This window comes from Vicugna pacos, chromosome 5 (assembly GCF_048564905.1).
Source record: "Vicugna pacos chromosome 5, VicPac4, whole genome shotgun sequence".
NCBI lineage: Eukaryota > Metazoa > Chordata > Mammalia > Artiodactyla > Camelidae > Vicugna > Vicugna pacos.
In genome coordinates, this window is record NC_132991.1 from 48709358 (window position 1) to 49676341 (window position 966984).

The 966984-nt window shown below is 38.3% G+C and overlaps 8 protein-coding genes, 7 long non-coding RNA genes, 1 other non-coding gene and 2 pseudogenes across 39 annotated transcripts; 7 read left to right on the forward strand and 11 right to left on the reverse strand.

The window, feature by feature from the left end:
* Positions 1 to 344: 344 nt before the first annotated feature.
* Positions 345 to 31171, reverse strand: NFE2L2 (NFE2 like bZIP transcription factor 2). Of its 7 annotated transcripts, none has more exons than XM_072961205.1 (7): positions 30599 to 30829; positions 11981 to 12159; positions 11107 to 11238; positions 4011 to 4277; positions 3305 to 3394; positions 2447 to 2638; positions 345 to 2056 (listed from the first exon to the last, which is right to left on the reverse strand). In XM_072961205.1, exons 4-7 carry the CDS (start codon positions 4272 to 4274, stop codon positions 833 to 835), a joined length of 1770 nt encoding a protein of 589 aa, XP_072817306.1. In that variant the 5' UTR covers positions 4275 to 4277; positions 11107 to 11238; positions 11981 to 12159; positions 30599 to 30829; the 3' UTR covers positions 345 to 832. The 7 variants fall into 7 exon arrangements, with proteins under 7 accessions (XP_072817306.1, XP_072817307.1, XP_072817309.1 ...); XM_072961206.1 differs by having other exon boundaries at positions 11078 to 11238; XM_072961208.1 differs by lacking the exon at positions 11981 to 12159 and having other exon boundaries at positions 11078 to 11238; positions 30599 to 30746.
* Positions 15713 to 15784, reverse strand: TRNAT-AGU (transfer RNA threonine (anticodon AGU)). Its single transcript has one exon. It is a non-coding gene; the product is annotated as a tRNA-Thr (tRNA).
* A 15285-nt stretch (positions 31172 to 46456) lies between the features above and the next one.
* LOC140696406 (uncharacterized) lies at positions 46457 to 109128 on the reverse strand. The gene is made up of 5 exons (XR_012072693.1): positions 108743 to 109128; positions 108300 to 108579; positions 103889 to 103919; positions 67229 to 67350; positions 46457 to 46787 (listed from the first exon to the last, which is right to left on the reverse strand). It is a non-coding gene; the product is annotated as an uncharacterized lncRNA (long non-coding RNA).
* Positions 109129 to 109259: 131 nt separating this feature from the next.
* LOC102543491 (eukaryotic translation initiation factor 1 pseudogene) lies at positions 109260 to 109676 on the forward strand (annotated as a pseudogene).
* A 30168-nt stretch (positions 109677 to 139844) lies between these two features.
* Positions 139845 to 254842, forward strand: AGPS (alkylglycerone phosphate synthase). Of its 2 annotated transcripts, none has more exons than XM_006210205.3 (20): positions 139845 to 140244; positions 167329 to 167418; positions 169890 to 169980; positions 171936 to 172056; positions 172151 to 172225; positions 176454 to 176525; positions 178075 to 178154; positions 179341 to 179421; positions 190335 to 190460; positions 193002 to 193110; positions 202386 to 202513; positions 212278 to 212329; positions 216827 to 216903; positions 218686 to 218798; positions 224275 to 224344; positions 225165 to 225226; positions 228910 to 228999; positions 232127 to 232226; positions 234281 to 234338; positions 249150 to 253020. In XM_006210205.3, the coding sequence occupies exons 1-20, from the start codon at positions 139907 to 139909 to the stop codon at positions 249269 to 249271; spliced, it is 2055 nt and encodes a 684-aa protein (XP_006210267.2). In that variant the 5' UTR covers positions 139845 to 139906; the 3' UTR covers positions 249272 to 253020. The 2 variants fall into 2 exon arrangements, with proteins under 2 accessions (XP_006210267.2, XP_072817310.1); XM_072961209.1 differs by lacking the exon at positions 249150 to 253020 and adding an exon at positions 253269 to 254842 and having other exon boundaries at positions 139919 to 140244.
* A 7538-nt stretch (positions 254843 to 262380) lies between these two features.
* IFT70B (intraflagellar transport 70B) lies at positions 262381 to 265228 on the reverse strand. Its single transcript, XM_031677757.2, has one exon. The coding sequence runs from the start codon at positions 265003 to 265005 to the stop codon at positions 263008 to 263010; it is 1998 nt and encodes a 665-aa protein (XP_031533617.2). The 5' UTR covers positions 265006 to 265228; the 3' UTR covers positions 262381 to 263007.
* Positions 265229 to 312219: 46991 nt separating this feature from the next.
* On the reverse strand, positions 312220 to 325897 carry LOC116280606 (uncharacterized). Its single transcript, XR_004190014.2, has 4 exons — positions 325774 to 325897; positions 318705 to 318808; positions 317807 to 317956; positions 312220 to 312373 (listed from the first exon to the last, which is right to left on the reverse strand). It is a non-coding gene; the product is annotated as an uncharacterized lncRNA (long non-coding RNA).
* Positions 320237 to 321714, reverse strand: LOC140696408 (intraflagellar transport protein 70A-like). The gene has a single exon (XM_072961210.1). The coding sequence runs from the start codon at positions 321620 to 321622 to the stop codon at positions 320921 to 320923; it is 702 nt and encodes a 233-aa protein (XP_072817311.1). The 5' UTR covers positions 321623 to 321714; the 3' UTR covers positions 320237 to 320920.
* LOC102530013 (intraflagellar transport protein 70A) lies at positions 323017 to 325780 on the reverse strand. The gene has a single exon (XM_006219856.3). It carries the CDS (start codon positions 325646 to 325648, stop codon positions 323651 to 323653), a length of 1998 nt encoding a protein of 665 aa, XP_006219918.3. The 5' UTR covers positions 325649 to 325780; the 3' UTR covers positions 323017 to 323650.
* A 9314-nt stretch (positions 325898 to 335211) lies between the features above and the next one.
* PDE11A (phosphodiesterase 11A) lies at positions 335212 to 694302 on the reverse strand. 2 transcript variants are annotated; one of them, XM_006210208.4, is made up of 20 exons: positions 661709 to 662620; positions 621195 to 621353; positions 547952 to 548041; positions 542373 to 542513; positions 523082 to 523146; positions 498278 to 498410; positions 483892 to 483967; positions 482655 to 482722; positions 481622 to 481714; positions 456358 to 456408; positions 415794 to 415940; positions 415445 to 415552; positions 400449 to 400558; positions 390521 to 390611; positions 387049 to 387149; positions 373752 to 373829; positions 368289 to 368352; positions 362459 to 362533; positions 360034 to 360117; positions 335212 to 335420 (listed from the first exon to the last, which is right to left on the reverse strand). In XM_006210208.4, exons 1-20 carry the CDS (start codon positions 662618 to 662620, stop codon positions 335265 to 335267), a joined length of 2802 nt encoding a protein of 933 aa, XP_006210270.2. In that variant the 3' UTR covers positions 335212 to 335264. The 2 variants fall into 2 exon arrangements, with proteins under 2 accessions (XP_006210270.2, XP_006210269.1); XM_006210207.4 differs by lacking the exons at positions 335212 to 335420; positions 360034 to 360117; positions 362459 to 362533; ... (15 more) ...; positions 621195 to 621353; positions 661709 to 662620 and adding exons at positions 683160 to 683451; positions 691003 to 691177; positions 694205 to 694302.
* LOC140696621 (uncharacterized) lies at positions 593994 to 597431 on the forward strand. Its single transcript, XR_012073124.1, has 2 exons — positions 593994 to 594047; positions 597117 to 597431. It is a non-coding gene; the product is annotated as an uncharacterized lncRNA (long non-coding RNA).
* On the forward strand, positions 637923 to 638959 carry LOC102534923 (cytosolic 5'-nucleotidase 3A-like; annotated as a pseudogene).
* A 3873-nt stretch (positions 694303 to 698175) lies between the features above and the next one.
* On the forward strand, positions 698176 to 725238 carry RBM45 (RNA binding motif protein 45). 13 transcript variants are annotated; one of them, XR_012072694.1, is made up of 12 exons: positions 698176 to 698606; positions 702422 to 702544; positions 704439 to 704565; positions 706741 to 706860; positions 707625 to 707813; positions 709994 to 710123; positions 710305 to 710389; positions 710582 to 710745; positions 712242 to 712442; positions 715530 to 715561; positions 719759 to 723867; positions 724825 to 725238. XR_012072694.1 is itself a non-coding variant. In XM_072961217.1 (11 exons), the coding sequence occupies exons 1-9, from the start codon at positions 698307 to 698309 to the stop codon at positions 712432 to 712434; spliced, it is 1431 nt and encodes a 476-aa protein (XP_072817318.1). In that variant the 5' UTR covers positions 698176 to 698306; the 3' UTR covers positions 712435 to 712442; positions 719759 to 719795; positions 724825 to 725187. The 13 variants fall into 13 exon arrangements, 9 of the variants coding, with proteins under 9 accessions (XP_072817318.1, XP_072817316.1, XP_072817313.1 ...); XR_012072697.1 differs by having other exon boundaries at positions 719759 to 719795; positions 724825 to 725188; XR_012072696.1 differs by having other exon boundaries at positions 719759 to 719795; positions 724829 to 725188.
* Positions 725239 to 751143: 25905 nt separating this feature from the next.
* LOC140696622 (uncharacterized) lies at positions 751144 to 754007 on the reverse strand. Its single transcript, XR_012073125.1, has 2 exons — positions 753818 to 754007; positions 751144 to 751427 (listed from the first exon to the last, which is right to left on the reverse strand). It is a non-coding gene; the product is annotated as an uncharacterized lncRNA (long non-coding RNA).
* Positions 754008 to 754223: 216 nt separating this feature from the next.
* On the forward strand, positions 754224 to 937660 carry OSBPL6 (oxysterol binding protein like 6). Of its 4 annotated transcripts, XM_072961219.1 has the most exons (25): positions 754224 to 754361; positions 835203 to 835394; positions 858725 to 858978; positions 876917 to 877009; positions 883680 to 883802; positions 886212 to 886265; positions 887361 to 887474; positions 887591 to 887761; positions 891264 to 891396; positions 897769 to 897872; positions 902868 to 902942; positions 908244 to 908409; positions 911504 to 911637; positions 919411 to 919518; positions 921326 to 921463; positions 926586 to 926673; positions 927183 to 927436; positions 928128 to 928265; positions 928616 to 928679; positions 929881 to 929959; positions 931504 to 931648; positions 933297 to 933441; positions 934602 to 934728; positions 936345 to 936467; positions 937489 to 937660. In XM_072961219.1, the coding sequence occupies exons 3-25, from the start codon at positions 858877 to 858879 to the stop codon at positions 937595 to 937597; spliced, it is 2787 nt and encodes a 928-aa protein (XP_072817320.1). In that variant the 5' UTR covers positions 754224 to 754361; positions 835203 to 835394; positions 858725 to 858876; the 3' UTR covers positions 937598 to 937660. The 4 variants fall into 4 exon arrangements, with proteins under 4 accessions (XP_072817320.1, XP_072817322.1, XP_072817321.1 ...); XM_072961221.1 differs by lacking the exon at positions 919411 to 919518; XM_072961220.1 differs by lacking the exon at positions 902868 to 902942.
* Positions 763836 to 777908, forward strand: LOC140696623 (uncharacterized). Its single transcript, XR_012073126.1, has 4 exons — positions 763836 to 763963; positions 764497 to 764569; positions 774816 to 774960; positions 777225 to 777908. It is a non-coding gene; the product is annotated as an uncharacterized lncRNA (long non-coding RNA).
* LOC140696409 (uncharacterized) lies at positions 926564 to 931822 on the reverse strand. The gene is made up of 3 exons (XR_012072698.1): positions 931720 to 931822; positions 928986 to 929067; positions 926564 to 926810 (listed from the first exon to the last, which is right to left on the reverse strand). It is a non-coding gene; the product is annotated as an uncharacterized lncRNA (long non-coding RNA).
* Positions 937661 to 942913: 5253 nt separating the features above from the next.
* On the reverse strand, positions 942914 to 944115 carry LOC140696624 (uncharacterized). Its single transcript, XR_012073127.1, has 3 exons — positions 944054 to 944115; positions 943878 to 943974; positions 942914 to 943310 (listed from the first exon to the last, which is right to left on the reverse strand). It is a non-coding gene; the product is annotated as an uncharacterized lncRNA (long non-coding RNA).
* Between the last annotated feature and the right edge of the window lie 22869 nt (positions 944116 to 966984).

Below are 966984 nucleotides of genomic sequence, written 5' to 3' on the forward strand. Positions count from 1 at the left end.
AGTAGCTTTCTACTAGATAAAAGTCAGGGTAACCAGGCCGTGTCAAGTCCTACTCTACCCATCCACCCTTTTTTCTCCCATGTTCCTCCATGTAGTTCTTTCTCAAACAGGCCTCAGAGCCTTTGGCCTTCATGTGTACTGTGCGCAATTAGCTAATAAAATCTATTGGTGTGAGTAAGTGAACCAGTATTTTCATGGTATATAGCATTTTCCTTGGTTGAGATGTACCTGCTGAAGAGACAGTCTTTCTGATACACTCTTTCCCTGTGTCTAGTATCATTTAGTGCTTTTCATATTAATGTCATGGAAAATAACTGAATAAACTCAAATGAATTCCAAAGAAGTTAACAGTTGTAATAGTCCTTTATTAGTACCAGCTTTTCAACTAAATTGGTTTTTTTTTTTGCCAGAGCTAAACAATTTAATATAAAAAAAAGTTTTGTTCATAGTTTTTATTTTTAAAAAAGTATACAGTGGTTAGTTTTGCAACAATTTACTTTTAGCCAGATGTCATATAAATCTATAAATGTAACAAATGAGATAAGAACAGTATAAATAAGTTTTTGTAGTATTTACACGTATACAGAAACTAGCCCAAATGGTGTTCTAAGAAATTAAGTTTGCAGTGAAACTGATTCAGCATACTGATAACTTATTTTAATGCTTTTTAAAATTTTGTATCTTCTATACTAGACTTGACTATAATTTTGCATAGAATTACTTAAAGTATATTTCTGCATTTCACATCAGGAGCTTTTAGTATAACAGTAAAAAAAAAAAAAACAAAAACAAACAAACCCGCTAGCTCAGAAAATGTCAGATCTTCCCAAATCTAGTTTTTCTTAACATCTGGCTTCTTACTTTTGGGAACAAGGAATACATTGCCATCTCTCGTTTGCTGCAGGGAGTATTCACTTGGAGAGTAAGGCTTCCCATTTTCATCACGTAGCATGCTGAAGACTTCAAGATACAAGGTGCTGAGTTGTTTTTTCAATAGATGGAGGCTTTTGTCATTTTCTCCTTTTTCTTTGAGCAATTTTTCTTTTTCATCTTTTAAATGATCTAAGTCTTGCTCCAGTTCCACAATATTTTCCAGTTTTCTTTTTCTGCAGTTCTGAGCAGCCACTTTATTCTTACCCCTCCTACGTATATCTCGAATTAATGCAAGTTGAGCCTCGTTGAATTGCTCCTTGGACATCATTTCATTGAAGTCATCAACTGGGAGGTTAATGATTTTTTCTACAGGGAATGGGATATGGAGAGCTTTTGCCCTTAACTCATCTCTTGTGAGATGAGCCTCCAAACGGCTTGGATGTTTGTCTTTTGTGAATGGGGTTTTTCGGTGACCAGGACTAACAGGCACTTCTTTCTTTGGTGTGTTTTCACACGGGGCATCACGCACTGCAGCACTGTTCCCCTGAGAGGGTGACAGGGGTTGGACTGTATCCCCAGAAGGCCGTACTGGCTGTGTTTTAGAACCATTCTGTTTGGCACTTCCAGGGGCACTATCTATCTCTTCCATTTCAGAATCACTGAAGCCAAGCAGTGTGTCTCCATAGATGGAGGATTCCACTGAGTGTTCTGGTGAAGCCATGCTGGGACTTGGATTCAGTGAAACACCAGAGTCAGAATCATTGAATTCTGCTGTTGTGCTTTCAGGGTGGTTTTGGTTGAAGGCTTTACAAAGTGATAGATCTGAGATATCAATGGGCCCGTTTAGAAGTTCAGAGAGTGACTGGCTAAAATCAGAGGAGGACATGCTGTTGCTGGTACTGGGCTCTGCTACAAAAGCAAGATAAAATTCATCACCAAAATTTGTGTTTACTGTGGCATCTGAATTTAATGAGTTCACTGTCAACTGGCTGGAGTCTTCTGTGGAGAGGATGCTGCTGAAAGACTCCTCGAAAGCGTTGAGAAAATGTGGACTACAGTTACCTACTTCTTTTTCCAGTGAGGGGATTGATGAATAGAAATAACTGTCCATTTCTGTCAGTTTGGTTTCTGGACTTGGAACTGTGCTAGTCTCAGCCAGGTTGTCATTTTGAATATTAAGACACTGCATGGAAAAGAAGTTTATACTATGTAAATTGAGGCTAATTATTTTTAATAGCGGATAATTCATATTTGAAGGTAAACTCTCCCCACCTCCAAGCTCTTCTATAATTTAGAGATAATTTCCATTTCCAACAGATACTTAAGCCTAAACATAATGTATTATTTTCAGAGTTCCCAGATCAGACTTCAGGTTTATAACTTAATCTATCCTCAAGACATCCACTCCATTTAACTAACAGAAGTTCACTGAAGTGAGCATGGGCAGCTCTCCTGACAAATTTCAAAGCACCCTCCAACCCTTCCTGTAAGTAGGTGGCATATGGAATGACTGATTTAAAAGTACTGAAAATAAAATAGCATCTTTGGTATTTATTACATTGTTCTTAGTTACCTGTAGTTCTGGAATGGATAATAGCTCCTCCCAAACTTGCTCAAAATCTTGCTGCATAGCGTCTAAATCAGTAGTGGCTAACTGAAGGACAAGAGTTTCAGGTGACTGAGCCTGATTAGGAGCAGTGAAGACGGGGCTCTGGATGTGGCTGGGAATATCAGGAACAAGTGATTGAAACGTAGCCGAAGAAACCTAAAATTGAGAAGACATTTAGTTATGTATACGAATCTGACACCAAAAGTGATGGCTAAATTCCAAGGCCATCACATCTTAAACTGGAATTGGCTGCAGTTCTGTATCTCTAACCACTTATGACTCCCATTTCTATATAATGAAATGACTTTTTTTCCTGCCCAACTGGCTCCAAATTTACTCCTTATTTACTCGCTTAATTGCTTTATCTTACGCATTTCAAGGTAAACTTCAAAATGGGTAAAAACAATCTTTAGAACTTAAATTTGTATCTTTCCATGTAATATCTAGTATAGTGCTTCAAACAATAAATTTATTAAAATTGTTAACCACACAAGTCTTGGTTTACTACCTAGCTTGCTTTTTACTTACAAAAAATTACTTGTAAGCATCTATAACAAATGAGTTACCTGTTTCTATGGTTATGCTGATCCATGCTTCTGGCTATGCAAGACTAAACGTTTTTGGTTTTGTATTATATGGAGAGCTTTTTTTTTTCTTTCAAATTATAAAGTTATCTATAGGCTAAGATTTCCTCGATAAAATCTGTTCCTAAAATACTTTTTTTTCATTCTTTTTTGCTTTAATGAGAGACATCAAAGGGACCAATACAGGATATATTAGATGTAGTTGTGGAGATTTGCTATTAACCAGATGTTAATATACCTCATTGTCATCTACAAATGGGAATGTCTCTGCCAAAAGCTGCATGCAGTTATCGAAGTACAAAGCATCTGGTTTGGGAATGTGGGCTACCTGGATAAAAGGGAAAGACATAAAGGAAGAAAAAAACTGCTCAGTGTTCATAAAATATTTACAATCTAGTTAAACATTTCTTTTACTTCAGAAGTCCATTTAGTGTGGTAAAGAGCACAGAATCAAAATAGACTGGTTTCAGTCTTGGGTCCCCCAATTTCTTGAGTGCTCTGGGCAGGTTATTTAACCTTTTTGAGCTTCAGCTGCTCATCTGTAGAAGAGGTGTGATAATGGTAACCAGTTCACAGAATTGTGTTGATTACATGACGCAACATTTCAAGTGCTTTAGAAAAGGACCTGTCACAGAACCGTGAGTAATCCCTACTACTAGTTATACTGCTGTTGCAGCTGCATGAGACTTAACTACATGTTTTTAGAGCTTACAAAGCTCTTTATACTTTAAGTATAAGGATTAGGACATGTAATTTATTTCCTTCCAGTCTTTATACTCCATGAAGTCAGGTATCGAACTCATGAGGCTGAGAAGTTGTCTCAAGGTCGTGAAAATACAGTAAAAGGCAAAGATGGAACCCAAATCCAGATGTTTCAACTCCTGGGTCAATGTTCTTTCCTTAAACTCTGCCATATACCTTCCCAAGAATTGAGTACCCTGTACCTGGGAGTAGTTGGTAGATCCACTGGTTTCTGATGGGATGTGTTGGGCTGGCTGAACTGGGAGGAATTCACCTGTCTCTTCATCTAGTTGTAACTGAGCGAAAAAGGCTTTCTCTTGCTCCTTTTGGAGTTGCTCTTGTCTTTCCTTTTCAAGTTTTTTCTGTTTTTCCAGCTCATGCTCTTTCCGTCGTTGACTGAAGTCAAATACTTCTCGACTTACCCCAAGATCTATATCTTGCCTCCAAAGTATGTCAATTAAATCCATGTCCTATGTTTAAAACAAAAAAGGAAGGAGAGAGACCATGGTTAAAATGGTTTTAAAATGGCAGATACTACATAATTTACATTATGCCATTGTTGATGGTGGAGGGTGGGAAGATTACAAAGAATGGAACACATCCAATTTTCTGGGAGGACACAGTTAATTCTATTCAGTGTATCTATTCATAAAAAAGAAAAAGAAAAAACCCACCACCACCAGCTACAAACACAGCTATCCATTCTAATCACTTATTACTTGGATTATTAACAATTTGAGTGATCGTAAGAGGCCACTAAAAGCAAAGTTACAAGTGTTGCACTTTAATGATCTTGAATCAAAAGAAATCCCACACTTGTTTAATGGAATACAGAAATTAGACCAAGCACTCTAAGTCGCTGGTTTATTATGAGAAACGGAGTCTGGAAAACATGATTATGTGGAATTTTTTCTAAACGTGCTCAGCAAAACCCAAGTCAAATGGTCAATCTAGTAGTTCCAAAATATCCCCAACGTTGGTCTTTCCTACAGTGGATTATTATCTTTTCCCCATCACTTCTTGCCACTGTTATCTCTGTGGCTACTTACTGAAACAATTTCCTCTTGACTTGAGTTTTAGCTCCTGAGGTGTGAACAAATATAAAGTCAAGTCCTAGCAAATGGTAATCTTGTGATGTGTGGGTGAAGAAAGAGGTTGCCTGTAGGTTACCCAAACAACTGGGAAAGGGGCAGTGCCCACCAGGTTCACTTTGGAGAAATCATAAATAACCCTATACACAAACCACACAAACGAAAAACACGGCTCCAAGGAAGAATGAAAGGGATTCAGTTTTAAGATAACAGAGGGAATCTTAGAATGAAGGAATGGTTATTTTGATTTATGTAACAAGGCCAGGCCTAGGTACTATGTCCACATATTCCTAGAAACCACAAATGTGTCAAAAGCAGTTTTTTTTACTTAAAACTTCAGTTTTGGAAGTCTAAAACAGGTAAGAAATTTAAATCTGTTTCCATTGAACAAATCCTCTATACTGAAAATAAAATGAGATGGGACTGGAAAAATCAAGACGTAGAGGGAAAGGGAACTGGATGCCTGAAGGCTGTCAGACACGGAGTGCACAGACATCCAGCTTTGTATTGTGATTCTGATGACAGCTGGCAGCATCGCATGGCCCAGTGCGTGTCCGGCTCTACTTTCAGCCTCCGAAGGACAAAAACAACATGGTTGCTGCTTCAGTGGGCAGTCAAGCTACTTCATCTAAAGGAGAAACAGACCACTCAGCCTAGACACAGCCCAGCTGGCTGGATAGTAGAGGCCACCTCTAGCCTTGACTGAAAGTTGGTGTTAGAACCTTAAACGTGATGAAACCCTGCTCCTGAGGTTCGCAATTCTAGCCTTGAACAGTACAACGTATGGTACAAAGCACACACAGTAGGTATTAAACAGCATCTATAGCTCTTCAGAAATGGCTAGGATATACCTGTTTTTAAGCCAACTTCTAATAAGGGCTTTCTGCGTATGCCAAGCATTGTTCTAAGTTCTTTAGATACATACAAACCAATCCTCAAAACAACCAAAGGTAACACGGATCTATTTTACAGATAAGATTATTGAGGCTTAGAAAGAAGGGATACTATTGGGAAGTGCCAGAACAGGGATGAGTACTCAGGCAGCCTCCATCCTGGACTCATGCTTTTTTAACCACTAGCCTACATTAAAAATACGAAATCCAATCATTGCATGGTGGTTTCTAAATTAAGCAGGGTATAAAATCAATTGTTATATATAGACTTTGCCTCGACACCCTGGTGTGACAAAGTCGCCAGTTTACGGAAGGTTGGATCGAGAACAACGTTACCTGGATTATTTTCCTGGCCACAAGCAACAAAACAGTAATTGTAGAGCATTCAGTCATACATGGCTATCTTCTCAGGGGCTCCCCACTAAAATAAAGCATGAGAATAATTCCCACTTTAAGAATAATTTGCTTCCATTTTAATGAACATGTTTACCCAGCGGTCATCTGAACAAGAAAAGTCCAACAGAAACCTACTTTAAAATTCTGATTAGGTTGGGCCTTAAATTCTCAGTGAAACTAGATACAGCCAAGTAACCTATCTGGGCTGTTCTCCAAACTGGAACTAACAGGCCAAGGCATTAGGTGTCCATCATGTCCGCACCTACTAAATGCTAGCACTACAGGTGAAAGGAACGTGTGTGCTCATGCAATCTCAACTGAACTTGTTTCAATAAAATAAGCAGTACCTATTCTAACCCCCCTCAAAAACTGATGCAGTGTGTGCATTGAGCTCTTCAGAAGATCAGGAATAGAGAAACCCAAGTACCTGTCCCTGCACGTGGGGGCCACATGGACACATCCCTCCCTCATGTTCCCGGACTGCCCAGGCCTGGGGCTTGTTAAGAGATCCTAGGATAAAATCCAGTATCCAGTTTGATTTTTTTCATAAAAGATCTAAAAGAGCACTGAAGAATTTATGTTGGAAACACTTCACAAATATGACAATTCCAAAGTATCCCCAGAACCCAGGACTATGGGTTGGAGATTTTCTAATATAATTTACTCTAAAATGATCAGTGGCAATCACACCAAGAGCTGATAGAACTGTTCTTTCCTTCTCCCCCCCTTTCCTCCTCATCAGATGAGATGTCCTGAGTCTGTTCAGATGGTTTAGCTATGTATTTAGTATAACTGTTCGATCTTACTCCTACCGTACAGATGTTGGTGGATCACATGAGACACGTGGAAGAAGTTTCTCTATAAATGTGAAGTATGCGCAAGTGCTATTATGCATCCTGGCAGTGATGGGCCGTACTTCTTGCTTTAAGTGAGACCAAATGCCAGGCCAAAGGACAATAATGAAGTTGTAGACATAACTCTAGCAGGAGCCTGAAATAACACTCAGCAATGAAGCTACTTGGTTCCTTCTCAGGGAAGGCCTGAAATTGACTACTGGGCGTGTGCAATATGTGTTGTAAATAAAGATAAATAACATACTTTAATGTACATACATAACACCAACTCAACTGCAGCTCAATTCCTGATATGACTACCCTTTCATGCACAGCGCCAAATCAGTTACTTAAAATTTCCCATAACATGGTTAGAAAAGGACACCCTGATGGGCCCTTATCAACAAACAGGAAAAATAAAATACAAAGTGCCATTTGGGTCAGCTCTTGAGCACCTGGTTCCTGTTATCTGATCAGAGACAGTGCTGGACACTGGGAGGTGGAGGGGCTCCTACAGCCCTAGCTTAACTGTCTCCACCAGGAATGCCACCAAAAGATGCTTAAAGTGACAACATCTAATTGTTCTTAATGCAGGCTAGGCAGCCTTCAATGAGATCATAATAGACCAAAACAGGTTTTAAAGTGTTTTCAGAGGTTTCCCCCTGTATTTTAAAGTTTATTTTTATGTAATGTTTATTCCTGCAATGAGAGGTGTCTAAAAGAAAACATCTGCTTAAGTAAAAAAAAAAAAAAAGCTGAGTTTTAACTATGTTGAATTTCTAAAAACAGATGTTCTGATCAAACTCAGAATATAGCAACAATGGGTTCCTTGTCATGGCCTTGATACGTCATATCATGGGTTACTCAGATTTTCACGAAAGTTTCAGAAGAAAAAACCTGGGGGGATTTGATTTGATATTGTATGAAATGTTCAAAGCTTTATGCTGAAAATGGGAACAGGAGAAGTTTGTCCATCCAAGACTCATTGGTGGGGAGCCCCACAGGCCCAGAACCGTGTTCTGTGCTGACCACCAGGCAGTGAGCTGTCCTCAAGGAGCCCTGTGACTGGGCACATGACTTAAGCCACAAATGACGCTCTCTTTGCAAAGCTCTCGAATCATCTAAGAGGAAATAGTCCGGGTGGAGCCCACAACATACAAAAGCATGACAACGGACAGTGTGGAAGGAAAAGCCCCAAGGAGGAACTCAGCTACTCTGCCACAGACACCCAAGGCACTGAGGAAGCACGGCTGCCTTCTCCCCTCAGAGCCCCGAGGAGGAAGGCTGCCGCACAAGAGGGCAGACAAGAAGGGTCTGGGGAGGCAGAGGAATGTACAGCATTTCATCAGGCGTTTCCTTAAGGCTCACGGAAGAGTGTCCTGAGGGCAATGCAGGCAATGGCTGTGAGCCTTCACAGGCCATATGGAGCAAATGCGTCTGCAACTTAGTGGCTGAATTTTTTTCGTGGTCCTTTCATGATTCCTGAATGTGTTCCATATTTTGTCACTAGCTTGGCTTAAACAAAATTTAATAAGAAACATAAATGTTTGACAATTGTGTTAAATCACCATCTGGCCCAATGGAAACAGTCATATTGAAAATGTATATATATCATCATTTGCCATCTGGGTAATGTGTTACACGTTTTATGGGATATCTGAAGTTGGACTATTAACTCATACCACTTTAAAAGAAACATCTTTGTTCCAGGATAAACAAAGAAGAAAGGCCATGAACACAGAATCCCATATTAAATATGTCTTCTGCAAGCCAATTCATGCTCAGGTCATCCAACAACATCAGGAAAGATAAAGCAAAGATAATCATGATCTCCTCCTAAATTGAAGCAACTCCCTAAACTAAAGCTTTGGAAGAATATTTGAAATGAAACATAAAATGGTTTCTATTATATGCATTCAAATGTGTACATGATGTACATGAAGCTTGCACCTCCCAACCTTTCCCTCCCTTCCCTCTTCCATCCTCTGCTTTGTCCAGAGGATAACAGGAAGGTAGTGGAGGTTTCCTCTAAAAACAAATTTCACCAATAAATTGTGAAAAAAAAAAAAAAAAGGCACAGATAACTAACTTTGTAAACAAAATGAAAACTGATCCTCACTTTCAACAGTATATGCCTTAAGACAATGTCTCAAGTAATTCCTTCTTAAAATCATTATTTCCCTTAAGAAAATAATTAATAAATCTTCTTTTAAAGTTTATCCTCCTGAGATCCCTTCATCCAAATACTAACTGCTAGCATTGGAGTCTAAGTTACACCTAGGAATGCTTTTCTTTCATACATTTCATTCTTTATATTATGCCTGGGTGGTTATACTGTTCACCTAAAAGCAAAATCTGGTTTGATTTTTTCTTCCACAAAAGCTGCTCAAATATTTTTCGGCAAATCCAGATGGAACATGAATCACATCCTATCATCCACTAGAGTATAAACCAAACCAAGAGCTATAGGACGTTACAGAAACAACCGAGGGCATGCTTGCATTCTAAAGAATTGATTAAACAACAAAAAAGATCTTGATTCACAAGGCTTCACTTTGCACTCACAATCCTTACTACTCAAGTAAAATGACACCAAGCAGGTGTGTTTTTAAAATACCTCTCGCTGATGACTATTGTATTTCAAAAATATTTATCTTCCTATTTATTTCTCTTTGCTTCTTTCCTACTGCTTCATCCCAGGAAGACACACAAGGCAACACTAGTTGTGTTCTTGGAATTCTAGACATGGCAGGCGAGATGATAGGCTATTCTTTACAGTTTGCTCACATTCAAGTACTTTTGACTCTACTGGACTCATTTGCTAACTTTTTATTATATTGTTATAATAATTTTGAATATATTGCTATAATAATATTACAGGTGATTAAAAACAAAGATCCGAAGAAATATATATATATATAGAGAGAGAGAGAGAGACAGAATTACAGAATGTTAGAGATGGAAAGGGCCTTACAGTCATCTAGGCCAAGTGTAAATGTCACCGGGTTAATTTCTATGTAATTGCACTTTCATTTTTAAAAATAACTGGCCTAGCAACCGGTTTATATGTCAGCAGAGATTCCTAATAGGTAGTAATAGTTACCACTAATCCAAGTTTCCCTTCTAGAGGAATCTCACCAAGGATTATTTCCCCAATCTTCAATAACTAGCAATTTTTAACAGCATGAAAATTCTCAAGTACATACCAAGAGATGAATTATTCAACAAGTTAAAACCTAGACCACAAATTTGCTGTTCCTTGGGTTACAGACGCATCTTTCTACCCTTTTGTCTTTCAACTAGAAAGAGGTCCAGTTGCCTCAAGGCCTGGTTTGTTACTATGTACAGACACTTTCATGAGCTGTTTCCTGTTCACAAATAAGTTTCTCAGCAGTGACTCAATCTAAGAAATACGATCTCGCCAATTTACTGGAACTCTCACCCATTATGCCTGTATGTAAAACTACAAGGCATGATGCAAAGATAAAGCTAAACTGGAAAGTGAATAGGATAGGAACTGGACTATGATCTTCTCAAGCGTCACATACATTTGGCCAAAAAGAAACCAGAAAAGACAGTTAATTTCCAAGATAGCAGGTGATCCCACTGCTACAGAAAGTGCATGGCTCCAACTTTCCCATGAGAAGTTTCACATCCAAATGCCAACAGAGTTTATTTTCGGTCACTTGTGTCTGAGCACGCTGCTGCTGCTGGGTGGGCCCCAGTCAGAGGGCTCATCCAAGGGTTAACTGCTGCTCTGCCAAGAGAACGGCTTGCTTTGATAAACACACTTCAGGATACATTTTTCTCATCTCTTCCCCATTTTGTGAACAAGCCATGAATGTATTCAGTGCCGGATGCTGTCCTCCCCACATGAAAGGCACTCTGTGAGCTGGTCTTCCATCACTATCATAATGATCCTACAGAAAAATACCTCCCCCCGCCAATATTACCAACAGAACCTTCCAGAGCACTGGATTTAACTCCCTAACTCACTTTAGCCCACATACACTGAAATTAACCAAGCGTGGACTAGCTAGGGGGCTGAGATGTCTACCTTGAGATGAAGCAGCCCTGTGTGCTCACCCTCGTGTATCCTCCTCCCACAGGGCAGCCCCGTGAGAGAGGGCACTGCTCCAGCACTCGGACCGCTGGGGCTCCTTACAGCCACTTCTGCCACTTCCAGACTCCCCAATGATCCTTCACCCTCAGTGGGTCCTACATTTGCAAAAAGAAAGTATTTATTTCAATCTTACAGCTCCTTTTCAGATGTCATTGCCTACAATTAGGTTTAAAAGAAAAGAACCAGGACAGTCACCCCGGCTTGGGGGCCAAGTAAGTACTATACACTGTTTATTGCTGTTAGCCAAAGACCTATGTGCCCATGGGGGTGGCAGTGATGAATCTTAGATATGTGTACATTATATACTGTAATATAAGACTAAAACACTTAGCTTTTTTTCCCCATATCCTATTAAAATATATTCAGTGAAGGGGTCCTATTTAATTTTTTTCGATTGTGAACTTTTTCAAGTATGAAATATTTCTCAAAATAATGAGCTACTGGCTAAAACAGCACTTTACCAGCATGGTGATATATAAAATAAAGGTGGCCGCCAAGATTAATGAGATTAGTGTACGTACCTAAGTGGATCATTAATCCATCTACCCATCCAACACCATTTGTATAGCTCACCTCTCAGGTGCCAGGAACTGTGCAAGGTGCTAGGGACACAAAGATAAGTAGGGGACTGTCTCTGATCTTAATTTTGAGACACATGTAGCAGCCAAGGCAGCACAGAGGGAAGTGTCACTAAACTGCACAGGAAGACCTCACAGAGGAGTGGCAGGTGACACAGAGTACACCCATCACAGCTCCATGAGCATTCTACCCACTAAACAAGGGTTAAATTGGGTTTTCCCAAACGGTTGAGAAGACAAACAATCCATCTCCACTCACTCTGCCTTCTTGGTCTCCTCTCTTGATGGAGGCAGTGTTTTCCCCCAGAGGCTTAGATTCTCCAGCACAAGGAAAATTCTCAGAGACTTCCTCCTCCCATGTGGACTTTTTGGTCAGCAAGACTTATCTCAGCCAAGATGGGAATTACAGTAATGCCACAATGTCACAAAACGCAGCAACTGGAGGGTACAAGAGTACGCAGACAGCCCCTTTCATTTTTGAAACAGGGAAACAGGTCTACAGAAATCACTTTCCCCAAGGTCAGAGGCCAAGGATTCCAAAACTACTACTGTCTACTTTAATAATTTTACATCTAACAACTAGTGCCAAGTTGTCAGAGGGAAAAAAATACATTTTTGCTTCACTTTAATTTTTTAATTATCACCTCTGGCTCCAGCTTGCCAGCCTCCAGGTGTCCTGCAACTCCTACTTCAAGGGTGTTAGCAGAATGCTTCTTGGTCTGCAGGAGTGTTTGCAGGCAGTGGAGCCTCACTGCACAGCATGAGAAGGGTAGTTTATCTCATTTACAGATGAACACATTTAGGTTTGGGGCATCAAGCAACCCTGTCCCAAATCACATGTTCAGCAAGCGGCAGCACCAGGACCCCAACCCACAACTCGTTTTGAGCCTGTGGGCTCGTCCCACCACCACAGGACAAGGTCTATAGACTAATCTAGCCCGTGCCCTCTCCTGGGGTGGGACACCAAGGCTTGGAAGCTGGCCCTGCAGAAGCTCAGGCCTGCCTGTTGCAACTCAGGGCAAATCCAGTCAACTGCACATGGATAGTTTAGCATTTAAATCAATTTTCCCATCAAGCCAGTTTTTACCTGTACTTTGTGTATCTTATCTCAGCTTTCTTACAATGGTCTGATTAAACTTAGCAAACTCCTTCAGGGCATGAGAATGTTTTTTTAAAGAGAGAGCACCTGTAAATAGTATAAAATTAAAATGCTGCAAAAGTACCCTCCCAGTTACTCTTTCCCAAGGCAACCAGTGGCATCAGTTTTTTGTGTGTTCTTAGGAAGATAGTCTATTAAATACACACACACACAGGCACACACACAAGTAGCATATAATCGCAGTGTTCCACACTTATTTCTCCCTATTTAATACATTTCCGAGATGGTTCTACATCAGGGCATGGAGGTGTTCCATTCTTTTTAATGGCTGAGCAGGATGTAATATAATAATAATATAATTTAATAATACAATTATTTAACCAGTCCCTCATTGGCTTGTAAGTAATTTTTAATCTTTTGCTATTACACATGATGCTATAATGGATATCCTTGTACATAAATCATTTCACAAATGTGTAAGAATTATCTGTGGGATACTCAGAAGTGGAATTGCTGGTCAAAGAGTTTATGCATTTTTAATTTTGATAGATATTGCCAAATAGCTCAGCTCTCCTCAGAGGCTGAACCCTTTACATCCTCACCAGTAATGCGAGATGCCCATTTCCCCACTCTTTTCCCCACTCGTGTGTCCTTGACATCTTACACAAAGCATACTGGCACATGGTACCCACTCAACAGATACACAGCAACTCTTGATACAATGTCTCCTATGTTAATTCCAGAACCATTTCAAAATCAGCCCTTCCACTATTTTTAAAGACAAGACAATAAAATTAAAGATACAGAGGAGAATAAACTGTACATACAGTCAGTTGGCCAGCAAACAGCATTTCTTTCATCTCCAGTCTACGTCCAGCCAAGCCAACCTTGGTTGGTGCCTTTGGAGCTGGCAAAACATCTGCAGGGGCAAGAAACGTACAGGCCATGGTGCTCACAGACAGACAGGGCAAAGTCTCAACAGGTGAAACACTAAAGCATGACAGGCAAAATCAGCAACCCCAGCCTCTAAATGACAAGATAAACTTCAAAGAAAAAGCAAGTCCAACTAAAAACAGTACTACCATATGACCAAGCAATTCACTCCCCTCTTAGCATACATCAGAAGAAAACAAAAACAATTTGAAAAGATATATGCACTGGAATGTTCAATGCAGCACTATTTACAACAGCCAAGATATAGAAGCAACCGAGTGTCTGCCAACAGATGAACGGATAAAGATATGGTGTGTATGTGTGTATGTATACACACACACACACAAATGGAATACTACTCAGCCATAAAGAAGAATGAAATTTTGCCATTTGTAGCAACATGGATAGACCTGGAGGGTAGTACGTTTGGTGAAGTCAGTCAGACACAGAAAGACAAAATACTGTTATATTTTCACTTATGTGTGGAATCTAAAAAATAAAACAAACGAATGTAACAAAATAGAACAGGCTCATAGATACAGAGAACACACTAGTCATTACCAGTGAAGAGAGGGGAGGAGGAGGGGCAAAATAAGAGATGAGGATTAAGAGTTACAAACTACTATGCATAAAATAAGTGAGCTACAAAGGTACATTGTACAGCACAGGGAATATAACCAATATTTTAAAATAACTTTAAATGGAATATAATCTATAAAAGAAAAAGCAAGTCCAGCAAGGCTGCCCCATCTGCCAGCTTTTTAAAGACCAGGAAAAGGAATTCTGTCTAGGAATGTGTCTCTTAGGAATATGTCTGTTGGCCATTAAATTACATTAAGCACACACAACTGACTAAGGATCTTGGAGACCACAGTTCAAAGCCCACGTTTATAAATGAGGATCCCGAGGCTCAGAGATGCTAAATGGGTAACTGGCCCTAGATCTCATCTGACTGAGTGGAACCCAGGAGGGGTCATCTGGTCAACTGACACAAATCAGATTTCAAACTACACTTTCCTATTGCAATGTCTGTTCCTTAAATTCATGAAATATAAGGAATTACTTTGAAAACAGACTTGTACAAAACTGTTGTGTGGCATTCAACCCTACAGCCAAATTAACAGCCTATAAAACTCTGTTGTATGATCGAAGTCTGGGTCCTGCATTTTTCTGCAGAGAACTTTCCTTTCCCTACTCCTGAACTCTAAGCCCTGGGTGGTGTCTAAAGGCTGTGCCCATGCTCAATACAATAGGACTAAGAGCCTCCCATTTCTAAGCCCTGATTTCAGACAGGTAAGTCTCCCCTACAAAGAGCAAAAGTGGCTCTAAGTTTAAGTGGACCCCAAAGAACTCCCAAATCATGGGGTCAAGGCCGTGTACCCACATTCCAAATTTGACTGACCCATCCAAGGACTCACCAAGACCAAGTGAGAAACAGTTACAGAAACAGTTCCACATCTCCTGGGAGAAACAAAGCCCTTACACTTTGTAGTGCTTTCAGAGCACAAAACACTTCCGCTTGCATCATTTTGTCACTTGATCCTCACGCTACTCTGTGTGAAGATTAGTGACATGAAGAAACGGGTTCAGAAAGGTTCAATATCAAAGGTCCGTGGCTTATCAGCTGCATCTGCAGCAGAAGCAGCCTCTCTAAACCGGATGGCAGAGCCATAAATCAAATCACCGTTGAGTAAATCACAATGCCTCCCTTTCCTCCTCCACTCCTCAAAATAGAACTGAAATTCTGATTCGCTCTAAGGGTGCTTGCTCACTGCAGTTTGTCAGTGGCTCCTTCCTTTAACATAGTGATCACCACATCACCCAAATCTGGGTGACAGTTGTTTGTCCTCAGAGGCACCCAATCCACAGTTGGCAATCAATGTGTTAAATCAGTTTTTTTTAAATATTTTTTTGAGGGGGGAGGTAATTAGGTTTGTTTGTTTGTTTGTTTGTTTTTGATGGAAGTACCGGGGATTGAACCCAGGACCTCCTGCACACTAGGCACACACTCTACCACTGAGCTATACCTCCCCCTCTAAATCAGTTTGGCTAATAAGAAAACAGTGCTACAAATCAGGCCTGAACTTTTACCAAATGATCTCAGGCAATCTACCTAAACATTAAACATAGGAAGTGAAGCTCTCAGTCTTTTTTTCTCAAGGACAAAAGCTTTGTGTAGGTCTGATTTTAAATCTCTAGCTTTGGTAAAAGAACTTCTTAAAATATGAAAGCCAGACGTATGTAGTTTTCCAAAGTAAATGTTCACACAAATTGTGGGAATTATTTGTTCCTAATTACTATTCCTCATGGAAGTATCATTATACTGCCTGACAAAAATACATGTCAAACATGGAATCGATCACCCTGTCCCTTGGTAGGCACTGCACAAAAAATCTTTGTCCTCACTGCCTGAAAATAATTTCTTTTCAAAGGCCTTTTCTTTGGTCTGGATCTGGTGGAAGTTTTAAGTTCTTTGCAGCCCTCTTGCCCAGTGCCCACTATGCTTCAAACACCAAGTAAACCAGGACCCAAAGCAGCAGGCTATCAGATCATCAGGTTCTGGTCTCCAACTGGGACTAGGGCATGCCATTTCACAGTAACTTTTAACCTCAGTTTCTTCATCTGTGAAAGGATAGGGTTAGGTTAGGTCAACCCTAAGATCCCTCCCTCTACCTCTGGTTCTATGAAGTCAAAAATATAAGTCTGAAAACTAATTTTGAATTTTAAAACAAGTTAATTTCAGCTACCTGCAACAGATGCTCTAAAGTGGTACTGTCCAACAGAAATATAATGCAAGCCACATGTGTAATTTAAAAATCTTTCGTGGACTTAAAAACAAGTGAATTTAATTTAAACATTTATTTCACCCAATACACTAAAAAACTGTTTTAACATGTAACCAAAATTTTTAATTACTGAGATACTAGAAGTGACAAAGACACACAGCATACACAACAAATCTCTTGTGATGTGATCATATGAAATGTAGTCCCACCAGAATAGTTATATTTAATAGAAAAATCTTATCCTGCTTCTGTTTTTAAATTAAAATCACAATTCATTAAAATTAAAAATGCAGATTCTTAGTTAGACCAGCTCCCTTTCAAGTGCTCAAAGGTGACAAGTGGCTAGTGACAGTTCAGCTCTGGGGACCTACAGAGTGAGCCCTCCACACTCCTCAGTGGGGAATTTTATCCAACCAAACTCCTCTGTTTTGCAAATTGCTTCCTGAGGATACAATAGGAACATTAACCCTTCCCAAGTACACTAGGTTGTATTCATACTGTTAGCAATTATTCGCAAAAAGCTACTTCAGTGACCTGAAGGTGCTAGTATGAGTCTGGGCTACAAACAGGGCTCATAATGGCTACATGGATCACCTTAAAGTGACTGAGCCACACAAATACCAGATTATTGCAAAGGTCATCTGAAGAATGGGTAGAAGGGGCTTAAGCGATGGGAAAGTACTATGTCTTCCAACAAAGGATATGAATTAATCCTGAGTTTGGAAATTACATCTCACTTGCTTTCAGATGTACACAACATTTGAAGATGCACAGTACCCACTGTTGTGGCCAAACCCCAGGCAGCAATTTGGACCTCTTAACAAGGAAATGGTAAGTAGTAGAGACATCACAGTTCGTTCTCTGAAAAATCACTATAGGACTTTAAGGTAAATCTTTTCAATTAAATCAATAAATAAGTATGTAAAGACAATGGGTACCTGGTGAGCCTTCACATTAAGACTGGAGAATGAAAGATCACGATGCCGATGTTCTAAATCCAAGTAAAGGTAAGTACGACATAATCTAAGTCACAGCAATAATTGCCCGTTAACTGTGCACTTCTGTGTGCTCAGCACTCTTCCAAGTGAGACAAGAAAGAAGGGGGCAGGGCCCAACCATGAAAAGAATGACCCAGCAATTAGCACCAAGATGGTGGAAGATTCAACTCCCAGTGGACCTTGAGCTTCAATATACGCTCATTAAAATACAATAGCATGCTAAAGACACTCCCACAGCTGCCAGGGCATTGTCAAGGCTGACCATAACAGGTCAAAAAGTGGGTGATGGCCCAATTCCTGGGAATCCCAGCCCCTTCCCCAAAGTAGATGGAATAATTCCTCCCACTTGCTAGCATATGAAGTTACCAAGCCCGTAAAAACTAACAACCCCCACACCTAGTGGCCCATCTTGGTTTTTTTTTTTCCTAGTTGACCCCATGCTGAGGCTGCAGTCTCCCTTCTGAGTTAAGATGGCCCACACTCTGTCTATGGAATGTGTGTCCTGGGCCTCTCACTCCCTTGCCTTCCAAGTGTGTATCTACTTTTACTTTAAACTAAGCACCCAACCCCGCACCTCATGGCCTTTCTCTTAACTTCTGAGACGGCCTGCACTCCGTCTATGGAGTATGTGTCTCTCTGAATAAATTTACCTTTGCTCAGCTATGGCTTGCTCTTGAATTCTTTCCTGAGAAGCCAAGGACCCTCATTTGGCAGGGCGCGTCCCTGGGACTCAACTCAGACCTGGGACACGTCCCTCCTCTCACTCCCCATTTTTGCTGCATCACAAGCATTTGTACCCATGAGCTCACATACATTCACACTCATCTGCAAGGCAGGGAGCATTATAATCCTCACCCTTCTGGAGCAAGGAAACTGAAGTACGGTGAGGTGGAAGTGATTTTGCTCGAAGAACCCCCTCTTGACAACAAGATCCCACCCAGGTTTATATTACAGAAGCACTCAAATAACAGAGACACTTACTCAGAATAACTCAGGCCTCCCCTGGTGCAGGGCCTGCTGGGGCTCCCTGCGAACATGCCGTCTGGGTGGCTCTGGCCAGTCAGGGAGAACTGAGATGTAATACCTGTCCTCACAGAACTGTTTTTCATATGGAAAAGTATGTGAACGCCCCTTAAAATACAGAGGACAAGCCGGGGGTGAGGTACCAATGCTGTTAATAAATTCAACTCCTGTTGCAGCTGTCAAATGAACACAAGACACATCCGATTGGGAGTTTTCTGGGTCTAACTACTATATGAAAAATAGAAGGTAAGCTCCTCACTTATTTATGTATCAGACATTGCATGGGAGCCACCAAGGGCAGTAGGTGTAAAAGGTTTTCAGCTGTGTCATCTCCCTCATGGATGTTATAGAAGATCCTTCCCTTCACCACTCTTCTTTTCATTGAAGTATAGTTAACTTACAATGTTAGTTTCTGATGTACAGCACACTGATTCAGCTATATCTATTTTTTTTTCAGATTCTTTTCCATTAATGGCTATTACAAGATATTGAATATAGTTCCCTGAGCTACAGAGTAGGTCCGTGTGTTTATCTATTTCATACATAGTAGTGTGTACTTGTTAATCCCAGACTCCTAATTTAGCCCTCTCCCCACCCCTTTCCCCACCACTCTACCTTTTTTAAGGCTAGAGTTACCTAGGGGTTGTTATTATAAAAGAAGTATTTCAGTCTTCAAAGACTAAAAGACGGGGTTGGGGTTGGGAAGAGGACAAGGCCACAGAGGTCAGCTCAGTTCATGTCTGGGTTCAGCCTTCCTTTAATGCACTCCCACCCTCAACTCGTTTGTACAACTCGCCTGTGGACACTGCTCCACCTCCTCCAGGATGTCCTCTGTGAGCACCTCAGTTGGAAGAGACATTTTCTCCTCTGCACTGTCACATATCACAAATGAGCTTATGTAAATACCAAGTTCCTAGAGGGCAGTAACAGACTCACCCTCACATTTGTTGAGCAATTATTAAATAAGTACCAGGCACAGTGCCAAGACACCAGAGTTACAAAAATGACTAAAAATACAGTTCCTACCCTAGAGGAAGTCGCACCTTAAGCAGAAGAGATAAAGATGTAATTTATACTCCTCATGATATGAAACATGCCCTATAATCCAGGTGTACAAAGAACAAAGGGACTGATTAATTAGGAGAGAGGGTAATTTGAGAAACAAATGTCCTTCAAGTAGGACAATATATTTGCTACATTATCTTGGAAGATTAAAACAACTTTATGTCCTGAACGTTCCCTAGGGCGTGTTAATACCCAATAAATAATTGTGGAATGAGTAAGTTGCATTCAGGCTTAGAACTCTTATTTTTTATTGTATACCTAAGGCGTGTGAGGCTAGAGTTCTAATTACTTAAGTGACAAAGGTACCATGTTTAATATAATTTATGACCCAACTACTAGCCACAGTAAAATTATTTAACTTCATTCACAGTGATAATAATACGTCAAACTATTTTTTGGGTACTCTACTAAAAACGAAATATTATACCTTAAGAACTATAAACACACACCCCTTAAAGTTAACAACAAAATTGACTTTTTGCCAAGAGCAAATGTGGCAGTATTTTCAAATATCCATTAAAGAATTTGGAACCTGGATAAGATAAGTTAGTCAATATAAATGCTGATTAAGTATATTTTCTTTGAGGGAAATAGCTAGTAATAGAAAAAGGACAGGGAAGTGGGTAACCTCACTTTCCCCTCATTCTAGACTTTGTCTCTAAAGTGGTAACCTATCACCGTAATATTTCAACCTCTTCTGTTATCCTGTAGCCTCCCTTACCGTCTCCCCTCAGTACCCAGACCTCTTCAAAGTCCCCAGTAGAAAAGGTAGTCAAGAACCAGAGATATGGCAGATGACTTTTAATTCCACCTTGAAAATTAGATAAAAAAGTCTAGTTTATCTTTTTAGGACCGGTTCCTTGCAGCTATAGGCTGGAGAAATGGTAAACATCAGCAGTAACAATCACCGCGTCAAATAAAACCACTCTGCATTACAGGACCGGACACTCTGAGTAAATGATATGTACTTGGCCCCTCCAGCTTTACAGCTTTCATCGCTTTCTCTGTCCTCGCTCCCACTACCCCAGTATGAACAGGCTACAATCTGAGAAGACTGTGGGGACCTGCCTCCCTGCAAAGAACAAGGCATTCATATCCTGAGATTTCAAATTGTCTCTAGAAGTCAGTGCATCAGTTCCACTGGGGCTGGCGCCACCACCTAGGAGCAACTGGAAGTGTGTGAGGATGAGGGAAGGGCGGCTCTTCTTGGTGGTCACAATGACGCTAAATATCCCATCACATGAGACAATCCTCCGAAGAGAAGTCTAGTCGGTTTGCCAGGGGCACCCCCTTTAATAAACACAGAGCGAGCTCCTTAAGCCGGGGACACTAACTCATCTTTGTAATGGAGTCCCGCCTTCTTTACACCTAAGAAAACGCCGTTAGTCATTAGACCAGGAAGGAAAGAAAGAAGGGAAGGGAGAGCAGTTAGCTCGGACCTTCTGAACCCCGTTCTGCCACCAAGAGCAGGATGGCCCTGGGCAAGTTACCTGACCTCTTTAAATCGAATACGTTTCCTTGTCTGTGAAATGAGGGTGAGCATCTGCCGTCACCACAGGTTTACTGTCAAGGTCAAGTAAGAGAGAACAGGGCCAGGACCTAGTGCAGTACCAGCAGATGTTCAGTAAATATTAGCTTTTTCTTGCCCATGAAACTGTCAGTTGTCTCTGTTCTGATGTCTTATAGCATCAAAAGGCTGGTTCTCTTCACAGCGTGGCAAGCGAGTGGGTAACGTGAACCAAAATGAAAGACAAACTATCTCCTCAGTGTCCATTATTATCTCTGCCAGCACGTGCACACACACACACACAAGCGGTCCCCGAAGCTTTACGACACAACTGTGCTGTTATCGAGTAAACTCTGGAAACCTGTAGCACAGGGCAAGTGCCGTGCACTCTGGAGCCCCAGGCTGCCAAAGTCCCGCGGGGACACATGAAAGGAGTCATTTCTACCCACATCTCTGGGGAGAAAAGGCTTTATTTATTAGAATCGACAGAAGAAATGTGAGGTCTCCCGAGCTCTTAAGATGCTTTCCCTCCTTCTGAACCTCCCCAATTTCAAGACCCAGAGGCCTAAGTCCTTCAGCAACACCAAAATCATCCACGTATAACTAGTCCTGCCCTGGCATCCAGGGGCACATCATGGAGGCAGGAGACCCAGAACCTGCCAACAGTGGGAACATTTATGTAACCTGGGAAACTGCCATCATGGAGCCTCCATCTGCACTCGAGGGGAATTCCTAAGATTTCATTAGTACTGAATTACTCTGTGGTCACACACGTGCGATCCACTAACCAGAGGCAATACATAGCAGAGAATGTTCCATGAAAGTCAGAATAAAATAGGCCCCGTGGTCTATGGGATTCCCATGCAACTCACCTCCAAGCAGGTGTGACAAGAGCCCCAAAGGCAAAGCACCAGGTCTGACCTAAGATTCCTGAGAAGATGGTTGGGAGCAAAGTGCAAGGACCTGGATGGCAAAGAAGGTTCCAGTCCCAGCTCTAGCTCTTACCAGCTATGCAACTGCTTTGGTCATTTGCCCGTGGCCTCCAGATCCCTGTCCATCCTGCCCTGGCTCCGTCCCCAGGCTCCCTCGCCAACGGGCTTCCAACTATGTTCCACCAAAGGTCTAGGAGAGAGAGGCAGAGGACACTGGAGAGATGCTGGAGGGTAGGAGGAAGGGCCCCCCTCTCCATGGTCCCAGCTCCTAACTCAGTGCCACATGCCAGCTTCTAGAAGGCAGGCCCGGTCCTGAAATTACACCTCCTCCATCTCTCCAGCCCCAGGGGTGGTTAAGTGGCTTCCTGAGGCTGGTCATCTCCGGGTTGTCTGTCTGACTTCTCAGCTCTTCCATCACCCATATCAACCAAACTCTGGATGGCCTCTTAACCTCTCCAAAGAGTTTTCTCAATAATGACAAAACCTACCTTAACAGAGTTGTTAAAAGAACTAAAGAGAGTGAGTGTTTACAGCACAAGTAAATACTCAAAAGTGGTTTTCCTTTTCTCACATGGAGGACGACCTAATTGCATGTTGAAGAACAAACTGAAGTTTTACAGAGTCCAAAAAGCTGTATCCCTCCCAGGTTCAGTAAAAGGAATCCTTTGAACTAGGTTTCTTTTTCTTCCCAAACTCTTCCCCTTTACACTCCCAACCCCCACCACCTCAATCCACTGCATCAAGGATTCTCCCAAGCACACAACTAGTAGTTTCCAGCAGAGGGTGAACCTCTGTCTCTGGAGAAGAAAGAACCCAGGCCCACAGGATGGTTCTCATTCTCCACCTGGTCTCAGCTTGGAACCAGCAGAGGAAGAACACCGGAGCTGGGGGGTGGGTGGGGAGCCCGAGGGCACAAAGCAAACTGTCCTGGTCCTGTCCTTGGTGGCTGGTTTCTCAATGTATAGTTAGTTAATCCTGCTGCATTGAGAATTATCAAAAACAAAAATGGCTTCTTTGAAAATTGTCAATTTTTCCTACTGCAAGTAAAAAAACAGACAGTTTTTATTTTTGGTGGTTTTCATGACCAGGACTATAATGGTTAAAATAATGGGGGAGGGGGCCCTAGGTCAAAAAAATTCATGATTCTTCAACACTCTCAGAACACAGCAGCAAGGGCTACAAAACAGACCAGCAAGGAGCTCTGGTTCTTGAGTCACCCCTCGGGCACCTGCCACAGGTGTGCACTGCCGTCGAGGGTCATGCCCCCGTTCCTATTCTGTTCATGGAAGGCAGCAGAACCCGCAAAATCATTTCTCCCTGTATTCTAACCCCTCAGGCTGGGAAAAAGTTGGGTTTTACATCCACATGTGCTATTACAATTTGGTGCTGAAGCAAAGCAGATCAAAGACTGTCAAGTCTGGAGTAAAGCAAATTTCTCTTCCATTTATCAGCAGACCACCTACATACACAGTTAATACCGTCCCTGCCTCACACAGACACTGGGGCGTGGAGTAGCTGTGAGGAGATGGTACTAACCCACCCTAAACATCAGCTACATTCCTGAAAAGGGAAAAGCACATTTAATGGGAAAAATGATTCACTGAAACACAAGTGTGCACTGCACATGGCCTAAATGTTAACACCAAAACCCTTCTGTTTTAAGATATTTAAATATATATTCAGCGCAAAACAAGAAGAGAATACTGTATTTTAAATCTTAAATAGGATTTAATAGGAGGAACAAGTTAAAAGAATTTCAAATTACTGACGACTAGAGTTTGAAAAGCGGGCAGCTTCCCGAGGGGAGACTAAATGGACCCCTCCAATGGGGTGGGATGATGGCCACAGCAGGACAGGAATTGGGCTGCACAAAAGAGAGGCCTGGCAACACTGGGGAGAGGCCGTGGCTGGTGGGGGCGCCCACTCCCTGCTGGGCCTGTTCCTATCCTGTCTGCAAGGCAGGGCTGAGACAGCTTCACAAAGCCCTGAACCACACCCTCAAGTGGGACTGCTGCAGTGTAACTAACACACACACACACACACACATGCACACACGCCCACACGCACACCCGCCCACACACATGCAAATAATTCGGAAGTTAGCCCCAGTATCCAAATATGTAAACAAGAAACCATTCAGCTGAATACAAATGGCAACCACTGTGCTCAGAATATGAAGTTGACTTTACGGAGCAGATACAGAAAATCAAAATGCTGAGTTGCTAAAAGTGGCCTTGTAGATTTCAGGTTTTTATTTTTTTTAATAGAGGAAGACAATGAGGCCCAGGAATGCAGAGCTCAGAGCTCCCGACAGGAGGGCAGTATCCTGGCCTGGCCTCCAGGATCTCTACCCTCTCTCATGCCTGTGTTCTGTCCTCATTGCCTTTTCTATGTGATTCCCAAATAATCTACATTGTGCATTGTTCCAGGCCATACTCCTAAGGAAACAGAAAAATTCTGCTGACCCACTTGGAAGAAATCTTTTAATAACAGAATTATCACTCAAATCGCCATGAGGGATTAAAGAGCTCAAGTTATATTTACTGAATTTCAAACATTCACCAGGCACCTTAAAACACAGTTCCCTGATTTAGGTGTTAATCATAAGGTTGTGAAGGTCAGTGATCAAATATAAAAACACATCCTTTCATGAATTAAGACATCCTAACCAGACTGTCTATATCACTATGTAAATACCTTCCATGGGCACGAAGCACTGAGCTAGGTTCTCCAGGGCACTGATTCTCAAACTGACTGCACAATGGAATTCCTTCAGAAGCTTGAAAAATTACTGATGCCTGAGTCCCACCCTCAGAGATTTTAATTTAATGAAGGATATGGTTTGGGCATCAGTATCTTAAATACCAATGACTCTAACATACAGCAAATTTTAAGAAACATTGCTATAGGGAACAAAAAAATTATATATAAAGTGGAAACAACCCAAAAGTCCATCAACTGATGATTGGATGAAAAAAGTGGTATATCCATATGGAATAGTATTCAGCAATAAAAAGTACAACGTTTGATTCATGCTACAACATGGTCAAACCTGGTAAACATGTTAAGTGAAAGAAGCCAATCACACAAAATTACATGTGTTATGATTCCATTTCTATGAAATATCCAGGAGACAAATCCATAGAGACAGCGAATAGATGAGGTTACAAGGAACTAAGGGAGTGGAAGGGAAATGGGGAGTGACTGCTGATGGGAATGGGGTTTTTTTCTGGGGCGATGAAAATGTTCTAAAATGGACTGTGGTGATGCTTGTACCACTTTGGTACGCTCCCTCACTGAACTGTCCACTTGACATGGGTGGACTATATATACAGTTTGGGGATTTTATCTCATACAGCTGTTAAAAAAAGAAATATCAATCCTATGCCCAGTTCTCAAGGAAACTGAGAAAATCTAGCTGTAGAGGAAAAAAACTGTAGTTAAGACAAACAGCAGAAATTTTAAAAGGAGATTAAACAGAATAGTCTAATGCAGAAAATTAAAACTCTAGGTTCAGAAGGAGGCTTTGAAGCCAAAATTATGCAATAGTTTCCTTTTCTTCCCCAGTCTGATCTGAAGAAAAGCATTGGAGAGTTCAGATCGTCAGTATGCTGCCGATACCACAGGCCCCAGAGTCTCAGCTGCCAAGCTTGTGAGAAAGGAATGACTATTGAGAATCGCCAAGGACATTTTTTTAATCCTTCAGAACACAGGCTGTTGATGGATTATGACTCTCATTTATCAACAGGGCCTTTGAACGATGGTCTCGGTGCTCTAAATACTTCTTACAACCTGGATTTGTCTTCACTTCTACCAGAATTTGGACCAAATAAACTTACGTGCTCACATATACACGGAAAGGTTTTTTGTAACACACAGGTGTTAACATGACACATGCCATAAAACCAACAGGTTAAAAGTGCTTCTCATCCTCAGTGGTCCCTAAAATTCTTCATCCTAACAATTAAAAAGTGTTAACTGTAGCAGGGGCTGACAGAGAAAACTCCCAATTTTGTCAGTGTGGGATTTTGTTTAGCAGTCTTGTTTCATTTTTTTTGCTTTTGTGGGGTTTTTTTGGGGGATGGGGGGGTGTTAGATTGATTCATTCATTCATTCTAAATAGAGGTACTGGGGATTGAACCCAGGACCTTGTGTATGCTAAGCACCCATTAACCTCAACTCTTCACACCTAGTCTTGTTTCATTTTAGCAGGGAAAGTTCATGTAAGACCACTTGAGTTTTTCTGATACTGTTTAGGAATGTAAATTTTATGCACTTGAACATACTTTTGCTTTCCTTTCCAGAAAATATACCAATATCAATGAAAGAAGCCTTAGCCTGTATCTTAGAGCCCATTTAATAAATGTTTGTTGGAGCATATTTAAAAGCAGATGGCAATGAAATTTTAAAAACTCCTGAAATCCTATCATCAAAATATAAACCCCAGTCTCCATTTTACAATAAACTTAAGACACACAGTCATAGGTGAAGGGCTGAATAGCAATGTGCAAATTTGTCCTCCTGTAACCTAGTGTGCAACAGACTGCTGCAAACTTTCAGAAGTGGCTGGGCCAGGCTTTTAAATATCCTGGGTTTACTCAGAACAACTTTAAGGCAAATCATCCACTGAAATCCTGCAGTATCCTTAACTCAGATAATTAAGACAATAATTCTGAAAACAACTTATTTAACGATAAGACTAAAAAATAAAGTATTTAATTCTGAAATCGACTGTTCTCAAAACCCCTTTAACTTCAATGAGACAGACTTGTGCCCTTCAATTTCTTGCTTCAATTCAGAAACGCCAAAGTAGATTAGTGTTTAATTTGAACCAACAGATTTCTACCAGCTGTTTTCCACTCAAATTCTCCATACTTTCCTTCAACCTGGTTTAACTAGGTCTGTCCCACTCTCCAACATATACACTTACATCTGCACTACCAAACTTACTTCTGATCACTACTTCAAAATAAAGAGCCAATGGAACACAGGAATATACCAACTAACAAGGCAAACAAAAGACTCCAGTAGCTAAAAAGTTTGAATTAAGAAAAAGGAAAACCGTTTCTGAAAAATGTGAGGTAGAATCTAAGACAATGCTGAAATAGCAGGAATTTTTAAAACTATTGTTATGTTAAAAAATGGCCCAGCCTCTCTGCATTAAACCCCACCAGGCCTCAACATCTTCCTTAAAAGGCCCCCATGGGGCGATTCCATTGACATGTATTTACCCACTCACACACACAGTTATTAAATTTCTTGGTAAGTGGAAAAGGTACAGAGATTAATCCTTTAATTCCTGTCTGTCCTTCTAGCTTTTTTCAATTTAAACCATTTTTAAAGTGTGAGAATTTCCTCCTGTTTATAGTTAACTAGTCCTGGTCCAGTTTGGAAATGGAGTCATTCTACGTAGCTCTGAAGTCAGACTACCTAGGTTTGAATCCCACCTCCACCACTCAATAGCTGGGTCACTTTAACCAGGACTCTTGGCCACTCTAGGCCTCTTTCCTCACCTAGAAACTGGAGATAATAGTATTTCCCATGCGGTTACTGTGAAATTATGTGTGTGAAGCAATTATCGTGCTGCTGGTTAGTGCCAAATTCTTCCTGAACCCAAGAGTTTACACTGACAAGTTAATCCCAGACTAAGGAAAATTTAAAGAGTAAATATTATTTATGCAAAACCCCCTTTAAGTGTGTTCAGCCAGTAGAGAGGAAATTCCCAGAAATAAGTGTGCTTATAGTCCTTGGAGAGTTGTTTTACTCACGCAGTTCTGCAAGTATAATTCATCCTGAATAAAAATATTAAGAAAAAGAGTATTTGGCTTTCAATTCTTCCTGGTAATCCTAAAGAAAGTCAGGTTTTTGGTTTTTTGCAGCATTGTTTATAAAAACCCAAGTCAACAAGAAAGAAAGATTCCAAAATGACCCAAGTTATTATGTATTTATCCTCCTACAATCTTCCACAATCTGCCAAGAGACTTTTCACATATCTGAAAAGTCAAGTTGTTCTTTGGTTAACATTCGTTCAGGAGATGAGGAGCCTCTCCTATTTTTCTTTAAAAATAATCTTATCTGTCTAGTCCAAGTTCAACTTCATCCCTCATATACAAAAATACTGTTTCTCTACAGGACACCCTTGAAAAAAGCAATGGATGGTTCCTTCCACCTAATGGAAATATAGAATCTAAAACTCTCCCTACTGCCCTTCATTAACACCTCCTCCAAACAGAGGTTGAAAAACTATCCCAGTACCATCTCACACCTGGAGTTTCCCTGACAAAAGGTTAGAATCCGCCTAATTATTTTTTTTTTAAAGGAGGTACTCAGGATTGGACCTTGAGCATATTAAGCATGTGCTCTACCACTGAGCTATATACCTTCCTCACTAGAATCCACTTTTGACTCCTTGTTCAAATCCTTCTGGACTATGAAGATTAAATATGAATTAGAGTTACAGGTGTGAAGTTGATTCTAAATTTCATTCCATTTTATTTTTGATAGTCTTCAAATATGCAAACTGATGTTTGATTACAAGGTGGAAAAGTCGTTACCTTAACAAACATAAATGGAAAATTCACATTAAAAAGAGGAAACAGTACAGATGCTATATCTGCTTTTGTATATGGAAAGTTAACTTACACAGTAAAGGAAGAAAAAAATTTAAAAATAATATAACACTCTAGGCTACATTCCTGAATTTAGAAAAACTAAAGTCGATTAGTATCATATATCCTTTGGTCATGTAAATTACTAAAGAAATGGCTATACAGATTACTTTTGAACTGCAGCTAAATCAGAAAGCACAATTTACTTCTTCATACTAGTGGGGACCGGGGTTATACAATCCTAATGATTACTGAGGGAAAGTTCAAGACAAACAGCTTTAAAGAAAAAAAAAAAGTACAATTATTACACTGTCAATAGCTTAAAACCTTACTTTAGATCTTCAGGATCAGTCTAAAACTTGACGTTTAAGAGAATTTATTTACCATTTCTAATAAGTTACACATTTCCTTAAACCAAATATTTTTCCAAAGAACCCACTTAACAACAAAAAATTTTGTAAATAAAAACTTCTTTAAAGGTCCCTACGAAGTATGAACAGAAACCTCACTTTTGTGACAATTTACAGAACTTGTTAACAAAGCATTATGAGATACAACTGTCCCACCCTCTGCCCTCGCAAAAGAACATGCTAAGAAATCGAGGCAAATTCTCGATTTTTTGCAGAAAAGCAAAAACATATACAGCAGCCAAAGGAGACTACATGAAAGCAAAAAACTTAGTAACAGCTTAAAAACAATAGAAATCTAATTTACACTCGAAACTCTTACCCTTGACAGCACAGAACAGAATATCCTGCTTTACACATTTTGGAATTGCAATTCTGAAAGGCTAGATCCAAAGACAAAGCCGCCCTGGGGAAAATAACAATTGCGCAACAGATCAACAGCTCCAACTTGTCCCTTGGCCCCTGCGCGGCAAGGTTTGCACGCTATAAAGCAGTAAAGGGCCAACTGAGGGCCGCCGTGACAGCCAACCGGCCACTGTCACGGCGGCCGAGGCCACGCACGCGGCGTGCGCCACCGGGAGGCACCGTGCGAGGATCCAGAAACACGGAGCGCAGCCGACTGCGACCTCAGAGTCCGCCGCCACACCGGCATCTACCCGCGCGTTGCGAGGGGCCGACCCGGGGTCTGAGTCCGAACTGTTCCCTCCGGGCGGGGTAGCGCGCTGGGCCGAATACGGCCACCGCACGTCGGGGCATCAGAGCGCGCAGAGCACTTCGCTGATCGCCTCCCGCCCCACCCTGGGGGCTGGGCATTCTCGACAAGATGCCTAAGAGCGATCTTAGTCCAGCGATGGCTGGGCTGATTACTTGGCGAAAGAGCACCCTTGGACGGCCAAGCGGGGTGATGGCGCTGCAGCCAGCGCCCGCAGAGTTCGTGGGGCCGGGGGCTGCGGCAGAGGAGGGGCTCCGAGTCCCAGTCCGGAGGAGACCTCAGCTCCCCCGAGAACGGCCCCGTGACTAGGCACATTTTTGCCAGCTCCGAGGCGGGGGAGCCGTGCAGCCCCGGAAGGGCCGGGCCGCGCCGGCTCAGACCGCCAGCGTCCGCCCCCTCCTGCCCGGCTGCCTCTGGGCCGCTCAAACGCGGGAAGGGGGCTGGCCGGGGCTCCGGCGTCCCAGCTCTGGCGGCCTAGGGCGCGGCTACAGACGCCTCCTCGCCCCATGCCCGTGGGTGTAGCCCCCCCAACTCCAACCCAGCAGCCCTCGGGGACCCCGGGCGCGTGGTCAGTCGCACCACCGGGCTGGGTCCCCACTCCCCTCGCAGCCCTTTGGGTCCCCACTCCCCTCTCCCCGCCCCAGCGCAGGCGCAGCGGTTCTAGTGCGCGCGCGGCCGCAGCAGTCCTGGCTCCGGTCACAGACGAGAGGAGAGGCCGGCTGCGGCTGTCCTTCCCGGACCGCGGCTCTCTCCCGCCCCCGCCCCCGTCCTGGCACCACCAAAGGGCCCCGAGGGCCGGGGCAGCACCTGCTGGGACGGCAGTCCCGGCGGTGGCAGCTCCAAATCCATCATGCTGAGCTGGGGACCGTGCTCTGGGGTTCCGCGACGGCGGCCCTGTCCCGGCTGCCCAGGCAGGGTTCGGACAGGGCGGCACTAGAGGCGGCGGCTCCTCCGGGATCCTAAGCACTCTTTTCTCCGAGACTCGATCCTAGTCGCGGGCCGGGCTCTTGCCCCGCTCCGCCTCCCGCCCCGCGAGGGCGTGGCAAGAGCCCAGGCCCTTCCTTCCCCCTCTGGCTGAGCCGGCAGAGTTTCCGAAAATCCCCCACCCCCGCCCCGGCTGACGCAAGAAGCTGGCTGTCCAGGGGCGGGAAAGGGCTGCGGGCGGGCGGGGTCCCCGGAGGAGGGCTGCCTTAGCTCCCTGGTCCCCGCTCTCTATTTGCCCTCCTCGCAAATACAGCTAATGCTGTCCGCCCGCTGGATTAAGAATTGTTTGCCGAAGGTCGCTCGGGTTCGGGCGCTATGAAACAGTTTAAACAGTGGGAACAAACACGCCTGGAGACCCGGCGAAGGCGCGGGTATCGGAGCTGCGCTCCCTGATTTGGACTTGCCGAACCTTCCCCCACTTAATCTCACCCCACCGCGGGAGAGTGGCGCCAGTCCCGGGGGCGGGGGCCGGAGGCTGGGACCCCAGGCAGTGCGCACCGGCAGCTGCCCCTCTCGCCTTGGCTCCCTTCCGGGGCCGGGGCCAGTGGGAGTTGCCCAGGGGAAATGTGGACCGCGCGGGGAGCTCGTACTCGCCGTGACCCTGAACACCCTCCACTTACTCCCACGCGCTTGCACTCTCGCCAGGCTCAAGTCGCCAAGCGCAAGCGGAGAAGTCTCTTTTGGTCGGAAATGGTCCTTGTTGCCCACCAAAAGCTTTCTTTTCCCACCAGAGCGAACACACTTTACACCACAGACGGCGTCCTTTAATTCCTGTGCAATACTACAATATGCCATAATCTACTATATAATTGAACTAAAAATACAAAAGACCAAGCTATAAAACTATGGTGTGGCCCCGTTCTGCGAAAATATGTCCTAGAAAAAAAAAATTAAAAGTTGTTCCTTAAGATATTAATAGTTGTAGAATCACAAATGATTCTTCTCTTTGTTACTTTATGTTTTAAATCTACAATGAATATTACATTTCACTTAAAAACAATTATTTAAAAATTAATCATTGCACAGAGAAAACTTCAAGTACTTGAAAACAGGGATATTGTGAAATTTTATGATTTAAAAGAAAATAGATAAATGGTTTTTTTCTCTTATGCATTAACAATCTTCCTAACTCTTTAACAAGACTGGTTTTCAGTCTCTAACTTAGAATTCTGCAAAACCAGGTGAAGCAGACAGTGCCTGGCAGTGGTTTTACTATTTCATTCAAAAACCTGACGCCAAAAAGAAAAACAAAAAGCCTGACTATAGCAGACCAACGCCCAAAAAACTGCGAAGAACTTACTTTCTCTTGGTTGCATAATTTGACACTCCCAGGATATACATGTAATATATGTTCAAATATTCCTTGAGGTAAGTGAAGCCTAAATTAATTGCTTGTAATTGAAGTAAGCTTCTTCAACTTGAATTAAACTCCTTCAGCTGTTATGTGAAAAGCCTGCAAAATTATCTGCACACTAACAACAAGCTCAGAAGAAATTACTTACAGTGAATCTGACCCGAAACATGCAGGGACAATGAAATGACATATCTGCGTCAAAGACGAGCACATGAGTGTATTGTTAACAATTCAAGTTACCTATTAAAACTAGTACATCTGAGAAGGTAGGCAAGTGCCCAGGAGGTAGGAGATACCAAAGTCACATACGACATGGTTGCTGCCCTCCAGGAGTTTATAAAGGGTTTGGTATTTCCTTGTTAAGCAACAAATTTCCATTGAGTTGAGACTGAATGAAATAACCTTTACTTATGCAAAACTGCAATTACTGTGAGTATGTTATTTCAGGCACCTGCAGAGTACATATTTTCAAAGGGAGGAGAACAATATGATAAGAGTCTGAACATGTTTAAGAAAAATGAAGGAAACAGCTAGGGAAAGGAGTTGGCATTGAATGGTGGTTCACCATAAGCACAGGGAACCCCAGTCTCAGATCACCGATGTCAGGGAGGTTCTTGGTCTTTGCTGAACTCTGAAGTGAGATTGTATTCACATGAAAACCTAGGCTTGCCTTCTAAACTTATATATTGTGGTGTTGGGGCACAGAAACTGCACTGAGAAGCTCCAGGAGAATGCTGGGTTTTCTCTCCTGTCCTGGTGCCATGGGAGTCCTTTTTACTGCCAGGTTCTTCTGGCTATTTTATTTTTTCCCTCAATTTGTTTCGCATTTTACTAACCCTTGTATATTTCCATTGATGTCTGAATTCTTTGCCATCTTTGGAAAGAGAACCCTCTAAGTATGCTTGAAACATGTCAGAATTGTAATATGTAGCTCCAGAGTTCTCATAAAAACCAACCATCATCAGGTAAGCCTTCCAAGTATATGAAGTTTGGATAATGATGATCCATTTATTTCACCTTCTTCTGTGTGATCTAATCTGCTAAGTTTGCAAGGCCCAAAAAAGTATCTACTGTTTCATAATCCTTTATCACCTTGAGGCTTTTTCCCTCTTCTTTTCACTTTCCCTTAATTGTACTCTGTGTTTGAGCCAGAAAATATCCAAACTCCCTTGGAATTATCTTTGAAATTCTAAATTTGTCCAGCTTACAGTTGGAGCATACTGGGTCGCTAGTTTCCACGGATGGCACCCAATAAACCACCCCTCCTGATGTGGATGTGCTTGTGTAGTTCCCCCACATTGCATCAAGGCTGGCCCTGTGACTTGCTGTAACTTATAGAAGAAGGCTGGAAGTGACACTATGCCAAGTCTCCACATAAGCTTTAAAAGGGCCTGACAGCTCTTAATCTTAGGCTCTCAGAAGTCGGTCATTGTGTAAGAAGTCTGACTATCTTTGTGGGAAGAGAGACCATGGGGAAAAGCCCTGGGGGATGAGACTCCAAGTGGAGAGAGCAACTATGTGAACCAAAGCACCAGACATGGGAGTGAAGAAACCATCTTGGATCTTCCAGCTACCTGGTCAAACCCCAGAAGACTCCAGCCCCAGCTGCTATCACTGCAACTATATGTGAGAGACTCCAGGCAAGACCAGCAGAAGACTGCCTAGCTGAGACCAGTCAGCGCAAAGAGCTGTGATAGATTATAATATATTGTTTTTAGCCACTACATTTGGAGATGGTCTGTTTCATAGCAGTAACCAAAACAGCATATACTGAATGCCAGAGGCAAAGGTTTATCCTGGCTGCTTTTTGTTTGTTAACCATCAGTGGGAGCACATGTAGGGATGGTACTTTGCAGTTTAATAAGTCTCAGATCCTCAGGAGCACATTGACCTCCCTGTGAACGAAGAAGATATCTTTCCTATAATATATACTCGTTGCTGCATATAAAGTAAATCACCTCATCACCTCCTGCCTAAATGGCATGCATCACTATCATACCATTAGATGGTGAGAGATTCTCTTTATCAAAATACTCTTAAGGAATACATTTCATCATTTAAGTACATGGAGGTAAAAATGCATACAGAGATTTTGGCCCCGACATGACCTCATTTATACCATTTATGTAAGATACTTGCTGAATATCTGCTGAGGGAATTTGAACTTCAGGAGCAGCCTGCCCAGTGAATTAACTGAACTTCAGTACAGTAGTATTCAAAATAATATTAATTTCAAAACATACCCATAACCTCGGTTCCTTGGTGTGCACACTTCACTATGCAAACTACTTATACAAAGAGCTGTATATCACCAAAGCCAGTTTTAACTTCTATAGTTTTCTGGTCATATTAGAAACAGTCCTCTACAGGAACTACAGTGCAGTGAGTAAAGAGAAAAATCCAGAAGTTTTAAAGAGTGCCTTTGAATTATATATGTTGGTACCTATATAAAAATGTATGCGTAAGGAAAAAAGGCTGAACATATAGCCTTCAAAATGTTAACCACAATTACTCTGGTTAGTTAGATTACTGATAATTTGATTTTTCTCATTTTTACCTTCATTTTCCTAAATAAACATATATTAATTTTATAATAATAAGCAAAAAAAGTGGTGGTAGGGTCTAGAGGTAAGAGGGGAACACTTGCTTTTCTCCCAAGACACTGAGTCCACTTCATTTTCAAACTGAGTTTTAACCACAAACTTCGCAAATCTTTCCATTCTGTATTAACTACTGAGCCTGGAGAATTTGACCACAGCGTTAAGTGTGGTTATGGCAGGGGTCTAAAGATCCTTTTCTCCTTCAGTCTACTGCTGTGTCTGCAAAATTTCACTCAGCAGAATTGGAACCCCCAGACAAATATGAAATTTCACAAGTATATAGAGTGGAGACTAAGAACTGCAGATTCAGACTAATATGCAAAACTGTTTATACATAACATTGCTATATGGGGAAAATAAACAGAGTACAGAAGAACACCTACACCTAGAGCTATACCTGCAAGACAGGTTACCAAATATTAATAATTTTGGACAAACAAAAGCAAAATGCAGTGATGAAAGAGGAGAGCATCCTCATGGACAGGCCTTGCAAAGTCTTTAACACTCAGAGGCTGGAATGTGAAAAAAAGGAAGGAAGATTTGCCAACATATTTGTCTTCTGGCATATGCTGTTCCTCGGACTCTTATTTTGGCCTTTGCATAATACTGGAATTAAAAGAACCCTTAGAGATCTTCTGGTCCAAAGATGGCAAGTAAGCTTTACTTTGATTGCTAACTTCAGTTGATTGGTAGTGGCTGCCTACAATGCTTTGCTGAGAAGAATTTAGAAGCACTTCCTAATTTGGTAGAAAAATTTCAGTGATTGATTAATAAGGTCTGCCATGGACACAGAACAATAGGAATGGTTGCGCATATCAGGTGTTTTCCTCCCTGATCTAGTCCATCTCTCCACTTTTACATTTGAGGAAACTGAGGGGTGAAGTGGTTACCAGTGATCCAAAATTAGGTACTGGCAGAGCTAGGAGTAGAATAACATTTCCCGACCCCTGGTATTATGTTCTTCCTATACAATAAACTGATTTGGGCTTTTGAAGGCAAATTTAGCACTAGGCCAGACCTAAAGCATCAAGTGTAAATTTTATTTACATGTCAGTACTTTATTTTCGGAGGAGATTAATGACCCCGCTTATTAATGATAATAATTATTTCATGTAATTTATAATCATTCCCTACACATCATGGAGATGTGACTAGGCCCAATATTATAAATCAAAAGGATACAAAACAATGAAATGAGTTGCTCAAAGTTCAAAAAATTATTGTATCTGAAACTGGCTGGATCTAAAGCCCAGACTCCATCCACTCTGGGTCAGGTCTCTACAGAGTCCCTTGGCTGTGCTGTATTTACTGGGAGTACTCATAGGCGAGCTCCCCGAAGATTACATTTTTCCACACTTCGTTTAATTAATTCCCCATAGACAGAATGATAAAGTATTTTTCACTAGAGAGAAAGCTTGCAAACAAATACAAGAATAGGATTTCCACACTGAAGAACCTCTAAGTGAAGGGTAAGGAGAAACCAAATGGGCTGTTTGCAACTTCAGCCTCTCTACCTAATGGCAAGGTTTTTATTTTTCCGTTTTAATGAAGAGGTCTCAAAACAAGATATAAAATGCACTAACAAGACTATAATCTCTTGTAACCCATGTACTTCTTCCAATAAATTAAATTTCTCTGGTTGTATGCTTCTAAAAAGCTTAACATGCCAGTAACTTTAATGCCAGTTTAGAGGTATCTCTTCTTGTGAGATCCAGGTATCAGTTCATCACATTTCCTTTCTCCTTATGAAAGATAGATTATTTCAGTCTATGGAGTTCATAAACTTTCAGAAGTCTGTGATGGTAAATGTATGAATTCATGTGTCTTTTTTGAGTTTTGACTATGGGCCATGTACTTTATATGGAGTGTTCCATTTAATCCTCTCAGAAAATCAGTGACATAGGTATATTTTTACCCCCTTTTAGAAATGAAGAAAATAAGGCTTAGAGAGACTAGCCAATTTTATCTATGGACAAACAGTTAGCAAGTAGCTGAGCAGGTCACTCTGGCTCTCAAGTTCTTAAGCATGAAGATTTGCTGCATCCTGGGGACATTTAAAAAAAAAAAACTAGCAAGAGTTAATCAGGGAATTCAGACAGAAATGTTTTCTGAAATGTTTTGCCAAAAATTATCCTGGTAATTTACTCATTTAAAAAATAAGTTGATGAGGGGTACCATGTTGGGTATTTGAAGAAAGACCAAGATGCATTAAACTTGGGTTCTACTCTTAAAGTCCTTATAGTCCAGTAATAAAACATCACCACTGATCATAGCCAGGAAGTGGTGAATGCTCCAAAAGAGGCAGGCAGTCAGTCTACCCAACCTAATGGCAGACAGTCATGGTTGTCTCTTCATTTTTATGAAAATGACATAGCTTTAAAAAAAAAAAAGCTTTATTGAAGTATAATTGATATATAACAAAAGGCACATATTTGAAGTATACAATTCGATAAGTTTAGATATATGTGCGTGAAGCCATCAACACAACCAAGATAAGGAACGTATCCATCATCCCCCCAAATCTGCCTATACCTCATTTAACTCCTGCTTCTCCCTGGCCCCCAATCCATCCCCAGGCAAACACTCATCTACTTTCTGTAACTATTCATTAGTCTGCATGATCTAGAATATTATAAATGGAATCATACAATCTGCACTCTTTTTTCTCTGGTTTCTTTCACTCTGCATAATTGAGATTCATATATTTTTGCATGAATCAATAGTTAATTCCTTTTTATTGTAGAGTATTAATTGTGGGGACATACCACAATCTGTTTATCCATTCACATGTTGATAGACATTGGGTTGTTTCCATTTTTTAGCTATTACAAATTAAGCTGCTGAACATTCATGTATAAGTCTTCGTACAGATACACATTTCAGTTTTGGGGGGTAAATACCTAAGAGTAGAATGGCTGGGTCATAAGGTAGGAGCATGTTTAACTTTATAAGAATCCGCTAGACCTTTTTCTAAGTGTTTATATACCATTTTATGTTTCCATCAGCAATCTGTAGAGTTTCAGTTCCTCCACATCCTTTCCAAGACTACTTGTTTTAGTCATTCTAGTATATATATTATTGTGCTTTTAATTTGCATTTAATTCCCATCACTAATGACTAAAGATATTGACTATCTTTTCATGGCCCAGCAATTTGAATCTGTAATATAATATTTTTCATAGGTTGACTGAGAGGAAGGGATACATCCCTACAATATGCTTCCTTGTTAGAAACTTTGCTGTTAGATAAATAAAATGGAGTTATAGTAAGAAAATATCATTAACTATGGATTTAAATGATACTAAAAATCCAGAAAATAAAAAATACACTCCTTAATGCAAATTTGAGTTATTAAAAAAAAAAAGACAGAATACTAAGATTTTACTTTCAACTGGTGCCTCGGAATTTCTTCCACTCACCATGCATTGATGGACCAACTCATGTTTCCTGAATTGCACTGAAAAGCAACGATTATCTGTTTCTTTTTCCTCCTTGACTCCTCTCCTTTCAAAACCCTAGTAGTTACTATGAACAATTTTAACCAAATTGGTTAAAATCATCTATTAACTATCTTGAAAAGGCACTGCAGTTTTATTTTTTTTTAAAGGGAGTCCTAAACACTGAATAAATAGATATTTTGTGACAATACTGATTTATAAAATAGAGGAAGTTTTTAATGTACACTATAGACTTCTCCTTAAAGGAACATCATGAAGACTATTTTTTGGTGAAAGTTTGCCCATTCTAGTCTCTTGGGGACGTAAGTACTATATTGTCAGCAGCAAGAAATACGTCTTTTCAGTTTCAGTTGTCCACTCCAGGAGGAAGGTCATATAATACCAACATTTAATCTCCTTATAATCAGTTCAGTTTAATAAAAAATCATTGTGTGTGCTGTGTGAAGTGCCCCCGTGAGACCTGAGTTTACTGAGCACATACTATGTACTCAGCAAACTATATATACTATATATATAAATTATATATATATAAACTATATATACTATTTCCAGACACCTTTTATGTGTTATTACTAATCTTTACAACAATTGTTTTGCAGGTGATAAATCTGAGCTCAGCTGATACAGTAACTTGGGCAAGTCACACAGTTCCATGATCCAGTAACTTGGCTAAGTTTCTATGACAGAGTTTTAGTGAAATCCTAGATTTAACTCATTCTAAAACCTTTGTTCTTTCCACTGAGCCAAGCTAGTCCCGAGATACCATCCAATGCTTTGTGAATAATTAAACAACGTAGGGACTATTCGCTATACTATAATTTTTGCCATGAACTTTATTTAATTGTATGACGTACTTTGAAGGATGAACCATAATTTTATGCTGTTGGGAAATAGTAAAGCTATGCCACAATTTTCAAGTTGAAATTCAATATATGATTTCCATTTATTTGTTTTCTTTCTTGATTGCTGCTTAATAATCCTCTACTATTGATCTAAATCTGTAAATATATAAAAAAGAAATTATAAGGCCCCCTAGAAACCTGTATCTGATTGCTGGTGGCTAATGGGTGAATTTGAAGAATATCATTCTAAGGAACATGATTCAGATTTTATGGTCTGATTCCATGGTCCAAGGTCTTCATAACTGACTACCAATCAGTGCCAGATTCGATCACGGGACTTCATTAAAACTATTTAACTACAGATCACCTTCACAACTGCAACAGTCTATACCCTGTTCTGAGTGAACTACGCATTGATCACTCTCTACAGAGTGAATGTCTTACTTCTCAGAAGGCTTAAGTTGAGGTATGAGGAAGAGATCAACATCAATGTGGCTAAAAGAAGAAAAATCAGATACCTCTAAAAATAATATAATATAAAAATATTATAGGATCTTTAAAGATACAGTAGATTTGATATGGGTATTCAAAAGATGTAGAGCAAAGCAGCTCAAATAAATGAAAGAAAGGGCTATATAGGAAGGTTTGATGATAGAAAGGTAAAGGAATATAATGGAGAAAAAAGTAACTTTATTTATACATTGATCATTTTAATGCAGAGTATTGTAATGACTGAAACTAGTAATGACCCAGTGTCACTTCATGGCCTTCATGAACTGGCATTAAGGTACCAGAATAACACTGTATTTACCGTTATAGAGTGGTTATCTGTAAGAAATTCTCTGTGAAGCAGCAGAGAACTTAACAATCAAGTACCAATCATGTACTCTTTTTTTAATCAAAGTATATTTGAGGTACAACATTATATAAGTTACAGGTATACAATATAGTGATTTATAATTTTCAAAATGTATACTCCATTTATGGCTATAGTTATTATAGCTATTATAAAATACTGGTTATATTCCTCATGTTGTACAATATATCCTTATAGCTTATTTTTTACATAATAATTTGTACCTCTTAATCCCCTACCCCTATATTGCTTCTCCCTACTTCCGTCTCCCCTCTGGTAACCTCTCTTTAGTTCTCCAGATGTGTGAGTCTGCTTCTTTTTTGCTATATTCACTAGATTGTTATATTTTTTTAGATTCTAAGTATAAATGATATCAAACAGTATTTGTCTTTGTCTGACTTGTTTCACTTAGCATAATACCCTCCAAGTCTATCCATGTTCCCACAAATGGCAAAATTTCATTCTTTCTTATGGCTGAGTAGTATTCCATTACACACACACACACACACACACACACACACACACACACACACACACCACATCTTCTTTAACAATCAGGTACTCTTAAAGCGTTGGTACAAGTTACAATTTCTCTAGCCTATATTTTGACAAGTCCTGCTGGGTACTATGATAGAGAGAAAACAAGCACTAGAGACAGATCTAGGTTTACTTACTCACTATCCACGTGATCCTGGAAAAGTGGATGAATCTCACTGGATCTGTTTCCTCACCGGTGAAATGAAGGCTGTTGTGAGGATAACTAAAAGTTACTTGTGAAAATGAAGCAGTTAGATCCTCTGAAATGATAACCCAAAGCCAAAAAATTACGTGAAAAGCACTGAAGTGAAAAAGACCACTGCCAATCCATAAATATAAACTATTTATTTCTTTTCATCAATGCTTACTATTCAGCACAATGAAAAGAACAGCCGGTCTGAAACTGGGAGACCTAGAGATTCCTCAAAATAAAAATAAAGGATTTGGCTTAGACTTAAGCTCCTCAAGGGCCAGAGACTCTCGTAATTTGTTTTATCCCTTTTCACTTAACCTGATACAGGAGACATTTGATAAATATTTGTTAAATGAATGAATGGCTGCATGAATGGATTTGTTAATTTCCAAATTTCCTTCCAACATCAACACACTGCTTTTATAAGATGACAGGAGAGAGTGCATTGTATGAACACTGTTTTATTGTATTGTATTAGGGCACAGGTATTCATAACATAAACTACTGGTTTGGCCAGAGACATTGGTATTTATGCTGAAATACAGAGGATGTCTATGTCATTTTGTACATTTTTTTGTTAATAGATATTTATTCATTTTCTATTCATTAAGGAATTTTCTGAGTCAATGGAACATGATCCTGAGGAAGACTCAGTAACATGAGGTTTGCATTCTTGCGATAAGGGAATGTCAGTTTCCAGGTAAAAAATATTTTAAATATTTTTAAACAATGGCAGTGGAAAATAAGGAATAACTCTTAGTGTTCTTTGCAACTCTTTATGTTTATAATTTAGGAGCCCTTGCTGGCTGAATTCTGTGGTATTGCTGCCAAGAATTTGCAGACTGTATAAACATTTTCATTTGCTGAAATGTTAATGTCCTAATTTCAAAACCACATAATACTTAGTCCATTAGAGCCAATGACCTCTGCTGTTCACTTTTACATTGCTACCTAATTCAGAAATATTTTCCAACTCCACTTCTACATATAGGATTGAATGTGCTATGCAAGCCCAGTGGCTCACTGTTAGCCTGCAGATCAGTATTTATTTCAGCTGCTTATCTTTGGTCTAAATGGATTTGGCACTGCCACCATAACATGACTTTAGGGACTCAGAAAACAGTGCTTTCCTTGCCTAATACATACTTTTAAAAAATTCTCCTATCTGTTTCTTAATAACTAAATTGTTGGCACTGGTTTTCTCTAAGTGGTAGGTTTAGGAGTAGAGGAATGTTTACTTCCTATCTTAAGTATTTCTGTATTTTTTAAAAACAAGCACTATTTATATATTAATATTTGAATAAGTAATATATACTCATAACTCAAATATTTAAAAAATATAAAAGGTGAAAGTCTCCCTTCCCTGTCTCCCATTCATTAGGTTTCCTTCCTTTTTCTCCTCCCAATCCACTGTTACTGGTTTCTTGGATATCATTTCAGAGTAGTTTATGTATATAGAAGCAAATACTTACATACATACATAATATTTTTTCTTTTTTCACACAAAATACAGCAGATAGTGCATACTTCTCCCCATCTTGCATCTTTCATTAAATACAGCTTGGAGATTTTCCCATATCAGTACAATACATAGCACATCCTCATTATCTTCCTTTTTTATTTATTTCTATCTTTTTGTGGCTGCATAATACTCCATTAACATATATGAATGCATCATGATTTACGTAACAGGTTTTGTACTGATGGTCATTTGATTGTTTCCAACCATGCTATTACAAGTAATGCTGCAATGAATAACCTGTACCTAGGTCATTTTATGTGTCAAATATATTCATAGGATATATTTAATTAGAAGGGATTGTTGGGTCAAAAGATACATGCATTCATAAGACTGAGCTTGCCGAATTAACCTTCATGGAAGTTGTTCCAGTTTACAATCCCACAAAGATTATCAAACTCTTAGATTTTTGAAAATCTGAGATGTGACAAATGCTACATCAGCATAGCTTTAAGTTGCATTTATCTTATGTGTCTTATTTCTGCCTTTGGCATTTCCCCATCAAGCAGAATGCTGGTTTGGGGGATGACACAAAAGTACTTTATCATTCTAAAGAAGTATTCATCTGTTCCTATGTTGAGTGCCTTTTATCAGGTTGTTGAAACCATGGAGTATTTTAATAAACACCAACTACAACAAAGTTACTCTTCTGACCTATTGTCTTCCCAACCTCCAGTCTCTTGCTGATCTCTCCCATTGGTTGATCCTAACCAGAAGACAGAAGGAAAGGGAGTCAGTCAGCTTCTCAGAGCACAGCGCAGGGTAGAGGAGGACAGAGGGCAGATCTGGACGAGCAGACAGGGCACATACAGAGCCAGTAATAGCTAAAACAGCCTCTCTCTTCATTAGTTGAAAACAAAAAGATTATTATAGGTGGCTAAGGTGATTCTCTTGAAGCTAGTAGCATCACCTTTGTTTACTAAAAAAGTAAAAGAAAAGTGTAGGGTCTCAGTCTTGGGCACTTTTACATGGCAAGCTGCTGGTGCTTTTTCTAGGTCTAATTTGAGTGGGCCCATGGATTGCATTTCCTGGTCAGGACTGGGCTTCTCAAATGTGGCTTCCCTCTATATCTAGTACCTTATTTTTAAAAACCTTGCCACTCCTTCCCCAGATCTAAAAATAATGTTCGAGTGTGATGGATATCAGACAGGTCAGTTGTCAGCACCGGAACCAGACACTGCATCTTCTGGGAAGGATCCAGCAGAACACGTCCCTTTTACTGGCTCCCTGGCCAGTCTCCAGGGGTATTCCGTTCAGGCCTACCTCAGATGCCCCCACACATCAGCAGGCCCGGCCCTGGGGGCAGTGATTGCACCTGACTGTACCACATGATGCCCTCTCCGATGGGCTGCTTCCCTTCTGCCAGACATGGAAAGTGTTCCAAACTCTGCAGCAATCCTGGCCTCCTCCTGCACAGGCTGCGTATTTTAGGAGACATCATGGATCACAGAGTTGCCAGATAACATACAAGACACCCAGTTAAATTTGAATTTCAGATAAACAACAAATAATTTTTACTATGTCACAGATATCACAAGGGACATCCTTATACTAAAAAAATTATTCTTTGTTTATGTAAAATTCAAGTTAATCTGGGTGCCCTGTATTTTTCTTTTCTATATGTGGCAACCTTTCATCACAAATCATCCCCCACTATGCTTCCCATCCCCTCCCCTAGTTTTAAAATCCCTCCACTAGAATCAGGTTCACTTAAGTGTTAAGACAACCTAAGAGGGTGATTAATTATACAGGCCATAGTTAGGATTCACTTTCGAGGGCTTCACTTCTGACTTTGACTCCCATGAATGGTGACTAGTGTTTCTGATCAGTGAATTTGTTATCTGGGCACTAAGAAAGACATTTCAGTGGTGGTTGAGAACAAGGCGGGGGTGTGTGAAAAAATCAGATTCCAGCAGGTTTGTGTGGGGATAGGGATGGGGGTGGGGGTGTCCAGGAATAGCTTAAAGGAAAGCCAGCTGGAAAGAGAATGTTGAAGCAAACTTGTACCGTCTGACCATTCTGTCTGACAGAGATCCTTGCATTATTCCTTCTCTTTATCAACACACACTCATCCCCCAGTGCTGGGCATAAGCTGGAGGTTGGGTCCCAGCAGAACAGAAAGGAGGAGGCCTGGTAGAGGAACAACTAGCAAGCAACCAAGGGCTAGGAGTAAAATAGGCCAGGAGGAGAAGTAAAAGCAAGACACATTTAAAAATTAGGTGCTTGACATTTGAGGAAAAATTCCAAAGTTAGCCAAGACTAACTGCCTATTGCAGGATTCAAAACCTCTGCCTCACAAAACTTGTGAAAAAGGAAGTGATGATAGCACGGGGCATCCTGCTGACCCTTCTCCCTGCCTGGGTACTTCTCCATTCTGGCCTCCATGCGGCCACACGGAGCAGAGACGAAATGCAGCGGCCCTCTCCTTGTAGGCTCTGTGCACCACACGGCTGAGGCCAACCCCGGGGCCCTCTCTATGAACTGAATAAACCAGACCACAGCCTTATTTTCTGAAACATCTCAATCCAGCCAGCTTGCTCAAATGCAGTGGCTCAAGAGGCTAAGAGTTCAGTCAAGAGGCAGACACAACCTTAACTCACCAGGCTGCTTCATGCGGCAACCCAGGCCCTGCCTGGAGACTGTTCAGGGAAGCCAACCTTGGTTAAACTGCCGTGCAAGCTTGTGTTTGCCGTCATTTCCTCACCTGGGCTTTTCGAGCTGTGCCAAGCAACTGTGGGGTCCTTGTTGCAAGGCCCTACTCAAACCTCACATGCCCAGAGAAACAAAAGAGTTTGGGGCTCCCAATGGAGTAGAGTGGTCAGCTCATCCTGTTTGTCCAGGACTTTCTCAGCTGGAGCACTGGAAGTCCCACCTCCCGGAAACCCCTCAGTCCCGGGCAGACTGGGGCAATTGCTCACTCTGAAATCAAGATGCTAAGGCTGTAGCTCCTGAATATCAGTTCCCTTAGCTGTAAAATTCTGGGGTTGACCAACACGGCTTCTAACGTTACTGCTGCATCTAATAGACCGTGATTCACCCTCATGCTCCTGACCTTACCCATCAACTCCCAAACAAATTTCACCTGATCCAAGCACTGAGTTCACGTAATCTAATGATAAACCAATCATCAGTGAGAGGTTGAGAGGAATTTGAACAATGGTTCTAGCGGGAAGGCATGTGGTCATAGCCGGGTGGCTCTAACGGTGGGAGTTCAGCTGGGGAGATGGGGTATGTTGCTCTGTGCCACCCTGAGAGGAAGATATTTTTAGGCAGGCAGGTTTGGAGGCAGTCAGCCTGACAGAGCTAGTTTGATGGACTGGTTTCAGCTTCACAGCAAGAACGAGACCCACAGGCAGGGCAGTCTTGTCTGGCTCCAGCCAACTTTCACACTGTGACGTGAATAAAGTCAGAAGTTGAAACCACAGACAGGAGAAGAAAGGAAGTAGTCTACTGAGAGCACTACTTATTTACTTTTGAATGTATTTACTCTTAGCCCCAGTCTGCATCTGAAATACAGACACGCAGCTATCATTTTGGGGTAGGTAAGAGTTCAAACTCTGGAATCACAACCTACTAACTGGGCAAACATTAGGTTGAATCATATGAACTTGCCGATATCAGAACTTTTTGGACCTGGAATCCAAAACAGGAATTCCACGTGGTTCACCTTAGTAGCTTATTGTCTCTTTCTCTTGGTTTCCTCATGTGTGAAATGCAGAGGCACCAACCTTGAGAGGATGCAGAGAGAAGACAGGTAGATGCTCAGACAGTGCCTGGCTCACGCTCCCTCCTTAGTGATGTCTGCCCTACCTCCGCCTCCTGTGCCCCTCTTGGAAAAGAAGCACATAGGGCCCATTGACTCCATCAATAGAACCCAGAGTGGCCCACACCGCTTCTCGGACATGTGACACCGACAAATCAAAGCAGACTGGTCACCTTACCTGAATGTAGAACTTCATTTTAATCCCAGGGTTAGGAAAGAAGAATAAGGTTCCTACCACAGATTTTTCAGGTTGCTCTGAGAACTGAAGATTGTGTTTTTCCTCTCAGTACAGTCAGTTCCAAAGCAGAGCAAAGGGCTTTTAGGATGGGGTTTTGTTGTAACAAAATTGTGCCCCACCTTTAGCCCTACTTCTGTATTCGTAGCAACCATGGGCAGTCATCTTATTCAATTTAATTATGTACACAAAGACACATGCATTGGGAAGCACATACAAAACCAATGACAGAGCCTCATCATTATCAGAGCACAAAAAAGTTACATTGGATTTCTTCTCTCAATAACTAACAGGAAGCAATAAACAGAGAGGAAACATAAAGCATTTTGCTGTCGTATTATCGTCATAATTAAATAAAATTTATTAACTTAACGCAAATTCACTTGGCTTCTTATAGCTCCAGGAATCTAGGAAATAGCTTCCTTACATATAATGAGGAAGTGCATCTTTAGGTCTCTCAGTGTGTTTCTTCCCTGTAACACTCCTGTGTTTTGTCTGTTTTCTCTGAGTTCATTCCCTTGACACTAAAGCAGTCTGTTCACCCAAGAACACGGGACAGTACACTCCTTAGGTCAAATGACAGCTGGGGGAGTCCTTGGGATCCAAAGCCAGCACTTCCCTACTGTGTGGATCCCATAGATATGATGTCACGAATCTAAAAAAGAAAAGAAAACAATCTTGAACTTGGTTTTGTTTAAATTCTCTCATAAGCAGGCCTCTTTTAAATGTGAGAAAGTTTAGCTCTCAACATGTATTAACAAAAGGTGTTTACAACAGAATGCCTGGTTGTGCCTAGTAATGGCTTTGCTCTTTGAGTTAATTCCTTCCTGGTGACAAAGGCTGAGCTTTTGAACTTCTGGGTACGGCTAGGCAGGGCATTTTTGCTTGGCATGGCTTCTCTTAAATGGGTAGAAAAGGCTTGGTTGGGCACCCGGTATTCTGTGGCCAGTAATTATACTACAATTGTTATTTTGCATTACCAAAACCTTTTTTTTTTTTTTTACCAGAAGCCAACTGTACTCTAAAACAAACATCTTTTGAAAGCCTAGTGTGTTGTGAAATGATTTTAAAGTCCACTTTGCAAACAGAATTTGGTACAAGTCAGATTTTTTAAAATGATGTTTTGCTTTAAGGCAGCATTTCTTTGCCTGTCCGTTGGTCTGACTTCTGCAGCTCTTACAAGTGATCTTTCCACTTAAGCTGTCTAAATGCTTCCTTTTCCCTTCATCACTATGGATATGCTGTACAATGACATGTCCCCCCAGAAACAGATTTACTCTAGGGTACTTGCTCATTACTGAGGTGGGGGAAGTGGTAAACATTCAAACACAGAGAGAAAGCAATCACCTTTTCCACATTTAGAAGACTAATAAATGGTCTCTAGACAGGTTTTCACAGCTGTTGGTCTTCCTCTGAGAAGACCGGATCTTCAATTCTTAAGTGAAAACTCATCACCAAAATTGTTGGATCAGTCCTGTGGGGGTGAGGCCATAGGGGATGCAGTGGAAGAGGGGGAACGGTGCATTTAAAGACCAATCAGACAGGAAGGGACTTAACCTGCTAGTTCCCAAATATAAGAACTTTCATCAATGCCTCTTTCCCCCACTGTTAGCTTCAGGAAAATGATACAGAGATCTCACCTCACAAGGACCTAGTGAAGCTAAATGTGATACACATGTGATTGAGAAATGTTTTTTCTTGGTATTCCCCTGACCCCACCTCTGTGCCTTGGACAGCAGGCCCTTGTTTTATTGCCTCAAGGTAGGGGAATGATGGGACAGGATAAAAAGCAAAACAAGAATGAAAAACTTCTCTGAGTTGAGTTTTGTATTATAAAATCCCTCAGAGGATTGGAGAGGATTGGGAGTACAGCCAAAAGATTTGGAAGACAAAGGCTTGGGGAGACTGGGGCTTCCCTGGAAGATGAGAAGCCCTTCCCTCCACTGGGGTGGGAGGAGAGATGGTTGAAAAGTGAGACAGCAAAGGCCTGGGTGGGTCCTTCCCTCCAACCCCACCCTCCTTCCTCAGAAAGGCAGCAAGCCTGGGGAAAAGAAGGGCTGTGGGGTGTGGACCTACAAAACTCCTCACGCCCACCCTGGAGTGGCCCCAGAGAGCAGGGAGCTGCTGGACAAGGGCCTTGTGGACAGGAAGGAGGCACAGATGCATCACTGTCAGCGGGGAGACTAGAAGACACTGTATCCATCTTGGTTGGTGCCTCCTCAAAGAGCTGACTTGAGGAAAAACTGGGTCCCCCAGTACCTTGGCCCTAACTCCTGTACCCCCACCACGTCCCACCCCAAATGTAGGCACACCCTTAAAGGCGGAGAGATACTAAAATGCTGGGAGTCATTGCTGAGACCTTCCAAAATAGAGCAGGGGCTTGAAAGATAAATTAGGTTGATTTATAGTAGAATAAAAATCTGTTTCTTGCACACTTGGATCTAGGCCTAATTTAGTTTGAGCTTCTAGGGTAGATAGTATGGTGTAGTGGAGAGACCGCCAACCTGAGAGAGAGTTCTGTCATAGCAGTGTGTGACTTTGGACAGGACCTGTGAGTACTCTGAGTCTCAAGGTCCTCCATCTGTGCAATGTGTTTAATAACACCCATCCTGACAACTCACAGTGCCATAGTGAGGAATGGGATGCTGCACGTGGATGTCACAGAATACAGTGCAAAGCAGGCAGGCAGCCTAAACAGTGTCAAATGCAAAGCAGAGTGAGAAGAAAAACACTACACAGAAGCTCAGCTTATAGAAGCTTGTAGGAAAGACTGGCAAGACACTCATCAATTTCATTTTCTCTTCCTGGCACACAAAAGACAACGGTTCCCAGCTCCCCTCCAGTTAGGATAGGATAGATAGAACCCTGTGATTGGGTTCTGCCAGTGGGGTGTGGCAGAAGTAGCAAACAGTGCTTGTAGACCTAGCCACAGACTTGAACGTCCTCTCTTCTTCCTCTGTGGCAATTGTTGAGGCCAAATGTTGAAGTTGATGGCATTTTAAGATGACAGAAGCCTGAATCCCAAAGTCACCACTTGGAGGAGTTACCCAGGGGAGCCTCCTACCTATATTGGATTGTGATGTAAGATGTAAACTTCTGCCTTGTTAGGTCAATAATATTTGGGGCTATGTGTTAATGCAGCCTATGTAGCCCCGCCTGACTGGAATAGTACTAAAATAACAGGACAATAATACAGTATGTAATTATAAAATGTATTTATATATAATATATATGTTATGAGATGTCTCAAGGCATGAAGAAGTGGCTCAGTCTATATCTTTCCTTCCATATTATGAAGAATATAAAAGTTCAACGTGTGCTATTCTTGGGCAAAGATATCATGAACACAAGTTATGACGGCATTCAAGTCTACGGCTTGCTCAGTGGAAGCACATTCACCTATAAACCTGGGGGAAATCTCTCACCAGGAATTAACAGACCCCAGGCCCTCTGCACCACCTCATCACAGCTGCTGAGATTTTACCCTGCGTGACTGCCGCCCGGTCTTAGCTGAGAGGCAGTCCTCTCCCTCCTCGGCTCAAATTCTCCAAGGACACTCAGCATTCTAACAGGGAGGACCCAGGAGATGCTCTTGGATCCAGGCAATGAGGACACTCATTCTGTAGGGAGCATAGCTGTTACAAAACATCTCAAAGTAGTAGGTTTTGTATGTTAGCGAATTGCTACCTCCATTCCCCAAACAGCTCCAACATGCACACATTTGCAGCCTAACTTCTGCTCAAGTCACCAGAGCAGTGATACTCTTGTCTGTACTCCAAGACCAAAACTTCACTGTGGCCCTGGAGGCTGCCTAACTGCAGACAGCAGGACAGTGATGTTTTCCCCAGAAACCACATTCTCTTTGTCCAGGGCTGGCAAGAGAGCCAGTTATCTTGGCAGCTCCTGGGCTTCAAATTTCCTCTGCCTCATGCCTGGTCACCAACCCCTCTCTGGGTAAGGCTTTATTCCAATGACTTTGGACCAGTAGGAAGGATATTTAGGGAGGGTCCCTTCATTCCTTATCAAAAATTACCCTCCTTTGGGTCAGTTAGCTGGCTTTGATCCACAGCAGAGAATCCTGACCATTGGGTGTGCAGACTTGGGCCATTGGTCACATGGGGTGAATGAGAAACCATGAATACAATAAGAAATTTGTCAGCATAATTGAATGAAATCTCAAAGCTCCCATCCTACTGAAGGCAGGTAAGCGTACCTGTATCTTTGAATAAAAGGTACTAACCTTCAGAAAAAGAAAACATTGATATACTTCCTTTAGGTATTATTATTAATATTATTATTATTGTACTGAGAATTGGTAACCTGAAGAGTAAAGATACTTAAACACTTTTAAAATAATAAAACTAATATGTACTTATTATGGTAAGTTTGCTAAGAACAGAAAGGTACATAGAATATTTTAATAACATCTATCAGCTTCTGCCTTGTGATATAATTAGCCACGTACATGTCTATCTCCCTTCTACATTATATATTTCTTTTTTTTAATTGAAGTATAGTTGATTTATAATGTTGTGTTAATTTCTGGTGGGATTCAGTTGCGCACGCACACACACACATATATATTCCTTTTCTACACTGTATATTTCTTAAGGGAAGAAATCATAGCATTTCTTCATCTTTGTGTAGCCCATAACACCTAGGCACAGGGTCTCTAATACAGTTGAATACAATAAATGTTTGTGGAATGAGTGTCATTCAATGAATTTCGGAAAGTTGGTGTTCTCACCTACCTTTGTGGACCAGAGTCTCCATGGTTGAAAACAAAATTAAAAAAGATACTTGTAGTAAAGGCTACCAACACCCAGGTGGAGTGGTGCGTGATTATGGACCTTGAAGTCAGACAACGTGGTCTGGAACCCATCTCTGATCTTACTAGCAGTGTGGCCACTGGCAAGTTATTTCAGCACTCTGAGTCTCTTGTCTGATGAATTGCCCTCATTCCTGGACCCAAGCTAATGGAATGACTGCTACTTGAAACATTGATGCCTGGAGGTGTCCCAGTTTTAGCACTGAAAATCCCATACCTTGGAAAATTTCTCAATCTCAGGCATGCATGAAGCTGGTCATCTTACAGAGAAGTAGGACAAGTCACACATTGGCTCTTAGAAGTTTTGTATAAAAGCAAAACACAACATTTCTGTTCATTTCAGTGACCCAAGCAAGTCACACGGCCACAGAGAGCTCCAAGGGTGGAGAAGCGCCATCCAGTATCTGGGGCGGGGGTGTGGAGACTTGGATATATTTGGTTGCCAATTCTAATGACCACCACATCTTCTTTCCCCTTCCCACCCCCATTGGATTTGTAGTTTCCCTCAGGTGACATTCAGCTCTAGCACCTGATCCTAGCACATTTATTGTCAAAGGATTTTTGTTCCCTACACTCCACTCCAAGAACGGCACTGTTAGTAAGTTGAGCAGTGGATGCCAAAGACAGAATCAGCTTCTCCTTTGGTGACATCCATTCATTCACTTATTGATTAGTGGATTCATTTACTAGACCAATGCTGTTGAACCCCTATTTTGCTGGAGATGTGCCATGTGAAATGATATGATCTTCAGTACAAAATATTTAAGTCCAAGAAGTGGTGAGCTGGTAATATGAGGCTTTTATTTTTACTACACCATTTATAGATCTCATTTCCTCTGTTAAATTATTTTGCAAGTAATTCGATATTTTTCTCTCTTGCTCTTCTGAACATTCACTAAAGACTGGATTTGTAGGCTTCAAGTAAGTAACACTACTAAAGTGCTCAAACTAATAAGCTCATACCTGCTCAGCCAAAGAGAATTGCACACCCATGGCTTTGCCTCCTGGGTTAGGGGAAGGGGATAGGTCTGAAAACTGGGAAGTTGTGATGCTCTTACACATTCGCTAGTCTTCGCAGCTTGATTTCACGCTGTAAGTGTGCCATTAGCCATTCCCAGATGCAAGTGACTGCTTCCAGAGGTCTATGTCAGAGTGGTTTCAATCATCTGGGGAGCTTTGAAAAAGCCATGCCCAGGCTGCATCCTAAACCAATTAAACCAGAATCTCTGGGGCGGGCTGAGACTCAGACACTGGTATTTTTTAAATGTTTCCCAGGTGAAGCCATGGGCCCTAGGACTGTGGTTCTAAAATTTAAACATATATCAGAATCACCCAGAGGGTTTGTTAAACCATATCTACTAGGTCTCAACCACAGAATTTGTGATTCAGCAGGTCTAGGATATGGCCTGAGGATTTGCATTTCTAGCAAGTTCCCAGATGACAATGGTGCTGCCATCTGGAGACCACATTTTGAGAACCAATGGTCTAGGAGACCCTCAGCATCTTTAACAACTGAATGAAATGGGGACAGGCTAGTGGCAGGGACGCCTACTCAGGATGTTTCTTACCATTGGGGGTTCTGCTCAGGTTTCGCTGCAGACTCAGATCTGCTTGTGAGTAATCTCTGCAAGAGAGAGGTGAAATAAAGTGGCCTTGTAGATAGCTGGGAGCTTTAAGTGAGATAAGGCACACTCAGCCCTTAGCTCAAAAGTGGCCACAAAGCAAGCACGCAAACTCAAACCCTGCAACACTCCCCATGCCTCCCCAGAAATCCAGGAATGAACAGGAACCTCGGAGAAGGGTCTGAAACCGCCTTACCTCCCACAAGTCTTTCGTCTTTTCTTGTTCCCTCCCTTTTAAAATACTTTTTGAAAGGGCAATAAACAGTTATGATTTAAAATATATATAATTGTACAAAAGGGTGAGAAATAAGTTTGCCTCTCCAGAAGATCTCCAATCCTCCAGAGACAAGCACTAGTTCCAGTTTCTTACATATGCCTCTAGGGATATTTTTTGTAGATAAAACTACAAATGTGTGTGTGTGTGTGTGTCCACCTCTTTTTTAAAAAGTATTAATGATAGCATGCTATATACATTGTTTTTGCAATCTTTTTAAAATTTACATACTTATGCAAGCTTTTTTTTTCACTTAAGACTATATCATAGGAATAGTTTCATATTAAAGCATATAAATGTACAATATTCTTTTTCTTGAGCTCCTCACCCCTTGGCTTGAGTTCAGCTACTGGCTTAGCCACTTGCTAGTTGTGGAACCCAGGGCAGATGACTCTGCATCCCTGTGCCTCTGCTTCTTCACTCACAAAATGATGGGAATAACAGTGCTTTCCTCACAGGGCTGTTGTGAGGGCTAAAAGAGAGAAGACACGTGAAGCGGTACAACATCTGACACAGAGCAAGCCCTTAGTAATACTGACACAAAACGGAAAATAAAAAGTCAGGATGAGACAAGTAGAATTCCTGAGACAAGGGTGGGTAACCTGGATTACTCCCCTGGTTGGGCCTCTGCTTCTATGTGGCACCAATGGTTCCTGGTGATCCCATGTTTGGGGTGCAAAGAGGCTGCACTGATGGGACTCATGTTAGAGGGTGTGACATGCCTAAGGGGTCTGGCAATTTCACGAAGACCAATATGACTTCCCTGAGGATCAGGCCCTTGCTTTGCTTTGGGTTGTGTCACAACAACCAACATAGATTGAGTGTGGGGTTCCAACACCAGAGCTTCCAAAGGAGAGATGTGCCAAGAGTGAGATTTAATGCTGACGACAGGTGTAGGAGGCTTACTTGGGGAAACCGATACTGAGAGAGAGAAGTTAAGTGACTTGTTTAAGATTACATAAAAGGAATGATGGAGGTGAAATTAGCATAGTAGGGAGCATTGTCTTTCAAATGGGCAAAACAGTCTCCAGCTATCTCTCTCTTACTTAAGGAACAGCGTTGGCCATGAAGGAAATGATGGTGTTGATGATGATGATGACAATGACAACAGCAGTAACTAATATGTATTGAGTGAGCACCATGGGCCAGGGGCTGTGCTAAGTGTTTTACATGGATTTTTTTACTTAATCCTCCCAACCCTATGGTTGAGTGTTTTCTATGTTCCAGGTGCTCTTCTAAGTACTTTATACATTCGGATTCATTTCATTGTCACAACAATCTAATGAGGTAGGTATTAATATGATCTCCATTTTACAGATGATGAACTGAAGGATAGAGAGATTAGTTAATTTACAAAAAGTTAGTGAATAGTGGTTTTGTAGTTCTGATCCAGATATCCTGGCTCTTTTCCATTTTAAAAATTTTAGGTGCAGGAGGTTGTGCTAATCACACCCCTTAGTACCCTCTTGTTGCCGAAAGATCAGCCCCTGTCCCTGAGGAGCTTAGAAGAAAAGAGGCAGTTTTATTGCTTTGCAGGGCAAAGGGGACTCACAGCAGGCTAGATCCTTCAGAACTGTGAACCCACCTTGGGGATGGGTGGGGTGGTTATATAGCCAGAGCTCAAACAATAAAGCATAACAATCAACAGAATCATTTTCTCATCAATAGACAGAATGGCATCATGATGCCTCCAGGCGACCAATTCTGTAGAGGCTAGCGGTTGGATCTCTTTATCTTGTAAGCACTCAAGGTGTGGTCTTCTTGGTAATTCAGGCTATTTTGTAAGGTTAAAGTCCTGTGACCTTCTCCCTGGAGATCAACTCAGAGACCAAGCATGATTATAGCTTTTGATTATTGGAATAAAGTAGAAACAGTAAGATCAATAGCTTTAGTTTTAACAATGGGCCTGGAACTGTGAGTAGCAACCGGTCAGTCAGGTCAGTTGACCATTTTAAGGGCAAGCATAAAAACAAGCAATCTGTTAGCCTAAGTGCGGTTATTTTATTAATCCTCCTTCACTCTCCTGATCTCTCTGCAAGGCCCCTCTCTTGTTTTATCAATCAGTAATCAGTAAATCATCGCATTTTATTTGGGCCTCCTCCCACTCTCCTCCCTCTCCCTAGAAGCAACTGTTCTACTGTACCTAATGTGTACCTTGTTGTTTGTGTGAGTTGTTGCAAAATCTGTGTTGTGATGCAGGTTGTGTTATGTTGCGTGATGTTTCTCACTCACTCTTCCAAGGGCAGCAAGAGCCTGTGTCTCATTATGTAAACCACTGCTGCTAGAGGCTGCCTCCAAATGCTTGAACTACCATATTTGAAAAGTTAACTCACGCACTGCCCTCTCTGCTGATGAGCAAGTGAGTCTGAGAGCATGGAAATCCTGTAGTCTCGGTTCCACTTCCAACCAACACATTTGGGTTAATACAGTTACAATAGATCTTGAAAGTTCAACAGGATGAAAGGATAAGCTAGAGACCAATGGACATCCAAAGGCTGGTGGGAAGTCTGGCCCTGCTTACCTCCATCAGCTCCCCTAACTCCAGGCCACCCCAAATAACAATAAAGCATACAAACACGATGGGCTTCCCATAAAACATGGCTTAGGACAAGTCTGCTAGCCTCCCACTTCCAATTTATCCAGATTATCACCCCAAGTCTCTGCAGAGGACCAGGTCCATCTACACTGGAGCTTTAGCAAAGCACCTAATTCACATATCCAAGTCAATTCCTGATGGTTAAAAAAAATGAAGCTCTAAAGCTAAAGGCATAATTAAATGTGTGTAAACGAATATAGTCACCCCAAACTCAGGCCTATTTGAAGCCCCCACCACTCCCTAGTGTTCAAAAAAATTTCACCTGCAACTCTGCCACACTGACCAGCCCTCATTCCTCCCCTTCTTCCCCTACCCAACACTACTCTCTTTCTTGACATCAGGCCTTTTATTGATTGAATTATTCCCGGTCCCCCAAGAAGAAATACTGAAATCCTAACCCTTAGTACCTCAGAATGTGACCTTATTCATAAATAGGGTCATTGCAGATGTAATCAGTTAAGATAAGGTCATTAATCCAACATGACTGGTGTCCTTGTAAGAAGGCCATGTGAAAAAACAAATTCTTGGAGAACACTGTGTGAAAATGGAGGCAAAGATTGGAGAGATGTATCTACAGGCCACGGAACACCTAGTAATGCCAGCCGTCACAAGAACCTGGGAAAGAGGCACGAAACAGATTCTTCCACACAGTCCTTAGAAGGAACCAACCTTGTAAACACCCTGATTTTGGACTTCTAGCCTCCAGAACTGGAAGAGTATAAATTTCTATCATCTAAATCCACCCAGTTTGTGGTACTTTGTTATGGCAGCCCTATAAAACCAATACAAGCCTGGACAGCCCTTTCTAAGCCTGGGTTCCACAGGGAGACGCTTCAGCAAGGCTTTGACCAGCATCGCTGGTTCTATCACCCCTGCCCTCCCTGTGCAGCCAGTCCTGCTGATCTCAACTCTGGATAGAACATACTACCTAATTTATCTGCTCCTGTCCTCAGGCTATTAAGGTGATAGTGAAATTTGATGAACTCGTTATGTTGCAAAGGCATTGTCTCCCCTTCTTCAATATGAGTGTACCACAAGGACTCATCCTTGCTCATGTTTTGCCCTTCTTTCTACTCTCCTGGTAATTTAATCCAATCTCCTGTTTCTCCATCCACTGGTATAATTTTGTAGGGCACCTGAAAATCTTTCTAGCCCTGAGCTCTTCTCTCAATGTCCACATTTCTAGCTACCTCCTGGACATCGCTGCCCAATTGTCTCACTACTTTAAATTCAATATGTTAATGAATGAACTCACTGAGTTTCTTCCCCCAGACCTGCTAGGTCCTTACTTTTATTCTTCCACTCAGTCAAGCCAGAGAGCCCTCCCTTGCCTTCCACATGCAATACATGTCAAATACAGTAAATTCTAACTACTCTAATAGCTCATATCTCTTCTCTTTCTTGACTCCCATCACCACCTGTTCCTTTGTTACTCTCACCATATAAATGAACTAGTCCATTAGCACTCAGCAAATGGCAGCTGTCGCTGTCACACTCATGTCTCTTCCTTCTAATGCGTGTCACATCTGGTTGCCAACTGAGTTCTGAAAGCAGGGTTGTGAGCATGCTACTTTCCTGCTGGAAAACATTCAGTGGCTTCCAACTGCCCAAATTATAAAGGCCAAACTCCATTGCCTGATACAGGCATACCTTGTTTTATTATGCTTTGCAGATATTCCATTTTCTTTTGTTCCTTTTCTTTTTTTTCTGGAGGGAGGTAATAAGGTCTTCATTAAGGTATGTACATTGTTGTTGTTGTTGTTGTTGTTTTTTAGAAATAATGCTATTGTACACTTGATAGGCTACAGTATAGTGTAAACATAATTTTACATGCTCTGGGAAACCAAAAAATTTGTATGACTTGCTTCATTTCAATATTAGCTTTATTCTGGTGGTCTGAAACCAAATGTGTAATATCACCAAGGTACACTTTCCAGAAGTGTTAATCCAGGTGCAGCAGAACAGCTTTGGCCAGAGAGTCTAAGGACTTTTGTTGGGCAGCTATTGTTTTTTTTCTATTTTTAGGTCTCTTTAGTTTATTTTTATTTTTATTTCCATTACTCTAGGAGATGGATCCAAAAATATTGCTGTGATTTATCTCAGAAAGTGTTCTGCCTATGTTTTCCTCCAGGAGTTTTATAGTATCCAGTCTTACATTTAGATCTCTAATCCAGTTTGAGTTTATTTTTGTATATGGTGTTAGAGAATGTTCTAGTCTCATTCTTTTACATGTAGCTGTCCAGTTTTCCCAGCACCACTTATTGAAGAGATGAGCAGCTATTGTTTTAGCAGCAGATTCCACAATACTTTAAAGAGTTGAGGAGAGGTTCCTGATCATAGCCTCATTTATGTTTACTCCTAACCAGGGAAGTAGGAACCTGCCAAAGGAAGCAAATTCTGAATCGTGAAAAAATCCTGGTAGGTCCTTTCTAACTCAATGCTGTAAAATTCAGAGGAGTTGACCAGCGAGGTGTCTCAGTTTGACTGTGGACAGTTAGGGGCATGGTTAGATAACCTAAGAGACATTTTCTCAACTATGCATCAGCCATCTAGGCATTTATAGGCCCAGGAAGAATGATAACCACCACAGACAAAGATAAGCTCTGTTGGGGCACACTCACCACTTCCACTGAAGTATCACTATTAATGGATTCATTTGCAGGAATTGTTGCATTTTCCCTTTCAAGCCAGGGGTCAATTCAGGGCATTCAGGAAGTAAATCTTCTAGCTTGAAAAAAAAAAATTGTTCAAAATTCCAGATACCCTCATTAGCAATGGCGGGGGAGACGTGGACAATGATGTCATCTTTCTAGGCCAACGCCCGAGTAAAGAAAAGAAGAAGAAGAAAGAGGTTCATGCTTAATTAATGTATGAAGTTTAATATAGCGTCTTGAGAGGAACCGGTCCACCTCGATGTTGGCTACTTCTCTTCCTGGTCTCCAGCTAGGTTGTATAGGATTGGGTATCAGGTGAAGACTTCTTCAGCTGTGAGATGTATACCTAAGGTTCAAGTCCCTGAAGTTTGGCTGCCATCTAGGTGGTTAGGTGGGTCTGGTATAGTCCCTTCCAAGGAGACTCATGGGCATTCTATGTTCTTAGTGACTCCAAATCAGAAAGTGGGGAGATAATTGGAAATATTAGTTTGGAGAGTTGTGGCCAGATACTTGAGGACACTAGAAGAGTTCAGAATCCAGTCTAGTTTACAGGTATATAGCAAAACTTTAAAGACAATTAACAGAACTAGAATCCACTATCCACAAGGGTGCAAACATAATTTTTCTCTTTGCAATTGTTCCCATTAAAAAAAAAAAGATAATCACAGTAAAACTAATTAGTTTGTATTAAACTTGGCCTGATTATTTATGTAAGTGCAGCAACAATAGTGATTGACCATATAAGCTTTGGTCATATCTGAGTCTCTACACATCTCTCTTAAAATATTCCAGTCAAAGCCTTGGTAATATAGCTAGTGTTTCCAATTGTGTCCTATTACAAGGAGAATAGATTCTTGTTGAACTTACGCAAATAACTAACTATACTGCCATGAAAAAATACTCAAGAATTTCCTAATTATGGAGGGATAAGGTAGGAAGAAATAGTAAACATTTCTCATCTTTGTTTACAAAGTTATACTTTACCAAATGCTGCAAGTCATATATAGCTTAAGATAAAAGGTTTCCTTAAATCTGGAAAAACAAAACATTAAGGAAGCAGCAATGTTTCAAACAAAAATTATACTCTTCTTCAGTTCACTCAGTCTCATGTAATTAACAGTGTTTTGCTTGAATCCAGTTTTTCCATTAGTTCTGGAAGTTCTTACCCAGTTCAGTTTTACGATCCTAAAGTTATCAGAAAGCTGTACTTGTCAAAGTCCTTTCCACGAATCTCCTTAAAGATGAAGCACTTTTGCAGGAATACTTATGCAAAAGCATCAGAGTAAAACAATAATTCTCTATAAATGACAGGAGACTTTAAAAATGGCCATGTTTAAAGATCTGATGAGAGTTCCTTATGATGCACTTGACAAGGAAATTTGGGTATTTCTGAGACACACACATTTTAAGATAATAACTGTGATTGATTACACTATATCAGAATACATCACATTTCCAGGAATTTCATTCAATTTCTAGAACTCTTATAACATATACATATACAAATACAACATAAAAAAGGTTTAATATTACTTCGTGCTTGACAATGCTTCCCATGTAATTTAGCATATTGAATAAGCCTAACTAGTTTAACACCTCCCTTTTAAGGAGAGAGAACAAATCTTTTGCAGTTTTCCAGGAACCCTCTGGGTAATCCTAAAGTTAGTTATAAGTCAAAAAGACTTTATTTAGAATTTGATTTTGGGAAGTTTGTAAAAAAAAAATCAAAAAGTTTTAAATGATTGGTCAAGTAGAATCATAGGTCACTGTGAAACAATACTTAGTTATCCATTTAACCACAGTGACAAAGACTTTGAATGCAAATACAGAAGGTTACATAGTTCTGAGCAAAACTTAAAACTCTTTTAAAATTTATCTTCTTTGGGGGGAGGTCATTAGGTTTGTTTGTTTGTTTGTTTATTTATTTATTTATTTATTTATTTTTAATGGAGGTACTGAGGATTGAACCCAGGACCTTGTACATGCTAAACACTTAATCTACCACCAAGCTATGCACTCTCCCCACCCCCCATATAGTTCTGAGCAAAACTTAGCTCTTTTCATATTGAGATGATTAGGTTTGTTCAAGAAATCAAAAACCTAATAAAGACAATAACACAGGAAACTATTTTGATAAAACACAGAATCTTTGTTTTCTTGGCAGATCACTTAAAAGTTAAAGAAAAATCTTTGTTTACAATGTCTTACTAAGAGCAGACTAACAGTCCAATAAAACCTGTCCTTTCAATAGTGAGAAAACTAAATTCTAATATTGTACCAGCTTAATTTTGATATTAAAACTAATCATCATCAACTTTTTTTAACTTAAATAAATTCATTTTAATCTTAGCCAGCTTGACCACACGTAAAATTCTTTCCCCAAGATTCCTTTTCCACAAACCTCCAACAATTTTATCCTATGTTTTTCCTCTTTCCCATTCTGAAAAACAAGTCTCACTTTAGGACAAAATTATTTTGTTTTTCCTCAATAAAAATGCATCTCCATTCTTATACCTTCTTTTACTGAAAACACACATCCTACTTTCCTTGCATATAATGCTATCTCCTTTAATATTTCTAGTGCTTTAATCATACATGTTAGAATTTTAACCCTAAAAATGTAATTTTTAGTGAGAATACAGAAGTAAATAATTATGAATTTTTATATTAGCATTCTGTGGCTTGACAAGTTTTATAAAAACTTTTTATAATTTCAAGAAACATATGCTTTCTTAAAGTAAAATTTTCAGGGTGACATAAAATATATTTACTAATAAACCCAGATAGCTTTTGTTCCTCCAGTAAAGGAAGCAAAAAGTAGGTAAACCTGTGTTCAGTAATCAATGTTTTAGTATTTTATCTCATTTGTAAGTGATTTAGATATTTAATGACTATTCATCATTGAATTTAATTTAGCACAACTTTAAAGTTTCAGTTCACCAAAAAGATTTGGGGAAACTATTTTAAAATTTCACCTAAAAACTTATATCTGTTTATATCTATCAAATTCACTTATTCTTTTTTTAAACATTTTTTATTGAGTTACAGTCATTTTACAATGTTGTGTCAAATTCCAGTGTAGAGCACAATTTTTCAGTTATACATGAACATATATACATTCATTGTCCCATCTCTTTCACTGTGAGCCACTGCAAGATCCTGTATGTATTTCCCTGTGCTACACAGTACAATCTTGTTTATCTATTCTACATTTTGAAATCCCAGTCTGTCCCTTCCCACCCCCTGTCCCTCTGGCAACCACAAGTTTGTATTTTATGTCTACGAGTCTGTTTCTGTTTTGTATTTATGTTTGGTTTTGTTTGTTTGTTTGTTTTTGTTTTTTTAGATTCCGCATATGAGCAGTCTCATATGATGTTTTTCTTTCTCTTTCTGGCTTACTTCACTTACAATGACATTCTCCAGGAACAACCATGTTGCTGCAAATGGCGTGATGTTGTTGGTTTTTATGGCTGAACAGTATTCCATTGTATAAGTATACCACTTCTTCTTTATCCAGTCATCTGTGGATGGACATTTAGGCTGTCTCCATGTTTTGGCTATTGTAAATAGTGCTGCTATGAACATTGGGGCACAGGTGTCTTTTTGAAGTATGGTTCCTTCTGGATATATGTCCAGGAGTGGGATTCCTGGGTCGTATGGTAAGTCTATTCCTAGTCTTTTGAGGAATCTCCATACTGTTTTCCACAGTGGCTGCACCAAACTGCATTCCCACCAACAGTGTAGGAAGGTTCCCTTTTCTCCACAGCCTCTCCAGCATTTGTCATTTGTGGACTTTTGAATGATGGCCATTCTGACTGGTGTGAGGTGATACCTCATTGTAGTTTTGATTTGCATTCTCTGATAATTAGTGATACTGAGCATTTTTTCATGTGTCTATTGATCATTTGTATGTCTTCCTTGGAGAATTGCTTGTTTAGGTCTTCTGCCCATTTTTGGATTGGGCTGTTTATTTTTTTCTTATTGGGTCGTATGAGCTGCTTATATATTCTGGAGATCAAACCTTTGTTGGTTTCATTTGCAAAATTTTTCTCCCATTCCTTAGGTTGTCTTTTTGTTTTATTTATGGTTTCCTTTGCTCTGCAGAAGCTTGTAAGTTTAATTAGGTCCCATTTATTTATTCTTGCTTTTACTTCTATTTCTTGGGTAGACTGCCCTAGGAGAGCATTTTTCAGATGTATGTCAGATAAAGTTTTACCTATATTTTCTTCTAGGAGGTTTATTGTATCTTGTCTTATGTTTAAGTCTTTGATCCATTTTGAGTTGATTTTTGCGTATGGTGTAAGGGAGTGTTCTAGCTTCATTGTTTTACATGCTGCAGTCCAGTTTTCCCAACACCATTTGCTGAAGAGACTGTCTTTATTCAATTGTATATTCTTGCCTCCATTGTCGAAGATTAGTTGACCAAAAGTTTGTGGGTTCATTTCTGGCTCTCTATTCTGTTCCATTGGTCCATATGTCTGTTTTTGTACCAATACCATGCTGTCTTGATTACTGTAGCTCTGTAGTATTGTATGAAGTCTTGGAGAGTTATTCCTCAAGCCTGTTTCTTTCTCTTCAGTAATGTTTTGGCAATTCTAGGTTTTTTGTGGTTCCATATAAATTTTATTATGATTTGTTCTAGTTCTGTGAAATATGTCCTGGGTAATTTGTTAGGGATTGCATTAAATCTGTAGATTGCCTTGGGCAGTGTGACCATTTTAACAATATTGATTCTTCCAATCCAGGAGTATGGGATAGCTTTCCATTTTTTTTAAGCCTTCTTTAATTTCCTTAATCAGTGTTTTATAGTTTTCCGTGTATAAGTCTTTCACCTCCTTGGTTAGATTTACTCCTAGGTATTTTATTACTTTGGGTGGTATTTTAAAGGGGATTGTTTCTTTACTTTCTTTTTCTGTTGATTCATCATTAGTGTAAAGAAATGCAACTGATTTTTGAATGTTAATCTTGTAACCTGCTACCTTGCTGAATTCTTCGATTATTTGTAGTAGTTTTTGTGTGGACCTTTTAGGGTGTTCTATATATTGAATCATGTCATCTGCATATAGTGACACTTTTACCTCTTCTTTTCCCATTTGGATCCCTTTTATTTCTCTCTCTTGCCTGATTGCTGCGACTAGGACTTCCAAGACTATGTTGAATAGGAGTGGTGAGAGTGGGCAGCCTTGTCTTGTCCCAGATTTTAGTGGGAAGCTTTTGAGTTTTTCACTGTTGAGTACTATGCTGGCTGTAGATTTGTCATATATAGGTTTTATTATGTTGAGATATGTTCCCTCTATACCCACTTTGGGGAGAGTTTTTATCATAAATAGGTGTTGAATTTTCTCAAAAACTTTTTCTGCATCTATTGAGATGATCATGTGGCTTTCATCCTTTCTCTTGTTGATGTGATGTATTACATTGATTGATTTGCATATGTTGAACCATCCTTGTGTCCCTGGGATGAACCCCACTTGATCATGATGTATAATCTTTTTTATGTGCTGTTGGATTCTATTTGCTAGTATTTTGATAAGGAAATTCATTTATTCTTAATAGTTACGTTTAGACTACCCACAAAACTTCATGAGACATCAAAGTCAATCATCATCTCAAGCTATTTTTCTTGCTGACGAATTTTGTAACAGAGACTACATGAACTTATCTGACCAATAAATCCAAGAAGAATAAAATATATCTGTATTATTTTTAATGTTAATAATTCTGAAGACATACCTACTTTAATTAGTCCAACAAACTTAAACTAGCTTTTATTTACCAAAGATTATCTCAGATCACATGAACTTGAAAAGCATTTGGGTTAGTTTCCATTACACTTTGAGAGTTTTAGAAACCCTTAATTCATATAAGTGCTTAATTATCTTCAAGCCAATTAAATAGAGCTCTTTTACAAATTAATTTTGGTCATACCATCCAGAGGTGGAAAATACCACACATCTATTACACACACAAACACATAGACGGATGTAAACAGAGATCATATAGCCTCTGTTTTAAAATTACTGTTATTAATCAGGTACAATAATACAAAATTCACTGTTAAAAAAGAAGTTCAATTAATGTTGTTTTCTGGTAGATGAAATAAGTTAAGGTTACCTGCTCAGATGGCTAAAGATTTTACTAATATTTGTGGAGTGGACATATAAAAGATTTTTCATTTGCCTAAGTTTTAAATGATCTGCCCCTCCACTTTTTTTGTTCTAATGAGAATTACCTCCCTGAAGTTGGTGTTTTAAAGAGATGACCTAGACAAAAGTTCTTGGGGCATTTCTGGTTTTGCAAAGATTCGTAAGAAAAGGACAGTTGTTTTTAATTCCTCAAGGAATTAGGTTGCAACTTAAATGACATCATAGGTTGCTCCACCCATCATTAGAAGGTTTTTCTTTTTCTCTGGGTATATAGTTTATTTTAGCTTAGTGGAGGAGGCCTAAAAAAATTCCGATAAGGGTCTGAGTATCAGCTTCCAATCTGGCCAATTTCTGACTATATAAACATCCTTTAAAATATTTTGTCCATTTTCAGCCAGGACAAACAGTAAATATTTCTGGAAGCATTGAAGAACTCTTTTGTTGTCCCCAAAGAAGGTGCAAGATATTTTATTTTTCTCTCTTTATTGGGTACTACAGACAGAGATCTGGGAGAGCTGATTCTGCTAAGAATTCTCACCCTTAGCTGGCTTCTGCCAGTTCTTCCAGGACCCTATATGCAGGCTCCAAGAGGGGTTTAAAGTAGAGTGTAGCTCCAGTATCTACCAGAATTTGGCAAGGTTTTCCATTAATTTTAATTTTAGTTTCCCTTGGCTGTATAAGGCAGTAACGTAACAGTTTACCAGAAATTCCCCCAGCATCTCATCAACTCTGGGAGGGGCCCATACACGGGCCCTCCTCTGACAATAGATATGATGGCATTCATGTCTACAAATCTGTTGAAAATTTTGCATAGGCCTTTTGATGACATTCTCTTTTCCAGTTTCCCAGTTGATTACAACTGAGAAATTCTGGCACGGCATTTTAATGATGGGAGAGTGTGATGTGGGGGCCCGGGTGTTATTTTAGATGACTGGCCTTGGAGCTGTTATAGCTTTAAAGCCAATAGCTTGGTGGATTTTTGTTTACAATCTTGTTCCAAAGTCCTTTCAAAGTGCTCAGCTGTGGTTTGAGTTCAGTCAAACTGGTAGCCTCTCATCCCGTTTTTTTTTGTTTTGTTTTGTTTTGTTTAATCTTTTTTATCAATCCACTAACCTCAGGACATATTCCATTTACAAACGTGGTGGCTAGAGCAGGTTGGGTGACCTCATCTACTTATGAAACCTAGAAAGCCATAGGAAGAGAGCTTCCAGATGAGTTTTAAAGTCTGCCACAAACTCATCTTTCTTTTGTTTGCATGTTTGAATAACAGACCAAGGAAGACACTAGGAATGGCTCTTAAAAGATCAGTTGCTATTATGTCCTGCTTCTTCTGGTCTATAAGGGGACCATGTTGAAGCCTGAAGACTGAGGATCTCGAATATCATTCTCTGGGTTTTGCATTTTGCTTCCTTCATTGTTGTGTTTCACCAGGTCCTACCAGTATGTGCACACGCTGATAAAGATCTGTCAGACCAGGGTCATAGGTCCTGATAACGACTCTAAATTCTTCAAAAAACCTTTGAAGTTTTTTTTTTTTTTCAGTCTTCCCTGGGTTTAGGAAAGTCATTAAGTAGAGTTCTTAGTTCAGTCTTTGACTAAAGAGCAAAAGATACCTGAGGAGGATTGCCTGCAACTTTGGGTGGTTTTATTTTAAACTGTTAAGACGCCTCTTCAGAATGAAAGGCAGTTCAGACAGAGAATTAGTAGAACGTGGAGTAGTCAGGTAAATGCAGATAGAGAGGAGGTGCAGGAGCCACGTCAGTCTTACTGTCTTTTATTTCAGGTACCTCCTGTGTCTTTAATTTTTCATTAACCTTTTGCAATGAATCTTTCAATGAAATTATTTTGGAATCATGAAGCCTTCTGGAGGCTTCTGCATAACAATTAAAATAGGCATCTCATTCTGTTTTGTTTAATTTGGGAACTCTTGCTTTCAAGGGCACTTCTTAAATGAATGAACTTGTCTAACTGGAGTGTTTCCCATAATGGTCATTGTAATCTTAGCTTGTTTTTAGTAAGATTTTGCCATTTTTGTAAATATCTACAGCTTCCAGGTCTATAGTTTCTTAGAAATAAAATAAGCCGGTGTGCTGGAAGGTGGCATTCTTAACTCTTTAGAATTTAAGAGTTTTTATTGTTACTAATTTATTTATTTTTAATTTTATTTCTTTATTTTAAAAATTATTATTTTTTAATTCATTTATGTATTTATGTAGCTAAGATTTTGGAGTCAAACTAGTACTTAAAAGGCATGTGCCGCTTGGTTAGGAATTGTGTGGTGTTTTACAGTCTACTTCACGAAAATTTTCTTAAAATTTTCTTGAGATTGGCTGGTGACCGAGTGTCAGTCTACCTATTCTGTGGTCAACTTATCTTAACAAAGGAGTCACTCTTAGAGTTATGTGGCAAGTGCTCGAATAGCTTTAAAGTGTTCAATTCATGCCCACCAATTTGTGCGGCTTTTTGGCTTCTGAGATCCTTGTCAGCAATAGTCTTTCATACGAAACAAAACAAATACATGTACCTTAACATACCAGCAGTAATTAAAGAAATGTTACTGCATACTGGCCAATAGAAAGCATTGTGCACACTGCCAGCAATCACCAATGTGGACCTGGGTTTGTGGAGATGATTGAATCAGGAGATACCAAAAGATGGGGATAGCAAACTGATTCCAAACAAATGGGGAATTACAGCTGCCACCAGCAGTTCCCAATATGGTTTCTGGGGAAGGATGCCAAGCAAATGGGGAATTGCTGACTAAACTGCCAGCAGTTCCCAGCGTGGAACCTGGGGACAGAACCAAGGGCTGTGATTTCCAGTCAAATGGGGAGATGAGAACTGAACCAAGGGCCAGGGGCTTGGGTTCTGAGTGGAACTGTCTGCTAGCTCAAACTGACCTGCCCTGTACTGGAAGGCCAATCAGATCAAGAGCTGACGCAAAGAGAGCAAAGCTCAGGAACAGGAGAAACTTACCCACGGCCTTTGGAAATAGTAAGAAAGACAGAGAACTCAAAGGGTTCATGGAGTATCATGCCGTGTTTCTTGTCCCTGAAGCCATCAGAAGTTTGCTTCTGATCCCACTGCTGCCATTGTATCTGTTTAAAAAATTCAATGGAGTAAGTTTTATAGATCTTACTGGCTTTATTCAATGATTCATGGATTGGGTAGCATCCCATGAGGAGGCAAAAAGGAACTGCACAAAGTGGAAGGCTTTTACAGGCAGAAGGGGGCAGGGACAAGGAAAGAGCAGACTGCCTCATCTTTCTTTGGGGCCAGAAGGGGTTTATCAGGTGGATTATCTCACTGGTGCTGACCAGGAAATTCTAGACTGAACAATTATACTCTTGGAGGAGGCTGAAACTGCATTTAGGTTAGGTACTAAGTCTTGGTTTGGTGACATGGCTTAACACAAATGAGTCCATTTGGGGCCTGTTGTCTCTTTTTTAACACCATCAGTGAATGCTTTGCTCTGCCCTGCCCTCTTAAGAAGTTAACACTCTAGCCTCTGAGTTTTCATAGCTCTTTATCTAGACCTCTCTTATGACACTGAACATTTCCTTTGTGTATTGAAGTTGTTTGTATTGATGACATTGGATGCCCTTTGTTAAAAACTTAATATGCATTATTTCATTTTATCCTCCTAATGATTCTACGAGTAAGCTACTATTATCCCCATTTTGCAGGTTAGGAAACTAAAGTATGAAGAGGTTAAATAATTTATCCAGGACTGCATAAGTGGTGGAGTCAGGGTTCAAATGAATAGAGCCCTGAGTCCACACTTCTAACCACTACTTCACAAGACACTATTGTGGTTTACTAGACTGAGAGCTCCTGGATGGCAAAAATCCTTGCGTGCTCCAACTTTGCATCTCCCAAAGTACCTAATGCCATCTATCACATTTTGAAGATGCTCAGTAAAAAGAAGCACATACTTGGTCAAATGTTCCCTTTCTCTCATTAGTGGGTGGACAAATTAGTGAGTGTTACATGGTGTTTAGTGCAAATACTGCAGTTTCATTTCCTTACTGCTCCCCCTCCTCGTTTCTCTCTTTTTGCCCCTTTCCTTCCCTCAGCCTTGGAAAGGGCAATGTTATTGGGAAGGGCAGAAGGGGCTTCTTTCTACTCTAAAGAGACCTAAGAGGAGTTCTCCCAGGGGACCAGACACTTCCTGAGTAGAATTTAGGCAGCAGCCCTCTTTAGCTGGCAAATGCTCTACAGTTTGCAACCTCAGGTCATTCCAGAGAATGAAACTTTTGAAATAAACACAGTGGAATGGGGCCTTTTATTATCTCCAGATGGGACTGTGCAGCCTTGGAAGCTGTAGAAATAATTCTGCATGCCTGTATCATATTTCTTTTATCTTCCAAAAGGAAAGAAATTTCCTTTCACTGAGAAGTGGTAACTTGCATTAATTAAAAAGCCAACTTGGATTAATTCTGCAGATTAACCTCACCATCCATATTTTTCTGATTTGCATTTTATTTAACTTTGTATCTCTCTTCTCCTTTTAAAATATTAGGTTGAGTTGAAAATACACACACACACACACACACACACACACAAAACTGTTGTTTCTGAGTTGCTACCCCAGATTTAGATGTTATTTTATAAAACAGGGAGGAAATCTGAAAGTGGAAATACTAGAAAAGGAAGTATGTTAAAGCATATCTGTAGTATTTTTATTTTTCACTCTGCCTGTTAGTGGTGGCCAGCTGGGTAGCTCCCACATAGAAGATGCCCAATAAACATTTATTGAATGGACTCCATACTTACAATGTGTGGCTATAACAATATAAAATATAATTTCAAAATTGGTGGTGCCACCTATTGGTGAAGATATAAAGTTTAAACTGATCCCTGACGTAACAAGTTACTTCATGTTTGCCAGTCATTCGTTACTTATTCCGACAGAGAGTCTAAGAATAACTGAGAAGCTGGAAGGAATAGTTTGCTTGGTCCATGCAGACTTGAAGCACAAATGTCTTCAAATTTGTTGCTCTCTACTGGGTGCCTACTAAGTGCACAATACTTTGGAAGATGCCAGAGAAGTAAAGACAGCCCCTGACTTCAAGGAGCATCTTATCTAGTTGGGAAGAGAAGAACCACCTCCTAAGAACAGTCTACAAACAAAAAAACAATAAATAGCCTGACATTAAAATGTATGATGTCCATTCCATGTATATGGTTATATTTTATTTATTATATGGTAACCACACTTTTTGGACTTACAGGGCAGGAATAAGTCTGTTTTGCTTACCACTTACCCCAGGACTAGCACATCACTTAGAAGGCAATTGATAAACACTTGAATAATTGAATAATTTTGGTCTCATGGTTAGATACATTTAGCATAGAGAATACTTTAAGTCCTGACTGGCAAAACAGATCAAAAAATACATGTGAACACAGGAAGTCATGTGGAGGAAGTGGGGTTTGAGTGCTGGAAAATCCCTCAAGGGATTTATAATCTAATAACAGATGAGGCCACCAGTGTAGGGAAATCTCTTGTAATCTTGGATTTGTGTTTGAACTGGAGATTTTTGTGGTTTGCTGTGCCAACCTACGCTTTTTCTTCAATCAGTAACTGAGTTTTGCTCAATCCTGGTGAAGTCTAAAAGCAAAGGAAAATAAGGCAGATAGTAGGTAGTTGCAAGGCTGTAAACATACATTTTATTCCTGAAGTCTTAGGGGCAGGTAGCCTAGAAAGGTTTTCCTTTTCTCCCTTCCTCCAACACAACTATGTACTTCAAAGCATTCTGATAATATTTGGTAACATGTATCAAGAGTCTTAAAATGGACATAGTACTTTTGATCTAGTCCTTTTCCTTCTAGGAAAGTATGCTAAGGAAATAATCAGGAATGTGAACAAATGCTTTCTGGAACAAAGGGAAAATCTATATTCAATATTCAATTAATTAAGTTTTGCTACAGATTTAAAATAATCCTCACATGATATTAAAAAATATGGCACAAAATTTGTGTATGTAGGTTACCCCTGGATAGAAGGATTACAGATTGTTTTCACTTTACTCCAGTGTAAGAAAGTCTCTGAATTTAGCTCACCCATTCTGGTTATTTCTGCTTCACTGTCTTTGACTAGATTGTTTTACAACTCAATAAAGAAAGAGGTTTAACAGAGAAAATTGATAGTAATGCAAATATTTCCTGTCCATAGTTATGTAAATGATTCCTACTAATGCAATGCAAATAATTTTGTTTGCTAGATAATATAAATCTCTGTAAATCAAATTCATTTGAGCTGCCTATAACATCTTGCTGGCTTCCTCATTAAATAATGAGTTACATAAAATCTTTAATGTGTGTTCATTTGATATTTACATGAATCATGATTTTACCTTTTTTAAAAGCTATATTTAACACTATAATTTCCTTTATTTTTGATTTTCTACCATAAATGTGTGTCACCGACTTTTTAGTAAACTTTCAATTTAAGTACATTATGCATGCATACCAAATTAAAACATGCATGTTTTAACTAAGAGTGCATGCAGGCATATGTAAGTTTATAGCTTGACAAATTTTCACAAAATCAATATACCTATGAAACTGGTCTTCAGATCGAGGAACAGAACATTATTACCACCCCAGAAGGAAGGACCTTGTGCCTCCCTCCTAGTCCCTACTACAAAACACTGTCCTGACTTCTAACATCAATGATTTCATTTTGTTTGATGTTTAACTTTATATAAATGGAATCACATAGTGTGTACTCATTTGTGCCTGGTTTCCTTTACTCACCACCACATTCAGTAGATCCATCTACATTGTTGCATAAAGTTTTAGTTCCTCATTCTCACTGTGGTATAGTATTCCATTATATGAATAGATTACAATTTATCTCTTCTACTGCTGATGGGCATTTCTGGCTTGGAGCTCTTACAAATAGTGTGCTTATGAATATTTCTGTACATATTTTTTGGTGAAAATATGGACACATTACTGCCAACTATCACATGTATTAATTAAAAAACAAAAGAGCCCCCCTAAAGTACATTAAAAATTAGTTTCCCTCTTTTCTCTACAGGCCATCCCATCAATATAAAATTATTTTGATTAATACACTCTTGTAAAATGTAAATGTATTCCAGATGAGTTAATCCTCATGTATGCCTTATTGTGAACTTCTGTAATCTAATACTGAGAGCAATAGCTAGTTGAGAAGTTTCCACTGGTGTTGGAGAGTGTGAGGAAACCTGGGGCGAGGAGAAAGGAGTGGGAGTTTGGGTGACAGAAGGCAGGGGGAAGAAGCCAGAAGTGGGAGATGTACTGACGTTTTCATTCACTCAAGATCTTGGCTGTTTCCCTTTGAAAAGAATCACGACAATGATTGTTAACATGATTTATGTTTTAAATAGTTTACAGTTGGCAAAGCGCTTTTATATCCATTACCTTGTTTGACCTTGCTCTCACAAGAAGGTTGGTATTCTCATAACTGTTCTTGTTTTAGATGCTTAAAGCTCAAAACTGGATGTCATGGTTGGACTGGTCAGTTAGGACACAATTTCTTCCCCACTGAGGCCAGGCTCCATGATCTACCACATCTAGTGCAACCTCTCCAGGTCAATTTGGAACCCTGCATTAAGTCCCCATCTCAGAAGTAGGGAAAGAGGGAGGAGCAGAAATTATATCTTCACCATCTGTAAAGTGCCCTCAGCAGTGCTGCCAGTCAGATGACAGGGGAGGCGACCGTGGTGCCGGCCTCCAGGGTCAGGCAGAATGGGATTCACCTGAAAACTCCTGACAGGTACTCTCCTGTGTCCTTTGCTTCAGTGCCCTGGGAAAAGATTAAGGCTGATCCATGCCAGCCCCATCAATGGGCTCATCTAACTTGGCAAGCATATTGTTGTTGACAGCTGCCAGGTGTGTGTTTTCTTCGAAATGGATTCCATGCAAGAAAAATGCAATTCTTGTTGCCAAGGTATTAACTTGACAAGTAAACCAATTGCAAAACGCTAAAAGGGAACAAAAAGATGTTTTCAGGTTTCCCACTGGGCTCATCAAGTATTGCTTGTCTGCCACTTGCCACACTAAAAGGCCCAACAACTCTGCTGTAGGTAGGCTGTGTTTTAGTCTTTTTTCTTAATAAATGTTTTAAAGCTTATTCTTATACCTTAGGACCAGCCCTGTACATCCATAGGATGCCTCTCACCTAATTTGCAGAATAAACAGAGTATGATTCCCATTTTAAGTCTACAAAAATAAAGGCTTTCAGGAGATTAAATAAATTGTTCTGCATCACATAATAAGGCATTAAAAACTGGATCCCTAACTTGTAATTAGGTATCTATTCAAGTATCTGTCCTCCATCAAGAACCCACAGACTTGGGAAGTCTCACTTTCCACAGATCAGAACCATTAACTGCAGCCTGGTCAGGCTTCCAGTTGGGACCCATTTCCATAGGGTTAGCCCTGTCCAAAGAGCAGTCAACCCTCAGATGCTTCTTATTCTCCAAGCTTTAAGGATCCGAAGGATTTGGTTACTCCATGGACCCCTGAGATAAATGTTTGATTATCCTTTCTGGATTGTGAAGTTATTCTCAGGGACAGCCCAACCCTGATTGCTCAATTTTGTAGGCAGAAACACAGATTAACCATCGGTATGTAAGTTCCTTTTCTACACTATCTGAAGTTTCTTGTATGGCTTTTTAATTTATATAATATTCATATAATAAAGTGGTAGCCTATTTAATGTTTCTTCAACAAATGGCAATTTCTAAGTATATTTCAAATTCTGAAAAATATTCTTTTACTGATGAGTAGAAATTTGAATTTCTTAAAATTTCATGAAGCATATTTTTCTGCACAAAGCATTTACAAAGTTCAAAAGTGTCTCTTATGCTTTAAGACTCAGTTTTTAACTTTGTAAACCACATCTGAGAAACTTGGTATTTCTGTATTATTCTGTGTTTAATTTCTTTTGTTTTCTATTTTGGTTAAGAGGACAGTAGAAAATGATTTTTCTGGCATTCTTGTTCACTTGGTTACATCTGTATACAGTTCTGATTGCTAGTTCTTCAGATGACAAGTGACAAGGCAGAGTTCTTCAAAGCATTGAAGTTCCTTAAACCTAAGGCTAAATCTTGAATACATTATTAAATTCTTTAATATCCTGATAGCTAGCAGTTTGACAGCAGCACATTTGGCATGCTTTTTTAAAATTTTATTTTTCATTGCAGGTTTATTTGGCAATGTACAGTAAATTTTGCATCAAGTTTTACAAATAAACCATTTAAAAAATACCTTTGTCACTTTTCCCTCATATGATTAAAAAAAAAACAAGCATCTCCTTGTTAGGGAAGCAGGCCTGGGAAAAAGAAAACACAGGAAAAAGAAAAACAGTCGAAGGGTTAGCTATGAATATCATTTGACACAGACTGGGAGTGAGTAAGTTTTGTAAGGTACAAAATTATGATGCTACGGTATCTTATCACTAAAAAGTGTTCCATTTGGGGCAGCAAGAGGAAATGAGATGGTTCTAAGAATAGAGATGAGTCATGAAATCTTGTTGCTTTTGTAAAAGAGTAGGAGCCACTGAGTGCCCACCAGCCAGGTGAAGGTGGAATGAGAGCTACAGATTCTGTTAACATTAAAAAATATATATATAGTTTCCTTATTACAAAAGGAATACTTCCTCATATTTCAAATAGAAAACATGACTGAAGAGAGGGGGGAGAGAGTAAAAAACACCTTAATATCACCACTGATTACTAATTTCTACTCTGGCTTCGCATAGTTTGGGGAATTAATTTCTAAAATCAGGGAGGAATGAGAATTACCCTTGAAAAATACCTTAAGTCACTCAGTGTCAGAAAAGAATGTTGCCTCCTCAGCTGTGCACTTAATTAAGTGGTTGTGTTTCTACACTGTATTATTTACATGTTAACAAACAAATAGAAATAAAAGGATCCTTTAATACTTGAATCACACTGGGCATGACCAGATACTACAAACATGAACAGTGTATGAGACCAGAAATGGATCAAATTTCTATCACTCCCTTCAGATTAACTTCCAGTTAAGTTCAAGCTAACTGAAAGACAGGTCAGGCAAAAATCACCTCACCGTTTAAAAAGTTCTCTCTCCCTCTCCCCTCTTCCTCTGTCTTCCCTTTCCCTCTTTCTTTTAGTCTGTCTCTTTGCCTTCTACTCTTACCAACTTTAGGTGAATTTTCGTCAAGCTAAATGCCAAATGGTGTGGTGCTACTTTTTAATACATTTATATCTATTCATCAATAACTGTTTTTCCTTTTTTGGGGGGGGTAATTAGGTTTATTTATTTCTTTATTTTTAGAGATGGTACTGGGGATTGAACCCAGGATCCTGTGCAAGTTAAGCACTCTACCACTTGGGCTACATATGTATACCCTCTCCCCTCTTCAATAACGTTTGAAGTTACAAAAATACACATATACTCCTAAAAAAATTCAAATAGTGCAGAAAGTATAAAATAAACAGTGAAAATCTTCTTTCCCATTCTCTTGTCTCCTCAGCTTTCTTTCCACTTTGAGAGGTGTAGGTGAGGCCCAGAGTTGGGTTGGGGGTGAAATCAGGGAGCATTCCTTTTTGCACTTTGATAAACTGTCTTTTCTGTGAGTGTGTGTGATTTAAAATAATTTTAGTGGGATTTGGAGAGAAAGAGGAGATTAAATGCACATGCTCAGTCTACCATCTTGAGTCAGAACTTAAAGGGCCTTTAAAACCATGCTTATACATTCACAGATTTATTTATTTTACAGAATTGGATTTAACTGATTGATCATCTGTTTGTCTTTAATAACTTTTAGACATCTTATCACATGAATATTTATCGATAACATTACTATAAATATAAATAGCACACATTATATAAATGGATTTATTTAACAAAACTCTTACTGTTGACTGCTTAGGTTTCTTTTATTATTTCTGTGTGATGAACATAGCTTGGATGATCTGCCAAGTAGCTCAATCTTTCTATATATGATTAATTACTTCCTGAGGATAGAATTCAAAAATTGAAATTGTTCACCAAAAGATATGTGCATGTTTAAGGCCTTTGCGTGTATGGGAGCACTTTGCTGTTTTTACATTTTAACTGCACAGTCTAGAAGTTAACAATGAATTTAGCTTCTTTTGTAGGGTGGGACACTGCTTCAAACTGCTTTCATGTCAAGATTCGCCTCACCTTCCTATGTGGGAGTTCCCAGCATCAGGCTTACAGGGGTAGAAACATAATCCTTCCCTTCTCAAAACTGGAGTGAGTCATTATCAGCTTTCCTTTCTCCACCCTTACTGAGTCCATACACCCTTACTGAGTCCCTGCCTTGTTTTGTTTTTTTTTTTTTAGAATCCAGCCTAAGGGTTCCATTGGAGTGGAACTGGGAAAAGGCATCTGTTATAGGTCATTCTTGCTTCCAGGTTGGAATTTACCTCATCTCTTGCACAGAGCCATCTTAAGATATGCTATTGTTATCTTAAGAGCTAACTTTTAAAAACTTAACCAATATAATGAATTAAAAAAAAACTCCACAAGTCTTTGAAACTGTTATAAATAAAAATAGTTCTTACCTTTTAAAACATGAACTTGGGATGGACAGTTATTTTGTCAGTCAGATTAATAATGTGGCTTCTCTGACACCTGGGTAGACTGCCCATCTGACTTGTGTTCCCTCCCATTTGAACTCTAGGCGGCTTCCACAGACCTTCTTGCAACATGAAGAAAACCCAGCACAGGGGCCTGCACAGGCACACTGCCCCCCACCCACCCACCCTTTCTGTTTGTCTTGCTATTGCTACTATCATACTACCACCACCACCAAGAGTCTAGCAATGGTTTTAAAATGTGTGATGTGGTCATTATGGCTGGTCACAGTACTTCCTAGATTAAAGAGCAAATGTAACAATGAATTTTCAAAAACTGTAGTGGTACATACTTCTTTAAACATGAAGCACTTTCACATATCTGATGTGACCTTATAATTCTCCTATTAAACAGTTATTAAGACCCCATTCCACAGATAACAAAACTGAGGGATGGAGGTTAAAATTCCTCAAGACAAAGCTTAGAGGTATCTTCCATTTCAGTACCCTCTCCTTCCTGCAGGTGCTGTGTCCATGGATCCCATCCTACTGAAATTGCTCTTAATCTAAGGAGGAAGCAGCAAAATAAACTGATCACTCTCTGGGGTTAGGGATTTTATGTTTCTTCTTATGAAGCCCTGGCATTCTGCTTTCCATCAGGATCATGGACTGTTTGGTCAGGCTGCTGTACCAGACCTACGTGACGAAGTGGAGAAAACGTTCCCATTTACTCTTCTCTAGGACTAAACTCGTGGTCACAGAAATCTAGGATGAAATGTTCCAGTAAAACTAGTTCCCACAGTTGGTTATCCTACATTCAGCTAATTAGGGATTCATTTTTCAGGAGATTCCAGATAAACAAGGGTAATTAGAACTTTGTAAAATGCTGCTGTAAAGTCTGAAATGATCCCTACCAAAGAGATCTGCTTTCTCTGAAGCGGCTAGAGGCACTAACTTGCCTAAGGTGAGAACTAGCATCAGGACAGAGACAGCTACCTCATCCTGGAAGAGTAAAGAATAGGGAAAATACCAGATGAAAGAGCTATCAAAACAACAATAGCTGTTCGTATATCTGAGTCCCAAGTGTCAAATCAATGGTTAGTGATCAAAGCACTTAGGTTTCTCCTAATTAAGTTAAATTCTGTTTGTGTTTGCTATGAAAGGGACTCTTGTATTTCTTTTGCTCCCTATCCCATCCTCATCAGAACTTGTGTTGGACATGTAGCTGGTGCCTACACTTGCATCATAAGTTGAATAGGAAGATTGAGATGACTGATATGTCTTGGTATGATGGATCTTTGCAAAGATAAATTCTGGAGGCAAGTGAAGATGATAACAAGAGGTTTGTATAAGATCTGAGAGGCAGAGCAAGGGTGGGAAAATGGGTTATTAACAAGCATTCACACGAAAGAGTAAAGAGAATCAATCCACAGCAAAAGCTTCAGCACTAATGAGATATAAGGGCTTTGGAGATACTACCTAACCTCAATGTCCTCATCTACAAACTGTGGATAATAATAGCAATTATCACATAGTGTTATTATGAAGATTAAATAGAACAATGCATATAGAATAATTAGAAGAGTGCCTGGTAAATAGGAATTGGAAGAACCCCGGGGCAACGGCTACCAGGTGCATCTATGCATATGATCAAACTTCTAGGGATCCCAGAAACAATGGAAGACTCCCAGGCGTAGGGGACCATGGGGCCGCTACAGTGTGTATCGATCCCTCTTGGCCATAGCACTGTGAACTAGTTAGGACCAGCTAAGATACCCACTCTGTTCCAGAAGCCTTGGCTCTGTGTAAGCTCCTAAAACTGTGTAGTCTGGCTTGGAAATGACCATTTCAGGATGACCTGAAACAACCAGTGTTACTTTCCTAATGGCCCTGAGACATGGGGACAAAAATTGAGTTGAATAATAAAAGTCATATTTCACAACCCACTTCAGTTATTTATTAGGGAACCAAAGGATATATCCAAATGTCAAAGGCAAGAGTGGGGATTTAATCATAAGGTGGTTGAGAAGAATTTTACTCTAGATACATTTTATTATTCTGGGGGCTATCCTGTAATTTTTAGAGGAGGATCCTATGGGGAGAAGTTTGGCTGTAGGGAAGCTAGGGAACTTCTTTTAAAACCTCCTTTGTGTAAAACCTTACATCAGATTGAGACATCAATTGTTCCACATGAAGAAAAAATGGCCAGAGGTGGTTGTGCCTCTAAGCGGAGACAGGTAGGCTGATAGAGTTTGTTTAACTTCTCCTCAAGCCTTTTATTTATTTTTCCAGTTTTACTGAGATATAATGACATATATCTGTACAAGTTTAAGGCGTACAGCATATACATTACATAGACTGAGAGATGACTACCACAATAAGTTTAGTCAGCATGCACCATCTCACATAAATATGATCAAAAGAAAAAGCAAAAAAAAGGTTTTTTCCTTGTGACAAGAACTCTTAGTATTCACTCTCTTTTTTCCTGTATACCAGGTAGTAGTGTTAACCATAATCATCATGTTTTACATTACATCCCTAGTACTTATTTATCTTACAACTGAAAGTTTGTACCTTTTAACCACCTTCCTTGAATTTCCCTTCCTCTGAGGTAACCCCTTCTGGTAACCACAAATCTGATTTCTTTTTCTACGAGTTTTTTTTTTTTTTTTAAGATTCCACATATAAGTGAGATCATAGAGTTGTGCCTTTCTCTGACATATTCCACTTGGCCAATGCCTTCAGTGTCCATCCATGCTATTATAAATGGCAGGATCTCCTCTTCTATGGCTGAAAAGTATTCCACTACACATATATCTCACGACTTCTTTATCCATTCATCCATCGATGGACACCGAGGTTGTTTCCATGTCCTCAAGCCCTTTAGAACAATGTCCTGTACTTGACTGCACTTTCTTAGACTGGGTAGTAAAACTACAGATCTTTAGAAGTATCCTAATGTTCACATTTACTCACCAAGTCTAACCTTGGGCTTCTTTTCATTTATTTGAAAGCAGACCAATTCTTGCTGTAATTTTTGAAAAAGAACACAGTGCTCTTGCAACAGTGATGACATTCCAAGAGTCAAGGTAAGGAAGAAGAGGCAAAGCGACTCCCTGAGGGGAACTGTTGTCATCAGGGAGGTGTGGAACGTGGAAAATCGCTATCACACAAAGTCATACTGAAAAGAGGTTCGGTAAAACTCACACGTTGGAGCTCCATGTCTCACAGTGTAACAACTCGCCTAGGTTAACTGTGTTAGGGATGGTCTCTTGGTGCTATGCATTCATTTTCACCAACTTCTATAGATGCCCCATCCCCACGGCACAGTAGTACAGGAGCTGGAAGGCTCAAAACTATATTTCATACTTTTTATCATATACAAAAATCAATACCAGATGAATTGTAAATCTAAATGTTAACAGTAAAACAACTTTTCACAAGAAAACATAAGAGAATACAATTATGACCCTGGAGTCAGCAATCTTAAATTGGATACTCACAAAATAAATGGACCATAAAGGAAAACCTCTGATAAACTGAACTACGTCAAAATTATGAATGTCTCCATCCAAAGACACTATTAAAGGAGTGAAAAAAATAGGCCACAGAGAGGCAAAAGGCGTTCCCAATACATGTACCCCTCTCAAAAGACTCATTTTCAGAATAAAGAACCACAAAACCATGAAAAAATCAGACAAGCCAATAGAAAATTGACTGAAAGACTTGAACAGGCACTTCGTGGAAGAAGATATTCAAATTATCAATAAACATAAGAAAAGGTGTTTCACTTGTGAGACATCAGGTAAATATAAACTAAAGCCACAATACAATTTCGGTATGTTGCATTAGCCTTTCAACAGAATGGCTAAAATGTGAACCATGGAAAATACAAAGTTTTGGTAAGGATGTGGCACAGCCATTACTTTGGAAAACTGTGTGGCAATATCTACTTGAGCTACATATATGCGTCTCCTATAACCCAGAAATTCCATGCTTACATATCTGACTGAAATGCATATGTTATGGTTTATAGCAGCACTGTTTGTAATAACTCCAAACCAGAAACAATCCAAATGTCCAGGTGCGGCAGAATCACGTTTTGTTTTATATTCATATTGGAATACCATACAGCAATGAAAATGAAGATACTATTGCTACACACAACATGGATGAATCTCACAAATATATTGTTGAGTGAGAAGAGCCAGTCATAAAAGAGTACATGCTGTATCATCCCACTTTGTATAAGGTTCAAAAATGGGCAAAATTGCTCTATGGTGTCAGAAGCCAAGGTTGTAGTTAACTTCAGGGGAGACTATGCCTAGAAAAGAGCAAGAGTGAGGCTTCTGGTGTTCTAGGAATTTCCTTCTCTCCATCTGGGTGCTGGATACATGGGTATGTTCACTTTAGGAAAGTTCATCAAGCTGAGTGATTGTGATTTGTGCATTTTGGGGTGTGTATGTTATACTTTGATAAATATTGGTGTATAGTTTAAAAAAAACTGTAACTGTATGAATTAGATTTTGCCAGTCAGAGATAATGATGTGAGATTTGGAAGATAAAAGGAAGATGGAGGCTATTTTCCCTGCCTGTTAGTTTTCCCTGTTAGTTGCTGATGTGCATACTACATTAGGTACAATTTTCAGTGGCTAGATTTCATGTGCCTCTGTATTGTCACTACCTCCATTGGTGAGAAGTGGCTGTGATGATGGCAATGGTCTCCATAGCTTTCTGACCCCTAGACTGTTGCTATATAGTCTTGCCTGGAAGCCGAAGGACAGCTTCCCTAATTGTTTTGAGAGCATATAATTCCTTGTATTCAATACCTAGAGGGGTGTCTGCAATGAACCCCAGTTGATATATCAATGAATAACACAATTGATAGGCAATGTAGTAGATTACCGTGGCTTTAAGAGTCTTCGGAAAAGGAAGTTACCATTGGCAATCCTACCACCTAGGATCATCATTCTCATAAAAAGTTGTGCTTTAGAGCTAACTTTAATCTATCCTGTTGCACTGTAAAGCCATTTGATTCAGAGGATATGCTGGTTTCTGGTGCCATTCAAAAACAATTCTTGGGGCATCTTTTGTCCTCTCTTCACAAGCCACATAATGCCAGTTCTTTGAAATTTTCTTTACATGTTCTGCAGTTCTTCCTAGTTGTGGATATTTGAATAAAGTATTTATAGAAGGACTGTCTATTCTGGCAGGATTAGCTGTCCCTTTCTTTTGGTTATACTCCCGGGTTCACGCTTGCTTATCTAACCAAAGCCCTATACTGCTGACTCAAATTTAGTTTATGGTCCAAGCCCAGTATCCTGTTATTACTAGCCAAAATTTCCCACGGATTGAGGTAGACTCGTAGAAGACTGAAAAATAAAACTTTTCAGCCATAGGTAAGAGTTTTCAACTGGCCTTCCAGTACGGAGCAATATTTAATATAACAGCTTATAAACAGCGTAAATCAACAGCCTAAAGAAAAATTAGCTCATAGGCAAAGAGGGATTACTGAACTATGGATCTGTACAGTTAGAAGGGACTTTGCTTAAACAGTCTCTATAAACCAGGAAACTGAAGCTAAGATACATACCCAGGCTTCTAGTCTGTGCTTATTCTTAATCGCCTGCTGTTCAAAGTGTGGTCCTCGGACCAGCAGCATAAGCACCGCCTAGGAACTTGTTAGAAATGCAGAATCTCAGGCCTCAAGACCCACCAGATCAGAACCTGCATTTTAACAAGACCTCCAGGTGATTTGCATGCACATTGAAGTTTGAGAAGACACAGGCAAAAGCACCACTGGTTCTTGTTCTATTTAAAATCTTGCTAAATTACATTGCATTGAAAACCTGATCTCTTTTGGGCAAGACCTGTGTTATTACAGGACTTGGTCTAATAGATTATTTGAATAGCTAGACTAAAGAAAAAGACAAATTCTCTCTAATAATCTCTGGAAAAGGAGGGCATCAATTTGAGCTGTGCTAGTACCCATGCAGATTTTAACCTGCTAGAAAAATTAATAGCCTATTTGGTGGTAGCATGTCCTGCTATAAGTGCAATAAAATGAAAGTATTTAAATGGATATTTAAACTATGCAGTCATCAGTGATTTAGTTTTCAATTACACAAAGGTAATTACACTAGAATTCACCTCATTCACCCTTCCGTGAGAAAATGCTGGAGTGTTGTAATAAGCTCATGTTTTCAGGCAATGACTGATCTCCACTCCTTGTTGGCTAGGAGCTGACTTCATTTACTTTAAGCAGTTTAGGGTGTATGCTAAGAATATAAATGATGGAAACACCCTTCATGACCTTTCTCACAAAGGATGCCTGAGGACACAGGCCCAGCCTCTCAGAATGGGGAGGGCTCACACAGCATGCAAATTTGGCCCTTGAGAAAAGAGTGGGACTGTGGCAGAGGAAAGCTACACAGCTGGGCTCTTTTATGACACCAGTTCTCAAAATTTGCATACAGAGGGCTTCTGGGGTGCTGGTCACATTCTATTTCCTGATCGGAGTGCTAGTGACATGGGTGTCTTCAGTTTATGAAAATTCACTGAGCTGTTCAATTATAATAAACACACTTTTCTATGTGTATATTATACTGCAATAAAAAATTCAAAAGTGCAGAAAGTTAGAGTTGCAGAAGAGCAAATTTCTGTCCTCTCTTCGCCCTATTCACATGCAGGTTATCTGTGCTCCTTACTTTGAGAAACACTGCCCAGAGCAGTCCAGGGGCTATAATCAGGGAAAACTGATGACCAAGCTCCATTTACCCAACATACTCATGCAGGTAGACAAGTAAAACCAAACAAGTTATAATGCTTAGTGCAGGGTGTACCGTGGTCCAGGGGCTACATAAACACATTTTTCTGGTGTTCATAGCATCCTTAGGAGGACAATGGTATCTCCATTATACAGATGCGGCAAATGGCACCCACAGACATGGGAGGCCATGTCAGGTGTATAAGACCAAAGCCTGTCTTATTTTTACCAGCACCACGACTGGGCAGTTTGAAGAAGTAAATAAGTCATAAGAACAGCCTGAGGGAGTGAGAGTGGATAGAGGAAGAACATAGGATTCTTCACCAAGACAGTAGATAATCACTGGGAGCAGACTGCAAATAGGGACCTCTGGTGTTTTTAGAATCTTCTGGTAAGTAGACAGCAGTTTCTCAGAAGCTATGCCCTAAGGCCACACCTGTGGAATCTCTAATTACCTGGGAAGGGTCCTGGACCATGTCCCAAACTTGGTTGAATATCAGAATCACCATTCACTGGCTCTACCCTAGAGATTCAGATTCAGTACATTTGGGGTGAGGCCTGAAAAGCTCTTTTAAAAACCACCTGGGTAATTCTGATGATCATCTGGGCTTGGGACCCACGATTGTAGTCACCCTGAACACATGAGTCAGACCTGGACTGATCTTGGGAGTAGTTCATCACAAGCCAACCAGGGGAAAGCAAAGGGCTCATTATGAGTGCCCCCAAACTGAATAAATGTAACCAAACTTCAGGCCAAGAAACAAAACAGAATAAAAAGAAACGCAATCATGAGATGGAAACGTGTGACTAGTTTAGGCCTGCAAACAAAAGATCTGCACCTGTTGTGTCTCAGGCATTACACGTAACTGGAGTTCTTCCCCCTATCCTGTTCACAAGGAAAGCAGCATCTAAAGGTTAAAAAAATTTTTTTCATTTACCTTTTTAAAAAATTGAGATACAATTGATACAGAACATTGTATTAGTTTTTTTGAAGTTATTAGCTTAGAAAAAGTTTATTTTGTGCTTAGAATATTTCCATCACAAAATTATTACACATCTAAGCTCTTCAATGGTAGAATATTTAATATACTAAAGCAGAGGCCTTTAAAGAAAACTTCTGTACATTATAATACTGTAAGTCTAATGGATTCACGCAGCAGCAGAATCTAGACAAAAGGGGGCATTACCGAAATCATCTACTACCATAATGTAAAGATGATCTGTTCTGGATATTTATGGTTTTTCTCCTTCCTGTAGCTAATACACTTCTCTACTGCCACCCCACACACCCCGCCCCCCCCCCTTCTGCTGTAAGGTGAAAACTCTGTCCTAACTCTTTAAGGAGTGAAAATACAGTAAATGTCCCATCCTGCTGATGTAAAACACCACACAATAGAAAGTATAGTAAATACAGAGTTTGTCTTTTTGAAACATCAAGCATACGCTGACTTTGTAAAATCAATTAAGAACTTGCTGTATGAAGACAATTTTTAAAATATTACGTTAGTTTTTTTTTAAAGTATTACACATGGGAGTCAAAAGATATAAATTTCCACTTATAAATAAGTCATGGGGATGTAATGTACAGCATGGTGACTATAGTTAATAATACTGGAAAAAAAACAAACAAGAAAGCAATTTAATATCTCAGACCTCAATATGAAATCCTTGGCCTTGGCTGTTTTTACTTTAGAAGTTTGAGAATTTTGAACACAGCAAAAACAGACTTCGCAAAATTTAAGAAGACAGTAGAGCAAAGGTAACAAGATCCAAGTGTACCTTCCGCCACCCCAAACTGGTTTAGTCTACATTTAAACCATGAACTTGAACAACCTAGACTTCCATTTGACCCCAGTGTTCAGTGGTGAAAGTACAGAGGTGATTATGTACAGTCATTAACTTTCCTATCTCATCTGTCAACCAGAATAAATAACTTAAAGTGATAAGTTGATAAAGTGCTTTTTTTATTGGAGAGTTAATAACTTACTCTAAAGTAGACTTTAGTTACTGGACCTTGCTAACAACTGACATATGAATTAATTATCTTAAATCACTGCCAAGTTTAATCCCCATACAAGTTTAAAGGAGAACTTCACAGCACTCAAAGCTGGAGGAAATATTAATGATGTAAATGATAGAGCACAATGAAATCTATTATTCATCAGTATAAATGGGAACAAAATACAGTGAGCAATACAGTAAGCCTAGAATTCAAACTAATCGGGTTTATGAGAACTATCTCAACTCAAAACATGTCCCCATCCTAAATCCTTGTCTCACGTCAGGAAACAACCCTTGTTCCTCATGTATGAGATTAGTGTCCTATGTTTTCTTTCTTTCCACGTGTGGAAGTGGGTAAAGAGATCTTTTAGCCAAGAAACATATTTTGGGCCCAAACACTAGACAGATGATCAATCTCCACCAATTTTATTAAAAAGTTAATATCACTCTTCTGGATAAAAGAAAAAAATAAGGACAAAAAGGGGAAATAAGAGCACATACCCAGAGATTAAGGAGATCCTTTGTGTGATCGCAGTTTCTATTTATTTAGATTTCTGTTTCTTTTCTGGGTGAAATAACTCTAACAGGAAAAAATGCTTTCAGCTGCAAGTAGAATTGTCTAAATGGCTCTAGGAGAACAAAACAATTGTCAAAATGCTTCTATTATAAACTTTTTAATTTAAAAGTGTCATAGTAACCTGAGATGCAACCTATTACTTATCCCTTTAGAAAAGAAATTATAGATATCAGAAAAAAAGGTATTTGAAAATCTCTTACACCCTCACATTTATGGTCAATTCGTTTTTGACAAGGGTCTCAAGGTAATCCAATGGGGAAAGAATGGTCTCTTCAATAGAAGGTTTGGGACAACTATATATCACATGCAAAAGGATATAACTGGACATTTACCCCATACCAAATACAAAAATTAACCCCCTAAAAGCAAAGACCAAAATGTAGGAGTTAAAACTGTAAAAGTTTAGAAGAAAACATGGGCATAAATCTGTGACTTTAGATTAGTCAATGGTTGGTCAGATATAACACCCAAAGCACAAGCAACAAAAGAAAACAGATAATGGACTTCATCAAAACTAAAAATTTTGTGCTTCAAAGGACACCAGCAAGAAACCTACAGAAGGTGACAAAAGATTTGCAAATTATAGATCTGATATGAGATTTGTTTCCAAAACACATAAAAATTTTTTTTAAACCTCCATAATGAAAAGACAACCCAATTTAAAAATGGGCAAAAGCTCTGAGTAGACATTTCTCTGAAGAAGATATACAGATGGCCAAAAGCACAGGAAAAGATGCTCAACATCATTAGCCTTCAGGAAAATGGCAATCACAGTCACAGTGATTCCCTCACACACATTAGGATGTCTAGAATGAAAAAGACAGATAATAAAAAGTGTTGGTGAGGGGCTGGAGAAATTAGAACCTTCATCCATTGCTAGTGGAAATGTAAAATGGTGCAACCATTTAGGAAAACAGTCTGGCTTTCTCAAAAGGCTAAATATAGAGTTACCATGTGATACAGCAATTCCCTTTCTAGGTATACAACCCAAGGTAAATGAAGACATATGTCCACACAAAAACTTATATATAAATGTTCATAGCAGCACTATTCATAACATTTAAAAAGCAGAAACAATTCAAATCCCATTAACTGATAAATGGATAAATAAAATATGTTATATCCACACAATGGATTATTATTCAGCAATAAAAAGGAAGTACTGATATATACTCAAACAGGAATGAACAATGAAAACACTATGCTAAGGGAAAAAAACCAGTCATGAAGGACCACATATTGTATGATTTCATTTACCTGTAATATCTGGAATAGCCAAATTATAAAGATTGGAAATAAGATTAGTGGTTGCCTAGGGTGGGGGTAGGGAGTATTAGGGGAAAATTGGGAGTGATTGCTAATGAATATGGGGTTTCTTTTGGGTGTGATGAAAATGTTCTAAAATTGACTGTGGTGATGAGTGCACATACCTATGAATATCCTAAAAACCACTGAATCTTATGCTTCAAATCGGTGAATTGTACAGTATATGAATTAAATCTCAGTAAAGCTGCTATTTAAAAAAAAAGTAGAAGAGACATTTACTACATCCAAATAGAAGTATTTAAGATCAATGCATGATTCTGTATGCTTTCTCTTTCCTTGCCAAGGCAATCATAGAAGCACATATTATAGGAAAGTGCTATAAGATCAAAGCAGTTTAAATACAGAGACAACACATGAAATAAAATTATTCTAGAGATTCACCCAGACCCACAGCTGACTCTGAGTAAAATAAATAAGGTTTTGTGTGTTCAAAAATAAAATAAAATAAAATAAAAGAGAAAAGAAACCCACTTCATTTGGATTTAGTGTTAAAAGAGGATTTAGAAATAGTCCCTCTAGCCCAGGGTTTCTCAAATCCTTAGTATTATTGACATTTTGGGTTGGATAATTCTTTGTTATGGGGGGCTATCCGATGCATTGCAGGATGCTTAACAGAATCCCTGGCCTCCTCAGTTGCAACAACCAAAAATGTCTCTAGACATTGTCAAATGTCCCCAGGGGTGGGAGGGAATCCCCACTCCCCCTGCCTGTTGAGAACCACTGATTTAGTCTAACATTTCCAAAAGAGTGTTCCTTAGAACATTCATTTCACCCATTACTGCAAAAGAAAAGGGTTGCACAGTTTAGTAAGTGTAGAAAACAGAAAGCTAAATGAATTCTTATTCCCCCTGTCCCCCACTTCCTCATTTTACAGCAGTAGAAGATCCAGAACAGTGCTTTGTGTCACTTAAGGAATAACCTAATCACAGCTCTGAGTTAAGAGCTTGGTCTTTTCAAATCTAGATCAATGGTCTCTTGACTCTTTTGGAAACTGGGCCTCCCACTTCTCAATTCAATATCTGCCAAATAAAGCTTTAATATTTGTCGGCAGATTGTAAACTACTATTGGAAGGTCCTAGAGGTCATATCCCATTCTGAGATTTAAGATGTAGTAGAGAGCTTGTCAAGGTGTAAATGGAATGAGAGCAGTGGATCAGGTCAGGCAACCCGGAGGCCATCTTCCCTCTCTTCTTTCAGTTTAATGACCAAACATTTTCAGCTTTACCTGATTCTATTCCTTTAATTAAGATCTGATAATGAAGGAGTGAAGGTATAAGGCATGGACTTGCAGGAACGGTCTCAAGTTTAGCATTAGTCAGGCTGAATACATCAGTAAGTGTCTGGAACATATGAAAAAGATGTGATAAATAACATCCTCAAAATCAGAAGGGATATACTTAAGATGTGTTTCCTTGTTTATCTGATGGGGCTTGTACTCAAGGCCAAACTCTGTATTTTAAATGTCACAGTAGGATGAAAATATTCATATATGCTTTTGGGAAATTCAGCTTAAATATATGCATTAGTAAAACAGGGAAATATACTCTATCAAATGACATAAAATGATATTAAAATTAGGGAAAGGGCTAAGGCTACCAAAACTTTTTGGAAATCCAAACAGGATTTTAAATGGATTTTTATTTCTTACCATCTTAGGATACAGTTTGGACCTAAGTATATGTCAAACAAAGTTAGAATAATAATTTTACAGAGCTATTCTTCACGACAGGTAAATAATACATCGCATTATTATTATGTCAGACTGCCCCTGACATTTGTGGGACCAATGGAAAGAGTACAAATGGAGGTCTGTATTTCATGCCTAACTATGTAAAAGTTACAAATGAAATATGTTCTATTTTCCTAAGTTGATAATTCTATCTTCCTAATGATCAGAAGACCAAGTATGAATGTGTAATTCTTGAACTCCTTGGAGTTCTCCAACAGGACGTGGAGGCCTGGGGTAGACTGGACCCCAGGCTGAAGCTGCCCCTCTTCTCTTCCATCCCTGGCTCTGATTGAGAAGGGTCTCTCATGCATGAGTGTGGGCACCCCAGGCCACACATCTATGCCCTGAGTACATCTGCTGGTGACCTGCAGGCCAAGGAATGAGTGTACTGGTGGCATGGTCTGCCCTCGAGAGGTCAGGACTGGGGAGAAAGTATAAGCCGGCCTGAAAGTGGGCTTGGGGCATTTGGGCAAGGAATTCTGAGGTGATCCAAAGAATACAGAGTGTGGTCTCATGGGAATCCAGGTGGGTTCTGAGTGGGCACATCCTCATGGTGGTGTGGGGCACAGCCAAGGAGGGCCAGAGCAGGGCCCTCTAAAAGCTGAAAGGTATATATCAGCAGAAGCCCACAACATTCTGGAATGTGACAATTAGTCGCAGACATGGAATCCTGGTGCATACCTTTAGCAGGAGGAGGGAGGCCAGGTCAAACTTGTCCAGACAGGGAAGATGGATCATGCCTCACCTGCCCCGGAGGGTTCACAGAAGCTTATCAATTCCTGGCAAAGTAGAACAGCCCAACCTGGGAGAGTCTGCCCAGATTTGAATGCTGGTTTAGTTAATGACGTAGAGGGGCATTCACCTTTATACTTTGTGGGGAAAATGTTTGGAAGATTCTGGTGTTACTTTTATCAGGGCCACGGAACTCTGTCCTCCTCATTGTGAGTCCTGCTACCTCACCCACCGCTGCTATCATAGAGCCAAGGACTCATCAGCCCTAACTTGCCTTCCTCTCAGCTAGTGTTGATTTCGGCAACAATCCTAGTAAGTGCCCTCATCCCCTTGATCTTTCATCCACTCCTATCTTTATACTCCCCACCCCAAATAAAGTCCACTGTGGACTTTCTGTTTCTGCTCTAAAGCAGACGATGTCGCTGGAGGAAATCTGGAAATCTGATCCCAGTCAGCTGACTGGTTCCAGTTGAGCCCTCACCACCAACAGGCGTGGTCTGATTTTTCAATCAAGATACAACATTCCCTGCCACATTCTCCTTTTCTAAATCTTTTCTACTTCCCTCAGGCCACAATCCTACCTCCTGCATATCACTTTCCCATCTTGCTTGATGGAAGAGATCAAGATTCTGCAATGTAAGCCTCCTCTTTCTGCTTCTTCTCTGTTAAGAACTATTGAAACAATGTATTTCCTCTTCTCCTTCCCTCTCATTTCAGAGGAAGAAGGGAACGCTCTCCTTTCGAGTTTGTTTTTCTCTTGGGTCCTGAGTCCATGGATTCTGCAAACGTGCATGGTCCCTTCTCTGTCCTACATCTTCTGTTTCTCAGTATCCTAATTTTCTCATTTACTCTTCACTCCATCAGAACATCCAGTTTCTAGGCCAGACTTCTGCTCCTCCTCCCCTCAGTCTATCAGTGCCTTCCCAGCTCACTTCTATCATTACTGAGCCTAGATGCCATTGTCCATCACTTAGAACATTCCCTTTAAAGCATCATCAATCCCCTTGCCCCTTGGTTCTTCTGAGCCATCTTCCTAACAAACCCCAAGTCTTGGCTCAATCCATCACCACCCTTCTCAGCTCCTGCCCAAGTTGTTAAAGAAAGTCACACAATTGTGTGGAGTACTGCCAACACCAATTTTGGTCTCTTATCACCTCAGTTATACTCTCATGGTAATAATCCTTATACTTTTTCTTCCTTGCTTAATCCCCTCTCCTACTTCTCTTGGTAATAAATTTAACCCTATAGCATTCTCAATCCCTATCCTTTCACTCATTATCTTCAACTCATTTCTTTCCTTCCCTCCCTCCCTCCTTCCTTCTTTCTACTTCCTTTCTCTTTCTTTCACATTCACCAATATCTGGATGTGTCTTATATTCTTCATTTTGTCTTCTACATTTTGCCATTTTCTTAACTCAGGCCTTCACCATTTCTGCCTGGCCTTGGTCAATTGTCTCCTGAATGGTATTCACTGACACTAGCCTCATCTCTCTCCAGTTTGTCCTGGATAGCCTTCTCAAAGGGATAGCTTCTTGGGGAAGGGAAGTAGAGGGTGAGCTGGGGTAGGGGAGGAGGGAAAATCCAAAGGAGAGGGAGACCCCAAATTTAGAAGCCAAAAAGGGACATTGAGGGGAGAATAGAAATGCTTGCATTTAAACCCTCTCCTTTGTCTCTTCATAAAATTTTCAGTCAAGGGTAGGCGGCAGTGGCAGGGTTGGTGGGATGGGAAGGAGGGTGTAGCTCAGTACTAAGTGCATGCTTAGCATGCACAGGGTCCTGGGTTCAATCCTCAGTAACTCCATTAAAACCTAATTCCTCTTCCCCTAAACAGAACAAAGTCTATTGAAAAAAATATATATAAAGAATTTTCCGTCAAATCTGCATTTCTCACCTCTGCTTTATAGAGTTGATTTGCTTTTAGAGAAACAACAAATTCCTGCTTTAAGGCAAAAGACAGTACACATGAAGCCAGATAAATCGGGCTTGTGTGTTCAATTCTTCTTCATTCACTTATTTCTTATTTACTGAGCACCTACCACATGTCAGGCACATGCCAGGTGCTGGAGGGTGAACAGTGATCAAGACAGAGACAGTCTTGCTTTAAAAGCATTTATAGTCTAGTGGGAGAGCAGACAAATAAAACAAATTGAAATATGATAAGTGCTATGACACGTGAAGGTTATGGGAGTGCGTGGATAGAAAACGGCAAAGTCAAGAGTGGGAAGGAGGTCAAAGAGGACTTCCCTGGGGAGGTGGCATTTAACCAGAGACCACAGGAATGTGCAGGAATCCACCAGGTGCAGGGAAGAGTTGGAGAAAATCTTCTAGGAATGTGACAAAGTCCAGAGGCAAAAGAGAGCACAGTGAGCCCAAGAAACTGAAAAAAGAGAAGTTGTGGGAAATGAGGTGGGAGAGGTAACCTGGGGACAGATCTTAAATACTAAGTCAAGTTTAAAAGTTTACACTTTATCCTAAAGGCAAGAGGAAGCTATGGATGGGCTTTTAGCAGGTGAATGACCTAATCCGATTTATGATTTTGAAAGAACGTGAGACAGGATGATATGTGAAGTATTAATGGAATGTACTCTCTCCACTCATCTCTCTCCTTGGGCTCTGAGCTACCAATCTGCACCCTGCCACCCCACCAACACACACACACACACACAGAGTCACACCCCTACACTCCACCAGACTCTGGTTAGTAGAGTGAAAAGCACATTAATTATTGAGGAGATAGTCTGCTGCTGAGAGAGACACAGACGCTATACCACAAGAGTCAAATACAAAGGACGCTGCACTTTAATGAGGAGATTAAACAATTCACACAAATGCATAAATGTGAATTGATTTTTTCCCTCTGTGCTGGGAGGGGAGAAGAAATGACCTGACGTAGAAGGGGAAGTGCTAGATAAAAGGAAGAGATATTCCTGGGTTGCTGGCTGAAGTTGCAGGGATGTGGCTGCCCCTTTTCCAGGTGAAGCTGTATGGTAGCTGCATGTGCACCTAGCCAGCGTACCACCACCCATCAGAGCCAGCAGGGTCCAAACCCTCGAGGGCACGCTGGGCCCTGCCCATCAGAAGAGGATAAACAACAGCAGCATTAGCAGCTGGCACTGACATCAGGACCACCGGAGACGAGACAAAATGAGTAGTCCGCACTCCATCGCAACATGCAGCCAATCAGACAAGGGCCTCCATCCTCTTCTCCACTTCTCTTGGGTAGTCAGCCCAGGAGACCAGAGAGTAAGAGGTGGAAGAGGGAAAAGGTCTGAAATTGAATTCTAAACTGAAATATTTATATAATCTCAGTTTCTGCCAAATCACTGAATTCACTTGAGAGACTGTAGATTAAATTGTCTGCCAGGAAAAAGTCTGGAGGTTCAGATTTAGACATTAAATTTACTCTAGGGAAAAAATGTTCCATTTTTGCATACATAGTGTTTGGGAACTCTTATATCTGTTAAATTCCTTGCTACAATCAACGGTTTGAGAGGAAGAATGAAAACAGAGAAACCAGGGGTTAGGTAAGGTGTGATGGTGGCAGAGGAAGGAGATAAGCAAAAGGAGAGGAGAAATAGAATTGAGAATTCATGGTGATGTAACCGAACATGAGAGAAAGAAAGAAACATGAAAGAAAGCAGTCAAGGATGATACATTTCTGGCTGCATCAGTGAGTCCACGGTAGTGCTCGTTACTAAAAGGGGAAATTCAGGAGGAGGTACAGGTTTGAAGGGGAAAGCAGTTCAGTTTACGATGCCTGTGGAACCTATAGGTGGAGCTTGGTAAGAGGTGGTTACCTGAGTCAGAAGCTCAAGAGATGAGTGTGATCTAGCAGGTGGTATCTAAGAGCATGCAGATAGTGTCATAGATGCCCAAGAAAGGGAAAGTGTCAAGAAGGAGGCAATGTCAAATGCTGCATCAGATCGAATAAAGGGAGAACTGAAAAGTGTCCTTTGAATTTAACTGCACAGGGCTCCCTGTTTATCTTGGAGAAGGCGATTTTGTAAAGTGAGTGGGAGATGTGGAAGTTGAAACAGTGAGTGGAGACAACTTCTATGAGAAATTTAGCTGGAATGGGGAGAGAGGGCTGTGGATGGAGGTGAATGTGGCTTTTTTAACCTGACAAGGAAGGAGCCAGTAGGGAAGAAGAGGCTGGCTATATAGATAAGAGTGAGACAGAATAACTAAGAATGAGGTCAGTGAGAAGTCAGGTGGAGATGGAATCCAGAGCACAGGTCAAGAGATTGGCCTTAGATGGGAGAGGAGAACCTCTTTTACTTTAAAAGACAAGGTGGGAGTGCATGCTTAGCATGCATGAGGTCCTGGGTTCAATCCCCAGTACCTCCATTAAAAATAAAAAATAAAATAAATGAACCTAATTACATCCCCCTTTCAAAACCAAATTAAAATAAAAAAGTACAGGAGAAAAGACAAGGTGGGTAAAGATACGTAAGTTTATAGGCTGCCATGGAAAACTGAGGCTGCTTACATCTCATAGCTTCTATCCTGTACTTGATAAGCGGGAAATAAAATCACATACAGAGAATGTAGAGCAGGCAGGCACGGAGGTTTGGAAAGAGAGGAGGATTCTTGAAACAGCCCCTCTGGAGACTCAGAAAGAGCAAGCAGGTCAGGGGAATGTGATAGACTGCAGGTGGCATCGAAGTCCCACTTGAGGTTGCTGAACATGAATTTAGGTTCACCCTGGTCATGTGACCATGTGGTTTTCTCCAACAGTGTCCAGCAGCCCAGGCAAGGGGGCAGTCAAAGCAGACAACTGCATTCAAGGTACATGTTCTAAGTCTTGCCAGGCAGAGGAAACAGAATAATAATGGAGCAATGGAGCTGGGGACACTTGTCAAAGGCTAACGTTATGAAACATGGAACCCTTCCTGGATAGAGAAGGAAAAAGAGACAGCAAATGGAAGACAAATAAGGAGAAAATGTAAAGATTAGAGGACTTAATAAGTTTGGAAAATTGATAGCATGAAAATAACCAGATAAGAAGAATTAGAGGAATAGAAAGTCATGGGTTCCGAGGTGCTGTGGTTTCTTGATGGGACAAAGTCTGGGAGTGGCCATGGAATTGGGTGATTGAAATAGAATGGAAAAAGTGATTAGAGGTAGAATCAAGAAACTGTGAGGTCAAATGCGCCTCATGGATATACCAAATGGGCCAGATTATTGGCAGAATTTGGAATAGAAAGGAATACTGTGGGCCCATTGCCAATGACTTCAATAAATAAAGGGCGTGACCAGGCAGTCAGTAGGTGACAGCCGGAGTAGAGTGTGACGCAATGGCTATGTTGCCTGGGTCTCAGAGGCAGAGAACTGAGACCCATGGAAATGACAGGGTATGACAGAAAGGAGAGGACCCAGCAGCCAGGAGTGAGTTGGGCCTTGACTTCAGGGAAAGGCGCAGAGTTGAGGGCTGCTGGCTGGTAGTTCTGGGTGGTAAGCGATGGTATGACCCTTGTGACCTATGTAGGCTGGTGGCTGGATGATACTCAATGTCCCAGCTTCCCTCACTCTCAATATTCTGCACTATCTTAGTGCCTTTTTGTCTTTTACCTGTTCATTTTAGGGCTTGGTTTCCTTTCTAAACTTAGAGCCCAGGATAAAGTGTTCAGTAAACTTAGAGCACCAGATGTTTTGGGAAAAGCAGATACCCCTGACTCACCATAACATTAACTAATTTCAACCCAAGGAATATCAAAGGGTGCTCCTTCAAGGAAATATGTGGTATTTTGAGTAATTTCCTGGAACATCTGTTTTCATTAAAAAAAAAAAATGAGGGGGTGTTGAGAGAGAAGTTTTTAAAGGACTCTGATCATTGGAAATTGATTTTTTTCTTAAATATGACTGCAGTCCACTTGGCCTCAGGTTGACTTATTTATGCACTATGTTTATTTTCACTCCCCATGGTGAGATTTTTGTTTATTTAAAGGCACAGGTCACATTTGAGCTTCTGTCCTGTTCACTACACGTGAACAAGTTAGTGTTCTTTGAAGTATTCTTGAGCCCTTGAAATGCTGTACATTGAGGGCTTCTTCTTCCTTGCAGTCTCTCTGTCAGCAGATTTTGTTGTGAACATCTTGCTGGTAGACCCCATTTTATTGTTTTAAAAAAGAGATTCAATGACCTCATGAAAAGGAAAGTTTTAAAAACTCCTAGTGGGACTTTGATGTAAAGTATAAAGATCTTCTAAGTCCATTCCACTCCTTTTCTCTTGCTTTATTAATGCAGCCATAAACTGCATGCTTTTAATGAAGTGTTACCTTCATGCTAACTTCCTAAGCTTCAGCGCAGCATCTGGTGACATGGTGATCACTTTACAGCACATTCAAAACATCGGTTGACAAAAAGGTCAGTAAATAGCATTGTTCTCCAATACTAATAGCAAACCAAGTGGCTTGGAGTTTGGCTGTATCAGATGCCCAGCGAAACAATACTTATATGACACTGCATTATGCATGATCTGCATGCTGAAGGAACATTGATGACATTAAGACACAGAAAACACAACGAGCATGGGAGAGATGCTGCTAAGTAGTCAGTTTCCCCACTCACTGATACTAATTTGTCATTCATTCTTTCCATCCTCATATAACTGATTAAATCTATTTGAAAAAATTGTGTCAACCACCATACCTCAGGTTCTGTTTTTTTACATAAAAAGGAAAGGTGAGCTGGGAGTGGGCCATAGATGGCTGTTTGCTGCTATTGAGGCCCTCCTGCTCGAGCTTTTCTGGCATTTTTTCATCTGTGCTGCCATCTGGAGAGGAGAATGAGAAGCACACAGTAATAAAGGAGACGTCCGAAGACGGAGTTATGGGAAAATGGATACTGTATACTGATTTGTAGAAAACTGTGAGGAATGTCAGTGCGATTTGGTGGTGAGAATTTTATGTTCCCCCCCACTGCCTCCATCCCTTCCGGATACAAAACAGAATTTGGGTATCTGTTACCAGTTTTTATGATGGATGATCCTGTGGAGCCATTTCTTAGATTCAAATTGAAGTCTTCTTACACCAGTAAAATTAAACTGTGTTAACTTTCTGAAATCTCTGAAGTGGTGTCATTTTTCCATAGTTAAGGCATTGCTGGAAATGCTCATATTCTCAGTTCTGCGAGATTTGGAGATGAAACGACAGGCATTTGGTCCTCTGAAGACTTGAGGGGCAGTTTCCTGAAGTCACTGTGTTCCACAGAATCTACTAGTTCTGCAGGATGTTTATAGGTGAAACACTGGTGAAATAAATTTGGGGAACGGTAGGTAAAACTATTCTAAACAGTTTTCTTTATTACAGCCAGGACTCCGAATAGTTCTTAATTTACCAACGTGCACTGTGAACATGCAAGAGGAAAATGCTGGGCAAAGTTTCCCAAACTTATTTGACCTTGAAACCCTGGACTTTTCATAGGACTGGTGTTGTGTGGAGCAATCTTTAGGAAATATTACAACAGGGAAAGGAAGCTGGCCTGCTGCATGCACATCATGTGCAAACATACCAGGAATGCTACAGGAATGGAATTTGTCTGATAATTGCTATTTGCAGGTACAACAAAGTAAATGTATCTATAATTTATGCCAGATTATCTCTCTTAGTTTACATATCAAATAGCACACAATAAGATATGGTCTTTTTACTTAGCACACATTTGGCATGCTCTAACTCTACGCAACATACTATTGGGCAGAGAGGACAGGGAGAGTAAAACATGATTCTTGCCTTTGCCAAACCATCAAGCAAGTGGAGTGATGTGTTTAGACACAATGTATTAAAAATCCCTTAAGTAATGTCATACCAGGTTTATTCATCATAACTGAAATAATAGGGCTTTGTTTCTGTGGAGCAAGTCCATGTTCACCCACAGGGGGAAAAATAGCCTTAAAGAAATGCTTTTGTAGTTGCATTCATTGTCAGAGGGTTTCACCTTATTTTTTTAAAATTAAAATGTCAATGGCCATGAATATTTTTCTGTATTAATTCCAGAAAATGATATTATTTGTGAAACTGAGTGAACAATATTAATGCTTCTTTTTTGATAATTTATCTGTACTTTAGGAAAAACAATATATACTTTAGAAAAAATACTTTTGGAAAAAGAATTCATGCTTTCAACTCAAGAAGTAATGTCTCTGCTTAGGAATTAATAAGGATAAATCATAAAACATCATCCCTCACAAAGGAAACATTATTTTCATTTTATAGAAGAAACTGGGACTTAGAGAAGTAAATTAGTTTATTTAATAGCTTGTAAATGGTGGGTTTGGGGTTCAATTCCAGTCCTGTCTGGCCCCAAATCTTTATTATTTGTTTCCCTTATGGTGGGGGCAGAATAATTTCAGCAAATGTTTGCATACTACTTGATTTCTATAATCTAAAAATTAGACCTGCCAAAGTGAAATGGGAAAAACAGTTTTCCTGGGATTTGGAGAATTATAAACACACACACACACACACACACACACAGGAGACTGTAAGCTTTATGAGAGCAGAAACCACAGGACTGTATCTGTTCTCTTTACCATACTAAACGCAGTGCTGATTACATGCCTTGTATGTAGGTCCGCAATAGATTTTTTCAATGAAGTACATACAAACAATATTTGGGATTAGGTGGTAAGCACATATAAACACCTCCAATATTCTATTACCATTTTTTTTGCAATAGAATCCACAGTTATAAATCTGTAAAGCCTTCTCTCTTCATGGAATAGTCTGGAGTTGGTCAAGGTCAGTTTCCACAATTGCAAATGTATTTTCCCGTCCAATCTCAATAATAAATCACATTGTGAGTCAATTTGTGGATGACTGAGAACCTCCCCCTCATGGTTTTTTGGTCAGTCTCCGACAAGTTCATTCCCTGAAATATGTTAAAAGAAGTAAGCCTGAAAGAAAACTAGACTTGAAGACAGACTTAATTTTTTTTTCTTTTTTTTGTATTCTTAGCACTCTGCTTCATAACAGGTGCATGGTACCTGCTGAAAAAGAAGGAAGAAAGAAAGTAAGGGAGAAAAATTAGAGTTAGGAATCTTGGATTTTAGCTTTGGGTTAGCTATATAAACTTGGGCCAATCATTTTGTTGTTCCTCAGTTTCCTTATCTGGAGCCAGAGATATTCATCTACTTGACCATCAAGACCCCTCCAGATTCTAACTGCCTGTGGGAGACTGGGCTCACTCTTGGCATAAACAAGACCACATCTCATTATGTCCACTAGGGGGTGCTGTAGTACTAGTACAGTGGCCACTGCCTGACAAATTATCCACTTCTGCTGGTTTTTTTTTTCTGAAATTACTCCTCTGAAAAACATTCTTTACTTTAAACTTTCAAATTCAAGTTTATACTACAAGGAATAAGATTTAATTCTGCAGTGGAAGCTGGATAAACTTAGGAAGAATTTAGCTCAATGACTGATATAGCTCAGTAGGGAAATTAGAATCATAGAATTATTTGCATAGTAAGGTTGAGATGTTAAGATTTTGCTTGGGCCAAAAAGAGGACCTTGAAACTCTCTTAAAGGAAAACACAATGGAACAAATTCCATCTACCCTAACAACAAAAACATAAACTTAAGAAATGTGCCATATCGACATGAAGATAACAATACAGCTACCCAAGAGTATAAGAGAAGGCTTAGATAAATAGAGAGCTATACCATGTTCTTGGATAAGAAGATTCAGCGTAATAAAAATTTTAAGTTATTCCCTCAAAGTATTCATAAATATAATAAAATTCTAATCAAAACCCTCATTACATATTCTAGGAGTCTTGATAAGAGTTCTGAAATTCACTGAGAAAAATTAGACAGAGAACAGCCAAGAAAAAAAAATTAACCTTTTGAGAAGGAAGGGGATTTGAATGATCAGACTTTAAAAGAAATTATAAAATGGCTGAAATTAAAACAATATCATAGTGGCAAAAAAAAAATAAACAAACAGACAAGTAAAATAGAAATAGCAAGTCTAGAAAATAACTCAAGTATGGTGGCCTGGAGGGGTGTGTGTGTGTATGTGTGTGTGTGTTTTGGTTACCTAGCATATGAACACTTTTCCCAATATGGAAACTGAAGAAGGGCAAATTGTCCCTCTACTAAACAGGAAGGGCAACAGCATATAACTAAGGTTTGTCCTGTGAGAAACTGACACTGAATCCAGAAGGAGTGATGCAAAAGCACAGGGGCCGGCAAGTTATTTAGAGACACAGTGGTGACACCTATCATCCAACAGAAGAGAAGGTCTGGTGGAAGCTGTGTCACTGGAAGCATTCTGCCTAGATTCTTCCTTTAATAGGTCTTGGTCAAGTTCTGGCAGCATTCTAACCAGACTGTTCCTATAGAGGTCCTTGGCTGAATTTTCTGTTGCCAAACTTTTGGTTCCTGTTTCCTGAGCTTGGTTTTAACTTTTGTAAGCTACTTGGTATCCTTCCAATAAATTCCATTCTGTTTAAGCTATCTAGAGTTGGTAGCTTGCAACTATGAATCCTGACTTGTACAGAAACTGGTAATGAGTAGTTGATTATAGACAACAAACTCTTAGGGAAATGAGGAAACTCTAGTTATCCAGACTCATTATGTTTGAAGATAATAAAAACCCAACTAATATTCAAAGATGGGTTGCTGGAAGCCCACAGCCATTTATAGTGAAACAGTTCAAGAAATTAATGCCTCTGAACATTAGGACCAGGGTGAACATTTAAGATGAGACCGTGGAGGACCTAATTGTTCTTGCCATTGAACAGTATGAGGGGTATAAGGAATTCAAGAGCTGTGTGTTGAGGTTAGCTGCTTCAGTTGAAGAGATCAGCAAGTGGAAATCTTTACATTTGCATTTTAAAATGTGAACTGAAACCCAAACTGTGAATTTGTTAAAAGAAACTCTTACAACTCTAGGATTGAAATAGCTATAAACCAGTATTTGTTCTTGTTGATTGCTGACTTGCAAATCAGTTGAATCATCTCCTTACCTGGGATGAATATATGTTATTTATATGAATATATGTTAAGGTGACAATCCAGAAAGAGTTATAGCTTTGGAGATCACGATGGTGGAGTAGGAAGACGTGGAGTCACCTTCCACCACAAACACATCAGAAATACATCTATATGTGGAGTAACTCTCACTGAAAAGAAAGCGGAGCCTTGCAGAAAGACTCTTAATATAATCAACCCTGTAAAGAAAGATCCAAGCAGAGACCAGAAGGAAAGGGAGAGAAGTGATTGGGTTGGATCTGCACCACCAGGAGGGGACACAGAAGAAGAAGGAGATATCATGTGTTCAGAGATCCTCCTAGGAGAGTGAATGGTTTGAACCATGTATTGCACACCCTAGCTCAGGGGTCTGATACTGGGAAGATGAGTTCCCTTAGCTGGTTTAAAAATCAGGAAGACTAAAAGGAGGGCTATAAGAAACCTAGACTCCACTAGTAAAGAGTGGCATAAGCTTACTTACTCCCAAGAACAAGGTGGAGGAAGCAGATTGAAACTGCCCTGAATTCTGGCTGGTTTCCCGTGACTGCCCCAGCATGTGCCCCAGCCTGTGCTGAGCACCCACGCTGTGTCCTCTGGCTTGGGTGCAGCTCCCAACTAGGGCAAAGGTTGCTGTTGCCAAAGAGAGTGTGTAGTTGTCAGGGAGGGAGTTGGCTCAGACTTGGCATTGCATCTGAATGGGATGCGGGATGCCGTTACTGGCATTCACAAAGGCAGCAGATTGGGAGCTGTCTCAAACTCTGATAGGTATACCAGGAGCACACCATCGAGTGCTCCAGCCTGCACTGGGCACCAGCTCCAGCCCCTCTTCCTTCAGTGTTGCTTCCCTCTGGAGCAAAGGTGATGATTCTGGGTAAGAACTCACACTTGAGGAAACAAAATCAGCTCAGATCTGACCCTCAGGGCTTTTGCTTAAGCCATAGGGCCATAGGGCAGTGAGCCACTGAGTGTAGGAGAAGCTCACACCTCGCTCTTGATCTAGCCCTTCAACCTCCAGCCCTACCTGCAACCAAGGTGATAGCTGCCAACACAATTTGGGGGAAGATATGACCTATGCTTATGTCAGATTCAGCTCTCCCACCAAAGCCCCTGGAGACACATAGACTGCACTGGAATGCACCCACACAAGGACACTACTTTGAGAACACAATAGGTAACATTTCACCTAAAGACAGAGAAAGTTAAGCGAAATGAGAAGACAGAGGAATCTGTTTCAAATGAAAGAATGAGAAAAAAGCCTTGAAAAAACAACTAATGAAACAGAGGTAAATAATTACCAGATAAAGAGTTCAGAGCATTAGTAATAAGAATGCTAACTGAATTACACAGTGAGAATTTTAACAAGGAACTGGAAAATACACACACACACACACTCACATAAAGAACCTGTCAGAGCTGAAGAATACAATAACTGAAATGAAAAACACACAAGGAGGAATTAACAACAGACTAGGTGATACAGAAGAACACACAGGTAGTCTGGAGGATACAATAATCAAAATCATCCAATCAGAATAGCAAAAAGAAAAACAAATTTAAGAATGAGAACAGGTTCAGGGACCTCTGGGACAACATCAAGCTTACTAACATTCACATTACAGGGGTTTCAGAAAGAGAAGAGAGAAAGAAAAAGGGTTGAAACTGTATTTGAAAAAATTATGGCTGAAAACTTCCTGAACTTGAAGAAGGAAACAGATATCCAGGTACAGGAAGCACAGAGAGCCCAAAACAAGATGAACTCAAAGAGACCCATATCAAGACATACTATAAATTAAAATGGCAGAAGTTAAACAGACAATACTACAGGCAGCAACAGGAAAAACAAAGAGTCACATACAAGGAAACACCCATGAGGCTATCAGCTGATTTTCCTGCAGAAACTTTGCAGGCCAAAAGGGAGAAGCATGATACATTTAAAGGGTATAAAGGAAAAAAATCTACAATGTAGGATACTCTACCCAGCAAGGTTATCATTCAGAACTGAAAGAGAGATAAAGAACTTCTCAGACAAGAAAAAAAATAAGAATTAATCAATACTAAACTGACCCTAAAAGAAATGTCAAAGTCTCTTCTCTAAGTGGAAAGGAAAAAGGCTACAGGAAGTAAGAATTTATAGGAAAGGAAAAATCCCACTAGTAAAGGCAAATACACAGTATTGCTGTCAACCAACCACTTAAATAAGCTAGAATAAAGATTAAAAGACAAAAATTATAAAATCAACTATAACTAAACAGTTAAGGGATAAGCATGAAAATGTAAAATATGACACCAAAAACACAAAATGTAGGGGAGAGAAGTAAAAGACATAGATTTTGTTAGAATATGTTTGAACTTATATAAATATCATTTTATAGCAAATATAACTTGTTTTATAATAAGTAGATATAGCTATACTTCAACATATATACACCCCATGGGAACCACAAATCAAAACAATAGATTCATAAAGCTAGAGAGAAAGAAACACAAGCACACCACTAAAGAAAACCATCAAACCAAAAAAGAAGAAACAAAAAAGAAAAGAACAGAAAATACAAAACCAACCAGAAAACAAATGACAAAATGGCAATAAGTACATACCTGTCAATACTCACTTTATATGGTACTGGTACAAAAACAGACATATGGATCAATGGAACAGAATAGAGAGCCCAGAAATAAACCCACAAACTTTTGGTCAACTAATCTTTGACAAAGGAGGCAAGAACATACAATGGAGTAAAGACAGTCTCTTCAGCAAATGATGTTGGGAAAACTGGACAGCAGCATGTAAATCAGTAAAGTTAGAATACTCCCTCACACCATACACAAAAATAAACTCAAAATGGCTTAAAGACTTAAACATAAGACAAGATGCTATAGACCTTTTAGAAGAAAACACAGGCAAACATTATCCAACATAAATCTCAGCAATGTTCTCCTAGGGAAATCTACTCAAGCAATAGAAATAAAAGCAAAAATAAACAAATGGGACTTAATTAAACTTATAAGCTTTTGCACAGCAAAGGAAACCATAAGCAAAACAAAAAGACAACCTACAGAATGGGAAAAAATATTTGCAAAAGATGAGACTGACAAGAGCTTAATCTCCAGAATATGTAAACAGCTCATACAACTTAATAAGAAAAAAACAACCCAATTCAAAAATGGGTTTACTATTGCTAAACAAGCAATTCTCCAAGGAAGACATACTAATGGCCGATAGGCACATTAAAAAAAATGCTCAGTATCACTAATTATCAAAGAAATGCAAATCAAAACTACAATGAGGTATCACCTCACACCAGTCAGACTAGCCACCATCAAAAAGTCTGCAAATAATAAATGCTTGACAGTGTGTGGAGAAACGGGAACCCTCCTACACTGTTGGTGGGAATGTAGTTTGGTGCAGCCATTATGGAAAACAGTATGGAGATTCCTTAAAAAACTAAAAATAGACTTACCATATGATCTGGCAATCCCACTCTTGGGCATATATCCAGAGGAAAATATAATTCAAAAAGACACCTGCACCCCAATGTTCATAGCAGCACTATTTACAATAGCCAAGACGTAGAAACAGTCTAAATGTCCATTGACAGATGACTGGATAAAGAAGCTGTGGTATATTTATACAATGGAATACTACTCAGCCATAAAAAATAATAAAATAATGCCATTTGCAGCAACATGGATGAACCTGGAGAATGTAATTCTAAGTGAAGTAAGCCAGAAAGGGAAAGAAAAATACCATATGATATCACTTACATGTAGAATCTAAAAAAAAAAAAAACCACAAACTTATTTACAAGACAGAAACAGACTCACAGACATAGAAAACAAACTTATGGTTACCAGGTGGGGAAGTGGGTGGGAAGGGATAAACTGGGAGTTCGAGATTTGCAGATACTAACTACTATATATAAAATAGATAAACAACAAGTTTTTACCTTATAGCACAGGGAAGTATCTTGTAGTAACCTAAAATGAAAAAGAATATGAAAAGAAATATATATATGTACTTGTATGATTGAAATATTGTGCTGTACACCAGAAATTGACACAGCATTGTAAACTGACTATACTTCAATTTTAAAAATTACATATAAAAATAAAATAAACCAGTAATCTGATAAAAAATATAAGCTATAAGGAAATTGTGCAGCACAGTGAATATTGCCAGTATTTTATAACTTTAACTGGAGTATAATCTATAAGACTTTCGAATCACTATGTTGTACACCTGAAATTAACATAATATTGTAAATCAACTATACTTCAATAAAAATAAATAAATAAAATGCAAATCTTATCACATCAATTTAAAAAAAGAGTTACAGCTTTAAAATTAAAATGTTACATAGCAGAGAATTTGGAGAACTTAGTGGACTCCCACCCCAAACTCCACTGAGCCTCCTTTGCCAGAAGAAGCAGTATTTCCTTTTGCTTATGAGGCTGTTTTGCCTTTTTCTGAAGATACTGAAGCACCCCAGTTTGAGGGAGTTGTAAGAACAAGAGGCAACCAGTTCTCTTACGCCCTATTCTCACCCTGCACTATCTCCACATCCTTAACTAGAGTTAAATTCTAGCATACTTCGAGAGGCCAATTACAAAGTGAGATTCAGGAATAGATTGCTCAGGCACCAAAGGAACTGAAGAAAATTGTTGATTAATCTGTGGAATATGGGTTAGAATAGACTTTTAAGAATGTTGAATGAAAAAGAGGAGAACATAATTTTAGAGTGGGCTGATTTACAAATAGGGATCACAAGAGACTCTGGATTAACTAGTTTAGCTTGAGAAGCTGGGTATAATTCTGTTTATTCTGCTAACAGTTGATTTCAATCTGGACACAATGGTTACTCATGTAAAATGAAGTTGAGATGCAAATCTCTGCAGTAGAATGTAAAAGAACAAATTGAAAATTTCAGGAGACAGGAACACTGGAGTGGATTGATCACTTCTTACCCAACGACTCACCTCAACTGTATCTTTCAAAAAGGTCCAGAAGACACTCTTCATGAAGGCTTTCAGAAACAAATCTATAAGGAGAGGGTTAACATATTCGAAAATGTTTTGGGGCATGTTCTCTGCAGACCAGGGATGATGATGAGAGGCTGGAGCTGAATTTGGCTTACAGAGATACAGGGGATGGGAGGATCCCAGAGAGACATGATCCAAATAGCAGCATGTAACACTCGTATGAGCTGAGCTAACTTGAAAGGTAGTAGGGTCAGTGTAAAAATTCCAACAGTGTGATGCATAGGTTCTTTGAAGTGACTAGTTGGTCATGACGCCCCCAGGACTGAAATGGATGGGCAGCCCACTAAGGTCCTACTTGATTTATATATCAAAGAAGCAAACAAACAAACAAAACTTTCAGATGTAGAAAAGGGATGTTATCCAGTTTCTAGATACAAATCAGTTCTTAGACACAGCTTAAGGAAATTTGAGTACTCTTGAGGAAGTGCCTACTTGAATCTTCCTTTTGTCATGCAAAGGGACATATGGCCATTTACTATGATAATTGTTAATGATGAAGCAGAAATAGTTTGCTTTCATCTAGTATGGACAATAGCATGTATGGCTTCATTTTCTTGCTACAAGATTATATCACCTTTCAGGCTTTGGGCCACAATTAAGCAGAAAGCTTGCTATTTTCCTCATTACAGGACATCACATTGATTCACTGGATTGTTAATACTACATAGATCAGGACAAATGAGTAGGAAGTATTATGCATCTTTGAAACCTTGAAGAAACATGTGAGAGCGGGAGAGTGGGAAGTTTTCAAGAGTTCAGTGGTATATAGAATACGCTGGCTGTGATACTAAAGTGAGAGCTAAACCATTGCACTCGAGCCCTTTCCCAGTAAGAGGAGACACTATTTTGGTGGACCTCTTTGAATTTTAGAGGTTTACTACTGGTCCCAGTGGAACATCTAACCCTGGGACATCGAACAACTGCAATCCCAATTGCTCATCATGATCCAGGTGTTATCTAAGACTCCTAAAGTTAAAAAGGTAAATATAGAACCAGGCATGGACAGGTCCTGAAGGCAAGTAAGTCTACTGAACAAGTTACTTATGTTCTCCTATTGCCTTTTCCTGTCAGACTGCAGTTCCTCCCCAACTCACATATATTGCCTCATGGGGTATTCACTATCACCAATTAACTTAGGAGGAAAAATTAAAACCCTAGGTTACAGATGTCTCCTACTGGCTTGGAGTGGATTGCTCTAGGATTTACAGCTCACTTAGAGAGCAGGGGGATAAGGGAAAAAGACAGTTCTCACAATTGGCAGAACTTGAACGAATACACCTTATTGTTCAATTTGCCTGGAATCAGTAGTGGCTAATGATTTGGTAACTTGACCAGCAACTTGGGAGGGGTAAGATTGGTGACAAGGAAGTTTGAGAAAAATGTATGTGAAAAAACTTTTAGTTATGGGCCAGAAGATTCAAATATATCACATATTGTTGAAAAAAAAAAGTGGAGATGATTAAATTCCCTGGTTATAATATTTAAAATTTTGATTAGCTTTGGAGTTTGGACTGAAGATTAGTATATAAAACAAATTTGACCCTGCAGTGGTTGATTCTGGTGGTGGTGGTGGTGTGTGTGTGTGTGTGAAAAATCCTACCCATTTCCTCCTCATTCTTCCCTTATAAACCTCTAGGCTCCTCAGAGCATGGTTTGAAAGCTGTTAATCTATTCTATCCTCATTTTAGAGATGAGAAAATGTTTAAAGAATTGACCTGACCTGTTGCAAGCCATACTGTTAGTGGCATAGCCATGATGAAAACTCAAGTCTGCCTCTTAAGCTAATGCCCTCTCCAGAACAGCATATTACTTCTGTAATTGGGAATAAATTCCATTTAATGGCAACTCCACTCTTTCTTATTATCTAATCCATAACTCATGATGACAGAAAAGTACCATCATTTTCTATTCTTCAAAATGTGAAAAAGAGAGTTGCAGGGGTAGACACGAGAAGAAAACAGATTAAATATTTGAATGCATATAGGTAATTTGCATCATACAACCTTTTCCCCTTGGACTTGGAATGGCCTTCCAGTTAAAAGTGGTAAACACTGTGCTAATAATGTTGCACTCATCGTTTCATTTAAAGGGATGGCAGCTTAAGTGTCTGAAAGATGTCTCCAGCTGTGACTTTTATCTAAGGCTGCATTGTCTACATGAGGCTTTTGAGCACTTGAAATTTGTCTAGTCTGAATTGAGATGTGCTGAGTATAAAATACATACCAGACATCAAAGACTTAGTATGAAAAAATAAGGTAACATATTTCATTAGTAATTTTGAAATATTGATTGTATGTTAAAAATGATAACATTTTGGAAAAGTTTGCTTAAATAAAATACATTATTAAAATTTATTTCATTTTTTTTACTCCTTTTCTTAGTGTGCCTTATAGAAAGTATAAAATAACATTTGTAGTTTGCTTCATATTTCTCTTAATCAGTGCTGATGTAAGGAAACCAAACCAAACCAAGCGGAATTTGGCCAAAGTTCCTTTAGCTCATTAGAGCTGTCAGAATTATAAAGATGCCAGTTATTTCACAAGGCTATGAGCTGCTGAGCTTTTACTTTTGACAAAATTGCCATCCACAAATTGGAATTTTGCACTTTTCAAAAAATATTGGAATGGCAGTGAGCAAGTTGGGACTGTGTCTAATTCTGCTTTTAACACAGGACAAGTTACACTGATGGTGTTTGATGATTTGCTTTAGAAATCAAGTGGACATGAGTTCTTTAGTTTCCCAGGGAAAGTATAGTGAAAAAGAGCCTTCTGGTTAATTGCTTTGAACATAGAAATACTGACTTTGAAAATCTGAGGCTTTTATCACTATTATATTCTTTCCAATTTTATTTCACTATAAAATTTTAATTCCTCTACCTCTAACTATGAAGGCAGAGGCAGATAATGAGTTTGATATTCTTTTTGATGTATAAAATTTTAGGTTGGCTATAATTATTCTTTTAATTATCTTCATTAAATCAAACCAATAAATAATTGATATGTATCATTATACATAGATAATAATGTCTAAACATTAATATGTATTCATATTATACATATACAGTAATATATATAATGCAATTATTTTATATATATAATGATACATTGTATCACACCAGCATGACAAAAATGACAATTAATACCTTCAGTATCAGAGTCCAACCAGGAATTCTAACTTTCCAGAACTTGATTTCTTTGGCCTCCTACATTGCAGAGACGTTCCAACAGAGTTCAAACAACCTTCCAAGTTATAATCGTATTATGGTTGTCTTTTAAATGACAGAGACCCTGAGTGCTACATGGAAGCATAGGACCATACCTGTTAAAATGGACAATAAAGGTCAGCGGTGATGCTCAGTTAGATTAGTGTCTTCTTCTCAAATCAGTTCCTCCTCTTTCTCCTGTGTTGATGATATCACCATCTATTCACTATATTTCTCTGTATTTCCTCACTTTCATTCTCTGTGTCTTGGCGGTCATTAAGTAGTGCCAAATCTACCTTTGAAATGTCTCTTGAATTTTTCCCTCTCTCAGCCATTTTCAGGGTAACTTTTCTCGATGAGTCTCTCACCAACTCGGCCTCTGATACTTGAAATAGCCTTCAAATGATTAGATTTTCAAAATGAGGACCTATCAAACTGTCTCTAACTTTTTCCCATTTTAACTGAAGTTTCACACTGCCACCAGAATTACCCATCCAAATATCCTTAATATCCAAACATATCACTCCCCAACTTGAAAACTTTCCAATCAGATTCTTACCACTGTATAGGATAAAATCCAAACTCCTGAACATGACATTTAAGGCTCTGTATGTTCTAATCTCAATTTACTTTTCTACACTTACATCCTGCCTCTCCCCCTACATCCTAGACTATGAAATCTATGTTTGAAAAAAAATCACATAATCAAAAATCCTCGAACATTCTGAATGTTTTATTGCTAATATTGGGGGAACTGAGAGGATTTATGTAGATAATGCAAGAACACAGACATTACTCAAATATAAATCCATTACTTATGGAAACTATTCTGTGTATTTCCTTTTGTCAGTGAAGTGAGAATTCTTTTGATAGCAAGTGACAGAAATCTAATCTGAATTCGCTTTGGCAAAATTATAAATTATTGGCTTATGTATTCCAAGGAAGTGTTTAAAAAACCAACCCCTAGTCACTGAGCCTTCGCCCAGGACTCAGCAGCCTCCCCCTTGAGCCGCCTCGCTTCCTGAAGCTCCGCCCCCCCCCCCCGCCCACCTTCTCCCGCCGCCGCCGCCGCCGCCTTCCGCGCAGGCCGTTTCCATGGAGGAAAAGGAATTCTATCCGTGTCCGCTACCCAGAACGGCCCCTCTTTCGACCCCTTTGCTGATGCAAGTAAGGGTGATGATCTGCTTCCGGCTGGCACTGAGGATTATATCAATGTAAGAATTCAACAGAGAAATGGCGGGAAAACCCTTACCACTGTCCAAGGGATCGCTGATGATTACGATAAAAAGAAACCAGGAGGGCGTTTAAGAAGAAATTTGCCTGCAATGGTGCTGTAATTGAGCATCCAGAATATGGAGAAGTGATTCAGCTACAGGGTGACCAGCGCAAGAACACAGGCCAGTTCCCGGTAGACTGCACTGGCTAAGGACGGCCAGCTGAAGGTTCATGGGTTTTAAGTGCTTTGGGCCGACTGTAGCTTAAGTGAGGATTTCCTTTCAGTAAGTAGAATTTCCCTTATGTCCCTTGTCACAAGTTTAAAAACCTCACAGCTTGTATAATGTAACCATTTGGGGTCTGCTTTTAACTTGGACTAGTGTAACTCCTTCATGCAATAAACTGAAAAGAGCCATTAAAATAAACACACACACAAAACAAAACAAAACAAAAAAACAACCTAAGAGATGGGCAGATAGAAGCTGGGCTTCAGCAACAAGTGCAGGAAATCCACTGCCATCAGAATTCCTTTTGACAGTTGGCTCAGCTCCTCTTTGTCACTTCATCTGCTCTCACTGCAGACAGGATTTCCCCACCAAGTGGAAAACATGGATAACAATAGCTCTTTAGGTCAGTTTTCTTTAACAACCATGTAGTTGACTCTTCTTCTTGATTCCAGCTTGAAAAATTCAGAGTAGGGCCTCTGATGGTATTGGCTTAGGCCAGGTGCCTACTCCTGGACTCATCAAGTATGACCAGGGGCGTGGGGTCATGTAAGCAAGAAAAGTTCTGCCTACAACCATGGGGAGGGTGGAGGGGGAGAGGAATACCAATTCTTAGAAAAGAGAGGTTTTGGAAGGTAGTATCACAGACATTCACTATAGTAATTAACTTTAATGAAATTAAATATAAACAGCTGGAAATTGTGTGATTAATTATATTTAACTTTAACTATAATTACTAATTGATCCAGGCCTGCTGACACTGTACCCAGCTTCACTATAATAGATTTTTAGGCCTGCTTGGCCTACAAATTTGTGCTCATAATTTGCTTATTCTACCTAAGATTTTCTTGTTTGTTTTGTTTACATTTCTAATGATACTGGTTCCAAATACTGTTAATTTAATTTCCCAATAGTCATAACTCATATTTCTGTTTTGTTGCCTATTTATCGGCTAGAACTTCAAGAATCAAGTAGAATAATCATCTGTATTATTGTAAAGTTTTTAGATAAATGCATAAATAAAGCCTAGTAGGGTAAGGAAGCAGAAAAAGGGTATGTCAATTGAGTCACTGTACAGGTTCCTGTTGGAGCTAGATGGGAACTCAAAGGTAGCAAGGCTTTATAACAAGCTGGGATGCAGAGTACAGCATCCCCAGTTTTTAAAATGCTGGAACAGTCCTAATGGGTTGGTGAATTGCTGCTGCCCTGAGATATTACTCTTCCTCTACCTCTACACAGTCCAACAACTACAGGGTCAGATCATGGCATAGTAGGGGCTGACTGGTTCCAACTAGTTGTTTAATATTTTGAGTATCAGTGATATTAGAACACAGTCACTTACTCAATTTGACCCTGAGTGGAATATACCCTAAGGACAAAACCAAAAAACAAACAAACAAAAAACCTGCAAAAATCGTTTATCATCTTTGATGACCAAACTGTCAGTAAAAATTCTGAAAGTATTCTAAAAGAAGGGACCAAGATTTTTAGCAAAAAGAAAAGAAATACAATTACAAAATCAAAGAAGTAAAACTCTCTATTCCTGTTTGTACTGAAAATCCAAATAGGAATTCATTTTTCTTTAAATTTCTATTTTCTAGTTCTGTTCACTGAAAAGGCCTAGAAACAGTGAAGAACCTCAGAAAAACACTTTCACAACCTCGACTGTGGTTTCTAGGGCTTCTTAGAGAAATGGCTACTTTGAGATCTGGAGCAAGAAATGTATATGATGAGCCTGGAAATACTGTCATATATAAAGTGAAGAAGTGATGAAAGACTACTACATGTAAAGGGTTCTCACAATTCAGAGCATCAGTAAGAATGATTGCAATTGATTAAATACATCAAATATGTTAAAATCCTTGAGATCATAATCATTTTTAAAAAGAATTTCATTGGTCACCTTTAGAGGATGCTAGTAAACCAACTCATCATTCTGAAAACTGGTAAGTAAAGGAAAAGAATCAAGCATTTAGGCTGCCTTTCTCTTGTGAACTTTACCTCCTGGTAATTAAATAGTTGAGGTTAGGGAAATTGCAGAAAGAGATATTATAGAAATAGTCTAGCAAATGAAGAAAAAAATAATTAGAATATTACCAAAATAAAAAAAAAATTGCCATTTTGCAAACCTCTACTGGAAATATTGGAACTAGGCGATTATCATCAAGGACTGTTAGCATAAGAAGAAAGACACTAGACATCACTGTCTCCTGATGGAAGTACTTGTTACCACTTATGAAATGTTTTTGTCTAAAAAAAGAGAGTCAGGTCTGAATCAGATCAAACCTCTAGATCTAATCAGACATTTGTAGATGATAAAGGGAACAGAGGAACTTGTTGATTGATGCCACAGGAATGCAATCAAATCCAGATGTGGGAAACTTTGGGATGAATCACCATAGCTGATACTCAGAGCCTGATAGGAATTTTTTTTAGGCCTTCTCCCCTAAGCTAAAATGAAATTATGTACCCAGAGGAAAGAAGTAAATTGGAAAAAATATGTAGTCAGAAGGGTGGGTCAGCTTTCTCATCATTCAGGCTATAATCCAGTTCTTTGGAAAACTGGAAACAACTCCCTTTGTCTTGTAAATCTCTACGGGGCCAGAGGTGTGGCTCTAGAAAGTGGTTCAAAGTTCACCTGCCCTTTTGCCAATCCCCAAACCTCCACTATTCATCTTAAACTTCTTGTGGTTATTGGGATATTAGAACTGTGTCTTTATGATGTAGATTTTCTACCTCCATCTTCTCTAGGACCTAAGAGCAATACTTTGAAATGCAAACTTTAGGGAGATGTTTCTCATCCAAAAAAACAAAAAGAAGAGTAGAAATATTTGGAAATTGGGCAAATGAGACATCTTAAAAATCTTGTCTACAAATCTTAGTAAAAAGGCTTTAGTCATCTGAACGGATAAACATAAGTTTTCCAACTGCCAAAACAAAATTTGTATCCAACTCTTTAATAAACTAGAGTTTTGTACTATTGTACCTGTCTTATAAATTTTTTTAAATGACAGCTATAAGATCTCTGCATCTGTCCATATGTTTGCATGTGTGTCTGTATACATATGTTATAGAAGTGTGATTTTTTTCTACCTTTGAATGGTATTGTAAGCAGATAAGGTAGTGGGCCCACAGAGAAAGAAAATCAGGCATGGCTTTCTTGACATAAGAGAAGCCATTCTGGCCTAAGCCATCTTCTGATCCAAGCCTCCACAATGCTTGCCCTTGAACAGATATCGGTAATTAATGATCTTAAGGGAAGTGAGAGAATGCAGAACAAAGGAAAGGCAGTCAAAAAACAAAAGTACAGCAATAAAACATAGTCCTACTTCCTGTCCAAGGGAGATATATATATATATATATATATATATGAATGACAATCTGATACATGTCTTTGAGTTCTGCAGGAATTAAGGCCCCTAGCCAGGTGGAGGATGGAATGATAATATTGACTTTTTCTGGCCCTCCTGACTTCAATCAACTAAAACTTGGATTCTGTCAACCTCCGCCCCAATTCTATGCTGAATTCTCTGCTCAAGCCCCTTCATGGATTTGCATGTACCTTCTGCTTAAAACTTCCCCAATTTTGCTGTTTGGGAGACACTGCTTTGGGAAAGACCCTTGGTGTTCTCCTTACTTACTGCAAGTAACAAATTCTTCTCATGATCTTTGGCTTGGTTCTGTCTTTTGATTTGACATCCACCAAGAGGTGAATCCAGTTTTAGGGTAAGAGTATTGCCAAAATTAATTTGTAAAGAACTTTATTTAATTGTTTAGAATTAAACAGTCAGAAATTAAGTATTCTAAAAGTTCTCAGAAATATAATAAAAACAAACCCAAACACTTTTCAAGTTTACATGATTTGGGAAAATACCTGGTATTAAAGCTAATTTAAATTCGTTAGTTTAATTAATATAGATACATCTTAGAGTTACTGTTACCTAACAAAAGTTCATGTGCCTGACACACTGTGAGGCTTTGTTGTTTGAAACATTACTGATTTTTAAAAAAATGTTTTGACTTTCTAGATTTAAGAAAATCTTTGTCTTGTTTCTCTTAAGCTTTCAACAGTTTGGTAAGATATGCCTTTGTTAACATAGATGAAACCTTTATCCCTTCTCCCTACCTGATCCCTCCAAAATCCAGAAACTCTCAGTGAGTAGTCTTATTTTCACGGCAATTTAGTTATCTGCGTAAGTTCAATACGAATCTATTTTCCTTGTAACAGTGTTATGGAAACAGCAGGCCAGCCAAGAAACAAGCACCACTCGGAGGACTGGAGTACTCAGGTTTATTATGCCGGTAGACTCAGAGGGGCTTACGCTCTGAAGCTCTGAGCACCTCTGGGAAGTGTGAGTGAGGGTTTATAGGGTGGCTTACAAGCTTGGGGGGTCCATCAACCAATAGGGTGAGTACAGCTAGGCAGTATCATAAAAGTGGAAGCAAAGGGTCACTTGCAGTAACCCAAAACCCGTCTAGCAAGGTGAAACTTAAAATTGATGAGTTAACTTAAAATTCATAAGTTAGCCCAGCCCAGTCTTGGCCCAGCCCAACCTTTTCCTTCTCAACAGGATACAATTGGAAACTGGTTACACTAACAAGGCTTTAACTGGACTATCATATTTGAGAGTCATGGATAAACTCAGATATTATCAGAGAGCTTTAAGGAACTGAGATCGACTTTATGGACTCAATAAAGCCCCTTTAAAAATACACCTGGTGCCTTGATTATACAGCTCCCAACAGAACCTCAATTTATTTTGGGGACTTTGAGAAGAAAGAAATTCACCCACATCTATAGGTATTGCAGACAAGTCTGAGGACATGGCCTTGGTTTGGCTGCCTAGCTTCAAGAGACCTTTAAAAGTTCAGTCTGAGATTCCTTACAAAAAGTTCCAATGAAACAGATTTAAAAGAGCCTATAAGATCAATTGGCATTCTTGCTACACTTATGTAACTATCAGGCCAAGTTTATTGAATCTAGACTCATTTTGCAAACAAATTAGTCTTCATTTGGCTTTCTTGGTAAAAATGGGGGTAATTTTAGAGAGAAAAATAATGTATCAGTAACATACCTTTGTGGACATTAGATTCTAGTGCTGTTCATTGTCTTTTAAGGTTCCCACCCCTCACCTGTAAACTGGACTGGATCCTGAATTCTAGTTTCCTCCACTATCTGGCTACAATTCTCCAAACCAACATATCTAGATTTTTCTGATTTGGAATCATATAGAACTAAAACTGCCCTCTTTCTGAAGCCACACAAGCTGAAGTTGGACAACTTGATATAAACTTCAGAGAAATCACACCAACAGCTCAAGAGTAGACATTCTTCATGCCTGTTTCTGTATGGGCCACTCAAAAAGACACCAGGGACATTCAAACTGCAAACTAGAAAAATCTATCAGATTGTCACTGTCTTCCCTCATACATCTAAAATAACTCTGATCAGACATCTAGAAATTTTGACTGGTTGCCTTCAGAACTCAGAAACTGGAATTATGGTCTGCTCTAATCATTAGCCATTATTTTAATTTTGTTTCCATAGACATGCTTCTTACTAAACACCTGATTACTTACACCATAGGCCTAACTTTGAGAAGCCCACCTGCATCACTGCCTCCTGAAATGAATTGAATTGAACTGCCCTATTGTCAGGACTAAGAAACTAGTTCAGTGGGATGGAACAATCTACCAACTGAATCTCTAGAATACAAAATTTCTTGGAGAATTTTCAAAGATGGGACTGTAGGGGAACAAAACTTGCTACCCCAAAATACATCTCTTTAGCTTGAGGATTATTTGGGGCTGATTATTTTTAAGAAACAAAAGACTCAGGAAGTCTTTCTTTTTACCTCCCCCTCCCCCTTACCTGTCTTAAAGAATTTAGATACATGACCTGGTCCAGGAAGAACACTATCACCAGAGATATCTACAAAGAATATGGGGTAGGTGTGGTAGGGGAAAGTCTTTGGCAGGGCCTAGAAATCAAAGTCTGTGTGTCCCATTGTCTCTGCATGGCTCAGCAAACCTTTGTTTACTAAGCATTTGTTTTCCTTTCTCCTTATGTATTGCCTTCCTTCCCTTTGAAGTCCCAAATCCCTACCTACTGCCTTCTCCTTCTCTCAGAAGGCATATAGGCCTCAATTGTATTTCTGTGGTATTGGTGTAATTTCTCCATTTTCCTTATTTTGTTTATTTGTGTTCTCTCTCCTTTCTTCTTGGTGAGCCTGGCCAGAGGTTTGTCAATTCTGTTTACTTTTTCAAAAAACCAGCTCTTGGTTTGTCTAACTTGTCCTTGTATCTCATTTTACTCATGGGTCCCCCATACATAAATAATTAGATTTCCTCCTGTTAATCTGTCTCATTTCAATTTAATTCTCAGACTAGCCAGAAGAACCTAGAAAGGGTAAAGTAAAATTTGTTCCTTCCTCAACAGAATCAACAATAAGGCATGTTCAGTTTATGAGCACATTGTTTTCATTTTGAGACATCAGTTTAATACCCCTGGCATTTTAAACTTCTTGTCATCTGATTTGAGGAAGAGCTGTGAGGCTTTAAACATGCACTAGATCCTTGTATGTATTATTGGCATTACTTGGCTTGTTCCCCATTTTTATAAGCTTCTCCTTTCTTCTTCAGTAATTCTGGAAAACTTTCATAGGAAGGGCAAAAAGGACAGGATGTCTCTTTTCTCTCTACTTCTTCATGGAAATGAGAAACAATATATGATAAAAATTGATAAATGGAACTGATAAGACTAAAGGACTTTGCCCAAGTCACTCTGCTACTATACCTATGGAAAAAAATCAATATTACTTAATGAATACTTATACGAAGATGATTCAGATAACATATCAGTTCATTTCCTGCTCTCAGAGAGTTTAGTAGGTCAGGTAGATGGGTATCAAACAACTCTTAAAAACAACAACAACAATATAACTAAATAGGTAAAAGCAAAATGCTTTGGTAAGATAAGAATAGGCAGGCTTTCAGAGGGAAAGTGGAATATGATTGGGACCTTGAGGGACCTTACTTCAACTGAGAATCAGAACTGAAGACCTGTCATCCAAAACTTTTGGTGGTTTTGTTACGGAAACGACAGGCCAGTCAAGAAACAAGCACCACTCGGAGGGTTGGAGTACTCAGATGTATTACGCCGGGGGGGGGGGGGGGGTGCTCAGAGAGGCTTCTGCTCCGAAGCTCTGAGCACCTTCAAGATGTGCACATGAGGTTTTATAGGGTAAAGTACAAGCTTGGGGTATTCGGCCAATAGGCATGGAACAGCGTTAGCAGCATTATCATCACAAAAGTGGAGGCAGGGAGGCAGCAAACCAACATTCCAAAGCCAGATATGTATCTTTGAAAACCGAGCTGGCTAGCAAAAAAAATGAACAGCAAACCAACACTAATTAACCTAGATTTACAAGTTAGTCTAGCAGAACTCAGATCAGTATTCCAATACTTAGATTTGTGAGTTATCTTGTTAGCCCAGCCCAGCCTCTCCACATTCCTAGACTTGTGAGTTGTCTTGTTAGACCAGCCCGGCTTTTCCTTCACAGTTTCAGTATATAAAGGAAATGGGAAAGGACAGTATGTGTTCTGAAAACGCTGGTGTGGCTGCAACTGCAAGCTGCAATTTTACCTGAGAGTTGCTTCTCACCTTTTGGAAATAAAGTGCAAAAGCACAGAGGATAACAATAATCAAGCCAAATCAAAGCTAAAAGATTAATTGTACAGAGGATACAATAAGAACAGGATGGTTTCTCTATGCTGCAGAACCAATGTGTCAGCGAAGGGCTGTGTACATTTCTAGAATACAAGTGTGGCCATTCATTCAACAAGTTTAACAACCCCCCTCTTTCCCTGCCCTTCTGCTGGGCATGGTGATGGGCACGGTGATAGACATGGGGGATAGAATAGTGAACAAGACAGCCATGGTCTCTGACTTCACTAAATTTATATTCTGACTAGGGAGACAGTCTTTAAACAACACCTAATTATAAAATTGCAACCGCAATAAGCAGTGGGAAGAAATGTGAGACGCTAGGGGAAATTCTGGTGGGGGCCCTGGCTTAGTCTGGTGTGTTAGAGAAGTCAGCCTTGAAGAAACGATACTGGAGCCGAGCTCTGAAGCAGAAGTAGGGGTAGAGGGGCTGAGGTGAGTGCTGAAGGCAGAGGAAACAAGGCTGGTGGTAGCACCAATGTGGGTGCCCCACAAAGAGGGAGAAGCCTAAGGAGGGGTGAAAGCCTCTTTGTACATGGCCTTGTAGGCCTCATTATGATTTGGGTCATTACCCTTGTACACCGGGAAGCAACATATTTTTGAAGGGTCATTCTGAGTGCAGAATGGAAAAAGGATTAAAACGAGACAAATAAAGATGTGGAAAGGCTGGTCAGCAGGCAAGAGGCCTGCCGGGAGTCCAGGTAAAGAAATGAGGGTGACTTGGACTAGGGTGGGGAAGTGGGGCTGGAGAGAGTCCAGAAGACAGGTTAGGGGGAGAAGGAAACAGGCTGAAGAGAGAGAGAGAGAGAGAGGGAGAGAGAGAGAGTGTTTGTGTGTATTCCACAGCAGTGAGAGGGATCAGATTATTTCTGTAAGCAGGGACTAGATTTTATATTAACAATTCTCTGCTATTTCTAGTTATACTCTCTTTTCCTTCATGCCAGAATCATCATACTCCCAAACCAGGCCAAAAGTCAGACCAGAACTTCAAGAATCAGGCATTCTTTCTTAATCCCCATATACAGAAACAGTGCAAGATTTGGCTTGTGGGGTCACACCCTAGGCTTTCTCACTCCCTTCCTGGAAACTTGTGCTCAACTTTAAGCAGAGATAAGAGGCAAGGAGGCTAGGCAGCTATAAAGGGAAAGAGGAAACCTCTAAAGAGCTAGTAAGAAAAGGAAGATGAGTAAATATTGGTTAACTGTACTGAGTCAGAAAAATATACTGATATAAGTTCCCCAGGCCTTCCTGTTTCAGGTGGAGATAAAAACACTCTTCAGAGTGAATGTTAGCTGCAGCTGAGCCTGAGGCTTTTATCTGCTGGAACAACACCTAAAACTAGGGCTTCAGCCTTGCGGTCACTCAGTAAATATTTGTTGAATTGAAGAATAACAAAGTGTAAGACAGGCTGTCCCAAGATCCTGAGGGCCATATATCCTCAGCACAATTTAGAGTCTCCAACTGTTGCCGAAAAACTGGCCTCTATACCCCAACAGCCGAACTGAGAATCAGAGGCAGAGTTTGGGGAGGATAGAAAAGAACAGCTTAATTGCTTTGCCAACAAAGGGAGTCATAGCAGGTGACTGCCTTAAAGGCTGTGAGCCCTTCATTGGGTTGAGGTCTTGAGGTTTTATAGAAAAGGCGATAACAATCAGGGCGTTTTATAGGGTGCTATATTCCTCTTAACCTCAATGAATCTTCAGGAGGAACTCCGGAGGGTCTGTCCATTCTTCTGAGATTATCAGCCTGTGATCTCTGTCTCCTTCCTGGTGCACAGTCTCTGGGTTGCAGTTATTCTCAGTAAAGAATGAATCAGCAAACAGCTTTTGCATAAGGGAAGTCAGAGGTTAGTTTGCTTTATACTCCTTTACGACTCCTATCACTTCATTATGGAAGGGAGAAGGAAATAGAGAACACAGGGGGGCCAGGTTGGTTACTGCTGTAGACACAGGAGCTTTGTGGCATGCGAAGTAAGTTCTGGTAATAACTAGTTGACCCTTGACAAGTCTCTGTCTCTGTTTCCCAAGTTTTAAAGGAAGGGGATTTCTTAACATGGGCTTTATGTGTAATTTTTAGTCTAACGTTGTATAGAAAGTAAGGCCCAAAACCTTAAATAGATTTGGGTGGGGAAAGAAAAGAAAGCAAGCCAATTACTGAAGGCAATTAGGGAGCCTTCTCTGCTACATTTTGGTCTTAAACTGAAACAGGATCCAAGTGTGGGTTCCTCTCTGGGCTTCTGACTACGAAGGGATGCCTGTCATCTGTTTTTATTCATACCAGCAGCTGCCATTGTCTAAAACAACTATTCTCTCCTCACTGAAGTCCTCAGTTTCCTGGCAACTTTCTGGAAACCCAGCAGCCTTGTCAAGGACTTGGTTTAGACTAAGTTTCTTCAACCTCAGCCTCCTAGGGCCTTTACCCAGCATGGCTAAGCCTCAGGCCTCCTTTCCAGGTCCCTTCCTTAGACTTTCATAGCTCAGGAAAAAGTTATTATTTTTTTAAATCCAAGAAATAAATATAATTTTACAACTTCTAATAAAGTCTATTCTCTCCATGTGGCAATGAGCACAGGGGTGGTGAGGCTGGCCAGGATCTCCATGTGTATCTGCTCTTGCAAACAGTGGCCTTTGGCTAATGGGGCTCACTGGGCTTTGAGCTATAGATCACAGGTAACTGAGGCCCTGGCAAGCTTAACTTTCTGAAAAGGGGTAAGGGCAATGGTTGGACTTCCTTAATGTTTTAATCAGGATAGAAATTAAGGGCCAGCGGTAACACCTTATCATAATCTTAATTTATTTGAAACACTGACTAGTAAGCTTTTCCTTTCTTTTTTTTTTTTTAATAGAAAGTCATATCAGAGGAGTCAGCAAGCATATTCTCAAAGAGGGGTTTTTGACAAAGAGCCCTCAGATAAAAACAATTATGAATAAAATTTCAACAAAGGGTCTTTAGACACTATGTAAGTCTTCTTCCTTATAACGAATATTCAAGCTACCTCTTCAAAGGGCCTTGAAGGTCTTGCTTAAGAACAACAGACAATAGTCATAGTCTCCTAGTTCCATTAGGCAGAAAAAATTGTGATTTCAGGGAATCCTTGGACATAGGAAGTCTTTGCAAGATATCCTGTAATAAGGGTTGACATAGAAAAATGAAAAACCTGTAGACACAAATTTAAAGAAACATAAAAAGCATTAAGCTGATGTTACTTGGATCATGTTGAGGGACAGGCTCAGGTCTACCTGAGTATAGTAAAAGAGTAATATACTAGTTTGTCCTGTGTTTCTCCAATAGGGTTTCCATGGCAGTTCTGTAGATTTTCTGGTCTGTCCATAATGAATGCCTTTGCCATGGCAGCTAATATAATTACAACAGACTTGAAACTCTAAAGACATAGTCACCTTACTTGGATTAAGTTCCCTTGTCAGGTTCAGAATAGGGTAGTTGGCACCCAATCAACTTTCTTCTTTCCACAAAGAATCAGTTAGAGTTGTGTTGCCTAAAATGATATCCATTAGCCACAAGGCTATTTAAATTTAAATTAATGAAAATTAAATAAAAATTAAGAATTCAGTTTCTGAATTTCAAGTGCCATATTTCAAGTGTTCAATAACCACATGGGGCTAGTGGTAGTGCAGTTATAGAGCATTTCCTTCATCACAGAAGTTCTGTTGGACAGCACCAATTTAAAAGAATCATTTATTTGTAAATACATCAATTACTAATTCATTTAACTTGAGACACTCTCCCTAAATTCTTTTGGCTTCACAAAAGCAAAACTTACAAAAACAGGGAAAAACAAAAGCAAACAATCTTCCTTCTACCTCTTGAAATGATTCTTTGATGTGACATGTCTTTTATGGCTTGTAGAAATTGGGATGGTCTTCCTGTTAGGTTGTTAAAAAGTTAAAACTATGTTTAAATGTAGTTTCAATAAGGGGTAGGGGAAGAAGGAATAGTCCTTATTAGTGAAGTCTGAGGAATGACCCACATTAAAGACATAATCCACCTTGTTCCCAAATTTTAAAGACTCTTGGACAAAGACTCCCCATATTTGGAATGAATTTAGGGAGCCGAAGAAGGTCTTTTTGTCTTACTTCGAAATATAACTTTTCCATCTACTCACTGATACATGAAATCCCTTCACCAGGGAGAAAAACATCTTATTAAACAACTACATATAAAAATTTAGTACAAATATCCTTGAGAAAAACACAGTAAGCTATAAATGACTCACATCTACCACCTTCCAATACGTTTTCATAGGAAATGGAAGAGAAAATTCAACGTTACTGAATTCCTAGATTAAGGTGGAACTGGTTGAGGAGAGAAGGATCAGAAGGAGAAACGTTTGAGTAAGGATAGATTTTTACTGCCCTGTTTTGTGAAAGCTTGGCCTGTGGTAGTTAGGGAATATGTAATGACAACTGAATTGACAGACTATTAAGTTTGAGTTTCCATTTCAAAAAGCAGGGTTCTTCTAGACCCTCAATGAATTTACTGATTGGCCTCAGCATGAGAATGGTCAGTATTGGTTTAGGGTGGTATCTTAAAGATGCACTTGACTTTTAGTGATGCTATATTACAGAATTTCACAGCTTGGAGAACTTTGGGTACCATTTTGTCTACTCCACTAAACTAAGAATTAGCAAATTATCTCCTTTTAAATCTCAGGGGTCATCTCAGGGCTATAACCTGAATTTCATTTTAAAGTTGCAAAATCCACTAGATTAGGCTAGATCTTTTCTACCTTCCATCTCTGATCTGTAGTACAGGGCAAAATATCTTACGTTTGTGGAACTGCTGAGCTGCAGGCCCCTATTTTAAAGATGAAGAAAATGAAGGCTAGAGAAGGAAAATGATTTTCCCAAGGTCATGGAGTGAGGCGACAGTCAGACAGTACTAGGACAGAATCTTCTGTGTGTTCTTTCCACTGCACACTGCTGATTTCTCATAACTGCCTTCTTTCTTTGAATGCTTAGTTCTGGAGGCTGGTACAGCTTCCCACAGTTCAACTGGGTGCAATTACTGTCCTCTTTTATTTTTGTGTTTTTTATTCATTTGTTGTCCACCAGCACTGAAAGCATCAAATGATAGTATTTTTTTTTTGTGCTAAGCAAAGATAGTCTAGAATTAAAAAAAAAGAATATTAGGAAGAAATGCTGCAAAATATTAGCAACACATCTTTCTGGCTGTGGAATTAGAAACTATTTTTTATTTTCTTCCTTATCTTTTTTGATATGTGCCAGTTTTTCTACAATGAACATTAATATTAAACTTTTTATTAAATTCTTTTCTCATGAATTACTTTACAATCAGAAAAGATCAGTATATATATGTATGATCTTTTTTGATCATTATACATACATATACATATGCATGTATATAATCCTCCTTCTCCCCTTATTTCTACTGTTTGAAAGGATTTTGCCTTCATTTTAATAGAGTGGTGTAGCGGGCTCCTGTGAAGCAAGGTGAGGGCCACATTAATTATCCTGCAGATATTTAGGACAGTCAAAGAGGACACATTTATTCCACTTCATTTTCCAGATTTTCAGCTGAAAGGGAAGACTGTTGTCTGAAATGACTGCTGGTCTTTCAGCTGAAACCAGCTCAGTCCCCTTTTTATTTTTTGGCAAGGGCCTTAGCTCTCTGTAAAGGGAAGCCTTGCTTCATTCTCACCAGTCTATTGATTTTCATAGATAGATAGATAGATAGACAAATAGATAGATAGACAGACAGATAGTTTTTTTTTTTTTTAAGGAAAAAAACTCCCTCAATTACCCACCTAATTCAAGGCAACAAGAAAGTGTAATCTATTAATCCTAGGGGTAGACTTTTTACTTCACTTGGCAGGTAAAATATTACTAAGTTCCTTAATATTATACCTAAACCTTCTTTCATAACACATAAAGAGGAGGAGTATAATCCTAGGATTTTGTACATGAGAAATAGAAATAAATTAAAAACAAACTTCAGAAACTACTAATGATATGCGAGAGAGATAGAGAGAGAAGGAATGACTTTTGTTTCTCTATGAGTCAGCCTGGGTATGTTTTAAGGTGTTTTTCTGGATCTACCACCACCACCAACAAAAATCTAGGAAATCTCACAAAAGTTAAACTCTGAGTTTCTTCCAAACAGAGAAAATATGGAAAATTTGAATCTTCCAATAAATATTTGATGCATTTGTTTCTTTCCCCTCGTCTCTGGTAAAATAATTTTCTTTTACAAATTTGTTACTTTTGGGTTTCTTTACATTTAAAATAGACTTTTAGGGCCAAGAGGGATTTGTGAGGCAATGTCAGTGAGACTGGGAGATCATTGTAGGTGAAGTATAACAACCATAGCAGAGGAGGTCAGGAAAAAAAGTTACAAGATAGCATTGGTGCCTCTGGTCTTTGCTCAGTCATCTTGATCTTGCCGTTGAACCCAGAATATTTTTGCATAATCTCTTGCAAGGCTGGATCTAGGCAAACTTGTGAAAAAAGTGAACTTTGTGCAGTTATTCCAAGTGCCACCTCCCTCTGCATAATCTTAAATCTTTCATATAACCTTTATGAAATCTTCTATTCACTTTAAAGGGCCACATCAGTGACTCTACCCACTCCATGTCCTACAAGTAGCCAGAGTTTTCCCTCTTCTTCCATCTTGGTCTCATTCCCAGAGAGCTCTAATCTGGTGATTGGTGGTACCATCGTGTTACTCTGATCAGGTGGCCATATTATCTTTCTGCCCTTATTTGGGAGGAAGCTGAGATAGCTTTGTGAGATCTTTTCACTCTCTCTGTGAGCCAGCAACTTTGTGTGTGAAATCTTGAACTATTATCTTTCGGTGATAACTTCCAAGTCCGAACATTTCCATGCGGTAAAACTGAAGGCATCTCAAAATCAACATCCCTGAAAACTGACCTTACAGTTTTTCCCCAAGCTTGCTCTTCTTTTGGTACTCCTTCAATTCATTTCTCAACAGACTAGGCTTGAAATTTGCTCAATTTTACACCACAGGACCTAGTTTAAATTTCCCCTGCACCTTCAGATTTCTCCAGTTCCCTCAATCAGAGTAAATCACTCTCTGTACCCTGGCAGCTCTTTGCTTAGACCTATAGGAGAGAAACCACCTTGAAGCTACTGGTGGTCACTTCTGAGGATGTGTGTCTCTCTTCCCAAAGAGCCTGCAAGTCTTAACCTGTCTTTTCCCTGTCCTGGCACAGCAGGTTGGGGTGGGGTGGCGTGTCACAAACCACAGAAATTGAAGTTGCTACTAAAGCATGCTCCTCAACTTTAGCTATGCTTGCAAACATGTCCCTAGGTAACTCTCCTTCCCATTCTTCTTCGCAGCTATTACAATTGGGAGAACCCCGTTCCTCAGCTCCGTTACCTTGCCACCACCCTGGCTCACTCTCAGGAGGTAGTCATGCCTTCTACTTAATTCTGAAAAATTAACAACACTTAAGGAAGAACTTCCTTCCTAGAAGGTATTCATTAGGCAAGACATTTGTTTTTACCTTTTTTTTGGTACTTTTTTTTTTAACTTTGACTTTGCATCCTTACTCTACTATATGACAAGATACTTACTCTCTCTCCATACTGCAATTTCTTCATATGTAAAACTGGAATAATGTTAGTGCTATCCTAAATGGTTACTGTAAGTAAGTAAGCCACTTATGCCTGGCACAGAGTATGGCTTTATGGATCAACTCTTTGGGAGAAGAAGTGACAGTGTCCAGGGAATCCCACATTTATTTGACCATAGTATTTTGTTTTTTTCTTTTTTTCATGGAGAATTTCTTTACTATTTCCAGTCTGATTTAGTTGTGTTTCTGGGTGCTACATACACATGCTTCTATTCTAGTCCTCACCACACGGTACTTGTCTGATTCTCCCACACGCTCCTTCAAGGCAAGGCTTGCATCTCTTGTAGCCATTGCACAGTGTCTGGCATACAGAGTGTGCATGAAAATGTCTGATGAGTGAATGAATACAGGAAGGAATGGTAACCTGCCTCTTCCTAGCAAAAGCACAGAATACTCTATTGTACATTTAAAGTAGTACTAACTGGGTGGTACCTGACCCTGAGAGTTGGTTTTGAACAAGTCTTGTGTTAGGGGCTATTGCAGCTGAAAATAAACATGAGACACACTCTTCCCTCAATGAAACAACCTGGGAATACCTGAGCATTAAGCTGTAGGGGCTGGACTACAAGTGCTATGAGTACTCTGATGTTACTGAGCTCTGGAGTAGTCAGATTTACCACAGGGCATTGTAAACGGTACTTTAGTAAGATTATTCTGGCAGAAATATATGTAAGAGTAATTCAAAAGCGGGAGCCTGGGGAAAGCTAGATTGGCCAGGAGTGAGGAGATGTGGCCTGGCATAGGCAGTGGTTGTGGGAATAGTGAAGAAAAGGTGTATCCTTTTCTGGTGTAACTTGGTGATTGTTGGAATAGAAGTGGAAGAATGGGAGACAAGTAAGGGAGAACTTTCGGGTTTCTATTAGAGACTGGGAGAACAGTGGCAGCACCAGAAAATTTGAAGAAATTAGTTATTATAGGTGCAGCCAATACAAGCTCTTGGAAGTCACAACTCCAGAATATATTGAGAAGACTGTAAAACTAATTACTATGTAAGTTATAGACCATACAGACACTTTGATTGGAAATTTAAGGAATATATCCAACAAGTGAGTTGACATCATGGACTTGAGAAGGCTTGCAGAGAATAATGACTGATAACTTGCATACATTTCAGTCCAGGCTTGCTAAAAATGTTATGCATGACAAACCATGAAAACAGTAATGAGAAGTTCATGATTTCACATGAGTGAGTAGTAATTCAATTTGTGATCCATTAATCCTGCTGTTCTATACCAAGTCCCCTTCTTCCCCAGCCAAGGGAGAGGTAATAGAGCAAAACATGTCTTTAACTGTACATGTCTTCAAAATATTTGGTATTTCCACAGTAATTCAGGACAATGAGACTTGCTGGTATTGCAAGTTAACACTTAACAGAACTACTTGAGTAAGTTACCTTAAGGAAACAAAATCAATATGCTTTAAAAACCAGACACAGTTTAAAAGTGATGGATGTGAGAGTTGCTTTTGCTGGAAACTTAGGCGTTAAAATGAATCCTCAATTCGACCTTATTAGCTTTCTGTCTGACTTCGTGCTCTCCATTTAAGCTTCTTCATCACCATTTGTAGAACACCCCCAGGATGCTTACACCCACCCAGAACATGCCACTTTTTAAGGTCACTTTTTAAACAAATGGATAAATGCACAAAGATGATTCTTTTTCTTTTTCTTTTTCTGGATAAAAAAGCTGAAAGAGGATAATGAAGAGAATTCATGGAATTTAGCATAGGAAATAATCTGTCCATTTTATACAAACATGACACTTTATCTGAGCCCCATTCTATCTATAATGCTGCTGCTAATTCAAGTTGAATATCAGAGACAGAGCTGCTAATGTTCTCATCCTCCACCATATACAACTGTCCTATCACAGCAAGCATCATCCTCCCAGATAAGAAACATAGGAATGCATTTGGAAGCATCATGATTCTTTCTGTGTGCTGAGATATTGTTAAATCCCTTCCTTTCCTTTTTACAACGTTTTTCTAAATCTGCACCTCTCCCTTCATCCTAACTAAGAAATACTAGACTCCTTTTTTCTTCTACTCTACCATTTGTTACATATTTCAATATTATCTTGAATTCTTGTTCTTTCACCCAGGGAATTAGCAAGCTCAAAACTTTGCTCACCCATCTCAATTATGGCTTCCATGTATAAAAAAACTTTGAATTTAGACACATGGGATGTGGCTAACATGGTATGGTTACTAAAGGGGAAAAAGGCGGGAGGATAAATTAGAAATTAGGGGTTAACATATATACACTATCACTTTGCTGCACACCTGAACATAATGTAACATGGTAAGTCAACTATACTTCAATAAAAATATTTTTAAAAACATTGAATTTATATGTATACATATGTTTGTGGGTGTAATAAACTTTCTAGGTCTATTTAAAAGGCTCAACTCTGCCCAGCTGGCTGAAAAAAGGATTTGATTACATAGATTTAGCTTTAGTGTCATCTTCAAATATTAAAAATATGCTCTCATGGCTGTCATCCAGGACATTAAGAATTTAAATTTTTGGACTGACAACTTCGGCCCACCATTCACAGGATGACTGATCAATGATCACCGTTCTTTGGATGCTGGTCTTGATTATTCATATCTTAAGGCCTTGCTCTGTAGGACCTTATAATTTAAGTCAGTGTATCCCAAGGGATATAAATAGGTGTTAGGAGAAAAGCATTCTGTGGGTGAATACACTGTTACAAAGAATTTTCAGAACCTTTAATAAGCTAACAAGTAATGTGACTTCAAGGGAGCAGAGTTATAGTGGGAAGTGTTTTCCAAATTTATGACAGCAGAACTACAGAAACATGACCTGTGCTCAGAAGAACTAGCATCCTACAGAATTTACATTGGGGAACCTTAAACTAGCTAAATTTCCAAAGTAGCAGATTTTCCTGCAATCCACATTCTTCTTCTTTTTTTTTTTGCTCCAAGGGAAAATTGCAGGATATTCCGCAGGTCTCTGGAAAATGCCCAATTGCTATTTGGGTTAGACCAACTCTTGGTAGAGCACTGGAACCAGATGTATAGCTACCAAACTGGCATCTGGTCATTTAACTAGTCTTAGGGTAGAATGTAAGAATCCTGACCCTTAATGTAAACAGTTCTTCCTATTACATTACACTTTTTTGGGGGTGTGTGTATGTGTGTGTGTGTGTGTGTACATACTTTATAATTGTACTGAAACTTCAACTTTAAAAAATATTTTATGTTTAATCTCCCATTTATCACTCTAGGTACCCCAACACTTCAGCTTAAGGCTAAAACCAAAAGTTTTGCCTAAACCAATGAGCTATTGGTCATAAACTGAGAAAGGGAATGTGAAAGAGTGAAAACTTTATTAATTTTTCTCCAATCATATTAAATATTTATAAGCATTTGGACTGTGGCTTGAAGCAGAATTACTCGTTATTTTTTCCTTATGTGGATAGTCTCTTATTATGTCGTAAATAAACTTATTTAATGTCATTTCTAAGAAACCATATTAATTGCTTTCTGAGCAGGGACTGGTACTTTCCTGAAGGATTACTAACATTCTTTTATTTATTTGTTTAAGTATTTGTATGTATATGAAAACTAAACTAAATTGGGGCTGTCCTTCCCCTTCTTTTTAGCATTAGGTACTCCATTTAGCCTTTTGCTATTTTGGGGGAGGTTTTGTTTATCTTCCAAGGTATAAAATAGAATGACAAATGACAACATGTACTTAGGAATACTGAACGAAAGTTTGCCTAGGGTCATATAGTTTTTAAGTAGCACAGCCAGAACTTCAATCCAGGTCTCTTGATTCACAATTTTGAGTTATTTCTTTAAAAGCAGGAGGTTTCTCTCTCTCTAGTACAGTGAGGTATACCCAATTCAGGTCCTCATACTAAATATATTCAGTAACTAAAAGTATACACCAGCCATTTCCATCCCCGATCCAATGTTTGGCTTTCTACTCAACTTCATCAAGACCAACTATTATATCACTTAAATTATTTTATAAAATATGGGGATAACCACAACCCAGAAGCTATTAAAAGAAGGAAAACAATTATCTCTCCATGGTCAATTGTAATCACGTTTCCTTCCCTGATTGGGAGTACAGGTGTAATTTTCCTCTCTCTTTAATATGTATAATTGAAGAACGCTTTTCTGTTAAACTTTGTATCCATTTTAGATTGCACCTCATTTCTTATTTATTTTTCTCTCATCTTTCACTATAAAATGAAGACCATGCTTCATGTTTCTCTGAGGAAATTTAGCCTCAAGAAGTCTTGCCTAGATATCAGGGACAATTCCCTGAAATATGAGAGTAATTGCAAAATTAGTTTTTTAAGTGGAAAAATAAGGAAAAGAGTTTTACTGAGTTGACAATAGTTTTGAAGTCATAAGATGAAGGAATACCTGCATATATTCATTTTAATTCCAAAGGAAAATTTAAAAAATTCCAAATATTTGGAAGTCATTGTGGGCGGTCTGCCCAGAGGCAGAACTTGGATAGAAGGACAAATAATTAATCTTGGATATAGGTATGTTCTGCCTGACCTCTCCTAACCCCCTTTCTGGTGCCTTTTGTTCTAGTGGTAACTCGATTCCTGGACTATCAAAATTTGCTCTTAGGAAAGAATCTGACATTAATCATTTACTCTTTGGTAAGATATTATCTAGAGTATTTGAGGTTCTCTTGCATGTTTGTATAAAATACGATTTGTTTCCTACACTACTTCTGTGGCCCCTTACTTCACACACACACACTCAAATCATACAGAATAAACTTCTATCTATGGTTGAGGCCAAGCCAGTCTGTAGGAGTTCCTCAAAAATAAACATATGAGAAAGGAGTCAGATGTACGGCTGTGATCAATAACACTCTTTTTCCTGAGGAGAAAGTGTCTCTTAAAGTGAACCTAAAAAGAAAACCCACATAACTTGGCTGTATAAACATAATAACTCATAGAGAATGAACCAGAAAGGAGAACCTCTTCATCCTAAGCCATTTAATTCTCTGTTAAAGAATAAGAGATTTTATTTTAATTTGGGGGGATGTAGTATAGGTACTCTATTCTTTACAGTGATACCAAAAAATCTCCTTTGAAGAGATATCAATGAATTATTTTGACAAGTAGAAAATACCTGACAATATAATTCCACATGTTCTGATAACATCAAGAGAGGACTCAAAAAGGAATCTGCCCCTCAGAATTGTAGGGTACTGAAAGTACTGTTGGGCTGGGAGGAGATAATGATTAATAGTGACCGTTAGAGTTAATGGTTATATGCATCAAACTCTTTTCATTAGAGTTAATTTATTACTCAACTGATTGTAAAAATGATTAAATTTCACTTTTAACAATGAGTAAAATTATTATAAAGCCTATTTCTTCCATGATGGCGATTATTAAAGTAAAAATGTCACTCATATTTCCCTTTCCCTTCTACTATATCTAAATAACTCTTTAGTTTGCACAGTTTACCAATTATAGGGCTGCTTTTTGTTATTAGTCTCTATTTTTGATGAGAAGGTATCTATTTGCCAATAGATCATATGCCTTATTATGATTCGATCAAAGTCATAGTTGAAAAAAACATGACTCTGGATGGACTGTGGAATTTATCTACTACTTCAATTGTTTACCCATGTCAATTATTATTAAGTTATTGGGTCGAGTTACATTCAATGATGATTTGCATTATGAAACTATGGTAGGAAACCCTAAAACTACTATTTTTCAAAACTACCAGTGCTAGAAATCAACACATAAGTGTGGATTTAGAGATGAATACAGAGAAAGAGACTGAAGTGTAACTTTTAATTTGGTATATATAAACTGAAGCCTAAAGACAGCTAGGGACTATCAGTTTATAAAGTTTCTGTTTTTTTCAAGGTCTCTAGGTTTCAAGGTTTCTTCTTTTGCTGAGATTTTAAGTTAAAGGCAAAAACCATGTGCTGTATTTCCCTCCTCTTCTACCATGATTCTTTGGTTGGGATGATTAAGACTGAAAATCAACAATAACAACAAAAGCCAGGCTAGAACATTTGTGCCAAGTCTGACTGAAGTCTACCAGAAATGCAGCTAGAAACCAGGAACTGAACTTTGGCAGAGGCATGCATGACCCCATTTGGGAGCAGTGAGCATAAAACAGAATTTAACAGAAATTGCCACCACTGTTCTCTTCAGCTCCGAAGGTAGAGAATTAGCGATCCCCTAGATTGACTGCTTGATGGGGTACTCTGCTTTTATACATGGAGAGTTACAGCATTAAGGTATTTTGAAAATTTTAAATGACTGGAAGTTATTGTTTGGCTCCCTCTACCTTAGTAACAAAACCATCCCAGATGGATTGGTGTCCAACTACACTTAAAGATAACCCTTGCAAATCCATTTTCAGATATCTTATCTCTGATATTTAAGAGTTATTTCTTTTCTCCTAGCCTCCAGGCAGTAGCTAGCCTCCAAAATGGTCCCCAATGATCCCTGCCTCCTGTCATTCACATCCTTCTGTTTCCCCTCTCACGATGTACTAGGGTTAGTCTGTGTGACCAAGAGAATAAGGCAGAAATGATGGTGTGTTACTTCAAGGACTAGATTATATAGGACTGTGGCTTCAGTCTTAGACACTCTCTCATTTGGTGTTCTCTTCTTTCTTTTTCTCACTCTCTTTGATCACTTACTCTCTGGGAAACTAGCTGCCATGTCATGAAGACACTGAGGTAGCCTATGAAAAGAACCTGTGGTAAGGAACTGAGGGTGGCTGATAACCTTTGAGTAAACTTGGAAGTGGCTCTCGAGCTCCAGTTAAGCCTTATTGATGACTGCAGCTCTGCTCAACTTGACTGACACTTCTTACAAGATCCTAAGCTAGAACCGCCTATGTAAGCCACTCCTGGATTCTTGACTCTCAGAAATGGTGTGAGATGATAAATGTTTATTGTTTTAAGCTGCAAAACTTTGGCATGAGTTGTTAGCCAGCAATGGATAACCAATATACAACTGTATTGGAATATGAAATACTGGCTTTGTGTTAGGTTGAAGAAATGACCTCTCTTGCTGTTTCTGCAGGAGGCAGTTCATTGCTTACCAGTGCTTTTTCAAGGTGCTTTGGAAAGCTACTGTAGACAGTAACTGACCTGATGATGCCTAGATTCCCTGAAAAGAGTTCATTCAAATTATGAAGGATAAACACATTGCTGTAAGATATCTATTCACTCATATTGGTTCACCTGTGGCCCTGACCCTGCAATTATTATAACTGCTGGCTAGTTAGGTAGCACAATGTGTTTTATAGCTGCTTTTATCATCTCTTACTTTCACAAATGTGGATAATACCAGTTCCAGTCAATACTGGAGAAATCATGGCATTAAAGTTAAGGACTAACTAGTTGAGGCTACTAGGATCAGTAATTTATGGGGTGACATTATTATCGTATTTGATATTTGAGTGTTGGGAAAGGTCATCCATGCTAAAATATTTTCTCCTTCTTCACATTTTATTATCCTGTCTAGATTTTTTGCAATCTGCATTGATTGTTTTAGAAATAGTAATAAAAAAGACAAAATTAAAAATTCAAATATAATTCTTAATGTTTTTTTAACGGAAAATTTGAAATATATACAAAAGTAGAGAGTATATGAAACACTATGTAGCCATTACCCAGATTTAAACATGGCCAATTTTGTTTGATCTGTTCTCCAAACCTCTTGCTGCCTCCCCTGCTCGACACCTGCACTGGGTTATTTGGATGCAAATCTAAAACATTTTATTATTCCATAAGACAAGGTAATTTTAATAATCTCATTTCAAAGCTGGGAAGGAGGCTGTTGCTCTCACAGATTGGTTCAAAGGAAAATGGGATTTAGCAGAAATAAGTTTTTATTCTAGGTAAGTTGCATAACTGGTCATCATCCTATATTGTATGATGTCTTCTAAGGTAAAATGAAATATTCACACATTTTTTTTGTGTAGTGATTTTGTTTTCCTATACTGAATTCTGGAGTTCTGCAATTTTTTCTCTGACATCTTAAGATCTGCTGGAGAGCTGGAAAATCTGTAGATTAGTTATAAAACACACTCCCTCACTGATGGAGTCCTAGAAAATTGTAGTTAGAACTTGGGATGGTGCTTCGTGTGACTACAAATGTACTTGTAGCTAAGGCACAAAAGGGCAGGTCAGTGTGTAGCCACTGAAGGCTGATTTTCCTGACTCCTAGTGTTTTACAAGCACCACCCAGAACTAGCACCAAAGTGGCTCACTCACTCAAATATCTTCCCCTCCCTTCTGTAGAACCCCTGGTTGCTGTGAGGCCTAGATCTCTCCAGGATTATTATTGCATCTGGTGTCATGTTTTTCCAGCTGGTGCACTGCTTCCCTGGAGGAGGCTTCTTGATGTTCACCCCTCTACCAGCCTCCTGCCTGCTCTTTGGGGGCTCATCCTATGACCCTACTCTACACAGGCAACCTCTGCTTCTGACCTAAACTGTGATTAAATGGATGGGTTTAAAAGCTGCTTATAGACAAGGGCTTATCATAAAAGTAGTGTTAGAACTGACTATAATTAAAATTCCAGTGGTGTGAATTTCAACTCTGCCCTGCTCCTACCACATTCAGGCAAATCAGAATATAATTTTTGATGCAGTAGCTTTGGCATTTTTTTTTTAAAGAAATAAGGAATGAATGTGCTTACAGTACCTGATATTTGAATGCCTTCAAAACAGAAATGAAAAATCACCAATACTTCAAACACACTTCTATTTTGTACACAAGCTCAAAATAAGCTGGATCAAGGATATATTTTGAGGACTATATTCAGAGGGTCAGACAATATCCTTAAAGAGCATATTTTAAAAAGGACCCCCTTTAGCAGACTTAGCTGTCTTCCTAATGACCACCCTCACCTCCTTGCCTTGCAGTCTGGCTGCCAGTGGTTCTGTTTTGGGGAGTGTTTCCTGCTTTGTCTTCTCTTAGGGGGACCTCCTGGCATTAGCCTTGGCTGTCTTTCCATGACTTTGTCTCTTGGCTCATGGATCGATTTTATTGTTCATTTTACTGACCCTGAATACTTTCATTTCTCATCTTTTTCTAGTCCTGCATTATATTGACTCAAGTTGAAAAAGCAGAAGAGAAAAAAGATAGGTATAAAGAAAGAAAAAAATAGGACGGCAGCAGTGTTAAAAAATAAGGGAAAAAAAGTAAGAAGAGCACGAAGAAGCCACCATATACCTTTGCTTGAAAGGTATATGTCAACATTTTAAAAAGTAGATTGTAAAACCAGATATTGCTACTTTAAACAGTAGATGTAGGACAACAGTGGAAACATTGCATGCGTGGTTAATAGGTCATTTAAACATCTAAGTCAAAATAGCTTTCATACCTCCTCAGCAAGGAGAGTGATTGTTGGGGTAGTGGTTCAGTGAGATTACAGACAAAACTTCTTTGACTGTAAAAGATTAAGGATGGGATGACCATTAGGAACGTGTGTGTACCCTAAATATAACCACAGTAGCTTTCTTACAATATAACCCAAGTCAGTGGGGTCCCCTTTCAGAAGTTAGCTTCCCCTTTCAAAAAAGAAAATAATGGGAAATGTAAATATATAGAGAGAGTGCTGAGGATCACTTTGGGGTGTTAGCAGGCAACTTACTTCCTTAGTATAGAGTAGGTATTCCAAAAGCGTCTACTGCCCTGAAGGAGCCAAAGACGGATTTTAGCCAGAGCTGAGTATGGGCCCCCGGAGACCACTGACTTGTGCTACAATATCCTCAAATCTGGCTCTCTCTGGGGCTCTGGAGGAGTCTTAGTGCACTGAAAGATTCTTCATCTCCTTACCCCCAAAGAATATTTTGATCAATGGGAAAAAACAATTCCCATCATATCTGAATTGGGACAGAAAAGACTTGCCTTTGAGAATATCACTTGCTCCTGGGTGCTTCATCGCTGTTGGCCAGAACACATAAATGGCCTGATGAGGAGGGCTAAGAAACCTGGAGGTATGAAAAGGCCAAATGATAGGATTTGAGAATAAACAATTTCCAAGCTATCATCTCCACAGCATTAAAAAAAAAGGTCACCTTGGAACCACTGGCCTAGGACATCCTTTTAACTATTTACCACTGATCCACATGCAGTGATAAAAATAACTTCGTAAGACTAACATGGGAATGAACCTGATTTTACAAAATAGCTTAAATTACATGTGGCACAAAAGACACACTAAATTCAGCTACCCCACTTATAAGAATTATGTTTCTGTTCATACATAAATTAGATGTGGAAATTTGATTTTAAAGTGTAGGAAACACTTTCAAAATGTGATCATATGAAATTTAAATATATATGTTTCATATAGAATGTATCAAAATATGAAATTATGCCTTAAATATTTTTGACAGCTTTATCAATAGTGGCATCTTATACTTTATGGCAAGAGCATTAACTACTTTTAGCATTCAGTTGTCTAGAACTTACCTAGCAAATGTTTTAGCAGACATCTATAAAAATACTTTAGAGTAGCAGTTCTCAAATGTGGTCTGGAAACCCTTGCTGGGTCCTTCAAACCCTTTCAGGGGTCAGTAAGGTCAAAACTATTTTCATAATAAGACTAAGACATTATCTGTCTTTTTCACTCTCATTCTCTCATGAGTGTAAAACGGAGTTTTCCAGTAGTTACATGGCATCTGATATCTCAACAGACTGAATTCAGAAGCTGATCTGAGAGTCCAGCTGTCTTCTATTAAGCAAGACATTAAATAGATTTGCAAAAAATGTAAAGGAATGTCATTTTTTCTCATTTTTTCCTGGAAAATAGCTATTTTTAATAAAAATATTTGACTTATATATTGGCTTATCATTATTATTTAAAAATAAATTGATAAAGAAATATTTAAATATTTCTCAATTTAATTTCTAGTATCATATAGGTAGGTAGGTAGATAACACAGACATAAAAAAACATAAAAGCTCTTTAAACAGGGGTCTCAATTTTTAAGCTTATAAAGAAATCTTAGAGATCAAAGAGTTTAAATTTACCTAAAAACTTAAAATGTTAAAAGTTTGTTGGTTTAGAGTGTTAATTGATAAACAGCAACTCTTGATTTTATATGTTTCAAAGAAAATAATTATTTTAAAGTGACTTTTGACTTTGGTTTCCAAAATCTTGGCAATTTATAATTTTATGATTAATCTGAGAGGTAGGCAGGCCAGAAATTATTCGGACTTAAAATACAAAGAGATCAAGAAACAAAAAATTTTAGGTTGCATAGTATGTTAGTAGCAGAATAGCAAGAGAACATAAAGTACATTCAACTCTATCCCAGTAATTTGGCTATTTAATTCAGCTCCTCCTTATCCTATACAGGGTGATTGTGACATCCTGCAATAGAATGGTATTGCAAAAGAACATGGAACCACCTGTAGCCACTTCCACATTAAATATCTTCGCTTAAGCTAACTCAGTGCCCTTTACTGGAGCAGACAGCTAAGCACAATTCAATGTTTTCACACCATTCAAAACCACTGCTAACTTCTATTGTAGGAGTTCTTTTTACTTTTTCTGTAATTCATTTATTTTTGGCAGGGGGAGGTAATTAGGTTTATTTGTTTATTTTTAGAGGAGGTACTGGGAATTGAACCCAGAACCTCATGCATGCTAAGCATGTGCTCTACCGCTCGAGCTATATCTTCCCCCTATTGTAGGAGTTCTTTATATTTTCATCATTTGCTGATACAGCTTATTTTTTACAAGATTTCCCTTTGAAATCAGGAACCAGATAAAGGTGCCACTATTCTATGGTCTCTTCAACATTGTACTGGAGGTCCTAGGCAGTTGGGTAAAGCAAGAAAAACAAGTACAAGCTATACAAATGGAAAGGAAGAAATCAATTATAATTATCCACAAATAATTGTAGGTAGAAGATCTAAAAGAATATAAAGTAGCTAAGACTGTGTGATATTGGCATAAAGTAGATAAATGGGCCAATAGAATGGAAAACAGAGGTCAGAAATAGACTAATGTTGCATGGACACTTGATTTATGACAAAGGTGGCAATGTAGAACAAGATATTTTGAACAAGTCATGCTGAGACAATTGGATACTTATATCAAAAAAAGAAGGAGGAGGAGGGGGAGGAGGGAAAAAAGGAGGAGGGGCAGGAGAATGGGAAGGTGAAGGGGAATTTCAGGTAAACTGTAGTGAAAATGTGAAAGGAAAAACTATAAGTCTTCTAGAAGGTAATATAGGAGATCAATCTTCATTACACATTCACAATGATCTACAAACGACCAACAAACATACAAAAAAGGCACTTGATCTCATTAACAATTAGGGAAACAAATTAAAACCATAACAAGATAACAGTATATATTAGTTAAAACTAAATAGACTGAGAATCACATGTCAGAGCAATGGGAACCCTCATGTTGCTGGGACAGATTTTGTACAATCCCTTTGGAAAACAGTTTGACATTTCATTATCTATTAACTATATACACATTTGATAACCTAGGAATTCCAATATTAGATGGGTACTTTACAGAAATTCATTTATATGCCCACCTTGAGACATATGCAAGAATGTTTATAGCAATCTTATTCACTATAGTCCTAAACTGGAAACAACTCAAATGTCTCTTAATTGTAGAATAAACTGATATACACATTCAGTGGACTACTATACAGCAAGGGAAATGAATATACTGCAACTACATGCAACAACATGGATGAATTTCATAAACATAATGTTAAGAACCAGATACAAAAGAACATACTAAATATATTTACGCAAAAAACAGTAAATAGATGCACACTTTATTGTTAAAAGCATTAAAAAAAACAAGGAAATGTATATCATAAAACTCAGGACAGTGGTTACCTTTGGCAGGTAGAGAGGGTGAAATGATTGGGAGAGGACATAAAGGGGACTTCTGGGGCGCTGGCAAAGTTCTAATTTTCAACCTAGATGGAAGTTACATGGGTATTTGATCTATGATAATTTATGCTTTGGTTCACTTTTCTCCATTGTATTTCATAATAAAAATATATAAAAATGCAAGAATTCCTTTGTTCAAGGATCACTCATAATGAAATGTGATGAAATGAAAGTAATTAAAATCAGTGCAATAAAGAAGTGTGGTGCTTTTTTCAGGAGTTTATTTCACTTTCTTGTGCCTCATATTAGAAGAGATGTTACAAACACAAATAACGGCATTTCCATTTAAATTCTGTCATGGGTTCACCCCTTGATTCTGTGCATGTGATCTGCCCTCCACATGAATCCACGTTATTAAGGGCCAAGTATACCAGAACTCAGAGGAAAAGGTTCATGGAGATGGCCTTTCTGAATGTGATATTCACTGAGGTTTTGCTTTTGGTGCAAATCATAAGCATCTCAATGGACCATGCTTTGTGTGAAACATTCGTTCCTCTTAGGTAGCATGAAATAAGTATCATGAATTAAGTATCCAGGCACTCTGTTTGGGCTTTGCTCCTGTAAGGAGAGGGGTTATGAAACCCTTCATCAAGGCCATCTACATTACATTTATTCCACTTACAAATTTTACATGATTGCAAGCAAATGTGCTAATTGGTATTTTAATTCTGTTCTAGAAACATCAGAAAGAGTGTGAGAAGCTCAAAGAGTAGAGTTGCTGAACTCTCAAACTTGAGGAGCCTTTCTCCTTAGGGCACTCAGCAATTTACTCCTCCTGCCTCCTTTTTTTCACTCCTAGTCTATTTGAAATAGCCAGTGGTTAGAAGGAGCAGCTAAATAGGAATGGGGCTCAGTGATTCTGTAGATAGGCTGAATATTTAATACTGAACTATCTAAGATTTGGAGATCAGGCATGCAAATCAAGTCCTCCTCACCACTGCCTGAATTTTTTTCAGAACTATTAAGTAATTATTTTGCATCAGTCTAACTCCTGAAATGTCTTAATTTTTTCACACAGCCTGTGTTGGCAAGAAGGTGGCTATTCAGAAAGGAGGTGAGTTCATTGAGCTTAGAATGCTTATGGCAACCCTTTCTCTTACAATTCCCAAGACTTATCTTTAAATTGCTTGTTATGCAAAAAGGAACTTTACTTATGTTTGATGTCTATAGGCTTATAAAAGCCTATCTAATCGATTGACTGAAAACGGTTATGGAGCACTGTCCTGAGATGCCCCTAATTTCACCAAGTACCATTCTCCAGAAATGAAGCCAACATTTTGTAGATAAATGAGAAGTCTTAAGAACAGTTTTTGGGTAATTTTATCTATAGCAGCAGAAAAACTTTCCCACCATTAGGGGAAAGGAAGGGCACAGTAGCCAGTAACAACAGAAAAAGAACCTAGGTTGCAACTCAGCATTCGCATTTATTAGCTGCATGCCCTTGGGCAACGCAGTGTCTCTGAGCTTCAGTTTTTTCATCTGTAAAATGGAGATTACTTACTTGAGATCTAGCAGTAAGCACTGTGCTACCCACGAAGCAGGCAATGAGAAAATTTGCTCTATTTATTCTAATGGTTACAGGCAACAAGAGTCAGCTTTGAGTTACTTTAATGCCTACGGAGGGAGAGAGAGCAGAGGTGGAGCAGTAGGAGCTCATTCGGGAAAAGGATGGCATTGATTCGCTCGTCAGGTCCCCAGCACAGCTCATGTCTCCTGCTCCGAAGCCTCTGCTCCCGAAAGCTACTCCAGGGGCTCAGGCCACACCCGAGGGCACCAGCCACGGCACTAGAACACCTTGCAGTTTGGCTCCTGGTCTAGCCCAACCCGGGCCTGGCCAATCCCGGGACTGCTCAAACTCACCTGCCTGACAGGTGCCGGCGGTCCGGGGCGTGACCGCAGGGGACGGGCGGGCGCAGTGGGCGGGAGCTGAGAAAAATGAAGCTCCAGGCGCATGGCACCCGCCGCCCAGTCGCCGCGGTGGCTGCCGGGATGCGCCGCAGCGAATGGTCGCGCCGGGCGCAGCTCTGAGTGACCTTTCACCCGCGCCCAGCGGTCCCAGGCGGCGGCACAAGGCGGAAGCCATGGCGGAGGCGGCGGCTGCGGCGGGCGGGACCGGCGCGGGCGCGGGCGCGGTCTCCGGGTCTGCAGCGGACCGGGACCGGGCCCCGGAGCGGGACCGCGCCGGGCGAAGGCTGAGAGTTCTGTCCGGCCATCTGCTGGGCCGGCCCCAGGAGGCTCTGAGTATCAATGAGTGCAAAGCGCGGAGAGCCGCGGCGGCGACCGCGGCGGCGCCCACTGCCACTCCCGCCGCGCAGGAGTCGGGTACCATCCCCAAGAAGCGGTGAGTAGCGGCTCTGCGGAGCGAGCTGGCGGCGAGGGACTAGGCTGGGCCTGTGCTGCCGAAGGGCAGAAGCGAGGTGGGAAGGGAGGTGACACGGGTGGGCGGAAGGCAGCTTGGTCCCTGAAAGTGCGGACCCGTCTTTCTTTGGAGAGAGTGGATAAGACCCTGGACTCTGTCAGGAAGGGGGCAGGATGGAATGCTGGATTTTGGTCACTATTTTAGAGTAATAGACCCGAGGAACTCTTACTGGGGAAGGCTTTAAGAGGACCCCCTTTCTTGGATTCTTAATACCAGGAATTCATTCTCTATTTGGAATGAATATTTTGGGGGCAAAGGTTTTGGAATAAAAAGAAGGGGTTCTATTATGACCCTCCAAGGAAATTTAAGTTTGTACCAAATGATGGATCTCTTCAAACTCACGCAAGCCTGTATGCGGGGAGAACTGATGCTGGCTGGTTTCTGTGGTGTAGTTTTCCGCTTGCTTAGAGGCATGGTCTTTGAAGGAGGAAGCTGAGGTGTGGATAAAAGCTATAAACTGCAGACGCTTGTTAGGGATTTAGGGTGTAGTGGTAGCTACTGAACGCTGGTGTAACCAGAAGATGAAAGATCCTTGTTTGTGGATGAGGATGTACATAAGCCTTTTTTTTTTTTGAAGACATCTTGACTTCCAACTTTTTGGAGAAATGTTAAGTTCTGATGGAAGCTGCTAGGAAAAACTATTTTCTGAGATGTGGCTTTGTCAGCGTGAATAAACTTTGAAAGTGAAAAGAACATTGCTAATGTTTACTGTGTACTTTGAATGTGCCAGAGGTTGTGGTAAATCTATGATTCCTTTTAATTCTCTCCAAACTATGAGGTAGGTGCAGTTGTATCTCATTTTACAAATGTAGAAGCCTGCTGTAGGCTTGGCAAGTTAAATTTTGAAAGCCCACGAAGTTAAGTTTAGGGCCAAGTTCTTAAGCCATCCTGCTTCTGATAAATTCATTAGTTCAATGTTCATGAGTCCTTCCTCTGCTACGTACACACTATACTAGGAATACAGAGATTTTAAAATGTAGTTTTTACTCTTAAGGAACTGATAATCTAGTAAGGTAAATTTATAATACAGTGTAATTAGAATCTCAGGTGATAACAGTAGCAAAAACTCAGTTAACCCAGTTTTGGGTATTTCTTTGTTATAGTGAAGGCTTTCCAAAGTATGGATGGTCTAAGTAAATCTTGAAGTTTGTGTTGGAAGTAGCCTGCCAAAGGAGAATAGTGTTCTTGGCAGATAAACAGTGTGTTCACAGGTCAATCAGTGAGTGATAGATTAGGGAACTGCTGAGAGTTAAGTGTGGCAGGAGAGGGTAAGAATGACTTGGGATGAGGATTGGAGAGGCTGGTCTCGTTAGCAGGACTTTACGTCGGGTAAAGCATGATTACATTTACCTTTTAGAAAGGGTGCGCTGGGGACTGAGTTGAAGGTTTAAGCAGTTGAGCTTATGATTTCTGGGAACATAAGACTTGACTTTGAATTTCCACTGCACAATTCCAGCTACATGACCTTGGGCAAGTCACTTAACTTCTCTCAGAGCTTTAGTCCCTTTGTGAAAATGAGAACGATAATTCCCGCTTTGCAGTGTTATTGTGAGAACTGAAAAATACAGAGTTAAGTAAACAAGAGGTTAGTGCATTGCTGATTACATAACCCCTCAACAAATGGTAGATGCAGTTTTCATTGAGTCCAAAGTCAGCGAGACCAATTAGGAGACCATTATCCTGATGACAAATGTTGTGATTGTGAGCTAAGGCATAATATTGCAAATGCACAATCTGTTTGAAAAAATATTAGGAGGTAAAATTTCCATAACTTGGTTGCTGAGTGGTGGGGGAGGAAGGAATCAAGGATCACATCTTGGCCTCTGGTTTCATTTGAAGTTATATTAGCTGTGATTGAATTTAAAACTTTTTGTAACTTTCCTAATGGCTTAATGTATATGTATGTCTGTTCATTTGTATGTCTATTCTATGCATCTTTATGATTGTGCATCTATATGTAGGTTCACACTCTCAGAACTAAGTAGGTTGGACAAGTGTTCCTTAAGGTTGGGTTTAGAGGCCTTTGTCTATAGCATTCAGAGAAAAATAGTAATGTTTGAAAGGCACGTTGAGGTAATGGATGAGACTTCCCATGGCTGACAGTGACTGGTCTGGGAGGCCTTCTGTGGCTGCTCCATGGACTGAAGGCACAATAGTAACACATTGGTGGCATAGATTATAACAGGTAGAAAGCTCTGGTCTTTAATTCAGGTGTGGCTAGTGGTAAAATCTAGTCCTGTACAACTATTTTGAAATTTGAATTAAAATATGAGGAAACACAAAAGCTTGTATTAGGTGGAACATCAAAACAATCCTCACAGAGTGATCTACTTAATATATTGTTCAAGGGGAACCCAGGTGTCCCTTCTACTTCCTATTGTTTAACTGGGCTTGAGTTTACCAGCAGCAGAGCTGAGCCTAAAGGGAAGGCAAACGATGGAGCGAGAGGGAACCAGCATGTATATCTAGTAAAGTGTGAATGTGACTATATGCCGTTATTTTGAAATTGTTTGGTGACGTGTGTTATTTGTATAACTCCTTCTCTTTTATTACCTTGGATGATGTTATTGGTTGTAATTGTTTTACCTTATGGCTGGTTATCGTCATGGAATTGGAGGAGTGACTTCTTGAAACTTCATGTTTTCATTCCTCTTATAGGGTATAGTCATGTACATGTTAATTATACACAACATTTGTAGAGTAGTTGCTTTATGACAGATATTGTCTTAGGTACTGGAGGCAAAGAGATCACTAATATTCTTTGGCCTCAAAGAATTCATAATCTAGCAAGGGAGATACACATTCTAGTACATTTTGAGTAGAGCCAGTGTAGATACAGGTACAGATGTAGCATGAAGGATAGAGTCAGGTCAAGGGAAGATTTCTGGAAATGGTTTTAAAATATGGATGATAGCATGGCAGGTTGATTGGATGGTGAGGAGAGTTTGTATTCCAGGCAAAAGTTAGAGCTTTATGGCAAAGCAGAAGGGCGTGAAAGTGCATATTGTATTTAGGTAAGTAAAAGAATTCAGTATTGGTAGCGGTGGGAGTAAAGTGAACAGAGGAGGGCACTTGCAGGTCATGGAGGCCTTTGGCCTGTATGTCATCAGTCCATTGATTTTCACTCATTTGTGTGTGAATGTTTGAGAACTTACTATGTAACATATAGAAGTGAACAAAATCTCTCCCCTTATGGACTTACATTCTATCCAACTCTAGTTGGAGTAGAGATAGTGAACCGACAAGTAATACAGTGTGTCAGATGATGGTAAATATAATGAAAAAAAAGAATGAAGCATGATAGGAGGCTAGGTGATGGAGAACCCTTGAAGGAGTTAAGCGGGGAAGAGACATGATCAGATTGGGATTGGGTTTGGGTTTGAGAGAAATGACTTCACCTGCAGTGTTAAGAATGGATTGGAAGAAGGTTGATGATGGTTATAGGAAGACTCATTAGGGGAGGCTGTTGTAGCCAATCAGGTGAGCAATAAAGAAGGATTAAACCAAGAAGGTGGCCATGAGAATAAAGAGGAAAGGATTAATTTGAGTTTTGGAAGTCAGTGCACTAGGTGATGTTTAAAACCTGTTACCTTGTCATATGGTCTCCTATGAGTTTGTTCTAATTACGTCTATCCAGGAACATATATTCTCATTATTTGAAGTTGCTGAGCTGAATTTTGAGGATGATGGTTTACTTTTGGACCTTCGTTTTGCTTTACATGCATGTTATTCCGTGAACAATTTCTTTTTGATCTTGCTTCTGAATGCAGTTTTAGATTCCAATAAAATCATAGTAAATATCAATTAAATATGTGACTTTTTATGCTTTGGTTTTGGATGTTTTTCTGTTTTTTCGAAAAGTCATTATGATGTTATGAAAAAGAGGAGAAAAAAATCCGTTGTTGACATGTTCCTGTTACACTGAAACCACTTTCCGAGTTGTGATTTTTGCTCCAACCTTACAGTTTACGTTAGAACTGTTCTTTGGCAATTTTTACAGAGGTTATAAATTCTTCTCGTTCATATCAAAGATTATCTGATTAAGAATGCTACTAATTACTTAATTTACTTGCTTATGTTGTCATTTATACACACCATTCTTTAAAAAATAATTATTATTTAACATCTACCAGAAACCTTGGTAGATATTTTCCAGAAGGAAAAACCTGAGTTAACCTCTTGTAAATGTATCCTAGGAGGGCATCCTGAAACCTGTAAAAGCTTATGCATTTCTGCAGCAAAGTTATTTGCACAAGTGACTTGAGTTATGATTTAACACCATTTGGCAAAATTAGAGCTTATTATAGTAGTTACACTGAATGAAATACTTAGCCTACTTTGAGTTCCTAGCTAGGAATTCTAGTAATAGTAGTAATAGGAATTTTAATTTGACTAAGTCCTAATGTACCAGGCACCCTACTGAGGTTTTTATGTGCATTATTTCATTTAATTTTCACAACAGCTCTGAAAAAGAGGTGACACTATATGTATGTTCAGATGAGGAAGTAGAGGCTTAGAATGGTTAATTTGTCTAAGATTGTACAACTATGAAGTCAGAGAAAGCATTTCACCTCTGATCTGTCTCACTCAAGAGGCCATGTTTCTTCCCCTACACGGTATTGTTGCACTTGATGTTGTTCTCTAGGGGGAAATTATCTATTTGGTAATCATCAGGCTGTTTTCTTTGTCATCCAAGTTTCAAACCTTTTGTGGTTAAATAGATCATGATTGTATACTGTGTCATAATTATGAGGACATACTGTACTTATTAAGTAAATTATAAAATATACACTCCTCTCAAAAGGAAACTCATAATTTAAGAAAATATGATGCATGGTTTAAAAAAATAGACCAGTCTGTTTCCTTTTGTGAGTGAGTTTTGCTGTTTGACTTGTGAGAAAAGACACTGTTGAGAATAAAAGGGAAAGAGGAGGAGGAAGACCCCAAATCAGAGGAGAAAGAAGGAAAAGAGAAGAGTTAATGGAGGATTTACTGCCTGGCTGGAAGTTAACTGTTTTGGCCTATAAATGAACAAGAAGCTCTGAAGACTTAATCTCATGGTTATTTGATATCATACTTCTCTTATATTACAAGTATCATTTTGCGATGGACCACATCTTCTGTAAGTAGATTTCTTTGGGACGGGAAGTATCTACTATAGAGCCATCTTCCTCTAGTCACTTCATAAAAATATCTAGTAATAATTTAAGTGAGCTGGTTTTTTTTAAGCTGCAGAGAAACTAAGTGCTGTTATAGTCAGATGAGATACTTTATGGAACCCTTTAAAAGCAAGGGCTAAGCAAGTATTACTCCTTTCAGTTTTATTTTCTTATAGAGAAGATAACTTTTGTTGAACAGATTAGTATGTTAATTTCAAATCCAAACCAAATCAAAGAATCCTGAGTTTATTTTCTTTATTTGTTGGGCTTTAGGGGTAATATTTAATCATACCTTTGTCCCACATCTGAGTTCAGAATCAACTAAGAGATAAGACATGCAATATAGACAGATGGAATAAAAATATCAGCCTTATTTCTAATAAAGCTGGTTGGAGTATATGGCTTAGATTTGGGCTACCTAATATTTACCCTGAATTTGCTATGCTCAGTCTCAGGTAGTGCTGGACCATAGGAGCCCTCCTCTGCAAGAGCATAGTCAGCTCTGGTAAGCCTCATACATGGCACTGAGAGACTAGCGTATAACCTCTCCATAGCCGATAGATTGAGAGAGAGATAAAGGGCCGACCCCAGGTGCGTGGTGCCTCATCTCAGAAGTCACTAACCAGGTAAGTTACCCTTCCTGTGAGGAAAAAGTGAATGTGTGAGGGTTGGGGAGAGGCCAGGATTGTGACTCTTCTGAAGTCCTTCCATGTTGGAAACTGGAGGCTGGAGAATGGAGGTTTTCCTGGAATGTTTTTGGAGAAATTAAGGGCTGAAAACTTTTTGGTAAATAAGTGGTCTTCCACCTGCATCATTGGCATGTGTTATCCCCATTGCCTACTGAATATATTGCAGTTTCCTTGGTAGGGCAGTTAAGGTCCTCCAGCAGGGTCTGTCTAAATCAGCCTTTCCAGGCCTATCCCTTATTTTCTTGGTACCTACTATGTAAAACTACACACCAGAATTATTGCTGTTCTTAGAATATAGCTTTCCCTTACCCTTTTCTTTCTTTGGTATGTTAATGTGTCTCAAAGGATAGTACACTGATGGTCCTAAGATAATTTGGGGTGGTACATGGATTAAAAACTTACTTGCATAGTTATAAATGTTTGTATATATAATTATTTTTGGTAAACTTTATTTACTGTTACATAATTTATTATATAAGTAAGTGCATAAACTATAAGTTTAAATAAAAGTTAATTACTTTTTACAAAGTGAATACATTCATCTTATCACTATTTAGGTTAAGAAACAGCATTACCAGTATCCCAGAAGCCCTCTTCATTTACCTTTCCAGTGCCTCCTTCCACCAGGTTAACCACTGCCTGACTTCTAACACTGTGGTTTGGATTTGCTTCTTTTGAACTTTATATAAGTGGAATCATACAATGGATTCATACAGTGTGTACTTTGTTACAAGTTAGTCATTCATGCAGGCCAGATTCTCTTAAATTTTCTAAGTTTTCAAAAGATCAGTATTTGCTTACCTTTCTTAAAACAAAAGCATTACATCTGACTTTGATTCTCTTCTTGTATTTGTATATTTACTTCTAAATCTTTCTGTAGTTGAAATATGCTTACTTATTAAGGAAAGCTGTTACCATTCTAGGGAATTGCAGTTACTTTTGACAAGGGAGTTTTGTCTTGAGTGAAATTTGGTGCTATAGGCATCATCGTAACACTCGCTAAGAAAAATACTGTATTGTATGTAATACTTGGCGTTGCCAACATATCTCAAGTTACTAACCAGAGTCTTGGGCCAGAATGCTGTCTAAATTCGTGTCAGCAACTTCGCTGACAAGCTCTATTTATAGTTGCCATGTCAGCTACCTCCAACCATCAAGTGGGAAGTGTTCATGTATCCCAGGACCTGTAATTAAGTAATATGAATTATTTAATTTTTGTAGTCACAGTTTGTTACTCCCACTCAGATTGATTATGTGGTTAGATTTTGCATTTCTTCTTTGAACTTCACAGGATCCAGCATTTGGGATATTAAAATGACTTACTTGAATTCTGTTCTGCTGTCAACTTAAATTTTATAAATCAGCACTGTCCACTAGAACTTTCTGTATTGATGAAAGTGTTACATGGTCTATACTGTCCATTATGGTAGCCACTGGTCATATGTGGCCTTTAAGCATTTGAAATATGACTAGTGTGACTGAGGAGCTAAGTTTTAAATTTTATATAATTTTATTTAATTTAAATCTAAATAGGTACACGTGGCTAGTGATATTACTTAGCACAGCTATAGACTGAAACTTAACTCATTATCTATCCTTTCTTGTCCCCAGATGAAGTTACTGTTCTGAGTTTTCTCTAAGTATTAACACCAGTCACCCTTCAGCCCTTGCTCTTGAACTTCTTTTTTTGGTTCACATTTTTAAAAATTGAAGTATAATCAACTAATATTAGTTTTTGGTGTACAACATAATGATTTGATATTTTTATACATTACAAAATGATCACCACAGTAAGTCTGCTTATGATCGGTCATCATAAAAATTATTATTGACATATATTCCCTAATTTTACATTACATCTCCATAACTTATTTTATAATTGGGAATTTGTACCTCCTATTCTCTCTAACCTAGTTCACTCATTCCCCCTATTTTCCTCCTCTTTGGCAACCACCAGTTTCTTCTCTGTATTTATGAATCTTACTTTCTCTTTTTTCTATTTATTTTGTTTTTTAGATTCCACATATAAGTGAGATCAATACAGTATTTGTCTTTCTCTATCTGACTTATTTCACTTAGCATGATTTCCTCAGGTCCATTCATGTTGTCACAAATGGCAAGATTTCATTCTTTTTTTATGGCAAATAATATTCCTCTGTGTGTATGTGTGTGTGTGTGTGTGTGAGAGAGAGAGAGAGACAGTGGGAGAGAGAGAGAGACATCTTCTTTATCCATTCATCTATTGATGGATGCTTAGGTTGCTTCCAAATCTTGGCTATTATAAATAATGCTGCAGTGTACATAGGGGTGCATTTTTTTTTGAATTAGTGTTTTTATTTTGCTCTGAAGAATGCCCAGAAATAGAATTGCTGGATTGTATGGTAGTTGAATTTTTAGTTTTTTGAGGAACCTCCATACTGTCTTCCATAGTTGTCGCACCAATTTACATTCTGCCAACAGTGCACATTCTCAACAACACTTGTTTTTGTTGTCTTTTTGATAATAGCCACTCTGATGGGTGTGATATGATAACTCATTGAGGTTTTGATTTGCATTTATTTCCCTAATGATTAGTGATGTTGAGTATCTTTTCATGTGTCTGTTGGACATCTGTGTATCTTCTTTGAAAAAATGTCTGTTCAGATCCTCTGCCAATTTTTAAATGGCATTGTTTGGGGTTTTTTGATGTTGGGTTGTGAATTCTTTGTATATTATGGATATTAATAGCCGTTATCAGATATATTGTTTACAAATATTTTCTCACATTTAGTAGGCAGCCTTTTTGTGCAAAAGTTTCTGTTTGATATAGTTTCATTGGTTTATTTTTGCCTTTGTTTCCCTTGCCTGAGAAGACATACTGAAAAAAGTAATGCTAAAACTGATGTCAAAGAGCATGCTGATTATGTTTCTTTTTCCCCCTAGGAGTTTCATGGTTTCAGGTCTTATATTTAAGCCTTTAATACTTAAATTTTGAGTTTATTTTTGTATATGATATGAGAAAGTAGTCCAGGTAGATTCTTTTGCAAGTTGCTATTCAGTTATCCAAGCACTCTTTATTTAAGAGGCTGTCTTTTCTCCTGTTGTATATTCTTGCCTCCTTTGTTAGAGATAAATATAGATAAGTTGAACATGTAAGTGGTCTCTCTGTTTTATTTCATTGATCCAAATGTCTGTTTTTGTGCCAGTACCATACTGTTTTGATTACTGCAGCTTTGCAATATAGTTTGAAATCAGGGAGAGTGATACTTTTGGCTTTGTTCTTCCTTTTCAAGATTTGGGATCTTTTGTGTTTTCATACAAATTATAGAATTATTTGTTCTAGTTCTGTGAAAAATGCTTTTGACATTTTGATGGAGATTGCATTAAATCTGTAGATTGTGTTGGATAGTATGGTCATTTTAACAATATTAATTTTTCCAACTCATGAGCATAGTATATCTTTCCATTTGTTTGGGTCTTCTTCAATTTCTTTCATCAGTGTCATAATTTTTAAGAGTACAAGTGTGTTACCTCTTTTATTATATTTATTCCTAGATATTTTATCTTTTTGATGTAATTTTAAATGGGATTATTTTTCTTGATTTCTCTCTTTGATAATTCATTATTAGTGTATAGAAATACAACTAATTTCTGTATATTAATTTTGTATCTTGCAACTTTTCTGAATCCATTGATGATTTCTAGTAGTATTTTGGAGGCATCTTTAGAATTTTCTATGTATAGTATTCTGTCATCTGCAAACAGTGACAATTTTACTTCTTCCCTTTCAATTTGAACTCCTTTGATTTATTTTTATTGTCTGATTGCTGTTGCTAGGATTTCCAATATTATGTTAAATAAAAGTGGTGAGAGTGGGCATTGTAGTCCTGTTTCTGATGTTAGAGGAATGCTTTCAACTTTTCACCATTGAATGTGATGTTAGCTGTGGGTTTGTTATATGTGGCATTTATTATGTTGAGGTATGTTCCCTCTGTACCCACTCTTTTGAGACTTTTTATCATAAATGGATGTTAAATTTTGTCAAAAAGCTTTTTCTGCATCTATTGAGTTGATTATGACTTTTATTCTTCAGTTTGTTAATGTGGTCTATCATGTAGATGTGTGAATATTGAACCATCCTTGCATCTTTGGGATAAATCCAACTTGATCATACTGTATGATCTTTTAATGTATTATTGTATTTGGTTTGCTAATATTTTGTTGAGGATTTTTGCATCTATATTCATCAGTGATATTGGCCTGTAATTTTCTTTGTTTGTGGTCTTTGTCTGATTTTGCTATCAGGGTGACGCTGGCCTTGTAGAAAGAGTCCAGAAGCATTCCTTCCTCGTAAATTTTTTGGAATAGTTTCAGAAGGATAGGTGTTACTCTTCTTTAAATGTTTGGTGGAATTCACCTTTGAAGCCATCTGATCTTGGACTTTTGTTTGTTGGGAGATTTTTAAAAATTTATTTTATTATTGATGCAATTTCATTACTAGTAACCAATCTGTTCATAGTTTCTGTTTTTTCCTGATTTAGTCCTGAGACATAGGTTTCTAGGAATTTACCCGTTTTTTCTAGACTGCCCAATTTGTTGGTGTGTAGTTGTTTCTAGTAAATGCTCTATGCTTGGTATTTCTGTGGTTGTTGGTTGTAACTTCTCCTCCTTCATTTCTAATTTTATTTATTTGGGCCCTCTCTTTTTTTTCTTAATGAGACTGGCTAAAGTTCTATCAATTTTGTTTATCTTTTCAAGGAACCAGCTCTTAGTTTTATTGACATTTTCTATTGCTTTTTACTCTGTTTCATTTATTTCCACTCTGATCTTTATCATTTATTTTCTTCTACTAATTTGGGGTTTTGTTTGTTCTTTTTGTAGTTGTTTTTTTTAAGGTTAGATTGTTTATTTGAGATTTTTCTTATTTCCTGAGGTAAGCAAGTATTGCTATAAATTTTCCTCTTAGAACTACTTTTGCTATGTCTCATAGATTTTGGATCAGTTTGTTTCTATTTTCATTTGTCTCTAGGTTTTTAAAAATTTCCCCTTTCTTCAGTGACTCATTGATTATTTAGAAGCATGCTGTTTAGACTCCACATGCTTGTAGTTTTTTGCAGTTGTCTTCTTGTAACTACTTTTTAGTCCTATACCATTGTGGTTGGAAAAGATGCTTCATCTGGTTTCAATATTCTTAAACTTATTGAGCCTTGTTTTCTATCCTGGCATGTAATCTATCCCAGAGAATGTTCCATGGACACTTGAAAAGAATGTGTATTCTGCTATTTTGGAGGAAATATTCTGTATCTAGCTGTTAATTCAATCTAGTCTATTCTGTCATTTAAAGCCAGTGTTTCCTTATTGATTGACTGGATTATCTGTACATTGATGTAAGTGGGGTGTTAAAAGTCCCCTACTATTTTTGTGTTACTGTCAGTTTCTCCTTTTATGTTTGTTAATGTTTGCTTTATGTATCTAGGTGCGTATACATTTACAATTCTTATATCTTCTTGTTGGATTGAGCCCTTTATCATTATGTAATGTCCTTCTTTGTCTTGTTACAGTCTTTGTTTTGAAGTCTTATTTTGTCTGATAAAAATATTGCTACCCCACTTTCTTTCATTTCCATTTGAATGGAATACCTTTTTCATACCCTCATGTTCAATCTGTGAGTCTTTAGATCTGAAGTGAGTCTCCTGTAGGCAGCATATATATGGGTCTTATGCCTTTTCCATGCAGCTGCTCTTTGTCTTTTGATTGGAATATTTAAAGTAATTATTGATAGATAATGTACTTACTGCTATTTTATTAATTGTTTTGATGTTTTCTGTAGTTCTTTTTTGTTCCTTTCATCTTCTTTTGCTCTCTTCCCTTGTGATTTGATGATGATCTTTAGTATTATGTTTGAATTCCTTTCTCTTTTTTGTGTGTGTACCTATTAGAGGTTTTTGATTTGTGGTTACCATGAGGTTTATATGTAGCTGTCTATATACACTTAATTATTTTAAGTTACCGATCTCTAAATTCATATGCATTTTAACAGTCCTGCCTTTTTACACCCTCCCTGTGTTTACTGTTTGTGGCATCATTTTACATCCTTTTATTTTGTGGATACATACTTATTGTAGAAGTAGATGATTTTTACTACTTTTGCCTTCTAATCTTCCTACCAGTACTATAAGTGGTTGATCTATTCTTTACTGTATATTTGCCTTTACCAATGAGATTTTCCCTTTTGTACTTCTCATATTTCTAGTTGTGGCCTTTTCTTTTCCACTTAGAGAAATCTCTTTAACATTTCTTATAAAGCTTGTTTCGTCGTGCTGAACTCTTAGCTTTTTTTGCTGTAAAATTTTCTTGTCTGTAAAATTTTTTGTCTTTGTGTCAAATCTGAATGAAAGCATTGCTGGGGATAGTATTCCTGGTTGTAGATTCTTCCCTTTCATCACTTTAAATATATTATACCACTCCCTTCTGGCCTGCAGAGTTTCTGCTGAAAAATCAGCTGGTAGCCTTATGGGAATTCCCTTATAAGTAACTTGCTGCTTTTCCTTTGCTGTTTTTGATATTCTCTCTTTATGTTTAATTTTTGCCATTTTAATTACACTGTGTCTTGGTGTGGTCCTATCTGAGTTGATTCTCTTTGAGACTCTCTGTGCTTCTTGGACCTGGATTTGTTTCCTCTCCCAGCTTAAGAGAAGTTTTCAGCTTTTATGTTTTCAAATATGTTCTCTGCCCCTTTCCTCTCTTCTTCTGGGACCCCTATAATGAGAATGTTAGTATGCTTGACATTGTTCTAGAGGTCTCTTAAACTGGACTCATTTTTTAAAAAATTTTTTTCTGTTCCGCTTGGATGATTTTTCACTACTTTGTCTTCCAGTTTGCTGATCTGTTCTATTGAATGATGATGGCCTACATCATCTAATCTACTGTTGATTCTTTCTAATGTATTTTTTTATTTTGGCTATTGCATTCTTCATCTCTGTTTGATTCTTCTTTATATTTTCCAACTCTTCATTGAACTTTTCACTGTGTTTATTCTTCTTCTGAGTTTGTTGAGCATCTATAGAATTATTACCTTGAACTCTTTATTGGGTAGATTGCTTATCTCCATGTCCCTTACTTCTTCATCTGGAGTTTTGTATTGTTCATTTGTTTGGAACATATTCCCTGTTTCCTCTTTCTGTCTCATTCCTGGTGTGGCTGGCAGTTTGGGCTGGGGAGTCCTGGAGCTGGTCCTGGCCACTGCTGCGTATAGTTGGGCCCAGAGCTGAGCTTGGCCTGGTTGTGGAAGCAGCTGGTTTCCTGGGTAGCTGACTGTGGGCTTGGGGGTCCTGGGACCAGTGCCTACCCACTACTAGAGGGAGGCCCCAAAATGGAACTTTCTAGCACTGTTGTCTTCATGGTAGAATGAGCTCCCCAATATGGCTGCACCAGAGTCTGTGTCCCCAGAGGGAGTCCCAGTTGCCTCTTGCCTCTTAGAGAGGTTTGCCAAGATCAGCAAGTGGATCTGACTCAGGTTCCTTTCAAATGACTGCCTTGCACTGGGACTCAAGAGTGTGTGAGATTTTGTATATAGTCTTTAAGAGTGGAGTCTCTGTTTCCTATAGCCCTCCAGCTCTCCTGTACGCAAGCTGCACCAGCCTTCAAAGCCAGATGTGCTGGAGGCTCATCTTCCCACTGAGGACCCCAGGCTAGGGAGCCCAAAGTGGACCTCTCTTCTTAGGAAGAACCTCCGTTATTGTGATTATCTTTCTTTTTGTAGGTTGCCTGTCTGGTGGTGTAGCTGTTGAGTATACTGTGTCTCTGTGCCTCTTACCTATCTTGTGGTTCCTTCTTTATATCTTTAGTTGTGGAAAACCTTTTTTGCTAGTCTTCAGATCATTTTCATAGATAGCTGCTCTGTAAATAGTTGTGGGAGGAAGTGAGCTCAGGGTCTTCCCACTCTGCATCTTGGCCACACCCTTCCCATCTTTTCATTCTTTTCTTTTAAGATTGAACTCTTTTTTGAATTAATTTATTTGAATTAATAATTCTGCAGTCACCCTGCTACTTTTATACATGTTTATCTTATCTGATCCTCACAGCCACCCATTTTATAGATTGATAATATAAGTTCATAGACATTTGCCAGAAAATAGTCACTTGTTAGCTAGTAAAGGTAGAACTTAGATTTTAATCCAGAACTTTTCTCTCAAGTCTAGAGGTTTTTTTCTTGATACTATACGATATAACCAAGTCTTATTCATTTTTTCCTTCTTAACTCATAGAACTTACATTCTAATGGGTGAAATGGGTAATTAACTAAACATGATAAGTTAAGTATTAAGTCTGTTAGAAGATGATAAGTGCTATGGAAAAAAGAAAAAGTGGAGCAGAGTGAGGAAGTAGGGTTCAGATTTTAAATAGGATGTTACTGGAGAACATGGCATTTGAACAGATATTTGAAAGAGATGGCAGAGTTTAGCTATATGAATATCTAGTCAAATGAGACAGAAGACTAGTGTGTCCTATTAAGAGACTAACAAGGCGACTAGTGTAATTGTAGTCAATTCATAACCCCCACCCATAACCACTGTTTAAAATCTGTACTTTTAAAATCTCAGCTTCTCATTTGCCTGTCTCTTTTGTTTTAGGCAAGGTCTCTTATCCACATCACATTTTCTAGCTTTCACATCTTTTCTTGTGCCATTCTCTGGAAGACCTTTATTGTTTGACACCAGGCTTCAGGGTTTATTGTTTTGGGGATCTTTTCATTTTTGAGAATTGCGGGGAGAGGGCATTGAGGCTGTTAACTCTTGCTCATGGCTTCTCGTATTATGAACAGTAACTCCAAATATCATAGTATTATGTGTCATGCAGTGTAACAGCTAGGCTTGGAGACTTTAATTCATTTAAATTGGCTGGATACTCTTTTGCTATCTCCTTACCTGTTTGAAACTTCATCTATCCAACTTTGTTGGCAATTTATTCAGTGTTTTCTATGGGCTAAGCACTGGGTGGGGTGGGCGGGGGAGGTTAGCACATAGTTTTTGCCTTCTGGGACTTACAGGTCTACTAATGAAGAGTGATGTGTCTTTGATTACTGCAAGGGGCTAAGTGCCATAACAGAGGTATGGAAGGGAAATGATGTCTGGTACAGCAATGGAAGGGCAACTTCATTTCAAAGAAATGTAAATTTGAAGAGTAAGAAGAATATTATTCTATGTCAAGATGTTATGCAAAAATTCGTAAATCTGAGGGTGAAAACATTGGTGAGAACATTTGGATGATCACAGAATCAGAACAATTAGGGTAGGAGAATGTGGACAATATAATAAAGTGTATAAAACTGATAGGATAGTTGGTTATAGTAATGATGGGGGTCTTCAGCTGTCTGGATAGTTTTTAGCAGTCTTATTCTGATAGCAGCAGAACATCTGGCAATTATTTTACAGTTATAAAAAGAGGAAGGATGAATTATTCTGAAATGGTATTCATTTTCATTGCAGAAAAAAATAAAGTAATAGATAATCAAAATGTAGACAAACATCCAAACTAATTAAGGGATAACCACTATAGCATCTTGGCATGTTTCAGATATGACATATTTGTGTAAAGTAATGCTATAATAATGTCTTGGAACCATGATTTTTCATTCAGTATCTTGTGGATAACTTTCCATGTCAAGAAATATTAATGCACAACATCATCTTCAGTGACTTAACAAGTATTGTATTATATGTAGGTACTACAGATTTAACCAGTATCGTCTTATATTTAATTATTTCTAGTTTTTCCTATTATAAAGAATGCTATGATAACCTTTTTATGATTAAATTCTTAAGAGTTTTCTTAAGGCACTTTTTACAAAAGGGCTGTAATGGGTCAAAGAGCATTAATATGTGATTCATTCAACTCAGTGAGCAGAGGCAGAAATGAAGGACTACTGCTTGTTTGGACTTAATTTTGACCAAGAATAAAGAATTGGAAATGATTGAAATCCTAGAAGAAAGATTGATGCATAGATTGAGATTTCTATCTTATAATTTAAGAAAGCAGCTTTCTAGAAATTCAGATAAAAGGAAATTATATGTTTTGGCTTGAGTTGCTGAGGGGAAACCAAAACATGACCATAGGAAGCCTAGGAAACTGTGCTTAACCCTGTCTGGGCCTCTGAGGTGATGAGGAGAGAGAGCTGAGGCAACTGGCTTTGATGTGCCAACTTAAACCGCTTTATTGTTATCAGGAAACAATGTATACTACTTATTCAGCTAGCTCATACTTACACTATTTGGGCAAACCCCCCTGTATGCGGTGATGCACTTTAAGGATTATAGTGTCAGCAGTTTCCTTTTTCTCCTAACATATTATTTTGAAAATTTTAAACATGTAGCAAAGTTAAATTTTATAATAAACACTTACATAGCAATTACCTAGATTCCACCATTAACATTTTACTATGCTTGCTTATCACATATCTATTCATTAAGCCATCCTTTTCTCCAGCCAGCATTAATCTATCTTATTTTTGATGCATTTTAAGGAAAATTAGTAGCTTCATTTTTGAGGTAAATCTCCTATGTTAGCTTTCACCACTGTTGGGGGAAAGTTAAAATCTTTAATTTGTCAATCTCCATTTTGCATTTTAGATGATTGGACATTGCTTTCTGAATGTCTTGGTGTCTAGACATAGTGGTAATCTCTTTTTAAAGTAAAATTTTAAAATCAATTTTTGAAGTAAAATGTTCTGTTTTCATTCTTTTATATTGGTCTTGATTTCCTGATAGTATTTTGCCTGCTTTGTCTTCACAAAGTATTTGTAGCTTCACAACATTCGACTGCTAGTCTGATTTTGTTTTGATTTCTAAGTTCTTACCTGCTGTCTGCCATTATTTTCAGAAAGTACATTCTAGTTTTCTATGCCTGCTTTCAGGTTTTATACATGTGGTAACTTTTTAAAAAAATTACTTTTTTTTATTATGTGAATTAAAATTAGGACTATTGGTTATAAATATTAATTTGAGCTAGGTTAAAGCTGAAAAGGGAAATTTATTATAAGAGTACAGGGGCATCAAAGAACCCAAGGGCAGGAATGGAGCTTGGCCTCAGAATGAAATTACAACTAAGAACCAGAACGCCATCAGGTTTCTTGCTAACATCACTTTTTGTTGCTATCTGCTGTGTGTGTTTTTCTAAGCAGTTCAGCCTTTTCTGCTCTTCTGTACAAATGATAAAATATGGCCACCTGCCTCCTCCAGCATATTCAGCCAGTAGCTGATTATAATTGATCCCCCTTATTCCCAGTTTCTGTGTCACATGTCTGTAGTGCTCTAATCAGCTTTTGCTTAGAAAGAAGTGATGGCAGTGATCTTAGTGTAAAAATAGCTGCCCAGACAGCTAACTGAGCTGAATTAGATCATCTGTTCATCTTTTTTCATGATTCCTTCTCCAGAGTCTTGCTTTGTCAAATATCGTATTTATTTTCCTCTTGGGTCATCAATCTTTTTTCTTTGTGTACTTTTCCTACTTCTTAAAACCATGCTCAGGCAACTTTTTGAAATTGTTTTATGCCTATATCACTCTTTTGAAACAGTCCTCTTAAAAGTTGTCAATAACTCAATTATAAAATCTGATCACCATTTGATCAGTTGCCAATACCTGGTAGATATTCTTGTCTCTTTCCTTAGCTCCCATGTTTTTGCATTATCCTAGTTTTCTTCCTACCCTTCCTACCCTTCTGGGCATGCCTTTGCTGACTTTTTTTCCCCTCTGCTTCCTAAATTTACAAACCCTGAAGATTAATTTTTAGTACTTTTATATTTTCTACCTTAATAATCTCATCTACTCAGACTTTATTTGCTTTTCACCATTGGGGGAACTTTTGAGTTAATATTTAATTTTACGTTAATATTTCTAAGTCAGTCTCTATTTTCACATTTTAAAATATTGGGCATTTCTACCTGAATGCCTTGCTGGTTTCTCAAACCTAGTATGTGTGTATAAGGCATTATTTTAGCCTTCGGTCCCAGTACTCCACTATTTCTATTTATTTCCACCATTATTTAGACACTTAAGCCCAATGTCTGAGTCATAAGACCTTGCTAAACTCCATTCGCTCTTCCTTAACCAGTCCACTGACAAATCATATAGATTCTGTCTATTTGTTTTGATTCTCAACTGTGCCTCAAGACAGTTTTGCTTTTCTCCCATTGACACCAACCTAGATGAAATCTTAATGATCTCATATCTAGCCTGGTTTCCCTTTCTCTATTTTCTCCCCTTCAAGTGATTCTCCATTCTATCATCAGACCAATCTTTGGAGAAAGTGTGAGTACTTGCTGCCTGCTGGTGCGGTGTTACATTCTTACACTGCAAAGTTGATTGACAGTCCAGTGGAGATATATAGAAGATATGATGTAGTAGTAAATTCTATAATCAGTTTATATAGAAAGAACCATAAACTCTTCTTGAGGAAGATAGGAAAGGCTTTACTGGAAAAGTGACTTCTGAACTGGTTCTTGGTGGATAGATAGGAGTTCTCTATAGAGAGAAGGGCATTTCAGACAATGGATATACAGCAAGTACAAAGACAGGCAGACATAAAAGCTCATGATGTGTTTAAGAAATCATGATAACTTTTAGTGTGGCTGGAAGAATAGCTGTTGAGGAAGGTGAATATATAATTTGGAGCCAGATTGCAAAGGACATTGTATGCTATGTTAAAGAGTTGGTATTTCATCCATATTGGGAAACAGCAAAAATTTAGAGCAGATATTGTTAAATTTTTACTTTTGGCAGCAACATGGAAAATACTGTTTTGATCCTATTGCTCCCTATTGATTATTGAATAATAAATCTCAATTCATTTAATTCAGTACTTAAGGCTTTCTGTTGTTCTCTGTGACTTTCTTGCATATCCTCTCTGCTTCAGCCAGTTTGGGCTACTTACTAGCATGGAAAAGTCCTGTGCTTTTCTGCCTCTGCTTGATTGTTGAATTTCTGCCATTTTCCAAAGCATTTGGAACTTAACGTGCCATCACAGTGAAGCCTTCTTTTCTGAGCTAGAGATGTTGTAATACTTTGATCTCCTTGTGTAGAAGTCAGTGAGTATATTTAAATAATAGCTTGGTAGTTAAGGAGTATTGGAACCACAAAACCAAGATTTAAATCCTAGGTGTATCATGTCTTGTTTATGTCATGTTGGACAAGTAACTGACTATAAACCTGTTTTCTCATGATTTAAAAAGGGATAATAATACCCTATATCACTGGATTAATGTGAGAAGGAAACAAGTTAATGTTTGGAAAACACTTAGCTTTACAGTATTATGCAATACTGTTTCTATTGCAGTAAATTATGTGGAAGGAGTAATAGAAATCCAGTGCTGAGGTAGTTTCTGAAGGTGGAAGCACAGCAAGAAGACCATGGTCTTCAGTGGAAACCATGACATTTTAATAGCAAGAACAGATTTCTAATAAATATCACCTTATTCTTTAAGGTGGAACCCAGAGAGTGAAGAGCATCAGCAATTTCTTGAACTACCTGGTAGGCTCCTTGTCAGTATCATGCACATGTTGTCACCCTTGTGCTATGTCTCATTTGCATCTCTTCTTGGTTGCTCTTAGGAGTCATGGCCCACTGCTGCCTTTACTTGGTATGTGGCCTTGGTGGCCACACATATTGGAATTTTAATAAACATTATTATGCTAAAGATCATTGTCTTAATTTTTATACTTAGAATGCTTTTAACTTGTATTAACTAAGAAAATTTTCTTATAGATCAACTTTCTGAAATTTGGATCAGAAAGTATTGTCTCTGGGTAGCTCTCATTCCCCCTTCCAGGATAATCCTTTGTAAAATTTAGGTATAGACCTATCCACTTCCTCTGTCATGTAACCGAATCTCCATTTCCTGTTACCCTTTCCTCTGTCTTCTACATGGTGAGTGCTCCCTCTTTGTCCTCTTGCTGCCCTGTTTTGTTGGAAAATTCTACTCGGGCCAATTCTCTCCTAAAGGACAGTAAGGTTAAAAGTTTTTCATGCCCCCGCCCCTTTTCTTCAATTCCGGTCCCTCCTGATTTTGATAGAGTTTGGGTGAGAGCAACTTGATTTTAAATCTTTTATATTGTTGTTGGCTATATTGCCCACACTGTATGTTTCATACCTGTGACTCATTTAAATATTTTGGAAAGCAGCTATGCTTACCACTATATCACCAACACTGTAGTATTTATTTTGTAACTGGAAGTTTGTACCTTTTAATCTTCCTCACCTATTTCTCTCACCCCCACCTTACCTTCCACTGGCAACCACCTGTTTGTTCGCTATACCTATGACTTGACTCCATATCTTTGACTTTGTTAATTTGTTTTGTTTTTTAGATTCCACATATAAGTGAAAGTGTTTGTTTTCTCTGACCTATTTCACTTGGTTTAATACCCTCTAAGTCTATCCATGTTGTTGTAAAGGGGAAGATCTCATTCTTTTTATGGCTGAGTAATATTCCATCACACATGTGCACATACGTGCATGTGTGTGTGTCACATCTTTATCCATTTGTTTAGGATGGGCACTTAGGTTGCCTGCATATCTTGGCTATTGTAAATAATGATACATTGAACACAGAGGAGCATATCTCTTTTCAAATTAGTGTTTTCCTTTTCCTTGAATAAATACCCAGGAATGGAATTGCTGGATCATATAGTAGTTCTCTTTTTAATTTTTGGAGGAACCTCCATACTGTTTTTCCATAGTGGCTGCACCAGTTTATATTCCCACCAACACTGCATAAAGGTTCCCTTTTCTCCACATCAGAACTCTGCTTTTAAAGTGAGTACCCAACGTAATATTTATACTCCCAAGAAGTTTGAGAACCTCTGTTGTAATTGGGTCCTGATTTTAATATTTCCTTTTCTCTCCCCCCAAACTTTGTGGGGTTCATTTTTTTCAGTGGGTTTGCCAGAAGCAAAGGTAACAATCCCAGCTACCTGTCATTTAAAGTAAAAGGCACTGCTTATTATTACTATTTTAAGTAAAAAGACACTTGTTACTGCAAGAATACTATGTGTATCAAGCAAATATAGACTCCAGTCTTGGCCTTTTTAGGGTCTTGTCAGGGGTATTGAGTTGTCCCCTGCAGGACAGCTAAAAAAGGAACTCAGAGGCTTGGTTTTTGTGGCATACAGATATTTGGAGACATTTATATTCTCATTGTTGTTCAGTTTTATAGTTTTTGCAAAAATGAAAGGCTGTACTACAAGTGACCTTTGGAAGCTTATGATACAGCTTCCTCTTCCAGTTACTAGCAAGCAGGAGGGAACAATGAAAGTGAAGTGACATTTTCCCAGTTGGTTGTAGAGAAAGTGAGTATAGTCCAGGGAGCATACATGGTTAAGGGAAGTATACATCCTCGTTCTTTGTCTTTTGCTAAGACAACTCCCTGATACTCATTAGGGCTGTTTTCCTTATTATATAGACCAACACAGGAGGGAGAACTATAGAATGGTTGTTCCTTTCTAGGCCTTCAGAATGGCAGATACTAAGTTTGTGTGAGTGTGTGTGTGTGTGTGTGTGTGTACACACCTGCCCTAGCACAAAATGTTTGGAATATATACAACTACAAGTATGAGTGACTACTATTCTGTATTTCTGTTTTCAAAGAGGTTATTCAAACAACGAATTTCCAATTGGTAGAATTTGGTAGAGTGTAAGATAAGTTTGGGAGCAAGGGAAGGCACCCGAGGAGCCTGTGGTAAGTGGAGTGTCAGATTATTCTGCCAAGGGGTATGGCTGGCTTTGCTTTGTTTACCCCAGTCTTTGCTTCTTTCCCCACTTTTTTGTGCCTGTCTGTAAGATTTTCTCTGCCTATACTGTATATTCCTTTTTCTTCCATTCATTAATTCATAGTAAGTATAATAGGAATTGGATTTTGAGGACACAGTGTTTGACTCTTGAATTCAGATTTTCAAAAGTTTCTTTGAAGTACCAGATTCTTGCAAACTATAAAGAATTGACTGCAGGAAGTTAAATATGTATTTGATTTTCTGTATGTTTGAAGCTAACTCATTCATAATAGAATTCTGTCATTTAAAAAACCCAACAATTTGTAGAGATTGCTAAAAAAAACCTAACAATGGGCTTTATAACAAACAATCATGGAATTTCTGTATGTATATGAAGGAAAGAATTGTTTTCTTGGAGCACAGAGAAATAGGACTGAAATTCAAGGGCTGAGCAGTATATTTGCCTCATGTTCAGAGTTGTGGTACTCAGACTTAGTTCATAGCATTTGCCTATGAACAAATGTGGGTCCTCCTTTATTTTTATTTCCTCAATCTCTGATTTCTAATCCCATCTGCCCCCTCCCATGGGCACCCATGAATGTTCTTGAATATATATACATATGTTTTATAAAGTATGCAGTTTTATTTAGTGTATTTTTAACTTGCTTAAATTATATTATGCTATAGATTGTATGGTTTCTCCTTTTGTGTTCACCACTGTTTGTGAAATTTCTTCACGTTCCCGTATTTATATCTGTCTATCTCACTTCTTCTGATTGCTGCATACTATTTCATGGAGTTTACTTACCATTCATCCATTCCTCTAGTGATGCCTCCAGCTACTCTTACAAATAATACTCCAGAGAATATATCACACATGTTTCCTTACAGAACTGAGTGTGAATTCCTCCCAAATATATACCTAGGAGTTGTGTAACTGGGTCATAGAAATGGCATTACCTATGAAGAGTCAGCACATGATTGCTCAGCGGGGTAGTTTACCGCTTAATGCTTGTTGTTTCCTCTTTTCCATGTTCTTGCTAACAATTTTCCGTGTCTAAAATCTTACATTTAATCTATTTTACACTGTCACTTTGCATAAAATTAGAAAACTGATTGGCTAATTACACCAAAGGGCCAAGTTTTTATTATGGCAACTAGAGTTTTAATTTAGGGGATATTGAGGGAAGATTGAAATTCATGTTGAGGTTCAAAGTGTTGCATGATACTGTCCAGGTTTTGCAAGGAGAAGCACACTTATCTTGTTGGGCAGGGGGGTGTTATCTTGTTGACCTGTCCAGAAACTTGATCAGGGTTCCAGAATCAATCATAGTTAGGTAGTCTGACTGATGTTAACACCCTCACTAGTAACCAAAGTTAAGCGTGCCCATGGACTATTAAATTCATGATGAAAAAATAAAATTGTCAAGCTTCTTGGCCATTTCAGTTGCTTAGTTTTTCTATGTAGGAAATAAAATTCCTACTTCCTAAAGATGGATAAAAATTTGGTTTTTATCTGAACTGAGTAGTGACATATCTTTTACTAGAATTTTGATTATTGAAATTATATTGGAAAAATGATTTTTTAAAAGTTACCAGCTAGCTGAACTTTTTTTACTGCTAAACCGAATAAAAGTAGCCTAAATCACATTTTTCTTTTCTTTATTTTCTAATGAAAAATGTCATGATTAGAAATAGTAATGGTAGAAACTATGCATTTACATCAAGAGGCATGCAATTTATCACTATTAGAGGAATAGTTATCTGACTCTTAATCTATGTTTATACAGCGACTTAAAAGTGAAAATTTCCCATTTTAAGAATAAAGAAAGGAATACCATGGTTTTCATAAAAAATAATGCTAGATCTAACATTTCAGTTAAAGATTGTGCAGACAGCAGCACTGGGGAATGCAGACTATTGAACAGACATATCATGGGAGAATACTGCCACCTTGTGTATGTGTGATGCTATTTTATGTCTCCATTTTCTTTTGTTATGCCAGCGAAAACAATGTGCTTTTTCACTACTTGGTACTGTGCTCAGATTTGTAAATGTGTAAACACTGGGGTTTTTTTTTTTGGCTTATGTGTACTAAAATCAATCCAGCTTTTCTTTTTTCTTGGCAAGAGGAGGAATGTATTTTGAAGACATTAAATTTGGTATTGTTGGCTCTAAGAACTGGAAAGTCTGGGAGATCAGTCTGGTTAGTTGATCTCTGTGGTTAGTTGAGAACTGAATTATTTTATTTGAATCTGATGGTAAGTTGGTGATTCTTTGATCATTCTTCATTTCAGTGCTTATAGTGCTTTGGGATCATTATTCTGAGTGGCAGAATTTATTATCCTATAGATAAAAGAAGTACAAGTCATTGGATTTACTGACACAACCAGATTTCTTGATTTTTAAATGTTTCCCTTTAGGTCAGGTGCAAAATAATGACTATAATAATAACATGTAATAATGCTTTGAAAAATACTGTGATGAAGAAAAGTTTTCTTTAAATCATTTTGGTTACTTGAGAGCATGACTTAGTGGGTTTCAAATATTACCTCTCTAAAGAGCTTCCTCTTCACCAGACTGGGAGTTCACATTCTGATGCTCACAGCTAGCTTAGCTGTGTAATCATGAGCACTTCTCTGGGTACACGTTTCTTCATCTGAAAAATGAGCAATTGAACCCGGTGATTTCTAAGGACTTTTGTAGCTTTAGAATTCGATGACTGTGTAAAGTTTTACTCTAATTTTTAAAATGTTAATGCTATAATGCCTTTCAGTGTACTTATTACACTCTTCTATATAAGAAGTTATTTTAAAGTTTAGTGTAATTACACAGTTTTGTTTAGTGTCACAGAATATGTGTCATAGAATGTATTAGTAATTTGAGGGGATACCTGTGTATAAAGTTTAAAACCAGAAGCCTGGGAAACTTGCCTGCTTTTTATTTAACATATAAGGTACTTTGAAAATATCAGAAGATTGGTTTTGGGGTAACCTAGATTTTAATTATATACTGTTTAAGCAACATAATACTGTTTTTGGAAGCACAAATGCGTTACAAATGCCTACATTTCAACTTCTGTAAAGCCTCCAAAAGTTGGTGTAAATATGTTAAGGCCCATATCACAGGTAGAATTTTCTAGTTGAGATGAAAAGAGAAAAAGTTACCTTAGTCTACAATTGAAAACTTGGAAGTTCTTTAAGATATTACCCACCTGAAAATTTAAATTCAAGAGTTTTGAGTATGTAAATTTTTTTGTTTTTAGTGTACAGCAGTAGGTATTTCCTGCTTACCTTGATTCATTTTTCTCGTAAAGTGTTAAGAGTATACGCATGTAATCAGGTTTAGCTTTTCACTTTGAGGCCATCTGGGAGTAATTTTTAAAAATTCTAAGCATAATTTTAAGGAAAATGATTCTCATTGTTAAGCTATATAAACCTGCCAAATTCAACATCTGTACTGAGATAATTTCCCTGTGCCTAGTGATTGTAATACCAAAACAAAATGACTATATTGGTATTTTTGCATTTATTTTATGTAATACCAAACTACTGTTTTATAGGGTACAGACTTCATGATAAAAATTTAAATTTACTAATTCATAAAATTCGTTTCACATACAAAAACTTATGTGTATATTATAAAATATTAGGTAAAGATGTTAATTGAAATGCACATATACTCTTGTAAATTATTATGGAAATATAATGAAAATAAAATATTAGGTAAATTATATTCATAAAAGTGAAGAGAAAGTAATCATGAACAAAGCAGAGTGGATGATAACCTAATCTGTTTTTACAAAGTATAAACTTAAGAAAACAAATGTATTAGTGGTGATATTAGTCATGAGGTTTCTCTGTAAAGATTTTTACAAGAGGTCCCTCCAAAACCTTCCTTCACTGTAAGGTAGGAATGTAAAATTAGAAGAAAATACTGAGCGATAGTTTATCACAGGCTCATCTACAAATCCAGTCTCTGGACTGATACTGTTTAAGATGTTTTTGAACAATTTGTTTTTGTATAGAGACTATAATTTTTATTGATAGCAAACTGTAATTTAAAAGAGCTCATTCCTAGTTTCTTTTTTCAAAATTTTATGCATTGACAGGGATTTCAGTGCACAATTAATGACCTGTATCTGGTTCAGTTGTTATCATGTTAGTGTTCCACTTGTTTGAAAAGCCTTTGAACTGGAAGAAGAATTAATGATTGTAATAAAAAATTTGTTTTCAGTTGTCATTTTCTTCCTTGAGAATTAAGGAGAATTAAAACTTTCTAATGAGCATATTTTTGTTTATTTTGAATTTTTTTAAAAATTGAGGTAAAATTGACATGTAGCGTTGTATTAGTTTCAGGTGTACAACATAATGATTCAGTATTTGTATATATTGTGAATTGATTGCTGTAAGTCTAGTTAACATTCATTACCACACAGTTATAGGTTTTTTTTTCTTGTGATGAATTTTGAAATTTTAATGCAGCAAATAACTTTATGCATAGAGAAGAGTTTTCTGCAGGTATTTTCATCATAAACTACATCATTGAATTTGCAATAAGAATATTCACCATCAGTTTACTTCAGTAGCCCAAATATACTAGGGCATCATGCTAATTAATATATGTAATAAATGCTGAAACGGTACTTTAATGTGGTTGCTAATTGTGTTCTGCATGGACCTAATTCTTCTGTAATAATGTGTAAAATTGAATGAGTGAGTCACTGATTTTGATGAAAATGATGTTTAAGACTGTGAAATACTGGCATTTTGGAAATTAAAAGTAACATGTTATTTTTGAACACTGAAAACTGGTATGGTCATTAACTTAATATTAATGTTAGTATGTAGGTCAAGGTAGATGTTGGTATTTACATGGAAATTGAAAGATTTAGAATGTAAAGCCAGCACTCAGATTTTTAATCTACTTTATTAAAAGTGCCTACTACTAGTAGTGTCATTGCCAGTGAACCTACTTTGTAAATTGGTCTTTTTCATCATAGCAGAAGATTAATAGTTGTGGTTTTTCTAATATATGCAAACATTTGGTTTCTGTTCAAGTGAATTTTAATTGCAAAATTTTTAGGCCATCCTGTAATGTAGACTTGCACCATGTACAAAATGAAGCATACTTATACTCTAAGAATATTTTTCTCCTTTGTTCTTCTTTCTTTTTCCTTTGAATGCATTAAATTTAGTGATTGTAGCCCTTAATGAAGCAGATGCTGCTTATCAGAGTGATTCTATATTTAGAAATATTGATATATAGACATTTGATATGTATTAATTTTATTTAAAACAACATATTAGTGGGCTAAGGTCTTTTAAATGATTGTGAAGGTTAATAGTCAAATATACACTATTCAGTTTTGAGATGCCTACCATAGATCTCATTTAAGTATTTTTTTCTGTTACTAGGCAAGAAGTTATGAAATGGAATGGATGGGGATATAATGATTCCAAGTTTTTCTTCAATAAGAAAGGACAAATTGAGTTGACTGGGAAAAGGTAACTAGTTTATTCTTTGTTTTATTCCTTTTTTTCTCTTTCTATGCAAAATTTTAAACATAAATAATAAATATAACAGTAAATAGTAGACATACATAAAAATAGGATAATATAATGACTCCTCCCTTGATTGAAAAGTTAACATTTTTCCATAATTGCTTTTCTTTTTCTGTTGTATATCAAATTCTGACATTGTCATGTTACTTCTAAATAATTACATATGTATCCCTTAAAAAATAAGGACCTAACCATTTATATAATACCATTATCATACTCCCCCAAATAACAGAAATTTTATAGTATCTGATTATCCAGTTCACATTCACATTTCTCTAATTGTCTGAAAAAATGTCATTTTATAGGTAGTTTGTTTGAATCAGGATCCAAAATGCCTATAGTTAACCCACCACCCAATCCCCACAACATTGGCTTGTTCAAAGTAACTCCATGTTTAAGACTGGGAATTTAATTTGGGTTGGGTTATTATGGAAGGTCTGTGTGAATATAAACAGTATTTTTAAAATTAGTTTTCTGAGCTCTAGTAGGGCAGAAGTGATAAGAAAGATCAATCATTGTGTGATAACTCACTTTCTAAGATATTTTTGGTAATGTGTTGATAAGAATTCTAAAGAATTTGTGTATTGTTACTGTTCCAAATGCAGGTGGAATTGTAAAACCAGTTCTTAGTAGATTTTAAGCAACACTGACCCAGCCAAAGCTGGTATTTTGGGTTTGTCTATTGAATTTTGATATAACTTGAAAGGGCGTTGAGTACAAATGTATAATACTTGAATGCTAGCTCTAAAAATAAATATAAAAAATGAGACTAGGTAAAAAATTGGATTAGCTATATCATGAATCTGTTCCAGTATTGCACTTTGACTTATATATTAGGCATTACTATATTTTTTTATCTTACATGATATGTTAATATATTGAAATATCAACAAGGAAAGTTTTATTTCTTTGGAGAAATTCTATTTCTTTGCCATATATATATATATATATATATATTTTTTTTACTTAAATGTACTTTGTACCTGAAATAAAACCTCAAGAATAGTAATTAGTAACTAATTTAAATAAAGGTATGAAGATATATATTTCACATTTGCTTTTTTATTGGAAAAATAAATATTCTCTGCTTTCTCATTCCCATCCTTTAGTGTGGCTGGGCAGCACGTTGATGAAAGCTTAGTTGAGAAATTAATTCGTGTAGAAGGAATTTCTAGTTGAAATTAAATTTGCCAGTGTTCTAAATGTTGAGTGTTTTATGTTTTAAACAGAATAATATCTCATATACTAGAAACTTGTATATGGAGAGATTGTCTTTTGTCACCTTAAATTCTGATGTGCACTGCCTTCTTGGATATTTAGGTTCACAGAATTTTCTTTCCATATAGAGTGATTTCATTGGTCTTGAAACTTGGTCTGGTTTTGTATCTTCTGTAATATAGTATACTTCAGTCTTAAGGAAAGGTGGTAAATTGATTTCACCTTATATTTTACAACAAAAATAATTCTTAAAGTTCTCAAACCAATTTTCAGTCATGGTAGAGATCTATTTAGTAGTTGTCCTGTTTCAGCAATTGGTATGGGCATTTAGCTTTCTGGTAAAATACATGTTTCCTGCCCATATGTTTACTCTACAAATTAAATGACATTGTAGCTTTGACCAAACTAGGCTGTAAGTTTCTTAATAACAGAAATCATATTATAATACCAATTCTATGTGACCTACAATGCTTACTTAGTACATGCTTTCTTATTTGTTCATCCTAGTAATTTTGAAGTGTGTCTTGGACATTGTTAAGGATATGTTGTAGACACTGGGTATTGTGGAAACTGGATTCTGTTATATTCTTCTGAAGGAGCCTTTTTTTTTTTAATCGAGCAATTAACTTGACTGATCTCGTTTCCTTCTGTGGTGGTGAGCAGCTAAATTGTCTGTTCAGTTCTTTTAAGCTTAGCTATGCTGCTTAGAGTCGGCTGCATGCATGTGTAATTCAGAGTCAGCCAGACATTTGGACAGTGTTTATATATAGGTCCCTCTCTGACTGACACCTTTTGTGTGATTTTACTGTACTCTTTCCAGATGCTGTGTTCAGTGGTTTTTCAAACCAGGAAGATTGTAGGTTTTCTGCATTCTTCTTTCCTTTTGTGGTACTAGCTGGGGCTTTCCCTCAGGCTAAAACCTGTTTAAAAAAATAAAACAAAACTGGAAACTCATGTAGTGCAGTTTCTGTCTTCCAAGTCTATCATACTCCCTTACCCCTAATTTTTGCCTGCTTTTTGGCTATCTATACTGCCCTCAAATAGTTGGGTTTTCTTTGTTTTGTTTTTTTCCAGAGCTTATAGTTATGTGTGGGAGAGTTGGTTTGATAGGAATTGCTTGACCATTACTAGAAGCAGAACCCAAGATTTGAATTTAAATGAAGATACTTTAATATTTTACCTTCTTTTTACCTTAGGTACCCTCTTAGTGGCATGATTTTGCCAACTTTTAAAGAGTGGATCCAAAATACCCTTGGAGCAAGTCTGGAGCATAAAACTACCTCTAAAGTAAGTAAATAAGAAGTTAAGAAGTTTATTAGTTGTACTGACCTTGTAGGCTTTCTAGGGGTGATTTTTTTTTTCTTTTTTTTTTAGCATCCCAGATCTAGACCTAATCTCAGAATTTATCTGAGATCTATCAGGCAAATTTTTAATCCTCTTTGAACCTCAGTTATCCTAATTGGAGAAGTGAAAATAATAACTGTCTATTCTGTGTCTCACAGGTAGTGGTGAAGTTCAAATGAATTAATTCTGTGAGAACACTAAGTTGCTGCTATTTTTAGGTTATGTAATGGACTGACAATAACCTAACATTAGTATAGAATAATTTAAAATAAAAATGTAATGTTACATCTAATATCAAAATATTTAGAATATTTGAAGATTGAAAAATAAAAATTTGATTAAGATATGACTGATAGAGAATTTTAGTTTTCTCATGTAGTATCACGATTCTGAGAGGGGGGCTTAGAAAACTTTAAATTGTATATATATTAAACTAATGAAATAGTTAGCATTTCTTTATATAATTATGATTTTTATTATTCATTCTTATTACTTGCTATGGCATGGTATTCTGCATATCCCTCTAGCTGAGTATAACTTCGGTTAAGCACGGGGACTGTGGCTTATACTATATTCTCCACTATATCCAACATATTATTAAGGATGTAGGTATTCAATGAGTGCTTGTTTGGTTTATTTATAAATCCACAAGTTACATTTTATTCTAGTATTAATTAGGCTGCACAACTAATTCCTACTCCTCCCAAACCAAATTCTTTTAACTTTTCTTTAAAGATCTTTTCTGTTTCCTAATTCTTCTTCTGTTTTGACTGTTTGTGATTACCTTTTTTGGAACTGATGGAGTCTACATACCATATTCAGAAATTTCACCAGTTTTACAAGCACTTTTTTTTTTCTTCTGTTTTTGAGCCCTTTCAATTTTCAATAATGTAACAAAATACTAATCTGTATGTTTTGTTGAGGTTCTTTTAGTCATTTCCTTCTACTAGAGGGTTAATTCCATGAGGTCAAGATTTTTTTTTGCTGTTTAACTCACTGCTGTATCACCAGGGTCCTATAGCACACACTCAAGAAATATTTATTATATAATTGAATATTAAGTATAGAACATTAATAAGATACTGAAAGACTATGTAAGTATCATATATTTACACATTCTTATATTTTCTTTTTTCCAAATACTATATTACAGCTTTTCTTTTCATAGCAGATTTGATTTGGTTAGTCATTTATAGAACTCTTCCTATTTGTTAGGCTTGATAATAGGAGCTTTTCACAAAAACTAGCACATTTAACACTCCTTCCTTATGGTAGTATAAATTTGATGGTGATAATCTCATTTAACAGCTGAAGAAGCCAAGGCTCACAGAAGTTGGGTGACTTATCTTTAAAAAGTTGAGGATTTACTTTTCAAGTTACCTGTTAGCTGAAATTAAGTATCAAGTTTGTAATTATGTTGTGAGTTTTAAAGCAATCCTGTAAAAATGGGTTCATTACTTACTGTGAGGCTTTTGGCTGATCATTTAAAAATGATAAAAAGAAATGATACATTTTATCTACAGGTAAAAATGTAGATAATGCAAAAGTTTAAGTATCTTTCCCCCAGTGTCCCTAGTCTAAAGTTGAAGATTTTTGAGAATTGGCTATTCTCCTTGTTCCTGATTGTAATCTTTAGAAATAATGAAAAGCTGGGACATAGAGGCAAAAGAGAAAACATAAGGCTTTTATGACTTATGTTACAGAATGTGGTTAACCAGACCATTTGTACTTTGTTATTGTCACAAAGCTGATGCGCATGTGTAATATTTGTAATTTTCCTATGCTTCTGTGTTAATTTGGATGTAAAAAAATTTACATTTTATAGTCATTCTCCCTAGCATAGGTATTCAAAATTTATTTTCTAGAAATACGTCAAAGAAACCACTTTTATTTTCTAGGCATCCTTAAATCCTAGTGATACACCTCCTTCTATTGTAAGTGAAGATTTTCTTCATGACCTTAAAGAAACTAATATTTCATATTCACAAGAAGCAGATGATCGAGTATTTAGAGCTCATGGTAAGCAACTTTATATAAGTGCTATTTATTTTTAATTTTCAAATGTCCTATAACTTATGATTTTTTTACATTTTCTTTTTTAATGACAAAACAGGTCATTGTCTTCATGAGATATTTTTGCTCAGGGAAGGAATGTTTCAGCGAATTCCTGATATAGTTTTATGGCCAAGTAAGTTCTTTTTTTTTCTTTGTATCATTAATTTAGTATCGTTAAATCTTAAGTAAATTTAGTTCTGGAAATATGTGCTTTTTAACTGTATACTTTGTAAAACATGGAGAAAATATTTTAAAATATGTTTAAAAATATAAAAAATATTTTTTTAGAGTTTAATAAAGGTCATATAATTCTTTCTTGGTCTGATCACCCTTAATGGTTGACTTTAATGATTGATTTTGTTTTTAATGATTAAGTCTTCATTTAAAATGTGAACATTTTGGGAGGTCAGTAGAAAAATATATTTTTGGTTTATATGAAAATTTAATGAAATTATTATCAATCAATGATATATTCAGATGTATAGAAACTTAATTAACATAATTGATTACTGCAAATTAATAATAGTAATTTGTTATCAAATTGTGGGCTAAAATATATGGTGTTCAAATGGGGAAACAGGTTGTTTAATACATATATTGTCTTTGATATAAATAATTAAACTTTGAGAAATTAATTTCATTTAGGAATTTGGCTTGAGCTATAGGGTTGATAAGGTTTCTGTTGTTATTTTGCTCTTGCTGATGACTAGGCCCTATATTATACATATGGTTTTTTTATAAGCATCTCTTTTAGCAGAAATTTAAAACAGAATAGTTACATTGTTCCTTACTGTCCATAATTACCTTTTTAAAAAATTCTATGGATCTTCTGACTCTTTCTTTTTCAGATTTCATAAAAGGAGTATATGGGGTATTTTATTTTTCAAAAAATGGCTTCATTCATGGACTCTCAATTCTTAGATATGATCCTTTTCCTTTGCAAGGAGTATCTCAGGGAAAAATCCTACTTTAATTTGGGGATAGGAGGGACGGTGACATACATAGGAAGAAAATGCAGGAGCATTTGTAGTTAGGATGAAATTACTTTCCTGATATTTGTGATGTATATTCTTCTGTGTATTTGGAATAGTGATGAAATAGGTCTTTTTTTCCTATGTTCATTTAGTATAGAAATTTAGCCATTCCCCCAAAAAAGAAAAAGATATTCTCAACAGGAGAAATACTTTTGTTTTGCCTGCCTGGTTTTTAGTAGCTTTAGGCTACTTCTTTACCAAGATTTGAGAAAGATTCATTCCATTTTTTACTAGAAAAAAATGAAAGGAAATTTCTCAATTTTCATTTCCCATAAGAAACCTAATAGACTATCCTTTTATATATCTTGATTAGAACTTTAAAGAATGCTTTCCAGATATTTTCTTTATGTGTCTGAATATTAAAATACTAGTGATTACCATAATGGAAATATGTGTCTTACTTTAAGAAATCCAAATATTTTTAAAAGCCCAGATTTAGGAAACATGCAATGTTAATTGCTACACAGAAGTTTCTTTGCTCTGTCAGATCCTTCCCATTTGGTGAGTTCTCTCACAATCTTGGCCTTCCTTTTTTTTTTTTTTCCCCATCCCAATTTCCAATTCAGGCCCTTATCAGTGCATATCTGGATTTTTTCAATAGCTCTAACAGTTCTTATACCTCAAGTTTTTTGCCCTCCTAGTCCCATACACTGTTGACAGGTGAATTTTTCTAAAATATTCTCTTTGCCATCTTGTTCCATACTTCAGGAATCTGTATGAGTAGTGTATTGGTGTCTGAATCAAGTTTGTAATTTTAATCTGTTGAATCTTCCAGTATAAAGACTTCTTGGTTAAATAGTTTGTTTTCCAACAGGCTGTCAATTCACTGAGGCCTCTGATTAACTTTAATGTAAACTTCCTATTGGTAATAAAGTTCAAGTTTTTCTTTCATGAGGGCAAGTTTTGAGAGAATATGGCAGTTTGAGACAATGTGGTATTCCATAGAGTAGGGGTGGCTTTCTCATCTTGCAGTCTGAATATCTATACACCAGGTAGATATATACATACCTAGGAAATCTATCATTGTGGATGTCTTTAAGTCTGTCTGTGATCTGAATCTGAATTCTACATGTTGCTTTAATAGAATGCTGAGGGCTTGTCTAAGAGTAAGAACTTATAATATATGTAACTTTCCTGATTTAGAGTCATCCTTAAACCAGGATTTGTCACCATTGTGACCTTTACACAGTGTGGCTATTTCTACTTTTAATTTGGACAAGTAGTTACTTGCATATTATATGTTGTCTGTGATAAGTATATTTATAAAACTAAAGTCTCCTTTAGCAATACTTCCAATTATTTAATTTGGTATTTATGCATTGTTTTCAGCAGTTTAAATACCTAAACTTTAGTCCTGTGAAAATACATGCTAGGTACTGTTATGAGGTATTGAAGATAGGCAGTGAACAAAACAAAAATCCCTATTGTCAGGTGCTATATAATTAAATTGGTACAGGGAGACAGAACAGTAAATAAATATTTAATATGTTGAATGGTGATAAATGATATAAAGAAAAATAAGACACAGTAAAAAGATGGAGCACAAATAGTGTGGGCGGTGGGATGAGGGAGTGCTGTGTCAAATAACATGGTCAGAAAGCTTCTGATTAGGTGATACGCCTAGAAATAGCTTTACTTTGTTAAAGGTTTTTAACAGACATCTTTGGGTATTTTATTAATTATTAATGACCTAGTATTCCATTTATTAAAATTTTTTACCGCAAACAGTAAGCTTTTGTAAGCTTAATCTGAAAGTTTGAAAATGGATTTTTATTAAATTTGGAATGATGTAAATGACATATTCCTAGCTTTAAGAAAACTTGAGAAATGATAATTACAACTTTAATAGAACAGTAGTTTTACTTTCATAAGTGAGTATATTTGTATATTTTCCTTTGTATCCTTATTTCTCATCCTAAGCAAGTAATATTTGATTTTTGCGTGGTTTCTTTGCTTCATAGTTTTTCTCTCTGTACTATTTAGTAATCTGTCAGGAGATTGATCTTTCTAAAACACTCTGTTTGCCACATTGTTCTGCTCCTTAATTCCCTATTGCTAGTCAAATTGAGTCTTAGCACCTCTTGCTTGGTATTTAAAGTCTTCTGCAGTCAGGTTTTTGTTATTTATGTAACTTTTACACTGAAGAATACCCTTCAGTTGTGTACAGTAGAAAGAAACTCATATGCAATGTATTACATATAATTAAAATTTTGTTTAAAAAACAATAATCATCAGTGGATGTGAAAATTAGTGGGTGGAAGTATGAGAAACGTCTTATTTATGTAGTCTAAGTATCTCCCCATAAGATTCTCGTTAATTATTATGTTCTTATATGGAGAAACCTAACAGTTGGCCCTTCATATCCGAGAGTTCTGTATCTGTAGATTCAACCAATACTGTTCAGAAGTATTTGGGAAAAAAAAATCCAGAAAGGCCACACGCCAGCAACTGCTTACATAGCATTTACATTTACAACTATTGACATAGCGTTTATATTGTATCAGGTATTATAAGTGATCTAGAGACAATTTAAAGTATACAGAAGGATGCACATAGGTTATATGCAAATACTATGCCATTTTCCTTAAGGGACCTGAGTTTCCCAGAATTTGGTATCTGTGGGGATACTAGAACCAATTCCCTGTGGATAGTGAGAGATGGCTATACTGTATAACTAAATGATGAAAGTTAATATTACCAGAAATGAGATTTGTTTCCATCATGTGCCTCCAGATATAATGTGCTGATAAAGGCACTTTACTTCTGTGGAATTCCTGCTGAAATGTATAACCTGAATTTAATCATAAGGAAACAAGCAAACCCAAATTGAGGGACATTCTATGAAATAACTGACCAGTGCTCTTCAGAAGTGTTAAGGTCAGAAGATAGACTAAGGAGCTATTTTAGATTAAAGGAGGCTAAGGAGACGTGACAACTAAAATGCAGTGTAAGATGCTGGCCCACAAAAGAGGACATTAGTGGAACAATTGGCAAATTTTAATATGGTCTGTTGATTAATCAGTAGTATTGTATCAGTGTCAATTGCTTGGTTTTGATCTTTGTAGTTACATAAGATATTAATATTTGCAGTTACTGAGTGAAGGAAAGTCTCTACCATTTTTGCAACTTTTTTGAAGTATGAAATTATTTAAAATGAAAAGTTAAAAAGATAATAAACTGCTTTAATATAGCTACTTAATGTGTTAATGAGTGAATAAATGAAGGAAAAGTTTAGACACTAAAGAACTTTGTAGATTCTTGAATTGCAGGGTTACTCAGATTTTATTCATGACCCTGTGATTAATTTATTTTCCCTTTTTTCAACAGCATGTCATGATGATGTAGTTAAGATTGTGAATCTAGCGTGCAAATATAACCTTTGTATCATACCAATTGGTGGTAGGTATTGTGCCTTTTGAACTTTAATATGATGTTAATTTGATTTATTTAAAATATTTGTATTTTAAACATTTGTGCTATCCCACTGAAAACAAACATTCTTATAATTATGATATGGTTATTCTGAAAAATTGGTTTAGGCTGCTCATTTCTGTTCTGAATAGATCTACCTAAGCTGCTTGAGACAAGATTTATCCTTGGTCCATGGCTTCTTTTCCGTATGGACCCTAATTTGAAGCTATGACTTAATGCCTAAATAAGAAAATGTTCCTCCTTTAGTAATTACTTTTTAACCTTTATCTTAATAGAGAGAATATTATTTTTCAAAGGCTAACTATAACCAACATAAACCTTTGAGAAGGAGTGCTATTCAGCATAAAAGATCAACCAGGACAGTGATGACCAAATCAATAATATCTTTCATTACTGAAAACTAAAATTATTTTACATTTTAAGACAAATTTAATCCCTCTTGATCGTTCATCAACCACATTGTTTGAACAACTTACACAAGCCAAAGAAAATTGCCTTCACTGACTGAAATGGCATTGATGGACTGGAAATGGGACCCCTGCAAATCAGAAGTTCCAGATACTATCTTCAGCTGATACTTTATGTTGAATTTGTACAAAAAATGCATTACAATGCCACTTTTAATGAAATATTTTTTTTGATTTCAAATGACTTTAACAAGCATATAGTGGTTACTAATCACAGGCATGTTCCTAACGTTGTCTTACCTTGTGAAATTAAGTGGAACCTTGTAGATCAGCACCCTCTATAAATTCTTACCTTGTTTTCAAGGTGACTGCCACATGTGTTCTATCCAAAAATGTATGGAAGTGCCAGTTAAAAGTTTATTCTGCTGTATGATGATACAGATGTAGTTAAGAACTGAGAACACTGTATTGTTCTGTTTTGGTATCAAAAATCATTTTTCCTTTGACAATAAATGTTAAAGGAAAACAGCGATACATTGTTTAAATTCTTCTATGTATTACTTATTCTATATTAAAGTCACTTTTCAGCAAAGAACATATAAATTTGTTTTTGAATATTATGTAATCTGGGCAGTTTTAACTTGTTTATATTCAAATTTATTAAAGCCTATTTGTATAGGAATATAATATTTTAAATGACCAATGAACCTCTTAAATACGGTAGAAAGGAGGTAATGGTATCTCTAGTTGTACAGGATGAGTATTTTTTCTTTTAAGCTATCTGTCAACAGTAATCATTAGATTAGAACTTTTCTAATCATGTTTTTGGAGTTCCACAAATTGCTAGGGGCTTCACTTGAGTGTGCCCAGGGGATGGAGCCATATCCCATTGCTTTCAGCTCCATAATATTTCTTCATTTTGGCATGCACCATAAAATAAAGGTAAGTTTGCTTTTAGTATGTTAGTATTTGCAAATTACATTTTGCAAAGTAGAAATAGGTAATATTTCCTAGCTGGCCTATCTGTTTATTTTGTATTAGGGATTTACCCTAGAATTGTAGCTAAAAATAAGGTATTTAAGCATAGTTATTGTTTCCTCTTTTGGCAGGAGGAACAAGTGTTTCATATGGCCTGATGTGTCCTGCAGATGAGACAAGAACAATTATTTCTTTGGACACTTCGCAAATGGTATATAATAATTGAAAATGTATTTGAAGATAACATTTGGTTTTAAAAGTTGTCTTTATGGCTCAGTCTTAGTTATTTTTAAAAAGGTATATTGTCCATTTTGTTTAAAATTTTTTTCATCATAGCATTTTACCTTTGTCTTCAGATCTTCAAAAGCTAAGTTCACTCTTACTCTGTTATACATCTTGATGGATTCTATCAAATTGACATGTGAAATTGGCAATTTGAGAAGGATGGATTGGAATATTGATACAGTAGTTGACCTGATTTGTATTGTTAAAAAGCAAATAATATTAGTTAATGTTAATTTGAATCACTAGGACTTACTTGTTCCCCAAATTTTTACTAATACTGTTGCATTTTTGCTTTTGGAAGAATGGAGAAGCTAATTAATTTTAGTATTAACTTAAAGTTAATAATGGACTAACAGATTCTAGGATTATTTTTTAAACTTTTGACTCACTGTGGTCCAAAAGTTTGCCTTTGTGCCATGTTAAAATTTTAATTTGGATATGAACTTAATCTTTGTATACTCAACAATATTCCTGGTTACATATTCCTTTATTATAATAAAAAATTTTAAATTTATTTATTTTATTAGTTTAAAATGTTTTCAAGCATTAAAATAGAGAGAATATTATTCCTATTCTCTGGAGTAAATAATTATTAACATTTTGTCTTATTGGCTTTATCTTTTCTTCTCTAATATTTTTAAAGCAAATTCTGATAGTATGCTACTTTACACCCAAATATTTCTTGTGTGTTTATTTTAAAAAGGACACTTTCTCACCATATTATCACTTCTGGAAAAATTAAAAGTAATTCCTTATATTATTTAATATCCAGTCGACATTCATTTTCCAGCTGTCTCAAAATTGTCTTTATTTTATAGTTCATTTGTTTGGGGATTCAGACAAAGCCACAGTCGCTTTTGGTGGTTTCTTTGTCTCATTTTATCTGAAACCTTCTTCCTCCCTTTTTGAATGCCTGTTTTAAACCAACTCCTGTATAATACACTGCCTATGTTACTGTGTCTGTCATGTTGTGTAGTCAAGGATAAGTGGAGCTGTGGGTAACCCTACTTGTTTAATTTCTATCCTGTCACTTGCTGCTTTGAGTAGAAAGTTATATTTCCTGAGAAAGTGTTTGTTCATGGAAATGAGACTCCTTTCTTCTTTTGCAACAGAATCGCATCCTCTGGGTTGATGAGAACAATCTGACAGCTCATGTAGAGGCTGGCATAACAGGACAAGAGTTGGAAAGACAAGTATGTTATTTCTTTAATAAAGATTTTCAAAACTGCTATATGTCCTCTCTGAATAAAGTACCTATCACAGTATTCACTAAGCAAGTTTGTTCAGTTTCTGTTGTGGATCAGGCATTGAGTTAGATACTAAGAACACAGTAGTGAATAAGACATCATCCCCTACCCTTGGAAAGCTTACATAATATTATGGCAGAAAGTTGGATAAATAGACAATTATGATTCAGAGTGAGAATTGCTAGGTGAAGGCTAAATAAGAGATGTTATGGCTCATCAGATGAGGTTTGGAGAGAAGGAATTGAACAAAGAAGGTATCAAAGAGAACTCGATATTTAAATTGAGACTTCAGGGTGAGTGAGAGTGAAAAGGAAGTGAGAGTGGGGAGAACAATCTAGTCAGTGGAAGCAGCATATGCAGAAGCTTTATGGGCAGCTGTTGCTTTGGGGGACCTGCATACTCCCAGAGCAAGTTGAGTATGGCTGAGATCTATTCCGTGTATATGGGAGGACACACTTTCTTGGTGTTTATATTTTGAGTGAGTGTACATATATTGGTGGTAAAGGATGAAGCCAGGAAAACATGATGGGGTCAGATCATAAAGCCCTGAAAGTTTGAACTTTCCTTTTGTAGTTAGATAGTTTTCATTAGCTATTGTGTGGAGAACGGATAGGCATGTAAATGTGGATTAAGGGACTGCTGCAGTAATTCAGGCAAGAGCTGATAGTGACCTGAAGTAAAGTAGTAAGAATGGACGTAGAATTCTCAGAAGTTGATGATAATTTGAACAATTGAGTAGAGGTTAATATTTGCTATTCATTGACGTTTTTATTGCATAATTTTATTGAAAACTGCATATCTCATTCATAAGCTAAACTCTTGGAATCTTTATAGCCCTTTTTTGGGATTGTAATAAATTTTAGGAAAACTTGAGGTTCTCTTTATGGATTCTAAATAGGTAATTATTAAAATGTGTTGGTTCCTTCAGCCTTCTCAAATATGGTCGAGATAACTGTAGTAACTAAGCTTTTGTAAACAAACATTAGAAAGTCCAATTTGCTGGTGATGTACTTGATCACTTTGTTCAATTTGGGGTACAGAGATTCCTCCTTCCTACCTTTTAACAGGGCATAGAGATGTGATATACTTGTTGATCTTCTTTTTAATTATCTTTTTCCTTATTTCATAGTAAAGAGTTGAATAAAGTTGGTATGCCATTGACCAATTCCATATGAAAGGATTTGAAAAAAATTAAACTTTTATGTTTATTGTTTGATTTAGTGATGGGACCAGGATAAAACTGAACATACTCATTGAGACAGTGTTAAAGATCTTTAATAAGTCAAGATTTTATATAAGTCAAAGTAATTAGATTTTGTTAATTATTATAGTTTATAATGAAATTCAGTGGGCAGAATAATAGTATTTAATGGGAAAAATCTGTTAAAAGGCCTGTGTTAGTCTTCTATTATGCTGAGAGGCATTAACACAGTTTTTTTTTTTTATATAACAAAGGATGGCCTTTCTTGTCTGTACTTTTATATCCTTTATTATGGCATTTGATGTAGTATTTTAACCTTTCCAATTTTTTTTTAAAGGTTAGAATTAAAATTCAAGGGACATATTTCCTTGAAATTTAAATGACATTTTCCTAGACTAGGAACTTCTGATATTTTACCTACTAGTTCATTTCCCTAAATGCCAATATAGAACATTTCTTTTTGCCCCTAGTAGTCTATAATACAGTTTCTACAGCTGTTTTGATCCCAGTTCATGTTCTTCCTCGTTATACTTCTGTGTCCTTCAGTTTCTTCTTCAGCTGAGGTAACCAACTTAAAACTTACTGCTTTTTCTTTCTATAAGTTTTAAAATGATACAGATATAGTAGTTGAGTAGCACAGATTTTCATTTCTTTAACTTGTGGATTACATTGATTTTAATATGTATGAAATTTAAGGAAGGTCACTAAATGTCAGTAATGAATTTTAGGAATTTGTTTCTAGGTTTATTAAATCTTTGGCTACTTAATTTTATTAGTTAATAGTCTAGGAATATGTGACTTGTGTTTCCCCCTCCTCCCCCAGGGATGCATATCTCTATGCCTCAGTTTTATCTGTAAAATGGAGATAATAATTCCTACTTCATAAAGTTTTTGTTAGAATGAGATAAGTTAATAATGAAAAGTACTTAGAACTTGTATTCATTTCATTACTTTTTATTGAGCCATTGTCTGCTTCATTTAAGCACAGCTGACCTTAAACATTCCTTCTATATGCCAGACTCCCAAATTTATGCCACCTCAGACTTCTTTCTTGATCTCTAGACTTGCTACCCATTTGCCTAGTTGATGTTTCCATATCTAATAGACATTTCAAACTCCACATTTGAAAAATTGAATTTCAGTTTTCCCTCCACAATTTGCTTGTTCTGTAGGCTTCTCATTCTCAGCTGATAGAAATTTAGTTCTTTGGGCAGCTTGAGCCAGAATCCTTAGAATCATTTAAGTTTCATAGTTTTTAGTTTATATTCAAGTCTCTGGTGAGTTTTGAAGCTTTTGAGTTAATGTTTGTGTATGGTGTGAGGGATGGATTGAAGTTCCTTTTTTTTGCGTATAAATATCTAGTTGTTCCAGCGCCATTTGTTGAAAAGACTACCCTTCACTGAATTGACTTTGTACCCTCATAAAAAAAGTCTGTTGTCTATATGTAATGTGCTTCTAGTTCTGGACTCTGTTTGTTCCATTGATCTATTGTATATCTTTATGCCAGTACCACACTGTTTGGATTATTGTAGCTTTATCATAAATGTATTTTCAAAGTTGTTTTGGCTATTCTAGGTTCTTGTTGTTTCCATATGAAATTTATAATCATCTCATTAGTTTCTCATTTTTTTCTTAAAACCTGCTGAAATTTTGATTGGAATTGCAACAGCTGTATACATCAATTTAGGGAAAACTGACATCTTAACAATATTGAATCTTCTGACCCATGAACATGGTATATCTTTAGGTTTTTGGGGTTTTTTTTAGATCTGTTTCTCTCAGCTGTGTCTTGTGGTTTTCAGTGTACAAATATGTCATATTTTTAATAGATTTGTCCCTAAATACTATATTTTTTGTATCATGGTAAATGGTATTGTTTAAAGTTTTCAATTTCTGAGTGTTTTTTATTAGTATATAGAAATAAAATTGACTTTTATATGTAGGTCTTTTATCTAGCAATTTTGCTAAATTCACTAACTAGTCCTAAAAGTTTTAGCTTATTAGATTTACTACATATATGATCATATCCTTTGTGACAAAGCCAGTTTTACTTCTTCCTTTCCAATCTGTATGCCTTAATTTGTTTTTCTCACCTGATTACACTGGCTAGAACCTCTAACACAATGTTGAAAAGAAATGAAAATAGACATACTTATCTTCTTCCTTATTTAAGAGAGATGCATTCAGTCCTTTACCATTAAGTATGATGTTAACTATAGGGTTTTTTTTGTGAACACATGTAATCAAGTTGAGGAAGTTCCTTCTAAGTTTGCAGAGGGTTTTTATTAGGAATGGATTTTGGATTTTGTCAAATGCTTTTTTGTGTCTTAACATGAAAGATGAGGTGATTTATTTAGGCCATTCTTTTTTAATATAGGTTTTTAGTATTATAAATTTCTCCTAACTACTGCTTTAGTGGTATCATACAAATATTAAAAATATTTTCTACTTCCATTTTGATTTTTTTCTTTGACCCATGGGTACTTAGAAGTTGTTATTTAGTTTCCAATTATTGGGGGATTTTTCCAGATGTCTTTATGTTACTGATTTCTATGTTAATTCCATTGTGTTCAGAAAACATTTTTTGTATAACTTGAATTCTATCAAATTAATTGATATTTCTTTTATGGCCTACAATATGGTCTATCTTGTAAATGCCCCATGTACACTTGAAAAGAATATGTGTTCTGCTGCTGTTGGTTGGAGTAGTCTATAAACATCTATTAGGCCAAATTGGTTTATAGTGTTGTTCATGTCTTCTATATTTTAGAAAAATTTTCTGTCTACTTGTTCTATCAGTTATTGACAGAATGGAATTAAAATATTCAACTGTTATTACAGATCTGTTTTTTTCTTGCACTTCTATCAGTTTTCACCTCATATATTTTAAAGCTCTGTTATTGGAGTAATAAATGCTTAGGATTGTTATAGCTTCTTGATTAATGAAGCATTTTGTTACTATGAAATGACCTTCCTGATAATATTCTTTGCTTGTATCTACTGTATCTGATATTGAAACAGCCATTCCAGTTTTCTTTTGACTGTTGTTAGCATGGTATATCTTTGTCCTTTTACCATTTTTTAACTTTTCACTGATTTATATCTTTATATTTAAAGTACTTTTCTTGTAGACAGCATGCAGTTGGATCTTTTTACCTAACCTGACAATCTCTACCTTTTAATTGGGGTGGTTAGACCATTTACCTTCAATGCGGTTTATTGATGTGGTTCACTTTAAAAGTGCCACCTTACAATTTGTTTTCTGTGTTTCCCATCTGTTTTTCCTCCTTTTCCACTTTTACTGCCTTTTTTTGATTGCATTTTTTATGATACCATTTTATCTTTTTTGTTTCTTTATTAGCTATAACTTTTGTTCTGTTATTTTAAGAGTTGTTTCAGGTTTTATAGTATATATCTTTAACTTAAAACATTCTACCTTAAGGTGATAATATAACACTAAGAGTTTAGCATAAGAATCATAAAATGTTATACTTCCCTCTCCCCTTGTCTCTCCTTTGTGCTTTGTCATACATTCTACTCTTAGATATATTGCAAAGCCTGCAGTATATCATTATAATTTTTGTTGAAACAGGCAGTTATCTTTTAAAGATATTTAAACAATAAGAAAACATCTTATATATTTACCCACCTAGTTACCCTTTATGGTGCCTTTAATTCTACCTGAAGATATTTTCCTTCTGCTTATAAGAATTATTTTAAATATGTTTAGTGTGGGTCTGCTGTTGATGAATTTTTTCTGCTTTTGTTTGTCTGAAAATGTTTTTGTTTTATCTTTTTTTTAACACTTTATTTTTTTTAGAGTGGTTTTAAGTTTAAAACAAAATTGAAAAGAAAGTACAGAGATTTCCCATATGCCCCTGTCCCCAAGCATGCATAGTCTCTCCCATTATCAGCATCACATGAGTAGTAGGTTTTGTTTGCTTGTTTTTTGTTTTTGTTTTTTTAACCAATGTAGGTAGATAAACCTACATTGGCACATCATAATTACAGTAAGTCTGTAGTTTATTTTAAGGTTCATTCTTGGTGTTGTACAGTCTATGGGCTTGGACAAATGTATAATCACATAAATATCCATCATTATAACATCATGCAGAGTATTTTCACTGCCCTAAATTCTCTATGCTCTCCCTATTCATCTGTTACTCCCAACACTGGCAACCCCTGACCTTTCTCTTGTTTCCATAGTTTTACCTTTCCCAGAATGTCATATAGTTGGAGTTATAGAATATGTGGCCTTTTCAGATTGGATTCTTTCATTTAATAATAATGCATTCAAGTTTCCTCCATGCCTGTTCATGGCTTAATAGCTCATTTCTTTTTAGCACTGAATAATTTCTGTTGTCTTGATTACCACAGTTTATTTATCCATTCACTTACTGAAAGATGTCATGGTTGCTTCCAAGTTTTGGCATTTATGAATAAAACTACTATAAACATCTGTGTGCAGGTTCTTATGTAGACATATGTTTTCAACCCGTTTGAGTAAATACAAGGAATATGATTGTTGGATTGTATAATAAGAGTATGTTTAGTTTTGTGAGAAATTGCCAGATAGTCTTCCAAAGTGGCTGTGCTATTTTGCATTCCCGCCAGCATTGTATGAGAGTTCCTGCTGCTCCACATCCTCTCTAGCATTTGGTGGTGTCAGTATTCTGGATTTTGGCCATTCATATAGGTGTGTAATGGTACTTCATTGTTTTAATTTGTGTTTCCCTAATGACATATGATGTGGAACATCTTTTCATATGATTATTTGCTATCTTCAGTTAGTTATCTGTTAAGGTCTTTGGTCCATTTTTAAATTTTTTTTTTTAATTTTGAGTTTTAAAAGTTCTTCATATGTGTGTATATGTAGCAGTATAGTTGATGTACAATATTATGTCAGTTACAGATGTATGACACGGTGGTTCACAATTTTTAAAGGTTATACTCCATTTATAGTTATAAAATATTGGCTATATTGGGAGTTCTTTGTATATTTTAGATAGTAGTCTTTAATCAGGTATGTCTTTTCAATATCAAATGTTTCCTTCCAGTCTGATTTGTCTTCCAATTCTCTTCATATTTTGCAGAGCAGAAGGTTTTAATTTTAATTAAGTCTATCTAGCTTATTAATTCTTTCTTTCTTTCATGGATTATGTCATTGGTATTGTATCTAAAAAGGCATTACTATAGCCACAGTCATCTAGATTTCCTCCTATGTTATCTTTTAGGAATTTTACAGTTCTGTATTTTACATTTAGGTCTATGATCCATTTTGAATTACTTTTTGTGTTTGGTGTAAGATTTTTGTTTAGGTTCTTTTTTTTCCCATATGGTTGTCTAGTTGTTCAAGCATCATTTGTTGAAGACACTACTTTGCTCCATTTTACTGCCTTTGCTTCTTTATTTAAGATCATTTAAGTGTATTTATGAGAGTCTATTTCTGGGTTCTCTGTTCTATTCCATTGATCTATTTGTCCTTTCCTTAATGTCAATTTCTTGATTACTGTAGCTTTATAGTCAGTCTTGTACTTGGACAGTGTCAGTCCAATTCCTGGCTGTTCTTCTCCTTCAATATTGTGTTGGCTCTTTTGGCTCTTTTACCTCTTCGTATACACTTTAGAATCAATTTGTCAATATTTGTAAAATAATTTGCTGGGATTTTGATTAGGATTACATTGAATCTTAGATCAATATGGGAAGAATTGACATTTTGACAATATTGAGTCTTCCATGAACGTGGAATATTTCTTCATTTATTTAATTCTTTGATTTCGTCCTTCAGAGTTTTCTAGTATTCATCATGTAGTCTTGTACCTAATCTTTGTTAGATTTATACATAAGTATTTCATTTCGGTGGGTAATGTAAATGTTTTTAATTTCAAATTCCACTTGCTTGTTGTTGATAGATAGGAAGACAATTGACTTTTGTATGTTAACCATGTATCCTGCAACCTTGCTATATAATCACTTACTCAAGGTTGCCTTTTTGCTTTTTTTTAGAGATATTTTAGCTGAGTATAGAATTAAAGATTGATAGTGGTTTTCTTTCAGTGATAGAAAGATGTTACTTCACTGTCATCTCACTTTACTGTTTCTGACAAGAAATCTGATGTTACCCTTATCTTTGTTCATGTATACATAATGTGGTTTTTTTTCCCTTTGATTACTTCTAAGATTTTTTAATCACTGGTTTGAGCAATTTGATTTTAATAGGCCTTGGTATAGATTTCTTTGTGTTTATGTTGGGGATTGGTTGAGTTTCTTTGATTTGTGAGTTTATAGTTCTCATCAAATTTGGAAAATGTTTGGCCATTATTTATTCAAATATCTGCTTCCCTCCGCCACCCCCACCTGACCTTTAGGGACACTGTTTACTCACATATTAGGCTGCTTGAAGTTCCATGACTCACTGCTCTCTTTTCACTTTTTGTTTTTGTCTCTGTTGCTATGTCTTGAAGTTCACTAATCTTTTACTTTGCTGTGTATATTCTGTTCTTAATCCCATCACTGTATTTTTTGTCTTAGATATTGTATTTTTCATTTTTCTAGATGTTTAATTTGGTTCTTTTTATATCCTCTATGTCTCTACTTAACTTTTTAAGCATATGGAATACAGTTATAATAAATATTTTAATGTCCTTGTAAGCTAATACTAACATCTGTGTTAGTTCTTGGTTGGTTTTGATTATTCACCTCATAATGATTATTTTCCTCATTATGGATTGCGCTTTCCTGCTTCTTTGTATGCTTGGTAATTTTTTATTAGATTCCAGCCATTGTGAATATTATCTTGTTGAATCTTGGCTGGTTTTCAATTCAGCAATATTCTTGAACTTTTTTCTGGGATGTGGTTATTTGGAAACAGTCCGATCCTTTGGTTCTTGCTTTTATAACCTTTTAGGTGGGTTTAAAGTAGTGATCTGTCTGAGGCTAATCATTTTGCATTACTGAGGAATGACTTTCCTGGGTATTCTACCTCATGCTCTGTGAAATGAGCTTTTTCCTGTTGGGCTGGTGGGAGCAAGTACTGTTGTTGGCACTATTCTCTAATCCTTCCGGATTATTTTCTCCTTTGGTCCTGGGTGGTTTTCTCACTTCTATGTACTTTTCAGTACTCTGCTGACTACTTGAACAGGGACCCTCCGCCAGTCTCTAGGGCTCTCTCTCTCTCTGCTGCTCTCTCCTCTTTAGTATTTTCTCTTGTGAACTCTAGATGCCTTGGTTTTCTACAGCTTTAAACTCAGTCACCCCAACTCACAGTGTTTGATGAGTTTCATCTGGATTCTCTTTTCCTGCACTGCAGCCTGGGGCAATAAGGTAGGGGCAGTCATAGTGCTCACCTTCTTTATTTGCTTTCTCATAAGGACCACTATCTTTTGCTACCTCATGTTCAGTGTTTGAAAACTTTTGTATCTATATTTTTCTGTCTTTTGTTCTTTAAATAAAAATGGGAGGGTAAATCTAGTCCCATTCACTTCAACTTGGGTAGAGGTGGACGTTCCAGCTCTACTTTTTTTTTCTGCTATACTTCTAATTATTCTTTATTAACATAATTACATTTCTTGTTAATTTCAGTTTTTTTCTCTGTGTAATGCAAGTTCTGCAATTTAGGATTTGCTTGTTTAATGATGTGTCTGAAGCTTAGCACATTGTAGTCAGTTTTAATATTTTAATATTTATTTTAATACTTTAACATTAAAACATTTATTTGAATTTTAAAAAAAATTTGTTGTTTTAATACTGAATGGGAATACCAGATTAAGATAAAGTCCCTATTCCCATAGAGCTTTATGGCATATAGATGGGAAAGAGAAGTTATTTTATTTTATTGATAAGATTCTTCAGCAGATTTTTCTTAGCAGCTAATGGTGTTAGCAAAGACAGACTTTTAAAAGAGGAAGTGGCTGAATGTGTATGGTTATAGATACCATTTATTAAGCACTTACTGTATGCCAGTAATTGTTTCTTATTAAATTAGCATACTGCAGTATGTATGTTTTCCCGCAAAGGTAAATGACATATCTCAAACTCAGGTTCGTAGCCATCACATTTACCTTACTTACCTAGTAGGAAGTTAATCAGATTTTAAGACAAGTAGATTTAAATTAGTGTGCCAGCTCCCTGAGCATAAAGACTATCTTTTATTTATTTATTTTTTGTATCCTCATTTTCATTGCTTTACATAATTACTGACTCATAGTAGCTACTTATTTTTGGAGAAGGTAACAAAGTAGCCTACTAGACATAAAAGGCAAATTAATAGTTGGATATCCTTTTGGAAGTAGTTTAAATGTGTATCTAATGATTTGCTTTGATTTCGCTAATACTGAGATTTTTGTCATGAGAATATGTGAAAATTCCCTGTTCAGTGCCCATCACACCTAAGTGTTCCATGAGTGCTTTTTCTTTTTCTTCTCCTGCTTTCAGAAAAATTGAGTAGCATTAGTCTTTTGAGAGTAAATAATACGGATATAGATTGTTTGGGAATTAGGAAGAAACAACAGCCTGAAAGTCTTCATTTTAACTTTCAGTCATGTATTTAAGCTACTTATTTGTGAGTGATTACTAATCTCTTAAAATTAAATGTATTGAATATTTAGTGGCAAAGTTCTATTATGTAATTATTGATATCTTTTAAAATCTTGTTTTCCTAGTAACAAAATTAGACAAGATAAATAATTTGCATTGTTTATGTGCAAAAGGTAACAAATTATATTTAACCTAATAGACTCAAATTTTAGATTACAACTTTCATACTGAAATACACGAATACAAAAATAGTTGACATATTCTACATCTCTGCATGGCTTACTTGAAAAATAGAAGCAATTGCTTTAACTGGATGACTATCAAAATGGTCAACACAGATTGATGGGCTTGAGTGTGGTAGACAGTGAGTATGCAGATGGTGGTGTCTGTACCGTTTGACATGAGATGGCTGAGTCTTTAAAATGATTTCAGTGGAATGGCTTTGGTGGTGTTGCAGTAAAGGGCATCCGTTCAACCTCAGGTGCTGTACAGATGGCAAAGCCAAGCTAATATAGAAAAATGAGAAACAAGTGACTGTTTAATGTACAGGAATGCATGATCTGCATCACAAATAAATGATGATATTACATGCAGGAAACCTAGCCAGATGGCTGTACATTAAAACACATGACTCCTTGAGAGAATTAAGTACAGGCAATTTGCTCAGATTTTCTGCAGGCCTGCTGCATATTATATTAGGATAGGGAGAATAAGAGATTAAATGCTTTATTTATTGAAAGTGTTTAGGTGAAGTTGGCAGTTATTTAGACATAATCTGATCTCCGTTAAGTATTTAAATTGTCTCTTTGTGGGGGGGGGGGAAATAGAGAGGGCAGTTGGCTTGAAAAAAAAAATAATGTAAAGAGTAAGATTTGCGAGTGAGCCTGTAGAAAATATAACTGTCTTTTGGCCTATATTTTTCAGTTTTGTGAAGTTTTCCACTAGACAAAAGCGTAAATATTTTTGAACAAGTATGATAAAAGTATTTCTTTTTCTATATATGTTTTAATGAATCCAAGGAACAGTGACATAAGGAAATTTTAATGGGGGAAGAGTTAATGTGTTGAGTGCTGTCTGAAATGGGGCCATTTTCACTAGTAAAATATTAATTTTTGTTTTTCAGCTTAAAGAAAGTGGTTATTGTACAGGTCACGAACCAGATTCCCTGGAATTCAGCACTGTGGGAGGATGGGTATCTACTCGGGCATCAGGCATGAAGAAGAATATCTATGGCAATATTGAGGACTTGGTAAATTTTTTTCTAGTTATGTAATAATTGGTTAGTCCATAGAGATTATTATGAAGTGATTAAAGCCTTTAAAAACTGAGTTGGAGAGTTCCCCCAAAAGTGTACCCCTTAATTATAGTAACAAAACTGTGTAGTAGAAACAGTTGAAACACACAACTGTCGTCATTATTTAAGAGTGCTTCTTTTCAAGTGACTGATATTTAAGCTTTATAAATGTGTCATAGTATCTGACTTATAAATGTATATAAATATAGTTCTTCAAGTCTTGTTAAGCCTTGGTCTTCAAGTCTACCAAGATTTTAGTCCATGTATTTAGGTGATCTTGTCATTTCTACTCTTTCATCTTACGAGATCTTTATATTTATTTTTCTAAAAAGGTTTTCTGTATAGAATTAAAGAGCCTGTTGAAAATGTTCCAGATAGAGGCAGTGTGACCTGTAATGTTTTACGTGCATGCCATTTTGTTTTAGCTAATTTGATACCACTGCTCTGGGAATTAGTGTGATAGTGTAACTATAGGCATCCTGGCTAGGAATTAGGGGTCATTTGTTCCACTTGTAGCTTTTCCAGTGATTAATTGTGTGACCTTGTACAAATTGGTTCACCTTTCTAAACTTCAGTTTTCTACTCTATAAAATAGAATAATGTTATTTGTTACATAGAATTAGTATAAGGAGTAAAGGACATGAAATGAAAACTCTTAGCAGAGTCCTTGGTATGTGGTTTGGTCTTTCATAAATGTTAGTTCTCTGTATCATCAATATTTTGATAACAGTTTAAAAGAATAATTTATGAGACTTTTGAAGTTGTGTTACTAACATTATTATTCCTAGAGCTATTTAGCTTTGTTTTTCAAATCTAATATTTCAATATTTTCATCAATGTCTCGTTGATAGAAATATTAAATCTTTGATGAAATATATTGGTTCCTTTATAGTTAATACCCCCAAATTTAAGACTTTGTGTCTATATTATGAACACTTTAAAGATATCTACATTATTTTTTTATTTTTTAATTGACGATATTTTAGAAATCACAATTTTCTTTCTGCAATTAAGATAATATAAATTTAGTTTCAGTGGAATTTGATCGTTTTGCTGTTAGATTATTAAAAGCTTTATCACAGTTAAGCACATAGTTGATAGACTGCTACATTTAGTACTGCTAAAGCATGTAATTTATTTTAATCCTTTTTGGGGTTGTTTAAGGGCCACCAATTATAAGCATACATCTTAATGTATTTATTTGCATGTGTATGTCTAGTTTTTAATATAAAAAAGGGTCATACTGTGTTTAATCTGCTCTTTAAACTATGTTATCAATATGTTAACATGTAAATGAACTTAAGTTTGCACCGTCATTTTTTAAGTGTATGTAATTCTCTTATTGATAATTCATGGTTATTTAGGTAATTCCCTATTAATGAGCAGTTAAATTATTTTTTATTTCAAAATTATAGAAAGCAAAGAAGAAAATATCCTTTGTAGTCATTTCTTTAGCATACATCTTTAAGCATTTTCTTTGAGTAAGTTACTAGAGCTTGAATGTTGGATCAAGTGTGTTTTTATGTCCTTGGACCCTTACAATCAAATTACTGTAAAAATTTTATGCCAGTTGACAATCTCACTAGCACTATGAGAATCTTTGTTTTACTGGACCTTTTATTTCTGTTTTTGTCTGAAGATTTTTTCTTTCTTTAATTGCTAGTGAATGTAAACTTTTAAAATGTCCTCATTGGCAATTTTTATTTTTTTGTTTTATGAATTGTTTATGTCCTCTGCTCATTTCCCTCAACAATAAATAGACTATTTTTATTTACCTGTCAAAAAACCATTTTAAAAACGTGTTGAGTTATTCCCTGACCATTTCTGAGGAAATTTTTTTGATTGACCCTCTTCCCACAACATACTTATTTTCTCACATTTGTGAGACATACCTCGTACACATCTCTCTCTTGTCCTCTTTAACTCAATCACTGCGTCTTCCTCTTCATTCCAGTTTTGACTCAATCATAATTAATACTTCATTCTTCTCACTCTTTTCTACTAAGTGGTTAAAGTAGTTAAGTTGAAGGTGGGGATAAGGCAAGAATAAATTTTTCTTTTTTTTAGATTTCTAAGCATCTAGAGCAATGCTTGACATGAATAATAGTGCTTCATAAGTATTGTTAAGTAAATGAAAGAATGAACCTGTTACAATATGATCATTGCATGTTTTTTCTGTCCGTCAGCTGTTTGCCATATGGAAACCCTAGACTAACTTTGGTTTAAAGAAATGTGTTCTTCAGTTTTTAAGCTGATGAATATACCTAGACCAATAACAATCTTAAGAATGATTTTCCCCCTTTTAAAGTTACATAAAATTTATTGTTAGTATAAGAATTACTAGAAGTAGAATTCTGAAGGAAATCACCATTTATCACTTAAACCAATTTTTTAAAAGGAGTGTTTTATACAAGTATATATACGTGTGTGTATGCACATACACACAGCGTTCACTGACAAATACCTAGAATTTACATCATGCATTGTATTAAACAGGTGGTTCATATAAAAATGGTAACACCTAGAGGTATAATAGAAAAAAGCTGTCAAGGACCTCGTATGTCAACAGGCCCTGATATCCATCACTTCATCATGGGATCTGAAGGTAAATATAACTGCAAATTTATTATGAAAAAATACAGGTTAATAATTCAGTTTTGTGAAAATCTGTGATATCAGATCTTTGAAAGACACGTTTTGTATATTTAAAGATTTTTTTTTAAGTTTTATTACTTTAATTTAGTACTCTATAAAGTTTTTATTATGAGAACATCTTATTATACTTTCTCTTGTATTTTGCTTTTTTATGGTTTTTAGAGCCAGCTTAGTCTTTTTAATGTTATTTTATTTTTCTTTTAGAGTTTTTAATCAATTTTAGTAAGAGTAGTTGTTAAGGTTTAAAACTGTTTACTTTAACATTTTACGTTATGGTACTCCCTAATCTTCTCTGAATTATCAAGGAGAAAGGACTAATAAAATATTGTCTTACTGTCTTTCTGTAATTTTATCTTTTGTTATTTGCTATTTGATTTTTTGAAGAAGTAGAATTTAAAATTCTATTGATTCACATATCTTTTAAAACTTATGTTGGTCTTTTATTTTTCACTACTTATGTAGTATTCTTTGCTTATTTACTTAATGCTGGGTAGATTAGAATATAGTTCTTCATCTTATGCAAAACATTTAATTTCTGTACCTATCAGAAAAAAAACCTAACCTTTCTAGTTTGCAAACCAACTGTTGTGTAGGCACTGTGAGTTTTGTGGATAAGGTGAACATGGTTATATTTTTAAATTCTTAGAATGGTATAAAGATATGTCCCTTAAATTTAGAGAAATAAAATAAAACAAGTGTTCCCAAATTACCAAAGGAACTCATTACTAATGTCAGGAGGTGGTACAAGCTGTAAAAAAGATTTTCATAACATCTGGCTATATTCATGGATAAAAAGAGCAAGCTAGGATTTTAGGGCATAAATTCTAACTTTTGATGGTAATATCAAGGAAAAAATAATAAATTATGTGTCTTAGTGATACACTAGAAGTCAACTATTAAGTTGATAACCAATGGTATAACTTAGATATTTTTCATAACTAGTCACTGACCTTTGTCAAAGTATTTCACCAATTTGCTCTCTTATTCCTTTTCTGATCAGTGTACTCTTCTGTGGAAAAACAGAACTACATTTCTAATAAGAAAAATAAAATGTTAAATTCCTTCAAAATAATATTATTCTCTCAAAAATATTATTCTAGAACTTCTTGTACTAATGCATCAACCAAGAGTTAACTAAAAGAATATAACTTTTTGCCATCAGATATCAAGCTGAATAACATAAGTATTAAAACTGATAATTATTAATTTCACTATTGATGTATGCATAGTTGGAGTCGACTCTATAAATATAAATTATCTTTTCAAGTAACTGCATCAAATATTTTTTTTTCTCCCATCAACTGGCATTTTAAAAATTCTGGTTGCTAGGTACTATGTTGACACACTCAAGGACACAGGTAATAATTGACCATTGTAATAGAATAAGGTAATTTCTGTAATAGAAGTAAACAAAGGAGAAATATAGACAAAGGCCACATTGATGAGTGCATAGGAAGACTTCCCTAGAGGGGTCATGCCTAAAATGGTCCTTCAAGGACGATAAGGAGAAAATAATTCCAGGCGGAGTTAAGGGAATAAAATGGGGATGGAGTTGCCCTGCAGAGAGAACTGCATATGAGCAGGCATAGAGGTGAGAAAGAGCCATATTTGCCTATTTGCCTCATGAAGACTGCCAGTTTTCCAGTATTAATTAGAACATAAGATTTAGTTGTAGGGTAGAGTGGGCAATAAATAGATCTAGGAGTGAAGTGGTGAGAGTTATAGGGTAGAGATAATTTGGTCTTTTTGTGCCTTTTAAAATAGTTTGAACTTTAACCAAAAGACTGGACTACCTCCTTCAATAGTAAATTATTGTATGAATATTAGGAAGGCAAACTCATTATTATAATAAAGGAGGCAAAGAAATATGATTTATTAAAAACATGTACTAGAGTAAATTACTGTATTTAAATGAGATTTTATTATAAATATCCATGCAAAATGCCATACTGATTTAAGAGTCTGAACCAGGAGGTCTTTCAAATCTAGATTTCTGTCCTGGCTTTACCACTTATATTTCTGTGACTTTGGGCATAGAGAATTACCTAATTTACACAATGTAATTAGCTGTAAAATGGGGCTAATGAAAGTATCTATATTCATAAGCTTTTTGTGAGGATCAAATGAGATTATGCTAAGCAACTGATAAGCATGTAGTAAGTACTCAACAAATGTTAAATTTATTACTGTTGTTGTGGCTGTTTATTATAATGGCATCAGTGATCTTTATAAGTGTATTTATGGTCCCCGATCCCCATTTCTGTACTTCCGTGGATGTATATGATGTCACATTGCCATGGAGTTGTTTGCAAACAGTTATATAAAGTAGATATAAAATATTAATATAATATGCATATAATCAAGTGATAAGTAATCTTAAGTAGTTTTATATTACTCCCTTGATATAAAATTCCCAGCGCAAAAGAATCAATAAATATAATAAAGCCCAACAGAAATGAGCCTCCTGTTGAAGTGAATTTAGATGTAGACATTTGTGATTGGCTTAATTTTAATGTAAGACTGAATAAAGAGCTGTCCTCTGCCAAACTGCATTTGGGACCTGGATGGAGTTTCTTTTTACAGTGGGGACCCTCCCATCCCCCACCCCATGCTGTGGAACTCATAGCTGGTTAGTTGCACAGACTTGCCTTGATCACTTCATTAACCTTGCAATAATGCAAAGTCTCATTTTACTAATTTTTATTTTGTTAATCGCACAGTGTTATGGTGGGTTTTACTACTTTAGAGTGCCTACTATACGCATGAAGCCATATGGTGTACAGAAATTTAATTAGAATTTTTGTATGTAATTAGAATTTTTTAATTTTGTGTGTATGTGTTTAAAATCAACTTTTTGAATAAGCAATTATATGTACAAAATTAAAATACGGACATCCATATACAAAATTCAAAAGGTACTGAAGGATATGTGGGAGAAAATCTGCCTTCTTTTCCTGTCTTTTAGGCATCTCCCTTGCCCAGAGTAAACACTTTTGCTATATATAAGCATATATGTATGTGGTTTTAAAAACACAAATGAGAGTTTACACTTTTTGCTTTAGACTTAATTTTATAAGGCTTACTCCAGATCATCACGTTTGGAATCGTTTCATTCTTTTTGACAGCTACCTGATATTCCATTCCTTGAATGTACTCTGTTTTATTTAAGTAAACACTCATTGACTGGCTTTTAAATAGTTTCTAATTTTTTTCTTTGAATTATTTTTAGGTTTTATTATATGCAGTATTTCATAGAAATATTTTCAAATGACTTTATTTCTCAGATGAAAAATATTTCACAAAAAGCTGGAAACTTGGAGTTTAATTTTAAATAGAAAAATTTTCTTATCTAAAGTCAAGGCTTATATTGACCTTTTCCTTAATGAATTTCAACTTGATGACTTTTGAGTTTGAGCAAGTATTTATTAAACTTATCTGCAGTCTGTGTATAGATAAGAATAAATAGAACAGATGATACATGTCTTTAGGAGCTTATGCCTGACAAAATTTCATTTTGTTTGTAGAAACAACTTTCAGCATAAGGTGTTAATTCTGAGATAATCAGGAGCTTCTAAAAATGTTAAAAAGAGTGGAAAGAATTACAAATAAGCTTGCTGATGATGTCAGGAGAGTGACAGAATAATTAGCAGTTTTAAAAGTTAAAGTGATAGTACTTGTCTTGGTAAGAGTAGATATAGTAATAATTCTGTGTTGGTGGATGAAAAACAGTATAGTATTATAAGTTTATCTGTCAGCCTTTGCTTCTTTTCTGGCAGAGGTTAAGCTCTTTTAGACGCTTTCTGTATTCTAAGATACCTATTTCAAATTTTATTTATTTATTTATTTATTTTTTAACTTTTTTGTTGATTCTTTTATTTTATTATTATTTTTTTGCTAAGGGAGGTAGTTAGATTTACTTACCTATTTTTAGAGAAGGTACTGGGGATTGAACCCAGGACCTTGTGTATGCTAAGCATGTGCTCTACCACTTGAGTACACCCTCCTCCCCAAGATACCTATTTCTAAAACTATCCCTATTTGTAAAGTGTATGACTCATAGCTCCTTGTTTAGGAAGATAACTCTGAAGTTTCCTTTGTTTTATTGAGATATAATTCTTATACCATAAAATCCACTCATTTAAAGTGTATCCTTTAGAAAGGATAGTTCCTAGAGTTAGTGTTTGAGATTTTTTTCTGAGCCCCAGAGGGGTTGGTCCCCCTGTTGTTTCTCCCCTCACCCCGATTTTATTGAGAAATGATTGACATATATCACTGTGTTTAAGGTATACAGCATGATGGTTTGATTTATATATATTGTGAGATGATTACAATGTTTAGTTAACATCCATCATCTCATATAGACACAATAAAGAGAAAAGGAAGAAAAATTTCTTCTTGTGATGAGAACACTTAAGATCTATTCTTTTAACAACTTTTCTGTATGTCATACAATAGTGTTAACTTTAGTCATCACGTTGTACATTACATCCCTAATACTTATTTATCTTATAACTGTAAGTTTGTACCTTTTGACGACCTTCCTCCAATTTTTCCTCCCCTCAACCCTATGCCTTTGGTAACCACAAGTCTGATAGGTTTTTTTGTTTTTATGAGTTTGGTGTATTTTTATTGTTTATTTTTATTAGATTCCACATAAAGGTGAGATCATACAGTATTTGTCTTCCCCTATTTGACTTATTTCACTTACATAATACCTTCAGGGTCTATCCATATAGTCACAAATGATAGGATTTCCTCATTTTTTATGGCTGAATAATATTTCATTGTGTGTATGCATGTACACACACACACACACACACACAAAACAACGTCTTTACCCATTCATTGACAGACACTTAGGTTGTTTCTATGTCTTGGCTATTGCAAATAATACTGCTATGAACATGGGAGTGCGGATACCCTTTTGAGTTAGCGTTTGTTTCCTTCAGATATATTCCCAGAAGTGGAATTGCCAAATCATATGGTGGTTCTTCTGTTTAATTGTTTGAGGAACCTCTATACTGTTTTACATAGTGGCTGCACCAGTTTACAATCCTACTGACAGTGCATAAAGGTTCCCTTTTCTCCACATCCATGCCAGCATTTGTTATTTCTTGTCTTTTTGATAATGGCCATTCTGACAAGCTTGAAGTAATATCACATTGTTGTTTCAGTTTGCATTCTCCTAGTGACTAGTGATGTTGAATATCTTTTCATGTACCTGTCAGCCATTTGTGTATCTTCTTTGGAAAAATGTTTATTCAAGTCCTTTGCCCATTTTTTAATTGGATTATTTGCTTTTTGCTATTGAGTTGTATGAGCTCTTTATATATTTTGGATATTAACTTCTTATCAGATATCTGGTTTGCAAATATTTTCTCCAATTCTATAGGTTGTTTTTTCACTTTGTTGATGGTTTCTTTTGCTGTGCAGAAAGAATCTTTTTGGCTTGATGTAGTCCCACTTGCTTGATTTTGATTTTGTTTGCTTATGCGTTAGGTGTGATTTCCAAAAAATGAGACCAATACCCACGTCAGGGAGCTTTTTTCCCATGTTTTTTTCTGGGAGTTCCATGGTTTCAGGTCTTACATGTAAGTCTTTAAACATTTGAGTTAATTTTTTTGAGTGGTGTAAGATAAAGGTCAGGTTTCATTCTTCCACATGTCAATGTGCAGTTTTCCCAGCGCCATTTATTGAAGAGATTGTCTTTTCTCCTTTGAGTACTACTGGTTCCTTTGTCAAATATTGTATGACTGTATTTGCTTGGGTTTATTTCTGGGTTCTTTGTTCTGTTACATTGATCTGTTTGTCTGTTTTTATGCCAGTACTATTCTCTTTTAACTTCTGTAGCTTTATAGTATAGCTTGAAATCAGGAAATGTGATGTCTCCTGCTTTGTTCTTCTTTCTCAGGATTTCTTTGCCTATTTGGGGTCTTTCGTGGTTCCATATAAATTTTAAGAATGTGTTTTCTATTTCTGTAAAAAATGCCTTTGGAATCTTGATAGGAGTTGTATTGAGTCTATAGATGCCTTTTGGTTGTATTGACGTTCTAACAGTACTAATTTTTCTAGTCCATGAACAAACACAGGATACCTTTCCATTTATTTGTGTCTTCTTCAGTTTCTTTCATCAGTGCCTTAGTTTTCAGAGTAGAGATCTTTTACTTTGGTTAAATTTATTACTGTTTATTTTACTGTCTTTGATACTGTTGTAAATGGAATCAACTTTTTTTTTTCCAGAAAATTCGTTTTTAGTGTATAGAAACGCTTCTGATTTTTATATGTTAATTTTTATATCCTGCAACTTTTATGAATTTTTTATTAGTTTGAACAGTATTTTGGTTGACTTTAGGATTTTCTATACAGTTGTTCCTCAGTATCTGCTTCCAGGACCCTCTACATATACTATAATTTGCAAATGGTTGTTTGTTATGTAAAATGGCATAGTATACAACCAACTGTATATAAAATCATGTCATCTACAACTGGAGATGGTTTTACTTCTTCCTTTCCAATTCTTCTGGCTTTTATTTCTTTCTCTTGCCTGATTGCTCTACTAGGACTGCCCATGGTTTCTACCCAGGCAAACAGCTGACCTGCAGTTTCGCCTGTATCTCCAACAAATTGTTTTCCCAATTGCCATTTACCATATCCTCCACTGTTTTCAAGAGTATTCTTAGGCTTGAACTTCTTTATGCTCTGTTGCAGATAATTTTCTTTGAAAAAAGATTGGAAACTTTTTTATGGCTTGTTTCTTCCTCTGACAGAATTTCTGAGCCAACCCTCAGTAGTTGAGGGGTGGGAACAATGGTATGCTTTTGTCTGAGGACACCTCTGCTTTAGGAGCTGTGTGCTGGGGGGGAAGGAGGAAGGAAAGTAGGTCTTGATTTGCTTCTCCTGGTGAGATACCAGCCCTTTGCAAGCCAGGGCAAGAGTGGTTGGGACCTTAGTATTAGTGTACCACTCAAAGTAGAGCCTCTGTCCCACTAGTTAAGTCTGGGTACAAGAAATGAGCCCCTCCCCACCTCTTGGCTGTACTCATCTGAAACTTAGTCTCAGGAAAAGGTAGCTGAGGTTAGGATGTTATATGGAATAAGATCAAAGGTTTTTACTGAAATTAAGAAAGTCTTCATGTATATATCTAAGAGAAAGGAAAATGTATGTCCACATACAAACTTGTACACCTATATTTATAGTAACATTATTCATAGTAGCCAAAATGTGGAAATCATTGGAATTTTTAGCTCTACTTCTTGACCTCTCAGAGCAGGAAGGGAGAGGTGAGGAGTAGCTAGCTGGGTATTGAATGTCTCTCATGGTCAGCAGTTTGACTGATCATACCTGAGTAATGAAGCCTCCATAAAAATCCCTAAAATATGGGTTTCAGAGAGCTTCTGGGTTAGTGATCACATGGAGGTGCCAGTAGGGTGGTGTCTCCAGAGAGAGCATAGAGACTGCACCCTTTCCCCCCATACTTTGTTCTGTGCATCTCTTTCACTTGATTGTTCCTGAGTTATATCTTTTTGTAATAAACTGGTAATCAAGTTGAAAAACAAAAAGTAGAAACCCAAATGTCCATTTCATACAATGGAATAATATTCAGCAATTAAAAGTAATGAAATACTTAACACATGCTATGACATGGATGAATCTTGAAAACATTTGAATGAAAGAAGCCAGTCATAAAAGACCACATATTGTAAGATTCTATTTATATGAAATGCCCAGAATACACAGGTTTGTAGAGACAGAAAATAATTTGAAAAACGGGTTTTTATATCTGATATGCATTCAGACAAGAGTATATTTTGATATTAGCCTATTTTTACTGTGAAAACAGTTTATTGGGGGCAAAAAGAACCTAATCATCTTTTTATGGGGGAAATGGGTGTGGGATTTCTTTTTTGTAGTGATGAAAATGTTGTAAATTTAGATTGTAGTGCTAGTTACATGTATCTATAAATATATTAAAACCATTGAATTTTACATTTTAAATGGGTGAATTTTATGGCCTGTGAATTATATCTCAATAAAGATGCTAAAATAAAAGAGAAAGTCTAGTCAAAACTCTTGTTATCTTTTAAAATGTACAAGATACATCTATTTTTATTCAAATATCAATCAGACCAAACTTGCAGAGCTTTTGTGATTTTATGTCATAGTAGGATTGTATTTACTATCTCAGTAGGAAATCATTTGTATATAGGACAAACATATTGTGATGTAATATAATTTATTTTTTGTGGACTCATAGTAGGTTTTGATCTTGAGCCATATTATATATTGACATTTTATTTTAGGTATATTATAAATTTATTAGAAGCATTGATTTTATGATATTTCTTACTTATTTCTAATGTTGTAACTAAGTTCTACAATTTCATATTTTCTTTTTGTTCTTTTTTCTGTGATTCTCAGAAAATTTACTCAGTAGCGTTAGTAATAATTTATTTAAGCATGGGAAAGCACCAATTTGAGAAAAAGCTTGGCTTTGTGAATACAACTATTTTTAACCATGTCTCTTCAAATATTTTGGCATAGATATTTAGACCACGTAGTTATGTTTAACTTGTTTTTTTCCTCTCTGGTTTGTCCCCCACTCCTCCATGCAATAAAGGAAAGGACATATGTTTCATTGGTGGTCCTCTTGTGCTAGCTATTTCTGATAACTTTCGTCTCTGAAATATCTGTTTTTTTGTTTCTTCTAAGGGCATCTCAGTATTGCCTTTGTCTTTGTATAAATTCTTAGGAAGAAAGGTGCATTGTAATAGTTCTTCTAATCTCTTATGTCATCTTAAAATCTCATAGAAGATTAGGTTCTTTTTGCCCCCAATAAATTGTTTTCACAGTAAAAATAGGCTCAAATATCAAAATACACTCTTGTCTGAATGCATATCAGATATAAAAACCTGTTTTTCAAATTTTTTTCTTTTAATAAGTTGTAATACTTTAAAAACTATTTAAAATTAACTATCTTGGAGAAAGGTTATCTTAATGTTTTAAAATATTTATATGTAACTAAGAAAATATATTCAAAAGACTTTTTTAAGAAATTACAAAATTTGCCTAGTTTTTCTAGAAAGACTTGAGTGGCCATTATTCCTGACATAGAACAGATTAAATAGATTTAAATATGAGTAATAGAATAAATAGATAAAATAGATTTAAAATATGACTTAGAAAATTGGCATATGATATATTGGATTATTCCCCCTTCTTTTTCAGGAACCCTTGGTGTGATAACAGAAGCTACAATAAAAATCAGACCAATCCCTGAATACCAAAAGTATGGCTCAGTAGCTTTCCCTAATTTTGAACAAGGAGTAGCCTGTTTAAGAGAAATTGCAAAACAGGTAAAAAACAAAACAACATCCATGTATATTTATATTTTTAAAATTCTACTGCGTAATTGATTTTTGATATGTCACATATAACCTTTATATTTAGTTGTGTTGTATTTGTGGCTTTTACCCAGTTCTATATGAAAAGGTAACGTTGTAAAATCATCCCTTTAAAGTGCAGTTGCTATTTCTTTCAGTAATTATACACCTATTTCTTGATTTAAAGAATGCTGTACGATTTTAACCAAGGTAAGACATGTACCTAGATTGATGGCTTCAAATGACTCTGTCTTTTATTGAATGTTTTCTTAAGTTATTTTTGGGTAAGATATTTTGTGATTAATTGAAGTCCTGTTGAATATTTCTTAAATTAAGACATTTATTGAAGTTAAAAGAAATGGCTGAATATCAATGGCCCCAAAATAATGTAGAAATTAAATGTAAGTAATCAAACTTTATCAATTCTTAGAAAGTGCTGCTACCAGGGCTTACTTGTTTTATAATATTACCTAAGCCAAGTCCTAAGTAATATAGTATAAAATAATATAATGTATTTAGCTATAAGTTAAGAATTTCCACTTTCTCCCCTCTTCTTTAACTTTTCACTGTTGAGTAGTATGTTGGCTGTGGGTTTGCCATAGACAGCTTTTATTATGTTGAGATATGTTCCCTCTATGTCCACTTTGTTGGGTTTTTATTATGAAAGGATGTTGCGTTTTATCAAATGCTTTTTCTGCATCTATTTAGATGATCATGTGATTTTTGTCCTTCTTTTGTTGATGTGGTATATCCCCTCCTGCTTTAAAAATGGATATATTTTATAATTAAGAGTTTTAAAAAGACTAGATAATGGCAAATAATTTTACTTCTATGTTTAGTTGTGTATGTCAGTGTGGAAATTCTTGCATTTCTTTAGACACTTGGTTCATTGTTTTGAATGACAGTGGTTTGTGAAAAATTCTTATCTCAGCATTTCCCAGCAAGGAGGAAGTTAGGGAATATACTCCAACCTTTCTTCTTGCTTTCTCCAGACTCCTAGAGTTCTCTAATATTTCCTGTCGTCTGTACCCAACTTGAATCTTGAAGGCAAGGGAGTTTTCTGATGTGACCCATATAAATCAGTTTCTGGGTGTCCAGAAAGGGTGGAGGGAGGATCTGATGAGATAGAAGAGTGATATCTAGCACGTATTCCATATTCATTGTGGCTTTTGGAAGTACTAGTATGGAAAGAAGTGAAGAGTCTTATCTTCCTACCATTGCAAGAGAACCACTATTAATGTTTCAAAGAAATGTAAAATGAGCACACAAAAAAATGTATTTACCCACATACTTAACCATTTCCAGTGCTCTTTATACCATACATTCAGTTTTGCCTTCTGAGACACTTATTCTTAGTTTCCTGCTTTTAGGAAGGCCAACTATATGATCACCTAATCTAACAATGACAAGGGTAATTTTTATAATTTCCAAGTAGCTTCAGTTACTTTTCATAAAATTGCTTCCGCCATCAGTAGTTAGCAATATCCCCCTTAATGCTGATTGTCCTACTCCTAGGTGAGGAGAGAGTTTTAAGAGAAGTATAGTCCTGGAATGAACATTCTTAAACTTGTGGCAGGCTACTTTGGTGGTGTTAAAGCAGAAGTGAATGTTACTGAAATCCTTACATAAGAGCTACTAATTCACTCAGACTTCGAGAATAAAATGTTATGGTTAGGGAGCTAATATATATAGTAAGTATTATTCTGTGTTTGCTAAAATAAGATGGCAGTGATATTTAAAAGTAGAAATATTGAGTAAAGGAGGAGTGGAGATAAGTTTTAGAAATAAATATCTGAACACTGAGCAGTAAAGTTCAAGTGTGTTGCGAGACTTGTTGCTAAAACCTTCCATCACTTAAAGGCCAAGGAAGTAACTTCAAAATTAAGATAACCCAGGTATTAAGAAATAAAAGAACTACTTGCAGAGCCTTACAGTTTTGCCTGTGAATTCATACCTAGAAGAATGGGAAACTGGGATTTGTGTTTTTTTAAGAAAATTACTGTGTAAATTCACCAATTAAAAATCAAAACAAAACCAAATGCTTTCCATAGATTATATTCTGATTAATTTCAGATCTTCTTTGATGAGATTTTTTTATTCTGTTGTTTTCACTTTGTATTGTAATTCATTCTTTGTTTTAAGTACTTTTATTTACTATTTGTCTTTGTCAAGCTTGACTATTTCCCCTCAAGAAAAGCTTTACTATTAAAGATGCAGTTTTCATTGTCTTCTTTGTTCAAGTTTTCAATGACATTTTTTTAATTGACCACTGTTTCCTCCATTTTTGGTGATAAAATAAACATGAATGCCAAGTTAGATTTTAAAAAATTGTAGAATTTAAAACTAGTCTGATTTGTATGTATTTTCAACAAAAGATCTTAATGAGGTCACATTCAATCTATGTTGGCCAACTCTGCTGCTTTACAATATCTCCACTCTGTAGAACAGAGGTTTAGTAGACTTGTTAAAAAGTGTTGTTATATGATCTTTGGAATGGAAGTAGACATATTTTATGCTTTCCTCAGTGCTCCATCTGCTTTTCCACATTGCAAATACTCACATGTATCCGTCTTAAATTTCATTAATGAGAAATGATGTACAAATGTGTCAAAATCCTAAATTTATAATTTCATTAAAATGGAAATGTTGTATTTCAAAACAGATAGTTGGTACAATTTGATGCAGTTTTTGTTACAATTTAATATGATCCTGATAGAAAGTAACAGATAAGAGCTATTTGTGCTAATGGAAAGCAGGTGGTGACATTTTTCTTCATCCTTGCATAAGTCAGTAAAAATTGCCTTTTATTTAAAATTTTTTTTGGATATTCACAATGTGATCATAACCTAAATTCACTACACAAAACTATATTGGACATAGACCTTGGAATAAATAAAGATGATGATTGATAAAAAAATGCCATCTTGTGGTTAAAAACAAGATCAAAAAGAAAGCTCCTTTCTAATCTATAGTTTTAATAATTTGGTTCTGTGTAGTTAGTAATAGGCAGTTTTAGAGACATAAATACCACACGACTAGAACGCTTAAAACTGATTAAAAAACCTAGATAGATATTATTGCTCTTATGAATTAAACAATTGCTAAGAGTAGTTATTGGTATTTGGAGATATTCCACTGTTTAGGGAAACTGCATGTTTTATTCTTGTTGTAGTGCACACATAGAGAGGCATTAATGTTTACCTTCCCTGGAAATGGGTAAATGTATTATGGTTTAGGGACATTTATATATTAGTTTATAGAGCATACAAATCTCATACGTCAAGAATGGTTGTGTATGTGCTGCCCTGCTTTGTAACAGTATTCTCAAGCAGAAAAATAGAGAAAATTACCAGATTTTGGCGCTAGTCAGTGTTCAATTTGTGATTTGGAATTTCAGCTGACAACAAGAGAATTAAGATCCATTAAAATAGATGGTACATGGTTTATGACTGTGCCAGATTCTTGATTGAATAATGAATTGGCTGCTTTTAATTCCTCACTGTCGTTTCAAAGCACTTCCATTTTTGCTGTATTTTCAGACTCAAGTTGCTTTTGAAATGGGAAACTATTTTGGATGAGTGTCTTGGAAAGGAGTGGACATGATTGTTCACAAATAGCAAAGTGGCTCTGTGTATATTTTTATCACTATTCTTACTGAAGGAAGTAAATTTAAGCAACTTTATACTGGCAGCGGAAGGATTCGACTACGGTCACTTATCTGATCTTTGTCCATGTGAGGAATTGTCCTCTTTCTATATTTCACTGCCTTGTGAGGAACTAGAAAGGAAGATTTAGTAGAAGATTAATATGATTCTATCTCGTAAGTGGCAGTCCAGTAGAATCTCCAACTTTACTCAGTAGATGGGTAAGTGACTTCTAAGATTTTCTCAGAGAGTAGATTAACCTCAGGAGCGGGGGAGAAATTGTGTTTTTTAATCAGAGTATCAATGTCAGATATAGTATTTTTTTATTCTCTTTTATTATTTGTTTTAAAATGATACTTATATTTTTCCAAGGTTTGAAGAGAACACTGAGTGTTGAAACAAGTTCAAAAGCAATTTTTAAGTCTTCTCCCACACCACCAATAAAAATTTAGGAGTTATGCCTTATGGTATTGAGAGACCAATTTGTTCCATTAAGAGGAAACACTGAGAATGTGTGTGTGGCATGGACTATAGTATGCATTTCTCTGAAAACTGTAATTCTCGGTATCAGAAGTAGAATTTTTAGAATTATAGATTAAAAGACAGCTTTTTCTTTTGACACGGGGTGGCCCTTTCTACCTACTATCACCTTTATTTTAAACAATTTTAAACTGATAGGTTATCTTTTTCTAGTGCGTTTAGACCACAATTTCAGAAGACATACATAGTTCATGTCTGACACTTCAGCATTGTATCTCAATTCTAAATTGTTCTGTTTTCAAATTGATTTGTCCTGAAGGAGTTCAAATAAATTGAAAGGACTTAGGTTTAGCACTTATAAAACATTTAAAGCTTTTAAAAATATTCAGTGATAATTCTTGGAGATAATTTGTTACATATAGAAAATGGAATTATTATTTTAAATGATTTTTTGGTGTTATATTTTTCTCCTTCTGAAGCAGAGAGAATAACCTAGCCAAATGTTCCATTAATTGGATTCTTCACCGTGTGATCTAGCAAATGTATCAGATTTGATGACAGTTATGAGACCATGCGCTAGTCGTTACACCTTTACTAAACTAAAAATGTAAAATTATGGCTAGGAGGTTATTTAGCATTAACTTTGGCCCTTCCCTCTTATTATTATTATTATGTTTAAGCCCATCCCTTTTAATATAAGTGAAGGGAAATATCCACTCTGTAATATGTATTGTTTCATTCTTTAAAACCAAGAGATAATTCTCTTGTTTAAAAAAAGTTCTTGTTCACAATGTAGACTTCTCACTGTAAGCTGGTATGTCATTTCCAATAAGACTAACCAGTTATACCAGTAGCCTTAAATAGTGCATGATTTCACCTGTTGTATCAATTCTGAATTATTAAAGGAAGAACTAAATCTGTCTGCATTTTAAAGCTTTTATATCTAGAAATTTGTATTTACCAGTATTCTCTTCGTTCACATATCCTTTTTTGAACTTTTAAAATTAATCAATTAATTTAATTAATATTATTTTATTGTGTTTTTATGTGGAATACTATGCTTTTAACTTTCTATCCAACATGGTGCAATTGTTATTATATAAGTTAAATTAGACATGGTTCCTGTCTTCTAATAGTCACTGAAGATATTGTATATCATGGTGAATTTTCCAATGCTTAAATTTTTGTATAGCTGTGTACAAGAGGTTTGAAGCATGAGTTTCTGATACAATATGGATTAGTAGACTTTCTCCAGAAGAGTTTTCAGGCTCAGGAATTTGAGCTGTTCCAGAGTCTACACTGAAAGTTTGATTTACTCCTTGAAGAAACAAATGTCTTCAACTCAAAAGATTAATTTTTTAACTAAGAGTCCAGAGATATAAGACTGCCATTCAGTGCTTATATTTTACAGTTTATCCTTATGAATTAGATTAGAAGAAATTCTGTAGACATATGAAACATGTTAATATTGAATTTCTTGTGCCAGTAACTAGTAAACTATGACACCTCCTCAATTAATGTGTCTCATCTGAAGTGCAAGTTCTGGTTTTCCCTGTGACAGGAAAGAAATATGGCTTAGTTCCATAAGAATAAGTTTTGCAGAAATCTTTTGATGTGTTTCTTATAGGGACTATGTTTTGGAGAAAATGGTTAGATTGAGAAATAGGTTGCTTTTTAACTTAGGGCAGAGAATTCTGCTAAGTAAATAAGACTAATCAGAATGGTTGTTTTTTATTTTTCAGGCTATATATTCAAGTAAATCCTGGTTGTAGTATCATTAAAGGGAAGAAATTGCCAGCAATTTGACTTAGTCAGTCTTATACCCATGCTTGGAGGTCACTGTGGTTATTTCTTCTTTGCTCAGATAAAACAAAGATAGTGGTGTTTCTTAATTTGTCCATAGTTTCTCATGTCTTTTTAGATGATTTACCGAAGTATAAAGTATGAGTCACGTGACATGAGAGATTTTTTAGTAAAAGCACATTTATCATGGTAAAAACAAAATCAGTTATTTCATTAACTCCACTTCAAGTAAGCAGTTTCTGAATTTTAAATTCCTTTAATGTATCATGAACCCACGGTTAAAATTACTTAGTAAAAATATTCCCTCTGAGGTTAGTTCTGATCACCTACCACCAGGGGTCACTTTAACTCAAGGACCCTTTTCTCCTTTCCTCATCTATGCAGAGCATAATTGAATAGCATTGGAGTGAACTTAGAGCTCAAATTCTCAGAATTTGTGATGTCTTTAACTTTTAAAGGAGATTTTTTTCAGTTTTTAAAACATAACCTAATTTTAGCTATAGGTATAGCAACCCAGACTGAATGTTGTTTTTTTAAGAATAGTAATATTATTTTGGTCTTTTGATTATAAGAACTCATATTTAATTAGATATTATGACCATTAATTTAAAATTCTAGGAAACTTTTCCTCCTTTCTGTTTTTAGAATGCTGCAAAGTGATTTGCAAATTATCACTTGCCATAGACTCATAAAGCAATCTAGATGCTATGTTTTAATTTGAGTGCTTTGCGTATGAGAATTTACTTGTGACAATAACTGAAAAACTCAATTCACTGACCTTTTAAAAAATGTGGCACTATTAAACCTTGAGACTTAATAAAGCTGGTGGTTTGATTTTGGTAATTTTTAAAAAGCCAGTGTTGAAAATGAATCTAATATTTATTATCTAGATACAAAAAACTTTATTTAGCTTTTTATTCTTTTTTGACACTATTAGTCTATAACCGTCCACTCTGCCTCAATGTAAATAGGAATAATGGATGATGTCTGACTAGTTTATGTGACTCAGCTGTCAAGTTAAAATCATGTTCAATATAATTGAATGTCAGTGCCCTGGAGTAAGTTTCTTACTTATTTTTCCAATTTTTTCATTTGAAAATTTTAAGCACACAGAAATTTTGAAAGAATAGTACAGTGATCATCTTTATATCCACCTTGTATGTGCAACAGTTGATAACTTTTTGCTCTGTTTGTTTTGTATATTTGTGTATATGTTTTCTAGACCATACATACATAAATACTTCAGCATTCATCTTTTGAAAGTGAAGGTGTTCTTTATAGCTTCAATACCATTAGCATGCCTAAGAAAATCAGCAATAAGTTTTTCCCCCTATATTTCTTTTTTATTAATTTTATACAATTTGTAAAGATTATTTTTTATTTACAGTTATTATAAAATATTGACTATATTCCTTGTGTTGTAAGTATATCCTTGAGCTTATCTTATACCCAGAAGTTTGTACCTCCCACTTCTCCACCCCTGTATATACCTCCTCCACTGCTTGAAACCACAGGTTTGTTCTCTATACTTGTGAGTCCAGCAGTAATTTCTTAATGCCATCTAGTATTCATTCTATAATCAGTTATACCATTTGTCCCCAAAATGTATTTTGTGAGTAGTCTTTTCAAACTAAGATTTTGTCGATGACTACATATCATATTTTAGTTGTTTCAGAGATTAAATTCCAGTAAAAATATACTATAAATGTAATATACTTTTTTCCGATTTTCTGATATATGTGTTCCTATGCAGGTTGTTTTCATTAATAACACCTGCTATAGATACAAGTGCAGTAGAATCTGGGTGGCAGTAAGAGATGGAATTTACAAGTTGTTGGTAGGAATTTTAAAGGATTGTTTTCCTAATAATGACAGAATGGCTCTGAATTCTTTCTCATATTTTACTGGTGTACTTAAGCCAAAACATATACATATGTATGTTATATGATATTCTATTTATTTTATAAAGGAAAGAAACTTGGCCTAATCAGGCTTCGTATGTTTTACTAGAAGTTGATGTGTCTGTTTTAATAAAAACGTTTCAGGAAAATTGATTTTCTTTTAGTATTAGAAAACTGGTAATGTTTTTAGAAGCATTAACACAACTACAAAGATACCATTATACCAGATTTGAAAGTATTCAGATTGTAGACTTTTAATTTTATTTTATAAATATTATACTTTAATAATACTGCAAAACATAAATAAGAAAGTTTGCATATAATTTTTGTTTCAAATATGAGTTTAAAGCCTTGTGTGTAAGTATGTGTGTGTGTTTTGTGATTTTTTTTGGAGGCTGTGTGGTGTATTTGACATATCGTTCATCTAGCAGTCAGGATATCTTGGTCCAAGTTCTGTCTTTACTGTTTTGCAGTCATCTGACCTCAGGCAAGTCTTTTAACCTCTCTGGTTCTTGTGTCCTCATCTGTAAAATGGGGATAAGACAAGTTCTGCTACCCAGACAGGATTGTTTCTTACATTAAATAAAGACATATGAAAACAGCTTGTATACAGTAGGATTCTATAAGATAAAAGACAATAGGTTATTGTTATGCTAAGTACATAAAATTGCCTAATACTGTTTCTTTAGATTTGGCAGTGATTAAAAATATATTTCTCACCTTTAGTATCAAAGATGGGTGAATAAATTATACAGTGTTCAAAAGAAGACTTTAGTCCTTTTCTGGGTAAAATAAAATGTGTATTATGAGTGGTTTTATAACAGTAAGTATTTGTTCAATTAAAAACACTTAATAGCAAAAATGTTATAACCCACAGTTAAGGTATTGCTAAGTTTTGTTCTTTTGAGTGATTCTCATAAATATCAACATTGTATTGATACAAATTTTATTGATAATGCTATTACTCAGAAGATAAATGTTTTAAAAGTTTATGACATTAGTCTAAATTTTGTGGTCTGAAAGCAACCTCTTGGTGGAAGTTTAGTCATGTTAAAAATTTGCGTAGAATATAAAAATCTTACTTAGGGTGAAGCTCACTTTAATTCTGTGGAAAAACTGTAGCTAACTTAAACCTTGCTAGCATTTGTATGGTAATGTTTTAGTATCATAAAATTAATATGAATGTCTTCTTTCCTCAGTTTTCTTTCCTTATAGCTTTTAGCGTGTCCCTACATAAATATAACACTGGTGCAGTTTTAGATGTTTTAGATACATAATATTATGCTTCAAGTTTTTTTGCTGTTTTCATACAAGTAACCTTGAAATGTCTTAGAATTCTGGATATTGTCTGATAGTTTTTGTCTTTAAAATAGATTATGAAAAGGAATAAAAGAACAATTCCTTGAGTTATCTGTGAAGACATCACAGATAAATTTTTAAAGTGCTTTGGTCAACAAAAATGCTACCATCATCATCCTCATTTTAAAAGAATATAAGAGTTCAGTGACACATTACAGTTCATCAGTGGCACACTGCACGAGGCGTTGATTTTAGTCTATAAAATGTCTACTTTGTTCTAAAATAATCCATTTTGAGGCCTCTTATTTCCTGTAGGTATTCCATAGGTCTTTGCTAGGCATTAAGCAATCTTGTTGCAGATAGAGATTTTGGCAATATGTGTATGTATGTATTATGTACCTAGATTTCTCCTCTCCAAATATTTTATAGAAGCCTTTGATGTTTCATTTGTTGTCATAAAATTATATGAAAAGTTAAGATTTTTTTCTTGTATATATCCTTAGTAACTAAGCTCTTAATCTCAATACAGAAAGATGACAATCATATTCTACTTGTCTACCTTATTTACCATATTAAATTTGTATCACATTATTTTTTCTTTTTAAAACAGAGATGTGCTCCCGCATCTATTCGCCTCATGGACAACCAGCAATTTCAGTTTGGTAAGGAGTGGTAATTTTTAAATCTGCTCATTAAGTGACAAATATTTATGAAACATCAGTTATGTGCCAGGAAGAGTACTGAGTACAGAGCTAGAAAGATAAACGTCGTAGTGTCTGTCCTTCAGGAAGCTCTCAGTCTAATGAGGATAGACGATTACATAAATGAATGGGTGCAGGATGTTGGAGGTGCCCTTAAAGAAGACTGCTCTGGATACCCGGGGTGCAAATAAAGGAGTGGTTGTTGCTGCTTGATTCTGCTTAAGGTTGTGATGGAGAATGGGGAAAGGCTTATTGAAGGAGTCATGCTTAAACTGAATCTTAAAAGGTGAATTGCAGTTTGCCTGAGATGGTCTCTACTTTCCTACCAAATTTCTGTTCACTTAACATCGAAGTATGTGAAACTGTAAAACCTCAATGGCATGTTTGAACTTCACATAGCTCTGTGTGGCTCAAATAGAGGATAGGGTGAGAGTGGTTACAAGAGATAAAGCTGAATGGGGGGGCTAGAGCTTTGCAGGATAGATTTGGATTTTATCTAATCATCAGAGGGATATCTTTGGAGAGAGAATACAGTAAATCAGCTTTATATCTTAGAAAGCTCATTCTGCTAGCATTATGCAAGCTGGATTAGAATGGTCCAAGCATGAAGGAGGAGTTTAAACTGGTCAAAGGGCAAGTACTGGGGGCCTTGATCAAGGCAGCAGCAATGGAGAGAGAAAGGGATAGATTTTTTCAAAGAGTGGTTTACCAACTGGATGTGGAAGGTTAAATAAAGGGAAAAGTTTAGGGCAACTCCTGATGTCTGATTTGACTGATTGGGTTAAGTGAATAACAATCTAGAAGAAGTGATGATTTGGAGGAAAACACATTACAGTGGGTTATATTTAAGGTGCCCAGGGAATATTCATGTGGGGAATTCAGTAACAGGTAACCAGGGTTTCTTCTTCTTCCTATTTTGCTTAAAGTACTAATTTATCATCATATCATTCCTAGTTTTATTGCCTCTGAATTTTTCCATATGATGAAATTTAGTTTGGGATTTAAATTTATAAAGTTTAAGTACCCTCAAAATAGTCCCTGAATGATTGCTCAGTGATAAATACTAAAGGCTAAGATAGGCAGGCTTTTGTTTGGTTTAAGAGTAGCTTAGATTTAATTTAGGGAAGAATGATTATTATAATTACATTAGAAATTGAACTAAGGAACTCAGATTAATAACATATCAAGAATTCCTTTTAAGATTGAATTCTTTTAAGTCACAGCTTATATTTCTTCAAGGAGATTACTTTCAAAATACTATACTACTGATAAAAGTAAGATAAATATGTCCTATAAATAATGAAATAGTTAAATCAAATGAAAATCAAGCCTCCTATGTGTTTTGGCCCAGAGATCTAGGTCTCAAGAGAGCCATGTATCTGATTAATAAGACTGTGTTAATCTGTTTATATGCAATTATTAGTAGTAAACTGTGTTAGACAGATACCTTTTTAAAATCAATTATGATATGGTCAGATCTTATTTATAACTGGGATCCGAAACAATTTAAAATGAAGGTTTAAAGAAAAGATTCTTCTGGCTATCTCTCTGTTTCACATTCTTATTACTACACAGAGGAACATGATATAAGGTTGGTTCTGCCCTCTCTGGTCTCCTCTCCTGCCCTTTACTTGACCACCAAAGTGATCCTTTGGAATTACAGATCTGATCATGCTTCTTAGCTGTCTATAACCTTTTTGATTTCTCAGTACCCATTAAAGCCTTCTTATCTATATATCCTGACATGGTTTCATGATAAATCAACTAGAGATTTAAGTTTTTAGCACAGCAAGTGATGTCTGGGACCTCGTGCCAGCTGTATGGCTGATGGGTCATTTTTGTACTACATTGGTGATTAACAAAGCATAAGCCTTACTATTAATTGTTTCTTTAAGAAATTAATTTTATTTATTTATTTTTAATTTTTTAAGCAACTTTATTTATTTTTCAGGTTTTTGTTGTTATTGTTGTTGTTATTGGGGAAGGTAATTCGGTTTATTTATTTTTAGAGACAGTACTGGGGATTGAACCCAGGACCTTGTGCATGCTAGGCATGCACTCTACCACTTGAGCTATACTGTCCCTCCCATTGTTAATATTTTTATTACCACCTCTTCCCTGGACACATCCCTTAATATATTATATTGAAATGATAAGTTTTCAGCATATTGGAATTATGTATATAATTGAGTACATTGTAATGATCTACGTATTTTACCTGTGAACTAATGTTTGTCAAATTTAGGAGATGTTTTGTATTAATTTTTATGTGTCCTGCACCTGTTACATAACAAGCACTTACATTTTGATTGACTAATCATCAAATTAGCAAAAGAGGATAAACAAATCTTGAATAACATATAGAGTAACACTAAGCACATTATCAGCAGCACACAACCATTCCTCATGGTAGTGTTCCCAGTTTATAAACAGCTCAGAGGCTAAATATTTTGACCAGAGTCCACAAGTCATATCTGGTAGAGTTGGGGTTGAACCCAAATCTGTCTGACTCCAAAGCCCAAGACTTTTAACAGTGCTTTGAAGCACTTCTGTAAAATACAAAAATTTATTGAATCATTATTTAATTAACACTGTAACAACACAAAATTCACTAGTAAAACTGTCCAGCTAGTAAATTTAGAAACTAGTTCCTTTGTTTACTATATATAATAAAACACAATATTTGGAATATATTTAGAATGTAATCAATTTAATAGGTAACATTAACTTAAGAATAAGTAAAAGGTAATAATATCCTCTTAGTTAATATTAATGCTTGACCCACTTTAAAGTTAGTATCACTTTTACAGTAATTATGTTGCAAAGCTATCAGATCAACTCAGTGTTAGGATATATGTTATGTGACTAACTCACACTGGTGTTAATAGAAGTTATGCATATAAATTTTAATGTGATAAGATGAACATATACCCTTAAGAATTATTCTACATCAGAGTAGTAACATTTGGAATCCTCATAAATTGTGTAAAGTATGTGGATGTAAGTAAAGTAATTTGTATGAGGAAGTAAATTGAATGAGGAACAGATACACACACTCGCATTTATGTTTATGTATTTGTTTCTAATTGAAGTTAAAGTAGGATGAATTCCATTTGGGACAGGAATTGAATGTTTTGGTGATATGTTATTTTTAACTTTACATATGCTAGAAATGGTATCTTTTAAAAGCACAAGTTATACTAAAGAACATCTCTGACGGGTTACAATAAAAGAAAAAGAAATCCCCAAACAAACCTCTTGTGATCCAGGATCTCAAAAAGATTACTAGGTTGGTTGATGGCTATCTAATCTGCCCATATTTTTTTTGTTTTTTTGCTTTGTTCAGTTATAGTATGGATATCCAACTCTTCACTTCTGGTTAAGACTTGTATTACTTGGTCTTTTATGTAATACAATTTATTATTATAATCTGTAAGAATGTAGTAAGTATTACAGATTCAGATTCTCATTTTAAAAAAATAAATGAATGGGAAAAAAAGACTGCAAGTTACAGTTTTTTCCCCCCAAAATCAACCTCTCCCTCTTTCTTCTTCCCTCAAAAAACTTGTTTGCTGTTTGCACCTATTTTAAAGAAGGTACCTACACTCTAAAAACAAAATCCCCAAACTTTAAAGCTTTTTACAAAAATAAAATTTTTATTTGGAGATAATTTTAGATTTACTCGATGCTTTAAAATTCTTTATACAAACTCTATGTAAATTGCATGCCAAATTTTTCTAGACTGGGCTTATAGCACTAAGGCCAGATGCATGACTCTTAAATTTAACAGTCATGAGAGTTAAGAAGTTGCTACTCTGAAAACAATGAGAAAACAATAAAAGACTTTCACTCAATTAAGCTCAATCCTTAGGCAAAGATGTTAATTTAACAGACTCTGAGACACCATTTGCGGTTTTTTTTGGCAATTTTAACTCTCTGGGTGTGATTAAGGAAGCAATTACTAGTTTTATGCCAAGAATTCTAGATGAATTAAGAATTAATTAAGAAACAACCTTAAACTTGGCATTGACTCCATACTTGATTATAGTTCTGAATGGTTTCTGCATAATTAAGAAAATGGAAGTAGAATTAGCCACCATTAGTTGTTCCTAATGAAATAAAAATTAATGAAATGATTTTATATGTATAAACTATACCACTGAAAGATAACCTAAACTATGTGTAGTATTACTTACATATAGTAATTTGAGTTTAGGGAAAAAAAAACCCAAAAGGAGTTTTATAAACCAAAAGTTGTTTGTGACTTTTGAAAGATAAAGATAAAAAATGTAGATCTTAATGCCAGTGTGTTATAGATATAATATAAGGAGATTTTAAAAACTAAAGTCATGAAAATGTTCATTTTCTTTAGGATAGTAAGTTAAAGAAGCCTCTTTTTCTTCTGAAAAATATAGAATTTGCTATTAATTTAAAATATAAACATTATTTTCTTCTTAGGTCATGCTCTTAAACCTCAGGTTTCCTCTATTTTTACATCATTTTTGGATGGATTAAAAAAGTTTTATATTACAAAGGTAAGAATTTTTTTTTAATGCTTAAGGTACTAATTTTGTTTTCTACCTTTTCCTCCCAACACAGACCTGTCATGTTTTTCCATGTTGCTGTATACTTTTCATAATTGTTATTTTTCATGTTGGAATAAATACTTAATCAAGTAAATCAATTATGCACTCAATTTCAGAAAATTTAAAATCTTTCCCAGATTTAAAGTTCTTAAAAATAACAGTACATTAAATAGTTTTGTGCATATAACATTTTTATAGTTTGAATTTTTTTTTCATAGTAGTATCTGGAAATGGAATAAAAGTGAGTTTTTTTTAACTTTTAACTGGTGGTAATGCATGTGTGCCATTTTTTGGTTGCATCACATGTGGGATTTTTGCCATGTTTTAAATTTACTGAATCCAGGGGGGAAAATAGTACTTTATTTTAGTTGATATTTCTTGAAACTCCAGTGAGACTGACCATTTCCTTGTATTTCCTAGATAAAATCTTTGTGTGAATTAGTTGAATGGGGTTATTTTCTAGGGGGAGCAGCTCCATGGGGTCTTTTTGTTTGTTTTCTTTTGGGAGGGGTGTTTGGTGTTTTGCTGTGTGCCTTTTGAATAATGAAATTATTAGATGCCTTTGTCATAAGTGTTGTAAATAATTTTTCCAGTCAGGTGACTCCTTTTTAATAAGGGTTCTTTCTTTTATTTCAGCGTAGAAGTTTCTAATTTTTATATCTTCCCTGTAATTATTTAATTACTTTTAAGCTTAGAAAAGCCTGCCTTCCTCCAGAACAATGATTAGGACGAATTTCTTCTCTCTCTCACCTTTTGTTAAATAGGAATTAAAAATTTTTAATCTTTATTACTGTTTGAATTTATTTCAATTTTACGATGTGAGATAAAGAAATAAATTAACCTTCATCTCTTGCTCCCCCTATTGCTAACTAGTTGTGATAGCACCGTTAACTAGCTTATCCCTACTTTTATTACACTGATTTTCCATGTCTAAGACATCTTCTTATATACTTATCTAAGAAAAAGACTCCTTTTTAATGTACTGGATTCTTTTTAATGAGTTTTTGTTCTTGAAAAATTAAATGGATTTAATTGCTATAGATCTAGTTCTCCCTCATGTTTATAAGATTTTTTCTTGTTATCACCGTCATCTATCTGAGAAAAATTTTTAGAAACTCTTCATCATTTTAGGAAGTTCATCAAGTTTTTTTATTAGAATTGGAATAAATTAATACATTAATTTGGATAAGAATTGACTGATTTATAATATTTATGCATTTGGAAACATTTCTCTCATCTTTTTTCAGGCATGTTTTCCTAATAAAGTTATATATTTCCTTTTAAGATTATTCTAGGTATTTTAATTTTATACATAAGGTCTCCTTTGAAATTATTACTTAACAAGTTATTGGTGGTATATAAGAATGCTGTTGGTTTTTATTCCCCTACCCCCACACCTGTTACTTTATTATATTCTGTCATTTTGGTAGTTTTATTTGATTCTTTGGTACAGTTATAATTCTTACAAGTGTATTTGTTGTATTTCGATACCAATTATGTCATTACAGTTGACACCATGGAATACTTTGAAGTGAAGTGATTTTCCATAGTACTGTTCTATTGTAGTGACCTAAATAGGTGCATTAAGCATTCTTTTTGATTGAGATGTAATGTTCCAGAGCTCAGATTTTAGAGTTGATGTGTTTGAGATCAGATCAGAAGAAAAAAGAGCAAAATGTATTTTGATTTACTGTTTTGTAGGATAAAACTTACCTGTAATTTTTTTTGTAGTTTAAAGGATTTGATCCAAATCAGCTAAGTGTTGCTACATTGCTGTTTGAGGGGGACCGTGAGAAGGTGCTTCAGCATGAAAAACAAGTGTATGACATTGCTGCAAAATTTGGGTATGGCTTTAAGTTCATAATGTCAAGAGAAAGTTAAGCTGAAATTGTGATACTTCCAAGTGGTTGTTAATGTACACTTTATAGTGTTTAATTTGTGGTAATATATAATAGTCAACTTAAAATGTTGTGTTGGTTTGCTCCTACAATTTGTAGGAAGCTAGATTGGTATGTTGTTCTTACTTGTCTAATCATATATGTAATATACTGAATCTTTTATTGTATTTTTCATTAATGCTGATTTTATAATATTTGCTGTTTGTTGTGCTAAGTGAAATAGGAAAAAATTCATAGTCATGTTGTTATTTAGTGGTAGTAGTATATGTATAAAACATGCTATAAGTATGTTCTTTAAAGGATATTGTGTTTAACCAAAAGTATTTGATAAATTATCTATACTCCACCTCCTGTCACTTACTGTTTTGTGCTGGTATAAAGAAACAGAAAACATTTCACATCTATAGCCAACTGAATAATGATTGGGTGGTTTCTGTCTGTCTGCTTGATGGATTGTAAGATTGATTGATGAGAACTATAGTGAAAATAACATTTATCAGGACTAAATTTTTTCCTTTCCTTTTTAAGTGCATAAACTAATAGTTTTCTGGATAAGTCCCCCCCCCCCCCCCGCGGAGCTTAAAATATATCATATACATTATCCTTAATCTGTGTTATTTGTAAATATTTACTTTTATTTCTTTTTTCCTTTTTTTTTTTTGCTGTCCTTCATGAGAACAAATGAACACCTAGTTTGGAGCCATGTGTCTTAGAATGCTCTACTTGTGTATTTTTCTCTTATGTAATGTTCAGCACTTTGTATTTAGGATTTTCTCAGCTTAGGTTTAAAGTGCAGTATTCTTAGAAAAAGGTCTAATCTTGGGCTTAATTTTTACTTTACTTTTATACTGTTTTTGAACATTGCAAAATAATCTCTTAGTTTTATTTTTACCCTATTCTGAAATTGGCAAGTGGAATTTCAATTTCTTTAGTAAAAGATGAAATTCATTAATTTTTCAATTTTTCTTCTCCATAGTACCTTTTTTGAATTGTTGATGTTTTAACTAAATTAGTTAAGAATAAATGTGGTATAAAAATTCATTTAATGACCAGATGGCTTGGATTTCAGGTTATCTCTGAATGTTTTTAAATATGTACATGTACCTACCTGTCTTTTAGTTTCCAAGTTATGTGGAGTACATGTACAATTTGATTTTAAAACTCTTAAAAAATCCACAATATTAGTGAGAAACAATTAAGGAGATTTAAATTAAAACCTTTTATATCTAAATTAAATATTTTGTATCTATCTAGCCTTAAATATTAGAGACTGAAACTTTAAAAAAATTTCTTTATATATTTAAATATTTATCTGGGATTTCAAAATTTTCCAGAGTAATTTATATAGAAGTGGATGCTATAATATTTGAATCGCTATATGTAAAGTTAAATTTGCTTAGTTTCACCTTACTACCCCTCACCTCAGCCTCCAACACACACACACAAATTGCGCATTGTAGGATCCATAATTATAATTCCAATTCAGAGAACCCAACAAATCACTACTATTTAGTAGCGTGCCACATTTCCTGTTAGACTGGTGTGGAATGATGACAAAATGTCTTTTGTCTTAACACACACATAATTTCTATAGGGCATGACCTATCTATTTTGGGGCATCACCATTGATGACTGTTATATACTAGAGGCTTGATTAAATGTTTATTGAAAGGATTAATGAAATTGAATACTTGTTTTTCCCTGATATCTTTTATTCTACTTTATGCCTAATTACTATGCCACCCTTAAAACAATATATTTTAATCTTTAGGTATTTAATCAGAACCATTTTACCAGTTTTATTTAATTTAAGGCACCAACTATTATGAAATGGCTTTTTGTATAATTCCAGTTTTGTTTTTCTCAAATAACACCAGACATTTACAACTTAAAAGAAAGAGTGGATCTTTCTTAAGATGAATCCTGATCTCTTTAGATACTAGTAGTGAGGTTCCAGAACTATTGATTTAATTTCAGCCATTTGCGTATACTAAACAAAACTTACATCAAATTCATCCATTAAAATATGTTATAATAAATGAGGTATCTATTTAAAGCAAGGGTAAAGCATTAAAAATTTAGACCCTGATTGGAGTGTCTTTTTTTTTTTTTGCTATTATTATTTGCTACTTCTTAGTTATGTTATAATTAGTTTCTTAATATTCTTTCATCTCCCTTCACTTAGGTGCAGAAATCTGTGTTGAACAACCCCAGGCTATAATTAGGCAGATGACTTAGGGCTCTTGATTTTTTTTGATACTTGAAAGTATCTTCAAGTGTTTCTCTAGCAGAAGTCCTGGTTTTCTCCCATTTCTCTCTGGGCACTGGCTCTTTGTTCTAATCACAGAAAGATTCAAGGATATTTTCCTTATTTAAAATGCTACCCTGCCAATCCTCACTCCTCAGTCATTTCTCCTTCTCCATAACTAGATGGAGGACAGCACTAAGTTTCTTTCTAATGAAGTTTTCGTAAGTTAGTTTAGCTTATGTATTTTATTCCAAATTAGGGCATTGTTAATCTATTATTTTCTGTTCTTTTGTTTTATTTTCTGTTTCCACCACCTCATTAGCTTTAAATTGATTGTTTTTAATGAAGTGCTCCCAACAGTTGACAGCATTTTTGTGTGTTATCTTAACCATTTTTCCTTTTTGCCTTCCACCCCACCCAAACGCTGTTAAATACCTTTGAACACATATGAACATAATAGCCAAATGTTAAAAATAATACTTTGGTTGTTTATCTATGTTTGCCAGTAATGTGCTTCAACTTCTCTAAGAGCTAAGGAGAGTGAATGTTACCTGTCACCAATCATGACAGATGTGTTGACATTTACCATAGAACTCAACATAATATGTTATTGTTAATTTTAAAGGGTTATATTTTAAGTGTTATTTTTAAAGTGCTTAAGTTGTTTAATATAATTCAGCATGAGAATGATTAGGTTCACCAGACGGCTCTTCTATATAAAAAGATAGTCTCTCATTCTTCTTTTAGTAGTCTTCCCAGCCCTTCCTCATGAAACAGTTTTAAATTTGTTTAAGAGCCTTGTTCGTTGATATTTGAAATTTGTAGTGGGAGTCAGGAAGTAAGGGATTGATGTTGCTACTGTAACATACAGGCAGTTGAATCTAAGTATAGTTTGTTTTTTTTTTGACTAGCTGCAAAAATGACAAGTTAGAAGCATTTAATTCCTCAGCCCTACTATTGTTTACACATTGTGTCTTAAAGTAATTCTGGCTAGAAGATAGATAGTTCCAAAAGCTTAAAAAAAGAGAGAGAGAGAAGTTCCAAAAGCAAAATTTGCAGGGAAACTTGTGGTTCAAAAAAGCAAACCCAGAATAACTTTTTTTCTTTTGGGGATTTATGAATTTAGAATGGACATTCAGTTTCCTCCTAAAGCAAGAGTCACGCTAGATTCCAAAGTAGATTCCAAAGTATCTTTTTTCTTCCTCCTGCCAGATATTAGAAGAGCGTCTATAGAAAAGTGGCTTGACCTGGGACTGCAAAGTTGGACTTTTCTTATCCTGGTGTATCAGGATATTGTATCTTTTATCAGTAGGCCTGATATGAGAGAGACAGGCCTACTAAATGTTCATACCTGTTACTTCTCACCCGGTACATGCTTAGAATGCACCTTCTCAGATTTCCAACAGTGGTCTCTTGCACCCTTTCCTAGTCTGCACACCCCTTTGCTTTCGTTCTACCAGTAGGCCCAGGATGAACTGTGTCTATTTTCTAGATCAGTAGAGTTTTTTTCTCTCTTGGACTCGGTGTCTGATTCTGTTTCATATTTACCTGAGATATGGGTTCATCTGTTTTCCTCCAAGCACTTACCATATCGGTTTTCTGACTAGTTTCCTTTTTGTATTGGAACTTTGTTTGACTCCCTACTTCAACCTCACATCCATACACATCTAACTCAGAATTGTCTTCTGTTTCTTCTTTTCAATCTTAGCTCCTTGACCTAAGTTATTACCTTCGATCATTAAAATTGTAGTAACGAACAATCCCCTTTATTTCACTGCACCCTGTCCCCATGTAGTTATAGACTAGAGCTGCTCCTGTCAAGTCTTTGCCACTCCTTCTGGATGTCACTAATTCATGTATATCCGACTATAATACTGAGTGAGGAAATCTGATTTTGTCTGTATTTCCTAGCTTAAAATTGTCTCACAGTATTTGTGCAGAACAAGGATACATCTACATTGTATTATTTACTTACTATCAAATTCAAGCAAAACATCAGGAGAAGAAAGGATTTAACTACAAGGTGTTAATTGAATTCATAAGAGAAATGAGAAGAGGCTCAAAGCACAGAGGTTCAAAACCTGAGTCTTAAGCAACACCACAGTTAAGAGCTCAGCATCCTGAGTCCAAGAAGGTGCAGTTAGGGTATTAAGAAGAGAGACATGAAAGTTAATCATCAATTATGACCCAGGAAAGCCAGAAGAAAAGATATTTTTCTTTTTCTTTGATTTATTGAGGGATTTTTAGTGGGTGCTTCGAGGGTTTGGGGTAAGTTTTAATTAGTTGACTAAGACTACTTAAAATTTAATTTCTGCCTGATGATGGAAAAAAACAAAATTAAAACCTCTCTACTGAAGGTAGTAGAAAGCAATAATAACTCATTGTCTTTTAAAATAAGAGTAACTTTCACAAAGCAGAGAACTTGGACTGAATTATACGTTATATGAGACTAATTCTAACTAGATCATCAAATACAGTTTCTACGGATAAAACTACTTTCCAGTTGAAATGGATGTGTTCAGAGTAAGACCTTACCTGTTGGTCTTGTGCTTATCTATATGTTGTTTCATTAGTGTTAATATTTCTGTGTATGTTTTGTCTGTCATTTAAAATCATAAGTCCCATAAAATAAACATCATGTCTTAATATTCCGAATACTATGTGCTCATATATTCAAGAAACTTCTTGGTATTTGAAAGATCCTAGTCAATCACTGCAAATTTTTATATATGAATAAGACTATAGTAATACATGAATTTATGAATAAGAATGTAATGAGTAAAATAAGAGTATTTTAAGTATCTTATTATGTTTGTGCAGATTATTTTAGCTTATTTAGCTTGTTTCTCATGGCTAATTCTCTGTTATTTATATGGGTAGAAGTAGTTGAGTTCATATCAGCCACTTTTACTAGTTTCGTGGATATAAAAGTTTAAAATTAATTACCAAACTGAATATTGAAAATGTTTTCAGATTTTTGTCACCCAGGCTTAGTCTCTTGACAGCTCTTTGATATGTTTATGATAAATGAGATTAGAATAAAAATGAGATGCAAGGTAATATATGTTAATCTGTTAAGCACTTATCCTGAGGTATATTGTATCAGTTTGGTTAGTTTTATATATTTTTAACAGTTCATTTGAAATATGTTGACAGTTTGTTCTTTAATTACAGTGGGTTGGCAGCTGGAGAAGATAATGGACAGAGAGGTTATTTGCTGACCTATGTCATTGCATATATTCGAGTAAGTTCTCTCTTATTTCTCTTGTCAATTTATGTTGCAGACAATACTTTTTCTTACTGTGAGTGAATAAAATTATTTTCTTTTCTTAAATTTTAACCTACTGTAATTTAGCACATCATTTACATGAATCCAGGGTTGTTCTACCTTATTAAATTTTCTTTCGTATCTTTGCACTTCTGTGGTGACTTGTGAATTGCTCTTTTGATATTAAAACAGAATTGTACTCTGAGTAAAAAATGTAGTATTATAATTTACTTGTTATGTAAGCATTCTATCTTGTAAGCTATAAAATATATTTTCCTACCAGAGGTTTCCTACCAGATGTTCTGTCTATTTAATCACTACAAAGAGAGGCACTGTATTTTCTAATTTGCTTTTATAGAAAAGTTGATTTTAAGTAGATATCTTCTTCTTTCTCTAGTCCCCCCACTCCCTGACTTCCCTACCTCCCTGCTCCTTTGATCCTGTTGATCACTCTTTCGTATTGCTCAATTTACTATTTAGGCCACTAAAAATCTGTTCTGCTCGTCTTCTCTGCATGTACATAGACAGTTCCTGAATAGAGACTGCATTCACTAGAGAAATATTTGAGTTTCTACCGTGTGTCAGGCACTCTGCTGGGTGCCAAGGGCACAGAGGGAGACAAGACAAAGTTCTGTCGCCCTGAAGGTTGTGTCTCATGCTTGGGGCCACTTTCCCTTGCTATTAAGAGATAGGTAGTAAGCAGCCCAGGAGGTTAAATTAGAAACATGAAATACTACTACTATGGATTCTTCAGTTCCTGTTATAATTTCTTGATGTTGTGTATATATCTTAACAGGACTTGGGTTTGGAATACTATATATTAGGAGAATCTTTCGAGACTTCAGCTCCTTGGGACAGGTAAATGAAATAAAATGCCTAATGTTATTAAAATATGCTATACAGGTTGCTGAAGTAATTTGTCTTTGTGTGTGAGTATGTAAACTTTAAAAATTTTGTAAGGAAACACTGAAACAAGGTAATCACTTTTATTTGAATTAGTATCTTCATCAGAATGTATATTTACAAGCCATTTTTTTGGTTTTAGACAAAATTGTCCATAGAAGGAAGTTACTATTGAAGTTTACATTTTAAAGTATTTTATTGAACACTTAATGCCACTATGTGGTTTTACTTAACTTTGATTTAAAATTAAGTGATTAATATGCTTAAATGTTCTCTAAAATGTCTCCCCAAATTATAACCTTCTTTTGTAATATATCATTTAGCTTTTGATGTTCATATGTGTACTGTTAAGCAAGATCTTAACTTTAAGTGATTTCTGAAAGAAATCCAGTTTAAGAAATTGTGTATAATTTCTGTTTTTTAATTATGCATACATATATATATGTGTGTATATATATATACACACACACAAATGTTGGTTAGGGAATTAATAATAAAAACTGATTAGAAAATGTAAAGTGGCTTTATTAAAAATAGCCTTGTGAATTAACTCATTCAGTAATAAATTCTCGAGATTGGGAGTACGTTTTTATTCTAGTATACCTTACATTTTACTTTTTGTAAATAAAATTTACTATTTAAAATCTACAGTTACATATATAGGATATAACAAATCCCCCTGAATACACCTCTTAGATATTACCTATCTTAACGTTGTTTTTTGTTGTACCCTAACCTGTTATTTTACCTCCCCCAAAAAACTTTTTACTTTTTTCTGCATTGTCTTCATCAACTGTGGGTTATGACTTCGTACACTTATGCTCATATTCCATGCATTGTAAGATAATAATCAAATTTATAGTATCAGTCTGTTAATCATAGCATTCAGTTTTTGGTGCTGAATTTTAATAAGGGGAATAAATCTTGTAAATAAAAAGAATTATTAACTCTTTGACAACTGACAATTTTGAACAGCAGATACAGTTTGGGGGTTGTTCATAGTTGTCTCAAAGACCATTTTATTTCAGTCTTTAATTCCTTTCCTTACTGGGGAAAGTGGGTTAGTGTAGTGTTAGTTCTTCAGTATTACGAATTTCCGTCATCAGTTATTACTAACTGATGATTGCCATTTTGTCTTTTTATTCTTCCAACTGTGGAAGCTAATCATGCACTGGTCTTTTCATTTTTCTTTATCCTTTCCTTGTATATTCTTACATATTTTTTGACTCACTGACTATATATTTTTATATAGGATTACATACTTGGTTTGTTTTCATTAAAAGCAACATTTCAGCTGAAGTTTTAATAAATAAAATTAAGGGAAAACAGCTATATTCTTCACATAAAATTTACATGTTACCATTTAGCAGCTTGCTTTTTCTTTCAAACCTTTACCTGGGTAGAGAGCATGTTTAGCAGCAATCCATGGGATCAGGGTCTTCAACCCTCATACATTATTAAGTTGCTTGGGGCTTTCATGCATAACTCTCATAAGGGATTATTGAGCCTACTGGTTTTTATGTAATCCTCAGTGGTCCTAGCACAATGACTACACCTGTTAAGTGTTCAGTGAATATTCTGCATAGAGTCCTATGAGTGAACTCTGGAATAGTGTAAGAATGTGGCTTATAAAAATAGCCAAGAGATCTGAGTTGGAGATTTAAAGATTTTGGAGACACCATGTTGGGACTTGTGATTAAAACCAAAGGAAGAGGGAGGGTATAGCTCAGTGGTAGAGTATATGCCTAGCATGCACAAGGTACGGGGTTCAATCCCTAGTATCTCCATTAAAAATAAGTGAAATAAATAAATAAACCTAATTACCACCCCCACAAAAAATACCAAAGGAACATATACAATAACTTACAGTAATAGGGATGAAATAAAAAAAGAGGGCCTAAGAAAGAAGTACACAGAACCCCAATGTTTAAGGTATACATTTAAGTCTTGCCAAGGAGACTAAGGAATAATATCTAGAAGAAGATTTGGAGGAAAACCAGTGATGTTAGAGAAGCCGAGGGAAATTTTTTTCAAGGAGGAAATGGTCAATAGTGTTAAATTTGCTAATAGGTCAGGTAAGAATTTAGAAGTATACGCAGTTATGTTTATTTCCTATATAGCAATTGGTCCAAATGGACTGTATTGACTTTTGCACAAGTCCTGTGAGAAAATACTTTCAGAGATCCCTCCCTGCAAATCATTTTTAGAAAGTACTTTATTGAGGGTTAAAACTATTCAGTCCTATTCTTTGTTCCATTTCTTCCTGATGATGATGATGATGATGATGATGATTATATATTGTTCTTATTAATGTAGCACTTGAATTCCATGTTCTAGAGTCACGATAAAGAACTTGTTACTTTTATAAATTTGTAATGTTTATTAACCCTTGCAGATATTAAAGCTTAGTAGATTTTATTTATATTTAAAGCATTTGTTTTATGTTAGATTTTCAAAATAAAGACATTAAATTTCAATAATCTAAATGCTTTATGAGAGATTTTTAAAAAACATGTATCCTTACCATTGCATAAGTGAGGCATAGATAGCATTGATAAATTGTATCTGCTTGTAACTCTCACAGAATTAAAGCAGAATTTAACTTGAGTGCTGTTTTGTAAAATCAGAATTTATAAAACTTTCAGATGTTGTATTTATAAAAGTAAAATTTGGCATGCTAATAAAACATTAAAACCATTTTCATATTTATATTTTAATCATATATTCTTTGTTTTTATTGGAAATATGGATAACTTTAATGTGTTTAATAAAGCACAATCCATTTAAATGTTACTGTTTTTATCAAATTGGCCCAGCCTTTAAATTTCTTTAGTATCTTTTCCATTCTTATGATTCTAAACAGGCCAAGGTTTAAAACACAAAATCAATGTCAATATGTAACCAGAATATTTATTGGAGAATAAAATGGCTTATATATATACCTTAAGAGTTTTATTTCCCAGTTGAAACAAAATATATAGTTATAACAATATGTTACAGCTAACCCTAAAAAATAGGTTAATATTGCTAAATATTATCAATCCTCCCTCCTCTTTAAGAACTACGCTTCACTTATCTGTTTCATTAATTTTTAATATTAAACTGTCTAGCATGACTTTATACATAGTTCATGACCGGTAAGTCTTTGTTGAGCTGGATTTTAGCTTAGTGCTTGGAAATAGGCTGTTGAACATTTGGTATGACTATAAACTATGACTATTAACTAAATTATTTTTAAATTAAAGAAAACTTCTTAGATGTGGATATAGATTCCTATAACCCAGAATTGAATTTTCATTAACTTTTTTTTTGAGCTTTCATTTAAGTTTTTAAAATCTTGAAATTAGATTTGTTTTGAAACTGGATTTTTCTTAGTATGGGAAACTACCTTCAGGAGACTCTAGTATGTTCCTCTGATTTCTATCTTTCCTATGACAAAAAGGGAAAGGACTTTGCTCCCTTGGAGTTATGAATGGAAGGCTCAGTTTGAATGATCAAGGCTCTTACTCATTCGTGAATGAATGAGTATGACAGTTTTAGTTAAGAGAATTTCTGACTTGAAGTACGCCAGTAAACCGGGATTATTATAATTTTTATAACATATGAAAACCTAATATTGATTCAATTATGTTTTCTAGGGTTGTAGATCTCTGCAGAAATGTAAAAGAAAGGATAACAAGGGAATGCAAAGAAAAGGGTGTTCAATTTGCTCCTCTTTCTACATGCAGGTGAGTTTTTTTAAATTGTTCTTATACTACTTATGGGTTAATAAAACCTATTTTTTAATTAATGGAGAAATGTAATTTGCGAGCTGAGAGAAAGCTTCAGTCTGTTCCACCATGAAACTTTACTAAGCTTTATTTGCCACCTTGTTAGGACTGTGCCACTGGGATTTTACAGTGGTCCTGAGCTGATTAGGAGACCACCCTTCCATGAGTGAGCCTTCTAACCCTTTCTGGACAACATGACAGTCAGAAGTCAAATGTCTGAGCTCCTGGAATAGGAGAAGGACTCCTTAATTCACTGGAACTATCAATTATATATATAATCAAGAAACTATAAATTATATACACAGTCAATATAACTCTATCATCAGTAGAGAAAAAGCATTTTAACCATTTTGTCAGTTGTTGATTAAATGAATTGGTGTGGAATACAAGAATGAGTGGAGCAGAAGATCCAAATGAAGATCAACTGGTTGCTTCCCAATGGATCTTTCTGCTACAATAGAAATGTTCTGTATCTGCCCTGTCCAATGTGGCGTCTTAAAGTTACTTTTAAGTTCTTATATGCCAAGAAAAGAATTTGTGTTTATTTAGATTATCAACCTAAATTGATACTTAGTTCTTCTTTTGACAGTCTGGTCTGTCAGGCCTCTTCTTATAAAACTGAAAACAAATCAGGCTTAGTAATCCAAGTCATTTGTGAAACAGTAAAATTTGGAACATTTGAAATAATAGAATCTATTCTTGTGTAGTTGAGGATTTTTTATTCTTTTGTTTTATCAAGTGGCATCTCAACAGATGGTATCTTCTCTTCCTCTTTCTGCCCTACCTCCCTATTCAGTATCTCTCAAGACTTCTCCCCTTCCATTATGAAAATATCATTGTGATAAACCACTACTTACTGAAAGTGATTGGGAAGTAAAATATTCTGCCTTAAGACACCTTCTGTAATAACACTTAAGTCTTGGTTCTTTAGAAGGTACTCATAAGGCCTAAAGATCTTCACTATGTATTGTATTGTATGTAGATAGAATTCGTATACATATTCTGAATTGACCATATGTCATTTATTTGGTAGCTATTTTTTTAGGAAGGATTTTCTGATAAAAGCTTATATGCTTAGTTTCTATGATCATCTTATAAAACCAAAGTTAGAATGTGCAAAGTCTAGTAAATTGAATGATTTTGCTAAATAGGAGTTTTAAATATAGTTTTTATAGCACATATTTGATTAAACTGGTGCTTAACTAGAGTTTGATTTTAGTTTAACTTAATTTGAGCTGATTAACAGTGGCTAAGGAGGTTATTCTGTGTTGAATGTGTGAGATGTATTTTTTAAACATGTTTTTAAAAAAGCTTTTCTGAAATTAAATGAAAATAGTTGTAGATAACATTGAAGTCAAAGATCTCAAGGAAAAGAATTTAGTTGTAGGGTGCATTTACTGAGTTTATTTGTTTCATTTCTGTCTTTTAAAAGGTATTTTGTATACTGGAATAGAAATTCTAACCCTAAATTTTCTGAAGAAATTTTATGGGAGGGACGTCCTAGCCAGTGACTCTAACACAAGTAAAGTACTTCAAAAAGTATACAGCACAAAAGTTTTTTAGAAATTAAATAATAATACAGTAACTTTAGCAGCCACGCTGGCTCTTGTCCAGCTGATCTTGGGAGACATTAGTGTTTTAAGTCTAAAATGACAGACTTGATCTATTAAAAGGTATTTGATCTGAGTCACTTTCTGAAGGAGACCCAAATTGAGGTTTGGCAAAAAATGTTTTTATTATTTCTACTTTGTCTTTGAGATACTGATCAATCAAGCTTTGTTGTAATTTTAGAAGCCTACTTATCTACTGAAAACGGTGTAATAGAGATCTTGGATTTGTTGGAAGGTGTCAATGTTCTATTAATATTTAGTTTTATTTTCTATGTATTGATATTAATGATTTTCATATGAGTGATGTGTATTTTACTAATTGCTATAAAGTCATTTCATTCATGTATCCTTTAAATTTATTTAAATTTTGTTATTCGTAGTGATAGTGCCCTCATAGTTAAAATGGTTCTCCAATTTTTCTTAAACTTTGTAAATCTGGTACTTAAAATGTAAACATTCAAGGGATCTTTTTTATGGGTGTGAATTAACACTAGAAGAAGAACACAGCTGGCAAATTGACAGTAGCATTGTTAAACAGTTCATTTCTTCCATTCTGTGGCACCTAACATTTGGCCTAAAAGGCCATTAAAATTTTAGATTAGATTCTATTTGTATTGTGTAGTAAAAAGAGTATTTCCTCTGTATTTGCTCCTTCTGTTAAATTTTTTGTGGGAACCTCTGTAAATTGCATTCAGATATTTGATTATGATTACCTTAGCTCCCTTTTAAATGCTTCACCTAACTGCATTTGGAAAGCCTACATGTATATCATGGATGATTTATTAATCTAATATGATTTATTTATCTAATATTCTTGATATCTTTTGTAAATACACATACAACATGCACACATATGGGACCCAGAGTATAAAATCTTCAGAGACCATCCCAAGGCCATATCACTGCATTTGATATGTTCATTCAATGTGTTTTCAAAGTTGTTAATAATTTTTTGATGTGAACTTGGTGAAAATGCTGTATTTTACCCAGTCTGATCATATTTGGTATTTAAAAATTTCTCTTATTTTCTAGTTTTAAGTTCTCATATTTATTTCTGTTAACTTTGAGGAAGTTTAGAAGATTTATAATGGATCATCAAGTTCCATTTAGTCTGTTTTGGTGCTGTCTTTAACTGCAATATACTTGGTAAAAAAAAATCCTTCTGAGGAGGTGAAATTTTTGTTTATTTCAGGCCAGTTGGAGAAACATTTACAGTATTTTAAAATTTTAAAACTTTTTTTGGGGAGTAATAATCCAGATTTACCAGAAATAAGTTATGAAAATAGTATGACTATTTCTTAGATATTTTTCATGCAGCAAATCTGTGTTCCTTCCACAGAGTAGGAGGCTGGGTAGAGAATGAGATTATGGCTTAAGCAAATCATTCAGGCAATCTTACGTTTAAGTTTCTAGCCGTTAAATCTGATTGCATTTAACTTAAAGCCTTGTGGGGATTTTATCTGTTTGTATTTTAGGGTGACACAGACTTATGATGCAGGCGCATGTATCTATTTCTACTTTGCCTTTAACTACAGGGGAATCAGTGACCCACTGACTGTGTTTGAACAAACTGAGGTAATTTTCTATACATGAGTATAGCTTTTGCATTCTTTTATTAATTTAAATAAACTTTGTCAATTTATGAATTTTAGTCTGACTGTTTATTTAATAACTTGTAGTTTACCTGGTTGATAGCACATAGAAGTGAGAAGCATATTTTTTGCACTGGGTTGAATACTGAATTATATTTCTAAAATTAATATTCCTATTATAATAGCCTGTGATTCTTTGGTTATTACTTATATTATGTACACCTGTTAAATTAAATAATAGGACTATATTATTAGGATCCAAGATATCACTTTAGCAGCCCACCCAGCTCTGGATGGTGACTGCTCTTGACGTCAGCAGCCCTAAAGCTCCGGGCTATGTTGCTGTAACGTCCTCCTTCTAGGTTTATGATTTTTTTATTTGCTAAAGCTGTATGTAGGTCTTTGAGGTTCATTTGCTAGCAGTTTCTATTACATTTCTTAAATGGCCTTAAGTTTCTAACTTTTATAAAGCCTTCTGTTTGATGCTCAATATTTTTCATGACAAGTAGAAGTCTTCATGCCTAGAGCTGAAGAAACAGACTAAACTGTAGAGGAACTGGGACGAGACTGGGGTTTATTAAAACCTCATATGTCCTGGTGTTTTAATTCTGTTGCCTGCCTGCCAAAGATAGTACTACAAAATGATATTTGGTGGCACAATTTTAGACCCAAACCTCTTATGCCTCCTTTGTTTTTGACCCCCAAAACGGCTTTTCTGAAATATAATTGAAATTCAGTGAACTGCACATATGTAAAGTATATAATTTGATGAGTTTTGACATATATATTATACACCTGTGAAATCATCACCCCAATCAAAATAATGAGCATGTCCATCATCCTCAAAAGCTTGAGGCCTTTCGCATCACCTTAGCCTTTCAGTGTTTTGGTATTACCCTCTGGCTACCCAAAGGTCCTTTCCCATAATACCGTAAAAGTGAAAGTGTTCCTTTTTTCCCAAACTGCCATTCTCTAAGTGCTACTGATTTCAAGTAGTTATAGCTTTACATAAAATAACTTGTTGGAAGATATTAGAATATCTAATTAGAGATCTCTTAGAGTATGGTTAGCATATGTATAATTCATTTGAAAAACCCTGGATCCTAAGTGATGAGGGTTCTTATAAATAACTTTGCAATGAGATGTGGTCCATCCATCCCTCCTGCGGCCTAACTCTGATGGTTTATGCACACCCGAGTTAATTCTGAGAGGTTCAAGGCACTGTAGGGATTTCACCTCATATCTATGTATGCTCATGAATTAAATTTAATTCTAGTTTCCGTTACCCTTTTTTCACCCTGTACTTCAGCCATTCTGTATTTTGCTTTAAGTGTTTATCTTTCTAACCGTATTGCTCTATAAGGAGCCTAATTAGAGCCAAACATGTTAGGAGGATAAAACAAGGGTTTTTTTTCCCCCGCACTTAGATATCCATAGGCCTGACAAGTAATTTGTCCTAAGGCATTGACCTAAGAAATATTCTCCATAAGGGTTTTTATCATTGATCCCTGATAACTTTGTAAGTAATCTTGAGTATGATGCCTGTTGAATGATACTAGATGAGTAGTTTAACCATCTAAGACTCATTTCCTTTATTTGTGAAATAGGAGTAATTTTAATTATTCCATAAGGCTACAGTGAAAACAATTTATTGCAGGTAAATTGCATAGTACTTTTCTGGACATCCCATAAGCCGTCAATAAATCTTTGTTGGTATAGGGAGATGTTTACTTCAAAGTAGGACCTGACTCCTCACAAAATTTGTTTTTATTATTAACCAATGAATTGATCATTTTGCCTTCTTTATCTTTTCTAGAATCTCAAAGTGACAATTGTAGACATTGTGGCTATTCACTAGAAAAAAACGTATAAAGCTAGGTTGTATATTTTAATTACTTTTTAAATACAGTTAACCTAAAAGAAAGGAAAGTTAGGCTTCTAGTTTATTTAACGCAGGATGTATGTGCCTCCTTTGCGAGTTATGTCTTACTTTTCCACCTCAAAGTAATCTACTTGTTGTACTGTTTCCAAATACAGGCAGCTGCTAGAGAAGAAATCCTCGCTAATGGAGGGAGCCTGTCACATCACCATGGAGGTATTCTTTTTGGGGGGCAGAATTTCTAATATTCTTACTGTTAAAAATATTTGATTTGATAAAATGCTGGGGAGAGTCATAATATCAATAATTTGAGAACACTTGAGATCTTTGGAAGTTTTTATGTCTGTCACTGAGGTCACCTGTGTTGTGGCAGTAACCAACAGAAGCTTGATTTGACAAGCCTGCCTGGGTAACAGAACCTCATATCCCTCTGAGCTCCCAGGGACTTCATGTTACCCAGGATAGCCCAGCTGGCCAGGGGGTGTTTGACCATTCAGCAAGTTTTTAAAGGGAGGGAAAAACCTACATAAATGTTTTTCATCCACTATTGGAATGTAGCTGGAAGTCAGTTATACCAGGTATTGCAGAAATTAATCAAGACAGGATATGAAAAAAAATCTTTTTTTAAGAATTTAATGCTGTTTTATTGTTGCTTTTTGATCATTGTACTAAGTATTATTGGAGAGTTGCTTACATCATCGATAATAATTATATATATGTCTTACCTGTATTACTAGTGGGCTTATGAAAGTAGTATGAAGCAATTTTTAAAAACTTAAACACTGGCCATCCTTTCATTAAAAATGTAATTTTTGAGATTATCCACTTCTTTTCTGTAACAGAAATTTGTTTTTAATACGTCCCTCAATATAAATTGGTGCCTAGAAAAATAGATATGTATAGATTTTTTAAAACATTTTTTTAGGGAAAAGCATGAGGATAAATGACCACCAGATTTTTAAAATTCAACTCCTATTTCTGCTTTGCATTCTTCATATCCCTCTTTCCCTGTTCGATTTTCCGTCAGGGCATTTAGCATTATCTAACATGCTATATATTTATACTTCTTAAGATTAGTTAGCTATGTCCTCCTACTGGAGAGGACCCATAAGGACAGGGACTTCTGTTCTATTTCTCTGTACCAGCACCTGGAACAGTGGTTGGCCCCAGTTAGTCCTCCCTACTTGTGTGTAGGATGAATGAAAGAATTTGGGTAGAAAATAGTGGGCTGTAGAGGATCCGTGTCCACATAACATTATTGTAGCCAGGCCTGGAGAAGATGACTGATGTGGATAAATGAAATAGAAAGACAGTTCCCACCATCACTGTATCAATTTAATCTTTTGCTATCACCTGACTTTTTTCTTAACCTCCACAAATAAATTTCTAACTTATCTGACTGATAAGCATTAAAGGGAATTAATTTGTTCTTTCCCTCCTCTTCCTGTGTATTATCTTTTGTTGGGGATTCTAATGAATGTTAGAATGACAAAAATGAAAAAGGGAAGATACTGAATATTAGAAACCTCTCAAGTAGAATTAAAAGCTTTTGATTAATGTGAAGTCTAAACCTAATTTTGGAAATGTAAACATGGACATAAAGATGCCTTGATTTTTAGCAGCTTCCCTTAAAATGTTCAGAAAACTCTATACATTATTTTAAATCTTTTTTATATATTTTATTTCAGGATGTCACTGTATTCCTATGTAAGGAACTTATAAAATTACATAATATCATGAAGTAATACATTCTTCATTCTAAATTGATTGCCTGGAGGAAAGAGGCAAAATAACTTAGCTATAATTACTTGTTTAAAGAAAGCAAAATTTCCTTTCTGTAGCCAACAATTTTGCCTTTTAGTACATGTTAGCAGCCAACAGTGCACTGTTTCCTTCAAGATGAGGAACTGCAGGAAGGTTCCATGTTGATGACAGTAAATACATGTTAGCAGCCAACAGTGCACTATTTCCTTCAAGATGAGGAACTGCAGAAAGGTTCCATGTTGATGACAGTAAATACAAGAGAGAAGTGATTTCTGCAAGAGGGTGAAAATAGCTGAATATTGTACTATATAGAAAGAAAGGCTTAAGTGTCATTTAAGTAATTGGGTTTCAGATGAACTACTTAATTAAGGGAGAATGTTCTCAGTTTACTCAAGTTACAATGCAGTAAAGTCTGTAGAAGTTGGAAGTGACCAAATGACCTGCAAAATTGTAGAGGAAAACCAAACCAATAATTTTTTTCTAGCCAATGACATTTTACTCCTTTAGGATCTATGTGGATAGTAAAGCCCCTCCAGTAGAGTCTGCATGTGAGATGCTGGAAGTCTAATACGGCATTACTGCTGATGTTACTTACTCCAAGATACAGCTCAGACACTGAGGACTTCTTCATAGGCTCTCATAGAACCCCTTAATTAACCAAAAGATCACGATTATTCAGTTCTTGATCCCAAAACAAAAAATACAAATAGCTCCTTGTGATATTTTTGATACAAACTATACTTAATGCTTTTTAATATTGTTGTATATCTTCTCCATATTGTAAGTATTACTGGTCCACCAGACAATAGGATTTCAAAGAATGATAGTCTAGTAAAATAAAATATTATAGCACTTCAAAAGGCCACTGATCAAAACTGGTAGGATTATGATATTATCATATTTTAACCAAAGTAAAAGTCTCCCCCTTTCTTTGAAAAGCACTCACAAGGTGACTTTAATAAACATGTAATGCTACGGTGGAAGAGAAATAAGATTTGAAATGAACAGAGTAAGAAGTTAGTTATGGAAATTTTCTAAACATGCAGAATTAAAGTGGAGGATTTAATTCTAATCAATTCCTGGTCAAATTCTCCTATCAGGAAGATACTTGATAATGTATAAGTAGTTATGTATACACAGTACTTTTTTTTTCTTTTATCTTATCTTATAAAGAGTCATGCAAAAGAAATTACCAGAGTTTCTAGTTTGTATATCACACATTGTAGTGATGCTATATACAGTGGACAAGTCCATGGGTGAAACCAGATATCAATAATAAACAAACCTTGATCAACTGCAAAAAATACAAAATAAAATAAACATGTAAATGCTATAGAAATTAAAACAGCAAAGAGAAGGGAGATAGAATAGGGAAAGCAATTAACATTTATAAAGCTGTAAATATTTACAAGGTGCTCTACATGACTTAATCTCTTTTAATCCTGATCAAAATGCTGTGGAGTACATATTATTTCTGTCTTTCAAACGAAGCTATATTAAGACTCTGAGTGTATAGTAACTTACTCAAAAGTAGCAATAATTTTTAGTGCCAGAACTTGAACCTAAAATAGTGAAAATATGCCAAAAGCTAAAAAGATTGAAATTAAAAGCCTTTAAAAAGAAACATCTAATTTTTAAAGTATATGAAAATAAATACTAAACATTACTATTTTTCTTTTAAAATATAAAACCTCTATTTATTTAATTTTGACACTAAGTTAACTACTTACCCTGCTTTAGATGTTAAAACAGAAATGAATCAACATTTTAGTTTCCTCATCATAAATATTTCATTGTTTTCTCAGTTCTCACACGTTCAGTTTGACTTTCTAGTTTTTATACTTTCTGATTGTTGGTTTCTAGCCTGTCGGTAATATCAGCTAATAAAACAAATGCAGGTCAGATCATGTTACAGTAAAACTCCTTGTGTAATTTATGTGCATTTTCAGATTCTAGGCTTGTAAGCCCTTATTTGTTGAAGCCTCCAAGGTTAATGAAATAATTTATTTTTAGAAATTATTAGCTTGAACTTGAATGTAGCAAGGTTTGATTGCATATTAACTTATTGAGAGATTCTACCTCATTTATAAACAGGAATTTTTTATTTCTATCACATTTCTCATATTTTTATTTTCATGTGGTCAAAAATAATGACTGTGTGGAAACGAACTCTAAACTACTTGGATTCCTCTATTGCTTAGAAAAAGAAACTAGGTAAGCCTATGAATACAGAATATGTCATATGTGCTGGAATGATGAAGATGCACTCATTTGGCTAGCTTGTCCTCTTCTAAACCACTAAACACTGGTATACTCCAGGGCTCAGCCCATAGCTGGTTTGTTCTTCTGTGATACTCCCTCAATGATTACTTCGGTAGCAGGACCTTAAACAGCACCCATATTCTGATGACTCCCCAGAACCAGAGGGCATCACTACTACCATCAACAGTTCAAATCACTATTTTTTCCCTGCTGGGACAACTACAGTAGACTCTTAACTGGTCTGTCCACCTGCATTCCTACTCCCCTACTGTTACTTCTCTTCCTGCAGAGTAATCTTTTTAAAACTCAGTATTTTCTCCTTATATTCAGAATAAAATCCAAAGTCCTTACCAGGTTCTTCAAGGATACACATTGTGCATCTACCTGTCCTCATCTCTTATTACTTCTTCCTCTCTAGCAGTATTGGCCTTATTCCTATTTCTCAGACGTATCAACCTCCTTCACCCTTCAAGACATTTGCTGTTTGTTTCGTCTTTTTCTGATATTCCTTCTCTTGTTTTTCCCCCCAGATATTTGCATGGCTTACTTTCTTCATCATTTAGATATCTGATAAAAATGTCACCTTAGAGGTGTCTGCTCTGTTCTCTTGTGTAGGTTCTGTGTTTCTCTTTTGAATAAGTTCAGATAAGTTTATATTGTCTGTCACTGTGTTTCCCAGGCTCTAGAACAGTGACTGGCTGTTCTACATAGAAGTTAATGCTCAATGTACATGTTAAGTGAGTGGCAAAGTGCTCAAATGCTCACAGAATTGGGGGCAATTTTGCAAATTCTCAAACATCTGTGAATTTTTCACATTAGAATGGCAGTAGCCTTCTTGTTAATTTAGCTTCAGACGTTTAATAATCATGCCTTGTTTGAGTATAAGATCATGTTTAATCATGTAAAGGCTCAAATTTATTCTGTAATATACCTCAGAATGTGTATTAGTGGAGTCAGTTATTCAGTGGAAGAATAGGGTAAAATAATGTGCATTTCTCTACAGCTGCACAATACCAGCCATTTCAGTGTTCCCTAGATGCATTAGAAATGTAAAATTGCATTTAAACTTTGTCTTAAGACAAATACAGTTTTGAGAGATTTATCAACAGAAGGGAAAGAAGAACATAGGCTTTGTAATCAAATCTATATTTGACTCTTGGCTCTGCCCTTACGTAGCTATGTGACGTTAGGGAAATAAATAACCTCTCTGAGCTACAGCTTTCTCATCTGCAAAATGGGAATAATACCTACCACAGATTACTGTAAAACTTAAATGTGATAATATATGTAGAGCATCTAAACTGTCCTGTATATAGTAGGTGCTTAAAAAAATAGTAGCCTTAAAGAAAAAGTAAGAGTAGTGGACAGCACCAAGTGAAACTCTAGTTTGTGTTCTTAAACCCCTACTCTAACCACTGAAGAAAGGTTGCAGTTTATTTGAAAAAGATCCATACAGTCAAGGGATATGACCCAACAATTGTCTTAACATTTTCATCTATAACCTGCAGTTAGTCTCAGTCTGTAGGAAGTTCTGTTACAATCTATCCATATGAAAGAATAGTAAGTTTTCTTCACACTATTGGCTACAAAATTTGCTATTAAAAATGTCTATTTCCATAAATACTTTTCTGCTTAAAGTTAATCATCCAATTTGTAAATTTCAAATATCCTGTGCTATTTAGTTTTATAAAGCAGAAATCTTTCCATATAAATATTAAATAGAGTGGGTTTAATTATCCTGCTAAATCTTAATAATAGAGCTTTTGAGAGAGCGCCTGTTTTTATGTGTAGAAAAGATTTTTCTTAATTTGTATCCTGAACTTAAAAATCAAGGCAACCTCATAGTAGTGTTGTTATTTACTGACCTTCAGGCAGTGTCATGACATTCTCGGTACCGTTTTTGAGTTCAAGAGTAGAAGGGCTAGGGGTTGGGAGAATATTGATGCAATTTCTCTTAGAGGATTTGGCCTATAATTGTGATTAATAACAGTTGCTTTCACTATCTGGAAACAGACAGGCTGGTTTGTCTGCCTACAATCATGCTGTGATAAATGGTGCTATTTTAACTCTGGTTTTGTGTATCAAAGAAAACAGATGTAGTCTGGAACTGGAGGCTATAGGAAATATAAAGCCTGCTTAACTTAATCTTCATGGTGCTTGTTTTTGTAACTGATGAGCTGGTCAGTTTAAACAGCAGTGTTTATGTCAGCCATATATTTAATTTCAATTTATGACTTAAGTTTTTAAGTTGTTATTTGTAAAAATTATACCTAAGTCCTTGTCAGGAAGTAAAAAAGCTTGATTAAATACAACCAGTCTTAGTTTACATATTGATGTCTTTACCTAACCAAAATTATTTCCTATTGTTCAGAGAATACTTATGGGGTAGCTGCTCTTAGCCTTTTTTGTGGTCTTAACAAAATCCAATAGTATCAGGAACTTTAAAAGCAGAGTAAAAAGAGACTACTCAAAAGAATGAGCAAAAGATCAGCTTTGAGACCATTTGTTAAAAACCTGTAGTGTTAAATAAAAGCCATACAGATTGGAAAGGATGAATAAAACTAATTATAACTAACATGATTATCTTTGTAGAAAATAAAAAAAAATCTACAAAAACAAGATCAGCAAGATTACAGAATACAGTCTCACATACCAAAATCAATTGCATTTCTATATATTAACAACAAGCATATAGAAACTGAAATGTAAAATATAATACCATTTTACATTTACTCCAAGGAAAACATTTAACAAAATGTGTATATGCTTAGGCACAAATCTTAACAAAATATATATAGGATCTGTATTCTGAAAATTATGGGATGCTGATGAAAAAAACAAAGACCTAAATAAACGGACAGAGTGTTTTTGTGGATTGGTAGAAAACTGGACATGGTATAAAGATATCAATTCCCTCTAGATTGATCTTCCAGTTGAATGTAATTCCTGTCAAATCTAGGCAAGAATTTTAGTAGATATGGAAAAGATTATTCTAAAATTTATATGGAAAGGCAAAGGTACTAGACAGCTAAAACAATTTTGAAAAAAAGGATAGAGTCACAGGAATCCATTTACCTGATTTCAAGACATAGCCTAGTAATCAAGACTGTGTGGTACTGGAGGAGAGACACATTGATGAATGGAATAGAGTAGAGAACCCAGAAATAGACTCACATGAATATGTTCAACTGATTTTGACAAACATATAAAGCAATCCAGTAGAGTCAGTGTATAGCTTTTTCAGCAAATAGTGCAGGAAAAATTGAACATCCATAGGTTAAAAAAAAATGAACCTTGACTTAAACCTCACACTTTATACCAGACTTAACTCAAAATAGAAAACAGACTTAAATGTAAAACATAAAATAATAAAACTTTCAGGAAAAAAACAAGAGAAAATATTCATGATCTTGAGTTGGCAGAGAGTTCTTAGACTATTCACCAAAAGTACAGTCCATTAAAAGAAAAATTGATAAATTGGATCTCATTGAAATTAAAAACATTTGCTGTGTGCACTGCTAAGAGGAAGAAAAGATAAGCTACCGAGTGGCAGAAAATATGTGCAAACCACATATCCAACAAAAGATGTATATATATTATATGTAAAGAACTCTCAAAACTCAATAGTAAAATGCAAACAATCCAATTAGAAAATGGGCAAAAAACATGAATTATTTCACTAAAGAGGATATACACATGAAAAGATGTTCAGCATCAATAGCCATCAGGGAAATGCAAATTAAAACCACATGAGAAATCACTATACACCTAACAGAAAGCTAAAATTAAGAAATAGTGACAGTATCAGATGCTGGCAAGGATGTAGAGATGTAGAGAAACTAGATCAATCATACATTACTGGTGGGAACATAAGAGGGTGCAATCATTCTGTAAACAGTTTGGCAATTTCTTATAAAATCAAACGTAACTACCATTCAGCCCAAGTTATACTCTTGGGCATTTATACCAGAGAACTGAAAACTTATGTTTACACAAAAACCTGTGCATGTACATTCAGTGCAGATTTACTCGTAGCCCAACACTGGAGACAGCCCAGGTGTCCTTCAGCTGTTAAGTGGGTGAACAAACTGTGGTACATCTATACCATGAATACTACTCAGCAGTAAGAAGAAACGAGCCATGAATGCATGCAACAACTTGGATATATCTCCAGGGAATTACACTGAGTAAAAAAGAGCCAATCCCAAAAGATTATATACTTTGTGATACTATTTCTGTAACACGTTTGAAATGACAAAGTTAGAGAGATAGAGAACAGATAGTGGTTTCCAGGAGTTGGTGGGGGTTGACTATAAATAGGCAGTGCAAGGATCCTTGTGGTGATGGAAATGTTCTGTATCTTGACTATGTCAGTGTCAATATGCTGGTTATGATTTTGGTCTTTTGACAGCTACCAGATGAGTATAGCCTTTCCAATATTGAATATCAGATTATGGTAAGATAGCAGGAAGGTTGTCTTGCTCTTTAATTTTTTCCTTCAGTTTCTTCTTTGTAACTGGCTTTTTCTCACAAAACTTGTAAGTTGATTATAATATTTTTCCACTGAAGTAATGTTGTAAATAGTGAGATTCTAGGAACAGACTGTAAGAGCCAGTTTATTGAACTGTATGTAGTTGAACACTTAACTATTTCAGCTGTATCTTAGGATAAACATTCTAAGATTTGAGCTGACAGAAAATCTGTTGTAAGAATGTATTGATCTCTGTGCCTTCCCACCCATGCAATTACAGGTGCCCAGTCCCAGACAGAGGGCAGGGACAGCATTGTGTTTGCCATCTCTTATTTTGTGCTGCATATACCTGTAGTAGCTTCCAGCTTCAGCCACCAGGAGAGAATGGATGGTTTGGACAATACCACTTTTCTTTGGACCTCTAAAGAGAACTTTTTCTTCCTAGCAATTTTATGTCCAAGACTCTTCTAAGTACTAGATGTTTGTTAGTCTCAGGATACCTCTACTACATTATTATGTTGTTACGGAATAATTAACTTTTTATAAGTTAGTTTAAGGTGATTAGCAAACAGTTAATCCTAATAGATATTTTCAAGTGTAAGATCTGTTAAAAGTGACTTTAGGTAAAGTTTATTTTTAATGTTCTTTGTTGTCTGGCACAGAAACCACTAGGGTACTTGTGGCTATTTAAATTTAAAGTAATTTAATTTAATTAAAAATTCATTTTCTCACTTACAGTATTCACCTTTTAAGTGCTTAATACCCACATGTGGCTAGGGGCTACTGTGTTAAACAGTGCAAATACAGAACATTCTGTCATCACAGAAAGTTCTTTTGGACAGTCTTGTGAAGCTTTATTTCACATGTATTTTCACACATTGGCCAGGGAAATGGCCCCAAAAATATGACTTAAAAGTTTTTTTTCAGTAGACATTAGATTCAAGTCTTTAGGAGTTAAGTTCTAAAATAAAGTAACATTTGTCATTAATGGTAGAATTTCTGTGTATAACATCTGTCTGCTATACCACTATTTCCAGAATTTCTTTCAATTTGGTCAATAGGCTCAAATTTAGAATAAGGTCACCTTGCAATGGCAATAAGTCATTTACTGCTAATCCAGTTGATTTAGCAGTGAAGGTATGTTGCTTTTTTGGAAACTGGTCTCCTGAGATAGACCTTTGGAAGCATAGTCCAGGATTTCTTGGTCTTGGCACTGTTGACATTTTTCGCTAGATAATTCTTTGTTGTGGGGGCTGCCCTGTGTGTTGTAGTACGTTTAGCAGCATCCCTGGCCTCTACCCACTAGAAGGTGGTAACCTCACCCCAGTTACTGCAACCAAAAATGTCTCTAAACATTGCTAAATGTCCCCTGGGGTGCAAAATTGCCTCTGTTGAGAACTATTGATATAGGCCAAAGATTCCTAGAGATTTGAAGGAAATGAGAGTTAAGTTCTGTGACATACCTTCTCATATCTTAGCTGCTATAGAAGAACTCTGAGTACATCCAAGAAATAATGTCAGAATATAGGGAATGCAAGGCAGATAAAAACCAAAGGAAATTACGGTAACCTGGATTGTTTTTCCTAGATATTTGCATCCTTACCCCTTATCTAAAGTGGCTTTTGGATAACTGTGGTTCAGTATTTTTTAACTAACATTTTTGTGAACTCTCACTGTGTGGCATATACTGTATTATGCAACAGGGCTACAAAAATGAAGAAAACATGGCCCAAGTCTTTAAGGAGCGTATGATGTTTTCTATTCTTTTCTATCCTTGTCTATTTCATGTTATTTGGCCTCTTTGCTTGCTTTCAACTCTGTTGTATAGGCATTAATTGCCACTTGGTTTAAATTTTAAGTGTGTCAAGCCATCTGTTGGGGACCTCTAGCAGAATTAGCACTTGATTGTGTCCTGAAGACAGATTGTTTGAATCCAGCTCTAGTGATCTGTTATCATCTTAGTAATTCAAACTTTTCTGTTTCATAATCTCTAACAACCTATTCAAGAATCTCTCAAATCCTAGAGCTACTGTATAAACTGCACAGATGAAACCTTAGTATGAAGAAAACTGACATTTAAAAATATTTAATAAGAGAAAAATCTTATATCAAATTTTAATTCCTTTGTTAAAATCTGTGGTATCCATGAAATTGTCATCTTGATACCAGAAGTATCATAAGTAGTAGAAAACAGATGACTTAATAAAGAAATCAAACATGACTTTAAGTATCCGCTAAGCATTAAATTAGACTCTTTGATAGTCATAGTCCCATCTTATATGCCTTTAAAAACTGGATGTTAGCATACCTCAGTTGGAGATCTGTTGACTGACAGTCATCATGTACCTCTACCAAAACCAAACATGAACACAAAAATGTACCTTGTAGCACAAACAAATGGACAACTAAATTCTCTTTTCAGGTTGAATACTACCCGACGCCACTCCCTCCCAAAAAACATCATCATAGTCAGATCACTAGATACCCCACAGAGCAGAAATTGTCCATTGCTCTTCTATTCTCATCAGTACAGTTTCTTGGGACCAGAATAACCTCACCTGGCAAGAGGTTGGTGTCCCGTTAGCACTTGTTCTTTACATAATCCATCAGTGGTTTAGTTGGATTAATTAAATCTTGAAATACAGAGTCAATGCTCAGATCATTCATACAAGCAGCTAAGTCTAGATTTTCTTTCTTAGATCTGACCTATAGACTAGTGCTAAAGAAGTATCCGTGATGCTTAAATGAGAACTTTCGAAATATAGTTGTTATAATAATAGTGCTTTTAGCTTTGGCTGAATTCTACTTCTGAGCTTTAGCTTCGGTAATCTTCTAAATGTACAACTCATTTCATAATTTGTTTTTTAAGTAAGTATATGATAAATCTTTTCAACTTTATAATCAAATTCATCATTCAAAAAGTTTTAAATTTGGCTAAAAAGAACTCTGGCTAGCAGACCCTACATATATCCCTTTTAAGATGTGGTAGTTTCTGCTAAATCTTTAGTCCCTTAAACCATAAAGAATAGTTCCAGATAAGTTTTGGTAGCTAGGCTGGCCATGCATGTCCACATTTTCCACACACAAGACTCCTGTTACCCATCCTCCTTGTATATATGTCTGTTTGTCTTTTTATGCTGTTGATCTTCTCACTAAATGCGTTCTTTCTTGGAGCTGTTAGCATCCAAAGGGAACTTTTGAGTCAGTGATTTCAAAGACTGACCCCAAAAGCTTCTATTTTCTCTGTTTCAAAAGTACAGTTTTTTAAAATATACTGTATATTGTGGAAGGACACAAAATACTTATTTTATTCAGTCTATATATATGTTGTAAGAAATTAAATTGTAAAAAAGTGAACTCCACTTTTAATTTAAGCAGAAGAGGAATTTCCTCCCATTAGTTTTCTATAATGTTTAGTATTTGGCTGGCCTGTGTTTTTTTGTAGCTTTAAAAATTCATCTAAGACTCTTGAATATCTGGCTTAAGCTTTGAGCATCGTATATGTAGAAAAACTGTGAATTGTGGTATATAGGGTCCTTTCTTGTTTTCAGAGATGATGGATTTGGCTTTTTGTAGCTCTAGTGTTGACTCTCAAGCTAGGTTTATACTTCTAGAGGATCAGAAGTCAAAGGAATGTAGTTGAGTCAGTAGTCATGAATATCCCACATCAGATAATTCATGTCTAGAAAGAGGAATAAGCTTCATGTGATATGAATGTACGCATGCCTTTTCATGGATAACTGTGCATACAAGGAATGTTGAAATAGTCTTTGGCTTCCTGTTATTTGCTGTTTTCATTCATCCATTTCCCCATCCAATATGGCATGCTACATAAAGGACGGAGTACCATTTCTTCCATTCCTGAAAATGAGTCTGCAAATGTTTAAGCAGCTCCTATATGGTTGTGCACACATGTGTTACATGTGTACTGATTAGTACAGTCAGCTAACTTCTCAGATGCCTAGCAATGCAAATAAAGACTGTACAAATGACATTATTGTTGTTGTTTAGTTTTAGAATAAAAGTCTTATACTTTGAAATGTGGCATCCCTCCTTGGCATTAAGGCCTTTCATTGTTGTTTTTTTAATTTATCAATTCATCTGAGACAGCCAGAGAAGTTTCTCTAGAATTTTATGAAGACTGTTTTCAGTAATTGCTTATCAGAAACACTCATTAAGCATTTTCACTTAAACCCTGTTTTCTGTTGCTACCTTTATCCTCCAATGTAGTAGACTTAAATTGTTAAGGAAAACCAAAAAGATTTCTAGTCCCCTTAATTGCATAAACCGCGATTTCTGAACTCAGTTTAGAATCTTTTATCACTAGCAGAAGAAGCTCACAGACCTCTGCCATCAAGGCATCAAGGGGTTAAATTCTTTTATCAAATATGTGTATGAGGGGCCACATCTATGCTGCCTGTACTGCCTTTTTTTTTTTTGCTTTCTAGTTCACTAATCAAATGTATGTTAGATTGATTATTGTAAAAGTATAAACCATAGAAAATTTGACAAGATAGATGTGTAAATTATCCTTCTGACAGAACTAATGATGCACTCCAAGCACCTTCTGTTTTCCAGCGCTTGGTGAGCGACTTCATTAAATATGCAATGGCTGTTGGGTGGCTTCTCAGACGATGGTTCAGTTCCTTGTGGAATTGCATTATTACTAGAGGTGTAAAACCAGGCAGACAAGCTAGCTGTTGGGCATCCTGCTGAGGTTCTAATGTGCTCCATCTTGTTGGAGCAGTTGTTTGCAGTCTTTTCAGGACAATTACATTCATAACCACAGGACACATTCAGTGAAGCTATATTACAGATAACAGTGGAGACTGGCATTGACTGCTCTTCACCCTGCTCTCTTGAGTTGCCTCAGGGTCAGCAGCTTATAGTATTGCCACTTCTACTCCTCACAGAGTAGCGTTTTTTTTTGTTTTTGTTTTTTTGTTTTTTAATACCTTAGAGCAAACTTGGAAATAGCTAATTTGTAGCTTTTTGAAAAATGCTTAAGATATTTGAGGTGAAGAGATTCTGTTGTTTCTAATCTCTTTGCAGATGAGCAAACTGAGGCTGGGGCATTGTGGTGAGCCGTCCCGTAGAGAGATAGTAGGAGGACCTGGTAGAACAGCTTTTAGGTAGTAGAGGTTGCATGAATAAGAATTTGTGCTGTTTGGTTTCTGGTTTTAGAGCTCTTTTAAAACCAGAATTTTTCTTTTGAATTTAAGATTTTTTTCCCCCATCTTAACACCAGCAATGCTTTTTTATTTCTAGAAGCCAAGCAGAAATATTTTGCTTTTGGAGATGCTATTTACTATTTTAATGACAATTTGATGGTTTCCTGGAGAACTGCACACAAAAGACATTTTGAGTTGAGCTTAAAATGGTACCTACGGTTTCCAAAAGGCAGATGCTCTGTTGTGTCACTACAGCCTGATAAATGGGAGTGCATTTTAGAATGACAGGCTGAATACTTTAATGAAAGAAGGCTTCCCAATTTAGTTGGCCAATTAAATCACTGTTGATGACTTTGGATCATTAATGAAAATTTGTGGAAAATGACCATTTGAATTCAGTTATTACAGTAATACATTTGAAAAGTACTAACCACAAATAGTCCTACCCGAAAATTAAAAGATTTATTCATTTTGCCACAGATCAGCATCCTGCTTTGCTTTTTAATGCCACTTTTATAGATTAAGTACATGTAACTTTCTTACAAAAGTTCTACTTAGAAAAGGTTATGTTTTTCATTGAATATCTTTTAAAATATAATTTATGCTGCTAACTATTATATTACTTCATTATTCTCAGAATAAATTAGCAAGACCTAGAAACAAAGAAGGGAAACATTACACAGTGTATAAAAGCAGATAATTGAATTTAAGATGGTTTAGGTATTTGATTTATTTAGTGCCTAAAAAAATCTCTACCTCAGGAAAAACAATAGGAAGAAAATAACCATTATTTGAATATGCAAATTTATTTTAAAGTCATTTGAAAAGAAAATGGAAACCTTCATAACCAGATTTTTTTTTCTTAAGTCCAAGGTTCAGATTTTCTAAATTCCTTAAAGCTTTTGTTCTCCTTAAAATATTTTGCAATATATATCCTGTCATTTTTGCTATAGTGTAACGAACAAGTTCATCTGGATATGATATTTTTCTTTAGTTAACTTCATTTTCTCTGAAATTGGCATGTTTTATTGAAGACAGGAGATGGGTTCTTTTGAAATGCATGTTTTTCTCATTTTGTTACTTGTAAAATGGGCCATAATCTCAGTCCAAGCTTACTTCATCTCCATTTTCTAGTTTACAGAGAAAGGAGACACTGTGGAGCACAGGCTTCCCTTGGGAATACATTGGGCTTAATGAGCTTGATAGTCTGGTGGGCGCAATAAATCAAATAAAGCAAAACATTTCTCATTTTTGAATAAAAGCATTTATCACACAGTGTTTGCTCATTCATGGTCACAAGATTGATTGGTTCCCAGCATCGTAGTGTATATTGAAGCATTTTTGATTTTGTTTTTCCAGTGGGCAAGTTACGGAAGCAGTGGCTAAAGGAAAGTATCTCTGATGTCGGCTTTGGGATGCTGAAGTCTGTCAAGGAATATGTGGACCCCAATAACATCTTTGGAAACAGAAACCTTTTATAAATCCATTACTATTGTTATGAAAAATGTCACTTTTTTTTTTTTGAAATCTTTAACTATGGTTATACCAGTAATCAAATATATCATGGACTTTATTTCGGCTACATTTGTTTGTTGGTTTAAAATAAGTTTGTTCCATTCTGTAGTTTGTTTTGTTCCTACATCTATGGATTGACAGATGGTCTTCCTAAATCTCTCTCATTGTAGGTACATCAGTTTACAGCCAACTGGTTGTCATTTCAAATTTCAGTCAGGCTGCCAGTTGTCATTTCAGAAGAAGATGCTGCCAGCTGTTTTGTATTGATGCTTCTTGAGAACAAAGGCAGAATTTGGTGTCATCTATTGTTTCTCTAGCCTCTTTTTAAAAGTTTCTGGGAAGCAGCTATCTAGGGAAAGATTCCACCAAGGAGTGATACACATGTGTGTTTTTTTAAGAGTGCATTCTAGTGTAAGTAGGCCATTATGGGAGGGTAGCCATGAAAGAATATAGGCAATCTCTTACTTAGGATGTCTTCAGTTCTGTAAGGTGCTTGGCCTACATTTTTCTTTGAAATTAGTATAGTTATAAAACCTTAAATCCTTAGATGATTTGTTCTGTCAGGGGACACGTTTTTTGTTCTCCATGTTTCTGTTTCTACTGAGGTATGAGTTATATTTGTATCACTGAGATAACATATTGTTAAATCCTAATTCATTCACAATATGTTTTATAAGAAAAGCTGACTTATCACTCATTGTACGTGAAGAACAGGTTTGCCACGAAAGGAATGCCTTTATTCAGCATAGAGTCCTAATGTTTCTCATTTCACATTCTTGTTACTGAGACTCAGAAGAAGCTGCGACGGGAGCAGAAGGAAAGCTCCTTAAACTGAATGTCTCCAGTTCAAAGAATTGTTGGGCTAAAGAAACACAGTCATCATTCAGCTACTGAATTTGAAAACCTCAACCGTTTCAATGACAAAACCCCTTTAAAAAAAAATTAACCCAAACAACTTGATAAATTTTCATGTAAAAGTGAAGTTTCAATTTAGTTCTTAATAATAGTTTAATGCTTTTTTTTGAATTACTGGTTTAACCTAAATTTAAAAAAAATTAATAAACATGCCATAATCAAAAGTTTAAAATATATTTCTTAAAAGGGAGAGCATTAACCACATTTAACAAACATTTTTACATTCAAACCTAGACATTAAAATAAATGAAATGATTACTTTGAGTCACTGTCTGTCAAGGTTCATGATTCATATTTTGAGATGGATTCTTTTCTTAATGCAATACCTAACTTTTGATAATTTTTTAAAATTAATATTTGATCAGCTAATGTTAAGTCAAAATGCAGACGATCCTTTAAAAGGACACACTGTCTGTCTGTGTAGCAACAGCTCCAGAGTATTTTTGGGCAGTTTGATACCTTTTATATCTGAAGTAGCCTTAACCAGAAAAGTAAAAATCTAAAATTGACCAAATGATATTTTTAAGACTTCAAAATGATAAATAATTTTTAACAAATAAAATTGGCCTCAAACTAATAAACTTTAATCTGTAAGCAAATCAAAATGAAACATTCATTTAACAACAGAAACTATTTATTTATTAGAAGCTGCCTCTCTTCACTGGTGATTTATTTTTAATTATAAAATTTCCAGGAGATCTTTACTTAAAGCCCTTGATATCTGAAATAGTTGGATATTTGATAGGGAAATTACACTGACCTCTAGAATTATAAAAATCTCAGCTTTAAAAAATATATCTATTCATGAAGGTAATTTCTCTATTATCAAAATTATTAATGATTATCAAAATGTAAAAATTAATACAGTACTAATCTCAATGGAGTGTATACATGTTTCTGAGTAATTTTTTAAATAAAACTTACAGATTCATAAGCAGATCAATTCCTTTGCACGTGATTGTTATAACATTCTTTCCCAGGAAGTTCAGACTTCAGCAACCTCAGAAATCTGTATATGATATTAGGAAACTACAAATGTAACACCTGAAATTGTTGGGTTCACTAGTTCACTATTCTACATGAACCTTATGGAAATCAGTGATTTATGCTTTTGTTTTTCTTCTCCCATGTATGCACAACTCCCCAGCCTTGATTTTACAGTGAGGACTACATTTTGCAGTTGGAATCATTTCTACAGGGATCATTTAGAAACACATGAACACTCGTCAGTACTGTTTCACTCTGATTTAGTAAACCAGAAAGCCTTTCCCCACTTCACACACCCGCTTCTGAGAGGTGCTTCAGCATATACTTAGCATTTGTGGAGAGCTGAGTTCTTGAATATGCACAGAAGTACTTAAAACCTTGCCTCATATTTCTGAAATATCTGAAAATGGCTTCTTAAAATCTGGGGAACGTTGTTTATGTGAGGCATCTTAACTCATTTTGAGTAAGTTTGTTTATGTAGACTATTTGGTTTTCAGTACTGCATAACACCAACTTGTCTTTCTTAAATTAGTCATATTTCTAGTATTTTATTTGAAGATATCACATCTGGGTTGGGGTTTTAGTGGGAATGGGAACTTGCTGCTACTGAGAAATGACATTGAATATTAAAGACTTAGAGTGAACAGGCTTTACTGACCCTTAGAGAACTGTTGCCTTAATGTTTGGTGCACTTGACAGTGCATAAGTGAGTTTAGTCTCATGCTGAGTAACATGAACTTTTTTAGTTTAGTAAGAATTGCAAAAGCCACATGTTTATTGTGCCCATCATTTTGCCACAAAGAAAAAGGATTAAATTCTTTCCTCTTCAGAGAATTGGGAGTTTTCTTCCTAAACGCTTTCATATTGTAGTACTATTACTTAAAAGCTATTTGTGAAGCTGGAAGCCTTCTAGTATATGTAGCTGTGTTGATGCATTTTGGAAAACAAAAGCACAATGAAGGATGAGCTTCCATCAGTGTGTGTATGATGCCAGATACAGATGGTTGCAAGAAAACCTCTTTTTCAGAATATTCTCTTAGTAACTGCTGAGTCCTCGCTTGCATTTTTCAAAATGCCTTTTGCATGTTGACTCCAGAGATTTTCCGTTGTCATATTCTTTTATAGTTGCAACTTTTTAAACATACCTGATCAGAGAAGCCCTGTGGTCCCAAGCTGAAGCCTGTAACCTTGGCTGTTCAAATGGGCTGAGTTTGATTGAACATCTGTTCTATGTAAATGGAGAACACAAACTATTGTAGATCCATTCACAAACTGCGTGTGCTGGTGCTTAAAGCAGCCAAGATAGAATTCTGTGGAAAGCATATCTACATTTTAAGAAACACTGAGACAGGAGTTAAGGACAGCTTTAATAGTTTTTTGTTTACCACTTTATCTTTAGCAGCTTTCATTTTAATTAGGACTTAGCTCATGGTAGAGAAAAGCAGAAAATAAGTGCCAGGTTAGGATTGAAGAATTCAGCACCACAGTTGGCTTTACGAGTTACGAAGCTTGGTCTTTGCTCAAGGCTTCACGTTCCCAAATGAGCCATATGTCAATATATACATTTAATCCTTATTAATTACAACTTCCTGAGAAGGAAATAATGTATACATTGATGCTGAAATCTAGAAACTGTAAAAGATTGTTTTAAACTATTGAAATGTGGTGTCTGACATGAAGGATGTAAGTTACTCAGCTTTCTGCTCCCTAAGCCAAACAGTGTTTGTCTTTAGTGTGATATTTAACTGTAAAAACTACCTGTAATGTCAAAGATTATAGAAACATGTTATTAATAAAATGGACCTGGGTCTAAGATTTTTTTTTTCTTTAGAGGGAGTGTGAAGCCCTTTGTTCTTTGCATCTGAGTTTTTCTTTGAATTTTAGTTTTTCATCTTCATATTTCCACTGATTTGAAAACAAAATTGATTTTTATAATTTTATTAATGAAGTATAATCAGTGCAACCTAAATATAACTAAATCCTTTTGGATTTATAGCTGAGTATGTTGTTAGCTAGGTTTTGTTACTCTCTAATTATTCTAAATCAATATTATATTCCTAGGAGGTGTTTAGTCTCCTGTGCACCTGAAGCATTCCCATTTGAACCTTGGAAGATCCTCAAAGAATGAGCACTTCGTGCTCTTCTAACCACAACAATTCCTTAACAAACGTGAGTAAGGACCACTGATAAACAGAACACTCAAGCCAAAGAACCATCACAGAATTAAGTAACTTTTCTTCTGTGAGTATAAAAAGATTTCTTTTTTGGTTCCCAAAGATTATTTTATACTTTTTTTTCCCCACAAGAAACAAAAATAACTCATTAAGTATCATTAAGAATGTTTTTCAAAGACTCTGAACTTTCAAATCTAAGAGAGAGAGAAGGAAAAAACAATGTTTTTAGTGTGGATTTCTAAGCAGCATATATACATGTTTCTAAGGCATCTTATTGTTGGCATTGTTTTTCACAAATAGCATGAGTACCCTGTGAAACATATGGTTTACCTCCTGAAGTAATGTTGTTCATGTATCCAAAAAGGACATGAAATTCTTGTGCTAGTATACAGTTTCTAAAATAATTATTTTTTGAGCTATTTAAAGAATATTCCCCAAAGCTCACAGTGCCTTGTTGGGATTTTTTTTTTCCCCATGAGATAGCCATTATTTAAAATGGGTGGGAGAGGATGAGTCTTTAGAGACAGATTGTTTAGCAATTCAAGGCTCTTCCTCTTCAAGAACACATCAGGAATTATGTAGTTGTATGCAGAAACACGGAACATCCTTTCCCCAGTGTTGGTTTCAATCACCTTTTTTAGCATATTTAACTAACTGTGTGGTGGACCTGTACTCTCACATACACCTGTTCAGTCTTTGGGATTTACATGTACTCTACGTCTTGCATTTTCATTCCTACTATCCCAACTTAGTAGCCCTAGGATGTGACTTGGTGGGTGGGGCATACTCACTCAGTCCCGGAGACACCCACTACACATTTGGGATGTTTGCTCACACAGCTCCCTGAGGAGCACAGCCTGGAGTGGGGGGGTGGGCTGGGGTACCTATTCCTTATGTTGTGTGTCAGTCCTTTTTTGTGTGATGGTGCCTTCAGAATAATGAATATTTCTGTTTCCAAACAATGATAAATCTTATAAGAAATATGTGTAGGTTATATTCCTCAATTTTTGTCCTTTTTTGCTAAGCCTGTGAAATACTTTGGCTCTGATACAACTTGACTTGAATAATATCTTATCCTGAGTCTTCCTCCAAGGCAGTACGTATTCCTGCCAGTACTGTAGTCATCTTTTGGGAACCACATGTGGGTAAGCACTTCTATGTAAGCCATTATACTGCTGTAACTAATGCATACCAACAATTCTTCTCTTTTTATTGATAGTCTTAAATTGGATATGAGGTGGGAGGGAAAATTTCTGAGAGATTCCAGCATAGCTTTGTCAATTCAGACTGAGCCATACTATTTTCCACAAGGGCTCAACACATAGTCTATATACTGTGCTTTCAGTGTATGTTTAGATTCTCCTTTTATTGCTTTTCCTAGACTGTACTGTTCTATAAGCAAATGCCCATGTGTGATTTTTAAGATGTGCTGGGAAAAAAAATAAAACAATACCAAAACCACTCATTGTTACAGAAAGTGTTTTTTTTTTAATGTTGCTTCCATTTAATCTTTGCTGACAGCATCAAGCTATACTGAGAATAAATAGTGTACAGTCTGTTCCATTAAGTAGCCTCCCTGATAGTGAAGGATACTGATTTTGTCCCTGCCTGTGGTTCCCACATTGGAGAAAAGGTTGTAGCCGTCTAGGCTCTGAAATGACTGAGGATCAGACCTGTTGAACCCAGTTTGACTTGATACATTTCAGTAATCACTTGCCACACTAAAATTTTAGCTCTTACAGTATTTACCTAAAGAAAGCAGTTTTCTACCTGCCTGATACAAGGCTTAGACTGAATGAACCTGAGAAATCATCTCATCTTACTTTTTCCCAAACATAATTGCTATCTAACCTCCCCATCCCCCAGGTCACAAATGGATAACCAGTCTTCCTGTATATTTGCTGTGACGAAATGAGAATTTATTGCCTTTCCAGCAAGCCTTTTCTCAGTTTCTGAGATTTTTCAGGAATTAAGAGGTTTTTGCTTATTAGACTGAAATCTGTCTTCCTCTTCTATCCATTAATGTAACTTCTGTTTTCTAGTCATAAAGAATTGTCCAGTTGCTCTATTGAAGGGCAGATTTTTGAGTATTTAAGGATGGCTCCTGTTCCCTCAGATCTTCCCCGTCAGCTTTTGCTTGTGTCAGTTCTAGATGCTTCACCATCCTAACCTCATCATTTGTGCCTATCTGATGTTCGTAAAGATCTGGTGTCATAGTGTTGAGGCCTGAATGTTCCAGAACAGCACTAATGATTTCCTGATTCCTTATTCCAATATTCCTTAGTCGCTAGTGCATTTTCTGGGGACACTGCACTGTCACCTCACACTGAACTTGAACTGAGTTTATCTTTTCTGCATGTGCCATTTTGGCCACATCTCCCTGGAGGCTGAATTTTTAAAGCCTCATTACTTGTACTTATTCTTAACTAAAATTTGTATCTTACTGTATTTCATTCCAGATTTTCAAAATTTTGGAATTTGACTCTTACCCAGAATATTTTTTGTGCCATCCAGCTTTGGGTCATCAGCAGAATTGAGACACGTACTGTCTGGATTCTCATCCAAGTAATGGCAGGTGTCTGTAACCCGCCACAAGGGCCCGCCCAGTAATACATCCATAAAGAGCATGCAGGGTTCAGGCAGCTATGTTTCCACTTGACATGCTGTTATTTTTACATTTTGTCAACAAATAGGCTTTTTTCCAATGAATTGACATTTATGCCAGACAAACATTAAACATGCAGTTATGCTTACTTGACTTAACATCGTCAGCTGCTAGACTGAAATCCTTTCAGAAAGCTTGCTGCCCCGATTTCCTGTGCTACCTTTTGGAAAAACAAATGGAATCTTAACTGCCATCATGTTTACTTTTGCTTGTGTTTGCCCTTAGAGGCATGTCTCTTTCTTTTCAATATACTCATAAACCGGGGGTGGTGGGTACAGCTCAGTGGAAGGGAGAATGCCTACCATGCATGAAGTCCTGGGTTCAATTCCCAGTACCTCCATTAAAAAAGAAAAAATACATATATACTCATAAACCCATCCTGTGCTGCATTTTCTGATGCGATCTGTTGACTGGACATAGTATTGGCTGATGGACAACCTCTAAATCTTTTCTTGCAAAGTTCTGTCACATCCTTTGTGGCTCACTGTGCCAACATTAGAGCTGGGAAGATAATTTTTTTTAAATGGCTGAAATCTGTCACTGTAAAGCTATAAAATAACTTTGCAGGAGGTGGAGTTCTAAGTATAAGAATACAGTGGAGTCTATTCTGGAAATGTAGATGCTCTGTTTCTCTCTACCTACTGCAAGTCACTTTTTTAAAAATTTTATTTATTGAAGTGTAGTTGATTTACAATGTTAGTTTCAGGTGGTCACTTTTCCATTTTGGGCCTAATATTTTCTTCTGTAAAGTGGAAATTTCTGAGGTCCCTTCTAACTCAGTCCCAGTGATTCTGATTGATTCTCTATATTTTTGCCAAACGCTACCCTAGAGTTAATTATTGCATTAATAATTAACTTTTTAACTTACCTCTTATTAGCCAGACACTGTGCTGGGCACTTAACCCCAGACAAGAGGTAATGATTGTTATCACAACCCTGTGAAGTGAGTCGTATCATCCCCTTTTTACCAGTAAAATAACTGAGGTTTAGTGATGTGGAGTAACACCCACTGTTAGTGGCTGGGCAGTGGCATTACCCGGATATGGAGCTGGGTCTGACAGTATCCAGTGCCTCTCTACTGGCTGCTTCCCTGCTCCAGGCTGCATGTGCTGGGTAGTCAGTCTGATGTATAAAGAATTTCTGCTTTCTAAGTAGATTATTAGCAATTGCCCTCCACAGAAGGCCACAAGTAAGGAAACGGAGCCTCCTAACTGCAGAGGGGAAACTGCTGTCTTCATCACTACCCACCATAGAAATACCAGAAAGCTTGTTGTCCCAGATGCTGTGATGCTCTGCAAATGTTTAATCCACAAGTTCTTGCACTGATGATTATAAGTTTAATTTGAAACTCATAAAGGGAAGTTGCTGCATTTGATGGACTTAATAAATTTATGTTTTTATGACTTTAATATTGTACTCCTTTGAGCTGTACTTAAAAATGTAAGAATAACCTGTTACTATACATCTTCCTGTAGAGAGACTGGAAATCTAAAGAACTATTTAAGATCAAAGAAACTTTTTATTATGCTCTAAGGCCAATCTAGGTTCTTTGGAAAGTCACAGTTCCTTAAAAAGTCACAGTTCCTTAAAACTGCTAATTTAAGAAATAAGGTTGCTGCTGAAGGGTTTGAGCTACATTAGAGTTCTCAAAAAGTTGCATATATTTTGTAATTAGAATTAAGGTGTAAGTTTAGTATCTGGTGGTTACAGTCCTGGTGATTATGTGGTTGGACAACCAAGAATCCAGAGTTGCTGGCTCATCACAAAATGTGCTATTTGACTAATACTAAGGGTATAGCCCAATAAGTGAAAAGAAAGCCCCAAATGTCATGTTATTCCCAGCGATAGGTCAACAAGGGATAAGAGGCAGTCAGTGAATGGTGGATAGTGAGCTGCAAGTCACACCATTGCTAGAAAGCTACTCAGTGTGGCAGAGAACACTCTAAGGAAAGCACAACCTCTCAGATGTTTCCAGATCATCCAGTCATTTAAAAAAAGACTTACTAAGGAACCTAAGACAAAAAAGTTGTATTTGAAAATGCTGATGTTCACCTGAAATAAAAGGTTTCCTTTGGTGATGTTATCCTTTTAAAGTCAGGTGGTGTAGACAGCCACACTGCTTACCTGGACAGACTTCCAGCACTGCTGACCCTCCGTATGCCAGTGTGGAAGGGAGCTCAAGCAAGAATTATAGAGCAGAAGGTCAGAAGTTTGCTCCCTTAAAGCTTCCCTTCCTCCAAGCCATGTACCATTTCTTACCTCACTTTTCCTAGTAAGCTTGTTTATTTGGTCATCTACTCCATAGCCCTCTACAAACAAACAAATTGTTCTGACCTCGGGCCAAACCTTTCACTGACAATTGTTTGGATTCCATCTGAGGTGCTCAGGTGGCCTGAGAGTCCATACCTATATGTTCCTACATCACCCCTCTGAGAGTATCATCTGTGATCACAGCTCTCTCATTGCTCAGTGACCTCCCTGCATCCCTGCAGTTTTCCCAATTCCTGGTTATTTGCTTCTCGTGACTGGGTCATAGTTAGCCACTGTACACCTGACCTTCACAGATGGCATTAGTGTGAACATTCGTGCCACAGCTGAGGCCAGACTGAAAGAGAAGCTGTCATAAAGAATACGAATCCTTTTGCACGTATGTCATGTCACTGATCGAATGAGTCTGCTTGGTCATTCTGCACAGAAAGATCAAGTTTTTATGTCTGAAAAAATGGAAATAGCTATTTGTATACAACAAACACATGCTTATATTCTGAACATTTGTGTGGAGATGGAAGGTTGACTAAGATTATGAAATACTGGATTTAACATTTGATCCCTTTAAAATACACTACCAGGTATCATGAAGAAATCTTAAAGGAGTAAAAGCTTCAGAAGTATAGGGAATTTTCTTTTTTTTGTCAAGAAAAGTGCCTTTCTCGCTGAGTACATAAAGTTCTAGGAGCACAGAACAAAGCTTTTCATTAGAGCTTTTGAATGAAAGCCATCCTTCAAATGGCAAAACATGGGGGTCATCGTAAAATCATTTGCCTTATGGTATCAGTAAGCAGAGCTGAGGACTTTGAAGGTGAGTGTAAACGAAGTACATCCTAAAAATAAAGGACAATAAGTGTCTGGGGAGCTAAGAATGCCCTCACCATTGCAGTCTCCTCCAGGCTCTGCTGGCCAGTTTTGCAGGCGTGGTTCATGAGTCTTTGCTGTCACCAGGCAGCAATTTATCAATCTTGGTGGGAGCCTCTCTGGAGAGCCAGTGTAAGGAAAGGGACAAATGCCATGACTGACCTTTACTCCTTTACTCAGTGGTAGGAGCAGTCAGGATTTCCTGATGTATTGCTAACCAGGAAATCCCAAGTGCCCAGCGGCAATGGGTTAAAAACTGTTGTGAAAAGCTTTTTATGTTCTGAGAAGCTAAATTACACATACATGCAAACCACAGACACACAGCACCTGGGTAAATAAAGTGTGGTTGAATAAAGGCTGGGCTATTTGCAATAGGGAATCTGGAAAACATTTGCTTTTGGGTGGTTAAAGTTACTTACACTTTATGCTTTTTTTTTTTTTAATAGTTTAGAGGAAATGTGAAAAAAAAAAAACCCAGAATTTGAACATGGCTGTTGAAAATAAGATTTCAGTTTATTTACTTTCCAAATCTTAAAGGGCTATGAAGATTGAGAGGGCACAGAGCTACTGCACAAAGCAGCAGCAACACTTATAGAACAAAACTTGTTAAACAAAGAACATTTCCCAGAAGTAGAATTACGCTATGAAATAAGAGGTCATTAAACATTGACTGTCTTCCAAATATGGGCTCAAACATCAATGGTTAATGGTATTAGCTTACATAATTAAGATTTAAAATGCTATAAATTCAAAACCATTGGACTTCATAATAAGCCACATTTTCTTTTTGTTTGTTTTTTTTTTAATTTTTAATTTTGGGGGGGAGGTAATTAGGTTCATTTATTTATTTGTTTTTAGAGAAGATACTGGAAGTTGAACCCAGGACCTTGTGCATGTTAGGCATGCACTCTACCACTTGAACTATATCCTCCCCACTAAGCCACATTTTCTTTTTTCTTTTTTTTTTAATATTTTTTATGATTTATAATCATTTTACAGTGTTGTGTCAAATTCCAGTGTAGAGCACAATTTTTCACTTATACATGAACATATATATATTCATTGTCACATTTTTTTCTCTGTGAGCTACCAGAAGATCTTGTGTATATTTCCCTATGCTATACAGTATAATCTTCTTTATCAGTTCTACAATTTTGAAATCCCTTCTATCCCTTCCTACCCTGCGCCCCCTTGGCAACCACAAGTTTGTATTCTATGTCTATGAGTCTGTTTCTGTTTTATATTTATGCTTTGTTTTTTATTTTTTTTTTAGATTCCACATATTAGCAATCTCATATAGTATTTTTCTTTCTCTTTCTGGCTTGCTTCACTTAGAATGACATTCTCCAGGAACATCCATGTTGCTGCAAATGGCGTTATGTTGTCGGTTTTTATGGCTGAGTAGTATTCCATTGTATAAATAAAGCACATCTTCTTTATCCAGTCATCCATTGGTGGACATTTAGGCTGTCTCCATGTCTTGGCTATTGTAAATAGTGCTGCTATGAACCTTGGGGTGCAGGTGTCATCCTGAAGTAGGGTTCCTTCTGGATATATGCCCAGGAGCGGGATTCCTGGGTCATATGGTAAGTCTATTCCTAGTCTTTTGAGGAATCTCCATACTGTTTTCCACAGTGGCTGCACCAAACTGCATTCCCACCAACAGTGTAGGAGGGTTCCCCTTTCTCCACAGCCTCTCCAGCATTTGTCATTTGTGGATTTTTGAATGATGGCCATTCTGACTGGTGTGAGGTGATACCTCATTGTAGTTTTGATTTGCATTTCTCTGATAATTAGTGATACTGAGCATTTTTTCATGTGCCTATTGATCATTTGTATGTCTTCCTTGGAGAATTGCTTGTTTAGGTCTTCTGCCCATTTTTGGATTGGGTTGTTTGCTTGTTTCTTATTAAGTCATATGAGCTGCTTATATATTCTGGAGATCAAGCCTTTGTCGGTTTCATTTGCAAAAATTTTCTCCCATTTGTAGGTTGTCTTTTTGTTTTACTTATGGTTTCCTTTGCTGTGCAGAAGCTTGTAAGTTTCATTAGGTCCCGTTTGTTTGTTCTTGCTTTTATTTCTATTGCTTCAGTAGACTGTTCTAGGAGAACATTTTTGAGATGTATGTCAGATAATGTTTTGCCTGTATTTTCTTCTAGGAGGTTTATTGTATCTCTTCTTATGTTTAAGTCTTTGATCCATTTTGAGTTCATTTTTGTGTATGGTGTAAGGGAGTGTTCTAGCTTCATTGCTTTACATGCTGCTGTCCAGTTTTCCCAACACCATTTGCTGAAGAGACTGTCTTTATTCCATTGTATATTCTTGCCTCCTTTGTCGAAGATTAGTTGACCAAAAGTTTGTGGGTTCATTTCTGGGCTCTCTTTTCTGTTCTACTGGTCTATATGTCTGTTTTTGTACCAACACCATGCTGTCTCGATGACTGTAGCTCTATAGTATTGTCTGAAGTCTGTAAGCCACATTTTCTGATAGATCTAATAGAATTTGAGCACCCAGGTGGTCACATTACAGAGGACTTACGGAGTACCTGTGTGGGTCCCTATCTGGGTACCCATGTGGCTAAGTAATTTCTCCTTGAAGGAAAAAAAATCATCTCATTCTAGCAAGGGTTCACTATCTTTCTGTAGAAAGCCATTTGGTTGAACCATAAAAATTTGCTAGTTTTGTAGTTTAAAAACTTCCAAAATCAGCAATTTCATATCATTTAACCTACTTCGCTTTTTTTCTAAGCCAGGTCAAGACTTGGAGTTGACAGATTTATGGAGAGAAAAGGGATGGGGAAACAAAAAATAAAGTTCTTATATGGTTCAGAAAATAAAATGCCTATGCAGAGTGACTGGGGTTTTCATTGGAAGGGTTGTGGGCATGAACCTAACATTATGAATCTACCAGATGAGGTTTCAGGATTGACATTTTCATCTGTGATGGAGGTAGAAGAGAGGTTTGGTGGGGTCATGGGAATAGTGTAGATTTTTCCTTACCCGAGGCTATAACATGGAAACAACTCCAGTGTTAATATATCCTAAATTGCAAACACAAAGGCAGGATATAAGAACTGAGTTCTCAGGATACTTCTGCTATTCCTCATTGTTAAAGATAAATGAGAGCAGAGTTATTAAAAACAGTAACAGTATAACTGCTCATATATTCAAGTTATTAACAGATAGAACAAAAGAAAACCATGTAAAATTCTTTTGACAATTGTTTATTGTCTCTACAGCCACAGCACCATAACTTTGTTAAAGGCACAAGGTTTCCCACTGACTCCTGCACATTAAAAAAAAAAAAACTAAACATTTGTAATGTAAGGTATTTTGGTTACATTAAATGTTACATTTATATCAAAAAAAACACTGACAAAACATCCTATACTCTATATAATATATATTCATTACAAATTAACATAGTTAAGAGGGAAAGTTGTCAGATTAGGACACACAATCCCTAAGATTATTATTAAAAGCCTAGAAATCCTATACATTAACTCCTGAGTTCTGGGCTCAACAGTGCAAAGTCCCTGGATAATGTAATCCTTGTGCAGAGCTCGCAAAATACAACAAAGCACAAATGATAACAAAGGAGAGGAAACAGAGGTGCTAACAAGTTACTAGACACTATGTCTCCATACAGTTTTGAGTTTTTCATAAACCTAGGTATAAAAGTTAATATATTTCACTTTGGGAAGATTATACAAAGATTATTTTTATTAAAATTTTAAAGTATATAAACACATAACAAATGTAAAAATGCCAATAGCTAACTACAGATAAAACAGTGAAAAACATAGATATAAAGCCACTATCAGACATTACTATATATTCCATCCTATAATCTCATAAATCAAAGCTTTTAATTGTCTGGATTCATATGTGACTGTATTCTTTCCAATATGCATTCTTTCTTCTTCCAGGGGTTGTTCAATAACGGCAGGTATATTCCTACCATAAAGTTCACAGTGCTCTAGAAACTGGACACATTCTTGAACAACACTGTCATGAAGCATGATCGTGTGTTTAGACATGTTTTCTAATAAGGACAGGAAGCATCTTTTGGCATAATACCAGGTATCAGTTCCCAGTTTTTTACTATAAGGTTCCAAGCTCTTGATAACCCGAGAAATTCCAAAGTCATAGTTTCCTTTGGCACAATAAAGTGTCCCTATCACCAAATTCACAATGCAGAGATGGTAGATTTTCTTGTCTGGGTCATCATAGGAGAGCTGCTCTTCCTCCTTTTCAATCTTCCTCATCAACTCCTCGGCTTCTTCATTTTGACTTGTCATAATATATGAAACACACAGGTTAGCCAGCACGATAGCACTGACATTCAGGATGTTATCATAATGCTTCTTGACGATGGGCTCATAAAAACCTATGGCTTCTTTGTACTTGTTTTCCTGCATGAACAGAACATGAGCCACATTCAGCCTCCACACATCATGGTCACTACAGAATTCCACTGATTTGCGGAAGATCTTTTCCACCATTGGGTAATTTTCAAGGTTCCAGTAGATTTTGGCCTGGGCCATCAACACGGGAATATACTTCTCAAGGGTGTCATCATACTCATTCACTGCCTTTTTGACAGCCTCATCATCCCTGTTGTGTCTTGCTTCCTGCACTTGTATGGTGAGTTTCCGGAGCTGTTCAGTCAGCATCCCTGCCAGCCCATCCAGCTTAATGAAAGCCTCTTCAGGAGCTGTCTGGCAGGTGATCATGGCATCCAAGAAGTCGTAGAGATAGGGTGTGAGGAACTTGTAAGTCAAATGGGCATTCTCTGCCAGGACATCTGCTGCCAGGTCAAAATATTCATATTTACAGTAGAGCAGCAACAGGTTGCCAAAGGTCTCTGGAGGAAAGGGGTTCTGTTGCAGCAAAAACTGTAGCTTTTCAAATCCTTCTGTAGGCCTGGAATCCATGTTCATTAGCGCCTGGTTGTGCAGTGTCACAGGGTCTAATTCTTCCTCTGCCCTAGGTGGCATGTCAGTGAGGGCTTCCTGGGCCGCCTCATAGTTTCTCAATTGGTATTCTATGGCAGCCTTGAGGTTGAAGGCTTCCACCAGAGCAGTCTGGTGAAGGACTAAGGTGTTGCCAACACTTCGAACGTCAATGCCCTCAGTGGTCATGCCCACACCCAGCTCTGGATGCTGGCGAATGCCACGCTCAATAATGTCGGCGATATGCTTCAGCGCCGGGGCATAGTGCCGGCTGCTGTAATAGGCCAAAGCTAGGTTGTAGGAAAGGTCAGGCCCATAGCCTGAAGCCTGCAGGGCCGTAGAGAACTTGGAACACGCGGCTTCATAATGTCCCTCCTTGTAGAGCAAACAACCCAGGTTAACCTGGCCATCGAGCTCATTCTCGCCCCCGCTGTCTTCTCCCCCTTCCCCACTCAGTAGTTGCTCCACCAGGCTCCTGGCCCCGGGCAGGTCGCCCTCGCTGTACTTGATAGCGGCCTGGAGACGGAGGACTCGGTTGTGGTAGGCGGGGTTGTCCAGGAGGAGGAAGGCGACGCGGGTGGCCTCCGGGTAAAGGCAGGCCTTGTACAGGGCCTGGGCCTGGTACAGGCGGTACTGCTCCAGCTCCGGGTGCAGCTGGCCCAGCTGCTCATAGCACTCGGCCGCCAGCGCGAACTCCTGCAGCCGGTAGTAGCAGTAGCCCAGCAGCGACAGGCCGGCGCGGCTCCTCGGGCTCCGCTGGAGCTCTCCGCCCAGCAGCTGCACCGCCTCGGCGTAGCGGGCATCCCGGATGAGCCGGTACACGACCGCGGTGAACTCCCCGTCGGGGATCTGCGCACCGCCCAGCCCCGCCATAAGCGCCGCGGCGGCTGTGCGTGCTCGTTACCACGGCAACAGGCCAACCGGAAACGGAAGCCAGTGAAGAATGGCGTTTTTGTGGCGTGCTCCCACAGTTACTTTGCAGCAGAAGGACCAACCTAGTTGGAAAGAGTCACTAATGCGAGTGTCTCTATTATTAGCCTGGTCCCTGAAGACTCCAGAGTGTGAGCGGCATCACTCAGAGGGGAGAGGAAACGCCCGCCGGCCGTCAGAGGCGGGAACTGTTGCCCGGCATACACCGGTCCGATCGCGCCGCCGTCGGGCGTGGCCGCGCTGTATGCTGGGAGGCGTAGTCTCTTCGGGACGGACCCTCGGACGCGAGGAGGTGAGGTTATAGTAGCCTTCCTTTCGTCTGGTAAATGCAGTGCCTTCCCTTGTTGGCTGCCCGTTATGCCACCTCGTTCTTTGGCACAGGGCGGAAGGTTTACAGACCGAAGTCCTTTTCGTTTTTGAGCCTTATAAACTATGCAGTGCATACAAATAGTGTCGTTCCTCGTTGTTTTAGTAAGGAAACGGAAATGGAAAAAGAGGAATGTCAGCTGGGTATTCTCCCCAAATTAGAGTAGAGCTTTTGTCTTTGGGCTGCCCCGAGGGCACATTTTGTAGGAACAAAAATAGTGCAGCGTCTAGGACTTCTTATATTGCCATTTCCAGAGGTTGGCAACAGGAAAAAATGCTTTGGTTTTTATCTGATACTTGGAGAGGACTGGCTTTCGTTCCAAGCCCCTCTGCCCAGCCCCGCTTTTTCCATAGCAACAAATATTACTGAGCACATTTTAGCGTTTAAATTTGGCTCTTGAGCCTCCAGATGTCACTAGGAGGTAGAAACATTGGAAAATCTATGACCTCGTGTTTTCCAAGAAGGGTGGGGCGGGAGAGGAAGCTCGGCCCAAAGTGTTCCTTTTTTCTATGCACTGCTACACTTGTAACTGTGCAAACCTGTTTAAGTCGTCAGTCTGGGTGGGTGTGTGTGAGTGAGACAGAAAGAGACCCAACCTGTACTTACCAGGCTCTAGTAATGTTTTTGGATATCATTATGCTGATAAACAGTGCTTTTCCTTCAGTTAAAAAAAAAAAGAAAAGAAAAAAATTTCCTAGAGTTTAATTTTTGCCCCTCAAATTCTTAGTTTGAAGATCTCTATGGAGATTCGCTGGACTGTACAAGAAACTATTCTGGATTTTCTTTTGTTCCTTTGTTACGTATTTGGAATAGATGCTCTAGATTCCGTGTTACTACCTTGGGGCTATTTTTGTATAAATTCTTTTCAATTTAATAGTGCCTATTATGGTGCAGTGAGAAACTAGGAACTTAATTATTTATAAAATTATATTGGGTCACTAATAAAAAACATACCAATAGTTTAGGCTGACCTGGAGACTGTAGAATTTGGGGGAGATGAATACAATTTTTCAGTCAAGAAGTAGAGAAGGTAGCAAAAGACAAAACTGGTTTATCCCAGTGAGGTAGTAGTAAATGTGCAGTTTTCAAGATAATAAAATTCGCTGTAATTTATGAATATCTGCCATACACAGTGCCTCTCCTGGTGGCCTGGGATGAGGGGATTCTTTCATAGTCTGTGATTTCCATTGGTCTTGCTATCACCCAAGATAAACAGTTCAAGTAAAAGCATGTCTTTGCTATATAATTAGAGACTTCCATGCACAAACGTTATCTGCCTCCTGAATAGTATTGCTGCATATAAATATTTTCTACGTATACATTTTGGAGCCAACATCAACCGTATTTATTGCATGGCACTCTATTAGACTATTCCTGTATATTATGTTTCATCTTAATAATCACCTTATTCTGCATATTACGGATGGAAAAAAGAAGTAGCCAAACCATGATATCCCAAAGCTAAGTTCATTAGGAAATAGAGACGGATGAATTAATTCAATCTATGTATCACGTAAGGGCCCAGCTTTGATGGAATACTAATTAAAAAAATTTTTTTAATGGTGGTACTGGGGGTTGAACCCAGGACCTTATGCATGTTAGGCATGTACTCTACCACTGGGCTATACTCTCCATCCATTTTTTTTTTTTGGTTGTTATTTTCCTGTTAAAACAGCCACCTTGGTTTGGGGTAGTAGAATTTGAACTTCTTTCCCTGAGTAATAGTTGTGAGTAGATGTTAGGAAGTAGTGAGATGTGGTATAGTCCCTAGTCACCTTTTACAGCTAAAAAGTGACTTCAGTAGGGTATTTAAATGCTAAACTGTCAAGTGACTGACTTCATGTACTCATACATTCTTCTCTCTTCCTGAGAAGTTTGCCAAAGCTGTGTTCTGGATGAGACCGGACAAGGAACCTTCCACTAAGTGAATATCAAGAAAGGAACAAACTTCACCAGTTCCAAAGGGGTTGTGTGAGACTCTGGACCACCCAAGATTCCCAGAGAAAGCAGCTGAGGAAGACTGCTGTAACCCTACTCTGAGGCTTCTTCCAACCCAGTCTCTGACTGCAGCCCTTTCTGGTCTTCAACCCAAGGAGGTACATGGTTTGAGCGATGCTGCCTAGTGCTGCTCAATAATCAGGGAATAGGGTGTCTTCCCCTCTGTGCTTGTCTGATTGACACATCTCTTGGGGAAAAAAATTACCCAAAAGGCTCAATCCTTAAACAATTTTTATGCATTTTAAATCCTTATATATTGAGATGTTACCTTGGGTAAGTTGTTATAAATCAAGATAAATGACAGAGCATGAACACTGGAAATTGCCTTTTATGTCTTTAGTCTGTCAGGCTGATTTTCAGAGTTATATTTGTGTCATGAAAGCATTCACCTTCAAATAGCTTCTTGGGGATGTATGCAAAATAGAAGGACCCTGTGCTCTCCCTGAAATGCCTCTGGTCCCTACAGGCATCAGTGGAGGTTCCCCTCCTTGTGCTGGGACCTGTCTATGAGTGTAGCAGCTGAAGTGGGCAGGAGAGAGGCTGTTCTGTGTCTTCCTCCTTATTTCATGTGCTGCTGCTCCCAAGACCTGGCTTAAAAAAAGCAGGACATTCAGCTTAGACAGATGGAGGGCAGGGTCGTTTTCAAAATGAAATGAGTGCACAAATCACACTGTGAAATTGGCATGACCATCACTGCTGCTGTGATAGACCAACTTTCATTTAGTCCATGACAGACAGTTGGGGACTAGATTAGTTTTTGAGGGGGTGGTGAGAGACAGCCCTTTAATTAATGATAGAAATTCTGGAAAGCAGTAAACAGGGTGGATTATTATAAAATGTCATAAAGGATCATTTTGTTTCCAACAGAACCTTGAAAAGCTGGAGCATATATCAAAAAGTTAGTGTGTTATACCATTTCTAGCAATAAGAAAGCATTTGGTGGTTGCAGTAAAAAGATTTAGTGCCTTATTGAAAGGAACTAGACTTTAGGAAAATGGTGTTGGCCTCAGGGTGGATTTTGCTGCATAAGGAGAAGCATGTTTACCATGTAGAGGAATTCCATTCAGGCAGAATCTATAGGTGCTAAAAGTGTGATGTGTAGTTCTGAAAAAGCTTATGTTTCTTGCTGCCAAAATGTGAGATGATCAAATCCCATGTATCTTCTATTTGGCATTCTCTTTTAAAACTAGTTGTAAATGATTGTTTCTTATTTATCTTGTAAAAATAACATCTTTTTGGCAAACATTGTTTATAACCACATCTGTGGTTAAACGTCTTCCTTGATAAAGGGAGACCTTCTACAAAATCATTCCCCAAGTTGTTATTTCTGCCTCCCATTCATATTAGGCTGTTTTGTCCAGGATGGCGAGATTGAGCCGCTCAGTTTCCTTGCTTCCTCTGGAGTCCAGCTTGATTTTTTTTGTCCCTGTGTGTCCACTGATGACGATAGAACTGACCTTCTTCTACCATCTTTCGCCTCTCACCTCTCCTACTGTAAATGGAGAAGGAAAGAATAAATTGGTGCCAAATCTGTAATGTGGCTCCCTGACCTGTAGGAGCATCTGTTCCATCTTTTAAGATTTTTGAAAAGACTACATGATGAATCAATACTTGGGAATATTTATGCCCAGATGGTGAGACATTTTACCTCATTGAAAGCTGAATCTTTTATCTCTGACAGTTCCAGCTCTATTAATATTTTATATAGTAATATATATCCTTCTTGATATATCTTGCTTTTGATCAAATATTTTCTGTTTTGAGGTTTATGGTGCTGTTGTCCAAACTAATTTATTAGGCAGAACACAATAACATTGCAGTTTATAAAAAGGAATTAGCAGAGAAAACATAACTGTGGGTACTGCCATTGAAAAATTCATTCCTTGCAGTTAGAGTGTGCTTGCTGTGGAATGCACTGACGAGGCTGTTACGAAAACCATTTCATTTGAGATTTTTCACTGCCTTTGTTTCCAAGAGGCAAGAAATGATTCACAGGATCACTCCTGTCTTCTAAGACTGGTACCTTTCATAGTCAGATGTATCCTGTCTGTGCTTGTTCTCATTTCTGTAATACAGCCATGTAAGTAATAAATTGGGTGGGAAAAGTCAGAAGATGATATTCCTAAAAGAAAGCTGTCATCAGCCTCTGGACACATTTTCTGGCTTGCAAAGCCTCTAAAATGGTTTTCCATCAGAAAGCCGCCCATGATGATTTTGACAAACAGCCATCCAATTGTCTGAAAAGTACTGTGCTAGTTTTTAAGGCTTTTTCTGTGGAGAGTTATGGGACACACTCTCTGGGCCTGTGCTGGTGGACTGAGAGACCAACTCAGAAGCCAAGGCTGTCCTTCCAGCCTTCTGCTCCCACACTCCCCATGTCCAGAGAATCAAGTTCTGACAATTCTGCCTCTGAAATCTCTCAACCCTCTATAGGTCTGTCCAATTTCCACTACTGCTCTAGTTTCTACCACCATCATCTCTCTCCTGGATCTGCAGTGTGTCTTCTAAATGGCTTCTCATCTCTTCCTGGGACCGTTCCAAAGATTTCAAGGCACTTCATCTCCCTTCTTGTTACAGAGTTTTACTGTGGGAATCTCATTAAGCCTTTAAATGCTTCATTTCTCCCAGGAGATCCATGTGTATGATAAAACTCCCAGTGGCTTCTCTTCCTAAGTCAGAGTTTCTGTGTCAGGTATGTAGGAGGTTGTCATTCACCCCAGTGACTCTTGCTGCCTGAATGTCTTGGGATTGAGACTTTGAATGATTTTGAAAGGAATGGTTGCTCTATATAGTATTAGAAGTTAAGAGATGTAGAGACTTCAGTTGATTTAGTCACTTTCTTGTAGGGAAGAATTTAATAATAATGGTTTATAAGTACATCAGGTGCTTTTCTTAGCTCTGGATATCTATGCTCTGGAGGGATTCTTTGTCTTTTAACTTTTAGGTTTTGTCCTCTGGCCTTGGAAATGGAACCCTGCAGACATTGTCTTCCATATGTAAAAGGCCTGTAAAAAACAAAAAAACAGAGAAAGAAATAAAAAATTGATCAAGACATGAAAATGTCCCCAGGTGGCATAACGTATTTGAGAGATAGGCGAATTCAGTATAAAACTATCTGAAGTCAAATCCCTGTTCTGCATCACCAGCAATGTAGCCATGGAAAAGGTTGTTAACCTCACTGAATCATGGTTCCCTTATTGGCAAACCATAGACCAAAATAATTTCTTTGTGCAAGATAATACAAAACATCCGGCCCATAGTAAGTATTTAATATGCTTTATTATTATTACTTAAATGGAGCTATTGAGATTCCTTGGGAATCTTATTAGAGTATTTTAGGCTTAAACAAGTATGGGCCAAAATGACTGTGTTAAACGTCTGCCATCCAAGAGTACATGTTCTGCTATATCAGATGTTATGTTCCTGAATGCCTGAGAAACTCCAGAGTGTGGAGGGCAGTTATCTGGCGTAAATTGGTGTCTTCATTAAACCTGCTTCTTCAAGAAATTAAAGCACCAAGTTAAGTAGTATATTTTGTTCATTCAACAAATTAATGAGTGCTTACTCTACCCAACACTGTACATTGTGGAGAATCCAGAACCTTCAAGTAACATACAGTCCAGGGGAAACACTGCAAATACATTAAAAAGTTAAACCCGGGCAATATGTGCAGTACCTTAAGAGTAAAACAACGGGACACAGAGGTTCAGAGTTTATAATAACAGCAAGCCCTCGTTTGGCTGGATCAGTGTTTTGAAATCCTATCAGGTACCTTACTGCTTCCTTTTATAATGAATATTTTCTGAGGCCCTTTTTACTATTTTGAAATGAAGTTTATGTATGATATATAACATCCTACACACGTAATTTATTTTCTCTTTCTTCTTTCCTTCCTTCCTTTCTTCTTTCCTTTCATCTTTTAAATCTCAGGTGCATGAACTGTCTAATCATAATCCTTGATCACTGATATGCTTTCCATTATTGGTCTATGCATGATCCTCTTCTAGTCTTCTATTTAGCTAGTTATTTTGAATAATGTAATAATTCAAATAATTCAGTGAAGCCACCACCCAACAGAAAAGGTAGGACCTTTAGCATAACCTACATCTGATTCTGGAGATGCAGATGCCCCCACAAACCATTCTTTTGTCTTCCTTATCCTAGGTAATCATTACCCTGAATCCCATATTGAACATTGTCTTGCTTCTTCCTTTTTTACGTAATTTCATTGAACCTGTATGACTTTCTTGAACATATTTTTATTTTAGTTGTTTTAGCCCTATGAAAAAGGCTCACATGGCATATACTCTTTTCAATTAATGTAATTCTAAGGTTCATCCGTATTGTTGCGTATGTCAGTATGGTTCAGGGGTTTCAACTACTCTACAGTATAACATTGTGTGAATATTCCATGTTTTACTCACTTACTTTGCTGTTGATGGGCATTTGGGTTGTTTCTGGATAGTTACTGTTTGAGAAGTGCTGCTGTGGACATTTTTTTATATACTTCTTGGTGTACTTGTCTAGGATTTTTTTCTGTAAATATACCTAGAAGTGAAATTGTTGTATCATTGGAGTATTTTCATATTTAACTTTAGTACATAAAGCCAACTGTTTTCCACAACAGTTGCTCGAATTTCATTCCCACCAGCAGTGTGTAAAAGATTCCGTAAATCTACATTATCTCTAATACTTCATATTGTCAGAATTCATGTTAATTGGCCATATGTGGTTTCTCTTTTGTGAAAAGCCTGATCTTATCTTTTGCTCCTTTTTCTATTAGGTTATTATGTTTTAAAATTGCTGTTTAGGAGTTCTTTGTATAGGCAGAATTCTAATCCTTTATCAGTTATATGAATTGCAAACATCTAGTTTGTAACTTCTCACTTTCTTTAAGATAAAGTGCTTAAGTTTAATGTAGTCAAGTTTATTAATTTTTCCTTTTATAGTCAGTGCTTTTTTATGTCTTGTTTTAAAGACTTTTCCTTCCTCCATGGCAAAATTATATTCGCATTTTGTAAAAATGTTCTGTTTCTGCATTTAAAATTTTAATCTGTCTGGAGTTGGTTTTTGTATATTATGTGAAGTAGAGATTCAATTTGTTTCTTTTTTTCCAAATGGATAACCTTTTTCTCTCAGCTCCATTTGTTGAACAGTCTCTCAGTCCCCCTCAATTGGACATGCCTCCTCTCTTAACACACAAAGCTCTGTATATGTATAGGCTGGCCTGTTTCTGGGCTCCCTGTTCTATTCCATTATCAGTTTATCAAGTTTTGGACCAACATTACATTGTGCTAATTTCCATAGCTCCATTATAAATCCAAATATGGTTGGGGAAATACTCTCTCTGTACTTTCCTTTTTCAGCAATGAAGGGTCATGGCTATTCTTAGTCCTTTACTTTTGTTGCATATCTGATTTTTAAAAATCGACATAATACCCCTATTATAATATAAAGCAGAAATAGAAGGAAAATGATTTATGTAAAACAGTAAGTAGTTGAACATGTGTAAGTGCTAGGTCATGGGAACACCAGAAAAAACATCCCCACGAGTATTCACAGTGCCCCCTTGGAATAGTGCAGCCCCACTGAGAGCTGACAGGCTGTGGAGAAGTGGTGTGATTCTGTAGAGAAGCCTTAAAGGAGGGGTAGGATTTAAGCTAGCAGATCTGAGAGAGAGAGAGGGGTAGAATTTCGGTGCAAAGGTGAGAAACAAGCGACAACAACAAACAAACCCACATGGTATGTTTGTAGGAAGTTCATCCTGCTGAAATTGGGAGGAAGTTGGAAAGTTTTTTTTTTAATGTTTTTTGTATGTTCAAGGGGTGCTGGTGCAGGCCAAGATTAGTTATTACCTATATCACAACCCTGTGGCTGGTACAGCCCAACACACAGCTTACCCATCTGCTTTCCTTTGGGCAAGTCATCTAGAGTCTAAATTAAGTTCTGAGAACATAAACCAATAAACCAAAGCAATAAATCCAGCTTTAATGAAAATGAAACAGGTTCCCCACATTTCACTTTAAGCTGTAACTTTATTAAGTACGTTTACCTTGTATTTTATTAAGCACATTTGTAAGAACTTTTTTTTTTAATTGAAAAGTATTTCCTATTGTTTCACTTTGCCTCTGTGGATGGCTTAGATCTTCTGTAAAATAAAATTTAGACATTTTAAGAGCATGATTGGTATTGCCTGACAAAGCCAGGTAGTGGGAGAGTGGAAAGGGCCCCACTTGATTATATGGTGACTAAGCTGGCCTAGTTTTATTAGGTAAGGGTCCTCAGGCCACATTTCATTCTGTTGACCTTGTAGGCTGGGCGCTGAGGGGAAAGCTATTCACTTGCTTCTGTAGTAATTAGTTTCTCTACAGGTTTAAGGGTCTAAATAGCAATTCCCTTTAAAGATAAAACAGCTAGTTTTTTTTTTTAGACAATTAGTAAGACAGTGGTGTTAGGACCTCCTTGAAGATTTCATGGCTAGTGTTGATGTTGAAAGAGTACATTCACGTCATGTGTTTCATAGTCTGAAAAATCATGTAACTGATGTAAGTTTGTGAAGGCCTTTGAGCCTGATTCTAAATACAGTATCTCTGAAAAATATGCAATATTATGTAACCGAGACATTCTCTGTACCCAAGCTATACTCTTCTATGAATTTAAAATGTTTTTTACTTCTAACATAGTCCGGCATTCCCCTACTCTAGGTCTGCCAGCTTTTGCAGATAAAACAACAGGACATCTAGTATAAGGAGGATTATATTTGTAACATAAATTAGAAAGCCATTTGCTTATTTGAAATTCATATGTATATGGGCATTTTGTATTTTATCTGGCAACCCTACCCCACCCCAATATTTCCTACTCAGATTTTTCACTTCCCCTGAATTCTTGATTTCTCTTACATGTTACTTGTTACATATCCCCTCTTTAGGTCTCAGCTGTACCAATATGGAAGACACTCATTTCCCTTACTCTCTGCAAAATACCATTTCCACCAGGTACTAAGTAGGAGTAACATTGAGGAGTAACACATGTGAAAGTAATCGTGTTAAAGAGAAGCTGTAAAACCCTGTCTCTCATCCTAGGTACAGCGTGTAGCTGTGTGTGAAAAAGAACTTCAATTTATTTGGGTGTCTATGTATGTAACATATTTTGATATATTGAACTAATTAAAATGATCTTCATTAATTAATAATGATCATTACTTTTAAACCAATAGCTTTTTTCATTGAGTTAATTTAATTCAGCTCCTTTTAATATAAAACTGGTGTCCATGGCAGAATAAACAACTTTATATTGAAAACATTAACTATTCCTAGTCTAAAAAGTCCACCTGTCATATCTTTCACTGTGTTTCACTCACCTTCTCTTTTCCTTGAGTCACAGACTCCCCTCTTGCTGGGCCATCCCTTCTCATCTCTCCTAGTTTAACTCTTTTCCCCAGCTCCCTCTTCCTCCAGCATTGCTCCTGGAAGCTCAAAAATTCTTCTCACTTTATAAATCTTCTTGTCTCCATCCAACCTACGTCCAAAAGACCATCTTGCATGGCTTTTCAAACTGTTTTGGTAAACCAAAGATAAGTCTCCACCCACTGAGTTCTGCTACTAGCTTCTAAAACAGTGCCCACGCAACCCCACCCTTGCCGTTATAAAAGGGGAGAGGAATGGGGATCAAAAATGCCATTTGAGCCAAGAGGATGAAGAATGGAGGGACCCTCCGTGGTCCTTTGTGTTTCCACCATGGAAAGAGGGGGTGAAGATCAGAAGCTGATGGAGTTGCCCAAGAGAAACTTCACTGGGCCTTGATGGAGATTCCCAAGCCAGGTGGCAAAGAATCTTCCCCAGCTTCCTTCTGGAAGTATGGGAAATTTGCTGGCACCCAGGGGCAGGTGATGGCATTCTTCTGATGAGCAGTATCCTTTTCAGGCTGAGTTGTAGGCAGCTGGAGAGGGAACCACTACTAAAGAAAGATGGGGGACTGCTATTAACAGGCTGATTATCAGACCCCTATGAGGCTGCCTTTTGGGTCCCCCAGGAAGAGCTAGGGGACATTATGACAAGTGACAAAAGAGTGGTCAGGGGAGACATTGCACCTGGTTATTGGGTCTATGGAGATGGGATTAACTAACTAGACCTTGAAGGATTTCTCAATAGGCAGCCTCACTTTGAGAAGTAGCATCTGTTATGTCAAGAGAAGTGCATTCCTATATATGGTTTTTTTAGTATTGTTGTTACTAGCTAATGGATCTAAAGACAGTGACTTCCTGCCAAGGAAATGATTGCATTGCTTCCAGTAAACCATGGTAAATTTCTCTCCCAATGTTTTTAACAGATAGGTTAGTAATGTGTGGTGGCTTAGAAATGAGAACACTTGGGAAAGTATGACGATAGGACTGGCTCACTCAGACAGTGACCGTGGGCCGTGTTATTCATTCTACCTTCATGGACTCTAGGAGTACAATTTTTTAATGACCCACAGAGAAATGTCTTTAAAAACTCATCTCCCAAAGAAGAAAAACAAGCAAGCAAATAAAACTACCACCAGTATAGAAGAAGAAAAATGACAACTAAAATGTATCTCTGAGGGGCATAGAAGCAGAGTGTCTGTCCCTTCTTCCCTGGGAGTCACGTTATTACAGCCTATCAGGGTGACTCTAACCCTCTCACTTAGAACCTTCTTGAGGTGTGTGGAGGAAAAGCTGCCAGCTCTGGGTGGCCACACGAGAAGCAAATTCATTTGGCGGATGAACATTTTTAAAACCTGCCACATATGTTAGCCATTTTTATGGCAATTAAATTGTTGGGGGATCTGGGTGAACATGCAATAAAATCTTTCACAATAAACCATGTGGAAAATCATCTAATCCAACCCCTGGAGGTCAAAAGCCACAGTAACATGTTGCTTTATTCCATGAAGAAGAATTAAGACTCTTTAGACGGCTTGCTTTTCCCTTTGTTCTTTATAGTCTGGTGCTCCGGGTTTGGGGTGGAAGGAAAATTGTGTGAAAAGGTAGCAATGGGCTGGGGGAGGGCAGGGAGGCCCCATGCCAAGATGAACCTAGTAATTTGCCAGTAATTTCTAAAGTGGTATTGTTTCTATGCCACCCTTTTGCTATCCTCAGAAAGTAGACATTCTTCCCAAGGGATATAGAGAGGGAAATGGGATAAGGAGGTAAGACACAAAAGTCAGAACCGGATTTCACAGTGAAAGGACTTGAATTTCGGAAGGTGTAAAAGAGATTTTGTGATTATGCTTATTTGGTCATATGCATGGAAACATACAGCTTTTGGGACGTTGGGGGTCCCTTTCATTTTCTCTTGAAGAAATGCAATGGTCTAATTGAAAATAAAAACCTACAAGAGTTATAGGACACATTCTTACTGATTTGTACTTTAAGGACTTAAGCCTAAGTCACTTAGCTATATGAGAGTCTAGAAAGTCATTCCAGTTTTGGGGTGAAAAAATTTTTTGAGTTTCTCAGTAACTTCTAAAAATGACTAGCCAGTTTGTTTGTCTCCATTTGGAGGCATTTTGAAAACTTCTATCATTCAAGTTTTTATTTTATTTCCTAAAATAGACTTCTAATGAAGTAAACATGCTATTCAGTCCTCTTTTATCATTTCTACCCAGTTGTTTTAAAATTTGAGATTTAGAGCACATCTGAATGGCATGAGATGCATGGTTAGAACTGTTTAAAAAGAAAGAACAGGGTTGGTATTAACAGTCAGTATACCATCAGAGGTCAAATTCCTATCTCAAATAACTGAGAAATAGTCTCACTATTGTTCTTATTGTGTGATAGGCTAAGGTCTGCCTGAGGAATGACACAGGCATTTAGGCTGTGTTCTCTGAACTCAGGTGCAAACCCAGACCAGTTCTGGATGAGTAAAAGTTCACGAACAGTGTTCTGTCTGCTTGATTCTAAACACCTTCACAATGTGGTTCATTTCATTGAAGGATGATTTCTGATCAGTATAAGATGTGCAGATGAAACAACTGATAGATCAAATTTTCACTTCTCAGTTGGTTGTCCAGTGTGATCCCAGGGATCTGAACTGTACCACTTTCAGAACAAACCTCTAACATCTTGGTTGTGGCCCCTTTGCTGGGCTGGATCTTAGGGAGCATTTGGCACAAAACTTTCATTTTACAGATGACAAAACAGGTTCAGAAAGGTGGGGGTGGTGACTTTTCCATTCAGCAAACTCGGGCAAGAACCACAGTCACCTGAATTCAGACCCCAGGTCTTCTATTAAATAGTTGTGTGGTTAGGGGCCAGTCAGTTATCTGCTTAGACTCCTGCTTCTATAAAATCAGGGTATTGGGAAATTTAATAGAGTTTCCCTCTTGATCCCAGCATTCCTGCATTCTTTCCACTGTACTGTATCTTTGAATCCATTCATTCATTCATCCCGTAGTAAGAGGCAGCTGTTTGGAAGAAGCTGCCCATTAGGGATCCTATTTCTCAGCCTGCTCCCCCTGCCCTCTCACCTCTTGCACACCTAGCTGGGCCAGTTCTTGCCAATGGGATATGATTGGAAGAGAAGCATGTCACTTGCAGGCAGAAGTGATTAGGTACTTAGGTGTGTCATTTTCATTCTCTCTTTCCCATCTGCTGACTGGAGCGGTACTCTGAAGCCCTAGGGGATGGCAGAGCCACAAGATGGAAGGAACCTGAGTTGCTGAACCACCCATGGCAGGCTTCCTGCTAAACAACTGCACTGGACTGTTATGTGTCAAGAAATAAACTTCAGCATCTTAAATTCTGTTGTTGTTGTTGAGACAACTAGCATTACCCTGACTAATGCAGTTAGGCAACAGGCATTTAAACACTTTTTATATGCATGGTGTTATGTTGGGTAGTAGGGACCCATCCATGCATAACACACAGATCCTGTCCTCAAGAGGTTCAGCCTGGGAGAAGACATATAGGTATACCAGCCGTTGTAATACAGTGTGCTCAGTATCATGATAAATGTGGGATAGTGTGAGAGAACATAGCCTTGGGCATTTCAGGGAACACTCCCAGGAGAGGTAGCCTTCAAGTCAACTCCTGAAGCAAAACCTATTCGATGTTGGGATGGTGTTATGAACTGAATGTTTGTGTCTCCCTCAAATTCATAATTTGAAGCCCAGACCGTCAGTGTGATGGTATTTGGAGATAGGATCTTTGGGAGGTCCAGTTGGATGAGGTCATGAAGTTGGGCCCCTCATGATTGGATTTACTAGAAGAAGAGGAGAGAGATTTCTCTCTCTCTCCACCTGAGAACCCAGCAAGAAAGCAGCCATCTGCAAACCAAGAAGAGAATCCTCACCAAAACCCAACCATACTGGCACCTTGATCTTGGGCTTCTAGCCTCCAGAACTGTGAGAAATGAATTTCTGTTGTTTAAGCCACCCAGTCTATGGTTGTTGTTATGACAACTCTTACTGACTGAGAGAGATAGGTTTTTCTTTCTAAGGGACCAGCCTTTATTTCCATCCCAGAAATAAGACAGAACATGACTTATTCAAGGAATTTGGTGGCTGCCAATGAGGATGGAGAGGTAAGCTGAGAATGGAGCTGCAGGGAGAGCCTCTCATTGCACTGAAGCCTCTGAATAAGGTTCCCAGGCAAACAGCTTCTGTCAGGCATGCTGTGCAGTGGTACCTGAGGATGCTGAGATGAGTGGAGAGGGACCTGTAGGCAATGTCTAAATGTTAGGCAGAGAGAAGAGGGGGATGGGCTTAGAAATGGTACTAGTGGTATCTCTAGCTTCTTTAACAAAGATACCCAAATACTATCAGCTTGCAGACCAGTTGGATTTGCTATAACTTAGCAGCAAACAGAAAAGATAGGCAGCTCCAAAAAAAATAAAGGTTCACTTACCAATAACCTTGTTAAGCAGACATGGACTTCAACTCTCAAATTCATGAAAACGGGAAACCATGTGGGCCTTGCGGTTGGCAGTGGAAGCCAAGTGCCTCAGGGCCCCAGCAGGACTTTGGGTCTAACACAAATGAATTCCTCACTCTAGAGAGAGAAGTCATTACTTACATCATGATTTCTGACTTGGCAAATAGCCAGGGGAATAAATCAGAAATCTCTCAACCCATTTTCCAGCGAGCATCAGCTGGTGGACTTTTAAAGTTGTCTTTGTTCTATGCTTTTCCTCACCCTCAAATCTTTATGAAAGAGAAAAGAAAAATAACAGAGCCTCCCTACTCTCAAACCTTGTCTAATCCTTTCATAATTCAAGATCACAGAGCTGCTGTAAAACCCCAGCCTCACCGCTGTGCTTATTCCCCGTGTGCTTGGCAGAGCAAGCAATTCCATTTACCAGCACTCCAGCGAGCAGGCGGTGATAAATAAAGCTGCCACCCTCTGCTAGCCCACTGTGTTTAAAATGACACATTGGACAAGTGGGTCTCTATTGCCTCCACTTTTTTGATAAAAAGGCTAAAAACCGTCTACAAATGCAGTAAATCTTAATTTCTAATATAAACTCCAAACATAGAAAAAAAATAATAGGCCAGTTTACACTGGAGTGAATTTGATGATCAAATGATGAGGATTTGAATATTAAAGCGATAAAGCAATCTGAAAACTAATTCCAGTAGCCACCTGGACGTGTGAGGCTTTTCCATCTCTCCTTGAAGCTAGTGTGCCTTCTCCCCATACAATTTTATCGGAAACTAAAACTACAAATGCAGGCAGAGCAGGGTCAACATGAAAAAAGCTAAAAAGGATTTCAGAATCCCAGAATTTAAAAACGACCTCTTTTTATGATTTTTCAGACTAAGTTAGCTTTTATTAAACTGTGTCGCAAGTCCATGACAAGTTCTTTCAGTGCATCTCTTACTGAACTTCTGGATCTGTGAATTTTATTTTAAATCTTCCAATCTGGAATCAAGAGCATTCTTTTTCCTTTACCACCATTAGCAGGAAAATTGACTTCAAGTTACTCATTGAGTACTGGCGCCAGGGTGGATAGTCTCTAAGATGATGAGCATGAAACTGTCTTGTTGATCTACAATAATAGATCCCTTTGCCTGGTAGTCAAAGCCCTTCTCAGTTTTGTTCGAACCTACTTGGGAATCTTATTTCCAGACCCTCTGTTTCATCCACTCTGTACTCCAATCTCATTACACAGTGTTCTCTTTCCCCACGCGTACCCCTTGCTTTCCTACCTTGATACCTTTGTCTAGGTCAGCCATCTGCTTGGATTGCTTTTTCCCCCATTGTCATCTCACAGTCTCTACCTAACTATCAAGTCCAGCTCAGATTTCACGTGTGCCATGAAACCTGCCTTGACCATCCACCCCAAGCTGAAAGTCACCTTTTCTCTCCTGACCAGTCAATATTCTTTGTCAAGTTTAGAAATTGTCTTTGCAGGGATGTTCACAGCACCGTGGTTATAATAGCAGAAAAATGGGAAACAATATTAGTGGCCATCAATAAGGTGTCAGTTAAATAGATTATTGTATTCTTGTATATTGTGGAGAACAATACAGCTGTTAACCGTGGTGGTAGAGATGTGTATGTTTACTGATTTAGAAAGATGCCCACTAGAGATTAGTTCAGAAACAGGTATGATCCTCTCTTTAAACACAAAAGTGGTTTAAATATCACCTGCTTCAATCTTCAGTGGCTCAAATCTCCTTCCTTCCTCTTCACGTTCCCAAGCAGGACCCCAGGCCCTGATCTTAGAAGCAGCCTGAGGTTGTTTCTGAAAGTCCCTGAAGGGCAGAAACAGAGGTGAACGTATGCCCACAGCTGCAGTCACTTTGCCGCATTTGCTCTTGGAGGTGCTCTAAGAAGTTTCATTGCTTTACCTCCAGATGGCGCCTGTGGTGGGAATGACACTGATTTGCCCAAACCCGTTAGTCTGAGAGGTGGCACTGAGTCCCACTGGGTGCCTCAAGTCTTCCCGACCCCTCTTCCTCCTCCATTCACCATGTGTGATGAGTCTTCCACACACCAGTGCCTGAGACAGAGGTGTACAGGACATCATCTCTGTCCTGAAAAGTCTCCCAAGCTGTCCAGCTCTCATTCCATGTCCTGCTGGAGAGTTCCTGCTCAGAAGTAGCTACAGGATCTTAGTACTCTGACAGCTGCTCTTGGGCAGGCAGTGTGGGCAGAGTGCTGAGTGAGAAGCTCTGGGTTCATGTTCCATCTGTGTCACTTACTAGCCCACTGTCATTTTCCTTGAGGCTCAGTTTCTTCATGTAAAATGGAACTGACAGTATTACTTCCCATACAGCTTTGTCGTGAAGGATAAAGGAGATGTGAATACCAGTGTTACTCATACATCATAAAAATCTAAAAAGGCCATTATTAAACGCATACTTAACTTTAACCCTCCTTCTCTAACCTCGGGTGAGATACCTGCCAATTCATATGACTTCTGAGAATTTTTAAACTCTAGTTATTAAAAAAAAAGACCCAGGATGGGAATGACACCTGCTTGACCTTGCTTATCTGACCTTCAACTGAGAGCTCCAACCTAAGCAGTGACCTTGACTTAGGATGTTTCTTACTGTGTTAGAGGTGCTCAGGGTGGCAGCACCTTAGTGGACCCAGCAGCTCTTGTGGGGAACTCACAGCCCATCCTCAAGTTCCAATCCAGCCCCAATAGGATCTGCAAACCCACTACTTCACACATCAAAGAGGAGCCCTTCACTGAAATACAAAAATGTGTGTTCCCAGGAAACTGAGGATTTGAAAGGACAGATCACACTTGGGAATGTTGAGGGACATTAAAGAAATGCCCCCGTTTTCTGTTCTTCATTGCTGAGTTTTCTGGAAGAATTCTCTGTTCTGCTCCAGAGACTGACTGCTTTTGGGTTTGTGGATTATTGTGTGTTCCCCTTATGGAATGGTTTCTTTTGTGGGTGTCAGTTAAGTTATGAGGTGTTAACAGGCTCCTGGAAGAGCCATAACATCAAGTGCAAGGTGTTAGGTTTTAATCCCTGGCTGTGTTTCAGGTTTATTTGATTTCTGTCTCCTCCTCTCACCTCCCTGCTCTCAACCTATGAAGATTTATACTCTCAGGCCCTAACTCCTATTGTCTAATTTGTATCTGTTTTGGGGATACAGGCACCACTCTTCTTGCCCTTTATAGCTTTAGAGAGAGGCGTTTCTTTCCAAGAAGGAAGAGATTGGGCACTGATGGGAAAAACCTGCCGTGTTCAAATACTTTATGCTCTTTTGATTCTCTTCTCCTAGAGTGGACAAGACCTGGGCATATCCTTACTGCTGTGGCCCAAATAGCTGACTTAAAAACAACACATATCGGTTTGTGTTCTCATGTGCACAGTTTTCACTTTAACCCAAGTGTACCCCAGTCCTTCTCCAGAAGCTTGCTCTGAGTCAGATGTGTGAGGGTTTTCCTGCTGGTTATTTTTCATCTTGATAAACCCAGCCCTCAGTGGATCCTATTTATGGACCATCATTCTCATATTTTCTCTCTTTCACCTTTGATTTTTTTTTTAAAGTACAGATCTACTGTGGAAAATTTAGAACATAGAGATGCACAAAGCAGAATATAAAAGTCACACGTTAGCCTGTCGTCCTGAGACAACTGCTGTTAACAATTGGAATGTCTTTCCTCTAAGATCACATAGAATTGGGACCATCCTATTTATGCTCTTATGCAAAGTACATTTTTTTTTACATAATATATCACAGCCATGTTACTATGCCTGGTCAAACATTCTTAATCATCAACACAATTCTTTCTGGCCACAGAGCACTGAGAGCTCCTGTCTGCACCAGCTCCTCTGTGCAGCTCCTGGGTTGGAAGCAATGGCCGATTCCTGGGGCTGGGTACATGCTCACTGGAGTCACTGTCCCAACTCTGAACATGGCTGTATACTCCCAGAAGGAATAATGCCACCATAAAACTGTAAAGTATTTCCATGTCAAAAAGAACCCAAGAAATCTGCTGAGGGCCCTAGCAGAGAAACTTACCCATCAGATCCACTCTTCAAGTGTCCCCAGCTTGAAATACCATTTCCTTTTCTTTCTTCCTTCCTCCCTCCCTTCCTTCCTTCCTTCCTTCTTTCTTTCCAAGACTTTATTACTTAGAGCAGTTTTAGGTTCTCAAAAATTGAGCAGAAAGTATAGAGTTCACATATATTGCCTACCCCCTCACTATCCTCCCTCACCATTACCATCTCCCATCAGAATGGTACTCTTGTTACAGTTGATGAGCCAGTATTGACATATCATTATCAACCAAAGCCCATAGTTAACATTAGAACTCACTCTCAGCATTGTATCTTACATAGGTTTTGACAAATGTATAATGACAAGTATCCACCATTATATACCATACAGAATAGTTTCAATGCCCTAAAAATCCCTGTGCTCCACAAATTCGTCTCCCTTTCCCCCTAAACTCCTGGCAACTATGAATCTTTCTACTGTCTCCATAATTTCGCCTTTTCCAGAAAGTCATATTGTTGTAATCATATAATATGTAGACGTTTCAGATTGATTTCTTTCACTTAGCAATATGAATTTAAGGTTCTTCCATGTCTTTTTTTGGCTTGATAGCTCATTTTTTTGGTGCTAATACTCTGTTGTCTGGATGTACCACAGTTTATTTCTGTAATCACCTACTGAAGGACATCACAGTTACTTCAAGTTTTGGCAGTTATGCATAAAGCTGCCTTAAATATCTCTGTGAAGGGTTTTTCATGGACACATTTTCAACTTCTTTGGGTAAATACTAAGGGGCGTGATTGCTGGAACATATGGTATGAATGTGTTTATTTCTGTAAGAAACTTCCAATCTGTCTTCCAAAGTGGCTGTCCCATTTTGGATTCCTACCAGCAATGTCTGAGAGTTCCGGCTGCTCCACATCCTTGTCAGAACTTGGTGTTGTCACTGTTTTGGATTTTAGCCATTTTAATGGGTAGTGATGACCTTTTCTTTTTTTTTTTCCCTTTCTTTTTTTGTTGACGATAAAAGCCTTTCTTAGGTGGAAATGCTTGAAGATGAGTGTCTAAATCTAAATCTAAGTGCCTAAATCTAAATCTCCTCTCTGTTCATAAGCAGATGAACGCTAACTTCTGAGAGTCACACAGTTTTGCCTTTAGCCCCTTTTTCAGCAGCATGCTTGGCACCTGGGACGCGTTTAATAAATATTTGCTGGTTGCATGACTCTCAATAGCCTGGCTGCCTCTGCTTTTGAGAACCACAAGAGATCTATTCGACCAGCACATTGGCGCATCACACACACACACAATGACTCGACCAGCACATTGGCGCATCACACACACACACACACACACACACACACACACACACACACACACACACACACACACACACACACACACACACACACACACACACACACACACACACACACACACACACACACTGACAGGCACTCTTCTGCACCAGTTTGGAACTGTATTGTCCAGGCTTTTGAACCCCAACTTTTGAAATACTGGCCTTGGTCTGTCAGTGAGAATAAATGAAGAGTATTTTTGGTGATGTTTAATTTTGGTAGATCATCAGGTCCAGTACTACCCTTGGGTCTCAGAAAATGAAGTCACTCATCCTATTGTAGCCCACACTAGCAAGTTCCACACCTGCATTTATGGATACTCACATCTTGAGATAATAGGAGTGAAGGTTGATGACAGCTGTGTTCACCATCTCTCTCCTTTGTTTTTGTTTTCCTTCCATCCTTCCTCTTGGAAGCAGTGAAACCTAACATCTGTTGAATCCCCTGGAGGTAAACTTAGCCCCCCATTTCTTGTCCTCCTACTGTGCTGATTCTACACTATTTGCCTAGCACATGATCGGTGGTAATCAATGTTTATTGAATGAATAATGTACCCATGGTCTGATATAGAAGTCTAGAGTTTGCTAGTAAAGAACCACATAACATTCTAGGGGTCATTGTTTGGAGCTACTATTGTAGTTGCTTTGCAATAGCAGACATCAGTACAGATTTGCCTTTAGGAGCCCAAGTCCATGGCCAAATGTAGAACTGGTACTCCCCAACCCCCAACTCCTGCTTATTGTCAAAAACACACCACACATTGTAGCAACCGTATTGCCAAAGCTTTACAACATCCATAAATTGAAAACTACTGCCTTTGACAGTTATGGGCCTGTGTCAACACCAGATCATGTTGACCCTCCTGGAATGTGTTTGCAAATACACCATGCCAGCCTTGGAAGCTGTTGACATCAGAGGCTGTAAGTTAATTAGATGTGGCCCCAGAGCATTGTGGGTCTTGCTGTCTAGGAGGATTTTTTTTTCTTCTTAAATTCCTCTCTTCTTTGATTTTTGTCCCAGGGCAGAAGCAGTCTTGGCTGCCATGTTTAGTAGAGCAAGAAAGCCAGTTTAGAGGAGTCCACATCCTCAGCAAGTGATAATGTTATCTGTGAACCACTTTCCTTTCTTCCCTTTTGGCAGATTGCAGTAGGATTGGCTGCAGACTCTGGGAAATGCTGGTGGCCGTGGATTCTGCGTAGGAGAGACTCAGCATACCTGCACGTTTTGAGCACTCTCTGTCTGACTCTGCCAGGGCAACTATTGGATGGTGTTGCAGAGACCTATGTTGTGACTTTATTCTAGTGGCAGGGCACACTGTGGGATCCCTGGCCTGTGTGCCTCTGTGCATGTGTGTGCACACATGTGTGTGATGGAGTTCCTGAGAGGATATCCTGGCTCTCACTGCCGTATTTTCCCTCTCTGCTCTAATATCGTTGGTCCTCACAAAAAAATGGAATCTCCACTAGTTAGAATATGTCTCAGAGTATTTATAACAGTTTCTTTTCTGGAGAAGTCAAGAAAGAAAGAAGGACATGGCCAGTTCTATCACACTTCAAGGAAAATGTCTGCCTTGGGACGCCTCTAAGACTTGAGTCTTTCTCCCATTACCAGTGCCCTGGTGCAGAGCATCACCCTAAACACACAGATCACCACAAGGGCCTCAAATGACTGGCGCCAGGCAGAGTGACAGAGGAAGGTGGGCATCCTAGGAGGAGGGAAATGAGGCTAACTAGGTCAGGGGGAGCCCCCCAGGGCTGTTTGCTACGAACTTACTTCCCTGCTTCCATCAGTATTCATTAAGTCTCGTGTGCAGAACACTGAGCAAGACCCAGGAGGAGACAGCTAGAAACCCATTTCTGCTTTCAGGTAGTTTACGTTCTAGTGGTGAAAAGACTCACACATACACATATCCACACAAAGCCACATACGTATGTGCACGGAAGCAAGGCTAACATAACATAAATAGTAGCTAGTGGGTGGTGGCTGCATGAGTGCCTCAGGAGTTCAGAGGAAGGCAAAAGCGATGGCTGTCGTCATAGACAGGGGAAACTAAACTGAGATTCAGGTAGGTGCTGCTCAGACAGAGAGGACGTTCCAGGCCAGGGAATACCGGGAGCAACAGCAAGGAAATGGGAATGCGGAGGTGTGTTCAGGTGATAGGGAGCAGTGGGGGAAGATGGTGAAGGGAGGTGGGGCAGGTTAGGCTGCAAGGCTGGAAGGTGAGTTCCCCAGGGCTGGGGATTTTGTCCATTGAATTCACCATTGTGATTACGTAGAGCATCCTCTGTGTAATCTATATGAAATGAATGATTACATACATTCACTTTGTTGACTCTTGCTGAGCAGTAAATGGAAGTGAGAAACCGAAAGGCCTTCCATTTCTTAGACCGTGTTCTCCAGATGTGTGGCGGATTGGAGTGACATTTTGGGTGGGGTGAATGCTTCTGGCAGGTGATATCCAGACTGATTGAAGAGTGGGGTTTGCTTTTAAGCTGGTGACCTCGTTAAGGAATAAATGTGATCATTCGAGCATAAGATACTAAGGGGCTCAGCTACCTTAGAGCTTGGAAAGGGTGGGGGTCAGTGTGAGAGGTAGTGAGGGTTTAGGGAGCAGGCTCCCCAATCCAAGTTGCAGAAATCTCAGGAGACCCTCTAATGTGCTTCTCTGAGAGCTGAGTGGTTGTGCCTTCTGGGCAGACCTCTCCTTGCCTTGCTGCCCTGCTGTTTAGCTATGGGGATTTCCCTGTCAGTCTTTGTGGGACTTCCCACATTTTGTCACCATCCCCAAGTATACCCCACAGAAATGACTCCTGCTGTAATTTAAGCTGATTTATTAATTAACTCATTCATTCATTCATTCTGCATCAGTTTTGGAGCGTATACTTTGTGCTTGCCCTCTGCTAGGCCCTGGAGATTCTCAGGTAAATCAGACCTTGTTCCTGCCCTCAAGGAGCTTCCAGTTCAGTAGGGCTCAAATGTATAAACATACGTGTGAGTAATCAGGGGCTGTATATCTGCCAGAGGCACAGTGAGCGCACGAGGGGGGATGTCAGCTCCACACTGAGATGTGAGGCTGGGGGCATCTTAAAAGAGGAAGTGACAACTGAGTTTTTGCTTTAAAGGGTTCACCATCTAGACAAAAGAGAGTGTAGTCAGGGAGAGGATGTCCCAGCAGAAAGCAAAGCATGTAAAAGCCTTGAGGGGGGAGACAGCTGACGTGGCCTTTGAACTGGGTTCTAAACCCCCTTGGTGTGAAGGGGTGTAATGGGCTGGAGGTACTAGAAATTAGCAAATCACCATGGCCTCACTCACTATGGATGCGATTTTAAGCCATACATGTATCTCCAAGCAAATAAGACTGGTATGAGGTGGAATGCAACAAATACATGTCAAAACTTATGCTAAAACAGACTGCAAAGAGATGTCAGTGTTTGTGCAGACTATTTCACAGTGTATCTGTGAAATACTGTCTTAGTCAGTTTAGGCTTAAGTAACAGAAATTTATTTCTCACAATCCCAGAGGCTAGAAGTCCCAGATCAGGGTCTGGTGGGGTTGATTTCTGGTGAGGGCTGTCCTCCTGACTTGGAGAGGGTGCTTACTCACTGTCCTCAACATGACACAGACAGTTCTGGTCTCTCTTCCTCATCTTATAAGGACTCCAATTCTATTGTATTAGGGTCTTACCCTTATGATCTCACTTAACCTTTATTATCTCCTTATTAGCCCTTTCTTCAAATACAGCCACAGGGGAGATTAGGGCTTCAGCATATGGATTCTGAGGGACACAGTCCAGTCCATAGCATCCCGAATCCAGGCAGCAGGAGAAGACAGTTCTTTTACCCACCTCTTCAATGCAAACAGTTCACAGGCACTAATTTCATGTGAAATTTCAAGTGGTTAAATGGTGAAGAAGGGAGAAACTTGCAAGAAGGCTGGAGAGGTAAGGCGGAGAGTCATCACAAGGGGCCTCGTGTGGGTGCCATGGCTTTCCTGAGTGCTGTGGAAGCCCTCGAGAGGGAGAGACTTGATCAGATTTGGGTTTCCAAGAGACCCCTCTGGCTTCAGTGGGCAAGTGCTGGATGGAGCAGCCTGAAGGCAAGGAGACTGGCTAGGAGGCTCTGGCCCTGGGTGGGTGAAAAGTTGGAGGCCTGAAGTGTTGTGTAGAGATGAGAAGTATTCAAGAAATTGGTGTTGGATTTGATTTGAGGGAAAGAGGAAAGAAAATGCAGGCATCTGGGTGTCTCCCAGGTTTCTGATTTGAATGAGTGGTATTCCTCTGTTCAGATTTTCAAGGAAGTGGGAACAGCTCCAGGACTCTCCTCTCAAGGTCAGTCTTCGGTAGTTGCCAACAGTAATTGAGTCCCCTCCTGTCCTTTATTCCTTTAACTCTTCCACCATTTTTCTCACAGTAAAATCCAGTTGTTGGCAAGTTAGAGCAAACACTAGAGTGAAGAGAAATGGATTCTGTGGTCTGATGCAGTAGACACCTGTTGCTTTTGGCCACCCAGTTGTTGTCCAACTGTCTCCTGGTAGAGCCCTGACTTCCTCCTGGAAACAAGCCCTCCCCTGTGTTCTGGTGAGTCTGTCAATCAAATTAAGCCAATCTGATGGGCTTTCTTTGGGTCACTTGATCCAAGCATAGCCAGTCAGATTCACGAGGAATCGTAACAGCTTGATCCTGGGACAAAACACGAAGTGAAGGGATTGATAAGTGCTTATGCCCTGTTACCTGGATCCCAAGCCCTTCCCTTCCTCCTACCCTTTCTCAGACTAAGCTAGGCAGCCTTTCTTTCGATTTTGTGATCTACCTTGTATCTTTTCAGCAAATTATTGTTTCTAAATTTAACATATTTGGTTTCTGTTGCTTGCAACTAAGGAACCTCAGCTGATGCCCAGGCAGTAGCAGGAAAAGCTCTATATCCCACAGCTGTCTGTGTCTGGCCTGCCTTGGGCTACAAAGGAGACCTGAGACTGCTCCTGTGGCCTCATTAGGGCCATCGCTTGCTCTGCACAGGCCCCTGTGCCCATCTGCGGCAGGGAGTTAGGGGTGTATGCTGCACGTCTAAACCATTTCCCCTCCACCCCAGTCTTCGCTGACAACCCGTGTGGGAGTTGCTTCAGCTGTCCTGCCCAGCTGTCAAACTGTAAGGAGGAGGGACTCATAAACCAGTGGACAGTGGAAGACCATCCACAGGCCTCCCCACAGCAAGGGCACAGAAAGGACAGCACAGGCTCTGATCACTAAAGAGAGAGTAAAAATGGAGAGCCATAAAGAAAGGGGCCGACAGATGGAGGTGGCCCCAGGTGAGCTTTGCCACTGCGACATTAGCTTTCTCCACGTTTTTTTTTAAAGGTACTATTTCCTAGGTTCTGCTGCCAGAACTTTCTGAAACGCCAGGCCTGAGTGCCAGGGCAGGCTGCAGAACCAGCCAGCCTGGGCTGCAAGTGCCAGAAGATCACAAACACAGCTGCTAATAGCTGCTTGCCCCATAGCTTGGTGCCTTTTCATTTCTGCCAAATTGCTGTGGCCATCAAGGTAATCCTCCTGGCCCCAGAGCCCAGGTAGTGTGCCTGGAGAAGCAGACCCAGCCTGGAACCCTGAATCTGGCCTCTGGCAGTGGTTTGGGTGCTTTAATAAATGGCCCTCCTGGTCACATTCAGGCAGGTCTGCGGCCACCTGGGGACTGCTGCTCTCAGTGTCTCCGAAGCCAGGAGCAATTGCAGAACATCTGTCGACAGTTGGAACAGGACTCACTTCGGTCTCTCCCTATACTTCTTTGAGCTTCCTTTAAACAAAGAGGTCTCCCACTTCCTTCCCCGTCCCCAACCCTGCTCCAAAAGTCAGCTGTCAAAGAGCATTCAGACACGGATGTTTGCGTCTTAGAGTTCTACAAAGAACTATCAAAGGCAGCAATAACAATAACATTAGTATTGCCCTGAGCCAGCAGCCACGATCTATCCCATATGCATGCCTGGTCTCAATATCGGGCAACTGATAGCCTTAAGTGTGACTTTATTATTTATTGAGCACCTGCTGTGTTCCAAACATTGTGCTAGGTACCGTCGAGGAAGCCCTTGAGGAACCTGGTGCTGCTTCTAGTGGGGGACAAAGACAAGGTCGTAAATAGCTGACCTCAAGGTCTAAAGTTCAGTTCAGGTTCAGCTCACAACACAGAAGTTCTGAGGGCTGGTTCTAAATTCCCTGAGCTCTATATAGTAAGATGTAAGATGGCTATTTCCTGTGCCATTCTTTGGCATTTACCACGCACTTCCGTGGATGGTCTGCTCTCCTGGTAGTTATGTGGGTGTCTCTCCATTTACAAGGGAGGGCAAGGAGAGACTCACCTTTGATCTCATGCCTCAAAAGGTGCATGATGACTGATGGACCGGTTGGCTCAGGCAAACTCGGGTCACTTTAGGGCTCCTTATGGGTTTAAGTTCAAGACACATCTCAGTCAACTGCCACATCATTTAAATGTGGACTTACCCAGGCCCTGCTGTTTCTGCCAGCACTGCTTACACATGTCTGCACAAGACGAAAACAACTAGTTTTGTCTTGTGTTTTATGCAAAGAGAAACCAAACCTGCCCTCAATTAGAGTCCAGTCTATCTTCTTCTCACTCAATACATGAACATTGTAAGAGTGACTGTTATCAGTAGTGAGAGATTTTGTCAACCTAGGTTAGAGGTCCCAATTTAAAAATGAAAGCAAAACTATGGAAACTAATATTAGTGTTCCTATCTGTCATGGGGAACTACTGTGCTGTGTTTAGTTTCATTCTCACAACAATCCTGAAAAGTAGGTGTTCTTCCCGTTTTGTTGATTGTGAGAGTGAGGTTCAGAGATGTCAAGTGACCTCATCGACTATGAGTCTGTTGAGTGAAGGAGTCAGGATATAAATTCCAGTGGGTCTGTTTCCTTCCTGGACGAAAGCCAAGGTGTTCTATACTCAGCATTCCCACAGATCTCAGCTGGGTGGGGAGGAGCCTTCCAGATATCAGTTCCCCAGTGTCCCCAGGACCTTTGGATTGGTGAAAATCTTCTGTGTGGCACAGAGTAGTGGAGATGAGCATCTGAAGGAAGTCTCTAGAATGGGCAGTACAGAGGGCCAGTAGTGCTGGGAACAAATCTGCACGCCCAGCTGCTTGGCCAGTGAGAGGTCATCGTAGGGACTGGAGGGAGCCAGTGAGGAGTCAGGAGCTCACCTGTGGGAAGAGGGAGGAAACCGGGACCATGAAGTCAGCCCCGAGCTGGGTCCCAAGGGCAGGTTGAGTCTCTAAGGGTTTCCATGGAGCCTTGCACCCTGTAAGGGACCAGCTGCAGGTCAGCACTCTCCCTAAGTTAGGCTACCAGCCCCTCCATCACTGCTCCTCCCCCTGCGCCCCTATGGAAGGAGGGGAGGTGGGTGAGTGGCCAGCTAGGGGCTCAAGGCCCTGGGAGCTCCTGAGCTTTGCCAGGAATGTGGTCAAATTTCATTCCTGCGCACTGACCAATTTGAAATGAAGTCGATCCTTGTTCTAGCTGCCCAAAAGGTGTTTACTAAGGTAATTAATAGGAATCTGATGTAAGGGCTTTAGAATATCTGTAGTTGTTATGCTAGGGACTAAATAAACAGGATATGAATCTTGCTTTTTCCTGAATTAAGGCAGGCTTGGCTTGAACTTTATTTGAAAAATACTGTTTTTAGTCTCGGTGAGAATCTATGTACAGAATTTTCCTGTAACTCAGGCTCATTTCAAATAAATTAGTGAGATTTTAGAGGTGGATGCTTTGATTAAAGAAAAACCCAACTTCCTTCTCCTATCTTTCCCAGGCCCTTTTGTTTGTGATTCCTAGATGAGGAAGTAGGGTGGAGGTGGTGCTCACAAATGCTCCTGCATGACTGACAGGGGAGGGTGCCTTTCCAAAGCCAGAAGTAGGGGATTGATTTGGAAATCAGCTAAATGATCATTTCAGGACCATTTCAAGGCAGGTAGTATATCTCATGCACTTACTCATTCACAATTCGTTTATTATTTCATTCAAAACCATTTAATAATCAATGGTTTGTATTATTTGTAGCATGTATTTTGTGGATATACCAAAGTACAAAAGAGCATCTGTAATGTGAACTCCTTATTGTTTTTTTTTTTTGAAAAAGAGTATACATGTTCTACATGTGCTCATCTAGACAGGGAAACATTTCTGGAAGGATACCTGAGAAACTGTCAACAGTGGTTCTCCCTGGGGAAGGAGTAGGTTGATGGTGTTTCAGGAAGAAGACTTTTCCGTTTTATACATTTTATGCTTGGTACATTTTTATACGTTTACATTTTTATCTTTCCATACTCTCTGAGTTTAATTAAATATCATTAAATCTCTAGCACCTGGTACCTTGTCTTTTAGTAAGATCGTCATGTGTTTGCATAGTTCATTGTAGCATTTTTTTAATGATGTCCACAAAGAGCACAGTGAATTCTGGCTCCTCTATTAGAGGAACATGTTTGTGCATCAGTGCATCAGCTGCACTGGGCAGGTCAGATGTGCTTATGTGTGAAAAAACAAAACAAAACAATACATGGACATTACAAGCATAGAACAGCAGTTTGGTTTTCCTTATTCATGACATGCAGCCTTAGGAAACCCATACATTCTGGACTACTAGTGGTGCTGGCAGCCTCCTCTCCTACCCGGACAGTTGTTGCCAGCTGCCTTCCTAGCTAAACAGATGTGGAGTCCCTTTCTACCCTCTCCTGGCTGTCCTTGTCTTGAAACAATAAAGACCCCGTTAGACAAGGCAGGACATGTCAGTCCCCTCAAGCTCAGGGTGGTGTACAATTTCCTTAGTTCTGTTTACAAGTCTGTGTCAGACATTATCCCCGAGGACCGTGGCTCAGAAGAAGCAGATCATTTTCAAAAGAGGTCTTATATACTCAATCCTGCCTGAGGTCTTTATAGCAGTGCCTTATTCCCAGAGGCCCTTTCACTTCTCCCCAAAGTGAAATGTGTGTTCAACCAAAACAAGCACCAGATTGAACAGGAGTTCAGCAACTTGGAGACAAATGCAAAATCACAAGAACACAGCCCTCCAGAGCTGCCACTAGCAGCTGGGCTCTAAGGAAACAGGTGGAGGTGATGTGGGTTCTGGAACAGCCCACTTGAATCCAGACTGTACCAATTACTAAGGTCTTAGTTATGAGAACTTAGGTAACTTATTTTCTTGACCTCTCTGAGTCTTAGTGTCTTCATCTATAAAATGGGAATTAAAATACCTGCCTTGTAAGATTATTGTGAAGATTTGAAGTAATAAATAAATCCATAGTGATATGATTAATCGTTCATCTATCCATCACACATTACATATTTATTGTGCATTAAGCAGTGTGCTAGGCACCAAGAGAGATTTCAGTATTAATAAAACATGGCCCTTGCCCTGCAGGGATTTGAGTCAAGAAGAGGAGATAAAAAATTTAACAAACACATTAAATCAGCATGATAAATGCAATAATAAAATATGTACCAAGTTCTCCGGTGTTACAAAAATAGGAGTGAAATTCAGAATTTCAGAAATGACTGTAACAGGTAATGTTTTGATAAGATGATTTCTTTATAAAGAATTGCTGATTATACTTCATTCATTTATTAAACAACTTAGATGCCTCGTATGAGCCAGAAAATTGAGAGGGTCCCAGTCTCTTTCTTCCATTTCCACTGCTTCTGCCTGGGTTCAAGTTAGCATTGCCTGGAGCTGGTGACATTCAGCAGCTTCCTGACTGACCTTTTTACCTGCAGATTTTCCCACCACCAATCCATTTGTTTGTTAATTGCTTGTTGGTGTTAATAAGAATCTCATCACATCTGTACAGTGTTTCACCCATTTACAAACTCTTCTCACAAATGTTGTCTAAACTGGTCTTCACTATAACCAAATGAGGTGTGGGGAGGACAGACGTGATTATCCTTTTTGTCAAGGCAAGTGAGGGCCTCAAAGGTCAAGTGACTTATTCAAGGTCAAACTCAAACTCAAAACTCACTCCTCTGGGCCCAAGCCCGAGACTTTCCCTTCCACGTCTCTCAAACAAGGGTAGTGGACTCAAATAGCACGGCTTCTTGTTCCTCAACAGAGTTGACAACTTAGTAGTTGTGAGAGCTCAGGAGAAGCATCTGTTTGACTAGAGAGTTTTGACACTCCCGGCCACCCTTGCCAAACCTGAGATTAATTAGGGAGAGCAGATAAAGTCCTCTCTCATTCCAGATGCCTCTTGGGTCAAACTGCTGTCATCAGCAAGGGGCAATTTTCATGGCCAGAGGGAGGTTCTGGGTGAAACACCTGGCATACAGGGTTTTTCCTCACTTGCTTTTTGAGGGGGTGGCCTGTGAGGGGCAGGACTGGGGTTTAGGAACATAAGAGTGTGCCAGGAACAGCTCTAGCTCAGGATGGCTGCTGAGTGGTGTCCTGATTCCTTCTGTCCTGGTGTTTGAGTAATTGTCTTCTGAGTAGCACTTATTTCTGCTTCATTAATTTCATTTATTCCTGCGTATACTCATTCATTCATTTATCCATTCATTGAATATATATGAAACACTGTATAGGCATTGGAGATGCTAGGAAGAATGAAATGTGGTCCTTGCTTCTTCTTTCCCTCTTCAGACCTGTATTGAATATATCAGTTCTGTGCCTGCTTCACTGACTCATCCTGACCCACTAAGGAAACACCATTGTTAGGTGGCACTGGGCAGGGGGAGAGGAAGGAGAAAGGAACAATCCAGAACACAAGTAACCTGAGCTGTCAGTCAACCAGTGCGCAGGGAACTTGAGTTGTCAATTAGTCAGTCAATTAATCAGTCACGAAACCAGGATATAAAAACAGGAAAAATGGCGCTGTTCCCTCATTTTTCCTGTTTTTATATCCTGGTTTCAATTGATTGATTAATTGATTGATTGATTGATTGACAACTCAAGTTCCCTGTGCTCTGGTTGATTGACAGCTCAGGTTCCTTGTGTTCTGGGTTGTTCCTTTCCCCTTCCTCTCCCCCTGCCCAGTGCTCATTTCTGTCTAAACTACCTAACACCATGATCACAGCCCTCCTGCCAAGGTAGCCAAATGTGGTACCATGTGACCTGCCCCTGCAGCCAAGACTGATTGGACTGGGGCTGGGCAGCTTACCCAGAGCAGCCATCGAATTGACTGACCCATAAAGAGGACCGGTGGTAAAATATGGGCTGTGTCAATCTGATCTATGCTTCTGGAAATTTGAATTGGAAACTGTGGAAAGTTGGAGGCAGTCCAGGAGCATAAGTTATAAGGCTAACCTAAGGTTGAGTTGGAACCATGACTGACTGAAATGATGTGTAAGCTGAAATCATGGGGAAGAGAAATGATTAAGAAGCAAGGGATATAGTGGTGAGCAAATGGACAAAATCTCTCTCCTCATAGAGTGTCAGTCTTTTAGATGAGCCATCCTCAGGTGGAGATCTAGTTCACTGATCCAGGAGGCAAGTTATTTAAAAAGCTCATAAAAGGATTTTGTTTAGGCCCAGTTGGATTAGAAACCAGTGTAGGAAGTACTATGATTGGGCCAAACCGTGTTATATGTTCCCACTCCTTTGGCCAGTGGAGTGGAACTCCTTCCAGAATCTGGAGTGTGTTTTGGGAGAAGGGTACTGAGCAGAAAAATATTTAAAGAATGACAATAGTCGACCTGTGTGGCTTTCCGGTGCACAAGGTACCCAGCTTAGCTGCATCTCCACCACTGAACAGTCCGTCAGTGAGCCTTGGAGGCATTTTCACCTTGGAACCCTTCTTCTGGTCTGGTATGTGATCCAGTTATTTCAAATCCATCCATCTCAGTGAGCTTCATCTTTGCTTAGGGCAGCTTTAGACCTCCTCCTCAAAACCAGTTACCCCAGCTACTTAAAGGATATGGGATGCACGGAGGTGGAATTAATGCATGCAAAGGGATAGTCAGGCACTGCACGGTGGTGGGTTTCTAACAGGGATGTTTCCAATTAATCATACTCACGTCTCAGATGGAGAGAGGGCAAAGAGCCACGGAGGGCACGTCAGCACAGGCCTGCTACATGGCTTCTAGTTAATGGCAGGTGCTGTTATATGAGCAGCTGCAACCAGATCCCACCTCCTTGTGAGCGAGCCTGCAGCTCAGCATTAAGTGTTTCCGGGCGTGAAAGTCTGGAGGGCAATGACTGAGAATGGCTGTGCCCTCTGCCACTCACTCAGGATGCCTTCCAGGGGCATGTGGGTCTGTGGGGAAACCTGCAGTTGGGCCTCAGTAGGGCTGTACTAGAGCACAGAGCCACATCTAGGCAAAGCCAAAACCTTGGAGAGGCAAACAATTCTGGCTGGCTCCTGAGTTGCCTACATTATCTGCAGTCCAGGCAGATGTGGAAGCAGGTATGGAAACATCTGCCTTTTGATACGGCAGATGTGGTGGTGGACAGCAGATGCTGCCTGCTCAGAGCTAGTAGCTGGCTGGGTGAGGCTGAAGCAGATGGGCAGAGACCTTTAGCCCTTTCCATTGGATCTTGGAAGGGGGTTCCTGTGCCAGACCACCAGCTGAGTGGAACTGAGGTCAACAGTGCATATTATGTAACCAGCAGAAGGTCAGGGTCAAAAATGTCCTAGCTCTCAGAGCTGCCCGCCCTTGGGACTGGCCCTGTTTACAACTGGAATGTTTCTTTCTTTTTCCAGGCGGCACTCTCCTTTCTGGGCTGCTCTGCATTCACCAACAAACCACCAAGCATTGCCATGTGGCCTTAGGTGTCTTTCCTTATAGAGGGAACCATACGGATAAGTTGTGCTTGTCAAGAAATGTCAAGCTTCCCCCCCCCAATATTAACAAATGATTGTAACTTTTCTCATTCCACAGCCACATTGCCAGAAGTACTTCAGAGCACTACAGCTCCAAGTTCTAGATGGCCAGCCCTGCCAGATTCTTCCCAGGTCATTTATAAAATATCCCAAGTAAGTTGTGAGACCTGGACCCTTGCTCAGCTTTTGTTATGATCTGACATCAAATTTTCTTTAGCTCCTCAAGTTTGACCCATGTCTTGTCTTTTCATTCCCTATAACTTTCCTTTTTTCATTTTCATTAATAACCAGACTTTTAGCTTCATATATTTGTTTAGTTGACCTATGATAGATTGTAATATTCAAAATATTCACTGCTTCTCTTTGGGGCAGAATTGTGCTTCCTCACCCTATTGATGGTAGACTTGGTCATATGACTCTCTTTGGCCAATGAAAGTGACCAGAAGTGACATGAGCTACTTCTGAGAAGCAGCTTTCAGAGGCATTGTGTGGCTTCCCCATGTTCTCTTTCTCCTTTTTTGGGGCAGGGAGGGGTCTTCAATATCCCATACAAAGACAGTCCCATCAGTCTGACTCCTGAAGTAAAGATAAAGTGTGGCATTGTCACAGCTTACATGAAGTGGCGTGCAACCTGAGAAAGAAATAAACCTTAGCTGTCATAAGCCACTGAAGTTTGGGGAATCTTTTTTTCTTGCAGGAAAACTTAGTCTATCCTAATTAATAATGGGCCCATATGTACTGGGTAGATTTTGAAACATTTCATTTCTTGTTGAAACAAAATCCTGAACACTTTTATGTTATGTGTCTTGGGTGAAGGTTCAGTAAGTCTAAGACTTGTATATGAAACTATGGTAATTGGTTTCCTTGTTACCTTGGGCTGCCATCCTAGTTCAGTTAGAATTTGCTGGGTCTCAGTCAATAACAACAAAAGCTCTCATTTACTCAGGGCCTGAAATGGCATGTGTGAAGAGCTGGGATTTATACAGTCTTCACACATGAGGCCTGCAAATATATAAAATCATCACCATTTTCCAGGTGAGATCACTGGAGTCCAAAGAGATGAAATAACTTACTCGAGGTCATGGAGGTGGCACGTGGCAAACCAGATCCACATCCTGGTCTGTTGGGACCTTTTCACCATGCCACATTGTAGGAGGAAGAAGAAATGGCTCTCCTGCCAAGATTAGGTATCTTGGGATGAATAAACAGCATAATTCCTTGTTTCAGGGAGTCTAAGAGTCTCAAGTCTCTTTCTGGGCATCATCGGTTGAAACAGAACCTTTAGAAAGAGAAACTTGTAACAGGAAAGAAATAGCTTGAAGGCACCCTGTTGGGCTCTGTGGTTTAACCATGAACATGCAGATGAGTTATGTATGTGCTATCTCTGATGTAAAAGCCTTGGGTCCTGGGGTGAGGGGAGGTCTCCCTAAAACAATCACAATTCTGAAGCAAAACAGCATCATACATAGGTGTATTTATTTTGTGTAAATAGCTTCCTGGAAATTATTTTATTAAAAAGTGTTCAGAATTAATAAAAAATGCTTAAATTCAGTGAAAGTAAATATTTGCTATATTTCATATACAAAATTTATTAACTTACTGAAAAATATCAAGTAAAATATTAATTCATACAAATATAAATGACAAACATACATTGTCATTCTGATATAAATACCATGTGCTCCTGGCTTGGCTGTTTCCTTTCACTTCCCGTCGCCACTTCATCCTGCATTTCCCTTAGAGCTGCCACTTTTGAGGTCACTGGATGGCAGGACTTCATCCTTTCGCCATGTTTAGCTCTCTTGAGTGGAGGTGTCAGGACCCCCGTCTTTGCACTGTGCCCCAATTGTCGCTGGTAATTTCCAGTTGCAGCAGTATGATTTCTGTCCCACTGACCAGGAGGGATGAGACCCCTTGGGGTTTACCATGCCCCTTCCCTGGAGATGGGAGATGTGGCTCCTCCCACCAAGTCCAGCTAAGCCTTTGGGTTTTGGGTAGGGAGAGGTGAACAGGAGAGTTTTAAAAGCTGCATGGTAAAGAGGGGCTGGGAAGATGTTTGGTGACGTTATCAGTTATATAGAGGTGGAAGATAGGTAGGGGGCAGATGGGATTGGAATTAAAGAGCAAGCCCAATTAATTGATGATCAAAAGAACATTATTATACCAATAAAAATGTCAGTATTTCTGAACTTAATATAGCATGTTATACCAAACATCAGAAAACTGAAAACCAGTTGCAATCACTGGATAGATTCTTCATGATTATTATTTTTTTAACATTTTTTATTGATTTATAATCATTTTACAATGTTGTGTCAAATTCCAGTGTTCAGCATAATTTTTCAGTCATTCATGGACATATACACACTCGTCACATTTTTTTCTCTGTGAGTTATCATAACATTTTGTGTATATTTCCCTGTGCTATACAGTGTAATCTTGTTTAGCTATTCTACAATTTTGAAATCCCAGTCTATCCCTTCCCACCCTCCACCCCCCGGTAACCACAAGTCTGTATTCTCTGTCTGTGAGTCTATTTCTGTCCTGTATTTATGCTTTTTGTTTGTTTGTTTATTTTTGTTTTTGTTTTTTAGATTCCATGTATGAGCGATTTCATATGGTATTTTTCTTTCTCTTTCTGGCTTACTTCACTTAGAATGACATTCTCCAGGAGCATGATTATTATTTTTAAATGGCATATACAGTGGTATAAGCTCTCAAGACCTAGTCCAGTCATGGTTCCCGTTTTCTCCCCTTCCAGTCCCCAAGGCTCCAGATGCAGACTCCAGCTAATTCTGGGAATGGGAGGGAGGTGAGGACGTGTTGGTAAAGATGTGGCTTCAGAGAACCCAGACAGAAGTGAGAGCAGCTGAGCTGGCCATTACACTATGCAGGTTTTCCCAGGTGCTGTGTCTGGCATCCCTCGTGTGCCAACACAGAAGTAAAATTTGGTTAAAGGGGGAGCAGAGAACTTTTATGATGCCCAAAGATTTCCTCAAAACAGATGTTTTTACTTCATGGCAGCCTATTCCTGGAAGAGACAGCAGAGAGATGGACTTGCTGTCATTTAGAATGGCACTGTCCCCGTGGTGGAATTGGCCAGCCAGGACTGGTAATGTGTTGAGTGGTCCTGTAGTTTGGTTAGCTGCCTGGCAATAGAAAACCTTATTTATCTGAGCAGGTTTCCCTTTAATTATTATGCTTTGCACGACCTCAGCCTTCAGCTTTACCCAGCACAAAACAATTTGGGTCCAGGCTCCAAAGAGGACTCCAACAATGAGTGTAAGGGATTCTAGTTCCTGAAATTGATATGTTTCTTTTCCCATTGCCTCTATTCCTGCAGTTGCCTGTGACATGCATTTGAAATGCCCTGTTCATGTGAAGACTGCATGCTGTTTCACGCCATCCCTACAATGGGTGGTACACATTTAAGCTGCACCTTTTAGTGCAAAAGACAGAGCCGCTCTAAGCCATGCTGCAATTAGCTTTGTATGTTTTCTGTCATGACCACAGTCTGCCATACATGGGACCAAGATGAAATGCCATTCCAGCTGACTCTGACTGTGTGAGAACGTGTGTTTAGGCACTTATTTAAAACATAACCACAGGCATGCCTTTATTGAAGCACATGGATATCATTATTGCACTTGCATTTTGGGTTGGAAGAAAATACAGCAGTTAACCACCCGAAATCTCAGTAGACAAAAGGAGAACACCATAAAGTTTTACAACCATGGGACAAAAGATTGCAAAATGTAGGTTCCATTAAAAAATTTAGGAAATTATGTTACATACGTGAGTAGTTTTGTCACAGAGTGATTAATAGAGCTCCACAAAGAAATGGAGTAAGAATTGGAAAAATGTCAGTTGTTACATCTTTGATCCCAACCCCATTGTATTCAGCTCAGTTTTTTGGGGGGAGGGTAATTAGGTTTATTTGTTTATTAATGGAGGTACTGGGGATTGAACCCAGGACTTTGTGCATGCTAAGCAGGTACTTTGCCACTAATCTATAGCCTTCCCCCTCCAACCCCACTGCATTCAGACAATGCAAACAGAATTTCTAACAAGCTTTCAATATGTAAAATCAATGAACTAGTATTACTATTTTGAATTTGTGTTGCTAATCTTTTGCCTGCCGTGACGATGACCACCATTAAGATTTCTATCCAACAGTTTCCCTCTCAATTAGGTGCTCCACCAGACTAATTTTCATGGAGCAAATTCTGTTCAGGTCCTGGAAAATGGAAACACCTTAACCTTTAGTTCTAAATTTAGCTTCTCTGGGAAGCAAGCTGAGATCCAGAAGTCCTAAATGAAACCGAATGCTTTGGGAGATAGCTTGGGTTGGCTTAAATTAAAGCTTGCTCTCCTGAGAGCCGTAGACACCACAAACAAAGCTTTCTACTGTGTTCTGCTACTGTATTCAGTGCACTGAGTAACTCTTAATGTTCCTAGGGTTTCCTAAATGGCCTAGAAATAAACCAACAGAAGAGAGCAATGTATTTCACTTAACTAACTTTAACAGCATACCCAAAGTTACTTCTTTTCAAATAATTCATGAAAGGCCTTGGTCAGAATTTTGGTGGCAATAGAAGTACTTGTACATGAATCTATCAGCTGCCTTTTAAGCCTTCACGCTTTAAGTACATTAAGAATGAAACACCACCCTGGATGCTATAACCTTTATGGGTCTGTATTTCTTCAAAAAGAAACAAAATAAAACAAAACAAAACCCGAAACCAAAAAACCAAATTTACCACTCTCATAAGAGGGAAACTCAGTAGAAACTCAACACTTTGTCTACTTTGTCAATGAGAAATACTGATGTCATATATTTTGTTTAATAAAGAAAGACTGAGTTGGGTGTACAGTAAACCAATTTAAGAATGTCATCTGTAGCTCACAGTCTTAATTACATGGAGAAAAAGTGAATAGGTTCATTAATGCTGTGAAAAGGAACAATGACCTACCTGCCAAGTGGCAAGGTGGAAATAATTAATCTGGTCAATTAAAAAGAAGCAGATAATTTAAAATGCAAAGGCTTCCAGGTGGTGCACTGCATTCTGCTATCTGGAACTGCAAATTCTTACTGCCACGTCTGGTCTTCTCAATAAGTTTTCCTCATCTTTTCCTTTCTTTTTCTTTTTTCTTTTTGCCGTGGCTCTAATAGAAATATCTTTCTGATCTATAAATCAGAACCTGTTTATTTATGTCTTATATCTAAAATATTTATTTATTCCAATATGTACTCTAGGAATACTCCAGAGGGTTACCAAGTACCTACTGCCATCTCCAGAATTCCCTTCCCTCTTTGTTGGGGGTCTGTTGTATCTCACTCTGCCTTCAAAATTGTTGGCCTTTTTTTTCTGAGATTTTAATAATATTTTTAAAGTGCTAGAGTCTGAGCCGCACTGGGTTATCTAATCCCATTTATGATTCTGTAACCTTGAAGCTTGCCACGGCCTGGCTGTCAGCACCAGGTTCTAAATACATAGGGTAGTGTATTTGCTTCATGGGACCGGAAATTAGTCAAACAGTTCCTTTTCTACAAATGTTCGTAATTCCTCTAGACATTTACAAGCGAATAGTCGTCCTTAGAGCGCTCTCAAAACAACCCAGGTTGCAGCGGCGATGCAGGATGCTGAGGGCGCTCCACTCCGCCGCCCTGGAAAAGCGGCGCCTTGTCACCCGTGCGCGCAGCCTATCCATGCGCTGTCGTCGAGAGGGCGGAAGAGGGGGGCCTGTTCGTAGCTTAATCCTTTCCAGCTGGTCCAAACTCAGTCCCAGGACAAAGATCACTATAAAGTTCATTTTAACCACGGGAAAGCTTTATAAAAGCAGCATCCGAATTTTTTTTTTTTAATCTGCTCCAGGAAAGGCTGTTTTTATGGTGAGAGTCTGGCTGTAAATTTCTGGTTGCTAAGGAGGGAAAAAATTCTCATCTGAAAAAACAAATGCTGCCGCGGTGAAGTGCGACTTGAAAGTCTCTATTTCCTAGGTGTTAGACTTGGCAAGTTAGAAATAGCGGGGGAGGCGAAAGACGCTTTTCCTTGATGTGCTCCGACAAAGTAGTACATATTGTTAGCTCCGCGGGAGGCACGCGGCGGCCATATGTGCGTCGCCCTACGAAATGGAATAAACAGCTGCTGCCAGGAATCCAGTTTCTGGCAAGGAGGCAAACCCAGGCCCTCCTGTTTCCAAAATAAAAATTACCAGAGGGATTCCCCTTTCTGCAGTTCCAGCCAGTAGTTTTATAAAAGCATAAAACATCGCTGTATTGTGGTTTATAATAATCCCTTACATTTGTAGAGCATTTTACAGTTTACAAAGCGCTTTACGTACATTATCTCATTTGAGCCTCTTAACAGCCCTGAGAGTACAGATATTGTGATTCGCTTTTCACAGATGGAAAAAGGAAGGTTCAGGGAATGATGGTGAGCCGAGTGCCACAGCCAGGGTCTCCTCCTGCCTCGCCAGAGTCGGCCAGGCAGAGACCTCCTGGGGCTCCGCTGGGGGACATCGGGGATCCAGTGAAGAGATCTATTCTTGTGCAATCAGAGTGCACCTCCTGGGGCTCCGCTGGGGGACATCGGGGATCCAGTGAAGGGATCCGTTCTTGTGCAATCAGAGTGCAAGCTACACTTTTTCCCTTTGTGCAGACATCAGCTCTCTCTGCCAGAGGTCTCCTGCTTTTTTTTTTTTTTCCTTTTGGCATTTTTTTGAAGCAGTGAGGGAGGCAAGTAGGTTGGAAGGGAGCAAGGGGTGAGGAGGAAAGATATCTGCATTTCTACTGGATGTGGCATCTGGTTTGCCCTTGATGACATCAGAATGGCCATTTTATTTTCAGTATGTACTGCATAGATCAGCCAAGGTCACTCTGAGCTTCAAAACTGCAGAGGAAAAAAGAACTTGGTTATTGTTCAGTTATTCTTGGACACTGCCACCTCTGCCCAAACTTCTGCAGAAAAACGAGCCTTTCTCCTGGAACTGGCTGCTGTGCCTATGTTCACTGTGAAAGCAGATTTACAGAAGGGAGCTACAGAGCCTTTGCATAGGAATCTCCTCTGACCCGAGGAAATGGTGGGACCCTGGTGCAGAAGAGCCCTGCACTGTGGAATAGAGGACATCATGGGCAGATGCGGTGGTGGCCCCTCCTGGGCTGCTTGAGTTCTGTAATAGGGCTTCGCTCTCTGGCGGACACTCGAACACTTTACTAACACGTATCTGATGGCCAGCTCAAAACTCACTGGGCCTGTGACTGGGCCCTAGGAGTCTGTGCTCTTTGGTATTGCTGCAGAATCTGGCAGTAGTCCACAGGTGCTAGAGCCAGAATGCCAGGGCTCCATACTTACCAGCAGTGTGAGCTTGAGCACATTTACTTAAGCTTTTGGTGGTGTCAGAGGTGTGCCTTTACCTGGACATATGAGGATACTAATAAAAATCTGCTTCATGGATTGTTGTAAGTGGTGAACGATTAATATTAGCAAAGTGCTTAGAGCAGTGCCTAGTGGGGAGTGAGTGCTCTCTCAGGCTTCGTTAAATCCCGTAAGGCTGTACTTTGGGCAGCAGCAGCACAGCGCCAGCCAGCCCGCCCTTGCCTCCTCCCTGACGGTATCCCACTCATGAAGAGTGGTGACACCTCTCTTCCCTGTGTCAGCTTTGACCCAGATGTGCGCTCCCAGGGTCTCCCAGGGACGCACTCTGCTTCATGCAGTTTGGTCACTGATCTTTTCATGCTGCAAAGCAGTTGGAGTTTATAGGAACACAACACATGTTTTTTTTTTTTTACTGTTTTACACTGTGAGTGTCAAAGCAAGAATTGACCTGGACAAAAGTTCAACACGTGAGGAGGACTTTATTCAAGGATATTGCGATAGGGGAATGAGCCCAAAACTCAATCTGAAATCAGCTCCATTGAAACAAAGCATTGGGGGTGAGAGGAGGATCATGGGCCAAGGGGAAGTAACTTCTCATGTCTTTACAATGAGAGGTAGTCTTACAACCTTCAATGAGGTGCCCACCAACTTTAGGCTCTTATTCTCCTACCAGAACTGAAAGATGGCAGTGCTATCTCCTCTGATGACTACATTTTAAAGAGGTGGCTCCCAGGTCCTTGAAAAACAGCTTTCTGGGTTGTCCAACTGTCAAGAGACTTTTTAAAAAGATTTACATATATCTTGAAGGAGCAGAAAAAGTATAATCACAAGTTTTCTAAAGAAAAAGTGCTAGGAAAAGGGAGGTCAGGGCCCAGAGTCAGGAGGGACACGTTAAGGCCATCTTTGTCAGCAATGTTTTAGAAACTGATGGCAATTTGTTGGAAAATGCCCCTTCTGTTCACGGAAGGAGAACAGAAGCAGTGCAGGTTCCCTACTAGGCTGTGACAATGGCCCAGCTTCATTGGTTACCGGAGTGTCCAATCTTAGCCCTTTCCTCTTTCAAAGAGCAGGTAACTCTCACTGACCAAGAAGGAGAGCCCTCTGAGTCCTGATCCACTTAATAAGATGATAGCTCTCCCTTGGACAAGAGACCGACACCCTGTCCTTGAGTTTTTCAAAGCTACATGGCTTTGGAAAGGACTACATACATAGCAGAGGAAAAGTCAGGACTTGAGCTAATTTGGAATTTGTCCTGAACCTCGAAGGGGCTGCTTTAGAGATACAGGCCTTCTCACAGGAAGAAGACCCCTTGTGGGTTCCCACTCCCAACGTGGGTCCCAGCTGGCTCATCAGCCCTGAGGTGCACACCCATTTCTCTTGGGAAAACTCCACTCCCATCCATTCCCAGTCATCTGGTCTGCAGAAACCACCTGGGGCTTCAGCAAAAAAGGTTAGTGATGGCCCTTGCTATGTAAAGCTCAAAAAGCAGTCAGAGAGGAGGGTTCCTTGTTGCTTGGAGAAGGGTAGTAGACCTGAAGTCAGCTGGTCAGGTTCATTTTAAATAATCTCTACCATGGTGGAGGGCTACAAGCATGCACATTCCTTTACCCTTTATGTTGTGTCTGCTAGTCTTACCCAATGGCCACAGTGATTTTCAGGGATGATACAGTCTAAATTGATATTGAGAAGTATTTCCCCATTTGCAAGGCCCCTTTCTGTCCCACTTTCCTCCCTCTCCTCCTCTTCCCTTGGGGCAATGAGCCCCAATTTTGTGCAGAACAGTGTCTGGTTTCCTTTCGTCTCTACCCTGGGGTGAGTGGACTAGGGGTGGGAAGAAGAACGTTACTGGAATATTAAGGAAGATGCTTTACCCAAGGGCCATTCCCTACTCCTCAGGGCCTTTTGTGAGGATGAGGTGGAAGGTTGCCAGTTCTTGCTGTAGCCTATGGGTTTGGACAGTCAAAATAATCCAGAGTTACAGATGAATTGTATTTTAGACTGTGACGTGCAGAAGATGAGTGTTAAGGGTCAGCAGAGTTTTGAGCAAGATGTAGTAGAACGCTAGGGCCTCTTTGAGGTTTGCCACACGCAGGCCTGATTCAGGCCAAGGTGGAGCGTCCCAACTGCAGGAGTGCACACTAACCTTCGCCCCAGGCAGCGTTTTAAGAAGGGCTCACCTGCTTTTCATGTTGGTTCTAAGAGGGTAGTGCATTCTTAGAGCAACCATAGTATAAAGAACATGAGACGCGGGACATTTGGGGAAGAGACAAAAAGCAAGCTAGCCAGTATATGAACAAACATGGGCTCCGACCTGGAGTTTAGAAGGCGAGAAAGGACTCTTCTTTACAGGACAGGCCCACAGGATGCCGTCTGGAGCATTAGTAGACACAAGCTCTTGACACACAGTTGGCCGCGGCTGAGTATGTTCAAAAGACCAACCGTGGAGCGGCCAGGTAAGAAATGCTTGCAGTAATCTCAGCAGCCTCACAAAAATGCCCAGCCCAAAGCAGCTATGTATTTTCGAAACCCAGTGCAAAATGAAAATGTGAGGTCTTTGTTCATAAATTATTAAGAGTTTCAAAACAGTACAGCGGAGATTTAAACTGAGCACGGGGCCCCTTCTATGTGTAGAGCCCTGTGTGACTGCACAGTCTCCCATGAAGTTGGCCCTGGGTCTCCAGTAGGATTAATCCAAATGTGCAGGATACATCATCAGAATTCTCTTCTGCATTAATTGTACATAGCAGTCAGAGAAGGAACTTTGTCCTCTCCCCAGAGCAGCAATGTCAGCGGGAGGAGAAGAGGGTGGGGTGGACCTCCCCAAGGTCCAGTATGAACAGAGGTGTCTTTACTCTGCAGTAGAGATGGACTCCCTGTTGCTCTTCCTTCCTTTCCTTAAAAGAAGAGCTTTCCTTTTGTGTGTGTGTGTTGGTGGGGGTGGGGTGGGGGTGTCCCTATTTTAAGAGATCTGCCAATACCTATGCCTGGATTGGAGCTGCCTTGGTTCTGTGAAAATGTTTCCCTTACACATGATTTCTTTCCCACCTCCCTGCTTCTTAGCAAACACATAGCTCTTAAAATGATCCTAATTTTTTTTTGGCAAGTTCTGTGAGCTTTTATTAGATATACAATGTAATTCCAAACTGTGATTACATGATGTCTGGCTTTCCCTGAACTCACATTTAATATCCTGAAAAATGGGGAGCTTTATTGCCAGGCTGAAGTACACCAAAGTGGGGGGCTTGAGGGTGAGTGCTGTGGGTCTGCTGATTGCTTTCATTCCACTTCCTAAAATCTCTACCTGGCCATGGTTTCATAGTCGTTAACCTACACTTTGCCTTTTAGGGTGACTTTTTCATCCTCTTGAATTATGTTCATTACACAATGGTTTTTAAGATGTTTTTTAAAAAAGACAAAGCAGCCATAATTTTACAACCTTCATACTGCAGCTGCTTTCACCTTTCCATGTTCTCTTACTGTCCTGGGTTATGTTTTTGACTGTTGCATGCATAGTGGAGTTATAGCTTTTTGTCTTGGTGTAGTTGAATTTTAATCCTTTCTATACTCATAAGGGTAAAACACATTTATAAACTTACAGAAGATGAATGAACAATAAAGCAAACAAGAAGCCTTAGAATTGCCTGTAATGGAAGAAAAAGCAATAATCATTTAGAGGCAGAGAGCCTAATAAAATAGAGGTGAAGTGATCTTAGCGGTTACTGGTCCTATGCCTTTATTTTTCAGAAAAGGAAACTTGAGGCCCAGATGTTAAATAACTTGCCACACAGCCCTGAGGGGTGGTCAGGACTAAACAGGCGGCCAATGACTTTTTAAAAGTAAAAGCTGAATAATACTATTTCCACACTAGTGTCTTTCTGTGAGACATAAGTTCTTTGACTGTCTACTCTTCATTTGTGATATGAGGGAGTTGGAACAGATGCTCTTAAAAATCCTTCCAGCTCTAAAACTTTGAATCCACCTTGAAATGAACCCAACTGGACCCCTGCTTCGTGGGCCCGGAACACACATAATGAAAAATGTGGTAACAATTTGAACATACATTATTTTAGCTTTTAGCAAAATGTCTTGACCACAGGCTCACCAGAGCCTTGGAAAGTTGAAGACTGGCTCTCAAACTGAATTGTGACAGCACATCCACTGCCAGACTGATCTTAGGCTAGTGGTTGCATTTTAAAATGACCAAGAGGAAAGTGACAAGGTGTTAATTAAGCAGACAAATGGACGGGTGTCCTCTTTCCTTAGGAGAAAACCACCCCTTTAGCCTTTCAGAAGACTTTTCAAACAGAATGAGGCCCCCTCTACTGGTAGGATTCATCATCTACCGGAAAATCAGAACTTGTTAAGTTTGTGAGAAATGGGGGGAAAAAATTATAGGATCAGAGCAGATTAGAATTGTAAGGAAACATGAAGAACTAGCTAGTCCAAAACCTCAACTTTTCAGATAAGGAAACAAGAGATCTAGAAAGTTCAAATTTGTTTTCCCATAAATTTGTTTGGCAGCATTCTCCTGAGGACAGTTCACGTTAAGTGGCAAAAATCTCTATATTAAAATGTAAAGTTAGCTTTCTGAAAATAGAAGGCCCTTGACACATACTTACTGAGTCAAAAACGGGTCATAATCCCACTTTTGCTCAGCAAAGTGTAGGGTTCTCTTACGTCCTCTGATGAAATTCTGTGCTCCGTTTGCCTAAACCAAGGCTTCTTAATCTCTAGTCATTCAAGCCGCTGACATGCTTCTTTGCATAACCAAGTACTGTGTGTCTTAGCATTTAAGTTTTCCTTTCAATCAAGTCATTATTTATTTTAGCCTTGTCTTGTGCAGTAGAATCCATGAAATTTCAGGTTTGATGTGTTGTGTGTGTATACATGCGTGCAGTAAGATGATTACATGGCTATTAAACTATGTTCTTCTGTGTGCCAACTAAATTCATCTCATTCAATTATGTCGTGTAGTTCCCATGCTTTAGAAAATACTGAGGTCAGTATACCTCATGTGTAGGCCATGTAAATATCGTAGCCATAATTTCATCTTTCCATTAAAGGCAAGTTGTTTATTGCCTTTCTTCACCTGGTCTCCCCTGTGCCTTACCTTCTGTCTTGAGTCTTCCTTCATCTTCTTTCCATTCTTTCACAGTCTTCTGGTTCAGTATTCACATTTCCTTTTCCCCAGTGAGGTGAGGAAAACTTTCCCTCTCTACGGCCCACTGGGGACCGTGCCTCATTTGGTGCTGAACTCCAGGAAACCATATTGAAACAAACTGGTATTTGACAGAATGAATAAAAAGACCTTTGTATTCTTGTCTTTTTCTAGGATTTGAGGCTTGAGAAATATTGAAAAGTGATGTTATTTCTATTTCATCCTGATAGTCAGCCTTCTCTGAGGAAATGGCACATAAACACAGAAAGTCTAGTTTATAAAAACACATTTAATAAATTATTCCTCAAGGAATATAATGGAGAGTCTGTTTTTGTTCAGATACTGTGAAAGCTATAATACCTGTAGGGGAGAATGGAGATGAGAAAAAGCTTGATCTTCATGAAGTCTTTTCCCTTATTAAACATTCCTGTGGAATTAATTCAAGCTTTGTCTCTTCAGGAATAAAGGGGACCATTATGCATTTATTGCTGGATGAATACACTCAATTCCCAGTTAGTTATAACTTTGTACCACTGTGAACCTCCATTATTTACAGCAGATTATCAGTATTGAGGCTGATCTGAAAAAGATCAGTTTTGAAATCTCTTGTCATTATAATCTGTTCTCTTTGCTTTAACCTATTGTATCATCTCTGTTGACCTTTAATGAGAAGTGAATAAATAGCCTTTTGACAAAAAATATTTATATTTTTAAGCAACTTTGGACCTAAGGAGCTCAGAAAGAGTTGCTCCAAATGCAAGCTGTTTTATAATAAGCACAGAACAGAAAGATATACAGAAAACTCTTCTCTCAAAGGAAAGCATGTCAGTGACTGAATATTAATTTTGGTAATATTTGCATAGTAATTTCATAGAAAATTTTTACAAAATAGCCCATGATAAGCCAAACATAAATGAAAACAAAAGTTATGGTAGTGTAATTCTATATACTTATTCTGGGAAAATTTAGGCATCTTCAATACTAACAACAGATGATTTTAGGAACACTAATGCAAGAGTCTGGGACCCCTGGAGAGGAGTGGGTGCTCTGCATTTACCATGGCTCCCCAAAGGGGTTCTTTCTAATGGCAAACAGATGGAAACCCCATAGAGAGGCAGATTTCCGGTGCAGCTATCACAGGGCTACACCGAGCCTTTGAAATGACATCAACCAGGAAATCAGTGACTGGAGTTTCAGATTTCATAGACAGATTCTGCTTTGCTCTTTGTAGGACCAAAGATGGTGGGAGGAGGCAATAAATTCTGTCTTAGAACCTCTCCTGGTAGATGTTTAAAGAGATTATGTGAGTTAATCAATTGTCCCAATCCCTCAACGTGATATGGACCATCCGGTTTGAATTTGAATTTCTTTCGTCTTTCTTCTAGAGAACTGGTGTAAGCCAGCAACTCAGATTAAGTTGGGCCTGATAGGTGGAACGCAGTGCTGGGGGGATTATCAAGAACTAAAGTATTTATTTTTTATGAAGCTTTTCCTATAACCAGGTTTATGACTGGAAAGGGCCAAAGCTGAAATAGTGTAGCACAGAGATTAGCATTTCTCACTGGAGAAAAGAGTAGGTTGCCTCATTTTAACGCTTAGGTTCACTGTTCATGAGTAAATACTGCTGTTGTTTTCGTCTTCATCTTTATTCTTCTATTATTATTGTGCTTTTACTGAAACAGTTTTACACGAATGTAGAAGAAATTCTAAAATTAGGGAATGTATTTTCGGTATGAGTCACTACACACATTGGTGTTTATCTTGTGGTTTTCAAGAAGCAGTGAGCAAGCTTTAAACATATGCCGTTCATTCGGGTAGGGCAAAATAATTCTCCGTTTGCTTCTACATAAGTGAATGCTAGCCCAGGAATACGATGGCATACCTAATCTCACGAGCAGTCGCAGCAATTTCAAAAGGCTGGTTGAGCAGTTAACACTAATGAAGTCAAGCGTCCAGGCAATGTCTTTACAAAGGTCAACTAACCTTGTCCTTAGAACCTAAGGACTGGTGCTGGATGTCAAGGAAGACTGGATGGCTAACATGTTGGGCACATGCATAAAAACTCATCACCTCCTGGACAACTTGCAAAATATATGACCTAAATATGGTTAGTGTGGTCTGGGTGCTTTGAGACACATGTAATAGAGGTATCTGGCTCAGATAAAGTTTAAACAATAAGATAATTTATTTTTTCCACTGTATCGGAGACCCAGGTCAGGCTCTAGGATAGATAATACAATGGCTCAAAGATTTCATCACAGTCAAGTTCTTTTTCTTTGATATCTTCAAAGTCACCTTCACCCTTAGACTGGTTTCTGTCATGGTCATAAGATGGTGGCAGCAGGTCAGATCAACAATACACAGAGAAAGAAAGAGTCCTTCTTATATCTTTTCTTTTAAGAGGTAAAGAAGGCTTTCTCAGCAGCCTTTCAAGAGACTTCCCATGCCTTGGTAAAGACTGGTTCACATACTTATTTCTAAGTCAATCATAGAAAGGGGGATTCTGACAATGGGCTTAGACCAGTGGTTCTCAACCTTGGCAGCATTTTGAGAGCTGAGAAAAATACTGATTCCTGGGTCTCATCCCCAGAGATCCTGGGATGCAGACTGGGGAATTGAGAGTTTTAAAAGTTCTGCAGGTGATTCTAATATGCAACCAAGTGCCTGAGAACCATAACTTTAGACAAACATCTGGGGGTGGAGGTGGAATAGGGCTAGGGGATGGATATTGGATTATAAATCACCATAACCATTAAATATTGTTATATTTGCAATGTAAATTTTAAAAGGTGAATGTTCATATATAAATACACACATGGAACGGGAGTCAAGTTTGGAGGAATTCATATTTATAGGGAGACCAGATGTAGTCCATGTTAGGGGAACAAATTAGATGCATCCAAAGCCAATCAAAAGCATTTATAAGAATGCTTGTATATGGAGTTACTTTTTGACTTTGGGAAAGCATAATAAACTAAAAAGTAATGACAGTAAATGATACAAGTCTTTGAAGAAAAAAGTATGAGAATACTCTTAAATTCTTTAAAAAGTTTCTACCGTCAAATTTCATAGCTTCTAGATACTTCAGTATATTTTTAATTGAAATATAGTTGATTTACAATGTTGCATTATTTTTAAGTGTATAGCAAAGTGATTCAATTATACATATACGTATCTGTATATATGTTCTTTTCCAGATTCTTTTCCATTATAGGTTCTTACAAGATATTTAATATAGTTCCCCATGCTATACAGTAGGACTTTGTTGTCTCTTTTTTATATGGTAGTTTGTATCTGCTAATCCCGAACTCCCAATTTATCCCTCCCTCCAACTCCTTTTTCCTCTGGTAATCATAGTTTGTTTTCTATGTCTGTGAGTCTATTTCTGGTTTGTAAATAAATTCATTTGTGTTAGATACTTCAGCATTTTTTAAAGTCCTTCTATAAAAGCCTAAGAATTCTTGAATGCACGATATAAAAAAATTTTTAAAAGAGGTTTCACTGGTTTAAAAGCTTTATATGAATAAATCAGAATACCCGAGACTGAATGCCTTAAGAAATTCAGATGCCCTGATTTTTTTTCACTTATTCATGTTTAATAATTTCTTTAGGTTGGGCATCAGGGTCATTTTATTCTCAGACAGACTGTGCTCCCTCCCCCATGGCCAGCGGCAACATCCACGTGGTCACTGCTCTGTGTAGAACGGTGGTTTCTCAACCTTGGTGACACATTAAAATCACCTGGGAGAACTTTTAAAAAACTGACCCCTCCCTTCCACTCCCATCCCCATACATTGAAGCAGAATCTTTAGGGGTTAGGGCCAGGCATTTCTATATTTGGTTTATCAGCAGATTCTGATGTAGAGTGAGGACTGAGAATTATTAGTACAAAAGGGAAAAAGTAGGTAGATAAGGGACTCAATCTGTTCTCTTGTTCTTAGCTTGTTTTAATTTTTCCTCCCCAAGGTCTAAGCTAAAGTGAGTAATCAGTATCTTGTGGAAGAGTGTAAACATTTAAGGTCTTGGCGCAAGTGGGCTTTGCAAGTAAAGGTAAAGCCTCGTGGAACCTCAGAAGTCTCTGGTAACGCACTGTACGTACAGGCAGCTGGCCTTGCCCAGTGCAGCGATCTCTGGGTAAGAACCTCACACACAGCCCTTTGCACCTGGAGACCAAACATGCCTTCCCGCAGCTGGTTTTGCTGTGGCTGGTGGCTAGAAAAGAATCACCAACTTGAAGAAGGATCATGAAAAGTGATTTTTTTTTTTAAAAAGGCTGGTGAAACTACAGGTGGGTCAGTAATCCTTGTGCCCAACCTTGATTGTGCCACAGCTAAGTCTGGGCCAAATAGTGTGTGGTGCCCCCTCAAGCACCACCCCCTGGTACACGTTTGGAAACTGTAGGATAATTTGGGCCATCCCAGGAATGTGCTCACTAAGTGTGTACTTTGGGAAGAGCTTATTGAACCACCAATTAAATAATTAGCAGCTATGGAAGTAGTAAAAGTCATGGCTCTGGGAAAAGAAATGCTTAACATCAATAGAGTCAGAGTAATTTGGAGAAAAATCTAAGGAGTGGAATGGGCTTGAGTGGAAAGAGCACAGGAGTTGAGCCAGAAGCCCTGGATTCTGACTCTGGCTTGGCCACAGGTCACTCTTGGACAAGTCATATTAATCTGTGAGCCCCAGGTTTCCAATACAAGAGATGAGCTAGGCCCAGCCCTGGGCTCATTGTTGCAGATGCATTCCAATGTTTTATCGTTAATACCCAGTTTATCATTTAAAGAATCTATTTAAGTCATATATACAAATATTATAGAAGAATGCATTTATGATTTTCCATTTTATATTCCATGCAATTACTTCCAGAATAATTTTACAATTTTGTTGATAATTTCATTATAAATCTCATGTACATTATCAGAAAAAGTTTCTTCCGTTTCTTTTTTTAAAAAAATTCCTTTATTTAAAGTATTTTAAAATTTTTATACAATTTTAAAAATTAACTTTCCATTTACAGCTGTTAGAAAATATTGGCTATATTCTCCATGCTGTATAATACATCCTTGAGCCTATATTATACCCAGTAGCTTACATCCCTACTCCTTCCCCTTCCCCACTGGTAACTACTGGTTTATTCTCTGTATCTGTGAGTCTGCTTCTTTTTTTGTTGTATTCACTAGTTTGTTATGTTTTTTAGATTCCGTATATAAGTGGTATCATACAGTATTTATTGTCCTCTGTCTTAAATTATTTCACTTAGGATAATGCCCTCCAAGTCCATCCATGTTGCTGCAAATAGCAAAATTTCATTCTTTTTTTATGGCTGAGTGGTATTCCTCCTTAGAATCTGAAGGGGGCTAATAACTACTTTCAGCATCTTGGCCAAATCACATATAGCTCACCATTGTTCTTTGGCACTTTGTTGAAACAGTTTAAACATAATGAATCAGTACAACAATAAAAGACTTGGAAAAATTGCCTCCTTAACTACTTTTTCTAGGAAACACACAAAATAATGGCACTCCTTGGCATATGTGGGTATGAGGTATTTCCTTGTAACAGAATTTTTTTTAGCAATGTGTTTCTGTTGTGATTCAATTCCTGAAGCTTTCTTCTGCTTTACAATGTAAGGGTATGACCATCTGTTTCTCTCTATATATATAATATTATATATAATATATAATATGTTACATATATAATATATAATTATATATATATAATTTCCTGACTTAAAGATAAACTAAAATTCTTATATTCTCCAAAGTATATATTCTCCTTTCCATATATGAAGTGCGTAAATTAAATTATAGAAGATGGCTTTGGCAAATGTGGAATAAATGGGACCAAGAGTTTGTATCTACACAGAATAACCTCTGACCTTATGCAGAAGAGACAGAAATACTAACTAGCCAGTAATTTCCTAGTGAGTCTTGACAAGCTCCTCAAGACTCTGTGGACATACTTTTTAGAGCAGGTGCCCTGAGTGCTGGTGAAACCTTTAGTCATGTGTCTTTTATCTTAAGCATTTGCCTCTTGTACTGACATAATTGAAAACAAAATAATAACAGCAATAAATGCTTTCTAAAAGAAGAAGGGAGCTGGAATCATACTTCCTGACTTCAGACTATACTACAAAGCTACAGTAATCAAAATAGTATGGTACTGGCACAAAAACAGACACATAGATCAATGGAACAGGATAGTAAGTCCAGAAATAAACCCATGCACATATGGTCAATTAATCTGTGACAAAGGAGGCAAGAATATGCAATGGAGAAAAGATAGTCTCTTTAATAAGTGGTGCTGGGAAAACTGGACAGCTACTTGTAAAAGATTGAAATTAGAAAATTCCCTAACACCATATACAAAAATAAACTCAAAACGGATTAAAGATCTAAATGTAAGAACAGATACTATAAAACTCCTAGAGGAAAACAGGCAGAACTCTCACAGACATATGTTACAGCAATGTAGTTTTTAAACCAGCTCCTGGAGAATTGGAATTAAAAGCAAAAATAAACAAATGGAATCTAATTAAACTGAAAAGCTTTTGCACAGCTAAGGATACCATCAACAAAATGAAGACAACTTACAGAATAGGAGAAAATATTAGCAAATGATGTGACTGACAAGGGACTAATTTCCAAAATATACAAACAGCTCATACACCTTAATATCAAAGAAACGAGCAACCCAATCCAAAAATGGGCAGAAGACCTAAACAAGAAATTCTCCAATGAAGACATACAAATGGTCAATAGGCACATGAAAAAATGCTCAGCATCACTAATTGTCAGAGAAATGCAGATCAAAACTACAATAAGATATCACTTCACACCAGCCAGAATGGCCGGTATTGAAAAGTCTACAAATGATAGATGCTGGAGAGGGTGTGGAGAAAAGGGAACCCTCCTACACTGTTGGTGGGAATGTAGATTGGTGCAGCCACTATGGAGGACAGAATGGAGGTTCCTTAAAAATCTGAAAGTAAGACTTACCACATGATCCAGCAATCCCACTCCTGGGCATATATCCAGAGAAAAATAAAGTTCAAAAAGACACCTGCACCCCAATGTTCATAGCAGCACTATTTACGATCGCCAAGACATGGAAACAACCCAAATGTCCATCAACAGATGACTGGATAAAGATGTGGTACGTATATACAATGGAACACTACTCAGCCATAAAAAAAAATAAAATAATGTCATTTGCAGCAATATGGATGGACCTGAAGACTGTCATTCAAAGTGAAGTGGGCCAGAAAAAGAAGGAAAAATGCCATATGACATCATTTATATGAAGAATCTAAAAAAAAATGAGAACACAAATGAACTAATTATTATTTTGATTTCTTGAATATGTGTAAAGGACATTTGACTGCCCTTTCTGATTGGATTACTGCATTCTGTTGATTCTTATTTTGTAGTTGGCTTTATTCCTTTGATAACTATATAAGTTTAAAAAGCTAAAGATCTAATCTGTTCTTAGAAACAATAATTAGTACATATATGAAAACTAAAAAAATGTGCAGTATACTATTTATATGTATTTACATGCAATATAATGTGTATGTGCAGTCGAACTGTAATAATTCTACATAATAAAACTGAAAAAAACCCATTAAAACTCACTGTTGTTACGAAGACTTGACCATTTTTCTTAAATAAATGTCTCTCAGATTGTAAAATAATAATAATAATAATAATAATAATAATAATAATAATAATAAATGCTTTCTTACATACCTTACTTGGATCCTGTTAGCACAGTGCCATTTTAGCCCTTTGCTGTTTTGAACTGAAGTATCCAGTCATTGGTAATGATGTGTTTAATTTTCACAAATATGTGCAAATTTCACTTTTGAACAAGGACTTGGACTCAGTGTACATTTTCACCTAATAATATTCACAATCAAGTTATTGGCCAATCTTACTTTAACAAATGCTTATTTTTCATACTAGAAATACATATAGAATTCTATATTCTAATAGTTTTTCCCTATGAAAGCAATTCCTTTTCTAATATATACACAGTATGTTGTAAACAAGATTTCAGTGTGAGATGGATCAATCTTGGCCCAAATCCAAGGGAGTTGGTTTAATAAAACCACCAAAAGGACTTCAATTAATAGGGGATTCAAGTATAAAGTAATCACCTCAAACTGCCCTCACCATTACCTACCCCTTCCCCCAGGATAATATTAAAACAGGACCATACTATACCTGTGGTTAATGAATTGATTACCTTCTGGTTAATGCCTGGCTCTATTTTTCAATATAAAATGATCATAGATACAGAAAAGCAAGTGTCCTCCAGAGTTGAATATATTTAATTCCCAATGTTGTGGAACATTTGAAAAATAAAAACGTTGTACTTCTTTAAAATTTCAGTCACTATTTTTCTATTGAGGTCAAAGAGAGTTTGAAAGAAAAGTATAGGGGTTGGAAGTATACAAGTATACAAATAAAACACACTGTATTCTAAAAATTATACAGATCCAATGCCTTTGGTGAATCCTCTTAAAATTTTCTCAGGCTTTACTAATTTGAGAGTCGCTTTTTATTGAAAAATGTTATCTCAATTTGCAAAAATGCATTTTGAATGATTTCTAAAGTCACCTTGATAATCATAGTACTAGCTTACCTGACACTTATTGCTAAAATGTGGGTATGCATGCTTTATATCTGCTTGTGGTTTCAACTGCCAGCTATCAGAAAAGTGTCCTTGTAATTGACAAAAGGGAGAAACTAAAAGATAAAAAGGAGGGTGGTAAAGAAGAGAGATTTTTCATTTCTTGTGATACATCCTATAGCAGTACACACTACTACCTTCTAAATAGACACTTTAAAGGCAAAAAGAAAAGAGAAAAACACTCCAAGAGAAAGCTTTATAAACTGGAAATAGTGTTCCCATTTATTGTGGCTTTATTCTTTTGGAAAGTCTGCATGACCTCTCCTCCTTGCATTAAATAAAACAAGGGTGTAAGGTCTGATGCTTTGATTTGGGGAGTTAGTTACAGAGGTAGCTCTGGCATCTGTTATGTCCACTCTGTCATCCGTTACTTCTGTTCTGTTAATGGCAGCAGACATTTGATTAACTACTGAGATTTGGACATGAAGGGGATCCAAGGTGGGTTGTGAAGGAAATCACATAGCTGAATCTTTGTGTTATCCTCAATGTCTCTGTTTCCAGATTTTGGGCAGACTGGCAGGTGGAGGCCTTCACCTCAGGGGCAGGAGAGACGCTAATTATTTCAAGAATAATTGATTAAAATGCATATTATAATAGCCTCTTAATACAACTCCTGGAGTATATGTCATTTATATATCATTTTGGTATAACATTTTGGGGAAGAATTAAAAGCAAATCTCTCCTTCCCCAACAAATACATACATTAGTAGATAAACTAAAAAAAGGCAGTGAAGAGAATTAATTTCTAAATATTTATAAAATTCTTAATTTATGCACAACCATAGCAGAGAACAAGGACTGTCTTCTAATACATTCATAGCTAGAGTTGTAAGCAAACCTTCAGGTGGAAAAAAGACAAAAATCCAGATTTCTTAGTTGTAGTCAAAATGTTATAGCATCCAACAATAAGATAACAAACATTTACCTGAGGGGTTAACATTTACTGTCATAAGCCAAAATACCAGAAAATGTTCACTTATGGTACAAATACACACTCTGTTTCCTGAGTGACTTGTGTATATTCAGGTCATAAAAGAAGAAAGGCAACTATATGGCTTATACAGAACAAGATGTTACAGCCAGAAGTAACTGTAAAGAGCACCTAGTAGTTCAAATGACTGAGCCCTCGAGGGGTAAATGAATTTCTTAGGGCCTAAAGCTTGACTGTGAAAGGTCTGTAACTCATAACTTGGTTTTTTCATGATCAGTTCAGTAATAATTTTTCCCTACACTAAACACATTATAAAGCTTCCACACTTGATACCTGTCAGTATTCACAAGGAGGTACAATCAATTTTGGAAAATGAAAAATGGAATAGGAAGGTGAAATATTGACTATAAAACAAAACCCCATACCTGAAAAGAACCAATTTGCATCCATTTAGTACCTGTACTTCTAAAAGAGCTTAGGCTGGGGTCCAAACTCAACTTTGCTAAGACCCAGAAAGTGAAAGGACTGAAAAAAAAAAGAGTGGAGGCATAAGTTTAAGAAAGAATTGGTTTTATTGGACAGCCAAGTCTATCCTGAGATGGCACAATATTTATTTGCTGATTAAGAAATGATCCGGCCATGGACCATTACATACTGGTCACCAGAGGAATGCAAACACATCCACTCTAACAGATCTCTGGCTCAGGCCACACCCTTTTCTACAGCCTAAAGTGAATGTAAACTGCTATTTAGGGTTACTTGCTTGCACAAAGATGTTACTCCAGCAATTGATGCTTGAAGGCAAGACTTGGTGACTATTACTGGCAGAGAGAACGCAAAAGTGATTTAGCTTTTATTGCATGCTCCTTACTCTTCTGAATAAAATGGGTAAGTTCCTCAAATAATACTTGTTAATATAATTTTAAGTATACAAAGTTCAAGTGTAACACTAAAGTTCTCAAGGATAAATACAGACTTAAAAACTGTGTGAAATGTGGGTACTGAAGTCATTTAGATAAAAGCTATTATCAGACACTACATATTCCATCCTATAATCTCATAAATCAAAGCTTTTAATTGTCTGGATTCGTATGTGACTGTTCTTTCCAATATGCACTCTTTATTCTTCCCTGGGTTGTTCAATAACAGCAGGTATGCTCCTGCCACAAAGTTCACAGTGCTCTAGAAACGGGACACATTCTTGAACAACATTGTCATGAAGCATAATCATGTGTTTTCACATGTTTTCTAATAAGGACAGGAAGCATCTTTTGGCATAATACCAGGTATCAGTTCCCAGTTTTTTACTATAAGGTTCCAAGCTCTTGATAACCCGAGAAATTCCAAAGTCATAGTTTCCTTTGGCACAATAAAGTGTCCCTATCACCAAATTCACAATGCAGAGATGGTAGATTTTCTTGTCCGGGTCCTCATAGGAGAGCTGCTCTTCCTCCTTTTCAATCTTCCTCATCAACTCCTCGGCTTCTTCATTTTGACTTGTCATAATATATGAAACACACAGGTTAGCCAGCACGATAGCACTGACATTCAGGATGTTGTCATAATGCTTCTTGACGATGGGCTCATAAAAACCTATGGCTTCTTTGTATTTGTTTTCCTGCATGAACAGAACATGAGCCACATTCAGCCTCCACACATCATGGTCACTACAGAATTCCACTGATTTGCGGAAGATCTTTTCCACCATTGGGTAATTTTCAAGGTTCCAGTAGATTTTGGCCTGGGCCATCAATACGGGAATATACTTCTCAAGGGTGTCATCATACTCATTCACTGCCTTTTTGACAGCCTCATCATCCCTGTTGTGTCTTGCTTCCTGCACTTGTTTAGTGAGTCTCCGGAGCTGTTCAGTCAGCATCCCTGCCAGCCCATCCAGCTTAATGAAAGCCTCTTCAGGAGCTGTCTGGCAGGTGATCATGGTATCCAAGAAGTCGTAGAGATAGGGTGTGAGGAACTTGTAAGTCAAATGGGCATTCTCTGCCAGGACATCTGCTGCCAGGTCAAAATACTCATATTTACATTTGTTATTTCTTTTTTTGCAGGGGGGAGGAGGTAATTAGGATTATTTAGTTTTTAATTTTTTTTTTAAATGGAGGTGCTGAGGATTGAACCCAGAACCTCATGCATGCTAAAAATGCACTCTACCAGTTGAGCTACACCCTCCTCACTACTCACATTGACAAGCAGAGTAGCAACAGGTCATGAGCTGGTACACGACCCTGGTGAACTCCCCATAGGGTATCTGCATGCTGCCCAGCCGTGCCATAACCGCTGTGCCTGCTCGTTACCACAGCAACAAGCCAACTGGAAATAGAAACTGCAAAAAACATTTTTTTTTTCTGTAGGTGCTCCAGAAATTAGTTTGTAATGGAAGGAACAGCTAGGCCTGAAAACGAGTCCCTTACTTGACCAAGGACACTGTATGTTTTCTATACTTTTTAAGCCAATGGAAAATTTCCTCCAGTATACACATATAAACATATTTAATGATCCCTTCAGATTTTCCTCTAATAATGGGACCATCACCATCAATTAGATAAATGGTATGACCTTGGATAATACAGATTTAAAATAATATATAAATTCAAGACCATGCAGTAGAATGCACAATAGGCCAAATTCTCAGACAGACATGATAGAATTTCAGCAAAGGTATCTTGCTACAGAAGAATTATAATCAGCATACTTCATCTGGGTACCTATGTAGCTAAGTGTTTCCTTGAATGAAAAAAAAAATTATAGCAGGAATCCCTACTGTTCATTGAGAGCCATTAAGTTGACCCATAGGAACTGCTGCTTTTATTGGCTGAAAATCAGCAATTTCATGATTTAACGTAATGCTTTTGACTTTTTCTAAACCAGGTCAAGTGGGCATGACAATTACTTTTATAAAAAGCAAAGGTGTAAGGAGTATGGGAAACAAATAGTAAAGTTCTTGTAGCTTATAGAAAATTAAATGTGCAGAATGAGTGGGGTTCATAGTGAGAACCCCAAAACACTATAGAGGCTTTTAACTTTGAAATTGGCATTATTAATCTACCAGATAAGGTTTCAGAATCCATTGACACTATTCCATGGTGTCAATAGGAGTTTCATGGGGTCATTAGAGTAGTGTAGAATATTTTCCTTTTCCAAGAGCTCCAACATAAAGTCCAGCATTAATGTGTTCCAAGTAGAAACAAGAATTAGATTGGAGTTCTAAGGCTACCTGTTATTAATCACTGTTAAAGATCAATTATGAAAAGAATAAAATTGTATCTTTTTAATGCTCATATATTCAAATTATTAACAAATGGACAAAAGAAAACCCTGGAAATTTGTCACTGTTTATTGTCTCCACACCATAGCACCGTAATTTTGTCATGGCACAAGATTTCCTACTGAATTTTGCAGATTTAAAAAAAAATTAGAACATAACGAATTTTTGTTAAAGTATTACAATTGTATCGGAAAACTCTGCCAGGATATACTAAAGTCTATGCAAAATGAATGCATTACAAATAAATGTTACTTAAGGGTAAATTGTTGGAGTAAAACATGCAATGCTTGACATTATTATTAATGTTCAGATGACCTATACATTAAGTGAGCTCTGGACTTGATAGTGCCTGGTCCCCGGATGATGTAATCTTGTCACATAGGGTTTTCTCAGGATATAGCAAGCACAAAAGATACAAAGGCGAGGGGATGTAGACATTACAAATACTATTAGACACACTTCCCCATTCATTGTTGAATTTTCTATAAATCCTTCTAGGATTCAAGATCTTTTTAAATTTCCTTTGTGAGGTATCCTAAAAGATACATCTAAATTATTTTAATTAAAATTTTAAAGTGTACAGATTTCAACATGTACCAAATGTGAAGATGCTAAAAGACAAACATAAAACAGAGTAGCAAATATAATTAACAGAGCCATTTTGATAAACACCATTATTAGATATTACTACATATTCCATCCTATAATCTCATAAATCAAAGCTTTTAATTGTCTGGATTCATATGTGACTGTATTCTTTCCAATATGCATTCTTTCTTCTTCCAGGGGTTGTTCAATAACGGCAGGTATGTTCCTACCATAAAGTTCACAGTGCTCTAGAAACTGGACACATTCTTGAACAACACTGTCACGCAGTACAATCATGTGTTTTGACATGTTTTCTAATAAGGACAGGAAGCATCTTTTGGCATAATACCAGGTATCAGTTCCCAGTTTTTTACTATAAGGTTCCAAGCTCTTGATAACCCGAGAAATTCCAAAGTCATAGTTTCCTTTGGCACAATAAAGTGTCCCTATCACCAAATTCACAATGCAGAGATGGTAGATTTTCTTGTCCGGGTCCTCATAGGAGAGCTGCTCTTCCTCCTTTTCAATCTTCCTCATCAACTCCTCGGCTTCTTCATTTTGACTTGTCATAATATATGAAACACACAGGTTAGCCAGCACGATAGCACTGACATTCAGGATGTTGTCATAATGCTTCTTGACGATGGGCTCATAAAAACCTATGGCTTCTTTGTATTTGTTTTCCTGCATGAACAGAACATGAGCCACATTCAGCCTCCACACATCATGGTCACTACAGAATTCCACTGATTTGCGGAAGATCTTTTCCACCATTGGGTAATTTTCAAGGTTCCAGTAGATTTTGGCCTGGGCCATCAATACGGGAATATACTTCTCAAGGGTGTCATCATACTCATTCACTGCCTTTTTGACAGCCTCATCATCCCTGTTGTGTCTTGCTTCCTGCACTTGTTTAGTGAGTCTCCGGAGCTGTTCAGTCAGCATCCCTGCCAGCCCATCCAGCTTAATGAAAGCCTCTTCAGGAGCTGTCTGGCAGGTGATCATGGCATCCAAGAAGTCGTAGAGATAGGGTGTGAGGAACTTGTAAGTCAAATGGGCATTCTCTGCCAGGACATCTGCTGCCAGGTCAAAATATTCATATTTACAGTAGAGCAGCAACAGGTTGCCAAAGGTCTCTGGAGGAAAGGGGTTCTGTTGCAGCAAAAACTGTAGCTTTTCAAATCCTTCTGTAGGCCTGGAATCCATGTTCATTAGCGCCTGGTTGTGCAGTGTCACAGGGTCTAATTCTTCCTCTGCCCTAGGTGGCATGTCAGTGAGGGTTTCCTGGGCCACCTCATAGTTTCTCAATTGGTATTCTATGGCAGCCTTGAGGTTGAAGGCTTCCACCAGAGCAGTCTGGTGAAGGACTAAGGTGTTGCCAACACTTCGAACGTCAATGCCCTCGGTGGTCATGCCCACACCCAGCTCTGGGTGCTGACGGATGCCATGCTCAATAATATCGGCGATATGCTTCAGCGCCGAGGCATAGTGCCGGCTGCTGTAATAGGCCAAAGCTAGGTTGTAGGAAAGGTCAGGCCCGTAGCCTGAAGCCTGCAGGGCCGTAGAGAACTTGGAACACGCGGCTTCATAATGTCCCTCCTTGTAGAGCAAACAACCCAGGTTAACCTGGCCATCGAGCTCATTCTCGCCCCCGCTGTCTTCTCCCCCTTCCCCACTCAGTAGTTGCTCCACCAGGCTCCTGGCCCCGGGCAGGTCGCCCTCGCTGTACTTGATAGCGGCCTGGAGACGGAGGACTCGGTTGTGGTAGGCGGGGTTGTCCAGGAGGAGGAAGGCGACGCGGGTGGCCTCCGGGTAAAGGCAGGCCTTGTACAGGGCCTGGGCCTGGTACAGGCGGTACTGCTCCAGCTCCGGGTGCAGCTGGCCCAGCTGCTCATAGCACTCGGCCGCCAGCGCGAACTCCTGCAGCCGGTAGTAGCAGTAGCCCAGCAGCGACAGGCCGGCGCGGCTCCTCGGGCTCCGCTGGAGCTCTCCGCCCAGCAGCTGCACCGCCTCGGCGTAGCGGGCATCCCGGATGAGCCGGTACACGACCGCGGTGAACTCCCCGTCGGGGATCTGCGCACCGCCCAGCCCCGCCATAAGCGTCGCGGCGGCTGTGCGTGCTCGTTACCACGGCAACGGGCTAACCGGAAACAGAAGGCTGCTTATCAGGATATTAATTTACAATGGAAAAACTCCTTAAGGAATAAAAAAGAATCACTCACGTGAATCTTTCAACTACCCTGTTAGTTCTGGAAGACTCTTGGCTGCGAAGGTGGGAGTAAGGCAAGGAGAGGAAACGATTCCTGGAGGTCAGAGGCGGAAACTCTATTACCCGTCATGCACCGGTCCGATCGTGCCGCCGTCGGGACGTGGCCGCGCTGCGTTATGGGAAGCGTAGTCTTTGTGGGCTGGACTCACCGGGGGCGGGGGGCGGGAGATGAGGTTTCACTTACTTTCCCTTCGTACTGTTGAGAGTTTGTGGCTGGCTTTTGTGTCACCTCGGTCTCTGGTGCGGGAAAGGAAGATTTGTAGTCTGAAGTTCCTTGCGTTTTTAGCCTTATACACTCTGCAGCACATACAAATGATGTCGTTTCGATGTTTGTTTCTGTAATTTAAAGGGAAGGAAGAGGTAAGATATCTCTGGAATTCCCCTGAAATTAGAGTAGACTCTGTTTTTAAGCTACATGAGGGGACACTTCGTAAGGCATAATAGGCAGATCATAGTAAGAGTCCTTATTTTTGTCATTTTCACAGGGTAACAATGGAAATCGTTTTGTGACTATTATCTGATAGTGGGGTATGTTCAAGTTTAGATCCAATTGTCCTCCTCCTCCCCCCGCCCCCCTTCACAAGCAGCAGTTATTACTGAGCAGGTGTTGGCGTTTAATGTTGGCCATCTCTATTGGCATGTTCCTCCAGCTTTAACTACAAATAAGAAACCAGTCTTCCTTGATCTCCCTGCATCACCACTGATCGTTGGGCCTGTCTAGTATCTTAAGATAAATGGTGTCCAAATAAAACCATTTCACTATACACTTAAAGACTTCCATGCAAGTCCTTTATCTGCCTCCTATATAGTTTTTCTGCCCATGCATCTTTTCTATGTGTAAATTTCAGAACAAACATCAACCATAAGTTACAGCACTCTATTAGACTCTTTACATACACTATTTCTAATCTTAATAATCACTGTGTATTCTGTATATTACAGATGAAGAATCTGTGAACTAGAGCGTTTTAAGTAATTTGCTGAAGACCACAAAGCTATGTACTTAGCAGCAGTGCTATGATATCCAACAGCTAGTTTCAGTGGGAATCAGTGACTGCTGATGACCTATTCTATATATATATTTCCCATAGATGAGCTTGTAAGTGCCCTGTCTGGTGCCACGTTGTATGATGGGGCATTAGTGTATTTTTTTTCTCTGTTAAAACAACTAACCAACTTGGTATGGGCAGTAGAAATTTGAACTTCCAGATCTGAATTGCAGCTATGAGCAGGTGTTAGGAAATATCTAGTGGGAGTCACATAGTTCCTAGTCATTCCATGTCACTGGGAGGAGACTTCTGCAGTCATGTGATTTCTTGTATCGTAAAACAACTGACTTCATGTACTCATTCAGTCTTCTCCCTTGCTGGGAAATTGGCAGAGCCATGTTCTTCTGGGTGGGACCAGACAAGTAACCTTCCACTTTATGAATACCAAGAAATAGACAAACTGCACTCATTTCAGAGGGGTTGAGTGCCAATCTGGCCCACCTAGGACCCCCAGAGAAAGCTGCTGATGAGATCCACTATAACCCCAATCTCAGATTTCTTTTTTTTTAAATTTTGTTTTGGTGGGGGGAGATAAGTAAATTGATTGATTGATTGATTGATTGATTGATTGATTTTTAATGGAGGTACTACAGATTGAACCAGACCTTGTGCATGCTAGGCATGTGCTCTACCACTGAGCTACACCCCACCCTCCTACAGACTTCTTTGAACCTGATCTCTGGCCCTTTTTAGGGCCTTCAATTAAGGGAGGTACATGTGTTAAGGGATGCTGGCAAGCGCTGTTCAATAATGGGGTTGGTGTGCGTGGGGGAAGATCTTCACCTTTATTGCTGCCTGACTATCCTTGTCCCTTGGAAACTGAGGCTCAGTATTTTAAAATCCTTATGTATGACCTGTTATTTTGGGTAAGTTGCTATTGTAATCAAGGTAACATGACAGAACATGGAAATGGGAAATTGCCTTTTATATCTTTAGTCTCTATCAGTCTGATTTTCAGAGTTATATTTGCATCATGAAAGCATTCACCTTCAAATGGATTCTTGGGAATGTATGCAAAATAGAAGGACTCTCTGCTCTCCCTGAAATGCCTCTGGTCCCTGCAGACATCAGTGGAGGTTCCCCTCCTTGTGCTGGGACCTGTCTGTGAGTGTAGCAGCTGAAGTGGGCAGGAGAGAGGCTGTTCTGTGTCTTCCTCCTTATTTCATGTGCTGCTGCTCCCGAGGCCTGGCTTGAAAAAAGCAGGACATTCGGCTTAGACAGATGGAGGGCAGGGTCATTTTCAAAATGAAATGAGTGCACAAATCACACTGTGAAATTGGCATGACCATCACTGCTGCTGTGATAGACCGACTTTTATTTAGTCTATGACAGGCAGTTGGGGACTAGATTAGTTTTTTGGGGGTGGTGAGAGACGGCCCTTTAATTAATGATAGAAATTCTGGAAAGCAATAAATGGGGTGGATTATTATAAAATGTCATAAAGGATCATTTTGTTTCCAACAGAATCTTGAAAAGCTTAGTGTATTATACTATTTCTAGCAATAAGAAAGCATTTGGTGGTTGCAATAAAAAGATTTAGTGCCTCATTGAAAGGAACTAGACTTTAGGAAAATGGTATTGGACTCAGGGTGGATTTTGCTGCATAGGGGGAGGCATGTTTACCACGTAGAGGAATTCCATTCAGGCAAAATGTATAGGAGCTAAACTCACGACGTTAAGTCCTTCATATGCTTATGTTTCTGCCTGGTGAAATGTGAGATGATCAAATTCCATATTCTATTTGTATGTATAATCTATTTCACATTCTCTTTTTAAATTGTATAGTTATTTTATTAACACATTTGGGGATTTCTGTGCTTTCCAAACTTCTTTTTTTAACTGTGACCCTCATTAAAAACTACTTTTGAAATTGTGAATCAGTGTACACACACGAATACAACTTAAGCAAAAGTTTCAAGAAATAAAACATTTGTTGTATGTGATGCACTCTTGATTCCTTTCTTTACTTTTCTAATCTGTTATTTTCGACTCTGTTCTGTTTCTGTTCATTTTTTTAAAGGGGTTGTCCTTGATCCACCTATTGGTTGTCAGCATTTGACGAAAACGCTTATATTTTGGGGATTATGGTGTTACTATCTAAACTAAGTTATGAGGGAGAGCACAATAACATTATGGTTTATAAATGGAATTACCAGAGAAGGCACAATCATGGATGCTGGCATTTAAAGAAATCAATCAACCATGCAAACCAAAAGCTACTCTAAGCCTCTGTGTTTATGCAGTTCTCTCAGTACCAGGACCAGGTCCTGCTTTGCTTAACTTCTCTCATTAATCCTTCCAGCCCTTCTGTGAATTAGGTAATTCTTACTGTTCCCACTTGAAAAGCACGGACTGCAAAGCACAAAGAAGCCTGTGGTTGCCTCTGCCACCAGGTGAGGACTGGCGATTGCTTAAGCTGTCCAGCAGGGGACACACTCCACCTCTTCCTGCTCCCCCGGGCACCTCCTCTCCAGTCATTTGAATTGGCTTTGGATCATTTGCTGCAGTTTGTTCTAATAGGACAGGCACAATGGTGTAAGAATTTTAAAGTTTAAGCACCGAAGCCGTTGTGTAATTGTATGGCGTCAGTGGCTGGCGGCCCTGCATTGATGCAATCCCCCTGTGTAATCGCCCATGCAAATTTGAGCAATCTGTAACAGACACAGGAACCCACATTGGGCTGCAGATTCTTCCCCCTCCAGGAAAACCTCAATAATTCGGAGAATGTTTTGTCATCTTTAAATGCTCCGTGGACAGGATTATCCCACTATCCCTCCCACACAGGCAGACATCACAGATCGAGACAAGGTTAATGGGTTAAATTGACAGAATTTAAATTGTAGGTATTTGGATGCATGCTTGCCTTGGTCAGCTGTTTATCACCATTCTCAAGAGAAATAAACATTATCCCAGAGCTCTAGTTAAACTTTAAGCCTTTTATTAAAAACACAGACATTTAGGTGTCTTAAAGCAAACTGGTTCAAAATTATGGATTAGTTGCTTGTGAAATGGCCAAGCAGTCTAAATAATGATAATAATGTTCTTATAATGAAACATCAGCTTGGAAAATCAACACAAAGGGAGTGACTTCAAACAACACAATTGAAGACATATTTCCCTTCTTTTGTGTAAAATAATAAATAATAAGGAAGTAAATCAGTAGGGGATCTTTTTTAGATTATAGTACATCCAAATAAAACGGCAAAAGCATTTTTCCCCAAGGGAATGGAGTTGACAAAACCTAAACTCCAGTTTCTATACACTGCTGTTTCTGTTTTTTAAAAATTCATCTAAATATGATTAAACTACATTTAAGGGGAAAAATCGAGATTCTAATACACACACATACGCAGGAAATGAACACAAAGATAAATGATGGCTTCAAATAACACATTTTTTATAGCAAACACTTCATTTACTTAGTAAAACATACTTCTGTACCAGTGTGTACATTCAACGACATTGGTACAGATATGCTACCCAGGTAAGTAACTTATCTTCAGCACTGTTGAGAGATGGACTAAATATGCAAGAACATTCAAATTTAAATTAGAAAAGATGTACAACCCAAATTGCCAGCTGAGGGAAAGGTACCCGAGCAATGTAAGCAGAACGTCAGGCATTGCTAAATCCAAGTGCTCACCAAGAAACTCCCCAGACACGCCATTTTAGTTCTGCCGTCTGTGTGTTTTATTCTATTATTGCTCCCTTATGGAACGTACGAAATTTTGGCCTTCTTGTAGTCAGACTCAACCTTTAAATTTCCTGCTACATTTGAGTTCCTGGAGTTCTTAGCATGTGACAGAACAACAGCTTCAGAGACAACTATTCTGAAGCAGACGATGCAACTTCATGACTTTGCATTGCTAGGGTTTTGAGGGTCCCAAGTTAGGTTTTGTTCTGTTGCTTTAATGAATCCTTTTTGAGTGTTTATTTTTTCCCAGCCAAAACATTTTTTTTTAAGATTTAAATCTTCCTTTAACATGTTTAGATTTCTGTCCTGCTTGAAGGGAGTTGTTTCATACTATTATTGGGGATGAAACTGTATTTTATCTTTCTGTAATTCATTAAGAGTCATCAGGAGAAATGGATTTGAAAATAATTCTCCCACAAAGTAAATTGAGCAGACTGTTTAATGACCTAAGGTAAGTGGATAAAATATGAGAAATTCTGATACATGAAAAAAGCTGCTTAATTCCTGTATTAATGTTAGATAGTGTTACTTCACTAAAAAATTTTAAAGATTATTTCTAACCCAACCCAACATGTATGCAAATATAAAATACTTGGAAATATGTAGACAGAAAACACACGTGCAGTTTTAATTTCTTTGGACTCACTGTATGAATTTACTTCTAAATTAAATTGACTACTATTTATGGGATATTGATATGAGGTAATCTAAAATTGTCCTTTTTGAAATAAAAGGGTATATTTTTAAAAAACTGTACTGATGATCATATTTTTCGTGATCACTAAAGGCAGGCTCAGACGTGTGTGGCAAGGATGTTTTTATATCTACACTACGTACGTAACTTTTTATTTTATCTTTAGTGAGAAGGTGACTTCTTTGCTCCTATTTTGTTTGAGAAGAGTAAGTAAATAAGACAGTCATATGGACACATCTTTAAAAGGTAAATACAGCTTGGTCCTTTGGTGTAGACATGAACTGAATGAAAGTCAGTGCTTTTATTTCACAGGTGGAAAACCCGAGCCCTATGAGTCCCAAGATAACAGGTCCAGCCGATGGCCAAGCCAGCTGGGAGCCCCATCCACTGTGCACTGGGTGGTGCCGTTTACACTTGCCAAGCTGTCCCTCTTGGCCGGCATGGCCAGCTACATTGTAGGCTGTGCATGTGTTATCCACATACTACTAATAAAAGAATAAATAGCCTGCCTGGAAAATATACACTTCGGGGAGAAAATAGGATGAAGTCATTTCAACCGTCAATGCCAAGAGACTGGAGGAAGCAAACGTCATCTGGTCAGTTGGAGGCTTTCTTAGAAGGCTCCCATTTCAAATGCCTTCCTCCAGCAGGAAATAAACACTAATTATAGGGACTGGGAAATTTTCTCTTTCTCTAATTTGGAAAAATAGGACACACAGGTAACCACATGTAGCTCAAATTCTTGGAAAATTCAACATTATTTAGAAAAGGGATTTAAAAATACCTCAAACTCCCAAGAGTTCAACCTCTAACCCTGTGGGTTGCTGGCACCAGAAAGGCTGCTCCCCTCCTTTTCTACTGTTTCATGGTCGTGGAGGAATAGACCCAGGGCATTAGTCAGCAGTTTCTGAATTTGACCCACCATAGGAAAGATAACCCCGAGACAGGAAAAATAGATGGAGGCAATTACAAACAGCCACTTGATTGATGGTTGACATTGTCAGGGCTCCACTGTATGGCAGATTGCAATGGTGTTGAACTCCCCTTGCTACCAGTGGACGTTGCTATTGGCAACCGTGCAGTGAAGCCAATAAAAAGGCAAGGAAACGAGAGGAAAATTCAACCTTAGTGGAAGCCGCAGGGTTTGTGCTATAAATTACGTTCCCCTTAGCAATATGCAGCATCAACGTTCGGGGTGGCTACAGTGCTTGTAGCTGCCTGCAGTCTCCATTGGACCCGGGGTCTAGTTTTATCATAAAGCGCATGCTTTCAAACGTTGCTCCAAATAGACTGGCATGCGTCTGTCTGGGCTATTTATTTATTTATTGTTGGGGAGGATGACAGATGTGGGTTCATCTCTGCCTCACATGGACTGATTTTTCAATTCCCGTTTGTGATATAAACAAGATGTGACACAATAGCTAGAAACACCTGCAGTGCTTCCGAGCTGCAGACACACGACCAGGGTCTGTCCCTACCTCCACCCACCCTTTGTTCCTCACCTGAAGGAGGGAAGACAGCCCGGCAGAAGCTATTTCCTTTACAGCATAGTGATTCAGAAAACTGGCTTAATAAAATCCATAAATCTGAACAACCTTCTCTTACCTGCTCTGCGGAGGCAGTTTTGCCTGCACTCATTTTCTCCTCCGGTTTCTCCCGTCTTCCCTGCAGAGACAGCTGTAAAGGGTAGCAGGGAACATTATTTTTTAGGGCTCCCACTCCTTCCTCCTCTCTTTTGTCAAACCCTTCCCTGCTCAAGTATCATTCTTTTCTAAGCAATTGATGACAGGATTCTGGACCTTCATTTTTTGGGTTAGAAGTGCCATTTCTCTTTGTTTGGGTTGACTTTCACCTCTCCTCTGGCAGTTCTCTTACCACCTGCCTTGGTCCCTATCTTTATTAGTCGTTTTCCTTTGCTTCTCCTCCTCATTTTCTTTCTTCTCCTTTCCTCCCACTTGCTTGGTTTATAATTTTCTTTTATTTCTGGCCATATAGAATCTTACTTCTTCCCTACTAATATCTGCTCTTCCCTCATTTCCATTTTGGTACCTTAATTTATCCACTCTTTTTTTTTAAAAAAAAAATTGAAATATAGTAGACATACAATATTGTGTTAGTTTCAGGTGTACAGCAAAGTGATTAGGTTATACATATACATATATATTTTTTTTCCCCAATTCTTTTCCATTATAGTTTATTACAAGATATTGAATATAGTTCCCTATGCTATACAGTAAATCCTTGTTATTTATCTATTTTATGTATGGTGGTGTGTATCTCTTAATCCCATACTCCTAATTTATCCCTCCCCCACTTCGCTTTGGTTTTTACCCATCCTTGAAACATTTCCTGAACGTCTACTATGTGCCTGGAAAACAATGTCCTTGGTAGAGCTTGGCCCCTATTTCTTCAATATTTGAGTAGTAAAGTTAATAACTGATACTGACCAGTAACAAGAAGAACAAAAATGGTTTATAAATTTTCGATTTTTCAGAGCTGGAATGGACTTCAAGAGTCATCTGGTCCAGGGATTTTTTTCAAACTCTTCAGCGCCCCCTTAGGGCCACCATGTATGTAATCAAAGAGGTAAGGATTTGTAGGGGCTCTGGCTCCCCCAACCCTCAAACCCTCAGAGGACTTAGGCTTTTAGATGTTTTATATCAGTGAGGTTATTTGTAAGATTTATTTGAACAAAGAGTTCTAAGGTTAAATCATGTTTGAAAATAATTTCCTAGTGTAATCTCATTTGACAAACAAGGAAAACACCTGGGAGAAGTTAAGTGACTTGTCCCAATCCATCTAGTGCATAATGCCAAGGCTAGGGTGTAAGTCTAGCCTCCAGGCCAGTGCTCTTTGGCTGAGACCTACCATGTCCTCACTCTCTCAGCTGAAATGGGGAGTAAAGTCGCTTTTCAGTCATTGCATCTCTTTATTATAGCTTAAGCTTACCTATTATAAATGTAGTTTTCTATAGAATATTTGTCCTCTACCCAGTCTGTTATTTCTTTACCTTTCAAGCATTATATCTTAAGCTTAAAGGAAAAATCCAAAACTGGGGACCCCTCCATTTGGCATTAGGTTTGTACTGGTAGTAACCTTTAATTTTATACCAAAACGCATCACTAGGAGAACTCAAGGTAGTCAGTGGTCATTCACCACAGCTCTGCTGTGTCCTGTGAAATGTCTCACTGTTGGAGACAGTTCTGAATGTCCATGTGTACTTGTGGTAAATCCACTTATAGATTTGTTTTCATCCTTACTTTAATTAAAGTCTATTAATCCATTTCTTCTGGGAAGAGGAGGTCTACATTGAAGACTGAATTAAAAAACTGAAAAGAAGGACCACAATCCCAGTGCAGTGTTATGAATCTTGTATGAACACCAGTCAGACAAACACATTTGCTGTCTTTCTACTATGGGTCTTTCTGGAGAAAACTGGGAATGGTTGGTAGTTGTAAGGATAATATAGTTTATCTTTTACGTAGGCAATTCTAAAGGCTCTGATCCATCATTAAGAAGCTTTAGGATTAAAAATAAAATATCTCTACAGAATACAAATTGGGATTCTTGGGACAGCCTGGCACAAAATAGGGCTCAGGAGAGGATGCAGAGGCAGGCATTGTTTGGCTTGGAACAGACAGAACAGCCATACACAAAATGAAGCCGTGTAATGACGTCTTCACTGCTGGGTGTTCTCTCGGCTCAGAGTAAGCAGGGTCAACTGTCCTTGGGTGCTGGATCCACAGAAGTCCTCTGTCCAGAATCTTGGGCTCAGTCCACACGTGTTCGCAGGGAAAGGTGAGGGTCCTGGAGTGTGCTCCCTGCCCCCCCCCCCCGCGTCCTTTCTGCTGACCACAGCCAAGGTGAGAGCCCAGGCACCCCCCACCCCAGCACATCCCTGAGACTTTACGTCTGTTCGAGCTCAAAGGAACAAAAGAACGATGTGGCGGGACCGCAGCTGGCTCTTCAGGACACAGTCATTTTGTAGCCGTGGCTGACCTGGAGGGTTAGTTTCTGTCCTCCCCGGTGACCATGAGGCTGGCAGAGGGGGGAGAGGCAGCCGAGACTTGCAGCCTTTTCTGGTGCAACTCTTCCCACTTACTTCTGTTCACAGCCACCGAATCCAGCATCGGCTTCAGTTTCACATTGACCTTCACCAACGCCTAAAATAAAACAAAAGCAGGTGGAGGAGAGGAACCGGAGTCACTGCTGTGATTTTCTAGCTTTTATGTGTGAGGAGAATGGAAACTGCTGTAAGAAATGGAAGTGATGATTTTGGTAAACGTGAGCTATTTGCAAGAAATAACTATGCGCTTAACGCCACTGTGTTGCATTAATAAAGCTCATGCAGAAAATGAAAAAATACCACAGGTGTCTGTGTACTGCTCCAGGGGGTGTCAGCCAATTTGATTATGATCCTGTTTTAAATCCACATCAAACAAGACAGGAAACAAAATATCCAGCTCACAGGAGTCTACTAATATGTGTATCTTTGCCTGCTGGGAAGGGCTCCAGGCCTCAACAGACCATGAACTGAAATTTTTACAAAAATAAACCTATCATTTGCTCCACGATAGATGACTCTGGGTAGACTTACTGGAATGAGAAAGGCCAGGTCAAATCCTGAAATGAGCTCATTTTTAAAGCAAAGGATCTGGGAACTGTAGTAAAGGTACAGAACAACATGAGAACATGTATGGAAACAGACACTAGAGAAAAGAAAAAGGCGTGGAAGAGAAGGGCCAAGGGAAAGGCACAGGAGAGACGAGGGAGGAGAGAATGTAGGGTGTGGCTGGTGGCCGACTGACCACAAGGCTAGTGAAACTCAGAATCCAGGGTCCTCCCATGCGGGAGACCCTTCTAAGTATTTCCTTTTGGACTTAATTTTGTGTTATTTTTTTAAAAGGTTCCCCTACTCCCAAATGGTACAAACTTCCAGCCTCATAAAACTTGGATCGGCCCTACAGTGGAACAAAGCAATGAATAAAACAAGGATCATGGCACTGTGGGGGGTTAGCCCATGGAAAGGTAATGGTCCCACTTTATGCCTTGGGTCAGTGTTCGGTGGCCACAGATTACACCCCTCGGTCAGATACCCTGCTGATGTGTCCTATTCATCACAAGGGGAACAAAAGGTGACCCTGTGACTTACCACCGCGTTGCAGCATACCTCTAGAAAAGCCTTCTCTGAGCACGACCTGCGGTTAGCCGGTGCGCAAGAGCAAAGTCCTCCAATAGCAAGAACAACTCTTTCTGTCAAGGATGGAATTCCCTGCAAACTGTCAGGAAGAGCTGATGTAGCTCCTCAAATAACCCTCCACTTCCCGGAGCTTCAGGGATATGAGTGAAATGTAACTAGATGTAAGATAAGTGGGGGTTGAGAGCCCAGGAATCATCAGGGCTCCTATTGAGCGGTGAGCCCTCCACCCTGGCCGAGCTGGTGTCCCTGCACGTTCAAGGCCCTTCCACTGAGCATATTCCCTCTTTGATAAGCGATATTTATCACACCAGACAACAACATCTGATTTTACTTTTTAGGGGGGAGGTAATTAGGTTTAATTATTTACGTTTATCAGAGGTACTGAAGCTTGAACCTAGGACCTCGTGCATGCTAAGCACACACTCTACCGCTGAGCTATACCTTCCCCCTAATTTTAAGTCAGATGTGTTTGTTATTCCATATGATAACAAATCACAGCAATATAATAACATAGGCAGTGATCAAAATCCCCTTTACTTGCATGAGAAAAATGCAGGTGTCTGTTTTCTGCTCAATGTAGTGTTTTTATTTAGACAACAGTGTGAGAGGTGGTGACGAATGCCATGGTTTTTAGTATAGTTTGGCACCGGCTTCTCTTCAGTCTGATCAAGGCTTTTAATTAAACTGACTACTATAATTCCTATGGAAATTAGTGTTTACGTTATTTTCCTGCTACAAAAGCATTTCTTTAGAACTTAGTAGTTTTTTTTTTTAATCCCAGGAGCACAAATTGGAATTTTTTTCTGCATGAAATGTAATTAAAAACTCATTTGATTACTATAGTTCTGGCTCTGTTTTACTTATTAAATTCCTGTAATCAGTTTTCTTTTATGAAGCTGCTGGGAAATGATCTCAAAAGCAACACATTTTTCTCTTCCTTGGCAGGTTCCCGAGCATTTACTAAATTACATTCATAGCACCTGCCCATGATTCGAATTACTCTACCAATTTATTCCTTAAACCGTTTAAGTTTATTTGGCTTAGCCCCAAACAGATTGCTTTCCTTTATCTAGCTCTTTGTTCTCCGTCTTGCTTCCTTTGTGTTGAATAAAAAAAAAAATTGAGGTGGTGGTACATACTTCTCAGAATTCCTTCTTCTCTTTATTTCATATTCTCCTTAAACATGGAATAGCCACACTGGAATATCATTTTCCTCTAGTCTGGTGCTGGTTCTAGGCAAAAGTAGGAAGAATCTCATCCTGAAGATTTACCCTTACATCATAAATCTGATACACAAAGGCAGTTAGCTGGGAGAATATGGAATAGAATATTAGGAAGGCAAGGGGTTATCCACAAACCTAAATCCCAAGGTTTATGGTGATTATGCGCAATGTACCATCAGCAAGAAAATTGCTCCCAGGGGGGAGGGTGTAGCTCAAGTGGTAGAGCCTATGTTTAGGATGCACAAGGTCCAGAGTTCAATCCCCAGTACCTCCTCTAAAAATAAATAGACCTAATTACCTCCCCCCACCAAAAAAATTAAAAAAAAAAAAGAAAAAGAAAATTGCTCCCAGTATTTAGAAGGATACAAGTATTCCTACGAACTTCTCACCAGCGAGTGACACCTGATGAGTTCTATGCAAATGCCACTAGTATCTGTCTCATTTGACGTGCTCTTCATTTAGTGAAAAAGGGAACACATCACGCATCTGCTCCATACACACACAGAGGGACTCTAAAGGTTATGTGCATGGTGCGATCGCCAAAAGATGCTGGGTCTCCTTTGTGACATCCGTGCAGCATGACCACTCACAGTGTTTAAACATGTCGAGAGGCAGTGAACTCACTACTGCCCAGGGTTTGGTGGTGGGGGTGGGGGTGGGGGTGTCAGGTTTCCTCTTTGTTCTGATTTTAGAAATGTTATTCTTTATATTGAGCTGAAAGCTATATCCCTGTGACTTGGACCAGTGGTTCTAATCCTTGGGGTGCTCTCCCTTTAAGATGGAATCTACTTTAGGATTGGTTTACTGACCTAAAAACCCAATTTGAGCTGTGCGGCTTATTGTCCAATGGGGCAACTGTATGGACATCACTGGGACTCCCCTGGCCCTTCACAGACAGGATCCTGGATACTGGCCCTATTAAATGCAGCCCTGGACATCTAGTCATCCAGGGGGCTGAGGGACCCCACGTCCTTTCTGACTCCATTCACAGTCCATTGCTGAGTCCACTTGTGACTGGCATGAACAGTTTATTCCATATTTTGTTATGCTCTGAATAAGTAATACCACATAGTCCACTGGATATGAAGGGTACACAACATACAATGTAAAAATCTCCCTTCATCCTCTGCCTCAGACACTTAGTTTCCTTCCCTAGATGTTATCAGTTTCCCAGGTATCCTTCAAGAAACATTTCATGCCTATGTAAGCATTTGTGTAGATTATGTATATAAGTACATCCATTATATATGCATAATGCATATATGTATAACTAAGTTGATTCCCTCACCTTTTGGGGCATTTCTTTCAGAGAGGGAGTGAAATCAGTTCCTTGTGGAACAACATTATTATTGATGCTTGAATGAGACTAAGTATACTGAGCAGAAATTAGCATCTGGAGTACATGGAGAGGAGAGGGATTAAACTGCAATTTTCTATTGCTGTGTCACTGAGTTTTTCTTCTGCAGAAATTAATCTGCCATGAGTCCCATCTACTGTAGTTTTCCTCTCAAAAATTGTAGTCTTCATTTCTAGAAGTTTGATTTAGGTCTTTTTTCTGTCTTCCATGACTGCTGATCATGCTCAATCTTTCCTCTACTCTTTTGAACATATAAAATATAATAAATATCGAAATGTCCTTCTTTATCAATTCTGTGAGCTGTATAATTTCTTAATCTATATTGACTGGTTTTTCTCATTATTATGGTCAAATTTTCTTGCTTTTTTGCATGCTTGATAATTCCTGAGTGGATATCAGACATTGTGAATTTTATGTTGTTGGGTGCTGGATTTTTTTCTTTTTTTTTTGCCTTTCTTTTTTTTCTCTCTTTTTTTATTGAGTTATAGTCAGTTCACAATTTTTTAATTTCTTTAAACAGTTCTGTTTTATTCAGGAATGTAGTTAGGTTACTTGGAAATAATTTGATGGGTACCTGAGAATAATTTGATCTTTTGAAGCTTTGCTAGGTGGGTCCAGAGCAGCCTTTAGTCTAGGGCTGGTTCGGCCTCACTACTGAGACAATAATCTTCTGAGAACTGTACCCAAAACTTCATATATTTCAAGATTTTTCTCTAAAATTCATTAGCATCTTCACCCAACTGCCCAACCCAGAAATCTATGGCTCACCCATAACATCTTCCTCTTCCCCCACATTCAAACTATCACCAGGTCCTCTCAATCCTACTCTCCATGTGTCAATCTATACTATTTCTAACACCCTAGTTCAGGCTACTGTCACTCTCTCCACTGCCTTAAACTTGCTGTAGCCTCCCACCTGGGCTCCCTGCTTCCGCCCTTGCATCCTGTCCAATCAGCTCTCCACACAGTAGCCATCCTGGAGTGGTCAACCAAAAACACACATCTAAGCCCGCTGCTCTCTACCCTGAACCTTTTCACTGGCTCCCATTTGATATGAATGTGTTGTAAGACCCTCCAGAAAAGGAGAATCGTGGTATTAGAAGAGAATGAAGTCTAGAAATAAACCCAAAAAAGAAAAAAAAAGCAATAAAGCCCAATGGAAAATTTGCATTACAAAAACAGAATTTTGAAATGCAAAATGATCCCGCTGAGTCTTCTAGAAAACCTGAAATACACATCTTTCTAGGCATTTTAACATTTTTCTGAGTAAAAAAAGTAAGCTAAACTCCACATGGTGTGTTTGGCAGGGGAGTAGCCGTAGTGTTAGTTACTACATGCGAGAGCAGATGGAGCTGGCGGTGGGGTCCAGATGGGAGGCAGCAGACAGATTCCTCCTAAACCTCACTCCTTCCCTCCCCAGTTCAATGGCCTTTGAAACTCAAGGCTGTGTAAAAATTAATTTGCATTAAATTGCTTAAGATAATGTATTAACTACTACAGGAGGCTTCCAGCAGTTTTTAAAACTTGCTTCGAAAACAAATAATCAAACAATAATGGTGAACACAGAAGCGAGCCAAGACTGCTTTGGATAAATGTTTTTACACATTCGCGTTAAAGATACTACCTTTAAAACAAATCTTTAGTGTGTAATTCACTCAAGTTGGAAAACAGATAATAATGGTTTACATATGGCACATATGTACCTATGTCAGGCACTGTGTAGCACTGGGTTCTTCCCAGGCTAGAATGGAGTTTAAAAGGCTCTAGCCTCATGACTTCTGTCCCATCTGGGGACAGAGTCCTTTACCCCACCAGGATTGTGGTATCTCTAACAGAGATTGCTAGTTGCCTTCCCAAAGCATTTTAGCCTCCCTTGAGCTTACGAATGGCCAGGGAGGTGCAAGCAGAATTCAGAAGAGCTTCTGAGAAGACTCTTGAATGGGAGTTTATTCAGCAGGGAGGTGCATCCTTTTGTCCTTGCTCTTATCTTCTTCTTGCTGCTGAAATAGTAACAAGAAAGCTGGAGCTACAGTGACCATCTTGTGACTATGAGGCAACCTTGAGTATAGCAGCAACCTGCTAAAGAAATATAAACAGGGACTGGGTTTCTGATGGCTACGGAATAGCCATATCCTAGCAACCTAGGATTTACTTCTCTGGATTATTTTTATCAGAGAGGAATGTAAATTTGTGTTTTGTTAAGCTATTATGATTTCAGATCTTTGTTATAAGTAGCTACAGGCAATTCCTAATTGAGAGAATTAATGGCAAGTTGTAGGTCTCTGTTTTATGGCTACCTGTGCAGGTGCCAGAGGATTCTAGACATCTTGAACAAACTGATCCCCTTCTTAGGGAGTATGAGTTACCCTTTTTTGGCAGTGGATTATAAGTGAACTGTAGTAGACAGCAGAGGCTATATACTGTCCCTGTACCTGTCCTCAGGTAACAATCCATTCCGTGTGCTCTGAGTGGGCACATAATTCAGACCCGACCAACAAGGGTGCCCCAGTGATTGGTGTAGGGATGCAGATGTGGCCCAGGTCAAAGCAATCAGAGGTCTCTCTGATTTACCCAGAACTACTGAAAATGAGCTTGTTTCTTCTTTCTTTGGTGTGATATTACCTACAGTGAACATGTGATCTTAGAGCTGCCAGGATGTGGGAGGAAAGCTTGGTTGAGAATGAAGCCAAAACATAACTCAGAGGCAGAGAAAAGGGGGTATCTGCCTTATAACAGCCTTTGAATCCCTGGGATCCAGCTGCATGCCACCCAGTCAACTGTACCTCTAAGCTCCTCAGTTGCTTGAGCCAACAAATTCCCATTTCTGCTCAAACTAATTTGAGGGAATTTCTGAGCTTCAAATCATGGATCTTTTGCTACTGTCCCTTACTGTTCTCTGTCACCCCCAGGAAAGGCTTGAGATTGAAACTCCCCACCAGACTATGAACTGATGGCTGGCATAAGGGTGTCTTGACTTCCCCAGTATAAAAAGTTGCTGCTAATGCTGGTTGGGCAGACTTCTTTACACAAGTTAACGAGGGTCAGGGGTCAGCGAGCACATAGCTCCCTTCTCCTTGCACCCCCAGAATCTGCCACACAGACTCTTCGAAAGGTTTGAAAAGGTTGCTCAGTCTTAACCTGCCATTTTATGGAGACTCAGAAGACACTAAAAGAGGATGCCAACTCCCTCTGGTGGCGAAGACAGCTGGCCTATGGAATTTTGCCTTCCAAAGAAGGCGCACTCAAAGGATTCGGGTGACAGCATCCATTTAGCCTGGATTTTTCCCTAAGGATCAGGTGAACTCAGACAGAAAGAAAAAACAGCAACTAGCTGTTATTTTCTCCTTCATCGGAGTTTGCTGTTACTCCACATTTATCACATCGGGGGCGATGCCTTTTCCAGTTGGGAAAACTCTTTTTCTATATGTGACATTAACTCGGCAGATCTGTTACTGTTCAGCAGTAACAGGTTGTCTAAGCCTGATTTTTGCAAATGCCAAAGAATGTTGTCAGAGCTTTCTGTTTTGTTAGTGATATCTGAGATCTTAAAATCAAAATAAGGTGAGATAGCTACTCAAATAGCAGTAAAGATGGTAAGACCACAGAGGTAAGGCTTAGGATGAGAGCAAGCAAGCTCATTAGAATCCAGTGTAAGAATGATTCAGACCTATCTTCAGAATCCTAAGGGGATCGTCTAGCCAAGTTACAATGATGTTTGTAGCATCAATGTCTAATCTCCTGAAAGCTGATTGCAGTACTAGCATTAATTTAAAAAGAGATCATTTTCTTTCCAAGGTTTGAAGCAGATTAGCAGTGTCTGTGAAAGTGAAAATACTTTATCGCAACTTTCTCTCCCTCTTTTCTTTCCCTTTCCATTTTCTTCCTAATCTCCCAGGTTACTTGTTTCACTTATTTTATTTATATGCTCAAGGAATGCTTTTGTGGAAAATGATATTTGCAAATGACCATTAACATTAGGAGTTATTGAGACAGGAATTTTAGTCTTTTGGGATTAATAGCATGGTTATTTCCATAATATAGGGCAAGAGTCTTAAACTCAAATGTCTACAGGGCCAGGCCAGCAAAGTTATTTAGTGAAATAGACTGCATGATACAGTTGGGAGTGGTGGGGTTTGTGGCCAACAGGGTATGTTACAGTTTTACAGACGGCATTTCACTGACTGAAACATGTCTGTGGGCTGAATGCATCCTGAAGGCCACCTGTTCGCTCTCTGTGAGAGACAGTAAAACACATCTTACCAAAGTGAACTAACTCCCGAGTAGCGAACGTGTCCTGTGTTCCAGGTGTCGAACTAGGACCTCTCCATTGGTGAGTTCATTAAACCTCACAACAATGCAGAGATTGCTGGCGTTGACCCCCTTTTGACAGATAAGGAATCTTAGATTGGGGAAATTAAGTGAAAAGAGCGGAAGTTTACATGGTAAGTGTACAGCAGAGTTGGAATGTGGGTCCAGGTCTGCCTGAGGACAGAGCCCATGATGTCTTCCCCATGAGGGGATCTTAGCTGAGACACTGGTATTGACACATGTCTCACATCTGACTGCAGTGTCAGGACAGTGGAGCAGCTTTTCTGTTCTGGTGTCCACGACACTGCTTCAGGACAAATTCACAGGAGGCAGGTGGCCTCCCTGAGTGATGAAGAAACACCACCTCCCAAACGCTAGGTGTCGACAGTGAATCTTTTATCTATGACTTATCTATTCTGGCCTACCCTGGGAAAATAAAAGAAGGGTCTTAAGTAGTAAATCACAGGCAGGTCGAAAGATGGCTTGTGTGCGTCGGAGGAAGGAGAGCCGTTTCTTCTGTTATAATGAACCCCTCTAGGATTCTGTCCTAGGTTATCCCGTTGGTTGGGTTTTCAGAGCAGACTGGTAGCTAATCCATCATGTTCACTATGTAGGCAACATCTGACTCCGAAGGAACCGGCTGCTGACCCAGAAGCCACAGCCTTTGATGAATGGGGCTTCATATAAGAGGTGGTTGGAACATGTAACTAAAACACAGCCACATGGTAACCATCCACCTCTCCACACACCAGAAGGTTTTCTGGTAAAACTATGCCCTGAGATATATATACATATCTATATCTATATCTATCTATATCTATATGATCTATTGTATTTTTTGCAAAATTTAATGTATAAAAAGGACCATTTAAAATTTTTAGTTTGTTGACCTGCAAGCATTCATATATTATACATACCTTTTGTATACTTCTCACGTGCCTTGAGTCCTAGGGTTCTCCAAACAGAATGGCTAGGGTGCCCGTGTGGGAGAGGGTTGTACAAATAAGGAGTTGTAATTCCAGGCCCTTAGTTCTAAGTAAGCTGCCATGGTACTCCAGAATGGATTCTGGAATACTTTATTAGCATTTCCTCTTCTATTTTTTAGCTGATACTTGAGAGTCCCCAAAGAGTCAAAAGACTAATTATTTGTGCTAATGAACTGCTTAGTGAGTACTGTGCAAATCTGATTCATCTGCATAATGACTGAGCATTTGTTAAACTCATGAGAGTTTACAGGTTGTCCTCACACCCAGCACCAAACAGGATGCAGATCTGCATAGGGAAGGGGCCATCAAAGCCTGTGCGTGCCAGTGCCGAGGATCCACAGAGGACCAGACCCAAAGCATCCATGAGAAATGCTTTGCCTTTAGGTAAACATCCACAGGGACAAAAATCCTCTATTATTTTGGTGATCTCTCTCCATAATGTAAGAGAATTTTCTTTTTCTTAAATTTACAAAACAATAAAGGAAGTGAGATTTTGGAGAGAAAGAATAAGAAGATAAGAAGGTAATATTTTACTCAAAACAACTGGGTGTATCATTAGTGGCCTTCTTTTTGTGCATAGAAAAGGGCCAGTCTGTCCACTTTAAGACCTGGTCGAGGGTATGTTATTATGGCTTCTTTAATTACATTGCTAATTCTCCCAAAGCCTAAGATCTGGGAAATGTTTGTATGTATAATAATATTTATATTAATATAAAATACAATAATGTTTTTATTACATTTTTGAAGTAGAGTTCAAGGAAGTGAACATTACAATTTTATGAACAAAAACTTCCTTATAGACAACATTTTCTATCTTTTCAATGTTGGAAAGTTTTACATCAATTTAACTTTCAAATTTTTATCATTTAGAATTAAATAAGCATCCCAATAAAAAGACAAACTAGATTTGGTTTTGAGCTGAATTCTAAAGCTTATGTGGGAAAATAAACAAAAATACCTAGAAAAGACTGAAAGAGTAATGCAGAAGGTGAAACAAGGTTAATCATTAAAATATATTGTAAAGCAATGTTAATTAAAATAGCATGACTAGGCAGACAGCAATAGAACAGAAGAGAAAGAGTAAAAATAAAATTTAATTTAAGGGACTTTGATATATGATGAAGGTGATCTTTAAATCATAAGGAAAAAAATTAGTCAAAAACTGATGGAAAAACTGGGTAGCCATTTAAAAAACTAAAGCTGGATTCTGACCTCACACTTGACATCCAACAAAATAAAGCAAAATCAGCTGAATCACAGATAATATAAAAAATAAATGAGACAATAAAATACTAGAAGAATTTCTGAGAATTTAAAAAATTTTTATAATTTTGGAATGGGAAAGTCATTCTCTGTATGATAAAAAATCCAGAAACCATAAATGATTCATGAATCTGACTGCCAAAAACTCAGTGTATTTCTGTACAGCATAAACAAAGTGAAAAGATAAATGAAACCTGGGAAAAAATATTTGCCACTTTTGCTACAGATAAAGGTCTACTGAGCTTCTACAGATCAACAAGACCACCAGCCCAAAAATAAATGGGCAAAAACATGGAGAGTTTACAGAAAAAAATACAAATGGTTCCTAAGTAAATAAATCTATACTAAAAATATGATAAGACTCATTTAAGTACAGCAAAAACAAATTAAAACTACAATAAGATAGATTTTGCACCATCATATTGGAAAAATTCAAGAAATTGGATAACACATTGCATTGATAAGAGTGTAAAGAAAGAGGCACTTCAGCCATTGCTGGTAGAAGTAGAAACTGGTTCAGACTCCACACAGAGAAAGTTGGCAACATCTATCAAAATTTCAAATGCCCACATGCTAAGTGCCCAGTAATTCCACTTCTGGTTACTTACCTTCAAAAAGATATAAAGATGATGCATTTACCAGGATATTTATTGCACATTGTTTGCAGTAGCAAACTATCAGAAACAACATTAGTGTTCATAAATAATCAATAATTAATTATTGGTTAAATAATTTATTCTACATCTTTAAAATCTAATCTTCTACAGCCATCAAAAAGAATGAGACAGCTGCTGTACAGACGCTGAAAAGGAATAACCCCCAAAACATATTAGGTGTAAGAAAACAAGGTACAGGGCAGGATATACCCTATATTCATCTAAGGGTATACATACATACATACCCACACATGCAGGTATGTGTGTATATCCATACATGAGCATCATGTGTGTATAAATACATATTATATATAGTATGTATAAAACAGAGTGTATAAACATTATGTATAAAAACAGTGTAAAAACACACTGTATTATACATCAACTACATCTCAATAAAAATAAAACTTTGTATTTGTGCTTTTCTATAGACTATCTTTGGATGCATACACAGAAAGTTGGTTAACAGAGGTTGTCCTGAGGGAGAGAAGTGGGTGAGTGGGGAACAGGAGTGGGAGGGAGGACCACTTTTCTCTAATTACTTTTGTGCCTTTTATATCTTTTGAATTCTGTTCACTGGACATGTATAAACTACTTAACAATAAAATATTTTAATCAAAAGTTTAACATGAACTGATAAAGGAACTCGCAATCTTTGATGGTGTGTTTTGAATTATGAAACAGTAAGTCATCTGATTGTTGATAAACAAGGCTTACGAGTACACGAATAAAAAAGAGAAATGCGTATTTCATAAAGATCAAAATCATTTAGTGCTTTGCCACCATAATTTGAAAATTACCGTAGTACCTTGATGCACCGTGTGCATGTGTTGTACAGAACCAGCCTCCGCCCCTCCATCCACATCACAAGTCAGGGCCGACTACCTCACTGAGCCTCAACAGTTCCTCTGAAACGCAATCAATGTCCCCTGCCTGGCCATTAAATAGATTTTGAAAAACTCTTCAATCCGTATCAGTCTCATATCCTTATTTAGTTCCTCAAATTTGCCCCCAGCTGGGAATTGTGCAGGCGACTGTGATTCTGTTGTGTTCACCACTCATGTGAAGGGCCTCATCCATCATCATTTCTAGGCCTTTTCTGATGCAATGTAGCTTGTTCTTTGTCTTTCTTAAAAACTGAATGGCTGTTAAATTATCCATTTATCTTCCTTCAGATTTTCTGTTCCGTTTCTCAGGCCCTCTCAGGGCTGTCTGTTCTACCTTGTTTGCTGACTTTTCATTCCATTTCCCCTGTTCTTGGAGGCATCTTGGTTCACCATGCTGTCCTTCAAAACAAACTCCCTGCTTCTGTCTGCTTTCTCTGTGTTGGAAATCTGCACCTCTACTCAGATAGATTTCCTTTTTTAAACTTTGCCCCTTTGGGAAAGCTTTGAAAGCTTGCAGATAATATGCTTCAAATTTTATACATGCACAGCAGGGTGTATTAGGACAAACCTTACACCAAAGGTCCAAATGCTTGGGTTCTAAACCTAGCTTTGCCACCATCAAGTCGGGTCACGAGTGACCTTTCAGGGTTCCGCTTTCCTCAGCTACAGAGGATCTGCACGCTCACGCCAGGTAAACATTGTAGTATTACCACAGCGCGTTGCTTCTGTCTGAGGTGACCCAATAAGGACCTAGGGTTTGTATGGCATTAGTGCCTGCATGCACCTCATGCCAGGTGGCAGCACGTCTTCCCGGTGAGGAGCCCAGATCTGAAGGCAGGAAAAAAAAAATCTAGGCTCTGTCACTTAATATCTGTGCACTCTTGGACAAGTTACAGAAACTCTCTCGCTTCAGTTTTCACATCTGAAAAGGGGGTTGACAGTAGGCTCTAACTTGCTATTGCTAGGGAATTAAATCAGATAATGCTTGGAAAGTCAGCCTGGTGCCTGGTACATAATAAATGCTTAAGAATCCTTGTTATAGACTCACTATGGCTTAGTGAGATGGAGAGTTTGGCTAATTATTATCCAAATTTCCAACAGAGGCTGCTGAAGCGTGGAGATGACATTAATGATAGTAACAAGGATAATGACTCCCCCAAACGGAGGGCTTTAGCGTACAACGTTTACTTTTCCCAGAGCATTTCCACATCCTTCAACGCCCTTGGTTCAGATTCTTGGAAAGTCTGATGTTAACTATCATCAATTCCATTTGCTCCAAGAAGAAAGTCACTTTGTAAGGCCTTAAAAAAGTAGCGGGTGGAGTTACTTTCAGTCAAACCGACAAGCCAGTGGTGACCACCATGAAAAGAAGGCTGAGGACAAGGAGCTGGAGGTTTTGTGAGTAAGGAGAGGAGATTGGGAAGAGGACGCTTATCAAAACACTCGGCCCTGATTGCCTCATCTTGTGTCTCTTGTCTCTCTCCCTCTGCTGCCTTCTTCTCTGTCTGTCTCTGCTCTTCTCTTTCCCCTGTCATATTCAGAGTTTTCAGCTGTTCAGAACATCTGTGGCACTAAGATCACAGGCGACACGTGAAGTCAAGGACTTAGAGAATCAGTCTTCATTTTCTGTTATTTTCTGGTTCAGTAGCTTATCCCTTCCTTTGCTGGTAGGAGGCGTTCAGACGCTGAAACTCCCCCTAATTCACTGGGGTGATTCTGAGCAGCAAGTATAACCTCCCTCGCTTCTCAGCCGTTAAATAAAGACAGAAATGCTAATGCGGCTGCAGGGCAGCTGAGGAATGGCAGGTGACTTCAGGGCACGCTGAAGTCACAGGATGCTGAGGAAATGCCAGATCTTCCTAGTAGCTCCATGACAGTCCACTCGTCCCTATCCTGTCACTCTCCTACCTTGGCTGTGTTGCTGATGGAGGCAGTCCCAGGGCTCTTGCAGCTGCCGAGTGATGACTTCCAGGCTGCTGCTCCAGCCTGGATGAGGGTAGAGGCTGCTGGCAGGCCATGTGTGCTGGGCAACGTGGCTGAGTAACAGAGACAATGAATGCAAATTAGAATAAGGTGCCAATAAAGGAAAATGCAGTGGGCCCCAGAGGCTGGAACATCTACCTCCTGGGGGCAAACAGAGGTTTTACAAGGAGCTTGTCATCTGAGCAGATTCCTACAGTCAGAGGAGGATTTGCTGGGGAGGAGAGGGGAGGGGAACCTGGCAGAGGCACCTGCTGGCATCCCGGGTGCCGAGTAGGAGGGTGTCTGGGGTCCAGCCAGTCATTCCACAGACTTAATTTCAACCACAAGTTCTCCCAATCAGTGCTCTCCGGTCTCCTGGATTGGCAGCGGTTACAGAGGCCGTTTGCCTGGCCATGTGGATGGCGGGAGATCCTGAGACCCCACAGACCAACTTCCAACCTTTCTTCTTGTTTCCAGGATCAAGCTTCAACTTCATTATTGTGGATCATATTGTGTCCCCTTCAAAAGACATGCTGAAGTCCTAACCTTCATGTGATCTTGTTTGGAAAGAGGGTCTTTGCAGACATAATCAAGTTAAGATGAAGTCACGCTGCATTAGGGTGGGCCCTAAATCCAATGGCTGCTGTCCTTATAAGAAGCCCATGTGAAGACACAGGGCCACAGGGGAAAGCATCATGTGAAGACAGAGGCAGAAGTTGGGGGTGAGGTGCCCACAAGCCAAGGAATGCCAGGGGTTCCTGGCAACCACCAGAAGCCAGGAGAGGCGCGGAACAGATTCTCCCTCAGAGCCTCCAAGGAACCAACCCTGCTGACACCTTGATTTCAGACTTCTAGCCTCCAGAACTGTGAGAGAATAAATTTCTGTTGTTTCTTGTATTTCATTAGGCAGCTGTAGGAAACTAATAGACCCCCTCTTGGCTGTACTTGGACCCTCTAAGTCCAAGCCTGTTCTTTCTGAAAGACAGATCAGCTCTCTTCCTGTTACTGTCCCCTTCTTCAGACATTCTGGGACATTACTTCCTTTCCAGCTTCCAGTATTTGAAAATATCTTATGTCCTTTCACATTCTGTCATTCTTGAGAGTTTATATCTTTTTTAAAAGAAATGCAACTTTATTATTTCCAATCACACTTAATAGCATTAAATAAATCAATAAAATATTGAACAAAGGTACTCATTTCACAATTATCTCAATCAGCAAAAAAATGAAAACACCCAAAAGTGGGAATGACTGAATAACTTATGACAAGTCACTGTTTGGAATACTAGGCTGCCGTTTCAAAGGATAATATGGAAATGAGGTTCGGGACATGGAAACAAGTTATGGACTTGATGTTAAATGACCAAAGCAGAATACACTGGGGTATCGGGTGAAAATGTGCTTGCATGTGGACAACAGCATGAAGGGGCATCATATGAAGAAGAGAATGTAAGTCCTAATTTCTCCAGCAGTCTTCTCTTGATGATTTTGGTATTCTCTGAAGCCATTTATGTTTTCTGTACTCCTCATTTTCTTCTCAGTCCTCAATAGCAGGTTGTTAACATCCTCACTTACACACTGTTCAAGGCACTGCAGGCTTTTTCTATCATGCTCCTCAAAATTCGTCCAGCCTCTTCCCATTTCCTAAGAAAGTTTATATCTTAAAAAAAATCCTATATTATTTTATTCGTGGAATTCTCAGAAGGATGAGGAATAAACTAATGAAGTCAATCCGCCATCTTTTACTGGCAACATCAACTCAGTTCTAGGTGAAAGCATTGGACCACGGACAACTTGACATAACATCTTTCTGAGAAAGTATTTCTAGAGTCACCCACTGAACAGAATCCATTAGCCCATTCGGTGCTCTAGTAATTGCTCTCCCCGGAATCTCTAGTCAGGTCCCCATATCTTCCGTTCTGAAGAATTCAGAGTTTCATTTTGTAAATGGGACCTTTATAAAGGTAGAGCACTGCCAGACAAAATGGAATTGCCTTTCACTTCCTCAGGGCAGTGCAGTGGGGACGGGCAGCAACGTCAGACCCACAGCACTTGGTGTCGAAATTCTGGCTCTGCTGTGCTCACTCTGGTTAACGCCATTAGTCTCTTTCGGTTTCAGTTTCCTTATATATAAAATTTAGACCATTAGACATTATAGGATGCAGAATGAGGTATTTTCTTCCTTCACAAAGTTAGGGTCAAAATAAATTGTGTATGTAAAGGCATTTTGTCAACTTTAAAATGTAAGCCCTTATCCAGCAGCCACCGTGGTCAGTTTTCAGTAAATGTCTGCTTACTGAAAAAGGATGCACAAGGATACCCTCGTACCCCTACGGATCTTAATGCTGAACTTCTTTTCCAAAATCTCAATCTGACTGAAGTCTTTAACTTCATTATAGACTCTGCTAACAGACGGCTGTTGGGCTGCCATGTTCATTGTACGTGAGGTTGCGGGCCTGGCTGTCTGATCACACGGCCATTTAGCATCTGCTTTCTAAGACGAGACAATGTACCTTGAGCTATTTATTTAATAGTTTCATGGCTGCAGCTCTGATAACCAAATATAAGAGTAGTGACAGCTGAGGATCCAGATACTGTCTCCTTGAACTCTCTTAGGAAACATTTCGAATCACACAGAGGATTCTGTCTGGCAATAGCATAGTAAGAGTGTTTTATGTTTATCTCATGCCTCACTACTCGGGAGCTCAAACAATGCTGACCCTCCAAATGAACCCTAAATTACAGAAATTTTGGAGATGCACTTAGGATGCCAAAAACCATCTTTAAAAGAGGCCTTATTTTATTTCCTAGTGAAGTATTCCATTTTTCTTCTCTTTCTCCCTTCTTCCTTCCCTCTCTTTTTTCCTCCCTCCCTCCCTTCCTTCTTTCCTTTTGCTTCTAAAGAGAATCAAAGAAGAGAGAGCCATGAGAAGAGGCAAATCAGTGTTTGAAATATGCTTTCTAGAGGAACTGGAAAGTAACTAAAGGAAAGACAACATTCCAAGCCTTGTATGGACTTGGGGTTAACTGATTTTTAGCTTCATGTTTCCAAGGCAGGACCACTTTGAAAAAGTTATTTGTATTGGTCAGCTGGATAGGGAGAAGTAGATCTTATCTTAAATTCTACCCTCAAAAGCCTTCTTAGGGAGTATATTATAACTCTTCTTATCAGATCCTAGCATTTTAATATAGATTCATGATGGCTGTTTTGAGCTCATAAAATGCACTTGAATAGAAATGGATTAAGTCCTACTGTACAAAGAATAGTTTTTTTCTTTAAGATAACATGAAATAAAACAAATTAAAGTCCATTTTATTTACAAGAAAATGTACAGAGAGCTGATCACTTTATCAAGTCAAACCCATTTTTTGGATGTGGAAAATTCTTTCCAAAATCAAAAAGTCTGGCACGTCAGGTAGTTCTTCAGGAAGAACTCTGAGATGTAGCCAAGGGTGTGAGATATGTTCACCTACCACATACCATGCAAGATGCAGGAAGTGACATGACCTTGAATGCTCTTTTATTAATGGGCCCTCTTTGCTATTTAGCACTTCATCTTACATAGCATATTATTAGTTGATGTTTGTACTGATAACTGTTAAGCACTAACGGATCTGGAAAGTCTTCCAAGTCAAAGGAAAATTGTATTTTAATCATGATAATTTAGTGTTTTATTGTATTGTAATCTCTTGAAATCATATGTATACCATACATAATTTCTCAGAGTCTGTGTATATGTGCTAGTTCTCCATATTAATTTAAATATTAAAAGAAGTAGAAGACCATATTTTTTGCCAATGTCAGATCAAAGAAAATTTCACAGATTTCCTAGTTGAAAAAGTCAAAGCCTTGAAAAATTCATGACTATAAACTGGTCTTTTTGCATTAGAATTAAGGGCCAATTCAACCATGATGAGAACTAAACCGCTTTCTAAAAAGATATCATAGGCCATATACTTTAGATTATGGGCAGGAATATAACAGTGCACATTATGCTGAAAGGTTTTATGTATTTATAGATGATAATTTTAAATGACATTATAGCCCAACTTCGTACATCCCACTGCTTATTAATTCTGTGGTACTGATCCTATCACTCACTCCCTGTTTCTTCATTCATTTATTCAACAAACAGCAGTTTGAACATGCTGGGCACTGTTCTGGGTACCAGGAATATGATGGTCCCAAGAGACTAGTCTAACAGGGAAGAGAGACAGAAAAGACAGACAGACAGAAAGATAGTCACAATACAGAGTGTTATGTGTGGTTATGAAGAGATGAGCAATGTGCCGCAGAAATGTTGGGGAGGGTGATAAAGGTTTTACAGAGAACGTGACAATTTGGGCGCCCTCTTCCAGGCAGATAGAAGAGGGAGGGAGGTGTAGGCAAAGGAAGATGGACAAAAGGGTTAGTAGGTCCTGTGCTTCGGAGCAAATGGTTCTCAGGTGATGGGAGATGAGACCAAGAGGCAGCGAGGGCCTCAGGATGAGAGGGTTAACCCCAGGAATCTGGACAGTATCTTACAGGTGGTGGAAGAAACCTGAGCTTTTTAAGCAGGAGAATGCTGTGATCCAATTTCTTTTAAAATGGAAGATCATTTTGGCAAAAGTTTGGAAGACAAGTTGTCATGGAGGGGTCTATAAATTACGTAAAACTGACACTTTTGAGTGTTAATATTTCCCTTCATTTGTATATTTGACTAATAGTCCATAGAACATTTTGAACAGGTTTTACTATTAGCACTTAGATTTGGGTGTAGCATATGTGACAACAATAATATTTTGAAAATATTAAACCCATGTATTTTCCTTCTGCTTCAGTCGAGATGCCCATGAGCTCAGTAGACTTGCCTCCTTCAGGCGAATGGTGGTTCCCATCTAGAAACAGCAAACTGTCATCATCCAGCTTTGACAGAGAATAACTCTCAGTGCTAGCTTTATGTGGTGAGGAAGGGGATTTCTAAATTCCAGAACTCTTCTTTATCTCTTAAGAACCAAGCCTGGTTAAATCAGAGCTTCAGGCTTTACTACAAAGCTCTGGCGTGGGGAATGCAGAGGAGACCATATACAGGTAGTTCCCATCAGACAAGGAAAAGGAAATTCAGAGACGTTCCACTGTGGGTGTTAGAGAAAGGGGGGAGGGTTGGAGGGAGTAAGGAGAGAGGAGAGGAGAGAAAGAGGGAGGAGAGAGAGAGACAGAAAGAGGGTGAGGAGGGGGAAGAATGAGATCAGAAGTGAGTGTTCTGGCTCTGCCTTCCTTGCAGGGTCGGGGTCCAATCCTGGGAGCAAGGGGAAGGCTTGTCTCTTGAATTTCAGAGCTTAATTCAAGAAAATGACAGAACTTCCCTAGAACAAGCTGGCATTACCCAGGTGGCATATTAGGACTGAGCAAGTTTGTTTTTTGTTTTTTTGTGGACAATAGAGTGAAGAGAAAGTAGCCGGGAGTCCACACGCGTCCCCCAGGGGCTAAGCCGATGGCAGAGACCTAGCTGCTGAGACGGAACCAAGAAGCCGGTGGTGGTTTGCTGTGAGAGGCTACTCCAAGGACCAGGGTCTGCGGCAGCCAGAGCCAGTGGTCAGGCCCTGCACAGAGTGCTCATCACACCCACACCACAGTCCCGGAGGGCAGCCCGGCATCACCCCACAGGCAGCAGGTGCTCTCAGGTCCTTCTGCCCCCAGTTACAGAACAGGTACAAGGACAGGTGAGCTTGCCTGGCACCTAGATGTCAGCTGGGGAGAAGGAGTGGTTCTGACTGGGAACAGTTCACATTTTAGTCTTCCAAAGACTTGTTTTATCCAGAAGAACTTGAGATACTTTAATTGTCAAGTTTAGGCACCAGTCCCTGAACAACCCCACTCATCACCAGGAAAATGTGGAGCCCGGTAGTTAAATTATAGACAATACAGGAAGTGATTTTCTTCCCTCCCTCACTCTTACCCCTTCTTTCTTTCTTCCTGAGTTTTTGGAGTCACATATGATGTCATTCCATATATGTCCCCGCTTTGTAAGGACAAATAAATTAGCCTCAACTATTTCTTTCTCTCATTCACAGGAATACTGAATGTCATAGAGAAAACACTTACAGGAAACCAATTTGAGTGGTATCCTATTTTTTTAAAGTACGTGATGAAATTGTTCCTCTCTCTGCCCACATTCCATTCCTCATAGTCTCTCAAGAGAAGATGATGTTATATTCTAACTAGTCACTCTGTAGCTCATTACTTTTTCTCTTTTTCAAAAATTGAACACAAAACATGAACCATCTGGGGAACACTGAGTTGTTTCTGAAGTACTTTTATTGGTACTCAGAAAAACTGTCTTGGAGTAGCGACTTACTTCCTCTTTTCCAGTTTATCAATTCTAACTCCCAGTTTCTACAATTTCAACTGTATCTCAAAGATTTTTCCTCCCTTCTTTTCAGAGAGCATATTAATAACTGAATCAGGTGGAATACATATTCCAAAACAACCATTACAACTAAAGGCAGAAAAAAAGTCAAAAGTTACAGTCATCATGACATTAGAAGCCCTGCCTGTTGCAGAAACCCCATGACACTTTTATTAGGAGGCAACACTCTTGCCAAATTCTCCTTTTAATGGAGAGAGAGAATTATTCTGGCTAGAGTCTGTCCAGGTCAAGCCCTTCTGCATTATCTGTCAAATACTCCAAAATCAAGAGCTAAACATCAGATTATGGTCATTAAAACATTAAATCCCTCAATCCTTAACAAACAGAAGATTTATAATGCCTCCGTGCATCATGGAAATTCTAGGTGCACTGAGGTTTGATTAAGTTAAGAATGAAAATAAAAGGGCAAAAACTTAGGCTGCTATTGCAGAGAGAGGCTCAGTGTGGTGCTGCCACACCAGGTTTTCTGTTTGTCCCTAAGGCTGGTGCAGCAATGACTTCAAAGTTTGATGGTGTCTTGGTTTCTTTTTTTTTCCCTTAGTTCTTTCTGTTTTTTTCTTCCTCCAAAGATGCTGAGCAGCAGGCTAATGGATCCCCAGCAGGGTGCAAAGACAGCAGAAAGCGCTGGAATCAGATGTCAATGTATTCCTCCGAGATACCCCGCTAGGACAGAGCTAACTAACCAGGGCTTTAGTCTTCTCTTGGGGAACACGCTTGGATGGTTCCCTGCCCACTCTGGGCTTCCTATATGCTTCCTGATTAAAATGCTGTCACAGATAAATCATGACTTCTGCCTGTTAGGGCCATTTTCTATTTTTTTAAGGAAAAGTTTGGAAGGATAAGATTAAAAAGATGAGCAAGTTCTGGAGAATTATATACTCGCATACAAACATATGCATATAAGCACGTCACATCTCCCTACTATATAACCATCCACAGATCTGGGACTGTTCTCTGCTTGTTCCTTCCCTCCCCATTGCTTTATTAGATATATTTATATATTTTCCTTCAGTCATTTTCAGTCAATCAGTAGATTACTTAAGAAACTTCCTATTGAATAGATTTTGGCGGGTGAGAGGAGTCTCATTGCTTTCCCTCAACACAAATTGACTGGAAATTGAAGTTGTCCCAGAGATAAGAGTTTCAATTTTAAATGCAACGGGCATCTAAAATGTACCGGGGTTTTTGTGGGTTCCCACCTAGGCACACAAATAAATAGCCTTTCAGGCACCAGAGAGTATTAATAATGTACCCTTTGCTTGGAGGGGAGACTAAACTCAGCAAACCAGAGCGAAAGTGGGAAAGTGCTTGATCTATTTTGACAGAGTACAACCCTCTCAAAACCAGGAAGTGAGACAGTGACAGTCAATGAAGTAAAAAAGCTGTACTCACACCGTACTTGTATCTGCAGCCCAGCTGCATCTCCACCCTCCTGCACCCTCCCTGCCTCGTCCTGTGCCGCCCCTCCTGCAGAATCCAGCCATGGTGTGCCTTTGGTTGGCTTCTACCTTCGCTGGACTGCATCTCTCACTCGGCTGCCCCTGCAAGGAGATTGCTGATCGCTAAGTACGTATCTGTTTGTTTCAGGCTCTACGTGACGTTTCTTGTCACCCAGACCTGCTCCACCTTGGGGGCAGGGCGCTGGCCATTAAAAGGACATTTTTTGGCCTCACAGGTACTGTTCTTTTTCTTTTTCCCTCTGCCCAGGTTGACTTAGCAAAGCCACACTGGATTCTTATGCTCCATAATGCAGACAGTGTTGTGTCTCATAGCTCAGGACGCCTGCCACCTGCATGCTTTCCTACTTGCCTCTATCTTTTCAGGCTGTTATTGTATGTTCATGTTAAAAACGCTAAAGTGACTTTTCGGCAACAACCTGAGTTCCTGAAGACATTTTGCCTCAGTGACCAGTGTCGCATCAGGGACCTTCCTTGCTTGGTGAGTCATTTCCTCAGGCCTTGGTGACTTGGCACCAATGGCAGTTCCTGCCCTCTGGCTGATTCCATGTCAGTTCTGCAGCACCGGTGGGAAGGTGAGATTATCCGGTTACAGGAGGAAAAACACACAACTGTTCGAGGAGGGACACGATAGGGACGCTCATGGAGGACATTTATCCTTGATCTTAGCCAAAAGGCCGAGAAGCGATACATTTAAAGTCACCCTACAAGGTTTCAGTTTGAGGGCTTTTTGAAGTGTTGGTTTCAAAATTATATAAATCTACAATATATATAAATTATCATAAAGAATTTACAAGCGAAACCCGTGAGTTTTTAAAAAAAAAGTGATGAGAAGGAGTTTCAAAAAGGGTGTGATTTTCATGCTTCGTTTGCTGAGAAGACAGCAGCAGGTATGAAGATAAGCTTTTACAAACAGCTCCTTCCACATCCCCAGATGCCACGACTTTCTTCAGTTAGTTTAATAAGAAAAGATTGTGAGAGAATGTCCAGCAGAGAGAAAGTGAGACTGTAGAAAGGTCACTACACCAAAACCAAGGTCACAGATGAGTGGGACACAATCTCATTTGATGTGAGTGTCACCTAAACTTTCTATATGTCAGTTTCCTGTGGATAAAAATAGCAGGTGTATCTAATGTCACAGATCAATAATAAAGCAAAACAGATGGGAAAAAATCAGCAATGATGTGGTGATATTACTCTCTAAATTCTGGAAACAGCTATTTTCATTTTAAATTCAAGTAACTTCCTTTTTAACCTGAAGATTTCAAAGTATTTAATGGGACATATAAAAATAAGCCCACAGGATTGTGAATCAGTAATGAAACATTTAAGTTAGCATGGAAAAGCATAGAAGAGTCCTTTCCAGCATTTACTATTACTTATCACATAGGAAGGGATGTGGGTTCATTCCAAAGTGGCTTTGCAGACTAATACCAAAAATTTATCAGCCCCACAAATACATGTCTTCATCCTCGTAAGCTTTACCCACAGTAAAAGGAATTTACTAATTGCAAGAATTCGTCTCATTTATTTCCTAAGTGTGCACAGGAAAGTGAATAATGTTAAAAAATAATCCAACGTAAATAGTCAAGGTCAATTTAGCAAAGCCAGATACATCTGACCCAACAGCAGTGAGCCTTCCACATGGGGACCCAGCTTATTCAGAGACACCAGAGGAGGGAGGATGGGAGAAGCAGATGGGAAGAAAAGAGAATTGAGGATGCTCTTACAATAAAGTAGACATCATTCTTGATTTTTCACCCAATCTTTCATTATTAAATAAAAGAGCATTATGTCCCATGTCAAACTAAAAGGATCTATTTTAGATTCTTTTAAAGATTTACTTGTCTGATTTTATGCTATCATGTATTTAATGCATAATATAAAACAAAAAATAATTTACTATTGTTGTTTATAGCCATTAAGAAATTACATTTCTATCTTCAAGACAGTGTTCTAGGTTTTTTATTTTTATTTTTTTTTTTAGAGTAATGTGACAGGGCTCAGCAGTTCCTAAAAGTGCTGCAAAGTAGTAGATACGCCTGAAACTTAATGGTTGTGAGGTCCTTAAAAAACAGTCCTGTGTTTTTAATGGAGTTACACAGAGTGAGAAATAAAGCCGTTTGGCTTTCCCTGCATGTGTTTCTCACTTTGAAGTTAAAAAAGCAGCTCAGTCTGATTGAGGTAGGTAGGGGGTAAAGAACTCGCCAGGTTTTACACATGAAAGCAAATGCTTAGAAGTAGAATTAAAAGCCAATGTACACTAAACTGTGAGTGTTAACTGATATCAGCCCTAATCCTACTCAAAAAGTGGAGTGTGAACATGCAAAGCTGATGACACTGGTCTCTTTTCCAGGAGCAGGGTCCCGAACACGCGCAGCAGAGCTAGGACATGTTGGTGCGTCTTGCTCAGTGTTCAGTGTCTGCCACGTGTCACATGTGGCTCAGACAGAGGCAGAGGTTTAAGATGGAAGGTACCTTTCAAAACCCCATGGCCCAGACCATGGAGTCAGAGCAGAAAACCATGTTTCGTGGAACTCTTGTGTCTCAAATGATACCAATAAGAGTAAAAGACAAACCAAAAAACTGAAAGAGATTTCCATGGCCTAATGTTTGAAAAATTCAGAATTAATCAAGGTCCAACCTCTTTCCTGAAGAGCTTCTCCAAGCCTTCAGTATTTTATTGTGCACAGAGGTTCCCTAATTTTTGGACCTGAGAGCTCTTTTTGAAAAGATACCCGTTAGGCTAGGGCTGGGTACTTGCATTCCATGGGGCACAATTTGAGAACTACTGAGATAAAATATTATTATCCCTGTTTTATAGAGGAGGGAGTTGAAGCCCAGGGAGATTATGACCTACAAGGAGAACTCAGGTCTCTGGCCTCCTAGTACCAACACTTCCCAGGGGGATGATCAGAAATCTGAGAAAAAATAAGCAGCCACTGGCATTTGGCAACATACACACCCGGGAAGGATGCTCTAAAACTAATCCTTCTCAAAGTGCGGTGCGTTCGCTCCTCTTTCCTGGCTGGGTCAGAACACGTGGACCCTCCCAAACCATGAGTACCTGATACAGAGGCATGCAGATGCTATCAATCCACTCCAGTTGCAACCGAGGCAGCTCATCCTTCCGGTTCCGATCAAAAATAGCCTAGAATGGGGGAAGAGAACATTGCTTTATTACACCAGAGTCTTTTATCAGTGCTTTGTCAAACACTGCCACAATGATACGGTTTTTACAAACAGAACTCTTCACAAGTCACCATAAATCTTTGCACATACTTTCTTGTCCTTTATCTATGATGAGAAGTAAAGTATTTTCACCTCTTTTTATGAGATTTGTCAGTGAATTTATTTAAATTCGCAACTCCTCGGGGCCAAAATCTGTCTTCAGATATAGGTAACTGCCACTAAAGTCATCAGGTCACTCAGAATTGGGTGCAAGTCAAAGGAAGGGGAAATGTTTTATTTTATTGCCACAAAAATAGTGCAGGTTTTAACTTTTACAGTGATAGGGTGGGATAGCTTGGAAAAGATCCTTAAAAGCAATTTCATTTAAAATAAGAACTATTTATATTATTTTTTCAGGGTGGGGTGTTGGTTTGACAGTTCTGTGTTTTTCAGTAACATTCTGTCATTAATAAATTCCTAAATTTTTATCTATCATTGGATGGGTGATTGGGGGGTCCCCATTCTTATCTCCAGTCTTTAATAAAACTTAATGTTATAATGATACTTGAAAGTGTTACGAGCATGTTCTATTAACTGACTCACTGCTTCCAGTATTAATCTGGCTGTGGCCCATGTTAACCTTCATCTTCATGAAGTTACTCTGATGCCCTTTGGGACTATGACACCTGAAAGGGCTCTTGGAAAATTTTATTCCTAAATATCGAGGAATAATGAACACAAGCAGGTGTCAGATCTGGGGGCATGTGCTTCCAGGCATCTCTGGAGAAGGACTCACGAGGGATACCCTGCCACAGCAACCAGATCTCTCCCGGGAGATGGTCATCAGCCGTGTTAATGGGCTTTCGTGGGGAGACAGCAGCACTTACAGCTATGTTTCCACCACAAAATTAATTTCCTTTATGTCTTCAGAAAACCCCTTACCTAAGGCTCCAAAGTTCCCAGTGTCACGCCACTTAGTGCCAGCTCGCCGGGGCCGGCAATTGACTCATATTTTTTTCCTTTAATTAAATGACCTGTGGGATCGCTGCACTGCAAACCCTTTGGAAGATGCCTCTGAAACAGTTTGTTAAAGATGGGAAAAGCCTTCATTTGAAAATAGATATATGTACAGCTGACAGAAATTTGGGCTGTACTACATTTTACACACTAGCTATGTATCCTAATTTAGTGTCTTACTTTTACAACCAAATTTGGTGACATCACCAGAAAAGAACAAAGGGATGTTTTGCAAACAGCATGAGTAGATGTTGCTTTGGAAACTGTAATAATTGATGGGTGTTTTTAATCTATGTAGTCTCCTGACCTTTCAAGGGTAAGCAGCAAATTAAGAACAGTCACAATCAGTAAGGCCGTGAGTGCTGACTCCAGGCAGGTGAAACTGCCTAAGTGAGGAGCTGTTTCTGCTGCTTTCCCTTGTTTTTAAACGTCAGCAAAGAAAGATGTTTCAGAACTTGAAGATCCTATAAATACCTCCAAGTGTCCCAAACTGAGCTGATTTGAATCCTCAGAAAAAGACATTCTTGACAACTGATACTTTCCTTGAGCCTCACTGAATCTCCTGTGCTGTGCAGGCTTTAAAATACTCTATACCAGTCTTAGAGTCGCCAGGTGACATGTTTCTAGCTACCCATTCATAAGAATAAAGAGGCCGCTTCCCCTTGTGGGGATGATTGAGGCATTTATGTCTTTGTCTCCTGATGAGTGAAAACAGCATCATCCTTAGCCTACAGTAAGCATCTCAAATATTAATTGAAGAGACGAATCCAATACAAACAGCATTTCAATCAGCAGCAACTGGTTCCCCAGGTGCAAATTTTCATTTTGCAAGAAAGAAAACAGAGATTTGAAATGCTTTGCTTTTGGGATTTTGGAAAGTCCAAAATTGGAAAGTAAAATCCAGAATATCCATTATTTACTGCGGCTGCCTGTTCTAGCTCCTCAAGCCTGGACAGCTTGACTTTAATTTTTTTCTGTATTTTTGTTCCAAAGTAGCCATCGACCACATCTGAAACACCAGCCTAGGGTTCTGAGTTATTCAAATGCCACTCTGCAATCCTCCCTTGTGCCTACTTGTCCCACTGTGGGAGCGCAGCAAATCCTTGTTAAGTAGATCAGCTCTCTTAATCAGAAACCTGGGAATAAGAGGGTTTAGCATCTAAGTTTAATTAAAGTTTGAAACTTTCAGGAGTGCTTCCTTAAATCTATTCTCAGTCTTTCCCATTTTCAAAGTGTGGTTGGGAATTATTTCTGAAAATGTCCTTCAAAAGAGGAAATCCATCAAAAGAAAAGGATGAACTTACTGACGGAGTGAGTTTGAGTTCTGCTCTCTCCCGATCTCCTTGTTCAAAGAACTCACTGGTCACAAGTTCAGCCACCTGAAACGTAGAAATATTTTAGTTTGTGGTTATGTGTAATTTATCATGAGACTCAGAAGTTATTTCTGGCTTACATGTGTGGTCGTTATGTTCAAGACAATCATTTAAAAACTTACGAGGAAGTACATTAACTTTTTGTGTTTGAAGGTATTACAGGATTTAATCAATGAAACTGATTTACTTTTAATCAGAAGAATTTGTGCAATTTATGTATGTATGTATGTATGTATGTATGTATGTATTTATTTATTTATATTGAAATAGGGTTGGCGTACAGTTGCAGTGTATTGTTAGATGCATGGCAATAGATGATCTCTGACAGTATAGCTTCCATATTCTGGAAGAGCCACAGGGCTGCTACCTTCAAAGTAGGAAACATTCTTATGCAGCAAAATGAAGCAAATAATAACCTAATAATAATTGATGTTTTATAATATATTTGTAATAATAATCAGCCAAGTTTTGGTTGTTTCTATGTAAATTCTTTAATTTGTTGCATACTTTTATTTTAGCTTGGTTTCGTCTTGCCATCACATAAACTCCTTAGCGACTTCAAGGTACCAAGATTTGTGTGCACCATGGAGGGGACAACCCCAGGGCACCTCTTTTGCTTCTTACTGTAGCAATTTGTCAAGTGGCAGGACTGATGCTAGATTCACTGTTCATACCAGACTTTTAGAGTGTGCTGTGATATAGTTTGAAGAGTGTGATTTGGTCTTCAGGCTGTTTCAACTGATGTACTAAGAGTGTTCATTTATGGGAGGTTCTCATTGGTACATCCACAATGGAATGGCTGTTCTACCTAACACCATAAAGAGTTTTCCAATTTAAGGATCTATATTTTTCCAGTTTTCATCCATCAGTGTGGATGATCAGAAGCTACTGATCACAATCAAGCTTAAAGAGATTTTTTTTTTTTAATGGAGGTACTGGGGATTGAACCCAGGACTTCATGCATGCTAAGCGCATGCTCTACCACTGAGCTATACCCATCCCCTTAAAGAGGTTTTTTTTTTTTTCTTCCCAAGCTCTGTGCTTCTAAGCATAGCTTTAAGGGAAGCCAACTGTGTAACAGAAAAGTGCTGGACAGGTATTTCCCACAACATTATGCTGTGCATCTAGGATGTTTCTGGCATGAACTAGCTGGATTTATGAAATACTGGAAGATCAGAAAACAAATCCCAGACTACTTGATAGCAAGAAGATCTGGATCCCCAGACTAATTGTTCCCTATTCCAGACTCATAAAGACGAGGTTCTTCGGTCTGGCAAAGGCTTTAGCATTTAATTTTGGTCAAGTGCAGAGAATCAAGATAATTTACCTAAGAGTATCTCTCAAGAGATTTTGTCAAGCATCAATCGTAACCATTGATAAAAGCTAAAAACAATACCAAATACACACACATCTGAAAGTAGCAAATATGCAGTCCTTTATTAAGAAATAGAATAGTCAGTTCAGATTTTAAACATTTGAAAAATTCAACAGCATAAAACTAGTCAGAACTGACTCAGTTTTTCTAGGACCTGACTCACTTCTCTCTCTCTCTCTGCCACTGCCTTTTACGTTAGCATTCCAGGTCTCTCTCTTTGGTCTCTGGCCTTCCTTTTAAAGAAGAAATGGTTCCCTAAGGACCTGGCCTCATTATTCAGTTCCCTGAACTCTCCCTCAGACTGCTCTGAGGTGGGTCTTTAGCACTAAAGAATGCACGTGTGCACATCAGGTCACCTCAAGGTGGGAGTCCTGCGGAGGTCAGCAGCCCCTGGAAAGCGAATTAAAACAAAATCCTGTCCTTGGTCTTTCCAAAGTGGTCTAGGGTATCTCCCCTGTGCTTCTTTCACAGCTCAACTGGTACCAGTGTTTCATTTGTACTTAAAAACCCAATCAGGACCATTAAGTGGCTCCTGATTGAATTGTTTATTAAAGCAGGAAATTGAGATGCTAATCAGACCTTGGGGGATCACTGGGGAAACCCACAGGCTTAGAGTCATGCATGTGAGGAAGGAAAAGTGAAACAGACACCAGTGAAAAAACATTTTGAAAAGGAATTAAAAAAAAAACCCAACATCCAGGAAATTGGAAATACATATATTTAAAAGAAGCTTCTATTGTTTTTGTCCAACTGTTTCCTAAAATCATACAAGTATGTTTTTGAAAATACCTAACCTGTTTAATCTGGAGACAAATACAAAAGAGAGCTACAGTTTAGAGCTGTGACAAGATGTCTGATGAAAACAACTGGAAAAAGGTAGTTTTGTGTTTTAGTCATTTATTTTATTTCCCTGACCTCATGAGTTTCTGCACTGATCAGCAGAAGTTTCAAATCCTAAAAATAAAATAATATTTATGTCAGTGATATAATATATTTATGTTATATTACATATATATGTGAAACAATATTTATATCATGTGCACATGGCTGTTGGGCCTCTTTGGTCTATAATCTCAATGCAGAAACTTTTTTCCTTTCAAGTACTTTGTCCTGTCACTTTCTGGTTCCCACGTGGGCTGCTGCTCCTTCAGTTGTGACGTGCATTTCACTGGGGCTTCTGAAGGCCCTGGCACATCATCCCTCACACACTCCCTTTCCAGTCTTCTGCTTTTCCCCCAGCCCCCCTACTTTCCACTAGTCCACCCCTCCCAGCCCTATCATAGGGGCCGCTCCCAGGACTACACCTTACCTAAAAGAGCCACCTACATCTTCTCCACAGTGTATTCCCACACTTCACTGTGAGGGAGGCCTCCCCACACTGGGGAAGGGAGGGGTAAGCAGAGACGTAGAAATAAGCTACACAACCCCACAAATCCTTCACTGTCACCTGCTTCATGCAACTTCAAGTACGTTACACTAAAAGGAAAACCAAGGCTCCATTGCAAGAGAGCTATTTATTGGCCAAGAGTCTACAGGAAAACTGCACCATCTGCACTGAACTGTGATATGAGCAAGACATCAACTTTTATTTGTGTTAAGCAGCTCAAATCTGAGAATGTATTTGTTACTGCAGCAAAGCCTAGCTTGTCCTCGACTAACACAAAAATTGGTATGGAAGTAAGGTGCTGCTGTTACAGAAAGGAAGGAAGGGAAAAAGGAAAGGAAGGAAAGAAAAAGGAAAAGACCCTAAATATATGTGGCATTGGCTTGGGGGCAAAGTGTAAAATAGAGAGGGAACATTTGTTAGAAGCTATAAGGATGATGACTGTGTTACAAGTGGCAAAATATTTTGTCTACTTCAAATGGAAATACAGCAAATAATGTATCTAATGAATGTATAGCCTTAGGGGAAGAAGATTGGAAAACAATAGCATGTGATGGTTGCTAGTGACTGTTTTGCTAGGTGTTATAAGAAGTGAGCTCAGAAAAGGGTCAGCCGGTATACAACCAGGAATGAAAGGGAAGAGAGAAAGTCACAAATTCAAGGTCTTGTAGGGACAGAACATGAAGCTGCTACTTAACCCCAAACTGTGAGAATAAAAATCGAGATATGTTTTGAATGACAGAGGCCCATCAAGACTCAGTTTGGCAGCAAGAATCAACTCGAAGATGTGCCCAGTACACACGTAGTTAAAAGCTCTGAATGAATTAGCTGGCACACACGACATCCTCTCAGTTAGGCAAAATGGTCCAGAGAAATAATTTAACTAACGTGATTCTCTCAAGGGCACCTGTTAGGCTGAAAGTACTAGGAACTAACTCATGAGAGAGGAAGATGGATGGATGCTACAGTCTTTGTTTCTGATAAGGAATATAAGGAAGAAAAAAAACCAAGTGTTGCCATCTCTTCCCTTTCTGAAAGGAAGTGTCCTAATGAGTATTTTGTGGTGTGGGTGTGTGTTACAGGCTGCATTTTGAATGTGTGTAGGTTTTTAATTTGCATCCAGACCTGATGTAGGGACTAGCACATGTTGCCTAGAGATCCTGGACTTGGAGCTTGATACCACGACTGATGGGATATTTGGGTCATCTCCCTTGGGGAGAGGATGAGCATATTTTGCCTGCAGGAAGGAGAATGAATCGCATTTTGGCTTTCTATTTTCTGGGCACATGGGAGGATGGCACTTCCTGGTTGGGTGGGGTCTGGTGACAATTGCTGGGGTGGGGGGGTGGCATTTAACTGCCAGTGCAAGACGCACCCGGGTCTAGCTTGAATGGTCCAGGTAGTGGCTGCTCCTTCAGCCAAAGCCCAGCACTAGGACAAAGGGGAACCAGCCAACCCTTGAGTGACAAGCTGGTTTAAGCCACTGAGATTTTGAGCTTAGTGATAACATAGCCCATTCTGCCAACACGCTTGTCTTATTTAAAAATGCTAATTGGTGCCTCTTGTGTAAGAAAGCATAAAACACGGTTAAGAGTAAAGGCTATGAAGCCTAATCTGCTAGGATTTGCACCCCCAGCTCCACTACTTTCTAGCTGTATGACCTCCGGCTACTTATCCTTCCTAAGTCTCAATTTTCCCATTTTGTGAAATAGGAGTAATCACTGCATCAGTTTCCTAGGGCTGCTGTAAGTTACTATAAAGGGTGGCTGCAAACAACAGAAATGTATTTTCTTATAGTTCTGGAGGCCAGGAGTTCACCATCAGTTAACTGAACAGAAATTACTGTCATTGACTGGGTCCTGTTCCCTCTGGAGGACCCAGGGGGACAATCTGCAGTTTGCCTCTTCCAGTTTCCGGTGGCTGCCAGCATCCCTTTGTCTGTGGCCACCTCACTTCAGTCTCTGCCTTGTCTTTACATCGCCTCCTCCTCTCCTGAATGTGCGATCTCCCTGTGCCTCTCTCTCATAAGGACACTCGTGATTGAATTTAGGGCCTACTTGGATAATCCAGGATAATTATGATGATGACAATGATGGTCCTTAACTTAATCACATCTGCAAAGACCCTTTTTCCTTCTAAGGTAACATTTACAAGCTCCAGGGATTAGGACCTGATGTCTTTGGGTGGGCATCATTCAGCCCACTACAGTAACTCTACCTGCTCGGTGGAGAGGGGAGGGGGAGTTTGAAGATTAAATGATATAATACTTACAAAGTGGTCATTTAATATTAGTTACTTAGTTAATAAATATTAGTTTTTTATTGTTATATACGAGTATCTGATTTTCCCTAAAATGTTGTCTTAAGATAGCAAGTTACCATTTTAGACCCCACAGCCCACCCACTAGGTGCCTCATAAAACTTGGAGCTATTAACCAAATACTATCAAAGTAATCAAGGATCTTGACTCGGGTAGTTAAGGATTAAAAACTATTCCTGCTCTAGAACTTTTGGGCAGTGAAATCATACGGGTGGTAAAGACATTAAATTTTTGGTACAAATTTAATTAGATATTGCATATTTTGGCCAAAGAGCCCTTAGATCTCTAAATAGACTTTAAGGAAAAATAGAATTTCCTTTGTACTTCTTTTTTTTTTCCCTCTGATGTGAAAAACGACCTTGTGCTAAAACATGGCTACCTATTCAAAAACACTATGTTTGAAACTCCTGCCCTAAGAAATGGTCAAAGTGTTATTTGAATTTAGTGCGTTAAAAAAAAATACCCTTACAGAGACAGGAATATTATTTCTCAGTGGAAGCGAGATAAAGAAAGGCCGGGCAATAAACTACGTCTTGCCTCAGCCTCCCGCTATTTTTTACACCACGTTAATACTGATGCAAATTGACTGGGGTTTCAGTGCCTGGTCGACAGGGCTCTGGGAATACTGCCCCCCCTCCCCCCAGTCCCTCCTCTGCTGAGCCCTGCCATTAATCACCACTCGCCTGTCTCGAGATCTCCCACGGTTTGGTCACGGCTCCAAGGTCACAGGCTGTCATTAACATTGATCTGAAAAACAGAACCAAACAAAACAGCCTGAATAATCTTTTGTTGCATTCCTAAACAAACCCATCCTAGCTACATAAATAAATAAAACGGGACTGAGGCCAGCTCACATCTTTTCAACAAGGGAAGCACTGTTTGTAGCCCCATGTTTAGCATCTCCTTCATGTGGCCACACGGCTTAGGAAGACAAAGCTCACACTCTCGGTGGCCCTTTTGTTTTGTCTGCGGCAGATCAAGGAAAGTAAAGCGCTGCTTTCTCTATACCTGAACCAAGCAAGCTCTGCTGAAAATAATGTGTAATGGACACGGCTTTTTATTTTTAACTCTCAGCAAGGGAATCCGTATATAATACTATATACGTAGCTGATGAACCTATTTACCAATGTCTCACTGACTGATGGGGATGGAGTAAAACCCACACCAAAGAGGCGAGCTGCATGTCCCGTTAGGGGCTCCTGCAATTTCATCGGAGCTAAGATTTACGCAGGAGAGCCACACGGTTTCACTCCAGTTTACTACCTGGCTGCAACCATGTTTTATACGTATTATGAAGAAGAAACATATTCAGCTACAGCTTTCATTAATTCTGGCACAGCAAATAGCACAGGAAAGATCTGAATCAGATTTCTCTTGGCTTGCCTAGAATCCACACTGAATCATGGATATAAAAAGCAAATTCGAATCATAGACAGCTCTGATGCTTCTAATTGGATGTGATGGGAATGGGAAAAATCAGGCAACACTCTTTGTCTAAAATCTGCTTTCTCTGTACTAAACCCAGCAGCATGTGATGAAAAGGAATGAAGGATCTGAGCTGGGAAACCACATCTTGTCTAACTCCTTTCGGAAGAAAGGGGTGTGTTGCTAAAGGTCAGAGGGCCGTCCTGATGTCAGGTGTTAACGTTTCATACCCTGCTGGATTCAAATGCCCTGGAGACGTGTCTGCTTCCCAGATGGCAGAGCAGGCCTAGCTGGTAGTGGGGTTTGTGTAACTTCCCCAGGAAATCCCTCCGGGGAACAAGGCAGACCAGCAGATAACAACAATAGGTCATTGAAAGCACAACCAGGCAGCGCCAGCGTGAGCAGCCCTCTCGGAGGCAGGCAGCGCCTAACTCCAGACGCCGGGTGCTAAGCAGGATGCAGAGACGCGTCAGTCTGTTCTTCACATTTGACCGTCTGTGAGAAGCCCTTCGACAGCGCTCACGCGCGCCTGCCTCTGCACTAAGTGCGTACCGGCTACCTGCTCACTAACTACTAACCAGATGACTTCTCACCACAAGGTTCTGTTACTCCTATTTTACAGAGAGGCTGATGGAAGCAGGGAGTGATTAAGGAACGCGCCCAAAGCGGGTAAAGGACTCAGGATTCTGTGCCCATCACAAAGCTACCACAGCCCCTCTTGCTGCACTCCCAGTGCTATTCATTTTAGGTTCTGCTGATACCTGAGGGCGACAAGACTGTAGATGATGCATTGGACTTTCTAGTCTTTCTCCAGGACAGGAAATAGTCTCTGCGAGGTGGCCTATTTGTACCATAACTTAAGTTCCATCCGCTTGATAATTTGAAGCTTACTTTTCAAATTCATATCAACATTAACCAGTCAATTAACAAGTTTTTTGAGTATGTGCTACATGCTCAGATGACGAGAATTCTAAGAGTTACCATTTATTGAACAGGCGTTACTGGGTGGATGATACCTCTATATGAAGTAGGGATACTATTATTACCTCCACTTTACAAAGCAGATAGTGTTTTGCATTCCTGGATCAGAGAGGTCAGGTAGCTTGCCAAGGTTACACAGCAAGGAGGTATCAAAGTTAGATTGGGATCCATACAGTCTGACAGAAATGTCTCTACTGTCAATGAATACTATACAGTGGAGCAGAAAGTCCACACAGAGAAGGAAGAGAAAGGCTGGGAGGGAGGACGGTGGAGTGTCTGAAACCTTTATCCACTGGCGTTGGGGAGTCGATTAAGGGCTCAGGAGGGACTTGGCCAGAGCTTCAAGGAGAGAACTTTAGGTGGTAGAGGTGGAAAGAGTTTGAAGGAAGAGAGAATGGAAGCATAGAGACCAGTAGGAGAGCATAAATTGATAAGGGCCTAAAATAAAAAAGGGCAGGGGATGGAAAGGCAAGGATCAGGGTGGGGGCTTACAAAGAAAGGACAGAAGGAGGTGAATGAGCAGTTTGACCTTAGCTTTTAGATCAAGCCTCTGTACTGGAAAGGCCTTCTCTAGAGTAAGAGAGGAGGGGGTTAGTTTATAGCAACTGTTTGAGTCTTGAGGTCCACATAACTCCAGTCCAATTTACAGTTAGGTGCTGCACTCTGCTCAGTGCAACTGAAGGAATGAATGGTCTGGAATGAGGAGGGCTCGACCCTTTCTGTCCTCCGTGGGGCGGGGAGAGAACGGTGTGCACCTGGAGCATCCGAGACTCGCACAGATCACCGTTACCGTGCCTTCCTCCATCACACGCCAACGCTATTTCAGTCATTCTCTCTTGATATTTTCTTGATTTTTTTCTCTAGTTTTAAAACCTCTTGCAACTCAAAAGAAATAAATCTTAATTTAAACAATATATTCAAATTCTGTAGAAGAGCACAGGTACAAACTAAATTTTGTGCTTAACAAACTGCACTCTGTTTCACTGTTTTCAATTTTAAACACAAATACAGACCCCAAATGTCAATATAGGACAGAACTGAAGTAACTCAACTTCCGTCTCTTCGTCTTTACCATCACCGTGCTATCGTTGTTTATTCTGAGCAGACTGTGTAAAAGCTGAAAGGTGGCTTCCCAGAGGCTGGAGACACAAACTGCATCCCAGTCGAGTGCAAAAGGTTCCAAACCATTAAGAACTTACTCTTGAAAGTGTATCCCCAGCCCACCCATGCCAGGGGCCGACGGAATAACTGGGCGCTCTTGGAGTTCACCTACAGAGACCGTACATGCACGATGGAAGGATAAGTAGTAATGTGCTAACGTGAAGCTTTCACATCAATTATCTTGATGCTCCACAGCACCCTCAGTGATTGTTTAGAATTTATACCAACAAAAGACTTTCCTCGGGGAAGAGTGTCTCGTCACTGACGTTGTTTAGATTGCAGGCACATGGTGATGATAAAAAGCAGACCGACTTTTAGTTGGTTTTATTACTATCTTAAAATCCTCTAAGACAGTGCTCCTCCAGAGTCCCCACCTCCCTTGCATATGGTCATCTAGCAGTGGAGTGGCGGGGAGGGCAGAGCCTGGGGGAGAGAGAGTTCCTGGAGCCCCTCACCTCTGTTTTACACACTGTGCTTCCAAATTAGATTTTTCTTACCGATGGGGTTCCCTGCCAAAAAAAGTTTGAAAACCTCTGCAGGAAAACATCCAGGTAGAGATGCAGAACGAACACTGGCATTTTAGGAGTTGCCCTCAGGAGAGAGGCCAGACCCCAGAAACCCTGTGGGATTGTCTGTGGACACACTGAGGAACAAGAGAATTCCAAAAATGGGTCCTTGGGGGACAGTTACATTTAGGGGGCTGTGGGGAGGAGGAAAGGCTGGAGAAGGACAAACAGGAAGGCTCAGAAGAAAGTAGGAAACCCAGAAGAGCATGGCTGGGCAGAAGCCAAGGCACGAGAGGCTTTTAAGAAAGGGAAGGCCAACGCCATTAGGGCTGTGAAGAGAACAAGGGAGCTGAAGAGGACAAAGGACTCGCTGAAATGCGACTTCTGCTCCTTTTGAAAGTCATTGATCCCCTCCCAAGGACAAGTCCTCAGTAGAGGAATGGCTGAATACTATGTGGTAAACTCTTACTTTGGAATACTATGCAACATTAAAAGAAGATATGCATATGGACGTGGAAAGAATTCCAAGAGATACAGTTGCATAAACAAGCAAGTTCAGACTGCTATGTAAATATGTAATCCATGTTAAAACAAACAAGCAAACAAATCTACACTAATTGTATGCTTCCCACAGGTACACACATGCTCCAGCAATGGTCTGGAAAGAGGCAAGGAATTGATAACCAAGCATAGCTGTGTAGAGCATGGGACTGGGGAGTGATGCTCACAGAACTGGGGGTTTATCAGTGATGTTTTAATTTGTTACAGAAAAGCATATTCCTATCATTACTTGTGGAATGAAAAATGATTTGAAAAGAAAGAAGCTGCCTTGTAAAGAAGTCAGAAGGAGTGTGAGCAAAATGTGGAATTGAAGGAGAGAACTGTGATTGGTCCTGAGGAAGAGGGCAGATTTTAGGAATGATTTTTTTTTTTTTGGCTGACGAGATGGAAGCATATTTTTTAGGTCTAGAAAGTTCATGATGGGAAAAACCCGATTTTGAAAATGAAAGCCAAAAGAGTATCATGGACACTGCAAGGTCAGGGGTGAGGGGTAGGGGAGGCAGAGGGATGGAATAGGACGCTGGCTGGGATGCTGGTGCTGAAGAGAGAAAGGGTCCTTCCCACCCTCACCCCCCGCCCCCCGCCGTCTCACTGGGAAGGATGAAGAAAAGGTCTATAAAGATAACACAGAGAAATACTAATGCAGAGAGGGGAGAAGGAGAGGGGCCTCTGCTGAGAGAGTGAGAAGCGAGGTCAGCTGCAGGGGAAGACGGGGCAGGCGGGCTCCGCGTTCTGCGGCTGGAGGCGGGGTCCCCGCAGCGGGGCGGGGCGGGGCGGGCCAGGGATCCCGCAGGGGGCGATTCCAGGGCTGCCTGGCTGTGGAGCAGACACACTGAGCCCATAATCCTGGCCTCACAACCTTTCCCAGAAATACTGACAGCTTTGGAACAGGACTAAGACACCAGAAAGTCTGGGGATGGGTGAGGCGGGGACCACGGTAGGACAGGGTATGAGAGAAAGGAATAGCGCCTCACCCGCTGGACGGGCTGCGGGTGGCTAAACCGGGCCACGTAAAGACGATGGCTTGCTGCTGTCTTTTCTGAACAACTGGGAAGCAGTCCTGTGAACGTCTAGAACTGACTCATTTCCACCACCCAAATCTTTCTATCTATAATGTCTATGGTCTCTAAGGAAAAACAAAACTTAACTCTCTCTCCACTTTCCTTTGCTTGTCCTGTGTAACTGTTCCAGAGGTTCAAAAATCCCTCTTCCCCACCAACTTCAGACGCCCACCTCCCCTAGAAAAAGAAGCCGTGGCTTGCTGAAAGGGACCAATTCAAACACGATTTTCTAAATGTGGAGGCAAATTTATGGAGAGGAGGCAAAAATAAAAGAAGATGAAAAGACGCATTCTCTATCTTTTCTCTAGCTACTTAACTAATCTCTGAACGTTTCGAATGTAAGCTAAGATTTGTTACTTTAAAAATCACTTGCGTGTTCTTAGAGCTGTCAGAAGAGCGTGGCTAAATCTTCGAATAATGAAGAAACACATACATGAGAGCTTTTTCTTACCGAAATATATCACGATGGTTTTTGATGTTCCAATCATATTCTCCTTTACTGACAAGTTCGAAGAATTCAGTTCTCCTCCTGCATGAAATCAAATGAAAGGAAAAAAAAAAAAAACCACCAGGAATGAAATTTCTCAGTCTTTGGAGTAACATAAACACATTTATGGAAAAATATAAGACCACCTCAATCAAGTAACTTAATATTTGAAATCATGAGGCTAAAGTGCTATTAAAATAAATCACTATTTTAAAAATGTTGAGGCTTCAAGGAAAAGTCACAATCGTTTCTGAATGTATTTATAACAGAGGAGATTATCAAGCCATAAAACAGAAAACAGTGCGGCCCTGCATTTGGGATTACTTGCTGTGAAGCCCTGTGACACTTCCTGAAAGTCAGAGAAGGGAGGCAAGGACACATACAAAGCAGGAATAGTTCCAGAATGTTCTTTTATCTTTCAACATAGAACTAAGCTGCATGATGATCCAAGATAAGGTAAACTCCCTGGTAGTAAATTCAGGACACTTTTATCGAGGTTAGAAAGTAACTATTTCACCATTTCAGTGCTTAAGCACATAGGCTGCGGAGTCAGAAATAACTGAACAATGGCTCAGTCACCTCCTTGCTGTGCAACTTTGGAAAGCCACTTAACCTCGCTGAGCTTCAATTTCCTCATCTCTAACTTGGGGACTGTATTTGCTGACTCATAGAGTTACTGTGAGGACTAAACGAGATGATACATGCAAAGTATTTAGCAGAGTGCACATTTAAAGTGCTGGATACACATGTGTGTGGAAACACACTTGCAGACGTATAGATATGGAAAAAATAGGAAGGGAATCATCTCAAGTTGTGAAAATAGGGTGATTTATTCCTATTTTCCAAACTTTCCTTTAACCTAGTTATATGACTTTTCATTTTTATAGTGAGAAAAGAAAAAAAAAAGATCACCATTTTGTTGTTTAAGAACCATTTCCCAAGGTTTCATTTCACCTTCTTGGCACTTCCTAACAAGTCTGTCTAAAGGATCCTGAAGTGCCCTTTCCCAAAGTGCATCCCATAAAATGTTAATCTTAGAAGGTGCTGCGATCCCACTGGCCAAGTGGATCTGAGAAATACTGCCTGTGTATACATTTCTTAGAGATTCACCACCCACACTAGTCTTTTGAACGCTGGGAGAAATACTGAGATGAAGAAGCCTAGCTACCCTTACTTAAGCACAGAATTCCATAGCACTGATGTTTTAAGGAATACACTTTGGAAAATACCACCAGGTCATTTATAGTGGAAATGAGAGTAGGATCCTAGACACTTAGTGCTGACCCACTGTAATTCGGGGGACAAGGGACGAGCTGCTTAGTGCTACCGGCTCTACAGTTTCTGGTCTGAAGTTCCCATTGCCAGCTGACCAGTGGTATGCACTTCTTGTCATCTGGTCAGATGGACTACTCCATTTACCTGAAAGGAGGCTGGTCAGGAAGACAGGTGACTCACTTCCTTATTTCAGACACAAAGTCAGGTCCTGGATCCGCCCCTTCAAGTAGGTACAGGTCAAGGCCATACCACAGTGGGATAATCTCCCCCCAAAACCTCACAGCACTCAGCAGAGCTGGCCCTGCACAGTCCCAGCTCCCCCCGCTTCGGGTGTGCAGGTATATGCACAACTTTTCTTTGTATAACTTGACTATCTTTTTCATTTGCCCACTCCCTTCTTTTGACCATAGTCATGTTTTTTTCACATTACTATCGCTGTCACTCACTAGCTGTATTGTCCTGGGCAAGTGGTTCCACATTGCTGAGCCTCAGTTTCCAGCTTTGGGGTGAGAATTTTCGAGGTGTGTCCGGTGTTTGGTACTAGTAACTACTCAATCCCTAATAGCCATGGTTGATATGTAAATAACACTGATAGTATTACTGCCAACAGTGATGCACAAGAGACTAACAGGATTACATGGAGATTGAAGAGGTCATCTACTTCTTTCTTCTCCCTGAATGGTAATTAGTCTTCTTTTGAATAACTGTGGAGCAGAAAGTTTGGTTCAAAAAATGTTTACTGAACACCTACTCTGTGCCAATTCTTTACTAGGCTTTATGGATACAAGACATGGATGCAATTTGTAAATATCTCTGAGTTTAGCAGAGGCAATCAACAAATAAATTGGTAATCCTCCTTCAAATGTGATACTAACAACAGTACTAATGACACTGGGACTAGAGTGAGGGGACATTAGACACAGGGAGACAATTTGGGCACAAAATTTAATTAACCCAAACTCAATAATCAAGACATATAATATTTTAATGCAATGTCTTTAAAAATCAACATAAATAAAAAAAAGTCCATGATGAATAAAATATCAAAAATTTAAATACAGACAGGATCTGACACCGCACTTGCATAACTCACCTCACTTGCTTCTCCCTAGTCCTCACCCTGAGGAAGCTAATAGTTATTGGGTCCTTACTATGTTCGAGGTAGACTTCCTGGGTTCTGTCACTTACTAACCACAGGACTCATCTTGGGTAGGTTATTTTTATTTAACCTTGCTGGGCTTCAGTTTTCTTATCAGTAAAGAGTAATAGTAAGAAGATCTATCTTGTTAGGGTTGGTGGGAGGATTCAATGAGAGAATTTATGTAAAACACTTAGTGGAGTGCCTGGCACACAGTAGGGGCTCAGTAAGGATTAGCTACTGTTAGGTAATAAGCTCGGAAGGGTTGAGTTCACTGCCTACAGCTGGTGAGTGGCAGAGCTGGGATACAAACCCAAGCTGTTGGGATAATGGCTGCCCCAGGTAGCTAAGACATGCCTAGGGTATCCTGGGAGCACAGAGGAAGGCACTTGGCTTAGCCTGGAGAGTCATGGAAGATCATAGAAGGCTTTCTGAAAGAGCTTGTCAGTCATCATCCCTGTCACCATAGGCACCTGGGTGTCTTTTCAATCCTATAAGTTATTCTAAGAAATCACTAGAATGCAATTTCCATGAGGACAATGGCCTGGCTCATTTTTGTTCACTCCTGAATCCCCAGTGACTCCAACAGTGCCTGACATGTACGAGAAGGTCGATAAATATCTGTTGACTTGATAAATGAATGAAAAAGATGATTTCAGAAAACTATTCATTTAAAAAAATATCTCTTCACCACTGGTTTCACCTAGATTCTAATTATTCTATGGTCTTCACAGTGGCCAGCTGAGGAGCTTAAAATTAAAAAACAAACAAACAAACAAAAAACCTAAAACCTGTTGAAGAAAAGCCCTGTCAGATTCTTGAAGACTAGATTCTAACTTGAACCAAGTGGACAACATAGCAAGTGGTGGGAAATGTAGGAATACCATTCCCAACCAATGTCTGACTCTTCCTGCATAACTACGGGAACATCTGCTGAGAGGATATTCCACAGATGAGACAATATTTTTCAGGTCAAGTGGAGGCACATTACCTAAGCAGCTAACTCAATATAGGAAAGAAGTTTGTTTTTTTTTTTTTTATAATTGCAAATCTATGACATGCCAACCGAACAGCAGCAGCAGAATAAACTCCCCAATGATGAAAATTGCTATACCTAAAGTTGCTGGTGTAAATGTCTTTAAATCACCTGAACCCAAAATCAGTCATAGGCTTCACATCATATTATAAGAAAGCTAGGTTCCACTGAAGCAGGACAAAAAGGAATATCCATTACCCCTAGAGTATGGTAGATCAAGGAGGGACAGGAGGGATCTTTCCATAGAGCTCAGGAAAATGTGGCATGCTAATTTTATTTTTTATCCACTGACCAAAGTATAGCTATTTCTTGATAGGTTCTATTTACTCTGGCATCCCAAAGTTTGACTCTCTCTCTCTAATATATATACATGTATATATCGATATATACATACATATAGCTATGTAAAATTGCTGAGTCATAGAATGATTTCTATGTTTAATTTGAATACTCATTATAAATATAGACTATTAGAGGTATATGGAAACTTTGAAAAAGTGTCTGCTGTAATTCTCTCATTTATGGATGAAGAAACTCAAGATGAAGTGATTTGCCCAGGGTCCCAGGGCAGTTGTAGGCAGATCTAGGTAGACTGGAGATTCCAGGTCCCTAGCCTCCCAGTTCTGGCTTCTGAGGTAACCTTCTTAAACTGTGTGTAGCATGAACCTTGGGGGCCATATAGCCTTGCATGCTGTGAGAATATGGAGGCAGAGGCAGACCCTCCTTGTGAGATGTAACAGCATTGAAAGCTGCTGTACTAAGGAAGTACCCAGGACCGAGTACCATGGCAGGCACCAGAAGATGTCTTTCCATCAGCAACAAAGGGGTGCTTCAAAGAGCTGCGGATGGCCCAGACCAGGCTGGTGGTCTGCCACTCTAAGTGGTATATTTCTTACTTCCCCCTTAACAATAATCATTACACAGCAACAATGTGAAATCCACTGTGCTTTTGAGAAATGAATTGGCCCATAGAGCTGCTCCTTTAAGCATCTGTATGTATATGTGTATACAGATTATACGGAGTCAAAATCAGCATACATGAAACTATTGGAAATAGGAGCACTTTTAAAAACATGGAACTGATAAAACGGATACTTGAAAAATCCACAAAATTGTATAATACTCCCTGGATCCAGACTCCTCTGTCATGAAGAACCGTATCATTAACTTTTCAAGCAGATCACTGGGAACCTTGGTTTTCAAGGACAATGGCAAATACCTCAGCTAGTGAAAAGCAACTTACTGGAAAATCTCATTTATAATCAGATATGTTTTTATTAGGCTTTTATCCTGCTCTCCTGACATATGTTCCACTCAGAAAAATAGCAGTCTTTAAAAAAGCATCATTTGAACAGAACAGCTAAAATTACCCTCAAAAATAATTCTAAAGATTGGTTACCAGTCACCCATCACCACACTGAAAATCTGTCTGGCTTGTAAATTATCTGCAAGGCACCTTTTATTTGTAAAGTGAGAAATCACCAATCCTGTGTATATTTTAATCAGGAATATTTTGGTAAATTTATGTAACTGCATGTATATATGTACACATATTCTTTATCTGTCTATTTCCGAGCTGTCCTGAATCTCCTAGAAGTCTAGGGAGGTTAGGAAGGCTTTACTGCCAGGGTGGCAAATCATCACTGTGACTCTCCTGCAATTTCAACTCCAGAATTATCAGACAGGGTGGCAGCAGTGTGTGGTGGACAGGGTGGGATGGGGACAGGGGAGGAGAATTTTGTTCTTTCAGGGTTCTTACAGCTCATTCAATAGGCAAACCATGTATCTGCCATTGATTGCTAAATGCAGATTCTGGAGAGACTTCTGGACTTCAGGCGTAAAAGCACCAGAGAGGAATAATACGTTAGTAGGCAGATGTTAATTCCCATAATTATGACTAAAGGAAAAAAAGTCTTATATTTAACTTTGAAAGTGAACTGTCTCCCTGTGTTAGACTAACAGTGATAACACAAGGGCCAGCTAAGAACCTGACTGAAATTACCTGTTAGATGCTATGCTGTTACTGACAGCATAAATAAAATTGGCAAATGCAGGAAATGAAAAGACCAGAACGACTCTCAATACTGAAAATGGCAGAAAATCAGACCATACAGGGCCCTAACCATTTGTTCAGTTGATCCACAGCCTCCAGGCCAAGCAGTGGTTCAAGGCATTGCTAGATGGCGTGTGCCCCAGTTGCCCCTGCATTTACTTGGCCCGCGGCACTCCTCCCGCAGTGGTATGACTCTTTTTTCACTTTTCCCCTGGGCTCCGAGTCCCTGAAGATAAGAATTATGCCTTATCTGCCTGCACATCCCCAGTGCGAGCACAGTGCCTGGCATAAAGAAGGCACCAGTAAGTGTTAGTGTTTGAATGTCTCATGCTTTATTCAGCTGTAGTATCGTGTGGACAGGGTATGTAAAATGCCTTGATATGCATCAAAAAGTACCAAACTACTTCTTCAATTAACCTGCCACAGTGTCTGTTGTTTTAATATTAGAGTAATTTCTGTGGGTTAATTCATCAGCTCTGTTAAAATACAAGAATGTCTGGAAAAAAACAATGGGTTAATCCTTGTAAGTCATTACATCTTACTATGCATTAATTTATCCTCTTCCTTTCCAATATGAGGCTAGTTGGGTGCAGGCTACTGTAGAGGCTGAAAACACTGAACATAGAGGGGTCAATAAACATTGTTGAATGATGAATGAATGAATATTCCTGTCTGCATAGCAGTAGAAACATTTTTTGAGGTCCTATTGTATTTTATAACGTAAATTGTTCTAGGTATTAGTCTAATTTTAAAAGGATGGTCAAACTATAACTCCCACCAATCTAGGATAATTTAGTACATTTTGCTGTCAACATGAGATGCTTTTGAGAAATGCTACTTATTGCATCCCTTTGGAAAGACAAAGAAGCCATTAGACTGAGCATTTTCCATAATTGCTGACGAATGTTTGTAGAGCACAAAGGGAAATGAAAAATCTTCAATTTGAAGACTAGCCTGATTAATTTTAAAAGCCAACCAGAAAAGCATTGAGCACCCAAATTGATTTATAAAATCTGAATTCTTGGTTAATTCTCCATTTAAATGGTGATCTGAGGCAATGTGGCATGGAGACACAAGCATAGACAGCTTGATGACTTTGAGCAAATTACTTACCCTAAGCCCAGGGATCTTTATCTATAAGGTGGGGATAACAATATCGACCTTGCAGGTTGGTATGAGAATTCACTGTCAAAAAGCTAATATTTTGAGAATTTATAATGCCAGGCAGTGTGTCAGGTTTGGGGGCTCCAAGAGTGAGCTAAAGAGTAAGACGCCTGCATTCACAGTGCTCCTGTTGTAGGGGTGATACAGGGAGACACTGCAATGCCTGGAACAGTGCTGGTCATGGAGCAGGCATCTGGTAGGTGAGCCACATAGTATTGTGCGGTCACAACCTGTTGGGGACGAATGCTGAACTATTACTGCTACCTGATAGCAACAGCTTCCACAACTGTATTAAAGCTAAAGAACTGTTAACTTCTGATGTCCCATCTCAGCTCAACTACAAACAAGGAGCCTCTACTTGCAGCCTCGGCCTCCCTGGTGAGACTCCTGGTACTCTCACCTGGAACCTCCACCCCGCCCCCTCCCTGTTGGTGATGTTTTCTGCAGTCAGTTGAATTGCGGTTGGCCTGCTACCTAGAGGGTTTGCAGCTGGCGGTACCACTGCCTCTGCGCCCAAGTGTCCCCAGAAGTGGCCTCAGTTTCCCCTTTAGGACTCTTAAACTGACAGACAGCTGTGAGAGAATGGTAGAGTAGTTAAAAGCATTTTGGAGTCCAAATATTTGGTTCCAATCTCAGCTTTACCATTTAACACAGCAAGCAATTTACTGAATCTCTGCAAACCTGTTTCCTTATGTGTATGAGGTCAACAGTAGTACCTGCTCTGACAGAACTGTTCCAAGTCTTAAATGGGATAATGTGTACATAAAGCTCTTAAGCAGGTACTCAGGAAATTTTAGGTGTTGTTTTTTAGGTGTTGTTTTTATTACTAATTTTGGAAGATGCAGAGGTCATCTTTGTTGACTTACATGCAGACAAATAGTACAGGGCATTTGTGAAATCTCTTTAAAGTTCTAACACTTGGATTTCTCTCTTTGTCTACCCCAGCAAGTGCCATCTTTTATGGTCCAAATTTTATTACATTTTCTGGCTGAATAGTTCTTTTCTTTATAAGGTATTTCAAAGTATCAATGTTATCAAATTTAAATTACTGAGATTACTTAAATTTTAATTATTTAAGTTGCCAAGTTATCTTCCACATTGGTAATCTCCCCAAGGACTCCAGAAGATCGGTCTGGGTTATGGGCCTGTCCCCATGTTGCTGACAAGGAAACCAAGGCAAAGAGAGATTAAGTGAGTGACTCTCTCAAAGTTACACGGCTGGTTACCGATAGGGTATCTCTAATTCCTGCTTGAGATGCTGAAATTACTATTTAATTATCAAAGCAATATTCACTGCAGGAACTCAGAAACAGGCACAGAAATCAATTTCAGGAACTCACTCAGCAGTAACTGGAAAATGTTTTCAATGAGTTGGAAAATCAGACTGAAGAATTAACCCCCAGACTTAGGTTGTAAAGCCTAGAAACCTCACACTGAGGTTTTGTTTGATTTTTTGTTGTTTAAACTTGTGAATGCTGCTTTCAACCATCATTTGTAGTATAAAATCCCCAGCATACCCAAAGCCATTAGAAATTAAATTCACAAGTTTTTGTGGTTGTTTTTAAAGGGGTTCCACATTTCCAGGAATCTTACTTTTTTTTTTTTCCCCTTTTGGCGCATGACAGGAAATCCTGCCTCTAGGAATAAGTCATAACCTGCCTCCAAAAGCCCTGGACCTTACCCCTGCCTGCCTCGGCCCTTTCTAGAGTGAATTCCACCTTCGAAGGGGAGGAAAGCTGTGAGCGCTGACCTTGACTGTACTGAGACTTCTGATTTGAGTAATCAGGGCAGAAGAAGAAAGGATAATTCAAACTTCTAGGAAGTGTACAGGGTGGCCTCACGGCCTCTTGGCCACCTTTCTTCAACCATTGCTGCTCCAACTAGCACCACAGCTCCTGCCTCAGCTGCCCTGAGCCTCACTTACTTCCTGCCCTGGCGCTACTCTGATCCCACAAGGCGGATGGGGGAATGGCTGTCGGAACTCCCACCCTGCAGGCATGCATGTCCTGGAAACGTGTGGGAGCTTCCACATCCTTGGAATAGCCTTGGCTGATGGAGGCCGGAGGCTTGTGGTTAAGCCTGAGGTACAGCGCACAAGACTTTTCAGACAGTCCCTGCAGGATCAAGCCCGACTGACCACAGTGGTGACCCACAAGGGACTGTATCTTTACAATGGCGTCCCTGGCTTTGCTTTGGGAGAGGAATGGGCACTCACACTGGTTTTCATATTAATCTGAATAATGTACACCTGGGAAGGTCGACCAGTATCACCATGTAATGCATCCCCAACTCAAATGACAACTACTTACTGATTCTTCCATTAGAGAAGGAATACAATGATTACGGAAAAGCCTCAAAACAGGAGATGTGGGTTCCAGCTCAGCCACTAATTAGTTAAATGACCCAAGGTACACTATTTAACCTTTTTGAGCTTAGTATCTGATCCACAAAATAAAGGAGATGAATTGGACATTTTTTCTAACATCCCTTCCAGTTCCACAACTGTATATTTGTGAAATAAAAGCAACTGGAGACAGTCTGTAGTAGCTGCTTTTCCCCTCATGAACCGTAGGGATTGTTGGGCTGGAAAAATGGAAATACTTTAATGCAACGTTAGACAGGCAAGAGAATCAGCCTCCTGAAGGTGTAGATTAGAGAATGAGCTGCTATACAGAACTTCAACAAACAATAACGCTGACAAAGAGAACAAGCCAGCTTCTCTGGGAGTCAGCAAACATTAGCAGGGGCTGCAGCATTAAGATAAGAGCAGAGTAATGAGAAAAGAAGTTGCAACCAACTTCCTTGACTGCATTCCAGCGGTCACTCAGTGACTCGTCACATCCCTAACAGGCCTTGATAAATGGACTCAGACTGTTGAAATTCTTTTCTCCCTTAGAAGTTACTTGGAAACTTGGCTTGGGAAAATGCTTCTACTCTGAGAAAAATAACACAGAATCCTGCAAGTGTCAGACATAGGAAATAAGAATATTAAAGGGACAAACAGGCTTCCATAAATAACCAATCAAGGAGCATCAGTTCAGAAAAAGATGGATGATCAGGATAGTTAAGTCAAAATGACGGCCACAAAACATGTGAACTAAATAGGCTATAAGGCAAATGAGGTTGCAGATGTCACCAAGACATACGAGACATTTATAAGATAGAAGACATTTATGAGACAGATAACATAGGTAGCATTATCTCTGTTTTATGCATGAATAAGAGAGGCTCAGAGAGGCAAATAATTTGTCTGATGACACACAGCTAGGTAGCGTGAGCTGGGATTTTTACTTTTTAAATATATTTTAAAATTAATTAAAATTTATATTTATCAAAGTAATACATGCACATAGTTAACAAATCAAACAGTACTAAAAAGCATATAATCAAATAAAGCAGTGTTTTTCATATTGCTGTCTTATTGTTCTTTGACCATTATTTCCCAGTGCTTCCATTTGATTTTTATTTTGGCCATCATGTTTTTAATTTCCAGCAGCTCTTCCTTCTAGAGTTGCTCCTATTATTATATTTTTAAACATCCTGTTCTTATTTCATGGAGGCAATAGGTTAGCTCTCTAAGGATGTTAACAATAGTTTTTTGTTTTTGTTTTCTTCCTCTTCCTGCTTTACCTAAATTCCATTTATTTTCTGTTTGTATTGGCCTCTGTTTCATATGGGAGGCTTTCATTGAATGTTCTGTGATCCTTGGTATCTGGGTGTAAGTGTGAGGCTTTTAAAAGGCAGGAGTGTGGGTGTGTGTCCCACACACAGGTTGCATGGGATATATTTAGACTAAAATTTTTTTCATTGTTTATCTGAAGTTCAAATTTACCTGTCCTTCTTGTATTTCCATTTGCTGAATCTGATTACCCTGGGTGTGTGTCTTATAGATTGTGGGCTCTGGGTGACTAGGCTGTGGGCTCTGGGTTTCAATTCAGAGACTTGTTCCATTTTACTTCATCCCCTGCTCTGAGCTCTGCATCTCACCCACACCTTGAACTTTTCTCATTCCACGGTGCTTTCTTTCAGAAAGCAGAGAATAAACCCATGGCCTTCAGAGAATACTCTCCAGAGAATAAACCCATGGCCTTCTCCAGAGATAGAGGAAAGGGAGTTATCTGGCTAGGCTGGTGGAGAACTTTGTGGGCTCTGAGTGTTCTGAAAACTGGCTTTTAGTAATCTCATCTTAAGCTTTGAGTGTCACATTCACTTTTCACAGTACTTTTTGTCTCTAAGCCCCAAGCATGGTTCTGCAGGGCAAACCGGCTTGCTTCTCAGAGTGGTCCTCCCCTGCAGGTCCTACTTTCCACTCTGCTCTGCTAGATCAGTTACCATTAGTTAGCTGACCTTCCATCTTCCACAAATGTATTGACATCTCTTATCAGTCCTTGTGGGCCCTCTCTCTTTCTCCTTGCAGATTTATGCCTTTCCAGTTTTTCCTTTAAATTTATCTGGTGCCATTTCAGTGGAGTTTCAGAAGGGAGAAGACATAGACACTTGGACTCAATACACCAGGTTTAACTAGAATGCCAGCATGAGACTTAAATGCAGATCAATGTAATTCCAAAGCCTCCACTCCTTCCACTGTACTGTGTGACAACCCATTCACCAGCGACCAACCATGAATACCTGTGGCATAGACTATCAGTTGTCTACGCCAATGTCTCTCTTCCCTTTCTTTCTTAGTAATAGAACCCCTAGTCTTTAATAGGGCAGATAACTACCCAAAATAAAGCCTTCCTTTTTAACCTTCCTTCAACCTAGGGTTGGCCAAGTAACTAAACTGTGACCCATGAAATGTAAGTGGAATTGTTACATGAAGCTTCCAGAAAACTCTCTTAAAAGACAACTTGCGTCACTTTTGGCCCTTTCTTTTTAGTTCCTTCCTTCCTTCTGGTAGCTGGAATGTGGACAATATGCCTGGAGCTTGAGTAGCTCTCTGGGACTAAGGGGGAAACCATGTGTGGAAAGTGGCAGCACAGAAAGATAAAGTAGCCTGGGTCCCTGGTGACTCAGTGTAGCTACTCTACCAGCTGGAGGTGGCTTCTCTCTAGACTTCTTTTATATGACAAAAAAGTAAGCTACTATTATTTTGGGTTTCCTGTCCCTTACAATTGAGTCTAATTCTAACTGATGCAATGCCAAAGGGCCGAAAGATCCAAAAGGAGTGATATAGGTTTCCTGGAAAAGGTGGTAGAAGACAGTCCGGCCAGAAAGGGAAGTGAAGCAACAGGACCCACGTAGGAATAGTGGTAAGACTGGGGTGCAAGGGGCACTGCATAAGGTGTTTTCAAAGGGTAACATGTAAACCAGTCTGGCTGGAGTAGACAAATCATGTAGGAGAGAAGTGGAAGATGAGAATGAAAAGTGGTTCGGGGCAGACTATGGAGAACCTTGAAACAGGCGAACCAAGTTTAGAGGTTGGTTTGAAAGCAGTGAGACCACTGCAGGCTCTCCAGAAGGGAGCTGGAGATATGGGTGTGGAATGTGAGGGAGAGTAGCGTGAAGAACTTCAGGGTCTTCAATATAACAACACGGAGGAGACACAGAGCTGAGGCCAGGGGAATGAGTCTAAGCAGAGTAGAGAAGGAAGAACACAGGTTCAAGAACTCACACGTTGGTGCAAGGAGAAAAGAAAATTGTAAGGGATCCAGAAAAGGAGAGAAGAAGGCACATGGATGTTGGGGAAGAAAAGAGAGTAGAAATTGACAATGAGAAGTCAGCAAACCTTCCAGTGTCTCCAAGAAGCTAGAAAACATCAGAAATAAGTAAAAGACATTGAATTTGGGGACAAGGAAATCTCTGGTGACCTCTGAACATCCAATGTTTTGCTGTGGATGCTGCTCTTCAAAGTGCAAATGGGTGTTAGAAGAACAAAGGTGCTAACGTGCTCCATTTATTTTAAAAAGTGAACAGGAAATGAAAGGTAAACTGAAAAGCAATTAAAGACCATGGTGTCAAGTTGAAGAATTTTTTAAGGAGGGGAAGTTGCCTGGTCTTTAAGATAAGAGAAAACTGCGTATCAGTGAAGGAGGAGCTCACCAAACTGCCCAAAGAGGTGGTACCTGGTGGAGCAGCTGTCGCAGGAATCAAGAGGGATGGAACCACCAGCTCAGGTGGAGGCCTGAGCTTTGGGAAAGAGGGAATGGCTCTTCTGAGAAAGAGAGCTAGAGGAGAGGCAAGGAATGAGGGCTTGGATTTCCAGTCATTCTTTCAGCACCAAATCTTTTTCATTAGCATCGTCATTGCCATTAGAGATCTGACCCCAAATAATCGTCTGAAACAGCAATCTTTGCCAGTCTTAAAATTAAAATGGCTGTCACTTAGTTTCAGTCAAGAGTCCCCAAAACAGGCTCATAAAACAGAAGAAAGATACAAATCTTGTGACTGTAGCCCTGATTGTCTTGCTTCATAGACACCACCTTCCTGAAGTTCTTTTAGATGAGGGAAAAAGAAACAACAAAAGTTTAGCTCATTTACACATTGATATCAGTGCTAGAATAACAGGCACCCCCCACAACACGGACCTGAAAATTAATTACAGGATGAAACCTTAGATATCCATTTGTCAAGTAGATCAAATGCCAATACCTACTCAAAGTACAGCGTGAGGTCTGTTGCCAGTATTGACTGCTTCAAAAGCTGCATAAGGTCACTGTATTCCTTGGAGGACAAATTAGCAAAGATGTTGTGACCCTGGAACGAAAAAGTAAAAAGTCACGAAAGACAACATTCAATCTGAGCTTGGTGACTACACGTTTTTTCTATATACTTTTTAAAAAAAGGTCTAGAAACATGATAAAATCATTTTTTAAAAAGTTTAATGACATTTTGTGCAACTACACACAGATTCCCTGGCAAACACAGCAAAGCCAGAAGCACAGTCATTTTTGAGGAGGACTACCAAGGGACACTTTATTATGTCTAGTCTTGAAGAGAAAACTGAAAAATGTTTGAACTTTTAAGGATACATTTGCGCCAACACTCCATTTAACTGCCCATTTCCTGTGGAATTACTGAGTGGAGAAGGTGACAAAACTTTGGGGAATCTTTCTGACCCCAAAGTACATACTAGTCTCACTAGTAAAGACTTAAGTTGGCATTTTGGAGGTACTTGCCACGGCAACAAATGACTTCAGATGAGAAAAAACATTAGACCAGTGGGACTCAAATAGGGGTGATTTTGGCGATGGGCGCTTCTGGCAATGCCTAGAGTCATTTTTATCGTCACACTGATGGCATCTAGTAGGTAGGGGTCGGGGTGCTGCTAGACACCCCACAATACACCAGACACTCCCCACAACAAAGATTTACAACATGACAATACCACCAAAGTTGAGAAACCCTGTGTTAAATTGTGAAGATACATCTGGATGAAGTGTGTGAAATTCAGTGAATAATTACTGAGTAGCTAGAACGTGTAAGGTATTGCTCTTTTCACAGTAGGGTTCTAAAGATGACTTTTGCCTGGAACAACTTGCAAATCCAGCTGTATCTCCATACCTTTGAAAAGCACACTTCTTTTCATCCAAACTTTTTAACTACACCAGACAGCTCCACAGTGTTTTTCGTAAAGGGAAAAAACTTGCTGTAAAGTGACTGACAATTCACTTAATTTGCTTCGAAAGTCAGGACTTTTCATTTATCAGGTTTTCATAGCATGAAATATGAACTCATAAACATGTAGTCTGGGAACTGGACCAGTTTTAAACCTAGTGTTGAGACCCGAAAAAATGGCGCAGAAGGAAAGCAATGAAATGATTGCCTGGGAACGTTTTCCAACGAGAGGCGAATTAATTCTTTCAGAGAACCAGAATATCAATTAGTAAATTACTACCTACCAGGCACCAGATGATAATCTGCTCCCTTGAGTTAATTTATCTCATTGGGTGAGCCCACCACTCCTTAAAGACTAGAGTATATTGGTTCCACCTGGGATCAAGTCCAATATTAATAATAATTTTCAAATGAACTCTTCAAACCCTTAATTCAGCCATTAGGAAGAAGACAAATAACTGAAGGAATGCCACACCGTAATTCTGCCCAGGTTTCTTTGCCTGAGTCCTGCCCCACGGATCAATCACAGTCCAGTGTACTGGGGCCTGGGAAAAAGTGGTTGGAAGCTCTGGAAAAGTCATCCTCTAGATTCAGCCACATGGCATGCATTTCTCAGGGGAAGAAATATAGCTATTAGGAGCAAGTTACAGTAAAATCCAATGTGAAGTCCAGGAGAAAGCTGGCCTGAATTTGAGAATCTTGATTATGTTGTGAGAGAATGCATTCTACTACTTTTAAAGGACATGTAGTAACTAACACAATTTATAGCTAACAGAGTGACAAAGCTAGCTGGATCAGCTATAATAACAATAATAACAACAGTAATAATAATAATAATAATAATAATAATAATAATAATGGGTCATTTGCAATCAGTATATTGTTTACATGCAAACTGGCCTTCTACTATGCCTCACGGGTATGTTCTCTAAAAAGGATCAGTCTCCCTAAAACACTACTCGTTGTTTAGGCAGAAGTGGTATTGATGAAAAGAAAACCAAAATGTGGATAAAGAAAGGTCTGGAGCAACTGTCCTCAGGCCGTCTAACCTCTCCGTGCCTCTGCATTAGTCGGAGAGTGGGGTGGTAAGGACACCTGCATGTTAGCCTTTCTGATGGGCCACACGGGAAGGGAGGGGGCTGGGAGGAAGCCCCAGGGCGGGACCTGCACACACCAGTGCCTGGTGCCATTACTGCTATTCTGCATTCTTCAGAGAGAATCCTGGAGTGAAGTGCAACTGATGTATCTCCTTCGTAGGAAGACAGATTCTGAGTTAGTGGGGTTTGTTTTCCTGGGGAGACAAACAAATGACCTTCTGAGAAAACCATGACATCCTGTTTATGATCCTGTTTACAAAGGTGGAGATGTCTGGGGTCAGGGGTGTAAACCCATTATGTTACCAGTGTAGAAAATGTAGTCTGATCCCCAGTTCCTCCTGTCCCTATTTCTCTCCTCCACAGCACGCAGCTAAGATGTGGCTCTCGTAGGGGAATTCCAGAGCCACAGATGCTGGGATACTGGTTTCTGTCAGAGTTACTGAGAACCTAACCCTTGGTGTTTCTTTCCCAACTGAAAATACATCTCTCCTGGCGGGTTTGCCTTCCGCAGCTGTGCTCAGGTTCCGGAGTGCTGACTCTCCTTCATGGGGTCGAGGAAGGCTTTGGTGGTATTGCAAAAGACATGCTTTCTCGGGATAGGCTGGAGGAAAAAAACCTCCGTATTTAATGATGCTATTCCAGCGAAGCAGGGCCTTAATGATGATAATAATAATAATTAATGGCACAGCTAGAGAACTGACAAATAATGGGGAACAGATGATCCCTTCCTGGCCTCAAAAAAAGAAAAAAGCCTGTACGCCTGCAGAAAATTAAACAGACCCTTTCCTGGCAATTTCAAACTCAGACGCCTCAGCCAGAGTCAGTTAGCGGTTTTCCTTTTTCTCCGTGGAGAGCTGAAAGTATAAAAGACCGACTACTTCCAGCTCCTGCAATGCCGCATGAAGTAAAACAAGCATATGGCCTCAGCCCTGGGTCTCAAGTCTAGCTGCAGTTCTCACTTTCAAATTGGTCCCCCCAGCAATTTTAAGTTCTTTTCTCTTTTATAGGTTTCTCAATTATGCTAATAAAGTATGACTTTCTCACCCTGTTTCTGCTTCTACCATCTTTTAAAATGGGTTTCATAAAATGGAAATGTTGGGCCACTCACTACTTGGATCTGTTACTGGCTTCTCTACCCTTAAGAAAGGTAAGATCATGCTCTGGTGACAAGCTGTAGGCAGTTCCACCGCTAGGTGAATCTGAAAAGCCTTCTAGTCAATAATAAACCCAAATGAATCAGCTCAGGGAAAATTTGAACAGGATCCTTGGCATCTGAAAGAATTTTTTAAAAGCCACAAAGAAAATGTCCAATAGTTCCAATTTTCTGTATCAACCTGCAGCACTGCAAAGAAAGATAAGGAGGAAACATCATTGGTTTTCAGTCAAGGGGAGAAGCAGAACATAGGTCTGTACCTCACTTTGAAGGATCATCACAGCATGGTTGAAATGGTGATGCTCTAAGGTAGCAGAGGTTCCGTAGAGCTGGGCCAGGGCAGAGCCACTCCTGAAAAAGGACAGAAGCGTGAGTGACCAAGGCCCTTCTCCTGTCAGTGATACCTATGCAAAGGACCGTGAGCAGATACATTCTCAGGTAACTGCTTGTGTCATACACAAATCTGTTAACTAAACCTTTTGGGAAACTTCTATGTGTTGGGCTGGATGCTGTGGATGATTTGACCATGAAAAAGACTGCCCACGCTGCTAAGAAATTTACATGCTAGGAAGGGAGATGAGATGTGCTTAAGGGAAAATAGTGCACAGAGCATACAATACAAATCCCCTAGACAGTGCTCCAGGTCCAGTCAAAATGCTCTGGATGATGTGAGGACAAGAGACATAATTCCTGGCTCTGGAGATCAGGGCTGACTTCAACGAGCTAAACCTTATAAAGCTTCTGAGTGTCCAGAACGAATGTGGTATACCAGACATATTTGCTGCTCCATGGGAAAAGACCTTGTGAACATTTTGAACCCACTAAATTGACTTTACATGTAATGTTGACAATCTTCCACTATGAATTTCCAGTCCATGGTCATACTATGATATCTCAGTGTCGAACTCTGGGAAGTTCCCTGGCTTAGAGTCAGACCTCAACTTTGGGTAATAGCCATGGGTAGTTACTCAGTTGCTTTAAGAATCAATTTTTTGTCTCTAAAATTATGATAATACTCTCTACGTCACTTGTTAGTTATGAGAATACAACACAACATTTGAATGTGCCTATCATAGTGGCTGGCAGGTAGTAGACTGTAGCCTACACTAAATATTAATCAACAATTAAAACACATAGATATGTCCATTGTAAAGCAATAAAATACTAATTGATACTTGAAAGGATTATTTTGAATTATCTGTAAATTTTGCTTATGTAGAACAACCTATTCCTCAACAATGTCAGTCTGGCAAGTGTTTATTTTAAATGTTTCAGGGTGTTCATTGCTAATTCTTTTTTTTAAACACCTTTATTGTAGTGTGGTTCCTGTACAGTAAACTACACATACTTCAAATGTACAATCTGATGAATTTTGATAAATGTATACACCCATGAAACCACCACCACAATCAAGATAGCTAACATTTCCAACACTCCCCAAGAGGTGCAATTTTCAAGTTCCCAATTTATCCCTTCCCACTCACTTTAACCCCTGGTAACCATAAGTTTGTTCTCCATGTCTTTGAGTCTGTTTCTGTTTTGTAGATAAGTTCATTTATGTCATTGCCAATTCTTTTGAAGTAGGATTCAGAACATCTTCTGAGTTGAGAGACATCCTGAGAATCCTATGGTTTAAAGGACAGTCATGGAACTCTGGCTGAGGACCCGTGTAGATCCTTGTGCCCCTTCTTGCTCATTGCAGGGAGTTTAGACATTGAAAGGGCAATTTGGCCTCAACTTGGAAACACTGGAAATTGCCAGCTCACAGTCTGCCCTGCTAGCGAGAGGAGCAGAGACTGCATTTAATGCAACGTGAAAGATTTCAGTCATAAACTGCCCTCTGGGTCCAGCCTGAAGCAGCCCAAGGTTATGGCCAGTTTAGGGCCCCAGGGGACCTGTGATCCTTGGAAAGACTCAGAGCAGACCACATGATGGAAGAAAACAGCAGGGTTAAGGATTATTAGGCATAGGATTAGTAAGGAGGGTACTGATTTTAATCAGGTAGTATGATTTCTTTAAATCTTGCCTTAATCTGTATCATTTAATAAGTGAAAATTTGTTAGGCTAACCTTAGTAATCAGTGATTGATATTTAATGTTAGTTACTATTTTTCTAACATGGAGTTCATTTTTATGGAAGTACATTTTTCAAAATGCACACTGTATTGTTTTAGCTGTATTTGTCTTGGCTTTTGAAATTCTAGGATATTTCATATGCATATCACATCCAAATGTCTGGCACGGAGTAGGTGCTTAAAAAAACATTAGCTGCTTGGCTAATAAGGTTGTGGTGGTATGTCGAGAGATTAGAGTTCAAATTGGAAGGTTGACAGTAATAAGTGTGTTAACATACTTTATAATAATGTTATGAATAATAATAGCGATCATGAGTAAGTACCAATGATGCACTAGGCAACATATTAACACCTTAATACATTATTTCATCTAGTCCTGACAACAACCATGAAATAGGTATTATTTTCTGATTTTACAGATAAGGAAACCAAGGCTCAGAGAAGTTATGCTACTTTTCCAAGGTCACAAAGCTAGTAAGTACCAGTTCTAGGTTGGAAACCAAGTTTTGAAGCTTTTTCTCATTACATAATGAGAAAGCTAATTATAACTTACACATTTCTGATATTCAGTTCTCCATTTTTGCCAAGCTGCTTGTCATCAATGAAAGAAGATTTCAAAATTGAATTCTGAATTTTACTAGTATAACTGCTCATCACAGGCTCAGGTTCCTGTGATTTGTTTCTGTTAAACAGCCATGCCAGATGTGCCCAGTTACTGGTATGAATCCTGGTAACAGAGTCATTGATGCAAAGTAGGATCAGGATGCAAAATTTTTATCCCTTCCTGTATCACATTAGCAGAACTCACAAGGTTAAATCAGCTAGACGATCACAAATCATGAAATATTTTCCCTTTTCAGGATGAGTAGGATGTTTCCTCCTTCAACCAGGGGAGACCTTATGCTGCTCATCCCCTCTGCCCCAGATCCACATGGATTCAGAACTGCTGTGTTTCATAGGAATCTCAAGGTGTTTGTGCAAATGCATCCGACCATCCTCGGTTTAAACATCTTCATTCTCATATTCCCTCTTTGTTCCTTTTAGTAACTCCACCTTAACATTCTCCCCACGCCCTGTATTAACACAGTACTGTTAATCACAAAATATGTAGATTTTACAACTGAACCAGACTAATACATGAAGAGACTTTAATTCATTCATTCATTCATCCACTATTCATTTACCTAATAATGAGAGATGACTCTTATGATGGGAGACTGCAGGCACATGGAATACAAAGGTAAATAAGACATAGCTCCTACTCTCAGGAAGCTCACAGTCTTCGTAATTGTGTAGGAGACTTTCTCTGAGCAGACTTGCATTAACAGTGCTGACCTTTCCGCAAGCAAAGTGCCATCCTGGGATTCACAGAATGGAGCATGATACTAACTTTACTGTGAACTTTCTAGAATAAAATCATCTAAGCAAGAATGCTTCAATTTCCATATGGTTCCTGTATTTGCTATTTACTATTAGAGTTGGTCTCTGTCAGATTTTCTAAGGCTGCAAAACATCCTGGTGCTTTCTCTCTCAGACCAAGGCTCACTGAGAATACTGCCTGTCCCTGTCTTTACTCACACACATGCTGTGGACGTCCTCGGACCGCAAGAGTTAAGTCCATGATCATAAAACTCGACAAAAGTGGCAAACAATAAAATGTATCTGTTAGGATAAACTTTATCAAAAAGTATTCTACAGTTCTTTGGAATGTTAAATGGCACTATGGGCAGAAATAAGAAGGGTCCCATGGTCAAATATGTTTGGGAAATGCTGTGTTTAAAAAGTTAAACTGTTCTTTTATTGTAGGATTTCTCTGCGGCATCAGTAAGTGAAAATATGTACTGTGATTCCGCAGGAAGGAAACGAACATGCAGTATTAACCAATTTTACTTGATTAAAACCTTCTTTTAAAAGAGGATATGTCTTTCATGTAACTACTTTGTGTAAAGGTATACTTCCACTTTTTATGTAAAATGTGAGGGGGGGGAAAAAGCCCTCAATCACATATGTAAAAAACTGGCTTTAACACCACACCTCATTTTTTTTTATTTTTTGGGGGAGGTAATCATGTATTTATTTATTTATTTATTTATTTATTTATTTATCTTTTAATGGAGGTACTCGGGATTGAACCCAGGACCTTGTGCATGCTAGGCAAGAGCTCTATCACTGAGCTACACCCTTCCCTACCCATACCTCATTTTAATTGTCTGTGGTAAGCAGATCCATCATCTCAGTAGCTTTGGGGCACACACAGTGTAACTGTAAGAATATTACATATAGACGCAGGGTGCATAGAGAGAGGGGGAGAGAAGGAGCGAGGAAGAGAAGAGAAACCAGATCCCTTAAGCAGAGGAAGAGTTACACATGATGCTCATTGTTGATTAGGTCATTCCAACACCCTAAAATCTTTCATTTTTGAAGGCAGTACACTGAGGAGAAACTTAAGGAGAAGAAAACTCAACGTGAAAATCCTGTACCCATAGGCGTGCAGCACCTTGCCCAGGTGCCAAAGACAAGCAGGCAAAAGGAAATGGACTTTCCTTACCTCCCGAGATATGCATGTTCTTTGCAAAAGAGACTTAATGGAAGTGTGCAGTCATGGCTTACAGGGGACTCTTGAAAGGAAAACTATGAAAGGTAATTAGGAAATTGAGAATTGTTGGGAGGTGGCGAGGAATGGGATTAGGCTGTCACGGCAGATTAATGTGTCCCCGTATTTCACTTCTGGGACCTGGCCAAAAGCGACAAGATGGGTTTTCATTCCCAAGAAATGAGTATAAAAGATTATGCTAGAAATGAATAGAAGAAGTCTCTTAGGAGAACACACTACAAAGCTGCTCAGAACTGATATTTCATCATCAGGGGCAGCTGTAATAGAGAGGGCGATGAGTGGGAAACGCTGTCCCCGGAGAAAGCAGGAGAGAGGTGTGAATAGAGCAGTTTTGAAGCACGGTGGGTCGCTGCCCTCTTTACTTATTGATCATTCACTGCACGCACTCTGATACTCTAAAATTAAGAATCAAATATGAAAATGCAAAGGTTCACTTATCAGAAAGGCTAAGAGAATAAATCATACTGTGCTATAACTAAAATCACAACTTTTTATTGTAGAGGCATTTTGCATTTTATATAGTAATTTGTCCCTTGCTAAATGTCTCCTGTTTCTTTATAGCCTTATATGTGAAAAAAAAGGTAGCATATGCTTTGCCACATAATAATTGGTGCATTGAAATCCCATTTCCAAATAACTGGAAAGGTTGGAATTAGACTGTGAAAACTTGAAAGGAAGAGACTACTTGTTATACGCCTTCATTTCTCCCACAATGCCCAGCACAATGGCTTTGCACTTAGAAACCACTCAATTAATGGGGAATAAATAAGGAAATAAGAATATGGATTTCTTCCTAGGGATTTTCCTAAACAGTGGCACACTTGCTGAATAAACCTTTTTCTAATCATTAAAAAGGTAGGTCCTTCACCATGATGTAAAAAGGTCCCTTTCAGCATTTATTGAAGAAAATTTTAACTGAGGTTGAATGGTGGTGGCATTTGGTCTTTTAAGTTCAAAAGGGACTCTATTAGGTAGGAGCAGGGTTACGGACATCCCATGAGCTGATAGACGGTGTACAAGATTGGTCATTGTACGGAAACACATCAGACCATCCTGGAACATGTAGACTTGATCATGTGGTGTATAGGGATGCAGAGAAGAGATTTGAATTCTACTATCAGTGACTTAATACCTATCTCACAGCTGTTCAGTATTAGACAAGTCACTTGATATTTGGGGACCTAGGTTTCCAATTTTAAAAAATTAAGTCACTGAAAAATATGACTCCCAAGGTCTAGTTTAGTTCTATGATTTTTATGACTCCATATCTTGATTTTCTGGATGTCGAGTATATCTTCGTTTTCCGAGCTCACATATATGACAGGGCAGCCAATAAACTAATAATAATTGGATATTTATCACAAAGTCATGAAAGAGAGTAAGATAAAGTGGTTAAAGAATGGCTTTTGCAGTCAGATAGCTCAGGTCCAAACACCACTCTGCCACACTCTGGATGTATGAATTTGGGCAAGTTAACTTACTTTCCTGAGGCCCAGTTCCCCCTGTAAAATGGAGACAAAAATATCTACCCTACAGGGATGTTGGTGAGTGCCTGAGATAGTAAAGAAGGAATAAACTGTAATTCTTCTCATTGTCTCAGGGGCTATTCATTATAAAGAACATAAGTGAATTAGAACCTGCTTTACCAAAAAAAAAAAAAAAAGTTGATTAAATGGTGCCAGGAGTTCTGAGGGAGCCCCACTGTCACAAGAATGGCTGGGTCTCTTGGAAACAGGAGCAGAGATATGGAAAGCCAGGGATCAAGCCTGCTTTTCCTCTTTCTCTAGGGTTGTATAATCTCCTCTTTGCTCTTCGCTGAATATTGACTTTCTTCTCCTCTCATCTCTGCAGATTTGCTTTCTTGTTTTTCTCATCCCCCTGGGATATGATCATCACAGGTTTCCTCAAATGGAAACCTCAGCTTCCAAGACTATGTGGACCTGCAGCTTGGAGCTCAACAGCTAATTGAGTCAATCTTATGGTAATCCAGGTCTGAATTTCTGGGAGATAAAATTATGGTCAGCAGGGTTTGGATTAGCTGTGTGCTCTTGGTCCACAGAGCTGAGAGGTCAACTAGCAAGAAGGGCTGGCTCTCTCAGTGTGACGCACAGGCTCTTGCCGGGGTGGGGGTTGTAGTTACCTGAGGACACTGTGCACTTGACTCTTAAAAGAACCCACTAGGTGCCCACTCTTGTTTTATAGATACAATTCTTTATGCCTAAGTGGCAGAATGGTGGGGGGCTGGAGAGAGGGTGCTCAAGGAAGATACACTGACAATGATGCCACTGGCCCGAGAAAGATGCATCTTAAAAAAAATAATAAAACTCAGGCAGAGGGCCCCAACCATAAGTAACTGTCAGACCCTGTAATGAATGTGTACACAGTTTACACTCCACTAGGCCCCGAGACACTGTTGTCTTTAGCACATCAAACCTGTGTTTATCAAAACTGTTTTATAATAATGTATAAAAGGTCACACTTGTTTAAGAAATCAGGAAACTTCACTGAAAAGTGATATTAACACTGTTAAAACCTCATCCATTCATGTATTTATCATTAATTCTTTCACTCAGCAAACGCTCCTTATGAGTTTCTTATGCTCCTGGCACTTGCCGTACAGCGGGGGTACTCCAGAAAAAGAGCACGGAGACACACCTGTAAGTCGGCAAATGACGTGGGGACAAACATTTTTGAAAAAGCATAGCCAGGGCATTATGTGCGCACAGAAAATGGACAAGGGGGAGGTGCATCAGGGATCGAACCTGGCAGGTGATGCTTTCAGAGTTTTGGGGAAAGAAGAAGGGGGAGGGCATTCTGGGCAGAGCAAGCAGCAGAGCGGGAGCTGGGAGAGGGGAACGACCCAGACCCCACTGAGCACTTCAAGTCACCCTTTGTGTCTGGAACCTGGATGGGGTGGGGGTGGGAGGAGTGGGGACTGGGCCAGATAAACCTGATTGAAAAGGGCCTGAGGGGCTAAACTAAGGAATCTGAACGTTATTCTGAAAGTCGAGAGGCCAGTAATGTCTTTTAAGCAGAGGAGCGATCAGATCAGCTTTGTGAATTACAAAGAGTATTCTGGAATGCCAAGGGGGAAAGACAGGAGGAGAGTTGGGCTGCTGGTTGCAAGGATCTGGGAGGGATGCAAAGAAGCGGTTACCATAAGAATGCAGAGATGTCAGCTTTGAGGGGTGGGAAGGAGGGAATCTGGGTGACTTGTGGATTTCCAGATTTCCGGTGGTGCCACTCACTGGGATAGAGAATAAGAGAAAAAGGGACAGTGTAAAGGGAAAGGCTGAGATTGGGGTGATTGTGGGACTTCAATAGGAGGTGCTCCTCAAGCAGCTGGAATAAGTGTCTGGAGATAAGCAGAGAAAGACAGTCCAAAGCCTGGGGCTGAGCAGCAGATGGGCAGAGGTGCAGCATGAAGATCACCTAGAGCAGCAGAACAGGAGAGAACACGTCCCACGAAGGCTGGGGCAGGAGGAGAGAGACCTTAAGAAGAAAGGCTAGAAAGGTGGATGAAAATCCTCTGTCTGGGAGACAAAGTGGCACAATGTGTCTCTTGGCAGGAAGGGTCAAGAAAGAAGGACAATAAGAGTGTCCAACAGCTTTGGGACCAGAGGCCACGGGTGGCATTACTGAGGGCCGTTCCCCTGGTGGGCAGGACTGGAAGCCATGTGGGAGAGAAGTAAAGACGATGAACAGACAACTTTCCAAGAAGATAGGCTGGAAAGGAAAGAGGAGAAATGGACCAGAAGCTAGAGGGAGAAGGGGGGATGGAGGTGGGTCTTTTCAAGACAGAGGAGAATTGTTCATATTAATAGGATGCTGAGAGCCAGTAGACAAGGGAAGGAAGATACAGGGCAGAGAGGAAGATTGATGGAGCAAGGTCCCGGAGGAGGGAGCGAGGAAGGTATCCAAGGCTGAGGTGAAAGGATTAGGCTCAGACATGAGAAAGGACAGCCCTTTCACCGAGAGAGGAGGAAAGGAGGAAAGGCTGGGGCCAGACAGATAAGTTTGTTCATGGCAGGGGAGGAAATTGCGGGAGGTCTCGATTGATGGCCTCAATTTTCTCGGTGAAGGAGGAGGCAAGGTGATCTACTGAGTGGCGTAGGGGAGGTGGTAGGACAGGAGGTGGCTTAGGAAGAGAGAATGTTTGGTATCTATAGCTGGACAACAGTGGGGGACAGAGCTGACTAGGGACCCGGAAAGCCTGGTGGGCAGTATTGAGCATCTGGCTGAGCTGGAGGTATGCCTTTGGTATGCCTCAGACTCACACCTGTGACATTTTCTCCCAAAGCCCTTAAAAGTCTAGACAGAACAGCAAGAAATAAAATTGTTAGGTTGAGCTGGGGCTGAGTTTTTGCAGAGTGACTGCCACGGAAAGTTAAGAGGGTCAAGAAATTATAGGCTATGAAGAAGAGCAGGTTGAAGTGCCGGGCTACAGCAGTCAGGACAAATAGAGAAGGACACAAAATCAATATTCATCTGCTAGATCAGAAGCAAACAGAAGGGCCCAGGATGCGAAAGCCTCAATAAGTAGGCGTTTCGGGGAACAGAAAGAGTGGTGAGCTGAAAGGTACCTGCTGACACACAGTTGGGCTGTTGGTGTTTCTGATACAGAGGCAGACCTGCTCTGGGGGCTTTCAAATCCGTCATCTGAAAGTTACTCTTACCGCTTTGTTGAAGCCTTCCTTAGTCTCTCCATCCCCGAACTTTTTTCTCTTGCCTCCTAACTCCCACATCATTTGGTTTGCAGACAGGTAGTAAAAAGAACATTAAAACTGGACCCTCAGAATAGGGCCTGGAGACCTGGGGTTTGGTCCTATTTCAAGCACCTATATGTTCTGTGGCTTTGGCCACAGTGTTAGCCACCAAACAATGGCTGTCTTGACCAATCTAACTCGCTTAGGACAGATTATTCTGTCTGTGCACATTATGTGTCTACACCTCCCTTGTATTGGTGCAATTCCTTTGTTTCCCACCTTTCTGTAGGAGGCGGCCTGGCAGAAGCAGAGACCCCATACCCCCATGTCACTCCATTTCACTGCAGTTTATACAATACACAACATCAAAAGAACTTGGAAGAAATTCTATTGGGGAAGGAAAAGATCGTTGGCTTCATAGAATTTCCACTTTCATTTTAATAGTCTCAAAACCAGATTTCGAGAGTAGCAAATCCAAGAAGCTTATAATGCCATGAAGGCAAACATTCTGGGAGAAAAAAAAAAAAACAGGCCCTTTAAAATCTAAGCTTTGTTATCTGACTGAGGTCAACAGAGGCAGACCAAATCAACAAGCATGACATGAAGGGCAAATTTGCAATTAAAAGAAGAATAAGGAATTATAAAGATGGATGAGCCTGGTGACACGCGTGCCCAAGCCTGCATGGCCTTGGCCTCGGATGCCAGAAATTAATGCTTTATTCTTTAGCACTCGTCACCTTTGGCTCTGAACAGAAAGGCAAATGCATTAAAATAACAACAATTAGAACACTTACTTAGCTTGGAAGGCATTGTTGGTTCCCCTGTGGTCGAGGTCATGACACAGGCATCCCACAATCACCGCTAGAATTTCCACCTCAGTCAGAATCTCTTGAAACCCGGCGGTCTGGGAAGACGGGAAATTGGCAATAGTCACTACTCGGGGCAGTGAGGCTGGATAAGGCTCGTCTGTGAGCAACCATCAGCTCTGTTTTGATACCCACATCATTTAAGAGAATTATTAACTGCCAGCCCTCCCACCAGTGAGTTGGGTGGTCAGTTGCACAGGCCAGGGTCCCCGCAGTGATGAATTAGCTCTCTGGCATGGTGGCCCTCGCTGGCACACCAGGCCAGAGTTCAGACTATTTTGTTCCCTTTTTAGAGACGAGGCTGTGCTGTCCAGATACAGTGACTGCTTGGCAAAGACCCAGAGCAAGATGTGTTTTGTGATCTACATTTCAACGATGAACACCCAGGGAGGGGTAAGGGGAGAAGGGGACTGTGAATTTAGAACTGAATGCTGTATCCCATCCACCAGATGCTGTTCAAATAAAAAGCAAGCAGAAGAAAACAGCCTTTTCAAAATATACATACTAAAGGAATCAACTTAGGAGTATTCAACTTGTTACACAATAATATTTTAGGGCTTATCTTGTAAATACCTTAGTTCATATTAGCTTGCAGGACTGATTAAATTTATACAGATTAATAAGGCAGCACATGTCTTGAAAACTAGAATTTGGCAGAAGACTAGGCAACCCAGATTGAGGGGTGTCCATTACATAGAACTCTTTTTCATTATCCTCTGGTAGCTTGCTGGTGAGACACAAAGGTGTGATGTGGTATCTTTCGGGAGAAGCGTGATTTAATTACATAACCAAGAGCAGCAATAGTTCTTTGGTTCCTGCTGGCCTTTTATTAATTTAGAAGAGGAAGTAAACTTATGGGAAAGCAGGTCTATGCGTTTTCCTGATCTAAGGCCTTTATGTCTCCCCCGTCTTACTTTGTGAGTTTCCCATTTCACTGCTTATTAAACTTCATCAGAGGGCAGGAGGAGGGGAAAGGTAGGGTTCAAATTGCTTCCCTTTTCATGTGTGCTTTTTCTCCAAATCCAGGATCACTAGCTGGTATCTGGAAGACATTTCTCTTAGAGCAATGAAAAAAATTTTAAGTTAATTATGTTTTTATTGCAGAAATAACTGAATAATAAAGTTTCTGTGTTGACAATTTTATTTTAAAAAATTGAGTCAGGTTCACTGCTACATTTAGAAATATACAGAATTTCATTTGCATAGCAAACGGGAATGTTAATAAATTATCTGGAAAGGATAAATTAGCCCATATCAAAGCTGTGTGTCCCTCTTCATTTTAAAATTTGGAGCTGGTTGTTGGTTTTAATTTAATTTTTTTTTTTTTTTACTTAAAAGATCACCTGCAATACTTTAAAAAAAAATTTAAGTTATAGTAAGAAACCTAGAACCAAAAGCAATGGTCCCTCATCCTCCCCCTTTCCTGATTCCCAAAGGCAACCACTTTCCATTCTCATCTAATTTGGTAGCTATTTTCCTCCAGATTTCTGTAGACCACACACATATTATTAGCACTTGGTTATTCATCAAGTATTTATATAGTCCTTCCTGTGTGCCCAACACTGCCCTAAGAGAATTACAACTTTTTAACTTACTTAATTCTCATAACAGACCTGTGAGGTAGGAACTATTATCCTCAGGTTCAGAAGAGGAAACTGAGGCACCAGGAAATTCTGTGCCCAAGGTTTCATACAGTGCTTTCCTGATTACCACTCTATAATCCAATGATTGTTTCCTGTCTTATGTAAATGTTCCCATTTCCTGGAGCTAAGATTTCTTTGAACGTCTAAGTTGTCTGTCTCACATCCTACATAACTCTCCAAATAGTCACACCTTTTATTAGCTCCTTCCTGTCTTGGGGACTCCCGCTCTAGCCCTATTCTGCATTTTGGTCTGGATTCTCCATCTGCTGCCAGCTTTCCCCTCCTGGGCTTGGTCTCCCGTCTTCTGCATCCCACACCTCTCTCTTTCCTCATTGACTCAGTTTGTGGAAACACATCTGCCAGTGGCTTCATGAGAAAGGGTGTTAATATTTCTTTAACACTAGAAAGTTGATTTTTTTTCAGCTTTGCACGACTAAAAATGTTTTTAGTCTATTCTCCTACTCAATTGTTGGCTTGCCTAACAATTCTAGGTTGCAACATTTTCACTCAGAATTTGGAAGGACTGCTCTACTGTTTCCTAACTTTCAAAGTTGCTTTTGAGAAGTGCACATCATTCTTATTCCTAATTTCTTTGCCTGGCACTTGATTTTCTCTTAGAATCCTCTCTCGATGCCTCGGGTTTGGCAATTTCACAAAGATGTGCTTTGGTTTGGGACTTTTCCCCCTGTCACTGCTTGGTAAACCTTTTCAGTTTGAAGGCTCATTTTCGTCAGCACAGTGTTCTTGTAATCTTTTTTTTTTCCTTAACAATTTCTACTTCATTGTTTTTTCTGTTCTATTTGAGTGGAACTCCAATTGGTCGGACACTGGACTTCTTGTATTGATTTCCTTATTTGCTTGTCTCTTCTATCCCATTGCCCATATTGACTTTTTCCTTCTTACTTTCCAAGAGTAATAGTATTTTAAATTTGTAAGCATTTTCCTGTCTGCTGCTCCTTTTCTAATAGCATGCTATTCTCTCATGGATGCATTATCGTCTCTTATCTTTTGAAGATATTAATTATAATTCCTTTGAAATTCTCTTCTGCTCCCTGAATCACCTATTTCCTCTGAACTCCTTATCTCTGTGTTTGGTGGTTTCCTCTAATGCTTGAAATCCTTGGCAGTCCACTCATGTAAGAGTAAAGCATCACGAGGCTCACCACACACCAGTGCGTGGGGGGTGGTGTCCGTAGATGGCTGGCCCCACCATACAGTGAGCAGATGGCCAGCCGGTCTTGCTGCAGAGCTCCATGTGTCAGTATCTAAACTCATTTCCTCTGGACTTTCCATCTCTTGCTTGGAAATGGCGTAAACACGGGTGTTGGCATTCTGAGAAAAGAGAATGTAGCTTCTCACCTTTGAGGATGTAGATTCTCAATTCATTCTCTTACTTTCAAGGAGCACATCATCCTAACTTTTCTTTTGCTGGCATACTCAAGTCCCGGGTTCAGTTTCCCCAGAAGATACTCTGGCTTCCTGAACAGATGAGGGGAAGAATAGTTCTCTGACTACATGAATGGATGGAGACGTGGGGACTCCATGTTGTCATCACTCCCTCACTCAGCTCACCCCATTTTTGTGGTGTCTGATGCCTCCAGTTCCTGCACTTGGACAGCTTCTGGGGGGACACTGTTTCTCATGTGTACCCCTTCCTCCACCCTCTCACCCGGAAGGCACTTGGGTTGGACCTTCCTTTTCTCTGTTAATCTACGAACCATCTTTCCTCCATTTTCTGCCTCATATATTATGGTTCCATGAAAAGGTGGAATTTGTGTCCATTTTTCATTCTTATTGTGATTTTGGGGGTGATTCTTGAAAGGAGAAGAGAACATAAATGTCTTTATCTGTCCTCTCTGTCATCTTGAAATTGTAAGACAGTTTTGTTTGGTTTGGATCTTGCTAACACTAAGTAAATCCTGATAGTCTACCACGTATGAAATAATTATCCATGATACTCTGGAAATCAATGTTATAAACATGATGAAATTCACTGAAATTTGGAGAGATTTTGCCTGTGACAATGCTACTGATTATAACTAGCTGATGATTTAGAATAGTAAGAATAGGGGTGGATAATGTCAAAACAAGGTAATTCAACTAGAAATTTAATTAGAAAATAAAATCGAATGCCATCTTATAGTCTTAAGATCAAAATCTCAAATTATTTTTAAGCCATCAGTTATCACCCATTGTATAATGTGATGGAATATGTTTTACTGTAAGGTTCTTTGCAGCCACCTCCCTGCCCTGCCCCACCTCTACACCTTGGAAATCAGCATCTTGCTCTTAAACTATTCGTATCATGGATCCTGAGAATTTGAAGAAAGCCATGGATCTTCTTCCCAGAAATTATTCTATGATCGTATGGTGCTCAAAGAACAATGGAGCCCACGTCCGGGTCCTCGGAATAAGGAGTCCCTGAAGTGCAGCGCGCACAATCACACGGAACGTATGTACCTCTCTTGACTGTGACACCTGGGTTACTGAAGCAGCACCTATCTCTTGACTGTGATTTAAAGCCGCCTGGTAAGTGGTTTCTGAGAATTGTCAGGCCTGAAAGGTGTCCACCTGCCACTAAGTGTCCATTTGCCCCTCCCCTCCCCTCATTCATCTTCTTTCTGGTCCGATCCATTCTGACCTACACTTAACACACACTAAGGAGAAAAAGTCAACTGCCTGCAGAAGACAATATACTTTCAGAAGAGAACAGGGCAGCAGCAGGAAGTATATTTTAAAGCATTTCTCCTCTGCTTAATTCTATTTTATTTTTATTTTCAAATAAAATGATATATTTTCTGCTCCTGATCCAATAATTAAGGGTTTTGTTGACTTTTCTGTTATTCTCTCTTCTCACCTGTATTCCCTCCTGGTCCATATCAGAAATGTAAAGTAGTGCATACAGCAGGTCTAAGTAAAGAGACAGCCAAGGCACACAGGCCTAGTTTCCATGCCACCCTCTCCAGAAAAGCTTGCGACTGCCTTTTGAGCAGGCCTCCAGGGACGGTCCTTCACTGGGTTAAATGCATGCTGACGTGACTCCACCCACTGCCGCTCGAGTATGTCATCATTGGAACTCCAAAGGACCCAAACAGTAAGACTGATTCCCAGAGTTCCTGAAACTACTCAGTAATTTCCTTCCACTTAGTCAACATAACATGTAAACCAGTGAGGACGTGCCCCCATCTCAAACCTGATCCTGTCTGATACTCGTGGACAGAGGAATATCATGGCCAGAGGAAAAATGACTGTTGCTGTGTGGCTCTGTAGAATTCAAAAGTATATAAAAAGAATCATACTATACATATAGAGCCATAATATCCACACTAGATGGTGCTGTACAGGCCTCATTCATTTAACAATGTTACTAGGTGCTGAGTATGTATCAAGTAACTGATGTATCTGAGAAGAGAGGCTTGGGTCAATACTGACAACAGTTGGTATTCCTATGGCACTTAGTATATGCCAGGCACTCTCCTAAACACTCAAGTACATGAATTCATGTAGTCCTTATAAGAACCTTCTGAGGGAAGACCGTTGTAATCTCTCCCCCATTTTATAGATGAGAACATCAAGGCACCAGACTACATCACTGGAATGAAACAGAGGTGGGATTAGAGCCCAGGCCACCTGACCCCCAGTCGGTGTTCTTACCCCGTGTGCTATCCAGCCACTAAGATGAGCGTGCGTGTGCAGTTGTGCAGCTTTTAAGGACTCTGGTGATGATTGAGTGTCAGATAATAGGCCTTTAAAGAATCACTTGGCATGTGCTTTATTCCACAGAGGATGTTATTCTTAAATGGTAAGAGGTGAATCCTGCAGAGCCACTGGACATCTTGAGCCAGATATAGTTCTGGTGCATCAAGATATGACCAATTTAAAATCAAGTTTAGAGAAAAAAGAAAGATACAATGGTTTGTATATACCATCCCAACTTTATAAAATGTCTCAATACATGCATAGGAAAAGATGGCCAGGACATACATCAAAATGTTACCAATAGTGGGATCACAGGTGACTTGAAAGTTTTTCCTTTGTGTCCAAAATTTCCTTAAAGAATGTTTATTCATTAGAATATATATATATATATATATATATATATATATATATATATATATATATATAGTGTGTATGCGTGTAATTTTTTTTTTGATTTAAAAATAAGCCCATGTTTCATCAAACTATCCTGGCTTGGAATGAAATAGTGACACCCTGAAAAGCATCCATTCATTCATTTATTCACTGAGCAAATGTTGATTCAGCATTTACTCTGTCCCAGGCACTTGGAACAGAGCACTGAGGAGGACATGCATGCCTGATCCTCATTGCACATATAGTCTGGTCATGCCTTGTGCCAACTGAAACAGTGCCACAGAGCACCCTCTTCTAGTGAGAAACTGTCAGAACACTGGTTGCAATTTGTGGAAGAAAGTAATGGTGAAGTGACTAGTTGCTCCTGCTTTGTTTCTTGGAGACAGTGTATCATGGACTGCATGCTCCTTGCCATGTATGCAGCTATGGCATGGGAATCTGAGAAAGTCATGCCAGAAATTTGGCTGTCAGAGGAAATGAGCGACGAGGAATTTCCCGAGTTCATCCTGCCGATTCTGAGATCTGGCATTGGAGGACTAAGAGGGAGGGAATTCAGTGATGTACTGGAAATTCCTAATAGTCCCAGAAATCCCAAACCAAAGAAGGTCCTTGGCTCCAAATGCTTCTCCATGGATGCTCGTGGTCAGGAATTGCAGTGGAGCCTTCAGTGGACTGGCTGAGGCTGAGGGAGAGCATGACGGGCTTTTGTAGCGTCTTTATTCTCCCCTTCATTCTTCTTTTTCTTCTGGATAAGAAGAGGAAAGAGGACTGCTCAGACCATTCTGATGGGTTATGAAGAACATGGTTTCTCAGGGAAATGCCTCCTCTAGAAGAATCTTCACACTGTATCCCTAATCGTGTTATCCTGCCTCAACTCATCCATATGTGACTTCACACCTTAGATGTGGTGTGAGCTCAGGGCCGAAAGGCAGCATTTACAGAAGTAGCCATTTAACCTCTGGTATTGCTTCATCTCTGTAGGCAGTGTTGCAGGCGCTCTGTCCGGGGTCTTTGTTTGGTAGATTATTAAAATCAAATTTACTATAGCCAATGAGTGCTCTTTGAGGATTTCATTGTAAAGGCCACATACAAAGTGCTCAAGTCTTCTAAAGAATGCCCCAAACTGCAGTACTGATGGCTGGTCCGGCTGTGCTAGGCCATCCTTCACAGCAGAGTCTAACTGTGAAATTCAGATCTCCTTCCTAACAAGGTTCTATGAGAAGGGTGCCTCAATCACCCTCCCAATTCAGCCCATACCCCAGTTGAGTAGATCAGTGGATCAGAGTGCTAAGAAAATTGTTAAGGCACATGTTTGGGCTCCACGGGCATTTACAGCAAGCCCAGCACCCAGCTTTATGGAACTCTATTTTGTTTGCTTCAGGATGGAATGGCCACTTCTCAATATGTAACTCCCAGGGGCCAGCTGATGGATACCAATCTATTCAATTTGCCCCAAAGCAATGATTTTAGGCAGAGAACTTTCTCAAGTTTTAAGACGGAAAGTAGATTTTCAGTTGCCTACCAAGACTATTTATGAATAAATCTGTACTATCTGACATCATGTCCTATCCTCTTTTATTTTATTTATTTTGTGTTATTCAATTATTTTTATTTTGGCAGGGCAGGTGTGGGGAGGTAATTAGGTTTATTTATTTTTAGAGGAGGTACTGGGGATTGAACCTAGGCATGACCTTGTGTATGCTTAGCACATGCTCTACCACTTGAGCTATACACTCCCCCTTTGTCCTATCTTCTTTTTAAAAAAGGTCCTGTCTTTGCCAGCCAGAGATAGTGGGTGATGAAAGCATAAGGGGGAGGAGAACAGGTATTCACAACACAAGCCTCTTTGCAGAAAAAACCCTACTGGACAAACCATAGCATCTATATTTAATGGTCATACTCCCTTGGTGTTTAATGTTTGACTGCCCATATTTGGGTCTGCTAGGTTGAAAAAGAGGCACTTCAGTTCCATTTTGAGGTCAAGAGACCAGAACTTTATCATCTCTTAGGAGGGGCCCAACCAGCACCACATTTCCATGTCCCCTTCACCATAGCATGCAATATAACGCAAACCAGCCAGTTTGTCCAAGGGAATTATCCACAGGAGTGGGATAGTTCTGATCAAATTTACTTCTCTTTCTTTTCAAGATGTTAGTCAACTATCAATTTGGCATTAATTAAATATTGATTTAAGTCCACAACGATCCTTTGTCAAGCTCACAGTTAGGAAACCTTACAATCTACACTTAAATACTTTCTTTTATAACCAGAGGCTTCTGGAGGACTTATTATCAAATCATAAAACCTAAATCATGTTTTGGACATAAGCTGTTCCTCAGCCTCAAATAATATTGCAAATGCTTGTCCCTGTCTCAGAACGGCAAGGCAGCAAAACTGGTATAATTATACATGTTGAGTAAACATTTGATGCGTGGATAAAAGAACTAAATTGATACTAATCAGTTTTATTTAGTTATTTTTAACCACCTCCTGGACTTTATTTTTAACCTACTTGGTATCACAAATTAAGAAAATTATCTATTTTGGAAAGTTAAAAGCATATGAACAATAAAAGCTATATTGAACCCCCATGTGCTCATTTACCTAACTGCCTGTTTTGTTTCATCTATCTCTTCACATGCACTGTTTTGTTTGTTCATTTGCTAGAGTATTTCAAAGCAAACCTCTGGCATCTGCCAATACTCTTTATTTCATTCTCAAGAAGTCCTGATGTGATAAAATAAAAATTGGTCCATGTATCTCTGCTCTCATATTTTAATAAACACAATGAAAGAAATACAAATGGTAAGAAAATTTCAGAGTAACTATCTTAGTAAGGCTTACAAAATTGAGGTTTCTACTTCAATTTAAATAATACAAAAAATACTGTATTTCAAAAAGAAACAAAAGAAAAAACATAGATTCTTAAGTACTTAGCTTTCAACATTAAGCATATATGCATTTATGATTTTTTTGAGGACAAAGCATGTTTTGTTCATGTTTAGAAATACAGTTTATATTTTATGATGAATTACTAGTGAATTGAATATAATATAATGTGGTTTGTGAGCACAGAAAATGAAGCAGATCACCAGGTGAACATTAACTGTGCAGAAAGACAGCCCTCTCCAAGTGCCACAAGAAGCCAGGTCGATGAATTTTAAGAAAATGAGGCCTCTTCAAAACTGAAGTTTCATTAGCCATCATCGAGCCAAAATTAAACATGAGAATCATGAAAAATGAAAACTTTTTAAGGTTCCCAACCTGACACCCTTAGGTGCCAGGTTTCAGCCTCAAGAATGTGCCACTACTAAGTCATAAACCGTGGAGGATGGAGGCCGTGATAAATGACCATGGCTCTATTGCTGGGTCTCTCTGACCTGCAGGATTTGGCTGACATCATAAAATACAAAGCGACAGATTAAGCAGTTTACCAACACCGTAAAAACCTCAGGAATAAATTCACTTTAATAAAAAATCCTATACTGTAACTAGGCAGCCACAGCCCCGAAACCACATACATTTCCCTGCAAGCCCGCATCCATGGGCAAGAGCCTCTACTCTCGCTGAAACGCCGGACATGATTATGTGCATACACTTTTACAATTTACATGTCCTAAGAAAAATACTCAGCTCTGGCTGATGGTGCGGGAGAATTTATTTTCCCTAGAAAGGGAATGACCCATAACTCATAAATGGCAGCGCTTAAAGTGAGTTATGGAGGTTACTCTTCTGTGTGAGGAAATGGATTGGATTATCCTTCTGCCCAATTGTATGTTTGATTATTAGCACACTGGGTTCTTAATTATGTGAGGCTTTGCCTTTTTCCTTTTGTAAAATAAATGTGGATAACGGGAATGTCAGCTGGAAGCATGGCGTGCCGAACTGGGGCTCTGAGAGGTGGCCAAAGAGAATAAAAATAGAAACCTTCTGAAATGATGAAAAGCCAGAAGTCCTGAATGTAATTTAAATACAGTATTCAAACTGATTAGCTCCGTAGTTAATTTACAGTGTCCAGCGCTGATATTCTACGAAAACATGAAAAATCACTCCTTTCCTAAATTAAAAATTTGCCATCTTTGAAGTTACCCTGGAAACCAAGATAGAACTACATGAAGATGAAAGAATCGGCTTGTCTAATATTCAGATTTTATTGTATTACTATGATAATGCTGCCATTTAGTTTAAAGTAAATATGACTAGTTACTACTTGTATTGATAAGAAAATGCAACGTAAAAATGATGTTTGATCATTACAAACATGATTATTGTTTGTCTACTTGGTTATTGTCAGTACAGAACAAAACTGTAGATCTCTTTGTGCCTTCCAATGTTACAATCTGCAAAGAAATTAGATTTCTGTCAAGATTAGAGTTCTGGTTATTGAGCAAAAATATTTTATTTGAAAATAACTGGTTCTATCCTTCTTTGGGGTGGAAGGGGGAGAATTCCAATTGTGCTTCTAAGATCTCCTTCCAGAAGAAATTTCCTACCTGAAAAATCAAGGACTTCCCTGAACACGGCAGACAGAGGACAGCACATTATCCTCAAGCTAGTGAACAGGACGGATGTTTCTTCCTGAATGTCCCTACGGCTCTCTAGTTTGAATTATCAATAAAACGGCCTGGCTTATCTCTGAAAATAACCTTGTTGACAACCCAAATATGGGCTTAAATGCGCTACCTCCACATTTAAGATTTAAGAAGCCCCCAGTAAATGTCGGGGAGGGGGTCAATGTGTTTGCTGCGATACTTGGTCATTATCAGTGTGTAACTGCAGTTTCCCACCAGCACCACGCCGCCAGCACTGCCGTAAATTTTCCTGTGATCATGTGCTCTTCTCTTATATCCAGTGAATTCTGCAAGATCATAATATTCTATATGAACCCTAGCTGAACCTTGGTGTGATATGAAGAAAGAACAAGATTTCTAGCAGTGATAGTTGTTCATCATTTTATAGTTTTTTGAAAAACTGGACACTGAGCGGCATGGTTCCCTGAATAATATTACCTTAAACTAAATCCACTCATTCAATGAAACTTTATTGAGCCCTACAGGATACAGGGCATGGCCCAAAGTGCTAATGAGTACATTTATGGGATAATAAAGAATACTGACTCTTAAGGAAACCTTTTTTACCCCCTGGAAAATCTGTCAGAGCTCATACATCATTTATAAAACCGAAAAATGCCTCTGCAACCTTGGCATCACCACCTGCCTTTTATTTCACAGAATACAAACAAAAGCATGGTCCGTTCCTTTATCTGGTCTACACTGTGCATATAAGAAATGTGCTTATCATTTTTCCTTATGTATGTGCTTGATGAAATATTTATTCTAAATGAGTCTATAAATACAGAGAATTTGTATAGTGATTTTTGATCTATTTGCAGGCTTTTATTCCCCATTTTAATTACAAATTACTGACACTACATACTGCATTTATCTGAGAAATTTAAAATATTTGGTAAATTTTAACCATCTAAATAGCTCTTTCGAAGCAAAGAATAATATTGAAACTTTCATTTTAATATTTGGAATTTCAGGCCAGAGGCTTTTCATAAATTAATACATCATTAACAGTGTTCCCGTGAACTAAATTTCCACCATTATGTATTAAATTGTCTATCTTACAAAGCAGTTTGTTCTTTTTTTTTTTTTTGATTTCTAAAGGAACAAAACCTGTTTGTTACCTAGACATGAGGCTGAATACGTCTGCAAAACACAGTTCTGAATCAATAAATTTATTTTCTGTGTTTGAAATGATTTTAGGGTTAAAAGTTAGGAAGCTGCTTCTCATATTTATAATTTGCTTGTTCTGTTGTGCATCATGTCATAGTTTACTCAGCAACGACACACAACTATGCATCTCCGCATTCCCAGAGACAATGGGCTTAGAAAACACACGGCCACAGATGTCAGACACACCAAGAGTGCCTTATTATTCACGCTAACAGCTCTGCAGGCAAGGCGGCAGTCCTAATACAGGTCCGTCCTGCTAGGAGAGGCTCTTTCCAGACACAGTGGCTTTGTTGGTGTCTCTTTTAAGAAAAGAGTGTGGAGGTGTGTGTCTCAGTATCTCTTGTCCTACAAGAAAAGAAGCCCTTACAGCGAAGGTTGGTAAAGTTCCCCACCTGCCACCCGCCCCGCTTCTTTCCTGGCAGCTGACTGGGAAACTTTGCCTTGGAGCGCCATCTAGAGGAAGATTTAGCACACGTGCGCCGTGCTTTCTTGGCTGTGACTCAGGCTGAGTTCAGGGGTATGGTGATTTTTTTTTTATCTTTTCAGATTAATAGAGAATTTTGGTTCTAACACAACACATGGAAATGGAATATGAGATAACTACAATGGAAATAAAACCACTTATGAGAACGAGACTGCCCATGGTCAATTTGGAGAAAAGACTGCTTGTGTTAGAGACAAACAAAAGTTAACATTTTCAACTGTAACCCTTAGTCAAGTTCAGGAACATTTAATGAGCAGAAAATAATATCTTTTCCAGATGTGGCTATTCTATTCAATGCAAGGGAGAAAAAAATAACATTCACCAATGTAGTCTTTCCAAAGTCATATTTTTATTTTGCAACCTTTACCCCCTGCCAGGAGAACTTTAACAGTGAATTCTCTTCTCTTTTTGCACTAGCATTAATACAAAAACAAAACCCAAACCTTCTCAAATAGTGATATTCTTCAAGGTTGCTGAGCAGACTTGCAAAAACAACAATACCCTTGAAATATTTTGGCAGTATGAGTACCTCCATTGTGGTAACATGGTTTGAGAGCTCTGCTTTCTTCAGCCTCTTGAAAAGGCTCAAGACTGTCCATACTGTGTCAACATTTACTGAAGAAAATTAGGTATGCATTCCATTTTCTAAGTGTCCACCTGACCTGGCAGCTCTTGCCAGCTTCCCCCACTCCAACTATTTTAAGGCTTGTCATAAAATCTGTTTCTACTTTTTTTTAAACTGAAGTATAGTTGGTTTACAATGCTGTGTTAATTTCTGGTGTACAACAGTGATTCAGTCATATATATATATATATATACACACACACACTTTCATATTGTTTTTCATTATAGGCTATTACAAGGTATTGAATATAGTTTCCTGTGCTATACAGTAGGACCTTGTTGTTTATCTCTTTTATATATAGTAGTGTGTATCTACAAATCTCAAACTCCCACTTTATCCTTTCACCTCGTTTCCCCTTTGGTAACCGTAAGTTTGTTTTCTACGTCTGTGAGTCTGTTTCTGTTTTGTAAATAAGTTCATTTGTGTCATGTTTTAGATTCCACATATAAGTGACATCATATGGTATTTTTCTTTCTCTTCCTGGCTTGCTTCACTTAGTATGACAATCTCCAGGTCCATCCATGTTGCCAAAATCTGTTTCTGCTTTTGACATCTTTAATCTTTCACTGAAGAAGGTTCTTGCTTACTTATTTTGACAATTCATTTTTTTCTGATAATTCATTTTAAATCCATAGGTTTTTCCAAAATAATACGTTAATTAATTTATTGAATATCCTCTATGAGCCATATATATGAACTCTGCACACAGAAAATTATTCCTTGTCTACTGAGATCTGATATGGAAAAGCAAGAGGAGAGTGGTCATTGTTTTTAAGCAACATTGGGGCTTGAGCAATTAAGGCTCATAGCTCAAAGCATCTTCCTTCTTCACTTGATGGGCTAACTGCTTTCACAGTGTATGTGACAGAAAGATGAGGCCAGTGTAGTTTTTCCCAAGTTATTCTGTTTGCTACTTAAGCAGTTAAGGCCCCCCCAAAACAAGTCCTTGAGTATAAAAGTGAAGACATTTGGGTCCCATTTTCTTATGCTACATGTGCATTTGAGCTCAAGTCAATCCAACACGAATTTGTTGACAACCAAGTGCATGACTAAGTATAGGGTGCTGGTGACGCTCTCAACAAGCAGATGTTGAGCAAACAAATGAAAGTTATTGCAAGAACAAGAAACGATCTCTTCAGACTCAAGCAGCTTATTATCTAGGAGAATGAGAAATCTGTACCTTAAAAGACACAGCAGAAAGAAAGACGTGTTGTACTAGACACAGTGCAGAGAAGTAAGTAATTATCGATGCTTGAGGAGAAAACGAAGGACTTCGTGGGAAAAGTGGCATTAGATCAATGCCTTAAAGAATGAGCAACATTTTAATAGGCAGAGAAGGGGGCAGAGCATTTCATAAGGAAGGAGCAGAAGTCTTCATTCATGTGGATCAAAGGAAAATGTCACTTGGAGTTTCCTCTTTTGGCTTTAAATTTTAATCTGGGTGCAAAGATGTAAGGTATTCAGATTTATGTTATGAGAATCAAAACTCATCTTTTTTTTGCGTGTGGTACGTATGTTACCACATACACGTATGTATACACGTATGTATGTATCACCAGGAGGCCAAAGAAACTCATATATTTAAGCCAGAAACCATTTTACTTGATGATAGCTCAACAATGAAAGCAGAAATAAGACCAAAATGAGCCTTATGTCTCGCCAGCAAATGGAGATGAAGAGAGGATTTTTGTTTCAGTCTTTGCCACAAACATTTGCTTTTAGATGAAATTCCAAGGCTTACCTCTGGCTGGCTGCCCTGGCTGTCTCCATAAAATAGACTGGCCACCTTAACTGGGTTACAGCTCCTGGAGTGGTGGTTTGAGGCGCAGTGTGCCCCTAAGCCCTGACAGCATTCTCTCCTTCTCCCTCCTCCCTGGGGCCTCCCAGGCCATTGTCCTGGGAAGGGCACCCTCAGGATTCCCATGCCCCTGCGGGTAATGTCCACACATTCTGACTTTGCCTTTCCACCAGCCTAGAGAGTCTTATCCAGCGATCTCTTTGTTAGTCACTCATCCCCATATCCTCTGCAAAAAGACTGCTTTGAAAATCCAAGCATTTCTTTCGTAAAAAAAGAACCTGTTTCCTAAGATAAAACATTAAAAAAAAAAAGACACAAGCAATCATTCCAAGACTATACCTGCTTCAAGGTGTCAGTGACTTTACAGCCTTAAAGCTCAGAAATCGTTGTGAAATATATATACTCCCATAACCAGGGTAGGTAAGTTCCAACCGTAAAATAAATCACAGGGCAATTCGTCAGAGAAACAGGAACGGGAAGGGGAAGGCTGTGGGTCCACACACACGACAGATGACCTTCTGCCATCACCGAACACACTTACAGTTAACATCGCAAACATCAGTTGGCACACGTTGAAGGCGTGTCTCCAGTTGTGGTATAGAACCATTCGATAATTTTTCCTCACTGTCAAAAGCCACCTACACAATGTCTGAAATGGGAAGAGAAAGGTTACGTCAGACAGTTGTGTGTGTCTCCAGTGAGCCATTGTCAAAATGATGCCCTGTGTCTAAGTAACCCTCAGTGATCAAAGTCCTTCCCCAAACATCTCACGCGCTGGGCACGAAAAGTATTATCATCCCCAGTTTGAGTTTGGGAAACCTGAGGTTCAAAGTGGCTACCTTGTTGTCCCCGGGGGCACTCCTGGGACCACTCAAGACAGAACATCTTACCTCATAGTCGATTTTAAATTTCTGTACCATCCCCAGCTCCATGAACATCCGAAGAGCAGCCGTGATCATGGCATCAACGTCGAGAGAAAAGTCATCAAAATGTATGTCATCGATGGCAAGTTCCGACACCAGGGGGATGTTGGCTGCCTACAAAAGCAGGAGACATGTCAAGCCAAGTTCACCAGCTTTCCCAAGCCCTTCATCTTGCTCTCCTCTCCTGCTTATCAGACGTGCCCCATAAATCAGATCTGACCTGCACTTACACTCTGATACAGCTAAACTCTAAGCTGGAAATGTCTTTTGTTTCTGAACTGCAAATGCCCCAAGCAAATGAAGGGGGGAGGGGAGAGGGAGGCTAATCTGAAGGAAAAATATACGCACTGGATTTAGTCTGCCGAGTTTAGAATACAAAGCTGTCTGCTTTACTGAAACTGCAGTCATACAATATATTCTGATGCATATTACAGAGCACTAAACGCAAGAAACATCTGGGCAGGCAGCAGCTGTGAATTCTAATTGCTGCTATTCAGGAGAAGGACATGGGAATACACCATTTTGCCTTGTTTCTTGCATCCTTATATCCTGTAGCCGTGCACTTGCTCTTTGTTACACATGTGTTTCGTATATTCAGAAAGATGGAAAGGATCAGACAGCACATCTCTAGTGCAAAATAAGTTTCTTAATAGGATAGATGTTTGGAGAGTTAGTGTGAGCATATGTTTCACTGAAGGAATAAACTGGCAATATTGTTTAGCATCATTCTATAAAAACATCACAACGTAATTACAATACTGGGTTGTACACATTCAGGGCTTTCAAAACACTCACGTTAGGCAGCTGTCAATCAGTTGCCCTACAAACTTAAAGGTAAGAAAAAAATCTTTGGGAATAATTTTTTTTTTTTGCTGATTTCATTGGGTTTCCCATATCCCTCGGGCCATTCCTGGTAAGGGAATTGGTTCTGTATTTTCAGATTATAAGGGACCATTCTATATTCATAATCCTAGTCTAGTCACTGGGCGTAAATTACCCAGGGAGTAATTTATACCCTGGGACTACTTTGGCTGAGCAATGAAATCCAACTGCTCACTCTAAGCAGCCCAGGAACCATTTAATCAATCCTTCCTTCCCAGCTCCATCTTAAAGGCAGATGCCATGTTTCTTTCCCTTAAGGAAGCTCCAGAACAACTCTCCATTTCCATCACAGGTTTCAGGGCTTTGCACACAGAGAATGCCATGTACTTAGAATGATCTGTACATGTTGTATTTGGTTCAAATTCAAACTCAAATACAACTGGAAAATCACTCCCCAAGAGGATAGAAGCCCTGTCTCAGAAGACACAAGTCTTTCTGATCTCAGGGGAGGAGTGTGATTCTGCACTGGCAAAGGAGGTCTGACCCTCTTATAGCTTGTTGCCAAGGAGCAGACATGGCGATGGAGACTGCATTGCTGCTCTCCAGGTGGCCCCTGTCTCACGGATTATTAATAGCCTATTCCCTGATGCCATCATAAATCCTCTACCCTTCAAAGGCACTAAATTCACTTAATTATCTTAAAAATTAAAGGATATAGGCATTTTTTTCATTATGAAATGTTAATGGAAAGGAAATAAGAACATTAGGTTGAAAAATGTAGGATGACCTCTGGTTCACCAAGACCCATCCTTATTGACCTTGTCTTTTTCCCCCTAATAGGTTGATTGATCCACGGTTAAATCATACCAGTCTATGGATCATTCTGAGCCCTGTCGTAAACCCTTGCTGACACTTGTAGATGCTGAGAAAGTCCCAAGTCTTTCAGGAATGATCATTTTCAGCTATTTTGAGAAGTATGACCAGTTTTCATCTACATTCCTGGGTTCAAGAGCAGTTTCTGGAGAAATCTATGAAGATTAAAGAGTACTGTATGTCCTGTGGAGGTGTGCATGGAGGTCTAGTTTGTAAAAGCTTTGGGAAGAGTATTCCCAAATTTCCTTGTTATAGAAACACAAGCACCCCATCTCTTCTGGTAAGTAGAGAATGGGGCCACATCTTCCAAACTTGTAACTACTCTAGCCATAGGATATTAACAAAACAAATCAAAGTCAATTTCTCCAAGCATCAGTCTTCAGTTTTTAAATATTTATAAGGTACCATATCCCTAAATCAAAGAGGAGTGCTACAATCCAAAATAACTACTGAATTAATAGCCAGGAAATAACATTTGGATAAAAGAACCATTTACTTTACTGCAGCAATAAATGAAAACACAGAATTATGAGTCCTGGAGCTAATTTGAATAATGTTCACGAAGTGGGACTCTAGCTGTCTGGGAGTACCTGATATCCTTTGACTGTTCCTCTTCTTTGTTTGGGTCTTAATAGTTAAGTGGTTATCAAAGGGAGTCATAAAACTGCCTCCTCTAAAACTGAAAAGGTAGCTTTACAAAGAGGTTGTAAAATGTTAAAATACTATCCTGGATCCCTTGACACATGAATATTACATTTTGTGATGCTCAGAAAATGGGAAGAAACAACACAATGGGCGGTGGTCCAGCCCTAGCAATTCAAAGGAGATCTGACGTGTTGCCAATCCAGCCCACACACCCATTTGCCCCTCTGGACATAAGCAGAAGCTGGGGACTTCAGGAATCTGGGATGAATGGGATAAGGAAGACAGGACGCTGAGCTGTGGTGATGTGGAAGAGGCTGCAGAGTTCTTTGCTTTGCCAGCACTGTATTAGCACTTTATGCATATTAACTCTTTTGATTTTCACAAGGAGCCTAAGAGGTAGGGAATATTCTTAATTCCATGTTATAGATGAGGCAACTGAAGCAGATGATAGACAATTTGTTAGAATTTATACGACTGTGATTGGCAGAGGCGGATTAGAACCTGGGGAGTCTGGTTCTAGAGCCTGACTCCTAACCTCTCCACTGTCTCTAAAAATGGGCTGCTGCTAAGCCAAAGAGTTTCCCAGTCTCTCACTGTGCAACTAGCTTGGGTGTTCCCTGAGCTGCGTTTGCAATTCCCAGATGACTAGCCTATCAAGCAATTTTTTAGGAGGGGTGGCCTGGATCCGTTTGAAGGGACAATGTTTTGGTCTGTGCTTACATCTGGGGAAGTCTCTAAACTCACAACTGATTCTGGAATAAATTCCAGTTGTTACTTTGTTTTGATGAGAGTGAACACAGCAACAGCTCAAAACTCCCAAGACCATCCTGAAAAAAATTCCTTGTCCTCAGAGGGAGCAGAGGCAACTTCAGGCAAATGACCTTAGCTCAAGACTGGCTAGCGGAGCATTCATGGGACTCTAATAGCACCCTTGGCCGGGCAAGGGAACTTAGCAAAATAAGGGAAGCAGCAAGCAGGTGATGGGGGTTGGTGGGGGAGCAGGGAGATGAGGGATCCTTCTGTCTAGATGGGATTCTGGGAAAGTTTCTCTTGGGTATTTCGGACACAGCTGAGATACACTTAAGACACACACATGCACTCAGGCTTTGGAGGGACTAGTGGTATTAGAAGTAACTAGTGGTTGAGATAACACACAGTCCCCTCTCCAGTGGTGAAGAGGGAAATTTTAACTAATTTCTATTCTTTCTCAAGAAAGGAGGACACAATTTCTTACGAATCTCAGTTCACGGTTGCTTATGTACACCAACTTCCGAGTAGGGAAAGCTGGGATATTTAGGTGCCTCAGAGATTTTCACGACATGGGAAATGTGTGGGGGAAGACACAGAATTCCAAGGAGAGGGAACAGCGACGCTTGGGCAGTGCGCTGTCAGCTGACAGAGAGGTGCTGGCCCAGCACATGCAGGCTTCACAGCTCACTCATCCACAGCACAACACCAGGAGCTACAAAAAACGTTGTGAGGCCACCTGGTGACATGCGTAGCAGTGATGGGAAGATGTGAGTCCTCCTGTTCTTGGAGCCAGGCAGACAATGATGTGAGAACCCAACTCTGCAGCTCATAGGCTAAATTCATATACAGAAGTAGTGAAATTTAGAACCTGAGAGTAAATCTCAATGTCCAAGAATTGCCAAGAAATATGTTTTTAAAAAGAACTGTAAGGCCCTATCCTATCTCATATTAAAATGCATAATATAGTGTGTGTGTGTATTTATATATATACATATTTTATATATATATAAACAGACTATTCCTTTAATTCAGCCTATACCATTTTTACCACGTCACCCTCTCTTTAAATACCTTTAAGGGTTCAATGTGGCCTGCTGAGTGGAGTAAAATTCCTTAGCTTGGCATTCAAGGCTCTTCATAAACTGCCTCCCCGTTCCTCTATGGAAGCATCAGACTGGGCAATTTATTATCCTTATTCTCATCTCTCCATCTATGACTTCACATTAGTCCACCCGGTCACCCACTGGGTTTGACTTCTTCCTCACCCTGCCAATTGAAATTCAAATCCCACCTTCCCTACAAGTTCATTCCCATTCATTCATCCCTATCTTACCCTACGTGACCTTTTCCTTCTCTGTAGTTGTAGCAATCACTGTAATACTTACAGTGACTATACTCCAGGGTTTTCAAACACACCCCTTCGAGCACACCCCTGAATCATGTATGCAGACTGGCTTGAGTGTGTGTATGTGTGATTTACAGGGAGGGGTCCTCTGTAGGGAACATGGGCCCTGTAGCTGGACAGACTCCCCAGGTGATGCTTACACACACTCCAGTTTGAGAAGAACTTCCCCAGGGCTGTTTGCGTCCAGGGTCTTGGTACCTGTGAATCCCTAAGTTTCCCATTACATGGCTAACCAAGTCAAAGGGTATTTAACATATTTGTCTTTTTTAAGGTCATAAAAGCAAGGAAGATTAGTAGTCAACAATCACTACACTGAAAAAGAAGACAGTTTAAGGAAATACAAACTTCGAAGTACAATATTTCTGCTCTCTTACTAACCTTTAATTATTCTCCATTACTGCTTAATTCACTTTGTTTTTCTAGGCTTGAGTAGATCTACTACTCTGAATCTCTGAATAGGAGACTGAAGCTTCTATCATCTCCTCACATGTGATTTTCAGAAATTTCACCAGAACTTAAAAATCTTATGGCCTCTCTTTTATTTCTGTTTAAGCTGTTCTGATGGAACAATCTCATCTGTAACTGTTTTCTATTAATCTCAGAAACTGCTTTTCTTATCTCATGCAGCAACATAAGCCTCATCAGAAAGCATGGTTCCTATATATTTTTCTCATGGTGAGAACCAGAAGAAAAAGAAACATCACAGTGACTACTCCCTTTTGAAATAGAGAAACCTTCTCTTACATGACTGTCTTTCAACCCTGGTTCTGGGATATGCTCTCATTATTTATGTTTGTTTATCATTATGTGTGTTTATCTCAGTAGCAGGGCTGAACATTTAAAAAATACTGCATTTCAACAGAAACACGTCATTTAAAAAGAGATTTTGTCTTTTCCCAGTATAAACATTTAAAACAAAGTTAAAAACCATTTGGTGTAATTTTTTCAAGAAAGTTATCAAGTGTTTATTATATATTGAAATATATTTGTTTATATATTTCCATGTCTTCTGTAGTTTCTTTATAAAAGAAGATTGTTTAAAAGTAAGATTACAAGATTAATTTGTTTTGTATTGTGCGCACTGTAGTGATCTTACAGGCAATGTGCAATGATGTATGTGTTTTTTTTAAATTTTTATTTACTCATTTTTGGGGGAGGGAGGTAATTAGGTTTGTTTATTTTTAATGGAAGTACTGGGGATTGAACGCAGGACATCGTGCATGCTAACTAAGCACATGCTCTACCACTGAGCTATCCCCTCCCCCAAGATGACATGTTGAACTTCAATTTAAAACGACTGCTCATCAAGCCTATGGTTCCTAAGTGAGGGGGGCACTCTAAAGTAATTTTTCTTTGAAAAAATGTTTCTGTTACAAAAGTTTACTGCTTTCTCATTAAAGTTTAGTCAATAAGGTATATCAAAGTGTTCTTTTGTTGTTGCTGGTGGTAGTGATATAAACATAACCTGCTTTGTTCCCCAAAATGTTTAATGTTGATTTCAAAGATCCATGCAATAACAGAGAATAAAAAGAAAGTAAAAATAGGCCAGAAAGACAAATCAAAGGGATACTAAGGATAGGAACGTAAAACATGATCAGAAGTGAAGTTACGAGACAAAATGCATTCCACAGCATGAATGTATTTATAAAAATAGCCAGAAATTTGTCTGTAAGCTTCCTAGCAACTACTACAAAGAGAATCTGATGTATTAGACGATTTACAGTGTTCATAAGATTTTAAAAAAGAGCAGGGGTCCAGGAAACTGACAGAAACCTAGCTATGCTATCTCTGAGTCTAGAGAGATGTCTTTGTGTCTTTCAGGAAAACACTTCCCAAGATTCTCAAAGTGTGAACTCCTGACCAGCGACATCAGCATCACCCGGGAACTTATCAGAAATGCAAATCTGGAATCAGGAATTCTATTTGTGTTTAATAAGCCCTCCAGGTGATTCTCATGCCCACTAAAGTTTGAGAACCATTCATCTAAACATGATCCCCACAACAAGCACAGCAGTGAATTACTCAGAGCTGGGGTGGCTTTGGGTGGTGTGCACATTTGGGGGACGGTAGGCCGAGTCTAAGGGGGACTCCAAGGAAGTGAAAACCCATTGACAGTTGAGGATTTGCTATGCAATTCTCTTGACTTTTTCTATGTTTGAAATTTTTCATAATAAAATGTTGGGGAGAAAAGATTCACTGCCAATAAAGGATGAAACATCAAACAATCCTATCCTCCAGGAGGAAGGTTTGAGTCTATCAGATTTGTGCAGTGACATTAAATTAAAAAGTATAGTTTACATTCTAGTAATTGATTTCTCTTGAAGCTATTTATTAGATTTACCTGTACTTGGCTAGAACACCCTTCACAACAGACGCAGGCTCTAATCCTAACTCCAACTCCAACTTGCTAGTGGCCTTGGACAAGAAATGGAATTAAGCCTTGGATTGAGCATCCTTTGTGTGAACAGTAATAAAACTACGTTGTATAGCTGCTGTGAGGTGGAAATGAGGTAACATACATAAAGCGTCTAGCACGGTGCTTGGAAATAGGAAACAGTAAATAACAGTGACTCGTAATAATTATGGTTGTGGCTGGCATGCTGTTTTTCTACTCATTATTTTTATACTGATATCAGCTTCAAAGAAGGAAAGGGTGGACACAAAAGATTTCAATGACTAGGCCATGAGGAATCAACTTTACCCACTCCCTGAGGCAACCTCTAAGTTTAATTCAATTTTATTCAACACACATATATTGCATGCCTAATTCTACAACAAGCACTGCCCTGTGCTATGGATATGTTTGTGAAATCACCATGGCCCCTGTGCTCGCAGTGGGGCAGGGAACCTGAGGAAGTAAACAGGTAATTACAGTGCAGAGCAGTAAGTGCTAGGAGGCGGGTATACAGGGCACTGTCGGAACCCCCGCGAGAATTTGATGAAACACTTCTAGCTTAGTATCCCTACCTTCATTCTAATCATTAATCTTCAGCTTTATAAAGTGTATTTAGAATAGTTTAAAATGTGAAAAACAGTTTTTATGATCAAAAGTTTCTCAAGGTCATAAAGCTTGTATTGAAACCTAAGAAACGATGTGGACTCCATTTCTCTGCTCAAGGTCTAGTTGAGGAGAGACAAGAGTAAACAGAATGAATAGTGAAAAAATAGAAGCATAAAGTTGAGGCAACAAGAGGAGGGGTCATATAGGAGGCCAAGAAACACAGTGGAGGAGGATCATCTGATACAGGCATTGAAGGATGAATACAAGTTCACCAGGAGAATTAGGAAACAGACTCTTCCAGGCAGAGAGAACAGCATGGGCAGAGCAGGGTTCTGATCTCACCAGAAGATAGCACAATACCATGAAGTGAGGGGCCCCAGCGTTGATGGAGATGCTGTGTGATTCAGAACTTGCCTTAATCGGCCTTTAGAACCCATGAGGTATCAGCTTCACCAAGCTCCCATCAGCGGCCTTGAACCACAGCCCTGGAGCCTGCCTTGCCTGTGATTCCAGGACTGACTTCCCTTCACTGTCCACGCCAGCCTGCTCCCTTGTCCCCTGGCAGTGACCAGTCCCTCTCTTCCCTTGTCAGAACTCCCTGAACCTCCTCTTCAAAGCTGTGGTCCCAGTTTTTGTTGTGGCAGGTGACAGATGTATACAGACTCTTCTTATGGAAAGGCAATCACCTTTGTTTGCTTTTCCCTATCGTTCCTGCCCTCAGCAGCAAACCCCTTCCCTCCTCTTCTGGGAGAATTTGAAGATCAAGCAGCCCTCTGTGTCCTCCAGGAAAAAGAGCTTCTTTTTGGTTGAGCAGTGCTCTAAGTCAATGGGCTATCAGGACCTATTTGTTTTTCTTTTTCTTTTTAAATTTGCATTCATTTTTATTGAAGTACAGTCAGTTTGCAATGTTGTGTCAATTTCTGGTATACAGCATAATGTTTCAGTCATATATATACATACATATATTCATTTTCATATTTTTTTCACTATATAGGTTACTACAGGATATTGAATATAGTTCCCTGTGCTATACAGTAGAAACTTGTTGTTTATCTATTTTATATATAGAAGTTAGTATCTGCAAATCTTGAACTCCCAGTTTATTCCTTCCCACCCTCTTACCCCACTGGTTACCATAAGTTTGTTTTCTGTCTTTGAGCCTGTTTCTGTTTTGTAAATAAGTTCATTTGTGTCTTTTTTTTTTCAGATTCCACATATAAGTAATATCTTATGGTATTTTTCTTTCTCTTTATGGCTTATTTCACCTAGAATGATGATCTCCAGCTCCATCCATGTTGCCACAAATGGCATTATGCTATTCTTTTTTATGGCTGAGTAGTATTCCATTGTATACATATACCACAACTTCTTTGTCAAGTCATCTCTTAATGGACATTTAGGTTGTTTCCATGTCTTGGCTACTGTAAATAGTGCTGCTGTGAATACTGAGGTGCATGTGTTTTTTTGAATTATAGTTTTATCTGGATATATGCCCAGGAGTAGGATTGCTGGATCATATGGTAAGTCTATTTTTAGTTTTTAAAGGAACTTTCTTACTGTCTTCCATAGTGGCTACACCAAATTACATTCCCATCAACAGTGTAGGAGTGTTATCTTTTCTCTACAACCTCTTTAGCATTTATTATTTGTAGACTTTTTAATGATGGCCATACTGACTGCTGTGAGGTGATACCTCATTGTAGTTTTGATTTGCATTTCTCTAATAATTAATGATGTTGAACATCTTTTCATGTACCTGTTGGCCATCTGGATGTCTTCTTTGGAGGAATGCATCAGGATCTATTTTGAAAGACCCAGAGAAGAGAGTGTACTCCTGGGGAGGTAAGAGAAGAAGAAGGAAGACTGTCCCCACCTCACAAAGGTCAGGAAATGGTGTAAAAGAGGAAAGAGAGTGCCCCAGGGAGCATGGCAGCTGCCCCCAGGAAGGAGATGCACCCAGCAAAGGACCACCATGGAGGCATCATTTGTGCTCCCATGAGCCACATGGTAGTTGGATTAGGACCATGGACCTTCCTGCCCTTGCTCAAGTGGATATCTCCCACTGCTGCAATCATGGACTCACCAGCTACTACGCCCATGGGAGATAGGGAAGTGTTCAGCACCTCACCCAATGACCACCTGATGAGAATGGCACCTGTTTGGACCATGCACTTCTGCTCAGTCCCCAAACACATAATTCCTAGGGATGCCAGTAAAGCCAAGAAAGAGGGGCAGGATCCTGGGTACCTAGAGGAGAGCTGATGGGGAATGTCTGCACACCCGAACTTGGACAGGAAGCTGAAATGAACCAGCTCCAGACTTCCTGAGATCTGGGGCAGGGGATAATGACAGCCCTGCTCCCTCAGTAATACACTGTATAACTATTTGTTAAAGGTTTGATGGAGGAGGGAATGGGTTGTGTGTGTCTGCTGTTAAGTCCTAAGTGCCCAGCACAGTCTTCATCATTGTGGGCAGTACCTGGGACATGGAAGAAACTCATTAAATATTTATTGGACACGTGAATGAAGGCCTGATAATCTCACTGAGTTATTTTACTAGTTCTCCCCAAGCCATGCCACAATATCCTTTGGTGGATTTGAGGTTGTGAGGCTTTCTGCCAACCACCCCTGTGAATACTTCATGCTTAGACATACAGGCATATATACACACAACAAAGAAATCTGAGATCAGGTCATATGAGCAAGTAGCCTTCTAATTTGAGTGAACATAAGGCACTATGTGTTATACATCACTGGGGCTATTTGTAATAGGAGAAACATAGAGATGTCCCCAATCCTGCCGCCCTAGTCTTCTGGCTCCCGTCTGAGCTCACCAGCTATGTGACTCTGAGTGGTGAGATGACCTGCTTCATCCCACCAAGAAGATGGGTCCCTGCAGTGCAGGCGTGTGGATGCAATGTGGTGGTCCCATGAGGTTCTCATGAACTTCTTACGGCATCCTTCTTCCCATGTCTTAGTAAAGGGAGGATGGTGAATATTTGAAGGCAGCTGAAGTTGTGTTGATGGCATTAGACACTGAGGTTTAGAGACAAGAGATAGGAATACCCTAAAGCAAGGGCTGCCCATCCTGCATGGTCTTTCTAGCCCAGCAAACTGCCACCTCTGTTCTCAGCCCTGACAGAACCACCACCTTCTTTGTACACTGTTTCTCTGACTCACATACTCAGCTGGACCTTGGTAGCCTCCCACTCACCTCAACCTCAGCTTGCTGTGCTGTGGGTTTTGCTTGAGTCCTTGCTGCCCCTCTCAGCGGCACCTGAGAGGTGCTTCTCCCAGTGCTCCGTGGTGCCTGAGAGCTTACAGGGCACCTAGCTGGTACTCTAGATAGTTGTGTGATGAGTGAGGTAGTTCACCTAAAGAGTCCCTGGTCTTTCACCTAAAGAGTCCACCTAAGTCCACATGAAGAGTATTAAAAGAGGGATAGGAAATTAAAAAATATTACAAAGGAGATTTATAGAAGATAACCCAGACCATGATTTAGGCAGTAATACAGATTCTGTAAGGAATACTATAGATTTAATCAACACTGTTTCCATTAAAAAAAAAGGACACTTCAAATATTTGCTTCCTATAGCTTAAGTACTATCTACTCCAACCAACAGCAACTCTTTATTAGTTTAGATTAATCTAGGCATCTTAGAAAACAGACAAAAACTTCACCCAACACGCTTAACTTTTCTGCTATTAGCCTTGGCATGCTGTAATTTTTCTAAACATTTGAATTTAGTGAGCAGACTCGGCTGTTAATTTCACAAACAGAAATTTCTAAAAGATAATCAGAAATTCCCAACTTTTGGTGGAAATAGTGTAAGGGAAAAAAATGCAGCTTTTTGCACAAACACGATCTCAACATGAGCGGAATGAAAACCTGTCCACATGTCAGGCTGGGGGCTGCAGGGGAAGAGCTACAATTCCAGGTGAGGGCTCTCTCCTGCCTGCCTGAAATATCACCATTAGAGTTTCATCAATGTAGATCAGAGAATTATTCCCATTAAAGTGAAATATATTTGAGGCAATGGGGTGAAAGGAAAGGCTCATAAAGCAGGACAGCAAATGAGAATAATTTCCCAAGAAATGCAAGAACAATTGAATAATTGTTTTGGCAACTAAACAGAAAAAGAAGAAAGAAAGTGAGAGAATTTTTGCACCAGCAAGAGGTGAGGCTGCCTAAGACATCAGCCCTGGGTGATGGATCAGGGCTTGGAAATCAGTGATAGGGACCAGGTGAGCTGATTCTGCACTTCATTAACAAACCGCTAAAGACGAAGGAACGTCATACTTCCTTGTTTCTGTAATGTGAAATTACAGGTTTAGCACAGGATTTCCACTAATAAGAATTCACAAGAACAAGTGAACTCTAATACCGAACCATGACACCTAAGGCACTGAGAATAGCAAGGGGATGGAGCCTGGAGGCCTGAGACATGGTAGAGAAGGGCCAGGTCAGGGGACCAAAGGGAACCGGAAGCTCAACTTCCCTTCTTTATGGTTTTGGTAAAGTCCACCTGCCTGTGCTGGAATGATGGGTCCCAATGCCCTGTTACAAAGCTCCACACCCCACCATGGGAGCAGAACAAGCGAGGGGCAAAACCTGAACATTGGGATTAGAATTCGTAGCTAATGGCAACGGTGGACCATCCTGGGGGTGAGGAGGGGGCGGAGCCACTGATTAGGACATGGCTTTGCTTGCATTTCCCATTCGTGCCACTGGCCTGATCCCACATTCTCTCTCCTCTTGTTCCACACCCGGAGTCCCATCTTTTTGCCCTCTAGTTGGAGTTAGGAGTGCAATCTGTCACATGGACGTACGTGGCTGGCCAGCCAATCACCACTTTCCAGGGAGCAAGTCAGAAGAAATATTTCCGTATTCATGCATTCAGTAGAAACAATGGAAATGTTGTGCATCAAACGTATAGCAGAGCCTCTTTGTCACTTCTGAAACTAAGCATCTCCCTGCTGTGGCCTCAGCATATAGTTGGATGTCTTCTTGAAGAAAAATAGACTCAACTTGCCACATTTTTCATGGTTTCTCTATGCAGCAAGATAAACAAGACTTTATATACTTTTACTTATAGATCCAGTAAATATGTATATTGGTTTGTGCCATAAAAGCACATGACGCATTATAAAGAAGTTTCTCCTTTTCCGTAGAAGAAAGCAATCACCTGCAGGGAAGAAGCAATCTATCAAATAAGGCAAGGAGGGGTGCGGGGCTGACTCCTCAGCCACGATTCCCTGTCTAGACTCATACCAGGATTCCCTCTCAAGACGGGTGGAGGTGTTCCTGAAAACATGCCCACATATACTGCCACACACACTATGTCATGCATGCACACACCATTTTTAATTTGCTCTTTGACGTCTATCAGGTTATTTTATTGTCCTTTCTGTTCCACCTTTCTGTCAGTCTGTCCTTCTGCACTGATGAACATTCTGATTTTGCCCTGACTGTGTTGGTGGTGGTGTATGTTGGTATTTGACTTAAGCTGAATATCCTGGGTAGGGCAAACATATTTTGGAAATGAAATTATATTTAGAGACCCACGTGTAAGTGTCAGTGAAAATATTCACAAATTTAGTGACATTAGACATTTTCATTTAAACAGTCAAGAACTTAACCACATTTAGATCGGTTGGCTATTTTTATTAGTACCTAGTAGGATACAATGGCATTAGAAGAATGTTTTTTTCATCACAGCACATTTACTGGGATGCAAAGTGCTTCATAGTATCTTATTTAATCCTCCAACAACCCAACGGGGGAAGTTCATTATTAGTCCCAGTTTAACCCCCTAGCACAGATGAGGAAACTGATGAGGTGAAGGCAGAAGTAAGGATATAAGCCCAAGGTCACATACTTAGAAAACTGCTGAATCTGCTCTCGCGGCCCCTGTGTTTGTAGCTACTCCCCTGTGCTATCCTCACAATCATCTGAATGCTCTCTCAGCTCAGATTCACTGTGCCGTTGCCATGGCGTTATTGATTCCAGATGGTCTCATCCAGGCAGCACTTACTTATTTATCTCGGTAAGTCTGTCTCTCATCATTTATAAGTTCCATAAGGAAAGGATTAAGGTTCTCAAATGTCAGCAACTATTATAGCCTAGTACTTCTTTCATGGCTAGTACTTCATAAACGTGGGCCGGTGGTATGCTAAGTGCATAACGTCTGGAGCCAGACAGATGTGCCTTTGAATCTGAGTTTGGCCACTCGCTAGAGCTGCGGCCTTGGGCATCTATTTCCTCTTCTGAAAAAGGCACATAACAATAACTGTCTTTCATAGTCATGAAAAACACTGAAGTAAAATACTCAGCACAGTGCCAGGCTCATAGTAGGCCCTCAGTATATGACAGTATCAATATATGACAGTGTTTGCCAGAGCTGCCACAACAGAATGCCACAGACTAGGTGGCTTAAACAATGGAAATTGATTTTTTCAATTCTGGAGGCTCGAAGTCCAAGATCAAGGTCATGGCAAGTTTGGTTTGTCCTGTGATCTTCTCGGCTTGCAGACAGCAGCTGACTTGCTGTGTCCTTACATGGCATCCCCGCTGCCTCTTCTTCTTCTTGTAAGGACACCAGTCATTTTGGATTAGGGCCCCACCCTTATGATCTCATTTAGTCCTAATTACTTCTTTTAAGCCCTATCTCTAATACGGTCACATTCTAAGGCACTGGGGTTTGGGTTTCAACATATGAATTTTGGAAGGATACAATTCCATCCATAGCAGACAACTATCCTTATTGCAGATGAAGTAAATACTAAATTTCTAGGAATTCAAAATAAATAATTCATGTCAGACCCATGAGAGTCCCTTCAGTAGTATCCTGATTACAATTCTAGTCTATTCTCTCCCTGGCTCTTTAGAGAAGCCCATCTAGAAAGATTTTCTCTCCCCCAGCAAACTGTACCATATTCTCCTGTGCTGGGATATCCAAGATACACTGGAGGAAAATACGACTCATCAAGTCAAAGTTATACACCTCAAAAGACAAGGATCCAAGGGGTGTAAACCCGCTGAATCTGAGGTCACACTGCCCATTCTTCCAGGGGAGGCTGTCTTCTTGTGGATAGAAGGACAATCAAGTCATTCTTCAGCCTAATATCTTGTTGAGCCAGCCTTTAACCTCCCCGTGTCCCTATCACTGTACTTTCCTTATGTAGAAAATAACTGCACGGCTTTGCTGTGGAGCAAAGGCCCTGGAAAGATTTCTTATTCCCAGAGAGCCCTGGTGTGCCAACCTCAATTTGTCTCACCCTGTTGGGCTCACCAGCACACCTCTGTCTGCAAGGCTCTGCTCTTGTCTGTCTCCCCTTATGAAATCCTCCCCAGTGCCTTGAACCACTGGCAGTCTCTCAAATCAATTCTCCCATTTGTCCTTTTTTCCCTTCTATAACATTTGCCACACGTGTTTTTTGTTTTGGGGGAGGTAATTAGGTTATTTATTTATTTTAGTGGAGGTACTGGGGATTGAATCCAGGACCTTGTGCACGCTAAGCACGCACTCTACCACTCAGCTATACCCTCCCTGCTGCCATAGTCTGACAGAGTTACAGTGTAGTGATTCTTCCACTCGTTCATTCAACCAATACTTAGAGAGGGCTTCCTGTGAGCCCGTTCTTTGCGGAGTGCTACGTATGCGTCCATGGGTCCTACTAGACAGGGACCCCCTGAAGAGCAGGACAGAGCAGAAACTGTGTCTGCTTCATTTCTGTACCTGGAGAGCCTTCCGTAAATGCTAGCTTGATTTGATTGACAGATGTAAAAGCTCACTTTCTCTGAGAACATTTTCCCCAGAAGGAAGAGGTAGTTAGGAATATCTTTACGTCTGAAGAAAAGCTCCATTTCCAATGGGCAAGAGAGGTAATAGAGGTTTCAACTCTCGCCCTTTCTCCTGAGAGAGGGCCCCAGGTAAGAGGGGACGTGGCAGAGTCATGGGAGGAGTGCTAGGGACCAGACCAGCCGCATCCTCCACCACATTGACAACTACCCAGCTGCCCACATCAGCTGCTCCTTCCTCCTCTGCTGCTTCTGGAATTTGCGAATAATGTGATTCTGAATTTGCCTCCTGCTACTACACAAACAGCAAGGTGATTTAAAGATGTGAGGAGTCCTTTTATAAAGCCATTTACACTGGTTTTTCTTTAGTTCTCTTTGGGACAAGGAGAGGGATTGAAGAATCAAAGTTTGATACAGATGCTGATTACAGACGCTGGAAGTAGAACTGGAGATTTAAATAGTGGTACTTTACTGCTTTCCCTGTTTTCCGTTACACTCTCATAATCTCTGACTGTGAGGATCACCGATCATTAGTCCCACACACAGTCAAAAGTGCAAACACTAGTCTCTTGGTTTCTGCTGTGAAGGAAAGGAGCTAACATGCAGAAGGCATGGAACTGACAAGATGAGGGGCAGGGAAGTGAGGGAGGAGGGAAGGAAACTGGGTCATCAAGTGCTCATTGAGCACCTGCTGTATGCTTTGAACAGTGCAACCAAGCACTGGGTAAGAGGGTACAGTGTAGAAATGCCTCCAAAATCAACCTCACCTGATTTGGGATGGCCAAGAAGTAGTAGTTCACTCAGATCCTTTGAAGAGAAATAAAAAGAAAGGGAAGTAGCATTTTCGGAATGGCTACTGCCTGTAGCTAGTTTCTCACTGAATAACACACCACTCTGAGGCTCAGAGAGGTTAGATACCTTGTTGGTAAGAAGCTTGAACAAGTCAAGAAGATATGAGAAATCCAAAGGGGACAGGGAGAGGAATGGCAGAGTAAGGGTTTGGATAGTTTTATAACTCTAACAGCCAGGAATCAGGAAGGAATCACTGGATAGGCCCATGCATGAAATTCAAGTTGGAAATGACAGAGTATGTGAGCAGGGGAGTCAAAAATCTGTGTCAGCCTTGGCTGGGTGAGATGGTTCATGCTCTTTAGGTATCTAGATCTGAAAGAAAAATAAGCTAGCTGCCACTTGGTGTCCCCACCACCTTGGGGCTTACCTCCCCTACCCTCCTCCTCTGCCCCTGTCCAGCAGTGATGCCAAGCAAGAAGGGAAGAGCTGGGCTGGTGATGAAAATTTCTAAGACCAAAGGGGGATGCCAGCTCAGAAAGAAGAGGGAGGAGGGAATCTTGAAGGGCTAGAAACATAAAAAAAAAAAAGAGAGATACTGGAAGAAGTGTAGAAAAGAGTGTGAGGGAGAGCTTTGCATGGGAGGCAGGAGGAGAAATACGCACCAGTGACCTAGTAGGACGTCCCTGAAAGCTGATAGTGATGCTCTGTGCTGGAGAAGAGTGCTGATGAGGTGGACCACGCTGAATGTGTCATGCTTTTGTTGACTATGTAACTTAACATTAGACAGATCAGCATGAACTTAAAGTATGTTCAAACCTTCTATGAATTCCTTTTTTGTACATTCACATTGTGGTAGGCAGGAGAAGAAAGACCATCTCCCCTCTTCCTGAATCACAGAGTACCTGAGATCCACCAGCCAGGTGGCTGTTGGTCCAGATCACCTTATTCAGTCACTGTCTATCAGGTGATTTTCCTAACTGGGTCTCTTTGTGGGGTTAATTTCTAAAAGGGATGCTTTCCTGCTCAGTAAGTGTGATGAATGGTATTATTATTATTTGCTCCCCTCCATGTAAGGAGATTCTATTTGCCCTTGTACTATCATGTGACCCCGTGGCACTTGCAGAATGGTGATAATTCTCTGCCCATTGACTTCAGGCATGGCCATGACTTGCTTTGGTCCAGTGGAGATGACTGTATACCATCTTACCCTCCCACACGGAGCAAATTGATAAGGCTGTTCGTGTGGTTTTGACAGCTCTTGTGCTCAAATCCTGGGATGAAGATATGTGGGGGAGCCACAGAGCCACAGCTGACATAGAGCTGACACACAATGAGAACTACAAACCTTTGCCATGGATCTGTCCTCAGTACAACCTAATGAAAGTTGCAATGACCCTTTCCTCTGTACCCTCTCCTCATTTGACATTGCCCTGGCTTCATAGATGCAGTGTCCATAGTGAAGGATAACTGTTTCCATTTTCCATTCAGGAATATCTTTCCTTCTTACCCCAAACTAGAGCAGTTTTTGTGTGTCATAGAAAAATCATGGTCTAGGGAGAGAGAGAAAGACTGGTTATCGAGAAAGAAAAAGAGACTAAATGTATGTCAGGTCTTTGGGTGGCTTAGCACCCTTGGGTGTAAAAGCATAAGAACCAGAACTGTCACCAGGGCATATTCAGCCCTCAGCACCTCTAGAATGGGCTCCTAGCACCCCTAAGCAGAAGCATCAGCTTCCACCTTAAATCAATGGTTTTGACACCCAATTATGTTCCTGAATCACCAAAGTAGCTTATAAATACAGATTCCCAGTTCTTGCCTTGAGATTCTGAGTCAATAAATCTAGGCTGGGGGACCTGGAATCCTTATTTTCTAAACATTCCCCAGGTGATGCTGGTGAGGTGCTAGGTTGGGAAGTCACCACCAGCCCCCTCCACCACCACCACTGGTAGGCTGGTAGGGCCCTGAAGGTGCCAGGAAAACCCAAGCTCTGCCAGAGTTCTGGTCAGAAGACTGGGTTGGATTCTGGCTTCTCTGGGCCAGATGAGGGCCTGGGCCTAGTACTGGAAGGCTCCAAAAATTTGAGGAACATTTAGCACCCTGTGGTCCTTCTTGGAAGTGGGGCAGCGATGGTATATCTATTCTCCTAGGCTCCTCCTCACCCTCTCCCCAGTTTAGCAGGTGGGCTCAGCCCACCTCCACTGCTGAGAGGCAGGGATGGCATCAGCCTTTACAGCCAGTTGAGGGGCCCAGGAAGCCAAGAGCTCTTCTGCTGAAGCCTCCATAGAGCTTAACCACCTGCCTATTAGTTCACTGCTCACCCATGTGGTCCCTGAGCCTTCCTGTGTTCTTTGGACTGCTGCTACTGGAGTCTCCCAGGAGTTGCACCTATACCCAGTGAACACAGGGAAAGAACAATGCATAGGAGGGGCCCAGGCACCAGAGAGACACAAAGCTCCTGGAGGAGACATCCATCACCATCCCCATCACATCCCCGTCACATTGAAAGATTCCAGCAGAAAAATACGACCAAAAATGGAACTTTTAAAAATAAATTCAGCAGGTAAACTGAAGAAGATGGTTCCTGTTCCAAGTAGTGGGTTGGAAGATCAAGAAGAAGAAATATATTGATGCACAAAGAAAAACATAAACATTTGGAAATCTAGAGGGAAAAACCCAAATGCTTGGGGGGTAGATCCAGGAGGAAAATGAGTAAACACCAGGAATCCAGAGGGGGAATAAGGAACCTGCTGCAGAAAGGAACTGATTAACCAACCAAAATAGACCATTTTCCTAAATTGAAAAAGACTGGAATCTATAGAAATGGTGAAAAATGGTGTACGTTCAGGCATATTCTGATAAAATCTCTGAAATCTAAGGTAGAAGGGAAGAATTTTACAAGCTACCAAACAAAAACAATGAATAACTTAGAAAGGAAAAAGAATCAGATTGGTATTTGATTTCTCAATGCAACCTCGAACACAAAAAACATCTGCGCACACGGGAGACAAAAGAACAGCTTCCCTAGGTCCCATGCCCTGCAAAGATGGGCTTCACCTGCCAGTGAGAGAGTATTCGTGGCTAGGTAAGGATTCAGAGCCCCTAGCCAAACAGGTGAGCCTGAACAGAGATTCTGAGAGAGTGAAAGATGAAGAGAGGAAAAAGGTGGTGAGCGATGCAATTTGCAATAGAAAGAGCTAAATCTAACCGGGAGATAATAAAAGATTGACTGGGATTATCTACTGTAAGTGTTAAAGAAGGATTACTGAAATAAGATAGATATGGACTGTCTGGGGAAACCTAACAACCATCTATAAGACAAAGCATTAAGCCATGACAGCAAAACTGAGGGTGGGGGTGTGAGGTGGGTGAGCGCAGGAGAGGAGAAGAGAAGGGAGGACAACATCCCATCATCTTGGCTGGTTAGAGGTGGTGAGTAGAAATGCCCTACATGTTTACTGAGTGGTGGTGGAGGACACAGTGGGGAGATGGTGGACTTATGGCCTCCATGTAACAGTAAGTACTCTGGGTGTGGAATTCTCACCAGTGGAGGAGGAGTAGCTTGAGAAGCACCACAGATTTTGTCAGGAATCGCTGCTCCTGAAATACTATCTAATGTTCCCTCAACTCGGCCCTGTTCTGACAGTTTGGCTCCCGTCCCTGAGTTTGCTCCCGCTCTGAGAACTACCTGCTCTGTTCTGTGCCCCACTTTGTGCTCATGTGCTGTGGGTCTTGTGCTCCCAGCTGGCCCCAGCCCTCCCTGCACCAAAGTCACCACCCTTCACTGCTGGAGGAGCTGAAGGCAGGATAGGGAGTGCGTCAGGGAGAATCTGGACCAAGATCCGGATGGTGCTGGATCTCCGAACTCCAAATTCAGGAAAGGATTATTCTAGGAGAGCATTCCAGACAGCTCTCTTGGACCAGTTTAAGTCCTTAGGGATGCTGGAATGATCCTATTTACCCTTCTTCTTTCCTATCCCCCTGCCCGTACTCTCTACCCCATACCTCTACCCATGGTCCTTCTAATTCTGAGCTCCATTTGAGTCTTTGGGTTCTTGGGCAACTTGCAGCCTGCCTTTCATTGGATTGTCTGTAGCATTCAGGGATTTCAGAAGAGCATTTGGGACCTCTGTCTCATCATTAGCTCAGCTCACTAGAAACAAGGAAGAATAGGTGTGGGCCTCTGAATATCACTCAGAAAGTCCATAAATGATAGGGGGCTGGTGCCTTCTAGTCTAATGCCAGAGAGGTCGAATAATTTGCCCAAGGTGAGAGCCCCTGTTGGTGTCAGAGCCAAGATCAGATCTTCTGATTCCTGGTCCAGGGCTCCCCCTACCATATTCTACTCCCCAGACTGCCAAGTCCCCCTTCCAAGCTGAGGCAGAATTTACAAATATTCAGGGTGCCCTGCTCAATCTCTGTCTTAGATCTGACCTACTTAGTAGCATTCTGTGGCTTTGCCTTGACGATGAGGCATTTCAGATGATGAATTCAACAAAATGGTCTTATTTCTACCTCTATACTAAGAAACTTCTAGCACAAGGAAACATTTTTAATTCATCTAATACATGATAAATAATACAGTTTATCCAAAAGAGAATATTCTTAAAAATTGCAATTACCACTGAGAAGAAATTGTTTTCCTTTGTAGTAAGGACTGGATTAAATGGAAATTGTAGACTGAATCCATTTTATAGCTCCATATAGGAGAGGACTGCACACTAGCTCAAATTTATATTTATATTTTAATATTTATATTCTAAAAACGAATCAAGTCATATTTCTCATCATGCCAATTATTCTTATAAAGACACACCAGGTGAATAAAAGCCCTTTTTCTGTCTTACGTGTCCATGTCTTATTAAATACCAAGATCATTCAGTGCCCTCGGCCTAGCAACAGTATGTGGGTAATTCTTGGAAGAGTTGTGAACTGCAGGGTGAAGGAAAAAGGCTTCTTGTTCTTATCTAGTGTTGCTGGATATAAAGTATGGGCATGAGACAGCAGTTATTTTTTTATTCTGTTAAAGGTCACAAAGGATAAATGATTACAATAACATTTCACCCACTGACTCTGGGTTTTTACTAGTAATCCTGATATTGATTTTAAAATAGCTGCAAATCTTTCACTCAAATATTCCTGATCAGACTATAAATCCTTAAAATTCAAATCTTTTTCTGAATGAAAGATCTATGAAAATAGATGATGGATTTCATGGGCTGTCAAAGAAAAATGTTACATTTCATAGTTTGTCATTGAATATGATATAAAACACCTGAAGGTAGATTATTTATATTGATAAAGTTATTCTTTGGCATTAGAAGCTGTTTTCTGGGAAATAAAAATAAAATATTGAAATAGCTTTTTGCCAGAACTAGGCATTTTCTGCCTTTGAATTAGGTGGTGAAAAATAATATGGATAAATGCCAAAAGCTATTTTCTTTGAGTCAAATACAAGGTATGTTATTGCAAGTAAGGCCAGAGTGGACTAGTCTCCCAGGAGACACAACATATTTTAGCAACTATCTACCACTATTTTTGCTGGGATATAAGACTTCATCTTTAAGTGCCCTTTTTTGGTCTTTTTTTTTTTTTAACACTTTCTTCCAAGAAGTACCAAACATCAGTGATTGTGGGATTAAGAAGCTAGTTAGCTTTGATATTTTCTACAGCTACAGACGTGGTCCTCACTCCAGCCAGCCTTCTCATCAATAAATGTGTCAGGAAGAGGTTCATTAAAGGAATGCGGCCAGATAAAGCAAATCCAATATCACAGCTCACCAAACAACTAGGAGTTAATGTGCCACAGAGATGGGTCTGGGAAGTCATCTTCCCATAATAAAGATGTCAAAGGATGCTCACTAGACAAAGCAGAAGCTGGTGCATGTGTGTGTATCCAAATCTGTATAAATATACACATATCTCCTAATCTGCTATTTTAAGTCCCATAAACCATTTTGCAAATAAGGGGCACAATTATATGATGCCAAGCATTCTTTTAAAAATTAAAAAATGCTGTAAAGCTTATATTCAGAGGTTGAAGTCTCAATATACTGAGATAGTTCATGTATGAAGTTGTAAACATGTAACATTTTCTCTTCTATATTATCATCCCCCTTAACTAATGCACAAGGTATATCATACATTTAAGAGAAGACCTTACTGCAAAGAGCATTTATAGACAGTAGTTCCAGTCCTAGCTTTGATGCTGACTTGAGTGAGTTATTTTACCTCTCTGAGCTATCACTCCCCATCAGGTCAGGAAGGGCCAAATCACTAATTAATCTCAGAGAATTGTTTTGATGATTAAATTAAGACACCTAAGGTGCTCATAATAGGTGCTCACTAAATGATAGCTTTAATAATAATGATGATAACAATAATTGTTGTTACTATTATTTTCATCATACATAACTTGAATAACTTCTGAGGTCCCTGGCTGCTTGTGATGGAGTACGGTCACCATTTTTATTGTGACTTAGAAATTGCTGACTATTAGGTATTACCAACACCACGAATGGAAAAATGATAAGGTTGCTGGAGAAGGGAATAGGTCAGATATTCAGAGAACACCCTAGGCAGAAGGATAGATGCAGGCTCGGAGAGCTCCCTTCTCAGATCTTGAAGGCGAGAGTTGAGGTTTCATTTACAACAGTACATAATCTCAGTGGCACGTAAGAAACCTTGCCACCTCTGCCCAGTAAAATACAAATCACTGACTACCCATTTTTATTTTAGGCAGTTAGATAGTTAGTACATCGTTAATTCCTGCACATACTCAGGCTCAATATCACTGTCAGTTCTGTTTTATTTCCACTTCCTTTCTGAGATCCCCAGTTGGAGGCAAAGCCCTGCTCTCTGAGCATCTCTGGGTATTCTAAGGCAAGATGAATCTCTGGGAGCTCCCCTTTTTTAGGCAATTTACAACTCAAAGCAGCAACACATTTTCTTGTCAGGGTAGAAATACTGACAATAAAAATGGAGCAGCTTTGAAATACACATTACTGTAATTAAAGTGACTTACTCTTTGCAAATTCCTGAGACAAGTCTTTATTGCAACTATTATTTAATGATAAGCCCAGTAATTAAAGGCTTATTCTCAGAAGAGTATCAATGCCAGGATCTGGATGTTCTGCAGCTTTTCAGATTACAGAGCATGGCCCCTGGCCAACGCCCCTACTCCCCCTTCTCAGGACTCCCCCGTGCCTTTTCTTTGACGACATGTGGACCCACAAGCGTACTCAGCCTGGTGTTCTAGGTGCCATCAGCAGGTGGCTTTGACAGAGGTGTGGTCAGCAAATGGCTGGGCAAGACTGACATGTACTGTGCTGTAGGAGGCACAATGCCCACGAGGGTATAAAGTCCCAGCGATGGTGCAGTAAAGTCACCCATTTAAATTTATATAACTGAGTATTTACCAGAACCCTTTCTGTGGATGTGTGGCACATGCATTAATATTCATGGATAGTGCTCTGTGAGATGCCAGTTTTGGAAACGAGCTAGACCTGGGCTTTTTATTACATAACAGAATCAACTGGGAACTTAAAACACTATACTAAGGCTAGAACTCTACCCTACTTCTTTTCCATCAGTTTGGGGTGATGCCCAGGTATTGGGATTGTTTTTAAAAGCTCCCTTCCTTCAGTGAGTCTAATGTCCAGCCAGGGCTGAGAACCTCTGGCCGAGGCCTGCCACTTAGGCTACGTCTGCAACCCGGTTTACCCCCTTTCTAGTGCATACAGCCATAGTGAGCGAGAGAGAAAAAAATCCTTCCAAAGCTCAGAGAAGTATTTTTCTGGGGTAGGATCTCAGTCACCAACTGCTCTTGAAGTTTTAGCCCACTTGTGGATTTGCTGGTTTCGTAGGCACCGTCCCTATCACACTTCCTTCTTTTCAGTTGTTGCCATTTTCAGTGGGAAGGGATGGGCTGCCTGCTTCACCCAGAACCCATACCTGCTAATATCATGACTTTACATAAGTGAGGAATTGCTCTTCCTCACAAAAAAATGGTGAGACCCTTTGCTGTAGGTAAGCCTTTCAAGATTTCCTCTATGACTTTGGGTAGCCTGTCTCCCACTTGAGCTACTAGGTGACAGAGGCCCCTGAAAAGCCCAACACTGGTGCAGTTTACCTGGGAAATGAAAGCCGGGGCCATAGCCTGCTACCTGGAGCCATAGGGAGCCTTGTCCAATGTAAAGTCCTAGCTCAAATTTGTACCTTGTCTCCAAGCTTTCCTAGAGTTTTACCGGAATAGAAAATGCATTTCTCTTCCTCCTTAAATAAAGAACCAACATTTACTAATTACATAAGAGCAGAGAGAAAAATTGGATAATTCTCTGGACTCCTTTGATCACCTGCTAAACAAATGAGACTCTGTCTCCTTTTCATTTAAGGGTACAGGAGAAAGAGAAAATGCATTTAATGTGTATTAAGCATCTGCAATGTGCCAGGATAAATACAGTTCTTTCCATACTGTCATCTCACTTAATCCTGACACAACCCTGTGAGGGTGTTTCTATTATGCCTCTTTACTGACTGTGGAAAGGGAGGTTCAGGGGGTTAAGACTATGCCCACAGTCTCACTGGAAGTATGAGGCAGACCTGGGACTTCAACCTAGGCCTAGTGATGGTGATGGCAAAACTATGTCCAGACAAGCTGCTACCCCGCCTCTACAGATCCCACCACAGGAAACAGGTCAGGACTCCAGTCTGAGCCTGATGACCTGTTTAGAGCTCAGAAAGGTCCAGGTCTCCCATCCCTGCATCCTGACTTTGAGTTTCTTTTGTATTATCTCCAAAATGGTATCTGAATCTCATCAGTATTTTCTTCAAATGTTCTATGCTGTGCTTTCAAACAGAAGTGTTAATGCTTTGGGAAAGGCAGCCTGTCTTGCTCCAGGGGCTCATATTTCAGTATTTAAAAAATACATAAGTGTGTAGGCAGACCCACATCAGGGTAACAGCATGAGCTCTGGATTAGAACTGAGTTCAAATCTTATGCTTGTGACTTCTAACTCTGTGACATGGGTGAGTTACTTTATCTCTACACTCTCAGTTTCTTCCTCCAAAAAATGAGGCAATAATAATAACTATTTCATAGACTCATGACTGGACAAGATTACAACTCAAAGTCTCCTGAGTTTTGGTTGCATTAGACACATACACCCAAACAGTTAAAGGAAGATCAAAATGTTTCACAACTTTTCAAGGCTTATCATTTGTTATTTGTGAAACTCAAGCAGATTCACAAATTTTGTGTCATTTACTGATTCATCAATTTAGTCATCAATTTATTCATCAATTTATTGCTTTAGTCACTCAAGAAATATTTATTGAGTATCTACCATCTGCCAGGTACTGTGTTGGCAATTTTCAAGTAGCTTAGAGTTCAGCTGAGGCAAATTTGATTGTATTATTTTTATACCCCTCAGAGACACACAGAAATGATATTCACATACTAATTTATTAATGTGAGTCTATAGAATTAACATGCATGTAATAGTACTGGAGCTACAGTTAATATGTTGCCCACTGTTAATTATAATTACTATTGATTGTGGTTAATTTCCAACCTGACTAACTCTCTGGAAGAACAGGGAGCATATTCCCTCCATTTCCCTATTCTAAGCTGGCCAAGAGCAGCTGGTCAGGTGGACGGGCAAGGGGGAGTTTACCCTGAGCTCTCATTGCCTGCTCTGCACTCCATTAAAGTCCTTAACCAATGACAAGATATGCATGCATTCCTGGCACCGAAGCCTTTAGAGTGTAGCTGTTTTTCATTATTGAGAGTGTATATCCTTCCATCTAATAGCCTGAAGTGAAAAGAGGCTGGGGCCTCAGCCAGGACCAGTGTTGTCAGTTTAAAATTTTATTTTTTTCCTTGTCTGGTTTATAGAGAGTTCTCTTCAGAGCTTTGATTTGCTCTTTGGTTGCCTAATTGCTTTGATGTCACATATGCACCCAGTCAAATATTAATTTTCCATTCCACAGTGACAACAAAGGAGTAACAACAGAAAGAAAATACTTTGTTTTCCTGTGTGGCTTGCACAGGACCACCTGAAGGAGAAATCAGAAGGGCCTAGGGGGAGCGATAGCTGCTGTTCAAGACCCAGGGAACCTTGACTTATTCCTCAGTCCTCAACCTGATTTTTCTCTGGTGGGAAAATCAGCCTGAAGAGAAGATAGAACTTTTTAAGGGCAAGATAATTCACAAGATCAGATATTGATAAAATAACTTAAGGGATTTATTTGGCATTTAGAATACCCACCATGCGTGGCATCCCACCTCTGGCAGAGAGAGGCTTAATTGTTTCACAGTAAAAAGCTCCAATTTAATTCTCACTTAGACTCCATATTCTTCAGCACTTCCTTTGATCCTGAAGATAAGACTGGGGACCCAGATTGACCTTTTCTGCATCCTTATGACACTGCAGATGAAAACTCCCTGAGCAGCAACAGAGCTATTCTTAAACATTGGCTTTTTATCGGTGGGGGGCTGGGGAGGATAAAAGCATCATGCTTTATCCGATGTGTATAAAATACCGCGTTTGCCACCGAGAAGGCTCCTGTGTTCAAGCATCCGGCCTCCCCACCTTTCCACTGTCTCATCTTGGTCTTCACAGCTGAAGTCCATCTGGATTGTCCTCCTTTCTAGCTGACAGGGAGAGAGCCAATGAAATGCCTTTTCCTGTTGCTGGGTGACTACGAATATTTTGAAAACACATCTCATAAATGCAGCAGCTTAGCGACCTGCCATTGGCTGGTTGTGCCTGGTGACGCATGAGGCTGGCGGGAGAGTGACAGGTGGGAATAGCTATGCAAATAAATTACCAGCCTGATGTTCCACTGGAGAGGAAAACTATTTCAAGGCTGAGTGACAACTATAACATTCCCTGTAGAAGAAAAATAAATCTCCCTGAGTCTACATTTAGGCATCTGAAGAACAGTTGTGGGGAAAAAAGAAAGAAAAAAACCCCTCAAGGTTGTCCCATCCTCAAATATCCTGCTTTTCATGGTCTGATTAGCAGCTCTACCTGTCCTAGAAATATATATGTATTTCCAGAGATCTTTTTGTAGTTGTGTTGATACCTTTCAAAGTCCAAACTTGTTTATCCAGGGAAATAATTTAAACACTGTCAAGGAGGCCTTTTAAATTTTTCTTTGTCTCTTTGTCTCCAGCACCCCCTCCTTCACCTTCCTTCCCTGACCTTCGAGCCCAAATATCCGGCAGCCACAGGATGTGGTCAGTGCTGGGGCCAGCATTTTTATCTCCCCCTGTCTGCTTAAAATATTTGCATCCTGGTGGGAGGATAAGCAAAGTCTTGTCTAAACAGCTCCGGGATTCTCTTTGCAGTCAGAGAGCTGTTTGGATACAAGGAACTGCTTTTGCTAACACCGGGTTAACTGTTCATACACAAATCTGTCAAAGAGCCTCTAGGAAAGAATGTCCTTCTACTAATCGAATTCTAATGAGGCCAGGAAGTAGATTAGGAATTGAGCTATTTTACTGTGAGTTTCAAACATCAGACAGAGGGATGCTTGGCCTATTTGATCTGCCTAATTCTTCAGTAGGTCCTAATTAGCTCATGAAAAAAATAACTCCTGGAGAAGGAATCTGTGGGTTATTGGTGGGTCCAGTTGAAGGGGGCTTTTCTGGTTATACATCAGAGACTTCAGTGTTCAAGCACAAGAGAAAGACGCTGCTGTGATGTGACCAGACGAAAGAATTGTTAATGAGGAGCTCCTAGCCTGCTTCACTGGTATATCTCTAGAAGTTGTATTTATTTGCCTTATAAGATTTGGGTGAGTTTGACAGTAACATCAGGATGAATATCAGTGGGATTAGCTGTAGAAACAGAAATGCTTTAAGGACATAAAAGAACATTCTTTTCAATAATGCAATCTAGGCAAAGTCTCTTGGGAAGCCACTTCAGCATAGATCGCTGGTGGGTGTCACCCAGTGTCTACAAATTATGAATTATGAAGGGGCTATTATGAGCACCTCACCTGTGCCCCAGGGGGTCTGACAGTTACAGGCATGTACATCTAACCCGTGAAGGACAGCTCTGATACTATCTGCCTAGTACCGCTCTCCTGTCTAGGTCCTCCCTCCACTCCTGCCATGTTTCCACCTGGGCGCTGACATAGTCTTCAATGACTAGGCCCCCATAAAATAGTTGATTGGCCCAGGGATGGGCACCTGACCCAAACTGGAACAACTGGAAAACGTCCCTAAGATTTCCCAAACTGGAACTTGGGAGTAGTTCTTTCTAGAGGGGGTTGCTAAAAGATGAGAAACTTAGGTCCCAACAGAGGACACATTGACCCCTTTGTAAGGAAAGCCAGGCTGCAGTCAGCACAACCAGGGGCTCCATGCTGCAGTGATTTGGTTCTGCCTGTTTGGCTCGAGGGACTACCTGGGTGCTTCTGCAGGCAGTTCCAGGACTGGTCAGTTGGCTCCATGGACACAGTCCCTGGGCCAGATCTTCCTTTTGGTATGCAGCATACTCTTCTTTGTAACCCCTTCTGGGAGGAACTTTGGGCTTACATACAGAGGAAGATTTATCTGGGACCTTGCACCCTACGCCATCCTGCCTTCTCCTGAGTGAATGACTGTGCAGGGAGGGGCAGAGCTCCTGTGGGGAGAGACATCCCTACAATAGAATACTTGGACCTTCGGATTTTAAGGGGGTTATCAAAACAACCAGCCTTTGCTCTCACACATAACTCCTCAGAGAACCAGAGGAAAGCTATTTTCAAGGAGATCACTGATGGTTTGAAAGATATTTCAGGCAGAAGCATAAATTTCTCTATGGTTTTAAAGGGTGGGCGATTCCTATGACTTTTCTCATTGGAGCTGCATAGTCATAGAAGGCACCTCTCTCCTTTCCCTTCCTTTTCTGAATTCTAGGACTTTCCTCTTGGTCGTGAGGGGAAGAGTACAAAGTGTCCTTCCTTAAAATCCAGCTTCAGTGTTTCATGGAATTGTTTGACAAATTTAAGCCCAGTGGTGAGGCTAGCCACCTGTTCCTGACGAAACCATCACAAAGCTTCGTTTTCACAAACTCCCTTCCGTCTCCGGAAAGGCCTGAGATGAATTACAATACATGTTAGGAGAATAAACCTCGTGGAGAGAGAAATGGGATCATTCAGCACAAGAATTGTTTGGGATTTACCCTTCGGGGGGAAATTGCTTTTAGATTCCACAAACCAAGCCCTTGAAGCTGGCTTTCTAGGATGCTGAAGGCAGAGACAACACACTAGCTGAGACGGTAGAGCTGGATTGCCTTACAAACTATGTAACCTTAAAAACAAACAAAAACACTCACAGCTGAGTCTGCTGAAATCTGAACTCATCTATTGAGGAACTAAGCCACAATTATAAAAGGGCTCATAATCAGACCATAAGGATAGGGCCAAGCCAGGACCAGAAAAACTTGCAACCAAAGGGATTCTACAGCATTCTGAAAGGGAATATTACAAATTCAGCATGTATCTCGATTTCTTTGTTTATACATGATAATTGGGCATTTCACTGTACCTCAGTTTCATCATCTATAAAATATGAAAAATAATGGTAGGGGTTTTGCGAGGATTAAATGAGTTAATACAGGTTGGGCACCAAAAACAGACCTGGCACATGGGAAGACGTTCGTTCAGTGTTTTTCATTTTCAAAGTGACCATCACACTGAGTGGGCTAAGCATGTACTGGGCAGGAGGGTCCAAGAAAAAGACCTCAGCAGCAGGAAGCGAGGCCCCGAAACTGGCCACGAGCTGCCTCCCTCAGCTGCGTGGTCCATAAACGGGATGTGGCCATGGATGCCTCCTTTAAAGGCTTGTATTAACATTCAGTGAAATAAGAGCTATGAGAGCACTTTGAATCAGCAAGAATGCGGCAGCTATAACAGCACTACTCTCAGCAAACAGCAATGTTTAGAAGTATATAATGAGTGGTATCAGGTTATCCGACCATAAGCCTAGAAAATGTATTTTAAAGTCCATCCACCTGGAGATGCTTAATGGCAGGCTAGTATTTAAGCCTTTTATCCTGGGATAGGTTGAAGAAAGCCTGCCCTTGTGTAAGTTCTCACCGGCCTTTCTCACACTTTCTCTTTCATGGGATATGGATTTGATTACAGTGAAACTACAGAAGTACCTGTAGGCACTGCTCTGAGCCACCTTCTAGGGCCGACTAGGAGGCGAGCTGCACTGCCCCCAAGCCAGGGGATGAGCTAAAATCTATTTTGAGCTTGGATCCCATCCACAATGTGGTCTTTCAGATAGGATTCTAGAATTTTTCTCTGTTATAGTGTGACCAACAAAGTTTCGATTTTTAGTAACATTCTTGCATGTCCACATCCTAGTTCCTTTTAATTCCAACCCAACATTTGAGGCCCCAGAAGGAAACATCCGCCTGTCTTACATGACAATCTTAGAACAGTCTCTGTGGCTATTCCTGCTCCTGAGTTGAACTTCCTGGTTTTATGTATGTGAGTGTCTAATGCAAAGACAGCAAAATCCTGCACAGATACTGTGTTGTTGACTATGGATGTTCTGATGCGCGGCTAAGGTGGTGTCTGTAAACACCGTGAATTGCCTCTAGGGAAATGAAGAGCACCAGAAACAGAGTTACTGCTATTCCACCACCACCAAGCAGCATTCCTAGGAAGGAGAAGAGGGCTGAATAGCTCCACCAGCTCTGGTAACAAAAGGAATGCGTTTGAAGGGATAGAGCACAGCCCCACAGATGGCTGTGTTCATGTCCTGTAATGTGCACGCTGCAATATTTGCAACAATAAAAATAATCAATAGAGCATCTGACTAGGTGACCTCCAGATCCCTACCACACCACGTCCCCATCAACTCCCAGCCCCTCCCTGGGCCCCCCTGCCACACACTGCGGGTTCACTGGGATACAGCCAGCAGTCAGCTTTGACCAGGCTTTGTTGATAAGGCTAAACCAGAGGGAGATTTTCCCAGTCCTTCTGCCTCGTGCCTGGCCAAATGAATAAGCTGCCTGTGTCACTAACATATTCCAGGTCATGCACACACACAAACATTATTGTATCTTGAAATTACTTTTAAATTATTGTCTTTCGGCTTTTAACCATTTTCCTAGAAATGTGGCTCAGCAAATCCTTGCGTGGAGCAAGGATGGCACCCAGTGGCCAAAGTGTTTCATCTCAGATCTTGTTTTTTTTCTCACTGATTTTTTGTTGCTTGTTCCTTTGGAAACAATGACTTGCCACAAGATCTTTTTCTAAAGCCAGAGTTGAAACTCCAAATCACCTGGCTATTCTTTTAAGCTAAAGTGCATGCACACACACACACACACACACACACGCACAAATTGAGGCAGTATCCAGAGGTTAATTCAGAAAAATAACTTCTAAAAATCCTCAAAGATTTACCTTGAGAGTCTTATGTTAAAGTCATCATATTGCAGATATGCAGATTACTGGCCACAAAGTCCCTAATATCATACATCACTCTGGTAATACTATACGAACTTAAGCCCAGTCTCACATCCTTCACTTCATATCTTCCCCCAAATAGTCTTGAGTTATGAGTTCTGGTGTCTTAAACATAAGACTTTATCTCCTGACAAGTGCTTTATCATTAAACCGATGTTGGCAATCTCATATCCTTGTTATCTTTCTTACAAGGTACTTGGCAGGCCTGGAGAGCACAGGATAATAAAGTGGGGCTGCTCTTTTTCCTTTGAGTTTTCCAGATGTTGAGAGATTTCTACTCAGCTAGATAGCCAATCAGACTGTAAGTAAGGCAGGCAAGATGTCAGAATAATGGATCATATGCCCTCTTGCTAAGAATGATGCAATATCTTCATAATGTTTGCTGTTTCCAATTTCCTTAGGTTCCTAAGCAGTCTGAAACCCCAGGGCAAGAAGTCACACGGAGGGCACAACCTCAGTACAAAAAGAAGCTTCTAATAAAATAGTTAATAATAAAATATATTGATTGCCCAAAGACACCATGAAAAGTCTCTTTTTAAATATCTATGTTTAAGTTCGGCCCCAAATTGTTTTTCTCAGACATCATCACCATTCATGCTTATTTGGCCCCCAAGCTGTTGGGTCTAAGAATAATAGTTAAACCAAAGTAAATGACTCTAGGACAATAAAAATTCCATGATACTGTTTAGATTCTTCTATTTGGCTACTTGAAGAGTCAAAATACTGAAGAGGAAAAGAGTCAAAGCCAAATATGTGCATTGTTCTCACTGGGCTTTGGTTCCTGTTGCCTCGTATGTAAAATGGAGCTATAGTAACGCAGCCCTCACTGAGAGGCTGCGAGCCTCACGTGAGATAGTGGGTATGAAAAGGTTTTATACACTTTATATGTCATTATTTAAGAATTTATTATTTAAACACTTACAGGTAGCATTAGTGTACAGTTTTTTTCCTGATGAGACTTGAGATGCCTGTCTTTCCTAAAATAATCCATTACCTTCCTCACAAGTATTATTGTGTCACGTTATCATTCAACTGTAATAGAGGTGGGCTTTGGAAATCACTTCCAATATGTAATCAATTCAAGCTGAGCTGAATCTTCTACCAAACACCCACGTTTTTAAACAGAACTTACATGTAGAGCTTTGGGTATTTAGAAACTATGAGGAACCCAAGATGTTTTGTCTACTTTATGTCGCTTTGTGTTTTATTTTTCCCTTCCCTCCTAGGGATAAATTTTATAGGCTTGTAAAATTATAGCATTTACCGCTGGAGATGGGTTTGTTTTTCAGATGAGGAAACCTGGGGCCTCGAAATTTTAAATGAACCAAGAGGTCTGGTGGCTGCTCTGTCTGTTCACATGTTTGCTTTATTACATCTGTGGCCTTACATGGACTGCTTAAAAAGGGCAGTCTGGCTACTGAGACTGCAGAAAACTCTTCAACCAGACGTTCTCTCCTAAATTCCTATTTCAGGTGGTGCCTTGGAACCCACAGAATCATGATTCACACATACTTTTAAGATTTTGAATAGATCCATTTTCAACAGAGAGAAAACATACAGAACTATCAAAGCAGTCCATAGTTTCAAAAATAGATGGAAAGTACAGGATACAGGACCAAACAATTAAAAAGATTTAGATAGGAATTCTGAGAGTCAAGAAAAGAATAGTTTTTAAAAATTTAGTCAACAGGGTAGTGGTAGCAGGATACTTGAGGGAAGAATCTCATTTAATATTAAAGAAATTCTTGAATCAACTAAGAATTAATTGGGGGCGAGGGGTTTGGCCCTGCCCTAGAGCAGAGGGACAGACATTGTCAGTACTGAATACTCCAAAGAGAGCATCCAAAACAAGAAAATGAGTATCTCTATTTCCATATAGTTTACTTTTCATAGGGAACCCAGGAAACTAACACTCAAGAACTTGAAACAAAGGTGGGCACAGGGTTTGCAGACACTCTCATTGCCCTAGATCCCTGCTTCAAAATTCGACTCACATGTTGTAACTTCCTCTGCCATCACAACTGCAAACAGTTCAAACAATTTGGTCACTTGGTCGAAATTTCTTCAGTACCCCGGAGCCAGGAATGGTTTTAGGTGATGTAAGGTTACCAAAGTGAATTAGACAAGGGTTCTCTGGTAAAAATGCTCCTAGTTTAACCAGATGATTAGACAGGTGCATGAAGATTTATATCACAAAGTAGACACTGATGAACGTATGAGCAGATCACTTTTGCCTGAAGAACAGTTAGAACGACTCCATGGAGGCGGTGGGGGATTGACCAGGATCAGATGCATTGCTAGGACTTTCAACAAGCAGAAATCGAAATGGCTGCGGGGGCGGAGGGACAAAGATAGGGAGGGGCAAGAGTACAGACCGATAATATCAACTAGAACTCGCGTGAAGGGTAAGTGGGAGCATGAGAAACAGGCTGAAAAAGTGAACTGGAGGTTAGAGCTCAGAGCACTTTTAATGCCCAGCTGAAGAATCAGGGGGCTCTAAAGGCTTATAGAAGATGCCAGGCTTTGTGAGAAGGAGACTGGCGCCAGCAGCCACGTACAGGGTGAATTTGGGAGCTGCGGCAGGGAGCCCAGACAGGGGAGAGCTGCAGAGCCACGTCTGCATGAGAGAGGAGGAAAGTCCGAACTGCTGCTGACGGTGAAGATGATGAGACGTTCTGAAGGCAGAATGAAGCGGGCAGCATGTGGGAGTGGGTGTGTGAGGACTCAGACAGCCGTATGATTCCATCCACAGTGTGCATCTGGAGAGGAGGGTGAGGGGAGCACAACAGTCAGGAGTTTCAGGTAAACTAAAGAAAAAGCAGAGAGAAAACCATCCATTGTGATGGCAAAACCCTGCCTACATCACTGAGGTGAGGGGTCGTCACTTCTTTATTTCCCGGTTCCGTCTCTACAGTTGCAGATGCCTCTAATTACAGAAAGAAGGGCGAGTGATACAGGCCCCGGATGCCCTAGTGTTCTGGAAGGTTCTGACCTCTTTGGCCTTAACAATGCCCTTCTCTATTCTGAGGTCAGGCTTCTAACTGGCCCCTCTACCACCCTCCACTCTTGCCTTCCCTGGACCTTTGGGACTGTCCCTGCTCTGAAACCAAAAAATAACTGCCTTTTATTTCATTCCTTCGGGCTGACTCCCTGGGCCTTCAAGTGTGACACGTCGTGCAGTGAACCCAGCTGGTTAGCGGGTGGAAGCAAGAAGGTGGGAGAATCTCCTCCTGGGGAAAGCAGGTGCTCATAGTGACCTCTGGGAGACAGAGTCCCTGTTTCATTTTCAGATGGAAAGAAGTGACACACAGTGGCTACTGAAGCTGATCTGAGAGGTGGCGAGGGTCACCGCAGGAGGTACTTGGCCAGGTGGGTCCTCGAAGGACCCTATCCTCATAGCTGATCAGTTCAGCAGTAGCAGAGGCCAGCCTGGACTTCCAGCCCTGGTTCGCCTCACCACCCTCCACCCCAGTATTTTCAAAACTCCAGAGTGACAAAGTACAACCATCTTTTTTCTGATGTGGCATTTGATTAAGACACAATTCATAAAGAGAACTCCACATGAACACACGGACATTTGGACACAAAGCACTCCACATATTTATGGGTATGTCCTAAGCAGTGCAGGCCGCCCGGCTCCGTCTGCTGCCTTAGGAGCCAAAGATGCCCTTTAGGCCGCTGATTCAGCTGTTTCCCCTGCAGTCAATTTTCTGCTGAAGGCTCAATAACCTTCCCCGACGATAAAAAAATCTCAGACATTAAACTTGGCATAAATACTATTTAAAGTCAAAACAACCCTCTCAATTCAAGAGGCAGTGGGTTGGGGGTGGGGACCAGAAAGGAGACAGAACAGGTTAGGTGTAAGGTGATACTCAAATTCCCTTTTTAATACTTCGAGGTCATTTTTTCAACAACCTTAGAAATAAGCTGGAGTAAACTGGAAAGTCGTTAGTTGCTGAGATTCCCAGAGGTGGCACTGCAGGAGGGCGGTGAGGCTGTGACTAGAGGAACAAGAGAAAGCTCTTCTTCCCTCCCTGGCACCCTGAGGTCCCTGACTACCCTTGGGCTGCAAAGGTATCCAGCCTGCAGGAGAGGCACTGGAAGGTGCTCCCTGCTGACCAGGGTGGAGAATGCGAGCTCCCCAAACCTCTGCCACGTGGTGCCCTGTGCCATGTTTCCCCTCGTCAGCAGTCGCAGCATCACCTGGGGTTGGGTAAGTGCCACGGTGTGAAGCTCTCTCTACGTAGTGCACTTGTCCTCTGCAAAGAGCTACGCAGGATTTGGGTGTTCCACGGCTTTGGAAATGGAGTTGGGGTGGGCAGTGCTCAGCAGAGGTGCTGCCTTCCTGCAGTTAGGAAAGGTGTGCCCTCTGGAGGCTCAATTACTAAAAGGCATCCCATGCACTTGGCCAACCAAGGGGGCGTCAGCCCCAACTCCTGCCTCCTCGTGCAGGGACACTTGTGCAGGGCCTATGACAGAAACACCTACCCGCACAACGGCAAGGGAGGTTCTGAGGGTGGAAGCTTCTTACTGTAACATTTGAAAATTTCATGGATCAAACGTGTCTCCTCAAATTTAATTACTTAAAAAAAAACAACAAAAAAAACCCAGTACACCACATCCCATTGCTTGGCCTGGTCCCTGTCATTCATCTCACAGAGGAGGCCTTAAGATCCCATTTTTTTTAAGATCCTATTTTTGATGTAGCCATTCGTATTTTGGTATGTAAAAGTGACAGGGAGTACCTATTCCTTGGTACTTTATTTTATTTACTTTACCAGGATATTAATTTGTGGCCTAGGCAATAACACTGAAAACTTGAAAAATGCAAGAGGTAGTTCAAACTCAAACACCCAACATGAGTTACTGGCGTTTAATTACTGAGGCAGTTAAATAGTGCTGTAAACGAGTTCATCTCTGATTGCAGCCATAACCCTTGCAGTTTGGAATTGAAAGAAGGGATGATAGAAGGTAGCAATATAACATGAGGATGTCCATGAGTTGATTTTAATTGGTAAACTGGCATATATAGTGAAAACTGTTTGGTCTGTCCACTGCTTTGGAATCCTAGGAAAGTGCATAAAATTATAGGAGCATATAATTGGTGTGCTAAACCCATTTTCTTATGTTATCACAGCTGGCATCTTCAGGTTATTAAAAGCCTTTAAACCAGTCAACTTCAAAGAGATCTAATTGTCAATATGGTCTTTATACATTATTCCTGTTAGCACAGAGCAGAAGAGATAGAAACAGGCACTAAAATCTGCACAAATTTTCTGGGCATACCTTTCTTATTTCAAGTTCAAGGAAGATCAGTAAATGTTAATGAGGATAAAAACCATTCTTTAAAGCCTGGTTTCCTCATTCAATGCACAGGGCAACCAAACCATAAAAGATAAATTATTAACATTGCAACATGAATCAGAATTTTAAAAAGTTAATTCATTAGTTTGAGGAAGTTCTGTGATCTTTTTGGTGTACAGGTGGCCCTGCAAAAAGGACTGTTTCTAAAGGTATAACTGATCTATCAGAACGACAACAAATGAGCTTAGGTTCTGACACTCTTGCATGAGCAATTATATGTTGTTTCACCTACTTATTCTGGTTAGACAACCCAGGGACACTGCTAGGAAGGTTTTTACTGCCTAACCACCATTCACCACCCACAGCCGCACACCCCTCGAGGAGATTTCTCCCAACTGGTTAACAGAACGAAACAAAACAAAGACCACACTTCCCTCCTATGGCACTCTAGGATAGGACAAGAAATCCTCAAGCATGGAACACTGTGAACTAGGAATCAAGATATGAGGAAAGGGAGTGCAGTATCAGCTTAGCATTAATGATGACTGAAGATTCACTACAGTTGATTATATGTGAAATCTGTGTACATTTAGACCACAGCTCCCAGGGGTACAAATGGTAGTGAACTGAAAGTAATTCTTGGTATATATCACACTCTCCAATATTATGGGATCTCCATTTCTCCCACTTATTTCTGGGAATACTCAGGGTGTACCTCACTTGTCCTTAAAATGTGACCCCTCAGCGAGTGCTTCAGCCTCTGCTGGTCCCGCTGGTAGGACGGTGCCTTGCCCCTGGTTTGCAGTGGTGCTTCCTTCCATTGGGCTGCTGCTTCCTGCTGTTGCTGTGGACACTCTGGAACCCCTGTGTTCTCGGGGCATTCAATGCACTGAAACCATACTAATTCCACGTCTTCTGGGTTTACTCACATTCTTAGCCGAGAACATGAATCCATGGGAGGCTGGAGGGAGGGACAAACTCAAGAGACAAACTCCATACTGAACTTGGAGTTATCCAGACACTGAGGCCCGTGGCCTCAACTCCCAATAGGAAGAGTTCTGGACTCAGAAGGCCTCTTAGTCTCTCATGTCAACAGACCACGTCTCACTGATCTTCTGGACGTGCCTGAATCTCGGATGTGGCACAGCTTTGGCTACAACTGGAGTCCGACCAGTGTATGCATGTATTTGACTTCCAGATCTTTTAGCACAGATGATGAAATAATTTTATTCCCAAATTCTCACTTAATCTCTAACTCACTGATCACTAGCTTGGTCCCAGATGGGCATCATCCAACACAGTGAGACTCAGCCATTCTTTAACTCATGAAATCTCATGGATAGCTATGATTTTACACTTCAAATCTTCAAATTTCTCCTCTCTCTCTCTCTCTGTTAAAAAAGTATTGCAGGTAGCCAAGGTTTCAATATATTTGAGTACAAGAAAGGTTTGTCTGTACACATTGGTCAAAAACAAAGCACTCATTTACTGTTATTTAGCTACAATGTTAGGAAATTGCCATTGCACTTACTCTCGTGTGAACTTTTAGTAAATACTTTGCAGTGTCTACGTGCAGGATTATTTTAAGCCCACTGCATTTTAATGTTATTGCTGCAACTATAAAACATCAGCTACCAATTATGATAATGTTTTATTTGCTTTATATATCAAGAAAGAAGCCGTTAGGTTAAAATTATCCACTATATCTCAATTACACTGTAATAAGATATTCACTAATATCGCACAGGATAAAATCTAGAATGAATTGGCTTAGTTAATAATTTTGATAATTTTAGGATGAAATAACCTTTTGTTCTCAAATTTAAATACATCATATTTTTAGTATGTTTGTGAGCTAACAATAGAAAAGCATGATGAATTCCAAGACAATGGTGTTTTTCTTACTTTAAGCAAAGAATTAAGCCTGAACATAGGGCAATCCATTTAGAGACTAGATAGCTATTGATTTTGGCCTGCAATAGCTCAGAACATGTCCCGTCAGATAGCTCTTTGAAGTCACATTTAGATCATTATGAGCTTTGCTGTGTTCCTCCCTGCCTGTCCCGTCTCTCTTTTTAGCAATGATGGTAATTATGGAACAGTAAAAATACGAAACACAAAACAGTAAAATATTTATGGAAAGTTATTTCCATAAATAGAATTTCTAGGTAACTAAACTTGACTAAAGTAAAAAAGCTTTAAATATTTTTGATGGAAATTTTTGTAAAATATGTCTAAAATAGAGAAATAATGACATATAATCAATTTTTTAGCATTTTCTTAATGAATAATTGTTTTGAGTTATAGAACACTAATGCTTTTGGGGTTTATGTAGTCATTCATTCATCCATTAAACAAGTATTTATTGAGTGCTACTACGTTCCAAGAGCTGAGAAAGGCGGTAGAGTTAGAGCAGTAAACAAAATGTACAAAAAGCGCTGCCTTGGGACATCTCCCTCTACAACAAATGGGCCCTGACGGCTGTGTTTCTGGCTGTTCTGGCTCCTTCCTCTGTTGTTGTGTTAGCTATCACTTCTTGCTGTGCGGCACCATGGCTCTCCTTCTGATTTGGGTCATCATGGCAGGTCTTTTCTTAAGCATCTTTCCAAGCCAATAGGAAACCATTTCCTTGGATGGAGCCCAAGCGGCTCACCTTACACTAGCCGTAGGTGTGCTGCTCCCTGCTCTTCCTAGCAGTTCCTTCGCCTCTACTCTGAGTGTGGGGTCTTGTTTCCTATTTTAAGTAGTGTGACTCAACTCTAATGATATGATTCAATCATCAGGCCCACCGGGCCATTTTTCCTGGGAAGACGAATGTATCTATGTGCCAATGAAACTCTCAGAAAACAGCCATCCTCAAGTGTTATTACACACAAAGATTACAATACAATACATTATCTTTCTTGTGATTGTGGTAGCTTGCCTGCTAATTCTCTAAATTTCCACAAAAACTTAAAAAGGCAGACACCAAAACTTTCAAAAGGAAGGAAAAGCAGGTTCCAATATCTACGACACATTCACAGACTCATCGCACATCTGAGCTGTAAGGGGGTCACGCTGGGCAGCAGTGAAGCATGGTTAAGAACTCTAGTTCCAAGACCAGATTGCCTGGCTATTCCCCTTACAACCATTTGACCTTGGCCCTTCTGCTCAACCTCTCTGTGCCTCAGTTTACTCATCTGTAAAATACTACGTACTTTACAGGATTACAAAACTCAAATGAATTAATACAGGTTAAATGCTTTGTACTGTACCTGGTCCATAGTAAGTGTTTGGTACATGTTATTTACTAGTATCCTAATCTCTTTACTTATTTTTTTACAGATGAAGATATAGGCCCCAAGATCTTAAGTGAACAGAAAGTTGGAGATAAGACCAATGCCAAAAGCAGGGGTCCTGATATTCACCATATTACACAGATTTTTTTTCTGATATACTGCTTACTAAACAAATGGAATGAAATAAATGTTGAATCATTTAAATGGTCATGAAGAAGCTACTCAGCTATATATAAGTCCCTCCTCCCCTCTAAAGCCGAAATATCCAAGCACGCCTTTACCCAGTTCTATTCCTCCAGCAAGACCAATTCTAGCGGCAAGTGACCAAGGGTCTGAAAGCCCAGAGAAGTTTAACTTCAGGCACTAAAAGAGCACCATTTGCTTCCTTACCTTAAACTTGTCAACTTCAGCTTTTGAGCATGTCGCATGATAAGACAGCACCTGGATCAGAAAAAAAAGGAGGAGGGAAATATTTAATAACTAGTTATGCCTCTATTTTCTGAAATTCTCCTGGCTTAAAAATAAACCTTACTCACGTATATCACTTTGACATAACAGAGGATGTTAATGTATAATGAGACAGTTCCAGTCACAGTCTGTGACACATATTGTCATCTGTGCAACTACAGTGGAATCTATGACAATGTGGAATGGAATTACAACCCATGTTAAAGGCTAAGTATTTTATATTAGCATATTTTTATAGGTATTTATTTTTATCAAAGGGACATGATGTGGCTCAAGACCACAGTTCCCAAAGGATGTGAATACTTGTCCTGTGAAATGCTCTGGACCCATAAATAAATTAAAAGGTGGTGTGTGTGTGTGTGTGTGTGTACCATGGCAGACACTGTTTTTCAGTCATGAAAGCATTCCCACCATCTAGTTAACACATCCATTACCTCACATATTTGTCTTTTTTGTGTGTGTGAGAACATTTAAGATCCACTCTCTCGGTTTCAGTTATACAGTAGAGTGTTATCAACTATAGTCATCATGTTGTATGTTAGATCTTCAGACCTTACTCATTTTATAGCTGAAAGCCTGTACCCTTTTACCAACCCAATTTTCGTTTAAGAAACAAGTTTTCAATTTTGATCAAGTGTGAATTGTCAGTTTTTGTGTATTGTATTGTTTCATGTGTTCTTTCTAAGAAATTTTGTCTACCCTAAAGTTATGGATCCATATCTTGTGTTAGCTTCTAAAATTTTCATAGTTTTATCATTTATGTTTAGGTCTACGATACATCTGAAATTAAATTTGTGTATGGTGTGAGATTAAGATTTCAATGAAATAAATGCCTTGGTTACTTTGTCATGATTCTTAAATTTCCCTGGGCCATAACTTGGAGCCAACATCCTTTTGGAGTTCATGCCGAGATTTTAAGCCTCTAATATTTGCTAATCCATTAAGTCTGATGATAAATTAAAATCATAATGGAGTAATCATAGTTCAGACATACAACATGGAGTTTGACAGCCATTGAGAATCTGGTCTCAGATACATCCCTGTACCACTGAGAACTTGAACTTTCTGTGAAAAGTCTAAGGACACCAGCATTTTTAAAACAACATCTGCTAGCTGCAACCTTGTGGTCTCAAGTTTGTCCTCCCTTGTAACTAAGCAACTATTTTGGAACAATTCTTGCTTAACAAGCACCCTTACTTCTTGCCAGCTCCAATTATAATTCTTGATAAACAACTCTTGTAACTAACTGTGGCCTCCCGGTTCTTGACTTCATAAGCGTTATCCATTTTGTAGTCCAGCAGAACACAGTTCAAGTGCTTCCTGAAGCTGTGTCTCCTGGGCTGCAGTCCTAACAAATCTCCAATAAATGCCTCTTTATTGCAATCAGGTCTCCATTTCTGAAATTTGGCTAACAAGTTCATAGGACTTTATTTATTCTGTCCAATTTGACCAAGTTAACAATAAGGAAGCTTTTGGGTTTACCTTTTGAGTCTTTTTGTTCTGAGAGTTCTTATTTCCTTTTGTAAGGCTCTGAGAACCAGTAAAGGGAGCAGAAGAACTACCTCAAACAAGAGTCTCGTAACCACCTTCTGAAAGAGTACAGTCCCTTGTGGATAAGCAGGCAGGAATCCTCAGCAAATGAGGGTGCCTTGTTCCTGCAGGAGTAGGCCCTTTGGTAAACCGCAGTCTGGGAGGGTATAGCATTGTCCCCTCTAAGAATCCTTAGAAGGGCAACAAGCCAGAGGAGCAGATTCCTCAAGAAAAGGGGATCCCTGAGTCTTGCTATAAAATACTCTGATTTTCTTCTTCCAAGCAGTTTCTGCTGTTTGGTCCCAAAGGGTTTCCTGGGATACATCAGGAAGGTGGTGATGTTTCATTGCTCCAATTACCCTCAGGATTCACTTTACGCACAGAGCACAGCTATGGGAACCCAGCAGTATTGGTACCCCTTTCATGTGTACCATCAATATGGCTATCACATAATTCTGACCAGATAAAATACACAACAGTGATCTTGTTTAGCAACTAGCTTCTTACTGTAGTGAAGCCTCTGATCAAATGTGATCACCTCACTATTTTTAACAAGCATCTACAAAGGCTGTGGAGGACACACAAGACTTTTCCTCACCATTTGTGATCAGTGATCATGTCCCATTCACTCCTTAGCCTCCACTAAAACAGCTGTGTCAAAGTTTTCAATTTCTTGCAGTCAAATCCAAATCTCGCTGGACAATCTGCAAATGTCTTTGCAGCAATACTGAATGCAGTTGATCGTTCTTGTCTTTTGGGAAGAATCTTCTTTTTTGGGCTTTTTTGACACCAAATTATTTTGGTTCACGTCCTCCTTTTCTGTCTGTTCTTTCCCCGTGTCCTTTAACTCTAAATGTAGAAGTCTGCTGGGCTCAGTCTCTCCTTCAGTGATGTCATACATGTTCATGCCTTTATACATTGTCCCTAGGTTGACAACTTCCTTCCAAACTTAGCTGTAACCTTTCCTTCAGCTTCAAACTCACATACATACCCTACTGCTTACATCACTAACTTCCTACTTGGTTGACTCACTGGCATCTCAAATTTAACATGTCTAAACACGCATGTCGATTTCCCCATGTGTGGTAGGCAGAAAGATGTTCCTTGTCCTCTCATGATGTCCACACCCCAATCCCTGGAACCTGTGTATGTGTTTATGTTAATGGCAAGGGGGGATTAAGTTTGCCGATCAACTAACCCTTAGGTGGGAAGATTATCTTGGATGATTCAGGTGAGCATAATGAAATCACAGGGGTCGTTATAGGTCAAAGAGGAAACCAAGAGAGTCAGAACCATAGTGATGTGATGTGAGAAATATTGACCCTCCACTGCTAACTCTAAGGATAGAAGGGGGCCATGAGCCCACAAATGCAGGCAGCCTCTAGAAACTGGAAAAGGCAAAAAAAAAGAAAAAAAAGAATTGTCCCCCAGAGCCTCCCCTAGAAGGAATGTAGCCCTACTGACACTTTGATTTTAGCTCAAGGAGACCCACTTCAGACCTCTGACCTCCAGAAGTTTACGATAATAAGTGTGTTCTGTTTTGATTCACAACATTTGTAGTAATTTGTCACAGAAGCCATAGGGAACAAATGTCATCAATCTAGTTTTCTCCCAGTCTTCCCTGCTCTAACAATGAAACTCCATCCAGTCAAGACCAGAAACGAGAAGGCTATCCTTGATTTCCCCCTGCCTTCCCCTCACATTGAATCCAGCAGAAGAACATGTCATTTCCAGTCTGATATTTTGACTCTTTTCATTTCCATTTCTGCTAGCCAGGTCCAGTCCACCAGCCTCTCCCTTTTGGGCTCTGGCAATAATCTGCATTTCTACACCTGGCCTCTTCCAATCTCTTTGGCCTGCATCAGCCAGAGTGATGTTTAAGACATATAAATCGGATCTTGTCACCCCTCCAGATGAATACGCACCAATGGTTCCCGTTACACTCAGACTAACATCCAAATCCCAACCGGTGACCTAACAGGCCCTGCACCATCTGGCCCTCGGCACTCTCTCAAGTCACACTTGGTGCTGTGCATTCTCTGTTCTCCACACGCCAGCCACACTCATCTCCTTTTGGTTTTTCTATGCACTGAGCTCTTTTCTTCCTTAGAGCCTTCCTTGACTTCATCACCTGGTTGGTACTTCCATCCTCCTGAAATTAGGTTAAATGTCACCTCTTCAATGAGGTCTTCTCCGAGTGCCTTGAGAAAATACCTCCCTCACTGTTATTCTCTGTGTTAACAGGCTGTTTCCTTCATGCAACTTACCACAGTTGGAGTTATTTGCTAGCTTGTTCATCACCTTCCTCCCCACTAGACTGTAAGCACCATGAAGGCAAGCATCAGATTTGACTCTGGTCATCGATGAATATCTTATCCCTAGGAGAACACCTGGTACTTAACTGTCACTCAGTAAGTATTTGATGAATCAAGCAATAGAAAATAAAAATGATCTTAAAATAAAAGAATCTCTCCATTTCTCGAATGGAGAATACAAGCTTCTCTGCTTGTATTACTAGTGGCTTTAATTTACGCCTTTTCCTCAATAAAGTCCTAATACATCTTAGAGCATAAACTGAACAGTGTAAGTAGGGTTGCCAGATTTAGCAAATAAAAACATACCCAGTTAAATCTGAATTTCAGATAAACAATAGTTGCACTCTTTGGGACATATTTCTACTAGAAATATTCCTTGTTGGTCTGAAATTCGAATTTAACTGGGTGCCCTGTGTTTTTGCCTGGCAGCTCCACTTCTACTCTCTCCAAATTAAGAAGGCTGGAAACAAATATGAAAAACTCTAAGCCACATCCCCAAATATTTATGTTCCTCCGCCAACCTCAACCCCATAACAACTCCGAGTGACTTTTTCTTCACAGTATTTTATCTGGCAAACCTATTAAACATCTCAAGTCTAGAATATTTTTAGCAATGACAAATAACCTCATTAATCTAAGATCTGTGAAAAATCTATGGAAAAATCTAAAGGAAATATAACAAAAGCTATCTCTGATCACTTTTTAGCAAAACCAATATTCTAAATAGAATTATTACAGTGTATGTGTATGTACATATACATATGTAAACCATACAGCACTGCTAATGACTAAAAGTTAGGCAAATTTCTATGGCTGAGGATAAAACAAGTTAAAGAAATTTTTTTTAACTACTATTGTTGTCAGATCCTCCTGGATAGGTTAAAGCTTCCTCCATGATTCCAGACTATATTAATTTTATAAGAATTCCCTAAGCTATGTATCTCATATCAAGGTTCTAGGTACACCATCCATCTTTGAGTAATAATATCTTTGATAGAGTAAAAAAACACTTTAATTGAATGCACTGTAATGATTTTGAAAAAAGACGTATCTGCAAATTTTAACTGTATAAATACTTTCTCTCTGAGGAACATTGTTAGGTTATGAGAGTTTAGTCATAACATACACACTCACAAATTTTTTTGACAGTCAAATAAAATTTGTATAAAGTTTACATACAAAAGTAAACAGCTGACCCACAGAACACTCAACAAACATTAAACTTTCACAAGAAAATTTCTATCCCAGATAGATTTATCTTTTGTGTCTGTATTTGGAAAAATATCTTAAAGTAAAATCTAGTGACTCAGTTTCATTGGTGAGCTCTGACGTAGGAAATCTTTATAGTTCCAAAAATAAGTCACTATTTGCAAAACACTACCAACTGCAGTTACCTCCTGGATTGAACTTGCTTCTAGAAAAACAAAAAAGCAAGAAAATGCAAGACAAAGCAATTATCAGACCCACGTACAGACGGAATAAAGAAGTTGTGTTTTCGCATCAATTTCCCACAGCAGGAAAAGGTGATTAACTACAGTTCAAAAGCAAAACAACGGGCAGCGCTATGAAATAGGGCCACTGTATCAAGCCTTGTCCTCTGCCACCTGCAGTTCAAGACCAGAGCCAAATGCTTGCCTTGCAATCCCAGGAACTGCCCCTGAGTAGCTGAGGGCAAATCTCTCACATCAGTAGTTTTGAATGTTAATTTATTGTGGTTCTGGGCAGCCATTTGCTCCTGGAATGAGAAATGGACCATTACAGATGCTGGCTGCAAGGAGCACAAACATAAAGAACCGCTTAACAGGGAGGAGGAACACAGACCTCACCGAGGACCCAGACTGTCTGTCTCAGGCTGCATGAATATTTGTGATATGTTTATGATTCAGGTGGCAACGTGGCACTTGGTGGCACTTGGAAAATAGACTGATAGAGTTAGGTTAAGGTGATCTGAAGTAAAATCCCAAATGAGTTATACTGATGAGCTCCATAAAGAGACTTTGCTGTCAGCTGTAGGCCTCCAGCCAGGAATGGTGACAAACCACAAGGAACGAAAAGTCAATTTACCTGGGGTGACCTGACAGAAGTGCCATCTAACTGAGTGAAGAGCCACACTCCAGGATTTCTTAACAAGAGGGTGACGGGCGTCAAGGACACTATACCTGAACGAATGCATAGAAACTGAGAAAGCATCAGTTTCTACTGTCAGATATTTAAAAAACTGCTGTGTGATCTGTTTTCACGACCTCTGGTCTATATCTGTCATAAAAATTTTTTTTAATTCTAAAAAAGATGAAAACTTTCTGAATTTAAAATAGAATTAAAAAATACCTGTGGAATCTGGGGTAATAAACAAAATAATCAATTGTCAGGGTAACTTTAAGATCAGTTGCTTTTTAACTATTATATGCAGGAAAGAAGGGCTTATCATATCAACATATATTGATGGTGTACCTACTATGTGTAAGCCATTGTGTGATAGATATTTTGGTATTCTTTTTCTTATCTTGGCAAATAAATTTTACTTGGAGCCTCAGTTTAATTTAATTGCTAGCAGTTGTGTGAAGTCCTGCGCTGAGAATGATTGTTGAGGCTTAAGGAGGAGCTGAGGAGGAAGGTTTGCTGTGACCGATTAGTGATGTCTTCCATGGGCATTGGGAAGGAAGAGTGGTGGCAGTTGTGCTATATATTTGCAACCACTGGAAACATTAGAATATAAGAAATGACTCTCTGGCTCAAATTAATTTAGTCTAGGACTATACTGATGAAAAGTGATGCAAAATATATTTTGAGAAAATTATAGATATCTAAATTTAAATCACTAGGGATATATCTAAAACATATATGTAATTTTAATTTTCAATTTCATTTTGTAGTAGGTGAAAGTTAAACTGGCAATAAACCTATTAGCTCTGGAGCCAGCCTCTGGCCCTTTGTGAGATAAGCAAGAGTGACCTTCTCAGGTAGGGGGCTAAGGGTTCTCCATTTGACTAGGAGGACAAATGAGTAGAGGGTATAAGAAAGCACAATTACAAGGAAGTATTAAGTTCTTACTGGGTTCATCTTCTTAGGCACTTAAAAGAATTGTCTTGGTTCTGAAAAAACAGGCTTCCTATTTATATAGAAACAGGAAGAAAATAAAAAGGTCTATTAAATTGTGTTCAGGGAAATGTGATTTGTAAAAGGAGCTTTCCAAAGAGCTTCTTATACTGAAATCCATCTTGACAACAATATTCCCATTTAAAAAGCTTTGACTTCTAGGTCAGTGTCAGCCCTGCCCATCTTGCCTGGATTCTTTTTTGATTAATCATCTTGACAGAATAGACATGCTATTTTTACATATGTTTGATTCGAAGGCACGGAGTCAGTACAAAGGCATCTCCCAGTGGTTTGAGAGAGGCCTCAGCTTAGGATGAGGGATGAGCTCATCATTTTTCCACCCAAAGCAAAGACTTACTTTAATCATTCTATGTCACCACCAGACTAAAATGTTAATATTGGTAATCATGCTCCAAATTTCAATCTAATTTTGAAAAGCAAGCCTTTAAAGTACTTTCATAATTATGCATATTACCCATTTAACTATACTACAGTGACAACATTGGCATTCACTCCATGGCTACCCAAACAATCTTTCACCCTTTGCTCATAAGTTTTTAAATACTGGTGCCTGTACATTTTCTAGAGGATAATATATCTTGTATTATATAAATACTGAAACTTAACAGGTACTCTGAAACTACATCCAAATTATTATCTGTGGCAGATCATTCTTTGACATTCTTTCCATAAGAGGTGTAGTCTATGTCCTTTCTCCCTGGCTTTAGGTAGAGTTTGGGACTATTCCAGCTGCACTGGGACCAGGCCTTAAGAGACTGGAAGCTGCTATTTCCCAGCCCTTGAAACATTATCTCTTGTACCCCCGAGCCATTGCGTATAAGTTCTATTCACAGTGAGAAGAAGCTTCAGCCACATGGAGAAACCTGAAGGATGAAACATCAAATGCAAGGGGAGAGGCCAAGGAGTGCCATGAAGCCACACATGTGAGTGAGTGAAGAACCCATCTTGAAACACAGCCTCCAGCCCCAACCATCCCAGCTGACACCATGTGCATCAGAGATGAACCACCTACCCTAGCCCTTTTGGAATTCCTGACCCACAAAATCATGAGGAAAATTATTGTGTCTTAAGACACTAAATTTCAGGATAGGTGGTTAAGGAGCAATAAATAAATAAAACAATATCAACCTTCAACTGGGCTTGCCATCCTATGCCATCTCCAGATCTCTGTATTTCCAGTGTCGACCAAACCCTGTCTTTTAAAATCCAGGTAAACTTGTTTGAACCCCTGAAACTATGAAAGGCTATGGAAATTCAAAGCCTTTTTCAAAATATCTACACATTCCTGGCAGGTTTATATTTTTACCTTGGCCTTCAAGTTCTCATGTATTCTTGTACTATATCTGCTATAATCGTCATACCAATATGCGAAATTCAACTCTCTCTTCAATTTCTACAAAAGGTCCTCTCACATCAAGCATTCATGACTTTAGGAGATCTTGAAGAAGGTTTTCTTTTCTTGTTTTTTCCCTCCTTCCCTTTCTTCCTTCTTCCTTCCCTCTGTCCCTCCCTCCTTCCTCTCTCTCCTTCCTCTCTTTCCTCTCTTTTTCTCTCTCTTTCTCTTTCTTCCTTTTTGAAAAACAAATGATGGCATTTCATCATTTCAAATAAAATGTCAGCCTCATAGTTCTCAAAATGTCTCTTGGTCTTTCCATTGACAGGGCATTTCACTGACCATTAACCTCATAAACCTTAACCTGTTTTCATTTTTCTGGCTTCTCTCCAATATAATCTTCCCTTTTACTTTTTAAACCCTCTTTCTCCATTTCAAATGTAAAATTAAAAAATTCTCTCCCTTTCTCATACAGAATGGGATTTCCCCATAGAATTCCAGTGGCTAAGTTAGATAATACTTCACCCACCTTGTTACACTCCAGAAGTACTCATATGCCTCTTAAGTCATTCATCAGCTCAGCGGTTCTCAAACTTCAGCATGCATCAGAACACAGATGGCTGGGTCCTGCCTTCAAAGATCCTGGTTCAACATGTCTGGGGTGGGACCTAAGAATTTGTATTTCTAACAAGTTCCTAAGTGATGCTGATGCTGCTGGTCTGGGGACCACACCGTGAGAACCACTGTTCTAATTCCCATCCATGGAGTCCAGGTTAAAAAAGTCTGGATTAGAGTAGAGGCTACCAGTTGGATGTTGAAGTGAGCAGAGAAAAAGAAGACAAAGTTTGTCTGGGTCTTCTCCCAAATCCCAGTATAATCACAATAGTTTCTTTTAAGAGGGTTAGAAATGTTTCTTTAGTTTTATTTTGCTAATTATACTTTTTCTTTTAATTGAAGTACAGTTGATTTACAATATTGTATTAGTTTCAGATGTATAGCAATGTGATTCAGTTGTTTATATATATATATATTCTTTTTCAGATTCTTTTCCATTATAGGTTATTACAAGATATTGAATATAGTTCCCTCTGCTATACAGTGAATCCTTGCTGTAGTCACACTTCTCATGACTATACTTCTTTTCATTTCTTAATTACATTGGAAATGGAGATGAAAAATGTTATGAAATTAGTTTCAGTTAATATGCTTAGAACCCTTTGGCTTATGAAAGCAATTTGGTAAAGATACTGTTTAAAATAATGTCATCGTGTCGGTCAACTCTCTGGCATTTCTGAGCACAGAAATCAGAATTCAACCCTTGAATCGCACTGGCTTACAGAATATCCTCATTCTCTCTGTCTGTAGGGGTTCGTAGTAGTACTTGATTTTGCTTATGTGGATTAACTGCTTTATGGATTATCTACAGCACTCTTAGGGCAGGCCATTTCCTTCCATTTAGTCATTTTCTTAACTTGTCAACACAGTACAGCAACACTGGGAAGCAGTATAGCTTGCTGGCTGGGCACAGGGCTTTAGAGTTAGACTGCTAGAGCTCATAATCCTGGCTCCACTAGCCTTGTAACTTTGGCTTAATTACCTAACCTGTGTGAGTCTCAGCTTCCTCATCAGCAAAAGGCAGGAAATATCTGCATTTTCCACTCACATTTCACTAGCTGGAGCAAGTCGCATGGCTTCACTTAACTTCAAGGGAGTTTTGGAAGGTGTAGCCCTACCATGGGCTCAGAAGGCAAAGAATCAAAAATATTTGGTGATGCACTCTAAAGATTATCACAAAGGGTTAGGCAATCAAACAGCAAGTTGTGTTAGAATTGTTTTTGAAATCAGAGCAAAGGAGTCCAATATATGAGCTCTGGTATATGAATTTTATGATGTTTGTTCAACTTTTGCTTACTTCCTGATTCTCTTCTGTATTTCAAAGAGTTGTGTTTGGTAGGCAGGCTCTCTAAATATGTGGAATTATAGTATATCCTTATTAAATTCTTTATATTTAACATACATAATGTATGTAGTATATAGTCATTAAATATTGTTGATTTGACTACACATTCTGATAACTACAGAAGAAGATTATTATAAGTGAAGAATTATGATTGGGTTATTTCTGTTCCATAATTTTAGGAACTGTTACAAATTTCAATCATTTTGATGTCCTTAGAGTGAAAAAAAACAGCCTATTCCTTTTGAAAAAGTTGTAGATGGTAATAATTCTTCTAATTTTTAAAGTTTTCAATAGTCTCTAATAAAAGATCTCAGCCATTAATACCTAAAATAAAAAGGGTTTTTTGATTATTTCTTAGTGTGATTCAGTATGACTCTATACATATGCATACTGGACTATAATTTATAACTGTTTCAAAATAAATGTTACTTTCTCACAATTGTATTACTCCCCACATTACGTTTTAAAGTGAGGCTGTTTTTCTTAATCATGTAGGTTATTAAATGTATGAATGTTTCACAAATGCTTTTCTAATGAACTCCTTGCTTCCTTATTTTCCTGTTTGTTAATAGCAACAGAGGAGAACATAGCATTCTTTTGGACTAATTGAACAACCTGGATTAGTTATTGTTATTTCTAAAACAACTATAATATGTGCCAATGTTTTTTCAAGTCTATAATTGAAATATCTGGTAATTTGATTTCACTTAATGCCATACTTCCAAGTAGCTCATTATTGAATATTTATATATGTCTCTTTTCTATACCTCTCCCCTCATGGTTTTCACACAATCAATAAGGCATAATCATTGTGGTTGATGATTTGGGAGAGGGCTACATTGTTTATTTGCATTGATTATGCAGGAATACCCTGGAGAACTTTGTTTGAAGCAGTGTGATTTTGCTGGGAGAGCCCTCTGGAGTAAAAGGAATAAGAAAGAATCAGGCCCATACTACCCAGGGCAATATACAGATTCAGTGCAATCCCTATCAAATTACCAATAGCATTTTTCACAGAACTGGAACAAAATATTTTTAAACTTGTATGGAAAAACAAAGAACCTGAATAACCAAAACAATCTTGAGAAAGAAGAACACAGCTGGACAAATCACACTCCCTGGCTTCAGACTGCATTACAAAGCTACTGTAATCAAAACAGTATGATACTGGCATAAAAACAGACACATGGATCAACGGAACAGGATAGAAAGCCCAGAAATAAACCCATGGTCAATTAATCTATGACAAAGGAGGTAAGAATATACAATGGAGAAAAGATAGTCTCTTCAGTAAGTGGTGCTGGGAAAACTGGACAGCTACATGTAAAAGAATGAAACTAGACTAATCTCTAATATCTTATACAAAAATAAATGCAAAATGGATTAAAGACCTAAATGTAAGACTAGATATGCTAAAACTTCTAGAGGAAAACATAGGCAGAAAATCATTTGACATAAATCACAGCAATATGTTTTTTTGATCCATCTCCTAGGATAATGGAAATAAAAGCAAAAATAAGCAAATGAGACCTGATTAAACTTAAAAGCTTTTGCACAGCAAAAGAAACTATAAAAAAGTGAAAATACAACCTACAGAATGGGAGAAAATATTTACAAACAATGAGACTGACAATGGATTAATTTCCAAAATACGCAAACAGCTCATACAGTTTAACGTTAAAAAAAAAAACCCACAAAAAAACAAAAAACAAAAAATCCAATCAAACAATGGGCAAAAGACCTAAATAGACATTTCTCCAAATAAGACATACAGATGGTCAACAGGCACATGAAAAGATGCTCAATATTGCTAATTATTAGAGAAACTAATGCAAATCAAAACTATAATGAGGTATCACCTCACACCAGTGAGAATGGCCATCATTAAAAAGTCTACAAATAATAAATGCTGAAGAGGCTGTGGAGAAAAAGGAACCCTCCTATACTATTGGTAGAAATGTAATTTGGTGCAACCACTATGGAGGCTCCTTAAAAAGCTGAAAATACAATCACCATATGATCCAGCAATCTCATTGTTGGGCATATATCCAAATAAAATTTTAACTCAAAAAGATATGCGCACCCCAGTGTTCAGAGCAGCACTACTTACAATAGCCAAGACATGGAAGCAACCTAAATGTCCACTGACAGATGGATGGGTAAAGAAGATGTGGTATATATATACAATGGAATATTACTCAACCATAAAAAGGAATGAAATAATGCCATTTGCAGTGATATGGATGGACCTAGAGAATATCATACTAACTGAAGTAAGTCAGACAGAGAAAGATAAATATCATATGATATCACTTACATGTGGAATCTAAAAACAACAAAAAGCTACAAATGAACTTATTTACAAACCAGAAACAAACTTACAGACACTGAGAACAAAGGATAGTTACCAAAGGGGAAAGGGGTGTGGGGAGGGATAAATTAGGAGTTTGGGATTAACATACACACACACTATATATAAAATAGATAAACAATGAGGTCCTACTGTGTAGCTCAGGGAATTATATCCAATATCTTGTAATAACCTATAGTGGAAAAGAATCTGAAAAAGAATATATATATAATGTAATCACTTTGCTATACACTTGAAACTAACATAACATTGTAAATCAACTATACTTCAGTTGGAAAAAAAGGTCCGGGCCTAGTCTGGGCCACTGTCAAATTGACTGGGGCCACAAGGGCAGCTGGAGGGTTGCCATGGAGGAAAGGGAAGTCCAAATGTAAGACTTAAAAAGGACAATTTTTAACCTGTCTGGGCCAGATTGGTAGCTACAGAGATCAGATTAGATTTGTGGGAGTAAGCCCTGGAACAGCATCCATGCAGCTGGGGTATCTAGCCCATTCACTCAATCAAGAAATATCTATTGAGGACTTAATTTGTGCCAAGCACTATGCGCATGGTCCCTGTTTTAATGGAACTTCTGTTCTAGCAGTAGAGACACACACTAAACTGGCAAACATATGCATGGAAACAATTGCTACAAAGTCAACTAGCAAAATACTGAAAGAGACAATGTGGGTGGGCAGAATGTGAAGAGGTGGCAGGAAAGTGGGTTAGAGACTCCCTTTCTAAGCCAAACCCAGAAAATTAAAAGGAGCTAGCCAGGACAAGGGGTAAAGGGAAGGTATTTTGGGCAGAAGGCAAAGTAGCCTGGAAGGGCAATGTGAGTAAGGCAGGGGAGACCCGAGATGAGGAGGGGGCACTGGGCAGAAGCGAGGCCACCCAGGGCCTTGGAGGCCAATAAAGGATTTTATTGTAGACAATGGGAAGACACTGACATAATCTGGTCAGCTTTCTAGTCACTGTGACTGGGAAGCCCCTTCAGCACTCCTCTTCAGTTATACCCTCCTCCAGAGGTGGCCACCTCTCTGACCTTTGAGCATTCACTCCCTTAGTATATTATGTACTTTTGCCTATTCTTGAACCTAGATAAACAGATCCCTGTTACATGTAGAACATGACCCCAGTTGCTGTGGAGGATGGACTGGAGGTGGGAAAGAGAATGGTGCCTGGACTAGGATGGGGAAGTGGAGACTGAGATCTGTGGAGACAATGCACAGGGATATGGAAAAACGAGCCCCATCTGAGGAGAAAAGGATCAGAACCATAGAAGTGCTCAGCCTTTGCCTCCATCTTTGTGATGCTTCAGACCCTGAGCACCTGAGTTCCGGGCCTAGGCCCCACAGAATGAAGGGCTCAGCTCTGGTCCTCTTGGGCTGCAGTCCACCCTCCTGGGGAGAAAAGTCCCTGGGTTCCAGGGGACATGTTTACCCAGATGTTCTAGGTACATGGGATCACCCAGACTAAGCTCCAGGTACCCCAGAATTTCCCCAGGCATCCCACAGGGCCAGAGCCTACTGCCAGGACCCGCATGAGCTTCTTCTCCAGATTTGGCCTCCTCTGGGTGGGGGCTGTTTGTGGGGCTGTGGGCAGAGTTTGGAATGAGCAGGCTGGAGTTTCACACATATATAAAAACTCAGCACAGTGCAGGGAAGGGCTGGGGAGTGGGGAGATGGGAGACAGGTAGCTCCGATCTCTTCTAATCATTACAGGCTTGGTTCCAGCGGGTGGTTCCTAGGTGTGATTTACTACCTTTTGAAAGGTGCATCCCCTCTCTGCTCCCCCGTATCATGGCACTATCAAGATACTCGGCATCCGGATACTGAGTAAGATACTGAGTGAAAGCCAGTTTCTTATTTAGTCAACTATAAACCTGATTTCACAGCTGAGTATTTTACCAGAGCAGTAGACAGGCTCGGGCAAGGCTGCCCCACTACAGAACTCTGTTCCCTCTCACACTGTGGAGTAACTGGCCTGCACCAACTGGCCAGGCTCAGCATTTGCTTCAGACCAGACTGAATTAACAATTGTGTTGCCAGAGCTCAGCACAGACCCAGGCTATCACCCCTAGAATCTGCTGTAGAAACAAAGGCATTAGGGCTGAAAAGAAGTTTCCTTACTGATAAATAAGTTAGTAACTTTCAGTGAGACAAAAAAGGAGGAGGAGGACATTTCCAAGGTGTTTTATTCAGCTGGAGCTTTTAAATCAACTGGTTCTTCTTCACTATTTGTCCCTTAACCACTGTCATCACTGTCTCATGAACCAGAAGCATGGCTCCCTTATTATGAGCCAGAAGATCTTCATAATCTCTTTTGAAAACCAGAAATAAACTGAAACGAACAAAACTTTGGCCTATTTTCAGCTAAGGATGGTTGAATTTGAAAAATTAGCACCTCACTCTAGGTGCCTCACAAAAAATATCACATATCCTTTCTAGGAAAAAGAGAACACAACAATAAGTAATTATTTAGCTCAAACAGTATCTATTAAAATTTGTATCTACTTTTGTTCTTTTACACAAGATGTACAATAAATATTTATAAAGACAGGCAAAGAAGCAGAAAAGTGTGATCCCTGAGAGAAGAAATAATCAATAGGGGCAGACTCACAGACACCCCTGATGTTAGAAATAAAGATGAAGAATTTAAACTAACTTGTGAAGAACTATGAGTTAAAAATTTAGAGGAAAAGTCAAAGATAACAGTTGGGACATTTCAGCAGGGAAATCAAAGACCATGTCAAAATGTTTAGAACTGAAGCACACAGATTGTTAGATATGTTAAGTCTGAACTTTTGGAGGTACATTCAGGAACTAAGAGTTAGTCAGAAATAAAAGTCTGAAGCTTCAAAGAGAGAGAAAGAGTGAACTAGGAAAACACATTGGGGGGCATCTGGTTGTATGTGACTGTTGAAGCCAAATGAGTAGCTGAAATTGCTCAGGGAGTGTGTAGAGAGAAAATAGGAACAAATAGGCCAGATGACTCAAACTTAAAGAATATTTCGAAGAGGCTCAACAGAGGAGATTCAGAATGGAAGACCAGAGAAGAACTACTTAGGTATAGTCACTGAAGCCAAGGCAGGAAGTAATAGAAAACATGGAAAGCAGGACAATTTCTAGGGTTATAATTGATCAGCCTCCAAACAAAACGATTAAAAAAATACTTTGCAACCATAATTATCTACAGCAGACATTACTGAGACAAAAGAAAAACATATATATAATTCCTCGGTGCTAGCTCAAAGAATGTCTCACAGAGCCAGCTGCCTAGAATTTGTAGAATTAATTTACAAAATTATAAACCGGCAATCAGAGTTTTCATAGCTATTTCACAAGACTATGTCCTAAATTTGCAAAAATAGGTGCTTACAGAAGCTGTTAGCAAGTCACAAAATGCTTCAGATACCAAGTAGATATCTACTTAGGTATGAAATTAGGTTCATTCATTTATAAAGGAATAGTATAAATAAACATACAATTATTGAGGACCTACAATGTGTCAAATACTACTCTAGGCACTGGAATAGATCTATTTCTCCTTTTACTAAAGAAAGTGGAATATATTATGGATATCTGTAAAATCCTAGTAAATTACATGATGATTGTGGTAATACTAAAATTGCTGCCCTGTTCCTTGTTTTTAAGGATCATCTATCTTTGCTTTTGATCCTGATCTCCCCTATGGCCATGAAATACACTAGACATTTACATGCTAATTACCAGAGTGGACTGGTTACTTTCTTTTCTGTGACAGGATGATCAGTCTACAGCATGAGCAGGTAAGAGAAGTTAAGAACAGAAAATGGAGACTGAGCATAGGTAACCTTCTAGATGATAACCTTCTACATAACTCCTCAAAAGCGAGGTGAGAATGAAAGCCATTAGGATTCAAAGAATAAACGAGTATTTAAAGCAGGGAGGAGTGTGTGTGTGGGGTGTGGGTTATAGCTCAGTGGTAGAGTGCATGCCTAGCATGCATGAGGTCCTGGATTTAATTCCCAATACCTCTGTCAAAACCAACCAACCAAACAAACAAACCCAATCCCCTACCCCCCCAAAAAACCTCCAAAAAACAGGCAAATAAAAAAAGTTAAAGCAGGGAGGAGACGGCACCCTCTAGCTCCATCTCATTTCATCTACCATCTTCAACCTAATTCAACAAATATGTATAAAGGAAGTACTAATACCAATAATGTGTTTGCCTTTTGTGAAACAAAAACTTGGAGAAATTACCAAATACATCACTCTATACCAATGGTTCTTGCTTTGCACTGTGCCTCAGACTCACCAGGAGAACTTTTTACATGTGCTCAGTCTCTACTTCCAAAGATGTTGATCCAATTAGTTTAGAAAAGGGTCCAGGCATCAATATGTTTTGAAAGCACCCCTGCGGACGCTAATGTGTGGGCTATGCTAGACCCCCAAAAGCCCAATCAGCACGTCACTGGGAGACCTTTCTCTGCACAACAGAAAGGAGCAAGTGAAAAGCTGAAGCCCACACCCCCTGTTTAGTTGGTCTTTCCTGTGCCATCCAAAGAAGCAGCTCAAGAAATCTGGCATGATTATTTTCTTAGAGCCTTTTTAAAAGCCACAATTTGATCACACATTTGTAAATCAGCTCAATAAGAGCCTAGAATTTTCACAGAGAACAGCTACCAAAGCTTTTTTTAAAAAGTAATTTATGATGTAGTGGTGGCTACAATGGGGAACTAATTACCACATAACTATTTCAAGAAAGTAATTCATTGGTGTTTCCTTTTTTTTTTCCCCCTTTCTCGAAAAGAAATGTTTACATAATCCAGCATGTTTTCAGTAAAGAAGAATTTACAAGTGGGAACGATTCCATTTCTGCTGGTGCGTTGTATTTGGCTTTGTAAGTGATAACCTGTATCCGCTGTACCTACAAATAAACATGGGTCTTCCCAGGGCTGACACCTACCATTTGGACAATCATTGGATCATGGGCTAACAGTAACTTGGTCTGGAAAAAATCATTTTGGTAGACAAAACAGGATATTTATATGAGACTCTGTCTGAGTTTCTAGTTGAGACTAACAGACATGACGTTTTAAAGGGAGTGCGAGGCCCCCCAAGCCTCCTATGCAGGACTGGGAAAGAAGATGTGCCCAAGTAATTCTGCCTCCTCCAAGTTAAGGTGCTTGTTTCCCGACTCTGCCTCGTGTACAAAGCATAACAGTTCATGAGAAAGCCCCATACTGAGAATTTCTTAGCGTTTCCTGAGGGTCTCTTCCAGAGAGCCTAACACGTATTTCCCCAGGGTGTAGTGTGGGAACAGAGATAGGCACCTGATTCATGCCTAAACATTCTAACAGTTAATTGGGCAGGAAGAGAGAACTGCTTTGAGGACAACTTGCATTTCAATCTAATGGTTGAAGATGTGTGAGTTTTCCCATGAACCAAATGAACTCATGAAAGATATCCAGGCTTAAAAGGACTTTGAAGCAATCCAAGTCTCTATCAAGGATGAATGGATGAACAAAATGTCATGTATACTTAGAATGGAATATTAATCAGCCTTAAGAAGGAAGAAAAGTCTGACACATGCTACAACACGGGTGAATCTTGAAGACGTTATGCAATAAGCCAGTAACAAAATGACAAGTACTGTATGATTCCACTTACGTGAGCTATCTAGAACAGCCAAATTCAGAGACACCAAGTAGAATGGTGGTTGCTATAGGCTAGGTGGAAGGAAGAATGAGTATGTTTGATGGGCACAGAGTTTCAGCTTGAGAAGATGAAAGGGTCCTGGAGATGGATGGTGATGATGGTTGACAACAATGCTGTGCTGTGTCTATTTTATCATAATTAAAAAAAAGGAAAGGAACAAAGACAGACCCTGACCAGGAGGACTTCCTGGAAGAGTGAGCTGATCCTCATAGAGGAAGGTCTGGATGGGCCACTGGAAGCCAGGGGCTGAGAATGGATTGTAACCTGTTGGTCAGGAGAGGCAAACCCACATCGGGGATTGCCATCAGGATACTGCTAGCCCTGGGAGTTCTCTGAAGAATTTATAAAAGCAACTCATGAAAAAAAGAGAATGTTGGTGTTGGATACAGAGGGCCCTGAAACCAAGTTAGGACAGCATCAGTCACGTGAGGCTCTGCCCTTTCATCTGATCTCCCTCTTGCTCCCTGCACCTGTCTTGGGGGAGGAGGTGGAGAATAAAAAAGCCCACTAGGACATTCTTCTAACCACAGGCTTCTAATCCTGGGTAAAGGAAAAAGCTCAGAGACTAACACCTGAGTATGTTAGAAGACCCATGGAATCCGCCAGAGTTCACCCAGGAGTGAGGAAGACTGACTCAACAGAGTGGGTTTAAAGGAAGAAAGGTGAGAAAAAATAAAATGACATTCTGCTGACATCCTATGAGTCTAACTTTTTCAGGCAGCCAGCTGAAGAGCATTCTCTCCCTGGCGCTTAGGAGATTCCTCGTGGAGAATTCTCTCTTTCAGTTCTCTCTTTCTTCCTTACCTTCAGGAAGCCAAACTGGTCCCTTAATCATCATCTACTGGAAATACCCCAGGGGACCTGGTATCTGGGAAGAGGTCCCACCCCAAAATAAAAAAATAACAATTTTCTATTCAGGACTTAGAAAGGGGGAAGGGAATACAGAGGTGATGCCACGCCAACCCATGGCCAGCAAGACTGTCATTCAAGTGACTGCCGGCTCCTCCATCACAGCCCTAGTTTTTCCCTTCTGGAATGCTGATGTGGCAGACCAAGATAATTATTTGTGGCTACATCCATTCATTTATTCAGTACACTTATGGAGTACCACTATATATGAAACATTGAAAGGAATAAAAGTTAAAACATGATCACATACTTTGATACACATATGTTCTAGCAAAAGAAAACATACAGACTCGCCATTAGCTGTAATTTAGGGCAAAGAGAGGAACAAATAACCATGAGATTAGACGCTTTATATAGAGAAGATTGCATTTAAATCAAGCTTTGAGCGATGGGACAATTTTGAGGGGAGATGACATAATTGGAACAGAATAACTAAAGTGGAGAGGATGTTAGAGCAAAAATCAGATGGCAGAGAAGCAGGTGGCTGATTTGTAAACTCTAATGTAGTTGAGTTTGTAATTAGTGTCGAATATGCTAAGAGGAGAAATGAGAGCCAGGGGCAGGAAGACAGTTTGGTATGAGATTTCCAAGGGCTTCAAAGGCCAGAAGTTTGTACTTTGATAGGCCATGGGGGAGTGATTTAAGGTCTCTGAGTGGGTGAGTGATGCAATCTAAAATATGGTTCAGGAAGAACAAATAGAAGCCTGTTACAATTGCTCAGTCAAGAGGTAATGAAGCCCATAAGTAGGCTGGTTGCTGTGGCAATTGGAAAGGAGGAAATGGATGGGAGAGGCTTTTGGGAGGTAGAATAAATGGGGCTTGGCTCCTGATTGCATATGCCCTTTCCACATCCTCTGTTTGACCTTCATTCCTTCCCTCTTCTGATCATAAAGGTGTATAAGGTATCTCTTAATACACTGACTTATGTTTCCTGGAAAATTTCTCATCAGTGTTAGGTAAGGCTTCATTTGCAGTATCTATGAAAGACACCCCAAAGGACAATTCCCGGTGTTTAAAGTGAAGAAGTAATAGTATACATCTACATTTGTATTGTATTTTCTCTGTATTCTAGGCTTACAGGTAAAGTTTTCTCCCTTGTATCCTAGGATCTTTACCATCAGAAAACATGAACACACATCTTTCTCGTAAAATTTCTGCTGCTCATGCCAAATGGAAATCAGGATCATAGAAGTAAAGTTATTAAAAATGATAACAAATTCCTTTCTTTGTTCTGTTATTCAGCTTTAAGAGCATCTCTGCTCTCTAACAGCCTTAGAGTATTAATTTTCTATATTTAGGAAGAAAAGAATTTAACAAAAGAACTACATCACTAAATTATGAGAAATTAAGAAAAGCAATCATCAAAATAATTGTGTTTACAATTCAATTGTTGAGCAAAATCCAGAGAAGGTATTAGTCACTTCATTTTTTCTAAAGGCCAAAAAAGTAGAAAATATTTTGTATGTTTATATTTCTATTTTTTACCATTTGTGGACTAAACTAAAATGAGCTGAAACTGCCAGTGTGTGAAGGGGCTCCCTAGCATGGTAAGTCTTTTGTGGGAGGCTTGGCCCTTGGACGGGTACAGCTTTCAACGACCTACATGCTGTTTTTGAAGACCTACAGAATACATGCTGTTTTTGACATGGGGAATTTTGTCAAGGAAGTAGGGAATGAAGGATTTGTTTTCAGCTCACACTTCAAAGCAGGAAATGATCTTCCTGATAAAAGGGGCAAAAAATTACAACTCTTCCCCAGCCCTTCAATCAGCAGTTACAGCAAATCTTCAGCTGAGCAGACAGGACTCAGAGCTGATTAGGGACAGCAAGTGCTCTGGTTAACGAAACAGCTAACTAGCTACACATTCTCTCTAAACACGGTCCCTGCTTAATTTTATTTAACTGTGAAAACCCCTTTCTTCCTATACCCATTTAACATATGAAAAAGCTAGGTTGAGAGGGTAAGTAGCTTGCCCAAGATCAACAGCTACTAAACCAGGATTCAATCCTAACTACACTGATCAGACTAATGCCAAAGACAAGGCTTTAAATCTCCCTACACTGCCTTTCACTTAGATAAAGCCCGCAACCTCCTTCTGCAGGGGAAATTGATGTGGCCCAAGGCCTGCAGTAAAAGCATACCTCTAGTGGGTGTGGAGAAAAGAGAATCTTCCTAAACTGTTGGTGAGAATGTAAACTGGTGCAGCCAGTTTACAAACTGTGGAAAATAGTATGGAGTTTCCTTAAAAAACTGAAAACAGACTTATCATATGATCCAGCAATTCCAATTCTGGGCATATATCCAGAGAAAACTCCAATTTGAAAAGATACATGCACCCCAATATTCATAGCAGCACCATTCACAATAACCAAGACATGGAAGAAACCTAAATATCCATCTACAGATGAATGGATAAAGAAGTTGTGGTCTATCTAGATATATAATGGAATATCATATATACATATATGGTATACACATATATCCATGATGGTATATACATATATGATGGAATATTACTCAGCCATAAACAAGAATGAAATAATGCCATTTGCAGGAAAATGGTTGGACCCAGAGATTGTCATGCTAAGTAAAGTAAGTCAGACAGAGAAAGACAAATAGCACATGATACCACTTATATGCAGAATCTAAGAAAAATGACACAAATGAACTTATTTACAAAACAGAAACAGACTCACAGATGTAGAAAACAAACTTATGGTTACCAAAGGGGAAGACACAGGAGGGATAAATTGGGAGTTTAGGATTAGCAGATACAAACTACTATACACAGACTAGATAAACAACAAGGACCTACTACTGTATAGCACAGGGAACTATATTCAATAGCTTGCAATAACCTATAATGAAAAAGAATATGAAAAAGAATATATATATATATATGTATAACTGAATCACCATGCTACACCAGAAACTAGCACAACATTGTAAATCAACTATACTTCAGTTTTTAAAAAGTGTACCTCTACTGAACTCTGAACATTTGCAGGGAGCACTTGTGAGAATTAGTCTTCCCAGAGAATTCATCTGGAGGATGTTTACTTCCAGAGGATGCATCAAAAGGGTATTTTTATTTAAAATGCTTACGGAAAAGGATTTTTAAAAGACAAAAAAGAATGTTGTGCTGTCTCTCAAGAGTCTCAGGAGCGCACAGGAAGGGATGTATTCACATTACCTCTCTGGGCCAGGAGCTACGTGCTCCTTTTCTGGGGAGGGAAAGCCTTCTCGGGTGGTTATTGTCACCAGAGGCAGTGGGATGCATTATTTCACTCCACTCTTGTTACCAACTAAGAAAAATACATTGCAAGAAAATTATGGAAATGAGAAAGCTACACTTAGACATAGATCTTCTGGGGACAAGTTCAAGTAGGATAAAAACTGAAGAGAATAAGCAAAAATGAGACAACACAAGAGGAACCTGACCAGAGCAAGTGGGGAATCTTCCCTTGGTTAGCCCGGTCCGTGGAGAGGAGGGGCGGGGCTAACACAAAGACAGCACCGTGTGTGGCTCTGTACACCCCCGCTTGCTCACATGCACTCTCATCTTCTCTCTCTTGCTTCTGCGATTTTTATTATTTTACCTTTAAAAATGTTCGCTACATTTTCCTCTAGTGTACCTTAAATCCTTCACTGGACTATACTGGTTATAAATACATACATATATAATTTTAATAAAATATTTACATAAATATTACATAATTCATATTCATGTGTAATATTTACAAATACATAAACTTAAAATATAGATTCATTCAGAAGTTAATGTATACTCTAGAATATGCAGATCTCATTCCAGAGTTTGGGTTTGTTAGCGCTCAACAAATTATTTTTTGTCTTCATCAAAGTCCTGAGATAAGAAATCCTTCCAGATATTCTTGCAGATGGATCCTTAGGCCCAGGAGTGAGGTGGAGGGAACCTGATTATTAGGTTGAGAACTTGGTATCTGGTGAGATAGGAGTTGAATGGAGGTGGGAGGGACAAAACCAATATGGCAACACCATCATTCTGACTGGGAATGCCACTTTTGACACTAGCACAAAATAAAGTACACAGAGCATACAACTCCGCACATATAAGTCAGCTTCTGAAAGGTGAGACTGTCACAAGGCTCAGAGCTGAGCTGAAAATTTGGGTGTATCAATAATAATTTTTGTGTCTATGGACAGAAGTCCATATGTGAGCTACACAAACCAGAGTGTGTTCACTATGAACCCAAACGACCAATTCATGGGTAAGGGGACTGTGACTACATCAGCACTTTCTAGGTAATGGGAACTGAGGTCCTTGGGGCGGAGTGTGTATTAAGAAGTGGTACCAGTGAGAGTGCCGACATTCATTGGTAAATGGCCATTCATGCTTCAATCCAGTTATTTTAGCCCAAGAGAGAGAGGGAAAATTCTACCATGGCAACATGAAGTAGAGTTTAGGTGGGGCTAGTGTATAGTGCGTCCTCCTTTTCATAGTTGCAGAGACTCAGAAATAGTGGATGAAGCAACACTCTGGAGATCCAAATTTGATGATGGCCAAGGAGATATGACAACATTTGCTGTTCCAAATTCCAAATCTCCCAATGATGACTTCTCAGTGATAAATATATAATGACAAGTAATATTATAGTGATTGCTGTTGCTGCAATAATTTTACTGACTGCCTACTAAAATCTTCACGTGCATCATCTCATTTAATTCTCACAATTGAGGTGACAGAGGTAGTATCGGAAAACAGTTCTGCACACAGACCTTAATGCTCTACTAGTGATTCTCGTTGGCTGGTTGCATGTTTACAGTTCACCTATGTATTCATTCATCCTATAGATACTGTGTTTATTCCTTACTGTAAAGATGTTACATATAAACAAAGCAGGACTACTTTGGAAGGAGAGTAAAACAAAAATCCCTTTCTCTGTTCTTTCCTCCCTCCTTCTTTCTCTCCCTCCATTTGAATCATTCAATCCAAAACCATTCAATAAACACCTCTTGTGTGCTAAGCACCCTGCTAGGCTCTGGGAATAGGACTGCAAAAAAAGATAAAACTCCCTGTTGCTTCCAGGTTTCACGGTCTGTTTAGGAGAAAAGAATATATAGACAGATGACTATTAACTTTACATCTTCTAAGCTTCCAGTCAGAGTTCTGCAGGTACCAATGGCTCACCTACTTACCCTCTTCCTTGGTTTTCTCTTTCTACCAATGTCTCACATGGTACATGAAATGTTTTGACGACTGCGTACGTGTATTATATGCCACTGCTCTGTATAACATTACCTAGACATTGACATGTCATCTGCCCTACTTAATAAATATTTCATAGATATAAATAAAATATTTGGTAATAGCTAGACTAGAAGTTGGAAAAAAATAGGTCTTGGGTCAAAACAAGTTGGGATTCAGGGGAGATAAGAACTGTTCTTCTGTAACTTGGTGGGCCTGAGAGGAGATTCAGTGCAGGCATGAGAAATAGGTCAGAGTTCTCGGTGGAATGTGTGTGCCTTTGTAGGGGCAGCTGGGTAACGGTAGGATGAGAGCCCCCATCTGGGTACCATATTTCTATAGCAAGGTTTTTTCTTATGGTATGAAAAGTTGTGAATTTCTAGAATCTCTATGCATATTCAAAATGTGTTCGTAATACAATTTAAATCTTGACAAACTATTTTTGGGTCATCACTTTTAATAAACCTAATATTTAAAACCTGTATTTAAATGTCCAACATATATGACTGGGCTTCATGGAATCTGTGAACTTCCCAGAATTATATGTAAAGCTGTGTGTATATGTGCATTTTTCTAGGGAGAATATTTAGCTTTCATCAAATTTAAATCTATGACTCTAAAGTGATTAAAACCCAATGAATAGATAATTAAAAATTAAGAAATTAAGCCCCATAACAAGGACTTTTCCCCCCTTATAAAATGAGGGCTTTTAGCATAAATTCTGATGTAAATACTACACTTACATCAAGAGCCACGGACTGCTTGGCCCACGATTTCTTCACTTGATCATACATAATTGTATTGTTGATGCCAAGTCCACAAAAGATGACAAAAGCCTAGAAAATAGAACACTCACTAATTAAAAACTGGAATAACTCATTGGAATAATCTAATATGAAAGCAGGCAGTCATCAGGGATGGGCCTGAAAATATAATTTTATTGTACACATGGGGAGGCCTTGGGGAAATACCCATATTAAAATTCTTAATTACTATTGTCGTGAAACAACTTTATAGATCACATTGCACACGAGAAAAATTATTAATTTAATGTCATTTTAAATAAATCATTTACACATTTAAAAACACATGGTCCATTTAAATGTGTTCTTAATTTATTTAGATTGTGAGCTGATTTTCATAATTTGATGTTTAACCAAAAGCCACCTCTTCCGGTAGCTAGGCTATGAAATATTCTGGTAAAGAAATCAAGTGAGTATATCTATAAAGTAAATATTAAGGAGATAGAGGATTGATTTAGACTCAGTAAAGAAGCCATGATGTATTCTCGGGTTGAGAAAAATAATCACGGGGTTTTCATGTTGGCTACTGGTACAGTCTGCTAGGAAGCCTGGTCAAGGCTAACCTCTCCCACTAGGGGGCAGACTGGAGTAAACAGAAGCTTGTGAACATAAGAAAGGTGATGGCAATACACCTGGCAGAGCAGCCTAGCGGTCTCAAGTCTGAACACGTGAGTAAGACAAGGATAAGACAATTAACACTTTGGAGAGAAAAGGGAGGCAAGTCAATTCTGTAATAAAATTAAGATAAAAATAATTAGGAAACATAATCTAATTGATGAAAAAGAGAATAATATCTTACCTAAACACTGATATATGCTTTAAATCTTCCTTTAAATTTCATCACACTGTCAAAGTATAATGATTAACAATTGTTAACTGATAATTATTTATCCTTATTAATGTGGGCACGCTTTAACCAGGAGACTATTGATGACTCAGCTACGAGCCCTGGTTCACAAATTTATTTTCTTACCTCAAAAAGTCGTTGATCCGCATCATCGAAAGGTTTCCCATCAAGTCTGTTTAACACTTGAGCCACTCCTGTGAAAAGAGATTGGGATATGTGGTCATTTTCAGCACTGGACGCCTTGTCACTACAATCTGTAAGCCCCAGCTGTCTCTGTGCCTCCTCTAAGTAAGTGCAGACAATCAGTTCAATCCTTGGCTGCTCTAACACCTGCTGCCTCCATGAGAGCAGATCTGAGGTGCACAGGGATATGCACTATTTTCCAGGCTCTGATATCCAGGTTAGGTCTCAGTGGAGCCTGGAGTTCTACCAGGCATCCATCAGATTCTCTGAAAATGGTTTTCAGGATGACTGTGCACAATAACTGATATATCTTGCACATAAACACACATACACATATACATATACAGTTACATATACACATAAACATATATATATATACACCTGAATATCTATAACTTGGTGTGTATATACATACAAATATATATACATATATATATACTTAAAATTTTTTTTCAGTTATCTGAAATACAGTATGGCAGCATGGCATAGTGATTAAGAACAGAGGCTCAGAGTTACAACTGTCTTGATTCGAATTTCAACTCCACTATCAGTGGTGTTACTTTGGGCAAGTTAACTTTTTTTAACACTGAATTTCCTCATTGGCAAAAAGGGGATTGAAATGTTAACTATCTCAGAAGGTTATGAAGATTAAATGAGGTAAGTTTGAATGTTTGTAAAGCATATTGCTCCACATGGAGGGAACATTCAAGAAATGTTAGTAATTATGTTACAGTTAACCTTCAAAGCAAGGTTAGTTTTGTTGCCTGCTACCAATGGGGTTCAACTAGTTCTAACAAACTTAATATGTGTGTGTCCTCTTTGCAAAGTTCATTTCCAGCATCATACCAGATGTTTTGGGCATGACTATTGAGGCTCACAAGTCCAACCAGAAAAACTCAACAATCTTGAAAACCATTCCTTTCTGTCCCTATTTAGCACAAAAAAAAAAAATAACTGTAATTCTAAAGCATGCAAAATGATTGGTTCTTATTTAAAAGAATAAATTTTTGTACATTGCTCTGATTAATACTGTTTCATCAGCAGTCTGCACCTGTGAGATTATATAAGACTATGAGACATAAGTTGATGAGTCCTGGACATAAAAAGGGGAACATATATAAAAGACATGGATGCAATTGAAAGTAAATTTGTATTTCTTTCTATTTAGATAACGTCTTACCAATTATTTGGTGGTTGCTATTCCAAATAGGTACACAGAGAACAGATCTTATGTGAAAACCAGATATCTGGTCAGCCTAGAAGAAAGTAATTAGTTAAAATTAAATATTATCTACTCATTTTTGACTTATAGCTTACCACTCTTCATAACAGATATTTTAAAATACCTTTAAAAAAGACATATTATAACCTAATTTTTAATACATACACTCACCTGCCTGTTTTCATTTAAAACATCACAACAAACATCCCAAGGAAATCAAGCCCTAACCAAATACAAAGCAACCAAAGCGCCCCATGCCGACACTACCTCCTCCAAGCCCTGCAGCTAAAGAGGGCTGGATGTAGTGAAACTATCTTGATCACAATTACACCACCATTCTGGCAATCGTTTCTGCTCTGAGTATTTAAAGCATTTTATTGAAACACTTGGCCAGTATTCCTTTTTGATTGAGCACATCTGTTAGTAAAAATGTTTGAGCTTATAATGCTACTATCTGTATATTTACTTTTAATACTCTTTATTTTAACATCACTAATTTATTATGTAGTAAAATCATATACAAAAATTGAAGTTGCAAAATATAAGATAAATGTAGCGATTCAAAGATCTTTCTGTACCCTAACACATTATCAGGAGATGATATATTTGAAACATAAATGTATAATTATCAGCACCTCTGATGCACCAGACACACTGCTGGATGTCAAGGATATAAAAATGAATTCAAACAGTTACTACCCTTGAGTAGTTCACAGCCAGAAGTAGTTAAGATAAAATAAGTGTCCAACTAAAGAATGTTCAAACACTATTGAAAAGCCAGCAACTGACTGTGTTTAGAGAAATCAGGAGCAGTTTTCACTTCTTCATACTGGGTCTTCGAAGGCGAGGGTGACAATGATGATGACAAGCTAACATTTATTGGATGTTCACTTGATCTCAGACACCCAGTTAGCAATTTCACGTGCATTATTGCATATACTCATTAAAACAACCCTACAGGGTAGGTACTGTTAACATCTTCTCTTATCAGATAAGACTTAGAGAAATTAACTGCCTTGAAAGGGGAGAAAATGATTCAAAGGAAGTCAGGCAAGAACAAACACATCCATCAAAGTTACCTTCCAAAAGGACAAAGTGATTTTCTACCTCTCCCCAAGGAGTGAGTCTGAATTACAGCGATGCTATGAGCACAAAGAGGAGGAAAAATTTGAGAGAGATCTGGGAGATATACTCTATAGACTTGGGCTGGCCAGATCAGCACCAGGATGGCTGGGTGTGTTTCGTTTTGGGTGTGGTCCCTTGCCAGCACCGAGCAGTAGGCACAATTGCCTCTGCCAGCTCCCGGATGACCATACCCGTCTAAGCTCTCTTAGGAAATCTGAAGGAGCAGAAGGGAGAGGTCAGAGAGTGCAAGAAGAAAGGCAACACTCAGTGAGTGAGAGACACAAGGAGAGAGCCTGAGAGGCTGATGGTGAGAAAAACAAACCTTGGGCTGTTTGTCAGTGAAAGAAAAGAGAATTCTGTTTACCGAAAATTATTATAGTTCCCCAAGAGAATTTTTATTTTAGGGAGGTGGGAGTATGTGTTCTCCTGTCCCTACCAAATTTAACATTGAGGTTTCTGGTTTGAGTAAGGGTAGTGGAGCTCCTTGAGGCCAGAACGTAGAAGGAGGAGGGAAATGATTCTGAGCTCAAGCTGACACACGCTACAGCTGAGAGGGCAACTGGCCGGTAGGAGGGAAGGAGTCGTCAGCCTCTGGTATTAACCGAGTGAGTAAAATCACCAAGAGAGAACTTGTTAAATAAAAAGACAAAAAAGATAAAAAAATCGAACCTGAGCAGACACATTATTTAGGGCAGGAAGAAGGAGGTGGGGTCAGCCAGAGGGATGGAAATGAACACCAAAGCTCATACTCTTCACCTCAGGCTTTACAGCGATCCTAATGTGTGGACACATTGCTACAACCATTCTGGAAAGAGAGGTATTGACATGTGTCCAGAGACTAAAAAGCATAAATGCTCTTTGACGTATCAATTTTATGTCTAAGAATTTGCCCTATGGTAAATAACATAGCTATGCACAAAAGTTTATATATAAAAATATGAACCATAACTTTATTTATGATAATGATGTATCACAAACAGATGACAATCACTATATATATCACAAACCACTGAACATTCCCCTGGAGGGCGTCAGTTAAGCAAATTATAGCACAGTGGAATATTGTCCATCTAATTAAAATCATGCTATAGAAGAATATCTGTCAACATGGAAAATTTTACTATGTTAAATGATAATAGTATGAGTGTACAAACACATATTATATACATTGGAAAATTCTGGAAAATTTATAACCACCATAGCTCCCTTTGAATTGTTTGTCCATGGGAGTTTTTGTTTATTTCTTTGCTTTTCAAATAGACTTTCTTTTTCTTTCTCAATTTTTATTTTTTACTAAAGTATAGTCAAAGTCTACAATGTTGTGTCAATTTCTGGGGTACAGCATAATGTTTCAGTCATCCATATACATATATTCCTTTTCATATTCTTTTTCATTATAGGTTACTAGAAGATACTGAATATAGTTCCCTGTGCTATACAGTAGGACTTGTTGTTTATCTTTTTTATATATAGTAGTCAGTATCTGCAAATCTCGAACTCTGAACTTAGGTTCACAGCAAAATGAGGGCAAGTACAGACAGTTCTCATATACCCTCTGCCCACACACGCACATCAACCTCCCTCACCTGAGTAGTTGCATCTGATGAACCCACACTGATTCATCAGATCACTCGAAGTTCATAATTCACATTAGGGTTCACTCTTAATGCTGAACACTCAATGGGTTTTGACAACTTTATAAAGACACATCCAACATTATAGTATCATACAGAGCAGTTTCACTGCCCCTAAAAATCCTCTGTACTCTACCTAGTCATCCTGCATCCCTGCTTACCTCTGGTAACCACAGATCCTTTTTTCACCCAGCTCTACTGAGGTATAATTGACAAAACTGTAACATACTTAAAGTGTACAACATGACGATTTGATATATGAATACACTGTGAAAGAATTCTGCCTATGGGAGTTTTTAAATCACTGTTTCTCTTTTTTAAATTTTAGATAATGAATTCCTTGTACACAAGAGAAAAAGTTATTTTCTCAATGGAATTTATAGGGGAACCACTGTATCAAATGGTGCAGAATAGTCAAATAGAATAAGTGCTGAAAATGGGTTACGGGATTTAGTAACAAAGCAGGATAACTGAAGGCAAAGAGAGTCAAGGGAAGACAGAATGGGCTCAGGAACAGAAGTCCAGTGGTTGGTTCCGGAGGAGACGAAGGCCACTCTGAAGCAGCAGAGCTGCATCCACCCAGAGCTAGTCTCATGTGGGCTGAAAACAAGACAAGGGGAGAGGTGACTGAGGATGCTGTGAGTGTTTTTAATCAGTCCCACTGAGGCTGAGGGAAGGCAGTGGGGCCAGAACTAGCTGGCTATGAGAACAAGGAAGAGGGGACAGTGACGATGAGCCCCACAAGATGGAAGACGGGAAAAAGGAAGGATGGCAGAGTATGATGGTAGGGAATTTTCTGATTTCAGGATCATTAAGGCAATCCCCTAGTTGTCTATTTGTGTCAATGTGTGTTGTTTCTGGAAAGTTGAACCAATCCAGGTTAGTTTATATGACTATATGAAATAGCAGGGCCTGGGGGCATATGTCACCCTCCGCAGAGGCTGAAGGAGAAGGGAGATGAACCCAGCACAGAAGCGCAAGCCCTCTGAAGAACAAGGTCCCAAAAGGGAGAAAGAAGAAGGCATGAAGGAATCATCTCTGTTCATCAGAGGGACAGCTGCAGGTCTCCAGACTGTATCAGTCAATGGAGCTCAAAATATCTATCTCAACCCCAACCAAGTCACCAAAATCTTCGTGCCTCCATTTTGTCATCAGTATTTATCTCCGGCATGCCAAACTATTAACATTGGTTATCTCCAGATTTTGGCATTATAGCAGATTCCTGCCTTCTCCTCTTTGTGCTTTTTCTTATTTTCCAAGTTGTTTTATGAGAATATGTGTGTGAAAGGGTTTCAAAATTTGTAAGGTATTTTACAAATGTAAATATCACTAGTATTGCAAGAAATATCTTCCCAGAAATATCTGCTCCATTGTTCCACAGGGTCCCTGCTCAATCATTCATAGCTTAAAATTCACATCATTAGAGTCCCAAATGTTAGACCTTGTGAAACTAAGCAGCCTTTCCAGGAGGCTCCCATTAAAATACATATATTATCTGGGGGTGCCTATTTCTTTCCAATTAAAGATGTATATACTAAAAATTTTGCCTAGTCTCTGTCCTCATAGGGTTTCTCCAGTTAATGGATATAATTAAAGATGGTTTACCTCATGGAGCCACCAAAACATACTTGTGTTTTCCAGCCTCTCAAAGGCAGTCAAAGGAAATGTTAAAAGAATTGGTGAAAAAATAATACTGTTCATTAATGTGCAATGTGTTTTATTTCCCGAGGAAGATATGTGCAACTTTAACAGTAATCTAAAGTAACACTTTATCCCCCAAACGCCAATCTACCAGTGAGAAATTCTGGTACTAGGACAAGCTGAGGGGGGAGATGTTCCGAGTCAGTCCCCTGATTTCTGAAACAGCAGGGAGGTAGTTCTTGGTGCCGACCTCACCTGCACAGAAGGATCCGTCTCAATAGCTCTTCCAGAACACTGCCTACAAATGACCCTCAAATCCTGACAGAAGCACTCCTGAAAAATAACTGGCCTTTGGGCTGAGAGCTGAGGCATTATCTCCACCAGCTATGCAGCCAAGTCTGCTCGACTCTGAGAACCGGGGGATCCCCGTTTGTCTTCACTCCCCACAGCTTCCCCACTGTAAATCTCACTCAAGTCTTAGTGAGCCTCCTGACTTCCCTTGCCCTCTTCATCACCTGGAAATCCTACATCCATTGTCCAATCTTCCCTACCAGACTCTACTCTGAGGAAAGCATCTCAAGCTTACACTAACTATCAGTGACAGAGATTACCAGTAGCAAATGCATTTCAGCAGATCCGCAGAGCCCCCTCTCTTAATGGTTTCACTTTTGTACATGTCCTTTTGTCACTGAAGCATAACTGACAGGCCAGAAGGCAGCACAGAGAATGGAAAAGGAGCTGTCCTGCCGGGCCAGCACTCAGCATCCAGACTGCGGAAGTACTTTGCCATGAAGATCTGACAGGCGAAAGGGGCTTTAATGCTCTAAGTCAAAAGATCTCAGAGTCCACAGCCCCATTATCCTTAAGTGCTACATGACAAGGGTAAGAACTATTGAGTTGTCTATAACAGGCTTTAATAAAAAAAAAAATCAGAGAAAGAACTCCATACAGAAGAACTGCATAGGACTGAAGAATGACAGACTCAGACTTCACTGTGTAACTCTGGGCATCAGCCCCCCAAGTCAGAGGAGATCTGAGAGCTGATGAGTTTTCCCCTTCTCCTGAATTTGTAGCACACAGACCACCAAACCATCCAGCCATAAGGCATGCCCTACTTTTTAGTTATTTCCTGCCATTCCCCTCAGTGACCATTCCCTATTTAAACCTTGAGTCTGTTCGTTCCTGTTGCAGGCAAAAAACACACCGTGCACGTAATGGCTCTGAAAATTCTCTCCAAAGCTATACAAATGGAAGGAAATACTAAATTACACAATAGAATACTATACCTTATATTGAATAAATAATGGCTTGTTGTGCATTAGTGTATTTGGTTTAAGGTGTTCTTTTGAATCTAGTATGAAAAGAAGGGCAGAAAGCTTCACAGGTGATGCTCTAGAGCGTAACTAATTATCGGGAGTTGAGTTCATAAGCACAAGGCTAACTAAAAGCAAGGCCAGAGTAATTCTGTGGTGAAGGTATTTGTAAATGGAGTATGCACTCCAAAAGGCCACCTGATACAATGGCAGGTCATCTGCAAATGCAGTTTATACACATGCTGTTGGGACAATCTCAGACAAGGATCTTAGAATAAAATCCAACCAACACTCCATGCTGGCGAGGGCAACAGAAATTAACCCATCTGAATTCCTCAAAAATACAGCAAGGCAAGTCAACTTACTTAAATCCTGCATTATTTCAATTCTGGTTTTGAGTAACAGTTTATAGTTTTCAGAGGGCTCACAATAGCCTGGTAAAATATAATTTCATAGAAGATAAAAAGGGTCTAACATCTTAAAACATCTTTATAGTCTTGTTTGATTATAAAAATAATACAAACACTTGCAAAATTTTTAAGCTAAAACAAAATCAAAAGCTGTAATCTTGCCATCTCTAGAGATGGCAACTGCTAACAGTTTGGTGTAAGTTCTTCCTAGATTCCTTCCTACAAATATGTTACATATTCATACATCAATTTATAATATGTTCAACAATATATAATATACTCATAAATAACAAAGATAATATATTTAACAATATCGAACAATATCCAACAATAATGCCTACTATGTACTAAATATTGTTCTACTTGTTAGGGATATATCAGTGAGCAAAGCTAAAATCCTCACCTGCGGGGAGCTTACCTGCTAGTGAGAGAAGACAGATGACAAACAATACAAAAAATATATACAAATAAGTTATACATTAGAAGGTATTAAAAATTATGGGGGAAAAGTTGAGCAGGATAAAAGGGATTAGAAATACCAAGAGCTCCAGACCTCACTAACAGGTAACACTTGAACAATGACTATACAGAGGTGAGGATGTGAGCCATGCAGATATCAGAGGAAGAGTATTTCAGCTAAGGAGTAGCCAGTGCAAAGGCCCTGAGGTAGATAGGTGAGTGGTATGTTCTACGAATAACAAAGAGACCAGTGTGGCTAGAGGAGTGTGAGTGAGGGCTGGGGGTGGATAATGAGGTGACAGACTGTATAGGGTAATGTAAGCCACTGAAAGAATTGCAAGGAGACTTTGAAGACTTTGTGAGCAGAGTTGTGATACGATACGACTTAAAAATTTTAAACCTCTGGCTATTGTACTGAGAGCAGAGTGTAGAGAGGAAGGGTGGAAGCAGAGAGGGAAACTAAGAAGCTATGGCCATGAAGTACTCCAGAGATGACGGTGGCTTGAACCTAGCAGTTGAATGGTGAGAAGTGGTCAGATTCTGGATAAATACTGCAGGTAGAGCCAACTGGACCACCTGATGAGTCAGATGTGCAACACAAGAGAATCATGCCTATAACATTTTTGGCATAAGCATCAGGAAGAAGTGAGTTGTCTTAACAGAGATAGGGAAACAGAGAGAGGAGAAAGCTTGGGAGAAGAAAGATTTTGGGCATGTTAAGTTTGAGATGTCTATTAGAAAAATATGTGCATAGAAGTGTATATATACCCACATATGTTATTCTACAGATATTTTTTATATATGATTCTAAACATACCTCTCTGTGGCTTGCTTTTGTTCTTGCAGGTATTTTTCCATATCAGCACATACAGATTGCCTCATGGGTGAGAGAGATTGTGTGTACTCAATTTTAGTCCTTATTATAGTGTGGTAGGCAGAATTCAAAAGGTGGCCCTCTAAGACTTGCACCTGCTCCTTCTCTAGTTCACAAGTCTGGTATAATCCACCCCAACTCCGCCGTCAAGTGTGAGCAGGACCTATGAATATGTTAGGATCGTTACTCCCTTGATTAGGTCGTTATATGGCAAAGGTGATGATAGCCACTCCTGGGATTACAAGAGTCACTCCTGACATCATGTAAGCCTCTGTGACAGACAAGTGGACTGAGATTCTCCTGCTGGCTCTGAAGAAGTCAGCTGCTGTGTTGTGAGAGGGCCATATGGCTAGTAGCTAAGGGCAAGCTCTAGGAGTGGAGAGAGAGACCTCTGGTCAGCAGCCAGTAAGAAAATGGAAACCTCAGTCTATAACTGCAAGGAACTCCATCCTGCCGACAACCTGAATGAGCTCTGAAAAGAATGCCAAGATTAAAATGAGAATGCCACCTGGCCACCTCCTTTCTTTCAGCCTTGTGAGACCCTGAGCAGAGAAACCAGTGACATCAGGTCCAGATTTCTGACCTGCAGAAGCGTGAGATAATAAAATAGATGTTTGCCTTAAGCTGCTGAATTTATAGTGATTTGCTACGCAGCAATAGAAAGTCAACATACATGATATTTCTGCCAATGTCTTTAGGAGCCAAGCACAGATGCCCCCATCACAGAACAAATGACTGTTAAACTACAAAACCCGCTAGCATGATAACCCATCAACATGAGTGTTTCTTGAGCCACTATAAATAAACATAATCAGTTATATTTAGTAGATCTTTTCTGTCTTGCCTCCTTTTCAAGGATCAAGGAATCTTATAACAGAATAAACATACAGTGATCTTCATAAGGCTGCAGAATTTAAACCTCAGAAATTTGGTTCTGGCTCTGTGACTGTCTCATATAACTATTCTGTCATAATTTTCCACTCAGAAAACAAGGAGTTTGGCTTTAAAACAATGCATGTTATCAAGCCCAGCAGGCACCACTCCTAGGATCAGCTCAAACAGGCAGACAGAGGGCAAGTATTCGCTGCGCCTCACCTGCTAAGTTGTTCTGTTCAACCCAAGGCGGGAATGCCATTAAATATTTAAAACAATCACAAAGAGAACACACAGCAGGTGAACAACTATGATTACTTGCCCCACAGCCCTCACAGCAAGTGCTTGACAGCACCTGGGAGGAGGTTTATATCACATTAAGGACAGCCCTCTGTAGCTTCTATCAAAAGGAAGAACAACGGTTTCACCACTGAGATTTCAAAATAAGGATCATTCTCTTGTTGCATATCTTTGGGCAGAGTTTCCGAGGACTTAGCAGAAGTTACTACAAGGTAGGAAAGACACAGAAATTAGAAATATAGTTTCCATTTTAGCTGTACAGCTAAAGCAAACCTTGATAGAGTAAATTCTTTCTTGTTAGCTACTGACTTTCAGCTTATGTTTAAGGATTGGTGGGCTGCTTGGGCCTGGGCAGTGTAGTCAGCCCCTGAAACTAGATCATTCTAATGTGCCTAGGCAACCTGGCCCCTGGATGTCTGGCCAGCCACTCTCATGAAGAGTCAGGGCTGCATACTGCTGGTCCCTATAGGGGAGGGTATGGTGAACATCTCCCCAGGGCAGCCCAAGGCCACCGGACATACATCCAGCCTTCACCACCTTTGTAGCTGACACCTGCGATTTTTTCCTCCTCTGACCAGACAGGAAAAGACCTGGTTTGCTTGAAGACCTATGATTTATCAGATTATTGCCACCACCCCTTCTTTACTGTCAACAAATGATCCCCCTTAACTCCCCTCTTCGGCTAGAGACTTTCCTCCCACTGTGTTCTGGAGGAAGGGGACACTGACATTGGCTTGTCCATGTCAAAAGACAAGCTGGCCTGTAGTTCTGGACCGTAAAGAACTCCTCATTCAGAGAAAAGGGCTTGCATCTAGCACTCCCTTGGAACCAACAGACTAGTCCTGAATCAGATTAAAATCCTCACCTGATATTAAATGGGACTGCACAGGTTATAAAATATTCATATAGAATTTTACGTATTACAGTACGTATGCCAGCAGTATGCCCAAGACCACTCAGCTGGTGAGTGGGACGGACAGGACAAAAAGGGAGGTCTGCTGGCCACCCCTTCGCCTGTGTGGAGAGAGGAATGACAGAGTTGTGATTCTGTTTTCCAAGCAGCCCCTTAGCAGCTAGTCCCCCGAGAGGCCACTCAGGGAGAGAGCAGTGAACTGGAAATCAGACTGTCCACAGTCTGTTACAGTCTGTTCTGTGCCCTGTCTCAAGGAAGCTGTGTGGCCTTAGGCAAGTCACTTCAGCTCTGAGTCTCTGTTTCCTCACATTTAAAGTAAAGAAATCTCTACTCTTTCTATTAACTGAACGTTGATGTATCTATAGTGTGAAACCTCAGCATAAGGCCAGTCTACTTTGGGGTGTTCTATTCCAGGTCACTACTGTCTAATAAATTGGGGTTCTTCTCCACATTCAGTGAAGAAAATTCAAGTTGCCAAAATTAGCTATTGAGAAACTTAGGACAGATACCAGTGTTCAGAATAATTGTGTTTCTGGCAAATGTAAATCCATTACACAGACTTATATTGAGAAAATCTGTAGGTAAAAATAGGAGATGCTTTGAAAAGGATTCAGGATTCCCCATGGAATCTTTCTGCAAATTATCATTTCTGTTAACCAGCCTCAAACCATTCAGAGGAAATCAGTGAATGTGGAGAACAAAAAGCAAGCACGTTTCCCAGTGGAAACACTTATTGGAGATAATCCATTAATCTTGGATTTTAAAACTCTTTCCTTATATTCTACCACTGATAAACAACTACTTAGTCATGATTACTGGGAAAAGTGATGGACCCATGTGCTAAATTCAGGAAGAGAGGACTCAAACCTTTGTAAGAAGACAGCACAGTTCTAAAAGGTACCCTCTGTCTCTAGGGTGATTCTAGAATTACCTTGAGTAAAAGGGTGAAACAATTCCATTTTGTCATGACATTTTTTTTTTATCTTGAGGATAATACTTAATACGTTAATGAAAGATGTTATCTGAAATGACTGTCCTTATCTTCTGAGCTACACTCCCTTACATAAGGCTTTGTGAGGAGAGGGTGCAAGCCTCTCAGCCTCTCAGGGGCGTGGTGCTGTGGCTCAGCCTGGAGTCTGTTTCATCCATTATTAACATAAGCAGTTGACATCTGTCACTGAGGCAAAGTGTTCCTTAGACGGGAGATAACCTAAGCAGATAAGTAATCTTGCTTCTCCTGGTACATAAGACACACACACACCACCACCACCACCACCACAACAAACACATGTTTGTAGGACAGATCTACTAACTGCCTGTGTTTAGGCAGAATTCTCTCTCTCTGACCTCCATATGCATCAATTCATTCTTTTCCAATTCTTATCCCCCTCAGCATGAGAAGGGAAACATAGAGTAACTTTAAATTTTGGACCCACACAACGAGAACATGTAAAAATCATGGTATTGTGCATCTTCAGATTTGCATTTAAAATCCAGTATTAGCTTTGTGGCAGACAAAAAGCATTTTGGGTGGAAGGCCAAGGAATAGTGATAGTCTAAGTCCTTGTTTTATTTTATCATAAGGAAGAAAGGGATTTCACAAAATGTTCACGGCTTAACCTACCACAGCTTACTGTCTTCAGACATCGTTGCTTCTAACTACTGGATCAGGGCATGAAATTTTTATGCTCAATCCCACAGAATTAACGGCTGCATTTTTGCTCGAGAGCCCACATTGTTCTTTGTACAGATCAGTGGGGCAGGTCATCTTATTCAGGAATGGATTGTAAGCCCGGAGGAAGATGTAAAATGGCTGTGTCACTAATCAGGAAGAGATGTGGTAAGTCTGCCTGAAGATGTCAGGATACGAGATATTCAAGCTCACTGTATTGTATTAGCAAGAAATACTCTTGAGATATTAACTGCTCTTGCTATATATGCTGCTTTTCATAAGAATAAAAAAGCAATGTTTGGACAAGAACTTTTTATTTCCTGATAAAGGTGAAGATGCCTGTAGCCTATGACCCAGCAGGTCACTCTGCTAGGTAGAGATGCTAGAAAAACTCCTGCACGTGTGCACTTGGAGACATGGACAAGAATGTCCTTGGCAGTTATGCATGTAACAACAAAATGCTGAAACCAAATGTCCATCAACGCTATGGTGGATAAATAAAGTGACATGTATGCATACAGTGGAATGCCTAGCAGCACTGAAAGTAAACGAATGAATTACAAATCCACATGATTCAGGAAGTTTAATCCAACTCATGGGTTGAATTAAAAAGCAAGCCATAAGAGAAGACATACAGTGTAATTCAATTTCTATAAAGGTTATATGAAGTTCAGAGACATGCTAAATGAAATGATGTATTTGGCAGGGATTCAAACATATGTGATGAAACTATACAGAAAAGCAAAGGAATGTTAAGTTCAAATTAGGACAGTGGTTTACCTCTGGGGGAAATAAAGGAGATGGGATTAGGAAAGATCAATGCAAAGATTCAGAATTAATGATCACATTCTTTTTCTTAAACTGGGGGTGGGGGTGAGTGTTTACTATATCATGTTTCATTATACTTTTACATGTCTTATTCACCAACTTTCTAAAATGGTGTAATTTGTTGACTCTTTGCTTCTCCAGAATTTGACTTTATGGTCCAAAGCTAAAAGCAGAATAATAGCAATCCATACCAAATTTTGCACTACAGTTTGGAATAGGAATTGACCATTGTCTCTTGACATCTAGTCTAATACGCTGATTTGTAACAGTGAACTGGTAATGAATGATTTTTTCCTCTATAGCAAGTTTTTCACTTTGTTCAGCTATTACCGAGGTTAATAATATAATACTGAGAGCATTTCTTCATAAAACTATGTGTTTAGAAATCTGTTCGACACTATACTCTCTTTAAAGTCAAGGAGGAAAGAAATATAGCAAAAGGCAAAACTTCATAACATCGGCCCTAACCCAATCGTAATGCTAATGACACAAATATTGACATCTAGAAATCATTTCTGCTCTGCTGGTCACAGAACCAAGGCGGTAGTGTTCTTCCTTACAGGAGGAGAACTAAAGAAGCTTTGGACTGTGGACTTTCCCAAGGAAGGTATCTCAAAGCTCAGAAATAATGTATCAGGACTGAAGAGAACTAGACGGTGGTTAGCGCTGGGGCACCGAAGGGAGCACACTGGAGAGACACCCAATCCGGACTGCGAGTTCACGAAAGGATTTCCAAGGTACAAGCATCTCAGCCTGATGCTGAAGAATGAATAGGAAATCTGTAGAGGATGTAGGCTAGGGGGAGAGAATTCCAGGCAGCTACAGAGAAGTGGTAGGTTTTGGGAATTTATGATTTCTGTGCAGAGATCTGCGAAGGTCTAACTGCAGTAATCTGACTTGGATTCCAGCCTCCCCACCATCCCTGTGTCCCACACCAGATACTAGAGTCAGCACAGGCCAGGATTCAGAGGAAAAACTGTAGCATCTGAGAGACCAGGACTGAATCCTTGTCCATCTCCAGAATAGTAGACCAGCTCTCAGTTTTGATGAACTGTCCAGTTATCCTGTCCTGTAGCCAGTGCGATATTTCTAAAGTATAACTCCTGCTTCTCACACATTTAAGACTCAACTACTGGTTCTCCATTGCTCAAGATAAATACTCAAACTTCTTAACACAGCTCTCAAAGTCTATGGGTGAGCTTGGCCCCTGCTACCTTCTCCAGCCTCATCTACCCGACCCTCCAGCCACAAGAACGTGTCACTGTCCCCAAGCTCCTCCCACCCCTCAGCCTTGTCTGGAGCGCATATCTCCTCACCCCTCCTCCACACAACACTCGTGTTCCTCTTCAGGTCTAGCTTGGCCATCTAGAATAGAAACTTGTAATTTATTGAACACACACACACACACACACACACAACTGTAGAGACATTTTGTAAGTTCATGGAGATTTATCTGTATGATACTCTATACTACTTCAGAATTTAAACTTCTGCTGAGTCAGAATCAATATTGTTTTAATATATTCCGTATATCAGTACAATGCACCTACATAATTAACATTAAACAATAACAGAAGCCAATGTATTGTTTCTTGGGAGCAACCTTAAAATATGATAGTTGGTATGGCATCTATTGGGAAATAACTATGCTATATACACATTTTTATTATTGGCCATTTTGTAGTTTAGTAAAACTATGTTTAATATAAAATGTGCATGGGTATATTTAATGCATGGGTTTAATTACATGTTTAATACAAAAGGCTCTCAATTATCAAAGAGCATCAGACTAGAGGACCAAGAATGTCCTTCGCAGTTGTGTATGTAACAGTGAAACACTGAATCCAAATGTCCATCGACACTATAGTGGATTTAAAAAGTAACGCTTTTTCATACAATGGGATACTTTGCAGTAGTGAAAATAAATGAATGAATTACAAACTCATGTGGCTCAGGAACATATACTGAATGAAAAAATAAGCCACAGAAGAAGACATAGAGTATAATTCAATTTACATAAAGTTCAGAGACATGCAACATGTAACAATATATTTGGCAGGGATTCAAACACATGCAATGAAACGAATTGGCCATTTTGCCACAAATCAGGGTAGAGAGAGGATGCTTTTTTTTGTCAGTCAGCAGTACTAAAAGTCAGATCCCAGGGGAAAGATGTAGAAGAACTGCCAGTAAACTCAGGGGTTGCTGTTGGTCTGCATGATGCTCTTTTTGGCTCCAGCCGGCAAGCCATCAACAGGGTGACAACCGAACCTTAAGACTGTAACCAGAGGCCTCCGCTTACCTCGGCATCAAAGCGGGGGTCCTGGTAGGCATCGCTGATGTTCACTGGGAGTCCTGTAGAAGCCACCAGCTCGGCAACACTGTTATTTATCAGCCAGTCGGAGTACGATGACTTCTCCATGCTTTCTTTGAAACTATCAGAACACCAAGGCAGGCAGTAAGAAAAGAGAGGAATATCAATTTGCCTGAAAGCAAACCCTGTAAAACTACACTCATAGCCAGATTATCTATCCTCATTAAGAAGGAATAAATGACTTTAGTCACAGAACAATGGCAAGATAATTATCAGTAACTACTTCAAAAAGACTCGCCTGCCATCATGTAAAATAATCATGGGTCGAAATGATAGATTCTCTATGATCTAAATAACAGCTCTAGATTGTATTTAAGCCCCACAGAATTCAGGAATAAAGCAGGTAATCAGGTAATGACCAAACTGATGACAGGATGCCAACGCCTTGGCCAAATAAATTCCACTGACCCCCGACCCCCACCCCAAGTCCACGCCCTTAACTAAGCAGACTAGCTGTCTGGCACCAGGAAAAATTAAACCCAAGAATGGGGAAGAATCAGGAAATAAACTGAGAATTTCCAAAACCTTAAGCAGAAGAGCACATCCAGACTGCATGTAATCTTAGTGACTATATGACTGTTTTGTAGTGTCAGCATATGTTTCTTAACAAGAATTCATTTTCTACTTAAAAAGCTCGCTAGAAAACCTATTTTAACTCTACCGACCCCTAATGTTAATAATTTAAAATACATCCATATGTGATTTTAATGAGGAATTTTATGCTAAATGATCTTGTGAACTTTCCCTTTTGTCACTTTCACTGCAAATACCACATTTACAGAAATTCCCTAAGAATTAGTCAGATTCCCCATTCCATCCCTCCTTTCCACTGTTTCTTCCACAGTCACATATCCAGCACTGCCAGGAGCTGTGGAAATGCCAAATTGAGTACTGGTCAAATTAGCAATATCAAGGAATATTTTCATGGAGGATGTTAGATTCATGGCTTGCCCAGTAATAATTGGAATTATGTAAATGAATGCAAGTATACTAGGGCAATGTTTTTCAAACTACATTCGGTGGAACCCTGGGTTCTTGGAGATGTTAATGAGCATACAACAGCAAGAATAATAACGCCATTAACTCTTTCATCTAAGCTGCATTATATGTAAGAAAAACCCTAAATGCTGTACATAGTCATTGTTATTATGCAATAACATGCCTGTGTGGAATCTGTGCCATGTGCAGAACGCCAGGAACTGGCACAGAGAGGCCACAGGATGTGTGAATGAGTGGAAGCCCAGACATTATTTACCATCATTAATATAACTCATCTGTAATGACTGCTGGTCTGTGTCTGATAAATTCAACACATATTTGTGATGTTATTCATCCCTTATTGCATATTAAATATGACTGATACATAAAGTTATTCTTTATGGATCTCTGGCTGAAAAATGGAAACTTTAATAAGAAGCTGAGTCTTGTATTTCTCAGATGTTGCCTAAATCAAAAAAGTAAAAAGATTTCTTCAAATAGAAGATGAAGCCTTTTCCTTCTTAAGCAAAGGAGAAACAAAAAGTCTATGTTTTTTCTCTTTGCTATATTATACCCGTGAGAAGTAAAATTTTACCTTGTGCTGCAACGAAAGCAAAATAGAGGAAGAAACATGATAATACACCCAACATGTGGCTCCAACTTAAAGAAGTCATTTCTAAGTTTATAAAAGGATTTGGTTGTATGCTGATCATTTCTTGCATCGATTAATTGATGTGTCAGTTCATTCTGTGCTGCCTGTGTACCACACGTTTTGTTTCCGTCTTCTGTGATAAAACAGCATGGAAAGTGGTGACCTGGTGTGACGCGGGAAGAAGAGCTGTGGCAAGACCCTGGGGATAAGTCAGAGAAGGAGCCTGAGAGATGCTGGGGTAAAGGCGAGGCTGAGTGGGGTACACAAGGACTAAGGAAGGAACCAGTTTTATCAACAAGTGTTAAAAGCCTTTAAGCTGGGTCTCAGGATGAGCAAGAGTTCAGCAAGGAGAGACTGGAAGGGCAAGGAGGAAGGCACTCACAGAAGAGGAAACAGCAGGAACAAAAGACACAAAGGCAGCAGAGTACCAGGGTGTGTCCTTGGAACAGTGAGCAATCTTTGATGGGAGCACAGGATACTCATTGTGGGGGAATAAGACCGAACAGAAGGTCAGGGCCTAGAGGTGGAGGCTTTGACCAAGTTGCTGAGAACTTAACTATAGGCCATGGGGAGCCATGTAAGAGCACTGAGTAGGGAAATGACATGATTTGAATTGTGATCTTGGGAAGCTTAATCCAGGGGCAATAAGCTAGAAGAACTAGCCAGGAGAGGCCCAAGGTGGGGAGCAGTTCCAGTAGACCAATGAAGTCGTGCAGGTGGGAGGTGATGATGCTGGCCACTCAAGAGGTACTGCAGAAGCTTCTGCCGGGCGTAGTGGGCGGACAGCAGAGCCTGACATGTTGTTCCTGCATGCCCATGGTGCTATTAGCAGAAGGGAGATGTTTAGAGGATTGGGGAGATGAAGAAAGATAACAGACATTCTCTGAGCCTGGAACACATTATTCATAGTTGAAAATCCAGTACCAGAACCTCTAGCAAGACTTCAGGACTGAAAATACTGATACAGAGTTGGGATTATCTTCAGGAAGGATAAAACGGATGAGACTGCTGTGGGAAAGAAGATACAGGAAAATTTACAGAAGTCTCCTCTCCAAAAAAAAAAAAAAAAGGCAGTAATAAAGGGAAGGGAGATAAAGAAGAGAAAGAAAAAAAGGGAAAACAAATTTATCAAGTAGATTGGAAGCCACTTGAGGGATGCCAGGCACTGGTTCCCAGGGTGCCAACGCTTCATGGAATAAGGGAAGAATACTCTCTCCTAAGCTCTGCATAGTATTTTGACCAGTAGGTCCAAAGGCCGTATTGCTTGTGTTTTGTTGTTACAAGTTTCCTCCTTGAACAGCCCCTTCCTTTCTGTATAGGCTGGGGATAGGTCTGTGCTGACCATTCATATATGGATGCGTTCCTATACGCCAATTCATTTTTTCATTAAAAAGAAAAACACATTTATCCATCATCACATGTGAATGAATGTCTGGTACAAGTATTGATGGATATACGTGTATGTTGCCAAGTCACATTGCACCCCAGTGCACCATAGAAAGAGGAAATATGGCTTAGAATTCTTCACAACATTCATTTGTTGTTGAAAACCAAAAGTTGCTTAAGAAACCATTAAAATATTTCCAAAGTTTATTTGTTTTAGTATCTGTCCATGTTTCGTATTTTGTCACATTCAAGTCATAACACACTTTTGACCTCAGCAGTGGGGATGTTAAAAAAAAATTTCTAGCTTACAGAAAAAAAAAAAAAAACCACAGTGCAGACACCCACCGAAAAAAATCCTTGAAAGAGAAGAGTAAAATAAATATAACTGTCACCCAAACTTCAGTGATAAATTCCTTAAAAAGTAAAAATTAACCAGTTTGGTTATTTTAACTCTTTAAAAAGGTAGACCTCCCTAAGATGAAGATTAATTTAAAATAACAGGCAAATTGTAAAGAAATCCTTTAGCTCGTATTTTACCAGGACCATGTGCATAGGAAAGTGTGGGGTTTTAAGTGAGTTTTCTATTAAGGGCTGCAGTTTAATGTATCTTCCTTAGTGGTATCTTGTTCCAAGTTTGAGACTCACACTACCTCAGAGAGAACGTCATGAGCTTAAATATACTGACTGTGGAGGGATAAAAGAGAACTGCCCTATGACAGCAAACACATAATTCCTGCAAAGTGGCTGTCCCTGAAATTAGGGCCAGTGAGGTAGATATAAACCTCAGGGCCAACAAGCTGCAGGGTAGCACAGGAGAGAAATCGATACAAGTAAAACAAAACAAGACAAAATAAATACCACAGGACAAGAAACTTCACCGTCTTCAACTGTCTGAAAAAACCTATCTTAGCTAAAGGTTCAAACAGAGAAAACCATAGGAAAATAAACTTAAGACTATTTCTAAGAATTAATTCTCAAAACAAGTCTCTAAATTAGAAGACAAAATATCTGAATAAAATCATGTTAATGATTAGATTGTCTGTACTGACGTTTTTGTTTTCAACACTAGAGTTTAGTCTTCATTAGAGACTCTCAAAGACTTCATTCTTCAAGAATGACATTGGTTAAGCCCCTACGAAGTCTTGGAACGTACTAGGATGAATCCTGCAATGACGTGATCAATAAGGGTCTTTTCCTTTTTGCTGAAAAACATTGGCACATGAGAACCTGTCTAGACATGGATGGTCAGTTCGGCCCTGCCCCTACTGGTACAGAAAGAGGTATAGGCAGGAGCTAAAGGAGCCACACATTCAGGGAACTCACAAGCAATGACAATGGATTGTGATGCCCTAAAGGAGGATGTATAAGACATTATGGGAACAGAGGAAAGAAGGGACAGTTCTATTTGGGCTGAGAATGGTATTTGGAACTACTTCACAAAGGAAATTGGTGTAAGCTGATCTTTGTAGGATAATTAAGAGCTCATCTGGCAGAGAAAGAAGGTAAAAACAATTCAGACAAAAACCACAGCATAAGTAAAGCATTAGAAGTGTGAGGTTTTCCATACTGATATGATGAATAGTAGATCAAAACTTAGGCTATATGGTAGAAGGGATAAAACAGGCTACAATGGAACAGGCCAACCAATCTACTGTGTGGTTCCATGCACACACTTTGTTCCTACAACTCCTTACACACTGATGATTCCAGCATCCATATTAGCAGCCCATTGTTCTCCCTCCTGAGTTCCCTCCATATATATATACAAGCACTTTCTGGACATTTCCTCTTGGTTATCACTAAGCACCTTAAATTTAACCTTTTCAGGACTGAACTAACACACTCTCCTTGACGTGGTAACAATCATTAATGAAGACTGTGACTATTAACTAAAAACAGATCATTGGGTTAGGAATAATCTATTTTCTTATTGTCAGGGAATGATTGTCAGTTGCCCTCTGATAGCGTGAGGATTATCCAGTGGGTAAGATTCAGAGATGCTAAGAATCAGGAACTCCCAAAATTCTTTAGGACAGATAGTTCTTTTTTTATACTTTGTAAACAAAAACTGATTTTTGATCTACAGGGTTGTGCTTGGTACTATTTTCCATCTTCTTTCATTGACTAAAGGTCAGTCTGAACTTTGGTTCACAAAGAGAAACTTCACTCTTGAGTTTTTCTTCTCAAGTAAGCCTGTCTATCCCTGGGTCCTTCCTGAAGCTTCGAGCTGTGCAACATTATTTGAAGTTGTCTTTCAATGAGGAGATTAAGGAACTAAGTCAATACCAGTAGGACTCAAAACTAGTTCCCCAGCAGGAAAGGCTCAAACACCTATGACTAGGACATTAATAATTTCCTACTGGTTTCAGTATATCTTTGAAAGTTACCAAATAAGTCTTTCAGTCATAAAAGGTAATGGTAGAGAATGTAATTAGCAAGTAGAATCAGCCTGTCGGTTCTTATACTGTGGTAGGTGAGGAAGATGCTCTAAGTTGCAGATATTCCTGAATCTTATGACCTGGACCTGTTAATGGACTTGTCTTTAAAATTTTGCCTGAGGACACTTCATCACACTCACATTTCTCTCATTTCAAGCATTGTGTTAGAAATTAAGACATGCCAACCAAAGAACACGTTTTCTATCCTTCATTTCCTCAAGTTCTATGATGAGAGTGATGAGATTTATCATCCCAAGCAGTTGGTATCACTTTGGGAAAGTGTCTTGTGAGACGTAGATGGGTGTCTAATGGCATTACTGTGAGTGGTTGATGTCTATCATTTAACATCATATAGTGACAACTGCTTGGTTTCATAGCCAAGCAAATCTGGGTGGGGTTTTTTTTGTTTTTGTTTTTGTTTTTTTGTATCTTAGTCCAACATTTTCTTGCTGTGAGACTACAGATAAAATTTTAATAACTCAATCTTAGTTTACATAATATAAAATAAAGGAATAAGGCCCATTTTATAGGGCTGCTTTAAGGTTACAATAACATAATCTTAAAGAATGCATGGCACATAGAAAGCTCTCAATATGTATCAATTCCTTGTATCCCAAAGATTTTTCTTCTATTAAAAACGTTAGTAAGACATGCTCTGTTTAACTGCTTATCTCCTGGGGCAGGAGAGATGTTGTTTTTTTTCTGTGTTATTGTTGTCAGATTTGGAGAGGTGCTGAAGAAAAAATGTGCTTGCTGGCCAAATCATTGATAATAAAGCACACAGTTAAAATTCTATTCTTCTAGATGTGTCAGATAGCCCCATCACATCTCTCTTTGGGGCTGCTGTGGGCACTTCCATTCATCTGCTCTGGACTGAGGGCACGCCTTCCCACAAGGCATTTATCTGCACAGTAAGAAAGGAAAAGTGGACTCAACATGTTAAAATATTAACTAAGGCATGCTGAATGAGAGACCAACAAAACTATGTGAGTCAAGCATAAAAACCAATCGTTAAAGCTTCTGAGTTGCCATAATCCTGTTTACTGTGTAGGAACAATCTAAGGGGCAATTGACCTACATAGGCTGCTTTATTATGTTTGATCTTAGGACTTATTCATGTGCCTTGTTGTTCATGGAACATATTTATAGTTTTCACTCTCCTCTGTGATAGTTTTAGTAGAGTGACAAGCCCACTGGCCTGAAATAAGGGTAATGAGAGGGTTTGTCTTTCATTTGAGTCTTCATGTTCAAAAGCAAGAAAAAGAAAAGAAAGAAATTAGATATATTTAAGAGAAGAAGGTTAGATGTTTGGGAATTATGTTTCCTTGAGCTCCCTAAGATTTTGGGAGACACAAAACTTTATTACAAATATTTCCTCTCCTTCACTAATGTTTAGTTCTTAAAATTAGCATCTTGCAAATGGGGTGTATACATATACATTACTAGTGCCATGGAGGGTTATTTGAGGGGTGGGAAGACATATAAGCCCAGAAGTATCAAAGTGAGATGGTTCCTGAGAGGTGTGCTCAGGTCAGGCATAAAGTGTTTCAGTGTAAACATTCCAATCTAATAACACTCCATTTTTAGGGAAGGGCTGGGGGAGATACCTTGGTTCTCTGTAACAATGGAGTTTCCTGGTAGAGAAGTAGCCTTGGTACCAGGAGGGAGCCTCAGAGCTTGGGCTCTGGTACTGGTCTGTCTTCCATTAAACTAACTCAGACCTGCTGAACCACCTCTTTGCTAAACAACTGAGCCATCGGATCTTTCATTCTTCAATTAGCAACATTAAATATTGGTATAATAAGGTTCAGCAGCCCTAAATTTGATAGATAATAGATAGTCAAAAAGAATTTCCTAAGGTTCTTGTTTAAATGAAGTTACACAACAACACAAATCTTATGTTCCAAGATGATTGGTCATGGTGGCAATGATGCTATTTTAATATTTAATGTTTTGAAGGGTTTCTTCATTTCCTTGAAATCAGAATAAGTATCATATTTTCATTTATACAGAACACCCATCACATGGAGGTACAGTCAAAGTAAGATGATCCATGAAGAAGAAAGTAGAAGAAAAAGAATATATCCATGACCTACCGTGGAAAGATTCTGTCTTACATCAGTGTGTAAGTTTGTCTAACATTCCCTATTACTTTATGTAATAGAGAAATTTAGAAGAAGGTAAGAAGAGAAGGAGACAACTTCCAAATTGACAGAGCAAAGACCACTGAAATTATTTTCCTTCATAAAAGCATGAGAACACTAGTGAAAATTGTCAAAATCGACTTTCTGAAAATCCTGGGGATTAAAGAGAGGCTTGCAAAAATCCAAGGAGTGTTTATTCAAGAAAAACAGTTGGATCTCTGCAAGGACAGCACACCACATGGCATTTCAACATACTTATTCTCATCTCCCTCTCCTTAGCTCTGGATTAGTGGTGAAAACCAACAGACTCATAATCATGCTAGTTGTGAAAACCAGCAGCCAAGCAGCCACTGGCAGAGGAAGAATGGGTTTGGAGCTCCCCAAAATTCCTACCACCAGAGAATTGTCATTTTTTGACCTGTTTGGCAGCTCCATTGAAACCTCCACTCACAGATCTTATCTTTATTTGACCTGACTTGGAGCTTGCTCACTAAGAACAGCCTTTACCCTTAGGTATTTGTCAGGGGAAAAATTGTTTAACAATTGTTTAAGCAATTGTTTAACATCACAACTGTTGTAGGCAGGGAGACAGTTACAGATAACAAGAAAACTTAAAAGGAGAAGGAGAAGTGTGGAAATAAGATATTCCTAGAGACCTTTGAAAAGTTCTGACACATTCCTGGAAATCTAGAAGAGTGGGCACTTTTAGAGTTGTATGTATGCATACGAAAGACCTGAGAAGGCCCTAATCTCCCACCTCTGGTTGACCTTGAAGCTCTGTGAAAGCAGAAAGTGAAAGCTAAGTAAACTTCTTGTCAGAGAGTAGAAGGTACCCCCCACCCCAGATGCACACAGATCCCCTCAGCAAGGCTGGAAGATTATTGGTTAAATTTTTTAAAGAATATATCTGTCTAATCATTAGCTGACAACTAAGCTAACTAAGCAGAGAATTCAGATGCCATACAAACAAAGACAGTTCAGGGAAGTCACTAAAAAAACAAACAGCAGGAACAACAATAACAGAAACAAAAAGAGATAACAACAAACCCTAGATAGAGTGAGTAAGAAGTAGATCTGATTTCCAGAATTTCCTATTATATTATTTAAAATATTCAGTTTTCAACAAAAAGAGAGAGAGAGAGAGACATATTTTTAAAAAACAGGAAAATACACAGGAAAAAAGGCAATCAATAGAAACTGTCCCTGGTTAAGCCCATATGTTGGATTTACTAGACCAGGACTTTAAATGAGCCATATGTTCAAATATGTTCAAAGTACTAAAGGGAACCATTCCTAAAGGACTAAAGAAAAATATGAGAACACTATCTCACCAAATAATGAATAACTATAAAGAGATGGAAATTATTAAAAAAAAGAGTTAAGCAGAAGTTCTAGAATTGATAAGTATAATAACTGAAATGAAAAATTCACTAAGAGAACTCAAGAGCAGGTTTGAAGGGCCAGAAGAATCACTGAACTTGAAGATAGGTTAATTGAAGATACAGACTATCTGGTCTCAGGAACAGAAAGAAAGAAGAATGAAGGAAAACAGAGTCTCAGACATGTGACACACTATCAAACATATAAACATATGCATATGGGAGTATCCAGAAAGAGAGGAGAGAAGAAAAGGAGTAGAAAAGTATTTGAAGAAATATCGATAAAAAATCCCATATTTGAATAAAATAAACATTAATCTATAAATTCAGGAAGCTCAATAAAATCCAAGTAGGATAAACTCAAAGGGATCCACACCTAGACACATCATGGACAAACTGTTGAAAGACAAAGAGAGAATCTTGAAAACAACAAAAGAGATATGACTCAATCACATACAAACAATCCTGAGTAAGATCAACAGCTCCATGATCAGAAACCATGGAGACCAGAAGGCAGATGAATGACATATTAAATTGCTCAAATAAAAAGACTGTCAAACAATACCTATATATACAGCAAAATTATACTTCAGAAATAAAGGAGAGATTAAGACATTATCAACAAACCAAAACTGAGAAAATTCACTGTCAGTAGAACTGCCCTAAAGGAAATACTAAACATAGTCCTTCAGGCTGAAATAAAAGGACACTAGAGGGAAATCTGAATCCACATGAAGAAATAAAGATCACTGATAAAGATAACCCTACAATAAATACAAAAGACAGCATAAATGTATTTTTTTGTTTGTAACTTTTTTTCTCTCCTATCTCATTTAAAAGACAACTTCATAATGCAATTGTAAAATTTTGTTTATAAGGTTATAATATAAAAAATATAACTTGTAAGACAACAATAACACAAATGAGGTAGGAGGCGACAGAATTATATAGGATCAAAATTTTGTATACTATAGAAATTACATAGGTATTAATCCAAATTAGATTGTTACAAATTAAGATGTTAACCGTAATCCCCAGGGTAATCACTAAGAAAAGCACTGAAAAAAATAGTGAAAGAAATGAGAAGACAATTTAAGTAGTACATTTAAAAATATTTATTTAACACAAAAGAAGGCAGTACTGAAGGGATAGAAGGACAAAAAGACATAAGTCACACAGAAAACAAGTAACAAAAAAAGGTAGATAAAAATCCTACTTTATAAATAATTATTTTAAATACAAATGAAGTAAACACTCCAAAAAAAGGCAGAGATTGGCAGAACAGATAAAATAACATGATCCAACTATATGCTGTCTATAAGAAACATAGTTTAGGTTCAAAGACACAAACAGGTTAAAAGTAAAAAGATGACAAAATATATACCATGCAAACAGTTACCAGAAGAGAGTTTCAGTGGCTATGTTAATATCAGACAAAATAGATTTTAAGAAAAAAAAGTTAATAAAGACAAAGAAGAATATTTTTAAATCATAAAGGTTGAAGCATCAAGAAAATATAACAGTTAAAAATATATGGCACCTAACAACAGAGCCCCAAAATATTGTGAAGCAAAAACTGAGAAAATTAAAGACAGAACAGATAATTCAACAAAAGTGCTTGGAGTCTTCAACACTATAGTTTTAATAACAGATAGAACAACCAGGCAGAAGAAGAATAATAAGGAAAAGACTTGAACAACACTATGAACCAATTAGACCTAACAAACATCTATAGAACACTCTATCCAACAGTAGCAAAATAGACATGCTTCTCAAGCACACATAGAGCTTTCTCTAGGATAGATTACATATTAGACCATAAAACAAGTCCCAATAAATTTTAAAATATTGATATCATAAAAAGTATTCTTCAACCACAATAAAATGAAATTAGAAATAAATAAAAGAAAGACACTTGGAAAATTTATAAATATTTAGAAATAAAATAACACACTCCTAAAGAACCAATGAGTCACAGGAAAAAATCACCAGGAAATTACAAAATATTTTGAGATGAATGAAAACAAAACACAATATACCAAAACACACTGGATGCAGCCAAAGCAGTGCATAGAAGATAATTTAAAGCTAGAAATGCCTACATTAAAAAAGAAAAAAGATCTCAAATTAATAACTTCACCCTCCACCTAAGACAGTAGAAAAAGAAGAGCACACCAAACCTTAAGCAGACAGATGGAAGGACATAATAAAGATTAGAGGAGGAATAAACAAACTGAGAAGGGAAAAACAATAGACAAAACCAACAAAAACGAAAGTTGGTTCTTTGAAAAGGTCAATAAAATTGATAAACTTTTATCTAGGCTGAGCAAGAAAAAAAGAGAGAGGACTCAAATTACTGAGATCAGGAATGAAAGAGGGACTATTACCACCAACTTTGAAAAAATAAGATGATATGGGAATACTATAAATAACTGTGTGACAACAAACTAGATAACCTAGATGAAATGGACAAACTTCTAGAAAGACACAAACTATTGAAAAGGATGTAAGAATTAGAAGATCTAAATAAAACTATAATAAGTAAAGAGGTTAGATTAATAATTTAAAATATTTACAAAAAGAAAAGCTCAGGACTAGATTTTTCACTGGTAAATTCTACCAAATGTTTAAAGAATAATTTTTCTATAAACATCAACCTTTCATTTCCAAAACATAGGCAGGAATCCTTACCAATTCATTCTATGAGAAAAGTATTACCCTAATAACAAAACCAGATAAGATATCACAAAAAAAGGAAATTAGAGATCAATCTCCCTTATGAACATGTATGTAAAAATTCTCAACAAAATACTAATGAACCTAATCCAGCAACATATAAAAAGGATTATAACCATGACCAAATGGGATTTATCCCAATAATACATGATTGGTTTAGCATTCAAAAGCAATCAACTCAATGCATCATATTAATAGAACAAAGCAAAAAAAAAATCACATAGTCATCTGAATAGACACAGAAAAAGCATTTGGCAAAATCCAACACTCCTTCATGACAAAAACTATCAACAAATTAGGAACAGAAAGAAGCTTACTCCAAAATAGCTAAAGCAATCTTGAAAAAGAATAAGGCCACAATAAAGAAAATTGTAGCTTATTTCAAAGCTACAGTAATAAACGCAGTGTGGTACTGGCAGAAGGATAGATGTGGATCAATGAAATAGAATTGAGAGTCCAGAAATAAACTCATACATCTATGGTCAATTGATTTCCTACAAGGGTGCCAAGACAATTCGATGGGGAAAGAATTGTCTTTTCAATAAACTGGTGTTGAGGCAACTGGATACATACGTGCAAAAGAATGAAACTGAATACCTATCTCACGTCATACACAGAAAGTAAATGGAATGTGGATCAAAGGCCTAAATGTAAGAGCTAAAATCATCACACTTTTAGAAGAAAAGCAAAAATCTTTATGAGCTTGGATTAAGCACTGGTTTCTTAGATATGACACTAAAAGTACAAGTGAAAAAAGAAAAAAATATACAAATTTGACTCCATCAAAATTAAAATCTTGTATTTGAAAGGACACAGTCAAGAAAGTGAGAAGACAGCTCACAGAATGGGAAAAATATATGTAAATCACGAAGATAAAAAGGGACTTATCACCAGAAAATACAAAGAACTTTTATAACTCAACAATCAAAAGACTATTAACATAATTAAAGAATGGCAAAGGATTGAAATAAGTATTTCTCAAACAAGATATACAAATGGCCAATATGGGCATGAAAAGATACTCAACATCGTTAGCCATTAGGGAAATGCAAATCAAAACCACAATGAGATACTACTTCACACTCACTAAAATGGTTATAATTTTATAAACAAACAAACAGACAAACAAAAAGCTGGTGAGGATCTAGAAAAACTGGAACCCTCATATTTTGCTGATGGGCATGTAAAATTGTGTAGCCTCTGTGGTAAACAGTCTAAAAGTTGCTCCAAAAGTTAAACATACAGTTACCATGTGATCCAGCAATTCCATTTCTAGGTGTATACCCAAAAGACCTGAAAATATATGTCCACTCACAAACTTGTACATGAATGTTCATAGTAGCATTATTCCTATTAGGCCAAAAGTGGAAACGACATTGTCAATTGATGAATAGATAAATAAAATGTGATCTATCTATATACAATGGAATATTTACTCAGTCACAGAAAGGAATGAAGGCATAAAGTACATGCTACAACATGGATAGATCATAAAAATATGCCAAGTGAAAGAAGATAAACACAAAAGGCCACATACTGTATAATTCCATTTATATGAAATGTCCAGAATAGACAAATTTACGGAAATAGAAATTAGTCATTGCCAGAGCTGGGGAGGAGGAGGGAGTAGGGAGTGACTACTAATGAGTACAGAGTTTATTTTTGGGATGATAAAAACTTTCTGGAAACATAACAGCATATGACTGCACAATCCTGTGAATATACTAAAAACCACTGAATTGTACTCTCAAAGGATGTTCCTGTTGTATGTGAATTTTATCTCAATAAAAAAAAATTTGGACAGTTAACTAATTTGAGTAATACATAATGAGTGGTTCGCTAGTGTAGTGGCTGTGGAGATGCCCCATTCATCCGTCTCTCTAAGAGAACCTGCAACGGGGGTCACAGCTGATTGAATATCTCCATCTCCTGACCTCCAGACCAAGCTTCCCCTGGGGCTGTTGCCTACTAGTGGCTGAGCAAGGCAAGGGTAGGAACTGAGCCATCCCCGTGGATGTGAAATTTTTCCAATGGACAACCTCTGCTCAGAACTCCCCACTGGCCTGGCAGAGATTTTCTCTAAACCACGCTGCAATCTCTCACTCCTCCTGTTCACTCCTTCCTTTCCTCTCTCCTTGCCCAGAGCACTGTAGTGGAAGGTTCTCCCTGCCTACTCCTTGTCCCACCCTCTTTATCCTTCACAGCTGTTTCCCCTGAAAAATCTTTTGCCTATTTTATCCTGGCACATGCTTCTTGGAGGACAGGAACTGATCCCCAAGGTATAGTTAAGAATGACTCTAGTACAAGACTTGAAGAATGTGGCTAAAGGCCCTGAATGTGTCTGCTCTGTAACAGAGAGTGTGGGGACATCATTACTCCGTGTGCCACAGGGTTCCAAAATCAGATTATGTAACACATGTCAATCACTTGTATTAAACAGCTGTTTAAAAAAGCTACACAAATAAACCCCTCCCCAAGGTGCCTACTTTGAAGCACAATATGTATTTGAGTGAAGAAGTTTTGGACTGCTTGGGAAAAATCAGTTTCACACTACCGTATTTAAAAATAACCTAAACAGACATGAATTGAGGCCACACATGCTGCATGTGTAAATCAGATGAGGCTTAAAAGTCTAAAGTTTTGTTGCAGGTTCCAACAAAATAATGAATCATGAAATCAATTTTGGGGTTCGACATAGCAGGTGGGTTTTTTTTTAGGAATAGAAAAAAATCAGAATATACATACATAGTAGAGGTAAGAATAGTTTCATGAAATTGTTTTAGATATATGCATGTGTGCATTTGTATTTATATTTACATACGTTAGCTAGGTTTGGATATAAAATGTACTTTTGTTGTAGGCTGCAGGCAAAAAGGTTGAAAGTCACAATCTAAGGGATACATGGTGAAAATGGCACAGTTAGGATTCATGGTAAAGATATTCAGCAACATTCTCCAGGATAGGAGCAGAATTTCTGATTCCCAAAAGCCTCATCAGGATGGCATGCTTTTGAGTGGTAATGTCCAACCAACAGCAAGTCACATCACACCTTTCAGAAGCATTAGCCCAGAGTCACTTTCATAAACTGGGTAAGTGCTGGAGATCACCTTGCCTGGGCCAGGTACATCTCAGAGTTATATGATGTACAATAAGACTGCAGGTACAATTACAATAAATTGTGATGAACAAAATCCTCACTTATCTCACTTAGTCTCTCTAGGCTAACATAGTCTATCCCAAGTTTATTCCTGAAAATATCTTTGCTGCTGGATAAAAACAAAGAAGATCTCCAGGAGTCTTGTTTACAGACTCCTGAACTAATGGTGGAGCTCATCCTGTAGTTTTGTCTCATTATAGACACATCGCACGGAAGTTAGTGCCCCACTTCCCCTCTGAAAAAGACCAGATCTGGGCTGTGGGGATTGGAAACCTAAAGGAAAGAGTTACCGAGAAGTGAGGAACGCCAGAAGGAGTAATTTGTTTGCAAAACTAAATTCCATACAGAATTGAAGAGAAAAATAAAAAAATCAACAAGACATTCAAACTTTCAATATTCTGACCCAAAAAATTGCAATGCAGAAAACTAATGTTGAGAAGAATCAAAGGGATGTCCAATCTTAAAAATGAAAGAAACCCTAAAGGTCTCCTAGATGCTTCTTAAAGTTGAGATATATGTACCCTAAGGTAGATGTAGATGAGCTAAGGGACGGAAAAGCCACAAGAAAACAATGTGTGGAAGGGTCATATTATTTCACTGAATCTACAATACCATCAATTGTAAGATGCACGGTTATTTTTCAACAACTGAAAAAAGAGAAAAAATGCTGCAATGAGTCATTGTGTTCTTATCAGCCAAAATATTTTAATTTTATTTTAAAGATTTTCTAGACAAATGAATTTTATCATATACCATTCTTAAAGGAAAATTTAAACTATACAAGTTGATTATACACAGGAGGTAAAATTATAAGCAAAATAAATTGACTAAGACATTTCTAAAATTTCTTTAAGTCCAGTGTCACTCTTATGAATCACTTTTCAACAGTCTTCCATGTTCCCAGGCATCACTCTTTGAGCCATCAGGATGCAGCATTTCTTAGAAGAGTGCTCCAGCATCATCTCCAGAGCTCTCTTCAAAGCTGCCACCCTTCTCCTGCAAGCTTTGATGCTGTCATTCTACTGAACTTGGTAAGAGGTGTCACTAGGAGGTTTTTAGACAACAACCAGACTCATATTCCTTTTTCAAGTGTTTCTTAGTTGATTTGTTGACAGAAATTTTAAGGGGTTGCTGTTGTCCAATCATGCCCCCAGCAATTCTTTTACTGTGCAGATACATGTCTGAAAACTGTGCCAAACCTAACATAACTCGGAAGGCTATGAAGGGCTCCTAGTCCTCTGTTCCACATGACTGTACATGGCTTATTCATCAGCTCAACTGTCATTCACCTGTGGGATGAATGACACCATTGAGTTCAATCTCATTCTCATATGAGACTGGGTTCAAATTCATACACTAATACTGCAGTCATTCCTACTTTTGCATAACAAACTACTACAACATTAGTACCTTAAAACAACACTCTTTTATTGTCTCACAATTCTGGAGATCAGAATTTTGTCATGGTATTTGTCAGCTGCATTTGCTTGCTGCTCAAGGTCTCATGAGACCAAAATCAAGACGTGGACAAAACTTCATTCCCTTTTAGGGGTTCTGTGGAAGAATCAAGCTCTTTTGGGCTGTTGGAAGAATTCAAATGAGGTCCTGGTTTCCTTCACATGTGGCCCTCTCTGTATTTAAGCCAGCAAGATGTACAGAATCCTGCCCTTGCTTCAAATCTCCCTGACTTCCCCCTTCTGCTGCATTCCTCTTCTGTCCTCAACTAGGAGAAAGCTCTATATTTGAGCGCTTATGATTACACTGAGCCTACCTAGTTAATCTAGAATAATCTCCCTATTTTAACATCAACTGAGTAATAACCTTAATTACAACTGCATAGTCTCTTTGGCCATGTAATGTAATGTATTCATGGACAACAGAGGGTGAAGGTCATGGGGACCTAAATTCTGCCTACCACTTTTAGTTTGATGATATTATTTAAAATTAAATACAGTGGCAAGTTTTAACTACCTGATGTTATGCATGGCATCATGTTGAAATGCTACATTTTGCCATCTATGTTCTTGAGGTTGATCATTTTAGCACACTTAACATTGACATGTAGCACACACAGGCATACATGTCAAAAGACACTGGAATTTTCTTAGCATTTCCTATTTGACTAAATTCAGGTTCTTTTTTAGTTTTTTATTTTTAGTTTAAATATAGTCAGTTTACAATGTGTCAATTTCTGGTGTACATCATACTGTTTCAGTCATACATATACATACATATATTCCTTTTCATATTCTTTTTCACTATAGGTTACAAGATATTGAATATAGTTCCCTGTACTATACAGTAGAAACTTATTGTTCACCTATTTTATATATAGTATTTCGGACCTGCAAATCTCAAACTTCCAGTTTATCCCTTTCTACCCACTTTCCCTCTGGTAACCATGAGTTTGTTTTCTATGTCTGTGAGTCCAGCTTCCTTTTTTCCGCAACTGAATCACTTGTCACTGGAAGTTAGCAGCTTCCAATACATTGGAAGTTTTTGACAAACTGATACTCCACACTGTAATAGTAGTCCTGCATCATGTATGAATTTGATTACACTGGTCTATTATTGTTTTGAAATTTCTTTCATTTATTGTGAGTTCTTTGTCCATTTCTCCTGTCTTCAGTTGCATGAGTTGGCATGTGGTAAACGATCCCTTAGTATGTACTTTAGTAACAAAATAGAACATAGCTTCATCTCCTTATGAGTTTCTTCCTTGGTTTGGCTTTGCAAGAATAGACTTGTGGCCAGTTTTCTAACAACAAACATTTTCATCACTAATATCAAATTTATATTTCACTTCTTGTTTCCATGTTTTTCTGCAAAACAATGCTTTTCATTTCAATTCTAAATCATCGTATAATCTTGTTGAAGGCATATTAAGCAGCAACTGAAACAATTAAGGCCATAGTCTTAATAGAGTGAGCATTAGATGGCAAAAGAATTTCCTTCAGATATAAGCTTGCAGGAGAGCAGGTAGTATTGCCAGAAGCACTGCTCTCAGATTTACCAATTCAACCCTTAGTAACCTGCAAGTGTGCGCATGTTATTTAACCTCTCTGAACCTTGGGATCCTCATTTGTAAAATGAGGACAATAACATGTAACTCATTGGGCATTTGTGAGATTAACTAAGACAACATAAGTGTGACAGATACTAGACTTTCAATGACAGTTAATTCTCTTTCCCTAATTAAATAAGAAATCATTACAATGCACAATAGTGGATGTACAAAATCATAGCTTCCTGGAACTTTATTGCTGGAAGAAACATTTGGTAGACACTATTATATCTTTCTCATTTTAATAACTGAGTGTATTAGTCTCCTAGGGCTGCCATAATGAAGTACTACTGATTTGGTGGCTTACAATGGAAATTAATTCTCTCGTAACAGGCCAGAAGACCAAAATCAAGGTATTGGCAGGGCTATGCCCCTCCAAAGGCCCTGGGGAGAATCTCTCATTGCCTTTTCCAGCTTCTGGTGGCTCCTGGTGTTCATGGCTTGTACGTGTCACTCCAGTCTGTGCCTCTGTCTTCACATGGTCTTCTTTGTGCCTCTGAATGCTCTCTTCTCTTCTTATGAGGACATCAGTCTTTGGATTTACTGCCCATGCAATAAATTCAGCATTATATCCAACATTATTTCATCTCCAGATCCTTAACTAACTGCATCTGCAAAGACCCTATTTCCAAATAAGCTCACGTTTAAGGTTCCAGATGGACATGGACCTTGAGAGGATCCTATTCGCTCAATTCACTACACTGAGGAAACAGATTTTATTGAATAAACTTTAAAATAGAGCAAATTAGTAAATATTTCTTAAATATTTCTACCTGAGTGTTAAAGATCGATTTTTTTCTATCTCTGTATTCTTAGAAGTGGTCTGTAAAAACACCCATTTTTAACTTCACCAGGTGAGAGTGGCAACTAAAGACAACAAACTGAATATCACACAAAGGACAAAGCAGGTGAAATAGTTTAAAACTGAGCACAACATACAGTTCATACAAATCCTTTAACTGCCCCACCCCTGGGAATTTCTCACTGGTCATGTTTTCCCCACAGGTTTCAGCCTCCACCCACGTTGCTCAGCCCCCTTGTTTCTTCAAGACCTTGTTTGCCTCTACTTGCTCCTTATTTTTCCGGAATTCTCTTCTTCTTGGATACCTTTTACATTCAAACCTTTGTATTAGTTTCCAGTTGTTGCCGTAATACACAACCACAAACTTCAGTGACTTTGAGCAGCACAAAGTTATTACCTTCCAGTTCTCTAGGGGAGAATCCATTTCCTTGCCCACATTCCTTGGCTCATGACCCCATCCCTCCACCCTCAAAGACAGCAATGGCAGGTCAGGTCTTTCTCAGACTGCATCACTCTGCTTCTGTCCTCACATCTCCATTTATAACAACATTTATGAGCATCTTGGACCCATCCAGATAATCCAGGATAATCTCCTCATCTCCAGGTTCTTAATCAAATCTGCAAAGTCCACTGTGCCATGTAACATACACAGGTTCCACGGATTAGGAACTGGATATCTTTGCGGGTCATTACTCTGCCTACCATATGCCCTTATCTTTTCCAACAGAGCATTTCAGCTCTCCATCCTCCAGGCTGACCTGCATGCTGAAAGGCTCGTTAAACAAAGGGTCTTGCCCTTTTACTGCTCTGAGATGTCTAGCTTTATTTTTCTCCTCCTCTTCCAGTCATAACAAATTGAAAATATAGTATAAAGATTAAGTTTTTAAAAAAAGACTATTTCTCATTGAAATAAATTCTCTCCCCTCAACTCCCTTATTCCCAGAAGGCCAATGTGGTTACAGAGCCTAAATTTTAAATGGCAATATTTATTTCCACTGTATTCCATTAAATGACTATGTGAAAATTCCCTTAGTCAGTTGCTACCTTCTAGAAATCATAGACATTTGGTATTTTTTAAACATCTTAAATAGCAGAGGTGAGAAATTGCAATTTCCAAAGTGTCCATACTTTTACCTAGGAAATACATCAACAGAACATGGCCAAATATATTTTAAACTAAATAAAAATTTCTAACGCCTAAGATGTCCATAAATACTCTTTTCCACTTTTAAGTATATATGATCATTCAGACCACCTGTTTCCACTGAGGATAGAAAAGAGGTTTACTAAAGCTTGAATAAAAAATAAGAGATTCAGGAAAGTTTATTCAGGCTGACTCACTAAATATTATTAAATTAGGCTTCACAGGAAAGGTCCTAAAGTGAGATCTGAAGACAGAGAGAGTAGAATGGATCAGATAAGATCTTAATTTTTTTAAATCAGTATTGACAACACAAGATGATTGTTAATAATAAATGTATTAAGAATATTATATTCTGAAAAAGAGAGGTATATGTCACTTTCTAACCTGTTCTGATTCTGGAAAAAACTGGAGAATCATGTTCCATTCTAAGAAATACCACTTTAAGGACACGGGCAAGCGAGGGCACATCCAGGGGACAATAAAAAGGCAGGTGTAGAAGAGTTTGGGGACCATGAAAATAGTCTAAAACTAGCAGCTGCTGCTCTAGAAAAGGTAAGGACAGTGGATCTGGGCAGTCTTCCTGTATTGAACCACTGCCATGTGGGTAAGGCAGTAAATTTAATCCCTCACTGGCTTTAGTTTGCCATTTCTCTGGTCCTTCATCCACACTGCTGCCCAGATGATCTTCAAGACACAAGTCTCAATGTGTCAATACCTGTTGTTACTACCTTGTGAGTAGGAAGCATGTAGCCAGCCTCCAGGCTAAGTAAGAGGGCTTGAGCATCTCAGAAGGACCAGATAAGACTCAAACCCCAATCGGGTGGTGTTCGGGGGAGCTGGATGCCCTCAGGGGGAGTTAAGGGCCATCGCCATCAATTATGATGACCCTGTGCCAACAGCACACGGCCCTAATTAAAGATCTTGAAACATGCCGTGTTTTCTCTCCCACCTCTATGCCTCTATTCACAACGTCTCCTCTCCTCGGAAAGTAGCTGCATCACGAACTTCACAACATCCTCCAGGACTTAAATGAAGTTTTACTCCATCTGAAAGCTTTCCCTGAGGATCACTTTCCATTTTTCCTTAGATGAGTGGCGTGTCCCTCCTTTATATTAAAACACCACCTTGCACAAATCTTTGATAGAAAAGTATTCATTTGCTTTGCAGTCACTGACTTATTTGACAGCAGGACATATGAACCTAATCGGAGACACATCTGTATGTGAGGGGGCATTTATTTGCACAAGTTGATGTGCACGGAGTGGAAGGGACTGTGAGGAGGAGGTTTTGAGCATCGGAGATTGGTGGCCAAGATGGAAGAAAGGTGGGAATATCAAAAGAACAACTTAGTGGCTGGTCCTCAGTCTGGGGTCTGGCTCCTAAGCCTGGCCCAGGGACTACGTCTGAGTCCTATGGAAGAAGGAGGGCTGCAGACAAAAGCTTTAGGAAATAAAAGACTTGTGAAAAAAATATGGAGTACATGTAGGGCTGATTTGGGGCATGCAACAAACTCTGACATGTGGTAGGGAAAGTGAACCTCCTTCCCACTTCTGCACTAATTACTCAGCCTTGCTTAGATTTGGAAAGGCCACCCGTGCATCTGAGACAGTGCCGGGGGAGCTGTGGCACAGCACTGCGGGGGCTTGCAGTTATTCCCATGGGAATTCTGGAGTAGACATGGAAGCCCATGCCCAGCAGTGCTGCGCGGCTATGCCTAAAGGGAAAGGATTTAGGCTGAGAAATGATGAGTGAGCAGTAGTTTTTTTCCTTTTTTTTTCTTTTTACTCTTGGGGACTCCCAGAACTACTTCAAGAGTGGCTTTTGCAAAGAACTCAGGGTCTTACACTACAGGAAGGAAAAGACCAAGCAGCCAAGGGTACATTATCACTGCAATGACTCTATTTATAGCCATGGTCTGGAAGCCTGGTGAAATCTGGTTATAGTTATATTATATTCTTAACCTATTCCCACCCTTATTCATTGGCCTTGAGATCCTTGAGGGCAGAGACTGCTGATTAAAAAAAAAAAAAAACAAACCTCTGTAGCCCTGTTACCCGTCAGGGTACCTAGCACAGAATAGGTACTCAACATACAGCTGTTTAATGAAGTAGTAAAATTAATGAAGGGATAACTATCTTCAAAGGGCAAATTTAGGACAAACAGATGAAAGTTACAGAAATGTGATTCAACATAAAATGCCTTTCCAACAATTAGAACTCGCTATCGGTGGAAAAGGCCCATCATGACACAGTAAAAATTTTACCCCTGGAAAAGTCATCCAGAGTGTCCCAGAGGAGGCACATGCCTCTCTCATGGAGAGAGATGGATCAAATCATCTTCAGCTCTCAAAATGCCTAGTATTAATTACATGGAGAGCAAGAGGAGACTGATCATGACAAAGAAGTTAGCCACGTAAGAAAACAGGCAGAAATGATGAGTAAGCCACAAAATTGTTTTTTTTTAAAGTCTTTAAACACCGTCTATAAAAATCAGCAAGCTTTAATCAGAGTTTATCAGAATTGAAACAATGCCCTGAAACATTATTGCATGAAGCCATAGACATTATCTTCAAGAGCTATCCTATTATAACCCTGAATAATGTCTAGAGGACTAAGGTTTCTAATGGACATTATCTGTAGTGAAGATGTTCAGTGATGAAAGGTTAAAGGAAAGATTTACAACCTGTTGAGAGCAGGCTGTGATTTATAGACTCAGCCTGTTTCAGTGTCTTTTCCACAGCCACTGGTGAAGTAAATGCTAGAGCCACTTGTCTTTATTCCTTTAACTTCCACTAAATGGCCAAAGGATCCCACACCTACTAGAGGGAAATTACTAGACAATGCAGAAAAGGTCTTCTGAGATAAATGGACATTCTACATAAAGGCCACAAATAGAATGATGGAGTACTATCTCATAATGTCAAAGTTCAAAGGTACTTTTCAAATGTCTCTTTAAAGAAAATCTGACCTTTCTCTCTTTGTTTCTTTCTTTTTTATCATCAGAAAGTTTGCCAAGGGCAGTCTGGGCCTTGGGTCATTTCATTTTGACATGGAAGTTCTCTCAGCATTAAACATAATCAAAAGATCAGAAATATTTAACTCTGTAGTGGCCATAAGGACACATTCAGACGTTAAAAAATCCCAAAAAACAATATTGAAGCTTTAGGATTTCAAAGGTTGTATTTTAATAACCCCATAAAGCTTTTCCTTCTCATGTATTAGAGCCGTAACTAATTTGAGGCTGTGACTAGCTAAAGGAGTAAGCTTGAATAGATATTTTAAAATGTATTTCCTCCTATTTTACATGAAAATTTTAGGAAAATGGCTGAATACACCACTAGTAACTCTCTATGCCTGACTCTTTTTAGGTATAGATTAGCTGACATTAAATATAGATGTACATTTTCATTAAAACAAAAAATCCTTACAAAAGACCTCTTTTTTCCCCCCATTTTAAGGTATAATTTATAAACAGTAACAAATGCAGTTGTACAACCACCCCTACAAGCAAGATACAGAACAGTTCCTTCACCATGTAAATTCCCCTGTGCCCCTTCGTAGTAAACCCTTCTCTCCACTTCCATACCCTGGCAACTACTGATCTGCTTTCTATTCCTATAACTCTGCTGTTTCAAGAACACTCTATAAAATGATATGATACAATATGTAGCAAAGGACTCTTAAATTTCATGGGTTTGATAAAAAGTAACTAAATAAAGTGTCCATTTTAATGTACTGATTTCTATTTTCTGAACATAAAGGCAATAATAGATATATAAAATCAAATTACCCCTGACTAGTACATCTCAAAACAGGTATTACTCCAGGGAGTCTTTTGAATATACAGATCTTTAGGACTTCACTTTCAACATATTGAATGAAAATTACTCATGTTGATCCTGAGAATTTAGTTTTTATTCCATTCTCCCAGCTTGATTCTGACTGTTCCAGTGAGATTTGGGAAACATGAATCCAGCAGACATTCACAACATGAGATTAATTACCAGACTGTAAATTATGTGTAGAGAGGGGATCAAAATTCAGAGGTTGGGAGGGTCTTATCTAGGTGACCTTGTCCTGAGATGTGGCTACCATTTACTGACTGCAGGGCCTTGAACAAGTCACTTAAACTCATTGAACTATGGCCTTCTCCTCTGTCATGCCTGAGTAATGATGCCTACTTCATTGGGTTATTTTGGGGGATTCAATGCACATAAAGCATTTAGAATGGTACCTGGCACACTCAGCACTACTCATCTTGCTGGTATTACTATCATTATCAGCATCATGCTGTCCTAAGCACTTTACTTGTCTTTCTCCATATTTCTGTATTTTGGTCAGTTTCACTATTTTTAGCCCTTCCTCTAGAGGTGACCAAAGTAAAGAGAATCCATCTTTGTAGCAGCCTAACTATTATTCAGGGTAGTGCAAAGCTAACAGAATTCAACGATTGTCTCCAACCCTCACTTGTACCTTGTAACAGCCTTAAAGATACCAATGGGGACAAAAAGTGAATCACTGGAAACTCTTACTCTTTTTCCCAAACGGTTACTGGCCAAATACAAGTAAACAAAGGGGAGGAAGAGAACAAAGGGCCAGAATAAAGAGAAAAAAAATTAGGCTATCTGTGTAGTTAGGGGAAATCTAAAAATTGACTTTATTCATTAGCAGTTTCAGATGTATATACATGTATTTTTATGCTACAGTTCTAATTTAAGCCCTGAAATACAGAAGAGTGATGATATTTGGTTTTAAACAAAGAACAACTCCTATTCTCAAAGAATTATGTAATGCTCCCAAAACCAAGGATCGAGAATGATGATTAAAGACAACACTGAAATTCACAACCCTACCTGTTCTCAGCATCAGCACTGCACTTTGGGGACATCAATTCAAACGATTTGGTAAACTTCACCACCTGCCGCACAGAAAGACAATAAACCCAAGTCAATTAAAGCTTTCTCACAGTTTAAAGTAAAGCAATAAACATTTTTCATCTTCACAATGATGCTTACAATAATTGGAGATTAAAGAGAGATTTTAAGTGGAGAAATCTTGAGGGACAGGAGAAAATTCTACCCTACATTTTGTACTTTTCTTACATGGCATATATTGCTGAACTTTTAATATATTCTTTAAATATGTCTATATTTTTACAATGAGGTGTAAAAATCCTGTGGTGGTCAGGCAAAATGACGTCTCATTTGAATATAATTTTTTTTTACTGCTTTTAACAACCCAGTCACCATCTATGGAAAACTTGGCAGAGACAAAACATCCTTCAAAAAGAAGCCCTCCATCAACCCCAGGCTCCTGAAGCTACCTTCCCTGGATTACCATTGTTACCATTCCCGAAGGGTAATGAAGAGGAGGACACGTTCTTCAAAGATCATCCCTAGTGTGAACACGTCCTCCCTTACCTGTCCAGTGAAACCAGCACACGTGGTGCAAGAGCCTGATCAAGACCCAATACACTGAAAGGAAATTTATTTAACAGAAAATGTAAAGGCAAGTTTTCTTTTATCATTAGCTACTATTGGGTTCTCACTACAAACCAGGCCCTACATCAGAAGCTTCTCTGACTATTTAATTCCCTTATCACAACTCTGTAAAGCAGAGATTTTTGTCCTCAGAGTATAGATGAAAAAATTAACCCATAAATTTTAAGAAACTCGCTCCATTTCACACAACTAAATGGGGCAACCTAGATTAAAGCAAGTCTGCCTGACTCCGGAGTGTTACCTTTTTCAACAACAGTAAAAATACTGAGTAGGAAAGGCACCATTTCTGGACCTTTTGACAAGATATACCACCTGATACAGGAATGAGTCCCTATACTGAAAGGAGTCAGCTGAATGTCACTGGATGCGTCCAAGGTTGACATTTAGATTTGCTTTCGCCAGATGCAGTCATGCTTCAAAGGCCATTTAAATTAACCACTTACAAGGAATTGATGGGCACTTGAGAAAATGATTTGGAAGCTGAGACCAGATTAAATATTAAAATAGCTTTATCAGTGAGGTAATGAACCCAAACTAAGAAAATGCAACATTAGGAAAAGAATAAAAGAAAAGAAAAGCCCATCACAAAGAAAACTGTGTGTGACTAGCTGAATGCAGGGCAGTGACAATAGCTCAACTAAAAGGAAATACCCTTGACAACTAGAGGACATATTTCATTTCATGTTCTAATGTGAACTAATAAGCATTTACAAAATCACTCCTTGTGGCAAATTTTATTTTCCAGAGATGACCACAGCAGTATCTCCCATCCACATTCTTCTCTACAATATGACCCTGCCACGCTCCTACCAAGTGATAGGGCCTATGTTTCCTCTCCTTGAATCTACATGGGCTTCAGATCACTTCAACAAATAGAATATACAGAAGAGATGCTATCTGCCTTCTGAGGTTGTCATAAAAGGCAATTGCAGTTTCTGCCTCATCTGACAGAATACCTGTGCTTGGAGCCCAGAGAAGTCCAACTACCCTGAGGCTACTGTGCTGAAAAAGAGCCAACCATAAAGAGAAGTCACATGTAGGTGCTCTGGTCAGCAGCTCCAGTCTTTAAGCCATCCCAGCCCAGGTGCCAGACACATGAGCGAGCAAACAAACCTTCAGATGATTCCAGTTCCCAGCCATTTAGTCACCCCTGATCTCCATATTTTTCCAACTATGGCCCCAGATACCCTGGAATGAGGCAAACCATCCTGGCTGTTCCCTCTCCAAAGTCCTGATCCACAGGATCTGTGAGCATAATAATGTGGTTGGTTTAAGCCTCTCAATTTTGGGTTTATTTGTTACAGAGCAAAAGTAACTGGAACACTTATCTTAACTGAGGACTTAAACAGAAACCAGTCACTTAGAACACTCAGAAGTCTTGATCCAGCTGCCATATACTTGGGTTTCACAAGGCCAGCAAGCCCCACAGAGACTATTTGCCATCATCAAATAATAAAACCCTCAAACTATACCCTAAATAATTCTTAAAGTTAAAGCAATAATAGGATAATAAGTAGAAGCATATCATTTATGTTTGCAGAATGTGAAATAGTTACAAATTTTAAAAGAGAAAGTCCTATAGCTCTGCTTTGATCTCTCATCGTGATTTCTTCCCATTATTTTGTTAGATGACAGTAGATTCTCCTATTTCTATCGTGTTTTAGGCTGTTACTATGAACTGAATGTGTTCCCCCCAAATTCAAATGCTGCAACCCTAATCTTCAATGTAATGGTATTTGGAGGTGGGGCCTTTGAGAGGTAATCACGTTGTGAGGATGGTGCCTCATAAAGGGATTAGTGCTTTTATAGGAGACAGAGAGCACCTGCTTCTTCTCCTTCTCTGCTCTGCTACATGAAGATATGACGAGAAGATGGCCATCTACAAACGAGGAAGGGTGCCCTCACCAGACACTGGAACTGCCGGTGCCTTAATCTTGGATTTATGAGCCTTCAGAACTGGGAAAAATCCATATTCGTTACTTAAGCCACCCAGTATATGATAATATGCTATAGCAGCTCAAGCTAAGACAATCGTATCCTACCATTTTACTGTAAATCTGTACAAGGCATTTTGTAAACATTGTGACCAATCCTTTATGCATGTATCAATGCTTACAACATCCCAGCAAGGTAGATATTATTATCACATTTTATTACAGGAAAATTAAAGCTTAGAGGGGCTAAGTGGTTTTCCTGGAAACCATACAACCAAAATGTCGCAGACCTAGGATCTGAACCATGTCGATCTAATTCCACAGCTCCTAATTTCCCCACTACTCGCTGCTTTCATAAACATGAAACAGAAAATTATTTGGATATGACTCCTCCAGAGCCTGAATGCTTAAATTATGCCTTTATTTATTTATTCTACAAAAATGTATTATCTCCTATATGCCTGAATCTGAATAAACACAGATGAAAAGTAACCTGAAGTAAAACACTTGGCTTGATATAAAACAAGTCAAGTTATCAATAAACTAATAATTGTTTCTACATTTGGAAACCAAGAAAGTCATATCTTGTCATTTCCTGACCTGATAGATGAGATTAAATTCTCCAATATTACTAAGAATACTTCCCTTAGCTTATTTTTTACTATTGATTAGAATACTTTACAACTCTGAAAGGACAGATGTTAATTTCTGAGAAACTGATAACAATTGGGTTGTAAATAGGGGAGTAAGTCCCCTCTGTGGGGAGTTTAAGGATCACTCTGACATGGCCATAAAAATCACATTCAGAAAGGTATGTGAAATTAAAGGATATATTACACTCTCAGGACTTGGGGGAGGGGGCACAGCGTGCCCAAAGGAACATACAAAGTCACCCAGAACCCAAAGTTTGGTCACTGCAGGCAGTGAGAGAGCAGAGCAAGGACCCATGGGTAAGTGCCTTTGTTGAGGGTCACAGGTAGGGTGATTTGTGGTGCTTGGGAAGCATTCCCCTTGGGTAATTTGAATGTTACTGGGTCTACGTGGAAAGGAGAGAAGAGGTAAAATGGAGGCATCATCATGAGGCTTATAGCTTGAACACACATGTTGAGGATAGGTACCCAGAGATGGGCAATAACCATGTAGAAGTTCAAAACAAGCAGGGCAAGTGCCAGCACTCATGAAGCCATTGTGTCAACAAAGAACAGCTTGACATTATAAAAATGACTTCTGTCCTACAGTAATGCAAATGAATAATGAATTTCATCCAAGCAGAAATGCAGATGATTTCTGTGCAGTAGAAGAGATAAGCCCATAGTTACAATTTTATTGTCCTGGATGACAGGAATCATTTTTCAAAATCTAACCCAGCAATGTTGTGCCAGCATTCTTTCAGTGCCTGTTTTAGAACGGACTACTACGTTACTGGCTTCTCTCATTAGTGAGTTAACTACATCTGTGATACACGTTTGTTTTAGATTTGTGCAAGGGTTAGGTTTTTAACTTTTTGAAAACTGTTATTTGACGCAACAGATATATACTGAGTGTCTGCATGTGTCAAGCAGTGGGGTTACACATGTTTAATTAAAAAAAAAAAAAAAGAAAAGTCCTTGCATGCATAGAGCTTACTTTATTAACAGGGAGCTTAATTTGTCCTGGCTCCTCAAAACTAGTGCTCCTTGGAATAAAAAGTGAAATTTCTGTTTTCCATACCTTAAGAAACAAACCTGGGAAATATCCAGAGGTTAAAAGAGAATAAAGATTTTTTGATAATAATAATTAAAAAAAAAAACCCCAAACCTCTGAGGGATAGAAGTTTACATGAAACGGAATAGAAAATCTTGAAATTTTAAAGCTATAAAACTTATAGATCTAGAATCACAAAGAGAATTGATAAAACAAACAAGTACCTCAATGAAATGTCAGAATGCTTGAACTCTTGAAATGTAAAAGAGGACTTTTTAAAAAACTACCAAAAGGAAGAAGTACTTTTTTCTAAAATGTTAGAAATTTTCATTCTAAGATAAATCACATACTGAAAAGAAAAACAGGGTCAAATATCTTGTTTTATTTGTTTTACTTTCTAAGTTCATGTTTAACAGAGAGAAAGTCAAGAATTATGCAGCTTTCAACTTCAGCACTCCGTATCATGGAGAGTACTAGTGGTGTTCCCAAATAGACCTGCGCATGGTGTCCTGATCAAAGTCAGACACTGGAGTCATGAACCTTGGTGTTGACCTTGTGTGTAGTAAAGAAGTAAGCTTATCCAAATAAAGGCCCTTGTCTCCTGGGAGTTAACCTTTAAGCCCCTGGAATGTTCAGCCTTGATAAAAGTTTCCCTGTGTGCCTTGGGCCAGCCAGAGAGTAACAATGTGACTTAGAGTGAGAACTTTGAGACACACCAATAATGTGATTTAGGGTGGGAGCTTTGGGTCATGTGGTGGAGCATGGAGGGCATGGAGACTGAGGGCAGCTATGTGAGTGGCCAAATAGGTTTTGGTGGCCAAGCACCAATAAAGACTCGATGCCAAGGCTTCAGTGACCTTCTCTGCTTGGCAATACTTCATGCATATCATCACACATCACAGCTGGGAGAAGTTAATGCTCTCCATGACTCCATGGAGGGAGAGCAAGTGGAAGCACCACTTTTGGAATCTTCCTGGACTCTGCCCATGCATCTCTCCCTCAGCTGACTTTAATTTGTCTCTTTCTCAATAATAAACCACGTATGTGTATAATAGCTTTCAGTGAGTTCTGTGAGAACTTCTAGCAAATTATTGACTTTGAGGGTGATCTTGGAAACTCTTGAACTTGTCACTGGTATCAGAAGTGAGAGCAGTATTAGGGCAGCATTAGACTATGTTCTCTAACTTCACACCTTGTATGCTAATCCTTAGGTTCCTGTGTCTTTAGAAGAAAAATAAGCATAACACTAATGTAGACTTGTCTTTGGCTAAATATCCAATGTGTATCAAGTACTGGTTGGCACAGAGAGATACAAAAGAAATAGGAAATAAGGTCTCCAATCTTTGAAGAATTAATATTTTAAAGGGGAAAATTTTTTTAACTTAAGGGTCAGAAAAAATTTCTTGATATGTTGATGTGATTTTTTCTACTAAACAAGCAGATTAGAAAATCTATTAATTTTTTCCTTTTATATTGGCTGCTGGGAAGTTCAGAACAAAGCTTTAGGTCAAAGCTGTACCTTTCTGCAGCATAATTTGGTTTTGAGTTGTTTGATTTGATTTGGTTTTACTTATGACATCTGTTTTCTCTTTCTCCCTTTATATTTGAAATTTTGCCTTTCAGTTTATTATGTATCTCTGCAATACAAAAAGCACTCAAAGAATTTGTTCACTATGAATTTTTGTGTTTTTGCCACAGGGTGCCTTAAAATGCTTTTGGTAATTAACTGAGTAAAAGTACAAAAAAAGGAGATGAACTTACATACTTGAAAAATGTATAAAGTATATAAAATAGTTTTACACATGAAATAACACAAATTTGCTTACGTAAAACCAATTACAGTTGAACAAAGCTACTGTGGGCCATGACGTTGTATAAAAGAGTATTTTTCAGAGGCATGGAAAGGGACTCTGGAAGATGGGTAACAGAAATACAACATATAAGGGTCTACAGCTGATAGCAAACAATATAAGAATAAAAGAGCAGCAGGCTTGAGTCCCATCAAGAGCATGATAAATTAAGCAGAGCAATGAAACTTGAGAACAAATCCACTGCTGACTATAAGCCAGCTAAAATCAAGGAAGTGGCAAAACACTATTCTTGGCTTCATAAGGTGTGTGTATAAAATTAGTCTGATTCCGAGCCATCAGACTATGAAAGGCTTCAAAAACATTCTTGAATAAGTCTAAGGTTGTCACAGAAATCCTAGTCTAAATCATATATTCAGGAACACAGGGGCTGCTGGTGGAATTCCTTTGCAGATTCTCTGTATTTAGGGCAATTCGAGATTATGCTCACAAGCAAACTGACCCTCCAAGTCACCAGAATATTGAGTCCATAAGGCAACATACACATGGGCCTTGGTCCTGGATGAGGACAGCAAGATGAACAGCAAAGAAGTACTACAATTCTAGAGATGTACACTGGTCTGCTTACCTCCTGTTCCTCCAGAGTAGGGATAGGCAAAAACTCTGTGGGCCAAATCTGGCCCACTGTCTGTTTTTATAAATAATGTTTTACTTGAACAGAGCCCACTCATTTAATTAGGTATCTATGGCTACTTTTTGCAATGACAGCAGAGTTGAGTAATTACAACAGAGACCATATGGACCACAGAGCCTAAAATATTTACTAGCTACCCCTTTATAGATAAAGTTGGCTGACTTCTGATCCAGAGCCATCTCTAAGCCAAGTCAGAGCCATCACGGAACCAAGTCAATTAATTATTTTCTGCTAAACTGTTAATGGCTGATGCTAGATTAATGTATTCATATTCCTATGTAAATTATCTACAGTCAAAATCTTCTCACCTGAAACAACAGTGTAAGGATAGAAATTTTAAGCACCAGGGCAAGTGGTGGGGGGTATAGTTGAAGGCATGCATATGTCCCAGTTGTCATGTCCCACTCTAATTAAGCTGTTATCCTGGGACAATTCTTAAAAGTACCCCATTCACTCTCAAAAACATCTTTGTTTGAAAAGCAAAAATCTAGGCAGGTATGCCTTGAACAATTTCTATTTTTAAAAAGAAGTTATTAAAAATATAATGCAACCACAGCAAACGAAACCATAAGTAAAACAAAAAGACAACCTACAGAATGGGAGAAAATTTTTGCAAATGAAACCGACAAAGGCTTGATCTCCAGAATATTAAACAGCTCATATGACTTAATAAGAAACAAATAAAACAACCCAATCCAAAAATGGGCAGCAATTCTCCAAGGAAGACATACAAATGATCAATAGGCACATGAAGAAGTGCTCAATATCACTAATAATCAAAGAAATGCAAATCAAAACTACAATGAGGTATCACCTCACACCAGTCAGAATGGCCATCATTCAAAAATCCACAAATGACAGATGCTGGAGAGTCTGTGGAGAAAAGGGAACCCTCCTACACTGCTGGTGGGAATGCAGTTTGGTGCAGCCACTGTGGAAAACAGTATGGAGATTCCTCAAAAGACTAGGAATAGACTTATTGTATGACCCAGGAATCCCACTCCTGGGAATATATCCAGAAGGAACCCTACTTCAGGATGACACCTGCACCCCAATGTTCATAGCAGCACTATTTACAATAGCCAAGACATGGAAACAGCCTAAATGTCCATCAACGGATGACTGGATAAAGAAGCTGTGGTATATTTACACAATGGAATACTACTCAGCCATAAAAACTGACAACATAACGCCATTTGTAGCAACATGGATGTTCCTGGAGAATGTCATTCTAAGTGAAGTAAGCCAGAAAGAGAAAGAAGAATACTATATGAGATCGCTCATATGTGGAATCTAAAAAAACAAAAAAAAAAACAAAAAAAAACCCTCCACACACAAAGCATAAATACAAAACAGAAATAGACTCACAGACATCGAATACAACACAGGATACAAACTTGTGGTTGCCAAGGGGGCAGAGGGTGGGAAGGGATAGACGGGATTTCAAAATTGTAGAATAGATTGACAAGATTATGCTGTATAGCACAGGGAAATATACACAAGATCTTATGGTAGCTCACAGAGAAAAAAATGTGACAATGAATATATACATATTCATGTATGACTGAAAAATTGTGCTCTACACTGGAATTTGACACATTGTAAAATTATTATAAATCAATAAAAAGTGTTAAAAAATATAATGCAACCAGGTAGAAAATTATTTATAGTCCAACACCTGGGATAAAAAGTGAAATAGCAAAAACAACTATTTTTGATGCAATTTAATGGGATATGTAGTGTCACCATGGAGATTATGACCAATAAAAAAGAGGTGAAAGCATAAATAGAAGAGAATAAAATTCATGTTTTATTCTTGACTTAGACCAATTTGATGGTTCTGAGTTTCATTAATTTTTAAAAGTGTATTCTCTAAATCCAATTCTGATTTTATTATTAATGAACATAGATTAAATAAATACACACACTCACATACACTAAGTAAAAAGAAAATATCAGAGAAATATCAGGCATGGTTTATAGGTCAATGAAACTGAACAAATGGTTCCAAGCTCCTCTGGCTGTTCATCAGCTGTGGGCATTACACCCTGGGGACGCAGTACACATGCCACAGTGAAGTAAACAAAACATCCCCAAGCATCTCTGACTGTTCTTTGGAAAAGCTCCATGGACACAAGTCTTTTTGATTTGGATAATTATCAAGCACTAGTTGGTCTGGTTTCTCTCTGTTTTGTTTTGTTTTGTTTTTAATTTAAAAAACAACAGCTATACTCATAGAGATATTCCTGCTACCAAAAAGAAAATAGAAATGATCTAACAAGTAATTACCTTTTGTTTTGGTTAGAGTTTTCTTAATTCCTATTTTTCTCTTAAGAGGACTACTATATGGCAAAAGAATGAATTAAATGATCATCCACTGTCATCCTTCTTGATAAATTCCTCACTTAAGCTGATGAGTAATCTACTCCAGTCACTTATTTACTCAGTCAACATTTACCAAATGCTTAGTGTACCAGGCACTGTGCAATAGGCTCTAGAAATTCCAAGGGGTGTAAATCAGGTCCTGTTCTTGAATTCACACTTAGTACAGAGGGGGAAATATGTCACAAAGGTACAATTTCACCACAATATATGTGCAAAATTCTACAAGCACATAGAGGAGGGTTTGAAGAAGTCTTCATGTGAACTACGTCCTAAAGGGGGAGCAGGCATGCTCTAGGCTGAAAACTGGGGCAAGCTTTCCAGGCTGAGGGACTAAATCAGTCAAAAAACAGAGAGAACACTCAAAATGATTTAATGGAAACTAATTCAATAAAGAAGTATGGGCAAGATTAAAAGAAAACAATAAGGAATGGTGAAGTACTTGAGGACTAGACACTTTGGAAAGTAGTTAACACCTCTAGGTCTGAGGGAACATAGGAGAGAGTGAGGGAGAGAAGGAGAGATGCAGGAAGGGAGGGGACAATGTCACTGGTGCCCTGGGGGAGCTGGAGCTGTGGAGAGGGCCTTGGAAGAATCCAGCCACCTCTACAACTGGCAGAGAAAGAACAAAGGGAATAACTACCTCCAATCTCTCTCTCCCCCAGCTCTGAAATCTTCTGCTGATTTCTCTTGTTTGTCAAGCTCAGTGGACAAGAAAGCCCAAGTGGCACCATACACAGCGATCAGCCTTCAAAGACACTGAGCTAAAGACAGAGAAACCAACAGTAGATAGGGCAGCAGGGTTTGCAGAGAAGTCAGTCCAGAGTTGACAGTGTTGAACTTTACCTGAAATGGTAAAGTGCCCCCAAAATGGTATAATGATAAAGAAATACCCCTACTGCTTTATCTTTCATAACTGGCTAACCTCAAAGGACCATCCTGCCCTGGAACACTTCAAAATCAGACCTGTCTCCATTCTTCCTCATGACCCTGCTAGGATGCACAAATGATGCAGTGACTCATTTGTCTATATGCTTCTGTAAAACCCCAGGCATCCTTTCTTTTCTTTGAGATGTTCCTTATAAATGAATGTTCTTCCTATTGCAATAGCCAGGATGAAATGGTCTCCTTAATTGTCTGGTGCATTCTGTCTTTCACAGGAATGACATGCAAAGATACAGAGGCCAATACACGCATAGGCTGAGCATGGAGAGAAGAGGTAGAGGAGGAAGACAGGGACAAAGTGAGGCTGAGGGCCAGAGAGGAAAGCCAAAAGTCAAGTTGGGAATGAGGTGATGGACCTTGAATGTTGGGCAGTTTGAACTTTACTGTGTAGGCAGCAGACAATTACCAAGTGTTTTTGAAGCATGGGAGAGGCAAATGCATGTTTTCAAAATATAACTAGACGTCATATTAAGAACTGATAGAAAGAAAGAGTGCCCTCTTTGTGAGTAAAGAAATGAGTCAAGAGGAAAATTTCCAGGTGAGAGGTTAGTCAAGTCACTGTAAAGACAGGGGTGGAACAGGTGGGAAGGAAGGGCTAGAAATGATGTTTCAACAGAGAAGCAACAGAACTTAGAGATAACTGAATGTAAATGGTAAGAAACAGATTATTCTGTGGCTTTTAACTTGAGTTACTTATTACATGATGATTCTATTAACTGAAATAGAAATCTCAGAGTTGGTAAAGATTTGGGGCAGGATGTGGTGGAGATGGGCAGTGGGGACTAATGCTCGGAAGCTGGAGATTTTATACACAGATACATATACTTAACACATATAAGTGGTTAATGATGAGTTGAGTTAATATGTTAACCTATAATTATCAATAAAGTGAGTTAATATATATGAATATATAATATGATATATTGAGATGTGATGAATGATGTGAGTATACAGAGATGTATATACATACATTTATATAACAATGATTGTTGGGACAATCATCAGAGTTCTTTTAGATACCTTCCATTTTGCACTCTAGAGAAAGCACTTGGAACAAAAATCAAATAGAATTTAGGTTTCCTGACAGGGAGATGGAAAGTTAAGGAAAGTAAGATGGGGAATGGAAAAGGAAGTGAAGTAGAAAGGAAAGCCTGAAGCAGTTTTTACCACCCACTTTGGATAGTGGCTGTTTCAAAACAATCAGATGATGATCCCCCTCATTTCTTCCTCTCAACTGTTGGATTCAGAAAGATCATCCAGTTCAATGGCTTAATTGTATGTGTATTTATCTAAGAACCAAGAAGTTAAGGAACATATTAGAAAACAAGTGTAGCTTGTGCTTCATGGTTTAGAAAATAAACTCCAGAAAGTAGCCTCATATTGATAAACTCACCCATAAAGTACTTCACGGAGTTCTGAACAACGAAATAGCTGGCAGCCAGCAGGATAATTTGTGAAAGGAGAACACACGTAAACACCAGTGCTGAGACAGTGCCTCAGGACAGAACGTCTACTTGCCTGCTTCCTCGACTAAGCACGAAAAGAAATAGAGAGAATAGTAAGTATATGAGCCAGAAAAGAATAAAAGAAGTGAGAGGAATTGCTTAGACAGGTTCATGGAATGGAATAACATTGAGCAGGGAATATTCAGTTCAAAGGACTAAAGAGTTCCTAATGTTGACAGCAGCTAGATGTGGAACAGTCTTTTCACTTTTTCAGTCTAGTGGAAAATGCCATTGACAAAGTCACTTAAAATTGATTGACTGAAACACTAAAGAAAAGCAAAAGAGGGTAAAATATTAACTTTGGCAGGAGAGAGGGCTAAAAAGACATTCCTCATTTCTATTTTTGGCATCCACTGAGTAAACTAATCAGTTTACACCCGACTGCCCAGTTTAAAGACGATGAATGTAGTCTCTAAACTGAGTTAAGAGCTTGATGAATCAAAGCTTCTACAACTAAATTTCAATCTTTTCTCCCTCTTTCCCTTAAATGAAAAGAGGCCATGAAATACTATACATCTGCAATAACCAGCTTTTTAAAATACTCAAATCACACAAAAAAATTAGAAGTTTTTGTTTGCAGCAATCACTCTAATAAAATAGAGGAAAAACAAAAGTTATTTTTGGAGCAAGGAAACTGAGCAGAATTTTTTTCTTGAAATGATACTTTTTTTTTTCTGATTGTAAAAAGTAATGTATGGAATGCCAGTAGATATGGTGCTATAAGTGCATGCTTTGATACTTCTGCTCTCTTCCAGAAACAGAACAAAGGTTGATAAAATACAGAGAACCAGAAAGACATCTAGATGTTTGAGGGCTGAGAAAAGAGAAGGGGAAGGGAGCAGGGGAGAGAGAAAACATCTCTAAAGGCACAAGCCTTAAGACTTAGACCTACTGTGCTCTAAGGCCAGAAATAGGTAGGCAGCAATGGTTGGGATTTCAGCTTCTTCTGGGGTTTGGAAACTAACAGTGTTCCCTTAACACAGGTGACCAAGCTTCACCCCCAAAAACTGAATCAAGCTGCTTCTGGCTTAGTGTAATCACACAGCAGGAGAGCCAGGACACCAATATAAGACCTGGTTCTTGATTAGAGGCCAAGGATCTGTGCAAACTATTAGACAGGGAGGAAAGACTATAAGAGAGAATTGAAGAAAAGAGTGGCACAAACAACCTCCCATTAAAATGAGCTCCAATCCCAAATTCAAAAACACATAATTAATATTAATACAGACAACTAAATGAACAACCTACAGAACTGGACAAGAAGACCATCATAAATCACTTATGCTGAAGATTTGAACACCCCTCTATCACAGAATGATAGATGAAGAACAAAAAAATATTAGGAATATAAATGATTTGAATATCTTGTTCTTGACTATGGGTCTTGAGGGAAAGTTAGGTGGAAAAAAAAAAAACCCTTTTGGAAAAGACTTTCCTCCTGAGAAAAAAGAAAAATACGTAAAAAGAAGTTTCCCTTCTTCTTCTGGGACACAGTTAGAGGATGACATGCTTCCTGGAGCTGTGCCAGCCTCCTGGACCATGAGGGTGGAAGCCAGCCAGTGAACGCAGACTACTGAGACACACACAGGAAAATAAACAAAGCCTGGGCTCTTGGTTATATCATCTGCCACTGCCCCATCCCCAGAACCATCTCCTGCAGCCTTCTTAACATGTGAGATACAAATGTTCTAATTGTTCAAGCCAGTTTCCTTTGTAAATTCTGTCACTTGCAGAAATCCCCCAAATTGATCTTTGAATTAAAATTAAAGCAATTTCAATAAAAATCTACAGAGTTTTTAATGCAACTTGATAAGCTGCTCTTAAAATATATATGGAAAAGCAACAGGTCAAGATTAGGCAAGCCAATTTTAAAGAAGAATAACATTGGGAACTTGTCCTATCAAATAAAAAGAGGATTATAAAATTATAGCAATTGAGAAAATGTGATACTGGTGCAGAAACAGAGCAATGGGACAAAATAGTGAGCTCAGAAACAGATCCAGGTATATGTGAGAATTTGATATAACAGAGAAATGGAGGTAAAAATGGTTCTGAGACCATTGGTTATATATACACAGCTTTACACTGTACCCAAAAATGCTACATGGATATAAAAGACCATAAATACCAGACGGATTAAAGAAAATATAAGAGAATGTCATTATAACATGGAGGCAGATGAAGATTTTTTTCAAACAAAACCTGTAAGTCACAAATCAAAAAGGAAAACTGATCGATTTGACACATTACAATTAAAATATCCCACGCAACCAAGATACCTATTGGGAGAGACATAGCCCTGAGTGCACCATCTCTGCGGTGCACACCAAGACCACAAGGCCCAGCTTGCTCTCTCTCTGGTTCATTTCTCAGGATTGTGCTCACAGTGAGCAATCTGAGTGATAAAGTATCATCTCTCCCCAGACAAACACTAGGTTATATTACCACTCAGTGTAAAAAGGATCTCTTCTCCAAGCACAATGTTCCTCTCTAAGTACATGCCCACTGTTCTTTCGCCTTAGTTCTACATTGGAATGCATTCAGTACTCAATACTAGCCTTATTTTATGTCTTCTCCATTGCTTGCTTGGCTCTCATCTTGAAGAAGGGCTTCTTGGAATTATGTTTCCTGTACTCTTCTTTGTATATTTAAAATGTTTATCTGTGACTTACATAATTGAATATGAATTTGGCTGGATTTTAAATTGTAGAGTCATATTTTCTTTCCCTGAGGACAGTATATCACTATGCTCTCTCCTTGCTCTGGAGAATGCTACCAGGAAGTCTACCACCAGAATGAATTTGCCTCCAGTAGATGACTCAATCTTGTCGAGATGCCCATAGAATTTTTTCATTACCTTTGAAGTCCATTAGTACTGAATGTGTTTCAATGCTAAGCAGTCCACATCAACTTTGCCTGAAATGTGTTCTTTCAGTCCGTAAATTCAGCTTTGCCTTCACTTCAGTAAAATGTCCTATTCTTATTATTTTGACTTTTTCCTCCCACTTCATTTGTCATTTTCTCTTGAGATACCAGTTATCCCTAGTTTGGACCTTCTTTATTTTGAATCCATTTTTATCATTCTATCTTATCTTTTATACTATAATTTTTTCCATTTCACTTTCAATTTTATTCTCCATGCCCCTGAAAATACCTTATAAGTTCTTTTCTTCTTCTTTGATGTTTCTAATGTAATATTCATGTCTGTATGGTTACATATTTTTCTTATACTTCTTTCCAAGTTCTGCCAACTCAGTTTTCTTATCTTTTTACTGCTAATCATTTATTCCTTGAGTCCTTATATATCTTCTTTGAACATCTTTTTTTCCCTGAGAGATCACACTATCTTTAATTTCATTTCATGGAAAACTATAAGCAATTTTTCTGGTGCATGTTCTTCATTTAGTTTTTGCTTTCACATTCCCTTCCTCTTTTTCCTTCTAGTATCTTTGCATAAATCCCATGCTGGTGGCTTTTTGTTATGTGCTCATCTTTAAGTGAATAATGGGGGATGGGTGATGGCAGCACAGTGGGTTAGGGTGACTGCACTTGAATTCTGTCTGTTGTCTTTGAGTATTCTCTCACCAACACACTCCTCTGGGCAGTGATTCTAGCTCTTGCCTAGTGGAAGCTTCCCTTGCTTTCTGTGAAGTCCCAAGTGACACAGGTATTTCTGTGTGATGAAAGCCTTACATTCTCTTCAGCTGACCAAGATTAGCAACTGCAAGGTGACTTGCCACTCATACTGTCATGTATCCTGACACACTGACAGCCTTGTCTGCAAGACAGCTTGTCTGAAAGTTTTCTGTTTCCATCCCACGTCTCCTGCCACTGTATGGCTGCAAGGAGGACTGAAGAAACATCCCTGAGTCTGCCCAGGCACCAGCCCTTACTGCTCCAAGCAGGTATGCACAACTAGTTTTGATGAACACTGTTCTCTGTCCAAGATGGCTGAACACAGGCACCTCACTCAGCTTTCTACTTACCCCACCCAATTTTCACTGCACTGGGCAGCTCTCCCCACTTTATGCGGGGCATGGGTGGGTGATGATTGGGAGCATAGGTTATGAATGTTTCTTCTTTTGTGGATTATAAAGTTTTATTTCTTGCCCTTGGTGTTTTCAAGTTGGTCCTTAACTGCTAAAAGGTAATATAAATCCATTTAGCAAATCCTTTCTCCTGACACACTGACTTTCAAGTTCACTCTCTTACTAGAAGGTCCAGTACCTGCCCTTTTTTCCCATAAGATGATAAATTTCTGACTCTGCCTAGGAGGAGAAGATGTAAGGACACATAACTCAAAGGGAGAAAATTTAAATTCCATCAATTCAATAGGTGTGAAAATATGATCTCATTTATGTACCCATATTTTGACAAGAATCACTTCCTTTTATCTTTGTTTTTTTCTCCTTTATTGTTCACTTAAAATATATCAAGGATATTTTTCCTATAAATATAGCTACACATCATTATTTTAAAGGATATATGGAATTTCATTATATAAAACTTCTGTTTGACATTTGAGTTATACTTTCACTACTCTAAATACTGAGCTAAACATTCTTATGTACTTGTTATGCTCTCTCCTCCATCTCTTTCATTCTGCTAAATTTCAAGAGGAGGAATTGCTAGTGCAAAGGCTGTGCCATTTTAAAACTGAAGTATATTTCACCAAACTGATATCCATAAAGGTTACCCCAATTTAAATTCTCATCATCAGTAATGAGAATGTCCACTTTCTCATACCCATACTCATCATACCAATCTGATGGCTGAAAAATGACAGAGGTGTTTTAGTGTACTTATATTCTCTAAAGAATTGCATGGATGTTTTAGAAAGCCTTTACCCACCCAATGACTATAAAACAATATTCACCAGTATTTTTATATTCTTTTTTAAACATTAAATCTTTGATCCATTTGAAATTTATGTTGACTTTATAGAAATAGGCAAAAAGGTAGGCAGCTCATCTTTCAATGTTGTTAAGGAAGCAAAAGCCACCCAAAGATTACCTAGGACAGAGATCTCAAACTACTGCATGCAGCCAAATCTGGCCCACCACCTACTTGGTAAATAATGTTTTATTGCAGCACAGTCATACTCATTCTTTACGTGTCGACTAAGACTGCTTTTGTGCTACAATGGCAGATTTGAGGTGCTACGACAGAGATCGTGTGACTTGCAAAGCCTAGAAAATTTACTAGCTGGAAATTTACAGAAAAAAATTTGCTGATCCCTGATCTAAGGAATGTCCTTAGTTCTGCCCTTGGTTACTGCTTATTAAAGACTCCAGACTTGGTAAAGTTACGTGTTAATACTTGGATTTTCTCCAGTAGAAATACAAGTAATTTCTATCCTATGGAAAAGAAAACTTTAAAGGTTACAGTTTATGGCCTTGTTTTTGTTCTAAAGAGTTTTGTCTCTAAGAAATCTTATCCTAATATTGCCTATAAATACCCAAATTCTCAAATGCTGTTTGGACTGATTTTAACATATTATTTGTTCTCTCATAAATTAATGAATTAAAAACGATCTTTGATATGTATTTACTTCATATTTAAATGAAAGTAATGATTCTGCCTTTTAGGAAATTATGTTTTAACAAGTATCAGGTAAGAATCCAGTTTTTTGAATCTGTTTTCTCCTAGATTGCCAGCTTTTTGTTTCCAAAACATTTGTACAACAATCCACCAGTCTCCCCACCAATCTAATTTCCAGTGCTTCCTTTGTCATATTTGTGTATTGACTGTAAGAGGATTGACTAATTGGAGAATATCATTTGTATAGTAATTAGAAATTTCAAGGGCCACAGACATAGCTGTATTTTTTAAAAAGTGACTTATTTTTCTTGTAGCAACTGAGTATCTTCTTGAGTCCCAGTTCTGCTAGCTGACAGAAGACAAAAGAAACAATTCTGGTCAAACTCAGCCACTTCAGATTTTCTCAGTCATTTCAGATTTAAATTCATTTAGAAATTTTCACCAGGGTGACATGCAGCTTTCTGGCTTCTTTGGAGCAAAGCAGCTGATCCATATAGTCATCCTCTCACCCAGGGTTGAAGCCCCATCTGCTGCCCCTTCCTGCCTTTGTTCAGTGAGAGCCTGCAGCCGGCCAGGCACCAATGAGCACCTCACCTCCTTGCATTCCTTTAAGGAGTTTTGAAGTCAGGTAGTGAGAAAAACTCTATCAAGTTACTTAGCTCTCAGAGCCTTAATTCTTCATCTGTAAATGAAGCTGATAATACCTCTCTCATAAGGATGCAGTGAGCATCAAATGATCTCAAATGCTTCACAAAGCATCTGGGAGCACGTCATGAATATGGGCTACTGCGGCGGGGGGTGTTCCCCAAAGGTTCCACTGAGTTTTACACAATCACAGGATAATTGCAAGGCCATTATTTATTTAAACACACCTGCTGAGTAGAAATAACACCAAACTCTGTTAAAATACGGAGAAACTCCTAAACGTTTTAAGCATATATAATTTTTTTAAAAAACTTAATGTTGTAAGTTTTACAATACTTATTATTAAGTCTCAAAAATGTACCTTAAGGTTCTTATTCTTTGAGGAAAGCAAACGTAAAGGCAAAGACAATTACCTTTTCTAAGTGAAGTACAGTAAAAAAAATTCTCTGTGGTTTTAAAATGGCACTTAATTGCTAGACAATTCCTGGCCTTTGAAGAGAGTTCACGGCAAAAATATTAAATTGCTGCTGAGGGTTTAGACATTTAACTTTCAAGAAGTTAGATTGATGATGATAATCATTTCCAATATTGTCGTGTATTTACCCAGTAGATTTCCCACAAAGAGCCAGAAGGCCTAACAGAACCTGAAAGCCAAGGTGTGGCAGGCCTGCCGTCTGGACCTAGTGGGCTACTTGCCCTTCGAGTAACAGGGGCCCCTGCACAAACAGGAAAGGAGCCTCCTCCACCTGCTGGCATGCACTGTGCAGGTGTCCACAGGTCTGAAGCAGCCGTAAAAGACCCTGAAAACTGCATGTCAGAAGCAGCAGGATAAACCTCGGCTGGGGAGCACAGCCCAGCTGAGGCTGGCCGCTCCATGCAGCTCAAGTACAAAGGGCTGGGCTTCTCCAGTGTTCATCTGCTTCCCCACTTCCCATGCCCATATGAGGGCTGGGAACATTGCGTGGACTGCAGTCCATGCCCACGAGTGCTGAGGGCCCTCCCCTTGCCCGGTGAATATGATGGGGGACTGGCGCCTGAGCTTCTCCTCTATCCAGCTCTGTGAGATTAGGCCAGCCCTTCCATCCGTTAGAGCCCTTACCTGCGTTCACAGGGTGGGGCTAGAGTTCTAAGGTCCCTGTCAGCATAAGGGTCTACATTTCTAAGGTAACAGCAAAGAAGAGGGTGTAGGTTAGTGATAGTGTGCCATGCTTGGCATGCAGGAGGTCCTGGGTTCAATCCCCAACACCTCCATTAAGGAAAATAAGCAAATAAACTGAAATACCCCTCCCTTAAAAACAATTTCAACTTTAGAAGAAAATAAAGTGACAGTAGGTCAAAGCTGAAAATATATGTAAAGGAAATGAAAAATGAATTTTATAAAAAATCGCCTCATAGTTAGAAGAGGCACAAAAGAGTGGTTCAAGTCACAATTTCCCAAACTTAATTACCTCTAAATAGACTAAATTTTATTTCGTTAACGCAGATGACAGATACAAGACAACTTACTGGTGACTCAATGTCCTCGAGGAGTAAAACAGAACAGCGTTCACATTTCAACAGAGTTTGGGCCCGATGCATTATTTTCTTGACAATTTTCTCCAGGTCAGTCTGTTCTTCAAAGAGGTCATTAACGACCTCTAGCAAAGCCTAGGAAAGACGAAATGAGTGTATTTAGGCGGCCTATGGACTGACTTAAAAATTTTTTTTTCTCTTAAAATTCCATTTGGTCTTTGCTATAAAAGTATAAATATTTTTGTGTGGTTAATTTTTAAAGTGTTAAAGATTGTGCTAATGTATTTCCATCATTCCATTTTATAACACAGTTTTGAATTGCAAAATATGACTTGAGAATATGCCAGTCCATATAATCTCATATAAATTCCACATACAGAGATATGACTACATTCCAAACAGTTAATGACTACATGATCCCATATAGTCATTAGTTACAGGCTTTTCCACCGCCTACAATAGATTTTCTGTAATGTGGCTAGGTATAAAACCAACATTTTATACATAACAAATACCTGATTCTCTCCAATGCACATTTATTTCAGAAAATTACAAAGCATCTCTTTGTCATCCTCAGGAAGATATAGGTTCACGGTCAAACTCGAGACTTATTTTCACTAGCACACATCTCTCAAAGAACTCTGAAAGAATTATAGTGGTGGATGCTAATTAAGTTTCCAAGCCTTCAAAAATATAGATAAAATGCCCATTAATCCCTTTGCACAAGAAGAAGTATTGCTTCATCCCAATCTGTCCAGGAGAACACTTGCATGCTATTACATAGCTCAAGAAAGAAAACACCATTAAAATTTCTGTTTAAACAACAGAATGAAAAGCATAAAACTTAAAGAAAAAAGCTTAAATTCTAATTAGAAGACTGTGTATTCATTTAAAAATGAAACTGTAATAACCTGTCATTTTATCCAGCTAAGTGAGCTTGCAATTTACACACTGAAATCGTATTTATTTAGAATTTTTAATTACTTTGGCATTTCCAGAGATTGAAGAATAGTGGGCTAAGTACAGGTGGTAGATATATGCCTCTATCAGAGTGCAATCAGAAAATTACACAGCCAATGAATTGGCCAGAGGGTGCTCTTTTCAATAGAATTTAGTAAGATATGCACTCTTGAGGCTCACCTCTCACAAAAAGATTTCATGGGTTTTCAGATTCACATATATTCAGGTAGATGGTGTTGACCAATTTTCAACTTTGGTAATGAATTTGATTTGTCCTGAAACCATTTGAAATATGTGAAAATTTCTTCTCTGAGTCTACTGAGGTAGAAAAGCATCTGAATGAGTTAAGGGGTCCACAAAATGAGTCTAGTTTACCGAGCATCTAAAAGAGGGACAAATATCCTAGGTAGCATTTTCTCTACAGAGAGCTTGTGAATATGGCTAAGGGCCATGGAGTGCTCTATGATCCCAAAGCAAAGAGAAACACCAGGAGGTGAAAAAAGTTTTAACTGTATCCTGACCGTTTGGCATTCGGACAGCAAATCGCTGTAAGAGGTCAATGTGCAATAATTTCATGTGCAAACAGAACATTAAAAATGAGGCAACTGTCTGCATAATTACCAACAAAATTCCCTGTTATTAAGGCAGAAGACATTATTTCCTTAATCATCCAGACTATTTCTTCAGATGGATCACATTAACTGAAAAATTATTTAACTTTTCAATTTGTTGTGACTGTGTGGATGGGGCCTCTGGGACCCATATACAAGAACATTTATCTCAGAGGAAAAACTAATTGTGCCTTGAGTCTTACACTGACAAATTACATTATAGTAATTTTATTGTTTCTAATTAAAAATTGCTGCTTTACTAACAAGCAATAGAAGTTTTACAAATAACAATGCAGACCAGCTCCAGAATAGGAGAAAAAGAGAAGAAAATCTAGGATGATATGTAATTCAACAGACACTGGAAGCCTTGCACAGTTGGACACTCCCTACTCCTTGATGTCACTTGCATTTTCCCCCTTCTTTCTCCCCACGACCTTCTTTTGTTCCTGGGCTCAACCCTGAACCTCTTCCCTTCTCTTTTGCACATATTCTCCCCCAGTTAACCCAGCTGTACCTGAGTTTTAAATATCACCCAGATGCTGATGGTTTCCAAATATTAATCTCAAGTACTGACACCTCCACAAAACTCTAGACTCCTGTATCCAATTGTTTACTTGTCAGCTGTATAAGCCAAAAGTCATTGTCACTCATTTCTCATATCAGTAAGCATTGTATATTTCACTGCTAATTTTTTGGAGAACCTCTCACTTCTTGTCCAACTACATTATTTTTCCCCTCCACCCAGCTTTATTGAGCCATAGTTGACATATAACTTTGTGTAGTTTAAGGCATACAACGTGGTGATTTGATACATCTATATATTGCAAAATGAGTACTACAATAAGGTTAGTTAACTCATCCATCACCTCACATAATTACATTTTTGTGTGGTTAAAACATTAAAATTTATTCTCTCAGCAATGTTCAAGTACGTAATACAGTATTGTTAACTACAGTCACCATGCTGAACATTAAATCTCCAGAATTTATTGAACTTATAACTGGAAGTCTGTACACTTTGACCAGCATCTCTCCTTCTCCCCTACACCCCAACCCCTGGCAACCACCATATTACTCTGTTTCTATGAGTTTTTCTTTTCATGGCTCCAATATATATGTGAGATAATACAGTATCTGTCTTACTCTGTCTTGACTTATTTCACTTAGCATAGTACCCTCAAGTTTCATGTTGTTACAAATGGCAGGATTTTCTTCTCGATTATGATTGAATAATATTCCATTGTGTGTGTATGTGTGTATGTATCACAATTTCTTTATCCATTTATCTATTAATGGACACTCAGGCTGTTTCCATGTCTGGGCTATTGTAAATAATTTTGAAACAAACATAAGAGTGCAGATATCTCTTTGATCTCTTTGAGACTGATTTCACTTCCTTTGGATGTATCCAGGGTTGGTGGAGCATACAGTAGCTCCATTTTTAATTTTTTGAGGAATCTCCATACTGTTTTCCATAGGGGCTATACAAATTTATATTCACACCAACAATTCACAGTTTCCCTTTTCTCCACATTCTCATCAACACTTACCTCTTGTCTTTTTGATAACAGCCATTCTAAAAGTGTGAGGTGATATGTCATTGTGGTTTCAATTTGCAATTCCCCAATGATGTTGAGCATCTTTCCATGGGTCTGTTGGCTATTTGTATGTCTTCTTTGGAAAAATGTCTATTCAGATCCTCTGCCTATTTTTTAATTGGATTATCTGTTTCTTTCTTTTCTTATCCTTTCTTTTCCTTTCTCTTCCTTTCTTCCCTTCTTTCTTCCTTTCCTTTTGCTATTGAGTTGTATGATTTTATATATTTTGGATATTAACCCTTTAGCTGATATATATGATTTGCAGGTATTTTCTCCAAGTCCATAGACTGCGTCCTCATTTTGCTGATTAGTTCTCTTTCTGTGCAGAAGCTTTTAAGTTTGATGTAGTCCCACTTGTTTACTTTTGCTTTTGTTGCTTGGGCTTTTGCATCAGATCCAAAAAAAATCACTGGAGTTTTTCCCCTATATTTTCTTCTAGGAGTTTTACAGTTTCAGGTCTTACATTTAAGTGTTTAATCTATTTCAAGTTAATTTTTGTGAGTGATGTAAGATAGGAGTCTAGTTTCATTCTTCTGCATGTGAATCCAGTTTTCCCAGTACCATTTATTGAAAACACTATCTTTTCCTCATTGAGTATTCTGGGCTCACTTGTCAGATATATGTCGACTGTTCGTGCTTATGTTCATTTCCAGGCTCTTGATTCTATTCCGTTGGTCTATGTGTCTTTAATGCCAGTGCCACATTATTTTGATTATGATGGATTTGAAGTATAGTTTGAAATCAAGGAGCATGATGACTCCAGCTTTGTTCTTTCTCAGGATTGCTCTGGCTATTGCAGGTCTTTCCTCTCTGCTCTCTAGACACATGAACCAAGGTTTCTCTTACCCCAGGGCCTTTGCACTTGATATTTCCACTGCCTGGAATGTTCTCCCCAGATCTTTCTGTGGCTTTGCTCCTTCATTCCATTCAGGTCTCTGCTCAAATATCTTCTGTTTATAGAGATCTTCTTAATCACCTTCTGAAATAAACATCCTCCCAAACTAACCTTCAATGACTGGGTCATTATAACACTTCATTCTGCTTTATAACACTTATCATTACCCAATACCATATTATTTTTTTATTTGTTTGCTTCTCTATTATCTATTGTTTCTACTAAAATAGTAAGTTATATGAAGGCAAGGACTTTGGACAGACAGTGTCTGAAGAGAATCACAGAATAAATATTTGTTGAATGAGTAAATGAATACATGAGGATGCAAAGATTCATAACGCATGAAGTATTCCTTAAGGAATTCAAAATGTAGTTGGAGAGGAGGGCTATCAATAAATATCACACAGTGTGATAAGTGTCCACAATAAAACAATGACAGTATAAACAAGGCAAAACAACAAGCAAAGAAGGAAAGACTAAGTGGAAGAATGAGCTGGGTCCTGAAGGAAATGCAAGACAAATGGAAGTGGGAGGGAAAAGCTGGACACAAGGCATTGAAAGCAGATCGGGAAATGTGGCTAAGGGAGTGAGAAAGTGAAACAAAAAGTTTTCTGGAAACTGAGGACGATGTTGCTGGAGTGCCAAATAAAAGGAGGAGAATGGTAAGATGTAGGGCTAAAGATGAAAACTGCATCCAAGACAGAGAATAGGTGTGGTATGTTGTGCTAGAGAAGATGGCTGTAGAAGTCAAAGGTTTACTGTCAAATATTCATGTCATAATTCTTAGCAAATGAAACTTTTAATCAATTTACTTACCAATTAACTGAAGATGTCCAACCCTTTTGAATATCTTCTTGTTAAACATATTCTAAGGTGTGACAGTAATTTTCCTATATTTAAAATTATAGTGAGCCTAATATAATTTAATCTCTATTTCATTATTTAGCAATTTTTTGAGTACCAATCTCTGTTTTTGTTTTTTACTACTTAATTCTATAATTGGTGAAGATATATGAGATCAATCTCCCCCTGTGTGTTTCTTCATAATCCTGTAAGTTGGTGTTTGCAGCATTATTGTCCAGTTATCTCGTGATGCTCTTCCAAAAAAGCTTTCAATTCACAAACAAGATTTGTGAGGTGGGGTGAAATCATCCATAACATACCTTGCTTCTTAAAAGAACTAAACTGCAAAAATATCACTATATTGTGTTATTGTTTCAAAGCTATAAGTAAGCAAAAATACATCTGCTTCTTTGAAAGATAGATGTAAAATTAACGTCCTTTTTAAAAGAAGCCATTTCCCCCAAACAACAACAAAGAATTTGTATCCACTTCTATTTGGGTTTATAGCTTAAAGGGGATCTTCACCCATAGATCTGAAGGATTATACAAAAAAAAAGATTCCTGGACTATTCAAAGATCATCTGCTGTTATTAAAAGGCATAATGACTCACAGACATGGGGAAGACAGAGAGCTCTGAGCTTTCCCCAACGTTTCCTTCTACTCACCCTGCTTCTTTCATATTCTTTCCTTGAAGCTGCAAACAGCTGGGCATTAGATATGGCGATTCCACAAAATGGAAGATACATTTGCATTACCTGGTGGCAAAGACAGTATTGAGAGCATTAAAACATCACTGAAGCAAATTCCACTTTCCTGCATATGCTTGATGGTAACACTTCTTTTTCAACCACAGAGATTGAGTGTGGTGTTGTAGATACTAGTATCTTAACTTCAGAAGGAATATTTTTCAGAGTTAACAATATGATGGTCTCATCAAGCTTTAACCAGGGACAGTCACATCTATGAAGAAATAAAGTGAACCAACAGATTCTTATGGCTATGATACAGGAACCATGTCTAAATCATCTTTGTATTCCTTCCTCGAGCAATGAAAAATGAGTAAATGGATGAACTCTGATATATTTAGAATTTAAGGCAAGTGCTCACACTTACCCTTGGAGGTAGGCAGGATATAAGCCAATTTCTTTGTACATATGCATCTGTAGCAGGGATCTCAGCTCGACCTTGGAACTCTGTCAGCTACAGACTTAGGTATGCCTATTAGGATGGGCCCAATAGGAACATAGGGCCAAGGGCCTACAAGCCTCATGCACAAGAGCTCAAATTGTACCCACTACTCTGTTGACATAACTGGACATGAATGCAAATTGGTTGGTCCTACAGAAGCTGTTTGAGAAAAGGTTGGGTATCCTTTAAGAGAGCACGCCTCCTGTGAGAAGAAACAGCCAGGTGCGATGGGCCTGATCCCAACAAAGGCTTTCTCATTCCAGGGGGTCTAGGTCTAAGGTTTTCAGTACTGCCTGGCACGCTCACTCAAACTCATCTCCACATTCTCTGATGAGAGAGACAGGGAGAGGAAGAGAATGCTCCAGGTAAAAACCGAAAGAATGATTTCCTTAAACTCTTCACAACGTAGGACAATGTGACAAGTGACACTGCTTGGGGACTTTTCTAACATAGAGGGACAAGAGCATGTGGGCATGTTCTATATGACAGTCAGTCTCTGTGTCTCTCTGTCTGTGTGTCTGTCTCTCTTTCTCATATACGTGCACACCACCACCCCTCTATTCACTATGATGCCTTGTGAAGAGTACACAGCAGTGGTAAAACCGAGCAGTTCCTACCATGCCCAGAAGAGGGCAGTGCAAGTGCTCACTGCTGGTGAGGGATGGAACCAGCAGGTACAGATCTGCTCAGGAGCAGTGAGACAGTGAGTCAGTGAGTCAGTGAGTCAGTGAGACCCTCCTGGGATACCTAGAACACAATTACCTGAAGTGGGAGGTGGTTTTTAAAGGGCTTGAGATGAAGCCCTCTAAATCACAATCCCTATCACTTCTTTCCTATTAAAATCTTGCTTTGACTACCTGGGCATATTTAATTCTGACTGAGTGTCCCTAAAAATAATTCAGAAGGCTGTAGAAGGGACTGCTGAGGCCCCACTTTTTTACTGAGATATAGCTGATGTACAATATTATATAAGTTCCAGGTGTACAATATAGTGATTCAGTTTTTAAGGGTTATACTCCGTTTATAGTTATTATATAATATTGGCTATATTTCCCCATGTTGTACAATATATCCTTGTAGTTTATTTTATACCTAATAGTTTGTACCTTTTAATCCTCTGCCCTTATCTTGCCCCTCTCCCCTCCCCTCTCTCCACTGGTAACTTCTAGTTTGTTCTCTAGATCTGTGAGTCGGCTTCTTTTTTGGTATATTCACTAGTTTGTCTTATTTTTTAGATTCTACATATACATGACAACATGCAGTATTTTTCTTTCTCTGTCTGACTTATTTCACTTAGCATGATACCCTCCAAGTCTATCCATGTGGTTGCAAATGGCAAAATTTTCATTCTTTTTTATAGCTGAGTAGTATTCCTATAGTTATCACATCTTCTTTATCCGTTCATCTGTTGGTGGACATTTAGGTTGCCTCCATATCTTGGCAATTGTAAACAATGCTGCCATGAACATTGCGGTGCATGTATCTTTTTGAATTAGTGTTTTCATTTTTTTCACATATATATCCAGAAGTAGAATTGCTGGGTCACACTGTAGTTCAATTTTTAGTTTTTTTGAGAAACCACCATACTGTTATCCACAGTGGCTACACCAATTTACATTCCCACTAATAGTGCATAAAGGTTCCCCTTTCTTCACATCCTCATCAACATTTGTTATTTGTGGTCTTTTTGATGATAGCCATTCTGACAGGTGTGAAGTGATAGCTGAGATCTCACTTTCAAAGGGAGAGAAACAAACAGTGACACTGATATTAGGTAGAGGTTAAAAAAAACAGTGAATTGATTTTTACAGATTTTTTCAGGATAAATTCTTTCACTGAATCTGATCATATATTAGTAAACTAATATTTAATGAGAACCTGCTATGTGCCTGACACTCTCATGTCATTTCTTCATTTGAATCTCACATCAACTCCTCATGGAGGAATGCTGTGTACATTTGAGAGATTAGGAAATCCAGTAACGTGCCCAAACCTACAAAGGAACTCAGGTCATCTAATTCTACAACTTGTGATCATTCCTTACAACATGTTGCCATCTAGAACTAGATGTTATTTTCTGTCATCTCCTCTTTCCCCTTCCTTATTACTCCCCTTCATGCCTTAGGAAGTATGTCGATAAGCCAGTACAAAGCTGTTGACATAAAGGTGCCAGATAGTCTGCCAGAACTTCCCTGCCTTTGCCAGAAAAAGAACCACTTTCAACATCACCTATATACACAGACAGCACTTTCCTTGCAGTTTTGGTTTTTTCCTACTGTGGAGATAGTGACTATGATAGAGGTGGAAGGGAGAAGATATGGGTTATTTAACTTAACTTTCCACTTCTTTCTTCCTCCCTCCCTCCCTTCTTTATTTCTTTCCTTTCTCCCGCCCTCCCTCCTTAGTATATTTATTTGACTTCTGGAACCAAGTATAGATCAAGCAAGTAGGAAGAAGAAAATGACCAAGTGAAAATATGAAATGTTTCCTAATATATCATAAGCTTGCTTTAATTAATCTGTAATACCAGTATTTACTGAGCTCCAAGCATTGTGTATCATTAAAAAGAATCTGAGTTTTAAATTAGATGACCATTGTCAATTATGTGGCTGTTCTGTGTGAAAGTCAACAGGTCACTCCACCTCTCTGAACCTATCTCCTTATCTGTAAAATGCCTGGTTTCATTGGCTAGTATTTCTGGTTCTTTTTAGTTCTAATATTTGGTGATCCTAATAATTAGAAACATCAGTGAGCGGCAATATTCTGTTTGCTACAGAAAACAAAGAATTCAATAAATATATTCACTTCTTATTTAAGAAATAATCATTTATAACAGTAATTTATATTGACAAAGTCCTTGGAAATGATGTTAAGCCTTTTATATGTACTGTGTCATTTGATCCTCACGACTATATACACAATTCACTCCATTTTTCAGATGAGAAAACTGAGGCTTTACAAACTTATCAAAGTTGTTGAGAGATATTCTCCATGTGTCTCTCACATTTCTGCACATCTTGCAAACAGAGGCACTGGATTATCTTTCAAGGGTTTTTATACAGTGAACAGCCTTGAAAAACACAGCAAAAAGCAGAAATGTTTACTATGCAGTATAATTAAGATAATGTCTCTCTCTGAGGCAGAGGTCAGGCAGGTTTACTGTCCATTATAAAAGATTTAGGTTTCCTACATTTGAGGTTCCTCTCCTGAAACACATGTCCTGTGTAATCTGTTACTAAACATTTTATCCCAAGCCAGAAGCACGTGTTTATATATCATTGAAACTACTATATTTTTCCATTTGTTCTGCAGGTGTATACATATATATGAACTCCAAAACGCGGTTACTCAGTACTCGCAACTGTAGGGTAAGATTTGTGAACAATTACTAGAGTCAGTGTTAAATTTCTTTACTCTCTTTTTAACTGAGCCATTTGCTACTGATTTTACTTTCTCATTCCACTGATTCTCCCCTTTATTACATTACACTTCCTTTACTTTAGAGATTCAGCTAGAAATTTTATGTCCATACTTAATAAAATCTACATTTACCATCTTTAGCCTCCTTATAAGTAAGATAAAGACCTTGGAATACTTAACTCGCAACACTACTTTTCTGGTATACATGTTACTCTTTTTCTAGTTCTATCTTGTTTTGTTACTGAAAACTGAACATTACTGTTATTATTGTTATTGGCCAATGCTTATTTTGATTTATCTACATGTTTACCAACTTTTTCCTCTTCATTTCTTCCCTCCTTACTTCCTGAAGACTTACTTTTTGAAGACAATATTTTAGGATGTTCTTTAGCATTGGTGGTAAATGCTTTGCTTGTTCTGTATAAAAATATCTTTATTTTATGATCTTAAAAGGTAATTTATTTGGGTGTACAATTCTAGGTTAACAGCTAATGTCTCTCAGTACTTAGAACACATTATTTTCCTATCATTTGCAGTTGACGCTGCTAAAAGTCAACTGTCAACCTAATTCTTTGTAAATTATCTGTCTTTGTCCGGCTTTTAAAAGAAGCTCTTTATGTCTTTCATGGCCAATTTGTACTTTCCCAGCTTCAATGAAATGCTTAGTTGACTCATATAGAACTCTAATACACACACACACACATATATATATATATAATGTAATACATATAATAATGATATATATATATTACTAAAGATTGCTGTGGATGGAGAGGATACTATCCCTTCATGACACATTGCAAACTGAGAGGAGATCTTTATTTACAAAGGGAATGATCTATACTGTGTCATTCACTGGCACAACAATTCAACACTCTGGGGCCAGACTCAGCTCCACTATGAATACCCTGATGACAATCTACAAAATGTCTAAATAACTGTGCAGGAGAAGCAGTCTGATACATTTTGAAAGGAGGGAAGAATAAGAAGCTGAAATGGTATGGAAACAGAGATAACGAAAAACAAAATACTTTTATATCTTTTTTCATTTCCAGTGTAAAAGATGTCTTAATAATAAATATATATATTGCTCTATTCTGCTCTTTCCGGAATCCCCTTCCTCCAAGAAAAAAAAAACTAATTTGGCCTTCACCATCTAGTTTCTGAATGCCAAAAGGTCTAAAAAGCCTTAATGACAAAGAAGCTAATGAGTCTGTACACCCTTGTGCAGCACTTTTCAGCTTGAAAGCACTTTATGAACATTGGCTAATTAATCTTTACAACATCCCACTCAGAAAGAGAGTTAAATTGAAAATCATTAAACAGTGTGAAAAAGTCACTTTAGCCCTGGAAACTCATGAAAAGTACCACTAATAAGCATAAAATCTGAGCACTGGGACCGTCCATCAACGTCCTAAAGAAAGACAGTAGGTACTGAGCACTTTCAGACTTACAGACCACAAAGAAAGGCTATTCCAGTCCCAGGGTCTCGGCTGGTCCAATGATACATCATTAAAGAACATCGGTCTACACTGGAGGTTCGTGGTGATGGGCCGGGGCCAACCCCTTTATGGACCCCACTCCTGAAGGCAACACAGCTGGACAGGCCACATTACTGTTAGCCTAATGGGTGAGAGGTCTTCCCCATCATCAGGCAACACCTCCTTTCTTGTGCAGATCCTGAGATCAGTGCTCTCAGGACGCTTCTGCCCTCAGGCATTAACTGTAAGGCAAAGCCTCACTGATTTGGAACTGGGGATGTTTTAATAGTTGTAATTCAAATGCTAAATAAACTCTTCAAGTAGAGTAATTTGGAAAATTAGGCATCAAAACAGGAAGCAGTTACATTATTTTCACATAATGAAACACTTTCCACATCTTTCAGAAACAGAGTATTTGAAATAGTAAAAAATTAGTTTGAAGTCTTCTAGAGACTCCAGAGGAAATTCCTACTTCCAGAGGTATAGTTTGGTTCACGATAATTTGTTTCTATGCAAATTCAGTAAAGATAATAGGTTGGGGTTTTATTTCAAGAATCCGAATTATAAATGCATCTTGTCAACTCACACAAAAGTCTAGACTCTTGGCTAAAGCATGTCTTTATCTCTCAGAGATGTGCCTTCTTTGAAGAAAAGTCTCCCAAAAATACAGAGGCATAAAGTACAAACTTTGTTTTAAAAAATTGGCATAGAATAGATGATACAATTACATACTTTTGGAAATTGTCCACTTTAAGAATTAACACTGAAGAGAATAGAGTAGAGGGGAGAATTTTATTCACAAAAGATGAGGGACAGCAAGATGGAAAATAAGGAAGGAAAAGTTCTCTCTTCTTCCGCTACCCCTTCTGAGGAGGGGGATGTAAGTGCTTCTGCTCTCATCCCTGGGTATGAAAGCTGGGCCCCCCAGAGAAATTGGAATAAGCACACTTCCACTATTCTCACCTCTCTCCTTGAAGCTAGTACTGGCTAAAATATCCACCAGAGGCCAAGTTTATCCACAGTAGACAAGCTGAGTCCAGTTTCTGGCAAGCAGCCATACTGTATCAAATGCCTACTCTCTTGGACTTTTTAGAGGCACTGGCCTGCTGAGAACTTGAATCACACAGGTACTAGTCACATCAGCCAACAACCTTATCTCTATTTGACCCCATTCCCCACTCCCAAGACTTTGGAATAATCACCCTCTCGTGTCCAGAGGCAGTTCTGAATTCTCACCTTCTTATTCACAGAAATTCATCAAAGGTAAAACCCTGAAAGAATCCATTTCAGGAGCCAGGTCCTTTCTAAGATAATTTGTATTGTCATAAGATTTCAACCAAAAAAAAAAAAAGTACTCATATTACCATAACTCAGAGGTAACCACTATTAACATTTTGGAGGCTATCATTCAAGTATTCCTCATGCTCTTCCTCTCTTCATATAAACACGAACAGGCTTATCCTATATGTAGTGTTTTGTCATTTGCTTTTTTTCACTTTTTATAACCAGCTATCACTTATTATGAACAATCTTTATGGATGCAAAATATCTCACTATAAAGTCCAGAAAAAGAAAATGTATAGAGAAAGAAAATAGGTTAGTGGTTGCCTGGTCTAGTGATGGTAACAGGATGAACTGTAAATGGGATAAGGGATCCTGTTGGAGGTATGGTCTAAAAGTGATTTATGATGATGGTTGCACCACTCATAAAGTTACTAAACACCACTGAACTGTTCTTTGAAATGGGTGCATTTTATGGTAGGTAAAATATGCCACAGTATAGCTGTTAAAATTATCATTAAAAAGTCCTACTCATTGTATGGATTAACATCATTTACTTAGTCAATCATCCACTGCTGGACATTTAGGTTGTTTCTAACTTTAGATTAACAATCATGGGGTTAACGTCCTTGCAATTAAATCTTTGTACATCCCATGATTATTTGCTTAAAACAAAGCCTTAATATTTAAACTTATTTCTTTAATTTCACACACATGTATGTGGCACTTCCTCTGTTCCAAGCAATATTCTAAATGATTTACTAATACTAATTCATTGACATGTGTGTACACATTTAAATAACTCCTAAAAATACACACATTTTTAGTTTTTGTTTTAAAAATCCAACACTATAGAAGCACATACAATAAAATGACTACTAATCCCCCTTCATTTCCTGTCCTGCTACCCACTCCCCTCCCAAGGAACAACCCCTGTGAGCATTTACAGTGTATTCTGGGTCCTCTTTATGAACTGCATACATACAATATCTAGTTTTAGGTGTGCTGGTCAACACAAGGGGGATCAGACTGTAAGTTATATTCTAGACCTTTTTTTCACTTGGCAGTGTATCTTGGAAACCATTAATGTCGTTTCCAATGAGATCTACTTAATTCTTTCTAATAATCTCTGAATACTCTAGGAAGTGGATATACCCATTAGTAGACATTCACATTGTTTTCCAGTTTTTCCCCATTACAAATAACACTATCATGAACTTCCTTACAGATATATCTTTGTGCACCTGGAAAATACTTCTGTTGGACAGATTCCTAGAAGTAAAATTTTAAGGCTGAAGAACATATGCATTTAAAAAAATTTAATAGCTACTGCCAAATTATCCTCCAAAAAAGCTCTACCAATTTATACTCTTACTAACAGTAATCCCCTACTCGTATAACATTGGATATTATCATCCTTTTAAAATGTCTATATGACAGATTAAATCAGTGCTCATTTTTGTATTAACTTACATTTATTGGATTACTAGTGATTTGGAACACTTCGCATAATTTGTTGGTTTTCTCTGGTTTCTTTTCTAATGTGGTCTATTTATCTTTTCTTGATTTTTTACTGGACATTCCTCTGTTTTTATTGCTTAGTAAGGACTCTCTATATTCTAAGAATATTAACCATCTTTCATGTTTGAAAATCATGACTCTTTCTTGATAATTAGTAATGTCATCTATGTGATACAGTCCAATGGGCCTACAAGCTAGGATTGCTTTGTCTAAGATGAATAGATATTATGGCTCAGTAAACTTGGCCTATTCCCTCTTACTGGATGAAGAAATTTTATAACAATATCTACCTATGTAACTCTGTCAAGGTTATTCTTATAAGCAAGTTGACCTACATATCTCAGCCTGCCCAGTTGTTCCATTCGTTTTTGTAACTCAGAGCTTCTGTAAGAAATCAGTTTGAGCAACAGTTTGAACCAGGCATTCTTGAGTCCAGCTATCAATACCCTTACAATCTCCCCATTTACCAAGCACAGGTATAAAAGCAGGAAGCTACACTACATAGTAATTTAGTCATGGTATCAACACCCTGATGCTAGAAAAATTCTAATCTAATTAATGTATGAACAGAAAAATTCTGCTTAGCTATCTTCTGATGAGAAATATATATGTTTTCCTTTACATTTGAAACATATTTGCATAATTTCCTCATTAGTAGCACAATCCTTCCTTTCACCATCTCACTTATCTAGAGCTTTCTTTTTTCTAACTCATGGCTCTTAAACTAGTAGACATTTCATATAAATGGAATACCATAATATTTGGCCTTTTGTGTCTGGCTGGCTGCTTTCGCTTAGAATACTGTTTTCAAAGTTTATCCATGTTGTAACATGTATCACTACTTCATTCCTTAAAAATTTTTTAATTAATAGACTTTATTTTTTAGAGTAGTTTTAATTTTACAGAAAAGTTGAGCGGGAAGTACAGAGATTTCCCATATATCCTCCCTCAACATACACAGTTTCCCCTATTATTAACATCTTATCTTATAATAACCTTTAATGAAAAAGAATGTAAAAACGAATATATGTATGTATATGCATGACTGGGATATTGTGCTGTACACCAGAAGTTGACACACTGTAACTGATTGTACTTCAAGTTAAAAAAATCCTACATCAGTGTGGTACACTTATTATAATTAGTGAGCCATTACTATTAACTAAAATTCATAGTCTGCTTTAGGGTTCAGTTGAGATGCATATATTCTTTGTGTTTTGAGAAGTGTATAATGACATGTATCCACAATTACCACGTCATACAAAACAGTTTCACTGACCTAAAAATTTCTTGTGCTCTGTCTACTTATTCCATCCTCCCTCCTCCTAAACCCCTAGCAACCAGTGATCTTTTTACTGACTTCACAGTTTTCTGTTCCCAGAATGTTGCATAGTTGGAATCATATACTATGCAGCCTTCTCTTACTGGCTTCTTTCACTTAGCAATATCCACTTAAGGTATCTTCATGTCTTTTCATGGCTTGATAGCTCATTTCTTTTTATCACTGAATAATATTCTATTATATGGGTATACTACAGTTTGTTTACTCATTCACCAACTAAAGGACACCACAGTTCAGTTGCTTCCAAGTTTTGGCAATTTTGAATGAAGCTGCTATCAACTATTCTTACAGGTGTGTTGTGGTATTATTGTTTTAATTTGCAGTTCCCTGATAACATATGATGTTAAGCATCCTTTCATATGTTTATTTGTCACCTGTATACCTTCTTTGGTGAGATGTCTGTTCAGATCTTTTGCCCGTCTTTTAATTGAGTTGTCTGCTTATTGCCGTGTTTTACTTCTTTATATATTTTGGATACCAGCCCGTTCTCAGATAAGTGTTTTGCAAAGATTTTCTCCCAGTCTATAGCTTGCCTGTTTGTCACACGTTACTTTTGTATAAACCTTATTAACCAGTTTTTGTTTGTTTCTGTTTTAATTCCAAAGAACTTTAGGCTTAAGCAAAGTTTCGACATACTTCCTCATCTACTCTCAACCTATGTCAATATCAGCCCATCCAGGTCACTATCCTTTTGTCCAAGCCCAAGGAAAAAGGTATGTTTTGTCCATGGAGGTCAGTCATTTCCTGGAGTTTTTCATTCTGTCCTTTCTCCTGGGTAAGATCCTTCCTCTCTATCACCATCATTTCTGTTCCTCTCCACCTCCTCTTCTCTCCCTTCAAAGGGGACTGTGTTCTCCTTTGCCTGGTATTACTGTTTCGATCTTCACTGTATGACTTACTTCTGCTTGTCTCCAGGTCTTCCAGCTTACAACCTTCAGTCTACAGGAAGCTTGTCTGTAACTTTCCAATCACCAGATCACAAAATCCATCAAAAATTCTAAGTCCTCTCTGAAGCCTTTAACACTTGATCACCAGCAGCTAGATATTAAAACCTTGGTTTCCATGCACTATACACTCCTATTTCTCTTTCTGTGTTTTTGATTTTCCCATTTAAATTATAATCCCGGATTCAGTCTTGGCTTTCTAGTCCCTTTTTACAGTTTCCCTCTGAGGATTGATTTATCCTTACAACCTAAGAATCCTACAAAATAAGGTGGGTTGGCTATGTAAGGATTAACCTTTGAACAAGAGTCAGCTAGGAAAGACAACAAACTTGTTACAGCTAGATATTTAAACTTCCTTCTGCTTACTGGCTTCTCCCTCCTCACTCTTGAACTTCGGTCCATCGCTAATTCCCTTTGCCTCTGACTTCACTCTCCTATTTTCCCAACCCCACTTCCTCTCAGCCCCTTTCTGCTGTTTCTCAGATTTAAGTTTTAGAGTTTCTGATCCTGATCCACTAACTTGAGCTCTGAACACATTTGCTTCCTCTGTTTTATACCCTAATTTTAGCATTCCTGGTCCTACATTGAATCAACTCTAAATTCAACCATATTAACTAAACAGGTGCCAAAGTCTCTTTCTCTTAGTAACCTTCAATAGTCTTCAGTAGTCACCTCTGGGACGATTCTCAAAGTTGGCTCTCTGGGCGGAACTCTTCTCTGTGCTCTAGCTCCACATCACCAGTTGCCTACTGGACATTTCAACTTGGAGGTCTGTATACTGCCTTAAATTCAGCATTCCAAAACCAACTCTGTCATTTCAATTCCCCTCTCCTCCTGCGGAGCTTCCTCCTCCAAAATGTCCTATGTGGCAAAAGGACCATTAATGATTTCATCACCCAGTTCCAAACCTCTGAAGCTCTCTTTGATTGCAGTCTATATATAGCATAAGCACATCACAGCAATTTAGCAGGTTTTGAGCCTCCATTTCCACAACAATGAACTTCTCTGACACAGCATTTCCATCCTTCATCTTCTCTGGATTATTTTAACAGTAGCTAAGAGCTAAGACCCTCTCATCCTTACAGTGTGTCAAGAACTCATTAATCTCAGGTTTTCCATCCAGAAAAGTCATTAATTTAAACACACTGACTGCTGATCCCAGTGTGCCCTGTTGTAAAGAACATAAGAGATAATATAAGTACCTTCTGCATATTAAAAACTAGGTATTTTTCAAACTACTTTTGTGTGACCAGTTTTATACCATATACAGTATTCTTTTAAAATCTCACTAGAATTCATCAGAAAGTATCTCTTAATATTTGAGACTATGGCTAGGTCGTTTATAGATGCTTATGGAAGATACGTAATAATCTCAAGAAAAAATAGTGAGGAAATGTAAAATTGCTATTCAGAAAAATGCATGAGACTCAGAGGGGATTCTTCACTTATCTATCTTTTTTTCATTTTCCAAAAATAATTTACATCCAAATGCAACATCAATGACATGGATAATAAACCACACTATTTTTAAATTTCCAGCAATATTCTCCAGTGGAGAAGAAACAGAGAAGGCTATGATAAATATGCTTAGAGCATTAATATTTAATTAATGGAATAGGACCCTAAAATGAATATTATAAATGTAAAAGCCTTGATCAAATCCATAATTTGTGTCTATGCAACTAAATCACAGAACTGATACCTAGTAAATTTAGGGCGTTCTTACCGGACAATCTTGAGCACAGAGACAGCTAAAAGTCTGGCCTAACAACAGACAGAACTTTGTGAAGGGCTAATCATTTACTAGCAGAGTGGCATATTAATCCAAAGAGGTGATGGGGAAGCTTTCTATGTGGTTCATTGGTAGTTCAGCCAAAGTCTCTCATTCTGTATCTTAGAACAGTCCAGCTAACAAGCTAGGAAGCGATCTTCAAAACCAAAATGCTTTACGACCCCATCCTCACCTCCCACTTCCACCCAGTTTCAGTCTGTCAGCAATATAGGCTCATTGCTTCCTTTAGGTGCTATTTGTCTTCATACTTCAATAACTTGTTTTCAGGGCTAAGTTTCATATGAGGAAGCAAAAGAATAAAAATACTAACCCAAAGAAACAGAAAGAAGGAATTAATAAAAATAAAAGCTGAAAATAGTAAATGGGAAAACAACCAGCAAAACTGATAAATTATTCCAGAAATGGTTCTTGTAGGGAAAATCAATAAAACATATAAGTTACTAGTTTGTTTAATCAGAGGGAAAAAACCCACGAATATACTAAAACAGAAGTGATAAAGAAGCACAGTGCAGAAAAAGAATTAAAAGAATTATCATAGACTTCTCTGCACAACTCTAAATTTATATACTTGAAAATCTGATGGAAATTTGTGAATTTCAAATAAAATATAAATTAACAAAGTTGAGTCAAGAAGAATGAAAAAATTTGACTAAAACAATCACCACAGAAATAAATTATAGAGAGTTGTAATGGAATCATTTTCAAAAGGGTGCCAGGTCTAGACAGCTTCATAGGCAAATTCTTTCAAACTTTTGAGACCAAGGTAATTCCTATGCTATTCAAAATTTTCCAGAATCCAGAGAAATATAGAAAACCCTCAAATATTTTTTGAAGACACAATAATTCTGACAGCACATCCTAATAAAAATAGCATAAAAATTAAACTTAGAAAAGAAATCCAATTCATTATGAAAACAGTAAGAAATATCCTAAATAAAATATTAGAAGATTAAATATATGTATTCACTGTACTACATCATTTTACATAAGGGACTTGACCAACCACAGATTTTGGTATCCACAGGGCTCCTGGAACCAATCCCCCAAAGATCCTGAAGTATGACTGTATACATATTTGTATATTAATAAATTGAATTTATCTTGCAATAACATATAATGGAAAAGAATCTGAAAAGAAAAAATACATATTTATGTATATGTATAACTGAATCGCTTTACCGTACACCTGAAACTAACATTGTAAATCAACTACACTGCAATAAAAATAAAAATTAAAAAAAAGAAATGCAAAAACAAAAAAAAGAAACTGAATTTATTCAAATATTAAAAAATAATGGACATGACCAAGAATCTCTATTCACTGAACTTAAGGTTCAATACTGTAAAATCGATTATTTAAACTACATCAACTTGTAAAGAAAAAGTATCACTTAATATTCTAAAAAGTTATTTGATAAAATCCACTCCATTGGCTATGAAATTTTTAATAAGCAAGAAAGGATATTAAAGAAGATTTTTTAAAATGGAGAAACATACTACATTTCTAAATGAAAATTGTCAATATTAAAAAGAGATCAATTACCCTCCAAATCAATCTATAAATTTTATCCTAGTAAAAATTGGAATGATATATTTGGAATTTGATAAAGGAAAGTAATTTTAAAATTCAAATGGAGTGAGAAATGTATACCAATAACCAACATTAAAAGAAATAAGAGAAACAAGGAGTAAGGCTATGATGATCAAAACAGAGTAGTATCACAGAGATACTAATCACACAACACAATAGAATAGAAGACCAAAATCAGTACATACAACTTAGTACGTGACAAAAGTGGCATTTCAAATCAATGAGAAAAGGATGAATTTAGTCAATAACTCATGTTGAGACAAACAGTTCACCATTTGGGGAAAAAAATCCTAAAAATTAGAAAATCTTTAAAAAAAATCCCAGAGAGATTGAAGATAGGATTAAAAAATAAACTATAAAATCATAGGTGAAATGTTGTTAAATATTTATATTGTCCTTAATTGTGAAAGTTCTTTCCAACCAGAACACTAAATGTGGAAATTTTATGAGAGACTTTGGATACATCTGCAAATGAGAACATTTATATCTCAAGTATAGGCAAAATAAACGGAGAAAAATGACTTGCAATGATTATGATAATTGTGAATACCCTAAATAGGAAAAGAATTATGTCAAATCAATCAGAAAAAAACTTATAAAAATGATCAAAAGATACAAGCAGACAATTCACAAAAATAGAAACACAAATAACTAAGAAATATATGAAAATATGTTCATATACTAATTATCAAAGAAATATAAATTAAATTAACAAATCATCACATTTCTTCTGCTATATTGATAAATATATAATTAAAACAAATATCCAGAGCTAGTAATAATGTGGGAAACAGGCATCTCTTGAGGGAGATGAATTGGTGTAGCATTTCTGAAGAACAGTTTTGTGAAATGTACCAAACGCCTTTAAAAAGAACAGACCCTTTGTCCTTCCAATTTTATCTCAAGAAAATAATCTGACAGGATCATTCAAATGTGCTCATGTCTCACCAGAGGTAAATTCACATTTTGTAAGGCCTGAAACTCATACATTTGGAAAGGGAGCTCCTTAAGGAAAAAATACAAAATTATGAAAACAAAATTAATTATAAAGATGAATATTTATTTAGAGTGAGATAAGAAATTACAATAGATTAAAAGATGACTAACACCACAGCCATTACAACATCTAAAAGAAGTATATTTATATTAATTTTCCTAAATTTTTGACAGCATGCTTTTTTTATTGCCTCTGCATGTGATAAGTTTTTAAGATTGTCTTTCTATAAACATACAGAGAAATAATTGTCTTTTCTAGCATGATTGCTTGAAATTTGTTTTACATTATTGATGGTTTGGATGCATAATATATACAACTTCACCTCCTATTTGCAGTACTAGTAGTACTGCATCCCACCAATGCAGGAATTCTGACAAATTATATTTTGAATAATTCCCACCTAACAGTAATAAAGAAAAGAAAACACCATGTGTTTATCACTGCACATGCTGCATTACTGAGAATGCTCCGGGCAGGAGAGAATTGCTTTGACTAGGCATCTATGAAAACTGAAGTTTACACATCTAATGAGTGAAAGAATTTTCCATAGACCAGCTTCTGGCTTCACACATTTCAACCCTTGTTTCCTCTCCACTGTGCATATTCCAGGGTCACATACTGTAGAACACATTCACATCACAGTGTGTGCGACCTCGGGCCCTGAATATTTGTGTCAAGATGTTGAGTGAGCTGGGAGAGTGGGTGAAAGAGTATTTAGGGAAACCATTCGTACAGCATAAGCCTAGCAACAACTTAACTCTACACAAAAGGGATTGAAAACCACATAAATATTTGTTATTAGACTCAAACTAAATGTATTCCCAACTTGACTTCTTCCCTAACTAGTCCCCAAAATGTCTGTGGCCCCTCCAAGGACACTTGACAAATGAGGAAGCATGACAGACAGAAAGCTGGAATGGAAAAAAAAAGTTGCCTCAAGTGAATACCATTAAAATATCTTACATTTGCTAACCTTACAAAATCTTGCTCTTTCTTACTTTCTTATACAGATTTTTTTTCCATCTGATTGCTACTTGCTGGAGTTCCTCAAGACTTGATCCTGTGACTTCTTATCTCACTCACTTCTTTTCCTGGAAATCTTATCCACGACACTGAGTTAAAATACTATCGACATGATTGTGAATTCCGAATTTGTATTTCTAACACAGAGCTTTCCTTTGGGACTTGGATCCATCTGCTTCCTCAACATTTTCACTTAATATGACTCAAAAACACCTCAAATACCTTATCCAAGACAGAATGCACAATTGACAGTCAACATCTTATTTCTCTTCCAAGAGGAAATAGATGTCTTAGTGGAGACACCACCTTTCAAACAAGGGTTGAATCCAAAAGCCCAGGAGCCATGTCCCATACCCAACACATCACTAAGTCCTGGTGATTTTACCTGTTATCTCTTCATCATCTCTTCCCATTCCCTCACCTCCAATGTAATCCAGGCTACCCTCATGATTCTTCCATGGCTTCCTACTGGCCAGAAGACCTGGTATTCAAAGCCCTCAACAATCTGGCCCCAATATATTCTTCTAGACTCATCTTCCAGGACTCTTCTCCCTCCATATTCCATCTTCACTAGCCACACTAGATTATTCATTCTTCTGCACAATGAAGTTTTATACATCTTTCTTTCTTCATCATTATTCCCCCATTCTAGAATATTCTTGCCCCCTCTGTCCATCTGTTAAACTCTACTTATTTTACAAGGCCCAGCTTGGATATCATCTTGATGAATTTTTCCCACACCCTTCCTTTTGCCCTAACATTTTCTCTCTACCACTCTCTCTACTCCACCAAACAAAGAACTAGTACTCCATCACACTTTTATAGCTCTTTGTACATACCACTAATATAGCATGTTTATACTGTAGTTCATTTTTATCAACATCTATAACCCTGGATAGATTGTGAATTGCTTGTGGGCAGAGACAATGGCTTAGTTATCTTTGTGTCATTCTGCCACTTGGCACAGGGCCTAGGCACAAGGTAGGACCTCAATATATGTTTCCACAGCATATCTTCAAGATTCTTTCTGTTACAAGTGAAAAAGATCCCAACTGCATCTGGCATAAGCAGAAAAAAGAAATTGATATGTTCACATAATAAAAAGTACAGCAGTACTAGCCCCAGCAGATGCTGGATCAGAGCTCAAACAAGGTCATAAAATGCTGCCCCTACTCACCTCTTATCTCAGCTCTCCTTCATGTGGGTTTTCATTTCAAGCACCACAATAGCTCTGGAGCATCATTCAGGGTGAAATTTCAGCGGTGTGGGAAAAGCTTCTTTTCCCTGTCTGTTTGCATAAGAATGCTGGGGCTGGCCTTCACAGGCCTTCACTGGCCTAAATTGGGTTACATGATCATTGCTGAACCAATCCTTGAAGCCAAAGAAAACCAATCCTCTGATAGGCCAGAACTGAGCTATATGCCCATCATTGAGCTTGGGGTGGAAATAAGGACAAAGAATGGAGGGTAGGGTAGCTCTCTAGAGGGAAGTCAAAGCCCAACTACCAAGATGCTGAGTGCCCAAAATAATAACTGGACAGAGGTATCTTGGAAACGTATTGAGGAAAATTAACTTTCCTTTCAGATAGTATTCTCAGTGTCACCTCACTGATTTGATATTTCATAAATTGGAAATCTATCCCTAAAAATATTCTTGGGTTCTTAAGAGCACTAGGTTCATGTTTCTGAACAACCAGCATAAAACCTAGCACACAGTGGCTGCTCAAGCAATATATTTTTAATTAAATAAGAGAATGATTTAATAAATAATACAGTCTATAAAATAAGATTTAAAATAATGTATAGAAAATTTCATACATAAACATATGCATTAACCAAGACAAGAAATACAGAGGTCTACTCTACCTAGAGTGCAATTCATTATTTAATAAGTGACCAAGTGGGACACACTTGTGTTTACTTAAGGGTTTAAAAAACTATACATTTTCCCCATCTCCTTCCTCCTTTCTTTTTCTTTAAAAGTTCAGAATATGGGCCATTGCTTTAAATTCTTGTCTTCACTTACTAAAATTAACTGTAATATGATCATATATGAACCCAGATTGTATTTTGGACCTACATCTATAAATTACAGCATTGGTGACCATAATCAAATCAGAGTCTGGCTCAAGTTGACACTGCAGAAATGCTGACTACCAAGTAGAGTTCTGCCTGAGTTAAAAGTAATAATGCTATTTGTTTTGATCTTAAAGGGAAGAAATTTTTCTTACTAACGTCTTTGACAGACCTACTATATCTACAAAGATTAATTTCTTGATTGCTCTAACACTTATCTATTCACCGTGAGCATTAGACGAGGCTGTCAGCTCAAGGAATTTATAAGATCCAACATCAAATCCACAGATAGAGAGTGAACTCCTTGCTGGCAGAATCAATATTTTAGTCATTTCCCTGTCCCTCTGAAACTGGGCACAATATCTGACATAAAATTTTCTCAAGAAATAGTTCTTGAATTGATACAAGCACACATACACACATGTCTTTATGGTTTAATATGTTTCTTCACGTTCTGTCTGCTGTGATGCTTTCCTTTAGACACCCCCTTACCAAGAGAGCAATGAGTATCAGTCTTCTTGTGCACATACAGCAACCAGGAAGCTCAGGGGCAGAGGTGGGATGAAAAGGACAAAGAATCAACTTTTAGATTATACTCACTTTTCTTGCTTTGAAAAAGAATAGAGAAGCAGCAAAAGTTCCCTCTGTATCTATATTAATTTACAAAGTGAATGAAGATAATAGAAACTAAACAAACAAACAACTTCTATCACTGGAAGCATTATTTGTGCAAATTATATGTCAGACTCAGCACTAATTTCATCTTGCCCATGTATCGTACACAGCCACTCTTAATGAATAGCTTCAGGCTAACTTTAGAAATGTCTTTATCATTTTCTAGAGGAAAAAAATGCTGCTTGATTTATCACCTGTACTTCTACTAAATATTTTTTAAAAGTTGAAAAGTAATTGGTTTCATGAAACTCTAGCAAAAATAATTTGTAGGAAATTTTAGCTTCACATTTTCATGTTAGAAACCCCCTTGCTGTCTAAGAAGTAAATTTTATGTCTAACAGAATCAATTTAAGACTTCACTAAGAGCAAATTTTGATTCATTGATATATAATCCACCATCTCCTCAGTGTTTGCATTATAATTTAGTGGGTACAACCCCAAGAAGGAAATTAAGGCACTGAAAGTGAACAACTCTAGGCAGTAAAGTATGGAAACCACAAAATAGGAGATACAGCAAGTTCCAGCTTTTGCGATTTGAGAGGTTTGAAGACTAGGACTGGCTCTCAGAAATGTTCCAAAGGGGAATTGAAAATTTCAAGGAATTTTGTAACTATTTATTAACTTTATTTAAATCAATGTGGCAGGGACATATGCTGTTCATTATTTACCTTTTCCAGAGTTTTTACCTCCACTCAGTCTACATGTAATCACAAACTTTCAGCCCTATGTACTAGAAACCCTACTCACCATGAGGGTGAAGAATTGGAACATCCTGGTATTTTTTTCACTCCAAGTCTACAAGTCCTGATCAGCATTGACTTGCACCGTCTGAAAAATCTCTTGATAGATCTTCCTGCCTCCAGTGTCTCTCCAGTGAGGTCTCCCCTCCTCTCTGCCGCTTTTGACGCTCCAGACAAGATCATGTACCCTCTGGTTTAAATGTCCTCAGCAGCCCCCCGCTGCCAGGGTCAGAACCCTCCTGGCCCTTCACAGTCTGGCCCCAACCTATATTCCACACTTGTCTCCTGTTGACCCTCAGACAACTGACCCTGACCCACACCTGTGAAACATGAAGCCAACAACATCCCCCTTCCTTTTAATTATTATCTTTACAAAGGCGTTGTCGTGACAATAGAACTTTTCAGGCCAGTTTCTGCATTTGCAATGTTTTCTCTTTCTGATTTATGATCATTTTGGAAAATTTTGACTTATTATATAGGCTGCCACTTCTGATACTTAAGGCAAATTAGCAACTGTTCCTTAAATGTCCACTCTCCAGCGACTTTGTTCTCTGAAATGTGAAGAGGATGAAAATGTGTCTCTTAACTGTGGAGATTACAGATGGGAACAAGCCCCTCACCCTGCGGGTACCAGACTGGGCTCACGCTGTCGGAGGAGAAACCGCTCCATAGATGGTTGGTAGCAAAGGCGCCAAATCACATAGTTAGACAGGGGAGTTCTTGAAAAACACATTTTCCATATTCTACTAAGTCCTTTACTGAAACCACATAGATTATTGGTAAAATGGGACAATAAAATAACCATTTCAGTAGCCCAATCTCTGCATTCGTTTCTCTGTCTTTGAAGGAGAAATTGCTTTCCTGAAGTAAAGGAATATCTCAAAGTTCTCCAATTATGTTATGATTTAAAAGTGCTACAATACCAAGTTCACCATATATTATCACAGTGGATTTTATTTAAACGAGTATAAGACCTCTTACCATAGGATCCAGCAGTCACACTCCCTGGTATGTACCTAAATGAAGCAAAAACCTATGTTCACACAAAATCTGCACAGAGATGTTTATAGCAGCTTTATTTATAATGGCCAAAACCTGGAAGCAACCAAGATGTCCTTCAGTCAGTAAATTGATACATAAACTGTGGTATAGCCAGATAATAGGATGTTACTCGGTAACAAAAAGAAATGAGCTATCAATCCAGGAAAAGACAGGCACATTACTAAGTGAAAGAACTCAAGCTGAAAAGGCCACATTGTAAGATTCTGACCATACAACAACCTGGAAAAGGCAAAACTATAGAGACAGTAAAAATATCAGGGGTTTGGAGGAAGGAAGGAATGAACAGGCAGAGCATTGAGAATTTTCAGGGCAGTAAAACTATTCTGTGTGATACTATAGTGATGGATACATGCCATTATAAATTTATCAAAGCCCATAGAATATACACCAAGCATGAACCCTAATGAAAACTATAGACTCTGAGTGATAATGATGTGTCAGTATAGGTTCACTGATTGTAACAAACATACGCTCTGGTGCGGGATATTGAGAGCGTGTGAGGACAGTGGGTATATGGGAACTCCTTGTACGTTTAATTGAATTTTGCTGTGAACCTCGGACTGTTCCAAAAAATAAAGTTGACTAATTTTTAAAAAGAACACAAGATAGAGAAAATGCCATTTAATAAAGCTTATGTAATGAATACTTAACAAAGCTTCATGACAATCACTTGACAGATGTAAAGATTTTATTTCTGTGATTCTAAGAATAAATTGTAGAAAATTATAATATAGGTTCATTATTTCCAGTTCCTATGTAAGTTCTGATTCTGACTGAATCTGAAGAATTAACTTTATTCAAAATAACAGAATTGTTTCAACATAATATTGCAGTTATGTTTTCAATTTTTACGTTTCTCAGAATAAAGGTGTTTGGGAGCTTGGAAAACCTAAGCTGTGTTCCTTTAGGTCAATGTGGAGGGATGAATTGGAAAAAAGGAGGGAAAAAAAAGCCTACAGCAAGATGAAATCTTTTTCCTTTATGTGACTTGCTAGAGTTTTCAGGGAAATCTGAGGGTTGGAGTTGGGAAGAGTGACAACTAAGGTGACCCAATCCCTTTTCGTAGGTGCCACCAGCCTGGGCCTGGGCTCTCATGGCCACCTGTCTTCTCCCTTCTCTCCCCAAGAGCAGTGGGTGTCAGCCCACAGGGTCTCAGCTCTGAACCCTGTTTTCCTCCTCACCCTCCAAGAGCAGTGCACACTCTCTGGGGTTGGAGGCCACATTTAGAGAGAATATTCTTTAGTCTGCTGAGAGTCTTGACTTGCTGGGCAACATGTTCAAGAACACCGATTAGACGCCAGTGAGATCACAACTAAATGAATATTTAGTAAGTATGTTAACCTTGAGAAATGAAGGCTACCATACTTAAAATAACTTAATCTTAAAACAGTATTGTAAAGAATGCATCGGTATTGCACAGCCTGATGGGAGGAACCTGAACCTTGTACAAGGACAAGACTCTGTTTCAGTTCAAAATTCCTGTGAGGCAGCTTCTGTGCTTTGTTTTCTCTTTCATTTCACATTGTCTGCTTGACATTTTCTTGGGTTTCTTTTACACTTAATCGCAACTAAATTACTTCAGGAGGTTGTGTGTGGGTGAATGTGGAGGTGTGGGGAGGGAGAGCTAATTTTGTAGTTGAATAAATTCCATTTAGAAGCTCCCCTCCTGCTCATTCTCACATCAGACTCTCAGCACAGACATCACAGTGCACGTGTTGCTTTTCTTCCAGGCTGCTTCAGGGTGAGAATCTAAGGACAGCAATACAATTTGTAAGTAAGTAACTGCTATCAGAACAATAATCCCAATTTTGTACAAGTTATTTAGTTAATAAACCAAAGTTCCAGGATAAATATGATTATAATAAACAAAACACACTCCCTGACAGGAAACAGGAATGAATCACCATCTACAAGTCTGACAGACTCAGAGTGGGCTGCTCACTGTCAGTATAGGTATGCGATTTGGCGTACCTTTAGAATTTCTCTTTGCTCCGTTTGAAGCTTATTCTTTGAGGTTTAAATTGATCAATTAATTATGTGCAATTCAACAGCTATCTCATAATATCATTGTATATTTGTGCTGCTAGTCATAAAATGACTAGTGTTTCTGAAGCTAAATTTTCTGATAAATTTGAGAAGATGAATTAGAGGCAAATTTACTCTAAATAAGTTTCTCAGTGCATGTGGTAGACAGCCAGCCCATACATGCTTATGGACAGTGAAGGGCCTGCATCCAAGCAGGCCTGTAAGCATGTATTAGCACCTGCATGATGCCTACCTTGCAGGTAATCAACAGCCATATCTAATGCCTGGGTGAGTAGTCAACGAACTAAAACCAGATCAGGAAAGACAAAAATAAAAAAACAAACAAACAAAAAAACAGTGTTGGCATGAGTCCCAGTGTCTATCTTGGGGAAGCCCAGGTCCAGGTCAGGGACAGCAATCAGAGTTGAAAGTAGAATGCTGAATAACTACCACGTTCTGGGGCTCGACTCTTCCTCTACCTGGAAATGAGTCACAGAGCAGAGTAGAAAGGGTAGGACATCTCATCCCGCAGGTGTTCATAGGGAAGCTTCTACATGCACATTGACTAATACAAGGCCCAGAGTCATAAGGGTGAACCCTGAGCAAAACCCAAATGCTGGTTCCTCTGATCACCTGAGTTGCAACCTAAAGAAGATCCATGAACCAACTGGGACCTGTAAGGGATGAACTGGATTGGATCCAACCCTCTGGATTGGATCCTTAACTGATCTCTGAACCTTAAATGGAAAAGTTCTAGAACTTGCCCATCAAGGAGATTCCTGCACTAGGGCTTCTTAGCCAGGCCCACATCCCCTTGGGACTCACAGTGAGTCATAGGCTAATCCACTGATTCCCCAGTTTTTCACCATCTGCCCTTGTGGGTAGCATCTTTCAAAATCTTCATCATTCTCTAAATTTGCTGTTATTAATCATTTGTTTCTCATTGTTTTATTCATCATAGACAAACGCTGATAAAATTCCCACCAAAATACCTTTAAAAATCTTGTTTAATCTGTGCAGACTTGTCTTGGTTAAGCATATTGTCTCTATTAGTCTTTTTGCAATGTTTAGATTATCCATGGGTCCCACCTCTTACCAAGCACTAACCAGCACCTCAACTCTTCTTACCCCTACTGCCTTCTTGGACTGCTAGGGGTCAGAGGTCCCTCCACTGGGAATCACTGAGCTAAAATAGCTACACATTTGCTTAGTCCAGAAAACGGGAGTAGTTCAACTGTAGCCATTTGTCACTCTGTGGCATCATTTCACTGTGTTGATCTAGGCATGAAATTTTCAAGGTAGTGCTTTTATTTTGGTATGAATGTTGATCACCTCAAATTGGCATCTCAGCCCATGGCAAGTGCAAGGTTGCATTTGTTCAGAGGCATGACACAGCAAATCATAGGCAACACCCAAGAGACCTCAGGAACTGATTCCTTCCACGCTCCAGGCACAGGGCCCCTGACTCACCCCTACCAGCCTGAGGCCATGTCCCAGGATCCTTTGGGGAAGGTAACCAGAGGCAGATCTGTCAGGGCCACTGCTCAAGGGCACACCTATGATACAACCTTGAGATCTGGAGCCAGAAGATCTAGGTTTGAATCACGGCCCTGACCGTAACACATGCCAGAAGTGTGACACTGAGGAAGACAATTACTATCAGCCAAAGGGAGAGTAGCAAGTATCTCTGCCCCACCTCCTCATCTCAAACACACGTCAGAAAGACCGGAATATCTAATCCACTGTCAACCTGCTCCATTTGGTGTCTCGTAAAATCACTTGTCAACATACTTTGTCTCACTTATATATAATTTTGCTTTATTTTCTCCAGGAACTCTTACGGGAAATTGTTTCTTCTATAGATACCTATGTATTTATCTTAACCTACTATTATTATAGGGAACCATAGAAAAATATGGGTGGAGTGTCATTTGAGGAGTGTGAGGTACTGACAGAGAGAAAAAACGCAAGTGCAGATTTTACTAGGCAGATGGAAGTTTAAGAAATATTAGTGGTCTCGAGTCATAATAAAGAATGCCCTTTTACTATTTTTTCCCTTGTTCTCCCAGAACACAATGTTAATGTTTTCTATGCCTGGTCTATTTTGAGTTTGATTGTATTTCGGCATTTGTGTGACAATGTTAGAGTTACAGCCTGTCACTTCACATTCTGTTGGTGACACTTAGATCTATTTTTCATTCAGTTTCCAGAAAAAAAAAAAAAACCTGTCACTTTACTTCCATGGTTTGAGGCCATGGACAGAAAGCCATCCCTAAATCCTTGGTGCAATTTAAACAACACATTTTGTAATCACTTCTCCACCGCTCACAGATCTCCCCTATTGTGAAAACACGCCCCAAAGGATAGCTGTTCCCTTCACAGATGCTCTACCATGAATAGGTGGATGTTTGAAAAGTGACTTGGTTTGGAATTTTATTTATTTATTCCCAGGGTTATAAAAAATCAAATACTTTTATTCGATTGTTTTGTATTTTGAAGTTCCTGCTGATATTCCTGGGAGCTGCAATTTTCTGAGAGTATAGACTTCCAGGGGAACCGTTAGGACTAACCCTATGTCCCTAAAATAATTGTGATGCATCTTTTCGTATACATTGCTATAGAGGAAAGTTGTGAACACCTTTATAGCGCTCTAACTGGAATTAACCACACATGACGGTTTGCTGGGAGGTCTGGCTTATGCCTGTTGACTCATTTCCTTTCACTTGCAGAAATGTCCTGATTTGGGTGATAAATTATATGGTCACTCTACCTCTAATGCACTTAGTTATATGAGTCAACCCTGAGGGAGACATGAATGACAAACAATTGATTAATCACAGATATCAGTAACAGAGTGAAGGCTTTAGGGGGTTGGATATAGCTCAGTGGTAGAACACATGCTTAGCATGCACAAGGTCCTGGGTTCAATCCCCAGCACAACCTTTATTAAAAAAAAAAAGATAAAAAGGAAGCGAGAGCTTTATTGGCAAGAGTGTGTGACTCCTTTCTTAAGAAATCTACCTATGAAGATGATGTAAAGTTGCTTTCTAGCTTATCTTGCCAAAAAGCTCCAATAGGACAAGCAAGAACACTTTAACTTTGCATTGAGCTCCAAGGTGAAGAGAAGATCCTGTTCACTCCAGTCAAGAAGCAGATTCACCCCTTACCCAGTACAAGGGATGCTTCTAAGAAATAGAGGGACTATAGATTTTGTTTTCTGAAGACCCCACCAACCATCTAAAGACATCAGCATAACCACTAGATGCAATGAAAAACAGAAAAGTACACATATGAAGACAGGCAAAAATTACTAATTGTTAATGTTCACAACTTTTTCTTTAACCTAGGGGAAATAGGAGAGAAGGAGTTTCTAGGAGAGGTAGGAAAATTTAGAGAGAAAAGGGGGGAAAAATCACTATTAGGATAAAGAGGAAGAGCTCCTAGAAGGAAGGGGAGGTTTGAAGGAGAGGGGAGCAGTGAAGCTTAACACAGTGGGTTTGGAGTTGTTGAATGTGTGGGAGAGAGAATTTAGGGGATGTGCTGCTCAGGATGCCTCTGAAAGCAGTAACAGAAATCCAAGCTAAAAATGTCTTTAAAAAGGGCAGGTGGGGGAGGTGCAGATATTACACATAAAAATCCCAAAGTAAGGAGGCAGGGCTGGTTATTCAGAGTCCACAGTCCCTTCATCCTTACCCTCTACCATCCACGTCAATTTACATGTTTTGTCAACCACTGGCTCAGCCTGCTCCCCTCATGTTTCGTCATAAGCAGCTCCCTTTCCCCGCATGTGTCGTCTTTTCACTCAGCAAGGAAAATCCTTTCCAGAAGATTCCCAGCAGACTCATATCTCATTGGTCAGAACTGCATATTATACCCATGCTTAAGCCATTCCCTAGCAAGGAAAACAGGACCACCACATGGCTTAGATCCACCATAATTCACCTTCCTGGGGCTCAGGACGAGGCTCCCCTCCCATGAAGTGCATGGTAATGAGGCACAGGATAGATTCCTATTAGAGAGGAGAAGGAGGAACAAGGAGTGTCTGGTAGTATGTGTTATGGGATGAACTGTGTCCTCCTAAAATTTATATACTGAAGTCCTAACATCCAGTACCTCAGAATATAACCTATTTACTCTTTAAAAAGGTAATTAACATAAAATGAGATCACATGGGTGGGCTCTGATCCAGTATGACTGGAGTCCTTAGAAGAAGAGGAGATGAGGACACAGACACGTACAGAAGGAAGACCATATGAAAACGTAGGAAGAAGACGGCCACTAACACACTCAGTACCCCGGGTACAACCCTGTCAACACCTTGATCTCAGAATTCTAGCTTTCAGAACTGAAAAAATAAATTTCTGTTGTTTAAGCCATTCAGTCATGGTAGCTTGGGTTGACTAGTACACACACAACAAGGAACATCTGCATTCTGGGAAGAAATAAGAGCTGGGAAAGCATTTTAAGATGTTTTGCTAATCTAGACATTGTTTATCAACAACTGATAGCATCACAAAAAGAGAACCAGACAATACGTACCTCCTAATGGAAGTGTACAACACTATACTCAAAGAGGCAATCTTGCCCCCAAGAAAGAAAGAAAGATAGAAAGTGGATTTCATCAAGACATTGGACTACTAAGTTACAGAGATAGAGAGGACAGAGGAACATGTTTGCCGTAGGGATGCAATCAGTAAAATCTATATTGTGGGAAACTTTGTAGGATAAATGTCCCTGGATTAAAGAACTTTCCACAATATGGGACTTTCAGTGCTGACACAGGAAAAGTCATGGGCAAACCAGGACAAGTTGGTTACCCTAGCCATCTCTTCAGCAAACAAACTGAAAGGGCAAAGAAGAGATGGAAAGGGAATCTGTATAATAAAAATACCTAAAAAGATGTATCAGCCAATCATAACATATAGACCTTAATTTGAGCAAATTAATGAACCAGTAAAAAAAAAAGTGTTATGAGGCAAATAAGCATTAATCTTTTCAGTGTGAAAATTGTTATGTTTTGTAAAAGAGTGATCTTTCTATTTAGAGATCTATAACTGAAATACTTACAGATAAAATTGGATGATGTTTCTAATTTGCTTCAAAATAAGATGGAAGGAGGGTATGGAGGTGGGGATGAAGCAGAATGGCCAAGAGTAGATGGTTGTGAAACTGGGTGATGGGCATATTACACTATTCTGTCTAATCTGTACAAGTTTAAAGTCTTCCATAATAAAAGAGTTTTATTATGGAATTTTTTCCTATATATGAAGAATATACTCTCCAACTTAGTATTTTCTTCAGAGGCAAAATAATATCTGAATTAACTTAAATCACCTATGTGTTGTTGGGCTGTGTTTCTTCAAAGGCATCTGGGCCAAAAGGCAACTCTGGTTATGCTGGAACTATATTTAAAAAAGTACATGAAATGATAATTAGGACAGAATGGGGTCCTGGGAATTTATGCTATTTTACTTATTCCAGAAAAGCTTAGTAAAGGAGGTGAGATTTCAGCAGCTGCTTGTATGAAGGATGCAAGTCCTATTCATAATCATTTGCTTTCCTATTAGCCTGCTGTGCTCCTAGCTAATACTATTATCAATTTCATTTAGAAAACAAACATTCTGATACATTAAAATTATTTTTAAATATGAGCAATGCTCTTTGCAAACAATAATCATCAAGAAATTACTCAAAAATTTGTTCTGCAGTAAGAGTTCTGTCAAATAAGTTTAGGAATCACTGAACTAAACAGCATGCTGGGCAGTACTCTTCTTACCTTGCACATGAGGATGCACTGTGACTCTCTAGGAAGAATGTACAGTGTAGCCTCTATTCTGCAAATTCTAAAGGGAATGGTGTTTTCATGGTGCACATTGACTTATTTTCATGTTTATGTATTTCTTAATTAATCAAAGTCAAAACTAGTTTAAAGTGACCATATTTTGGACCAGACCAACCTGAAAAACATATTCGAAGGGGAGCATGTAGTAAAAACTTAGCACCAGCCAAGAAGTTTAGGGCTCTGAATCTTCTCCACAAATTCTAGGCTAACCTCCAGGTAACCAGAGCAACTTTCTCACCTTTCCTGCTAACACTTCCCCAATACCTGCCTCATGCCAGAAATTGTGCTAAGTATTTGAATAGATTATCTGATTTAATCCTCACATCAACCCTCTGATTTGAGTAGTGTTAACTCATTTTAACAGACTAGAAAATTGTGCCTTGAAGACATCAAGCAGCTTGCCCTAAACTTTCCACCCGTAAGTGGCAAAGCTGAGATTCTACCAGATCCAGCCCCATGCTTTCTTCTAACTCTCCTATCTGAAAATTCTCCCACCAGTTAAATACCCAAATCCCTGAAATCCCTGTTTTCCGAATGCAAATGTTTTATGGCAGCAAGGCAATTATTCCTGAAACGTTCCAGATAAAGAAATTCAGATTTTTTCTTCCAGAACACTGAGTGCTCTGAATCATATTATGATGTCATATTATGATTACCATTGACCATGGTAATTTAAAAAGCACCCTAAAGCTCACACATAACATAAAATTTACCATTCCAACTATTTTTAGGTGTATGGTTCAGTACTATTAAGGATATTCACTAGTTGTGAAACAGATCTCCCAAATGTTTTCATCTTGCAAAACTGAAGTTCTTTATCCATCAAACAACTCCTTTTTCCCTCCTCTCCCAGCCCTTGCAACCACCATTCTACTTGCTGTTTCTATGAATCTGACTATTGTAGGTACCTCACATAAGTAGAATCCTACAGTGTTTGGTTTTTTTTGTGAATGGATTATTTCACTTAGTATAATGTCTTCAGGTTCATCCATACTGTACATGTGATAGGATTTCCTTGCTTTTTCAGGATAAATAATATTCCATTGTATATATATATAGATCACACTTTGTTTTCTATTCATCCGTTGGTGGACATTTGGGTTGCTTCTACCACTTGGCTATTGTGAATAATGCTGCTAAAACATGGGTGCGCAAATACCACTGCAAAACTCTCCTTTCAGTTCTTTTGGATATATGCCCAGAAGTGGAAATGCTGGATCATACAGTAATTCTATTTGTAATTATTATGAGGAACTGCCATAATGTTTTCTATAGCGATTGTACCACTTATAATCCAACCAACAGTACAAAAGGGTTCCAATTTCCGTATATCCTCCCTAATATTTGTTATCATCTGGTTCTTTTAAAAAAATAATAGTCATCCTTTTTGATGTGAGGCGATATCTCGTGGTATTTTTTATTCGCATTTCTCTAATGATTAGTGATCGCGAGCATCTTTTCATATGCTTTTTGGCCATTTTAAATCATCTTCAGATGTCCATTTTGTCCATTTTCTTAATCAAGTTCTTTTGTTGTTGTTGAGCTGCAGGAGTTCTTCATATATTTTGGATATTAACCTATTATTAGATATATGATTTGCAAATATTTTCTCTCATTCTGTAGGTTGCCTTTTCATTCTGTTGATTGTGTCCTTTGCTAAACAGAAGTTTTTAAGATTGATGTAGTTCCATTTGTCTACTTTTGTTTTTGTTGCCCATGTTTTTGGCATCATATCCAAGAAATAATTGTCAAATCCAATGCCATGACAGTTTTCCCCTGTTTTATTCTAAGGAGTTTTATAGTTTGGGGGTCTTACATCCAGATCTTTAATCTACTTTGAGTTAGTTTTGGCATATAGTGTAAGATAAATGTCTAACTTCACCCTTTTGAAGATGGATATTCAAGTTTCCCAGCACCATTTTAAAATGGTCTTCTTTACATGTTCAAAAGTTAATGTTGAGTTGGTTTGTTTATTTCTTATGTGTGTTCAGAATATGCTGTCAGACATTCTCAAGAAAATGCTCAGAGTATGAGACTTTGCCATTTCTGAGGGTATCTGCATGATTTAGCCTGGACTTTAAAGGTAAGAAGATGATATTGTAATCTAGAATTGGGCTTCTAGTCCACAAGGGATGAAAATAAATACCTAAACCCCATCCCTAACTCACATCCTCTAGACAGAAACAAGGGGGAAAGTATTTACCTTATGGCAGGAGAAACTTTGGATTAGAGGATATGGAAAATATACCCAATAGAAAATTCTGTCACAAATGTGTAGTTTTCTGAAACATCCTTCATTGTTGATCTTTATGAAAGACAGTGTCCTCTAACTGAGATATTCAACAGGCAGATGACCACACCAAGAATTCCTGTTTATGTAAGTTTACTTTTCAAGGCTCTGCTTGAGAAATTGACATTGACATTGAAATTGTTTGAAATTCTTTGCTGTGTCAAATACTGAGACAATAAACAGTTTTATTAGATATCTGTATTGCCTGACTTTTTACATAAGCATAATCACCCCTCTAAATATACCTCTATTTTTAAAATCTTAGTTTTAATTTTAAATTAAAAAGGAATGTGTATTTATTTTAAAAATTTGAAAAGCACAGAAAAACATAAAGAAGGAAGTTGAAATCATCCACAATCCTTCCATTTAGAGAGAACCATTCTTAACATTTTGTTTTGCTTCCTTCTAGTCAAATAGGTACATAGATAATGGTGATCAGAAGGTACATAGATACATATACAGGTGTACTACCTTTTTTCCTCTACAAAGTCAGAATAGTACTAGTGTGTGTGCATGTGTGTGTACTACTTCTTTTACTTAATATATCACGACCATCCTCCTGTGATACTATAAATTCTTTGAAAACATGGTTAATGTCTGAATTGGAATATATAACTATATGATGATTTTTCTTACTATTGACCATCTAGGTAATTTCTAGTTCTTTGGTTTTATGAAACACTGTGATCTTTGAACCTTAATATCTGTTTACATCCAATGTTATTCTCCTAAAGCAAAACCCTTGAAGTGGAATTTTTGGATCAAAAAATTTTAAGGATCTTGATAAACCTTGTCAAATTTTTTTTCTAGAAAAATTACAGTTGTTACAATTTATACCCCCACCTACAGTAATTAAAAGCTTCATCCCAGCTTATCCTCTCAAACTCTAGGTATAATTATTATTTTGAAATCTTTGTTGATTGAATAGATAGAAAATAGTATCTTTATATTTTATTACTTTGCTTTCTAATAGTTGATCATTTTCATAGGTATATTAGTCAGTTAAATTCCTTAATTCCTTTCTCTGTCAATTTTCTGCTTATATTTTGCTTATTTTTCTCATTTAAATTATTTTAAAGATTAATAATAAAACCTGATTACCTATAAGACTGAATCCTAATCCTTTCATATGACATATGGAAATACTTCCTTATCTCCTGTCACTTTTCACCAACCAGACTTCCTCATCGATAGTTTATTCCCACCATATTAACTTTCTTGACATTCTATGAAAGCTAGAGTCTTTCATAACTATGTCTTTGTTTATTCTATGCCTTCTATTTAGAATGTCATTCTCCTATTTTCTACTGAAGAGACTCCTACTCTTCCAAGGATTAAGTACCCTTTCCTGGAGTAGACCTCTGACAGTTTTGCTTGACAGCATCTCATCTATTCCACCTTTTTCCCAAAAGCAGCACCTTGATTTCCCTTTGGGAATTACTCTTCCCTGATTGCACACAGCCTTGACTGCACAGTCAATCAAAGTGTCCTGTCTTAGCTTAGGAGTAGACACTTGGACCACATAGGCCAACTAGACATTCTCTTGGGAATCTTGAGAGGAGTGACACAGGGGCAGAAGATATTGGGAGCTGATGCATCCCTCAGCAACATCCTTTAGTGACTGTCCTTTAGTTTCTTCTACCTGGATGCCCAGAACTCGTCAATTTAGGGCCTAGAAAGGTTGAGTTCTTCAGCATACTCCCCCCGCCTTTTTTTTTTTCAATTCTGTCAGAAATCCATATCCTTCCAGTAAGTTGATCTCTGTCTTTTTTCTTCTTTTGGCTTGTAACTTAAATCAGTTTGTTTCTTGTAACTGAACAGATAATACTGATAACTGATATTCCTTCTCCACGGAACCCCCCCTAACTGTCTCAGAGATTTTTGCCATCTCTCTGCGGTCTCTCCCAGCTCTGCACAATGTGCTTACAAAATATTATAATTACTAGTTTTCCATTTTCTCCCTCATGTGATCCACTGGCAGGCGTTTACTGTTTTCCCTGGCATGCCTAGCACAGAGCCTGGAACATTTCAGACACTCGTACACGTGGGCTGAAGCAGAATGATTATCAAACCTTCACAATTCAAAGAGTCACTAGTCTTTCTCAAAAGAGAAAAAACATTTTGAATTTTGTTGTCATATCTCCTTGATTATTTTAGTTTGGCGTAAGAGCAAAATGACTTAAATGAGGTGAGCAGATCATTCACGAACTCAAATGAAACACTGATGTGGGACCTCTTTTGCAAAACAGAAAAAGAGGGAACTATCAGGCAAGAATCTGAGCTGTCACAAAACTGGAGCCTCCACCAAGAAAAAAACAAATTCTGATGCCAAAGCACATCAGAAAGAAGAGCAATTTTATCACAAAGCCTCCTGTTGTGGTTCCTAAAATTAAGCAATTTTGTGTAAAGATTAAAAGCATAAATATAATGGAAATGCATTTCCCATTTTAAGCAGAAAATCACTTTGCTTATATATATTTACTAGGAGACAACTGAGAAGTCCCTTAGCTAGAAGGAGGTTAAGAAAAATTAATATCATACAAGTTACATTATCCTTCTGAATTTTTATGGCGAACACTGAAGCATTAATACTAGGAAAATAATCAGTTCCAATTTTTTTTCCATTAGCATTGAGTACACGCTGCTACTTCAAAAATATCTTTCTCAGATTTTAATTATTCTATAATTCCATTCCCCACCCCCAAATGATGTTAAAACTAATTTATCATTCTCTGGCATGAATTCTCATGATCTTGAAGTAAATAGTGATTAAATGAATCCTTGGTGAATCCATTCCAGAGGTGAACATGAGGTGAGCATAAATCCCACTAATTCGCATGACAATTCTCAAGACTGAGAAGGCAAGTGCCCAGATTGTCAGAAATCTCCTTTAGAAAAGGCTACTACACAAATAAACTCTTAGGTTATTTTTCAGAGGACGGGCTACAAAATAATGCTAGAAATGCTTGAGGTACAAAGTAGAAAAATGTGAATATGTAAAATTCCACGTCAATTTGTGAATGTGTCTTAGGGGAAACTTTTATAAATGGGAACTTAACCATAAGATTTCACTTCCTTTATTTGATGAAAGGCATTACTGGTGACTGTAAATTACTTCCAGTCTAAGTGCACTTTCCTGTGCTCCTTGAAATTCTGAATCCTACAGATACTTTTGTGTTCTTAGCATTCAAAATGTCAGAGACTGTTCATTTTGTAACTACAGTATCAGCCAAGTATTTCTACATGGAGGAAAAAACAAGTTTCTTACAATTAAATTATTTAGTTACAGCACAATTACTCATTTCCAACATTTCTTACAACACATCAAGTATCCTCCATAAAGGAGCCCAAGAGAGAGGGTCCTTTCAGATTTATTGTATTTGAAGTCACTCATAATATAAAAATCAGGAAGCTTTTCTGAGATGGACTAGGAATTTGAGCAGCAGCTAAAAAACTGGAAGATTCAATAGTTCTTGAAATCAGTTCCAGATCTGTACAACTTCTTTGTAACAAGCCTCTGCTGACATGAAGGAAAACAGCACAGCATGGCATAGATTTAACAATATTCCAATAGAAAAAGGAACTTCATTGTATGGAGGAAACAGAATCAGTGTTCCTTAGATATGAAACAGCCACAATTCTCCAAGAAAGCTGTTCTGGAATTTACCGAACACATTGTTCTGTGCAAATGATTATTAACCTGGTTACACTTTAAATCACCCAAAGAGAATTAAAACAAAACAAAACAAAACCCACTAAGCCTGGTCCTCACCCCAGAGGTTCTAAGATTCTGATTCAATTTATCTGGCATAGGACAAATCTGATATGTAGCCAGGGTTGAGGAGCACTGTCCTAGGAAATCAAAATAATCAAAAAGATAGTCACCATACGGTCCTGCAATCCCACTCCTGGGAATATATCTGGAGAAAACTCTAATTGGAAAAGATGCATGCACCATGTTCACAGCAGCACTATTTACAATAGCCAAGACATGGAAGCAACCTAAATGTCCATCAGCAGACAGTTGTATAAAGATGTGGTATATTTATACAATGAAATACTACTCAGCCATAAAAAAGAATGTAACAATGCCATTTGCAGCAACATGAATGGAAACAGAGATTATCATACTAACTGAAGTAAGTCATACAGAGAAAGACAAATATAGTATGATATCACTTATATGTGGCATCTAAAAAATGATACAAATGAACTTATTTACAAAACAGGAACAGACTCACATAGAAAACAAACCTATGGTTACCAAAGAAGAAAGGTGAGGGGAAGGATAAATTAGTAGTTCGGAATTAGCAGATACAAACCACTATATATAAAATAGATAAACAAAAAATTCCTACTGTATAGCACAGGGAAATATATTCAATATCTTGTAGTAACCTATAATGAAAAAGAATATATATAACTGAATCATTAAGCTGTACACCAGAAACTAATACAACGTTGTAAATCAACTCTACTTCAATTAAACAAACAAACAAAAAAGGTAGAGTTAAAGGCACAAAATTCATATTATGGAAAAGTTAATCTTTAATTGTCCTAAAATATAAAGGACCTATGGGAACTGAACAGGTAATTTTCTCCTAACCTAAACACATCAAGGCCAGTGAAGTGGAATCCGATTTTGGGGAACTAGAAAGCTGCTTCCAAAAATTCCTTGTTTCTGTGATCAACTCTCTGATCAGTTTGATTTTTTAAATTAAAACAGTAGAAAAAGCTTATTGGTGTTTTCTCCTAGGTTTTTCCCAGGTAAGGGTAATAATTCTGTAATTTCAAGAATTACTCTAATTCATCTTTCAAGGCAGAACATGGTATCTATGCTTTTGCAGCCCGGAATTGCTAACATTTTCTAGGGGTTGCTTCATGAGAATTTAATAAAAGTTGAGTAGGTGTATGGACACACAATTTCATGTAGAATTTCAGTGGGTTCACAAACCATCACCTACAACTCCCTAAGGATCCACAGACCTTAGGTTAAAACTTACACTTTATGGACTTTACTATCAGGGGCTGGAGAAAAGGAAAAGGAGGAAGGGCAGTAAATGAAGCAATTAGGACCTGGAAATTCCCAAAGTATATTAGAACAATGCTTCCTAATTCATGTGCCTAAGAATCACCTAAGGATCTGTCAAACTGCAGATTCTAATCCAGTAGGTCTGCAGGGGGCCTAAGAGTCTGCATTTCTAGTCAGCTGCTGTTTCATACATCAGATTTGGAGCAGCAAGTTATTGGAAGTATGTCAACAACATTACTGGCTTTTCCTAGTACCTAAGAACATAAAAGTACAAATATTTCCACCTTTCTTAAAAAGCCAACATTGTATATAACACATGCTATTTCCCCCAACAAAAAGGGATAAAAAAGATGGTAAATTTGATTCTTTAATTTCAATGGTCTCAGAACTCCAATTTTGAGAATAGTTAAGTTCAATAGCGTTTCTTTTCATGGAACCAAACATTATCAATTCAATGGAAGTCATTTTTTTAATCCTAAAAACAACAAGAAAACAAAACAAAAACCTCCCCTGGGTGATGTTGCTCAGGAAGAAATGAAATTCCATTATGTAGTACAATGTGATTTTTAAGCCAGCTTTTGTCTGGAAAAGAATTATTCTTTAAGCCAGTTGTGAACCTGAACCAGCTTTTCTGAACCAGAAAATAACACAGAGCCCACTGAGCTATGTGATCATCCAGGTTATTACACCAGGCTTGGAAGTCGGTGACAGTCACACAGAAGGGTACCGAGGCCTGGCTGCTCACAGCCCACCGAGGGGTATTGTTCCAATAATCCTCTCTTTTAAAGAGTATTCTTTTTTTTTTTTCTGATTTTAAGAATAATAAAAATAAACAAAATAATACATGTTATAATTTTGAAATGTATAAAGTATTAAAAGATATTTTAAAATCTATCATTCTAAAACTATTTATTGAAGGACCTATATACTGTTGTTTCCCCTTCCTCTGTTTTTTCAATGCATTTTTAATACACTTAGAACCCGACAGTATGTAAGGGATTGCAGCATGCTTTCCCCCTCAGTATATGCAAGGGTTTGATTAGGTGGCCTGCAGAGAGGCGTGGAGGTGGGCAGAACAAGGGCATCCCAAGATCAACAGCAACACAACACCCTTTGTGAAATCACTATCATTCCATCTCTGTCTTTAAATTATTGTGCAACTCTATCTACTTGTTGAATAATTACATTTTATTTTTGGATGTGGAGAGAGAAAACCCAGACTAACAAATCTCTATCTACACAGGAAAATAAGATAAGGCTGAGAGGGGTAAATTTTTCCTTTGCAATTTTAAAGAGGCAATCATAAAATATCACTCTTGCACACGCTGGGAAAAATTTATCTCCCTCTTTTGGTTTCTGCCTCATGAAGGCAGTGGAAAGAACGGCTATCAAAGGAGAAATGCCTAAACCTTTGGTGAATTTCAGAAGAATCAAGCCTTAAGGAAAAGACCTCATTCCCTAAACTGAGCAACTCTCAGAGCTGGGTTCAGAAGTAAGTGCCGTATTTTTCCTGACTCGCCATATAATTTCATTCTAGAGTTAACAGAGATTGACATAATGGTAAGGGTAAAAAGAACCTGAGAAAGAGCTATAGGTTTCTCTCCTTAAATTCATTAAATAAAAGGAGGAATAAATACTGAATCCATAAACAAAATTTACTGAGGCCCTACTATGTTCCAGGCACTATGCTAATTACTGGGAATAAGCGGTTCTCATGAAGATAAGGTTGCTATTCGCATGTGGCTTACATTCTAGAGTAAAGGAGGTAGAGGCAGACAATAAACAAACAGGAAATGAATGAGAGAATTTTCCTGCTATGCAGAAAGAGTGAATTGAGGGTGAAGGAACTAATTTAGGAAAGGTCTCCCCATGGAAGGGGAATTTGAGTGACAAGAAGAAGTTGACCTGGGGACAGAGAGTTGCAGGAAGAGGGATGAAGAGGTTAACAGCCCTAAGACTGGAATGAGCTTGGCATGTACCAGGAACAGATACAGATACAGGAAAGTCCCTCCCTGTGGCTAGAGAGTACTGAGCATGGAGGGAAGCAGGAGGAGAAGCATCTCAAAGGAAGACTGGGCTCAGGCTGTGTAGGACCTTGTAAACCAGGGCTGGGAATTTGGATAGAATAAGAAGGCAGGGATAGGTTTTAATCAAAAAGGTGCCATGATCTGATACGCATTTTTAAGAGATCTTTCTGGCTACCAAATGAAGAATAGATTGTTATGGAGCATTAGTAGAATCAGAAAGACTCAGTGGGAGACCATCTCAACAGTCCAGGCAAGAAATGATGGTGCCTTGGATCATGCCCAGGCTGGTAGCTATAAAGATGGTGAGAAAGGAGAGATTAGGATATATTTTGAGCCAACAGCTCTTGCCTATGGATTGATTAGATTTGAGCAATGAAAAAAAGGTTTGGGCACTGAGTAAAAGAGTGGATAGTGGGATCATTTATTGGAACAGTGAAGATTCAGGGGAAAATAGTTTAAAAGGAGGATCCAAAAATTTGATTTGGGCCATATTAAATCTGATATATCAATTAGATATCAAAAAGTCAAATCAAATAGATGGTTGGATAGGTCGGTAGGAGTAGAGATACAAATCTGTCAAGTATTATTAGTGAAGAGGTTAGATACATATTTTATTTCTCTAAATTTTACTCCAGTTGTAAAGCCTTTACATTTGTAGGTATTAGGAATACTGGTTGATGCTTATGATTAGAGTAAATCATTATAACGTACTTTTAATGGAGTAATTGAGTAAAAACACTCTTCTTTTTCTAAGTAGCCAAGTCTTGATCCCAGTCAAATAGTGATGGATTTATCACTATGTATCATAAAAGGTCTAGTAATTATCTGAGCACCTCCTGGCAGGAGTGATGAGCAATCACTGTCACTATTGTTTTGATCTCTGGACCACTTGGGGAAGTGCCTCATAGATTAGTTTTATCTTTTTTCATCTTTATTTTAGAGTTCAAAATGTCATTAGAGGACAGATATAAAAAATAAATTAAGGCAGATTTGCTTTAGTTGGAGTAGAGATCAAGCTCAGAGTTATTCTTCTCACCCACCACGAAGGACAGAAAACAATTTGAAAATAGTTTCACTTTGATATCACTGTGTTAGCAAGAATCTATAGGTACCATTTTGGAACTCATCTGGAATGAAGAAATTTCAACTGAATAGCAAAATTAGTAATGTTTTTCATTATTTACAAATGTTTTCCCCAAAATTGAATTACATTATAAAACATTACAGTCATCTCATGTTTATTTTTAAGCCAAATTTGTATTTAAACATACTTGAGAATAAACTTAGGAGAACACCTAGGCTGTTCAAAATGAACTCCCAAGCTTTCCAAAAATAAAATCACATGAAAGAATTATGGCAAATTAGGTTTGTAAGAGAACTTGAGACCTGCCATAGTCATGTATAATTGTCTAAAACATAGGAGCTGCTGAGTCTAGAAGAAAAAAAAAAGGAAATACATTATGACAAATCCAATAACACATTATTGCAACTCTTTTACATAATTGCTATATAGAGAAGATAGGTCAGGCCCCAAGCAAAACTACTGAGAGAAAGCAATCTTGAGCTGCCCAGCATCCCATACTTTGATGCCATTCTAGCCCTGGCCTACACATCCTCCGTTTAAATGGACCCATATCCTAATGTTGCCTTCTGACTAGTTGGAAGTCAAGGTACTTTCAAGGTACTAACTGCTATGGAACCACAGTGCGTGGTAGAGGAGATAATAATCCCAGATAGCAAATCCTTCAGTAATGACAATGGTGAGAATCTCATGTTGGGAGACATACAAGATCCAGGAGCTTTTTCAGATCTTACCGATCATCCTTCCTGGAGACTGGCCCCAAGTGGAATAAAACACTTCCTCTTATAAACAGCAGGAAGAGTCCAGGTTTCTCAACATAACATTCAATGCCCTGAACCATTTTCCTCCTTCAGCCTACATTTTTAGCCTCTTTTCCCATTCTCCCCCACAGAGACCTTCCATTCTAAACTCTTTCCCTGGCCCTTAACATAATGTGAATTCTAGCCTCCAGTTTCTTCTGTCCCTTTGAGAACCACAGCCTTGATGTCCCCCTTCCTCTCCTTCCTTCTCCACAGAGCATGCCCGACCTTCCAGCCTGCCAGGACCTTTTCTTCCTCTAGCACACAGTGTTGCTGCTAATGATGCCTTGTCACCAAATTACTGTAGGTGTTTCATTCATCAGTCTCTGAAATCTCAGTATTCACATATTCCTCACTATTTTTTTCCATATCCACATACTACCTGTTATGTTTTCAATTTTAATATTTTGTTAAAACCAACTCCCATATTTTAAATTAAGTATATTTAATTTTATAGGAATTTTAGATCATAACCGTAATGGAAAGTCAGTATCATTTAACATAATTTGAAAGTAATTTTAAATATACACACTATTATATAATTATAAACATAACTATTATTATAGAAAATGTTTGTCCATATCTACTGCCTAAAATCTCCCATACCATGATTTGAGAGATGCTACTTTATATTGTTGTCTCATATTGGTATTTGTCTTATATCATGTAACTTTTTATGTGTTTTTATCTATTTCCTTTAATAAATTGTAAGTCTCTAAAGAAAATCATATATTGTACTTTGCATTTCCCAGCATTTTTAGCCCAGTGTTTGGCACATGGTAGGCATTAAATAAATATTTGTTCAGTGAATATATGACCACAAATATATCAATATCCCTAGTCATAATCTGTAGGTATATAATCAGTAAAATGAAGACACTCAATCCTTCAGTTAAACTTAATGAGATCGTTTAATTACATACTGAATTTATATATATAGAACACTATCTTGGATATAAAGTACATTGTAAATAAAGAAAAACTCTATATTGCTGTCAGTAGTAACTCAGTCCTAACCACAGGAGATTTTGGATTTTAAAATTTTAAAGTGATAGCTCTAGATTTTATGAGAGTAATAAACAGGAATAGATCCAATGGTTAAATGATGTGCCTTGATTTAGACAAACCTAACAGATTAAAATCCAAGCATACATCAAAGATAAATTAAGGTCAAATAACTTAACGCTGCAAATAAAATTACAATGTAAGCCTTTTAAACAGCATATCCCCACTACATTTTAAACATGATCTGATTCCTATTTTCGGAACATATTTATTATATACATTAAGGTGTGCTTTATCATCAAAATGGACACAGGTATTGGAGGGAGGAGAAAAGCTTAAAAAATCCCAGAAATTTCCAGATTTGAACTGGAGATTTAGTTAACATTATATCAGAAATAAAACTTATTTCTTAAGTTTTGAACTGTAACTTCCCAAAGTTCAAAGTTTTCACTTTCAACAGAAAAAAAAAAGTTGCATACAAGAAATTTTAAAACAAATTAAACAGAGAAATGCTTTGAGGTGGTCAGTATTGAGCTCCGTATGTTTTGTGTTGGAAAAATAAATAAAAGACAACAGTAAATAAGCTTTCCATATCTATGTCCTTTATTTCAAACGCAGAAAAAATAAGAAAGTAAAAATATGCTTCAAAATTATCAAATATCTTCTGCTGTATTTTTAAGGTTCCTTATTCAATTCCGTCAGTCACACCCTGGTCGCACCAGCATTCCTGTACCTTCAGGATGAGCTCTACATGGATTCTTAGAGCAATCATCAGCCAGAATCGTGCAAGAACACATGCTAGTATAACCTTCTTTTCCACATACCCACAAAGAAGTATTATCCTGCAGTCACCTATCCTCTTACACAGGGAATCAAAATGTCAGAACAGGAACAGGTCTTGACAGCCTCTAGCACAACTCCTTCAAATGTGAAAAATGACCCCAAAGAAAGGAAATCTCCCCCCGCCACCCCAGTTTTGACAGATAAAATCTAGTAAAGTGAAGTTAACAGGCCCACTCAGGTACAGTCTAGTGACCCAAGTGTCTTTCCTCCTTGTCCACCTAAAAGGTAAGAGAGCAGATCGATAGGAACATCCAACTGATTCTTGCCCTGTTCCTTGCCTCTCTCTTAAAATCTGTTTTCAGAAATATGGTATCTAAAATAGCTCTCACTTTAAAGCACAAGTTTAGGGCAACTTTCAAGAGTATCTAGCAAGCCACAAATACAACTTAGGGATAGGGCAGGGTGCTGGATGGGAGCTGGAGCTATTCTGTAATCAGAGCTTGAGATGTTTCCAATGGCCTCCATCATCCAGCCGTACGGCTTCAGACCGGATTAGGTGCTGGGGAAGCACTCTGTGCTTTATAATGGTATTTTCTCCACTGATCTCATTGTGAGTGAGTACGTTGCAGTAGAAAAATCCTGTACCTCTTTTTAAATTGAAGTATAGTCGATTTACAATGCTGTGTTAATTTCTGGTGTACAGCATGGTGATTCAATTGTGTGTGTGTGCATATGTATATGTAAAATATGATATATATATTTCTTTTTGTAGTCTTTTTCATTATAGGCTATTACAAGATATTGAATATTGTTCCCTGTGCTTTACAGAAGGACTTGTAGGTCTTGTATCTTACTCATCTTTTTATTTCCAGTGTCCAGCATAATACCTGGTATATAGAAGATCCTCAGTAAAGCCTTTCTGAATGAATGAATGAGCTTATTCTCAGTACCTCCCTTACAGGGTGGTTGTAAGCTTTCAGGTGCAGAGTCTGACAAAGAGTGAGTGCTCAATAAACCTCAGCCTCTACTGACCCCAACTACCCTCTCCCCAGGCCTACAGCCACCCCTCCCTGCCCAGCATCTCTGCTGTATGCTGTCAAACTGGGCTGCTCACTCTCCGTAGCTTACTGGATATACTAGGTGCTGGACTTTTGAGCTAAGCAGTTTACTTGCATTATATCAGCTAATTTCCAAAATAACTATGGAAAGATAAGTACTGTTAATACTGCCTGACTAGAAGTAAATTCTATGAGAGCCAAGATTTTTGCCTGTTGTGTTCACTCCTATTTCCCCAAATTCCTATAACAAGATTTGGCATATAGTATTTGTAGAATAAATATCTGTTGGCTAATTGAACAAATGAGCGAAAGAATGAATGAATACCTATTTTATGGATGAGGAAATGGAAGCTGAGAGACACCAAGCCATTGGTCCAAAGTCACACGGTTACTAAACGGTGAAGCTAAGATTTAGGACACTTTAACTGATGCCAATGCCCACAGTCTTAAGCACTTCCCCAAACTCTCTCAGCTGGGAGAGTGGTGATTTAGTCAGACAAAGTGTGTTCATTTTCATTCATCCCACATAGACTTGGTACCACAGACTGAAAAGGCAGAGACCAGATTTATTCTAATCCTTAAGTGTAAGAGATTATTTTGTCTCCTAAAAACCAAGGCTTATCAATGTAAATACACATTTACTTTTCTGCCACCATCAATGAATTTTCCTTGTGGTTCTCAAAATAATAAAATAATTCACTTAGGTAAACCTAGTTAAGAAGACAAATATTTTTCTGATTTGGTAGATTTTCTTTGATTGACTCCAATTTGATCTGTACCATAAAATTATCCTAAAGAAGAAATTGTTTTTTCAATAGCAAATTAAAAAAGATTTAGAATTCTGGTACTCTCCCAATCAATACCGACTGGTTGAGGAGATGAAAAAAAATTACTATATACAAGCTAAATAAAATGAAGCTTAAGGTTATAGCTATTTAAAAAAACAAACTATTCAGATGAAAATACTTTACTCATACAGAGTTAAGAAAATTCCCACAGATAAACCAACTCTTCAGCTATTAAAATCCTCTAGTGTTTGCAACATAGCCATAATTTTGTTAATTATGACACGGATTTAAATACCCAAGGTTTCATGTGCTTCGTATTGGGAAGCTTTGCTACCAGAAAGCAGGGAATGGATATTTTACCTGTCATACTCCATAATGCTGAAACCTGAAGGTCCTATATGTGCAAGATTTCATGCAGAGAAAAACTGTAAGTGAGCTCTTTGCTACAAATATTCATTGCTATCAACAATCACATTTTAGTGACTAAAAGAGTGGTTTGCAACTATTTATGTCAGTACCAATCTTGTAAATAGCTATTCTCCCCCAGTGAATAACAATTCATGCTGGTGAGTAGTAAAGAATGCTTATTTTATTTCTTTAACTGGTTGTTTTACTACTATATCTCTCCTAGGGAAAATATGGATATTAAAAATACATATAACCATGCAAACTAGTAATTCTCTAGCTTTTGTCTCCAAGTAAATATTGACTATCTACTACATATCTCTGCTAATTGCTAGAAATACAAAAATGAAAAAGATTCGATCTCTGCTTTCACGTGTATTTTCAAGAGAAAAGATAATCATTTTATTTCAGTCCAACAAAAAATGACTCAGGAATTGTAGGGATTTTTTTTTCAATTAGTGATGTCAACTGAACTCTAGGCAGAGGGAACTGAATAAGCAAAAATCAAGATTTGGGAAGATGCATTTGGTGTCCTATAAATGGCGAGGACTTCAATAGGACTTAAGTGTGAACAGTGTATGGGCATGCGTCTAGAAATGAGAGTCAAAAAGTAGCTGAGACTCAATCCTGAAGTGATTCAAATGTCATTTTAAAGAGTTTGGGTTTTATGCTGGAAGCAACAGAGAGCTGTCAGACTTAACAATGAGTGGCATGTTCACATTAGGACTATAAAAACATAACTCGAGCAACAGTACTCCAGAGAGAGAGAGAGCAAGAATCAAGACTGTGGAGATATAAACCATCACTTCTAAAGGTTATAGATCCAAGAGTCTTTTTATAAGTAAAATTGATAGAATTTGACAACCAACCCATCCACCAGCAAAGCTTTAGGCAAATCACAAAACAGCAGCTGTGCATGCTGAACACTGAGCCGCCTATCTGATAACAACACAAAAATTGTCAGCAACCCTCTACAGTATATTTCCTTTTACCTTTTCAAATTGGTTTTGTTTTTTTTTCTTTCTTTCCTCTAACACATTGTTTATAAAGTAGGGGAGGGGGAAGTCAGTAGTTTTGCTTGTTTGGAGATTAGAACTCATAAAGGTTAAGTGACTTGCTCCAGGCTCCACAGCTAGTTAATGGCTGTTTTGGTGAGACCGGGAGAGTTCAAAAGTCACCAGCAGTGATTCTGCCTCCTACTGCGCCTTTCCGTTTTAGGAAGCTTTTCGCAAAGCCCTGAGCTTCAGTCCTGCCATCTTGCCTGGCTAAACTAAACAAAATTAAATGACTAAAACACAGACCTGTCCCAAGTTGAAGAAGGTCAGGTAGAAACATCCTTTACTGATTGGTCATGAGGAGGGAAGAGAGAGGAAGGGGAAAAGAAAGAGACTGATATTTTATAATGTCTCATAACTGAAGGCCGCCAGGGGATTTCTGTTCCTACCTATTAATAAAATGTAGAAAAAGAACAACAATGCCAGTCATTCAACTTATTTCAGAGCTAATGGGTAACACTCAGATCATACACAGAGAAAAATCTAAAAAACAGAAACCTCAAAAAAAATTAGGGGAATAAAAGCAGTTATAAAACAGGCAATGTGACTACTGTAGTGACTTTCTGTTGTGGACTGCTGCAACTAGAAGCACCTGGACGTCAATGAGATTCTCACAGGAAAGGAAGGAACATGTGTCACTTTCTGCATGTCTTTCTCACTTAGATGAAAGCAATATTAGCTTTAGGATGTAAAAGCCAAAGCCATCAAACCTAGGTTTCTATAAAAGCTGATTAGAGCTACAAAGAGATTTAGAAATTTCAAGGTAAAAGTGGTAGGAGACGCTGTGGAAATGAAAAAGATCATTTAAAAAAAAAATGTTTGTAGACCAAGACTAGGAGAGAATTATGTAAAGAATCCTGATACTGAAGAATATGCAAAAAAAAGAGAACCAAAGAAGGGATGGTCTGCGAAACCAGGAGACAACGTTGAGAGAAGGAGGCCAGAAAGATTCCAATCTGTAATCCACTATGGCCTCGAGATCAAGAAGGACTGATGACTCAAAATATGCCTTGGGATTTGGCAGGGAGGTAATACTCAACCTCAGTGAAAGTTTTCAGTGAATGGTGGGGAGCAAGCCCAATGAAACTACAGTGAAGGATAAACAGAAATAGGTGGCATGGTCAGATTAGGGTAAAACCACTTCTAAGATGTTTGTCCCTGAAGAGAAGTCAAACTGAAAGGATATTTTATAAAGGGGGAGAACTGAGCAAAGGGAACTGAGTGCAAGGAGAAGGGAGAGCTGAGAAAACAAGCTTTGGTGGGTGCACAAAGGGCCCAGTGCAGACGAGAGGGGGCTGGCCCTAAACGGAGGGATATATGTCTCTGGGATAGAGGCTAAGTTAGGACCAGCATCGTAATAGGTATTCTAGAGGTTGGAACTCCTGCCAAATACTTTCTCTGTGACTGAGAAGCCAATTACCAACTGAACATGACTAAGGTAGAAGTTGGCAGGACCCTGAAGGAAAGAAGAAAAGCTTTGGATCCGCAACTGTGGGAAGAGAGAGGGTGCACCTACTGTAATAGTTTGGGTGATAGATGGGAAAACCTTCCATCAAGGTAGAGACAGGATAGGGCTAGAGAGGAGAGGGTGGTTTAGGAGGACAGTTGTGAGATGGAGCAGGCAGCTTCCGCCAGCCCATCACATGTGTGTGCTGTGATTCAGATGAGGCAAGGATGGCCCCAAGGCAGTGTTTCCCAAACTGTGGGTCACAACCCACTAGTTGGGATATGAAATCTTGCCTTAAACAATGCATTTTGTATTTTTTTAACGCATCATAACTTCTGTTGCTTTATTCCACTTACTCTGTGTTGCAAATCAGATACAGAAATGGTCTGTAAAATTTTAGGACGTGAATGGCCCCCAGTTCACTACACAGGTTATCAGTTATAACAATATAAGCAGTGAAAAGGTCCCAGTCTGAGAATCACTTATTTTGATGCCTCTCTTATTGCTGTAAAGTGAAGGGCACATTCTTTGGGAAAAACTGCATTTTGTAGATGAAATAAAATATCAAAGTGTATTGCATAGAGTAAGGGCAACTAGTTCACTTACATATGTGAATACATACATACATACGTGTGCTGGGTTGCTGATAGCTTGGTAACAAAGGGTGTCCCTACTGACATTCTTCAACTCAGGACAGATCTGTGTTTTAGTCATTTAGTTTTGTTTAGTTTAGCCAGGCAAGGTGGCAGGACTGAAGCTCAGGGCTTTGCAAAAAGCTTCCTAAAACGGAAAGGCGCAGTAGGAGGCAGAATCACTGCTGGTGACTTTTGAACTCTCCCGGTCTCACCAAAACAGCCATTAACTAGCTGTGGAGCCTGGAGCAAGTCACTTAACCTTTATGAGTTCTAATCTCCAAACAAGCAAAACTACTGACTTCCCCCTCCCCTACTTTATAAACAATGTGTTAGAGGAAAGAAAGAAAAAAATACAAAACCAATTTGAAAAGGTAAAAGGAAATATACTGTAGAGGGTTGCTGACAATTTTTGTGTTGTTATCAGATAGCCGGCTCAGTTTTCAACATGCGTAGCTGCTGTTTTGTGAGTTGCCTGAGGCCTTGCTGATGGATGGTTTGTCTCTACAGCAGTTTTTGTTGGAGCATGGGACGTGATCTAGCAGTTGGATTTTCTTGCTATTCAGCCTCACAATTTTATGGAATCCAGTGACTATTATTCCCCTGACAGCTTTATTACCCCTTCCCTCACTGGGTATTCCCTAGATGACCAATGTATCAAGCAATAGTAAAAACATTTGCTTTAATTTATACTGATCCCCTAAGTATGGAGTATTGTCAGCCATCCTCTTAATCTCCCTGAAGCAGTTGACAGTGTCCACCATCCCTCCTCCTGAAGCTCCTACCCCGGCTGCCATGACTGTGGGTTACAGTCAAAAAAGTTTGAACCCTACTACTTCAACGTGGAAGACTGGGCAGAGGGTAACATCCTAAATCAAGATTAAGAATACAAATAAGGAGAAGTTTTATGGTTTTTTACTCTGAGATTCCTAATTCTCTCTTTGTTTCCCTAATGAGCTAACAGAAATCTAATTCCACATTTTGAGCTTTTATATCTTATGACTAATGTACAATCAACTGTTTTGTCTAACTATTGGTCTAACTAGAATTCCCTTTTAAATTGTGTTACCCTGTGACACTGTTATAAATTAAACTTATTTCTTGGGGGTTTTTTTGATCAGAGAATAGAGTTAAAATATAACAGAAATAATTATTAATAAAAAGAATCCATTCATTCTGTTATTTAGAAATACAATTCTGCTCTTAGAATGATGAGACTAATTTCCCTGATAAAATTTCAGGTTTTAAGTGTTTAGCCCAGTTTTCAGTTTCTCTGATATCTACACAGTTCAATGCAGGTTATTTTTTTAAAGAAATTCTTTTGAAGCAGAAAATTGACTCAATGTAGTTTTTTCACTCTGTTACACATATTAAACTTTGATTTGGGTGATGGAAAGAGGTGGAAAGAAATGGAGAGGTGTGGGGGAAGAGGCCAAAAAGGTTATAAATTTCAAATTACAAAGAGACAAGAGAATATTACCAACCCTTTATTGTCAGAGAATGAAGAGTCTTATTCATGCCCTTGAAAATGGAGGATGGAGTTGCCAGTGAATGTCAAGTGTAATTCTCCTCCGAAATGGAGATGAGTGGTTCTAGATGAGACATGAGGGTGGTGTGACGGTGGCTGTAAGACACACACGTGCACGCACACAACAGAATGAAGAGTTATACTAGCCTGGGTTCAAATCTTGGCTCACTCACTAACTGTGATCTTGGGCAAATCATTTAATTTCCATAAGCTAGTATCTTGGGAAGATAATAGGCTTCTCAAGGTTGTTATTAGGTGTGAATATGGCAATGCCTGTAAAATGCTCAGAGGCCAATGCAGTAAGTTCTAATTCAGTATTACGGTTGCATTTGTTTCCTAGGGCTGCCATAACAAAGTATCACAAATGAGGTGATTTAGAACAACAGAATGTATTATCTCACAGTTCTGGAGACTAGAAGCCTTAAATCAAGGTGTTTGTAGGGCCATGATCCCTCTGAAACCTGTTGGGAAGGATCCTTCCTCTTTCAGCATCTGGTAGCCCCAACATCCCTTGGCTTGTGGCAGCATAACTCCTATTTTCACATGGTGTTTTCCCTGTGTCTCTCCACAAAGTCTTTCCTCTGAAGAGGTGTGTTTCTGCATCCAAATTTCCCCTTTTAATAAGGACACAGTCATATTGGATTAAGGCCTACCCCAAGACCTCCTTTTTAATCGATCACCTCTGTAAAGACCCTATTTCCAAATAAGGTGACATCCCGAGGCACTGGGGGCTAGGATTTCAACTTATCTTTTTGAGGGGAACAGAATTCAGCCCACATCAATTATTTACTAGATTATCTTGCTAGAGACATCTTGCAAAAAATAGGTTAGTAAAGGACTTTAAAATTATAGAATATCCTTCTCTATTGATTCATTTTCTGTTTCTTTGTCTTTTTATAGGAAAAAATACTTGGTCTTTTTTATGTAATGACTTCTGTATGAACTTAGTTTCCTGCTCTCAGTTGAGTCTGAGATGGCTGGGTGTGACTTCTCGGTCATCCTATGGGTTCCTGGTCTTGAGGTAAGGCAAAGTGCCACAGGCCTATGCAGCCAGGCCTGCAGAAGAACCTACCACAGAAAGGGAGCACGTGCCTCTACTCTGAACTGTTTGTTAATCACATAACAACCTCAGTTGCGCTCATCACAACTGGAAGACAATGACTCTTCAATGGAATTTAAATGAGTATAAATTACATACATATTAATCAAAATGAATTCTTCTCAGTGAGTTTCTTTTTTGGCTCCTTAAATGTTTTTAATGAGTAATATGGACTTTTTGTTGTCAAGTTTTCTCTGCCATGACCCTGACTCTAACCCCACTTTCATCAAGCAAAATAATATGCAAACACTACACGTTCATTTCTACTTCATATGCTTTACAAAACGATACACATTTTTGCCCAAAACTGGACTTTGCTGTGAAGGTTTGCTCTCCTAACAGTGCAATCATGGGTACACTTATCAAAGGCTTCAAATTAGTTAACATAAGAAATAAAAATAGGAATATCTGAGGACTGCTTGCATGCCAGTAGAGAATCCAGTACCTTTATTTTTCATTCTGGGTTGTATTGATACACATTCATTCAAATGCATTAAATACATCGAATGCATTCAAATGCATCTCTAACAGAATTCTCATTTTAACTAGTTTGTCTTTAACTCAGTTTTCTCAAGTAGTTAGTAACTTGACAACAAATAATTACAGGCACCAGGGATACATTTCTTTAAAAAACTGCTGACTTCAGATTTGGCCCCAGGTTGGGGTCTGCAGTCATTGCTAATTGGCAGCAGTACTGGGTCAAGGCCACAAGGTGGCACTATAAGCAATGGGCTATTGGAGCTTATTTTAATCAGCATCTACTCTAAAAGCTGATCCTCTAAAGAAAACTGGAAAACTCTGAAATTGAAATGAAGAAGGGAGACAAGAAAAGATTACATACAGAGAAGCAGAGCAGCTATAATTATCATATCAAAAACAATCCAGGTCTTCTACCACACATAAGAAGCCACTTTAAAGACTGCTCTTATTTACTGTAAATGAGTTAGTTACTTGAAAAATGAAATATAAATTCATGAGGATCTTGTTACTTGATGGACTAAAGGAAACTTTTTCATATGTGCTAGGTTACTGAAATTTTTTTAAATTTTGAAATACATGGCACCAGTGAACCTATAGTTGAACCACAAGACAGACAGCAAACCAAGTATTAATAGTTCACTAGTTATAGCCATAACATAAACAAGTTTAGCTATCAAGCCTCTAATATGATTGTTTCGGTCAAGTAAGCAAGGCAACTGACACTGACAGTTTAGAAAAGTGACATTCCAGATAAAGAGTTCTGAAGTTGATGAGGGGGTGTTAGGAATACATGACAAAGTCAACTCCCAAAGTAGCATCCATTAATAAAACAAATTAGCAAAATATCTTCTCTTTAATGCACTGGTACTCATATTTCCTTCTATGAAATCCTCACTTCTACTTAGCAGCTGTCAGTCATACCAAAATGACTATCTCTTGCTGAGCAATTATTGCAGGGCTTAGGAAAAGAAGTGGTTCACATGAAAATCTGAAATTTGCCAGTTACTGAAAAAGATCTACTGTAATTTGAGAGTGTCTCAATACTATATTGATCTTAGATTGGTACTGAATGGAAGATCTAAAAATGATGCATAGCAAAAACGCATGAAATTGCTCGCTCATCTAACCAGATTGTAACAGAAGGGCAAATGAAAAGTTATATTGTCCATATAAAAATCTAGAATTAAATTTTTGTCATGAAATCAATAACATATTGCTGAAAGTATGCATGACAGGTGTAAAAACATTTTTGAAAAATTTAGATATAGTTGACATAGTATATTAGCTTCAGGTATGCAACATAATTGTTTTTTGTATATATTGCCTGTACACATCTTTAAAATTGAGATATAGTTGATGTACAATATTGTATGTTACAGGTGTACAACATAGTGATTCACAGTTTTTAAAAGTTTTACTTCAGTTATAGTTATTATAAAATATTGACTATATTCCCTGTGTTGTATAATATATCCTTGTAGCTTATTTATTTTATACATAATAGTATGTACCTCTTAATCCCCTACCCCTATCTTGCCTCTCACCCCTTCCTTCTCCCCACTGGTAACCACTAGTTTGCCTTCATATTTGTGAATCTGTTTCCTTTTTGTTATATGCATTAGTTTGTTTTATTTTTTAGATCCCACATATGAGTGATATCATATGGTATTTGTCTTTCTCTGTCTGATATATTTCACTTACCATAATACCCTCTAGGTCCATCCATGTTCTTGCAAATGGTAAAACTTGCATGTATACTTTTAATTGAACCAAAGGAAATCTAGAAAGAAAGCAGATATAGTTTATACCATTGCCTCCTTTGAGCATTTTTAAATTATGGGGGTTTATTTTTTATGCTTTTATTCTTGATTCTGCATTAATTTGCACCTACTTATATGTTTCAGTCCCCAATTAAATCAAAAGCTCATTGGGCCCAGTAATATACCTCCTATTTTAAGTCCCCCACAGTCATAATAGCAATAATATAATAAAGGGTACCATTTGTTAAGTTCTTATTAGATGCTAAGTATTGTGATAAGTAGGCATCATTTCACATAAACCTTGCCAAAAAAATCCATGAGATTAGTCCTAATACCCTCTCTGTTAATAAAGAGGAAACAAAGGAATAAGTTAATTTGCCAAGTTTACACAACTACTGGTAGCAGAACCAAGCTTTGAATCAAGAATATTTATGCCAAAGCCCCTGGCATGCCTCATAGAGCAGGGGCAGAGGCACAGTGGTTAACGGCACATTGCCTGAGGTCTGCCTGGGTCCCATGCTGACTGGCTTTATGGTCTTGGCACATTACTCAGGCGTTCTGCGTCCCAATTTAGTTATTACACCACTCAGCAGTTCATAAAGTAGAAATTCAAAAACTCTTACTAAGAACCTTTCAACTTTTCTCAGGTACCTCCAGACAAATCAACCCTTTTGTGAAACATACTCCAGCTGCTTTAATAGACTAATAAATCACCAGGCATTTGATAGAACTGAAATGAGGTGGATATTTGATTTTCAGTAGCGGTCCTCAATGGCTTCTGATAGGTGACACTGTGCTGTGACTATCAGCATTTCAGGCTAGTATAGTTAAAATAGTGCTTGCTTTCTTCAACAAATCTACTACATGTCTACACGTCGAGCAGGGTTGGCAACTGAAATGAATAGTGTAGATGGATAGTAAACCTTTGGGGGAAGATGATAATTTGGAATACTACTGAATTTTAACATTACTAAACCTTATTGAAGGATTGCTATGGTTTACCTTCAGCTTTATTTCACTTAATCTGTGTGTGGCTTTCATTTATTAACCATCCATAGCCTCCGGAAGTACTGAGAAATCTGTGATTCGAGCTAAAATTACAAAAACCAGGGAACAAAGAAGCATAATAGAAGTTCGTATAATTCTCTGGTGATTCATTTAAATTAAAATAATCAGTAAAGAATAACATTTTCTTCTCACTTTCAAAGGCATTTGAGGCATTCGGCCACCATATTCAGAGAAATTCATTAGTCCATTAACCAGTGGCTTAGGAGACCTCACAGCATAGGAGAAAGAACTCTGAACTCAATGTTAAGAAATGTGGAGTTGAATCCAAGCACTGCTATTAACAAGTTGTGTCTTATGAGGCAAATCACTTCTCCTATCTGTCTCAGTTTCCCCCTCTGTAAAATAAGGGGATTTCTGTTCTTGAACTTTAAAGTTTTAAGAATTAGTGGAGTATAAAAACAAAAATATTTATCTAAGTGGGAACTCAGGAGTTTTATAAAAAGCTACATGAAGAGTCAGAGTAATGCCCAGGTACTTATATTTGCTTCTTTAAAGTTGAGACATTATGCTGCAGAAAGGAGTAGTTACCCTAAAACACATGAGCCAAAGTGATCTTAGACAAAAACCCTCTGATCTAGGACAAGTTTTCTCAAACAAGAGGCTACCAAACTATTTCAGTTAGCAGGGAAAACGTCCCTAATTTTCAGAGTCTTTTTTGGGGTCCAAAAGCAGAGTAAGATTAACTCCGTCCTGTTGTATGTAACTACGGACATGGAAAGGAATAAAAAAATAATGGCACTGAACTATCTTGTTCCTGGGAGTGAGAACATACCTGTTATCATCTTCCATGTGGAGACATTCAGGGAAGTCGAGGTCCCAGCCCCTACCATCAGGCTAACACACTCAGGACACCCCTCCCCTCTTCGCAGCCACGTCTCTCCCTCCTGCTACAGTGCCAGCCTGGGGGAGCCATGGAGCTGGACAGAGCAGAGGACAAGCTGAAGCATCTCTGGCAATGGGACCATAGCCTTTTCACAGCCTCTTCGGGTTTGCTCTGCCCACTACAGACCACAGTTCATGAATGGGATGGACGTTCTGTGTTCTCTCTTAGAACAGCATGGAAAGTGTTAAGGAGCTGGCTCCAGTCCCAACTGCACTGCTTACTAGTCTACTGTCTTATTTTTCCCTTGTTCAAAACTAACCAGAACTTTCCAGATGCACCGAGGTGAGTGTGCTATCTCTACATAAAAATGTATCACTTCTGCTTGCAAAATTGCAGTATGGTACCTCAGAGAGAATGGCAAAAAGAGGCTTGCCTATTAACTGTGCCCAAACCCCTATGTACACAAGCTGAACTTTTTGGTGAGCTCACAGTCTGATTCCATTGTTTTGTACAGCATTCTTTTAAGTGGTTCTCAAAACCCATCATACAGCCTGAAACAACCGATAGCTTTAGGGTCTCTTTTATGTCAGAAAACAAATAAGAATGACAATATGAGCAATTCGCTCTGCTTTAAGAAAGATAAGCATTTCACTAGGGATGTGGAATGCTGTTTCCTAAAGCCGTATCAATTTTTGATGTGGTTATGAGGAAAGCTATAAGTCACAGCACAGAATGAATGAAGTTCAGAGGAATACGCTGCCCAGGCCTGAATCTTACTATCACACCGGAGGCAAGCTACAAATAAGAAAGGAAATGAAGGTCCATTTCCTCTGTAAAACAGAGGACTTCTTTTTCTGTGAATTTCTTTATGCACAAACTGGGGATGCACATCATTTACACAGTGGGGAAATAAATCCACTAACTGATCCACTGGGGCTAAAATCCTAACAGCTATACTTAATGCATTGGCAAGGTTCTTCATTATAATTGATGAATTTCCCTACTTTGAGAGAGAATACTTTTCCTGGTTGACAGGTCACAAACTGTTTTATCTCCTTGAATAGTGTTATTTGTTTTGTGCTTCTCAGTGAGTCACTGCCCTAGTCTGAAATACTTTCGTCCTGAGACTTGGGAGCATCTATCTAAATCTAGGAGTCCACTGAAATCCTCAGCCTCACCCCATGTCAGAGAGACAGGGTGAGTCAATCACATATTCTAGTCAAGACTGAATGTAGTCAGATTATCATCACACCCCAGCAGGCTAGAGGTCTTTATATTTTCCAAAATCTGCATTCAAAAAAAAAATTGAGAATTCCCAGCTCATTACCTCATCTGGCCAAGAGACTATTATTCATATCCCAATATTTCCCTTCAGTTATGGCAAATTCTTTAAGGAATTAAAATGGGGAAGCGGGTGGGGGGGGATTAACTGTGAGACATTTCAATCAAAACTAAAACATATACTATTATAGTTTCAGCCTTAAAATATTATATTTATTAATTTATTTACTTTTGGTATAATATATATACTTACAAATATCAAATAACATGCAAAATTGACATTCTTTCTCTGGTGAACCTCACCCCAGGACCAATGGAGATAAGTGGGAATAGGGGTGGAGGTAACCTAGCACAAACTATTTTGGGGTTAGAAATCATGCGCTCATCTCAGAAGGAAGCATTAATTATTCCAATTAAATAACTGCTTCCTCAACGAGAATTCACTCATATCTTGAACTTTTTGCATCTCAGAAGTTGTAATTCCCCTTTAATGTCACAATGGTGACACTCATTTACTTTTGCCTTTTAAATAATGTGGTTGATCAATAACAGAGCTTAAATAAGTTATTTTTACTTTAAAAATTTACAGCAGCAATTTTTGGTTACAAGTTCCGGGGGGGGGGGGATAGTTAGAAAAAATATTTTAAATATAACATAGTTTTATATTTCAAAATGGAAATATATGTACTGTTTCCTTAAAACAAACTGCAGAATATCTGGTCAGGTAACATATTCTTGGTCAGTCAAGATAGGACTCTGGTGAATTCTTATGAAGGCATGAGTTTTTAAATACTGCAAAATATCTATCTAAAGCAAAAGCATTATCTTCTTCCTGTAAGTTTCCTGAGTTTCTTTTTTAATGTGATATATATTGAGGGTCAAGGGGAAGGCAGGACACTTGAGCCATAATAAAAATCTCTTAGTCTCAGTTTCAGACTGCACAGGAGACCCTAATTAAATTTCTAACTCTACGCTAAATAACACATTTACACTTAGGGTAAAACTCATTTATAGTAATGCTTTCAGGGGAGTATTTGATAACCCCTTGGAGACCTCCCAATTGGAACAGATTAAACAATATTTTACTGTTTTTTCCTAATTCTAAAATAACATGTCTAGCATAATCTTAATAAAAATAGTAGAGTTAAAAATAGTACAAAAAAAAGCCCGAGACCAATCTTAATTTATTAAGTGCTAATTGAACCTATCAATATATCAAAACAATATTATACTACCAAACAGGATTCATCCCAGAAGTAAAAGCAATATAAACTCAAAGTTAAAAAGTTTCCAAATAGTATATAAATTAATAAAGTGGAAAGTAAAAATTGCCCAGAATTGGTAAAAGGGTTAAGGGTGGAACTAGATGTCAGAGTGTCTGCTGGCTTTAAATCTGTCAAAATGCCTTCATCAAAAACATCTGACTCAAAATGTCCTGTGTAGATGGTGGTAAAGAGAAATTACTAAAATATTTCTGCCATTTCATACTATTTGTCTCTTCAATAAACATCTGCCTCCTACTTACACTTAACCCATTTCCTCCAATGTTACGGTTCTTAAGAGTATTTTCTGTATAGAGTTTTATTTCAATGGTTTATTTTATTCTTAAATACATTGTGTTAACTATCAAAAATCAAGGATCACCAGTAGATAGTTAAATAGCTGTAGCTCTCATTTAAGGCTCGTGAGCCAAGTAGGCTAGTGATTCACATAACAGTTTTTGAAGATTTCTCAGTTTTACATAATACAACCTTGCTCTATGCAGATATCAGGCTAAGAGCATCAGAACTATGTCAGCCTACAACCTCACCTCAGCATTTGACGTGACTCCAGCATGACTGAGATTGTCCTAGAACAGAACAGTACGTACTTTACTTCAATATTGACTGGAGAACAGAAGTTCTTTATTTTTTCTTTTCCTTCTCAATCCCTGTGGCTGAAATATAGAGATGATTCTTCACAAACCCTTTTTATTGTGGAAGCAGAAAACACTGTTGGCACCAACATCTGTGAGAAGACTGGCAAGGAAGCACATGGGAGACATATCACGCCACTGACTTTGCTTTGAGGGACACTCCTCAGCCAGGATTTTCCTCCCCATGAAATGGGGTTCCCTCACCCATGTGGTGTTGCCCACCAAAGAACCACAGAATTGAATGGACAACCACTATTGTCTGACCGTCTGCCCATAGGAGGCCAAACATCTGCGAGGGATAGAATAAGGTCCAGCGACACTGGAGCTTAAAGACACAGATTCAACTCTCAGCTCTGTCATTTTCAACTATGCAGCCCAGAGCAAACCCCTTGCAATCTCTGAACCTCTTCTTTTTGTAAGCTGTCGAGTAAGAGTCTGAATAAAAACAATTTCTGAGGTATCTTTCCTTTCTATGATTTTCATACATTCAGAGCAGACGGTTCTTAACAATTTCCCATTGAGGATATATCCGGTAAGATTTTTACGTCGCCTTTATCTCTTTAGCAAGCTCATTGTGCATCATACATGAAAACCTGGTTTCAGTGTTAGAATCTTCCCTTTGCTCCTGATCGGGAGACTTACATTCAGGCATATTAAATGGCATCATTTCTACAATTAACCCAGTGGGTACTCTTTGCTTGGAGCTCTCCTCTCTCTAAGTAGTGGGAATAGTCAATGCACTGTTCACAAAACATGACAAGCCAGGCAGGAGAAGAAAAAACACTGACCTCCCTGTTCTACTATGAACTACTTGCTAGACAAGACAGACTGCCGTTACTTCAACTATAATACAAATTTTAACAGTTATCTTACCTATCTCATAAAAATACCTACAGAATCACATGGGTTAATATATGGGTGAAGATTAATGTCTTTGTAAATGTAAATTTTGATGTATGATAACATCCAACAGCTTCTAAGATAGCAAACGTAACAAACTATATACCTGGTATGTATTCTACCATCTTCCAGCTGATTGTCTTTCTAAATATAGCACCAGACCCACAAGTCTATCTGTTGGATAAGCTCCCTGCCTTTGGTGCCCATAACAAATGCAGTACAAACATTTTACATTGTTGAACCGTGAAGAGCAGAGGGTATGTTTCCAAAGTGTTTTTCTGGGAATAATTGTGAAGGATCACCTTCCAGGTGAATGGCTGTGACCTTGTACTTCCAGCACAAACAGAACTGTGTTTTACATACTGGTCCTAGTGAAGATGTAATTTCAAGGAGAATGACTTATAACTCTGTGCATGGCAAGGGGAACAATAACCCTTGCTTAACCCAGTGATCTGAGCATAATCTTCCCCCTGGCAACAATCTGAAGACAATAAAGGAAGAAGCAGTTTGGTTTCCAGTTTTCTTTAGCTTAAGAAATCCACACTACAGACAGGAGGTTTGCCATGATTTGTACAGTTTTCTTGTTTCTAACTGGATGGGTCTTTAAAGTATAAAACAATGGAAACATCCACGGCAATAAGTCATAAGCATCAGGATCAAATCTTAAAACAACCGGCATTCTGGATCAAGAGCAAAATAAATCCATCTTCAGTCTCAAAAAGACAATCATTCCTGTCACCCTGTCTCCGAAGTTAAAAGAATAGGAACAGCAGAGTCCCCATCATGTCCCACGACTATCTTAACTATGAGGGTACCATGTCAGACTTACTAAGTTGAGATTTTAAAACAAATTTAGAGTCAAACACTGAAAAGGAGCAATGGACACTTAATGGTTCATCAAGGACTGTGATTCTCTGTCTTCATGACAGGGAAGAATAATTCAAGGCTTATTTTAAAGCCTCATCCTGGGTTTGGAAGCAGAAAGTCGGACAAAATACCTAGAGCAAACTTCAGTTATATTAAACCACAGTACCATTGAGAAATTATGACAAACAAAGTTGGCATCAGTATTAAAGGGTCCATAAAATTAATCAGAAACACTTTTTTTTTTAAGAGAAAGAAAGAAAACGATATGGATAGGTTTTTGGAAATGAAGTTTACCAAATCACCAAGCACTGAAGATGGACTTAAAAATTGCCAGATGCTATGGGGGACATAATTACTTAGTGCAATTAAACACTGAGTGGCACCTTTAAAGAAAAGGCATTGATTTCTGTCACTTTTTTATATGCTGTAGACAGCAGGTCTTCCAAAACACCAAACTCACTTTTCAGATGGACAAAGCATGTTTTGGCCTTCTGATGGTGTCAATTAATTCTAGTGAAGAAGCAATTTTTAATTCTCTCCAGTGAGAGAGTTTCATTATTGCATTTTAGTTCATTTAAACCCCTTTTCAAGAACTGTGTCTAATAGACCTTCAGAGCATCTCTGGGCAGCTCTAACTTACATAACCTCATTTTTCAAAACTGTTCATTACTTTCTCCCCCTCTTAACATGCTCTCACTCCCACTCAGGGTCTCCCTGGAGGGACTTTGCAGCCTGCTTTGGTAATACAGTAGTGCCTACCTTTGAGACTTTTTCTCATTTCTAAATGGAGTGTGCAGAATATAAATGGGGTGGGGGAAACTCTCCTCAACATTGTTGATTGGCAATGGAATCAGAATCTACCAGTGAAAAGAGCCTGCAATCATATCCAGGATATTATCCAGTGTGCATGTGGGGAAAATAAAAGGAAATAATGAAAAATGACAAAAAGAAATGGTTTCATTTCTACTGCCAATACAGAAAAGACAAAAAGGAAAAAAATCCAAGTATATTTTGAAAATCAATACTCTGTTAAAAAGTACTAAGTATGCTAAGAAATCATCTTATATCGTATTTGAAACTCTCCAACAAGGAATGTAAACATTTAAACTGCATACTCCATAATTTTGCTAAACATAGAAAAAAATCCTCTAAGAAAGCTACAAGGTAATTTATACTGGAACACCTCACTACTCTGCTTACTGAAATTGAACATTACTATATTTTCAAATTCTGGCTTGAAGCACAACTTTTTAAAGCAAGAAATTGATCCTCAGCTCCTTTTCATCCTCAGGAGAGGACAAAAACACATGAAAAAGCATACATTTAAAATGTTTTGTTATTTGTCAGTGAAAACACAAAAATTATTCTATTAAATTATCTACTTTATAGTTGTATGTGTTCAAAGCCATTATAATTTTTGTCATAATTCCTGACTCTTTAGCCTGTTATGTTTTCTATGTTTCTTGCAAAGATAAAGCTCAAACTTCATTACAGATATTCATGAAAAGCTGAAATGCCACAAGGCAACGTAATTTAAGAATAATGTTTTACTCAGTCACACAGTCTCCCCCAAATTTATTAAATATGTGGAATCTCAAATTTATTTAACCACCTATACATGTGCATCAGGCACAGCATGATCTATGTGTTCATGAGTCTCTGTTAAGTGAAGATGACACAACAGGAAAATAATGAACATCCACCAAGCATCCTCACATGCCATGTGGAGACGGACAGGTGGAGGCAATGCCTAGCTCCACCACATACAAGCCAAGTGATCCTGGACATGTTGCTAAACTCTCTCACAGTCAGTTTTCCCACCCATAAAATGATGGTGATATTAGTTACCTGCAGGGTTGTTGGGAATTAAATGAGGTAATGAATGTCAAGCACATTAGAGTAGGCACTTAATAAATGGTTTCTGTTATTTTCTAGTTTTCTCATTTAAGAAGAAAACCGAACACTAAGAGATATTGTGTGCTCTTTTGATGTCTATAACTTGCTTTAAGTTCTTTAACAAAGATAATGTGAAATTACATGTGCATGTGGAAGACGCTAGGCTTAATATGCCATGGAGTTGCAGAGAGTTTCCCTTTTAAGAATCTACCCCCTGGGGATATTCAGAAAGCCACACTCAAAATGTGGTTATTATAAGTGCTCCAGAGAGCTTTACCTGCCATCAATAGTGTGGGGTTTTCCCAGTGTTAGAAATGGACTTTCACTGGTGAAATTAGTAGCTTGTTAATCAGCACAACGGATATTAGATATGGACTCTAGTTACTGAAATAGCGTTCAAGAGATATGTGTTAAAAAAAAAAGAGATGTGTGTTAGTAATAATATTCTAGAGACATGCCCCACCCTCAACCCTTGTATTAATAAAGGATAAAAATCTAGCAAGTTTCAAACTGTATCCTTAGAGAGAGACTCTGAGGCTATCCAATCCTGCCATTGGGTCAAAGGATTCTGGTTGTCTGATATACACCACAAGAGCGACCAGATTTTGCTTATGAAATGTTGTCAGGGTATTTAGAGCACCTAAAACAAACAGCTTGGATTTTATGCAGCTTACTAAACAGTGTCTGAACTATTTGACCTGACTTGCCAATAGATTTTTGTTTAAATAAAATACCTTTTTATGTAGCAGAATTTGATCTGAGACCTGCTCTTGTCAAAAACAAGTAGCAAAGTTGTAGGAAAGCAGTCAACTTCTACCTACTTCAAACTTTGGGGCAGCTATCATGATGTACCTAAAATACTATTAATAAACATAGTAGCTGCATGTGACCAAATAGGCTCAGGTCAGTTTGTATCATAATAGTCTTTTCTTCTAATCAAAAAAATACATTAACTTAGTCCAATGGTTAATTAACTCCTTGTGAAATGCATGCACATACAGAATAAATCAAAGGAGTGGAAATAAAGTGAAATTAGAAATCAAAGCAATGCAATTTTTAAAACTATAATATTGAAGCTGGTAAAGGTTCAGTGAGTTGATATACTGCTATGGCATTATAAAGTAATACAATTTTCTGGAAAGAAAATGAATGAAATTTATCAAGAGCCTTAAAAATAAATGTTCCACCAATAAGCACATGAAAAGATGCTCAACGTCATTAGCCATCAGGATAAAGCAAATCAAAACTACAATCAAATACTATTTCATACCCACTAAAATGACTATAATCAAAAAGACAAATAATAACAAGTATTGGCAAGGATGTGGAGAAATTGAAATATTCATACATTGCTGGTGGAAATGTAAAATAGTGCAGCCATTTGGAAAAGAATCTGGTAATTCATCCAAAGGTGAACCTTAGAGTTACCATATGACCCAGCGATTCCACTCCTAGGTATGTCTCCAAGAAAAATGAAAACATATGTTCACACAAAAACTTGTATGTCGATGTTCATAGAAGCATTATTCATAACAGTCAAGAAATGGAAACAACCCAAATGTTCATCAACTGATGAATGGTTATGCTAAGTGAAAGAAGCCAGTCATGCTGACAAGTGCTTAATCTCCAGAGTATACAAACAACTCATACAATTCAATAACAACAACAACGACACACAATCAAAAAATGGGCAGAAAAAAAAAGGGCAAAAGACCTAAATAGGCATTTCTCCAAAGAAAACATACAGATGGCCAATAGGTACATGAAAAGATGCTCAATATCACTAGTTATCAGAGAAATACAAATCAAAACTACAATGAGGTATCACCTCACACTGGTCAGAATGACCACCATTAAAAAGTCCATTAATGATAAATGCTGGAGAGAGTGTGGAGTAAAGGGAATTCTCCTAAACTGTTGGTGGGAATGTAATTTGGTGTAGCCACTACGAAAAACACTATGGCGATTCCTTAAAAAGCTAAAAATAGAGTTGCCATATGATCCAGCAATCCCACTCCTGGGCATATATCCAGGGAAAACTCTAATTTGAAAAGATACATGCATCCCAGTGTTCATAGCAGCACTATTTACAGCAGCCAAGACAGGGAAGCATCCTAAATGCCCATTGGCAGATGACTAGATAAAGAAGATGTGATATAGATAGATAGATAGACAGACAGACAGATAGATAATACATAGATTACTCAGCCATAAAAAAGAATGAAATAATGCCATTGACATAGAAAACAAGCTTATAGTTATCAAAGGGGAAAGGGTGGGGAGGGATAACTTAGGAGTTTGGAATTATCAGATACAAACTACTACATACAAAATAGATAAACAACAAGGTCCTACTGCATAGCACAGGGAATTATATTCAATATCTTGTAATAACCTATAATGAAGAACATGAAAAAGAATATATATATATGTACAACTGAATCAGTATGCTATACACCAGAAACTAATACAACATTGTAAATCAACTATACTTCAGTTTTTAAAAAGCCAATCACAAAGGGTCACATACTGTATGATTTGATTTATATGAATTGTCCAAAATAGGCAAATCCATAGAAGTAGAAAGTAGACTGTTAGTTGCCTAAGACTGAGAGAGCTGGGAGCAAATGGAGAGTGACTGCTAATAGGCATGGGTTTCTTCTAGGGTGTTGAAAACGTTCTAAAATTGAGCATGGTGATGGTTACAGATCTCTGCAAATATACTAAAACCCACTGAATTGTACACTTTAAGTGAGTGAATTGTATGGTATGTGAATTATATTTCAATAAGGCTGTTATCAAAAATTAATATTCAAAAGAAACAGAAGCAAAAACAAATGGGATCTAATTAAACTTCAAAGCTTTTGCACATAAAAGGAAATCGTCGACAAAATGAAAATCAAACCTACTGAATGGGAGAAAATATTTCAAAATGATGTGATTGATAAGGGGTTAATATCCAAAATGTATAAACAGCTCATGCAACTCAGTATCAAAAAGACCAAACAACCTGATTAAAAAATGGGTAGAAGACCTGAACAGACATTTTTCCAAAGAAGACATACAGATGGCCAACAGGCACATGAACAAATGCTTAACATTGTTAATCATCAGAGAAATGCAAATCAAAACCACAATGAGATACCATCTTACACCTGTCAAACTGGCTATCATCAAAAAGACACAAATAACAAATATTGGCAAGGATGTGGAGAAAAGGGAACCCTAGTACACTATGGTGGGATTGAGAATTGGTGCACCCACTGTGGAAAACGGCATGGAGGTTCCTCAAAAAACTATAGAACTACAGTTCCACTGCTGGGTATATAACCAAAGAAAACGAAAACACTAACTCAAAAAGATACATGCACCCCAATAACCCATGAGGCAGCATTGCTTACAATAGCCAAGATATGGAAGCAACCTAAGTGTCCATCAACAGATGAATGGATAAAGAAGATGTGGTATATTAGCCATAAAAGAGAATAAAATTCTGCCACTTGCAACTGCGGATAGACCTAGAGGGAATTATGCTTAGTGAAATAAGTCAGATGGAGAAATACAAATACTAGATGTTATGACTTATATGTGAAATCTAAAAAATAAAACAAATGAATGTATATAACAAAACAGAAACAGACTCACAGATATAGAGAACAAACTAGTGGTTACCAATGGGAAAAGGGAAGAGGAAGGGGCACGGCAGGAGTAGGGGATAAAGAGATACAAACTACTATGTATAAAATAAGTAAGCAATAAGGATATATTGTGCAGCACCGGGAAAGACAGCCATTATTTCTGTAATAACCTTAAATGGAGCATAATCTACAAAAATATTGAACTACTATGTTGCACACCTGAAACTAATGTTAAGATCAACTATGCTTCAATTAAAAAAAAAATTCCAAACTCAAAAAAAGAAAACAAGAAAACTTGACACAGTAATCCTAAGCATCAGTTTGAACCATAAGAAATTACAAATATTTTTGACCTACAAAATAGCAATTTAATGGAGTTATCCTAAGATGAAGTTCTATATTTATTTATAAAGAAGTTCATTAATTTTAATTCTCTTATAACATGATTTGGGGAAAAACCTAAATGCTGAAGGATTAAATGGTTAAATAAACTATTGTATAATTACATGGTAGAATATAACACGCACATAAAAATCGTGCCCTTGAAGAATCGTTTAAAGCATGATAAAATACCATGTATATTAGGTGATGCAAATTTGGAAATAAACTTGTATTTATAGGTAAAAATAAATAGATATAGGGTAATACATCAAGATTATTAATGGTATTATCTCTGCAAAGGTGATTTCATTTTTTCTTTTTGTACTTTAAAAATACTCTATAATAAGCTTGTATTACTTTTATAATTAGGGAATAATCTTATCACATAAGGAAAAGAAAATAAACTAAGAAAGACAGAGAAAGCCAGTTCAAAGACAATCACTTGGAATTCTAATAAACTTCATTTTAATCAAAAAAGAATTTGACTTAAGTTTTCAAAATTCCAATTCAAGTATTCCAGCATTCTAAGGTGAAAAGAAGCAACCTTGCTCTTTTATTCCGACAACACTAAACTAGTTACTCAAAGAAGACAATTATCTGTCTTAATTTGAAGTCTCCAGTAAACAAGAATCCATACACCCTGTTCTAGCTCTTTAATAATAATTCTTCCTGCCAACAAGTACTTATTTATCTCTAATCTGCAATTGCAGATCACTCTCCTTTAAGCCCTTTATAAATCAGTGATAAGAGTTTGTAAGACAGGTTTTTTGGTCATTTTGTACTTTTAGAAGTGTCTTGACTAAAAGACTATTTCATTTCCTGCCAACTATTAAAAGCTGTGGACGTATCAGTTCTCTGAAAATCAGAATGCACTGAACTCCTCTCAGCTTGTGACCTTTTCCTCCCAGATACCCCAGAGTCCTGTCCGTCCAGCACTATATGTCTATAGCCTGGCTGTGTCAGTGTAAGATCATTAAGTCTTCTAAACTTCTCCAATTCAAGTGGCAGTAAATTGATATTGTGATTACAGCTCAATACTCATGAAAAGATACAGCACAGACATCATGAGGTGAACATAATAAAAAGACAACACTTCCTTCTACTTCCAGCTTAATGTGTAAGGCAGCCTAGAGGGACACACACCTTAAGTGAACATCTGAAGTTTAGAGGGAAAAAGAGATTCAGTTGAAAAGGTCATCAGAATCTATCATAGTTACCTGAGAGAGAGCTTTGGTGCAAATTTCGCTCCCTGGTGAAAGATCCTATTTTACTAGGAAACCCTTTTAATATTACCTAAACTTAATTAAGCATAGTCATATGAATAAAAGTTACAGAAAAAGATGGTTGAATTATCTAAACTATAAGAACTGTGTTTGTAATCACTACTTGAAGTTATGTTACATGCTTATATATTTACTTTGTTTACTGTCTGTCTTTACCACAAGAATGTAAACTCAAAGAGGGCAGGAATTTTTGTCTCTTATCGAGCAGTTTAACCCTGGTACTTAGAAGAGTGCCTCAGATATAGTAGTGTCTACCAAGTGGAAATTCAGCAAGTAGTGAATGAATGGATAGTTCTTCCACAATGGAACACTATTCAGCCACTGAAAAATGATGTTTGGATTAACGATCACTCAAAATCCTCCCCATTCTGCACTGTAACAGTTACAGCCCTATAACTTATTTAGTTCCTTTATTTGTGTTTCTGCTGGCTGTTTCATGTCCCTAAATGCAAACTACCTGTTTCTGCTGTTTCATGTCCCTAAATGCAAAATATATGGAAAGAGACAGAAAGAAAGACAAGCACTTATCATTTCCTTGGTAATTCAAAACATGAAAAAAGAAACTAAAAAAGAAGGAAATTACGAAAGCCAGCATATCAGTCATCTGAGGACACTGGAATTTTTGCAAGGGGCCTGTAAATCTGTGTGCATACCAAGCATTATTTGCATCTGAAATATAAAATAGATTATGTAGATATTGCCCTTCACTTTGTCCATTGTATCATTGATTTGTTTTTAGTTCCTGAATATTAGGTCATTATATAATTTCTCAATGAACGTTTAGTTAAAATCCAACTGCAAGCACTGGGGACATCTGAAAAAAAATGTTAAACTATAAATCAGGAACTACTATTAAGGAAAAAATAATTGTTTTCGGAATAGTGCCTACTTAAGATGACAGGATTTGACTTAAACCTTGAAAGAGGGTGAAGAAGAGGAGAACTCCACGCAATTAGGTAAGAATATAAGTAAAGGTATGGGAGTAGGAAGCACATGACCAAATCAGGGGCAGAGTGAGCAGTTTTTGTTGAGTGTTAACCCCGAAGCTGGGCCCTGGCAGGCAGACTTGCACTCTTACCCCAAAGTTAGACTCTGCCTAAGGAAGAGGCAGAGAACAGGGCTAGAAGTCAGAGACAGTGCTTCTCCAATAGAAAAAAATCCCTAAAGCTTAACCTGAGTTCTGACAGGTACTATGTTAGTATAGTATTCTTGTAAATCTTGCTTATTTCTGAAACTCTTGGTCAAATATAGTCCAGTGAACACATACAACATGAAATAGGTCTCTGAAGCTCTTACAGCTTCACAGTGACTATATGGGGCCTGGGTAATAGCCGTTAAAAAGCAAACAGTCCGGTGACTAGACAGTTTTACACATAGATAAGGTATTGCAATTAACAAATTATGATATTTAATCCAAATTTTTACAGGAATGAAACTGTCAATTAAATATAACTTGAAATCATAAGCACTCTGCCAGGACTTTTAAAACCTTTTGCTAAGCACTGATTTTTTAATTCTAATTTTATTGCAATAGTTTTGAAAATCTAACTTAATTGGAATATAGACAGGAAAGAGGGAGAAATGAGATGAGAACACAAAGGCCACTTCTTACAATTAGTTAACTCACTGCTCACTTAGCATTAGAGTATCCAAAAGACAATGCAGTATTAATAGAAAACACAGAAACCTGCCTAGCAGAGTTACAATACCACTAGCCACATGTAGATTTTTTTAAAATAACTATTTAGAATGCACTTTTGAACAGTACTTTGGTACAGAAACTGACTCTTCATAAGATGACAGAAGAAACTTGTCTATCTTCGCTTCCTTAAGTTGATTTTATTAAACTGACTAGTTGTTTGGGGATTTGCTATTATGGCAAGACTAGAGTTTGTAGCCATATTTAAAAGCTTTCCAAGAAAAAAAAATCTATCTTATGCCAGTCCAGTTCCATGCAAGGCATACTTCTGTGAGCAGCATTCAGTCTTCTGGGACCATCAATTTGTCACCCTTAACAGCATGATTATTCAACATCCCTCTTCCCCGCTAACGTGAACTTTAATACCTTTTACACCCTTGACATCTCACCAGCAACCTAAACATTGGCCTTCACAAAATCAGTAACAGCTTAAAAATGTAAGGCCAAGAGCTTATGAAATCCTCCCCTTATCTGGCTGTGAGTCTCAGGCCTGTTGCAAATAACAGAACTCCAGCTTCTGCAAGGCTCATTAGCATCATCCATGCACCATCCTCAACACCAATTGGCAGGGCAGCATCACCCGTAACAAGTTCCTGGAATGTGGCCAGTCCCACGGCAGCCAAGCTCCGTTGGCTGTAGCTCAGCTCTGCAGGGTGTCTGAACATGCTGGCACGAAGGGAAGCAGCAGGGTAGCTGAACACTCCAAATTATGAGCTGGAGAGAGGTGATCACAGACTAAAGAAACCTTATAGAGATTAGCCAAAGAAGAACTTGAAGCCACAACTGCTTATACATTGGCTATTGGAAAGTAACTGCAACAGACATATTCTTCATGCAACAACACAGTAATAAACAGCTCCTTTGGGGCCCAGGTATAGGCAACCTTGGATAAAAGCCTGTGCTCGTTTCCATACCCCAGGTTTCACCTGGTGTGCCCATACATCTTGATAGATCCCAAATGTTTGTTCCCATCGAGGTCTCATTATTTTATTCTACAAAATAACACTTCCTTTTACTCAGGAATAATGAAGCAATAAATTAATTGGATGCAAGGAGTCTAGTCATATCACCTAAATCAGTTAGTTTATACATATCACTGAAAAACAGGAACATTTGCTGGAAACTCATGAAGTGAACCAGGAAATTCTGATCATCTCTTCTGTACGATCTGCCTTTGTGTGCACTTACAACATTAATTACCAAACTAGCAATTTGTCAGTATGTAACTTAAATTATTAATACATGCATATGGTAGACTATATTTCACACAAAACGGTAACTACTGCTGATAAAATTATTGCTAATTATGCAAGAACTTTAAAGAGCATGATGATTTTCAAGTCATTGAAAGGGAAGTTTTTAGGCAGATACTGGATGTCCATCTGTCAGGTAGATTCCTGCAATGGATGAGGGTAGGGTTGGGGGGAAATGGACTTGATGACCTTTCTGGGAGCTGCCATAAACTATTACATGATACAGCACAGCCACAGAAACATAGGTGTGCAAAGAACTTTCAGGAAACACAATATGATCTTATGCACAATTATATTAGATATGTAAATAGCCCAGAAATGAATGTACTGCATTTAATTTTTAATTTATCTCAGGCAAATAATTTACTGATTCTCATAATGCAAAATGTTTTGGAATTACACCAAACGTAACACAGCTGATAGTCTCCAGAAGCTGACATTTTAATATGTCAGGACATACAAATCATATCACGCTAAATGTGCAATAAATTTACCACTACCCATGTGAAGGATGACATACATAGCAGTTATATGCATAAAGTAATACAACAAATAGGGTTCCAATTATTTTAGGATGGATTTGAAGTAGATGGAGAGATTTCATGAAGCTCATTTATTGATAATAAGTACTACACTAAGCACTTTACTTCTATTATCTATTTTACTCCTCACAACAACCTTAGGAGGTCCTGAGGCTAAGAGGGACTGGGCACCTTGCTCAAGGCCACTCAGCTAATAAGTAGCTGGCAAAGGCTTGAACCCGCCTTGAGGGCTGTCTGATCTGAAGCCCCTTACCTAACACTAAGGACCAGGCTTCCATTTCTCTCATTTCCTTACTTGTAGGCAACATTGAAACTTCTGTTGCTGAAGCTTCTACTGGTGAATGTGGGAGGAGGTTTTCTGCAGCCTGCCTGGCAGACTAAGGAAAACTAATTTAAGTTTTTAAATGTGATTTGAACAAAGTTGGCAGGGCTCTGTGAAGAGAGGTATATGTATGCTGCTACCATTGTAAATGAGTTCCATATTTCTGAAAGCTATCTGATAACTCAGAATGAGAGCTATAAAACTTTTCTTGCCCTTTGACTCAGTAATTTCATTCTTTGGAATATACCCCAAGGAAATGACACAAAGGAAAAAGGTAATTTGTTCAAGATGTTCATTCAGGGACTATTTGTATTAATGAAAAGCTGGAAACAACCCAAATTTCCAGCAATAGGACAATGACTAAGCAAGCTAGACTACATAGAAAAAGAAGAAAACTTTATAATTCCAAAAAATGGCAAATGTAGACTACATTCACATGTGGACACATATGTAAGATACAACTTTACATTAAAAAGTAGAATGCAAATTAGTATAAGCATAATCTTGTACAACTAAGTAAAACAGTATCTACAGAAACAACTACACAAGAAAACTGAATTTATAAAGAAGTATATCCTTCATTTTATTGTTGAAACTGGCATATAGATTGTGCTTCATAAAAACTAACAGATTTAAAATATATAGAGGTAATTTTAAACTGAGACTTGTCTGTGACTCACATGTATTAATGTTGCATCAGTAAAGGTTAATCTTTTATGAGGACTTACTATGTGTGAGGTGCTCTTCCAAGTTCTTTCCCCATATTTTCTCATTTAATCCCCCTATAGCCTCATGAGATTATTATTGTAATCTCTCTTCTAAGAGGAGAAAATTGGAGCATAGAGAAGCTAAGTACCTTGCCCAAGGTTACACAGGCTATGGCAGAGGTAGAATTGCAACCCAGGCACATTCACTATCTGGCCTGTACGTAGCCATTATGCCACAATGTCTTCTCTTGGAAAAAAGTATCTAGAGAGATCTTGTTCTTTCCCATTAATCATTTCTAGATTTTCTTTTCTGCTTTTCTTCTTCACCACTACTGTTTGGTTTACAATATATTGAATTTTTGCAGGAAAGAACAATAACCACATACAGAATTTGAGATAAAAATGCCCTCCATCCAGTGTCACCTGCACGAACACAATCTACCTGCCCTAAACGGTAAGGCTTTTTCCAAGAAGAGAGACTAGGGTAGGGTTTTTTAATCAAGTGAGGAAATCTTAGAGCCTGGAAAATAAAATGCTACTGTGGGCACATGGAATAATTGCAGAGGAGAAAAATACAACATTTGAGCAAGAAAACACTCAAATGAGGTTAAGTCTAAAAAATAAATTGCCTAAGGTTAAGTGACAAACACAGATGAACATTTTTAAACTCTTAGGGAAAACGATAGTCTAAAAAAAGTTTATGTTTAACTTTGCCTAGTTTCTTGTATTCTGCAAAGTATTTGTTAATGATGATCTTATTGAATTCTCATGCTGTAGAATGGTAGACAGTATACTCAGCAGATGAAGAAACAGAGTCAGAGTTTAAGAGGCTCACTCCAAGCAGGAGGCTTGTCTTTAGCCAGCGGGAGCTCAGTCCCAGCCCTCATTCTCAGGAGTGCTAAACACTGATGTTGTTCAAGACAGGTACAAAGCCCTGTGCAGACCTTCCCTTTAAATCATTCAGAGCTCATAAAGCCTTAGATCGCAAGTATAAATCCACTGAGAAAAGTCCATAAAACAAATCTAACATAAATCAAATTAGAGATGAGAATTAAATATATAATGGGATCCTCTTAAATGAGGGAGACAGAGTGAAGGCGGGACTAATATCTGTGTATAAACTAAACAGTGTGGGAGATGCTAAGGGATGTGATTGTTAGGCTTGGAAAGACAGTACTCAAAACCTTCTCTCTCAACCCTTATAAAAGGCACATTATTATAAGACTCTGTCATCTTTGGCACAAAATGCACAAAATAAAATTTTTGTTCTACCTGTACATTCCATGGAAACATCTGCATAGTGAAGGAGGTCGACTATATTTAAAAAAAATTTTTTTTTGTTGAAGTATAGTCAGTTTACAATATTGTGTCAACTTCTGGTGTACAGCATAATGTTTTAGTCATATATATACATACATATATTCTTTTTCATATTCTTTTTCATCATAGGTTACTACAAGATATTGAATATAGTTCCCTGTGCCATACAGTAGGGCTTTGTTGTTATCTATTTTATATATAGTAGCTTGTATCTGCAAATCCTGAACTCCTGATTTATCCCTCCTGGTAACCATAAGTTTGTTTTCTATGTCTGTGAGTCTGTTTCTGTTTTGTAAAATAAGTTCATTTGTGTCTTACATTTTATACATTCCCAAATAGCCTCACGTTCTCTCCTGGCTCTGTACTATGAAAGCCTATGCTTGCTTCAGAGGTTAGATCAAATGTCATCTCTTCCAAGAAGCCTCTTCAGATTCTTCAAGTGAGACTAACCCTCCCTTTCCTTTATACATTCCCAAATAGCCTCACGTTCTCTCCTGGCTCTGTACTATGAAAGCCAATGCTTGCTTCAGAGGTTAGATCAAATGTCATCTCTTCCAAGAAGCCTCTTCAGATTCTTCAAGTGAGACTAACCCTCCCTTTCCTAGGCACTCATAGCATGTCCTGGAACATCTTATTGCTGATCTCACTTTCTGCCCAGTGCAGCTCCCACAGGGCCTAACACACCTGGGATTTAGCTTTGTTTCTTGTGGCCCCAACACGAGTGCCTTGCACACTGTACTTGTTCATTGAATTGGTAAGAACTTGCCTGAGGTCCTACCATGCTCTGAGGGTTTATAAACCTTTTCTGGGATTTGAGTTGTTCAAATTTGACTACAGAAATGACCTCAATAAGGGACTCTCTTCACTTAAAAATCTTGTTTCCTTATAACCACATTTTATGTTGACCTTTTATACCAGAACATTTGCATTAATTTAATGCATTAGTAATCAGCACTGGCAAATAGCAACCTCACAGCCAGAAGGTTAAATTATAAAGTGTCTTTTTTAATCAAGTAGGAGTATGGCAGTCAACAAACTTAAACAAACGGACTTGAGATTTGCTTTTACCACAAATTTTATAAATATTCCACCAGATTCTAATCAATATAAAGGTAAGAGAGTCAAAGCTAGAACTTCAGCTCTTGGAAGAGTCTCTCATTTAAAATGAGCTGGTGAATAAAATACTGTGAGAGAATTCAAAATTTCAGAGCAAAAAGTACATCACTTCAACTAAGGTCAATTGCTCTTCAGGGACAATAATAATGTTCTTCTTATTAGCAATTTGGAATAACAATAAAATAACATTTACTTTATTGAGATTTTTATATAAGAATTGAGAAAACAGTAGTCGTGAAAAATACAAGAGAAAGTGCTGATCTTCCGACACACAGTAATCTTTCTGTCTTCCCTATCTTCCCTTGGGCCATGTGTGGTGGGGGTGCGATCCTCAATTAAAAAGCTTATTTATAAGGAAGATAAAGACTAGGGAATAATAAGAATACTACAGGGCCTTACAACAAAAAGCCAGCTAAGAAGAAAATGAAGTAATTATTTTCAATTATACCACCTTCTATGAAATATAAAAAAAACTCCCATTACATTTTGTGTAATATGAGAAAAAGCTCTTTGATCCATGAATGGGCTAATCTAACAGCTATTCACATAATTCCTGTCCTTTTCAGGGAGAACAGCAATCAGTGATCAAGAAGGAGAGTACAAGCCACAAAAAAGCATGAAATCTTACTTTTTCATCATCTTCAGTAAATGGAGCACCTTCAGGAATCTTATTTATTGCTTGGGCGACACCGATAATCTCACCATCACTGCTTCGGATAGGCATGCACAGTAATGATTTTGTCTTGTATCCAGTGAGCTTGTCGATTTCATCATTGAATCTTCGATCCTAAAAATAAGACAGACAGGGCATTAACTGCATATGCGTTGTTGTCAGGGAGAAGGAACGAGAAGTATCTTTCTGTGTATGATACCTTGTCACTGGGAACTTTATCCCACAGATTTTTAATAACAATAACAGATTTGATTTCATGTTGAATTCACCAAAGGAACATAAATGAAAATAAATCACCACCATAGTTGTCAACCATGGTAAATGAAGAGAAACTTTAAACCCCACTATGACAGCACATCAAAATTGGGGAAAATAGGGGGAGGGTATAGCTCAGTGGTAGGGTGCATGCTTAGCATGCACAAGGTCCTGGGTTCATTCCCCAGTACCACCATTAAAAAAGAAAATAAATAAACCTAATTAACTTCCCCTTCCAAAAAATAAAACCTTAAAAAAACTGGGGGAGGGGCAAGTGTCTTTAATAGAACTTCACACTATGCTATTTATTAAAATATACTACTTCACTTAGGCAACTAGCTGTGAAGAGTCATATAAGGAAAATACATAATAAATATATATTAAGCATTATGAAAAATATGCAGAAAAGCACTACTTTCTTTTGGTCAAAATTATCCCATGAAAAAATTGAACATATGAGCCTATACTGACACTTTTTAAATACTCCAAAAAAAATGTAAAGCATAGTGAGGAGGAAGGAGGTAAAAAGCTTCTTTAGAGATGTCAGCTAAAAAATGTAGAAAGAATGATAAAATTATATTAATATCTATGTTGCAACTACCAATACAATAATGTACCGATACAAGCAAGGATCAATAGACACCAATACCACTGGATGAAAAATTATTGTTAAACAGAATATTCACTTAGTCTCAAAGTGCCACCTCACAGAATCTCATTAAATTCAAAAGGAAAAAAAGATACCTTAATCATGAAGAGATCTGGTGGACACCAGAGTAAACAAGTAATCTAATTCAGCATCACCATTAATGAGACAAAATAGCACCACGTATCTCCTGATGCCATGCGATGGAAGGACACAATGCCATCAAGAACATGGAGTGTTCTTATCAAACATATGAATCTGGTCACTCAGGAAAAGAAAATTAAGAAAAATGCAGATTGTTGGTCATTCTATTAGAAATCTGACCTGGACTCTTCAAAAATGTCAGTATCAAGAGAGATAAAATAAATTTAAAATAAAAATAAAGATGTGGGAGTTGTGCTGTTTTAAAGAAGACTTAAGACATCTGAAATCTAAATAAAAGTAGGATCCTTCATTGGAAATTGTTAGGCAATTTGCAGGGAAGACAATTAGAGAAAGTTGAACATGGACTTTATGTCAGGTAATATCATTGTATCAATATAAAGTGTCTTGGGTGTGATAGTGGTACTCTAATTATGTAGGAGAGTGTTCTTATTGTAAGGATATACATGCTAGAGTATTTTGAAGTGAAATGTCATAATACCTTCAATTACTCTCAAATGAAAGCAAGCAAGCAAGAAAGAAAGAAAGGAAGAAAGGAAGGAAGAAAAGAGGGAGGGAAGAAAGAAAAGAGGGAGGGAAGAGAAAGAAGGAAGAAGGAAGAGACTGAAGGGTGGGGTGGGGAGGAGAGAGAGAGAGAAAAAAAAAAAAAAAAGACTGGCTCCTGAAAGGGTAACAGGGATTAACAACTTTCCAAGGAAGATGATAAACTGGATCCAGGCTCACTGCTTCAAGCCAGGGGCTGAAGTGAGGCTTCTCCCAATGCTCTCAATATTTCCTTATTAAAAGAGGCTTAAAAAACAGAAACAAAGCACTGCTGTCTACCACCAACTAGAGCTATGAATTTTATCTGACTAAGGGTCTAGGGAGAGCTGGCTGCAGACAAGGTGATAGCCCCAAGACCAAACACTGCTGGCCTTCTAACGAGCTCTGTGATCCCCAGTATCACAAGTACAGGGGGCCTCTCTATAATGAGACCTGATTGTGATCTGGGACCTCTGGAGGCCGTTCTAAACCCTTAGTCTGGGACAGGAGAGCCCTGCAGGAGAGAGGAAACTCAAAACCTAAGCAAAACCATTTCTCCTGCTCAAAATAAGCCTACAACCAAATTTTCAGAAAAACAGTAATTTGTATTAATTTTTTTTTAATTTACTGAGGAACCATTATGTGTCAGGCTGTGAGCTAGGAGATGCAGCAGGAAACAAAAGTATCACCCCAGACTTCTTGGAACTTGCAATATAGTAGGTGAGGCAGACAACACATAAATGCATAATCACCTATTGTGGTAAGTGACATTGAGAAAAAGAACAAGGTTTCATGAGAGAGACTCAAAAGAAGGGGCCTATTTTCATGGGGATCAAGGAAGGACAAAAAAAACTTGTCCTAAAAACAGGACAAGTTAGCCATAACTTGAATCATAAGGAAGAATTTGCCAAAGAATGGTGGGATGAACTTTCCAGGAAGTTGGAACAATGCAGGTAAAGAAAAAAGCAAGAAAAAGCTTAGTGAGTTCCAAAAACTCAAAGGTCAAAAGCAAGAGCACAGGAAGCCAAAGGGAGAATGGACGAGGGAGGCAGGGGCCAGATGGTGCCAAGTATTACAGGACCAGAAAGGAGTTAAATTATTCCTACATGCAATGGAAAATCACTGACAATCTTGAAGCAGAAGGATGCTATGATTCATGATCCAGCACTTAGCATTCCCTGAAATCATCTTATTAGTTTGCTTGTTCTCCCACCACTGGTAGATAAGATCTCAGACAGCAAAGCTCTTGTCTCTTATTTACTGTTTCATCTTGGCATCTGGGAGGTGCTCCACAACATTTTTCTTTAGTAATAGGGTTTATTTAGAGATCTTTTTGCACATGTACAGAAGAGAGATACACAAATGTTTATTGCAACATCAATTATAGAAAGAAAAAACTGGAAATCATTTGAACTTGGGTCAATAGAAAAATAAACAAGTTATGATCTCTTGTTTTGATAGCATACTATACAACAATTTAAATGAACTAAAGCTACTTGTATTGATACAAACAAACATCAAAAACACGTTAAGTGAAACAAACAAGCTGCAATCTGATACCATCTATATAATATTACTAATATTTAAAAACAATACTAAATATTATGTGTGGATTCATATATGCAGCAACGGTATAGCACAGGCAAGGGAATAATAACTCTAAATTTATATAACTGGTTACCTCTGGGGAGAAAGAGAGGAAATGGCATCAGGGAGAAGTATAGGGAGGTTTCAAGTCTAACACAGTTTTTCTTTAAAAAAAAAAACTGTGACTCAAACATAGCACAATGTTAAGAGTCTATAAACCTTGATGGCCTATACTTGTCTAAATGTTTGAAATATTTTATAATAAAAAGCTTAAGACCATTTTAAAAAAAAATTAATAACTTTTTGGGAGATGATACAGGATTGTAATAGAAGAAACCAGTTAGGAAATGTCAGTGGTCCAGGTAAGATGAGAGGATGGTCTTGGTTAAGAGAAGGGTGGTAGGGGTACAGAGAAGTAGATGGATATGCTGAATCTACAGTACCTTCCACTGAATTGGTTGGGGATGGGGGACTAAAGAAAAAAGAGTGAATCTCAGGTTTTGACTCGAGAAACTATATTGTTGGAAGTGCCACTAACTAGAATGGGGAAGGCTGAGATGAAGGTGAACAAGTACATATAAAGAAAGGCAAGAAGGTTGATAAACCGGTTTACTGATCAAGGTGAAGCATGGCCTAAATCATTAGTTCTCCACCCTGGCTGCATGTGAGAATAACCTGAGATGATTTTCAAAATACCAGTAACAGGGCTTCACCCCACCCCAGATTGAATCAATCAATATTAAGCACTGGTTTTAATTGGTTTTGAACTTTCATAGGTGATTCTCACATGAGACAATTGTCCTAAATGTTAAAGAGCTTAGTTACTAGTAAGATCAATAAAAACTCATTGATAGGAAAAGCCTTAAAATGGAAATGAACAAAGAGGGTGGCGTGTATTCTGGTGGTTACACATCAGTGGTGTGGACCATGTTAGACTAGACTTGAAAATCCACTCTGGAATAGGGAAGATTTTCTGTTCTTCATAATCTCTGGAGAAGGGCCTCATCCACCAAAGTCCAACTCTGAGTAAACCAACCACCAAGGCTGTGGGGTATTCATTGCCAAAATATCCAAAGCCACGGGAAAACAACAGACACAGGGACACTTTAGCATGACCAGGGGGAACAAAAATGTAATAAACCAATAAATTCTCCCCACTATCTTTCCAACACTCTACACCACCTGATAAACTTGTAACTTGAGGAGAAAAGATAATTATGTTGATATATGTGGCAAGTGTTAATCTTCCAATTTAAAAGGAAGAAAGATTTATTTCATTAAGTCTTTGTGTTTTTTTAAAAAACAATGCGTCATAAAACATGTTTTGTCCATGTCTTCATTACACTACTTATGGGATTACTCTCACAAATTAACTCAAAAGTTAATATAATCCACCTAATGAGAGGTCAAAAGAGCTGATACAGTTATATACTTTCCTACTGTATATTAATCTCTAGGTTAATTTTCCAATTTAAAAAACAAATGAAGAAAGCTGAACCCAAATTGAGATATAAATTAATTGTAGAAGATGAAGAAAACTAGGAAAATAATTACATAAAGGGACATATTACTCTGATGTTACAGAGAGAAGGAAAGGTTGAAAACAGAATATAGCAAAAAACAGATTTTTCTAGCCAAGCAATGACCACAGATGAGTATGGTAGTAAGAGAAACATAGAGCATTGCACAGGACACAGGCTGGGGCAGTGGGGGAGAAAGCGCATCTAGTCTAGGGTTAGAAAAAAAAAATCTCCCAAGGATAGTGAAATGTTTAAGCTGACAGCCAAAGGATCAGTGTCCCAGGAAGGAACAGTATACAAAACCCAGAGGCAACAGAAATAGAATCAGAGGAATTGAAAGAAGTTGAACATGTCTCTCAAGGGAAGAATCAGGGATGGAACAAGAAAGACCCAGCTGCATGCTGATGAGGGGGTGCCTGGGGACCAGGTTTAGAATTGTGAATTTACCACAAAGGAAAGGGGTCACTAAAGGGTTTTAAGAAGGTGGGTGGGAGTAATGTAACTGATTCTTCACTTTAGGAAGACCGCTATTGCTTACATGTAAAGAATGAATCGGATGCAAGAAGTCCAGGTGAGAGATAAATCATCTCTGGAGTGGGATGGGTCTACAGCCATACCACCCTGAACGTGCCCAATCTCATCTGCAGTGGGATGGTGGTTAGTAGTGGTAGGGGTGATGGGAAAGGACTGAGTTGAAAGATATTTAGGAGGTAGAATCAACAAGACTTGCTGATTCACTTCATGTAAGTTTGCTAATGTTAGAGAAAAAAAAAAGCTCCATATAACTGGTGCAAGTCCTGGGTGAGTGGTGGATTCACTAAGTGAGGAACACAGGGAGGGGACAGATTCTGAGGGGGGATAATGAGTTCCCCTGTGGATGTCTAGAAGTTTAGTTAACTATGAGCCACCCACATGGTGATATTGCCCACAACGTAGTTTGAGATATAGGTAGGTAGGTGGGTAGATAGATATGTTATAATTTCAGGGAAAGGACTTGGAATTCAAAGAAGAGGCTGTTTAGATAAGGATGAGGAACCCTGTTCAATAACTTTACCTTAAGTCTTCAGGAGTTCATCACAGTCACCAGCAAAGCTTCATAAAAGGCCACGTAAGGAGGAGACAGGACCAAGAAGAAGGGAGAAAAATTGGGCCCATTTATTGCTGAAAATGGAAACTTGAATAGGAAACTAACAAATGCCTCTAGGTCTATAATGAAATATCACATGGAGAATGGTGTCCAATTTTTATTCATCTCCCTTAGGACAAAAGAACAAGCTATTAGAGATTTCTAATAAAGGGCTTCTTTTATAAAGTTGTTAAAATCTGGAATGAGCTTCTTATGGTTGTGGTAGACTCTTCTTGCTTCGAGGATTTTTATGTCATAATATTGTTCCTATCACAGATATTTTAAGTATAACTGCTCTTGAGAAGTGCAGGGATCTTCTCAGTGCCTTTTGCACCAATGCACCATTTTTTGCATGTGACACTCAGCTATGATTTTTAATGTTTAAAAAAATTAATTCATAAGGCCAAAAGCAATTTTTACTTCTTAGCAATGGAACTGACCTGTGCCTGCTACACAGAGAACAGTAGTTGATACATTTGTGACCCCAGGATCTTGCACTTGCAGCCCTGTCTGCAAGTTTCTGCATTGACTGTGATGCCACAGAACACAGCCAGAAAACAGGACCCACCAGCAAGGTCCACTAAAGTTGAAGAAACAATGAACTGCAATCTAAACTTTCAGGTTCTTGAAAAAAGAGCTATGCTCACTGCACTCGAAAATCCCAGTCAGCCTCAGGGAGACATATTTTAGAGGCACATTAAGAAGCCTCAAAGCCAAAGGGAATCTACTCTCTTCTTTCACTTTCTCAGAGAAGCCACTCAAAGCTCCCCAAGGAGGAGCCAGAGCTATGAATCTTATTCAGATCTCAGACTCATGGCAAGGAGGGTCACATAAGATCTCTTTTATCCCCGCTGTGTTTAAGGCTTCTCTCCTCAACGCTTTATTGTAAATTTTCCAGTGCTCTTGATTAAGCCAGGAACTATTCTTGACTATGACTTAACCTATAAGGGTGATTGCTTTAACCACAATCTCAACTCTACCTTGAATCCTTGATCAAACTCTTCAAATCTGAGGACGTTCACATGATATAAATGCAAAAAGCTCCTATTAACTCCATGAAATGTTTAATGAATTTGTATCTGAGTTATTGTGTCCATAAATTATAGAGAAAAAGCAATACAAGATATGTGTGGATATATGGTAATTCTTCAGTCTACAGATACTCAGGTATTCATAGAATACAGCAGTGGTTGGCAACCCTGCCTAACACTGGAATCACTTGGAGCTTTAGGCAACTTCTGATGCCCTAGCCCCACACTGATCAGTTAAATCATAATTGGTGGGAGGAGGGGTTGACCAGGAGATTTGACTTCTGACTGTTGATCAGGGTTAAGAATCACTGAATTAGAGGGACCTTAATAAGTTCAAGGCCTTCAGGGGTTCAGGGGAACAGACTGTAAACCACTGCTTTAGAGCTTTCAGGACAAGTTTCTTTGTTAGCTTTTGTTTTGTTTTGATTTGCTGTTTCCCATCCACTTTCTTCGTAGGCTTAAAGCACTGGACCTGCATACCTTACCCAGAGCCCTACTATCCGCACCCCTCACCTGGCCCCACAAAGAAAGGTTAGGAGACCAAGTTCAGCCCCACATTTCATCTACATTCTCCTCCAAATGCCTTACAGAGTTGTAATGTAGAGAAGCTAATGGAAATATAAAATATAAAATGAATAAGCCATTGAAACTCAAACCAATAGATTGCCAAACTGTCTGAAGCTTGAAAGAAAATTACTTTTATTGGTACATTAGTAACACTCATTTAATTCCAATTCATAAAAACATCTTACATTTATGACTTATCATAAACACCACTTATTTTCCAAAAACTGTTTGGAAGGTTAAGCTCTCAAAAATTTTGATTAATCTTTAATGATTTGAAATGTACTATTCTGCTTTTCTCCATACAAAGAAGTAAGTAACTAATTGTTCCAAATTGATGGAAGGTTTCAGGTCATATTGCATAAAAACAAAGACATGGCATATGGTAACCAGATAGCTAATGCTCTGGGCCTCCTAATTTGATACTTTTGAGGAAAAATGCAAAATTATCATTGTTTTTAATATATATTCACAGAATGTCATCACTCTACAGCAAACAAAAATCTTGTCTCTCTGAATTATTTCACCAAAAAAATGTGCAGAGTTTTAAATGCTACAAAATACTGTTTCTGAAGCATCATTCTTTTATGGACCTGAAACGGTGTGGTAGGTGGTGGAGTGGTTTAGAAATATGTACAGGTCAGCTCTACTTGGTAAATGTTTACTGGACACATTTTAAGTCTTTCAAACTGAATGAGTGGTTAACAGACACCATAAAATAATTAGAAACAGTCATCATTATCACCAAGTTACTTTGTTATTGGTCATTGTTATTTCCAAGTTACTGTCCTTTAGTTGTATTGCTAAAATAAACTTGGTTTGCTGATCTTATTTCTTTGTTCTCCCTTTCTCAGTTGACATTTTTTGGTCCTGTCTTATTGTTGTCATCATGACTATTATTATTAATCTTTCTTATGACAAATACAAATATATCTCAAGACATTAGACACAAGAAAATGGAAGAAGCACAGTACAGTTGAAACCAAAGTTGCAGGTAAGGTGGTACAGAAGAAAATGATGAATTCTTAAACTTCTTTGATAGCACAGATCTCTGTTACAGATGTATTGTAAATATGCAGATAAATGGTATGTGGAGTTAAAATCAACTCTGTGCTCTGTTATGATTCATTGTATATAATTAAAATGTCTGAGCCAAAGATCAGTATATGAAGAGAGAGCTATGGGAAGAGTCAGTCAGCCAGAAGCACCTTTCTTCTTGTCACAGTGGAGCCATCTAAGAACTCTGGTGAAACAAGGAGGTGAGGTTACAGGTAGAACCAAGCAGGCCAAGAAATCTGTGAATATGGACAAGGGATGGTCAACATGGAATGGTGGTTCAGTCACCAAACAGTCAGGAACCAGGAAATACAGGGAAAACCAAGGTCAAAACAGGGATGCATGAAAAGCCAGGACTGGGATCAGGATTACAGATTAACAGTGACACACTAGAGATTTGGTCTTATTCATCTGTTAAAACCTAACAAGGATCACAGAAAAAGAGATCAGATTTGTGGTTACCAGAGGTGGGGAGGGGTGGGGGGGGAAGGAAAACTGAATGAAGTTAATCAAAAGGTACAAACTTCCAGTTATAAGATAAAGTAGTAGGGATGTAATATACAACATAAGATAATGAACACTGCTGTATGTTATATATGAAAGTTGTTAAGAGAGTAAATCCTAAGAGTTCTTATCACAAGGAGAAACAAATTTTTTATTTCCTTAGTTTTGTAGCTCTCTGAGATAATGGATGTCTACTAAACTTACTGTGGTAATCATTTTATGATGTATCTATGTCAAACCATTATCCTGTACACCTTAAACTTACACAGTGCTAGATGTCAATTATATCTCAATAAAACTGGAAGGAAAATTAAATAAAAGCTCTGAGTTTAAAAAAAAAACCAACAAGGATCTCTTCCAACAGAAAGCCTATTGTACTCTTCCCACTGTAGCCAGTTGAGATAAACCGAAAAGTGGACCCAGAATGTAACTGATTTGTAAACAGCTGTATTGATCAGGTCCTGACTTTCCCACATCTATGGCAAACATGGTAATTTCTAATATCACAGTATATGTCATATTTTAATACATATTTTATTTTTATTTTATTGTTAATATGTGGAAGTTATTGTTTCTGTTTGACAAATGTTAAATGTTAAAGTAATTTTAAAGTTTGCTTCAAAAAGCCCTAAAGATTCAAAAACATTTTAAAATATGTTTAAAAATATTTTAAATCATTCTTTCTTGTGAGAACATGATGATAAAAATACATGATTACCTGATATTAAAATATACCTTAAAGCTACAATAATTAAAACAGTAAGATATTGGTTCTAAAAGTAGAAATATTGAGGAAAGAGATTAGAAAGCCAAATATATGTGTGTGTGTGTGTATATATATATATATATATATATGCATATATGTGTATGCATAAATGTATTTAGTTAATCATAAGAGTATCATTTCAAAATAATGTATGATTCAATTAGTTACATATTTGGGGAAAGTAAGATTCTTTTCTCACGTTATATAACAGAATTAATTTCAAGTAGAATAAGGAGATAAATATACTCATCCTTTGATGAATTGCAAAGTAGGACAGAAGATTACTCAAACTCTGCCAAGACACATTTCTTATTTTAACGTGAAATACTACAAGAAAAAGTCTGAATATTATTTACAAGTCAATAATATGAAAATGCATATATCCCACATATTATCAAGTATATCCTAGATTTGCACTCAGAAAAGTCAATGGCCTTATGTTCAAATGTTGTCCTTCTTTTTCACCAAACCCTTAATTAAAGCAGCCGTTATAAGTAAGATGAGTTCCATTTCTTTCATTTGTTCTTTTCAGTTAAGAGTTTTATCAGAAGTACAAATAGTCAAAAGTTTTCAGTAGATGAATGAATAATTACATGATGAACTATAAACTAAATCAACATTGACTTTACTTGAAAATTATATTAAAATATTTTCATGATTTAAAAAGTTAAATGTCAAAAATAAAATAATAAAAGAATGGAAGAAATATAATTGAACATTTGTCTGATCTCATGAGGGGAAAGCCTTTCAACCCATGATACCAAAAGAAGAGGGCATGAAGACTGATAAATTTGATTAATAAACATTTAAAATTTTAGTGCCTCAAAAATAACACAAAAAGAGTTAAAAGTAAAATCAAATTGTAAAAATACTTTTAAACACTTATGGCTGATAGTGTTAAATCCTAAACACACAGAATTCTTACAAATAAATGAGAAAAAAATGAGCAATGGATAGGAAGCAGAAATTTACAAAAGAAAAAATTTTGATGGGAAAAATTGTCTCATATTTCACATGAATATGTGAAAACTGTCATGTTACAATAGCAGTTACAGTTTTTCTACAAACTTAGCAAAGATTAAAAATTTAAGACATCGAGATACCTAGGTTTACTGAAAGTTTTTGTGAAAAGTCTACTTTTATACATTGCTGGTGAGAATGCAAATTAGTGCAATATATATGGAGGTCAATGTGGCGATAAGTAACAAAACTTTTTAAATTTTCATACTTTTCAATACAGTAATTTAACTTCTAGGAATTCTTACGGAAAAATTGAAAAATATCTAAGTATTCAATAGGAAATTGATTATGATATAGTATATCCACACTATCACTAAAAAAAATGTTATAGATTATTATTACACATGTTACTGGAGAGGCTGTGGAGAAAAGGAAACCCTCCTACACTGTTGGTGGCAATGTAATTTGGTGCAACCACTATGGAAAACAGTAAGGAGATTCCTTAAAAAACTAAAAATAAAGTTACCATATGATCCAGCAATCCCACTCCTGGACATATATCCAGAGAAAACCCAATTCGAAAAGATACGTGCACCTTAATGTTCATAGCAGGACTATTTACAATAGCTGAGGCATGGAAACAACCTAAATATCCACTGACATGACTAGATAAAGAAGTTGTGGTATATTGACACAATGGGATACTATTCAGCCATAAAAAGAATAAAATAATGTCACTTGCTGCAACATGGATGGACCTAGAGATTATCATACAAAGTGAAGTAACTCACACAAAGAAAGACAAATATATAACATCACTTACATATGGAATCTAAAAAAATGACACAAATGAACTAATTTACAAAACATAAACAGACTCAGAGGCATAGAAAACAAACTTATGGCTACCAAAGAAGAAAGGCAGGGAGGGATAAATTAGGAGTTTGGAATTAGCAGATATAAACCACTATACACAAAATAAACAATGAGGTCCTACTGCATAGCATAGAGAACTATATTCAGCATCTTGTAATAACCTATATTGAAAAAGAATATATGTATAAGTAAATCACTAGGCTTTAAAGATGAAACTAAAATCAACACTGTAAATCAACTATACTTTGACAAAAAATAATAATTTTATTATGACATGAGAAAGGGACACAAGGAAAAGAAGTATTAAAAAATAGCACTAATTAGCCTAATTACCCCAAGGTGATTGGATTACCATTCAGGACAACGCTATAGCTTCAAAAGTGCCCTCCAAAAAGATAGAAGTCATTACACTATTGGATTGCCAGTAAAATAGATAGGCAAGATAGACCATATGACAACTGTCAAGATGGAGGTGGGTCAATCTTCATAAATAATATAAATATGTGAAAAACAGACAGCATTGCACTGTATATTTTTAGCAGGATATAGCAGCAGTCTTAAAGACCCTATTACTTTTTAAAGCCATTGTCATCCTGGCTATAAAACACTTTACCATAAAAATTAAGTCCAATTGAATTGCTACGCAGAATGCCAAAGGAATTTGATATTTTCTGAAAATCACAGAGCACTAAGAACAAAACGATTGCTAGGATACTATAGTTGGGCAATGTTCTAATGTGTGAAATGGATGGATCGTTCAACTTTCTCAGACTCTGACCCTCTCCACATTTAACTGGTAAACATCACAACATCTTATGTGGCATAGCATATACAGTATAATGATGGAAAACACCTGATCTTCCAAAAGGATGAATACCAGAAATCAAAAACTAGTAGCCTCATACTGGTTTCTAAAACAAAGTTCTCAACAAACTATTAAACCGGTAGATGTGAAAATGATAAGAACAAATCTTCCAGCCACCAGAGTATGTTCAGCCACTGAAAACCCAGGCTGGAAAAGAGCCAGCATCATCCATTGCAAAGAGGACTTGGAAGCAACACGTCACCAGTTTCCACCGACCTTCCAGGTGGCTGGCTCCCTGGAGCTAGATGGTGTCTATACACATTCCCTCCCCACCCTGTAAGCCACTATATCCCTGACGCCTTTCTTTCCCATTCCTAGACCAGGCTTTCTATTTCACTGGTGCTCACCCTAGCTTGGTGCAAATAAGCAGCTGTGCTGAGAATATGTGGACTCCCTCCAGAAGTTACATGGTCAAGTGTTCCACAAAATAACAGGGGGCAGGCCAGGCATCTCCAGCTCTCGAATTTGAGAGGAAGAGTGATGAATCAAACTGAAGGTGTCAAAATGTGGTTTGTTTCTACCAGAGGATTGTTTCCATCAGCAGGAATCATTCATAAATAGTCTAGAGAGACACAGGCATGGACTCAGCACCCAGGGTGCCTTTTCCCAGATAAAGCACCAGGATACTTTCTAAGAAATGCTTGTAAGTAGAAGCCTTCTAGACAGACACACTAGAGAACTAAGTCACCCTGATTTTTGGCAGCCTTGTCTAAGTTATTCCACCTTAGATAGGTTTGGTTAGCCCTTCCTGGAACTGGTCTTCTGCCTGCTGCCTTGTTCCAGATATTTCCTAGGCGAGCTGGCAGAACGCTGCACTGGCCTTTTTATGAACTAGATAAAGCCCTTAGCAGAGCCAGTCAATTATATCATTCATTGCATTTTTCAGGTCTGGGTTCTGCTGGATTAGAAAGATTGGACATATCATCTAGCACTCACTCTCATAGAAGCAACAGGGTAAGAAGCCATTCCTTAAATCTCAATTCACCTCTGAGATGTTTCAATAAAATGAGCAATCAATTTAACCACCTACAGTTCTTCCCAGGTTTAGGATCTGTATAGGGTGATAAAGGAAGCAGAAATCACAATAAGTACTGCTCCTCAGATTCATAAGATTTCCACATGTTCCTTTAGACAGGTAATAAGAGACTTCCAGTATCTATGGAAACTCCAACTTTAAAACTCAGCAGTGTCCTAGTCCCTCTGTCTTACTTAAAAAGAAAGATTATCTTCTGGCATCATTAGGTATTATCTCCCCCACCATAACCCACACACAAACAAGCTCATATACAAGTACATGTGATATATCTGGCTATACACTATCCCCAACAACAGGACACTTCATTGTAACTATCAGGTTGACACTAAATATATATGAAAATTGACTAAAAGCTAGGTCATAAAGCTAGCCAATTTGAAATCACTATGTGAAATAATAATGGTATCATGAAGAATATATCATTTAACCCCAATACACTTCAGTTATTAAAAAACGTAACTAAAGGGAAAAATACTTAAAAATTTTAAACATATTTTGGAACAAACTATCAATCATAAAAGAAGTGTAGATTACTAACTCTTAAGAAAATAGTTAGAAAAAAATATTAACAAAAATACCAAGATGATTATATAAATATTATGTGCCAAAATGGCAGAACAAATAAAGAGGTTCCGAAAGGTTTAGTCTTAAATGCTTAAGTGAAAAAAGAAAAGCTCAACTTAATGAAGTGATCATCCAACCATAAGGAATTAGGAAAAAACACAACAAAATAAACTCAAGAAGATGAGAGAAAATAATAAAAATAAAAGCAGAAGTTAATGAAAGAGAAAATAAACATATAAGAAGAGGATCGAGAGAGGTCAGAAAAATAATAAAACATACAAATCTCTGGAGAGAACAATTAAGGGAAAAAAGAGAGAGGCATTACATTTTTTAAAATCAAGAATAAAAAGGGGGCAAAGCTATAGTTGCTACATAGATTAAACAGACAAGATGCTATGAACAAGTCTGTGCCTAAACTTGAAAACTTAGATGAAATATACAGATAATAAACAGCTTAACAAAAACCAAGTCTTTTTTAAAAATAGAGAACATAAAAAGCCCCCTAAGCTTTAAAGAAATTAAATCAGTCATTTAAAATAATCCCATTAAAGACACACACACACACACACACTGGATCCAGAAAGATTTGTAGGAAATTCTACCAAACATGTGAGCATTGGGAAATTCTAATCTTATGCAAACTATTCCACATAATGGGGAAAAAAATCATTTGTGATATCTCAAAACCAGATAAAGATATTATTAAAAACATTAAAAATATAGGCCAATCTCACTTATGAATGAATGTAGATGCAAAAACTCTAAAAATAAATATTTTTATAAAATAAATCAGATAGTGTATAAAAAAATAAGTTGTTATGACCAAGTTGGTGTTTCCTAGGAATCCTAGATTGGTTTATCATGAGAAGATCAATTAAAGTAAATCATCATATTAACATGTTAAGGTGAAAATAACTGTATCTTAATAGAGGCAGAAAAAATTGGATAAAATTTCACATCTATCTGTGATGTAAAGAAATAACAGCAACAATCTCCTTAGCAAACTGGGAACAGAAGACACCTTCTTAGCTCAATAAAGGACATTTCAAAAAACCCACAGAAACCTCATATCTAACAATGAAACTTTTAACAGCATCTTCTGTAAGAGCAGGTTCAATATAAGGATGTCTGTTTTCATCAGTCTTATACTACATTGTTCTGGAGGTCCTTGCATAGTAAATCAAGAGAAAGAAATAAAAGGTAAAGGACTGGGAAAAAGAAATAAAAATCTTCATTATTTTACAGATGATATGATTGCTTATATCAAAAATTTCAAAAAAAAAGGTTAACACATAGGGGTTAATAAATATTTGTTGAGAAAAATAAGCAACAAAATAGTTGTAAGGATTAAGTAAAATAATCTATGTTGACTATTTGGCACCTAGTAGCAACTTAGTAAATATTAATTTCCTTTCCCTTAAAATTTACTTTTAGGTATCTATGTCATGTGGGAGAAGGATTTTTAAAAAGTAAAAATTTAAATTAATAAAAAAGATATTAGATTCAAAATTAATATGCAAAGTAAACTGCATTTCTAGATACCCACAATTGACTAAAAATGTAAATTTCTTTAAAGAGGTTATTTAAAATAGTGATAAACATTTTAAATACTCATGATAAAATAAAAAATGTGTAAGTCTTCTGAAGAGAAAATCAATAAACTTTATTAAAAGAAACATTAAAGAAGATCTAATAAATAGGGAGATCTATCATATTATTGGGTGGGAAGACTGACTATCATAAAGCATATCATAATTCTCTCCAAACTGATCTAAAACATCAGTACAATTCAAATACAGATCCTATCAGAGTGTGCATATGCATGTGAAACTCAACAAGCCAAGTATAAAATTTACATGAAAGGTTAAGGGCCAACAAAAGCCAAGACACTCCTTGAGAACAAAATGTGGGATGCTAGTGTGAGATACTCCCTACTAGATATCCAGACTACTATAAGCTATGGAAATTAAGTTGGTGTGATACTAGTGCAGGCATAGACTAATAGACCAAAGGAAGAATAGAGAGCCTAGTAACAAATCTATCCCAATATGGAAAATGGGTTTATGACAAAGCAGATATTATAGATCATGAGAGAAAAATGAACTATTAAATAAATGACACTAGGGCAACTGTTTATCCAAATAGAAAAAAAAAATCAAGTTGCATCCCTATTCCAACACAAAAATGAATTGCATTAGATTAAATACTTCCTATGAAACACTAAATTATAAAATTTTCTTAAGCTCTTATTTCTTAAACAAGAAGCAAATGCAAAATTTAACAAGATTACTAAATTAAATTGCATTAAAATTAAGAACTTGAGTTCACCATTAAGAATGAAATACAAAAAATAGAGAAGAAGATATTTGAAATATACATAACCAGTAAGCGGGTTGGTGTTTGGAAAATACACACGTACACATAAAGAATTCCTACAAATCAATAAGAAAAAGGCACACTCATATGTACTGGATAAGTTTTTCACAGAACTGACATGGACAAGTATTCCATAGAAAAGGAAATATGAATAACAGAAACATATGAAAAGATGATCAAGGGAGTATTCACAGGGTTCACCATGGGGCATGTGCATGGCTTGCTGGCCACTGTCACTGGCCTCTTCTTTTCCTGCCTGGGAGGCAAATGAGAGCCCTGAACCAGGGGGCTATGAGTAGAATGAACTTAGTAAGGAGGGCCAGACTTTGTGCTCTGATGGCAGTGGTTGTGCTGGCCCAATACATATTCACCTTGAAGAGGAAGACCCAAAGAGGAAGATCAAGATCTTTGAGATGAATAATGGATAGCTAAGAAATGACTAATTGAGTCCACTGTCTTTATAAAAATGATGCCAAAATTGCAGAAACATTTGGTTCACATCAAGAACACTACGAGGTTAGAAGAAATTATCTATGGTCTTGTCAAAGGAGGAGCTGTCATACTTCAGATAATAATATACTTTGATATGACATTAAGTAAATACAAAGGAAAAAGATGCTAAACATGTCATTATATCATAAACAATTGTAAACTAGTTACAGATAAATGTCAAAAAAAGATATTTAACTAAAGGAAAGGTATTATTCTTTTAAAGTTGATCTTGTTCTTACCAGAGATAACAAATTCCTTTATATGGTAGAATAGTATACTAAGTCACATAATCTGCTTGTTGAACAACGTTAATCAAAAGCTAAACTTAAAGAAATTATGAAAGAATCTGATGACATGTTCAAGGAAGGATATGAGAATTTATTTGATAAGCTCCAAAAGCACAAAATCCCTGTGTTCATATTTTTACAATGTATAGGTGATATATACCATGAGAGGTTTTCTGTCAAGCTAGTGTTATCATCCAAATGTCAAAGTAGGGTCCAAATAATGGATTTTTATGAAAATGGGGCTTTTAAAGGACATAAAGGGGAACAAATACACATACTTAACAAAAAGCGAATATTTCAATCTACTAAAAGACAATAGCAACATAATTCTGTTGGGAGACTCTCAGGGAGACTTGAGAACAGCAGATGGAGTAGCCAATGTTGAATACATTCAGAAAACTTGGTATCTAAGTGATAGAATGGGTGAACTTTTAGAAAAAAGTACATGGGCTCTTCTGATACTGTTTTAATACAATTTAGCACTCATTGGAGAGAGTCAACACTATCTTACAGGAGATTTTATAAACAAGTATCTTTTAGGAACACCTACTATCACTATGTTAATGGGAACACTGTGACTAAACCACTAAATTAAAACTTTACTCCATGGAGTTACTGGTACTAAAGCAGACTGTTTATTCAGAGAACTACATACCTCAATTTGTTCACTTTTCTTGTTCTTTTACTATGTTGACACTACCATGTATTACAGATGATATACTAAACAGAATTGCTTCCCTTCTCTACAGTTCTCTCCACATGGTTCTGTCCAAATAATGTTTATGACTTTGACACTACTGATATGTAATTTTAAGTTAATAATCTAATCAAGAAATATAGGTTGATAATAATGTGGATTTGGAAAAACTATGTCATTTCTCCAAAGATGTATTAGCCTCTAGCCAGATACAACGAGCTATTTTCACATGCAAAAAATTTTTTTCAAAAGTGGCAGAACCCAACACTTAAATCCACATGGCAATAGTTCTCCAGTTTTTCCATAATACTTTCTATGACAGATGTCACTGTCAAGGTACCAAAGCACTTAATTCCCCTTTTGAACTACTCTCTTACAGTTTCACACCTGCCCAATATCCTCTTCTCTTAAAAAAAGACTATTTCAAGCATTATTCCCTTAGATGCTACAATTAGCTGAACCTGCCTTGGACTCCCTTGAACATAAGTTTCTCATAAGACCCATATTTATCACCACCAAAATCTTCAGATGATCACATAAAAATGATTACCCCACATAAGAACTTTTTGCTTTCTTTCGAAAAAAATGTTGAAGAAACAGTATAACTATTAACCTCTTTTTCTGTTCCTATAGGGGCCCGAGTGATGAGCATGCTTTATTGTGTGAGCAAAGGGGACAATGGGTAGATGTGAGAGTTTTCTTATACAGGCTCAGCTGGTTTCACCTATCGCATAAATATGCAGTAATTGTAATGATACATATAATTAAATAAGATCCATACTAGTCATATATTTTACCTGTTTTACATTATAAAAGATCTAACACAGAAATTTCTATAAATACAATTTTAAAGGGTAAATGGCTAATCAAAATTAATAAACTTGTATGCATACTGGAGGATATTAAAGTACAGGTAATAAGTTCTATATAATGTGCTTTCCACTCTCCACAATCGGCCTGAGTATGTGATTTTGCTAAGTAATATTCAGAATGGTAAAAATGATTTAAAAATCCTTAAGGTATGTAAGATATTCTGCTACGAAGTCTCTAAAATTATTATTATGTTACATAGAATTTTTTAGAAAACAAGAGTTAGGGGCAAGAGGGCTGTAACCAAATAAGACATAGCTTCTTGCTGCAAAACTATTCTGTATCAACCTCATACTAAGCCACTAGAGTAACTACGGGTAAAACAAATCCTAACAATTCACCAACATTGAACTCCAGAGCTTCCAAACAGTCGTAACACCCATCTCCATTTTGTCATTCAGGATACCAAGAATATATACCCAAAACACCAATGACAGGAGACTCTAAGTTCTTTAATGGCTCAGCTCTTGTCAACTGGGAAGAACACCATCAAAACTGCATGGTAGGTATTTCACATACACAGGAATCGAGGCAATGAGCTGTTAAGCAATGCACCCAAGGCCATGACAATAAGCCTGGATAGTAATAGAGGACTGCTTGATTTTTCCAAATCCACATTGTGTACTCAGATTTTATACAGCACATTCTTTGAAACTTAATTAGAAAAACTTGAATCGACTTTGGTCCAGATCCACAGCAGCTAGCAAAGACTTATGGTTGGAATAAAATTTTTCTTTGTTGTTTTTTGTCTTATGCTTCTAAATTTAGTCTCGATGGGGGTCTTAAGGCCCTTAATAATTCATCACAATTGATTCCAATTGTGGACCATAGAGTGACAGGCTGAGGAAGAGAAATCGGCCTGATCTCCTTGACCCATCATCTCCGACTATCCACCCAAGGGCATCCTTAGCATTTGACACCATCTTTTCACACTGGCCTCTTACATAAAATAGGAACATGATAGCTTGTAAATTTCCTAGCCACAAATTCCTTAAATTCAACTAAGATAAAAGCAGATGAGAAATATTTCTGATAATCCATATTTTTGCAAATAACTGATTTAGAGGTATACTTGCTACCATGATGATGTGAGGTAATACAATCTCCTTAAAGCCACCATGAGAAGGAATTACCACAATTAAAATAATCTTCCATGGATTGATCATGTAAAAATCAATACATCAATACAAGGTTTCTTAATAAATTTCCAAGGAAAGGAAAGTGCTTTTGATGGCTCATGACAGAAAGCCTAAGCTCCATTCCTGTCTCCTCCAGCAGTCCACTCAGGTCTCAGGACACGGCACCTGGATCACTGTTTGGTACAGCAGAAGCTTTGTCTAGGTGTAGGGGTGGGTGTCACGTGCTGTTCATGAGGTCAAAAGGTGGAAGAGGGTGGTGAACAGAGGTAGCATTTGAAAAGAAGGCCACATCAGAAAGCTGAGAAGAGCACGTAAAAAGCAGACAATCAGACAAGCAATCAAGAGAGGAACAATCTAGGTACACTGTTTCAAAGAAGACTGGGAAGTTCACAGCATTTCGTGGGAGGCATAGAATGGGGGAAAGCAACTCCTGAAACAATTTCCTGTGATGAGGGAATACTGGCCCCCTTAGGTTTAGATGGTGAGAAACCCATTTAAGATGCTGTAGAGAAAGATTTTATAGGTTTTTTTTCCCTTTTACAATATAAACATGAATTATAAGCCTTTAGACATAGATTCTAACCAATATTGTCATCAAGACAATTTCCGGTTGTGGTCCATAAAATGTGGCCTTATATTCTTACAATCATACCTGGCTGATGTTAGTTACTCAGTGTGCATTTATGAAGTGGAGTTTCAGTAATGCCATGCTTTTGGATAGGAACCAATGCTATTTTCCATATAGACAGTATCTGTCATGGGCAGATGATTTACACTGATGCCTTATAAACAGCATGAATTCTTTAGGAAATTTTCCACTGGTCCCCCTCTTCATACTAAATGCAAGATACTAGCCAAATTCTGCAGTGCTAAGTGTATATATATCCATCCAGAAAAGACAGGTCAGGACTCTACAGTCACTAAACTTGAGTTAAAGAGAGAGCAGCAACACCATCTGGCTTTGCAGCAGCAGGCAGTTCATGACTTTGACTTTCAACCCTGGTCTTCTAAGCCATCAGACAAGCATACAGTAGACAGTGTCCTACCAATTACTCCATCACCACATTTGCTAAGTTAGCCTTAAAAAAGAAGTACTAAATGAGGCTTGCAATCTGTTTAAATTATGAAGGAATTGAGGTAATTATGGAACTAAGTGATTCTTTAGACAGTAATAATGATGGCTATTTTTTACCAAGAGTCTCCCATGGACCCAGTATCTGGGCCAGGTGTTTTACATCCATACAATATTCACAACAGCCATGCACAGTGAGTGTGACTGGCTCCATTATACATACAAGGAACCCAAGGTGAAAAAGTAACTAACTTACATAATGTAAGTAATTTACCAATAACTAAGCTATAGTGCTAATAACTCAGAGGTGCCTAAATCTAAAGCTTGGGCTCTTTTTAACATAGTATGCTGCTTTGAAGAATTAGCCATTTGGGCCCAGGGCCACTGCCCATGTTGTTGTTAAATGCAGCGCCAAAACTATAAAGAGATCTGTCAGTGGTAATAAACAGTAGTTTATGTTCAACCTAATGTACTAGAACAGTCAGAAGGTAACACTGTCATTTTTCTTGTTGGCCAGTTCAACACCACGGTTGCATTATTTCTAGTCTATAATTAACTATATTAGCAAACGTTGACTTCTGCAGAAGGAAAATACAGAAGGAATCAAATATGCCCTGCCTCCCAAAAAGCTTGAATTGTTGCTTCATGAAGAGTAGGCACATTATGGGTTGCAAATATCTTTTCTCAGGTGCAGCCCATTTCATATAAATGATAAAATGACCAAAGAAAGTGAAGCTAGAATTCTGATTTTACTTTATTTTCCAAAAACAGAAAGTTGATAGGTCAGTACAATGTATGATTTCCTGATATATTCCCTTGAGTTAAACCTCTCATGATTATGGTCATGTAGGAAGTTCTTAGAAAGTGCAAAAGATGCTGCATGTGATGCCAGAAGTCCTGAATTCCATATCCCAGCTCTGCTACTGTTGAGCTCCAAAATACTGAGCTATTTAACATTTCTAAGCCTCACTTTCTAAATGGGGAAAATGATTCCTACCTATCACAGTGGTAAGGATGAGCTGAGATAGTATAGACAGAAGCATTTTATAAATCATAAAGTGCCACACAAATATACCACCACATTCAGAATACAGAACAGAAATCAGACTAGAAGCATCAGGAACTCTCCAGTTTCCAAATTCTGTCCCCACAAGGCTTGACTTACCTCTTGTCTTGTGTTCTGTGAGATTTCCCTGGATGTTATTTCTGGGATGTCATCCCTCACCCCACTTATTATTTTTGATTGTTGCAGTGGGTGTCTGTCCCCAGCAATCAAACCAATCCATGACTAAAGCAACAAATGCCCCCAAAGGACTTCCCCTCTAGCAAACAGCAAAGAGTTGTTGGACCAATAAATCACTGTTATGGCTATAACTCTGATGCCCTACTTACAGTTTACCTACAGTTTCCAAAAATTTCACAGCATATTATCCTAGAATACATCCTAGAAGAAACTAGGATAATTTGCTTGCTTATATACTCCAGAGCTCCAGATCTTCTCTCAGAAACAAATGTATACCTCTTACTCCGCAATGGATATAGGCAATTATAAGATCTGCAGAGAACAACTCTAGCTCTAACTTAAAAATTATCAATATCTCTAAAATATCATGGGAAATATGTTAACAGTTTCCTCCAGTTAAATCTCAATTATGCAAATAGATTTTCTCGGTAGGTTTTGGTACTGAGTTGTGATGTTTTTCAAACCTTTCATCTTTATAGGAATTATCCATGTTGTATACTTACCACCCAGTTTCCAGAAATATCAACTGTGTAGTCCATGTCAATTTTCTCTCACAACTTTGGTAAAGAGCATTGTGAAATGACATTGAATAGCTCATTACTCACTGTTTACACCGCAACAGAGACAGCAGTCTGTGGTTCTTAAGAACACAAATTGTAGCCTCAACCAATCTGGGCTCAAGTCTGGGCTCTCCAATTTATTAGCAGTGTGATCTTGGAGAAGTTACTTAACCTCTCTGTACCTTTCTTCAACCATACAATGAATTGATAATAGACCTACCTTATAAAATTGTGTGAAATTAATGAGGTACCGTATGTCAAATGCTTAAGACAATGCCTGGCACACAGTAAGCATCTTATAAATGTTAGATCTTACTACTGTTATTACTTTGCCTTTACAGGCATTAATGGGTTATACTGCATGCAGTGAAATTTCCTGAGGCATCTTGTCATAAGCTCTCCAAAAATGATACAACTGCTGGGCTTTTTACATGTAAATAGGTGACATGATGTCAACAGATGTGAACCGATGACCCAGCTTCTGGAAGGCATTCTAATAGATTTTTGAACTTTCTATTCTGAAAAGACTCATCACTCTTTTTTTTTTTAATTTTTTTTTAGGGGGAGGTAATTAGGTTTATTTATTTATTTTAACGGAGGTACTGGGGATAGAACCCAGGACCTCATGCATGGTAAGCATGTGCTTTACCACAGAGCTATACTCTCCTCATTGAACTTCCTATTCTGTCAAGGAGCCTTCTTCTTTCAAAGATAGGACTATTACAACCTTGAATATGTTAGCAAAATATGAATAAAATCCTTAATGTCTCCCATAGTAATAAAAGTGTGGAGTCTTGACAAAGTTAGACAACCTAGGTTTGCATTCTGGCTCTGCCACTTACCAGCTGTGTAAACTTTGGCAAGTTACTAAGTCTCCCAAAGTCCAGTTTCTTTAAATGTAAAATGTGGAAAGTAATGGTATCTATTTCACAGAGCTTTGTGAGGATTGGATGGTGTAACTAAATCTTAGCACAGAGCCTTGCATTTGGCATATATGTTATATGCTATTGCTATTAATTCTTCTTTGGTTGGGTTAATCCAATTGATAAGAGTTCTTTGCCTGTGTGTTAATCAAAAAACAAATTATATTAGCAGTTGATACTTTAAGACCTATAAAATGTGAAGATGAAGTTTTACTAGCAGAAGTCTTTCCTTGCACCATTATAATGTCAGATTTAGTTCACTTGTTGAGGCATTTTTGGAAGATTTTATTATAAACCTTATAATATAGAACAATCCTGGAGCAGTTGTCTAAGAAATATATAGAAATATGTTGAGAAGGTGATTGACCTCTGTAACAATCATCAATGTTTCCTTCCTAGTTGTTTCTTATTTGTTTTTGTAACACATGAATTGGGATCAGAACTTCAGAAGGATAAGGTCATAGAGTTAGAAGGTTAGAGGATTACCTAGTAGAAGAAGGCTGTTAACTGCCCCATTCAAGTCAGGCAGATGTGACTTAAACACAGTTTCCCTTTCGCGAAGCTGAGATAGTCTGTTCACCTTTGGTTCCTTGGTAGCTTTCCTTTATTCTTCTCAGTCCTTGAACCTATCCTGGTCCCACTGTTGTTCTTACCAAGTAGTCAATTTATTTCTGTTAGTGTTAACTGCTATTTAAATTGTTCATTGATGATGGGCTCTCAGAGGTGTCTGAAGATTCTTACAGTTGGAAAAGCCAGAAGTACTGAGGGGAATTAAGCTATAATAGTAGAATTATAGGTTGTGAAGTTGTTAGTTTGGGGCAGAGATCACTGCCTGGTATCTTTTGCCCACTGTTCCTTTGTCTGGGGCCTATCTTGTTCCTGTGGACTCACTAGTGTTCTTAGACTGGAATAATTATGCAGAAAAACTGTCTTTCATTCTTAACTTTGAGACAAAGAGACTCAGATCCTATTACATAATAGTTGGCTATATCCTCTACTACAGTTAATAGGAAGACCCAGAAAGCAATCCTGAACCCAAACCTTCTTTCCTAAAGATGTCACCCAATGACAATACCAAAGAATAGCTTATCTCCAGCCTTCCCAAAGATATGTAAAGACAATGCATAGCTATGCAAATAGAGCTTTATTACAAGTCCCCTAGACTCTACTGCCAGCCTGATGGCAGCCCTGAGCCCCTCCTGCAACATTCTGGAGCAGCCACTGGTAACACGGTGAGTGGCTCAGACATGAGGCTCATCCAATACCAAGCACACCTTGCTTCAAAGCTATTAATTTTATGATTCATAAGCAGAATTATTTTGTAAGGTTTCTGCTCTTCGATTTCTTACTTAAGACGAAATTTTAGAGCTGGAAGAGTCTTAGACGTCATTTTCGTAGACCTCCCATGTTCCATATGAAGGTTCTGAGGTACAAAGAGAACAGGATATCTGCCCAGGTTCCCCTGGGTAACAAGTACAGGGCAGCCCGATCTGTGTCCCCCTCCTGCTTACAGACCTTCCGTGGTTCTTTGTCTCCAACATGAAGATGACTAGGATAATAAGTCACGCGAATAATCTGACCCTACTTTCCTATCCACTCCTTGGACTCCTTGTTGCTTCATAAACATTCTCTGTAGGAAATGGTTAAGAGTGGAATTAGACCTATTAGGAGGCAGATGCAATCATCTAGGTGAAAGATAATGGTGACTCGGAGTGGGGCTGTGGCAGCAGAGATGGAGAAAAATGGAAGGACTTGAGGTTTGCTTTGAAGACTGAATCAAAAGAACTTTCTGATGGATGGAATATGGTGGGTGAATAAAAGGAAGGAATCAAAGATAACACCTAGGTTTCTGGCTTGGGTAACCGAGGGTGATGAAGATAAGACAGGCACAGGAGAACGCTGCGCATCAGGGTGGTGAGGGAAAGAGTTTTCTCAGTGTTTCAGATCTAACAGTCTATTTAAGAGGAGGCATGGCACATATGAGAGGAGGAAAAACTCTTCCTCCTTCTTTGGATCTTATGAGAAGAGATCTCCCTTAAGCTCTCCAGCCTTCTCACCCACTCCTTCTTCCTCCCCGTGGAGGTAGGGTAAGTTACCTGACTGGGTACTAGGGAGACTAACTGGGCATGCAGAGCCTAGCCCCCTTTCCTCTTACTCTTCCAGAAGCAGGCTGCCCACAGGAAGCATGCCTCTGCTCTAACTTGATGCTGTAAGCTTCAAAGGGATGGGGCCCTCGTGTGGGCAGGACTACAGGCATTCAGTTTTGCCTGTATCTGGGATGGTAGGTCTATCTGATTTTGGAGGTGAGTATTATAAGCCCATACTTCAATATCTGCTTATACATTATAAATGTGATATTTTGATATCCCATTTCCTCTTTTGTCTTATATTTCATTTCAACCACATCAGGGAAGGAAAGAGAGATGTTGTTTAATGGGTCTCCTCAAAGCCAAGAGTAGGAGAAACAGTGATGGAAGAATGGAGAATCCTAACTCTAAAGCTTATGGTTCTGTGGCCTCAGAAAAAGGCCTCAGTACTTGCTTCCAGATCTATAAAAGGGAGAGGATAACATCCCCTCCATCTTTCTGACCAGATGATTATGAAGATGACATGAGATAATTCTGTAAAAGTGCCAGGCTCAAATTAATGTTCAATATAGGAAGCATTACTTTTAGTTCCAAATGCACTGATTGCTGAACTTAAAGATGGAATTTCTGCAAAGAGAACACAAAAAATGGAAAAATTAATATTTCTATTGTAATAATAATTGTTATAGATATTTTATTAGACATGTCTCCTCAGGCAAAAGGTGGTTTATCAAAGATGACAGCCACGCAGGAAAAGAAAGGGAAAAAAGTAGTCTAATGCTCATTCATTCAAATTTTCCTATTTCGAATATTGAAATACTACCCTATTCTTTACCTTGTACATTTATACAGAATTTGAAAATTAGAAACACCTTCATAATGAATAGATTCCTTCATCAAGGACGAGAAAAAATTATCTTTCATAAAGTTGGAATGACAATTTTTAAAAAATACACTTCCACACACAAACCAGGCACTATGTTCTCCTAGAAATAATGAAGTAAGACACAGATGTTAAGGTTCAGTGTGGTTTTCAGTCAAGAGAAAATGCCAGCTCTAGGAAACAGTCACACAGCTTGTAAAGTTTGGTGGGCTTTCCTTTTGATGGATTGTCACAGAAGGGCAGCAGCAAGTCCTGTGTCTGAATTTTACAAATGACTGAGCAAGTTTCGGAGCGTTAATACATCGAGGGAGAAGCAATGTAATAACAGAGGTGATTAAATCCCACATGCTTCCTGGTGGACGGGAAAGATTTCTTTTCTACATACAAAAGGGAAAAAAAAAAAAAACCCTGCAGGGGACATTCACCAACAGGAACTTTAGGTTAACAGAGGCAAAACCTCAAGTAATCAATCAGCCTGAGAATTGCTGGCATGGTAACTTCTGCGTTGCTGTTGCTAAGAATTCTCGGTGGATACTAGAGGCAAAGATGGAATGGTAGAGGCTTAGAGATATACTAAAGAAATAACATTCATCATTGTTCTCATTTTAATAAAAGCCTGGATGTTGTATACCAAGTGTTTAAATACCAATTTCCCTGTCACTTGTCCTGCTTAGAATGTACTTCAGGGGCAAGGTCTTTTTCACATTGCAAGGCGTCTGACCCACAGGAACTAAATTACAACCATGGACCACATAGGGTAACAGTTTGAAATGTAATTAAAATCTGTGTGTTTTAAAAGAAAGACAAATATTTCATGTATCTGATTTTAAAATTTAAAAGAAAGATACTAATCACAGACCACATGGAAATGAAAAAGAAACTCAGTTGCTTTCTGAGAGAGATCTATGAGATTTTAAATTTTGATTTGGAAATTAAAAACTGGGAAGAAAAACATTTTCATATTATATCTGTTTTATGTTAAGGCTAGTAATGTCAGAGAAGACAAGAAGAAGACAGGGAAAAGAGAAGAAAGAATAAGGAAAAAGAGGCAAAGATGGAACGGCAGAGGAAGGTGGGATGGGGGAGGAAAAGAGAGGAAAAGTTGGGAGGGACAAGGGGAAGCAGTTACACAAAAGGAAAACAGGGGAGGAGTGTCAGAAAAGCGGAAATGGAAAGCACAAGAAAAACAAACGAGAGAAGAAAGGAAACAGAGGAAGACACAGGGAAGGGATAGTGGGTGAGGCGAGGTAAGCCAGCAGTTCAGAGGATTCTGAACTGTGTTCCTTAAACGCACTAGTGGACACTACTGCTCCACTGAGTTTGAAGCATTAACAATAGTGATCACTGTCTTTGGGAATGTCATTTAACTATTTAACACAATTGGTCACAGATGACTTTAGAAGAATTACATATTTGGCAAAGGACTGAATCTTTTCTAAGGTAATGGTAGATAATCCAAATAAAAATATCCAGAGTCCAAAAAAGAAACTGACCATCTTGGAGGATGCTTCCTGGAAACAAACACAGACTAGAGACGTATAAATACTTCTGGTTCTTCAGGGGGAAATGGAAGTGGTGGTAGGGAGGGAAGGGGTGCATTTGCTTTCATCAGAGGCTTGGTGCTAGGCTCTCTACATGCACAAATTTGGTTTAAATTACCACTCCTAAATCAGAGAGCTCCCAATCTGACCTTTCACATTCTCCCTAGCGAATCCTCTGTTTTGCCTAAAAGATATCACTACTACCATTTAAATAAACATATGAAAAGCAGAATATATCTCCTTTGCTCCAACGTTGCCATTATTAACTATATAATCACTATTTTTCCAAAACCCTTGGACTGTTATATTAATCATAGTTGTTACCTTTTTTTTTCTCTTGCTTTCATCCTCCCAACTCTGCTAATTCCTCTTTTCTACTGATAATAGAGGAATTGCTTGGTTCCCTGTGCCTTCATCTCTCCAGCATTCACAGCCTGGACCACTAAAGCCCCATACCTGACCACTTGACCTGGGAACCCAACTGTTCCCTGTGTTTAATGAAAGGACCCTTGGCCTACAAGTGGCCTAGTTCAGCATTATTAGCTGAACTCCTGTTCTTAATCTGACCTTGTAACCTGGAACTAGTACCTAGGCCATTTGCCCTTGTGACCAAATTCTCAACTACATTCCTTTTCCTCACTTATTTATATAAGAAGTATGTACTGAGTACCTAACTACTACATGCTTTTGTTGTTGTTACTGTTAAGAAAACTGGGATGCTATTGTTTCATAAATATGCTTTGAAAATATGCTTTGTTTAAAAAAAAAAGAAAATATGCTTTGTTTGCTTAATGTTTTGTGAGCAATTTCCTCTGATTAAATATTCCAGTTTATGATGTACCATAATCTATTTATCCATCACTCTAGCTGGATGTTTGGGTTGATACGTTTACACTATTATAAATAATACTGCAGTGAGTATTCATATAGACAAATCTTTGCACATACCCACAAAAATTTCCTTAGGGTAATCTGGAATTGCTACATCAGAAGTTATAAATATTCCTAAAGTAGTACATGATCATTGCCAAATTATCCTACATCAGCGGTTTCTAGAAAGGGGCATAGTTGCCTTCAGGGGACACTTGATAGTGTCTGGAGACATTATTAAGTGTCAGAACTGGGCAAGCATCCGGTGGGTAGAGGCCAGGGATGCTGTTAAACATCCTACCACACACAGGTTAGCCCCACTTCCCCCAACAAAGAATTATCCAGTCCAAAACGTCAATAATGCCACTTCTTAGACACCTGACCTGACATAATGGTCCCATCAGTGCTTGTCACTTTGAGATGAAATAAAGGCTATAATAAGGGCTCTTCCATTCATTCAAAGGTAATTTACAAAGGACCTACTTATACCATATACTGTGGTAGATGCTCAAGTAGCATTCAAGGAGGACAGTCAGATCAATAGCCAAGAGTAAAGAGAGGAAGTGGCTTGGAAGTAAATTTTGACTTCACTTGCGAGAGGGAAAACACATCTATTTCATTCTATACCTTCATATCTTTTCATATCATTTTGCATTAAATTATTTCCATATAATTCTGCATTAAATTATACAGCTTCACAAGGTTGCTACAAGAAATGATTAACATTGTTACATTGCTACATGCATGAATGCTTGATCTTGATTATTTCGAGGCAATCTCTAAAGAATAAAACTGATTGTTTCTTCAACAGAAACTCAAGGTCTTAAGTATAAAACATCCCCATGGTGACAGTGGCTCCTTCCCCAGTTGATCTTTTTGTTCTTTAATTTAACATAGTAGATCTTCTCAATTTGCTTAATTCAGAGGTGGAAAAATGTTTTCTTGCCCTTTCTACTTTAAATGAGTAGGTACTCCCTGAGTCCCAGTTCCTTTCTGGCTATTTAGTGGAACTCACAGCAGGCAGGGTAAAAAGGAGACACCAAAGCTGTTCCTCTGGTTGCCTTACTTAAGAAATGGATGGCAAAGGAGAGAGGGCAAAGCTGGCTCAGCTCCCAGCTGTGCCACCAGCCTCCTCTCCAGAGATTCTGTGCTCCTCTGCCTACTTGGTCAATGCCTGGCACATTTACTGCCACTGGTTCCTCTCCTCCTTGCTTCTCTGCTGATTAGTCTCCGGGCTAAGATAAAAAGGAGATGCTGTGGCTGTCCTGGGCTTTCAAAGCCAGTGCTCAAAGAAGAGGAAATAAGAGAAGAATCTGGCCCCAGACTCACATACGTGAGGACAGAAAAAAAAGAAGCCAGCCTTGACCGCTGCATAGAGCACACAATCCATCACTTAGAGGTCCTTTGGAAGCAAAAGGAGGAGGAGACTAAGGGGGAAAGTGGGTACTCCATAAAGGTGGCCATTAGAGACAGATTACAGCTTCCCTTTTCCAGAGGACTTTATGCAGAAAAGAATAAAAATCTAGATTGGTTTCCTTAGTAACCCTGATGTAATCTTTCCCATAATGTCCCAAACCTACAGCTCTTAATTCTATTACAGCTGTTATTAAAACTTTAAATATGTAATCATGTACATTAAGTTGCCAAATACCCATTAAAAACTATTAGCTCATTAAACTGTGCACAGTCATTTAAATGAAAAATGAGTACCATCTAATTTCTTTAAATTGAAAAAAGTAAAGGTTAAAACATTCTGATAATCTGACAAAGTAATACTGGCAGCAAAAGTACAAAAAGTATAATGCATAGCATTACAATTAGCATCATGTGCGAACAAAAACAAATCAAAACAAAAAATAAAGCCTATCTTTCATTTAGTGAATAGTCAATACATTTAAAATAAAATTATGCCATAGATCCTACCTAGCCTAATAAATTATTAGAGCTTGATTACAAGCGCTAAGATTTAGTATTCACTTACCCTTTAATGTCAAACACTAGAATTTATTTAGTTTACAAGTACTGGTTCCAAAACAAATACTGCCATTTTTTAAAGTCCTAAGGATTTCAAGAACAAAACTATAAATGATCAGTCTGAAGATTTCACATGGGAATTTATAGTATGGAAACCCAATAGATAGTTTTGGGATATGCAGAAGTAGAAAAAGCGGCATACTGATCAATTTAAAAAAAAATTAACACAACTTTTTTAATGTTTGTCAAATGCAGAATATGCATTATGGTCAATAAATCCTGACAGTCTAATGTTCACTTAAAGCATTTAATCGCTTTATATTTTAAAGCGATTACCTTTATACACATCATTACCTGTGTATACAGCATCAAGTATGAGTGGTACTGTATTAAAACGTGCCCAGGATTTGTTTTAATCAGGTATGGTTAGACATGCAGACATGGAAATGGTTGTCATAAAGGAGGAAGTTATACTCCCAGATCCCTAGAAACAGGCATGACCCACCATGCAGGGCTACATGGGGATAGACCAGGGTCAGTCAGGAGCAGAAGGGGAGAGAGCAGAGCATGGCCAGAGCCTATCTTGGGGTTCTCTCCAGAAGGAGTGGGCAAGGCAGGTTCCCTGAGTCAGTTAAGGTTGAACAGTTTGAAAAATTTCTATGGATTCTGGACTATAGACATGGTCCCTAGTTGTCCAAGACCTAGCCCTGGGGTGACTTAGGGCAGGGGGAATATTGGTTTGATGTGTGAGAGTTTGATAAGAGAGATAGTTGGGGGAGGTTACAGTTTAGTGGTAGAGCGTGTGATTAGCATGCACGAGGTCCTGGGTTCAATTCCCAGTACTTCCACTAAATAAGTAAATAAACAAACCTGATTACCTCCCCCTTACCAAAAAAAAAAAAACCAAAAAACAAAACAAAACAAACAAAAAAAAAAAAACGAGAGTTGGGAAGGTGGGCTCTGGATTGTTTGGTTTGTATATCAAAGATGCACTTAAAGGGGAGTCATTTGCTACTTCCAGGTATTACCTAGGCCAGGGAGGAGCAGTCTCTCTAGGATAAGGTCCCAAATGCCATAATATCAAGAATACAGAAAATAAGAAAACATAGCCAATACAGGTACTACCAAGCTTTAAGTCAGAGTTCTCCTTTACGTGCAAGGTCCTTTCCACAGCCAGGTCCTATGAACAAAGCCTGCTGGATTGTGCATTTAAAAATGTTTTAAAAAGCCTCACATTTTTTGCTTTACCCTTTTGAATATGCTTTCCAATTTTCTCATTAGAATCTAATGGTTAGATCCTTACAAAATACCATATGGGGTAAACATGTCTGAACATATTATCTGAAAAGACAAAGGCAGAATGGGGAATAGAATTCAAAATTCCTGTCTTCAAGTCTAGAACATGTTCTCTTACTTTCTGATGTCGTTTATAGTTTAACAAAGTAATTAGTGATCTAAGAAGTCAATTTTCAAACAAATGGGCTTAATCAGGCATTGCAGGGAAAAGGTTCCACAAACTAGAACAAAGTCATCTCTTCCCTGTAGGTGTCTTTGGCTCAGGTTACCCCCCATAGGGTTTCTTCTGGGAAGCAGGGTGTCAGGAATAAATAGAATTACTTGGAGAGAGTAAGACAGCCAAATATCACTACAGCATTTCTGAACTTGTTTTCAACAGATTTCAATCACTATGCTCTATATACTGATAAAATTCAGTGTTCAAAGAAGGATATTCCTTGCTGACTCAGTCTCCACACACATTTGCCTAGAAAAGACTGGCAGTGGGTGACTGCTAGTCGTTACTATTTGGTCAGAGGCAGTCTCCTTTCTCTATAACATGGTCTCCACAAGAAATGAAGTAAAAGAATAAAACAAACAAGAAAAACAAAGGAGGGGGTGAGTAGATAGGAGTCTAGCAATTAGCATAAAGATTGATTAATGCAGAAAAGCAGTTGAGATAATTCACCAGTTATCTGGGCTTTATAAGCTCTATTTTTTAATCTACAAAATAAGGTCCAAATAATTAAAAGACAGGTTCAGAAAATGAATTTCCTGGTTTAGCTGTCTATATTAGCTAAATAATATTAGCTGAATAATATTAACTATATTAGCTGAATAGGCTGAATTTTCTGCTTAGAGGTAGTTAAACTGACCACATAAGGAGGTATCAGGGGTAACTACTCAGTTGAATAGAAAACCTTGCATTAAGCCCTATACTGCAGTGAATGAGAACTGAGAAGTCATGATCTCAATCTGGAGTTCACAGTCAAGAGGTCATTTATGTACTCAAATACTTACAATATTAAGAAAATAGAAAGGAGCACATTAAAGCACTACAGAAGTTCAAAGGAGGGTGAGATTATATCCAGTTTGGGTGGGATGGGGAAGGGATTACCAAGAGTTTCATAAAGATGGGCTTTGAAGAAGGATTTAAACTGGCAGAGAAAAGAAGACAAAGGGAGGGACATGAGCAGACACACAACAGTTAATGATTAGTAGAGACCACACTGAGAGTGGCCAGGCATGAAGGTTCTGCAGTCTGAAGACCTCAGTTTCAATCCCAATGCCCTCACTTACCAGCTGGGTGACTTTGAGTAAATTACTTAACCTCTCCAAATCTTAGTTTCTCTTTCTGTAAAATGGGGGCGGTAGCAGCTGCCTCTGGGAATTGTTGAGAGTATTAAAAGAGGCAATGTTTGCTAATGAGCTAATGCCAGACTGGTAGTTAGTGTTCAATAAATAGATTTATTGTTGATCAACAGTAGCTTCAGTTTCCCTTCTACCATGTTTAAATTTTTAAAAAAATTGATACCCTAAAGAGGTATCTCAAAGATTCCTCATTTTTTTCACTCAGGTAAAAACGATTTCTGGTACTAAATTTGCAACAGCCTAAAGCTATATTTTGTGAAAGAAAACAGAATTTATTATTAATGTGTGAAACCATTGTTCAGGCATTGAAACCAACCAATTAATAAGAAACCCTTGGAATTACAAAAAATACGCATTTTTTTAATGCCAGGAAAACTTTACTATTTTAATCCTAAAAATAAATAAACAAATATATACATACATATATACGTAAGTAATTAAGTAAGTAAGTAAATTTAGCCTGAATGCCTGTAAATGATCAGAAACCAAAGTTTCTCCTAAAATATTAGAAATCCAACCCACTATTTTATGACTAAACTGCTTTTTTTATAATTCAAATTCCACTTTTCAAAAGAATGTGGTCAAACACAAAACACCACTCTTAAAATAAGCGACTAAAGTAAGCAAGGAATAGACCTCATAGATCTTGTTGATTTTCCTGTAAAACAACTCAAAGTTCTTTCAGAGTAAAGCTTCATATGACTCTTCAACACTATATTAAACATGAAACACTAACGTCCAAATTAAGCCAGACTTGTAAATAAACAGGTGACCCAAACTTCAGGAACCAAAATAAATTGGTCAGATTAGTAAACATTTAGCTTATGGGTTGGGAAAAAATTAAGTTAACCTTAAATTACCTCCCCGTGATTCTGTAGGAACTGTACTTTTCTTCATGTACAAGGCAGCAAATGTAATTTGGCACTGTGTTTATCATGATCATGTGTCTGTCAAGAAGAGGGGCTGAAATAGCAAATATTTCCTGGTTCAAGCACAAAATCAGTTCTGGTTCTGGGCTAGTGAACATGTTTGTGGGCTTGGGGGAATTTTTAAAACACTGTGAAATGCTGAAATAAGATTTCATGAAACTCCTTTATAATCCTAGTGTTGGAGAGGAATCAACATCTGCCTTTTAAGCAAATCTTAGCAACTCAATCACAACACTATAGCCCCATGTCGGTCAGCGCTGGTTTATCAGGGAATGAAGCGTTATTCACCACCGAATCTCCTAGATACAAGAAATTAATCCCTTTTGAGACCAAACACTTTTAATTGTATTTATTTCAATGGAAATTATTCTAAAACAAAGTGAAAATGAAATTCGTGGAAATGAGTTATTGATGTAAATTAAATGTATATTATTATTTAATATATAATAAATATATAATAGCAATATAGTACAATGCATTCCTAAATATAACTTTCTGGTACAATTTTCTGTTTGGTTTTTCATCTCTTCTCGTCAAGGATAAGCAATCAGCTTTCCTTTATTACATCATGAAAAGGCAGAGCAATATTTGAATGAGCAAATATGGAGAAAGAGAAGCCCTGGCAGAAAGGATCAAAAACACAGAAATAGAAAAGCACTATCTGGGCATTGAAAATGGCATGGAATTTAATTAGGATGGAGCTGAGGCCATGAGAAAGCAGTAGACACTAGGCTGGAATAAAACTGAACTTTTCCGTCTAAGACCCACTATGACTCAGATTCACGGGCATGTGACCAGTGCAGTTGCACAGGGACTGAGGTTTAATGCTGTGCTGTGTGAAACTCTTAATAATTTTATCTCTGACTCTTTGCTTGGTAAATAAAGCCCAACAGGACAAGGGTGTATGAGCCCGGAGCTTGGAGCCTTGGCTCATATGCAGTCTCTCCTCTCTGCCTGCCCATGACTGGCTCTTGGCCACTGATTCTTGCTGCCTGGTGCCCTGGCAGGTGCCACCACCCAGCCAACCTCCTTATCAGCCCCGTCCTGAAACCAGGAGCTACAAACAGGTCACATCAGTTGAGGGTGAGGCCCAATTGATCTGCCACTGCCCTCTCCTCCTGGCTGGGGTCTGGATGGGAGCATGGGGAGGGTCAGGTGCATGCTACTACAAAGAGGACAAGGCAGTGGTCATCGTCACCCAGAGCTGGCAGCACTATGGTGCACTTAGCAGGCAGCTCAGCAGGGGCCTCTGACTCACACCCAATCCAGGCTCCGAGAATTTCTCAGCATGGAGGTTGAAATTGCTTGGGGGGTCGCAAGTCTGCTATGGGTTGGGGCAGCCGACCCTTCAGCTCCAGCCAGGTTCCTGCTTAATCATTTTGCATTGAGCTCCCCAAATTATGTAGCTGGCTCTACTTAAAATCTTTACCCAACTTCCCTTCCTATTTTTAATGATGGCATTACTCTTCTCCAAAGAAACTCTGAGTCATCACTGACTTCCCTCCCTCTCAGCCCAAATTCACACCTGCAGGACATCCCTATCTGTCCTCTGCTGTCCATTCCCACTGTTCCTGCTTTAGTTCAGTAGTTCATCTGGTTCCACCAGACCATCATAATAGATTCCTAGTTATTTTCACAGTTTTGAGCCTCCCTTTGTTCAATCCATTCAGCCACTGCCCCTAGGTTACCCAAAACAACACTCTGACCATACTAAAAAGTTCTTAAGGGCTCCCTGTGGCTTACCATTAGTGAAGCTCAAATTCTTTAGTCAGACATTCGAGGTTCTTTCTTCTTTTGCCGTCATCTTACTTTTGCATATTCATTCGATAGCATATGCAATACTTTGGCCAAATTAAACTACTCACTATACCCTATACATATTTTGCATTGCTCATTATTCTGTCTTCTGCTGAAGCCATTTTGCTGTACCTGGATCCCTTTCCTCCACCCCACAATATTTCCAACAGTGAAATCTAATCCTTTTCCCAGCTTGAATGACACCTCCTCCATGAAGTCTTCTATCATGAATCAAGTCACAACATGACTCCATTTTCGTCTGTGACTAATGCCATTTGGTTCGTGTCGTTAACTAAGTACAACTTGGCATTAGTTGTTTGTGAATAGTACACAAACTTGTTCTTGGAAGTACCTGGAAGGCAAGCAACATGTCCTCTTACTTTTGTACACCTGCCGGCCCCCTGCCCGGGCCTTAGGTATAACACGCACTCAGTGTATGTTGGAACTGATGAATAAATGAATCTGTTGTGTAAACAGACTAGGTTTTCTGAAAGCCTGGCACACCTGTAACCTGTGTGTATCATCCTCTTCCCTCCTCTAAGCTCCCCTAACAAAACATCCTGGCTTCTTTTCAAACCAAAAGGCCATCAAACACCTGTATCATCATTATCAACACTAACAAATATACCATCTCACACTTTTTATTAATGTTTAAAGTGCTATATTCTGAATGCTTAGAATAATCTCAAAGAGAACACCTGTTACTTGAGTGCTCTTATTTTCAACCTCTTGAGGGCAATTTTTTCATTACTATATTAAAGTCGGCTGTTTAATAACTTATAACTGTCAGGGTTGTAAAAAAGGTAGATTGCAGTCACTATGATCTATACTGGATACGTAAAATGAATTTTTTCCACTTGCAATTCTTTGTCTCCTGATTTCAAGTCTCTATTTTAGGACTAATTGTGGAAAGCAGTGGAAAATAATGAAATAAACTGAGGATTTTTTGCTGTCACAACTTTCATTCAACTTTAGTTGTTCATTGGTCTATCTTGACTTCGGGATACCAAGCTTATTATCCTAATTTCATAAGTGTCTTCAATGCCTTTCTCTCATCTGTATTCTGAACCTCCAAGAGGACCATCTATCTTATCATCAAATGGTTAAATTTCTAAGCTCCATGTGATAAGTTCATTTCCTGAAGAAAAAAATACACTAATTGCATCTGAGCAAGAAACACCTTAAAATATAGTAGTTAATAAAGAATCAGGGAAGATAGTTATATTTTTCATAGAAACTTCAAGGTGTTTACATACATGATCAGAATTATATCAATATTGTGATAAAAGAACATGCATTTGGAAAGTTGTCATTTTTCACTAAGAGAAATCTATAACAGCAGGAAATGGAAAGGATAAGGGAAAATACTAGAACTTGGGAAAGATGCAGTATTAATACAACTCTATAAAAAGTTTTGTATTGTATGAGTTATTAAGAGGAATAAAATGTAGAACTTTTCATAGGATAGGATATGGTCAAGTGTTAATCACATATAGAGAAATCTTGAGCAGAAGGTGGAAAAGTAGATACCTCTGTATTCCTTGAATATAAAGCTGGTTCAAAATACTTAATTTAAGGGTGGAGCATGGCTCAGGATAAGAGTAGGCTGGTCAAAATGTGCTGAGTTCAAACCTCAGGCTCAGATAAAGAGAAAAACAATTAAAAATGAGATTAAAAAGAAAGAAAAAGAATATCAGCAAACTAGATATCATCATTGTCATCATCAACTGTTACCACTTCCTAAGTAACTGAAATGTACCAGGTACTGTTTGCGGAGCTTTAATACAATACCTCATTTTATTTTCAAAACAATAATCTTTGCCACATAGGTGTTATTATTCCCATTTTGCAGATGAGTAAATTGACACTTGGAGATCAAGAAATTCTTCCAAGGTCACACTAACGATGACTGTGGTGTACAATAAGAAAGGAAAAAAGTAGTTTTATCAAAGAAAAGTAACACGAGTAAAATAAAGAAAAACACATCAGATGAAAAATATAGACATATATAGCAGGAACCAATGGAGAAAGAAAAGAGAAACTTTCTAAGTAGGTCAAAATGAAGACAAGGAGTGAACCAAGATCTTCAACTCCCAACATATAGAACACCCTGCCCCCACTGCCTTTTGCCAGCCCTCTCAACAACCCAGGCTTTACCGCCATCATTATTACCCTTGGGGGAAAAAAGAACTCTCCTTTCCTCATGTCAGCTTCCAAATATTAACAGGCAACTTTGCTTTACCCTCCGTGTTCAGGGTAAGAGTCAGGCCCAGAATAAACATCAGCTGCTTAAAACCTAACTTTCTGTGCTTGTGATAACACCTCTAGCCACAATTCTAGGTAGCAGGAAGACAAGTTCACTGCTGAGGAAGCTGAGAATTATGCTATTGAAGAAAAGACAGTATATGACAGCATTAAATAAAAGTTAGAAGCTGAAGGAGGGAAGTAAGAAATAAAAGCTATAGAAATGGGAGAAAATCAATTGGGGAAGATTAAGAAAAGAAAGGGCAATAAAGAGAAAAGACTGCAATTCCAAGCTATGACAAGCATCATCCCACTAGGAAGGGATTTTTTTTTAGCCCAAGCACATAATAAGGACGTGGAAATAATGAGAAAGAAAAGAGTCTATGATTGTTCAACTTATTACAGAATCTTCAACATATCAATTATTAAATGTTTTTATTCCTCCCCATGGCTTTCTAGGGTTATAGAGAAATAGACACTTGTTAAAGATCACTCATTGCTTGCCTGACCTAAACCTATCAAAGTCTTTAAGAAGGATATAATGCACAAAGCACCTAATCAATAAAAAGGTGAACAAAAATGGTATTTTGACAGGCATTTCTTAACATTAAAGCATTATATTGACAGACATTTCACAAAAACACAAAACTTGGTTTCAGTACAAGCTAGTCAGTTTTCTATGTAAAACTCCTAACTTTCAGGTGCAATAGAGAAAATTTTACCTTTCATGTCTTTCCCACCACTTCTGCTATTCCGATCAACAGCAACAGACTCTAGAGAAATAGGTAGCTCTTTTAGACAACTGGAAGAAGTGCTCATCAGATGACTACAAAACTTTCATGACCAAGGATAAGAACTTTCAATTCCTATGAACACTAAAGAAGTCTCATAGAAAGTGGCATCCAGTTTCATTATGTTCAGTGAATAGATACTGAAGAAATTAGAACTGACTGGCTTTCAGGTCTGCGATCTAATATCAAGTTCAAATCACTGTGAAAATGAAAGGCTTAGAAATACCAGATGACAGCATGTTGAGTTTCCTTTTCCACTTGAAACTAACATGTTTACCCTGCTCATTGCCTTTGGAATTGCTAGAAAACGATCATTTTTTTTTGTTTGCTTCAAAAACTAAAAATCTACTTGAGAAGTCCTGTTAAAAGCTAACTGCAGATAATTCTGTATTCAAGCCTAACCCTGAATTTGTCCAATCCCTCTAAAATCAACAACAGTTAACACAGATGCTAAAAAGGCATAAATGGATCAGCGGCCCTTTCTTTCCCTGATTTTCTTCTCTTTTCCTCTTCTTTCCTACTTTGGAATTCATGCAACTATAAGCCAGAGAAGGGGCTAGGGAAGTAGTTAGGCACTTTGATCCCTTACCAATCTTGAATGAGAATGAAATGCATTACAGTCCTAAAGTGACACCAGAGACACCGATGTGCCCATTTTCTTCAGACTAACACTGGAATTCTGGAATAGACATCTTTTTCAAGCACCTAACAAATGCATTCTAAAACCACACACCGACATTCTTAGTATCTTGACAGAGAAACACAAGGTATTTTGGGGTGCAAAACGTAGCCCTTGTGATATATGAATTTTCCACAAGTTGCTGTGTGTTAGGAAGAGATCGTTACATCAAAGATAGTGTAGTAACATTCTAACTAGTCTAAACTCATAAGAAATTGAAACAGCAAAGTTCATATTGTAAACTAATGTGTTCTGGATGCCAAGGGGTAACTGAAGTTTTGGCTCCCAGACCAGTAGGGCTCTGGAAGGGTGACAACGCAAAGTCCTACCTGGTAGGCATCAGGGATGTTGACCGTCTCTCCGTGCTCCCCGACATAGCCAATGATGCCTTTGCCCCAGGGGACCTGTACCTCGTTTGAGTTTTCTGTGCTGCCACAGGGCAGCAGTGGGGTTCCTGCATGCACATCAAAGAATTTGGAGACCAAGCTCTTCTTGCCAGCAGCTGCCCCTTCCACCAGGAAGAGAGAGCAGCGGTCAGCATCCACCATGAGGCAGACGAAGATGAGGATCTTGTAGCTCAGACTGGTAAGGTCAAGGTCGTTGGAGATATCCTTGACCAGTTCCAGGAAGAACTGACGCTCATTATGCTTTTTGAGGTGGCATTTGTAGTCCATGGCTGTAGGGGGGTATTGAGGAAGATTCACCCTCGATTCCAGCAGGGCACTGAGAATGTGGGCGGTGGTTGGGGGCAGGGAGCTGGCCTTTCGGAGAAGTGCCCTTCGCCGCACACTGCTCAGGGGCTCCTGGGCCCGGGAGGTCACTTGCTCATCGTAGGTCCTGTTCACATGGATGGCCTTGGAGCGGGCAAAACTCTTCCTTAGCTCTTTCTGAGAAGCTTTCCGCTGCAGGCTTCCATCGCCCCGGCTCCCACTGGCCCAGCTAGGACTCAGGGGAACTCCACCACAGTTCCCACCACCCGAAGTGGGCTGGCTGCTGACAGAGCCATTTGGTCCACTGCTCCCACCAAAGCTGCTGCCACCTCTGCCACCACCGTGAGCCAAGCTGCTTGTGCCAGCTAGCATGGGCCTTGGGTCTGAAGCCCCCTGACTCTGACTGTGCCTCTGCAGCCACTTTTCCACCATCTCCTGCTTCCCCTTCCGCATCAAGTAATCTTCAAACAACTCTGGGTGCCTGTCCAGGAAAGTTTCCACCTCTCCAAAGTCCAGGCGGGAGGCTGTCATGGTCCCAGACATAGCTTTCACTGCCTCTGTATTCTTGGACCAAATGTTTTCCTGCCCCAGCCGTCTAGCTGGTCCTGTACATGTCTACCCCACCAGTAATCCCAGCTCAGCTCGGAGATTCTGCGGAGCAGTGGAATCCTAAGGGGCTGGGAGGTGCCCCTTCCTTCGGGCTCAGACAGTGGCCGGCACGAACCCCACCCCCCTGGTCCTGCTACTTCTGCTCCGCACAGGTGCCCCACAGAGCTGCCACCCGGCTACAGCTAGTCCGGAAAACCCGGAGCTACCGCTCGCTGTTCTTGCTCCAGCTGCCGCCGCCGCCGTCACCGCCGCTGCTGTAACCGGATGAGCGGACCACTGTGAAAGGGAGGTAGGGCAGGACACGCCCCAGAGCGAGGCACTGATCCCGGAGGGAGAAGAGAGGTGGGAGGAGGGAGACGCGAGCGCCGGACCAGCCAAAGTCCACAGTCCAGGATGCCAGGCGGTTCCTGGAAGAGTCTCTGGACAGCGGAATCGGCGCCTGGGAACACGGCCGACTCCTGATTGGAACACGATTAGAGAGGGGGAGACGCACCTTCTTCACTCCCCCTCCTTCCTTCCTTCCCTCCCCAGCCCTCCCTATTCCCAGCCCTTTAATCCTCCAGCGTTTCACAGAGGCCCTGCGGGAGCGCAGTGGGAGCCCAAGTACGAGGAAGTGTTTATGTTTTGCAGGGATCAGACCCAGCAGCTGACTCCTAGGAAATGAGGATGCTCAGAGACGGGGGTTATTTTTCTGGGATGCAACTGGATTCTTGGCACCTAGGGTTCCTGGGACTGCCCATCAACAATGCCCAGCTCCTTGTGCGTGTTCAGGAAATAGTAATGGAATTGGATTTATGGAGATCACTAAATGAAGTTCCCCATTTGAGCAATTCATGACTTTAACCAAATTCATGGACCTGGGGTTGGGGACAGGAGAGTGGTGCATGGACAGGTTCAAACACAGCTTGAGGGTGTAAAACAGTTACTTGGATGAGGGACCCTGCCCAGCAGGGGCACACATCAACATAGACTTGAGGTCCTCAGAGGCTTCCTTTCAAGCCAGTCCTGCATATAGGATGGTGACTCCTATTTTTATGAGTGATTTGCCATCTCCTCCTTCTTTCTCCACTCAATCCAGCAAGGGCACCAATGCTTCCTTTACTCTCAATATCCTAGGGCTGCTGGCAAAGATTTCTCCTCTGTAGAAGGCTTTTCTTTCACCCTGCCCTAGGGATGCTCCAGATCTGGCTAGTCTCGGCTAGTTAGGCTGAGAATAATACCAGGTTTCCCTTGGGCCTTTTCCAATCCAGTAGCTGAGCTTGGTGATTTGCCAGGAAAGAGAAACAGACTGATAACACTTTCTTGAAGCCTAAAGGCTTCTTCTTTTGTAAGAAAAAAAAAGGAGATGGAGAACTATTCAGCTCCCTGGGACAGCAGGGCACTCTGGAAATGCTCTTACAGAATGCCAGGAGATGAGGTTAATAGAAAAAAGCTGCAGAGGAGGCAGGTAGAGATTTTATGGGGCCTCCACGTGGCAGGATACACAGGTGACTTAACGCAGTAAATGAAGCTTACTCCAGAAGATGTCCTCAGAGCTAAGACAACAAGGTGTACTGAACACTTGCTATGTGCTGATCACTTTAAACTAACACACTAATTTAATTGTTATAACAGATTTATGAGGTGGGGACTCTTATTATCCCGTTTTAAAGATGGGGAAACTCTGAGAAGTTGAGTAACTTACCCAAGGTGCACAGTGATTCGATGCCGAGCTCGGCTGCGCATCCACTGAGACTGGCTTCCGAGTGAGGCACCCTCTTAGCCACATCACTGGATTGTTTTCCACTTGTGTCAGCTGAGTCCCAGTTCTGCCAGGATTTGGGCCAGTAACAGAGATGCAGGGACTGCAGAAGAATGTTCTCTAAACAATCCTCTGACAGCACCAGGAGGAGCAGAAAGGGAGGACAGTGGCACTTGTTCAAAAATTCCCAGCTTAGCAACATGATTAAGGGTGTGACCTTGCACAGGGAATGCAACTGTGCAAAGATTCTGCCTTCATGGAGCTTACATTATGGTGGGAAGACAGCCAGTAAACAAATAAAATAAATACAGTTGGCCCTTGAACGATAAGGGTTTGAACTGTGCGGGTCCATTTATGCCTGGATGTTTTCCAGCAGTAAATACTACCGTACTACACCATCTGGGATTGGTCGAATCCATGGATGCAGAACCACAGATACAGAGGGCCGACTGTAGGTTATAGGCAGGTTTTCAACTGTGCAGGAGTTGGTCTCCCTAACCCCCACTTTGTTCAAGGGTCACTGTATACAGAATAAGAGAATGTCAGTGTTAAGTGCTATGAAGAAAACCAAAACTTAGCAAAGTATTAAATAAAGTGATGAGATGGTGGAAAGGCTTTTCTGAGGAGGGAACACCTGAGCAGAGATTTGGTGGAAAAGAGGGAATGAACCACGTTCATATCTGTGGAAAACAGTATAACAGGTGGAAGAAGTGTGCTAAAGTTGTGAGATGTAATGTGTTTGGAATATTTAAAAAATGGCAGGGAGACCAGCTAGGAGACAGTGACCCAGGCATAGAATATTGGTAGTTTGGAGCTATAGGCTGCTAAGGTAAGTGGCGATCAAGAATTAAATGAGAAAAAAGTGCTGAGCACAGTGCCTGGTACACACAGAGTGCTCAAAAATGTTACCTGTTGCATTAAACTTTTATTATAATTATTATCCTAAAGTACTAGTGTGTGGAAAGTTCAGTGGCTGTGGCCACAACTCTGGTAACGTGAGCGGTCTATCAGTAAAGATGGTCAGAGTGGTACTTGGAGCTGGCTTGTAGGGGCTCATAAAAGCTTGTTTTTGTATCTCATTCCAACTCCACGTTCAGTGACATCATGTAGCTAGCTTGCAATCAGTCATGATGGGAATATTCACACCATGGAAATCAACAAATGTGTGAATCAGGACTTTTTTTTTTCAGATTGCTAGTTGTTAAACATCTACCAGAGTTCAGTGGAAACAATTCAATTGATCATCAATTGATGAATGAATAAATAAAATGTGGTATATCCATATAATAAAATATTTGGATGTAATAAAAAGGAATGAAGTAGTAACACATGCTATAACTTGGATGAAACATGAATATAGTATGCAAAGTGAAAGAAGTCACTCACAAAGTACCACAGACTGTATGATTTCTTTTATAGGAAATGTCCAGAATAGGCAAATCCATAGATTAGTGGTGGTTGCTGGGGGAAGAGGGTAAGGGGAGATGGAGGAGGGAGTAACTACTAATGGGTGTAAGGTTTCTTTTCAAGTAATGAAAATATTCTAAATTGATTGTGGTGATGGCTGCACAATTCTGTGAATATACTAAAACCACTAAATTGTACATATTAAATGAGTGAATTGTATGGTATGTGAATTATATCTCCATAAAGCTGTTATTAAAAACAACAACAACAAAAGCCATCTACCAGCACACAATTGGTAAGATGAGAGCACACTGCTGTACAAAGAGGCAAGAAAAGCAATGAGCATCCTCAAGAGGGACAGAAGCAGATCACCCTTGGGCTGCTGGAAATAGAAGCCTTAATAAATAGACATTTCCTTAATTCCATCTTCCATGTATTCATTATACAAGCAGTTGTTTACCATGTATTGTGTTCCAGGCTCTAGGAACAAAAGAAGACCAAGACAAAACCTCTCCCTTTGATTGAGAATCTCACCATCTACAGCACCAAGAATAGACTACTAGGGAAGGTGAGAAAATGAATTGAGCATTTCTGGCTTGGTTTTGAATGGCTGTGGCCTTATTCCCTACTTTGTTTATGAGGTCACTGACAAAGTCAGTTAAGGAAGAAAATGAAAAGGTGGCAGAGAACGTAATTAAGATAGTCCAGAGGGCTGTGATGGAGGGCTGCATAATAAGATGTGTGGTGATATGGCCCCAACTGCCATTTTTTTCTTCATTCTCCATCTATAGAATGGTGTATGTGTTAGTCGTGGTCCCAACAGGAAACAGAGCACACTCAAAGTAATTCCAAAAGTGTTACAAAAGGATTAATTACAAAGGTGGAGTATAGGTAACCCACAGAAATAGTGAAGGAATTCGGGACTCACAGCAGCAAAGAAGTCACCATCCCTAGACCTGATGGGAGCAGAAAGGGAATGGTTACCAGGACCCAGAAGGACAGAGGCTTATGTAGTGACGATTGCCTTGAGAGAAGTGGTGACATGGACAGCTCAAGCTGACCTCAAAGGAGGGATATCAGGAATAAATGCTTTGACCTCATTTTTCTCCCTCCCTCCTATCCTGACCAGACACGACTAGAAGCTAGGGGCTCCTGGCACTTGTTGACAGAATCCATATTTCATCCCTCCTGGCAGAGAGTAAGGTAGGACAGAGGATCTGTATAAGACCTAGGGTGGCAAATGGGAAATACTTGCCCAAAATGGAAACTTGAAGAAGTCCCGTTAGGAAATAATGGATACTATAGCTCCAAAGAATTTTCTGTGTAATTCTGCCCTCTTCTGCTCACCTGCTAATTCCGTCAAAACTGTCTCTCTATGACTGCAGTCAACAGAACCCTCTAGGGCACTCACCATGAAAAGATATGGTATTGTGAAGATAGACCAGCCAGCTCAAGGAAGAAGCTCTGCAGATTCCCTCCCTGTCAATATTTCCTGCTTTCCACCAAGCTGTATATACTAACCAAGTAGCTTCTTACTAGAGAACATAAAGGAGCCTTCCTATTTGTAGTTTTCAAGAATAAGGGCTTCCTTTCTGATCCAAGTATTCATTACTTTATTAATGCCATTGTAAATTAGCATTTATTGAAAACATGAAAAGCACTGGGTTACTTGCAAAGTAACTTCTGTTTTTCCAAAGGAGATCCATTAAATTTTAGTACTGGATGAAACCTTAGAGATCATCTAGTAATCCACTATTGGATTTCCACACGTGAAAATTGAGATTCAGATCAGACACCTACCTGCTTCAAAGTCACCTGCCAAGCACAACCTCTGATCTGCTCCTGGTTCCATCCAACCCTTACATCCCACAACCTAATACTGACCTCTTGAATCCCAGTGGACTTCTGTCTCCTAATCATTCCATCTTCTAAAATAGACTTTCGTTATATGACCAGTAAGCATCATCAGATACGTTGATTCAATTTTCAAAATGAAACATTCACTTCAAAAATAATTTAAGTTGGCATAATACTCTTTTAAGAAATAGGGGTCCACGGGATCAAACAGAAAATGGGCTTTTCCAATTCCAAAAAGATTAAAAGTTCCAGAGATGTTTATCTTTATGGAAATTTAACTTTCAGAAGCGGTCATAGTCTATACCAACTCCAAAACCTGAGATGCTATATTAGTCAGGGTGCTCCAGGAAAACAGAACCAACAGGATTATATATACAGAGAGAGAGAGAGAGAGAGATTGATCGATCGATCTATTAGGAGGAATCGGCTCACATGATTATGAAGGTTGAGAAGTCCCACGGTCTGCAAGGTGGAGAATCAGGAAAGCCAGCGGTGTAATTTAGTCTGAGTTTGAAGGCCTGAGAACAAGGGAAGCAAATTATGTAAATCCCATTCTGAGGGTAGAAGATGAGATGAGATGTCTCTGCTCAAGCAGTAAGAAGGGAAAATGGAGTGAATTCCTTCTTCCTCCACCTTTTGTTCTATTCAGGCCTTCAGTGGAATGAACAATGCCTGCGCCCACCCTGGGAAGGGCTAACCACTTTGCTGAGTCCACCAATTCAAATATTAGTCTCATCCAGAAATACTCTCACAGACACAATGTTTCTGGGTACCCAGTGGCCTTCTCAAATAGTCACATAAAATTAACCGTGACAGGTACCTTACCTGATTTTAAATTTTGTAAGCATCTTTTCCCCCACTTTATTTATGTAGAATCTCAACATGTGCCTGTTTAAATTGTCATTTCCTATGCCAGCAGTTATTTCACCTTAATCCAGTGAAATTTTGTAACCCATAGTAACTCAGAAGAGAATGGTAAATACATAAACTAACTGCATGGATTAATATACCCCAGGCAGAGTAAATTAGATTAGCATTGTCCAGCTGGACATTTGGAAATGAAGTCTGTTTCTTTTACTGCAGGAGAAGAAATTGTTCAAGTAAATTGTGAAGCATGTATTTATACGCTACCGGACAAACATAGCTGTGTTACAAAGTACAACTGACTTAATTTCTAATATCACAAACCAAATTAACAGGTTGCCCTCCATAGCTCTTATACTCTTAGCAATAACTATGTACAGTGAATTGCAATGGTACAATTACTGTTTAAAATATTTTAGCTGTTATATTTTCTTTTTACTCCCTCTCAATTGTCTTTTTTCCCTCTCCTCACTATTAACATATTAAAGTTATTTCTCCCCAAATTATCTTTGAATAAAATATAGCTCTCACATTTAACCTTCATGGATCTCAGTTTCCTTAGATTTAATGCTCTGGATACTGTGCTATCCCATATGGTGTCCACTAGCCACATGTTGCTAACTAAATTTAAATGTTAATTAATTAAAATTAAATGAGATTATAAATTCAGTTCATTGGGAAAACTACAAGTGCTCAATAGCCATGTATGTTAGTGGCTACCATATTGGACTGTATATAGAACAGTTCCATCATCTTAGAAAGTTCTATTTGAGAATGCTGCTCTAAGATCATCTGCAGCCAGCCCTAAGATTCTGTGCTTACTCACCAGTGTCATTCAATGGCTTCCCAACTGTCAAATATAATGGCCCATTTTAATCCTCATACTAGTTTTATGATAGTCTTCTGTTTTTTGGGTTTTTTTAACCTTCAAAGTTCTTTCCATCTCAAAGTGTTGTTTTTTTTTAATTGAAGTATAGTCAGTTACAATGTGGCAATTACTGGTGTACAGCATAATGTTTCAGTCATACATTATACATACATATATTCATTTTCATATTCTTTTTAGTCCTCTGCTCTTGAAATTTTTCTCAACAGCACCATTTCCTGATTCTTCATTACTTGAATGGATTTTAATCACTTTCTCTCAAAACAATGAGTAACCATGGTTTCTCAGTTTATCTCACTAGCTCCCCACCTCCTGTGGCCTTCCTTAATTGTTGCAATTACTCAGTTAAGGTCCATTCCCATGATGTCAATTATCGTCTCCTGTTTTTAACTCCCCAATTCATACATTATATTCCAAAGTGATTCCATTTTCTATCAATGGATGCTATCTTACTTAGCTAAGTTGCCATAACACCATAGACTAGCTGTCTTAAACAACAGCAATTTATTTTCTCACAGTTCTGGAAGCTGAAAGTCTGAGGTCAGGATACTAGCATGGTCATGTTCTAGTGAGGGCTCTCTTCCTGGCTTGCAGATGGCTGCCTTCTCACTGTGTCCTCACATGGTAGAGAGAGAGAGAGAGAGGGAGAGAGCAAGCTCTTTGGTGTCTCTACTTACTAAAGCACCAATCTATCACACCAGGGTCTCACCCTCTGGATCTCACTTAACCCTAACTACCTTCCAAAGGCCCCATTTCCAAGTACCATCACATTGAGGTGTGAGGGTTTCAACATATGAATTTTGCAGGGACACAAATATTTAGTCCATAGCACATGCATAACAAACCACCTCAAAACTTAGTTGCTTAAAACTAAGGGATTTTTGTTTGTTTGCTTGCTTGCTTTTTTTACTTATCATAATTGTGTGGGTTGACCAGTGGCTCTTCTGTTCCACTCAGTATTAAGCAGAAGTCACTCATGCAGCTGCATTCAGCTGGCAGCTGGGCTGCACTGGAACCTCTAAGAAGGCCTCTTGCACACATCTAAGGCCTCAGTGCTGGGGCTACGCAGTTCTTCTCCAAGAGGCCTCTTTTCATACAGTGTCTCGTCCTCCAGTTCTTCTCCATGTAGCTTCTCTCCAGGATGGCCTGTCTTTCATTACAGTGTGGCAGCTGGGTTCCAAGAGTGAGTGTTTCAAGAGGGTAAGTCAATGTTTATCAAGTTTGCATCATACTTAATATCCCATTAAGCTAACTGTGAAGGAGGGACAAGGATGTGAATCCTTAAAGGTGTGGCTCACTTGGAGCCACCAATTTAACCATCAACAACATAAGCTCTCCCCTGAATCCCCAACCCACGTTTCCAACTGCTACAGGACATGTGCTCTGAAATGTCTTATGGATTCCTCAAATTTGTTATTTCCAAGATCACTCTCACTCCTCCCACACCTTAATCCTATTCTTAATCACTCAATCCTATTATTTTACCTCAGAAATTTCTCTTTGAAATGGCTTCTCTTCTCCAAACCCACTTGCCTTAATTCAAGCCTTCATTAACTGTTCAATTCTCTACTAAACAGTATTGTCTTCCACATAACAAATGTAATAATGGCACAGCTTTGCTTATAAACTTTCATTTATAGACTTAAGTCCTTGTCAAAGACATGTAGGGATTGAATGGCAGCCTTCCAAAAGAGTTGGACTCCTGGGATTTGTGAATGTGAACTTATCTGGAAAGAGGGTCTTTGCAGATGTAATTAAGTTAAGGATCTCCAGATAAGAGCATCCCGGACTTAGGGTGAGCCGTAAATCCAGTGACACTTTTCCTTATATGATACAGAAGAGAAGACAGAGATACACAAAGGATAGCGTGATGTAAAGACAGAAGTAGAGACTGGAGTGATGCATCTACAAACCAAGGAACATCAAGGATTGCTGGTAGCCACTACAAGCCAGGAGAGAGGCATGGGACAGATTCTCCCTCATGGCCTCCACAAAAAACATAAACTTTCCCAATACCTTGATTTTGGAGTTCTGGCTTCCAGCACTGTCAGAGAATAATTTCTATTGTTTGAAGCAACCAAGTTTGGGCTAATTTGTTATAACAGCCCTGGGAAACAAGTATAAGATCCTTCATCATTGCATCTCTATCTTCCATCTCTGTTCTCATCTTCTGCTCCTCCCTACCACGTATTCTCCAAGCACGCAGATGCCTTCTCTCTTCTTGGATTCCCCCTGAAAAGCCTTTCTCCCCTTCCCTGCCTCTCAAACTTCTCTGTTCCATTAAAACCAATTTGAAATGTCACATCCTACATGAAGTTTTATCTGCTCCCACAGTAAGAAGCAGTTTTCTATCTTCCTCTGTGATCTGTCCTCCTGCTTCCACACATTTTGGTCAGATATTTGCTATAAATAATTTAATATTTGGTATTTATTCAACCTAACATGATGCATTTAATTCTCTATTTTAAAACATTTTTATATTAAAGCACATTTTATTATTCTTTATCTCTTCTTTTTTCAGTTTAGAGATTGAAACCACTCTGAGCAACAAGCCCACCCACATTCATAATGTGTTAAGGAATAATAAGTACCTAGGAGGTACATTTTAAAAATTTTAAAGATATCTGGGTGAACAATAATGACTCATGAAGGTACAGAAAAATATGCTTCCATATCATGCCACAAATGTTTTATATGTTCCATTTTCTTCTTAAAATCAATAGAGTATTTGACTATTGCTGATTTTTCTTCTGAGATAAAAGTATCTTGCTGAAGAATGATTTGTTGATAAAACAAATTGATTGGCTTTTGACTGTTACAAAATATTTTTGCTACATTTGGAGACTCAAACTTAGTAGAATATGGACAAATTCAATATTTTAAAAATTTCTTGAATCTTTACAAACATAACTTTGCTAAAAATATCTTAATCAAAATGTTGAGTTAGACATTTATAATATAAAATAGTCTATAATGTTCATCCCTTTCCTCAAAGAACATTTACAGTCTACCTAGGGAGAGAAGATATTTACACTAAAGTACAATTGACAATATAAGATACCATTGATAGAATAGGACAAACAAGGAAATCTATAAAAGAAATCAGAACTATTCTTAAATGCCATATGATATTGTTTATATCCAGTAATAATCCATACTTAGCATTAACATTGAAAGTGTAGGCCTACCAATGCCAGAACAAAAGAGGAAAAATTGGAGGGAAATTCAACAATAGATGATTTGGTTTTCATTTAGGGAATTAGTATATAGGAAGAAGGCTAGAAATAAATATTAAATACTGATGCCTTTCTTCTTAATTGCCAAGCTTTCACGCACTAAATCAAAAGTAATTCATCATTCCAAGCATTGCTTTATATGTCTTATAGGAAAAACACTGTAAAAATAGAATAAGGATGCCTTATCGCTTAAAAGACAGTCTCCATTTGTCTCATCTGTTATTTACAGTTTGATTCAAAGATGAAATATTACTCCCAAGAGTAACTTTAACAGCAACTAATATCAAAAAACAAACATGTCACTCTTAATTATTCATTTTATTTTTTGAGTGATCATGATAAATGAGAGACTAGTACAAGGCTAAGCTATAAGTTTCAAATAAATATTTTTTAAAATATATCATGTTATTCATAAAACATATATAATTTTTTAATGTCAGGACTTACCTTCCCAAAAACAGACATCAAAATTAAAGACAATTTGAACTTTAAGAAACTATGAATCTCTTGCCAAATTAATCTTCCTAACATGGGATATAATGTGAAATAGTAACTAACATAATTAGTTAGGATTCAAAAAACTCTAACCACATCACTGTTATGTGCTATAAGAACAGAAAATTAATGTAGCCTTGTGCATCATGTAACCAGTCCATCTAAGACAGAACCTGATGCTGGATAGTTCCTCTGAAATTTAGGCTCTAAAAGATTTTCTCACTTGTGTATATTTTTTTCAGTGTAAAACCTGCTTCTTAATGAGACTCTTATATGTGTAGGAAATTTCTTTACCAGTTATTTTACCACCAAGAAATAGACCAATTTAGATGTCTTACCAGATATCAACATTATAAAAAAGAAAAAATAAAAAATTGGCCAAATTATTAAACTCATGTCATAATACAGTAATAAGATAAAGAATGTGGTTAATTTCATTCAGTCTTTCATCCAAATCCTCTTTTGAGCAAAGTAAAATGTGTCATTTTTGGCCTGGTTGCCTTTTCTTACATTCTTTCCATCCATCTCTTAAGATTGAGTTTCACCAAATTTTCCCCATTAAATGAATTTACCCTCTGAGGATATTCTGACATTGAACTTGGAGGGATTTTGATGCATTTTTTATTTGTTTGTTTGTTTGTGGTAGTGACTTCACTGTATTGCTTCTAAACTGGTCTTTTTTCCTTAAATTGCAAACTCATTTCTTAAATAAGTATCAGTGACTATCCAATACCTTGTAGAAGGAGCTCTTCTCCTTGAGCAGATTCCCTAGTGAAGTGGGAGTGGTGCTATTTATCATCATTATGGTCACAGTGAAGGTTATTGTGGGGAGCACGAGGCCATCTCTGTTACTGCACTTAATGATTCTAGATTGGTCAGAATTTCCATTTTGCATATTTTCACCAGCGTCAAGCCATGGTAGGGCAAGTTACTTAATTTCTCCATGCCTCTGGTTCTATATCTATAAAACGAATCATTTCCCTATCAGGACTGTCTCAAGGAAGAAATGAGTTCATACATGCACAGCTCTTAGAAGAGTATTTGACACAAAGTAAACTCTCAATAAATGTTAGCCATTCTATTATTGCGGTTTTTATCATTATTTTAACCCCAATCCATATTCCTTAAAGAAATATAATTTTTAAACATACTATTTTTAAGGAACATAAATGTTCACACAAATAGTTATTTTTAAAACCATAATTTCTGCTAGTTGGGGGTAACTGAAAAACATCAGTCAAGAAAGATAAAATTTAACTAAATATTTGAAGGAGCACAATTGTGGCATGAAATTGAACCAAACTGAGGAGTCAAAAAACAAAAACAACAAACAAATAAAAAACATAGCTTAGAAAGTTGCTTTTCAGAAGAACTGGCTGTGCTGGTTTCCAAAGACAGCCAAGAAAGCACATGATCAAGGGGGCCTTACAGATCAGCATAAGCAGCCCTCTCAGGAAGTGGCAGCATTACCTCTCCCTGCTACAACAGCCACCATGCCTTTCAACAGGCTGTACAACTAACCACATTCCCAAAACACACAGAAAATAAGTCTTCCAATAACTCACTATGCATGAAAATGTTCTGCTTTCTGAATTTTCATAAAATGATATTTACTGACACACAAAAATTTCACAGATTTTACTTCTACATCTATAACCAAGTTTTAGGGACTTTTGAGCTATCCTTTTTTCTTTTTTTATTGGAAGGATAACATATACTTGTAAAAATTTAAATATAACAAGATTATATAAAGGAAAAATAAAAGTCTCCCATCTCTGTTCCCTAGAAACACATTTATCAGTATAGTATGTATCAATAGACAAATAGCTATATAGATACATTTATCTGTACATATTTCTATATGCACACAGAAAAAAACTATATATAACATTCATCAGAAATGTGCTTTCTTTACTCAACTGTGTATTATAGACCTTCTTCCACATCAAAATAAATAAAACCTTCCACCAGAATAAAAAAAGGTTTTTATCAAGTAAAATTAACGCTCCAAGAAGAAAGACCAAGTTTATCCTATTCACAATTATAAGAGAAGTGATTCTCTCTTCTAAATCAGAATTCCACTTCTAATGATAAATTCTCTTCTTGAGTAGTTCACCAAAGTTCTCAGATATAATAGTGGAATAGAATCTTATACTTCTAGCTGCCAAAGAACCTCAGTTAACCAATTTTTCATGCTTCAAGTAAAACTGCACAATAATTTGATCATTAGCCTATAGTTAATTAAAAATTGGAATTTTCAAAGGCTTTGGGTTTTTTCTCACATATCAGAGCTGGAGAAGTAGTTGAAGAGCAGGGATAGCAGAGCAAGGCTGATAGTTTCATGAGCCGGAATGCAGATACAAGCAAGCTGAGATGGGAGCAGGCAGCTGCAAGCAAGTATAGAAACCAGAAACAGGAACACAGCAAAACTGACACCAAAGGAAATCATCAACAAAATGAAAAGGCAATTTTCTACAGAATGTGAGAAAATATCTCTAAATCATATATCTGATAAGAGGTTAATATCCAAAACATATGAAAAATTCATACAACTCAGTAGGAAAAAACCAAATAACCAAATTAAAAAATGGGCAGAGAAACTTCCAAAGAAGTCATACAGATGGCCAACAGCCACATGAAAAGGTACTTATCAACACTAATCATCAGGGAAATGCAAATCAAAACCATAATGAGATTATCAACTTATACATGCTAGAATGGCTATTATCAAAAAGACAGAAATAGTAAGTGTTGGTAAGGATGAAGAGAAAAGGCAACCCTTGTGCATTGTTGGTGGGAATGTAAATTGGTGCAGCCACTATGGAAAAGAATATAGAGGTTCCTCAAAAAATGTAAAACAGAACTACCATGTACTACAGCAATTCCATTTCTGGGTATTTATCCAAGAAAACAAAAACACTAACACAAAATGACAACTGCTCCCATATATTTACTGCAGCCTTACTTACCATAGCCAAGATATGCAAACAACCTAAGTGTCCACCGATGAATGAGTGAAGATGATGTGGTGTATATATACACACACATACATATATATATGTATATATGTATGTGTGTATATATATATATAATGGAATATCATTCAGCCGTAAAAAAAAAAAGAATAAAATCTTGCCATTTGTGACAACATGGATGGACCTCAAGGGCATTATGCTAAGTGAAATAAGTCAAACAGAGAAAGACAAATACCAAATGATCTCACTTGTATGTGTGACCTAAAAAACAAAACCACCAAGTTCATAGATACAGAGAACAGCTTAGTAGTTGCCAGAGGTGGGGGGTGGGTATAAGCAAAATGAGTGAAGGTGGTCAAAAGGTACAAAATTCCAGTTATAAAATAAGTAAGTCATGAGGATGTAATATACAGCATGGTGACAAACTACAGTTAATGATAATGTATTGCATATTTGAAAGTTGCTAATGACAGTAGGTCTTAAAAGTTCTCATCACAAGAAATAAGTTTTGTAACTATATATGGTGATGGATGTTAACTAGACTTACTGTGGTGATCGTTTGGCAGTATATAAAAATTTGAATCATGATGTACACCTGAAACTAATATAGCGTTATATGTCGATTATACCCCAATTTAAAAAAAAAATTTAAAAATTAATTTAAAAAAAAAACAGCAAAGTTAACACCTATAGTGTGATTGGTCAGGGTAACAGCTAAATCAAAAAGCAAAGAGGCTGGGTCCAATAGTGACTGTTGGAAATGAAAATATGAGCAAAAGAAATGCATATACATGTTTATGGCAGATGCTATTTTGTTTGCATTATTCAATACTCTCTTCCTTCTAAAAGGATGACATTCTACTGTTATGTGCCTTGCCATTCCTCCTGCAGGGGGAACCCCCCCCCCACCTCACTGTCCACTTAACTTGTTTTGGTTACTCAATGTATGCCACATCTAAACAGAAGCTTTATGAAGCATCAGGCACTTCCTCCAGGGCTTTTGATCTTTCCCTCTGCCATAAGAATAGGAAATGGAAATGTCCTATGTAAGTACTTCTCCTTTAACCTGATTCCAGAATGAGAAGACACTTAAAGCAGGGCCATAGCTGACCACAAGCTACCAGCCATGTGAATGAAAAATTAATGTTTTGTTGTTGCAAGCCCCTAAGATTTTGTTACTATAATAAAGTTGACAGGAATTAGTATGTAGAAGTGGGGTGCTGTTATGTGGCCCTATCATCAGCACCACATAGCAGGTGGTATGGAAATTGCTATTTGGAGCTAGAAAAATGGTGACTATGTTATACAGGGATCAAATATTTGGTGACATTGTCACCTGTAATAACTTACACAACTGGTAATAAACCTATTGAATGTATAGCTTTGGGTGAAGAAAATGCAAACCAAAATATTATTAGTGTAACTTGGTCATTACTAACTGTATTTAACAAGAGTCTACAAAAGAGGTGAGCTCATGAAAAAAACAGACTTGTCTTCTAGCAGGATACAAGGGAAAACAGAGAACCCAGAAATCCTAGGAGTCGCCATCCTGGAAGCTACAACTGTTTCTCATCTCTACTTCAGATGAAATTTGAAAATACTCTGTGCAACAAAGGCCAAATAAGACTCAGTCTTGAGGTAAAGAAATGGCTCAGAAAAATGTGACTCCATGAAAGCCTGATAAGCAAAAGGTATCATCCACAAAAAGGATAAAAATCAGAGACTTTTAGAGATAGCTGTATTATCAAAAGCACCACCAACTAGGTTTTAAAAGGACCGTGACTGTTAAATACAAAAGCAATAAAACAACAAACATGAAACAATCTCTGGGCTGCAGTCACCTGGATTCGATGGCCTACTCTGTGTGGCCCCTTCACAGAGATGGCTGAAGTCTGGGCTCAGTGTGACTCTGGTACAGTTGAATCAAATGACCTCTCTCACCCCTTCTTCCTCTCCCAGCTGAATCAATCAATTTCTTTCCCTCTCCTTCTCTTATGTCTCTTTCTCTGCATTTTCAGGCCTTCTCACTCACTGTTTCTTCCATGTGGTCTTCCCAGCAGGACTGCCAAACTTCTCACATGGTGGCTTAGGTCTTCCAAAAATGCAAAAGTGGAACCTGCCAGGGCTTCTTAAAGCTTAAGACCAGCCCTGGTATATAGCATCACTTTTACCATATTCAATTCATTAAAATGAACCAAGGTCAGCTTAGATTCAGTGCCTAAAGGCATGAATACCTGCAAGCCAGTTTATTGGGGGCCATCTTTGGAGACCAGCTGCCACATTACACAATAAATATGAATTAAATAAACTCATATGTTAATAACCTCTCACTGTAACAGATCACATTCTTACTGTGGTAGAGATGGGCACACAATGGTTTAAAGTCATCATCCCTATTTTCATTATCGAACAGCATTTATATAGTCATGATTTTCACATATTATTCCAAAAAAGGAAAATTAACTAAAAATAAACCTCTTGGCAGGATTAATACAGAAAGATCTTATTTCAAAGATTTTGGTTCTGTATCATTGTTGCAGTTTTATAAAAGAAAGTTTAATGTGAGGAAGTAGGTGGATTGACAATGGTAATTAAAATTGTGTGGACTTAGACAAAACCCCACATTAAAGTAGAAAACTCAGGTATTTGTAAATCAGGACCCGGTTCTAGTTCCAGTTTTGAAGACTAACACTAACTAGGTGTTTGATTTTGGAAAAGTCTCTAAATTTCAGTTTTCTCAACTATAAAATAAAAATATGGGAACAAATAGTTTTCAAACATTTTCTAGCTTCTGTCTCCTTAATTCAAAAACAGCTCTATTCACAGGAAGCAGGGAGAAAGGATATGCGTGGGGGGCAGGGGAGGGTAGGGAGTGTGTCCGGCCATTCCCCAATCAGAGTGCTTTTGCATTAAATACTGAATTTTCTTTGGCAGAGGATTGCATTTAAACAAATGGTTCTGTAAATAAAATATATTTGAAATGAGAGATCTGGCCCAAGTCCCCCATTTTATAGATGATGAATTTTATAGATGTTGCCCCTTTCTACCCCTTTCCCTCTGACTTCTTAGTGCCTGTCATCCTCTTGTTGCTTCATACAACACCCCACCCCTACAGTGGCTCCCTACTCCCACCTGCCCTACTACCACAGTACTCTGTGCTTAAATGAGGCCCGACTTCATGGAGAATGAGGAATTCAAGATGAAAAGCTGCATGTGATTTCAAACACACATGTTGATGACAATGATCACTGAGTGAAAAATACAGAGAAGAAAATTGGTTCTAAATTCCTACCCCTGTTAATATTTTAGAAGTGATGATAAGGGAGAATAAACCAATAAAATATTCTCAAAATCACGCTGTATTATACACATCTTGTAGGACTCAAGGGTTCAATTTAAAAAATTACTCTGCTTAAAAAATAAACAGTATGTTGTTTCCCACAAGAAGCCCTGACTGGAGGTTTAGTTGGGAAGTACTTCACTTGGTAGTGTAAAAATTTTAAGAACACAGGAACTAACAATGTTCCATTGCAGTCTGATGGGTTCTCTCTGTTCCTTCTGAAACACACAAATAATTGCCAAGTTAACGAATCTCACATTTCCACTCTAATTAAATGAAACAACACTTTACTCTTCCAGATCCTTATCAAGATATATATTCAAATTGTCTATGCTGGAAGCAATAAATGTACATCTTTCATAATCATCCAACTGTCTACAGGGCTTTTCAAATATCTTTGTGTTGATATGCAAACAGTATATATAACATTTCTGGTCACTAAAGTCTCCTGGTTCCCATTAATAGTGCTATAAAACAAGGATAGTTACTTTTTTTTTTAGATTTCACAATAATAGGAATGTACTATCTTATTAACAGGAATCTTTTTTCCACTGAATCTTTAATTCAGGTTTAGGAGATACTGGCAGACTTTAATATCTTGACAACATTAGATCATTGTAAAGTTAGCTATTCTTTTTTTTTTTAACATTTTTTATTGATTTATAATCATTTTACAATGTTGTGTCAAATTCCAGTGTTCAGCACAATTTTTCAGTCATTCATGGACATATACACACTCATTGTCACATTTTTTTCTCTGTGATTTATCATAACATTTTGTGTATATTTCCCTGTGCTATACAGAGTAATCTTGTTTATCTATTCTACAATTTTGAAATCCCAGTCTATCCCTTCCCACCCTCCACCACCCTGGTAACCACAAGTCTGTATTCTCTGTCCATGAGTCTATTTCTGTCCTGTATTTATGCTTTATTTTTGTTTGTTTGTTTGTTTTTGTTTTTGTTTTTTAGATTCCACATATGAGCGATCTCATATGGTATTTTTCTTTCTCTTTCTGGCTTACTTCACTTAGCTCTGTCAAGGTACACCAAATTTCTGTTAAAGAGTACTGAGAGAGTAATTCCCCTAGATATTCCTGTTACTCACAAGAAGGTATGCTGCACAGATACTGTTCCTGTATCAGTTAGGTTTGACCAGGGAAACAGGACCACCATGAGTGATATGAACAAGGAAATTACTATACAGATTAGACCTCACACAATTTGGAAAGAAGCTGAGGAAATAATGTCCCAGAAGGGGACAGCTAAAGAATCAGAGAAAAGGTGCTAAGACCACAAAGGGGAGCTGGTAAAGATTATGGAAGGTTGTTGACTTTGCATCTGGTGATGAGCCTAAAGTTGCTGAAGGTCAGCAGGGCAGGTAGTCGGGAAGAAGAGCTGAGAGTAAACTGTGGAGAGCAAGGACAAACCTGTGAGGACAAACTGGTACCAGTGTTGTCTGTTTCTCACCATTTCACACCTTGATTATATGGATGAACTGACCTAAGCCTTCCCCTCTGAAGCAGCACATACCCTAGACCTCTGGTCCAGGACTCAGAAAAGCTGAAAGAGAAATGGTAGGAGCTGGGGGTGCTGAGACCCTGGCTGCCGCCTCACCACCCAAAGGCTGCTGTCAGTGGAGTAGTGACAACAAGTATGAGCTGCCCCTGAGACTCTACACTAACCTTCCAAAAGTAAAGGCTTCGGCCTAACTCTGCTGCTCTCTAGATCTCAGGAAGATTTCTCATGTGACCAGCCCTAACCGGGAACCATGCAAAGAATAGAGTTCTGGAAAACACAGTTTCAACTTAGCTAAATTGGCACAATATAAAATTACCACATCATCTGGTAGTCCCTTCAAGTAAATTGATCCTAAGATGGATTTAAGCCTCTCAAAGACAACATATATTCATTCAATGATAAAGACTATAATACAGAATATTAATTACTGCATTTAGTTGCAAATTTTCCTCCAAATTTTTTCCTACCTAATATTAGAAACATTGCTACCAGCAAAGAGTTACTTATTTTGCTCTTACCAAGATAAACATCAATGTAAAGCAACATTCAACACCTTATCATTAGCTGAACAACTTCTTAATAGACAAAAAAATCTGCTTAATACTTCTCCATTTCCACCCACCTGCCTTTTATCATTTCAGCTCTCCTCATACTATCTTCTTTCTACTACTAGCACTCGTAAGTCAAAAAGGATTTAAACTCCAAACATGAGGCCTTTTTGCTCCTTCATGCAATGTGGCTTCTTCTCAGTACCTCTAAGTTTATCAATCAGGGTTGTATAAATCTGAACTGAACTTATCAATATGAATTGAGTTCACGTTCTTTCTCCCAGAGCTCTACGTCTCATGCAAATTAGGATATGAGGTATGTCACCCAACTCTACATCCCTGCAAACCCAACTCAGCTCTGACACTGGCAAATCCCTAATACACGATGGACTCCCAACAGGTGTCACTGCCCTTGTCAAAGAACTCCTCCAGGAAGTCACAAGCTCAGCTTTGCTTAAGGGCCCCTCTTGGCCCCCAGGGACACGCTCTCCTATACAAGGAGAATGTCCTCCTCCTCCCACTTGCCAGAAGCATTAAGAGTGACCCCAGGCACGTAGATGATTTAATGGGCTGTTCTGGAAAGCACAGCTTTTTCAACTATATTCCCCTCACTCTGGGTACTTTCTGACAGGATATTTTCTCAGTAGTGGTATCTGCTAATAACTTCACTGGCTAAATGTTATCTTTATGGTATGGCAAAAGTCACGAGAATTGGAGTAGAAGATCCAAGTCTGCGTTCTAGCATCAGTGCAGAACTACACCCTACAGGGTGGTGCTGTAAAGTGGATATGAGATAATGGATACCCTATCCTCACCCATAATGACCCTGACCCTAACCAGTCCATTATCCAGCTCTTCGGTAAGGAAACAGCTTCCTCTTGCACTGGGCCACACCACTTGGGTGATATAGTACTTGTAGGATTTCATAGCCACTTCTGGGACCATCTCACACCACACAGGCCCTGCTGTCATCCTGCCCAACCATGCTTCACCCCACTTACTGTGAGGTGGTAGGTTTTCCATATTTAGGGTGAGGATTGTTCTTCCTTATCCCTCTCTCTCAGGGTTATTGCTATCCCTCCCTGTGGTCCAGCTTTACATAACTCAGGATTGGAAGTAACATAAAAAGATCAAAGCAAAAAGAGTATATGTTACATGATATCAATATTTATTAACACGGGACATGCTTTTCTCCTCTCTAGGCTTTATTTTATGTCACCTAGGGTCAACAACTTGCTTTTTTTTTTCCTAATAATATTCCTAAGATCAAATATTTGACTTCATTTTCCCTATTTTTTTTCTCAAAGCTACCTTAAGTATTCTTTATAATAAAAGGTAAGCATATAACCAAACATAGCTTAATGAAAATTAAACCTAATGTCTGCTACATTTACATTAACATTGCATAGAAATAAGTATGTGGAAGCTATCTCCATCATCAATAGCAGTTGCCAGACTTATATTTTGCACAGGTAGAGACTACTGAAGCACAATAAATTTTAGTTTCCTTCTCTCTCTTCCTCCATCCTGACCTTGTCCACATCCTTAGTAACCAGACTCTGAGGGGCCTGTAATCAGTAGATTACACACAATCAAAAATACCAACTTTTATTTTAAAATGTTAAACTTACTACAGGCTGATCAATAAAGATCAAATACGAATTCTTTAAACATGCAATGTTTGAAATTGGAAAATTTTGGTTATAACTAATATTTTCTAAGTTGTAAGAGCATTTCATGAAGATGTTGCCTGTTTCAAATACTGAATGAGATCTTCTCTCTCACTCTTCTTTTTAAGACCAGCAAAGACCATTTTAGTTCCAGGGATATATTTCTTTGGGTTCTCCAAATATTCCACCAGAGTCTCCTCTCCCCAGATAACACCTATAAAGGTGAAAATAAGTTTTAAATTTGTGTAGTTACATCTGTAAGGCTTACTTTCTGATGTGACCTACATTTGTGAACAATGATTCCTCTTGGACTCCTAGGAAGACTATTATAACTGGCAATACTTACAGGTTCTGACCTACAAGAAAATTCCAAAATTAGTCTCTGGTGAGCTACTCTTTGGCTTCCTTGTAGAAGTCCAAAGCTGTTTAAGATTCTCTAAGGTACATCAATGAACTACCAACCCAGACACATTGTGCCTAAGCTGTACGCCATCCTCCTAGAATCAGAGTTCCTTCTAGAAAATATCTTCGAGATCACTTAATCCAAACCCTCATTTTGCAGAGGAGTAAACAATGACCCAAAGAAAGGATAATAACTTATCCTAAAATGACAAGGCTACATAGAGTCAAGAACCTGTGACTATAACTCAAATTTCCATGTTTTCCTGCAAATCATACCAAACTGCCTCTGTCCAGATCTCAATCAAAATTCCTGATTTCAGGAATCCAGTTTTACAATGAGAAACAAAGGTTGCCTCTGACTTTTTTCCTTTCTAAAACCAGTTGAAAAGAACATGAACAGAGAAACAGAAATGCTAACTCCAGTTTCAAAAAAGAATCTGAGGAAGTACCTATATCCCCAAACTTGATACAATTAGAAGACTACCAAGGACATAAAACCTGGACCAGAGTGAAAGGACACCTCCTGTCACTAATGATTTCAAAAGAAGAAGACAAAAGTTCTCCAAAGTAGGTGACAAATCATGAGGGACAGAGTCATAACCCTGTTTGGAGCAAAAAGAATAGAATGTTTACTGGCTTGCTGTGAAAGTCTCCCTAAATTCATTTTGACACCATGGAGGGGCAGGGGAGCCAGGATTAAAGAAGAAAACACAGGCATGCCATCTTTAAAAGAAAGATTCTATCTTATTACAGGATAAAAGAGAAACTTAAGGTGTTGGATAACCCTACAGCTGCCGGTCTTTGTCAACTAAAGAGGCAAATAACCCCCCAACAAACATACACATGTACACAAATCTCTAACACATAACTGTGTTATAACTAATTGGAACACTCAGATTCTCTCTCTTAGGAAGAATTGTCTTCATCAAAAGAAGAGTAATAATCAAAAAGGAATCAGCACAAAAGAGTATTGAAAACATATACACACAACATACACACACATAACAGAAAAGAATATAAAAAACAAAAGTTAAACGAAAAATACACATCAGAAATTATATACATTAAGCAGATAAAAACCATGAGCAATTCCCATGGACTCAAAAAAGGTCTTTATGAATCAAGGGCTTATAGCAGAGCTACAAATGTTCAAGGAGAAAATGATAAAACAAAAAGATATAAATGACAGCAGAAAGAATAGATGCTGATAGCACAATCAGTCTTGAAAATATTGATAAAAACAAAATGAAAAGCTTGAACAATCAAGGAAAATACCAGATATAGAAGATATTTAGACAAAAGATATTCAAAATATGCACAATTGATGGCCCAAGTAAGATTTCCTAAACAAATAAATGAAATCTATAAAATTATTAAAACATATAATTCAAGAAAATTTTCAAAAATAAAAGTCTTAAATCTACCAGTTGGAAGAATGTATTCCCAGGAAAATATGAAATAGATCAATCAAGGCTTCCAAATAGCCTACTAAATTACTAAATTTCAGTAAGATTTTTACTGAAACTTAGAGGGAATAGAATAAAAATAAAACCAAGTAATTTATAATGAAAAACAGTCAGCTTCAGATTTCTCCAAAGAATAATTCAAAATGAAGCATACAAAATCCTGAGGAATTAGAAGGGCCATCCAATTATTTTATGTCTAGCCAAAATATTCAAGGTCAATGGGAATCCATAGATGTTTTCAAATGTCAAAGAACTAGGGTAAAATGGTTCTAATAATTCTTTCTTGGTATAACTACTGATAGGTAATTTTCCATCAACCAAAAGATAAACACTATGGTAAAAGCTGGGAAAATACACTAATACAATTTAAATGCAGGACAAATGTTAAAGCAAATATGGTAATTAGAGTTACATAGGATATAAATTATATATATAATATATATTATATTATACATATATCATGTCAGAGTAGAAATAACAACGTAAGTAGTAAGAGTTAAGAGACAGTATGAAAAAATGGGATGTTGTATAACTACTTTGATTTTCTCATCCTTCACAGTGAAGAATGAACAGATCTTGCTTAAAGTAGATAAATAATAGAGGCATTTAACTTAAAGTATAAATGTAGCCACTAAAATTATAAAGAATAATATTACCATTAAAAATTAGTTGGTAAAGGGAAAGGAATAGGGGAGAACAGGGAGACGTGAACATACATAATTTCCTATGACTCATACTGGGAAGTACACTTCTGAACTATTTGAATTTTCATATAATCTACATGGATTTCAAAATATTTTTTAAGTTATTAGTACATTTATGATTTGATGTGTCCTATTGCCTCTTTTAACAGATTTGACAGGACAAAAGGCAAAAGATAAAGATTAATTTCTTATAATAAATTAGTTTATCAAATATGTTAATCCTATGATATAATTTAAAGGTCCAACAAGACTTGAGTTTGAATCTTAGTTGTATCATTTGTTAGCATAGAACCCTCAGCAAATCATGAGTTAATTTAAATAATTTGTTTCTAAAACCGACTTCAATTATCACTGACCCAAAAATGCAAATAGCATATAGTAATTCAACAATACCTATAAAGTATTATTCTCAAAAGAAAAATTTTATCTGTTTACTGATGTTTTTCAAAAAAACAACATAGGTGCTAAACATCACTAATCATTAGGAAAATGCAAACCAAGATCACCAGGAGATACCACGTTACACACCTTAGGAAAGCAATTATCAACAAACAGACAAAAATCAAAATAACAAGTGTTGTCTGGGATGTGGAAAAATTGGAACCTTCTGTATTGCTGGTGGGAACATAAAATGATACAGCCTCTGTGGAAAATAGTACACTTATTTCTCAAAAAATTAAACACAGAATTATCATGATTCAGCAATTCCATTTCTGGGTACTGCACCCAAAGGAAGTGAAAGCAGGGACAAATATTTGTACACCCATGTTCACAGAGCATTATTCACAATAGCCAAAATTGTAAGCAATCAGAGTGTCCACTGATAGATAAATAAAGAAGATGTGGTATATACATACAATGGAATATCACTCAGCCTTTAAATGGATGGAAATTATGACACATGGTACAGCATGAATGAACCCTGAACATTTTATGCTAGGTGAAATAAGCTAATCACAAGAAGACAAGCACTATATGATTACATTTATATAAAGTATTTAGAGTAGTCAAATGCAGAGACATAAAGTAGAATGATGATTTCCAGAATCTGTGTAATGGCTACAAAGTTTTAGTTTGGGAAGATAAAAAAGTTCTGGAGATGGACAGTAGTTACAGCTGCAGAACAATGTAAATGTGCTTAATTCTACAGAACTGTACATTTAACATGGTTAAAGGTCTTCTGCCCATTTTTGGATTGGATTGTTTGGTTTTTTTGATACTAAGTTACATGAGCTACTTATATATTCTGAAAATTAAGCCCTTGTCAGTCACATCATTTGCAAATATTTTCTCCCATTCTCCAGTGAAGACATATAAGCGGCCAATAGGCACATGAAAAAATGCTCGATATCACTAATTATCAGAGAAATGCAAATCAAAACTAGAATGAAGTATCACTTTGCACCAGTCAGAATGGCCATCATTAAAAAGTCCACAAATGATAAATGTTGGAGAGAGTGTGGAGAAAAGGGAACCCTCCTGCACTTTGGTGGAAATGTAGTCTGGCGCAGCCATTATGGAAAACAGTATGTAGAGTCCTCAATAAACTAAAAAGAGACTTACCATATGATCCAGCAGCCCCATTCCTGGGCATATATTCAGAGGGAACTCTAACTGAAAAGACACATCACATGTACCCCAATGTTCATAGCAGCATTATTTACAAGAGCCAAGACATGGAAACAACCTAAATGAACCCTTCTTTTGACAGTGTGCACTCAAAAAGGAAAAAATAGTGCACAAGATGCCAACTCCCCTTATTAAATCCTTCTCCTATAACAAGGTGTGCAAAAGCTTAATCAGATAAGGTATTTTAGTCTATACAAGCACTATAAAACCCATTAAGAAATTTTAAAATACTAAATTCACATTACTTATGAAGAGGACTTACAACTGCAAATAATCTATATTTAAAACTTTCCCAAAGACATCATAAGAAAATGCACACCAATATCCCTTATGCAAAGATCCTCAACAAAATAGTAGCAAGCTAAATTCAACAACATTGTTTAAAGAATTAAATATCATGACAAAGTAGGATTTATCCCAGGAATGCAAGAACAGTTCAACATCAGAAAATCAATGTAATACACCATGTTAATAGAACTGGGAAAAAAACATGATTATCTCAAAGATGCATTTGACAAAATCCAACACCTTTTCATGCTAAAAACATTCAACAAACTAGGAATAGAAGGAACCTTGATTAACATGAAAAACAGGACTTATGAAAAACCCACACCTAGTACCATATTCAAGGTAAAAAACTAAAACCTTACCCCCTAATATCAGGAACAAGACAAAGACACTCACTTTAACCAGTACATTCAGAAATCTACTGGAAGTGCTGCCAGAGCAATTAGGGGAGAATAAGAAATAAAAGCCACCCAAATTAAAAGGAAGAAATAAAATTATGTCTATTCACAGATGACATAATTCTGTATACAGAAAATCCTCAAGAATCCACAAAAAAATCTAGAGCTAGTAAGTGAATTTAGCAAAGTTGCACGGTACAAGATCAACATAAAAAGATAAGTTGTGTTTCTACATACAAGCAATGAACAATCTGAAAAAAAATTTTTAATTGTTTATAATAGTATCTAAAAGAATAAAATATGTAGGAATACATTTAACAAAGGACATAAAAGACTTGTACACTGAAAGTTACAAAACATTGCTAGAAGAAATTTAAGAAGACCTAAATAAATGGAAAGGTACCCTATGTTCATAGAATGGAAGGTTAATCCTATTAAAATGACAATACTCCCCAAAGCAATGTACAGATACAATGCAATCTCTATCAAAATTTCATAGGCCTTTTTTTTTGCAGAAATGGAAAAGGTAATCTTCAAACTCATGGAATTGCAAAGGGCCCTGAATAGCCAAAACAATACTGAAAAATAAAAACAAAGTTGGAGGGCCATTATTTCCCAATTTCAAAACTTACTACAAAGCTACAGTAACCAAAACAGTGTGGTACTGGTGTAAGTATACATATACAGACAAATAAATAAAAAATAATTGAAAGTCCAGATGTAAACCCTAACATATAGCCAATTAATTTTCAGCAAGAGTGTAAAGACCATTCAACTGTGAAAGAATCTCTTCAACAAACAGTGCTAGGACAACTAGATAATCATATGCAAAAGAATGAAATTGGACCACTACTTCACTCCATATAAAAAATTAGTGATAATTAATTCTGGTTAGTTAAAAGTGGGTCAGTGACCTAAATATAAGAGCTAAAACTATAAAACTAACAGAAGAAACATAGGATAAATATTTATGACCTTAAATTTGGTGATGGACTATTAGATTTAACATATAAAGCAGAAGAAACATAAACAACAAAAGTAGATAAATGGGCTTCATACAAATTAAAAATGACTGTGTATCAAAAGATATAATTTTTAAAAAATAAAGATTTTTTAAATCTACAGAATAAGAGAAAACATTTGCAAATCACTTACTTGATAAGGGTTTAGTGTCCAGAATACATAAAGAACTCATGTAACTCAGCAACCAAAAGACAAATAACCCAAATAAAAAATTTCACATAAGTAAGCATTTTTCCAAAGAAAATATACAAATGGCCAACAAGCATGAAACAATGTTCAGCATTAAGGATCATTAAAGAAATACAAAGCAAACTCATCAAACATTACCTCATATCCACTAAGATGGCAATTAAAAAAGAAAAACAAAAAATAACAAGTGTTGGTGAGCATAGGAGAAATAAGAATCCTCCTACATCACTGATGGGAAAGTAAAATGGTACATCCACTGTGGAAAACAGTTTGATTTTTCTTCAAAAAGTTAAACATAGTTAACTGACCTAGTAATTCCACTCCTAGGTATAGATTCAAAATAACTGAAAACAGGAACTCAAACACTTTTTCACAAATGTTCATAGTAGCACTATTCATAATAGGTAAAAGGTGGAAACATCAGCTGATTAATGGATAAACAAACTGTATTATATACACCAATGGAATATTACTCAGCCCTAAAAAAGGAATGAAGTACTGATACATGCTTCAACGTCAATGAAACTTGAAAATATTATGCTAAGTGAAATAATCAGGCACAAAAGGTCATATATTATATGATTCTTTTTATATGAAATATCCAGGGTAGGTAAATTCATAGAGACAGAAGATTAGTGGTTGCCAAAGGCTGGGGGTAGGAGAATATGGGGAGTGGTTACTTAATGTGTACAGGGGTTCTTCACGGATAATGAAAAATTTTTGAAACTACAGAGAGGTGGTGTTTGTACAATACTGTGAATGCACTAAAATGTTACTGAATTTCACATTTTAAAATGGCTAACTATATGTTATGTGAATTTCCTTTCAATTAGAAAAAAAAGAGAAATGAGGGGAGGATACAGCTCAAATGGTAGAGTGCATGCTTAGCAGGCACGAGGTCCTGGGTTCAATCTCCAGTACCTCCTCTAAAATTAAATAAATGAACCTAATTATCTCCCTCCCCACCTAAAAAATAAAAAATAAATAAAAAATAGAATTAAAAAAATGTTTTTAAGAAATAAAAAATAAAATAAAATATAAACCATTCCAAATTGTAGTGTAGTAGTGATCTGAAATTTGGGTCTGCGAGAAATGCTGGGATCCCAAGAACAGTTCAAAAAATAGTTGTACCCTATTTTTAAATGAATACTAACTATATAGATAGATATATAGATATTTCTAGGGGTAATAAATTGCTTTGCAATATATTAGTCTTTGCAATCATTTTTAATTTCAACCCTAAGATTGTCATCTATGCACCTTCCACCAAGAAAGAAATGACTGAATATACTTTTCAAATTATATAACATTCCCCACACCGTACTAAGAATCACCACTAGAAACAGAAAATTACCATTATGCCAATAAAACATAATTTGATTTTCAAATTTAGCTCATGCCTTTTCAAGATAAATGTACTGCATAAAATGAAATTCCTTGTATAGGCAAAAAACCTATGCTATAGAGGATTGCTAATTTCCCTGATCAAAAAGTTGACCAATCATCCGAACACAGATCTTACGATATAAATCAGTATTTCCATAATATAAACATGTGGATTTTATTTTTAATGCTGCAAATCAGGAAATTCTTATAATAACAAATCATGTGCTTTCTTCTTTGCTACAAAGTTTCTGGTTCTCTCCCACAACTGCCTAGTTTTTACCTTTGTTTTTGTTTGCATCAGAATAAGAAAATCCTGGTGCTTGTCCTGTTTTTCTGCCAAAAAGGCCACAGAGATTTGGACCAGTCTTATGTTTTCCACCTCTTTCCACTGTGTGGCACTGAGCACATTTTTGAACAAAGATCTTCTTGCCTGCCTCAGCATCTCCCATTTTGTTCTGCAATGAAAATTAAGCCACAGACCAAAGAAAATATCTGATTTGTAAAGCTAGACAAAAAGGAATTTCATCACTGTGAGGTAAATACTAACGATATTAAACAAAAATATAATTTAAAGCACACATGCTTTAAAATCTGAGTGCTCAAAATACAAACACATAGCATCCAACTATATGAAGACTTAATCATCTTATCACATTTATTTTAAATTTCTAGCTATAGCAACTTCAGAAACTATAGCTATTGGTATAAGCCTGGTTTTATTTCAGCCTTCAAACAATTATAATAATTTACCTAGCTCAACTATATTCTATTTTTTTCTCACTTCCAAAAAGTGCATGTGCAAAAAATGATGTGAAGCATATAGGTCTAAATTGGTATCCCCTTACTTAGAAATAAGGATAAAACAAATTGGAAAGGTGATTAAATATAATATTATAAGTACTTAAGTGCCTGCAATAATACACAGAACTATAAAATAAAAAACTATACAGAAAAGAGGTCACAGCAAGCTACAAGTAATACAGAATTTCCTATTTACTTTACACTCTCAGCTGTAAACAAATCATCAGACCAGATCAAGCATTACCTGAGAGCAATCAAATAACACTACGGAGTTCAGTCAGCATTAGTGCATATAGTGAGAAAATACATGGTTCTAAGTAGGGAAGATTTTATTATGTGGTGATAAATACATACAATAAATTTTGCATAAAGATATTTTGGTTAAGACTGCCAAAAATTCTGTTATGTACATAAATAAATGCTCTTCCATCTAAAATGATTAAAATAATTAAAATTTAAATAATTTTAACTTATTGAAAAAGTGTAGTTTGAAATGCTAATGAATGCAATACCTGGGTTTTGTTTTCCTACAGTTTGTGTTCTTTGAAGTATAGTGTTGGGGAGGTGGGAGTGGGGATGGAATTCAGCATAAGAGTTACCATTACAGAAATTACAATAATACCTAATTCTTTGACAGTACAACTATAAGCACATTTCTATCTTCATAACTCAGTTGAGAAATAGAAAATGATTTGTGTTATTCTGACAATATTGAAAAACAATACTGTTTAACTCTAACTATTACTCACAGAGAGGCTAGTACTTCATATACAGTAAACTGCAAAATTATTATCTTCCTAATTTTTTAACATCTAAGTAAAAACTCAAAACAGTGTCAATAATCCACTTAAAGGTAAGATAGAAGTTTTCTTTGGGCAGTATCCAAACAACTCAGCTGTTAAAGTGTTTAGGTCTGATAAAAGGGGGAGTAAGAAAACACATTTTACCCAAGAGAAATTAACTTTAAAATTCCAAACTTCAGTCAAAACGCTGCATTCAGTTTCTACCTATGTGAGTTTTATCAACTGTCTGTATAGGTACAGAATTCACTGAGCCTTTGTTCAGAACAGGGACCACAGTAAGGAAAACTTCAGTCACAAAAACAAATTTATGGCCTTTTAGCAAAATGCACTCACTATAAGAATAAAGTTTGTATAATATAAAAACAAAATGTCATCTCAGTACTAGTTAAAGAAAATTTCCAGTCTTTATATAAAGCAGAAAAATCAGATTGATTGTTATACCAATTAAATTTTACCGGTAATTCAGGAAACTAGACTTTATTTAAAAGGGAAAAAACAGAAACTTTTTTTTTACTTATGCAGATTTAACATGCAAGTCAGTTATAAGAAAATATCCACTGTCCCTATTCAGACTACCAGTACTTAACACAATTAAAACACTCACTACTGCCATCTTTAATCACTGCTGTGCAAATATCTATGACCTTCTTTAAAGTTCATTAAAACCAGTAAATTCAACAAAGGCAGCAAGGGAAGGGGCAGGAAAACTAGGAAGGATATCAAGGGAATTCCTTTTGTCTCATAATCACTTGGCACTAGTATTTAGTAATTAAGTAAATCTCACTAAAATAAGCAAAGATGTAACATCTAGTATGAGAATGACTGCTCATTCAAAAAGGAAGTAATTCTAAAGCTAAACAGACCAGGATAACAGTAACAAACACACATGCTTACTATATGCCAGGCATAGTCTAAGCCCTTTATATATTATTGTTTTTAATCCTCACACCAGCCAAGTGAGAAAGATACTACTAGTATCTCTACTTTTACAGACAAGGAAAATAAAGCACATAGACGTTGAGATGCTTGTTTAAAGTAACAAGTTGGTGAGAAGTACAGAGAGATGGTGAAAGGTAAGAGAAAGAGCAATATAAAATCTATAACCCTTTTAAGAGTAATCTAGGCAACCCGGTGTTGAACACACCGTATGACACATTGCAGATACTTAACTGTGTGAGCGTACTTAAAGAGGAGTGAGAAACTTTTTAATACTGGTACCTAAAATCACTGTCATTTCTAACTTTGCCTGTAAAAAGAGGAATGTGGTAAAGACAAGACACCATTAAATGTTTTAAAGTTTGCAAAACCCACATAATTGTAGTGATGAAAGGAGGGGAAGCTCACTAGACTGCTTTAAGGATGATTACTACATAGACTAAAAAAAAATTAAGTGGGATTCTGCATGTTGTAGTGAATAAAGTACTGAAGTAGAGTGCATCACAATGACGTGACCGTGGGTAAATCACTTCAAGTCCACGAACACACCCTTCCCCCTAGGTGTCTACAGCCTTTCCCCCCTTCTAAAATGCTGTCCTGGAACCTCTAATCCAGCTTTCCAACTCCCAATCTGGGCTCTTCCATGCCACATCCATTTGGAAGCTGACTTCTGCCAACCAAGGGCTGAAGATTGTACTCTGAATCAGCCCCACCCAGAAATCAGAGAGGCTGCAGAGACGCCTCTTGCTAGAAACAGTTTTCTGTTGCACTTATGGACATCCAGGACCCACCATGCTGGGGCTAAGGCGAGCTTCTTACTAGCCGGATGGTTGGAAACTCCTCCCTGGGCGAAGCCAGGCCCAAATTACACTGTGGTCCATAACCAGTGCTCAGACCACACAAGTGCCCGGCCCACTGCCCCCTAGCCAGTCCCATACTTACCACAGGGCCAGTGGCTCCGTCCTCCGCCTCCCCAGAGAACCTTTAAAGTCACTGCACTGCGCCCCAACTTCCAAGGCTGGCGGTCCTGCTGTAGCGCCTCAAAGACCAGCACCTCAGGCCGAGCCCGCATGTGCTTCCGGTGGACGTCAGCCAATGGCAGGCCAGGCTCCATCGGCGCTGCCGATTGGCCCCCAAATCCCGCAGGATCGCAACTCTCGCAGGAACTTAAAGCCTCGCACCGCCAAGCTGTCGCTGGCTGGCAAAATGTGACAGAGTGAGTATTCTTCCAGCGTAATAGTCCCAAGCCTATTTATCTGTGTATATTCACCACATGTACCAATCTTACTTGAGGTAGGAACTCAACGTTTTACGAAAGGTCCATTAGTATTTGATTGCAGGAATCAAATCACGTCAACGAAATAACGAAGTAAGTGCTTACTATGGGCAAGACACTGTGCCAAGCAACTTGGAAGGACAAACTGAACTGCAGCTCCAATTTTCTGTGAGTTATAATCCAGTGGAGGCAAGATTTAAATACATAAACAATTATAGTATTATAAATAAGCTACATTAAAAAAAAAAAACTGACAGCAAGGGGTCAAGCTGCTTGTTACTCGCCAAAAGAGCAGAATAGAGTATGAATAGAAACGGAGACAGAATGAGTCCTGAAAGAGCAAAGGAGGGAGTTATGAGGGAAGACGAGGATTTTGAAGATAGACAAGTGAAAAAATCAAAGCTGTGTCTAGGAAAATGTGAGAAGAGAAAGTTGTTTACCTGTGGTTACATAATTAATTCAGGCAGACTTGAGTAGTAAGTCTGTAACAGAGAAATAGGAATGTTAAAATAATTTAATTTATTAAATTTTCTGTATTAGGTAAATGCGAGATTCTAGTTCTCTAGACATGTCCAATACAGCTTTCTTACATGATGGAGGTGTTCAACGTGGATGCTACTATCGGCAAGTGTCTTTGAACACTTGAGGTGTGGCTAATGTGACTGAGTAACTGTATTTTTTATTATTTAATTATAATTAGTTTTATTAATTTTATTTTAATTTAAATAGCCACAATTACCAGATGGTTGAATGAAACTATATAAGTGGTACTTATGTGTTCTGCCCTATGAGCTACATATTTAAAAGACATATGTCATCAAATTGAGTCCAAAGGACCAGGTATACTGGGAAAAAAAGTAATGTTAAGTATTACTCTCAAACTCAAACAAAGACACATAAACTCAAGGGAAAAAAAGAAGACTACCATTTCTTGAGTGCCTACCATATGCCAGGCTAGGTGCCTGCCTACCTTATCAGTAGCCAGTAGCCTTACAGATGGGAAAAATAGAGATGGTATTCATACAGAACAGTCTGAAAGTTTCTAATTGATCACCGATGAATATCAGCAGTAAAATCTATTAAAAATTTGCAAATAAAGCAAAACATTTTTACTTAATTAAATATAATGTATGAAGACTAATAACAATAACCAGTAAGCCTCCTTGTAATTAGATGATAGCTCAGAGAAAGTTTGTAAAACAACAAGAATTTACTATTTTATCCTTTCATTTCAAAAATAAGTTACAAAGGTGGAGGATATAGCTCAGTGGTAGAGTACGTGCTTAGCGTGCACAAAGTCCTGGGTTCAATCCCCAGTACCTCCATTAAAAAAGTTATAATATCATCTGTTGTTTAAAAAAAATTAATAAGAATTGCAGAAGAAAAAATTTCAAGGGAAATATGACTTTCATGTGAAATAAATGTGTCTATCATTCTAATAATTGTGCATTATAGACTACATGTTCTGACTTAATTCAATCTACAAATGCCCAGCCCATCTTTAATGTAAGACCAATTAATATTCATTCTTTCAAACCTCAGAATTTTTAGCTATTTCAGTTACATGTGATTCATGTTCAAATATGATTTGATATAATTTGAAACATAACAAATCTGTCATTGAGTGAAGAAAATGTTCTAGAACTGCGGTGATAGTTGCACAACTCTGAATACTAAAAACCATTTAACTGACCACTTTAAATGGTGAGTTGTATGATATTTGAACTATATCTCAATATGTCTGTTTAAAATAAATAGATAAGTCAAAGAAAAAGTGTTTACTGTATTTTAGAAACTTATAATTAAAGTTCTTATTTTCCTTGAATATATGGTATTTCACATAATTAGATGGTAAAGAATTGTTGCTTTCCCAGCATTTCCCAAGATTTCTGATCCTGGTTTTGTTTCATATAATCTTTTATCCCTCCTAAAATAAAATTAACTGCTCTGGAAACATTTACTGCTCTAAAATTTTCAGGATACCAATCAGCAATCTTGTTCTACGAAGAACAGAAATTTCCCAGTCAGTGCAGTTCAAGAAAATTATACATTTTCCACTAGATGGCACTGGCGTTCAAATAGTATTGCTAGAATCTGCGCTTTCTTCACATCAATAAAATTATTACATTATCACATTGTTTTCATTCACTTTGATTGGTCTGGGTAAGATAAAGAGAAGCAGAAAGTTAAGGTACTTCCTTGACATGCTAAGTTCTAGGGTAAAGAGAGTCCTTATTTTATGGATGCAGAATGTAATGCAAGGAGAATATCACAATCTTGTGCAAAAGCCATGGTGAGAACCCCAAATCCCTGTTAGCTGCCATCATACAACTACACCATATCAAGAGTGGGGTAGTGGACACCATAGTCAAAGTGGACAAGAAAATTAATCTCTGTTTTGCATTGTAGACATATTATTTCATTTGATCCCTAAACTATTAGCTCCATATGTATTATCTCATGTCATCCTAACTATACAAGCCCAATCTATTAACTTCATGAGGCAAGTAGAGTGATCATTTTGTTTAATACTATATCACTTAAATATAGCACAGTGCCCAACATAAGTAGACAGGAGAGAATATTTCTTGCTTAATAAAATGAGTGAATTAATTAAGCAAGCTTCACAACTACACCATTTAGTAGGTAATATTATTTCTACTTTACAGTTGAGGAAACTAAAGTTGGAAATATGAAGTATTTTGTCCAAGCTCATTTAACACAATCTGATATTACTTTGCATTATGTATTTTCATGTAAGACTTCCACAATAGAAAAAAGCTCTCTGAGAGCAGGCATTATGTTCTTCTTTTTTCCCATTGTATGTCTAGCTCCTTGCACAGAGCCTGGCTCACCGTTAGCACACAATAAACAGTATTAATCTCCTTGCATTCATAGCAACCCAGGTCTTAGCAGCCTGGACTTGAACATTTAAGGAGCTCTGCTCCTGGGCCATTTTCTAGTTTATTCCTTTCACTTCATTCCAGTGCCACTGCCTTGGTTCTGGATTTCTGCTAGTTTTGTGCTGACCTCTCCTCAAGGCCCATTAATCGGAAGTCTTAGAAGTCATACAAATTTCCCACTTTGCTTGCACTTTAGGATTTCGTCTAGTTCCACGGCTGCACAATGCATTCTTTTTTGCCCTCAAACCACCCACGGGTGCTTGTGGGAGTTGAGTAGATCAGCAGATGGAGTTGGTTCTGTTTTGGGCTTTTTTATTTGTATCTCTATTTCCTTTTGCTATTCCATGGGCCTCATCTCAATTTTCTCAACAAATAAGGCTGGAGTTGGATGATCTCAGAAGTTTCTTTCAGCTATAAGACTGTAACAGTTTTAACTCTGTCCTATAGAGGTCTTCTAGTGAGCGTGTGATCAAGATGGCAAGTTTGGGGAACGAGTCCTTCTCCCAGGGGGATCTGGGGCTGGGGTAGAGCCAGCGATGGTAAAGACCGTGCGCCAAACGTGGCTGTTCTACCTACAGGAAACCAAGATCGATTGCACGCCTGATTTGTGGGCCTAGGCTCCGCGGGCTGAGTCCGACTGCGCCAGGCTCCTCCGGGCCGCTAGGGGGCGCTGCAGGCCGCTCCCTGGAAGCCGGCGCCCTCCGCGGCCGGCCGGCTTGCGCGAGTGCGCCAGACTCTTCCGTCTTCCGGAAGCGGAGCCGGACTGGCAACGGCTGGTGTCGCGATAGCGGCGGTGGCGGGCACTGCGGAAGCGAGAAGGAGTAAAGGGGATCCCGGCCTGGCTCCCGCGCCGGGGTGGAGCACCATGGACGAAGCGGGCAGCTGTGCGAGCGGCGGAGGCTTCCGCCCGGGTGTGGACAGCCTAGACGAGCCACCCAACAGCCGCATCTTCCTGGTGATCAGCAAGTACACGCCCGAGTCGGTGCTGAGGGAGCGCTTCTCGCCCTTCGGAGAGATCCAGGATATCTGGGTGGTGCGGGACAAGCACACCAAGGAGTCCAAGGGCATCGCCTTCGTCAAGTTTGCCCGCAGCTCGCAGGCCTGCAGGGCCATGGAGGAGATGCACGGCCAGTGCCTCAGCCCCAACGACACGAAGCCTATCAAGGTGCGGGTGTCTGGGTCGGGGTACCCCCGGGGGCGTTGTCAGGGCGGAGTAGGGGTAGTACGTCAGCTCCCGGGAGCGGACTGGATAGCACTTGGCTTTCTAGGGCGTGGGGAGGGGAGGACGGCCTTGGGAGAGGTCTCAAGACCTCCCGCCCTGAGGCTGCACTCGGGGGTGGGAATTGGGGATGCAGAGAGAACATCCGCCCCCGAGTCCCACCGGGCAGCTGAGGCGACTAGGGCAGCAGAGCTGCAGAGCTGCAGAGGCTGGGCCTCCCTCACTCCCGCCGTTACTAATCCAGAGCTCTGGATTGCCCTGGCCTACTTTGAGGACTTCTCCGACCCTCCTCTCTCAGACCTCCCGGCTTACTGTATGCGTAAAAATAGATAACTCTGCTTTTCCTCAGGTAAGTATGGGCTTAACAACTTGATAAAAGTACCTTTAACTGTGGCCCTCTAGTGTTAGGTATTTTCACAGTACCAAACAAAAGTATGCATTCATTATGAATATGTAACTACAGGCGATTAAAACTGTTACTGCATGTTCATCACACTTTTGTGATTTTTAAAAATTAGTTTAAATAAACCCTCTTTGTGACGGTATTGATAGCCTAGGTTTTGTTACTGTCAATTTTTTTTTGAAAGCAGACCAAAGTAAACTGCTTTAAAAAGAGTGAAATCATTGTAATGGTAGTGTAATTGTATTATTAAGTGCTTCTGTGTATACTCTTAGTTCGCCCTGGTGGTATTTATATTAAGTTCCCACAGTTACTTGTCTGTAAAATTAAGATACTGACACATGACAAGAAGGGTGATTTTGAGGGCTGTTTGACTTAATATGCTTTTAGCACAGTGCCTGGCACAAAGTCAGCCCTCAGTACTGTCAATGGCTGGGGTTTCTGTCAGTATAGCCAACGTGTCATTCCTTCCTTGCTGTGTACTCAATTCAGAATCCCAAGAATCTGGCAGTTGCTTGAATTGTACCCTTTACCTGTCCTGTAGAAATAGTTGCTCTGTATGTACTTATGTTGGTGCTTTCCACAAAGTTCTCTTTTTCCTCAACTTTAAAAAAAAATTGTCCCAATTAGTAGAGAAAATAGAAAAATAGTATTAAATGGACTTACGTAAATGAAAGATTCAGAAATATTTCTGTCTCTGGAGGCCTTCCCTATACCTCCGTCCACAAAAAAGTGAGAAGCCTGGAAATATACCAACAGCACAGTAGACAGTAGACATTCCCTCTCCTCCCACCTCCCAAACCCTCTGAAATGAGTCAGAACAGATGATCAATGAAATTAAGTGTAAGGCCACAGCACATACTAGATCAGGGGTTGGCAAACTTTTTCTATAAAGGGGCAGTAGATATTTTAGGCTCTGTGAGCCATGTACAGCCTCTGTCACACATTCTTTGTTTTTTAACAACTAAAAATGTAAAAGCAATTCTTAAATCATAGGCTGTAGAATAACAGGAAGCTGTAGTTTGCCAACTCCTGCACTAGGTTGATAATTATGATCTTAGCAAAGAGGATTTTTATACTGTGAGTATAATTGAACCACAGAAATCTGGAAAACCCCTGCAAAATGACCCAAATTTGAAACCTTGATTAAACTCCTACAGGAGAAAAGTCCCAACACTAAAATGTACTGCCTCTCTTTTAGCCAGGGAAATCCCCACAGGTAATTAAAGTTTAAATTTTGTTTTTCACATTTTTGTCCACTTATTTTCTGCCAGAGGATTGTTACACTACAGTGCCTAGCTGAACAGTCTTAAATTCATTCTTCAACAGCTTCAGCTTGGGCTGTCCTCCACTGGAATATAGTTTTTTCAGCATTTCCAGTTAAATTAATTCAACTTCAGTTTTTCTCATGTACTTTGCTTTTGCAAAGTTCCAAAGCCCCACAAGACAAATAAGAAAATTTTAATATAGGCCTACAACCAGAAAAGACTGTCCAAATAAGAGTCATTCTGTGAGTGACCAGCTACATTATCTCGAGGAAAGGGGTAAACTTAGAAACTAGATGAGAAAAATCTTAGTTTTTAGCTTTGCAAGAATGCCTATTATTTAGAGCCCATAGTCTGTGAACATAAAATATCAGGAGAAATTATCCAGTAGGTAGTTAATTATTATACATGTGTTCTCCTTACATACTGTCTTCTTTATGAGAAATTTGAAAAGTTCCAATCTTCTAAAATTTAGAAATTTGTGATCTGATGACACCTCCAATCTCAAATCTTATTTGAGACTCTTTTTTTTCTCCTCATGTCTTCTCATATACTTAAAGGTTCCCTATTTGTATTTCCCTGTTGACCATCCATTACTGGTAGATCCACTGGACTAACGGTAACTTTCTAGTGGGCCATTTCTGTGCTACTCAGTTCTCTATTACTAATACCTTACAGAGCGCTTGGTGTGTAGTGTAGGTTTATTAAAGGAATAACTGGAAATAGATGCTATCTAGGGATATATCTTCAGCTGTATCTTACAAGCAAGATTGTACATCTCTGTGACACCTGTTTTCCAAGCAAACATTAACAAACCCCTTCTCCAATATTTCTAAAATCACATGGCTTTATAAATTCTTTGTCCTTTTAGTTGCCACCTCCTACTCTGGAATTTCATGGGTCCAGGTTTTCTCATACTTTGATGGTATACAGCCCCCCCCCTTTAAAGACAAAGAAGAAAGAAAGAAAAAAAAAACTCAAGGGCCCTGTGTGGTAATTTACATTAATTTTATTATACTTCTTCAAATTATAAAAAAAAATAAGAGTAGCCATTAAAATTCTTACACTTATAGCTCTATCCACAATCATAGTTAAATATTTAATATTCCTCTGGAATAATATAAAACCCAAACAGGTTTATAAATTAAATAAAAGCAGTACCACAAAGCAAATTAAATGTCATAGATGCTATTTCAGTAAAACTAAATTCCTAGCAGAAAAAAAGAGCCTCAGTTCACTGTGTATATTTTCTGGCTAGTTTTCAGATGGTCAGTGAGATGATCCAGAATATGGTTATGTTACCTTTTTTTAGAGGTAGAAACAAACAATTAAAAATATGACCATCTAGACTTAAACCCAGCTGTATCAATATTAAACATAAGTTGGCTGAACACTCCTATTAAAAGACAGGGAATGTCAGGGTTTTTTTTAAAAGGCCAAACTAAATGCTGTTCACAACAGACACACTTTAAGTATGAAGATACAAAGTGGTTGAAAGTAAAAGGATAGAAAAAGCTGGTGTGGTATCATACAAAATGGTCTTCAACAGGAAAGATACTAACAGAGAGGATAATTTCCTAAGAATGAAAATATCCATCAAGAAGTGGATAACAGTCCCAGTGTTCCTGCAGCCAATAATAGAGCTTCAAAGTGCGTGAAGCATTACTTATAGAACTAAAAGAAGAAATAAATTCAAGATTGTTACACTCCTCTCTTAGTCTCTGAAACAAGTAGACAAAACCAGTAAAGATACTTGACATTTTAATAACACTATTAATTGACTGTGCAGTTGACATTCATTGAACACTACCCAACAATTGCAGAGTACACATTATCTCAGTGCACTGACTGTTGCTCTTGGTTTAAAAAAAGATGCAAAAGGAAAAACACATTTGAGAAAAACAATACAGAGATTAGTATTATGTAAAAAGTTACTACAATAAACATTACTTTAAAAAAAACTTTTTTGATAAGATTATGTTACATTGCATTTAACCTAACATGAATCTCAAAATAATGATGAAGTAAGTATACTGAAGGAGTAGGAAAATAGTTGACCGATATTTTCACATTATTCTTTGGGTTTTGTTTCTTAGGTTTTCATTGCCCAGTCCAGATCATCTGGAAGTCACCGAGATGTTGAAGATGAAGAACTTACAAGAATATTTGTTATGATACCAAAGTCCTACACAGAAGAAGATCTACGGGAAAAATTTAAGGTACTTATGTTTTCTCGTCAGCTAGCTTCTGTGATAACTTATAATCTTAAATTGGTTGTACGGTTACTAAATCCTGTGTTATTTGAGTTAGACCATTAGACTAGTGGTGGAGAGTTAAATAACTGCTTTTAAATTATCAATTTCAATCTAGTTTTTAAATAGTAAAACTAAATATTAAGAATTAACTTTTTAAGAATATATAGAACCTGGAAAACATTAATGGTAGCGCCCCTTCCCCCATTTAATGAATATACAGATTCAGGAAAATGAAGTATAAAGCTCAAAAGTTTTAAGTAAGGTCACATACCCAGCAGGTAGTGGAACCAAGATTTAAACCTAGGCTGTCTGAATCCAGAGCCTGCTCTTGGTTTTAAAAATTTCACAGCACCCTCTTACCACTCCTCTCTATTGCCTGTCATGTAGAGGCAGTCTGGCAAGGCCGAGTGTGTGAACTATATTATCTTGCGTTTATTACAAGCCTATGGCCTGTTGACGTACTTAGTCACTGAAAAGCTTATCCTTTATAGTTTTTGTCCTAAACTTAGACCTCTGAAGGAGTTACATTTAAAGGAAAAAAAAATCTACCTATAGTTCTGAAGTATAGCTAGATTATAGTCAATGAAAATTGAAGACAATTTAAAATCTTTTTAGCCATTGAATTTTATATTCAGTGATACACTTTCACAAAAATTATTAAAAAGCAATTTTTAAATTGTTTTGAGTTGTAATTTTTATCATTTTTCTACTATCTTGCCAGTACTCTGAATCAAGTGGGCAGCAAGCAAGAAAGAAAAGAAACAAGCAGTAAAAAGTAATTTTCAAACTTCCCCTGTCCTCCCGCAGTTGGGATAGTATTAAATAAAATACTTCAAAAATAACCAGTACTAAAAATATATATTCCATATTTCTTCCAACAGTAAAAAAAACAAGTTTTTACCTTATATATTTATAAACTCTTTATCTTTTCCTAAGTGAACAAATATGGTATTTTTATCTGAATATTTAGTAGCTACTAATATATATGATATATATTTGTATATATCAAAATTATATACAATACTAAGAATTTATATCCCATATTTCTGCTAACATTAAACATTTACCACATATTTCTTACATAGAATGTTAAATTTCTGAGTGAATCAGTGAGTTTTAAGGGTGTACTTTGACTGTCTTTCAGAAGAATGCAGAATTCACTTAATGCTTCTGTTAGAAGGCAGACAAATAATTACAGTTAATATTTACTGAGTGTTGACCACTCTATACAGGCACTTTACGTGTGTTCTCTTAACTCTTAAAACAAGCCTATGAAGTAGGTACAGCTAATAGCCTCATTTAACAGGTAAGGAAATAGGCACAGTGAGGACAACTCCGCTGTCCAGTTAATAAGTGGCTGAGCCAAGATTTGAATAAAGAAGGTTCAGTTCCAGAGCCTCTGCTCTTCACCATCACTGAGCAAGACTTTGGAGCTTTCCAGACAATGTACAAATTCCTACTCTCCCTCCATGACTTTAGCAAGTTATTTGATTTCTCTAAGGTCCAGCTTCCTTGTCTGTGACATAGGCAGTTTTATGTATATATATAAATATATATATATATATATTAATCTTCTTGAAGGACTTGTAACAGTGAGCTGATATATTTAAAGCAAATGCTCAGTAAATAAAAAGCATTATTATTTTGGTTATGTAATAATTTGGTTATATCTTTATTCTGGTTATTTTTCTAGTGCCTCATTAGTTTGTGACATTTTTACTTCATTATTAAAAATAGCTGTAAATTCTAATTTCCTTTTTTGCACACAAGAAGAATAAGTAAACAAACTTTAAGTTAGTTCTAAAATCTGTTCAGTTACTAATTTTGACTCTAAGATCATTTCTTTTAACTCTCATAGGTATATGGAGATATCGAGTATTGCAGCATTATTAAGAATAAAGTAACTGGAGAAAGTAAAGGTTTGGGATATGTGCGATACTTAAAACCATCACAAGCTGCCCAAGCAATAGAAAACTGTGATCGAAGTAAGGATGTGTTCATTTAACATTGTTATAGACATTTGAAAAAATTCTAATTATTCTAGTATAGTCTACTACTGGTTTTTGCTAATAACCATACCTGCTAATTTAATCTTAGCAATGGGAATTTGAATATTTATAGTCCTAGGATGAAAATTATTTTGGGACTGTGGTTAAGCTTTCACTGAGGCACTGTCTTGAAAAATATGAGCAACTGCATTAACTCAGTAAGTGAAAATGCTCTTATCCTACTTTGGTTGTTATTATAAAGGTTTTTGGGGTTTATTAAATTACATTAGAACTTTAAGTATTAAATAAATTGACCTATCCTTTCAGGTTTGGGTTTTTTTTTAATGTTTATTCTTTGTATTTTGAAAAATTCAAATATTCTGTAATATTTGTTCATAATTGACCTAAACCCTAAATAGAATTACGTATACTAATAAATACATAAATAATGATAGAAATTTTAAAGTTTACTGAACATAGGTAAGTAAATGCACATTGAGTTAATTTCAAGCTAGAATGATATTAATTGGATCTTTTGCTGTTGCTGGTGTACATTCTGAAGAATAAGAAATTTAAAGAGGCCAAGGAAAATTTTCTTTCTTGTCTTATTTCTATTTATATTGACCTTTAGAAAGGAAATGTAGAATAATTTAGTTAGTGGGTTTCAGGATATTATAAAAATACATATTTGCACTGGAAATAATTATTGGTATTCAGTATAACTCTTAGATAACCCTAAGGTACACACCAAAAACTTCTCTCAGATTCTCATAAGTTTCTCAGTCAGCCGGCATTAATTGAGTATCTGTGCTATACTCATCAATGTGAGTAGAGGTATACAAATGGAGTATATAGCAACCCAGGCAGTTAAGGATTCATAGCTAATTGGTTAGCCAAGATCTAAATGGCAAAAAATAAAGAATAATAGAAGGGTTGTGTTTTGTTTGTTTGTTTTTTGTTTTAAAGCTCTTTGAAAGCAAAGTGTATGTCTTGTCTGTTTCAGCCACCCCAAGTACCTAGTACTGCTGTTAGTTGTACACAATAAAGTAGTAATCGCTCAGTAAAGATTTATTGAGATCTCTACCAAAGATACTGCCATTTGTAGTGAACTCAATAAAAATTTGCCAAATGAGAAAATGTTCAAAATTATGTGATACAGTCTATCATTGGTGAAAACAAGTGCACTGAACAAGCATGTGAGTACATCTGGAGGCAAGGTTTGCATCTGGTATGGAGTAGGTAAGACAAAAGGTGAGAGCAGTGTTAGTAAGGGTACAGAGCTAGGAATAAATACATCTTTGCTTTATAGTGTGAAGGCAGCCTTCTGAGTAAAGCATGATATTCCTGTTGAGAGATTATAAAACAAAGTGAACTAGGTACATTGGAGCCGTATATGGGAGGTTATGAAGAGTTCAAGCTTAGTCCACATTAGAATTTCCCCTGTAGATTGTTCTAAAAGGAAAAAAATAGCAAAAACTGTTTTAGAACAGCTGATCTAACCACAGTATCAGGGATGGATTTTCAGAGAAAGAATTCAAAGCGGCTGGTTTTACCCTTTTTGGAGTTACTGAGTAATATGATAAAAGCTATGACCCTTCTCCCTAGATATATGTCCATGCGCACATATTGTATAAGCATTTGTTTAAAGTTTCAGAACCTTCCCACCTGTTGAAGTTCATCCTTGAACCCCTAGTTAAAAACTCTTGATCCAGAGGCAAAAAGATCAGTCAAAGAGTTGTTGTAACTAATTGAAGAGAATCTAATTTTAAAACAGAGGCAGGGAAGTTGGAGTAAAAGATAGTATCTTCTAAGCGTAATTCAAAGGAAGAAACTTATTAACAGGCTGGGTGTGAAGAGGCACTGTTAGATTTTGATGTTGAGATGCCTGAGAGAATGAATGACAATGTCATCTGTAGTAGGGGGAGACTGGAAAGGATAACACTGAATTGCTGATCTTTCATGTCTATATTGACTCATAATTTGGGATTCTTGGCTGTTTCTCATTTACTTTTAACCATCCTCCAAAGGGCAAAAAAGTAGGTCTGGTGGAGATGGCTGTGTGGATTTTGTTTTACACAATTATAAAGCTAAGTCAAGCACTATCAATCAAGCATATTTGTAGCTGTGTTAAATTTGCTATAAAGTTGGAACTTTATGGATTTTCTTTTTCAGGCTTTAGGGCAATCTTGGCTGAACCTAAAAATAAAGCATCTGAATCCTCAGAACAAGATTATTACAGTAATATGAGGCAGGAGACTTTGGGACATGAACCTAGAATAAATATGTTTCCATTTGGTAAGTGGGGCTATCTTTACTTTGATGGTATAAGGTATATATGCAATCTGATTTGAGGGTTTTTCTTAATACTCTTATCAGCAGTCTGTAAATCTCACAGAGTGAATAAAAGAATTTATAGGGTTTTTAAGAAGCTGATTATGATGCCTCATTTCCTTAACATTTAACACTTATTTTGTTTAACTTATTTCCAATTACAGGTTTTATGGTTAGTAATGCATTATCTAAATATTACACTATGTCACTGCCATTTGTGGGGAGATGAGCTTCTGCCTCTGTGCAGCTGATCAAGAAATATGAAAGACAAATACAGATAAACCCTCAGTATGAGTCCTAAAATTCTATCCCGAAACTACTGCTGCTTTAAAATTAGGAGTAGAGAAAGGAAAGGAATGACAAAAGTGGGAGTTAAAAAAGAGGGGGAAATGGATGTTGAAAGACCTGTAAATGTTATTTGCCAAAGCTTCCTTTTAGGTGAACACTTGCCATATTTTGCAGTTTTGCATAGTAAATGCATTCCTGTGAAATTAGACTACACATTTCTGCCTGTATTTCTGTGTTGAGGCAGGGGAGTGGGGGAGAGTTGTTTGTTTTCTCGTCATTGTCTTTTCTGATAGTGCTGATGACCAAGAGCGTACTACAGAATGCAGGGCCTTTGTTCATACAAGGGACTGAATGACAGTTCCTTTTATTTTAGTACCTAAAGTGTTAAATGAGTCTTTGAATGTATAGAAATTTAAAGATTGCTTTTTTTTCCAATATTGTTGGAGAACAACAATCTGAATTTTCAAGTTTTGACAAGAATGACAGCAGAGGCCAGGAAGCCATCTCCAAACGCCTGTCAGTTGTATCAAGAGTTCCTTTCACCGAAGAGCAGCTTTTCAGCATTTTTGATATAGTACCAGGATTGGAATACTGTGAAGTTCAACGAGACCCTTATTCTAATTATGGTAAAATACCATCTATATTATTGTTAAATATACTGTGTTTTGTTCAAATAGCTTTTCTCCATGGCACTTTTTATGTCAGATGCTGTTTGTGTGACAGTTTTATGTTTCCTTTTCCTCTACTTTAAACTTTCAAATACAGCGGTACCTTAATAAAGAAGTCCCTGGGAATATATCTCCTTTATACTGAGTCATTTTTTTTCTTTCTTTTTGCTTTGTTTTGTTCATTTGTTTTTGTTTTTAATGGAGGTACTGGAAATTGAACCCAGGTTCAGTCTCCAGGACCTCGTGCATGCTAAGGATGTGCTCTGCCACTGAGCTGTCCCCCCAGTCTCATTTATTTTTTAAATATTTTAATTCCCACAAAATGGAGCATTCTCTGTTTCCAGTTGTACCACAGAAGTTACCTAGGATAAGGTCTCTCTCTGTGCTCTTGATTATTGCTAGGCAAAGCTACAAAACCATTTAAGTTTCCTTCTCATCCCTAAGTCTTTTTTCTTAAACTTTATTGCTCAGAATGGAACTCCTTCCCTTCATGTCATAATTGCTCTACTTCTTTCTCTGTCTGCTTCTCCCCACTCTTAATAGAAGCAAGGCTCTAATATCAGCCATTTGAACTTGTTAACTCATTAATTGATTAAATCTCTTATCTGGTGTTAGCTTAATCCATCTTTGTATTCTTGTAAGCCTTTTGATTTTTTTTAAGGAAATAGAGTCCTTGTGGCATAGGGGAAAAATTCGGCATTCCACTTCGCAGCCGACTCAGCTGCAAATCCCCACAGTAACACGTAGCTCTAAGACTGTGGCAAATTGCTTATTCTCTTTGAGCCGTTCTTTCCTCATCTGTGAGATGGGATTACTAGTACCTTTCATGCCAAGGTTAGGCAAAAATTAGAAATACTATATGTAAAATGTCTAATGTAAGTCCTGGCACAGAATGGGCACTCAGTAAATAAGGGTTTGTTGGTTTGGTTTAAGGAATTGGAGGTACAGAGAAATCATACTTGGTATCTCTTCCAGTACTATAAATATACTTGATTTAGTCTTTTTAGAGTGTCTTTATGGATGTTGAGGGGAAGTAGATAAGTGAGTCAGATTATCTGGGCTGACGAGCCTAGAGAGCTCCGTCCTTCGTGCAGACACCCCCACGAACTCAGTATTACCCTACCCAGTACTGGTCTTTTAGCAGGACTGCCCATTTGACCTACTTTGTACCATCTCCAAATTTAACCCAGTTTTATGCTATTATTCTTTGTTCTGACTCGAAGGCACGATTTTGTGTTTTCTGGCACATTTACTGTTATATGTAATTCTGTTCTGTGTTTTCTCTCCCTTTTATCTGGTACTTTGAAATGTATTTGTTCCTTTACCTTCTCTATTGTCTCTCTAGTTGACTGTATCTGATATATATGTGTATCACTGAAACACCTTTTTACTAATAGAAGTAGCATACAATTAGAATCCTATTTGAGTTAGTTTTATATGTCTATTTGCTTCTGAGTTTTATTTTCATTTCATTAAAATGTGGAGATGCTTGAGTTTAGAGAGGAACATTAAATTATAACATTGCTTTTCCCAAAGTGAGTTATATTATAAATATATCATGAAAACCTTTTGGTTGTGTTACAAGCTCTTAGGCTTGCCATATAAGGGCTCCAGTGTAATTAATCCTCGCCTTTAGCATCACCTTCCTGAATTGAAATTTGTTCTCTTAGCTAAAGGAGTGTGAAATATGTGACTTGTATTTCATGCATATATCCCTTTCCTCTCTCTACCACTGCTGCTAGGTCAAGATGCCTATGTATTCTTTTCATATGTCACTTCTCATTCCATTTCCTACTCAGCATGATAGGGAAAAATTTTAATTTCTTAGATGTATCTCTGTCATACAAGAAACACCAGTAACTTTAAATTCATTTGACAGAACTTAAGATAGTGATCCCATTTTTTTTTTAAATATCATGTTCATTTTTTTACCAAAATCTGTTTACACTTTGCTTTGTAGGAACACAGCTGTTGAGGACATGCAAAAGAGAGCTTGGTTTTCTGACACATTTGATTATATATTTACTAGTTGCGTGATACTAGTGTTTTTCTATATTGTTTCATTTTTGTGGTAGCACAGGCTTTAGGATCCAATCTGCTTTCTTTTTAATTCCTGTATATTCTCTACTGTGTTTTAGGTCATGGAGTGGTTCAGTATTTTAATGTAGCATCAGCTATTTATGCAAAATACAAGTTGCATGGATTTCAGTACCCTCCTGGGAATCGGATAGGTGTTTCCTTCATTGATGATGGGAGTAATGCAACAGAGTAAGTACCATTCCAGGAGCTGGTCTAAAGCCAAATTTTGGGTGTACATGGTATGACTTGGAGAATAAAAATAGAAAGCAACTGCCCTCTCAGGTGAGGAAGTCACATAAAACAAGACTGTTTTACTGTTAGGAGACTGAATATTTCTGGTTTTCTGTAAATTACCAGTTCTTATCTCTAGTCTCCTTAGAAAAATGGCAACGCAGATGGTAGCTGCACAGCTTGCATCAATGGTGTGGAATAACCCAAGTCAGCAGCAATTTTTGGTAAGTAGGTAAAAATTTAACCTTCACACTGCATCATTAGGGTATGAAATAAATGTGACCTTTGCTTATTACTGGTGTAAGAAAATTTTCAGAACTATAGTCCACGGATGATACACATCTCTTTAGCTCTTGACTTAAAATCCCTAAAGTGCAGTTTTTCTTTTTCTTACTTTGTCCCTAACTCTTCAACAGCAATTTGGAGGAAGTTCTGGATCACAGCTGCCTCAAATCCAGACAGATGTGGTACTTCCATCATGCAAGAAAAAAGCCCCTCCTGACACTCCTGTGAAAGAAAGACTTTTTATCGTGTTTAATCCTCATCCTTTACCTTTAGATGTACTAGAGGATATATTCTGGTAAGATTTCAATTCCACAGAGTTACACTTTAAAATAATATAATTTATTTAAACCAGTCATATAAGCACTCTCACAGTCTTAAAACTTCCTGTGTCTCATGCAGAGATGATTTGTTCCATGGTTTAAAAAAGCCCTTATTTATATCACCTTTTAAAATACATGATAATTTCCTTCTCTTTTTTATTATTTACACATCCTAAGTCTCCACACAGAATTTCCTTTTATTTTGTTTTGCAGACTTAAAACATATAGTTTTGTTTTGAAAAGTTGCTTGCATATAATGAACAGATCATTTGTTTCTTAATAGAAGATACATCTGTATACACCTGTCCTCTAGAATTCTTTTCACATATCTTTTCCTTTGTAGTTGTAATTCAACTGAACAGTGTTAACTAAGCATCTTCTATTTTGTCAGCACTCTGTTGGACCCTAAAGAATTAAATAATTCATTGAGTAAACAATTACTTGATCGTAGGAAAGATCATACAAGAAGTGTAAAAAGGCAGAGGACTTTTTGTTTTTAATATTACTTCTTTAACATTAACTTTTCCTTTTTGGTCTTTTTCCTGTTTGCTTTACAGCAATGTTAGTGAATTAAAAAGATATAAAGCTTACTAAAGAACATCACAAAATATCAGGGATGTGGTTCAAGTATTTTGACTTCTATTTAACTGATTTATTTAATTTTACTTCTTGAATCTCCCCTCTATGCCAGACAGTCACTGCTAAGTACCAGAGACAGTGTGTAAATAAAACATATTGTGTGAATAAGACATAATTGTTCTTGTCCTTTTAGAACTAATCACACATAGGAGACAGACAAGTAAATAGGAAATTTAGTGAGATTGGTGTGGAAAAGAATGTTCAGGCTTTGGAATAAATAGGGGCACCCACTTTAGAAACTCAGAGAAGACTTCTTGAAAGAAGCAAGGTCTAGTGGAGAGCTGAAGGATAAATTCATTTAGGCAGGGAAGAAAGCTGGGCGTATGAAGTAATTGCTGCCAGAGAGAATGTGAAAGGAAGTCATTAGTAGAGGAGATTTGAGAGACTCAGGAAGGATGAAGCCTTAAGATGACAAGGACCCAGTTAAGAAAGGCCCACAAGCTATGTCAGGGAGTGTTTCCTTACCCTGTAGGCATGAGGAACTGCTGAAGAGACTTTTGGGGAGGAAATGATCATATCTGTGTTTTAGAAATTTCCCCCAGAAGACAGGGTAGATTGGAAAGGGATAAGTCCAGTGGGCAGGGAAACTAGTGAAGAAGGTATTAGAGTAATCTAAGAAAAAGATAATGATGTTCTGAATGAAGAAGGAGACCTGAGTAAGAATGAAGAGAAATTGACTGATGGAGGAAGTGTTTAAGAAGGAAGATTGATTTGAATTAGAGATTGGATGTTGGGGAAGGAATAAAAAAGGAGTCCAGAATGGACATCAACTTTTAGACCTGAGCAGCTGTATTTATCAATTTCAGTTGATCTTTGTTTTACTTTGTTGCAGCCGTTTTGGTAACCTGATCGAAGTTTACCTTGTGTCAGGAAAAAATGTGGGGTATGCCAAGTATGCAGATAGAATAAGTGCTAATGATGCCATTACTACTTTACATGGAAAGATCCTAAATGGAGTCAGACTTAAAGTTATGCTGGCAGATTCCCCAAGAGAAGAATCTAACAAACGACAGAGAACTTACTGATTCTTGAGGTAAGCTCTTTTTAATCTGAATGAGAGAAATGTGTATAGAATTCCTTTCTAAGGATTTAGAAGTTGTTGGTTAAAAGCACTGTGGCTTAAAAGTTTGCTGATAAATCTACAGCTTAGGAGTTAATTTTACAGTTTTTTCTTTTTTTAATGAAGGTACTGGGGATTGAACCCAGGACCTCATGCATGCTAAGCATGTGCTCTACCGCTGAGCAATACCCCTACCCAGCTACAATATATTTTTTACACTTGAACTTCTTAAACTTTAAAAAAAAAAATGTTTTTGGAGTTTCCTGGGAGAATATATCTTTCTATAGAATAAATTCAGATTTCAATTTAGAAAATTAAGTGATTTTTGTATATGTGTGGATGTCTTAGATATTAAGAATTAAACTTTTTACTATATAGTTACATAAACTTTAAAATTGAAGTATTTCTAAAGATTTTTAACTTGAAGGAGTAATGTCTTGAGTTATGAATTGAGATAATTTTTGACAGTCTTTATAAGGAATGTTTTGACATACACTAATGAAATGCCTAAAAAGCAGTATCAAAAACAATTGAGCCTTGAACAATGCAAGTTTGACCTGTGCAGGTGCACTTGTACGTGGATCTTTTTCCAGTAAATACTACAGTACTATACCATCTGCTGTTGGCTGAGGTTGATTGAATCTGTGGATGTAGAACAATGGAGGAGAACCCGTGTATATGGAGGGCCTATGATAAGTGATACACGGTGTGGGGGCTTGCCACCCTCCCAGCCCCTACGTTGTTTGAGGGCCAATTATAATACATCTTTTTAGACCTTTTAACCTAAATATTGCTGTTTTTATGCACTTTTATATTTGTGAGTTTGTCCATTAAAACTACATATTCAGAAAATATTCTATGTGCATATATATGTATTTTTAAAAATAACTTTGACAATTTACCAAAAACTTGTCTATTAAAAATAATGCTACATACTGCTATATGAATTCCTTTTACTTTTAGTTTTAAAAAATCAAACTTAAATTTCCCTTTCTAGAACAGTTTATATCTCCATGGTTTGGGGCAATGTTATTTAAAATTAGAAATGTTCACCTCTTTCACTTTTTTATTCTGGAAATGAATTCTGAGTTTCAGGGCAAGTTCAGAGCTTCCCTGTTCTCACACACCAGCTTCCCAAGTCCACTGCTGGTCGAATAGTAGCACTTGCCAAGCACTTTAGATTCAGTTTGAAGTTACTGGCTTGACAGCAATTTTCTTTTCCCCAAGTTTTCTTTCTGACCAATTATGAGATCTAGCAAGTATCAGAATGAACTGTCTAAAGCCTTACTGCTGATGACCCTTCCTCTGATAGAGCAGGTCAAGTGATTAGTTCTCCCTTCCAGAAGGTAGCTGCCAATAGGAAGTGCCCATTATGAATAATCCCAATTTAGAAATGTTTTCTATGTCTTATTTAATTACGGAATACACTCCCATTACTCCGTACAATGTAGAAATATTCAATTTGCCAGTAAAAAAAAAAAGCAAGTCTTTTATATAACAAAGCAGTTTTTCGTGTTTACAAATAAAATGTTAAGAACTGAATTCCATATAGACAAGCTAGCTTCTAAAATAGCATGCAAAAATGTATTCATGCCTGTGAATATTTCAAAATATAAGTAATAATTACTTCTTACTCCCATTTAAAGAATCTTTGTCCTTAAAAAAAGATAATACTAACTTTTTATGCGAGAAAAATATATAAATTACTCTTGTGAATAAGCCTTTTTAAATGGTTATTTATAAAGAATGGAATATTAAAGTCAGAAGATCTGGGTTGAAATTCCAGCTCTGACACTTAACTATGATTGGGCAGATCTTGTCACCTTTTGAGGCCAATTTTTTTTTTTAATAAGGTTATTGAGAGAAAATGAGTCAGCAAAATTCCTTATAAAATAAAGCTGCTTTGCAAATGTGAACTAAAACTCATATTGCTGATTTCAGTGAAACCATTGAGATGTCATTTCATCCAAACAATCAGAAACTAAATTTAATGATATAAAACTACCTTGTGGCCAGCAGGTGTGTGAGAACAAAGGTTTATAATACCATGTTACCCCCCATAGAAGTGAAGTACGTTCTTCTAATTTTCTCCATTAGAGAAAGTGCATATTCTTCAGCATGACTGACTAGTCATGAAATAGAAATCTGTCCTTTTCTCTTTATTGAGCTGTTGTACATACCTAGGGCCAAGATAAAGTAGGGTTAGATTAGTTGAATATGGTAGGACAGGAAGAACTATATTAGTTTTGAGTGTCTTCTAGCAGCAGCATAGCTTTTTAAGTTTATTTTTGCTTTGATTCTGCATTTACCATGGACTTCATAATGAGAATCTCTTCCTTTATTGGCACATTAAATAAATATATTATTTTAAGGTTCAGTGAAGTATGTGAAAGATTCATAAATTTTACATGATTGTAGCCATTGAGGATTTTGGGGGTAGGTGAGGGGCACTTTTCTATTTGTTTCTTTAATTTCAAGAGAACACAAACACTGCTCATGAAGCCTAGTTCCTTTTGTCTCTGAGGAATAAGTCTAGGATTAACTGAGCTGTGCCAAAGAAGTAGGAGAAAAAGCGGGCCTAAGAATCTCACTTTGAAAGTAGTTGAGTTCTATTTTGAGATGGGTCTGATGTGCAAAAATGTATTTCTCCTTCTATTTGAGGAAAATAGAAATTTTAATATTTCAGAGCATCCTGATTTGTGTGTGTTTGTGTGTGTGTGTGTGTTTAATAGGTCCATATCCTTTTTCTTAAATCACATAAAACAGTACAAATCTCACTTTTTTCACTTCCTGTGTTTTGCATCTTGACATACTGTTTTGAGGAAAATCCCTTTGAATTTTATCCTTGTTCCTCAATTATGGTTGAACAATGATGGTTAATTGAGTTTAGCCACCCGAGAGAACAAAATATTTCAGCATTCATACATGCTGTAGTCGGACTCATGGTTAAGAAGACAAATACAAACACCCACCCATCAGCCTGGTGTGTAGGGGTAAAACTCAAAACTGTAATCCTCACAGGCATGATTTTTGTATTAATTCACTGCATTTTGCTTCCAGAAATTCAGTACCTGCTTACATCATCCTTATGAGTAAGTTTGGTTTTGCTTATTTGGGGGCATCTAGAATTAAGTAAGCAGATAACACTGGGTATATTGAAATAAAGAAACAATTCCTAAGATTTTAGGAATATTAAATACAATAGCTATTTCCTTTCAGATGATGATTTTCATACTTGTGTTGTGTTCTTTCTACAGAACAGAGACTAAATAATGACATAATCCTCAGCTGACTGACTGAAAATGTGACTGGACGCACTCCCTGTGGACAGTTGACAGCTTTTTTTTTTCATATACCTGATAGTCTCTGCACAGTATTGTTTTGTCTGGGGAGCAGGGATTGTTGACATGTATTTTTAAACCACACGTTAATGGTAAAACTAATATAGTAGTTGTTTCTTAGAGCAATATGTTGTCATGTGTGGCAGAAATAAAGTTTTCTTTGCTTAACTAAATCATGCCTTATTTATGTGAAAGATGAGAATGATAAAACTTAATAGACAGTGTTTAGAATTTGAATGACATATTTTATTGATTTTGAGATGCACATTTTTTCACTTTTGAAATTGGAAATATCTAGATATCAATTGTGTGCCATGGTGTAATTGACAACCTTTTTTTCTTTTTTAGTGGAACATAAAATAAAGGTGCTTCTTTCAATCAGTTGCATCTTAGATTCAATAAAATATGATCATTGCTGAGTACTCAGTCTACACACGTAGATTGACTACTTACACTTACCTAAAGCAGGAGCCAAAAGACATATCATTAGAAATATTTTTATAATGTATTTTTATAGTTATACCAAAATTTGTTGGTAATTTTGTAAAGATCTTTTAAGATTATAGAGCAATGAAAATTTAAGTTATTCTCAGTAAGTTTAAATAAATATCAGTGTTTTTGGAGGGGTGGACATTTTCCCTCTACAAATACAAAACATAATGGCCACTCCAAAAATATGGCATGAAAGCAATTTTCAGAACAGGCTAAGAGGAAGAATAGTCATTTCAAAAAAGATTAAAAATTAGAAACCTACTCTGCTTGCATTCTGAAAATCCAAGAAAAAAATTTTTCTTGAGGTGAATGACATGTATATCTAAAGGTATATCTAAGCTGAGAGTTTGGCACCTTAAAAAAAAAAAGACATTATAAATGGTATGCAGCTGTTAAAACATCACTTAATTACCTCATTATGCCTTTCACATCTTGAGTTAAATTAAAAATAGGGAAAAGATTAAATTCAACTGAGCATAATAGCATATTTCATACTTGGACATCTCTCTGTTGAAAAATTAAACTCCTTTTTTTGAATCAGTAATTTTAGCAAGTTGAGATAAGAAAATTTCCTATCTTAGCTTCTCAGACAAGACTTACTGAACAAGAATTGAACCGAGTATCTTTCTGTGAGCCAAAGGGCATACTTTAAAAAGAAAGCAAATGGTGTCTTTAGAAATGAAAAACCTAAGTGAGGAGAGCTGAGAATTAATTACCAACAGATAGATTTATTCATCCCAAACTCATTTACTGCACACATAGTTCCATTTTCACAGGTTGGAATTAAATTGTGCCCTGTAGGTTATCTGGCTCTACCCCTCAAGTAATGCTTGAATACTCCCCAAAATATTCCTGCCAGGTGGTTAATCTAAATAATGTAAAAGTTAGGAGCTACCTACCTCCTATCCAAGTTCATTGCGTCTTTGGTTAATCCTCATAATTGACATAAAATCTGATTTCCTTGTACTTTGACTTATTAGTCTTTAAGTTTTTCACTGGACCATATAGAAAAAGTTGACTCTCACATAGTAGCTCTCATATACCCTCCTGCCCTCCAAATTTTCTATGCAGATTAAATAATCCCACATTTTCTATTCTACATTTAAGGTCAGGTAGCCAGTTCCAGCAAACAGTCATGATTTCAGTTGGGTGCCTCATCTAGGTTTACTTCCTTCAGTCCTTCATATAAATTCTTTAAAAAAAAATGTATCATAGCTGTCTACCTGCAAAACACTTCTTTGCTTTTATACTTTTTTTGCTTTTCTTTTAGTGCAAACTTCTCTTGTGTTTCTCTCCCAATTGTGTGACTCAGTGAACACTTTGGCTTCAGTGTGTATTTAATCTTAATCCTCTCAATCATTTAGCCTTACTCCTACTTTTCCTGTCTTTTGCAGTTGATTCCTAAAACTTTATTTTTATTTCTTTGTTGATGGAGTTACTGCGGATTGAACCCAAGACGTATATGCCAAACATGCCTTCTACCACTGAGCTATACCCTCATCCCTAAAATTTGAAAAACAAAATGAAACATTTTTCTTAAAATGAGGAAAATCTAGAACCTAATAAATAGCATTTAGTAATCCAGCACTTAAGTCTTCACCCAAATGTTTACTACTCAAATGCACTTTTGGTGTAAGAACACAATATATAGATATTTCGATACTGTGTATACATCATTACTAAAATTGCCAACATAGTGGGGTTTTAATTTAAAAAAATGCTAATAAACAGTACAGTTAAACTTTTGTTTCAATTATGTGGTTCACATAACAAATAACATTTAAAATAAAGCATGATCAAACTTTCTTGTAAAATTATTGTCAGGTCTTAGACGATACATCACAGGTGCTGAAAGCAGCTATCAGATTTGCTGCTTCTAGAGCGTCATGTCCCAAACTGTTCCTTGAAATACTGTTGTTTTGAGAGAAGTCAATAAATATTCTTTAGGAAAGAAATTTTCATGGTCAGATATGTTTAGGAAATGTTCAGTTATTAATTCACAGATTTTTTTTGCCAGTGAAACTTCCGGGGCCTTTAATATGCTAATGTACGCCATCCCTGGATCTCTGAAGGAGAATCATAGTTTGCACTGTGAAATATAAGTGTGTTTTTAGAGGCATGCAACTAACAGGGCACAAGTATTACAAATAGATTTTAAGAAAATTTCTGAAATGTATACTGTGTTTTATTCATATGGTTTGGTGCGGTTTTATTTACAAGTTTACTTTTAAAATTTTTTTACCCTACCCCAGATCAAAAGTTAATGCAAAATACTAAAGAAATTATTACTCTAAAATTTTAGCTTTCTCTGAATTTTGTTCTCCACCTCCTTCAATATTAATGAACTAACAGAAAAAAGAAATGAGACACTTTACCACTAGGTGGTGATAAACATTGCCACTCAAAAACGGCAGCATTTCAATGTTACCTAACACACTGAGCCTGAAATGATAGAATTTGTATTGTCCAAAGCAGTGGCTCTTAAACACTGGTATCTACAAGAGTCACCTCAGGTATTTGTTTAAACGCAGGCACACAGATGCTGCAGGTTTGGGGTGGGTTTTTCACAAGCTCGCAAAGTGATTCTGATCCGGTAGTCACTGGCATTGACTTTGTAATGTACCGGCCTAAAGAGATTCCATATTTTGGACCTTAGGTTGGACTGTTGTAAAATACGACATTGAGAAGTTTCCAAGTGTTTTTACCTTGGATATTTTTTAGAATTAAGCACCTGCTTTCCCTCAATTTAAGATCAGTACATATGAATTACAATAAAAAACTGAAAAACAGAAGCAGTCTCACAAATAGCAAACTGTCAGGCCAGCTTTTTCACATTGCAGATATTTTTTGATATTTGTAAAGAATGGTAATCATTTGCTTTATACCACTTAAAGCTTCCACCTAATTTTTATATTTACATTTATTTTGAAGTGAATTATGTTCATAAATTATCAGATTTTGGCTCTGAAGAAGTACATGTGTCATTCTTTTTAAATGACAAAGGTACATGAAGGTGATTTTTATCAGTGTCTAAAAAACTGAAATAGAATAATCACAAGAGTATAGAAATACATGTATATTTATGTAAGTATTCTTGCCGTCTTAAAGTGAATCCTCTTACAAAGTGAATGCTTTTTTGGTATAACCCCCAAAAAAAAATCTGTTGATTTGTAAGTGCAGTTTAACTGTCAGATTTCTTAAGGAATGCATAAAACTAAGAATCAGAAAGGGCAAAAACAAACGAAATATTTATATAGCCTTTTCACCCAGCGATATAGCCACATGCAAGTTTTATTTCTTCCATATGTGGATAAGAAGCTCTGTTAAAAATCTTGGCCATTATTTTCACATATGATTTCAGTGAAGAGAGAAAACATAAAGGTCATCCTTATTAAGTGAGAGTTCCATTTTAATATCTGAATTCTAATAAATGGATTGCATTATTTCCTTTTCTAGAAACTAACTCAAGAACCACGGATCCTGGGAACTGAAGGTACAGTACTGCTAGGGGATCAGACAGAAATAATTTAGTTAAAACATGAAATTGCAGTTCACTCATTACAATGACCATGCTTTAATTGTATTTAATTAGAAAAGACTTGTCCTCAGGAGAATAGGCAGGTCCCACTGCAGTTTGAGAAAGTTACGAGGCCTGAAAATCCATTTGAGTGGTTATCGTAGAAAGAGGGAGGCCCATGACTGTTGTTTGTGAATTGCAGCCAATGTGTAGATGTCAGGGTCCATGTGAGCTGGCTAACATGCAAGCTGACCAAGACTACAACCACTGTGGTGCCCTAGAGACTGCCGTTCTGACCACAGCGCTGCAGAATTGGTGGAAGGAAGGCCTCAGGAGACTGTTCTAGGGAAATTGTTTGTATTTGAGATATAAAAATCAGGAATTATGTATCGCTTCTCGGCCTTTTGGCTAAGATCAAGTGTAAAAATCAGGAATTATGTGAAAAGGCAAGTGCTATGTTCCACAGAAATTGGGAAGAATATTGAGCACAGTAGGATAACCAGAGTGCTTACAGGTACTCCTGTGAATCTACACTCTGAATTTTCCTCCCTCTCCATTTCTGGTTTTGTAGGTAAATGGTGTTACTACTGATTTTCTTGTTCATATACTATCATTTTCCAATGTTAGTAATACATAGTTCACAGCATTCATTAGCCAGAGTTCTTAGGATTTTGTTCCTTCTGTTATTTTTATGGACTTTTTTTAATGGTAAAAGAAGAGATTTAAAGTCATCCAATTAAATGTTATCTAATTTACTGGAAGATCTGATGTACAAAAAGACATAATTTTCCTTTCATCACAGACAGAGTCTATCTCTTGTATTGGTTTAGGGCCCTTAAAGTTAGTTTTTGCAGTCCTTTTATTATTGATCCATTGGCACAAAAAAACTTTCTTCCTGTTATTCGTTAATACATTAGTAACTTAAGAAATATAAGTATCAGTGTGACATTTGGGAGAAGGTGGAGAAGGAAATCACAATTTGCTACTTGTAAGACTGACTTTAGGAAGAATACAGTAGTTGTTGAGAGCACTGAGGCTGGCTGACCTGCTTTGGCAATGTCAAAATCAGACCAGCAATGGCAAAGGAAAAGACTACATGTGGAGAGAGAGCACCTATCTTTGCTTTGTCATCATGAGCTCCTTCAGGTTCATCTCCCACTAGTACCATCTTGGCTTTATCCCTTCACCAGAAGCTCCTAACAGGGGCTCATTTCCTACTACTTTTACCCCAAATCTGGGAATCACAGACGCTGAGTGTAGTCCCGTCTTTCACCCAGCCCAGTTTTATTCCCCTGCAATAACTCAAAATATTTCACACAAAAAATGGAAATGGATCTCCTTACATCATCCTGCAAGATTACCAGTGTGCCTGGAATACCCAGATTCTATCTGTTTAATAGCTTCCAGTTACCTGTAATATAGGAATGTATCATATTATTGATATTATTAGTCTTCAGTTCACCCAGTAGCATATTTCATAAATGATATCAACATCATCTTTTTTAACCTGTTTTCTCATCCAAAAAATAAAAGCTAATAAAGACTATATAAATAACACAAACGCTTGCAACCTTCTCCCAATTTTCTGCAGAAAATACCCATGAAAACATTCAAGTAAGAAGAAAAATTGGAATCATTCATAGAAACTTAGATAAGAATAGTGGAAAGTAGAAAAAATTTTACTAAATGAAGCATAAGGCATAGATTATTTTTAAATCGCTGACTCATATTCCACATTGTTGTGTAAAGTAAGATGAGACCTTAGCTTCCTGTCGTCCAACAGTACTTACTAACCTGTGTATAGAAGGCTGTTCTAATAATGTGAAACAGCTGTGGAAGTCCCATCGGAAAAGGCTTTCGTTATGCATTTCTTAACTAGCAGCTCTGAATCTGCATTATCTTAGAACTTTTCCTTAACCAAGAAAACCGCAACTGGCATTCACCTGGTGATGGGGAGGGTCATAAAAGGGATCCCACCTCTGACCAGAAGAGCAAAGCTGAATGACGGAGTCAGCTTAAGTGACCCAGAAAGATCTTTTAGCTTCTGCCCATTGGCAGATTTCATATACTTACAGCAGGATTTTTTTAAGGTATTCTTTCCAGTCTCTAGGCTAAGAACTTTGATCTTGTTGCAAGGAAATCCCTGACCCTCTTCTGCCCTAATCCTACATCTGTTGCATGTCCTTGGGTTTCCTGGAAGAATGAAATGGAGCTAACATTTCTGACCATGTGCTGGATATTACATCATTACTTGAGTGGCCTAGTTAAATCCGTCCTCATTGAGAAATGAGTAAATGGGCAAGATGTTTGAACTGGCACTTCATAAAAGAAGACCAAGAAGGGATTTCAGTTTTTTGTTTTTGTTTTTCTGTTTTTTTAAGCAGATGAAGGGAACGTTGTGTAAATTCCTTGGCTTTTCTAAAGAAACAGTAAAACATTCTCTTTTTCACTTTGACAATTAATGCAAGTTGAATAATTTTTTAAATCTATTAAATGTTCAGTAATATTAGTCATCAAGGAAATGCATTTTGAAACTACAGTAAGATACACTGATAAGAACAGCAAAAATTAAGATACTGACGATAGCAGATGTTGGTGAGAGTGTGGAGCAACAGAATCACTCATAAACTGCTGGTGGGAGTATCAATTGGTTCACCCACTTTGGAAATATTTGATAAATGTCTGTTAACATTAAAACATATCTACCATCAACTCAGCAATTCCACTTCTAAACATATATCCAACAAAAATAAGAAAATGCGTGTACCAAAATAATATAACCATTATTGGTAATAGCCTCGAAGTAGAAACAACCATAGTGTCCATCAACAGAATGGATACAGTGAAATACCCTATAGCAAGGAAATGAGCTAACTCTTAACCACATGTAACAATTTCAATGAATCTTATAAATATAAGGTTGACAAACCAGCCAACAAAAGAAAATACTGTGATTCCCACTATGAAAGGGTTCAAAACCAAAACATGCCTTTAGGCAGGATTGAGTGAGGAGGTGTCAAAAGGGGGCAGAGGGGCTTAGGATGTACTGATAATCTTGTCTTTCTTGACCAGCATGGTGATAAGTTGGTGATAACTTTTTGAGTGGTAGTTTTTATGGTTTATGCATTTTTTGTGTCTTGTATTTCATTTAAAGTTTTAGTTTCTTAATGCATTAAGCAATATCAACATGAGGCTGATGAGACAGACAATTCTGCGGGTGAGAGAAGAGCAATATCCTAAGGCATTTAGAAGGAGGGGCTTGCTTTATTCTTCCAGTGTGTCTAAAGCAAGAAATATTAGAAAATACCTGCTTCCACTCCTGCTCTGGTGCAATTGGGCATTATGATGATGAGGACATGGGAAGAGTAAAAGTAGGAAAAGAAAGCAAGAAGCTAAATTATAAGTTCTGTCAAACAGTAAATAGTCACAGAATTAAAGAAAATTGCACCCATAAGTGAAGAACGATAAATATCAAACTGCTTCAGAACCCTGTGGGTCCTCATGAGCCAGCAAAAGGAAGATAAGATGGAGGGGTTTCCCCCAAGTTGTTCATCAACCAGATCAGAACTGTTTTCGTCAATGTATGTATGTATTGTGCTTAATAAGCTTTCTTTGGATTCTGCAACTTAAATAAGTTACAGTAAACCCAGAGCACCCTCAGATGAATATAGTGAGAGAAAAGGTGGAGATTTAAAAGGTTCATCACTGAGATTCATCCTTAGAATAAGAGATGTTCCCAAAGAAGACAAAACAAGTTAAACAATCAGTAGTTTTAATAGAAGAAACCTCGATTTTAAAAAAAGGGCTCGAGTCTGAAGATCCTCTTCTGCACATTAGATGCCAGCTGGAATGGAGCAGTGTCTGCAGAGTTGTGTAGTTCAGGATTCCTCTACTCATCCAGATGTGACGGTAACAGAAAAGGATTCTGTGATGTGGAACGTACTACTCGTTTACCCTTTGTAGAAAAAAAAATTACTTGAATATATCAGTACACTACCAGAATGAATCAAAATTCAGAATAAAAGAATGAGAAAAGAAAGGCCAGTCGGTGAGTATTGAAATCAGTGCTGCATTACTGTTAGAATAACACAGGATAATTATTGCAAATGTAACACTTAAAGCAAGAGATTTATTAAATTACCTCAAAATCTTTAAGTGGGGTTTACCCCAGATTAAGTTAATGAAGGCCAAGAAGGGATGGCAGTTTCTTTTGGGGGGATAAAGTCAACAGTAAAATTCTTATCTTTTGTAATGAAAAAATTAGAACTTTCTGTTTTTTAATTTGAAAATTAAATGTAACTTCAAGTATCTTGTGAAATCTGTCAAGGTGGTTAACAATAAAATTAATAACAGAATGTCTCCTGTCCAAATCTTTGAAAAAGGTAAAAAAAATTGTGTATGTGACAAAAGTCAAAAGGAAAAGCACTTAAGATCAAAACTGTTCAGATTGTTTTAATTCTAAAAACAAAATGAAAAAATTTTCTTCCTCCAAGAGACTTAGCTTTCACTCAAATTCTGTCATGCACACCTAACACATAAAGTACCTCAGATTACGATTTACGGGAGAAATAGAAGGCGGGATAACTGTATATTCACTATTAAATTACAGTCAGTAAGTAGTGAAGACCACAAACTGTAATGTTTATATGCAGGATAATATAGGGTTAAAATGTAGAAACACAAAGGCCTTAAAAAGTGGTGTAGATATTGTCCTGAAGACCTTAGCACAATGATCTGTGAAGTATCGTTAACATGAATCAAATAGATGGGAGAAATGGCCCTTAAGAGTTGGGATGGGAGGAATAATGGAAAAGAGGATCTAACTTTTTCTCAAATGGAATAGTTTACAAATTGATCAGATAGTAACACTGAATAGCAAAGGCAGCACAGGGGGCCCAGAAAGATAACTTCTGCACATCACCTGATTTAGAATATTTACAGCAGGATTGAAAAACAAAACTACAGACAAATTGCAAAGAAATCTCTTACTCTTTTCTATCCTAAGCTAGATCCTTTGGGCTTCCTTGGATTTCCTGGAGGAATGAAATAGGCCAGCATTTGGTGCCCACCTGCTTGACACTACATCAGCAGCTGAGTGGAGTATAAAAGCTGAAAGCCATCCTTGGAACCTGATAATTCCCCTGAAGTGCGTTTCAAAGGACAGAAATTGTACAGGTCTTGTTCTTTGACCACAAGGTAATAAAACCAGAAAATAAAAAACACAATCATCTGGAAAATAACTTTTAAACCTTCTAAACAGCTATTTTGTCAAGAAAAATGCGGTAAAATATAGTGAAAACAAAACAGCAAAAAAAAAAAAAAGTAGAGGATGATGTGTTTAAAGTAATACTGAAAGGCAAATTGATAGCCATTGCATAGAAAGGGAGAATGAATGAATTAAACATGCAGCACTTCGGGAACAAAAGGAACATAATAAAGATAAGATTAACGTTACCCTGACATCAAAACTTAAAGGCAATTTAATATTAAAGCTACAGATTCTTAGTTCACCCAGGAATATGAATGCAAACCTCAAATTTTAGAAGGTACAAATATGTCCGAAGAACAATTCACCATTGCCAAGTAGGGTTTATCCTTTGATGAAAAAGCAGTTCACATTAAGGAAAAAATTTATTATAGTACATGTCTTAGTGGGGCCATATATGCGATCTATTTGACCAGTTGATCATTCTTATGATCATACAGATGCCACAGACTTTCAGATTATGTATGGTTTACTTGAGTCACTACCTGGAGTGGGTGGGATTTGCCCAATTTATTTGAAGGGATCACTACATGACTGCTATATAATGGGAAAGCACAGAATGGATACTGATGAAGCAATCAGAATGTCTAAAACTGCTTCTTAGAAAAAGCTTAATTTATTGAGCCCTTACTGTTAGCCAGGCTAATTGCTTTACACACATCTCAAAACCTATGAAGTAGATACTATTGTTCCTGTTTTAAAGAAAGGGAGCTGAAGTACATTCAAAGGGATGAAGTAACTTGCCCAAGATCACACAGCCAACAGATGGGGAAGCTGGGCCTCAAATAAAGGCAGAATTAATCAGAGCCCATACTTGAGCTCTACACTAAATATCAATGGCTGTAACAGTTCAGAAACCACCACACACACAAATTGAATATTACACAGCAACAACAAATCCTTCCAAAACTATGTTGTGAAGAAAGCAAGAGAGTTAAAGATTACAGATGGCAGGATGAAGAGGATGACTCAGTAGTTTGGGGGTCAGAGCGTTGGTTCCTTTTTCACCCCGGTTGTACAAGTTTATCTAACAAATACATTGAGCACTACTGAGTGCCAGGAAATGCAATGATGAGAAGAAGAAGAAAAATCTTCTTGCCCTGATGTAGTTTAGTCTAATTATGATGTAGTTTGAAGAAATGGTGTAGTGTGTTATGGGGTCAGCTGCCACTTGGGTAAGGCAGGCTGGTTCCTCCTAAACCTACCACTTTCAGAGGATTTGCCAGAATGAAAGAGTTCACCTTTTTCTGTCCCCCTTCACTTGTCCACACTTAAGTCTCTTTTTTTGTTTGTTTTACAAGGTCTTACTGTTTTGCTTTGGAGTTTTAAATTACAGTGTAGTGCACAAATCACAAATGTAAGATTCAATAAATTTTGACAAATGCATGCATTCTTGTAACCCACTGTTAGAGACTATTTCCGTGGGTTCCTTACAAGTCTCCATTTCTCGCGAACAGACACTGTCTCTTTTCAGGAATGTTTATATAGAGAACAGTCTTGGAAGACAAGAGTCTCCTTCTGGAGCAAGAGGCTGGTTTGTTTACTGTCCAGTATAATAAAGATAATGTCTCCTTCCAGGGCAAAGGACAGGCAGACTTACTGCCTTTTATAAAAGATTTAGGTTCCCTAAGCTTAGGGTTCCTCAGTTCTGTCACAGACTTAACTATGTGCACAGCATCCATCTGGGCCTCTCGGTGTCACCCCCTGTAAGGCTTAGGAGGCAAGAACCAATGCAAACATGAAGCTCAGGCTGCTTATTGTGCTGTGGATAATGAAGTCCTTTACAAATGTTCACATGTTTAGTGATGTTTTCTTGTTTACTGTGTCAGGCTAACTTGTTATCTTGCAAGCAGGGTAAAAATCTCAGGCCCTTCAGAGTTCTTGACAACCACACTCCTTCAAAATGCAGATCATTTCCCTTGGAGCAGCACATTCCCTCATGCCCCTTTCCAATCAGTCTCACAAGAGATGATCCTCTTTCTGATTGTTATCACAATATACAGTTTTGCCTTATCACATTCATGGAACATACCCACTTTTGTGCTTATCTGCTTCACTCAGCATAAAGTCTGTGAGATTCATCCATGCTTTGTGTATATCAGTGGTTCATTCCTTCTCATGGCCAGGTAACTTTCCATTATAAGACTAGACTTCAATTTATTTATCCATTCTCCTGTTGATGGATATTTGAGTTGCTTTCAATTTGGAGAATAAAGCTGCAATAAACATTCACATAGTTAATAACATTTTCATGTATACAGGACATTGAGAATAAGTCCTTGTAGAGACTCTGGATTCTACTATCTTCTTCTGAAGAATGTTTATTTTTGTTATAGCAGGCACTGTTTTTATGTGGACTCAAGTTTCCAGCTCTGTCTTGCAGTGAGCAGCCGTTAAAAGTTTCTTTCATCGCTTCCAGCCTTCCAGCTGTTGTCTTCCACCAGACCTGTTATGGTCTCCCCAACCCAAACGTAGCCAAAGGAGTCAGCCAAAAATTTGGGTGAGGTTTGTCAGAGATTCTGAGACTCTATTTTGTGACTCTGTCCTTTCAGGGTATCCTCCCTTATTCAGAGTTACTTGGACTTCCTTAAACTCTGCCCATTGACCCTTGAAGCCAGTAAAACTGCGCTTTTCTGAGTATTAGCATTCCTGCACTCAGGAGGACCTGAGAGTGCCCGCAGGCAGAAAGCTTTATAAACGAATCTTACCTAATGTGATTTCCTCCTTTCAACATGTTTACTCCCCTCAGTTTCTACCTGCTTTTGATCATTTTCCAGTGCCTTCACATATAGTAATTCTTTCTGATTGTGTAGTCAAGAATGCCCATTAAATTTTTTATTTCAATGTGCAGTTTTTCTCATTTTTTTACTCTTTCTACCTGTTACTGAGTCATGCCTGATTTTGTTTCATAATGTTTTATTCTTTTTCAAACTGTATATATCGCTTCATCTCTTTGAGGATATGAAACTTTTTTTTTCTTTCTTTAAATTGTCCTATTACCTCAGTTTAGTCTGGAGCAAATCATTGTTCGGATTATTGGTCTTGTGGCAGTGTTTCCTAATGGTAGATGTCTTCGTGTACTTTGAGACATTGATTATCATGTCCATTTTGAGTGGGAAAGCTGCTTTTGTTACCCACGACTCACTGTCTAAGGATTTTGCACTTGACCAACAAGCTCCCAGTTTCTCCAGTCTCAAACCAGATCTTACACTGACAATTTTGAGATTTCTCCCCTTGTTCATTTGTTATGGCCAACACAACCTCAAAATCTCAGTAATACACAGCAATACCATTGATTTTGCTCACGAGGCTATGGGACAGCTCTAGTCCAAACTGCAAGTCTATGATCAACTGGGGTAGTGCCAGGTGTGTTCATTGTTGAGCCCAGGCTGAGGAGGAAGCAGCTATCTAGATGAAGCTCATCTCATAAAGGCAAGAGCACATTGTGCAAGCATTTCAAGCCCCTGCTTATGTAACATCTACAAATACCTCATTGGCTAAAGCAAGTCCCATAGTTGAGCCCCAAATCAAGGAACAGATAAGTATACTCTGCCTTTTGTGAGAGTAGCTTCAAAGTTGCAAGGCAATTTATATCTGTCTCACTGCAAAACAGACTCATCCTTATCCCAAGACTCCCAACAGCATCTTCCAATCATGGCATCAGGATTAAAATCCAAAATCTTATGAGGTACATCAGACTTAAATGTGGTTCTCCTTGATCTGGAAACCTATGAACTAAAATGTGTGTGTGTGTGTGTGTGTGTGTGTGTGTGTGTGTAATCTCCCCCCACCACACCCTTACCATAGAACGATGGAACAAGGTTAGAACAGTGACATTTAACTCTTTAATCAAAAAGGAGAGGATCAGAAGGCATTAGCATTCACTTGTTCTGAAATACCGTCGGGAAAATGTCCCACTACTCCAGGAGTGAGCAATTTTCCTTGATTAGACCCTAACTCTGCTCCTTGGAGTGGGTCTCCAGTCCATTGTTCTCCACTGCTCTTGGTTTCAACTTCCAAAGAGGGCATTGAAGAATATGCCTCTTCTCATACTAAGAAGCTTTCTCAGCTACGTCCCGCCTGTAAAACCTTGTTGGCCCTGAGGTCTTTTTACATCTCAGTCTCTTTCCTAGCTGGTGATGTATTTGCCAATACAGCTCTCTCCAAAAACATACATTTTCTATGTATTGTTTTCAGTGAACTCTATTTGACAAACCATACCCACAATTCTTTTTGGGACATGCCTCTCATACTGCACTCTGTTATGATCTTCCACCCATTGGGCTTCTGAGGAACCCTGTCTTTAAGTTTTATAGAAACCCATTTGTCCAGCTGAGAAGATCTTCCAGGCTTCACCTCTCAGATTTCTTAGTAAAAGGAGTTACAGCAATGCCCTTAATTAAATTTCCCCTAAGCTGAATCTGAGACTCTTACTGGCTGGAGATGTAGAGTTTTATTTTCCAAATAAGCAAGTACTAAGCTCTTTAAATCCCTCTAAGTTCTTCGTGCAAGTTGGCAGGGTTTTTTTTTTTTTTTCTGAATTTATCTCTTTATAGCACCTTATAAAATGGAACTAAAAGTAACTTGCTCATACTTTCAGCATAAGCCTAGAAACCATCCTATCTTTCATATTACTACAGGCAGCAGTTTTACCAAATACAGGTTTCCATTTTTCCAGCTTCTATAACAGTTTTCTTGCCATCTACCACCTGTTCCCCAAGCTCATACCGTATGTTTTAGGTTCTTGTTACAGTAGCATCCCAGTATTAGGTTTCCCATATCAGCTAGCTATTGCTACATAACAAACAACCACAAGATCTCAGAGATATGTAACACCGTGACATGCAATTCTCTCGTGGGTCTGCAGGTCAGCTAGAGCAGCTTCAGGCAGCAGTGACTGAAGCAGCTCTGCTCCACATCACAGGTCTGTGGGCAAGTAGAGCCGTTCTGCTCCACAGATATCCATGCAGGGGCCCAGACTGTCAGGTAGCGGCTACCCTGGGGAAAACTTCTCTTTATTGATGGGACAGAAGTACAAGAAGGTAAGCCCCATTAGAACATTAGACAAGCACATTTCAAGCCCCTGCTTTCATCACATCCACTAACATCCCACTGTCCAAACAAGTCCCACAACTTGAGCCCAAAGTCAAAGGGTGGAAAAGTATACTGCCTTTTGTGTAAAGAACTTCATTTAGAATGGTCTAGGATAGGATACAGGGAGGGGCCAGCAGTGTGTCACATCCTCCATGGTAGTATGTGGGATACTGGTTGCCAGGCTGCCCTTCTGTGCTCCTGCTTCCAGAAACATGCAGCTGTTATAAAGCCGTGGTGCCAAGCCATGGTCAATAGCTTTTTAAAGGTTCCTTGTGAGGGAATCCTGGTAAGTGAGGATCACCAGCCCAGCTCCTAGTTTTAGGCAGTGAACCTGTCCCTTGTCTCCATCTTCTCTAGGGCACTTTTATTTTCTATTCTCTAAAAGGATATAGACTCTAAATTGCTTCTACCTACTTCACTACCCAAGAGCCAGCAAGTCCATGACTCCACTTCCCACTTTCTTCATTGCTTTCTTTTTTTTTCCTGGCTCACAGAAATGTTTATCTTCTTGAACAAAGTTATGTCTTTTTCTTTTCTAAACTGTGTATTTTTTTTCCTTTCACATGTTATGTATCAAAGCCAAGGATTTACAGTAGGAGGACACCTTGTACCCTGTGCTTTAAACAGCACTGCCACCCAAAGTCCTGGAATCCTATAAGGAGGCTCTCTCTTATTTTCTATGGAGGTCTTTAAACATAAAATCTGTTTTAATATCTCTTAGCACTTAAGTATGCGAAATTTAGTCCATTATAAAAAAAACAACCATTTTCTTGAAAGATAGACATAAATATTCAAATTCAGTACATTAAAAAAAAAGTTCAGAAAAATTATATAGAACAAAAATAGAAAATAGTTCTGTATTCTTGCCAGTAAATCTGATCACTAAAATAAATTCCTTTAAATGTGTATACTAAGTATTAATATATTTAACACAACCTGGCTGTCTCATCCTCTTATCCAAACTTTTATTTCTTTTTTGACTTTTTATTATATAAAATTTATTTTGGAAAATTTCAAGTATATATATGCAGAAGATAGTGTAATGACCTGTATGTACCCATGACTGAGTTTCATAATGATTAATCCGGATAAATCTTGTTTCATTTATAAATCTTGTTTCATTTCATCATTAGGAAATGATGACCCACATACCAAATCCAGCCTTACTGGCTGTTTCTATAAGTAAAGTTTTATTAGAACACAGCAATGCTCTCTTATTTACATGTTGTCTATGCCTGCTTCCATGCTATAATAGCAGAGATGAATAGTTACAGCAGAGATTGTATGGCCAGAAAAGCCAGAAATATTTATTATCCAGCAATTTATAAAAAAAAAAGTTTGCTGATCCCTGAACTACACTCTCATCTACTTCCCTCAGCAAAAATATATTTCACATTTTATTTTAAAATATTTCAGTGTGTATTCTAAAATATAAGGACTCTGGAAAACAATACCACTGTTACACTAAAAAAATTAGCAGTAATTCATTAGTTTTATCTCGTCTACAAAATTCCCATTGAATAGCAAGTGGAAATTCTTTAATATTTCTTCTTCTTTGTAACTGACTCTTCAGGTCCACCTATAGTTTAACAAGCCATTTTCTTACCTTTGAAAGAGCTGCAGACTTTATTTTCATTAGTAGTTCATTCTCAGTAATTTTAATAGCTTAACAAACACTTTTTCTGTAGATGACCCCAACGAATAAAATATTCTGAATTTAACAAAGCATGTGAGAAAGTTAACAAGCAGTAATAGCACAATCATCAGAGAGGTTTCAGCAAAATTACAATTTGAGGTATATTAAAGGTCCTGTGAAAAAATAGGGCATATAAAGGCAATCTCACATTTTTAAAAGGCTAATCATTTTTTGTCACACTGGTTTTTCTTGGGATCAAGGTGTTCACTTTTAGAAGTTGTAACTGGTAAGCGATTATTAGCATTTCTATGTAACATTTTATATTAAAATAGCTCTTGACAACTTACATGACAGTTTTACCAGCACTATCTCATGTAATGTTTACAGCAATCTCATGACTTAGAGATTATTTTCATACTAAATGTTTCCATTAAGACACAAAATCCGTATCATCTGCTTGAAGTCCACCAGCCACACTGCTGAACTGGCAGTCTTACTATAGAGCAGTTTTAAACAGAATTTATCACTTTTTACAACATTGGCTATACAAGTGTACTATCCTATGCAAATTGTTCCTAGATATGCTAAAGATACATATCTATCCAATGCAATGAACTCTTACAAAGTCTGTGCCTTTGGAACTTAGGATTTCAAGTGCAGAGAGTGTATCTTTCAAATTCAAAAAGCAAGAAATGATCCATTATATAGTTTTTATAAATTCCTCTTATAGCATTTCTTGTACATTCTTATGATGGGTTCAGAGCACTAAGGGAGATGTGGTCTTAAGTAGAGGCTCAGAAAAATGGCTGATTCCAGGGTTAGAAAAGAGGAAATTCAAAGTAAACTTGGAATATCTTTTTGTGCTTAAAGTAAGAAAATGCCCTTCCTTCAAAATGATGAAGGGGGCCATGTCAAAAGGACACACGAGTCAGCCTGAAGTGAATGCCACTAGATAAATCTGGAACAATTTGAGAATCAAAATAACTAATAATAGTAACAAGTTATAACCCACTGAATGAAGTATGAATCCATGAGTCCTACTGATACAAATAAATGAGTAAGTTGCAAGTTTGATGAGAATGAGATATCATCATAGCCTCCAAGTACCTACCTACAAAATACTTATGGATTAAAAAGGGAAATGGGGTTACTTTATGGTAGAGGATCCTACAAGAAATCATTTTAATCAAATGAACACCCCAGTAATGGAACAAATTGAAAATGTGGAACACCCCCTCCCCAAATAGGATGTAGTAAGAACAGTTCATCAGTTCTGTGAGATTCCTGCCAAAGGGGCATAATCTTATAAGGTGACATTAGACAGAGCTAAAATGGGAACATTCTAAAAATTCCTGACCTATAATCTTCAAAAGTGTCAACATCATGAAAGTCAAGTAAAGGCTAAGGATCTGTTCCAGACTGAAGACTTCTAAAGAGACATGGGACTAAATGCAGTACTTAATTCTGGACTAGATCCTTTTTCTCTAAACGACATCAGAATATTTGGCAAAATTTAAACAGAGTCTAAGGATTATTTGGTGGTAACATGTCATGTTAGTTTCCTGATCTTGTTTGGTTGTATTATGGTGAGGTAGGAGAATGTCCTTGTACTTAGGAAGTATGCACAAAACATTGGTAGGTAATGGGGCATCAAGTCAGACACTTATTCCCAAATTGTTCAAATAACAGAACTTCTTAATACTCTTTTTTCAAGCTTTCTGTATGTTTGACATTGACTCAAAATGAAAAGTTTTTTTTTCAAAAATGCAAAACTATTTGCACATTAAGTTACAGCAGATTCTCAAAGGTATCTTCATTCTTTTTTTTTACAAGGATTTCTTGACAGGCTTTCTACATGACAAAAACTAGTATGGAAGGCAGTTCATCTGTAAAAGCTTTGATAATTTCACATTCATTTTTCTCATGGGAAGGGGTGAACAATTAAAAGACAAAAACAATGTTCATCTATTCAACAAAGGTTTTTTGAGTGACTATACATATCAAGCTCTGTAGTAGGTAATAATTTCCTCTCTATGGTGGGAACTATGATACACTACCCAGATCCCCCTTCAGGGGGATTCAGGACTGAAGGCCTTATTCCCGAAGCTTCTATGAGTGTTGTGGACAAGACAGTCCTCAGCTGTCAGCCCTCCTTCAGGGATTGCCTCAGCTGAAGAGCGTTTCTTTGCCTAAGGTCACACGCCCATCCCAGGGAGCTCTGCATCCAATCACTGTCCATGTGGGAGTATAAAGATCTGGCCCTCTAGTGCCAATCTGAGCATCTCCGAAGGGTCACCTCATCTTCAGAGGGCTCCAAAGGGCTAAGGCTTTCATTGAGAACCCATCACAGCTCAACTTCTCCCTCTGCCAGTCCTTTTCCATTCTCTTGCCTTCCCTTAAGTCGGTGATGATCCCTGGAATGTTCGTCATAGACCTCCTGCCTGCTAATATTCTACTCAGAGTCTGCTTCTCAGGGAAGCCAACCTGTGCCATCCTCTCTTGACGATTTCTCTGTGGAACCAAGAAGAATCATTACTTCTAAAATTTTAAACTATTAAAGCTATAATTTATAACATTTAAAATTAAACAACTTGTTCTCTCACCTTATCCACTTTCTGTTTCTTGATCAGCTAGCAGGAAATGGGAAGGTACAGAGACTAAGAATGGGAACAGAACATAGGCAGGAGCCACAGTCTGCCTTGAGGAGGCAAGATGGAGATGGAGGCCACGTTTGTTTTTGCCTCCACTTCCCTTTTCTTTGCTGTTTTCTTTCCCTTTCAACCCTGGCCTCCCAGTGATCTGTGTCCAGTATATTCATATCACATGGCTCCTCCTTTCTCCAAAGAGTAATTAATTCTCACTGAGATGTTAGGACTCAATGTATCATGCTTCTTTAAGAGTCTGCAGTAGAAAGAATGTTTTTTGAGGCTTACTATGGCTTAGAGCACTTCCCAAAAAATAGTGGAAAGAAGGTAACTAATCTGTTGGCTTTAGTAAGAGGGATGTCTTTGGTACCCTACTGAATCATCCACACAGTCAATCCTCTTCTCCATTTACACTTCGATTGAAATTCTCTTATAATAAGTCCTTGGGAAGTATCTTGGGAAAACTACTACTTCGGACCTCTCCAATTTGAAAAATTGCTATAAATTCTTTACCACAAGCACTGGCAGATTAAATCATTTTTTGCAGAAACAGTGAAGTTTAACTCTTAGAGACATAAATTAGCTTGATTTCATTTGTTAACATCTATTTTTGATAGACCATGGGCAATACAAGTCAATCTTTAGGTTAAGAAAACAGTAATCCTTCCTTAGGGCTGTGAGATTTAAAATTCTGCCAAAATAGGACGTTTTGGATTTCTCTAAATATTTTTTAAACTGTTCAAGTTATATAAATATGATATGCCTTTTTACCAAATACCCTTACTTTCATTTTTTCTTTATTGAGACAAAATATCATTTGAATGTTGCAACTTAATGCTCCAAGGTCTTGTCTAAATGGAGACGTTAAGCTTGTTTGTTTGTATTTGTCCCCAGTTATCTCTTTTCTGTTTTAAAAAAACTGGTACTTTATTGGTCATTTTTCAGTCCTTCAGTCTGTGCCCTTGTTTTTTTAACAAGATTTGAAAATGATAGCTTATGGTTCCATCATGATAAGTAATGTCCTATGTGTTTTTGATTATCAGGATATGAGTTTTGTCAAATCACAGACCTCAGAAATCAGTGGTGTAAAACTTTGTTTTAGTTTAAAATATAAATTAGCCTCAGCTTTTTCATTTTAAAGGTTATCTCCGTGGCTCTATTTAAGAGTTGAGGTTATTTCAGTCTTTCTCATTCTGTGAGATTTCAGATCTATTCGTATAGTCTCTGGTATCAGATTGATTTTTATATTCTAGGACAGCTCTAAAGGAGCCAACTAAAGATTTACATAATTTTTCTCCTCTGTTGATGATTTATGCATGTAGTGTTCTCATTAGTTTAAAGAAAAATGTCAAAGACCTTTCCCCAGAGTTTCCATCTATTTGTGTAAGTAGAATCAGATGTACAGCACAAAATTCATCTGTAGTTTCTAGTTCTCATTATCCAAGTGAGTCATTTTTAAAAAGTGGATTTTCAGGAGATTTCAGGAAAGTAAAACATGTGTCTGGACTGAAATTCAGGTGAGGATTAAGAAGGTTAGAAGAAAAAAGTGGTGATTTATGGAAATAGGGTAGATATTATGGAAACATGGTGATTATTGCAATAGAGTAGAAAATAAAACAGTTTGCCTTCAGATAACTTTATAATCTTTTCATATTTCTATTCACTAGTAGAGAGCATGAAAGCCACATTTAAATATTAGTTTCCATTAACAGAAATGTCTGTTAAGTCACTTTGTTTTACTAGGTAATGAAGTGGCTTTATTTTCTTTTATTTCTTTCACGTAGTGGTATCTCATAAAGAAAACACCAGAGTAAAAGAATTTTTAAATTTTTTAACTTTTGAGTATATTGTAAAAAATTGCAAAATAAATTTCATGATTTTAAATCACTTTTTTCAATCCTACGCCATTCATCTGGGCCTGGCTGACTTTGGAGGATCTATAAACATTTCACCTACTACACTATGCCAGAAATCATCCATGCTCCATTAGAAAAAAGTACAGCTAACACTTTAAGGCATGCTTTTTAGTCTTTTTTTCCTGGGCTAATGTATTTTTACACAAGGATATCATATCATACCACTTATACAATTGTAAAACTTACTGTTTAACCATATAGCATGAATGTTACCCCATGTTTTTTCTTACTCTTCTGCAACACAATTTTAAATTGCTACAAAGTATCCTGTTTTAAGTATGACTACAATTTATTTTAAATCATTTTTCTTTTGTTGGACTTTTAAGTTTGCCTTCAGTTTCTTATTAGGATGACACACACTGAGATCAACAATGAACAAGCTTGTAGCTAAACATTTGGGCTACAGGTATGTTTCCTTAAGATAAATTCTCAGATGTGGAATTGCTGGCTCAAAGAATGCACACATTTTTCAGGCTTTTGATATATACAACTAAACTGCCTTCCAGAAAGGTTGTGTTAAATGATACTCCAATGAGCAATGTATAAAGCTACTTGTTTCCATACCTTCCCCAACATTGAATTTCATAACTCTTTACAACCTTTGGTGAATGATGGAATGAAAGAAAAAACTAGTATCTCATTTTTCCTTACTAAAAATTACTTATCAATTTTCCTGATTATACAAATCAATAATGTTTATTACAGAAAAATAATTTGTTATAAATGAAAAAAAGTCACCATAACACCAAGAGCAACAGATAACCAGCATTAACACATTCTTTGTATGTATAGACATTTTCTGGTATGGCTTTTACTTTTGACATCATTATGTTATATAGATTTTAACTCATATTCTCTTCTAATGATTTTAAGAATTGCTTTTATCAGGGGGGTAGAGGGTGGGAAGGGGTAGACTGGAATTTCAAAATTGTAGAATAGATAAACAAGATTACACTGTATAGCACAGGGAAATATACACAAAATGTTATGATAAATCACAGAGAAAAAAATGTGACAATGCATGTGTATATGTCCATGAATGACTGAAAAATTGTGCTGAACACTGGAATTTGACACAACATTGTAAAATGATTATAAATCAATAAAAAAATGTTAAAAAAAAAGAATTGCTTAATTTTTCAAATTCCTAGTTATGTATTTTGAAATTCATATTTTAACCAGTTTTTAAGTGTACAGTTTAGCATTGGTAAGTATATTCACATCATTGTGCATGCAATCTCCAAAACTTTTCCATCTTGCAAAACTGAAACTATAGGCATTAAGCAATTTCTCATTTTCCTCTTCCCCCAGCCCCTTGCAATCACATTCTACTTCGTGTTTCTATGAGTTTAGGTACCTCATATAAGTGGAATCATATAGTATTTGTACTTTTCTGACTGACTTATGCATAATGCCTTCAAGTTCATCCATATTTTAGTATGTGTCAGAATTTCCACCTATTTCAAGTCTGAATAATATTCCATTGTATGTATATAAACCACATTTTATTTATCCATCTTTGAGTGGGCAGTTGGGCTGCTTCTACCTTTGAGCTATTGTGAATAACGCTGCTATGAACATAGGTGTACAAATATGTGTTTATGTCCCTGCTTTCACTTCCTTTACGTATATGTATAGAAGTGGAATTGATTAATCATATGGTAATTTTATTTTTAATTTTCTGGGGGAACTGCCATACTGTTTTCCATAGTGGCTGCACCATTTTACATTCCCATCAACAGTGCACAAGAGCTCCAATTTCTCCATATTCTTCCTAATACTTACTATTTTCTGTTTTGTTTGTTTTTTATGGTAGCCATCCTGATGAGTGTGAGGCGGTAAAGGTTTTTTCACTCTTTCTCTTCCTCTCTCCACATGTTGAATCTGTCTCTCTTTGATCATTAGCTTTATGATTTGGGGCCTACTAGCCACATAAGACTAGAAACATGGCCCCTGATGGATCCAATCTCATCCTCATAACTTAGCAACCAAACAGAAATAGTGCTTCCTCTTAGCCCCAGTTTGGGAAATCTCAGGGAAGGGCACTGATTGCCATAGACTAAATCATACACTCATCCCCTGAACCAATCACAGTGGCCAAAGGTGTGTGATACGATTAACTCTTCTTGAGTCATATGCATACCCTTGTGGGAGGTGAGGGTTACTCTGTAACTAATGGCCCCTCCCATTCAGAGTATAGGGAGGATGAGCAACTCTCCCAAATGAGGGATGGCATGAGTAGGACAAATATGGCCATTTGGGGAATCACTGTGAGCTGGGTAGCCAACCCAATGTGTGTCTACTATACAAAGAAGCCTTAATAGTTGTGTCTACTACACATTTGAAACCTTGATAAGTAGAATTTGAATTCTTCATTCCCTGCTGTCTTATTTTTCTCCTCTTTTCCAAGAGATATGAAAGAAAAGCAGATTACTCTGATGTATGATGTCCTTTATTCCAAGCTGCCTGTCTTCTTTCAGGTCCATTGTCTAAAGACAAGACCTAGTATTTGATGAGAGGTGTACTCTATTTTAAGAGAGTTTTAAACTAGGAATTGTGTGTTCACCTGCAGCATTTCAAAATTCATGTTTATATTCTTGTTCATGTATTTTTCAATTCTATCATCTCTGAGAAGGTCAAATATTACATACCATCTGTTTCTGTGAACAGAAAGTGCATTTTCTGGTGAATAGAGCTTTTTGTAACTAAGAAAATAAGACTATGTTTTTTAAATATCATGACTTAAAACCCCCATGGTAGGAAGCCAAATAATATAATTTACTGTTAAATGAAATAGAAGTTCATCTATTGCTATATAGAAGTTATATTTACATTTAATGCATTAATATATTTTACTTTCTTTAAAAAGAGTGAAACCAAGTTTGATTTTATGACAAGGAAATTTCTATTATCTTGTTAACCACTGTCATAATTTTAAAAATAATTTGATATTACTCTTCTATGTATCAGAAATAAACTTCTTTAAAATTCTGTTTTTAAAAATATGTAACATTATTTAACCCCTGATTCTGAGAGCCTAGACCTTCAAAGCCATGAAATAGTGATAATGATTAACCTAAGTTAACTTGTGGAAAAAAGGTGCAGGAAAAAAATCTCCATTGCCTCACAAAGTGCCCATTATGGAACAGGAGGATAAGCTCAGATTTTCTTGATGTCTCCATTCTGCTCTGGATCAGTTTGGTCGTAGTATTATTGGAAATTGGACCTCCTCTAAATAGTAAGCAAAATTAACATGAGATTTTAAATAAGAAATATATTTAACAATAGGACAATATAATAATACTTTCCCAGATAAAGGAAAAATAACTAATTTAGGATAAGAAACAAACAAAAGATTAATCAACATTAATTATTTAATTATAAACACATTGTAGATGATCATTGAAATAATAAATTTCATAAGTGTCATATGCTTTACTAAGATAGCATGTTAAGTGCAGATCAGACCTCTGGTGAAACTGGGTTGAAGTATCTAAAATTATATGTAATAAAATAGTTGATTAGTGATAGGGCCAGCTTTGAGCATTTATTCTGTTATTGAAAACATGTTCCTAGGATTTACACTTATATATTTCGAAAACAAATTTAAGCTGCTAAAATAAACTGTTTTGGTAGCTATAACAAAACAAGTGATGAAAATGAAAGGAGAATGCTCCATTTACACTTTTCTCTTTCAAACTGTCAGTTCCTCAAAGAACTGTGACTCTTGCACCTTAATCATCTCAATATGTTCAGGACTAACACAGTACCTGGCTTATGAAAGCCCTCAGTAAATGTGTGTTGAAAGAAAGGAAGAATGAAAAGAACAACAGAAAAAGAAAAGGAGTGTAAAAGATGGGAAGAGAGGAAAGAAAGAACAGTGGGAAAGGAAGGAAGGGAGGGAGGGAGGGGAGGTGGGAGGGAGGAAGAAAGGGAGAGTAGCAGGAAGATTTTAAACTTTTTGTTTTCACTTTCATCGTGGGTCTAATATCGCTTAATTAGGGAAGAGTGTCGGAGTCCCTCAGGCCCAGGGGCAGGGGAAAGGGGAATTCTAGGGGACCAGAGACCAGAAGTCACCTAGACTCTGCTGCTGGGACCGTCTGTGCTCTGGGTAGCCACTGAAGACAACAGTGTAAGTAACTACTGACAGGACAATCTGAGGCATGGTAGTCTGTCCACAACTTGATCTTTCTTTAAAATGACTCCTTTATAGATGGGATCCTCAGCAATCTTCAAAGCCAGAAAGGTGAGAGAATGGAGGGTACTGTTCTCAGTTCCTCCCCCACATTATCTCCAAATCTAATCATCCATGACTGCATTTACTTTAAAAATGCCTATCAAACCTTTTCAGTTTTAATCTTGGACCTTTGATGTTGAAACAGGGCATATATCCTGAGAATTTTACTGAATCTCCACATTTATAAGTACTCCTCAATTATGTAGATTCCCCCATTACTTGGAAATTTAAATGCCCCTATTAGACTCTTAATAATAAATGTAGGATTAAGGTTCATTTCTAACCTCTTAACATTCATGCTAATACTAGAATAAATTGCATTCTACATTCCATTCTGTCATTATTGTGATAACATCATGATGTACAACCTGGTGGGAATGCCATTCTTGCTAAGATGCATACGATGTTTTTTCATTAAGTTATCTGACTCATATCACACCTATCTAAATAGCAAAAAATCAAAGTTTCCTAACACATTGTGTTGTAAAGCCTTGGGGAAACAAACACTCTCATCCTTTGTAAACATAAACTGGTACAAACACTTTAGAAGACAATTTGGCAGTATTGATCCGAATGTTAAAAGCATACACCCTTAGGCCAGCAATTCCACTTATGGGAATTCATATTATAGATATACTTGCATATCTGTGAAATGATTTATAATTAGGATATAGATTATACTAGTCAAAAATATAAGCAAACTAAATACACAATGTTGTATGTCCAGTGTATCAACAAAGCTAAATCGGGGGTGGGGAGGGGAGAACTTTTAAGATTCTCATCCCAACTCCAGTAATACTTGCTAGAGACAAATGTCATAATGAAATCCATCAAAACATGCTACCATGTTATTCCCACACACAAATGATACCTGTCATCTTTCCACTGCTGTATTACTATAATTCAGTCAATTTGGTTGCGGATCATGAATGTTGTATTTTTTATCTAATTTAAACATTTACTGAATTTTAATCTAGTAAAGAATAATCCATTCTGAGAAAGAAATTCCCAGTCATATCCCAGATAGCCAAAGAAACTTTGTTTTTTTTTTTCAGTCTTCTCCAAAGCATACTTCTAAATGCAATAGTGATATTTTTATATTTGAAAGTCATGAGTATGTATTCAATTCAACACAATTATTGTTATTGTAAAAGTTTGGGATAAAAAGACAAGCGATAGTTAGGCTTAAAAAAATTCTTTTAAACTATCCAAGGAGAATGATCATAATTGAATTATATGAGTATCTTGTTAATTGGTAAGGCATCTGGGACCCAATAATCTACAACAAACCAAATGATGTATATTTAAAAAGTTATTGACCTCATACATAGATTACAGCATACAGATAAGCCAGCATTCTTTATATAACAACATGTACAAGAAGCTCTTAATACACATATGCCCAGATAAAAAAAATGCCCCATTCTTAGACAACTTACATGGATCATTTTATGTGCCAAAAAAGAAAATAAAGAACAGGAGAGGGAAGGCAGGAAGATGTAAGGGGGAACAGCATATCATGATTTATCAAGATTTGAGATACCATTACTTCATTTTAAATACTGCTAGATAAAATAAAATACCTAGCACTATTACTATTTTTGCTAGCTTCTCATTAAACATCTTTGGTTAGTAACCATGATACTGTTTGTTATTGTTCCCTCTTATGACACGAGATTAGCAGCAGCTACTAATGTTAAGAACTAAAATATCGAATCCTTCTTTGGTTGAGAACATTTGTTTATTGCCTTCCCAGCATTCACTCCTCCCTCTCCCTTCAAACAGTGTTTAGAGTCCCTTTTGGGAAAACTACCCCTTATTGTGTGAGTGGGATTTACCTCACTCCTGATCTCAGTTCTTCGGGCCCAATTGGCCCATGACAAGTAGTGTATCTCCATCACGTTGCCATTCCGATTGGTTTAGAGAGACTGATATACATGTTCACTGCTGTATACTAATTCTATAACTAACAACTTTTTTGTATTCTCTTACTATTTGTAAGATTTCCTTGGATTTTCCAAATATACAATCATATCATCTGCAAATTATAGTAACTGTACTCCATTCATCTGTTTTTTTTCCTAATTATATCAGCTAGTACCTTAGAGTGTTAAATAATTATTAGTGTTAACTTCTAGAACATCCTTGACTTGTTCCTTTTTCTAGTTCATTGTACTCTTGAATGTTATAAAGGGCCCTACTTTTTTCATTTAATAGTTTTTGGCCTGACTCCAACCTTGTCTCGTATAAGATCACAATCTCTGCTTCCATTGTCTTTGCATTTGCCTAATTTACTTTGGCCCATCTTTTTATTTTTACCCTTACTAAACTACTTTGTTTTAGGCATAGCTCTTGAATACAGCAGTGAATTCACTTTGTGATATAAGCAAAACGTACTTTTTTAAAAAAAATAAGTGAGTTTAGCCCACTTATATTCATTTGATTGGACAGATATATTTGGTCTCAAACGTTTTCATATTATTTTTGTAATTGTTTTACATTTTAAAAAATATATCACTAGTTGTCCATTTCCTTTGATTTTTTTCCCTTTATATAATGCCCCAGTCCTCTATTTTTCACATATTTCTACTATTTTCCTACCATAAGCATTGAGTAAGTTAATATTTTCTCTTCCACCCCCTACTTCTTCTCTACCACATACTTTTTAAATTATATTTATTCACTGACTTTTAACTATTAAAGATTAGGAAATCAAAATATTTATGCACAATTTACTTTCTTTCCTCCTGCACCTTATAGCCCTTGTTAGTTTTTCATGTTTACATTGTCAGGCATATAAGATTTACATTTTGTTCTGTTACCCTGATCCACATACTGTTTTATTCTTAGATAAATATATTCATTGCTTCCTGCAAGTCCTCTGGAGCAGTTTCTCAGGTCACCTCTTGTTTAGTCTGTTTGTCATGTGATAGAATCATTAAGTAGATAGAGTTCAAGGGAACAATACACATGCTCAAAACTTTGTTTTATGCTTTTACACTTAGGCAGCAATTAGATAGCATCTTTGACTCATGTCTTTTTTTTTTTCCTTAAAGATTTTCTAGCATTGAATATTGCTATAAAGAAAACTGAAGACAGCCTTGTTTTTTCCTTATTTCTTGAAATTCAGCAACTTTTAGTAGGCTACGTCTGGGTGAGTTTCTCCTTGTACATATTGGATCCTTTCAAGATGTAGTTTCAAGTATTCTTTTATTTGAGGAAAAATTTCCATAATTATATCTTTAAGTATTATTTTATTACTTTTGTTTGTTTTCCTCATACTTCAGTTATGCAATTTGCTCTCTTTTGCTTGCCTTTTATATCTGTCATTACTTTCTAATCCTTTAAAATTTTTCTTCATTTCCATTTCATTTTGCTCACTTCCTCATTACCATCAAAACGTCCCTATCTGTATTTTCAGCAAGACCTATTTGCCCATGTATTCTTACCATTTTGCTTTCATGGGGGTTATTTTTTTTCCACTCTTCCAAGTGCTCTATCAGTTCACATCTCATTTCTTCCTGTTGTGTTAACATCTGTTCCGTGAGCTCTTCTGGCTCTGTTTTATGGTTTTTTCTCATAGAGGAGATTCATTCATTCTGTTCTTAAGAGTCATGGTAAAATGTCTGATCATAATTTTCAGCTGCTCTATGGAAACATTCTTCTGGTAAACGTACTTTATTAACCCTTTGTTTCTTCTTTTCTTTGTGTAGCATCTGTGTTTGGATCCTGTGCACATTTCTTTTTGAATACTTATCTCTTTAGCAGCTGAGCTTTTCCTGTATGACTATTTGCAACAGGTTCATGTGGTAGAAGGAGCAGTGTCAGTCATAGGCTAGCTGAAATGTTTTTACCTTGATTTTGTGTAATTTTGCTTAGCCTTTACTTCTCCGTCACCAATGGACACAAACAGTGGATTTTCACAACGCATTTTGAGACAGACTGCTTCCTGTAAATATAGCTTGTCTCTGTATTTCCTCATTTAGATCCTCTTCCCTTGCTATTCAGAACCAAACAGGTCCCAGATACTATCATGGCCAGCATGTGTACCTTGTCCCTACTGTTATAAGTAAGGGATTTCAACTTTGGAAACAAAGGTGTACTAGTCATCTTTAAGAGACATTCTCTGCTGTCTCTAACATTTACATCCATGGACCCTCTCTCCACTTTTACTAAGTGCATCCCTACATGATCTCCGCTGCTTTGAGTGAACTATTCCACTTGTTTTGTTCCTTAGAATAAAGGAAAATATGGCTTGTGAATTTTTTTCCTGTCTTCCTTCTTTTCTTTTTCCTTTTCCTCCCTCCCTTCCTCTTTCTTTCTTTCTTTCTTTCTTTCTTTCTTTCTTTCTTTCTTTCTTTCTTTCTTTCTTTCTTTCTTTCTTTCTTTTTTCTTTCTTTCTTTCATACTTCTTATTGCTTTTATATGATTTCCAGTGAGAGAAGAGAAAAACAACAACTTCACACTGACATCTTACATGTATTTTGAAGGGAAAAGCATCAAGACTTGATGATTGATTACATATGACAAGTAAGGTTTCTGACTTGAGCAATTAGGTAGAATATGATATCATTCACCAAGATAGGAAACACTACAGGTTTGGTAGAACAAAAATCAATGAGTTCAGTCTTATACATATTAAGCTTGAAATACCTGTGAAACATTAAATGGAGATGTTTAGTAGGAAATTGGAAAACAGTGTCTACAATTCAGAGAATAGGTTTGGACTGGAGGGAATACCTAGAGAAGAGAAGCATCCAGGGCCCTGGATGAAAGCTTAGAGAACCCCAACATTTAGAAATTGGTAGAAGGGGAACTGTGAAGAAATTGAGAGAGGTGAGTCAGAGATATAGAAGGAAAATCATGAGCGTGTGGTTGCCCAGAAATCAAAAGGGAAGATTGAATGTTTCAAGGAAGAAGTAGTGAACTTGTCAAGTGCATCTAAAAGGTCCTGTAACATGTTGATAGAAAGGTGTGCAATGGACTTCACCACATGGAGGTCACTAAGAACAACCTATGTTACTTCATCAGAGCAGTTCTGGTGGACTGCAGGGCTGAAGCCAGATTGACGAGTCCTGTGGAGTGAAGAGGAAGTGAGAAGACGAAGAAATTTTGCCATGAAAGGGAACAGAGAAGCGTACAGTAGCTAGGGAGATTATGATAATCGCAAGGGAGGATTTTCAGAATGCACAACATCAGAAACTGTCTGTATATTGTTGGAAATGACCCCAGGGAACAGGAGTAGTTGGCAACTCAGGTGAAGGAGGGGATAATTCAAGGAGCAAAGTCCTTGAGGTGGCTAGAGCAGCTGGGATCCAGAGCACATGTTGGGTCATTGGCTCTAAGAGGGGGAAACTTACTTGTAGATGGGTGAAAATGGAAAGCATGAAGCTCCTGTTTGATGGTATGTATTTCCTTAACTAAGATTGCAAGATTGTCAGCTGAGAGTTTTGAAGTAGCGTGAGGTAGCAGATTTGAGGATGGAGAAGAAAGCATGAAAGTATTTTTGAGAGGCAAAAAAAAGAAGGCTACCTGGAAGGTGGTATGATGGCTGTGTTGTAGAAAGAGCACTTTTAAGTAGTAAGATTCCAAAGGTCAAGTGAAGCCAATGTGTCACTTTCTCTTTCAATGTTCAGCTGCTCAGAGGCAGGGCAAGAGAAGGTGGGGTAGTTAGGTTCTTACAGGGCTGCAGTTTAGCCCATCAGAGAAAGCAGTACAGGGATCGAAGATACGTTATTGGAGAATTATAGTGGTGAACCCTGGAATTGAAACTGGACAGAAAAGGGACACGAAAAGCAGAAGGACACTAGTGGGTAGTAAGAAAGTGGTGGGGTGGATGGAATCAGTAGCTCGCATGGTGTTGGCTTTGTTGTCAAGGCTTCCTTCCTGCATTTAGGCACATTTTTTTTTTTCTTCTCTTAATCAAGCTCTGCTTAGCTTCCTTTGGCACCTAGACTGAAGTAGACTGAAGTTTGTATTTCACTTCACCATAGGACTAAAATAGTTTTGCTACCTATGTTTGAGGGTGGAGGACTGAAGTCATATGAACATTCAAATTATGTTATGAAACATGCTAAATCATGGGATGAAGGTGGGGGAGGCTTCAAAATTAATTGTGTACGTGTATGTCTGTGTATAATTCTTGTTTTCATTATTTGAGAAAAGAAAAAATATACTCCCCCACTTCTTACACTGAATCAAGTTCTGGGTCCTTCATCAAAAGTGGTCTACTTTTGGAGCAGATTTGTGCCTGACCGTCATCCTGCAGCAACAGGTTTATCAAATACACAGGAGCTAAATGGTTAACAGCAACCAAAATATGACTGGTGATAGCCAGTCCTCAAAAGAATCAATTTCCCAGACAGAAACCTTTAGGAGGATGAATGAATTAACCGAATCATATATATCTGAACTATACAACATAGGGAATATTATATTTAAAGGTAATGTAAATTAAAATAAAATAATTAGAACCAGGTAGCATTAGATGGGGATCTATCTACCTTCTAAGATTTCTTTATATTTTCTATTTGCTTTATTCGCACCTTTAGTTTTCATTAAAAAAAAATCTTCATCTGATTTTTCTTACAATCCTAGAAAGCTCTCTGATATCACATATCATTTTTCACTACATACAATTTTACTGTGTAATTTAAGCAAAATCATATGTAGCTAACTATAAAAGACATGTGCTGGTGTTCTCCTATTAATTTAGAAGTCTTTCTCACTAAAGAACTGGCCAGATCTCTTTGTCAGATGTGGCTATTAAGATAATAATATCTGTTTTGGTCTAGTCTCAAGCTCTTTTCCCGATTCTGCAAATCCTCTCTTCTCTGTTCCACCTAAATTAATCTACATTGGGACTCCACTTCATACATTAGGATATTTATTCTTACTCTCCGTTTATGCACCTTAACATTCACATTAAGCATAGAATTTTTTTGCCATCCATTGATTGTTAAATAGGTGGTGCTTCCTTCCAAAATGTTCCAAAATGTCCTAAAACTTGTTACATAGGAGACAAAAAAGCTTTCTTTTCTAACTGTGAGGCCTGCAATTTTTAATCTTACTCCTGAGAGTTTCATGTTCTACTCAAGACTTTGAGCACAAGAAAAGTGTTTTAAATTCTGTTCTTTTTCAGTGGTAAGAATATCTTCTGGCTCACCATTGTCCTATAGAACTTGCTGTGATGATGGAGATGTTCAATTCTGCATGTCCAGTAGAGCAGCCACAAGCCACATGTGGCCGTTAAGCACTAAAATGTGGCTGGTGCAACTGTGGAACCCAATTTTCAATTGTATTTAATTTTAATTACTATTGATGAAAATTTAAATAGCTACACGTGACTAGTGGCTATTGTATTGATAAATGCAGCACTAAATTGTATTTCATTTTAGAAAGCAATCCTGATTGGTCAGAAAAGAGAGGGTTATTACACTTTCTTCATAATTATATTAAATGTCTTCCCTGGCTGCAGCAATTCAGAGAATCTCCCTTTCTGCTATTTTAAGCCAGTGCTCATTTGGGCTACACTACCATTATGCTGATGCCTACACATTGTTCTGTGGTCAGTATAACCTCTTGGGGTCTGATAATGGATGAGTTCATTGTCCTGTTATTGGGGAAGGCAGAAACGTCTCTTCTGAGTTCTTCAGCTGTGAAGAGAGCAGAACACTGAAGTTTATTTATTTATAAATCAACAAAACCCTCACAATTAGTTTTTCAAGAGACATTTCTTTCCAACTGAAAACAGGGCCTCTGTGAGGGGATCCAAAGCAATCTTTAATATGCATCTGGGTATGTGATGCTTGTCTACAGGACAGAACAAAATGGATGATTACATTATTCTGGGGGAGCTGGGAAGGTGAGATGGTAGGCAGAGGACACCTGGCCAAGAGAGAGGCAGGAAAGCTACCTGGAAAAGTACAACCTGTGATGTAAATGTAATGTAAAGTAACTCAGAACCTGGAACCTTATCTTAGAAGGGAGGCCATATTTAAGTTATTTGTATTTTTGTCTAGTTATTTTCATTTACTTTACTCTTACTGTTTAGTGAAGGTATTTTGGAAATGTCAGTGGTTGTCAGCTCTGCTAAATGGAACCAAAGAAAAGAACTGTGTTTGGGCTAGAATTCTGGGGAGTCGGGTGTGGATAGGTCAGGGGAATCTGAATGAGAACACCAAAGAGTGTCTCAGTGAGACACAAAAGCAAATGAACAGAAAAGTTAGTAGAGTCGTTCATAAGAGTATTGATTGAGAAGGAAGTCTTATTTGAAATTCGTCCCTGGGCTATGAAGCAGCAGGATAGAAAGCACAGAGTGGGTTCCATTTTGCTGATTTTATTCCACAATTTGGAGGGGATACTTCACTTTTAATTTTTCTGCTCCTAAGGGGTTTGTACGCCTAAATAGTCTGCTTTTCCACGTGCCTCATTCTGTGTTTGAGTGTACACGTTTGTGTGTGTTTTATAAAAGTCCAGAGAATGGAGGTATTATCACTTGTAACAGTCACTCTCAGGCATTGGAATCTTTGTCAGTGATCAGCATTCTCCAATATCTGGAGGCAGCAGGGCCCCATGATTCCTCCCACAACCTTACCAACAAGTGAATAGTACAATGAAAATAAGTCTTAATCATAACTCATGCAGATTCTCATCAGTAAGTACAATCCAATCTACCAAAAAGTCCAGCTGGCTCTACCTTTAAAGTGCATGTTAAGTTCAGCCGTTTTCTTACCTTCTGGCCTGAGCCGGCTTTATCACTCACCTGAACAATGGCATAGCCTCCTCCCTGCTTCTGCCCTCACCCTTCTAGAGCTGTTCTTGACACAGCAGCCAGAGTAGCTCTTTTAAAACAAGTAAAATCATTTCACTCCACTGCAGAGATCTGTAATCAGTGCCCATCTCACTCAGAATGAAACCAAAGTCCTCACAATGGCCTGCAGGCCCTACCTGGTCTAACCCCCATTACCTCTCTCTCCTTACACTCCTTTCCATGCTTATTCTGTTCCAGGCAGTCTGGCCTCTTTTCCAGGCATGCTCACTCCCTAGGTTTTGCAGTGACCGGTCTCTCTGACTGAAATGGGAACCTCCCATTCCAGTACATCTGCTTTGCCAACTTCCTCATCCCCTTCTCAGTGAGGCCCAGAATGACCACTTAACTAATATTGCAACTTGGCTACTCACCTCCATGTCTTAGTGAGGTCAACTTTTAAAATTTTCCACATCATTTATGACTTTCTAATACACTGTGTAACTTACTTTATCTGTTAGGTCTACTGTTAATTGTCCGCCTCCCCCTGCTGGAATGTAAACTCTATGAAGGCAGGCTTTATGTTTTGCTCACTCATATCTCAAGCACCTAGAATAATGCCTAACACATAGCAGACACTCAAATATTTATTGGGTTAAATGAATGAAGCAAGTACCAAAAACCACTCTTGCCCCTACAACCCATGACCTCAACAGAATCCCAATTCTCAAGGCTTGTAGGCTCCCTGATAAGCACTCTGAATGAAAGGGTCACTCTGAAGTGGAGATAACTATTCTATGGGCTAGATTAGCAAGTCATCTGAGCAGATCATGACAGTGTCGGGAATGAAGGATATGACATTAAATGGAGTTTGATATTACGTAAGTTACAGGTGTACAATATAGTGACTCACAGTTTCTAAAGGTTATGCTCCATTTGTTTCTCCGATACTCTGTCTTCCACACAGGAGTTCTTGATGGCAATATTCTTGGTAAGAAAAGTTTCAACAATATGTGTGATTTTTATAGAGCATTGTAGAAATTGGGGTGGGGGGAATGTATGCACATGTTCAAAAGCAGCGTCACATCTGACAAACAAGCTGCAGGTAAGTGTAGATCAAGGCCCCTCACCCTAGAAGCACTAGGTAACATTGCATCTTTCCTGCAAGAACTCATTGTTTCAAAGACTTTTGCCTTTTGATTTTCTCACTGTGTTCATTTGACATTATAAAAATGTTAAACTTGTAAAAAAGCAAAAATAAACAAGCAAAAAAATCCCCTACTCTGTAAAGAGTAAATGACAAAGAGAATGCTCATCTTTTTGCTCAACTTTATAACAAAATGAGAAACTCGGATAGGATGCTTCCATAGCTGGGGGAAGAAACTAGTCACAATTTTCTGACTGAGATTTGACTTATTGTTTTTCATTCAAGGAACCAAAATGACATCTTAACGAAGGTAAAATAAGCCATTGTTCATTTTGATAATATGGAATGATTGATCAAAGTAGGTTAATTTAGTAATAATGAAAATATTTTCAAGGCTGAACACTCAATGAACAAATACTAAGCAAATTATGTCTATATCTGTTGCTTGAATAGGACACAGGACAGGACCTCTTCAGCTTCTCTTGGCCTCACGTTTGTCCAGGTCTCTGAGCAGCTTGTCCTGCCTCCACTGCCCCTCAAGTGAATGACCCGGTGCAGGCCTCCTGGAGCAGATTAGCCACAAGTTTAAGCCCCTGGCCAACGGGGTTCAATCACGGAAGCAGAACCACTCAGCGTGTGTTAAGGGATTTATTAAAGAAATTTAGACTTCCACATTTGTGGGGGGAGCTGGTGAAGTAAGAGTCTGAGAAGAAGCTGATGAAAGATCAGAGACCAGTCCTGACACAGGCAAAGGAGTCTGAGCTTGCAAGGAAACCAGAAGTTGGGCACATCCAGCTGCTGCAGAAGGACCAAACAGAAGGCTGGGGTAGAAGTCTTCAGAAGGGGATGGGCTCTTTGTGACTACCACCTCTGTGAGGCTCCATGATGTCTGTTAGCCTGACAGTGGTCACAGTTATTCTGCCAAGGAGAACACAGGCAAGAGAAGAGTGAGAACAAACAAGAACTCTCTTGCATCCAGATACTTGTCTCTTGCCGCATCTAACCAGTGACACTTTCAGAGTTTAATGGCTACTGTTTCACTTTCATTAAAAGGACACTCAAATCTCAGGCAACTTCAGTTTTGTCCATCCAGACAAATACAGATTTGTAAGCTGATAGAAAAGGAGATTCTGGGAAACATAGTTTCCAGCATAACCAAGTTGCCTATAGAACAATCCTGCAGAAGTATCTTACGATGGCTGCAGAGCATGGGGTTTGTTTCTCTTTGCCAAAAAAAATCAGATGACTCAAACTGGAAGCTGGGAGAGTTAACTACCACTAGGGGAAATTTTGACCAATGAGATATAGGAGATGGGAGTCAGCTTCAGATAAATTTCTTCTTTGGTCCTTGCTTTAATAGACTGTTTCTGGGCATGTTTTCTGAGAGCCTGTCCATAGACACATCACATGGCCAAGCAACTGGCTGTGTCTTCCCAGATTCATGAGGCATAGACCAGGTTGGTGACATATCACCAAGTATTTGCTGCCCATTCTTCCCTGTCACATGTCTCTTTTCATCACTCTGGATGTGCTGGGATTGCATCTTTCAGTGAAGCATTGGCATTTCAGCCTCCCTAAGAAATTCCAGCTAAAATCGTACGCATAGAAAAATTACAATGAAAATGAAGTGTGAGAGTTGTATGAAAAGAACTGATGGTGGGGGCTAGGATTCTTGTAAGGCTCAGTTGATTTCCATATGATGAAATTATAGCATTACTAGTGATAGTTTAAGAATATCAGTATCTTCCTTCACTGAAAAAGTCCATAAACAAATCTTTCTGAGACAAATTAAAGCACTGGCTTAGGAAGCAGAGATCCTTTTAGCCAACATATGACTTGTAACCTAAACTCTCAGCAGGAAGACACTTAATAAAAAGATTGCTTTCTGGCAACTTCTGAGCAATAACCCTGCCATTGCTCAAAAAGCAGTGAAAAGCCTGTTATTCATATTTACATATGTATGTCAGGCTGAGTTTTCAAAATATTGTGATACACAGAGTGGAGAAACTACCTTGACATGCAGTGTCCGATCACTTTATTCCACCCATTTCTCCAAATGGATGGATGTAGTGCCATCACATCTTGTTTGATCATTAATCAGTGAGACAGGTAGGAGACTTTCCCCCTGATTTTTAAAGCCTATTTTTAAAATGATAAAACACACAGAGATACTATGCAATAGAGTAAAAGCATGCTAGCAGTCTTAAGATTAAAATGTGAGGTTTCAGTTGTGATAGCTCCTTTCCCCTCCCCAATAGTTTGTGGTTCTCTGCTATTAGCAATTCAGTGAAAATTTTTGATAAGCAGCTGTTTGGGTTAAAGACTCTGTGTGTGCTCTCTTATCCCCTTGTATTTTCTCTTATGTGGAGTTTGGCTTTTTTTTTTTTTTTTTTTTTTGCAGAGAGAGTAGTTTTAGTAGAGTTTCTGTAGATGGAGCCCAGATGGAAGGAGTGGAAAGGTGGTGATGGTAAAGTGAAGGTCAGCACCCCAGTCTTTCCTTTGAAGAGACTTTCTTTACTGGGAAGGAGTTAATATGAAACTGTAATGTGTCGCAGGGTCTATTGTTTTATGACAGGACGATATAAGAACGTTGTTAGGCTGTAAGAAACGAATCCAAAAGGTGAGGTTGGAGATTCAAGAGAAATGGTGTGTGAGAATGAGGGCAAACAAGTTGACTGTGTTTCATAGCAAATCAGGATTTTATCAGCACAGAAAACAGAAATGCCATCACAGTTGCCTTGGTGGGTAGCAATATCTTCAATTTTGGAAGGCACCGCTCCCCCCATCCCCCATTCACCCATCTGGACCCCTAGGGAGCCCCCAAAGCACTGTTTCTGTAGTAGTTCCTGTTACAATCCTTGTTTTGTGGACTTTTTTTCTCATGAAGATGGTGATGACAAATATTTTGAGATACTCCTGACATTTCCTTAGTCATCCATTTACAGAGGAAACGTCTGTGCAGAATTACCCCATCCTTCCCAGCAAATTTGCCTTTAGATTAATCTTCCCTCGGGCATCGGTTGGTGGGGCGGAGGAGAATGGATTGTAGCGAGGTGTTTCTCTGGGCCTGGGAAGTTTCTGCTCCGGAGTGTCAGGGACGGTGGGGGAGCAGGCACACACAGTTTCGTTTGTTTAATGACTAGCCTGAATGCTGGCCTGAGACAGGGGCTGGCAGCGCCTCTGGGAAGGTCTCCGGGCTGCTGTTCCCTTCTCAATCCGCTCTCCCTCGGTGCTCGGAGAGGATGCGCTCCAGGCCTAGAGCGCGGGGACCATTTGGAGTCACCCCCTGCGAATCAGGGCTGGCTCACCTCCGCTGGCTGCAGCTAGGGCAGGCGGGCTCGCTTCTACGGCTCTCAGGCCCGGGGATGCCCGGTCAAGGGCTCTATGGCTGTGATCTCTGGACAACCCCTGTAGGCGTTTCCACCGGGGTCGGGTCGGAGGTGAGCCCAGGCAGCGAGACCCCGCGCGTCGGAGGCTTGGCGTGCCCAGCTCGCGGCTCTCCCCGCTGCGCCGGAAGGTGCCAGGTAGGGTGGGCGCGCAGCGGGAGCGCCCGCTGCCCGCGGCTCCACTCCAGCCGGGCCGGCTAGCGGGAGCTGGGGGGCGGGGAGCCCGGAGCACCGCCCCGCCAGCGCGCCCCGCCCGTGGGAGAGGAGGGGCTGCGGCGAGGCGGACCACTGGAGGCGCAGCACCGCCGCCACCGCCGCTGTCCGTGCAGGAGACCGCGGCTCCACGCAGGCGGCGCCCGTGCCTCCGCTCCCCGGCCGGCCCGCGCGCCCGCCTGTCCGCCGGGGCTGTCTCCCGCCTCCCGCTGCTGCCGCCGCACGAGCCGCGGCACCGCTGCTTGTCTTGCAGGTAGGTGTCCTGGCTGCGGAGGGGACCACTGGAGCGGCACTGTAGTGCCCGCACCACGGCCCGGGGGTATTGTGAGCGGCCGGAGGGCCCCGGACCTTGAGGGACCCGCGGCCGAGCCACCGGGCTTTGGGTCCCTGAGGCATCGCAGCCCTCCGGGGGCTCCGCTAGCCGAAGAGCCGGGGACGGTGGTGCCAGTCCCGCCCCGCGGCCGAGGTGGGAGGGGGCGTCTGGGTCACGGTCCCAGTTCGCCGCTCTCCCATCCCCCTCGTCGTGGGGAATTCCTGCTGCCGGCTCTCGCGCCTGCATCCCCCCTCGCCGCCCCCTCGCCCCGGCTCCCCCAGGCTGCTGGGATGGAAGCTGGGGCAGGGAGAGGGACTGATGTAATTGTCGGCGGAGAACCGAACCCGCGCGCCCGCGCCCGCTCCAGCTAACGCCTACGCCGCACCTTTCGGGGAAGCCGGGGAGCCGAGAAGAGCGGCTGGGGAAGTTGTGCATTGGGTTTTATTGTGCGCGTGCACTGCGGACTGCCCTCACGGGGCACCCCTGCCCACCCGCTGCTGGCTCCCCTGCAGCCTTCTCTGCAGCCTTCGTCCACACCCCCGGCCAGGGCCGAGCCCGCCTTCGCTGGTTCAGACTGGGATAGGGTTTGCATTGCAGTCAAGACGTCCTTCTCCTGCATCGAGCCGGGAACTGCTCGAAAATCGTGTGGCCGGGGAAGCTGGGGGAGGAGGGGATGGGAGACCTGAGGAGGAAGCCAGGGAGAAGTAATGACACCAGCACATTTTTTTCAAGCCACTGATGCATATAGACGCATCTGTATGACACCTATTAAGCTGTTTTTGAAAGTTATGACCAGATACTGATTTTGTGGCATATCTGTGATATACCTGAACGGTAGCTTAAACATAAACTAAAGCTGGGGAAGGCATTACATAATGAACATGAAGCAAATGACATGAAACTAAGTGAAACCCACTGGGTTGCCGAATTCTTTCTTTCTCCCGGGTGCAACGTCCTATATGCTTTTTCTCTATAAGAATTTACGTTTTTAAATCGCTGGACTAGTTTTAGCCAATTGTGATTTTTTTTTCCAAAATGACAAAATAATTTTTCTTGACCATCTTGTCTTAAATTTAAAAATTGCATGCTAATGGATAGTTGTATATCACAGAGCTGATTCATACGTGTGGTCTTTTTCCAAAGGTAAACGTTTTAAATATTCTGTCTTAATATCATTAACTTTATTTTCCTCTTGGTTGTATTTTTCCCCCTGCCTCCTCCCCCTTTGTTTTTTGGAAGCACTTCTACAATTTAAGGTCTGGGAGCTCACAGTGTTGATACTCCTATCCAATGCTACAGCATTGCAGATACAAAGACTAATAATAAATGAAACAGAAGACCTCACAGTAACTCAGAGTGAGCAGAGTTCCCAAGGTCGAAGGAAAGCTGCAGTGTAACTGGGCTATAATCATCTACAGAGAATATGCATAGCCCTCTTTGGCTTAGAAGGAGGGCCCCAGTTGGTGGAATATTATTCCTACTATTTCTTTTAGCCCTGAATGTCATGTGCTTCCCCCTAAAAATAATTTTTTTCTCAAAGTAGAAACAAAATATTCTGAAATTATAATCTTTGTATTTTTTTAGAAAGCCTAAAAATCCTGGTCTTGCTCATATTTTCAGTTTTGATGTTGATAACTCAATTATCCATTCAGTGGATGGGTTTCTTCCCAGATATCTCAGTTTCAAGTTATGATGCTTTATCAGATGTCTTTTGGTTATGGTATAATGTGATTGTGCTGGACTTTTACAAGATTGCTTAATATAAGTTTTCTTGTCCTTAGATTGCCTGTACCTTATATTAGTTAACTTTATTCCAAGAGGAAAAGTAAAGTCCTTCTAGGATGAATTGTTTGTTGTTGAAGATCTGTAGCATCACTGCAGAAATAGAATTAGGTTAATGCATAAGTAGATAAAAGTTTTATGTGACTTATTCATGAAATTGTTGGACTAAGGAGATTTAAATTTTATTAAAATGCCTTGGTTAAGTAACATTCAGTAACCATTCAATGGATAATTACTTACTGAGCGCCGGTCTGTTGAAGACAATGGTCTAGGCATGTGGGAAATACAAATAAGAATGAAAAGACGTCCCTGCCCTCAGGAGTTTGTGGTCTCATTTGGAAGGATAAGGCATGAATTCTCAAAAGAGGGACTTTTGTTTTTAACTGCAAAGGCTAAGTAATAATTATTAGTTTGTTTTTAGTTTGTTTTTAATTTTGAAAAAAGGTCTCATACTGTTAGTGTCTGAGCCTTTTTTTCCCACTCAACATTATGTCACTAAGATTCATAGACACTGTACATAGTTCATTGACTTACACTGCTGTGCAATATTCCATTATGTGTCTGTAACACGATATGTTTCCCTGCTTTCCTACTGATGGCCTTTTTTTTTTTTAAATGATTGCAAGGAGTACTGCTTTGATCATTCATGTTTCCTGAGGCACATGGGCAAGTGTTTCTCTTGGGTAAATACCAAGGTATAGAATTGTTGATTGTGTAGAATGTGTGTATATTCAACTCATAGATATTGCCAAATTATTTTCCAAAATACAATACCGTTTTTGAAATTGTACTGATTTACACAAGCCAGTGAAACAAGCAAACAAAACCATCAAATACAAACATTTGTGTGTGTGTGTGTGTGTGTGTGTTGAATTGCCTTTCCTTGGCATAGTGATTTGGAGAACATCTTGCTGGTAGTTTCAAAAGCAGCTGAATGACAATGTGGCAAATCTTTAATACAAAAAGAAAAAAAGAAAAAAAAAACCAGACGTCCCCAGGAAAAAAGCTTGTGCGTACCAATAAAATCAGAAATTATCAAAATAGCTCATACGAGAATAAAGGACTCGGTAAGCCTCTGTTATTCAGGGAGGATTATCCACATCCCTTGCTTCAGTTACACATTCCTTATATCCCCTGATTAGATATATGTTAAATGATTTGAAATCCAAAATGTGCTTAGTAGCTTTGATCAAGAAAATGAACTAAAATTAAGTTAGGGATAACTGACTTGATGTCCATCTCAGTTACTGAACTTGGTAGTCTGCCCTTTTAGTGTGGTTCTGAGTTTCCATGAGCTTTGAGGCAGTTCTGCATCCATCCACTGGATTGCCAACCCCATGGCTGATCATGTTCATAGAGAGGTGACCAGTGTCTGTGGTTCTCATGTGGAGGTGACATGGCACACATCAAGTGCCTTTCTTCTTCATTCAGCCATCATTCATTGAACACATAGTATGTACCAGAAACCATATTAGGTGCTGGGTCATATGTTTGCCCTCAAGGGTCTACCCAAAACAGAATCTACCAAAAACAAATTACTGTTGAATATGTATGCATGTGTGTGGGGTGAATCTGGCTTTGGTTTTAGAATTTGCATGAAGTATCTATTTTTTCTTTTGTTCCCTAAAGTTTTTCCAGATTTATGTTTAGACTTCCTTCAGTTGAGAGTGCTTTGGGGGAAAAAAATGTAGCCCTTGCAAAGAACAGTTACTTTAAATGTAGTTTTATGTTACTGGCTTTTTAAAAGCAGAAGGCTTTAGAAGGACTTAGTCATGGTTAGTCCTTTTGTCATGAAGACACTTAAGTGTTATCAGATAGGAGAAAGACAGAGGTCAGGGGAAGGATAGTTGGATGGGTGAATTCATATTTTAGGGGAATGGAACATTACATTGTTGAATGGAATTTTAGAGGAAAAGATAGAAAATAAACACAGATGAATGGTTATTAAGAGTTCCAACCTGGATATTACAGGGAACTGAGTGTGTGGAGTCATGAGGGTCTCAAGATGAAGTTTCTGGTGGGTTATATGAACCCATTTTCTTTTAAGTTTATATTCACTTTCTTTGTGTATAGTATGAATGTAGTTTTTATATTAAAATGAATTAGAATGTAAATGTTAACTATCTGTAAAAGGATTATGTCAATGGGAGGGTGAATTACAGGAAGCAGAAATGTCCAAGGACTCTTTCTTCCTGTGGTTTGGCTGATTACTTGAAAGTAAAAACTCTCCTGTGTGAGGGAATTCCATCTGATAGGGCCAGTGTCGTGGAACATCTATATAGTAAGCTGGCAAAAGGCTGAGCTAGAAAGGAGGGCAACCCAAGTAGCCTGATATTCAGGACTGTCTAAGGGATAATTGGGTTAGAGAGAAAAACTAAGTATGTAACGGAAATCTTAAAATAAGTGTAAGTAAGTAGATAAATAAGCTTAAAAAATAAAAATAGGTTTAAATAGACAAAAAACATTCAAGTAAAATATTGGTGGATTATCATTTTATATGTGTTACCAGTGCCATGGGACTGAGTACAAAGAATTCATGATTAATACACAAAAATTATCTTCTTCTTTAGAGATGATGGATTATATGTTTTTCTGTTCGAGAAAACCTACAGGTCAATTTGTAAACTATGTGAAGAAAGGACCCAGACACTGGAAATTCTTTTATTTGCTTGATGTGATGATGCTTGAGGTGTTAGAGCTGAAAGAGATTTGAAAAAACCTTTTATTCCAATTCTAACCTCTCCCATTTTCTAGGTGGGAAAACTGTGGGCCAGAGACTTGCCCAGTGAGGCACTAGCTCCAGTTAGCAGAGAATATGCCAAATAATTTACTTCTGTTGGTGGTGACAGGAAATAAAGTTCTTCCCCAAATGACGGATAGGTGAATAAGAAAATGAACCAACAGCAACCTCTGCAGTGGGATTTTAAGCTACCTTTCTATCGTTCTCCTTGAGTGGTTGGTGTGGGAAGTGAAATCAAGCATATTTTTAAAAACTTTTCTTATATTCTTATTTTAGAGAAAAGGCCTTGTTTTTGAGGAGATGATTAGAGGAATAAACATTGCAAATATCACTGTTTAAATTTTTTTGGTGCTTGCTGTTTTGATACCCACAGCTTTGTCTTTTAACCCAATAAACAGCAACAGACAGAGAAAATTAAATTATCTTGTGCCTCTCTCTTTTCCTTTGTGATTGTCTTTCCCTAAGCTAATATGAGACAAAAACGAAGTGTAGAGGGAATTGAGTCAGGAGTAGAATATCAACTTCTACTTTTTTATCTTGCATCTTATTGAGGCAATTCTCACTGTAGCTCTTGAGACCCATCCACCTTTTGGAGAATGTAGAAGTAGAAGGGAGAACAACAGCCTTATATTTTTAGAATCTTTTTTTTTTAAGTCAAACCGAAAATAAGCCTGGCCTCAATTTCCAGCAATAGCTTTATTTCATACTTCCTAAACCAGTGCTTAAGTTTTGTCATACATTTGAAGAACTTACCTTGATTTTTTTTATACATAATAAAGTGTTGCTACAAGTAACATACTGTGACCAACTACTAAAGTTTGAACAATAAAGTATCTAAAAGAACATGAAAATTTTAAAAATTTTGTTACATGTCGTTTCTGGAGATAAAGTGAAGAGTCTGATTTTATTTTAAATTAAAATGACATTTTTGCTTTCTGTTTTATCTGTAGCAGCCAGACAAGCTTTTGCATATTTGCACCCCATCAGGCAACACTCTGAACAGTTTTGGTTGTATCATTTCCCTAGAATAGAATAAGGAGCACAATGTGAGTGGCATGTTGATTATGAAAAGACATTAATGAAATTCTTTTTGATCTCAATGAACTAAAAATTGAAGCAAGAACTATAAAGAGAGTGTGCTTTCCATGGTAGGTCAAGCAAATATAGCACTCATGTGAAACTCCATGAAGAAAGCAAGGGAGAAGGGAAGAGCAAAATCCACAAGAACTCAGGATAATGGAACGGGAAGGTCAGGGGAGGAAGTGGGTGGATATTATAACCCAGCTTGTCCTCCAGTTTCACTTCAAAAAGTGCCAACAGAGGAAATAAAAGTGTGAATCTGAAGGCTTATGGAGATCAGATATTATAGAAGATTTCTTTATATGTCTGTACACATAAAGAAAAAGCTTTTAAACATCTTGAAGAATACAGAAGGCATAAGATAAAAGATTGATAAATTAAACTTCAAGAAAAGATAGTATGTATAACAGGCAGGAGATGAACCTCACCACACCAGGAAGAAACTACTTATGACATGTCGTAGACTAAGGGTAACTCCTTAATATCCAAAGAGCTCCTCTGTGTCAACAAGAAAATATGACTAAATCTAATAGAAAAAGGGGCAAAGGAAAGGAACAAACAGTTCACAGAAAAGGAATCACTAGTGGCACTTAAATATAAAATTATACTCAATTCAAGATAAGACAAATGCAGTTTTAAACTATTTAGCCTATTAAATTGGCAAAGATCTTAACATTTGTTAATTCCTTATGGTGGCAAGGCTTTGAGGGAACTGAGAGGCTCATACATTGTTGGTAGGGGTACACAATGGCACAGCATCTATGGCTAGCAATTTGGTAATATTGCCAGCCATAAAATTTAAAAATCCACCTACCTTCTCATCCCAGGAAATCTAAGAAATTTTTCTACAGATATACCTGTACATCGCAAAATGAATTTGCACCAAGACATTCATTGCAGCTTTGTCTGTAATGACAAGAGATTTAAAAAGAGCTAAATGCCCATCACTATGGGACTGGTTAAATAAGGAGCAGAAACAAAACCAGATAGCTGTTAAAAAGAATGAGATCGTTCTATATTTGCTGACGTGGAATGATCCTTGAGATGTAATAAGGTGCTGAGAAGTATATGGCCGTTGATGTTAAGTATAACTTTATAAGTATATTTTTATGCTTATGATAGTAGAGACTGTCTCTTGAAGGTGACACAATAAACTGGTAATGGTGATTTCCTCTGGGGAAGAGAACTGGGTGGTTGGGGTGGGGATGGGAAGGACACTTATTTAGCACACTAATTAATATAGTGCACCTTTTACTGTGATTTGAACATATTATGTATTCAAACCAAGATAATTTTTAAATTTCTTGGGAATCACTCTTATTGCTAAAGTATGTTAAGTAGTTGTAACCAATAGCATTCCCTTGGAACTTTCGGTCTATATAAGAACATGGTCATTGTCATAAAGACTCACCCTCACTACTACCCTGACAGGCTGATGTTCAAAAGAGGAGGGAAACCGGAAGCGGTTGCCCCTTGGGACAGAGTTGGCACACCTGGGTTCTCTGCAGTTCCTTGCCCTTGCCACTGTGTCCCCAGCTAACTGGTCTTCCTGGGGGAGGAGATCCAGGGGAGTTGATCAGGACCAAGGTGTACCCTGCTACAGGTGAGAGTTCAGGGAGAACAGACATTGAAGAAGGGGTGGCAGAAGCCCGAGACTGGGAGAGCACAGAAATGGAGATGGTATTAATTGCCACTCCAACCCCATCAGATGCAGCTTCCAGTGGCAAAATAGAGAGAAATGTTATTTTATGGGCCACAATCTTCAGAGCCTGCTATCCCTGAAGTTTGGTATGGTGTCCAGGAATCTGTATTTTTTAAAAGTGTCCATTCTGGGAATTACTATCTCTTCCATCCTCCTTGTTTTATAGATAAGATGACCCCCTTCATCTCTTTAAAAAAAATTTTTTTTGTTTTTGGTGTTTTGGGAGGAGGTAATTAGGGTTACTTATGTATTTTTAATTAATTAATTTTTTTTTATGTGGAGCTACTGAGGATTGAACCCAGGACCTTGTGCATGCTAAGCACACACTCTACCACTGAGCTATACCCTCCCCAACTCTTCATCTCTTGAAATCCATTCCATGGAGTATTTTTATAATTACTTCTGAAGCCATTTTTGGTATTCTACTCCTAAGCATATGCTTTCGTACGGTGATTGTTTCATCATGCCTTTGCCCTCCTAGAGTCTGCAAAGGGGTACCTAATGTTAAACTATAGAATAGTAAGAAGGACAAAGCCAAGGAAGCAACTGAATGGTTAGTGGGTCATAACTTTGGGAAGAGTAATTATATGTTGATATGACTTTAATAATCAATAATATGAATAATTATGGGTTATACTGAAGAAAAGGAAAAACTTGGTAACAATCAGAGGTATTGTGCTGCAAAATAATTTTCCTAAAAAGAAATGAATAGTTTAATTACCATCATGAATACATATTTATTCAAAGTTAATAGACATAGCCCTTCATCTGGAATTGGTAATTTTAAATCAGAATGGCATTCACCAGTTATACAGAGGAAAGGTCCTATACCGGTCTCTTTTAATCTTGAGACATGAAGTTAGGATTAAGTATTTACCCTAATAAATGAATCCAGTAAATAATATGCATTCTTTTTCTCTGTGGAAGTTCTGATATTTTAGTAGCTATGTTCTTTTCCAAACAAATTTATTTAGAAACTAAGAAGAATAGGCAGCAGCCTCGTAGTGGCACATCATGAGAAGCTTTTGATGTCAAAGTATGGTGATTTGAAGAGCAAAGAATGATATAGGTGGATGGGGAGCAGTCAGAGAAGCTCTTTATCACAGAAGAGGAGGCACTGGAAGGCTTTGTGGGGGATGTGTGGCGGTATCTGGAAGACCCTTTCCTTAACTTTCCAGGACTGTTGAAATTTCAGGATGCATTGATCCTTACTCTGTGTATCTAGTGTATCTAATTCCTAATGGAGTTTTGTGCACAGGTTTAATCTGACATGAGTGAACGTTTACGTTTCTTTAAGAGATTCAGTAGTATATGTTAAATACATGTGAACATAGTATTGTGCTACACTGCTTCTTCTTGCCACACATCTAACTTCCTTTTTTTTCTTTTTCCGACACATCTGTCTTTGCAAATAGCCTTCTGTGGTGCGGTGCTTTTTACCGCAATACACGCCTTTTGGAGGAGCAGTGTATTTTTGACAGGAAGAGCCCTGTAGCCCAGGGAGAGATCATGGATACCCAAGTTCTGTTCCCAGTCTCTCCACTTGTTAAGCATCTGACCCTGGACCAGTAACCTCTGGGAGCCTCATCTGATAAATGAAGGCAAACAGTCATTGTTAGAGTGATCGCGTTTCCAATTAGTATGTGAAAACACTTAGAGAACTAGTAAGTCCTATGTAGATAGAAAGTACAATTATTAATCATTACCTTAAATTCACATTTACCTAGAATCCAAATAACCAAAATAACTACACTTTTCCTGTAGACTTCTCCACTGATGACTGATTTAATGCTTATCTGCCCTGTGGCACCGTAAATTCAGAAGTGACTTGGAAATAAGATACTAATTATGATTACATTTAGCAGGACTTTTTTTTTTTAAGTGATCAGCAGCCTGGTTCTTTGAAAATTAGTTTATCACATGTACAAAGACTAAGTAGAAAAACCCAATTTCTGGCCAGTTTGGGGGAAAGCAGGTATCAGTCACTAAACTCAGCCCACCCCGGGAAGGGCTGCTTCCGTGGGTACTGCCCTTCCCCCTGCGCGCTAGAGGCTTTTTGTCCCTTCCCAGCCGCCGTTGCGCGACCATCGCCTTTTCCACGCCCCGGACGCGCTCTCCTTTTCTGTCTTACCAGTCCTTAACTGGTTTTTTTGTGAAACTCCGCGGCAGTCTCTATGCCCTGCAACTCCTCAGTTTCTTGTCCTGTTCCACTGTGCGACTTCCTTTGGTTGCATCCTTGTATGTTTTGCCTTCCCAAGCAGGGTGGGGGTGGGCGGGCCCCTTTTTCAGGGCCGGGCCTCTTTACCACTCTTTTCTGTCTTTAAAGCTCCTGAGTGTCACTTGTTGGACGTTTGGTTGCTTCCCTTAGAGTGCACGTCCCTGCCCTGCGACCCTTCATTTTTCTGACATCATCATGCAAAGAGGTGTTCCCCACAACTGATACCCCTGTTAAGCATGAACTCGCCCCCCGCCTTAATTTTAAACCTTTTTGTTTTTTAAAAAAAAAAAAACAGTTATCTCTCTAGAATGTTTTATATACCTCACTTTAAAAAAAATTGCACGTAGAATCCCCAACAACAGAGCCCGCTAAAGTTTAAGTGACGCTGGTTAACTCTAAGACTGTCCATTATTGTTCACGCCTGTAATAGAGGACTTCGGCTGTGGGACAGCACGAATTGCTCCTTTACCAAATAACCCTAGAATTCTTCTCCTTTTACTTTTAAGTAACTTTTTTTTTTCTTTGAAGATCTTTTACTTTCTCCTTTCATTAGCCGTCAGCCTTCTGACACATGTACGTGCTGTCCTTCCACAAGATGAGCCTTCTGACACTTAAGAAATACGGAGGTAATTCTTTTTCAGCCACATCTTTGAAGTAGTAAGTAAGAAATGCTTCTTACTCCTCATTTTGCTGAAGCTAGTTTTCTTTGGCTCAGAGATTCATTTTCCATTTAGTGCAGGATAGTTAAGATGGTACGAAGTCACTCTCAGTGCTAGATATATCTGGTATTAGACTTTATTATTAGGTTATGGGAGGGTTTATAGTTGCTCTGAATATTGGCATTGAATTATTTCGACATTCTCTAATCCTATCGTCTTTTCTCAGAATCATTAACTTATTTGAGAAAATAATTCTTCAGCATCTACTGTGTGCCAGGCTTTGTGCTTTGAAGTCAGAACTGACATTCTAATGAAGGAAGACAGTCAGTAAAAAAAAAAGTACATTGCTATTTTAAATTCTGTTAAGAACTATGAGGACAATAAAAGTGACTGATGGGGCAAGAGCAGCGGGTGGTGGTATGTTTGTTAGTTTCCTAGGGCTCCCATAACAAAGCATCATGTACTGGATGGCTTAAAACAGTAGAAATGCATTCTCTCAGCACTGGAGACAAGAAGTCCAAAATCAAGATGGATCCTTCCTTGCCTCTTCAACCTGCTGACAGCCCCAGGAATTCCTTGCTTGTGGTTATACTTAAAGTTTTTAAGCATAACCAATCTCTGCCTCCTTCTTCACATGGCCTCCTACCCTGTGTCTCTGTCTCTGTGTGTCTCTCCTTCATATAAAGACATCAGTCGTAATGGATTAAGGGCCAACCCTACACAGACTTCATCTTAACTACCTTATTTCCAATTAAGGCCACGTTCTTAGGTATTGGGGGTTAGGACTTCAGCATGTCTTTCTGGGAGACAGGATTCAGCCCGTAACAGTGGGCTTCTTTGGGTGGACTGACCAGGCGAGACCTTGCTAGGTGGAGACATTTGAGCTGAGCCTCAATGATAGCAAGGGTCATGCTGTGAAAAGGTCTGGGTGCAGATCCTTTCCTGGTACAGGGAACAGTAAGTGAAAGGACCAGGGGGATGAGCCTGTTGGAGTGGAGGATATACACATTAGGTTTTACATTCTTAAAAAGGGCAAAAAAAAAAAAAAAAAGTCTGGTTTGGGCAGATTACTTTTAAGACAAAGGGATTTTTCTTTTGAGCACTCTTGAATGTTTTTACTTATGGTCAGGCAGAGACTAAAACAATTTTCTTTAAAAAATTAACTGCTGAGAAATCAGGCCTTTCAGCAGTAGCTAATCATGTATTAAGAATTTTGTTGATTAGAAGTTCATTTTGCATTTTAATAGTAGAATTCTCCATCACTATATTTGGGTTTATTAACCTAAAAGCTTTAAATAGAACAATATCTGAGAGTTAAGCAGACTTTGTAATAGTAGAGATTATTTTCTAGTGGTAAGAAGTTAATTAAGGCTAAATATACCCTTTAAGAACCTGACATTATATATTAAATTGTCATTTTCAATAAGACTGTAACATTATTGTGGTTGTCCTATGTGACACCTAGTGCTAAGTAACATTTGTGTGATTTATGTTACATATTTATGAAAATTCTTAGTTTTTTAACTTAAAAATTGATACAGAATATAGAAAAATCTGTATGAAAATATAAATTTCCCAAGATAGTCAAGGAGTTTCCATATTAGATTGGTAATATCTTTAAGCATTTAGAAATAGGTTAAAGTAACTTAAAATATTGTAATATTTAATGCAAAATTGGCATTATGAAATAAGCATTAGTGCCTTGTATATGTGTACTTTTAGCCAGAACTTTGATGTAGTTAACACTGATATATTTATATACATTTATATATTTTCATATACAGAAAAATGTATCTTATGAATAACAAGTTTCTATAAAAAATTCTAAATGAGTTAAAAATGCTTATGTAAAATTAGATTTTTATGGTGAATAACTAGATAAGGGTTAGGATTACAAGCCCAGACTGGGGCCAAGGCTGCCTGGGTTCAAATCCTGGCTTTGCTTTGTGCAGCTGTGTGACCCTGCATAAGTCATTTAACCCTTCTCTGCCTTAGTTAACTCATTCGTAAAAAGAGAATAAAAATAGTACCTAAGCATTAGTACACAAAGCATTATTGCAAGGATACAGTGATTTAATGCATATGCATTTTCTAGAACAGGTACATAGTAAGTGCTGTGTAAACTCTAGCTGTTATCATTTTTAGCATGTTAATTGAAAGTTAGATATATTAATATTCATTAATTGGAAATCATGTAAAATGTAAATACAGTCAGTGTCTCTTATGCCTTCTTACAAATCAAAAGCTAATTTGAGAGAGATGAGAAAATTGTCAACAGTGTTTGCAAGGCTCTGTTTTAATGTTAATAATCTATTAAAAGTATTTTATATGCTTACCCATTTAGTTACTTATAGCAATAACTATGTTCAAGAGATTTTGTTAGGTCTTAAGGGAGAAAGAAAGATGATTAAGCTGTTGATTCTGCTTTTAAGAACCTGCTTATCCAATAAGGGAGAGGAGACATAATTTAGTATTACATGAAGTATAATGAGGTAAATGTCATACCAAGAATGTGATTCATGCTTTATCTCTGGAGGCTGGGAAGCATCTGAGGCGGTTTTGTGGGTACGAGGGGCAGGGATAAAAATGTAGGAACTGATGATATTTTTAATGGATAGGAAGTATAGGAGAAATCTGAGGTAGAGAAGGAACAGTTAGAAAAATAGGCAGAAGATTGAGAGTCTTGTCCCAAGTCAAGAGAGGAAAGGATTTCTAAGAAGAGAAATGGGCTATTACAAATACTATAGAAAATTTAAGGAGAGTGATAATTGAAGAAAGACCTTGAAAAGCATTCCCTCCTTATCTTCCTGGGGGCCAGAGAGACTTTGTTGGGAACTGATTACTTAATTCTAGTTGGGCTGTTAGGTCATTTTTTGACATTATAAATAACCTGATGAATGGCCTTGTGTAGAGATACCTGATTATCCCCTAGAATGGCTAGTTTTTTAAGGATTAAGAGATATGAACATTTTAAGGCCTTCATTACATATCCTCTAACAGTCTAGCCCTTCAGACGTATTTTTAAAAAACATTTTTCACTGAGGATGTATGAGAGGGCTTAGTAAAAAAAGTTGTCCAAGTGTTGTGAAAATGTAGACATAATAATAGCTGATACATAGGCATTTACTATGTGTCAAGCATTGTTTTAAGCACTTTATTTGAATTAACTCATTTAATACTCACAGTAATGCTATTGATTAGTACTATCATTAGCTCTGTTTTAGTGGTGAGAAAACTGGGGCACAAAAGATTAAGTAATTTGCCCAAGTGATTTCCTTCACTGTAGTATTGGAATACTGTTGGGAGCTAAGTCTTGAGTCGTTGCGTTGAGTGTTCTGTGCTCTCCTAGCCTGTAGTTAATATTAACCAAATATCACCAGTAATGTTAGGGAATTGTATTATTATAGAATTAGTAGCATTAAAGATATGACAACTAAAATGACTGTAGAGAATTTATTGGCTCTTTTTTTTTTTACATTTTTTATTGATTCATAATCATTTTACAGTGTTGTGTCAAATTCCAGTGTTCAGCACAATTTTTCAGTCATTCATGGACATATACACACTCATTGTCACATTTTTTTCTCTGTGATTTATCATAACATTTTGTGTATATTTCCCTGTGCTATACAGTGTGATCTTGTTTATCTACTCTACAATTTTGAAATCCCAGTCTATCCCTTCCCACCCTCTACCCCCCCCCCCCCCCCCCGGTAACCACAAGTCTGTTCTCTGTCCATGAGTATTGGCTCTTAGTTTTAATCCTGATTGGTGATTAAAAGAAACATAAACATAAAATCCAGTGTTCTAAATTCAAATGAAAGCTTCCATGTGTCAGGATACAAAGGCAGCATTTCAATTTTTGGCTTTACTGTGGTAATACCACTTAAGACAAATACAAATGAACATTCTTTTCCTCCCTCTCTGCTGTTCCCCCTAAATCCCATCCATTACCCCTTCCATACACTTAATATTTCTGTTCATTTGCTCCTGAGGATGCTTGCATATTTGCTGCTAAGTATTTTTCTGGATCTTTAGAAGACAGACTGGTTAAACTACCTAGGTATTGAACTCCATCCTGTGGTTCCCTGGCTCACAGAGGTAATGAGTCTTCAACTTTTACCTGCCTTTGAGTGACTGCTCAGATGTCATGGGGTGCCTTAGGGGGACTGATAACTATTAAGGGTTTTTATTTTCACTTGTTAGATCCACAAACTAATGCTATTAAAGGTCTTTTCATAGAACTAGAAGGCTCTATCTATTCATCTTTTTAACTCCTACATCACATAGCCTTTTATATAGTGGGCATTCAGTAAGTTGTTGAATATGTAATTTTTGTTAATTGATTTGTATAAAATTACACTAGACATTGTTTGCTATTAGAAATGCTAATTGTAGGTTTGTTTAGTTTGTATTTACACTCTAATCTTTAGACTTCAGGAAATACATATTTGGATAAAGCACTGCTGTACTTCTGTTCTTAAATGTCCATTATAGGGTAGCTAACTGACAATTATTTGTTGCTCTATGGAAGAAGTATTTTTAAAAATACCTTGAGAAGAAGGCTTAATTATTCTTCGTGAGCAGACCACATAATGTGAAATAACAAGGTTAAAGGATTACATTTTTCAAAGCCAAGAGTACAGTAAACAACTAAAATACATTTCTTTAGGTTGAAGATACTAGAGCTTTTTAGTTGGTTAGTTTTGGTTTAAAACAGGCTATTTGACATGTCTCTCTGCAAAGCAATAACTTATGAGTTAAATGCAAGCAAGTTTCTGTTTCTTGAGACACTTTAAAAACTACTCACAAATCATGAGGTAACTGTCTTCATTTCTGTTTTGATGGCATAGGTATAATGACTATACTTAAAACGGGACATTAGTGATCTCTTTTTTAGGGTGGTGGTAGAATTTTGTCCTTGACAAATTAACTCATATGTCTACCCAAGTTTTAGTTTAAATATGTGACTCAGATGATAATATTACATCTAAAAGTGCTTTGTGCCAGAATGTATTACTGTGTGTGGTGAGAGGAGGGTGTTACTTGATAATTTTATGTTTTTTTCTGTCATTCCTTAAAATTTTCTTTCTGAAATAGATGAATTTTCTTCGGGAATTCCAGAAAGCCTTTAGAGAAATACTCGAAGAATTGTTTGCTTTGCAAATGTATGTTATTATTTTATTGAGAATAAAGATGAAAGTCATCTTTTCTGATTTTAAGATAGCTAAGAATCGTAAAACTCTGTCTAAAGAAAATATTGGTAGGCAGTGTTGGGATTTGGCCACTGATAGGCAGTTGATTTTCATAAAATCAGAATGATAGCTTGAAAAAGAATGGCCATTCTTCAAAATAATGATTCTTTTGGGATTGCTTTGAGAATATTTTGTGGCAAACAGATGCCAGAAGTATTTGTTATTATATTTTCTTAGTTCAATACTTAAGACTTAACTAACACATTAACCTTTCCAGCATTATAAGAATCACTGAAGAAATCTTAGAAATCATCTGGTCTACCTCCCTCATTTTGAGAGAAGGAAACTGAGTTTCTGAGAGGTTGAATTCCATGACTTGCCTGGCTGCCAGGCTGTCCTGACCTGGCACACAGTACACCTTAGGGTTGATTTGCATGTATAGATGTAGAAAAAATACTACGTTGTTCCACAGCTGGAAACTCAAGGCACAAGTGGGTACAACTTGAGGACTCATCTCTTTCCCGCCTTTCAGAGATCACTGTTTTTGTTGCCTGATAATGTCTTGAAAACTGTTTCTTCATGTGTTTGTCCCCTTTTTGCTTGTTTCAGATAGGAAAGTAAATTCTGTCCTTGTTATTTTATCTTGACTAGAAGTGGAAGTTTTCTTGGAATCTGTTGAAAGTGAGGAGGCAGACAGAGGAGTGAAACAGAGAAATTGAGGAGTCATGGTAAAAGTTTACATAGTCAACATGTTGAATAGGAAGGCCTAGCTAAGGGGGTAAGACTTTCTCCAGCAGTGTTTAGAAGCAACTGAGTGAGTTGGCTAGTAGTTTTATTGATTCGTTGATTGATGGTTCTTTTTTTTAGCTACTATTTATTTGTCTGTATTGTGTCTGTTCTGTGCCAGGGGCTTGACATACATTATTTCTCACTCCCACAATAGGCCCAAAAGGTATTGTTATTGATAATCCTTCTCCACACCTCACCCCACCATCCTCTTAACCTTAGTCCCAGCCCTTCTCAATATCAAAGATGGGGAAATAGGAATGTAAAGTGACTGCCAAATTCCTGCACCTTGTGAATTGTATAATCCTATTTCAAACCCAGTTTCTTGTAGCTTCAGAACCAATTGGTCCATACTGCTTTCTTCTTGCTAAGATTGAAATTTGTGTTGTGGGAGGAATTGGAGAGTTGAGAGTGCTAGAAAGAAGAGGTTGAAGGGACAGCTCATGATTAACTAGATCAGGAAATGAGGGAGTCAAAGATGAAGAGTGATGGATGGCAAGTAAAAAGTTTTGAAGGCCCTAAGTTCTCTATGGTGTTGACAATGGCTGTGATGGTCTCAAAGAAACAAGGGAGCATGTGGTTGGCCCTGGATGATGACAGTGAAAGTGATGTGAGAGAAGGAAGTCCCTGTAATTTTACCTGATCTTCTGATTAATCCTTGATGTCCAGTAACAGTTCCAAGTAGATTGTAGATCTGACATGTTCTAGAAAAAAAATAAACAAAGTTTTTTTTTTAAGCAAGACATAAAGAGTCCTCATCATAAGGAGAATACTGATAAATTAGATGTATTGCAGTTCTTTTCATCAAAAGTACTGGCAGAGAGCAAAAATCAAGCAATAGAGTAGCAGACATTTCCAGTACATATATCCAAATCCTTTTTAGGTCATTCACATGGACAAATGAGAAGTTACATGTAGTCATTATTGAAACACTAAGTATTTTATTCTTTCTATCAGAAATTCATTAACAAACACCATGGCTTTGTATATTCCCAGAATTGTTTGTCTAATCCTCTTAAGGGCATTATACTACTAAGCAGCACAGCTAAGTGTTTGCTCAGTTTTAATTAGAATGATCATTTGTCACACTTAGAAGCATTTGGCTCTTGACTATCAAAGTATCGAGGGCTGAGCAAAGAAAGTATTAATTCTGCCATCTTTTAAGGTTACATTTCAAGCTGTTGAAACTAGTCATAGTTGAGTCAGTATATAACCTTCAGCTGTTCAAGCCTATTCAGTATGCTGGTTAATCAGATTATGCATCTAATTTTTCCACAATATAACATACGAAGGTGATGCAATTAAGATTGGTCCTATTGGCCATTCTAAGAAAACCAGCATCTAGTTTTTGTCTTGTATGAAGAATTAAAGTGTTTTCCAGTAGGTAAAATGAGACAGAAAAAGATCTTTCTTGGGTTCTGTATGGGTAAAAAGCTATTATGTCAACACAAAAGGACACAAGAATTCACAGATTACATACTATTTTGTGGTCAGGGATTACCAAGTAAGATGTAGCAATGAGACTGAGTCCACAGATGCATACGAAAATCAGTGTCATTGCTTGATAGTTTTACAGTAGACCAATGGGACACAAAGTCAGAACACAGAACCATGAGGCCATAGTAGTGTAACCTGTATATTTAGTGATACTGTTAACCCTCCTCTGGTTTTCAAGGTGAGGAGAGAGTTGGAAAACTTGAATCATGTTGAATCACTTACAAAATGATTTAATTCCGTTATCAAAGGATTTAGTAGCCTCTTTACCGACTCTCCCTTATAGGAATTTAGTTTTTTAAATGAGAAGTTACCTCACTGGTGGGTCCCTGCTTATAAAGGTGGTCCTAAGTGAGTTCCTCTGTGTGTACGGGTGTAGTGGGGTGGTGTATTAGTTTCCTATGGCTGCTATAACAAATTACCACAAACCCTGTGGCTTAAAACAACACAAATTTATTCTCTCATAGTTCTATAGACCAGAAGTTCAAATTCAGTTTCACCAGGCTGAAATCATGGAGTCGATAGGGCCACTGTCCCTCCAGAGGCCCTAGGAGAGAATCTGTTCCTTGCCTCTTCCAGCTTCCAGACTGCCAGCATTCTTTGGTGTTCTTTGGCTTGTGGTCTTATCTTGCCAAACCTCTGTTTCATCTCTACATTGCCCTTTTCTCCGGTTCTATCAATTTTTTTCCTTTCTAAATTTTAAAGTGATATTATTGGGTGCATACTATTTATGATTGTGCTGTCTTTCTGGTGGGTTGACCCCTTTGTCAGTATGGAATACTTGAAAAAGAGATCTGTTAGTGATTTTACCTTGAAGTCTATATTGTATGCCATTACTCTAGCTAACCCATTTGCCATTCTCCAGGCTTTTACTTTCAACCGTTCTGTATTTAAATTGTCTCTTGTAAACGGCGTAAAGTTAGGTTTCTTTTTTGGTTTAGAAGTCTTTATTAGTTTTGAATATTTAATCTTACATTTTAAGTGATTATTGATGTATTTAGGATTAAATCAATTTCTATGTCCTTTTTCTTTTTAAGATCTTAAATATTTATAAATACTTTTACACTATTCTCATTCTTGACTGGTGGTTTAACTTGGCATAAAATTCTAGGTTGAAAATAAATTTTTTTCAGAATACTCAAGGCATTGCCCCCTAGCTTCCAGTGTTTCTGTTAAGAAGACCAAAGCTATTCAAAAACCTCATCTTTTGAATCTAATCCAAGTTTGCTTTCTGTCTGTGAGTTAATATTCTTTTTTCTTTTTAAATCCATTTTTTTCTGGGTATTTGGTGGGTAAGTTCAGTCTAGAAAATTCAGGTCCTTAAGATCTGAAACCTCTTTAGTTTTGTTGATGATTTTCTCTTCTCATTTTTCTCTATTCTTCCCCCACCCCCCGGAATTCTTTTTATTTGAATATTGGACTTCAAGATTCGTTGGTTTTCTAATTTTCTTATCTTTTTTCATATTTCTTCATTTTTAATCTTTCCCTATTTTATGGGATATTCCTTAGCTTTATTTTCCAGCCCTTCTCTTGAGTTTTTCATGTCAAAGTTTTCTTTTCTTTTTTAAAGTATTTCTTTCTTGTTTTTGGAAACAATATCTTCCCTTACCCCTCTAAGAATATTTATGTTTTCTGTTCCCTGTGCAACCTGTTTCTTCCATGTTGCTTCCCTTTTGTTTGCTTTTTTTGGTCTGTCTTTCATGTTAGAGCTTTTCCTTAGGTAGCTGATAATCCTTAATTTTTTACTTCTTTTTAAGGGTGAGTCACTAGGGAGCTGATTTAGAAGCTTCCAGCATTTAACAGGACTTCTAAGCTGAGGTCTTCACAGACAGAGCCAGTTCCGTAAGGAAGCCCATCCTCACTGCCACAGCAATATTTTTAGGGTTTTTTTTCTCTTGGTCAGGGAAGATTTCACAGAAAACAGTTTCCTAAGCTTCTACCTGAAGGCCATAAGCCTGGCTACCATTTTGTTACCTACTAAATAACTTACAAGAACTTTTAAGACATTTCCTGTTCCCACTTCTGTCCATACTATTGCTATATATATTCTGAAAAAATAAGACTGTATTAAAAATAAAAGTTATAAGTACATTAAAAATTTAAGAAGTCAACAAAGACTTTCAAATTGACCTTCCTCTGCAATTAGGATTGACTGGTACCTCACTGTTAGATGATTCAACCTATTTGATGGCAATCTTTTGAACATTGTGTCTTGATGGCTTTTTAAGTTTAGATATCAATTTTGGAAGACCAATGTAGACACATTATGCCTTATGTTCACTGGACATATAAATGACCACTCTCTCCTGGAATGGAGCAGAGGCTTGGACAAGGACTGGAGTGAAGATGGTCATCTGGAGCTAGGCTGCCAGCTCCAAATGGGGCATGACTGCATGAGAAGACCAAGATATGAAGCCAGAGAGGTCCTGAGCCACCTAGGCAATCCTAGGAAGGTCAGGCAGAGAGCCCGTCTGTGCACAGGCAGGCATAGCTTTTGATATGTTTCAGAGACTTTGGATAACAAGATGTCCTGAAGGTCCAAGGGCCTTCAGTCTTCAGTTACTATCTGATCTTGCCTAGGACTTACCTTTCAGGTTGTCCCTGGCCCCAGAACTACCTTTCCTCTCAGGGCTCCTGCCAGAACATAGTTGCTTCCAGCACTTGCTTACTTCTAACCACAGCCTCATGTTATTTTGGTAGGGAATCCTAACTCTCCTCTATCTCTCCGTCCCTGCCAGGGCTTGAATCTTCCCCTACCCCACTGTGAAGTAACCTCACATCCTTATCTTTGGATTTGGATCTGTCACGTGGCAGCCACTGGCCCTGGCTCCCAACTGCTGCCCCCTCATTACCCCTCTGCCCACATTGCCGGCCTGGAGCCAGGTGAGTCATTTTCCTACTGCTAGGAGGAGTGGCATCTTTGCCCATTCTGGGACTGCTGCTGAGGAAAGTTACATCCTTGGAATACTAAGTTGTTCCCAATGTATTTTCCTCACAAAAGCATTGTTACAAATGGTGGTTAGAAACTCTAGTTAAACTCTTATGATTTAACATATGGCCTGGGCTCTGCCATTTATAACACAACTTTTAAGGAAAAATGTGTTTCGGGTTCAGGTAATAGACTTGGCACAAGTCCCATTGATAAGTTGGGGGCTACCTTGTAACAGCATGCAAAGGAGGAAAAATGTCATCATCAAATATTCATTAAGCTCCCACTTGTGCATCATGCTGTTATGACTGCTGGATCTGTGGGCCTCTGCTGGGCCTGTTTTTATAAGCTATAATAAGGCCGCCTTGCAAATTGCCCTCTGCACCTCAACACACTGTAGCACTTTCTCTGACATATCTTGTATTGTACTAATGGAGAGGATTAAGGCAAGAAGCATTCCTAGCCTGAGAAAGTGCAATTTTAATTTAAATGCGAACTTTCCTGGAGCCTAAGTTCTTTTAGTCACTGAGCCTGCACTAATTTGTGTGATTCTTTTGGGGGCCAGGGCACTCTTCTTAGAGCTTTTTAAAATCAGTACTTCCTATCGGTTCAGTGTTTTCTTTCAAGTGAGGCACTCTTAGAATAATGTGGCACATAGCGATTTTCAAAAGATTAAAGCAGTGTGTTCTAATTTGAGCCTTGCAACTAATTGCCTCAACTAATTATAAATAAAGGGCCAAGTCATTATTGTTAATAAGAAGTGACTTTGGAAAGTACAGTTTGACCCAAAGACTGAATAACTATTGCAAACAGTAATCAGTGAGGTGGTATCCATTGTAGAAAACACCTTAGTGGAAATTATTCACATCCATTCAAATTGGGTTTTCCCTAAGTTGTTACCCTCACACTTGGTTCCTGTTTCCTTTTCAGTGAAAATGTGCACCCTTTTGAATGTGGAAGCTGAACTAAAATAGCTCTGGGAAAGTTACTTGTATAAATGAATGTGCGCTCTGTGAGTGTAGATCTTCTTGATTGATCCTCTTCAGGCTCTTCTTCTACCCACTTAAAACGTCTGTGCTCCATGGGTTTTGTACATCCCGCACAACCCCCCAGTCCTCCTTTCCTGTTACCTCATCAAGTTCTGTCTTTGCTAGTAAATCCCACAATTACTTATCTGGGCCAGGTATCTTCTAGATGCCAGATGCACATTTCCATATGGATATCTTACAGGAATTGCAGACTTGGGCATGCCCAAAACAGAATCGTGATCTCTCCTGAATCTGCTCCCTCCCCCTCGCCCTGGCTTCTCAACTTGGAAAATGATCCAGTGCAACTCCATGTCCTCTTGATTTTCTTCCAGCTTTCTCTCTTCATCCCTATCACCCTGCCCTTGTCCATGCGCCCATTGTCTTTCTCCTGGACTGTAGCAAAACACTTACAACTGCTCTTCCCAGATCCAGTTTGCCTCCTTCCAAATTATACCCAGCTGCTAGAAAAGTAGTAAACCACAAGTCCAATCACGTCACAATCTGCTTTAAAGTGTGCAGTGATTACCAGTTTCCGAAGAACACAGATTTCATTGGTGTGGCCGTTTGATTTGTAAGCTCTTCATCCCTAATTCACAACAGCTCAGACTCGCTGGCCGTCTTTCAGGTGCTTGAATTCATCTAGAGCCTTCCCTGCCCAAGGCCTTTGTACAAATGGTTCCCTGATCCCGGGATACTCTTCCTCTTATGCTCTGCTTGTCAACTGTCTACTTACCTTCTAGTCTTACCTGTAGTGACAGTCCTCAGTGACATTTTCAAAAGCTCTCCCCAGTCGGTTAGATTCCTCTGCTAAATATGCCAAACAGCATCCTGTATTTCCCAGTACTCATCATAATTATAATTAAATGAGCATTTGTATAATTACTATTTTGATGCCTGATTCTCCTACTAGCCTACAAACTCCCTGAGAGCAGGGACCATGCCTGTCTGGCTCACCATTCACTCCCCAGTGCTTTTTATTACAAATATTTGTCAAATAGATGTATAATGAGTATGGTTGGACAGAAGCTGTGACATATGTTATGTGTATTTGTACTTATGTTTGAATATGGGGTATCAGATGATCTAGGACTTGAACACTTCCCACTCCATAATGTAGTGATACTGTGAAAGCCTTATTTAGATCTTGTTAACTGTTCAGCTGTTGCATACTCTTTCCCCCTTTATTCTAGATTCTGTCAGGGTTCTACCAGAGAAGCAGAACCAGTAAGAGAGAAAAGATTTGTTGCAGGATTCAGCCTTCTCACATGATTGAAGGGGCCAGCTTGGCAAGTATGACGTCTGTAAGGCAAGAGGTCAGGGAAGATAGGGTGGAACTCTTGGGCATAGGGAGGGCAAGGCTGCTGTTCACAACCAGAATTTCTTCTTCAGCGAAGCCCCAGCTCCACTCTTCAGGCCTTTCAACTGATTCAAGCAGACTCACCCAGATAATTTAGGATAGTCTCCCATACTTAAAGTCAGCTGATTATGGACTTCAATTACATCTACAAAATACCTTCATAGTAAAACCAACATTGAATTGAATAACTGGAAGATGTAGCCACTAGCCAACTTGACACAGAAGGCTGACCATCAAAGAAAGCTTTGATGCAAAGCACCAGTTTAAAAGCATAATCTACCTTAATAAAAAAAAAAAACCCAGCAAGCAACAACCAAACTTGGCATTTCTGGGATTGAGAATGGTAATTAAATATTTATTCAGTGGACTTCTTATTAGCTATGGAAGTAGTGTCTATTTTAAAGAGATTTTTACCTATCCTGCTGTAGTATGCCAAATAACCTCATTATTCTACTATCCAGAACAAATGTGTAACTACTTCAAATGTGAATCTATAATAAAATTCTAGGAAAATTGTCCCTTTTATGTGTAGTGCTTCGAATAAGTGGACAATTTTTCCCAGGTCCCCCTTTTATTTATTAACACAAGCCAACATTTACTGAGCACAGAGCTGGGCAATGGATATACAAGAAGAGGCAGAGTATCATCCTGTATTTCCAGGCCTTGCAGTGGATTTAAGTAGACAAGTGAGTAATTAAACAATTGTAGGCCTGGAGTCAGTGGGGTTGCAGTGTGTAATTCAAGGGAGGCATGGTTTGATGTCAAAGTGTAAAGTGTCCTGAGCACCAAGCTTGGGATCCAGCATTACTCGGCAGGGAGAGAAGTGTCCTATCTGCTGGCGAGAGCCTTGTTCATATCATTTAGGAAGAGGAATCTCGTGTGGAGGGTGAAGTGAGGGAAGGAGAGGGTATTAAGGGCAGGAGTCTGAAATAGAGGCTGGATTCTAGCACTAGCAGAGTTTACCAATTGAGTGAGGGAGAGAGACGATTTGAAGATGACTTTGAAGTTTATTGCTTGAAAGATGGGAACTTTGACTGGACCAGTAATGGAAGTGGGTGGTACCAGAGGAGGAAAGGATGTTTAGTTCTGGGGCAGGTAAAAGGACAAAAGGTTACAGTTGCCACTTACTGAGGGTCTATACCAGGTCTGGTGTGTTACACCCATTGTCTCATGTCCCTTGAGATGCCAGTGTGACTTTTAGCTTGTATGAAATCACCTTAGGAGTGGCCTGAAGCAAGGGAGGTATTTAAGAAAGATGCTTGGTGTCAGAGATTCCTTTTTAGTTCTTCCATCTTTTTATAAAGGATAATGTAGGTACTCTATTTTGAAAGTTACTTGACAGTTGATTCTCAGAGGAGGTCTGTTTATAATTAAAGTGAATGTCAGCCAGTAAATGTTGGGAAAGGAAAAAAAGAAGGCTAACATTTATGAATGATTTCTGGGTTGTCTTACAGCTCCCAAAGCAAATTGAAAAGGCAGAGATTTTTGGCCTTGAACATACCTCTGGGTACATGAAATTGTATTTGCTAAATATGCTTTCCAAAAAGGCAAATGCAAGGGGCTCTCATCATTCAAATCTGGAAAAATTGGAGCATGACAATAAATAATGTAGTAATGTATTATAAACCATGAACTAAGATTTAATGAATCTGTATTGATCAATGAATGAATGGGAGTGGGGAAGGGAAAGCTCTTACAGGATAATGCCAACTAATAAATGTAGAAGGGTAGAAAATAGAAAAATCATCATTTGGCAAACATCACAGTGATGGTTGATGAAAACAGTTGATGTCAGTGAGTGGGTGAGGGTTTATTGGAGAACAGGATATTGGCATAGTCTCATACTGTTTTTCCACAAAATACTCATTAGTTACAAAGAAGGAAATGGTGACTTTATGGTGAAGACTGGCAGACACAAACTTGTCCAGGTTATCAAGATTAACACCATCAATGATGGGATGATCTGACATCCTGTGTCTCCTGAGATGATGCACCAGGAAGAGCAGAGCATCATTTTTTGGGGTCTTCTTGCTAGGAATACATGGCTTGAATCTGGTCATGAGGAAACATCATATGGACCCAAATTAAGGGTGACCCAGATCACCCGGGAGAATAAAACAATTTGACTCTTTAAAACCGTCAAGGGTGAGAGAGACAGGGAAAGAGTAAAGAACTGTTCCAGACTGAAGAAGATTTATGGTTGTTATGTAAGAGATTGTCCTTGTTTGGGGAAGTATATACTGGAATATACAGGAGTGAAGCAGCTTTGTGTCCATAATTTACTCTCAACTGGTTTAGAAAAATACTGAAGACTGAAAAATAGCCTATTTAGGTGAAGGGAAAACAGAGATTTATTTTTGTACTGTCCGTGTAACTTTTTTTGTGAGCATTTTTAAAAGTTATGAAACTCAAGGAAGGATCAAGGAACAGTTTTGGACTGAAGGAGACCGAGAGACATGGCAAGTACAATAAGTGATCTGGATTGGCGCCTTTTGCTGTAAAGGAGATCAGTGGGATAGTTGGCAAAACTTCAGGAGGCTTTTTGCACTAAGGGGATATAAGTGTTCTTTGTGCTGTTCTGGGAATTTATCTGTAATTTAAATTGTTTTGAAATAAAGTTTTTTTTAAGTGCAAATGCTTTTTGAAATCCAAACTAACTTTAATTTCCCTTTTCTTTGATCAGATGAGGATAGAATTTGTTCCTGCTGTCAGTGGGCAACCACCAGACTGTGCTTTTTAAAGAGCAGGATGAAGAATGTTAAAAGATTTTAAGAGTAGGAAATGCCTAAGGGAATGTGAGACGTCCCTACTCTTGATTCTTTGCCCTCTAATATAAATTCAGGGTAACAGTTTCTGCCTGGTTTGTCTTATATATAAACATTATTTTTAAAAAAGAGAGTATGTTAATGAAATGTAAGCTATTATTGACCAGATGCTGTGTGTGGTCTTATTTTCAGTATCTTAAAACTAGTAATAGAAGTATCTGGTTTGGTAACAGAAATGCCTTTTCCCCTTGTTTCTCTTTTTTTTCCTCTTTTGTTTGTCAAATATCTCTGTACCCACCTCGTATCTCCTCTTTTTCCATATTTCTCTTTCAACTTCTTCCTCTTTTTCTGACTTTTCTTTCTTCTTTTTGTGTTTGTTCCCCCTCCTTTTATCAAATCTGTTTTTCCCTCTTGTACTTAGTTCTTTGCTTGTGTTTTCTTGTTTCCCAGCTCAACGCCCTGACTTGATTCTCTTGTTATTGTAGCTTCAAGGAGTATAGACATAGTGTTCTGTTTCTAATTTGCCCTTATTCAAGAGGAAGACCAATCTAAATCGTACTCTTAGCAATGCACTATTAGTAACAAATGAAGTTTTATTAATACTTACCATTTATTGAATGCTTACTATTGGTCGAGAATGTGGTGACTGCATTATCTATATTCTCATTGAATCCTCACAGCAATATTTTGGAGCAGGTGTTTTTTATCCCCATATTTCAGAATAGGAAATTGAAGCATGGAAGTTGAACAGTTTACCCAAAATCAAAAATGGAAATACCTAATAGGCTCATAGTACTACTGAAGGGAAAGCATTTTAAAATAAACACACAGCCTGTTAATAAATGAGTCTGTCATTGAGTGAAATTGAAGGAAAGCACCCTACAAGGGTAGATGAAGCTATGAGCATGCTTATTTGGAAATGTAAGATTATTTTGTTTTAAACCTGTTTGTTAGTTGTGTGCATAAGTGTATGTGTGTATTATAAAATTTTCACTCTCCTTTCCCAAGTAATAAACTTCTGAATAGCCCCGTAATGATCTTAGCTGATCTTCAGTTTAAGAATAAAAATTAGCACTATCTATCAGTCACATACAGCGTTTTCTTACAGAGATGTGAGTTGAGTTTGCAAAGACATGGCTTTGATTAGTGAGTGATACTCACAGAATAATTGATTCAGTCAACCAGCCATGTTTTTGGGGGTAGAAGGGAGCTGGTTTCACAACTGGTAATACATGAAATAGCAAGCTTGAGATACTTTTACTTGGCAGAACAGATAAAAATGAATAGTTTTGCTCTCCTGAGCTCAGATCTGACTGTCAAGTGACCCCTCCCAGGCACAACATTTAAGTTGTCCCCGCTGGAGTAAACCACTGCAGGGCCCTGTGTTTAAAAGATCCCACGTTAGATCCCACTCTCAGATCCCATCGTCTCTGTTTTACAGTGTTAGCTTTTCTCTCTTTTTCTGTGTTGTGCATTGGGTTTGGAGGGGAAGGAGGGAAGGCATCTGCTAAAGAAATCACCCTTATGGAGGCTGTAACCAGTGAATGTAGCATGTTCTCATCCGACACCAGGGTGTTCCGACTTTATGGTTATGTCAGGGAACCACCCTGCAGCTTTCCCAGGTATGGTCTTGGCTTGATGCTGATGATGCCATTTTAATCTCTTGTCCATCCATCTACCTAAAATTCATAGATGTTTGAGGGCCTTCTATATTCTAATTTGTAGACACTCATATTGTAAAGAGATTTACTAATTCTGGCCTAACGCAAACGTTTGCTGAAAAAAATAAAACAACCTTGGTGTACATGAAAGGTAATTACAGTTCCTTTTAACATTTTAAAACTAAATGTTGTGTGAAGTCTTATTCTTCATGGCAGAAAAAATTTAAGATAGAACCTCCCCCAAGAAATAAAAATCACTCATAATCCCACTATCCAGATGGGGAGTTAAACACCCAGATAATATTTGGTGTTAAATAACCAGATTTTCTTTCCTAGGATTTATATTCCTATAAATTATGTATTATATATATATATTAACAAAAATGGACACATAGTACTTTATAAACCACTCCCTTTTTCCCCTTGCTCCAACCAGAGAAAGTATTTGAACCACTATTCCGTAATGGTGACTATATTTACATCATTACTTAGAATGGCTGTGAAGATTTGTTGGACACATAGATTGTGTCCTGATTTTTCACTATAATAAGCAGTACTGTGGTGAACATCTTCGTGTACATGATTGGGCAGTTGCTTGATTACATACTTTAACTCTTAAGTACAGAATTTATTAGATCAAAGCAGAACCTATGTTGAAGGCTTGGGAGACTTATTACTAGATTACTTTCCCAAAAGTTTATTCTGATTCTTTATCAATCAATTATGTGAAGAGTGGTTTCTCCTTGTTTCATTTTTTTTATCGAAGTATATTCGGTTTACAATGTTGTGTCAATTTCTGGTGTACAGCATAGTGTTTCTGTCATACATGTACATACATATATTCCTTTTCATATTCTTCTCCCTGTTTTAAATTACATCTTTTTTTTTTTTTTTTAGACTGAGCATGTCTCTGTGTATGGGCCATTTGAATCTTGTGGTCAGTTGGCTTGTTTGCTTTTCCCATTTTCTTTAGGTATATTCCTGTTTTGGCTTATTGTTTTATGAGAGCACTTCATGTATTAGGGACATAGATTTCTTCTCTGCATTGTAAGTATTTTCCCCACTAGATTGGAATTTTGATTAAGATTTAGTCAAATGTAACATTAATTTGGTGGATGTGAGCATGTTTTTTGTCTTGGGTCTTGCGATTTGAGAATGTTTTAAACACTTCTGCTCTAACGAAATTGTAAAAAAAAGAAAGAGAAAGGGTACGGAGTGACTTCTTCCAGGCTCTTCTGTTTATTGCCTTGCCTTAGGGTAGAACTGTTTCTAAATCATTTGAGAAAACGGAGTAGCTGAAGTATTTTCTCCAGCGAAGTGACTGGATTCCATCTGGCTGGTTTTTAAAGTGTTCTTTTGAATGATTTTAGCATACTCACCTATTGTTTTTCCTTCTCAAAGCTGGTATCTTTGTCTCTTTGAAATAGTCTGTTCACATCGGTCCTTATGGCTTTGGGAGTCTGACAATTTTATGATTATGCAAATGTTATTGAGATCATCTTGATGGATGTTCCCAGAGCCCTTGGCTGACTGCACAGAGACTGAGCCTTTAACTGTCACAGGGTTGGCTAGTGTGACCTTCACATCAGGCTGCGTAAAACACACTTGCCAGGCATCCTAGGACAGTTTGGAGCGGTTGCCCAGGCAACCTCACTTGCTTCTAATCAAATGCCCCAAGTCCCAGTGGGAATGCCACATCCGAAGGGAGAAATTCTGTCTTTAGAGTAGCAGCAGAAGTACATTTGTCTGTTTTAGGATGCTACTAATGTTTGGGGGAGATGAGGTTATGCCATGATCTGATGATGAACTCAGCAAAGGGAGAGAATGAAGGAAAAGGAGATCAAGAGAACAGAGATAGAAGAGAGGTCGGAAGGAGGAGAAGGGTTCATTGAAGTCAGTGGCAGAAATCAAAATAATAAATACGAGCAAAAGGTTCATGCATAAGAAAACACTATAGCCCAGAGTGAGCAGAAAGACGCTGAGAAAGAAGACTGAAAATTATGCTTAGGAAAAAAATCCATGATCAATAAATGAATATCTGGGGAGACAAAAAGAATAGTGGAGGCTTCTGAGAAGTATACAATAAAAATGTTTTTTTTTTCATGGAAACAGACTTGTCTATAGGAAGTATTTGATCAACTCTGCTTTAAGGAACTAATATTTTCTTTCCAGTACTCTCCATCGTAGCCTGAATAAATCATGAGTAATTTTTCTGTAATTAGAATTACACCACTCAGAATCATAAGACCCACTTTTACTTGCTACTTCCATGAATTAGAACCATTATGGATTGGAAACTAGTATAGTTAAAGTCAGGTTTGTTTGTTTGTTTAACAGAACACTTTCTGTGTTATACTTGAATGGTTATTATGACAGGTGGGGGTGTTCTAGCTGCTCAAATTAGCTGAACGCAGGCTCGGTCAGAAGGGCATTGTGTAGCCCTGGGAAGAAAGCCTATCTGGGGACACCAGTGAGCTGGCCATTTTCTACCCTCCAAACCCTCCGTCAGGTGCTTAATTCATCCTATTAAAAAAAAGTCTGTGACTTGCTCCTGAAATACCCAGAACTGCTCTTCAGAGCCCCCTTTTACTGATCTCAAACCAGGTACAGGAGAGATGCAGATTTTACTGTAATCAAAACCAGCACATCCAGCACTTGGTAAAATGTGCTCTCCAAGGTAGTCCCTCAGTTAGTGTTGCACACTGACAATGTTGTCCGGATTTCAGACCCTTGGAAAACTTAAGCTCTGCTCAGATGTTTTCTAAAGATTGGATTTTATAGTTCCAGATAATCATGGTTTCAGTCAGAGTCCTGGCAGGTAAGAGATGTCATATTTTCAAGGTTTAATTAAGAGACATTTAATAAAGGAAAGAGTGCAAGAGGTGAGGACAGGGTCCAGAGAACCCCCAAGTACCCTGGGTCTAGCAGTGGTGGAGAACATGCCCATCTCTAGGTCAGAAGGAACAAGGGAGGAAGAAGCAGTGTTCCTGGGACCCAGTGAGAGCTCCAGCCATGGAGCTGGAAGTGTAGAAACAGCCACAGCCAGGACAGAAGCAGGCAGGGAGATGGGGGTGAGTGTAAATACCTCAGCTCCCTTCTCCTTGCCTCTCTTGTCTGATTCCTGCTTGCGTCTTCCGTTAGCCAAATCCATCTGCAGTTGTAAGGAATCTTGGCTGATGCAATCTATAGAAGTCAGCTTCCTGGAGCTCAGAGAAGGGCAAGAGAAGGTTAGATAATGGATCAGGAAGGGGATTGGGTGGCAAATGGAGAATGACTAGCATGATGTGCAAGTCTCCTCTGTTCTCTCAGGATCTCCTTACCTTTTGGGAGAGCAAGCATTTGGAAGAGAAGTTATTTATTAAAGAATGCCATTTATAGGCACTGGGCAGCAGAACAGGAACACCAGTCAGTCTTATGATTTTCCCAGTTGATTCCTCCCTTGTTTATGCTACACTGAGCCTAGTGCATATTCTACAATTGCTGTTATTTCTTTAAGTTTGTCTCTCCCCCTCTAGACTTCAGGTCCTTCAGATTATGAACTTCCTTTTATTTGTCGTGGTCTCTCCAGCATCTAGCTGGGTGCCTGGCATGTAGTAGGAAATAATGACTGTAGTAGATGATGGAATTTCCTAGCCTCCTTCAGGATAAATTCAACTTCCATAGTGTTTTCCATAGTTAAACATCTTCTTTCTCAATGCTAGGTCCTCTGCATTATTATTTTTCAGTGAAAAGTAGGGAGGATGCACCGATCTCAGCTCCCTGCTGGCTGAAGCTCTGGCACTGTTAGTGGCCACAGTGGAAACACTTCTGCTCTCCTGTGAGCCATAAAGTGACAGTTTCATTGAGCATGTTCTGTATGACCAACATGTTTACTGATCCTTATACTAAGCATGAGACCAGTTCCCATGGAATGTGTATGGGAACAATTTGAAACTGGGTGAGGCTTGGGTGTGGTGGTGCCAATCAAATGCAAGAGGTAGAAAGAGAAGAGGGGTCAGCGATGTTCTGTTAGAGAGTAAGTTAAATCTCAGTTTGATCTTAAAAAATATGTGTAAAATTAAGAGTAAGGAGTATGGGCTTGCCCTACCATATATCAGGACCTGTTAAGAAGTTGTAGAAATTTAGTGTGGCACTGGTACTGGGACTGATAATTCACCAGTAGAATAAAATAAAAAGCCCAGAAACATGCTATATTAGTCTGCCAGGGCTTCCATAACAGACCACCACACCCTGGGTGGCCTAAACAGAAGAAATTTATTTTCTCACAGTTTTGGATGCTAGAAGCCCGAGATCAAGGTGATGCTTCAGAGTTGGTTTCTGGTGAGAACTGGCTTCTTGGTTTTCAGATGACTTCCTTCATGCTGTGTCCTCACATGGCCTTTTCTCTGTGTACGTACTCCCCTGGTGTCTCTTATTCTTCTTAGAAGGACACCAGTCCTGTTGGATTAGGGCCACACCCTTATGACCTCATTTAACTTTAATTACCATGTATCTAATTACAGTCACATTGAGGGTTAGGCCTTCAACATATGAATTTTGGGAGAATACAATTCACGACCATAACACATATGTGCACACAGCTTTAGAACTTTTGGTGTATGTGTCAGATCAGTAGGAAAAGGAAGGGCTATTCAGTAAATGGAGCTGAGAATTAATGATTATCCTTAGGAGAAAAGATGAAAACAGATCCTTATTTTATATCCTATACCAAAAAAAGTCAACTCCAGGAGGATCAAAGTCTTAAATTTCAGGAAAAACAAACAAACTTTAAGATTTCAGGCTTGGCCATAGGAAAGAATTTCCTAAGTGTTTGCCTTTCTTTGCTTTTCTTTCTTTCTTTCTTTCTTTCTTTCTTTCTTTCTTTCTTTCTTTCTTTCTTTCTTTCTTTCTTTCTTTCTTTCTTTCTTTCTTTCTTTCTTTCTTTCTTTCTTTCTTTCTTTTCTTTCTTCCTTCCTTCCTTCCTTCCTTCCTTTCTTTCTTTCTTTCTTTCTTTCTTTCTTTCTTTCTTTCTCTCTCTCTCTCTCTCTCTCTTTCTTTCTTTTCTTTCTTTTTCTAGACTTTTAGTCTTCAAAGAAGGAGATTTCTTCAGACACAAAAAACACTTAATATAAAAGGTTGACAAATTGAACATTAAAATTAAGAATTTTTTCATCTGAACGAACATTATTGAAATTGTATCATGTCTTTTATTGCTTTAATATAATTTGTGGGAATGGAGGGGAAGTAGGGGTTTAGAAATAAGACTGGCCATGAATCGATCATTTTTGAAATTAGGTGATGGGTGTGTGGGGTTCATTATACGGCCACACAAAAGATGAGAGGATTAGTAGAAAATACAAAGAAGCCCTACCAATCAAGAAGAAAAGCATGACTAGCATACTAGAAAAATGGACAAAGGATGTGAATGGTTATTTTATAGATACAGACAAGGAAGCATATATGGCCAAGAAATATATTAAAAATGTTTGGCATCGTTTGTGATTTGGAGGGAAATACAACTCAGGGCCACAGTGAGGTGCCATTTTATACCCGTTCAATTGGAAAAATTGAAAGATGTGTTAATCGAGAGGATCTCCCACCCTGCTAGTAAATTCATGTGACTACCTTAGAAAACAGTTCTGGCATTATTTTGTAAAGTTGACCACACTTCCAACATTTTCCTCCTAAGTATATATGTATAGGAAATTTGTGCGCATATATACAGAAATATTTTTGGTGGCCCTGTACCCAACATCAGAAACCTGGGAAAACCCCCATGTCTGTGGGCAAGAGAGTGGATGAGTAAATTGTAGTATATTCACCCAGTGGGAAATATGCCACAAGCAAAATAAAGTGTAGTGGAAGAGTTGCAACATAGATGTTTTAACAATACAAAATGAAAAAAATCTAAAAATATTACATATAGTGCCCTTTTCTATAAATTCAAAAGCAACTAAAATCATAACCATAGTTTTTAGGAATACATGTAGATGATATGCTAATATATAGAAAGGAAAGCAGTAGAATATTGAGTATGGGATTCAGGATGGTTGTTACCTCAGCTAGTGGGAACCAGGAGGTTGTGACTGGAAGGGCTGTTTGGGTAGATAAATTACTGTCTGAGTCTAAGTTTTGAGTCGAGTGATGGGTTTGTGGTTGCATATTGCAATATTAGATATTGTAGAATCTAACAGTGATAGTGATTAATCCAGTTCTGTGAGACTGAGGTTGACTACAACAAGCAAAAAAGGGTTAAGACGAGTGGACAAAGAACAGTAGCATAGTACATTTATCACCAGAAATTTGGAAATTGTGCATTTTGCATAGGAGGATAACAGGATTCAGGCTGAGTGGCTGTTACAGAGAGACTGCAGACAAAACTAACTGCTCATACAAGATAGAAAATCTCTCTCCCACTTTCTCGTTCACATAATCATTTAGATCATCACCATTCAGTAAAAATATGAGAGCCACTTATGTAACAATATTAAAATTCCTCATAGCCACGTTAAAAAAGAAATAAATGAAATCAGTTTTAATAATACTTTTTGCTTAATACAGTCAAAATATTCTAACATATAATCAATGTAAAATTACTAATGAAATATTTTATATTTTCATCTTAAGAAGTCTTCAAAATCTTCTGTGTATTTTATACTTACAGCATATATCAACTCAGGCACTAAATTTTCATTAGAAAGATTTGATCTGTATTTAGAGTTCATAAAATATACAGTTGAAAAAAGTAGTTTCACATACCCGAGATGTTCTAAACATACTTTAAAGTTTTCCATGAACTGAATCAAGTATTGGTATTTAAGATAATTAAAATTAAATAATATTAAAGATTCAGTTCCTCAGTCTCACCAGCCACTTTTGAAGTGCTCAGTAATCACTTGTGGCTAGTGGCCATCTTAATGCAAGGACCAGTTCTAGTCCATTAGTTATCAAGATGTATTCTCCCAGCCCTCCCCACCCGATCAGCAGCCTTAATATCACCTTGGGACTTGTGAGAACTGCACATTGTGAGTCAGAAACTGGAGGTGGATCCAACACTCTGGGTTTAACAAGTTATCCAGGTGATTCTGATATACACAAAAATTTAACAAACCACAGGTATAGAGGCCATTCAGAGGCCAATGCTCTCTTACCTTGTTGCTCTCCAGTCACTTAGAGTATTGGCTTTATCTACAGAGTAGAAGCTTCCTGGTTGGGACCACTTGTGAATCCTGCCTCTAGGTTGGTGGCTGGGAGAGAGGAATAGAGTAGACAGTTTCCTTTTTTAAAGGCTGAATTGCACACATTCTTCTGCTCAGATCCCATTGGGTAGAGCTAAGTGGTCATCCCTAGCTGCAAGGGAGGCTGTGAATTACAGACTAGCCGGATGATTATTTGCCAAGCTAAAATTTGTGGAGGTAGGGTGGTGGAGGAAGTTCTCTTCCTGAAAGGAAGAAGTGGCAAGTGGACACTGAAGGCAGTTTGTAGTCTCACCACAACTGATGGATACAGTTTGATTTATTTTGCAACCTAGAGCTTAGCTTTGCTTTTATTATTTCATTGGCATATTGGGTTCCTTGGAAAAGTCAAACAGATGAAATGCGGAAGCATATAATATCTAAGGAAGTATTAAAGGTGCTTTGAAATATGCCTGAACTTGAAAGGTACCAAAGAAAATTTGCATCACTAAGATCAGCCCCTGACTATCCTCCTTTGAAAAGGAGAAGGCTTTATGTGGTCCATTTATGGAAGGCAGAACTTACCCTTAGGTATGATTGTTCAAAGAACGAGTATGTAATTGTTTCAATTTCATTCTACGGAAATAATAACCATTAACACTTTGGTGTGTCTGCTACCTAGACCATAAATGTTTTTTTAATGGGATTATACTTTTTTGCTGTTTTGTAGTCTGCCTTTCTCTTCTAACTTATAGCACAAATAAGTTTCATATTAATGGTATAGATCTGCAGTATTAAAGACTATATATAGCATCTTGTAAGTTAATCAATCCCTTTTGTGGAGTATTTTTTGTGGCTTCTACTTTGTTACATAATTAGCACCACACTGAATATCTCTGTACATTTCCACCCACAGCAGTTCATGAGTGGCCCTTTCTCTACATCCTCACCATCTACAGCATCCTTTTAAATCTCTGCAAATCTAATAAGCATATTAATTAATTTAAATAAACAAATAAGAGGTTAATCTTTGTTCAAATTTACATGTCTTTGACATCCATTTTAGAGTTTCTCAAACTGTGCTCCTATGAACTGGACACAGGTATTTTGGGGTTCAGAGCCATAAACAATAGTTACTTTTTCTCACTTCACAGACAAAATAAATTATAGTACAGCTTTCCTCTATTTGAAGATTTTCCTGTATGTCTTCCTTAAATGTTTGCCTTATTTTGCTATTTGCCTATTCCAGACTCTACTCCAAGATAACTTGATATTACATAAAAATATATATTAACTTTAGAGTTTTTAGATCAATAATTTATGGTGCTTTCTCACAAGCACCTTGATTTCAAAGAGATAAGTTCAAAAACCTCTAGTCAAAGAGGCATAGGGTATCACGGCTAAGGGCAGGTGAAGACTCTGGATTCAAAGTGCTTGAATCCTAGCTTTGGCCCTGCCAGCTGTATGATCTTGGAAAAGCTATTGAACCTATCGGAGCCTCAGTTTCCTCATATGTAAAATGGGATAATACTACTTATGTTATAAGGTGGTTGTGATAGCTAAATGTGAAGGTGTTACCCTTACCACAGCTCACTAAATAATTATTAGCTACTATTATTTCCTTATAGAGGAGGAAACTGAGTTACCTAGCTTGTTACTTTCAGGGTTTAAATAACATAGTACATTTGCTTTTTGTTTCAGTTGTCTTGAAACCTAACATTCCCTCTCCCCGCCCTTTTTTGGAGGGGGAGGTAGTTAGGTTATTTACTTAGGTATTAATTTTTTTTAATGGAGGTACTGGGGATTTGAACCCAGGACCTCCTTCAGGCTAAGCATGCGCTCTACCACTGCGCTCTCCCCTTGCTACGTTTCCATTGTCTTGAAATCTCATGGAGTATTGTTCTTTATTTCCAGAACACTGAGTTTTCACTCAGCTCAGTACTTTTTCCTTGATTAACAGCTCCAAACTGGTCTTCCAAAGATAGCCTTAGAATCTTTCCATTCAATATAGTGGAGTTAAGACCTGCCCTTGGGCCCCAGGTCTTCTTACTTAACTGGTCTCTCTGAGAAACAGTTCACAGTGACTCAGCATACCTGATTTTTTTTTTTTTTTGACTGTCAGATAAATTGTAATTGCAACTGACATTGGATAACAAATCATTATATAGAAAAGATTTCCTGATGGCTTGACTAGAAACTGTCCATGGTGTACTGCCTGGAATGTTTTCATTTTCATAATATGGAGCACTGTAAATTATTATTTCCCACTTTTTACAGTTCTTCAAGCACTTTCAGGACAGCTGATTTGAGAAACATGTTTAATATTCTGAGTGTAGAAATAGTTGAGACTTGCTTCTTCAGTCTTTGTAGAGGCTTGGAATCAGGGCCTCCCCTTTAAGGAAAAAACTGAGAAAATATTCAAAAGGTAACCTTAAATTGCCTTCAGAAATGAACTACAGATTAAAAGTGAAATTTGAAATTGGATAACCACTTCTCTTGATGACTTTCTAATTCCTGTAAAATGGCCTTGCTCTTGTGAAACTTGTAGCCATTTCCATCAGTTTTGCTCAGCTGTGTTTTATCGTGGCTGCTTCTTCTGAATTGGTTGAGGCTTCTCCATGGTCTGTGAGTAGGACTCCATTTCGGGCCCTTCTGTTTTCAGTGTTTATCCATCCACACTAAGAATTACTGTGGATATTATTATTTACTCTAGTTGGTTGTTAAGATGTTCAGTGTCACACTGAAAACCTTATCACAAGCTGGGGCCATTAATTTCTCTGACATTTTCAGAGCAGACTTGGGAGATCCCCCATCCTCTGGGAAAGTAAGGTGGTGATAACGGGTAGGGACAGTGCCGGGTTTCAGTTGGATGTTCAGTAGTTATAGCATGAGCTTTAATGTCATGCATGGGTGATCTGGCCACGGACAAGCTATTTAATCACCCTCTCTACCCATCTTTCATAACAGTGTCTACCTCATGGGTTGTTGTGTGTATAAAGATGATCCACTTACGATGACATTATTAGCCCAATATCTGGCACATAGTAATTCCCTTATGAGTACTAGTAATTAATTAGTATTATTATTCATAATAATAGAGATGCTAAATTCTAGAGACACTGAAAATACTCTTGCTGACACATATTTTGTATATTGAGATGGTGATAGTTCTCTAGTGTCATTCTTCTCCTTTTCTCTATAACTTTATTTAGCTTTTGAATAATACGAATGATCAAGTCTTAAAAACTAATGTTCACTCAGTGTTACATTAATAGGAGAAAATGAAATATTTCATAGCAGTTCTTAATGTTAATTCAATATACATCTGAAGTCATATAATGCACTCATTTTCTGTGGTACATGTCATAACACTGCTTTGGGAAGTGGGATGGTAATAATGATAGCAGCAATAACAACTTTTATGCTTACATCTGAATTAATATGGAGAGTATGTGTGCCTGTGTATTTCAGGTTATTATTGTTGAAGATTTCACAAGTTTTGAATTATCAAGCTTTGCTGGACTTCAGCCCTTGTAATAACATTTCAGGCTGTAGTATAACCCACCAGCTTGTCATCCATGTGATAGCTAGACAGACAGGTAGTCACTTTTTAAAAAATTTTGTTTTGAGATAATTACAGATTTATAGGAAGTTGCCAAAAAATGTACAGAGAAATCCTGTGTATACTTCGCTCATTTTCCCCCAAAGGTAACATCTTACATGATGATAGTGTAAAGCAAAACCAGGAAGATGACATTGGTACAATCAACCTAGTTTATTCAGATATGCAAATATTTTGTCTAGTCTGTAACTTATCTTTTCATCCTCTTCATGGGATCTTTTGTAGAGCAGATTTTTTTTTAATTTTGGTAAGGTCCAATTTATTTGTTTTTCCTTTCTATAATCTGTGTTTCCCCAAAGCTGATCCACACAGCACGTGCTTTGGAATCATCTGAAGTGCTTGTTACGGAGCCCATTTGCTTGGGCCCCACCCCATGTATTCTGAACCAGACTCCCCAGGATGGGGTTTATTAGTCTGTTTAATTTATGAAGCTCCTTAATATCTGAGAACCACTGATTCAGAGAGTTTGTCCTTGGTTTTTTTCCTTCTTGCTCTACCTTGTCTGTGGGTCAGCCTATTCATTTCTACCACTTGTCTTATCAAATATGTGTAGGTAGCTTCTATACAACCTCTCTGATGAGCTCCAAAGTATCTGAGTTGCTGGATACTCTCTGCTACTATACACAGAAAGTCATTAATATGTAGACTATTGATTAGATGTTATTTTTCTGGACCCTTGTGAATAAGACGTGGTAGAATAAAAACCATCCTAATTATTATTTATAGATTGTCAAAAGGCCTCAACTTTTTTCCTGATGCTTGAAGTTATTTAATTGTATAATATTTGGGAGGGTTGTTATGTAAATATATATCTAAACAGTCTTGGGGTTATTTGTACTCTTTTTTTGGTCTACCTCTTCTTCCCTTCATTAGAGGAGATAATTTGATACGATCTGTATTTGGAGAAAACTTTACAGCACTTGATGAATATTAGTATTCCTGTGGCTTAATGACCTAATATTTAGATGTTTGGTTGCTCTTTTTAAAAATGTAAAGTCTTTTTTTAAGCATAAAGAACTATTCCTTGTGTCTTTAGTAGCTCTCTGAAAACTGAGTTTCACATTTGGTTATTTTATTTGACTTTGGAATGTAATTAGAATATTAAAATGTCAATTTTAGAATGTCTCAATTTTATATCATTTGAACTAGTTAGGCTTTATTTATTTATGCAAATTAAATTCTCATTTTATGTTTTCTCCCAAGTCATTTGCTCTGTTCAATCCATGTTTCTAGCTGCTTCAGTCCCTTAAAAATTAGTGTCCCTTTAAGACGATAGAACATGCTGAAACAGGCCTTATACTGAAAGATAGCTGCTAAAATGATGATGAAATAAAACTGTTTCTTACACCTTGATCTTGGAAGAAAGTGATAAATTTAGGGAACAGTGCTTAATGGTGTTTGTGTCTTCAGACAGTGCAATCAGAATTCAGAAGGCAAGAAAAGAAAGCTAATTTTGTCTTTGCTGTGAAGTTGGATTCATTCATTACCCCAGTGGAGAATAGCAATAGCTGTGGGTCATGAAGTTTCTCCTGTAATGAGGAATATTATGTGCTACTCTATCATTGTCTCATCTTTCACATGTGCAACTCTCAGGAGAGTTTGACGTCAGAGAAGTTTGAGTTCCACGTGGGCCAGCTAGCCCTGGTGACACGGTCTCCACTGCCTTCAGATGGCCATGTCACTGACATGTGCTGTGGGATATACAAGGGGATCTAGTGAAAGTGTGATTGGTGTATCTAAACAGAAAAGCACTGATAAGTAAGTGATCTCTAAAGGCTGATGCTGGTAGGAGTATATTAAGGCTGGTGCAATCCAGGATGGAGTCTTCTCTGCCTTCACTGGATGTCAGAATTAGTTTATAGCCATGGCTTTGTCTTGGACCTCACCAAAATTTGAAACAATTTATCCTCCAAGACTTGAGACCCCAAAAGAGTTACTGTCTTTGACCTTGACTTCCTATCACTCTCTCCCCCTCCTTCCTTCTACCGGACCTGGTTATTTGTCCCTCTTGTGGCACCCAGCCTTCTTTCTGTCTTCTCTGTTCATCTGATTTTGGTGTCATTACCGTAGTTTGGACATCAAGTAAGCTGACTCAGCAGGACTGCCTAGTTTTTCGTACCTCTTGTCCTTCTCTGATCCATCTGGCAAATCCTGACCTTAAGAAAGCTTTGTCATTCTCTTATCTTTTGCTCCTAGGATAACTAACTTCCTTGTTGTGAATATTCAGGGAACTGAGTTGATTTTTTTTTTCCCCTCTCCTGCCAGGTCCTCATGCATACTTGGTAAACCTTTCCTGTCCCTCTAATTGATTCCACTTCCATAGGGGCTGTTTGAAGTGTTTTCCTCTCTCAAGGCCATACTTCCATCCCCATATCTCTGCAGAATTCTTGCTGCTTGCTTTTCTGAGAAGATCAAGGCCATTAGATGTGAGTTCGTCCAGTTTTCTTCTTTTTGATCTCCAATTCTCAGAATTTTTTGTCTTACTTCCATTCCTCCTGTTTCAAACAACTTTAAAGGTCTTCTTTTCCAACTCTCACCTCCTTGCTTCTGCCCTTAATCATATACCTTCCCAGTCTTGTGAGACCCTGATTTGTCATTATATCCTTCCTTTTTTGTAACTTAAATTTGGTAACTTCTCACCGTATGAAAATATTCAGATCTTTCCAACTTTTTAGAGTAGGATTTCTGAACTATCGACATGTTGATATTTTGGGCACAATCGACATTTTGGGTGTGTCCTGTGTATTGCAAGATACTTAGCAGCAACCCTTTACTCACCAGCTGCCAGTAGCACTCTGGAGTTGTGACAACCAAAAATGATTCCAGACGTTGCTAAATGTCTCTCAAGGAGCAAAATTGCCCTCAGGTGAGACACTACCTTAGAAAGTCTTCTTGCAACCAAGCCATTCCATCTATTACCATTCTCCTTTTCTTTTCATTTCCATTATCACCAAGTTTCCCTTGTGGCCTCCTCACAATCCTTATCTCCATTTCCTCACCATTCAATCAGTCCTGAATCAGGCTGCTGACACCACTCATTACTGAAAATACTCTCAGAGGACCAAAGTGACCTTCTGGCAGCCAAATCCAGTGAGCGGCCTTTTCTCAGTTCCTTAATTTGCTGCAACACTTGACACTGTAGCCTCATTTTTATGGTATCCGTCTTATGTATTCTTTTGGGTCTACTCCTATCTCCCTGTTTCCTTTAGATCCTCTTTCTACTATACTTTCTAAATCTGGGAACTCTCCTCTGTGTCGGCCTCAGCTGTGTTCTTCACAGTTCTCATCTCTTCTCATGTCTCTTCTGGTCACTGCTATGTAGATGATTTCTAAATATAGATTCCATCTCAGCTGCACACTAGGCTTATGTGTCCTTTTGCCTTTTAGATATTTCTATTTGATCTTCTACATGACACATGAAACTCAACGTTTCAACATATTCAAAAATGAACTCCTGGTGGGGAGGATATAGCTCAAGTGCTCAGCATGCACAGGGTCCTGTGTTCAATCCCCAGTACCTCCTCTAAAGATAAATAAATAAATAAACGTAATTAGCTCCCCCCTCAAAAATAAATAAAATTAAAAACAAAACAAACTCCTCATCTTCCCTCCTTCATTGATTTCTCTTAATGGTATTACAGTCCTTTACTTCAATGGTTCCTGAATGTTTTTGGTTGTACAGCACAACAGTAAAAGGTTTTTGTGCATGTTATATCCAAAATATGATATTTATTAATAAATATTATACATGTATAATAGTATAATAATAAACATAAAAAATAGAAATTTTATAAAGATTAGGGAAGATAAAATTAATATTTAAAATTTTAGCAGTAAAATTTTTTGTTCTCTCTGAAATATTATTAATAAGTTAATATGCTGCTTTCTTTAAAATCCAGATTTAATATCCTGTTATACAGAAATCTAAGTCCAGTTTATTTTGATTCTTGATTTTAATGTTTTAGTTGAAAAAGATACCCTTTAAACACATGTGGATTCATACAGAAGAAGTATATTGTTGGCTATACTTATGAAACCGTAATTTTTGGATAGAATGGTGGTTGTCAGGGGCTGAGGAGGAGGGAATGGGGGGTGTTATTTAAGGGGTACAGAGTTTCAGTTTTGCAACAGGAAAAGTGTCTGGAGGTGGATGGTGGTGCTGATTGCACAGCAATGTAAATGTACTGAACGCCGCTGTGTTAGACACTTAAAAATGGTTTAGATGGTAAATTTTATGCTATGTGTATTTTACCACGATAAAAAATAGTAACTTCAAAAGTGCTTAAATGAGAACCAGTCACATAATAATCACTTAAGAAAAGTTAATAATTGCTACTATTGTTTCTGTACCACCAACCTTGCTAACTGCTTCCACAGGCCCATTCGTACTTCTCAGTGTCCTAATTTTGGTTCCGTAATTGATCACCTTGCCTATTGCGTCTCACACAGTTCCTTATATGTAGTAGGTACTCAAGAAACATGTATTGAATAAATGATGTGACAACGATGGATTACAATCACTTTTTGCTTTTCTTTAGGGATTTAGTTCTATGACCAGGGGGATGGCTTATAATTAAATATTTAATTCATTTTGATTTTGTACCTTAGATGTACTGATGGCATTCTACATGGATGCATATTCATAGCAGAAGTTTATATTTAAGGCAGTTAAGCACATATAGCACAGATAGGCTTTTTTTACTCTGGAAGTTATGTTGCTTCATGTTGTATGTTGGTCAGTTAAGAAGTTGTATTTTGTGACTTTAAAAAAGATGTCTTATAAAGTTGTGTAAGTTAACGTGATTGCCTTGGACAAGAGAGGCTTTAAGATGATTTTAAAATATGTCTTGTGAAAGGGTGATTGAGAAGCTCTGTTTTTAAGTAGGTTAGATATGGAAAAATGTGCACTCAGAAAAAGAAAAGGGAACACTTTGGTCTAAATCTTTCACAGCTAAAACTCTGCATTTTGCTTGCTGCTTAACCAGTAGTTTTTGACTTTTCCCATTTCATTTGACAAAGTACCTGCCTTCCCTTTCTTTCTTCACTGGCCACCAGCAACCTTTTTGAGCAGTTGTCTAGCTCAGCAGCCGTGTTCCAGTAAAATGTACTCACAATTCCCACATCTCTCTTGGCTTCACCGTCTCCTCCTCCTCTTTGCTCCCTTCTCCATGAATCAGCAGATGTGGGTGATGTCATCTTTTCGTTTGGCTGTCTGGCCAGTGTTAAATGTCACCCTGCCAGAAGTCAAGCGTGGCAAGCCTGCTCTGGCAGTTTTTGCTCTTATTTAAATCGGTGGAAGTTTTGAATGAACAAAGGATTTTGAATGCTGGAAATTGGTTTAAAAAAACACAAAAATCAACCCAGGGATCAGAAATGGATTACGAGTCCCTGTAACCTGAAGCCATGAATCAGTGGTTGATGCAAACAGTGATTTCGCACCATCTTTCAAAACGCTGCTAGTTGGCCAAAATCCGAGTAGGATATAATGCCCTAAGTTTTTATCATAGAAATGTTAGATGAGCTCACTTAATCATTTAATTCCTGTGTTAAACATTAAAAAACTATTCATTTTAAGTTTTTTTACAATACAGCTATGAAACAATATACACAATATATGGACACATAAAACCTTCAAAAATGAACTTGTATTTTCTGATATAAAATTTATTTATGAAAATATTATTTAAGTTATATTTATATATTTCATATATTAATATATTTATATACAAATATAATGTATAGGCCATATAAAATTGATAACCTGTATAGAAATTTATAAAATCTATAACCTCATGTAGTTGGTATATTACAAAGACTTCTCTGCTTTCTCAGGATATAAATTGCTCTGCTTGAGAGTGAGTACTGTTCACAGTTCGTAGAGAGGACCTACGTTCCCATCTCACTGGCCTGCTCCTTGGCAGGGAATGGCCTGTATCTAGAGGTGAGCGAGAGGGTGGCAAGGCGAGAACAACATTTTTCCCTGGTTGAGCCAGTAATCCAGATCATAAGAGTGAAACAGCACATGCATTAAATTTCTGTTTCATTTAATCCCACCAATTACCTAACATTTTCATGTGGAGATCTCACCGGTATCTTTAACTTTTTTACATTTTGGTCAAAAGCGGCATTTTTTCCCCTCTACTTACCAACTAAGCCTTTGCCTCCTGTCTTTGTGTGAGATGTCTCCCCATTTAATTAGTTGCTCCAACCAGAAACCTGGGGTCTACTTGATGCCTCTCTCCCTCACTGCTCTCCCCACCCACACTGAGCTGTCCTATCCATTCATCTCCAATATATATCCCAAACACACCCTCTTCTCCCACTGCCATTGCCATGAGTTTCCAATTTCTTGTCCTCCTCTATACATTCTTTTAAAAATACAAATCCAGTTCTGTCTCTACTCTGTTTAAAGTCTTTCACTGCCTCCCATTGCACTTAGCAAACAAAAGCAATCAAACCAAAATCCAAATCCTTAATTTGGCTCCGAATTACTTGGCTCCTACCTACAAATATCACTTCATTTCATGCCTTCCTGTCCTTGCACACTCTACTCAGACTTCACCGGTCTCTTGTCAGGCCCTAGTATGCCCAGGTCTTTCTTACCTCAGAGCCTTTGCACATGCTGTTCCCTCTGGCTGGAGTGTCCCCTCCCACTTCGGCCTTCAGTCTTTGCTTAAATGCTAATTCCTCTGAGAAGTCTTCTCCTCTTAAGTTAATTTAGGTCCCTCTTATAATTTTTTTTTCTCATAGTACCAATATCATTTCCTTCTAGCATTTAATATTTGTAGTCATATGCTTAGCTGTTTAACTTTTTAATCTGTCTCTCACATCAGACCATGAGTCCCTGAGAGCAACAACGTGTCTGGTGTGACACCACATCCCCAATTTCTTGCACCGTCTGGCACATAATAGAGGCATAATATGTTGCATGAGTGAATAAGTGAATACCTTTTATAGAAAGAGAATGATAATAATATTACATTCCTGACATTTCCCCGGAAGTGTCAAAGGTGGTAGATGGCTCTATTGAAGGCATTCAGTAGCTGATGCTACTACTCTGTATGCCTCTAGCGTTTCATGTGATGCTGAACATCCGTGTTTCTGTTCAGAGGGAGACTACCGCTTATGCTTATTTCACGGCTCCTGACACTTGGTTAACAATTTAATTTTAAATCACTACTGAGACTTGCCTCCAATGGAAAAATGGATTTTATCTAGGTTGTTTAAAATGTATGAGCCTTACTGTACTGTGTAGAACAGCAAAAATAATTTGCTGCTTTGGTAGTGGGAAAAAATGTATTTTCTCCATATGTGTTATTTTCCCCCTGCAAAGGGCTAAGTTACAGATGCAACATTATCTCTGTAATAAAAAGATTTTTATTGAATGGTAGGTAAAGCTCTAGCAGCCATATTAAAACATACTTTTCCAGAGTATGCTCCATTTCAGGAGAAACAGGGATGCAAATGTGAAATGACACGATGGATTTGACTGCAGCACCTTCTTACTTGGTGATTCGGCAGAACTCAAGCGTGTCTTCCACTGCCAGTGGGTTTGTACCACTCAGGAGGGCTGTGTGCGTAGTGCCTGTCTCCTTGCTCAGCTGGGATATGGTGGTTAATTTTTCTCTAGAATGACTTTTCTAGATCCAGTGGCTGAGTATACTTGAAATATAATTTCTGTTTTATTCTTAATTAAAATAAATCACTGTAACATATGGAAACCTATTCATAATTGCACTTCTGCTAGTTTGAAAATGCTGCTACAAAGTATATGCAGTGAACTCTGTTGTTTGCTAGGAGTCTGACTCAAAACTCAGGCTGGGAACCAGGTGTCCCTGTGTTGTGGTGGGACATAGAAAACAACTCAGCCATACGCTTTCATGAAGAGGAGGCTGGTGCTTAGTCCAAATCAGTGCATGGTCAACACCTGTGTACAAAATACTCTGTTAGACCGTGTGTGGAATGCACGCAGATTGAACAGATACTCCTCTAGTGAGAAATAAGTATACATGAAATAATTAGATCCAGTGATGTACACACAGGGCTCTTCTATCTTCAAGGTGCATACACGTGCACACTGTGTTTTGGGGCCTCACTGCAAACTCTTTGAAGGAGGTGGGAGTGGTGTGTGACTGGTATTGTTGTATCTGATTTACTGATGGCACAACTGAGCCTCAGATGAATTCGGATGTGTTCACAGGTTTATAGGTAAGTGGTAAGTGGCAGAACTGGCCCACAAAGCCGTGTCTTAGACTCTAAGCCCCAGCCTAAAATTTCATCCTACACACTGTGGGAATTCAAAGGAGGGGAAGATTCATGTGCTGCAGGGATGCTGGCCTGTGGTACCCTGCACAGCCCCTGCACCCCTTGCGCTCACAGTTTTGGAAGAGACCCCGAGAGCTAACTTCGTAGCCTCCATCCAGACCCTGGCCCCTTCCTCTCTCGCTCCATTACTTCTGTCCTCTTTTTGGTGCTGCTGCAGTTCTGACCTGACCACTAGTTGTCACCTGTCTCTCTGCTCCCAGTTTTTCCCTTGATTTAACCTCCCTTTCGTGTCACTAGTCTTTACTTCCTTTCTTCCCTTCACTGTGGGAGCATTTTCTGAATCTCTGTGTATGAAAGCCATTCACACACACCATCCAACCCCGAAACTCCTTATCAGTAAGATCCCCAATGGCATCTGAGTTCCTGTCTCTCAGTCCTTCCTTTCCTTGGTCTCCACACAGTCTGCCTCTGTAGACCAGCCACTGTTTCCTGAATGTCTCCTCTGGTGGACTAGATTTTCGCACCGTCCCTTCTGGCTGCATTCCTGCTTTGCTCTGTCTTCCAGTGCTCTACCTCTCTGCTCCTGAAACATTGACACCCCCAGAGTTCCGTGGTCTTCTGGGGCATAAGAACTGAATTATCCATGGCCATCTGTTCCTGTCCAGTAGCTACCCCTACCACCAAAAGATGACCACCCCTGTGTTCTCCCAAGGTTCCAATCTCTACATATCATATCACCTGTGCCCAAAATGGAGCAGAAGTTCTTTCCATCTATTATGGAATCATTCTCCAGTTTCCCAAAATAGAAGCCTTGGTGTCATCTTCAGGTGGGGTCATCAGGAAACCTTGATGCTTTTATCTTGGAATTATTTATTATGGCCTCCTGATTAGCCTCCCTTTCAGTCTCGCCCCACTCCAGAAAGTCTCCCATTCCCCTCTAGAGTTACCGTCCTCTTAATTTAGTCTGATGATATCACTCTCCTGATTAAAGATCTCTGACTCCCATTTGTCTTCCTGACAGGGCAAGAACCAATTCCATTCACAATGACTAGTGACTGGGCCCTGCGTGCAGTAGACACTCAGAAATATTTGTTGAATGAATAAATCTGGTTCCAGTCTCACCTGTCAACTTTATCTCCCAGTGACCTGCCCCCATGCTGTTGTGAACCCCACTCTTCTCACCATTTCCCAAACATCTCCAGTTCTTGATTGTTTCCTGCTTGTGTTTTTTTTATGTGTCTGTGTTCCTTATTAAATTTCAAATCAAATCTATTTTCTCTTGGGCATCTTATAACTTATTTTTCAGTTCTGAAGAAAGAATCCTTTTGTCTTTTTCTTCATTTTCTTGAATTCAGTCAACTCTCACTGCATTTCTTCCCTTTTTTGTTCTTGTTCATGTCCGATGTTAACTTTTGTATTTCTAATTCTAGAGTTTGTTTTTAATTCTGCAAGTGCTTGTGTGAGGATACTTAATTCAGTTTGGAATGTGGTGTTACAGTTTTCTTCTGCTTCATGGTTTTGGGTGGGGAGAATTTTCAGCAGCTGTTTGATTTTTGTGCTGCTATTTTTCATTGGTAGGCATTTCATGGGTTCAGGGGCTCTCATTGTTGTCAGAGGCACATTTCTTCAGAGATGATGGTGGTGATGGTGAGGGTCTGGGTTGCCCCCCCTTCATTTCTCCTTCCTTCACTGCCATGGCACTACTCCTTCCTTTATTCCTTTCTCTTCCAGAAGCAGCACTTCTCTGAGGTCTGTGGCCTCTCTCACTTTCCAGCCCTTGCTCTACATGCAGCTGGTGCTGAGAACTACCAGTCTCAGACCTGTGTGTGGTATGTGGGCACTCAGTGCAGGACTTTATTTCCCTCCATGGGGTTGACTTTGTTTCTATGCCATCTCCATGCCCCTGTTCTCCTTTTCACAGAGCTTCCCGCTCTTCACACCCACTGGTTTGAGCAGCAGCAGCAGGAAGTGTGTTGGAAATTGGTGTTTATTTCTCCATGGACAGGGACTTTGAAGTTTGTGATATTCTCTGTCCCTAATAATGCTTAGTGGCTTGGGTCTCGTGATGACATTTGCCCTCTTGTTGATTTGTGGTCTTTGGGGAAGAATGTGTAGAGAAGAGAGATTTGGGTCCATGCAGCTGCTATCATCCTCCAAACCTGAGAGTTCCTGCAAGGAAAGTTACATTCTCCTCACTTTTAGGTGACAGAACCAAGGCTAAGAAAAGCTAAGTGACTTGGCCAAGATTGCACAGATAGTAAGTACCAGGATAAAAGAAGATTTTGTTATTTTGCTTATATCAGAAAAAGGTTAATCCCTTGTGAAGTTTATTGATTATTTAGATGAGGGGCAATGTAAATTTCCTTGATAAATATAAGAGTACTATGGGGAAGTAAAGGTCCTCTGAAAATGTTTAATGTTTCCTGAAAAGAAATTTCAGGTTCATTTTGTAGGTGTGATGGTATGTAAATACATACAAACAGAAAGTTTGTGTGGCTTTCTCTTTCTACAAGGAAATGAATTTTTTTCTATGATTTTTCTCTCAGTGCAAATTGTTAAAGATCAGCAAAGAATGTAGTTCAACTCATAACCCTGCTGTTCATTGTTTTCAGATCAGAAAAGGACAGCCACTGGTGGAGAACACGGTTCTATTTCATTAAGGAAGGATCAGGGAAATACTGCTCTCTGTGCATACGGTTGTGTCGGCTTCCTTTTAATGTGAGGAGGAGGATGGAGACATTTGTGTCAAATCTTCAGTCTCTGTGTTTCTCTTGAGCTTTGGTTTGGGAATTTGAGGAAAAGAGTGTCAGGTATTTTCGAGGAAGAGATGAGAGTTCTCTGGTTTGTTTCATTTTCTATCATACAAGTAACGTCTACTCACGCTGGTATTTGAAAAGCAAAAAAGTATGAAGAAAGAAAAAAGTCACCTAAAATCTTATTATCCAGAATTAACTGTTGTTAATTTTCTGGTATTGTTTGCCCTGCTGGTGCTTTTTTTTTTTTCTATTGTGTCTTTTTTCAAACAAAATATTGTGCATGCTAGTTTGTAGCCTCCTTTTTTGACATGCTGATAAAATGTGAACATTTTTCCAATAAATCATCTATGGCATGGTATTTAATAGTTGTACATTTATTCTGTTACATAGATGTACCATCCTTTTACCTAACCAGTCTGCTATTTTTGATTTAGGTTGCTTTAGGTCATTTTTGCTGTTAATAGCTTTATAATGAATGTTCTTGCAAGTATATTTTTGTATATACTTCTCATACGTAGAGTTACTGACTTCCCTGTTAAGATTGATTGTTGTTTTTCTGTTTGGAGAAATATACTAAAATATATAGAACCTTTGTATATCTATTTACTTTCCTTTAACTTTTCAGTATTTGTTTTGTGTTTGAGTTTACTCCCTATAGGCTCAGTCCTTGACTCTCAGTTTTCCTTCCTCCAGGCTTGCTTCTGCATCAAATTATTTTGTTTTCTGCAACTTTGGATGCCATCTCTGTGCTGTTGACACCCAGTCACTGACCTTTTAGCCAATTTATAAGTAAATCTTCAATTGCTATTATAGTATGTCTAACTAGCTGTTTGATTCATAGTCCTGCAGCAGCATACGCAGACCCTGAGCATGCATGATCCTTCCCACTCCCCCAGCAGGAGAGAGTTCTGAGCTGCAGGGCCGAGTTAATCTAACTGCCTACTGGACACCTTTCCTGAGGTCACCGATAAGACATTTCAAACTTCAAGTACAGAGTTGTAACCATAGCTGCTAAAGTTTTATTGAGATTATTGTGTGCCAGGAATCATGCTGTTTTACTGTACATGCAGTAGCTTATTTTCTCACAACAGCCATATAGGTGGTCCCATAATTCCCACCTTATAGATGATGAGAACAGAGGCTTACAGAGAACCTAGTAAATCTCAGTGTACTCTTTACAGATCTGCTGTGTGTTTTACAAAATGGAATTCTTGATGCTTCACCCTACAGTGTCTTCCCAAAGTATTTCTTATCTTGGCTAATGGTGCACTGTAGTCCAGGAGCTCATGCCTGAAAATTAGATACCTTGGTACCTCTTTCTTCCTCATTTATCCTTATCCCCTGTTGATCCTACCTTCCAAATATATCTTGAGTAATGCCACTGTTCTGCACACCTGCTGCAACCCCCCACCCCGCCGCCCCTAAAGCAGGCCACCACCATCTCCTGCCTCAACAGTGCCTAGCCCGTGCTTCTCCTCTTGCTCCTCAGGACTAGTCCCCACACACAGGATGGTCTTTTAAGAATGCAGCTCTAACCCTTCATTCCCCTGTTCACAGCCTCCTGTTGGACTCAGGACGAATACAAGTCCCTGCTCTGATTTGGAAGGCCGCTGCTTCTCTTCCCAGACTCACCCTCGCCTCCCTTGACCAGGCCACACTGTCTCGTCCTTGAGGCTTCTGTACCTGCTCTTCCTTCTGCCTGGAATGCTCCTCAGCTCCTTCTTCACCTGAATAACTCCTGCTCCTCCTTCCGGTTTCTTTTTAAATGCTCCTTCTGCTGAGCAGAAGCCTTCTCAGATCTGTGATGTCAGTGAGGATTCCCCCTTACGCTCTCAGCCCCAGCTCTTCACCTTCACCAGACCAAGCATAGTTTATAGACTCATAATCTTAGACTGAGATTCATTTGTATTATAATCTTAGACTCTGAGGAATTACTTATCTGATATCTTCCTCCCCCCACCGCCCCACCTGTCAGTGCCCTGGGAAGCCTGGGACTGTGTCTATTTGTTCACCTTTGAGCCTCAACCCTAAGTACAATCCCTGGCAGATAAGGAGACATTCGTCAATATTTGAATTAAAAAAAAAAAGTATAAACATACTGAGCTCTGGCTGCACATTGCTGTGAGGTGAGCTGGGATGTCTTTTTCTTTGCCCAGGGATGTGGGTGTGTATTTGATTCTCCGTTGGTCCAGGGGGAGCCTAAGGACTTCAGGCCTGGGACCTACCTTTAGGCAAACAAGGAAGTGGTGGGCTCAGGGAGTAAAAGATGGTATATAATGGGGGAATAAGACCCAAAGCCATATAGAAAGAGCCACAGCCCTGCTTCTGTCCCGGTAGGACAGCCCACTGTGATCCTAGTAGGGGCTGAAGGCTGGGATTAGACCCAGTTCTTAAAGTTTTTATCTGATAAACTACCTACTCTGTCAATATTGTAAAGTCAAACTTAGCAACAGTTACTACGGGTCATTTTTCTTCTTCTTCTTCTTGCTCCTCTCGACTCAAGGAGTATCTATGTTTAATTTTCTGTAGTATAAAATTTCATTACCTGTGTGTGCCAGATCCGCCTACAAGGGCTTTCTATGGGAGCAGAAAGGAGATTACAAGGGGCCCTTCATGGTTGGTCACTGCAGAGGAGGCGGTGTTCAGCAAGAGCCTCCCAGAAACCATCGTGTGTCATTCTGGCCATCAGATCTGTCCTCCAAGGCACCTGTGTCGGGATCTCTTAAGGCTCACGGTAGTTTTGGATTTGAAGGCAGTTGTTCTTTCTGATCACACTCTCTTCCTGCCCGAAGCAGTGAAGCCACAGAACTATGTTGATTTAAATTCTAAATTTCTGTAACAGCGACAATACCCTCATAGGCACTGGTGACAAATGAAGATGATTTCTGTATTCCTGTTCTACTGCATTTTCCTCATCAGACTACAGATAACAGTGGCAGCAGCCATAGTATATGTGTGCTTATCATTGTGTTATTTCGCCTTTTGACATGCTGGGCTCTGAGCAGAAAGAAATGTGCTTTTCATATTTCCATGCCTGTAGATTTATCCTTTGGATTCTTAAGAATATCTGAGACTGAAGAGCTGTGTTCTGTTGAAACTACACTTGACCAGATGAGCTACTACACCAAAAATGTTCCCTGGGCACTTGAATGTGGATTCTGGTCGTCGTGGGTTTTGTGCAGCAAAAGTCCCACCGCAGAAGAACAAGATTACTCAAGACTTTATTAAGTCAAGAGAGTGAGAGGAAGCTGGAGACCAACTCCCCGAGCTCCTCCAAAGCTCTTGTATTTACTGAGAATAGTCAAACAAGGAATCAAAGTGAAATATGTCATAGGAATGAGTAAGGGGCATAATGTACAGTGCAGGGATGCAGGTGAGCAGTTTTAGTTCATGCAAAACAGAAACATTATAATCTTAATTTATACTTAGAGAGAAGGTTGCAATATTAATAGTACAAACGGTTACTTTAAACCTCAAACAATCATGAGCAAGGTTACAGTGTTCCAAATAATTGATAACCCAGACCACCACAGAGTCTCTATACAATGATCAGAAATCGTCTAAGCATGCGAAGCAGCTCAGCTGTTCCTAGGTAAGGGCTACGTCACAATCTTCTGTGACCATCCACCTATGCCTGACAAGCGAAGCATGTCCTGCTGGTTAGGGCAAGGGACGAGTTATGGTTTTCCATAAGCACAAGCAGCCCTGAATCTGTGACCTTGAACTAAGCAAAGCGAGCAAAGCATGTCTGCTTTTTAAGGCAAGGAGACAGTTTGTAGCAGATTCCTCAGATTCCTGCTAGCAAAGCAGCTTCAAGGCAACTAAGCTAAGTTCCACAGATAAGGTGGTGACTGGTATTGAGAGTTTAGTGCTTTTGAATATTTTGCCTTGAAGTAGCAGTATAATGACAAATATAGAAAGCATTCGTCTTGATTATACATTTCTTATGTGCTTACATAAAGGTGAGAATACATAAAGGTGAGAATATGACTTGGTAAAAGCAATTATTACAATATCAAAGTTTGTTAACCCAAGTTTGTGCTCCCACACTTGGAGATTGCAAGGGCTCAGTGGTTGATAGCACTGGAAATAATTTCTGCATTGGAAAGATACCATCCATTTTTTAAAAAGTGTTGCCCAAAAGGTGTAGAGCCTTGAATGTTGCCACTTCATTTCTCCTTTTTAAAAATAGGGTTAATGTTAGTCAGTTACAGCAGGGATTGGCTAAATTTATAGGAGGTCCAGGTAGTAAATATTAGGATGTTCATGAGGCATACAGTCTGTTGCCAGCCACTCAGCTCTGCTGTCCTAGTGTTGAAAGCAGCCAGAGATTACTACAAAGATAAATGGGCATGGCTCTGGGCCAATAAAACTTCTTACAAAATAAGCAGAGGGCAAGATTTGACCCATGGACCATAGTTTGCTGAAATAATTAGCATAATTGCCCAAACCAAAATAGTTAAAGCAGGGGAGAAGACTTGAGGGAAACAAAAAATAGACTTTTGCTCTCACATGGTCAGTGCCTAAACTCAGATTTTAGAGAGGAGCTCGGGGGTCTTTGTTAAACAGCTATGACTGAGTTAGATGCTGTCTATATGGAACTAACACATAGGGCATTTGAATGGAACTAAATTTAGATATGCAGAGACATAAATCCTACCCCATTCCTTATGATTAACGCTAATACTGTAGACTGTCTTTGGTCAGCATGAATTAGATGTCTGCTGTTCCTTCCTTCCTGGCTTGATGAGATCATGGCACAACTCTGTCTCAGAATAATTTTGGATCTTTACTAAAATAATATGAGCTTCTGGTAAGCAGTACATCAAGGATTACCATGTGTGATCATGGTCCCTGGTGCGATCAGTATGAGAGCACTGGTTTCTCTGTAACTCCTAAACATTTCTGATGTAGAGCACTGTGAACAGAATTTATAGAAGGTGGCAAATACTAGGGAACATTCAGATCACTGTGTCAGAGTAGTTGTCACCATTGATGAGTTGTGAGAAAATAGTTTTCAGGAATTGCTTTTGAAGAAGTAGAAATGAGCAACAAATTGAGTTGATCGGTCGTATTTTTGTGTGTGTGAGGAAACTTCTTCCAGGTGACATGAGAATTTCAGACATTGATGACTGAATTTGATATGGGTGAAGGTTTGTTAGTAGTTCAGTAGTTTGATGGAATTTTAGATCTGGTCCAGCCCTTTCCACGTCACAGTTGGGGCAGTTGAGACTAGCTCAGTAATACCATCATGCTCATTTTCTTATTTTGCTGCATTATCTACATGCTTTATATTCTGAAGGGTTACATTCAGATCCAGCAAATCAAAAATGGATATAACAGTTAGTGTTATATTTTTTTACATGCACGTTGATTTTATCCATCATTGTAGTGGAGATAGGGCTGCCAGTTGCCATATTTAGCAAATAAAAATATAGGTCACCAAGCTAAGTTTGAACTCCAGACAAACAAGGGATCTTTTTTTTTTTTTGATAAAAGTATAGTGTTAAATGCAATATTTGAGACATACGTACGCTAGAAGATTCCTTGTTTAATTAACATTCAGATTTAACTAGATGCCCTGTATTTTATTTGGCAACTCTACTGAGAGCATACCAGATAATTGAGAAAGACTATCCATGGTGGCAACCAGAGTAGGCTGTTTTGCGAATCCTAGTACCTACCTGGGGATCTTCTTATGATTTTAATTTCCAGGTGCATACCAGAGACTGAACCAGTAGGACTGGGGTGGGGTTCAGGTATTAGTATTTATAGACAGTGTTCCCCAGGTGATCATACAGAGCTTTGGGGTCTACTGTTTTGTAATATTCATTTGCTGATGCTGTCTGGAACAGAAGTTTTCAAGGAGGTAGCTCTCTGGTCTCAATACCATTACCCTCCACTGGCTGAGACCTGTAAGAGTTTTGCTCCATTGATTGGGTGGTTGTGTACTACAGAAGTTGTCTTGAGGCTTACTTACCAAATTACTCAGCCCCTCACATTCATTTCCTTCATATTACAGTGTGATATCAGGGCCTGGGTTTAGAGGAGAAGTGGGAACAGACTTGATAAAGTAAACTGATTTAGAGGAGGGGGTGACAGAGGAATGGTTCAGTCTAAAATCCTGTAGAACTTTCTTTCAAACTTCCTGCTCTTTCTCACTAACTTCCTTTGTTTTCCCACTTGTCAGTGTTTCTTTCTGAATGATAGAACTTTAGAGTTAGAAACGATCTTTGAAGAAGTTATCTGGTCAAGAATCCATGGAATGAATCCATTCAAGCCTTAGTATTCACATCATCCTGTGGTTTGACCTTTATGTAGGATTTCTCTGCTACAAAAGGGAGCAAGCAGAATCTAGTAGAAACAGTTGAGAAGCTCAGCTCCTTGATTTGGTGGACCACATGGGCAGTTAAGTGGTTTCATGGACATTGGGAAGCTGCGCTTTTTTGGCAGAAAAGCTATACAGCTCTGTGATGTTTTGGAGGGGGAAAAAAAGGAAGGCGCTGGTGTTTAGAGAAATCAGCATAGCCTCTTGGAGGAAGGATCCCTTTCAGGAATAGGAGATGTTAAACTGTAAGGGGAAATGCAAGCTTAGAACCTAACTTTAATTAGATTGTGAAGGTTTTGCTAACAGGGTAATAGCTGGAGTGGGGGTCTTAGCTTCAAGTCTTGATTTTTCTTGAATTGATCAGCCTGTTCACTGAGGAGCGGTGTAATGTGCTCTGCTGTAACAAAGGGATAAGAAGTGAACAGTGTCAATCATATTTTTTGTTTAGCAGTTTCATAAACAGCAGCTCAGATGGTCTTCCTTGGGCCGTCCTGAAACCCAGTAGTTGGCAGGATTGGCTGGTACTTTTTAGGAAAGTCATATGGAAAAAAATGGACATGGCATTTGAGGCCACTTGAGCAGTGCACCAAGTCATTCATTTCATGCAAAACTAGAGGCTGTGATAGAGAGCGAAACTGAAAGGAGCATGTTTTCCTAAAACAGATCTTAACACTGCAGAGCACTGTAAGTAGGCGTTTGGTACATATGTCTATTATTTGAAGATAAGATTAATGTAAGAGAATTTATCCAGGTGATCTTCTTATATTTTTGAACAAGATTGTATGTGCTTTTTAAAAACATCTCTTTGGCATGCTTATTTACTTTGAAAATTGGACCAACAACCACACACCAGGCCAACCTGTCTGTCTTCTCAGGGTACACCCTGACTCTTGGAAATTAGGCTGGGACATTAGGGTAGAATTACATCTGGGAAACTCTCTCTCTCTCTGTCTCTGTCTCTCTCTCGCCCTCGCTCTCTCTCCAGCTTGTATTTTGTGGTGGTTGTAACTAAGTTTAGCCTAACAGACAAGTTTTTAAAAGTAAATAAATAAAAGCCCATATGTCCACTGGGCTTCCTTGAGTTGAATGTATATATTCATCGGGGAGCCAGGTGTTAAGAAGTCTAGTTTTCCAATTTATAAGTGTAATCAATTTGCATGAAGAATTTAATGTTTCTTATCCCTATTGTGATTTTTATATGAACTAATGAACATTGTTCTTGATGGTCAAGCTTCAGTGGATTTTATAAGGGTTGATTCTCAGTTTTGAACATGTGAATTATCTACATCATTTAAAATCCTAAACCATCTTCCTTCTGTGATGTGGTCTTAGGCATCTTCTCTCAGCCATCAAGTCGAAGTGTGCACTCAGACTTCTAAAGGACAAAATTTTCACACTATTGCCCAAAATAAATCATATAGTACATCTTGTCACCACATATGAATAGCATTTATGTTATCCATACTTTTGACTTATCAGTTCTATTACTGTTTTTTTTTCAGGTTATTGAAAAACAAATGGATACACCTCATGTTTCTGTTGAAAGAAATATATTAATGCTCTGTTCTACTGGTCCAGGGTGGAATGTGATCCATTAATAATGACAAATCTTCATTATTATTAACTTTCTATATTTATACATTATTTCACAGTTTAGAAGTTACTTTTGCAGCCATTGTCTTTCTTGATACTTAGCAACAACAACCCAGGGTTATTTTGAGTGAGGTGTGCTGGGATCATTATTTCCAGCTTATAGGTTAATAAAACGAGGTTCAGAAAGGTGGAGCTTTGCCCAGAGATCTAACCACTACTAAGTAATACAGAGGGGATGAAAGTTCTAGTTTTTTTAAAGACCTTTAGCATGAGTTTCAAACATGTACAAAGTGAACAGAATAGTACAGTGAATCCCCATGTACTCATCACCCATCCTCTACAGTTATCCATATTCTGTCATCTTATATCATCCATACCTTCACCAGCTCTTACCCCTACATGCTAATGATGGTGTTTTTTTTTATCATTTTTTAAAATAAAGTTTACATACACTGAAAAGCACTAATCTTAGCTATATCATTTTGACAAACGAATATACCTATGTAACTTACACCCCTATCGTGATAATTCCGTCTCCCAGAAAGGTCCTTCATGCCTCCTCTCAGGCACCTCCCCACCCATCTTAAGTAACCACTGTTGTGATCCACACCCCCAACCTGATGCTAATTTGCTTGTTTGTGAACTCTTTATACGAGTGAAATCTCTCAGTCTGGCTTCTTTTGTTCAGCATCATGGCTGTGAAGCTCTCTCTCTCGACCTTGAGTTTAGTGCTGTTTGTTGAGATATATCTTCATCTCATAGTTACAGAAAGGTGATTCCTTAAATGATAACCTGAGAAAACTCAGGCTCTTGTCTCATGTCATCATTGTTTGAGCTCATGTTAGAGACACGCGCAGTTTTTCTCTGCGTGCAGAGAGCCCTGCATTCTCTTCAGTGACAGAGCTGATTGTTCCGAAGGTCATTGGGGAAAGAGGTGCTGCACCGTGAAGAAGTTTGCTGACTCAGTCACTTGCTTATCAGGCGAGTGTCCTCACCCCCCAGGCCCTTGCCTGATTTCTCCTAATGGGTCTGCCTGTATGTTCTTGGAGCGCTCTTGATCAAATTCCATTCGAGGTTGTGCTGATTTTTTAAGGTCAAATACTGGTAATTGTAAGATCCAGAAAGCCATTTACCTGTCTTGTCATTTTTAATTGAATTTCTTAATGGTCCAGTTTTGCTAATTAAGTAGAAGAGAAATGATCAAAATAGTAGCGAAATTACTGTACCCAGAGCTTGCATTTCATTTCATTTTATTTAAAAGAAATCAGCAAGGGTTCAACAGAATTAAATCCAAATGTGTTTTCCGTCTGTAGGGAATTTTCTTTGAATTCTTTAACTCAATGATCTCTATTTTAGGTTAGAAAAGGACAACATAGACAAAAAATAAGAAGCAAAATGCCTTTTACTTTTAGCTTTTAGGGAAAAAATGTGTAAGAATTTATATAGAAAAAGCTCTTAAGTAGAGCAGTGAACCCAGCAGTGAACTAATTTATAGGTGCCTCTGGCTTCTTTGACAGGCAGCAATTTCTTTCCCAAAGAAAGTTTATACACTGATGTTGCTGAATGACTCGTATTTTGTTTAACTGATTGGAAAGAAGAGAGCTTAAAAGGTAAAAATAACTTTGACTTTATTCCCTTTGCTGTTTGTTTTAAGTTTGAGTCAAAACTGAATGACTCGTTTCCCCACATTAAAATTTTAAAGGCTGTGACTGGCTTCTGGTAATCATAACAGCCATTGATGATCATTGCCAGGATTTCATTCATTCCTTAGGAAATGCAGAATGGTAATCTTCTAATTCTATCATTTGTTCTTCAATTATTAGCTGGAATAATGATTAGCTTCTATAAAGAGAAACTGTGCTTTATCAAGGCCTCAACTATCCTGAGGTATGGCTTGTAATAGAAAAGCAGGATAAATGCTGATTTTCTTCCTTACTTTATCACTTTCAAAATGAGTTGATTAGCTGGCCTCCTCTACAGGTGACCAATAATTTTTTTTAAATCATACTGAACTTTTGGATTTAAATACATTTAATATATTCAACCCATTTGCAGTAATTATTTTATTTAATGATCAAATTGTCTGATTTTTGGCCAGGGGAGCCTCTTCCAGTTGGCTTCTGAGCTGTATGTATGTATGTATGTATGTATGTATGTATCAATCAATCGTCCATTTATCTTTCTATTTATTTATAACATGGTCCTACTAGTCTTTGATAGGAAGACGTTCCTCACTCATTGTACTGTTTGTTCCCAGACTGGAAATCAGCCATTTCTCCAAGAAGCTCTGGTTCCTTTTAATGGAAACTGTATTTCAAGACACAATATAAACACTAGTGGTGGTGACTGCTACTTAGCTGGTTATTATTTATAGGTTTATACAAAGGATAAAGTTAGAAAATTTTACCTTCATATAAATTGCTTCATGAGTTCATATTGATCCTTCCAATTCAAATTGAAGATTAGGAAACAGTGATGATTAGGTGGAAAAGAATAGGATGAATAAGCAAGGACTATAAGATAATGCAAAAAGAGCTAAGGAAATAATTAATGAAATTATAGAAAATAGAACTGCAAAGGGATCTTAAAATAGACATGGTCTATTTTTTACCTACACCTTTCCCCTTTCATAAAAGCTAAGTTTGAACCTGTCAGAGTAGAGAAGGAGTTCAGGAAGGTGAAACTCAAATATTAGTCACTGGCTTCAGCAGTACAGAAATGGCTGGAGGCCTTGATGTGAAGTGATGTGTGTGAAGCAGAGAGATCCAAAAACAGATTACAGCAGTTCAAACGCAGAATTTTGTATTGAGCAAATTTCAACTTTAGTTGACCCTCCTTCAACAGTTTTCTCACTTTGGACTTTTTCTTGGAAAAGGGCTTTTACCTCTGGCAATGAGAAATTTGGTATGTGAAAGCAAGGCAAAGTTAACTGCCGACAAGCCCCTTATACCCTTGGTGGTTCTGATTTTCCTTTTTGGTCAAGAGAGCTATAGGTCATCATTTTTGTTGGATTTCTCCTACTGATGTTGACTTTAATGTTGTTGTTGTTTAATGAGAGGCAATGTGTAAGGCATTTTGACAATTTTCTATTATACAGGGTGGAGGCAGGAAGCCTGGCTTCAGTGTCCCCCAGGTTAGTCTGGAAAGCATATGTGTTCATGTGCACAGTCAATATCTAAGGCAAAACATTGCAAGTTTGCATGTTATCATAGTTAGAGATGCAAACTTGAATTACTTTACTTACAATCCGTAGGGAGATTCAGAATTAAATGCAGAGGTTAACTGTTTCTGTTTTTTTGTTTTTTTGGTTTTTTTTTTGCTTTGCTAGAAAAACTTTGGCCATACATGTTTAAAATGCCAGTCTAAAAAGATGTCTCTTTTCAAATTGAATATCTACAATAAATATGTTAAATATCCCCAGTTGTTTCAAATTTTCTTTAATGCATGTTGCAAAAGAGAATTGCTTTTGATGGGGAAAATGCAAATTTTATTGGCCTTTAAGGTTGGTATCAAAATGTTAGGAAAACTCCATTTCATTATTATTATTCAGAATATGTCTCCAAGGGGAGCATTTCATGAATCAAGATACATAAAGGAAGTGTCATTGAGTTTCTTTAAACTTAATAGTCAAAAGAAGAAGTGTTAATATTTTGAAGTAGAGATCAATGAAATGCAATGTCATAACGGCAGGTTTCCTTTTGATATTTCAATGAAAAATAGCTTAATAGCCTTCCTCTCTAGGAGGATTAAATTAAAAATGGAAAAGACTGGCTTTCATTAAAATTAAAAACTTCTACTCTGTGAAAGACAATGCTAAGAAAATGAGAAGATAAATCACAGACTGGGAGAAAATATTTGTGAAAGACACTTCTGATAAAGTATTGTTATCCAGAGTATACGAAGAATTCTTACAGCCCCACAGTAAGAAGACAAACAGCCTGATTAGGAAGTGGGCCAAAGACCTCAACAGACACCTCACCAAGAAAGATACCCAGATGGTAAATAGGAATACAAAAAGATGCTCTGCATCATACATCATCAGGGGAATGCAAATTAAAACAATAATGAGATACCTGTACATACCTATTAGAAGAGCCAAAATCCAAAACACTGGTAACAGCAAATGCTAGTGAGGATGTGAAACAGCAGGAACTCTAATTCATTGCTGGTGAGAATGCAAAATGGTGTTGGCCACGTTGGAAGACAGATTGACAGTTTCTTGCAAAACTAAACATATTCTTACTGCGCAATCCAGCAATCACACTTCTTAGTATTTACCCAAAAGACCTGAAGACTTATGCCCACACAAAAGCCTGCAAAGGGGTGTTCATAGTGGCTGTGTTAATAACTGCCAACACTAGGATGCAGCCAAGATGTCCTTCAGCAGGTGAATGGATCAATAAACTGTGGTACATCCAGACAATGGAATATAATTCAGCACTAAGAAGAAATGAGCTATCAAGACATGAGAAGACATAGAGGAACCTTAAATGCATATTATTTAAGTGAAAGAAGCCAATTTCAAGAGGCTACATACTGTGTGATTCCAACTACAAGACCTTCTGGAAAAAGCACAATTTTGAAGACAAGAAAAAGATCAATAATTGCCAAGGGTTGGTGGGGGTGAAGAGGGATGAACAGATGAACACAAGATTTTTAAGACAGTGAAAATACTCTGTAAGATACTACGGTGCTGGATACATGTCATTATACATTTGCCCAAATCTATAGAATGGACAACAACAAGAGTGAACCGTAAGGTAAACTGTGGACTTGGTGACTATGATGTGTCAGAGTAGGTTCATCAGTTGTAGCAAGTGTACCAGTCTGCGGGGGGCTGTGCCTGTGTGGCTTCAGAGATATAAGAAATCTCTGTTTTTCCTCTCAATTTTGTAGTGAACCTAGAACTGCTCTAAAAAATAAAAGCTTAATTTTTTAAAGTTCTGGGGGGAAGCGATATAAAGAAATTAGAATTCTTGACTTTCTATATCTCTCACTGTTTCTTGGAATTAATAAATTAGGAAAATATGGAATAGAGGTAGAGAATCAAATACAACTGAAATTCAGAGTTAGAGAAATTATGTCCACATTCCAGATAGTACTCAGTATACCTAGCACATGGCACTGTGTCACCCCTTGTTTTGTCAGAAGTTCCAGACATAGTATTTTGTAGATATAGTTCCAACCTTATAATGGAAATGGATTTTTAAAAGTTAGATTTATTTTTTAACCTTTTTTTTTTAAACTGCACCTTTTCTGTTCTGACATGAGAACTAGTTCTATAATATGTTTCTCCAAAAGCAAAGTATTAATGTGATCCTGGGCAAAAGTACACACAGAATAGTCTTTCAGGGCTGGAAGGAGTTTTGCCATCATCTGGTAGCCTCACATCCTTGGTTTATAAATAAAGAGATCAGTGATGCCACTCAGTGACTTGCACAAAGTCACGCACTTTGAAGCAGCAGAACTGTGACTCGGAACCCAGACATCCAATTCCTGGTCAGTGTGTTTTTGGCTGTATTGGGATGCTTGAAGATTGTGTCTTTCTCTCTCTGACTGTGTGTCTCAAACACCTTGGTTAGAAAGCTTAAGGGCTTGCGGGGATACTGAGGTGTCTACGTGTGAGGTGTCTTTGTTATTTAGAAGAGACACAGAAAATTCTCAGTGTCTTCTAAAATGATGATTGATAAATTTAAACTTGGCTTCAGGATATCAGGAAGCCTCTGACATAGTAGTCTTTCGGCAAGTGCTTTTACGTCTTCTGCTGGCCAGCGTCACACCAAGCCTTTTCTGGAGTAGAAAAGGGGACTGTGGCACGGTAACATGGTGCACCTGAGCACGGGGCCTCCTTTCATTATGGCCCACAGCTGGGCTGTGCATGGGGCACAGTTCTAATACTCTTCTAACTCATGAATGCAGGTTGCTTTGTCTAGTAAGATATTCCAGTTACCCTTGAGTTCTGAAAATTACCTAACCAGGAAAAAGTAAAATCCATAAACGTGAAAAAAAGAAAATTAAGTCCTTGAAATTACTCGATTGGAAGCATCATTTTTCTCATACAAATGTCCAAACTGATCATCACATCAACTCTTTGAATTTACAAGACATCATCTCCTTTTAAGCCCTTATGGCAATTCACATATGTTGATTAGTGAATACTGACCATATTTCTTCTTGTATATCCTGTGAATTCCATAAGGAGGTTGGAGACAGTTTTGGCTCAGACACAGGTGGGCTTTTTCCATCGGTGCAGTGGGAAACAGGACCAATTTTAAGTAATCTCTATAAACTGTGTGACTTTGAACTACATGCAGTCTGAGGACCCTTTAAACACACAGAATTTCATGGGTTTCAACATGATAATGATTGGGTTTTAGTGTATTCGGTTTGCAGGCAGTATTTGCTCTATAGGTGTATTTGTGACCCCCTAGAAATAATTGCATAATATCCAAGGGGTCCTTGGGCCTTAGGTTGGGAATCACTGGTGTAGACCTCCAGGGAGTGTGAAAACGCAAAGAAGAGTGTTATCAGTGGGGCATAGTGGTTTTTTTTTTTTATTTTACCTTTTTTAGAATTTTGTAATGATTATTTGTTTTCCTTTTAAAAAGTATGTGTGTGTGTGTGTAAAATGACTAAATACAGCCCTAAAATTTTGCACAGGATTGTCTAATTTAGTTCATGCCATTTTCAGGTTCCATAATTGAATAGTCCCACAGCTGTATTAAAGGTCATTGATGCTTGTCTGGTGACTTTGACTTAGAAAATGTAGGCCAGCTGTTGTAAGCATGATGACATTTTAGTGACGATTGTGAGCTAGGTCAGCATATGCTCCCCTACCACTGACCTAAATCTGATAAGGCTGAAGCATGCATGCAGTAGATGGAATGTGCCCTCCCCAGATCCGTACGTTGAAACCCTAACCGCCAAGGTGATGGTATTAGGAGGTGGGGCCTTTGGGAGGTGATATGAAGGTGGGGGCCTCATGAATGGGATTAGTATCCTTATAAAAAGAGAGTTCCTCACTCTTTGACCTTTTGAGAACCCGGGGGAAGACAGTGGTCCGCGAATCAGAATTGCCTTTTGAAGCCTCCAGAAGTGTGGGAAATAAATGTTTGTTGTCCAAGCTCCCCATTCTGTAGTGTTTTGTTATAGCCCGACAGACTAGGACGATGTCCTACGTTCTTAAACCTTTCTCATTCATTCTCTTTGTCTCTTGCTCTTCTCCTCTCCTCTTTCCCTTCCTTTTTTCCTTCCTTCTCCACTTTGTTCTTTAGATGCTTGAGCACCATGTAGCCAGAGATTCATGGTTAAATCATATGCTTCAAAAAAAAAATCACAGAAATCTCTGATTGCAAACTGTGGTAAGCGTGGAAGCGGAAATGCAGGTGCTATGAGACTGACAGAGAGATGCAGCCCTGCCTGCGGGATCAGAGAATGCTTCCCTGAGGAGCTGACAGTTGGGCAGGTTTAGGATTGACTAGATGATAAAGAAAGGAAAAGATGTGTTTTCCAGGCAGAGAAAGCAGTATGTGTTCAAAGAATTAAATGAAAGAGTGACAGACGTAGTGTGGGATGAGGCAAGGTGTGTAGGGCCTGCCTGTTGGGAACTTTGGTTTCAGTCCTAAGAAATGCTTTTTTGTGCTGAGGGGATTCAAGGAGCACGCTGAGCCCAATGAACTATTGTAGGATGTTCTCTGACTTTCCTGGCACAGGGCTAACCTCCAGCCCTTTGCTGACTGTGTTGGTCTCCTAGGGCTACCATAACAGAACACCACACATTGGGTGGCTTAAACAGAAATTTTTTTCTCATAGTTCTGGAGGTTACAGGTTCAAGGCCAAGGGGCCATCAGGGTTGGTTTCTTGTGAGGACTTTTCCTGGCTTGTAGACAGCTACCTTCTCACTAGTATCCTCATGTGGCTTCTGTGTGTACTGGGGGTGGGGGCAAGGGAGATTGATCTCTAGTGTCTCTTCTTATAAGGACACCAGTCCTATCAAATCAGAGCTGACACGATGACCTCATTTAACCTTAATTACCTCCCTAAAGGCTCTATCTCCAGATAAAGGCACACTGGGGGTTAGAGCTTTGACATATGAATTTGGAGGCGGGGAGACACAATTCGGCACGTAACACTGACCTGTCACAGTCTGGAGCATGACTTCTGATGACTGTCCCCAGGACAACACCTTGTGATTTACAGTGGGCAGCTGTCTTGGAAGAGGACAGACAGTAAAGCACTGCAGCATTTGGGCTTCTCCCTTTGAACACCAGTGAAAGAACCAAACAGAAGCTGATTCTGTCAAGTCAGCATGCTCCATCACGGAAGCCCCAGGGCTTGGGGCTGATCAACTTGCTCCATCTCTAAAGTGGGCATAGCTCCTATGAGGGGACAGATGATGCTCAGTCGCTGGGATGTAGCAGGTCAGCAGGAACGTCACTGTGAAGCCTTAGCACATAGAGAGAGGCCGAGACTTCCAGATGCAACCCTCAAAGTCTTGTGACTTCAGGTGCTAACAGCTTGAAGAATCATGTGAGACCTGCTATATTTAACAAGACCATAGAGAAGAAAACTATGAAACTAAAGTAACCACAGTTCTTGCCCTTTTTTTGAGAACAATGGTAACTATTGTTAACTACATTTGATTGTGGGACTCATGCTTTTTCCTGGCTTTTTAAAATTGGAAATCCTTAGAAAAGTCACCTTAAAAAAATAATACTAGAAAAATTAATAAGCATGTTATTCTCAGGGATATTTTCTGGGCAGTTTGATACATATGGCATTGGCAGGGCCATGAGCCCTATGGGAAGGGGAAACCAAAGAGGCAGGGCTATTTTTGTTTTTTGCCAGTGCACTGCAAGCTATCAAAGGAAGGTTTATCATTTTCTCTCCAATGGCATGAGTTTATTGATTATATCTGTGCTTTCCCCACTTACATATTCTTATTATAGAATTCTATAATAGGATGAAATTGTATAGGATGAGTTTCAATCTATTATAGGTTGAAAAGTTTAATGAAAGAAATCTTAGAATAACACAAGCCCCATCCAACACTCTACTAGTAGATATAATATGATAGGTATAATATATGTAAATATAACCTGTGTACGATCTTAAGTCTTTTATAGATTTTCAGGCTTCATAGGTGGTGGGAAAAAGTGAAAATCTGGAAAAAAGAACATCGGCCAGGAAACCTGGACCAAGAGAGGTACTATGATGTGATAGACTAATAAACAAATTATCAAACACTTGCTCTGTGCAAGATGCTGTGCTGGGCATTTAAGGGCATAGAAAGATTAAAAAACAACCAAGAAATTTACATTTTAAGTTAGATTAGCCATAAATCTGAACAAGATATAAAATGTCAAGTAATTGAAGAACAATGCAGGCAAGATGTCAGAAGGTGGTATATGATATATTGCCAGATGAACAGTCCTGCCAGTGAAGTGATTTTCTGCACTAGCATCCAAACTCTGTGACAATGAGGACCATGCTTGCAATGCTTAATGTAGTGGTAGGCATTCACTGGGGTGAATGAATGAGTGATGGTGATGGTGTTTTTCACTTGTTTGTCAAAAATGTGCAACTTATGTATAGTATAGCAAAGTACACAAATTCTACGTGTAGACTCAATTAATTTTCTCTATCTATGTCTATGTGCAAAACTACCTCCAAATGAAGATACAGAGTACTCCTAGCACAGTGGAGGTTCTTTCAGGCCTCTCCCAGTCTGTACCACCCAATGGTAACCACCGTACCGACTACTGTCACTGTACTTTAATTCAGCCTGTCCTTGAACTTCATATAAATGGAATTATATAGTGCTTCTCTTTAGGTTGAGATTCACCCATGTTGTTACTATTGCTTGCATCCATGGTTCATTCTTTTTCATTTCTGTTTATTGTTCTTACCGGATATTTGGATTATTTTAAGTTAGGGGTTTTTATGAATGAAGCAGCTATGAACATTCTCACATTTGCCTTTTGATAGACATAAGCACTCACTTCTGTTGAACATTCCAGGACTGGAATTGCTGCATCAAAGAGTATTTTTATCTTTAGCAGACATTTTTCTGAAGTGGTCATACCAATTTACATTCCCACCAACCGTGTAAGAGAATTTAAATACAGATTCTGAATTGTTTTATAGGTTTCAGTAAAGTTCATCAAAGTGTGTAAAGACCCTTTTGGTCATTATAACTCGAGGGAGAGAATGAGTTTTTCCCTTTGTTAGTCTTGCTCGTATTTCCAGACTCTGAACCCTCATGACCAGGCACAATGTAAGCATTCAATCAGTATTTGAGTGGAAGGAAGGCAAATATGAGAGCAGAGCATAGTCGTAACCAGTGATTGAATTCTGACCTTTACAGTTATCGAGGCTTCCAGCTGTATCCCTTGTCAGTTTCCTGATGCCATTCATTCCACAATCCTGTTAGGAGTCTGCTCTGTGCCAAGAACTCTTGTCCTACTGTTGCTTCTGAATAAAATTAAGGATGTCGTGCACTGTGCCGTAATAACACAGCGGCTGGTGCAGGGATGGTTTCCTGACCGAAGCTTCCCTCCACTCCTTCCACAGGAAGACTGTGGACTCCGATAGAGCCCTGCAGCAGAGTTTAGGGTGGGCTCGGTCAACTCTACACCAAGAAGGACAAGAATCAGGCCAGGAATGCTTTCCAATAGATTCTTCAATTTGGCTCTCTTGTCAAGGAAGATATCTTGTTTTCTTTTTGTGGTGAAGGGGACGACAAGAAAAACCAAAAAGTATGGCCATGAATAATTTGAGTCTGGTTGTATATACAGTATGACTGTCAGACAAAGCTGCTTTAGTAATAGTAAAAGCTGACATCAGGCACCTCCTGTGGACCAGCTGGTATTCAGTCCTCGTTAGAACTCTGTGAAATGGATACACTTAGTATCCACGAGACAGACATAACTCTCGTGAGGTAACACAGCTGGAGAGGGGCAGAGAGGAATTTGAACCCAGATGGTTCCAGAGACTGGGCTCTTATCCAGTTACTGCATGACAGCTACCAGTTAGTTGTGGTGCTGTGAACTTTGACGTTCACAGTCTTTATTCTATGAGCCTCATAAAAGTTGGATATTTGACATAAACACTTCAATGATTTTTGCATGTAATTTCTCTGTGGGGTGGCACATTTGTAGTCTGAAGAGAGTACAAATCAGCCCTCCATGTCTACAGGTTCTGCATCTGTGGATTCCACCAACCACGGATCAAAAATATTCAGGGGAAGACAATTTCAGAAAGCTTCAAAAGCAAAACTTATATTTGTGGTGTGCGGGCAACTACAGGCATACCTTGGAGGTACTGAGGGTTTGGTTCCAGACCACCATAGTAAGTGAATATCGCAATAAAATGAGTCACACGAAATTTTTGGCTGTACACTATACTATAGTCTATTAAGTATGCCATAGATTATGTCTTTAAAAAGGATATATACACCTTAAATAAAAGATACTTTATTGCTAAAAAAATGATAGTGATCATCTGAGCCTTCAGTGAGTTGTAATCTCTTTTGCATTAACATCAGAGATCACTGATCACAGATCACCATAACAAATATTATAATAGTAATGAAAATGTTTGAAATATTGTGAGAATTACCAAAATGTGACACAGAGACATGAGGTGAGCAAATGCTGTTGGAAAAATGGCACCTATAGACCTGCTTGACACAGGATTGCCACAAACCTTCAACATAAAAAACGCAGTATCTTCGAGGTTCAATAAAACAAAGAGCAGTAAAACAAGGAAAGTATGCTTGTATTTACATAGCTTTTACATTAGGTATTATAAGTAATCTAGAGATGATTTAAAGGGTACAAGAGGATGTGCATAGGTTAAATGCAAATACCATACCATTTAATGTAAAGGGCTTGAACGTCCTTGGATTTTGGTATCTGCAGAGAGTATGTGTTTGGGAAATCCTGGAACCACTCCTCCACAGATGCGGAAGGATGACTGTATGACCTATAGAGGTATTAGAATAATCCATCAATCTCAATTTTTAAAAAGAAAAAAATTTTAATCTGTTGTTAGTTGTCCTGTATCAGAAAGTATGTAAATTGGCAGCCATACACACTCCTCAATAATGTCTGTTTTTACGTAAGTTATGTGTGTGTGTCACAAGAACCAAAGAATAATTCTAAAGTCTGAAAATTTGTGAGTTAAAAAACCTTTACACAATTAGCATTTGAGCACTTGTAATTGGGTTTGTGCAATACTAGATCCTGAATATATACCATCTGTAGTCTCCAAAGTAACTTGAACTAGGTTTTGTTAAAGCCCAAATCCCCATTTTTCAGATGAAGAAATTGAAGATCAGATAGGATGAGTAACCTACCCAGTTTCATAGCTAGACAATGTCATTGCCAGGATTTTAAATAAGCCTATTTAACTCCAAGGCCCCTGGTCCTTCTGTGATATCGCAGGCTTCCACTTGTGCCCAAAGGAAGCACTCGATTTCAAGGAAAATTGCTGTTATGTGATAGCATAATCTACCTTGTTTTCTCCATTCACTGTTTTAATGCATCGAATTAAATTTCCAGAAAAACAATTTTGAATTGTAGTGGACGGCATTGCTCACTGTCTCAACATTTTAAAATTTATTCTGATTTTACTGCCAGTACCATCTATCTAAATATAGGAAGCTTTCATCATAAGAATGCTAATAGGCCTGATGTAGTTGTCAAATTTTTTTGTGGTCTAATGAGCAAACAAGTCAGTCACTGTGGAAACCAAATAGAAATCTAGCAAGAAATGGGGCCACTTGAAATAATTCCATCAAAGTAGCATGAGAGGTAAAAGAGACTGACTCAAAGAGAAATTAGGCCAGCGTCACTCAGTTAAGCCATGTATGGAAAAAAAATACAGATTACATATACAAACCTGATGCTTGTTTAGGGTCTGTTATATCATTTCAAACTGTTATGTGTGGTGGTGCCACTGACAATGTTCACCTAATTTATTAACAAATGTTAACATTATTTTGACCTCAGTTTGTATGTGGTAGGCACATTAGTACTTTAAAAGAATATTTAGTTATTTTATAAGCGAGTAAGTTAAAACAGAGTCTCCTGCTACCTGCCTGAAGGATTTCGTTGCCATCCCAGTAATCCAAGAGACACCAGCAACGTGATATTGGAGACTGAATGTTCCAAATGTCATTGATCTGAAAGCCATCTCAGGTAAAGCACTCCACAGAAAACTTCCCATTGGCATGACTCGGAGTCCAGACACTCCTGTAAACACGTTCTTTCATCTAGATTTAGGACTTAAGTCATCTATTCTTTCAGGATTTGGGGTTTAGAAAAATTTACTTATGTGTAAGAGTGCGTATTCAAATTCGTTTACCTAACGGTAACATTACATAACAGAGAAATGTCATCTGTGAATATAGGACTGTAGACAGCGGGCAGCTGTTCAGTGGTCTGGCAGGAACATACCGATCAGCACAGCCCTGGAGCATCACCCCGGAGTGAAGTCAACCTTTCCTCTGTGATCCAGTAAATGTTTCAGTTAGCGCCATCCAAGTGGCCTATCAGGACTAGTGAATTTCCACCCAAACAGTATCAGACTATAGCTTTTAGGGGTTCTTTTGTTAGTCTTTCCCTCTCTTTTGGCACTTATGTGTTCTGTTATGTATCAGATTCTCTGATTTTTGCATTTTGGTATTTAAATATTTAGAGTTTAAGGCACATTGGGCATGATGATTGAAAGTATCACTATATACACAGATCTCAAGAACTCTTTATCCAAGCCCTAAGGTGAGCAGTGTTTTGAGTCTATAGTAGGTAAAATACGGAACCAGCTATCTTCTGACTTCTCTAACTTTGGTGGTGTATTAGTAGTTACATGAGTGGGAGGGGAGCTTTTAAAGCACTACTGTTAGTAGTTGTTGGCAAATCACCAGTTGGTAAATGTAAATGGTGGTTTCTTTGCCCTGGAAGTAAGCATTAAAATTCTCATCTCTCACCTTGCTTCACAAGAAAACAAATCTTATTGCGTATCTTTTTAACTTTAGCCTTTCTTCAGCAAAGCTTGTCTGAGTGCGTATTCTTGTCCTTTCAGTTTCAGTGATCAGTCACGAGCTTTAGCACACTTACGCATACCTCTTGCATACTTTGGCAAAAAGCAAGAGCACTGCCATGTGCAGATGTGCCATGGTGCAGTTGGGCTTAGAGACATGGAGCAGGTATGGATGTTGCCCTCAGAGAGCCTCCATTCTGAGGAAATGCTGGTCAGCATAAACTGAGGGAAGTCCAAGAGGTGCTGAGCAAGAATTATGAAAGTTGAAAACCTGGAGAATTACTTCTAGCTAAGCCATAGGAGATGATGCCACATCATCCATGCAAGGTTTAAGGGAAGGATGGAATTTAGACTTTGGGGAAGTAAGGGGAAGACTATTGTAGTTAGAGGAAACACAGGGTGGGCAGAGAGTGGGTGTGTTTGGAGAAACTATAAGGAATTGTATTTGGTTGATGATTTCAAGAAGCCTGTCATGGAAGATAAAGTTGGAAAGTTAGTTGGAGTTAGATCATGGAGGACTTTTAATGCTAGGATAAGGAATTTGGGCTTTATTCTCTCTTTCCTTAGTTTCAAATATTAACTCAAGTGTTTTACCTTAGGCCTGATTATTAAGTATTATTATTCATAAAGAGTAAAGTGATCCTTTTGGATTTCTTTTCTGGGGAACAAAAAATACTGTTACACAACTGCAGTTTGTGTGGTCTGGGTCAAATGGCTTTTCTTTGGCTGGAAATTTTGCACAGAGGCAGTGCCAAATATATCACGCAGTCCTATCACTCAGATGAAAGTCAGCTACATCACTACATCACTTATTTTGATTCCTCCCCAGGTTCAGTGATGTTAGGATCTACATTTCACTTTTTTTTTTTTTTACCAAAGTGAGGGTGATGCTAAAATGCCTAATATTCCATTTCTCTAGCAAGCAAGCTGGTTTGTTTGAAAGCTGAGTCATTAAGCTCCTTTATCTTTCTCCTCAATTTCCTACTTGGCATTTTCCCTTCATATTGGGCACTTTGTAAGCAATGAGGGGGCCCATTGATTCGCTGCCCAGTAAAGAGCAGCTCTGGGTTTCTTTTGGTGGGTGTGTGTGAAGTAATTAGTCTACCTGTGCTGCGCCTTGGAAATATTCTGAGGTGATATTTTTAGCTATGGGAGGCCAAAGGAGACGCATCTGAATTTTATCAGGTAGACTTGAAACACTTTTCAGTTGATAAAAACATTGGTGAAAAGGGACCCTTTTTGTATTCTCTGGCTAATTAAATCAGTTGGCTAAAGCTTGAGGGTTATGTGGCAAGGTCAGTTAGTTTTGCTGTCTGATTATCTGTGGAAACCTCTTGTCCTGGCCATTGATTTTAACAAGTAATTATAACAACAAACACTTACATAGTTTTAAGTACTCTACATATAAACTCATTTACTCTTCTGAATAATCCTGAAGGGTGGATACTGTCACTCTCTCTATCTTGACAGATTATGAAACTGAGGCATTGAGAAGCTATGTAACCCGGGTCCCACTACCGGTAAATGGCTGAGCCAGGATTTGAACCTAGGCACTTAGGTTCCAGGGTCTTACTCTTGATCTTATTAAAATCCAAGGACACAGGTAAGGATGTCCCTAGACTTAAGGAAACACATTATGTGTCTAAATATTTTAGGCTGTTTATTTTGTATAGTATAAAGCTTTGAATTTAAGAAATTTCAGATCAGGATATGATAAACAGACACCAGAAATCCACTTAGCGTCTCTTGTTGTGAATGCATTGTTTTGCACTTAGGCAAGGCATTACAGAGGTGACATTTGAGGCCTGAGCCAGGACTTAAAGAATGCTCAAGTGCTCAGCAGGCAGAGAAGAGCATCACAGGTAGAGGGAACAGCATATGTAAAGGCTCAGAGAGGCGAAATGGCATTTGATGTGCACGTTTGGAGGAAAATATGATGTTCAGTGTACCTAAAGCAGGGTGGAACATGAGGAGAGTGACTAACATACAATTTAAAATTACAGATTGCACCCTGCTTAGCAGTTTAAAAATTGTCTTCTCAGACAATGAATCTTTTTTGATCAAGGGCTCACAAATTTTTGTATCCAATTTCAGAGGGTTTCCAGGTGCTCTGAAGCTTGCCTGCAGGTCTCCCCCAAGCAGTAGAGAATATTGTGATCCAATGTATGTTTTAAGAAAGATGGCTCTGATGGCAGTGAAAGATGTCTTGGAGGAGAGAATGATTCGAAGCGGAGAAACCAACAGGCAGATATAAATAATCTCGGGTAGAGATAGCTGAGATGGCAAAAAGAGAGCGATGTCTATTAAAGACATGGATTCTCCTAGAGAATGTCATTCTAAGTGAAGTAAGCCAGAAAGAGAAAGAAAAATACCACATGAGATCGCTCATATATGGAATCTAAAAAACAAAAGCAAAAACAAACAAACAAAAACAAAGCTTAAATATAGGACAGAAATAGACTCATGGACAGAGAATACAGACTTGTGGTTACCAGGGGGGTAGAGGGTGGGAAGGGATAGACTGGGATTTCAAAATTGTAGAATAGGTAAACAAGATTACACTGTGTAGCACAGGGAAATATACACAAAATGTTATGATAAATCACAGAGAAAAAAATGTGACAATGAGTGTGTATATGTCCATGAATGACTGAAAAATTGTGCTGAACACTGGAATTTGACACAACATTGTAAAATGATTATAAATCAATAAAAAATGTTAAAAAAAAAAGACATTTTGAGATAGAAGTGATAGGGGAGGGTAATAGCCCAGTGGTAGAGCACGTGCTTAGCATGCACAAGGTCCTGGGTCCAATCCCCAGTAGTACAGCCATTAAAAAAAAAAAAAAAAAAGACAACATACCTTCTGGGAAAAAAAAAAGGGGACAGATGTCAGAGGACCTGGGGTGAGTTAAATGGGAGAGTTGCACATAAAATAGTTAAAAGTACCTGCCATTTCGAGTGAACTCTAATGTAAACTATGGACTTTGGTTGGTAATAAAGTGCCCATGTTGGTTCATCGATTGTACCAAATATGCCACACTGATGAGGGATGCTGAGGGAAGGGGAGTATATATGTGTGAGTGGGGAGGGCTATGTGGGAACTCTCTGTATTTTCTGCTCAATTCTGTTGTGAACCTGAAACTGCTCTAAAAGAATAAAGTCTATTAAAAAAAAGAAAAGAAAAGTAACTCATTTCTAGCTGGGTTTAAGGGTAGATAGTGATGTCATTAACTAAAACAGAGGGCAAGGAGAGGAAAGGGGAAAGGGTAGAAAGATTATGGGCTTGATTTTTAGACCCACTGAGTTTCAGGTGCTCATGATATATTCCAATGGAAATGTCCACTAGACAGTTGGAAATGCAGCCTGGAAAAGATGCCAGCATTGGAGAGAGACTCAGCAGTCTCTAGCAAGTTATAGGTTGAAGTCCTCGGAATGAGTCAGGACCACCCAGGGGAGCCCAGAAGGAGAAGGCAAGGGCAGAGGAGGGGTATCAGGTAAAGCTGGCTGGGGAGATGCGACTCAGGGGAGCAGCAGCAGCGTTAGCATCTGAGCGCTTCCCGTGTGCTGGGTCTGTTCTGAACACTGCATGCATTAGCTTGCTTCATCCTCCGAGAAAGAGCTGCATTTTTACACATGAGGAACCTGAGGCACAGAGAAGTAAAGTAATTTGCACAAGGTCACAAAGCTAGTAAGTCACTTTCAATATAAATTAGTGGTAACATTAAGCTGATGTAACTGAATTAAAGTAGTTTTTTCATAACTCTTTTACAGACTTAAATATAGATTGGTAAGCTTTGATGATAGTATTTCCTTACTTTTCCTCTGCTCTATCAAGTAAATATAGTATGATCATCAGAATTCATGAAGGAAGTTTGATTTGAGGCTTTCATAAATCTCCAAATTCCCTGGCTTTTTCTCACGTGAATATTCTGACAGGATTCATGCATTTCTTAAACATATTTTTGTTTAATAGGTTAAGTTTTCCCTAAAGTTTTCTCCCAATTAATAACCACTTTTGGCATTAGTCAGAGAACTTCCTGAAATGGTTTCGTGAGTCAGATTTTCATATTTCCATTTAGAATATGTTGGAGTCTCTCAGCAGTGACCTGAGACATCAGCAAACTCTACAGTCTTGTTTCAATTTATCCAAAACTTAGCTTGTTTCCTTAAATCTATCCCTTCCTTAGAACCTCTTCATTTTGTTTTCCCTCTTATTACTATGCCAACAGTGGAGATTTTCCTTGGAACCCCTTTTCTCAGTCTTTTTTTTATTGTGTCATCAGTGTTATGCTCACTGATGAGAAAAGAGCAATGGAACTATGCCAAGTTGCCACAGCTGGGCCATCTGCTAGACTGGGGTCAGCAAACTACAATCCACGGGCCAAATGTGAGCCACCACATTTTTATAAATAAAGTTTTATTGGAACATGGCCATGCTCATTCACTGACATATTGTCTGTGGGTGCTTTCCTGCTACAAAGGCAGAGTTGAGTATCTGCATTAAGTGGTACACTGCATGACCCACGTAACCTGAAATGTTTACTGTTGGGGACTGTCACAGAGGAAGTGCTGACTCTTGCTCTGTTGCATCTACTTTTGGAAGACTGGATATGTCCAAAGCACATCTATAGTGCTTTAGAGTTAAGGAGGTTATTTTTTAAGTAAAATTTCACTCAGCTGAGTAATAGAACCATTGAATAGTTTCTGTAATATTTGTTCTTTGGATAGAAAACAGAAATTGTCTAGAGAATAATAAAATGAAGACTCCTTTAAGTAATCTATAAGCAGAGTTCTTATCTGTATAATCAGTCATCTGAATTTTTCAGTATTAACAGAACTGTTTGATTTGGAAAAATAAATTTTTCTTTGAATGCTCAGGATTTGCAGAATTATTGCACTTTCCTATCCTCAGAGAAATGTGTCTCAATTTGAACCAAGTTAAATACAAACCAAAAAAAATCTGAAAAAATTGGCCTAGGTCATAGAAATATAACAGAATGAGAAAAATATGTTTTGTGTTGAGGACATTATTTTAATTTCTTAGCATGTTGACCATATCTTATATTACTTCAGTCACATTTCTGAAAATATAGATATACTTTCTTTACTTTTTTTTTTTAAATTGGAGTATAGTTGATATACAATATATGTAAGCTTCAGGTATACAACATAGTGATTCACATTCTTTGAATTAAAAAAATTTTTATTGAAATGTAGTTAATTTACAATGTTGTGTTAGCTTCTGGTGTACAGCAAAGTGATTCAGTTACATATGTATATTCTTTTTCATATTCTTTTCCATTATGATTACGAGATACTGAATATAGTTCCCTGTGCTATACAATAAGACCTTGTTTATCTATTTTATATACAGTAGTTTGTATCTGCTAATCCCAAACTCCTAATTTATCCCTCTCCTACCCTCTTTCCCCTTTGGTAACCATAAGTTTGTTTTCTATGCTTGGTGATTCGCAATTTTTAAATTTTTAAAAGAAGTGTCCATTTATAGTTGTAATAAAATATTGGCTATATTTCCAGATGTGCTTTATTTTCCATTATTTTGGTAAGACAAGAACTGTGTGAGGCCAAATGGGATGACAGTCTCCCCTGTCAAATCAGCACTCTTCACTTGTCCCTCCTGAAGCCCACTCTCCCAGGTCCCAGGTAGCTCTGCCCTCCCTTTTTGACTGCTATGTCTTTTGAGGTCCTCTCTTGCCTCTGGGTTCTCTTTCCTCCAATTTGTTCTCCTGGTTCTGCCTCCTTGAAGCATAATCACATGACTTCCCTGCTCTGAACTTCACTCCTGTTCTTTACAGCCTACCCGGTGAAACCTGGTCTCTCACCCGCATTTAAGACCTTCCACGGTGTTTGAAGCCTCCTCTCTGCCTTTCCTTCCCCCACTGTCCTTTTTTGCACCCTAAACTCTGAGTACTGTAACTACAGTCTCCACTTTCCCATCTCTTGATTTTCATACACTTCTCTTCACTGTTTGAAATGTCCTTTAACTTCTGTGATACATGGTAGCACTAATGAGATTAGGTCACTTTCCAAGTTACAACTCTGCTCTTCAGTTATTGACAGGAAAGCCATCACAGTTGCCAGGTGCAAGTGACTGGAGTTTGTGGTTTTCATCTTCAGGAAGTTACCCTAGCATAACCCATTTCCACAAATTCTATTGGGCTGTAGCACTAAAACTGTGTTCTCCAGGGATTTAGACACAGTGTGGAAACTCTTGTACTTAAGATTATCACAGATAGGAAGAGAAAAATCAACTTTTTGTGTAAACATTGTAGCCACTGAGAAAAGCAAAATAATTATCTCTTTACCAGCTAAGGTATTTAGTGGAGACAGTAGACAAAGTAAGCAAGATAGTGAGGAAAGATCGTATGCTGTGTCTTGGGCTACAGTTTTCTTTGTGAGGCAATTTAGGCTGTTTAACCCCAAATTAAGACAAAACTGTCTTTTGTGGAAGTGATGTGGGCTTTGAATCAAAACCATGGGCTACATTCTGTACAGGAAATAGAAGTGTCTCATTTCTTATTTTTGTTGTGAAATGCACTTTGCTATATTGACGCTAACTTTATGTAAATATACTCTGCTGGTTATTCTGGTTGTCTTTAATGTCTTTACTATTTTAAGGATCCTTTCTTCTGTATTTTACAGAGTGATGGAGCTTGCTTTATCTGGCCTCCACTGTGCATTCTCTGCATTAACTTAGTGCTACACGGGACAGTCTTGTCTCTGGTAGAATAGAATACATCCTTTGCCCTGAGGGGCTTGAATAAGACATGAGTGGAATGTGTGGGGAGTGTGCTGGACAAAAACGTTGTGTCTAATGGGAAAAATTCAGGCTGTGGGAGGATTAGTCACACGATTCATAGGAAAAATTCTGTTGCAAAGATAATGGATCATTTGCTTCCTGAATGAGCCATTCGGAAGGAACCTTTGCCAAATAACTAAACTCCCCTGGTGAGATTTTGCAGACTCCCTCAAGTACTGGCTAGTGTAGGAGACTTTGTTCAAATCAACCTTTCCAACCTTTCCAACTTTTGATTTATGAATAGTTCTGAAGGTGGGTGTCAGAAGTCTTTTTGGGCTGCAGATGATATCATTAAATTAGAACGTGATTCCTTTTGTGTGTGTTGGTAAAAATTCAGATATGTTTTCTTTTAAAGTGTCAATTTTGGTTATGGTTTTAGAAAGAAACTACCGCTTCCCTTCTCTGAGTTTATTTTTTAATGAGAGCTTTAAGGATTAATCTTCAATGTGGGTTGTCAGAAGGAGTAATCAGACTTGAACTTTATTAATTTAGCACTTTTGGACTTCAGCCCCACACGCAGTTGATCTGCAAGGTAAAACAAGACCTTGTGCAGTTTCTAATTAAAATAAAGTTTTGTTGCCACTTGGTTGACTTCCTAGTTTTTGAATAAAACTGAGTCACCTGGAAATTTGGAATTTGAACATGACCATATAAATCTTACTGTCCTAACCAAGTTTTTGAAACTTAATTAAAACAAATATTCCTAATATTTCTGGCTTCAGTAACTATGAGAGATGATTGATTATATCTGAACCATGTATTGATTTGTCATTTTTAATGCAGAGCAGTAATCCCCCCTGAAGGTTATAGAAGGCATTATACTTTATCATGGTTGTTGTCCTTTTAAAAATTGTACAAAATGTCCATATGAACATTAATTATAGTCTCAGAACAAGCTCTTTTACAAAGTACGTATAAGTAGAAACCTTACAAAATTCACTTTTTAACTCTCACACTTACTGTATGCAGCGAACTAAAGTCTGGTCGTAGCTTCCCAGAGTCAACGCAGTGTGGTAGGGGAGATAAGAGGTGTCAGAACATGAGGGAGGACCAGGACAGCCTCACATCAGTTGAATTGACCAAAGTACCAGGTGTTGATGAGAAGCTGCTTCCTTCTAGCTGGGAAGATTGATGAAAGAGTTGGAAATTGTACTTTTGAGCTGGATTTTGAAGGATGTAGGAAAAGAGACGAGTGAAGTGGAAAACGATCCTCGAGCCAAGGTGTGATTACACAGGCTGGAGACAGGACACACCAGCAGTGTGTGTGATGCAGAAGGGCTGGGGCATTCCTTAGGTGTGGTTAGCAAGATGCATCCCTCCCTTTCTCCCTCACCTCTGCTGCTGGACTAGGGGGACAGAGACAGAGAGAAAACCTTGATGTTACCCCGTGGTCTTCTCTTCTCCTTTACCTTCCCATTTACTACTATAGGATGGTAAGAAGTTACGGAGAATAAGACAAGGGAAGAGGAATGGGGATGGAGTGGGCAAAAAGAACTGCAGTATAGCACAGGGGGCTTCTTTACCATATTCTTTCTCTTTCCTTTTTCAGTGTTCTCTCCCTCTCCTAAGTTTGGCAGAGCCCATCAGAGGGAAAAGCAAGGAAAAGGTGGGTAGGGGAATTTCTATAGATGACGATTCATATTCAGTCTGCCTATTATTATCTGGGATTAAAGAGCATAGATTGAATAGTATTTGCAGAAAATAAACATAATGCTGAGCATACAAAAAAATAATATTGATGAATCCTAACCCTAGTTCTTCTATGCCACCATCATAGTTATCAATTCAGTTTTATCTAGGAATTATAATATGCACAGAATTGTCTTACAACACAATAGAAAATTTTAAATCCCTTTTTAAATTTTTGTAGAGGTGAAGAGGCATTTAGAACAAACACTTTTTTGCAGAAAAATGGTATTTAAAGTGTATCACAGCATAAGAAACTGGGTGGACAGACATGTTTTTGCACTTTTATTAAATCATAACTTTTCAGAATACCTGTTTGTGCATTGTCTTTTTTTTTTCCTTTCAATAAGTAAAAAAAAAAAAAAAACTAACACAGAATGAAAGACTAGGCTTGAAAAATAATCAAACCTGGGCAGAAGCTTGTAAGGTTCATTAGGTCCCATTTGTTTATTCTTGCTTTTATTTCTATTGCTTGGGTAGACTGCCCTAGGAGAACATTTTTGAGATGTATGGTCCTCCTTTTTAAACTTAAAGTGAACATGTTTTATCTTCTCATAAAGTATTCTTTCTTTGCCTTCTGAGGAATTATGTCAAGTTGAACACTATACTTTGTCAGTATAATCGGCTCTTTCTGCTTGAGGATTGTTCTAGGAGTTTGGCAGTAACGAGAGAAGTTTGCCTGTACTGCGTTAAGGCAGCCTAGAAGCTAGTGATCGGTCTTTATCGGGGTATTGGGATTGTACATTGATGTGCATATGTGAGGGAACCACCTCATAGTGACTGTTATTAAAAACTGAAGTTTACATTTAATTGAAGGTTTAAATGTGTTTCTGGAAGACATGCTTTGTGTCCTTTTAGGAAATATTTGCTTTATAAATTGAGAGTTTACTTACTCCCAACTCTAGGGAAGATGTAAACTTTACTGATTGGTAAGGAGCTCAAGGGTTAAATCTTTGAGATGGCATAGGATTGAGCAAAGGTGGTAAATGGCTGAGTTGCCATCCCTTGTGAACTTTCTCCTCAAAAGATAAACTGGAAGGAATTTTCTGTTGGCCACAGAGGCTCATGAGAGGTCAGTGGAGATGTAGTATATGACTGTACTCTTTCTTTTTCAGCTTCTGCCCCTTTCTGCAAAAGAGCAAGAGAAGGAAATCAAGGAGCCACTCCTGTAATTTACCAGATAACCCCAGCAGGCTCAGTAGACAGACCAAGTTCCCAGGAAAAAAGCTGCAGGCACCTGAGGACAAACCTCTTGAACAGCTTTTACCTTAAAGCCAGCCTAGAAGACTTTGACTCCCAGTTACAAGGTGAGTTAGGAGAATGCAAGCTTAAAGTCAAAAGCAGGGTAAGATTAGGCAGTGCTTAATGATAGCAAAATATTAGTGAGATATTACTACATCATAGGTACGTGTTTCTATTTTTTATATATATATCAGATCCAAAAATAAGATGTGATAATTCTGGTTATGTTTAGCCATCTTATTAAAAGTTCTGCAGTAATTTTTTTAAGGATAGGAAGTAGAAAAACATGCCGCGTTATTTAATCTTTTTCTGTCTGCAGTCTGGCATCATGTGAAAATAAGACACTGCCCTTCCCTTTTCGAGTAATGAGCCTGCAGAGCTAAGCCTGCAAGTGGCCAAAGAGCTATTCCTGCTTTCGTCATATATGCACTTGTACACAGACCCACATGTGCCTGCATACACACGTTCTTGCAAACACATCCCATTTTTATGATCTTCCATAGTGAACAGGTAGACAACTGACTGTATTCTTTTTGCACATGAGACTGAAATAACTAATATGACACCAGCAATGTTCACTCTGGGCTCCTTGTCATCTTTGTAATTTGCATTTATTATTTTCAGAGCCACCTCACATATGCCATTTGACATCTTAGGCCCAGTGAGTTGAGTCTTCACAATTTGGACACATCCCTCCCAGTTATACAAAGCTTTCTACTTTGTTGAGATCAGTGACGCCCAGAGTGTGAGGGTGTACCGTTAGAGCTCTTGCGGATCTTTTGCAACATGTGTCCTCTACTCAGACTCGTTTTCTCTGAGGCACAGGGGCAGCAGCGGGTGGTGGTGGTGATGGTGGTGGTGATAGTTGCAACATCTGTAATTTGGGAAATGCTCACAGATGTTCTTGATACCACTTCTACCCTCTCCTTGCACAGACTGCTCCTTCCTGGAGAACAGAAACCAAGGTCAGTTATTTAGTATAATTATTGTGTCAGAAACTTTGTTTATTATTGCACTATTTAAAGTTACTTTTTTCACATTTTTAAAATATTTTTTATTGATTTATAATCATTTTGCAATGTTGTATTGAATTGCAGTGTAGAGCACAATTTTTCAGTTATACATGAACATATATATATTCATTGTCACCTTTTTTTCTCCATGAGCTACCATAAAATCTTGTATGTATTTCCCTGTGCTATACAGTATTTAAAGTTACATTTTAAAGCACAGCTTGCAAACTGGTGGCCTACAGGCCAAGTTTTAGACTATAACTTTTTTTTAGCCTGTAAAAGTTTTCTTTTTTTAAAATGGAATTAATTGCCAACATTGGACAATCTAGAAATTTCACATAAAAAAATCAGATACTTGGCCTCTCTTGGAAGATTAAAAATCTGGTCTGATCTTCTTAATATTTCAAGGACTGAAGTTTGGTAGCCTTTACCACTTCCTAAGTACTTAACCCAACCAGCCTTATGGATTTATGTCACTTGCCTGGCACCTGCAGGCTTTTGAAGTCAAGATTCCTGCTTTGAGCATCAGTTTCTTCTCTACTTACATGAAACCACTTCCCTGTAGTTTCCACATAATTGTCTTTTAGTCTTTTTTCCCTTTTGGCATTTTATTATTATATATAAAATTCATGTACTTTGAGAATGATGGCTTTCTGAGGTTAAGCTGACACCCGTCTGGCTTGTCTATGAGGAAGGAAAACTTATCCAAAACCAGATGTTCCATTGTTCTTAGTTTGGAAATCTTATTTACATATTGATAAAGTATGAATCATTTTTTCCAGCCCTTGAGATTATCATCTCAGAGTCTGATACGTCATAGCCTAAGGGTTCTGTTGCCTGATCGGACTGTTTCCGTCCAGGGAGGTAAAAGTGATTAATTGAGTCGGCTTCTATTTGAATGATACCTGTAGACATTTAGAGTCCATCTTCCGGCCTCTTACTCATTCTGGACACCACAGTGATTCAGTGATCTATATGCTGTGCCATCTACAGGTATAGAACTTTTGACATTAAGAAATCTCACCATCGGAATCAGATATACCTTCAAGGACAGTGAGTTTTAGTTAATAACAAAACTCTTTCCCCATGTTTGATCACTATGTATTATTGGGGCTGCACTACTTTCAGGAATGTTCCTGTTCATTTGATATTGAATCCAACTTTTATATGGTAATAAAGAACTTTAACCATGAAAAGCATTTAAAATCATGGGGTCCTTACAAGGATAGCACTTTTCTGTCTGCTAAACTCAAATGTTAATTGATCATAGTTAAACTCAAATATTAATTGTTTGATCATAGTTTACAGATAACAGGGAAGCTGACTTGATCCTAAAACAGTGGTTCTTATCCCAACAACCCATTTTTCAAATGCATAGTATCTGTTACGCAGATCTTGGGCCTCAGGATATTCATTTTTAATGTTGAAGCAAGCAAGAAAGAAGGTTGGCTGGGTTCGATGTTTATTTCTAATAGTTTACTGTGCTCTGGCTGCATTACTTTTGCTCTGTCTCATGGAATCTCCTAGGTCAGTATTGCCTGGGATCTCTTGATACTTGACCACACGTAAAGATGAAATGTGTATGCACCTCTTTGACGATCAGGTTTAAGTTCATAGAAATAAAGTAACTGGAAATTTGTTTCCACACATCTGCTGAGTTGTGACTTGACTATATGAGAAAGAAATTAAACTCTTAAAAGGAAAAAAGCAGGTAACCAACATTTCATTTCCTTAATGGAATGTGTTTACTTCATTCCTCTTTTGTCATAGGAATTAGTGTGTGTACATGTACACTCAGAAGTGCTTTCAGAAAGCCTCTTTATCTCTTTTTCTTGGCATTCCTGTTCTCAGCTCCACGTTCCATGTCCCTTAACTCCCTGAGGAAAGGACAACCAGGACCAAAAAAATCGAACGAAAGGGCCTTGAAAGCCATTATTGACGTATAAAACAGGTTGAAATGTGGTGAAAAGGGTAAACCCAGTAAATCAGGCCACCAGTCAGCAAATATAACACAGGGAGAAACTGGAAGAAGAGTATTCAGCCCTGGCATGGCAAGAAAGCTGACGTCTGCTCCCTTTTACCCGTCACGAGGGTCATGAGACTCCTCCCTCAGGTAGTAAAAATGGAGAGAATATCCAATGAGAATGGACTATGCTGATACCATTTTACTTGAGCTCTTTCTTCAAAAGATGATCAAAGATATTTCTTTGTATTTTTAGGGGAAGAATTCCCTTTTTTCTTGAGGATCATTGTAAATTCATGAATTTTAAAAATATTTGTTCTGTGTTGACTAGTTATAGTGACTTTTTTTTCTGGGTGCTCTTTGTTCCTTGAGAGCCCGTTCAGATTGGTTCCTGTATATACATACAGAAAAGAGAAGCTATCACAAGTGAATCACAGTGAATTTTCACAAACTGAACAATTTCCATATAATCAGCACCCAGATCAAGTTGCAGAAGATCCCAGAAGCACCCATGTCCCATTAGTTTTTTGGCACAACAGGATACTTCAGGCTCCTCTCATTCATTTCACAGTTCAACCTAAGAGTCAGTCATTATAAGGCGCCCTGGTTCCTTTTAGTAGAAAATGGAATTTAGAAACTACAATCTGGGCATTAAGGGTGCTCATTCTTATTGGTTGTCAGGGTTTCCAGGCTTTTTCAGAGAAAAGAGTCAGAAATACATTTATGAGTTTGTGTTGATTTTTCCAAGTTAACTTTATGGTGTTTTAATATTATTTGATTTTATATTTATATATCTCTTTTCTCTTACACTGAAAATATTGGTTCAAAATAACATTATAAACTTATCTGCTTTATCCTTTAAGTAAGTAAAATAGTTTAAAATGAATAATCTCAGCATTACTACTACTAATTGTTCTGTTTTTACATACAGAAAAAATATAGAGTTTTATTTACCTTTTATTAATGTTGTTATTTTTGGTCTTTTAAAATTTATGTATGTGGTCTAAAATGAATTTTTCCCTCAACTCCATTTTTTAGTATTAATGTCAGTACGTTTCTTGGCAGTGAGATTTAGTCTATGAAGTCTTTAGTTCATCAGATAATTTGAGTTATTTGCAGCTCATGACATCATAGGCAGGAGATGTTTCAGAAGTGACAGTGGGATTATTGTACTCTTTGGATGGTGGACCAATTTGTGATGCATTGAGTGCATTTATTAGTGACCATTCATCACAGCGCAGGCCCAGGAGCAGAAGAAAGAGAAATGATCTAAATGAAGCAGAGAGCCTGACAGTGCCCTAGCACTTTTGTCCTTCTTCTTTCTATCTGATAAAAGGATATTTTATGGATGTTTATCTTGGAGTGACTTCCTTTTCCCTTGGTTTGGTCAAGGGATCAAGTACTTTGACTTTTGGACATATTTTGTAGTATTTGACCTCGGGAGAACTGTAAACGTTCATAGAGAACATCGGAATAGGTAGTTTCTCCTTCCTTCCTTCCCTCCTGCTTTCCTTCCAGCCTTCTGTCTATCCTTCCTTTCTTTTTCCTACAACCCATGTAATTCCTTGAACTTGAAGCTGAGGGGTAGGCAGTTGAGGGGAATAAAGAGAGCTGCATCACTCCCCTTTAGTCTTTTAAGCTTTTCTACAATGTCTTCGAAACCACGATACGGTTGGAATCCAGTATTTTTGAGTTTTTTCCAAATATTTCAGTTCTAAACTTTGCCTCAGTAAGAAGTGATTACAAAGATGATAGACTAACACATAGGATCTCTAAAACTTCAACTGTGTATGGCTGGTAAAGGAACAGTGGCAATTTAAATAGATGTGTCTTTTATCATGTGCCTTATATCACCCCTGCCATACTGCCATAGTTAAAGTGTTTGCTCATTCATGCTCTCGTTCATTCATTCATTCATTCATTCATCCATCCAGCAAAGTCTGTTGAGTATCTCTGCTCAGTGTGAACCAGGCACTATTCTGGGCACAGAGATGATAACAGGGAGAGAAGGAAATGTGACAGGTAAAGTCTCTGGGGATGGACAATAAGCCAGTACACAAATAATGTTAACTATTGTGTGAGATAAATGCTGTGAAGGAAATGCAAAGAATATTGTGCAGAAAAATGACAGGGCATATGCCTATTTCGAGGTGACACAAGCTGAGAACTGAAGGGTGATTTGCTGACTAAATTTTCATGCTTAGAAAACTAAATTTGAAAGTACTATATAGTTTATTTAAACAGTAGCTACAAATTTGGCATTTGAATTTATTTTCAAATGTCTAATTTTTCTTTTCAACTGGCACTATAAATTGTTAAGCTTTAAAATCTCTTGTTTTGTCAGTTTCTGAAAACTGGAGGAAGTCCTGGATGGAAGGTATATAGGAACTCTCTCTGAAAACCGAAAATTATTCAAGAATAAAACGTTTAAAAGAAAAAAACCGGTGAAGAAATACCAAAATTTGTACTACATCGAGTATACTCTGGCAAAGATAAGAAAGTCAGACTATGTAGGAGGGGTGTGTAGGGAGAATGGTTGGTGGTTAAGAGTTTATTACTTGAATGTTCTTGTATAGACTTTTGTCTCATCACTCATTTTGGAACTCAACAAATTTTGCCCGTTTTCATGCTTCATTTCACCTTCTTAAGTTTTACAAAGTTAACTAAACTTGCAGAAAGAGTCAGTTTACATTTTACCTTCTTTAAAAAATTTATTCATTTTCTTAAAATACTCCTGGACTACTTAGAATGTTATCCTTCAGGTGGAAATTAGCAACTCTTTGCCAGAAGGGGCTTTTAATAAAATTGGTATCATAGGTAAAAGTCTTCTCTGATCAAAACAAATCTTCTCTACCCTTTTGTTAGTACTTTTCAGTTTGTGTGTTTCTAAGCATAAAGTACCTTCTATTATATGTTAGAGAAGATGGAGAAATCTGAAGGTGGCAAGAAGCCAATAAATTCAGAATTTCCTTTGTAAATGCTTTGCCAGCTGTAACACAAATAAACAGACCTGTCATGGGAAGCTCTTTAGTAATCTATAATCTTTGAAAGTATCCTCCAATATCTGGTCCCAAGAATTCTTCCTAATCTTTCATTATTGTTCTCTTTGGATGGTGAGTTCTGGTTCAAGAGTCAGCAAGTTATAGCCCACAGGGCAAATCTGGCTTACAGTCTTGCTTTGTAAATAAAGTTTTATTAGAACATACCTGTGCTCGTTCATGTGCATTTTGTCTATGGCTTCTTTTCCACTAGAGTAGCCCCCCTTTATCCACAGGGGATATGTTTCAAGACTCTCAGTGGATGCCTGAAACTGTGGATAACACTGAACTGTTCTAATATATACTATGTTTTTCCCTATACATACATACCGATGATAAAGTTTAATTTATAAATTAGGCAAAGAGATTAACAATAATTTATAATAAAACAGAACAATGATAACAATATACTGTAATGAAAGTCATGTGAATGTGGTCTCTCTCTCTCGAAATATCTTACTGTACAAATTTAATGCCTTTTCCATCTTAACTAAGTACTTATCATGCACTGTGGCCTTAACTTTTGCAGTTTGAGATGCGATAGCAAAACTAGCACAAATTTCTTTTTCTTTCTTTACACTTTCACAGATAGATGGTTTGTTTTTACTGTAGATCTTAACAGCCTCAGCTTACAATTTTTTCCTTCCTTCCTAAGTCAAGAACTCTTGCCTTTTCACTTAAAGGAAGGACTTAAGGCCTTTACAGCTTCTCTTTGGTAGATCTTTATTGCCAGCATCACTGCTCTTGCACTTAGGAGCCATTATTAAGTAAAGTAATGGTGACTTGAACACAAGCACTGAGATACCGCAGCAGTTGATCTAATAACCCAGATGGCTAAGTGACCAATGGGTGGGGCACGCTGGACGAATGCATGATTTACGAGCTGGGCAGGATGGAGCAGGACGACAGGTGATTTCATCATGCTACTCAAAACAGCATGCAATTTAAAACTTATGTTTATTTCTGGAATTTTCCACTTAATATTTTCAGGCCAGGGTTGACCTCAGAAATTGAAACCACGGATAAGAGGGAACTGCTGTACAGTGGTAGTCTTGAGTAGCTGTGATGAGATTGTATGGCTCACAAAGCCTAGGTTTTCTGCCAGGTCCTTTGTGTAAAAAGTTTGCTGACCTCCAGTCTAGTCAAAGGCATTGACTGGGTTATCTCTTTCTATTTCTGAATCTGGGATCCAAGAAATTTTTGCAGTCTCAAGGATTAGTAGACAACAGAGTTGTTCATAATAGAGCTTTTTGCTTTATGTTTTTAATTTTACTTTTATTTTTGCATTATTTTCTTCTTTATTCATAAGTGGAGGTACTATTTTTGTAGTAAAAATTTTCCATGAGCTTTCTAAGGTTTTTAAAAACCATTTTGTAATGTAAAGTCCATTTCAATAAATGTTAAATAATATATACATTAATTATCACTTAAAATTCTTATTTTTTTTAAATTCTGAGGAAAAATTTTTTAATTCCTTTTTTCTGAGGCTTTAGGTCTATTACTTGGGAGTGAATCTACGTCTAATACTATACTGTTATTCTCTGTGAAGAGCAGGGCCCCTTTGGCAACCCTCTACACCTGCTGCATATTTTCAGTCTTGTTAAAACACAAAGTGCTGGACCTCAGAGTGTTTGATTTGCTGGTTTGGATGAGCTAAAAAATTTGCATTTGGAACTTCCACTCCTGGGTATATATCTGGAAAAAAGGAAAACACTAATCCAAAAGGATACACACACCCTAATATTCATAGCAGCACTGTTTGCAATAGCCTAGACGTGGAAACAACTCAAGTGTCCATCAACAGACAATTGGATTAAGAAGATGTGGTGTGTATATATATATATGTGTGTGTGTATATATATATATATATACACACACACACACACGCACGCGCGCAATGGAATACTACTCAGTCATAAAAAGGAATGAAATATTGCCATTTGCAGGAACGTGGATGGACCTAGAGAATATTATGCTTAGTGAAATGTCAGATAGAAAGACAAATACTACATATCACTTATATGTAGAATCTAAAAAACAGTATGAATGAATGTATATACAAAACAGATTCAGAGATATGGAAAATAAACTTGTGGTTACCAACAAAGAGAGAGAAGAGGAGGAAAGACAAATTAGGGGTATGGGATTAACAGATACCAGCTACTGTGCATAAAATACATAAGCAACAAAGATTTACTGCATAGCACAGGGAATTATACCCATTATCTTGTAATAATTTATAATGGAATATAACCTGCAAAAATACTGAATCACTATGCTGTATATCTGAAACTAACACAATACTGTAAATCAGCTGTATTTAAATTTAAAAGAATTTGCATTTGGAATAATTTCTTGGTGACCTGTTCCTGGCACCACCTTTTAAAACCTCTGTAGTAGACAGCACTGGCATTTCCTAGCTTGGAATTTAGGAGAAAGTAGCTGCTTTTCCCATCACAATTCAATATTGTGTGACATTTTAGGCCTTCCTTTGAATTCCTTCAACTTCCACTCATTGTCTTTGTGACAGGACTCACTAATTAACCAGATATCATTTCTCTACTTTCATCTGTATTCCAGTCTCCAAATTCTGTTGCTAATGTCCACTATAAGGGTTTTGATGACACCTATAAAAAGTCCCTTTACTGTTGTTTTCAGTGTCATTTTAAATCTTTTTTTTAATTAAAAAAAAGGTTTTTTTGTGGGTAAGAGGTAATTAGGTTTATTTATTTATTTTAATGGAGGTATTGGGGATTGAACCCAGAATCTCGTGCAGGTTAAGCATACACTCTACCACTGAACTATATACCCTCCCCCATGCGTGTATATTTTGAAGTAATTTTTTCTTTCTTGATTCCCACAAAGTCCCATGAGGTGAGTTGGGCACAGAAGTTATCTTTCCTGCACAAGGAAAGCAAAGACTCTGAGGTTTAAGATCACAGTTTGATCTGCTGAGAAAGGAAGTCTTGAGGTCAGGCTTTTTGCATCCATTTCTTTGTTAATTATAGAGTAGCATGGGTTTGACACTATCTGGACCTCAAACCATTAGGACCCCTTTTCCTTCACTTTACATCAATATCTCTAGTATTTTTGACACTAAAATAATCTTAGTGTGTTATTTGAGCATTCTCTTATATTTATATGTAGACTTAATTTTAATAATGATATGCCACAAAATCCATTTAAAGGCATAAACTGATACATTCGTTTCTATTTTGTGGATTTTTGTTAAATTGTGCATTTTCCCCCATATATTCTTTATCCTTTGATGGGAAATTGGCAAACCTTTTTTTATAAAGGCTTTTAATAAAATAGTGTCATAGATCAAATCAGTCTCAAAATTGGAAGTCTTGAGGTTTAAATGTCCTGAGCCTGCTCATGGAGGAAGGTGATGGTCTCTTGGATACAAGCGTGTCCTCAAGTCTTTTTCCCCTCATAGAGTCATTTGGGGGAGGGGGAGGAGTCAGGGAGGATGCATAATAATAGTAAACATTTTGCACAGATTATTGCATTTAGTTCTCATAATTCCATGAAGTAGATGTTATTATCTCTGTTTTATAGATGAAGAAAAGGAGGCACAAAGAAATTAAGTAAAGGGCCTGAGGTTTCATAGCTAGGGAAGGGCAGAGTTAGGACTGGTTCTAAACCCAGGCGAGCCATGGGATTTTTTTTTTGTGGAAAAATAAAAGGAAAAAAACACCACACGATATATGCACCCACACCCCCCCGCCGCCCCGCCAAAGGCACTGATCTACATGGCATACATACTCCCACTTTGGCCAATTTCAGTTCCCAAGGGGATGTCTCTGAAGGCTGAGCTGGGAAGAGGTGCAGATGGTTGGCTCCTGAGCCGGTGTTAGCTGGCTCTAGTCACTACTACCTGAGTGCAAAGATTGCCACACCCCAATTAAATGAGTACACAAGGCAGGAGAACCAGGACCTGGCAGTAGATCCTCAGTCACTGCTAGCTGTTTCTCCTCTCCTGTAACAATGAATAAGCAGTAATTGAAACCAACCCTCCTGCTGAATGCCTAACACAAGTAGAATTTAATTATCAGCACTCTGATATGTGGGTAAAGGTCTGCATGAACATTGCTATTCTGGAGGGATGACAGTTTTTAAAAATTCTACTGAAGCCTTCTGACTGTGAAACATCTGTGATTAGGTAGATAATGGCTAGTAAATTAGGTGGGTGGCAGGTGCAGTAATTCTGTGCAGCCAGGCTAACCCATCAGTGGTGTTTTGAAAGAATTACACTGCTGCCGCTATTCCTATTCCTAACATACAACTTGACACCAGGAAGAATAGAATCTAATAATGCCCCAGGCCTCTAGAGCACCATTAGCAGCCCGGTGGGTCTTTTTTTAGGACAACCTGGAGGTTTTCTCTTGGGAATGTTGAACTTTGTACAGTCTTTCTCTCTAGCTGACTGCTGAACAGATAGGGAACTCCAACCTGTAAATCATTTGGATTATCTTTGGGCAAATATAATAAAATCAGACCTGACATGAGGGTGGCTGTGGCAGACTGTGGGCACAACCACCTGTATTTAATGGCTAGAATGGAGGACTTAAGTCTTAACTATAAAATGATAAGCCCAGTAAACATCTGAGTGTTTTTTGTGGCCCATGACGTCACACTGTAATGTTGAAATTGACATAGTCCCCACCCTCAAAGATTGTACAGAACCAACACAAGTGAACACAGTGCAATGCATGTTCAATAACATATGTATGCATAAGTATACAAGTGATAGACTGAAGTGACCATTTTCTCCAGTGGGCTAGGAAAGCTTTTATAAAGAAGATGGAACCTGAGCACAAAATAATATAAAAAACTTAACACCTGCATGTTATAAAACCATTGCTGTGGTCTGAAATGTTTGTGTCCTCCCAGAATTCAAACACTGAACTCCTAACCCCTAAGGTAATGGTATTAGAAGGTAGGCCTTTTGAGGGATGATTTAGTCATGAATGGAGTTAGTGCCCTTACAAAAGAGACTCCAGAGAGATCCCTTGCCCCCCTTCTGCCATCTGAGGACAGAGTGAGAGATGGCCATCTATGAACTAGAAAGTTGGTCCTTACCAGACACAGAATCTTCCAGTGCCATGATCTTGGGCTTCCCAACCTCCAGAACTGTGAGAAATCAATGCTTGTTGTTTATAAGCCACCCAGTCTATGGTATTTAACTGTAGCAGCCCAAAGGGACTAAGACAGCCATCTTCTATCTTGAGAATTTTTTCATCTTCCAAACTGAAACACTACCCATTAAACTAACTCCACTTCCCCTCCACAGATCTTGGCTACCCTCTTCTATTTTCTGTCTTTGTAAATTTGACTACTCTAAGTCCTTCACATAATATTCTATGAAGTAGAATTATACAACATTTGTCTTTTTGTATGTGTCTTATTTCACTTAGCATGATGTCTTCAGATTTTATCCATGTTGTAGCATACATCAGAATTTCCATCCTTTTGAAGGCTGTATAATGATCCATTCTACTGATATACCTCGTTTTATTGCACTTTGCTTTATTTTGCTTCACAGATACTGCGTTTTTCACAAATTTAAAGGTTTGCAGCCATCCTGGAAGGCTATTGGTGCTGTTTTTACAACAGCATTTTCTCACTTTGGTGATTCTTGCAATATTTCAAACTTTTTCATTATTATTACATTTTTAATGGTTGTCTATGATCAGTGATCATGAATGTTATTATTGTAATTTTTTCTTTTGTATTCTTAAATTAAGGTATGCACATTTTCTTAGACGTAATGCTGTTGCACGCTTAATAGACTACAGTAAAAATAACTTTTATATCCACAGGGAAACCAAAAATTCATGTGACTAGCTTTATTGCAATATTTGCTTAATTGTGATGGTCTGGAACCAAATCCATGATATCTCTGAGATATGCTTATATAAATACATCACATTTTGTTTATCCATTTATTCATTGATAGACACTTGTGTTGGTTCTCCTTGTTGGCTATTATGAATAATGCTGCTATGAATATGGGTGTATGTATATGTATGTGTGTATATATATATTATGGGTATATATATATTTTCAAGTCCTTGCTTTTAATTCTTTTGTGTACATGCCCAGAACTGGAATTTCTGAGTCATGTAGTAATTTTATTTTTAATTTTCTGAAGAACCATTTTTAGTAGTAGTTACACCATTTTACATTACCTATAGCAATGCATCAGAGTTCATTCAGGAACATTTTTGTTTGTTTTGGGGGGGCGGTAATTAGGTATTTATTTATTTATTTTAATGGAGGTGCTGAGGATCGAACCCAGGACCTCGTGCATGCTAACCACACGCTCTACCACTGAGCTATACACTCCCCCTATTCAGGAACGTTTTTAACCTAAACCATTTTGTCTGCTTTAGCTACTCTTCAGCATACCTCAACTCAGTACAGAAACTGTTTTTTGACAGTAAATTCCTCTAGTTAATGGGACTCGTGCTGCTACTCAGGTCACTTGGTGCCTTAGTAAGAGTTTACATACACTCAGCATGGATTTATGAATCATTCATTATTCAGGGTCACAAAGCAGAGACAAAAATCTTTGATGTTTCCTGTTATTGCCAAAAAGTCCACTCTCTGCTGATAATCAGTAGCTATTAGAAGTCATGGGAACCATATTTCCTAATATTATTTTCTCTGTTAACATATGTATTATGGTAGTACCACGCTTCCTTTCAAAACAAGTTAGCATGGGCCAGGAAGCAAATGATGAGTGAAAAAGTGGCTGACAATTCTTATAAAATTAGCACTGGTAAAATTGTCAAGTGATGGTATCAAAATGGTCTTGTCAGGGATGTCCGTGGCTTGTTGCTCCCATCAAAATAAAATATCCTGTGATCTCATTATATTAAATATGTTGTACAGCTTTCGTGCCCATGGGTTTAAAAAAAAAACAAACCTGTACTGGTAACAATCCTTTTAGAAATACGGACTTTCAAGGATGTACTCTTTTAGCCATTTGATAATCTGTTGAAAGCTATCGAGTGTCTCCCTAGAAAAATAAAACACATATATGTACAACACTCTTCATACCATTTCTGGACTTTAAAGAATGTGCTCAACGTATTCAGGAGCCCAGGTTAAGAACCCTCTTTAACTGTGTATTGTATGCCATCAGTAATGTACCATACTGTAGAAAACTTGATTTGTTTAGGTTATTCATTTTGATTTATAGTAAATTAAGGGTAAATCTCAGTGAAAGAATTTGTTGCATGGGCTTTGATGTCAAACAGATTTGAAACCAATTCGAGGACCCTGTTTAATAAACTTCCTAAGCCCTAATTTCCTCATCTGTGCTCTATGAATAGAGGAGAGTCCCAGAAGATGAGTGGAAAGTGCTTGGCATCCAGACCTGGCACCTGGTAAGAGCCTGCTGTTTTTAATTGGTATTTTTTTCCCTGACATGATAGAGGAAGCTAGCAAGGAGGTGGGTGATCTCTTTTTAGGACTCTGACCTCAAATAATATTTTTGATGGACTATTTTTTTACTCACTGATAATTTTTAAAAGACTGTTTATGTTTTCTTAACTATATAATTAGCAGATGTCCAGAGAAGGATTGCTTGAGGAAAAAGTGTAAGAGGCAGTTTGGTTGTTCAGGTTAAGGAAGTATTCCCTAATCTCTTTATAATTAACAGGTTTTGGAAGTTCTGAGAACAATCCAATGCATAAGCCCCAAAACCCAATAAAACCTAAACTAGAAGGAAGGAGCTTTTGATGTTCCTGGAATATAAATTTCCTACCAAGTACAAAACTAAAACTGGATTGGAAAGAATATATAATTATTAAATCTAGGGACAGATGTCCCAATTAGAGAATACATCAGTTGAAATTTCAGTTCTCCAATAAAGACATTATCCCATTATTATTTCACAGAGATTAGTGTGATATTAGAAAATAGCTGATTTAAGCCGACTTTCAGGGGAAATTCCATATGAGAAGTTAAAATAAGTAAGTAGAATAATAATTCTTAAATCACTGAAGAAGATTTAGACTGTTCTTTATCCATTTTTCTGATATTATTTTAATTTATCTCGTTGGTTTGCGAGAAATCTTTCTTTGTTAAAAATATTAACCCTTTGTCATAGATTTTTTTTTTCTAGTTTTTTTTTTCTTCATGCGTACTGGTTTTGTTGCCATGATTAGTAAGCTATTCCTCCTCCCAAGGTGATAAATATTTACCTAAAATATTTTCTACTGATTTTATGGCTGTCATTTTACATTTAAAACTTAAGCCACTTGAAATATATTGTGATCTAAAATATGAGACAAGGTATTCAGCTTTTCTATTTTATTTTTTTGAAGTTGTTGTTACATAATCCTTTTGTTGAGTAATTTTCTTACTGATATAAACATCTATTTGGGTTTTTTTTAAATTAAAATTTTATTTCAAATTTGTAAAATATATTTAAATTTTTAAAGCTGCTCCTTATTTTTAATAGTAGTTTTATAGTCACAACAAAATTGAGCAGAAAGTACAGAGCACGCCCACATCCTCCCCTGCCCCCACACATGCATAGCCTCTCCCACTGTCAACATCCCACACCAGGATAGTATGATGGAAGAGCCTACATCGACAGGTCATTATCACCCAAAGTCTAGTTTATGTTAGGGTTCACTCTTGGTGTTTTATATTCTGTGGGTTTTGGCAGATGTATGACGTGTGTCCACCATACAGAATAGTTTCATTGCCCTAAAATTCCTCTGTGCTCCACCTAGTCATCTCCTCTCCACCCCCAACCCCAGGCAGCCACTTATCTTTTTTCTGTCTCCAGAGTTCCAAATTTTCCAAAATGTCACATAGTTGGAATTATACAGTATGTAGCCTTTTCAAATTGGATTCTTTTACTTAAAAATTAAGTTGTATGTATACTTTGTAACCAGCTACTTTACTGACATTTCTTTTTCTGGTTGATTTTCATTTGATTCTTATGTGAATTTCAGATGGACAATTTTATTATTCATTAGTTAGCACTCTCAGAACACAGTGCAGTAGGGTGATAACCAGTATCATTATTCTGTTGCTGATGTTAATGGAAATGGTAATAATCTTTCACCATTAAGCCTGATGCTGGATTGATTTGTGTGTATGTGTGTGTACAGAATAGCACAACCACATAAAGGCAGGTATTCCATAATTCATAGATATTGTTAGGAATTCATAAATATTTGGGAATAGATATATTTATATGGCGTACTTTTAAGTCAGGATGATTGTAGAATATTCTGACTTGACTTCAGTTTTAGTAACTTTTAAAGATTGCAACAGTTATCTCATTATTTAGTATCTTCTCTTCCTTGGCTATACACTTTTTATAACCTTATTTCTGTATTTTATAACCTTATTTCTGTATTTATGGTTCCTGTTTTTTTTTTACATTAAAAAAAGTTTAAGTAAATAAAAAAATAAACTAAAATAATTAGGTTGATAAATCCAAGTGTGCTTATAGTTACTTTCTCTATAATGTATCTTTACTAATTTATAAATTATAAATGTTAATGTGTTTGTTTTTATTCTTTAATGTTTAATAATGGAAGTGATTAAGACCATGAATATTCCTTTCATTATAGCTTTAGCTATGTTCCATGATTCTGAATGTGTAATATTTTCATGGCATTATTTTAAATGTTCTGCGATTGCATTTATCTTTAGTCTTTCACCCTTGAGTTAATTGGAGAATCCACCCTATCACTCAGAGAGAAAGAGTGGAGGCAGGGAGAGGGACAGGAATGAGTGCTTTTGGTGTCTACTTTGTCTATTTTCAAAGATTCTACAGTATCAGTTTGATTTTTTTTTCCTTCAACCCAAGACATAGTTAGAAAAGTATATTTTAAAATTTTTCTAGGATTAACCCCTACTTGCTTCCACTTTTTCATTAATATTTAATTTATTGAATTGCTTCAGAGAGTGTGACCTAAATTCAGCAGTTTCACTAGGATCTGTCTTATTTTGATTGCTTTTTTTAACACTAATTTTGCCTGATAAAAATTTTTTAAATTTACCAGATAAAGATAATTTATTATTGATAAAGATTTCATTTTCCAAGTTGAAGTCTTCCTTATATTCAGGAATGTTTTTTAATGTTGTTTCTTTTCTTTCTCGGGAATTGTTTTCAGAATCATCAGTATCAGTAAATCTAAGTTCCATTATCTGTTAACTTTTCCTTGCCCTTTTTTCTGTTTGCAAGATGATTTCTTCAACTTTATGTTTCTAATCTATATATTGACTACATTTTTTCTGCAGAATCATCCTGTCCTTCATTAATATTTTAATTACTGCATTTAAATTATGGTATCATTATTGCTTCCCTAATTTCTTACTTTTACCAGTTTCCATTGCATCTGAGCCTGTCTTATCTCTTGTTCAGAGATGCCATGTTTCTAGAAAAATGTGCAAATATAAAGCAGTTGTGCTCTGAAGCTACCTCTCTACCTTTCTTTTGCTAAGGATTAACATTCCAAATAAGTCCTCTATCTCTTGCGCATAATGATTTCTCTCCTATTCGGAGAATAATTTTTCCTAGTGTTTGTTTTTGACAGAGGTACTGGGGATTGAACCCAGGACCTTGCTCATGCTAAGCGTGTACTCTACTACTGAGCTATACCCACCCTCCTACAGTGATTTATACACACACATTTTTTTTAAACTCCTTTGTGTAAAATCTACTCTTTGTCAAAGATTATTTGTACTTATGTATAAAACAGAGACAGACTCACAGACATAGAATGCATACTTGCCAGGAGGGAGTGGGGAGGGAAGGGTTAAACTAGGAGTTCGAGATTTGCAGGTACTGACTGGTATATATAAAATAGATAAACAAGTTTATACTGTATAGCACAGGGAACTATATTCAATATCTTGTAGTAGCTTACAGTGAAAAAGAATATGAAAACGAATTTATGTATATTCATGTATGACTGAAGCATTATGCTGTACACCAGAAATTGACACAACATTGTAAACTGACTATACCTCAATAATAAAAAAAAAAGATTATTTGTGCCAGTTATCCTTGGCTGCCTTTATATTTACTTGATTAGCACTCAAATCATCTAAAAATTCACCTTGAAGTGTAGGGTGCAATGGAATGTAGGTTTGTCTTGTTCATGTACTTAGTGTAAAGAGCCTTAGGAGTGTGGGGAGGGATTAGAGTCTTGGATGGTCACAATTAGAGAACTTGTTTCTGGGTACGTTTTCCTCCATAGTGTCATAAATGACTACTCCAGAAGCCAGCTTGGGGAGAGGAGGCTGTATTGTGGGGGTGCGTTGGGATGTGTCCATGATGCTCGCCAGAAGACAAGACTAAGGGAAGTAGCAAAGGGCGAGGAAGCTTGGACTTGCTGTGCCAGCAGAACTGTGCCTCCGTGGCCTCTGAAAGCTGTTAATCTGTGGCCAGCCCTCTCCCTGTGCCTCTTGCTTCCTGCGTCTCCAGTATGGAGGAAACTGGCGGAGCTTCCCAGACTTTCTTCCTGTAACACCACTTCACTGTCTTGAGGTGGGGGGGTCATATGTTGGTTTCATACATTCTGTTTTGGTTCTGAATGAAGTGATTCCTTAGATTTTATGTCATGTAGTGGCCGCTGTTCCCTAGTGTAAATACTAATGGTCTTTTTTTTTTTTTTAATCCTTTTAGTCCTTGCTGTTTAATCATTTTCTAGGAAAATCTTTATCAGATCTTACACTGTCATGTTTCCTGGAAGTCTCTGGTTTATTTTCTTGAAATAAGTCCTTGATTTTTTTTCTCACCTCTGGGTTAGTGACCTTAGGAATGAAAAAGATTCCTTACCCTTTCTGTTTAAGGGAAAAAAAAACTTCAATATATAATGACATTGTAATGACTGTAATATATAATGACGACAGGCATTCGTTGCTCTGGTGATGATCTTGATAGAAAACTAATGTATTCTACCCAGTAGGACAATGACATTTGCATTGATAAGGTCAATTGATAGGAATGTCCTGCCCCAGGTGGCTTGAGTCCAGGATCATCAATGTGGCTCCTCCTAATTCTCTAAATAGTCATGCAAATACTGGAAAAGACAGACTATCAATAGCCCCAAACACTAACAAAACTATGGAGGATTGGACCCCAGTTCTGTGGTGGGGAGATCTCAGATGGAGGAGAGTTTACCCAGTCTTGATTATGGCAAACCTCAGCTGCCCTTGCAGAAAAAGAGACTGCTTGAGAAAGGGCAGAAAAAGCTTTGCTTTTCTTAGTCTGTCTTCACCCTTAGAGATTCCAGTTGGCCCCAAACAGAAAAAGTGGTAACGGCTCCTCTCTATTGCTCTAGAATCCTAAGTGTAATTCTCTAGAACTCCAGATTAAATCACCAAGTTGAGAAGAGGACTGGAGGAGAAAATTTTGATTTTTTTTTTTTTTTGGCAGAGGGTGGGGAGGCTTATATTTCAAGGGAAGACTTGAAAAATGCCATTTTACTCTTGACTTTGTCACTCTGTGTTCTAGCATAGTTAGAGAAATTTTAAAGGAGAACAGAAATAGAACTTTAAAGGGGGAATTGTATGTTTCAAATCAATGGCAAATACAAAAGTCAGTTAAAACCATATAAATATCAGTATTATAAGGAAAGGCAGGTTATAAAGGAAAAGCCATCAAGCATTAAAGGAAACAACCGAAAAATAGAAAGTGTAAAATAATACGGCAGGGGCTAGGCCAATTATTAATTAAACAGTAAGTGGAGGGCGTGGAGGGGAAAGCTTCACTAAAATCAGATTTTTTTTAACAACCCAACCTAATCATTACTAGAGGAACACATAGTACACAATGATATAGGAAGTTATATGTAAACGCATGGACAAGTTTCATTAATTACTTACAAATAGAAAGAAAGCAGATGATACCAAATAAAGCAAAGCAGTGTTACAATGAACAAAGAGGTCATGTTATAATAGTCAAAAGTGAATATATAATTATGAACTCTTCAGTGATAAATGTCATTGTTTCAAAATATACTAAGCATCATCTAATTGTCCCACTAGAAGAATGGTTAAATGTATTGTGGTGTATCTGTGTGGTGGCCTTAGAGTAGTGATTAAGGATGATAATTCTGAAGTTTTTTGTTCACAGGGAAGGCTGTTAGCAGTATATTGTTGATTGAAGAAAGCGTATTGCAGGTAGTATGGACATTATTCTTCTACTTTGGTTAAAGTGTAACCAAAATGTTAACCAAATTTATTTCTAGGTGATGAAACTAGAGTCAATTTAAGTAGTTTCATCTGTACTTTTAATCTTTTCCTGTGGTAAATATAGTATGTTATGTTACTGTGCCTCTCCCTCTGGATTATACTTTCATGCATCATTGACCTCAGTTTGACCATGTGACTTGATTTGGCCAGTAAAATGTGAGTGAAAGTGACATGTGCCCCTACGAGCAATAGTTCTGCCGTGGCTCTTTTCTTCCTTCACGTGCAAGTTGCTCCTTCCACCTGGAGTGAAGAGGACATAGAGTAGGGCTGCAGCCGACCTCTAAACGATATGCAAGTGGGTAAGAAATAAACCTTTCTTACAAGCCCTTGAGGTTTTGGAGTTGTGTATTATCACATCACAACTTAGCCCAGGCTGAGTAGTCCCCAGTTTCAAATGCTTTTCTTTCTTTCTTTCTTTCTTTCTTTTTTTTTAATTGAAGTATAGTCAGTTTACAATGTTGTGTCAATTTCTGGTGTACAGACAGTGCTTCAGTCATACATGAATATACATATATTCGTTTTCATATTCTTTTTCACCATAAGCTACTACAAGATATCGAATATAGTTCCCTGTGCTATACAGTATAAACTTGTTTATCTATTTTATATATACCAGTCAGTATCTGCAAATCTCAAACTCCCAGTTTATCCCTTCCCATCCCCTTCCCCACTTGGTAACTGTAAGTTTGTTTTCTATGTCTGTGAGTCCGTTTCTGTTTTGTAAATAAGCTCGTCTTTTTTTTTTTTTTTAAGATTCCACATATGAGTGTTATCATATGGTATTTTTCTTTCTCTTTCTGGCTTACTTCACTTAGAATCATATTCTCTAGGGCCATGCATGTTGCTACAAATGGCATTCTGAACACACACAGTGTATGATGCAAGTTCTCAAAGTCTTCCCTGCCACCTTTTGCTTTAGTTAGGTCCCTGGGTTATAAATCTGAATTTTATGTCACTCAGTGTAAATACAAATATTATAGCACTTAGAAAAAATTGTGATCCCACTGATATGAAGGAGGAATGAGACAGGAAAATTAGATGTTAGGCTCTCGTATTGCTGTTATTTTCAGCTGCAGTATTTTTCTCATTGAGTGTAGGAATTATGTTGGTGTTGACTTTAAAATCTATGGTCTAAAAAAATAGGTTTAGAATTTTGTTTAGGTGATTTCTGAAAATGTGCTTTGACAGAGATGAAGTTTTTTTTAATGCCACAGCAATTCTTACACTCGGAATTAAAAATAGATGAAACTTACAGAGTTTAGACTTAGTTTTGTAATGCACCTTGAAATAGAGCAGTGATCAGACATTTGATTGATAATCAGGTTGGAAGGATCTTTAAAGGTCATTTCATTCAACCTTATATTAGGTACTTAAAACTTCTTTATTAATAAAGATTTTTTTAAATAATAGAAAAAACAATAGTAACCTCAGAAACAATTCTTGGAATGAATTAAATTCTCTCACTCACCTTTTCTTCATTCTTGATATTATTCAAGATAGTCATAATTATACTTCAACAAAAATGCTTCCCTTTCTCCAAAGTTACCCTGAAAATGTCATTTTAAATTAAAACAAAAACCAAGGTGTTAGCATGGGTGTTGATGAGGAAAATACAGTTGGATGCAGTTAGGAAAAAACAAAAGTACATCAGAGGAAATGTTGGCCCTTGATGTGGTTTGGATTAAATTTACTTCCAAATGGATAAGAGTTTAATGAGTTTGGTTGTCTCGGCGTGATCCCCTGGGGCACTTGCGCACATCACAGAACCTCCATAATTTTAGCTCAAGTATTAGCTTTAAAACATCTTGCACCAGAAAGCAAAGTGCTTCACATCAAGAATTTGAGCAGCATTCTTGCTTTCTGTTTGTTGGCTCCAGAGCTTGGCTTGGGAAATTGTACTCACACTTATTAGAATGCCTTCGTAAAACAAAAGGATTAGCTAATCATCTAGCAAGTGTCCTGTTATTACTGCCTTTTGCCAGAACTAAACAAATCCTGGTCTCAAGCCAACAAAAGAGCTCCTCAGTGCTGTACGTTTCTTTTAGCCCAAGCACTAGTTTTGTTTCAAGAGGAAGGCTTCCAGTGTTGGGGGGTAAGTAGCTTTTATTTTTCCTGTGGTGACGATGAAGTTGAAATCTTACAATTCTATTCACTGAGAAGTCCAGTTTCCCCGGTTTATAGTAATTTGCCTTTTAATTATTGGGGTTGTTCTTTCCAATATTCTCTGTAACCAGTTGAGCATTAAAATCTTGATAACATTCAGGGTCACATAATCCGTTAACAAACTGTTGCAGATTTTTAAAATGTAACCATAAGCCTGTGTAAAATTTAACTTACTTGCACTTGCAGAGTGTACATGATGTATACATAAATCACTCCCTCAATACATTTGTATCATTGACATAATCTATTAAGCATTTGTCTCCAGCCTAAATTTCTCTGGGCTGCAGACCTGCCTTTGTCTCCATTTGAATGTGGGTCAGAATTAACACGTCTGAAACCACACTCATGACCTGCTGTCAGTCCTGGATTTCCTTAGGCCAGCCCTCCTCACTGGGAACACCAGAAACCTGAGAATCATCCTCAACCCTGGCTTTTCCTCCTCTGTATCAGGTCACAGCTGATGGGACTAGGTGTTGAGTTTCCTATCAACCGTCTAGTTCATCGTCTCTTGTTTCGTGATTGGGCCTCCCTCATCTTCTCTACTTCCGCTAACTTGGTTCTCCTCGTGGCTGCCAAAGTAATCTTTTAAACACACAGATCCTGTTATACCTCACCTCTTGATGGTCTCTTATGCTTATGATAAAAATCAAAATGCTGAACGTGTTCTACAAGGCCCTGCAGGGATTGACCTCTGCCTTCCTTTGACCCTCATGTCACCATCTCTGTGTGCTCTGATCACACTGGCCAGCATGCATTCCTTGATCATGCCCAGCTGGACACCCAGACACCTGATTAATGCCTTCTCATCCTTCAGATCTCACCTCAAACCCACTTGCACAGGGAAACCTCTGACCTCCAGACCCAGTGAGTTTCCCTTGCATCGTGTCCTCCTAATGTCCCATGCGTCAGCATCCTTTTTTGACTTTTTTCATTAACTGTCTCTCCCTCTGAAGACCAGGTCTCACTTTTCTTTGGCCTAACGATTGACTTCTCTTCATCACGAACAGCCTCCTTTTCTAAATTGTGCTAAAGTACTTAACCCAAGGGTTCTGTGCTGCTTTTAAGGTATTATTATTAAGATGAGGCTGGAACTTGGCCTTTGACCTTCTTAGAAGAGGATAAAGTTCACTTTAGTTGTCAGTCTTTGGGGTCGCAAATTGTTGTATGAGCTTTTCATCTTACACTTATCATGCTTTCCTTTCAAAGTTTTTTTCCTAACAACCTGTGTTGCCAATTGAACAATGCTTCTCTCGGGGACAAGTTTTTAGCCCTAGGACTAAAATGAAGACTTTCCTTGTATGAATCCAAATGACAAAATGAAGTGGTTCTTGGCTGTGGATAAGTGAAGCAACCCCTAGCATTACCGCAGTCCGGGGACATGCCTGTCAATCTGTAGATGCTTGTGAGCCTGTTGGTTGTTGAGAGTCATATGTAGGTGGGCTGTGGTCTTGGAGTACAAATAACTGTGGATATGTGTATTCTTTGATCCTTCCCAAACGCTGGATCATATGATTCACAAAATGCATCAACTCTCTTGCCTCTTGTCACTGACTGCTTTGTGTCGGATTTAACCATCACAAGTATGATGTGGCTGAACTAAACTGATGATAAACGTGAATGGGGCTCTTATTGTATTCCACCGAGCAGGGGAAATTACATTTCAAGGGAAGAAACTGATGTCCTTTGGCATGAGGATCCAGAACATAATATTGTAATCTGCTCTAAAGCAAAGAGAGTATAAGGGAAGAATATCACGTTAGCATATGGTTTCTTCCCGTTTTCCACGTTGACAGACTTTTGTTGCATACTAACACTTTTATCCTCTACCTTAAAATCTGGAAGAAGAAATAACATTTTCTAATGTGTCAGGCTTCTTCCTTTCACTAACATTTTAGTACTGGTTCCTAAATATAATGATTTTTTTAATTCATTTTAAAATTATTTACATGGGGTTTTTTGTTTGTTCATTTTGTTTTTAGGTGTTTTGGATATCCTCAATATTTGCCCCCTGTTTTCTAGCCAAAACCTGATTCATGAAATGGACTAAAGCTATCATCTGCTTCTTTGTCTGTGAATTTGAGACACGATTGGAATGGTCGTAAGTGCATACAACTAGATTCTCACTGCAGCTATGAGTTCAGACGAGAAGTGCATATCCCCTGCTCATAAAATATCCACTCCAACCCATAGAAGTGCCTCCTCTTCAACGTCCTCCCAAAGGGACAGTAGACAGGTAAGAGAAGGGCATTGTCATTTTATGCTAATTCAGTGCCTGTAAGATATGATGGGATTGCTAATTCATTCTGATGTTTTTGTTGTGAAGATTTTTGTTCCACAGGGAAACTTGCTGTTTTCCATAGATTACCTGACAATGTCATGAACACCCTGCTCTTGAGTTGCTGTGATTTAGAATAATCCTTTTTTAGGATACACACCACAGGAATGGTGGCCAAGCGAAGCCTGCAGTGTCCTCCTCATGTCTGTCCCTGGAGGCAGGATGCAGCTTCTGGGATGTGAATTTTCTGCTCTCTCTCTTCATTCATGGAGGCGGTAAAGTCTTCTTCCTATAAGTCTCTCACTGGTCTGCCAAATGCTAACTTCTGTTTGGAGCTCCATGGAATCTGGTAACAGATTCAGGAATGAGGTTACAAATACAGTTGTGGAATCAGGGGATTGAAGGAAGTGAGAATTCAGACAATATTTAAAGTCAATAGAGAAAGTAAATTATTTATGCTTAATTAGCCCATTGAGCCAATTATATAAATTATTCCTGTTTATGGAGTTGCTTCAATACGACTTCAGGGGCTGTTCTGCAGGCAAGGCTGTGTGGGGATTCGTCCTGCGAATTCTCTTCCCTCTCAGAACAGGTGGTTGGTTTGCCCAGCACTTGTCTGAATATTTATCATTTGCCATTATAATAATATCTTGTGATGGAATTTCTTGTTGTGTAACTAGAAATTCATAATAAGCAGGTGGTGGTAACTTTTAATAAAAACTTTCCTTTATGGGGGACAGTTACTGAACATTCTTGCAGAAATCCCCCCTCCTCTCATTTTCTATGTTCAAAGTATGTGCCTGGTTTCTAGAAGTACAAACATCAGTTATTCAATCGCCCATGTACAGAACTGGGTCTTGAGAAAACCAGTTCCAAGCAAGAATTCGTTCTTCCAGATGTTGGGAATGCACTTCTCGGGGTGGTCCTTAGGGAACCCTCAGTCTACAAACCCTCTCAGAACTCCTTTCCCTATTTCTAGCAAGAGATTCCAGAGGAATCTGTAAGAATCAGAGTTTCCTTGTGTATGTATCTTGCACAGATTCTAAAGCAGAAATTTCTCTCTTGGGGAATTTTTTTGCATTGGTGTTTTTTGTTATGGAATGCGAGAAGACATCTACATTCTGTTCCTTAAAAGCAGTTATACCATTAACTAAATATGTGATTACACACAGTTATAATGTTTATTGCATTACATTTTTAGAGTTAAAAAAAAGTAAAAGCACCGTGAATGAAACACATTTACATTAAATTCCTGCTGCAGACTGAGAGGCTTTCTCATCTTGCGTTTTCAGTCTACCCTTCACCTGCCTCCCTGTCCTTTCTTGTTATGGCTTCTCCGTTTTCCCCTTGCCCTGGGCATTTAAACTAAGAGACATTTTAAGCAGCGTGGCTTTCTGGCTGCTGAGGGAAAGAAGGGATTGACCCCGCTCACCCTGGAGAATTGTGGCAAACGGAAAAGACTGATGACTGCTGCAGAAACATCTGTCAGGCATTATTGGTCTGCCTGTTGCACCTGAGGTCCTGGGTGGGCATGCAGGACAACAGCGGGGAACTGAGACCCCGGTCTGCCGGAGGAAGTCTGAAGGTGGAGTGTGTGACTCCTGGCTGGCTTGAGAATGGAAGGTTCTATGAAAGGAATAAAGGAGCATGTCCGTAAATTGATAATGTATTCTAGAAAAGTAAGAGACGATGTTCAAATGGTTATTATTCTTTAAGGAGTTTACTTTCATTCTTACTTATCTCAGCAGGTGGAAACTCTTCCCAAATATTTTCTCCTCTGTTTTCTTCCTGCCTCCTGTTTTATGTCTGTTCATCTCCCTCAAGGGAGAGAATAAAGAACAAATTACAGTTCTTTTTTTCTCTCCTTGTCTCATCATTTCTTAAAATCCAGTCTTAAGGAAATCAGAAGTTTTGAGTGATCCATGACATAATATGATGTAGTGTTTTTTTATATACATCTATTTTTGTGTGATGACTATTTTCATAGTTAAAGGACATAAAGTGATAAATTAGTCTTCACCAAATGTTACCATTCTCTGATTTGACTGACATCTATGTAGACAGTCCCAAATTGTGAATCCAACCCTATTTCTCTCCTAAATTGATCTTACAGGTAAAGGATCTCGCACACAGCTGAGAATACAGTGGTACCTTACTGCACATTATTTGCCCGTCCTTCCCGCGTTCTAGTCCTAGATCACTAGTTACTTAAATGGGCATTTCTACCATGGTCAGCTTAAGTAGTGTGTATAAACCAGTGTGCTATTAGGATGATCAGTCTCTCTTAGAACCAGGGTCAAAGCCATTCCTTTCTTCTTTGCCTCTCCCACAGTCAATAGGTTGACAAGTCCTATTGATTATTTCTTCCTTCATAATATCATAATTTCTTCCTAGTCTCACTGTCCGCCCCCTAATCCAGACTCTCATCACCTCACCCCTGGGATCCTGCTGAGTGCTCACTGGCTCCTTATGGCTTCATGAGATCAGGGTTCCTTAATCTGGCAGATTCATGCTCACAACCCTTCAAGGACTCTTGGTTACCTAAACGATTAAGGCTGGATTTCCTTAGTTAGTGTCCAGAGACCATCATGATCAGATCCAGCCTCAGTGTCCCACTTTATCTCCCAACCTGTGCAGTCTTATCTGCTCTTGGTTCCTAAAACTGCCTTGTCTCCACCTCTGCCCTTGTCTTTCCTGCAGGGAACTCCCACCACCCTCCTCTCAACCCGATAACCTCTCTATGCTTCAAGGACCCGCTCTTATGACACTTTCACTGGCCACTCAAACCCACGTTGACCTTTCCCTTCTCAAACTGTATAGAAATTTCTGACAGTATTTCACATTTTTCTGTTCTTTATCTTTTTATATACTGACCTTCTCTTCATTTGTATTGTCAGATCTTTCAAACTACACACTCTAATTCTTCAGAGACAAGCCTTGCAGCTCAAATAACTTAATGTATCCTAGAGGATATTTTTAAAGACCTACAACAATATTTGTCTTGTCTTTTTATTGCAGATCTTCCATTCCAGACTTGTTTGTCCTCTCCCATCTTCCTTCCTCATAGATAAGTAAAACAAAGAACATCTGCCAAGGGCCTAGTAGTAATTGGCCGCTCTTCCTGCCACTAAATTATGTAGCCCAACAGGTGAAAGAGGGAGAGGAGTTGGGAAACGAAGTGATTCAGTGCCCTTGTGATTTCACTAAGTGTTTCTTCACCAATGAGAGGGTCAAGGCCCCACTTAGCATTTAACAAGTTGGAAGACTTCAGTAATTGCTCCATTTATAGTTTGAGTCTGATACTAGATGTTAGAACAGCTAACAAAATTGGCTCTGCCTCTGTGTGTGTGTGTGATCACTCTGACTCTTAAGCTGCGAGAAATACACTCCCAAAATTTTTCAAAGAGGAAATGAAGGGGTTGATTAGACATCTAGGACTTTTACATAAACCAGCATTTCCCAAAGAATGTGGCTGGCAATGCTTGTCCCTTGAGATACTACATGAAAAGAGGGTTCTCCTGTCAAGTAAATTAGAGAAATACTAAACGCAATCTCTTTTTGCAATTTATAAATTAAGGACACTGATAAGTCCTGCAGTCAGAACTTGATTTAACTAAACACTTCTTGAGTTTGATAGATTGTGGAACTTTTTTTATTTCCCTAAGGTTTGGTTGTCGAAAATCCAGATTTTTCTTTCTCTTAAGAAATAAGAAGATCTAGGAACTCTGGGCCCAGTTCCCAAATGGCAGCACTGGGCTCAGGAATGGCTTTCCCTTTAGATGGGGCATATACTCTCTCAGCCACAGTCTCCACCTCTCCTTATTGTCTTTCAATACTTTTTTATGTTTCCTGCTTGGCCCCTGAAAGCATTTGAATTTATGAACCCTGATCTGAGATGTCAGTAAGTTAGCCACAGTAATATTTAAGTGACCAAAGATGATCTCCACTTGGGTGTTAGGAAGGCATCTCAAATTTAACATGTCCCCAAACTGAAGTTTACTCTCAAGTCTGCCCCTTCCCAATCCTCCTTATCTCAGTAAACAGCAGCTCTGCCCTTTCATTCAGAAAGGCCAGAAACCTTACCAAGGGCCATCCTTGACTCATCTGTTTTCCTCACACCTCACCTCTAGACCCTCAGCAAGTCCTGCTGGTTCTACCTTCAGGATGTACCTAGAATCTGATCACTGCTTACCACCTCTTCCCCTCCCCCCAATCTGAGCCACCATCATTTCTCACCCAAACTATGGCCATAGTCTTCTCACTGATCTCCCTGCTTCTACCTTTGACCAACATACAGGTCATTTTTGATTAAGTAGTCAGAGCGATCCCTTTAAAACCTAAGTCAGATCAAGCCTCTTACCGGCTCCAAGGTCTCCAGTGGTTTCCTGTCTCTCTCCAAATAGTATCTGAATTGCTGACCGTTGTCTACAAGGTCATTCATAATCTAGACCCACATGTATCTCTCTGGTCCTGCCTCCTAGCACATTCCGCTTCACTTAGTTCTCCCAGCATTTTCCTTAGATGTGTCAAACATGCTCCCACCTCAGGGTTTTTGCAATTTTGGCCCCTCAGCCTAGCTTGCTTTTTTTCCAAGTATCCCCAGATGTGCTCACACACTTGACTCATTCTCCAAATGTCCCCTTTGTAGCCTTCCTCTGCCTTCCCCTGTATATTCTCATCACTCACTGCCCACTTACTTGCTTTCATTTGTCTTTGGAGAATGAACCACTCCCTGACATGTTACATATTTATCTGTTTATATTTGTATCCCCTTCCTGTATTCCTGAACACTGAAATGTAAGCTCCCTGAACACAGGGGTTTTATTTTGTTTAATAACGTATCCTTAGTCCCTCCTGCATCTCCTCGCCTATGGTATGGCTCCAAATGTATTTGAATGGACAAATGAATGAGGAGTCAACATAGGAAGATTGCAAACCAGGTTCTAGAGGCCTTAATAGCTGTGCAGGAATAACCATGTGGTTGGGAGATGACAACAAGGGGAGGAAGTAGTATGGCTAGGAGTGCTGAGTCTCTTGGGAAAAGTGGGTGGTCCAGAGGTGGCAGAAGGTACTAGGAGAGCACAGACCCTCCGATGTGCTGCTGATGGTGACTGTGTGGTAGAATAAATGGCTTGAGGCTCATGAAGCCTATGATATCTAACAAAAGCAAAGCATTGGGAGCATTCTGCACAGATGTTAAAAACAGAGTTGGTAGAGTGGGAGATAACTCTGTTTTAAATCAAGAGCTGTTGCTTCCCAATCTCTCATAGTACTTATTTTATAGTAAAGTTACGTAGGAGGCTAAGTGTATGACCAGCTGAATAGATTTTGCTTGGTTTTTTTTTTAACATTTTTTATTGATTTATAATCATTTTACAATGTTGTGTCAAATTCCAGTGTAGAGCACAATTTTTCAATTATATATAAACATATATGTATTCATTGTCACATTCCTTTCTCTATGAGCTACCATAAGATCTTGTATATATTTCCCTGTGCTATATAGTATAATCTTGTTTATCTATTGCTTGTTTGTTTTGATAATTACCCTTATGATTACATATTTTAGGGAATTCTAAGACTGAGAACAGCCTGTAGAGACAATTTCAGTAGTTTGGGATCAGGCCAAGGACCTGCATTTTTTAAAAGTGGGGCTCCTGTTTGGAGCCAGTGATTATTTTTATTTGTGTCATCATCAAGTCATTTTAGAAAATCAGACACTATTGCTCTAAGAACTTAGGATTTGGAATGCATAATTATCAGGTGACAGTGTCTATTATTAGAGTGAATTGTTATAGCTCTACCGGGTTAGACATTGTAAAATGCTCAAATGAATCAATCTTTTTGTTTAAATGAAAAATCAAAGAAAAAAATGCCAGCTATTCCTTATAGTGATTTAAAGCTTGGAGAAGCTCAGAAATCATAAAATGAAGAACTTTTTATGGGAAAAATGATATTAATAAGTCATAAGAGGCTGGTAGTTAATCTTCTTGCCAATTTTTATCAAATATATAATCAGTATCATGATCAATCTTCAACAACTAATAGAAGAAGCTTTCAATTATGTGGGTATCTAAAAATATTTCCTGTACACTGTCATCAACAATTAATAAAACCAACTGTGGTCCATTCAGTTAATGTCTGCTGATAACATGTGAAGGCTGTTCCCCAGCAGTGATTCAGTGGGACTCAACGTGACCAGGGGCTGCTTTACGACCATATAACCACCCAGTTCTGATGTCGGCAGCATCTGCTGTATTTGCAATTTTCATTATCAGTGAAGAAGGATCTAGAAAACCAGAAAGTAAACATGTTCCTCATCGATGACTATACTTTATGTTCAGGGTTTTCAGAACAAGTTTTCTTCCTGGACAAACAGACTGATAAAAATATTCCCCAGCATATCCATGAACTGACTTGGAATATGTCTCTTCCAGCTCAATGTCTGAAGCATCTTCTTCAAATAGCTTTGTTACGTGAAATAACCAAGGTACAGCTTGGAAGTATAGTATCTCTGTCTTCTGAATATGAACCTGTTTCCATCTTTTAGTTGTGAAGAATATATTCTAATTTGTTCTAATTTTGGTGAGAAATATGTTCTAATTTTTTGAGAAAAAAATTCAGGCATTCTTGATAAAATACCTAACCTCCAAGTTAAGTCATCTTCAGTCTTATCAGTGAGGAGGAGGAATATAATTTGAAATCTGCCAGTATCTCAATTGAAAACTTGTAGAATTCAGTGTATCTAGGGATTTGCAGGATGACCCTGGTGCCCAGTTCTCAGTTCAGAGAGAAATACTAACCTCACATGAAAATATGCAGTGTCCTCTATAGAGTGATGCTGGAAAATGAAGCCCTCGGTGCTCGGTGTCTTTAAATTCCTGACTCAGTTCCAACTGAGCCTTTTGGGGATTCCACTTGTCCTATGGAACCTAACTTTCAGGACTTATAACCAATATCAATGGGAAAATAATACCTGCTTGCAAAAACTCACCCTGTGACCAACTTCTATGATTTAGGTGCATTTTGTAAAATTTATTGGATGTTCTAAAAAGTCTAAATGTTAGACAAAATTCATGAATAATAGACCAACCCCTGCAACAGGATAATACAGCTGATATTTCATGAGTTCTTCCTGTAGAAGGTTGAACTATCATCACCTTTTTTAGAGAACTAAACTCTGGCATGAAGTGGTGAAATGTCTTAGCTGCAGCTAATGAGCAGCTAAGACAAGGTTTTCTCCCTGGAAGCCTGATTCTGGAGCCCCCGTTCTTGACCACTCCACTGTTTGCTTCGTTTTCAGCTGATATCCAGGGGAAGGGCCTTCTGTCCTTGTCTAAGTGAACTTTGTCAGGCAGCATTTGTCAATTTTTTTTTCATTATTTTTGTTTTTGTTTTTCTTTTTGTTGATTATTTTTTGAGTTGTGTATCGCCTCCTTGTTTTTGCCTCCAGAAATAATAATGATTTTTCAGATCCTCAGTGGCCTGGGAAGCAATAGACTGGAAGGCACATAGACGAAAATGTTAATAATTATCGTGAAGCACTGATATCAAAGGTGAATTTTATGTTTTCTGTACTTTCCTGAATTTTAAATTTTCTGTGCTTTCACTCCATGTATTGCTTTTGGAATGAGAAGTTTTGATCATTTATTTGTTTACTGAAGGCTGTGATTAGCCTTTCCCATGAAACAAAATGAGCAGCGCCGCAGACTTCTTGCTGTCTCCACCATTTGGAGATCGTTGTCACTGCTGCTTGGTGTTTACAGTTATGTGTTTGGTCCGTGTCAAATGTACTGAAATTGAGACCACTGGAAGGAAATTTGCCACCTGGCACTCAGACGCTGATTACCCACAAGTGATTTAGAACTCAGCATTATCCAAGGAAGAATCTGTTCACTGCTTGCCCTGGTATGTTTGCCAGGACACTTTGGTTCTCACCGCCTGCCATGGTTGCTCACTTAAGAAGTTATCTCCTATTACCTGGAGCTGGCCGGTTTGGGATAGCATGTTTATAGAAGCAAAACCGTCAGAGCCAAGATGAACACTGCCTGTTTGGTTCTTGGGCACAACACCAAGTGGAGAGAGCTACATAATCCTCAGTTGTGAACCTTAAAGGATCTCCTCTGTAGGCTGTTGATGAGGTCTGGGAATCTGTTGTTTCTAAAAGCCTCCTTGGAGACTTATTCACCCAAGTTTGGACGTCACTGCTCTTACAGAATGCATTTTCAGGTGTTTCATTAGGACTATAAAAACATCATCCCGAAGGACCATAAGTCTACAAAACGGCTGTATTTGATTTTTCAACTTGGACAAATAGAAAACTGTCCCTCTGCCTAGTATCCACGGAAACTCTCCTGGGCTGTAATTAAAATACAGTCGCAGATGTAAAGGAAAGCCACGTGCATGTTGTATACTTTACTTTTTTTTTTTTTTTGGAAGTATAGTCGGTTTACAATGTTGTGTTACTTTCTAGTGTACAGCATGTCATAAACTTTAAAGTGCCAGACTTCTTGACCTCAAATCCAGATTAAGAGCAGATTTTAACAATGGCCAATTTTGGTGAGTTTTCAGGGAAATGGACACTCTCATGCACTACTGCTAAGCATATTAATTAATTCCACTTCTCTGGACGGAAATTTGTATCTAAATATGTATCTAAAGTTCTTTAAGAAGTCATACCATAGAACCTGGTAACTCAGCTTGTAAAAAGTGTATTCTAAAGCAACAACCAAAGATACATGTAAAGATTTCTGTGCAAAGATGTTTATCAAAGTACATTTACAGTATTAAAAAAATTAGAAATAAGCTGATGTTCAGCAAGGAGTTAATTTAATAATCTATCTCATGGGTATACCGTGGAATATTATACAGCTGTTAAGATGTTTTTGAAGAATATTTAAGGCTGTGGGGAAATTATATATTGTTAATTGGAAAAACCTGGCTGTTAAGTAAAAATATAGCATAATCCCCATTTTTTTAACAATTGAGCATATATATGCATTTTAAAAAGCTGAAAGCAAATATACCAAGATATTAGAAGAGATTATTGCTGGTTGTGGGTGGCTTTAATTTCCTTTTTTCTTTTCTGTCTCCTCCCCTCAAATTTCTGCAGTTAATATGTATTGATTCTATAGTCAAAAATACATATTTTTCAAGGTCATATTTTGTGACTTAATGTGCATATGTATATAGCTTTAAAACAGTATTTGGAATATGGTAATACAGTATATATGCCAGCTGTTTTAATAATAAAATTGTAAGCCTTACCTCCCTAAGCTTCAAATTTAAAATGCTAGGTGCGACGTGCCAGATGCAAAACTTACAGCAAGTTTTTCAAACCATTTTTAAGATGCTGAGGCAGAAACTGGTCCATTCTTTGTCCTCTTAACTCTCTGTATTTATCTCATAGTAATTCAATCATGTTTTCCAAAAGTGGGAACCCAGACACTGTATCTGTTGTAGCAAATATTTATTCATCTAGTCAGAAAATCTTTATGAGTACATTTAAGCATTCATAGGTATGTACTCTCTGAGTTTCCAAGGATGATCAAAACAAACCAACTCTGCCCCAAATATACATATGCAAATGTTAAATATATATGTGATTTTTTTGCTTATATTGTTATCAAAATATGTGAGTGATTATCATACTGAAAACCTTTGTTCTGGGTCATTTTAATAGCCTTGTAGAAAATTACAAATTAATTTGACCTTAGTGTTCTCTTGAATCAGACGGAGCTATTCTCCTGCCTTTTCTATTAACTCTCATGCAGAGTTTCTATTAACTCTCATGTTCCAGTGCCTTTGCTCTTGAAGTGGCTTAGTATTTGTCCCTTTTATTTGCTGTTAATTTATAATTGCTATCATGAAGCATGATCATAGTTGCTGGGATTTTCAGTAGTTTTGTTGCTCGCTTGTGAGTGTTGAGAGTACAGGTAAGGGGCAAGCCCACAGGTCAGTCCTGGTTCTAGCGTTACTTAAAGGCAGCCCTGGGAGTTAAAATGCTGTTTATTCATATACCTTTTACCACTTCATCGTCAAGATCACTTAACTTCTCTTGGCTATAAATGGACCACTTGATGGGTCCTGATTGTATTTCTTACAATGCAGGGTTTCCAACAACAGACCTGTTCAAAGTGGGGCCATAGCTCTTGGTTCTTAATGAGTTTCATGTTTCTCTGCAGGAAGAGTCAAGAGTGTGATGACTGCTGGTTCTCCCTTCAGGGTTTCCCAGGTGTGCTGTGTGGAATTTTCCCAGCCACCATTTCTAAAATTTTCTACTTTCATTCATTTTAGTGGCACTTAGAGATTTATTATTAATGCAATTCTGCCCTCTTTCAGTGACAGCAAGCTAATTGTTACTATAGAGAAAATAGTAGAATTACTACTTCTTCAGTCATGACCTTTTGGCTTTGGTAACTTTAATATTTTGTGCTATTCCAAAAAAAAAAAAATTCCTTGAAGGCCGTCATTAAGAAAGCAGCAGGCAAGTCGGTGCACGTCTTCTGCAGGAGGCATTTAGAAGGATGCAGGCATGTGTTACCATCCACTGCTGTTGCTTTCCCCCTGGCAAGTATCTAGGGCATCTGTCTCCATTCACTTTGTCAGCTTTCTCAGTAAATTGTGATACTGAGGTCCTGAGGTGGTGCTGATGACTGGGACTACGTTGACTGGGTAACATAATGGCCATATCAGGTATGGGTTCTTTGCTTCCAAAAGGGCAGGCAGGTTTTGTACATGCAGGGTGTTTGGACACTTCTTTCCATGGCAGTAAGAACACACAAGATTCCTAAACATTTATTCTTACAGCATTTATAGCTGAGATGTTAGCTACCATTTATTAAGTGCCTGCTGTGTGCCAGCCCCTAGGCAGCACTGTCCATAGCCTGGGTGCCAACTCTGTGACTTGCAGTGTCTTCTAAGGTAGACATTAACATGCCCATTTTACAGAGAGAGAACAATGAGTCTGAGAAAGATTCATGATTTGCCCAAGGCACGTGGTAAACAGTAGCATGACAGTTGGTGTGCTTGTCTGTGTAACTGCGAAACTTACGTTCTTTTCTCTGCATCAGACATTGCGTTCCAGGAGTAAAAGCTAGCTGGCTTGCTCTTAGTTCTTAAAACTTGGAAACAAACTTTAAAGTTGTACTGTATTTAATAGTGCTGTAATCTTTTCTTTTTTGTTTTACTCATTTCTGCCTCTCTGTTCCCATGGAAGGTTGTGGTACAGGATGCCTTTTGATGTGTTCAGTTAGTCTTGAGGGAAAACACTACTTGAAATTGCTGTAATTTTTTTGTCATTTAACGTTAGATTTAACTTCAGTAGCAGGCAAGAGACTTAAAAGCTTGGAGTCCAGAGAGTCTTGATTCTCATTTCAACTCCAGTACTTACTGACTTTGTGTCATTAATTTAACTTCACTGTGCCTCTTTCTGTTCAACCAGCCATAAAATAAATTTAATAGTCATTATTCAAAGGCTTTTTATGAAAATGGAATGAAATAATCCATGTAAAGCACAAAAACAGACATATAGAAAGCACTAAATATTAACTATCACCACTATCATCATCATCAACACTCTCATAGAAAGGTTACCAGTATCACTGAAATAGTGTTACTTTGTCAAAATTAGATAGAACTAGAAGAGAAATAAGCCTAACAGCCAAAAGACTGAATAAGAAAATACTTCCAAATTTATAAATAATTTTGGATTTTTTTTGGAAAATATTTTGTATAATTCATGAATGTAAAAATAGCTTAGATAAGATAATCAGGTGAACAATTCCAGTGAAGTTAACATTCAGAAGGCAACAGTCCAATTCTTATTACTATCCTTAATTTGTGTAAGTGAGTCTATACAGAAATTGGTAGCCGCAGCCTAAAATATTTCCAGCCGTTCCTTTATGTCTCTAAAATGAAGTTAAGGTAAATGAGAAGCCTAATAAGCCAAGAGACCCATTCAGCAGATCTGTGGACGCTCATCTTGAGAGTCATGTTTCTCTCTGCAGGAGTTGCAACTAAACCGTTTGCCTATTATTAAATGTCTTATTGTCTGTCTGTTTACCCACATCTTTTGATACTGAGTAAACCAGGCTGCAGTCATGTTGGCAGATTTCCGCTTGCTGCCCAGGAGGTATTGAGATCAGTGAACGCTACCCGGGGAAGGAACTTTTACCAAATTAAAGAGCTGCTGCAGAATATGTGTGGTAGACTCCTGGTTTTAAGCTAAATATGCATCAGTTCTTTCTGAGTAGGGCGACCAAAGGGCAGGTGAGTATATTGACCTTCTCTTTGTGTTCTCAGTGCCTTAAAAACTGTTCGGAATTAACCTAGATTCATCAGTTGTACAGCTGCACTCTGGTGGGGGATACTGATGATGTGGGAGGGCTATGCTTGTGTGGGGGCAAAGGGTATATGGGACATCTCTGTACCTTCGCCTCAGTTTTGTTGTGGAGTTAAAACTGCTCTAGAAAAAAAGAAAAAAAAAGAAAAAACACTGACCTAGAAATTAAGTTGTGATTTTAGTATTTGAAAGGAAACTTGATTTTCAAAGAAAAATTAACAAGTTTATGTAACCCTTTATTTAACCTGCTTATATAATAACACCTTGAAGGTATGTGGCATGTGTTTCCAAGTCACCATGAAACAATATGAAAATAGCCAGCTTGTGAAGAAAAGTCCAAAGAAGTGTAGCACAAATTATGTTCTTAAAGGAAGCATTATGAAAAGAATTAACTTTTGTTACAGAAGATGTTGCTACATTACGTTTTTGTGTTCTCCATTGACCAGTCATAGTTTTAAATCTAATAAACAAGAGCTTGGTAATTTAATTCACCAGATGTTTCCATTTTAAAAGTTAGGTCCTTATTTTAAAATGTTTTCAAAAGTTCTGTCCTTCTAGAGCTGTGATTTTTATCATTCCAAGATGAAGTTAGAAGGCAGATTTATACCTGATCTTGTGATAATGATTGCTGAGGAACTGTGATCAGAGAATACCGAAAAATTCCAGAAATTTTTGACTGGCTAAAATGTGCAGGATCTTGTGCTAGGATGCCGTGGGTGAGGGGTAAAGGGGGTGGGATACCAAGATGAAGATGAGCTGGTCCCTGCTTCCAGGGAGCACCCAGTTTAACTAGAGTCCAAGACTGAGTATGACAAATTTGACAGCTGTCTTCGTCATATCTGCCAATATAAAAACATAGTATTCAAGTACTTAGATATTTCATTAGAAATTATTAGTGGTCGTGTGTGATTACATAACTTCAGGGGTATGCTTTTGGCTTTGAATACCATCAGTTTGAAGGCAATTCTGAAGGTGGTGGATTAATATTTTATTATTGGATAGATAATACTTAGGTTTTAATAATGTACAAATAATAAGACTGTAAGTTTATGTAAGAGCTTTTGGCTACTTCATTATCACTGTGAAAGTTAAATTAAATAGCTTATTTTTTGAAGCTAGATACATTTATAATAATAGGTATCAGCTGGTAGTTTTATAAATTATGCTTTACTTTTTTCAGTAAAATATATACATACATTTATGGTAATAAAAGTATTCCTTTACTTACTGTTTCTTAGTAAATGTTTTTACTATTCTCTGTTCTTTGGCAAATCAACAAAATTTGGGGTTTGTGTACTACAGTCTTCTGTGTTTGCAGTGAATGGACGTCTTCCTTTTCTTCCCTAATAGAAACTTTTGTATAATCAGGTAAAGAAGAAACTAATACTGTGTTTTCTGTGACAGGTACTGCAGTAGGTATGTTACAGATTCTTGTCCCACTTTGTTTGGTCACTAACGCTTCTGACCCACAAACTCCTAGCAACATTGTAACTATCTCCGGGTCTGTCTAAAGACAAAACTCATTTTTATTGTACTTTGAATATCCTAAATTGATTTCTATGTCTGTGGCTTGATTTGGAAGTTAGGCGACTTAGTTTCTTTCACCCGTCTGAGTTCTTCAGTTAATCCTTTATTTCTTGCCTACATAGTTGCTAAGGTCAAGTTTCTTTCCAAGTTTTGCATTTCTTACCATGTTTGTTTGTTGGAGGGAAGGAGGGAACGGGAGGCAATGTATGTATATTTTACTGCCCAGCAACCTGCAAGTATGAAGATAGAGAAGGGTCCTTAAAAAGAAGCCCAAACCAGGGGGAGGATATAGCTCAGTGGTAAAGTGTGTGCTTAACATGCACAAGATCCTGGGTTCAATCCCCAGCACCTCCATTAAAAATAAATAAATAAACCTAATTATCTCCCCTGTGCCAAAAATTACTTACCAAGAAAAAAAAAAAAAGGCAGCAGCCCAGGCTTTTTTTTTAGCTCACTGAAAAAATTAAAGTAAAAGTAAATTAAACATGGAACAGGTTTAATACACGAGTTTACAAAAATTTATTCACCGTCATTTGGTCTTTTGTATGATAAGACCTCTCTATAGAATATAATCATCTCAGGAGCAATTCACTTGTCTATTTTGTTCTCTGTCACCCTGTCATCTGTGCCCGGCACAATGTAGGTGCCCAATAACTTATTCATTAATTGAACCAAAGGGTGGATGAATGAATGAATGAATGAATGACACATTTCACTGGCAGTTTCTGGTGTTCTGCTTTATTATATTTGCTTTACTGATCTTTAGGGTTGATACTCTATTAAATAGTGAAGGAAGAACTGGTACTAAAATGTATAGCTTCTAAATGACTCTAATTCTTGATTTTTAAAAATGATGTATTAGAAACTGTTTTCTTCCTGTAGGAAATTATCTCAAAGTTATTTATTTGTTGTGAGGCACGTGGAAGCATTTTATATTTCTGTAATACAATAACAACTATCTATCTTTATTGCTCATAGTTCTTTTTCAGAAAAATCAACTCAGGCATTTAAAAAATACTTCTATGTTTTTTATATATTAATAGAATTTACAGTTAAAGAAGTTTTGCTCAGATATATTTGAAGAGTACCTGAAACAGGTTTTCCTCTTATAGGTTTCTGTAACGTGTCAGGATAGTTTGGGTTATTAATGAGTAGATTTGTATAATTTAGCTCAAGGTGGTTTAAGTGGTTGTAAAGAAATTCTGAAATGTGTTAATTTTTTAAAAATGCTTTTCCTCATAAGAAGCATTATGAGAAAGGGAACAACATAAATACAAGTTGGAATTCTCTATTTTAATAATAATCACAAATTTTTTCATAGTAATTCTTCAAGAACAGCAGTTCTCAAGCTTTTTGGCCTCAGGAACCCTTTGCACTCTTAAAAATTATTGAAGACTTAGCAATAGACCCATTCCATGCTAGCTTGTGTAACATTTTTTTTTTTAATTCCCCAAACAAATTTTAGTGAAAAGAATGATAACTGTTTTACATTTTTGCAAATCTTTCTGATGTCTGACTTAATAAAAAACAGCTGGATTCTTACATGTACTTCTGTTTCATATATTGCAATATCACATATTATGTATCCTATGAAAAACTCCACTGTACGTGAGAGCCTGAGAGTAAAAAAGGCAAATAACATATAGGTATTATTATAAAAATAGTTTTCACCTTGCAGATGCCTTGAAAGGGCCCTGGGGACCCTCAGGGTTCATGGCCAGCTTTTGAGAACCACTGCTGCAGAAGCTAGGGGGAGGGAGGGTTAGCAGCAGTGGGGTGGGAACTTCGACTTCTTTTATATATTTCTATGTTGTATTTGTATGTTTTATTATGAGTATATATTACTTTTGCCATTTTAAAACACAAAAAAGAAAATGAAAGGGTGTGGGGGGAGATGATTATGTCCCAGAAGAAGGGAATACATTTTTTTGCTTCAACAACAACAGCAATTCTCCTTTTAGTTCCTAATTATATGATCTCTGAATAAATTTAAATTTCAAATTTGGCTGATATGTTTTAAATAGGATCCTATCCAGAATATCAGCATGAAGAAGCAAATAATGCAAGTCCCGGGTCATTTGTTCTCATTTTGTCTTGTGAACATCTGAACGCACACTGCCTGTATCTCACTCGGTAATAAGCCTTTGCTTCCGATACTCCCACAAAAGGTGCTGGCACATATTATGGACACTCAGCCCCATTTATCATTTTTCCCTGCTATGCTAATTCAGGGGAATCTGAGGATGGAAAGAGCAGAGTCCCATTTAATGCTAAAATTGTCCTTGGACACTTTGGCTGTCAGATTAGGAATTCTTGCTAATCCCTGCCCAGCTTTATATTTGGCCCCAAAATATTCTTATTTCTTCCACTTCCCCACAAATTGGAGAAATAGGAGCAATTCATAAATCTTTCACTTCAGTTATTCTGTCTCTAATAAATGACTTACAAAGGCATTCAGATCAAACTTCTTGTTTACAAGGTAATAGAAATAACCAACAGCTTGAAAACTTAAAAAATTTAGAATAACTTGGCTCAGGTCAAAGTATAATTTTCTCTATGAAAAATAAACGTTAATCTGAGAATTGTCCAATGAGATATTAAAAATAGAAACCTTAATAAGTTAAATAAAATCCAACTTGTCTATTGAAACAATGAAATGTTATAACTAGAGTAAAAATGTTACTGTATCTAAATTTTATCTAAATATTATGTCTAAATATCAACTCCATTGAATTATTTATTTAATGTCTTTCAAATTTTTACCCCCCATATAAAGTGCTTACTTTTTTCCCAAATACACAGGTAATAACTATTTATTGCAGTAAAAAAATAGAAAAAATTAAAAATCACCTATAATCGTACCACCTCTACATAGCTACTGTTAACATTCTGGAATTTGTTTCGATTACTTGTTTGATTATCTGTTTAACATCATCGTATTCTACATTACTTCTTATAGCGTGATTTTTTAGTTGACAGAACATCATAGGTATTTTTTCCATATCAATAAACAGAAATCCATGTTGTCATTTTGAATCACTGCATGGTATTTCCTTATAAGTCTGTGTGATTCTCATCTGTATTAGATTTTTTTTTCACTGTAGTAAAATAATGCTTTAGTAAACATATTGTTCCTTTGTCTTTGCACACCAATCTGTTTATTTCCTTGAAGACTTAGCTATGGGATTGCTGGGTCAATGAGGCATGTACTTTTTTTTCTTAAGACTTTAAAATAAAATTGCAAAATTTCTCTTTAGAGAGACTGTACCCAGTTACACTGTCTTTCCTTTCCCCAGCCTTGATCTATTTTTGAATGTGATGCATTTTTTAAAAATCATTATTATTTTGGTTTTCATTTCTTTGAATACCTCTGTGGTTGGGGTTGAACATCTTTTCAAATGTTCTGCATGAGTTGCCTGTTCATTTACTTTGCCTATTATTTTGTTGGAATGTCATTTCACTGGTCTATGAATGCTCTTCATAGTCTTTGTAAAAGACATCTACTACTTATTACATTTGATGAATTGTTTTCTTCTCTGTGCATTTAAGAATTATCGTGTTATTATACTATTATAATATGTGATTATCATACCGATTATAAGAAACTCTAGACACTAAATGGCATTAGGCTCTGGGCTTTTTGATGTAGACATTTCTCTATATCTCCCACCATTGGAGAAATGAGCAGATATTTCTATGTTAGGCTAATTGTTTAAGTAGTATGTGTACCTCCATTCTCATAAAGTTATAAAAATGTTGAGACGTATTCTGTGTTTTTTTTGAAATTTGTGAGCTCTCTGCCTCTCTCTACTAGAAGTCCAGCAGCAAATTCATAAGGGGAAAAAATGAAATCCTGTGCTGGCATTTTACTTCCAGTTGCTGCTGCCTTTGGTCCCCTGAGGAACTTGTCATTTTTAACATAGCTCTCTGTTTTTACTGTGATCTGTGTGATCTCACCCCCATATCCATTCGCATGAGAAATGGGTTGTCTAATCCTCGGCTGTGTTTATTTCCATTTATTTTCAGAGTATCCACATACTGGAAAGGACTTCTTCCTCTAGCACCGAACCCTCTGTAAGTCGGCAGCTGCTAGAACCGGAGCCAGGCCCCCTCTCCAAGGTCAGTGCCAGAATGTGGTGCTTTCTCAGATGGCATGATGCCCACTCTGGGGCCAGCTGAACTGTAACTCTTACACCTGACTCTCCGAAGGTAGCGATGACCCCATTGTCGGGCTGCTCTTCCACTTCTTCCTGCTCCAGTGCATCAGGTGTCTTTGCATAAGGCTTGCTTACGTTTCTTTCTATAAGGAGGAAAGAGATGAAAGTGTATTTTGCTGGAATTTGCAGTGTTATGTACAGAAGTCCAGAATTCTCTTTGTTTTAAGGGAAAAGGGCAAGAGGAACAGTTGACATTCCTGTTGGAGAGCTGAGCTAATATTCTATATAAAGCTAAGAGAAAAAAATCAGTGGGTCCAGCAATAACAACAGCAGGCCCCTTTACTGCCCATGTACTGTGTACCAGGCACTGTACTAAGTGCCTAAATACATGATCCCGTTTAATATAATCCTCTGAGCAGCTCCATACAGTGTGGGTATTTCTTATACTTTATAAATATGGAAACCAAGAGTTAGTAACTTGTCCACAGTCAAAAAAGCTGCTAAGTAGCAGAGCAGGGATTAAGCTTTACCCCACCTGCAGGGTAAACTAGTCTGTCCTCAGAGGACCTTATGTACGTTCAGAGTTCCAGTCCCCTTCTTCCATCTGGCCTTCCTAGCAGTGAGCTGAGGGGAACACAGCCGATTATTGATGAAGATGTTTTCTGTTTCATGGAAGCCAGTGTTCCCTCCTCTTCAGCCTTCCCTTCCTAGGACTAAAGGAACGTCTAAATTCATTTATCTGAAATCCAAGAATCACAAAGAAAAGTCAAGGACACGCCATCGTACTCATCCCCATCCCTTGCTCGATTCCCTGAGGTTTTCAGTGGGTTGGCTTCCTTACTGAGAAACTCAGAAAATAGAAAGCAGGGGGATTTTGAATCCAAATATAAAAAACTTTACTTCCCCCAAAGCTTAACTTCTAAGTATAGGTAACTGATTCATCCACTTTGCTTTTCCTGTATTAAACAGAATGTTTTGTTGAAAGAACACTCTACTACACTAGTATTATAGAATATAGACACGTGTACCTCTTTATACTTTGAACCCATTATAAGCATTAAAGTTACAGTATCAGACAGGGGTAGACTGCAAAACTAAAAAAGAGGGAGTTACTGAACTACAAAAATAACTTAGAAGTGGGAAACGATCTTGTATCTATTTGAATGGCAAACAGAGAGTGTCTACTTGGTAAATATAACTAGTAATCTCTTTGGAACCTCAGTTCTCTCATACACAGCTAAAGGACAGAGAGGATAAATTAATACAGGGGCGATGCAGAAGGCAGCTAACATTGCTCCCTCACTTTGAGCCAGGCACTGGATTATTACAGGTATTTTCTCAGTCAGCCCTCAACTCCATGAAGTGAGTACTGATATTATTCTCATGTTACTGATAAGGAAACAGAGTTGGAGTATAAGTAAGTTGTCCGCAGTCAGATAGCTGGGAAGTGTGTGACATTCAGAGCAGTGGGAGACAAAGACCGTGATGGTGAGAGAGACATAGAAGAAGGAAGACTCAGAGAATGATGCACAGAAGGAGGAGAGGTGCTGGCGGTAAAATGAGTAGGGAGCGACACACAAACACACAGGACTTGCTCTGGCCCCTCCTGGCCCAGCGGCTGCATCTCCAGCCTCTTTGGTATCTCACTTTATACTCCAGCTCCATCCATCTGCAGGCAGTTCCCTCCACTGGCCATGCTATCTCTTTCCTCTGCTGTTGGGCTCCTTCCACCAGGCCTGCGCGGAATACTGTCCTGCTCCCCTCCCATTCCTTCACTTAGCGAAAACTCCAACTTCTCTTAAGTTAGGCCCACAGGGACCCCTTTTCAAATGCTGCTCATTGTCTCCCTCCCTAATCCACCCTCAGCCCCAGACCATCTTGCATAGCCTGCAGTTGGTACTGACACAGTCATTACTTTATTTCACATTCTTCCTTTTTGTCAGATTCTCTCGGACAACCTGAGACTGGGCTTAGGGTGCTTCTGATCTGCTGAGGGAGGACCTCAGGAGAAAGAGCGTGCGCGAAGAGGCTAGGGCAGGTGTCGTTGCTAAGCAAGACGGGGTTTCAGCTGGAGCCTACCCTCAGCTTGATCCTGTGGTGGGCTCTGGAGCATGGATTATATCAGAGTTGGTCTCCCCCGGAGGCAGGGAGCCCTCAGCCATTTGTACCCTTGTGTCCTTCAATTGTTGAGAGCTGTGGAGAAGGTATTACTAACGCATAATTTCCTGGGTGTGGAGGCCCTGGGTTGGCCAAACAGCAGCTCCCCGTAGAAGGAGGGAGCTATTAGCCTTAGCAGTTCGCCGTGCTCACAGCAGCTGGGACATGGGTCCACTGGCTGGATTCAGGGATCCACGTAGGGCGCCAGCAGCATCCATTTCCCATCACTTCTCCATGCAGTTGCCTGTTTGGATCTTGCTGTACAACTAAGACTCTTGTTGTGTTTTTGCATTAATAGATAACACATCTCTTGGGACCCTATGAAATCAGAGGGTCCCATTCAATCCAGATACCACAGCATCTCACCATCTCTCAGCCCCTTTGAGAGGAGATGGGCTTCCTGGGCACTGGCTGGTGGCAGAAGAACATTGTTCGAAGTACATACATACAGTCCTGTCTTAGGATTTTTTCAAATACTTTGTTTGGTGTTTTCACCTCCTAAAACATATCTCGTATCCCCCACGCACGCACACACGCAGGCCTGCACGCACACGGAGTAAGAAAGGAAGGGTTTCTGTTTTTCCCAAAGGAGCAGACTAGGGCTGTTATTACGTTACTTCCTGATTTTAGGTATTGTTATTAGACCAAAAGTACTTTTAAAACTTTTATAACAGCAAAAATGTTTGTGTGTCCGATTCAAGTGCTGATGTGGTCACATGAGGGTTTTTGCCTCTGTTTCTATTACAAGTAATCCTATGGAAGTTGGTGACTTTAAAACAGAAAATTAATATCAGCTGAAATTATGAAAAACAGCCTTCAATTTTCCAAAAGTTATTTTAGCTTTCTCAAGACAGACCTGGTCTACTAAGCATAGAGATGGATTGTACTAAGTCCTGAGATGGGATATTTTATTTCTTACATACTTAATTTGCAACATTATCATCAGCATTTATAATTAGAATAGAGTTGTTTGCTCTGGCTTTATCCTTTGCCTCTTTGTTTGACAGCTTATTTAACTGTAAGAACTAGGATTTTTCCCATTTTCTTTTTTTGCTGGGCTTAATAATACTGAATCAGAGTAAGTGGAATTATTTGTTCAGAGCTGCTGCATTTATGTTTAAAAAATGCATTTTAACTTTTGCCTTTCTGTGTAATATATCTTCCCCCTTCATTCTTATTCCATTCTTATTATTTGGTAGTTAAACTCCCAAAGAAGAAAAAAAAAAACTGCTGTGATAGAAATCAGTAGCCATAGCTCCACAGGGACAAGCAGTTATTACATCCTGAGTTTAATTAGAAAAAAAATTCAAGAAGCATTTGTACTTATTATTAAATGTTTCCATTTTCACAAGTAATCCAGAGTTTTCATCTTAAACACACAGACACACACACACACACACACACACACTGGAATAAATCAAAGATGAATACTAGCCTTCAAATAAGATCTAGCCAAAAATAAAAATGCTGTTCTGGGTGGGATGGCCATAGTTCAGTGGTAGAGATGTGCTTAGTGTGCACAAGGTCCTAGTTTCAATCCCCAGAACCTCCTTTAAAAAATTTTTTTTTAAATCCTGTTCTTCTAGAGGTGCTGTCCCGCGGAGGGGCTACTGAAAATAGAAATGTCATTAAATACAGTTGATATTTTTCTAAGAACAGAGAGAGCTCTACTGAATATAGGTATACATGTGTAGAAAGTTATTCTTTTGACTTCTTAATTATACAGATACTTTCTCAAAGGAATCAGTAGAAATCCATTTTTATGGAATGAAAATCTGTCTTTTTTTTTTTTTTTTTTTTTTTTTTTGCTTTGCTGGTGAGAATAAAAAGCCAAAGATACTGGACTTCGTATGAGAACCTACTATTTTTTTTCTATTGTTCTAACATTATTCAAAAGCAATGCTCACCTGTTGAACTGCAATTCAATATTAAAAAATGAAAATGCCAAAGCGCTCTGCTTTGTACTACTGATAATAATGCCTTCATTGTCAAAAAAACATGGTGCAGAGCCTGAAATTGCCTTATCAGAAAATTTTTTTTTTAAATCACGGTATCTAATTAACAGTTTTGACCAGATCCATCACAGTTACTGATACTATTATCTTCAAGTAGAAAATCACTTTTGGGGTTTTTCTCTTATGTGAAGGGAAATTGACAGATCCTTTCAAGGATTCTTAATGTTGCCAAATGAACATTGGTAGGTGTGTTTCTATAGAGATGTAGTTCATTCACTAGGCACCCCTCAGAGATGACCAAGAAGATGGAGAAATGACGTTGGTCTCAGATTAGTTTGCAGGGGTGGTGGTGGTGGTAGGGTTGGGCTTGGGTAGAAGCATGATGCTGGCTTTAGAGGGCTCTTCAGAAGCTCAATGATGTTTACATGAAGCACTGTTCAGCCACATCTGGAAACAAAATTGTCTGTCAAAATCCCACTCCATTTACACGTCTTTGGACTTAAATGTAGACTTGACTAGGCCATAGGGCAAGCAGCTTCTGAGATGAAAGGAGAAGACAGGGGAAAGAGGCATGAGTCTCCCTTCCTGTCCCCGTGGCCAACATCAGTAACTAGGTAGGGCCCCTTCGCCTCTGGGTCCTGTCAGAGCCTCACAGTCCTGCAGCAGGTTCTGGGCAGCCCCCACCCAGACATCTGGGCCAGCAGGTCCATCTGCCCCGAGATGGAATGCACCCATTGCCATTCCACTGAAGCCTCTGTGCTGTGGCCTAAAGATGATTTCTGATAGAACGAAATGTTGCAGAAAAAACGTGTTGCAGCTCAGCATTACAGCTCGGTGTTACAGCTCAGCTGCGACAGCAACCTGGATCTGGGTGAGAGACTAAGCAGCAGTTGGAGAGTTGGAGAACTCAGGTTCATTATCCAAGCTGGCCCAGAGGAGTTAACACTCCAAGCTCTGGATCCCATCTGTAGGTTTACACAGGGTTTTATAGGCTAGCAGTTTGCACTTTGCAACATTGTATGCAAATAAGGTATAACAAAAGTTGACTAATTAAGAACAAGCTTTGTAGAAATGGACCAATCAGGAGTGAAGGAAATAACCAATCAGGAGTGAGCTCAGGGAACCAATAGAATTTTAGGGGTAAGTTCCACTTTCCTAGAAGTAAGCAGTTTGAGAGGCAAAAAGTGAGTTAGAGCCACTGGCCCAGGGAACCGGATGGTGCTGGCAGGAGGGTAGTAGACCTCCCTAGGGGTCCTGCTGGTCTTTTTTATAGGGCTTCCCACCTCAGTATCTTCTCAGAAGGCAGCCTTCTGAGTCAATTTGGGATAGAGCGTTCTGCAGAGGGGCCCGCCCTGACACAGGGAGCTGTATCCAGCTTTCCAGAGCCAAGGCAACTGAGCAGGTTACGCTGAGAGATTTTGCTTCCCTGTGCCGTGGGCAGGACTGTAGCAGTTGTACATGGGATGTGACCTCGTTCCTGCCTCTGCGTCTGCTTAATTGTGCTCCATGCCCAAGATTAGCATATGAGTGTTTGCCAGGTCAACGGCTACTTCAGAGCTGCATGGGCCCTTGGAAATCACCTGGTCCAAGGATTTAAACCCAGGATGTTGCTAAGGAGCAGGTACCCAGCATGGAAGCAGGCCCAGGGGTAACTGGGGCAGACTGAAGATGGACAGCCAGCCATTGTGGCAGGACCAGCATTGCCAGATCTTAAGCTTTCACAAAACACTAGAAATTTGAGTTTTTAAAGTCTGAAATCTTTTGACTTTTAAATGTTGACAATTGAATTTCGAAACTTTTTTTTTAAACACCAAAGACGCACAAAACATCTTATGGAAGAGGAAACCATGATTTAGTCTGTTTTTAACAGAGGAGGATGATAGCTTGGACTTTAGAATCTCAGATTCCTGGCTGTGCGATGTAGTGCTCTTTCCATGGGCTCCCAAGGATGTGTGAATCTCAGGACGAGCGCTTCGAAAGCATGGACTTCTTGGTGTGTGTTCGGAGAGCTGGGTGTTTTATGTGCTCTCTACAATGCATGCAGCCTTCCCAAGAGGAAACAGATGCCCACAGCACTGCTCTTCAGCTTAATAGGTTAGGAGCCACTTAGGCTGCTGTAAACTTTTCATTTCTACACAGAAAGCCAGGCCCATGTGCTAATTGAACATGTTTCATCAAAGTGGTCTTATTTAAAATTTAAAGTGCCTCTGTGCAAAGGAACTGTCTGGGAAAATGCATTTTAAACCTTATGAATGCAGGAAATCAAAATTCTACCCTACCCCAGACTCCAGCTCCACCTCATCTCTGCTGGACCCGCACACCTGCAGGTGTCCCCGGAAACTCGCTCTCACTGCAGTGATAAGTACATAGCTGTGTCTGATGTTAGAATTTGCCCCAGAATGTTGTTCATACGTCTGGTGGGTCAAGTATTTCTTCAAAGGCAACTTCTACTTAAGAATCTGCTTTAAGTGTCATCAAACACTGAGAAACATGTGATTTGCTTTTCTTCTTTTCTCTCAGGAAGCCGACAGCTGGGAAATTATAGAAGGGCTGAAAATAGGCCAAACCAATGTCCAGAGACCAGACAAACATGAAGGCTTTATGCTAAAGAAGAGAAAATGGCCTTTAAAAGGCTGGCACAAGGTAACATTTTCATCATATTCACCTTCAGATCATCTTCATAAATAGAGAGGCTCTTATTTGGTGCCATTAGGTGGTAAACCAAGAATATAGTGATATGTGTAACCTTCAAGGCTTATTTTAACCTTACAGGCCGCAATCTGTCATACTTAAGTCTGAGATCTTAAGATCTTGCATAATATCTGTATGTAAGGGAAAAAACATTTTACATGATATTTAAAATCCAGTTGAGACATATTGTTGTCTATTCTGCTTTTTTTAACTTAAATTAGTACGAATTTGTTCTTATTAAGTATTCTGAGATGTTTTTAAATGCATGTATGTATTCCGTTGAAGGGATTTATACTGTATCCCACCATTATTGACCAGTTCCCTATTGCTGATGGAATATCACTGATCTTGGAAGTCTATTTACTGCCCTTGGACGTATATGGTTTATTCCTCTCTCCCCTACTCCACATCATTTTTCCATCTTTTAGTTTTAAGTATGGAGAAGGTATTTTGCACTATATTGTTGTAATGACCTGTGTGGCAAGAATTCTGTGATGGTAAGGGTAGGAATGTTGTCCTCCATTTTCAGTAAAAGCCCTTTGGTAGATGACCAGGATCTTCTCTGAAACCACCGTGAGAACAGGTTCATTACTTGCTGCATGGATTTCATCTCAAGGCAGATGGATTTGTGGGTGCAAATGGCTGGGCGATGGCTGCCCACTGCCCAAGCAGGAAGGTTATGGGTTATAGTATCTTCAGAGAAATGTATTTTTTTGCAATTTAAGGGAAGGACTTAAAAATTAACAGATGGAAAATGTTGCCTCAATTCCCTGTCTCTGAATATGGAATAAAAACAGGTCAAAGAGTCTTCTTCCCCTCACTTGTCGTAAATCTTGGCCCTCCCCGGAACCCATAATATTATACCAGGGCCAGGGTCTCTCTCTACCCTTGTTGTTTTTTGGATTTTGTTCAACTGGCCGTACTTCTTCCTGGAGTCACCTTGCCTTTCATTCTGATCTTAATGATTTTGCAATTCCTCAAGTCGGTGGCTTCGCTCATTCTCTTTCCCCGTGACCATCCTATAGGTTATCCCTGCTAAAATTCTTAGATAGATAGATAGGCATGAGAAAATAGAAAAAAGGGGTCCAAGAAACATGTTTTATCTGTATTGCTGACTTTAATTTAGTGCTCTCAGTCCGTATTTCAGCCAAGCTGGCTGTGAGTCAGCAGCAACTCTTTCTGGACAATGCCTTAGAACATTTTGCTGTGAAAATAGTTAGAGGTTCTCCCTTAAATTATCTTTTCTCCTGGTCTCTAATGCCATCAGATATTTATTCAAGCATCAGCCTATTTGATTGCCCAAGTCCTAGGTAACCAAGTCTTTTTCAGCTATAGAGATTCTTCCTTCCAGTGCTTGCTTGATCCCCCGCCTCCCCAGAACCTGTAACAAAGGGGTTATAGTGGCCTTCTGTTAGTTCTGTGCAGGGGGCCCCCAGGCCTGACTGCCTGCCACTTCAGCAGCTAAGAGTTCCCGAGTCACACGAAAACTTCCCAGCAGAGTAATTTCTCAGCCACAGAAAGACTCCCTGCATCTGTAGAGACTAGAGGAGGGCACTGGACCCACTGTTTGATTCGGTTCTGGGAACTATTTGTTCTCCTGTCAATTGTCCGTGGAGAGGAAATCAATAGCAGAGAGTTCGTGAGGTTTGTGAAGCAAAAACGGCTGATTCATTGGGACTGGACCAGGAGTATCTTGGAAGAGACGAAAACCGCCATGTATATATATATGGTTTTTTTTCTGCTTAACATGGTTCAGAAATAATTTTTAATCTCTTTTACTAACAGTGAAATGCAAGCATTTTGCTAAGTGGAGATGCAAGCATATTGATAAGGCTACTTTTTAAACTTTCCAGAGAATTCATTATTCATAGGTCCAGTCCACGGGCTTCTGTAACAGACTTGGGTATTTTTAAGAATCATTCATGGTAGCCAGGGACATGCAGGAGTCGATCTTCAAGGTGCAACATTCCCTGTAGACAAGTTCCTCACAGAGTCACGGTGACCCAACTCAGGTTACTCTTGTTTCTCACTTCCAAACATACCCCAGTGTGGTTCATTCAGAAAGGCTTAGCTCAGGCCCTGGGACTGCTCCCTCGCCCCCATTAAGAAAAACTCTGGTGAAAAGATTTCATCCCTGTTGGATTATGTGTAAAAACCCTAGTAGCTAAACAGTACAGAACTCAAGCTCAGGTTCCCTTTCCGTTTAATGTGGCTGACTGTGGCCAGGTGCACTGAATTCAAATACATGAAAATGATCAAACATACTGATTACAAATGCCAAGCAACGTTCAACCCACACTCGTGAATGTTTTATATAATTCAAAATCCTGACAGTAACCGGGGGTTGTTTGGTTCTTGCAGCGTTTTTTCGTCCTGGATAATGGAATGTTAAAGTATTCAAAGGCGCCACTTGATGTAAGTAGCACACAGGGCATGTTTCAAGGATTGATTTAGAATTCTGCTCAAAGTGAGTCAACAGCATAGTGTACAAGTCTTGTGCTGTAGTTACCAGCTTTGTGCATTTCTGTGCCTGTAAGATTTAACAAGCCACCAAAGTTCCATGTTCCATGGAAGGTGTGTTTTGTGTTTACGATCAAGCTAGCAAAAAATCTCAAGCTGCTGCATGATGATTTAACTATTGGGATGTATATTGTTTGAAACAGAACCTTAAACCTGAAGGTGACACACTAATAAAAATTGCCCTTTCTGTCTTGGAGAGAAAACCCAAATAGGCTTTTTTCCCTGCATCTCTCCATAAACCATGCTTTACGTGCTTTTTTTGAGATTTAAAGCAACATTTGTTCTCATTGATGTCCTTTTAACGCCTATCTTATAAACTTTATTTCTATTTTATACATTCTTTTATCTTGGGAATCCTGACTCTAAAATTATTTCAAATTATTTTTCTTTAATATAAAAAGTCACCGTTTGCATGCAAAACTAGAAAATACTCTTCTTCTTACCACTGTGTATAAGGGAATTAATGGAGGGCTCAGATTTCAGTTCTGTCCCCATCTCTTTCATGGAATCAGCTGTGTGTCCTTGATCAGATGAGGACAGCCAGAATGAAGAGCTGTCTGCTCCGGGCTCTCGGTCCCAGCTGCCCCATTCTCCCCCAGCAGCTGTCTTCTGACTGATTACTTGGGGATGTTCTGGGTTGTGGTCAAAGACTGACCCTAGTTATTTTAGGAACCAGTAAATATATCTTTTTTAGGCTATAAACTGTGTGATCTAGAATTATGAAGACTTGACATAATAGTTATGCCAAAAGCAGCAATAAGAAATGAATAGTCTTACTTATTGAAATTGGTGTGAACTCACTGCAACTTCAGCTGTCCTCAGATTAAGGACCTTAACTTCAGAACCTCAGCCATTAGATCTTCTTTGTAAAGGAAATGTGTTATTCCATCTCCTATAGATAAGTTAAAGATTACATTAAGCTCCACTGCAACACAAAGACATATCAAATCACACATCCTGCCAGGCTATTTACTAGTCTTTTGATTTCAGATTCAAAAAGGGAAGGTCCATGGAAGCATTGATGTCGGACTCTCTGTTATGTCAATTAAAAAGAAAGCTCGGAGAATAGATCTTGACACAGAAGAACACATCTATCATTTGAAGGTAAAGTAACTTTTCAACAGTTTCTCTGCCAATATCAAGGGAAATCTCTTGCCTGTACCAGTGGTAAACAGGAGATCTGTTTCGCCATCACCTGCCTCTCTTATTCTTTGTTTTAGGTGAAATCCCAGGACTGGTTTGACACGTGGGTCTCCAAACTGCGCCATCATCGATTGTATCGGCAGAACGAAATTGTGAGATCACCAAGAGATGCTAGTTTTCACATATTTCCTTCAACCTCCACAGCTGAATCCTCACCGGCTGCTAATATTTCTGTTGTGGATGGAAAGGTATGACTGTTATATAAAAATCAGCCCAGAAATTGCTTGGAAAATTATGCAAACATGTTAATGGAGTCTCATTTGACAAACCAGTAAGAGAAGATTTGCTCGTGAACTAACCCTCAGAAGACAATAGTGACATTTAGCATCAAAGTTATTTACAAGTGTAGACTAGGTGGAAATGTGGGTCACCAAGGGAATTAACAGTTACTGTTCCTTTCATCTTAATTTTATATGGCTTTGTAGGTATATTAGAAAGTAGAGTGAAGATTGGGTTTATCAGCACCTACAAATTGATGTCTTCTTTGGTGGTAATAAGAAGACCACAAAGTTTTGAACATGAAACTTGCTTTTGTTCCTTGAGCTGTAGTATATACAGGACCATGAGAGAGACCAGTGACATTCCTCACGAGGTTAAACAAGTGGGCTAGAGAATGTGACAGTAAGTAGTGGCCCTTTCAAATGGCCAGGCACTATGTTAAGCATTTAACATTCATTCATTTCTAATTTTTAATATATCCAAAGTTCAGAGATAGTAAAGAATTTTCTCTGGAAGTTACATAGACATTAAATAGCTGAGCCAAGCTCTGAATCCTCATCTCTGTTTCCAAAATCAGTGTCTTTTCCATTATACCAAGTACCAGATTAAGGGAGGCTGAAGCTGTTCTTTGGGCTGTATTAAGAGTTCTTTTTCTGTATTGCTGAAAAGCTAGAGGTGTTTCCCATTAAAAATCAAAGTTAAAACAATAGGCAGGGAGACAGCTGTTTCTGCCTTTGATTCAATAATTAAGTTTTCTGAACCATGGCCACATTACACTGCCCAGAGGTCTTCCAGCTTCTCACTTGGCACCTGATACTGAGACTAGAGACATCTGTGAATAACTGGCTGCCACAAGGAGTTGGGTTCAAGTGTGTTTCAGCGAAGATTTCGTTTTTCTGTTTTCTTAATAGGGATGTATGTAATAACATATATCCAAGTTTCCTTTGCAAAGCATTGAAAAACCTCGTGAAATACCTGTGAGAGTAAGCAAATTGGATGAAATGAAGTTAGTTTTTACTATTTCAGTGGAATTACTTAACTAATTTTTTTTAACTTTTTTTTTATTGAGTAATAGTCATTTTACAATGTTGTGTCAAATTCCAGTGTAGAGCACAATTTTTCAGTTATACATGAACATACATATATATTCATTGTCACATTGTTTTTTGCTGTGAGCTACCACAAGATCTTGTATATATTTCCCTGTGCTATACAATATAATCTGTTTATATCTGTTTATCTGTTCTACATTTTGAAATCCCAATCTGTCCCTTCCCACCCCCCGCCCCCTTGGCAACCACAAGTTTGTATGTTATGTCTGTGAGTCTGTTTCTGTTTTGTATTTATATTGGTTTTCTTTTTAGATTCCACATGTGAATGATCTCATATGGTATTTTTCTTTCTCTTTCTGGCTTACTTCACTTAGAATGACATTCTCCAGGAACATCCATGTTGCTGCAAATAGCGTTATGTTGTCGGTTTTTATGGCTGAATAGTATTCCATTGTATAAATATACCACATCTTCTTTATCCAGTCATCTGTCGATGGTCATTTAGGCTGTTTCCATGTCTTGGCTATTGTAAATAGTGCTGCTATGAACACTGGGGTGCAGGTGTCATTTTGAAGTAGGGTTCCTTCTGGATATATGCCCAGGAGTGGGATTCCTGGGTCATATGGTAAGTGTATTCCTAATCTTTTGAGGAATCTCCATACTGTTTTCCACAGTGGCTGCACCAAACTGCATTCCCACCAGCAGTGTAAGAGGATTCCCTTTGCTCCACAGCCTCTCCAGCATTTGTCATTTGTGGACTTTTAAATGATGGCCATTCTGACTGGTGTGAGGTGATACCTCATTGTAGTTTTGTTTGCATTTCTCTGATAATTAGTGATATTGAGCATTTTTTCATGTGCCTGTTGATCATTTCTATTTCTTCCTTAGAGAATTCTTGTTTAGGTCTTTTGCCCATTTTTGGATTGGGTTGTTTTTTTTTTTCTTATTAAGTCGTATGAGCTGCTTATATATTCTGGAGATCAAGCCTTTGTCGGTTTCATTTGCAAAAATTTTCTCCCAACTAACTTTTGTTAAGTCCCATTAATTGTATGTCACAAGGCTGTCAAACCTTATTTCGTTCTGGAATATCTCTCCTAGGAACAGGGTGTTAGGGGAACCCTAATACTAACCACTTCTGAAATGAAAGGAAACTCAATGATCTAATGCAAGATGCTCAAGATAGTCCCCAAGTTTCTCTAGGCCTCCTGTGTTCTCAGCACAAAATAGAATGAATCCCAGAGTTAGTCCAAATTAAATAAGAAATGTATCCCAGATGGATATTTAAAAAATATAAATGTTTAATCCTTTGATTCTTCCAGCTTCTGCCTGTGTCTTTGGCACAGAGTGTTGATAAAAGATGTATTGTTTTCATCCCTTGTGTTATTTATTAGATAACTTGGGTGACATCTGAGAATGGAGAACTGAAACCAAATCCTCCCCACTGTTTGCCTTGGAATAAGAAAGCACTTCAACACTGGTTTTCCTAGATCTATTGCTCTAGTTACAAATGACACACCTCTGAGATCTAACTTGGTGAAAGATTTCCATTACATGTATCAAAATGCAATAAAGAGTGAAAAGAGCTTTTTATCACTTAGCTTGCATTCTAAGCATCAAATTATGAGACTCCTGAATTTTAATTGGTTTGTGGCCCTGTGCAGGTAATAAGTCTGGGTTTGCTAAGTATGTGCGTCCTTCACTTTGTTGTGATGTAGAAGAGACAAAATCAGTTGTAATTGAATATTAAAGTCAAATATGGAATTTTAAAGTTGTTTTGGCTTTGGGGGAAATAAGTTTCTGCTTTTTTTCACTGAGTGTTTACTGCCATCATTTTAGTATGTATATACATCATACAACTTTTATTTATTTCACATAAAATCCCTTTTAATGGAAAGTCGGTCAGCTATAGATAATAATAACTGGCCAAGATTGCTGTTTTATATGTTACAGTTTTCAATGTGCTTTCAGAGCATGGCGAAGTTGCTTGCTGGTGAATAACGTATTTAAGAAACATAAGTGGCTGATGAGACCGTGAGTTGGTTACAGAGTACTGAAAGCTTTTGGGAAGGAAAGGCATTCTATCATGAGTTCAGACTGCTGGAAGAAGGACAACTTAACTAAGAAATTCAAAACTATTGAAAATTTGAGTTGGTAGGTCCTCGTGGGTTTGAGATCTAACGGACTTGAATGAGCTCCCCTCTGCTGTGTGGTAGAGATGGCAGCTTAATGAGTGCCATTATTGCTGATGAATTTTGGCCTCACTGAGCTCATACCACGTTTAGCCAAGAGGCTTCTTACATATTTTGAGTGTACCCTTTTTCCTCTCTTTTTTAATGTCAATTTGAGGATGCTTGTCTTCTTTTTAGTGACTTAAATGTACTGTTTCTGCTTAACGAAACTCTTCCTTTGTTCACCATAGGTGCCCCTAAACAGCTTTCCATGGCAGTCCCCTTTACCATGCAGCAACAGCCTCCCTGCAACCTGCACGACCGGGCAGAGCAAAGTGGCAGCCTGGCTACAGGACTCGGAAGAAATGGACAGGTGTGCAGAAGGTTAGTTCTTGCCCGGGGTGGGCTCTCAGGTTGAGCCAGAGAAACAGACACAAAAGGGGCAGATTGTGGGTGGGTACTGCACTTTTCACCTTCCCCACCTCCCAGCCCCCTTGATTGCCTCCATCTTTCTTTCTTCTTCTGTTTATACCCTAGATCTTCTCCTTGCCATGACTAGGGCTTCTTACCTGTCTGTTCTCCTGCATCCTCACAATTTAATAGGGTTTCGCCCCTACCCCGACTGCCACATACTACAGTGCTCTCCCTCATCGCATTACCAGCTCCCTTCTGGCTTGGTTAGCCTCCCGCACCCTGAACCCTGGGGGGATCACACAGCTGAGTGCTACCTCCAGAGCACCCTCCACCCTCGCTCTTGACAGTCGGCTAGGTCCCTGCCACAGCTGCCTTCTCTGCTGCTCCATCTTGCCCATGAACAAACTTCCTGTTTCCCAGCTGCTGGCGATAAAGAGCAAACGTATACTGCATCTTACATCCCCAGTTACCTGGTAGTGGTGTTCCGCCAGGAATCGGTTATTAAATCTTCTGCACTAATACACGATTCCTTCGCTGCACCATCTCTGAGCCTCTTAATCTGCAGAAACTTTCTTCTTTCTTGTGATTAGCCTGAGCCCATTCGTCCAAACTGGATCTGCAGACCATTTCCACTCTGTGAGACAGTTTTCATTTGACCTTCAAAAATGAAAAAAGAAAACCAACGATATAACAAGTATTTAATAAGGCTAGGTTTAATTTTAAAAGTTATTTTGAGATGATGTTCGGCCTTATTTTAAAAAACACTTTCTTTTTTTCTATTTTTTTTGAGGGGGTATGCAATTAGGTTGATTGGTTGGTTGGTTGGTTGATTGATTTAAATGGAGGTGCTAGGGATTGAACCCAGGACCTTGTGTATGCTAAGCACACACTCTACCACTGAGCTATACCCACCCCCACCCTGGGTGTAACTTTTTTAATATTAAAATTTTTTTCTTTTATGAAACTATGGTGAAAGGATATGTTAGACTATTTTATGTCCTTGCTTAGAAAAGTTGAAATTTGGCTATCTGTGTTCATGCCCCAACCAATTTTTCTTGCTCTACACATACATGAACTCAGTCAGCAACATTTTTATTAGCTGTCTTCACATCTCAAACTCAATGTTTATGTGAAAATATGGTTTTAAGGGAGCCATTATATTCATAAAGTGTGTCCAGCTGACATCCCATTAAAAGGATCTTACTTGGATACATTCACAAAACGCATAGACTTTACTTTGACTTTAATAGACTCAGGTTGGGAAAAGAAGCTGAGCTTCACTCCCTGGAACACTGTAGGCTTGCCTCAGTGCTCACTCTGGACAGTTCAGCCTCTCCTCTAGTTTCTGCCGTTTCACACATGCTTGTGGCATTTAACGTGGCCACCTCCATTGTTGAAAAGATTGACACAGTCTACTGGGACAGAATCTATTCATCTGATAAAAATAAATAGACATTGACTTTGATGCCAAGAAGCCCCTGGCTGCTGGGGATGTATTTGTCGCCCTGTGTGCTTCAGAATCCTCTGTGGCCCATCCCTGGGCCCTCTCCCCAGTCTCGGGGTGGTCCTCCTGCCCCCCATCCTGACTGCTCTGCCTGTGTCCTCTGTCCTGCCATTCTGTTCTCCTTCAGGATTTAGTGCGATAATGAAACAACCGAAGTCTTTCCCGCTTCACTCATTCCTGCCCCAGCCTGCAGACTCCAGCTTCTCACCCATAATTTTACTTTGCCTTTTTCGTTCTATGGAAAAAGCATTCTTGGCAGCAGGAGGCCATCTGATTTATGCTGTGTTCTCAAGCCTCATCCTCTGACCCGCCCTGCAAGACTTTCTCTAATGAACCTCGTCTTTTAGGCCCCGTGAAGTTTTCCTTTTTCTTTGACTGCTCCTCCTCTGCTTCACTGGGATTCCCTTCTGGGCAGCCTTGGTTGTGGGGGTGATCAAGATTCAGTCTTTGCTTTTAGTTTCAGTAATAGTAATGAGAGTCAGAGCTGGAGCTTGATCGTGACCAACTTGATCCTAATGACTGTGCTCTGTACTTTGGAGATGATAGGCATGCTTAGAGTTTCAACTGCAATCTCTCTTTTGATGATAACAGTGGTGACGGTGGTGGTGGTAGTGGTGGTAATGATAATGATGATGGTGGTGGTGGTAGTGGCAGTGGCTGTGGGGGAAGTTAATAGGTACTGCAGACTTCCTGTGCAGCAGGCACTATTCTAGGTGTTTTATATGCATCAACTCATTCAATCCTTCCAACTCCATTTTGCAGGTGAGAAAACTTAGGTACAGAGAAGTTAGCTCACTTTGACCAAGTTCACACAGCCAGTCATGGTGAAGGTGGGATTCAAATTTAGGCGGTCTTACCATATGCACCACATTTCTCTCAAAAAGGCTGGAAACTCTTTAAATCTCAGACCTCTGTATCCCACCTGTGCTGTAGTCCCACCCTCTCCCTTGCTGTTGACCCTTCTCCACACTCTGTCACACGCTCTTCTCAGCCTGTCTAAAATCAGACTCTCTGTCTCCTCCATGAAAATGCTCCCAGCTCCTGGACTTCCCTGTTTCTGTCAGTACTGCTGTCATACCCCTCCTGAAACCTCAGGGTAGTCTTTAACCCACTCAGCCTGTTCATCCAGCTGAGACTGAGCTCTGTCATTTCTTTGAAGACTTCCCCTGTCTCCCCTCCCCCTCACCTCCCCTTCCTCTGAAATTCCATTTCCGATGTCCTAACTCAGGCCCACCCTTTGCCCAGCCTCTGATTGCTACCCTCACTCTCAGTCTCCTGCTGTGTGGCTCCATTGTTTCAGAGGCTCCTGGGACATTACTGTTCTTGAACATGTTTGCAGCCGGTGCCAGCATTGAGCAGGCATTATCCCACTGCCCTCGGTTATGAGACGTAGGTATTACTCCTGTCCCCACTTTGCAGATGAGGAAAGTGAAATGCATGGAGGCTGAGGAATCTGCCCAAGACTGATTGCATAGCTGCCATGGTGGAGAGGCTGGGAGTCCAGCTAATCTACATTTGACTAACTTCAGAGCCAATTCTTTGTTCACTACAAATAATATTCGCTCAAGACCACTATTTCTTAAAATAACTTTTTGCAAAAATCCCTTCAAGTGGTCTTTCATGAGCTTTTGGGCTCTAGTCCAGACTACTTGGCCGGGCACTTAACATTCAGCTTTCAGCTCTCTGTCCCTGCCTGCCCTTTCAACCTTGCTGTCATAGGCCCATCTAAACTTATTTGCTATTTCCTGAACATACTTGCATATTCCTGCCTCCATGCTTTTGCATAAGCTGTTCTTCCCAACCTGCAGTGCCCTCTCTGCCCTTCTCCACCTTCCTATTTTGCTGACTCCTTGTCATCAATCCTCCAGACCCACAAAAGTTTCTTCTGTCTCTTTTAAGTCTGCTCTGATGACCTCAAACCACAGTAACTGTTCATTTCCTAAACTCCCACAGCACTTTTTTTGGTCTATCCCTATCATTTCATAGAGTCTACAATATTGAGGTTGGTTGCATTTCAGAAGTTCATTATATAGCATCCTCTTGAACCCATAATATATCACATTTATAGTTCTAATACTTAGAGAGAATAGCTATTCATAGATCTGGACTTCTCTCAAACCAGATCTTCTCAAATATGTAAGGGAATTGCTTGGCTCTTGGAGAATGTTTTTTTCCCGTAGAAACAAAACATTAAGCTAATAATCTATATGCTATCCTTATGTACCAGTATATGCCATCATTAAAGATGGATACATATAGTTCAACATATAGATTATTGTGTAATTGTTTTAAACCAGAATGTAAATTCCGTGAATCTTACTTGATTGCTGCATTCCCTGTGCTTAGAACTGTGCTGGGCGCATAATGTCTTCCCAATCAGTGGTACCTAAATGAAATAGTAAATGGATATTTTTAAATATACCTTAATTTATTTTATCATTCCACAGTTGGGTCACATGTTTCTTTTTGGAACAAGGTAGAGATGTTGAGAAAATAAGTAAACTGCTAGATACTTAAGTTTTTAATTTTTTACTATTATAAACTATCTCAGGAGTCCTTTCTTGGCATAATTTTCCCTTTTTCCCAGATTCTGAAATTAGATTTAATCTTAATTTATTGAAATTCTAGAGATTTATTTTTTTAAAGATGTTTTTATTGTCTTGGGCAAATCTTTGTATTCCTTACACCCAGCTGTACACTTAGGCGAGCGGTGAAATTCAGCCGAGGATTTCTTCCATATTTTAAATGATAGAAATGTCAAGGCATGGTGTGGCTTGTTCCACGTTACAGTCCCAGAAGGATTATTAAGCCTAGTGCAATTAATACTCCATGAAGACGATTTCTGGTTTGCAAAGAATTGTCTTGTCCCCCATTCAGTTGCTACTTCCGTCGGGAAGGTAAGAGGGTGGCTGGTACTGTTACCACTCGAGCATACTGCAGCTGAGAAATGTACAGTAAATCAACACTTCCCGACTCCTAGTTTTGGGTGATTTTACCTTGAATTGAGTTCATTTATCAAGTTCTCTTTCCATTCTGTTAGAAAGGGTTTTAAGCCCCATTTCTAGATTTCTGTGCTACACTACAGGTACCATTTGTGTAGGATAATCACAATTATTAAGAAGTATGAATGTAATATTTACTGGATAGAAGGCTCAGTGGGTAGGTAATGTTAGACAATGTCCCTCCCAGCACAATGCTTGTGATGTAGTTTTGTTCTTTAAAAGGCCAGTTAAAATATAGGTCTCTTCAGCCATCTCCTTTCTCCTTTTCCTTCTAACCCCTCCCTTCCAATTGGCATTGTTTTCTCCCTCATTCCTTCCTTCCCTTTTGTCGTCTGTATTTCCACCCTTCCAAGCCACTCACCTTATTTTCTCTGTGGGGGAAATGAGAAGAGTACAAACGTGCTGCCTCCCCTGCAAAGGGGGTTGGTGGCGGAAGGGCACCAGCCGCCTTAGCACTTTCTTCCACCACCTCCACTGGGTGATTTCCTCTCTTAAGGAATTCAAAGGCCACTGATGGCCCAGAGTTCCCTGGAAGATCAACAGCCGCACTTGAGCAGCCACCCAGTCTCCACCCTAAGGCAGATGCTGCCAAGAGAAGGGACCTGGAAGAGACCTGGACCCAATGTATTGCTGCTGCCCTCCTCTCTGTCAAGTGTGCAGAGATCCTGAGTCCTGATAAAGACCCTCATAGCAGTTAGCCATCTATTTTATTTTATATGCAGCAAAAAACCCACCAAAAATGTCAAAAATCCCCAAACACAACTATCTATGCTTTTTGACCCAGCTAATCCTTAGCTGCAACCTAACAGTGATATTTTGTTGCCTGTACCGTATCCGTAACAATTCAGACCTTTGAGATTTAATGAGAAACAGAGATAATATAATTGAAATTTTTACCAACTGGCTACAAAAATAGGAAAAACCACTTTATGATATAACAGATTCATAGACGTGCCCTATTGCAGTCTCTACTAAACAGTACACATGTAAAAGTTATCACATAACTGGGAGCCATGTTGTAAATATGATAATAATTAATTAATAATTAAAATAATGAATATGTAATACTAAAACTCAACATTCTTGACTGTAATTTCACAAAGTCAGTTTTTGAGTGGTATTTTTTTGGTATGCACATCTTTAAAAACTGTTTTCAAGTACACCTCCCAAAGTTGTTTTTTAGTTTAGAAGTCATTTCTTCGTTCTAAACAGAATGAAGAAACTCATTCAAGCAGAAGGAATTTCATACCCAAGTGATGCTGTTGCTGCTAGTCCAGGGAACACACTTTGAGAATATCTGATTTTGTTTAGTATGTCTCTAATAGATTTTAAAGAAATCACTGCAACATTGTTAGTGAGCTCAATTACAGATAAATATGTTCATCTTGACTTTGATCTTATTTTTCTGAACTTGACTTTGACTCCACCCAAATTCCAGGCAGCCACCTTGTAAACTATTTTAGGAGCAGGCAGACAGGTTTCTAATAACAAAACCATACAACTGCTGAAGTTCTCTTGAGGGTGCTTCTAAGGTGACAGAGGCCTCTTCAGCAGGAAAATGGGCACATCCAATTTCACTGAGACTTTAATGACTCTCTACACTAATAACTGTTCATTTGTAAGAGTGGGCTTTAAAGTAATTCAATAAATAATCAGTGATTTTATGGTTCTAAACCAGAGAAGGGTCTGTTCTCTTTGATTTGTCAGTATCATTGTTCTGTAAACATGCATCTTCCTGATCTATGCAAATACATAATTTGGATAGACTACCTTATATTACCATCACCACCTCTCCCTGCCCAGTTCTAACATGTTCTTATTTCTGATTTGTATTAGACCTTGCACACTGCCAGTCAAACCTCGTGGAACTTAGCAAACTCCTGCAAAATTTGGAAATACTTCAGAGAACTCAGTCAGCACCTAACTTTACTGACATGCAGGTAAACATATTATTGCTGCTGGTCAAAGGACCTTAAGATATTCACTCAGAAGTTTTACTGGATTGTTCTGTGAATATATAAGGTAACGTTTAAAGGACAATAACTACAGCACAGATTAATTTATATTCTGGAGTTATTCTTAATGTTTTTGAATCTTGATGTCATTGTGTTAATTAAGATGTCTTTTTGAAATGTCTTACATTGAAATACAAACTAACTCCAGTAAGTAAATATCTGAGTCATTCTTCCACGTTTGTGTTGTGTTAGAAATAATAGTTGTGAAGCTATAAGTTAGATCCTCTCAGAATTATTACTGTCTTTTCATGTAGGAAAAATGCTAAAGATCTCTATTCCTGTTTTCATTTTGTATAGCAGAAAAATATGTTTTATGATTAAGTTTTTGTCTCTGCTTTTAATGCCCACTGTGCATCAGTTATGCCTTTATCTCCTGGCCAGTTTGCTTTAGGCGTCTAACAATGATTCTTTACTAACTTGCTGTGCTCTCTTTGTCTATGCCTGTATCGTCTGTGTTAACTTAAAAATACTTTGTTGCTTTTAACTGTTTGTGTAACATAGGCTAACTGTGTAGATATTTCAAAGAAAGACAAGCGGGTCACAAGACGATGGAGAACAAAAAGTGTCAGCAAAGACACAAAAATACAACTGCAGGTACAGACTTTACTTTTCCTTCATTCATATTTTTATATATTTTTAATATGCTAGTCTTTATATATCATCAGTTCATAGAAGTTAAAAAGTTTAAAGCAGCTTATAACTACTTTGAAGCTAGTGCTTTTCAGAGTGAGTTATATTATCTAAAATAGCAAGAAATCTATTCTTATTCTGGCAGGAGTAAAAAAGAATTTAAAAGAGAAGTTAAAATTATGTAATATGGCTGCAAAGTGGCATTTTCATTCTCAGTTATGGTCTCTGGACCATTAAACATATTTTAACAAAAAGTCACCTTAAAAATTTATACTGAAAATCAAATGGGTTGTAATGAACATTCATTTATAAATACTAGATTTTAAAAGAGCCTTTTATGTATTAACTTTGTCCAAACTTGTATCTATCAATAAGTGACGATTGCAATAAGCTGGAAATTAACAAACTTGGGTTCTAGTCTAATCACTGTGATTTCCTGGCAGTATAATCTCATGCATTTCTGTTAAATTTTCTGGACTTCCATTAGCTGCTGGGTAAAGTGATGATAGTTGACTTAATGATCTCTGAGTTCCCTTTCAACTCTAAAATTCTATGCTTCTACAAAAATAGATACTATTGGCCATCAACAATCACTTAAAATCTCAACTGAATTCTTAATGGCTCCTAATAAATTTTCTTGAAATTCATTTTGAATTAGCTATTTAGTTGAATGAATAGTTTTAAATTTTTAAATTAAGATCCTCTTATCACATTACATTGCAATGATATGAAATATGGTAAATGCCTAAAACCTTTTATGTCAAAATTCATGCTACTTTCAGATCTTTAAACTAGAATTTCTTCTACTCCAATCCTAGCTTTGTATTATAAATAACTCTTCCCTGCATAATCAAAATTAGACTTATGATTTTGCATTTCTTTTTATTACACTATAAATCAATCTATATTCTAATACAAAGGTAGTAAAGGAACTGCTTTTTAGAATTCTTCAGTGTCTTTTAAGTAAGAATAATAATTCTTCCTTAATTCCGATTTTATTGGTAACATTCTTTGTGTTGTAATTCTGAATGTGTAAATAACAAACTGTTGCTTTGCTGGCTAATCTGCTGTATTTGAAAATAAATTTTCACAAGAATTAAAGATCCATGGTTTTTTATTTAGAATATCCACATTCTATGAACACAATTTTTTGTGGTCTTTTGTTCAGTATGTGCTTGTGTGTTTTTCCTTCTATTCAGAAAATTAATACTGTAGAGATAGATGTGCCAGATGACTTCACAAGAAAATTACCTAAAATTGCTTTTGGCGGTTTCATGTCTTTTGAGTGTGTGATTGTCTAGTTTTGTGAGTTTTGAGTTTTTTGTTTTTAAGCATGGAATCTATGGTTATCATAGCCAGGAAAAAAGAACCATTATAAGCAAAATAATTGAAGAAGGCCAGCATCATAAGAACATACACATTTGTGGATAGATATCAATTCAATCTTGTTTTTATAAGATATGGGTAAACAGATTCCCATTCACAGCTGTGGTCTGGAGCAGGTTCGTCCTCAGTGAGTCTGAGTGAGTGCCCCTGGCTGCTCTGCTGTGGTAGCAAGGCCCACTGTGGCCTCCATATCGCTCAGGTTTTTTTTTGAAGGAAACAGAATGCAACTCTGAATAGCCCTCCTAGTTACTGTGCTTTTCAGCGTGCGGAGAGTTTATGAAAATCTTTTCAGTCATCAAAAGACATTGCTAAAAAAGCAGGGAAATAGGCTTCATTGATCTTCCTGTCACATTTTTGGATGGTTTGTTTGTTCTTACATTTTTGTTTATGCTATTTTGCCTTGTTTTTGTATTGCCAGGGAGTAACAAAATGGCCCTTGTGATTCTGGTTTAATTATTTGGGGGGAAATTGAAATCATCTCATCCCCACACTCAAAGAAAACATTAAACTTTCTAAAGTAGGAGATTTAGTTCCAACTTCAATGGAAACAACTAGCCTGAGAGGTGGCAATAAGCTATTAATCATTCCCAGAGAAACCTTACTTGCACTTGAACTGGCCAGACAAAGGATCATAGGGTGAATGCTGCAGAATTTAGTACCATCCCTAGACTAACAACCCAAACCAACATGCCTTCCAGGATCCCTCAGGATGCCCATTCTCTACCACTGCGAAGTCACTTGAAGTTTCTTCAGCACGCACTCTTGGCTGGGGAACTATAAAACCAGCCAGTGATGACTGTGACTGCTCTAAACATTATCAGTATTTTACCCACAGAAAGGCATAGCATTTGTTTTTACTGTAGTAGATTAAACATACCCACCACCTTCTCCCTAAGGCACAGGTTTTCCCTCCTGCTTTAAATGTTTCTTGACCATTAGAATCCCATCTCATGGTGCTCAGTATTCGTTTTGAGCCCATAATCATTTCATTACTTGAACCACTTTCTCGGATGGTCATTGTTGTGGCCAACTGGAGAGACTTTTTGTAGTAAATGGCTTATTTTTCATCCCCTCTCTAGTCTGGAACTTTTAGTCCACCAGCCATGTGTGAAGGGACCTAGACTGTCTGGTGGTGGTCATGGTGGTTATTGTCACTGCTGCTGTTATTGTGGGTGTTGTTTTATTGAACTTCGTATTCAGCATTCCGTAGAGTTATAATTTTGAAATAATTATAAAATAGATCATTTTAAAAATTGACCTTAGGGAAGTAGAAATGATGAGCATGTTATACTGGATGTTTCATTGCTTATTTTCACCTGAGTTAGATTATGATGTTGATTTGAATGTGAAGGTTAAATTTTGGACCCATATGGCCATATTTCTACTAAAAGCTACTGGGAAGCTAGCTCAGGAATCCATTGTGTAATTCACTGAAGGCAACAGTTGTCCTAGAAGGCTCTGTGGAATTACCTTTCAGAAAAAATACTTCCTGTGTCCCCAGCTTCAAATTTCTGGTTCTGATAAACAATCTCAGTATCACTATTATGCAGAAACAATTTGGTTATGTTTTAAATGAGGTAGAGGAGGGCAGGAAGAGAATGATTTTATAAGGATTGCTACAAAAGAGACTGCGGCTAAACTTCCTATGTTGCTAGTAGCATGAATTAAATACTAGATCCCTGAGTATTGGAGAGAATGAGGACTAGTAGTCAGTATGGGATAGCAGATAACTGAGCTGATGTCATTCATGTGTAGCTAACCTAGATCTCACAGAAGCTCAGATTACACTGAGGGGTAAAAATAGTTCTTTCTCCTTTTTTTTTTTTTCTGCATTAGACATAAAGGGATTTTGTATAGAAAACATTTTGTGTAAAACAGGTTATCTATGTATGTGTGTTTGTGTGTAATAAACATATTCATATATGTACACAGAAGATTTATGAAGGTGGAAGATAAATGTGAATGTAATTTGGAAAATTTAAAGAGGATTAGAGATATAAGAATTTAAACTATTTCTCTTGTTTTGAAAAGATTAACACAGCTATGCTGTTGGGTTTTTTTCCCCCCTCAGACAGGATTGTTAGGTGACTCTTAGTTTCAGTTAATTGGAACTGAGATTATTGCTCACAGCCTTGAAGAGTTAGGGTTTGTCAAGTGCAGGCAAAGTTGAATTGATTAGAAGGAAATGTTATTATCCCTTAATCCTGTCCACCAAAAAAGAGAAAGAAAGGAATCTCTAGAATTCTTCTACTGGTTTATGCATAGGTACACATCACTAAATGAAACTTACGCTTTCAAATTTCCATAGTTGAGTTTTGTAGGTGTTATTCCAACACACTGTGGACATTGAGACTGGCTTCCTCCTTGGAAAATTCTTCAACCTGAAAAAATCCCAACACCATTCTTAATATTGAATCCCAGAGACTTTATAGTAGGAGAAAAAATGGGGAGTTGGACTCTCATTACAACCTGTTTGTTTTAGCCTCTGTGCATTGTTTATTTAATCACTTGTTCCTGAACTTATTTTTTTCTTTGCTTCCATTTATTGACTGCCTTTCAACTTCATATAACATGGCATTGCATGAATAAAAGAGTATGTACATTTATTTTACCTTGAAATGGTAAGCTGTTCATCAATTCATAACTTCCCATCTCCTATTAGGGTAAGGCCTATATTCAGCGAATAAATTTAAGTGTTTGGGTGTTCTGTCGTGAGAATGATAAATTTCTCTCACCACACGAATACCCCTTCGAGCTTTTCAATGCTAAGATTGAGCAAAAATCAACTTCAGTTAAAAATTCTCCCTCTCCCTTGTCTGATTATCTTTCATCCTCCCATCTCCTGTCCTCTCCCTCCCCCACCCCATGTTTTCTCCTCCCTCCTCTTCTCTCATTCACTGTCAGGAAGGGCCATCTGCGAAGGGCCAGTTCAGCACAACTCGGCGCCGGCAGAGGCTAGCAGCAGCAGTGGCTACAACAGTGAGTGGATTTCAATCTCAAGTGGACCTTTCATAAGAATGAGAAACTGTGTGCTAGCGTCACCTCCCCTATTCCGAGGGTGCCACTCCCATGCAGTGGCCTCAGCCGTCGCCCTCTCCCGTGTTGGCGTAGCTCTCGCATGCTCCCTGGCTGTCTTTGCATGGCAGGCGGCACACACGGTATTCAAGTTTGCGATGGAAAACTCTTAGTAATTCAGAGCTCAACTCTACTGTCAGTGTAAGACACAATTTAAGTTCAAGGCTGCGAAACTGAGGTGTGAGATTTCCTTAAAGGATACTGGTTTGGTTTGGTTTGGTTTGTTTGGGGGTCTTTTTTGGGTTGTTTTTTGTTGTTTTTTTTTTTTTTTTGCCATACTGATTTAAAACCTTTGTTAACTGATTTCTGTTTTTCTAAGAAAAGTCATGTTACTACAGACATAAATTGTGCTTTTTTTTGTAGCAGTGTGACTATTTGAAAAGGATGTGAGAATAAAGAAGTGAGAGGATAAGAAAAGGTGAATTTTGATGTCATCTCTCAATGGCTACCCAAATTTATACTCAGCAAAGGAAAATTGTTTTCTGGAGAGAATATTGAGGTGAAAAATAAGGAGAAAACCATAAAGTTAAATGGTGTTTAATTCACATCTAGATATTGGCTTGGTATTTTCTTAAGAGATAATAGGATGGATTTTAGGAGGATGGAGGAAGTATGAGATAGATACGGCAAATAACCAAAACTTCAAATTGGTTAAGGTACTTAGAGTAATGAGCTGTCCATGGTGAATGTGAAATAGAGTATGTCAATATAAGAACCTTATGCTGGATAAAAGTAAATTATAATATTTGCTTAATCATAACATCCTGTCAACTTTTAAATACAGAGTTCATAGCAAACAGAGACATTAGTTTGTTGGCTATTAGAGAATTTTTCCTGAATTATAACAGTCTTACTTCTGCTGATGGTGGAATGTATTTTAAGACTAAAACTGCTGACAAATATGAAAAGATTTTGGTTGCATTGTTGGAGAATGGATACTAAAGTGAGGACTGTTGGTTTTCCACTTTAGGATTAGTGACTGACTCTTGCTTTATATCTGGGTACTTAGCTGAATTGTTTCAGACAGAATTGATTTTGATTATGGAATGAACCAGTGACTTGGAATTTATTAGGGGACTGACTGACTCTTAAACTCAGTTTTGTGAACATTTGAACAAACCAATTTTTGAAACTGATTTCATGGTTAATGTCTATCTTATGCATCTATTAAAATGCAAATGAATTAATTATGTTATACTGATATGGTAACAGATTCTGACAATAGATACATGTAAAATTAATTTTAAAATTCTTTTTTCTTTTTAAATTAGGTACTGGGAATTAAACCCTGGCCTCATGCATGCTAAGCACACACTTTACCACTTAGCTACACCCTCTCCCCAGTTTTAAAATTCTTAAATGTAATCTTTCATTTAAAAAATTCAGAAATCCAAATGATTATTAGGGTGAGAACAATATCTCAGTATGGAAAGGAAAGGTCAATAATTTTATGAAAATGCTGTTTCTTTAAATAATGTACTTCTAGGATGGCATGCAGGGAAGTGATTGTGTTTCTTCTGTGCTCATTTTTTTAATTGCAGATACATATAGTGAATATAATAAAACTTGGATTAGAACCTATTAAATAGAACAGATCTATTTTTTTTAGTCAAGAGTACAAGCGAAAAGGCTTTTGAAAGATGGAGATATTGATGTTCACTTCCCCACAGGACAGCTGTGACCACAGAGGTTAAGAATAACTTAGAGCATCTAATGAGAAAAGCTGGCAACATTTAGTAATGTACTCAGGAATACCTAGAGGGAACAGTGACTCCAAACCCCCTAGGGTTTATGATTTTTTTAACTTTATACCAGAGCAAGACAGCATCTAGTAGGACCTTCCACTGGCTCCCTCGGCCCCTTGCCAACATCTCAGTGAGCTGTCACTGACGACTCAGCCTTCCTGTTTCTTTTAGTGCAGTGGTTCCCCTCAATTCCCTGTCCTTCCTCTTTTCAACACTGCAATTAGCCCACACATTTTGCACCTCTGCTATCCTGCTAGGTGCCCTTTTACCTGGAATGCTTCCAGATGACTTCAGTCACTTGTTCTCCTCACCCACTCAGGTGTCTAGGGCAGCTGAGATTGCTCCCAAAGAGAAGTACACCCGAGATGTTTCAGAGATTTATTCTCGTTGATTCTTAGTACTAGCATCAGTAATGGTCCACTTGCAACATCAGCCAGACCCAACAGAATAGGGGATTGGGAAAGAGAAACACTGGCCCTCCCCGTGGAAGAAGACGGAGAGTCCCAGTGCAACCAGCACACCACACCAGGATCCCCGCACCTGTAACGCAGAGTAACAGCAGCAGGACACTCTTCACAACAGCTCCCTGAGTGGTATACACTCAGTATCTGCCTTAGACCTCCTGTTGTGTGTTCGCTTTATCATTCATGTTTACCATTGCTAAATGTCTGTGCCAATAGTCCACTGTCAATCTGATTCCTCTTTTGACTGATTTACAGAGAGGTGATGAAAGCATCTCCTCACAGCCTGCTTCCAAACTGCAATTATTTTATGTTCCTGGATCAGGCTTACTCCCTGTCACAGGATTTCAAGGAAGCCTTGAATTTCCTTCCTGAGAAGGGTATAAAGCTACATTTTCAGTGTTGAAGTTTCTTGGGTACAAACATTAAGAGCTGTAGACAGCTCCCACTCCAGTCATCACCAACAGAGAACCTAGTTACCATTTAAATGTTGGAATCCCATGATACTCAAATTGATGAATAAAAAAACTGAATAAATAAGTCCCCAGGCTGCAGAGATATTCAATTAGAGTTAGATTAATACATCTCAATTTGCGTTCTCAATTTCATTTCATGAATTTTTCAATTAAAATGACCCATTCCATATACTTCTTTTAACAAAAAAAGATATCAGTATAAACATTTTCAGCTAGAAGTTTATAAAAATTAGTTTTCAATTTCCCAGGGAACTGTCTGATTGCAGTTTGAATAGAGCATTCCAAGTCCCTTTTCCTGTGGGTTAGATACAAAATCCTTTTTACTGCTTTAATTGCCGATTTAGACTTACATTATGTACAAAATACAAATTTGTAATATGTTTCTCTTCTTGGCGTCTGATTCCAACTATTAATAGAGAGGCGTTATCTCAGGGACAGTCTGGGTCCTTACTGGACATTCTGGGCCTCCACTGCTCATGGCCCCTCATTACCACCTCTCCCCCCAGCCTCCTCACCCACTCAGAGTAAGAGACCCTCCCCTGTGCCATGTCAGTCCTTGGAGTGTTCAGGGCACCTGGCTGCAGATAAAACCCTTTTCCATGATCCTCAAGACATTTCATTTCCTGTCACTGAACACCCACATTCCTTTTTCTGAAGTGTTTTTTAGTTCTTTGTATCTGGAAGCCATATCCTTAAACCTGAAAACTCCCTGATCTATCCATTTCCTCAGGTCACAGTCTCTCCCCATGACCTCCTAATTACCAACCTTTACGTGAATTCCCTGCTCCTAGAGGACCTTGGACTGACTGTTCTTTCTAGATTTAGCATTACCACAGCCAAGGTCAGAAGTTTTCTTTATCTGTCTTCAAATATTCTTCCATGTAAATCCTGTTCCTTTACAGATATCCTAAAAAACCTCAGTCATTGTTAGCACAAAGTTACCTGGACAAGATTCCAGCAATATTGAACCCAAGGACTCCATTTTCTCAAGTGGCTTATCTGTTATTTTTAAGTCTCTTCTCTGGAATAGCCAGAACTTCTGATCCTGATGAGATAAACAAGTTCGTGACATCTCCCAGCCGAGTGTAGCCAAGGTCCCCATGGAGAATGAGGTACTTCCTTTGATGACTCCAGATACCAAAAGCTTCAGATATTCTATAGTAACATGCTTAGCTTCTCTGAACATGCTCGCTGTCTTTCCCAGTAAGCCCTGGATATCTTTTGAGATAAATAACTCCATGCCAGGACAAATTCCATTCTAAGGACGCTTTCCAGTCTCAACAGCCCTCACACAGACCCACAGACTGCAGCTCAGGATAGATTTTTGGGATCTCCATCTCCTCCATCCTCCTCCCTCAGTGCAGACATATACTCGCTCGCTCCCTCTCTCCACCCCCCTCTCTTTTTCTGTTACAAGTTTTGAAGATAAATCAAAAAAATGAAAAAAGGAAGGGGTTCTGGCATACATTTAAATCAGGCGAGATATTGGTTCCTTCCTCCTCCACCATATTTTCTGTTAGATAGAGGGTGTGAATTATCTTTTAATTTATGCAAAATTCAGCTTGTGGAGGAGCCTAAGAGTGATTCTTGAAGATAATTGAATGCACATCTGTGCAGTAAGAATTAGGGGAGGTTACTGGTAATCTGATTTACAAGAGGAGTTGATATTCTCATTTTCCAAGAATGTTTGACTAACAGTATTTGTAATGGTCAGGTAAAACCTTCCAGAAGGAAAGGGAAAGGTACTGTGCCTCCACCCATCACAATCTTAGCCCAGATCCAGCCTGGGCAAGGAAGTACCTCTAGTATTTGGGAAAATCTATAGTAATATGACTTTTTTTACTTAATGCTTTTCCATATTGGCCAGTTCATAAGCCATATTCGTGTATAACAGTTATGTGTAACATACAAAGGTAAACTACAGTAATTTATATAATATATATATATTTCATTACAAATATATTTTGATAAATCAATTTCAAATTTAATTGTGAGTCCTTTAAACCGTTACTATATTTAGTATTAAACTGAGTTATGTTTTCTCTAATGGCATTGGAGCAAGTGAATCTTTCTGTATGTGTGCCTCTTGAATTTTCACCTGTTCAGTGAGTTCTTGCTCCAGGCTCAGAAAGAAGTAGGCATAAAAAGCCCTCTGATGTGAGTACCCAGACTTTGTAAGAGAATGTCAGCTGCGTCACAGCTCAGACTGCTTTCGGCCGGTACTGTTTCAGTGGGCTCAGAGCAGAAGCTTATCTGGGATTATGCCTTTTCTCCCTGTCATTGTGTAGTCATCTCTTCCTGTGACAGGAAAAAGCCAGGGAGTCAGTGGCAGCACTAAATCAGCTCTGGGAAACGAGACTCCTTCCTACCCCAGCCACCTGCAAAATAAATGAGTGCTGTCTCCAAGTGTGTCATCAGAGAGGACTCTATTATTGGGGAGAATGGAAGAGATCTTTTCTGTGTAAGAGAATGTGGAACAATGTGCTGTTTGCTGTTTAATAATTTGTGTCCTCCCCTTTTCAGGTTCCTTTCAGTGCTACCATGTCCCCGGTTCGCTTGCATTCCTCCAACCCCAACCTTTGTGCAGATATTGAATTTCAGACTCCCCCTAGCCACCTCACCGACCCTCTAGAAAGTTCAACGGATTATACAAAGCTTCAGGAAGAATTTTGTCTAATTGCACAAAAAGGTAACAACCAATGTAACGTGCCTTTCAGAGAAGCTCTCTTCTTTGATGGAAAAGTTGCCATGTATTTTCTTACCCGTGTCTGGGCGGTCATGGTAGAAAAATTAAATGATTTATACACTTGTTGGAGCTCTATAGACAAAATGAAGCAGGATGTGATGCTTGCCTCCTGGGAGAACGTGTATCATAGGGTTACAGTTCAGACTGAATAGAGAAGGTATCATTGAATGGAGAGAAAAGGCAGAAAGAAAGGGTTATTCTAGGCAGGCTGGCAGACACTATTACTCAGCATGTTTTTCATCATTTAATACATACTTGCACGTTAGCCTTTGCACGGGGAAAAAAAAGAAGAAATAGATTCTGTTTGAGTCTTTTTTTAAATTGAACAGCACTCACTGATTGTAGCTACAGTTGGTGGGTCAGGAGTTCAGGCTGGCTTTGCTAAGCAGTTCTGTGCCATGTGACCTTGGCTGGGCTCCCTCAGTGTTACTCAGCTGGAGGCTGGGCTGAATGGTTTAAGGTGGCTTCATCCAGGTGCCCCGCACTTTGGTTGGAGGCCGAGAGGCTGCACACAACTGTCTCTCTCCCTCTCCACAGCATCTCAGGGCTCCAAAAGAACAGAGCGGATTGGAATGGAAGTGACCAGCCTTGTCCAAGGCCAGCTCTGGAACTGGAGCAGTGTCCCTTCCACTGCACTCCACTGGGCAGAGCTTCACAGGCCAGTCCAGATTTGAGGGGAGGGAAAGTCCACGCCACTGTGGAGTCCCTTTTTTGATATGAAATTTCAATAAGGCATGTTGCATATGTTTAACTGCTGTCATCAGCCACAGAGTAAAGTGTAATAAATAAGCAGGCTCATAGAGTGTAGATGGACCGGGCAGTCTTGTCTGTGTTGACCAAGAAAAGCTCAGCTCCTGAATTAACTCCCTCCCCTCACTGCTACAGTGTTCTCCACCTTTAATTCAGCCACTGAAATTCATCCTTTGCTTTTGATGGTACCTTCTCAGGCACTGTCTTATAAAATATGTAATCTCTTAGAGAAAGATATACCTTATGTTACTTTCAGTCACTGACACCTTATGATGAATTAATCACATTTGTTTCCTCTGGGGCTGCTGGTAATAGGTTATAAGATATTTTTGAAAACGTGTTAAATGAAACATCTCAAGTATCCCCCATAATACTGAAGAGCCCAGTGGCTCAGGAGAAGAAGCGGCATGCTGCGGGCATCTCTGGGAATGCTGAAGTCAACAAAAAATGTATACTCTCAAACCATCAGCAAAGATGTGCTGTCAGATATTTCTTTAATTCCGCAACCCTGAAACAGTTAAGCAAAATCATCTCCCCCTCCCCTCCCCTTTTCTTTCCTGTGGATTTCTCAGCTGAGATTCTGTACGGCCAGCTCTCTTTCTACTGCTATTTTACTCCTTACATATTTTTATTACATTTCTTAGCTGGATGCTAGTCATGTCATTAGACTAGAGCAATGCTTTTCTGTTTATATAACAGCATAGATTTATGGCCAAGAAAGCCAGTAACTTTTACTTCTAATACGGGGTTATAGGAGCAGGTAGAATGAGACAACTGTGTGAATTAAATATAGCACAGCTTCTAAAGGAAGATGGATAAATTTGAAGGTAGCCCCAGGAAAGCTTTGTGTATTTGGTTGCAGTCCCGAGGCTTTCAGGAAATCCAAGTTTCAACAGAATTTTAAAGCCTCTGTTGAAACAACATGTTTTCTTTTCCACTGTGCTAGAAAAAAAAAGGGGGGCTTTTCTATGACTATTGAGTGAACTCTTTAGGAAGAATTATGGATTTTGAAATGAGTGAGAGTCCGCTTTTAGAGCTGCCAGTGGGGTTAATGTATTTCAGCTATCAAGTTATTACCATAAAACTGATGACAACTAGAATGCAGCACGTAAATCAATAGATGGTGAGTCCCGTGTGATCCTGCCATTTTTCCCCTTTAATTCAGGCCACTTTTTTGTGCTAAATTACTCCACTTCTTTTAAAAATAACCTTTCTCAAATAAGGAAATATCAGTTTTAGAAGACTTGCATTTTATAGAAACTGCTATTGTAAAGACAGGAGTTGGAAATTTAACCTTTTTGTTTCAAAACTGAAGATTGCCTCAGATTTTACCAATGTACGTTGTTAGGTATGCAGAAATGGGGGGGATTATTGTTGCTTTTATTTTGTTTTATTTTACTTCCAGCTTTATTAAGCTATAATTTGATAGCTTAACATTTATAATTTAACATTGTGCACATTTGGGGTATACATGTCAAATTGATACACTTATATATTGCAAAATAATTACCACCATAACGATAGCAATACCTCCATTATGTCACAGAATTACCATTTCATTTTCTGGTGAGAACATTTAAGATCTACTCTCTTAGCAACTTTTAAGTATATAATGCAGTATGATTAACTGTAACCAACATACATACATTAGATCCCCAGAACTTATTCATCTTATAACTAGAAGTTTGTACTCTCTTTGAAAGCACTTCTGATATCAAGATGTTCTTGGCTGAGAAAGTAATCCAAGTGCTGTTCTTAAAACCAAATCATTTCCTGTCCCAAAGAGAACTAGTCAGCACTTATCAATCAGCTGACTGATTTATATTGGCAGGAATCATAAAATGATCTTTTTTGAATGCGCACTTTAGGGAAATAATTTTTAGATAGTTCTAAATGATCTGCATGAGGCTTCATTGTACACAGAACTGGTCATTATTATCATCAAACATGGCAGAATAAAACTTGTTTCCTTTTCCTTCTAGAAATTATAGATTAGTTTCTAAATATTGAGATTTAAAATTGATATATTATATGCTGCCTCCAGGTCTTTGTTGGCCAGTCTGGTGTGAAATGCTAAAACTTTCATCCTGATTAGTTACCATTACCATATTTGTGTTGTGTATAAATATTCTATAGACTCCATTTTAAGGCTGACTTTTAATTAGGCTGTAACATAACCTTTCCGGAAAATATCCATGCATGAATTAAAGTGCTGAGAGGTTTATAATTTTACATATTCTTTCTAGATCTGTTTAATCTTTGTTTCTCACTTTTCTCCCCGATCCAGTGCATTCTCTTTTGAAGTCTGCATTTAATAGCATAGCTATAGAGAAGGAGAAGCTTAAACAGATGGTTTCTGAGCAGGATCACAACAAAGGCCACAGCACACAGATGGCACGGCTCCGACAGTCACTGTCTCAGGTAAATGAGAGTGTTTTGTTTCACTCTCATGGCACATTCCTAACCCTAGAGCCAAAGATAGGTGCGGGGGCAGGCCATCCCCAGGAAAGCACATTTGTATGAAATTCTCTGAAGACAGTCAATATTCAGTTTTATTTCTTTTCCTCCAAAAAATATCAAGGTAAGAGCAAAAATCAACCAAACTTGCTTGCATACATAACTGCTGTTTTACCCGATTGAATACTTTTAATCCTCTCTGGTTATTATGAATCCCTGGTTTTAGAAAAAGAATCACGCTTTTATACATGGCTGACATCCACATCTAAACTATGTTCCAAAATATGTTCGACCCAATGTTAAATAGACCAAATCTACCAGATCTTCCACATTTACTATTTTTTCCAACTTACAGTACATTTTAATCTGCTGAAAAGTACTGATTACCATTACCTACTTATTCTTTTCTGATTTGCACTCTTAGGATTTTCTTCCTGTGTAAATTATGCCTCCTGAAGCTAGACTCTAATGTTTCAATATATATATAACACTATAATATATGTTATTCAATCTATATTGCATTGATCTTGTTGATACTAATCAAATCCCTATGTATTTCAAGGTTGAAATTTCTGTTCAAAAGCCTTGAAAACTGCAGTTATGCTTCTGACACTGAGCACTTCCTCTGAATTAGTGTCTTCATTTAATCTATAAATGCACCTTTAAAAATTCCTTTGAGAATTCAATGTTGTTATTGATTTTGTATGAGAACTCAGTGTTTATATAAAATATTGTTCACTTCCTGGTGCCTTGGATCAGAGCGAAGGAGCAAGCAAATCCTGGGTAAGTGGTTTTCCATGTGGGTCAGCTCCTGCTTGAATAGTTTTTCCCTCAGTCCCTACCAGTTAGACTTAAACTGTTTCACCATGTTTTATGTACCTGAACTGTCAGCTTATTTCCAATCTTAAGTTTCCTGTTATTGAATGCTGTTACCTGGGCCCCACTTTCTGCTGTTCACTGTCACACCCTGTCAGCTGAGGTGCATATGCTGCTTCCAGTGCAAAACGAAGGGGCGCGAGAGCCTGAGCGTTCGAAGCAGCATCTGTCGTGCCAGTCGTCAGACAAGCCCACTTTGTTGGTTTGCCCTGGACTATTCTCAAGTCACCTATCTGTTGAACACTTAGTGCATGTTCATCGGTCTTATGAATCATGATCTGAAAGGATCGTGAATCAGAAAGATCAACATAATGGTTCGTGAACATGTATCTATCACCTTGTAAATGTGTAAAATACACTCTCACCCCCCTACATGTTGTAGTGTTTTCTTCAGATGTGTTTAATGACTGAAGGCTTAGTGATAAAAGATAAGCTTGTACTAAGAAAAATAGGAAAATGTGCTTGATTCTTGCTTGCTTGCTTTTACTTGCTTGTTGGTAAAACAGAGAATGGTAAACCGAGATCTAGGTTTGGGAGATCAGGTGAGATTAGAAATGATGATGAAGAGAAATTTTAGGCAGTTATTCATTCATTTAGTCATTGTTTTCATTCAGCTCCTGTATGTTCGGTCCAGTGCAAGATGTAGAACATCCAGGTAAAAGTTGCCCTGGCCATGTTCTGAGTAGCTCGTGATCTGACTTGTGAGATGAGCAGTGTTTACTCAGGAGGCAATTAAGTGGACCACACTGTAGTCCATTCCAAGCAGCACATGGATGGTTCAGATTTGTTCAGAGACATGAGAGATCCCTGAGCTGTGAGCAGAGCCAGAGATCAGCCTTCGTGGTAGAATCAGTCCTTGACAAACCTGAGTAGACAGAAGTAGTTCACAAGGAAGATGCTGATACCAACATAATAAAAGTAAAATAAAGCAAAATCACAGCAACTTTGGATGCTTTGGGTTAAATGTTCTCTTCTCTTGTCTAAATGTGTTTATTTGCATTTAGAATTAGAGTCTCTGGGGGAGGGTGTAGCTCAGTGGTAGAGCGCATGCATAGCATGCATGAGGTCCTAGGTTCACTCCCCAGTACCTCCATTAAAACAAATAATAAATAAAAGTAGGGCCTCAGTGGGTTTTTCTTGTTTGTTTTTTTTTTTTTGGTTGTTACATTTAGTTGTTTGTTTTGTTTTTTTTTTTACTCAAAAATATGAAAATAATTTAGGACTATAAGGATAGTTATACCCTACCTACTAGAGAATTTAGTGCTTCCAGTTCTGTGTTATCATAGCCTTTAGGCCATGTTCACATCTCTGTGTCTGTACATACCTTCCCATTGGGCAGATTGTATCCTCCTGAGCTTGAGGGCTTTGGAGAGAGGCCTTGGCTAGAGAGAAAGATGTGGATACCCCAGTATATCAGCGAATTTATAGATGTTGATGCATTGTGTTTTCAATCAGAATAAAAGAGGTCAATGATGCTGTCATAGAGAACATTAGTATTTAAAGGACAAGCTAAAAAAAAAAAGGGTGAGGTTTTTGATGGAAACCCAGGGCAAATAGTCAACAAATTTAGGTAGCGATGACCGTTGAGATCAAAGGTAAAGAGTTCTAATAATCTCAAGAAGGAAAAGGTTAACAGGCTCTGACTTAGCAGCAAATGATATATGGACTGAAAGTCAGCCTTGGGATTTGGCGGTCATCTCAGTATGTTTGTATCATGAAGGGAAGGAACTAGCAGATAAGGAGACTTTAAGATGGGAAACAATTAACCGATGGAGCCATGCTGGTTGATCAACTCTTATCATCTTCATTTTAAATATAGCACTTAGGATTGAACAAGCTATGAAGTAGCTTGAGTACATTGAGAGGGTCGTTCTGAGTATGTTTTTATAATAAAATAACTTCACATTTAATATGCTTTTAGGTAAGACATCTTTGATCCCTATTCAAGTGTCATCAGTTAAACCCCAGATATTTTTTTAATGAACATTTGCCAAGCCATGTCTCCCCTAGGAAAAGGAAAGAGAGAGAGACTGTGTTTAAATAACTTCTTAGATTAGTCTAACATTTTTAAAGCTTATTTTTTTATTTGACATAAGTCCTATTTGTTTTATGTCTAATGATTAAAATGCTGCTTTTCAATAAAGCTTTTAAATATATCAACTTGGCAAATTCCATCATCCTTTAGAAGGCACATAACATAATAAAATATATAAAATTACCATTCTTCACTACCTGCTCAGCATGAATTGTTACCTGCCTTGCATATCTAATAATTTGCAAGGCTGAACAGTATAATGAATTTCTCTTCTACGGTATATTTCATCACTGATCTATATGTACACAAAGACATACATAATTCTGTTATTTTACCCCATAAAAGTTAAAAGTAAACTTTTACACCTGAGAGGCAGCATAGATGTTGGATTTGAACCTATGGGGCAAGGTATTTTGATGTGGCATCTATCCCTTTATAAGTGACTTTATTTCACAAGCAGCTATAGTACCCTGAACACCAGAATCAAATAGTATACATAGTAAGACTAAGGTAAACTCAGCACCCTAGATTACTCTGATAAAAGGTTCAACTTGACCTGAGTCTGTCTTCAGTACATTACCCTTTGTCACTGTTACTAGTTTGATTTCTGGCCCCATAGTTTGTACACAGCTTGTGCTAAATGCAGTGGGAATTGGGCCCGTACAAACATGAGCAGCAGTAATTCTTGTATTCCATCTAGAATTACTGTGCTTCATTAAATCAATATGGCATCAGTTGTTAAAGGTACCATCATTCTGTGCATTGCAAAGAAAGAATAAGCTCCTGTCAGTTAAGCTGACACAGTGCTTCAGAGGTGTTAATATGGGGGGAATGGTGCAGCTTAGAATCAGTGAAATGTGGTATGTGTGGGAATGTAAGCAAAAAATTGGCTCAAGGCACAGAGCAGCATAGTTAAAATTCCAGTCATAGTATTTGCCATTCTTCCTGTCTACAACATTTTACACATCCAAAATAAATATTCTGGGCTGAGATATAAGTTCTAAGTCTATTTATTTATTCATTCCTAAATTTTACCATGCCCTAAGACTTGGCCAAATTTTTTGTGTATGAAAATATTCTTCATAGAATTATTTACATCTTTTGTTTTTTTAGCTATCCAGTAACTTTAAATTGATGCCATCTTGGACATAATTTGACAATATTTACTAAAAGCCTTTGAAAGATTTTATCCTTTGACTCTTTGGTCCGTGGCTGATATGTGTAATCTAAGGGAGTAATGCTGAAGGTAGAAAACCAGTATGCATGTAAACGTTCATGGCAGCATTATTTATTCTAATAAGAATCAGTAACAGCATAAATGCCCAATATCAGAAAATAATCACTTATCTGCAATTATTAAAATCATATTTGTGAACAGTTCACAACATAAAATAAATATCTGTGTACAAAGAATAAGTGGCAGACACAGGATGTAACGTATGTTCCCATTAAATAATGTGGAAAATGCACAAGAAAAAAAAAGCTAAAAAGAAATATACCAAGCTACCAAAAGTTGGTGGGTTGGGTAGTAAGGTATGAATTTTTAAAAATATTTTTCTACTTTTGCATTTTCCAAATATGCTATAGTAGTATTTATTTTGAAATCAGAAACAAGGTGATTTTTAAGAGATACCCAGGATTTGGTTCTTGATAGCTCTAGTTTTGACAGTTTTCATACTCATTTTCTCACTCCTCCTGAGCTGGTTTTGCTTTTATCAAAAAGGTTTAAGCCTTCTGATGATTCCGCCTTGCCATACGTTTCATATCCCTCTCCAGCCGTCAGGCTTCCATGTTTCCTTCCAGCACCCACAGTTCCATTCAGTAAAATGAATAGGCCAAGCCAGTATCTCACTCAGTCTAAAGTAAATTCTCACCCATTGTCTGCCGGGGTGAATGAATGGTAGTCAATAATGAAGAAAGTAAGGATTTGAGCAATTAAGTCAGGCTAGTACTTAAAAATAGCAACTTCTTTCATAGCTTGGTCAGGAATGACGTGGTTTTTTGGATATATTACACCTGAATGTGTATGAGGGAGATGGGGTTGGGGAACGGAGCATGCTCTGTGGAGTTTGTAGTGCAGTCTGAGCTCACTCATGAAAGCCAAGTAGTGAGACTTCCTAAAGAATCCAGGCCCAGTCCTGAGCCCCAGGGCACTTCCTGTCTGCTAAGCCTTGGCCCCACGTGCCACTGATAGAGCAGCCTTATGACTTACACACATCCATGGCTTTTCTTGCTCCTGGGCTGGCGCGAGTGGCTTGTGCTGGACCTCCTTTTCCTTGCTTTTCCACTGCTCGTACTCCTCGGGTGCGTTCCATATCTTGTTTCTGCACTTGTCTGGGCTCTTCTATGTTAATTGTCACTAATAGCATCATTTCACTGAAAATACCCGTATTCCTCAACATCCCAAGGATGTTTCTATGATATCGTACAGAGAAAATAGTAGCACTTCAGAGAGAGGAGGAACGAATGTGGTCCTGAGCACTCCTGAGGGCGCTACGCTGCAAAGCTCCTGGTTGTAGCCACCTTCAGACACAGTCTGTGTGATCGAGGCAAAAGGAGGAGCCCCTGGCATGACGCACAGAAATGGGCCGCTGCATGCTCCACCTCTGCTTACACTTTCGACCCTCCAGGTTGCCAGGGTTGGAATAGTACTTATTGCCATGCTTTAAGGTGCTATGTAACTTTTTTCTACCACTGCATATATATTATCAATACAACATTCCTTTAGTTTTCAGCTTATTTCCTATTGATGTTGTCAGCTAGAGGCTACCTTACGCATCTTCACACACACCTGTAGGGAGGATCACATTTAATAAATATTGGACGAGACGAAAGCTTAAATGAGAATTTAACTTTCCTAACTATCCAGAGCAAACAGTTCTACAAGTTTCCTCATAAATGACAAACCTGGGTTTAAAATGCCCACCCTATGGGAAACCATTACTTATCCTTGCCCTTGAGTTTTTGTGGGGTTGTTTTGTTAACTCTGTTCCAGTGGCAACAGAAGGTACAGTCACTTTGGTGGAATCCTTTGTTGAGATTTGTGTGAAACCCTGAGGTCAAGACTGTGAGTCTGCAATTAAAACCATTAAACAACCTACAACAAAGCTTCCTGCTTCCAAGACAACAAATTATCTGGTTCCAGTTATTTCAATAACTAAGACAACTTGCAGTGGACTTGTGGACAGAGAAATAATGAAGGAACAAATAAGCATATGCAAAGTAATCACAAAGGACAGGAGTGATGCAGTATTTTCCCCCAAATTTCAAGCATTTGAGATTTGACTTCTTAAGAAAAATGATTCTGAGCACTTTTGCCAAATATAAAGTTATCAGGAATCACGTGGCTTATTTACTAAAAAAGTAGAAAAGTGGCCACTTTTTTCCTAACTAAAACATCCCTGTTTTCTCAGAGAACTGGACACATATTTCCCCGTATCTGCAAATGTAATGACTGCAGGATCTGTGTTTAATCCGTCAATATTTGACAGCCCGCAAGACCCAATGTTCTATTTTACTCCTCTTTTACTAACTGGTTCTAAAGACTTTAAGCAAAAGGCAAAAGCTTTGAGAGAACAGTTTCTCTTTAAGAAGCAAGAGCTGGGTTGAAGGGAGAGAGGAGAGGCCGTTCTATGCTCTGTGCTCAAGGACTGTGCACTGCTCAATGCAAATGTGAAGTTTGCCACTTTGTAACTTATCCTAGGTGCAGAGTTATAATTATATGATATGATATTTGTCTGTGTATTGGATTACTGTATTGATTGAGTCCTTAAGAAGAAAAGCAGCATTCTCATTACCTGGGGCAGAGGCCCTCTTCAGTAAGGCCCGACATTTAGCTTCCACTCTGAAACATTCGCTTCCATCTTCTCATTGCTGATTTTAATGGGAGGGAAAGGAGCTGTCCAGCTTTTCACCGGGCTTAGTCCTCACAAAGGTCTTTTACTTGAGACTTGATATAATCCAGTTAACTACCAGTTATCTGTCTTATGGAAGAGATTCCCAATCACTAAAGTGATGCATGTACCTCTGTCTACAGAGCCCCTGTAGGGATTCCATGCTTAAGTAAAGCTCTTCTCACCACACGCACCGAACTGGGGTGTAGCAGATGGTGTTTTACTGATGCTGGCTCAGGGTGTGTTAAAAGTCGTAGGAGGCAGATATCTTAGAGTCAGTTTCCTTGCCATGATGTGTTCTTTGTTATGCTTGTCGATGTCCACACTGTTCAGTGACAACACCTTTGGTCTGCACTTGAGTTAGTTCTGTTACACTGTCATAGGAATTAATTATGTGCTCCTGGAAAATGAAACTACAACTATTTCCTTTCACCAGACTAAAATATAACTCTATAAAATATAAAGTCAGTCCACTATTTATTCCATTTCCAAATAATTTTTAAGATAACTATCTGGCTTTGAAACAACTCCCAAACTTTAGAAACTGGAACCCAAAAAATTTGAAAGAATCAATAGTTTTTATACTCGGGTGCAAAATGTGATATATATGTGGTGGTAGACTGGGCTCAGGTGTAATGGGCCTGACTCTAAAGGAGAGAAGATTCCATGAATCATTTTTATGAAATTCATGAACTCTTTCAACCCACTAACCTAAGTACTACTTAGACTAACAGTCTTACATTGCAAAAAATGAATACCTTATTTCTGAGCCATTTATTTCCTTCTTACGAGTAGGATCTGGCCTATGATGGCTCCAAAAGTTACAACTAAGAACATCATACACTTTGTTGTCTAAAGTGTACATGTGTGCTTGTTCTGTTTTATACTTGCTTAATAATTTGAAATTACATGTGCGGTTCTTGTTGTCTTAAGGCACTCAACCAGAATGCTGAACTAAGGAGTCGATTGAACAGAATACATTCAGAATCTATTATTTGTGATCAGGTTGTCAGTGTAAATATTATTCCTAGCCCTGATGAGGTAAGACACATTTTTAATAGATGTAGAGTACTTATTTTATAGCATCTAAATCTACTGCATATTTTAATTAATTTTTATACAGTTTTCCCACTGCTAATAAGATTCCCTGCATAAATATTTGTGTTGCTGACAGTTTGGTGTTCTTTGGAGTGACGGATGTACATGAGCTTGACATTATTTATTCTTGGTGATTAGTTGTCTATTTTTATTTATTCCTGGATTCATCTGATGCCGCTGAACACATACTCCAGCTTGTGAATTTTCTGTCTCGGTCTTCATTTGAAATGTTCATTATCATCAGTGACTCGTGATATGTGAAACGAACACTTTTAGCTGAGAAGGTGCTAAATAAAAGTTTTCTTAAGGTTTGTTTTAAAAGTCCTATCTAAGAAGAGACGTCACCTGACCTTGCTAAGATAATACTAATAGTGCTGCTACGACTCATGCTGCTGCTAATTATTAATACTGAACACATGTCAAGTGAATGCTTACTGTGTGCTTGGCATTGTGCTAACCCACTTTACTTGTGTTATCTCATCTGGCATTCCCAATGATTCTCTGAGATAAGGGCTATTATTATAACATTTTCAAAAGAATTTTTGGAGAAATGGTAAGAGGGTGAGGGAACATTCAGTATTTGGGTTAAACTTGAATGTGTAATTCTGTTTATAACCCTTTATAAAATTATCATTTTTAGCCATGAGAATTTATACTTTTCAGTAGTAATACCTGTTATAAGGGGAGAGTTTTAACTAATACTAAGGCCATATTTACACCAAAAACATACATTTTTTTAGAGATGTTCAGTGGCAAAGTTTCTGCCATCTAACTGCTCAGGAAATGCCATCCCCAGATAGCTCTTCTTTGATGTAAGGTGCCCACCTTATACCCAGGGACCTCCAGGGGTCCCATATCTCTGATGGCACTTGCTGCCCAGTCAACTGCCTAGAATCTAGAAGTATTTCTAAAACTTTGTCATTCAAAAAGTAGTCAACAGTCTCGGTTTGAATCTTCTTTTCAACCTGAAATGTGTGCTAAGATATATAAATTATAGTTCTTTTACATAATTTTCTGACTGAAATTTGTATAGCTTCTTTGAAAACAATATTTATCACTTACTGAATAAAAATATAGTTTGAAATAAGATTCAGTACTCTAGTCATATGTTTCATTGGCTGAAATTCATGATCAAATTGGAAGATGACTTTTATGTATTCTGTATCAAAAATTAGTGTTGCAGATTGTTTTCTTAGCCTGTCTGTAGTGGTTTCTACAAATATTTCTTGAGGTGTAGTGTACTGGTTAGAATATGTTTAGTAATGACAGACCTAAGCACTTGAGAATGAACTTGTCTCCATAGTCAATTCAACTTATTGATAGGGGCTCATGCTTTTAAATTCCACTTGATATCAATTGAGCAGAAATTTAAAATGAACTCACTTTTCAACTGTACCTTTTGGATTCTTTAGGCATATTGGAGGGAAACATATCAGTCGTTACTCATTTGCAAGTGAAAATTACTTGTGGTCACCACTCTTTTAACAAATGGTGTGAATTTATTTAGAAATCCAACTAGTACATCGTGGTCTAATTTGAACAAATAGCTATTCTTATGGGGAGAAATGCTTTTTTTTTTAATTTAAGTATAGTTGACTTACAATGTTGTGTTAGTTTCTGGTGTACAGCATAGTGATTCAGTTATACATGTATATATTATTTTACATTATAGATATTACAAGCTATTGTATATAGTTCCCTGTGCTATGCAGTAGGACCTTGTTACACCGTATACTTTTCTTTTCTGTAGGCTGGTGAGCAAATCCATGTCAGTCTCCCGCTGTCACAGCAAGTAGCCAATGAGAGCCGCCTCTCCATGTCAGAGTCAGTCTCTGAGTTCTTCGATGCCCAAGAGGTGCTCCTCTCTGCAAGCTCGTCAGAGAATGAGGTAAAGTTCTTTGATGCATCAACTCTAGCTGCTTCTGACCATAAGTGTGGGTTAAAGAAGGTGAGACTCTGGAACTTGTTTTAACAGCATAGTAAGATGTCCAAATAGTAGCAAAGCCCAAAGCATATTGAGAAGCCAGGCTGTACTGGTTCACATTTACTGAGCCCTTAACACTCTGGGTACCAACCCAGTACTCTTAAATTTTATGAATAAAAAGAAAGAATCAAGTATTTATTCTGACTTCCCTGTACAGTTTATATTTCATGTTAAACAAATAATTAATAAGAGTTCTTTATAGAAGGAAACTAGCTAATAAACATAGAAAGAGTGAGAGAATAAGGAAATTACCATTCATATTTGTGCATACGCATACACACACACACACACACACACACACACACCCCTTTGTCAGAGACATGAATTTGAGCTTAATAGGCTAATGTCTTTCACATGTCTAGTTGGGTAATTGTGGTTTGGGGAGATTACCATTGGCTGCCATAAAAGCTTATTGGATTGCTTTCCGTGCTCATGAATCTTGGGAAGGTCTTGGAAACAAAAATCTCTTCCTTAGTCAGGTTACAGAAATTCTTTTACTGAAATTTAGTCAAGTACACTATGAATTTTTTTTTTGTCATAGGGGAAGCAGCCAAAACTCTTCCCCACACAATTGTTTAGGAGTTTTGTCATTTGAGATTGCAAATCTGTACTGCATTTTTACAAAAAGGAGATGAAAGAGTTGCTAAGTGCTATTTCCATATGCATGGAAAGTAGATTGGAAGGAAACAGCCTGACAATTAGTAGTAGTTGTTTTTTGGATGTTGGAAATTATGAGTGATTTTAGAAACAAAAGTAAGTAAAAAATAGAAAGAAATAATGAACACATGTAACTTTTATAATAGAGAAAAGATACGATAGAATTCTTGTATCAGGTACTGAATTTGTTACCACACCCAGCTGGGCACTTGCCTCTCAGATTCCAAGTCATAAATTAACAGATTCACAGAGACTCACATTCATAGTTTAAATTATTCATAATAGTAATTGATGTTATCAAATGGACAAAATAATCATTGCTTGCTGATTATGTCTCTTTCCTTGTAGTCAGATCTGCCTGGGAAGCCTGATTCTAGCCAGGCAGTTGTTTGGTGAGCAGGGAAGGAACAGGAGCAGAAGTGAGCTGAGTGAGTTTAAAGCTGGGAGGGCCAGGGTGTAATAGCTCCAAACTTTCGTCTCCATTATAGGGATTCTCTGCCACACAAATGGGAAATTTGTGTTGTGAGCTAGTCTCCACACCCCCAGGGACCACCATGCTGGAGACATGCTACCTACCAGCATTTTCTTTTCTGACTCTCCCTTTTCTGGGCTCCCATAGCTGACAAGTTCTTTGTCCTTGTTCAGTCAGACAAACTTGACTGGACATTATCTGGGCTTGACCCATCATCTGATGACTGTAATGTACCTCTCTGAGAGCAACCGAATTTCCCTATTTCTGTTCTTGGGGGCACATCTGACCCGGTGCCCAGTTGCCACTTGCACCAGCCACAGGCACTACTGAAATGAGGACGGTGTGAAGCAGGTTATTGCACAAGTCCAAGCAAGGTGGTTGTGCTGCCCCTGGGGCAAGAGTGAATGAATCCAGGGGCAGAGGAAGGGGCAAGGTAGTAGAGGACAGAGGCACATGGAGATAATACATTCACTTTAAGAGGCTGTGAGTTTAACAGGCCTCTCAGTGGTGTTACCTGGCAGCCATTTGGGTATTCAGTCTGCAGCTCAAGGAGAAAGCAGGTCTGGGGACAGAGCAGGGGTCAGCTCAGGATCCACTTACCAGCTGCCCGTGAGACATTGCCACCTGGGTGCTCCACAGAACTTCTAATTCAGCATGTCCAAATGAATCCATCAACAACCCCCTCCCATGCACACACAATTGCTTAGTAACATTGAGAGCATTGAGGTGCCTGTCACTTGGGTTTATCTCCTGGTCCAGCCTCTTCAAATACTTAAGACCAAGTGTCATGATAAAGGGAGAAGATCTAAGTAAAAAGAGTCATTTTATAAAAACCTGTAAGATACAGTCACAAGGAACAGATGTGTAATTTAGTTCTTTCCAGTGTGGGCTGTAGGAAAGTCACTCTCCGTGCTTCAGAATGGGACATGGGGTGTCTTTAGCAAACTGGTAACTCCAGGAAGCACTCTGGTGGCCTCTGGAAGGCTCCAGAACAGAGGTTGCAAGAGGCTGCAGCTGAGAGCAGAGCTCAGATTACAAGTCTTCGTATGACAGCTAAGGAGTTTAGATTGTTTTCCTAAGGACACTGAGGTATAGGGACATGATCAGATTTGCATTTTGGAAAGATTGATCAGGCTGCCCAATGGAAAATGGACTCGAGGGGGCAGGAAAGGAGGCAGGAAGACTCATTACGGAGATTGATGGGGTAATTTAGGTGGGGCCCTGATGAAGGGTTGAATTGGAGGAGCAGCAGTGAAGCTATAGGAAAATGTATGTAATTGAGAGTATTTAGGTGACAGAAATTTCAGAACCCGATGAGTAAATCAATGTGGGGAGTGAGTGCTAAAAGACAGAGGAGTGAAGGAAAATACTGAGGAATCTTGAGTATTTGATGTGAACACTTGGGTAGAAAAGTGCTTAGTTAAGCAAGATGACAAGTCTAGCTAAGTTTCTGTTTTTTCCCTTGTTTCCTACTGCTCACACGTATGACAATATAGATCTTAATCAGGGCCCATTGTCATCATAAAATTCTTTTATATTCTACACAGACGTGGATATTGGACCATTTCTACCGTATATTAGTTTGGGCAAGATGAAAAGTTAAAGATGAATAGACTGTAGCTTCTAAATGTTCATGTAATAAACATGCGCTGCAACATGAACTAGGTTGGGGCAGGCTTTTGTCTCCTCTAATGTAATTGGATCTGATTAGCTTTTTTCGGAGAAATCACACACAAGAGTTTGATTTACTTTTTATTTCTATCAGAAATGTGACTTTCATGATCCTGATGGTTTAAACCTTCCACTTCATAGCAGTCAGTGGGAACTGGAGGCCAGCTGCGGTGGGAAAATACAAATCAGAAAAAGACTTCATTCTCAGTTTGCCATCTTTATAGACTTGCTCAGGGTACAAAAGCAAAACTACCATTATTCATTTATGCATAAAATCATTCTGTCTATAATACTGTCTCCCTAAATATATGAACTCTTCTTAACTCTAATTTTGAAAACATCAGCAATAAATCCAGAAACCTTAAAGGAAAGGCTGATTGCTTTTATTACATACAAATTTAAAATTTTTATATGCCTCCCCCAAAACAGCATAAACAACCTTAAGAAATAAATTGCAAACTAGAAAAGAATGAAGTTTATATGACAAACTGAAAAATCTGTGAAAGACAACAATTTCAGTTAAGATAAAATTCAAACTTTAAAAAGAGATCTTTTATGTCTGTTAGATGGATCCTAATATGGATTGAGGATGCATAGTGTCTAAGCAGATGTGAGAGATGCATGCTCTCATGCACTGCTGGTGAGAACAACTTAATGCAGTACAATCTGTCAGGAGAGCAGTTTGGCAACACACAGCTAAAGCCTAAAAGTGACTCATCTGACCCAGCAGTTTCACTTCTGGGAATAAGTCTTAATGAAATTGCCAAACACATTTACAGAAATATATATACAAAGATGTTCATCCAAACATTGTCTATAAATAATAAAAAATTGGAAGCCACATGAGTGCTGGTTAAATTCCTTGGGTTATAACTATCTCATGAAATATGTTGCCATTTCAAGTAAAGACAAAGAGCTATATTTTTGAGAATGGAAATATACTCAGAACACTGTGAATTAGCATGTCAACCAATCCCCCTTTTCAGTATCTAAAGACAGGTGTATCTATGTGTTTGCATAGGCATTTTGAAATTGAGGGTAATACTCACCAAATGTTAAAAGTGATTTCTTTTAGGTGATAGGATGGATGATTTTCATATCATTTGTTTACCCTCATGTAATTTCTGATTTTTTACAGTAAGAATGTTTTGTTTTTATGTTCAGAAACAATATAGCACATTTCCATTTTGAAGAAAGTAAATAAGTATCAACAACTTTCTTGCCTCTAGGAGAAACACTGGTTTTCCCATTCCTCTGAATGGCTTTATGGTACTTCTTCTGTTTTCTTATTTGTTCTAAGTCCCCTTAGTACATATGTTGCCCCTTCATTTTATTCTTATGTGAACTTTGGTTTCATTTTAGTTCCATGTTTTACTCATGTAGAGAGTGGCTTAATTCTTGATTTCTCCGTGTCCTGAAATCTCTCCCAGCTACCCCAAATCATCTGCCAAATTTTGTCTGTTAATACTTCAAACATGGCTCTCGAATGCAGCTTTACCCCTCGATCCTTACTGTGGCCATCTCAGTGTAATCGGTCAGTATTTCTTACCTGGATCTATGTGGTATCCTATTATCTGGCCTCCCTAAAAAAGCTGCCTAGGATCTACCTGAGAACTAAATATGACTGTGCCATTCCCTTGCATTTCATAACTCAGAGGTTTATGTGTGAACCCTTTATGTTCACATGAAAAGCCCTTCAGGTCGGACCTCTTCTCGTTCACCCTACCCTGTTACAGCCACTCAACTTCTTAGCGCTCCTAGAATAAATGTTTCCCTTGCGGTCCTTGCCTTTGTGCAGACCCCTTCCTCTTGTGCTTCTCCCCTTTCTAACAACTGGCAACTCCTGCATCCTCCAACACCCAGTTCAAGTACTGCTTCCTCCAGGCAGCCTCTCCTGATTCCTCTAGGGGGATTCACAGGGCTTCCTTTTTTGCACATTCTTACTGCGTTGAACTGAAACACTTCTGGTTATGTCCTGGCCTCCCCCAGCCTCACAGCTCAACTAAGACAGGAGGCTACTCACAGAAAAGGCTGCTCTCTGGCAGTCCTGTATTCTGGCTCACAGAAGACTCTCAGTTGCTCATTGCATGTATCCCAAATACATTTCATACTATGACCTCTGCTTCTCATTTGGGCAATATCCTGTTGTTTTTAATTGTTTGCTTTTTCTGAACTTTCAAGAGTGAACAAGAATTCTGATCCTCTCCCTGTTCTTCCCTTCCTCAGGCTTCCGATGATGAGTCCTACATCAGTGATGTGAGTGATAACATATCTGAAGACAACACCAGTGTTGCAGACAACATTTCTCGGCAAAGTATGCATCCTTTGAGCTTTCAGGTTGTTCTGTCTCCGTGCCAATCTACACCGCTGATGACTCGAGGAACATTTTGACCCGCTCACTAATTGTTCCTTTTGCAGCTGATTGTTGAATGAATTTTGTCTTTGTATAATCTGTTGAGGCAAATGGTTGAAAATTTTGTTAGGTAGATGGTTAAATGAAAATGTTTAATTCTTGCCCAAACCAAAATTTTGAGTCTTTCATATTAAATATATTTAATTTTTAAAAATTTGACTGTCTTTTCTCAAATAATACTTAAGTATATTTAACACCTTGTTTGAACAGCTATACACTGAGGTTTTGTGCATTTAATGAGCAACCTTGTATTGAAATAACTCCATTCACTCTTGAGAGAGTATAATGAAGGCTTAAAAAAATGTATCACAATCAGAATTATTTGAAAGGGTTCTTTCCTTCCCAGATTTTGGGAAATCAGAAAAGCAAAATATCTGTCACTGTGATTCTTATCTTTCTCCCTCTCCCAGTCTTGAACGGGGAGCTTACGGGAGGAGCCTTCCGAAACGGACGTCGGACATGCCTGCCCGCGCCCTGTCCTGACACCAGTAACATTAACCTGTGGAATATCTTGAGGAACAACATTGGTAAAGACCTGTCTAAAGTCTCCATGCCTGTGGAGCTAAACGAGCCACTCAATACTCTGCAGCATCTCTGCGAGGAAATGGAATACAGTGAGCTTCTGGACAAGGCTTCGGAAACGGACAATCCCTACGAGCGCATGGTAGTAGATAACAGAGCAGCACCCTTTGGGGATGTGCCAACCCTAGACCTGGGCTGAGGCAGAGTTCATTGTGATGGCATGTTTGGTTGCTGCCTAATACTCTCACTGCAGAGGGAAGAGAGGAATCCGTTTGCACAAACCAGGCAGGGCCAAAAAGTTCCAGATACCTCGACTGAGAGATACATACTTTGTGACTGATTCTTGGTTCCAAGTGTTTCTGAAGTTAGAAAGTAAAGGTCTCACGCTCCTTGCTGGTTTAAGACATGCCGAGCCTTGTTTCATCAGCTCTTCCTGAATGCCAGGAGAGTGCATTTTTCAGGGACTTACATCTGAGGAGGTAACCTCCTGTTTGTTCTACTCCATGTGGTGCTAAAACTGTCCAAATGGCATAACCTACACTCTGGCTTTCAGAACCTTTGAACTCTGATACTCAGGAAATTGGGCAGGCAGATGACTGAGGAATATTTGGCCTCGGTTGCCTGTTGGTTCCCAAGCAAGGAGTTTAACCTCATTTCTACTTATTTGTTTATCCCCATGAGTGTGTGAAGAGTCTGTGCAAATTAAAGAAAACGCAAATGCCATCAAATCAGCACCCAATGATAGGGGTGTATAAAATCTCGGGGAACAGGGGACAAACAGACCTGGAAGTAGTCTCTCCTATATTATTTTCCTTTCTTAAATGTTTTAACAGGTTCTTATTGCTGCATTTGCAGTTTCAGGATATTGCTCCACCTATTTCAGAGCAGGAAGTAAGCCATTCAACCCTGTCCTTGGGGAGACTTACGAATGCATTAGAGAGGACAAAGGATTCCGATTTTTCTCAGAACAGGTAAGTCCCACTGGACTCAGTGAGGTTTCTGTGTAGAAACTATAGGAGGGCTGTTGGATGATACAAAGAGCTTTTTGGTAAACATCTGACTGAGGTGGGTTATAATACTAGTTAATAGAAAATTCACTTAGCTTATCTATATAATTGCCCCCTCTAAATGTGTTTAAGTGTGAAGTGTCTTAAAAGATAAAGATTCAGTAGTTTACTTGTACATTTTGAGACTAATTCATTAATAAAGATGGATGAGTTGAGTAGTTTTATTTGAGGGTAGCCAATATATGTTGTAAAAAATTATCATTTATGGAAGTTTTAACACTGATGTCATTGCCTTTTTTGTTTTTAACTATTAGGTTAGCCATCATCCACCCATTTCTGCCTGTCACTGTGAATCCAAGAATTTTGTGTTTTGGCAAGGTTTGTATTTCAATTATAACTTCAAAATCCAATTGATGAGCCTATACAAAAGTTTCTAGTTTCCAAAGGTGACTCAGTACTCAGTTTAGATTTCTACTTTTAGAACTCAGAGAGTATTGGTAATTGGTGTGGAGTTCAGTTTGAGAAACTGGATTTCCTGATTTGAATAGAAACCATGTCATCTGGGAGATGGGATTATTTATTTAGAAAGCAAAGCCCTGTGGGACAGCAATACCCATTGTTCACTTAGAATGTTGCAAACTCACCTAGAATAAAAAGTTTCAAAACCCCTCTAGAAAAATTTACCATTAAGTGTGAATAGTTCCTTCACATTTGGAAGGGTGCTTTACTGGTCACAAAATGACTCTTCTCAATGCACTTCCTCAACCTAAAAACACACAAAATGATAGAGCACTGTGACTATACTTTATTGCAGAATAAGAAAGTAAACCATTTCTTGTTGATAACAAAGATTCAGAAATTTTGTGGAGTTAGCACTAAGCTCCCTTAGTTTTATCAAAATGAGATCAAACAGTTATTACAAATGCACAGATATACCTGAGTGTCCACAAGTAAAACATAAACCCATCACGTGATATAAAGTGCTGGGCCCTGGGTGGTATTTTAACAACTAGCACAGGAACATGTTCCTTAAATTAATCCTACTTTCTCGTAAATCTTAACCTATCTGTATTTATAGGGTTTTTTTGTTTTGTTTCATTTTTTACTGTTTTCCCAAATCATGCAGCTCTTCAAATACATGTGTATATAAATCAATGGTACTGCAATCTGCAATTATTTTTACTATACATCATATATATGTATATACATATACATATAAAGTATTTCCACCATTTAGTTAAAACTTAATATTTGTGTAGATATTAAAGCACAATAGAGTCTATGTATGTGTATATATGAATGTGCACACACACATTATTCCAAGCCTTTCCTAATTTTATGTGTTGAAAACACATACAGAGCATGTATTATGGAGAAACACAGATTTTTTTGGTTCACAGTTAATCTTTTCACTTCGGGCCATCCTCAGGCACTTGTCATATTAAAACAACAATGTAGAATCAATTGTGATTTCAAAAGTTCTTTGTCAAATGCAAGGTATAATATAAAATCACATTTCTAGAGTAAAATGACTAGATATACAATATGTATTTCTTGTCCTCTGCCTTATGTCGTTTAGATATCAGATGGAAAAACAAGTTCTGGGGGAAGTCGATGGAAATCCTGCCAGTTGGAACCCTGAATGTCATGCTTCCAAAGTAGGTTGCTCTCATCTTCCTCTTGGTCTCTTATCTGCTTTTCTACATCAGAAATGTGTATTTGAAACTCTAGAAGGTGCCAGGGAGCAATTTATCTGTATGATCAATGCTTCTGTTAACTTCCTCAAAGTTTTGAGAATGGACCCCCACAAAAGCAAATGAGAACTTCAGCATGTGTATCAAAGATTCCTTTTATTTCTTCACATCCTCCATTCATCAGTCAACACCTACCTGTCCTGGTCACCATGTTAGTTTGGATTTTATGTGAAAGTTTCTCTTTTTAGCCATTTCTTTTCTATATATTTATAATTTCACTCTTGAGTTCATCTTAGACCCAGCTAGTATTTTTAATATCTAAGTTATTTTATTGAGGAAGCAGTGGAATCCTCTCAGGGTTGTTGTCCAGAGGATATTGCCTATACATATTAAAATTAAGTGACATTTTCATTGAGGCCAAAGGCTTGATTGCTTTTCCTTTTTTTTTTCTTCATTTGGTTGATTTTGTTCTGTTTTGTTTTTGTCAATCTGAATGACAGAATTCGCTGGTAGATTGGATATAGAGGAAGGTAGGGAGAGGGAGGAATTCCCAGGACCACAAAATAAACTTTCAATATTTACAAACTCATGAGAAAGAGTTTGCCCAGGTATATACAGTACCTACAGCATACCATTCATAAATTTTTTAGAAACTCAGAAGCATTTTATTTTGAAACAGCATTTTGTTTGTACATATACATAATGTGCAAGTTTAAAGGCGATTTGAAACTGTCGTCTAATTCCTTGGCAGAAACTCTGTAACCCTACACACTTTGCATTAGATTTATGCCGTCTATGTTCATTGATCTTTTCTCAATTTTTCACATATTTGTCTTCAACTCACAGCTTGAAACAATGTCCTCAGAGTAGTCTTTCCTAACCTCTTGCCCTACTGTGCCTCTGTGCCTCTCTCTTCCCAGGAACCTTCCTTGATGGCCCATTGTTTGCAGGGTAAATCCAGACTCACTGATGTGCATTCAGGGCCTTCCCTGATCCACCCCATCCCACTATCCAGCCTTGCCTCCCACCACGCCCACTCACTTGTAGCATGCCACATGTGGGTCCCCAGATGTGTTATGCTCTTTTGGTCTCTGTGGCTTTGTCTCTGCTTTTCCCAGCCTGTAGTACCTTCCTATCCAACCTTCAAGCTTAGCCCAAACCCAGCCTCCTCTAGAAGGTCTTCAACATTTCAGGCAGATCTAAGGGCACTCCTGCCATGCTCTCGTACATGTCTATCTACCCCTCCTTACTATTGGCTACAGGAGAACAGGAAACAGACCCTATTCAATTTGGTAGCTTTAGCCCCTGGCCCATAGAAAGCATTGAAATGTTCCTTAAATGAATGACTTATGTCATAAATGTCCTTGACCACATAGAAACTTCCAACAAAGAAATGAGAGGGAGATGAGGGAAAAGGAAGCTTTGGCCAAAGGATATTTTCATTGGTAGAAACAGGAATATATATATTGTGACCATTGTTTTTAATCAGTGTTGTTATTCTTCACTAGGTATGGTGATTTCTACGTGTGGAATAAAGTCACCACATGCATACACAACATTCTCAGTGGGAGGAGATGGATAGAGCATTATGGAGAAGTAACCATTAGAAATACCAAAAGCAGTGTTTGCATTTGCAAACTCACATTTGTCAAGGTAAATAATGTCTTACAACAGCGAAAGAAAGAGACATGAAATGCTTCCTAGGGAAGAAATAAAACAATTACCTTAAATAGCAGCAATGAGTTCATCCTGTACCCTTGATCCTTATGGACATTTTAGGTAAGAAAGCAGAACCAGCTCTTGGGGCTGCTCCAAGCATGCGGACATCTGACCATGTAGAGGTCAAAAAAGGCACCATCATTTTTTCTTACAACAGGAAAAACATTCTTTTTAAAGAATTTTCTTTTTTAAGCAGCTAATCAATGCATCAAGTAAAATTCCAGAAAGTACTTCTTGCCTTTAACAAGTCTCCTGGTTTATATTCTATTTCTATGCCTGCTTGATTACAACATATTCAAGAGATCTTGTTTTAGGGAACTAAATATAAACGCAGTTGTCATTTTCTGAGGACGCGCAGTAGATGGTAGTTTCCAGTCCCTATAAGCTTATCCAACTCTGCTGCTATGATATATAATCTTGAATAAGTTCAACAGAAAGCAGTACCTGTAATCACCAAGAGAAGATGTTAGCTATTTGTCTTTTTTTCCCCTTTTTTTCTTATGGGCTCATTAAGTGGCTTCAAACTGAAGAGCCAGGATCACTCTTTGCTCTAACTGGATGATGTCAGTAAACATGTGCATTTAGTTTTGTAGACTCTGAGAAACTTCCATTTAGGCCTGCCCTAAATATTTATAGAGCTCAGGGCAGGAGTACAAAATATGGAAATCCCTATACTGTCTATGTAAGTATTTAAGTATGTAAATCAAGACCACAAGATGACAAATAAAATATGTCCTATCCTTTCACCCTGACAAAAGTATTTTTCATAACAAAACCTGCAAAGCCAGGTTGGACACTTGGGAGCTCCAGGCTGGACACCTGGCAGTGCGGGAGAGCCAGTCTGGCCCATAGACTTCCCCACTCCGGCTCTGCCCTGCATTGCAAGAGGCCATGCACACACACACACACAGAGGCAGTTCAGCCCACACATCCAAGCTCTGTCCACACCCCTTCAAACAGCCACCCTTCAGGCCCAGTGATTCACACACTTGGTGGATGAATCCAAGGAAAGGCCTGTGCAAGCTGTGGAATAAGCTTAGAGCCATTTGGACAGGGAATTAGGATCCTGCATACTTGGCGCCTGATCTAGAACAGGGGCCATGGGATCCAGGTGGATCACTTCCTACGGACTTCGCACCCCTTGGGGAGAAGCATGGCTGGAAGAGAGCTAGAACCAGGTCTTCCTGATAAACTTAGCCACTCACAGATACTGTGAAAAGTATTTTACAAATTATTTCTACAGTGTAGCCAGTTGAAAGTCATTAAAATCCATGAGCAAAATTCAAGACAGGAGGCTCAGAGAAAGAAGTGACTAACCTATAAATTATATTCGGTTAAGGTAGACACTGAGCCCTCTCATGCTGTGCTCCCATGCTCTCGCGTGGAGTGGGATCATCGCTTCCTTAGAATGAAGCCAGCTAACCCTTAGAAAGCCACCCTCCGTGTAAAACATCTTGAGATAGATTTCTGGAAGTGGTTTGAATGACAAACTTCAAGGTTAAGAACATTTTCCTTACGGAAACTATAAGGATGGGTGTTATTAAAGAGAGCAAGTGTTTTAACTGGAGTTTGGCTTTTCCAGGTGAATTACTGGAATTCTAATGTGAATGAGGTCCAGGGGGTTGTGATGGATCAGGAGGGGAAGGTGGTGCACCGGCTGTTTGGGAAGTGGCACGAAGGGCTTTACTGCGGTGTGGCCCCCTCGGCAAAGTGCATCTGGAGGCCAGGTGAGACCAGCACGTGGGTCCTGCCTCTGGGATCATCCCATGCAGTTCACCATACGTTTTCTTCAGTAGTGAGATTAAAAACATAGATGATTAAGGCAATTATAGTTACACTTACACATACTGTGTAAGTTAAATAAGTCCTAATATTTGATAATAAGAAGGTGTAAAATTGAGGCCAAATCTGACATGTGGTCCGAGGTTGGGCTTGATGTAAAAATCTCTCTAATGCCCGCATTTCAAAAACCAGCTTTAATTATTAAAGAATTCAAATGATTGAAATATACAAACTTAAATTCCTACTCATGTTATTTACTCTCTGTTTTAGTAAAACAAAGGAAGGTCTACAAACATCCATAATCCACAAATTCAATAATTTACCCAGAATAAGTGATTTTTTACTTGAGCAGCAAAGAGCTGCAATATGTTGACATTTAATAAAAGACATCAGAAGAGTTCTGGTGATAACACTAGCATGTAACTAATTATCAAGTACAATAAAACAAGTCTCCACATGACATTTATTTTCACTGGGATTTTGTCAGTTAATCCCTAACTTTAAAATTGGCTGTTGGTTTCCTAAGAGACGTCAGAGAGTACTGAAATTCGCCGGTGGTAGAGTGGTTAGTTCATTCATTCGACAGTTACTGAGTACTAACTAAGCATCAGACTTTGTTCTTGGAGCTTGGAGCACATTAATGAGCAGAGTATACAAAGATTCTGCCTTTGAAATTGGTTTAAAAGTGCCAATAAACATTAATTTAGATCTGCATCTTTTTTCTTTTCTAAATGGAAGTAAATTGTGTTTCTGGGAAATCTTAATGCTGATCGTTAGCCACCCTAGCATTTAGTTACCCAATTGGATATTTTAGAGAAAAGTTATGGTATAGTTTAGCCAATGAAGACTATTATTTGTACAAAGTGTTATTTTGAAGGCTGGATTTTATCAGTTATATGAATCTACCAGTTCTGATAATCAACATAAAGTGTACCATCTAGCAAAATATAACCAATTTAATTCACTCAAAAAATTCATGATCTAATATTTATGACTGTAAATTTAATATTACTGTGAGTGTTAATTAAGCACCCAGCTTAAGTCAGCATCTGCATGTCCTGTAAGCCTCTTTACTTCTCACAGTGGTTCATTGGCCCCATTCTAGGTTCCATGCCAACCAACTATGAGCTCTATTATGGCTTCACAAGGTTTGCTATTGAGCTCAACGAGTTAGATCCTGTACTAAAAGATCTCCTTCCACCGACAGATGCCCGATTCCGGCCAGATCAGAGGTGAGCATGGCAGCGGTGTCTAAAATGAACACTAGATCATGGCATGGCGCTACAGAAGTCATCAGGGCTTACTTTCACCACCATCATGTATTTATTTATTCATTGACTCATTCATTCATCCCCTTACTCAGTAGTAGTTGAGTCTTCTACCCTAGGTAAAAGAGTACTCAGAGTATGAGCATAACAGAAGACTGGCTTAATACAACTTCCCCACAGAAAACAACACAGATATTTTTTAACAAAAAGTCTCCCCCAAAATTTACCAAAAGTCTGCAGATTATTGAACTCTTCCCTAAATATGAAATCACTCCTCACCCAGTGTTTGTACTTGTTTACTTCTATTAATCTGTGACATAAAGTATCTTTTTAAAAAATTTTTATTGCTGTAACTTTGGTATTACATTATATAATTATAACTATATATGTAGTATATTGTATAATTTTCATATGTATAGCATTTTATGTCTACTTCTGTTTGCCCTACAGCCTGCTCAACACCAGAAGTTCAGTTTCTGTCCATTACCATTACAATTGATCCCCTTTATCCATTTCAGTGAACAATAAGAGGATAAGTTACAGAGACACCTAGAAATACTTTGAGTAAAAGTCTGGACTTTTCCCAACATGTTTTTGTGAGATATATTCAAAATACAGTACCTTTAATACCTTCTGATTCTTTTTTTTATTACTATTCTTACAGAGTTCTATACTCACTGTTGTACATTCCTACAGAATTTTTGCAGAAATTCTATAGGCCATACAAATTTCATCCAAGATTGTTTTCAATTTCCAGTGACTTGGTGGCTCTATCTGTCTTCTGCCAAAATGTTCCCAGTATTGAATGTTTGACCATTCAGTTCTCTTGTATTTCCCTCCCTTTCTCTAGAACATGCAGTCTCACTGTTGACATTCAAACTTATCAATAAGCTTCCTGTACAACATGTATCATATTGTATTCCTGGGTTTTTTTTTTCTCTCATTTTGAAATTTAAATACTTGCAAATCACCATTGGGTCTGCTTTGCCTTTCTCAATTTGACTTCAGTATTCCCTTTCTGAATTTCATTTACTATTCATTTCCTCTCTGTGGCCTTTTGTAATTTTCCCCAACTGTTACCTTTTCTTTTTCCTCCAGTTTTGCTCTCTCCAATAAAACAGGAAAACTCCTTCCCTCTCAGTCTGTTCCAAAAGTAGCTGGAGAACAGCCAGTTGTCATCCTCCATCCTGTGGCCTTTAACAAATGCTTTATGACCAAATGGAAAAGGAGCACAGCCAGGGACTTCATGATGTTCTAGCCCCAGACTCTCCAGTTGTCCTGAAAACCTTGCGTTGGAATCCCAGATAGCACAGAAAAGTCTTCAGGGCCAACCAGTTACCTTTAACTCCTGCCATTTTCTTGCTGAACACAAACATTCAGTTCACATACACAGGAAGTATATTAATTGATGGCAGACGGAGAGAATGTGGCCTGGGGCAAGGGTGAGAGGACATGATCAGAGTGTTACACTGGTCATTGTGTGTGTTCACAGCAACCAGAATTTAAGTTTATATAAATGAGATGATATTTTTCTAAGAAAAGAGGATCATATATTCAAAGATAAACTGCTTTCTGCTTAGATTTTTGGAAGAAGGAAATTTAGAAGCAGCAGCAGCTGAGAAGCAAAGAGTAGAGGAACTCCAGAGATCTCGAAGACGGTACATGGAAGAAAACAACCTTGAACATATACCAAAATTTTTTAAGTAAGTCGGTTTATTCCCATCACAAGTTCAAGTTTTGCCAATGGTCGCCACAAGCAATAAAAAACTTCAAGTGAAAAGAAAATGAGGGATAGTTTCACGTTCAGGGAAATCTGAGGTGGGAAATTAAGCCAATTTTGGTAGCTCGTTTTGACAGTGAAAATATTGATTCATATTGATCTTGTGAAAAGTCCGTAATCATAAAAATAAATTTTCCTTAACAGCTCTTTTCTTTCACGGGCAGCAGTAAAGAGTGAGGGTCTTGCCTCTTTATCCTTCAGCTACACCCTTTAGAATGGTAGAAACTTATCCCTCACTCAGAAATACGATGGGACCCCACTGCCCACAAGGTCGTTCTGGCTTCATTAATGTTAATTTTATTTGTATCATTTGGAGATGGTATCCGTTCAGATTTGATCCTTCTGTGGTGTGATCATGGGTGATTATTACAGGATTATATAAACATCACACAAACTAAACTGTAGCTTCCAAATCCATCTGCTGCCCTCCAAAGCCAGGACAGATCAGCTCGGAATAACCTCGCATCCTTCCTAGTTGCCGTCTCATGGCTGCCCTGGAGCAGGACCTCAGTCTTGCCCTTTAGCTGTTGAAAGTGCACTCACTGGGCCTGCGCCCTGCAGAGGCTCTTACAGCCACTGAGCTTGCATATTTTCCCCACAGGTGAAGCAGAGAAAATTCTTGTGAGTCTGGGCCTGAAGTTCTAGTTATGATATTCGTACATGCTTTGTTGGGGACACTTCATTTTCTAGTCCTGCCTGGAGGTGATTTATTCCTACACTTTAAGCCCCTCTCCCCGTGACCCTACCCACTTCCATTTCAAACGTTTAACAGCAAAAATGAGTTCATTTGTGGTCAAAATAGTCAAATCATCAATCAGCAGATAGGATACTAACAGGCTTACAAAGTACTGCTTGTATGTACACGTCTTATGCACAGGGGAGTGTCCAGCTATCAGGTCACCTAATGTGATTTGTGTCTAATGAGGATTTCTGTATCTTCACAGAAAAGTGATTGATGCCAATCAAAGAGAAGCCTGGGTTTCTAATGACACCTACTGGGAGCTGCGAAAGGACCCTGGGTTTAGCAAAGTAGACAGCCCTGTTCTCTGGTAAACTGGGAATGTAGAGCTAGCCAACATATCACGCTCTGAATGAATAAATAACTATGCACAATTATGTTTCTTAGAGCTCCGCGTGGTTTCTGGGTCGGCTGAAAACCGGCCATTTGCTTTTCTATTCATCTTTATAATGGACTTTCAGAAGTGCATTAGACAAGGCCCCTGACCACTTTCGGATCCTTTCTGTTTTGCTGCAACCATGTTCCTTAAAAAAAAAAAAAAATCCGCACCCTCCTTGAAAAGCAGAATAAAAGGAGCAGAATATAAAATCCAAAGTCTGAAGAGTTTGTAAAGGAAAACAAACTGTAACTGGTGCTTAAAGCTGATCCAGAGAGTTTAAAGCAAAGCTGCGCGTGAACCACGTGTTGGGTCCCTTTTCCGGAAGCGCCATCCCCTCCTTGCAGGAGCTCCTGGGCCACGGCATTGGTCAGCTCAGACTTCAAGTGTGTCTGTTTGATGTGGTGTACTTGTGCTGGCCTTGTCAAAAAGGACATGATGCTTCTCAGAACCTGTTCCATCTGTACGCCATTGTTCATGCCTTAAGAAATGCAAAGATGTACAATAAATCATTTTTTAAATGTGTGCTCCTAGGTTTATGTAAAGGACAGAGCTTTTGAATCATGGCATGATTCGCTTCCTGGGATCAGAAGAATTATGAGACTAACTTAAATGGATTGAAAAAAGTGAACAACATGTGCTTTACTTTGATATATTGGTGACTGTATGGAGTGTCTGAAGGTCAAGAAGGAAAAGGTGTGCTAAGTAGAGCTCTGTATTCATGTTGCTCATCAATTTCCTGTCCCACATACAGCTAATAAACCATCCCTCTCCACCTAACCTCCCAGTGTGCCCTATTATTTGGCAATACCTGTATTTGGTTTGAACACTTGGCATCAGTGTGAAAACGTTGGAAGGAAATAACAAGAAGCATATGGAATTTCTCTGTGGGTTTAGGAGCATTACAGCATAACTATTTTTGAGTGAAGAGCAGTATAACCCGCATCTCAATCCTGTGTCCAACCCATTGGCACTGTTGGAATTCCCCTGGGAACAGAAGCAAGAATACGAAAAGCTTATTTGCATTGTTTAATTGAGGTCTATGCAAAATCATATTTCATGTTTTCATCAGGTGTTTCTGTATGATACATGACCACATATTGAGCATTTACCTTGCTATTGGCAGAGAGGTAAAACTTAATTAAGGAATTTATCCATCCCAACAAAAAGGGAGAGGAGGAAGGGCAGAAATGTGTTTTGCAGACTTCAGGATTTGTTTTTTCCTTCACTAATAGACAGAGGCTTTTATTTTTGTAGGAACTTGCATTGGTATTCCTGAGTTTCTATCTGCAGATGACTATATAAATGCCTATGTAGTTAAAAAAAAAAAAACTCTTTAGAGATTTCCCTAGAGAATTATAAAATTATGTATATTTTATTCTCAGTTAGGTTTTTATTCTTAGTTTCTTAGCATCAGGTTTTAAGTGTTATTTTAAACTCTGACAACAAGGTTACTGACATTTACGTTGTGTTACAAGGTGTTGGTTTTAGCATTGTTTCTCCTCCTCAAAGCATTCCTAATAATGGCTGAGAGCATAAGGAAAACTCTGACGTCTCCACTAGGTGGAGCACGTCTTAGCTATCCTGAAACTCATTCCTCCTTTTATCTGAGTCCTTATGTTCTGTGTACAGTATGCAGTGGTGTAGAATGAAATTTCACTGTCAAGGAAACTCCCTAATCCATTGCCAGCTCTGAGCATGTAAGCAACACCCTCCCTTGGTGTCTCAATGCCTTTCATTCCATTTTAACTCTACAGCTGTCTTCCCCATGGTAGTAAAATTCCCCTTTATTGTCGAGTCTTTTTCTGCTCATTCATCTGGCCATCCTTTTGTCTGCATCTTGAGATACATGTCTTTAATTTTAAATACAATTAGAATTCTGTTCACTGAATGACTTGAATGACTGTTGACTTCCTCAGAAAAGTCTGTTCTCCCATAATTGGTAAAGCTTTAAATAGTATTTCCAGTAGTTCTGGTCTGCACTTACTAGCACTTCCCTGAAGAGTCTCCAAATTTTAGCCTAAAAATAAGGAAAGAACTCTGCAAAGTAAAGGTACTAAGGAAGTAGGAAGGTGAGGCACCAGGTGACCAATGGATATGCCAGTAAGGCAGCTGCAAGAGGACCCAGGACCCATGAGGGAAGCCACCACTGTACCTAGCATTGGGTTATGATTGAGAAAGAGTAACTAGTAGAATGGACCTTGACTACCTATTAAGTTCAAGGTACAAGTCAGGTAGGTGAATGTTGGTCAGAGCTAACCTGAAACTGTGATTAGGATTTCGAGATGGGAATGAGAAGAATGTCAAGTTAATTAAAATTGCCACATTCTTTATAATATCCCAGAGTTAGAATCTCTTTTGAGATTCAGATAACCTGATTAGACTTCTGGTTCAAGTGATCATTTCAGTTTGGGATAACACTTCTGTTGGACCTGATTCACAAATCTCCTCATCGAACGTTCATACCCACATTCTTTTGGTTGGTTCATCCCCCGTTTCTTTTTCACTTTTTGTTTATTTGGTGATTATAGCATTGTGAGACTTACTCTGGAATTTTCATCTGCAGAATCTTGGGGCTTTTGAGACTGGTTTAAACAGCAAAAGGATAGAATATATGTTAGATCATTCTTGATAAAATCTGACTTATTTCTTAGAATTTTATGTAAATCTTTATTTCGGAGGCACTTTTCCACCCTAAAACAACATAGGATAGAAGAGGGCTTAATATATCTTTATACCTCCGCTGTGATTTATTCCTAAGCTCCTTCATCTTTTTGAGCTGGTCATGAAGGAAAGCAGTAAGAAGTGACGATGGTCCCGTGGCTGTGGCTAGATGGAACAGCTCGACAGCACACGCCACACATAGGGCCCGGCCAGAAACTATTTTGCTTCTGATGCTGCTACCCAGGGTATAAATTTAGTCTCGGATTTTGCTGTAATTTTATTGAGTTTTTTTTAATTAAGTCATTTTTCATGAGTTACTTTAGAACACCCCATAATTTCCAAGCAGTTGTAAAAATAAACCTCGTTTGAGATACCTTTTCATACTACAGATCAATTATATGTGACATCAAAACTACCGAATGTATGTTGGTAAGAGAAACCAAGGAGTTGTTTGTTTTTTTCCAGTTAAAAGAGGGCTTTATTCATAGCATACTTACAATTAATAAGTAATGTTGAATTCTCAGTTGTAGAAACCAAGGAGTTTTTAATACCAGGGATGCCAGGTTGTCGATTTTCCAAACCTCTTCATTATTCTGACACCATGTCTTTCAGCTATTCCACTAAATAATCATTACATTAAATCCCACCCTAAGGAGCACTGGGGGCAGTTAAAGAGGAAAATGACCCAACTATTTTGCTTAGTTCTGATTACAGCTGTGGCTGGAGACAAGTTTATAATCATAATCGAATGTACATTTTGTTAGTACCTTGTGGATTTTAATTATCCATCTTGTCTAATCTTGTTCTCTATCATCCAGATAATGGAGTGTTTGTGATAGCAGAGCTCCTCAGACACCAGGGGGTGGAATAAATGTTTGCACTTGACTCGAGTTGGTATATTATGAATGTGGCACAGTAAATAAAGTTTGTGTACAAAAGATTTATTTCTATGGGAGCCATTATGTTCAGGATATATAAAATGTATCTAATTAAACAATTATGAATCTGTTTTGTGCTCTAGAAATGCTCTTTTGGGGGAAAGATGGAAAAAATGTCATTGGAGCTAAGATTAAAATGTATGGGGTTCTTTATTTTTGTTTTTGTTTTTTCCAAAACGCTTCCCAATCATTTAGAAATACTGCTGATCAAACTAGGATTAGATCTTCTGAGTTTTAACTGAATTTCTTTCGTAAAATTGATACATTTAAACTGTACATTGCATGAACCATTCTGTTAAACCTGACTTTAACTGTAATACATAATTGTAAGAGCATATGTTTGTGACTGAACTGTAAAACTTTTGTTGAAGCCTTTGCTATTAGAGAAAATGGCAAATTGTTTAAGAAAGGATTAGCTTTAATTCTTCCAAAGTGAGATCTAAAGAAGAATGAATTATTTACAAATTGCTGTGATGAACCAGCATCTTAAACACATGAAGCCCCGTGGTTAAGGCAGATTACAGGTGGCAGTATGCTTCCATCCAGGGTGCAAATTTACTCTCAGGTTTTGCTGTTACTTTTTTTTTTAATTACGTCATTCTGTTTCATGGGTTACTTTAAAATACCCCATGATTTCCAGCTTACCGACTTGTCAGTCATATGCATCCTTCTGTTCTCCAAAATAACTCTCCTTACTTGATTCATTTTCTCTTTCCCTCTAGTCCTAACATAGTGAGAGGCAGGGATTCACATCTATTCTTTTGTACTGTATAATGGAGAGTTTATGAAATATGCAGTATTTATGCACACTTGCAGAGTGGGATATTGGTACCACTCACTGCATTTAGCTTCTGTGGAACACTTTATTTAATGTTCATGGATTAAAAATTACCCCATAATTACATATTACTAGTTCCTCAGTATCTCCAGATGGGTAGGGGGAAAAAACATAAAACAAGAATGCTTTTATTTTCTGCAAAAAAAAAATTTCCTATCTTCCTTATAAATCTGAATTAGGGCAATTTTGAGGAAAGGAAAATCAAGTTTTCAGCAACCAATGTATAGTTCTATTTGAGTTCTACCTGTTTCTTCTCACTTATAGTAAAAAGGGTAAGCAACAACTTAATACTGTTGAAGGCAGAATAATGCTAAAAGTACCGCTTCTTTTATCTTAGGTACCAATCCCTGCCCCCTTTAATTATTCGCATTCAGTTTTTTAAGAAATAATGTGGTTGCCAGAAACTTTTTTCAGTCATTTCAAGCTTGTTTTAAATCCTTTACTGAGGTATAACTTGACATACCGTAAACTTTACCCATCTGCACTGTACAATGTGATACATTTTGACATACCTGTACACTTGACACCGGCACCACAATTACAATAGTGGACATACCCATCATCACCCATTGTTTCCTCTGCCCCTTTATCATCCCTTTGCCCTGCACCCCACCACCTCGAGGCAATCACTGACCTACTTTCATTACTTTTCAAAACCTGCGTATTTTCTTGTATTAATTGCATATGGAACTTTTCTAATAGGCTGTGAGTATATACGATAGAAATATGCCTCAAGCCTCGCCCATGCCGCTACCTCAGGATCCACCATCAGATAGGTGACAGGTTGCAAGAGAAAGACGACCTAAGTTCTAGGTCTGGTAGCCCAGTAAAATTTTAGATTTGAAATACTTAGAAAACAAATTATGTTCACATCAAAATAGCCTTGTAAGTTAATTCATTTCCATCTTTTCGGGGTGCAAAATAATGGTAACACTGAACTGGCTGGCAGGGCTGAGGATGTCCTGGGGAGTGGTTGTCTTATTTGGAATGAAAGAATCCCTGACAAAGCCGTGGGAATCCAGGACGACGGCCCTTGAAGTGACGTCACGTTGATGACGATGATGAGGGAAGCAGCCTATGCTGTTATTTATTATTTGCTTCCCCAGCCCTACTTTTGGGTCACAGACATTTGAAACTTCCAGTGCTCAGGAAGGCGGCTTTTCGTCTCTTCTAATTCTCTTACTTCCCATCTGGGAATAAAGTTGCTAAACCTAATTTTGGAGGAAAAAAAATGGAAATGAAGTGTCGGAATCCAGAGAACTTTCTGCCATTGGCAACTGTGCGAGTTGAAAGCTTATTCCTTTTATCCTTCCCCACAAAGCCTATTGCTCAAAAGTCGAAAACTTTCTAGAGACTGTCAAATACAACATGATTGGCATTAAATACTAATGAAAAGGCATGGATGAATAAAAGAGAAATGGAATCTGAAAAAGAAAAACAAGTTCTCAAAGTGGGCATCAGGCTCCTTGGGGGCGGGTGGATGGATCCCGGGGGACCAAGTTATCATCTAGGATGTTTGTTTACACGCAGATTCCTGAGTTTCCCTCCAAAGATTCTGCGTCCATAGATCCAGGGTGTGGACCGAGAATCTGCAATTTAACAAGCACTCCCAGCTCCCAGGGAATTTTGAGGCAGGCAGGGAACCTCCATGAGGGTGGGCTGGCCTAACCGCCCACTCCCTTGCCCCTGTTTGTCGTTTTTCTCATAGTGACATTCCTGTCGTGGCCAAGGAATTCAAGAACTGAAAACTGACTAGAGCTCAGTGACCTGTGACTCACTCTGCCCTGCGTGGCTTCTCGTCGCTTTTGTGACTTCCGTCCCTTTGCCAGGGCTGTCTTATGAAGGTGAAGAGTAGGGAGGGCAAAACTCTGAAACCTACAAGGCGGGAGGGGAAAGCTCAGTGGTGGAGCGCATGCCCAGCATGTATGAGGGCCTGGGTTCAATCCCCAGTTACCTCCATTAAAGAACAAACAAACGCGGAGCGGAAGCCGCGGGCGAGCGCTGCTGAGGTCCCGCCCTGCCACTTCCGGTCCCGCCTCCCAAGCCGGTGAGGGGCCGTGAGGGGCCGTGAGGGGCCGTGAGGGCCCGTGAGGGGCCGTGTGGGGCCGTGTCCTGCAGCCGCCCCCCGCCCGGCCTGGCGTTGGGCGCCGCTCGCGCCTCGCCCGTCTCGGGCTGCCCAGGATAAAGGCACCAGTAATGCTGACGGTCACAAGCAGATCGAAGCGGGATGCCGGTCTCAAGGGGTCCCGGGCGTCAGCCACAGCCTCCGACCCCACTCGGCGGGTTTCTGTGAGACAGGCTGCTTGTTAAAGAGGGTGCAGAACTTGAAGCTCATTTACCTTGTACCTGTAAAGTGCATTTTCCTGATCCAAACAAGATTCATTGCTTTCAGCCTACTGTAACCCCAGGAAGAACTTTTTTTTTCTGTGGAAGAAGTTGTATAATGACAGGAGAAATCCCATTTTCGAAATACGCTGGAAAACTTAAAAAAAAATCATTTAATCTGTGTCGTGGTTCTGCAGACGTCTGGGACATAGACATAAATTCTGTCTGGAACCATTTCCATTTCTAAGGAGAGCGAACACTAGGGTAGAGTTCCTAACGCCAGGACACTGCCCTTAGAAGTGGGCCTTCCACACGCCTGACCTCGGGATAGGACCGGCCTGAGGACTTAAAAGTGAAGTAGGGAAGTGATGAAGGTTATAGCCATTCTTTGTCCACCTTCATAGACACATTGCACGTGCTGCTGTTTTTAGGAAGGAGTACTGAGCACACTTTGATGTTTCCTGATGACTGAAGGTCACCATTAGGAGCATCATTTACTATTACTGGTAAGCAGTGCAAGGTGGTTCCAGAAATTACTGGTAATAAATATTGGTTCTCTGTTTACTAAGTAGTCTCACACGTGTGTGTTTGTAGTAAAAGTATTTTCTTTCTGGTGCCTTTTTAGGGCATTTTTTTGTGTCTATCAAGGCTTCTGTTGCTCTGCCCTTGCCCAAGCTTGGGCTTTGTAGTTCTCAGCTATTCAAAGAACTTGGTTTTGCCAGGCTTATTCTTGTCTTAACGGGTCCATTTGTGTCAAGTCCAACCTCTGGATAAGTGTTTCTTCTTTTCTAACTGAATTATTTTACTGAATTACATGGTTGTTGTTGTTACTGGGATTATGACATCGTCTTTGATCTTATTAGTCTTGAAAATGCAGCACAATTGTTTGTTACAGTTTTGGTGTTCACTGTTCCATCAGAAAAGTAACTTGTGTCTTGGTGCCTGTATCTGCTCAGTATTTGGGCATTTGTGTTTGGGATGGAGACCACACGGAGTTGTGTGTGGTATTCTCTTACCATGTGTGTGCCCTTGCTTTGTGGTGTCAATGAGGCAGAAACTTGCTGTGGTTACTAAGAGGCATGGCAGAGATCTGCCAACCCTAAAAACTTGCCCAACATCCTGGTTTTTCAAAAACTTTGAAGTCATGCTCCTCTTAGTACCGAAGGAAAACTACACAGATAGGCCTTAGTAGTAAAGTTTTAACCATATATGGAGCAGATGGTTTTGAAATTGGCTCATTTGCAGCCAGTTAATCCTGGGGCTGAGTCTGAAAAAAAATAATAACTTCCAAGATGTAGACATTTCGGTGGTCAGGGTGGGAGAATTTCATCTGCATCTGGAGCTCAAAGCTCTTCTTTATCTGGCTCGTGGCATGATAGTTCCTTGTCATACTTGGGAACATTTTTATAGTTGTTTGTTTCTGGAATGTCCCTCATGCTTGGGAATAATTATACTCTTGAGAGAAAAGACAGAAGTGTAATTTGGTGATAGAGGAAAAGAAAAGAACCGAATTTGGGTGGGGGGGGGTGGATCTCCACATCAACTCATACAGCAAGAAACAATACCAGTAAATGAAACAAAACAAAGCAAGAATCTAAAGACTGGCTGAAATACCCACTGAAGTCGTCTATGAAGTTAGAGGGATGGTTTGGAAAACTGGGCCAGCTGGTAGTTGCTCAGCTGACTTGTGGATGTCCCCTCAGCCTGCCCCACTGCGATGTGGTAGCTTTTAGACAGAGCAGACCAAGGACAATTTATTTTTTATTTTAGTTTTTACTTTTTAAATACATTTTACTGAGGTATAAAATTACAAACAGTAAAATGTACCGATTTGAAGTGTATAGCTTAATAAGTTTTGCAAAATGGATACACATCCCTGTGGAACCACAACCCCAGTAAAGACATTTCTGGCATTCCGAGAATTCCCCTCTTCATCTATGTGGTCAATTCCTAGCCCCCTACCACGGGCCCAAACTTGCTTTCTCATTTCCCTTACTATAAATTAGTTTTGTCAGTTCTTAAATTTCATATAAATGGAATCTTATATATGTATTCATAGTCTCTGGCTTCTTTCGGGTAACATGTTTTTAAATCCATGTCTGTTGTATGAACATGACATAATAATTTTCCCTGTTGTTGGGCATTTGAACTCTTCCCAGCTTTTGGCTGTTATGAGCAAGACTGCTCTTAGCCTTCTCATATCCTGCTTTTTGGCTCGTATTTTTCATTCCTCTTCAATTCCACTTAAGAGTGAAATTTCTGAGTCATGGGCAACATGTAATTTTAACTTTTTAAGAAACTTTCTAAAGTGGTTCTATCACACACTGACCAGCATTGTGTAAGTTCCCGTTGTTCTATGTACTTACCAACATTGGAGTGTGAGATAGTGTCTCACTGTGATGGTAATTTGCATTTCCCCAATGCTGGGGTTCTGATTGGGACTGTGTTGACTTGTATAGATCAGTTTGGCAAGAAATGACATCTGAATATTGAGACTGCCAGCCCATGAGTGGAGTAAATGTCTCCGTTTATTTAGCTCTTCACTTTCTCTCAGCAGTTTTTTGTAGTTTTCAGTGTATAGGTCTTAACCAATACTTCGTTAAATATGTCACTAAGTATTTCATGTGTTTTGAAGCTATTATAAATGGTATTTTTAAAGTTTCATTTTACTTGTTACTAGTATATAAAAATATAGTTGATTTTTTAATATATTGACGATGCGTCCTGTGACCTTACTAAATTCACTTATTAAATTCTAGCGGCTTTTAAATGTATTTTTAGGATTTCTGTGTTCATAATCATCATGTCTTCTTTCTCACAGTATGTATGCCTTTAATTTCTTTTTCTTACTGCAGTGGCTAGACCTCCAGGACAGTGTTGAATAGAAGTGGTGAGAACACAGGTCTTTGCCTTGTTCCTGATCTTTGGGGGAAAAGTGTTCATTTTTCATTGAATATGATGTTAGCTGTAGGTTTGTTTGTTTGTTTTAACAAATTATCAGTTTGAAGAGGGTTTTTTTTTCTGGTTTACTGAGAGTTTTAATCATGAATGTTTGGATTTTTCACGTGCTTTTTCTGCATCAATTAAGATGATCATATGATTTTTCTCCTTTATTTTGAAAATATAGGGAATTATACTTCATTGCTTTTTGAGTGTTAAACCAACTTTGTATTCCTGCAATAAACCCTACTTGGTCATGATGTATTACTCATTGTTTATATTCCTGGATTCAGTTTGCTAATACTTTGTTACAGAATTCTGTGTCAATATTCATGAAGAATATTGGCTTGTATTTTTTTTTCTTGTAATTTCTTTTTCTGACTTTGACATAAGGGAAACGCTAGCCTGGTAGAATAAATGAAGAAGTTTTCAAAAAGAGTTTGTGTAAGATTGGTATTATTTTTTCCCTTAAATATCTGATAGAATTCACCAGTTAAGCAAACTGGGCGTGGAGTTTTCTTCCTGGGAAAGTTTTTATTTATGAATTCAATTTATTTAATAGACTTAAGATTATTCATCTGTTATATTTCTTAAGTCAGCTTTGGTAATTTTTTTCTTTCAAGGAATTTGTCCATTTCACCTAAGTTGTAGAGTGTATTGATGCAAAAGTCGAACAGAATATTCTCCTGTTAGTCTCTTGACATCTGTGGGATCCGGACTGATAGCCCCTTTTTTATTTGGTTATTTGGGTCTTCTCTTTTTTTCTTGATCATGTCAGCTTGAGGTTGATCTTTGCAAAGAGAAAGCTTTTGTTTTTCTCAGTTGTTTATCCACTTTATTGACCTTGCTCTTTTCATTATTGCCTTCCTTATACTTTATGTTTGACTTGCTTTTCTTCTACCTTCCTAACGTGGAAAATTAGATTGATTTAAAAAAAAAGATTTTTTAAGCAGTGTTGATTGAAGTGTAAGTTACATTATTTTACTCATTATAATGTTTTTCAGTTTCGTCTATGTTGTATTTAGTATCTTTTTATTGATTGATTATAATGCATTGTATGGGTGTATACCAATTTATTGATACCAGGTTATTAACGAAACTTTGTGTTGTTTCCACTTTGGGGCCGTTATGCATAAAGCTGCTGTAAACCTTTGTGCCCAGGTCTTCATTTGCCAGTGTGTTTTTATTTTTCCTGGCAGTGGAATTACTAAGTCGTGGTAAGTATTAAGTGTAGCTTTATAAAACACTGCCATACTGTTTTCCAAAGTGAAAATACTATTTTGCATTTCTGCTAGCAGTGAATCGGAATTCCAGTTACCCTGCGTTCTTGCCAACAACTAATATTATCAGTCCTTTCAATTTTAGCCATTCTGATAGGTATGTGCCTCATTGTGACTTATTTGCATTTCTCTAATGACTAATGATGTTGAGCATCTTTTCCTGAGCTTGTTTGTTATCTGTGTATTTCCTTTGTTCATATGTCTATTTAAATGTTTTACCCGTTTAAAAGTTGGATTGCTTGTCTCGTTATTATTGAGTTGTAAGGTTTCTATACCTGGGTATGAGTTCTTTATTAGCTATCTAGGGTTTTCTTACTGGTTAGTAACATCCTTTTTATTAATGTTACATATGTGAAAAATTCTGATTGGGGAATTCCACAGCTACATTGTAAATCTTGAATATTTATGTGTATATTGACCTAAATTTGTTTTTAAATATACTGATTGTTAGATTATTTGTGTTTTCTTAATTTGAACATTTCATATATAAAAATTCCCTAACTGTTGAGCATGACAATAAAAGTGCAGCTTCCAATAAATAAACAAACCTAATTTACACCCCCCCCCCCAAATAAAATGGAGAACAAAACCTACAAGGTGAGATTGTGCTAAACCAGACTGTAAAAGTCCGGTCTAGCCCAAGCAATGGGAAATTTGCCTTTCAAAGCCCTGAATCAACCTCCCCTGCCCCACCCTCCACTCCCATTTACACCTGGTCTTTGTCTCTAAGGAAGGGCATGGTCTTTAAATTGGCTAATGGGATCCTGGCAGGTGGCAGCCACGCGGAATTTCTGTAACAAAACACGCTCTTGATCACCTGACTGACATTTTCTTAATGAGGTACAGCTGTAAATTCTTTAGCCATATCAGCTTCTGCCCTAAAAATGATTTATTTAATAATATATTTTAAAAATTCTTCTTGGAAAATGACTCCACTGTGAAATTACTCTGCCTATAATTGAAGGTATAAAGGCACTAGTCATGTACTGTGAGTTTGCATATGGTCATTTTGAGATGGAAAAATTAAATTTTATCTTGTATCAGGGATAGAATTTCAAGCAACTTTCTACAGAAAAATAGCTTGTAATTAAATTATTCACTAAAAAATTGTCTAATCTGTGTCACCTCAAAACAAGAGTTGTACCTTTTCAATTAATGTTGTATACCAAAATGTCACATTTGTAAGAACACAGGAAACAGTACATTTTAAATGAACCACATAAAAAGCCTTGGGTTTTTTTGTGATAGTATGTTCTAATGACCTTTCCATGAAATAGGTACATATTTTTACCTCCAGCAAGAGACTTAAAATAGGCTATAAAGACTGAGTGCTTATTCTGACTTTATTTCCTGCTCTTTTTTTCACATAGTAACAATGTAGAAACTTTTAAATCAAGCACTAGAACACAGGACTTTTTCCTGAATTTTGAACTTTTTATATTAAAAGATTTAGAAAGCTGGTTTCAGTTTTCCATTTGTTTCTAGATTATAGGAGTGAATCTGTAGCTTGTGAAGACTGCAGGAAACTCAAGAGTGCACAGACCTGTGTTTTCCATGGCTGGTCTCTTGGGAAAGCCCCCAGGGATTAGCTTTCACTCATCCACGTGCTCCCTTTCAGAAATACTTAGGGAATATTTTCTATCTGTCACGGGTGAAAGCACTTCCAATCAGCTAGTAATAGCGTTTCCTGGTTTTAGCCTTTCTATACACTGTACGTAGAGGATTTATCAGTCTTGAGCACCATGTCTCATTTCTTATGCAGAGGTGGAGGAAGAAATGCAATATACCAGACGTTTGGGTCACTAGAATCCCCAAATCAGTTTCTTCTGGAACAGATGTTGGCAGTGGATCTAGTTTAATCCTGCAGGAATATGTTAAACACACAGGCCCTGGCGCCTTTCAGCATCTGGTCCACTGTGGTGCGCTTACGGGATGTGCACGGCCCCATCCCGGCACTGTCCTATCACGGAGACATGAGAATCTTGTCATAGCCCCTCCTGGAACTGTGTCCCCAGGATTCTACTGAGAAGCTCTGATATGAGTGGCAGGAGCACACAAAGAAATCCTTCTTCTTTGTGTCCTTTACTGAAAAGTGTATACACCAGAACTTCTTAGCTTACAGGGCTGGAGGGAGGGAAAGATTAAGAAAACGATGGTGAGGAGAAGATGATGAGAACTCAAGATGTCAAAGAAATGTCCTGGCATTTGCTGTTGGTAATAAAGCAACTGGAAAGCAAATTGAAAATAAGTAGCAAAGGGACACAGTAGATGAAACTTGTATTCACATAGTTTGTGCTTATACATAAACTGTTACCATAAATCAGTTCCCTAGTCCAATTACAAAACCATGCCAGTAATTAACCTCTAATGGGTGAACATAGCCACAGTTACATTACACTATTGCTGGCTTGTACGTAGTGATTTCCTGGTTTAGTTTTAGCTTCCTAGGTACTTGATAAAATTTGGATGGCACACTGAGATAAATACAGTTGAGTTTGTGGTAGCTCATCTGCTCAGAGGGAAAAACCATCTGATGGTGAGGGTTGAATCCTGAGGGCCTATGTTGGCCTGACTTAGAACTCCGGGGGGCTGTCTGGCAGCCGCTCAGCAGGAGCAGTGCAGTGTCAATAGCTGCCTGCCTGAGGCAGCTGCTGCTTTTCCATGCAGGCTCAGCTAATAGGGCTGTTCTTTCTTTTAAACAGTAGTTTAGATGGGCTTCCTAAATTTGGGGGGGGAAACAGTGAAAACTACAAAACTCAATCCCTACCAGGAAGCTCTCAAGTGTATAATAAGGTCATCCACATGACAGGTAGTCCAGGATAAAACCAGACATCACTCTCAGCATTTCCTGATTACTCCTGGAATCATCCATCATTTTTCAAGTTGACCAAAAGTATACTTCGCAGATGCTAACAACTCAATATTTTAAAACACCCTTCAAATTCTGATCATTAGCTGTAGAATCTTAGGGAAACAAATATGAGAATGAGGATTTTTCTTTCAAAGAAAATTAAACCACTTTATACCCAACCTTTCTTCCCAAAGTCTCTCCCTGCTAAATGCTTAATTCTCCACTGCATTGCTCAGTATTTACTGTTTGTTATCACAGTACTTTTTGGTTGTTACTTTTTAAGCTTCTCTTCCTTAAAATTGTATTTTAAGCCCTCTCTTAACAAATCTTCCTCTATTCTTTTTTCCCATGTAGAATAAAGCACATTCATATTTTGCAATTAATACACTCTCTTCAAAATGTACCAGTCATTTTGTGAGGTCTTTGCAGGTTAATTCTCCAAAGCATTCCAAAGGCATTTATCTTTGACATATAGAGTAAAGGGAAATGATAGAGAAAGCCTCTTCATTAATCTTGCCACAGTTCTGGTCAAATGATGTTCAAACTGAGATAGGCTGGGACCTGGGACAAGTGCTTGCAACTGGACAACTGTCTCCTTAGCAACAGAATACAAAAACTTAAGGGACTAAAAGTAACTGTACACATGTGCAATTGGGGCAAATTAGGACCAAGAAGATACAAGAAGACCAAAACCCAACTGCCACTTCTGAGAGACCTGGAACAAAAACAGGGTACTATACACAGCACCACCAAGGGGGTGGGCACACCACCTCCGGCCCAATTCCTGGTGTGCTCCCACCCTCACCCTATTAAGGAACCAGCTCGCCCTCCCTCAGGGAGCCAGCAGGGGCACCTGTTACTTGTTTTCCTGCCCTCGTGCAGCAGCACGAGTCCCAGTTAAGCCTCTCATGAATCCCTCCTCTGGCCTCTTATCAATTTCTATTGAGTTAAGAGTCCAAGGACCCTAGTTGGTAACGAAACCAAGACTGGTCCTAAATATCACCACTCGTATCACCCATGTGGGCCTGCACTGGCCGTTAGATTTTGTACATTTCCTTCTAAGAGGTACCCAGATATGCGGGCACCTAACTAGGCGACCACACAGGAGGATGGCGTCCCCACACACGACTTCTTCAGTCAGTAATGTTCAGATTCATGGCATCAGCCCTGAGAGGTCAAAGTCATTTTCTAAATTCCTCACAATTTTGCCAAACCTGATTAATGATATTTAATGAAATATTCTGAACATTTTTTTTTTCAGTGAAAAAGATGCTTTTCCACAGTCTGGTTGAACTGGTGAAAGGGCCTAAAGCTAGTATTATGTTAGGAGCCATATGATCAGGCCACGCAAGGTGGCTGCTCTCCTGCTGTCTGCACATCGCCTGCTCCATGAGTGTCTGCTTCACCTATACCCTACTCACCTGGCTGACCTTCCTACGTACTTGCCCCCAGCCCCAGCTAGTGCTTGTTCTGATTAGATCAGAACAATTTCCACCTGGATAGCTTAACAAAGGGGCCACGTGCTCTTCTGTTAGTTTCCCTGGTAACCAATGAGCCAACCTGACATTAATTGCCCCTATAACTGGTAACCTCCCCCCTCTCTCACCGGAAGCCAAGACTGCGGCCACATCCTGCCTGCTGTCTGCCTGCAGTCTGCCGCCTCTGCTGAGGTGTTGCTCCAGGACATGGCTTCAGACAGGTAGGATCCCCTTTTCCATTAAACCATTGATATCTCTGTTGCTGACTGCAGGCTCTTTGCTGGGTCTTGAGGCTGGGCAAGTACAGGGCTTGCAGGCTTCAAAGCTGACAAATTCTTGGGAGAGTTTGTCTGTTCCCAAAGTGCCATCTCATTACACTGCCTTCTCAATAGATTTGGGGAACCATAAGGAAGAACTTTTCTCTTTCCCGGTCAGTGGGGTAATCTGCAAAACTGCTAACTCATGAATGACATTAGTGCTTTTAGAGATATCCTGGATTCCACCTCTATAAATTCCAATTATACTCAAAACCTAGGCCTATACCTGTATTGGTTTTCTGTTGGCGTTTTAACAAGTAGGCACAAACTTAGTGGCTTAACACAAGAGATATTTATTCCTTACCATTCTGAGGGCCAGAAGTCTAAAAGGAATCTTACAAGACTACAGTCAAGATATTGGCACGGCTGGTTTCTTTTGGAAACTCCAAGGGAGAATCTGTTCCTTGTCTCTTCCAGCTTCTGATGACTGTCTTCATTCTTTGGCTTGTGACCACATCTTTCTAATCTGTGCTTCTGTAGTCAAATCTCCCTCCTTTTCTAAGAATGCTGTAATTACATTTAGGGCCCACACATATAGTACAGGGTAATCTCCCCAGTTATGGATGTAATGTAATTATATCTGCAAAATCCCTTTTGCCATCTAAAGTAACATTCACAGATTCTGAGGATTAGGACTAGGACATCTTTGGGGCTGTTACTCAGCCTCCCACAGTGGCACTCACAAAGCAGGAGGCAGTGAGTCGCACAGTACAAATGCAGAGGAAGTTTAAAAGCTGTCATTAAGTAACATGGGATTGACTGACCAGTCGCTAGAGCTGAGACATCCAAAATGATTCTCTTACACATCTGTCATCTTTACCTAAAACAACGCTTGGCTGTTGTAAGTATGCAAGAAATACTTATTGAATGAATAAACGCATACAGCTCCTCTTGAAGGTTGCAGACAGAAGAAAACAAAAGTATCTGAAAAAAATAACTTTGAATTTTCTTCATTACATTAAAATCATATAAGCAAGTATGTTTTGAAACCTTTTATGTAAAGGTTTCCATGAGAATGATTAATTTAGTCAAATGGGGAAATACAACAGGTAACAACTGGGGAGACAATCAGTAGCATCCATTCCTAGGCAGACTCACCCGGTAAGGCATGTACCTCTAAAGATGAAGAAAGCAGGAACATAGAAAACCACACTAAATAGATGCCTGCCTCTGGGTCCTTCTATTTCTTTATCTATTTTTGAAGTACAGTCAGTTTACAATGTGTCCATTTCCAGTGAATGTTTCAGTCATACATATACATACATATATTCCCTTTCATATTCTTTTTCAGTATGGGTTACTACAAAGTATTGAATATAGTTTCCCGTGCTATACAGAAGAAACTTGTTTATCTATTTTATATACAGTAGTTAATATTTGCAAATCTCGAACTCCCAGTTTATCCCTTCCCACTCCCTTTCCCTCCGGTAACCTTAAGTTTGTTTACTATGTCTGTGAGCCTGTTTCTGTTTTGTAGATAAGTCCATTAGTGTCTTTTTTTTTTTTTGATTCCACATATGAATGATGTCATATGGTATTTTTCTTTAGCTTTTTTTTACGTTTTCTATCACACCAGCCATTCCCAGCTTTGGCCTCAGCACAGAAAACAGATTCCCTGTCAGTTCTCATTTGTGTAAGAATGCTGTCAACCTAGTGGACTGGCATATAGTTGCTCCCAGGGAACTTCCATGCCGCCTTCAGGTTCTCACTCTCAAATAAGAGCTTTATTTCAGATTCACACAGGTTCTTTTGTGGTTTTTTGTGACATTTTCCTCCTGCTCCCCAAGGATGAAATTGATCAGAAGTTACCTTTTTTATCTCAACTGGCTCTTTTAGGCAACAAGTTCATTTGCCAATGAGAATAGAAGGTGAGTTTATTTAGAGAGGAGGGCTGAGAGAAGAATCTTACGATTTACAAACTGGACTTTTCCATTGCAAACAAATATTCTTCTCCTTTCCAGTTCAATATGTTAGAGAATTCTGGTTTTCATAGGGCTTTAAACCAGGGTTTAGCTAAGATAGGATTTTGTTGTTTCAAAGTCTGATCATTTTAGTGCCAACTGAAATTGCTGAAGTCATCCAGGTCATTGCACTAACATGAATCTAAATGTAAATGATACTTTTAGTCACCCAACATTATAAGAATAGTCGACTTTGTATAGCACATTTCTCTGTGAGGGCTCTCTATTCCAAATGGTTGTCCTTCCCTTGATGAGTCAAAACATGAAACAGGAATTTTCTTTGCATGTTACATGAAGAGCCAGATACTGCAGGTTCAGCTGTGACCACTTATCAATGTTTAGAAAAATCAGAAGGTACCATTCAAAACCTGGAAGAAAATTTATCTATTAGGTGAAAAATCATTCACAGAATTCAAAACTTGATAGAAAAGAATTTGGAGAGTGGTGTCCAGGTGAAAATTAAATACTGAATTTCTGTTTCTCAGGAAAGTTGAATGAAGAATATATAACTTGCATAAACTGTTTATCAGCACTTAAACCATCCACCACTCTGGTAATTTCATCCACCATTAAATCAATGACCACACTGTGGAAATAAATGAAGACCATCCAAGTGTGAACACGGGCTGTTTATTCAGAGCTTGCTGTAGTAAGGGAGCCACCACCCTTGTATTAGGTGGAGATGGGGGAGTGGGAAAGTTCTATATTGGAAAACAATTTCAGATATACTTGGAAACTGGTGATATAGGGAAGACAGGGGCAGGCTAACTAGAAGCAGTATATTTCATATGTTTAGCTTGGGAAGAATATTTGGCTTTCTCTGGTTGGTCCTGAGTTGGAAGCTAAGGCAAAAATAGGGAAGCTGGTGGCCACCAACTAAGTCCTGACGGTGCTGGGCCGGTTGCTGCAGAGGTTGTGGGTGAGGGTTCTTTTGTTATATATGGTCTGGCCGTTGTCTGTTTGTCCATTCAGTCTCTTAACATGAAAACCAGAATTTTTTTTTTTTAAAGAAAATACCAGAAGATTCAAATCTGCTGGAGAGGCATCAGCGGGCACTGGAAAAGTCAGTTATTTTAAGAACATCATCCCTGAGTGATGATTTAACACACACCGCAGCAGAAGGTGTATTTTCATATCACTCTGTGAAGCATGAGTTTTCATTCAGGTCACATGCCTCTACTTCTGATTTACTTTTACTCATATTGAGTCCAAATTTCTTACGTGCATACTAATATGAAGCAGTAGCTGTTAGTGTGTTGGCTCCATTAGTAAAAGAATTTTGCAGATAATTAATGACAATTTTTTAAAAGTTGAAGTATCGTTGATTTACAGTGTTTCAGGCGTGCAGCAGTGACTCAGTTTTATATTTACGTATATATGATTCAGTTATATTTATATTATTTTTCAGATTCTTTTCCGTTGTAGGCTATTACAAGATATTCCCTGTGCTTTACAGTAGGTCCCTGTTGTTTGTCTATTTTACATATAGGAGTATATATCTATTAATCCCCAAACTCCTAATTTATCCCTCCCTCCCACCTTTCCCCTTTGGTAACCATAAATTTGTTTTCTATGTCTGTCAGTTTCTTTTTGTAAATAAGTTCATTTGTATCATATTTTAGACTCCACATATAAGTGATATCATGTGTTATTTGTCTTTCTCTGTCTGACTTATTTCACTTAGCATGATCATCACTAGGTCCATCCATGTTGCTGCCAGTGGCATTGTTTCATTCTTTTTCATGGCTGAGTAGTAGTCTGTTGTATGCATTTACCACATCTTCTTTATCCAGTCACCTGTCAATGGACATTTAGGTTCCTTCTATGTCTTGGCTATTGTAAGTAGTACACAATAATGCCAATTTTATACTAGTGCCATAAGATTTTCAAATGGAAAATCAATTGAAATAATTCCAAAAGTAGTTCAGTTTTTTCATATGACATGTAATTGAAGTAAAGCTTTTAGGAGTCAATTACATCAGAAGTGAAATACCTGACCCTACTTTGTGAATGACACTATAAATTCAGTTTAAAAATTCAACATTGCTATGAAACTTTGCTATGAAAAGGTACAGTATTAAGAAACCTCCAGAGTAGAAATACACAAGGAATTGGCTATGGTACAAACCTATTTCATAACTGTGTTCAAGCAAACTGAGAAATCTTACCAATAAAAGAGTTGTCAAATTTAAGAAATATTTATACATACCCAGTTAAAGAAAATGAATTACAAAATTTTTATGACAAAACTGATGTAGAATTTTTAAAAAGTCATTGTTTTCAGATGGTTAAATGCTCTTTTTACTATCATCAGTTGAATTTTAAAATGTTTGAATAGTCCTTTGATGTACTACTTTGTAAATTGTTCTAAGTATCTTGCAATGGTATTGAACATTTTTGTAACAAGTTCTCTAAATTTTGGTTTTGCTTTGCTCAAAATCAGTTGGAAATTGTTAGTCTAAATATTTAATGAGTAGAGAGCCAAAAACTTCAGCTTTTGAAATTTTTAGTGAATTGCAATTATTGAGAACAAAATTGCCAAACAGGAAGACACTGAATTTTATCCCTTCAAGCAGAAGAAAGGAACCAAACAAACTGAATGAGACTCAGACAATGTAGATGTAAACTTTAAATTCTCTAACTGAGCTTTAGAATATCCAAATTTGTAAAAAGAGCCTTTTGACAGAACCCCTAATTTAATTGGATAAATTTAAATTCTTTACCTGAATGGAATGAATTAGAACAACCAATGGTTTTGCAGCATCTGGGTTTAGCAAAATATTCAAAAGAATTATAAACAGAGACCATTTATTGAACACATTTTGTGTTGTAAACCAACCCCCACTCCTACCCCCCTTTTTTTTTTTTGCTTAAGGCACTCGGATTGATGACAAAGGACAGTGCTTCTGAAAATATTTGGGCTGAAATTTTACACATTTCACAATTTAAAAGTGTTAGATATTTAGAATATCCTCCATTTAGAATTTGCCCCAAATTTACCAAGTACCTCAGCACTTGTAGAAAAAGTGGTTTCTCAATCAAAAATATTAGGTCTATGAGGGAGAAGCAATTGAAGATGTCAACAATCATAAATGTATTTACTGTAAACTGCAACTTCAAAAAATACTGTAGGCAATTTTCAGAAAAAAAGTGAAAAATAATAAGACCATACTAAAAAACATACACTTCAGAAAATGGCTCTCAGTGTGTCCAAATTTCCATTTTATAAGGAAACAAGTCAGACTGGATTAGGGTTCACCCTAAAGGCCTCATTTTAACTTAATCACTTCTTAAAAGGACTTATCTTCAAATGCATTAACATACTAGGGGTTGGGACTTCAACATATGAATCTGAGGGGGACAAAATTCAGCCCCTAACAATACCCAAAATAATTGAAATCAGAGTCTCAAAGATATTTGCACAACCACGTTCATAGCAGCATTATTCACAATAGCCAAAAGATGGAAGCAACAAAAGTGTCCATCAGCAAATGAATAGATAAACAAAATGGGGTATTTATACACAATGGAATATTATTCCACCTTAAAAAGGAAGTAAATTCTGGTGGAATCTGAAAAAAGAAAAAAGAAAAAAAAAGGACACTATGAACTCATCTACAAAACAGACTCACAAACATAGTAAACAATCTTATGGTTATCTGGGAAAGGGGGTGGGAGGGGATAAATTTGGGACTTTGAGATTTACAAATGTTAGCCACTATTATTAAAAAAAGATTTTAAAAAATTTCTTCTGCATAGCACAGGGAACTGTGTTCAATATCTTATAATAACCTTTAATAAAAAATATGAAAATGAATATATGTATGCATATGCGTGACTGGGACATTGTGCTATATGCTAGAAATTGACTGTACTGCAATAAAAAAGAAAAAGAATTTTTTTAAAAAGGTGATAAATTCTGATACCTGCTACAACTTGTATGAACCTTGGGGGCATTATGCTAAGTGGATTAAAACAGTCACAAAACAAAAAATACTGTGTGATTCTACTTATATAAGTCACTTACAAAATTAATAGAAGCAGAAGGTACAAGGGTGGTTACCAGGGGCTGGGGGGAGGGAAGAATGAGAAGTTAATGTTTAATGGGTACATAATTTCAGTTTTGCAAGACGAAATAGTTCTGGAGATTGGTTGTACAATAATGTGAATATACTTAACAGTACTGAACCATACACCTAAAACTGGTTAAGATGGTACATTTTGTTAGGTATATTTTAAATTTTACAATTACATAGATGTACATACATGTTGTACCATTGTTAATTTTCTTGTTCTGATAATGTTCGTAAGATAAAACTGTTTAGGGATAATGGGTGGAAGGTACAGGGGACCTCTCTGTACTACCTTCGCCGTTTCCTATGAATCTACAATTGCTTCAAAGCAAAAAGTTTTTAAATATATTCTTAGGTTAAAAAAACATAAGTTAGAGACCGCCAGAACTTCATGGAGACAGAGATTAAAGTGTTTAATCACAGCCTGTCCGTGGGGTAACTTTGATTCGCAAGAAGCTTACAAGCTGGGACCCGGCAGGACCTAGTAACCCATGTAATGATTGTTATAAGTTATTAGACATCAAGGGAAGTTGAATTAACAAGCTTCCCCTTTGGCATTGGGCCTTGGTAATGGCTTCCTATTGAGCAAAGTTCCCAGCAATATTCCTCTGCATGTCAAATGCCTCATTTGCCCAAGAGTAAACCATCAAGTATAGTGTTGATTCTCTCCATGTGTATCACCCAGTGGCATACTATGAGCACACAACTGGTGGTACTGCCCCTGGCCAAGGCCACATTGCAACAGCAGGCTCTTCCCTCCAAATGCACACAAGATTTACCCCTTCCCTTGGAAAAAAGTTAAGTTTCCTTGCCCTCAAATTGGAATCTAAAAATGTCTAAGTTATGGGTGCAGTATGTCTCAACTGCCAACTCTTTTTCCTTTCTTTCTTTAAAAAATTTTTTCCTTTGAGCCCTTACCCCTATCTCGCCCCTCCCCTCTTCCCTCTCCCGACTAGTAACCACTAGTTTGTTCTCGATATCTGTGAGTCCGCTTCTTTTTTGTTACATTCACTAGTTTGTTGTATTTTTTAGATTCCACATATAAGTGATACCATTACAGTACTTGTCTTCCTCTAACTTAGTTCACTAACCGTAATGCCCTCCAATGTTCTTATTGCCATTTTGTCAATTGTTTTGGGTTTGTTTTTGTAGGTCTTTTTTTTTTTTTAACCTTCCTCTTTTGTTCGCCTGTGATTTGATGAGTATCTTTAGTATTATGTTTGGATTCATTTTTGTTTTATGTGTATACCTACTATAGATTTTTGGTTTGTGGTTACCATGAGGTTTTTATATAGCAGTCCACACACACACACACACATAATTGTTTTAAGTTGCTGATGTTTTAATTTTAAATGCATTTTAAAACCCTGCATTTGTACTCTCCTCCCCTCACAATTACTGTTTTTGATACCTATTTTACATCTTGTGTTTTCAGTAAAATATAGAGTCATACATTTCCCTTAGGTACTGCTCGTCGTGTTGCAAATATTTTCACATGTAGTGCTTTCATGTCATTCAACACTAGATATGCTGAGACTTATAATTTTGTCTTTAACCCGAGTATTATATTACTTGTCTTCTTATTTTTTATTTCTTACCAAATGTACATTAAAAAAACTTATTTTCCCCTTTTGCTGTTTTCCATTGGACAAATGAAAATCTGTTTTGCTAGAATGAAGTTGTACATCCTATTTCTAATCTTCTGGTGGTGGTCCTTAATTATTAAGACTCATTCTTTTTCACGTCAACTTCTAAACTGTGCCTCCTCCCCCACGCCATCTCCCTGTCATCCCGCACGCCTTGCACGTTGAGTATCTCAGTGTCCCAGCGGCTCTGTGCTCCCAGCTCATCCTCCAGAGGCCTCGCCCCAGCCCGTTGGTACAAGCCTCTTGATGATCTCAACCCCATAGGCCTCCCAATCCAGCGACCCCACCCCTCAAGGAGCGGTACTCGGGGGCTGCCTTCCCCGGGCTAGTGTCCACGTGGGCAAGCGGACTCCCTGGCCCCTGTCAGCGTGTTCCGCGTGGGTGGCAGCGGCGCTGCTCCCTGTGGGGTCCCTGGGCTCGCGCTGGGACCCCACTGTCCCGCGAACTGGCGCTGGGACACCTCTTACCCGACCCCTCTCTCCCTAAAGAAGGTCACGGGGGTCCTGACTCTGCTTGAGCAGGGCCGACCTGTGTGGACACGGCGCCTCTGCTCCTTGAATCAGCGCGGTCGTGGTCAATTGACATCTTTTGTTGACAAAGGGGAAGAACTTCACACACACACAAGGCAGGATTGAGTAGTGTAGGCTGAAGAAAGGGTGGGAGCTTGAGCAATTTTAGGAGTTTTCTTACGAGGAATTTTTCAGAAGGGATATCTTCACTGTGAAATAGGTATAGTAAATATCGATCTTGTCCTGAGGGTAGAAATTGGCCGTAAAGTGGTACCAATATGGTTTTTCCTTCAGATTTTATAGCACTTGTACAGAGAGGCCAGTACCAATCCTTCAGTTGGAAGATGTTTTGTCGATAAACATACTGATTGCTTCAACGTGGACTAACGGTCACAGTGATGATTATGGGTGTTAAAAAAAAAGTTTATTTCTCACATGTATGAAAAGGAAATTTCTTTTCATCTATCTCAGGCTCCCTCCAAGAGTAAAAAGTCAAGGTCACTTAACTTGCAAAATCAAATACTGACCTCATTTCAAATGAAATAAAATTCAACCCTTGATCAGAACCCCCTGGGAGCAGTTTACATTAAGCAAGTTATGTTTTATTACGATGGTAAATTGATTTATGATATGATTTACCTAAAAAGCAGTTATATTTACAGGTCCTAAAGTCAAATGCTCAGGGAAAACCTGATTTCTCCAAACCAGGTAGAGGGACAAACCTAAGGGAGTTTTACTGTAACGTCCATCAAGTTCAGAGGATCTTCAGCTAGATCATTCTTGCATGAGCTCTGCTTTGCCTGTAACTCCACTCTGAGCTCACTGAGAGCAGGAAGTGAGTGGATGGTAGCTAATATCTTCTACCTAAGACTGGGTGTGGTTTGTGAGCAGGCGGAGTTAAGTAGAGATCCCTATTGCAGATTTGAGGAGCAGGGGTGGTCCATGTGCTGTGTGACCAATATGCTGAAGTTCATATGGTTAAAGACAGTTGCTAAATTATAAGTTAATAGACTCTAAGGTAAAGCTAGCTGTTATGAGTACATCCTGTGTGTATGGCACCAATTCTTGAAGCTTGACATGTGAAAAGTTATGACACACTGTATACTCAGAAGGAGTAAGACTGGATATTAGGAGTGAAGATAGGAAAAAAAATAAAAACAAAAGGTGTGTATGCTGCGTCAAAACTGTGCTATAAGCTTATAATAAGAATTATAAAAACTTAGACAATGAAGTAAAATAGTTTTCTCCAAAGTGTGTGGTCCTCTGAGCTAATCCCACAAGGTGTTTAAAAAATTCTGATACCAAAATAAATTTGGAAGATGCTACACACTGTATCCCAGCTGGGATATTTTAAAGGGACCTGATAAGTCCTATAATAAATAAACTTGCTTAACCCAAAGTTTACCAACTGTATTTAAATGTATAATCTTTAAAAAATTATCAGTAGTATAAAAGCTATTTTTTAAGAAAGCTTTGGAACGCAATCTTTGAAACACTGTTCTAGAATTACCATTCTATTGGCAATGAGAAGATCATGAGTGACTCTGAGGAAAGTGTCAGTAGAATTGTGGGATCAAATCAGGTTATTAAAATGAAGGAATAAGTTGAGGAAATGGTGACAGTCATTATAACCTGTTTGCTGCAGTTCCCAATGAAAGGAAAGAAATAGATGAGATGGAAATTCGAGGGGGTGTGATGGTTAATTTTTATATGTCAACTCGGCTGGGTCATGGTACCCAGATATTTGGTTAAACGTTATTCTGGCTCTTTCTGTGAAGGCATTTTTTGGATGAGATTAACATTTGAATCAGTGGACTTTGAGTGAAGGGGCCACTTGCCACATGTGACAGTTGAGCACTTGAAATGTGGTTTGACTAGATGTGCTGTAAGTGTAAATTATAGGGCGCATTTCAGAAACGATATTAAAAAAAGAATGTAAGCTATCTGATTTTAATGTTTAATCTGCTCATCTCATAAGCCTATATACCTCAAGGCTTAGTTGAAATGTTATAGAAGGAATTTCTGTTTGAGTGAGTCACCTCAATTTCATAACTTGGGAAGGAGAATGCCTTACATTATGTGTATCTTCAAGGTTTTCAAAGTACTTGCACCTTCATTCTCATTTCATCTTCCTAAAGACCTGGGAGGAAGGTAGAGCAGGTTATCCCTATTTTACTGGTGAGAAATTGAAGAGTCTGTGAAGCAAAGAACATTGGATTCAAGAATGCTGCAGAACAGTGACTCAGGGTGACCAAATATTGTGAGGTCCTGGAAGGAATGTTGGATTTACAGTCAGAAGGTTCAATTCTTCCCACATTGATGGCTTTAAACAGATATTTTTACCTCTTCACTTAAATTTCATTTTTTCAGCTATAAAATGGGATAATCAGAGTACCTGTCTCAGGGTTGAAGTGATCTTTAATTGAGTTAATCCACGTAAAACACTTGACACAGCAATTAAATACCAGGAAATTCTTGGTAATTTAACATTTAGTAATAATATGAAATGATATTTTATATCATTCAAGTTAAGGGTAAACACCTAGGTGTAGCAAGGTTCTAATACTATTCTTTAGTGTTCTAGACCAGGAGGTGAGCCTTCTAAACACTTTCTAAATCAGTGCTCTGTAGATCCCCTTAGTTGATAATAGAGGTTCCACTTAGAATTACTTTGCAGGCATGACAACAGGATTCAGAGAATTATAAATGAATAGGCCTCATTTTCTAACTGAGGAAATGGAAGCTGTTAAGATAAACTATCTAATACTTGGATATGAGACCAAAAAAAGTGGGTGGCATGTCCTTTCGGTGACATGGGAGTGACAGCTTCTTCAGGATTATCCAGCGTAATATACTTCAACTTATTGTTTATTCTTTTTATTGATTGATTGACATATAGTTGATTATATATATATATATATATAAAATATATGCTATATACAGTTTATTACATAGTTGATGTGTTAGTTTCAGGTGTACAGTAAAGTGATTCAGTTGCACACTTCTTCAGATTCTTTTCCATTTTAGGTTATTACAAGACACTGAATATAGTTCCCTGTGCTATACCGTAGGCACTCATTGTTTATCTGTTTTATATAGTAGTATCTATCTGTTAATCTCAAACTCCCAATTTATCCCTCCCCCATACCTCTTTCCCTTTTGGTAACCATAAGTTTGTTTTCTATGTCTGTGAGTCTGTTTCTGTTTTATAAGTAAGTTCATTTATATCACTTTTTTAGATTCCACATATAAGTGATATCATATGGTATTTGTCTATCTCTATCTGACTTATTTCACTTAGCATGATAATGTCTAGGTCCATCCATGTTGCTGCAAATGGCAATATTTCATCCTTGTTTATGGCTGAGTAGCATTCCATTGTATAAATATACTACATCTTCATTATCTTTTCATCTGTTGATGGACATTTAGGTTGCTTCCATGTCTTGGCTATTGTAAATAGTGCTTCTATGAACAGTGGGGTGCATGTATCTTTTCAAGTTAGAGTTTTTGTCTTTTCTGTATATATGCCCAGGAGTGGGATTGCTAGATCATATAGTAAGTCTATTTTTAGTTTTTTTAAGGAACTGCTGTACTGTTCTCCATAGTGGCTGCACCAAATTACATTCCCACCAACAATGTAGGAGGGTTCCCTTTTCTACACACCCTCTTCAACTTGCTGTTTATTCTTGATTTAAGTTTCCAGACTTAGTGATAATATATGTTAACTTGTAGATTTGTTTATTTGTAGTTTTTTTCCTGGTAGGAGTATAAATTTCTGTGCAACAGACAACCCCAAAAGTTACGGTTTAACTAGTTTTGTATCTCACCCAACAATCTTATTCTCCTATAAAGAAATACTTCAGCTCCACAAATGCTCTTTGAATTGGGCAGGGCATCTTACTGGTTCCCTCATTATTGAATATGTCAAATAAAATCTTTGACAAGCACAGTCTAAAATGCACCCTTGGTCTCACCTCAGGTGTTTCCCCTCTCTCAAGTTCACAGTCTGTGTTGTTGTCCAGTATCTGAAAACAGCTGCCCTGTGTCTTTTGTCCAGTCTTACAATTGTTTTTACCCAGAGAGGGCTAGCCCAGAATCTGTTACTTGTTCATGCTGGAAGCAGAAGTCAGTTACACTTACATGAGAGATGAGGGACCTGAGAATTGGGAAGGTTTAGCAACTTGTCCAGAATCACACAGCAGTTTAAGTGCTGGAGCTAGAATGCAAACCCAGGCTGTCTGACTTCTGAGCTGCTCACTTAATTACTGTACCATGTAGCTTCACGGTAAAATAGCTTTATATATACATGTGAAATGTTTTGTCCAGTGTCAAGAAACATAGTAAATTCTTAATAAAAGTCTGGCTATATTGTTCTTTAAAAGTCTAAAGCTCATTAGAAATTTGTCCCTGACCCAGTGCACAAGATAGTCAATAGGACAGAGGCACCACTGCATGAGTTGGTTTTGTCCTGATTACTACTAATCTTTATTACTCTCCTACTGTTACTGAATAAAAAGAGGACATTTGCTTAAGTGCTTTATTGCCTAAGTCCTGTTTATTTGCATGAACCAAATATTAAATCTTTAATTTGCTTTCTTTTGCCATTAAGATCTATCTTTATTCATTAGGAATATAAAGCAAAACAAGTCAAACAAACCAAGCAATCAGGCATAGATGGTACTCCTATCAATTTCTGAATTTCAAATCAATAAATACTGTGCAGTAACACACCCATCTGGCCATGAAGGAGACTGCATTGGAATGAAGGTATAATGCAAATATTTGTAATAGCACCCAGCACTTAGTCTACCACATAATTCTTAATTTTTAATCTAGTACCTAAATGTGCTTTAATTTTCATCTCATTAAAAAATGTATAATGGTGACATCTTTAAGCCCGTGACTTTCCTTGGTTTTAGCCTATGTACTTGAACAGAGTTTGCCTGTTTTGTGCTTCTTCTTACCTGAGATATATGTAAGTTTTGCAAACTTCAGTTATATCTACTAGCACAAAATACAGCAGACACATTGCAGTTATCCACTCACTCCCATTGGTAGAGGAAGGAGAACTAGCTTATTCAGGTCTTCTTCCCATGACACCCAACTCTTGCTCCAGGCCAAACAGACAAGCAGATAGACATCAACGCCATTCCATCGACTCTGATCTCTCTGTTCAAACTGACCAAGTAGCAGCCGCCAGATTTTCACTGCACATTGTTCTCTGAAGCTGGTCCTTTGGATAATTTCTAACCTAAGCAAATTTACAAAGGGAAATGCATAAATCAGGAAATGATAAATAGAATAAATGCAAGATTTGGTTTGTTACCTTCCAACAATCCCAAACTTCCTGTTTCTGGTATCAGCTTTACCTGTAGCAGAAAGCCATTATGATCTCCTGTCTGTGAATAATTCCAAATATGCTGTCAAGCTAGTAAAATGTTTAATAATTTCTTTAATAATTTCCACACGTTCACAATTTTTCAGATAAAGCTGAACTTCAGT

Bases quoted from the DNA above. Each gene is read 5' to 3' on its own strand.
- NFE2L2 (XM_006210203.4), bottom strand. From the start codon at position 30,643: ATGATGGATTTGGAGCTGCCACCGCCGGGACTGCCGTCCCAGCAG. The intron at 2,639-3,304 runs GTATATTAACAT...TCTCAATTTTAG, and splicing joins CATTTGTAGATGACAATGAG to GTTTCTTCGGCTACGTTTCA. The intron at 2,057-2,446 runs GTAACTAAGAAC...TTTTCCATGCAG, and splicing joins TATCCATTCCAGAACTACAG to TGTCTTAATATTCAAAATGA.
- LOC140696408 (XM_072961210.1), bottom strand. From the start codon at position 321,622: ATGATCACCTGCCAGACAGCTCCTGAAGAGGCTTTCATTAAGCTGGAT.
- PDE11A (XM_006210208.4), bottom strand. From the start codon at position 662,620: ATGACAGCCTCCCGCCTGGACTTTGGAGAGGTGGAAACTTTCCTGGAC. The intron at 456,409-481,621 runs GTAAGTGTAGTA...TTTCTGATCCAG, and splicing joins AGCAGTCCGTGGCTCTTGAT to GTGCTGTCTTATCATGCGAC. The intron at 387,150-390,520 runs GTACAGACCTAT...TTTTCGTTCCAG, and splicing joins TGATGATCCTTCAAAGTGAG to GGTCACAACATCTTTGCTAA.
- AGPS (XM_006210205.3), top strand. From the start codon at position 139,907: ATGGTCGCGCCGGGCGCAGCTCTGAGTGACCTTTCACCCGCGCCCAGC. The intron at 212,330-216,826 runs GTAAGGAGTGGT...TTTTCTTCTTAG, and splicing joins CAACCAGCAATTTCAGTTTG to GTCATGCTCTTAAACCTCAG. The intron at 225,227-228,909 runs GTAAATGAAATA...TATGTTTTCTAG, and splicing joins ACTTCAGCTCCTTGGGACAG to GGTTGTAGATCTCTGCAGAA.
- LOC102530013 (XM_006219856.3), bottom strand. From the start codon at position 325,648: ATGGCGGGGCTGGGCGGTGCGCAGATCCCCGACGGGGAGTTCACCGCG.
- RBM45 (XM_072961217.1), top strand. From the start codon at position 698,307: ATGGACGAAGCGGGCAGCTGTGCGAGCGGCGGAGGCTTCCGCCCGGGT. The intron at 706,861-707,624 runs TTGGTAAGTGGG...TTTTTTCCAATA, and splicing joins TAGAATAAATATGTTTCCAT to TTGTTGGAGAACAACAATCT. The intron at 710,390-710,581 runs GTAAGTAGGTAA...ACTCTTCAACAG, and splicing joins CAAGTCAGCAGCAATTTTTG to CAATTTGGAGGAAGTTCTGG.
- OSBPL6 (XM_015244385.3), top strand. From the start codon at position 858,877: ATGAGTTCAGACGAGAAGTGCATATCCCCTGCTCATAAAATATCCACT. The intron at 891,397-897,768 runs GTTAGTTCTTGC...GATTTGTATTAG, and splicing joins AATGGACAGGTGTGCAGAAG to ACCTTGCACACTGCCAGTCA. The intron at 931,649-933,296 runs GTAAATAATGTC...TGGCTTTTCCAG, and splicing joins GCAAACTCACATTTGTCAAG to GTGAATTACTGGAATTCTAA.
- IFT70B (XM_031677757.2), bottom strand. From the start codon at position 265,005: ATGGCGGGGCTGGGCGGTGCGCAGATCCCCGACGGGGAGTTCACCGCG.